The sequence below is a fragment of the Dromiciops gliroides genome, chromosome 4 (assembly GCF_019393635.1).
Source record: "Dromiciops gliroides isolate mDroGli1 chromosome 4, mDroGli1.pri, whole genome shotgun sequence".
Taxonomy (NCBI): Eukaryota; Metazoa; Chordata; class Mammalia; order Microbiotheria; family Microbiotheriidae; genus Dromiciops; species Dromiciops gliroides.
This window is the reverse complement of record NC_057864.1, coordinates 464,312,352-465,465,784: the sequence shown is the minus strand read 5'-3', so window position 1 is coordinate 465,465,784 and position 1,153,433 is coordinate 464,312,352. Positions and strand designations below refer to the sequence as shown.

Genomic DNA, 1,153,433 nt, shown 5'->3' with positions numbered 1-1,153,433 from the left:
CACACACACACACACACACACACACACACACACACACACACACCTGGTTCTGCCCTCTGGGGTCAAGCTGAACAGACCCAATCCCTTTTCCACCCATGACCCCCTTTAACTACTTGAAGACCGCTCTCGTGTCCCACCCCGCTCCTTCCCCAACCCCAGTATTCTCTTCTCAAGGTCAAACACCACCCCACCCCCAGTCCCATTTCTCCAACTGCTCTACATATCCCATAAATAATGTGTCTTTTACTAGGAGGTAACTGCAGGATGGGTAGCTGTGTTAGAGGCTGGAGGTGCTGCAGGAGGTAGGCAGTCCTAGGGAGGGAGGCTGCTGGTAAGAAGGACCATTGGCCCAGGTTCCCACCGGCACCCTCCCTGATTTAGAAATGCTCAGAGGGTGCAGATTCGTCCACCCAACCCCAACCCAAGTCCCCGGTCACATACTTGAGAGCCAAGCACCCAGCCCCTACCCCACCCACCCCACCCTTCACCCAGTCAGGGTCCCCAGAGATACAACCCTCCCTACGAGCAGATGGAACCCCCTGGATACTCTACCTCTCTCTGCTCACTGCATATCTTACACAACCACAGAGTCCGCTTCTGACTGCTGGATGTCTCAATCCCACATTTGGTGCAGACTTTCTATATGAGGGAGAGAGAGGGAGAGAGAGGGGGAAGAGAGAGGGAGAGAGAGGGGGGAGGGAGAGAAGGAGAGAGAGGGGGGAAGAGAAAGGGAGAGGGGGGAGGGAGGAAGGGAGGGAGAGGAGAGAGAGAGAGGGAAGGAGAGGGAGGAGGGGAGAGGGAGAGAGGAAGGGAAGGAAGGAGGAAGAAAGAAGGGAGAGAGAAGAGATAGTGGAAATGTAAATACTTTCTGGGCTCTCAGACTCATCAGAGAATTGCTTTTGTACATTGTGGGGTAGGGGTAGGAGGTCTTTGGTTTGCTTATTAATAATAATAATAATACCATATAATGCCAACAAGGATCACCATCATTCTATAGAGCTGTACAATTCTCTGAATATTGAAGGGCTTTCAAATCAATCATCTCAACCATAAAACCATAAGATATAGAGCCAGAAGGGCCCCCAGAGATCATCTAGGTCAGGGGTATCAAAGTCAAATAGAAATGGATCTTTGTAGACCACATATTGACTTAGAAAACCACAAATGAACATTATCTATGTTGTATTATATATTTTATTCTTTATCTTGTTAAATATTTCCCAATTATTTTGGTTGGGCCACTTGGGTCTCTTTGACAATTCTGCTCTGGCTCAATCAACCTAATTTGACAGAATGGGAAAGCATTTAATCAATGAATAAGCATTTATGAAGGGCCTACTATATATCAGGCATTATGGCACAGTGGATTATGAGCCAGCCTTGGAGTCAGGAAAGCCTGGGTTCAAATCTTGCCCGTGACACACACTGGCTATGTGACCTTTGACCAATGGAGTACAGTAGAAGAGCATTAATTCCAGAGTCAGAGGACATAGGTTCAAATATTACCTCTGATACTGGCTGCCTTGGGTGACCTCAGGCAAGTCATTTCTCTTTCTCATCTGCAAAATGAGGGGGTTGTACTGACCCGACAGTAACTTCTAGTTCTCAATCCTGCGACCTCTCAGTGCCTTCTTGGGCAGTTTTCTAAAGTTGTAGAAAATGTGGTGATCTGTACAGGTAGTGGGAATTTCCTCCCTGGGAATTCCCTACCCTGGTGAAGTTGTGGCCAGAAGGATGGTGATGTATCAAACACTGTGCTGGGCACAAAGACAGAAATGAAACAGTCCCTGCCGTCAGGGAGTTTACATTCAATCTGGAGAAACATCATGTACATATCTAAATAAATAAAAAATATTCATGAGGAAATAATAAGTGAGGGGGAGAGCCCTGGCAGATGAGGGATGGGAATCCTGGTACAGGGAGAGGTACTTGAGCTGGGTTTTTTGTTTGGTTGGTTTTTTGCAGGGCTAAGTGACTTGCCCAGGGTCACACAGCTAGTAAGTGTCAAGTGTCTGAAGCTGGATTTGAACTCAGGCCCGGTGCTTTAGCCACTGCGCCCCCTAGCTGCCCCCTTGAGTTGGGTTTTGAAGAAAGCTAGGAATTGTAAGAGGCAGAGAGGAGGAAGGAGTGCTTTCCAGGCCTAGGAGAGGGGACAGCCTATGCAAAGGCCTAGAAGAAGGAGATGGAATGTCATTTACAGGCAACAGTAAATAGGTCAGTTTGGCTGGAAAGTAGAGTTTGGGGGGTGTGGAAATATATATATATGTATGTATGTATGTATATATATACATGTGTGTGATATATATGTGTGTGTGTATGTGAGAGAGCACGATATCACATCATATATATTACACATCAGATATAGATATTGAGAGGGACATATGGATATGACCCTCCACTGAGATGGAAAGTGCCCCCCCTTCGGCCTAGTGATCTGATCTCAAAGTCTTAAAGCCCCTTAGAGCCCCCTATTTCTCTCTCTCTCTGTTTTTTCTCTAGAGAAAGCCAATAACGGGAAGCTACTATCCCCCTTTCTAAATATAGGCATATCGACTTAAAAATTGCTTCATAGGGTCTGCACCGAGACATTATGTAGATATGATAAATTGTTGCTGAAACATGAAATTTTGCAAAATAACCTATGGCTGAACCCCTGAGGTTGGGGCACTCTGACCCAGGAGAGAGACTTATCGCTGAACATCCCAGGAGAAAGATTTATTGCTGAACCCAATTACCGCATTTTGCTCAAATTAGATGTCTGTAAAAAGTATAAAAACTGCTTGATTTCTAATCCTAGTGTGTCACACCTCCTGGTTGTCCCAGTGAGTGTGGTACACCTTTCTTTCGAAAGAAATAAAATCAATGCTTCAGCCTCCTTTCTCCTCGAGTCTCTATTACAAGGGTCAGTGGGTGTACTTCCCATCCCACTCAATATCGATATCTGATATGTAATAAGTCTGAAAAGGTAGTCTGCAACCAGACCACAAAGGATTTCAAGGGCCCAAAGCCATCTAGTCTGACCCCACCCATTTTACAGATAAGAAAATTGAGGCCCAGAGAGGCAAAATCGATCAGCCAAAGCCACACAAGTACCAGGTGACAGGTCTGGGATTTGAACCCAGGTCCTCAGACTCTACACACACAGCACCCTTTCCACATCAAGGCTTGGCTTGCAGCAAAGAGACTTGCCAAAGCCAGGGCCTTGCTTTTGTAACTGCTACAAAGATAACAGATCCTGGATCCAAATCCAGGGCTCTTCCCCCTTCCCCTTTGTGGTGCCTCTCCATAGGCAGGACAAGTATTATAAAGCCCATTTTGCAGAAAGGTCAAGTGCCATGCAGATAACAAGTGGGGAAGCTGAGATCTGAACCCAGGACTTTTGCCTCTAAGGCTAGGGTTTATTTGGCTGCCCTAGCCTGAGTACAAACCATGATCAGACTGGGAGTAGGAGGTATAGTCAGCCTATAATATCTACTAGGCTCCTTTACCCTTTTGTGAAGTGGCTTCATTTCATGCTGATTTTTTGCCAGGAAAAAAAAAAGAAAAAAAAGAAAAAACTCCCCCCTCCCCACCTCCGCCCTCCAGGGAATGTCCTACAGGTTCATCTGTCTGCTACGCACTGAGCTGCTGGACGCAAAGGAAGAGGGGGAGCCATTTGTTACTGTGATCCTGACTCCCCGGGGGCACATGAATCAGTCACTTAACCTGTGAGTGGGTGACAGGCCCTGCGAGCTCCCCCCAGGAGTGAAATGTCACAGCCCCACATTCCAAGAGCAGGAGGGTGGAAGGCTCTACTGGAGCCGCCCAGCACTGAGGACTGTGGGAGGGGAGGCAGGAATCAGTTACTGGACAGGGGTGGGGGTGGGGGGCGGCTTGGTATTAGATACTGGGGACTCAAGGCAAGGTGTGGGCCAAGAGGGACGGAGAAGATGGCTCCACAAGGTGGGGGGGGGGGGGCCTTCGGAGAACCAGAAACTGCCTTTTCCTGCTGAATGAGAACTGTAAGAAAATGCATACATTAAAATGAATGCAATGCAGCTGACATATTCCAGATCTTTCCCCCTCTGATACCAAGTCCGTAATCTGCAAGTATGATCATTAAGAAGCCTAGGATAATGGACCGCAGGCCTGCCCTAGAGTCTAAGAGGCTTGGGTTCCAGTCCTCGTCTGACCCATCCTGGCTGTGTGACCCTGGGCGGATCACTTAACCCCTCATCGCCCTAGGTGATGCTCTAATACAATGTAGGTAGAGGAAATTGTCTCTCTGGGACTTCCTTATATGGATGAAATAAAATAAATAAACAAATAAAAGAACCAGTGAATGAATGAATGAAGCAGCTCCCCAAACCTCAAAAAAACTCACTTATTACTAATAACAACAGTTGAGTAGCTAAGAACTCAAACATCTGCAAAGTGCTTCATATGGCTTATTTCCATTGAGCTTTACAACATATAGGGAAATGGAGGCATGTAGAGTTGAACCCATGTATCCATAACCACATAAATACAAAAGGCAGAATTCAAACTCGGGCCCTCCCAATTTGACATGCAATGCTCTCTCAGCCAAGCTACACTGGAAAGCTCCTGGCATCCTCCTTAGAGTTGCATAAGTGGCATGGGTCCCCCCCATCCATCCCCCTCCCTGATCTCCTATCCAGGGCCACAGGTATCTGTACCACTGCCCACTGGGAGCATCTCTTTCATGTGGAAATCAGGCAAAAAACTGGGGGCAGGAGAAGGAGCCCAGCAAGAGACTGATAAGATCTCATCTCACCCATGGCTTAGTGTATCAGCAGGAATGATTTAGACCAAATGCACAGGCCATGCTTTTCCTCTGGATAAAATTGGATCTTGTAGCTGTTATTATCAGTTTAGTATCTGATTTGTTCTAAGAACAAAGAACTGAGAAGATGCTGGGAGGCAGGGAGCTGGGTCCATCTCTCCTGCCAGGTTTTTGTGGCTGGGTACAAAGCCACCAGGAGAGAGAAGTCCATGCCAGTGACACCTTAGCCCTTCAAGCCAGTACCCCATCCCCACCTAGTGCCACCAGTGCAGGCTGTGGGTCAGACACTATAGCCTACCACCTTCCAGAGGCAGTATGAGAATAGACTCTCAAAGTCCCACCCCAAGGTAATAAGTCTGTCTCTCTCTTCCCTTTGCTGTTGGAACCACAAAAGAGGATCCAAGAAAAGCAGAATGTCTGGGACAGAAGAGACTAGTCTGATGCCCTCATTTTTACATTTTTACATCTAGGAAAACTGAGGCCCATAGAGGTAAAAGGACTTGAGTAAAGTCACACAGCAAGTCAGTGGGTGAACTGAACTAGGACCTGGGTCTCCTTACTCTCACTTCAGTACCTTTTGGTTTTGTTTTTGGGGTGTTTTTAATGCTCTAAATTACAGAGACAAAGGTTTCTGGAGTATGTGGAGGTTTGTAGTTTAGAGGCAGCTAGATGGAGCAGTGGATTAAGCACTGGGACTTTGTCAGAAAGACCCAAGTTCAAATCCAGATTCAGACACTTACTAGCTATGTGACCCTGAGCAAGTCACTTCACCTCTGTCTGCCTCAGTTTCCTCAACTGTAAATGAGGATAATAAAAGCACCTACCTTGCAGGGTTGTTGTGAGGATCAAATGAAATTATATTTGATGGGGCAGCTAGGTGGTGCAGTGGATAGAGCACTGGCCCTGGATTCAGGAGGACCTGAGTTCAAATCCATCCTCAGACACTTTACACTTACTAGCTGTGTGACCTTGGGCAAGTCACTTAACCCCAATTGCCTCACCAAAAAAAAAATTATATTTGTAAATCTAGTAGCTTAATAAATGTTTGTTTCCTTCCTTCCTTCCTAGAAGGAATTGCAAAGGACTCTGAGGCCAACACCTTCATTTTTTGCTGAAGGCTCCTGGTGCTAAGTGGTCAAGTCAGGATTTTAGGAGAGGCCCTGCACTATAATTGAACACTGAGGCTAATGTTGTCATCTCCAGGGTTCCATCCCCTCTCTCCTCTGGGAGTGGGTCTATGATGTTGCCCACACTTGCCACAGCCAGAGTTGGCCACTCCTCCCTGGTGTCCACCTTCTTCCAGAGCCTAGAGTGCTGTGGTGGCATCTCAGGGGAAGCGGGTCTCGTCAGAAGCAGTAGCCATTTAAAAGATAATTTGCTACAGCTCATATAATATCTAACTGCTGCTCTCTATTAAATCTCAGATCAATAAGAAAATAGTGACTTTTCCCCTTATAGCTTTGGGCTTTACTCCCAGTTCCAGTCAAGAAAGTTCAATAGGTAGACTGTGTTTAAAAGAAATCCACACAAAGGAGTTGGGGGTGGGGGTTAGAACCCCACCCTGCATCGATCTGACTCAAATGAAGGAGTGGTTAACATGGGAGGTCAAAAAGCAGTGTTTCATCTGAGTGTGTCTGAGAAAGGACAGAAGCCCCCTGGGAAGCCAAGGTCAGCTTTCTCCAGCTCCCAAACTGCAACTGCCTGGATATACTGAAAATAAAAATAAACCTCTGAGCAGGAGCAGCAGGGCTAGAAAATGTTCAGGGCGCCTGGACCTGGCCAGGAAGGATTTTCATTCAGAGCCATTTACCCAATGGGCACTCACTGTTCTGAGTCTGGAGAGCCCTGGCCAGGGTGCTGAAGGGGATACAGGAAAACTCCCCTACAACAGAAACCTGGAGTGGGACTTGGAGTCAGGAAGACCTGGGTTTAAATTCTGTCTCTGACACTAACTAGCTGTGTGACCTTGGGCAAATCACTTGACCTCTGACTGCCTCAGTATCCTTTTTAAAATGAGAGGGTTGAACTAGCTGGATGCTGTTCACCACCTCATAAATCCTTCCTAAAATGTGTCACCCAGAACCAAACCCAGTTTTGCAGGGTTCAGGCTGGTTCCAGATCTATGACCCCGTGGCTTCCAGGACTACTATTGTGGAGAGATCCTGGGTTTGCAGTCTAAGGACCTGGGTTCAAATCCTGCCTGTACCACTTCCTATATGTTGAGCCTTGGTCAAGTCTCCTCCCCTCTTTAAGTCTACCTTCCTCCTTCTGGAACATAAAGGAGATGATTGTGGCCTCTGGGGTCCCTCCCACCTCAAAATCTGATGGCCCCTCAAACAGATTGACTGTAGGAGAGGATAAAGCTTCCTAGAAACTCCTTGATCTTCCCCCCCCTTCCTTCCCTCCTTCCTTTCTCCTCCCTCTCTCCTTGCCTCCCTCCCTTTCTTTGCCCCTGATTCTTTTAGTTTCCAATGAAAAACAAAGCATTACTTTTTGAAACACAAAAAAGGGAATAAAGACTGACCCTCCCCTACCCCATTCATTAGGGCACAGAACAAGCTCTTGGGGGGACAGAAGCCAGGACTCCACCATGTCTGAAGTTGGTCCAAGTACCGTGTCCAAGACTTCAAATAGCTTCAATACCTTCAAGTAGCAAATCCCACAAACCGAAGGGAGCTCAGCCCCAGAGAGGGGAGGTCAGGCCCCTCTCTACTGCTCTGTGATCAAGGTCAAAAAATAGAGAATTTGAGGAAAATTCCAGGCAAGTAGGAGGGCAAGGAGGGAGGTGGAGGGTGAAAATCTCCCAGCCGGATCTCCTCCTGGGGAAATGTAGAGTCCTGCCCCTTGCCCCCACCACTGCTGCTCTGTTCTGGGGCTTATTGATCGGCTGCAAATGTTATCAAGAACAAGATCTCTCTTCTTCACTCGGTAAAGCGGCACAGCGGGCGGCCTCCCAAAGGACCAGCAGCCCCTCCCAGGCAGATCCAGGGCATGGAGAATGAGCTGCATGCTAAGCATCCCTTTGCCCATCACACACTCCAGCTCAAGTGGCCTCTGCCATTTAAAGGGAGCACCCAGGACTTTCTGCTCAGGTCCCAGAACCCCTTTTCCTCCCCTTCACGCTATAAACTCCCCCCACACCAAAGGACAGTCAGTTCTCAGGTACGTCTAGGGAGAGGAGCACAAAGTGCAGATTTCCTAGATTTGGAGGCAAAATGTCGTTCAGTCCTTTCACGACCCCATTTGGGGTTTTCTTGGCAAAGATGCTGGAAGGAAACTGAGGCAAACAAGGTGAAGTGACTTGTTCAGGGTCACATAACTTGTAAGTGTCTGAGGCCAGATTTGAAGTCAGGAACTCCAGGCCTGGTGCTCTGTGCACAATGGCACCACCTAGCAGCCCTTGGAGGCAAGAATCTGTGTTCAAATGTCTACTGGGCCATTTTTTTTTCTAGCTGTGTGCCTTTGGGAAAATCACTCCCCCTCTCTGGGCCTGAGTTTCCTCATCTAAAAAAGGAGGAACTAGGGCTTGATGTCTTCCAAGGTCTTCAGGGTTTCCATTCTAAACCTATGATCTATGGAGCAATAAAAAGTATTTCCATCTGGCTTTGGAAGGCAATTTTAGACTAAAAAGTGAATGTCTGATGTTATAGGAGTTCATAGCCTTTGAAGGCAGTGTGGCAGAGTGGAAAGAGCATTGGATTTGGAGTCAGAAGGCTTAGGCTTGAACCCAGTTATACTAACTACAAGAGCTTTTAACAAGTCGTTTCCCTCTCTCGGTTTCCTCTTCTTCCTTTGTAAAATGAGGAACTAGTGTTGGATTGGCAAAGTTGACCCAAAAGGAGGAAATGGCAAATGCTGGAGGGGCTGTGGGCAAACAGGTACATTCATGCACTACTGATGGAGCTGAGAACTGGTCCAGTCATTCTGGAAAGCAATCTGGAACTATGTCCCCAAAGTTATTAAACTGTGCATACCCTCTGACCCAGAGATATCACTACCACTCTATAGTAATAACCAAGCTAGAATTTATATAGAGCCTGCTATGTGCCAGTCACTGTGCTAAGTGTTTTACAACTAGTATCTCATCTGATCTCTATACCACAAAGACCTCAAAGAAAGAAGAAAAGGAGACATATGGACAAAAATATTTATAGCAGCTCTTTTTGTCATGGCAAAGAATTGGAAACTAAGGGGGTACCTATCAATTGGGGCATGGCTGAACAAGTTATGACCTATAAATGTTGTGCTATAAAAAGAATGATGGTTTTAGAGAAATCCAGAAAGATTTGTATGAACTGATGGAAAATGAAGTGAGGAGAACCAGTAAAATAATTTATACAATAACAATAATATCATAAAGACAGCTTCGAAAGGTTTAGGAATCCTGATTATTGTAATGACCAGCCACAATTCCAGAGGAATAATGATGAAACAGATTATTTATCTCCTGACAGTTCTCTGTCATCTCATGATATCTGTGAGCCTCATCACTTCTGTGATTGCACCAAGCAGAATTAGACATATGTTTTTTAGATGTGGCCAATTTATTTTGCTTGTCTATATACAATTGTCATAAGGGTTCTGTTTTTCTTGTTCAGTGAGAAGTAGGTGAGAGGAGTAGAAGAAAGACAAGGTGAGTTTTCATTATTTAAAAAAAAATTAAAATAAAATGAGAGGATTGGACTTGATCTTAAAAATCTCTTCAGGGGGCAGCTAGGTGGCATAGTGGATAAAGCACCAGCCCTGGATTCAGGAGGACCTGAGTTCAAATCCGTACTCAGACACTTGACACTCAGACCCCCCCCCCCCGCAAAAAAAATCCACCTCTTCCAATTCTAATGAGCTCTATATGATCCAATCAACTTCAAAACACTTTTTTAAAGGCTGAAGCTGCATAGACAGGAAAGATGGAAAACTTTCCACTTTACCTGTCTTACCCTTCTGCTTATCACCTTCTTCCATGCTGCCAACCAACAGCATCACCTCTCAGACTAGGGCCTCAGACTTGCTTAAGCAAGGCTAGATTTCTGGCTAACATCTATCTGGAATAACCTGGGGAAAGAATGAAGTGTTTTGCTTTAAAAACAAAAATGTCTACTCTTCTAGATCCTGCTGGGCTAATGGAGATGTTGTTGGAATCAGCAAAGAAGTTAGATCAGGTGATAATGTCAACAAGAAATAGAAAGGAACATTTAACAAGATAAACAACAAGACATAATCTACCTGGGGATAACAAGCAAGGGTTGAGAATGGCAAGACAACTCCATTCTTCCTTTCATTCATTAAAATTCAACGAATAAAGGGATCAAAACAGCAGGGTCTAGCCAGCCTAGGCATCTTGACATCTACCCGACTGCTGCTTGACTCTCCCCACTAGGATCAGAGACCATCCTGGACCTGGGGAAGTAGGGAGAGGGGAGAGAATGGGGAATTAGTCCATTCAGCTTTGAGATTCACTCAGGGCAGAAGTGACCTGGTTTGGTGAGTAGGGCAGTCCTCACCTCAGTCCTCTAGCTGGTCATAGACCAGAACCAATGGGATGGTCCAAGTCATGTACCAGGATACTAGAGCCTAACCAGCCATGGGCTCACTATCTAATGAGAGTGTATATGTTTGTGGGAAAATTATCCCTAAGTTTATGGGGAAAAAGGAGAGGTGTCCTAAAATAACTTTTAAAAAACTATGCTATGTCATTAAATGCCTTTGCTTTGAGCTAATTGTATCCTCTGGCTAACAGTTAAAGACAAACACCTGAGTGGGGGCTCATGAGCTAGAGTTTTGAGAGTATGTGTCTTGAACCTGAGGTGGCTATATGGGGTGGGAGAGAAACATGACCAGCAACTGAGAGTTAAAGGTGCCCCTGGGGTGCCACAGCATGTCTCCCATTTTCCACTTCTTGCTCAGGGAATAATATCTGGTCAACACTACCACGGCTACAGGAAGAGACGTGACAATCTGCTCTACTCAGAATTCGGTAACTGTCTAGCCTTAGACCAAAGTTCTCTTTCTCTACTATACACAATTCTCACCCCCAGCAGAATATGTTACTTGAGTCAGGGAGCACCCCATTTTTGCTTCTGTATCTCCAGCACCCATCACAATGGTTGGAATGTAGTAGGCTCAATAAATACTCATCAAATGATTGACTGAATAAACATGCAGGCAGCAACTTTTTTTAAGTACCTACTGTGTGCCAGGCACTTATTAATCACCTATTTATGTGCTGGGCTCTTGAGATACAAAGATAAAATTAGACATGGACCCTGCTTTCAATGAAGTTACACTTTAATGTGGATGGAAGGGGAGTGAGATAAGATGCAAAGTACACAAATAATCAGCTCATAGGCAGAAAGAATGCTCTAGGAGCCGAGATGTTCAGACAAATTGGAGAGAGAGATCGCCTTTATCTGGAAGAGTATTAATCAGATTTAACAAATGGTTATTGAACAGCTACTATGTCTGAGGCTTTGCTGAGTTTTGCATCTCCAAGCACAAAATCTAATTGGGGAGACAGGGCACACAGGCATGAAAATGATTAGGTGTACTTATTGAGACACAAAGCCAGAAAAAAAAAAGTAGTCTCATTTCCAAATGAGCAGAAGTGTTGGGGGAAAAATAACTTGAGTGATTTGGCTGGCCAAGGGTAAGAGGGGGAGGTTTCCTGAAAAAGATGAGCTGTAAGTAGTGTGTTTGGAGGGGCATGTCTCCCAGGCACTCAATCAATAGAGACACCACCATCTCATTTATCATTCGGCTCTGGTCAGTTCCTAGCATTCAGCTATGCTCTCCAGGGGTAGAATGACTAGGCAAGTAAAGAGGAAGGAAGGAAGGGAGAGAGGGAGAGTGGGAGGGAGGGATGGAAGAAGAAACCTACTTCCTAGGGTTTTTGTGAGGATCAAATGAGATAATCATAAAACACTTAGCAGAGTCCCTGGAACATAGTAAGTGCTATATAAATACTAGTTATCATCATCATCTTCTTCAGGTACTGAAAGGATATAGTTACTGAGTAATGTCAGTGATATCTGAAGGATCGTGGAAAATGGAAAAGGTGCAGGAGTTTTCAGAGGGAGTGTTCACATCCTGGAAATGTTTTGTTTTGTTGATTGTCCAGACTTAAGAAAATGATGGAAGAAATGTTAATGATGCAGATTAAATTTTAAAATGTGTCCTGCATACAATCCCACCAGCACCAGAGAGCCAGTTGTTAAACATTTACTAGCATACTCTCTGAAATGGCCCAATTTTGAGAAAGGGAGGGGAAGGGAGGGGAGAGAGAGAGAGAGAGAGAAGTGAACAAAGTAGGCAGTGTGCCTGAATTCAATTTTTGGGAAAATTCTACAACAGATTATTAAAGAGATGGTTGGAGAACTTCTAGAAACAGAAGCAATGATTACTAAGAATTGGCATAGCTTCATCAAGAACAAGTAGTGCCAGAACTAACCTCATTTTCCCTTTTGACAGGACTACTAAACTAGTAGATGAAGCTCATGTTGGGGATACAGCTTGTCTAGATTTGAGTGAAGCTTGTGATATTAGGGTCTCAATCTCTTCTTGTGGAGAGAATGGTGAGATGTTGACTAAATGAAAACCTAACGAGATGGATTCTGAACTAGTCAGATGGCCAGACTCAGAAAGTAGTTTTCTGAATAGTTCAATGGCAACATGACAGATTTTTTTTCTTAATTAAAACAACAAAACCACAACAACATGATAGTAAGTCTCCAGAGAAATTATGTGTTGAACATTTTCATTAATGACTTGGATAAAGGAATAGATGGGGTACTCATCAAATGTGTAGAAGACATAAAGCTGGGAGGGAAAGCTAATGGGTTTTGATTTTGTTGCTTTTGAGTCAAAATCTTCTCTCCAGTTAAAAAATTAAGTGCCATGTCTAATGTAACACAGAGCGCTGCTTCACAGAATCTTTGGCACTTGCCACAACTAATCTAAGAAACCCAGCCCCAAATCATGTAATGGAAATAGAACTGGAAGAGATCAGAAAAGGAAGGGTGGGATGATAAATGTTTAACAACCAGCTCTCTGTTAAATATTTAACAAGTGGCTCACTGCAAGATGCACATTTATACTTATTATTAACATTTTTCTCCATAATTTTATAAGTCTAAGCCAGAGGTATCAAATACTCTGATTCAGCAGCTGGTTACTTCTGGGTGCCCTAAGGACTATGAGAGAATGGGAAAGAGAACATGGCTGGCCAGAGATGTCCTAATGCCTGGGCTTACCAGAGATAACACATTTTCATCCTCAGCTACTCACTTAACACCAGAGCAGAAGGAAAGTAGAGGAGAATATTAAACAAAGTTGGCTTCCTCCCTCCATCTCTGGTCCTCCTGGGCCCCATTAGCATTCTCTGCTCTCATTAAACCTTGGCAGGAGCCATGACCTCCCATCAACCTTCCCTGTGGATGCTTGGCATTCATCTAATCCAGACTCTTTCTCCTAAGCTGCAGGTACAGTCAGAGTCTATTTGGGGTTTCTCCCACTTCCTCCCCCAAACCTGTAAGTGACAGGTCTCTTCACTGCCAATAAATTTCTCTTCCCATCACTCTAAGGGAAAAATAACAAGGTCACTTTGGACAATTCATCAAATCACCAACAAGTCAATAGTCAACAAGCATTTATAAAATGACTGCTATGTGCCAGGCATTGCACTAAGCACTGGGGAGACTGAGGAAGGCAAAAATAGGGTTCCTACCCTCAGGGAGCTCCCATTATAATGAGGGGAGATAACACACAAGCAACCATGTACAAATAAGACACAGTCGGGATAAATTGGAAGCAATCAACAGAGGGAAGGCACAACATTAAGGGGGATCAAGAAAGGCTTCCTGAAGAAGGTGGGACTTTAGCTGAGACCGGAAGAAGCTAAGGAGGGCAGGAGGCAGAGGAGGCGGGAGAGGCTGCCAGGCATGGGGGATATCCAGTGGCTGGAAGGCTGTCCCTTCTCATCTCTGCCTCCTGGCTTTATTCCCTAAGCTATTAAAGCTGAAAACTACACTAAGACTTTGGTGGGGAGAGAGGGAGAAGGAGGAAATGGAGGAATGCCTCACCTAGGAGAGGGCACCTGGGCTTTGTTCTGAAGGAACAGAGCTAAGGGGGCCTTCTCTCCCTCTGTCCTCCCCATGCAGGAGGGCAAGTTTATGGGATCATAGACCATAGATCTGAAGCTGGAAGGGCCTTCTGAAGCCATCTAGTCATTGTACAGCTAAGGATAGTGAGGCCCAGAGAAGTGAAGTGATTGGCCCTAGGTCACACAGCTATCGAGTGCCAGGTAGGATTAAGGATGGTAGCACCCCAGATTTAGAGCAGGAAGGGCCCTTGAAGGTCATCTGGCACAACCCCCTTAACTACACAGAGTCACCTGGAGGTGAAGCATCTCGCCCAGGCTCACACAGGTGGCTTTTGGAGCCACGTCCTCTGAACCTAGGGTCAAGGCCACATGGTTAACAGATGTCCCGGCTGTGCCTGAAGTCTGAGGGAAGCACGGTGTGGGGGAAGGGAGATTTTTTTTTAAAGGTGATATTCAAGAAAGATGCAGAAATACCAGGACGTGGAAGTGCGGCAGCTTGCTGGGCACCAGAGGCCCTGCCAGGAGAAGCGGGGAGCCATATGTTCAGCAACGTGTGGTGGGAGAGGACGGAGAATGTTATTATCTGTTATTTACCACAACACGGTGGCGTACAAGAACCGGCACAAAACGCAGGCCTGGGAACATCAGCTAAACAGATTTGCCAACAATGCTTCCTGCTGCCGGGCCTTTGTCACTGATGCCCTGGGCTGACCCTGCAGAGAAAAAGAGCCTTCAAGGCAGGAGGGCTTGTGGCTGGGGCTGCCTTGGTCTGGAAGCTTACCTGGGGGAGGAAGACCAGGCATTTGTGGCATCTTTGTTGGCACCACCCATGCCCTGGCTCTCTTGGAGCACCATTCTTATTTTCTGGGCTTTGACACTGCTCCTCTCTGGCCTTTTGTAACATTACTTTCTCCTAGTTCTCTTCCTGTTTGAACAGTCCTCCTGAGTCTCCTTTGCTGATCGAATAAAAGAGGGTCACACTGTAAGGAGATCTGAGTTCTAGTCCCAGCTTTCTTACTAATTCACTATGTGACAGTGGATGAGTCCATGAACCCAAGCTTCCTTCTAGAGACATCTTTGTCTCTATCTCTGCTGCCTCCCAAACATTTAGGATAATGACTGTTAACATCTGCATAGATTTGCAACTCTCTCATTTGAGCCCTATGATGACCCTGGGAGGTGGCCACTATTAGAAGTCCCTTTTTACAGATGAGGAAACTGAGGCCGGGAGGGAGAGGTTAAGTTACCTGCCCAGAGTCACCAACCAAACCAAGACTCGAATGAGAATAATAGCTAGCACTTATATAAGTTTATATACCTTATCTCATTTGAGCCTTAAAACAATTCTGTGAGGTAGGTATTATTAATGCTATTATTCCTACTTTACAGATGAGAAAATACAAGGAATTTCAATTACTTGCCCAAGGTCACACAGCTATCAAGTTCCTGAGACAGGTCTTTCTAACTCCAAATCTCCCACTTGATCCTATTCTGAAATGGACATGGGGCAGGAGAGAATAAATAAAAATGAAACTCACAGAAAAGTGGGATTCCCAAAAAAGGATTAAGCACTTGGAGGCTGATGACTTAGGATTTCTAGGCAAGCAGGTAAATCTATTCTTAGAGCCCTCCAGAAGGATTTCAGTCACCCCATCTGGGCTCACAACCCAGAAAAGTAAGCAAAAAGGAAAAATGATTCACTATTCGTCAGCTATCAAAGTGCACCCTAGGCAAACTGCTAGCATCAGTATTTTAGGGATGCAAAATTCATACTGCTCATATAAGCCTCCATACTTGTGAAGGATTCAGTAATATGACAGGTATTATTAGTATTTAAGCATTCAAACCAGCAAAGGTCATCTCAGATGAAATGGTCTGACTTCTAAAGGAAGCAATGAAGAAAAAAAACTGTCCAATTGCAGACTGAAACAAGAAAGAGGGAGGGGGAAAAATAAAAGCTTCGAAAATTTTATTCTAGCATATCCAAGAAGAGTCCCAGATAGAAAATCTCTCTGGTGGCCCCAAAATGTAGGATGAGACCCTATATTGTAGCAGTCCTTTGGGGGCTACTTCTCTAATTTCCACTAGCACTAACAGGCCAGTTTCTGAGAGAATTACTACTACTACACTTCAGGGTTCTGATTTGTAGTACTATCATTCCTGAGCCCCCACTAGTATTTTCTCCATTGATCATCAGCCAGACTTACTTAGTAAATACCCTTTTAGGAAAGTCTGGCTGATGATCAGTGGGGAAAACATATTTTAGATCACCTTTTATAAAGGGTATTTACTAAGCAACAACAGTTGTTACAGAAACAATCTCCCAAACTGGGGGCACGTTCTTCTCTCATATACACAATGTTTCTGAGCAGGCTCAAACTTACAGTAAAACGGTAGTGAGGCAAATGTGTGGAATGCCATGTAGTAAAGGAGATCCTAGTTATCAGAAGTCTTTTTTAAACTTTTGTGTAATTCTCATGAAGTTCTTAGATGTAGCTCTCCACTGGACTCAGAGGGTCAGTTCCCTTAGAGAGTCTTGAAGTTGTCTTTCCTCAGTGCATCTAGTTTATCCTCAGGTGTCTCTCAGCTTCCAATGTAGACATGTCATCAGTCATTGTTACTGTCTACAGTGGACACTTCCTTTGACTCAGACAAGACTTTTAGATCTTTTGACTTTTCAAAACTCACGAGGTCATAACCTTGTTCGTTATATCTCTGAATACCTTGATACCTTTTCCCAGGACACCTTCTGTTAACCCTCAGCATGTTTCTACTCTCATGGGATTGCCTCTTATTAGTCCAAACTCTCCAGTAAAATGGTCAAGGGAGAGTGGGAGGAAAGAGAAAGGGAAGGGCACTTTCTCCCTCCCTTAAGAATAACTCTCTCGGAGGGAGCTGCTGTGCTGATACAGGAGTCAGGTCCAACCCCACAGTCACCCTGACACAGATCCAGTCTCAGGAAGTCCTCACCAGAGAAGGAGACCCCCAGAGCCTCTGAATCAGCTGAAGCACCAGTGTCGTCTGGAACTAAGCTCACAGTCTGGTGAGTGGGCTGAGCCCTGGGCAGGGGAGAGACTACAGGGGTCTATGCTGCTGCTAAGGCAGAACTTGGATTTTCCACCCCTACTGAGAACCAGGTGATAGGCTCGAGTAGAAGTGGCCCAGGTGGGGGAGGGGCACAGGCTCATAGGAGCTAACAACCACAACACACAAAGCTGGTTGATTGGCAAGTTGATCTGGGGTCATCTAGGATCAGGAAACAGGCCGGAGCGAGGGAAGAACCTTATTCTCCTTAAATCACACCACCTGGGACTTCTGAAGCTTTGGATACTGCAGCCTGGAGACAGTGCCCCACTTTAAGGAGCTAAAAGTCTAGTAAAAGAAAGGCAAGATGAGCCGACAGAGAAAGGTGAGGACCATGGAAAGTTTCTTCAGTAACAAGGAAGACCAAGGTGCACCCTCAGAGGAAGATGTCAACATCAGGGCCCCTATATCTAAAGCTTCCAAGAAAATTATGAATTGGTCTCAGGCCATAGAGGTGCTCAAAAAGGACTTTGAAGATAAAATTAGAGAGGTAGAGGTAAAAATGGAAAAAGAAATGAGGGTGATGCAGGAAAGACATGAGAAAAAAGTCAACAGCTTAAAAAGTCAAATGGAAAAGGAGGTACAAAAGCTCTCTGATGAAAATAATTGCCTAAGAATGAGGATTGAACAAATGGAAGCCAGTGACTTTATGAGAAACCAAGACACAATAAAGCAAATCCAAATGAATAAAAAAAATAGAGGGCAATGTGAAATATCTTCTGGGAAAAACTGCCGACCTGGAAAATTGGTCCAGGAGAGATAATTTGAAAATTATTGGTCTACCTGAAAACCATGATCAAGGAAAGAGCTTAGACACCATCTTCCAAGATATTCTCAGGGAAAATTGCCCTGAAATTCTAGAAGCAGCAGCTAAAATAGAAATTGAAAGAATCCACCGATCACCTCCAGAAAGAGATCCCAAAAAGAAAACTCCTAGGAATATTATAGCAGACCAGAGTTCTCAGGTTAAGGAGAAAATATTGCAAGCTGCCAAAAAGAAAGAATTCAAGTACTGTGGAGCCCCAGTCAGGATAGCACAAGATCTAGCAGCTTCTACATTAAAGGACCAGAGGGCATGGAATATGATATTCCAAAGGGCAAAAGAAATGGGATTACAACCAAGAATCACCTACCCAGCAAAACTCAGCATTATCTTTCAGTGGAAAAAATGGGACTTTAAAGAAAAAGGAGACTTTCAGATATTTGTGATGAAAAGACCTGAACTGAATGGCAAATTTGACTTTCAAACACAAGACCCTAGAGAACCATAAAAAAAAAAAATTGGAGCTGGGGGACATACCTGAGGTCATACAGTGGGTGACTGTCTTGTGTCTGAGGCCAGGTTTTGGCTAGGATCCCCCTGGGTCCAGGGGTGATTATTTGTCCACTGTGTCACTTAGCTAGATGATGACATCTTTAGGGTTAAATTGAGGGGTGAAGGGAATTCATTGGGGGATGGGGAAGGGCAGAAGCAAAATCCTACATGAAAGTAACAGGAAAAGGCTTATGGATTGGGGGAAGAGACGGGAGAAGAGCAGGGCAGTAAATGAATTTTACACTCATCAGAAAAGGCTCAAAGATCTTAAACTCATCAGAGCTGCCTCAAGGAGGGACTAATAGACACACCCAACTGGGTGGAGTAATCTATTTAATCTGGGCAGTAAATGAGCCTAACACTCATCAAAATTGGCTCAAAGACCTCAATCTCATTAGAATTGGCTCAAGGAGGGAATAATGTACACACTCAATTGGGTGGAGTAATCTCTATAACCCTGCAGGAAAATAGGAGAGGAAGGGGATAAAGAGAGAGGGGCAAAAGAAGGAAGGGCAGAGTGGGGGAGGGGACAGACAGAAGCAAATCCCTTTTGAAGAGTGATGGGATGAAAGAAGATGGATAATAGAATAAATATCATGGGGAAGGGAATAGGATGGAAGGGAAACAGTTAACAGTAGTAATCATGAAAAAGAGAAAAGGGGGGGAAATTGTACAAAAATTATTTATAGCAACTCTTGGTGGAGGCTAAGAATTGAGAATCAAGGGAATGTCCATCAATTGAGGAATGATGGAAAAAGCTGTGTTATATGATTGTACTGGAATGGACTTGTGCCACAGGAAATGACAAACAGGATGATCCCCTAAAAACCTGGAAAGACTAATGAACATCGATGTATAGTGAAGTGAGCAGAGCTGGGAGGACATTGTACATAATGACAGCAGTATTGTTCAATGAGCAATTGTGAATGACTTAACTACTCTCAGCAATGCAATGATCCAAGACAATCCCAAGGAACTAATGAGGAAGCATACTATGCACCCCTATAGAAAGAACTGATAAAAAGAACACTTGTGGATGGTACATATATAACCTGATTTCGATCTTATGGAGAGGGGAGGAAAGGGAGGGAAAAAATTTTGGAACTCTAAATCTTATGAAAATGAATGTTGAAAACTACCCTTACATGTAAATGGAAAATAAAATAAATGTTTGTTGGAAAAGAAAAAAGAATAACTCTCTCTCAGGGAACTGGAATCCCCAGCTCTAGTGACATCATTGCTCTTTATGAATGCTTTCCCTAGTGCCTTTTCCTAAGGAACATTAGGAAACATATATCTGAAGCATTTCACAAACAAATCTGGAAATGTATATTCTTCCAGACTTCCAAATACATAGTGTTGTTACTTAACAAATACCATTTTACAAAATTCTCATTGGCTGTTGCCTGTCTTGGTGTTTACGAAGGCCTTTCCCAACCTAAAAACAATTTTTTAAAAAAAGCAAAATAAAAGCTAGCTTCCCATCTCAGATGGAAAGCCTCCCTAGCTCCCTGTCTACATCACATGCACCCATCAAGTTTGCTTCTAAATGAGGCACGGCCAATGGAGGGTGACACTTAAGAGAAGCACGGAAGTGTCTTCACCCAGAACATTTTGGTTTCTCATTTGAAGGGTGAGGAAGACCAGGCATTTGTGGCACCTTTGTTGGCACCACCCATGCCCTGAATGAAGGGGCAGCTAGGTGGCACAGCGGATAGAGCACTGGCCCTGGATTCAGGAAGACCTGAGTTCAAATCCAGCCTCAGACACTTAACAAATTACTAGCTGTGTGACCCTGGGCAAGTCACTTAACCCCAACTGCCTCACAAAAAAAGGGTGCTAGGGGCAGCTAGGTGGCGCAGTGGATAAAGCACCAGCCCTGGATTCAGGAGGACCTGAGTTCAAATCTGGACTCAGACACTTGACACTTACTAGCTGTGTGACCTTGGGCAAGTCACTTAACCCTCATTGCCTTGCAAAATAAATGTGCTAAGTTTAAGCACACTTTCCCTGAGGACCGAGGTGGGAGAAGGAAGAGTGGGTGCCCAGGTTTGGGAGTGGGGGGCGGGATGTATGTATTTCTCTTCTTGCCATACTTTCAGAGAAAATGCCCCCTTTGTAAAAGCTTCAAAATTTAAAAAATATATATGATGCCATCTTAGCTGGAGGCTGAATTCCTTTCAGTTTCTTCATTTGTGGAAGGGATAAGGACTAGAGATGTGATTTCATTGGCACAGAACTTCTCAGGTGAGGAAACTCTCTTTACCCAGGAAATCTCCAGGAGGTTCCTAGCACCCTTGGAGGTAAATGACTTGACTTAGATCATGCTGTCAGTCAGCATGTGTCAGAGGAAGCATCTGAAAGCTTTCTTCACTCTTAGGCATGCTCTCTAACACAACACACCACACCAGGTTGCCTCTAATGTTTTTTTTTTAATATTTATAAGAATGCATTATGTGCCTCTATGTTGTTGTGGTTCAGTCATGTCCAACTCTTTGTGACCTGATTTCAGGTTTTCTTGGCAAAAATATCGAAGTGGTTTGCCATTGCCTTCTCCTGCTCATTTTACAGATGAGGAAACTGAGGTCAATAGGGTCAAGGGACTTGCCCAGGGTCACACAGCTAGCTAGTGTCTGAAGGTGAATTTAAACTCAGGTCTTCCTCATTCCAGACCTGGTGCTCTGTCTACTACATCACCCAGCTACCCCATGCAAATGTGCTCTACAAATGCAAGTTATCACAATTTCTATATCATCTGACACCAAATTCAGTGCAGACACTTGACAGTTGACTGCACAGTAAGATTTCCATTATCTCCTCACCATTGCTGGGATTTCCCTCTGTGGCAGTTACTCCCTTATCTTGGTATTTCCTCTATTAAAATGTAAGCTCATTGAGGGCAAGGACTGTTTCCCTTTTTGTATTTCTAACCCCCTGTTCTTAGCAGGGTGCACAGTATACAATGAGTGCTTAGAAAAACAATTGTTTTAAATCTACTCATTCTCAACCCCTCACCCATGATCTGTCTCACTTCTATTTTTATTCCCAGCAATGTGCACAGAGCAGCTTATTGGTTGGTGAGTGGATGGATGGATAGATGGATGGGTGGATAGATGGGTGGAGGGGTGGAAGGAAGGAAGGAAGGATGGATGGATGGGTGGATGGAAGGAAGGGTGGGTGGATGGATGGATGTTTCTGGCTTTCTAAAAAGCCAAAAGCTCCAGGCCTCCACCACAAGCCTCTTCATTAAGGGCCCATCCTCTGCTTCTCTCATCTGGAAAAAGGCAGTACAAAGGGGCAGGAGACCAAGAGGCTGTTTTATAAAGAGCCGCCTTCCCCATCCACCTTTGTGGCAGCAGGCACCCCAAAGGGCAGGATGCAGAATGCTCACAAAAACCACCTGATACTCTATTGTGCTCAGCCTGTGGGAACTAAACAGCTTCTGCATCCACCGGCAGACAGGTCCCCGCAAAGCAGATGACTTAGGGCAATTTTTTTTCGTCTGAGAATTTAGGAAATAAAATCTGCCTTCATAATAAGGAACAAATTGGGGCACCAGGCACATCTGAATTAGGCCCAGGAAGGGAGCAGAGTCAGGCATGGCTCAGATAAAGACCTATTAGTCTAGGACCCTGTTGCTTTTATCATACTGAGCTGGAAGAGCTGAGCAGCAAGAGATTAGCGCGCAGGGTCAAGAGAGGACCCGAGTCCTCCCGCATCCACCAGCCACTAAATCAAGATCGAAGAAAAAAATCTACCTCGTTCTATTTTTGGAGTGGGTACTGAAAGTGGTCAAAGGGAGGCAAGTTCCTTTAGACTGATGCTATTTTTCTCCTCTCATTTAAGTCAAGTTCAACAAGCCTTCCATGCCAAGCCTGGATTCAGGAAGACCTGGTTCAAATCTGACCACTTACTAGCTGAATGACTCTGGGCAATTCATTTAGCTCTGCTTGCCTCAGTTTACTCATCTGTAAAATGAGCTGGAGAAGGAAATGGCAAACCACTCCAGTATCTTTGCCAAGAAAACTCCAAATGGGGTCATGAATAGTCAGACATGACTGAACAACTGAGTAAAATGAGAGGGTAGGGGGTTGGACTGAATGACCCCAAGGTCCCTTCCAGATCAAACCCTATGTTCCTATGACAGGGAAAGTTACCTTTACCAGAGAGTAGACTGTTTCCTGTATCTATGCCCTGAGTGCCTGGAGTTGCTGATGACCTGTGATATGAGATTCTGGGGCTGGTCCCCACCATCCCCCAGATTCTACCACTATAGCCTCATGTCTCAGTGTTATAATCATCCTCTACCTCAATCCTCTTTTAAAAACTCTGGGAAGGGGGCGGCTAGGTGGCACAGTGGATAGAGCACCGGCCCAGGAGTCAGGAGTAACGGAGTTCAAATCCAGCCTCAGACACTTAACAAATTACTAGCTGTGTGACCCTGGGCAAGTCACTTAACCCCAATTGCCTCACTAAAAAAAAAAAAAAAAAACTCTGGGAAGAAGATATTAAGGCCACTAGGAACTGTTGGACACTGAGAAGGAATCTGAAATTGGGGGAGGGGGACCCTAGAGGATAGACAGAAGCTACTTGGCCCAGGCCCAGGCTCTGCCTGCTGCCAGTCCACCCAATAAACCACTTAGTTTAATTTTGCTGAGGCCAGGCCCTGGTGCTGTTATTGGGAAAACAGTCCTTATCTAAAATCTATAATGAGCTCTGCACACTTCCTAGAGAAGAGTCTTCTGGGAAGAAAAGTGGGGCAAGATGCTCAGGGCTTCTAGGAAGGTGGTTTGCAAAATACTTCCTGGTCTACACCACACAAAGGAGTCCTCATAACAGACAGAAGAAAATGTTCCAGGTCTCAAAAGCTGATAGAATTCTTGTCCCTCTCTTCACACAGAGGAGAGAGGACTGACTTCCACACCAGGAAAACCAGGGTTTAGAAAATCCTACTGGTTGTGTGACCTTGGACAAGTCACTAATTTTAGCTGGATTGGAAGTTAGGTGGTGTGTGTAGTAGATGGAGTACAGGACTGAAAATCAGGAAGCTCTGAGTTCAAATCTGGCCTCAGATATATACTAGTTATATGACTCTGGACAAGTCACTTTACTTCAAATAGCCTCAGTTTCCCCATTTATAAAGTAGGGATTAGTACCTACCTCCCAGAGTGGTGAGGATAAAATGAAATTATATGTAAAGCACTCTGTAAGCCTTGCTTTTATCGTCATCCTCACCGCCATCCTCATTCCTTAACCTGTGTCCCAGGCAACTCTCTGAGACTATTGTCATCTACAGACGATGTATAGACCAGCATTCACAGTTTGAATTTCCTTACCTGGGAGTTACCTCTACTATGAGCTCACAAGTCCAGTCTTTATCCTTGTGAGAAATGAATATTTCTCTCTTATAATTAATAACTAGTTACTATATTAGGACCATGGTTCCCCCACCCCCTTTTCTACTTCTTCATCCAGAAATCAAGCAGTGTGGGAAATCTCTCAAAGATTTACCCAGGCCAAGATCTAATCAGACAGTATAAGAAATTGTAAGTGTAGGCTAATGGGTGTATTCCTGCTCATCGTGTTTGCTCAGATAGGTCCTGGGAAAATGTTGATTCTCCCTATTATCAAGACAGGTGAAATAGAAATTGATGTCTCTTTGACCAAGATTTGAGTGACCTTACATGAAGTACCCAAGATAGCCCACCTCCCATTTGATTAATCAATCAGAGGTGGTCAGGCATTTCTCAGGAATACCTCCTCTTCAAAGGGTCTAAGAGAGATAGCCAAATGACCATCCCTTTATTAATAACCTGCTGGCCTTATGAATAAAATTATTAAATTACCCAGAAACTATGTCTCTTGAACTTTTTAGTGGTCACATCCTTTACCCTTCTATTCAGAGCAGACATAAATCTTCCAGGAAGGGAGGTTGAGCAGTGACAGCCCTTTGGACAAGCCTTTACCTTCCCTTCTTCTAGGGGGTCCCCTGTAACCTAGATCAGGCCTGGCCTTCAGTTACAGAGACCAAAAAAAAAAAAGAAAGAAAAAGAAAGAAAAAAAATTTTTTTTATTTTTTTAAAGTTACAGAGATCACTAGGAGCAAGTTACCAGTGGGGGAAGCCTTTGGGGAGTCTTCACAAGTAATATCTCCATTAGCCATTCAGGGCAGAACCACAGACGGAGCATGTCTCAAAGCTGGGACCCCCCCCCAACACACACAAATCATCACATCTCTTTCCAGATGCCGTCCTGCTCTGTTCCGCCAGCCCTACGTGCATCTGGTATCACTTAAGCACAGCATCCTGCCAGACAGCTGGGTCCACAGAATGGAACGCATTCCTTTTGAGGAGACTGAGGGAAATCCAATTCTTTCTGCACCGTGAGTCAACGTCAGGCAAGTGGGTTTTTAAAGCCTCATGGCGAAGTGGCTCAGCCATCAGATCTCCCACCAATCTGGGCTGCAAATTAGAATGATAGCTGGCTGATTCAACTCCTGAGCAATTAAGACACCAAGGGCTACCCAATTAACCATCCCATGCCCCATCCTCTCTGCTGCGGCCCAGAAATAATGAGGCCCACAAAGATCAGGCACCAATGGGCACAATTAGAGTAGGGTTTGAGCAGGGCTGAAAGGTGAGGCTGATTCCATCGAAGAGTTATGGTCTAGTGATGGCTGAGGACAGTCCTCTCCCGACTACAAATGCCTTGCCTTGATGCACTGATTAATACCCACCCAGGGAAAGAAGTCATGCCAAATTTCTGTGCATCCCATGCTCCCCCTAGTGGATTACCACTCAGCACCCTTCTCGCATATGGTGATGTCCCTTTGGTACATTCCTTAGGGGCCTGGGAGAGTTGGGGGAAGAATGGGTGAATGTTGAGAGTGTCAAAAGAAAGAAATGACTTTATTTACTATGCTACCTTAGGAGCATCAATTTAGAGCCAGAAGGGACTCCAGAGACTAATAAATACTACCCCTGATTTTCCAGAGGAGACAGATGAGGTAGAGAAAAATAACTTGCCCAGGGTCACACTGCTAGTAAATAGCTAAGGCAGGATTTGAACTCAGGTCTTCGGCAGCATCCAGCTGCTCTACCATGTCTCCTACTTGGACAGCCATAAAGGCCTTCTTTGGTGGAAAGGAAAGGGAGGTGGCCTCTGAGTCAGAAAGACCCAGGTTCCAATGCTGCCCAGGACACAAATGTTCTGTGTGACCCCAGGCAAGTCACTTCACTTCTCAGTGAGCTAGGCAACCCTCTTAGACTAGAAGATGCAGAACAGGTGCCGATCTGCATTGGGAGAGTTTCCTAACTAGGAATCTTCTGTATCAGTGAAATCAGGTCGGATTGTCCTTCCTCCTATCCCACCCCCCCTAAAAAAATTTCTGAGGAAGAGGGTCCGTTATGAATTCTTCCCATTAGCTCAACTCAAGAAGCACCTAGCATGGAGCTCTCTACACACTGAGGAGGGGTCCCATAAGGCATTGGTGCATTCATTCATTCATTCATTCATTCATTCATTCATTCATATAAACATTAACTGACATAATAAGCATTACTAAACTCCCCTGGCTTCCTTTAAGTCCCAAACAGCATCCCATCTTCCACAGGAAGCCTTTCCTAGCCTGTTGTCTTCATTCTAGTGCCTTCCTCACTTAATTATTTCCTATTTTCCCTGAATATATCTTGTTTGTACATATTTGTCTGCTTGTTGTCTCCCCCATTAGACTAAGAGCTCCTCGAGGGCAGAGACTATCTTTTGCCTCTTTTTTTTGTATCCCCAGCACTTAACACATTGCCTGGCACATAGTAGGAGTTTAATCAATATTTGTTGACTGACAGGTACTAAGTATACAAACAAAAGTAAATAAATCACAGCCCTAACCCTTAGGGACATTAAGTTTTATTTGTACACTCGGTGCTAGGTACCTGGGATATAGCCCACACCCTTCTCCTCTGAGGACCTCTCCTCCCTCCCCACCCCTGCCCCTTCCATTACAAGTACCAGAAAAGCAGGCACTGCACAGGTGCCTCATTCCCCTCTGCTCTCTGGAGAAGGGACCTCCCTCTCCCTGCCCCATGTCCCCCTTGGGGGCAGCTTGAACAGAACCTGGGCATTGGTACACCATGAGGCAGGTAGGGGCAGAGGGATTCGGGAACCTGAGTGTGAATGAGGACATGCACTTCACACAGTCCTCCTTCCCACGGCATCTGAGGCAAACATCCTTCCGTGGGGTTGATGCAGTTGCCTCAGCCTGCTGGCTCCTCCGCCAAGCAGCTGCATCTACTCTTCACCTGCTGAGGACCTCCCACCTGCCAACTACTCACTGCAGAACTCAGAACCGAAAGACCTGTCTATTACACCAACAAACTCCAGCCTCTGCACAGCTGAAGAAGCTCAAATTAATCAAGGAAAAGGGAAAGGAGGGCAGGGAATGTGCTTTCTTCCCTCCCCCACTCACTCAAGACACACAATAGGAACGGGGAAGGAGACAGGATTCTTTCCTCCTAGGGATTCCCTGCTCCTAGGATGAAGGCTGCAGAACTATGGGAGAGAAAGTTCTAGAAGCAACCTAAGTTTAAGCAGCGCTGAGCCCTTTGCTCCCACCAGCGTAAAAATAATCAACCATTGGTACGCAGCTGCTGTTTCCTCTTCCTTATTATCATCACACTCTTATCTTTTCGATGTGAAGATTTTTAATAGTATTAATAACATTGACAGAATTTCAAGGTTTGCAAAGCACTTTATAAATATTGCATTTTATCCTTAAAAACAACTCTGGGAGGTATTATTATTATTATTATTATTATCGATAATTTTCTATTTGAGCAAAAGACTTTACAAATATCTCATTTGATCCTCAACAATCCTGGGAGATGGATGCTATTATCATCCCCATTTAACAGATGAGAAAACTGAAGCAGGTGGAAACTCAGTGACTTAATTCCTGTTTGCCTCAATTTCCCCAACTGTAAAATGAATCATTATTACTAAAAGTACCTACCTCCCCGGGTTATTGTGAGGATTGAATGAGATAATATTTGTAAAGCTCTTTGCATACCTTATATTGCTATGTGAATGCTAGCTATTATTATTATTGTTATTATTATTATTATTATTATTATTATTATTATTATTAGGTTTGGAGAGTATGGGTATATATGATAACCTCTATTCTTTAATTTTTGTGTGAGGCAATTGGGGCTAGGTCACACAGCTAGTAAGTGTCTGAGGTCAAATTTGAACTCCAGTCTTCCTGACTCCAGGGCCAGTACTCTATCCACTGCACTACCTAGCTGCTCCTATTCTTTAATTTTTATGGAACAACATCAGGGTGGTTGTGGGCAGCAGCTCTGTCTATGCTCTGATTCCAAAATGGCTTATTCACTGAATTCTCAAGGATATTTGGGTATTTCGTATTTGTCATCTTGCATTTGTCAGGTAACTCTGATAAACTCAAGTTTGTATTTGTCATATTTGTTTGTAATGAACAGCAAGGTTCTGGTGGATGACTCTAGCCACTCAAGTGGGTCTTTCTAGGAAGGAAACATGATGTGAAAATATTAGATGTCCAATTTTTGCAACCTGCCATGACACATTAAAGGACATGCACACCATTTTACTACATAAGCTGATAAAGAAGGACATGCTCCTCAAGGACAACCGTCCTGTAATCTCTGGTGGCAAAGACCTGATCCTGAATCATTCTCATAAACCCTTCCATTTCTATAAACAAGGGGGCAGCTAGGTGGCACAGAGAATAAAGCACCAGCCCTGAATTCAAGAGGACTTGAGTTCAAATCCATCCTCAGACACTTGACATTTACTAGCTGTGTGACCCTGGGCAAGTCACTTAACCCTCATTGCCCCACAAAGGGAAAAAAAAAATCCTTACTCCATTTCTATAAACAAATCCACCAACAAATCAGCCTCTTGTCACCATTTTGTTGGTTGAGTTCCTGTGCTTGTCGCCCACAGAGGGTCTTTTGATTCCACTCTGGGACTCTGTCAAGGTAAAAAGCATTTGGGCTTCCATTCAGCAATTCCAGTATCAGATATCTATGGGTGGCCTTTATTACTGTTTTAAAAGAGGTCTGTTTGTTCCAAAAAGCATTTCTAGAGATTTGTAACTTGCTTTTCATATACTCCAATAAATCTTCCTTCTTTCTAATGAGGAGTTATTCATCTTTCTAGAGCTACCATAAGAGGAATAAGCCTTGTTTTTCATTAATATTGTATAAATTTGGGGCAGCTAGGTGGCACAGTGGATAAAGCACTGGCTCTGGATTCAGGAGGACTTGAGTTCAAATCCAGCCTCAGACACTTGACACTTACTAGCTGTGTGACCCTGGGCAAGTCACTTAACCCCAATTGCCTCACCAAAAAAGAGAGAGAGAGAGAGAGAGAGAGAGAGAGAGAGAGAATAAATTTTGTGGAAACTCCTTCTAAACAGCTCAAATTAGCACCTTCTCCATGACTCACAGTCTCATCCAGGATCACACAGCCAGGATGAGTCCGAGGAGGCATTTGAACCCAAGGCTTCCTCTAAGTAATAATAACAACAACAATAGTTAATATTTATATAGAGTTTAGTATGTGCCAGATGCTGCCAAGTGCTTTCCAGTTATTTCGTTTCTTTTGTAATACTTTAACTTTATGCATTTTAAAAACAAGACTCCCAAATCGGGGGAAATGGGGTATGTCACACACACAAAAACCCTGCAAAGACTTAAGTGAACTGATGTTGAGTGAAGCGAGCAGAACCAGGAGAACACTGTACACAGTAACAGCAACATTGTGTGATGATCAACTGTGATAGGCTTGGCTCTTCTCAGCAGTACAATGACCTAAGACAATTCCAAAGGACTCATGATGAAAAATGCTTTCCACATTCAGAAAAAAGAACTGTGGGTTCTGAATGCAGATTGAACCATAATGTTTCTACTTTTTTTCTTTTTTGATCTTTCTCCCCTTTGTTCTAATTCCTCTTTCAAAACACGACTGATGTAGAAATGTTTAATGTAATTGTACGTATATAACCTATATCAGATTGCTTGCTGTCTTGGGGAGAGGAGAGGGAGGGAGAAAAATTTGGAACTCAAAATCTTATAAAAACAAATGTTGGGGCAGCTAGGTGGCACAGTGGATAGAGCACCGGCCCTGGAGTCAGGAGTACCTGAGTTCAAATCCGGCCTCAGACACTTAACACTTACTAGCTGTGTGACCCTGGGCAAGTCGCTTAACCCCAATTGCCTCACTAAAAAAACAAAAACAAAAAACAAAAAAAAACCAACAACGACAACAACAAAAAACCCAAAAAACAAATGTTGAGGGACAGGTAGGTGGCGCAGTGAATAGAGCATTGACCCTGGATTCTGGAGGACCTGAATTCAAATCTAGCCTCAGACACTTGACATGCACTAGCTGTGTGACCCTGAGCAAGTCACTTAACCCCAATTACCTCACCCCCTGAAAAAAAAATGTTGAAAACTACCTTTACATGTAACTGGAAAATAATAAAATACTATTAAGATTGAAAAAAAAAAGCTTGTTGACTCACTGACTGTCTTGTAGCATGTGTGTTTGTGTGTGGTATATAGCTTCCCGCTGGGCTATAAGCCCCCCTTGGGATAGGGACAGAGCATTTTATTTCCAGGATAGTTTCCTGTCCCCCATGCTGACCACAAAAACCTATATAGTACTGTACACTGGCAATAAGCCAGGCCACAGACCCATTCAGTGGGCTCTCTTCTTTAGCCAGGTTGACTTTTCAATATTTTGAACGTCCTAAGCCACTACAGCCAGAGAACCATCACCATGTCTGAGAAAGAGGATTGTGGGCATTCATTCCATGACACTCCTGTTGAGTCAGACATTACTGTGGTCAAAGAACATCATGGGACAGTCACATCAATATAGCCCTGAAGTCCTCTAGAACAGATGCACTCATGACAGGCTCATACCCAGGCCCAGGTGACAACCTTCCAAGAAGATAAGGCCCAGAGACTAAGGCAGGATCAGTATGTGATGGCACCCTCCAGATGGCCTCGAGACTAAATATGTCAATCAATGACCAGGTTTTTTTGCGTGTGTTTTTGGTTTTTTGGTTTTTTTGGTGAGGCAATTGGGGTTAAGTGACTTGCCCAAGGTCACACAGCTAGTAAGTGTTAAGTGTCTGAGGTCGGATTTGAACTCAAGTCCTCCTGACTCCAGGGCAGGTGCTCTATCCACTGCACCACCTAGCTGCCCCAACCAGGTATTTTTTAAGCACCTGCTATGTGCCCAACGCTATACCAGGTGCTAGAGCCACAAAGACAAAAATGGAACTGTCCTGCCCTCAACGAGCTTACACTCTCTTGGCAGAAAACAACACAGACCTGTATAAATGCACACACAATAAGTCTGGGGTGATTTTGCAAAGGAAGCACTGGCCACTGGACAGAATCAGGATGGGTCTCATAGAGAGGAGGGCCCTTGGTCAGAAGAGAGGGATTCCATGAGGTAGAGGTAAAGAGAGGGAACCTTCTGAACCACGGGGATAAATACAGCCTAAATAGGCAACCCTTGCTACATCAGGGTTCCATAACCCCACGGCCAGGTTTGCTGGACTCAAACCCACCAAATCTACACCTGCCCTCCTGGGTCGTCATGTAGGGAAAGAAGGAATTACATGGGAAGGAGATCCCTGACTCATGATGGTAGCAGGGACTCGTTACTGGGATGGGATCATCAGGCAATCCATATGCTAGATTCAAACCCCAACACTGGGAGTCAGTCAGTCAGTCAGTAAGGATTTATTAGGAGTTGACTATGGAGCAGGCACTCTGCTAAGCCCCTGGGGGCTCAAAGGTAAAAGCAGAGCCCCTGACCTCAAGGAGATTCCATTCTATAGTAAGAAAATAGGAATTTCACTGGACCCAACTGACCAAGCCAAGGCCCAGGAGAGGATCCATCCTGTAGCATAAAAAGCACAGACCTGGCTGAAGAAGCATTGTGCAGTCATTTGGAGTCAGAGGGTCTGAATTCAAATCCTGTCTCCACCCCCTTACTATCAGTGTGACCTTGGGTAAGTCACAACCACTGGGGTCTCATTTTCTTCTTGTGAAAAATGAAGACTTTACAGTAGATAACCTCCAATATCTCCTCCAGCTCTTGAACACTATGGTTCTATGACTCCTGTTCACTGTGAGCCTCCTGAACACAGAATAAAATGGGGAGGGCGGCTAGAGGCAAAGCATCCCAGCTCAGAAACACAGGCCATCCTATCATCTGAGGCTGCTGAGCTCAGCACCCAGCACCTGGATCCTGCAGATCCCCCCTCGGGCTAAACCCAAACCTTCTCTGCCTGGCCAACACACCTCTGTCTCTGCGTGTCTGTGTCTCTCCCCCCACATCGGTCTCCCTGTCTCTCTCCTCCCTCCTCACTTCATGAACAAACATTTATTAAGCACCAACTGTGTACCAGGTATAGTACTGAGCTGGGAGGATATAATGGGAAAGCCAAAATAGTCCCTGCTGTGAAGAGGCTTCTGTTCTAACAGGGAGAACACACACATGTAATAATAGTTAACATGTATATACTGACTCCAAGGCTGCCAAGTGCTTTACACATGATATTTCATTTGATTCTTACCACAGCCTAGGGAGGGAGGTGCTGTTATTATCTCCATTTTTACAGATGAGAAAACTGAGGATGGGAGAGATTAAGTGACTTGCCCAAAGTCTCACACCTAATAAGTATCTGGGGCAGGAATCGAATTCGGGTCTTCTAGACTCCACGTCCACTACTTGATCCACAGGTTGCCTGGCTGCCTATTTCTATTAGTGGCTATATCCAGGACACCGCACACCGAGGCCACCATTTCTCTACAGAGGGTAGTCAGGTTCTGGGCAGGTGGGAGAGGGTATTAGCCATCTTGTCCGCATCAGCCCCTGAACAAGATGGCACCCAACACATAATGTGTCTTACAGACCAAACAGAGCAGCTCAGGGAGCCATACCTTCTTGCAGTCCTGGCAGAAGACTGAGGCGCTGCCCAGGAGGCCCAGGGGCTCCCCACACAGAAAGCATTGGGAGAGACCGTTCCCCATAACGTTCTTCCTCATATTCTCCAGTCGCTCAACCAGTTTCCTGCAGGACAAGGGAGGTTAAGGAAACAGGAGGGATGGGATCTCTACAGGAGCCCACCCGCCACACCACCACACCGCCTCCCCACTGCTGCCCAGAGAACACAGTCCCTGACCCTTTGGGCACAGGGCCCAGACTCATTTTGAAAGGGAGAGACCTCCAGAAAGGCAGCCCCCATTAGGGGACTGGGGAAGGGATATGGGGAGGGAAAAAGATGGGCAGCAAGACCAAAATGGTTTTTACCAGGAAGACCAGTTACCCTCAAACAACTTAAGAGAACCAACAGGGCCCCCCATCTTTCCCTTAAAGCTACTCTACTTCCTCTCTAAACTTCCCCATTTGCCATCCATTCCTTTGAGATGAGAGACAGCCTAGCAGACCAAGCCCCAAAGCCTAGAGGTCCTGGGTTCAAGTCTTACCTCTGATACATAATGATTAAGTGACCCTGGACAAGTTACTTAAAGCTCTCAGTGGCCTAAACAAGATCAAGAGACCAGGAGCAGCTAGATGGCACAGCGGATAGAGCACTGGCCCTGGATTCAGGGGGACCTGACTTCAAATCCAGCCTCAGACACTTGACACTAACTAGCTGTGTGACCCTGGGCAAGTCACTTAACCCCAATTGCCTCACCCCCCCCCCAAAAATCAAGAGACTATAAACTGGAGAAATGACACTGACCTGCACTAGCAGAGGAAGTTCTCTACATGGGCGAAAGGCCTACATAGTCCAACATCTCCAATCCTCTGTTTATATAGATGGAGAAATTACAGACCAGAGAGGTGAAGGAATTTGCTAGGTTCAAACAGCAGATTTAGTGCTCTCTCCACTCAAAGTTGAGGCAGGTTAGTAGAATGAACACAAGACCCAAGTTCAAATCCTGACTCAGTGTCACCTATGTTTTTTTTGTTTTGTTTTTGTGGGGCAATGAGGGTTAAGTGACTTGCCCAGGGTCACACAGCTAGTAAGTGTCAAGTGTCTGAGGCCGGATTTGAACTCAGGTCCTCCTGAATCCAGGGCTGGTGCTTTATCCACTGCGCCATCTAGCTGCCCCACAGTGTCACCTATGTGATGTTGGCCAAGTCACTTTACTTCTTGTACCTCAGTTTCCTCATCTGGAAAATGAAGGGATCGGACTCAAGATCCACATTCCCTTTTGGTTCCAAACCCACGAACCCGTGACCCTTTAATCATCAAGTCAACAAGTTTTTACCAAGGGGCCATGGAGCACAGCAAAGCTTGCGAGCCCACCCAGAGATCGGATTTGTGACCACACCACAAGCACAAAACAGCCTATCTGCCAGACTCCAAGGCCAGAACAGCAGCTTAAGACAAGCCTTCTCTCTGCCGAGTCTTTGTCTCATTTGGGGGCAATGTAACGTAGTGGGAAGAGCATCTCATTTGGAGCCAGGAGAGACCTGGGTTCAAATCCTCCTTCTGGTACCTACTTACTATGAATGTGACCACAAGCAAGTTCCTGTACCTCCCATGTCTTAGTTTTCCCATCTGTAAAGTGAGAACAAATGATCTGTAGTGAGGCTCAACTGAGAGCAAAGATCTCTTGTTTAGCACTAGAAGGGACTTTAGGGGACTTGTAGTCCAACACCATCATTTTACAGATTAAGAAACTGAGGCCCTCGGGGGCGGCTAGGTGGCGCAGTGGATAAAGCACCGGCCCTGGATTCAGAAGTTCCTGAGTTCAAATCCGGCCTCAGACACTTGACACTTACTAGCTGTGTGACCTTGGGCAAGTCACTTAAGCCCCATTGCCCCACAAAAAAAAAAAAGAAAGAAAGAAACTGAGGCCCAGAGAGGCTAATGAACTCATGGTGGAAAGAACACTCGATTTGGAGTTAGAGGACTTGAGTCCAAATCTTTAGTCCGTGTGTGACCTTGGGGCAAGTTGGTCTCCTTGTCTGTAAAGTAGACTGGAAGACCTTGAGGTCCCCTTGAGGTTCTATTTTTTTAAAATAAATTTTTATTGATATCTTTTGTTTTTACATTATTTTTATTATCTCCCTATATTTCTCCTCCTCCCTTCCAGAGAGTAATTTCACATGGGACTTTTTTTTAATTAAAAGAGAAAGAGAGAAAAAATGAGCAAGATTAATCAATACATCCAAAAGAAAAGAAGTCTGATAAGATATTCATTGTTGCATGCCCATGACCTCCTCATTTCTGTAAAGAAGTTGGGGGAGAGGTGTCTTCTCACAGTTCTTTGAGGCCAGATTTGGTCTTTGTAATTTTGCAAAATTCATATTTTACTGCTGAGCGGCTGGTCTTCCCAATTACTTTGTTGCAGTCTTGGTTCTGCTCACTTCACTTTATATCAGTTCATTTAAGACCTTCCATATTTCTCAGTATTCATCACATTCATCCTCTCTGACAGCACAGTAAAATCCCACAATTTATTTAGCTATTCTCTAGTTGACGGGCATCTACTTTGTTTCCAATTCCCTGCTACCACAAAAAGTGCTGTAATAAATATTTGGCGAATATGGGGACTTTATTCTTATCAATGGCCTCCTTAGGGAATATGCCCAGTAGTGGACTCTCTGGGTCAAAGGGTATGGACATTTTAGTCACTTTATTTGCATAATTTCAAATTGCTTTCCAAAATGGTTGTAGCATTTGACAGCTCCACCAACAATGTATCAGTAGGCCTATCTTTTACAACTCCTCCAACACTGATGATTGTCTTCTTTTGTCATCTTTGCCAATTTTCCGGGTGAGATCTCAGGATTGTTTTGATTTGCATTTATCTTATCATTAGTGATTTGGAGCATTCTTTAATATGGTAGTTAATAGACTTAAATCCTTTCCAGTTTTATTTTATTTGGGGGGGGGGTGAGGCAACTGGGGTTAAGTGACTTGTCCAGGGTCACAAAGCTAGTAAGTGTCAAGTGCCTGAGACTGGATTTGAACTCAGGTCCTCCTGAATCCAAGGCCAGTGCTTTATCCACTGCGCCAGTGGCCCCCCTTTCCAGTTTTAAATCTAAGATTTCATGGTGTTATGATTTGCCCAAGATCATATAGAGGGGGGAGAGCAGAGATTTGAACCCAGATCTTATGGCTCCAAGTCCCACACTGTCAGTTGCAAACTATGTGCCCTTTAACCGAGGTAAAAGTGTTTTATAACCTTTAAAGAAACATATAAATATCAGCTATTATCACTGTTACTGTACTGCTCTTCTCGATGGGGCATTCCAAACATAGAGATGGGCAATGAAAATGGAGATGGAGGGTCTGGACTGGGGAACAACAAGGAGGCCAGTGTCACTGGATTGGAGACTACATTGGGGGAAGGAGGTCTGAGCTGTAAAAAGACTGGAAAGGGGCAGCTAGGTGGTACAGTGGATAAAGCACTGGCCTTGGATTCAGGAGGACCTGAGTTCAAATCCAGCCTCTGACACTTGACACTTACTAGCTGTGTGACCCTAGGCAAGTCACTTAACCCTCATTGCCCTGCAAAAAAAAAAAAAAAAAAAAAAAAAGACTGGAAAGGTGGAGAAAGGCACAGGTTATGCATGGCTTTGAACACCAGTGGATTTTATATTTGCTCCCGGAGGTGATGGGAGCCCCCTGAGTTTATTGAATAGAAAAGTGGTGTGGTCAGAGCTGCGATTGAGGAAGATCATTTGACAACTGAGTAGAGGATGGACTGGAATGGGGAGAGACCAACTTGCAGCCTATTTCAAGAGTCCAGGCAGAAAGTGACTTGCCCAGGGGCTCACAGCTAGGGAAGTATTTGAGGTGGGATTTGGTATCTTGCTGACTCTTCCAGACTCCAAGACCAACGCTCTAACCATTATGCCACCTAAGCTCCAGAGGGTGGACTTCCTCAAGGCCCCGGGACCAGAGCTCGGCAGAGCTCAGGCCCCCTGGTGCTCAAGTCTGAGTCTCTCCCCTTCATCCCCTGGCTGGCAGCCACCCCCAGCCCAGACGCCCACCGCTTTTACCCAATCCTTTGCTGCTCAAGAATGTCCAGTTTCTCGGCCCTGTGGATCACCTCCAGAATGGCCTCCACTTCGGCAGCATTGAGGCTCTGGCTCTTCCTCTGTTTGTCCGTCTGGTACGTATGCACCGACCAGCCACTCTGCAGTCTGGAGATGGCAAAGGTGCCAAGGTGATAAGGACCTGCTCTGTTGTGCCTGCCTTCAGGGCTGCTTCCCCGGCTCAGAGCAAACAAGGGTCAGATGGGGATATCTGTCAAGGGAGTTCAAATTGACAGGAGGCAGCACTGGGGGAGGGGAGAGAAGACTAGGAACTGAGAGATCCTCAAAGGGTAACTAACCCGCAGAGCATTAGAGATCATTGAAGAGAGATGGAGCAATATGGAGTCAAAGACCTGGATGTGAATCCTGCCTCAGGCACTAGCTGTCACGTGTAGCCTCTATGGTCTCAGTTTCCTCTTCTGTAAAATGAGGGACTTGAACTCAATGACCTCTAAAGTCTCCAACCCCATCATCTTACAGAGGAGGAAACTGAGGCCCATGGAAAATGAGTGATTTGCCCAAGGTCGAACAGATAGTCAAGAGCAGAGACAGAATTCAAACTTGGGTTCTTTGACTCCAAAACCTTCTGGTGCCCCCAAGGAATCTAAGCTAGAAGGAACCTCAGAGTTCTTCTAGTCCCGCTGAATAAGAATCCCTTCTACATTATCTCCAACAGGCAGCCACCTATCTGCTTGGAGACCTTTGGTGACAATGAATGGTTAGGAAGTTTTTCCCTGACGTCTACATTTGCCTCTTCCACACCCTGATTCTAATCCTTCCCTCTGAAGCTACGCAGACCAAATCAAACTCCTCTTCCAATGACAGCCTATCAGATACCTGAAGAGCGATGGCATATCCCCTGAGACTTCTCTTCTCCATGGTCCACCCCCCCTCCAGTTCCTTCAAGTTCTTCCCACTGGAGTTTACTGACTAGGGTTAGTGACATGGTTGGAACTGCACTTTAGAAAAATCATATATGGTAGGGGGCAGCTGGGTGGCACAGTAGATAAAGCGCTGGCCCTGGTTCAAGAGGACCTCAGTTCAAATCCAACCTCAGACACTTGACACTTACTAGCTGTGTGACCCTGGGCAAGTCACTTAACCCTCATTGCCCCATCCCCAAAAAATTGGAACCCAAAACTATAAATAAAAATGTTTTGGGGGCAGCTAGGTGGCACAGTGGATAAAGCACCAGCCCTGGATTCAGGACGACCTGAGTTCAAATATAGATAGAAGTGTGATTAGAGGTCACCTAATGCAGTCCCCTTGCTTTAGAGATGAGGGACCCATGGCCCAGAGAGTTGAAGTGAATCACCAGGGTTCACAAAGGCAAGGGGCAAACCCCAATCCTCTGGTTCTTTTCCATTAAACCATCGGGTGGCTTCTGGCACTGGCTTCACAGACAGCTTACTTACTATGTGACCTCAGGTGCCTTCACATCTACCTTTCAGCATCAATGAAAGTGAGACCTTACAATACAAATTGGCTAAGAACCCAGATGCCTCAAGGGGAAGCCTTTAGAGGCTCAGAGGGGAAAAGAGCTACAGAAAACAGGAGAAAGAGAAAAGAGAAAAAATGGGAGCTCGGGCTTATGAAAAAGGAAGATGAGACACGGTGTTTGCGGACATTCTCTTTCCGTTTGTCTGCAAGGTGAGAGAGAGAATTATAAATATGTATAATAGGTAAACACTTTTTTATAACAAAAAAGTCAGCGAGGGTAAAATGAGCTCCAAAATGTATGGAGCACTTTGAAAATCTAAAGAAACAAGCAGAACTAGAGGCACCGGAGAGGTAGGGAGGAAGGGGGATAAAGTATCGGCCCTGGATTCAGGAAAACCTGAGTTCAAATCTGGCCTCAGACACTTGACACTTACTAGTTGTGTGTCTCTGGGCAAGTCACTTAACCTTCACTGCCCCGCAAAAAAAGAAAAGCTTGGCTCAAGTGCCACCTGCTATGTGAGTGCCCATCACATCCCCCTAGCACCTTGCATTTATTTATGTTATTTATATATGTGTGTGTGTTTGTTAGTATGTATATGTGTGTGTGTTGTGTGTATGTATGTGTATATATGTATTGTGTGTACGTGTATACATTGATTCCTCCAACAGAGTGTAAGTTCCCTGGGGGCAGGGTATGTTTTAGGTCAGTCTTTGGCTAAGCGCTTATTGATTGAATTGTATCCCAATGCCTGGCGACAGAGAAGGCACCTAATAAACACTTGTTGATCCATTGATTTCTTTATCCTGACTCTCATTATGAGAGAAAACACATACACACAAATGGTCAGGACATGAGAGCGTGTTATCCACTGAGGCTCGAGAAGGCTTTATATATGTTAACTCATTTGATCCTCAGAACAACCCTGTGGGGATATTATTATCCCCATTTCACAGATGAGGAAAGTCAGGTGAGGAGAGAATAAGTGGCTTAGGGTCACGTGACTAGTAAGTGTCTGAGACAGGATTCCAGCTCAGGTTTTCTTGACTCCAAGTCCAGTAGTCTAACCACTGCTCCATCCAGCATGCACATGATGAGTCAGAGGATCTATGTTCAAATTCAAGCCTCTACCACTTACCATCTGTTATAGGTTGTTGTTTGTTCTTTGTTTTCAAAAAGAACCAGTGACATCATGGGGCGATGTCTTGACTTGCACGTGAATTGAATTTAAGGGAGGCAGAGTTGTACAAAGTTGTCGGCCTGACTCCCTCTTCCAGAGTCACTGAAGTCCATTGGCAGGACAAAGGTTTGAAGCCTGTTGATTGCCCTCAGCCAGGTATACCCCATCTGCCAAAACAGCTTCTTGGAGCCACAGGCGAGAGCTCGGTGAAGAGGGACGCCAAAGGTGCATGAGCGGCCCTCACACCAGACGTGCTGGTGCTCTCGAACACCCCCCACACCCCGCCTGTTAGAGGTATACTGTAAAGGGGGTGCCAAGCTGGGATATGCTCAAGAACAGATTGTTCAATTTTGTGAGCATTTACACTTTGGAAATTATTCAACAATATAAACCAAGGTGTGGCTGATTCTTTCGTTGTCTAGTTTTAAGAAAGTGAAGGATAAAATGTTAATAATGCAACTTAATATTTGAAAAGTGCTTCTTGTGAACATTTTGTTAAACATTTACCTTTACACTCCTTATGCCAAATGACCCCCCCCCAAAAAAAGTGGTTTCACATTTTCACTTAACAGCAAGATGTATTCTTTTAGTTTTAATGTATGGACTGCTATGCTATGCTTAAGTTCAAATATTCATTTCTTTAGTTTGATGAATAAAAAACGTGTTTTCTGATGGAGTATTTTATAAACGTTCATCTTGTAAAAAGTAACAATTCCTTAGGCACACACCTGGATGAAATGTCCTACATGAGCCTGTGCTTTCTGTGTGGCCTTGGGCAAACCACTTGACCTCTTTGGGCCTCAATAAACTCATCTGGAAGAGGATGGGGTTGGACCAGATGACCTCTATAGTATTTCCATCTCTAAATGTATAAGCTAGTGGGCAGCTAGGTGGTACAGCAGATAAAGCAGTGGCCCTGGGGTCAAGCAGACCTGAGTTTAAATCTCACCTCAGACACTTTACTTGCCGTGTGACCCTGGGCAAGTCACTTAACCCCAACTGCCTTAAATATTCAGGGCCATCCCCAGTCGTCTTGATATATATATCTCACCACTGGACCCATATGGCTCTGGAGGAGAGAGTGAGGCTGGTGACTTTGCACAGCCCTCCCTCACTTCAGTTCAATTCAGTGCAAGTCATGCCATCACCCCGATGTTCTCTTAGAGGATGAAGGACAAACAACACGTATGACAGAGTAAAATGCAAGCTTCCGGAGGGCAGGGATTGTTTCACCTTTCTCTTTGTGACCCTGGGGCTGAGCACTGCGCCTCCTGTACCTTGTAGGTGCTTAATAAATGCTTTTTGGATGCAAATACATGGAAGCAATGTTCTACAATGTTGATGGCAGCCCCTGAGGCTTTAATAACTGTGTCCAATTAAAGTGAGTTAAGCCCACCAGCCCAATGCAGAATGTAAGCACTCTGAGGGCAGGGGGGATCCCCGGCACGTGGCCCCTAACAGAGGGAGGCCCCATAAACACTTGCTGAAGGGAACAGAACCGAAGGATCCGAACCGAAGGATCCTCAGCTCTATGTCCCATGACAAGGTAGCCTGGCGGGGTCAGGGTGACCAGGGCTGGGGAGGCTGGCTGGAGGAGATGGGTTGTGAAGGGAGGAGGGCACGGAAGTGCTGGGCACTAATGGCCTTCCCCAGCAGGCAGCGGGCCCCAGGAGGGCAAAATGAAAAGGCATTTGCAGCTCTAAAAAGCGCCACCAGTGTCTGAGAGCCCAGCTCTGGAATAGGAGAAGTGGCCAAGGTCACTTCTCCAAGAGCAACGGTGCTGATCTCTCACCAGCTCTCCACCTCAATAAAGGGGGAGAGAAGAGAGAGGAAGGGAGGAGAGAGGAAAGAGAGGAGAGGAGGGAGAGAGAGAGAGAGGAGAGAGATGGGGGAGGGAAGGAGAGAGAAAAGAAGAGAGAGACAGAGTGAGGGGAGAGAGGGGAGAAAGGAGAGGGGGAGGGAGAGGAACAGAGGAGAGACAGGAGAGGGAAGGAGAGAGAAAAGAAGAAGAGAGAGACAGAGTAAGGGGGGAGAGAGGGAAGAAAGGAGAGGGGGAGGGAGAGGGACAGAGGAGAGAGGGGGAAGGAGGGACAGAGGGGAGAGGAAGGGATGGACAGAGGGAGAGAGACAGGGAAGAGAGGAGAGAGGGGGAGAGAGTGAAAGAGGAGGGAGGGAGGGAAAGAGGAGAGAGGGAGGGAGGGAAAGGGGAGAGAAGAAAGGAAATATAGAGTGAGAGGGGAGAGAGGGACAAAAAAAGGGAAGAATGAATGAATGAATGAATACCTTTATTAAGCACTTACTATGTGCAGAATATAAAGCTAAATGCACCTCCCAAGGAACTCACTTATGGGCCAATATACGAGGTCTGTTTCAGACACAAGTCAGATGAAACTTGTCCTTAGGGTACAGTAAGGAAGAAGGGAGAGAGGAAGGGGTGGAGAAAGGGGGGAAGAAGAAAAGGGGAAGGGAAGGGGAGAGAGGAGGGGAGGGGGAGAAGAGAGGACAGAGAGGAGAGACAATGGAAGGGGGAAAGGAGAAAAAGAAGAGAGCAAAGACAGAAGAGATGGGAAAGAGGAGAGAATGAAGGGGAAGAGAACAAAACAATGAGAGGAAAGAGCAGAGAGGAGAGGTGAGAGGAGGGAAAATGCGAGCCAGCTGAGGCTCACCTAGGACTCCATCCTTCCCCGCAGTCCGTGGCGGGGCTGGGGGGTCAAAACTGACAGGAATTAATGGAGGAGGCAATCCTAGGGAGTGATGGGGAGCCAACATGCCGAATCAGCTTCAGAGATGTGCAGAAATGCTGCCTCGCTCTTCTCCCTACACTCTCTATGACAAGTGATGATTCTGCTCCACCTCCCCCAGTCCCCTGCTGCCTGGCCCTGGCTTGGGGATAGTGTCTAATTAAGAATTCCCTGCGCTCTCTCTCACTTTTAAAGCCCTGTGGCATGCATGATTATTTTTGTTTTGGTCTAGGTCCCCAGTGGGTAAGAGAACTGAATTTGGAATTAGGAAGACCTGGGTCCAAATATTGCCCCTGATACTGACCAGCCACATGGCCCTAGACAAGTCATTTTACATAGTATCTAACTCACAGGGTCTTTGTGAGGCTCAAATAAAATAATGTATGTAGTGTAAAAACCTTAAAGCTGAGTCAAAATTGGTTATTATTATTATTATTAGAAAGGCAACTGTGACATACAGAATTGACCTTAGAGTCAGAAATAATAATAGCTAACATTTATAGAACATTTTAATACTTTCAGGTAGCTAGGTGGCGCCACAGTGAACAGAGCACTGGGCCTGGAGTCAGGAAGAGCTGAGTTCAAATCCAGTCTCAGATATTTACTAGCTTTGTGATCCTGGACAAGTCACTTCACCCTGTTTGTCTTAGTTTCCTCATCTGTCAAATGAACTGGAGAAGGCAATAGCAAACCACTCCAGTATCTCTGCCAAGAAAACCCCAAATGGGTCAGGCATGACTTAAAAACTACTCAAGCTTAATACTTGCAAAATAATTTAGACATATTATTTCCTTTACTCTTCATAATAACCCTTTCAGGCAGATGCTATTATCAACACCATTTTTACAGATGAGGAAATTGAGGCTGGCTGAGGTTAGGTTAAGTGACTGGCCCAGGGTCCCACAGCTAGTAAGTATCTGAGGAAAGATTTCAGCTCAGTTCTTTCTAGGTTGACGTTCATCATTCTATCTACCATGACACCTAACTGCCAAAACCTGGGCTCCAATCCCACCTCTAACACTACGGGCCAGGTGAGACCCTGGGCAAGTCTCTTAACTTCCCAGTGTCCCATGCACCTTCCTAAGATTATAAATCACAGAGCAGGTGCTAATTTGTATTTGTAGACAGAGCTCCCAACATTAATGAAATCATAGGTATGGGCAGGGGTGTACTAGTTAATGTTTAACTATCAGCTCTCAATGCAAAATATACTTTGAAGTTTAAACTGCATTGCTAACATTTTTTTTGTCACTTTCTTAAGCCTAGACAATCACAAAACAATAAACCAAGCCCTGACTTTGTAACATTTACAGATTTCTGAGATGTAAATGTTCACAGTGGAAATTTAACAATCAACTCTCTCCAAAGAGACATTTTGAACCAGCTCAAGCACACTTCCAAGTATTGCCCCCAAATTATTATTATCATTGCCACCTCACTGAGGAAGGCATTTGGAATGCAGAGATCCTGCCAAAGGAGTGTCAAGAGGAGGAAAGAAAATCCAGGAATGCCCCATGTGGCCCCTGGCAACATTGAGGGCACTCACTTGGCTCGAAGGGCAAGCTGTCGATCATTGGGGCACACCCACTGGTCCTTCCCACTGCCAAAGATGGTGTCAGACATGGTTTGAGGAGGCTGAAAAAGTAGCTGGTCGTCACATCTGAAAGAAGACGGAGGATGAGGGAAGAGAGAAAGAGAAGAGGTCACTGAATAGGTTGTGAGTGAGCCAGTAACCCAAGCCGAGGACCAGAGTGCTGGAGGCACTGGACATCTGGACACTTCCAGTCCTGATAAGGCCGTGTGTGTGTGTGTGTGTGTGTGAGATAAGCAGCTAGTCATGTGATACTGCTTGAAGGATACTGGAAATATCCCACGTCCCCATTATATCTCCCTTCACTGATAGCCAGAACTCTACCATTAGAGATTCATTCCTTTGGGTCAAGCACTCCCTTCTTTAGGATCCTCTTTTACAAAAGAAATACTTAATAATGATAAATAAATAAAAATTAAATATAAATATTCATTTAATCTAAAATGTAAAAAATATTTTAAGTAGCTGACATTTACATAACACATTAGCATTTACAAAGCCTTACACATCATTATCTCATTTGCTCCATGAAATTAATTTATTCCTTACCCCAACTATCCATTCATTCAACAACCATTTATCGAACAAGGGCCCCATGAGGGGAGATAGAGAATACTACAATAGCTGACATTTATACAAAGCACTTTCTTGACATTCTCTCATTTGGGCCTCATAACTGCCCTTCCAGGTGGGTACTACAGGTCCTATTATTCTCATTTCACAGTAAAATGAGGCTCAGACAGGTTAAAGGTCTTGCTTGTAGTTCCAGGGCTAGAAAGCCATAGAGCCCAGTGTTGACTGCATCAAGTCCCCATTAGCTTGGCTTGTTGGGAGTTCATCAGTTTCCAGAGGGAGAAGATGTACAATTATTCCTTCCACATAGGGGGGTTGTTAGGGGTGTGGAGCCCTTGGGATCTGGAATAGCCACGTGAAATGTTTTGGCCCTCCCTTTGTACCAGAGAAGAAGTCTGAATTATTATGGAATTAAAAGATAAAATAAATTGATATTATACAATCCTATACTAATACAATACTATAAACTATATTTTATGCATTTCTGAGTTTCTAAGCCTTTTCTGCATCATCTGCTAGCCTGTGTGTGTCATTTGCAGCTTCCACAAAACTCCTCCCAATTCCCATTTAATTTCTTATGCCAACCCATGACATATAAAAACCTCGATGGGGAAAGTCAAGATGTAGAAGGAATAACTGTAATAGGTACATGGACGGGGAGTTTCTAGAATACAACGGGAGACAGGAAGGGCTACAGAAGGGTGGCTGAGGATGGGAGCTTCTGAGCCAGAAGAGTTCATCTAATCCAGCCTCTTCATTTGTTCACGGCCTTGCCCAAGGTCACATCGGTAATAGGTGGACAGTGCCTCCAGAGCCTGTATAGTGCTGTCTCCCTCCATCCCAAGGGTTGGATACTGAAATTTGACTTTCCACTGGCCCTGAGCAAAGAGGTGGAAGGTTTGACAGGCATGGAAGCATTTGAGCAGAGAGCTAAGCACCATAATAAGGCTCCCAGAAGTCAGCTGCTAAAAACTGGGAGACTGCAAAAAATAGGCACTGTGACTTAAAGGCAAGGGAAGGGAATGAGCATTTATTAAGCACCTATTCTGTACCAGGCACTGTGAACTCAGGTCCTCCTGAATCCAGGGCCAGTACTTTATCCACTGCACCATCTAGCTGCCCCTAGGACTTTATAAATATTATTTAATCCAGGCTAAAAGCATCATAAGGGCCATCAAATCCAATCCCCTCATTTTACAGATGAGGAAACTGAGGCACTCAGTGGTCATGTGATTTGACCAGTCAGACAGCTATTATCTAAGGTGGGATTTGGAAAGGATGAGAGGGACCTGTCTTCAGTTTTTTTTTCTTTTCTTTTTGTTGCGGGGCAATGAGGGTTAAATGACTTGCCCAAGGTCACACAGCTAGTAAGTGTCTGAGGCTGAATTTGAACTCAGGTCCTCCTGAATCCAGGGCCAGTGCTTTATCTACTGCGCCACCTAGCTTCCTTCCCCCCTTCAGTTTTCTTTTACCTGATTAGTCAAAAAGAGGCATCATGGGGTCTTGCTCAGCAGGGGCACAGAATCCCTTACTGGGTCCCCATACTTAAGGACTAGAAGGGAATTTGCTGAAAGGACCAAGCAGCTGCTTTGGTTTCGACATTAAGTCCAGCCTCTCTCTTGCCCCTTCCCTGATGATTCAGACAGTTCTCCACTAACTGCTCTGAGAACAGGCGAGCCTTCTTGCCCACAGTGACACTCCTGAATCATCCATCACCCCTAGAGAAGTGAAAGCTGGCTCCCGAACCTTGCCCACTGCTCTCCTCCCCAAGGCGGGCAATGGGCTACAACTTACCTCCTTCCTTCTCACTGCAACTCAATCAAGCAATAAGCATTAACTAAGTGGTTACAATGGCCAGGCATTATGGTAAGAACTGGGGACACAGAGGCAAAAATGATACGGTCCCTACCTTCAAGGAGCTAGCATTCTAACAATGAATGAATGAATGAATGAAAATTGGTAAATACTTATTTTGAGCCAGGCACTGTACTAACTACCAGGGATACAAATATAAAGGGTGAAACAACTGCTGTTTAAAAGGAGCCTGCACTCTAATATTGAACCTGAGTAGTACAGATCACTTTGCCAATAAGGGAACAGGTTTTAGGAATAGTTGGGACTGACTCAGTATAAAAAAGTGGTGCGGCTAGGTTGCGCAGTGGATGGAGCACCAGCCCTGGATTCAGGAGGACCTGAGTTCAAATTCAGCCTCAGACACTTACTAGCTGTGTGACCTTGGGCAAGTCACTTAACCCTCATGGCCCCGCAAAAAAGAAAGAAAGAACATTGACAAAGAAGAATGCCTGCAAAGAAGAGTGGTCAGGATGGTGAAAGGACTCAAAACTATATTCCAGTCAAGTCATTTGATGGGATTGGGGGATGTTTAGCTCAGAGAAAATATTTATGGGAAAGATATGTCTATTTTCTTGTTTTTAATATATATTTTATCGGTATCTTTTGTTTTATATTGCCTACATTTCCTCCTATATCCCTTCCACTCTCCTCTGAGAAAGTCATTCCTTTAGACAATTTTTTTTTCACTTTTAAGACGCTTTGATTTTTAAAGTACTTTCATTGAGGACCTAAGATGCTTTGAAGTGGGAATGCTTCATGTAGCTAACGGAAAGCTAATTTTTTTTAAAAGAGGAGCCAAGAGAAAAAAATTAGCAAAGTCAAATCAACATACTGGGAAAACAATCTGATGTTGCAGCGAGTGTTCCAGATCTGTGGCTCCTTGCCTCTGGAAAGAGGTGAGGGGAGGGACACCAAATTTCCAATATTTGAAGGCCATGTAATAGCCATATAGTAACATCATTGGAATTGTTCTGCTTGGGTCCAGAGGGCAGAGCCAGGAAAAATGTGACAATTTGTGTAGAAGCAGATTACAACTTGATGAATAGAAAAGCTTCCTAATAATTAGAGTTGCCCCAAAATGGAAAACTGCCTTGGGATGCCCTAGGCTCCACATTATTGTAAGTATTTAAGCAGAGGAGAGGAGAGGAGAGGAGAGGAGAGGAGAGGAGAGGAGAGGAGAGGAGAGGAGAGGAGAGGAGAGGAGAGGAGAGGAGAGGAGAGGAGAGGAGAGGAGAGGAGAGGAGAGGAGAGGAGAGGAGGAAGGAAGGAAGGAAGAAGGAAGAAAAGAGGGAAGGAGGGAGGGGTGAAGGGAATGAGGGAGGAAGGGAGGGAGGGAAGGAAGGAAAACTTGAGGTTGGATGTTTGTGAGAAGGGGAAATGATGTTTAGGAGAAAAGAGTAGCTGTGTGTGTGTTGAGTTCTCATATAGAATCAGTCAGACATTACATTTGGAAGTAACCTCTGGGCATTGAAAGCAGGGCATAGTTAGATTGTATGACTCTGGTTGGTGGGAATTTTTATTATTATCATTATTATTGTTGTTATTGTTATTATATTACTTATATTCATGGTTCTCAGTTAAAACAACCTGCATTTGTTGCAGCCACGTCAGGGAGTGTGATCTTTGGGGGGAGGGAGCATGACTCAGTGGCAAAGCAATGGATCCGAAGTTAAGGCACCCAGGTTCATATTCTGACTCTGCTACCCACCCCCTATGTGACCTTGAGCAAGTCACTTAACCCTTATGGCCCAGTTCCCGAATCTGCAAAATGGAAGGGTGGGGCCCTACATGATGTCTAAAGTCCCTTTCAGCTCTAAATCTAAGACCCCTCTGAGACCAATGGCACTCACTTTCAAGATGATCCGTGAGGTCTGTGACTCTCTTTGTGGCTGTGAGTCAGAGAAGTTAATTGGCCTCCTTAGGAATGAAACCCACCACTACCTTGACCTCTGGAGCTTCAGTCACAATGCAATGCAACTCAAGGACCATTTATTAAGGGACGGTGTCATTCCTTGCTTTTGTATCCCCCATTCTAACACATTTCCTGCCACACAGTAGGGACCCAATAAATGCTTGTGGTTTGATTTATTAATCAATTAATGGATCACAATGTGCCTGGCACTATGCCAGGGATAGGAAGATAAAATAAAGTCACCATATCAACACACATTAGCAGAGAAGCCAAGATAAGAAACCCAAGTAAGTACGATACAAGGCAAGAGGGAGGTTCAGCTATACACTAAGAAAAAGCTGTTGAGGGGGAGATATGTGTGCACAGATATACATATACTCACTGCCTCTCCAGCCCTGATCTGACACCTATGTACCCTGCCAGGTCAGACCTGATGTTTACAGCCTAGGACCCAGTGGGAGGAAGTTGAGGGGGGGAGGGGTTAGGCAGGAGATACAGGGAAAGAGAAGGACGCTTGGGTAATCTATTCATGGAAAAACTGACGAGAAAGCAAATTGTCATGGAAGCAGATCAAATGTTCCTCCCCACAAGGGAGGCAGCTGCTGTTAACCCTACAAGCAGCAGAGGGCGTGGTCGGAGGTCTGGACCAGCCTTCCCTCGAAATGCCAAGGGCAAAAAAAAAACCCACCTCTGATTACAGTCCTATGGGCTGCCCAGTTCTGTGACTGGGATTTTAGCGAGGGTTAAGCAGAGCCTGGGAGGAGGCTCTGGACACGGGCATGTCCACAGAGGAGAACTTTCACTCCCCTCTGCTTGTGAGGTTAGGCACTGCATGGCATACAGGAGAGCATCATATATTTCTTTCCATCCATCCCTTTAGAGAGAGGACCTATTTATCACCACCAATGGGCAGGACATGGGCTGCTTCTCAGGGGCCGAGAATGACTGAAATGAAAATCCATCAACAGAGAGAAAGCCATAGCCCAGGAAGACGATTAAGCCCAGACGGCATGGGCCAAGGATGGGGGAGATGGGGGTGAGGAGGGAGAGATCCTAGTTCACACTGCCTGACCTTCGAGCCCCAGGGTGCCACAGGAAGCACCCCATCAGGCCAGTCACATCTCAGCAGGAAATCACCAGCAGACTGTTTTCTAACCTAGTGACCGGGAACATAGCAAACACTTTGACTTGGCTGACAAAGCCTTTTTCTCCATCTTGGCCACTTCCTAAGATGCCCAGAGACAGGAGGGGCAGCAAGGAAACACCAAACAGAACTTCGGTTCTCTTGTTCATTCCTGTGCTGCCCCCCTTGGCGTACACGCGTTTACCTCTAGCCAGAATCCTGCTGGCCCTGGGTCCCCACATCACCAGTGAACAGGTCTCCTTGACTCCAACCACTGGGGCGGGGTGGGGGTAGGGGACAGGGTGAGAACCGAAGGGCATCCTGCCCAAGGTCACTAGTGGTAGCGCTAGTTATAGTGGGATTAGGACCTCAGCCTCCCAGGGCACAAAGGCCTTCGTTTTGGCCCAAGGCACCTGAATGTAGGGTAAAGAATGCCAGATGGCCAAGGTGGGAATTTGTCTTGAGCTTGACTTATTACAAGGGAGGGTTTTATTGGGGTGGGAGGGGAAGCAGTGGGAGGGTAGAGACAGCAATGAAAAATAGAAAAGAGTGTCAATAAAACATTTTAAAATACACAGAAGAGAACAGAAGGGAGTTCAACCCAGGACAGAGAGGCAGAGTCGAACAAACAGGTTACTGTTGGTGCTGGCAGCTTAAATTTGATTTTTTTTAAAAGCTACATAATACAGATTCATGGGTTCATGTACAAATAATAATAATAATAATAATAATAGTTCCAGATTTGGAATCAGAAGAGACCTGGACTCAAATCTCACCTCAGTTATGAGCTATATGACCAGTAACAAGTCACTTAAGCTGAGCTCCCTTAGTATACAATAAGTGCTTAATAAATGTTTGCTGACTAACTTTGGATGGAGACCATCCTCTCCAGTGCTTTGTAAATCACCCAGCCTGTGCTTGAGCAAAAGCCTGCAACTTACATTTAACAAATTGCATCCTGTCATTAAATTAAAACTTGTGTCCTTCCAAGGGTAATCATCTACTTGAGACACACAGAGTAATGCACCTGCATTTTGGCTGTGCCCTGTCTTCATGGCTATGGGGTGAGCTTCCTGTGCAGTGTCTTGAAGGAAGGCACTTTCCAAAAAGGGAAACCTCCCTCCTACCAGTCATGGGTGTCCAGGTGTCCATTCTTCTTAGTGATTGTCACTTTTGGTGACTTGCATGTTAAAGTTGACTTAGGTCAGAATAACATTTAGCCACGGAATTAAGAGAGAGCCTCCAAGAACACATTTCAATGAACATTTTCTTGCAACGCATTTGTTTCATGGGGTGCTACATTTATTTTGAAGTTAGAGGAGGTTAATTCATATATAGGAGTGGTCCCTCCTCCCAGAGGCCTTTGCTGATTCCCAGCCCCACACCCCCAGGACTGCAGTGTATTTCCTTTGTGTGTGTGGTGTGTGTGTACACACACACACACACACACACACACAGACCCTCTTCTTACTTATCTGTGAATGTGTTTCATCTTCCCAGGAAAATGTAAACTCCTTTAGGGCAGGGACTGTCTAGCTTTTATCTTGGTATCTCCAGTGCCTAGAACAGAGCAAGGTGCTTAATCAATGCTGGTTGACTGGAGATATAGAGATGAAATAAGATATGCTGGCTGACAGATTCCTTCTTCTGAAAAATAGGGTTAATGCCTATAATAATACCTACTTCACAGGACTACTGCAAGGATCAAATGGGAATAATGTTGATAAATCACTGCAGACCTTGGAGTTCTATATTCTGTTACTACCACTAGCTTTACCATTGTTATCATTACTGTTGAGCTTGAGAACAGGGATGCATTGGGCATTGGGATGTTTTTTGTATTGGGATAGGATCAAGACCCTGCAGCCACTAGTCACAAAGAGGTTTTAAAAGGTTCAAACAAGGGAACTGGATAAGAAATAAATCTTAATTGTCAGAGAACTTCCTGTTTTGCAGAAAAAACATAAGCTGAAGGATCACAGAGACAGACAGGTTGGAAAGTACTTTTTGGCAGAGGTATTAAACTTTACAGTCACAGTACAGAGAACTGGGTCTGACTAATTGCTGCTGGGGACAAAGGGAATAAGAGAGAAGGGAGGGGAGACAAGTGAACAAGTGCCACAGAAAGGGTTTGGGCTCTTGGGGGGCAAGACAGACTGACAGAGACACACAGAGAGAGATAGAGAAACAGAGAGAGAGAGACAGAGACAGAGGGAGACAGAGAAAGACAGAGGGAGACAGAGGGAGACAGAGGGAGACAGAGGGAGACAGAGGGAGACAGAGGGAGACAGAGGGAGATGGAGGGAGACAGAGGGAAACAGAGACAGAGAGAAACCCCTGGAGAATTCCAATTAATTACATGCAGATCCAGCACTTAGCCCAGTATCTGGCACATAGTAGGCGCTTGTGTCACCGCATCCTCTTAAAGCTGTCAAAAATGACAAAAGATGGGAGTACCCAATGTTGGAGAGGCTGTGGAAAGTCAGGCACAATAATACCCTGCTGGGGCTGTGAATTGGTTCAAACATTCTGGAAAATGATTTGATATTATGCCTGAAAAGTGACTAAAATAACCATACTTTTCACTCACAGATCCCAAATGATAGGCATATATCCCAAGAAGGTCAGAGATAGAAGGAAAGGTCTCATAATTACCAAAATATTTGTAGCAGCACTTTTTGTGGTAACAAACAACTGTGGAAAACTAAGTAGTTGTCTATTGATTAAGGAATGGCTAAACAAATTGTGGCACATTAACACAAAGCAATATTACTATGTCATGAGAAAGGATGATTAAGAACTCAGAGAATCCTGAAAAAGATATGAACCGATGAAGGGTGAAAGAAGTCACTGAAACCAGGAAAACAGTATATAATAAATGCAACAATGTAAGAAAGACCCACATACCACATTGAATGCTGTAATTATAACTAATGGCCAAACTTAATCTCAGACGAGAGTGGAGAAAATGCATCTCCCTCCTTTCTTTGCAGACGCAGGGGACTATGGATGTGGAATATTGAGCACACTGGCATATGTGGTTGATGGATGGTTTAGTTTTGCTGAGTGGTCCCTCCCCCCTCTTTTTTTTTATCCTTTGTTATAGGAGTTGGTTCTCTAGGCAGAAGGAAGGGTACATTCAGAAATGAAGCTGACATAAACACAAATCGATAAAAAAAAACCATCTTTTAAAGTTAATTAGGCGTGCTCAGAAGGAAAAATAGGCTATTTAAGGATAAAGACAAGGGAGGAAATAGCAGTGGGGTGTTCGTGGGTACTTGTTGGAGATGCCAGATGAGATGCCCAAAGGGATTCACAAAGTTTAGTTTGGCTGGAAGGGGCCATATACCCCCAAGTGCCCCTACTGAGTGACCACTAAGCCCGTACAAAACATTTCTATCATAAAGCGTCTGTCATAAGAATGGCTATAGATCAAAATAAGCAAAAGCAGGAGGGTGATTTATGCCACAAGCACCATCACAGAGAGAAAAACGACTCTGAAAGACCTTGGAGCTTAGAACAAGGAAAGGATCAACTGCGCCCCGGGCAGACGCTGCCTCCGGCTTTTCTCCTCTCCCAGGGGTGAGGAATTTCTATAGGTTTAGAATGAAACGGGTACCATCAGCCATGGTTAACGGGTGGATCTATTGTGCTTAACTGTACTTCTTTGTCATTATGGGGGTGGGGGGAGTTGAGGGGGAGTCCCTGCCAAGTGATCAAGGATAGAAGAAAGGGGCATTAATTTGATTAAACCCAGGGGGTGGAGTGAAATGACAAGAATAGCAATAAAAAGCCAAACCCTTGGGGGCAGCTAAGTGGTGCAGTGGATAAAGCACCAGCCCTGGATTCAGGAGGACCTGAGTTCAAATCTGACCTCAGACACTTGACACTTACTAGCTGTATGACCCTGGGCAAGTCACTTAACCCTCATTGCCCTGCCCCCCAACCCCCAAAAAGAAGAAGGTGTGTTTTTTTTTTTAATAAAAAATAAATGTGTAGTGGGGAACGTGTGAGATGAGGAGTCAGATAAATTAGTTTCAAATCCCAGATCTGCCACTCAGCACCTGTATGACCTTGGACAAGTCACTTATCTCTCTAAGCCTCAGTTTCTTCATCTGTAAAATGAGGGGGTTGGATGAGGTGACTTCTAAGGTCCCTTCCTACTCTCCATCTACAATCCTATTAAAATGTTCAAGTTACTTGGCCTCATCAGGGACCTGAATATGAGGGGCAGGGGCAGCTGACATTCAGAACTGAGACCCAAATCTCCTGATCCTTGGTCTAGTCTATAGAACAGGAAAAGGACTACTGGACAGTTGAGAGCTCAAGGGAGTAGTCAGGCCCCAGCTAGAGGGAAGGCCTCCCATGAACAAAAGACCAAACTAAATGTGCTTACTCAACAATGAGAACTGAGATCAATGGCCAAACAATCTGTTTTCCAGCTTCAGAAAGGAGGGTAACCCCTTTCCATTTCCTTTCCTTTTTTTCAGGGCAATGAGGGTTAAGTGACTTATCCAGGGTCACACAGCTAGTAAGTGTCAAGTGTCTGAGGCCGGATTTGAACTCAGGTCCTCCTGAATCCAGGGCTGGTGCTTTATCCACTAAGCCACAAAGCAGCCTCCTCCATTTCCTTTCAAATCCTACCTCAGCCATTTAATAGCTATGTAACACTGGGCAAGCCAGTTAACTTGTTTGTCACAGTTTCCTCAGCCACAAAATAGGAATAACGAGAGAATCTCCCATTTTACAGATGAGGAAGAGGTGAAGAGACTGGCCCCAAATCACACAACCAGTATCAGAGACAACAGTTTAACCCAAGGCCCCCAAATCCAGAGGCAAAGTCCTTTGCACTGGACCTTGCTACCTCTTCTTCAAATCCTTATAATTAATAATCAAAGGCTATTTTAGGGCAAAACAACTTTTGCCAGCTCCTACTTCTGGCTTCCCCATCTCTATCTACCTGCTGTAGGTGGTGGAAAAAGCAAGTCTCTAGAGCACTGGGACTGGAGTCAGGAAGACCTGAGTTCAAATCTGACCTCAAAAACTTACTGTGTGACCCTGGGCAAGTCACTTAGCCCTGTTTGCCTTGGTTTCCTTATCTGTAAAATGAGTTAGAGAAGGAAAAGGCAAACCACTCCAGTATCTTTGCCAAGAAAACCCCAAGTTGGAGAGTCGGACATGACTGAACAACAAAATGCATTAAAAAACCACCTCTTATGCTTGAAAACAATAGGATCTTGGCCAAGTCATTTCACTTCCCTGGACCTCAGTTTCTACATCTGTAAAATGGGGGAGGGGGAGAACTAGGTGGCCCCTGAGGTCTCTTCTAAGTCTAGAGCCGAGAGCCTGAAATCTAAGCCTCTCCCTTCCTACATCCTGCTCTGTCCTCCCCCTTCTTTTCTTATATCTCTCCTTCTCACCTGCCTTCTGTCTTCTCATAATCAAAGAAGCTTGATTCCCCTCAAAAGACCCTGAAGACTCCCTAGGACTAGATACCAGGGAAACAATTTATACAATAACAACAAAATGGTAAAGATAATCAACTGTGAAAAACTGAGAAACTCTGATCTAAACAATGACCCATGACAATTCCAAAGGACTTATGATGAAACCAGCTCTCTACTTGCAAATAGAGAGCTCATGGACTGAGCGGGCAGATTAAATCTCTCTCTGTCTGTCTCTCTCTGTCTCTCTGTCTCTCTGTCTCTCTCTCTGTCTATCTTTCTCTCTCTCTTTCCCTCCCTTTCCCCCCCCCACTCCCTCTCTCTTATTCTGTCTCTCCTTCTTTCTTCCTTTCTTTTTTGGGGAGCAGGGCATGGCTAATCCAAGAATTTGTTTTGCATGACTACATATTTCTAAGGGGTTTATTTTTCTTGCCTTCTCAATGAGTGGGAAGGAGAGAATTTGTAACTGGAATGTGAAATAAATTTGAAGAGAATGGAAGGGAAGGGAAGAGAATGTACAATTTGTGGGCCAGTGAGTTGACATCAATTCCTGGGGAAATTCTAGAATGAACCATTAAAGAGATGCCCGGTGAATCATTAGAAAAAGGGAGCACTGGGGCAGCTAGGTGGCAGTGAATAAAGCACGGTCCTTGGATTCAGAAGGACCTGAGTTCAAATCTCACCTCAGACACTTGACACTAGCTGAGTGACCCTGGGCAAGTCACTTAACCCTCATTGCCTACACACACAAAAAAGAAAGAAAGGGGGAGCATCGATCCCAGTGCATCATCACGGCTTCATGAAGAACATTATGTTATTTCTGTTTCTGATTGTCGGGGGAAGGGAACATTATAGAAATAGTTTACCCAGATTTTCACAAAGCATTTGATAAAGTATCTCATACTATTGTGGAAAAGACCAAGAGGATACAGGCTACATAGTACCATGCTTGGATCCTTTCAGAACAGGTTGAAGGATAGGACTCAAAGAAGAGGCATCAGTCGTTCAATGTCAGCTTGTCACTGGTGTCCTCCAGTAGAAGGCCTTCAGGGATCTATGCTGGGTTATGGGATGTTTTCATTTTTTAACCAATGAGTTTAGATAAAGGCATCTATGGCGTGCTTAGCAAATTGCTGATGACAAAACGCTGGGAGAGAGAGCCAACACTTTGTGACAGTCAAAATCCAAAAAGATTTTCCCAGGCTAGAACACTAAGTGGAATCAAATAAGATGAAGTGAATAGAGATAAACGTAAAGTCTTACACCTGGGTTCAAAAAGTCAAATTCCCAAGTGCAAGACTGGAAGAGACTTGGTTAAACAGTAGTTTGTCTGAAAAAGACCTGTGGGGGGCAGCTAGGTGGCACAGTCAATAAAGCACCGGCCCTGAATTCAGGAGGACCTGAGTTCAAATCCGACCTCAGATACTTGACACTTACTAGCTGTGTGACTCTGGGCAAGTCACTTAACCCTCAATGCCCCACCAAAACAAAACAAAACAAAACAAAAAAGACCTGTGGGCTTTCCTGGATTGCATTTGGCAGCCAAAAAAGATATGCTGGCCTTGGGCTTCATTCAAAGGCAGAACATCGAAGAAGAAAGCAGCAAACCCATCTATGCCCTACCCTAATCAGACTAATCTGGCATCCAGTTCAGAGGACCAATTCAAGATGACTGAGTGCAACCAGAAGACAACCACCATGATAGTAAAGGGCCTTGGGTCTAATTCCTAAGAAGATCAGTTGAAGGAAGTAGAGGATGGTTAGCCCAGAGAAGAGAAAACTCTGGGGGGATATGATCATTCTATTCAGTTATCTGAAGGACTGTCATGTAGAGAAGGGATTAATTAGCCATGTTCTGCTTGATCTCAGAAGGCAGAATAGGAGCCATGGGTGGAAGTTACCAAGAACAGAGTTAGCCTGATGTCAGGAAAGATGGAACAGCTACCAGCAAAGGGGTGAGTTCTCCATCCTCAGAGGTATTCAAACAGACAGGATGACCACTTGTCATGGAATTCCTTTCAAGTGTGGGTTAAACGAGATGGCCAGCAAAGTCCCTTCCATATCTGAAATTCTGTGACTCATTTCAACACTGGTGACACTCCACCCACCCCTCTTTTCCCAGTCCATTATCCTAGTCTGGACTCACTTTCCTCCATTCCTTTTTTTTTTTTTTTTGCAGGGCAATAAGGGTTAAGTGACTTGTACAAGGTCACACAGCTAGTGTCAAGTGTCTGAAGTAAGATTTGAACTCAGGTCCTTTTGAATCCAGAGCCGGTGCTTTATCCACTTTACCACCTAGCTGCCCCCACTTTCCTCCATTCCTAATCTTGACCTCTACAGTGAGGTTCCCAATGAATGCCAACAAGGAATCTCTCAAAGTGCTCCCATTATTAAAATCCACACTTCCTATTTCCACTGGGCTAGAACCAGTGACCACATTTTACATAATTATGATTTCCAGTGGTACAAATTCCGAATACAAGGACCACTTCAGGGGATTCACAATGAGGAGATCCAGAGTGGTTAATCAACTCATCTCTTTGCAGTCCTCTGCACTTAAATCCCTCATCCCCTTGTCCCATCTCATTCATTCCTCTGGAAATGCCAACCTCAGATTACTACCCCACACACACACCATCTTCCTTCTCTACTCCCGCCTGGATGCTGCTGAATACCAGCAAAGCAAGAGTTCTTAACCCGCCATTGGTGAACTTGGTTTTTTAATGTTTTAATAACTGTATTTCAATAGATGTGGTTTCCTTTGTAATCCTATGTATTTTATTTTATTTATTGAAAAACATTATTCTGGAGGTAGCTAGGTGGTGCAATGGATAGAACAATGGCCCTGGATTCAGGAGGACCTGAGTTCAAATCTGGCCTCAGACACTTGACACTCACTAGCCATGTGACCCTGGGCAAGTCACTTAATCCTCACTGCCCTGCAAAACAAACAAACAGAATAATCATTCAGGGGCAGCTAGGTGGCAAAGTGGATAAAGCACCTGCCCTGGATTCGGGAAGACCTGAGTTCAAATCCAGCCTCAAACACTTGACACTTACTAGCTGTGTGACCCTGGGCAAGTCATTTAACCCTCATTGCCCCTTAAAAAAAAAAGAAAAGAAAAATGAAAAACAGAAACATAAAAACATTATTCTGAGCAGGGGTTCTCATAGGCCTTGCTGGATTGTCTGCTAAGGGTGGGGAGCAGAATATTAAGAAGGTTAGAAATTCCTGTTTTACCACCTTTCTCCCCAACATTACTTAGAAAGATTTTATATTTTTTATTTACTATATACAAGTTGCTTTTCCATAAAAGACTGTAAGCTCCCTGAGGGTGGGAACAGTTTCATTTAGTGTTTGTATTCCCAAAGCTGAGTACTGTGCCAGTAGAATCCCAGGATTATAAAATTCAGATCAGAAATGGACCTTAGAAGTCACCTAGACTTTGAGGGGGCAGCTAGGTGGCGCAGAGGATAAAGTACCAGCCCTGAATTCAGGAGTACCTGAGTTCAAATTCGGCCTCAGACACTTGATACTTACTAGCTGTGTGACCCTGGGCAAGTCACTTAACCCCCATTGCCCTGCAAAAAAACCCAAAAAAAAAACCAAAAAAAGAAGTCACCTAGACTTTGAGGAAGGTGAGATCAAGATCAGTCAAGTGACGTGCATAAAATCCTACAAGTAGTTAGGTGGCAGGGCTAAGATTCAAATTCAGGTTCTCTGATTCCACACCCCCTACTTGCATTTCCCCATGCCACCTCCCTCAAATGCTATGCAAGCCAAATAGCTCACTTTATCCTTATTAACTTCTTTAAATGAGTTTTATTGATGCTTCTGTTTTTACATGGTTATCATTTGGGGGGGTTGGTTTTTGTTTTTTTGGTTTTGGGGGGTTTGGGGGGCAATGACCAGGGTCACACAGCTATTAAGTGTCAAGTGTCTGAGGCTGGATTTGAACTCAGGTCCTCCTGAATCCAGGGCCAGTGCTTTATCCACTGTGCCACCTGGCTGTCCCCATGGTTGCCATTTTAGGATGTGTGCCCCATGTGATGCCATTGAATGGCACCCTTACCCTGGAACTGAACCTTCCCTTATGACAAAGAAAATGGTTCAGTAAAATTAGCTGATAGAGTGACCTTGTCTGACAATGTATGCAACACTCTGCCCTCTCAGGCTCCCACCTCCCTGTGTTTAATGGAGGGAGGAATCACACCCCTCATTCTAAAGAGGAGGAAACTGAGAATCTAAGGGATGAAATACCCAGTCCACTTGAGATCCTGCAATTCTCCAGACAGAGCTGGGTTTGACTGAATTCCTTGTCTGAATTCCTTGCTGGGAGCCCCACTCCTCTTATTCAAAACTCTCATATTAGCTGGTCCTCCATCATCAGGCCAGTCATGATCACCAGGTGTGGCCTTTGTGCCCCTCCACCTTTGAGAACAAAAACCAAAACACAACTGTGCCCCACCGCCACACACTGCTCAGATGACAGAGCTAATGCTAGAAGGAATCTTAGGGGTCGTCTAGTCTATAGCCACTATTTACAGACGAGGAAAGTGAATCACTCAAGGTCACACAAAATAATAATAATAAGCAGAATCAGGATTTGAACTCGGATCAGAGACCCTGAAAGTCCTCTAGTTCACCCCTTTCATTTTACAGATAAGGAAACTGAAACCTAAAGAGGTTGATTAAATGGCAGAGTCAGGATGCTAAACCAGTTCAAATATGCAGATTTAGTCTCTGGTAACTCCAAATGCTACTTGGCAAAGATGAGTCACCCAGGCAATCACCAGAAGGCAGAGGATTGGGCCCCAAAGAAGAGGATTTGGGGCAATATGCCCACTGCCCTCCTAACACTTACACAATGCAATGAAGGAAAAATAGAGGAGGCCTGAGGGAAGGGGGAGAGAAATGGGAAAGCATTTGTGTCACTGTCCAAGATCTGGAAGAGAAGCAGAAAACCACACGACGAAAGCCAGACAGATGTGGAGTGGTTTGGGGGGGCAATGAAGTGAGGATATTAAGCCCCCTAGGGGTAGGCTGAAGCCAGGCCACAGAAAGGCCCCTGACAGCTGACCTCTGGTTCCAGGAAGCACCCAAGTCTGCTTTGACGAGCCTGGCTTACAAAGTTACAGCTGTTCTCCGGCAGCCAGGAACAGCCCCAGACAGATGGTGGAGAGATTGGGGGGGGGGGGGGGAGAAGGGAAGGCCAGGAGCAGCCACTGCTGGGGATGCCAGGCACTCTGGCTCTCTTTGCCAAATGCTCTGGCTGACAAAATACAACCACCTGTCCCATTCAGGAGCTGACGGATGCTCCGACTTTGCACATCCTCAGCTTCATATGCTCCTCCGGCTGCCTGCGCTCTGGCCATTTCACTGCTGGGGTTTGAGTCCCCTCCCCAGCCTCCCACCACAATCTGGGCCCAATTGACCTTTGCAGTCTTATCTCCCATGGATCTTCTCCTTCAGACACCCATTGTGACTGAGAGGACAGTACCGTAAGAAAAGAATGCTGAATTTGAAGTCCCTACTGGATTGTCCCTTCTTGTGCTAACTACAAGATTCCAGGATTTGAACACAAATCTTACCTCTGATACCTAATAGCCCTGTGACCTTGGAAGAGTCCCTGTCCAAACTCAAACAGCAACAGATCTCTGCAGCTACATAGTGACTTAGAAAACCACAAATTATATTATCTATGCTGTATTATATCTTTATCTTGATAAATATTCCCCAATTACATTTTAATCTGGTTCTGCTAATACTTGGGAGTTTTGATAGAGTTTAATCCTTCAGGACTAGACCATATCTAATGTCCCTTCCAGTAAGAAACCCAATGATGCTAGAGAAAGCCATTCCCGTCCTCAGATGGTAAGGTGTGGCATGGAGTATCTCCATAGAGATGCCATCCCCACAAGGCTGCTGATTCTAGAGTCATCAAACATGGGTTCAAATAAATACCAGCATCGACACTACTCGTGTGACCTTGGACAAGTCACCAAACATCTGGGACTCAGTTTTCTCATCTCTAAAATAAGGGTTTGGGCCAGATGACTTCTGAGGTTCCTTCAGCTCTTGATGTATGATCCTATATCAACCTGCACTCCTCTGTCCTCCCCTTCCAGTCTACCTTATTCAGAAATGACCACACATGAGCCACACATGCACGCACACACACCTGGTCCATGTCCAAGATACTGAACTTTGAAATTCTCCTCTCTGATCACAACCTCTTGTCTTTCCACTTGTCTTTATCTCTTTCACGGTTCTTGAACCTGTTCTTCATCCTTTCCAGGTCCCTCCAGCCCTCCCCATCCTCTCAGTCCATCAGCCTGCTCTAGCCCTTCTTTCTTCTCCCCATGGCCTCAAGCCTGCCATTTACCTATTCGACAAAGGACTGTCCACAACCTTTGGCACCTCACCATCATTCACCTTTCTAGCTCTTACACCTGAGCCACTGAATGAAATCAGGAAACGTTGACTAAGTCCAGTCCAAATTTAATCAGACCCCTTAATGCTTCAGAACAACGTTTGTATTCATCTTTGACTGATGAGCTCTCACACTCCCCATCAGAGCTATTCTGAATCTTCTCCTCTCCCCTTCAAGTTCATTCCTTCCCTCAACAGACATCTTTAGTCCTTGCTTTACTGAGAAAATCAAGGTCATCCGACATGAGCTCCTTCATCTGTCCTTCTTTACATCTTAACCTGTCCTATCCTCCTTTGCTCCAGTCTCTGAGGAAGAGAGGGGTCCTTTTCTTTGCCAAGGACAATCCCTATTCTTCCTTCCCATCTCCTTCAGGAGACTGTCCCATTAATCATTTTTTCTGTCTCATCCTCAATCTCTCTCTATCTCCTAGTTCCTTCTGCCACTAGCTACAAACATGTTTTGGTCTCCCCTATTCTCAAGTAATTAACCTAATCGGAGAAGGCTCAGACAGCTCCATTAAATCATGGAGTCGAAAGTGTAAACTACATATAAATAATTATTTAATCAATTTCAACTTGTTTGATCAGCAAAGTGCTTTGATCATTGGGTAAAGACAGATGACATCACAAAGGAAACATCTTGTGATTGGCTCAGTCATACCTTTGGTCTACATATAAAAACAGAATAATATTTCTGAGCCCATCAATTGAGTGGTGAAGGACCTTGAAAAGGAATTGCCCTGGGGGATGAGGGGAGAAGGAGTTTGTCTCTACTCCCTCACCATTGACAAAATTATGACCTTGTGAACTTTGATACTTTAGACTGATCTAACAATGATGTCCATAGCAGGAAATGATAACAGGGGAAGCACCTAAAGGTAAATGTATAAAAACAGTCAGATAAGGATGGCAGCAGCTTTGGGGATCATGGACCCTATTAAAAGAGAGAAATAGTAGCTATGGACCCTACAAATGCACTGATTCTTGGAGCCTGGAAGAGAGCTATATCTAAAGGGAACTTCATGAGGATTCCATGAAGGGAGAAAAGCACTTCCAGGAACCAGTAAACTTCTAAGTTGCCCCTTTGCCACATGTTCTCTATACATGTTCCTCACTACCATTTTGCTATCCATTTAAACCCATTATCCTCATAGAACTTGTGTATGCAAGGGGAGAATGCCCTTCCAGTTGGAGGGGATTGTTTTTGCAACAGCTGTCCTTGCTATACCTGAATATACCCTTTCTTAAAGATAATTCTGATAATCAATGACAAACACACTAGTGGGGGCTCATGAGTAATATCATTAGAAAACTCTAGCCTACAAGGCTACTTGAACAGGACCCTAAAGGAATAGTAGTAGCCAACCCTCTGAGAACACAACTTGCCAATGCAAGTAGGATCTGGAGAAGTCAATTGGGAGGAAGCACTACACTTATAAAACTTTCCCTTGATCCATCAAGCTATTGTCCTATCTCTCCTCCCTTTAATAGGTAAAACTTACCCTCAAAGAACCATCTACACTTGTCTTTCTCTCCTACTCATTCCTCAACCCTTTTGGATCACTTTTTGAACTATACCACTCAGGAGTATGCTAGTGAATATTTAACAACCTGCTTACTGAAAAATCAGTGATCAGGTTGGGAACTCATAGGACACCCTTGCCACTTGACTGAAGTTGATTTCTCAAGGGTTGCCAATGGCTTCCTTCTTTCTTTCTTTCTTTCTCCCTTCCTTCCTTCCTTCCTTCCTTCCTTCCTTCCTTCCTTCCTTCCTTCCTTCCTTCCTTCTCTCTCTCTCTCTCTCTCTCTCTTTCCATGTCTTATTGATCCCTTCTACTTTACATCACAATCAATTAATCAATTGGGGACAGCAAATGATCTTCTTCCAATGAACCTTCTTTTATTATAAAACAATTAAGCAAAAAGACATGATACAGTGATGACTTTGATACATATATATTTAATAGTAATAATGTAAATGCAACACTCACTTTGAGTTTTCCTTCTGAAACTTTAAACCTTTAAAACAGTTTAAGGGGGCATCTAGGTGGCCCCAGTGGATAAAACACCGGCCCTGGATTCAGAAGGACCTGACTTCAAATCTGGTCTCAGACACTTGACACCTACTAGCTGTGTGACCCTGGGCAAGTCACTTAACCCTCATTGCCCCGCCAAAAAAAAAACCACAAACCAGTTTCAGATCTATCCTTAGCAAAAAACTGCTTGGTACTTGCAAAGATCTATGAGCCATGAATGGGCATCACTGTTCACAACCCACAAGAGGAAACCCAGCTTATCCTATTCTGCTCATGTGCATAGAGGCATATATCTACTCTCATTGCCCACTGAGGACTAAGAAGGAAAAAAAGGCAGCACAGGGAGTTAGCAATTTCTCCTTGGTGTTGTTCGCTCTTCATGTCTTCTGACCTCCATTTTACTTTCCTGAATGATTACAAAGTCGATTTCACAGGTGACCTATTCCACAAGTGGACTGGGATATTAAGCAAAGCAGCTTAGAGGAGAGGGTAGGTGAGAAGTAACATAAAATGTTATAAGTCTTATCCCCAATGGTTTAGTTGGCCTTTTATTATTTTTTAAACTAAGGTGTTTGATTTAAGAGACAGTCTGGTAGAGTGGTCAGAAATTTTGGAGTCTAAGGACCTGGGTTCAAACCTTACTTCTGACATATACTAGCTTATTTGCCCTTACTTGTTATTCAGTTGTTTTCAGTTGTGTCTGACTCTTCATGACCCCATTTGGGGGTTTCTTGACAAAGATACTGGAGTGCTTTGTCATTTCATTCTTCCCCCAGCTCATTTTACAGATGATGGAAACTGAGGCAAACAGGGTTAAGTGACTTGCCCAGGGTCACACAGCTAATAAGTGTCTAAGGGCAGATTAGAATTTAGGAAAATGAGACTTCCTAACTCTAGTGACTATGCACTATGATGCCACCTCGCTGCCCTGCTGAGCCTCTGTTTCCTCACCTGTAAAATGAGGGTGTTGGTTTAGATGGCCTCTGAGATCCCTTTAAGCTCCAAATCTATGATCTTCATCTATTAAAAGGAGTTGGACCAGATAAGGTTTGAGGTCCCTTCTAGTTTCAAATCTATGATCTTATGATTTCACTGGTATAAAATGTCATTTGTTATATTATCTCAATTAATAATTAGAACTCATAAAATACTTTGAAGTTAACAAAAAATCTTCCTCCCAACAGCCCAGTGAAGTGAGTGGATAGGATTCTTACTCCCATTTTACAGATGAAGAAACTGAGGCTAGGAGAGGTTAAGTGACTTGCCCAGGGTCACACAGCTAGTCAACATCAGAACCTAGATTTGAACATAGGTCTCTCCAGACTCAAAGCCCAATGCTCTATTGACCAAGCCGAACTAATTGGTATAAATGAAGTCCAAGTCTCTCATATATGCCATTACTCTTCTCCCCCACCAAAAAAATCCCCCAAACCACCCTATTTCTGGTGGGAAAAACAACATCCTTTCATATTGCAACCCTTCATCTTTCAACTCTCCCCTTGTCCTCATCCGCCACTTCTAATCGATTGCCAGACCGTGTCCATTTTATCTAGACATCTCTCACTTCTAACCCCTTCTCTCCATCCATCCGGACAATAATGGTCTTCATTTGGACTTTTATCATCTCTCGCCTGGATTATTGCAACAGCCTCCCAATTGGACTCCAGCCTTCCATCTAGCCTCCATAGAGCCGAAAACAGTCTCCCTCAGAAGCCTTCCCCAACTCCTCTGCAGAGGGGAGAAGATGTACAATGAAACGTTCCATCCCTTGGATTTTTTCCATTGTTGAGTGCTTTTGCCGATTTTGTTTTCTCTCATTCCTTTCTTTTTAAAAAAATTATCTGTTATACGGAACTCTGGAAGGGAAGACTAGGAAGAGCAATGGGGAAAATCTAGGCAAAGTCAAAACAAAAGATGTTAACCAAAAAAAGTCTGTTAAAAAATAATCTTGGGGGTGGCTAGGTGGCGCAGTGGATAAAGCACCGGCCCTGGATTCAGGAGTACCTGAGTTCAAATCCATCCTCAGACACTTGACACTTACTAGCTGTGTGACTCTGGGCAAGTCACTTAACCCCCATTGCCCCGCAAATAATAATAATAATAATAATAATCTTACTAAAGCACAAGTCCAACACATATTAGGTGCTTAATCAATGCTTGCTGATGATTGATGTCATTCCTCCTACTCAAGAATCTTCAGCTGCTCCCTATTGCCTCAAGGATAAGATACCAATTCCTCAGCTTGGCATAGAAAGCCCTCCACAACTGGGTGCTACCCTCCATTCTCAAATTTATTTTACATTGCATCCACTTACATACGCTGCCTTCAGCCAAACTTACCCACTTACTCTGCCTGACACCTGGCATTCCATCTTCCACCACCATAAACTTTTTTTTTTTTTTTTTTGCGGGGCAATGAGGGTTAAGTGACTTGCCCAGGGTCACACAGCTAGTAAGTGTTAAGTGTCTGAGGCCGGATTTGAACTCAGGTACTCCTGAATCCAGGGCCGGTGCTCCATCCACTGCACCACCTAGCCGCCCCCCACCATAAACTTTTCTCAGGCTCTTCCTCGAGCCAGCCCACTTCACCTGGCTGCCCTCAAAGCTAGGCATCATCTCCAACATGAAATTTTTCCTGACCTCCTGAGTTCTTAAGGCTCTCTCCCTTCTCAAATTATCATGGATTCACTTATCTATTTCTAGAATAAGTTGAAACATTCCAATAGAATGTAAGCTACTTGAGGGCAGAGACCAGGATCTTTTAAAATTTTGTCTCAGTGCCTTGATAATAGCCACTTGATAAATTCTTTTGTTGTTGTTCAGTCATCTTTCAATCATGTCCAACTCTTTGAAAAGACATTGGAATGGTTTGCCATTTCCTTCTCTAGCTCATTTGACAGATGAGGAAACTGAGGCAAACACGCTTAAGTGACTTGCCCAGAATCACACAGCTAGTAAGTGTCTGAGGCCAGATTTGAACTCAGGCTGGCACTCTCTCCACTGAGCCACCAGCTGTCCAATAAACACTTACTGGATTGAACTGACTGGTTATCTTCTCACAGAAGAAAGCCTTAGTTATTTGGCCATAAACCTCACCCCTGACCCCAGACAATGGGTTACTTATTGGTCCCAAATGAGAAGAGCACCACCAGTGTGTCTCTTCAAATCAATTCAACAAACACTTATTAAGTACCTATTTTAATAGTAAGGGGAATACAAAGAGGATATAAGATGGGGCAGCTGGATGGCTCAGTGGATGGAGCACCAGCCCTGGAGTCAGGAGTACCTGAGTTCAAATCTGGCCTCAGACACTTAAACTTACTAACTGTGAGACCCTGGGCAAGTCACTTAACCCCAATTGCCTCACCAAAAAAAAAAAAAAAAAAACAACCAAAAAACAAAGAGGATATAAGACAAAGACTGATTTGAAGAAATAAATAGGTGACTGTATTCCTCCCAGAAAAATGTAAACCCCATGAACTCTGGACTTCCCCATTCCAGAACAGCAAAAATAACAAAGAACCAAGAACAACAATACAGGAAATGCAAGTCTAAGCAAAGTACTATGGGAAACTCAAGGAAGAAGAGATCGCTTTTACAGGGGGAGCTTTAGAGGGAGTTGGGGAGAAAGGAGGCTTCAGGGAGAAAGTGATACTTGAATGGGGCCTTGAAAGAAAGAAAGAGAGAGAGGGGGAGAGGTGGAAGTCTGTCCATTCCCAGTATTGGGGAATAGTCCAAGTACAGGCTCAGAGTGGGGCTAAGGAGGACAGTAATGGGCAAGAGTGAGCGGTCCACTTTTGCTGGGAGGTAAAGATAAGGGGAGAAACTCAAGGTAAATCTGGGAAAGCTGGCAGAAGCTAGACAACGGAGGAACCTTGAATGTCAGGCAAAGCACTTCCCACTTTTGGGGTCAAACAAACAAACAAACAGCCCCAGAGCACATGTGAGTGATTGTAGGCTGGCTGGCTGTGTCATTTTCATCAGGGCCAGCAGGCGCTGATTGAACACAGGGAGAGCAGCAGGGGACAGGAGGGCCCCTAAGCGAAGACTGGGAACATGAAATGACAACCGATTAGGTTTTTTAAGGGCTGAATGTACATGAAAGCTAATGGCTCTTGGGGAGCCGGCCAGGCTGGGACAGGGACCGCGTGGCAGCCAGACTCCAAGGCCCGGGTTTTCTCTCCAGCTGATGTCCTAGGATGGCTTACCATGAGCCTCCGGGGCCACGCTATTAAATGACACATCAGGGAAAATTGTCCCTGCATACAGACCGATGATTAAGAGGTAGGTGAAACCCTCAGATGATCTCCAAACCTCTCCTTTCTTCTCCAACCCAAACCTCTTCCCAGAGTGGCTGATCACAGGCAAGTTCTACTCTCTGACCCACCTTCTCCTGGGAGAGGGCAGCAGACAGCCAATAACAGAAGGGCCACAGGTCAGGGAGAAGAGCCGATGACTGGATTGGGCATCAGAGGAGCTGCACTCAGATCCCAGCTCTGGTTCTCGCTAATTGTGTGGACCTCAGCCAAGTCCTTCAGCTTCCCTAGACCTGATTTCCTCAGCCCCCCGCCCCCGGCTGGCCTGTAGGACTCCTGCAGCCTCATGCCACCTCTAAATCAACACTACCTTACAAAAGCTATGGGTCAGGGCAGCTAGGTGGCGCAGTGGCTAAAGCACTGGCCCTGGAGTCAGGAGGACCTGAGTTCAAATGTGACCTCAGACACTTGACACTTACTAGCTGTGTGACCCTGGGCAAGTCACTTAACCCTCATTGCCCTGTGAAACAAACAACAACAGCAAAAACAATAACTCTTCTGTCAGTAACTAGGACAACAACCTTGTCAGGTAGGTGCTGTTATCATCTCCATTTTACAAGGGAAGAAACTGAGCCTGAGAGAAGTTTAGTGACTTGTCCAGGAAGCTGGATTTGAACTCAGGTCTTCATGACTCCAGATCCAGTGCTCACCCCCTACACCAGATGAGGAGGTGGAACTAGATGATAACAAAGAACTCTTCCACCTCCTAATCAATGAATGATTTTATAATCTTATGAGAATAAACGGGGCGGGGGGGGGTCAACACTTATATATCGATCACTGATCTTAGATTGTTGTTCAGTCATTTCAATCACTTCTGACTCTTTGTGGCCCCATTTGAGGTTTTCTTGGCAAAGACGCTGGAGTGGTTTACTCTTTCCTTCTCCAGCTCATTGGAAACTGAGGCAAAGAGGATTAAGTGATTTGCCCAGGATCACACAGCTAGGAAGTGGCTGAGGCCAGATTTGAACTCAGGAAGAAGAGTCTTCCTGACTCCAGGCACGGTCTATCCCCTGCACCACCTAGCTGCCCAGAGCTCTATCCACTGCACCACCTAGCTGCCCGGAGCTCTATCCACTGCACCACCTAGCTGCCCAGAGCTCTATCCCCTGCACCACCTAGCTGCCCAGAGCTCTATCCCCTGCACCACCTAGCTGCCCAGAGCTCTATCCCCTGCACCACCTAGCTGCCCAGAGCTCTATCCCCTGCACCACCTAGCTGCCCAGAGCTCTATCCCCTGCACCACCTAGCTGCCCAGAGCTCTATCCACTGCACCACCTAGCTGCCCAGAGCTCTATCCCCTGCACCACCTAGCTGCCCAGAGCTCTATCCACTGCACCACCTAGCTGCCCAGAGCTCTATCCCCTGCACCACCTAGCTGCCCAGAGCTCTATCCACTGCACCACCTAGCTGCCCAGAGCTCTATCCCCTGCACCACCTAGCTGCCCAGAGCTCTATCCCCTGCACCACCTAGCTGCCCAGAGCTCTATCCCCTGCACCACCTAGCTGCCCAGAGCTCTATCCCCTGCACCACCTAGCTGCCCAGAGCTCTATCCCCTGCACCACCTAGCTGCCCAGAGCTCTATCCACTGCACCACCTAGCTGCCCAGAGCTCTATCCCCTGCACCACCTAGCTGCCCAGAGCTCTATCCACTGCACCACCTAGCTGCCCAGAGCTCTATCCCCTGCACCACCTAGCTGCCCAGAGCTCTATCCACTGCACCACCTAGCTGCCCGGAGCTCTATCCACTGCACCACCTAGCTGCCCGGAGCTCTATCCCCTGCACCACCTAGCTGCCCGGAGCTCTATCCCCTGCACCACCTAGCTGCCCGGAGCTCTATCCCCTGCACCACCTAGCTGCCCGGAGCTCTATCCACTGCACCACCTAGCTGTCCTCATCTAACATTAGGGTTGTGGATTTAAAGCCAGAAGTGAGCTCAGAGAGCAGTTCGTCCAGCACCCCCCCCCCACCAAAGCCTACTCCCCCACCTCTCGTTTTACAAGAAGACTGAGACCTAGAGAGTCTTGCCCACAGTGACTCATGCAGACATTTTGGCCAAGAGAGGTCTTGGACTGCCCCACACCCTCCAGGCTATATTGTGTAAGAGTTACTATGGTAGGTAAAGTTCTATCTGACAGAGTCTGAGAAGGGAAGGGTTAGAAGGAAGAATTCAGGGGGAGAGGAGGATACAAAAACAACCCGACATTCACCCCAACCTTCACAGAACTTACCCCTCTCCCCTGTGAGACTCGGATTCAATCGACTCCAAGCTCTCAGGCAGCCCGCCTCATCCTGGGCAAACCAAGGCTATAAATCCTCAGATATTGCGCAGTCAACACTGCTGTCCAAGGGAACCCTAGCAACGGGAACCAGCATCCACTCAGTTACTAAGACAAGGAAAACACGATAAGAACAGGGAGATAAGACAAAGCCACAAAATCCCCTATGCCTCCCCCTTCCATCAAGGGAACAGAAACACCATCAGGGACACCCTGATAGTCTTCTAGAGTCCTAAAGGCCTGAGGCTCCACTTAGATGGCTTTTCTGGTCTGAGTACTTGAACCGGTGTAGGGGAGAAGAGCTGGGACCACCACTAGGCTCGGCTTCTTAAAATTCTACCCAGGTCATTGGATCATATAGACTTGGTGCTAGAAGGGACCTTGGAGGACAGCGAATACAACCCCCTCCATTTACAGATGAGGAAACTGAGGCTGGCAGACTTTAATTCATTTTTCCAGGGTCACACAGCTATTATTTGGAACAAAGGAACAGCACTTCCAACTGAACCCATCCTGATGCCACCCTCCTTTCTCACCCCTTCCCCAATCACTTCAAGCACCAACCCAAAGAGCAGGTTGGTATCCCATGTGGGTTTTACAGGCACAGGAAACCAACTTCCAGCTGCTTTAATGTCATCACATCTGGGCTGACTCTGGTCCCAGTTATTCCCAGTATTATCACTTTTTATTTTCAGGGCAATGAGGGTTAAGTGACTTGCCCAGGGTCATACTAGCTAGTAAGTGTCAAGAGTCTGAGGCTGGATTTGAACCCAGGGTCAGTGCTTTATCCACTGCACTACCTAGCGGCCCCCTGGTCCCAGTTATTCCTGAGAAACATTTCAATGTTTTTACACCTTACCCACCCCTCAGCCCCCGACACACTAAGAAATCCAGTGTCACTGCCCTCCTTACTGTTCCTCAAATAAGACTCTCCTTAGTGAAGGGAGAGCAAGTTGTACATAATAGATTTGAAGTTTCACATGCAATTACCTTTTTATTATACTATTTTATGGAAATGCTTATCTTATTCCATAAATTAAAAATAAAATACACTTTAAAAAAACTAAATCAAATAAGACACTATATCCCAACTCTGTACATTTTCCCTGGCTGTCCCCCAGGCCTGGAACAGTCTCCCTCCTCATCTCCATCTCCTGACTTCCCTGGCATCCTTCAAATCTCAGCTAGAAGCCCACTTTCTACAGGGAGCCTTTCCCAAATTCCCTTAATGCTAGTTCCTTCCCTCTCTTGATCATCTTCAATTCATTCCATCTTGTGCTTAGCACAATGCCTGGCACATAGTAGGTGTTTAACAAATGCTTGTTGACTGACCAATTGACATTCCAAAGAGTAAATTCCAAACTCCAAATCAGCCATATGCACAATGCCACTCTGATTTTCTATAATACATGAAACTGAGTAAAGCCCAGATCTCTAATCAATCAACGAGCATCTATTAAGTGACTACTATGTGCCTAGCACCAAGGGTATAAGTGGCTTCTCTCTACTGATGAAATCACAGGTCAGGTCCCTAAAAAAAGAGCCAGTCGAGTTGTAGAGTGTACCCTGATTGGGGGCAGTGCTTTTTTCTCCATCTGGCAAAGAGGGGAAAACAGGATAAAGAAATTATATGAAGCCATGGAAGTGGAAGGGAGTCCAACTCTCATACCCAATTATGAATCTCACCTATAGTGCCCCTGGCCAGACTCCACTTCACCATGTCCGGTGATGGAGGACTCACTAACCATCCCACTGCTAGGGAGTATTTCCCTATTCTTTTTTTTTTTTTTAGTTATTTCCCTATTTTGAGCTGAAATATGCCTCCCTAAAACTCTCACCTCCTGCCACCACTCCCATCCTCTGGGTCCAAGCAGACGTGTTGAATCCCTTGTGAACACACTAATTCACCTATCTGAAAACAGTAAACAAGGCTCCAGCTATGTCCTCTCTCCTCCAGAATAAACATTCCCGGTTGCCCCAATGGGCCCTCCTTCCATATGGCTTCCCATTCCCCCTCCATTCTGGTCACCCTTCTTTGAAAGTCAACTCCAGTGCAATTCAACAAGCATTTATTAAGACTTTACCATGTGTGAGGTGATCTTCTATACAGTGGAATCACAAAGACAAAATTAAAAACATTTGCTACCCTCCTGGATCTTATATTCTAGAAGGAAGAATGGGCCCAAATTTAAACATAATAAATAATATGTATCATTTGAGGAGAGAGAAAATACTAATGCCTAGGGAAATCAGGGAAGGCTTCCTGGAAGAAAGGGTACCTAGGTCAAACCTTAAAAGAAGCTAAGACTTCCAGAAAAGATGAGGAAGAAGTACCTCAAAGAGGAGATGTAATGCTGAATTTGGGGAACAGCAAGTAGATCAGTCTGGCTAGAATGTTGAGTGAATGAGGGCAACAAATGTGAAATAAATTTGAAGAGATCGGTTGGAGTCATACTGTGAAGGGTGTTAAACGCCCACTTTGAATTTTATCCTAGAGGCAATAGGGAGCCACTAAAAATTCTTGAGCAGAAGAGTAACAGAGTCAAACCTACACTTTAGGAAGATGGATAGGAAAAGCATTTGTTCTGTATTGTCACAGTCCCTCCTAAAACGAGGTACCTAGAATGGGATACAACATTCCAAATGTGGTCTGACTAGGGCAGAGCAACAGGATATCATCCATGAGCTCCCTTCTCTAGACATGATATTAGTATATGATACTAGCTTATGGTTGAATAAGCTCTTGAGGCTTCCACATTCCACTGCTGCAAAGGATGGCCTCAAATCTTTTTGAACCCCAAATCCACTAATACTCTCAGGTCTTTTTTTTTACATACACTCCTTTCATAGTCATATCCTCTCTTCCACACCCCATTCTATAATTATACAGTTGATTTTTTTTTTTCTTTTAAAGTCTTGTCCAAATTCCTCATCTCAAGAGGAACAGCATGGAGCAAGAATTAGGTTCCAACCCTTCCATTTGAAGAAGTACTAACACCAATCACTCCCACTCCAAGACAGGCTCAGCCCATGAGTTCCCAGAGTACTTCACCACCTTGTGCACTTCCTCACCTCCCTTTTCAGCTTCCTTTTCTTTGCTGTCTCTCCCTATTAGAATGTAGGCTCTTTGAGGGCAGGCATTATCTTTCTTTCTGCTTGTATTTTATATCCCCAGACTTAGTTCCACATAAAGTACATAGTAAATGCTTTATCTAAATAATATAATTTCTCAAAAATTTTCATTCCTCATCTTTAAAATGGGGATATCTGACACAACAAATGGCACAATTCATCTCACAGTTACTTTGCAGAATCTTAAAATGCCATACAATGAGAATTACTATTATTATTTTATAGTTGAGGAAATATCAGGTCAGAGAAGTGAAGAAGTGGGAAGCCCAACACTTTCAGACTTGTGAAAGATTTACCAGATCATTTGGACAAGACTTATACAGGACAGGTTATAATATGTATCAGTGGAGAGATAACCCACATAGATGAACTTATAGATAGACTAGAGTATTAGGAACCCATGTGAACATTAATAAAAAAAAAAAAACATGAGATGGCAGCCATCTACAACTGAGCACAATGAGTGGATGGCATTGGACACATGGAAAAACAATATGGAGTTCTCTCCAACACCTCATACAATCACTGACATAAAATCAGCACTTAATAAATGCTGGGTTTTTAATGAACAGATTAGAAAAATGACTTGATCACCTATGCTCTTTCACTCAGTGATACGATTATTGGGTATCTTCCCCAAGAAGGGCAAACACAGAGGAAAAGATCCTATACAATCCCAAATACTTAAAGAAACACTTTGTGTAATAGCAAAGAAATGTAATCAAAACCAGGGGGTGGGGGGTGGGATTACCCACTGATTGAGGAACAACTAAATAAATACATGAATGTAATGGGATATTTCCGTATTGTGACAAAGCAGAGAACAGAAGAAAACTTGGGAAGATTTGTACGAACTGATACAGAAAGAAGCAAGAAGAACCAAGAGAACAAAATACACAGGAAATACAGTAACATAAGGGAAAACAGCACAGAATTCAAACCAGGGCCATAACCAATAGTGACTACAGAAGATAAATGATTATGACACATGCTTCCTCCCTCTCAGGAGAAAGGTGAGAGACTATGGATGGAGAATGAGGCATATGCTGTCAGATCTGCTCAATGTATCCATTTGCTTTGCTTAACTATCATTCTTTGTTACAAGGGAAGGTTCTGTTGTCCTGCTGAGGAAGGTTATTGGCAAGAGACAGCAATGTTTGGTTTGGTTTTTTTAAGCATCAATAAAACTTTTTAAAGAGCAGAAACTCATCTTCTCAGGCTCCACCCCATTCTCTCATCCACAAAGAAGGAGGGGAGGTGCCTTTACCCAGGTATAAGCATGGCTCCAGCTGTCTGCTTAGACAGTTAGCCGATCAGACCCCCTGCAGCTGATTTACCCTTCTATCTGTGGGCCAGCTGTCCCTACACATTAGCGGAAACACAAACAGACGGCAGCCCGCTCCTCTAGTATAATTCAAGGTTAAATACAGCGCTCCAGCACCAGCTGCCATCTTCTCTCTTGATCCCCCCCACTGCTCTTCCCATCCCCCCATACACACCCACACACTCTCTAGATCTGTCTGGCAGACACTTTGGCTTCCTAACAAGCAGGGATTTCCCAGCTGGTTGGGAGGTGGAGAGAGAGGGAGAGAGAGGGAGACAGGGAAAGAGAGAGAGGGAGACAGGGAAAGAGAGAGAGGGAGACAGGGAGAGGGGGGGAGAGAGAGAGACAGGGAGGGGGGGGGAGAGAGAGAGAGAGAGAGAGAGAGAGAGAGAGAGAGAGAGAGAGAGAGAGAGAGAGAGGGAGAGAGGGAGGGAGAGGGAGAGAGAGGGGGGAGACAGGGAAAGAGAGGGAGGGAGAGAGAGGGAGAGAGAGAGAGAGAGAGAGAGAGAGAGAGAGAGAGAGAGAGAGAGAGAGAGAGAGGGGGGGAGAGGGAGACAGGGAGAGAAAGAGAGAGAGAGGGAGGGAGGGAGAAAGAGAGGGAGGGAGAGAGAGAGAGGGAAAAAGAGACAGGGAGACAGGGAGAGGGGGGGGAGAGAGAGAGAGAGAGAGAGAGAGAGAGAGAGAGAGAGAGAGAGAGAGAGAGAGAGAGAGAGAGAGAGAGAGAGAGAGAGAGAGGGAAGGGGAGGCGGGGAGAGTGACTGTGTGTGTCTGAGGAGAGGAGGGAAACCACATCTGAATTCCAACCAGGTGTCCCAGGGAGGAACCAGCCATCAGCAGCCCGGGGCCCATTTGAATTGCTAATGGATTTGGAGGCAGCCAAGGACACGGGCACAGCAGTGAGCAGGGAAGAGCTGGGGGAAGAGGGGGTCCTTGTGTGTCAGAGAGGACTGAAGCCTGTTTGGCAGGTGGTGGGATGCTGAGGATGGGCAGGATAAGCAAATTACAGAAAGGTGCAAACAGGGCTGCCATCTCCGGGCCTGTGGCTTTCAGAAGGACCCACTCTGTCATATCTGGAGGGGAGAGTAGAGGAGCAGAGAGGAGAAGGAAGAAGGGGAGGGGGAGATGGGAGACAGGGAGGGGAGGAAGGAAGGAGAGGGGAAGTGAAGGAAGGGGAGAACAGAGTAAAGGAGGGCAGGGAAGCAGGGAAATAGGGAGGGGAGATGGAAAATGGGGAGGGGAGGAGAGGGAAGGGGAAGAGAAGGGAAAAGAAAGGAGAGGAGGAAAGGGAAGGGAAGATGAGATGGGAGAGAGAGTAAGAAGGGGAGGGGAAGGAAGGAGGAGAGGAATTGAAGGGGAAAGGAAGAAAGGAGGGGAGGGGGAGATGGGAGACAGGGAGTGGAGGAAGGGAAGAGGAGAAGAAAGGGAGAGGGTGAAGAGGGGAGGAAGGAGAGGGGAAAGGAGAGGAAGGGAAGGAAAGAGGGAAGGGGGGAAGTAGGAAAGGAAGACAAGTCGAGAGCCACCAACACAGCAACAAACTTGGATTTGATGAATACACTTTGGGAGCTGCAAAGAAGTAAAAGTCCCTGTCCCCACCTTCAAGGTGCTTACACCTGCTGAGGCAAATCTATTCAAAACCATTTGAAAGCACTGAAGGCAGTATATGTAGGGAAAGGGGAGGAACTTTTCTCCCCACTTTTCTTTCTTTTTAAATATAAACTTGACAAACACCAACCACCATGAGCATTTCTACATACAAAGAATAGAGAGGAAAAGGTTTGCATGTGAAATCATCCATTTCTATTATGTATAGATTGCTTTTTAAAGTAGCTATTACTATTCAACTTAAGACAGTAATAGAGGGGAGCAGGAAAGATGAACAAAGCTATCCAGCTCCACATAGGGCTTGCTCCATGGACAATAATTGGGATGATGGGAGCTTTCTGGAGTTGAAAGGAATTTTTGCACCAAATGAGATAATGTGTGTATAGTATTTTGCAAATGTTAAAGCATTCGAGAAATCTTAGCTAGTATATTATATGTGTTAAATAGAGTAATTAGCCTCTCCCTGAGCTCAGTCTACAATGTACAGGGTCAACACCTTTGGCCGATGGCTTCTTCATCTCCCCATCTCTCTCAGCCTTCTGCTATGTGAGGCTGGACTCTGGGGGACAGATTACTCCCTCTCCAAGTGTGAATGACCTGAGCCACAGAGGATGGTCCCCTGTTCCCTTCAAGGGCATTTGCTTTGAGTTCTGTTTCTCACTGTGGCTCTGGCTATCAAGCCAAACAGGGCTGTTGTGAGGATGAGATGAGATCATAGACATAACACTTTGTCATGTAAAGAATGACAGATGGATCAAGGTTTTATTCTCTCTCTCCTTTCCCTCTTCCCTTCTTCAATCACCTTCCACAAATATAACCTTTGAGGCTATTATGTGTAAGGCACCTGGGATGCAGAGGTATCTATCAGAAGTGGTTCCTGCCCTCAAGGAGCTTAGAATCTAGTCCTAGACATAGTGTGAGTACATTAAAAAATATACACATGGGGCAGCTAGGTGGTGCAGTGGATAGAGCACCAGCCCTGGAGTCAGGAGGACCTGAGTTCAAATCCGGCCTCAGACACTTAACGCTTACTAGCTGTGTGACCTTGGGCAAGTCACTTAACCCCAACCACCTCACCAAAAAAAAAAAAAACATATACACATTTCCTCTTCTCCTTTCCTACTCCCTCTGCCTCCTCATCATTTCACTACCATCTCAACACTATATCGGCACCCCCTTTTCTGTGTCCTCTTCCATCATTACAATGTAAGGCCCTTGAGGCCAAGGATTGTCTCATTTGCTGATACATGTAGCCTCCAATGCTTAGCAGAGTGCCTCAACATAGTAAGTGCCCTCTGTCTCCCTTTCACTGTCTCTCTTTGTCTCCCACACATACTTTCTCTCTTCCCCTCCTATTCTCTCCCCCTCCCTCCATTCCTTCTTCTCTCCCCCTTCCCCCAAAGCAGTCACCAGGTTTGCTGAATCCACTAAGAGATGCTATAAAATAAGAAAACTTAAGAACCTTATCATTAAGAATGGCCATTAGAATTGATCAAGAGTGACACCCTTCCCCTCATTCAATGGAATAGGACTTGAAAAAGAGCTGACCTCAAATAGGTCACCAAGTTCACAACCATATTTGACCAACAACTTAGTCAATCAAGGTATTTAAATTCGCTTCTAACTGTCCTAATTGAGAACAATGTTGGAACTCATAAAAATCTTATTTGCTGCATTTCTTAAGCATCTCCTATAGGGAAGGAAGTTTATTAGGCCCTCAAGCTACAATGACAAAAATTAAACAGTGCCTGCTACCAAGAGGCTTACATTCTCCTGGAGGAGTTTGACAGATGGGACAATAAATATCAAAGAACAAATTAAATTGGTAACTGTATGACAGGAATTAAAGAGACACTTTAATATGGTTCCCATACAAAGTCAAGAATAATAATAGATCATATTTATTCCAAGCACTTGAAATTCACTATCTCATTTGGTTCTCACAACACTGTAAGGAAGTGCCCATTTTACAGGTAGGAAAATGAAGACTTGGGGAAATAAAGTGATTTACACACAGGCAAAGGAGATGAGGAGGAAGAGGGCAAATAACAGACAAATGAAGGTTTTACATGTAGATTATAAAAGTCAACATGCAGGTGCAGTTAGGTGGCACAGTGGATAAAGCACTGGCCCTGGATTCAGGAGGACCTGAGTTCAAATCTGGGCTCACACACTTGACACTTACTAGCTGTGTGACCCTGGGCAAGTCACTTAACCCTCATTGTCCCACAAAAGAAAAGAAAAGAAAAAAAGAAAGAAAGAAAAGTCAACATGCAGAACCCTCTCCAAAGATAAAGGAACTGGAAAAGACCCCAGGAGACATTCAGATGAGACCAATTGGGAAGCCCAATTGAGAGGCACAAAAACAGAGTTGAATCCAGATCTCAGAGGATACCAAAAGAAAAATGTGTCACTTTTCCTTTGCACTTTCTGGTTATCTTTTTTCCCCAAGGACTTATATGCTACAAAGACAATGCCAGACTGCTTCATGGCAGAAGGACTCATAGAATTGATGGCTCACTTTAGTCCACTTACCATCCGAAGAGGGTAGTTTATCTTGGCTCAGGGAAAATTAAGATGCTATGCAGTATTCAGGTCACCCTACTCACCCTGGACTTTAAATTTAGTCAGAAAAAACATAAAGTGACTTGGGTATTCTTCAAGTGAAAGCTTCATGGCTATTCATGGGTGAGTGGTGAGAATACCAGAGGACCTTGACCTTGTTTCTTAATACCTGTGTGACCTTGAGCAAATGACTTAACCTCTCTAAGCCTCAGCTTCCTCAGATGTAAAATAAAGAGCTTGAATTAGATGGCCTCTGAGGTTCCTTCCGGTTCTAGATCTGTGGTTTTGTGTCCTGAATTTGAATCCTGCCTCTGCCCTAACCCCCCAGTGGAACCTCTGGGAATTGAGGTCTTATCTCTGGGTCACAGCTTTCTTCTCTGTAAAATGGAGGGAGGGAGGGAGGGGCAGCTAGGTGGCACAGCGGATAGAGCACCGGCCCTGGATTCAGGAGGACCCAAGTTCAAATCTGGCCTCAAACACTTAACACTTACTAGCTGTGTGACCCTGGGCAAGTCACTTAACCCCAATTGGCTCACAAAAAAAAAAAAAAAAAAAAAAAAAGCACTATATAAAATGGAGGGAGGGGTTAAGATTGATGACATTTATTTCTGCATCCTATGGTCCAAACCAACTCTCAAGCTGAGAGAGGCACAGTGGTCTGGGTTGTTTTTAGTGTTCTCTACATTTAACGTTTGATAAGGCAAACTATAACTGCCACATTTTCAGCTATACGACAATGTTTAGAGAGTGCTTAATTACAAATGGGAGACGTGACTTTTTAAAATAAGGACTTAAAGGGGCAGCTAGGTGGCGCAGTGGATAAAGCACCGGCCCTGAATTCAGGAGTACCTGAGTTCAAATCCATCCTCAGACACTTGACACTTACTAGCTGTGTGACCCTGGGCAAGTCACTTAACCCCAATTGCCTCACTAAAAAAAAAAATATATATATATATATATATATATATATAAAAGGACTTAAACACAAGTCTATAGTTCTACAAAATAGCATTTAAACTGAATAGTGGAAGTTGATCTGTCTCTCTGGACCCACAGTAACCACTAGACCCAGGCTCTGCTGTCGATGAGCTACGTGACACTCCAGTCTCATTACTTTCTCCAAGGACGCTATGGTCAGGTCATACCAGCCTCCTCACTCTTCCTCATATGTGCTGCTCCATCTCCCATCTCCGTACCTTTGCATGAGCTTTGCACCACACCTGGAACATTATTCCTCCTTACCTTCACCTCTTAAAATACCTGTTTTACTTCCAAATTCAGCTCAATGATCACCTTTCTGCAGAAGACTTTTACATGGTCCTTCCAACCCCAACCAGCCGGTACCTTCCTTTCTCAGGTTACCTTGCATCTATTTTGTGTGTATCCTGCATATGTGTGTGTGTGTGTGTGTGTGTGTGTGTGTGTGTGTATTATATATCCTTTCTCTCTCAGGTTACCTTGTATCTACTGTATATGTATCCTCACATACATACAAAATATATGTGTGTGTGTGTATTTGTGTATATACACACACACACACACACACACACACACACACACAAAGATATATTTCTATATACACACAGAGAGACATACATGTGTCTCCCCTATTAGCGGGAAACCTCCTTGAAAGCAAAGACTATTCATTTTTGTCTCAGTAACCCTAGTGCCTACCCCAGTGCCTGACACATATTGGGTGTGCTTAATAAATGCTTATTGAATGAGTCAGTGAAAGAACCTCTCTGGGCCTCAGTTTCCCCACCTGTAAAATGAGGGACGATCATGCCTCAGCTCTCCATTATCTAGAGGTGAGGCTGCAGGTTGAGGACCCTGACAGAAGAACTGTTTCCTGTTGGTCAAAGAGCTTGGAGCAACGGTACTAAATGTTCTATAAATACATTCATTTATTTTCGCTTGCCAGGTTATGGGCAGGTGACCGAAGTTTTTCTAAATCCCAAATGAAATGAGCAGCGCCTTCTGTCTAACAAACAAACCTTCCCCTCCCCCTCGATCTTTTCCATGAGAGTGCTCATAAATGCTGCTGGGCTACAGATGACAATGTCACACTGGAGGGTTGTCAGGTGACAGGCAACAGATGTGCCGGGAGGGACAGAGCTGGAAACTGAATCACTGTTTAGTTAAGTGATCACCAAGACCTCGTGGTAGGGCATAGGTCCAATCGGTAGCTAATTGTCTTCTTGGTTTCATCTGAGGGACACCAACAAGGCACCAGCACATTAAAAGAAAAATCTCTCTCCACACTAAAGCCTGAAAATCCACCCTTTGGGATTCATTCCTTTGGGTTAAATCTTGCCATCTTTGACAACCAGAACAGGGGATTTGGCCAACATAACTCTCAAATCTCAAAGTGCTTTTCACCCATGTCCACAGAAAGGATGGCACAAAGGCACTGGGTCTCCCAATTCCTACTTGGGTCAACTACTGCCCACTGATTTTCCCTGCCAACTTTACCCAGAGAGATGGCATAGGAGGAATCCTCTCCAAAATGCTTGGAGCCCTGAGGGAGACACTAAGGCCACAGCTTGTCACCTCTCTTTGTGCCCTGGATCCTTCTGGCAGTGTGTGGTGAAGCCCATGGACTGCTTCTTCCTCAGCATCATGTTTTCAGTGAAGGAAATGCTAAATTTCTATGCGAGGTTAGTGAAAATAAAGATGCCGTTTTTCCCATCCAAGTTCTTGGATCCCCCTGGAATTCACCCACAGATCCCCCCATGGACCCTGGCAGTTCGAACAAAGCCTGGTGCAAAGTAAGCACTTAATAAATGCCTGCTGGTTGATTGGTTAAGAATCCTAGCCTTAGAATATCAAGGGAATTAATGAAAAAAATGCAAAGGAAGGCAGCCTAGCTGTACCAGATTTAAAACTATATTATAGGGGGCGCAGTGGATAAAGCACTAGCCCTGGATTCAGAGGACCCGAATTCTAATCCAGCCTCAGACACTTGACACTTACGAGCTGTGTGACCCTGGGCAAGTCACTTAACCCTCATTACCCTGGGGAAAAAAAAAAACAACCTATAAAGTAGCAATCATCAAACTATTTGGTACTGGTAAAGAATCCTTGCTTTGGGAAATACAAAGTACTTCTTCGAAAAAATGTCTAGTATAGTACACAATATGCTACAGGTGATTAATAAGTACTGCTAGTGGTGGTAAAAGCTATGTCTGAGGTCAGACTTGAATGCAGACCCTCTGTGTTTCCATCATGATTCACTGCACTCATCTCTAAACAAAACCACCCCCTACTGAAACACCCACCATTTCGCTCACTCTTCCCTGTCACCTTCTTTCTTTTCCTCATTCCTTTAGGGTGATTCAATGGAGCATAGTATGTGGGGTCTGTGGAACTGAGTTCAAATCCCAGCTCTCCTGTTTATCAGCTACGCAAATCTGGGCAAGCCACTCTAAGACTCTGTAAAATGAAGAGGGTGGACTAGATGACTGTCCTCCATGCTAGCATTCTTTGATAAACCTATGCCCATGGAGAAGACCAAGACTCAAAATGGATCCTAGAGAAACACCATTTTAAAAAATAGTTCTCTATGGTCCTATACACCTCCACGACCCCCTTCCCAAGAACAATAAATGGCCATCATCACTTATTCTGGTGAGAAAATCACTCTAATACAGCCACTGGCACCCTAGAGTAAGTTCAAGTTGGCCCACTAGGGCCAATTGATAAATTTTCAGTGTTATGCCTTGGAAACTGGGGTGTGCTATATACAAATCATGGCTTGATTTATTGGGTTTTGATGGTCTACACTTAAGAAAGTGAGGGGGGAAATGTTATTAATGCAGTTTAAAATTTTTCAGATTTAAAAGTGTACCTTGGGGCAGCTAGGTGGCACAGTGGATAAAGCACCGGCCCTGGAGTTAGGAGGACCTGAGTTCAAATCCAGACTCAGAGACTTGACACTTACTAGCTGTGTGACCCTGGACAAGTCACTTAACCCTCACTGCCCTGGGGGTGGAGGGGGAGAGAAGAAAAAGAAAAAAAAGTGTATCATGTAGAAATTTCCCCCGCAGAAAGCCAAGTTGTTAAGCAACATATGGGCCACAAAAAACTTGCACAGGAAATCACCTGATGATGACAAATTCAACAATAGATAGAAAGCCCTTGCTAACCTATGAATTTCATATGACTGCCAACCACTGTTAACAGTATTCAGTAATTCACTCTGTGACCTGGGGTGAAGTCAATGAGATTCAATTTAGCAAACATCAGGAGAGAAGCAGATGAGACCCCCTAGTGGAAAGAGAGTCAGGAAGTCAGAAGGACTTGGGTTCAGGTCCAGCCTCCCTGGGACCCTAGCCTGACCACTTAATTTATCAATGCCCCCAGGCAACTCTGAGGCTGTAAGTAAGCTTACAAATAGGTGGCCATCCTGAATCAGTGGAGAGGGCCTTTCATACTTGAAGTTTCCTACACTAATGAAATTTCTCTTTCACACACACACTTGTATTTCCTTATGTGTAGACATGTCATATTTCCCCAGCAGAAAATAAGTTCTTTGAGGGTAGGGATTATTTTTTATTTTGGCCTTTTATTCTAGCCATGTAATACAGCAGAAATAGTAGGGACTCTGGATCAGTAGCTCTTAACCTAGGATTTCAGGGGATCCATAAATGTGGATGGGAAGAAAATCAACACCTTTGTTCCAATACAATTGGTGTCCTTTATAATCCTATATATTTTGTGTATTTAAAAACACTATTCTGAGAAGGGACCCATAGGCTTCAACAGATTGCCAAAAGGGTCCATGACATACCCCTACTTTAGAGTCAAAGGTTCTGAGTTCAAAATCCACCACTGATACTTACTACCTGTGTGGCCTTGGCAAGTCACCTGACCTCCCTGAAGCCTCAGTTTCCTCCTCTGTAAAATGAAGGAATGTGACAAGATCATGTCTAAGGCCCCTTCTTGGCTCTGAATCTAGGACCTTGGGGTTCCACAGCACCCAATATCATCCCTTGCATTCATCAGCACTTGAAAAAAACAGGGGTGTCCTCAAAGTCTTAGTGCAGTTTTAAACTTGTTTGGTCAAGAAAACTGGAGCCAGAACCTCTTCTACCACTCTATTGCACACTGAAGATATGGTGGGAAGGAGGAGAAGGAAGAGGAGGAAGATGGGAGGGGAGTGTTTAATTGTAAGAGCTGGCAGTTCTTGCGGAATTAATGGTCAAGGTCCATTTATCAGATGAAACCAGAGAAGAATTTATGCTGGGGCCAAACCCCAAGGAGAAAGAATCTAATCTCCCCCATTTCCTTCTCCTGGGGAGGACACTGTGCTTTCAGACACAAAGAGGACTTCCTTTCCCAAACCAGCTCCACCCAAAGCACTTCCTCAGCATAATTGTATCTGCCCAGGCAATTATAACTCAGGATTCCTAAGGATAGACTGGGGACGTCCCCAGGAGCCAAGTTATTGGTAGTTTGCAGGGGACTTAGACCAGTGTAGTATCATCCTGCCCTAGTCACCTACCCTACTCCCAAATGCATTGCTCCTCTAGCCCCAGATCTCCAGAACAAATGCCCCCCTACAGGTCCATGGGATGCCCATAGCACTAAAGGCACCTCCTGGCATTCTTTCCCTTAGAGGGAGAGGATCCCAGAGTGTCAGAGCTGGGAGTATCTCAGAGGGCCATTCAGACAAACCAACACCTCTCCAATGTACAACTTTACAAGACGCTAGTGGATACATTACTGGATTTAGAGACAGAATGCCCCATGTTCATATTCTGCCCCAGACCCTAACAATGTGACCCAGGGAAAGTCACGTAACCTTTCTGTGCCTCAGTTTCTTCACCTGTTAAATAAGGAAGTTGGATATGAAGACCATTAAGGTCCCTTTCAGCTCTACCTCCCGAGTGGTCATCCGGCCTCAGACTGAAGACCCTAGTGAGGGAGAAGCCCCACTAGCTCCAGAGGGAAGGCACTCTACTTGGGGACATGCTGAGCCTGAATTTGCTCTAGTGCAACTTCTGACCAGTGCTCCTAGTTCTGCCCTGGGGGCGCCAAGCAGAACTCGGCTAATCCTTCTAGTACATCACAGATACTTGAGGACAGCAGTCAGGTCCCTCCCCGGCTTCTCTTCTGCAGACAACATCCCATTTCCTTCAGTCCATTCTAATAGGACAAGATGGCTAGGCCTTTAATATCTTAGTTCCCTACTTCTGGATGCTCTCCAACTGGCCTTCCTGGAATTCCGGACCCAGATGCCGCTTTTGAACTAGAGTCTTAGAGCCCACAAAGAAGCTTGAGACCATCTAGTTCAACGTCCCCCACACACAGACAGATGAAGAAGCTGAGGTCCGGAGGCTAAGGAGACGTGACTAAAGTCACACAGCTGGACTGGGATTCAAATCAAGGCCCCCTGACTCCCAAACCAGCCCCCTTTCCGCTGCACTTGCCACCTGTTCCCTTAACCCAACTCCAACTACCTCCTACCATCCCAGAAACGGAGCACCGCCCCCCCCCCCATCTCTCCGGCTGAGACAACGTGCCTGTGCCCTTGCCCCTGGGGGCCACAGATCCTCAGGCAAGCTGGCTGGGCGCTGGCCAGATAGAGCGGTGGGCTGGCGGTGATGATGCTGGGGTTGGGGGGCTGGGGGTTGGGGGAGGAAGCGGTCATCTGCAGGGTCTGTGGCCACTGGGCGGCTTGGATGGGGTTTCCTCCCTCCCATCGCTCATCTCCCAGAGATGAAGGCGGCTCACAGTTGGCTGGCGGTGGCTGCCTGTTGCTTCCCTCCGCCGCCGCTGCCGAACGAGAAGCTGGCCGAGCCCTTCTCTCAATCCCAGTCCCCTGCCCCAGATCAACAACTAGCTACAGGTGGCCACCGGCGTCTCCCGGGATTGCCAACTGCCCATCAGCTCCCTATGCAAATCCCATGGAAAAGGCAAGAACTCACTCCCAGCTCCTGCTGCACGTTTCCTCCCTCGGTCGGTGCCTGGAGCCAGCCTAGAAGCCCAGAGACCAGGAAAAAACAAGCTCTAAATAAACTCTTAGCCAGAAACCCCGCTCTCCCCCCACCCCCGGCAGGCACCAATGGACAGCCAAGGCCACCCTCTTCTGAGAAGGGGAAGATCATCTCTGGGAAAGCACCTGTTCGATTCTGAGTTACTGCTGCCCCCCCCCCCCCCCCCCCCTTCCCCAAACCAGGCACCAGGAAGGCTGCCCGGGGGAGAGAGAGTCTCGGCTTAACCTACCAGGTATCCAGGGGAGGGGCAGGGATCTACCTGGGGAGGGCCCTGGAGGATGTGGGAGCGGGGGAGCGGAGCCCTCCCCTGCCTCCCGCAGCCGGAACCCTCTCTCCTGATTGTGTCGTCAGGGGCAACACGAGGTGCTCCAGACAATTTCAATTACTCAGCCCTTGAGTAAACATGTGGCAGGCAGCAGGGAACTGGGCAGCTGGAGTCAAACAAAGGCCTGGATTTCTCTCTGGGGAGCTGAAGGGCAGCCCGCTCCCAAGCTCAGGCTCGCCGCGCGGTGGGGCCCCGGCGCCCTGGGGCGCAGGGGGACTGGGCGGGGCAGCCCCGGGGGCTGCAGGGGTACGGGACGCGGTAGCGCTTCCCCTGGGGGTGGGATGGGGGCCCTGGAGAGCAGGGAACTAACCCATCTCCACCTCTGCCCCGCCCCCATGACATCACCCTGGCTGCTCACCAATCACTGGCCCGCTCTGCCGGTCCCAAGCTCCTCCCAGGAGCCTGTGGGACCTGACAGATGACTCTGCCCGATTTGCTGTTGGGGGGAGGCAGAGGGCAGAGGTCTAGAGTGGGGCTTCTTAAACTTTTTCCACTCGCGACCCCTTTTCCCCCAGAGAAATTTTTACGCGACCCCAGGTATACACGTACATAAGATAGGTATACTTAACTTTTTACTGTTGCCAAATTTTTCGGGACCCTCACATTCAGTTAACGACCCCACGTCGACCTCAAGCCGCAGTGGATAAAGCACCGGCCTTGGATTCAGGAAGACCTGAGTTCAAATCCGAACCCAGACACTTGACACTAGCTGTGTGACCCTGGGCAAGTAACTTAACCCTCATTGCCCTACCCCCCCCCAAAAAAAAAGCTAGGGCCTAGAGGGAAATCACATGATTATAGATCTAGAACTGCGAAGTGACCACCTCGTTTTACAAAGAAAGAAACTGAGTCTCGGGAGTGACCTTCCCAAAGTCACCCAGCTAGTGGGGGCAGGGTGGAGGGGGGCGGGGATTTGAAACCGAGGTTCTCACACTGCAAAGCCATCTCTCTGTCCACCGTGCTAAATATTCCACAACTTGCTTTTTCATCTTCAGGACATCCATTCCTTTCTAGCCTTGGACCGATAAGGGAACAAACGATACCAGCAAAAGTAATAATAACAAATTCCAAACTACATGAAATAAAAGGCCCACAAAATGTAAAGACCTATCAAAGAAATAAAAAACATGGGAAGACTGGATGAAGAATATAGCATCCCTACTGTCCCCTCTGCTACTGGGCAGTCCCAAAGATGCTTTAAGTGAACCTGGCAGAAGCAACCAATCAATCAATCCACTTTATTAAGCACCTACTATGTGCTCAGGACACAAAAAGAGGCAAAAGACAATTCCTGCCCTCAGGAGCTTACAATCTAACAGGATCTTAAGGAGACAACACACAAAGAAATAGATACAAAAGAAGCCATATATAGGATCAATAGGAAACAATTCACAGAGGGAAAGCACTGGAATGAAAAGGGCTTTCTGCAGAAAATGAGCTTACACCCCTAATGCTTTTATTCAATTGCTTTATTTTCTGTGTTGTCTCTCTCAGTTACAGTGTGAGTCTTGAGAGGAGGGCTCTGCCTCACTTTTTATATTTGTACTCCCTGCACTTAGCACAGTGCTGGGCACATAAGCCTTAACAAATGCTTTTCATTCATTTCATTCATCATTTGCAAAAATCAGTCACTTTACCCACCTCCATACTATTCAAAACCGAACAATAGATCAGAAACTTTTGCCAAAACAATTTCTAACTGAATTCCATCAGGTATAAAGCTGAGGGGAATGAGCAACAGTAGTAACAGTTCATATCTCTACAGCCTTTGGGATCTGCAACATACAGGAGAAAGTACTGCCAAGATTATAATCTCCATTTGACAGATGAGAAAACAGGCTCTAGAGAGGCCCAGAGATTGCAAAGTGGAGAGGCGGGCTGTCTCTGGAGTCAGAGGACCTGGGTCCCCAATTAGTCACAGCCTGGGCCTTGGTTTCCTCATTAGACTAGGTGGCTTCTAGATCCCCCAATTGTAGACATCTGAGCCTAAGTGACTGACCCAAGGTCACATAGTCAATGAATGTAAGAGCTGGGACTCAAACCCAACTCTCCTGAATCACAGAAGTTCAGCATTCCCATCCAATCCTACCTATCTGTGCAGTAAATCTCTCCAAATAAAATCAAGTCAGTACGTATTTATTAAAAGCCTATTGTGACAGTTTTTGACCAAACAAGAAATAGAGTATATTATAAATGCAAAATGGATGATTTTGATTATATTAAAATTAAAAAAATTTTGTACAAACAGAAGCAATGACATCCAAAATTGGAAGGGAGGCAGAAAGCTGGGAAACAATTTTTGAGGCCAGTGCTTCTGATAAAGGGCCTCATCTCTAAAATATATAGGGAATTAATCAAATTTATAAGAATCCAAGTCATTCCCCAATTGAGAAATGGTCAAAGGATATGAACAGGCAGTTTTCTGATGAAGAAACCAAAGCTATCTATTCCCATATGAAAAAATGCTCTAAATCTCTAATGATTAGAGAGATGCAAATTAAAACAACTCTGAGGTACCACCTGACACTATCAGATTGGCTAAAATGACAAAAAAGGAAGATAAATAATGTTGGAGAGGCTGTGGGGAAAATTGGAAACACTAATGCATTGTGGTGGAGCTGTGAGCTGATCCAACCATTCTGGAGAGGCAATTTGGAATTATGCCCAAAGGGACAATAAAGCTGTGCATACCTTTGACCCAGCAATCCCACTTTTAGGTCTTTTGCCCAAAGAATCATGGAAGGGGGAAAGGGACCCACATGTACAAAAATATTTATAGCTGCTCTTTACGTGGTAGCAAGGAATTGGAAGTTGAGGGGGTGCCCATCCATTGGGGAATGGCTGGACAAGTTGTGGTAATATGAATACAATGGAATACTATTGTGCTGTAAGAAATGATGAGCAGGAAGAGTTCAGAGAACCCTGGAGGGTCTTACGTGAGCTGATGATGAGTGAGATGAGCAGAACCAGAAGAACATTGTACACAGCATCATCAACATTGAGTGTTGACCTACTGTGATGGACTATATTCTTCTCACCAATGCGATGGTACAGAAGAGTTCCAGGGAACTCATGATAGAAGAGGATCTCCAAATCCAAGAAAATAAAAGAAAGAAAGAACTGTGGAGTATAGATGCTGATTGAACCATATTATTTCTTTTGTTTTGGGTGCTTGTTGGTTTTTTTTTTCTTTCTATTTTGAGGTTTTGCATCACTGCTCTGATTTCTTTCTCTTGTAACAGGATTAATGCAGAAATAGGATTAATGTATTATGTGTATATATATGTGTGTGTGTATATATATATATGTATATGTATAGAGTTATATAGATATAACCTATATCAGATTACCTGCTGTCTAGGGAAGGGGGGAGGGAGGGGTGGGAGGGAGAAAAATCTGAAATTGTAAAGCATGTATAAACAAAAGTTGAGAACTATTTTACATGTAATGGAAAAAAATAAAATACCTCATACATAAAAAAAACAAAAAAACAAAAAACTAACTGTGAATAGATATGCATGTATATGTGTGTAGAACTTTCTATTTTCCTTACAATTGTTTTGGTCTTCACTCATACTTGTACCTTTAACTTCATCTTCCTGACATCTCATATTTGATTCTATTCTGGCTCAAATGATAAATACCCTCCAAACATGGGGAGAAAAACATTAGACCCGGAATTAAAGACTATTTGTTCAAGAATCTAAAAAAAAAAAAAAGCCTATTGTGTAGGGGTAGCTAGGTGGCCCAGTGGATAAAACACTGGCCCCTGGATTCAGGAGTACCTGAGTTCAAATCCAGCCTCAGACACTTGACATTTACCAGCTAGGTGACCCTGGGTAAGTCACTTAATCCTCATTGCTCTTGGGAAAAAAAGCCTACTGTGTGCTGTTCTTGGCTAAGTAGGGAGCTTACAAAGACAAAAGCAAAACAGAAGGAAGCAGAGGTCCCTGACCTCAAGGAATCCAAATAAATTGCCTTCTAGCCTCCAACTGAAGTAAGGAGGACCCCAATATCACCTGAGGCAGGCACCTCACTTTGGGACAGCTCTAAGGGTAAAAAGTGCCTGCCAGGGGGCAGCTAGGTGGTGCAATGGATAAAGCACTGGCCTGGATTCAGGAGTACCTGAGTTCAAATCCAGCCTCAGACACTTGACACCTTACTAGCTGGGTGTGACCCTGGGCACGGTCACTTAACCCTCATTGCCCCGCAAAAACAAACAAAAAAGTGCCTGCCATCCAGCTGAAATCCCCCTCTCTGGAGTGTCCCCCATTGTTCTGTTTTATCCCTTGTTTCTGCAGCTGAGCCCAAAAGAACAAACCTAAGCCCTTCACACCCCTCCCAGGACAGCCCTTCAACTATGAGAAGACAACCCCCTTCCATTCACCCCTTCCCCAAATTTTCCTGTTTAAACATCCCACTTCTTTCAACTGGTACTCACATGAGGCCATTGTGGCATTCTCAATGCTCTCCTCTAGACTCTCTTGCTTATCCATCTCTGTTTTTACTGACTCTGACTGTGTAGGGAGCTCCCTGTGAAGAAACCCCCTCTACCAAGGCAGATGGGCCCCTACTCGGCAACAGACAGCTACTGGGAAATGAGAAATGAAAGGACTTTACCCAGGGTCACACAGCCTCTATGTGTCAGAGGTTGGACTTCACCCCAGCTCTTCCTGACTCTGAGACCAGCTCTTAGCTGCTCCAGGCTATGCTGCCCACCTCTCAGTTTATCTATGTCCTCTGTAGGATGTGGCACCCCAAACTGACTGACTAGGGCTATATAAACTCTCACCAGTGGCTCCAAGAAGCTGGTAGCACAAGTAGCAGCCACAGCTCTACAAAACCATCCCAGCAGGTGGGCTAATATCAGGTAACCAAACAGTACTTAGGGGAATGTCTCCCCCAAACCCCAGGAAAGGGTGGATGAGAACAATTTGTTCTGGTGGCCATGGAGGCAGCCGAGAAGTGGAGTGTTTAGAGCTTGCCACACGTGGAAGACGCCATGATCATCCCGTGCATCCCAGGCCACTGACAGCCGTCCCAGCTTGTGCCACCCCTGCACTTCAGTGACTCTGGAGAGTGAGTCTTTGAAGTGAGCCTGGAGGACTTTACACAATCTCCCTCACTTAAATCTAAATCATGTACAAGTCTAGATGTCTTTGTCCTCTTTGAAAACGAAGGATTAACAACACTATAAACTCTGGCGTACTTAGCTGAATGACCACCTGCCCTGGTGAGGCAGGTCCCCAGAAGGCACGCTCCGTAGCTCCCTTTCCATGTTTCTAGTTGTAAACCTATGGGTTATGAGCCTTTATGAGCTCAAACTTCTATTTTGGTTTCCCCAGATTTTGCTCCCCTTAAGCTCCATATGGTAAGCCATACTTAAGCTTCTCTCTCCTTCTGTCCCTGTGTCCCCCTTCTCTCACTGGTGAGTTCCTTCCATTTACTTCCATGTTGAGGAAAGGCCCAGACCAGCCCTCCTTATCTCTAGACCTAGCCACCAAGTTCCTTCCCCCAAGGATGTGTTTGGTTCAATGTTTAACAATCGGCTTGGGTAGTGACAGAGAAGATGAACCCACAACACTTTAAAGTTTAATCTTCATTATTAACATTTCCCCATTACTTTCTTAAATCTAGCCAATAAACAAAAAATAAATCAGGCCCTAATCTGTAGCTTTGGCAACACTGAAAAAATAACATTCAGATCTCAGAGGCAAGCTGGCTCTTATATACCCCTGCTCCCTTCCCTCCCTTTTCAACTCCCTTTTATATGTTGTCTTCCCCCATTAGAACGTAAGTTCAGGGGCAGCTAGGTGACGCAGTGGATAAAAACACCAGCCCTGGATTCAGGAGGACCTGAGTTCAAATGTGACTTCTGACACTTGGACACGTACTAGCTTGTGTGACCCTGGGCACAGTCACTTTAACCCTCATTGTCCCACCAATAATGATAATAATAAACTCAACAACAAATGCAAACCTTTCCATGGACAAAGAAGATCAAAAAACAATAGTGTATATGAAACCATGAGCTTCTGCACATATGATTGGCATTTCAAATTTAACTAGGTGGTTCCCTCTTAAGGAATTCTTCTGTTTTCTTCTTCTTCTTTTTTTTTTTTAATGAGGCAATTGGGGGTTAGTGACTTGCCCAGGGTCACACAGCTAGTAAGTGTGTGTTAAGTGTCTGAGGCCGGATCTGAACTCAGGTACTCCTGACTCCAGGGCCGGTGCTCTATCCACTGCGCCACCTAGCTGCCCCTGTTTTCTTCTGAAATGCATCCTCTCTCAATGCATGTTAAGAAGGCCTTGGCCTCTTTTCTGGCTGCCACGAGACCCCACTGATTCACGTGAAGCTTGGAAGTCTCCTCCTTGTCTCGCACTCTCCCCACTAGACATTTACCAATGGGTCTATTATTCCAGTCCATTAGGACCGCACAGAGGACAAAATCCTGGCCCAACTGCCTTCTCTCTCCCTTGAGAAGGATAATGATGGTGCCTCAGCAACAGATGAATGAGTCCCACTTTATCTAGGGATGAAGAGCTGCCTAGAAAGGCCCTGCAGGGCCCCAACCTTTCCTTCCTTTCATTTTGCTCATTAGCAGAGGGACATTTCCCTCAAGATCTCTCTGAGGACTGGTACACATGCTAGTATGTGGCCAGCACTGTCCTAGGTACCATGGGGGATACACAAATATAATAGGATCCTAAGCCCATAGACTAGAGCTGGAAGCAGGGATATGCTAGAATCAGCTAGAACTGAGACCTGATACTTAAATTTTCACTGGGGAGAATTTCCTCCTCAATCAACTGGCAGACGCTACAAAATCAGGTTTCCACTGCTTGTTTTGGTGATACCCGAGAGTTGAGTGATGGAGATCTCAGTGGGTGGCAAGGGGCTAGAGGGAGTGAGACATGGAACTCAAAATATGAAAATAAACGTTTAAAAACTAAAAATAGGGTAGCTAGGTGGCACAGTGGATAGAACACCAGCCCTGGATTCAGGAAGACCTGAGTTCAAATCCAGCCTCAGATACCTGACCCTCTACTAGCTGTGTGACCCCGGGCCAAGTCACTTAACTCTCATTGCCCCCACCAAAAAAAAAATAGGGTAATTGGAAGAGAGAGGACAGTAACAACCACCTGGGGCACCAGAAAAAAGTTTAAAGGGAACAGAGCCTTAAAGAAGCTCAAGAGTCTAAGAAAAAGAGCTAAGGATGGAGTGCATTCCAGGCATGGGGACAATACCTGTGCAAAGGTTTGGAGAAGGGAGATGAGTTTGGGAACAGCAAAAAAAGCCAGCTTGTCTGGAGGGTGAAAGGACAACAAGGCTAGCACACAAGAAACAGTAAAGAATACAGGATGAAGCAAAGTAGGTGGGAGAGATTCATAGTACAGCAGGAATTCAAAGCAGATGGGCAGGGGCAGCTAGGTGGTGCAAGAGAACCAACCTGAAGTCAGGAAATTCAAATCTGAACTCAGACGCTTACTAGTTGTGTGAACTGGGCAAGTCAATTCACCCTGAATGCTCCAAAAAAAAGCAGACAGGTGGCATGGAGAATATGCTTGACAGACAACCAGGATCTCGGGGCCATGTTGGGGCTGATGGGTTTGAGAGAGAACACAGAACCAACGAGGTAAAGGTCATGGGTCAAGTCCCCTATGCCAACCCAGTCACTGAGAGGAAACGACCTATTCCTCAGCCATAGCCTAGAAGACACACAGTGGTACCCCATGCTGGTGCTAAGGGAGACACCAGGCTACAAAGTCTGTATGGCTCTTGGCAACGTCCCACACAACTTAGAAATAAGCTCCCACTGCTGGAGAGATATAACCAGCTTCCCAGAATGGCAGAATGCATGACGCTTGAAGGGACCTTGAGGATGTCTGATTTCAACTTCTCTTCTTATCAACCAATCAACAATTATTTATTAAGATCTTACTGTGGGGGGGGGCAGCTGGGTGGTGCAGGGATAAAGCACCGGCCCTGGATTCAGGAGTACCTGAGTTCAAATTGGCCTCAGACACTTGACCACTTACTAGCTGTGTGACCCTGGGCAAGTCACTTAACCCTCATTGCCCTGCAAAAAACAAAACAAAAACAAAACAAAACAAAAAAAAGATCTTACTGTGGGCTAAGGTACGTTGCTGGATAAGAATGAAAACAAAAGGAAAAATAAAGCTTGAATAGAGGAGATAGATAAGCAGAATTGAACTCAGGACTCAGACTCAGACTGGAGGTTCATGCTCCATGATTACAGCCCCTTATCTAAGTGAATGTCCCATTCAGTCAGGGTCAACCCTTTCAGATTCCTCATACCGGGGTGTTCTCATTATTTCTCTCTCTCTCTCTCTCTCTCTCTCTCTCTCTCTCTCTCTCTCTCTCTCTCTCCCCCCCCCCTTTATTTAAAAATTAACAGGCTCCTGAATCTGAGCTGGAGGGGCAGTACTCCAACCCTGTCATCTTATAGATGAGGAAAGTCAGGACTCAGAAAAATGAAGTCACTTGCTCCCAGGCACAAAGACCATAGACAAAGGCAGGACTTAAACCAGATCCTCTGACTCCGGAACCAGGGCTCTATCTCCCACTGCTTTCAGGTGATAACACACACTCCAGACATGCCTTCCCACAAACATCTTGCCAGCCCCTCCTCTGAGTCCCAACCTCCCCAACTCCTCATCCCTCCCCCTCCCTAACACCCCCCAAAAGCGCTCAGACATTTCTATTCATGGCAGGTGATAACAAGGGGCCAACACTGGATCCCTTTCAATGAGATTTTCCCCAACAAGGAGAACATTCATTGAAGGGTATTGGGTAAACACAGGTGGCAGGCGTGGGCTCTGCTGAAGAAATTGAAGGAGGCTACAGTGGGGGTTCCCCAGGAATGCTACAACCAGAATTGGTCCCGGCTCAGTCACTACTTGAAGTGGGAGGCAGTGTGGCACAGTGGAAAGAGTGGGCCTTCAATGCTCTGGGGCTGCCTTGGATCAGCAATGATGAAAGCATTCCTGGATCCCAAAGGGCATCACCCCCACCCCACCCCCCACCCGCACCCAGTCTAGCCCCTCCCCCACCCCTTTGGCTTTCAGAAAAAGAAAAAAGAACAGAACATCTCATTTCATTTCCCCTGAGCTCACAGGATCATCGATGTAGCTCTGGAAGAAACATCAGCAGTCATCAAGACCAATCCCTTCATTTTACAAATGAGGAAACTGAGGCCAGGAAGGTTAAATGCCCAAGGTCACACAGTAATAAGGGACAGAGGCGCAATGTGAGCCCGGGGCCTCTGACTTCCAACTCAAAGCTGTTTCCACCATACAGTACAGCGTCTACCTTTCCTCCCTTCTGACCTGCCCCATCCGGGTCACACTAATCGCTTATCTGGTTAAAGAGACTACCCATGAAATCCTGAATCAGTCTCATGGCAAGGTCCTCCTGCTTTGAGGCAAGTGGGGGGTCAAGTGGGACAGCCTCCATTTTGCTTCTCAGACTGACAGGCTGCCTGGGCCCAGCCCTGTGGACCTGCTCTCCCAAAGCATACAAATCCCCAACAACGGGAGAGCTCCTTATGTGATTCTTGCCTCCGCAGGATCCAGGGGGTAGGAGGTTCACCAATACCCTTGTCAGCCAGTGACTCGGTGCCTGCCACTGCCTTTATTCACTTGCATGGGTAGGATGGAAGATGCTACCCCATCTCCTGAAGGATCCCTCTGGTACCAGGGCTCAGGACGGGCAGATCCCCTGTTTATTTCCCCTTCTAAATTATTTGTTTTCTTCCGTCTCACAGTAGAAAAGGTTCCTGTCTCACAGCTGTCCAGAGAAATGGGACACAATGTTGTTGATATTAAGCAGATGGATCTGACCCCTGCCTTCCAGTAGCCAGAAGGGATGCTGACTTAATGCCTTGCGGCTGGGAGGCCCTAGGGTGTTGGGAGGCCCAGACCTGAGCAGAGCTGGAGCAGGAGGATGGGCAGTGTGAGGCTGGTCTCCAGCTGTCCCATACCACTTAGGAGTCAACTGTTGCCATGGAGAACAAGGGCAGGCGAGAGTGACTGACTGACAGTGAGGCAAGAGTCCTTCCGCTGAGATAAATTCAGAGGACACAGGAGGGGAGGAGCCACTGAACAGAATCGCTCACCAACGATCACCCAACACCTGACTCCAGCCAACTCAGAGAGCTCAGTAGACTCCACCCAAGGTTGCCCCGCTGGAGACTGAGGCCCTGCAGTCATCAGCCCTGGGTCTGCCTCTTGCTAAACCCCTCAGACAAGTCTCTGCTTCAGCCCCAGATGCAGCCTCTGGTCCCTGTTTCTGGTGCCTAATCTCCTCTTGCTTGGACCATCATGCTCCTCACTGATGTGGAAACTACTTGCCTGTGACCCCTCCCCATCACCCAAATGAGAGGACATCTGTCCACCCCAGAGAACTGCCCTCCCAGCCCCAGCCTGTCATGGGTCCTGATGGGTAGAGAATCCGCATCCCAGGATGCAGGGAGCAGCAGAACCCAGCTGTGGGGCACTAAGGGGGTGGGGAGGAGCCTGATTCTAAGCTACCAGCAGCATTATTGCAAAACATCCTTGGCTGGGCTGACTTGATGAGGGGTGTGGCTGAAGGATGATGGGACTTTGCATTCAGCTTGAAGTACTGCAGCAAAAAAAAGGCAAAACGGGGCAGCTAGATGGCGCCGTGGATAGAGCACCGGCCCTGGAGTCAGGAGTACCTGAGTTCAGATCCGGCCTCAGACATTTAACACACACTTACTAGCTGTGTGACCCTGGGCAAGTCACTTAAACCCCAATTGCCTCACTTAAAAAAAAAAAGGCAAAACGGAAACTGTTGGACTAGGCCCTAGGTTCTTAAACTACGATCTCATAGGCTCCTAGAGCTAGAATTGAAAAGGAACCTCAGAGGTCCCAGAGTCCAAGCCTTATTGTACAGCATCTCTCTGCTGACACTGCCTGGTGCAGGCCCTCATCATCTCAAGCCAGGACTACTGCAATAGCTGCTGGGGGGGAGGGGGGCGACCTGCCTCACGTCCCTTCTTCCACTCCAGTACATGTTCTGTTCAATGGGATTCAACTAGAGAGCAGGTGGAACCATGTCACCTTACTATTCAATAAACTCTGGGGCTCCTAATTGCCCCATAGGATCAAAGACCAAATGCTCTGGCATTCAGAGCCCTTTGTAACCAAGCCCTCCCACCTTTCCAGTCTCCTTACACCCTTACTCTCTTCCACGTTCCCTCCCATCCAATGACACTGGCCTCCAGGTTGTTCCACAAACAAGACCCTCTCCCTCTCAGCTCTGGGCGTTTTCTCTGGCTGTCTCTCTTGCCTGGAATATCCTCCCTCATTCACTCCCAATACTGACCTCCCTGGTTTCCTCTAAGTCCCGACTAAAACAGGAAGCCTTCCCCAACTTCGATTCATTCCAGTGCCTTCTCTCTGTTCATTATTTCCTGTTTATCCCATAGGCAGCTTGCTTTGCGTATATTTATTTGCATGTTGTCTCACCCATTAGATTGTAAACTCTTTAAGGACAGGGGCTGTAATTTTTTTTTTGCCTCCTTTTTGTATCCCTGGTGCAGTGCCGGGCACATAGTAGGTTCTTCTTTTTTTATTTTATTTTTGGCAGGACAATGAGGGTTAAGTGACTTGCCCAGGGTCACACAGCTAGTAGGTGTCAAGTGTCTGAGGCTAGATTTGAACTCAGGTCCTCCTGAATCCAGGGCCAGTGTTTTATCCATTGTGCCACCTAGTTGCCCCACATAATAGGCTCTTAATAAATGTTTGTCGATTCATTAATTGATCTGCTGGCTCCAGAGCTGGGGCTCTTTCCATAATACTGATTTCCACACCTTGTCAATGGTATGAGAGGAAAGCCTGGATCATAATGAGTAGAGCCCCTACAGAGAAGATTGGTGTGATGGGCAGGTAAGAGTGGGCGGGGCCTGTATTGGGGAGGAATCAGGATCCCAGACCTATGAAAATATCAAACTAGGGTGAGAGACTGGACCTGGGATTTCAATGCTGTAGGAATTCCCAAGTCAGGATACTCCCTCTTCCAGTGCTGATTGGCATCTTCTCTGCAACCTACAATCTCAGAGAGTTGTTTGGGATATTGAGAGGCAATGTGGCTTGCCATGGGCCACAAGGGGATTAAGTGTCAGAGGCAGGAGGGAAGAGCCCAAAGACTGGCTCTCTAACCATTAGGCAACACTGTCTCAGGACAGCCTAACCATGCACTACATCCTTCTGGTCTAAGAAGTCTAGGAAGATGCTTGCCTGCCATGACCTCATCTCCTATGACAAATGTGTTCCTCAAAAATATTGGTATAACTACTAGGTCTGTATCCCAAAGAGATCACAGAAGAGGGAAAGGGACCCACATGTACAAAAAATATTTATAGCAGCTCTCTTTGTGGTGGCAAAGAATTGGAAATCAAGGGAATGCCCATCAATTGGGGAATGGCTAAACAAGTGGTGGTATATGAATGTAATGGAATACTATGTGCTGTAAGAAACGACTGAGCAGGAGGATTTCAGAGAAACCTGGAAGGACTTACATGAACTGATGCTGACTGAGAGGAGCAGAACCAGGAGAACATTGTACACAGTAACAGCAACATTGTGTGATGAACAATGGAGGTAGACTTGGCTTTTCTCAGCAATGCAACAATCCAAAACAGTTTCAAAGAACTCATGATAGAAATGTTTTCCACATCCAAAAAACAGAATTCTGGATTCTGAATGCAGATTGAACCATACTGTTTCTACCTTTTGGCTGTTTTTGCCTTCTTTTTTGAGGTTTTCCCCTTGTGCTCTGATTTTTCTTTCACAATATGACTAATGCAGAAATATGTTTAATGTAATTGTGCATATATAATCTATATCAGATTGCTTTCCGTCTTGGGGAGGGGAGAAGGAAGGGAGGATGAGAGAAAAAATTGGAACTAAAAATCCTATGAAAACAAATGTTGAAAACTATCCTTACATGTACTGGAAAATAATAAAATACTTTTATAAAAATAAAATAAAATAAACAGGAAGCAAAAATTTAGTGGTAGTTAAGAAGTTGATAAGGAAAAGAACACAAAAAAACCACAATTTTTTTAAGAAAAAAAAAAGATTAGTATAAATGGGATTTTTTTTTCCTCTACAAACCCAATCATAGATTAGGTGTAGATAAACGTGGGTTCTAGCCCCATCTCTTCCATTAGCTGGGTGCCCTGGAGATACCTAGTCACTGAGCCTCACTTTCCACCTCTATAAAAAGAGGGATGTTAAGATCTCTTCTGGTTCTGAAATGCTGTGATCCTTGCTCAGTGTTACCCTTTTCTGGGCCCTGCATACTCTTCAGGCAGACTGCAAAAAACCTCCGGGCTCCTTCTCAGAACAAGGTTTTGAGACCATTGAAGGAAATGTGAAATTTAAGTTAGACATTACTGCAAATCAGATGTCATTTTTTTTTCCATCTTAAATTCACAGATGCCCTGAAATCCTTCCATGGATCCCAGGTTAAGAGCTCCTATTTTAGAATCGTCTCCAAGGAGCCCCTCAGCTATAACACTGAACCAGAACTGGATTTTTCAAATGTACAGAGGAAGTTCCCCAAGGCAAGGGAATCCTATAGTGAATTCTCTTATAAAGTGAAGGATTGATTCTTTTGCGATGGAAATGACTACCATGGGATTAAACCATTTTATAAATGCCTATAGGGGCAGCTAGATGGCGCAGTAGATAAGCACTGGCCCTGGATTCCGGAGTACCTGAGTTCAAATCCGGCCTCAGATACTTACTAGCTGTGTGACCCTGGGCAAGTCACTTAAAACCCCAATTGCCTCACCAAAAAAAAAAAAAATTAATTTTAAAAATAAATAAATGCATATAGAGCTGGAATCAATAATCAAGTTTAGCCAACTCCCTTATTTTACAGATGAAGAAACTGAGGCCTGGAGTTGGGAAGCAAGTATCATTAAGGTTACACAAGATAGTGGTAAATAGCAAGGTCCAGATTTGAAACCGGGCCCTCTGTTTCTAAATCCAGTCATTGTTCCCTTTGATCATCTCATTCACTCTGCTCTCAAGGAGTGGCTTGGCTGGACAAATTTAATTTTGTAAAGATCATCAACACTTGAAACAGCTTTTTCTCCAATGAACAGGATGATTTCAGAAAAACCTGGGAAGACTTACTAGCACTGATGCAAAGTGAAGTGAGAAGAATCAGGAACACATTGTACACAGTAACAGCAATACTGTAGGACACTCAGCTGGGAATGACTCAAGGATACAATGATCCAAGAGAATTCCAAAGGATTTCAAAGATGAAAAATGCTGTCCACCTCTAGAGAAAGAACTAATGGAGTTTGAATGCGGATCAAAGCAGACTATTTTTCACTTTCTTCAATTTTTTTGGCTTTTTGGGGTCTGTTTTCTTTCACAATATAACTAATGTGGAAATATGCCATACATGATTGCATATGTATAACATATCAAATTGCTTACTATCTCAGGGAGGGGGAAGGAAGAAAATTGAGAACTCAACATTTTTTTTTTTAAGTGAGGCAATTGGGGTTAAGTGACTTGCCCAGGGTCACACAGCTAGTAAGTGCTAAGCGTCTGAGGCTGGATTTGAACTCAGGTACTCCTGACTCCAGGGCTGGTGCTCTATCCACTGCAACACCTAGCTGCCCCGAGAACTCAACGTTTAAAAAAATTAATGTTAATGGCCAATGCAAAAATATGTTTTACATGATTGTATTTGTATAACCTATATCAGATTGTTTGCCATCTTAGGAAAGGGAAAGGGGAGAAAGAGAGGAAGAAAAATTTGGAATTCAAAATCTTAGTGGAGGGAGGGAAGGAGGGATAAAAATTGGAACCCAAAACTATAAATAAAAATGTTTATTACTTTAAAAAAAGAGTGTTGATGTGATAGACTTAACTCTTCTCAGCAATACCATAATCCAAGACAATGCCAAAAGGCTTATGGTGGAAAATGCTCTCCACATTCAGAAAAAGAATTATGGAGTCTGAATGCAGAGTGAAACATACTATTTTCACTTTTGTTGTTGCTTTTTTGCTATTGTTCTTGTTTATTCTTTCTTTCATTTTTTCCCTCTTTTTTCTGATTCTTCTCTCACAACATGACTAATGTGGGAATATGTTTAACATGATTTCAATGTATAACCTATATTAAATTGCTTGCTAGCCTCAGGATGGGAGAGGGAAGGGAGGGTGGGAGAAAAATTTGGAACTCAAAAAAATATATTTACATGTAATTGGGGGGGAATAAAAATTAAATTAGATTTTAAAAATTAAAAATGAGTGTTGAAAATTGTATTTTCATGTAATCAGAAAAAAATAAAATATTTTTAAAGTAAGAACAAGAACAACAAAAAGCAAAAACATATTTTCTCTACCCAGAGTTTCTCACTGAGCCACATTAATCATTGCCAGCATTCTCAAGGGGGATTCTAACTCACCATGTGACCTTGGGCAAGGTCAGTTTCCAACACTATGGCCCCTGAGGTCCTTCCAGGTCTTCTTCTTGGCTCCTTAGACCCCTCAGGTGTCTCCCAGCTCTGACATACCATGATCCCACCAAACAATGTGCTTCGCCTTTTAGTCTGTGTCACGGTCAGCCCTTTGGGCAATCTGGGAAGCCAAGGGGTCCCCTTCTCCAAGTCCAAGTTTTTCAATTTATGAGATAAAATACTTAGGATTACAAAGGAAACAAATGATATAAAGATGTAGTATTTTCCCATTCAGGTTAACAAGACCCCTAGAAAATCTATCCATGAAGGCTTTTCAGGGCCATGGACCCAAGTTAAGAACTCCTGGTATAATCTGACTCCTGGTATAATCTGTGGAGATCAGTCAGAGAGGCTTTGCGGTTCATTCAGTCAATCAATAAGCATTTTTAAAGCACCTACTATGTGCTAGACTACTGTGCAAAGATACAAAGATAAAAATTAAACCATCCCAGACCTCTAGTTACATGCTTCTCCCAGAGCATGCAGCATCTTCCTAGATGCACAAATATATTATATAAATAATAAATAAATAAATATGCATACACACATATATATATATATATATACATATGCACGATATAAGCAAGAAATACGTAACAATGGGGGCACTAACCATGAGGGGAATTAGGAAAGGCCTCTTGAAGGAGGTAGATTGAACTGTGTATCTCCAGATTAAAATCTAATTGGGAAATATTTAACAAGATTAAACATGTGATAAAATGTAGACAATGGTCATTTGTGGTTTTCTAAGTCAACATGCAGCTCACAAGCTTAGTGCCCCCCCCATTCCTACTTGACTTTGACACGACAATTCTACAACAAACCTACAAGTGATCATCCAGCCTCTTCCTGAAGGCCTCCAAGGAGAGGGAATCTATCACCTCTCCAGGCAGTGCATAGAATGCTGGGCCTAGAATCAGGAAGAAGTGAGTTCAAATCTAGTCTCAGACCCTCACTAGCTATGTGACCTTCAGCAAATCACTTAATCCCCTCAGTTGAGTTTCCTCAACTGTAAAATAGAGATAGCACCTATTTCCCAGGGTTGTTGGGAGGATGGAATGAGATAATCAATAAATAAACATTCATTTATTAAGTGTGCTTAGCAGGGATATAAAAAGAGGCAAAAGGCAGGTCCTGTCCTCAAGAAACTTACAATCTAATGGGGGAGACAACATGCAAACAGAAATAATTAACAGAGAGAAGACAGTAGAAATAAGAGGGCTTGGGAAAGATAATTTTTGTAAAGTGTTTAGCCCATAGTAGGCTCTTCATAAATACTTGTTCCCTCCCTTCCTCCCTGTCCCAGGCAGTCCCCTGTCCTTTGGACCACTCTAACTGTTAGGAATTTCCTTCTGACATCAAGCCTAAATATTCCTCTATACAACTTTCACTCACTTTTCCCAATCCTACTCTCAAATAAATAAATAATAAATGTATAAATTCTACCCCAGGGACCACACAAAAAAAGTCCATTCCTTCTTCCATGTCACAGCTCTTCAAATACTGGCAGACAGCCAGGGAGCTTCTCCAGATTGACCATGTCTCGTTCCTTTCCCCAGTCCCTCCATGGCATTAGCTTGAGGCCTTTCCCCATCCTGGCTGTCCTCCAGCATAACAGAGTCCCCCATAAACTCTGGGGGCTGGACCTTCACACCGAATGCCAGGTGTGGGCTGACCTGAACAGAGAACAATGGCTCTGAACTCTTTATTCTCAGAAGCCCTGTCTCTCAAGACAGCCCAGGATCACATTAGCTGTTTTGGCTGCATTTTCACAAAGCCTTTCCACATTCAGTGCCCAAACTCATGACTGATTTTTTAAATCCAAGATGAGATTTTACATTTACTCCTGTTAATTTCATCTTATTAGATTTGGTCCAGGGTTCTAGCCCATCAAGATCTTTGGGGACCCTATTGTCTGGTGTGTTAGTTATTGCCCAGGTTAATGTCATCTGCTGATTTGGTAAGCATGTCATCTATGCCTTTATACCAAGTTCCTGGGGTTTTTTTAGAATGTAAACAGTAAAGAGATAAGCACAGATTCCTAGGACATTCCAATGGAGACTTCTTTCCCAAATGACAATGACTCATTAGTCATTCAATAAGTATTTATTAAGGTGGCTCAGTGGATAGAGCTCTGGGCCTGGGGTCAGGAAAACCTGAATTCAAATCTGGCCTCAGACACTTACTAGTTGAGCAAGTCACTTAACCCTTAATCCACCAGAGAAGAAATGACAACCACTCCAGTATCCTTGCCAAGAAAACCCCATGAACAGTATGATTCATGGGGTCATGAAGACTAAAAAAGTATTTATAAAACACTTACCCTGCTCCAGACACCATGCTAAGTTCTAAGGGTACAAAGAAAAACAAAAGACAGTCCATGCCCTCAAAAAGCTCACAGTCCAATGGGGTAGACAACACGAAAACACCTATGTACAAAAAAGATCTAAATAGGATAAAAGGGGAGAAGGGGGAACGGGAATCTCATAAAAGAGGAATTAAGGAAGATGGTAAAAGCTTCCTGTAGAACAAAGCTTCTTAAACTGTGGGTCTGAATGTAGAGTTTGTGAAAAATCTGGCAACAGCAAAAGGTTGCATATACCTATTTTATATATCTATACACTAGGAGTCACGTAAAAATTTCTTGGGTAAAAAGAGGTCAAGAGTTGGAAAAGTTTAAGAAACCCTGCTACAGAGGATGGGATTTTAGGTAAGACTCAAGGGAAGCCAGGAGGCAGACCTGAGAAGGGAGAGAGTTGCAGGAGTTGGGAGATGGGGTGTAATGTCTGAGGAAGAGCAAGGAAGTCAATGTCGCTGGATCCTGGTGTATGTGGAAAGGAGTAAGGTATGAGAAGACTGGAAAGGTAGCAATGGGCCGGGTTATTAAGGGCTTTAAAAGCAAAACAGAGGATTTTATATTTGATCCCAGTGGTAATAAAGAGCCACTGGAGTTTACTAAATAGGCAGGTAGAGTGGTGGGGAATAGAAAGCACAATTATTTTGTTGTTGTAGCATCTTGATGCACTAATCCCTCAAACACCTAAGCATAGAAAGTCCCACACCCCTACTGAAGAAAAAATAAAATATAACAAACTACACAAGGACATGTTAAAGTGGATGGTCTTGACCACTGTTGGAACAAGTACTTTTTGTCTTTGGATAAGAGACCCTGAAGATTAGTCTAAAAGGACTTCTTTGTTAATTGTAAAAGTATTTGGTCACACCCCCTTGTCTCTTGCCCTTGATCAGGAAACATTTTCTTATTCCAATAATAAATCCTGCCAGTTGCATTCCAAAAAGATGCCCCTTCTTCCTTTGACTGATCCTCTTCTTTCTCTATCCCTCTTCATCTGTGAAATACTTATCTATCCTAAGTCTCTGCAGAATGATGCTAATTGGTTCTGTGCACCAAGCAGGCCTGAACAGTTTATTTTATAAACCAAATATCTACCCTAGGAAACTGAAGCTGCTATTAAGCTAATAAATTGCTTTGCTTTCAGCTTGGCCTCCTATCCCTGACCCACAGACATCAGCCCACTATTGATGGGTACACTTCTCCAATCAGGTCCCAATCTTCTCAGTTAAGGGAACTCCCCAACAGGGGTGACATGGTCAGACCTGATTTTTAGGAAGATCAATCTGACAGCCGAGTGAAAGACTGACTAGACTGTGGAGAAACTTGAAGTAGTCATTAATGATTACTCCCTGGGTCCATTCAATCAACCAATTATGAATCCAATCCAGCTATCATCTAGCCCAAATCTCTCCGTCTTTTCTGAAAGAACAGCATGACTTCATCAGAGTCTTTACTAGAATCCAGGTAAACCCTATCAACAGCTTCTCCATGACCTACCAGTTTAATCAATCTGTCAAAATAGGAAATGCGGTCAGCTGGGCATGAAGCTGGGTTGGCTCTCTCTGAGTCCTACTTCCCTTTCTGGGTGTTCACTCACCATCTCTTTAATAATATAGTCTAGAATTTCCCCATGAATCAACGTCAAGCTTTCTAGCCTATAGTTTGCAGACTCCTCTCTTCCCTCTTTGCAAAGTGTGACATTTGCCCTTCTTTGCTGTCTCAATCTCTAGGATAATTCAGATATCACGGATGGCTTCACAATCACACCTGACAGTACTTTCAGTAGCAGGAGGCATAGTTCCTCTGGACAACATGACCTTAATTCAGAGTCGGGGCCAGTGGTATATAATATGTGCATATATAATATTGTATATAATAAGTGTTTAATAAATGCTTTTTCATTCATCCACCAATGGCAATTAGGTACTCTTTTACTAGCCCCTGACTTATCCAGGATATCAGCTCCCTATTAGCCTCCTTTATTTTGTCCTTTCCAGTCCAAAGGTCATTCTCTTTGCCAGAGAAAACAGAAGCAAAGTAAGCATAGAACAGCCCTACCTTCTCTCTCTGCTCTTGGTTATCAATGTCCCATCTACCCCACATCTTTTCCTTTCTTTGAACCTTTCTCTTTCCCCCAAATTAGGTTGCTGTTTGGTTGTTTTGGTTATTATTGTTGTTAGCAAATTTTGCTTTCTTCTTGAGTTAGGCAGAATACATAAAATCCATTAGATAGGACTTGGGAGACATGCACTCCAAAAATCACATACAATCTCAGAGCTAAAGGCTCTCTGAGGCCAGCAGGTCCAACCAACATCTGAAAAAGCCCACCTTGATTCCATTCCAGACAAGTTCTCATCTACTTTTTTGCTCTGAAAGCACTTTGGTTAGAAGGAACTTGATCCTGCCTGAAGTTCCTCATTTCACTTTTGAATAGCTCTAATTATTAGAAGGGGCAGCTAGGACTGGCTAGAGCACTGGGCTCGTTATCAGGAAGACATCTTCCTGAGTTCAAATCCAGCATCAGACACTAGCTGTGTGACTCTGGGCAAGTCACTTAACTCTGAAGAAGGAAATGGCAAACCACTCCAGTATCTTTGCCAAGAAAATGTCAAATGGGCTCATGGAGAGTTGGACGTAACTAAAAACAACTGAAGGTTGACAAATTACTAGAAAATTTTTCCTTTTGCCAAGGCTAAATGTTCATCTTTTCAACTTCCACCCATCCCTGCTAGTTCTCTTCCCCATGAACGCTTTGCTATGAACACAGAAAGGTGGTTGAGCTTATTCCCACTAGGGAAATCATTTGAGTCTGCTTAGCTTCAGTCAGAGCTAATAGCCCTAATGGCTCTGGAAGGAGCTGAAATGGATTTTTGTGTCTGAATGGGTCCCACTCCCATGACTCTTCATGAAAACTCCTATAAATTGGCCAGTCCCAGTCAGCTTAGCTCAACTGGATAAACTATAGACTGATGACCATCAGAGAAAGCTGCAGCAGAAACAAAAGCAAAAACAATGGTGTATATAGAAACAATTCAGAGACTGTCCAAAGACAGAGCTGAACCATGCTTTTTCACATTTTCACATGAAGATGATTTCAAATTCATCTGTGACCTTTTCCTGAAGAACTCTGAGGATGGCGTCTTGCCCTTGATCAAATACACTCTCCCAAGCCCTGACATTAACATTAACCAGGACAAGCCCAGTGACAATCCCGAGCCCTTCTTAAATTGGGCCATTTCCCATCATTAATCCCTCTGACGCTGTGACATTAAAAAAGAAACCCAGAAGAGACTAAGGAACTAATTTCATCCCTCCGCCGCTAGCCAGGGTGCACACACTTTTAACAAACTTTTTAATGAGCTACCACTTATACCAGAAGAATTTGGATACTAAGCAATAATAAGTGCAAGTCCTCCAAGGAATGGATGTTAACAACAATTTCAGCCCCAATCCCTTGTTTTTCTCACCTAATCCCTCCTACTTGACACCACCAAGCAGGAGAGAGAAACCTGGTGTCAGAGAATTAATGCCAGGAAAAGAGGGCAAACTCTCTCTTACATTTCACCTGCTCAATTCAATGGCCAGTCCCCATGGCTGTGGATTACCTGCCCACTGGGAACGAAGAGGAAATTGTTTAGAAATGGGGGAAATTGCATAAACCAAAATATTCCTAGAGAAGCACTTTTGGAGATAGGTAAGAACTGGAAATAGAGGGGGTGCCCATCAATTGGGGCATGGCTGACCAAGCTATGCGACATGACCATGACGACCAGTAGTTGGCCAAGTTGTAGGACGTGAATGCAATGGGATGTTACTGTAAGAAATGAAAGCTCTAGGGGGCAGCTACATGGCACAGTGGATAAAGCACCAACCTTCCATTCAGGAGCACCCGAGTTCAAACCCGGCCTCAGACACTTGACACTTACTAGCTGTGTAACTCTGGGCAAGTCACTTAACCCTCATTGCCCCGCCAAAAAAAAAGAAAAGAAAAGAAAAGAAAAAAAAAGAAATGAAGACTCTGAAAAAAAAGAAAGAAAAGAAAAAGAAATGAAGGCTCTGAAGAATTCCAAGCTGCATGGGAAGACATATTGTTTGGAAATAAAAGCAACAAAACCAGAAGAACAATATAACCAATAAATGCAACAACGTTAACATAAAGGGGAAAAAATGAAATTGAATGCTGTATAAATATCACGATCAAGCTTGGCTCTGAGAAGAGTTGAGGAAATGTACCTACCCATGGGGCTATGGGCCATATTCCATCCGACTATGGAATATTGCACACGCTGTCAGAAACAATTAATGTGCAAGTTGTTTTGCTGAATTGTTTTCCTCTTTCTTTTTAATATTTGTAACATGAGATGGCCCATTGGGCAGGGGCAGGGGAATATATTCAGCAAGGAAGATGGTGTAAAAAAACCAAAGATATCAAGAAAAAGAAGAAACAATTTAACAACTAGTAACAAAGTTGGAAGATGAGGGAGGAGATGGAGAAAAACCCAAAAATATTTCAGTAAAACTTGGGGCAATCCATATATACACAACTGAAAAGTGATACTTTTGGGGGATTCTCTTGAACAGTAATGAATCCAAATCTCTGATTTTTGTTGCTTTGAAACAACTTGGGGAAGGAGGGGCATCTGACAGCAGCAACCTCAATTCTTTCTCATCCCTGTTCATCACAACTGGCCATATCACTCAAACGTTTGGTCCTGGGGTATGTACAAGCCCCAGAAAAAAAAAAAAAAGACCTGGGAATTCCTCCTTGTCTCTTTCCTCACAAACACACACCACCTTCTGAAAGCTGTTTCCAAATCCCACCTTTGCTTCTCACCTAGAGGGCAGGGGGTTCTCTAAGTGTGGCTGGAATATCCCTGAGAGTCCCTGACACCCTTTCAAGGGGATCTGCAAGGTCAAAACTATTCTCATAACAATTCTGAGATGTTATTTACCTATTAAAATACTCCTCCCTTTTCCAATTACTTATCTGCTGTCTAAGGTCAGATTTTCTTCACATACTTCAGCCAAAACACATATCACAACAGACCTAATGCAGGAGGTGACAGGAGTCTAACATTAAAGAGATTTGCAAAAATGTGTAAAACAATACTACTGCTCTCACTAATTTTTCTTTGTTTTTGGAAAATATAGTTATTTTTTATTAAAATGTTTATATATACATATATAAACATGCAAGAGTTATTTTTTAATTAATTAAGAAATACTTTTAAATTCTATCAGTTTTAATTTCTAAGTATCACTAGAGATAACCCACATAAACAATAGCTTTTTTGTCCTCCATCATTTTTCATTCTGGTTTGGTGTTTTTTTTTTTGGTGAGGCAATTGGGGTAAAGTGACTTGCCCAGGGTCACACAGCTAGTAAGTGTCAAGTGTCTGAGGCCGGATTTGAACTCAGGTCTGGTGCTCTATCCACTGTGCCACCTAGTTGCCCTGGTCCTCAGTCATTTTTAAGAGTATAAAAGGGATGATGGCAGCTAGGTGGTGAAATGGAGAAAGCACCGGCCCTGGATTCAGGAGGACCTGAGTTCAAATCCGACCTCAGACATGTGACACTTACTAGCTGTGCAACCCTGGGCAAGTCACTTAACCCTCATTGCCCCCCCCCAAAAGAACGTAAGACCAAAGAGTTTGAGAATTGCTCAGATAGTGGACAGAGGGTTGGACTTAGAGTCAGTAACACATGGTTTAGATTCCCACCTCAAACACTTCCTAGCTGGGTGAATTTCCTAAAGTGTGAATCTAACTGGGAAAGACTTTGGATTTCAAAAGGGGGCAGGGCTCATCATCACTTTATTTTTTTTTAAATAATAATAAACATTTTTATTTAAAGTTTTGAGTACCAAATTCTATTCCTCCTCCCCTCTCCTCTCCCTGAGAAGGTAAGCAATCAGATATCAGTTGAGCATCACTTTAGGGCAAAGCTTCTGAAACCACGGGTTTAACTGAACGTGGGGGTCTTGACAAATTTGGCAGCAAAGGTTATGCATGCCTGTTCTATATACCTATATAGCCAGGGTCACGTGAAGTTTTCTCGGGTGAAAAGGAGTCGCAAGTGGGAAAAGTTTAAGAAGCCCTGCTCTAGAGCACAGCTCCTCACCTCAGCACCATCCCTTGGCACAACAGGCTTTAGGAGGCACCTCAGACCTCTTCAGGAAGATCATGTCTAAGCTGCCTTTTAGCTGTTTACCTCCAGAGAAAGAACTGATGGAGTCTGAAGACAGATCAAAGCCTTCTTTTTTTACTTTGTTTTTCTTGGGGTTTTTTTTTTGTCTGTTTTCTTTTGCAACATGGCTAAAATAGAAAAACGCCTTATATGATTATTTAATCTATAGCAAATGGCTCTCCTCAAAGGGAGGAAGGGGAAAAGGAAGAGAATTTGGAACTCGTTGTTTTTTAAAGTAATAAACATTTTTTATTTACAGTTTTGAGTTCCAGGGGGCAGCTAGGTAGTGCAGTGGATAAAGCACTGGCCCTGGATTCAGGAGGACCTGAATTCAAATTCTGCCTCAGATACTTGACACTTACTAGCTGTGTGACCTTGGGCAAGTCATTTAACCCTCATTGTCCCCTCCCCCCCAAAAAGAACCTATAGTTTGAGGTTCCAGTTTTTATCCCTCCTTCCTTCCCTCCCCTTCCCCCTCCCTGAGGGGGTAAGCAATCAGATATGGGTTATACATGTACAATTATGTAAAACATTACCATATTAGTCATTTTGTATATGAAAACTTGAATAAAAGAAAAAAGTGAAAGAAAGTGAAAAATAGCATGCTTCAGTCTGTGTTCAATCAATATCAGTTCTTTCTTTGGAGGTGGATAGTATGTTTCATCAATAGTCCTTTGGGTTGTCTTGGATCATTGTATTGTTGAGAATAGTCAAGTCATTCACAGTTCTTCATCAAACAATATTGCTGTCTCTATGCACAATAATCTCTTGGTTCTGCTCTCTTCACTATACATCAGGAACTCAATTTTTAAAAAACACAAATGTTAACATTTGTTTTTCATGTAATTGAGAAAAACATAAAATAAATGAGTAATTTTGAAAACCATAAACTGTCTTTTACATCCCATGTTTTTCTGTAGCTCAGTTTTCCTCTAGTGTCTAACTACAGGAACACAGGATCCCTTCAGGGAAGCTCATCTGAACCAACCATGCCAGGTCTTATCACAGGAAGCAGCACGATAGGGAGCTCTGTCTTGGGAAGGATCAGCTGCCCAGCTGGTGTACACTCAGGGGATGTATGCCCCTGCAAATATCAGCCAATGCAACCTGTAATTAGGAAAGCAAACCTGCTTTAGGAAAAAGAGTCATTTGGGGCAGGCCAAAGAAATCCTGTTTGTGTTATTGGTTGCTTGGGATTACCCTTGTCAAGCCATTTTTTATTTGATTTAAAAATTTTTTTCTTTACCTATCTTGTAATGAATATATTTATATTAAAGACACGAAAGGACATCTGGCAGAGTAGATAGAATCACCAAGTCAGGAAGACAAGAGTAAAATATAGTGGTGGTTGTTGTTCAGTCGTGTCCAACTCTTTGTGATCCCATTTGGGGTTTACTTGGCAAAGATACTGGAGTGGTTTGCCATTGCCTTCTCCAGCTCATGTGACAGATGAGGAAACTGGAGCAAACAGGGTTAGGTGACTTACCCAGGGTAACACAGCTAGTAAGATTCTAAGTCTGGATTTGAACTCAGGAAGAAAAGTCTTCCTGACACTAGGTCCAGTGCTCTATGCAGTGCCCCACCTCACTGCCCATAGCTGCCCTACAGATGTACCTACACATACGCAATGGAAGAGGAGAAACCTATACTTATGCACATATGTATCTACACATATGCAAATTAGCTATCAGTTTGGCTTTGTTGTGGTAATGGAAAGTGCAAATAATCATACTGAGCATCAGTTCTGTTTTATGTGCAAATTAGGTATTAACACTTCCTTATTCAAATTGCATATTGAATAAAGCAGACAAGGAAATGACTTATCAATACTGTTTGGTATACAAATTTCATATTGGCCATTAATGCTGATGACTATGCAAAGGTGTACATAATGTTTTATATTCAAATTCTAGGATCATAGATTAAAAGCCAAAGGAAGCTTAGAAATCATCAAATCCAACCTTATCCCATTTTACATATGAAGAAACTGAGGCACAGAGAAATGAAGTGACTTGTCCAGGATCACTCAGTGAGTATCTGAGGTTGGATTTGAACTCAAATTACTCCTGACTTCAAGTCCAGTGCCCTCTCCCCAAGACCAAGTGCTGTCTCTCTATTGCTTTGCATGTATATGCAAATGAATCATCAATAGTCTGATATGTTTATTTAGTATCAATACCAACTGCAAACTGGGGGCCCACCTATTTTATATTCAAACTTCATATCAATATAGCTTTATGCATAGGTATGCAAATGGAATCGTTAATACTGCTTAAAATGCATTGGTACATATTAGGCATCAGTACTGCTTTATATATGAATATGTAAATTAGTTCTTGCTATTTTTATATTCAAATCGCAAATCACATTGCTTTGCAGATACACAAATGACTTATCAATACCATTTTATAAGTCATTGATCAGAAAACAATAGATTCAAAGCTGGAAGGAACCTAAGGGATTATCTATTCCAACCTCCTCATTTTACAAGATAAGGAAATCGAGGAACAAAGCAGTAAGATGTCTGAAGTCCAGCAGGTAGTAAGTAGCAGAGCCAGGATTTGAACCCAGGTCCTTTCACTCCAAATCCAGGGCTCTTTCCAATGTACCACTTGGAGAAAGCAGAGTTGGGAATGGCTGATGGGTTTAAATCACCTCTACTGGAACCATAGTTATCTGCCAGCTTCCTAATAATTCACATGTTGGTCTCTTCTCTCCATCTGACTTACAGTAAATGCCTTTATGTAAGGCTTCAAGTATACAATTATGGAGTTACATAAGGCTTGATGGTATTTTTAGATGCTTATAATGGGGTATGAAATGTTGGTGACTTGCCCCGCATTCAATGCTGTTTACTGGCAGCTGATCCTTGGGTCTGCAATAGTCTCTATTTGGCAGGAGGGTCTGAACCATGGGGTGGGCGAGGTCTACTCTGGAGGTCCCCACCTTGGCGCTAGCTATGCCATCATGCCAGCACAGGTGGCAGAGGGCTTGACTTGGAGAGCCAGAGAGAGAATTTCGATGATTCAAAGTCTGCTCTGAAAATATGGGTGCCTTTCTTCAATCAGCCCCATTGCCCTTGGATAAGAAACAGAAAGCCTTTTCTGCAATATCAGTTCCCTATCTGCTCCATGCCCCTTACACACACACACACACACCACTGGATTTGGAATCAGAAGACCTGAGTTCAAATCCCAACTTTGATCTTTATTATCTACAAAGCAGCTAGGTAGTGCCATAGTGCATAGAGCACCAGGCCTGGAGTCAGGAAGACCTGAGTTCAAATTCAGCCTCAGACACTTACAAGCTGTGTGGCCCTGGGCAAGTCACTTCACCCTGTTGGCCTTAGTTTCCTTGTCTGTCAAATGAGCTAGAGAAAGAAATGGCAAAACCACTCCAGTATCTCTGCCAAGAAAATCCCAAAGGAGTCGCAGAGAGTCAGACACAACTGACCAACAATAATCTACAAAGCCACTTCTCTGCTCCGGGCCTCAGTTTCCTCCTCTGAACAACAAAAAGACTGTATGAGATGATTCCTAAGTTCTCTTTCTACTCAAAAGCCAATGGACTTATCCCCAACACAGCTTGGGCTCAGCACCCGTGGGGAAGATAGCTGAAGGCTCTGAGGGACCCATCCAGCCCCTCCTGAGCTGTCAAAGGCTTTCCCTGACAGTGACTGCACTAGAAGAGGAAGCAGGGCCCCAGTGACCAAAGGCCAATGGCCTTGCTCCAGCTCATAGCAGGAACAAAACACAGGCACTGTGAAGTTGAGCCATTCATTGCTCCCAGACACACTGTGCGGCAGCAGGAGGCTGTTTTCAGCCCAGGCTTCCTCCTTACTCCCCAAAGGCTCCCCTGCTTTCTCTTGGGGGGAGGGGCCTCAGCCTGACCTTGGGCTATCGCTTTATCACCCACTGGTTACAGTTTCAACGGGGTGGAGGGGTGGAGTAGAGCCCATCACTCACAGTCAAGTGAACACAAGCTCTGACATTCCCACCTAAATGCAGAAAAGCCCTGTTTTAAAACACTACTGTGATTGGAGGGAACGCTGAGCTTTTTCTTTTGACTTTTTTTGAAGCCTAAGGGATGGGAAAGCCCCTGTTCCATGTACCCCTGTGCAGAAGCGTATTCCAAATCCCAGTTGCCATGACAACAATATTCTGCAGCAGAGCCTCCTTTTCATATTGACTGTGACCTATGGAGACTGGAGAAGGGCATCTCCTCCAGAAATTTAGTTTGGGAGGTTTTCCTGCAAAACACCATCTTGGAGTATTTTTAAACAAACTGCATAATTAAGAGAAGAGGCATTGTATACAGTACATGCTCATAATGGAATATTATTTGTGCTATAAGAAACGACAAGGATGATGAAGGCAGAGAAGTACCAAAAGACTTCCATGAACTGATGCAGAGAGAAGCAAACAGATACAATCAATGGCCACAATGAGGAAAAATAGAAAGAACAACTAATATAAAACAACTGAAAATAAATGTTGTAAAATTATATAACATAAGCTTGGTCCCAAAGGAGAGATGAGAAAAAAAACAAAACTATTCCTGTTTTTGCAGAGGTTTGGGGGGGAGTAGTCCAGGGGTGTGGGATACTGCATATGTTGTCATCAGATTTTCTCAATGTGTTGTTTTTTCTGATTTTTTTTCTCTTTTTTTCCTCTCATTTAATAAACAAGAAATTATTTATTATATGAGATGGATCTCCAGGAGTGAAGAAGAGAGGAATTCTGGAGGAAATGTAGGCAATGTAAAAAACAAACAAAAAATAAATTTTAAAAATGGGTTTTTAAAAAAGAGAATAGAAATTACCTATTAGGTCAAAGGTCAAATCTTGAAATTTAGTATCTAAAGGACCTTGAGGGGATCATCCTGTCCATCTTCCTGCTTCCAACTAAACCATCCCATCTGGCTTCAAATATCAACTATTTTCTTTTCTTTTTTTTCAGGGCAATGAGGATTAAGTGACTTGCCCAGGGTCACACAGCTAGTAAGTGTCCAGTGTCTGAGGTCATATTTGAACTCAGGCCCTCCTGAATCCAGGGCTGGTGCTTTAACCACTGCGCCACCTAGCTGCTCCAAACATCAACTATTTTCAACCTGGGACTAATCATTTGCTCTCCTGGGTACCTGATTCTGTATATAACCAGTAGCCCAGAAGCAGAGTTCTGTGTTTATACAAACTGAATCCAATTTTGTAGGCTTTTCAATGGACTCTCTTTGGCTCAGGCCCCCACCCAGGGTTTTCTTCTGGTAACATCAGAAGTTGTCTTATGTATAAGGAGAGGAGAGGGAGGAAGTAGAGGGAGGGAGGAGAGGGAGGGAGAGAAAGAGAGAGAGGGGGGGGGGAGGGAGGGAGGGAGGGGGAGGGAGAAGGAGAGAGAGGGAGGGAAGGAGAGGGAGGGAAGGAGAGGGAGGGAAGGAGAGGGGGGGAAGGAGAAACTCAAATGCAAGTACTGAAGCTAACAAGACATCAAATATAGGACAGGTTTTATTTAACTTAAAAATATAAAGGATTTGTAGCTGAGCCCAAGAAGTATCAAAATAATTCCTCTTTGGTGAGCCTCTGTCTTCACCATCAAGACAGTTTTTCTAGCCCCTCTAATTGTTAGCGCTTCCCCTCTGAGATAGCCTCCCATCTACCCCGTACACATCAGGTTATCTGCGTCTTATCTCAATGCAAGCTACATGAGGACACAGGCTGGTTTTTTGCCTTTCTTTGCATCTCCAGGACTCGGCACACTGCCTGGGACATAGCGAACACTTAATAAATGCTTCTGACCAACTAACCAGGGCCCTATGTCATTCTTTTTGGGGGGGGGGCGGTTGCAGGGCAATGAGGGTTAAGTGACTTGCCCAGGGTCACATAGCTAGTAAGTGTCAAGTGCCCGATGCTGGATTTGAACTCAGGTCCTCCTGAATCCAGGGCCAGTGCTCTATCCACTGCATCACCTAGCTGCCCCTACATGTAAAATAAAATGGTTGAATGTCAACAAAAGAATACAAAAAGGAAATCAAATACAATGTAACTAACTGTAATGACTAATTTTATCTGAAAAGATGAGGTGGGGGCCTATGGGCACAGAATGCTGCACATGCTGCCAGATTCTGTAGATATAATTTTAGCTCACTGGTAGTGGGCTTAGGGAATTATAGCCAATAAAAACCAAAGACATCAGTAGAACTTTAAGAAACAAAACAAGGGGCTAGGATGTAAGGATAAGCAAATGAACAAGGACTGTAGGAGTTCAAAAGAAAGGGAGATCAACAGAAACCAAAACAGTCAAAGAAATCTTGGCAGAAGCACAACCTGAATGGGGCTAGTATTTCAATAACCAGAAGGAAGAAGGGAGGGTATTCTAGGTGAGGGGAACATCATGAACAAAGATATGGAGGTAAGAAAAACCATGACCCCTCTCTGTTTAGAGATGAGTCTATTTACTAAGGAGCAACAAAAAATAAGTTTGAATCTTATAATGAGAACTAACATTTATATAACATTTTGAGGTTTGTAAGGTCCTTTATATTATTTTATAATAATAATATATATCTATATATAATATAGATATTTAAAGGTCCTTTATATTGCCTCATTTGATCCTCACAATACCCAAGTGAGGGAAACATTACAGATGTTATCTGTTATGCCCATTTTGCAGATGCAGAAACTGAAGCTTTGAGGGACTAGCTTGACTGAGGTCATAGAGATAGAGAGAATCTAGGTCTCTCTCAAATTTAAATTCAATTTTTTTCCCATAATCTCACAGTATCTATATTATGTAAGGCCTTCAAATGAAGTCAGACATCCCCAAAAAGAGAAAAAGACCTATTTGTACAAAAATATCTATAGCAGCTCTTTTTCTTGTGGCTAAGAATTGGAAATCAAAGAAATGCCCATCCATTGGGGAATGACTAAACAAGCTGTGGTATATGATGGTGATGGAATATTACTATGCTATAAGAAATGACAAGCAGGACGATTTCAGAAAGGCCTGGAAAGACTTGTATGAACTGATGTATAGTGAAGTGAACAGAGCCAAGAGAACGTTGTGCACAGTGACAAGATTGTTTGATGAACTGTGAATGACTTAATTATTCTCAAAATTACAATGATCCAATCCCAAAGGACTATTAATGAAACATACTATCCACCTCCAAAGAAAGAACTGATATTGATGGAACACAGCCTGAAGTATGCTATTTTTACTTTCATTTTTTTCTTTTATTCAAGTTTTCTTATACAAAATGACTAACATGGTAATGTTTTACATAATTGTACATGTATAACCCATATCTGATTGCTTACCACCTCAGGGTGGGGAAAGGGATAAAAATTGGGACCCCAAACTATAAATAAAAATGTTTATTACAGGGGAAGCTAGGTGGCACAGTGGATAAAGCACCAGCCCTGGATTCAGGAGGACCTGAGTTCAAATCCAGCCTCAGACACTTGACACTTACTAACTGTGTGACCCTGGGCAAGTCACTTAACCCTCATTGCCCCACCCAAAAAACCATTTACTACTTTAAAAAAAAAACACAAATTAAGTCAGAGAAGTTTAGATTGATCATTGTAGGAGAGAGCCATTAAAAGTTTTTGAGACTGGGAGTGTCTCCATGAAAGATGTGTTTCAGGAAAATTAATCTGGCAACAGTATCAGTAATGTGCACGTCTTCTTCCCCATTTGAATGGAAACTCCCTGAGGGTAGCGACTGGTTTTGCCTTTTTTGTCTCCCTGGAATTTAGCATAATATTTGGCACATGGTAAGTACTTGTTGAGGGATTGAGCATAGAAGTCAGCTGGGAGGTGATTCAGCAAGAAAGGCCTGGATAGGAGTGGGAGGGAAGGGAAGGGGGGCAGGTGCTGCAAGTGGGAACAAAGAGGAAGGAAAATATCTGATGAATGTGTCTGAGGGAAAACAATCAATGAGATTTGGAGACCAGACATGAAATGAAAAAGGAATAAGCTGGAAGATGGTCCCTAAACCTGGAAACAGAGGAGAATGTTGGGAATGGGGAATTCAGTTCTGGAGAATGATAATGGGTTCAGTCCTGGACTCAGTAAACCTGCAGGGACCCTGGGGCATCCAAACCCAGGAGGCTTTAGAAAAAGTAGAGCAAAGAATAATAGTACAGGACTAGAAATCCAGATCTGAGAGCCATCAGCAGAGAATGCACAAGTGTTCTCGTGGTGATAACACAAGGAGGCACAAAGGGCCAAGGACGAAGCCTCTGAGGACAGCCACAATTGAGATGCAGCAGAGGGGAGAAGAGCCAGGAAAGGAGGCAGGGAAGGAAGACAGACAGACAGACACACACACACACACACACAGAAGAGTGTGTCTGTGTGTGTGAGAGAGAGAGAGACAGACAGAGAGGCAAACAGACAGAGAAGAGAGTGTGTGTGTGTGTGTGTGTGTGTGTGTGTGTGTGAGTGAGAGAGAGAGAGAGGCAGAGAGAGACACACAGACAGAAACAGAAAGAGACAGAGAGGCAGACAGTCAGAAACAGAGAGAGGCAGGCAGGCAGACACACACACACACACACATTCAGAAATGTTCTCTATCACCAAAGACAAGCCAAACAGGACAGTGCGGTCAGCAATGCCCACTGTGGCAGAAAGAGCCAAGATTCAGAGGATCCTGCATTGAGAGTCCATCTAATCAAACCCCATTTTCCAGATGTGGAAACTGAAGGCCAGGATAGCACAGTAATTTGCCACAGGTCACACCTCAAGTAAGCATCATAGTCAGGATTTGACATAGCCAGGTTATCTGGCTCTTTAATTTAAAACAATGTAATTCCATTAAATAAACATTTATTAAGTGTCTGGTACAGGCAAATCCTTGTGCCAGACCTAAGGCTACAAGGACCAAAGCACCCAGATAAATAAATACAAAGTCACACCAATTAATTTCAAGGAGAGAGCTGACTAAGAAGATGATGAGGGGCCAGCAAGGGAATGGGGGGGCCTTGGCATTTGGGCTGAACCTTGAAGAAAGCTAACTAATTAAAGCACATAAACCCTGGTAACTTCAAGGGAGGAAGTTCTAGGAGAGGTGAGAATGTTGCCGGGCATTAAGAATGAATGGTGTGAGTGGAGAGGAAACAAAGGCAATTTAGATGGAATTTGGACAATGAAAGGAAGGAGGCTGGTCAGTTGCAAGTAAAGGCAGAAGGCTGCCAGCTGCTTTGCTTGTTTATTTTTTAATCCCCTCTGGGGGATCAAGATAAGGGAGACTTGAATGCCCAAAAAATAAATTTTTTTAAAAAGCAGGAACTCAGGAGAGAAAGTGATGGAAGAAGAGGGGATTCATGTGAAAACCAGATCCCTCAAGAATCAGTTAATAGAAACCAGAAGACTGAGTTCTCAGTCTGCCTGTGTGCCTCAGTTTCTCCATCTGTACACTGGGATAGGCAGTATGTTTCAGTGAAATATTCTATAATTGTAGCCAGTGGTTCCATGTTCAAAACCAATTCTGCCACTTACTATCTGTGTGACTTTGGGCAAGTCATGTCTCTACCCTGAGCCTCAGTTTCCCCCTCATGTCTCAGTTTCAGAGATTCCAAGCTCAGAGGGACCTCAGAGGCCACTTAACCCCAACTAAGCATTTTATGAGGAAGGAAACTGAGGCCTAATTACTCAATAACAAGCAATTAGTAAGGCTCTACAGCATATCAGGCACTGTGCTAGATGCTAGAGATATAAAGAACTGAATGTAAAATCAGTCCTGTCCTCAAGGGTTACAGTCTAGCTAGAGGACAATGTCCTGAACGTGTATCATCACATACAAAGGTAGAGACATGGTGGATGGTGCTTTGAGCTGAGCCTGGAAGGAAACAGGGATTATGGGAGATAGACAGGAAGGAAAGGCACTCCAGTGGGGAACAACAGATCAAAGGCCTGGAAGTGGGAAATAAAGGGCTAGATATGAAAAAGAGAAAGAGCAGAGAGTTTAGGTGGATGAGCCTAAGGTCACATGGAAAGACTCCCAACTCTAGATCTAAGCTACCATGAACCTCTCTGGGCTGGTTTCTTCCTCTGAAAAAAAGAGGGGGGGGTTAGGAGGAGTGGACTTCATAACTTCTGGCTCTAAATGTATGGTTTTAATATCCACCCTGCCTATCTCACAGTGTCATTTTGCAGATGAAATAAGTGTAAGATTTGCTGAAAATGTCAGATATTATCATTACAGGTAATGGTGATCCTTCCCTGGGTTCTAGACTTACCACTCCTATGAGAGACAGAGACAGAGACAGAGATAGAAAGACAGAGACAGACAGACAGAGACAGAGAGAGAAAGACAGAGACAGGCAGAGAAGCAGAGATAGAGAGGAGAGAGACAGATACAGAGACAAAGAAAGGAAACAAAAGAGACAGACAACGATGACAGAGTTACAGAGACACAAAGAGGAAACAAACACAAGAGACACAGAAGAGAGACAGAAAAACAGGAGAAAGACAGGAGAGACAGAGAAAGATGGGGCGAGAAATGAAAGGAAGAAAGAGGGAGCACATTTAGTCACCCCCACCCCACCCCCCACAAAACAACTCACTCCAAAACAATCCCTAGGTTCTCGGGAAGAGCTAACCTGAGAGGCAACGAGTGACTCACTCCCTGCTTCCGTCAGCTGGACCAGCAGGAGACCGCCCGTGCCCCGGTGTTAGGCAGCAGGGCCCCGAGGCGGCTACAAAGAGAGCGCCCGGCACCTGCGGAGGGTCTGAGTACACGTGGGCGTCTGTCTCCCAAGGCCTTTGATTATACCCGCTTCAACAGCAGGAAAAGCTGAGCTTTGCTGTCAAGGCTGTGATGGAAAACCCAGATCACGGAGCCCGCTTCCTGGGTGCTCAGGGGAGCTGAGCTTGGCCCCATTCTCCCCCTCTCTCCAGTTCTCCCCCCCCCGCCCCTCCATCATCCTCTCTCTCTCTCTCTCTCTCTCTCTCTCTCTCTCTCTCTCTCTCTCTCTCTCTCTCTCTCTCTCTCTCTCTCTCTCTCTCTCTCTCTCTCAGACACTAGCTGTAACGACCCTGGACAAGTCCCTTCTCCTCTCTGACCCTCAGTTTCCTCCTCTGTAAAATGAAGGGGTTGGACCAGATACTCCCTCCCCAGTCAGGTTCTAAATTATGATCTACCTTATGATCCAGAGGCAAAGCCTACATTTTTTAGAGAAGGAAATTGAGGTTCATAAGGAAAGGGGGATTTACCCTCATTTTACAGAGAAGGAAACTGAGGCTCGAAGAGGGAAGGCACTTGCCCAGCGTCACCCGACCCAGTAAGCTTCCCAGGCGTCACGGGTGGGACTTCTTTTCTCTTGAGACCCTCCACCAAGGCAGACGGTTACCAAATATCGCTTGGAAAGGACACAGTGTATCCACATCCTTAATGACGAGCACGAGCGCACTCGGTCACTCGCGCAGCCAGCGCCGCCTAGTGTCCGCAGCTGTTCAAGCCGGCTTGGCCCCGGCCGCTGGTGTCCACGGCCCCTCCCTCTCCTGACCGCACCCCCCCCCGCCCCCGCCAGGATCGGCTAGTGGGCCGGCTGAGCCCCTCCCGAGGGCAGCCCTGCAGATCCCGTGCCCCTCCGGGGATCCCTCCCGGAAGAGTTCTGAAGGCTCGCCCTGGCAGCTGCCCGGAGCGGGACGGGGCTGGGAAGTTCGGCTCCTGCACCCAGACTCCCGCAGTGTCCGCGGCTCAGGCCGGGAAGCGTGCAGGGGCTGCACCCCAACTCTTAGGCACCCTAGACCCCGCCCACACACCTTCCTAAACAGCTCCCCCGACCCTGACCTCTTTCCTGCCCCCCGGCCTCGCCCCTGGGCTCTCCCCGCACCCCGCTGCGTCCGGCCTGTCCCGCATTGCTAACGATCCTCGGCTGGGAGGGGAAGGGGGCAGGTAGGACTTCCCCGCCTTCCCCAGCTTACCTGGGCGTGCGGGGAGCCCAGCCGCACTGACCGCATGAGCGCTCTCCGAGTGCCCCCTGGCGGCGGAGGTTGGTAACAGCGCCCTGCCTCACCTGGGGGCCGGGATGGGCCTGGAGCCTGCTCCCATCCTCACCTCTGCAGAGACCCGGGGACGAGGTAAGGCTGGCTAGGGGCTCCGGCTCCGTGCCAGGTTCATTTGGCGAAGTGTCCCAGTGGAACTATTCTGGGCTCTCATCTTTATTAAGGGACACCTTCCTGAGCCAGAAGTGCTGCCTTCATCCAAGCTCAGAGTTGGAAGGGACCCCAGAGGCTTCATCCAATCCATTCTTGAACAAAAATCTCTTATCCCCAACATATCCTACAAGTGAGGGATCCAGGCGTGGCTTGAAGGTTAGCGACAGTCCCTACATTCCACTTGGGACCGCCTCTAGTTATTAAGAAGTCTAATCTTGCCTCTTGGCAACACCCACCCATTGCTCTTGGATCAGTCCTCCAAGCCAAACGTTCTTCCCTCTTTTTGATCCTGCTTAACTTTGTACACCTGTTGAGTCCACAGCCAGTTGGGGGACCTCATCATCTATACCCCTCAGCAATGAGTAATAAATGGCCAGAAACCAGCAGGGAATACCTATACACGCTCTGTATAACATATATGTGTGTGGAAGGTTGTCATGTGAAAAACGGATTCAACTTTTTGGGGTTTTAGGGTGGGGTTGGGGGGGCAGGGCAATGAGGGTTAAGTGACTTGCCCAAGGTCACGCAGCTAGTAAGTGTTCAGTGTCTTGAGGCTGGATTTGAACTCAGGTCCTCCTGAACTCAGGGCTGATACTTTGTCCACTGTGCCACCTAGCTGACCCCCCCTCGACTTTTTCTGCTTGGCCTTGAAGGAGAGAGTTAGGAGCAATGAGTGGAAATTTCCAAGAGGTGAATCTAGGTTTGATATAAGGAAATATTTGTTAACAATCAAAGCTAGCTTTCTAGATGAAATAGGCTGCCCCAAAGAATACAGGACGGCTTCTTGGGCAGTGGAGGTGCTTGAGTGAAGAACTGACCCATGGCTACTTTTTCTGCTAGAAAAGGTCTTGTTTCCTTCTGGGCCTTAAGGTCCTTCCCAATCCTGAGATCCTGTGTTTACTGCTGACTAGTAGCCTTTTACCAAGTAAATTCCAAGGGCACCATGCCCTTATCCATGAAATGGGAATGGAAACAAGGAGGGACAGCTGGGGACCACACACTCAGACCCTACCACTCTCACTTGCCCAACATTTTTGGCAGGTGAGAGGCCAAAAGTATGAAGGCATGCTTAGGGAAAGGTGGGCAGAAAGAGCCTCACCTGGGAAGGGCACTGATATAGGAACCAGGGATCTTCTTCTACCCCCACCCCATGGCCTATAGTATTTGATTTTTTTTTTTTGCAGGGCAATGAGGGTTAAGTGACTTGCCCAGGGTCACACAGCTAGTAAATGTCAAGTGTCTGAGACCAGATCTGAACTCAGGTCCTCTTGAATCCAAGGCCTGTGCTCTATCCACTGTGCACCTAGCTGCCCCCAGTATTTGATTTTTAAATAGATTTTTATTAATAGTGTTTGCTCTTACATCACCTAGATTTCTCCCTATATCAGTCCTCTTTCCCCCTCTCAGAGACCCCATTCCTTAGAAAAATTTTTAAATATTCAGCAAAACCCATTCATGGATTGAAAAAATTGACATCATATGCAATGTTATGCACCCAGGTAACTGATTTTTTATAATAAACATTTTAATTTAAAGTTTTGAGTTCCAAATTCTATCCCTCCTTCCCTTCCCTCCCCCCTCCATGAGTCAGTAAGCCATCAGATATAGGTTATACATGTGCAATTATGTAAAACATTACCATATTAGTCATTTTGTATAAGAAAACTTAATAAAAGAAAAATGAAAGGAAGTGAAAAATGTTTCAGTCTGTATTCAATCAATATCAGTTCTTTCTTTGGAGGTGGATAGTATGCTTCATCATTAGTCCTTTGGGATTGTCTCGGATTATCATATTGCTGAGAGTAGTTATCATTCGAAGTTCTTCATCAAACAGTATCGCTGTCACTGCACAACATCCTCCCGGTTCTGCTCACTTCACTATAATCAGTTCATATAAGTCTTTCCAGGCCTTTCTGAAATCATCCTGCTTGTCATTTCTTATAGCGCAATAATATTCCCTTACAACCGTATACCACAATTTATTTAGCCATTCCCAATTGATGGGCATTCCTTTGATTTCCAATTCTTAGCCACCACAAAAAGAGCTGCTATAAATATTTTTGTACAAATAGGTCTTTTTCTCTTTTGGGAGAGGTCTTTCGGATATGAACCTAGCAGTGGTATTGCTGCATCAAAGGGTACACACAGTTTGATAGCCCTTTGGGCATAGTTTCAAATTGTTCTCCAGAATTGTTGAATCAGTTCACAACTCCACCATCAGTGGATTAACATCCCAGTTTTCCCACGTCCCCTCCAACATCCAACATTTTCCTTTTTTGTTATATTAGCCACTCTGATAAGTGTGAGGTGATACCTCAGAGTTGTTTTAATTTGCATTTCTCTGATTCATAGTGATCTAGAGCATTTTTTCATATGACTATAGATAGCTTTGATTTCTTTGTTTGAAAACTGCCTTTTCATATACTTTGACCACTTATCAATTGGGGAACAGATAATTGATTTTTTTTTTTTTTTTGCGGGGCAATGGGGGTTAAGTGACTTGCCCGCGGTCACACAGCTAGTAAGTGTCAAGTGTCTGAGGCCAGATTTGAACTCAGGTCCTCCTGAATCCAGGGCAGGTGCTCTATCCACTGCGCCATCTAGCTGCCCCCAGATCATTGATTTTTAAAGTTGGATATCACCTTATTAATCTCATTCACTCATTCAAGTTTTTATTTTTTTAAGTCGGTATTGAGAGCTATTTTGTTTTAATATCACATTAATTTCGAATATATCCCTCCCTCCTCAGAGATCCATCCCTTGCAATAAAACTTTTTTTTTTGGCGGGGCAATGGGGAGTAAGTGACTTGCCCAGGGTTACACAGCTAGTAAGTGTCAAGTATCTGAGGCCAGATTTGAACTCAGGTACTCCTGAATTCAGGGCCAGTGCTTTATCCACTGTACCACCTAGCTGCCCCTGCAATAAAACTTTAAAAAGAAAGAGAAAAGAAAAAAAAAACAGTTCAGAAAAACTAGCTGAGATATCAAACAAGTCTGATAGTATATGCAATGTTCCACACCCATAATCCCCCACCTCTGCAAAAAAGGGAGGGAGGTGCATTTTTTCATTTCTTCTTTAGGGCCACACTTGGCCATTACATATATAATTATATAGTGTACAGTTTCTTGTTGTTTCCATTTCCATTTCTATTAAATGTGAATTTGACAAATACTCAATAAAATGGGTATTTCCATATACATAGTAAAAGAGAAAGAAAGGCTTGGACATGAATCTACCAATCTCTATCATTCCCATGACCATTTCAACAAGCATTTAGGAAACATCCACTACATGTCGAGCATTGTGCTAGGAGATACAGGTGCCAGGGATAGTTTCCCCATCTGTAAAATGGGGATAATAATAGCACCTACCTGTAACAGTGGTGAGCAAAGAATGAGATAACATTTGTACAGAGAGATGCCTATATACAGTGCTTTGTAAACATTAAAGTACTACAAAAATTCTAGCTATTGTTATATTGTATAGTATGATGATGATGGTGGTGGTGAAGAGGAAGAAGGAAAAGGAGGAAAAGAAGAAGGGGAGGAGGAGGAGGAAGAGAAGAAGAAAAGAAGAAGAAGAAGAAGAAGAAACAGCCCTGTTCTCAAAGAGTTTATGGTCTCCCAAAAGTAACTTCCTTCTTCCTCCCCATTGCTTCTGGTGGCATCTGATTTTGTCTAGCTTTGTGAGATTGGGAGTGGGTGCTATAATGGGGTTTGGTTTGGTTTTCCAAACAGAAACAGGGTCAGGGAATGATCTACAGGGTCTTTGGGTGAGAAAACTCTGAGGAGACAGAACACACACATACCCCAAACATCACCAGCTTTGGCCTAACTGGGTTCCATGTTTCCACAAAGAAATTGTGGTACTAATAATATTTTCTTCTGAAATATTTACTATGAAATCATATATAATTTAAAAATGCTTATTATGTGCAGCCATTTATATGCATACAAATAGAATTAATATCTTCTCCTTTGCTCCAAGATTTCCCAACCCACCCCCTTAATCCCAAGGAGTCTTCCATAACAACAGTCTCTTCCCTTCTACCTCTTGCCCACCCCACCCTTCAGCTGAACATAGATGTCTTCCATCAATATATAAGCCTCAAAGTGCTCTGTAGCCAAATTAATTTGAGAAGCTGACTTTTAAAAAACCAACAAATTGGGCAACTAGATGGCACAGTGGATAAAGCACCGGCCCTGGATTCAGGAGGACCAGGGTTCAAATCCGGCCTCAGACACTTGACACTTACTAGCTGTGTGAGCCTGGGCAAGTCACTTAACCCCAATTGCCTCACTAAAACCAAAAACAAAACAAAACAACAAATCAACGACTGCTTTAAAAAAAAAATCCCACCATGTATATAAACTGCCCCTAAAATATGGAGATAAAGGGTAATGACAGATAATCATTATAAATTTAGATATAGAAGATGTTGGTCTCTTTAGACCAACTCTGTTACAAATGAGGAAACAGGCCTAGAGGGATTAAGGGGATTGCCCAAGGTAAAAAAATAGTAAGTGGGAGATTTGAACCCAGGGCCTTTGACTCTAAATCCAGTATGTTTTCTACTACATGACACTTGCTCCTGGTTACATCTCAAACCTGTAGAGTCTGCAAATACCTTTATCTAAGTCATTGGAGAAAAATAATTTTTTTTAAAAGCACAGAACCAAACCCAGGTTCCTGTGGTACTACACTGGAAACCTGTTAAGATCAAGCAGTTAAACAAGTTAAGCAGAAACAAGTTAAGATCAAGCAGTTCATGACTTCTGTTCATTTGGGCAGTTCTGAATCCTCTGATGGTATTATGTTTTAGCCCCTCCCCCCATCTGTTCCATAAGAATATAGTGAGAGACACTTTTTCAAGAACTTTGCTAATAATCTAAGTAAACAACATGAACAGGATTCCTCTAGGGTTTTTTTTTTTGTAACTCTGTTGCCCCCCCCAAAAAAAAGGGACCTTTTCTTTTACATTTTTTTTCTATCAACAACAAGAAAAAAATCATCTTCTCTCTCTCTTCATTGAGAAAGAAAGAGGGGGCAGCTAGGTGGCGCAGTGGATAGAGCACCGGCCCTGGATTCAGGAAGACCTGAGTTCAAATCCAGCCTCAAACACTTGACACTTACTAGCTGTGTGACCCTGGGCAAGTCACTTAACCCCAATTGCCTCACCAAAATTAAAAAAGAAAAAAAGAGAGAGAAAGAAAGAAAAGGGAAACAATGTTTGTTTACAAACATGTTCTAGTTAAGCAAAATAAATCCATGTATTGGCCAGGACTTGTCCTATTCCTGATGAAGCCAGGATGGCTTAAGATTTCTAGACCTCTCTTTAATAGTCCATCCTAAAATCTCCCCATGAGCAAAAGTCAAACTCACTGGCCTGTGGTTTGCAGTGAACAATTCCCTTCTCTTCTCTTAAAAAAAAAAAAAAAGATTTGTACATTTGCCCTTCTCCAATCCTGTGTCACCTCTTTGTTCTCCACAATCTTTCAAAGATCCTAACGATTCTTGAGAGCCTTGAGGCTGCAATGCATTTGGGCCAGGTGACATGAATTCAAAGGCTCTCCCTTACATCCTGTTAGAGATTTTTGTTCTGCCATTTCTAATGCCAAGTTCATTCTCCTTGGCGGAGAAAGCAGAATAAGATAAAAATGGAGTGGCTCTGCCTTCTCTGCCTCCTCATTTATCATCCGTCCCCTCCACCCCAAGCAGTAATACTACTCTTTCTTTGATCCTTATCTTTCCCCTTGTATATAACCTGACAAGAAACCGTTCTTGTCCTTCACTTTCCCCATCAGCTCATCCTGAGCTTCAGGCGCTGCTGATTTTGACAGATCTTGCTTCACTTCTGTATTTTCTCTTTAAAATCTAAGTCAGTTGGTGAGTGATGCATCCACATCAGTCTTTTCAGATACATCCTAATTTTCCTCTTCATTGAAACTGCTCCCCTTTGCCACCTCGGGGGCAGGCAAGCCAGCCTGGCTGAAAGGAGCCTTGGAGAGACAGTGGCATTATTCAATCCTCTGGCACTCAGGGACCACACAGCCAAGGGCTCAGAGTTCCTGTGTGTTGCCCCTCTAGCACCCCTGGTATTCAGATTCCAGACAGAGAAGGGAGAGTGAATCCCAGAAACCAGTCTTCTAGCCATAGAAGGGGGAAAGTCCTGGGCAGGACCAACCATGGATGGTGCCTTACAAGTAATTCCAACTTCAAGAGTTTGGGTATTTGCCTTTCTATTGTGAGAAATAATTATTAATAATCAATATCTTGTAGACTTGGGCTCTTCACAGCAGTGTAATGATCCAAGACAACTCCAAAGAACTCGTGATGGAAAATGTTCTCCACATCCAGAAAAAAGAATTGTGGATTCTGAATATAGATTGAACCATACTGTTTCTACTTTTTGGTTGTTTTTTTTTCTTTTCTGAGGTTTTCCCTTGTGTTCTGATTCTTCTTTCACAACATGACTAATGCAGAAATATGTTTAATGTGATTATACATATATAACCTACATCAGATTGCTTTCTGTCTTGGGGAGGGGGGAGGGAAGGGAGAGAGGGAGAAATATTTGGAACTAAAAATCTTATGAAAACAAATGTTGAAAACTAGCTTTACATGTAACTGGAAAATAATGAAATACTTTTATGATAAAAAAATCAATATCTGGGGGGGGGGGAGGAGACCCAGTGTTCTCTCCTTCTTTCTTAGTCCTCCTTCCTCCCCTGCCCCACTCCAAAGTCCAGTTATTGTAGGTAAGATTACCTTGAATCTTGGGTCAAGCCTGACCCAAGTTTACAAAGAATCTTGGGTGGAGACAGAATCATTTATCTAGAAGGCTGAAAGGGCTTTACTGATGAGATTTAACCTGTACCAAACTACACCTAGGTGGAAACCATTGTGTTCTGATCAGCTTGGGGGTGGGGGGAGGCTCAGTTCTACATTTTCTCTCTGATCAAGATTTGAATGACCTAAGTCATGTATCCCCAGACTTCTTTTTAATATAACACACCTCCAATTATGTCCATCAGGGGCAGCTAGGTGGTGCAGTGGATAAAGCACGGGCCCTGAATTCAGGAGGACCTGAGTTCAAATCCAGCCTCAGACACTTGACACCAGCTGTGTGACCCTGGACAAGTCACTTAACCCTCATTGCCCCACAAAAAAAAAAGAAAGAAGAAAAAGAATTAACAATTATGTCCATCAATTAGATTTGATTGCTGTTAACCAATTAGATTTGATTGCTATGTGATGAACCTCCTACAGTTAAAAGGGTATATAAACTGTAGCCCCTTCCCCTTGAAGAGTCTTTGGTATGAAGCAGTCAATGACCATGCTTTTATTAATAACCTGCTGGCCTATTAATAAAATGATTAAATTACCCAGAAACTATGTCTCTCGTATTTCTAATCATCACACAATAGAGAAGAGACTTTTCTGGGCATTATGCCTGTTAGAGAAAGAACCTCATGTACATGGGTCCTGAAGTGGGGAGGACTGTAGTAAGGGGTGAAAGTAACGCCCTATGGGTCAAGGAGGGCTCAGGATCTTGACTACCCACCCCACACACACATTCCCTACTTCATATTACAGTTAGGGCTGATGGGAAGCAGGGTTGTCTGCTCCCCTTTCTCTTCAAGAGTTTTCATTCTCATGGTACTAGTACCAGAAGGGGGAGTTTTCAGTCTCAGTGTTTCCCACCAAGAGTTTGATTCTGCCCTAGGAAGGAGGGGAGGAGTAGGAATCATCAGAATGGCAGGGGGTGTCCGGTCCCAAATGTTCTGCTCAAAGAGGAATCCAAACGACTGAGTGCTGTGATTATCTGGAGGATTTTAGGACCTTGTGGAGAGTGGAAGTCGCTGGAAAGAGGGTAGAATTTTATTGATTGTTTATGGGGTCCTTTGAGCCCTTGGCATTTCTTCATTTCCTGTAGAGTTCAATAAAGGTCGTCCTGTCCCTGACACCTGCACTATTACCTTGAGTTCTTGTACAAGATCTGGAGGACCCTTTCATCTACATTAATAGAGGCCCAGACACAAACTGTATTTGGAGGTTTTCCCCAGAGTAAACTTTAGGTTAAGGGCATAATAAACCAAAGATCAGACTCAGTCAGTGTTAACTCCAGGGCTTGAGAGCCTTGGACCATTGGTTGCACCTGCAAGTCACCATGATTCCTTCAAAGAGTACAAGGCATGTCAGGAACAGTCTCCATGGGACAGACATATGCTTCCAGGAAAGGCTTCTCTTTCCCATCAGCTGCCAGGCGAGTGGCTGGCCATAGACATGGACTTTCATTGAGGTCCTCAACTCCGTTCATGACACATTCACTTGAGTACAGCAATGGTGCCATGAGTTTACAGGGATTTTAAACTTAAATGCTAGGATAGAGAGATCCATGTACAGGGTTGCATGTAGAATCATTCCCTTGCTATCTAGGTTTGATGTGTCTGATTCCTATTCTTTACATGCTTTGAAATAAGTTTGCTCAATGTTCAAATGCCTCCTGGGAGGCTCTTGCTTCCAACAGGATTCTGACTGTCCCTAAGGAAGAACTAGAAATTAACCAGATTCAGATTCTAATGTTCCCAAGGAGTCTTCTGGGTGGGGTAAATACTAGCTTTGCCAAGAGTTATTAGAAGGAAGTCCCCATGACTTAACCAGTTGGTCTGCCAGCCAAGAGGAGAGTTGTCCAGGAGCCCTATTAACATATGGATCCCATATAATTACAGGAAGTCCCCACTATGGGATGTCAGAGCTGTAACCAGGGGCAACCAGCAATCTGGGACAAGTGGTATGACATGTTACCTCAACTAGGGGAGGTGGGGGGATCATGGAAGGGGAGGGGAGGTACTCACCCCAACAAAGGCAGGGTGGGGGAGGATCTTACCCCCATCCCCAATCCATCTCATCTCATCTTACACAATTCTTCTTGGTGACTAGACGCTAAATTCTATTGTTTCCACACTGCTGTGGCAGAGTGCTATTGCCCCGCCCCCCCCCCAGATAATTCACAGCCATGGGGTAAAGTCCAGCCTGTCCCTCTCTAGTTATGGCTCTGCTCAATGTGTGTGGGTTCCTGAGGCTACTGATGAAGTGGGAGCCTATGGGGCAAGGGAAACTGGGGCTGAGTCCTGGGAGATTCTGTGACTGCATCTTGGCTAGGGGCTGTTTTAGGGAAGTGGACAAACTAATGAGATGGTGAGCAGGGTGTGGCACAATGAGGGCTCTTTGCTGTGGCCCTCAAAGCCGGCCAGGGAGGTGGCTAAGAGACAGCAGAATCAGTTTCCATTTTAGAGAAAGAGTAGCTGAGTCACAAAGGGCACCATTAGCTGCCTTTATCTGTCACTAAACTGCATGTGACCCATTGCTGGGCACTGTACAGAGAAAAGACTGAAAAGCAGCTCTGCTAGAACCATCATCTCCCAGCGTCTCTCTTGGGTGAGTTTTCCCTGAAAGGCTACAAGGCTGGGGCAGCTAGGTGGTGCAGTGGATAGAGAACAGGCCCGGGAATCAGGAGGACCTGAGTTCAAATCTGGCCTCAGACACTTGACATTTACTAGCTGTGTGACCTTGGGCAAGTCACTTAACCCCAAATGACTCACTTAAAAAAAAAAAGACTACAAGGCTGGCCCAGGACCAGGACTAGACTGTCCCTGGGGTCTAAGGGTCAAGCCGAACTTCCTGTTGCTTCTGACTGCAATGAGGTGGCTTCCTAGTCACCTGGGGGGGGGGGCCTAACAACCTCCGCCCACCTCCAGGGTCAGGGCCCGTTGGACTTGACAGATGCTCCAACACCTCCTAACCCAACCAAGACCTATTTCTAAACAGAGGCAAGGTCATTCTACCTGGGCTAAGTGCTGTCATTTCCTTGCTAAATATCCTTTCCATGTCCTAGCCAAGTAAATTTTTCTTACGGTTTAAATGTTGATTGTCTCATTTCATCCTAACACCGAACCTAAACTAACAGGCAACCAGCTGAATTCGACCTGGCCCTTGCGGCAGGCAGGCCTTCACTCATGCCCTGGACATTTCTAGCCTGAAGAGTCTGTGCTGACAAGGACCATCACAGGAAAGGCAGAGAGAGCAACAGCAGGAGAAGAGAAAGGAACAATGTGGCAAGGGAGGGGAGAGTTCTCGAATCCCAGCCATATCCTGGCCAGGCCTTGGCCCTCATCATGTCCCACCATGCTTAGGATGCCCTTTTCTCCTCCCTCAAACCTCACTCTTTTCCTTCAGCATGTAACTCAACTTCCATTTTCTGCATGAAGCCTTTTCTGGGCCCCCAACTACTGGTGCCCACCCTCCCAAGCTCCCTTGTATTGAACTGCTCTGCATATATAAAATACAAAGACTCTATCTATAACTAGATAGATACATATGTATTCATATACATCCACATATACACACATACATACCCACCCACATATACATATACAAGTGTATTAACCTACAGATGTATACATACACACAATCTGTGAGATGTTGTGTACATAATACAAAAACATCGTCTTTTCCATTTATGTTGCTAAGATCCTGCAGATAGGGATTGTTTTATTCATTGTATTTTTTATCCCCAATGCCTAGCACAAGGTAGGTTCCTTTTTTCTTATTTTTCTTTTTTTCTTTGTCAGGGGCAATTGAGGGTTTAAGTGACTTGCCCAGGGTTCACACCGCTAGTAAGTATCAAGTGTCTGAGGTCAAATTTGAACTCAGGCCCCCTTGATCCAGGGCCAGTGCTTTATCCACTGCCCACCTAGCGGCCCCCCTTTTTTCCCACAAGGCATGTCTTAACAAATGCTTGTCGATTGATTACCCTCTCTGTCTCTCAGTTTCCTCCTATTTCCTCATGGGGGTTTGGACTCAATGGTCACTCATGTCTCATCCAGCTTCATATCTATTATTCCTCGATTCTTATGATCTCCAAAGCTGGTGGACTTATGAATCCATGGGGTCAAGGAAGACTCCCTGGAATTGGGGAGTCACCTCTCTAGAAGCCCCAAGTTCCTTTCCTTCTAAGGGAAGGCCGAATCACAGGGTGGACTAGGTGTTCAGGGGACCCTGACTCACAGGGCCCTGGGGAGGATGTCAGGGCTCACCAGAGAGGGGGAAGCACAGGATCATGGCCCCATGGATCTGAAGCTAGAAGGAGTGTCCTCAGAGGGCATCTAGTCTAAGCTCCGTCGCTTATGGAGGAGGAAGTGTACTTGCCTAAGGTCACACAGGCAGGGAAGGGCACTGTCAGGATTCAGCTCAACCTCTGAATCCAACCTCAGAATTTCTCCCACACTCTCCCATGAGGATTTTATCAATTGTTTATGAACTTCTGTTGAGTCCTTTGTGGGTCTGCTAAGGGGTGAAGCGAAGGCTTCAATGCCAAAGAACAGCAAAGCAGAGACTTCACAGCACAGCATCAATCACCTGCCCCATCCCACTGTAACCTTCCATCTGACACCACCTGGTTCCTCAGCACGCTCTTTCTCCACAGGGCTCCTTGTCTCTTTCCACCATTGCTTCTCCATCAAAGGGTGACAGCCCCGGCTTTCAGGCTCGATGAATGTTTCCTCTGGGAGGTCCAAGGACAAGGTGAGAGTTTGGGTTGGTTTGGTTTGGTTTTTAATTCAGCTGCCATCGCCCTGACAGGTGTAATTTCAATGCCTCTATATTTACAGGGAAGTAAGAACTCTTGGTAACCATACATCTGCCTCTAGGCAAAGCTGAAATATTCATTAGACTTTCATGGTTTTGTGGGTAGGGAACTAAGAAAATAACCTATAAGGAACTAGCAGAAAGAAATTGAGAACATCCAGGGAGTGACAGGCAAGAAGAAGCCTGCACTGGACCGTGTCCCCACTGGGTTTTGTCCAAGAGACAAATGTCAGTCATCAATTCAGTTTAAATTCAGCAAATTTTTATTAACGTCAGCCATGTGCCAGATACTGTGTTAGGTGCTAGGGATACAAAGACAAAAATCATCCCTGCCCATGGTCATCTTATGTTCTACTAGGAGATACAGCTGGCCTCAGTTTCCTCATTTGTAAAATGGGGGCCACAAAAGCATCTACCTCTCAGGGTTGTTGTGAAGTTCAAATGAGATAATATCTGGAAAGTATTTAGCACAGCATCTGACACATAGTAGATACTTTTAAAATATGAATTTAAGAGGGCATCTGGGTGGTACAGTGGATGAAGCACTGGTCCTGGATTCAGGAGGAACTAAGTTCAAATCTAGCCTCAGACACTTGACCTTTACTAGCTGTGTGACCCTGGGCAAGTCACTTAACCCTCACTGCCCCACAAAAAAATAAAATAAAATAAAATCTCTCCCTTGACACTATCTATGTGGCCTTGGGCAGGATATTTTAAAAAATAAATAAGATAAAATACGAATTTAAAAAGCTAAGTGGCGGGGCAGCTAGGTGGCGCAGTGGATAGAGCACTGGCCCTGGAGTCAGGAGTACCTGAGTTCAAATCCAGCCTCAGACACTTAACACTTACTAGCTGTGTGACCCTGGGCAAGTCACTTAACCCCAATTGCCTCACTAAAAAAAAAAAAAAAGAATAAAAAGCTAAGTGGCATAGTAGAGTGCTGTACCCGGTGTCAAATCCAGCCTCAGACTTACTAACCATGTGACCCTGGGCAAGTCACTTAACCTTTGTCTGCCTCAGTTTTCTCATCTGTAAAATGGAGATAATTATAGCACCTCAGGGTTGTTCTGAGAATCAAATGAGGTATAATACTTGTAAAGGAGCAGGGTGCCTGGAAGAAAGTAAGTGCTATAGCAATTCTAGCTATATTATTAGATGTATACAGAGAAGCAAATACAGTGTTGAAAACAGTGCTCAGATTACCAATAGTCAAAATTTTTAAATGTCAAGGTATCACCTCAAACCACTAAAATGGGACCTCACCAAAAAAAAAAAAAAAAACAGAAAAGAAGAGCAATGAAACTTGGCATTAGTGATATTTTAGAGGGTCAACAATCTGCAAGTACATAGTAAGTTATTCCCCCAAATCCTACCTTCTGACTTAGTCATTTTATTGTTACATTGTCTGCCCCCAAAGAGGGGAATAACCCCCCCACACCTCACATCTGCCTCTTAAAATCCCTGTTTCCTTAAAAGCTCTGCTCAAATACCCCCTTTAATAAGAAGCCATTTCCAATCCTCCTTGCTGATTGGCCCTTCCCAACCTGTAAAAATTACCTTGTCTGTTTTGGGGAAGGAATATAGTTTGGGTACACTGTTTTATGTGCATGTCATCTTGCACTTTCGCCTGTATCTTCTCCACTCTGCACAGCACCTGACATAAAAGGTCCTTAATAAATACTTGGGGTTGATTCACTGAGTAATATGCCCTGAAACGATAAGAAATAAATAAACAAAAAGGTTGTCTGTACAAAGAATGATCATAGTTGGCATTATGTGTAATCACAAACAACCCAGAAACAACCTAAATGCTCGATAAGAGGGAATTTGCTTAAATAAATTGCAGTACTTTGATGTAATGGGATACTTAAATGCAATTAACCATGACAAATAGGAGCTATACAGAGAAATCTGGAAAGACCTTTATAAGCTAATTTAAAGCAGAAAAAAGGGTCAGAATCAGAAGAATGGGGTATACTATGAGTATATATGAGTAATTATGAATATATAAGAAGTGAATAAGAATGAACAAAGTATTCTAATGAGATCTCACAATGAAAAAATGTTACATGCTGAAATTCATTGTAAGGCTTAAGGCCGATCAAATTGAGAGTCCTCCCAATCATCCTAATGAGATTATAAGGGGTTTTGGGGCAGCTAGATGGCACAGTGGATAGAGCACTGGCCCTGGACCTGAGTTCAAATCTCACCACAGACACTGACTGGACCCAGATGGCTCTGGAGGAGAGAGTGAGGTTGGTGACCTTGCATAGTGCTCCCTCACTTAAATCCAGTTCAGTGCAAGTCATGACATCACCCCAATATCATGGTCCTCTTCAAGAATGAAGGACAAACGGGGGCAGCTAGGAGGTGCAGTGGATAGAGTACCGGTCCTGGAGTCAGGAGTACCTGGGTTCAAATCCGGCCTCAGACACTTAACACTTACTAGCTGTGTGACCCTGGGCAAGTCACTTAACCCCAATTGCCTCACTAAAAACAAAAACAAAAACAAAAATGAACCGATTACACTGTGGGGGGTCTCAGGTCTCAAGGTCTCTACCACTTCACCTTTTCCCTTGTACCTTCTTTCACTGTACAGCCAGTGGGGGTGGGGCTTTCTTTCCAAGAGCAGCAATACCCAATTGGAGCAGAAAGCAAATGTTTCAGGGCACGGCTTGTACATGGCCTGAAGGGGGAGTCCAAGAACATTTCTCCTGAACCCCATTCTCTTCTGTCGAGGAAAGGGGATTTCAAATTCCCTTGATATAATTACTTTCTAGGCCTTCTAGATAACGATTTCTTAGACAGCATCCCCTCTCTCTTTGAGAGTTGCCATGTGGATGAAGAATTCCAGAGTTTGATTCCTGAGTTTTCTAATGGGGGTGGGGTGGGGCAATGAGGGTTAAGTGACTTGCCCAAGGTCACATAGCTAGTGTCAAGTGTCTGAGGCTGGATTTGAACTCAGGTCCTCCTGAATCCAGGGCTGGTGCTCTATCCATTGCAGATTCCTGAGTTTTCTAGAGAAAGATTTCCTGATGCTCCCTGTTCCTTGAAAAAGAAAATGACTGCCTACTTTGGCCCTGCCCAGGATCTTCTTTGGACACCAAAGCCTGTGAGTCAAACTGCACAGATCCAATTTTGCTTGCTCAATGAATTGGTCAACAAGCATTTATTAAGTGTCTACTATAGGCCAAGGAAGAGACAGCTAGATGGGCTCAGTGGATCAGATCTGGCCTCAGACATTAGCTGTGTGACCCTGGGCAAGTCACAACTTCTGCTTTCCTTGGGAGGCAACCTCTGTTGCCTTAATCCACTAGAACAGGAAATGGCAAACCACTCTAGTATCTTTGCCAAGAAAACCCCATAGAAGGCATTGGTGTGCTACAGTCCACAGGGTCACAAAATGTTGGAAATGAATAAATGACTGAACAACAAAGAAAATATTCTCAAGGAGTGAAAAAGTAAAAACAGTCTCTGCTTTCTTCTCAAGGAGCTTACATTTCACTGGGGGCAACATGTATATAGATACATACCAGCTACACATGAGAAAATTAGCGGTTTTTTGTCCTGTGAACTCCTTTCAACAATAACCCCAAAAATGTACTGTACAAACCCAGAGTAATTTAATCCACTGTTCAAAATATTCCCAAATAACTATTTATGGCCTAGGGCATCATTAAAGAATTTTTAGCAAGACCCCCTTGGACCATCGTCACAAACTCCTAAGGCATTCTTGAACCACTAGACATAGAAGTTATCTTGAAAGGGGAAGACACTAGTGGCTGGGGGAACAGGGAGAAGTCTCCTACAAAAGGGAGCATTTGAGTTAAGCATTAAAGGAAATTATTGATTCTAAAGGACATATGTGAACAGAGTAGTGAGTTGATTAGGGAGGTGCAGAAGGATTGCCTTCTTTAGGTGAGAGCCCAGTTGAAATTATGTAACATATTTATAGTGGAGTCAGCATATTTCATAATTTTCTCCAGCTCTGTTCTATAACACATGAATTTAAGTGAAATCAACAGATGGTGGGAACAATCCAAAGTTGGGGTTTGGCAGTGTATAACGTGATACATAGTAAGTGCTTAATAAATGCACATTAATATATGTTGCAGCCTGCTTACACCCACCTCCAATGCCTTCTGTGTAAAACACATTTTTCATTGCTTATAGATTATTCAGTGACTCACCACGATATAATGATATAAGTAGAGCACTGGAATTTTCCACATTTGTAATGTTTTTGTGTCACAATAATATTTCTGTTCATTGATACACCAACAGTTTGTTCATCCATTCCTCAACAGAAGTCATTTCAACATACATTGGGGGAGACATAGCTGAGAGATGAGTTGTTCCCTTTCTCAGCTTCTCTGACTCTTTGTTCTGTCAGGTTAACCAATCAGGGCTGTTCTTCAGGGCTGACTCTAGACCAGATTTTACTGCCCACTCCAGTTATTGGTCATTTGATGGCTCTTTTAATGCTTTAAGGTTTTAACCTGATATGTTCCATCTCTGGATACTAATCCACCTACAATCAGGAAAGAATAAACACAAGCAACAAAAGATGAGGAGGCATCCTATGCTTGAGGACACGGCAGTCAGTAGAAGGATTCTCCCTCCTAGCACCTCACAGCAGTTCTTGCCTCAATTAATGGAGGGAGAGAAAAAAAAAAGAAAGTCCATCCATTCAAACTTTTTTTATGAGCCTTCAGTTCCAAGTCAGAAGTCTGAACAAGAAAACTCTCGTCACCATGAAGTAAGTCAACAGGAAAGAGTCAAAGGTACTTACTGATGCTCTAAGCAGGAAAGGTCCTCTCCTCTATGCATGCCTGAAAGAAGACTCCTCACTACACATAGATCAGTGTCAGGGCATAGTACTCTAAGACATTGGCCACCCCCACCCCCCACATTACAAAGGCAAATGGCACTCCTTTTACAGATGTAATGGCACTCAGAAAGCAGAGGAGGAAGAAGGTGACTGAACAGCAGGCAAACAGCACCAGTGAAGTTCTGGCATCCAGGGTCAGCCACCAGATGCATTAGGCTAAGTGAACTCATTTGAACTCAGTCAGTCACCTAACAATTGGGTTGGGCTCTAGGGTGGTAGCTCCAAAGGTGGAAGGGCTCCCTTCTCAGGGGGATTGGGAACACGAACTCCAGAGGTCCATGTCCAGGTGGGGTGAAGCAGGACAGTGGTGGCAGACAGATGATAGATAAGGTGGATGGGATGGGATGTGAAGCATAAGACCACAAAACTCCAAAGAATTGGAGTAAAGGACACAGGCAAGTAAATGTAGGAGTGAAAAAGACAGGATGATCCTGTGGCCAGAACCATGGATAGCATCCCAGGTGCTCCACTGGTAGCCTTGCAATGTCAATACATTGAACAAAAGTCTCATGGGATGGGATGGGATGGGCATGGATGGGTGCCATCTGCACTGATGAATGGAATATCTCCATTAGTTAAATTCCAGTGCCCTTGAGCGACAAAGAAGTAGAAGTGATACAGACCCCCCCAAAAAAAAATTTTTTTTAAACCACAAACATTAAAGATGGCCTTTGATGCTTCAATAGATAGGAGATGGGAGACAAAAAAAGGACAGGAAAGATAAGATCCCATTGTCTTGGGTTCTTCCACTGATGCCTATTACCGTGAAACCTTTGCATACTTACCCATCCTAAAACATGGCTCTTGACCATAGGAGGGGGTAAGGTTTCCTGTCAATATTTTCCCATAAATCCATGATGGGGAAGTGGGGAAGTCCACCTGTCGGGCACCTTCTAGATCAATGGACATTTCCTGGACTCTCATAGAGGCTGTGTGGGTTTTTTTGTTTTCGATTTTGTTTTTAAGTTAAAAAGTAATAATAGTCACTGTGTCCCTCATGGGCTGCAAATACATTTTTTCCATAAAAGTATTTTGTGATTTTCCAGTTACACGTTGAGATAGTTTTCAACATTTGTTTTTATAAGATTTCTAGTTTCAAATTTTTCTCCCTCCTTCCCCTCCCTTCCCCCTCTCCAAGACAGCAAGCAATCTGATATAGGTTATATATGTACAATCACATTAAACATATTTCTGCATTAGTCACTGCAAATACATTTTTTAAAATAGCAACAAAACTTTGAAAAGGCAGAGAGATATAATGGATGGGGGAAGGGGAAGTGTTAGAATCTGGAAAAAAACATATCACTTAAAGGACAAAATAGTCCCTACTCTCAAGGCGTTGTCATTCTATCAGGGGAAACAACATGTATACATACAGACACAATAATTGTGTGTGTGTGTGTGTGTGTGTGTGTGTGATCAACTCAAAGCAGGTAAAACAATAACAAAGAGGGGAAGGGTTGAGAAGCCGGAGAGATAAGGAGAGGTTTCTTGTAGGAAGTGGCACTTAAGATGATCCTTGAAGGATCCATCCAAGAGGCTCAGGTGAGGAGGGAGTGCACCCTGGGTTGGGGGGGGGTGGGAGGGGAGAATCTGTGCAGATGTGGAGGTGGGAGATGAAATGTGGGTTGTTGTGGCCACAACTAAAGGAGTTTGGCTGGGCTAATTAGATGAAGGGGAGCAATGTACATAACAAAACTAGAGAGATATGTTGGAGCCAGGTTGTAAAGAGCTTGGAGTCAGGAAGTCCCGAGTTCAAATCTCGCCACGCACATCCCACAAACCTTAAATATCTTATAATAAAATTAGCTAACGTTGTTGTTGTTGTTGTTATTTAAAAACCAAAGGGAGGAGTTTTTATTTTATCTCATAAATTCAGGAGCGGGTGGAGCTGCGTGGTATCGTACTTTGGGAGTAACAGCTGGACAGATGAGTGCATGCAGGACTAGCGAAGAAATGAAGAGCCGGAGGAAGGGACCAATCAGGGACCCAGGGTTCCGTGGATAGGATTTGCGGGGAACAGTTTGAATCCCAGTTAGGATGCTCACGACCGGAGAGATCGCTCCCCAGTCCCCGGGCAGTCACGTGATACCCCCCCTCCCATCTGAGTCTAGAACACACTTCGCTGCCCGCAGCCTCAATTTCCACATCTGTAAAGTGAAAGAGTGGGACCAGATGGACTGAGGGTGACTTCCAGCTCTAGACTCGAGGTTATCAGTCACTTTTGACCTGCCCAGCCTCCGTTTCCTCATCAGTAAAATGAAGGGGCTGGCCTAGAGGCCCTCTGGGGTCCCCCTCCCGCTCTTGTGACTCAGCCCACCAACCCTCCACCCCAAGGCCGGAGCGGGCGCGCACGCGCATGCGCACAGGCGCCTGAGGGAGGCTCGCAGGCGGGCGGGCAAAGGTGGCGGCGTCACTGCGGACGAAGGGGCGTGGCCAATTCGTTGCCACGGAGACGCGTGGGGGCGGCCAAGGAGAAGGCTATAGAGGCTGCAGTGGTGGCGGCGGCGGCGCGGTTAAGCCGGGTCTGGCTGGAGCCCGCTCGGGCTCGGGCGGTCGGGGCCGGTGGGATGAACGTCCGAGGCGGACGTGGAGGTCCGGGGGCCGGCGAGGAGTGCGACGAGGACGACGAGGAGGACGACGAGGAGCGAGAGGGCGTCGCCCCGGCCTTCCAGGTGTCCCGGCTGCCGCCCATCTCCGGCTGCGTGCCCGAGACCAGCCGGCGGAAAGTGAAGAAGAAGAAAAAGAAGAAGAAGTCGCCGGCCACGGGGCTGGGCAAGGGCTCGGGCAGAGGAGATGGTGAGCGGGGCGGGGTTAGCACGGGAGGGGGCGGAGCCGAAGAAGAGGATTGGAGAGGAGAGGGAGGCCGGCGTTAGGGATTGGAGGGGGCGTGTCCTAGCGGGGAGGAGGAAGAGCCTACAAGGGGGTTGAGTCAAGGAGGCGGAGACGACGTCGGGGAATTAGGGTGGAGCAGGTAAGGGATCTTTAGGGGGGCGTGGTCTGGGCAGGGGGCGGGCTAGGACCGGGGATTGGAGAGAGGAGGGGGCGGAGCAAATAAAGGGAACAGTCAAGGGGGCGGGGCCGTCAGAAGCGGGGCGCACAGGAAAAGGAGCCATGATATCCTATGTCTAAAGCTTGGAAGGGACCTCAAGGACCCCCTTATTTTAGAAATGAGGAAATTGAGGCTGAGGGGTTATGATTTACCCAAGGTAGTACAGGTAGTAAGAAGCAGAGGGTGAAGTCGAACCGTCGGGAGACAAGGAGATGACAAGATGAGGGAGTGCTTGGTGAAGGACACCCCCATCTCTGCCAACATGCTGGGCTCCTCTCCAACCCTTCAAAACACACCTTCCACTCGTCCATTATATATACACATGGAGACCACAACCTGACACAGCCTCTCTCTACCGCTCCAAAAAGCAAACAGCAACATCCCCAAAACAGGTGTAGTGAGCCAGGGGTGTAGACTGGTCTAGGAATCAGGAAGACTGGAATTCAAATTCTGCCTGGGACATTAATCAACTGTCCCTCCCTGGGCAAGTCATTTCATCTTACTATGCCTCAGTGTCCTCATCTGTGAAAAGAGGAGGTTAGACTCTCTGAGGTCTTCCATCTCTAAGTCAAATGGCCTATGATATACCTAGTTACAGAATCTCAAAGCTGTAAGAGACCTCAATGAGCATGGAATGGAAACCACATCTGAAAAAAATTGCTTCACCAAGTCCTTGATTGAAGACCTCCAGTCTCAACCAAGCAACCAACAAACATGGTTGCTATCCCATTCCACTTTAATGTTGCTCTCATTGATAGGAAGTTGGGTTTTCGTTTGTTTTGTTTTCTGCCACAAATACACCCTCAATTTGCCACTCTGGGGATTCATCCCTATTGCTCCTTTTACTATACCCACAGAACAAGTCAAGTCCCTCCTTAAATATTTAAAGGACATTTAAAGGACAAGTTTTGTTAAATACTTTAACACAACTCTCTTGGACTTCTCTCCAAAACACACACCAAAAAGTCACACCCAAGCATATATATACCTGGATGGATATATACCACACTAAAGTACATGCGCATTCCCCAAACACACACCAATCCCCTCTAAAAATAGAGATCTATCCCAATAAATATCTTGCCCATACACTCAAAGACCACCTCCCAGCTCAAGCACAGTCTCAAACACTTATATATATATAGGCAGCCCCTAAACATACACGGATACCATACACAGTCATACACACACACATATATACACACCCCACACACACACAAGGCATCCCCAAACATATGCACCTAAATCCACAGACACCTTCCCACACATACTTACTTGCCCAGATTTGACAGTCTCTGTGTATCTGCCAATATACATACACTGTCATTCCTTTCCAGACACAGCTAGTTCCCCACAAAACAGACATATACACATACACCCACACACAAAGCTGCCACCACACACACTCCTTTTCGGACATCTCTCAAAACATGCCCTGCATATACCCATACATATATTACTCTCAAGTACACATACAAAGCAGAAACACCCTGTTCCCAAATAGATATAGGTAAGCATATAAACAAGTATACACACAAACATCTCTCCAAACACACTGTCTCTCTGTCTCTGTCTGTCTCTGTCTCTGTCTCTTTCTTATCTGTTTCTGCCTCTCTCTGTCTCTGTCTGTCTCTGTCTCTCTCTCCCCTCCCCCCCCCCCCCGCCCCCACCAACTCATCCCCAAAATAGACCCTACTGAGAGGTGACATTTCTCTGCAGAGTTACCATCATCAAAACATATTCTGAGTACCCACTGATACAAAGAGCTATTTTTCATTGAAAAATAAGATTCTGTGGCTACCCTTGAGTGGTTCACAGGAAGCTTGTGTATAAAGTGAAAGCTACTTTGATGCTTTAGGCAATGGGCTCTGGGTTGGTGCTGCTGAGCTGGGACACTCGCCCTATACTCCCTGCCCAACTCCAGAATTGGTAACTTGGCATTACCAAGTCACTGACTATTAGAGAGATTCAGAGATGCTCACGCCAGCTATGTAGACACAGGCACTAGGAGAGATGGTTCTAGGAGGACCAAGCCCCTTCCCACTTGGCTGCATGTATGGACTACATTTCAGGGAAGGGTAGCAGGAGCAAGATGAGAATGACTTCTTCAGGCAGTCAGTAAAACCACATGGTGACATTTATCATCTGCCCCTCCCCCGCCCCTTCAACCCCCTTAGCTTAGATTTTCTTTAAACATTGCTTTGGGAGTGACTCAGAGCCAGCAAGAGGGGCCACAAGGTGATTTTCCAAAAGCAGGGGGTTGGAGAAACCTCAGCCACAACACTGAAGGAAGGGTCCCTCAGCATTTCTGTCTCCTAGAAAAGGAACGGTTTGCTGATGAAAATGCCCCCCAAGTTTATATCATTTAAAATATGTGTTACAGGGCAGCTAGGTGGCACAGTGGATAAAGCACCGGCCTTGGATTCAGGAAGACCTGAGTTCAAATCTGGCCTCAGATACTTGACACTTACTAGCTGTGTGACCCTGGGCAAGTCACTTAACCCTCATTGCCCTGCCCCCCCAAAAAAACCCAAAAAAAAACCAAATATGTGTTATATGGTCCTAAAGTCGCATTCATTTTTTTTTAATTCAATAATACAAAGACTTCCCAGCTTGGCATGATTCTAGTCCTTTAGGTAAAGTTAGAGTTTTATACATTTGTCTTCTGTTGTCTCCATCCTGAATGATACACTCTCTTACCTTTGGTATACAAGTCAATGTGCATTCATTCTTACCTATTCCAACCCAGATTCCCAGCAATGGCAACACAAAATCTCTGCAGAGCTTCAGACACCAAAGCCTGGTGGGAGCCCCCACTGTGCTGGGAGTTTGTTCATTGAAGGCTAACATGCCCAAGGAATCCTTGTGAACCATGGGTACTTGGTCGGTCAGCATAACTTCATTAAGCCTTCAGGGCAGTCAGGCTAACTGGTGCTCATCCACTGCAGTATTCAGAGCAATATAACAGAAGTTCAGCTTCTCTTTTCCTCTTATGACATTCTAGGTTCCTGCAAAGAGCCTAGCTCCAAACTAGAGTCTAACAAAGAGCTTAAAAGAGAGAAAGAGGAAAACAAACATCTATCTTATTCCTCTTCCGCAAATGCTGCCTTTTCCTCCGCTGTAGACGAGAGCCTTTCCACCAAGATCAATGAGAGTCTCCGCTGGGAAGGCGTCCTGGAAGACCCAGTAGCAGAGGAAGAACGGATACGCATCTATAAACTCAACAGGAGAAAACGGTATCGACTTTCGGCTCTGGAAGGATTTTGCCCAACTCCAAGTGTCCCTGAAGGGGCTAATGAGAAAGTCTCAGTCCTTCCAGACTCAGAGAGCCACACGAACAGCAAACAGCAAGCAGTGAAGGTTGATTGCATCAATTATTTCCTCGATGGAAATATGACTTCAAAGATCCTACCCTCTCCAGAATTAGCTACAACCAATGTGCCGGAGCAGAAACTTCCTTCTGCCTTGGCAAATCTATCCTGATCCTGTGTGTGTGTATGTGTGTGTGTTTAAAAATTAAATAATGGAAACCAGGTCAATCCTGAGGAGGACAGATAATTTGTTTTGTTATTGAGATCAGCTTCTCCTTTCAACAAAATGTTCTTGCACGCCAACATAAAAGCGCCTCTCTATAAAAAACAAAAATGGCAGCACTTGCAGGGACCCACTGAATTTCATTAAGTCAAACTCTGCCCACCCTGGCCCGGGTGGTTCACTCTCACAGGGACCCAAAAGGGTTATGCTGTAAGACCGTAAGCTGCTTCTCTGAAGGCCTGCAGAACTACAGGCCTATTGGAAATGGACTCAACCACTTGTCGTGATGAGAGGCAGTATGATTGATACACAGCAAATGAACAGCCCTGGCTGTGACATCGGAGAGCCAGGCCTGGGATCTAGCTCTGCTACCTTGCCACCTATGAGTATGCACCGTGGGGGACTGACTTCTCCCTCTCTGGGTCTTTGTTTCCACCCCATTCCAAATCCTATGATCTTATGGAATTCTGGGAGAGAAGGGACGAAACAGTTATACAGGGCCTGCTCTGTGCCAAACACTGTGTCAAGTGCTTTTAAAATTTTATCTGATATTTACAAATATTATCTGATCCTCACAATAACCCAAGGGGGTAGGTGTTGATATTATGTCCATTTTACATTTGAAGAAGTGGAGGCAAACAGAGGTCAAGTGACTTGCCCAGGGTCACACAACTAGCAAGCATATGAAACTGGATTTGAACTCAGGTCTTCCTAATTCCAGGCCCAGTATTCTATTCACTTTGCCACCAGCTGCTTCAACCAAGGGCATTTATTCTTGGCAATCAAATGTTCTTTGGAAAAAATGCTTATAGAGTATTTAAAAGCACAGTAGAAATACCAAAAAGACAGCAGCAGCAGTATAACATTTGTATAGTGTTCCAGTATTTTCAAAGGCAAGGTAAGTGGTAGAGGGGACAGAGCACCAGGTCTAGGGTCAGGAAAACCTGAGTTCAAATCCAGCCTCAGAAACTTAGTAGCTGTGTGATCCTGAGGAAGTACTTAATCCTGTCTGCCTCAGTTTCCTCATCTGTCAAATGAGCTGGAGAAGAAAATGGCAAGCCACTCCAGTATCTTTGCCAAGAAAACCCCAAATGGGATCACAAAGAATTGGACATGACTGAACAACAAAAATATTTTCAAAGCACTTAACATACGTTATTTCATTTGATCTTCATAACAACCCTGAGAGGTAAGTGCTATTATTATCCTCACTTTACAGGCTAAGTGACCTACCCAAGGTCATACAGCTATAATTAGTGACTTAAACAAGATTCGAACTCATGACCTCCATAGTAACACTGCTTTACTTACAAACAGTCCTTTTTATGGATCTGATAACAGTGTTACAGTAAGCATCCAGTAGAAGAGAAGGGGCATATAAGTGGAGGAAAACAGCTACATTTGGATACCACTGGTCATCCCTGAGTATGCATTCACTCAGCCACCGTATCTTGAGTATGTGCTGTGTTTATAACCTTGTGCTAGGTGCTCCTGAGGTCCCTGCCCCAAAGGGTTTACAGTTAAACTGGTGAGATATGGCATGGCATAGATGAAAAATCGGGCATTGGTCGTAAACAGCATGGGATTAAGTACCCATATTCCTCCCCTCCCCTGCCCCAGACTTGTAATTTCATTGTTGTAAAGAAACCCAAGTGAGAAAATACTTTCTACTCTTCTGCCATTTATGTAGGCCTAGCGGGTAGCCTGGCACTCCAAGACATGCAATGACTTGTCCACAGTCACACAGCAGGGAATGCTGAACTCAAGTGTTCTCAACTCTTGAGCCCAACTCAATTATATCATTTTGTCTCTCAAGCACATAATAATAATAAAAATAATAACTAACATTTGTGGTACCTACTATGTGACAAGCACTGCTCTAAGCACTTTACAAATATCATCTCATTTGATCCTCACAACAACCCTGGGAGGCATGTGCTGTTATAAGTCCCATTTTTCAGATGAGGAAACTGAGCCAAGGTGATCTGGCCCAGGTCATGCATGTAAGTGTCAAAGGGGCTGGCAGCCCAGGTCCTCAGATAATCAGATCCCCAGCTTTTTCTGTTCTACCATAATGCTGCTATTGTTTTCCTGGTTCTGCTCCTCCATCAGTTCATAAAGTCTTCTCAGGCTTCTCTGAGTCCACAACATGCCTTTTTAATGCTACACCACCCTTTGGAGGCAGTGGTGGGTGCAAGCTATGAACTTCGTTGACAGATGACCTTTCCCTTTGCAAAAGGTTGGGAAGCCAGTCTCAAGGTTACCTCTGTTGGAGGGAAGGGGTCATAAACCATCCAGTTATTTGTTATAGTGGTGCCTCAAAACTTGGCAACATTCTCAAAATAACTGGTGTTGGAAAGGGTCACAGTTAGTTACAATGACATCCCCCCCTCCCTCTAGAAATGCTACAGCTCACTGGGTGTTAGAACTGAAAAGGACCAGCCATCATCTAATCCACTCCATCATCTTGTTACAGTCCCATCAAGACTTGAACCCAGATCTCCTAACTTTCAGACCAATGCTCTTCCCATCGCCTTGTCCCATACTTGTATCAAAAATTGGTTTATCAGCAGCTAGGTGGTACAGTGATTAGAGCACCAGCCCTGGATTCAGGAGGACCTAAGTTCAAATCCTGCCTCAGACACTTAACAATTACTAGCTATGTGACCCTAGGCAAGTCACTTAACCCCAATTGCCTCACCAAAAAAAAAAATTGGTTTATCAAAATCTTCCTGTCTCTCCAAGGGCCTTTTCCTGAAGAGACCCTGGAACCTCTATGTGTTCCTCTTTGGAAGGCAGAACAATAATTCTTGTCTCTCAATTTCTCACCAACTTAGTCACCGAGCATCTGCACTGAGGCAAACAGCCCAAATACAAAGGATGAAAAATTATACCAGCAGCAAAGATGCTTCAGAAAAAAAAAACAACACAAGTTCTTCAAAAATCATTCATCTAGGGCAGCTAGGTGGTGCAGTGGATAAAGCACCAGCCCTGTATTCAGGAGGACCTGAGTTCAAATCTGGCCTCAGACACTTGACACTCACTAGCTATTGTGACCCTGGGCAAGTCACTTAACTCTCATTGCCCCACAAAAAACATAAAATAAATCAGTCATCTAAAGCCTTTCTGGGGTGTGCATTTCCATTTAAAAAAATACAAATATACTCTTAGTTATAAAGCCAACAGGGCCCCATTGGAGATATGTATTCCAGTATGTTAATTTATTCATTTTGTTTTATTTTTTATGGGTTTTTTTGCAGGGCAATAAGGGTTAAGTGATTTGCCCAGGGTCACACAGCTGGTAAGTGTCAAGTGTCTGAGGTCAAATTTGAACTCAGGTCATCCTGAAATCCAGGGCCAGTGCTCTATCCACTGCACCACCTAGCTGCCCTGCCAGTATGTTAATGAAGATGATTTCACATTTGAATGAACAAATCAGATGGACACCCTAAGTCAAAAGCTCAGGTTTTAATGAATAATTTGCTTCTCAAACACTTTGGGGGACATTTTATTATTAGTAGGATGTTATACCTCAGAGAGGCAATGTGCAGAGTAGAGAGAATCAGGGAGCCTTGGAGTCAGGAAGGCCTGGGTTCCAGTCCCACCTCTGACCCTGACCCCATGTGGCTCACTTGACCTATAATGGGGGAGGGAATTTCCTCACTCAGATTTCCCTATACCCACAAAATCACAGGTTTAACATAGACAACAACAACCCAAAATTCATCCAACTGGTGGCTATAAACGGTAGCGTGATGTGGTAGGACGCTGAGCTAGGCATCTGCAGATCTGGATCCTAGCACTAGCGCTGCTACTTCCCCTCTCTGGGACTCAGTTTCTCCCTTTGTAACACAAAGCGAGAGGACTGGTTAATCCAGATCCTAATTCTCTGGTTCTAAATGGTTCTCAGTGTTGAAGGCAAATGGCTTCAGACCATAGGATCATAGCTTTAGAGCAGGGATGGACCTCAGAGGCCATGCAGTCCAATCCTCTTATTTTACAGAGGGGCAAACTGAAGCCTGGGGAAGAGAAGTGACAGCTATCACTAGAACCCAGACATCCTGACCCCAAATTATATAGGTAGTAAGCATTAAAAAAGCAGGATTTGAACCTAGGTCCTCTGAATACCAAGCCATTCCTTTAGTTCCTTCTTACCCCTTGGTCAGCACTTACTGGGTTGTCAGTGAGCACACTCCCTCTGAAGCAATGGGGTCCCCCAAATAGAATAGAAGCCTTTCCTCTCAGAATGGGCAAGCAGCATTTTCAGTGTCTCCTAAATTTCCATAACGAAATAGTCCCATTTAAAAAAAAAGAAAGAAAAGAGGCATGCCTGGAGCTCAATTTCAGATAATTTATTGTTAAATGAAAAAGTAACAAGCGGACAGGGGAGAAGAGGAAGACCACAGGCAACAGACCACAGTTTTTGTGAAGCAACCTTCTGGGTTTCCTAAGATTGGAGTATGGGAAGATTGCCCAACTTGCTTTCCCCTTAAAATCTTCAAAAGCATAAACAATCACAAAGGTGGATTCCATCTTCCACAATGCTGGCTTGCATCTCCCTTAAGATACAAATAAATGACTCTCAGCCACTCTCATACACGTTTTTAGCAGGTCAACTCAATCCTTTGAAGTCATCATTTCACCAGCAGACTGAGGGGAAACCACTTTTGAATGAATGCAAGACAAAGAAATTGGGCCTTCCAGAGGCATTTAGGAATGAATGGGTTCTAAGAGGCCGTGGAAGGACTGAAGGAAGAGGCAGTGCAGGCTCCCACAGGAACGTTATTTGTCATTCATTGCACATTTTCCCAAAGGGAAGCCTCCTCCACAAGTGTCCTATAGCCATATGCTGCCTTCTTGTACCCTTCCAGAGAATCAGACTGGGTAGGAAAGGAAAGACCAGAGGGAACCCTGCTGATTCCCCAGTGAATAACTTACAAAGAATACAAACTTCTCCTTTTTTGCTACAGTTTCACAATCACGTCTTCACTTGCTCTCACTCACATTCCAACATCAGACTCTCCCCACCCTTACAGCTTTTCATCCCAACCTTACAATCTTCCTGCAAACTTAACTTTTTAACCTAAGGAATCCTCTCTCTAAAGGATGGCTCTCAGATGAGAAATCAAATCTATTTTTGTCGAGAAAAGTGATTTCTCTACTCTACCAGGCTCTTCCTGCTCAGTCAACAATAGCGTTGTGTTGGTTGAGGGGGAAGGGAAGGTTAGGAGGGTTGTTTGTTCTTGTATTATAAATTTAATCCAAGTTAAATACCTAGATAGAACACAATGAAAAAGAATGAAAGGCACTTCTCATCATTTTAAATTGCGTTTACAAGTAACCCAGATTACATATTACAATGACGTTGCAGCGCCCCCTACTGGTTTTCCATATTATAAAGCTGGGATCTTAACGTGAATTCCCATAGTTGAATTCTTTCTCATTTTCCCATAAGTATTCAGTGAACATGAGAGAAAGCGCTTCACCAATTGGATCTGGAGTGAAATCTAGAGTCGACAGACACCCCAGCTTCTTGCAACCCTGTACGCAAAATTAGTTAATTGGCCCGAGCTCTCTATGCGGCAGTGTCTAAAATATATTTAGAAGAACGAAATAATTTATATTATAATTTTGAAACCAGCATTGGGAGTTTCATCTCTGAAGGCATCACAGCCTCCAAAGAAGCATGATTATCTCTGCAACTTCATTATGAGAAGGGGTATGCTGGAGTCAGCTCTAACCAGTTCATTGTTAAATTTGGGGCACAGGAGCACTTAACAGCTGGGAAACCAGAAAAAAGCTACAAATCAAGGCCTGACTTATTGTTTTGTTGAGTACCTAGACCTAAGAAAATGATGGAGAAAATATTAATGATGCAGAGTAAATGTGGGTAGGCTTTTTTTTTTCTTTCAGGGATCTGGTTGTTAAACATTTACCAGCACACTACTGATGAAGGGAAACAGAAATCATTGGATATGGTGATTGGATTCTTTGAATATTGACCATTTCTGCTTTTTTAAATCAACCTATGCCATTGAAAGTTACCACAGGTGACTTAGAAAATAGGCCTGGCTTCAAAATTTGTTTTTAACATGTATTTTGGAAAATAAAATTCTATTCAATTAAAAAAAAAAGGCCTGGCCTATTTGCTGTTTACAATAGTCTATGCCCATGAGAAGATCACCGAATTTTAGAACTGGAAGACACCCTGGAGATCATCTACTCCAACCTCCTTTTTTTTTGCGGGCAATGGGGGTTAAGTGACTTGCCCAGGGTCACACAGCTAGTAAGTGTCAAGTGTCTGAGGCCGGATTTGAACTCAGGTACTCCTGAATCCAGGGCCGGTGCTTTATCCACTGGGCCACCTAGCCGCCCCCAACCTCCTTTTAAAGAGGAAACTGAGCCTCCCAGAACTCAAATGGCTGGGCCAAGGTTCCAGAGCTTGGTAGTGGTAGCGCCCAAATTAGAACATCCTCAAAGAACATATCTATAGCTTGTTCCTTCTGACAGGAAAACAACAAAAGTCACTCACCCACTTCCTTTGTCTCCAAAGGCTGACCTGAGCTGCATTACCTGAACAGCCCTTGGACTCTGCCCAAATCTCTCTGCTCTCCTAACCCCACCAGATAATTAAAAAGCTTGGGCTCCAGAGAGGCCCACGGCAAGCCTGGGCTGGAGGAGGTCCTGAGCCAGAAAAGAAGGCCCACATATGTGTTCTTGTCCCCCTTGGGCTGCTCAAGACTCTTCCACACTGTAATTCAATGCTCTGATGCAGGTTTTTATGCAATAACTTGCCCACTTCCTTCCACCTCCCACCTCTGCCTTGCCTAATATGAAATGGGAGTTTGGCAGGCAGCGGAAGCCAAAATGAGTGGGGGCTCATAGCGAGAGGGAACACCGGGGGAGAGCAAAGCCTTCCGGGGGTTCAGAAGGAGTGCAGGGGCCCAAAAGACAGGACAGCTTATCTGCCTGGATTCTGCATGGGATGACCCACACGTAGATGCTCTTGTCTTCTCCTGGCTGATTTCGATGGACCAACAAAAGCTCTTTCTAGGGACAATCTCAGCTGATGCTGAGAATCCAGGAGGATCCTTTGCCCTTTAGCAAAAATCAAAACCTTGTGCTACAGTAACAAAGCTGGATGTTTGGATCATGACCCTTCTTTGATTAGAATTCAAATTCGATCCCCCTGGGTAAGGCATTGATTGCCCTTCTGGAAGCATGGGTTCTGCTCTGATTGCAACTTACTTTGGACAGAACACGTGTGAGGAGGCTTGGGTAAGGACACTATCACAAACTCCCAGAGAACCTGGATTATCTATGTATATCTCCCTCCTAAATGATACCCAGACATGCCCCATGCCAGTCATTTCCAGTTGTAAGTCAAAAAGCATCAATCTTGAGACATCTTAACAGCATTCCATCAAAGCAGCCTTATAAATGGCATTTCTCTCAGATACGGGCTGTGCTGTCTTTTGCCTTATGGAGACTAGGAAAGTATTTGGAAACCCCAGTGTACATATCAGAAGAGTCCCACAAGTCTGTGGCGGTGTTAGCAGGATTCCAGAGATGCAAGGCACGTGGCCAGAACCCGCGAATAAGAAGACAACGGGGCTTTCCTCATGACTAGCGGAACGGTTAACCAAAGTCTTTTGGTCTGCTCTTCGGATCAGTTAGCTAAATTTCCAAGCAGCTTCCAGCAACATTCATGAGACAGCCACGCTGGAAACATCACCTTAGAAAAGGCTTCTGGGATTTTTCACCCGCTGGTTAAAAAAGCTCTAAGAAATTCCAGAATCTTCAGCAAACAGGAAGGACAAGGTCTGTGTTCTGATTGAAACAGAAATGACTTGTGGACCTCAGTTTACACAGATTGAGCCCATATGGGTGGGATAACTTAGGTGACAAGTACCATTACTCCCAACAGAAGTTGCTTAAAGTGGGAAGCTCAGTCTTTCCACAGAGAAGACTTTTTCCATACTCCACCACAGACAAGCTTTGCCCTCCCTATATAGGGGGAAGTATGTTTTCGATTTCAAAGGTTTTGTTTTTTTCTACTTTCTCTTTTACTTGGATCTTCCTTTTTTTGTTGTTGTTATTTCATTGATACTTTGGGGGATATGTACCTATGAGCCAAGAAAAATAAATGCCTTTAAAAAGAAAAGCCAAAATCGAATTCCCATAGTAAGAATAGATTTCAGAGGTTGGGGTTTTTCCCTCTCCTTTGCCAAGGCTGGACACACAAGGCTAGAAGGCTGCTTGCTTCAGAATTGAAAATGACTGGGTAACAAAGGCATTGCCCATTTTCACTTAGAAAGATCAAAGAACTGAGCAGCATGCTCAGAAGGAGTGACTTCCATTCCAGCACCCCCAGACGTCTCCATCAGCATTCATCCAAGAGGTAATCACCTACTGGGCACTCCGAGGCTTCGAGTTCCACGCTGGACAAAAACCGCCTTGTAGATTTCCTGCAGTTGTAATCCAGAGTTGTGGTGTACACGGTCTTGGTGTGCTTGGGGTAGATGATGGTGGTGCTGAGAAATCGCAGGGCCTTGTTTCGAGGCTGAAAGTGGAGCTCGGCTTTGTAGTTACGCCAGGTGCAGCCGGGGATGCAGACCACGGTCTGGCTGCAGGAGGAGACCGCCAGGCCCACTGGCATATAGATGTTGTCGATGAAATGCTTCTCTGAGTCATACTTTACCGAGGAGGTGTACCTGCAGGCCGGGACACACAAGAGAGCATGAGGCAGACCTTTGCACGGGGGCTATTCTGGCTCACAACAAAGCACTTGGCTCGGGCTCGACAAACAGGGAACGTGGTACTAGTTTAGAGGGTGTCAGTGTGGGGACTTGGCCGTGCTGCCTGTTTGTGGCACTTCCTCATCCAGCATAGCTGTGGGAATTCTGGCATTTCCGTCCCAGCCCAGCGAGGCTTTGCTCAGACTCTTGCAATAGATCAGCTTTAAAGTAGAGACTAAAGGGAGGAGGTCTCAGACAGCCTGTCATCCTCTCAGATGCTAATGGAGAGCTACATGCAGTCCCTATTTCTAACCATCAAAATTCCTGAAATTTGACCCTACTCAGTAGTAAATGTGATCCAACTTAGCTGGCTTTCCTTAAAAGGATCACTGCAAACCTCAGCATTTCATAAAATATCAGTTAGTTTCTGGAAAGGGGGGAAAGAGACAGACAGACAGACAAATAGAAGGAAGGGAAGGAGAGAAGGGGGAGAAAAGAAGGAAAGAAAGAAGGAAGAAAGAAGGGAGGGGAGGAGGAAGGAAGGAAGAAAGAAAGGGAGGAATGAAAGAAGGAAGGAAGAAGGGAGAGAAGGAGGAAGCAAGGAAGAAAAAGGGATTAAGAAAAGAGGGAAGAAAGGAAGAGAGGAAGGAAAGAAGGAAGGAAAGAAGGGAGGGAGGGGAAGAAGGAAGACTGAAGGGAAGAAGGAAGGAAGGAATGAAGGAAAGAAGAAAGAAAAGAGAAGGAAGGAAAGAAGGGGAGAGAAAGATGAAGGTAAGAAAGAAAAAGAAGGAAAGAAAGAAGAAAGATGAGAACGAGGAAGAACATGAGGGAAGGAAAAAAGGAAAATGAGAATAAGTAAAGGAAGGAGGAAGAAAGAAAGAGAAAAAAAGAAAACTTCTAAGTTATTTTATTTTTCACTCCTCATACATTTCTTCTAAGAAGAATGAAGAAATATGTAAGATCAGTGTGCTATAACAGCCTCCTAAATACGTAAGAAACAGGTGCCAAGGGTCCCAGGGCTGTGGCCTAGCTTCCCCCAAGCAGGCAGCCAGATGGTAAATTAGCATTCTTGCCTACTTTTCAGGTATGGAGTATTAATCTCCCTGGGCAAGTGGGTACGTGGCGGTATCTGGGGCTAAACTGCAGAGCTCATATGCCCAAGCTGTTCAAGATCAAAGCTTATGCCTCCACATGCCAAGAAAATGACATGCCACAGATTGAAGCAGGAAAGCACAATTGAACAACTCTCTCTTTTTTCCCCTTGGGAGGTCCCTATATACTGCTCCAACAGAAACTCTAGCTAGGAGACTAGGAGCTCCCCAAGCTTTTCCTTTAATAAGGTTCCTTTTACCCAGCTTCCAGGTTAGCCTTCCCCACCCCCAAACCTTCCTCAAAAGGAAAGAAGCATTTATATAGCACCTACTATGTGCCAGGTGCTAAGTGCTTTTTACAAATATTATTTCATTTAGTCCTCAAAACAACGCTGGGAGGTCAGTGCTGTTATTATCCCCATTTTACAGATGAGGAAACTGAGGCAGACAGAGGTTGTGACTTGCCCAGGATCACACAGCTGCCTTGGGAAAGGAGAATTAAGTCATTTACACAGGGATGTGCTCTAAGACAAGTAAATACAGCAACTCCTTTCTACTCCCATTCTCACCCCCTCTACACACACACACACACACACACACACACCCGGAAAAGGTAGGAAAGCAGAACTCCCAAAGCAGAAAGAACACTGGGCCTCTTTACCTTATTTCCTTTGGAGGGAGTGGGTCAAACTCTACTCCTTCACCAAAAGACAGAGGGCAGAGCCTCGGAGGACAGCCGGGTCCCAGGGAATTGGGTAGAAAGACAGAATTCTGAAAGCAAGAAGAAGAATATTCTGCAGTTACAGCCAAAACGAAGAGAGAACCCTCGGAGCCAGAGTTTGAAGGGTCCCTGGAGGTCACCTGCTTTTCAGCCAGAGGATTCTTCACCTCCTTGGTACCCTGGACCCCTCAGGCAGGCCCAGGGACCCCTTCTCAGAGGGATCCCTTCTCAGATCAGGCTTTTTACTGCATCAAATAAAACCCACAGGATTAAATTATGTTGTAATACAGTCATCAAAATATTTTTGTAAAAAACAAGTTTTAGACCTTGTTTTAACAACCTCTGATCTAGTTCAACTCCCATGTTTTATAGTGAAAGGACTTGAGGTTGAAGGAAAAGTAACTCAGCTAAGATTACGGATAGCAAAGAGGAGAGGTGAGATTTCAAGTCAAGTATCGTAAAGACTCAAGTTCCCTTCTCTCTGCCCCAATTCCCAGGATCTCAGAATAAAAGAGTGGGAAAGGAATTCAGGAGTCACCTAGTCTAACCCTTACCTGGCTTCTGTTTGAATACCTCTAGTAAGGGGGAACTCACTACCTTCCTAATGGCCAATTCTACTTTTGAATGGTTATAATTGTTAGGAAGTTGTTTGTTTTCTTTTACCTTGATATCAACTTAACCCAAGCAAATATCTTCAACATAGAACAGTGAGTATATGGTTTCCAGTGACTGAAAGACATGGATTTCAAACTGGGAGTCATTTGTACTAAATTGTCATTCAGTGCCTGACACTCTGGAAGTTGAAGGAGGCTCTCCATCTTCCATTTGTTTCTTACATCTCTGCCCCCTCCCCCAAAGACAGCCACCATCTAACTTCCCCAAGAAAGGGCAGGAAGAAGCCTTCCTGTTGATAAGATGCTTTGATGAGAAAACAAGCTTGAGTTAGTTAGATGATGCAATGAAACCATCCATTTTTCAATAGGCACTCTGCTCATTGAGCAAGATGAGAAGCCAGAAGGGTATCTGCCCACATCCTCACTTGGAGCTCAACTACCCACAATCCCAGTGAACTGATGAGACAACCCACCCTGTCATTCCCGCTCCACCTTGAGAAGAAATTGGCGAGTAACAAGGACACAAATTGATGGCAGTGCCTTATTTGATGTACATATTAAAAACATAAAAGTGCTTTATGGAAGCATTTTGGGAGATAATACAACCCCCATAGCCTAACAGTAACATCTTAGCAAGAGCCTTGCTGAACCAGATGACTACCTTAAGGCCCTATGAGGTCATTAGCCATCCAAAAGAGATTCAATTATGCTCACTAGGTTTTACTTACCAAGGCAAGAGTGGACTACCTGATTAAGAAAGATTTTAACAAAAAACATTGAAATGAAAATGATGCTGTTTAACCAACGGTTCAGTCATCTCAGTCATGTTCGACTCTTCATGACCCTATTTGGGGTTTTCTTGGCAAAGAGCAGTTTGCCCTATGCTTCTCCAGCTCCTTTCACAGATGAGGAAACTGAGGTAAAGAGGGTAAAGTGACTTGCCATGGGCTCACACAGCTAGTAAGTACTTGGTTAGGTAGATAACCCCCCAAAAAGTCACTCTCTCTTTAGACAGCTTAGGGAACTACACCAATTAACAAAGCAGTCATTTTTAAAAATTGGTATGGAGGGGCAGCTAGGTGGCACAGTGGATAAAGCACCGGCCCTGGATTCAGGAGTTCCTGAGTTCAAATCCGGCCTCAGACACTTAACACTTACTAGCTGTGTGACCCTGGGCAAGTCTCTTAACCCCATTGCCCCGTAAAAAAAAAAAAAAACAATTAAAAAAAATTGGTACGGAAACAAAGTTTTCCTGTTAAATTCCTAAAACTGAGTAGACAGTGTTAGGTTTATCTCCATTAGCCCTCTGCCGATTACCAAGACTATACAGTACAATACAATAGAAACAGTGCTGAGCTTTGAGTGTCGGGATCTGAATTCTAATTCCCCCTGCTCTGCCACTTCTCACCTGAGTGACCTTGGTCAAGTCCCATAACCTCTTTTGCCTCAGAGTCCTGTTCTGTTCAATGAGGAGGGAGGGCCCTACCAGCTCTAGATGTCGGCTCTCTGTATAATAGTTTGTAGTATTGGTGGTGGTGGGTGGGTGTTTTCCAAAGTGCTTCTGCACATTCTGTGATCTATGATTTCCTCTGTCTTACTGGAGAGAATGGAAGGAACTGTGTTTGGGCTGGGGTTCAAGGTTGGGACAACAGAGTCCTCTGCTCTGTCTTGTCAAGCCTGGCCAGGGGTACTCAAGCAGAAAGAGCACAGAAAGCTAACTTAGGGAGGCTTAAATCAAGTAAGCAGGGCAGGAAGCAGATGGTGTCAAGTGGGTAAAGATGCTGGCTGTACTAAGAAGGGAACGGGGTGGAGATGGTGACAGGGAATAATGAAACATGGGGAAAAGGGAGGAGGACCAGAGAGCCTCCTGGCTCAGGTTTCCTGGAGCTGAAAGGAGAATTTAGCCAGTTTAGCAAAGGGAGCTGCCTGTTGCCCAAAGCTCTAGTCAACTCGGAAAGTGAACGTTTTGTCTGTGAGTGACGACAGAGTATATACTGGGGGATGTTTGACTTCCTGAAAACCTAGGCTCCGTTTTACTGAATTCCCACTCTAGGTAGCCCAGTGATCTGTCCAATCTCTCCAGGCAAGGTGAGATTGCCCATGGCTTCTCCCTACAGAGAGAGAGCTCAGGTACTCCTAGGCTCTGCCTCCTCCACCTGCCAGCTGCTGCCCACCCCCCCCCCCAGGCCCGGGACCTTTGTTTCAGCTAAACAATGCTCCACATGCATCTCTCTGGGCCACTTCTCCAGCACTCCCCATCTGAGCATGCAGAATAAGAGACACCAGGACACAAACCTGTTTTGCCCGCCCCCGTCTTTCCCAATTTCAGGATATTTTTGCAACCTGCTTGTTCATCCCCCCTCTCCCCGATACCGAGCTGGCCTGAATCACCACCTTCAGCACCCCAAGACAGGGAAGGCTGCCATGGGTCAGTGGGCCGGGACAAGGCTCTTTCATTGGCATAATCTAAACCAACCCTCATTTGGGTAATTCAAGGCAGTCAGCTGCAGAAATCTGCTGACAGGGAGACAGAATACAATGCTCCTGTCTAGCTATAACCAGGTCTGGAGCCAAGAGGGAAGGAAGGCCGCCACTGCTCCAGCCCATTTCTTTGAAGAGAACTCCATGAGCTGAACCCTGGAGACATTTAGACACACTGTGGTTCAGTGGAGTCTGACTCTTCGTGACCCCATTTGGGGTTTTCTGGGCAAGGATACTGAAGGGGTTTTGCCATTTCCTTCTCTAGCTCATTTTGCAGATTAGGGAACTGAGGCAAACAGGGCTAAGTGACTTTGACCAGGGTCACACAAGCTAGTATGAGGTCGGATTTGAACTCAGGTCTTCCAGGCTGGTGCTCTACAGAGTGCAACATCCAGCTGGCTGCCCACTTGGGCCTTTCCGCTGTAGGTCAAGGCAACTTCTGCAATTTGAGGTTGAGATCTGGAAATATCCATGTAGATGGGGGGGGGGGGGATCTGTGATTTCATTGGTGTAAAGAACTTCTAGTGAGTAGCCTCCCTCCACCAATGCAGATCAGCAGCTTTTCTTAGGCTCACAGCTCAGAGCTGGTGAGCTGGGAGGGACTCCTAAGCTCATCTCCTCCAATCTTCTCGTTTTAAGAAATCGGAGAGGGGGGCGGCTAGGTGGTGCAGTAGATAGAGCACCGGCCCTGGATTCAGGAGGACCTGAGTTCAAATATGACCTCAGATACTTGACACTTACTAGCTGTGTGATCCTGGGAAAGTCACTTAACCCCAATTGCCTCACCAAAAAAAAAAAAAAAGAAAGAAAGAAAGAAAAAAAGAAATCGGAGAGGAATCGGGCCAGCGGAGGCCCGGTGACTTGCTCGGTGTCACATAAGCAGTGTCAGAAGAAGTCCTCTGATTCCAGAACCAGTGTTACCTCCACTCTAGCCAGGCTTAAAGAGCTGCCTGGCACGCTAAAGGCTCAATGACTTGCCCAAGGTCACACAACCAAGCTATGTCGCAAGTCCCACTTGAGCCCAGTTCTTTCTGACTCTGAAGCTGCCTCCATACTCTGCCACAAGTAACATATATTGTGTTTGTTGTTAATTATTATTGGGGGGGGGTGTTCTTGAACCATTTGGCTCCCCCCTGGTCCCATTAGGGTGTCCACGGTCCAAGCCCCCGCTGGCCTTGTCGATTAACAAACACTGAAGGGGGTGTGTGGAGACTGAACGCTGTATAGAACTTGGAACCCTGCTACACTGTCAGCCTTTGCCACAAACCAGGCTAGCCTCAGCCAAAGTCCTTGGGACCTTCCTTTTCTCTTTCGGGGATGCCAGGGGCTCCAGGTTCCAGCTTGCTTAAGGACAAGGCATGACTAACTTCGGGCATCGAGGGACCGGCTTAAGCTCTGGAGAGGCAGAATGGGCAAAGGCTCCAAGTCCAAAGTGGCCCCAGTGGGGCCGGGAGAGCCGACTCCCTTGCCAGTTAGGTCTGTCTGGCTCTGGCTCCCTCTCACACTGTCTCCTGGGCTTCGCCCTCTTACACTATGACAATTTTCCAGCCGCCGCCGCCGCTGCAGCGTCCAGCTGGCCACAGGTTCGAGGCGCGGGTCGGGATCCAGGCGCGGCGGCCACTCCGCCCCCTCCCCTCCCCCCCCCCCCCCCCGGCCTCAGGCCGCCCCGCTAGTCTCCGTGGCGGCGCCCTCCGGAGTCCCGGAATATCGGCCAGACAGTGGGGATGGGGCGGGGGGGTCCCAGCGCCTCCCCGACCCGGCCTGTCCGGAGCCCCAAGCAGGGCGCAGGGCGCAGGGCGCAGGGCGCAGGGCGCAGGGCGCAGGGCGCAGGGCGCAGGGCGCAGGGCGCAGAGCGCAGCGCAGCCTTGGCCCGGGCGGTGCCCACTCACCGCCCCCGCCCCCCCCCCAGCCGCATGCCCCGCCACTCACCGCGGACGTGGGTCCGGGCGCTGCTGCGTCGGGCTCCAGCAGCCCCGGGGCCAGCCCCCGCTCCGAGCAGCCGCCGCTGCAGCCGCCCGGGGCCAGCAGCCAGTGGCTGGGGCTGGGGCTCGGGGGCAGCCCCGAGTCCGGGCTATCCAGCACCCCGTCCCCCTTCTTCTTCATGTCCAGGAGCTCGGGGACATCCTGCAGGCTGAGCCGGCCGACCATGGCGGGGGCCTCGGGGGAAGGGGGCGGGAAGGGAAGCGAAGGAGGGGGAACCGCCGAGGAAGCTCGGCGCGGAAACGCCGTTTGCTCAACCACCTGTAGCGACTTCCTCCGGGACGCCGCCGGCCCGCGGGGGGACGAGGGGCGGGGAGCGGGGCGGGGCGGGGCGGGGGACCCCCGGGCCACTGGCCGGCGCGGCCGGCCCCGCGCGGGGGCTGGAGGCGGCGGCGGCGGCGGAGGCGGCTCCTCTCCGGGGCTCCCGCCTCGGCGCGCACTGGCCGCCCTGTCCAGCGCCAGGGGCCGCTGCGCTCCCGCTCCCGCTCCCCTCTGGCTCCGGCTCCGGCTCCGGCTCCGGCGCGGGGCGGGCGGCGCCGCCGACACCGCCTCCGGGCCCAGCTGATTGGTGGGAGGGCAGCAGGGCCCCCGGGGACCGCGGGGCTCTCGCTAAACTCGGCGCGCCAGTCCTCCCTGAGGCCCTTCTCACCTCCTACTCCTCCTCCTGCCCCTCCCCCTCCCGCGGGGAGCAAGCACCTTAGCATCCAAGAGTCCTCCCAACCCGCCCGCTCCCTCCCCAGCCCGCGGGGACCAGAGCCAGAAGGACGACGCAGTCCTCCTTCAGTCCTCCGTGGTGAAGGTGAGGAGGGGGCCGCGGGACAGGCTACGATCCTCCCTTCGGTCCTCCCCCTCCTTCCGCACGCTGGGCTCTGTGCCCTGCAGCTCCCCTCCAGTGCATGGCTGCTAGAACTTCTGCTGGTTCCTGCGCCCATGTGGCTGGGGAACGGAAGGCACGCGTGGTGGTCGGGGAACTGGGCCAGGACTTTAGGGGAGGAGGGAAGGCGGAGGAGCCAAACATATCGGGGTGGCAGGTGAACGACCCCCTCCCAAGCGGCTGAGCCCGTCCTGGCGTCGGCCTGGGCCGGCTTCCTTCCCTTGGCCCAAATGTCCTGCACTGACACGAACCAGGGGTTTCCCCATTAGGCCCATAAGGGCCTGTCACCACCCGTGCCAAATCTGGGAAGTGCTAATGTCTGTTGACAGATGCGTCTGCAAGGTTGCAGGACAGGAGAGTGTGTGTGTGTATGTGTGTGTGTGTGTGTGTGTGTGTGTGTGTGTGTGTTTGTGTGTGTGTGTGTGTTTGTAGGAGGGGGGTGAGGCGGGGGTTGCAGCTATTGGCCAAGTTTACCCCGATTGGGGATGGAAGAGACAAATGCCTTCTTACCCGAGGAAAAGAAACAACTGGAAATTATTAATGTTTAATGTACCGCATATGCGCCCAACCTCCTGTTTGCTTAGGGAAGGTCTTTTTGTTTTTTCTTGTTCTCTCTCTCTCTCTCTCTCTCTCTCTCTCTCTCTCTCTCTCTCTCTCTCTCTCTCTCTCTCTCTCTCTCTCTCTCTCTCTCCCCTTGGGATACTTTTGTTCCCCAGGAAATGCCGCATCTGGGACCCCCAGGGTCCTGGCTCTCTTGGAAGGGACTGTGTGTAGAGGGCAATACACAACCCTCGTTCCTTAATAGGGAGAACAAGGGCCTGGGCAGGTTGTATCCCATGCTAACCAGGAGGTTTCTGGCTTTAGGGAGGGCCAGCTGGTTCCCAGAAATGGAGGAGAAACTTCTGGGAAGTCCGGGGGCCACCAGACCGCGTGCAGCTCCGGCATGGAGGCCTTAACCCTGTGGCTGGGCCAGGCTGGGTCCTGGGGCGATGTGGCAAGTTAGGGAAGATGGGAAGTTGGCCTCCTACCGCAGGCCAGGGAGCTTTCAGAAATCGGCTTTTGGAGGAGCGAGGAAGAGTATTTTTCTTCCGAAAGCCAAACTCTGGGAGCCTCTCCCTTTTGGCAGAGTACCGGGTGTCTGGGGGGGAATTGCATTCAGTAGCAGCTGATAATAGGGATTGGTCACATGGGATAGAAGATCGTTGGGCTGGAGATGGAAGAAGCCTGGGAGACCATCTGGTCAGAGCCTCTCTTTTCAGAGGAGAAAACAGCTCCAGAGAGGCTAGTGACTTGTCCATACAGAGGAAGAGAGGCAGAGAATGGCCCCAGGTCCTCTGCCTTCAAAGCCAATGCTCTCTTTCAAATAAGATAATATTTATAAAAGGTTTAGCCCAGGGCCGGGCACAAACCCTTCATAAACCTTCATAAACCCTTGGTCCCTTTCCCCACAACCCCATTCTTTCCAGTCTGTTGCCCTGCCTTCTAGACTGTAAGCTGCCTGAGGGCAGAGACCCTTGTCCTATCTAAACTCTGTACTTCCTTGAGACCTAGCACAGTGCTCTGCACCTAATAACACTTTAAAATATTTATTGAAGGAATGAATAGGGTGGCATTAAAGATGGAGTTTGGGGCTTGGCATCAGGAAGACCTGAGTTTGAATCTTTTCTTTGACACTTACTAGATGTGGGCAAATCACCACACATCTCTCAACCCGAGCTTCCTCTCTATAAATGGGCATAGTAATAGCTCTTACCTCATAGGATTGCCATCAGGATCAGATGAGATGCTTGTGAAGCAGTTGACAAACCTGCGATTTGTTGTCCTTGCCATTTCCTTCTCCAGTTCATTTTACAAGATGAGGAAATGGAAGCCAGCAGGGTTAAGTGACTTGCCCAAGGTCACACAGTAAAGTATCTGAGGCCATATTTGAACTCAGGAAGATGACTTCCAGTCAGGTGCTCTATCCTTTTCATAGCATAGCTGCCCCATGCACATGTTCAATAGCATTATTAAATAACATAAGCCTAATGACCTTTTTGACAGCTGCTTTCTTAGGAGGACTGGAGAATAGAGCTGGAAAGAACTGTAGTCATTGAGCCCACCCCTCCCCTCATTTTACCCAAGAGGAAAGTGACATCCTGAGCCAAATAACTTTTTTTTTTTCTTTTTTAGTGAGGCAATTGGGGTTAAGTGACTTGCCCAGGGTCACACAGCTAGTAAGTGTTAAGTGTCTGAGGCTGGATTTGAACTCAGGTACTCCTGACTCCAGGGCCAGTGCTCTATCCACTGCACCACCTAGCTGCCCCCCTGAGCCAAGTAACTTGCCAAGTCATTTCTGAATTAGCATCATCAACATAAGAACATAAAAGACATTGATGAAGCTTGAAATGAGAGGTCCTGGCAAAGGCGTGATTATTTTTTTTTAAATCTTAACAGTATTTTATTTTTCCAGTTACATGTAATAATAGTTTTCAATGTTTGTTTTCATAAGATTTTTAGTTCCAAATTTTTCTCCCCCCTCCCCAAGACAGAAAGCAATCTGATATAGGTTATGTCTGTATAATCACATTAAACACATTTCTGCATTAGTCATGTTGTGAAAGAAGAATCAGAACAAAAGGGGAAAACCTCAAAAAGGAAAAAAACCAACAAAAGTAGAAATAGTATGGTTTGATCCGTATTCAGATTCCACAGCTCTTTTTTCTGGATGTGGAAATGGCATGATTAAAGATGGACCCGGGAAGAAACAACCCATCATTCTGTCTCTTCAAATAGACAACCCTAAAGCATGCTTGGAAGTGACTGGAAGATGGGACCTAAGAGGTCATTTGGTTCAACCCTCTCATTTTTCAGATGAGGAAACTGAGGCAAATGGAGTTGGAGGTTGATTTAAGGAGATGATGGTGGGGCAAATAAGGTTGGGAAGATGGAATCAAGTTACCGGCCTAAGGGGAGCTCTGGAGCCCGCTACCATACAATCAAGGGTTTAGAACTGGAAGGGTCCTCAGAGGTCATCTTAATCCAACCCTATCATTTTACAGGTGAGGACACTGAGGACTGGGGACGTTGGTTGACTTGCCCAAGGTCACACGGGTAGTTAGTAGCAGAGCAAGGATTTGAACCCAGGTCCTTGGAAAAAATGCCCAGCCCGGAGTCTGGAAGACCAGAGTTCTAATCCAGCCCCAAACACTTACTAGCTGTGTGGTCCTGGGCAAATCACTTCACCCTGTTTGCCTCCATTTCCTCATCTGTCAAATGAGCTGGAGAAGGAAATGGCAAAACCACTCCAGTATCTCTGCCAAGATAACCCCAAATGGGGTCATGCAGAGTCAGACTCAGTTGAATAAACGATTGAACAACAGCCACCTTGGGCTCCAGAGCCAGCCCTCTTCACAATCCCACTCAGGATCATAGATTTAGAACTGCAAAGAATCTTAAAGGCTATTTAGTACACGCTGCTCCATTTCCACTAACTAAAGCCTAGAGGGTTTAAGTGACTTGCTTAAAGTCACACAGGTAATAAACACAAGAGTCAGGTTTTAAACCAGCTTCCCGGGTTCCAAATCCAATATTCTAGCATAGAAACTATGGCGCAATAATAATAAATAATAGCATTTACACAGCACTTAAACATTTTTTTGAGTTCCAGATTGTTTCCCTCCCCGGCTCATAGAGAAGGCAAGCAATAGGATACCCATTATCCACGTGAAGTCGTGCAAACCATATTTCCATATTAGCCATGTTGTTTTCTTTTTTTAAGCAGGAAAAACAAAGTGAAAAAAAAAACAATGTGATTCAGAGGTCATCCGTTCTCTCTTTAGAGGTGGATGGCATTTTTCTTCCTGAGTCCTTCAGAATTGTCTTAGATTGTTGTACTGACCCGAGTAGCTAAGTCTTTCCCCGTCGATCTCCTTACATTATTGACTTTACTAGGTACAGCATTCTCCGAGTTCTGCTCACTTCACTTTCCATCTGTTCATATAAGTCTTCCTAAGTTTTCCCTAAACCACTCCCCTTGTGATTTTTCACAGTACAATAGTATTCCACCATAATCTTTTGAGCCAGAAAAGAATCTCGAGATCATATTTAGTCCCAGGGTCCTTAAACAGAGTCCTCAGGGGCAGCTAGGTGGCGCAGTGGATAAAGCACCAGACCTGGATTCAGGAGGACCTGAGTTCAAATCCAGCCTCAGACACTTGACACTTACTAGCTGTGTGACTCTGGGTAAGTCACTTAACCCTCATTGCCCCCACAAACACCCCCCCCCAAAGAAAACAGAGTCCTCAGACTTTTCCCAAGAATTTGGATAGACTTGAAGGATCCATGCATTTTTTTCTATGTTTTGATAACTATATTTCAATGCAATTGGTTTCCCTTATAATCCTGAATATGTTTATGCATTTAAAAACATTACCCTGCAGAGAGGTGCATGGGCTTCGCCAGACTGCTAAAGGGGTCCAAGGACGCACAAAAATGTTAAGACCCTGCCCCCATCATTTATTTCCTTTCTCTGGTCTATCTCCTCTTTGGTAAAATGGTGGTGTTGGACTTAGATCTCAGTCTTAGCTTGGAAGGGACCTGAGAGATCATTGAGCACAACCTCCTCATTTTAAGGAGGAGGAAACTGAGGCCCAGAGAGATTAAGTCACTTTTCCAAGTTCATACTAGTCTCAGAGGTGGGATTTGAACCCTTTCTATCAAGCCACACCAAAAGCCTGCACTGGTATCCCATCTCCCCCTAAGATCTGGCTGTATCCTTGTCTTTCTGGTGGCAGTCCGCGGTCCTGCTATATCTATCCCTGCCCTCTCCTTTCTTCCCCCCACCTCTATTTCTGCCCCCGCCCCCAGGAATATGGGAAGGGTCACACAACAAAGGGGTTGTAAAACACTGGGCTACTTTACTAAATGTGTGCAAAAGAATCATTACAAGTCATATAGGCATGTTTTTGCTTAAAAAAAAACATCACATTATAATGAGATCTTTGACCCTAAGGGTCACCTTGACCCTTCCAGCTTTAAATCTATGATCCGATGAGAATACAGTTAGGAGTATGATCTCACCGCTAGTATTCCCTCTGCTGGACATCTTAGAAGTATGTGGTGGCACAGTGGATAAAGCTGGAAATGGAGTCAAGGAAGCACAAGCTCAAATTTAGCCTCAGGCACTTATTAGCTGTGTGACCCTGGGCAAGTCACTTAAACTCTGTCTCAGTTTCCTCAACAGTAAAATGGGAAAAAATAGCTCCTATCTGATGTTGGGAGGATCAGATGAGAAAATATTCATGAAGTGCTTGGCACATAGTAAATGCTATATAAATGCTAGCTATCAATGCAGCAAAGCCAAGCCAGCCAACAAAAAATAGGAAGTCTAGTGCCTTTGGCTATGTGGGATTTGGCAAAGTCCCCCTGACTGGGTCTCCATTACATAGGGAGGGGGCTGACAGCTATAAAACTAGACCCTGAGGAGATTTCATGAGGAGTCTGTCCAGGCATATGGCTTGCCCGGAACCCCATCCATGTATTTGTATTACAGCCAGGGCATGCTTTATCCAGACCCGATGGGGACGTGCAGACCAGAAAAAATAGCAGAACCACGGAAGTTAAGACTCTTGGCCAGCCCAGGGCTGCTCATTCCTTTGTTCCAAAGGGCAAATGGCTCCTGTTTGGGTGAGGAAGGGAGGCTTAGGGGAAGAAGGACAGCTAGGCTTATCAGGTATCGCATGCAAACTGAAGCCAGGCTTCAAAAATTGGAATGGAAGGACTTTGGAAAGAGTCGATTGACTTTGTTTGGATCCTATCTCTGTGATCTTAATTACCTGTGTGACCCTGGGCAAATCACTGAGCCTCCATGGGCTTCAATTTCCTCTTCTGTTAAAAAAAATAGAGGGGGGGGGTGGCGTGGCTAGGTGGCACAGTGGATAAAGCACTGGCCCTGGATTCAGGAGGACCTGAGTTCAAATCCAGCCTCAGACACTTGACACTTACTAGCTGTGTGACCCTGGACAAGTCACTTAACCCCCCATTGCCCTGCAAAAAAAAAAGAAAAAATAGAGGGGAGGGGGTTGGACCAGGTGGTGTCTGAGCTCACCACTTCTAGCTTTTTTTTGGTCTAAAACTAACAACCTTCATTATTACAGGGGCAAGAGCACTGGGTCTGGAGTGAGGAAGACCTGAGTTTGAATTCCAGTTCAGACCCTTCATAGCTGGATGACCCTAGCTAGGCAAATCACAACTTCTCTCAGCCTCAGTTTCCCCCCCTGTAAAATGAGAATTATAATAGCACCTACTCCTCACATGGTTATGAGGATCCAATGGGATCATAACCCTAAGGCATTAGACTAACCGTAATATGCCATATCAGGGCTGTAGATCAAATTACAAAATCCTGGGACAGCTAGGTGGCGCAGTGGATAAAGCACCGGCCCTGGAGTCAGGAGGACCTGAGTTCAAATCCGGCCTCAGACACTTGATACTTACTAGCTGTGTGACCCTGGGCAAGTCACTTAACCCCAATTGCCTCCCCCTCCCCTCATTACAAAATCCCTTGCTTGGCATTCAAAGCCCTTCCTCTTCCCTCTCCAGTCTTCTCATCCGCTACTCCCAACCTTGCACTTTGGGATCGGGCGGCACTGGCCTCTTGGTCGTTTCCTGTCTCTTGGCTCTGGACATTTTCTCTGGCTGCTCCACGTTCCTCTCCCTCCTCATCTCTCCTACTGGCTTCCTTTAAGTCCCAACTAAAAATCCCATCGCCTATAGGAAGCCTCTCCCAACCCCTCTTCATTCCAGGCTGTTGCCTCTGTTAATCCCATTCACCCTATCTACACCTTGCTCCTCTATGCTGCCATTTCTGCCATGGATTGTAAGGTCCCTGATGGCACAGACTGCCCTCTGCCTCTTTTTGCATCCCTGGTTCACAGGGCCTGGCACATAGTAGGTACTTGTTCTGGCATGGGCTCGTTGTCAGGTATGGCAAAACCCCTGGGCCCCTTCTTGGAACAACGATTCGCAATGCCTAAAAGAAAATCTACAGGGTTACAAGGGAAACTAACAATACCAAAATACAGTTATAGAAATATTTGTTTCAAAAGTTAACAGACCCCAGGTTAAGAAAACTTGTGCTAATAATGATTATAATAGCAAGCATTTATATGGTCCTTTAAGGTTTGCCAAGCGCTTCACAGAAGTTAGTTATCTCACCTGATCTTCACAGCACCTCTCTGAGGTAGGTGCTATGATGGTAACCATTTTACAGATGAATAAACCGAGGCTGAGAAATCAAGTCACTCACCCAGGGTGACCGAGTTAAGCAAGTGTCTGAGGCAGGAATAGAATCTCGTTTCACTATTATTGCTGTGCATAGATCTATGACCATAAGCTGGATGATTCCCATCCTTGTCCAGAAGCTGGAAGGGGGGAAGGGTAGAGGTAAAAAGACCATGGGGAGGGGGGTGTGCAGCTGGATGGAGGGGCCACTGAGGGAAATATCCAGTTCTGCAATAACACGGAGCCTCGCCTGCTGTGTCCGGCCCAAGTGAACCCAAGTCCTGGTAAGTGGATTCCTCTCCTGCCCCAAATTAAAAGCAGAAGAGTCTGCTGGCCAGAGGCGTCTGTGGTTTGCAGTTATGTGCTCTGCTGGGAGCTCCTGAGACTTCCTAAAGGCATTTCCATTCTTTTGAAGACGTGCTATTGAGTTCTGGGTCTTCAGTGGAAATTAGTAGGGGATGGGGCAGAGAGGGAGCCATTTCAAAGTCATGGCATGAGGTGTTTTTTTTTAATATACTTAGGAGGGGCTTCTCTAGTTCCGAACACTGGAAAAATCCATACCCAGCCCACTGAGGAGTTCTCCGCTCAATTTTCCACAAGGAGGAGGCTAAAAGGCCAGAGAAGCTAGTAACAGGGACTGCTCACTCACTGACTTGGCCCAGAGAGGCCTTGGCTGGGAGCTGGTTGGCTGGATGTGCTGGGGGGTGGGGAATCACTCGGCAAGGAATATCACCCACAGAACACTGACCCACAATGGGATGCGGGCATTGATGGGATGCCCAGGAAAGAACACTGCCGGCTAGCCGGAATGGGTGTGGAGATGAGGCTGCCGCCCAGTGACTGTCTGGAGAGAGCAGCCTAACAGATGTCCAGCATTCCTCAGGGCTCTGCTTGCTCCACGTACACAGCCCTCCCATTCTCCCTCTCACCTCCTATCTTGTTTGAGCCTCTTCAGTCCATTTAACCTATTCTAATTTGTGTTGTAGGTAACGTGTTCATGGCTTATCTCTCCTAGGAGACTGAGAACAGGGGCTATCTTGTTTCATCCCTATACCCCGCTCCCAACATGATGCCTGGCAGAACAATAGACCCAAAGGAAGGGTTTGTTGAAAAGATAGTAGATGGTGGATAGAGGACCACCTGTGAGTTAAAACGGACGGGATTCAGGTCCTGTCTCCGACACATCTCCTACACATCCTAGCTTGGTGACTGTGCCCAACTCACAACATCTGCCTGACTCACTTTCAGATGAGTTACTGATCTGCGTCTGTGGAGGGAGTTTTCACACTAGTTGTCAGGATCAAGAAATCTATCCTTATTTTATAACTGAGGAAAGTGAAGCCCAAAGGTTAAGAGACTTGCCCAAGGTCACACAGGGAGAAGCAGAACTGGGATTTGATCCAGGTCATTCCTCCAATTTCCTCTGACCCCACTTAGTGCCCCTTCCATTGGACTACCTGAGGTCACCTAGGCAGTAAATGGTAAGAAGTGAGATTTGAACCCAGGTCCTCTGATACCAAGTCCAGGGCTGAACCAAATGGAAGCTCACCGGGCCAGGCCATCAGGCTGCTCACTGAAATTTCTGTCTCTCTAGGGTAGATGATCCTTCTAAATGAAACAAACCTAATTTGCTATGAATCTGACTTTACTTGCCGAGAATCCTCCCTCTTATCAGAGTGGCTGACCTTGAGACATAGATAGGAACTAGAAGAGGACCCTAATGCAGTCCCTCTAGGGTCAACCCTAGAGGCTCTTGGGTGCTGGCACCCAAGAGTTGAAGATAATATTCTCTGCCCAAACTATAGGGACCACACCCACTGACTTCAACTTGAATTTGCTCTCAGTCCTTTGGCATTCTGATAACATGGGGATTTGAACAAGACCTTGACTCAGTGGAATCTTAATTATCACACTTCTATCTGGGAGGGGGGCACCATTGTCTAAAGCATCAGTCTCCAAAATGGGGGCTCTAGACCCCTGGAAGGCCATGGTATAACCCCCCACCAAGGTTATGTGATCAGTTAATTAAATGGGTGAGAAGATGGGTATAGGAAAACAGCCAATCAAGAAGCTTGTTTTCATACAACCACACCCTTAACTCTGCCCCCTCCAGAGGCTGTAAAAGTTCTTTCGACTTTAAGGCGGGTCCCTGTTGGTAATTACAATCTAATCTGCACCGTGCACCCAAAGCAGCAGCTGCACAGGTGCCACTGGGAACACTTCTTCTCTTTGTGACTACAGCAGGTGCTGGTGCTGAGCTCTTTACCTGCGCAGCACTCCAGTGCAGAGGCTGGTCAGGGGCTCTCCCACCCTCTCCCACTTTCATTTTTGGGTGAGTCAGTGAGTGGCACAGAAGGGTTGAAATCTACCTCCCAGATGTCATTACATTATCTTTCCCCCCTTCCAAACTTTACCAGGAGTGTTGAGGGGACCACCAAGTGTCATCTTTCTGCTCCTCATTTTCACTCACCCTTCCATCCAATCAAATGGCCAAGTCTTGCCATCTCTCTCTCTCTGTCTCTGTCTCTCTGTCTCTCTCTCCCTCCCTCCCTCTCTGTCTCTGTCTGTCTGTCTGTCCCTGTCTCTGTCTCTCCCTCTCTCTGTCTCTGTCTCTCTCTCTCTCCCTGTCTCTGACTCCCATATCCTCATCTCTCCACTCTAGGATCTTTTGTTGTTTGGGCATATATTGCTCTATCCAAACACATCTTACCAACATCCCCCTGTGGGGACCAGGACACAGTGAGGCTGACTGTTGAAACTGGAGTCTCAGGAGCCGAGTTCCAACTTCAGCTTTGCCATCTATCTGTGACTTTGGACAAGCTGCTTAAGCTCTCTGGTCCTCAGTGTTCACCCCTGTAAAATGACAGGGATGGACTTGACAGCTTCTCAAGTTCCTTCTAGATCTAGCTCTTAGGATTCTCTACCATTTTAGAGACGTTACAACTCACAAAGCACTTTCCCGACAAGGTCCCACCAGGCTGGCCAGTGCACATCAGAGATCTAGAATTAAAAGGGCCTTTAGAGGTCATCTAGCCCCATTGCCCTCCTTTTATAGATGGGGAAACTGAGGCAGAGGAAGATTTTTTTTTTTTTTAGATGACTTGCCCCAGGTCACACTGGTAGCATGTGCCACAAATGGGATTAGAACCCAGGTCCTGACACTACACCTGCACATTTTTTTTTTTTTAATAAATGAGGAAACCCTCTGCTGGACTTGCCCACAGCCTCCCAGCTATCAGGCACAAGAACATGGTCTTGAACCCATGGTTGCCTCGGTGTCAACAGACAATGCCACCCGGGCCTCTGACCTGGGGAGAGAGTGAGCCAATGCTTATGCTAGCGAGGGGCCCTCTCTTTCAACAAGCTGTGCCTCTGGTTGGGCCAGTAAAGAGACTGAGGTTCCTACAGAGAGGCTGTCTTCAGGTCCCCTGCATTCAAAACCAAACAACACAACACAGGAAGCGCCCAGGTGCTTATCAGCTCATCACCCTCAGTGGGGCCTGCTGCTCACTTGAGACAAAGGCCTTTATGGAGAATTCCTAAGAGGAAGCTGAAATGATGCTTATTGAGCCAGAACTCTAGGGAAAGGTTTCTGAATGACATCTAGACTGAGGTGAGGGTCTTATTTCTAGGAGCACAGGATCTTCAAACGAGAAGGGACCTTCAAAGTATTGAGTCCAACATTCTCATTTCAAGATGAGACTGAGGCCAGGTAAGTGACTTGTCTAAGGTCACGATGAGTGCAGCAGTCAGGATTTGAATCCAGCACCTTCTCTGACTGCAATATTGTCGCCCTTCCCTTTCCTTCTGTATTTAGTGAGTAGAGGTGCGACTAGGGTAAGGTCACCAAAGCTGTACCATATGGTGGGAAATTTAGAGGCCACTAAGAATACTGTCCTGGAGCATTCTTCCTCCTCACCACTCACCCAATACCAGCTTTGTCCCAGGACTTAGGTCCGCATCCCTGTGCAGTTGCATTCCTACCCCTTTCTTTTCCCCTTCCAGTAGCAGTCAGTCCTACAGCAGCTTAGACACTGGTATCTCCCTTCTGAAATTGTCCAGGCAAAAAAAAATCACTAGATATAGCTCTGCTGGAGAATAATGTGTGTCTGTTTCTGTATTGGGTGCTATGGGGGCTCCGTTGTCCTTGCTCCCAAAGAGTTTACAATTTAGTTCGGGGGACAAGATTCACACACACACACACACACACACACATGCATCTTTATGTAAATGCAAGATGATATATGGTTCTCAAATGGGTGATGTAGATAGGGTTATTAGAAGTCAGAGAGATATGGAGTGGAGGGGAAGGAGCAGGGGAGTGAGCCTTACCCTCATCAGAATTGGCTCAAAGAGGTAATAACATGCACACTCAATTAGGTATAGTAGTATATTTTGCCCTGAGGGAAAGTGAGAGGGGAAGAGGATAAGGGGGTAAAGGTGAAGGAAGGGAGGGCAGATTGGGGGAGGGGGCAGTAAAAAGCAAAACACTTTTGAGGAAGGATAGGGTGAAAGAAGATAGAAAATAGAGTAAATATCAAGGGGAGGGAATAGGGTGGAGGGTAATATAATTAGCAATTGTAACTGTGGAAGAAATGATGATCAGGATGTTATCAGAAGAACTTATAAAAAATGCAATCCATCTACAGAGATGATGGTATCTGAATACAGATTGAAGTATAATTTTATTTGTTAGTTCCTCTTTCTAAAGTTATTTTGTCTGTTTTCTTTTACAACCTGACTAATGTGGAGATGTTTTTGCATGACTGCACATGTATAACTTATATTGAATTGCTTGATTCCTTAGGGAGGGGTGAGGAGGAAGGGAGGAAGAAAATTTGGAACACGAAGTTTTTTTTGGTTTTGTTTTGTTTTTGTTTTTTTGACGGCAATGAGGGTTAAGTGACTTGCCCAGGGTCACACAGCTAGTTAAGTGTCAAGTGTCTGAGGCTGAATTTGAACTCAGGTCCTCCTGAATCCAAGGCCAGTGCTTTATCCACTGCGCCACCTAGCTGCCCCCCGGAACACGAAGTTTTAAAAAATCAATGTGGGGGAAAAACACACCTCCAAGGAAAAAGGTACCTGCCTCAGGGGTTGTCTTAGGACCCCAGGAAGTCCAAATTAGGATAAGATCTCCCATGTACCTCCTTTTTTTGAATAGAATTTTATTTTCCAAAATATATGTAAAAACAAATTTTAACATCAATTTTTTAAAAAAATTGTTCCAACTTCTCTTTCTCCTCCATTCCCACCCCCCACCCACTAGAACTCAAGCATTTCAAAATAAGTTATACATGAACAGTCATGGAAAGCATTCCCACATTAGCTAGGTTGTGAGAGAAAACAGTCAAAAAACTCCCCAAACTTCAGACTGAGGAATTGTCAAAGAGAAAAAAAAATTTTTTTTTTTAAATGTGTTTCCAGGGGCAGCTAGGTGGCACAGTGGACAGAGCACCGGCCCTGGAACCAGGAGCACCCGAGCCCAAATCTGGCCCCAGACACCCAACACCCACCAGCTGCGCGACCCCGGGCAAACCACCCAATCCCAAATGCCTCACCAAAAGAGAAAAAAAAAAGAAAAGAAAAAAAATGTGTTTCCATCTATTTTCAGATACTATCACTTCTTTCTCTGTAGATGGGTTGCCATTTTCATAGTCCTTCAGGGTTATATTGGACCATTGCCTTGCTGAAAATAACCACATGCTTCCCAGCAGATCATCTTACACGATTGCTGTTATTTTGTATACAGTGCATTTCACTCTGCTTCAGTTCATGTAGGTCTTTCCAGGTTTTTCTGAGAGTCTCCTGTTCATCATAACCTAAATAAAGTACCTTAAACATGACAAAGAATTTTCTTCATATTAGCCCAGCAAAGTCATCATAACTATTTCCCTCCATACTATTCCCTTCCCATGATATTTACTCTATTTTCCATCTTCTTTTAAACTATTCCTCCTCAAAAGTGTTTTACTTCTGACTGTCCCCTCCCCTACTCTGCACTCCCTTTTTTTTCACCCTTCCTTCCTTATCCTCTTCCCCACATACTTTCCTTTAGGGTTAAATAGATTACTCCTCCCAACTGGGTGTGAATGTTATTCCCTCCATGAGCCAACTCTGATGAGTTTAAGGTCTTTGAGCTAATTCTTTGTTCCAAATTTTCTTCCTCTCTCTCTCCTCAACCCTCCCTATGAAATCAAGCAATTCAATATTTCATACTTGTGCTGTTATGCAGAACATCTTTACCTTCCTCGAAAGTATTTTGCTTTTTACTACTCTCTCCCCGAATCTGCCCTTCTCTCCTCCCCACCCCCTTATCTCCCTCCCCTCCCTTCGGGCAAAAATATATTACTATACCCACTTGGGTATGTATGTTAGTCCTTCTTTGAGTCAATTCTGATGATATTAAGGTTCACTCACTCCCCAATTCCTTCCCCCTCTTCCCCTCCCCTCCATAAGCTTTTTTCTTGTTTCCTTTATGTGAACAACCTCTCCCCAGACCATCTCTCCCCTTCCCCGTCTCCCAGTCTATTTCTCCTACACCTCAACCCTATTTTAAGGATGTCATTATGGGCTAGTTAGGTGGCACAGTGGACAATGCACCAGCCCTGGACCCAGGAGGCCCCAAGCCCAAATCTGGCCCCAGACATAAGACACCCCACACAGAACAAAACATAACATCCGGGGCAGCTAGGTGGCGCAGTGAATAGAGCACGGGCCCTGGAGTCAGGAGTACCTGAGTTCAAATCCGGCCTCAGACACTTAACACTTACTAGCTGTGTGACCCTGGGCAAGTCACTTAACCCCCCATTGCCTCACTAAAAAAAAACAAACAAACAAACAAACCATAACATCCCTTCGTATTCAGTTCAGACCTGTGTCCTCTGTTAAATCCTTACTGATATAGTTCTTATGAGTTTGAAGTATTATCTTCCCATGTAGGAATATAAATAGTTTGATCTTTTAATATCCATCATGAAGTCTTTTTCCTGTTTATCTTTTTATGCTTCTCCAGGGTCTTGTATTTGAAAGTCAAATTTTCTATTCAGTTCAGGTCTTTTCATAACAAATGCCTGAAAGTCTTCTTTCTCCTTGAAGTTCCATGTTTGCCTCTGAAAGATGATGCTTAGTTTTGCTGGGTACATGATTTTTGGCTGTAGTTCCAGTTCTTTTGCCCTCTGGAATATCATATTCCATGCCCTTTAATGTAGAAGCTGCTAGATCTTGCTTTATCCTTATTGGAGCTCCACAGTATTTAAATTCCTTTTTTCTAGCTGCTTGCAATATTTTCTCCTTGACCTGGGAGTTCTGGAATTTGGCTATAATATTCCTGGAGGTTTTCCTTTTGGGATCTCTTTCAGGAGGTGATCGGTAGATTCTTTCAATTTCTATTTTAGCTTCTGCTTCTAGAATATCAGGGCAATTTTCCCTCACAATCTCTTGGAGGATGGTGTCTAAGCTCTTGTTTTGGTCATGGTTTTCAGGTAGTCCAATGATTTTCAAATTCTCTCTCCTAGATTTATTTTCTAGGTCAGCTGTTTTTCCAAGGAGATATTTCACATTGCCCTCTATTTTTTCATTCAATTAGATTTGCTTTACTGTGTCTTGGTTTCTCATAAAGTCACTAGTTTCCATTTGTTCAATCCTAATTCTTAGGCAATTATTTTCAGCAGACAGTTTTTTAATCTCCTTTTCCATTTGGCTTTTCAAACTGTTGACTTTTTTCTCATGACTCTCCTGCATTGCTCTCATTTCTCTTTCCATTCCTTCCTCTCTTTCTCTACATCTTCGTTCTATCTCTCCTACTTTCTCTTCAAAGTCCCTTTTGAGAGCTTCCATGGCCTGAGACCAGTTCATATTTTTCTTGGAAGCTTTGGATGTTGGAGCTTTGACCCTATTATTATCTTCTTCTTCTGAGGATGTATTGTGGTCTACCTTTCCCCCAAAGAAGTTTTCGATGGTCTTCTGCTTTCTCTGCCTACTCATCCTGGCTTACTGTTTCTTGACTTTTTACTCCTTAAAGTGTAGCGCTGCTTCCAGGACACACTGTTTGTGCTACAGCATGGCCCAGGGGATGATTGGGCTTCTTCTCAGCCTACCTGGCTTGTGAGTAATCACAGCCGCTTTCTCTTTGACCTGGAAACAGAAGTCTGATTGAACTCTGATTCTCTATGGTCGGAAGCTTGGCGTGCTTTTACCCCTCCCCCACTGGGCCACCATCACTCGATTCTGCCCACTGGTTCAGACCCAGGGCGCTTTGCCCCAACTCCAGTAGATACTGCCTCCACTTCACCCCGGCCTACCGTCGAACCCCCTCACCAGTCTGTGATCGGAGCCTCAGAAGCTGCTGGTGCGGAAGACTCTGACGTGTTGGAAGCACTGTCCCTGGCTGGGTCCGGACCGCGCGCTGAGCTGTTCAGCCTGATCAGTAGGTGATCAGAATTGCCCTCTTTTGCGGAGAAACAGTCTCACTCTGTTCTTATGTGCATAAGGTTGTTCTGGGTTTTGATTTTTATCGCATTATTTGGGCATGAATGGACGGGTTTATCTGGAGCTTGTGGGAATCACAGCCTCTCCTCCGCCATCTTGGCTCCGCCCCCATGTACCTCCTTTAGAAGGAGATTAGGGTAATGAGGAGATACCTACTTTTCTCACTATAAACATAACCATTTTCCTCTCCCTATTCAAGACACTTATTTCTTTGGTGTCTCCCTGTGGTCTCACAATATTTTAATAAAACGTAGGAAACTGAAAAAAAAAAGTCAGGGAAGGGTGAAATTGGTATGGGTTGTAGTTGCAAGGGAAGACTTCATGGGACCTAGGCCTTGAAGGGTGGCTAGCATGTGGACTAGTATTCCAGGTAGGATGAACACAGCATGAGTAAGAGAAGGAAAAGAACATAGAACTTCCAGGAACAGCGAGGAGGATGTGCTGACGGGGAGAGCTTACATGTGGGTGAGGAACAAGGTCTCAGAAGGAAAAAGGGACTCAATTATGAAGTGGTTTTAATACCAGAATGACCCTGAAGTTGATTAGAGAGGGAAAAAAAGAACAAGGCAGAAGGGACAGATATTTTAGGAAGATTTTAAAAATGCCAATAGACCCGATGGCCTGGAGGAAGGAGAGACTGAAGGCAGGCAGGCCCAGTTAGGGGTGCACTGAGATAAACCAGGGGTGAGCTCACCACAATCTGGACCAGAGTGAAGGCAACCTGGGAGAACAATTGTAAAAAAATCTTAGGGCAGCAGTGGATAAAGCACCGGCCTTGGATTCAGGAGGACCTGAGTTCAAATCCAGCCTCAGACACTTGACACTTACTAGCTGTGTGACCCTGGGCAAGTCACTTAACCCTCATTGCCCTGCAAAAAAAAAAAAAAATCAAAGGGAGTTCTTAGATTTTGAGCCCAGGTGACTGGGAGGATGGTGGCATTCACAGAAATGGAGAACTTGGAAGGAAGAGTGAAGATGGTAGTGGAAAGAACACTGGATTAGTGTTATCCTGGGCCTTTTCAAGGGCTTGCTTCATTGTCCTACTCCCAAGTACATCAGTACATCCAAGAGTTCATAGGATTGTAGAGGAAAAGCTAAGATGGACCCAGAAGGTCATCCAGTCCAATTGCCCCATTTTACAGTTGGGGAAACTGAGACCCAGGAGGTGATTGATCCAAGGTCACACAAGAAGTGGAAGTGTCTGGATTCAAACCCAAGATGTCATTGTTGAGGTCTGGGGAGAAGTGCCCGAGTTGTGGCTCCTGGGGATGGCTCTTGTGCAGTCCTCACACTTAGTGTTCTTTCTCTTGGCTGAACTTCATCCATAATCCCAGTCCCTTCTTGAGACTGCTATGACCTCAATCCTGGCTAACACCCTTCAGGGGGATTCTGTGGTTAACCCTGAATCTAGATTGTGCCATCTCCCTGGATGCTGCTGACCAATCCAATAGGAACAACTGCCTGATCCCAGAAGGTCAGAGCTGGGAGGGCCCTTGGAAACTCTCTCCATTTCCCTCCTTTTACAGAGAAGGCAACTGAAGCCCCCAGAAGGTGTGACTTCCCAAAGGTCTCAAGTGACAAGATTGGGACTTGGAAGGGGGTCTCCAGGCCCCCGACCCAGCATGCTCTCTACCTCACCACCCGGGGATGTTTTGCTTCTCAAATGGGGAGGGGAGGCATGCTGAGTCACACTCTCCCAGACTCCCTTGTGACCAAGGCTATAGCAGCCTGGGGTTTGAGGTGCTGTTTGTGGTGGGGGAAGGAGCAAAGCCAGCGGACTCATCACCAACTGACCTCCTGACCTCCATCTCAGTATTCTGAAGCGCACATCAAACCCTTAGGATTCTTCCACAGTGAAGGCAGAGATGCAGCAGACATGTAGATGAGGGTGTGGGTGTCTGTGTGTTTGTGAACTGATGTTTTCTTTAAACAGCATTTGATATTTTTTCCATTGCCTGTTAAAGCTCTTCAGCTGCCGCCCCGGCTAGCCGGGATGGTTTTATTTTTTAAAGAATCCCGTGGAATGTGGTCTCTTTAGCAGCTGCTGCATTTCCCCTCTCCCTGGGAAGACGCTCCCTCCTGGGACAGCTTGAAACAAACAAGAGGAAGAAACTTGAGTTTCCTTCTGCTCGTTCACCTGAGAATTGCCGTCCAATCTAAAAAATAGTTTTCACAGCTCCGGAAGGAGGAAGGAAGATTGATGGAGAGGCTGCCTGTCCCGCCCCCTGCCCCCCGGCCCACGTGCTGAAAAAGCACCAAGGTTGCCAGGACACTGCCAAAAGCTACTGGACAAAACCTACCAGAGGCCTTGGGTCCCTGAGTATCTTCATAAGGGGAAATTTCCCAAACCATTCCCTTAGGTTTCTCCAGGACAATAAATGCTTTAGATCAACCCTCCCCCTTCTCGATCTGGAGAAATGACCAGATAGGGACTGTTCAGGTGGATGGACTTGGGGGAAAGCTGAAGGTGCTTTGAGGAGACACCACAAAGGAACCCAGGATGACTGAGAGAGAGCTCCTAGCTTCTAGTCTGGACCACTTGGCCCAGAAAAACACTGCTCCGTCTTGTCTCCCCAGACACATGCGGGCCCGGGGCCCAGCGCACAGTCAGAAGGGGCTCTTGTCGCCTCTAGGAGCAGACAGAGGCAGAGGCTGTCCTTTAAGGCCACTAGACACCATGCAAAATGAGCTCTGGAAAAAAGCCTCTGGCAACCCTCACAATTGGCATTCAGAGGAAATTTGCCACAGTTTCCACAACACTCACACTGGCCAATTCAAGTCAGGGGAAAAGTTCACTTCTTGGCCTTAACAGGTCTTCTCCCTAAATACTACAGAAATAGCGGCTGGAAGGGCCAGGAGAATATGCGATTCAAAGGCGCTCTTGGAACCTGTCTCCTTACTCCTTGAGGAAGACTGATTTTGTAATCATGCCCTAAAAAGGCAAAGGAAGGCTAGGTCTTCACATTCTTTCTGCGGATGGAACATTTGTTCAGGCAGCAGGATGGGACACTGAGCTTCTTTACTTGGGTCATTTTAACGAAGTGGTTCCAGGAACAAGCTAACCCCCATGTTCTAGGAGACTGAAGACTGGCTAAGGCTTTCCCCAGCTCCGTCACATAAATCCCAGTATGAAGAGCACTTTCTCCTTACAATGGAGCCAACACTGGAGCATCAGACGAATCAGTCTCTCTCTCTCTCTCTCTCTCTCTCTCTCTCTCTCTCTCTCTCTCTCTCTCTCTCTTTCTCACACACACACACACACACACACACACACACACACACACACTCATTCTTCCTCATATAACCAATGCCTCTGAGTTAAAAACATTTTTGACAAGCGTGGTACCTCCTCATGGATTTAGAAAGCAAAACGGTTCGCTTTAGAAATAATTACATTGGGGGGCAGCTAGGTGGCACAGTGGATAAAAGCACCAGCTCTGGATTTAGGAGGACCTGAGTTCAAATCCAGCCTCAGACACTTGATACTTACTAGCTATGGGACACTGAGCAAGTCACTTAACCCTCATTGCCCTGCAAAAAAAAAAATTGCTTTGTTAGAATTGAAATACCCGAGTATTTCCAATACCAGGTAAATCGATTAGGTGACTAAGCGGTTCATCTATGTGTGTGCCACCTCCCCAAATGCTATGACCTTAGGAAATGTACCCAAGCTTCAGGGAGGCAGATTCTGATGACAAGGTTCAGAAGGCCGAGTTTTCCTCCTGTCGCCTGTGAAAACACACCATACACAGTTACAATCCGATAGAAGAAAACGTTTCTCATGATCTGAGCTGCCTAAAAGTGTAACGGGCTTGGTTTGGGGGTGATTCCTTTTGACCAGAGGAATTTAGGCAAAGGCTGACCGCCCACCCTGAAGGCCCCTGTCAAGATGATTCAAGTTCAAGTTTCGATTAGATGAGATGACTTCTATGGTTCCCACGACACTGCTAATACCAGGAGATTCTATAATCCTTGTTAAGAGGGAGTACAAGATGAGAAAATGATCTCCCAAATTTTTTGCTAAAAAAAGATTCACTTCTCCATCCGCTAAGGAAACTGTAAGGCCCCCTAAAAGGTCTTCATTAAATAAAACAAAAACAAGAAAACCCACAGATGCCCAAGCAGTTACTGGGGATACAGAATCAGCTTCCTCATGTAACCTCTTGGGGGACCCAATCAAATGGCTCCAAATAGAAACACAATTTGCAGGTTTCCCGAACAGAAATCTGGAAGAAAAGTCGGCCAAAGAGGTCAAGCTACTGGGAAAGGCCAAAGTCGGTAGTTGAACAATTCGAGAACACTTAGAAGGCAAGGGTGTTTGCACCATTCTAACGCCATCCATAACGGCATCTTTTCTTCTTGTTTTTTTTTGCAGGGCAATGAGGGTTAAGTGACTTGTCCAGGGTCACACAGCTAGTAAGTGTCAAGTGTCTGATCCCAGATTTGAACTCAGGTCCTCCTAGCTAGGCACCACCTAGCTGCCCCTGCATCTTTTCTTCTTGCTCTCTTCAGTTCTAACTGCCAGACGCAGCAGCCTCATCTCTGTCCTCATTCTCCTTGAGGTGTCCACAGCCTTTGCTTTGTCACTGAGAATCACTCTCTCCTCCTTGATAAACTCCTCTCTAGGTTTTCAGGGCATCGCTCTTTCTTGGTTCTCCTCCTCCCTATCTGACCACCCCTTCTCAGTCCCCTTTCCTGGATCTCTGTCCGGGTCATGCCCGATAAATATGGGTGCCCCCCAAAGCTTGGTTCTGCTCCCTCTTCTGCTTTACTTTGTTCCCAAGTCTTTTGCTAGATGATCTCATCAGCTCCCATAGATTCAATGAACATATTTATGCAGATGATTCCCAGATTTGTCCAGCCCTAACCTCTCTTCTGACCTCCAGTCTCATATCCTCCAAACTGCTATTGGCCATCTCGAAATGGGTATCCTGTAGACATCTTAAACTCAATTATGTCCCTCCAAATCTGCCTATTAACTGTCCAGGGAAGACCATCCTCCCAGTCATGTAGGATCACATTGTCTTCCTGGGCTTCTCATTTCCCACCATTCTATCCAAACTGTTGCTGAGGCCTGACATTTCCACCTTCATAACATCTCAACTCTGTCCCCTTGTCTCCTCAGACACCACCACCACTGGTGTGCAGGCCCTCATAACTTCATGCCTGGACTAAACAAGAGCCTGCTGGTTGGTTTCCCTCCCTCAAATCTCTCCCCACTCCAAACCACCCTCCATTCAGCCATCAAATCGATCTTCATGATGTACAAATCACATATCCCCTTCTATCCCCCCTTGCTGAATAAGCTCTAGGGGCTTCCTATCATCTCTAATCCTGTTTGCCTTTGAAAGCCAGGTTATGGCCCCTTTGATAGCTGTGATTCAGCGATGCTGCACTGGCTTCCCTCTAGCCCCCGGGGAGGAAGCCCTTCCCAGGACTGCTTAATCCTAGCGCCTCCCCTTTGAGACAACCCCCAATTCATCCTTTCGCTTCTCTGTGAATCTGTCTGCGGGCAGTCTCCTCTATCAGACTGGGAGAGCAGGATCTTTTTCTGTCTCCCTGTAGCCTCAGCAGTTAGCACAGTGCCTGACTTATAGTTGCTGTTCATCCTTTGTTTCTGAAGGGGACCAGTGACATCCCAGGGGATGTCTTGACCTGTGAATCAATGGGATGGATATAAGTGAGGCAGAGTTGTACAAAGTCATCAGCCTCACTTTTTTTTTTTTTTTTTTGGCAGGGAAACAAGGGTTAAGTGACTTTCCCAGAGTCACACAGCTAGTAAGTGTCAAGGGTCTGAGGCTGGATTTGAACTAAGGTCTTCCTGAATTTCGGGCCAGTGCTTTATCCACTCTGTCACCTAGCTGCTCCCTCATTCTCTCTTCTTGAGTCATCAAAGTCCACTGGCAGGACAAAAGTCAAGACTGGCACATAGTAGGTACTTAATGCTTGCTGACTTGACTTGTTGCTAGACAAGTATTCTAAAACAGGCTCATTAATGCCATTTCCCATTCCTGAACACTGTCTTCAGCATGTCAGAAGACCTTAGAGGAGGGATGCAGTGACTTTGGGAGGGAGGACCCAGACAGTGAGAGAGATGAACACGGCGCCCACATGGTTTCTTTCCTGGTGATTCTCGTTCCTGCTGTCCACTCTGCTTTCTGTCAGCAGTAATGAAACTCATTCTAGCAAATGACATACAATAATGGTTTAATTAGCTACAGTGTCACGCTCCAATATACACCAAGAAATCACTTCCAGATGGGGAACATAAAAAACATTTACGACAAAAAAACACCATCCTTTTATTGGAAGGAAATTTACATCTTATTTAGGTGTCCAATCGGAGGGCTCCAGAAGCACCCTGTTTGATAAATACAAGGAAATAGGAAATAATTTTACATACAAAAGACAAGCACACCCTTTGTGTAGACTGGCTTTCCAATATGCCTGCGCATTGGGTATTTGGCTCGATTCTCTTACCACCACCATGCTCATTGTGAATAAAGATCCTGACCAGAACAAGCCACATAAACCATCTGCCCTCATCCTACCAGCACCCTGGTTACATTGGTGATGTAAAAGGGAGCCGAGGCACCTTGGCTAGAGTATCTATAGTATTTCACTACAAACAACTATATAACTACCAACATCTGGCAGAGCTTGCTGGCTCTCTCGGCCAATTTGCCTCCAGTCTGCAGGATCTTTCCGGAGCTGGCCTACATGCTCTGTTACATTTATCTCTAGGAGAACATCTGCTAGTGAGCCTGCTCAAATGAACTGACTGAATGGGAGAAAGCAGAAAGGGGCTGTGTCATGGAAGGTAGGGCAAAGCAGTTGTCCAGCGGCTGACGTGCAGACCAGCAAGTTCAAATGGTTGTTTTTGCGTGGGGAAAAACAAGAGCCCATCGAATTCATTCTGTCATTGAAAGCGGAGGTTCGAACTCTCTAGAAACAAAGCACATTCCATGATTGTTTTTACTGTCAGATCCCATCATTCATCAGTTCCTATGTGCATGCTAAGACAACGTCCCTGGCACTGGCTTCACTAGGCTGGACTCTTCCTGCTCAGATGAGCCTTACTGATTTTTCACTCAAAATTATCCAAATGAAAGAACAACCCCCGACCCAGCCCAAATGGAAGAACATGGGGGTTGTAAATGGCTAATATCATATGCAGACATTTGGGTTTAGCCACTTTCAAGTGTTTTTTCCTTAAAAGATTTGGGAAATTGAGAGGAGGCACCTATTTAAAGGGAACCAAATAACGAAGTTGCCATTGTTGCTCTCTTGTCAGGCAGGTTGCTGAGAAGTAAGACCAATGCTGCTGGATCGAACATCAAGAGTCTAGTCAGAGTGGAAAAAGTCAGGCTTGAGGCATGGTCTGTAACATCAACATCCACTATAAATTTAAAGCAGTGAGCAATCAGCAAAGAACACCTGTGATGTCTGAACTACATCTAATAGACAATAAATATATTTTGGTTAAAGAGCAAGTAAGACGTCCATAGTGTCACCACACGAGGCCCATCTGTACTGTTTGGCCTGGGGACCACAGCACTTCATCCAAGACCTACTGACACCCACTGGCCCCTTCAGAAAGGAGGCACTGGAGACCCAAGGCATTGAGGAGTAAATGCATCTGAGCAGATCATCTCAGAAAGGAACCAATAAGAATGAAACCGCCTCACTAAGTACTGAGAACTAGGCCTTTAACAACCTGCTAAGACAGTAATCTCTAAAAAAACCTCCTGGAGACAAAAGAGAATCAGAGATGGACTGAAGCCAAAGCAACTATCCTAAATATGGTGGGAAAGGGCAATGCTGACTTCCAAGAAAGGAAGAAGTAAAATTCAATTAGTGACAGCTGAATTACCTTTCCAAAGCCAACCCTGTTACTAGCCTAACACCACTGAAAGGTGTCCATTGCTAGGTCAGCCCAACAGAGTTCTTCATTTACCTAGCCTTTATGTCAAAATAAAATTATACTCTGGAAAACCCTGGTTTTTCACCTATCAATGTCCTGTACTCTAAGAGGTCCAGAATGGAAAAGTCCCTTTAATTAGCAAGAAAAAATGAAAACCAAGGAAATTAATTCAGAAGACCAGAGCTGGGACCAATGAGCCAAATCAGGGAAATGGGTTAATGGGATGGAATGATTAACAGAGAGGGAAGAAGAAAAGCTGCTTTTTAAAAAAAATTTCAAACTCAGATATTTTATGAATTTAGCAGAACCTTTCCTTATCCCCTTTCCCCTTCACAGATCAAGTTGTCCTCTGACATTGGATTTGTTTCAAATGAAGGGCCACATGACATGAACCCTTCTCACACACCCTCTGAAATATATACAACTGAATAAAGGACATAGGCCAATATGGGCCACACTTACCCTGCCATTATTCTCAGTTAACCCCAAACTGGCTTCCCATGAAGTCTGGTAAGTTGCAGATACTTCACACTTTCTATGGCCACAGGAAATGGCTTCCTAATGATAGAAACAGAATCATTTTTCTCTAGGAAAGCAAGGGGCTCTTGTACTATTCTGAGATCAGGTCAGATTAGCCATAGAGGGCCCATGGGGACAGCTCTGGGCAAGGCAGGGCTGGTCCAATGGGCAGGCCAGGAGGTCTAAATGCCAGTTCTTTCAGACTAAGAGTTTACTTCATGAGCCCTTAGTGTTGTTTTCATTAGTAATTAAATAAGATGGCATTGCAGTTATATGTCTATAAAACATTTGCCACTTCAAACTCACGTTGGCTATGGACAGGGACAAGGACTATCTGAATTAAGGGGGAGGGAGGGATGGGGTAGAAAAGCGATCCCATATTCCTCCTTAGTAAGTAGGCTTCAATCTGCCAAAGGAGATTCCTGATTTTGCCTCCTACTCAGCCAAGAGCTACTGAGGCTGTGGGAGTGAGGGCAATGGAAGAGAAGAGCGCAGAAATGGGAATAGGAAGTACGGTTCTGTAGCCCTACTAAGGAAGGATGCTGAGAAGAATCCTTTTCCCAGAGCAGACATCTGTCTACTCTCACAATGACCACAACCTATCCTCAGACGCTCAGCCTCTGAGGGCCTGGCAGAAGAGGCCTCCCTGACACACACACAGAGGGAGAGCTTCACTCAGAAGGCTGGAGAAAGCAGATCCTAAGCTGAAAGGGTGGGAAAGAGAAGAGATGCAGTTCAGCCAAATGGCAGACCCAAAGACAAACTATGTGTTGGGAAAGTTGGTTCAGGAGTGGGCAGGCCCCCAGGAGCATCTGTTCACTCCGCGGTCCCTGTGAGGCAGGGACAAAGACCTCCCGGGGGCTAGCTGGACACAGGTTTCTAGATGGAGAGGGGGAAATGCACTTCTTACTGTAGACTTATCAACGGGCAGTTTCAAGGTGAGGAGCAGGGATCAGTGTTAGTTGTGGGAATGGCTAGAGGTGACATGCAAAGAGTCCCTAAAAATGACATGACAGGGAGAAGCTAGCGGATGAAAAGAAGAAGTGACCTTCCACTTGTTCTGTCTTAAGATTCTGTTTGGAGGCATTAGAGATGGTTTTGAAACAGTCCCTGGTAACAGGGTCTCAAGCAGTGGAAGGCCTAACAAGCCACATCCTTTCCTTTTCTCTTCATAGTTTAGGGAAGGACTAACCACACACTATGGCAAATGTACACTAACAAACCCAAATTTCCCAGGAAAACATGATGGGATGTTGCTGATGTGAGAGTTGGAGAGAGGAGGGGAGAGGCCTAAGGGTCTTCCAAAACAGCTTCCCATTGAGTGTTGGAGGATGCACCACTGTTGGGCAAAAGGGACCCAGGACCCTCTCCTGCTTGCTTAGAGTCTCTTTTTGATGAGCTTCTCCAGTTTTCGGATGCGGGATGATTCTTGTTCAGGGGTTGGTGCCGTCAGGGATGTAGAACCAGGACCCTCTGAGGCTGATGGCGGGGTGGGGAGCCGCTGGCGAAAGAGTTCCAGCATGCTGCTCTGCTCGCTTCTCTTCAGGCCCTGGGGAGAAAAAAGAACCCGTGACACTACTGAGAGAGGAGTGCGCATCACCTGTGCTGGGATGCAGATCCACAGAAGTGGCATGGAGGCTCCAGGCCAGTCTCAGGCCCTCCCTCAGATCTAAGTGCACTCGAAAGGGCTGAGCTTCTACAGGGCACCTGGGAATCCCAGCCTGTCCCACCCCTCCTTTTACAAAAGATGATGCTACAGTGAGGTGAGAAGTCAAAGGTCTTGCCAGAGGTCACACAGCTAGTAACAGAGCTGGGATTTGAGCCCTGGGCCCAAGATTCTCTCCAGCATTCTCGCCACCATCTCTCTCAACCAAAGCTGTGGCACAGGCAAGGGAGAAGGAACGAAGGGAAAGAAAGGGAGGAAGAGGAAGAGGAGAAGGCCGAGAGGGGGTGGAGGCCCTGGCTCTGACCTTCATGTCCAGGATCTTCTGGAAGGTTTCTGTGTTACAGTCTGTAAGCAGTTTGATGAGGTTGTCAACAAACACCGCCAGCGGCTCATGAGGGGCCATCACCACCTACAAGGGGAGACGGAGAAACCCAATGCTCTGGGTGTCTGGGAAGGCTCATTCTCCTCCCCAAAGTCTGGATGCCTACGATCCACCAAGAGGCCACTGACGAGGTCGCTTGTCTTACAGCCTCTGCCTGCTCTGCTGCATCCCCGACTCTGAAAGGAAAAAGCTCAGGCCCAAGTCCAATTACTCGCTTTTACTCTGGTGCCAATGGAGGGGGGATCCTGCCTCGTGTTTTTTCTTGTTTTTGAAAACTCCAAACACAAATCTTAATGTAATTATTTTATATTCCCGACATGAAACTGTCACTTTGGTTAAAAAAACAGGAGAAGCAGCGAACGACTGATGCTGCCCCCTCCAGACAGGCCTGCGTCCCAGGCTCCGAAGCTTCCTCGCTGGGCCTCGGTCAGTGCTTTCCATGGGGTGCCAGCCACGCTTCACTTGCCATCCCACCATCTTCTTGCCATCCCACAAGCTGCCACCCTCATGCCCTCCTGCTTCCCATTTCCAGGTCTGGGACAATAGGGAGGGCGTTGCTCTATGACTCATCTTTGCCATGACTTCCCGACCCCCAATGTCCTTCCTTGGCCACCACCGCTCTTCTGCTCCTATCAGAATGGAAGCTCCTGAAGGCAGGGCCGGCCTCACTGCTATACTCCCAAGACTTAGCACAGTGCTTGGCACGCCCCATCAGGTGCTCAGTAAATGCTCACTTAATCAATTCATGCAATGCTGCACAGCCAGCCCCCCAAAGGGCTGAAATTAAGTACATAAGGGCTCCACGAGACACCCCAGACACACAAGCTAGCCATGAGCAGAGCTCCCTGCGTCCTGTCCCCTTCTTTACACCTCCTACCACGTAGCCTCTGGCAAAGAAGTGTCCAGCGGGGCCAGGATGCCTTGGAGCACAGTGGGCTCTCTCCCATTTCTATGGATTATCAGTAAGGCCCAACTTTTCCCATTTTGTTTCAGAATACTCAGTGTGACCTTTCCTGTCAGTAGCTCTGCCTCCCTAATTGTGGTCTTTTGGCCTACTTTTAAAAATAGCTTCTATTTCCTAAGTGGACAGCAGCTAAGGTGGTGCCTAGGGCAGTGGTGTCCAACTCAACTAGAAACAGACGCCTCTCAGCGGTACACGGACTCAGAAACTCACAAATTAACATGTTTTGTATTGTGTAATGATTTTGTTAATGTTTTCTAGTTACGGTTTATTCTGACTGCAAGTTTGACACCTCTGGCCTGGGGCCCAGGCTGAGAACACACATTTTAGGGGATTAACCCACACACCAAAAAGAAAACAGGCTGAACAAAGAAAGCCACTTGCTACCCATCCCAACTGTACTTGGTCTCTGCTTCCTTATTACCTACCTCCATGACCATCCCTCAGGGGTATCACAGAATGGAGCAAGAGAGAAGGGACTCGAGAGATCATTTGGTCCAAACACTTCATTTTATAAGAGAGTCAACTGAAGGCCAGAGAGGTGAGGTGACTTGCCCAGGGTCATCAAGAAAAGGGGCAGAGGCGAGATTCAGGCCCAAGTCCTGACTCCAACAGGGACCACTCGAGCAGTGTGGCTTGGTGTAAGGGGCTCAGAAGGAGCCACTCTAGGGGAAGTGGACAGGAAGGAAGGGGAAGCTGATGAAGGGTGGGCCCCTGCTGACGTGCCCTGTGGCTGCAGTGACACTGGAGAAGGTTGGGGTGCAGGATGCGTTGTAACCATTACAATCACCGACCATTTCTCCAACTCTTTCCTCTACCTACAACCTGGTCACCCCAACAAGTGGCAGGCAGGAAGCAGGCAGGATGGCTTCAGGCTCCTGCCCTTTCTCCCAAGAGGCAAGAGTTTGCTTCAAAAACTTTTAAAAGCCATCCCCTGGCCAGCTTTGCTTACCACTGGCCTTATTCTAGGATCATTTCATGGCCCCAGGGTGGTGGTGGCAGAGCAGCCTTGTGGAGGAGCAGGTAACTGTTCTCTGGCCCTGGAATGCCTGTTGTAAACTACATGGGTCACTGATCTTTCCACCAATGACCTCATCTGGACACGCTATTAGTGTTGGCTGCACCACAGACCTCTCAGCAGAAGCTGCCTCATTACAGCAGGCCCTGAGGCAAAGAGGCCTAACAGAAAATGAGGGCGGGAGGAACAAGCTGTTACCTTCAGGATCATCTCAGCCCGGGTCATGCCCTTCACGACAATTTTGGTGTAGCTGGCAGGGGCTTTCCTCACCACCTGGGAGCCAATGGAAGGCAGATCCAGGAGCACCATCTTTAGAGAATGGGTATCTAGCAGCAGCTGCAAGAATGAGAGAGGAGACAGACAAATCAGTGCCCAAGACCGAGGGTGGCACCAATCACTGGCCGCAGCTACAAAGCAGCACAGCTTCACTCTAAGCACATCTGGTGTCTACATCAGTGTCACGATGGAAAACGTCATCTAGTCTGAGTACCAGCATCATTCCTCTCCTGTTAATTTTTATTTTTTGAAGATGTGTCCTCCCCTCGGCTGGGTGGGAAGGGCAGGGCTATTTATGGGCCCAGACCCTGCTAGTTCCAAACTGGGCCCACTTAGCCCTCCCCAGGCATGGCAGGAGCTCCCACAACATTGCTCTCACCCGGCACAGTTCACAGCAGCTCAAGAGATGTGCCAACCCCTGCCTCCTGTCAGCAGGGATTTCCAGGCAGGCACCACCATGCCCGCTCTTGGCATTAGTCTACTGGGAGGCAGCCCTGGGGGAGCAGGGAGTGGGTTCACAGCCAGGACTTGGGTCCTGCCCCAGTGATATACCATCTGCACCACTTGGTCCTCGTAAGACTAGAAGCTGAGAAGGTACCAGCCCACAATAGAGAAGGACACCTCACATGGGAGCTCCCAGGTCCAGGCCCTGCCCGTCATTCTACCAGCCACTGTCTCCTTTTCTGCTTCTTTCTGGGTCTCAACTACAGAGAGAGGGCAGTTGGAGGAATCAGGCTTTGCTGCAGGCTCCTTCTGGTGCCAGCGTAGACAGAGCTGAGTCATGAGGAGCTCAGACCTGCCAAGCACAGCGGCCCCCACTGCCTGGGCCTCCCCATGTTCCAAGGCATCTTCTCCTCACCTCTGATCTCTTGGAACCTCGGTTTCCCTCATGAGCCAGCTCGCCTTTCCTGATGCCCCCCAACCCTGGGGGCTGGTGCCCTCCCTCCCCAAACCACCACACCTTACTCATGACAGCACAGGGAGCTGGGCTTCCAGAGTGTCCCTCCTCAACCTGCTACACAGAGTAACACCACCAGCCTCTGGCCATGCCTCCAGATACCTCCAGATGTAGCAAAACGACCACAGAGACCGTGCACCTTCCAACAGTCTCGCCTTCATTGGTGGAGCTCCTCCCATCTCCGAGTACTCTGCCTAGACACACTCCCAGGGTTAGCATACACCTACCCAACCCCTCCCATCCTCTCTGTCCCAGCGGTACAGACCTCCTGAGCCCCATCTTTGTCCACCTCAACTCGACCCCCCCCCCCCGCCCCGAGCTCCTGCAGATTTGCTTCCCCTGCCCGGGGGGCCTCCAGGGCCTCTGGAGCATCTGCTCAAAAATGAACAGACTCTTTCTTATTTCAGACTTATCTTTCTCCCATAGCTTCCACCTCTGGCATTCCCCAAGCCTCAGTTCCCCCAATGACACTGCATCTCTGGCCATCTCTTCCCTCCCGGCTGCATCTTCCTTCATACCCCTGATGCACTGATCTCAGGGAGCAAGTCAGAGACATCCCCTGACACCCCCAGTCGCTTCTAGTCTTTCTTTACTGACATCACTCAGCAACATTTCCTCCTTGCAGGGTCACTAGATCCACGTTTTTCCCACAGTCCAGATCCTGGTGGTCATTTTAGACTGACCAGGATGTATCCTCTCCTGACCCACAGTCTCGCTTTCCACCCCACCCGACACAGTGACAGGCCCTCTGATACCCTACATGATAGCTCCTCAGCCCGAGCATCTCCCGTGAACCCCACCTCCACTCCACTTCAGTTACACATACTGGGGTGGTCACGGCCCATCACCCACACCTGCCCCACTTCCATATTCCATCATCTGTTCCCAGTCTTTTATCATGCCATCTCCTGCCGCCCCCCCCAATCTGTTTTTTATCCTCACCTCAATCCCTCAGTGGCTTCCCGGCCTATCACTCCTACTCGGGCTGTATGCTCCTCTCTGCCCAATGCAGACTACATGAGGAACTATCCTTTCCTCTCCTTTTTTCTCTTCTGCTATCGTGGAGGATGACGACCTCCGTGCCACCTCTGCCCCCACATATATAACCAGGTGCCCCATCTCATCTTCCCTGGCTCCATCATTGCACCCCCATTTTGCCCCCAGCCTAGTGCAGACACATCACCTCGCCCAGATTACCGCAATCCCTTCTTAACTGGTCTCCTGGCCTGAAGTCTCTCCCCACTCCAATCTACTCTCCACTAGGCTACCAGAGTGGTTTTTAAGAAGCCCATTTCTGGTCATGTTATTCCTCCTGCTCAATAAACTCAATGGCTCCCTACTACCTCTAGGATCCATGATAAACTCTTCTACCTGGCATGTAAAGCTCTTCCCAACCGGGCTTCCTGCATTATTACTCCTGTCTAGCCATCCTGGGGCGTCAGCTGCTCCTCACAGACCTTTGCACCGGCCATCCCCATGCCTGCAGGCATGCAGCCCGCCCCCCTTGCTCCATCTCTCAGAATGCTCAGCTTCCTCTGAGATTCAGTTCTAGCTCCACCGTTTATAGGAAAACTTTCCTAGTTTTCCCCTCCCCTGCTCCTTTCCTGCTTAGGCTACTCTGCACGTGCCTTGTCCACATCAGTCTCATCAATGATGGGCTGGCTTCACTTCTGTCTTTTTATCCTCATGGCTGGTTTCACTTTTGTCGTCCCCCCCCCCCCACCCGGGACTAGTGCCATACTTGGCACACAGTAGCACTTCATTAGTGTTTGCTGAATTATGGACATGGGCAAGAGACTCGTGTGAATCTACCTGTTAAGCTCCACACACAAGGACAGTGAAGATGCTAGAAGGTGAAGAACTCAAACATTTTAAACACTAACCAAGAAGAGAACACAGACAAAGAAATGTAGAAGAACCCCGCCCTTACCTTTTTCTGTGTAGGCTCAAGTTTTTTGTTGTTTTTTTTTTTGGGGGGGGGAGCAACGAGGGTTATGTGACTTGCCCAGGGTCACATAGCTAGTAAGTGTCAAGTGTCTGAGGCCAGATATGAACTCAGGTCCTCCTGAATCCAGGGCCGCTGCTTTATCCACTGCACTACCTAGCTGCCCCCATCACATCGTATTCTAAAGAAGCAGAATCAATAAGCTTCTTAGGGGAAGAAAGCACAGTTTCTTAGCATTAGAAAAAAAAGTCTTCTTGTCTATAAAAGAAAAGTAACCTCTGTCACCACAAGTATGTGTTAGCCCTGCCCCATGATGTTCCAATTGGACAAGAGAGAGAGAGAGAGAGAGAGAGAGAGAGTGTGTGTGTGTGTGTGTGTGTGTGTGTGTGTGTGCACACGCGCCTATATATACAGGGCATTGTGTGCTGGGTGCTAGGGGCACAGAGATAAAAACCCACCCTGCCCCAAGGAGGGATGGAGAGGGGAGGTGGATCGTTCCCTGAGGGGTGGCCAATGTCGTAACATCATGAGCAGCCTCTGCCATAACATGGCCCATCTCTGCTGCTCTGTCACCTGGATGATTAACCAGGAACAAATCCTGTCATGCTCTTCCACCTCACACTGTGTTCTTGAAGAAACAATGTCAGGTAGAATATGCCTATGCAGGAGTCTATTTCTAAGGTTATTTGATGCCATTATATTTCTATGAGGGGTGAAAATGGACTTTGTCCTTTAGGAAACTACCTGTAGCTGCCCCTGCCCACCACTCTGGCTTTGGGAAGAATGGTTTTCCAAGGAGGCCTTTTAACAAGGACCCTTGCTTGAACTTCTTCCTTTCTCTTTAACTGGAGGCAGCCAGTCAGCATGTGCTAGGAGAGGATCCCAAACCAAGGATCCCTGGCACCCTCACCATCACTGGCATGGAATCATCGAGGTTGCCCCATGGTTTGTCTCACCTGCTCTGCTCCCACCATGCTAATTGGCTTGCACTTGAAGAGATGGTTGATGAACTTGGGAATAAAGGAGCTGTGAAGAGAGGTCAACAAATCAGAAAAGCATCCTGCTGGGTTAGGGAACCACCACATGTCTTTAAAGCCCACCCTCACCCTCATTCCTAAGACCCACAGGAAGGGGAGCAAACAGGTCAGCTGGAAGAGAATCGAACACACCAGTGTTACTACACAAAAATAGAAAACAAAACCAAGGAGGGGGGGCTTCGGGTGCATTTGGGGAGACACAGAATGAATGGGGGTTTCTCTTTATCATCTGCTAACACGCTCAGTTTTCCTTTGTGAAATGCTGAGTTTTATGTAAGACTTTATGTTTGATAACTCAGAGGGGCATCTGGGCTGGACCTTGTTTCAAAATCACTTTGGCTGCTTCATGTGTGACTGTGGCCTAAGGATGTCACCTCCCTTTATCTATACTACACCCCACCCTACTAAAATCACCAGCCTTTGCTTACCTTTGATTACATGCAGTTGGGGTTTTTTTGAATTATAAGGATTTGGTGGTGGTTAAGCTCACATTTTAAATTCAATCCAACCGACCATTTATTAAATACCTATCCTATGAGGCACGATGATAATGCTGGGGATACAAAGAGCTTACATTCTATCAGGGGACAGGACATGTAGCTGAGGACTCTCCAGAGAGAGCAGCCTAACAACTGAGGGAAGGCTCCAGGAAGGGTCACCAGCACAGGGGCCTGAGCTCTGTCTATAAATGAAGCCGGCAGAGGCCTCAGAGGCAGAAAGGACAAAGGAAACACTAGGAGAGCAGCCGTCAGTCTAAAAGGAAGAGCATCAGGGAGAACCCAGAAGGCCCCCAGCCCTCAAGTCTGGTCACACTGAGTACAGTGAGACTTGCTTCCAAGGGCCAAAGCCGTCCCTCTCAACCCCTCCAGGCTGCAGCAGCATTCAGCCTTGTACAGCGGATGGCGCTAAAGGCAGTGTGGAAGAAGGAAGGCCGTGAGCGGCACAGAGCTGGACGTGCTGGCTGCTGGAGTTAAAATTACTAGCTGACGCTCAGTAAGTCTGTAAAATAAGGGGTTAGATGGTCTCTTGGTGACAGGGTCTGATTATGGCTAGAGAAGAAAGACCACACTGGAGGAATGACATCTTTAATTAAGAAAACCAGGGCAGCTAGGTGGTGCAGTGAATAAAGCACTGGCCCTGGATTCAGGAGGACCCCGAGTTCAAATCCGGCATCAGACACTTGACACTTACTTACTAGCTGGGTGACCCTCATTGCCCTGCAAAAACAAAAAACAAACAAACAAACAAAAAAACCCCCATCTCTCCCCTTTGAACCCAAGGGTGGGCAAAGAATGGCATCAAAAGGAGGAGAGGAGCCCAGCGGGGAGGCTCTGGTCTTCTGGCCCAGCCCCAGGCCCCATCTCATGGTAGGCAAGGGGCAGGGAGGTCCCACCTTTTCTGAGTAATCCCTTCAGACTGGACCGTCCTGAAAAGCAGGCACTTTGGTGCCCCACCTACTCAGTGTGGGCTTCCCGGGGCAACCTCCAGGACATGGAGGCTCGTGCTGGGACCAACTGAGAAAATGGATTGTTGAGTTCTCTTTATGTTCACCAGAGCGAGCAAGTCCCTGTGCAATCCCTGTAGGAGGTTTTCAGCATAATAAATTTTCACTGAGACAGAATTTCTAACAGTGATTATGGGGAGCGTCAGGATATGATTTATCAGGCGGTGCTCTTATGCAAACTAATGAGTACCCAGAGAGACGAGAGGGAATGTTGGCTCTTAGCTCATTTGCCACAGTGCAAACATTAACGCCCCGCCAGAGATCCCACCATATCCTTTTCCTGACAAACTAGAACTGAAGTTGACTGTAAAACCCAGCCCATACTTGTTATTCCTTAAAGATTTATCGTTGAGAAAAGCAGGGGGAAAAATAACCTCAAGGCCTTAACTGAAGACAAAGTGGAAGAGATTTTGGGGAGAGATCTGCAGGGAGGTGCATGTGTGTGCCTCATTGCTGGAGAGCACAAGGTGAATCCAGCAGAGGCGGTCAGACCTGGCTGAGCCCTGGAGCCTGTTCCTGGCTCCTCTGTCACAGCCCTCAAAGGCCTGCATGCTGGTCGGCTTCTTAGAGCTACCTGCGTCTCTAACGGGAGTTCATCCTCTGACAGGTCGGGGGACATTTGTGGACCAGACCCCTTCTCAAAAGAACATTTGGCTCTCTTCACTCTTCAACTGCCAGGAAAGGCTCGGTTTCAGCTGGAGGTTCGTGAAAAGAAAGATGTGATCTTTTTTCCCATCTGAGTTCACAGGCCCCCTGAAACTTATCCACAGACCACGGGGGGAAGCCCAGGTTATGAAGGCCTGTTTTATGTACTGCAACTGGCACATTCTCAGAGGAAGCCAGAAGACTGGAAGGCTGGGCTGAAGTCAGGCAGCCGCCGCCTACTGCTTCAAGGGGCCAACATTCCTATGTTCAAACTCATGCTTGGAGAAAGCCGCGCACAAGTTCTTGGAGACCAAAGGGACTGTCTGTGGGCACTCTCTCTGGGCTTTGTGCCATGTGCTGTAGCAGGCACAATAAATGTTGGAATTCGAGGGTCACAGATCCTGAGCTGGAAAGGGACCTCAGAACCCACCTCATTTTACAAGTGAGGACACTGAGGCACGGGGAGATGAAGGGACTTCACATGGGCAGGAAGCACCAGGGGTGGAATTGGACCGTTTTTGCCTTCCTTGGTCTCCCCAGCTCTTACCATGGTATCTGGCACACAGTAGGTGCTTGTGATAAACACTGGGTGGATAAGTGACCGTACCAATATCCTAGGACTTCGGGGTCCGGGCTCCTCCACCAGACCACACTTCTTGGGAAACAGGGATGTATCCAGTCTCTTTCAACATTTTTAAGAGCCCCAAATATACAAGAGGCACTGCTCCAGGAAGCAGGCCTAAAACCAGACTACGGACTCGAGGTTCTTAACCGTGTGTGTGTGTGTGTGTGTGTGCGCGCGCGCGTGCGTGCGCGCGCACACCGCGCATGCGCGCGCACATGCTCACATGCACAGCTTGGGGCAGCAGCCTGGTGAGGCCAGGAACCCATTCTCAGAACAACGTTCTTAATGCATAATCTAACACAAAGGACAACAATGGAAATAAAACCAAGTCGGGGCAAAATAAAGGTGTCCCTTTTCCCTAAGCCAAGTTCACAAGGTCCTTGAAATCCATCCACAGCCGGGTCCAGGGACTCTACGCTAAGAACCCCTGAAAGAGAATCTACGGTTCTCTGTTTTGAAGAGTTTCTAGTATAGTTGATGAGACAAAATACTTGACTATGCCTCCCAAGAGGTTAGTGTGGTTCATACAAAAACTCAGATAGTAACAAGAGCTAACATGAGCACTTGAAGGTGTGCATCTCATCTGATCTTCCCAACAACCCCTGGGAGCAGGGTGATATCAGGATCCTCATTTAAAGCAGAGGAAACCAAGGCACACAGAAGAGAGGGTAAGGATTTGCTAGGGACACAGACGTACCATATGCTTTCAAATTTGAACTCAGGTCTCCTGACTCCAGGGCTAGTACTCTATCCCTGCCACCTTGAAGCTGCTGATTCCCAAATCACTTTCAATTGGCTTCTTTCTTTTTTTTTTTGGTGAGGCAGTTGGGGTTAAGTGACTTGCCCAGGGTCACACAGCTAGTACGTGTCAAGTGTCTGAGGCTGGATTTGAACTCAGATCCTCCTGAATTCAGGGCCAGGTTTTATCTACTGTGCCACCTAGCTGCCCCCTTCCATTTGGGCTTTGTGACAGCTCCTTAAAGGCAGTGTACTGACTCTAATGATGCTTTAATGTATTTATTTTTTTATTTTTAATGATGCTCTTTTTAGACTAACAGTGAAGTAATAAGTCTGCCTTTCTGGAGTGTTCCTGGGGGGTGTTGGGAAGAACCAGCCAAGAATGTGCTGGAAGACAGGTCTGCCTTAACAAGATGGGCAGGGAAGATCCACAGGGCACTGAGTCACATTCAGACAATGGAAGGCACTCTATTTTTTTTTAGTAAGGCAATTGGGGCTAAATGACTTGCCCAGGGTCACACAGCTAGTAAGTGTTAAGTGTCTGAGGCCGGATTTGAACTCACGGTACTCCTGACTCCAGGGCCGTGTGCTCTATCCACTGCGCCATCTAGCTGCCCCCCTACTTTTTCTTAAGAAAAGTATGATGGTAAAAAGAAAAACCCCCAGACTTACTTTGCAAATTTGATGCAGAACTGAGTGAAAGTACTTTCGTGTGGAGGGCCAGGTTGTCACGGATACTGGGGACATTTTGCTTTATGTGGAGAATCACAGAAGTGACGTATGGACTCTGGTCCCCAACATGCTCAACATTTTGCACTGCAATCTGGAAAAGGGAACGAAGAGGAAGAGTTGGAATCTTTGAGGAGGGGGCAGGGGCTGTACTTTTAGAGAAAGTGGAGATGGGGTAGGGGTAAAAGAAGTAGTCTGAAACTTGGGGAATTTCACCTGGTTGCTAAAGGAATCTGCCTGGCTTGCCCAGGAGTAGTAGGGTGTAGAGTTGTCAAGGCAATGACATAAGAGCACATGCTGTTCACTTAGCCCAGACATCCATGCACAAAAGCCCATGCCTTCTCTCGTCTTGTTATTCATGCTTGGAACAAACTTCATCTCCAACAAAACTATATCACTTAGGGATTTGTTTTTTCTCGGGGCAGATCCAATTGGGGATCCCATTATCTGTCAACTATCCTCGCCCTTCTTGCAGGGATTAAGAGAAACAAGTCTATGAATGGATCCTTTGTGTGGAACAGGACCCTACTGGTGCCATTTTTCTGCCTTGCAGTGCTAAGAACCACCAGCATGTGTTCCACATAGAGTGTTCTCTTTGTATCATTGCAAAACACCATATATACTCAAGGGAGACCAAACAGAGCCACAACCGATGCCAACCACGATTCTCTACCCACAAGGATACAAGTAGCTTGTCCAGCTTCTGTGGTCAAAGCAGGTACCCAAACTAGCAATGGTCAATAATCAGTATCTGTAAGCTGAAAAGAACCTGTGATGCAATAATCCAAAGCAACACAAAACTAAAAATAGGACTTCCTGTTGATTCTTACCAACTCTGGTTATATATTGCTTTAGTGGATATGAAAATAATATGCACCCTTTATGTATACACGGGTTGGAAAATAGGGAGATGGAAGCCTGGTGCCTTGTGAGAAGGCAGGATCAAAACTCTGGAGGGTTACTGAGGGGTGACCACATTGTGATGGATTACCAAAAACAAGATCCTACTCATCCATCAAGGCCCAACTCAAATGACAGTCTATCAACCAGTCAATATTTACTGAGCTAGTTACGTGCCAGGCACGGTGCTAAGTGCTAAGGATTCAAAAGGAGGCAAAAGACAGTGTCTGCCCTCGAGGAGCTTACAGTCGAACAAGGGCAGCAACACGCAAACAAAGACAGACAAAAATCAAGCTATGCAGGAACAAGAGGAAATAACCAAGAGGGAAGGCCCTAGAATTGAGAGGAGTTGTTGAAGGCTCCCAGTAAAAGATGGGATTTTAGTTGTGAATTAAAGGAAGCCGGGGAGGTCAGCTGTCAGAGCCAACGAGGGAGAGGGTTCCAGGCATAGGGGACAGCCAGAGCAGATGCCAGGAGCCCAAAGATGGAGGGTCGTGCTCATCAAACAGCCAGGAGGTTGGATCAAAGAACACGTATTGGGGGGTGAGGGGTAGAATGTGTTCCGAAAGGTTCTGAAAGGCTTTAAACATTAAACAGAACACTTTGTGTCTGGTCCTGGAGGTGATAGGAAGCCACCGGAGTTTATTATGTAGAGGCGTAGCATGCTCGTACCTTAGCTTTAGGAAAATCACTCTAGTGGCTAAATGGAGAACGGATTGGGGGGTGGGGGTGGTGCTGACGAAGACAGACCCACCAGCAGGCCATGGCAATAATCCAAGTGTGAGGGGTAAGGGTCCGTACCACAATGGTGGCAGTGTCAGAGGACAGAAGGGGTGTAGAGATGTTGCGAAGGTGAAATCTCCTTCTTTCACAACATGGCTAATGCAGAAATATGTTTAATGTGATCGTATAATACATACATACATCATACATATATACATACATACATATATATATATATATATATAAATATATATATATATATTATATATATAAATATATATATATAAATAACCTATATCAGATTGCTTTCTATCTTGGGGAGGAGGGAAGGAAAGGAGGGAGGGAGAAAAAAATTGAAACTCAAAATCTTAAAAACAAATGTAGGGGGCACGCTAGGTGGCGCAGTGAATAAAGCACCGGCCCTGGATTCAGGAGTTCCTGAGTTCAAAATCCAGCCTCAGACACTTGACACTTCTAGCTGTGTGACCTTGGGCAAGTCACTTAACCCCCACTGCCCTGCAAAAAAACCAACCAAGAAACAAAACAAAAACAAAACAAAACCAAATGTAACTGGAAAAGAATAAAATACTTTTATGATTAAAAAAAAAATGGAATCTCCAAGTCTTGGGAACAGCTTGGACATGGGGGAGGGGGAGGTGGCAAGAGATACTGAGGAGTCCAGGATGACTCCTGTGCTGTGAGCCTGAGGAAATGGATGGAGGTTTAGAGGAAAAGATGAGTTCCATTTTAGATACAATGAGTTTAAGATGTCTACTGCACATCCAGTTCAAGATGACAAAAGGCAGGCGGAGGTCCAGCAGAGATTCCGCAGGACTCATAGGTCTGAGACTCATCAGCATAGCGATGGTAATTTGATCCACGGGAGCTGATGTGATCACCCAGTTGAAGTCAGCAAAGAGGAGGAGGAGGGCCTTAGGGAGACCTATGGTTAGAGGGTGAGGGAGCAGTGTCAGGGGAATGGCGTTAAGAGGAGGATAGGAGGAGAGAAGCAGAGGCGTCTATTGTAGGCCACCTTTTGAGGAATTTAACTACAAAGGGCAGAAGACATAGGATGATCGTGAGGATGGACGGATCACGGAAGGTTGTTTCCAGGACAAGGAGATGTGGGCCTTTTGTAGGCTGCGTGAAATGAGCCCAGGAGAGAGGGAGAACTGAAAAGAAGTGAAAGAGCAGGGATGACAGAGGGGGGTGATCTGCTGGAGGAGGCAGCATGGTATGGGATGTAGGAGAAGAGGGGCAGCCTTGGTAAGGAGCAAGGCCTTTTCCTTCCTGTGAGACAGGAGTTAAGGCGGAATTCTCTCTCTCTCTCATCTGAACTCAGTAACCTGACTACTCTTGGGCACTGCTCCCAGGTGATTTGTAATGTACTCACTGTCTACCGCTCTCTAATGTTGACTACATCACCAGCTCCTGGAGGGCTGAGACAGTCTATTTATCTCTGTATCTCTTCTGGGGCTAATAGAGGACACTGCACAGGCTGTAATGAGCAATTTGAGCAATTAATGAACATCTGCTGAATAAATTCACTCTAGACAGAAAAGTCCTAAGTGAGCCAAGGCCCTGCTTAACCTCTGTGGTGACTTTCAGTGACCAAATGGCAGCATCCACCCCCACTCCATTTCTGCTCTCTGTCTTCTTTGGTTCTGGAAACAGGATCTCTCCACCTGGCCCAGGCTGGAAGTGCCGAGGCCATTTATGGGCCTAAGCCTGGGCTGATCAGCACAGAAACTCTAGCCTGCTGTTTGCCCCTTCTTAGGCAGCCCACCCAATCGGTGCCAGGCTTAAGTGTGAACACCTATTCAGCCTTAGCTCTCCTGCAGCTCCGAACTCTGAGGCTCAAGGGATTGATTGGCCTCATCCTTGCCAGTAGCAGAACCACAGGTGTGTTCTGCCCACCACCAAGCCCATGCTCCACTCAGAGCTTGCTTGTCACTGCATGCAGGAGATAAGGATACTATCTCTTCCTGTCCTGCTTAAGTGCGGCTCCTTAAATAACAAGAAAAATGAAAGTAATGGAAGAAATCTGCCACATCGGCCTCCCAGAATGACCTGGCCCTCTTTGCAAGAGTACCAAGCCAAATACTCCAAGTGCAGAAATGGAGGCCAAACAGTTCTAAGGTCTTGTTAGGGGAAGGGGGGGAAAAGGACCACGTCCATGTGAATGGTTTCCGCAGTTGCCACGAGATCCGATGGGCCCATGAGCTAGCACTCTCTATACTAGCTACCAATATCGTGCTGCTCCTCTGGGTGGGGAGCGCTATACGTGCACAAGACAGAGGACACACATTTCCAACTGATAAAGATCATAAGAATCAACCAACTTCCTCACTTGACACAGGAGGGAAATGGAGGTCCTAGAGGTCTAGTGTGCTGGTGCAGGTCAAAGGGGCCACTTAGTGGCCAGAACCATGACAGACAGGCCCAGAGGCTCCCACTTTATGTTCTAAACACTTCAACATTTCAAAGAGGTGTCATTTTATCAATGTCCAGCCCATGCCAATCTGAAACCTTCCATGTCTCCCAACAAGGCTCTTAATGAGCCGGAAAAAATAAGCCACATGGTGCCCACCCCGAGGCGATCAGCCTCTCCACACTTCACTGGGCTGGTCCTTAGAGGAAGGACACAAGGTCATCCTGGGCATGTGCTCAAAGCCTTGGCAGATCTGGCATGTCATGTTGGAGCGCGCCCTTGGGCAGGACCCAAGGTCAGCTCCATCCCTAATGAGGGCCCCGAGGAGAAGCTGTACTCACCTCCAGTTCTTGCTTATGCGTAATGTTTTCCTCATTACTTTTTTATCTTATTACTGTGGCTTTTCCCTCAATCTGATTTTAGGGAATCGACTCCACCCAAATGATGAGAAATCCTTTAGGTGATGCTAAATGATCTCATTAGGAGAGGTCCAGACCTTCTTATGCCCTAATGTCTCCATGTACTCTCTTCTCTCCCACCCCCCCCACACCTCCCAACCCTAATTAAACAAAATTTTTTAAAAATTACGGACTGCCTGGGAAACAGAGAAAGGGACAAGGCAAACTATACTAAGGATATTTCCTAGGTGACTCTGCGATGATTTCTTTGCAAGCCATCAGTTCGCAACCAAGGACAAGCTATCAACACAGCAACAAACACTATGGTGTATACTGGCAGCCTTTGCCATGGTAGAAGCACCAATTTATAAGCACCTAATTAAAAAGTGCAGTATTTCCATTTGGAGATGGAGAGCGCCAAATGCCACAGTGAACTGGCACGTATGACTCTTTCCTCCTCACTGCCCTTCTAACCACATGATGAGGCAGCCCAGTGTGCTGGACAGAAGACAGCATGAAGACAGGGAACACTGGGCTCAAGGCCTGCCACTAACACATGCTGGCTGTGTGACCCTGGGCAAGTCACTTAAACCTCTAAGTGCACTAGGCAGCTAAGACTGTGGAAGAGGTGCTAACGTTCACCTGGTAGAGGAGTTTCTTCACTGAAGTTCCCTCTACCGGTCTAATCCCTATTCCAGTGCACTAAATAGTACACACCTATGTCACATTCTCCCCAAAGTGAGAATTCCGTCTGACTACTTATAACAATGGCTGGCCACTTAGCGCCAATGTGGGTAACTGAGCAGCTGCAGATCTGAGAAGGGGAGGGGCTGCTGCAGGATCGGGACCCAGGACCCTTCTAACTGCATGTCCTGCCTCCATCACCGTGCCATCCCTCCTGCCAAGATCAATCCATAAGGCAAATGCGTTATCCAAATACACAGTCTAGGCAGTGAGTCTGGCTTATAAGGAAGTAGGAAAGGGAGAGATCAGTGCGGGCTGCAGTTGCTATGGGAAGATTTCAGTCAGTGGGTCCATAGACACTTATTAAGTTCCAGGCCCTGTGCTAAGCACTGGAAATACAAATATGAAAAAGATAGCCCTGCCCTCAAGGAGCATACGATCTAAGGGAAAGACAACACCGTAAAAGGAAGCCAAAAAGGAGGGATGGGTGTGTGGAAGGAAGGAAGAGGCGGCTGGCCTGGGGGCCCTCTTAAATGAGGCTGTGGAAGGAGCCTTCCCTCCACCTTCCGGGCCAACCACAACTGAACTGCATCTTGAAGGTATGGGTAGCATGAGGACCAGTACTCCAGGCAGGGCACACCAGAGATGGGAATGAGCAGAGTGCTTGCAGTGGCGGCCCAGCGTAAGGCTGCGCCTGACTGGATCGGAGCAAACCACTTTGGAAGCCAGGTCTCCTAACATCCCAACTCCAGGACTTTGGCCATACGAAGCTCGCCTCGCCTCTCACCAGCTGCATGAAGTCAACATGGAGGAAAGAATGAATACATTCCCATCTTTCCACCATCGAGGTTGGTGCCCCTGTCCCCACCTCTGGTGCATGCATGAGTGTGTGTGTCTGTGTGTGTGTGTGTCTGTGTCTGTGTGTCTGTGTACGCCCACATGCACTATGTCTCCCTCACGGGTTTCAAGCTTCTAAGGGGCCGTGAATGGACCCTGTGCCTCCTTTATATCCCACTGAGCTCCAGGCAGAGCTTCCATCTAAGTACACACTCAGTGCATCCTGTAGATTAGGTGAGCTGGAAAGTGTGAGGTTATTATTTCTAGAGCACCATGAGAAGGAAGCTGCCCCTGGACCTTCTAGGCTCCCAGAGTCCCCCTGCCTGCCCTTGGGAACCCAAAAGAGGGCCGGCAGGTTGTGACTGTTACCCAAGTTTAAAAAACGACAACAATGATCCAGAGTCATGATGTCGGTCGGCTAAGACTTGAACAAAATAAGAGCACATACTTTAAAGTGCAGTGCAATGGAGCAAGGGGATCACCAATGCCCCGGCTGTTGAGGCCCACAGCTTCAGCACACTGTGGAGGCAGTCCTGTCACTCACGGTCGCCGATGGCTTTTGCCAGGAGCTGCTCATTATCTCTGGACAATCTAGGCTTTTGGCCGTTAACATCCCCTGACAAACAATCTACTGGCAAAAGACACCCAGTCACTCTGCAGGACCTTCACCCAAAGGAGGTCTTGTTCCTTAAGGGGAGGCTAACAGAAATGTATGTGAGTTTTTAAAAGGTAGGGTGTGTGTGTGTGTGTGTGTGTGTGAAAACAGTAGCTCAACTGAAGAAAGAACAAACATCATGAAAAGCCATCAGTGGAAATATGAACCTAACTTCTGGTAAACTTTGCTCCTGACATTTTAAAGGGAGTTTTCCAACTTTGAGTCTTTCCTTTTGTGCTTTTCTTGGGACTATTCCAGCTGCTATTTAACTGGCAATATGTAAACAAGAAAAAACCATTCTAGGAAGAAAGCAACACCCAAGATGCAGGGAAAATCAAAACATATCATGATATGTTGATTAAGAAAAATATGAGGGAAAAATGCTTGAGGACAGCCGGATCAGAAAACTGAGAAAAGGTGGAAGGGAGAGGAAAGAGGAGATAGGAGTAGGGGTGGGGAAGGACAGAGGCAGGGGTAAGAGAGAAGGAAAGAAGTGAGGGAGAAGCATAAAGGGAAGGGATAGGAAAAGGGGAGAAGAAAAAAAGAGGGAAGGAGGTTGAAAGGTGAGAGGAAAGGAGAGAGGAGGGAAGAGAGGAAAAAAGGCAGGAGGGGAAAAAAGAGTGGCAGGAAAGAGAGAGGGGAGACAGGAAGGAGAGAGAGCAGGGAGGAGAGGGAGAGAGGAGACTAGAGGAAGTATCATTCTTCATAATGTCAGAAGGCAAGGACCCCAAAGGTAACAATGGCTTTAAAAGAGAATGTTCCACACTGCACTGTTGGTAGAGATGGAATTGCTCCAACCTTTCTGAAAAGCAATCTGGAATTATACAAAGAAACTAAAATATCCAGAGCTCTGCTAGGCATATACTCTAAGGAGGTCAATGATTTTTTTTGGAGACCTCGTATGTGACCAAATGTTTATAGTGGACTTTGGTGGTGGGCAGACGAGCTCCAAGCTGCTCAGTAATTGCCCTGTGGATGTTTGGATGGACGCCTCTATCACTTCCCGTGCTGGAAACGTCTGTCACCGAGGCCAGGGACTACTCTTTGTCCCTGCTTTGTTTGTAGTGCTCGGTGGCTGGCATGTAGTGCATGCTTTATAAATGCTTGTTGATATACTGAATAGAAATGGCCGACCAAAGTGTGGTCCATTGATGTAATGGAATATTACTGGTGCTGTAAAAAATGATGAATTCTGAGAAGTTACAAGATGCAGAAGAACCGATGCAAAATGAAGTAATACAAGTAAAACTGGGAAAACACTGAAAGTGAATGCTATGAAATGAAAATGACCAAGTTTGACTCCAAAGAAGATATAAGACTCCTCCATTTCTTTACAAGAGCTGGGAATTATGGGTGCAAAGTACGCCAAATAGGTTTGGATGGGTTCTGCTAGATATTTCTTTGTCCTGACCCCCCATCTTCTTCATTCCTTTTTTATAAAAGATGGATCTGGGGGCAGGAGGAGGAGGAGGGGTAGATATTCCTTGACCTTAAGACACATTAGGAAATATAGATAATATAAAAACAGAAGATTGCCAATAAAAATGTAAGAAACGTGGTCAAGGCTGACAAATACAACAAACATTTTATCATAAAATGATCATTATAAAAATCTGGAGAATGAACTTGTCATGGGGAAATAGGTGGTGGGGGGCCTTAGGTATTCCTCTGTAAAGAACTACACCTCTGGAACACAATCCATTAGAATCAAATGTATTTTATTGGGGCACTTAGAGAAAGTGACCAAGAGGAAGTCAAGACTTTGCCTCAAGGGGGAGAAGAGGTGGCTCAGAAACAACATGATTCTCTGAGACACCTTTCTCCTCAACTGGGAGGAGGCTAAAGTCTTTACAGAGAATGGAATGTGGGGGGACAAATGGGGTGACTGATGATGGGACACCTGACTTATGGAAAGTTCCCTTTGTGGGTAGAGAAAGCTTGAATGAGGGGCGGTGGTATCTCTGTCCCCTGGTGCAACTCAGGTGGCAGCAGGCCCAATGGGCTTATCTCCCAGTGAGGTGGAAGAGGCTTGAATAGAGGTGGTGGTCTTGACTTCTGGAGCTCTTTGTCTCAAGGAGAAAACCTGAGTTAGGCCAGACCCTTATCAAACTTAAGTTTTTTAAACAAGGAAGTTCAAGGAGTCTTCTGCTCACTAACAGTCATGGCAAATGAGGACTGTCAGTCCTCTCCAAATGCCTCTGGGGATGGTTACTCATTTGGCTCAGGCCAAAGAAAGGCAACTTTCGGTTTCTTCTAGGAACTTTCTAAAGGCACCTTAGTTTCCCTGTCATAGGACTTCCCATTAGTGGGTAAAGACTAGGTTTATTTGAGAGATGTGTCCTTTCCCCATGGGGCCATTAAAAACCCAAACGGGCACCTGGGCAGAAAGGGGAAAGTTGGCATCACAGCCTGTGACTGTCCTCAGGGGGGGTCATGGAGGCTCGGTAATAAGCTTCCTAACTGCTCTTCCCTTTAATCCTGTAAATGTTAGACATTGAATTCAGAATCACCTATTAAATATAATGTATTATCTTCAGAGATCATTGGCCATTCCGTGATGTCTTTCAGACTAAGTATAAGAAGAGTTTTAAATGATGTGTATCTTATCTTAAAGACAATAGGGCCTCATTGAGCAATGAGTGGAGTAACATGCTTTAGGAAGATGGCTCTGGGAGCTAAGGGGAAGAGGATAAGGTGAAAGCTTAAAGCCGGGAGTCTAATGAGGAGGCTGTGAGAGGTGATCAGGGCTTGAAAGAAGAGAAGAGCCATAGACGGGGAGAGATGTCAGGAGAGATTCAGCAGCTGCTGGGGTGTGAGGGGGAAGGGAGAAGGAAGGGTCTAAGGTGATTCAGAGGCTGCAAACCTGGATGAATGGAACAATTCGGGGGGGGGGGGGGGCGGCCTTCAACAGTGATCCCAGGCTGTGGGGAGGTTGTGTGACTAGGGCTGGAGAGATAAATCTAGCAGTCGTTTGCAAAGACACAAAAACGATTCATGGGACCTGATGAGATCTCTGAGGAAGAGGAGAGAGAAAAAAAGAGGGCCCAGAGTCGTCGATGCTGGCGTGACATTCACGGTTAGGAAGCACTCTATCCAGCAAAGGAGAATGAGCGGGGTTGGGTCAACAGGTCTTTGAGGCTGGATCAGATAACTCCAAGGCTCCTTCCAGATCTCAAACAAGTTTGGCATAGACAGAGGAAGAAGCAGGAGGGAGGGGGTAGTCAGCAGTACCAAATACGGAAGACGAATGAGAAGAGGTCATTAGGAACTTTGGGGAGAGCAGCTCCAATGGACTGGTGAGGAGGTCAGAATCCAGACTACAAAAGATTGCAAGAAGCCTGTCGATTAGCATTTATTAAACACCTACTATGTGCCAGTCACTGGGATACAAAAACAAGTAAAAGACAATCCTTGCCCTCAATCTAATGGAAGTGGAAGAAAGCAATGAAGGAGCATTTTTTAAGTACCTACTATGCACCAAGCCTTGTGGACACAATGTCATCCCTCAAGGAGCTTATGATACTGTGGGGGTAGGAAAGATAGTCTGAGCACTGCACCTATTACAAGGTGAGGAGGAAACACTAAGAACTGGGGGTTCAGGATAGGCTTCACATAGAATGGAGACAACAAATAAAGATGTATTTTTCTGTAAGGTCAGCTAGGCAAGGAAAGACAGAAACTGGACACTGACTGGAGGGGATGGCAGAACCAAATACAATTTTCTTTTGAGGTAAAGGAGACCTGGGTGTGTTTATACACAGCAGGGAAAGGGTCAACAGAAAGGAAGAGATTAAAAATGGGGGTGGAAATGACTGAGAGGGCAAACCACTGGAGGAGATGGGCACACAGAGAGGACTGCTTTTGCCTAAAATGTTCACTTTAATTTCAGAAACCTGAAGGAAGAGGGGGGTATGATTTGGGGGGGGGGCAATGAGGGTTAAGTGACTTGCCAGGGTCACACAGCTAGTGTCAAGTATCTGAGGCAGGATCTGAACTCAGGTCCTCCTGAATCCAGGACTAGTGCTTTATCTACTGCACCACGAAGGCATTTTTTGAAAATAAAAGAGAGTGCTCATAATGGATAGCCTCTTCTTTGTGTAAGTAAGAGGGGAGACAGAAAAGAGGAGGGGCTTGGGGAGAGGAGGTCTATAAGAGTTGTTAGGAGGAATCTGATAGAGTTAGTGCAGGAAGAAAAAAGCATTGACTTCCAAAGTAAGGGTGCAGCTGAGGCTCTTTCCCAGCTTAGACTTGCTGTGGTCCACCTTACCAAGAGATTTCACTCTCACAATGTATGCTGCTGACAGGTTCCACTCAGAGAAATCTCTTCGATCTCCCCAAGCATAGATGACTCCCCCCAGTCCAGCCCAGTGCAGCCATTCCCTAGGCCCAGAGTGCATCAGTGCCACCCTCTGGCCAATCAGGTGCCTTTGATTGATTACATGTTGGCTCAACTTCTCCCCACTGTAAAGCCTCCCTTGCTTAACTCAAAACTGTCTGCCACCCCCTTCTAACCCAACGAATCCCCAACTATTCAGCTGTCTGGCTATGTGCATGTGTTTTATTTTATTTTACTTTATTTTATTGCTTATTTATTTCATTGGTTAGTCCACTGTGTCTCCAAGACTTGACTATAAAGTCCCTGACTTTACGGTATGTTGTGTCCAACCTTCACTGCCTAGGCCCCAGTGCTCCCAGTTTAGTGCCACGCATCTTCTGCAGACTCAAAGCGTCTTGAATAAGAAAGCATTCTTTTTTTTTTTTTTTAGTGAGGCAATTGGGGTTAAGTGACTTGCCCAGGGTCACACAGCTAGTAAGTGTTAAGTGTCTGAGTCCAGATTTGAACTCAGGTACTCCTGACTCCAGGGCCGGTGCTCTATCCACTGTGCCACCTAGCTGCCCCGAAAGCATTCTTTTGATATGTTATTCAACAGGAGGCAAAGCCAAATGGAACACGGCACCACAAATAACCAGATCAGAAAATAGAAGCTTTCCAAAGTCCTAGAAGAAGAAGAAGCCACATTTGACAGACTGATGGATAGAAAATACAGAACCTAGGGATGAGGAACGGAAAGAATTTGTCCAGTCCATTTATGACCAGTTGGCTTGTTTATATCTGGTCATTTTCATCACATGGATTTCATTTTCCTCCAAAGATGCAGAAGAACAAAACATAATGGCCTACCAGCTGCTACTTTCCCAAGTCTGTGGTTTTTCTATGGTATAAACAACTCAGTCTGAAGATCCAGCCTTTGTTAATATTTTCTGGCTAGGAAGTTTTTGGGGGGCAGGGTGGGGGGATGGGGAGACAAGAAGCATGAGGAAAAACCACCTAATGAACTGACAGTTCATATAAGCAACACCTGGAGTGTTAAAGCCCTACAAGTGTTATTTTACTGGGGGAGAGCAGAGAGGAGGGAGGGAGGGAGGGAAGCAGGATCCATTCTTCCTCTTTCACCAGCTGCATTCCAGCCTAAAGTGTGCAGAGGTTTGGGCGTAGATGGCAGCTGGAATGCATCACCATCAGGATACAGCTAACATTCAACAGCAGCTAGGGGATAATCAGAGCCTACAAAATGAACCCTAAACTGTCTGTTTCTGACTTTTTTGGGAGGACGGATCAGCTTCCATTCTTTTGCTCAAAGCAGAAGTACCTGCTTGTACATGAACGAGGAGAATGTGGAAAACAGGGCTCAGCTCAAGTGAAGAAAGACCAGAGTCTGGGAGGAATTCCCTGGGCGACTGCACGTTGGTGAAACAAGCACTGCTCTAGAAATGTGACTTCGTGACCCCTCCCTCTTCCCCCTCACCCCCTCACAGCCCCACCTTGGGTCAAAACTAATGAGCATTGCCGTTTTAATTCTGTTTTCACTAAATATTTACAATACTCTGCTAACCCCAATTCAGACAACTCTCTGCTTATATAACCTTCCCTGCCCCCCATATCCTCCTACACAGAGCTCTGGCTGCTGGCCCTCTTTTGGGTTCCCAAGGGCAGGCAGGGGACTCTGGGAGCCTAGAAGGTTCCAGGGGGCAGCTTCCTTCTCATGGTGCTCTAGAAATAATAACCTCACACTTTCCAGCTCAACTCATCTACAGGATGCACTGAGTGTGTACTTAGATGGGAAGCTCTGCCTGGAGCTCAGTGGGATATAAAGGAGGCACAGGGTCCATTCACGGCCCCTTAGAAGCTTGAAACCCAGTGAGGGAGACATAGTGCATGTGGGCGTACACAGACACATACACACACACACATGCATGCACCAGAGGTGGGGGCAGGGGGCACCAACCTCATGGTGGAAGACGGGAAGCACCCCAAGAATGGTTCAGATAACAAGTAATGAATTACTGACAAAAATCATCCCCAACACTCAGTGGGCTCCAGACGGCTTCTACCCTCTGGGTGTCTCCTGACAGAGTTTAGAGGCAACTGGATAAAGCTCTCAGTGGGCAGGAATGAAAGGTAGGGAAGCCAGGGAGGATTTGCTCATTTGCTGAGAGATGCTCCTGAAGACCCGTCATGTCACAGAGTGGTAAGGAAAGCCCTGGGCATACCTGAAAGCTACAGAAAAGCAAGGTGCCCTGTCGCAGACACCAATGACACGGCATCTGTTTGCAGAATGCACATGCACAGAAGATATCTGTTCCATTTCTTATTCCGTCCACTCTTGCAATCACCCATTCATTCAGTGGGTGTCTCCCCACTGTAACACCAGTGCCCTGAGCCTTCTGCCTTGGGGGGGCGGGGGCACACTACACGGCACAGCCAACACCCAAGGCAGGTACAAAAAAGGACCTTCTTTCTCCTCCTCCTCACGCTGACACCTCAAGCACACGGGGAGCCAGCCCCCTCAGGGGAGGGCCATGGACACCTTTGGGAATGACTCATAGAAGGTTGGTGGGGGATCCATTTTGTGAAAACCTACCTTGCTCATGGCAGTAAGAGCAGGGTCACAGGCAGCATCGAGATCCTGAACCAGCAGCTGAATGCTGTTGGAGATGACTCTGGAAGGCAAACACAGTTTGTTAGTGACAAGCCTAGAAGGCTAACCCTCATTTTCTCTCAACAACCAGGGTTCCCGTAGCCTCCATCCAGCCATAAAGTAACTGGATGGGTTCAATATGTATCTCAAGAGGAAGACGATGACAATATTTCTGGCATTCTCACTGGCTGGTCTATTCCTGTTATATATACATCGTGTCATCCCTCTATGTGGTCTAGACATGGAATTTCCACAGGGACTCTTCCTGATGCCCATCCCTAAATCCCTGCTGATCTCCCACAAATATCTGCTAGACTGTTTCCCCTAAATACTTGTCTTAGTGCTGTCTCCAGAAGCCAGAGAAACAGGAAACTGGAAAATGTCCCCATGGCTGAAGGGGATTTCGAGCTTTCTTCAAGTAATGTCTTAAGTGAAAGCGGATCCCTGGCCTCTCCTGCTGAACATGGGTAGAATGGGAAGTGATCCCATTTGGTTCATCCTGCAGGGGAACACCAGCAAGGGAATGACTCTGAGTGGGCTTTTGTTCTCAAAGTGTCCCCTCAGTCTCTACCAAAAGAAGACTTGTTCCTGAGCTGGAAACTCCAGGTGTCTCCATGCCCCCACACAAATACACACGCATGCACACATGCACACATGCACATATGGAGATGCTAGTGAAACCGAGCATCGTGCTTCTTTGTAACTCAGCAATGTTTGGCACACTTCATTTCATGCACTGACTTATTCTACCTGGTAGGTAGAAGTCAGGCCAGCTATGGGAAGCCCTCTGTGGCTTGACATGCAGTGACTTAGAAGCATCTGGGCCCTGTTCGGGGGTGCGGCAGAATGTGGGTTTTCTCCCTTCTCCTACTGCAGAGGCCAGACTGGGGCTCACCCTGAAGAGTCTGATCATTCACGGGCTGTTTGGAGAGTAGGGGAGGTTACACTGCTACATCTATCGCTACCACTGTCTGCCCTGTGGCCCCAAGAGATGAATCCCGCACCAGCAAAAGGCATCTTCAGCCACAGGCCTGAAGGGAAAATCGGGCCAAGAGCCTGGAGTGCGATCCTTTGGACAGGATGACAGAAGGGGGAAGGGCAGAGCCCTGAGGGAGGCTGGCTGCACCTACGTGCTGAACGTGTCCATCTCCCCTGTCAGGTTGATCCTTTCGGTGAGGCTGGCATCAACTTTTTCTTTGAGTTTTTCTTCCAGCTGTTAGGAAGCAAAGGAAATCATGGCAGACTTAATGACGGCCCCCAAAGATTACGCAGAGCATCTCATTCATGCAAATGGGCAAAGAATCTGTGATGCTGTCAGCCTGAAGAACTCCAGGTGGGGGGAACTCCTGCTAATCTACAGTTCAGTGGATAAACCAGGGGAATTACTGTCTAAGGCAAAGAGAGATTAAGTCCCTTGGCCAGAGATTCCGGGGGAGTGTGAAGCAGGATTTGAAACCAGCTCCTCCTGCCTCTAAGCCCCTCACTCTACCCCCTATACCAGGCATGGAATCCATTTTAATGGTCCCCTGCTTCAAAAATTCCCTCCTCATCATGACGGTTTGCCATTCAGCTCTGGGAGTCTGTGTGTAGGGGAGGGGCCACTATAGGCTCTTCTCCCAACATTTTGGAAGATAAATGCCAAAGATGCCTGGGAGTTGAGGCAGCCTTGGACTCACCACTGGGTGCCCTCTGTATGCATCAGACCAACTCCAGGGGAGCCCCAGCCCAGGGTCTCGGCATGGAACCTTCCCTTGGGCCATGCCTTCTCGTCTTGTACTGCATGTGCCGGAGACGATTAGCTTTTGTCACCAGGGATGGAAACAGCCCACCTGTCTCATGATGACCATGCTTGTGGGGATGAGGGTTTCCCACAGAAAGGTCAGTGAGGGGCAACTAGGTGGCAAAGTGGATAAGGCACTGGCCCTGGATTCAAATCCGGCCTCACACTTGACACTTACTAGCTGTGTGACCCTGGGCAAGTCACTTAACCCTCATTGCCCCGCTAAAAAACACAAACAAACAGAAAAGTCAGTGAGAAGGAAAGTGCAGCCGAGTCTCTTCTCTCAGCACCATTTCTTATTTCTGGGCTAGATGAAGGTGATGTACAACAATGGGACCACTGGGGATCATCCAAAGCAATGCTATAAATCCATCCAGCCCCACTAGGGGCGCCTGCCTCTCTTCTCTCTTCTGATTCCCCTTCCTGGCCTTCTCCCTGACTTCATGCACAGGTTTCTCTTGCTGCTTCCCTGCCCAAGGGCATAAGGGGCAGCTGCCTTCTGGCCCCTTCCTGCAACCCATGGCTTTTTTTTTGGGGGGGGGGGGAGGGCAATGAGGGTTAAGTGACTTGCCCAGGGTCACACAGCTAGTAAGTGTCAAGTGTCTGTGGCCAGCTTTGAACTCAGGTTCTCCTGAATCCAAGACCAGTGCTTTATCCACTGCACCACCTAGCTGCCCCCATGGCTATTTTCAGGAGGGAGAGGGGCATGGCTGGAAATCCCCACAAGCCTTCCTTTCCTCCCCACTGACTCAGAGGCATTTCAAGTTGGGGAAGGAAAAGTATGGCAGGTGGCCATTGGCACACCCCACTTCTCTACTGCTTTCAAGCCTAATTGGTCAACTCAGGGACTTATACATCAACACGCCTCCCATGCCACTGCTGTGAACCTAAGGTTTTGGGGAAAAAAAAAAAAAGGCTGTGAAGCTGCGTCTCCCGGGTAGTCACAGGTACTGCTGCAGATTGCTGCTTTCGACTCTGAAGCCATATCTTTGTAGATCACTCACCGGGCAGCCTCATACAACCCGGCCCCCTCTGGCCCCTTCCCCCAAACATTACTGCTAACTGCCTCCTCCCCCACAATGACTCCGTGTCTGCTTTTCACTGGATCAACATGAAGAGTGAAGTCTCTAGGGAACACTTTATATTTGGCTTCACATGTTCTTCCTTTGGCGCACAAGAACTACAAGTTACGCCGACTTAGTAATAATTTATGTCAGTCTTCCTTTGACCCAGACAAATGTAAAGAATCAGCCTGAACAGGAGGAAAAGGCTGAGCCTTTACAAGTCGTCCCCTCAATGCCCCGACTGCCTCTGGTGAGCTTCACAGACAGAGGGCTCTTCTGCGGCCTCCTCCGCTCTTCGGCCCACTTTTGGTGGCTCCAACAAACAGCCAACAGCCTTTCCTGCAACGCACTTCCTGAACGTCATCGCCCCAAACACAAGCTGCTTGTTTAGGCAGAGCAAGGATGCGATGTCAATTTCAGGAGACAGACAGAAACCCCCAGGGATCTCCCTCGACGGGTACCACTCCTGAGAATGGAATCACTGGCAGTGACTCATGATGGCTGAAGGCCAAGCAAGAGCACAGCCCCTTTCCACAGCGATGCTGGCATTACCAGGCACGTCACTGCCCTCCTTGAAGGAGGGGATGCTAGTGGCCCACTTTCGGGAGGAGGGCGTGCCCTCAGCGCTGGTACCCGGAGTCACCCGCTGGGTTCTCCTGCTTCATCAGCCCCCTCCAGGGGAAGCCTCCACTACTGAAAGCGCTGTTCGTGTTCATGGGTGGGAGCAGGAGAAGAGAAGCACTGAGGGGGAGGGGAGGACCTGGGCTTGAATCTCATGTCTGCTCCTTATGCCCTGGGCGATTTAACCCCATGGCACTCCACTCCCCTCCTCCTCCTCTGCAAAATGGGAGGATTCAATTAGATCTCATTAGCTCAAGGGGTCTTCCCCTTCTTTGTACCCCAGACCCTTCAGCAGCAGTCTGGAGAGGCCTACGGCTCCCTTGTGATGTTTTTAAATGCATAAAATAAGAGATCCAGGATTACAAAGGAAACAACTGTACTAAAAAAGGTATTCAAATGTCAAAAAGAACGAGTTCACAGCCCTCAGGTTCAGAAGCTCCGGCACCACAGTGTCTCTCATATACTTTCCCACTGTCAAACCTATGAATCTAAACTTGGGCCAAGTACAATGGTCAACATGACCATCCAAGTTCAAGTCCATCCAAGGTCAAAGGCACATGCTTCCCATCCACAGGCAACTGAGAAGCTACAGAAGAAGAAAGAGCCATGTGCTAGCAGCAGCAATCGGGTTATTTGGGTAAAGAATCAAAGGTCTACAGAACCTAGAGATCTAGAGCTGGCAGGGTTCTCTCATGGGTGGCCTTGTCCAAAGCCCTCCATTTACAAATGAGCAGCCCAGGGAGCCGAGTGACTTGACCAAGGTCACACGGCAGGGTCACAGTGAGGATTCTTTTTGCTTGAACTTTCTGGAGGGAATAACCTTTGTAGCAGAGTTTGCTCAGGTGGCTTGTAGGTATGTCTTTTGTGTCCAAACAAAGTGAATTACTACATTTTTTTAAAGTTTCTCTGATAAAAACAAACGAATTAATCAGATGTGTCTCTAAAGTGGATGGAGCTGGTGCCCAGTGCCACGTGCTTGCACTGAGAATGGGGTGAAGGGGGGACGCCGGCTCGCTCACCTGCTGGGTTGTGGCCAAGCAGTACTCGGCAGTGCTGAGGATGCTGCAGACGAGGCACAGTTCCTCTAGAGTGAACTTGGCCACTTCTGAGCCCTCCTTCTCCTTGAGAAGGCTACTGATGGTCAGCCCTCCACTGCTGCTGGTGGTCCTGAGGAAGAGGAAGAGGAGGTGGTCAGGCCCTGACTCTGAATGTGCTTCCTGAGCAGAAAAAAGGATGGCCCACAAGACAAAGCAAGAAACGGACTGGACTTGACCCAAGGCCAAATCTATCTCTTTCCTACTGACCTCACCTTGACCGTCATCTGTTTAAATCTTCTGAGTAACAGTTATAGGAAGTCCAGGCATCAAGTCTTACCTAGTCATCGGGGTATGTCCACGCTACAGCTGATCGTCAGAGAGTCTGTAGGGATTGCCTAGTTAGCCTGGCATTTCCCGACAGGAAGAACTCATTCTGGGTCAGGAGGGACACAGAAGCTGGTTCCCAGTTTATTGTTTTCAGATAATTTTGCACTAGACCTGAAATTCTACATTTTGATCTAGAGACCTTGGGACAAGAGAAGCCTTTGGAAATTCGAACACCAACTAATACTAAATGGGGGCCTAGTATAATTCAATTCAACATGTATTTATTGATACCCTGCGATCTACACTAGGCACTATGCTTGGTACTAGGGCTCCAAAGAAAAAAAAAGCCGCCACAGCCATAAGTTCCAAGAGCTTACGTTCTATTTGTCTATCATGTGCAAAGCAATACACCCAATAAAATGCTTTTAGTTCTCATATGACTAACATCTAAGGTCAACAATAAACATTTACTAAGTGACTGCTCAATGAAAAGCGCTTGTCAGGCATGCTGGAGACACATGGCCCTGCCCTCGTCCGATGGTGACAAGAAACCAAAAGACGTCCAAGTTATTTCCTATAATCCTGACGATCTCCCCATATTCTGAAGGGAAACTCTAACAGGATTAGAATATTTTCTGCCTACTCTGATTACCAAAGGCTCAAATCGCTCAAGAACATGAAGTGGGCATCCTGGGCAGAGAACAAATAATATTTCCAAAACGACATGCTTACAAAAACTTGGCCCTGAGTATTGGCACAAGTTCTGTTTTTCTTTCCGAATAATTCAGAGAACATTCACATCTAACACAGTTTACCAATAACAGCAGAAGTCCAAACCACAGCCACTGGGTCTAGCCCTGGGGGCTGATTAGGTAGAGCGAGCCAAGAAGCAGACTTTTGGGTTACAGGTCAAATCCTATTCCAAGGAAAATCTTTAAGTAACCCCAAATATTTTCAAGCCCTAATCAATGACTCATTAACTGTAAGCAATAATCAATGACAAAACAATGCAGAGAGTCTCTTGGGCTTGACCTATAGCTGTATCCGTACAGTTGTTTTCCCCAATAGACACAAAGGACTTTCAATAAAAAGGAAGTTGTTTCAGATTCTTAAAAACCTAATCAGGGCCTTGGCTTCCCTCATGCTCACTATTTACTGGCTGGCAGTTCTGATAATGAGGTGAGCTTAGTCTAGTAACGTGCCGTATCTCACGGAATTTCCTTACCAATCTTAAGCATGTAATGTTAGAGCACAGTATTCAGAATAATTCTTCCTCATTCAGATCTTGTGTCACCATTTGAAGGGTGGAAACTCACTTGGGTAGATTGCCGGAGAGTATTTTCCAAGCATATTCCCGGAGATACTTCTGGAATATCGTGGTCAGAGCAATCATGGGCTCCCCAGTGCTGAGCTGTGAGCATTGTACCATGCACTTCTTGTAATAGACAAAGAGGTCAGCACAGCTGGGCAACACAGCTCCACCTTCATCTGTGTTTGGTTTGGGAGGCCCCTGGGCCTTGAAATCAGCAACAAATCGGTCAATCAGTTCCCCGAGATTCCTAGCAGGCAGGGAGAAAGAAATGTCATTTTTTTTCTCCAATTCAGGTAAAATAATACCAACAATAATATTTGTATGAGCTCTTAATTTCTAAAGCTCTTCACACTAAGGACACCAAAGAACATCCCTTGTGTTTAGAGAGCATTTTGTATTTTTAAAAAGCATTTTCTCATCCATAAACTCATCTGATCCTGCCACACAGACAGGGGATGTACTGGTCTTTCCATTTTACAGACAGTAGAGCTGAAGTCCAGAGTGATTTTCCTATTTTCACAGTCATTTAGTGACCAGACCAGAACCCACCCTTTAGGGAGATTAATTCTAACATAATACTGGTATGCTTCTACTAAAGGAAAATCTAACACACAGGGAGACCCAGGAATCAGAGAAAACTCAGAGGCCATCTAGGGCTAGAACTTATGTGACCAATTTTTCTCCTTGATGCTTAGAATCACCCAATCTCAGAACTGGGAAGAACCTCAAAGGTTGTCTGGTGCCATTCCCCAAATGATGACTACCCATCACACCATTCAAAACAAATGGTCACCCAACCTCCAAGTGAAGACCTTCACTGGACACCTCCTCTCTATGGGGTGTGCTCAAAGAGCCTGGTTCTGGTCTCCTTCAGACCTTCCAAGCCCCCTCACCTCTCCAATGTTGTTCATACCCCCCCCTTCACGAGTGATGAGAAACTCTGGTCTCCTCGTCCTTTCCACCTCCAAGAAAGTCCACTCTCCTCTGGGCCAGCCCAGCAGATAGTTTTTCCTTGTGTTCCCTGTTGCTCCTGGTTTTGTGCTCGAGGGCCAAAGAGAATAAGTCCAATCCCTCCTCTGAGACAACTTTTTAAATACTTAAAGGCTCGCTTTCCCCAAGCCTTCTCCAGCTATCAGCGATCCCGCCGCCAAGGCCACCACCACGGTGGCGGCCCCTCTTTGCACATGCTCTTGAGTGTCTCTTGGCCAATGGGCTGATCTTGTTCTCGTCTTCTCTGAGGCCTGCCCTTGAACTACCTACAGATGTGAGGAATGGAAGTGGAAGGGGTTTGCAGGAGTTAAAATCTCGGGTGCACTCCTGGAAATGACAGCTTTTATTGGTCATTCAATTTCAGGCCTTGGCCCCTTTAGTTACTGGGCCCTTTCAGGCCCTATTTCTGGGCTCAGTCGAGCAGAAATCGGAAAGCACTTGGCAAAGCTCTGCCACTCATTGCATGGCAGCCCCTTCCATATGGTCATCAGTAAAACAAAAGGGGCTTTTCCCACCTTCTGCATACTCTGGGGTTACCAGGGAGTGCTCTAGAAACCCAGCTGTGCTATTTAAAAGTATTTACATTAAGGAACAGGAAGAAAAAGACAAAACACACACACACACACACCCCACCACCAATTAGCATGAACACAATAATACTGACATTTTACTCAAGCATTTTTGTTATTGAAAGCTTATTGCAACCAGATGTGGTAGAGCAACTAAATGCCCTCCAACAGCTTCAGACTTCTGGTCCTTTGTTTGGTATGAAAGCTGGAGAGAAGAGTAAGGTCTGGCCTCTGGGAGCCTAATTTACTGGGTTCATCCTCTAGATCCGGCCTCATCTTATTTATTCCCCAAACAGTCTCCTGGTTATGTGATTTCTTTCCTGATACACTATAATTTGGGGGGGGGGGGATCGACACTAATGCACCACTGGTGGAGTTGTGAACTGATTCAACCATTCTGGAGAGCAATTTAGTATTATTCCCAAAGGTCTATAAAACTTTACATACCCTTTGACTCAGCAATATCACTACTAGGTCTGTATCAGAAAGAGATCAAAGGAAAAGGAAAAGGACCTAGGTGTACAAAAATATTTATAGCAGCTGTTTTTGTGGTGGCAAAGAACTGGAAATTGAGGGGATGCCCATCAATTGGGCAATGGCTGAACAAACTGTGGTATGCGATTTGTGATGGAATAGTACTGAGATATATGAAATGACCAGCAGGATGGTTTCAGAAAAACCTGGGAAGACGTATCTGAACTAGTGCAAAGTGAAGTGGCTAGAACCTGAACACTGAACACAGTGATATTATATGATGATCCACTGTGAATGACTTAGCTATTCTCAGCAGTACAAAGATCCAAGACAATTCCGAAGGACTTATGATAAAAAATGCTATCCAGAGAAAGAACTGATAAAGTCTGAATGCACATTGAGGCGTAATTTTTAAACTTTATTTTTCTTGGTTTTGTTGGTTTATTTATTTATTTTTTGCCCCATAGCTAACATGGAAATATGTTTTGCAGGATTCCACATATATAATTAAGATCACATTTCTTGCCTTCACAATGGGTGGGGGAAGGGTGGGAGAGAATTCAGAACTCAAAATTTGTTAAAAATGAAACACCATTTTTGTTCCAGCCTCTTGCCTTCACTGAATCTGCTTCTCCCTGCTAACATGCTCTTCTCTTCTCTTCCCCTCCCGCCTCCAAACGCCCCATCCTTCAAGTCTGGCCTGAGGGCCCCTGGCTGCCCACACTGATCAGAGCACACAAGCACCTGGCAGACAAGGATCATCTCGTCCTTTGGGCCCTTTTCCCCAGTATCCTGCACAGAGTAAGCACTCAATAAATACTTTATGGTTGACTGGATGGCCGATTCCCTCTCCTCTCTCTGAATTATTGTTTACTACATGTATCATCACACAGACACTTGAATGCTTAGTGCTTGGTCATACACCGTATGGTTTTCTAACTCTCATAAATATAAGGGGTAGAAGAGACCTGAGACATCATCTTAGTCCCATCCCATTTTACACAGGAAGAAAAAGTGAAAATGACTTGTCCAGGGCCACACAGGGAGTATGAAGGTGACCGAGCCGCTACATCCAGTTGTCTGTGACTGCTGTTTTTACAACTCAAGGGTAAGCTTCTTGAGGGCAAGGTCAGGGTCAAATATGGGGAGGTGGGGAGGGCCACCAGCACCTCAGTACAAGGCAGGTGCTCAGTAAACACCAGACTGACTAGATTTCCAAGATGGTGTGAGCTAGGAGAGCAGAAGAAGCTGCGTCTGATCTTCAAGCCTGTAGTACAAATCAAAGCCAGGGCCCAAGCATTGGGATTTCCTTTTTTTTTTTTTTTAATTTTTTTTTTCAGGGCAATGAGGGTTAAGTAACTTCCCTAGGGTCACACGGCTAGTAAATGTCAAGTGTTTGAGGTCACATTTGAACTCGGGTCCTCCTGAATTCAGGGCTGGGACTTTATCCACTGCGCCACCTAGCTGCTCTGGGATTTCCTTCTTTTAATCATTCATTTGTTCCCCAAGAAGCTGTTCCCCACTTCAGTGCCAACCCTAGAGAAGTCTATTAAAAAGTGATATTTTTTGAGACTACGGATGCTGATACATTTTCACTTCTAACTCCAGGAATTTCCTATGTTGTATGGGCCACCTATCCACGTCCCCATATTTTGGTCGCACTCTGCCAGAGCTACCTTTCATTTTCTTGGAAGAGGCACAAATTGGTCGGAGAATTCTTTACCCCCTTTCACCCTCTCTCTAGCCCAAAGGTCAAGTATGAGAGAGTCATGGAGCCAGCTTAGGTCTCATGGTTTTAAAAAAAAGTGAGAGCAGCCTACTGGAAATGAGTGAGGTCAAGCCTGCTTCATTCACTTGGAGAGCCAATCGGACTGAACCAAACCCACAAATACCCACCAAGGGCCTAAAGGGCTCTGCGAAGTTCTGGGGAAGGGACAAAGAAGTCTAAGACTTCTCTATTTGTGAAGTGGCACCAAGACTGACCCAACCACCCAGGCTCTGGTGTCGTCTCCAGCTGCTCCCTTTCCTTCTTCCAAGCCCCCTCACCTCTCCGATGTTGTTCATACCCCCCCTTTTCTATTTCCACTGCTCCCACCACAGTACATCAGTACAATTGCAACAGTCTCTAGATCAATCTTCCTTTCCCTTTGCTTTTGCTTTGTGCCAGACAGCAAAGACCTTTATAGAGGACTGCTCTTCTGTTCACCAGAAAATAATGTGCATCCGAAGAATAAAGGCTTTTAAACATTTCAAAACATGATTGATAACAATACAAAATGGTTAGCTAAGTTTTTAAAAAACAGAAAGCCAAGGTTTGGGGGTTTGTTTCTTTCAAGCAAAGTCTGGACAGCCTATGAACAAGAGTTACACAGAATAAGAGGGCCTGTTGCAATCTGAATTTCAGAGGGAGCCCCCACATCTCGGAGGTCACAGAGTCACTGAAGGGGCAAAGTAAGTATTGTTGTTAAAACAGGCCACAACTGTATGCTGCACTGCAGCAGCAGCCATGCTAGGGATGCCTGGAAGCCTGGTGTCTGCAGGCTGCTGGGATATTTGAAACACTCCAAGGGAACCTCGGAACCACAGGAAAAAAGCATTTTCCTTAGAAGTTCACCATACTGGGTCAGGCTATTTCTGTAAGAGTTGCTCTGTGGAGGGAGTGAAACTGAACTTGTGCAATACCTGAGTCCACATCATTGTCAGGTCACAGGGATTCCTGCCTATCAGCAGAAGGAAAAGAGGGTGCTCAGCGATTACTGAAAAGGCCTCCCTCCCTCACGCCTGCTCTCAGTATGGTCTGAAATCTGGAAGTTAACTTAGTCCACATAAAGTCTGCTTATTGCACTACTCATTAATTCTTTTTTTTTTTTTTCATTAATTCTTTATCTCTGTCTCTCCTCTGAGATGCTTCCATTGAGATGCCTGCTGCAGAAGTAACACAAGTCCACTGCCTCTGGGTTACCCAGAGCCCTTTTCTGGTGACAGGAAGACAAGTGACTGTTAGCTCTTGCCTTCTCCCCTGAAGCTTAGGCTGTGAGAACTTAGCTTAAGCTGAGAACTACAGGTGCATCTGGGGATATTTCATGAGATGCTACAGTGATTTCTACAGGTGAATGAAATGTCCAGGGAGTAAAGATATTGGTAGCAGAAGGGTGGTAGGGAGAAGATGAAGCAGGGGGAGAAGAACCATATGATATGCCCAGCTTCTCCCAATAGAAGATATTCTCTCTGACCTGATTAGGGCTAAGGTGACCCAAGTGAAAGGAGAGAAAAATGACATTTTTCCATTACAAATGGAAAGGAGATCAGTACCTAATCCCAGGTATAAAAGACCCATTACCTTCTTCCTTGAGTGTAAATGAAAAGTCATGTTACCTACTGGCTAATATTTTTCAATGCCAGGTCCTGGAATTAATGGGAGGCCTACACGGCATTGCTAAGAGATGTCCAAAGGGACCGCTCTGTAACTGGACGCCTCCTCTCTATAGGGTGTGCTCAAAGAGCCTGGTTCTGGTCTCCTTCAGACACTAGCAACACTACCCCCCCCAACCTTCTGCTGGGATCCCCCAATCACTAGAGAGGTATTCAGGAAACTGGACTCAAAGCCATATGGGACGCTGGGGAGATGCTAGAATGAAAGTAACAGCCACAGGATGGACAAGCAGTCAGCAACACTGATTGAATGCCTACAGCATGCTGTACCAGTCAACTTGGGAAGAGGCAAAAGGCCGAGAAGACATGTCCTCTGCCCTCAAAGAGCTCACAATGTACACCCCAAGCCAGGGAAATCGACACATGGTGAGGAAATGAAGGGGGAGGGGGAGGCATTTACAAATCTGTAAATGATGCAAACTGATTTCCTGCCGTGATCAATATGAGAATGAAAGGATGCAGGCTGGTCATTCAATGACAGCAGACACAGGTGGCTAGTCTGAGTGCTGTCCTGCTATACTGAAAGAAGGCATCCAGTGTACTGGGCAGGCCTGACAGAAGGACACAGGGGACCATGACGAGCTGCCCTTGGTGAGTGGAAATCAGAAAGGCAAGATGGTGGGAGGGAGAAGCCTGAGAAGATGGTGAGAGCTGCAGCCATTCCTCTCTTTAAAGGAGATTCACAGGCCCTGGGGGAAGTGGGGGCAGGCAAAGGTGCTGGCCAACACTGTGGCCCAGCAGGGCTATCAGAGGACAGCTGCTTGATTTCCATTCCTCTCTTCTTCCTCCTCCCCATCCCTCCCACCTCACTGCAGCTGCATCACCCTCACACAGACTTGTCTGGTGGGCTTCCCCTCTCAATCACCTCTTTTCTGTTCTCCCTCCATGGTTGCCTGCTGTTCCTTAGCCCTTTTCATTGACTCTTTCCACGTCCTGCTTCCATAACATCTCAGCCTAATCTTGCCCCTTCTCCTGCTCTATTTCTTTCCCCTTCCCCCTCTTGGGAAGGTGTCTAAGACATAGGCACCCAGCTTCAAGATGACTCTTCAGCCTCCTTCACATATACCAGCGAGTCAGGAGATGCTTCAAACCAGCCCCTATTCATCACACCTACTTGACTGGGCTCCAGAGCTTCATGTTCCTGCCTTCAGGGAGCTTACAGTTACGATTTAATAGAGTAGAACATGTTGACAAATGAGGAATGCAGGATGCCTCATACTCAAACGAGTATGAAACCTAGTAAAATGGGATAGGGCAAAAGCATTACTAAAAACATCTACTGATGAGCAGATAAGATCAAAGAAATCTTTATGGAGTAAAATGACTCCTGTGCTGGGCCTTCAAGTAAGAGAAGGATTGCAACAGGTAGAAATATGGGAAGAATATGTTCTAGATACAATGGACAGCCTACAAAAAGGCACAGGAGCAAGAGAATATGGGATGGAACTGGAGACGGTGTAAGAGTCCCTTTGTCTACAATGAAGAGGGTAATGAGGAGAATCACATCGAATAAAGCTAAAAAGGTGGTTTGGAGGGAGACTGTGAAATGTCCTAAATACTAGGCTAAGGAATCTGCCTTTCCTCCTAGAGGCAATAGGGAACTATTGTACATTTTTGAAAGAGGGAGGGTGACGCAGAAAATCCTGTGCTTCAGGAAAATTATTTTAGTAGCTTTGTGAAGTTGTGTCACTGGAGCGAGCAAAGACCACAGGAAAGAAGACAGGCTGGAAAGCCAGTGAGGAGATGCTTATAATGATCTAGCCTGACTGAGGGTGGTGGCAGTGGACAGTGAGGAGACAGAAAGCCACAGTCTGGAGGTAGGATCAATATTTGGCTACTGACTGGATCTGAGGGCGAGAGAGAAAAAGTCAAACACTGCCTCCAAGCTTAGGTAGGGTGAGCCCAGGGACCAGTCAGAGGAGTCTCCAGCTGCCACTGGCTGAGCTGCTCAAGCCAAGAGGGACCGAGCAGAAGAAACCCAAAGCAGTCCAATTTCCTCCACCTCCCCTCCAAGTGTTAATTCTTAGGATTCGTTAATAGAATCTCTGCATCCAAAGGAAACTTTAAGATGACCCAATCCAACACCTTCGTTTGACAGGAAAGGTCTGATCAGAGCACTAGGTTCTCAGAAGCTGGGTTCAAGCCTAGGCCTTAGTACTTATTGCCTGCAAACCACGTAGCCTCTTCGGGCCTCAGTTTCCCTCTCTGTAAAAGAAGGGCACTGGACCAGATGACCTCTAAGAGCCCTTCCAGTTCTAGGATTCCTTCTGCTCCTGCCTCCTGCTGCTTGCTCTGAATCTCCAAGAGTGTTTCCTATTCCAGCTCATAGGTCTTATAGGAATAACTTCTGCTGACCTCCTGATGCTATGATAACATCCTGTAGTGAGGCCAACAGCAGTGAGAGCAGCCAGCACTTCATTTTTCACAGGGGGGAAGGAGAACCTCTGTGGAGGAGAGATCTGGCTCCCTGCCCAAAGCAGCACCAACAATGAGCGCTTTGTGTGACCCCTGGTCAAAAGAGGAGAGTGGAATTGGAGCCATGTTGATAGGAAAACACCTCTGGGAAAGGTAAGCTGGTTTCAGGCTCAAGACACGGCCTTCCCAAGGCTTTGTGCATTTCAATCTATGCCACTGGGGCTTTCTGACAATGAGAAGTGAGGTGATATCAGACCAGGGCAATCAGAAGTATGGAACCAAGGCAGAATCTGATCTCCAGTCTGGAGGGGTTTCTCTGCAACTTAATATTCCAATACAATCAATGACTTCATTTCTCAGCAGGGCCTCTTCAGAGCTGCAAGTCCAGAGTTTGTTGAATGGGTGAGCGTACAATCTGCCAACATAAAGAGGCCCAAACAAAACAAAAAGATGTGGAAATAAAAGACTTAACCATCCTGCCTGCCCACTGCCTTTAAGCTAAACTGCTAGGATTACATGCAATGATCAGATAGAAGGAAAAGAAATGTTTTAAAAGTGCAATCAGGGGGGAGAAATAGAGAACAGAAGGATTTTTTTAAGTGTAGCAACTTGTATTCAAAATCCATTTTCTGCGATTCTAAGTCTAATCAGAAGTATTTCTGTTACTGGGGGAATGGGAAAGATAGGAAAAAAGAATTCTCTGAAAAGCAGAGGAGTGGATAATACTGCCTCTCATAAGAGGGTGGTACATGCATTTTTTTTCCTCACATAGTTCAACTCTTGCAATGTCCAGGAAAGAGGAATTTGCCAAAGCCTAGAAAAATTATTTTAAGCTCAGGGGTTAAATATTTTCCCTTCATCGTCCCATCTGCCTCCCCCACTAGGGAGGAATCCTCCTAGCTATTCAGTGTCCCAAGCTCCTCCAAAGACCCATTGGATACCCTCAGCAGGGGCAGCATCAGCTAGGAAAGTGATCTTTTGAAAATCTGTCCCCTAACATAAAGCAGCTATCAGCACCTTGTTCCACCAGGGCAGAGCCTGGAGGGGGCTCTCAGCTGCTGCCGACATTTTACGGGGTAATCACATTCACACGGCTGGTTGGCAAAACGATTTTTGTCTTCTCCTCAGCTCTGGTGTTTGCAAACAGCATTGGTGAGAGGTGGCACGCTGTCTTCCTTCCTGTATTCCCCAAATGCCTAACACCTAAAAAAGTCCTGAGTCTTGGAAGGCACGGAGCTGGCTGCGAGGGGCTTAGCACCCATGCTACAGAGGTGGGGAGGTGGGGGCCTCACCATAGGTTCCCGAGAGGCCCAAATGAGCACCTGTGATTTATACACACAACAAACTGTAAAATTCACAGCTACTAATATTCAGGAAATGAAATGCCCTTAACGGACTTTCAGGGACCTGGGCCTGCTGTTTCTCTCCTCGAGCACCTGGAAGGGGCTAAACCACTGTAAGGTTAAATGGGAAAAGCAGATTGTGGGGAGACCCAACAGTTGGTCAGAGAGCAAAATGCACTGGGAAGAGAAAGAACAAAAAAATGCTCATAACTCACTTGTCCTGGGATTCAATATACACGTAGAGATGAGGCTCAAAACACTTGGACACGATTCCATGAAATGGGTTTTCTGGGACTTTGGGCTTCTTTGGCTGGGGAATAAAAAGGGGGAGTGAGCGATCTCTGGCCACTTTCAAGCACCTCCAAAGACAAGAGGCCCTCGCACCCCGCTCCCAGCCCCTTGACGTAACTGAGTGATCAAAGACCCTATGCTGTGGTTGGTCACAACCAGGGACACTAAGTGAGCTCTGTTAGTCGGCATCATTCTCTTGCCTTGCTCACCCCAAGATTTAGCGTTACTCCAATAAGGGGCCTTTCCATTTACCAACTGTCTACACACAGCTTCAGCGACTCCGGTGAGCTGTCTAGACAGGCATACAGATGGTAAAATTACATCCGTGAATTCATTCCTTTTCCAAAAAAGGCTCTGAAAATAAACAGGGGGGTTTAAAATTCCTGCATGTCACCTTTTGTCTCTCTAGGCGTTCAGATTTATCACTGTCATCCAAGAGGCCCTCAATGAAGTGGCCTTGCTAACAGACCACTCTCACACGAGTTAAGTTAGAAGGGATTTTAAAGGTCATTTATCCAACCCTTGATTTTAAGGGTGAAGACACTGAGACCAGAGAGAAGTGATTTGTCCAAGGCCAACTTAAGTCTATGCCTCTTTCTACTATAACTGGGCGCTCATCAATATTCTGCTAAACTGAACCAATGATATCTCTTAACAAACACAGCAAAAGGTACACATGAGGTGAAGTGTTAGGAGGACAGATGGCTTGGGCAGGGTGATTGATTGATAGGACTTCTTCCCATGTATCTGACCACAGAGAGAAGGAATGGGCCAACACATTTCTGAAGAATTGATCATGTTCACCAGAAGCTAAAAGCTAACTTAACACACATTCTGATCATCCTTTACTTAGCCCTGTTTACCTCTTGAGTGTTCTAGGTTACGGATTATTTTGGGGGTGGGAGGGAGGGAGGGATGGATGGAAGCTCGTGGCCAGTCACAATGGCCATGAGTTTAACAAATGCTTCTTCCTTATCTCTTAGAAGCAGAATTTGTGTTGCTGCTATTAGTTCTTTCCTGGAGATGAGAGGTCATCAGGAAGGCCTCCAGGACCATATCAATGGAACCCCAGGGGCTCTGTGTCAATCCAGGATATCCCAGGGGTCTCTCTGCAGTCAGGTCAGTCCTGATTTGGAGGGCCCCTCATGGGTTCCCAGACACCACAGGGAGGTACAGGAGGTCCCTGAGGGCGCCCTGGGCACCTGTGCTTCCTGTGTCTGCCTTGACTTCATCTTGTCCTCTTCCCCACTTGCTCATGACTTAGAACACTCAGCAGCAGCAGCCTGGCTGCATGCTACCGTCTCACCTGGCTACACACAGGAAGAAAGCACAGGTGGCATGCCCAAGCTTTTGGCCAGGATGTGCCTGGGCAGTGGCATTTCTAGAGAGAAGCAGAGGCTGGGGAGTCTATACCGGACACTGACCATGCCTCACTTCTGCACAATGGTCACTTCTCAACTGAAGGACAAGGCTCAGCCATTTGGCAGCAGTATTGAGGCTGCATCTAAGCATGTGCGTTCTGTCCCAAAGCTGCAGATGCTTAAACTATTTCCTCCTGGAGTTGGATAAAATAATACAAGGTTCCTGTTGTCACAGTCCAGAGGGCTGCGGCTGGCCCCCTTTCCTTTTATTGCCATCCAATGTAAACAGATGAAATCAAACTGCTCGGATCCCCAAAAGGGTGCACTTGGGACTATGAACATCTTATTTCTTATCATGACACCCTAATGCCCTTTTCAGATGTCACTTCATCACCAGAAAGGTCTTGGTAAACTCAAGAAGCATTATTTAAGGACCTACTATGTGCTGTTGTTTGTCTTTTGTTCCCAAAGAGGACCATAACATCGGGGAGATGTCATAACTTGCAGTGAATTGGATTTCAGTGAGGGAGGGCTGTGCAAAGTCACCAACCTCACTCTCTCCTCTAGAGCTATCTGGGTCCAGTGGCAAGATATAGATCAGGATGGCTGGAGATGGCCCCACGAAGTTCTTTGGGCTCCCTTGCCCTGTCAGCACCCCACAGATACTGCCATTGGTCGCAGGATTCCTGGCCCACCGCCCCACTGCCCATCACACATTCCAAAGAGGTGATCCCACTTCCTCTTTCTAACTGTCTGCTGACCTGCTACATCTCGGGTGAGATATGGACAACCAGGCATCAGGTCTACAAGCTTTGATGATGATGATAAACTTGGGAAATTTGGGAAGCCCTGCCTGATGCCCATACCCACGCCGTGTCAATACCCTGCTCACCAACAATAAAGGGCCTTGTTCTCAGGTTGGTGGCATCCACAGGAACCAGCCATCTGCCAGAGATAGGGAGTTACATCTTTCCTGACAGTACTGATATGGCAAGTGACGTGCACCTCACTTCCATACAAGCCAGTACCAGAATACCTAGAGATGGGTGGCTGAGGATCAGGACACATTCAGCAAAATCAAGCCCTACTGAGGCATCATCACCTGCCTCTCTAGCACCTGGAAAAGGGGAGGTATGATGACCCTGTGTGCATCCCTCTCAAAAACCCAGGCAAACACAAGAAGCCAATGGGGCCCAGGTCCAAGAATGTTGTCCTACTTCTTGGGTACAGGCCCCCTCTTCCCCCCTTTGAAGCATAATCTACTCCAGCAAAATGTGAAAATGTATAGTTTTGGACAACAGTGGATAATAATATGGGTTCTTCTGAGCAGCTGACATCTCCCCCCGTTTTTTGTTTTGTTTTTGGTGAGGCAATTGGGGTTAAGTGACTTGCCCAGGGTCACACAGCTAGTAAGTGTTAAGTGTCTGAGGCCAGACTTGAACTCAGGTCCTCCTGAATCCAGGGCCAGTGCTTTATCCACTGTACCACCTAGCTGCACCCCCCCCCCATTTTTTATAGCACAATATTATTCCATTATATTCATATACCACAATTTGTTCAGCCATTCCCCAATTGATTGGCATCCCCTCAATTTCCAATTCTTTGCCACCACAAAGAGAGCTGCTAGAAATATTTTTGTACATGTGGGTCCTTTTCCCTTTTTTTATGATCTCTTTGGGATATAGACCTAGTAGTGGTATTGCTGGGTCAAAGGGCATGCACAGCCCCATAGCTCTTTGGCCATAGTTCCAGTTGTTTTCCAGAATGGTTGGCTCAGTTCACAACTCTACCAATAATGCATTAGTGTTCCAATTTTTCCACAGCTTCTCCAATATTTATTATTTTCCTTTTTGTCATATTAGCCAATCTGATAGGTGTGAGGTAGTACCTCAGAGTTGTTTTAATTTGCATTTCTCTAATCAACAGTGATTTAGAGCATTTTTTCATATAGCAATAGATAGCTTTGATTTCTTCATCTGAAAACTGCCTGTTCATATCCTTTGACCATTTCTCAATTGGGAAATTATTTGTATTCTTTTTTTTTTTTTGGTGAGGCAATTGGGGTTAAGTGACTTGCCCAGGGTCACACAGCTAGTAAGTGTCAAGAGTCTGAGGCCAGATTTGAACTCAGATCCTCCTGAATCCAGGGCCGGTGCTCTATCCACTGCGCCACCTAGCTGCCCCAATTACTTGTATTCTTATAAATTTGATTAAGTTCTCTATATATTTGAGAAATGAGGTCCTTATCAGAAACACTGGCTGTAAAAATTGTTTCCAACTTTCTGCTTTCCTTCTAATCTTGGATGCATTGCTTCTGTCTGTACAAAACCTTTTAAATTTAGTGTCATCGAAATGATCCATTTTGTATTTCATAATATTCTCTACCTCTTGTTTGTCATAAATTCTTCTCCTCTCCACAGATCTGAAAGGTAAACTATTCCTTCCTCTCCTAATTTGCCTATGGTATAACCCTTTAGGTCTAAATCATGTACCCATTTTGACAGTTGACATCTTTCTAAAGAGACTTTCAAAATGTATTATTACATTTCCTGCTCCCTCCCTCCACTTCCACCCCATTTAGACAAACAGCAAGGCAGAAATAATCAGCATCCCTTTAGAAATGGATTCTGGGGGCAGCTAGGTGATGCAGTGGATAGAGCACTAGCCCTGGATTCAGAAGGACCTGAGTTCAAATCCAGCCTCAGACACTTAACACTTACTAGCTGTGTGACTCTGGGCAAGTCACTTAACCCCAATTGCCTCACCAAAAAAAAGAAAAAGAAAAAGAAATGGATTCTGGAAGGCCTAAGGGCTCTATGGCTTAATACAGTGACCATATCATGAGACTCAACACAGCAGGAAATGGGGAGCATTACCTAAAAAGCCCATACTTTTCAAGGGCCAGGAGATGGCTCCCCAGGCTGCCCTCCCCATTCACCTTGTGAAGGAACCATAATGTCATCAAGAAATAAGCCCTAAAAGGTCAAGAGAAGCTAATTAAATAGCAAGTGTCATTAATAAACCAAAGGAAAAGACTTGATTTCCTGCTCTGACCCCTCCTGTCATAAACTGGAGCTGGAGCACCAATGGCATACAGTTGGATAGGAGAGGAAATCTGGAGTTGAACACAGAGGTGAGAGGAAATTGAGAGTCCTCTCCTCATCTGCCATCAGCGCCCTCCATAATTCCCAGACCTGCACAGCACAACAGCTTCTTAATCCAGTGATCAGCTGACAACTCAACAGAGACCCTTCCTTCTCTCTGTGGGGATGGCAAACTTCCCTGGAAATCTGAAAGTCAATTTTCTACAAGCACAGCCAATGTAGCCAGTATTAGAAGGAAAGCAGAAAATTGGGGGGAGGGGGGAGAGATTTATAGATAGTTTCTCAGATAAAGGTCTCATATCTCAAATACACAGAGAACTTTGTCAAATTAAATAATATGACTCACTTCCCAATTGATAAATGGTCAAAGGATATGAACAGGCAGTTTTCCAATGAAGAAATCAAAACTACGTAGTCATATGAAAAAATGCTCTAAATCATTATTGATTAGAGAAATGCAAATTAAAACAACTTTGAGATATCAATTATAAAAGGGACTTAATACAGCTAAATTGTTTACTTCTCATATGGGAAAATGCTATTTGTAACTCTTAAGAATCTTATTATTACTAGGGTAGTTTCAAAAAATATACACAGATAGAAGGCTTAGAGTTGAGTTGATTATTATGGAATGATCCTAAAAATAAAACTGGGTAGGGAGAGATAAAATGGAACAAATTATCTCATACAAAAGAGGTGTGAATGGAAGTGGAGGAGAGGATGACTATATAGAGTCATATGTAAAAAATTCTCTAAATTATTTTTGATTAGAGAAATGTTAATTAAAACAACTTTTGAGATATTATCTCATGCCTATCAAATTGGCTAAAATGATAGAAAGGGAAAATGACAAATGTTGGGAGTGTGGAAAAAATTGCGACACAGATACATTGTTGGTGGAACTGTGAACTGATCCAACCGGTGGTTTGGTTTTTTTGGTGAGGCAATTGGGGGTTAAGTGACTTGCCCAGGGTCACACAGCTAATAAGTGTTAAGTATCTCAGGCCAAATTTGAACTCAGGTCTTCCTGACTCCAGGGCCGGTGTTCTATCCACTGAGCCACCCAGCTGCCTCCAACCATTTTGAAGAGAAATCTGAAATTATGCTGAGTTATAAAACTGTCTATATCCTTTTATGCAACACTATCACTATTAGGTCTATTTCCCAAGATGATCAGAGAAAAAGGAAAAGAACCTTTATATTCTAAAATATTTATAGCAGCTCTCTTTGTGGTGACAGAGAACTGGAAATTGAGGGGATGCCCATCAGTTGGGGAATTGGCTAAACAAGTTGTGGTATATGACTGGATGGAATACTACTGTGCTGTAAGAAATGATGAGCAGATTGGGAAAGACCTGCATGGAATAATGGAAAAGTAAAAAGAGCAAAACCAGGAGAACACTGTATGCAGTAACAGTAATATTGTTTGAAGAAGAACTGTGAACACCTAAGTTATTCTGAGCATTATAAATACTCGCATCAACTACAAAAGACCTATGAAGGAAGATCCTATCCACCTCTAGAGAAAGAACTGATAAATAGAAGTATACATAATATGGTTTTACTGTGTCAAACAGGGGCCTTCTCTAGTGCAGGGTGGGGAGAGAGGGAGAGAGACCGTTTGGAACTTAAAATGTAACCAAAAAAGATAAATTTTTTAAAAGGAGAAGGAGAAATTTGAAAGCCAAGTAGTGATCTTTGAGTATCTCACATCACCACCCAAACAGATGATTGTGCAACAGAAAAGTGAGCTGACAATTTCAGGGGATGATGAATGAGGCAGAACAGAATTTCGTTTGCTCTTCCAGATGGGCTAATTATGCTTGCGCATGTCAATAAATTCAGTTGTGAGAATCCAGAGACCCCTTTAGAGCACCGAGACAGAGCAAGGGCTGGTTTTTTCATCATTTTCTCAGATGTACTTTCAAGCAGAGAAGTTATATAAAGACCACCAAAGCTGCTTCCTCATCAAGTATGTAAACGGTCGTTGGTCATGCTATTTTTAGGGGCTGTTCGACAGAGTGCAAAGAGCCCTGGACTTACCTGATCTAAGTCCCCTTTGTCCGTCGTCAATTCCTCCATCTCGGGTCCAGGTTCATCTTCCAGGAAAGGATTGGTGGGTGGAGGAGGGACCTCAACCTTTTTCTATCAGGAGAACGAAAGAGAAGAGTAAGACTTTGTTTCTTTCTGATTCTCTCCACAGGCCCCTGCCCCTCCCCTCTTATTTCTGCCTTCTTAATAGTTCTCTGATAGACAGGCTTATCCACGGACTTCAATATGAGGACAGCTGAGATGTTATCAAAAGAGACTCCATTCAGCCAACATTTTGTAAGGGCCTACTATGTGTGGGGCAGTAGTGCGAGGCTGAGTGCAGAGGATACAAAGAGACAAAAGGGGGACTGGCTGCTGACCCAGGGAGCTTGCATTCAATTGGAAAATGACACTCCCAACAGTGCCATCAACACACTTAACATCATGTGCTAAGATTTCCAGGTCAAATCTGTTTACAACAAAAATTTTCACATAACAAAGATTTCCAACCCTCACCAACATTCCATTTATTTTAAGCAACGCTCAATAAAAATATTGAGAGGCGATGTGGCCTAATGTAAAGAGCACAGGACTGGCAGAACCAGACTTAGAGACTAGAGTTCGTGCTACCATGAATGAGCTGTGTGCCTCTGAGCAAGTCACTTCAGGTCTCCAGGTGTCAGCTTCCTTATCTGTCAAATGGGAATAATTATCCTGGCCTCCCTGACTCATAAGCAAATTCAAATGAATATGGAAACAAATATTCTGAAAATTTTAGAGTGCAATGACTGCCCCTAGTTTGAGAAGAGCGATGCTGAAAACTTGGCAGCTTCACCTCCTGACAGAGGTGGTGGGCTCAGGGTGCAAAAAGAGATGTACGTCTCAGGACATGACCCACGTGGGCATTTGTTGTTCTTGACTCCATGGTTGTTCCAAGGTCTTGGCTTTGCTTTTCAATTGAGCAGAGTTGGGGGGGAGGGTGGGGAAGGGGAGAGAGAAGGAACCACAGACAAGCAAGATAGCTTTGAAAGTTATAAATTAGAGGCAGCTAGGTGGCGCGGTGGATAGAGCACTGGCCCTGGAGTCAGGAGGACCTGAGTTCAAATCCAGTCTCAGACACTTGACACTTACTAGCTGTGTGACCCTAGGCAAGTCACTAAACCCCAATTGCCTCACCAAAAAAAAAAAAAATAGTGGTGGAAAGTTATAAATTGACTTTACTGTATGTTTTTTTTTAAAAAGCAAACTCAATATAATTAAGATATACAGCTTTATATATAATCACCAGTTCCTATCCTACAATGACTATAGAAAATGATCACTTTATTTGTCTAAGTTCAGAATTGCAGAATTACACACACACACACACACACACTGCTACTGACAGAACTAAAATCCAACGTATTAAAAGAGGTGCCCTAATCCCTAGGAATAAACTGTCCTGGAGCCAGACCTGGTAGGAAAAGAAAAAGAGATGTACAAAAGAATGGGACAGTAAATGCTAGGAACAGTAGGTGAGAGGTCTGTGGAAAGTCAAGGCATGCAGGTGCTCCTAAATGAATTTGTAATATGTGTGCCTTGCCACCATCATATAAGTTAGTGACTCCTTGGGCCACAGGGGAGACCAGATGGCCCAGAGTATGTCACATATGCCCTTGATCTTCAGCTGGAAAACAATCACAACCCTGGTTTAAAGCTTGAAGACATTCACTCTATTCAACCAGCTTTATTTTCTGAAAAACCATCTTGTCAAATGGGTAAAACCAGCCTCCTTTACGTACAAAGAAAGCCTTGCAGATCCTGACCCAGCTAAAGGCAGTCAGCTACTAATACTTCCAGGATTTATGCAATTCCCTAGAGACGTCAAAATGGCACACTGGGTGAGCGACTCAAATTTGTACATGACTTCTTTGTACAGAACTGGATTCAACCATTCAATATTTACCATGGGTCTGCTGAGTACAGAGTGTGGTATACTAGGCCCTAAGAGAGATGAAAACTTTGGTGAAGATGTGGTCTCTGTCCTCATGGGATTAATAGTCTAACCAAATGATAAGAAGCAAACACTGATAGCTAAAATAGACATATTTTAAAAGTATATTTGAGGGTTTCAAAACAAAGTGCTATGGGATGTCTGAGCAAGATTACCACCAACAGTAGGGGAGGCTCCCATGAGGAGAGGACATTTCAGCTGAGGTTAAAAGAATGAATAAGGATTTAACAAGCAAGGAAAGGGAATGAATTTATATTTTTTTCATAAGTCCTTCTGATAGAATCTGGCTCATTATTTCTGATAGCACAATAGTGTTCCATACTCATCTCATCCCACAATTTGTTCAGTAGAACAGATTTATCCTAGAAGTAGGGAAAAGACTGAGCAAAGGTACAAGGTCAGAAGCACAGTGGGCACCTGGGAGCATGGGATAGTCCTACATGAAAGGGGGGTGTCAGATGGCAAAAGGCCTTGAATGGCCGGCAAAGGAGGTTTGACTTAATCCCAGTGGATGTCTGAACAGAGGAGGAAAGTGCCCATTGGCTCTAGGCAGAAAAAAGATTACTCTGGTCTCAGTATGAAGGAAGATGGTGGAGGCAGAAGTGCCTGTGATAGGGCCAATGCAATTATCCAGGCAGGTTGTAGTAAGGGCAGAGCAGAAGAGATGCCGTCAGGGCCCCTCCACAGGAGGTGGTGACTAGCTGGGCATGGACAGTGAGGGAGACAGATAATACTGATGTCAATGACAGAAAGTGGCATCAGAAGGAGGCTGAGAGGGAAGGATAATGAGCTTAGTTCTGGAAGCACCAGCAGGGCGCTCGCATAGGGGTGTTCTGTGTAGTCAGCTACAGACACGAGCCGGAGGTCAGATAAGATGCCAGAAAGCTACAGCTCTGGGAGTGGTCCCCATGAGGGGGGTAGGTGCAGCTAAGGTGCCACTTGGGCATGTCTGACCGGTTTCTGACCTTGAATGGAACAATGACCAGGTAAGGACCCAGCAAGCCTGAACAGGGCATCAGGTTTATAGCACAGATGTTGCCAGGCACAGAAAATACCAGTAAAGGGGGAGGTACCAGGCAAGGGGAAGGGGTGCATCTAGGGCAGAGAGAACTTTGCAGGAAAGGCCCATAAGAGTGTGGTTGATTTTTCCCAGACTACGCGAGAAACCCAAGCCCAGCACTCTATCCACCGTGCTACCTTACTTTCTCTACAATAACGGCTGGCATTTACATAACACTGTAAGGTTTACAAAGTACTGGACAAACTGAATATTAGCTAGTTTTAGCTGGTGCAGCTACTGACCCAGTGTGGACTTGGGTGGCAGGCCTGGGGCTTTTGGGCCAGGCTATGTTCTGCCTCATCCCCCCAGTCTGTGGCCTCCAGGAGCCTGGGATGGAATTACAAGCTTGGGTTTAAGTTCTGCATAACTCAAATGACACAGGCCCCTGGCTTCAGGATTCCTAAATGAAACCAAGAGGGGTAAAAAATCTGCCAGGAAAATTAAACACATTTTCCTATTTTAAAAGGATCTCTTTTTGGTTATTTTTCAATTACAACAACATTTGCCTTCATGCCATTCAGAAAGGCAGAATTCTTCCAATAGCAAGTTCATCCCCCCAATGAAATCATTTGGGATTCCCTGCCTCCCCCATACCCACTCTTCAGCAAGAGGAGGGAGGCTCCAGGCTGCGCTTCAAAGCCAGTAGGTTTGCTGGGAGGAAAGGAGCCACTGGCTGAATGAGCCCTGAATGTATCTGGTCACATGGTTCCCTTAAAGTCAAGAGAGATCCAACTGTCAAAGGATGGAACGCTAAAGTGCCCAAGTCCCCTTTATGACGATCCCTGACAGAGGGAGGCCTCCACCAAGAAGTGGGAAGTTGGGGGAATCTCTGGATCCCACCATCTTCCGAGAATCTCTCCCTGACTTCTTATATGTGTTCATAGTCAGGCTGAAGAGGCCTGGCCAGTCAGTCAGCCTCGGGGCCACATTGGTTTGTTTGGTGTTTTTTTTTTTTAGTGAGGCAATAGGGGTTAAGTGACTTGCCATGGGTCACACAGCTAGTAAGTGTTAAGTGTCTGAGGCCGGATTTGAACTCAGGTACTCCTGACTCCAGGGTCGGTGCTCTATCCACTGTGCCACCTAGCTGCCCCGGGGCCACATTGGTAAACATGCTTGGTGACTAACTGGCTCAGACAAACTAATCTTCTGAAATGAGGCAAATAATGGGCTAATAGGGAGGCTTCCAGCAGAATGAACAGCCTTTCATTTTCCTATTTCTGGAGTTTCTGGCTAGAATGATTCCATTCTGAATCACTGCCCTTAGTTGCTACAAGGGCTGCCTTAACAAAAGTACATAGTGTGGCCTCTTTTAACAGCTGATAAGAGAAGGGCGAAGACGGGCCTGACTCACATCTTTACTATGTGGAACAATCCCACTGCCAGCATCAGCAGAGTAAGGACACTACCAGCATGAGCGACAGCCGCATCTGTTCCCTAACAATCATCTTGGAGATCGCCATCCGTTCTGAGGATTTGACTCACGAGACCTCCCAAGGCTAAGCAAGGCAAGGCAGTGACCCAGATGCAGCTGCTACTTAAAACAGGAGAAGGGAAGCTGGCCTGTTTGCTGAAGCCGTCACCCCCTGTGGCTCCAGGAGATCTGTGGCAGCCCTGTCCTTGATTTCTGTTCACTTCCAACCCTCCCTCCCCTTCTCCTTGCTCAGCCTCCGCCTCCTTCCCTAGTTCCCCACCCCAAGTGTCAAGTTGCTAGAGGGCAGAGTTGGGAAAACCTTTGGGCAGAGTCAGCAAGTCATCGGCCTCCAGTAACCATGGTGGGCCTCAAACTTGGAACCACACCTATGGCTTCTGAATTCTGGACATATTAAGAAAAAACTGTAAAAAAGTATAAATTTGTATTAAAAGGGCCTTGAAGGAAGGAAGGAAGGAAGAAAGAAAGAAGAAGAAACACATGGCTGCCTATGCAGTGATCAAGAGAGAGGAAAAGTCCAGGGAAGCCCAGTTCATCTGGTCTAAGAGCTACTCAGTGGCCAGTGATAAAAGCCTTCCTCTCATTCACTTGACTAGGAGCAGAGTGCTGAGTACTGTTCACCTGGCATCTAATCATCATGTTCCTAATAAAGCAGTGGGTGGAGTTAAATCTAATCCAAATGTTTGCTTCTGATTCCAATGTACACACTATGTTCAATTCCACTCTGGAGGGGCAGGAGTTCAAGGAGTGCCTCACCAGCCCACTCTTCTTCAATCAGTAGTTACAGAATCATTTATTATATTTATTGTATTATTCCTGTTGCTATATAATCATTATTATATTGGAGGGAGCCAAGAGGGCACTTCCAAAGAACTCTTCCTGCCCTCGAGAGATGTATGACTGTGTTTGAGATCTGAATTCAGTCTGGAAAAGCTGCCGACCAACAGCAACAGGGCTCTACGGGACAAGCAAAGGATCAGAAAACGGAGAGTTCCAATAGTCTTCTACAGGCTCACTGTTTACAAGATTTCAAGAAGTCACTTAATTTCTCAGGATGTCTCCTTCATTATTTACTGAGTAGGTTCCTCATTGACCAAAATGAGAGATCCGATTTCACCTTCACAACAGATGCTTTTCTATTGAATTCACTGATTTTTTTTCTTTTTATTAAATTAGTATCCAGAAAAAAAAGCTGTTGTCTTTTGTGCTCAAAGAGGACCAAAATGGCATCACTATGTTGGAGTCAAGGCACAGCATGTCCAACCGAGGCTGATCAGATCAATATGCACTCAGAAGGCTCTACCACAGGTCAGGCCTGTGAACATTTGGAATGGAGAGGTCTCTAAATTTGCACATCTTGTGTTTCTTTCGAGATAGTGCAATTCTATTTTGCTCATAAAGCACAGCTCCTTTTTTGATGCAAGGAAGTTATGCTGAGCAGTCCTGTGCCCGGGTTCAAAATTTCAATATTTACTATGATCATCGGCACCATGTTGGTGTGGTGCTGGCTGGTAGAGAACCTCTATTTTCTTGGTGTCAATTGTCAGGCCAAAATTAGCACAAGAAACAGAGAATCACTCCATATTCTGTTGCATTGCAGCCTCAGAGGCTAAAATGAGTGCAAAATTATCTGCAAAAAAAAAGCTGAACACACCAACTCTCCCTCCACTTTAGTCTTGGCTTGTATCCTTTTCAAGTTACATAATCCACTGTCAGTGCAGTAGTTAGCCTGGATGATGCTTCTGTCTTTGTTTGTCCAACATCATCACTGAAAGTATCATGCTAAAAAGCATGGGAGGGGGCAGCAAGGTAGCTCAGTGGATAAAGCACCGGCCCTAGATTCAGGAGGACCTGAGTTCAAATCCGGCCTCAGACACTTGACACGTACTAGCTGTGTGACCTTGGGCAAGTCACTTAACCCTCATTGCGCGCCCCCCCCCCCAAAAGCATGGGAGCAAGCACACAGCCCTGCTTCACTCCATTGTTGACTGGGAAAACGCCAAAGATTTGTCCATTATCCATAATCTGTGCAAGCCTGCCATCATGAAACTGATGAACTCCTCCAAGCACCTGCTGTGTTCTGCTCCTGGGTCAGGCAGCAAACACCATACTGACTGTTCACTGGCCCCTTCTGAAGCCATATTGGTCCTCAGACAGTTCACCATCTTCCAGGTGAAGGATCAGTCTATTAATGAAGACTCTGGCAATAATCTTGCCAGCAGTGACTAAGAGAGAGAGGCACACCCCCGCTGTGATTGTCCCAGGACAGCCAATTTCCTTTACCTTTATAGAGATGGACAACGGAGGCAAACTTGAACTCCTGGGGAATAACCTCCTCTTGCCATATAACCTGGAAAACCTCAGTCAGTTTTTGTATGAGCAGTGGCCCCCCTGCCTTGTAAATTTCAGCTGGAATACAATCAGCACCAGGTGCTTTGCCAGACAAGAGAAGCTAAATGCATTCAAAACTTCTTCTTCAGTTGGAAGTTTGGCTAGAAAGGGACCGACTTCAACCTGAGGTATATGGTCAATGGCTTCAGCATTGACTGATGACAGTCCGTTGAGAATGCTACTGTGAGAATGAGAATGGCACCCCTGCTGGAGAGATACTGTAGGGAAGCTCTGCCATGAGGAGAAGCCATGTGACTTTAGCATCCAGAAGTGGGCCAGTGTCCAGAAGCTGCCCGGCATCCAGAACTTGCATCTGTAGAGCCGCCCGTTAATTCTGTCAATCAGTGCTGCCAACCAATTAGCTTGGAGGGGTGTGTGTGTGTGTGTGTGTGTGTGTGTGTGTGTGTGTGTGTGTGTGTGTGTGTGTACACGGCCCTGTTTCCTGTTTCACAAGAGGCTTCTGGGAAGAGGAAGAGGGAGTGAGGTCTTTTTGGCCCTGAACCTTGGCTTGGCTAGGGCAGAGATGCTGGCTCCCTTAGATAGATAGATGAAGGCATCTTGGCCTCTTTCTCTCTGATCACTAGATTCTAATGCACCTTAATAAAATGCTTAAAAATCTAAACTCTTGCTAAAGCTTCTAATTTAAGGCAACCACTCATTAGATTTTAGACATTCTAGCTAGAATTTTAGCCCTTACACTATGGAAGTATTCAGCCCATCTCTCAGGATCATGTCCTTATCACTAATCAGTGTGGCTCCATCACTGTAGTAGCTGAGATGCACCATAGTCTTCAAGGCATCATAAAGTTGCTTTAGATGGTCACTATCAGCACAAAACAGAACTTCATCTGCCGTCTTACTTAGCCAAGAATTTTGCATCTCTAAGCTTTGCATGAACTTTACTTCTTCTTTTTTGTTTAAAGTGAGGCAATGGGGGTTAAGTGACTTGCCCAGGGTCACACAGCTAGTAAGTGTTAAGTGTCTGAGGCCAGATTTGAACTCAGGTACTCCTGACTCCAGGGCCGGTGCTCTATCCACTGCGCCACCTAGCTGCCCCCATGAACTTTACTTCTGATGGAGTTAAAGCCCTCTTAAAGATGTCTTCTTGGAGGCAGATGTACTATTCCTGTTGGTAAGCCCTGTGGAATTCTCGTTTTTTGCTTAGCAGCTTCTGAATTTCCACATCATTTTCACCAAACCAATCTTGGTCTTTGCTAGTGTTCTTGCCCAGATGAGTAAATACAGTACTGTACACCAAATCGCTGAAAGCTGCCCACTCCTTTTTGGCTCCACTGCTGCCAACTGTGTGTTGGCTCAGCTTTCCTCCACGTTAGCACAAACTTCACACTAGGTGAAGTGCTCTAATCTGTTGAGGTTAAGTCTTCTGGTAGTTGTCTTGACTTGGGGCTGCCACTTATTGAATGCAAATGTTTAGTACAGAGAGGATAAGTCTATGATCAGTCCAGCACTCTGTGCTACACATTGCCTTCATCACTCTCACATCCTGTCTGTCTCTTCTCCTTAAATGCCAGTGTTTGCTGGGAGAGTGCATGCATAAAGTTTCATTACATTTAGGTAAATGGAAGACAGTGTTGGTGATGAGAAGGTCATGCTACACACACACGTCTTCAGTATCAAGTGACCACTGCTGTTGCTATTTCTGATGACATTCCTCCCAAGGATCCCCTGCTATATCTGAAAGTTTGTGCCTACTCTGTCATTAAAGTCACCCAGAATTGTAAGCTTGTCCTCTTTAAGGTCTCCAGGCCTTAAAAATTTTTTTCTTTCACCTCATCAGGATTTGTCATGGTATAAATAAGTATATACACACTGGTGACAGTGATAGGACAGTTTCCTGAAAGTGGCAATCACATTATCATGAGCCTGTTGTTCACTCCTTTTGGGAGGAATATAAGCTTTTTGACTAGATTAGTTTTGATTGTGAAACCTATGCCAGCTTCCCAGCATTCCCTTTCACTGAGGCCACTCCAGAAAAACACGTAAGTGGCACTGACTTTGGTAAACTGGCCTTCATTTTCAAGCCTTGTATCACTTAGGGCTGCTGTTTGGATGGGATACCTGCTGGGTTCTCTTGCAACAAGTACTGTTCATCTTTCAGGTCTAATAGATTTTTTTGTTGTCCATATGCATGCACACATTCCATGTACCAATGGTGAATGGAATCATCTTTGCAAAAGTTTTTGTATTTTTGTGTGTGTTTCAACTGCAGGGTAGGATCCCTGCCTGCCTCAGTAAATAAGCCAATGGTGGCTTAGATGAAACATACAACTTTTATGGCACCTTTTTTAGCCCTTTCCTCACACCAAGAGGTGAGCAGTGCAGTCCTTCAAAAAGGCTGCTCCGACACAGGGGCCTGCCAAATTCCACTGCTGCTTCAGTCCAGTGAGATGAGCCTATGACCTAAGCCACCTGTGTGCAGGATTGTGACTACAGCTCTCAATGTATCTGTACCTGCTGCTTTGTCGCTTGCCTATTGTCATAGGACTCTGAGGTAGAGAAAAGCGGTACGATGGTATGGGTGATATCCTGACTTGCATGTAAATTGGATTTAAGGGAGGCAGAGTCGCACAAAGTTGTTGGCCTCACTCTCTCTTCCAGAGTCACTGAAGTCCAGTGGAAGCACAAAAGTCAGTGAACGATGACCCTGACATCCTCCCTGTCTAATGAAGCTTTCTGTTACCTTCGCGTCCCGTTGGCACAAACCGCTCACATCCCACCTGGGAAGACCTTCACATACTTGGGGCAGACACCGTTTCTCCTTTGACTCACCAATGGGTTTGGATCTGTTGGTTACCCTTAACCTCCTTCAGTCTGTCTACCAAAATGTCTACCAGGTGAAGCTGCTGTGCACGCCACAGCTCCTTGGAGTCACAGGTTAGAGTTGCATCCAGGTGGACACCAAAGGTGGAAAACAGCCCTGAAAAGGGCTCAGCAAGCCCTCACACCAGAGGTGCCCATCTTCCTTGAACACCTGTAGATCATCACAGAATCTCAGGACCCTCTGAGGTCTTGTGATGTAATGGATAATGCCCGAGGCTGGGATGAAGGAAATGTAGGTTCCAGTCTTGCCTTTGCCACTTAACTAGACTTGGGACACTGGGAAAAATCACTTTACCTTGGTGGGTCTCAGTTCCCCCTCCAGGGTGAAATGAGGTTGAATTACATAATCTCACAGGTCACTTGCAGCTTGAAAATATTATGACAGGAAAGTTCAACCTGCCATGCTGAAGCAAAATGGTGGCCAATATAAGTTTTCAAATGAGCATCGCTCTCATAATTTTGAATCAACTTTAATAAAACTGGGCAGGTATGTGGTTAAAGGCCAAAGAGATGTATGATTATATTGAGTGTCTACAGCTGCTAGAATCACGAGGCTATAAAATGAGGAACATACTTAAACCAAAATGACTGTAGGGCACACTGGGGGAAAACCCTGACATGCTCTGTAAAGGCCCAGTGATTCTCAATGACAAGAATTCAGAAGCATCATTACTGGGCTAGGCTCTCTCTGGGTGTCAGTCTGCACAGCTATAACGTGAAAGGGGTGGAATTGATGACCTCTAAGTGGAGGTGTATGGGTCTATGAGCAGGCAGAACACTGGATTCGCTGGCTCTATAGAAGCCCCCTCCCTACCCACTCCTCACCAGGGCCCCGTCTGTCAGGGTGCAGCCAGAAAATCGCTTGGCCAGAAGTCCCTCGAAGTTGGTTGTCCTCTGGATAGCAAACAGAAGCAATTTCACTTCTATCTCCTTAGCTCGGGTGCGCATGATCTTGGCAAGTTCCACCCTTGCAGAAAAGAAAAAGCAAGATGAAAATAGCCTTTCCCACACAAGGTAAGAGCTAACTGACTGACTAACTGGGAGGAAAAAGCAAACAACCTTAGAAAAACACACAGGGGCACATCCATCACTGAGACTCGTCCCTGTCTTGGTCTAGCCTCTGGAAGGTGGGCACCAGAGCCTGAGCAGAGCTTTTAGGAGAAGGCAGCAGCACCAAATGAAGGACTGTAAGGCCAACTCTGATTGCCCCTATGACCTACTGAATCTAGTTCCTCTCTGCTGCCTCTGCTGATATTACAATAAGAACCATCAGGAATTATGAATCAGACAATGGTTTCATAAATTGTCATCTTGTAACAAAATCATAGCCCATTAAAAATAACCATGCAGTAGAGAAAATCATTACATTTTGTCAACATAAATATGTTCTGTTGCTTGCTAGACTCATGCTTTCACTGGTGCAAGGGATGTACCAGGTAAGGAAACTCCTTCCACCAGCACTGACTGCAACAGTTTTGAAACTTGCAGCCTGGGGCATGGAGAGGTTAATAAACAATTTGACAGGGGCAGATACGTGGTGCAGTGAATAAAGCACAGGCCCTGGATTCAGGAAGACCTGAGTTCAAATCTGGTCTCAGACACTTGACACTTACTAGCTGCGTGACCCTGGGCAAGTCACTTAACCCTCAATGCCCTGCAAAAAAACCCAATAAAAAACCCCCAAAGCAAACAAACAAAAAATAAAATAAACAATCTGACTGGGGTTTGTTGAAGGAGAGGCTTCCTAATTCTGAGGCTGGCTCTGGTGCCAAACTCCTAAACCAGATTCAAATGCAACTCAAAAATGATTAACAAAATCAACAGAAATGCAGCATGATGCAGGTAGAGTTCATTTGTGGTTTTCTGAGTCGATACTTTGTGGAACCCATTTCTATTTGTATCTGACACCAATTCAGGACACCGTGCTACCTCTCACAGAAATGATCTCCTAAATCTGCCCTCTAATACTGCCTCTCCAACCAAGGGATAAATGAAAAAGGCACACAGCAGGGGGGGGGGGCACATTCCCTAGGTGCTAAGTCGATTATGCACTGACGCAGCCTCCCTCAGAATGAGAGCACTGTTTGGTCACCTGACTCTGTCTAGAATACAGGTCATGGGTAAGATGACTTGTGACTTTCTCAGTGTGGGACACTCCCAGTGTAGAAACCCTCCCAACAAACTCACGTACAAGGGAGCACTTGGATGAGGCTGGACTGGAACCCAGAGCTTTCTGACTCTGTCGACCACTCCCTTGCCTTCTACTTCCTAAGCGCTAACCTGCTTTCCCCTCCCTGGCAAGGCTGAATGACACAACTCAAAAGGAGAGGCTGGGAGTTTATTTGGGAACGGAGAATCTGTGGGGCCTTTGGCCAGGATTCTAACAATGGAAGTTGGACAGGAACTGTGCTGTTAGCTGGAGAACAACGGCAAGTGCCTATAGAAGCCCTAGCTGGCAGGGCCTCAGCTTGTCAGTCTGCCCGTGCAGAAGGAGAAGCAGCTTTCAATCACCACTCTCTCTTTGCAAATCAGAATATGAGAGGGAAGTTAACACCCACTTTAACTATGCACTGATAGCTAAATTTATGGTAACCTATTGTTTCTCAAGAAAGGAAGGAAACAAGTATCTATTGAGGCCCTACTATGTGCCAGCCACTGTGCTAAACATCTTATGTGATCTTCATTCTACAGCTGCGGCACAGAGAGGATAAGTGACTTGCCCAGGCTCACAAAGTTGGGGAGTATCTGGAGCAAGATCTGAACTCAGATCTTCCTGACTCCAAGCCTAGGGCTCTGCCCACTGAGCCATCCAGCTGCCCCACACAACAACCAAGCTATAGAAGCTTTCCAAAGAGGTTTTTTAAAACATACAGATTACTTCTACCCTGATCCAGAGAAAGCCAGGGACTGAGCTGAATTGTTCTGGACTAGTTTTTGTGTGTTTAGGCAATCATCAGGATAATGTGGGAGGCTCATCTTTTTGTTTTGAATAAGTTTTGACCGACTGTCTTCTTGGCATCATCTTCATTCCCCACTGTCCCTCCTTCTACCCCTTTCCAGACAGCCAGGCTTTATAATAAGGAACAAAAAAGAAGACATCACGGCCAGCAAAACCAGCCAACGTATCAAAAAAGTCTGCATTACATGCAGTTTTCTGCCTCCCTGGTCCCTCACTTCTCTCTGCAGTCATGGGGGAAGGTACGAACTAGCTTTTTCATGGTCATTTAATTTATCTCGTGAAGGGATCATTCATTGCTTTTTACTTTATCTGTACTAAACACTTGACTTACTTGGTATTGTGTCTAAACACGCACCATGAGGCTCTGAGCCAAGTAACTCAATCACTACTAATACCACCTACTGACGACCGGTAGTCCGGCAGATTTGTTCTCAGCTTTGTTGCTGATGTGCTGACTTCATTTTCTGGGGCTCCAGTCCTCCCACAGTGGGAGACAGTCCTGGCCACGGTCCATCTTCTTGGAGGTCTTTACTAATCTTTCCACCCTCCGCGCTCCCTCACACAGTGAAATGACTTGATGTGGAGACTGTCTTCACTTATGTGTGTACGTGTGGTTTCCCATCGATACGAGGTCATTTCCTTGAGGGCAAGGGCTGCCCTCACTGATCTCTGTGCCTCCAGCACCTAGTGCAGTCCTTGGCTCGTAGTAGGCCCTGTTCATTGAGTTAATGAAGGCTCTCCCAACCAATGCAGTGAAGATAAATGACCCCGTATCTGTTAAATGCTCTGCACTATTAGCATCACCCGCCAACAACGATTAAGCACCAAGGGTCTGCCTGGCATCTCGCCCCTCAGAGGCGCTTCCTTATTTTTCCCCACTTCCCTTCCTAGTGGATCTGAACCAGAAATGCTATGGGCTTAGACATTCAGCATAATGTACATACGATGAGGAGTGGGAATGATGGAGACCTAAGAAGCCCTGGGTTGGGAGGAATTTTGGAGTTCCTTGGGAATTCCTGGGGTGGACTTTTGGGTCAATCCAAGGAGAATTCTTGGAGAAATGCTTTCTGAGCCAGGCCTCAGTGGAGGAGAGCAGCTCGGCTGAGCGCTAGCTAAGACTCTGCCCTTAAGCAGAGACCCACGGGGAGGAGCACATGGGAAGGGGAGGCTCAGCTCAGGCATGCATCAGAGAACAGTGCAGCCCAGCCATAACAGCAATCTGTACCTGGAGCCACTTTGGGGGCAACTCTTCTAATGCATCATTGTCCAAAGGACCAGACTTGGGCCATGGCTTGGGTGGACTTACCTGGTGACATGGCAAAACTCGACAGCAATCCTCTCAGTCATGTACCACTCAGGTGGAAACATCCGCCCGTATTTCTCTTCATAGTCCACAAGCTGGCGTTTTATCCAGGCATAGCGGCGGTCAATTTTGTCAAGCCAGGCAACCTGGTGAAGATGAGGAACAAGGATCACCTGGTGCCCACACACAGCACTGACAGCTTAAAGAGAGAATAGGAAAACACAGGCAACCCCACAGCCTTTCCCCAGTACTCTTGTGAGTCTGGGAAAGAAGAGTGGACATCCCCACACTGTCAATCTCAGACATTCACAACTCATGGGGAAACATCTCAAGTCAGGGATGCTAAGCAAGGATGAGGCTCGGAGGGGCTGGGCACGCAGACACAGGCTCTCTTATCACCAACCGATCAAACCCAAAAGAAGCATCTGAGCAAATCTGGCCACTACTCACATCTTGGTTTTCTTGAAAGAGCACCAGGTATTCAGAGAGGTGCTGCTTAATAAACTTCTTGATGATTTCCTGTTTGATCCTGGGGTCCAAAACATTAGCAACCAGACAGGCATCTCGCAGGACATTGCTGGGGCCCCCAGGCCTCTGTTAAGACAAACAACAGGCAACAAACAGGTCAACAGCTAGGGCAAAAAAACTAATCAAAAGGTGTTTAAAAACCACCTGGTCTTTGACCCATTCTATCATTCTGTTATTGTTTCTCCCACTTCCCTGACACTTCTTACTCCCAGGGTACATGGGTATTCTGGTCCCTCCACGAATGATTTCAATCTCATTTTCTCTCTCTCTCTCTCTCTCTCTCTCTCTCTCTCTCTTCCCCCCCCCCTCCCTGTCCCCTACCTTCCCTCCCTCCATCATAAAAGCTGCTTTGTGAATCAGACAGGAGAAGCTTGGGAAAGCAAGGCGAGGGCTGCCCAAGGGACATCTGACATTCTGGAAACCAACCAGAAGCCAGTCTGTTGAGGTTGTTGGAGCAGCATTCTCAAAAATAACAGAATAACCCTAGCTTCCCCCTCGGTAGACCCCTTCCATTTGACTTGAACCTCTAGGATTCTTTAGCTTGAAATCACTACATCTGGGTCACAATGGGGGGAAGGGGAAGGGGGTCTCAAACTCTGAAGGGGTGCCAAACCACGACACTAGTTTTGCTAACAGTAAATCATCCATCTAGGTCCTCTAAGGTTTTAATGGGTCATAGAGAGGCCACCAAAGGGAACAATGCATCAACACTGCTCCTGAGGGAAGGCCTCTGGGTAGGATGGCTGAAGCCAAGCTTCCAATCCACTGTAACTCACTCCAGCCAAACACTGAAAAAACCAAAGTAAGTAATATATGGAAGGAAAAGCACCGGACCTGAAGTCAGAGGCTTGAGCTCTTGAGTTTTATAACTACTTCCCTCTGCCTCCTGGGACAAGTTCCTTTTGTCCCGTCCCCTCTGAAAGCCTCACTTTCCTCTTGGAGGCCATTCCCAACTCAACCATTCTGTGACTCTTAGTTCTGTCCATTTAGACAAGTCAGAATACTTGACAAATATTAACTAGAATCTCGAATCTTTCTGTAACACTTTCAGGTTTGCTAATTGTGTTACATCTATTCTCTCCCTGGCTGTCATTCTTTTGAGAAGCAGCCTGACAAGAATCAGACTAGTCAGAAAGTCCTGGGCTCCTAACCTGGCTCCAACACTCATGAGCTCTGTGACCATGAGGAAAGTCACATCCCTTCTCTGAGCCTCAGCTTTATCATCTGTAAAATAATGACAATAATCCCTAGAGAGTACCTACCTTTAGGATTAGCATGAGACTCAAATGGGCTCTAAAATGCCTCATAAATTTCTTTTCTTTTTCTTTCTTTCTTTTTTTTTTTTGGTGGGGCAATGACAATTAAGTGACTTGCCCAAGGTCACACAGCTAGTAAGTGTCAAGTATCTGAGACCAAATTTGAACTCAGGTCCTCCTGAATTCAGAGCCAGTGCTTTATCCACTGTAAATTTCTATAAATTAAAAATGTCACTTTTAAAATATATTAAATATTTAATAAACATTAAGCATATTATCAAATACAAATGCCAACTATTTTTATTATTGCTATTTGTGTTTCAAAAATGGAAAGTGAGTCACCAAATGGTCAAAGGACCCTCCCAAAGTACCCCAGTAGATTCATATACAACCAAACATGAATTGATCTCTTCTGGCTTCTAATGTTATCACCTTCCCCCAGTTTCTCATTGTGGCCCAGCTGCAGAATCGCCCAAGGTCATCTCCAGTCAGCTACACTGGTTAGCCGGCAGCAGGCCGGCCTTTTGACTTCAACACTGGACTCTACTTCCTATCTTGGGGGAAAATGCTAAGCCTCACAAAAGTGGCATTTTGGTTGTGCCTGCTTCTAAAGGACCACAGTGCCACAAAAGGTGTTCCCAGGCCAGCCAATGTGCTATTTCAAAAAACAAAGCAAAACTTGAAAAACAGCAGGGGGCAGAAAAACAGAGCAGCTTAAGGAAAATCATCCTAAATGCAACAAGCTAGTGGGCTCTGGGGAAAAAAAGGCTATCGAGTGGGTCAGGGCCAAGTTCTTCCAAATAACAAAACTGACCCTCATGGGCCAGAGTGGACTGCTTCAGGGTTAGACCACAGAGCCTCCCAAGTCCCTTTGGACAGAAAGATTAGGATAAAAATTGAGAGATTTCAATCCTCTCTTTACACCAACGTGTCAAACATTCTCAAGTAAATGACTCATCCATGAAATGTGGATAACAATGTTCCCTCCCGCAGGTACTATCAGTGATTCAAGCAGGAGGCCCCCAAGGTGGGGGGCCCAATGGGGAAGGGATTCTCCACCAGAGAACCTTGAGCACACTCAGAAGCAATACTCAAGAGCGGCCCAAAGAAGGTGTAAGGCCGATCCTTCAGAGCCCAGAGCCAGGCCAAACACCCACACCTGCATCCTAAATTACATCCACGGAGGACAAAGGCACATGATTAGGGAGTTTCCAGTTACGGAATATTAAAGCAGATCCAGGAAACTTTTCCCTGGCTCAGTAAGTGCATCTGGGCTACCAAGGCCGTGGTGAGAAAGGCTGCTTGCCAAGGTTATTCTCCTGTTGGCCTGAACAATGGTCTCCAGAAATATCTCAGATAAATGGGAGCTGATGATAGCGTTGAGGGGTCTCCCTCCAACACTCATGATGTCATCTGCTGAAATATAAGGGGTCCCCGTAATAAAAGCTGCCAATCCATGCGAATCAACAGCCACAGCTAGGGATGCCCAGTATAGGAAGAGAATTAGACAGAAGCCCACAGCTGGAATACCAGAGACCTCTCGGATGCAGGACACACACAAACACATTCCCAGAGACAGCTCCCTGGCAGGGCAGCTGCTCAAAGCCGGCCTGTGATTATCTTGACAGTCTCCTCACATGCTATCTAAAACTGCTGACATTCTGTCCGAGTCTCTTCCTCCTTTGGGGATAACCAGAGGTAGATGACTTTTCCGAAAGAGTTTTTAACCTGAGGCGAACCTTTCATGATTTAAAAAAAAAATATATATATATATATATAGCCATGAGCAAAAAAAATTTCAAAAGGAACCAGGATGTTAGGATTTGACATACAACAGACTGAGCCAGGACAGTTCCTCAGTTTGCACTCACAGGAATCAGGACCCTACTATGTACAGTATGGACAAATTCCAGCAAAAAGACATCGGGCTTCTAGATAGAACATCTTAGGAACACTATCAGGCACACAAGAGGTCAAAGGTGGCAAGCACAGGGGTAAAGTGTCCGAGTTTGTTTTGACACGTCACCAAAAAGAGAACATCCCAACATTACCTTGGTACCCTGGGAAGGAAAAGCTTCTTCAAAATCAGCCAGGATCTGCTGTCCTAACTCAGTCTGGGCTGCCTTTACTCTGTGAGGGAAAGAAGATGTGTCATGGCATGGCACTGTTTATTGTGATAAACTCTCATTTATCTATATGTTGAATTAGACACAAAATCACAGAATCGGAAGGGATCTCAAGAGATTGTTCAGTCCCACCCTCTGGGTTGGGTTTTGTTTTGGGTTTTTTTTTGGGGGGGGAAGGGGGGAATGAGAGTTAAGTAACTTGCCCAGGGTCATACAGCTATTAAGTGTCAAGTGTCTGAGGCCGGATTTGAACTCAGGTCCTCCTGAATCCAGGGCCGGTGCTTAATCCACTGCCCCACCTAGCTGCCTCCCACCCTCTGTTTTTACAAATGAGGAAACTGAATCCCAGAGAGGGAACCTCACTCGTTCAAGGTCTCCTAGTTAAAGAGGCAAAGCCAGGACTATGCCAACCTAGCTTCTCCTGTCTAATGCCAGGCCTCCATCTTACACTTCTGTAAGTTGCCCTTGGCCTACTCCCTTGGGATATTTTCAGGAAATACCAAGTAATTTTAGTAGTGGCCTCAATAAAACAAACTAGAAAAGATGATGTGAAAAATAAAAGCTCTACAATGCCAAAATAAATCTGAATTCTAGGTATCCTCTTTACCACCCTCCTTATAGCCCTAAAAATTACAGAAAAGTCAGGAGCACACCAAGCCAACAAGTATTCAGTGAGCACCAACTAAATACAAGGCACTCTATTAGATCTTGGGGATACAATGATACATTCAACATCAACTGTCTTAAAGACCTTAGGAAAACCTACATTTCCTTGATGCCTTTCACTGTTTGTGTCACCGTCATTTCTGGAAATACTCTAACCTACCCCCATCACCGAGTCTTCCATTCTAACAGACAAAGGCATTATACAAACCAGCCACCACAGTGACCATGTTTGGCAACAGATGGAGGCAGGTCAAACAAGGGAAATCGGGAAAGGCTTCCTGAAGGAGGAGGCACAGGGAAGGAGAGCTTTGAAGAAGCTAAAGACTCTCAAAGAGGCCTCAGTCTCCATGCAAAGGTGTGGGGGCAGGAAGCGGGCGCCGAGCACCTAAGGGCCTGAAATGTCAAAGGGGTGTTCCATCTATTTCTCAGGCAGGAAGGCACCAGTGGCAATTCCCGAAGCAAGGGAGGGATAAGGGAGGGAGGGTCTGTACTCTTCCAAGGCTCTTTTGACAGCTCGCTGTGGGGCCATTCACCTGGAGAGGGAAGAGCCTATTGTAAGGGTGTGGCCGAGAGATGATAAAGGCCTGAGAAAGGGACTAATACCAGAGGTGTGGAGACAGGAACAGTGAAATCTAACAAGGGACTGGTTACGAGCAGTGAGCGAGAGAGAAGAGATGAGGACGGCATTAAGGTGGGAGGGCCTGGGGCCTTTAGCAGAAACCCGGAGGAGGAGGTTTAAGGAGGGTCCGTTCCACTTAAGGCAGGCTGAGTTTGAGATACTTGTGGGACAGGGAGAAGGAGAAACAGAGAGAGCCAGGGAAGAGTGAGATAGAAGGTGAGACACCAGAGAGGACGTGAGGCACTGGGGTAGGATCAAGGGCGACACGGGGGGGGGGGGGGGGGAGAATGAGGAGGAAGAGGAGAAGAAGGAGAAGAAGAAAGGGAAGGGCCACCTCTTCCTTCAAGTCTGAAGCACAGGAGGAAAGGCTTGAAGAAAGCAGAAGGTTCAGAACCATCCCTCTGGGAAGTACCATGGAGGAACAAACAGAGAGGAAGGAAGGATTGCAATGTAGCAATTAAGGCTAAGTTGAGGTTTTTCCTATAAATCTGTAGTGGACCCCGGTGGCCTAATCATGTCGGTTCCTCTGATGGAATTCAGTAGCACACATGGAGGAGCAGAGAAGACAGATGGCGGTGGGCTAAGCCAAGAATGGGGTCCGGCAATGCATGATTGGTAACAGGAGAAGGGAACAAGGGGTTTGAGGGTGGATGAAATGGTTAAATATAAGAGGAAGGGAGGGAAGGGAATCCAGAGCATGGGTGAAGGGACCCAGAGAGGAGGGAGGTTGAGGTCTTGGGCGGAATAAGACCCAGGGCCATGTAGAAGGACAGGAGCTTGGGCTCACTGCTTGGGCAGCTGTGAGATCAAGGGTGAAAGTGGAGGTTGGGGAATTCATAGGTCCTGGTAGCCGAAGAGGGCAGCCCCCAAATATCCTTAGGGCAGGGGTTGGGGTGGGAAGGAAGGCCACATACCCTCTCACTTCCTGACCTAGAAACAACAGGATCCTTGATTAGATAAAAATATGAGGTATTTGAGAAATGATGGGAAAGACATGTGCAAGTGCACAGAGGTATTATTTATAAGATCAGAGACTTAGAGCTGGAAGATACCCTAGAGGCCGTCTCATCAGGCCCCTCTTTGTACAGCTGAGGAAACTGAGGCTCAGCAATGGTAAACTGACTTGCCTGTGGTAGGAAATGCCAGAGGCAGGATTTGAACCCAGGTCTTCCTGACTCTAAGCCCAGCACTAGACCACAATATTTCTTGAGCATATTCATTTATGATTGAGACATGGGAGTGAATAATTAGCTACAGAGAGCCAGGAGATGATGCCATGATGGAAAACAAGGTTATAAAAAAATACCCAGTTAGTTTTCCTGAGCTATTTTTTAAAAATTTTCATTACAAGGGATGACTCAGAAGGTAGCTGAAGTTCAAAAGCGGAGGGATGCATTTGGAAATGAACGGGGCAGTGAGGTATTTAAGTGGATAGAGCATGGTATCTGAAGTCAGGAAGAACTGAGTTCAAATCTGACCTGACACTTAGTAGCTATGTGAACCTAGTTAAATCACTCAATTGCTGTCTGCCTCAGTTTCCTCATCTGTGAAATGGGGATAACAATAGTGCCTACTTCCCAGAGTTGTTCTGAGACTCAAATAAAAAAATAACTGTAAAGCACTTAGCATGGTACCTGGCACATAGTAAGTACTACATAAAAGTTATGATGATGATAACTGTGATATAAAAACAAAAGGTATCAATAAAGGTATTTTTAGGGGCAGCTAGGTGGCGCAGTGGATAAAGTACCGGCCCTGGATTCAGGAGCACCTGAGTTCAAATCCGGCCTCAGACACTTACCACTTACTAGCTGTGTGACCCTGGGCAAGTCACTTAACCCCAATTGCCTCACCAAAAAAAATTAAAATTAAAATAAAGGTATTTTTAAAAGAACAGACTATCTAAGGGAGGAAGTAGTAGGAGCACCCAAAGGAGACATCCCAAAAGGGATGAACAAAGCAGTTCTTCTTGCCTCTTACAACCAGCGACCCATCCTATTCAACCACCACAAGGACTGAAGGCCAACTTACTGTTCAGGATTCTCCGATTCAGAGTTCAAAGGGCTCTTAAACATTGTCTCGTCCAAGCCCCTCATCTTACTAAGGAGGAAAGTGAGGCCTACAGAAGTGACATGACTTGCCCAAGGTCACACAGCTGGGATTTGAACCAGGTCCTCCAACTCCCAATTCAAGGCCCTTTTCCCTGAGAGTATACTGGCTCAACCTTGTAAACCATAATTACAACACCATATGGATGTGAATGTCATCACACGAAGCTTCAGTGGAACAAAAGGAAGAAAAGGCCCAGTGACTGATGGCTGTCTCCCAACAAAGAACGGAATCTCCATGTACCTAAGGTCATTTCCTCCATATACATCATTAAAAAGTCTGCTCTCTTTCTTTATTTCCATCCTTTTTTTCTGCATTAACTTCACTAAGTTTCAAATAACAGCTAAGAACCCCAAACCACAATTTCTTTGGCCCAAACTATGAGACTGGGCCTGGCAACCTGAGATTTTTGAAGAAGGAAGGGGAGGGCGGCTGAAACAGCCTGTTTTTCGTTGGTACAGTTATAATTATGTCTTATCCTAAATACTTTCCAGGGTTTTTCCACTATCTGCAAAACTTTTCAAACCACACTCGTGGGTGGGTTTACTGACACTAATGACATCTTCTTGACCACTTTATCAACAAGGGCTAGAAATGTCTAAGATAAGGCTATCACTGGCCAAATCTATGTAAGTAAGGAGCACCCTCCCAGGAACAACTGGACAGATTCTGCACGAACAAATTAGTGCAGAGAGAATCAATAGGGAAACTACTGAGTAGAGGGGAAAAGTCTGAAAGTCAAGATCTAAAGGGTATAATGCAAAATAAGACCAAGAGCCCTTCCCTAACAAAGAACATGAATAATTTACAAAAGAAGAAATGCAAACTATCAACAACTATGTGGAAAAGATGCTCTAAAGTATTCATCAACATTCATTTTTTTTTCTTTTTTTTTTTTTTTGTGGGGCAATGAGGGTTAAGTGACTTGCCCAAGGTCACACAGCTAGTAAATGTCAAGTGTCTGAGACTGGATTTGAACTCAGGTCCTCCTGAATCCAGGACCGGTGCTTTATCCACTGTGCCAACTAGCTGCCCCCTAAAGCATTCATAATAAGAGAAGCATAAACTGAAACAACTCTAAAGTCTTACTTTACTCCTTCCAAAGTGGCAAAGATGGAATAGCTGGTGGGAAGACAGGCACACTAAATACCCTGTTGCTAGAGCTGTGACTTGATCTGGAATTACGTGAGAAAAGTCACTATGTCATTCATAACCGTTGGTCCCACTCTGGGGACATAACCAGTGTATATCCCTTTTATATTGTTAGCCTCTACTTTGCTCACAGTAGGCACCTAATAAATATCTGATGAATCAAACTGACAAAAGATTCTAAGGAAGAATTTCCAGGCACTTCCCTCACCTCCCTTGCTCTCCCTCAACCCCTTTGGAAAAACATAAACAACACCAGTCCTTTCCATAGCTAGAAGGAGAAAGTTACCCTCTGGAGGTAGCCCTGATCAGGCTGGAGGGGAAAGGAATATGGGAATAAGCATGTATTAAGCACTCACCAGGTACTGAGCCTGCGTGAAGTGCTTTACAACAACCTCATAAGGTCCATGCTCTTATGATTCCCATTTTACACTTTTGGAAACTGAGGCAAGCAGCAGTTAAGAGACTTGCCCAGGGTGACACCGATATTAAGTGTCTTCAGTCAAATGGGCACTGGGGTCTCTCTGACTCCAGGCTCCCTGCTCTGGCCACTGCACCATGAGCTTCCAGAGAGTGAATAGCTTCAGACTCGCACTTGCATGCATCACTGCTGACCTGGGTTAGTCTTCACCAGTCACCAAGCCTGCTTCCTATTCAATGTGCTCGTGGAGGGGCAGACGACGCCAGTGTAAGCCTACAACGACGGGCCCAGCCCAGCCAGACTACAGAAAGGAGGCAAAAGTGGTAGAGGCGAGACTCTGTCTCTGCCCCATGAAGCTCTTGATGTGGAGAAACACAAAACCTGCATTCTCTACTTAGAGAACTGTGCTCATGGAGGCACAACCACTTGTTGGGCCTGACAATGAACTCCTGCATTTGCTGCACGCCTCCATCACCAGATACTCCTCAGTGATGACAGCAGTCTTGGGCAGGCTTCCCTACTAGCAACTGGTCCCCGAGGAGATTCAGCTTCAGAACATCTGGGTTTCCCAAATCCCCTGAGGCAGCTCTGAAGTTTCATTTTGGTCCTTCCAAAGTGGCAAAGATGATAAAGGACAGAAAGAGTCAGAGTTGGAATGGTCAGTAGAAAGACAAGTATGCAAAGTACCCTGTTGACAGAGCTGTGACTGATCTGGGATTTGCTCAAATTCCATTCCTACTTTAGCCAATCAATAGGAAATGGCAACAATTTTCTCTGCACCTAGGACTGATGGGGTCAGTGACCTTAATGGGGAACTGCATTTATTTTCCAGGTGAGGACTAGGTATCTAGGTAATAAATCATCTGATCAAGTTATACCAGCAAGAGGCAACAAGCTCTGAAGGGAAAATCCTTAGCCTGACACGTTTGAACTCCCTCCTTAATAAAAATGAATGCGTTGGCCTTCATGGAGAGAGCTCAATCCCTCGATCAAGACTTTATAAAGTGAAGGCTAGACTTGAACTGAGGTCCTCCCAACTCTAGGCCCAAGGCTTCACCCAGTGGATAGCATCAGGGGAACCTGATTTCAAATCCTGATTCAGACACTTACTAGCTAAAATGACCTCTCAGCCTCAGTTTCTTCATCCATAAATTGGGGCTAACAACAGTGCCAATCTCACAAAGCGGTTGTGAGGATCGTTTGAGCTGTTTGCAGACATTCAAATGCTGCGTCAAAGCTAACTATTAACCCAGCCACCCATCCTGCTTGCAATAGAAATTGTCCTCTTACTGGCTCCAAGTAAAAGAAATTAGATCTTTTCCCACAATTCAAATAGGTCTGGCATAATCAAGTGATGTTATGCCAGTGTTTTTCACACTTGAGGATGAAAGACTCAGTGTGCTGAATGAAAGTTAAAGTTAAACAGCAGCCTCCTGGGCCTCTGAAGTGTGTGTGTGTTGGGGGAGAAGGTGAGAAGGAGCATAGCTAGGGGGGTAGGAAATTAGGAAAAGATGCTATTTGGACATCAGCACTGAGAAAGTCAGGCTGCCCCTTTTGTCACCTTGTGAGGAGCTACCCCCAAAGCTCCCCAGTGAACAAAGCGAGCTTCCAAAATGCACAGGGTTTATTTAGAGAGCGGAGCCATCACGTCAGGTGCTCCATGTTCTGGCATCCAGCTTCTAGAAGAGGGTCTTAACTCAAAATCACAGATCCACAGATTGTGAGAGACCATGGAATCCAGGCCCCTCATATGTAGGAGAGGAGACTGGGGCCCCATGAGGTCGAGGGGCCTGCCCAGGATTCCAGAGCTAGGGAGTAGGAGGGCCAGGCCTGGACCAGGTCTCCTGACTCTTCCCACCCAGACCCCCTCCCCAATCTTCCCCCATCTTCCCTCATTTTGGGTTTTAAAGCGTGTCCTTAAGAAATCTACAGTTTGGGGCAGCTAGGTGGCGCAGTGGATAGAGCACCGGCCCTGGAGTCAGGAGGACCTGAGTTCAAATCAGGCCTCAGACACTTAACACTTACTAGCTGTGTGACCCTGGGCAAGTCACTTAACCCCCATTGCCTTAAAAAAAAAAAAAGAAGTCTACAATTCAAAAGTATCTGTTTTCATGAGATTACAGGGCTCTTCAATTCCTTCTCTGCATAATGCTGATGGATTCCCAGAAACATTTGGTTTCTTGGATATGCCTAAGCCACTAAGACTTGAAAAATGGAATGACAGAACTCAAAAAAGATTTCCTTCAATGCTATATTAAACATTTTCCAGCAGGAGAGTCCAAAGAAATCGCCAAACCCAAATCGAGACCTGTCCACTTCCTCTTCCCAAGCCACAATGAGCACAACAAACCATTACTTAGGATTTCTACACTGAAGGCAGCAGCGACCTACTGCCTCTAGAGAGTAGGCCTAAGGCTCTCACCACCCCACCCCAATGGCCATTTCTATCATTACCAGATGGTGTGACTATCATTATGTAAACATAGGAGGGGAAAAATTCAGCAGGGACGGTACTAAAAATAGGAGGCCTGGGCTTTCCTTAAACTTCTAGGACCTTTTAAAAAAAAGCAATTGAAGAGATCCAAAAGCAACCCCGACCCCCATCCAAGCCATTTTACATTCTTATTGCCATTATTTAATCTCACATATTCTTCACTAGCCTAGAAGGATTTGTACTGAGGAAGATTCCCATGAGAACCCGAAACTTGTAGAGCCACACATTAACAAGCGTCTGGAGCACTGACCTACAGACATACGCAGCTCAATTGACTTAACCAGTTCCATGAAAAGACTGCTTCAGTGCGCAGAACCAGGAAAACGATATACACAATGACTACAACAATGGAAATGGAAAGAACAAAAAAAGAAGGTGAATATTTCACAAGGATAATGACTAAACTTGACCCCAGCCCAAAGACAAGATGAAGAAATGGACTTCCCTCCCTTCTTTGCAGAGGTGGGGGCCTAAGGGTACAGCACACTATATATGTTACCAGCCCAAATACTGACTGGGTATTGATTAGTTGTGCTCATCTGCTTTTTTTCCCCCCTCTTTATTCTTCTTTTTCTTTTCTTTTTTATTTTTTTTTGGGGGGGGAGGGTGGGTGGGTGAGGCAATTGGGGTTAAGTGACTTGCCCAGGGTCACACAGCTAGTAAGTGTCAAGTGTCTTGGGCCGGATTTGAACTCAGGTCTTCCTGAATCCAGGGCCTGTGCTCTATCCACTGCGCCACCTAGCTGCCCCTTTATTATTATTTTTTTTAAATTTTGATATCTCTTGCTTTTTTACATCATCTTCATTTCCAAATATATTCCCCCCTCCCCCTACACAGAAGCTAACCCTTATAACAAAGAATAAAAGAGAGAAAAAGAGAAGGCCAACAAGACTACCCAAGTGACCAAGAGTGACTGGCAGTGGATACACCGCTCTGCACCAATGGGCCTCCACCTGGAAGGAGGAGAGTGAGCTTTATTCTCTCTTGGTCAGCGCTCAACATGGTCAAGCTAAGGTCTCGGTATTCGGTTTTGCTTTTTTTTGGTTCTTCCCATTAGGTTATTGTGCTCACTGTGTATGTGGGTTTTCCTGGTTCTGCTTATTTTGCTCTGCATCAGTTCATATAAGTCTTCCCATGTTTCTCTGTGTTCATCACAGAAAAATGCTTCGTTCCTTTCAAGAGAAGCAGCTCCATGCAGCGACAGGAGTCCTGACTTGGATTCACAACCTGGTTTTGCTGTTTACCACTGAGGTAATCTTGGACCAGACACTTAACCTCTAAAGGTATCAGTTTCCTTACCTGCATAATGAGGGGGCCCCTGAGGTCCCCTTCCACTTCTAAACTCTATGACTGAGGACAGGAAAGTGATCCAACCAAAACCTACTGTCCCAAGTCCCCTCAAATATAAACGTTTCCTATGTGCCAGGAGCATTCTAGGCCATAGGGAGATTAAGTATTCTTGCTCTCAAGGAGATAACATGTGGGAGAGTGATGTAAGAGAACAGATAAGTAAATACAAGGCACTTTGAAGAAGGATGGAGCAATAACCACCGGGGCGATCAGGGAAGATGCAGAGGAATAGGATGCCCCAGAGGAAAGAGTGCTACGTGGGTTAATAAGCATTTACTAAGAACTTACTGTGTTCCAGCCACTGTGAATGAAAACGACTCAGGCCCTCAAGAAGCTTAAGCTTCTCTGAGGATGCAAGAATTATAGAGACAACGGCCAAGAATGTGGACACTACAGGACTCTCCTCTCAGCCGTGGCCCACCAGACCTGGAGACTGCCACCCCTCTCTGATACTTCCTACAGGCTTTCTTCCTTCCTAATGCACTTCTCAAAGCACTTTTTGTTGACTCTTGGTTCCATCACCAGCTTGGTCTGCTTGAGCTGGACAATGGCATGCTGAAGGGCGGGGAGAATGGGGGAGTGAGGAAGGGGAGACTGCCCTGACACTACTCAAATCTCAACTAAAGAGGTCTACAGCAATCTGGCCTTACAGGAAAGAACAGGACTAACAATGAGATTCACTGCTGATGCCAACCCTCACTTCCTTCTTTACTGCAAGTGTGTTTTCATCTGCCTGTTCATTACAACTGAGTCTGCATTTTCATCCCAACCATTGATGCAACAGGCATTAAAGCCAACAAAGAAAGGTTAAAGTGATGGACCTCCCTCTCCCCCATCCCTTTCTGAAAGTCTGAACTCAAACCTCTGTGGCTGGGACAGAGGAAAAGCTGCCAAGGAGTGCTACCCATGTGCGGCACCATGTGTACCAAACATCCGTTAACAGGAATAATTGAGAATTGTCTGCACATCCAAGAAAACGTCACCAACACCATCTATGCCAGGCAATTTTCCAATCCTCCACCAGAAGCTCTCTCCAGTGCCTGCCTCACCATGGTGTGGACAGGACCCTCCTGCATTCTCAAAGCCGTGCCAGCTGAGTATGAGCTCCAACAGGCCCCAGTGAGCAGGTTAGGCCAGCAGCAAGCTTTCTGTCAGGGGTCTGGGGTCCAGCCTTAATGTGAAGCTCATCACCAGACCATCCAGCTACCAAGGCATGGGTGTGTCCAACCACAGAATCTCAGAAAGACCATTTACTAATGAGTAGAAGGGTTGGTGGAAAGCCCACAATGAGGAAATAAAGGATGCTTAAAGGATTTAAGGAATTTTCTAAGAATGGCTGCCTCTGATGATTTCTTCAAGCCCTCTTGAGCTAGCCAAGTGGGAAGGATCCCCCACAACATAAATACAGCCTGCCATCTAAAAAATCCCTACAAATAAGACCAGGTGGGCCTCCTCAGAGAGTCTATGGAAAAGGCTGAATACCTAATAACCAGATGAGAAAAATGCTCCAAATCGCCAATAAGAGAAATGCAAATCAAAGCAATTCAGACATTTCACTTCAGCAAATTGGCAAAGATGACAAAAGTCTGGAAGAGTTGATGCTGAAGGGACAGATAGGCACACCAATGCACTGCTGGTAGAACTGTGAAGTGGTCTAATAGTTCTGGAAAGCAACCTGGACTTATAAAGATAAAGTAACTAAAGTGAGCATGAGATTCTACTGGTGGGTATGGAGCACAATGTATTCACTGACCAAAAAACAAAGGCTCTGTATACACCAGCCCTTCCTATGATAGTATTGGTTTGGAAACAAAGTGGATCCCCACAGATTGGGGAATGGATTATAAATTATGGCACATGAATGTAATGCTATAAGAAATGTGACGAATCCAGAAAAGTACAGAAAGATCTACATGTACCGGTGGCAACATGAAGTAAACAGAGTCAAGGAAACAGCACACAAAGTGACCACAACAATGGAAGCAGAAAGAGCTACCCTAAAAATCCTTTAGCAACTGAATGTTGCTAAAGTACAAAGAAGAAATTCAGCACTAAAGAAGAGAATACACTCCCTCCATTCCTTTATAAAGGTCTCTGGATGTGAAGCACTATGGTTAATATCAGGGTGGGGGGTTTTTGATGTTTTGGTCAATTTCACTATTTTTTTTCCTTGAGGGCAACTCACTCTCTGGAACCTCGAGGGACCAAGGAGGCCCCCATTTTTCCAGCTGGGAAGTTGGGATCCTCTTGGAGATGATGAGGTGATGCCCAAGGAGCCCACAGGTGGTAGTCCTGGTGTGAATTATATATACATCGTAAAAATGGGGCAAGACAGACGTTGCTTCAGTCCTCCTCTTGTGGCCCAATATACTGAGGGAGCCCAGAAAGAGAGTCCTACAGCCCCAAACCCCCAACTCTTCCAAACTTCTGTATTTCTGTGGAGGGGGTGACAAGCCACCTTCTACTATTAGGTCTTTCCTGATCATTTCTCTACCTCCATTCCCTCCCAATTTTTTTACTTTATATTTGTGCAAATTTTTTGTATAAACTTATATATGTACCTGATGTCTCCATCAATAGAATGGAAGTTCCCTGAGGGAAGAGACTATCATGTTTGTCTTTGTATGCCCTTAAAGCCCAGCCCAGTGCCTGGTCATAGGAGGCATTTAGTAAACTGACTGATTTGATTATCTAGGCTATGTGGCAGTGATTTTAAGGAAAAAGATGCACATGAAGGATTGAAAAAGTGTCAAACTAATAACTAATTACTTTGGGGAATTTTAACTCTGAAGAATCAAGCCTATTAAAAATACAATCTTTAGATTCATGCTAAGTGCAACCAACAACAGCACTTAAAAATCCAAAAGGAAATTATAACACAGCTAGGTTTTTCACCTAGAAAAATAATTCGGGAAAATAAGAAAGACCAGAGCGATGAAAAAACAAGTGTGAACCACCTAGAAACTACATTTTTGTAACCGACAGAAATGAACAGACAACAAACTATCTTTACTGTCCACTCCGGACAATAACGAATTGTGCTAACTACATTCTCTGATCCATTCATTTAAACTATTTATTGACGCCTGTAATATGCAGAGCACTGAGAGAGACATTTTTCCGTAAGAGACAGATGGTCCCTACCTGCTCGTAGCTTCCAGTCTAGTAGGGTCTGAGACATGGCTAATAAACAATGGTTAACATACGGGTATCAAGGAGCTCTACAACAAAGTGCGTGTGATATGACAGTGCATGTGTCCCTGACAGGCAGGGACTCTGAGGAGCTCTCTCCCAAATCCCTCCAAACCCCTTCAAATAATGCTTTAAGACAATACCAAAGTCAAAATACCGAAGCTTCCAAGAAAAATATGAATTGGTCTCAGGCCATAGAGGTGCTCAAAAAAGACTTTGGGGGCAGCTAGGTGGCACAGTGGATAGAGCACCGGCCCCGGAGTCCAGCGTACCTGAGTTCAAATCTGGCCTCGGACACTTAACACTTACTAGCTGTGTGACCCTGGGCAAGTCACTTAACCCCAATTGCCTCACTAAAAAAAAAAGAAAAAAGAAAAAAAAAAGACTTTGAAGATAAAGTAAGAGAGGTAGAAGAAAAAATGGAAAGAGAAATGAAAGTGATGCAGGAAAGTCATAAGAAAAAAGTCAACTCTTGAAAAGTCAAATGGAAAAGCTCTCTGAAGAAAAGAATTGCCTAAGAATTAGGACTGAACAAATGGAAGCTAATGACTTTATGAGAAACCAAAACACAATAAAGCAAACCCAAATGAATTGAAAAAATAGCGGGCAATGTGAAATATCTTCTTGGAAAAACTACTGACCTGGAAAATAGATCCAGGAGAGATAATTTGAAAAAAAGGAGCAAGGGCAGAGAGGGAGAAAAGTCTAGTGAGTGGCCCAAGGGAACAGAATGACCCAGCCTGAACTGGTGTGTCAAAATCCATGAGATAAAAAAGAGTAGTGCCTGAAGGCCAAGGGCCCTGAATGTCAGGCAGAGGCAATGAAAAGTCACTGAAGAATTTTAAGCAAGAACTGATGTCACCAAAGCTTATTCTGAAAGCAGCACAACCTGGAAGGAGATGAGAATGGAGGTGGGAAGGCCTGGTAGGAGGCAACAGCAATGGGAGCCTGCCCTAAGATGGAGAGGGAAGGCGGTAGGAAGAGAAAGTAGGGAAGGGACGCTGAGCTGTTGCCAGGGTGAAATCAATGAGAAGGGTAAGTGACTGGAGATGAAAGGCAAGGAAGAAAGAAGAGCAAAAAAGAACCCCACCCTTTCAAACACCTCCACAGAACAGTCTGAGATCAGGAAGAAGAGCAGGTTTAAGAGGAAAGCTGCCAGTCTGGATTTAGAGAAGTTGAGCCTGAAGGGTGTCCCAGCAGACATGTCCTGGAGGCAGATGGAGGCTGCGTCTGATTACACAAAGCCAAGAAAAGAGGTCAGCCGGACATTTGGGAGTCACTGGTGTGGGGGCAGGAGCTGAAGCCATGGGAGGGAATGAGATGGCAAAGGAAGAGTGCAGACAGAAGAGAAATGGGCCAAGAGCAGACCCACGGGGAGCACGTAAGACTTCATGCTATTGGAAAAGTTAATTGTTGTAACATATCTCCTAAGTGCCTTTCCCTGTGGGAGCAGATTCCTTCCAATAGTATTTTACCTCTCTGAAAGTTGACGAATCTGTGGAATTCCCATGTACTTATGGAAGTGTTCCAAGACGTTCACTACGCCCTGTAGAAGGTTGGCAACTTCTCCATACTGTCGCCGCCTTGTCATGGCTCTGCAAGGAAAATCAGAGATTAAGAGGTTCAGGACATCACCAACAGGGGAAAGCCCATTCTGGTCTGTAATTATGAGAAGTATTTTCTAGGTTGTATCAAAAGCTATTGACGCTGATTTATACACGGCACCAAAACTGTACATTTTAATCAACATGCCTTGCCAAGAGAGATTGTCTTTTGCTAAGGTGACTACTGAGGTCAACTGAGCCAACGTCAATAAAAGAGTGTTCATGAAATCAAGAGTACAACTTGGCAAGGAGGTATAAACAATTGGTTTCCAAATCCTTCAATAAGTCTTCATTTCCAAACTGTGGGTTCATGGTTTACTAGTCCCTGTAGGAGGCACTTAACAGAGCAGTATCAAGTTCAAGCCAAGGTGTCAAGTTCATATTGCTGGAACCTGACTGGATGAAAAACACCGAGTTCTCTGGGAAAAAACTGAATAATAACAACCACAAGAAGCCAAGTGCGTCTCCCAACCTTTCCCCAGTTATCAATTAAACCAAACACAAAAGGATGATCCAAGGACCCAACAGGACATGCCTGCTTTGTCCAGCCTTCCTTTTTCCCTCCTCTTAAGGTAGAAAGAGTCACTAGATGTCCTTTATGCCATACTGAGGAACCAGAAACACTGCTGACTTAAGGGACAGTCAATACAGCACACAAGAAAATGACAATGTCAAAATCTTGCTGAGGGAAAAAGGCAATTTGAATTTTTTAATATGGTTAATTGATTTTATTGGAATCACTGATGAGAAAATCAAAATTGCAACCAACTCATCCTTTTCATGCTGTTTCTAGGGGTCCCACATATCAGGTTCCAAAAGCACAGCCCAGGAGCACTCGCTGTCTTTGCAATCCTGGGTTGAGAAACACACAATGACACAAACTGCTCTTCGGCTCTGTTGGAAAGTATGCTGAGGCAAATACTGCCAACATGACATCGTGCATCATGCCATTTCTACCTGCAGAGAATCAGTCCGCTGGGTACAAATAAGCCAGATGGGGTAAGGATGGAGCCCAAAGGGGCACTCAATCCAAACGACAAGAGAACAGGTTCTTGAGTCATCCAACAAACAGAGGAAGGAAGAAGTGGCTGAGGCCTGGATGACCTTGCTACGTCATTCCCGGAACACTGAGCAGTCCCCGAATGGAAAAAGCTAGAGGTTCGTGTGACTTACTCAAGGGAATCGACACCTCCTGCCAACATGTGCAGGTGGTTCAGTGTGGTTATGGAAGTGGTCAGGTGGCGTTTGGCGTGGTCTAGCTGCTTAATGTCCCGGGTGATTTCCTTAACCTAAATGGTGAAAAACAAAATGAGAATGAATCAGAGAGCACAGAAGAGAGGCCTCTCATCTCAGCACAAGAGCAGCCACCCAAGAAAAGGATTCAGATTGACAAGAGGGGCCAGACCAGGACAAAGGAAGACAAAAAGAATAACCAATAAACTCATCTAGTAGAAGATGGAGCTCTTCCAAATTAAAAAATGAAAAAACAACCTCCCCAAAGATGCGCTGACTGTCAAAACACCCTTTAAAACAATATTGAATTAACTCTAGTAAGGTAGTAGGATGTACTAAAAAGAACACTGGGGAGTCAGGGAAATCTGGGTTCAAATCCACACTCCATGTGATCATGGGCTCATCAGTCACTCAACAATCCTTTGTTAAACACCTAGTATGTGCCAAGAACTGTGCTGAGCCCTGGGGACTTAAGAACAGGTTATCTAAGTAACTGAGTATATACAAGGCAGAGAGAATAGAGAGAAGACTTTACTTCCCTGTCTCAGTTTCCTCATCTGTAAAATTAGAACACTAATATTTCTTAGGGATGTTGTAAACCAAGCCCTTGGGCCCAATGATTCAAAGTCAGTAAGATGGCTGAGCAACATACTTGCTGGAGAAGTGCCCAGAACAGCGCTTCTTCCTAGCTCATGATGCCAGCGCTTTCCTGCTGGGGTAATAAGAAGCCATGGCACAGACGTTTTGGGTGTAACAGCTTGGTCTAGGTTACAACTAGATTTCTCATCTTTTGACTGAGAGTCCTCCTCCCCAAAACCAAGTCACCAGGGAGCCTTTAACTAGAACCAAGCTCAAATGGGAAGTCAGACAGAAGGATAACTGGGGCAGAGTCCTAGACTGGTAGATGTGGTTGTGAGGATGGATGGTATTTTCCCCCAAGGGCATCCCTGCTCCACTGGCTTGTCAGTTTATTAAGTAAGCTGGAGCTCACTTGGCCCTTGGCAGACCAACTTTCACTAAACTGGCAGACAGAAGATTCTTTTGTCAAAGAGAATGAATCACAGAATCCTCATCTCAGAGTTCTAGCACTGCTAGGACCTCAGAGGCCATTTCTCTCATTTTACACTTTGAGGAAACTGAGGTCCAAGGAGATGAAGTGCCTTGCCCCGGGTTAACCTTATTCTACGTATCAGGCCCTTTATTAACTTTTTTGAGCACCGTCTATCTGGGAAAGCCTGAGGACAGCCTAAAGGGCACCCGGCTCCACAGAATCCTGCTTCCTGGTAAATAAACTCCATAATGAGAGCTGTGTCTGCCTGAAAAACAGTCTGTTCAGAGTGCTCTGACTCCCACCTCAGCCAGAACACCGACAGGGACAACAAATTGAAATCAGAAGGTTGATGGGAAGGAGATGAAAAAAGGGACCTTGGTGGTCCCTGGCACGATTCAACAAGCAGCTAGGCCACAGCAGTGCTGGGCAGGGCCACTGCCCACGCACAGTACCAAGCATCTGACATTCTGTGGAAGGGCACTGCCAGTCTGCCAGTCTCTGTCCTCACTCTCAGCTAGGAGGCAACACTTCTGGGTTCTCTAGTTCCTGGAGGACATTCTGTTTCTTAATCTCTTCTTTTACAAATTCACATTCCTTACTGATTGCCTACAACTATTATTCAGTGGTTGCTTACCTCTGGGGCAAAATATTTATGCCCTTCCCTCCCAAGGAAGACTCTTCCCTACTTGACTTCTCCCGTGGTTAGGTTACCAACAGCCCCTCACACTGCCCAGGGACAAGTCATAGGAAGGGCTCATCCTTCTGCGGGATGAAACGGAAAGTTCTCCCAGAACCAAATCATTATAGAGCAGGAAGAACTTCTCCAGAGGTTAATTCATCCAGGGTTGGAGCGTCATGGCATCAGAGCCAACAGGAAGCCTACGGGCCCTCTAGTCCAACTCCCTGCTTTTACGAGTGGGACTTTTACTAAGGCCCAGAGAGGTGACATCACTTCCATGAAGTCACCCAGGCCACAAAAGGCCAGAGACAGGATTCATACAGAGGTTCTCTCAGGCCAAACCTAGGCCTGGGCACTGCCCCCTGCTGTCTCAATCTCCTCCTTTAACACAGTGAGATTCAATGAGTTGCCCAAGGCCACAAAGCTAAGAGTAGGGTTGTGACAAGGACCCAGGTCTCTTAATCCCACTCCTGACCGCTGATCTCCACCCCACCCCGCCCCCGCTGATCTTTTACTAGAGCATGCTGGTCCCCTGAGACCTCTCAGAACATAAAGGAATCCTCCTTCAGAAGACACATCTGAAAGGTGGTTAGCCAGCTTCTGCTAGAAAACTTCCCATGCAAAGGGGACTCATTCAATTTGGGGAATCCAACCTCGGAGGGGTGATAGCCCCTCTGTACCATGGCCCGTTAAGACCCTATCTAGACAGCGCTCGCCTTCAGGAATCAGAGTTTAGGAAGAATCCTGAGCAGCTGGAGAGCATCCAGGAGGGCCTTGAGCCCACGTGGTGGCAGCAGCATCTTCCTCAGAGGCCCAGCCGGCTTCTCCTTAAGGGTGTGGGGAGGTGGGGAGACTATCCTTAGGATTTGGTCAGTTCAGGATCCTCAAGTCTGAAACACTGGCCTGGCTTCTGTGTCGCCTGTGGGGAGGTTTGGTGGCACTGCAAATGCCAGGAGGCCATCCTTCTGCTCAGCAATCATACCATGGTAAATGGGAATGTGCAAAGACAAAAAGGTGTCCAGTCACCTGAATCCAAGGTGTATCCTTCCTGATCCTTCTTCTGGCTGAATACGCTTCTCTTTGCTAACTCTCCCAAGGCCTGGGAGTATGTAGCATTACATTCTAATCCCAAACCTGAGCCACTGGGCCGCCCTGAGTTAGGCAAGGCCCAGAATGTTTGCTGCTGTTCTGCAGGATGGAATCAGAATTGCCCTGGGGCTGATCTGGAGGCGAGGGCCAGGTAGGGGAGCCTGGCACCTTGTGCCAAAACCAGGGGTTTTGTTTTTCTTGCCTTTTTAACTCAAAGGGTGAGGGTGGGAGGGGAAAATTCTACATCTGAAGAGAAAATAAAACTTAATTGTCTTTTTAAGAAGAAGAAAGAAAAATAGTCCTGTCCCTCAAAAAGCTTACATTCTCCTGGAATGAGATACACCCTGTACACAGAGAAGAAACGATGTGACAACTGGAGGAAGAAAGGGCAAGGGGTCACAACCAAGAGAAACCGGGCTCCAAGACAACCCATGAGCTGAGCCTTGAAGGGGGCCAGGCATTCTCTATGGAAGGTGGAGGGGAGGAGGGAGCATATTCCAGGTACTGGGATCAGCCCATGCAAAGGCACCGAGAGGGAGAGCCAAACTTGGGGCCTGGCAAGTGGGCTAGTCTGGCTGAGATGCAGGCTGTGAAGGGAAGTAACATGGAACAAATCTGGCAAGGGAGTCTGGGGCCAAACTGTAAAGAGCTTATACACCTTAATTATATTCAGTCAGCTGAGAAAGGTGAAATCAATGGGAAGACTGCAGGTATAAACCAAGAGCTGTAAGACAGCATTACCTTCAGGAGAGGGAGAGAAAAGAGCAGGGACAAACAGCCACCCTCGAAGCTGGTCTGGAACGCATTCCCAGGGGCTGGCTCTGCACAGGGTAACTGGTGGACAGGAAGTGGGCGAGGAGGCCCATTAAGGAGCAAGGCTAGATTTGAGGCAGATGTCCTCTTCTGATAAAAATGTGGGAGGACCGACCGCCACACTCACCATTTGCTCTGACTTTTCTGCTTTGTCTTTGATATCCTTAATTTTGCCGAAGAGCTGCTGGATGGCTTTCTGAGCCTCTTCCAGTGCCTAAAATAAAAGGAATCCATGAAGGGGTAAGGAGAAACAGGAAATGCAAAACAGGACCAACTACCAGCACAGTCTGTTTCTGCCCTTAAGGAAAACTGCCTTGCGGGACAACTTGCATCTTATTAAACAATTACACGGTAACTCTGATACTGAAAGCCTACCATCATGTAGGTAGACAGGTGCTTAGGTCTTTTTTTTTAAGTGAGGCAAATGGGGTTAAGTGACTTGCCCAGGGTCACACAGCTAGTAAGTATTAAGTGTCTGAGGCCGGATTTGAACTCGGGTACTCCTGATTCCAGGGCCGGTGCTCTATCCACTGCGCCATCTAGCTGCCCCTAAGTGCTTAGGTCTTAGAGGGTGCCATCCAATCAAATGGCTCAGGGTTCATCTCTCTTTTCTGTAAGAAAAGAGGCAGGGTGGGACAGCTAGGTGGTACAGTAGATAGAGCACTGGACCTGGATTCAGGAGGACCTGAGTTCAAATGCGGCCTCAGACACTTGACACTTATTAGCTGCGTGACCCTGGGCAAGTCACTTAACTCCCACTGCCTCACCAAAAAAAAAGAAAAAGAAAAGAGGCAGGGGACTTCTGGGGCAGAATCTTGTATCTATTCTCAGAGGTAGTCATGGTGTTGGGTGTGTTGTGCTCAACAGCTTTTCTTTGTTATGTAAGGGGCTAAAATTCTAGCTAGAATGTCTAAAATCAAATGAGTGGTCGCCCCAAATTAGAAGCTTTAGCAAGAGTTTAGACTTTTAAATATTTATTAAGGTGTAATCAGAAGTTGGTGAAAAGAGAAAGAGATAAAAGGCAAACTTTCTCTAACTATCTAAATAGATCCCAGCATCCGAACCCTCCAAGCTGAGGTCAGGAGCCCAAAAGACCTCACTCACTCCTTCCTCCTCCCAGAAGCTTCCTCTCCAACAGGAAAAAGGGCCGTACACACACACACACACACACACACACACACACACACACACACACACACACACACACACACACACACACACACACACAGCTTCAAGATAATTGGCTGGTAGCTCTGATTGACAAATCCCACAGGTGGTTCTATAGATGTAACTTCCAGATGCTAAAGTCACATGGTCTCTAAATCACATGCTTTCTCCTCATGGCAGAGCTTCCTTGCAATCTCTTTCCCAGCAGGGCGTGCCATTCCAATTCTCACAGTTAAAAAGGAGAGGGTACTTGGGGGCAGCTAGGTGGCACAGTGGATAATGCACTGGCCCTGGATTCAAGAGGACTTGAGTTCAAATCCAGCCTCAGACACTTGACACTTACTAGCTGTGCAACCCTGGGCAAGTCACTTAGCCCTCATCGTCCTGCCAAAAAAAAAAAAGAAAAAGAAAAAAAGGAGAGGGTACCACTGAGAGAATATTTCCAGAAATGACTGATGTAATAAGAGAAACTGCAGTGCCAGCAACAAGACACGGCTGGGGTGCAGCAGCCCACTAAGGTGCCCCCTTCAAATACAGCAGAGAAGGAACAAGGAAGGGGGAAGAAGGAAGAGGAGAAGAGAAGAGGCATCTGGAGGCTGGCAGATCCAGAATGTAGCCTCTCTAAACCACCAGGAAGGGGCAGGGACCCCTAGGGCTGTGGCACTCCTTCCTCAGTACTGCCCCATCTGGGAGCCACTGTTTGAGCTGTACAAGACCAGAGGCCCACTTGAGCAAGCCAAAGGTTTCCAGGAAAATGGAAGGCTTACAGAAATGGAGGCCACGCCTTAAAAAGGACGGTCCACAGCAGCTCACACAAGTGGAAACCAGTGTGGGAACTGTGTGGGACTAAAGGAACACACATGTAGAACAGAGATGCTTCTGAGGGAAGAGATCAGCCAGACAAAGAAACTGCAACTTCCTTTTGACCAAAGCCCATTGTTTACTTTGGATTCAGGAGCAGAGCTTCTGAGACCATCCTGGCAAGGCCTTTATAAACACAATAAATATGATCACAAACATAGACTGTGTATAAGTAAGTGCTCTAAAGGGTATCGAATAGGGAACCTCTTCAAAGTTAGCACAGTTTAATCTGTAGTCTTTAAAAAAAAAGATGAGAAAGGCCAAGAAATGTACTGAGCCTCGATTTGGAAGAGGTGATTTCAAGTTAAGGATGTGGAGGAGCTCGGGCAAGTTTGGTGGCTTCTAAAGACACGTGTGAGATGTGGGGGTTGGCCAAGGTGACTTCTTTGGTTTTTTCCAGCTCTGACGACACGACTGTCCTTTTTTCAGACTGTGGTCCCCTCTCCAGGAATTCTTAACATAAATCATACCAGGAGCAGCAAGCGTGGGGGTGACGATAATGACTGCGGGTCTACATAGACTAGGTTTGAGGTATCCAGTGGGATATACCAACAGAGAAGTATGGTGGACAACCGGAAATCATACCATCACTTTCTCTCCTCTCTTCTAACCCTTTGCAAACTGACCTCATCATTCAACTGAAACCGATTTCTCCAAAGCTGCCAATGATCCCCTGATTACCAAAAAGGATGGTCTTTTCTCAATTCTAAATCTTCTAAATCCGGCATCTGACATGGATCGCCCTCTTTTCCTGAACAGTCTCTCCTCCCTACGTTTTCACAACATTGCTCTCTGTTGCTTTCTCAGCCTCCTAGAGGTACCATGGGTACCTCAAGCTCAACACAGTCAGAACAGAATTCACCGGCTTTCCCCCAAAACTATTCCCTCTGTAAAATTTCCCGTCACTGTCAAAGGTGCCACCAAACTCCTGGTCATTCAGGTTTGACATCTTGGTGTCATCTCCGTCACCCTCAAATCCAATCTGTTGCCAAATCTTGTCTTTTCTCTTTTCTCCTTTCCCAACAGCTCTCCTCTGTCTCCCTTCTGTATTCCCACAGTCACCGCCCTACACGAACTCCGGTCCTAATCACTCTTGCCTGTCTCCACCTCCCTCCACTCCAATCCACCCCACATACAGCTGCCAACAATAGATCTGACCATGTCACCCCCTCCTCTCAATGAATGCCTGTGGCTCCCTATTACCCTGAGGATCAAACATAAAGCCCTCTGGTTGGCACTGACATCTCTTCACATTTCTCGTCTTTTTTAGACTCAACCTCCTTTCACTGCACTTTACAATGAGCTACACTGGCCAATCTGCCTCCTTCCACCTCTGCCCCTTAGCAATGGCTGCCCCCCAGGTCTGCAGTGCTCCGGGCCCTCATCCATGCTTCTCAAAAGCACTAATGCCCAGCTTCCAAGGCCTTCCTCCTCAGGCTGCTTCCCAGCTACACTGAATACATCTTGTAAATATCTGTTTATTTACAGGTTGTCTCCCCATTAGAATGGGGACTCCTCAAGGACTTTTTTGGGCTTTTCTTTGGATCCCCAGTGCTTGACACACAGTAAGAGCTTCATAAATACTTGTCAGAGTGTAGCTCTGGGGGATATAGGCCCGAGGATTTACAAAGAACTGATAACTGAAGTCATGGAAATGGATAAAGCACCCAAAGGGGAAAGAAAAGAAAAGAAACTTAAAATATAGTATGCTCCAATCTGCAGTCAAACTCCAACAGTTCTTTCTTTGGAGGTGGGTAGCACTTTGAATCATGAGTCCTTTGGAACTGTCAGAAGAGCTAAGTCTTTCACAGTTGATCATTGTTACAATGTTGCTGATACTGTGTACAATTCTGCTCACTTCACTTTGCATCAGTTCATATAAGTCTTCCTGGGGGAGCAAAACCAGAACATCCTATACAGCAACAGCAATGCTGTGATGAAGATCAGCAGTTAAAAGACTTAGCTACTTTGATCAACACAATGATCCATGACAATTCTAAAGAATTCATGATGGAAAATGCTATCCACCGCCAGAGAGAGAACTAATGAACTCTGAGTACAGACTGAAGCATATTTTTTTTCTTGCCTTTTTTTTTTTTTTTGCAAGATGTCTAATGTGGAAACACATTTTGCATGACTTCTCATGGATAATGAGTATCATATTTCTTGCCTTCTCAATGGGTAAAGGAGGGGTTTGAGGGAGGGAAAGAATTTGGAACTCAAAAAAAAGAATGTTAAAAAAAATTTTCAGGAAAAACAAATTAAAATCAAGTTAGTAAATGTAAAAGAAAAATACAGGGTGGGGAGCTTAACTGATAAGAAGGCTACATGGCATAATGTAAAGATCCCTGGCTTGGTGGCCTGACTTGCTTAGATTATGGGGTCATATTTCTCTAGGCATCAGTTTCCTTACCTGTAAGAATGGGGGAAGAGGGGTGGATGGTACTGGAGAAGATCTTGACCAAAGTCCCTTGCAGTTCTAAGATCCCATGACTCTGTGAGACCCTGGCACCTTTACAATCGCCTCCTAGCTAAATGTACCTAAAATATGTGGCATTCAACTGTGAAAGGCTCAAAAGTTAAGTCCTAGACATCTTTAAGGCCAGTTTACAAACTCCTTCCCCAAGAGAAGATAAATACACTCACTCCTCTCTTTCTCGCCTATTCTCAAGCTGCTTTCTTCCACTAAGGTTACTGCATTCCTCCTTCAACAAACAATTAAGAAGCATACAATCTTCTGCTTCCCAGACCAAAATAACGATAAATTATCTGCCAGATTTTTCCTGGAATATCTGTACTTGTTAGAATAAAGTGCCTTAGTTGGAAAACTTTGGTATAACTCATTTTCCAGAGTCAAAAGTGGCCTGAAACATACTCCCAATCACACCCATTCTTGATGGCTACTCTAATACTTAATATTTAGCTTCTTGCAGCCAATTATAATTTTTAAAAAGGCATTTTGTCAATGAAACTCAATTTCCGGACAAGCAGATACTTAAGATTTCATGTGAATAGCAGCACAGTGCTTTTATTATCTGGCTAATCAGAAAATGTGCTAAAATAGAGACTCTGGCACCATCCCTAGACACGCTTTAAAATAAAATGTGGCCCTATATTCCACTCCAAGCTGTATGCGGATTAAAAGCAGAACTAATTGCCCTTATAAGTCTGTTTCCAATTTTACTTCGCCAGAGTCTCTGAATGGAGCATTGGAGCGTGACTCCAGCTGGTGTGCAAGGGCATTATTAGGAGGCGGTTACTGAAGCAGTCCATAATTCCCGCAGAGTCTGCAGTCTGAAGATGCGAGACAACTTTGGAGGAATAATCTAAAGGGTTCAGCAGCAGCCAACTACTCCATCTGGACCTCCTTCTGTGTGGCATGAACTGAAAATGTCCCTCTCCACGCCCTCCTGAGGAAGAGGTTTCAAGAGGCACCACCAAAGCTATACATAGTCACCATAAAGGAAGCAGAAGAAATGCCCTGGGCCCTGGCACAACCTCTACTTCTTTCTTTTTCTCTTTCTGTAGAACTGGGTAAAGCTGCAAGCCACCCGGGTGGTAGACAAAGAGAATCTAATCCGACTTCAGTGCCTCCCAAGCAACAAGCAGGTCCCCTCTGGACCTTCATCTTCACACCAGGCGTCTGTTATATAGCTTGCCAATAGGGGGGCTTCAGGAGCCTTCCTCCTGTGTGGGACCACATGCATCCACACAAAATCTTGGGGTGAGTTTCTGCATGGGACCATTCCTGAAGTAAAAGAACCACCCGGTCTTTGTCTCGAAACTTTCACTGTGGCTCTAGAAAGTCAGGGGTCAATCAATATACAAGCTTCCCAGAAAGCATCATTATGTCTTCGTGGTCTCCCCTGTCAGAACACAAACTGCCGGCAAAGCAGGGTTGTTTCATTTGCTGTAGTGCCTGGGACGGTCCCTAACCCATAGCAGGCACTCACTCAATGTCTACTAACTGATCAGCTGACCTACAAAAGCATTTCTGCCAGTCTCAACACTCTTCAATCTTTGGCTCTTGGTTCTACAGGAAAAAAGAATCAGTCCCACAAAGGCCTGGCCTTTTGTAGGCCAAAAGCTTCATTCTGAGGGTTATGAAACTCTAAATTCAGTTCTTCTATCACACTCAAAACAAAACAGTCAACCCAGATTGTGGGTCGTGGCTGTGGTGTTTAGGAACTATACGTCCTGGAACAAGACATTTTGCGAACTTTTGCCCTGGCTGGGAAAGCAGGAAGATAAACAAAAAACCGTAAGTTGAACCTAGGGCCACCATAATTGGAAGTTAGTAGATATTCTCTCACCTTTGAAGTTAAGCAACTAATGATAAGAGTCCACATTTATAGGGTGCCTTCAGATTCACAAAGAACTTCCTAGCAAGGAGTGTTAGTATCTTTACATGAAAAGTGGTATTTATTCCCCATTTCAGAAATGGTCAAAGGAGATGAACAAGCAGTTTTCACATGAAGAAATCAAAGCTATCTATCGCCATATGAAAAAATGCTCTAAATCACTATTGATTAGAGAAATGGAAATTAAAACAACTCTGAGGTACCACCTCACACCTATCAGATTGGCTAATATGATAAAAAAGGAAAATAATAAATGTTGGAGAAGCTGTGGAAAAATTGGAACACTCATGCATTGTTGGTAGAGCTGTGAACTGATCTAACCATTCTGGAGAGCAATTTGGAACTATGCCCAAAGGGTTATAAAACTGTGCATACACTTTGACCCAGCAATACCACTATTAGGTCTTTATTCCAAAGAGATCATGAAAAAGGGAAAAGGACCTACATGTACAAAAATATTTATAGCCGTTCTTTTGTGGTGGCAAGGAATTGGAAATTGAGGGGATGCCCATCAACTAGGGAAGGCTGAACAAGCTGTGGTATATGAATGTAATGGAATAATATTGTGCTGTAAGAAATGATGAGCAGGAGGAGTTCAGAGAAATCTGGAAGGACTTACATGAACTGATGCTGACTGAGAGGAGCAGAACCAGGAAAACACTGTACATAGTATCAACAACATTGTGTGATGATCAACTGTGATAGACTTGACTCTTCTCCGCAATACAATGGTCCAAGATAATTCCAAAGGCTTCATGATGGAAAATGCTCTCCACATCCAGAAAAAAGAACTATGGAATCTAGATGCAGATTGAACCATAATGGTTCTACTTTGTTTTCCTTTTTTGAGGTTTTTCCCTTTTGTTCTGATTCTTCTTTCACAGCATGACTAATGCAGAAATACGTTTAATGTGATTGTACATATATAACCTATATCAGAATGCTTGCTGTCTTGGGGGGGGGGGGAAGGAGGGGAGGGAGAGAGAAATATTTGGAACTAGAAATCTTATAAAAATAAATGTTGAAATCTATCTCTACATGTAACTAGAAAACAATAAAATACTTTTATAATAATAAAAAAGTTGTCTTTTTCACTACTAGTCCCCCTGACAAGCCACTCTTGGATGCTACTGAAATGAAAGAAGAGCATTCTGGGCTGTGGAGCAAATGGGAAGTCAAGAGAGTCAAGGAATGACAACAGAGTTTCCTGTCAGCCATGGCACCAGGGAAAAGATGGCTAAAGGCACCTCTTAGAAATGAATGCTCCCAAGTGCTAAGAGCTTTGTGGACAACAGATCTTAGTCTGATATCTTACAGGTCTGGGGACCCTGATCAGATGCCAGGCTTCCTCCTTGGAGAAGAGTACAGTCAATATATCACTAATTCCTTTACAAAAAACTCAGAAACTTGGAGTACAAAAAGGGCTTTATCTAAAACACAAATTTCTTTCCAGTTGTTTTTTTTTTTAACCAGAAGAATGCAAAGGGCAAAAGGGCATTTCTTGCCATGCTTGTTAAAATGCTCCGCTGCACGTAAGTGACTTTTATTTACAACTTGTGCAGACCACATCTACTGAAAATATGAACTAAAGACCTAACTTTTTACAGCTTTGAGGAGATGGGACAGAAGTTCAAATCACAAGATGAAGCCTGGATACAAATCAACAGCCAACAAGACAAAACCATCACAGCTTCAAGTTTTGCCTGTTTGTTATCACCTATATCTCTTTTTTAAAATGCCAGCATGGAAATGAATGGAAGTGGTGAATGTGTTTAAAGAAACAATTTTTGTGGTATATGATGGTGCTGGAATATTGTGCTATAAGAAATGATGAGCAGGATGACTTCAGAAAGGCCTAGAAAGACTCATATGAACTGATGTATAGTGAAGAGAGCAGAACCAAGAGAACACTGTGCCCAGACACAGCAATATTGTTTAATGAAGAACAGTGAATGACTAGACTATTCTCAACAATAAATGATGTAAGACAATCCCAAAGGACTAATGATGAAACATATTATCCACCTCCAAAGAAAGAACTGATATTGATGGGACAGACTGAAGCATGCTATGTTCACTCTTTCATTTTTTTAAATCAAGTTTTTTTTCGTACAAAATGACAAATATGGTAATGTTTTACATTACATGTATAACCCAAAGGAGGGATAAAAATTGGAACCCAAAATTATAAATAAAAATGTCTCTTAAATTAAAAAAAATAAATGAAATTAAATTAAAGGCAAAAAAAACCCCAGCTTTCATTCATAAGACATAACCTTTGAAAAAGCTTTTATTCTAAGCAATGTCCTCAAATGACGGAAGGGGAAAAAAACAACTTTAACCATAAGTCTTACTATTGGCTGTCCTCATTTGTAATGGGTCGGGGAGAAGGAGTGAAGAAATTTAATAATCTGGGAGACAAGACACATATGAAGGAAAACTTACACTGGACCATGACTACTCTTTGAGTGACTACAACCTCAACTGCCCCTACACATAGCTATGAGTTCCTCCATCTCAAGCCTAAGGTCCTCTTCTTGTTTTAAAAAAAAAATAATAAAAGTATTTTATTATTTTCCAGTTACATGTAAAGATAATTTTCAACATTTGTTTTCATAGGATTTTTAGTTCCAAATTTTTCTCCCACCATCCCTTCCTTCCCCCCTCCCCAAGATGGAAAGCAATCTGATATAGGTTATATATGTACAATCACATTAAACATATTTCTGCATTAATCATCTTGCGAAAGAAGAATCATAACATAAGGAATAAACCTCAAAAAAAAAAACTAGCCAAAAAGTAAAAACAGTATGGTTCAACCTGCATTCAGAATCCACAGTTCTTTTTTCTGGATGTGGAGAGCATTTTTTATCAAGAATTCTTTGGAACTGTCTTGGAACACTGCATTGCTGAGGAGAGCTGAGTCTATCACAGTTGATCATCACATAATGTCGCTGTTACTGTGTACATTGTTCTCCTGGTTCTGCTCCTCTCACTCAGCATACGCTCATGTAAGTCCTTCCAAGTTTCCCTGAAATCATCCTGTTTGTCATTTCTTAAGAGTACAATAATAGTCCATCACCATCATATACCACAGCTTGTTTAGCATTCCCCAATGGATGGGCATGCCCTGGATTTCCAATTCTTTGCCACCACAAAGAGAGCTGCTATCAATATTTTTATACATGTGGGGGACAGCTAGGTGGCACAGTGGATAAAGTACCGGCCCTGGATTCAGAAGTACCTGAGTTCAAATCTGGCCTCAGACACTTGACACTTACTAGCTCTGTGACCCTGGGCAAGTCACTTAATCCTCACTGCTCTGCCCCCCCAAAAAAGAAATAACTGGTGCAAAAACAAAAGAGAACAATATTTTTGTACATGTGGGTCTAAGGTCCTCTTCTTGACCCTAACATCACCTTATTGTTCAGCTCTTCCATATTCACCCGGTGCTCCACAATCATCTCCCTGACTTAGCTTCTGAGAAGCCCTCATCCCCCATGCCTGGAATGCCTGCCCTCTGACCTCAGCCTCCCTTCATGTCCCAGCTCACACATCAGCTTCTGCAGGAAGCCCTTCCTCCCAGGCTCCCTTGTGTTTCCTTGGTATTGATCCGTACACACATATACACATCCTGGTTATCTTCCCCATTAGAATGTGAGCTCCTTGAACCCCGGGATTGTTCCATTCTCGGTATTTCCATCCCCAGCACCTCACAGGCCGTTACTGTCTGTCCCTGTCCACCTGTCCGGCTCCTCTCTGGCAGTTCACTCAGAAGTGTTGCTGTGCCGTGGGAGTTCCGTCTAGATCTCCTTCTAGTTCTAACATTCAATGCTCCTTCAGGGCTCTGTCCTAGACTGCTCATTCTCCTTTCCCTCTGGTCCACAGAGAGAGGTTAGTATGGTTTTCAGTCCTTTCTGCATGCAGCTGGTCCCCTACTCTGTCTCCTCATTCTTCTCATCTCCTATGCCTAATTCCACTTCTCACTGTGCAAAAGGATGACCTGAGCCCAAGGTCATGGACTTGGTCTACACTGGCCAGCAAACTCTGCTCTATGCATGGCCAAAGGATATATCCAATGAAGCCACCCTGAAAATGCCAATCATTCCTAGCTTGACCCCAAAGAAGAGAGATGAGAAGGAACCTCACCCCTCCTTGGCCGAGGTAAGAGCCCATCAGTGTGAAGTGCTACATACAATGAGTCGCTTAGTTTTGCTAAACTATATTTTCCTTCTTTTTTCTTCTATCATAAGGGATCGCTATAAGGGAAGGGGAGATGGCAAACTGAAAAGGCCATAAAAACAAAAACAAAATTAGAGAAAAAGAGAATAGAGCCCAGTCCTGGGATGTCACTGGCATAGTGAATTCCCAGTGAGGAACCTCTTTGTGTCAAGAGAAAGGAGCAGCTACTCCACAATCTCACATTTCAGAAAGCTGTTTATAGCAAAGTCGCAAAAATCCTGAGCACAGGTGAACCAGATTAAGCTGTAATTAGAAAATGTTTAACCAAAAAAATAAGAATATGATGCAATCTAGATAATGTTCATTTGTGGTTTTCTAAGTCATGCAGTCTCCAGGGACCCATTTCTATTTGAGTTTGACACCACTGATCCAGAGCCCTACAGGCTAAGTGTCTTGTATAGTCACATAGTCAGCATCTGCTCGAGGCAGGCCTTGGACCCAGGTCAGCATGGCTTTGAGGCCCCCAATGCCATGCTGCCTCTCACCAATAAAAACGATATTTTTATTTAAAAAGGAAATAAACGTGATTTCTCATACTACAGAGAAGGAGAAGCAACATAAGGCACTGGAAAGAAGACTGATTCCCAGTCCAAGCGATCTGGGCAGTCCAAAAGTCTGTGCAGCTACGTGCCCAGGGTCACATAATGGCTCTGAATCCTCATCTTCTTCAGGGTAAGGTCAGCCATCATTCATGAGGCATAAAAGGGAGAATAAAATCTGATTGAATAGGAAAATCTGGCCCTTTGGCCATCTGACTCCCTCTTTTCCTGCCCTCCTTGGCTGCCTCCGAACAAGACCATGAAATGTGGAGATGCATTTAATGGGTGCGCTCTTCTCCGGGTGGGTTAGTAAAAGGCCAAAGGCTGGGTCACATTTCATAGCTCCTGGCGCCAAAGCATTTTCTCCACACTCAAAAGGTCTCCTCCAACAACAGCACAAGATGGCAAATGAGGAAGGAGTAGATGTCTGCTGCTGGAAAGGGAATACCCTACCCTCAGCTCTAGACCTTGAGAGCCAACCAGCAATGAGGGAGCGCTACTGACAGGAGGAGCACAGAGAGACTGAGGCTCTCCAAGGCCTATTCCTCTTACTCTAGAAGGACGAGACAATTCCACAGCTTACTGAATGGGGGACATCTCAGGGTGAACACAGGACACCAGTATACACTAGTACACTGCTCATATACCTGTCAGTTGCTGAAACCTTTCGGGGCAAGGGAAAGGGAAAAGAAGAAGGAGCAGGGAGAATAAGGTTGAGCATCTTCAAAACTGAAAATGTCTTCATTCCATTAATAAGAAATTGGAAACAACTTCTATATCCAATAAATGGCAAACAGCTAGTGACCTGTGGAATATTAGTGAATGGAATACTACTGACCCATTAAAAATGACAAATGCAAGAAACATAAAGAAACACGGTGACATATGAAGTGAGACAAAGCCAAAAATGCAGAATCAGAACACAGAACACACCAAGAGAATTTGATTCTGCTTTTTTATATACAAATGGAAGAGAGATTGGAAGAAGGCACCGAGCAACTAACGTTTCAAACAATAACAAGCTCAGATTCAATGGTTTCATGTTCTTTCCTTATTTTGTTTGCTTTTGTTCACTAAAACTACTATTTATAATTAGAAAATTCCTGTTTAAAAAAAAAAGCAAAGCACTACCCAATTACAAGGTATTGTTAATTAATGAATAGGAGGACAGTAGTACGATGCCTAGAAAGCTGACCTCAGAGGCAGGAAGTCCTGTCTCTGACCCATCCTGGCTATGCAACTCTGGCTAAGTCTCTTAACCTCTCACTATCAATGACAGAGAAGGTACCAACCTGCATTGGTAAATGGAGTTATCGACCCCAAAATCCCAATACAATGGCACCACAGGCCCAGGCCAGAATTAGCTTATACTCTAAGAGCATCTGGAAGTATTAATTAGAGTAGCATGATTTGATCATCACTCTTAGAAGAATGGCCCAAAGCATAAGCCTTGCTGATGGCGGGTGAACAGTGATATCTTTGTCCACAGAAGAAGTCACATTGGTACAAGCAGAAGCATAAAAATGCCTTTCCTTGACCAGAGTCAGGAGCTGGACACCTCCTGGAGGCTGACTGCTTGCAGGATTCTTCCCTCTCCCCACCTCAGTGGTGCCAATCCCTTCCAAGAATATGCAAAGGAGCTCAGAACCTCCTGGGGACAACCACAGAAGTGGAGAGTTGGACAGGGCTTTAAAGTTCCCTGAATCCGACCTCCTTGCATTACGTGTAAGCCCAAAGAGAGGACACGGCTGGTAAAGTGTCAGAACCAGGATCTGAGCCTGTCTCTCCTGACTCCCAATTCAGCACCCAGGCCACTGTTCTGGGATGCCTCCTTCAAAGGCCTGACTTAAATGGCTCCAGCTTACCCATCAGCTCAGGCTGTCTGTTCCCTTGATCAAGGAGAAAGGAAAGAGCTCAATACAGGAACAAAAGAGCAAAGTTTCCAAGACAGAAACTGACTGTGGCCTGACTGAGGGCCTCACCTTCCACTGGACCAATCTCCTGCTTCAAAAGAGGTCATGTGTCAGTGAGTACTTGGGGTCTCCTACATGGCCGATGGGGCGCAGTAACAGCTCTGCCATTAAAAAATTTGAGCTTAGTCATATCCATGTCCTCTATAACCAGAAGATGAGGTGGCCTGGTCTGCTACTTTCTACATGGCATCCAAAGATCTCATGGAAGCCCCCCACACAACAGGGAAGATTTTCAGGAGGGCAGAGGTGACCTACACCACAAGAAGGTGATCCCACACAGGTCCACTCTCTTTCTATCCTCGACACCAGAACCATGATTCCAGAGAAGCAATGATGAAGCACGTGCTCCAGACCTCTGGGCAGGTGACAGACTTAGGGTACAGACCAAGACATTTACCATATTGTTAGAAGACGTGTCAGGAATTTGAAGTTGTATTTCCTTGTGGTGACCTAGCCCAGCCCTGGCTCCTAATTTTCACATCCTTTTTTTCTAAAAAAAAAAAAAAAAAAAAAAAGGCCTTTTTTTTCTTTTTTTGATGGGGCAATGAGGGTTAAGTGACTTGCCCAAAGTCACACAGCTAGTAAGTGTCAAGTGTCTGAAGCTGGATTTGAACTCAAGTCTTCCTGAATCCAGGGCCAGTGCTTTATCAACTGTGCCACCTAACTGCCCCCTACATCCTTTTTTCTTATGCCTCATCTCTCTGGCCATAGCTTTTATATCTTTACCACACTAGGCAGAGATTGTAACTTTGGAAAATTAACAAAAGTTTGTTTTCATTCCTTTCCATCTCTCCCTTCCCCTTGGGAGGAAAAAGAAAATGAAAAATGAAACCCTTTTAATAAATATGCCTAGTCAAGCAAGAAAAATTCTTGTGTTAGCCACATCTAAAACCATGTATACACACATTTGTATATATGTGCACATGTGTATACACACGTATGTATGCATACATCCATACTTTTTAGACATGGCTAATACAGGAGTCTGTCTTGCTTGACTAAGTATATTTATTAAAAGGATCTCATTTTTCATTTTCTTTTTTCTTCCCAAGGGGAAGGGAGAGAAAGCAAACTTTTGTTCATTTTAAAAAATCAATTTTTTTTTAAAAAGTGACCAAGGGGACAGGTACAATCTCAGCCCAGTGAGGTAATAATACAAAAGCTATGTCCAGAAAGATGAGGCATAAGAAAAGAAGGATGTGTAAATTCAGGAGCCAGGGCTGGGCTACGTCACCACAAGAAAACACAACTCCAAATTCCTGACACCTCATCGAACACTCTGGGTAATAACTCTCAGAATGCATGGACCAATTGCTAAGACAAGAGTGTCTCTGATTTTCCCAAAATGAACCTGACTCTCAAGTTGAGAACTCAAAGACCAAGTAAGAATCTCAGAGTCCAGTTTTACAGCCAAGCCGTAGACTCCTTAAAACAGGGATTTCTAAATGGAAATGCTGACATGTCAACCACAACACTGAATACGCTGCTGTTCTAACTACTGTATTTCCATGGGATGGAAAGAGGAAAGGAAAAAAGAGGTCAAACCTTTCCAAGGAGCCAGGGTTTCCAAATTCCATCCCCTGTCAGGACACAGCCAACCTTGCCTATCAGCATCACTACGGCAATTTCTAACAGATGCAGCCTCCAACAGGGAATGGAATTTTCCTTCCGCAAGTACAAACTTTCAGCAGTAAAAAGCAAAAGGGAACTGGGCAGCAGCCAGGGCAGTTACAGTAGTGAAGAACTGCCTTTTCCCGACTTGAATTCAGACGTGTGTCTGTCTGCCTTTGGCTTGGAAACAAGCAGATGGCAAAAGTTACTCCTGACCTTTCTTGGCCACTGGAGAATGCCAACATAAATGGCGCTGGGTCAGAAGAGAAACCAACTCCAGAGCTCCGTCTGGCGGACCATTCCGCAACAACCATTTTTGTTCATCGTGCTGCAGACAAGTGAGGCTTGGTGGGGCCTGAGGGGTTTCTAGGGCTAGGAAGCAAACAGTCTAGTTGCTAGTTGGACTGCTAGACTTAGTAGGGAACTAACTACAGATTTGCAAGTCCAATGGTGGGTTTTTTGGTCAGTTTGGGCAACTTCTGTTGAATGTTCAATGAATACAGAAACTTAGGATTCCATTGCTAATCAGAGACACAATAGGATTTCATTTTAAAAATCCAAGGTCCATTACTGCCATCTCTTTCCCAATTTAAAAGAGGAACCCTTTAAGTAAGAAGTCAGGTCATTATTAGGCTCCTTTATCAGAAAAAAAAAAAAAGGCTTCAAATAAGACCAAATCAATCAAAGACAAAAACAGCCCCAAACTCAGAGAGATGCTACTATGACCTTTCAAGCTAATCCTTTAGGACTTGGAAGGGTCCTGTGAAACCAACTAGCCCAAACCCAGACGAAGATGAAGAAATCAAGGCCCAGAAAAGCAAAGTGGCAGCTTGCTTCACTGGAATTATGGGCTAATAAAAAAAAAGAGCTGGGAATCAGGGTTCAAATCCAGCCTCAGACTCTTACTAGCTGTTTAGGAAAGTTACTTAAATTTCCCTAATCCTCACTTGTAAAATGAATACAATGATGGGGGCAGCTAGGTGGCAAAGTGGATAAAGAACCAGGCCCTGGATTCAGGAGGACCTGAGTTCAAATCTGGCCTCAGACACTTGACACTTACTAGCTGTGTGACCCTAGGCAAGTCACTTAACCCTCACTGCCCCACCAAAAAAAAAAATTTAATACAATGACCCCTGGAATGCCTGCCTACCCGTTGTGGGGATGGGGTAGAGGGAAGGGAAGGAAGGCTCAAAGGAAACCATAAAAGTGATTTATAAACTTTAAAGGACAAGTAAACTTTAGAAATGAGGAGGAGGATGACAGTCCAAAGTTAAGTAGTATGTCTGGAGCAGGGCCAGGACTAATGGACTTCCAGCCACTCCTCTTGTCTAAGCTGACTCAAGACAGGCTTCACTAACCAAGCCCAGAGGCACCTTTCCTCCAGCCTCCCAAATTTTCAAAGCACTGACTCTCATTGAGTCCACCTGGCCGGCTCTGGAATCAGGCCGTGGGTCCCAAGCCCACCTCTGGCACTTACTCCCTTGAAGACCTTGGTTACTCAACCTCCTGAGATTTCAGTCTCCTCATCTATAAAACAAGAGGGTCCAGTAAACACCATTCTTAGAAGCAGTTGAAGTCAGGATCACCATCTGAGGATATTGGTACAGAAATGGAGGCACAGAACATCAAAATAAACTGCCTTACAAATATCTCAGATTTAAGGAGCTTTGTCAAAAAAAACATCCATTAGTACAGTTACTGAACAAAAAAGCAGACATCTTACAATGGCTGATAATGATGTCATTTCACAGAACTGTTTCTAAACAATAAAACAAATACAAGTACAACAGATAAATGTCATTTGGTGTGACTGGTGGCCACTAACCTCCCATAATCAGTAGGACCTGAATCTCTTTCCTCAGTAGCTTCGATGGACTGAGCTGAACCATCCACGCTCCCTTCCCTGATTTTCCTCAGTCGATAATGCGAATGTGCAAGATGGATGGTCAGGGACCATCTTCAGGCCTCCACAAAGGCCACCGCCCTGAAGCTGAGCTATGGATGAGGGGGCCGGAGGCAAGAAGGCTTGGGGTAGTCTGGAGACAGGAAGGCCTGGGCCTAGTCTGAGAAAATAGCTCTAGGAATGGAAAGGAAAGGAAAGAGTCTGCAGCCTTTGGCCACAATTTGGAGGCATTGGGGAAACAATGACGGACAACAATATTACATTACTGAAAACGTTCCATGGGCAGCACCTTTTCAAGACAACTCTTTGTCTGCCCTGTGATAAAATAATGGGATTTAGCAGATACTCAAAGGCCCACCCTGAGATTAATCTAAACTGGTTGAATCAAGTGAGAGGGATTGACCGCTGATTAGCCTACTTCAAGTTAACTGGATTGTAATCACACCTGGCTAGCCCTGAAGAAGGTATTGTTCTCAGAAGCTAGACTGTGAACTCAACTTGAGAACACCTTCAAAGCCAATGGATTTGGATGAGGCCGACCAATCAGCTTGAAGCATTGTGTAAGGAACACCTCTGTTCCAGACCTATAAAAAGCTTCCACACTCAGTTTGCTGGAGAGTTACTAGGTAGCCTTACTTTTTCTTAACTTTCTGAACTCCATGTGAATACCTGTATGCTTTAATAAATGTTTAACGCCCAAAGACTGGTGCTAAAGCTTCTAATTTAAGGTGATCACACAATTTAGATTTTAAACATCACAGCCCATAGGAAGAGAAAGGCTTGACACCCTTTCTCCTCCTGAGGGGTGGACTGTCTGCACAGTGGGAGTCTGCAAAGACAGGTAACCGAGCAGAGCTCTTCTGCAGTGTAACAACACATGGTAACAAGCAGGATGAGCTCTGGGGATAAAATGAAGTCATTCCTGTGGCTAAAAACCCACTGACGGAAGTTCCGCAGCCCTAGTCTGGGCTACAAGCACGACACTGCTCTAGGAGGTGATAAGCAGCCAAAGGTCCACTTCAACATGCTCAGTAAACAAAGGCAGGCCAGTCCCCAAACGGGACATCAATAACTGAACCCAAAGCAGGGGACTCGGGTCTCTTGAGTGAAGACAGCTCCAACGGACTGGTTTCCTCCAAAGCATCAGAAATTACTGATATCGGGGCGGCTAGGTGGCGCAGTGGATAGAGCACTGGCCCTGGATTCAGGAGTACCTGAGTTCAAATCCGGCCTCAGACACTTAACACTTACGAGCTGTGTGACCCTGGGCAAGTCACTTAACCCCAATTGCCTCACTAAAAAAAAAAAAAAAAAGAAATGACTGATGTCCGAAGTTCCTAAGGAAAGCAGGCCCTGCCCCGGGGTGGGATGTTCTGCCCTGTGCAGTCACGTCCACCTACCAAAGGAGCTGTCGGGAAGCTCATTTCTCCCATTTGCAGCAGTGGCTTTAGACATTCTGACAAAGTATCATCCCAAAAAGGGAGACCAAATAGGACTGATGGGAAGAAATTTTGAGATGACTCTGAAAAGGATCAAGTTTGGTCATTCTTTTTATATTATTGACATTTCTGTCTTTAAGACCAGAAGGTCTCTTTATAGCTAAAGACTTGCCAATCTTCTAAAAAACACAGTTTTCCTCAGAAAAAAGGTGAGATGGATTCAATTTAAAAGGACATGAGAGGGGCAGCTAGGTGGCACAGTGGATAAAGCACCGGCCCTGGAGTCAAGAGGACCTGCGTTCAAATCCAGCCTCAGACACTTAACAATTACTAGCTGTGTGACCCTGGGCAAGTCTCTTAACCCCAAATGCCTCACCAAAAATAAATAAATAAAATAAAAGGACATGAGAAAACTGCTAAGCATCCATTATGAAGGACTAATAACCAGAGGGCTGTGAATTCATCATCTCAGTTTAGTAATAATAACGACTAGCATTTACATGGCACTTTGGGAATGTTATCGCATTCCGGCCTCATAACAACCCTGCAGGCAGCTGCAGTTACTACCCCCAGGCAGAGATGATGCCACTTGCCCAGGGTCACACAGCTAGGACTGTACTACCCAGATGCCCTCTAATATCCTTGGATCCATTCAAGCTGGTCTCATGCTGTCACACACCTATTTATACCCAACTCTCAATCTGGATAGAGAGATCAAAGCTGTGCGCCTTGGAAGACATTTCTTTCTTTAAAAAACAAAAAAAAAATGCTTTTTTTTTCCTGCATGTATGCCTAAAGTAGGTGATGTCCTAATTCTAAAGCTGGCAAGCACGTTTCACTTTCTCCCTGGAGGGGGATCCTCATGAGACAGCCAGTGTTAGCAGGCCTCTTTATCAGTGGAAAACGGAACAGAGAATTTCAGCAGAACATCCTTGAAAACAATGTGCATCGGTGGCAAAGACCAGAACAGAGCCACACCCTCGTGGTTCCCAATTCAGGGCTCTGTGTTAAGGCTACAGTGAAGGGGAAAGACAGAGGCCAGGAGACGCCATCCTCAGACCCACTCTGATGACAGGTTGAGCTCCCAGCTTCACTGTGGGCGTCCACCCGGGCTGTTCTACAGGGGTCTTCTCTCTCTTGCCTGGAACTGGACAAACGTTGACTGCTCTTGGAGTTAATAATAATACCACCAATGATGAGGGTGAGTTAGCCATAACACACCAAATAGCAATGTTATTCACACCAATAACCCACGTGTATATATCATGCCATAAGCTTTACGGAACGCTTTCCTCAGAACCCTAGGACATAGGTATCGCACGCAGGGCTGAACCCCGTTAGCAGATGAGGCTCAGGGAGGGTAGGTGGCTTGCCTGTGATTACAAAGCTACGTGTGCACGTGTGTGTGCATGTGCGCACACACACCAAGCTCCTATTTCAGTGTTTGTTCCACTAGGCCTCACTAATGTAGGTTTGCTCCTCACAAGCTACGATACCCTTACACAGATACAAAGGACCAGGCGTCTGGAGCCTCGACACCACAATCGTTCTCCCCAAACTCTCTCATAGACCATTAATTTTTGATCATGATAATCATTTCAACAGTTAAGAGTAGGGAGAAAGGAAGCAGAGCACAGACTTCATGGTTTGCTTAGAGCAGGAAACATGCTGCCAGCACTGGACCAGAAGTCCAAAGATGGCAGACAAAGGGATGCTGAATTTGGAGTCACAAGCTCTGGATGTGAATCCTGGCTCTGCCACTTACTACCTGTGTGACTTGGGGCAAGTCACTTCACCTCAACTTCTCTGGGACTCTGTTCCTCATTTGGAAAATGAGAAGCTCCGGGATAGGTGACTTTTAAAGCTCCTTCTGGTTCACTATCTATGAGCCTGTAATCCTGCCTCTGCCATTTACTCAATGTGTGATCTTGGGCAAGCCACTAAACTTCTCTGGGCCTCAGTTTTCCCTTCTATAAAATGAAGATAACAATATTGACAGCTGTCTTTCTCACAGGGCTATTGGGAGGACCAATATTTCAATGAAATATTGGATGAAAAGTTTTTATTTTCCTGTAAAATACTACAGAAATATGGCATAACTGTTCATATTCATAGGATAACAGTAATAGAACACTAATTTACTAATTAATTTATTATTATTATTATTATTATATTCAGTCTAAACCAGCAAAAGGTCAATACATTCAACCGAATGCCAATGAGTCATGATTATTTCATAAATGTCAAGTAACCCTAAAGGACCTAACTCACTAGGACATCATTTCTAAGAATAAAATAAAAACTAGTGCCTTCCGCAGAAGAGCTACTCACAGGGGCCCCTTCAGAGGGCTGCTCTAGGGCCTCACCAGGCCCTGCCTGCAATCCAGGCCTCACAGAAGGCACTTCTAGCTAAGGACTAAAGTGGGTGAGGCTAGTCCTGGCACCCCATTCCAGGGGATGGCTCTGCAATATACTGCCAGGTTGCATAGATTTGCCACAGTCAAAGGATTTTAGGTTGTTTATAAAGGGTAGTAGCTAATCCGCTAACGTTCAATCGTTGACCATCTGCGCCCCAACAGGGACACCCACCAAATAAGAGACACTGTCCCTCCAGATCTTGAAGGAAGCTTCCTTCACTTCTCTAAAGATCTTAAAATTTAGTCACCTTGGGGGGCAGCTAGGTGGCGCAGTGGATAGAACACCGGCCCAGGAGTCAGGAGTAACGGAGTTCAAATCCGGCCTCAGACACTTAACACTTACTAGCTGTGTGACCCTGGGCAAGTCACTTAATCCCAATTGCCTCACTAAAAAAAAAAAAAAATTTAGTCACCCTGGCTCAAACAAAGCCAGGTCCGTTCTCAAGGTTCCCTTCAGAAAAGCCGATTTCCCTTCTTCCCCACGAAGGCCTCCACTTTGATTTGGGGGGCACCTCAGTGGTCAAGAAACAAATCACTCTTCTAGGAGTCAGAAAGGGAACTTTTCTCTGTTCAAGGGGAGAGGGAAATCCTGGGCCTCTCGCTCTATAAAACGTCCCATCAGTCCTAATTCCATCAAGTACGTGTTAGTCAAACGAAGCCTCCCTTCAACAAACAGACCAATAGATGGCCAATGCTCGAGAGGAAGGCTCTCACCCCCACGACAAGGACTCTGTCCAAAAGTTCCCTTAAAACAGGTTTTAGCTTCAGCTTGCATCACACAAGTGCTTGGAAAAAGACGGACGGAGGAGATCGGAGGAAAAGCAATTACTTTTCCTGGGCTTTCTCTGTCTGGATTCTTAGGAGACAAAGAGACAATTCCATTGCAGACTGAAATGCTATTTAAACATTCTCACAAATGTTGTCTTGGTCTCTGAAAGAGGAACTGTCTACTGTAGCATCCTGTGAGCTGGGAGTGCTGGAGGAGGAGGGAGGGATGCCAACAAGCCTGCCCTGCCCACTGTATAATTCTCAGATGGCTCGCCAAGAACTGCCAACATGTGTGACCCCAAGGTTAAACGTAAACATCTGCCCACTCCATATCTCCAAAGTATGACACGATGTAAGTGCTTGATGAATTGCCCACTTTCTTTTTCACGTATTTAGAACAGAAGGACCAGAGGCTCTCCCAAGTATGTTTAAGTTTCCAGCAGGCTGGTGGTAATGGGGGCTGGCTGAGTCCCAGCGAGCAACAGTGTTCCTTTTCCAAACAGTAGTAAAGGGGGCAGCCTGGGAACACCCAGACCCCAATCCAGCACTCAGTCACTTCAAAGAAGCACCATCATTCACAAGGATCCAGATCCCAGTGCTTATTCTAAAAGGTTTCCATTCTTTCATAGCTGAATTCATGGGCCCAGCGTGGAGCCCGACTGCTTCAAGCACTGTGCCCATTCATTTCCTCCAAAGGTCACATTGGCACAGACCTCATCCGCCAAGTCCAATGGCGGCTCTTCAGGGAGTGCAATTACTCAATCCAAAAATAAAAGCAATTAGAAGTAAGAACCAAACAAACAGTTTAAGCAGCTGAAATGGGACATGACCCTAAGAAGACACCTATAAAAAACATTCACTCTACCTAGCGGGGAAAGAGGTTAAAAATAAATGGAAGGGGTGGCTAGGTGGTGCAGTGGATAAAACACTGGCCCTGGATTCAGGAGTACCTGAGTTCAAATCTGGTCTCAGACACTTAACACTAGCTGTGTGACCCTGGGCAAGTCACTTAACCCTAATTGCCTCACTAAAAAAAATTAAAAATAAAATAAATGGAAGAAAATGGCTCTGTAAAGGGAGAGGTAGTGGTAAAAGAAAGTTTTTCTACATTCAGACAGCAATGGAAGAAACAGAAGCATGAATAAAACCATAAATGAAAAGAGACTCATTAGCACCAGACTACCGAACTCCTAGTAGCAAGAAAGTTTTCTGAGAGCAAGTAGAAAAGTAAAGGGCAGTCTAAGAGACCAGGGAGTATTTTATTCAACTTAACAAGCATCAACTGAGCATCTATCACATGCCAGGGACTGTGCTAGGTACCCAAGGCCCAAATAAACCAGTCCCTACCCTCAAGACACTTACATTCTATTGGTTATATTAATAGGATGAGGGCAGAAGTTACAAGAGCCTAGGTAAGTGATCAATGGTATTAAAGCATTATGGGGGGGCAGCTAGGTGGCGCAGTGGATAAAGCACCAGCCCTGGATTCAGGAGGACCCGAGTTCAAATCTGGCCTCAGACACTTGACACTTACTAGCTGTGTGACTCTGGGCAAGTCACTTAACCCTCACTGCCCCGCAAAAATTAAAAAATAAAAAAAAAAAGCATTATGGGACAGACATACTAAATCTCTATCTTTTAAATAAGAAAGCATCAACCAAAGAAAGTCAAAGAAAATACATGACAGAATTGGGACTATTGGAAAAGGAAAATAATTCTAAAGGGAATTGAGAATTTGTTCATTCCTTCAATGAACATTTATTAAATGTCTGTGGGTCAGATATCGTGCTAGTTGTAGAGAGAGCACAGACAATAGCAAAATAATCCCAGCCCTCAAGGCATTTAATTGCTCTCGAGGAAAGGGGTAGAAGAGAAATAATGAAGTTCATGGGTACCCTGCTATGACCATGATTTCTAAAAGAATATTTTTTTGGTTCACATTTATGATTGATTTCCTTTATGAAGGGAATTCCCAGGGAGAAAACTGGCTCCACTGCAGCAGACCCACAACTGGAGCTCTGAGAGGTGACTCATTCAGGGCCACTCAGCCAATGAGTGTCAGGGGCACACAAACCTTTGACTTTGGAGTCTTTGAGACTCCAAGGGCAGCCATCTACCCTGAATGCCAAGATGTACAAAAGGGAAAATCAAAGCTGACTGCACAGGAAATCATTCGTGGACGATCGCCTGGCCTTTCTGGTATCTGATACTCTGTCCCCCACCCCGACCCCCACTTCTTCTGTCCTCCTAAGCTGTGATATGTGTGGATGCATTCAGTGTGAGCTCTCTTCTCCAGGGTCAGGTATATGAAAACCGGATGCTGGATCATATGTAGGAGATTATTATATTTTGTAGCTAGTGAAGTGTCAGGGAAAGCCTCAACCACATGTTCCTGTGGTCAAAGGGCCTCATCCAGCAGCAGCACAGATAGCAAATGAGGGCAGAGTCGATGTGTGATGCTGGGGAAGGTGACAGAGAGGAATCCAAGCCAGAGTCCCATAGCCATAGACATCCCCTGTGTCCTTGGGAGACATCTTGCATTGGACGCCAATAATGTTTTTTTTGGGTTTTGGGGGGTTTTTGCGGAGCACTGTGGGTTAAGTGACTTGCCCAGGGTCACACAGCTAGTGTCAAGTGTCTGAGGCCAGATTTGAACTCAGGTCTTCCTGACTCCAGGGCTGGTACTCTATCCACTGCACCACCTAGCTGCCCATATGGGTGCCAATAATGAAAGGATAACGAGGAGGCTCACCATGGCTCTTTCCTCCTATTGGAAAGACAAGTCATGTTCATGGCTTAATGACTGTGGGAAGTGTCCTGTAAGAGAGCAGCACAGCCTATTGGTCACTCGGTGGCTAAAGCCTTTGGGGGCAAAGGAGGAGGAGGAAAGAAGTGGAAGAAGACAAGGCCAAAGCCGGGGAGGGGGCCAGACTACTTACGTGCCTTCCATCCTGCCCCACGTTAGTCTGACCTCTCACAACTGTTCGAATGTTGTCATCCAGTCTCCTGGCAGAACAACAAAATGGCACAATTCAGCAAAACGATCTGTCTCCTGGGCAGACTGAAGTCAAAAGTATTCTATAATGTATTGCATAGCTTCACGCCTGCAACTTCATGCTGTTTCCCAAAAAAAAAAAAAAAACCAAGAATTTTTTTTTTAGAAAGAAATGAGAACAAACGACTGAGGGAAGGCCAGGCCACAGCAGTGACAGAGAGCCTGGAGGCTGGGAGCCCACTGGAGCCCACTGGAGCCCAGAGCTTTCTTGTCTTGTTTGAAAATGTTACATTCACTTCAGATCCAAACAGGGATGAACAAGAACCACGGGCACGGTTCTATTCTTTCCCACACAGACCAGTCCGCCGAGAGCTAACAACAAGGAATAAGAAAGACAATGACACTTTATGGCAACCAGACACACAATTTAAACAATTCGAGAGAAAAACTGGTCCTGGCAGCTCAGCTGGTTCAACAGCTTCAAGGAGGCAGAGACAGCACAGAATCAACTCTGGATTATCTGGGCCCCAAGAATTCAGTCTATGGCACTTTCTAGTTAATGTTTCGTCTCTGCTCTTGTTCAATGTCAGCTGTTCCACAGCATCTCAGTGAATAAATGTACTTCTTGTATGAAGAACTAATAAAAATTATGGGGCAAGGGGGCGGCTAGGTGGCGCAGTGGATAAAGCACCGGCCCTGGATTCAGGAGTACCTGAGTTCAAATCCAGCCTCAGACACTTGACACTTACTAGCTGTGTGACCCTGGGCAAGTCACTTAACCCCCATTGCCCTGAAAAAAAAAAAAGAAAAAAAAATTATGGGGCAAGGACAAGGGGGGGGAGGGCCTGAAGGTCTGGGTGTCAGCCAGGATCATCAATGGCTCCCCGGTGTCTCTGGGGAATGGAGTGTGGTCTCCACTAATAATCTGCTGCCCTAAGTCCACAACACTCAACAATCCCTTACAGCTGAGTAACGAGCTACAGAAAGAACCTCCACAGATCCCTTAAAGGGGATAGTGGAAAAAGCACCGGACATGGACTTAAGGGAAGCCTGGGTTCAAGTCTCCCTTAACACTCACTAGCCGTGTGCCTTCGCATCACACAATCTGCATCCCAACTTCTCCCCCTGTAAAGTGGGAATAACATTCTCCACAATACCCACCTCACAGAGCCCTTATGAGCAACAAATGAGCTAACATCCATAAAGCATTTTGTAAACCTTAAAGTACCAAATAAATGTCAGCTCTCGTTATTGTGCAGCTACTCAAACTTATCACATTCAAAGGCCCAGAGGCGGGAGATGAGGGAGAAAAATCATCCCCTAGATTCAAAATGAACACTGCCTTCGCTGAAAATGTAAGTAGTCTGAGAATGGGCATCCCAGTGCCAGCCCCAAAGAGCCAGACAGAAAGGGAAGCCCAGTCAGCTCTATCCACCCCTGTGGCCCAGAAATCCCATGGCCACTGCTAGGAACACACTCCAAGGAGGTCTATAATCAAGAGAAAGGTCACGTCCACAACAAAATATTTACTGCAGCCCTTTCTGTAGTGGTGAAGACCTGGAAGAAGCATATGCTCATCCATGGGGAGTGGCCAGACAAATCATAGCACAACAGAGGGGACAGATCCTGTGATTTCCCTGATGTAAGCACAACTGGGGAATGTCTTTGTGACTTGTACTCGAAGAGAGCTGCCTAAAGCAGGTGTCAATCTGCATCATGCACACTCAGTAGAGCAGCAGATTAAAATAGAATGGGGAAACGGGTAACAAAATTAATAAAAACACAACATACATAATGTCAATCTGTGGTTTTCTAAGTCAATACACAGCACACAGTTTTCATTTCAGTTTGACATCATGGGCCTAAGCCCTTGAAAGTTACACAACTCAAATCCTCATCTTTTTGACTCCAAAACCACCTCTTTTTTCATTACATCATGCTGCCTCTCATGGCCCATGAATATAATGGAATATATGATGTCATAGAATGTAATGAGATGATGCTATGATGAACCAGAGAAGACTGAGACCACTTATATGAATTGGTGTGAGGTGAAGAGTGCAGAGCTGAGGAAAAAAGACACAATAACTACAATGACGTAAATGGAAACAACAAAAGTGGCCTCTGTGAGATTCCAATGACCAAGCTCAGTCCTGAAGAAAAGCATGAAAATGTACTACCCTTTCTTCTTTGTGGAGGGAATGACAGGGGTTGGTTAGCTTTGCTGAGCTTTTTTTTTATTCTTAGGTAGAAAAAATAGCTCTCTGAGAGGAAGAATGGGGAAGGAAACGTCGGGAAACATAAGTGATGTAAAAACAAAAGATGTCCAAAATTTTATTTTTAATAAAATTAAAACAATCTGTAAAAGTAAGTTGGTTTCAGGGGCAGCTAGGTGGCACAGTGGATAAAGCATCACTCCTGGATTCAGGAGGACCTGAGTTCAAATCTGACCTCAGACACTTGACACTAGCTGTGTGACCCTGGGCAAGTCACTTAATCCTCATTGCCCCCCCCCAAAAAGTAAGTTGTTTTCCCTTTGACACCTCCTGGCAAGTTCCAAAGCCCACATTCCCCAGTGGATATGTTGGGGCTTATCAGCCCAGCTCTATTTTACTAAGTCTAAAGAAAGCCCAATGCAGGTTGGTCTGCTCACAGGGAAGAGAGCTAGCTCATTCATTACAAATCCAGCAGAATTGCTTTTGGTTGTCGGTTATTACCCAGTGTCTGGGGCTAGACTTGCTACTGTTCCCTCCTCCTTGGGTGACTGAGAGCTGACCACAGAGCTAACCTCTTTGATGCGAGAATCAGATGAAAGCCAGGGCTTAAAAACAATGAACACAGAACTTGAGATTCAAACGTTCCCCTGGCTGAGCACCACTAGAAGACAGCAGCTAAAGCGACACGTTCTTTGGCCTGCTCACAATGTCGGAGGACAAGGCGCACGCTGGGTTACACACCTGATTTTCAATCGGATTCTGTTCACGACTTCATCTATGTTTGCCAGAGACTAGAGAGGGAAGAAAGAGAGAGTCAGTTAACAGAACTGCCCTTCCGCGGAACCTAAATAACAGGTGCATCTGGGAAAACTCTAAATGAAAACTAATAGCTTGGATTAAGCCTCAGGTACTAGAGATGAGAGGAAATGTGAGGAAATGCCGCCCCCTTGTGGAAAAAGCCAAAAAAGTACAGGTGGAGAGTCCAATTTCAAACATTCAATGACCAGATTTGTGGCAGGGTAGCCAAGGGCCGGCAGGGTCTGAGAAGTCAGACTGTGCTATATCCCTTCATTTTACTGATGAGTCCGCTGAGGCCCAGAGCAGCCATCAGCGAGCCTGTCTGGAGCAGAAACCACTGGCCACCTCTCATTTACCACTTTTCTACTGCTCTGAGCCAGCCATCAGAGGCCTTTCCCACTGCTGTTGTGGTACAAAGAGGGGCTGGCAAAGGGATAGGGGTTTTAAAATGCAGACTTCTCAAAGTTAGGGTGAGAAGACAATTCAGAAAGGGGCAAAGGAAAACCATGCATAAAAGGCTCCCCTAATGATTCTCTGAAAACCATGGGCAGCTTTAGTCAAGAACAGATGAGATGGGGCAGCTAGTTGGCACAGTGGATAGAGCACCGGTCCTGGATTCAGGAGGACCTGAGTTCAAATCTGGATTCAGACACTTGACACTTACTAGCTGTGTGACCCTGGGCAAGTCACTTAACCCCCATTGCCTCACCAAAAAAAAAAAAAAACACAGATGAGATGCAATGAACGACCTTATTGGCAAAGCCAAAGCTACTGTATTTCCACAGAAACACATGTAGAATATGACCCCTGGGGGTCAGAAGCCCTGGCTTCTTCTGGTCCTGGCTCTGCTCTGGGCCTCAGTTCCCTCATCTGTCAAATGACATGGGAGAAGGGGCAAGAACACCCAGTACAGTGCCTGGGTGCTGCCTCAGGTGAAGAACCAAATGACTGACACGTGGGCTCTCCTGAGAGCTCTTGAAGAATTCTAAATTCTAAATCAAAATGCTCAAAGAGGAACTGAACACACTTGTCCATTCTTCAGCCACAACACCCCTTGGAGAGAGAGAGAAGAGATTCTTGTTCAAGAGGGGTTGGCTGGTGACCTCTGAACCTCCCGTCTACATGGAGATTCTGCTGAACATTCCCAGGGCTATCACCTCGATGCAGGCCCTCTGCTCTCTCCCAGGTCGCTACAAAGGCCTACAACCCAGCGTCCCTCCCTGAACCTCTTCACCTTCCTGCTCATCCTGTTTACTCAGGCTCCATTGGTACTTTTGAAGGACCATATGATGCCATCCCTCAACTGCTCAGAGTCCTCGGTGGTTGCCCACGTCCAAACTCCTTGCAGGACCCACTGCTTTAAGGCCGTCCAAAATCCAGGGGCTGCAGGATCATAGATTTAGAGCAGGAAGGCCTCAGAGGTCATTTGGAGCTCCCCAGCAAGCAGGCTCTGGCAGTAAATGAGGGAGCGCCTTGACCAAGGCCTTGAGTCAGAACAGCACTGTGGCGCCCGGCCCCGCCTTTGTGCACAGTCTTGATCGTTTTTCCTTCACACTCTTTCTGCAGCGTTTTATCAATGGTGAAATGAAAACACGGGAAGAGCAGGCAACTTCTCCAAGGTCACAATCGGGGACACAGTCAAGATTCAAATCTCCAAGGTCACCATCTGAGGCGCAGTCAAGGTTAAAACCAAGCGAATCTGCCACGGCTTGTTCAGCCATGGCACCCGGGATCACAAACTTACAACAAAGGCCATCAGCCAGCATCTAGGCACGAGAGCAGCTAAGAGTTGCCATTTCACATTTGAAAAATCTCCAGAATGTTCTATAATCTCCTTGGTAACTATCTTTAAAAAGATGCATGGTGCAGGGGATAGAGTACTGGCTTTGTAGTTCAAGGACCTGGATTCGAATCCTGACTGCCACTTACTACCTGGGTGACCTTGAACAAGCCACATCATCTCTCTAGGCCGTGGCTGTAAAGAGATGGGGTTAGACTGGATGACCCTTAAGATCCTTTCCAGTTCTAAATCTGATCCTAAGATCCTGAAAATCTGGCAATAGGGACAAGTGGCTATACCTGGAATCAGGTATAGCCAAGCTGGAATCCTGCCTCAGACACTGGCTACATAACCTTGGGCATTCACTCAACCTTGCTGAGCCTCAGTCTCCTCTTCTGTAAAATTGGGAGAATAGCACCTACCTCACAAAGTAGTTCTGAGGACTAAATGAGAATGTATAGAAAGGACATTTTAAACCTTGGCTATTATGGGATGCTATTTCCCCTTATTCTGACCTTTCAAAGGAGACAGAGAAAGGGGATTATGTTACTTCTTAAAATGACCCTTTAAAGAATCACCAGGTGGAAAAGCCCCCCTCCTTACTCTAGCTCACACTGCTTTCTTTAAACAGATCTGTTCTTTATTCAGGTCAAGAGCTCCCCAAATTATCCCGACAGATAAGATTCTGTCATCCATTTTTAAGTACCCCCCCAATATACTCTCACTCTTATAATGTGGTGAGTGACACCCCAGCCTACTCTCCTCCCAGCACAGATCCCTCTAGCTCATTGCCAACAAATATTCCCATGCCCTGGAGTACACGGCTCCCAAGGCTCCCATTCCCAAATGCTGATGGCTAAGATTTTAACGACAGACAGTGATTCTAAAAGAAACTAAGCAAGTTATGTCGCCGTTTCTGCTGTTATCTCTTCATCAAGGCCTCCTGGGAATGGGTTAATAGGTGATCTTTGGGCTCATCCTATGTGCCTTGTAGCGCTCAGCCTCCTATGAAGAATGCCCCCCAGCCCCATGAGCTTCTGTACACATACAGAGAGACAGTCCCATATGGCCAGAGACATGATAGACTTCTAGTGTTACTAACTGCACAGGAGACCAAGGCACCTTGGGAAGTTCTACTGTACCTGCCTCTAGTCAACACCAACTGTGCAGAGCAGAGACAAGGGGGTGTGGAGGGCACGGTCAGCACCAGATCTGTCTTCAGTCTTCAGCACCCCCTCCTGGTAAGAGCACCTTCTCCGAGGTCACCAGTGATTCCTGCCTTTCCAAGTCTGACGGCCCCCCCGCCTTCCTTTGGGAGCCTCTTCCCTTCAGTTTCCATGACTGTTCTTCTCAGACTCCTGTATGGCTCTGCCTACTATGGCCTGGTCCCTCCTAGGCCTTCTCCTCTTCTCTTCACACATTCTCTCAATCTGCACCCATAGATTTGGATATCAGAGGAGGCCCAATCTACACAGCCAGGCCACACCTCTCTTCTGAGCTTTGTCAACAGGCAATCACAACTTCATGAGACTTTAGGCTCATTACAAGGGAAAAATGAACATGCATGTTCAGTCCTTACAAGAAATTTACATATTTATGACAGTCCACAAAAGGAGGAGAAAACAGGAAGGGGTGTGGCATGGGAGGGGAAAGGTGCAGTAACCCCTCCTGACGGGGAGGAACAAGGCAATGGCTAAAGCCACTTTCTTTTCCCTTGGGAACCGCTAAATAGTGGGGCTCTACCCCATATGGGGTTGCAAAAAATTTGGCAACAGTAAAAGGCTACATATACCTATTTTATATACCTATATACCTAGGGTCATATAAAAATTTCTCAGGTGAAAAGGGGTCCCAAATAGAAAAGTTTAAGAAACCCTGCACTAGGGGCAGCTGGGTGGCACAGTGGATAAAGCATTGGCCCTGGATTCAGGAGGACCTGAGTTCAAATTCAGCCTCAGACACTTGACACTTACTAGCTGTGTGACCCTAAGCAAGTCACTTAACCCTCAAGGACAGGACAGGACAAGGACAGGGCAGGACAAGGACAGGACAAGGACAGGACAGGGAAAGGAAAAGGGGAAGGAGAAAGAGAAGGGGAAGGAGAAGGGGAAGGGGAAGGGGAAGGGGAAGGGGAAGGGGAAGGGGAAGGGGAAGGGGAAGGGGAAGGGGAAGGGGAAGGGGAAGGGGAAGGGGAAGGGGAAGGGGAAGGGGAAGGGGAAGGGGAAGGAAAAGAAAGAAAAGGAAAGGAACCCTGAACTAGACTATGAAGATAGGAATGTCTGCTTATCTGCAAAGAACCCCCCAGCTGCACAAGCATTTTTCCCAGCCTGGCGCCTGTCTTGCCTCTCAAATGTGAGAAGGTAATTATTCTTGGGGGAACCCAGAGATCACTTTCTTGGTCCTTCTCCCTATTCCACCTCCTCCCCCAAATCCTTGTCTCTTAGAGAAACTTCATTAAATCTCATCTGAGACAAACCCAAGGGAACAAAGGGAATGGAGAAGGGAAGGACTGATGGGATTAAACCACACCTCCATAATAGACTTTGTCCTAAGTAACTTGAGTGAGGGTCTTTTGCATTCTTTTCCCTGATGTCATCCCTACAGTTCATTTTAATGTAGACCACCTTCAAGTCATGCCAACCCAGAGAGTTGAATGATGCTAACCAATCAGATCTGATCAATGGATAATGACCCACCTCTATCAAGAGGCTCCAAAAGCCCTTGGAAGGCACCACAAGAGGGCTTCTGGGGCTTCTGGGGCCTCTCTTGACTCTTGGGGACCACACGGTCTCTGTCCCGCTAGGTCTCTTGGGCCTCCTTGAGACCATGTGCTGTTTCTCCAGGAGGCAGCATGGGTCTGCTGGGCCTTTTCTCCTACTCACACTAACTGCCATGCCGAAGCTCTCTCCCTGTCTTCTCTACCACTCGGCCTGAAACCATGAGAAGTTAGGGAGACGTGGTCAATCCTTTACTGGCATAATATTAATAAATTAATAATGTGCTTACCTGGGACTGGTACCAATAACAATAGCAATTTTTTTTTGGTAGGGCAATGGGGGTTAAGTGACTTGCCCAGGGTCACACAGCTAGTAAGTATGAAGTGTCTGAGTCCAGATTTGAACTCAGGTCCTCCTGACTCTGGGGCTGGTGCTTTATCCACTGTGCTACCTAGCTACCCCACCAGCATTCTCTTAGTCACTCAGGTGACACCTGCAGAATTACTTTTCATAATCAATCAATCAATGATTAAGTCTTGTCAATTCTCCTCCTGAAGAATCTCTTACATCTTTTCCTTCCTCTACAAGCTGCACCACCCTAATTCATGCCCTCATCACCTCTTTCCACTAATGCAATGGCCACCTAACTGGTCTCCCTGTCTCACTCTCCAATTCATCCTCCACAGTTCTTCCTCTGTCACTCCACTGCTCAAGAATATTCCGTGGCTCCCTACTACCTATAGGATAAAATACAAAAGATGTTATTTGGCATCTGAAGTCCTCCACAAAATGGCTGGCTTACCTTTCTAGACCATCTTCAAATTCCTCCCCCATTCCCCTGCCTTGTGCGTTCTACATTCCTGACAGATTGGCCAACTTCCATGTCTCTGCCCAGGCTCTCCCTGTGCCTAGGATCTACACCCTCTTCACCTCTCTCTGCTGCCTCTTCACATTCCTAGCCATCTTCAAAGCTCAGCTCAGAGACCAGATGTTACCCCCAAGGCCTTTCTTCACGGCCCTGGTTATCAGGGCTCTTCTCTGTTAGAGAACCTTTACTTCTCTGTGTACATTTTTTATCCACCTGGTAAAACATGCTTTTTTCTGCATGTCCCTCACGCCTAGCACACTGCCCAGAGATGGGCTTAAAAATGCCTGTTTTGTGAATGTGGACAAAAATAATTTCCAGAGCCAGCAGGCTTCCAATCCTGCTATGAGGAACAACAGGCTCTAAGAGGGAGGGCACTTGGTGCCTTACTCATCTCTGTATCTCCCTTGGCTCCCAGCACCATCCGACACATGATCTAACACCTTCAACATTTGCTGAATGAGTGGCTGAGGCCAGACAGAGTGCCAGCAGGAAGTGGCCCCCACCAGGTCATGGCCATGGAAAGTGCCCCACCTGCTCCAGGCCCCATCTTCCAGCCTTCATGTGCCAACCAGGTAACAGAGAGGCCACCAGGAGAAAAAAGAGGCCTATACTATTTGCTCCTCCCTTCTGACATAAGGCTTTGAGATTTACAGAGCGTCTCTTCACAACAACCCGTTTTATGGATGAGGTACTGGGGCCCAGAGTCCGCAAGGGTCCCCCAGCTAGGAAGCAGGAGAGCCAGGCTCTGAGCCCCCAGAACCTCCTCCTTCCCCCTCATTACACATCTCCTCCAGCAGAGCACACTGTACATATGGCTTCAGCACTCCAAGGTAGAGTATTACAGGCCAATGGCTTCTTCATCTTGGCATCTCCCGCAGTGTGGTGTTAGGTGGTTGTGAGAAGCAATAGGTGATTACAGTTGTGAGTAAAATATCACCCATAAATGATCATTTTTGTTAGTTTTACTGAATGACCAAATTGGCCTACTTTTCTAGGACATGGTCTATCTACTGAGGACCTGGAGAAAGCCACAAAGAAGAAGTTAAAGAAAAACAGTTCATTTCATCTTCCACTAAGCCCCTCCTGAGAGGTCATCAACAATAAATCAGAGTTTCACCTCAGGCCACCGCCATGAAGGAGGAACTGACTATAAACTGAAAACCCAATTGGACCCTGTGAAGTGTCTAACTTCTTAAAGGAGATGTTTGAAAGGTAGCCTAGCATGGTGGAGAACTTAGAAATTAGGAAGACCTGGGTTTAATGCATGTCTAGAGTGTGGCACCTGTACTAAGACCCAAATTCAAATCCTGCCTCAAATACTTACTAGCTGTGTGACCCCGGGCAATTTGCTTAACCTCTGCCTGCCTCAGTTTCCTCATCTATAAAATGAGGATAATAATAATACCTCCAAGGTTTGTCATGAGGACCAAATCAGACAATATCTGTAAAGCACTCTGCAAACCTTTAAGCTCTACAAAGTAGCTATGATTATTAACATTATTATTATTCTGAGTGATAGATCCTTCAGGAAATAATAATAATAAATAATAATTATTTAATCTCTCAGTGCCCTAAGGTAGGCTCTAAGGTTGCACAACAGCTGCTGTTATTTTTTCAGTGGAGGGTGTTTCCCCATTGGAGTCCCTTGCACTGATGAAATCCTGAGTAGGGTTAAAACAACCACCACCACCACCCAGGCACCAAACCCAGGGCAGCACCTGCAGCACCTGGCATAAACAGACAGAGGGAAGAGATCTTCCGCTGATAGTGAGATAGCGCGGGAGGGAAGAGGGGGAAGCAGCAAGACAATGAAAATCAGGACGGACTAAAGGAAGAATTCTGTGGAATCAACAAACCAGAAGGTTCTCTCACACCTGACTCATCCCAGAAAACTCAAGATGTATTCTTTTGTTTAAATGCCTTTAGAAAAGGCAGTCTCGGGGCAGCTAGGTGGCGCAGTGGATAGAGCACCAGCCCTGGAGTCAGGAGTACCCGAGTTCAAATCCAGCCTCAGACACTTAACACTTACTAGCTGTGTGACCCTAGGCAAGTCACTTAACCCCCATTGCCCTGCAAAAAAAAAAAAAAAAGAAAAGAAAAGGCAGTCTTGGAGCAGCTAGATGGCGCAGTGGATAAAGCACTGGCCCTGGATTCAGGAGGGCCTGAGTTCAAATCCAGCCTCAGACACTTGACACTAGCTGTGTGGCCCTGGGCAAGTCACTTAACCCTCATTGCCCTGAAAAAAAAAAACAGAAAAGGCAGTCTAGGGGGCAGCTAGGTGGCACAGTGGATAAAGTGCTGGCCTTGGATTCAGGAGGACCTGAGTTCAAATCCGACCTCAGACACTTGACACTTACTAGCTGTGTGACCCTGGGCAAGTCACTTAATCCTCACTGCCCCACAAAAAAAAAAGAAAAGAAAAAAGAAAGAAAGAAAGAATAAGCAGTCTAGCCCAGCCTCCAAATATAATACATCATCCCTTGACCAAGGAAATTCAACCTTGTCTCCCCCAAATGCTCAATGCTCCTGCTTTTGTCCCGTGACCCCAGACCTTTGATCAGTCCTGTGATCAACAATGAGCTGAACTCCCCCGCCCCCCAACTCAGCAGGAATGGCTCCAGCATTCATTAATAGACAGTGGAGATCTCCTTGCCGGGAAGACAACCTCAGAGAAGAAGTCTTCCCTGTTCCAGAATAAGGCTACTTTGTGGGCCCAACTGCAAATTCTCTCCAATGAATAGCATCGCACTGCAAACACTTTTCCAGCTTCCTGTCAAGGGCCCTGTTACTCTCCGGCTGTGGGGATGGGGAAAGGGAAGCAGAGCACGCACGATGGTGGCCAGGCTTTCCACAGCGGCTCCATTCGCTTGCCGTGGAACCAAGTCGACAGGCTTTTACTGAGGGCTCAGTGCCAAGCCCCAGGGAAACAAAGAGAGGCACAAGGAAACGAGGAAATGTATGGGGGATAAACTGGATCTTGCAAATTGATTGCATTAATCAGCAAATGCAGAGAGAAGGCATTGAGGAGGACCAGGAAAGGCAGCAGGTCATTTGTCATTTTTTATTCTGCTTCCCCCTCCATCTCCAGCTCAAACACCCCCACCACTTCTGCAAGGAAGCCAAGCAGCTGACCAAATACAACACACCGGCACAGAAGAGCAAAAGTTTGGAGGAAAAAGGGGAGGGTCACTAGTGTGTGGTACCTCTTCCCTCACTTCCACTCAAATATATTTTTTCACCTACAAATCCACTGCCAAGTCTGGTTGGTTCTTAAAGCCCGGTCACTGTGATTTCTAGCAATTCGATTTGCTCATTGGAACAGCATTCTATAGCAAGAAAACGACTCTGTGACTGTTCTACACAGGTGGTAATAATGGGTTTGACCTGTATTTAATTCTCCATCATGAATCACCCTTGCCTAACCCAAGGGGTCCCTATGGTAGCTAAGGAGAAAGAAGATCTACTGCTGGGCAGGCAATCTAGGGCAGTGAATAAAATTTAAAGAACTAAACTTACCTGTTCTGTGGGGAAAAGGGTATTGATATACTCCACAGCATTGAAATCTGCTCTGTCCAGAGGATCCTGGCTTGGAAAGACCTGAGTAAAAAGTGGGGTTAGGGGAGGGAGGGAGAAAGAGAGATTAGCATTGATAAGCATTTGTGGTTTTAAAAAAGCAGAGCAGGGGGCAGCTAGGTGGCACAGTGGATAAAGCACCGGCCCTGGATTCAACCTGTGTTCAAATCCAGCCTCACAGACTTGACAATTACTAGCTGCGTGACCCTGGGCAAGTCACTTAACCCTCATTGCCCCACAAAAAAAATATTTTTTTTTAAAGGGCAGAAGGGGAGCTAGGTGGCACAGTGGATAGAGCACCGGCCCTGGAGTCAGGAGGACCTGAGTTCAAATCCGGCCTCAGACACTTAACACTTACTAGCTGTGTGACCCTGGGTAAGTCACTTAACCCCAATTGCCTCACTAAAAAAAAAAACACAAACAAACAAACAAAAAAAAGGGCAGAGTACACAGTAGCTGCTATGATTGAGAGCTTGGAGGATTTGCGTATTTACGCAAAAGGTCTTGAGAGTGCACTCCAGCAACGCCATCCATGATAAACTATGACGCCTTGCCGGGTCTCAGGACCATCACCCCTGGTGACATTATATTACAATGTGATCCTATCCTTTCCACTTCCTGCCTCAGTGGTGTCAGCCCCAGCTCCAGCATGAGGAGTTGCAGCTGAGTCCAGTCTGGAGACAGCAGCTGCAGCCCCAGTGTAGGTGATGGATCCTGCTGCCTCACCATCTTTGCCGCATGGGACCTGCTTTCCCCCCAGTGCCCCTTGGCTGTCCCCAGTTAAGCCTTGTGGCTTTCCTCTAAAGCATGGGCTCTTAACCATTTTTGCATCATGGGCATCTTTGGCAATCTGTGGGCCCCTTCTCAGTTTGATATTTTAAATGCATAGAAAAATCCACAGCATTAAAAAAAAAAAGTTAGAGCACACAAGTGACAGGATGTCCCAGACTCAGTGGCCTTTTATCCCAATACTCCCTACACACACTGTGGCCTTTGGCCTTGTTGACCAGGCCTCGTTCCTGATACTCTGTCCTCTCCTGGTTTCCAAAACCCATTCTCCTACTTTTCCTTCTGCACCCCTATCCCTCCTTCTCTGCCCCTTCAGTGGCTCTCTGGCCTCTTTTTGTATCCCCAGGCCTTAGCACAGTGCTTAGTGCATAGTGGGCATTTCATAGATATCTACTGTGTGATTGGCTTGTCACTCTCGCCCATACCCCTGCCAGCAGGTGTTCCCCAGAGTCCCATCCTCACCTCTCCTCTCTTCTCTCCACCACTCTCCCTTGGCTATTTCCTTCAATTCTGATCTTTGACTACAAGCACTACCCAACTGGCTCCCAAACTTACCTCTTTCACCTGCGTTTGTACTCCAAACCCTCATCTCCAATTACCGACAAGACATTTATTTACACCTGGATGTCCCTGCAGAAGCTTCAACTCATCATATTAAAGTGAGCTTCTCATCTGCCCCCAATTTTTTCCTTCAGCCATTAGAACTGTCCTGAGCACTACCATTCACCCCACCATCCATGTTGGAAAACTGACTTTCCTTCCCTGTCACTTCCTATAGTCAAACAGTTACCAAACTTTATTAAATCTACCTCCGCAATCTGGGAAGGCACCTCCCCCCACTCTGCAAAGGTAAGGGGCTCTGAGGGGCATGCGCTGTGTATTTCAGACTCTTCTGTTGTATTGGTTAGTGGGATTGAATTTCCTTTTCTTTTTCCTTTTTTATTCTTTGCTATAAAGGATGGCTCTCTAAGGGAAGAGGGAATGGAGAAGACATTGGGAAATATAGGTGACATAATAACAAAAAGACAACAATAAAAATGTCTATTTAAAAAGTCAGCCTCTACAATTCCTCTTGCATGCCTTGCTATCCTCTCTAGTCCCACTACCATCACCTGAGCATAAATCTTCATTACCATCTGCCTGGACTGCTGCCACGGCAACTTTTCTTACTTCTATTCTTCCCCACTTCCCTGCCCCCCCCCCCAGCTGCCAGGTTAACCTCCCTGGCCAATGGATCTGATCACATCATTCTTCTGCTTAATATCCGATAGCTACTCTCTGAGGCCTTCTGAGCAAATGACTATCTTTTAGCCTGGCAGTCAAGGCCCTGCACAATCCTCTCTCTCTGGCCTTATACCAAATCTCCACCTAATCTGCCTCCAGCCAAACCGGTCCCAGTACACGCCCTGCCCTGTCCCACCTTTCTGTCTTTGCTCACACTGTTCCCTAGTCCAGAATGTCTTCCTCTCCCCACCTGCAGAATCCCTCACTATTCTTCAAAGCACTACTCAATGTCGTTACCTCCATGGTTTTAAACCTTCCCTAACTCCCACCGATCACGGAGCTTCTCCTCCCAAGCCTTCACCCAGAATTTTGTGTGTTCTTCTTATACACTCATCAGGTGTTATTGGGTATGTGTCATCCCTCCCCAGAGGCTCCATTCTAAATCTCATGGCTTCCCCAACACCTAGGACAGTGCTCTGAACACAAGAGATGCTTAACACGTAAATGTTTACTGAAAATGAATCGGTACAGTGAGAGGACCAGGTGTCTTAGTATCAGTCTCAGGCTAAGCCAGAGCTTGGTGATAATCATCGGAATAAGTAAATAGTCTTCAAATAGCAGCGTGTGTGCGTGTGTGCCTGTGCGTGTGTGTGTGTGTGTGTGTGTGTGTGTGTGTATTTAGACAGACAAATGATAGGTTGGCAGATAGTCTGAGTAGGAGCATAATTCACTGTATCCCATGGATTTATGGCTAACAGTTCTTAAATGATTTCTGTACTTCTGAACCTGTCTATAAATCAAAAAATGACATTCAGACAGTGTCCTTCTGTTAAAAAATAGCAAGGCGTCTGGTGAAATCCCCCACCACCTCATGTGACTGTAGAATATGTCACATGATAGATTACGAAAACAGTCAGATGTTCCCCTGGGTTCACTATATTTTACTACTTTGACTTGAAATCCAGAGTCCTGAGTGTGGGGATTACCCAGTCACCCCCAAGGAGCCTCCCTTAGCATTTCTGGGGCCAAAAAGGTCAATCTGTCTTCTGAGAGATGAAGCCATCCAAAGGCACTTGGAAGCTCTTAGGGATCAAATGGCGTTTTGTTTTTAAAGTAAGATTGGCACAAAGGGTGGTTTTATTCCCTGACCTATAATGACGAGTTATTAATTCCCCATTCCTTCTCACATATGTCTCTCCCCTAAAACAACACACCCTACTATACAGAATCATTCAAGTACATCTCTGCTGTCATGATGTGAGAAATACCATCCTTGCTGCGTGGGGTAAGAACATGCCACGGATCACCCTGTCTTTGGGATGCTTGCTTATTTAAACACACAATGAACTCATGCAAAAGAGTCAAGGGCACTTTCCTGAAAACCCTCTCCTTTCCAAGGCCACCTATCCAACTACTACTAAGGGAACTGCTTTCTTTCTCCCTTCCCAGCCTATGGGACCCTGGCTGGGAGGTCCAGCCCGTTCAGAAAGGCAGAGATGGCAGACTTAAGCAAATTTATGGCTAACACAGAACTGAGAGGAATGGCTAACGAAATGAATGATAGAATTCAGAAGTGAGCCAGATCCAGTAAGATGAAGTTTAACAGGAATATGTAATGTCCCAAAGTTAACCTCAAAGTACAAGATGGATGAGGCGATGGCTAGAGAACAGTAAGTATTTGAGAGGCAGTATCATACAGAGGGAAAACGCTAGCTCTGAAATCTGAGGCCTGGGTTCAAATCCTATGTTTGACACTATGTAGCCTTGAATAAGTCACTTAACTTCTCTGGGCCTTGGTTTCCCTCATCAGTAAAATAAGGGTGCTAGACCAGATGGCATTGCAGCTCTAGATCTATGATTCTACATGTTAGAAAGAGCTGAGGCTTTTCAGGGGACTGAAAACTCACTGGGACATAGGATGACAGAGAAGCCCAGAAAAACAATGACACCTCCGACAGCATCGATAGAGGCAAAGCATCCAGGAACAAGGACGGGGTGTTCCCACTGGCCTCTGCCATGGCCAGGGGCACCAAACTGGGAACATTTGCTCAGGGCCTTACCTTTTTACAAGGGGCAATGAAATGTGGCAGAAAGCCCACTAGACGGTAACCAGAATAAGGAAGGGCCTCAAACTTATCCCCAGTCAGTCAGTTAGAGGAACCAACAGACTTAGGAGAGACATGATAGTGTCATTAAGGAAGGACTGTCAAATGGAAGTTAGAAGGCATTTCAAACTCAACATGTCCTAAACAAAACTGATCCCCACCCCCCAAACCCATCCCTTCTCCAAACTTCCTAGTTTCTACAACCCTGGAATCAGCCATGACTCCCTCCTCCACACTTAGTATTTGCTCAGTTGCCAACACAACACAGCAGGAGAAAGAGAATCCATTCTGGAATCAAGATACCTGGCTTCAAATCCCACCTATATGACCTTGGCTAAATCAGTTCAGCTGTCTGGGCCTCAGTTTCCTCAACTGTAAAACAAGGGGCCTCTGAGGAATCTTCCAACTCAAGACCAAAGAGCCTAGCCCTCCTCTCTGTGTCTGCCACCAGCCACTTGCATCCATTCACACCACCTCAACTCTAGCTCAGGCTCCCATTGCTCCTGCCTGGACAATCAGAACAACCTCTCAGGGGGTCACCTGCATCCTGGTGTTCCCTTCCTCATCCATTTTCTACACAACTACCCAATTCCCATTCCATCTGATCCTGTTCAAAAACAACCCTTTCTCCAAAAATCTCATGGTCCCCTATGGCCTCCAGGATGCAAGGTCCCTCACACGGCCTTCTCTTTCCAGCCCTATTTCACCACTCTCCTTCCTCCACAGCAAGCAGGCTGCACCCAAGGCATACCCTGAACACAACATTCCATTCTTCTTTTTGTGCCTTCAATCCACAGTCCCCCAGGGCTGCCAGCCCACTCCCTTCACGCCTCCACTTCTTGGCAGCCTGAGGCTCCTTCCAAAAACAGCTCAGGGAAGGAGCAGCTAGGTGGTGTAGTGAATGAAACACTGGCCCTGGATTCAGGAGGACCTGAGTTCAAATCCAGCCTCAGACACCTGACACTTACCAGCTGTGTGACTCTGGGCAAGCCACTTAACCCTCATTGCCCTGCAACAACAACAAAACAGCTCAGGGAATCAACTAAAAAAAATGGGTGAAAAGTTGCAGGATATAATAAACCAAAGGAAGTCAGCAGCTTTTGGATACCATAAGTCCTCAGCCACCTATTAGAAGAGGCCTTCCCTGATCTTCCCATTCATTAGTGCTGCTCTCAAAATTACCGTCTAAACTTAACACTGACTTGCTGTAAAACACTGCCTCCCTCCTCCAGTGTAAACTCCCTTGTGATCCCAGAACCAAGCCCAGTGCCGGGCACTAGTAGGGAATGCCTTCCTTCTGTTACATCATTATTTCTTTATTAACCTATAGAGTTCACTTTGTGTATAGTCGTTGGCACGCTGTCTCCTCCATTTGACTGGATGCTCCTTGAGGACAGGGGCTGTCTTTATGCTGAGCACAGTGCCTGGCATATAGTAAGCCTGGCTTAATAAATGTTCACTGACTGATTAATAAGTACTTACAGATATGAGCTGAGGCTTGATCTAAGGAAAAACTTAGAAAAACAGAAGTAATTCACATGTACAAAAACATTTCTAGCAGCTCTCTTTGTGGTGGCAAAGAATTGGAAATGGAGGGAATGCCCATCCACTGGGGAATGGCTGAACATGTTGTAGTATAGGAATGTCACAGAATACTATTGTGCTGTAAGAACTGATGAGCAGGCAGATTTCAGAAAAACCTGGAAAGACTTAAGTGGACTGATGCTGAGTGAAGTGAGCAGAACCAGGAGAACATTGTACATAGTGATAGCAATGTTGTGTGATGATCAACTGTGATAGACTTAGCTCTTCTCGGCAATGCAATGATCCAAAACAATTTCAAAGAACTCATGATGGAAAATGTTCTCCACATGCAGAAAAAAGAACTGTGGAATCTGAATTGCAGATTGAACCATACTATTTCCACTTTTTGTTGTTGTTTTTTCCTTTTTGAGGTTTTTCCCTTTTGTTCTGATTCTTCTTTCACAATATGACTAATGCAGAAATATGTTCAATGTGACTGTATATATGTGTGTGTGTGTGTGTGTGTGTGTATATATATATATACATATATACATATATACACACACACACACACACACACACACACATATATATATATATATATATATATATATATATATATATATATAAAACCTATATCAGATTGCTTTCTGTCTTGGGGAGGGGAGAGGGAAGGGAGGGAGAACTAAAAATTTGGAATTCAAAATCTTATGAAAACAAACATTGAAAACTATCTTTACATGTAACTGGAAAATAAAATACTTTTATGATTTAATAAAAAAATTAGAGGTAAAAAATGGAATGTACCCCAAGCAAAGGAGGTAGAGGATTGTCCTTCACGGGAAGTCTTCGAGCAAAGGCTAGACCAAAGCTTCTTAAACTGTGGGTCACCCCCATGTGGGGTTGTGTAATTGAATGTGGGGGTCAAAAAAAATCTGGCAACAGTAAAATATGTGTATATATATATATATATATATATATATATATATATATATATGACTATTTTACATACCTACATACCCAGGATCCCATAAAAATTTCTTGGGCAAAAAGGAGTCAGGAGTGGAAAAAATTTAAGAAGCCCTGAGCTAGATGACCATTTGTCAGGCATCTTTTGGGAGGGTTTCTTTTGGATATCTGCATGGCAAGCCGGGAACTATGCCCTTTCAACAGGAGGAAAGGATCTAAAGCATGGGCTGTTAAAAACCAGTCAGTTGGGGCAGCTAGATGGCGCAGTGGTTAAAGCACCGGCTCTGGATTCAGGAGTACCTGAGTTCAAATCCGACCTCAGACACTTGACACTTACTAGCTGTGTGACCCTGGGCAAGTCACTTAACCCCCATTGCCTAAAAAAACAAACAAAAAAAAAAAACAGTCAGTTGCCTGCTATCCAATGAATTTACCCAGATCCGTGCCATCATGGGCAGACATATCCTGCCTTCTCCAAATTCTTCCCCAACATTCATCCTTCCCAGGCCATTTTTCTTGAGTTAGAGGCTCAGGCCCAGGCCAAATCAGCAGCTGGGGCAGGGACAGAAATCATTAGTCTATGTAAACACCATAAGATTTCACTTTCCTCACAGAAACAACAATCTCAGCCAACAAAGGAGACACTAGAAGATGTGCGAAGCCTTTAAGAAAGTCTTCACGAGGAGCAGCTAGGTGGCCCAGTGGATAAAGCACTGGCCTTGGATTCAGGAGGACCTGAGTTCAAATCTAGTCTCAGACACTTGACACTTAACTAGCTGTGTGACCCTGGGTAAGTCACTTAACCCTCATTGCCCTGCAAAAACAAAAACAAACAAACAAACAAAAAAATAAATTCCTCGAGGGATGTTCTTTATTTAAATTTAAAAAAAGTCTTCACGTTAACTCACTCAAGCCTGCACTGACAATCACAAGATTTTCAATTTTATCAACTGTATAAATCCCTTAACCATTTCTTCCTTCCCAGCTTTATCTGAAGTAAAAGCCAATTCAGTCCAGAATAGATGCCTTAAGTTCTTTTCCCTATCCAAAGGTGAATGGGGATGGAGGTACAGGGAAGGGGCCCAAGGCAGCCCAGTACAGGGGAAGGAAAAGCCAAGAGCTGCCTAGTCAGAGCAATGAGCACAGGTACCAGACACTGTTCTCTCACCCAGGGGCCGGGCCCTCAGGGCAAAAGCCCCCATCATGACGCCCCATGCCCAGAAAAGCCCCTTCACTCAAATGCTTCACCCACAACCCCACCCCACCCACCGGTCCTCTTAGCACTGCACCTCTTTGCTTTATGCCCAGGTGACCTACGATAACGCAAGGAGGAAGCCCTGAGTTCCACCCCCTGACAAATCTAAGGGGGCCTCCCCTCAGCCCCTCAGCCCCAGTGCTCTGCCGGCCTCACCCAGAACCCCTGAGCCCCAACTCCAGGCAGCTTTCCGGCCTCCTCCCCATCACACCCCCACTCCACTCAAGCTGGAGGCCTGGGGCACCTGAACTCTCCCTCACCCTGGGGGGCTCGCTTAGGGCCCCAACCACGGCCAGGCCATTCTGACAGCCCCTTCTCAAAGCTCCCCCGCTCCTTTCCAAACAGCCCAGAGGGTCCCCCAACAATGCTCTGACGGCTCCCCCACCCCCCAGTCTCAAAGCCCGAGCCTCCCCACCCAGCTCTTCTCCCTGAGGCTCCTCAGGGTTTGATCCCCAAAACAGGCCTGGACTGTTATTGTCCCCATTCTACAGAGGAGGAAACTGAAGTTAAATGACTTGCCTAGGGTCACACTCTTAGAAGTGTCTGAGGCTGGATCTGAACCCAACTCTTCCTGACTCCAAGCCCAGTGCTCTATCCACTGGGCCAGGCAAGGACCTCTTCCCTTCTCCTATCTCAAGGGTGGGACCTCTCCCCCATCCCCTGGGGGCGGGGCCTCTCCTCCTCTGCCCCCACCACAAGGGTGGGACCTCTCCCCCATCCCCTGGGGGCGGGGCCTCTCCTCCTCTGCCCCCACCACAAGGGTGGGACCTCTCCCCCATCCCCTGGGGGCGGGGCCTCTCCTCCTCTGCCCCCACCACAAGGGTGGGACTTTTCCCCCATTCCCCTGGGGGCGGGGCCTCTCCTCCTCTGCCCCCACCACAAGGGTGGGACCTCTCCCCCATTCCCCTGGGGGCGGGGCCTCTCCTCTGCCCCCACCACAAGGGTGGGACCTCTCCCCCATCCCCTGGGGGCGGGGCCTCTCCTCCTCTGCCCCCACCACAAGGGTGGGACCTCTCCCCCATCCCCTGGGGGCGGGGCCTCTCCTCCTCTGCCCCCACCACATTCCCCTGAGGGCGGAGCCTCCTCCCCTCCCCCACCCCGGGGGCGGGGCCTCTCCCAAACCCCTCCATTTCCCCCGGGGGCGGGGCCTCTCCTCCCCCGCCCTCCCCGCTCACCTGCTCGATGGCGAGCTGCACCTCCGGGGTGAGCTGCAGCACAGCTTCCAGCTCCTCCACAAACTCGAGCTCCTCCTCCTCCATCATCCCGCCCCAGTCTGGCCCTAGCCCCCGGCCCGCGGCGGCAGCGGCGGCGTCGGCGGCACCCCGATCCCCGCCCCCCCCACCGCCCCCCTGTGCCCCCGCTAGCACCGGCTCGGTCAAGCAACCCGGTACTTCCGGAAGCCACGGCACTTCCGGGAGCTGCGGAACTCTGGGATAGTGGAAGACTTTCCCCGGAGCCAAAGCGAGAGGGAAGGGGGAGGGGTTGTGGTCACGTGGGGTCCTGAAGCTCCGCCCCGATCCGCCACGCCACGCCCCTCCATTAAGGCAGTCTGTCACGCTGAGGCTGTCCCTGTCACATCAAGAGATAAAGACAAGTTCATTTGTGTCCAACTCTTTGTGACCCCATTTGGGTTTGGTTGTAGTTTTGTTGAGGGTTTTTTTGGCAAAGATAATGGAGTGGTTTACCATTTCCTTCTCCAGCTCATTTTGCAAACGAGGAAACTGAGGCAAACAGGGTTAAGTGACTGGCCCAGGGTCACACAGCTAGTAAGTGTCAAGTGTCTGAAGTTTGAACTCAGGTCCTCCTGAATCCAGGGCCAGTGCTTTATCCACTGCGCCACCTAGCTGCCCCTAGGTCAAATCTGAACTTGGGTCTTCCCGACTCCAGGCCTGGTGCTCTGTAGCAATCGGCCAATCAGCATGCATTTGTTAACTGCCCACTTTGTGCCAGGCACTGTGCTAGGTGCTGGGGATTCAGAGACAGAAATAAAACAGTATCTGCCTTCAAGAAGCTTACATTGTATCTAGGGAGACAATGTGTTTGCATATACGTGTACACAGAATAAATACAAAATAAATATGAGGCAATTCAGGGAGGAGGGCATGGTCTTGGAAGGTCATCTTATCTGACCTCTTCATCATATAGCTAAGGGAAGGGGATTTACCCAAGATTACACAGCTAATGAATGGTAGATCCTCTAATTCCAGATGAAAGGACCTTGGCATCAGTCTCATCCAACTCATTTTCCAGATGAAGAAACTGAGATAACGGGGAGGGAAGTAATTGCCCAATATCACACAGGTAGTAAGTTTCAGTGGTGGGATTTGAACCCAGAACTTCAGACTCCAGAGCCAGCACTCTTGTACTGCCTCTCTAATAGGAACATTTGTATGGCATTTTTGGATTGACAAAGCACAAAAACCGTATTAAGCATGTAGTATGTCATTGGCACAATTGTACAGATGATGAATGGAGTCTAAGAGAGGAGAAATAACTCGCCCAGGGTCATACAGCTAATGAGTCCTGCAGACAGGGCTCAAATGCAGGCCAACTGTCTCCAAGGCAAGAACTGCCCTCCTGAGGAAGAGTGGAGTTTGCTTAGTGACAAATCTATCTGGAAAATCACCAGACCGTGGACTTTTGAACAAGGAAAACCTTTTGTTTCCTTGTGATTTTTTTTTCTCCTCTGTCTCCGTCCTCTCAAAATGAGCATGTCTCTCAGACTATCCATACCTGGCTTTTCTCTAAACACAAATCCTAAAATGGAATGGTCACTTCCCTTAAAGGTCCCAGCATTTCTATCCCCAAGAACCAATTCACAAGATTCACATGCAGGTTAGAAGTCTCCCTTCTTGCTTCCTCCAAATTCTAATACTAATTTTGACTTTTCAAAAAGATGAAAAGAGCCTCCTTGATTAGGCAGACTGCCTGTCTTCAAGGATTTAAAGGACTGTCATGTAGAAGGATAATTAGCCATGTTCTGTCTGGCCCCAGAAGGCAAAATCAGGAGCAAAGGGTGGAGGTTACAAAGAGATGGATTCTGCTTTGATGTCAGAGGGGGGAAAGACCTTTCTAATAATGAGAAGTGTCAAAGATGGAAGGGGCTATTTTGAGAGGTAGTGAGCTCTCCTTCACTGGAGGTCTTTAAGCAAAGACTAGATGGTCACTGGTCAAAACAAGTCTTTTTTTTTGGGGGGGGGGGTTTCCATCTAGAGCTTGCACTGAATGATTCTGAAGCCCCTTCCAACTATGAGATTATCCAATGATCAGGGGCACAATCTGGTCTGGGTTGTGTCTGGGAGGATGTGACTGCTTTATAAAGGTGACCTCTCTCTCCATATCAAGCCTTCCCCTTTGAACAGACATGTGTAGCCAGCTAACCTACCAGTTAACCTGTCCAAAAGGGGACTCATTATCTTTCACCCCAGATTCTCCCCTCTTCCTAAATCCATTATGGCCGTGGAAGGTATGACTCTCTTCCTAGACACCTAGATTCACAACATAAGAACGATCCCTGACTCCTTACCCTCTCTCCCCTGCCATCTGCAGTCTCTCTTTTTTTCTTTTTTCTTTTTTTTTTTTTTGCGGGGCAATTGGGGTTAAGTGACTTGCCCGGGGTCACACAGCTAGTAAGTGTCTAACGCCAGATTTGAACTCAGGTACTCCTGAATCCAAGGCTGGTGCTCTATCCACTGAGCCATCTAGCTGCCCCCCATCTGCAGTCTCTTGCTAAAGCCTGTCCAGTCTACCTTGGGAACATCTCATGCACGTCCCTTCTCTCCTCTGACACTGCAGTCTATCCTGGTGCTGGCTCTTATCTCCTCACAGCTGGACTACAGCAATAACTGCTGCCTGTCACATTTTGTTTCCATACCTGTCCTCCTACCAAAACAAACAAACAAACAAAACAGTTCAGAGAACTGCTAGGGAAAAACATAGTACCAGTGTATTTGTCCCAAGAAGAAGCGGGCATGAATCATGCCTTCCAAAGAAGAAGCTTGGAAGACTCCCTCTTTCTGAGGGTATATTAGGTTTCTTTGCTCACTGGTTACAGGTTGTTATCAGTTTCATGAGCATGATACAAATGAACCTAAAAGCAAAAACTTTAACAAGAATGGGTGTAATGCAAATCAGTTTAACAATTTCAGTTATAACAAGAATGTAGGAAATACCAATCAGTTTGGTAGTTCAACTTAATGGAAACACTATGATAAGATTATATGATTCCAAAAAAAAGGGGGGGGTTGGCAAGGAGAGGATGTCCAAATGGTTTTTACAAGATTAGGGATTTAGTATCCTGGGAAAGAAGTCAGCAGATAGGGAATTATCTGCTAGCTATCTGGATTCAGTTTGCAGTTTAGTCAAAGCGCATTTTGCTCCTATTAATCCAGGGTTTCATGAAATTCTTTTGGAGAATAAGTCAACACCATCAAATCCAGGTGGTCCATACATTCATCATAACATGCCTGACCTCCCTTCCTCATCTCTCCCCATCCTAGTCCATATTCCCCTCAGCTATAAAATTGATTTCCCTAAAGTTCAGATCTGACTATATCACTCCCCTAGTCAATAAACTCCCTCACATCTCCAGGATCTGCCTCTGTTTGGCATTTATGACCTTCCCCTCCCCTGCCTTTCCAGTCTCCTTTAATCTTATCCACATTTGCCCTAATACACTGGCTGCCTCATACTGGCCTCCTTTGCTGTTCCTTGCACAAGACAATCCACCTCCCAAATCTGTCTCTTGCCTGGTGTCCTCTCCCTTCTCATGCCAGCCTCCCAGTCTCCCAGCTCCCTTGGCTTCCTCTCAGACCCAGCTCAATCCTCGGCTTCCTTAAAGTCTTAACCAAAGTCCTTCCTTCTTCAAGACTTGTCTGGTCGTCCTTAATATTGTTTTTGTTTGGGTTTTTTTTTTCCCTCTGAGATTAACTCCAATACCTCCTCTCTATCTTGTTGGTACATAGTCGTTTGTACAGTGTCTTCCACTTTCAGATCGTGGGCTCCCTAAGGGAAGAATTGGGGGTTTTGGCTTTCCTTTGGCTTTCCCCTGTGCTTCGCACAGTGCCTACCACATAGTAGGTGCTTAATAAATACTCACTTTGAAGAGACAAGGTAGGATGTTTTAAAATAACTTGTTGCAGAATGAATAGTCAAGGTAACTATGAATAAAGTAGTTTATAATGGACCAAGATACCGAGAATGCTTGACAGAAGGATGAACTCAAAACCTTTTCCAGCCCGTTGCTGGCCAGATCTCCATATGAAATCAATTAAGCAGGTATTAAATGCTTACTTTGTGTCAGGCTCTGTGCTAGTTTCTGAAAACACAAATACAGTGAATGCGATACAGTAATCTCTTCTTACAAGGTGCTTCCATTCTAAGAGGTAGGTGACAAGGACACATGGGATTATATACAGAATACATAGAGAGAAAATAAATACAAGGAGGCCACTAGCAACCGAGGGATCAAGAAGAGCTTCATGGAGAGCTGGTCGTGCTTGAATTTTGTCTCCAAAAAATAGGGGAAATAAATAAATAAGTAAATGAATGAATGAATGAATAAATAAAAACCATGGGGCGGCTAGGTGGCGCAGTGGATAGAGCACCGGCCCTGGAGTCAGGAGTACCTGAGTTCAAATCCGACCTCAGACACTTAACACACACTTACTAGCTGTTTGACCCTGGGCAAGTCACTTAACCCTAATTGCCTCACTAAAAAAAAAAAAAAAAAAACAAGAAATAGGGGGATTCTATGAGGCAGAAGTGAGGAGGCTGTGCTGTCTAGGCACGGTGTGGCGTTGGGAAGACCACCAGGGCAGAGCTACAGAGATGGAGCATTACATGTGCAATGAGGTCAGAAAGATCATTGTGAGGTTACAAAACTGGGAGAAAGCAAGTTAGTGCCTCCGACTGAAATGGGAACGTTTGGAAGTAGAGTGGGGGGAATGAAGAAATGTCAGGCTGGGGGGGAGAAGAAACCAAGACCTTGCCCTCTAGGGTTAACATTATCTCAGTGTCTTTTTTCCACCCATGTTTGAATAGTCTGGGAGAATGGAAGAGGCTTGGAATCGAAAATGGGGAAACCCCATAGCTACTTGATTGCAATTAGGTAAATGGTTTTCATCTGAATAATAAATGCAATCTAGCTTTCAGAGACTAAAATCTGGAGGTAAGGGAATAAATGCTCATTTAGGAATTAGAGTTAGGTCTCCAAAGAAGAGTCAAACGTAGTATGGGAAGTTTAAAACAAAAGACACCCCTTGAGGACACTAGCTACTTAGCTAGAAGTCTCCCAGCTCTTTGTTCTAAGAGTTTGGTATGATCTGGAGCTAAGAATTTTCTCTGGAAGGAGAGGTCTCCCAGTGAAGGAATAAGATAAGTCATTCTATATGCAGACAGAGCAAGAGTTTTTTTTCTGAGGCTTATTGCCAATCCCCCACTCAATAAACTCCTATTATTACCTCCAGGATCAAATAGAAAATCTTCTGTTTAGTTTTGAAAACCCTTCACAAGCTGACCCCCTCCTACCTTTCAAGGCTTCTTATACTTGAATCTCTTCCACACTCTGTGATCCAGAATCTGAAGCAATAAACATTTATTAAGCATCCGACTCGACCTACGATGCCAACCAATCTATCGATCAATCAATATTTGTTTAAGTTTTTACTGTCAGTCAGGCACTGTGCTAAGCGCTAAGGATGCAAAAGGAAGGAAAAAACATGGGGGAGACGTGTCAACAAACATGTACAGACGAGCATAAAGAGGAAATAACAGAGGGAAGGCATTGGAATTAAAAAGGGGCTAGGGGGGGTGGCTAGGTGGCACAGTGGATAAAGCACCGGCCCTGGATTCAGGAGTACCTGAGTTCAAATCCGGCTTCAAACACTTGACACTTAACTAGCTGTGTGACCCTGGGCAAGTCACTTAACCCCCATTGCCCCGCAAAAAAAAAAAAGGGGGGGGGCTAGGAACAGCTTCCTGTAGAAGATGGGATTTTAGCTGGGACTTAGAGGAAGCCAGGGAAGGCACTAGGCAGAGTCGAGGAGGAACAGTGTCCCGGGTCTGGGGGACAACCAGAGAAAACACCTGGAGCTGAGGGATGGAGTGACTTGTCCGTGAGACCTCCAGGAGGTCACTGGATGGAAAAGTATGTGTCAGGGAGAAAGGGAGGTGAGGGAAGACTGGAAAGGGAGGAGGGCAGGAAGGGCTTTGAATGCCATCTGCCATCTCCTGTTCTCCTCGCTGGCTGTCCCCATGCCTGGCATACTCTCCCTCCTCACCCCAACCTCCCAGCTCCATCGGCTTACTTCCAAACCAGCTTCTGCCCTGCTGGTCCTCCCCCACCCCAGGCCTTCCCTCTGAGTTCACTTTCCTTATTCACTAGATATTTTCTATGTGTAATAGACTTTTGTGCCTAGTCCCTTCCATTAGAATATGAGCCTCCTGAGGGCAAGCACTGTGTTTTTGCCTTTCTTTGAGTCCCCCTGTGCCGGGCGCACAATAAACATTTGATAAATACCTATCCACTCACCAGGGAAGACAGGACAGTGGGATCCCCATATTTGGCATACCACTTCCTTGTTCCACACCTTAGCAACTCAACTTCAGTAGTCAGGAGGATATCCATCTGATGTGTGGCTGTATCCTCTTCACCCTCTGGACCAGAGACCATGCCCTGGGGGATTTAACCCTTTCTACTCTAGAATTCTAGAACTCCTTTCTCTGCATTCTCAGTACTCACATCCGCCCTAGTGAATTCAATTATTTTCTACTGAGGCAAACAGGGTAAGGTGACTTGCCTAGGGTCACACAATTAGTAAGTGTCTGGGGTCAGATTTTGAACTCAGGTCTTCCTGACTCAAGTCTAAAACTCTAGCCACTGTACCACCCCACTGATTCTGATAAGTCTTTATTTCAGCTACTGGACTAGGGTCTTGAAGGTAACATTGTGACATTCACATTGGGGGCAAACCTGAATTCTGGATCCCCTGGATGCCAAAGCACCCCCTGAACCTTTCAAACTCACCAGGTTGGACAGTCTTTTCCCTTCACTGGTCATCATGAGCGAAAGACACATCAAATTTTTCCAAAAGCACTCAAGCAAAGAGGAAGTGACTTTTTGAATGCCTCCATAGCCAATCAAAAAGTCTCCCCTTCAACACTTGGTTCACAGGCTGGAACCAGTTAGGGAATGTCCATGTATGTTCCAGGGTTTCTCCAAACACCTCCATTCTACACCATCATGGGGTGTCCCGGAAGCAAGCTTCCTGCCCCCTTCTGGGTGGAGATTTGTATCAACCAAGCACAAAACCCTGCTTACAAGAGGCTCCCACGTTTAGAGCTGGGAGAGATCTGGTCCCATCCAACCCCATGTTACAGAAGAGGAACTGAACCCAAGAGAGGTGAAATTACTCGCCCAGGGTGGGACTCACCTCCTGTACCCAATCAATAGCTGAATCTTATCAATCCAATATCTCTTGCATGCTTAGCCTTCCTTCTACTCTTTACCCCTCCCCACTTAGCTAGGAACTATCCCCTAGCTGGGCTCCCCGATTCCATTCTCTCCTGTTTCTTCCTCCTCCGTGCAGCTGTCAAAATAATCTCCCTAGAGCGCAGCCCTGACCAAATGCTCCACTGCACCAGATTCTCCTGTGAGTCCTTTACCCTTCAGATAAAATACAAGACTCTCAGTCTGTCTTTTAAAACCTTCCACTACCTTTCTGCCTTATTTCCTATTGCTCTGTCACACACACTTCTCTTTGTTCCCCCAAATCTGCAGTCCATCTGCTACCCAAGACATCCCCCCCATCCCCCGCCACCCCATGCCAGGAACACATTCCCTCCTTACCTTGGTCTTGAAGAAATTGGAGTTACACTCAAGGCTCAGTTCAGAGGTGCCACCCTCTGTGCAAAGCCTTCATCCATCACTGGGGTTGTATATGCTTTCTCCCTCCTTAAATCACCTTGCATTTCTTTGTTATGTGTATTCTGCATCCCTTATAAGCTGCTTGGGGTGAGGGTCTGGTTTTGTTTTTGGTTTTGTTTTTTTATTTTGTCTTTAGGAGAGTGTTGGACTTAGGATGAAGAAATCCTAAATTCAAATCTGGCCTCAGACACTTATTACCTGTGTGACCTTGGGTTCCTTGACCTCTCTCTGCCTCAGTTTCCTCCTTTGTGAAATGGGAATAATAATATCATCTACCTCACAGCTTTGCTGTGAAAATCAAGTGAGTTAGTATTTGTAAATTGCTTTGTAAAACTTAAAGAACTGTGTAAATGATAGCCATTATTTAGTGGTGACCTATTGTATAGAGTACCAGATTTAGAGTCAGGAAGATCTAAGTTCAAATCTGAGCTCAGACACATCAGCTTTGTGACTCTGGGCAAGTCAGTTAACTGCTCTGAGACTCAGTTTACCCACATGTAAAATATGGGTAATAATAGCAACTATGTCCCAGAATTGTTGTGAGGCTCAGATGAGATACCATATGCCAACCTTAAAGTGCTATATAAATGCTACCTATTATTATTGTTATTATAATTAATTATTATTATTAGCTGCTAGGTGGGCAGTAGATAAAGTGTCAGGACTGGAGTCAGGAAGATTCATCTTCCTGAATTCAAGTCTGGCCTCAGACACAAGCTGGGTGACCCTGGGTAAGTCACTTACCCCTGTTTGCCTCAGTTTCCTCATCTGTCAAATAAGCTAGAGAACAAAACAGAGAACCACTCCAGCATCTTTGTCAAGGAAGCACCAGGGGCAGCTGGGTGGTGCAGTGGATGGAGTGCTGGCCCTGGGGTCGGGAGGACCTGAGTTCGGGTCTGGCCTCAGACACTTGACACTTGCTGGCTATGTGACCCTGGGCAAGTCACTTAACCCCAATTGCCTCACTAAAAACAAAAAAAAAAGAAAAGAAAAGAAAAGAAATGGGGTTACAAAGAATCAAACACAATTGAAACAAATGAACAACAACAGCAATGAAAAGTATTTTATTACTATATCCCTATCATTTAGCACAGCGCCTTGCACATAGCTGGCATTTAATAAGCGCTTGTTGAATTTAATTGGAATGAATTAAACAAATGGATTTTGTCTTGTGACTTGTATGTTTGTGTCTTGTCTGCTAAGTAAATTTAGCCTTTTTCCCAAATGGGGACAGGAATCCTTGAGTCTGAGACAGTTGGACAAGTTATCTGGAGATCTGTGGCAACATGAAATGACTCAGGCAGATTTCATTAGATAATGATTTCATTTTGTGTGCTTCCTGACTTGCCTTAATGATAATTTCATTACCCTTCAAAAAATAGCAGAAGCCACAAAGGAAAATTGCTATTCTGAACCTGATTCCAATTACAAGGAGGAAATAGTTGCCGAAATAGAAACAACAGGAACTCTGAGGGCAAGTGCCGCCTCACTCCATTACAGAGGTTGGAATAAAGAAGAAGAAAGTCAGATGCTGTATAGCATGTGCCCTAGATTTGGAGAGATCTTATTTCAAAGGGGCAGAAAAAAGAGAGGTAGGAGCCAGAGACCTCATAATTGTCAGAGGAAGTTAGCCAAAAAGGAAGTTCACAAGATTTAAATCCTAAAAACAGTCATAAAAATTATTTCAATGAAGAGGGAAAAGGGGAAGCTGACAAAGTACCAGGAGTTGTGTCCAAAAGATGGAAGCCAGAGTAAGTACCAAAGGAAGTAGGGTGTAGCTAGGTGGCGCAGTGGCCCTGGATTCAGGAGGACCTAAATTCAAATCCAGCCTCAGACACTTGACACTTATTAGCTGTGTGACCCTGGGCAAGTCACTTAACTAACTTTCATTGCCCTGCAAAAAAAAAAAAAAGAAAGAAAGAAAGAAAGAAAGAAAGAAAGAAAGAAAGAAAGAAAGAAAGAAAGAAAGAAAGAAAGAAAGAAAGAAAGAAAGAAAGAAAGAAAAGGAATGCAAAGGAAGTAATGATGCATACACAAGCAGAGTGTGATTGTGTAACAATGATGTCAGGGGTACTAAAGCCAGTGATAACCTGAGGCTTGAAATTAATTCTAATTGTGTTCATATAGTTCCTGTGTGTGTCTTGGCAGGTAGACTCCCAAGGATTTTATCTGTGTGCAGTTCTGTTCAATGGAATTTCTTTCTATTTCTTCCTGCCAGGTTTTGTTGGTAGTATATAGACATGCTGATGATTTACATGGATTTATTTTATCTCCCACAACTTGCTGAAGGCTTTAATTATTTCTATGAGCTTTTTAGTTGACTCTAGGCATACCATCATCTGCATTTTGTTTTTCATTGCTTATTCTTATTGTCAATTTCTTTTTTTCTTGTTTTATTGCTATAGTTAGCATTTCTAGTACAATATTGAATAATAGTAATGATAATGGACATCCTTACTTTGTCCCTGGTCTCATTACAAAGGCTTCTAACTTATCCCCATTACAAATAAAGCTTATTTATAGTCTTAGATATTTCTTGTAATTTTTTTTTGGGGGGGGGGATTAAGTGACTTGCCCAGGGTCACACAGTTAGTAAGTGTCAAGTGTCTGAGGCCGGATTCAAACTCAGGTCCTCCTGAATCCAGGACTGGTGCTTTAGCCACACCACCACCTAGCTGCCCCCACTGAGCCCTTCTATACCATGGTTGCTACTGCTGCTGCTACTACTACTATACATGACTGCTGTGCCACTGCCACAGCCAATTCCTAGTGTTCCTAGCCAACTCCCACCCCAGTGCTCACAGCCCTCTATTTCTGCCTTCCTAAGTAGCCCTGGGCTGAAAAGTGACTTCCTGTGACTTTTTGCTGGTTATCCCACTTAGAACTCTGTTTGGCATGCTTTTTAAAGTTGTTTAGAGGGGTATGTTGGGAGAGTTCAGGAAAAATGCTCACTTTACTCTCCCATGTTAGCTCCACCTCAAAATTAATTCTATAGGAAAAAAAATAGGTAGTGTTCTATTTTGTTTATTAAAATCGATAGCAAAATAATCTCAAAGCCAGGGAAACTAAGTGCAAACCCTGAGTCTGACACACACTGGCTGTGTGGTCCTGATCAAGTCATAACACCTCTCAGTGCTCTTGGGTCTGAAGTCTGGACAGCTCTAAGACTCTAAGTCACAGAGAAGGTGTGGCCCTAATTTGGGAGAGGAAGAAGTTTCCTTATGGGGTAATTCTCCATACTAATAAAATCACAGGTTCAGTCCCTATCTTATCTTGATTTGGGGGGAAAGAAGATCTAAGAAGAAATAAGACCTCCATCCAGGATGATGATAATGGACAGTGGGGAGAGGGCAGAACTACTCAAACAAGTCAGCCAATAGACATTTATTAAATACCTGCTATGTGTCAGGCACTGGGATCAGGGCTGGGGTTAGAAAGATAAAAACGAAAAGAAAATATTTTTGGATATAGAAGGATAGAACAAAAAAAGAGTTATCAGGGAGTAGGAGGCAAGGTAAGTGGGAAGTTGGTCAAACAATATTGAGATGTCTTCAAATAGTTCAAATCATGAAGTCTAAATTAATGGAGAACTGGCAGATATTATTGCTAAGCTAATGTCAATAAGCTCTGAAAAGTCTTGGAGGATGGGAGAAGAACCACAAAACTGGTGAACAAATATTAACCCAATTTTCAGAAAAAGGAAAAAGGATAGAATATGCAAATTACAGATGAGCTAGCTTGACCTTGATTTCTTTTTTCTTTTGTTTTCTATTTTGTGGGGCAATGAGGGTTAAGTGACTTGCCCAGGGCAAATTAATACCTGTATTTGCCAGGTTCTAAACTTAGACCAAACCTCAGACTAGAACACGATGAACTGTTATTTGAATTGATGATGGTGGTGGTACATTCTCTACAGCTTGGTGGAGATAGGAGGGTATGCTGCAGTCCTTCAAAAAGATTTCCAAGTTCTTCCCTTTTTGCATAGGAAAGGTATCCTCTCTCATGTTTGTGTTAGAACTGCTTTCTCCTTTTCAGGGGTTCCAGGATAGTGACTAAGTATGGGATTGAGATTGAGACATTTCCCATTTTACTCAAAGTCAATTTTTTCCCCCAAGACCCTGGCCCAGATAACTACAGCTTTAGTTCCTGAAAGGACTGACAGGTGTGATTATTGAGCCCCTGATATATGAAAGGTCATAGAAAACAGGAGATGTACCAAAAGATTGGAGATTGGGACATAGTGTCCCAATTTTCAAAAAAGGGAAGTAACAGAGTCTGCAAACTATAGGTCACTGAGCTTGACCTTGAATCCTGGGAAAATTCTCCAATGACTCATTATTTCATCAAGAACAGTTTCTTCCAGACTAATCTTATTTCCTTTTTTGAGAAATTTACTAAACTAGTAGATATGGGGAGGTTTTATCAAAGCTTTTAATAAAGTATCTCATACTATCCTTGCAGAAGAGAAGATAGAGAGATATAGATTAAACGATAATGCTATAAGATTGATTGATTAAAAAATGGTTGAATAACTGGACTTAAAGTGTACTTGTTAATGTTTCAGTGTCAGTGTGATTGGAGGTCTCTAATGAGAAAGAAGGGAGAAAGGAAGGAGAGGGGTGAAAAGCATTTATTTAACGCCTATTTTATACCAGCACTATGCTAAACCCTTTACAAGTATTATCTTATTTGATTCTCACAAAAACTCTGGATAGTAGTTGCTATTATTATCATCCCCATTTCACAATTGAGGAAACTAAGGCAGACAACAGTTAAGTATCATGCAGTTAGTAAGTGTCTGAGGCTGGATTTGAACTTGGGTCTTCCTGACTCTAAGCCTTTCATGTATCACCTAGCTGGAAATATGGAGCCAGTGTAGAAACTGTCAAGCTATCCTGGTAGTTGTCTTCCTTTTTTTTTTTTTGGTGAGAGAATTGGGGTTAAGTGACTTGCCCAGGGTCGCACAGCTAGTAAGTGTTAAGTGTCTAAGGCCTGATTTGAATTCAGGTCCTCCTGAATCCAGGGCTTGTGCTCTATCCACTGCGCCACCTAACTGCCCCTGGTAGTTGTCTTAATGGAGATCATAGATGATCCTCAAAAGTTAGGTCCCTAATCCATGGTGATTATACTCAGATGATACATCAAGCTACCATGGGATGTAGACTCCCTCCAAGACTTGTGCACAAATACTGAGTCACAGTCATAACCTGCCAAGGGCCTTGGGAATTGGCACAACAACCATTCTCAAGGCCCTTGGTAGGTCATTACTGTGGCTTGGTATTTGTGCACCAGCCTTGGAGAGACAGACAGCTGAAAAAAAAAAAAAATAGGTTAAAGGCAATACCCAAGCAAAGCCAGGAACACAACCAGCAGTGGCAATCAGCTTCAACTGCCTGAGTCAATCTGAGGAAGCCCATGGACTCCTCAGGATAATGTCTTTAAAAATATAAAATAAAACAAATAGGATTACAAAGGAAGCCCATTATGCTGAGATACAGTATCAAAGTTTCTTGGGGTTTTTTTGGTGAGGCAATTGGGGTTAAGTGACTTGCCCAGGGTCACACAGCTAGTAAGTGTCAAGTGTCTGAGGCCGGATTTGAACTCAGGTCCTCCTGAATCCAGGGCTAGTGTTCTATCCACTGTGCCACCTAGCTGTCCCCAAAGTATTTTTTAAAAGTCAAGTTCGATGGTGCAGTGGTTAAAGCACCGGCCCTGGATTCAGGAGTACCTGAGTTCAAATCCGGCCTCAGACACTTGACATTTACTAGCTGTGTGACCCTGGGCAAGTCACTTAACCCCCTATTGCCTGCCAAAAAAAAAAAAAGTCAAGTTCGGGTGAAGAATATCTGTGGTCTGAGATAAAAGAGCTATAGAACCAGTAAGGTAGCCTTCCATTAGAGAGAGCTCAGAACTTTCAGAACTTTCCAGCTAACTCTCCATTTTCCTGAAGCAGCTCTGCTTAGTTTGGACTCTGGGGAACATCATGCCTAGGGGCCCAGTATTCCCTAGTGGACCCCCTCCTGGCTTTCCAGTTTCCTTTTGTGTTTTGTCTTCCCCCATTAGATTGTAAACTCCCTGAGGGCAGGGATTATCTTTCTTTTTCTTATTTGTATCTCCGAACACTGACTGCTAGGCGGCAAAGTGGATGGAGCTCTGGGTCTGGAGTCAAAAAGATTTATCTTCCTGAATTCAAATCCAGCTTTAGATACCTACTAGCTATGTGACCCTGGGCAAGTCACTTACCTCTGTTTGCTTCACTTTCCTCGTCTATAAAATGAGTTGGAGAAGGAAATGGCAAACCATTCCAGTATCTTTGCCAGGAAAATACCAAATAGGGTCACAAAGCGTCAGATACAGCTGAGCAACAGCAATGCCCAGCATGGTACCTAGCACATAGTAGGTGCTTAATAAATGTTCGTTGAATTGAAGCTCACAAAGGAGGAAGAAAATGTGAGTCAACAGAGATTTGTATTTAAAAGTTTGTGGATGTGCCAGGAGAGATGGTTAGGTTTAGAGCTAGAAGGGACCACCATACTGGACCCTGAGACTCTGAGAAATATATGGGCATGGTCAAAGTCATAGCTCCTCATCTCCAAAATGAGGGAGTTGATCTAGATAGCTTCCAAGGTCCCAGCAGCTTTAGGATCCTATGAGTAAGTAGCAGGGACAGGATTTGAACCCAGTTCCCCCAATGTCAAATTCGGCCCTCTTTGGACTACATTGTACTGTTTCACAAGTATCGTCAGTCCCATCCAGGGGAAATGATCTCCTCTGGTCTAAGGGGAGCAAAGGACACTCACCACTGAAAGTGTCTGAGCTTTCCTTTAACTGGGAATGGAAGCCAAGGAGATTAAATGATGTGTGCCCATCAAGGGCTTCCACTGAAATCAAACTTGGAAGAGGCAGCTAGGTGGTGCAGTGGATAGAGCACCAGCCTTGGAGTCAGGAGTACCTGAGTTCAAATCTGGCCTCAGACACTTAATACTTACTAGCTGTGTGACCCCGTGAAAGTCACTTAATCCCAATTGCCTCACTAAAAAAAATTTAATAAAATTTTTTTTAAAAAAAGAAATCAAACTTAGAGGTATACCTGCTTGCTGATGGGTCTCTGGGGGGAGAGAAAAATGGGGGACTGGAGGAAAGGCCTACAACTGTTGTCAGCAATTGAGGCAATTGCTACAATGAGAACTGTGGGTGAGAATTTGGGCTCCATCCCCCAGCTCTGCTCCTTCTCTAGGCCAGAAGGGGAAGAACTACAGAATTATAGGCCTTTTCAGAAAAATGGGTCCAGAAAGTTGCCAATCAGAATAGAGCATCGCAAGTGGGGCAACTCATAGGCATGTTGATGGAGGGGGACAGAGTCCAGCTTTTCATTATGCTTTTCATAGGCCAATAACTCTAGAGCTGGGAAGACTCTCAGGGGCCATCTAGTCCAGAGCTTTATTTTAGAGGAGGAAACTGAGGCCCAGGGCAGTGAAGTAATTTGGAATAATTTGTGGTGGGCACAAGCAAGCTATAGATGTACCCAAGCAATCCAGTGTCTATCAAGTGTCTACTCGGTGCCAGGCCCTGTGCCAGGAGTGAGGTATTGCATGAATTTTCAGGATCTTTGCTAGCTGCTATAAGAAGCCAGCATAGGGTATAGACAGAATGGGACACTGTGGAGAGCATAGGAATAAATGAGGCTTTCCTTAAAATAAGCAGCATCTATCTAAAACCATCAGCAAGCATTATATGTAATGGGGATGGGGCAGCTAGGTGGCACAGTGGATAGAGCACCGGCCGTGGATTCAGGAAGACCTGAGTTCAAATCCGGCCTCAGACACTTAACACTTGCTAACTGTGTTACCCTGGGCAAGTCACTTAACCCCAATTGCCTCACCAAAAAAAAAAACAAAACACAAAGAAACAAATGTTGAATATGTAATGGGGATAAGCTAAAAGCATTCCCAGTAAGATGGGGTGAAACAAGGATGTCCATTATCACCACTGTTATTCAATTTTGTACTAGAAATGTTAGCTTTAGCAATAAGAAAAAGAAATTGAAAGAATTAGAATAAGCAATGAGGAAACAAAACTATCACTCTTTGCAGATGATAGGATGTGTAAACTTAGAGAATCCTAAAGAATCAACTAAAAAACCTACTTGAAACAATTAACAACTTTAGCTGAGTTGCAGGATATAAAATAAACCCATAGAAATCATCAGCTTTTCTATCTATGACCAAAAAAAGCCCAGTAGCAAGAAATAGAAAGAGAAGTTCCATTTAAGATCATTGTAGAAAATACAAAATATTTGGGAATCTACTTGTCAAGACAAACCCAGGAACTATATGAATACAATTACCAAACACTTGTCATACAAATAAAATCAGATCTAAACAATTGGAAAAATAACCATTTTAATTTACTTATTCATACTATACTAATCAAACTACCAAAAATTATTTTATAGAGCTAGAAAAAATAATAACAAAATTCATCTGGAAGAAGAAAAGGCAAAGAATGTCAAAGGAATTGATGAAAAAAAATGCAAAGGAAGGTGGCTTACCCTTACCAGATCTAAAACTATATTATAAAGCAGCAACCACCAAAAAATAAATAAATAAAGCAGCAACCATCATAACTATTTGGTATTGATTAAGAAATAAAGTGTTGGATCACTGGAATAGATTAGGTACACAAGAAACAGTAGTAAATAGTCATTTACTATTTGATAAACCCAAAGACTCCAGCTTCTCAGATAAGAACTCACTATTTGACAAAAAAATTGCTGGGAAAACTGGAAAATAGTATGACAGAAACTAGGCACAGACTAACATCTTACACTGTATACCAAAATAAAGTCAAAATGGGTACATGATTTAAACACAAAGGGTGATACCACAGGTAAATTAGGAGGGGAAGGAATACTTTACCTTTCAGATCTATGGAGAGGGGAAGAATTTATGACCAAAGATGAAATAGAGAACATTATAAAATGCAAAATGGATCATTGGGAAACAATTTTTATAGCCAGTGTTTCTGATAAAGGTCTCATTTCTCAAATATATAGAACTGAATCAAATTCATAAGAATACAAGTCATTCCCCAATTGAGAAATAGTCAAAGGATATGAATAGGCAGTTTTCAAATGAAGAAATTAAAGCTATCTATAATCATGTAAAAAATGTTCTCAATCACTATTGATTAGAGAAATGCAAATTAAAGCAACTCTGAAGTACCACCTCACACCTATCAGATTGGCTAATATGACAAAAAGGGAAAATTATAAATGTTGGAAAAGATATGGGAAAATTGGAACATTAATGTGTTGTTGGTGGAGTTGTGAACTGATCCAACCATTCTGGAGAGCAATTTGGAACCATTCCCAAAAGGCTATAAAACTGTGTGTACCCTTTGATCCAGTAATACCACTACTAGATCTATATCCCAAAGAGATCATAAAAAAGGAAAAAGGACCTACATGTACAAAAATATTTATAGCTGCTCTTTTTGTGGTGGCAAAGAATTGGAAATTGAGGGAATAACTATCAACTGGGGAATGGCTGATCAAGTTATGGCATATGACTATAATTGAATACTATTGTTGTGTAAGAAATAATGAGCAGAGGGCAGCTAGGTGGCACAGTGGATAAAGCACTAGCCCTGGATTCAGGAGGACCTGAGTTCAAATAAAATTTTTAATTTTTTTTTTTTAATGAGCAGGCAGATTTCAGAAAAACCTGGAAAGATTCACATGAACTGAGGTTGAGTGAAATGAGCAGAACCAAGAGAACATTGTACACAGTAACATTGTGTGATGATCAACTGTGATAGACTTAGATCTTCTCAGCAACACAATGACCCAAGACAGTTCCAAAAGACTCATGGTAGAAAATGCTCTCCACATCCAGAGAAAGAACTATGGAGTCAAAATGCAGATTGGAGCATACCATTTTCACTTTTTGTTGTTTTTGCTGCTTCTTTCTTGTGGTTTTTCCCTTTTGTTCTGATTCTTCTTTCACAACATGACTGATGTAGAAATTTGTTTAACATGATTGTAATATATAACCTATATCACCTTGTTTGCTGTCTTGGGGAGGGGGGGAGGGAAGGGAGGAAGAGAGAAAATTTCAGAACTCAAAATCTTACGAAAATGAATGTTGAAAACCATCTTTACATGTAATTAGGAAAAAGTGAAGTAAAATACTGTTTTAAAAGGGACACTGTGATTTATTTGTCCATTCAAGAGTGTGACACACACCATCAGATGAACATGTGTGTCTCACAAGTCCACAGATAATATGTAGATAGCTAGATATCTATTTATCTGTCTCTGTGTGTATTATATATAACATATATATAATATATATTTATGTGTATATGTAAATATGTACATACATATGTGTGTATACACATATATATCTAAATATCTAAATTTATATATATATATGTATGTATGTATGTATGTATAAATTTTTCTCTCTCTTCCTGAGCTATGTGATCCAGAGAGAGTAACAGATGCTTACCAAGCAGTTTGGGGTAAGATCAGATAGGGCTGGTAGGCAGGAAAAGAGGACAAGTATTAAAAATGAAAGAGGGGGCAGCTAGGTGGCGCAGTGGATAAAGCATCAGCCCTGGATTCAGGAGGACCCGAGTTCAAATCCGACCTCAGACACTTGACACTAGCTGTGTGACCCTGGGCAAGTCACTTAACCCTCATTGCCCCACAAAAAAACAAACAAACAAAAAAGAAATAAAATTTACAAAGAATGTGAATGTGTCTTTACCATAGTTATTTACACTAGACCTCCCAAAAGAACCTTGTATTTTCAACATCCTGCTGGCCATTTCTATCTGGATGTCCAACCAGCCACTTATGTTCAAAACTGTAATCATCTCCACTTCATACCTCCAACCTCTCATGAGCCCAACCTGATTGGCTGTGACATCTGTGTATCTGTTAAAGGCGCCCTCATCCTCTCACTTAAATAGGTGCATAATCTCAGCATCCCTCCCCACCCCCAGTCCCTGCCCTTTACTCTTTTTTTTTTTATGTATAAGGTATTTTATTTTTTCCGTTACATGTAAAGATAGTTCTCAACTTTTGTTTATACAAGCTTTACAATTTCAGGTTTTTCTCCCTCCCTCCCCTCCCTCCCCCCCTCCCCTAGACAGCAGGTAATCTGATATAGGTTATATCTATATATCTCTATACATATACATATAGATATAGATATATACACACACACATATATACACATAATAACATTAATCCTATTTCTGCATTAATCCTGTTACAAGAGAAAAAATCAGAGCAGTGATGCAAAACCTCAAAATAGAAAAAAAACCAACAGCACCCAAAACAAAAGAAATAATATGGTTCAATCAGCATCTATACTCCACAGTTCTTTCTTTCTTTTTTTTTTTTCTTGGATTTGGAGATCCTCTTCTATCATGAGTTCCATGGAACTCTTCTGTACCATTGCATTGGTGAGAAGGATATAGTCCATCACAGTAGGTCAACACTCAATGTTGATGATACTGTGTACAATGTTCTTCTGGTTCTGCTCATCTCACTCATCATCAGCTCATGTAAGACCCTCCAGGTTTCTCTGAACTCTTCCTGCTCATCATTTCTTACAGCACAATAGTATTCCATTGTATTCATATACCACAACTTGTCCAGCCATTCCCCAATTGATGGGCACCCCCTCAACTTCCAATTCCTTGCTACCACATAGAGAGCAGCTATAAATATTTTTGTACATGTGGGTCCCTTTCCCCCTTCCATGATTTCTTTGGGCAAAAGACCTAAAAGTCCTGCCCTTTACTCTTACACCCAATCAGCTGCCAAATCCTGTGGATTCTTTTTCCACAATATTTGGCATCCCTCTGTAACATTCCATTCTCCGTGTTCGCACCCCAGCTCAAGGCTTTCATTGTCAGGGCCTGGAATATTGGAATATGACAGGTCATCACAACTTGCCACCTAACTGAGGGTGTCCCCAAGCCCTTTGTCCTGGGCTCTTTTCCCCTCTTCTCTTTCTTGGTACCCACACCAGTTCACATGGGTTTAATCATTCTCTCTATGCTAAGGATTCCAGGCTTATATTTCTGGATCTACTTGCAGCAACTGCCCACTGGACATTCTGAACCAAAGACTGTGTAACAAAAAACATTTATGTAGCATTTCTACAATGCTTTGAGGCTTAAAAAGCACTTCACATAAGTTATCTCATTTTATCCTGACAACCTTTTAAGATAGGTGCTATTATTATCTTCCTCCTATCCATGAGGAAACTGAGGCTGACAGATGATAAGTGAATGTCTCAGGGTCACACAGCCAAATGTTTGAGGCAGAATATGAACAAGTCTTCCTTATACCAAGACCACCCAGTGCCTCTGGTGTGAGGGCTTGGCAAGCCTTTTCAGGGCTGCTCATATACCTTTGGTGTTTCCCTGTCACCTGACTCTCACCTGAGGCTCCAAGAAGCCAGAGCACACATAGCAGCCACACCCCAGTATACTGAGGGTAACTACCAGGTCTCAGACCCTTTGGTGAGTTGGAGGGGGAGGTGTCAACCCCAAATGGGTGAAGACTTCCCCTGTCAGAATGGGACAATAATTAGAACAATTTGTTCCAGTGGCCATGAAGGCAGCTGAAACACGCACTGTGGAGCACTTGGAGCTTGGTCAGACACCAAAGACACCAAGATCATCCACAGCATCCCAGCTTTCACAAGTCACCCTGACTTTTGTCCTGTCACTGCACTTCAATGACTCAGGAAGAGTGAGGCTGATGACATCATCCACGATGTCACTTATGATCTTCAAAAATGAAGGACCTATATCAGATTGCTTGCCAACTTGGGGAGGGAAGGAGGGAGAAAATTTTGAAACTCAAAATCTTATAAAAATGAATGTTGAAAACTATCTTTACATGTAACTGGAAAAAATAAAATACTATTAAGATTGGAAAAAAGATGATGCAGAGTATTATCATCAAAAACATGGTGACCAGAAAGATATCACTTACCTACTCCTATGCCCACTTTTTTATCTCTATAAAAACTTTATGGGGCAGCTAGGTGGCCCAGTGGATAAAGCACCGGCCCTGGATTCAGGAGGACCTGAGTTCAAATCTGGACTCAGACACTTAACACTTACTAGCTGTGTGACCCTGGGCAAGTCACTTAACCCCAATTGCCTCACTAAAAAAAAAAACACTTTATGAAAATGGTTTTGAGGTATTAAGCATTGTTGTTTAATCATTTTGGACTCTTTGCTATCCCATTTGGGGTTTGGGGGGGAAGATACTGGAGTAGTTTATTATTTCTTTCTCCAGCTCATTTGACAGATGAGGAAACTGAGGCAAACAGGGTTAAGTGATTTGCATAGGATCACACAGCTAGCTAGTATCTGAGGCTGGATTTGAACTCAAGTCTTTCCTGACTCTAGGCAAGGCACTTTATCCACGGAACCACTTATTTGCCCATGGTATCCATGATGAAAAGATGAGAAAGGGACAAGCTGTAACAGGTGATTTCTATAACATGCTCCATCTTCATAGCCATATAATTGACTGAGAAGCATCGAGGTGTCAAGATCCCACTGTGAAGAGATGAAAAGATGAGGGAAATATGATAAAGAGTATTCCATGCAGAGAGAGCCACAGAAGCAAAAAGTGAAGAATTTGGACTACTGAAGTATCTACCTTCTCTGTTTCCATCCCTCCACATCCTCTGCAACTTCATCAGGGGTCTGAGAAAAGTGGAGAAAAGAGAAGTAGGTCTGAAGGGAGCAGGACATAAGGAGGAAGAAATGGGGGAGTCACGTTTTTAAGTTTCTGGCTTTAAAAAAAAGTAAGACTCTGAGAGGTAAGCCAAGAAGACCTGGGTTCATTGATTCTGCATCCATTGTTCTTTCTACCACACCTTACTGTCTATAGTTGCCAAAGTTTTGTGGCCAGGTAAGAATTAGATACAGGCCTTGAGCTACTAAACAATAGATTACAGAGACATAATAACTAGGGTAGGGTGTCTGGGGCTTTGTCCTGGAGTGCCCTTCTATTCCTTCCTGGTAAAAACAACTTGACTTTTGTACCTAGAAAATAAAAAGAATAATAAATTCAAATAGGTAGCTGGGATGAGATGCCAGGTGAGCAACTCCCTGCTCCCTCCCTGGGGATCCACATGGTGTCCCCTAGAGGGTAGTGCTGTCCTTCAGTATCTTCCCCCGTGGAACCTTGTGTCCAAGGTCAATGTCCATTTCCTAAAGACTCTTCTGCTTGACTCCTCTCACACTGCTCTCCACTTCACTGGCCTTAAGAAGTGCTGGCCCGAGGCACTATGGGTGGGTCTTGCCTGACTACAGAATTTTTTGTTAGTTCTCCATGTATTGTTGTTTATCCTTCATACTTGAAGAGGAGGAATGATATCATGACATTGGGATCAAGGTACAGTGTGTCCTACTGTGGCCAATCCTCTACCACAGGTCAGGCACAGTCCACTGTGGAGTGGACTTGTCTCTAAATTTGTGTATCTCACGTTTCCTTTGTTCTATTACAATTCTGCTTTGCTCATCCAGCTCAGCGTCTTCTTTGATGCAGGGTCGCCATGCTGGTTGGTCCTTTGCCAGCATCTCTCATGTCTCACAATCCATACTAAAGTCCTTCAGAGAGACCTTGAGGGTCCTTGTTCTACTACTTCTGACCCCGAGTGCCTTCTCTGTAGAAAATAGTCTTTAGGCAAACCTATGTTTGGCATTCAGGCTACATGGCCTGCCCATCAGAACTGCATTCTCTCTGCCGTAGAGTTTGAATGCTTGGCAGTTCAACTCGAGAAAGGACCTCAATGTCCAGTACTTCACCTTGCCAGGGGATCTTCAGAATCTTCCTAAAACAATCCAAAAGGAAGCAATTCAGTTTCCTGGCATGGCGCTGGTAGACTGTCCAGGTTTCACAGACATACAGCAATGAGGTCAGCACAATGGCTCTGGAGACCTTCAGTCTGGTAGTCAGTCTAATACCTCTTCTCTCCCACACTTTCCTTCAGAGCTTCCCAAACCCTGAGCTAGCTCTGGCAATGGATGCATCAACCCTGGAGAATATACTGCCAAGGTAAGTGAACTTTGATACTGTGAGTCGTGAGGGCTTGTGGAACATCATTTGGTTGCCCAGAGAAATGCTCTCACGCTTTCCCAGTCACCCCTCGAGTGAAGCAGGGCTGTGTGCTTGCTCCTGTGTTTTTTAGCATGATGTTTTCAGCAATATTAGATGCCTTCAATGAGGGCAAAAACAGCGTCAAGGTCAGCTCCTACACGGATGGTAAATTATTTAACTTGAAAAATCTATAAGCCAAGACTAAAGTGGAGGGAGAGTTGTCGAGCAACTTTTTGTTTGCAGATAATTGTGCACCAATGTAAACTCTAAGATTTCATTGTGTATGGAGTGATCCTCTGCAGCTTGTGCTAAAGTTGGACTTGATGTAGGAGGTGAAAAAAAGGTTAATAGAAAAACCTAAGATCCAAGCTCTAATTCAGATATTAGCTCTAAAAAAGGGAGTCAGACCCCAGTTAATGGATAACTTATGCTAGGTTCTCGTACCCACATAAATCAGTACCCATAACAGGAACAGAGGGACCTAGGCCATGGAGACCTGAAGACAATAAAGGAAATGACAAGGGTATAGAAATTCTAATGAAAAATTGAGATATTTTGAAACTAGCCATGGGAATCAGAAAGAGACATGTGCAGAAAAGGCCAAATTTGTCCTCAGATTCACCTTATGACACGTAAACCCCCAAAACACACCTCCACAGAAAAGGGTACCCGCCTTGGGGGTTGGCTTAGGACCCCAGAAACTCCAAATTAGGATAGGCCCTCCCCCGTACCTCTCAAAGGTGGAGAATATTATAATGAGAAGGACAGGCCCTCCCTTGTACCTCCCCAAGGTGGAGATTATTATAATGAGACTGATAATCAGTTTATCCATACTATAAATATAACTGTCTTCACTTTCACTATTTGAGAGATACCTTTCCATTATTCTGGTTCTCTCCCTGTGGTCACCCACAGTATTGCAATAAAACTTGGGAAACTGAGTCACTGAGTCTTGTCATTCTTTTGGGACGACTCACGATCAATTTGACCCCAAATTCTGTCCCACATCAGACTGACAATCAACACCAAAAAACAGAGGTTCTCCACCAACCAGCCCCACACCAACCATATGTAGAACCATCGGTTACGGCAAATGGAGAAATTTTGAATGCTGTGGAGAAATTCTCAGTGTTCTGGATTCTCCATGGCCTCTTAGGTTCCTTCCAATTCTAGGACTCCTTAGCTCCAGGACTCCCAGCTTCTCAGCTCCTCATTTTATGTTATGTTCAATTTTGTTTCAGCAATTCTCTTCAGTATGTTAACTCTCCTGATGTGTCTGCTGCAGAGAAGGGACGGTTAGGACATCAGCTTAATAGGCAGTTTGCTATCTAGAATTTCGCTTATCAAAAGATAATAGATGTAGAGTAGGGAGGGACATCAGAGGCCATCTGGTCCAACAAATGTGTGGCATCACATTTCCGGAGCTGGAAGGGTCCTCAGAGGCCATCTGAGGGGATCCTAGGCAAGTCACAACCTCTCAGAGCCTCAGTTTCCTTACCTGTGAAATGGGGATGATTAACTTCAACCAGTTTGTTGTAAGGAGAGTGTTTTGCTAGCCCTATGGAAAGGTGATCTGTCATTATTCAAATAAGTGAGAGGAGTTTAATCCCTCTTCCATAAGATAACTGTTCAAATATTTGGAGACAGCCATCAAGCCCCACCCCCTAGCCCTGAATCTTTTCCTCTCTAGGGAAAACAGTCCTTTCACTGTCCTCCTTCCATCCTCCTCTGAGCATCTTTGCTCAGAATCTTTGGGGGAAGAGGTCTTTGATTCATTGGTGTGAGAAGTAGGAGTATACAGTGGAAAGGAACCAGGGGATGCCTCATGATCAATTGGATCAATTAAATCCATCCCTATATCACAAGGACCTGAGTTCAAATCCCAGCTCTGCCACCTACTAGTGTGTGACCTTGATTAAGTCCTCTGATTTCTCTGGATCTCAGTTTCCTCATCTGTACAATAAAGGGGTTGGACCAAATGACCTTTCAGGTTCTTTTTCTGCTCTGAGTCTATGACTGTTTGAACTCATAGTGAGAAAGCTCCCTCTGGCAAAGCAAATCAGTGGCATTGTGTCTCCAACAGTTGCCCAGGAGCCAGACGAAAGGACTTGTCTAGGGTGACACAACCCTCAAGGCCAGCTCTTCTCCAAAACTCCACTCTCTCCATTTACAGACATCCCTTCTAAAAAGTGGCACCCAAAAGTCATCACAGTACTACAGGTGTAGTCTTCCTAGGGTAAAACACATTGAGACTATTATCTCTTAATTCTGGATACTCTGCCTCTCTTAATCCACCCAAGATCTTTCATGGACAACTTCACAGAGTAGGCTCAAGCCCTGGGTTCAAATCCCACCTTTGCTCTAACTTCTTCATATGTAAATTTAATACCTGTAGTACTTACCTCACTGGGTTTTCCTGCTGCTCAAAGGAGTTAATGAATTCAAAGCATTTTGAAAATGGGAATGCTCTATGTAAATGTGTCACCTCCTTATTAATGGGAAGGGTGCTGGATGGGTAGGTATTTCAGTGATCTGGCTTTGACTCACAGTTAGTTCTGGCTTTGCCAGTTGAGTAACTCAATTCCCTCTACACCTCCTCAGCAGTAAAGTGAGGGCGTTGGGCTGGAGGGCGTTTAACACCCTAACCAGAGGCATTCTATGAGTCAAATGGAAATTATTGTTGTGATTGCTATTTCTTCTTACTCTCCTTCTCTGCTATTTGTGGTTGTTTGTCCTTTGTTCTTGAAGAGGACCATAACATCAGGGTGATGTCATGACTTACAGCAAATTGAATTTAAGTGAGGGAGGGCTGTACAAAGTCATCAACCTCACTTTCTCCCAAGAGTCATCTGGGTCCAGTGGCAAGATATACATCAGGATGACTGGAGATGGCACCGGATGTTTTAAGGCAGTTGGGGTTAAGTGATTTGCTCAGGGTCACACAGCTAGTAAGTATCAGGTCCTCCCAACTTCAGGGCTAGTGTTCTAATTTAGGCTCTTGCCAAACTGAACTATTTACTATTCTGTGAGCCTGTCCCACCCTCACATCCACCCTTCACCTGGGAGGAGTGGTCTCCCTTCCCACTTCTGCCCATTGAAATCCTTCCCATGCTGGTATGTCTATTTTGGGCAGATCACTTACTTCTCACCAGTGGGAACTCTTCTCTACTTCCTCAGAATGTAGGATCATCCATTTAAAGCTTCAAGGAACTTTGGATTATACCTACCCCAACACCCTCAGGTTACTCAAATACTTAAATGAATATGCCAGGTCATTGATCAAAGATTTTCCACCAAGGGTCTCTACCCACAGAGGCAAGCCTATTCTGGGCAGCTGTTTCAAGTTCTCCCATAAATTCATCCACCCACCAAATTGGACATTCACCTTTTATTTCCCCGGACAATGGAAAACATATGGTACTCTCCAGCTGTCCACCTGTCATCCCTCACACACACCATCTGACCAGCCCTCCTTCTCTTCCTGTCATTAATTTCCATGACAACACTCTTGACTTCCATTCTCCTTTGAAATTCCTCCCTTGGTTAAGTGTTGCAGCCTATTCACATCCCCCGTGTGGCTCTCCATGGTTTTCTGTGGTTCATTTTAATGTTGTGGAGACCATGCAATCCATTTCTTGCTGCCACATTGCAACACCAGTAGACTATGGGTATTAAAAGGATTGGTCTTTGTTTCCCTGGAAAACTTGGGATCATTAAAGTAGCTTTGGAGAGAGGTATAGGAAGACCTGACTCTAAAGCCTGTCTCACTCACTTACTAGCTGTCTGACCCAAAACAAATCACTTAGTTTTTGTCTGCCTTACTTTATTAATCAATAAAATGGGATAATAGCCCCTCCAAAGTTGTTGTGGGGAATCAGAAGAAGTAATATATGTAAAGTGCTTTATAAACCATTAAATATTATATAATTACTAGCCATCATTCATTATTATAGTAAAGTTAAATTGTAAAAGCACTATAATATTGCTAATTATATAATAACACAATTAATATTAGTATTATATAGCATCATAATATTGATGATATAATGATCAGTATCAATTATACTTTTATTTTATTTTATTTATATAGCAATATAACTATATTCTATTATATAGTGTGGGGACCAATTTTTAATTGGGAAGTGCTAGCTAAGTGGCTCGCTGCAATATTGGGGCAAGGAAGGAAACTGGCAGCCTCCCTCAAAACAGAACAAGATTTATTTTAACAAGAACAAACTTAAAAAAAAACACATACAGGATCAGTAGGATCAAGGGAAAGGAAATAAAATGGGGAAAGGGAAATTACAATACCTGAAAAATACCACTGCCCAGGAATCAGCTGAAAATATGCAGCAGAACGCCTGTCGCTTTCCAGCTTCTACCTAGAATGCCCAATTCTCCTCCCCCAAACCTAGAAACACCCCACACAGTCCCAGCCAATGGGATGGCTGCTCTGACAGTCACATGACTGCCCTCACTAGGCTTCCAATCATTATAATTTTGCCAGGCCCATGTAGGCTTCTGCGAGTGGTGATGACATGAGGTGCCAGGGCCCTGGCAATGGCTGCAACCAGTGGGTGGAGCACCATGCGGTTTGTGGAGCCCCAGGCCAGTGCTCCCCAAGGCATAAAAACCTCAAATAACAATTAATTCTTTACAATAGTTACATAATATTATTATCATTACAATAGAATGGATTATAATTATATTATAATAATATACAATATTACAATGTGATTACTATTTGAATTATTATTAATAATACATATTAATAATTAATCGATAATAATTTCTTTAAGGGAATCCAGCTAGCCTTCTCCTGTTCAGCTCTGGGCTCGACTCATACCCCACTGGTATTATTGTCCCAGATAGCCATCCTTATGCCTGGCTCTATAGTTCGTCCATCCAAATGCATGCTGTAATCTGTGCAATAGACATTCTTCCTTCTCTTTGGTCTTTTCTCATGGATAGTGAGCCCCAGTGCTTTTGTGTGGTTACAGATTTCTGCCAGGAAGGGCTGCTGAGTTCTGAGGCTCAATGTACCAACAAGAACACCTTAGTACCCTCCTTAACTTGTCCCCTGCTCTGGATCACCACCATCACAGTGATAACACAGTTGGCAAGCATACTTCTCTCTCCCTGTTCTAAGTGTCATATGATGGTGATGTGATGTTTAAAATCTAAATGTGATGTCTAAAAAATCTAATGTGTGGTCGCCTTAAATTAGAAGCTTCAGCACCAGTCTTTGGGCATTAAGCATTTATTAAAGCATACCAGGTATTAGAAAAAAGAGAACACGTGGAGTTAAGAAAAGGCCTATCTAGCCTAGAGTTCCAGCCTGGTCTGGTTCTTCCTCAAGTCCTCTACCCCAGCCTGCTTCAACCACAAACTCCTCCCAAACTGAGTATGGAAGGTTTTTATAGGTCTGGAGCAGAGGCTGCCCTTACACACTGCTTCAAGTAGGCATCATCCAAATCCATTGGTTCACTGGGCTTGAAGGTGATCTCAGCTGACTTCAAAGTCCTTAGCTTCTGAGAACAATACCTTCTTGAGGGCTGGCCAGGTGTGGTTACAATCTAATTAACTTGAAGTAGGCTAATCAGCAAAGTCAATCACTCTCACTTAATTCAATCAGTCTAGATTAATCTCCAGGTGAGCCTTTGAGTATCTGCCAAATCCCATTATTTTCTCACAGTGATGATCTGCAGGTAATTGGACAGGGTTATTTCTGTTATATTTTTTAAGAAATTTTGAATGATAATAATGTATGGATGGGAGACATACTGTTGTAATAGTTTCTAAAGCAGCATTTAGGTTTCATATGCTTTTTTCATAATCAATAAACAAAAGGGATTATATTACCTTACATTCTTTTGCTGTAGTTGTTATTTGGAGGGGCAGCTAGGTGGCTCAGTGGATAGAGCACTGGCCCTGGATTCAGGAGTACCTGAGTTCAAATCTAGCCTCAGACACTTAACACTTACTAGCTGTGTGACTCTGGGTAAGTCACTTAACCCCAATTGCCTCACTAAAAGAAAAAAGAAAAAAAAAGTTGTTATTTGGAGACAATTGGGGTTAAGTGACTTGTCCGGGGTCACACAGCTAGTAAGTCCTCCTGACTCCATTAATTTTTTAAAATTTTGAATTCTAAATTCTCTTCCTCCCTCCCCACAATACAATAAGTGATATGATATAGGTTATATAATACAATCATGCAAAACACATTTCCATATAGTATATTATTCAAGTTATTAAAGAAAACACAGCCCCAAAAAACCCCAAGAAAAATACATTTTTAAAAGTATGTTTCAATCTGCATTCAGGCTCCATCAGTTCTTTCTTTGGAGGTGGATAATATTTTTCATCACAAATCCTTTGGAATTGTTTTGGATCTTTGTATTCCTGAAAATAGCTAAATCATTCACAGTTAATCATTTTACCATATTGCTATTACTGTACACAAAGTTCTCCTGGTTCTGTTCACTTTACTTTGCATCAGTTTTTGTATGTCTTTCTAGGTTTTCCTGAAATCTGTATGCTCATCATTTCTTACTGTACAATAGTATTCCATTACAATCATATACCGCAACTTGTTCATCCATTGCCTAGTTGATGCACATCCCTTCAATTTCTAATCCTTTGCCACCACAAAAAACCTGCTATAAATATTTTTATACAAATAGGTCCTTTTTCCTTTTTTAAAAAATCTCTTTGGGATTAGCTATGTGTGACCCTCCTTGGGCAAGGCTCTTAACTGATTGCCTCAAATTTAAAGAAAAATTTTTCTTCACATATATATATTTTTTTGCAGGACAATGAGGGTTAAGTGACTTGCCCAGGGTCACCCAGCTAAAAAAAATTTTTTTAAATGATCTCTTTGGAATACAGACCTCATAGTGGTATTACTGGATCAAAGGGTATGCTCAGTTTTATAGCCCTTTGGGCATAGATCCAAATTACTGTCCAGAATGGTTGGATCAGTTCACAACTCCACCAACAGTTCATGAGTACCCCAAGTTTCCTAATTTGGGGGATCTTATCAAGACGGGGGAGGGAGCAGCTAGGTGGTGCAGTGGATAAAGCACCAGCCCTGGATTCAGGAGGACCTGAGTTCAAATCCAGCCTCAGACACTTGACACTAGTTGTGTGACCCTGGGCAAGTCACTTAACTCTCATTGCCCCACCCCCGCCCCCCCCAAAAAAGACAGGGGAGAAATGACTCCCCTGAGATCACACAGGTGGCAGAGTTAGAATTTTTTAAAGAAAGTTTTTAATTGAGATTTTCTGTTGCTTCACCTCTCCACAATTATCCCCTCCCCCTCCCAAAAGACAAATAATATTTTTTTAAAGAGGAAAAAAAAATCAGCACAACAGATCTATTCACTGGAAAAGTCCAAAAGCCAGGCTTCCCCTTTCAGGGCCACTTCCTACTCCTCATGCCCATCACCCCACATGTCCAGGCTGTTGTCAGATCTTGTCACCTCTACTTTCACCACACCTCTCCCGTATGTTCCAGTCTTTCCTCTCCCACAGCTGCTATTCTGTTGCAGGGTCTCCTTGACTCAGCCTCTGCAGCTGGTAAATGGTCTCCTTGCCTCCAGTCGGCTCCTGGTCAAAACAGCCAAAGCGATTTTCCTAAATCAGAGAACTGACCATTTCATGTCCCCCACTTAATCCTTTCCCATGGATCCTATTACCTCTAAGATTCAATTTAAAATGCTTTGTTTAGCTTGGAAAGTCCTTTGTGGCCTGGCCCCTTTCTTATACCTCACTCCCTCCCACACAGCCCATGATCCAGTTCTCTTGGCCTATGGAACATTCCTCCAGTCGGACTCGATCTTGTCTCTGTGCTGAGAATGACCTTCCCTCCTCACCTGTGTCTCTTGGCTTTCCCAGTGCCCTTCAAGACTCAGCCCAAACCCCAGCTTCTTCAAGAGACCCTTCCCAGTCCCCCTGATTGCTAAGGCCTCTTTTTGTATCCCCAGCACCTGGCACACAGTAGGTGCCTAATAAATGTGTATGGACTGGTAGTGCCTTCCTTCCAAGCTTACCTCTCTTTTACATTGTCTAGACTTTGTGCTTCTACATAGTTGTTTGCATGTCTTCTCCTTCATTAGAACATAAGTTCCTTGAGGGCAAGTTTTCCCCTTTCTTTTCGATCCCCAGATTCCAGCACAAAGCCTGGCACAAGCTAAGTGCTTAATAAATGCTTGTTAACCAACTGTCACATTTTACAAAGGAGGAAGTTGAGGGAACTGACTTGCCTAAGGTCACGTTGTTGTTAAGGGAGCAGGAACTGGAGTCAAACCCAGGTCCTTGGGTCCCTGAGCCAGGGATCTGACCACTGCACCACCCTCCCTCATCCCCAAGAGGGGTCTGGAAGCAGTTGGGGGATTTCTGGAGGAAGAGCAACAGTTCCTCCATTGCAGCTGCCAAGCCACTCTAGCCTCCCAGCAGGTCCTACCTCACCCATCATACCCCACTGATGAACTTTCAACAATGGTGGCAATATCCCCAAAGTTGAGGGCACTAGGAATGGGGCTCTGTCATTCTCAATGATGGGAGATGACAGCACCAAAAAATGCCAAATCTGGGAGATACAAGGACCTGGGTTCAAATCCTGCCTTGGCCACTTACTTCCTATGTGACTTTAGACAAGACACAAGGCACATTTAATTCTCTCTGAGCTTCAGCTGACTTGTCCTTCATTCTCAGAGAATCAGGAGGTGATGTCATGACAGTGGATTTGGACTGAAGTGAGGTAGGGTTGTGCAAAGTCACCATCCTCACTCTCTCCTCCAGAGCCACATGGGTCCTGGGGCAAGATATACATAGGGATGACTGGAGATGGCCCCAAATGTTTGAGGTAATTGGTGTTAAGTGACTTGCCCAGGGTCACATAGCTAGTAAGTATCTGAGGTGACATTTGAACTCAGTTCCTCCCAACTTCAGGGCCAGCGCTCTATCCACTACACTACCTAACTGCCCTCTGTGTGTGTGTGTGTGTGTGTGTGTGTGTGTGTGTGTGTGTGTATTCTTCTTTCTATATTTTTACCCCTGTCATTTTCTGGGTGTGGATGTAAGTCACTCTTTTTATATCTTTGTTTCTGTGTGTGCCTGCATTTCTCTCTTGAGGCTTGTCTGTTTCTCTCGGGGTCCCTTTCCCTGATTGGGTATGGACGCATCTTTGCATGTCTTCCTTTATATCTTCCTGGGGTTCACAACCTCTCCCTCCTTGCTGCTGCCTTCCTTCTGTTTTTCTGTCTCTTTTGTTATTTCATAATGAGTCTAACAGGATCCTTACACACACACACACACACACACACACACACACACACACACACACATACTTCCTTTTTACTTTCCTCCTTTTCTCTCCCTCTCCACTGAGACTTTCTTCCTTAATTGACCATATTCTAGAAAGGAAGTTAATAAATTCTTATCTGTTTTAAGTAGAGATGTAGCTCTTTGGTCTTAATTTTTAAGAGCAGACAAGCGGAGTAGTTTATAGAACTAGAGCCACTTAAGTTTCGGTCAATTTTACACAATTGGCTCCCAGTTTATTTTTCCTGTAGCCCCAGGATTCAAAAGGTTTCCCATTCCTGGTATAGTGCATTGGCTACTGAACTTCACATTTAAAGTGAATTCACTTAAGAAATCTCCAAGTATTTTCATAGGTAAATGTTATTGTTCTTTGTCCTTCATTTTCTAAGAGGACCAATGACACCATGGGTAATGTCTTGACTTGCACATAAATTGGATTTGAGTGAGGCAGAGTTGCATAAAATCGTCAGCTTCATTCTTCCTAAGTCATCAAAGTCCAGTAGCAGGACAGAAGTCAGAATGACTGGCAATGGCCTGGGACAAAATGGGTGACCTTGGCATCTTTGATGTATGAACAAGCCCTAAGTGCTACACAGTGCCTGCCTCAGCCACCTTCATGCATGTTGGAACAAATTTTTCTTATCCACCCATTCCTCTGGGGAAAGTCTTCACATGCTTGGGGGTAGACATCCCCCTAACTCACCAACAGGTTTGAGGCCCATGTGTTATCCTCAACCTGGTTTAGCCCATCTGCCAAGACATTTTGATGGCATATGGTTGATCCTCATTGGTTAATCAGGTGGAAACTAACAGTGGGTGAACAGTCCCAAAAAGGGGTCAGCAAGCCCTCACACCAGAGGTGCTAGTCCTCCTGAACACCCCATACACCTCAGGCAAATGTAATGATTTCCTTATGGATGAAAATAGTCAAAGGTTCAGGAAACCAGGAGCACTGAGTTGCTGGATCCTTGAGACTCAATGAAAGACAAGAAACTGACATAGGGACCAGTCAATTGGTTTTACCACCAAATGGCATCCGGAGCAGGGGGGGGGGGGGGAGGGCTAGGGACAGTGTGATGAAGTAGAAAGAGTGAACCTGGAGTTGGGAGAGATCTGGACAATGTATCTGAGCCTTATTCAGGGAGGTGGGGGATGTAGTAGGAAACAACTTCAACTTGGGTGTAGGTATATCAATGCAAGACAAAGGTTGCCTGATCGACTTGCTCCTCCAGTGTTGCTAAATGAAACTCCATGGCAATTTGCATGACCAAAGGTATGATGGAAGTTAAAAGGAATTGACTCAAAATAATGTCCTGTTGATAGGGAACACTCTCCTAATTGCCCCAGTCTGCTCGAGGGGCAGGGTGGAGTTGGCTAGAGGGTGAGAGGGAAGCTTCCCTTTCTTCAAGCTCTTCAGTCTCTTCCTTTTCTTCCATTCCCTACAGTCATGTCAGGCATTTCTGGCTTCCAGCTTCAAGGGAAAAGATGGAAGATGCCAACCCCACTTCAGGTTGCTGAAGGAAGACTCTGGGAAGATCACCTTGAGAGGAGCTGGCTGTCTCCTTCATGTCCCTGTTCCACTAGAGACTTTGGGGAATTTCCCGTGGGTGAGATCGAGGACTATCTATTGGTTGAACTGAATTACCTGGCTCCCAGCGGGAGCGCTCCTTCATTCTGTATTATCTAGTAAATATTTTCATGCATAGACTTTGTCTGGTTTCTGTTTTGCTTCTGATTTGGATGAATGGGTCTCTTTTGTATATGTATTCATTGTGGAACTGGTGTTTGGAGAGAAAGGATTTAAACCTTGAATATAAAGTTTGGAGCCTTCTTCCCCCCTATTCCCCAATTAATGAAACAGTGATCAAGAAGTTAGACTGTACCTGAAAACCACATTCCCTACACTAATAATATTTAAGGAAGCAGATAGATATAATTATAGCCTGGTACCCCCTGTCTCCAAGGAGAACAGAGCAAACCAAGCTTATGGCCCCAACTTCCTGCTTCCCTTCCTGGCAGGAATTTAAGTCTCCTTTGGAGAAGAATGGGGTGGGGGCAGGGGGAGAAGAGTCTTGAGATTTCTATTTTGCTTCTCTTTGAGCCACACAGTAACACTCTCATGCCACATCTCAGTGACAGCTCTTGCTACATACATATCAATTGACCTGGAACGGTTTCTGCTGATGGAAGATAGTCAAAAAGGGAGTCTTTGACCCAAAAGACTCTGCTGTGCTGTATGGGGAAGAATACTCTGCTGCTGAAGTCTTCTAACACAGGAATAGCAAACACAGATAGAAAGGGGGCTATTAAACAGTAAGGTTCCTTGAGGCTTCATATTGACTCAGAAAACCACATATTAACGTTATCAGTATTTCATTGTATTTTTATTTGTTTTGTTAAATATTTCCCAAATCTACTTTAAACATTTGGGAATGTGTAGACTCCTGTGGACCTTTGTGTGGTGTGTTTGACACTTCTGTTGTAGCCGAAGAAAAGCAGTTCAGTTGAGAAGTAGACCAGCAGCAAATGACCTCAGCAGCTCTTTGGGGAAACTGAGTAGCTGCTTCACTTGGTTTTGGAATTTCATTTGACCTCCTTCAAAGTTAATAGATTTTCCTGAGGAAATAGAATGGAGGAAAGCAACAGCCAGGCACAGGAGATTTATGTATGACCCAGTCTTTTGAATTAAAGTTGTCTTGGGAGTGTCTACTTTCCCAACTGAAGCTTAGGAATCTGTGGGAGAAGGTGGCCCTTTGTGTATAGAGGAGTTTATATATAATTTAGTCTGTTGCTATTCTCTCTATTGGTCATTTGCTTTGTCTCAATGTGTCCTTTGGGCTAGTATAAGGCGATACATTTGTGGGGGCTCAGAGCTATGAATCTGGATTGATGATTACCCCCAACAGTACCATGAACCTCAGGGGGCTACATCGATGGGCCATGAAGTACATGTAAAATGAGAAGAATAAACCTTGTACTACTAACCTTAGAAGGTCGTTCGTTCTAAGGAAAGAACTTTTTAAACATCAAAGTGTAGGGGCCATTATTTTACCACAAAAGTATCATAGAAATGGCTTCTGGTTAAGAGGGTGACCTGAAAGGTTCTAAGGGCAGACTCAGATTCTCTGAGAAACACCTATTAACAGTTAAAGAAGAGTGTCAAGATTCCAAAATCAAAGAAAAATACCACCAAGCTCTTCCATCCCATAGAAGATGGTAAAAGGAGACAGGACCTGAAACACAGGCTTCTCCAGGGATCAAAGACTCTCATTGGAATGTGACACAAAGAAACGGGGTCAAAGCAAGGGCCCTTGGAGGGTTGGGAATAAACTCCAAAAGATCAGCCACAAGTCAGCATCGTTGGGGGTGGGGTTGCTCCAAGGTCAGAGACCCAAGGGCTATGAACCCTGTGCATGTAGTTGACTGACTAGAGCAGGAAATAGAAAAGCTCAGTGTTATTGTCTGGGATAGCTCCAGAAAATGAGAGAAATACAGACTGTGGTGGTGGTTCAGAACTTGGTAAGAATAATGCATCTGGGGGGCCACTAGATGGTGCTGCAGTGGATAAAGCACCGGCCCTGGATTCAAGAGGACCCGAGTTAAAATTCAACCTCAGATACTTGACATTTACTAGCTGTGTGATCCTGGCCAAGTCACTTAACCCTCATTGCCCTGCCAAAAAAAGAAAAGAATAATGCATTCAACTCCCCATTCCAAGATGGGACTAGAATCCCATGCTAAGGCTATAGAATACAGCGAGGTCCTCACTCAAGTATCCTTTCCCCTGGAAACTATAGTCCAGCACCTTCTAAACTATAGCAGAGGCAAACCTAGCTCAGGTACAATATCATTCCACTCCAGGGCTACAACAGGAGACAGGATCTAGGCATTGCCATTCTCTCCAACAATATACTAACCCTGGCACAGGATCATGATCCAAGAACTAAAGCCACAGAAATGCCCAAAGTTGGGGGTGAGGGTGGGGTGGAGGGGTGGGAAAGTGGAATCCCACTACAATAAGGGCAGCAGGGGAGTGGGGGGAGGGTATACCATAGTGCACAGAGCACCTGGCCTGGAGTCAGGAAGACTTATTTTCCTGAGTTCAAATCTGGTCTCAGACACTTACCAACTCTGTGATCCTGGGCAAGTCATTGAACCCTTTTGCCTCAGTTTCCTCATCTGTAAAATGAGCTGGAGAAGGAAATGACAAACCACTCTAGTATCTCTGCCAAGAAAACCCCAAAAGGGATCAAGAAGAGTCAGTCATGACTGAAAAACGACTGAACAAAGGAATATTGTAGATTAAGAGAAGTCCCAGGAGGCGGCTAGGTGATGCAGTAGATAAAGCACCAACCCTGGATTCAGGAGGACCTGAGTTCAAATCCGGCCTCAGACACTTGACACTAGCTGAGCAAGTCACTTAACCCTCATTGCCCTGCCCCACCTCAAAAACAGAGAAGTCCCAAATGAAATTCCAAATAAAATTCTGAAACAATCACAACTAGAACCTTAGGGGGAAAAAATTAACCAGCTACAAGGATACCAAGAATAGAAGGAAAAATAAAGGAGGAATTACAACAAAAGGGGGAAAAAATGAAAATAGAAAAGTTGGAATGAGAATAAACAACTTAAAGGAAAAAATAGATAAACTTACCCTGTAGTTGTGTTAAGGGTTAAAATTCTAGCTAGTCTGTCTAAAATATCTAATGAGTGGTCGCCAATAAATTATAAGCTTTAGCAAGAGTTAGACTTTTAAGCATTTATTAAGGAGAATAAGAATTTGGTAAAGAGAGAGAGAAAGGCCTAGATTCCTATCTATTAAAGGGAGAGCACATTTTTAGCTCCCTTCTCCGCCAGCGTCCTCAGGAAAAAGAGCGAGACTGAGCGCCAGTCTCTTCCTTCCTCCTCCCACTAGCCCGCGTCACTTCCTGACGCCAAAGAAAAGACTCCTGGTCTTGCCCTCAAAGACCTTCACTTCATGGGCGGAACTCTTCTACAGTAAGTCTCCAGCAGGTGGCGTCATTCCAATCGTTATAGTTGACACCCTGAAAAAAAGAGTGGAGCAATCAAAATTTACTGTTGAGGACATAAAAATATTAGAGAAGATACAAATCAGAATGTGGTACCATGTGCCTGTAGTCTCTGTGACTGGGAACGATGAGCTGGTAGATTGCTTGAGTTGGGGAGTTCCAAGCTACAGGAAGGCTAAAGCTGATTTAGTGTTCTCACTAAGCTTAGCATCAAAACCATGAGCCTCCAAAAATGAGGGGCCACTAGGTTCCCCAAGTAGAACAAACCAGAACAGGTCAGAAAACTGTTGCAGGTCAAGGCTTCCATGCTGATCAGCAGTGGAGTTAAACCTATGAGTTGCTATTGTACTTCCAGCCTGGGTGAGATAAATTGAGCCAGTCTCAAAAAAAGAAAAAAGTTGAAAGACTACAAAAGACAGAACAAGTGAGACATCTACCAAAAAACAACTGACCTGAAAGATGGGATGAGAAAAGATCATTTAAGAATCAATGGGGGGCAGCTAGGTGGTGCAGTGGATAAAGCACTGGCCCTGGATTCAGGAGTACCTGAGTTCAAATCCAGCCTCAGACACTTGACACTTACTAGTTGTGTGACCCTGGGCAAGTCACTTAACCCCGATTGCCCACCAAAAAAAAAAAAAAAAAAGAACCAATGGACTCGGGGCAGCTAGGCAATGCAGTGGATAAAGCACTGGCTCTGGATTCAGGTGGATCTGAGTTCAAATCCAGCCTCAGACACTTGACACTTACTAGCTGTGTGACCCTGGGCAAGTCACTTAACCCCAATTGCCTCACCAAAAAAAGAAAGAAAGAAAAGAATCAATGGACTGGAGGCAGCTAGGCAATGCAGTGGATAAAGCACTGGCTCTGGATTCAGGAAGACTTGAGTTCAAATTTGAACTCAGACACTAGACACTTACTAGCTGTGTGACCTTGGGCAAGTCAATTAACCCCGCTCCTCCCCCCCAAAAGAATTAATGGATTCTCTCAAAACTATGACCAAAAAAGAAACATGGATACTAATTTTTTTTGGTGAGGCAATTGGGGTTAAGTGACTTGCCCAGGGTCACACAGCTAGTAAGTGTGTCAAGTGTCTGAGGCTGGATTTGAACTCAGGTCCTCCTGAATCCAGAGCCGGTGCTCTAACCACTGCGCCACCTAGCTGCCCCACGGATACTATTTTTAAATAGTTTTCTTCCAATTATATACAATGACAATTTTAACATTCATTTTTTTTTAATTTTGAGCTCCAATTTTTCTCCCTTCCTCCCTCCTTCCTTTTCTCCCTCCTTTAGGTTATGTATGTGTAATTGTGTAAAAAATAGTTCCATATTAGTCATGTTGTGAGAGAAAAAATAGATCAAAAGTAAAAATAGTATGTTTCAACCTGTATTCAGACTCCATCTGTTATTTCTCTGGAGGTGGAAATCACATTTCAAGAAATCATGAATGAAACTAACAAAAACTATTAGATACAGGAAGCAAGTTGAAAAAAGAGAGAATCCACCTGTCACTTTCTGGGGGAAAAAAACCCAAAATTATACATAGCCAGAAATGCCAACTCAACATCCAGAGTTTTTAGATTAAAAAAAAAAACCCTCAGGAGAAAGCCAGAAAGCAAACAATCAAGCATTAAGGATTTATAGTCAGGCATACATAAGGCAACAGAGATTATTATCAAGGAAAGGAAATCTTGGAATATGACATGTTAAAAGGTAAAAGAAAAAGGTTTACCACCAAGAATAACATATCCTGTAAAACTAAGTATAAATGTACAGATTATAGAGAGGAAGATTAAAGGAGGAAGATCAGACCACTCTAATTATAGATAATTTCTTTCTTTTACCACCTTCTTTTTCCTTGTAATATCAGGGACTGTGTAAGCAAAAAGCAGAAATACTAGGCTATTGAGGGAGGAAACATGCACCTAACAGTCAAAACCATGACTGTGGATGGAATGAACTCACTCATAAAACAGGAGAGTGCCAGAATGGATTAGATAGCAAAATCTCAATTTCAATCTCTCTCTCTCTCTCCACATATACATAACATTTATATATCTATATCTATATACACACATATATATACCCCATATACATATATATGGTGGGTTTTTTTTTTTACCAGAAGCATACAATACATAAAGATTCATAGAATTAAGATGAAGTGATAGAATAGAATTCTATTATGTCTCAGGTGAAGTCAAAAAAGTAGGGATGGCAATCATTATCAAAGACAGGGAAAGAGGAAAAAAAACCAAACAGCAAAAAGAGCTAAACAAGGAGTGTATGTTATACTGAAAGGTATAATTGATAATGAAATAATATCAATATTAAATATATATGAAAAGAAGCCATATGTACAAAAATATGTTAGAGTATTTCTCTTCATAGAAAATTGAAAACTCAAAGGTTTAAAACTGGAAACTAAAGTTAACCTACAATATTGGGGAATAGCTAAACCAATTATGGTACAGGATTATAACAGAATAGTCTTGGACTGTGAAGAATAATGAAATGGAAAATTTCAGAGGAAACTGGGGAGACTTCTGTGAACTGATGGAGAGAAAAATGAGCAGAACTAGATCAATTTATTTTTTGTTGTGATTGTTGAGTTGTTTCAGTCATGTCCAATTCTTTATGACCCCATTTGGGGTTTTCTTGGCAGAGATAATAGAGTGGTTTGCCATTTCCTTCTCCAGCTCATTTTACAGATGAGGAAACTGAGGCAGATGGGGTGGAGTGACTTGGTCAGGGTCACAGAGCTAGTGAGTATCTGAGGACACATTTGAACTTGAAGATGAGGTTTCCTGAGTTCAGGTCTGGTGCTTTATCCACTGTACCACCTAGCTAACCTAGGACAATTTATATAATAATAATAATATCATTTAACAAAAAAACTTTGAAATACTTTAAAACTATAATCAAAGCAATAACAAGCCACAAGTTCAGAGGACTGAAATTGAAGCCTGCTATCTTTCAGACAGATGATGGACTTAAAATGCAGAATGACGTATGGTCTTGAATTTAGCCAATATGGGAATTTGCATTGCTGAACTATGCATATTTATTATGAGTGTTTTAGTTTTATTTTTAAAAAATTGTTTAGTGGGGTGGGTATAGTGGTAGAGATCTATAATTAATTATCATAAAATAAATATATTTTTAAAAGTCAACTTTATATGTACCTATGTTATAAGCATAACATCCAAGTGCTTAAAGGAAAAGTTAATTGACCTACAAAGAGAAACAGACAGCAAAGCAATAATTGTTAAGGATCTTAATGTTCTCTTTAAGACTTGGACAAATATTTTTAGATACTTTCATCATAAAATGAGAGAAGCAGGAAATCAATGAATTGGGCATGCTACTAAAACAATCAGAAAAACAATAAATAAACACAAACATAGAAATTCTGAAAATAAGAGAAATTTTAAAACAAAAATGAATTGATAAGTAAAACTAGAAGTTGTTTTTAAAAGAATATAAAAGACAAACAGCAAAATATTTTTAAAAGAGGGGGAAATCAGATCACCAATATCAAAAGTGAAAAAGATGAAAATACAATAGATTAAAAGATAAGAAAGTTGTTAAAAACTATTTTTGCCCAATTATGTACCAACAAAACAGATAAGTTAAAAGAAATAAATGAAATATTTATAAAAATGTAAAATACCCAGATTAACCAACCAAGAAATAGAGAATTTAAAAACCCAAGCAAAGACCAACAAAAAAAGTGAACAAGCTATAAGTGAACTAACAACGAACAAAATCCCATGTTTTAATGAATTCACAAATGAATTCTATCAGACATTAAAAATAATTAATTTCAAAACTATATAAATTATTTGAAAAAATAGAGGGAAAACAGGTATCCTGCCAAATCTTTCTTCTTTCTTTCTTTCTTTTTTCAAGTTTGCAAAACACTTTAATTTGAACTTCACAGTAGCTTTCTTTTTTTTTTTTTTGGTATCACAAAAGCCTTTTATTACATTCTCATGAGAATGGGCACCCACAGTAAAAACAATTAGCTAGTGCAAGTTATTTATCTTAAGCCCTAACACAGTACCTCCCCATAGTCACCAAAGGTAGGTTATGTTGGGTTCACAAAAAAATATGGAACGCTTCACGAATTTGCATGTCATCCTTGTGCAGGGGCCATGCTAATCTTCTCTGCATCATTCCAATTTTAGTATATGTGCTGCCGAAGTGAGCACTTTTTCTTTTTTTTTTTTTAAGTATTTTATTATTTTCCAGTTACATATAAGGATAGTTTTCAACATTTGTTTTCACAGGATGGGGGCAGCTAGGTGGTGCAGTAGATAAAGCACTGGCCTTGGATTCAGGAGGACCTGAGTTTGAATCTGACCTAAGACACTTTATACTTACTAACTGTGTGACCTTGGCAAGTCACTTAACCTCATTGCCCTGCCCCTTTGCCCAAATAGCTGTTTCCACAGGATTTTTAGTTCCAAATTTTTTCTCCCACCCTCCCTTCCCTCCCTCCTCCCCAAGATGGAATGCAGTCTAATATAGGTTGTTTTGTTTTGTTTTGTTTTAGTGAGGCAATTGGGGTTAAATGACTTGCCCAGGGTCACACAGCTAGTAAGTGTTAAGTGTCTGAGGCCAGATTTGAACTCAGGTACTCCTGACTCCAGGGCCGGTGCTCTATCCACTGAGCCATCTAGCTGACCCCTAATATAGGTTGTTTATGTACAATCACATTAAACATATTTCTACATTAGTCATCTTGTGAAAGAAGAATCAGAGCATAAGGGAAAAACCTCAAAAAAGAAGGAAAAAAACAGTTCAAAAGTAGAAACAGTATGGTTCAATCTGCATTCATAATTCACAGTTCTTTTTTCTGGGTGTTGAGAACATTTTCTATCATGAATTCTTTGGAACTGTTTTGGATCATTGCACTGCTAAGAAGAGCCAAGTGTATCACCATTGTTCATCACACAATGTTGTTGTTACTGTGTACAATGTTCTCCTGGTTCTGTTCCTCTCAGTCAGCATCAGTTCATGTAAGTCTTTCCAGGTTTCTTTGAAATCCTCCTGCTCATTGTTTCTTTTTTAAAATTTAATTTAATTTAATTATTTGCAGGGCAATGAAGGTTAAGTGACTTGCCCAGGGTTATACAGCTAGTGTCAAGTGTCTAAGGCCAGATTTGAACTCAAGTCCTCCTGAATCCAGGGCCAGTGCTTTATCCACTGCGCCACCTAGCTGCCCCCCTTCCCTGCTCATCATTTCTTACAGCACAATAGTATTCCATTACATTCATATACCACAACTTGTTTAGCCACTCCCCTATTGATGGTCATTCCCCCAAATCTTTTTTCAAAATAAATATGGTCCTTGATATATCAACTGACAAGAGGTGAATCAGAGATGGAAAACAACAGATTAGAAGCACTGATGAATATCAATGCAAAAATACTGAACAAAATATTAGCAAAGAGGCAACAGCAACATATTCAAAAGAGTATCCATTAAAAGAGTTGAGGTTTTTATCAGTAATGCTGGAATCATTTAATATGAAGAAATATATATATATATATATATATATATATATATATATATATAATTATACATACACACACACACACAAACACATATATCCTTTGCTAGATACTCCTCCAGATCATGCCCTCTAACTGTGGGTATCCTTCAGGCTTCTGTCCAGGGCCCTCCTCTCTTCTCCCCTACACTACTTCACTTGGTGGATTTAATTACCATCTCTATGTTGATGACTCTAAAATCTACCTTTCCTGCCTCAATCTATGACGTCCAATCTCACATCTCCAACTGCCTTTCAGACATCTTAAACTGGATGTTCAATAGACATTTTAAACTCAATCTGTCCAAAACAGAACTCATTATCTTTCCCCCAAACCCTCCCTGCCTCCTACCTTCCCTATTACTGTAGAGGGCACAACCATTCCCTCAGTCTCCCAGGCTCCCAACCCAAGAGTCATCCTGGATTCCTCACTGTCTCTCACCCCCTCACCCACTATCCAAGCTGTTGCCATGGCCTGTCGATTTCACCTTTGCAACAACTCCTGAATCTCCCCCACCCCTCCTCTGACACTGGCACTCCCCTGGTGCAGCCCCTCATTACCTCAAAGTCTGGATTACTTCTTCTTTGGGGGTGGGGGGGAAGTGAAGGTTAAGTGACTTGCCCAGGGCCACACAGCTAGTAAGTGTCAAGTGTCTGAGGTCAGATTTGAACTCAGGTTCTCCTGAATCCAGCGCTGGTGCCTTATCCACTGTACCACCTAGCTGTCCCATTCCTGGATTACTTCTATAGCCTGATGGTGGGTCTCTCCCCATTCCAGCCCATACTCCATTCAGCCACCAAAGTGATTTTCCTAAAGCTCAGGTGTGATCATGTCACATCCCTCCCTCCACCCCCACAATAAACTCTAGTGGCTCCTTATTGCCTCCAAGAACAAATACAAAATTCTCTGTTTGGCATTCAAAGCCCTTCACAACCTAGCTCCCTACTACCTTTTCAGTCTTCTTGCACTTTAATCCCTAATGGGTACTCTTCCATCCCGCAGCACCGGCCTCCTGGCTTTTCCATGAACAAGACCCTCCATCTCTCAGCTCTTAGCATTGTCTCTGGCTGTCTCCCATGCCTGGAATTTCTCCTTCCTCTACTCCCTCTACTGACCTCCCTGCTTTCCTTCAAGTCCCAACTAAAACTCCATCTTTCACAAGAAGCCCTCTTAATTCTAATGCCTCCCCTCTGTTAATTATTTCTTATTTATCTTGTATATAGTTTGTTTGTACATATTTGTTTGCATATTGTCTCCCCCATCAGATTGTAACCCCCTTGAGGATAAGAACTGAGTTTTTGTTATTATTGTTGTTGTCCTTGCCTCTTTTTGTATCCCCAGTGCTTTGTGTATCCCACAGTGCCTGGCACATAGTAGGGGCTTAAATAAATGTTTATTGATTGAAACAAACCATATTAATAATAAAAAACAATAAAAAGCACAGGATTATGTCAATAGAAGTAGAAAAGGCTGTTGATACCATACAATCTATGTTTAAAATGAACAAATAAATGAAAAAATGTGTTAAGCACTCATTATGTGTGAGGCACTGTGCTAATCACAATTCCCTTCTTCAAGGAGCTTACATTCAACTAAAGGAAAACACCATGTAGAGTAGAGTTGCCAAGGAGGTAGGTCTGCTTTGATCAGGGAAGTGATGAATGGATGATGAATGGAACAACAGAACAATCGACCAATTATGTCCTTTCTGGTACTGATAATGTTGATTTGAGGGCTCTTTGATCCTGGAGCTAATAGGGAACACCTACAGTTTATTGAATAGCAGGGTGATATGGTCGGACTTTCCTTTAAGAAAGACCAATTTGAGAGCTGAGTGGAGGATGCATCGGCGTCTGAAAAAACTTGAGGCAGGCAGACCAACCAGCAGGATATTGAAATACTCCAGGTGTGAAGTGATGAGAACCTAAGCCAGAGATGTGACAGCATCTGTTGAAAGGAGACATATGCAAAAGAGTTATGAAAGTAGAAATGACAGAATTTGGCAAGAGACTAGATATGGAAGGTGATGAGAGAGAGAAGGCAAGGATGATGTCTAGATTTTTTTTTTTTAGTGAGGCAATTGGGGTTAAGTGACTTGCCCAGGGTCACACAGCTAGTAAGTGTTAAGTGTCTGAGGCCAGATTTGAACTCAGGGGAAAGGGACCCACATGTACAAAAATATTTATAGCTGCTCTTTATGTGGTAGCAAGGAATTGGAAGTTGAGGGGGTGCCCATCAATTGGGGAATGGCTGGACAAGTTGTGGTATATAAATACAATGGAATACTATTGTGCTGTAAGAAATGATGAGCAGGAGGAGTTCAGAGAAACCTGGAGGGTCTTACGTGAGCTGATGATGAGTGAGATGAGCAGAACCAGAAGAACATTGTACACAGTATCATCGACATTGAGTGTTGACCTACTGTGATGGACTATATTCTTCTCACCAATGCAATGGTACAGAAGAGTTCCAGGGAACTCATGATAGAAGAGGATCTCCAAATCCAAGAAAAAAAAAAAAAAGAGAACTGTGGAGTATAGATGCTGATTGAACCATACTATTTCTTTTGTTTTGGGTGCTGTTGTTTTTTTTTTTTCTATTTTGAGGTTTTGCATTACTGCTCTGATTTTTTCTCTTATAACAGGATTAATGCAGAAATAGGATTAATGTTATTATGTGTATATATATGTGTGTGTATATAGATATATATGTATATAGATATAACCTATATCAGATTACCTGCTGTCTAGGGGAGGGGGGAGGGAGGGGAGGGAGAAAAATCTGAAATTGTAAAGCTTGTATAAACAAAAGTTGAGAACTATCTTTACATGTAACGGAAAAAATAAAATACCTTATATGTAATTAAAAAAAAAAAGAAGAAGCTATTGCAGTGGGGCAGCTAGGTGGTGCAGTGGATAAAGCACCAGCCCTGGACCTGAGTTCAAATCCAGCCTCAGACACTTGTCACTAGCTGTGTGACCCTGGGCAAGTCATTTAACTCTCATTGCCCCGAAAAACAAAACAAAACAAAAAAGAAGCTATTGCAATGGTCTAGGTGAGAAGTGGTGAATGGAAATAGTGGGTGAGTGGAGAGAAGGGGCAGATGCAAGAGATCTCGAGATAGAATGATAAGATTTGGCAACTGATTAGGTATGGGGAGCAAGTGAGAATGAGGAATGAAGGATAACACCCTGCAGCATTGGCAGTAATAGAGATCTGAAGAAGAATGGGTTCTGTTTGGACAACTTGAATTGGAGACTTCTATAGAACATCTAATTTTAAAAGTATAATATGCAATTTATGGTGCAGGACTGGAAAGTAACAATTGATGGAGGGATTGTGGAAAGATTGGCACACTAATACAGATAGTTCTTGCTTAATGTAATTGGATCTTTCTGCAGACCTCCATGTAAAGCCACGTGATGTGAATTTGCTGCTGAAGTGGGGAAGGGAGGGAGGGAGACAACAAGGAGACCTTGGAGGGAAGGGATCAGCACAAGTTACAAGGATGTGTGTGGGGTGGGGAGCAAGAGGAAGAAAAGGCAGGGGCCAGGGCCAGCCACGGGTGAGTGGGGGGGGGGGGTGCGGGCCTTACTGGAGAGGAAGAAGGTGAGGACAGAAGGGGGTAGTGCTAAAAACAGACAGAAGAGGATGAGGCAACAGGCAGGGCCGAGGCACTGAAGACAAACACAAGGGGCTTGACATGCTAGTAAGTGAGCAGAGTAGGGCAAAGGTCTCCCCTCTTGGCATTGGAGGTCTCGAACCAAGTCCCCATCCAGCAGCAGCTGCAGAGATCTCTCCATAAGTCCTGTTCTGCTTTCACTTGGGAGTTGGTTTGGGGTTTTTTTTTGGTGGGGATAGGGATGGGGGTGGACATTACTGAGTTCAGAGGCAGGATCGAGGACAGAGAGAAAGAGCACAGTAGTGTACAGTAAAGTTAATATAAGTGGTTTTTTGGAATGCAGATCTTTTGGATTTCTTTACATAAAGATTATATCCGGGGCCATCTCCAGTTGTCTTGATCTATATCTTTCCACTGGACTCAGATGGCCCTGGAGGAGAGTGAGGTTGGTGACTTTGCACAGCCCTACCTCCCTAAAATCCAAATCAGCGCAAGTCATAATATCACTCCAATGTCATGGTCCTCTTCAAGAACAAAGGACAAACAACAACAACAACAACAACAATAAACAAAGTCAAATTTCAGTAATGCAAATTTACACAAAGCAAGAACTATCTGTACATTGCTAATGGAGCTGAGATTTTTTCAAGCTTTCTAGAAAATAAGAATCATTAAAGTGTATATAACCTTTGACCCAGTGATGCTATTAGTCATGTTTCTGAAGGAGGTCATGGACAGAGGGAAAGGAACCATAAGTACAAAGATATTGTGGAATGAGGAATCAGGGATGATGCCCCCAGGGCTGACAGTAATAGGGTTTTTGAATAAGAATAATGAGTTCTGGTTTGGACTGGTTGGATTTGAGATTTTTATGGAACATGGTTTGAAAAGTTTGCAATGAGAGGGCAGCTTGGTGGCGCAGTGTATAAAGAATCAGCCCTGAATTCAGGAGGACCTGAGTTCAAATTTAGCCTCAGACACTTGACACTTACTATGTGACCCTGGGCAAGTCACATCAAATAACAGGGCATTATACTACACACCCTGGCTATTTTCCAGGGGATGTTATGAAACTCAATGGCGGGGGCAGCTAGGTGGCACAGAGGATAAAGCACCAGGCCCTGGATTCAGGAGGGTCTGAGTTCAAATACAGCCTCAGACACTTGACACTTACTAGCTGTGTGACCCTGGGCAAGTCACTTAATCCTCATTGCCCTGCAAAAAAGAAGGAGGAGGAGGAAGAGGAGGAGGAGGAGGAGGAGGAGGAGGAGGAGAAGAAGAAGAAGAAGAAGAAGAAGAAGAAGAAGAAGAAGAAGAAGAAGAAGAAGAAGAAGAAGAAACTCATTGGAAAATATATGTGAAGATGTTTTGAAAATTGTAAAGCCTTGTACCAATCAAAGGTCACATATAGCTATGGCTATAGATCTAGTAGTCATCTCTATTGCAGTGGTTTTTAAGTGTGGCTAACCAAACAAGTACAATTAACTAAGACATTATTATTATTATTATTATTATTATTATTATTATTATTATTATTATTATTATTATTATTATTATTATTTTGGCAGGGCAATGAGGGTTAAGTGACTTGCCCAGGGTCACACAGCTAGTAAGTGTCAAGTGGCTGAGGCCAGATTTGAACTCAGGTCCTCCTAAATCCAAGGCTGGTGCTTTAGCCACTGTACCACCAGCTGCCCCTGACATTATTATTTAGTGTAAAAGAAAAAAAAACCCAAAAGGCAGCTAAACTCAAATTAATTACAATGGCCCATCTTGGTTCCAGAGAACAGATAAATAGGTGAGAGGATGTTGCTTACGTTGTCTGACATAGTCATCTTGTCAGTCAGACTTTTCTGTTTTCCTTATCTGGAATGGTTCAATGTATGAATTCAGTCAATTAATGATCATTTATCTTCTATGTGCCAGACACTGTGCTATTTGCAGTGTGACACAGGCTTTGGAGAGATGTTTCATACCAATTGTTCTTACTATGCTGCTTTATTGAATATTTCTTTCTAAAAGTCTGGCTAATTAAATTATTTCAATGAATAATCGTGGTGAGGAGCACACTAGTGGGGGCTCGTGAATCATATAATTAGAAAGAAATTTCCAGGGGCAGCTAGATGGTGCAGTGGATAAAGCACTGGCTCTGGATTCAGGAGGACCTGAGTTCAAATCTGGCCTCAGAAACTTAACACTTACTAGCTGTGTGACCCTGGGCAAGTCGCTTAACCCCCATTGCCCTACAAAAAAAGAAAGAAAGAAAGGAAGGAAGGAAGGAAGGAAGGAAGGAAGAAAGAAAGAAAGAAAGAAAGAAAGAAAGAAAGAAAGAAAGAAAGAAAGAAAGAAAGAAAGAAAGAAAGAAAGAAAGAAAGAAAGAAAGAAAGAAAGAAAGAAAGAGAGAAAGAAAGAAAGAAAGAAAGGAAGAAAGGAAGGAAGAAAGGAAGAAAGAAAGAAGAAGAAGGAAGGAAGGAAGGAAGGAAGGAAGGAAGGAAGGAAGGAAGGAAGGAAGGAAGGAAGGAAGGAAGGAAGATAGAAAGACATTTCCAATCCCTAAGGGCTAACCCCGAAGTTCTGAGTGGGGCATAGTAACCGGCTGCTTTTCGGGGACCTGACTCTTCATTATGAATGGAAGCTGGGATTGTTGTACCAGAATACGGTCTACATGAAGAAAGCAACAGTTGTGCTTTCTTTTGTTTTTGTTTTTGTTTTTTTACAATTTATACTCAAGCAATTTTGGCATTGGTCATATCCCGCTCCCACTCCCAAAAAGAAAGATGGCTCTGCCTGGAATCTCCCTCCTCTCTCAGGAAGGTAGTGGACGGCAGATTTCCTCACGTGTCCTCTGAAATCGTGGCCAGTCACTGGATAGATCAGAGCTCTTTCTTGGTTCTGATCACTTCCTGGGCCTCAGTTCATCCAGACCTTCCCAGGCTTTTCTGAAGTCACCCCCTTTTCTGTTTCTGACAAAAGTATTCAGTCACCTTTATGTATCCAGACTTTTTTTTCAGCCATTCCCCAGTTGATGGGCACTGCAGGAAGAGCTATAAGGTTTTTGTATATCCTTATTTTACCATTTGTTTTACTTGGGCCTGATCCCTCCATCTCCCCTGCCTCTAGTTCCTTCTTCTTCTTTTTTTTTTAGCAACAAACATTTATTTTATTTTTTCCTGTTACATGTAAGAGTAGTTTTCAACATTCATTTTCATAAGATTTAGAGTTCCAGATTTTTCTCCCTCCCTCCCGCCTTTTTTCCTCCCCCCTCCACAAGATCACAACCAGGTTATATATGTACAATCCACAAGTGTTCTTTTTATCAGTCCTTTCTATAGGGGTGCATAGTAAGCTTCCTCATTAGTTTCTTGGGATTGTCTTGGATCATTGCATTGCTGAGAGTAGTTAAGTCATTCACAATTGCTCATTGAACAATACTGCTATCACTATGCACAATGTCCTCGCAGCTCTGCTCACTTCACTATACATCAGTTCTTGAGTCTTTCCAGGTTTTGGGGGGATCATCCTGTTTGTCATTTCCTGTAGCACAAGACCATTCCACTACAATCATATAGCACAGCTTTTTCCATCATTCCTCAATTGATGGACATTTCCTTGATTCTCAATTCTTAGCCTCCACCAAGAGTTGCTATAAATATATTTTTTTACATTTTTCCCCCTTTTCTCTTTTTCATGATTACTATTGTGAACTCTTTCCCTTCCATCCTATTCCTTTCCCCATATTTATTCTATTATCCATCTTCTTTCATCCTATAACTCTTCAAAAGGGATTTGCTTCTGTCTGTCTCCCCCACCCCTCCCCCGCCACTACTCTGCCCTTCCTTCTTTTGCCCCTCTCTCTTTATCCCCTTCCCCTCCTATTTTCCTGCAGGGTTAGAGATATTACTCCACCCAACTGAGTGTGTATGTTATTCCCTCCTTGAGCCAATTCTAATGAGATTGAGGTCTTTGAGCCAATTCTGATGAGTGTTAGGCTCATTTACTGCCCAGATTAAATATATTACTCCACCCAGTTGGGTGTGTGTGTGTTAGTCCCTCCTTGAGGCAGCTCTGAGGAGTTTAAGGACTTTGAACCTTTTCTGATGAGTGTAAAATTCATTTACTGCCCTGCTCCTCTCCCATCTCTTCCCCCACTCCATAAGCCTTTTCCTGTTACTTTCATGTAGGGTTTCACCTCTGCCCTTCCCCCTCCCCCAGTGCATTCCCTTCACCCCTCAATTTAACCCTAAAGATGTCATCACCTAGCTAGGTGACACAGTGGACAAAGCATCACCCCTGGACCCAGGGGGATCCCAGCCAAAATCTGGCCTCAGACACAAGACAGCTACCCACTGTACGACCCCAGGTATGTCCCCCAGCTCCAATTTTTTATGGTTCTCTAGGGTCTTGTATTTGGAAGTCAAATTTGCCATTCAGTTCAGGTCTTTTCATCACAAATATCTGAAAGTCTTCTTTTTCATTAAAGTCCCATTTTTTCTACTAAAAGATTATGCTGAGTTTTGCTGGGTAGGTGATTCTTGGTTGTAATCCCATTTCCTTTGCCCTCTGGAATATCATATTCCATGCCCTCTGGTCCTTTAATGTAGAAGCTGATAGATTTTGTGTTATCCTGACTGGGGCTCCACAGTACTTGAATTCTTTCTTTTTGGCAGCTTGCAATATTTTCTCCTTGACCTGAGAGCTCTGGAATTTGACTATAATATTCCTAGGAGTTTTCCTTTTGGGATCTCTTTCTGGAGGTGATCGGTGGATTCTTTCAATTTCCATTTTAGCTTCTTCTTCTAGAATTTCAGGGCAGTTTTCCCTGAGAATATCTTGGAAGATGATGTCTAAGCTCTTTCCTTGATCATGGTTTTCAGGTAGACCAATAATTTTCAAATTATCTCTCCTGGACCTATTTTCCAGGTCAGCAGTTTTTCTCAGAAGATATTTCACATTGCCCTCTATTTTTTTATTCATTTGGATTTGCTTTATTGTGTCTTGGTTTCTCATAAAGTCACTGGCTTCCATTTGTTCAATCCTCATTCTTAGGCAATTATTTTCATCAGAGAGCTTTTGTACCTCCTCTTCCATTTAGCCTATTTGACTTTTCAAGCTGTTGACTCTTTTCTCATGTCTTTCCTGCATCACCCTCATTTCTATTTCTACTTTTTCCTCTACCTCTCTAACTTTGTCTTCAAAGTCCTTTTTGAGCACCTCTATGACCTGAGACCAATTCATATTTTTCTTGGAAGTTTTAGATATAGGGGCCCTGATGTTGACATCTTCCTCTGAGGGTGCACCTTGGTCTTCCTTGTTATTGAAGAAACTTTCTATGGTCCTCACCTTTCTCTGTCGGCTCATCTTGCCTTTCTTTTACCAAACTTTTAGCTCCTTAAAGTGGGGCACTGTTTCCAGGCTGCAGTATCCCAAGCTTCAGAAGTCCCAGGTGGTGTGATTTAAGGAGAATCAGGTTCTTCACTTGCCTGGCCTGCTCCCTGGTCCATAGATGACCCCAGACCAACTTGCTAATCAATCAGCTTTGTGTGTTGTGGTTGTTAGCTCTGATGAGCCTGTGCCCCTCCCCCACCTGGGCCACTGCTACTCAAGCCTACCTCCTGGTTCTCAGCAGGGTTGAAAAATCCAAGTTCTGCCTCAGAACCAGCATAGACCCTTGTAGTCTCCCCCCTGCCCAGGGCTCAGCCCTCTCACCAGACTTTGAGCTTAGTTCCAGATGACACTGGCACTTCAGCTGATTCAGAGTCTCTGGAGGTCTCCTTCTCTGGTGAGGCCTTCCTAGGACTGGATCTGTGTCAGGGTGATTGTGGGGTTGGGCTCAACCCCTGTATCAGCACAGCAGCTCCCTCCTTCTGACCTTCCAAGCCGTTCTTGGTTAGGAGATGATTTCAGCACATTCTTCTGTGAGTTTTGCCGCTCCGGGTATTTTCCTATGGCATTATTTGTATGTTTTTTGGAGCAATCATGTCATGAGCTCGAGAGCTCACTGCCTTTCCTCCACCATCTAACAGCTGTGCTTTCGAGTAGATTACATTTAAATGAGGGAGATGATCAGTAAATAGTTGTAAATAGTTAGGTACATATATAACTTAGGACTGGCCAATGAGCCCAAATCCCACAAACATGCACAAAATGTCACAGTAAAATTCCTCACCTGAAAGAGCTCAGGGAGCATGCTTTTAAAAGGGTTATGATGGGGGCAGCTAGGTGGCACAGAGGATAAAGCACCAGCCCTGGATTCAGGAGGACCTGAGTTCAAATCCAGCCTCAGACACTTGACACTTCCTAGCTGTGTAACCCTGGGCAAGTCAATTAATCCCAATTGCCTCACCAAAAAGAAATAAATAAATGTTTTTTAAAAATACTAAAAAAGAACTAATAAAAGGGTGATGATGGTTTATAACGGAAGTGCCTTGGATAGACTGTAGAGCAGTTACAGACACTCTGTTACTGATTCTCATCCACTAACCATGTGGTGAATGCCCATTGCTTTGGATGCAACTACAGAACCAGAATTGGAGGGGCCTTCCAAAAGTCTTAGTCATAGCTTTCTCTTGGTTTGATCTCCTCCTGCCAGGTGGAGTCCGGCGAGAGACGATGCCGCCTCAGACCCGTTCTGTCCATCTGAGACCAAGGTGTGGCCGCATGAATCAATGGGCCTTGATGCTTTACATACCCCTGGAAGGAGTCCCAGAGTTGTTTGTCTATGTCAGATTTTATAGGCAGACCAGCATCAATGCCCCAAGGATGGAGGAGTGAGCTTTAGGTCCCAGCCTCAGCAGTAGCTGAGATGAGGGCTCAATTAGCAGTGATGTCTCATTTCGACATGAATTGGGTGGACCAATGCTATGTAGAAAGTGGCTTGTGTAAGCCCACTTTCCCTAGAGATTGAGGTGATCTAAGGGATAGCATGCTCCCCAAAATATTGGGGAGGGGAAATGTTTATACCTTTGTTCTTGCTCTCCGAATTGTCCCACTGGGGACCCAACGGGCCAGCTTCAGTTGGGCAACACAGCTCCTTTCTCCTCCCCTCTCCCTCTCCCCATAGGGAGACTCATAGCCTACCTGTGGGGGCTCTGCCCAAAGGAATATGTTTGTTGAAACTCCACAAGATGTTTGCTAGAAACCTGCTATATTTTTTCCAAAAACCACTCCTTAAACCCAAATGACGCTAGCTCCCATTGATTGGCCAACAATAGGGCCCTGCCCAAACCCCATTGGTTGGCCTCTTGATGGCTCAGAGGGGGAGTAAATTTTGGCCAGAAATCCTGAGGGTCTTGCCCCACTCCCCCACTTCTACTTATTTATTTACATTCTTTTTGACTAGGTAAAAGAGGCCTTTCTTGGCTTCATTTCTTATCTAGAGCATCACTGAGTGGGTGTTGCCTGATACCTGGGAAAGGCCTTAGCTTAAAAGGCCAGGCTCTCCCACTGCATCTGGGACCATGTCCAATCATCATGATGTCTATCTTGCCACTGGATCCAGATGACTCCAGAGGAGAGGGTGAAGTTGGTGACTTTGCACAGCCCTGCCTCACGAAATCCAATTCAGTGCAAATCATGACATCACGTTCCTGATGTCATGGTCCTCTTAGAGAATGGAAGGACAAACAACAACCATTTTTGAAGGAAATATCCTTTTGTAAAGGGTGCTGGATCTCTAGTTACTGGCACCAAACAGTGGTGGGAACATTCTTGGAATAGGGGCTTGAGCTGATGGCATTAGAGAAAGAGATATTCCAACCCCTGATGGATACCCACTAGAACTTTGACAGGAGAGGTCTGGGAATGTGAGCACAGAGCATACCAGCCACACACACAAGATGTATACAAACTAGGGGCAGCTAGGTGGTATAGGATAGAGCACCGGCCCTGGAGTCAGGAGGACCTGAGTTCAAATCTGGCCTCGGACACTTAACACTTACTAGCTGTGTGACCCTGGGCAAGTCACTTAACCCTAATTGCATCACACACACACACACACACACACACAAAGATGTATACAGACTGGATGGAAGGTAATCTCAAAGAAAAGGGCACTAGCAGGTAGGAAAACTGGAAAAGACCTCTTTTAGGAGATAGGATATGAGCTAGATATTGAAGGAAGCCAAGATTCTAAGAGGTAGATGGGAGGTGAACTGGAGAATTCCAGGCATACTCTAGTATGCCAAAGCCATGGAGATGGTAGATGGGAGTGTCACCTTTGAGGAACAGAAAGTAGATTACTTGTAGCTAGAGCATAGAACACATAGTGTGGGCAACACAATGTAAGAAGACTGGAACGGTAGGAAGGGAGCAGGTTGTGAATAGTTGTAAATGCCAGAAGATTTTATATTTGATCTTGGAGGTAATAGGGAACCACTGAAGTTTAATGAGTAAGGGGTGGGGTGAAATTGTCAGATCTACACTTTTTTTCTTTTCTTTTTTTTTTTTTTGGTGAGGTAATTGGGGTTAAGTGACTTGCCCAGGGTCACACAGCTAGTAAGTGTCAAGTGTCTGAGGCCGAATTTGAACTCAGGTCCTCCTGAATCCAGGGCCGGTGCTCTATCCACAGCTCTACGTGGCTGCCCCTAGATCTACACTTTTTACAAAATCACTTTGGCAGTGACATAGAAGACAGGTCGGAGTGGGGAGAAGCTTGGGAGACCAATTAGGAGGCTATCTCGATGTTTTAGGCAAGGGGTGATGGGGGCTGAATTAGGGCCTTGGCTGCAGGAGTGAGGAGGAGACATGGAGGCGAAATGTGAAGATGATGACAAGATCTGTCAATGGACTGCCCATGTGGGGGGAGTAAGAGTGCAGAGTTGGGGGATGCAACTGAGGTTGTAAGCCTGGATGATGGGGAGGGTGGCAGTGTCCTTGACAGTAAAGAGGAAGGTTAGAAGAGAAAAATTTCGAGATGGGTGGGGAAAAGAATGAGTTCTGTTTTGGACAATTGAGTTTGAGATGTGTTCAGAAGGCAACTGATAGGAAATAGCTCTGAAGAGAGAGAAGCACCTTATATAGTTCAGTGAGAGTCATCTAGGTGGAGCTAATAATTGAACCCACAGGAACTGATGATGATAATAACAATAATAACTAGGCAAAATGCTTTACAAATATCTTCTTTGACTTTCACAACTAAGGAGTTAGGTGCTATTATTATCCGTATGTTATAGATGAGGAAAGTGAGGCATACAGAGATGAAGTGACTTGCCCAGGGTCACATAGCTAGGAAATGTCTGAGGTCAAATTTGAACTTAGGTCTTTCTGACTTCAGGCCCAGCACTCACTCTCTCCACTGTGCCACCGAGCTGATAAGATTGCCCTATGAGGCAGCACAGAGTGAAAAGGGAAGCAGGCCCATGATAAAGCCCACGGTTAGTGGTCTTGGCATTGATAAAGAACTGGGTTCAAGCCAATTAGCCTCTCCTTGTCCTAGATAACTCTTGAAAGCCATATGTTGCAGAGTAGATGCCAGTCTGTTGTGGTAGAGGGAGTTTCCTGACTAGAAATTCTCTATACCAATAAAATCACAGGGCTAGGACCCCACCCCCATCCCCACATAAAGAAATACTGAATGATGATAGAAGCATATACTTAGAATCGGAAGGAAGCTTAGAAGTCATGTGATCCTACTCCCTAATTTTACAAATCATCAAAAGTAGACCACCAGAGAGGTACAGTGACTTGTCCAGTAACACAAGCCATACATGACTAAGCTAGGATTTTAATTCTTTTCTTTTTTTTTTGGCAGGGGGGTGGGGCAGGACAATGAGTGTTAAGTGACTCGCCCAGGGTCACACAGCTAGTAAGTGTCAACTGTCTGAGGACAGATTTGAACTCAGGTCCTCCTGAATTCTGGGCCAGTGCTTTATCCACTGAGCCACCAGCTGCCCCTAGGATTTGAATTCTAAGAGTTCTACTGGACCATATTTGGAAGAATTCAAATTTTCATCCCTTCTTCTTAAGGTAATAGAAGCTTAGCAGGGCAGCTAGGTGGCACAATGGATAGAGCACTGGTCCTGGAGTTGAGGACCTGAGTTCAAATTTCACCTCAGACATTTACTAGCTGTGTGACCCTGGGCAAGTCACTTAACTCCAATTGCCTTAAACATCCGGGGCCATCTCTAGTTGTCCTGGTGTATATCTTGCCACTGGACCCAAATGGCTCTGGAGGAGAGAATGGGGCTGGTGACCTTGCATGGAGCTCCCTCATTTAAATCCAATTCAGTGCAAGTCATGACATCACCCCGATGTCATGGTACTCTTCAGAACAAAGGACAAACATCAATAGAAGCTTACCATTAAGAGCCTGTAAAGCGAGTTAGTCTGACCAGTAGTTTCTGGCTGGGACTTCCTTTAGTCTCTGGAGAAAATTTCTCAACTATTTAGCATGAGTCAGTTAGTCAATGAACATTTATTAAGAACCTATTATATGCTTTTATTAAAAAAAAACTATTATAAACCAGGAACTGTAAAGAGGCAAAAGATAGTCCCTGCCTTCAAGGAGCTTACAATTGAATGGGGAGACAACATGCAAACAAATATACACAAAGCAAACTATTTTGAAATAGGACAAACAGGAAACAATTAAGAGAGGGAAGGCATTAAGAGGGGTTGAGGAAGGCTTCCTGTAGAAGACGAGGGTTTTAGGTGGGACTTGAGGGAAGCCAGGAAAACCAGGAGCAGAGATGAGGAGAGAGCATTCCAGGCTTGGGGGACAGCCAGGGAGAATGGCATGGAGAGAGAGAGATTGGTTTTTTGGGGGAAGCTAGGGGGTGCAGTGGATAGAGCACTGGCCCTGGAGTCAGGAGGACCTGAGTTCAAATCTGACCTCAGACACTTGATACTTACTAGCTGTGAGACCTTGGGCAAGTCACTTAACCCCAATTGCCTCACCGAAAGAAAGAGAGAGTGTTTTTTTTCCTGCAACAGCCAGGAGGCCAGCATCACTAGATAGAAGAGTCCCTGATGGGCAGTAAGATGTAAGGAGATTGTCAGTAAAACCCTTCAGGTTCTTCCATCAATTGGGAAGAAACAATACATGTCCTTACTTGCTCAGTGAGTCAGGCAAAGCACAGGCTGTGGTTTCACTTTCTGTGGCTTGGGATTTGGTTTTCCCTCCCTTTCTCTAAGTGTGTCATCAGATAGGAAACACAGCATCTGCCTCTTTCAGAGGTGCTTGTAAAGGGTTTTGGAAACTAATAGCTGGGTAGGAAATCATTTGGTCCATCTCCCCCCACTGGAAAAAAAAAAGTAAGGCATCAGAGTGTACGTGGCCCAACTCTTCCAACAAAACAGGAAGATGGGACTTGTAACCACTTGTCTCCTCAGAGAATGAAAGAGCAGGAAGGGACTGAAAGGCAAGGTAAGGGAGGAAGCCGTGGGACATCTTGGCATCGACTCCGCTGTGAAAAGTTTGGAGTTTGGGCTCAGCTCGTTTAAGTAGTCCGTGAAGAAAGGAATGAAGAAACAGGAAAGCCTGGTCAAATGTCAGATACTGAGTTCCAGAGGCAGGAAGGGACTGGGCTGGGTTAGTAGCTAGGGAAGGCAGCATTGGAAAGAAATTTCTTCGGATTGCCTTATCATTTGGAAGATAATTCTTGGGTGATGACTCAACTGGGTGAGAAAAGGAGGTAAGAAAATATGCACTGCCCTTCCCTTCCTCAAAGAGGTGGCAGACTAGGAATGTGGCACCCTGCAGGTGTATTAGTGGATGTGTTGGTTACTTTGAATGACCTGATTGGAAAAATCTTTTCAGACCTTTCTTATAAAGGATAGCTTGAAAAAAAGGGGGGGGAATAGCTTGCTCAGTAGGAGAGGGTAGAAGGCTGTCCTAGGAAATGAAAGTGATGTAAAAAGAAGACATCAGTACAATTTTATATATCTCTATCTATATCTCTATCTATCTATCTATCTATCTATCTATCTATATGGGGCAGGGATAAAGTGCAGGATTTGGAATCAGGGAAAGCTGAGTTCAAGTGCTACCTCATACCCTGGGCAAGTCACTTAACTCTGTCTCAGTTGCCTCATCCATAAAATGAGTGTCACTTTCCCCATTGCTGCCTCAATTATTGGGCAATTCTTCTGTCATTGCCAAATCCACTACGCAAACATTTCACTAAATGAGAAAGGAATTCTAATTGGTTGCCTCATCCCTGCATAGATGTTAGGGAGGGAACTGCTGAGCAATTATTTTCTAAATAAATTGTTCCAGACCTCAATTCAGCTATCATAGGTAGTACCGTAATCTGGGTGATTGTTAAACCTTGGGCAAGTTGTTTGGGCAACTGCTTGGCACAGTAGATGGAGCATCAGGACTGGAGTCAGGAAGACTCATCTTCCTGAGTTCAAATCTGGCCTCAGACACTTACTAGCTTTGTTCCCCGGGGTAAGTCACTTAACTCTGCCTCAGTTTCCTCATCTGTCAAATGAGCTGGAGAAGAAAATGGCCAACCACTCCAGTATCTTTACCAAAGAAAACCCCAAATGGGGTCATGAAGAGTTAGACATGACTTAAAAATGACAGAACCACAGCAATTTGTTTACCCCCTCTGTGACTCCATTTCCTCATCTGTAAAATCAAAGGACTGGACCAGTTAAGTTCCAAGGTCCCTTTCAGCTTTAACATTCTATGATTCAAATGTTGACAGTAATCTCCAAATCTTATTGGAATGTTTAAAGAACAGTTGGTGATGTATGCACATATACACACATACATACATGTGTGTACACACCAAACATTGTTTATATGTGTATATACATGCATATATGTGTATATACAACACAGTATATATTCATAGTTCTTAACATTGCTTATATATGTAAACATACATAACACATACACATATATACTAATATACAATATATGTATATGTGTACACACTGTATGTTTATGTGTACACACACACACAACTATGCTGACAACTCACTCAAATGGATCTATGATCAGTTTGGAAGTTCCCTCCAAAATGCAGATCACATTTCATCCATGCTGTCACATCGTAAGTGACTCTTGTCTACATCTTCCCTTAAGCCCGCCAGAGCAGTCCACCTACTGTGCTTAGTTTGTCAGTTTTTAAACCTCTTATTGTAATAGGAAAGTATTTTAATTAATATCCTTAAAAATTATCTTGTTATCTAAAAAGGGGGATACAACCATAGCATAAGAGAGCTAGAAAAGACCTTAGACATCATCTAGTCTTCTTTTTTTAAAATAGAGATGAGAAGAAAATGATCTGCATTGTCAAAACTCTCTCTCTCTCTCTCTCTCTCTCTCTCTCTCTCTCTCTCTCTCTCTCTCACACACACACACACACACACACACTCCCCAGCCAAAGACCTACATGGTATTGCTTTCCTCTCTAAGGTTACCTTCCTTCAGATTTTATATTCAGGTTGTCTCCCCCCTTCAGAATGTAAGCTCCTTGAGGACAGGAACTGTTTTCGCCATTCTTTTAATCCAGTGCTTAGCAGGTGTCTGGCACTTGTAGGTACTTAAGTGCTTTGATGGATTGCTATTAAAAGAAGGTGGGGAGGGGCACCTAGGTGGCACAGTGGATAGAGCACCGGCCCTGGATTCGGGAGGACCCGAGTTCAAATCCGGCCTCAGACACTTGACATTTACTACCTTTGTGACCCTGGGCAAGTCACTTAACCCTCATTGCCCCACAAAAAAAAAAGTATTAAAAAAAAAAAGAAGTTGGGTAGTTAGGTGGTGCAGTGGATAGAGCACTGGCTCTGAAACTGGGAGAACCTGAGTTCAAATCTCACCTCAGATACTTACTAGCTGTGTGACCCTGGACAAGTCACTTACCCCAATTGCCTGAGTCCATCTCCAGTCGTCCTGATGTATATCTTGCTTTTGAACCCAGATGGCTTTGGAGGAGAGAGTAAATGGTGGCTTTGCACAGCCTTTGCTCACTTAAATCCAATTCACTGCAAGTCATGACATCACCTCTCCATGCCATGGTCCCCTTAGAATACGAAGGACAAACAACATTAAAAGAAGCCTGATGAAAGCTAGAAGAAAAACCCTCAAGTACCAGAAGCAGTGGACTGAAATGAGTCTTTATGCAACTTCTGAGGAGGCAGAGAGAGAAAAGCAGAAGTCTGGGCAACCATGAAACTGTTACTCAGAAGTCAGGTAAGGGAAATCGATAACATTGTTTCTGCTACATTGTTTCTCAGGATACTGAGCTCTGAATCTGTTAAAATTTAACCTACCTGGGTACCTCTCACTCTGGTACAGGAAAACTTCAACCTATTTAAGACAAAACAAAAAAACTATCACCACTGGCCACTGGCCTGGGGCTGAGAAAGCCTCCACGTTGTGCTTTGTGCACAGAGGTAGGCTCTCACACCTAAGTCAGAATGCCAGCTTAGTCACTGACATGCTATGAGAACTTGGCAAGTCACTTTATTTTATTTTTTATCATGAAGTTAATGGACATCAACAAACAGAAACATCTCAATATATAAAGATGAGCAACAAAAAAGAGATTTGTAAATGAAACCATAAACTTCTTGCAAGAAAGAAAATTTTTGAAGTATATATTAAATTTAGTATGGTAATAAAAAGATTGAGGAGGTAGGTGGTGTGATGGATAGAGTTGTCAGGCCTAGAGTCAGGAAACCCTGAGTTCAAATTCTGCCTCAGGGGGGCATCTAGGTGGCGCAGTGGATAAAACACCAGCCCTGGATTCAGGAGGACCTGAGTTCAAATCTGGCCTCAGACACTTGACACTTGATATTTAACCCTCATTGCTCCACACACACACAAAAGCAAGTACAACGTTATCACGTAAAATCCTGCCTCAGACACTAGCTATGTGACCCTGGGCAAGTCACTTAAGTCTGTTTGCCTCAGTTCCTCATATGTAAAATGATCTGGAGAAGGAAATGGCAAACCATTCCAGTCCCTTTGCCAAGAAAATGCCAAAAAGGGGTCACAAAGAGTTGAAGTAACAAGGTTGCCTTCTCTGTTTCCCTTCAGAACTTTTTGGTTTCCTTTTATTTTTAAATCTTTTATTCGTGCTCTTTTCTTCCTTTGAACAAATCTCACTTTCCACTCACTCATCCCCACCCCCATAGAAACCCTTCTTTATAACAAATACATGTCTGGGGGCAGCTAGGTGGTGCAGTGGATAGCGCACTGGACCTGGAGTCAGGAGTACCTGAGTTCAAATCCGGCCTCAGACACTAAACACTAGCTGTGTGACCCTGGGCAAGTCACTTAACCCCAATTGCCTCACTAAAAAACAAACCAAAAAAAGAGAGAGAGGGCACTAGCAGGTGGGATAGGGAAAGGCTTCATGCAGAAGATGCTGCTTGAGCTGTGTCTTAAAGGAAGAAAAGGAAGTGGGGAAGTAGTTCATTCAAAGTATAGGTGACCCATCAGTGCAAAGGCATGGAGATGAGAGATGGAGTGTTGTGTATGGTGTGTGTGGAACAGAGAGGTAGCCAGTTTGGCTTCATTGCAGTGTATGGGAGGAAGAGTCATGGCCAAGAAGCTGTCAAGATAGGTTGGGAGCAGGTTCTAAAGGGCTTTGAAAGCTAAACAGAGGAGTTTATAATTGATCCTAAAGGCAAGAGGGAACCACTGGAGTTGATTGAGTAAGGGAGTCCCATGGTCAGATCTGCACTTAAAGAAAATTACTTTGGCAGCATCGGGTATGAGAGACTGAGGAAAGGATCCTAGGAAGAAAGATGACATGATACTAGAAATTTGAGGTGTGGTTCTCTGTTATAGATTGAAGTAAAGCTCATATTGAATGGTCTAGGGTACTATCTGGGGCCATGCTCAGAGACAGCATCTTCTAGAGATTATCTTCTGACAGGTTGTAAAAGAACTTATCTCCTTTTTTTCCATATAAATATTTTATTATTTTCCAGTTACATTTAGAGATAATTTTCAACATTTGTTTTTATAAGATTTCTAGTTTCAAATTTTTCTCCATCCCTCCCCTCCCTCCCCAAGACAGCAAGTAATCTGATATAGGTTATATAGGTACAATCACATTAAACATATTTTTGCATTAGTCATGTAATGAGAGAAAAATCAGAGCAAAAAGGAAAAAAACCTCAAAAAAGAAAATCAGAACTTGTTATCTCTTGCTCTCAAAACCAGAACCTTCCCTGTCTCAGATTCTACCGGCAAGAGTCAGGCTACTGAGTCCTGTAGTGGAAAGCGCTTTGGCAAATAGCTAGATATCCACTAAACTCTCTCCTCTCTGCTCTGCAGGTGAGCACAAAGGACAAATACCCCATGGGAAGGAGACACCCCACCCCGGTGTGTTCAAGATCCTTCCTGGGGTTCTTGACTTAGAAAGTGGGCTAATTCAAAGCCCTTCACAGCCTGGCTGGTGACTACCTTTCTAGACTTATCACGCGCTGCTCCCCTTCATTCACTCCAGCCTCGCTTCTCCCGTTACCTCGCTTTTGCACAGTCTGTCCCCCATTCCTGAAATGCACCCCTTTCTCACCTAGCTTCCTTCAAAGCTCATCTCACATGCCAGCCACCTCCAGGAGGCCTTAAGCGAGTCCCCCAGCTGTTAACGGCTCAGCAGTCGTCCTCCAAAAATTGCCTTCTATGCATTTCTTTATATGGTCTATGGCTGATCACCTGTGTACCAAAAGAATGCATACCCCTTGAGGGCAGGGTGATACTTTTGTCTTTGAATTCCTCAGTGTCTAGTGCAGTACTGTGCACAAAGTCGACATTTAATAAATAGTTATAATTAAAGTTATAGTTATAGATTGGCATGTGCTATTTTCCCCAGTATAACGTGATCTTGAGGAGACGGACAGATTCCTTTTTGGCTCTGTATCTTTAGCCCAGAGTAAGCACTTAATGAATGTCAGCAGATTGATGGATTGGTTATCTTGGGCTGTTTATTTCCCCGGTTGATGGAGGTTGGGGAAGGGGTTGAAGGGATGGGATGGGAGGGGTGACATAGTGGGGCAAAGGGAGGCGGGACTATGGGAAGGGAGGGCGGCTTGGTTCTAGGTGGCTGGCAGCCAGCTGTGTGACGGAAAGGACGCCTTCCCCGAGGCACCCGCCCCCCAAGTGTGCCCCTGAGCCCGAGGTCTCTTCTCGGGGCTGCTTAGCTCCTCGAGAACCGGCGGAGGGGCGGAAGGGAACGATCCCTCGGGGCGGGGCCAGCTCGCTAGCTCTCTGGCTCTCTAGGCTGGGACTGCTGCTTTTGGCCCGGGCTGGGCCAGGCGCGCGGGTGGGGCGCAGCAGCAGGAGCAGCAGCAGCAGCAGCAGCAGCAGCAGGAGCAGGAGAAGGAGCAGAAGCAGGAGCAGCAGCAGCAGCAGCAGCAGCGCCTTTGCGGGCCGCGGCCGGCCACGTCCCGGGCTCCTGGGCTCCCGGGCCCCGCCGCTCCCCCTCCAGCTGCGGCTAGGCGAGCGGGGCTCCCGGGCCAGAGCCCGCCCAGCGCGGGCAGGGGGCCGCGCTCCTATCCCGGCCGCGGGCCCTGGTCACGCGGGACCGCGGGCTCTGGGGGCGCCGGGCAGAGGGAGCTCGGGGGTGGAGGAAGGTGGGCGGTGGGAGGAGCGCGGCAGGCTGGACGGGACGGGGCTGGGCGGGGCGGGCCGCGCCGGGCCTGGCCGGGCTGGGCTCGGGAGCGGAGCTGAGCCAAGCCGAGCTGAGCCGAACCGAAAGGGCCAGAGCGCAGAGCGGCCGGCCGGGGACCCACCGCGCCAATGCTGCTGACGCTGGCCTGCGGCTCGCTCTTCTTCCCCGGCTTCTTCGTGCTCTGCGCCTGGGGGCTGCACCGGGCGCTTCCCCAATGGACGGTCATCGACTGTTTGACGTTCAGCAACAGGTACGCGGCGACAGCTTGTCCAGATGCAGCAGCAGCTGCTGCCCTTGGTGGCGGGCCCCTGCGCGGGGGGCTCCGGGACCCCAGGCTGCCCGCGCCATGCTGCGCTAGGCGGGGCTGGGGGGGCGCGCGGCCGGCAGGAAGCCGAGGTGGGCTGCCTCCCTCCCTCCTCCGCCGACCCTTTCCGCGGACAGCGGGCACAGCGGGGGCAGAGCAGAGCAGGGGACTGCTCAGATCTTTGGGGCCAGTGAGGATCGGGCTCGGGGGGTTCTGCCTCTTAGGGATTGATGCCCCAGGTTTAGCCTGTGCTTCTGCAGGGAGTGGGGGACGTCCTTGGGGTTTGGAAGTCCGAAGTGGGGTAGTTCAGCGTTTCCTCACTGCTCCCCAAGATTGGTGATGAAGCATATCTCCTCTCTCTCTTTCTCCCCTTTTCCCCTCGTAGGCTTGTTTCTTCAATTCAGGCTGTCCTGGCCTCTGTCTCTGGGCTCACCATCATTTGGTCCTGCGAAGATGTGGTTACCTGCAGGTAAGTGCTAAAATCAGTGGGAGAGGAGTAAACATCTCAGCAGGGGATCTTTTCGGGATGGGACTGCTTAGTAATGGCTTGCACGTACCCCTTTATCAGTACCACCATTGGGCTGCTGATTGTGAGAGTTACGGAAGGACTTTCCGTCTCTTTCCCTTCCCCCAGGTCCCTTTCCCACCTTCAAGAACGATGTGAGGAAATTTGAGTAATGATGTTGTTTACTCTTTTTCAGCGTTTCCCGACTCTTTATAGCCTCCCTTTGGGGGATTTTCTTAGCAAAGATACTGGAATGGTTTGCCATTTCCTTCTCCAGTTCCTTTTATAAATGAGGAAACTGAGGCCAACAGGGTGCTCAGGGTCACACAGCTAGTGTCTGAGGATGAATTTGAACTCAGGTCTTCCAGACTCCAGATCCGGTGCTCTATTCACTGCGCCACCTAGCTGCCCTAGGGAGAATTGATGGCCTCATACTGGGGCAATCTTTCTGAAAGAAATGTTATCTAATAAAAAGAACTACCGACAGAAGAGAATGAGGAGCCCAGTCCCAGGCTCCACCATGAGATAGTATGATCCCAGGCCAAACACCCCCTCCCCTAAAAAAATAAACTGTAGCTGAGGTTTCCCCGGGTGCACATGGGAAATAATGCAGAACTTCAGGACTGTGGTATAAATAAATAGGTCAGTATATGGGATACACTTGGTACTTTTAAAAAGAAAACTTTCATGTCCTTCCTTTTGCATAGGTGGTAGGGGGTTCACAGGTGCGGAAGACTGCATATACTGTCAGGCAAGGTTGATATGTGAGTTGGTTTTGCTGAACCGATTTTCTTTCTTTATTAGAAGAGAGAGTTTTCTGGGGAGAGAAGAGGAGGGGGAGGGATATATTTTGAAAAGAAAGTGATCTAAAGAGGAAAGGTTTTTAAAAAATAAGACTAAACTTTAAAAAAAAAAAAGCAAATTGCTGGGGGCAGCTAGGTGGCTCAGTGGATAAAGCACCTGCCCTGGATTCAGGACGACCTGAGTTGAAATCCATCTTCAAACAATTGACACTTATTAGCTGTGTGACCCTGGGCAAGTCACTTAACTCTCATTGCCCTGCAAAAAAAAATGCTAAGTGGAACCTAGTTCTTTAAAAATCTTGAAAAAATTTATCATTGCCTTTTGTTTTTACATCAGTCATTTCCTCTTAGCCTTCATACTCTCCCTCCCCACCAAAAACAACAACCAATCCACCTTCCTTATAACAAAGGAAAACATTTAAGCAAAGTTAGTTGGCAAACAATATAACAATACTTAACAGTGTATATTGCATTCCACATCCATAGTTCCCATCTTTCTCCTGAGGGCAGAAATGTGTGATTTCTCTAGACCAGAGTTTTCAGAAAACATGTTTTCATAAAGGGAATTGGGGCTCTTGGTTCTTTCAAATGCCTCCTCTTTGGTTAGCCCCTTGGTATTGCTGATGTAGCGGATCTTTTAAGTGAAAAAGAACTTTCCCCCAACACAGGTTGCCCTGCCCTTTTCTCTAGATCCTCTCCTTGACAAAGCTGGGTTTCTTGATTCAAGGATCCTGGGCTCCTTTTCAGAGAACCATCTCATATATGATATATGCTAAACTAGGCAGGAAGTGGAGAAGGTCCTCATCGGTCCACATCATACAGGAATATGGTGTTTCATTCAGTGGAACATGTTTTAAACAGACACCAAATGGTCTAGGTTTGAGTGACCTGTGGCTGTGAATTTTCAGTGACTTTGCTGACTGGGGCATTTTAGAATATTTCATTCTAGTTCTTCCATTACTTTTCCCAGCCCCAAGCCCTTGTTCTTCTGGGTGAGGTTACATGGTGGTGAGCTTATCTTAAAAGCAGTTTGCATTGCCCTTTGCTGATCTCCCTTCATTTTGGGGGGGGGGAACAGGGCAATGAGGGTTAAGTGACTTGCCCAGGGTCACACAGCTAGTAAGTGTCAAGTGTCTGAGGCCAGATTTGAACTCAGGTCCTCTTGAATCCAGGGCCTATGCTTTATCCACCCAGCTGTCCTCGCCCCCCCCCTTTCCCCGTTCATTTTGAAATGGGCTCTGCAAGAGGAACATGCTTCACCATAAAGACTAGCATGTCCCCATATGGATTTTGAGAAGGACAGAATGGGGGCAGCTAGATGGCGCAGTGGATAGAGCACTGGCCCTGGAGTCAGGAGTACCTGAGTTCAAATCTGGCCTCAGACACTTGACACTTAACTAGCTGTGTGACCCTGGGCAAGTTACTTAACCCTCATTGACCCACTCAAAAAAAAAAAAAAGGACAGAATGAACTTACAGTATGTTAATGTTGGAAGGGAATTTCAGTCCCTTTTACAGAAGAGGAAACTGAGGCCTTGATAATTGCCCAAACTTATCATATAGCTTTTAAGTCCCATGGTCTGGATTTGAACCTAGGTCTTTGAACCAGGAAAGACAATTGACCTTGAAATCAGATAAGACCCATATGTGTTCAAATATAACTTTCTAACACTAGTTGTTTGACCTTAGATGAGTCACAGAACCTCAGTTTCTCTATCTGCAGAACAGAGGGGATGCTTACATGACACACCTCACAGGTTTGTAGAAAGGAAAACACTTCATAAACACTTAAAATGCTATAGAAAATGAGTCATTATTTTAAAAAAAAATTTTTTTTTAGATAGGCAATTGGGGTTAAGTGACTTGCCCAGAGTCACATAGCTAGTAAGTGTCTGAGGCCAGATTTGAACTCAGGTACTCCTGACTCCAGGGCCGATGCTCTATCCACTGTGCCACCTAGCTGCCCCCAAAAATGAGTCATTATTTTTGCTACACTGTGGCCAATAAGCGTATGTACTGGTTGTGTGACAGTAGACAAATTCGTAGCCTATTCTCTCAGAGCCCCAGACAACTAAGGTTTTTATCACAAATGAGGCATTGAGTTGCATTGGTGGAGGGAATTTTAGAGAGTTCCCTACACTGAATGAAATTACATACATACACAATACCCCACCTCCCCATCTGTTGACTCTTTTATTTTGCAAAGGGAGGGGGGCCCAGAAAGGTAAAGGGTCCAAGGTCACATAGCAAATCTGTTGTAGGTTGACAATCTGATGCTTGGGTTTGAATCCACATGCCATTCAGGATGAATCAAAGCCTTGGGTTTTTTGCTTTTGTTCCCATTGCCTCTTTCAAAAGTAGCTAAGTGATGTTACTCTAGGCTGTGGATTTTAAGAGAAATGAGGCTGTGACTCTCACACGTAGGAGGAATTTGTGGTTGGATTGAATTTTCTCTTTGTAAACTTAAGTATTTATTACTAACAAAGATAAAAACGACGGTATATGTACTTGGGTTCTGAAAATACAGGCTGGGAGAATTGTGGCTAGATAGTGGTTTGTGTGAAAGTGCAGTGGGTTGTGTAGCTAACTCAATATGGTTGACAGAAGAGCAAGGACTGCTACCTCTCAACTACACAGTGCCTTGAAATGGAGAGATGAGTGAATCATACTATACTATGCCCTCAGGCAGGCCACATCTGGGGAGTAGTGAGTGTCTTTAGTTCTGGAGGCAGCTAGGTGGTGCAGTGAATAGACCACCGGGCCTGGAGTCTGGAAGCCCTGAGTTCAAATCCAGCCTCAGACACTTGACTGTGTGACCCTGGGCAAATCACTCAACCCTGTTTGCCTCAGTTTCCTCATCTGCAGAATGAGCTGGAGAAGGAAATGGCAAACTAGTCCAGTGTCTTTGCTGAGAAAACCCCCAATGGGGTCACAAAGTCCAACATGATTCAACAGCAAAGGAAATCAATTATATCGAAATAGTTATCAAAATACTTAAAAAGAAAAGTTCCTGGCCCCCTGATTTAGAGGGACATGAAAGCCTTCTAATTATCTGAAGGACTGTCATGTGAAAGAGGGATTAGCCATAAATGGGAGCAACAGGGGGAATGGGAGTGGAGGTTCCTAAATGAGACAGGTTTAGGCTAGATCTGAGAAGGAACTTCCTAACAACTAGAGCTGTCCAAAAGTAGCATGGGATGCCTCAGGAAGGTCCTAGATCTTCCGTGACTGGAGGTCTTCAATTGCGGCTGGATTGCCACCTGTTGGGGATATGGCAGGAGGGATTTGGGGTCTAGGCAGTCACTGAGATTCTTGCCATCTCTCAGATTGTCATTTACTGACCATGCAGAGCTCTGAACCCACAAGGCAAACCTCTTAAACCTGCTTTCTGCTTGCCATGGTCATTTTAAAGCCCATTTTTCCAAACCAAAGGAACTGAAAAAGACTGAATGAGCTACCATGACTCCAAGCTGTTCTACATACCAGTTCTAAGGCTTAAGTGGAGGCCTCATATTTGAGCAACCCATGATCCATTTCTGCAATTAAAGGCATGATGTGGAGCTTGGGGGGGGGGGGAAGGGGGGAATGGGGACAAGGGTAAGCTACAAATTTCTGTAAACTATTTGAAATAACATTTCCACATCAGCCCTTTGAGGCAAAGGGAATGGTGGAGAAATTCTGGACTTTCCTTCCTCATAAGGAAGAATAATGCCTAAAATTTCCTACTGCTTTAGGCTGCTTAACCTCTTTTTGTGTAATGGGACTCTCTAGGCTGTAAATGACTCCCTTCACACCACCTTGTGCTGAAGCTTTTCTCAAAGGCGTAGAATAAAGCATAGAGGGTTATGAAGGAAACCAATTATATTGAAATGACTAAATAGTTTTAATTTTTAAAAATTTTACAAGAAATGTCATGGGCCCAGGTAAAGAACCCATACTAAGTTCTTTGGTTGAAACTGCCTTCGATATTTTTCAGAGATTCTAGATCTTTTCATTTGGAAGATGCCAATAATGGAAGCTCTATTAAGAGTTCTATTAAAAGGGACAGCTAGGTGGCACAGTGGATAAAGCACTGGCCTTGGATTCAGGAGGACCTGAGTTCAAATCCAGCCTCAGACACTTGACACTTACTAGCTGTGTGACCCTGGGCAAGTCACTTAATCCTCATTGCCCTGCAAAAACCAAAAAAAAAAAAAAGAGTTCTATTAAGAACCATGACATAGAGACAGAAAGGATGAGGTATGAAGTTTGGTTTCCCTGTCCCATCAGCTCTGTGGGGGGAAAAAATCACTACTATATTTGTCTCTCAGTTCTTCTATTTGTAAACACTCACCCTTTTACGTAGGCAGCAGGTGACTCAGCACAGTGGAGAGTACTAGATTTCACAGAAGCAGAACTGAGGAGTTGGGAGAAACCTGAAAGGACATTAAGGCCAAATCCATACATGAAAGGAATCCCTGCTACTATTAACATACCCAAGGAGTGGTCATCCAGCCTTTGCTTAAAAGCCTGTACACATTGGCTTCAAGCAGATCCTGGATCTCTTACTGAGTGACCTTGGGCAAGTTCGTTAAGTTCTCTGGGCCATACTCACCTCAGCTGACAAATGAAAATCAGGAGTGAACAACCTTTTTAATGGCATGGACCCCATCTCAGAACGTTTTTTTTTTGTTGTTGTTGTTGTTTTGTGGTTTTTTTGGGGGGAGGAGCGGTTAAGTGACTTGCCCAGGGTCACAGAGCTAGTAAGTGTCAAGTGTCTGAGGCCGGATTTGAACTCAGGTCATCTGTGCCACCTAGCTGCCCTCTCAGAATGTTTTAAACAACTGAAGAATAGCTCCAGTTCAGTTAGAGGTTAGCGAAAATAAAGATGTCATTTCCTCACCCCCCCCTCCCCATCCAAGTTCTTGGACCCCAGGTGAGACTTGTCAGCTCTGAATCCAGTCATCTGACACTGATGTAAGGATGTTCTGAGTGCCCCCTGAATCTCCTGAAAAGTCTTCAACACATACCCAAACATTTTACCACCATAACCTTCATTTTGTCTTCGTTTTGACTTTTCTTTAATCAGTGAGGTACTGAAGGGCATTCCACCCCACCCCTCCCCCATTGAATCTCTGGCATTTGGATCAGTCTCTTTCAAATTTGGGCTCACTTGAACCTCCAAAACCCTGTGAATTAGGTAGGGTAGATTGTCCCCATTTCCCAGATGAGACTAAGACACAGAGCAGTGAAAGGCTTTGCCCAAATGCACAGAGCTACTTAGTTAGGGAGCCAGGACCAGACACCAAGTTATCCCTAAAGACCTCTGCCTAGAGCTGGCAATTCTGCATTAGGCAAATAATGGAAATACCAGAGCTTCCCCTGAAAGGCCAGCTCCCTCATGCTCACACTAGGCCTTTGGGAGCCTTCTTGTCTTTTCAAAGGGATAGCTATTCTAATTGTGGAATTGCTTCATCCAAGCCACCGGGCTAGAGAGGAGTTACCTAACAACCACACCTCTTTAGGCATTGCATGAGCAAAGCCTAGGTAATTGATTCTCCTTACAGCTACTCCATTCATTGCAGGCTTGATTGCCATGCCCATTGTTTATTTATGGTATAATTAAGGAACAGGAAGTCTGGGGACCATCTCAATGGGAAAATTGCACCAGTGGCTGCATCTCTTCCAGGGTACAGAGGCTGGATTTTTATTATTATATATTTAGGCACAATTTTTGTATGTGGAGTGGTTAGTCATTAACTGGCACTGAAGCTGCCATCTGTGGGCACTTCTGTTCCTCCTCTGTCCTAGGGCATTGATGGAGGGCCCTTTGGGAAAGGCTTGCCCTATCTATGATGTCCAGGCCCATGACAAGCAATTTTGTCAAGGCATTAATCTTTGAGACCAAGCCCTCTCCTCTGAGATAACCAGCCATAACTTGGTTATCTTCACACTGGTTATAGGCAATAGGGACCTGAGCTGGAAGAGCCCAGGAAATTGCCACAGAAGCCACCTAGCAGGTTTACAGCCACTCCCTGGGCTGGGGACCTCAGTGGGGATGTGTGAGAGATAAGAGACCTGTGAGGTGTGGGTATGTAGGCTTTTTCATATTGCAAACTCCAGTCTGTTGAGTAATGGCACATCAGCCCACTGGAGTTAAACTGGAAATAGGACATTTGGTCTCCATCCATTTCTTGGGGTGTTGGCAACTTTGAGGGGTGGGTAATGTGTCCATACCACAAAAGGCCAGTTAAGTCCATTATAAGGGACCAGCTAAGCTTGACGGAAAGCAAACATCTGCCAGCCCCGTTTAAAAGAAGCAGATGATACTGAGTAGATAGATTTTTGGCTTGTCTTTGGCTCCTTCACTGAGCTGCCCAACATCCATGGCAAATCGTTCAACAACTTCCTTGGGCATTTTCATTTTGTTTACTTAGAGGTGTTCATTACTGGCAAGCACTTGGAGCGACACCCACTATGGAAGCAGCGAGTGGGTCTACACCGCACCAAACTGCTACGAGTAAACGGGTCCTTGCATTCCAGGCTTGCAGAATCTGCTTTTAGAATGTCCGTGTGCTTCCCTCTAGGCACTGGCTGGCTCGAGAATATATTTGGGTTTTGATTCCGTACATGACCTATGACCTAGGGGCTATGTACATTTGCTACTGGTACCGAAACAGAGGCGAGGACAAGAAACACTCTCTCGCCATCTTCAGGAACTTCCTCAAGCATGATCGACTCATGCTCATGCACCATGTTTTCATTCTGATTGTTCTTGTTCCCATTGCACAGGTGAGTGTTCACAGGACAATATTCCCATCATTGCACAGGCAACTTGTGTTTCAAATGAGTGGGGGACATTATCCATGCCTATAGAACCATGGCTGCCCCTCAGATATCCTTTCCCTTTCCAATTTCATTTATTCCCTTAGTTGGCTGGCTCCAGTGTGGCTGCCCAGGCCCTTATGCCAGCCATGTCGATGGCATACAGATTCATAATTTGAATATTTTTGGTCCATTTCACTAGTTGTCAAAGCTCAAAAATTCTTCCCTTGGCCAACCTTCTCACTGTTTAGCAAGGCTTGTCCTTGGTCAGCAGGTATATCATTTGGTGCAAGCCCCCACCATCAAGGTCCTTCTTAGCTGCTATGACGTGCCAGTGCCCACTGGCTTATGTTCCACTAATAGGGCTTTCAAGAAGTCTGGATTATGTCTGTGGCATGACAAGGCATCAGTCAGGTTTAATTAAATTTGAAAAATTAACACAGCCCCATCCACAAGTTGTGCCTCTCTGCTTCTGTCCTCAATTCCCATAGCAATAGGCAGTCTATGCCCTCCGTATATTAATGCAACAATTCTTTTTAAAAGTGAAAACTTCAGTTGGTTGAGTGTTGGGTCTTTATGATGCTAAGTAACTGCTTTCTCTTCATTGAGTTGACCTAGTGTTTTGGCACCATGAAGGTAAAGCCTTCAGGAGGATAAGGATCTAGCCCACTTTTTGTTAGCTAGAACTGGATTCTCATGAACTCATAAAGGAGAGACAGACAGTCGGGGGTGGGGGTGGTGAGTGGCTTCCTAGGTCCCTTCCCTGGCAGAGATGGCCATCCTCTGGCTGTGTAGATCATCCCCTGTGATGGCAACTGTTCAGGCAGTTTGCCTCAACTTCCATGTTCAGTCTTTGATTTGTTCCTTGGTGGCCCAGGTTAGTCATCTTGGCTGGCCGGGCTCACACGCCCTGCCCAGTGCTCTGCTGCCTTGCTTCTTCTCCGGTCCTGATTTCTTCTCACTTGCAGGTACTGAGGGGAGAACGTGGAGACTTTTTTGTAGGCTGCATCTTCACAGCAGAATTCAGCACCCCATTTGTGTCACTGGGCAGAATTCTGATCCTGGTATGTAAAGAATCAGTGTCAGAGCGGGAAGGGAACTGATGAGAGCATCTAGCCCAACCCTTTCATTCTACAGATAAGGAAACTGAGGCCCAGAGGTGTGTTTCAGATCATCCTGAAAGCAAATACACGAGTGAATGGATTATAAAGAGGGATCTTGTTTTCTCAACAAATTAGTCATGGAGAAAGCCCTTGGGTATACTGAGGTAGGAGACCCACTGGATGGCCTTTTGTTCTGAGTCCTGGTTGAGGGTACAGTGGGGTACCCACTGTCCTAGGGCTCCCTGGAGGAGCAGTTCTGTGGGGGCCATTCCCATCACTAGAACTTGAAGTATGTGCCCGGCTCTGGGCAGTAGCTCTTCCTATCTTTATATATGAAGGATCGCAGAATCTTAGTGGTGGAAGGAACCTCAGAGCCCATTAAGCCAACTCACCCATGAACTCTACAACAATCCCTTCTATAAGCCCAATAAAGGATTGTGAGAGTTGGAATGATACCCCCTGCTGGGAGGAACATTTTGTGAGCTCTGGCCTGAGGACATAGCCACGTGACTTTAGCATCTGGAAGTTACATCTATAGAACCACCTGTGGGACTTGTGAATCAGAGGTACCAGCCAATTAGCTTGGAGCTATGTGTGTGTGGATGGTCCTGTTTCCTGTTGAAGAGGAGGTTTCTGGGAGGAGGAAGGAGCGAGCCAGCGAGCACTCTTTCGCCCGGGACCTCGGTTTGAGTGGAGCTGAGATGCTGGCTCCCTGAGATAGACAGATAAAGGAATCTTGGCCTTTCTCCTCACCAAATCCTTATGCTTTTTAATAAATAATTAAAAGTATAAACTCCTGCTAAAGCTTATAATTTATGGCAGCCACTCATTAGATTTTTAGGCAGTCTAACTAGAATTTTAGCCCCATACAGATAGCAACTTTACAGGATGAAGCTGTTGCTTGAAGAGCACTGGGTGGGGAGGGGGCAGACCCTCTAGAAGAGACTCTTCCAGTTCAAGACAGTTCTCAGGGATAGGATTCTTCCCCCTTTATGCCAGGCAAAAAGTTCTCTCTGCATCTCCTCTTGTTGGGCCTAATTCTGTCTTCTGAGACAGAACAAGCCTGACCCCTCTGCCACATAATGACCTTTACCTGGACCCCAACAACAGCATTTATAAAAACACACACAGATATACACATGTATAGGCATACTCTACAGTCTACGTGTAGACTATATCTCTTTTTTTAGTGAGGCAATTGGGGTTAAGTGACTTGACCAGGGTCACACAGCTAGTAAGTGTCAAGTGTCTGAGGCCAGATTTGAACTCAGGTACTCCTGACTCCAGGGCCAGTGCTCTAGCCACTGTGCCACCTAGCTGCCCCATGTAGACTATATCTTAAGGACAGAGTATATTTTCTATTCTATATATGTACTACAATCAGTGTGTGTATATATATGAATATGTATGTATATATACACACAGACACAGACACATACACACACACACACAATATACCCAAAGTCTTAGTGCAGTTTTAAGTATTTTTTTTAAATCATAAAAGTATTTTATTATTTTCCAGTTATATGTAAAGATAGTTTTCAACATTTAGTTTTGTCTTAATAGTTTAAAACTGTGCTAAGACTTTGGGGGCCCCTATATATATATATAAAGGACCTCCAGAATACAGACATTCCCAGCAGTCCTTTGGCATTCAAGGGGTCTCCCCCAATAACTTCTATTGCCATTGAACCCACATGGAAAGAGCAAAGTGGTAGTTGCAACCAGCTCCAGCGGCCTGGTGAACCTTTTTTCTTCCCACTTCTCTCCTTCTGCAGTTGAAGAAGCAGCGCACATTTGTGTACAAGTTGAATGGAGTCCTGACACTGGGGACCTTCTTTACCTGCCGCATCCTCGTCTTCCCCTTTATGTACTGGTCCTATAGCCAAGAGAAGGAGCTAAGCTTGCTGCGGACACCATTCCACATACCCTTCTTGTGCAATGTCATCAATGCCCTCCTCATTGCGCCTCAACTCTACTGGTTTGCTCTGCTCTGCAAGAAGGCAGCCCAGATGTTTGACACTTCCCAGGCCAAAAAGAAAAGTTAGTGAAGTCTATAACCCAGAGTATGAAGAGAAAGGCGTATCCTCCCACACTACCAGCCTCCTTCATGTTCCATGGAACTATTCGGGCCCTAGATGGCCTCTTTTGTGGGAGTCAATAGGGAGGTGGATGGGTTTGGGTTTTATAAGGAACAGTCACATTTCCTCCCTACTCTGCCTTTTTACAGAAGCACATTCTCATGGGTAACAACTACAGTATCATGTTGTGGCATATGAGTAGCTAAGGAATCTGGCATAAGGCCATCAACCACCAGATGATTTTTGTTAGCCCTGAGGACCCTGCTGGGGTCTAATCTCAAAGAGCTGTGCAGGAGGTGCCACAGAAGTTGAGGGGGCAGGGTTAAGACAGGTAGGCCTGGTGAAGAACTGGCCTCTGCCAGGCTATTTGTACACTGACTTATCTATCAGTCTGGCTTTTACACATCCTTTTGCTTACCTTCTTTGATCAAGAAACAGCCTATACTGGGCCAGCAGGACCAAAGCAACATTTTGCTGATGACCTGTGTACATTCTGGGAATAAGGGGCCAGAAAAACTGAGGCTGCACTTTTGGGTTTTTTTCCTTTCCTAGGCTAACATTCCAAAGCCTCAAATGCCCCCATTTCCCTTTACTCTTACCCTGGTGCCAGTGTTTAACTCAACATCCACCATTCCCTGGGCTGGAGGGGGAATACTACCAAGGAGCCAGTAATTTTTACAAGACTGCCAGTGGTGTCTGTTTCAGCTTTGCAAGCCAAGTCAGGGAAATCAGGACCATTAACTGTTAAACCACACTCTCCTCTGACTTCCCCCTTGCATCCAGTCTGTTCTCTGTCCCCATGCATAGGACTGCCTGACATCTAGTAGAACACAGGATTTTTACAGCTCCCCAGGCTCCCACTTGCATTCTTCTCTACACAAGACTCCAGAGGCCTTAGAAAAAATTCATGTCTGGACTACAAAATGTTTTCCCCGTTTTCCTTATAACCTAGTGTTCGGACCAGAAACCATGAGTCCTTGCCAGCTTAACTACCCTAGAAAGGCATCTAAAACAAACACCCAGGCCAAAATGGTCACTGGGTCCTCCTCTCCATATGGTCAACCACCCTTGTCACTGGCCACTTTTCAATAGGAAGCCTGAGTGCCAACTCTAAACATTCCTCATAAAATTAGGATGTTTTAGGAATTATGTTGTGGAAAAGTATATTTTTTTTAGCTAGAATTTTTAAAAAAGAAGGCTATCTTCCCCTTAGTTGTGATTCCATTGTCTTTTGAATGTGGTAGTTTATTTAACAGTAATGACTTGTTTCAGACTTTTGCCGTCTGTCTCAGTCTAATGGGTGCTGTTTGTTTTTCTGAACCTATAAAATGCTATACAAGTTATAGGCTTGTTTTGGTGTTTTGTTTACTGATAATTTATCTGAAAGAAGAAATTTCTTCATGGAAATTGAATTGCATTAATGCTTTTCCTACTTACTCTCATTGTGAAAGACATCAATAAAGATTTCTTTTTAAAACCATTCCATGGAAGGAGTGACCATTTTCTCTGCTTCTAGTTTGTCTCAGTGAGAATATACCTGGGGACCTTCAGGATTATCTTGCCTCAATCTACAAGGGATTTCCTACAGTCCCTGCCAGCTCCCCACATGGCTCTGGTGGGCACTGGGGGCAGGTCCCAGCTGTCACACTTCCATGAGCACTCAAGCTCCAGCCACAATGATAGCCAAACTCGGGTTTTCCAAAGAACAAGCCTGATGAGTTTACTTTTATTGCTGCTGCCCTATACAATAGGAGCTTCCTTCTCTTGGTGCCATCCATCCGGCTCCGGCTCTATGCACTCATTTTACACTTAAAATAATTTCTCCTACACCCCCTTCCTCATAACCTGTGGGCCAATCCATCTGCCCACATGTTGGGCAGTGGATCAAGAGGTCTGTTCATGGACAAAGAGGATCCTCTCCAGCATGACTTGAGGCTGCAACAAGTCCAGTGAGGATGGTTTCAGAGGGTTGCTGGAGCCTAGGAGTGGTGATCTAGGACCAACTATAAAAGGATGGGAAAGGCTCAAAAGAAAAGGTAAATTTTATTTTAACTATTACAAATGCCCAACAAAGTATTTTCTTCTTCTTTATGTACCGTACCCTTGCTGTATCTTGCCTCTCCTATTTCCTATGATTGTGAAAGGAAGTTTTTGCACCCCATCTAGCCCCAAGTCGGCCTTCGCCTCCATAGAAGACCGGCATTTCCTGGTCTGAGTCATCAGAAGTTGTTGATCTTCTGGAGCAAAGTTTTCCGTTGTTCCCTTGGGCCAACGTTTTCAGCAATGGACTTGAGGAAGTGCTGCTCGTTTGCCTTCCGGAGCAGGGCATTTGTGGAGGTGTCATTTTTGCTCAGGCCCTCATAGTAAGAGAGGATCTCCAGGGCGAGAACATAGAGGGGCTCACAGACCTCCTCAGGAAGCATGGCCATAATGTGGAGGATGTGACAGAAGAGCTGAGTGTAAACAAACAAGGTTTCTTGTGTCAAGTCTCTCTCCTGTTCTTGGGCCCATGGGCACAGGGACTGGACCTTGACAGAGTCAAGGAGATCGGTCAGGCTGCTGCAAATGAGCTTGACCACATGGCTCCAGCCTTCAGTGGGAAGCCAGTTGGAACAGCTAGGGCTGCAAAGGAACTGGAAACCTCTCAAGAAGAGCACTGAGAGTTGCAGCTCTTGGGCAAAGGGTTTCAGGTTGAGCAGTGGAACAAACTGGACGTACTCTAGACTGTACGGGACATGCAATAGTTGTTTTTGCAGCAGGCTCTTGGTCAGCTGGTGCAGGCATTTCCACTCATTGGGGCTGCACCAAGGCAAGACCTGCACCAAGGCCACCAGGAAACCCTTGCTGAAGAAACTGACCTCCTCGGGGTTGCCCGTATCCACAGCCAGGAGAGAGAGCATATGCTCACAAGTGTCAGTGGAGATGCAGCAGCACTCCATCCAGGCCAGAAGGCCCGTGCCAGGCCCATAGGCTGGATGATTCTGTGAGGTCCAGTCATCCTCAGAAAGCTTGCAGATCTCAAAGAGTGTGGCTGGCACCTCACATTTAAAATGACCTTTAAAGACAGTCTGCAGCCGCAGGCCCACAGTCCAGTCGAGCTGCTCGGTCTTCCGATGGAGCCAAGACAGGGACTTGGTCCAGTTCTCTGGACTGGGATTCTCCTCCTTGGGCAGCACTACCTCACAGAGCTGCTCAAGGATGCTGATCACTGTATCTTTAGAGTCCAATGAGAGGTGCCGCTTTGCCTTGGGGTGTTGCCAATACTTGGTGTAGCTGTCCAGCAGCTGGCATAGAGTGAAGACAAGGGGGAACGGGGAACAGGACAGGAGCCAGTAGCCATCAGAGCATGGCTTTGCTTCCAGAGCCTGGACAAAGATCTTGAGACAAAGGTCCACCTCTTCGATATGAAGCATCAAGTAAGGCAGGACAAATGCTTTAATCACATCCTCAGGTGCCAAAAGAGGGGTCAGGGGGATGGTGCTGGTCTCTTGCTCTGGCGGATTCATCAGGTAGCTGAGAAACTCCAAAAACTGTTTTTCCTCCTTAGGTGACGAAAGCTTCCCCCAGACAGTTTCTTTGAGACACGCCACCAGCAGAGGGGTGGCTGAGCTGGGATCTTGCTCTCCCTCGGTGAACCTGAGGGCTGGGAAGGCACTGAGGATCTGGGCCAGGAACTTGTGAGCCCCAAGATTGACCATGGCGAGGCTGGACATCTTTTTGACCGTAGCCTCTGGGTGGAGCACAATCAGCCTGGCCACAGAGGCGATGGCTTTGGTGAGGCCTTGCTCAGAGGCACTCTGGGTAATCTGGTTGAAAGTCATGTTCAGGTCCTCCTGGAAACCCTCCATGTGAGTGACCAGCTTCTCAGAGAGGCCCTTCCGTCCCCAGGAGCTCAGGACACCTGAGAGTACTTTGTTTTTATCCAGCAAAGAGAGGTCGGAGTAACAGTCCAGAATCAAGCTGGTGACTTCTTCCGCCTGTGCCTCGGGGACCTCTCGGCCCGACGTGTAGATTGTTGTGACTGTTTCTAGCAGTTTCAGTACTAAGCCCGGCTCTCGGAAAAGAGCCTTGTTATTCATGAGGCAGTCGAGCCACTCAGCTGAGAAAGCCCACTTCTTCTCGGAGGCAAAGATGTAGCACATCTCCATGTGACGGTCCATCTTCTGCCCAATGATGGCCATGGCGATCGAGGCAGTGATATCCTCTGAGCTCTTGTCCCTCAGGGCCGTGTTGGTCTTCCTCAGGAAGTTTTTAACACACTCTGCCAGCTCTGAGGTGATCTGCCCCTCATCCTTTGAGAGATCCCTGGTGTCCAGGTAGCCCTTCAGGTTCTGGTTGAAGGAGGTCAGGCTGTCATACAGGCGATAACTCCCATAACTCAGCCTCTGGCTGCTGTTGAGCATGGCCTGCAGCTCCTCCCCCCACTGCTGCAGCAGGCTGTGCAGGTAGCCAAAGCCCACAAAGAGCGTCTCGTTTGGCAGCTTGGCCAGTGAGGTCAGGCTCACGTCCCGCTCGGCCTCCTTTACCTTCTCGGCCAGGCCCTGCTGGTGGTAAGGGTTCTGGGCATCAGAATTCCACAGGGAAATGACAGTTGCAAGCTTATCCAAGTACACAGTGATTGACAGCTCCTGTGGGTCTTCCTCTACTAGGGCAAAGACAGTTAGCATGTCAGCCAGGTTAGCCACGGCACAGCACTTCAGGCTCGGGGCCGTAATATTGTTCTGGATCTGCTTGAGTCCGTCCAGCAGCACCTCTAACAAAGACATGATTGGACAGGCATCTGGGTCAGCCTTGAACCTCTTGGGTGGATGGGAGAATTCATCTGAGGATGAAAGGTACTTGTGTGCCATTGTCCGAAACTGGGCAAGAAGGGGGTCCTTTGGGTCGACTTTGTGCTTCATCATTTCCCACCAGACATCCAAAAAGAAGGTGACGTCTTCCGAGGACGTATCACTGGCCACATGCTCAACAAAACGTTCCAGTTCTGCACGGCAGATGTTAGATGGCAGGGCCATTAAGAGCTGGACGAACAGCGCTGACGCCTCTAGAGACTTGAACAGCTCAAAAAGGATGGTGTGGTTGATGGTGGGGATCATGTTCCCCACAGAAAAGAAGATGTCTTCTTGCCACCGAGCATCTGTGTCTGAAGGTGTGGTGGGGCAGGGCTGGAGGACCTTGGCCCAGATGATGATCAAAGCTTTTTTGGTCCAAGCCTGGGGGTGGGACTGGGCAGTCGCGGAAGAGATCTCTCGCAAGGCTTCGAGGATAGGCTGCCCAACTCGCTCCCAGTCAGGCTTCTTGAGTTCTGCCAGAGCTTTAGGGCTGAACAGCTGCTCGGCCAGCAGGAATCCCCCATGAAGAATGGTTGTTTCTTCACAGATATTCAAGGGTCCTGTGCAAGAGGAAAACACACAGGATGAGCAGAGACAAATCTTTTAGGACAATAAACAAAAAGACTTCCTGGAAACAGACCCTTTCTTCTTAAGGAAATGATCATCTAAAATAAGTTTCATATGCTGAAGAACTTTCTTGCATGCACTGACTTGGCACCTCCTGCTCACTTCAGATGGCTTTGTCCCTCTGCCACTTGGAAACTACAGAAACGAGGCCACCAAGGTCAGCTGGATCCACCATCTAGTTGTTCTTTCTTTTACATACATATCCTTAACAAGGTTTCAAAGAGGCTCATGGAATTCAAGGAAATACTCAACCCACCAGAATCTCTTTTCTACCAAGAAAAGCAAGCTATGGAATAGTTTACCTGTCAGATTTATGCAAAAGGGAAGAATTTAGGACCAAAGAACATATAGAAAGCATTACAAAATGTAAATTTTGATTTTATAAAATTAAAAAGCTTTTGCACAAACAAAACCAACGTAACCAAAAATATAAGGGAAACAGAAAACCGGGAATTTCTGCAATAGGTATCACTGATAAAGGCCTCATTTCTCAAATGTATAGAGAACTGTGTCAAATTTATAAAAATACAAGTCATTCCCCAAGTGATAGTCAAAGGATAAGAACAGGCAGTTTTCAGATAAAGAAATCAAAGCTATCTATAGTCAAATGAAAAAATGCTCTAGATCACTACTGATCAGAGAAATGCAAATTAAAACTTATCTGAGGTATCACCTCATCTATCAGAGTGGCAAATATAACAAAAAAAGGAAAATATTGGACATGGGAGGGGAGGTGGGAAAACTGAAACACTAATCCACTGCTGGTGGAGTTGTGAAATTTTGGAGAAGAATTTGGAACTATGCCCAAAGGGCATAGTTTCAGAAAGACCTGTATGGAATCATGTATAGTGAAGTGAGCAGAACCAGGAGAACACTGCACAGTGACAGCAATATTGTTGGATGAAGAACTGTGAATGACTTAACTATTCTCAGCAATACAATGATCCAAGACAATCCCAAAGGACTAAGGATGAAGCATACTATCCACCTCCAAAGAAGTAACTGATGTAGAATGAACACAGAGTGAAGTATGCCATTTTTCTTTTCTTTTTTCCTGTTATTCAAGTTTTTTTTGTACAAAATGACTAATATGGTAATGTTTTACATAATTGCCCATGTATAGCCTAGGTCTGATTACCTCCTCAGGGAGGGGGGGGAAAGGAGGGATAGACTTGGAACTCAAAACTTTAAATAAAAGAGTTTATTATCCAAAAAAAGAAAAGAAAAGCTAACTCCAGGCCTGTCCAGCATACCCTGTTAGAGCTGAGGTGTCAGGATGAAAAGGAGAACATGCCTGAAGCTGTTCCTACACACCAGTATGGTGCTTCTTCTTTGTGGACAGGAGATGAAGGAGAATCTCCTTTTTTTCCCCAGGTGGATGCCAAACCCTTTCTTGTGGTGGTGATTTCAAAAGGGTGCCCCACCGACTTTGGGATGGCACCTTCCACCTCAGAGTCTGTCACTTCAAGAGCAGCACTGCTTGAGCTCCATGCTGACCCCCCCACACACACACACACTGCCGCCAGTGGGGCCCCTCCAATATCTCTGTATTTATTCTGCACACACTCATACCTAGCCATGGTGACCTCCTCATCAGAACACAAGCTCCTTTGGAGCAGGGGCTGTTTTGTTCACTGTCTGTCTACCTGGTGCCTAGAAGAGAGCCCTGGCACACAGTAGGCACTTTTAAACAGAGCTTTATTGACTGACTGTGCCCACAAGAGGGTGTTGGGTTTTTTCCTTACCTTTAAGGCCAAACCTGACCTGGATGTGGCCCAATGGACATTCCAGGGCTTCATGGAATTCTAACCTTTACCCCCTCCCTGGGCATTTCAGATTCCCTTTTGTCTTCATTTCTCTACTAAAAATGGACCTGGCCTCCAAATCAGCCCCTCTGAGGGTCACAGTTAAAATGGAGAGGACTTTAGGGGTCAGCCAGTCCAACCCCCTCATTTTAAGGCATGGAGGCCCAGAAAGGTGACTCACCCAAAGCCACACAACCAGTAAGTGCTCTCCTCTGACTTCCCTCAGAAAACTCAGCCTTCTAACCTGTCTCCAGCCCTGACCTCTCTCCCCCAAGCTCCAACTGCCTGAAGGATGTTTGCATCTGGATGTTATCCACTTGGATCTCATAGAAAAGGGAAACCTTCTTTTTGATCTGATTCTTCTCTTATAACATGACTAATGTAGAAATGTTTAATGTTATTATATACATATAACCTATATCAGATTAACTGCTGTCTGGGGGGGGGCGGGATTTGAAACTGGAAATCTTATAAAAACAAATGTTGAAAACCATCTCTACATGTAACTGGAAAATAATAAAATACTTATATTTTTAAAAGGAAAGAAAAAAAAGAAAAGGGAAACCTTTCTGTCCTCCCTTCCCCCTCCGGGCTCCAACGACACCACCATCTTCCCCAGCTTGTGACAGACTCGGATGTGGATTTCCTACAGCTTCCCAATTCTTTCCACAGTCTGTCACACCAGTCCCGGCCTAATTGAGGATGAATCCCCCCACGTCTGACCCATCACGTGGTGTTTATTAAAGAGAGGTAAAAGGGGCTGGAGCCAATCCTGTTTTCACAATAAATAACCCATCAAGGCTCCGTCCTTGGGGAGCTTCCCTTGGCGGTCATTTTCACTGCCAATGGCCAAGAAATGATTGCGATTTGAACTGGTGGGTCAGAAGCTCCCAAAGGGTAACCTCCCTTCTGCTAACCCGTTATTTCCCAGGGGTCCCCCATATGAAGTTGCATCCCAAAATGCCCTTTAGTTTTCGGAGTAACATTGAGGCTGCTGGTAAATGCTAAGTTTGGGGGCCGGAAAGAACTTTAACGACCTCAGCGGCCACTGGCGCCTAATCCAACGCAGAGCAAGGGGCTCAGGGCTGGAGCCCCAGATCTGGGTTCCAATACAGACCCCCCCCCCGGGTGACCCTGGGGTCACCCCGTTGCTGGAGGGCTGGGTGCTCACGCGTGGAAGCTGCCCCTAACAAACACTGAACTCCCGGGACGCCGGGGGTCTCTGAGTCGCCCCTGCTGGGGCTCGGGGAAGTGTTTTCTCTTGGGGGGGGGGGGCACGATTCTGGCCGCCAGACCCGCCCCTGCCTCGGGCACCCGCGCCAGGAGCTCCGCACGTGGTGGGGGCTTGGCCAGGCTTGGTCCCTTTTTCCCCGGGGGCCTCGGCCTGCTCCTCCGTGGGGGCTGCCATGCTCTCCCCGCGGGGTCCCTTCCCGCCCCAGCCTCCCCCCCGACCGACTCCGGCCGCGGGACTCCCGCCGCGTCCCCCTCCGCATGGCGGAGGAGCTGGGGGTGGAGGGAGAGACGGGAGCGCCGAGGGCTCACCGCGCATGCCCGCCCGTGCCCGCGCCCGGCGGAGCGCGGCTAGGGGCCGCAGGGCCGCGCGAGCGCCCAGCGGGAGGCCCCGGCCCGGCCCGGCCCGGCCCGGCCCGCTCACCTAGGTCCATGGCGATGGCGGCGGCGGCGGCGGCTCCAGTCCCCGGCGGCAGCGCTGCCCTGCGGGGCTGCCCGCTCCCCGCCCCCACCACGGGCCCGCGCCGCGCCCGCCCGAGGCCCGCTCCCGAGGATTGTGGCGCGGGTGCCAGCGCACAATGGGGAGCGCGGCTAAGCCCGGCGCGCGGCCGTCCGGCCCTCAGTCCCAGCTCCGCCTCCGACCTTCTCGGCAGCGGCCGCGTCCGCTCCTGCAACCTCCTCCCCTTTCCCTCCTCTCCGGCTGCCCGCACCTGATCCGATCAACGAGACCCACTGCGGCCTAGAGGGGCTTCCCTCCCCCTTCCTCTCCCTCTCCCCTTCCCCTTCCCCTCCCCTCCCTTCCCCTCCCCGACAGCGCCCCCTACCGGACCGGACCATCAACCGAGGAGTCTTCGGGCAAGTAGCGGCTAACGGGCGGTCCCCGCTGCGTGCGCTCGCGCCCACCCGACCTGACCCGGACCCGGCCTTGGCCCTGAGACGCATAACAGTGCCTCCCTAGACACCCCTCCCATAGACACAGAGTGCTCCCCACAGATACCCTTCTCACATAGACACATAACAGTGCCTCCCTAGACACCCCTCCCATAGACACAACAGAGTGCCCCCTAGACACCCCTCAAATAGACACATAACAGAGTGCCCCCCATAGACACTCTTCTCACATAGACACATACCCAGAAGCAGCTCCATAGACACATAGAACCCCGCATTGACACACACAGACCCGCCCCCACATCCACTGAGCTTCCCCATAGACCCTACTTCACATCACTTCACTGTCCCACCAGCATCTCAAACCCAGTTGTCCTAGCCTGAGCTTCTTCTTCCCCCAACCCACCTCCTCTTCTGCACTTGCTCTTCTTGAGTTCTTCTTCCATGCCAGTAACTCTCCCCTTTCCCCTTTGCTAACTCCCCCCCCCCACCAGCCCCATTCTCTCTGCTCTGAATGCAACTGCTGCTGTAAGTCGGGTGGGTTGGGGGGCCTCTGAGAAGAGGAGTGTGTCTTCGGCAGGAAGACCTAGATAATGATTGCAGCCCTCTCGTGGGTCCTCCCTCCTCTAATCCCACCCCACTTCCTGCCTTAGCTATACCACTGCCCCAGTACTCTTCTTCCTCATGAATCTGGTCACTGGAGCTCCCTAGAGCCTGGCATTCAAGGCCCTCGACTCCTACCCAGCATCCCCCTTTCTTTGATTCTTTCCTCTGGTGCCTGGCATAGTCTGCACAAAGCAAGCCCCAGATGTTCACTTTGTGGTGCTTTCTATGTGCAGAAGGCAAAGAAAGGTCCATGGATTAAAGTAACCCAAGTGGTTATTATTATCATCCTGATTTTTACAGATGAGGAAATTGAGTCTTTGAGAAATAGTCCCTTTTACCTCTGCTCTTCCCCACTGGCTTCTCCCACACACTTCCTCTGGGGTGTCTCCCAGGCCCTAGACACACAGGGAGGAGCGCCTTCCCTTTTCATCCCTTCAGATGAATTCAGTCACATTTATTAAGGGCCCACTATGTGTAGCATTGTGATAGGTCTGAGGGAGAGCTTAAAGCCTCATTAATACTAGGACACTATACAGATATTCGCCCATAGCTACAATGTAGGATCCATTAGGGAAAAGGCATACAATGACACTTGTTCTCCTCAGTGAGCCCTGGGAGGAGGGGTGGGGGGGGAAGATGAAGGAAGGCTTCACGGATGCAATGGCATTGGAGCTGGGCATTAAGACCCATGAACTTAATGAGGTGTAGTGGGGAAGTGCTTAGTTAGATGGGAGCCAGGATCCCTCTGACACTCCCTGGCTGGGTGACCCTAGGCTCCTTGACTCCTCTGGGCACTGCCCCAGCCAAGAGTCTCTAAAACGAAACTGCACGGAGGCCCAGACTTTGTAGAGGGATTCTCATAAACTAGGAAACTAATAATGATGATAACAGCACTTGTGTGCCAGGCACTGTGATAAGCACTTAACAATTATGATCTCATTTGAGCCTGACATCAACCCTGGGTGGTAGGAGTTATTGTTAGCCAAATTTTACAATGGAGGAAACTAAGGGAGACAGGTTATATGACTTGCCCAAAGTCACACAGCTAGTAAGTGTTCTGAGGCTGCATTTGAACTCAGGTCTTCCTGTCTGTAATCCCATACCCTATCTACTGAAGAAACTCAATAATAAAGAACAAGAACCTCAATAATAAAGAGGGGGAAGGGAGACATTTCAGCCTTGGAAATCATATGAACAAAGGAAATAGGGGTCCTTGGAGTTAGAAAGTCCTCATCCTGCCCCCAAGCCTGCATTCAGTTGCTCTCTCTGCATCCTGAGCCCTGCACAGTTAATCCAAATGCTGAACTTTTCCCTCACAAATGCCCACTTGTCTAACCACAGGCAACCTGAACCTCCCTCCAAAGCTCCCACCAAGAGCAGTCTCTTCAGATACCCAACCCTGTACTGAGTTCCCTTATATACCATATATATACATACACACATATACATATACACACATATACATAGACACACATATACATATACACACATATACATAGACACACACACATATATATATATACACACACATAGATTCTTTCTCTCTCTCAGGGTTTTTTCTAAAACACATATCAGCCCATGCCCTGCACAACTGAGCAACAATCCCAACCATGCCAATGTCTATTTACAAGTCCAGTGGCTGACATCTTATTGAGCCTTTGAGCTCATCTTTCTCTGGGGGGGTCACAAAGGGCCCTCTTGTAGTCCAAGAACTCCTTTCTCAGCACCAAACTTTTCTCACAGGCACACTGACCGTCACCCCCCCAAGCCCATACAAACCCTGAATAACACGTAGCTCAGACCACCCTTCCCATAGAGAACCCACTGCCCCTCCCACCCGTTGTCCTTCCTCAGACTCTCCAGCCTTGTCAGAATGACCCATACCCTACAACCCACTTAGCTCCATGGCATTAATCATCCTCCTTCAGCCCCACTAGGCCCTTGAGTCACAGTTCTCTTGAACTCTCTCCCCTTCTAGCTCCTGAAGACCGAGTTTCCCCTCCCCCAGAGCTAGCCACAAGTCGAGAAAGTTCTCCACCTATACAACCAGCACCGACCGATGGCCCAGGTAGAGTTTGAGTTGGCATGCGCGGCAGTCAAGCAGCTGACAGGTCCCGTGACTGATGAGGAGAAACTGGTGGTGTACAGCTACTACAAGCAGGCCACCATTGGGGACATCAACATCCCCTGCCCGGCGGTCACCGACTTCAAAGCCAAAGCCAAGTGGGAGGCTTGGAATTGCCGAAAAGGGATGTCCAAGCTGGACGCCATGAGGGTCTATGTGTCCAAAGTGGAAGAACTGAAGAGAAGGCAGTGTTAAGGAGACCACCTTCCCTGAGGGGAAGAACCAACTTAGTCTTGTTATGGAGGGCGACTGAATTCCTTTGAGACCATAGGAAGCTAGCTAGGAACTAACTAATAAAGCACTTCAAAAGGCATTCCGAGTGTGGATTAATAAATATATGATGGGGCAGGGGTGGGCAGTAAAACACAGATCTCCTGTGGCTGCTAGTCCAGGGGCCCCGTCCTTGGCCCACATTTGGTCTGGAGTCAGCTTCTCTCTTCAGTGATTTCATGGAGCTGTTTGTGCCTCTGGTGTGAGCCCCTTTTAGGTTATGGAAAACTAGATGACGAGTCATTTTGGTGGGCAGACTTATTGGCCCTGATAACAACTGGCACACCCTGAGCAAGTCGGCCCTTTGGTCCCAGTTTCTCATTAAATAAGCATTATAATAAGTATTTGCTCTGCCTGCCCCAAAGGACTTTAGTGGAGGTAAAAATGATAGCTGTTGGGGTGGGGGTGGAGGGGAAGAACCGTTGCCATATAATTATTGTAAAGTTGTTATCAAGGCTTCCACTAGAACCCAGACCTAGCAGTAAACTAAGGGTGGGAAGTGGGGGGGAAAGAGTCTTGTCCTGAATACGGGCAGATTTCTGGAAGACAGGACCATTTTCTTCCATATTCTTCTTCTTGTTCAGTCTCTTCATGACCCCATTTGGGGTTTTCTTGGCAAAGATACTGGAGTGGTTTGCCATTCTTTTTGCCAGCTTACTTTACAGAGAAGGAAACTGTAACTTACAGGATAAAGTGACTTGCCCAGGGTCACACGGCTAATAAGTGTCCAGGATCAGCACTCAACTTACTGTGCCACCTAGATGCCACATTATCCTGGGTCATAACCAAATCAGCAGCTGGGCCAGGTCAGGAAAACTTGGCCGCTGGAGCCAGGTATTCAACCCAGCTCAGTGCTGGGGTTCTATAATATGAAGACATTCCAGTTTTCAGAAAGACTGAAGTAAGACCATCGAGATCCCAAAGGGAAAAAAAACCATCCCAAAGCCTTGGTCCTCAGGGATCCGCTCTCCAGCCCTGCTCAGCATGCTTTCAAGGGTTTGGGTGCTGGTGGATACCTTTGTGACTTCATGCACCCATTTTTTTTTTATTGATGTTATCTCCAGTATCCTTTCCCCTCCCCCTCCCAGAGAGGCATCCCATATAGTATTTGGGGGTTTTGTGTGGTGTGTGTGGGGGCGGGGCAATTGGGGTTAAGTGACTTGCCCAGGGTCACACAGCTAGTGTGAAGTGTCTGAGGTCGGATTTGAACTCAGGTCCTCCTGACTACAGGCCCGGTGCTCTATCCGCTGCGCCACCTAGCTGCCCCGATGGAGCACAATGGGATAGATGCACTGAAAATGTCTGAAAATAAGGGCTATGTAACACCTGTGGAATTACCACCTCCAGAGAGTAGGGTGGGTTGGGAGTATCTTCTCATAGAATTTTGTTTCATTCACTTCTGATCTTGCCTGCATTAATGTGTGGGGTTAGTCCCGGAGCAAAATCTTCCCTGGGACCACACACGTAGGCCAAGATGACTGTGCCCAAGCTGGAATCCCATTGACTCTCCAATTAGTGAAACGCTGCATGCCTGCACCCTTCCAGTTGCTACCTAGGATGAATCCAAAACTTTGCAAAGACATTTACAGGGAAACAAACCTGTAGGAAACCTGGGGTTTCCCACTGTAGCAGCATTTTTCCAAACTGAACCACTGTTGCCACAGTGACTGTGACCACGGATGTGAGCAGCCTTCCAAACTCTGCTTTTCCCCATGGGGGACAAAGAAGCCCAAAGTCAGGTCCACTGGAAACTTAGAACTTAAGACAGCTATACAGGTTCCTCCCCTTTAAGGAGCAAGTGGGCCCAACTCCCCATGGGGCCTGCAAAGCAGACCAGGGATATAAAAACAGAAATGACTTTGTGGGGGTCGATCTCTTTCTAGGTAGAGATTAGGAACAGAGAGGTCTTAGAGCTTTAAATGCTGGGATCTCTGGCACTGAATGTGACCTGAAAAACAAGATTGTTTTCAAAGGAATTCTTCTGCCTTTGAAGGAGTGAAGCCTCCTGTCCGGTCATTTTTCTGACAGCCACTAGAAATGCTGCTAAGGGTCAAAGATGGACTGGATTGTGACCCAGGGACACGAGTGCTTAGAATGGGCAGGGTGGTACTGTCTCCCCTTCTGGGTGGACCCCAGTTGGGGCCCTTTGGACCAGAGGGTGGCTACTTAACAAGCAGATCCCCCATGGAGAAGTCCTTCCCGTTTTCACAGGGCCCCCCTGGTTACTGAAAAGGGATTTGATTTTAGCCAGTCTGCTCCCTACATCTATTCATTGTCAGATAGGACTGGGAGGGGAAAGTACCTGTTCCCAAGTCCACACTCAGCATGTCGTTCCATCACTGAACATTAAAAATACAGTAACGGGGGCAGCTAGATGGCGCAGTGGTTAAAGCACCGGCCCTGAATTCAGGAGTACCTGAGTTCAAATCCGGCCTCAGACACTTGACACTTACTAGCTGTGTGACCCTGGGCAAGTCACTTAACCCCCATTGCCTACAAAAAAAAAAAAATACAGTAACGCTATGACTCACGGACCTATATTATTGCAGGGGAGAGCCAGGTCAAAGAAAATTCTGTTCTGAAAATTTAAACTAGCCAGAAGTACTTAAAACAGAATGTGCTAAATGGCCAAATATAGTCCATATCAAAGGTAACTCCTTTTTGTCTTTGAAATAAAGTCAGCAGGTTAACAGCTTTGAATTCATCTTATGCCTCAGAAGTGCCGTGGCATCATGGAAAGTTGGACTCTCAGACCCATGATAACTCACTCGTGCAGCCCTGGCTGAGGGAGCAAATATTAAGTGATCACTATGTGCCAGGCACTGTGCAAACATCTTATTGGGAAGGTAGGTGCTATTATCTCCATTTCACAGTTGAGGAAACTGAGGCAGGGGCCCAGTGACATCCAGCTGGTAAATGCCTGAGGGTGGATTTGAACTCAGGTCTTCATAGCTCCAGATGGTGCTCTAACCATGGCCCCACAAGTCTCTTAACCTCTAAGTGTTCTAAGCTACTGGTGTCAGAGTTGGAAAGGGATGATCCCTACTGGCCACTCATTGACAGGGAAAAGTAACAAATTCATGACGTTAACCATTCGATTATGTTTTAGCCTGGCTCTGCTCTTGGGAGCGAGTTTGCTCTTTAGTCAGCTGCAGAGATGATGTCCTGCCCCAGCAGCCTCCTCACTGGGGAATGCCTGATGACACTTTCTGTCCTGATAACCCAGCTGGAAGCTTGTCAAGGTATTTGGATCCTGAGGCACTCTCACCAAGCGTAGGTTTTGTGCAAATGTGCATATTTGATGAGTTGCACAGGGAGTCCTTCCATGCTGGAAAGGCAGAATTTGGTAGGCTGAGCTGGAGTATCTGAAACATTTATTTATCGGCCCACCCACCAGGGCATTCTTTCCTTCCTAAAATCACTGACAGATCCCAGTGGGGTTTAGTCACGTGGGTGGAGGGGGAGAGAGTGAGGAGGGCTACAATGACATCTGGCTCTCACCTCCAAGGATGCTGAGGGAGGTGGTGCAGAGCAGAGCAGAGCAGAACTGGCCAGCTAGTCCCTCTTAAACATCTCATCCAATTCTGAATACAACACATTCTTCTGAGTCAACAGAGGCAAACATATGGATGTTTATCTTTTTTTTTTTTTGGTGAGGCAACTGGGGTTAAATGACTTGCCCAGGGTCACACAGCCAGTGTTAAGTGTCTGAGGCTGGATTTGAACTCAGGTCCTCCTGACTCCAGGGCCGGTACTCTATCCACTGCACCACCTAGCTGCCCCAATGTTTATCTTTGAAATGCATTTTCATGCCTGCACTCTGTATTTCATATCAACAATAAAGCCGCTGTGACCAACAGTGAGTAGAAGCCACCATCATCATTTGGCTTTTCCATTGGTTCAGTACCCACTGCTTCTCTTTAGGTAGGAATGGGTTTTAAAGGTTCTTTTTGTCCAGAGATACTGAGGACTTCATTCAACTTCCTAGATAAAAAGTAAGACAGAATCATCATACCCCTGGGGTGTTAGGTAAATGGGCAATTCATGAGTGAGAGCTGATATCAGGCCATTTCACCATTAACCCTCACTGTGGATATTAAATTCCGTGGGCCTAATAAGCGAATTGTATCATACCCTTTGTGCTATATCCTTACCACAAGCCCAGGTACATAAAGACGGGGGTGTAGCCACACATCAGGCCAGTGCACTGATTGATATATCTAAGACCTTTGGTTTGAACAATTCAGGAGAAACCTGTTGAGGGGAAAGCCTTAAGGATGGGAAGAACAAAGAGAATTCACAAATCACTGAGAAAACAGACACTGAGAAAGAAGTTTATTTGATCATTCAAGGTCTATGTAAACAATTTTTTTCCCACAGAAAACAATCTAATCATTAAGCAGAAGAAGTATCAAATCACCTTAGATTCAGCATTATACACTGGGAAAGGAAGAAAATGTACAATCTCTTTTGGAAAAAAGTCTGATTTCTCAACTGTTTTCTGAATGCTTGGAGAACTTCAAGATCACAATTCTGTAATTCAGTTGAAATGTATACACATTAGGACTTGCAGTGAAAAATCTTCCCAGGGCTAATGACATTCAAAAACAGAGTTAAGGTGCTATCTGGCCAGGGTTTTCTCTTAAAATCCCAGCTCTGGAGGGACAGCTAATTGGCGCAGTGGATAAAACACAGGCCCTGGATTCAGGAGAACCCGAGTTCAAATCTGACCTCAAATACCTGATACTAGCTGTGTGACCCTGGGCAAGTTACTTAGCTCTCATTGCCTAGCAAAACAAAACAAAGCCCAGCTCTGGATGGGGAGTAAGGGCTCACAATATAAATATCAACGTGTGTTTCTAGGATTGGTCTCTTTGGAGTCAGCCCTCCCCAACCCCATTCCAGAGCTTCACTAAAGTAATCAACCCATCACTGCTTTAATTCTGGAGCCTAAGAGTCAGATCTATTTATTATTATAAGCACACTATAATATATATTTGAAGGAATTTTCTTCTTTTTGAAATGGACAAAGCCAATCCCAGTCAACCGATCAATTAGTTAAATAAAATCTCCAAACTCAATAAACAGAATAGAAATCATAGGGGAAAATAATTTAAAGTCGGGACCATTTAAATTATTTCAAGCAATCTAGTAAGAACAGCACTGCATTTTCCTCCCTGGCCCCCACAAGTTTGAAAAGTAAAGAGGTAGACAGACTAAATAACCTGACCCTTGGGTTCAAGGCCCCAAATTCTCCATCCCTTCTCCACCTCCCATTCATGAACTATCTACTCAACAGCAGCTTATGACTTTGGTGTTCTTTTGGGGGGTGGTTAACCTATGTTCTTCCTTGCTTATGGATCTGATTTGACCATTATATCAGTCACGATGTAGAGCTCTACCAGCAGGCCCTGGCATCTGCCTTCTGCCCAGGTGGGTAGGTGTCTGTTCCAGTTCTTGGGGAAATCCACTATTTCTAAAGTACCGGCAAATCGTGAGCAGAGCCCGTGCCACCAGTAACACATTCAGACCAACAAGGAGGGCTGCTTGAATCTGTGATTGAGATGGTCAGCATAGGAAAGGAGGAGATGACTTTAAAGATCTGGAATTTAAACTGTATTAAGGCTGTTTCCCCTCCCCCAAAAGGCAATCCTAGGCTATGCTCCTGGGCTCCCCAAAGAAGAGGAGCCCTTGAAATCACCACAGCTCTAGTGCAGGATGGGAATCGGGATGAACAGCACAAGTCTGTTCAATGATGTCTTCCATTATCCAGAAGGCTTCTGTATTTTGTGTTTAGCAAACCACTCATCACTTCTGTCTGCTGCCATCGCCTATGCAAAGAGAATCCGGGAACATGGTGGTTATAACAGAAAATTAAAGAAGCAGCCCACACTGGACTCAAATGAAGTACCCCTCCAGCTGGATGGTTAAGTGGGACCTGCCCCCCCATACAGGATGCATAATGTAAATGGAAAGAACAGCAAACAAAAAACTGGACCCTAACCCCTGTGTAATTATGATAACCAAGGTGGACCCCAGAGAACAGAGAAGATTGCACCACCCCCTCCCTTATTTGTAGAGATGGGATATTCTGGGTGAGGCACACAGAATATACTATAAGAATCAACTGATATGGTGGTAACTTTTGTTGAACTGACTTTTTTTCTTCTTCAGAGATGGCTATCTGGAGAAAGAAATGGAAATGGGATGTCTGAAAATGAATGTAAAATTTAAAAACTAGCAATAAGTATTAAAATGCTAAAGAGATTCAACCTCATGTTCTTTTCCTTTAAGTCAAATCAAGCCAGTATTAATTTATTAAGCACCTTGGAAGTGCTAGGAATACAAAGAAAGGCAAAGGCAGTCCCTGCTCTCAGAGGTCACAACCTAAAGGGGCAGGCAGGGGTAGCAGGCACACAACTGAATATACAAGATCTAGATGGGATAAATCGGATGTAACGGAGGGAGGAAGGGGAAGGAGCTCAAGTAAAGAGGCACTGGACTGGGGAAGGCTTCCTGTACAAGGCAGGATTTGAGCTGGGACTTAAAGGAGAATGCCAGGTACAGGGGACACTGAAGAAAATGGCTGTAAGGCTCCATAATGAAAAACTATGAACGACTTGACCTTTTTGCAACATGAACCAAGTCTGGGAAAAGTCCCTCATTGGAGTCCTGCAGGTTGGCTATCATGGTCACCCTGATTAGGCAATAGGCCTGGTTACCTCTGGCCTCTAGAGCTGAAGATGCCAGGGCCCCAATACGAGTCACTCCATCCCAAGGCCTCCAGCTTGGCTCTGGGATGATGGGAGCAAAGGGGACATGAATTCTAAAGATAAGCCATACTCACGGCATCCAACAATTTGTCCCCATTTGAATCCATCTTAGAAAGTTCTCGAAATGCTTCATCGCCCACAAAACAAATTTCGTGTCCATCCTAAACAGGCCAACAAAGGTCAGGGTTGTGGCCCAGGGCAGCTCCTTGGCTTGGCCCCCGCCCCACTTGAGCTCTGAGTGTGACTGCCCCTACTTACAGGGTCCGCCAGAATAACCACTTGGACCGTGGCTTTCCCAGGTGTGTCCAGACTGACCAGGGGGGTCAGAATCTTCTGGTTCTCCTTTTTCATCAATGCTTCTATGTCTGGTAACTTAAGAAACAGAGACACACAGTGGCCTGGGGTCACGAGCTGTTCCTTGCACAAGGTCCCGGCTAGTTGGGGCAGATGAATCAAACAGAGGGGGCTCCCTCTGCAAAGTGTGATGAACAAGTAGTGCTCTAATGCGCCCCTGGGGAATGGGGGGACTTTGAGGCAGGGAGGGGGAAGGTGTGTGTGTGTGTGTGTGTGTGTGTGTGTGTGTGTATCTGAAGGTGGCATGGTTGGAGATAGCCAACCTCTCCAAGCTCAGGAGGACTCCAGGGCAGAGCTTGGAGTCTTTCATTACCTCTTTCTTTGGACAGGAGAAAGCAATCCTCCCAAAGGCTGACCCATGATCCACTGCTCCCTTGATGCCCTGCAACTCCAGCTTGCACTGAAAGAAACCAAGAGGGGTCCAATTCAGGCCACAGACCGACCCTCCCCAGGCTCCAATCTGCAGCCGGGCTCGGCCCGGAGCGGCTCACCTGGTTGTCTGCATAACCCAGCAGGGCCCTTTGCTGCTCCTCATCCTTTTCATAAACCCTCATCCCCAGCAGGTCCGACCAGTAGTGGAGGGAAGTGCTCAGGTCAGAGACGGCCAAGGTCACTTTCAGCACTGGGTCTGTGGGTCAGAAACACGGAATGTTACTCAAGTTCTTGCCTTCTCAGGCCACATGCTGCTTTCTGGTGGCTGTCCCTCCCAGCCTAATTATGCAGTCATGCTCTCATGAAGGGTTCGTGGAGATTTTGTTGCTGGGTAACCGGCACACCAGTCAGTGCAAGCAACAGAACCACTGAGTCGAGGTGCCCAGCCCCACATGTCCCTACTTGCTCCTCTTGTCTTTCCAAACGACTGATTAACTTGGAGGGGCAAGAGGAGCTGCAGAACAGTGGGCTTCGAGTGAGACCTGGGCAGTGGGCCTGGATCTGCCCAACACATAATCTGACCTTGGGCCAAGTCCTCAAGGCTGACTCAGACTCATGTTCTCTCCAGAGTCACAGTGCCCAGCACTGAGTAGGTGCTTAAATGGGAGGCGGATTGGCACACAGGTCCTCCCAACAGCCCAGTGTGCTGGCTTAGTCCCAACTTGTGAACAAGAGGATGGAGATGGAGAGGACAGGAAAGACAGACCTGCCTCCTGGGACAGATAATGAGCTCTGGAGACAGCTTGGTTCCTGGATGAGGGAAGCCAACAGGTAGAAACACCCCCCAGTGTCTGCTGTGGTCTCCTCCTCACCCAGAGGGTGCTGCTGGACACGACAGAGTCAGTCCTCCCCGTGTAAGTACCTGAGGAGGGCTGACTGTGGTTCTTTAAAAAGAACTTGTAGCCTCCTGGGGCTTCAGTTTCAAACACTCCCTCAGCAACCTCACGGAGCGGCCACTCAGACTTCTTGGCGTTTGTGACGGCCTGGCTGGAGACCAGTGTGAGGCCCTGGGACAGAAACATACAGCATTACTCCATCTGATCACTATCCTGATAAGACACTCACTGCATTTACAGAGCGAGATAAGGCAAAAACCCCCATGGGACTGGAAGTTCTGCTTTCATCTCAGCCTAACTTTGTTGGCACTGAGGAATTTCTCTCTTCGAACTGGGGGGCGGGCGGGCGGGCCGGCAGGGAGATGATCTTCCAAAAGACAAGCACTGGTGAATCCCAGGGAAGGGACCTGGGATGTCAGCACACCTGTCGAACAAGCTGAAAGGCGAGTCATCCAACACCAAGAAGAAATGCTCTCACCACTGTCCAGTCTGAAAGAACAGACTGGGCAGGTGTGCTGCAGCAGATGGAGACCCCAAGTCAGGGAGTGTTTGTTGCAGGTCCTGACTCACCATCCTGGTGGGCGACCCTTGACATATGACCTCACCCCTCAGGGCCCCCCGCAAAGTTTCTTAGGACAATAGGTGCTGATCTATACTAGTAGAGGCCTTTTTTTGGCAGGGCAATGAGGGTTAAGTGACTTGCCCAGGGTCACACAGCTAGTAAGTGTCTAGTGTCTGCAGCCAGATTTGAACTCAGGTCCTCCTGAATCCAGGGCTGGTGCTCTATACAGCTGTCCCATTAGAGGCCTTCTTGACTCTCTGCGGGTGCTCCCCAAGTCTCTTTCCAGGGCCCCTCCTCTTCCCTTGGTGGCATGAATCCACAGAGCTGCCTCCAGCCCCAGGGTCCCCTGAGCTTGAGTTCTGCATCAACAATGCTTCCTGTACATTCCAAAGGGCACCACTAGTCTCCCAGGTTTGTGTCTTTGACGCCTCCTTGTCCCTCCCTCTGCCATCCATCAGCAGTGCCCCTCCTAGACGAGCCTGGATCTAGTCTCCATCTACTTTGTCTTAGCGGTCCCCGAGTAGAATGTGACAGTCTTTTCTCCTTCCTTGCACTCTGTACTGGTCATGCTCAAGCACACAAGTGGTACCAAACGGAGTCAGGTGAAGGATTCTTCCCTGGGACTCCCCTCAACCAACGAAATCAGTTAAAACAAAAAAGAAAACATGCCCCGTCATTCCTGTGTAAGCATACACTGGTGTCTGCTCTGTCTGGTCTCGGGCAGGATGCAGCCAAGTCTGGCCAGAAGCTCAAGGAGTTGGGTCAGAAATGTGGGGGCGCTGTTAGGAAGGATCAGGTCAATGAGGGTACTGACAGTCTCCCTATGGCCAAAGTATGAGTGACAGTGCTCCTAAGGCCTGGGACGTTTCTGAATTTCTCTGTATTGCCTGTTAAATGATTGATGGCTGTAAAGCAAACTCTTTTTGGAGAAGGCCACTGCTTCCCCAGGGGGCTCTTCCCAGCTCAGTCCTGGCTGGCACCACAACAGCAGTGTTGCCATGTCCCCCAAAATGACTGCCCACCTGTTTGTCTACATCAAGCCAGGCCCAGCAGCAGTGTCCAAGTGGGACCGGCGGGCTCATTCTGTCCCAGTATTGGGGTCACTCACAATAAGTACTGTCCAGCTGGGTTCACAAAGCTAGAGCCGGGAGCTCAGAGGCCTTTGCGGCCACCTCCTCACCTTACAGATGGGGAAACCAAGGCACGCCTCTGACTCTCAAGGAAGCCCTCTCCCCAGAGCCACAAGGGTAGTGGGGACACATGTGATGGGGGTGGGGTTAACTACTTCTTTTGTACTTCTTGTGGTCTCCCTCATCCTGATGTGAGCACACTGTGAGCAGGGATTCTTTCACTCATCCTGTATCCCCAGCACCTCACCCAGGGCCAGGCCCACACTACAGAAGCCTCAGAAATGCTTGCACCCAGTAACGCGGGTTCACCTAGGACCAAAGGGGAGAACGGGGCCTTCGGGAGGAAACGTCACACCAAAGGTCCCCCAGCTTAGGACCACGGGAGGTCCCCTGAGGCCTGCGCAGTCCTCCCCGGAGCAGCTAGGTGTAATAAGGGCCCACAAAGAAGTGAACACAAACTTCATGACTGCCCATCTCCTTCCCTTAGAGTATGAAGTAAGCTTTTACAATGAGAAGCAGAACCCAACCCTTCCTTTGCTTTATGTGCTGGCTATTGAGCCTGCAGGAGAGAGGGCTCTGGGGACACACTTTGGGGAGGAAGGGGGTCTGGCACAAGGCACAAAGGGGCCAACCAGGGAGGCTGTGGCTACCCCTCCTACCCAGAGATCTTTCTGCAGAGGCTGCCTAATTGGTGGTGGCGATTCTCATTGGGGCATGGGGTGGACTCAATGGCTACTGGGGTCCAGTCCAATTCTGATTCTGTGAAATGCAACAATTCACAACCCTGCCTAACCAGGAAAGGGAGGTGGGAGGAGAAACTGGCCTTGTTCCCACCCCTGCAGTCCATCTCCCAGAGGTGCCCTCCCCCTGGAATGCTCTCCCTGTTCCTTCAGGTCTTGCTGCAGGCACTATCTTTCCCCCTGAAGCCTCTCCCAATTTCCCCCAGCTGCTACAGGTTTTGTTCCCTCCCTGCCTTGTATTTCTTCTGTGTTTAAAATACATAGGCATGGGACAGCTAGGTGGCACAGTGGAGAGAGCACTGGCCCTGAAGTCAGGAGGACCTGGGTTCAAATCCGGCCTCAGACACTTAACACGTACTAGCTGTGTGACCCTGGGCAAGTCACTTAACCCCAATTGCCTCACCAAAAAAACCCTCCAAACATAGGCACTGTCTCCTCCAGTCAAAAGCAAGTTCTTTGAGAGCAGCAATTATCTCATTTTTGTCCATTGCCCAGCATACAGCAGGCATTTAATTGATGATTGCTGACTGACTGCAGAGGGTGTAGCAAGGTAGAGAGAAGAGCTGGAGCAGGAAAGGGGCTCACAAGGTTCTGGGGTGGATAATAAAGGTAACGTATTGATGCCCTGCTCATTCTTGGAAAGCTTAACTGAATGGTTCCAGCTCAGAGCAGAGCTGCCTGGGGCATTATGGGTGGGCTCCTCCCGCACCCCTGCATTAAGCTGCCAGTCTCCATGCTCCCATGGTCATACAGGTGTCTCCCCTCAGCTCAACTGCTGCCCTGTGGCAGAACCCAGGGCCCTCAAGTCACAGTCAGTGCCATCAACCCAGCACCTAAACCAATGTCTGTCTTCCCCTTCATGTTCCCCTCATCTGTCCTTGAGAAGTGCTGCAGTAAAAACCACATGTAGAGCCCTTGTTCCTTACTAGGAAGTCGTTGCCGAGGTGATAGTCACCAATGCCATAGTTGTAGGTCAGCTCTGCCACGAAGTGATTGTCCTCGGGCCCGTAGCCCACCATGGTTTTACTCCACTTCCCATCATAAGGCCTAGAAACAGAGGCAACAAGAACAGTGACCACAGGAAAACCTGCTTCTGAGCTCCTGGGAACCAGCAGCTGTGACAGTCTAATGCTCCTGGGAAGGCCCAGGCTGAAATCTTCCAGCCCACAGGGGATCCAGGAAAAGCATCTTGTTTAAAAAGTGCTGAGTTTCTCATAAGGCAAGTCAGCCTCAAAGACAATAGCCCCAAAGACTTGCCCTTTCACAGCTGTGGCCACTGACTGGGACAGGAATCTAAAAGCCCATTATCTCCAGTCACTGGCTTCTTCCCCAGCTCCGAAGACACTCCCAGTGGTCAGTGCTGGGTCCACCAAAGGCTTCCTTGTGCCTTTCCATAAAAACTGGTCATTTTGGGGGAGAGTACTTGCTCTGTATTGCCTCAAGTGAGGATTCATCTAAAAATTCAGAACCCAAGGGAGCTAAGAGTTATTCTAGTCAACCATTGGTTAGCAAGTACCTCTTGTGTGTCAGGCTCTGTGCTAAGTACTGAGTTCCTATTTTAGGGGGGATGGATAACAGCATGTAAGCAGAGGATAAAGTACCCATGTGAGGAACACACCCATGCCCCAGAAATCGAAGTCCTTCATGGAGCTCAATCTTGAAGAGAGAGAGCAAAGAGAGTTTAAGAGGTGGGGGTGAGGATGGAGCACGTTCCACACATGTAGGTGCGGATGGATGCCTTGTGTGAAGGCAAAGAGATGAGAACAACATCTAGAATGAGAAGGGATGGTTCAAAGGTTATCTACTCACCGCCCCCCCCCATTTTGTAGATGGGAAAAACTGAGGCCCACAGTGGGGAAGTGACTTGCCCAAGGCCAAACATCTTCACAACTAGCCCCAATCTCCCTTCCCATACTTAATGCAAGTCACCCCGCCCTCCACATACTCTTTGGTCCTGTCCCATTCCATTACTGTCTCAGAACCCCTGGTTCTCTTCAAGGCGCAGGGGAGACCTGAATAAGCCTCTGCTCACGGCCTCAGCTGCTGGTGCCCCATCCTGTATCTGTTTTGTGTCTACACACACCCACACCCACACCCACACCTTAATAAATGCTTGTTTACTGACTGAATGTGATGCCAACTTCAGAGCACAGATCAGACCAGCATGGCTGGAACAGCAGCGAGAAAAGGCTCGAGCAAAACACAAATGCTTAGTGTTTGGCATTTGTATTTTCTCCTCGAGGTGACAGAACAGGGCTTCCTGACCTGAGGACCATCAACTTGGTCTTAAAAATAAAACTGAGGGCCAGCTAGGTGGCACAATGGATAAAGCAATGGCCCTGGATTCAGGAGGACCTGAGTTCAAATCTGGCCTCAGACACCTGACACTTACTGTGTGACCCTGGGCAAGTCACTTAGCCCTCATTGCCCTGCCCCCCAAAACCAAAACAAACAAAAAAAAACCTGATTTCTTTTGTCACCCTATGCTATTTCATGCATTTACAACCAGGATGGGAGAAGGAGTCCCTAGGCTTCATCAGGCTGCTGCCAGAGGGGTCTAGGACACAAAAAAGGTGAAGAATCCATGTCATAAGGAGTCACTAAGGATTTCTTAACAGGAAGTAACATTAATACATATATGACTACAGAGGCAGAGGCAAGGGACTATGGTGTGTGGAATGCTGAATACAATGTTGGGCTTGGTTGGCATGCTGTCTACTTTTGCTAACCGGATGGCTCTCAGGAAGGGGCAAGGGACATACTGGGAAACAGAAATGATATAATAAAACCAAAACGTGACCTACCCATTACAGGAAGCCTTGCAGCCTTCCTCAAATTCCTCATGCCGCAGGATCTGTCAGGAAATCAGTGTTAGCTGCCAGGCAGTGTGTGCTCCCTGTGGCCAAGAGTCGTCCCCCCCCCCCCCCCTGCATTACCACCCCCCAGAAGGCACTGCTTCTGAGTCACTCCCAAAGCAGTGCCACTTCTGTCCAAGGTGAGCAATGTGACCTTTCCTGCCTGGGCAACTGCCCTTTCTTGGCTGGATCTTCACCTGGGTAGGCCCCAGGCAGGGGAGATACTGCAGGTTCATGGCCACATGGAGTTAGGAGGGGGAAGAGTGGGTGGGCATCACTGGCTAAGTACGAACACATATGAGTACAGCCTTTCCCATGGCTTTCAATCTTGCTATACTTCTTGCAGCCCTCTACCCTTGTGCCAAGCCTCCTACCAAGAGTCCAACATCTCTGGGCTGGAATGGATTGTCAACATTTTTTTGGAAGTATGAAAGTTCCATCCCACCTGTAGGCTGAGCATTGTGCTAGGTGCTACTGGGTGGTGGGGATAGGAAGGGAAGAGAGAAGACAAGGCACTGGCCTTAGGGCTCTTTCTGCCCGGGGAGAGAGAAGGTACCCAAATACAGATCACAAAAACAAAGTTCAGGAAGATGACAGCCTGGCAGCAAAGACAGTGAGAACACTTCTGGTTGGGGGTGGGGCTTCATGGAGGAATCTGACTGTCCAGCAGGGCCCTGAACAATGGGTAAGAACTGGACTGGCAGAGTTTGTTGTTTATAGTTCAATGGGCGAGCAAGATTTAGTACAGAAAAAAGCATAAGACAAATCAGAATGGGGGAAAGCAAGGATGGAGGTGGAAGAGGCCTGAGCCATGGGGGTGGGTTGGTCTGAAGGGAACACAGATTGCATGACCATGAATAAGGCTGGTGAGGCAGCTTGGAGTCAATGAGGGCCTTGAATGAAGGAGCAAGGAGCTCCAATCTTCTCTTGTCCTCTGATGGCCTCATGTGGCAGGGAGGTGACACTGCACTCTTGAAGCCATCTGGGCAGAGCACACAGACGCCTGGCAGGTCCTGCTGAGGGGGCCAGGCCTGTCGGCTGTACAGAAAAGCCCCAGAATGAACTCCATGGCCACACTAAGCCACGACAACTGCGCCGAGGCACAGAAGGACCAAGGTCTGTGTCAGTGGGAGGAGGCCTGGCCCCGTGAGACGTCCTCCTCAAACATTAGGTGAGTTATCCTGGCACTGAGCAGTGGCTGAAGGCTTCCCCAATGCTGCCTCTCCAAAGATAAGGAGATCGCTTGGCAGCCCCTCCAGGGATCAGTTAGAGGGAGAAGGGGGGAGAGGAAGCTGAGAGTGATGCCCGGGAAGAGGACGGAAGACTTTGAGCACTAGTGACACTGGGTGTGGAAAGGAGGGGAACCAAGGCAAGGTACAGGGAGGGTGTGGAGTGGACTTGGCGCTGGACCAGCTGGGTGTGGTGAGGAAGAGGGGAGTCCAAGAAGCCAGAGGGTTGGAGCCAGGCTGTTTGGGATGATGGCAGCACCATCAAGAAAGACCCAGAGCTAGGGGAAAGCTTTGGGGGAAAAGGAGTGCCATCTCAGATGGGAGGGCTTGCTCTGGGCCCATGGTCGGCCCGACTTCGAGCACATTCCTTGGCCTCTCTGGGCCTCGGTTTCTTCATCTTTAAAAGGATGGCCTTTAAGGTGTCTGCCGGGCAGACAGAGACTGAACGGGGGTGGGGGTGGAGACACAGCACCATAGTCTCCTGTCCATGTCACCTTTTTCAGCCTGGCACATCACAACCTGGCTCTAAGCCCCTCACCCCAGACTGGTGTTAGGCTGCTGCACATCTGGATTGCTTTCCCATTTTTCCAGCCAGACTGGGCAATCCCAAGGGCAGGGCCCGGCTGTCCCCCATTCCCCTGGACCCAGGCCACCTGATTCAGGGGGTGAACTCATACTCCTGCTAACAGCATAAGAGACAGAATGCTAGGTTTGGAGCCAAGATCGTTGGGACAGCAGAGGAGGGGCCCAACTGCCCCATTTGACAAATAAGGAGACAAAATAACTCGTCCCAAATCACTTATTTTCCCTGGGCCTCAGTTCCCTCATCTCCACATCTCAAACTCCACCCCCCACACCTCTGCACTGTCTCCTTGCCAAGGTCAGCCCTTTTTTTTGGTTTTGTTTTTATGGGGCAAAGAGGGTTAAGTGACTTGCCCAGGGTCATACAGCTAGGTCAGCCCCTTCTAAAACATAGCAACACAACCAATCATTCCTTCCCTCTCATTTCCAGGCTCTCCCCATCCAAAGCCTGGAGGCAGGGGCCTCTCCTTTCTCTATGTTGGAGAACTTTCACTTGACCCTACAGTTATCACCCAATACATCTCTTCTCTTTCCCCATTAAGCTACTTTTTTTGGGGGTAAAAATTTTTATTCATTTTAAACTTAATCCCTTAACATCACACAGGTTTCAGCCCCCACCACTCAGCTCCTAAATTCAATGGCTTTTCCTCAGTGCTCATCTTTCTTGCCTTCCCTACAGCGTATACCACCGATCCCCACAATGTCCTTAGATCCTCTCTCCTCCCTCGACTCCCAGATCCTGCTGCCTCTGGCTCTGCTCGTCCATCATCTCCTTTTCTGGATGATCTGTCAGGCTGTCCCCTTAACTTTGGGTCTTCTTTTCTTCTCTGACAACAATCCCCTCCACGCAGCTAACATCCTTACTTGTTCTGCCAAATACCAGGCCCACATTGCCACCTGCATGTGTCTTCAGCATCCTGAAAGCAATGCAGCCTAGGTGGAGCTCTCCTTGGCCTCTAAGCAGTACCCCCAAACAGCCTTCTTTCTCCTGAGTCACCCAGGTTCATGACATCATAGCAGTGGTTCTCCAAGGGCCAACCGGATTAGGGCATGAGGTAACTGGGCCCAACTATGTGCACACTCCCTATTCTTCCTTCTCTCTTACTGGCCACATACAATCAGTTGCCAAGTTCTGTCAATCCTCCCTCCACACCTGCCGGTTCTCTCCCATCTCCCTCTGCACACACACAAGCATCACCTTGGGCCCTCCTCGCCTCTTACCCTGAGTCTTGTATTAAGCCCCATTAGGGCTCCCTATTAACAGTCCATCCCCTACGTACATGCCAAAATAAACCCTCAGTGGCTCCCAACTGACTCTAAGACAAATGACAAAGGCCTTAGCCCAGCCAAAGACTCAGGACAATCTGGCTCGAATCCACCTCCTCATACTTAGGTCCCATGAACGGTTCCCTGGCCGGTCTCTTTATTGCCTCAAACATACCCAAGCCTCCCCCCTCCCCAACCCCAATCCAGGTTCAGCTCTTTGATGATCATGCACCCCCCACCAGCTGTTAGGAATCTCTCCCCCTGATGTAGGAGGCAAAAAAGGGGTTGACAGAAAAACCTAAGATCCAAGCTTTAACTCAGATATTCGCTCTAAAAGGGAGTCAGACCCCAGTTAATGGATAACTTACAAGTAAGGATGCTCGGTTCTGGTACCCACATAAACCAGTACCCAAAACAGGAACAGGGAGCTAGGTGAGAGAGGAGACCTGACTACAACAATAAAGGAATTGACAAGTGCCTATAGAAATTCAGACCAGAAATAAAAAGAAAAATGATTGTTTTGAAACTAGTCATGGGAACCAGAAAGAGACATGCGCAGAAAAGGCCAAATTTGTCCCTAGATTCACCGTATGGCGTGTAAACCCCCAAAATACACCTCCACTGAAAAAGGTACCGCCTCCGGGGTTGGCTTAGGACCCCAGGAACTCCAAATTAGGATAAGCCCTCCCCTGTACCTCCAAGGTGGAGATTATTATAATGAGCCTGATAATCAATTTATCTATACTATAAATATAACTGTCTTTCCTTTCACTATTTGAGAGATACCTATCCACTGTTCTGGTTCTCTCCCTGTGGTCACCCACAGTCTTGCAATAAAACTTGGGAAACTGAGTCTTGTAATTCTTTTGGGACGACTCATGATCAATTTGACCCTAAATTCCATCCCACATCACCCCTATTAATCTTTTGTTTTGTTTTTGGGGGTGGGACAATGAGGGTTAAGTGACTATCCTAAGGTCACACAGCTAGTGTCAAGTGTCTGAGAGAGAATTTGAACTCAGGTCCTCCTGAATCCAGGGCTGGTGCTTCATCCACTGCCACCTAGCTGCCCCCTCCCCTTATTAATCTGAACTCTCTTATTGGTGTAGATAACTACAAATTTACTGAGAACTGACTGATTCCCCACCCAGTCCCCCTACTCAGGCAGGTGAATTGCCGGGCTGACAGTCTTTGTCAATTCCAGACTCTGGAACAACTTAGGGACCTTCCCCCAAGCAAAATGATTCCCCCCACCTTACTCCTTTAAGCTATTATGTAAAAGGACCCACCTACATTAAGTAGTTTCTATTTAGAGTTAAGTAGGGTCCATACTTAACTCTGGAACAGTTCTATGGTTTCTTTTGTTAAAGGTTCATTTACATTAAGTAGTTAGTGCCTCTGGAGCAGTCTGGGTATTCTTAGCTTCCGGCTTTGCTATAGTTCCAATGCCCGATTAAAGACATTATTTTCTCCTATATGTTTCCTTAATTTACAGGTTAACAGTGTACACAGATTTAGAGTTGAAGAGGGACCTCAAGTGAGGCCTTCTCATCTGTAAGAGATGTAGAGGCTTGGCCAAGGTCAGAACACTTGTTAAGTGTGGGAGCAAACTCAGGGAGGACACTCTACTCTTGTTATGGGTGTAGAATACCGCAGTAGTTCCCTGGGGGAAAAAATCAAAGAACCTTCTTGATATGGTGGGAAAATGGGTACGGGTTGGTGGGAGTGGGGGTTCTTAGGAATTCCTCTTTAAAGAATTACACCCTCTTGCACACAAAACTTAGTTAAAATAAGGTGATAGTTTATTTAGGAGCAAGGGAAGGGAAGGGTGGGGGGAGGGAAACCATGAAAGAAATCCTTGGACTTTTCATGGGGAGATTTGGCATAAAGCACATGGCTCAGAGGTACCAAATCTCCTCGAACAGGAGACTGGAAGGTACTTTTATAGAGGCCTGATGGGGGTGGACCATCTGCCTGTGGAAAGTTCCTTTAATGAAGGTGGACCATCCCCCACGGGTGGTAGCTGGGGTAATTGGGTGAGGAGTGGAGGACCATCCCCCACTAGTAGTGACTAGAGGAATTGGGTGAGGGGTGGCTACGGATCCCTCTTCAGGACACAAAGGCTGCAGCCACACCCAAACTTATCTCCCCAGGGTAAGAGAGACCAGAATGAAGGGTAGGAATCCCAAGCTAGCTCAGTCCGATTTGGTTCCTCTAGGCGTTATCTGTCTTCTGGTTTAGTTTCTCAAGGAGAAGATTCCTCAGTGTGCCCCAGAGAAATTCTGGGGTGCTCTGTGCCCCATGACACTTCTCCTAGAGAAACTAAACCAAACCAAAGGATAGACACACCTAAAGAGATAAATGGCCCCAGAGCTGGACAGAGCTAGCTCCAGGACCACCACCCTTCATTCCAGTCTCCCTTACCCCTGGGGAGATAAGGTTAGGTGTGGCTGCTGCCTTTGTGGCTTGAGAGATCCACAGCCACCCCTCACCCAACTCCCCCAGCCACCATCAGCAGGGGACGGTCCTCCCTCAATAGGGGAACTTTCCAGTCAGACGATCACCTCATCTGACCACCATCGGACCTCTATAAAAGTATAAAAGGAGACAGGTATCTCAGAACCACGCCTCTGTGCTATGCCTTCTCCCCATGAGAAGTCCAAGGATTTCTCTCTTCGATTCAATTTGCGTGCTAGAGGGTGTAATTCTTTAAAGAGGTCTTCCTAAGAACCCCTGCCCCAAACCCCACCTAATTTCCCCATAACACTTTGGAAAGAGTTCTAGATTAGGCAGCTGGTGGCTAAGTGGAGAGAGCACCCGGTCAGAAAGACCTCAGTTCAAATCCTACCATATATGATATAGATATAGATATATATATATATCCTAGCTCCAGAACCCTGGACAAATCAGTTACCCTCCTAGCCTCAGTTTCTTCATCTGTAAAACGGGCAGCACCTACCTCTCCGGGGTGTTGTGAGGATCAGTTTAAATCCTAGCAATCATTAATATCATTCTTTGGACTCATCACCTCCATTAGAGACGTGGCATAACAACGATGGCAGATAGCATCTGCCTTTCAAAATGCCTCACAAACTCGTCTGACTTTCAAACCAGACCCGGAGGGCAGGCGCTATCATTATCTCTCCCGCCCCTCTGCGACAGATAAGGAAACCGACAGAGAAGTCGAAACTCGGCCAAGGTCACCCAGCCAATGTCCGGGGGCTGGGCCCGGACCGCCCGACCCGAGGTGGCACCGGCGGCACGGAGGAGGGATCGGTGCCCGGACTCCCGGGTCCACCTCGAGGTGACTTAGGAGTGCGCTTTACAAACCGTAAAGGGCCGTGGGGACGTTCGCCTTTAAGCCGGGCTCCAGTCCCCCCTCCACACCTAGGTGTGCGAATCACGCCGGCCTCAGTTTCCTCCTCTGTTCTCTCTCAAGTCCCTTCGGGCGCTAGATCTGGGATCTCTATCCCGCCGCCGGCACTGGCCGGAGCGACGCGGATCCTTTCCGGACTCAGTTTCCCTCTCCGTAAAATGGGGGCGCCGCCGAGGACCACAGGAGAGGCCGACGAAGCGGCGGGCCAACGTCTAGGCTCGGCCCCGGGGACCGGATCGGGAGTCCCAGACCCTGGGTGGGAATCCCGGCTCCGCCGTTCCCTACCTGGCTGACCCGGGTTACGTCGCTTCCCTTCCCTGGCCTCGGTTTCCCCAACTGCAACGTGAGGGGGTGGGGCTCGGCCGCCTCCGGGGGTCCCTCCCAAGGCACGGGTGACCCTTGGCCCAGGTGTGGCCGCTTCCCGGTAGCCCCGAAGGCCTCCCAAGCGCGCCCCCGTCACCTTCATCCCCAGCAGGTCCCGGTAGAAGCGCGCCGTCTGGAAGCGGTTGCCCACTTTGAACACGAAGTGCAGCGCGCGCCGTGAGGCCGTCGCCGCCGCCGCCACCGCCTCCGCCATCTCCGTGTGTTCCTGAGGGCCGGCGCCGCGCCTTCTCCGGCCCCTGCTGATGACGCAAGACGACGAAGACGGCGCCGGCGCGCGCCCGTGACGTCACTCGAAAGATGGCGGCCCTGGCGCTGTCCCGAGGTGCGGGGCTCCAGGCTCTGCTGCTGCTCGCTGCACGGCCGGTCTGGGGCGGGGGTGCGCGGCGCGGGGTGCGGGCCCTGAGGCGGAGCCCTGTGAGGGTGCTGAGCCCCGACCAGGGCCCGGGGGCGGCGGCGAAGCCGAAGCCGGAGCCGAAGCCGAAGCCGGAGCCGAAGCCGGAGCCGAAGCGTCTGGGGAAAGAGAGCCCAGCTCCCGGTCGGGAACCGAAGCCGGAACCGAAGCCGGCTGGCCCCGGCACGTGGGAGGAGACGGGGCTGCGCTACGAGCGGGCCCAGCCCGGTGACCGGAGGCTGAGGTGAGCCCCCTCCCTCCACCCTGTCACCCGGCCCTGGTGCAGACCCCTCCTCACCATTGCAGTAGCCTTCCCTTTGGTCTCCCTGCCTCCAGTCCTCTCCGCTCAGAGGCCAAAAGGTGTTTCCTCAAGTTCAAGACTGGCCGTGCCAGCCCACCCCTTCTCCCCCAATACTCGGCAGGGTTAACTACACGGTCATGATATAAACTCATCCGGTTGGTGTTGAAAGTCTGCTGACCCCTTCCTGCCTGTCCTGGACTCCCTTCCGTATACTCCGGCCAGGGACCCCCTGGAACAGGACGCTCCCATCTCTGGACTCCAGGTCGCTTCTGCCTCCTGCAGCTCAAGGCCGACCTTATTAAGAGGCCTTTTCCCCCAGGGCCACTTCCCACATCAGTTGTGTTGGACTCTTCACGACCCGGTTTGGGGTTTTCTTGGCAAAGATTCCTTCTCCAGGTCATTTTATAGATGAGGAAACCGAAGTAAACGCGGGGAAGCGACTTGCCCAGGGTCACACAGCTAGGAAGTGTCTGAGGTCTCGGGTCTTCCTGACTCCAGACCCATCTCTCCCTCTATCCACTGTGCCACTACCCGCCCTGAAGCAGCCAATAGCTTCTCGGAATATTTGCATGTCTCCTAACAGTATAACATCCCTGTTTTTAGAAAGCATGAGATAGTCAGGGATTCCCTCTATTTTATTTCCCCCAGTACCACCACATTAAATGAGCATTTATTTCATACAGCATAAATTTACCTTTTTATGCTCTTGGCTGCTCCTCCTTAATAGTCTATATTCCATTTGATAAAAAGTGGGTTTTCATTAGAACACATTCTCAAGAAAGCTACTGTATAAAAATATCCATTTTTCTTCCAGAGTGCAAACATTGAGACATATTTGTAATTTCAACTTGAAAAATGAAATATTTTGACTATTTCAATGTGATACTTTGGCATGAATCCTTTGGAAGCTTTCTGACATGACTACAGTGAATAATGCAAAGTACATAGAGATGTGGCATATTTTATAATTTTTTTCAGCTTTTATAGATTTAGAGTTTGAGGGGTCTCAGAGTCCATCCATCTGGTTCAACCCTCCTCATCTTACACATGAGGAAACTGAGGCCCAGGGGTTAAGAGCTTGTGCAAAAAGCTGCATGTCTAGGGGCAGTGAGGTGGTGAAGTGGATAAAGCACCGGCCTGGGATTCAGGAAGACCTGAGTTCAAATCTGGCTGCAGACACTTGACAGTTATTAGCTGTGTGACCCTGGGCAAGTCACTTAACCCTCATTGCTCCACAGGAAAAAAAAGAAAGAGGAGATCCTAACCAAAAAGCTGCATGTCTTGGAAATGACAGAGATGGGCTATGAACTGGGTCCTTTTCCTCTGAATCCGGCCCCTCCGTTCTACCACACTGGCCCTAAAAGAGCGCTTCTGAAGGCTGCACTTGTATGGGGGCAGTTATTCACCTGTTTGTTTCTTCTTCTCACCCATAGCAAAGTGATGATGATTGTCAAGTCCAGGACTTTCCGAGATAAGCAGGGGAAGATCTTGCTGGAGGGCCGCAGGCTAATTGCTGATGCCCTGAGAGCGGGTGCTGTGCCCCAGACACTCTTCTTTAGTCGGCTAGAGTACGTCAAGGAGCTCCCTGTGGAGAAGCTAAAAGGTGCCAGCCTCATCAAGGTGAAGTTCGATGATATCAAGGAATGGTCCGACCTCGTGACTCCACAAGGAATAATGGGTCAGTGGCTAATGTCTATGTTAGAAGTGTACGTGTCAGCCTTGGGTGACTTTCTTAAGCTGAAAACACCTCCCCCTTATGTAGCTGGAGAGAGTCTAATGGCTCAGCTGAGCAAGTCCTCCAGAATATGGTGCCCAGGCTAGATTCTCATCCTGTTAGGTGCACCCCACCTCTTGAGCTGGGAACCATAATCAAATCAAGCTCTGAAAAGGGAGTATTGACTGCTCTATGGGCCAGCTCACCTCCCTGTGACTCCTCAGGCCAAAATACCCTTTCCCGCCACCACTCCCCTAGATATGGGATCATCTTCTGTTAGATTATAAGCTTTTTGAGTGCAGGGACTGTCTCTTGTGTTTGTATCTGCAGTGCCTGCACATAATAATAAACTCTTTATCATCCATTCATCCATTCTTTTTTTTTTTTGGCGGGGCAATGAGGGTTAAGTGACTTGCCCCAGGGTCCCACAGCTAGTGTGTGTCAAGTGTCTGAGGCCAGATTTGAACTTGGGTCCTCCTGATTCCAAGGCCAGTGCTTTATCCACTGTGCCACCTAGCTGCCCCCTTTCATTCATTCTTTTTTTAATTTAATTTTAATTTTTTAGTGAGGCAATTGCGGTTAAGTGACTTGCCCAGGGTCACACAGCTAGTAAGTGTGTGTTAAGTGTCTGAGGCCGGATTTGAAGTCAGGTACTCCTGACTCCAGGGCCGGTGCTCCATCCACGGCGCCACCTAGCTGCCCCCATTCATTCTTAAATAGTGTTTTTTGTTTTGTTGGGTTAAAAAAAATTTTTTTTTTAATTTAGTTTTTGCAGGGCAATGAGGGTTAAGTGACTTGCCCACGGTCACACAGCTAGTAAGTATCAAGAGTCTGAGGCTGGATTTGAACTCAGGTCCTCCTGAATCCAGGGCCAGTGCTCTATCTACTGCACCACCTAGCTGCCCCCCTTTCATTCATTCTTGATTGAGCTAACTAATGCCTGGGAGTGTTGGCAGTGGGACTGACTTCCTCCCTTAGACAGTGCTCATCAGAAGTGTTTGCCACTCTGTATCCACTTGCAGCAAAACACCCAGATGCTCCCTAGTCCCTTTTCTGTCTTTGTCTTGTTTGTGGCTCCACTCACTCCCTACACTTTCCTGGCCAGTCTCAGACCTGCTCTTCTCTGGGAGACTTGGGACAGGTGCCTCACTCACTCACCCGTCTAAACTATTCTGGCTTATTTGCCCCCTGCACTGACCCCTAAGGCAGCGCAAGGCACTGGCTTCAATCATGGATTCCACAACTCAGGCTGTGCTGTCCCCTGTGAGCTGGGCTGGTCTGGGTCCCATTGAGCAAAAGGAGAATGGAGGAGAGGAACTGGTATGGCTGTGGTGTTGGTCTTGGCTCAGCTGCTTCCATCGTTGCCACTTTGGACCCCTCCTTAGACTGCCTGCATCATTTCCTTTCGTGGCTTTTCACAAACCCTGCCTAACTCCTTCCTATTTCAGTTAGGATTGAAAAGAGAGAATGGGGCAGCTAGGTGGCGCAGTGGATAGAGCACTGGCCCTGGATTCAGGAAGACCGGAGTTCAAATCCGACCTCAGACACTTGACACTTAGTTAGCTGTGTGACCCTGGGCAAGTCACTTAACCCCCATGGCCCTCACAAAAAAAAAAAAAAAAAGACTGAAGGAAAAGAGGGATTCTCATTGACCTAGTTACAGGCACTCCAGGCAGCACCTCAGTTATTGGGACAACTGTCCATCCAACCCAATGAAAGCACAACCAAAGGAGTGGACCTGGCCCTCGGGGTTCCAGTGGAAGAGAAGGGACTTGACTTAACCCCAGTGTCCAGATAATGAATCAATTAGTTCATCAGGATTTAGCTCCTCTTGTGTTGTATTGATGTATCATGATTGCAAAGATACTTTGTTCATTATTACAGATAAATTAGATACAGATTAAAGCTGCAAACATTAGAGGTCATTGAGCCCAGCCACTTAATTTTTCAGAAGAGGAAACTGAGGCCCAGAGAGATTACAGGTCAGCTAGTAGGTAGCCGGCAAGATTTGAACCCAGATCTAATAGGTGCTTAATATTTATTGATTGATCTTCAACTCCAAGTCAACTTCTATCTTCTATGCCATGCTGCCTTTCATGTTATATTAATTAATTGATTATTAGTTATTCACTAAAAGTTCAGTGAACCAATAAGTAACGGGTTCTGAGAATAGCATATCAACGAAAGAACTTTATTAAGGTATTTTTCTGCTGAAGCACCAAATAACCTAGTTCCAATTTCTGCCTACACATCTTCCATAGAAGCTTAATTTTCAGGAGTAGGGAGGGGATATAGTAGAACTGTTGAGATAAGATAAAAAGATTTCAAAAGTCATGCCACTTGGGGTTTGCTTGATCATAGGTCCCTCACACCTGTTTAGCTTCCTTTAAAATGGTCCGAGAACAGTGAGAGCTAGGCTGGGTATTAAAATCTCCAGGGAATACCAGGCTCCTGGAGTTTGCTGCTGGGGGCCCAGGTGGGATGTGCCCACTGAAGGCAAACTGATCTGCAGACTCCACCTCTTTCAGGAAGCTTTGCAGACAACCTCCCTGAGGCATCTCTGAGAGGCAGGGCCTTTGAGGTCTTCGATGGGCGAATGTTTGTTTGAAGAAGGGAGCATCATTTGGGTATCTAGAAAGTTTAGACCTGGGATTCCAGCTCCCTGTCCTGGGAGTCTGCTTACCATTAGAGCTGCACAAAGGGCCAAGCCAGGGAAGCTGCATGTCATGTTGCCATCGGTACTCCAGGCAGCTCATCGTTCTGTGGGCCAGTTAGCCAAAGGAGGGTCCTGTTGTTCCGTTAGGCAAACTCATGTTTTGTCCCCTTAGGGATTTTTGCCAAACCTGACCATGTTAAGATGAAATATCCAGAGACCCAGCTTCAGCATTCACTGCCCTTGTTGCTGATCTGTGACAATCTCCGTGATCCTGGAAACTTGGGTACCATCCTGAGATCTGCTGCTGGGGCAGGCTGCTGTAAGGTGCTGCTCACCAAAGGTAAGGGGATTTCTTTCTCTGGAGTCTGTGATGGGGCAGGAGAGTAGCTGGCTTCCCTGTGACTTGAGCAGGCAGCACTTTAGAGAGAATAGAACTTGGAAGCCGTCGGCAGTGAAGGGCTGATGTGCCGATTGTGACCGACGGCTTCATATTTGTTTTAGGGGCCCTAAATTCTAAAACTTTTGGATTTGTAAAGATTTTGTGTATGAAGTCTACTTTTGAAAGGACCTACCCCACAAGCTCCAGATGAGAACCAGCCTTGACACCCCACCTTCTAGGGAGGGGGAAGACACTTAGAGTCACAGAATAACCTGAAGAGCTGGAAAGGGACTTCAGTGGCATCCAGTTCAACCTCCCTCATTTTATTTATTTATTATTTTTTTTGTGGGGCAATGAGGGTTAAGTGACTAGCCCAGGGTCACATAGCTGGTAAGTGTCTGAGGCCGCATTTGAACTCAGATCCTCCTGAATCCAGTACTGGTTCTTTATCTACTGCGCCACCTAGCTGTCCCTTCCCTCATTTTATAGATGAGGAAACAGGCCCTGGGGAGGTTGAGTGAGTGACTTTCCAAGGTCATAGAAGTGAGGTTAGATTTGAACCTGTGTCTTCTGACTCTTGGCCCACAGTGGAGTGTGTTGGGGACAGGTGGGTCGAGGTAGATGTTGACATTGGGGAGAAGCTGCTGTAGTTAAGCGGCCACGTCCATCTTCTTTAGACAGGACACAAATGGATATTGGGAGCAATCACTGAGCCATGCCTAAATTGTGACCTATAAACAATCCTATAATTGTGACTCAGATTGTGTTGTTGCTGCTGCCACCTCAGGAGCTCCCCTTGGTTTTTCCTGTTTTTTTTATTTCATATTTTGAGGAAGAGAATTTTTCCTTCTTGGAAGGAGAAAGGCTCAAATCCTCATGGATCTAACTGGTTTTTAAGCTGACACTGGCTTATGGGCTGCAGTGCAAAAGAAGTAAGTTCCCTTCCCCAGAATCCCAGATATCACATTGGGAATTTCAACCCTTCTTTAGTCTCTTGCCCTTTCCTTCCTGCTCTTCTTCCTAACTCCTATCCCTTCCTCCCACCCCCAGACTGGGGAGGCTTCAGACTCCACAGAGGCTCTCTGAGTGGTGATGTGAGATGGACAGCCCCATGCAGCAGTTGTGGCCACTGGAGAACTGACTCTGCTTGGGTTGGGTCCATCTTGGCTGTTTTTCCACCTCTTTGCCTTTCAGGACTAGAAGTGGTACTGCTGCAGCTCTAGCCTCTGTCCCCTATCAGATGATTTTTCTGGCTTGCCTAGTTGACGACTTCTGAGGTCAAGGTGGAGAGGTTTTCAGAAATGATTGCTGGAAATAAAATCCCTCTGAGTACCACCTAAAATTCATCAGACTGGCAAAGTTAGCAAGAAAGAAAGATGAGGGGCAGCTGGGTGGTGCAGTGGATAAAGCACAGGCCTTGGATTCAGGAGTACCTGAGTTCAAATGTGACCTCAGACACTTGACACTTACTAGCTGTGTGACCCTGGGCAAGTCACTTAACCCCCATTGCCCCACAAAAAAATAAATAAATAAAATTAAATTAAAAAAAAAGAAAGAAAGAAAGATGACAGATGCTGGAGGCATTGTAGGAAGGTACTGTTGGTGGAGCCCTTCTGGATTTGGAACTGCCCAAAAAGCTATTAAATTACACATACCCTTTGACTCAGGAATATTGCTACTGGGTCTTTATCCCAAACAAAACAAAGAAAAAGGAAGAGGGCCCATATGAATACAAATGTTTATAGCAGCTTTTGGTGATAGCACAGAATGGGAAGACGAAATGAAGTGAACAGAACCACCGGAACAATTTAGATGCCATTAGCAACACTGTAAATGCAAACAACGAAAGATTTAGGAACCCGGGTCAGCACAATGACCACCATGATTCTAGAGGACTGCCTACCTCCCTGATAGAGCAGCGAGGGACTCAGGGCAGACTGAGACCTTTTTTTTTTTTAAAGCATAATCAATGCAGGAATTTGTTTTGCTTGAGTACATTTTAAATAGGTTTTGTTTTTCTTTTCTAAAAAAAAAGTCGGGGGGGGGTGAGAGGTGGGACGTGGGAGGGAGAGAATGCCAACCTGAAAATAAAATTGAATTAAAAATAAAGTTGCTGGGCATGTACCCACAGTGGATCACAAGGAAGAGCAGGTAGAAGTGAATACACTTGTGGTATGGTGTCTGTGGTATGCTTTCCTGCCTCCCAGGTTGGGGATTGGGCTTTTTCAGCAAGTGAACTGGGGGTAAGACGGAGGGGCAAAGACTTAAGTTTAGACTTAAACTTGTATACCCTAATTATTTAAGATCATTTCCCTAACTTTCCTTTTCCTTTCTTCTCCTCACCCCCATCAGTGTATTCTTCTTCCTTCTCCTTCTATTCTTTTAAGATCATCAAGATCTAATAGAACTACTCCCAGGCCTTTTGTCTAATTAGACTTCTTATATGATCCATGATGATAATAGAGTCAGAGGGGACACATGTATCATCTCTCCATATTTGAATGCAAGAAATTTACCCTTGTTTAGTTCTTTTGGGTTCTTTATAGTTCTCTTAACTCCTATGTCTGAACTTCCAAATTTCTACGTATCTTTGGTCTTTTCATCAAGAATGCTTGGTAGTCCTCCTTCATTAAAGGCTTACCTTTTCCACCCTAGGATTATAAACTATTTGCTGGATGGGTTATTCTCTGCTGAAAGCTCATATCCTTTGCCTTCTTGTCATATTCCAAGCTCTCTGCTCCTTTATGGTGGTAGCTGCTAAATCATGTATGATCCTGACTCTTGCTGCTTAGTACTTACTTTTTTTCTGCTATTGCTGCTTGCAATATATTTTCTTTGACCTGAAAGCTCTGAATCTTGACTCTAAGAACATTTTCATTTCTACTTTGCCCTCTGGTTCTAAAAGGTCTGGCAAAGTATTGAGGTAGTCTGAGGATTCTGAATTTTTCTTCCCTTGATTTGCTTTCCAGGTTAGTTGTTTTGCTATAAGATAACTCACATTTTCTTCTATTTTTTCAGTCTTTTAATTTTGTTTCAATATCTCTTGTCTCATGGAGTTATTGGCTTCTATTTGGTCCCTTCTCATTGAGGGCTAATTGGTTGTTTGGATTAGGTCATTAGGCCAAACTGTTCATTCTTTTTCCAAATCTTTCTTTCATAGCTCTCATTTTATTTCCATCTCCCTCCTCCCCACCAGTGTCCTTATTTTATTGACAAAAACATCTTAAAACTTTAAAAAATTCTGTCTTCATCTTTTCAGGAATTCTGGCTGATTTTGGTGTTTGAGCTGTGGTTTGGTTTTGTTTTGGTTTTGGGGGGAGGTTTTGCTTGTCAATGTTTGGAGTCGTTCTCTTCTGGGTTTGTAGCATGAGCATCTGTTGTTTTAAAAATGGGGATCCTTCTTCTTTTTACTCATTCTTCCAGCCTCCTTCCTGACTTTAGACATGATGTTAAGGCTGGGCTCTAAGCACTTCTGGATGGGAGGTCTGGCCTGGTCTTGTTACTGTATTCGTGCGGTATTGAGAATCTTCACATTCTCAGGGACAGGCTCTCAAATAGTTGTGGGGAAAATCTCTTTGCTGCCCCTTGTTGTGAGCTCTACAAGTTCCTGACCTTGGTTTGGGTCTGGGCAGTAGTAGATGCTGCTGGACTCTGCCTGTATCTGTCAGCTGACTGGGAAATTCTGGTTTGGATGGAAGAACTGCAAGCTTCCCCTTGGTCTGGGATTCCTGTCCTGATTATTTCTGCGTAGGCTTCAGTCTGGGCTAAAAGTAGAACCGAGACTCCTTTCTACTCCTGGCTTCTTCATTTGCTTCTTTCTCCATTCACTGGCTAAGATCTGCTGCTTTCTCTCCCTGCACTGCGGGCTTCACATGGCATGTTCCTGGCCAGACCTTGTCCACAGTGTCCACAGATCTATGTTCCCCTATGCTGACCTGAGCTAGAAAAATAACTCACTGTGTCTGTTTTTTGGATTTCTCCCTCTGGCTGTGGTCTGGTGCATTTTCTACATCTCGGTGGGGGGTGGGGAGGAGCTTCTTGCTGCTCCACCATCTGGCCCCACCCTGGCCCTTCTTACTGATATATTTCTGTGACAAAGCATTTATAGGCTCTTTATATGCATTCATTCTCATCTGACACACAAAATCATCTTGTGAGATTAGTGGTGTTATCCTCATTTTTCCGATGACACTGAGGCTTTGAGGGGTTAAGTGACTTATCTAGTGTCACCCATACTCATTACCTCTGCTGAGACCCTCCCTCCACAGTGGTGGGTTTGTCCTCATTCAGCCCTTTGTGGTCTTGGGTATCCCTGGGGTCACTGAGGGGCCAGCCAAGAGAAAGGAGGTACTAATGGGGCACCTTCTCCCTGGCACCTCCCCCAGTTCCAAGGCTTTGGAGATTGACCCTTGAAGCTCCTGTTGTCATCTGGGGCCGTTCTGACATTGCTAAGCTCTTCCTCCTCCTTTTCTAGGTTGTGTGGATGCTTGGGAGCCCAAAGTACTCCGGGCTGGCATGGGGGCTCACTTCCAGGTACCCGTCGTCAGCCACCTGGACTGGGAGACAATACCCAACCACTTCCCTACAGATACCAGAGTCCACGTGGCTGACAACTGTGGCGTCCACGCCCAGGCCCAGAGGTCTGGCAATGACAGTGACCAGGGCTGGGTTTGTGACCGGCGCTTTCAGAAACAGCGCAAGTATGAGGAAGTGGGTGGTCTGGAGGAAGAAGCCGTGCCAGCCAACTGGCTTCCAGAACTGGAGGTGCAGGTTTATGATGAAGCTTGGACAGATGCTCCAGCAGCTGTGGTGATCGGCGGGGAGACACACGGGGTCAGCCTGGAATCCCTCCAGCTGGCCGAGAGCACTGGAGGGAAGAGGCTGCTGATTCCCGTTGTGCCGGGCGTGGACAGTCTGAACTCGGCCATGGCTGCCAGCATCCTGCTCTTTGAAGGGAGAAGGCAGCTGCGCCTCCGGGAGGGCCAGGCCTCTGGCTGGGGTGATAGACGGCAGCGAGGGCCCTCCCAGCCCACGGAGGCCCTCTGCTCGCTCCACACTTCAGGAGGGGCTGTGTGATACTTACCTGATCCCTGCCCTTGTTTATAATATTTTTTCACAGAAGCCTCAGTCTCTCGGGTGCCTTTCTGGAGAAGGAGGCGGGGAGCTCGAGGTTCACTTCCCCAGAGTCCCCCACTTTTCTGTCGCTCCCATTATCCCTCCCCGCCATAAAGCCAGCAGGGGGCAGCAGCAACAATGAAAGTGGAAAGGAAAGGCATCAGCGTTTAACCAGGAGATCCCTGCAGCATCGGCGTGTCTGTCCTTTACAGTCCAGAGGAAAAACAGTCTCTGGACAAAGGCTGTCCACTCTCAGGGAAGGCAGGGAGGACCATCTGATCCCAGCGGCTTTTTGGGACGTTGGTTTGAAAAGCAAACTCCCCACTTCCTTTATAGTTGACAGTTAGACAATGGAAGGGGAGCAGGTGATCACACAGGCAGCAGGGGTCGTCCACAAGAGCACAGGTTCAGAGCCAGAGGGAGCCGTGGAGGTCACGTGGGCCAAGCCCCTGCCCAGGGTCATCTCCATGTTTGGAGGAGCTTGAGAAGGCAGCCCCTTTGGCTGCTGACTCAGCAGATTACACTAGGGCCCAGGGCCTGAGTTTTCACTTCTGACCTGGTGATAGAGTTGTCGCCAAGTTAACACGAAGCCAGGAGGCTAAGGACAGGCTGGACTCCCCTGCCAGCTGCTCCTGTGCATGTGGTCCTGTCACTCCAGGGCTCTTTGTTCAAGCCTTGGGCACAGAGGCCGTTTAAACCAACTGATGAAAATACTTTCCTTGTGGAGAAGTGGCTGAAACAGCTTGGGTCATCACTCATCGCTGGTATGCTGGAAATGTTTGTATTTCGGCTGCTTTGGTGCCAGCCCTTCCTGTTGCCCCTGCAGAGTGCTGCTTCTGGATGGCTGCTCGCCAGGGCCGGGGGAAGCCTGAGTTTGGGGATTCCTAACTGACCACTCATCCTTGCCCCTTGCTTACCCACCAGCTCCCCTCCGGGGCTCTGCTCCCATGAAAGCAGGATGTTTTCTAGTGAATGTGCAACAAACCACTCAAGTCAGTATCATACAATACATATAATTTCCTTTCCTCTCCACTACAGGAATAAAACTAGAGAATATGCAGGGGTCTTAGATGACTAAAACCAGTCTCCTGTCTCCCTTCCCCTCGCCCCAGGGGAGGAGGTCAGGGTGGCCAGGGAGTGCCATGGGGCTTGTCTCCTTTTAATTTAATCACAGACTCTGAGAGCTGGAAAGGACCTCATTGTCTCTCCAACCCAACACCCCCCCCCCCCAAAAAGGAGGGCCCCTGACTGGAGGTCACGTGGCCACTGACCTCCCAAGGAGAGTCCCCCATGCCCTTTGAGGCCCAGCCCACCTCTGGAGAATCCGTTAGGAAATTTTTCCTGACATCGAGTCTAAAGTTGGCCCTTTGCAACTTCTCCCAGTCGCCATCGTGTCTGCCCTGTTAAGGACAGCTTGGCCCTTATGGGTTTCCCTCTTGCTGGCAGTGGTCCTGGTACCTCTCTGCCCCTCTTAGTGAAAGGAACCTTGGTTCCCTTGCCTGTGCTGGGGTAGAGCAGGGTGTGGAAACCTGCTTTCCCCCCCCCCCCCCGAAGCTGAGAAAGACAGGTAGAACCTCCCGAGATGGTGTGGCCAGGGTGTCCTCGTATGTATGAGGAGCAGTGTCCTGCTTGCACCCCGCACATGGTGAAGGTCACTCAGCAAGTCTCGCACTCTGCAGACTTACCTGAAGTAGGCCATGTTTTCTGGTTTATACCAAAAGGCTGAACTCTTGTTACACAGAAGGCATGTGGGTTGCAGCGATGAAGTAACAGCTTGTTACAGCAGGTTTCTCTAAGCCCTGGATGCCCCCCCATAGTTTAGTTCCTCCTGGCATCTCATATGCCTTTAGCAGCTCAAGACCCACCCTGGTCTTGTGCAGAGGCCATGGGAGAGCCCAGTTACACGACAAAGCCAAGGGAAGCATGCGGCTTCAAGTGAGTGTTGTCATGAGCTCACCTGGCAGGACTGCGTGCCACAGAGTACCCTAGAGCCACACTTGGATATCTCCAGCAGCATGAGGGAGGGAGGGAGGGAGGGAGGGAGGGGATTTACTCCCCCATGCTGCCTTTGGCCAGCTCTCCTATTCTGGGAGTACTGATGTATATTTAATCTGAGCCACCGGGAATGGCCCATAGCTCAGGGCTAAGGCTCAATGGAAAACAGCAGATGTTTGTCCCTTGAAGAAGGGTGGAGGATGTTCCTGGCCTGAAGTTTGGCAGGGGGGAGGGGGCTCTTCTCCTGACTCCTGCGTGCACTGGGCTCTGCTGCAGGCCTCACACAGGGCTGCTCTGGTTAACCGCCTTATCCCGGAAGGCCTAAGACCTTCCTTGTGAGACTTGTTGGCAACACCCTCCTCCCACTGGACGTGAAAGAATAACAGGGCATGGGGAGTATGATTTCTGGCCGAGTTTCACTTTTTGGGAAATGTGGGGAACCACTGGGCACGAGCCAGGAAGCTGCTCAAGTGAAAGAGACACAAGGAATCGATGGGTATTGTTGGTCCCATTCCCATTGGCCATTGTATCGTCTTACATCGAAGCTGCAGAGAGGCCTTCTTCCACCAGGGGGCATGATGCAGCAACAGGAGAGCCAGAGGTGTGGACACAGGAGTAGCAGAGACTGGGTTTTCTTCTAGGGTGTTGGCTAACGGGCAGCTGGCATGAGGTTTGTAGGTGTCCAGCCCTCCTACTCCAGATCCCCAGGGCCTGGGCTTCGGCCTCTCACACCAAGCTAGAACACAGCCAGCATTGAGACTTCCTTATGCCCCTTCCCAAATAGGGTGGAAGTAGAGAAACGAGGGCAGGAGCAGATAAAGCCCAGCCTGATGCCCGTGTGAGCCTCTTCAGACCACTCGGTGGGAAATGCTGTCCCTTCCTATGTCTCTTGTCACCGGCCCGAATAAAGACCCTTTTCGGGAATCACTTTCCTTGTGCCCTGGGTATGTGAGGCCAAGAAGTGCAGCTGGCCCTTGGGCTCCTGACCCAGCAGAGACGCTTTCCTCTTTTTTTTTACCCCAGCCAGCGATTCCAGTTGCTTGATTATTGTCAGGCTCCTTGCGGCCCTTTCTCATTAGTTGCCCCCTTCAGAGACCTCAGCCTCAGTGCTCCGGCCTACCCCCCAATCTCATACAAAGGCTCTTTGGTAAGAGCAGCAGAGCTTTCAGGCTGAAGCCTGGGGGTCAGTCCCAGAGTCTCTGCCCTTAGGCTTGGTCCATTACAGGCCTGGGGCTAAGGGCAGTTCTGTGTTCTAGCACAATTTTATCTTCTGTATCAGTGCATCAAAGGTAATAGACTAGAACTGAAGGGATAGGTGAGCTGAGGGCTCTGGATGGCTCAGAACAGTGCTTTGCTCAGGAGATGGGCAACTTTTGAACAATAACTCCCAAAGCCTCACTCTCAGAGAAGTGGCGCCTTCTCATCTACTCCGTGGTATAAAGACTGAATGCATTAAAGATGAGTCACCAGGTTCTACATCAGCAGTCACTTAGCTGTTACTACACTCCCCACAAAGGGTGGGGAGGTGCTGTTTCTGGCTGTGTGCCTTGGTTTCCCCTCAAGTGTGGCAGTGTTGAAAAGAACCTCAGAAACCATTTAGCCTCAATTCTACCTGAAGCAGGAATCCCCTTTACAAGAACCCAGAAAACCACTCCTCTTCCTTCACTGGAAAGCTCTACTGATAACTCCTAATCACTTTCTTCCCTGTCTTTGGAGATACACAGATAAATTTTTCAAGGATTTAAAAATGGCCACATCAGGGGCAGCTAGATGGCGCAGTGGATAAAGCACCGGCCCTGGATTCAGGAGGACCTGAGTTCAAATCCGGCCTCAGACACAACACTTACTAGCTGTGTGACCCTGGGCAAGTCACTTAACCCCAATTGCCTCATCAAAAAGAAAAAAAAAATTTAAATGGCCATATCATCCTAAGTCTTAGGATTGTAGCTTTAGAACTGGAAGGAACTTGAAGGGGCTTCTAGCCCAACTCCCTCATTTTATGATGAGGAAACTGAGGCCTGGAAAAATAAAATTCCTCACTTCAGATGATGCAAGTGCCAAAGAGCAGAGCCAAGATTCCAGCCCAGGGCACAGGGACCCAGGAGGTTCAGCAGACTTGAAGTCCAGCTCTTCCACTTACTACTTGTGTGACCTTGGACAAGTCACTTCTTTCTGGTCCTTCCTCCTGTAAAATGAGGGTGTTGTACTGGATCGCTTGTGGTGTCCTTTCAGCTCAATGTCTGTGATCCCTGGGTTCCCCTCTGTCATGCTGCCTCTGAATGTATTTGCATATACCAGTTTCTGAAATAGAATATAAGCTCCCTGAGGCCAGGCACTGTTTTTACTATTCACACTCCAGTACCTAGCATAGTATCTGGAACATACTAGGTACTTAATAAATGCTTGTTGAATGAATGGCTCTTAGAGTCAAATTCTAATTCTGGAACTAATGATAGAGACCTGGACAAGGCATTTAACTTTTCAGACTCAGTTTCCTATTTGCACTACTTCTCAGGGCTATTATGAAGAGAAAGCATTTTGTAAACTTTAATGTAACATAAATGAGTTACATAAATTGCTGGAGATTCCTGTTTTATCTATACTTGGTATTGAAAAAGAATTTTTTAAAAATCAGGTATCAGAGATACCTTTCTTTTTTGTATTATTATTATACCTAAGAAATAAGGATGACCTGCTGGGCCCCAGCTTAGCAGCTGATCAGTCCCCCCAACCTTTTGGGAGAAACTGAGAAAATAATTATTAATAATGGATCTCTTTGGACCCAGACATCATTACCTGGCCCCGCCTCCACACCCCCCAAAGTCCAGAAACAATTTTGTCATCAAGATTTTGCCATCACCTGCCTTGGGCTGTGTATTTGTCCACAGGCCTGGAAATAAACTTTTTTTCCTTTCACAACATCACTGAAATTGAATTGCAGACCTAGAAGCCCTTAAGAACAGGTCCTGGGGCAGCTAGGTGGCGCAGTGGATAGAGCACCGGCCCTGGATTCAGGAGTACCTGAGTTCAAATCTGGCCTCAGACACTTACTAGCTGTGTGACTTTGGGCAAGTCACTTAACACCCATTGGCCCACAAAAAAAACAAAAAAGAAAGAAAGAAAAGAACAGGTCCCGGTCTAAATGTGGCAGGACATTTTTAGGACGGTGCATTCTAAAGCATATGTGGGTAGAGCACACCCTCAGGGATGCCCTGGAAGAACAGACGGTAAATCCACAGTTGGATATTTTTCATGCTCAAAAATTCAGAACTTGGAAGGAAACTAAGGAGCCAGTCTCATCCAGTCTCCCTCATTTTGGAGGAAGATTTGGATGGATCCTACTTCCCAGGCCACCCCTCCCCACTTTCCACCATGTAATAAGGTCCCCCTTAGGGTAAAATTCCAACCAGAATACCCATGAAAGAAATTTACCCAGTATGATGTTTTCCACATAAAATGCTCAGAAAACAAAACAATAAAACCTTTTGTTTCCTGGAAAATATTATGTTTTACCCTCCACGAATGTGCATATGCTCCATTAACCCTAATAACAGGGCTAATAAACAGCTGCCATTTGGCCTCAAAGACAGCAGTATTCACTTACCAGATCACTCCAGGGGAAGCTGGAATGCCCTTTTCTGTCCCTGTCTATATCAATAAAGTGGATCATGAAGGAAGCAAAGGAAAAAAAAACCCCAAAACTCTCCCCTCCTTAAATTACAACCATCAAAGAGTAGGCCTGGAGGCACCTTTGGAACATGAAGCTCCAGGACTACCCAACCCCACTGGAACTACCCCCCCCCCCAAAAAAAACCCTCCCCCTCTACCCCAGGCAGGGCTGAAGATGAACATCCTGAAGGTATTTTGTTTGCTGTCTTGTACCCTTGGCTTAATGAGGGGGAGGAATGGCCTTGCTCTAGCTGGCACTGCTAACAGACGCATGGGGTTATGTGTGTGTGTGCACAGAACACAAACACATATGACAGCAGACATTTTTTCTTCCTAAGCCAAGCAATGATAAACAACTTGAAAGTGCTTGTTTGTGCTACACGGGTGCAGCTGATCTGTTCCTGGCCCATTTCCCCAATCTTTATGATGCCACAGACTCCAATCTGTTGCCTTGGGAATCACTCTATTGCCACAAACACAGGCCTGGCTATGGCTGTGTGAATGAAGGGGTGGAGGGGTAGGGAAGAAAAGCTTTTTAGAGTCTTAGTCAGACAAAAGGAAAAAATACAGTCGGCCTCATAACTTGGGATCTTGACTAAGTGAAGATGGTGCCCAAAGTGTTCATATTTTGCTGGCATTTGGGGAGGGGGTCACTGACTGCATGAAATGGAAAACTGACATTTCCAGTTCTTTTCAAACCAAAGGGAGCCCACAGCCCTGCAGGCAGTGGGTCTGTTTTCTGCTCTGCCTCCTCCACATTCATCCGTCCATCCCCCACCATCATTTTTGCTAAGTAGATCCTCATTGCTGGTGACAGTTGTGAAAACCTCTCCTTTGTCTTGTAAATGGGTAAGATCTGATCTGGAAGTCATTGTGGGGAACACAAACAGGAGAACCCTGGGGTGACATGTTTAACCAGTCACCTTCCTGACTCTTAAGGACAGGGTGAAGTTCCCCTGGCTGCTGGCAGAAACCCTTAGAGAGGGTGAAGAAGATGTTTTCACCTGCTTCTAATTAGTGACACAAATTTTACAGTATTCTTCAGTATTCCTAAGCTGCTCAGACCACCCACTTTGTTTGCTCCAACACCCCTTGGATCTGTCTCACCCTTAGGCAAGGGAAGGCCAGGCCCCTTTTCTGGTCTTGGTGGTTGTATAGTAACCGCCACACGGAGCACAAGCACTAGGAGGAAGAGTAGGCACGCTGGGCCTTCAGCGGTGGCTGAAACTAACCCACGCTTCACTGAAGACACTCTATACTCCTTGGAGCAGATTCCGGCTGATGTATCTGGCAGGTACATTTCGGTCAGAACTGGAAAGGCCAGCAGAGCCCTGGAGATAGCCTGGTTAGTTTTTGTTTTTGCTGGTGTCCACTTAGAGCTCCTGCAGGGGCTGGGGAGCCCAGCATCGCCCGGCAGAAATCCTTGTTCCTTTTGCTTCAGAAGACATGCAACTGCTTAGTGGGCTAGAGGATCCTTTGCTCCGCTGCAGGAAAGATGCAGGTGAAGGACACTCTACCTCCCCTTTCAGCCCCAGTGGAAATATTCAGCCACAAGAGCAGCACTTAAGATTTAAACTCCAGCACTGGAATGCAAACCATGAACTCTCCCGTTCCGAGGCCAGGTGAGCTTTAGACCAAGGACAGATTTGGGGGCTTCTGATGGCTGTATTTTTTTTTTTAATTAGAGCCAGGATCCCCAGCCTTCAAAGATCAAAAGTGCAGCAGCTACTCAGGGGCCTGATCCTATTATTGATCAGGATGGGAGCTTCCATTTACTCTGTTTCCAACCTAGGCTGGTTTGACCCTCCTTAGGTAAATTGGTTCCCTCCCTCCTCCCCGACAGGGATCTTACCTTCTTGGTGCTAGACTTAGTGTGGACACCCAAATGGTTTAGCCTACTGCAAACTCAGAATTCTGGACTTCAGTCTCCCCAGTAAGCAGGGATTACCAGTGTCTGCTGCCATCTCTAGTTGGGCCTGGCCTTGCCCAAGGCTTCCAAGTACCAGCCTCTAAGAGAAGCAGTCCGATCCAGGGAGCAGGTCTCCAAGCCAGAAAGACCTGAGTTTGGTTCCTGCCTCTGCCAGACACTGGTTCTGTGTCCCTGGGCAAGCTACTTAGCTGGTGCTGACTATCCCCAGAAGAGGACATTTCCTTATCTAGTAGTTCCCAGGGAACTCAGGGTGTCATGCCCTCTCTGCTAACAGTTTCTCAGTCATTACTGCTATTGAGTCTCTGCCCTTCTCTCTGATCTCCAACAAGGAAGGGTGCATGCCCATGGGCAAGTCAATGCCCACCCCAAACTCAGAGATCTGAAATCAGGACCAGGGGTCAGGGGTCAGGGCAGGTCCCATTTCTGCAGCATTGGATCTGCCCATGGAGAACTGATATCCCCATGGCTGTTCTGGAGAGCTTAAGGAAGGGATTCCCGTGGCCTGGAGTCTTCTTCCCGGGGATCCTGAGAATTGTTCTTTTCCCTTCAAAAGACATAGCAGCCTTGTGTGAACAGCACACAAACAAACACTGCTAGGGGATGAAAGCAGGTTAAGTTGATGGTGGATAAGTACCCATCAACTCCCTTTACAAAGGAAGTCTACACACCAGTGAAAAACCCAGAGGTGCCTGTTTTATTTTTTAAGTGACTGCATTTCAGACTTGGGCCATCATTACCGACTAACTTCCTACCCTTTGAACTACATGAAACAAAACACAGCAAGGGTGAGCAAAGTCACGAGCTTCCTCTTAGGGAGCTGGGTCTTCCCTAAGCAGTCACCCCAGGGGACTGGGGGCTCTTTCCCAAAAGCCAGTATGTGCCCAAGGCAGGGGAAGGCCTGGCACAGCCCTCTCCAGAGGCCTCAAATGCCTGGCTGCAGATAACACTACTCTTTTGGATGCATACGTTTAACTGTGGGATGGAAGCAGTGAGATGCCATGGAAAGAATACTGAATTTAGAGTCTGGGGACCTGGGTTTAAATCCTGACTCTGCCACTTACTACCTGTGTGCCCTTGGGAAAGTCACTCCACCTCTATGGGCCTCATTTTCCTTCTCTGTAAGGATGGGGGCCATGCTAGATCATCTTAGGGAAGGGATGTGTCTTGTGCTTTTCATCTTGTGAGAGCCAAGGGGCACAGTGAGTGAAGCAGTGGCCAGATCCAGGCTCACAAGCCTCTAGAAAAGTGCACCAGGCCATGGACACCCCAATGGGGTTCTCCAACACCATCTTAGCTGGGGGATTGTGTCTTAAGAGTTTTCATCAGGGTCTGGGCTCATGTTGTTGGACCCCTCTGAGGACAGAAGGCGAAATTCTTCAGTCAAGGGACCAGGGAGAAGAATGTGTCCAACTAAAGGCGGGAGGGGGACTGTTCTTATGAGAAGGTGGGCCCTGTGTGGGGAGAGTGGGGGAGGGGAGAAGAGAGACTCTCGTGTCTTGGTTCTCCCTGCAGCTCTATTCACCACCAGTAATGATGAAGGCCTCCTCTTGGCTTGGGAGGCTGCTGGTAAGAAGCCTAGAGTTGGTAAGTAGTGACCTTCCTTCTCTTTAGCCAAGAGACAAGAACACCTAAAGATGGACACCACCAACAATCACCCTTCTATCTCTTGAAGAGCCCTATGTATGTATTCATGCATGCGTGTGTGTGTGTGGGGGGGGGCAGTAACTTTGAAGAGGTGTAAAGGATGCTGAGAAGCTGAAGACCAGATTGACTGCCTGCTCGCTGCCTCACCTGGGGGAAGGAAACCCTTAAAAGGATTTCACTTGAGAAGCCCAGTTCTGGCCCGGCTAAACGATCAGTGGAGCAGAAGCAGTCTCTAAGACACCATTTGGAAGGAGGCGCCCCTCAGGGAGCTGTCGAGAAGGACCGAACTCAGAAAAAAAAGGCACCACAAAGAGGTCAGACATCAGGCGGAGTGAGTGCATCAACAACACAGCTGCAAAGTCCAAGGGCACAGAGGAAGGGGAGAGGAGGTGGCGGCCGCTGAGTTTTAAATAATGTCCAGGGAGGCCAAGGTCCCGTTAGATGGGCTCTGGCTTTAGCTTTTCTGCTAGGAAGTCGTTCACAAAGGCCTCCACAATGACGGGCGTGATCTCCTCCACGTCCATCACGTACTTGGCTCGGGCTGACATGTCCAGGATGGTGAGCAGGGGGGCGGCCTCGGGCAGGTTGGTGTAGTCTCTCAGGGAGTCTGTCATGTCATCCTAGAAGAGGCACCAGAGGAGAAAGAAAACCAACAGGGTTGAGAAGAAGAAGACAGGGAGCCCCTAGTTCAGTATGAAAGGCCTCGGTTTTGCTTCACTGGCCTGTGTGCCAAGAGCCCCAGTGACCCCTTTTCATCCAGGCTCACCAGCCGGGGGACGGGCCGGCGGCCCGTGTGTCTCCATGAACGGCCGTGGTTGGCCTCTCTCTGCTTGGCCTGGCTGAGCACTCTGGTGGACTTCCAGCTCACAAGATGAGTCATCTTTTATAGAACAGCTCTAATGATAGTATGGACACATGCTGGTTACCCAGCTCTTGTTTGGTCCATTTTAGTTTGTCGTATGGTCAGCTCTTAATTATGCATCGCTACACTGGGACCATCTGAGACCAATATGCCTTCAGCGCCTCTCGAGGTCTTTTGAACATAAAGAACTCATTATCTCGAGGCCCTCGGGGGAGGTGGAGCTCCCACAGAGCAGGTTCAGAAAGAAGCCAGTTTCGCTGGAGTCAGGGCTTTGGCTTAGTCTAAGAAGGAATGGGACATCTTGTTGTCCAGGGAGGATGGTGTCCTGTCCTACAAGACCAAGGCTGAGGAGAAGCAGCTGTACTAAGAAATGCATGCCCCAAGTCAGATAGGACTGGATTTGGGGATCCTCTTGTTACCCTCTGTTAATTCATAGGAGCACAAATTTATGGCCAACGGGCTGTCAGAAGCCATCTAGTTCAACCCCCTCATTTTGTAGGTAAGGAAATTGAGACCCAAGGAAATTAAATAACTTGTCCAGTGTCACACAGTTAGTAAACATCAGAGGCAGGATTTGAACCCAGGCCCTATGATGGCAGAAGCTGTGCAGTTCACTGTGAATATACTCTGGGGTGGTTTCACCATAAAGGATGTTTTTATAGACCTCAGTGGTATCCTGGCAGTAAAAAATTCTCTTCTACCATCTTCCCCGTCTCCTTTGCCCAATTTTGGTCATCCTTGGCTGATCCACAGCCGATTTCTGGGGGGAAAACATTCCTCTTTCAGAGGGACAAGCCTGAGGGAAGATGGTGGGTGAGGCTCTTTCTCAGGTGCTGAATCCCACAAGTTTTGCTTGCACATCAAGCTCTGGTTTTCTTGTACATCATGTTCTCATTCACTCTTTCTCCCTCTCCCTCAGCTCCCCCACCCAGCTTGTGTTGACAGGGTGACAAGAGATCACCGGCAACAGCCTAGGAAGTCTAGAAGTGAAAAGAGATGATCCGTGATTGGCCCTGGGTAAATGGTTTAAAGACATCTGGGGATTAAGACAAAACAAAACAAAACTCATACCCAATATGAGAAGCAAACACCCAAACCTTGTCCACGGCTTCCTGAGCCCATGAGCTCATATGGGGCTGTCCCTGTTTTTTTGGCAAAAAGGAGTGACTTCTTTCTGCCCAAGATGGCAGCACCAAGCAAGGGCTCTTCTCTGTGCTGTGGGCCAGGACTGGGTGGGGCACAAGGGCAGATTCCAAAGAGCCACAGAGCTGAGCCTCAACAGTGAGGCCAGCAGGGAAGTCTGGTAAAGCCCTGATAACTTGATAAAGCCAGTCGCTATGAGATGGGGATAGAGGGAGATGGATGGCAGGAATGGACAGGACAAAGAGCATCATCTCTGGAGACAAAGGACCTGGTACAAATCCTGCCTCCAACCTGCTATGTTTGTGACCAAGATACTAACTTCCCTGTGCCCTGTCACTCTCCTACTTAATCAATTCCAGTGGCTCCCATTTGCCTCTAAGACGGTCCTCTGTTTAGTTTGCTACCTGGCCCCAACCTCTCTGCAGCTTCACTGGACATTACTTCCCTACCTGCACTCCACAATCCAGCCAGACTAGGCATTTCTGTTCCATCTTATGCCTTGGGCCTTTGCACTGGCCACCCTAATGCCTAGAATGCTCAACCCCCACCAGCACTTGAGGCCCCTCCCGATGACCAGCCCAGCTGTTGGTGCCTTCTCCCCCTCCTGAAGCCTTGGTATTTTAACTATCTTATTTGAATTCTCCTTCTTTATGTTTGTGTCCCCAACATATAGCAGGCACTCAATCCTTGTTGATTGCCCGATAGACCAAAGGGCCTCCGAGGTCCCTTTCAGCTCCACATCTAGGATGCTGGGATGCTCGGCTCATTCTTTCCTCTGCCCCATGCCCAGCATTTCTTAGGTCCAGTGACCGTGTCTTTTTTTTTTTTTTTTGGTGAGGCAATTGGGGTTAAGTGACTTGCCCAGGGTCACACAGCTAGTAAGTGTCAAGTGTCTGAGGTTGGATTTGAACTCAGGTCTTCCTGAATCCAGGGCCAGTGCTTTATCTACTGCGTCACCTAGCTGCCCCCTCTTTTTTGTTGTTGTTGTTGGGTTTTTGGGTGGTTTTTTTTTTTGGTGAGGCAATTGGGGTTAAGTGACTTGCCCAGGGTCACACAGCTAGTAAGTATTAAGTGTCTGAGGCCGGATTTGAACTCAGGTCCTCCTGAGTCCAGGGCCAGTGTTCTATCCATTGTACCACCTAGCTGCCCCGACCATGTCTTTTTTTTTGTTTTGTTTATTTGGTTTTTTTTTGTTGTTGTTGTTTTTTGCAGGGCAATGGGGGTTAAGTGACTTGCCCAGGGTCACACAGCTAGTAAGTGTCAAGTATCTAAGGCTGGATTTGAACTCAGGATCTCCTGAATCCAGGACCAGTGCTTTATCCACTGCACCACCTAGCTGCCCCCCCCCTCCCCCCAACCATGTCTTTTAAACTCCAAGTCAGGACGTGTGGCCTAAGGAGGGACATTACTTTTGTGAATCCATGATAAAACTCAATCTTCCTTTCCTGAAACCTGGGGCCATCCAGGAAAGTCTGGTCACTGTACATGTAAGGGAAGCCAGGCAGCAGCATTTATGGCCAGACCCCTCTGCTCTCTCTGCTTCTCGTGATGTGGCCTCGGGTCTGAAGAAGTTGCTCGAACCTGTCCTCCTCCTCTTCCTCTTCCTTCTGTCTCCTGTCTTTCACTTTGGGGCTGTTTAAATATACTACTACTAAATAAAGGGTATGGAGTTTAATCCATTCAAACTGGCCTCCACCAGCCTCTTTGTGCGTGGGGCCAAAGGCAGAGGGCCCTTTCGAACTTGCTTTCTTTGTCCTGCAACCTCCGGGCTGAACAGGGGAGCTTGGGCCTGCTGAAGGGGCCCAGATGGGCTTAGCCAGAGAGGCTATTGAGGAGGTGATGAATGGGTGATTCAGGGTGTTCAGCCATTCTTTCCTGCTGTTTCTGCCCGCCTGGGACCAAGCTCAGCGTGAAATGAATACACGGCAGACCTCCAGCTGCAGCCTGACCCAGGGCGCAGGCGCGCACCCGCTGGAAGGGGATACTTTTCAAAATCTGTGTTTCTCAATAAGAAGCTTATGGATGGACTGCCTTGGGACTGTCTTGGGAAAGGCGGTGGTGGGGGTGGCACCCTCTGTGCAGGGGAGCACGTTTGTGAAGAGGAACTGGGGGAGGGGCCCAAGAGCCCCTGTGCAGACCTCAGCCATTTTGTAAGGAGATTCGCCATTTGTGCGGGATCGAGCCTAGTCATGCCTACAGAGGGACGAGCTGTAGCTACCAACCTGCCTGGCTGAGTGTGGCAAAGAGACAGGTATCAGCTCACACAGAAGACACTGACTTATTTATGAACTGGCATTTCCATAGGTGTTGGGTAAGATCACTCCTCAACAAAGCCATGCCCCTTCTGATGGGGAACCGCTTTGTGGGCTGGTCATGAAGTGACACCCATCCAAAATAGAAAAGCACGCCACGCACAGGATCAGGTGAACTAACGAGGTTTCACAGATGGGCACTCAAGGGAGAAGAGCCTCCCCTAACTGCCGTGCCCAGTGCCATGCAATCCAGAGGGAGAACCCTGATGCCAGATGGCTTCCTGGGGGCACCCTGGGGAGTGGGCTCATGGACTTGGGAAGCAAACCCCGAGGGCTGGCACCAAGCTCTGAGCTTTGAGCATCAAAAACTCACTTCTGAGCTCTGAAAAGGCCTAGTTTGGCTTCCTGTTGTTAGAACCCAAAGGAATTTTTCCAGTGGCCTGACTGATAATAATAATCTTCCCCCAGTTCTTGTCAGGAAGGGTACGGTAGTCTACCTTATGAAGGTGTGGCAGGGAGAACACTCCCCGGTTAGGTGGGAAGGGAATGTGGGGGATGAACTTACTCCCCTCTTGGTATATTCCCCATGGATCCTGGGACCCCTGGTGGTGTGACCTAGAGAATTACTTTCCAAATCCGCTTTCTCTTTGCCCTAGTCTTAGTTTCACTGGACTTTCCTAGGGAGGGAAGCCACAGGCATATTCATCTCACGGCAGTACAGTAGAAGGTGCCAAATTTGGTGTCAGGGCACTCAAGCTTGGCGAACGGCACTTCAAGGTCCAGGACCTGGATCAAGTCCCTCCCCCTCTCTTAGCCTCAGTCTGCTCTTCTGTAAAATGGGGTCACTGGACAAGGTGGTCCCTGACGTCCCTGTCAGCTCTGAATTTATGATCTCATAACTACCTATAAATCCTACGATTCCCAACTCAATGTAGGCGACTTCAATCTCCAGGTTTGATCTCTCCCCCAAACTCTAACAGAGAAGAGGATCTGGAGTCAAAGGAGCTGATTCGAATTCCACCTGACTTCCTGTATGACCTTGGGCAAGTCCCTCCCCCTCCCTCGGCCTCAGCACCCCCACCTGTGCAGTGAGGGTGGCGACAGTCTCCAAGGCCCCTCCCAGCCGTATCATGAGAAGGCTGTGTCTGAGGAATTTTGGAATTCGCCTTCAAGTGGCCTGGGTGTGCATCTCTGTTATTTCTTCATAGGACCAAAGGCTGAGAGATGGAAGGGACCTTAGAGGCCAACAAATGAAGCCCCCTCCTACAGACGAGGAAACTGAGGCCCCTGAAGTTCAAGAGACTTGCCCAAGGTAGGATTTGAACCCAGGCCCTCTGATCTCCCGCCTCCCCGCCCCCACCAAGTGTTCTGCACCACTGTAGGTATGGAAGCCTGGCTAGGACACGTTTCCTCCGATCTTAGGCTTCAAGGGCCCTTCTTCACCTCTGATCGAGCGCTGCCTCCGCCTCTCCTTGAGGGGAGGACGTAACCAGAGTCTGCCTCTTTGGGGGGCGGCGGAGCAGGTGACACCCAGCCCTTGGTGTTCCCTCCTCACTCACCTCTCCTGCCACAAAGAACAGAAGCGGGGCCTCCTCCTCTTTGGCTTTGTACTTGGCGATGATCTTCTCCGCAATGGGCCGGATGAGCTGCTTGGCGGCATCGGATTCGCCGTCATCCTCAGAATCTGGGGGGGGGGGGGGGGAGAGAAGAGGAGGGTGTAGGTCAATGGGTGGTTTGGGTCAATGAGACCAGGGCAGTGCCCCGTGATGTCACGGTGACCTCTTGGTGCCGTGGGCTCCTCTTGTAGAAGGCCCAGCCCGCCACCGAGCAGCCCCACGGGACCTGCGAGACTCCTCAGCCTTTTACCGCTACAGGCTTCCCTGTCCCTCTGCTCCCTACGCTTCATGCCGCAGACCCTTCCCTAAGCTGCCGCTCTTCTCCATTCAGGTGGTGACCTCTGCCACACCACGCAGTGCTCTGTATTCAGCCCAGTGTGAGGCAGCGTGGCGGAGTAGAGAGCTGGGCCAATCTCTCACCTGCTATGGGCCTCAGTTACCTCTAGGGTCCCCTTCACTTCAAGGTCCCCCTCGGGACTCTGATCTCAGACCTCTGGCTTCCCATCAGAAATGACGGGATCCAGGGGGAGGCCGAGGGCAATGTTGCCCAGAGAATCCAAGATCCGCAGGCACACGGGAGATGTGTCCCTTCCTGAGCTAGGCCGGACAGAGGCCCTGGAAGGAGCCCTGAGCTCTGATCCCAGGCTGCTGCTTCCTGCCTGGGCTCCCTCAGGGCCGGTCATCCCAGCTCCTGGGCCTCCCCAGAGTCTTCAGAGCCTGGAATTCTGCTGCTGCCGTAGGCGGGAGAACTCTCTTGGCCTGGCTTCCTCCAAGCCTCCTTTACTAGCTCACTTACCTTACGAGACATGGCATTACCAGGCAGGAGCTGCTTCTTTCTCTCCGCCGAGGGGCTCTCTGCAGCCCTGGGCTGGGTCGGCTGTGGGCCCTGGATTCAGGGATGGGCCAGACTAGGGACTACGGGGGAGGAAGAGGGGGGAAGGCCAGCTTTGGGAGGACCAGGGGAGAAGGCAGGGCCACCGGAGTCAAACGTGGTGGGGGAACAGGGAAAGCACTGGCTTGGGGCACATGAGACCTGACACTTGGGTCCTGGCCCTGCCTGCTCCTCTAAGCTCACGGTGCAGCCCTGGGTAAGGCCCATCGCCCCCTTGGGCCCCACTGCCCTTCACCCTGAGAACGAAGGACTGTGGGAATGCAGGACACCCATGTGGTGCTGGAGGGGCCTTCAGAGGGCCTCGAGGCCAGCCCCTCACTTAGAGAAGAGGAAGCCAAGGCCCAGAGGGCGAAGCAACTTGCCCAAGGAATGGAGGCGAGTGGCAGAGGCGGGGGTACAGGCTTAGGGCCTCACCCCATGTGCCGCACTTGCACTGCCTCTCCCAGAGCTCACAAGCAGCAGTGTGGGGCCTTGAGCCCAGCCGGAAGCTCCTTCCGCCACATGTGCTGCCCTCCTGCTTAATCATGGATGGGCTTTGGTTCAGGGAGCTATACTTGGAAGGCCCCAGATAAACCAGAGCATGCCCACGGGCCACAAGATTGAGGGCTGGTGAGAGGCCTGTGCTGTGAGACTGTGGCACGAGGGAAAATCCCTGCTCTGTGCCCACTGTTTGTGACTGTGGGTAAGTCACCTGCTTCCCTGGAACTCCATTTCCTCTGCTGTAAAATGAGGGGGGGCTGGATCAGTGTGTGTGTGTGTGTGTGTGTGTGTGTGAAGCTCATCTGAGAAGGGAAACTTCCCTCAGGGCTGGGTACACCCAGAGAGGGTGCTCAGGAATAGGTGTCTGGACAGAGGTTTGATGGGACTTCCTTAAAACCAAATCCAGGACGGTCTCTCTTTCCTCTCTGCTCAGGGTGAACACAAGAGAAGCACCCGTCGGACAGCCCTTGCTTGCCAGGTCATTGAGCATGGGACTTATTTGCCTTGGATTCCCAGCAGCCCCCAAAGGACTGGGACAGAGGATGCCCAGCTTGGGAGGTCTCTCAGGGCCTCTGGAGCCCTCTGGGAAGTCTGGCGGGATTTGGTAATCCCAACCTGGGGCTGTGTCTTGAACAATTCGTGACACGAATGATCAGTCACTTGGGATAAGAAAAAGCTTTAAGCAGAGCGCCCCATCACGACTGCAGAGCTTTGAAAGGGCCCAAAGACTCCCCCCGGCTGCGGGGATAAGCCTGCCTCCTCCAAGGGAGGCTTCTGTCAGCTGTCTGGGGTACGCAGTGGAGGGATGAGGGAGATCAGCCCCGGCCTGACCTATTCTCAGTTGGAAGTCAATGAGCCACAAGGGAGGGGGCCGGGCAGAGGTCCTGCAGGGAGGACAGCCATGAATAAACCAATGGGGTCAAAAGCAAAGTGGTTGGGAAGAGACAAAGGCCTGGGTCCGGCATTGTTAAGGACAGAAAGAGGCTGTCAGGGAGGGGGCCTCGTTCTGCCCAGAACTAGCTGAGTCAAAGGAAGCTGCCTCCTGCCCCTGCCCGGGGCCCCAGCTGGGCTCCATACCTACAAAGAGAACAAGGCACGGGCCCTCGTTGAGCTGCACGGCGTTGGAGTCTGAGAGCTCCAGCACAGGTTTGGGATGCCAGGGAAACTCTCGGCAGTCCTCGTCATTCAGGACCTCCACCCGCCCCTGCCGGGTGATCATCTCTCCCTTTGGGTCCAGCACGATGAGGGTGGGGATGCCTGAGTGGAAAGAGAAGAGACAGAGACTGGCTAGTCTGAAGTCCTGTCCAGCAGGGAGCAAAGCCAGGCACATCTGCTGAGGCTGCCCCACAGCAAAGCACTGAGAGCTCTGGCCTTGCCCCCAGTGAGACTAAGACGGAATAAAATGGAAGACAGAACAGGAAGGTGTGTTAAAAGGGGCTGGCATCCATCCGGACGTGGGCTGTCCTTCCCTTCTGTCTCTCCAAGTGGGTCACAGACCCCCTCATATCAATTAAAATAACTGTAGCTGGCATTTCGATACCACTTTAAGGTTTGTGCTCCTCACAACAAGCCTGGGAAGGAGATGCTATTATTGTCCCCGGAGGCTCAGTGAGGTTTGGTGGTTTGCCCAAGGCCCCACAGCTTCTGAGTGTCTGACATGGGATGCGACTTATCCACTGGGTCATCTGGCTTTTTCAGAATGTGTCCATACACATAGACAAAGGGGTGCATCTATCAGTGAGTGTATACACACACATATGTGTGTGCGCATGTACACATCTCCTGGTTACAAAACAGATTCCTGGAAGGCAGGGGCTGCCTCACTTTGGTCTTTGCAGCCCCCAGGGTGGGTTTGGACCCTGACACACAGTAGGCCTAGAGTAAATGCCTGACATTTCCGCCTCCCCCTGCCTCACTCCTGCAGCCCAGGGCAAGGCACTAAGCATTAGATACTTCCCCAGTACCAGCAGAGTGCTCCTGGCATTCAATGTGGGCAGGGAAGGAGGTGTGGATCATTGTCCACACCTGGTCACTGCTCAGGGCGAATCCACGGATCTGCTATCAGATACAGGGCAGGAAAAGGCAGATTCTTCTCCTTCCTGTATCTTGCTGGTGCCCCAGATTCAGGAGCCCTGGCTTGGGGCAACAGCAGTGGACAACGGGCCCTGGCAGAGTCCTTCATGGAAACTGGGGTCAGACCTCCCTCCTCTGGGGGGCTGCAGGCTCCCAGGAACCATCCCCTCCCTTCACTTGTCCTCCTCTCCCCTCTTCCCAGGGATCCTGCCAACAGTGTTGTGACAACGGCAGTCCCCATCCAACCCCCTTGGGAGACTGCCCTTTGCAGGCAGCCAGCACCCCCCCACACACCCCTCTTTTCACAGCATCCCGAGACACTTGTACAACCTGCCTGCCAGCTCCTGGCTGAGGAGACTAGCATTTCATGTGGCCCCGGGAAATCCAGGGCACTTTAATATTTATAGATTTCCAGGCCTTTGCTGGGTAATTTGCACCCTTAGGTCATGTCTCTGTGGGGACCGTGCCAAAACGTTAAAAAGGCAGCTCTGGTATTCTAGAAATCACCAGGACAGCAGGCCCAGCTCCCCCAGCCCCCCACTTCCATCTGCAAAAGGGATAAACACATAAATCATGTTCACACTTATTAGGAGAAGCAGATTAATGTGTTAAGGAGCTCACCTGTGAGGGAAATGTGTTACTGAGGGCGGCCATCTCATAACACATCCCACATGTCGCCAATACGATTTTGTGAGCTTTTAGGTGGCTGTGTGGAATGCAGTGTGTTCCCTGAACAATGAGCTTCTCATCTTTTCTTCATAAGAAGCTCTCTGATCCCCTGGAAGTCTTATTTGGGGAAGGGAAGGCAGACTCCATCCCATCACAGAGGGATCAACTTCAGAGGCCATTTGCCATGCCCTTCATTTTATAGCAAATGTTTTTTTGTTTTGTTTTGTTTTAGTGAGGCAATTGGGGTTAAGTGACTTGCCCAGGGTCACACAGCTAGTAAGTGTTAAGTGTCTGAGGCCGGATTTGAACTCAGGTCCTCCTGACTCCAGGGCTGGTGCTCTATCCACTGCACCACCTAACTGCCCCTGGACCACCGTGTTTTAAACTCAAGGTCATCTGCTCTTATCCCTGCCTGAACAGGAATCCCCTCCAAAACAGGTCCAACATGTGGCCTTTGCATAAAGATGACTGGGGAGGAGAAGGCAATTTGGACCCTGAGGTAGCCCTCCCACCCTGGACAGCTCCCATTGTTAGGAAGATCTTCCCCTTGGGCCAAATTTGCTTCTGTCACTGCCTCCCACTGTTCTTGGTCTTGGCCTCAGGAGGCCAAGCAGATCTTTTCATTTCTCTTCTACATCATCGTTTCTCCTCTGCCACATAGGATCAAAGATCTGGGGCTGAAAGGGCCTGAGAGGTCAAGTCCAACCTCCCAAGTCAGGTGACTTGCCCAAGGCCATGTGGGTGGACAAGCAGAAGAGCTGGGACAGGACCATGTCCACGAAATCCCTCTTCCAGAAGAAAAGCTCTCTGGTTCTTTGGACAAGTTCTCACCCAGCATGATCGAGGAAGCTCTTGGTCATGGAGGTGCCCTCCAACTTACCCGAGAGGGGAGGCTTGCCCACCGGGTTCCCCTTAAGTTACTGAGTTGGGGGGTGTGTGTGAATTCAGAACCTTCCCAAATGGGGCCGACTGACTGGAGAGTAAGAGGAGGGTGAATGAACGAATGCGAAAGCAGCTCTTCAGTCTCCTCTGTAGCAAGCCCAGTGCTAAGTGCTGGAGGTACCAGGGAAGGGGGGGACACTGTCAGGCCTTGCTCTTGAGGCTCACCAGCTCTGAGCAGGGCAGACAGCACACACATGGGAGGGAAGGGCCCAGCCAAGGGCAGGGTGCTGAGTAATGTCATCCCACAGAGGGCATGCAGGCTGCCCGCAGGGCTAGCCCACGGGCCACGCTGGAGGCCGGGGAGCCAGAAGAAAAGTAGCCTTGGGTGGGGTCTTGTAATGGATGCTCTGAGCACCAGAGGGCAGCATAAAAACACTGAACCAGGGAGGGAGCTGGAGTGGGTACACCAGAAGGTGGAAGAAGAAAGATCTGCAAACTCTGCCTCCTGGAGAAGAGGGCTGGCTGTGGAGGCAGCAGATGCATGTCACCCTGGTCGAGGATTCTGGGAGAGGGGTGGTGACCCAAACACAGGGGCAACCTGGCACAGGGGAAGGAGGCTGGACTGGAGTCAGATGCAATCTTGGCTCTCCGACAGCGAGGCAGGCATGGCCTTGGCCAAGTCTTTTAACCTCATTTTCCTCCTCCTTAAGATTAGGATGATTCATCTAGTAACCGAGTTCAAATCCCACCTGATTCTTGCTATGTGGTCCTGGGCAAGTCATTGAACCTCTCTGTGCCTCAGTTTCCTCTTCTGTAAAATGAGGGAGTTGGGACTTGATGTCCTCTAAAGTCCCTTCTAGCTCTAAACTGACATGGTCTGCAGTCATTATTGTTATGTGCCCTGCATTTATCTTGTATTTCTCCATTTATATTTAGGAGTAAAAGCTTATTAGATTGTAAGCTCCTTGAGGGCAGGGTCTGCCTTTTGCCTCTTTGAATCTCCAGTGTCTAGCACTCAGTAGACACCAAATAAATGTTTACTGATTGACTGATGACAAGGACTCATTTTACTTTTTCTTTTTTGTCTTTTTGCAGGACAATGAGGGGTAAGTGACTTGCCCAGGGTCACACAGCTAGTAAGTGTCAAGTGTCTGAGGCCGCATTTGAACTCAGGTCCTCCCTCCTGAATTCAGGGCTGGTGCTTTATCCACTGCACCACCTGGCTGTCCCTCCATTTTACTTTTTTTTGTATCTTGAGCATTTACAACAGTATTTGGAACACAGTAATTCCTTATTATAAGATTGTTGATTACTTAATTATTATGCAAACTTATTGTGGGCCTTAGGCAAAAATGTTAGAAAAGCTCTCTTTGCCCTCAGCTAAGGGGAGCTCTCTGGGGGCAGGGGTGGTCTCACTCAGATCTCTGTGTCCCCCACACTGAGCACAGTGTTGGCAAATGGTTACTACTTAACAAAGACTTGTTAACTGATTTCTTCAAAATGTTACTAACAATCTACAAAACTTTTGTGTAGAAATAAATGGGTTTCTATACTTCAATTTAATCATTCAGCAAGCTTTTAAGTACCAAGCATGTGCCAAGCTCTGTGTGCATGTCTATAAATGTATGTGTATGTGTGTACATATGTATGTGTGGGTATGTATGTATATGCGTGTGTGTATTTGGGGGGTAGGGTTGGCATTACAAAGACAAAAATTGGGAGCAGTTCCTCCTCCCAAGGAGTTTCAATCCCACTAGGGCACACATGTATATAAATAAATTTATACAAAAGAGAGAGTAAACAAAAGCCAGAGGTCAGGAAAGCTTTTGTCTAGAAGGTGTCAGTCAGTCCCTAAGCAGAATTTGGAAGGAAACGTGGGATTCTAAGAGGCAGAGGAGAGGGGGCGTGCATGGGATGGCCTGTGCTAAGGCAAGGATACAGGGGACGGAGCCTCCCGTCTGAGGAATAGCAAGGCCATTTCGGCCAGACTAGCAGAGTACAGGAGAATAAGCAGGCGTGGCTGTAAAAACAGGCATCAGGAGGGAGGTGCCACTTTTGTCTTCACAGTGAGGGAAGGAGCAAGCCCAGGGGCTCTCTGCTACCAGCACCAAGACCTGAGCGATGGGATGCATCTGAAGGCCCGAAGGTCTCTCCCCAGCCCTCTGAAAGGGAGCCACGCCTTCCAACAACTACATGATATCCCAATTCCCTGGAGAGAAATCAGCTCCTGATTGGAGAGGCTTGAAAACCTTCCCTCTTTCACGTGCTGCTGCCTGCTCAACCAGAGTGTCATGGGTTTGAACCCAAATTTGAACTCAGGTCCTCCTGAATCCAGGACCAGTGCTTTATCCACCGCACCATTTGTAGCTACAGACGAAGGTGGGTGCTGAGCAGACAGTTTTTCTCTCCTCGAGGGTTGCCCCCCGGCCAATATCTGGGAGCATGACATGAATTCAAATCTGGCCTCAGACACTTATGAGCTGTGTGACCCTGGGCAAGTCACTTAGCCCTCTTTGACTCAATTTCCTCATGTGTCAGATGAGCTGGAGAAGGAATTGGCAAAGCACCTTCATCAGCAGCCTCTGCTACCCTCAAAGTCCCTGGCACTGTTATTGTTCAATGTCTGAAATGGATATGGTCTTGTCAACAGAAACCACATGCAAGAGGATGCCTCTGTGCCCTGAGGAGTGTGGGGGCCTTCCCTCCACCTTGTAGCTGGAACCTCATGTACATATTGCCCCTCACCTACAACAGAATGTGAGCTCCTTGAGAACAGCGACTGTCTTGCCTTTTACTTGTAGCCCAAGCAATCAGCATAGCGCCTGGCACCCAGTAAACACAGAAATCCTGCCTTTTCATTCATTCATATTATGTCAAAGAAGTGGAGATATCAAACATAGAATACTCACCCCCCCACCCCCGCAATGAAACTCCACCTATTGGCAGGGGGTAGTTTAAGGGAGGGTCAAGCTTGAAGGAAGATGTTTTTTAGGTAAAAGGAGACCCCCATTTTTAGGGAAAAGAGAAGCCAGTGAAGATGCGCAAGAGAAGTGGCAGATGGGTCCCCAAGGTCAGTCCTAGAGACCCGGTGAGTAGGTGGAATGGCGATCAGAGGGAGGAGGTGTCTGTTCCTCATCACAGATGGGAGTTTGCATAAGGCCTCTTATTCTGTGATGGGATGGAGCTTGTGAAAAGAAAGGCTGGGCCACCAGAGGTAAATGGGGCCTGAAATCTCAAGCCCAAGGCCCCAGTGTTCTCATCTGCTATGACAGAGGGAGGCAAGACTAGGACTGGGGTCTGGCAGGGCTGGGGAATTCCATGGGGAAGCAACAAGGTGCCCTGGCCCATGAGTCACTCACTGCAGCCCTTCCAGACTGAGCCAGTCCAGGGCCTCGAAGGCTTCTTTGGGTAACACGGCTTTCCCAGGCTGCCTCTGACAACCCTCAGGCTGCTCCTTCCACGGCTGGGAGCGGCGAGATGCTCTCAAAGGCTGGGCCATGGGAAGTCTGGGAGAACAATGCTGCTGAATGCTCAGAAAGATGTACAACCCAGGACAGGGATTGACAAACAACATGTGCTTCTACTCAGGGACAGACCTCCAGAGTTAACAGATTAATCAATAACAACAAAGAGTTCACAAAAAACAGTCTGTGAGAAAGAAGACACACAACTGCTAAGAACGAACAGTCTTTTAGGGGAGATGGGGCCTAAGAGGATAACGTAGTAAGAGGGAACACCCCTCAAGCAGTCCCCCCCTTAACCATTTCGCTGAGCAGGCAGGAGACTCACTCCCGAGCCTCTGCGGGAGATACATTCTCTTCATTCCAGGCCCTGCCGGGGCTGCCTCACATTCCTCAGGCCATGCACGTCACTGGCGGACAGCAAGCATTGCGGCAGCAGCAGACTGACCTCATGTAGTGGGTGAGTCACAAACGAGAAGATAGGGCCAAAGTCATCATCTCTTCACAAACCTGGGCCTCCAGGAGCAGGTTGGCAGCATGATGGGAATCAGGTGCCTCACTGGATCACCTGCCTCCCATCTCATACCCCCTGCTGCCAGGTTAATTGTCTAAAAACCCATCAGCTCCCTAGCCCCAAACTTTATAAGGGTTCCCTACTGCCCAAAGGATAGAGCCCCAAGTTCAAAGCCCGGCCCCCAAAGACCTCCATAACCTGACCATGAATGCAGTGGGAAGTACCCAACATCCAGGGTTAGATGAATTCATTTCAGATTATCCCTCGGAAGATTACTCCCTGAGTGCAGTACACTTGCTTCTGCCCCCAGCCTCGGTTTCCTCCTCTGTAAAGCAGGGGGCCTAGACTTCCCTGGGGCCTCCATTTCTGAAGTAGGATTTCCCCAGCCTCATCCCTCACTGACTCCCAACATGATCCGTTCCCTTTAGCTGCCCTGGCCCCCGAATACAAACACCCTCTGTCCTGCTGCTTGTTCAAATCCTATCTGTTATAGTCCAGACCCTCCATCTCTTCCAGCATGGGCCCCGGGGTCACCGAGTAACAGAGAGGAAGCCTGTAATTATCTAAGCCCTTCCTTGTGCCTACAGTCTGGCTAAAAGCTCTGGGGGAAGAGGAAACAGGCATATTAATGTGCTGCTCGGGGAACTATGAGCTGGGCCAGTCAGTCTGTTCTAGAAGACAGTCTGGGACTACACCTCAAAGTCACGAAAGTGTGTCTATACCTGAAAGAGAGCAGGAGGAGAGGGACGCAAGGGAAGGGGCGCTCATCCCATGGGGGCTGGTGGAATAAACTGTAACCGCTAACATTCACATGTTAAGTGCTTAACAATTATGATCTCACTGAAGTCTCAAAACCACCCTGGGAGGCAGGAACTATTATTATCCCCCACTTACAGATGAGGAAAGTGAGGCAAACAGGGTTCACTGTTCCAGCATCATACGGCTGGTAAGTGTCCGACGTTGGGTTTGAACTCAGGTCTTTCTAACTCTAGGCCCAGCACTCTATTCTCTCTCTCTCTCTCTCTCTCTCTCTCTCTCTCTCTCTCTCTCTCTCTCTCTTTTTGTGAGGCAATTGGGGTTAAGTGACTTGCCAAGGGTCACAAAGCTAGTAAGTGTCAAATGTCTGAGGCCGGATTTGAACTCAGGTCCTCCTGACTCCAGGGCCAGTGCTCTATCCACTGTGCTACCTAGCTGCCCCCCAGAATTCTATTCTCTAGGGCACCTGGCCACCCTATGAATGGGGATGGTTTGAGAAACCTGGGAAGACTTGCATGAACTAATGCAAAGCACAGGAAGCAGAATGAGAAGAACACTTTATAACAATAACAAGAACATTATAAAGAGAAATAACTGAAGAACGCTCATGCAGTGATGGACCACAACTGCACAGGGCTGGTGATGAAGCATACCAGCCCAGCCCGTCTGCTGACAAATAGGCAACAGACTCAAAAGGAAGGATGCGTTTTTTGGGACAGGTTCAACGTGGGATTTTGTTTTGCTTGACTGAACACATTAGTTACAAGGGTTTTGTTTTGCTTCTGTTTTGAATGGGGAAGGGAGGTGGGAAGGAGGGCAGAGAAATGCCTGTTCCTTAAAAAACAAAAGGTAAAAGATTTGGGAGGAAAGTTTGCTCTGAGCACGGGCAGATGCCTCGCTACTAACCCCTCTCTGGCTCTCAAAAGGAGGCCTGCTTTATTCTGGGATGACTCCACATTAACCTTTTTTTTTTTTTTTGGTGGGGCAATGAGGGTTAAGTGACTTGCCCAGGGTCACACAGCTAGTAAGTGTCAAGTGTCTGAGGATGGATTTGAACTCAGGTCCTCCTGAATCCAGGGCTGGTGCTTTATCCACTGCGCCACCTAGCTGCCCCCAGGCCACTCATCTTAATCCTTCACAGAGGCTGTGCCCACAAGACCGCCTTGAGGTCCTTTTATATTCAGTGGGTACCCCCAGTGTTACCCTCACTCTTGCCCTCTCTCTGATCAGCTCACCCCTCCTTTGCAAGAACAACTAAAGAGGCAAACAGGATTGCCAGTTCTGAGGGCAGGGGTGTGTCCACTGTACCGTGGCCTGGCCAAGAGCAGGCTTTGAGGGAGAGGATTGTGTGATCTCAGCTCTGCCATCTCTCATTCCCAGGGTCATGCAGACAAGTAAGGTTTAACTCCCTCCAAAAAGCCCTGGGTAGGAGGCAGGGCACATGGATAAATTCTACCACAAATCATGTGTGAAACCTTGAGGCAGTCACCTCACCCGCATCCTCATCTGTCCAATGAGGGCTGGATGATTTCACACAACTGCCCTAGAACTCCTCTCTGAACAGGACACTCCCCTCTTCAGAAATCTTCAGTAGTGCCCGACTGCCCGTAGGAGAGACAGTCCAATCTTGGCACTGAAAAATCTCACAGGCGGGTTCCACACCCTTTCCAGTCTTGATTCCGGTTGTTCTCCTCTGTACACGTGACATCTGAGGCAGGCTAGCCTGAGAGCTCATTCCCATCCCCATCAGCAGCCTTAGGGGAGCTTCCTGGAAAGGACCACTCGGGGGCCACCTCCTAGCTCAGGCCTCTCCTAATCCCTGAGTTGTTACTGTTCTGTCTCTGAATAGTATTTTGTGTTACTCGGTTGATGTTTCATAAGTACATATCTGTATCCATGTTCCACCAAGTACAACGAACATTCCTTAAAGGCAAGGATCATTTCTTTTTCTCCTTGTATTCCTAGAATTTTGCATTCATCGGGTGCTTGATCAATGTTTGCGGAATCCAAGGCTCCGTTCTGCCTTAGTTTTTCCCAATCCCTCAGCCCAGACCTGCCTCTGAAGAGCATGCTGGCTACCTCCAGGGTGGTGCTGATGAGGCTAAGGGTATTATGGGGATGTCCTCCATCTCCGTAGGTCACTTAGTTTCACCCCAAGGAAAACCCTTTCTGAGTCAAGGAGTTGCCTCTCTACTCCTACTTCCAGAAATCTATGCCCATCAGACAATTGCACGTGTGTGGACAGACAAGCCATCATCTGCCCGCACACCTGGTGAGACTCTCAGGGCCCGCGAGCATGAGGGTGGAGCAATGCCTCCCGGGATGCCCAAAGATGGCGGCCAGAATGGCATTCGCCGAAGCCCTGAGGGCTGGACTGGGGCTGCACAAGTGAGAAGGGAGGGCACGGCGCTACCTGGCCAGGGCCCTGCAAGGGCTTGTTCTGTTTCTTTGGAAGGTGACTTGGAATGTGAGAAATGTGCTTCTTGTATCTTCCCAAAGAAGGTCAAGGCCACCAGGGGAGCAGAGGGACAACCCTCTGGAAAGGGCTTTGCACCCCCTCCTACCTTGGATGCCATAGAGTCGGTTGAGACGCGACCTCCGGGCTTCATCAGTGTAGGGGACGGCGAGCCAAGGCATCTCGCTGAAATACTGTTTGAAGGAGTCCTCTGACCTATGGAGGAAAGAGCCCCCAAATGAGGATGGCTTTGCCCCGCCATACACTCCCCCTTGGCCTCCCACCAGTCCTCTCCAAGCCTTGCCCAGAACCAGACACCCTGCTGTTTGCCATTTCCCCTCCCAGACATCCTGGGAACCAGTCAGCTCTAAGGCTTCATGTCTAGTCAAATGTAGAGCCCCAAATAAAAGGCCAAGCCCTTTCCATCTCTCCCATCTTTCACCACTTCCACCCATCTCTTTCCGTTCTTCTGGCAAGGAAAGGCCATCTGGAAGAGGCCTGGAACCCGCACCACAACAACCCATTCCCTGCTGCAGTTCTTATTGTCTAGCTGCCAAGGAGCCCTATTTTAGGGTCAAGTGGCATGCGGGCACTAGAACTTCACAGGCCCTGTGGGCACACAGTGTTATCCCCTTCGAGGGCAGGAGAGAACAGAGATTGAAAGCTCAATGAGGGCAGGACCCCAGTCTAATTTTCTCTTCAGATTCACAGTGCCAAGCACTGAGGAGAGGCTTAAATGCTTCGCGGACTGGCACCAGATGAGTACACAAGGTGAAGAACAGACAGCTGAGATGGGGCGAGTGGGCACATGGTCCCTCCCAATACCCCAGGGTGCTGGCTCAGTCCCAACTTGGAGAGGCCAAGGGCCGGCAAGAGCAGCTCCTAGGGCACAGCCTGAGGTTGGAGACGGCCTGGCTCCTGGGTGAGCAGAGCCAGTGGGCGGAGCCCCGCCCCCTCCCCAGTGTCCGGTGTGCTCTGCCCTCCTGTTGTTCTGACTCTTCACCCAGGGGCCTCCTGCACGTCAAAAAGCCCCCAACTCCAACTGACTCTCTGCAGCGGAGAAGAAACAAGCTACTTTCCCAGTCCAAGCAAGTGGACCATTCTGCAAATGTTTGGCTGTTTTCCATCCCCACGCCACCACACTCCTCTGTCCTTCACCAGAAAGCCAAACAAATCTGAGAATTCATTTAGGCCCACTCTGCCCTTTAGCAGAGACCCAAAGAATGTCAGAGCTGGCTGAGACCTGGGAGATCTCTGGCCCAACCCCCTCCCTTCACAGGTAAGGGCAGAGGGAGTGTGGAGATGCCTCAGTCTTCAAGTCAGGACGGATTTTCTCTCATATTCTAGTCAGACAGCTACAGAGTAAGCGTGAAAGGCGTCTGTCCGTTCTGCAACAATCATGGCGGGGAGGGGAGGGGGGTGTCACTTGGGATATCTATTCTTAGGGAAGCAGGGAAGAAGACACCTCCAGGTACACAGCAAATATTACCTGTCGGCGCTAACAAAAATAATCTCAAATTTCTGTCCCGACTCCTTGATCTTCCGGTATGACTCCACTAGGACTCGGGTGAGACTTCGGCAAGGCGGACACTGACAATAAAGAAGACAAGCTATACTTTTAACATGCTTAAAATACCTTCTTCCATTTCTAGGAAGGGCTACCTGGTGGACAACCTGGCCCAGGAAAGGGTCAGAAACAAACTCTCTGTGCCCAGATGTGAATTTTTTTTTTTAGTTTTTAATAATAAATTTATTTAGAATTTTCCCTAAGTTACATGTAAAAACAAATTTTCACACTGATATTTTAAAACTTTGTGTTCCAAATTCTCTTCCCTCTTCCCTATGAAATCAAGCAATTCAATATAAGTTATACGTGTTCAGTCATGAAAAACATCTCCATATCAGTCAGGTTGTGAAAGAAAACAGACAAAATAACTTTAGAAACAGGAACTAACAAAAAAAATATACTTCCATCTGTATTGCATTTTTCCTAAGTCCTTCTTTTGATAGCATCCTGCTCATTGTTTCTTTCACAGTTACCATTGCTAACTGTATTACCCTCCATACTATTCCCACCCCTTGAGATCTACTCTATTTTCTATCTTCTCTCACCCTATCCCTCCTCAAAAGTGTTTTACTTTTTACTGCCCCCTCCCCCAATCTGCCCTCCCTTCCTTCACCTCTCCCCTTATCCCCTTCCCCTCCCACTTTTCCTCAGGGCAAGATATATTACTATACCCATTTGAGTGTGTATGTTATTCCTTCTTTGAGCCAGTTCTAATGAGAGTAAGGCTCACTCACTCCCCTGCTTCTTCCCCTTCTTCCCCTCTACTCCATAAGCCTTTTCTTGTTTCTTTTATGTGAGCTACTTTATCCCATTCCACCTCTCCCTTTCCCCTTCTTCCAGTGCATTCCTCTTGCCCCTGAACTTTATTTTAAAGATGTCATCATGGGGCAGCTAGGTGACACAGTGGACAAAGTACCAGCCCTGGACCCAGGAGGCCTCAAGCCCAAACCCAGCCCCAAACACAAGCCACCCCACCCTACCTGCCCCACAAAGAGAAAAAAAGGATAAACAAAAAATAAATGCTTTACAGATACCAAGTGTCAAATATTGAGTAAGCTCCTCCTGCCTTAGCATTTCTCTGAAGGGGGCAGCTAAGTGGCACTGTGGGTAGAGTGCTGGCCCTGGAATCAGGAGAACCCGAGTTCAAATTTGGCCTCAGACACTTACTAGCTGTGTGACCCTGGGCAAGTCACTTCACCCTGATTGCCTCCAAAAAAAATTTCTTTGAAGGTCCATTCTCTCTATATGCTACTGACAGCTGGCAGGCAGGAAGGCTGCACGGTATACACTTATTGGGTGCTGGGTGACTCTAGGCCAATCCCTTCCCTTTTCTGAGCCTCATCTCACTTCTCTGCAAAGTGGGGGTGATTATAATACATGTATTGTCTCCCTCACAGTACTGTTATGAGGCAAGTGTTTTGCGAAGCTTTAAGGTGCTCTGTGAACATAAGCTATTGTTGGCCTCCCTAGAATCCCTCATGGTTACTCTGGGCCCGATAGGAAGGGGAGGGGAGGAATGGTCTTAACCAAAGAATATTTAGTTACAAAAAATAATTTCTTTGTATTGATTGTGGCTTTATGGCTATGTAGTGCCAACAATACACCGGGCACCCCCAAAGGCTGGGAAAAGCCACCCCCCCATGCCTAGGAAGCTCCCTGCACAGCCAGCCAGCCTCTGGTGACCCAATCCTTCCTCCTGCCTGAACATCATGGTGGGGGCGACGGGGGAAGTACTCACCCAATGGGCAGAGAAGTAAACTCCCACATGAGACCCTTCCAGGCAGCTGCTGTCCAGCGACTGGCCGTTATTTCTAAGCAAAGACCCAGCAATGACTTCACTGAAGGGCTTGGGCCCCCAAGGGAATTCCAGACCTGAAACAGGGGTAAGCACAGTCAGACAGGTGATTCTGGCTTGAGGGACACCTGGCTTTTGAGCCCAATGGCAGCACGTGTCTGATCTAGAAACTGGCATGGGTGGGGAGGTCATGGAAGCAGGACCCCTGGTCCAATCCCACTTGTGGTGCTTATCGGCTACGGGGTCATGAGCAAGCCCCTTCACACTCTCTGAGCCTGCCTCCATCTGCCAAATGGGAATAACAACGCTTACCTGATCTTCCTCAGAGGATGAGAACGCTATCTAAACATTTGCAGCGTTAGTGACCAGCCCTTCGGAATCTCTGGTTCTGCCAGATTCGAGGGAGCAGAGCCCACAGGCGATGCGGCCTCTCTCCTCGGGCAGCTCCCAGCTAATGAATTCTGCCATTCTAAGAAGGTGGTGAAGGGGTGCAGGGGAAAACACCTGGCTTGGGTCCTGGCACCTGAGTGAAGGCATCAGAGCAGCCCTGTGCCCATGCGCTTCTCCCCTCTCCCAATGTGAGGGCGAAAAGAAACAAGGCTCGAGCAGCCCCGTGTGCAAGTAAAGCAAGGGATCACCCTAGGCAAGCACAGGCACCTTCCACCCCAAGAGCTGTAATCTGGTCAGCGGGGGCCATCTTTTCACCAACACAAACGCATATAACTTGGGAGGTAATTTTTTACTTAGTCTCTCACAGGACCACAGCTAGGAGGCATCTTGAGGAAACTGAGGCCCAAGTAGGTGAAGTCACTTGTGCAATGTTACACAGGCAGGAAGGGTCAGAGGTAGGATTTGAACCCAGGCCCTCTCTCCAGAGTATCAAAGTTAGTTGCTGAAAGTTGCTATGGCAGCAACAACAACAACAGCAATAATCTTCCGTCATGTGACCAGCTTAGTAAGGAGCCTTTCCCAAGTGAGCGTGGCTGGTCCTCTGGCAATGGACACTCAGTCAGGCCACCCCTGGGCCTCAGGAGAATCAGCCAGAGCTCCTGTCTGCTGGCACAGGCTTTGAGGATCCCATCTCCACACCTCTGAGGAACAGAACAGGTCGTGAATGACGCCAGTCCTGTTCAGACGAGGCCGATCACGAAGCTCTGGTGCAGCCTCCTCTTCAGCTCTGCGCTGCCCAATGCTCTCGAGCACAGCAGGAGGGGCCAGATTGGCTGGAGGCAGAGGAGTTGCCATAGGTGTCTATGCCTCATATGGCTTTGTTTGAAGGTTGTTTCCAAACACCACATGATGTGCTGATTCCGAGAGGCCTGTAATTCCCAGACTTTGACATCTGTTGACAAAATGGCTCTTAAAGCCAGCACTGGGCTCAGAGTCGCTCTGTGAGAACACTCTCCTGGCCCAGCTTCCCTTTCTCTGCAGTCACATTCCAGGTTCAGGCACAGTAGGGGTGGCCCAGTAGGAAGAGCCAAGAATTTAGAAGTCAGGAGCCCTGACTGTGGGTCACAGTCAGAGAGTAATGGTTAGTGACTTTGTATCCCCAACACTTGGCAAAGGGCTTGGGGCTGAGAAAGCAACTGATAAGTGCATAATGATTAACTGTTGATGGATGCTTTGATTGAGGGACTGAGTGCAGGGCTGAGCCCCGGGCAAGATCTTCAACCTCTGGGAGCCTCAGTGGCTTAATCCATAAAACGGGGACAACTGGAGCTACTGGTTGAGACCTGGAGCCTTACTGCTCACCAAGTGCTTTATACCCATTATCTCAATGGATCCTCACAGCCACCCAGGGAAGGAGGTGCTCTTATTATTCCTCATTTACAGATGAGATAACTGAGGTTCAGAAAGTGATCCATCCAGGGTCACACAGCCAGTGTGGCATCTTTACTCCCTCACAGGGCTGCAGGGAGAAGCAGATGAGACAAGGCATGTGAAATGGCTTAGCAATCTGTGAGGTGCCACTTAAAGGTAAAATGACTTAATGATGAGAGAGGCACACCAGATAAGACTCTCCCAAGGGACATCACAATTTTCACTTAAATGTTTTTATTGTTTGTTTTTACATTACCTACATTTCACAGTGTATCTATCCCTTCCCTTCCCTGCCCTCCCCTCTCCTCCCTTCCCCTTATAACAAAGGATTAAAAAGAGGGGAAGAGGTGAAGAGGGGTAGATAGATGGTGCAGTGGACAAAGCCCTGGATTCAGGAGGACCTGAGTTCAAATCCAGCCTCAGACACTTGACACTTACTAGCTGTGTGACCCTGGGCAAGTCACTTAACCCTGACTGCCCTGCAAAAAAAAGAAAAAAAGAAAGAAAGAAAGAAAGAAAGAGGGGAAGAGAGAGCCCGCAAAACTAACACAGGAACATCCAAATCCTGTGTTATTTTCAAGGTTTGGTGCATACATTCTCAAGCCTTTTCTCTGGGGTCAGATGTGGCCATTATAATTTCACAGCTTTCAGTTTTGATTGTTTTGTTCTTGTTCTGGTTTCTTCCATTCGTATAATTTAGACACTGCACAGACTCAGGAAGACCGGAGTCCAAGTCTAGCCCTAGACAATGACTAGCAGTGTGACCCTGGCCAAGTCACTGGACCTCTCTGCTTGCCTCAGTTTCCTCAACTGTAAAATGAAGATCAAAACAGAACCTCCCTTCCAGGGTAGTTGTGAGGATCAAATGAGGTCATATTTGTAAAAAGCACTTAGAGCAGCATGCCCGGCACACCCGAGGTATTATTGGTGTTGTGGTGGTTTTAACTACTGTTCTCTTGGTTCTGCTCCCTTCACTCCATAGTGGTTCATACTAGTTTACCTCTAAATAAAGACTGGCCACAGCTGGGAAAATTCGGCAATCATCATAGAGAAAAGAATCCTCCTAGAGTGAAGTAAATCCAATTATATTTAGAATATATTCCTATTGCCGTATTCAATTTTCTCTACTATTGCACATTTGTGTTTTGTTTACCTGGAGTTTGGGGCTAAGAACAGACAGAAAGGGCCCCCATGGGGGGTGGGGGGGTTACCTTCTGGATCATCTCGGATCACCAGCAGCCCATTTCTGCACACGACCTTCCCTGTGGTGGCATCAACGAAGATCAATGATGGAATGTTGGAAATTCTATATTTGTTCCATAGTTTAAGCTGTAAGAAAAAAAGAGGAAGCTGGTCAGGCCCAAAATACCCTCATTGATTCGTTCAGCAAGCAAGCTCCTTGAGAGCAGGGGATGTTTTGTTTTGTTTGGCATTTCTTTGCATGCCTAGAGTTTAGTGCAGTGCCCAGTACACAGTGAGTGCTTAATAAATGCTTGACTGCCTGCCTGCCATCTGTGATGGGCTAGCTGCTGCTGGGGAATATGAGGATCAAAGGGTCCCAGAAGTCCTCCAGTCCAAGCTGGATCTGAAAAAGATGAACGGGAAGCCTTCCAGCCTAAAAGAGGAGCTAAGGACGGAGACACCCAGATAATGATCATCCAGGTTCTTCCAAGCTTTCCAGGCCTAAGAGCAACTATGAGATGAAGGAAAATACAAAAGGTACACTTTCTTGATGCTAATAATGACCATCCTTTACATCATACTGCACAACGAGCCTGGTTGGCTGTGGTCCATCTAAAGCCGTCATTCCCTTGGGGGTAGCCTTAGGAAAGCCCCCAGAATACCTCACTCACCAGAGGCAAACATGGTCAATAAAAGATGGGATCAGTACAGATAAGTGAAGAGTGGTTATCCTCTCTCTTCCCTCCCCCTCAGGCTGTCCACCTTTCAAACAAAATCAGATGCCTGGCCAGGTGAAGATGGGAAAGGAAGCATCTCATTAGCTCCCTACATCATCACATACAGCAAAACAGTCTGGAGCTTCCTGGGAATGCCCTTAGCCCAGGGTGGAAAAGAAATGGGCGTGTCAAGCGGAAGGTTAAATATTTATACATTCCCTGATTTCTCTACTTGGGAAATCTTCAGTTATTAGTTGTATTCTATTCAACTTGCTAATAAACAAAGGAAAGAAACTGTCTAGGAGCTGACAGGATCCTTAATCTCTGACACTCAAAACCTGACGTTTTCTATTTGCTGATGTTTGACACTGGCCATGCAATCTGGCAGAAGGCCAAAGCCTCAAAGACATCAGGCTCAAAAGCCAAAGATAAAAATTCAATTCAACAAACATCTGCTAAGTGCCGATGATAATACAACAGAGATGCAAAGTACTAAATGGGAAGCAGTCCCTGCCCTCAGAAGGTACTCTCCCGGGCTAGGATTCCTCACTTTAAAATCTCTAGCTTCTTTCAAAGCCCAGCTCAAGGAAATCCTGTTTTATCCTAGACAAGCCTGATGACGTTTAAAAAGCTTGGCCCTGGTGGGGGCAGCTGGGTAGCACAGTGGATAAAGCACCGGCCCTGGATTCCGGAGGACCTGAGTTCAAATCCAGCCTCGGACACTTGATACTTACTAGCTGTGTGACCCTGGGCAAATCACTTAACCCTCATTGCCTCACTTTAAAAAAAAAAAGCTTGGCCCTGGTGCCAAGGACATCATGTTGAGAGGACAGACCAGGGCAGAGAGGCCATTACCAAAGGCCCAGGGAGAGGTGATGAGGGCTGCACTACAGTGGTGGCCAGGGTGGTGGAGAGGTGGGGATGCGAGTGGAAAAGGTCAAGTGTCAGCAGAACTGGGTGGTGAGGGACTGTTAAGGGCTAAAATTCTAGCTAAACTGTCTAAAATATCTAATGAGTGGTCACCAATAAATTATAAGCTTTAGCAAGAGTTAGCCTTTTAAGCATTTATTAAGGAGAATAAGAGTTTGGTAAAGAGAAAAGAAAAGGCCTAGATTCCTATCTATTAAAGGGAGAACACATTTCTAGCTCCCCTCTCCACCAGCGTCCTCAGGAAAAAAAGAGCAAGACCGAGCGCCAGTCTCTTCCTTCTTCCTCTCACTACCCAACGTCACTTCCTGATGCCCAAGAAAAGACTCCTGGTCTTGCCCTCAAAGACCTTCGCTTCATGGGCGGAACTCTTCTACAGTAAGTCTCCAGCAGGTGGCGTCATTCCAATCGTTACAGGACAGGGAAGAATGTAGCATGCCTCCTGAGCCCACCATCCTCCACCAAGCCCGTGCAGCCCCCTGTTTTCTGCAGGCTCACAAGCACCTCTGAAAAATACTTTTTCTGACACTGATACTGAATCTTAGCATTAGAAGAGACCCTAGGAGTTATCTAACGCAACCTCAGCCTAAAACACAAATCTTCTATAGGACATCATTCGTCATCTGACCTCTTGACTTGAAAACCTCCAAGGACAGGGAGCTCATTAGGTGGTATAGGGGAAAGAGCCCTGTGTGGGAAGGAAGACCGAGGTTTGAAGTCCAGCTCCAACTCTTGCTGCTTACGTGACCCTGGACAAGTCAGAATCTCTGAATCTCAATTTCCTTATCAGTGAAATGGAAACAATAGCTGACTTATAGAGGTTCCCCCCCACCCCTTTTTAACAGAGTTCCTTTTTAAGGCTTATGAATTCTTCTCAACAACCCAGTGAAAAGGGCAGCATATGTATTATTATCTCCAGAAGGAGCCCATTTTCACTTGGCGATAGCTCCAATTGCTAGGAAGTTCTTCCTAAATGAACTTCGGTCTTCTTCCCTCTCACTTTCACTGCCTGCTCCTAGTTCTGTTCTCCCGGGCCAAGCACCACAAGCCTGACCAGATCTCTCTGGCCTGAGAGGAGCACTGGAGGTTGCTTCCTGGGCCTGAGGCAGCATACAGAGTGGGCCTCTGAGCCAGGAAGGCCTGAGTTTGAGGGTGGCCTCTGTGACTCTGGACAAGTCACTTAACCTCTTAGTGCTCCAGGAGTTGACGTGCATGGGTCCAGGGAGTCTCCTCTTGTTTCTTTTTCTTTTTTTTTAATTTTTTTTCCCCCAACTTCATCCCCAAGGTGGTATCCAATTTCCACTTTAACTAATATGTTGTCCCTGGAGAGCTCCTTCTAATACTTTATTTTATTTTATTTTTTGCAGGCAATGGGGGTTAAGTGACTTGCCCAGGGTCACACAGCTAGTAAGTGTCAAGTGTCTGAGGCCGGATTTGAACTCAGGTCCTTCTGAATCCAGGGCCGGTGCTTTAACCACTGTGCCATCTAGCTGCCCCCTCCTCTTGTTTCTTAATGTGATCACAGGTCCAGGTCCTATCCCTGTCCTTCTCAGGCCATTCTGAAACCCATGTCATTAAATGAAATCAAAGCCACTAATTCACCTCCAGAAATGAAAGAAATGAAAACAAGTCACAGAACTTCCTCCTGGGTGTAGGCGCTGCTGTGTTAAGGGTCCCCTCTGCAGGAGGAGGATGCTTTTCAGACAACACGGCTACTCAGGCAAAGATGCTGTTGGGAAACAGCCTGACAAAAGGTGTGACTTCTTCAAAGCAAAAGGGCTGCCCTAAATCCAGCCCCACACAGCACACATGAAGGAAACCTGCAGCTGCTGTTGTTCTAATATTGTTGTTAAATCCAATGGTAGTCTAGGGCTCAGGGAAGAAAAGGAGAACAGGATTGTTCGAGAGGATTACTCAAAAATGTGTTAGCCAGCTTCCAGTTGGTCACCTTGGAGGGCAAAGGCGGAAGGAAGCCCCAACTACTGGGTCCACAAAGAGCACTGAGCCAAGGCTTCGTTCCTCTGTCTTTTCCTAGGACCAGAAAACCTGGCTGGCTCCCCAGACCAGAAGTGACGTCACGCCCACTTAAAAAACCAACACTGCAACATTCCAGAGAAACCCCAGATGGGATTCAGTTGAAATGCCCTGAGAGAGATGCGGTTGAACAACAAAACAAGACAATCTCAATTAGAACACAGGGATTAGCTGTCATTTAAACCCTGCTATAAAGAATGGGCTTGGAATGCTTGCTAGTGGTTGTGAAGACCCAAACATATTAATTTTGATGTCTGAATCAGAAAGCGCATGGAAGAGCTGTTTGCAGCCCGTATTGGCCCATTTGGATGAATCTCCTGGGCACGAGCAGGCTGATTGGAAATGAGAAGCGCATGCATCTGAAGAGCGCTTGCCAAGATTCACCACTGCCCTGGTTAATGGTCTCCTTCAATCTGCTGTGGCACTTGAGAAAATAGCTCTTAACGGATCATTTTAGTACACATCTGACCTCAGTTTGCTTCACCTTCTAAGGAATTCAGTTGTGCTGGCTACTTCCTTCCCCCACCTTTGTTTCTGCTGCTCTTATTTTCTCCCATCCTTCAAGTTACGCTTTAAAATAAAATCAGGCTTTCTGCCTTTGTGCAAAACAGAGAATGCTACAATCAGGAAAGGGTAGAAAGCTCAAAAATTCCCATTGGATGGCTACTGTAATCTGGGAATTATTCAAATTTACAGGCCTGGAGGTTATCTGAGTCCTGCGATTTATCCCTTGCCTTTAGGAGAGCAAATAGCTCCGGCCCCCATGCCTGGGTGGCTGACTATTCATGTGGAAGCATCCCTGGGGACAGAGATATCTGCTGTCTTGTGGCAGCATATTCTCTAGAGCTCTATCAATCTTATGGGTAATGAGTTCTTCCTCATTCCATTCCTTATTTCCATCCTTCAAGAGATTCCTGATTTCAATGGTAGGTATAAGGACTCCCAACAAAGACAGCTCCTAGTGTGGTCTCTCCTTAGGAGATGGCTTTGTGAAATGCTAGGACCAAGCCTCTGTAGGGAAGCCTTATTCACTCAAACAGACTGATCCTCAGCGCACACAATTTGTTTCTGGGGCTCACTTAAAGCCTGTCTGCCCTGGGGGGACTTGAAGAGCTTGTGACCCACTCGTGGACTTTCAGAACCCAGTGCCATCACTACAGTGTAATAAAGCTATGGAGGAATAAATAACCACCATTTACGTAACGCTTTACAAAGTTCTTTCCATAATTCTTCTTTATTCAATTCAATTCTATTATAGGAGGCATCCAGGAAATATTTGGTTTATCTCTCTCATCTCTTGACTCCAATTGGTTGCCAAGTCTTTGTCCATGCTACTCCCACAACCTTTTCTATCAATGCCCTCCTCTCTGGGTGCACGAAGCCACCAGCCTTGTTCAGGTGCTCATCACCTGATGGCTCCTCACTGGGCTCTCTGACTCAAGGCTCTCCAGTATTCCAACCTACCCCCCACATACAGCTGTAAAGGAATTTTCCTAAGGGGCAGCTCTGACCACGTCAATCCCCTGCTCAATAAACTCCAGCGTCTCCCTCTTAACAACAGGATTAAATAGGAATTCCCGTTTGGCATTTCAAACCCTTTACAACCCGGCTTCTACCTACATTTCCTGGCCTCATTCTTTTTTTTTTTTTTTTTGTGAGGCAATTGGGGTTAAGTGACTTGCCCAGGGTCACACAGCTAGTAAGTGTCAAACGTCTGAGTCCGGATTGGAACTCAGGTACTCCTAACTCCAGGGCCGGTGCTCTATCCACTGCACCACCTAGCTGCCCCTCCTGGCCTCATTCTACCTCCTGCTCCTTCACGGTCTCTGGCATGGCAGACTGGCCTTCTTGCTGTTCTCCATCCATGATATACCACAGCCCATCTCCATGCACTGCAGACTAGAGCTGGATCCCTTGCCTAGAGAGCTTTCCCTCTTTCCCTCTGCCTCTTAGAAGCCCTAGTTTCTTTCATTTTGGGAGGGGGTCCTAGTTTCCTTCAAAGGTCAGTTCCAAAGTCCCCTCCTCTGCTGTGCCTTGCAGGAACACAAGGATACCAGAGCTGGAGATAAGGAGAAGTCTGTCATTCCAGGCAAGGAAGGAAGTTTTTGTGGAGATGGAACATTTGAATTTTGACAATAGTCAGTGGCCCAGCATGGCTAGAACACAGAATGCATGAAGGAGGTGGAAGGTCATGTGTGATAAAACAGATTTCTGAGAACCTTAAACATCTTCTCTTAATAAAAGTCTTTTGGGGCGGCTAGGTGGCGCAGTGGACAAAGCACCGGCCCTGGATTCAGGAGGACCTGAATTCAAATCCAGCCTCAGACATTTGACACTTACTAGCTGTGTGACCCTGGGCAAGTCACTTAACCCCCATTGCCCCGCAAAAAAAACCAAAAACCAAAACAAAAAATTCTTTTTTTTGTGGCAACTTCTACCAATTCCTCCTTGTCTCATCCTTCCAGAAGATGAACTATCAGTCATCTCCTTGGCACAATGCGGAAATTTCCCTTTACACTGGGGCAGTTAGGTTGCTGTGCAGTGGTTAAAGTGCTGTACTTGGAGTTAGAAAGACAAGGCTAAATCTGGCTTCAGACGTTTACTAGATGTGTGATCTTGGGCAAAGTCACTTAACTTCTGTCTGCCTCAGTTTCCTCAGCTGTAAAATGGAGATAATCACAGCACCTAACCCCTAGGGTTGCTCTGAGGTTCAAATGAGATCATATTTGTAAAGCTCTTAGTACAGTGTCAGGTATATAGTAGGTACTTAATAAATGCTTATCCCCTTCTTTCTTGTTTTCCCCTCTACAAAAATGGGGATAATTAAAGGTATGTGTAGGGAAGATCAAATGAAATCATACAAGTAAAATTCTTGCAAACCTTAACATGCTATATCAATGTGAGCAGTGATTTAAAAGAGTGAACATCTTGCTGATGGGCTTGACATTCAATGGCATGGGAAGGATCCTGAAGATTCCATGAGGGAGCACAGGAATAGCTCTTGTTACCTCTGTGGCAAACAGCCAAGATGGAGCTGGAGCTTTCTCTCAGTCAGTCAACATTATCTAATAGTCACATTGTGTACCAAGTCTTTAGGTTCTTTCCATTTGTAAAAATGAAAGATGCAGGTCATGGACACACCAGAAAGGGCTCCTGAGTCCAGCTCACTAATGGTGGCTGGTAATGAATTTGTACTGGCTGGAGGGTGGAGCCATAAATTCCTCCCAAAGCCCTGGGGGGACCTACAGAGCTTCACTTTATGGAGGGCTCAGAACTTTTCTGCTAATTCTTTGTAAAATAGTCTTGACACTGGACCCAGATGACTCTGTGGGAAAGCCCTTCCTCACTTAAATCCAATTCACTGCAAATCATGACATCCTCTGGATGTCACGGTCCATTTCAGAACAAAGAACAATAGAAGTTGTCATAGTCCTTTTCAAGAATGAAGGACAATCGGGGCAGCTAGATGGCGCAGTGGATAAAGCACCGGCCCTGGAGTCAGGAGTACCTGAGTTCAAATCCAGCCTCAGACACTTAACACTGGCTGTGTGACCCTGGGCAAGTCACTTACCCCCAATTGCCTCACTTAAAAAAAAAAAAAGAATGAAGGACAATCGGGGCAGCTAGGTGGCGCAGTGGATAAAGCACTGGCCCTGGATTCAGGAAGACCTGAGTTCAAATTTGACCTCAGACACGTGACACATGCTGGCTGTGTGACCCTGGGCAAGTCACTTAACCCCCATTACCCCGCAAAAAAAAAGAAAGAAAGAAAGAAAGAAAGAAAGAAAGAAAGAAAGAAAGAAAGAAAGAAAGAAAGGAATGAAGGACAATCAACAACAACAATTACATGAAATCTTTTAGGAAAGCCTAAGTTTGGCATTCGAACAACATGGCCAGCCCATTAGAGTATGAATGCTCGGCAGTTTAGTTCAAGAAAGGACCTTAGTGTCCGATACCCTATCTTGCCAGGTGATCTTCTTAAGACAATTCAAATGGAAGCAATTCAGTTTTCTGGCATGGTGCTGGTAGACTGTCCAGGTTTCACAGGCTTACAACGGTGAGCACAACAGCTCTGTAAACCTTCAGTTTGGTAGTCAGTCTAATACCTCCTTCTGTCCCACACTTTCCTTTGGAGCCTCCCAAACACTGAGCTAGCTCTGGCAATGCATGTGTCAACCTCATTATCAATGTGTACATCCCTGGAAAGTCTATTGCTGAGGTAAATTAACTTATCCAGAGTATTTAGAACTTCTCCATTTGTTGTAACATATGGTTCCATGTATGGATGGTGTGCTACTGGCTGGTGGAGAAACTGTTTTCTTGGTGTTAAATGTTAGGTCAAAATTAGCACAAGCAGCTGAAAATTGACCCATATTGTTGCAACTTGGCTTCAGAGACTGCACTGAGTGTACAATCATCTGCAAACAGAAAAAAAAAAAAAAAACCCATGCACCAACTCTCCCTTCACTTTAGTCTTGGCTTGCAGCCTTTTCACCATCAGTGATGTCATTTTTGTCCTCGTTGAAGGTGTCTAACAACATTGCTGAAAACATCATGCTATCTAGAAGCCTGGGAGGAAGCACACAGCCCTGCTTTACTCCATTATTGACTGGCAAAGCATGAGAACATCATCCATTATCCAGAACTGGGCAAGCATGCTGTCATGAAGCTGATATACAATACTGATGATCTTCTCCAGGTACCCACATTTTGCCATAATTCTCCACAAGCTCCACAATGGACAGTATCAAAGGCCTTAGTCAGATTGATGAACATTGTGTATAGACCTCTGTTTTGCTCCTGGCACTATCCTGGAGTTGTCAGGCAGCAAACATCATACTGACCACTCCTTTCTGAAGCCACACTGACTCCAGAGACAACCATCTTCCAGGTGAAGAATCAGCCTATTAAGGAGAACTCTGGTAAGAATATTGCCAGCAATGACTAAGAGTGAGACCCCCCCCCCGCCCCCGCGCCATGCCCCACGTGATTGCCACAGGATGATTTCCTTTATCTTTATAAAGATGGACAATGTAGGCATCCTTGAACTCCTGAGAGATAATCTCTTCTTGCCACATAACCTGGAAAATTTCAGTCAGCTTTCGTATGATCAGTAGACCCTCTGCCTTAATAAATCTCAGCTGGAATAGAATCAACACCAGGCACTTTGCCACAGAAGAGGAGCTGAATGCATTCAAAACCTCTTCTTTAGTTGGAAGTTTGGCTAGAGAGGGATTGACTTCAACCTGAGGTATATGGTCAAAAGCTTCAGTATTGATGAAATTCTGTTGAGAATTCTATGGCAGTATTCAGCCATCTCTCCAGGATCATGTCCTTATCACCAATCAATGTGGCTCCATCAGCACTGAGTAGCTGAGATACACCATAGGTTTTGGTCCATAAATAGTCTTCAGGGCATCATAAAGGCACTTTGGATTATTACTATCAGCATAAAACTGAATTTCATCTGCCTTCTTACTAAACCAAGAATCCTGCATCTCTCTAAGCTTTGTTTCTACTTTATTTATTTATTTTTTTTGGTGAGGCAGTTGGGGTTAAGTGACTTGCCCAGGGTTACACAGCTAGTAAGTATCTGAGGCCGGATTTGAACTCAGGTCCTCCTGAATTCAGGGCCGGTGCTTTATCCACTGTGCCACCTAGCTGCCCCTCTACTTTACTTTTAATGGAGTTAAATGCTGCCTTCTTAGATATGTCTTTTCCTGCTGGCAAACCCTGTGAAGTTGTCACTTTTTGTTTAGTAGATTTGGAATTTCTACATCATTTTCATCAAACCAATCTTGATGTTTGCTAGTGTTCTGGCCCAGATGAGTAAATGCAGCACTGTAAACCAAATTTCTAAAAGCTGTCTACTCCTTTTCAGCTCCACTACTGCCAACTGTATGTTGGCTGAGCTTTCCCTCCAAGTTATATTAAACAAACAAACAAACAAAAACCCCACAAAACAACAACAAAAACCCACCAAAAAAACTGGTCACACTGGGAGAAGCACTTTAATATGTTAATATGTTGACATTAAGTCTTCTGGTAGTTGTCTTGCCTTGGGACCACTGCTTTTGTTGAATGAGAATATTTAGCTAGGAGAGGATAAGTCTATGATCAGTCCAGCACTCTGCGCCACACATTGCCTTCATCACTCTCACATCCTGTCAGTTTCTTCTCCTTACAGTGACAATCTATTAAATGTCAATGTTTGCTACGAGGATGCATGCATGCATCCACAAAGTTTTATTGCACTGGTGATGAGAAGGTCATGAAATGTACAAGTTAGGTATTAAGTAACCACTGCTGTTGTGGTTTCTGATTCCATTTCTCCCAAGGACACCCGGCTATGTCTAGTAGTCTGTGCCTACTCTTGCCTCAAAGCTACCCAGAATTAAAAGCTTGGCCTTTTTCGGCACATTGATGATGAACATCTCCATCTTTATAAAATTTTTCTTTGACCTCATCAAGGTTCATCATGTCGGGAGCACATGGATTGATGATGGTGGTGTGTGGCTTCCCTGGAAGCGGTATTCGAATTGTCATGAGCCTGTCATTCACTCCTCTTGGCAGGCATACGCTTGTTGACTAGATTAGTTCTGATTGTGAAACCTACGCCAGCTTCCCAATGCTTCCTTTCACTTCAGCCACTCCAGAAAAACATGTATCCAGCACCAACTTCAGTACGCTGGCCTTCATTTGTCAGCCTTATTTCACTCAGAGCTGCTATTTGGATGTGATACCTACTGAGTTCTCTCTCAAAAAGAGCTGTTTGTCTTTCAGGCCTACTGGATTTCATGCTGTCCATAAGTGTACACACATTCCATGTACCCATGGTGAGTGGAATCAACTTTGCAAAAGTTTTTGTAGATTTTTTTTTATATTTCTCCCTGCCTGCTACAATAAGCAGGCTTCCTCACACCAGGAGATGAGCAGTGCAGTCCTTTAAAAAGACTGCTCAAGGGGGCAGCTAGGTGGCACAGTGGATAAAGCACCGGCCCTGGATTCAGGAGTACCTGAGTTCAAATCTGGCCTCAGACACTTGATACTTACTAGCTGTGTGACCCTGGGCAAGTCACTTAACCCCCATTGTCCCTCAATAAAATTAAAAAAAAAAAAGACTGCTCAATTCCACTGCTGCTTCAGTCCAGTGAGAAGACAACCCTATGGTTTGGGCTGCCTATGTTTAGAGTTGTGACTGTGGCTTCCAATGTATCTACCTATACCTGCTGTTTCATCATCACAGGACTCTGAGGTAGGTAAAAATGGTAAAATGGTATGGGCAATGTCTTATGATTTTAGGTGTAAATTGGATTTAAGTGAGGCAGAGTAGCTTGAAATTGTTGGCCTCATTCTCTCTTCCAGACCCATCAAAGTCCAGTGGCAAGACAAAAGTCAAGACCATTGGTGATGGCTTGGGACGTCTAACCAAGCTCTAAGTGTTTCACAGCACCTGCTTTAGCTATCTTCATGGCCACTGGAAAAAACTGTTCTCATCCACCCATTCTGCAGGGGAAGTCTTCACGTGCTTTGGGTAGACACCCCCTTAACTCACCGAAGAGTTTGAGACCCCTCGGTTACCCTCAGCCTGGTTTAGCCAGTCTGCTGAAATGGTTTACTGGGAAACTACAGCTTCTTGGAGCCACAGGTGAGAGCTGGACAAATCAGGTGGAAACCAACAGTTAAAAGCAGTCCTGGAAAGTGTTCAGCAACCCTTACTCCAGAGGTACCAGTCTTCCCTGAACATACCCTACACTCCAATGACCCATAACACATTAGCAAAGGGGCCCAGCAAAGTTTGGCCTTTCCCCACAGATACTTCAAAGCCCAGCAACAACTCAGAGGAACAAGCCACCCTCTCCCCATATCTGCTTTTTTCTTTGAAGTCAATCAACTCATTGCCTCATTTGCTCATTGCGGTACTAGGGGATGGAGAGATGGGCCCTTTTTCTCCAGCGGCAGTTGGGATGTTTACCAGATAGGTCTTCTACAGAACAAACATATGCTTTCTGACATGCTTTTCTGCGATCCAGATTTAAAAGGTTCATCTTATAAGGTAACAAACACGGTAATCAGGATCTATTTCTTTAAATTGTAACTGTAGAGATTTGTTCTTTTTCTTTACCCAAAAAGGTTCAGCATTTGGTTCTGACAGAGATCACTGCTTTTTATTCCTTGACGTTTTGGTCAGGATGACTAAAGCCTAAAAAACTTAGAGTACTGAGGAATTTGGCGGGGGATGAGTCAGTGAAGTCAGCCAGCCAACCCTGGCTGCATAAGATATTAGAAGTCTTACATGCTCCAATAGGGATCAGGAGATCTATTGTCCATTATTCAAATGAAAAAGGAGGAAAAAAAAAGCCCAAACTGACTTCCTTCAAGATCCAGCTCAAAAGTCACCTTCTGCAAGCGGCCTTCCCCAGGCCCCGCACTTCTCTGACGTAGTCTGGTACAGGCTGGTTGTCTCTACCTCTCTATGTACAAGTTGTCTTCCCCCTAAGGACATACGCTCCTTTAAGTCAAGAACTGACTTTCCGGGGCAGCTAGGTGGCGCACTGGATAGAGCACCGGCCCTGGAGTCAGGAGGACCTGAGTTCAAATCCGGCCTCAGACACTTAACACTTACTAGCTGTGTGACCCTGGGCAAGTCACTTAACCCCAATTGCCCCACAAAAAAAAAAAAAAAAAGAGCTGACTTTCCTTTTTCTTTCTCTATGTAACACCTAGCACGGTGTAAGTCATAGAGTACGTGCTTAATACATACTTATTGACTGATAAAACTGCCCCAGAAGGTGACCTTGATTGATACTTCTGTGGCTCCGCTGCTCCAAGGCCCTTTTCATTCCATGATTGTTTTTCTTCCTCAGGCACTTGTGTGGTGACTCCAATGTTTGTGCCCCCAAAGGGAACCTCCAATGGAACACGAAGCCCAACCATCCATGGGGAGAGGGAATCAGTCCATCAGTTTTTAGGACCTCGGTCTTTCTAGCAATGTGACAGTCGCCCATTCATTCTGTGAGGGGTGAAAAGTGGGGAAAAAGAGAGTGGTGGGAAGATTTCCTGGAGTTGGTGAAAATCAAAAGGATGACAAGATGGGTGGGACCATCCAAATGGGAAATTTGGGCTATCAAGTTACTTGCAAAGTCTTGACTCCTCCCCTCCTGGTGGCTGGTTTTGGTTAGCTATTCAAAAGCTGTGGTCGAAGCCATCGGCCTAGGAATCCTGGCAGGAGAGAAGCTAGGGCTCTTTAAAAGGAACCCCTTTAAACAATGGCACAAGTATCAAAAGGAACAGTGAAGGGAACGGATAAATTCTGTTAAAAATGCAAACTAGGAGACCAAGATCACAAATTAATTTGAACCAGGGATGAGATCTGGAGTGCCCACAGATGCCAAGGGAAAATGCAACGTCAGCCATTTCTGAAAAGCCTTTGCTCTGGAGGATGACCCAGAATGTGCCTCTTGCTGGGAGGATTTGATCTTGCACTTGACTGGGGGTGGGTGGGGGTAGGGGTGGGTCTCAGCTCTTGTTTCTCAACAGCTGCTGTAAATCTGCAGGATCAAGCCAAAGCTAACACAGATGTGGGATTAATCAACAGGCTTCTTTAGATGGATCAGCTGATCCTTTTCCGGCAAACCCCCGAAGCTTATCCAGTGGCTGGGTAAATGATATATTCTGTTTTCTGCAGGAAGCCGCTGAGAAATGTGGATCCCCAAAATGTGCCTCTGCTCTCTCAAAGCAAATGTGACTAATGAAATTCACTACCCAATCAAACAATTCCACCAATTCTAAAACCCTCCTGCCACTAATACCTTCTCTTTTTTAGGGGGGGAGGGGCAATAAGGGTTAAGTGATTTGCCCAGGGTCACACAGCTAGTAAGTGTCAAGTGTCTGAGGCTGAATTTGAACTCAGGTCTTCCTTAATCCAGGGCTGGTGCTTTATCCACTGCTCCACCTAGCTGCCCCCCACTAACACCTCCTACTAACTACTGCTGCAGCAGCAGCACCAGGTCAGGCCCAAGGGGTAAACAACATGGCGATCACCTTACCTAGGTTTTAAACACTTTGCCTTCGAAGTATGACACTAAATACGTAACTTAGCTCTTTGATGGAATGCTTCATGATGTCTGTTATAGTCTATCAGGTGAGGAAACCTTATCCTGGAAGCCAAGGGCTCTTTTCCAGAGGGACTCATTAATTGACATGCTTTTGGGGTAGGATGACAGCATCACCATCTTAAAGCTGGAAGGGACCTTACAAGGCATTTAGTTCAACCCTCTCTTGCTATAGAAGATGAAATTGAGGCCCAGAAAGATTAAATCACTTGCCCAAGGTCACAAAGATAAAGACAAGGAAGGGCTCACCTGCAGTGCTCAGTCTACTGTGCTAAACTGACTAATCTTTAGACACATTTTCTCCCAGTTACACTATTTTTTTTTTAAAGTGAGGCAATTGGGGTTAAGTGACTTGCCCAGGGTCACACAGCTAGTAAGTGGTAAGTGTCTGAGGCCAGATTTGAACTCAGGTCCTCCTGAATCCAGGGCCGGTGCTTTACCACTGCACCATCTAGCTGCCCCCCCCCCCATTTACACTATTAAACTGGGCTACCAAAACTATTTCAAACATCTCGCAGTAGCCTCACCAAAGAGTCTCTTTTGTCTCATGATCCCACTCCTAGGTATAATGCCTCAAGGAGATCAAAGAGAAAGGTCCCACATACATCAGCAAGTGAACTTACAGTCATCGAATCGGTATGCAGCTGGGCAAGGAAGAAGAGCCCAGAGAAGATGGTAAGAGTATTTTCCTCATCATCAAGCTAGGAACAACCCCAAAGGCTGAATGAAACCCAAGTTCTGAAATCTAGGGGGCTAAACTACTTCCCCTTTGAAGGCTCCCCAGATAATTATTATGGCATTACAAACAAACAAACAAGAAAAGCCAGCTCACTCAGGTTAAGTCAGGATCAGTTATTTATTCTGGTCTTGGGCACACCTCATGTGGTAGATTTGGAGGCAGAAAGACCTGGGTTCAAATCCTACCTCAGGCACTTGCTGATAAGTCACCAAACCTCAAAGACTTCAGTTTCCTTGTCAGTAAAATGAGATGGAGAAGAGCAGACTTGGTGACCTCCAGAACCTTTCCAGTTCAGAATCTGTGATCCTTGGAAATACTGTGGGGTTTTCACTAAATGCCTACTTTGTGGAAGTTGAAATACAAAGATAGTTATGTTAGGACAGAGACTCCATTCTCAAGGAATTCAGTGGAAGGGGGCAAAGAGACTTGCACACAAATAGCTATTATGCAAAGATGGGTGTCTTAAGTGCCAGGGAGAGAGAATTTTCCCTTGGGAGGGTGAAGGATGTCTGGTGGTAGCAGCTGAGTTGAGCCTTGAAGGGAAAAATGTTAACAGGTGGAGCCGGAAGGGGAATAGCAAGCCTGGTAAAGCTTGGAGCATGGTGTGAACAGGGATGGGAGAGGGCAGGGTGAGGACAGCAGAAAAAAGCATCCCAGCTTAGCTGGAGCCCATGGTGGACTAGTTTGAGATGAGGCTGGGAAGGCAGGCTAGAGTCCAACTGGAGAGATCTGAATGCCCACGGTGACACATTAGTTCTGAGATAAGGGGGAGTCCCTAAAGGTTTGGGGCTGACAAGGTCAGAGAGCTACATTTAAAAGATGATTTGGGCACTGAAGCGAAGGACAGAATAGAGAAGGGACAGACCAGAGGCAGAAAGACTCCTTTCTGGGAGATGAAAGGAATGACTTACATTCATATTGTGACCTGGCTGCTCCCAGGCCAGGCAGGCACCAAAATGCTGCTGACTTCTTGTACCCATGGGGCAAAGACTTCCCTCGCTGTGGGCTTCTGGTCCGTTAGAAGGTCCTATCCGCCCAGTGGGTGAGAAGTGTCTATCGTCATCTAAGGAAAGCTGTTTTCATCAGGCACCTAACCACAGCACGCAGCGCTTTGGGTTTCCACCTCACTCGGGGAGTCAGGGCTGCTCTTTGCTGTCAGATAGAATGCTATGTCCAGAAGAAAGAGTCTGGGCCTTCTCTTTGTTCAGACCAGCTACCACCCCATCTCTGCCTCTAACATCCTTTTGCCAGGGTGGCTACAGGGCTTCCAACAATCCTTCGTCTTTCATTTAACAGATGGATCTTGGTTTGTGGAGTCATGAGCAAACCCTTCAATATGTTGACCATATCCCCGTTTTCAACCGTAAGACCCATGTAACAGGATTTGGGGCCCTGGCCAGCACAGTCCAAAGACCACATGGGTCCTTAATTAATAGCATCTGATGAGCATGAATGGGGCAGTGACTCTTAGTTTCTATGCCAGCGATGTGACCCGAATTGTTCACACAGGCCGGTGCAGAGTGGCTGACAGGGACCGACTGCAAAGAGCCAAACAAATCTACTCTGACAGAAGAGGAGAGCTGAGGAATGGGGGCTCGCAGGCTTCTCCCTTCCCTTTCTCCGTGGAGGGCTTTGGGTGGAGGCAGAGCACAGAAGCTGGTTCCAATAGCAGGGAAGCCAAATTCCAGATTATAATATTTCAGATCAAACCCCCCCCAGCCAGCTCTGTTTAACAATGGAAACGAGACGTTTTCCAGGGCAGCATGTGTTGGGCAGCCTTTGTTTTTCCTTGAGGAGGGGAGCCCTGGAACAAAGTAGAGGGCCACTGAGTTCAAACTGTGACAGCTGAATGACAGTGGGGCTGATGGCTGCCTTGTGGGTGGATGTGAACTGGAAAAAAAAATGCTGCTTCAGGGTGTCCTGGGAGAGTGGACAGAATGCAGGTCTGCCTGCCATAGCAGGCTCCAGCACCAAGATGCCAGAGGCAAAGCTAAGGGGGCAAAGGGGGCTGTTATGGTCAGGGAGGAAGGGCAGGCTGAATCCCCGGAGAAATACAGGAAGGGAAGCTTAGGGGGAAAACTGGTTCTAGAGTTGCTAAGGCTTACTCCAAAGAGATGGAACCGGTGACCTCTCCCCGCCCACATGCTTCCCTTGAGGGAGTTAGTCAATTCTGTTCACAGCCCATTAATCATCACATTTAATTACAACAAAACTTCATTTCAAAGCAATTCCTCCTAGAAAATTGCCTTCTCAAAAGACCCAGCCTGAAACTGGCTTCGATAGAGGGAGCTAGCTGAAAAGGAAGAGAGCAAGAGTCTGTCTTCCTTCAACCCCTTTCCTAGACTCTGTCCTGAAATATGACATAAGCGCTAGCAGTTCTCATGCAGGTTTGCAAAACGCTTTACAAAAACATTAAATCACTGGATCCTCACAATAAGCCTGGGATGTAGGAGGTGCTACGGTTCCCCTCATTTTAGACAAGAAAACTGAAGCTGAGAGTAATTACGTGGCTTGCCCAGGGTCACACAGCTAGGAAGTGTCTGTGGCAGGATTTGAACTCAGATCTTCCTGATTCCAGGCGCAACACCCTATCGGTTTTGCCACCCAGTTAACTGTGGGGTGGCTAGCCACCCAAACCTACACGGTCTTATCCTTAGGGGCCATGGGGCCATCCAACAACAGATCCCTGGATGTCTTCACTGAATGTGGATTTTGGCATCTTCCGATAGGCGATAATTTGGTGCAAGCCAGGACTTCTTGAGTCTTTGGACCAGAGCTGGCCTCTGGAGACAGTTTTATCCTCTCATGAGCCAGTGACAAGGGCCTTCCCACTGCTCCTCGAACCCAGCACCATCTCTGAACTTTGGGCCTCTTCGCTGGCTGTCTCTGATGCTTGGAATGCTCTTCCCCCAACATCCTTCAAGACCTTAGCTCAAGTCTCAGCTCCTACAAGAAGCCTTTCTGGCTCCTCCCCACTCCACCAACTTCACGAGATTACCTGCATTTACAATCACAGAAACATCGTAGGAACATCGTAGGTGCGTAGCTCTTTCCCCATTTCTGACAATATTTATCTTACATGAACACAATTGTTTGTAGGTTGTCTCCCCTACCTGGTCTTTGGGGACAAGGGTGGTGTTTTTGCCTTTCTTTCTATCTCTAGTGTCCAGCATGGTCCCTGACACAGTAAACAGAGAATAAATGCCTGTTGATCATGATATTGGATGTGCATTTATCTCATCAGCTAGCCTACAGTCCCAGTGTAGTGACCTGGGCCTCCAAGGGTTCCTTTCATCTCCCTTCCCCAGCTAAGGGCACTTCTAAGTCCATCAGCATGAGCTCTAAGTGACCTCTCTTTACTTCTCTACTGTCTTTCCCCTGACCTCCCATGCTGTTTGGCTTTAAAATCACAAAAGTGGAAAAAAGACCCCAGAAGTCTTCACATATGCTACTTCTCAGGGCTCGTTCGTTAAAAGGGCCTGGACATGCTAACCTGTCCACTGGTGTTGGGGAGTATCCCTTTGCCAAATCCAGGGCTTCGGAGCATGTGTAGTGCCACCTAAAGAGTCTCATTACAACGCAAATACAACTTCCTGCACTAAGGGGGGAAAAAAGCCAGAAGATGAGCCGTTTGTTTTCTGTACAAAGCAACATATGGCTCCCAGGTGCTGGCCAACATCACAGAAGGAAAGGAGCAGCCGGTCCTTTCTTCAAGCGTCAGGGACTGACGAGAGGGATTTCCTAAAGCCAGTGCCTGATGTGTGAACCTCCATCATGCAGAGGAGTCTGGAATAGCAACGGGCCACCAAAAACAATAGGTTTGTGGTCACATAAAGAGAGGGAAGCAATAGTGGCTACCTGGGGCAGTGATTCAGGATGAGTCTTTCTGGGGCATCAGTGTACGGGTCAGAGAAGAACAGAATAATGACTGAGGCACAGGACAAAGATTCAGAAAGTTCCAGCTATCAGTCAACAGGCACTGTGCTAGCCTGGGGATACATAGGAAGCCCCCAAGGAGCCCTGATTCTAACGGGGAAGCAAACAACTAGGCACATCGAGGTATTTACCAAGTGGAAGGGAGGTTTCTGGGAAGCCATGCGCTCTGCTGAGCCTCAGCGCCTACCTCACAGGGTTGTGCTGAGGGTCACGGGAGATGGGAAATATGAAAGAGGAGTTCTGTATCCTGCAAAGCCCAGCTCGGGTAGAATGGCGAGCTCTTCCAAGACATAGGACTTCTGGTTCATCCCATTTCTGAACCCTCTGTGGATAGCACCAGCAACACGCTTCAGTTCAGCCAGACATACTATGAAGAGACTGGGTTTTCAATTATTCACTGGAAGGATTTATTTATCGGTTCCTCTGAAAGCCCAGCATCTTGTCCCCAAAAGTTCCCTTTACAACGTGAAATTCATCTACACATAAAGGAGTTTGAGTGTTTTCACTAAGAAAAGGCTTCAAATCCTTTGGGGCACCTAGCTCAGAAGAAATCTAAAAGAATCGGATGTGGCGCCTTCTCCACCCCTACTCTTTGGTTCCCTCAGTCCGGATGGAGCCCAGGTCTCCAGCCCTGTCCCCTGAGTCTGCTATTTTGCTAACTCTCCCTCCTTTCATGTATTGTAGCTAGGGGGGCACCACAGTGCACAGAGCGCTGGGCCTGGACTTCAGAAGACACTAACTAGCTGGGTGAAGCTGGGTAGAGCCACTTTAACCTCTGTCTGCCTCAGTTTCCTCAGCTGTAAAATAAGAATAGCACTTACCTCCTAGGGCTGTTGTAAGGATCAAATAAGATAATTATTGTAAAGTGCTTAGCATGTTGTCTGGCACACGGTGAACTCTACATAAATGTTAGGTTTTATTATTATTATTAGAGTGTAAGTTCTCTGAGGGGAGGAACTATTGTACTTGTTTGTATTTATATCTCTAACATTTAGTATAGTGCTTGATACAGAGTACTTTCTTATTAAATGCTCTATTATCTGTCCGTCCGTCCATCCATCCATCCATCCATCCATCCATCCATCCATCCATCCATCCATCCATCCATCCATCCATCCATCCATCCATCCATCCATAAACATGTCTTGTCCTAAGGGACCTGCCCCAGACCAGCACTTCCCTTCGCAGCTGATGGCACAGTTAAGCACTACAAAAGACTGTATGTTTCTCTAGCACCTTAGGTCAGTTGGCTATGGAGTCAAGCCTGCAGATGGGGGGGGGGGGCGGGCGGGGAGTAGGGCACTGGCAAAAACATGCAGAGGACCACTAAGAACCCCTCAACAAAGGAAGGTTGATCTCCCAAGACAGAGTCATTTTGGGGCTATTTCTTTTTTTTTCTTTCTTTCTTTTTATTTGGTGAGGCAATTGGGGTTAAGTGACTTGCCCAGGGTCACACAGCTAGTAAGTGTTAAGTGTCTGAGGCCAGATTTGAACTCAGATCCTCCTGACTCCAGGGCCGGTGCTCTATCCACTGCGCCACCTAGTTGCCCCTTGGGTAGAGTTCTGTTGGTAGCAAGATCATGTGGTGGGGATGAGAGCACTAAGCCTCAGTGGGTGGGTTTGGGTGTGAATTCTTTGCCGTTTCCTCCTTATTATTAAGGGTTATATTCAAACACTTCCATTGCACCATAGCACACTGCCTGGCCATCAGACCACTATCTATTTCTTTCTAGAATAATGGGGAATAGTTCCCAGGAAAGGCAGAGACAAATTTTATCCCGTTGGTAAATAAGAAACTGGGGTGGAATTATAAATCCAGTCAGCAAGGTCAGCGACAGCCTCTTGATATCTAGAAGTCCACCCCTTTCCTTCAGGGTGGTGGTTATGGGTTGTTTGGCAGAGAGGGAGCTGGACTTCTTCCCTGGATTTTTAGCCCTGTGTTTCCAAAGCAGTCAGTCCAAGACTTGGCAGAAGGGCTATTACAGGGCACTGAACTGCCTCCCCAGGAGCTTTTAGGAGACACTCTGCAAACACTCAACTGTCATATGCAACAGGGGGCGGGCTCGAAGGCCACCTTTGGAGTCGGAAGGCTCAGGCTCACATCCTCCCTCTGTTTTAGTTTTAGTTTTTTGGTTTTTTTTTGTGGGGCAATGGGGGTTAAGTGACTTGCCCAGCTAGTAAGTGTCAAGTGTCTGAGATCGGATTTGAACTCAGGTCCTCCTGAATCCTGGGCTGGTGCTTTATCCACTGTGCCACCTAGCTGCCCCACCTCCCTCTGTTAACACACCAGTCACAGAAGCATGTGGTACCAACTCTGGTAGACTGGCACTGGGAATTAATATTATTTTTTACAAATCTGTCAGCATCTGGGTGGTTTCTTTTTCTTTTTTTTTTTATTTTATATCTGTTACATTTCACAATCTCTTCTCTTTCTCCTCCCAGGGAAAAATTATATTTGAAATTATGAATTACATATTATAAGTTATAATAAGGAATGTTTAAAAAGAAGGGGAAAACCAAATCAGCAAAACAAAACAATATACTGACAAAGCCTGGCATTGTATGTGATGTTCTATACCCACAGTCTTCTGCCTTTACAAAGGAGCCCGGGAGGTCTCACCTTCTTTAATCTCCTTCTTCGAGGCCAAGCCCACTCATTATGACTGTGCAGCATCATTCACTTTCAACAGTCATTGTGTATGTTTTTTTTCCTTACTCTGCTTACTTTTCTTTCTATTAGTTCATAATTTTTCCAAGGTTAAGAACTGTAACAATTGGAATGACGCCGCCTGCTGGAGACTTACTGTAGAAAAGTTCCGCCATGAAAGGAAGGCCTTTGAGGGCAAGAACACGCGTCTTTTCTTTGGCGTCAGTTAGTGACATTGGCTAGTGGGAGGAAGAAGGAAGAGACTGGCGCTCTGACTCGCTCTTTTTCGTGAGGACTCTGGTGGAGAAGGGAGCTAGAAATGCGCTCTCCCTTTAATAGATAGGAATCTAGGCCTTTTCTTCTCTCTTTACCAAATTCTTATTCTCCTTAATAAATGCTTAAAAGTCTAACTCTTGCTAAAGCTTATCATTTATTGGTGACCACTCATTAGATATTTTAGACAGACTAGTTAGAATTTTAGCCCTTAACAGAACTATGTTCATGATATTCACTGTTTCTTAACAGCCAGGGGTGTGATGCTAAATGTTTAACAACTGATTTACCAGGGGAAAAAATATACATGACACAGCTTTGAGTATAAACTATAACACTAACATTTTCCCTGTGACTTTCTTAAGTCTAGATAAGCAACAACAAAAATAAATCAAGTCCTGATTTGTGGCATTTGCCAGTTTCTGAGGTATAAATAAAAATGTTCACACTGAAAACTTATCAATCAGCTCATGCTGGCCCTGGGTTACAGCAGTCATATTCTACTGCATTCAGACACCATGACTTGCTTAACCGCTCCTCAATTGATGGGCATGCACCTTCTCTCCAGTTCTTTGTTACCACAAAAAGTGCTGTTATAAATACTTTAGTATGGATAAAGCACTGGTCCTGGATTCAGGAGTACCTGAGTTCAAATCCAGCCTCAGACACTTGACGCTAGCTGTGTGACCCTGGGCAAGTCACTTAACCCCCGTGGCCCTGCAAAAGAAAGAAAGAAAAAAAAAAGAAAGAAAGAAAGAAAGAAAGAAAAAAAGAAAGAAAGAAAGAAAGAAAGAAAGAAAGAAAGAAAGAAAGAAAGAAAGTAAATACTGTAGTGTATCTGGAACCTTTCTTTCTTTTTTTTTTTTTTTTTTAAATTACTCACCACCCAGTGGAGAGAATTTCTTCACCAAGAATTCTCCTGAAGCAGTGAGGTAGCCTAGATGGGGGCTAAAGTGCTAGATATGGAGTCAGAAAGAGCTCACTCTGACACTTGTTAGCTGGGTGGCCTTGGGTGAATCACTGCAACCTCTCAGCTTCAATAAGCTCATCTGTTAAATGAGGGAGTTGGAGTGGATGGCACCTTTGAATCTGTGATGCTATGATCCCCTGTACCAATAAAATGCAAATCTCAACAAAAACTAATTCCTACCATTACAAATGTAGTGCCTTGGGGCAGCTAGGTGGCGCAGTGGATGGGGCACCGGCCCCGGAGTCAGGAGGATCTGAGTTCAAATCCGGCCTCAGACACTTAACACTTACTAGCTGTGTGACCCTGGGCAAGTCACTTAACCCCAATTGCCTCACTAAAAAAAACAAAAAACAAACAAATGTAGTAGTGCCTTTAGAGTCTTGGACCATGTTCTATCTCTTTGTATTTCTGGCATCTGGTGGAGTGCCCTACATACAGCAGGTACTCAATAAATGTTTGTTCTTGTTGATTATAATTTGACTGTGCAGGTGAAAGAAGGCAGAATAAAGCAAGGAGATAAGATGGTGTCTATGGTCCCTTCTAGCTCTACAATCTATGATCCTCAGGGTCTTTCAGTTTCTTGGGGCACACTTCTTGTGGATCTCATCACTGGACCTGTTTCCTTATCTGTAGATTCAATGACCTTTGAGATCTCTCCTACTCTAAATTTCTGATACTAGGATGAAGAATTATAAAATAGTAACACACACACACACACACACACACACACACACCTGAAAAACTTCTGCCACTTTCAGTAGGTTGGGAGGGTGTCTGTGGATTTAGCTGTTATGGTAAGTGGGTTAAGATTTCTATGGATACTTCTGTTTTGTTTCGGCTTTTTTGCAGGCAATGGGGGTTAAGTGACTTGCCCAGGGTCACACAGCTAGTAAGTGTCAAGTGTCTGAGTCCGGATTTGAACTCAGGTACTCCTGAATCCGGGGCTGGTGCTTTAACCACTGTGCCATCTAGCTGCCCCTCTATGCATACTTCTGAAAGCAAAAATAAGGGGAGGAAAGGTGATGAGCCGTGGAATTTAGAGATGTTTATCATTTCAACCACATACCTGTCTGTCACTGGCCCTCAGAACATCTTCCTTTCAGTTTCCTCGCTCTGTTATTTTATTACTTGTTGCTCTAGTTGGGCAGGCTCCATTTCTTGGCACAACTCTCTGAATACCCAGTTATCAAGCCCTTGTTACCTCTTTTCCTGCACCAGGAAGTCCCAAGCTGAGCCCAAGCCAAATGACAAGAGGAAGAAAGAAGGGAAGCATTAAAAATGAAGTGAGAAATTTCCAGCCTGGAAAAAAACCCAACTGGACAGAGAGAGGACTGCCTGGCAGAGGCCCAGGATGGAAACATTGCCACCTCCCAAGGGAATCTGCAAACTCTCTTCAGCGACCAGTCTGCTCCAGTGGTATCTGTCTGCTTGGCCGTGTCCAGAGTGAAGGGTAATTTTTACCTCTACTCTGGGGATCAGGCTGCACCAACAAGATGCCTGTATACAGAAAAGGATTATGGCTTGTGAAGCATTTCTTGTTTCAATATGGCTATAATTGCTTTTCATTGTTTCCCTCCTCAGATTCTTGAAATGAAAGGGTTGCAGAGCACAATGAAATAAATAACAGCCCGAGAGAAAGGAAGAGGGAGGTAAATTGTTTGGAAAGGAGAAGACAGGGTAGAAAAGATGAAATTCAAGACAGATGTGAGAGCCACAAACACATGTGTCCTTGAATTTATGCATCCGAGCAATTCATGCAGACTAAGGGAAAAAAAAGCTGTATGCTCAATATAGAAATAACTTTGGAAGTAAATGAAGAAAAAAGCGCCAGTTTTACATTTCTTTGCCCTTACAAAGAAACATCAATTCCCATTTCTCTCTCTGAATGTCAGAGTAAAGTTAGGGACTGGGGTGAGTCAAGGGTCTGGGATGAAGAGACATTAATTAAGCTGAGGGTCTCCTGGAGTTTACACTATCATCTATCATTCTCGACAATGTGACAGCCTCCAAATCACTGCATATTACAGAGCCTTGTTTTTTCTCTTTTAAATCTCCAAAAGGTGCTACTGCTTAGCCTGCAGTAGAAATTCAAAAGCCACAGCACTGGCCAGGTTGACGCCTCACCATTTAGGGGAAAAAAGCAGGAAGTTTATATGGGAGTTCCCACCAAAACACAAAAGTCCTCCGATTGTGGAAGGAAAGTCATTTCCACAATGTCGCCTCAGCTGGCCACTGGTTTGTTTCTCACCAGCTAAGTCCAAAGGGTTGCTGCACAATCAGATCCAAACACTTCCCTCTAAGAAACAATACTGGCGACCTGCCTTGCTGGTTATAATCCCAGTTTTTGATTACAGAATAACTGAGTAAGATTTAGGGACAAAAGGAAGGCAATCCTAGTGCCAGAACTGGGCTCTGGGATGGCAAGAGCCTCAGGTGCTAGAGATGCTCCGAGCTGAGAACCGGCCAAGCTGTTGTTGCTTAGCACATCTGCACTGTATTTTCTGAATAAGCAGAGCATCACACCTGAAGGTTACAGGATCACAGATTTAGACCCTTCATTTTGCAGATGAGGAAATTCAATTCCACTGAGATGAAAATTTTTTTTTTAAGTGAGGCAATGGGGGTTAAGTGACTTGCCCAGGGTCACACAGCTAGTAAGTGTTAAGTGTCTGAGGCTGGATTTGAACTCAGGTCTTCCTGACTCCAGGGCCAGTGCTCTATCCACTGTGCCACCTAGCTGCCCCTGAGATGAAATATTTTAATAGCTCAGAGTCACAACTAGTAAAAGTGTCTGAGGCCAATTTCAACACCAGGTCTTCCCAAATCCAAGTTCAGAACATGCCAAGCCTAGGCACTGCACCCTCAATGTAAAAATGCTTTGCTATAAAAGGAAAAACAAATTTTCAATTCTACCTTTTATTTTGTCTTGGTTTGTTAACTTATTTAGGCTTCTAATATAAAAAATATCCACTGGATTTGCCTTTGAAGTCTGAAAACATTTCAGTACTCAGAAATTCTGTACATGTATGTCTTGGTGTACACACATATTCCTCATGTGGTGTTGGAAAGCAATCAATAGAACAAGGATGAGCTTAGAGTAAAGCAAAAACACCACCCACATGACACTAAAAAGGGGGCTTCTTAGGCCTTCTAAAGGCCAGGCCAGTGGGTGTGTGGCGGGTCTGTGTGACTATCCTAGACTGATTTGTTGTATCTCAAGAAAGAGGCAATTGTGGATGGGTCAGGTGGTGAGGCTAGTGGCTCCATGGCTTCCCCAAGCCACACTGGAATGGGGTTCTTACAGAAAGTCCTCCTGGAAGCTCTGGTCCTTTCTACATTCCCCCAATTTATCCTATATCGATCATTTTTTAGAAGTTGTTTGCAATTGGGGCAATTGGGGTTAAGTAACTTGCCCAGGGTCACACAGCTAGTAAGTGTTAAGTGTCTGAAGCTGGATTTGAACTCAGGTACTCCTGACTCCAAGGCCAGTGCTCTATCCACTGCACCATCTAGCTGCCCCTCCTCTATTTGACTCTAAGATCCTTGGAATCAGAGACTGGTTTTTGCCTTTGTAACTTCTCACACAGAACAGTGACTGGTACACAGAAGGTACTAAATAAATGCCTGTTGACTTAGCTTCCGAACATTTGTTGACATGGTTTACGCCATGTTTGTAACAGGAGAATGCTATGTCTTAGCTGAGCATACTCTTGGCAAGAGGATCTTGTCAATCAAGTGGGGAGAGGGGGAAGCGCCTGGCTTGGATTCCCTCATTTGCCAAATGTAATGTTTAAATATTATAGGCAGGCACAGTAGTAGAACATGTGGTAAGTGAGCATATTACAAACTCAAAGTTTACTTGCCCCAAATCTTTATTCCAAGGTCCTTTTTGCCTTTTCAAAAACATTTTTCCCATGTTATATATAATTTTTTATTTTTTAGTGAGGCAATTGGGGTTAAGTGACTTGCCCAAGGTCACACAGCTAGTAAGTGTTAAGTGTCTGAGGCCGGATTTGAACTCAGGTATTCCTGATCCCAGGGCCGGTGCTCTATCCACTGCGCCACCTAGCTGCCCCCATGTTATATTAATAAAAATCCTCTAAGAGAGGTAGGAGAGATAGGTATTATTGTTGTCAGTCAGTCAGTCAATAAACATTTAGTAAGTGTGCCTAAGCACTGGAGACACAAAAGCAGGCAAAAGACAGTGCCTGTTCCCAAGGAACACAGACTCTAATGGGAGAGACCGTGAGCAAACACAAACAAGCAATATACAGGATAAAGAGGAAATAATTGAGAGGGGTTGGGAAAGGCTTTCGGTAGATGAGAGGATTTTAGATGGGAATTAAAGCAAGCCAGGAAAGGCAGTTGGTGGAGATGAGGGGAGAGAGCATTCCAGGACTATGGGGGACAGCCAGAGGCAAAGCCTAGAGTTGAGAGTTGGGGAGAGAGAGAGAGAGAGAGAGAGAGAGAGAGAGAGAGAGAGAGAGAGAGAGAGTGTGTGTGTGTGTGTGTGTGTGTGTGTGTGTGTGTGTGTGTTGTTCAGGAACGGCAAGGAGGGCAGCATCACTGTATCAGAGAGACCACGATGGAGAATAAGGTGTAAGGAGGCTGGGAAGGGCTTTGAGTGCCAAACAGGAGATTTTGTATTTGATCTTGGAGGTGATTGGGAAGCACCAGAGTTTACTGAGGAGGGAGGTGGCAGGGCTGTCTCTGTGCTTTAGGAGAACTGCTTTGGTGTGGAGCGGGAAGAGGCAGGCAGAACCCCCAGCACTGGCGCAGTCACCTAGGCGTGAGGTGATGAGGACTTGCACCAGAGTGGTACAGCGTCAGAGGAAGAGATGTTGCAAAGGCCAAATCCAAAGACCTTGGGTTGAGATGGGTTGGGGGGTGGGGTGGGTGAGAGAATAAGGAGTCCAGGCTGACCCCAGGTTTTGAGCCTGAGGGACTAGGAGGATGGAAGGAGAAAGGAAATTTGTACAAGGAGATGGTGTATAGTGAGATAGACCCAGGTCTCTTGGCTCCTGAATGGTGATGCTCTTTCAAACAGAATACCAACTTTTGAGCTATACCATGACTTAAGTGTAACTGTAAAACACCCCACAAATATCAAGCGCTGTAACAGGAATACAAAGTTATGATGCTATCCACAGTGTATCACCGGATATTTATCAAGCATTGGGCAGCGTCTCTTGCATTCTATCTTTAGGGAAAAAAAAAATAGATGTGAACCAGGTGTAGTGGCTGAATCATGTTAAAACTTAGAGGTAAGTCTCTAGTGGAATGTGCCCCAGGGATCTGGACTGATCCTATGCTCTCAACATTTTTATCAATGACTTGGAAGAAGGCATAGCTTGACATAATGATCAGACTTGCAGAAGAGACAAAGTTATTAGGAATAGCGAACATACTGGATGATAGTGTCAGGATACAAAAGGATTCTAATGGCTAGAGGGTTAATTAATTGCCCAAGGCTGGTAGCCCTGAAGTGATGACCAAGAGAGGTATGGCAAACAGGATGAAGGAGACAGCAGTCCTGCCCACAACCCCATATTTAGGGCTGCGCACCCCAGTTTAGGAAGGATGCTGACAATCCCTAGCCTATTCAGAGGAGGGCAAACAGAATGGCGAGAAGCCGCATGGCCATGTCAGAAGGACTGGTTCAAAAACAGGGGATATTTCAGCTGGACATGAGTACACTCAGGTAGAACATGTTATCTGTCTTCTAGTATTTGAAGGGCTGTCAAATGGAAGTGAGATCAGACTTATTTTCTTCCCTAGAGGACAAAGCTAGGCACTGTGGGTAGATGCTGCAAAGGAGTAAATTGAGTTTGATGTCATGAGACCATCAAAGTTGTCCAAAGGAAAACTGGGTTGCCCAGTGGGGACCTCCCCACTGGTCTTCAAGAGGAGACAAGACAACAACTTATCCACCGTGCTGTAGTGGGGAATTAGATGAGGTGACTTCTGAAGTCCCCTCTGACTCCGAGATTCTGGGTAAGATGATGTCTGAGGTCCATCCCTTCTAGTTTTCACATTCTATGATCTAACATTAATAATCTTTCATTGTACATGTTCTTCAGTCATTTCAGTCATGGTCCGACTCTCTGTGACCCCATTTGGGGCTTCCTTAGCAAAGATACTAGAGCCGTTTGCCATTTCCTTCTCCAGCTCATTTGACAGATGAGGAAACTGAAGCAAACGGGGTGAAGTGACTCGCCCAGAGTCACATAGTTAGTAAGTGTCTGAGGCTGGATTTGAACTCAGGAAGCTGAGTTTTCCCAATTCTAAGCCCAGTACTCACTCCATCCACTGTGCCACCTAGCTGCACATCAAATCTAAAAACCAACCAACCAAATAACAATCCAACCCACCCAAACAACCTAAACCTAGAATTTAAAAGAAGATTCAAGGAGGCTATCGGCAGACACACCCAAGATGGATGAGTCTGGCGCCTTTCTGAACAGCTCTATTCCTGAAATAGCCGAGAGCAGATGTGGAAAGTTGTGTAAAAAGAGCAGTTAGAAGAAGCCAAAGACCAGTAACTGGCAGAGCGTAGCATTTCTGAGGTTGGAAGTGGACAGCCTTCCTCCTCCAGAACTGAAATGTCCAAGTGAATCAGACCTTGACTATGTGTATGATCACTTCCCTAGGAAATTTAAACTCCTGTGGCTTTCTGAATGGAAACCACGTACAAATTGATCCACCATAAGAAACGTGGGCTTTCCCAGGCCCACTGACCAACTCTTCAGAACAGTCATCATGCTGGCCTTTGGTAGAACACAAATGTGAAAGTCAACGGGCATCAATGGGGTTTCCAGATAACCAACAGAACAATTTGCTTCTGGTTTGCTGTGCCCCCACTGAGCAGGATCAAAATGGGGCCCAGAAGACTGCTGAGTGGAGAACTGGGGCCCTGACAGCATCGTGAAGAGCAAGCTCTGGCTATGGCAGAAGGTTTTCTGGTTGAATGTGCTCAGATCCGACAAGGAATCTGGGCAGGCAGAGAATCAAGAACACAAGAAAATACAAGGAAACCTCAAACATCTTTGCACTGTAATATGTTCTCTAAACGTTTATCTTCTTCATATTCCTAATGCACACTCATAATATTTCCTTGTAGGTAACATTCCAGATAATGCCCAGCACACCAAGGCCCAAAGGCCACCAAGAGATGCCTGCTGGTAGAGAGTGAACAACATCTTAGTCTCTCCTCCCAAAGTTCACTAAAGTCAGGGACAAAAGGCCAGCAGTAATTCTGGGGGACAGGTGCTAACCCCCAATAACTCAAGAATCAGGCTTTGATGTCAACTGAGCTGTGAAGTTAATAGCCCAATTTGGGCTGGCCAGGGGTCACTCCAGAGCATCAGAGGAAGCTCTCACCAACACGCTATATAGCATCCTGTTCACAACCGGCACAGAGATGGAAGCTCATACTCCATCTGTATAATAACACAGAGGTAGACAGATAGATAAAGCATTTATTAAGTGCTTGTCTTGTACTACGCAATGTACTAAACACTGGGGCTACAAATACAAGTGAGACAACTCCTGACTTCAAGAAGCTTACCTTCTTTTTTTTATTTTTGGTGGGGCAATGGGGGTTAAGTGACTTGCCCAGGGTCACACAGCTAGTAAGTGTCAAGTGTCTGAGGCCGGATTTGAACTCAGGTACTCCTGAATCCAGGGCCAGTGCTTTATCCACTGCGCCACCTAGCCACCCAGAAGCTTACCTTCTAATAGAAGATAAGACGTAATGGGGAGCTAAAGCCGTGTGTGTGTGTGTGTGTGTGTGTGTGTGTGTGTGTGTGTGTGTGTGGCCAGGGGCCAGGAAGAGAGTGTGGTTTGGCACCAGTGATCAGGAAGTGAGGTCAAAGCTTGGTGTCAGGCACAAGGAGGCCTATCAGAGCAAGTTTCCCATGGGGAAGAAGTAGGGATGAAGGCTATAAAGGAGGTGGCATAGCTTGGAGCTGGTGGCCAAGAAGAACACTCAAGATCTCTATGGCACTTTACATATATTATCTCACTCGCTTTCATCCTTACAACAACCTTGTAAGACAGATGCTATGATATCCCATGTGTTTGGACCAAGCATTTGAGCTGGAAGGGATCTTGGGACACCATCATGTCCAACCTCCTCATTTTATAAATGAAGAAACTGAGGCTTACTACACTATTAGCTGTGTTATTCTGGGCAAGTTACTTAACCCCCAATTACCTCCAAAAAAAGAAAAGAAAATAAAGGAAAAATAATAAAAAGAAAAAAAGGGCAGCTAAGTGGTGCAGTGGTTGGAGCTGCAGCTGTAGTCAGGAGGACCTGAGTTCAAATCTGGCCTCAGACACTTACTAGCTGTGTGACCCTGGGCAAGTCACTTAACCCGAACTGCCACCCCCCCCCCCAATTAACTGAGGAAACTGAGGCCCAAGTACCTTCCTCAGGGTGAGACAGGATTCAAATCCAAGTCTTCCAGCCTGCCATGTGTCACCTTGCCTTCTTATTCAAGGTTCCCATTTACATTTCCATCCAAATAAGAGTGGGGAAGAATGGCTGTTCATGTCAAACACCTTGGGGATGAGAATGCAAAGGGTCAGGCCAGACAAGGATAAATCTCTTCTCTACAAGGGGTTGGCCTTGAAGCATCAGCCCCAGTGCCTCCAGGAGGCAATCAGCCAGACAGTAAATACAGAAGCCCTGTGATGCTGCTGACTCAGAGCCCTGATCTTTGCTGTTGTTGGGCAGTGCAATTGCTTCTGCCCCACAAACCCTCTAAGTGGGAGCCAGGGTTCCCAGTGGCCCAGCTCCTGCTGTTTCTCCAACAAAGAATCTTGTAAAAACTAACCGCTAACCATCAAGCCAGGAACTGAGGGGATGGTGTGCAGTACTTCTGGTGTTTTTAAAGGTGGTTAGACTTTCCTTCCCAAACTCATCTTTCCCTCTCCCCTCTTCTTCCTCTTCTCTGCCCCCTGGAAAATTCAGGAGGGTCTAAAAATCAATCAATTAATCACAAGTATTTATTAAGTGCTTATCGTGTGCCAGGCTCTGTGCTAGGTGCTAGAGATGTAAATTCAAAGAATACAAATAATAACCAACAATAAAATAAACACAAATAAATGCTGGGGGGGGGCGCCAGTCAGTCAACAAACATTGGTTAAGCGCTTATTATGTACCAGGGGCCTTCTAGGTGCTGGAGAGATAAAGAAAGGCCAAGAATAGTTCCTGCTTTCACAGTGTGCTCACAGTCTAATGCCGGAGACAACAAGCAAACAATTCTGCACCAACAAGATTCATAAAGGGTCAATTGGTGATTATAAAAAGGAAGGCACTAGCAGTAAAGGGATTAGCACTCAAAAGTCAAATTATCTGGCTATTTAAGGTTGTCTGAAGGGGAAAAATTTCATTGGCTAAGAGGATTCTCCAAAAGGTGGGTGCCCGTGTATCAGTCTTACTTCCTAGGGTATCTGAAGTAAGGAGGCCGTGACCCATTTCCCACCTCCTGCAGGAAGCCTTTCCCAGGGCCTCTTCATTCCAGTGCCTTTCCTTCGGTGAATTGTCTGCTACTTCTGGCTGTAGCTCAGTTGTGTTCATTTGCTTGTTGCCTTCCCCCTTAGACTGTAAGCTCCTCGGCAAAAGTGATGTCTTTTGCCTCTTTTTGTATCTGTAGCTCTTAGCACAGTGCCAAGCACATGGTAGATGTTTACAGACTGTTTACAGACTGAGTGACATTTCATCACCACAAAAACCCAGGGGCAAGGATGAGTGGGGTAAGGCCTTCTCATGAAGAGGCCGGGCTAGGTGACTCTAAGGCCATATCTTCTATTCCAAATAATAAAAATATGATGATGATAGCTAGCATTTATCCCGCACTTACCATGCTCCAGGCTCTGTACACAAATACCATCTCATCCGAGGCTCACACCAACCCTGGGAGGCAGGGGCTGTTATTACATGCAGCCCATGAGCCTATTCTCCAAAATACTTTCTGTGCTGAGCATGATGGGAACTAAGCAGTCCAGCTGCCCTCCCCCTTTCTTTAGCATACTGGACAGAATCAGCATAGAGTGCTAGGAAATTCTCCCTAAAAAGCACTGTCACTTTGAAAGCCTGACACATTTTAAGTCAAGAAACACAAAGACGTGCCCTTTCCTAGTTACAAAATGAGAATGACGACGATTCAGTAGCAAGAACACGAGCTTCTCATGTTAAGAAGTGGTACCAAATCTTCACAAGAACATTTCAGGAGTACAAAGAGGACTAGGCTGAACTAGAACCTAGAACGAGGATCTGCTGTGCTCCAGACAAATTTGGAGTTGTCTATGACCCAGAGCTAAGGCATTCTCTAGCAAAGAAAATCAGATTTTAGAGATTTCTCTCCCTGTCCCGCCCCCCAAAGGTGGGCTTCAATAACTCTGTTTCTTCCTGTTTGTCTTCCTTCTCCAAGAGGACCATGACATCCGGGTGATGTCATGACCTGCAGTGAATCGGATTTAAGGGAGGAAGGGCTGGTCACCAACCTCACTCTCTCCTCCAGAGCCATCTGGGTCCAGTGGCAAGATAATATATATCAGGATGCCTGGGGATGGCCCCAGATGTCTGAGACAACTGAGGTTAAGTGACTTGCCCAGGGTCACATAACTAATAAGTGTCTTGAGGTGAGATTTTAACTCAGGTCCTCCACTCCAGGGCCAGTGCTTTATCCATTTTGCCACCTAGCTGCCCCAACTCTGTTTCTTATCTCAAGTTGAAAGGGACTATCCTTAACTGATAATGTTGAGAAAAGAGCCTTCCTTTTTTTTTAATAAAGTATTTTATTTTCTTCCCCGTTACATGTAAAGATAGTTCTCAACTTTTGTTTATACAAGCTTTCCAATTTCAGATTTTTCTCCCTCCCTCCCCCTCCCCCTAGACAGCAGGTAATCTGATATAGGTTTTATATATATGTGTATGTGTATATATATATATATATGTATATGTATGTATATGTATATGTATGTACGTATAGATATAGATATATAAAATAACATTAAACATATTTCTGCATTAGTCATGTTATAAGAGAAAAATCAGAGCAATGACGAAAAACCTCAAAACAGAAAAACAACAGCACCAAAAACAAAAGAAATAGTATGGTTCATTCAGCATCTATACTCCACAGTTCTTTTTTTTTTCCTGGATTTGGAGATCCTCTTCCATCATGTGTCCCCTGGAACTCTTCTGTACCATTGCATTGGTGAGAAGAATCTAGTCCATCACAGTAGATCAACACACAATGTTGATGATACTGTGTACAATGTTCTTCTGGTTCTGCTCATCTCACTCATCATCAGCCCAGGAAAGACCCCCCAGGTTTCTCTGAACTCCTCCTGCTCATCGTTTCTTACAGCACAACAGTATTCCATTACATTCATATACCACAACTTGTCCAGCCATTCCCCAATTGATGGGCATCCCCTCAACTTCCAATTCCTTGCCACCACATAAAGAGCAGCTATAAATATTTTTGTACATGTGGGTCTTTTCCTCCTTTCCATGATCTCTTTGGGAAAAAGACCCACATGTACAAAAAGTGGTATTGCTGGGTCAAAGGGTATAAAGAGGCTTCCTTTTTTTTTTTTTTTTCATTTTTGCAGGGCAATGAGGGTTAAGTGACTTGCCCAGGGTCACACAGCTAGTTAAGTGTCAAGTGTCTGAGGCTGGATTTGAACTTGGGTACTCCGGGTACTCCTAAATCCAAGGCCAGTGCTTTATCCACTATGCCACCTAAGAGGCTTCCTTTTAAAAAACAACAACACTAAATCATTAAAGGGCAGATGTCCTGCTAACAAGACAAAAGAAATAGAAGGGCTCAGAGAAGCTAGGAAGGGAGATCTTTGAAGGCAGGGTCTATGTTTTTGCTCTTCTTTGCATCTCCAGTGCTTAGCACAGTACTCAAACATTATAAGTCATGCACAAGTAAGCACTTAATAAATGTTTGTTGGTTGATTCATCAAATACACCTGGAATTTCTGGGTCCTTTCCTGGCTTCTTGCCTCACTTCTGCAGCCCGGGGCAATGCATTAGGCTAATAATATTGTGCTCTGCATCAGCAAAGTGCTCTAAGGTGTTAAATAGGGCCACTGAAGTGTTAATGCCATTTTTATGATTAATCATCTATATTAGGCTTGCTGATCTTTGTGTCTGGCTCCCTGGTCAGTGTGAATACATTAATCTCCTGTCAGAAAACACCAGCAATAAACTTTGCAAGAGAGAGTGAAGAAAAAAAAGGCCAAACAACCCACAATCCTCAGCAAAAAGGAAGCCTCAGTGTCTTTTATGTGAAATGGATCCCTTTGGGAAAAGGTCTGCTAATCACGAAGCACCTCATTTAAAAGGACGTTCTGGAAAGCTGGGAACAGGCGGCAGCAGCAGCAGCGGACGAAGCAACAGCAGCTGTCTACATCAACAGTCACCACCTCCCCAAATCCCACTGGGCAGGCCAAAGTGTGGCTTCACAAAAGCACACACTCCTATTGCCGATTCATGTGCAGCTTCTTGCTTTAAAGACATAAGGGCACAAGCCTGCAAATGATGGACAGGGTAGTTAAGTGCACCAAATATAAACCAACTTTCCAAGCTCCTAAACTATTCCCATTCATTGCTTTGTGACCTTTCACCTCTCAATGCCCCACTGCCTAACTCAGATGGCTTGTCTCCTTTCCCCAGGTCACATCCATAAGGAGCTTTCAAACTTCAGCCCTATAGAAGTATTATTGCCTTGAAATGTGATTATTACAATGACTCCCGGTACCAAGAATGAGCTAGCTCCCTTATGAAATGATTGAGGAAGAAAGCAAGAAACCAAGAGAAAAATAAATGCAATGTCCTGTAGAAATGTTGTTGCCACCCACTTGTTTCAGTATTGTCTGACTCTTTTTTTTTTTTTTTTGCGGGGCAATGGGGGTTAAGTGACTTGCCCAGGGTCACACAGCTAGTTAAGTGCCAAGTGTCTGAGGCCAGATTTGAACTCAGGTCCTCCTGAATCCAGGGCCAGTGCTTTATCCACTGCGCCACCTAGCCGCCCCCTTGTCTGACTCTTCATAACCCCATTTGGTTTTCTTGCCAAACATATTGAGGCAGTTTGCCATTTCCTTCTCCAGCTCATTTTACCTATGAGGAAACACAGAGGCAAACAGGGTTAAGTGACTTGTCCACAGCTAGTAAGTGCCTGAGGCCAAATTTGAACTCAGGGCTTCTTGACTCTGGGCCTGGGGCTCTATCTACTCAGCTACCTAGCTGTCTCACACAGAAATACAAACATATAAATGAAGACATTAGCAGAATTCAAATAAGATGCAATGACTAGTCTTGGTTCCAAAGGTCTATTTGAGCTACAGTTCAAAGATGGGCTGTGTGACCTTGGATAAGCTTTTTGGACCTCTCTTAGTGTCAGATACTCATGTAAAACGAGAAATGCTCAAGATGATGTCTGGGGTTCCTTCCAGCTCTCAGAAGGCCTGCTGGATAATTTACCTAATTTTTTGTTTGTTTGTTTTTTCTTTTGTTTTTGTTTTAGTGAGGCAATTGGGGTTAAGTGACTTGCCCAGGGTCACACAGCTAGTCAGTGTTAAGTGTCTGAGGCTGAACTCAGGTCCTCCTGACTCCAGGGCCGGTGCTCTATCCACTGCACCACCTAGCTGCCCCAAATTTACCTAATTTTTAGGAGGAAGGAAGATGTGGCAGGGGAGGAAGCTACCCCCAAGTCACCAAGGAATTCAGATGGGGAAATTGTGCCAGTTACTCCTGAGGCCAGCTGGAGTTTAGGGGTTTGTTTGTGTTTCTGGTGGTTTTTAATTGCTTATAAAAACTTCCTTAATGTCAAGGAACCAAAAAACAACTGTCCAATGTTAACTTCCCCATGATATTTATTCCAAAGCAAAAACTTGCTTGTGGCCACTTTGTTATGTTATGCATGACGGGATTAAAATGAGATAATATTGTCCTGGAGGGAAAGGGAAAGACAAATCACTCAGGAACAAAACACTAGGGGTAATAAAAGGGCTGGGAAGGGAAGCGACTTATCAGCTTAGTCAGAATCTGTTTCACGGATCCACAGAGAGGCTACAGGATCCCAGGGTCGAGTTCCTCTCCTGTCAAAACCGATTAAATGCTCCATCCAAGCTGCCCTCCAACATCTTCATTCGATTTGCAAGGGCTGCATTTCAGATCCTCCCCTGCCCTCCTTAATTATCCCTGCCCAGGCTGTCTTCTGCCAGCATCACTTAGCAACTGACACAACTTTGCAAATTAGCGGGGCTCTGATAATGGCGAAGATAACGGAGTCCACAGCCCACTCCTGCTGAAGCGTCTCCTCTGCTTAAGGCTGACCTTAGAACCCAGAGCCTCACACCCTGCCCATCGGCCAAGAAGGGAAGAGTAAGGCTCTGAGCCTCCGGCCCTCCACCCCCTTCTCCAGGCATCCCACAGATGGGAATCTAATAGGAGATCAGCTTCAGAGGGTTCGCCCTTGCCTTTGAGAAATCCTAGCTGGATTTAACTAATTCGCACCCCAGCCACGGGACAGAAACAGTGATTTGACCAAGGCACGGTCGGCCAGAGCCAAGGAGGCCAGCCTAGAGATCCATGTCCTAGGCTCAACCTCCAAGTCCAGCCCATTCTTTCCAGGACTAAACTGGAAATAAAGACCTGCCTTCGAATCCCACCTCAAAACCCTGGGAAAGTCACTTAAGCTCTCTTCTGTCTCTGCTCCTCATTTATAAAACAAGGGGATTAGGGGGCAGCTAGGTGGCACAGTGAATAAAGCACCAGCTCTGGAGTCAGGAGGACCTGAGTTCAAATCCAGCCTCAGACACTTGACACGTACTAGCTGTGTGACCCTGGGCAAGTCACTTAACCCTCATTGCCCCACAAAAACAAACAAACAAAACAACAACAACAACAACACATAAAACAAGGGGGTTGGATTTAATGACCCTGAAGGATGTCTCACAGACCCCTCCCATTGACAAGCTCCCAGAAGGGCCTGTGACTTCCTCTGTGTTGTGATCATGTGTGTATAGAGGCATTAGGACCCCCAACAGACTGAGATTCCTGTGATGGCAGGTACTCTCTTATTTAACTTTGCATCACCCTGAGGTATATAATAATTGTTTGCTGACTCACATCCGGAGTGGGAAAAAAAAGCAAACCTCTGTCCTTGCCTTTATTCTGCAGACCATCTCCCCAGACAAACACCAGCTTCTCCAGAGGCAGCCTGGAACTGGGGAGAGAGCAGTCCTCTGAGACTAAGACCTGAATTCAAATTCTACCACTTACACAGACTGGCAGTGTGACCCTGGATAAGTGAGGCAATTAACTTGTTCTGGGCTCCAAACTGCAGAGGAGATACAAACTTGGTTTTCTTTTTTTTTTGGGGGGGGCTGGATTTTCCTTGTCTGGGGTTCCCCTATATCAAGGCAATCACAGGTCTAGTCTCTAACCCTAAAAATCATTTGTTTTTTGTTTTGTTTTGGTTTTTTGCAGGGCAATGAGGGTTAAGTGACTTGCCCAGGGTCATACAGCTAGTTAAGTGTCAAGTGTCTGAGGCTGGATTTGAACTCAGGTCCTCCTGAATCCAAGGCCAGTGCTTTATCCACTGCGCCACCTAGCTGCCCTGCCTAAACATCATTTAAACTAGAATGTGCATCAAGCTCTTGGAGAATGTCATTTTACTGTACTGCTGGTTGAAGTGGAAATTGGTTCAACAATTTGGAATAATACTAAAAAAGTCTCTAAACCCTTTGGGCTTGGCAATAGCATTACCACACCTATACCCCAAACAGATCAAAGAAAGAGGGAAGATCCATATAAACAAAAATACTTGTAGCAGCACAGAACTAGAAATAGGTTTCATTAGGTACCCATAGGATTGGCTGAATAAATTGTGGTCTATAAATGAATGTATTGCTATGACATGATAAATAATCAATGTAAAAGAGTTAATAGAGGGAAAATAATCAATGTAAAGAATTTCAGGAACCCTGAGACAATCTGTATGAACAGATGAAGGGTAAAATAAGCAGAACCAGGTGAAAAATTTACACAATGACCATAATAATATAAAGGAAAACAATGTAGAGGGCTTTAGAACTCGGATCAAGCAATGCCTACTGGGCCAGGCTTTGTGCTAAGTGACTGTGATACAAAGAAAGGGAAAAATAGTTCCTGCCTTCAAGGAACTTGCACTCAGATGGGGCAGACAGCATATAAATAACTATGTGTCTCTAAGATATATAAAGAGCACATGGAAGGTAATGTCAGAGGAAAGAAAATAGCATCAATCAAACTTTTTAATGGAAAAACAATCCCATTCACTTTACCTTTCCAATGTCCAAAATATTCAGTAGACTTCCACCTTGAAATCATTCTGAAGCAAATTGCAACTAAAACCATAATTACTCCCCCCTTTCTCTCTCTCTCTCTCTCTCACTCTCACTCACTCACTCACACACACACACTCACACACACACACACACACACACACACACGCCCTTTTAGTTAAAAAGACTCTTTAAGGAATGTGTTTGGCACTAAAGAAACAAAGGGGACAATGCAAAGTTAAGTAATTTGCTATGGAGGCTCCCCAAATTCCCATGTTCCAATAGTCTCTGTCTGGGAAACTGCCAGATCCTCTATTAAGACTGATTCCCGAATTAAGATCTTTGAAGTTCTATAGAGAGACAAAGGATTCAGTGAGTGGTGGTAAACTGGCACCACCTCTTTTCTTTGGCAGCAACACTCAGAGGATCATAGATTTCAAGCTAGAAGGAACTTTGGGGACCATCAAATCTTCCCCCTTCAGGAGGTTCAAAGATGAAATGACTTGCCCAGTGAGGCAGGATTTGAACCCTGACTCCAAAGCCAGCCTTTTAAGTACTCACTACACCTAGATGGCTCTCAGTTGACTCCTAGCTCCCGAATCTTTCTAGCTGTCACCATATTCTATTGAGAATCACTGTATATTGAAGACAACCTTACCAGTCAGCTAGCCATAGCCTGTCATTTTATGCCCAAAGAGGACAGAACTTGCCCAGAGTCAATGCCAATCTCCCGGGCTCTGATGGCTAGGACAGCACTGGACTGAGATCCAGGCCTCTCTTGACTCCTGTTTCCCACTGCTTTACCTGATTTTTGTTTTCCAACCTTTCCTGTTTGGCCGATGCCAGGTGCTAAAGAAAGTTGTTCTTGTCAGTTAGACACCTTTCTTTTCTTTTCTTTTCTTTTTTTTTTGGTGAGGCAATTGGGGTTAAGTGACTTGCCCAGGGTCACACAGCTAGTAAGTGTCAAGTGTCTGAGGCTGGATTTGAATTCAGGTCCTCCTGACTCCAGGACTGGTGCTCTATCCACTGTGCCACCGAGCTGCCCGCCCCCCAACACCTTTCTTAAAGCCAATTTCTGTGACACCAAGTTCCTCTACCCTCCCAAAAAGGCCCAAGCTGTGTCACTGGGAAAATTCCTGATGGAATTATCCTTGCCACAGCCACTTTTTTCCTCAGTGACTGTGCAGCTACTAACTAGAACTTTTGTTAGGAAAGAGTTGTTTAATTATGGTGGTGGCTAAGCTCTAGGGAGTGAGCTGTGCTGAATGGATTCTGCCAACAGCACTTGCCCTGGTGGAATTCTTACACCTTACTTTAGACATAAATCAGTGAGTGGCTCCAGCATCCAAAAAGGGCCACAACACACACTCCCAGAAGCTAGGCTTTGCCTCTGAAATTATCTTGTGTGTCCACAGTTATCTGCACGTTGTCTCCCCCATTAGAATGTAGGTTCTTTGAGGGCAGGGACTCTATTTGCACCTTTCTTTGTATCCCTAGCACTTAGCACAAAGCCTGGCAAACAGTGTGTAAGAAATGCTTGCTAACTGACTAACTCCAGACTGGCCTCCTCCAGGAATATTCTCTCCAGATTGGTAACTTACACTCATCTTGGCATCTGCAGCTCTATCATTGCATTCTTTTTCTCCTCCTCCTCCTTTCTTTTTCTCTCTCCTCCCTCTCTCCTCTTTTTCTTTTGAAGTAGCTAAGAGCAAGACATGATAATGCTGGCTTACAGGCTCATGTATTTAGAGCTGAAACCACCCCCCCGCCTCAACCTTGCCCACTTTACAGATGAGAAAACTTAGAAGGATGAAGTAACTTACCAAGATCACACAGCTAGGAAATATCTGAGGCTGGACTTGAACCCAGGTATTTTCTTTTTTTATTCCAAGTCAGATAATACTTAGCCCAGGGGTCAGCAAATAAAGATTTATCCTATTTTCTTTTTTTCAAAAAAAAAAAAGTATTTTATTATTTTCCAGTTCCATGTAGAGATAGTTTTCAGCATTTGTTTATATAAGATTTCAAATTTCAAATTTTTCTCATTCCCCTCCTAGACAGCAGGCAATCTGATATAGGTTTTATACACACACACACACACACACACACACACACATACATAACAACATTAACCATATTTCTGCATCAGTCATGCCTTAGAGAAGAATCAGAGCAATAAGGAAAAACCTCAAAATAGAAAAACAACAGCACCAAAAACAAAAGAAATAGTATGGTTCCATCAGCATCCATATTCCACAGTTCTTTTGTTTTCTGGATTTGGAGAGCCTTTTCCATCATGAGTCCTTTGGAATTTTCTTGTATCATTGTATTGGTGAGAAGAATCCAGTCTATCACAGTTGATCAACACATAATGTCGTTGATACTGTGTATAATGTTCTTCTGGTTCTGCTCATCTCACTCATCATCAGTTCATGCAAGTCCTTCTAGGTTTCTCTGAACTCCTCCTGCTTGTTGTTTCTTACAGCACAATAGTATTCCATTACATTCATATACCACAACTTGTTCAGCCATTCCCCAACTGATGGGCATCCCCTCAATTTCCAATTCCTTGCCACCACAAAAAGAGCAACTATAAATATTTTTGAACATGTGGGTCCTTTTCCCTTTTCTATGATCTCCTTGGGGAAAAAGACCCAAAAGTGGTATTGCCGGGTCAAAGGGTATGCAGAACTTTATAGCCCTTTGGGCATAATTCCAAATTGCTCTGCAGAATGGTTGGATCAATTCACGGCTCCACCAACAAAGCATTAGTGTTCCAATTTTTCCACAGCTTCTCCAACATTTATTATTTTCCTTTTTTGTCATTTTAGCCAATCTGGATTTATCCTATTTTCAAATGTAAAAAGCATTCTTAGCTCAGTGCCTAAAAAGAGACCAAGGGCCAGATTTTGCCCTGTGGCCATAGTTTGCCGACCCTCCTCTAGTCACTTCACTTCACTTCTGATGCCCTCATCTTCACTAGCAATGCCAAGGTCCTCCATCAGATGAGGATGGAATAAGAGACAAGATCCCTGTACTTTAGAAACTAAGCTATCTGGAAGACGGGAGGCACAGCTTGGAGGATGTCATCAGCATCGTAAAGAACAATTTATAGAACAAAGCAGAAAAAAAGAAGAAAAAATTTCCTTTTGCCTCAAAAAGCAAACAGGCCAGAAAGAAGCCCAAGTGGTTTGTCCTAAACTCAGTCAGGGTCAGAAGGTGTGAAGTAGGCCATCGTATCCATCCCAGAGGGTTAGGCAAGACACAGTCCACTAGCTCAAGCCAGAGAGAGCAGCTGCTTTTTACCTTTAATAAATCTGGCCTTATTTACAGACAGACCTTTGGACTTACATGACAATGATTAAGTGAACTGGTTTTTCTTTGCCCTCCTTTTTGAGAATTTCTATCACAAATCTGTTTTGCTTTAAAAGGCAGCTATTCATTACATATCCTGGGCCACATCAAAGGGCAGGAAACCTAGAAAGAGGAGACCAGGCATCCGTACAACCCACTGCTGCTGGAGGCTGTGACTCTGCCAGGAGCTCCTGACACTCCAGGCCCATCTAATCCTCTCTGATCGGGAAGCTGGGCAAGAAGCTTGGGTTCAAGAGGGAAGCCTGTTGGATCAGTTGTGTACCCTTGTATTAAGTTGGGGAAATGGCCAGTCTCAGAATCAGACAAGTCAAGCCTTAAGAAAATTTCCAAGGGTTCCTGGTTCTTGTTGATGAATGGCCCATTCCTGCAATGTTTAATTCGACCTTTTCGGAAATGATGCCTTGCAAAAAAAAAAAATCAGCATTTATGATTCCTGAGAAATGCAAAGCAGATGAAGGTGTAGTTTCTGAATCTAAACCCTCAGTGATGAGAAGTAGATGAGTTGGGGGAGGAGGGAAAGAGGTGACACAGACATGAAACTCTGGATCTAAGTTTTGATTCCTCCCATTCTGATGCTGACCATAAACAACTGGAAGCCAAGCATCTTCTTCTTTTTTTAAAAATAAAAGTATTTTATTATTTTCCAGTTACATATAAGGATAATTTTCAACATTTGTTTTCATAGAATTTTTAGTTCCAAATTTTTCTCCCACCCTCTCTCCTCCCCAAGATGGAAAGCAATCTGATATAGGTTATTTATGTAGAATCACATTAAACATATTTCTGCATTAGTCATACTGTGAAAGAAGAATCAGAGCACAAGGGTAAAACCTCGAAAAAGAAGGGGTGAAAAAAACAGCCCAAAAGTAGAAACGGTCTGGTTCAATCTGCATTTATAATTCAGTTCTTTTTTCTGGATGTGGAGAACATTTTCTATCATGAGTTCTTTGAAACTGTTTTGGATCATTACACTGCTGAGAAGAGCCAAGTCTATCACAGTTGTTCATCACACAATGTTGACATTACTGTGTACAATGTTCTCCTGGTTCTGTTCTTCTCACTCAGCATCAGTTCATGTAAGTCCTTCCAGGTTTCTCTGAACTCCTCCTGCTCATTATTTCTTACAGCACAATAGTATTCCATTACATTCATATACTACAACTTGTTTAGCCATTCCCCAATTGATGGGCATTCCCTTGATTTCCAATTCTTTGCCACCACAAAGAGAGCTGTTAGAAATATTTTTTGTACATGTGGGTCCTTTTCCCTCTTCTATGATCTTTTTGGGATACAGACCTAGCAGTGGTACCACTGGGTCAAAGGGTATGAACAGTCCCATAGCCCTTTGGGCATAGTTCCAAACTACTCTCCAGAATGGTTGGGTGTTCCAATTTTCCCACAGCTTCTCCAACATTTATTATTGTCCTTTTTTGTCATATTAGCTAATCTGATAGGTGTGAGGTGGTACCTCAGTTGTTTTAATTTGCATTTCTTTAATCAATAGTGATTTAGAACATTTCTTCAACTGAAAACTGCCTGTTCATATCCTTTGACCATTTCTCAATTGGGAAATGACTTACATTCTTAGAAATTTGATTTAGTTCCCTATATATTTTAGAAATGAGGCCTTTATCAAAAATACTGGCTGTAAAAATTATTTCCCACAAGCTTCTTTTTCTAAAGCAAGCCTGGGATACCCCACCCCCTTCTTTTCTAGTTTTCTATAGACATTGCTTTAGTCTAGGCCAGGGGTTAGCAATTTACATGCATCAAAGGAAGAATTCAAGATGACTCTGTGTGTGTGTGTGTGTGTGTGTGTGTGTGTGTGTGTGTAGGGGGCACAGTGAAGAGGGTGTGTCCTACAAGATCATGCCTCCTCACCATAGGGCAACATTCTTTTCCATTCCCATCCAACAATCCCTTGACTGCTGGGAGCTCAGGGCTCCAGGGATTATCTCCATCCTTTGACCAGGGGCAAATGCTGAGCCTGTAATTTCATGTCTGAGACTGCTTAGATCAAGTACTGATCCTAATACATGGAGACAAAGCGACCTCTTCAGAGATCAAGTCTTGCAGAGAGATACAGAAAGGAAGCTGGCCAGGGCCCAGCTGCCTGGTTCCGTCTGCCATACTCTGTAACAGAGAAAACACTACTGGCTTGCTGTGTGACTCTAACGAATTCCATGCTTGACTTTAACGGCCTCATTTTCTTATTTCTAATTTCCAATTAGAAGGGCAAATGAACACAAGAAGGGTGGTCAAAACCAGTTAAAGATCCCTGTCCCAAACCATTACTCCTAAGATGAAGGGCGGGAGTTACATACATGTGGTTCTCTTAGGCTCTGCATGAGCTTCTAGACCTTTAAGTACAATGCACAGCTGTGGTCTTCACTAGGTAAGGACGGCCCAATTAGAATCCCCTAAAGGGTCACCTGATCCCCAGATGCCAGTCTCCAACTCCTACCAAGTAGCCCTGAGTGGGTAAGTCACCAGGCCCCTATCCCACGAGGCCCTCAGCTTCAGTAGCATTTGCCAAGGTTGTCCCAGCAGAGCCTGGGATGGAGAGGAGACAAAATCTCAACCCTTTAAGACTAAGCTTTCTGGGAGATCTATAAGGCACAGCCTGCAGAATGTCACAACAGCCTGCAAAATCTAGGAAAATATGATCGTTTCATACTGAAATCTAAAAGAACTAGCAGGTGTTCGGGGAGGAGGGTTCTTTTTCTATTTCTCCCACTTTTCTAAGACCATGAAAGCAGACTGTCACTCGCTTTCATTCATTACCTTTGGATATTAAAGGGAGAAGCCGGGGCTCCAAGCCATGGCTCCTTTCATGAGTCTGAAGTTAGCCAGTAACCGCCGCCCCGCCCCCTCCCCCGCCCCCTCCAGTCACTAATCCCTAGGTGTTGAGGGAAGATACGAAGAAAAAGTAAGGACAGATAAGCCCCTAGGGATAGAACAGGAAGAAGCTATGCACCGAGATGGATAAGAAACAAAAGAGAGGCACCAGGTGTGATGGAGTCAGAAACCCTGGTCTGGATCCCAGCTCTGCCCGATACTTACATGACCTGAGTTGTGCCTCCACTGGGAAAGCTGCAGGCCTAAGACCAGAGGTTCTCTAAGACCCCTCAGAGCTCTAACATCCTATGATCTGTGACAAAACAAAACCCCCCAGGCACCACAGTACCGCCAAGAAGCCTGTGAGTCAGGCCAATGACTATAGCACAAACTAATAGCAATAGTTAACACTTACGTAGCTCTTTCTAGTGCTAAGCACTTCACAGTTATTATCTTATCTCACCCTCACAACCCCCTGGGAGATAGGTGCTTACAGGTATTCTTTTCCCTATCTTTTTTTTTTTTTTTTTAGTGAGGCAGTTGGGGTTAAGTGACTTGCCCAAGGTCACACAGCTAGTAAGTGTTAAGTGTCTGAGACTGAATTTGAACTAAGGTACTCCTGACTCCAGGGCCGGTGCTCTATCCACTGTGCCATCTAGCTGCCCCTCTTTTCCCTATCTTAAGGATAGCGACAATAATAAGTAACATTTCTGTGACTTACTAGGTGTCAGGCACAGGGCTGGGCGCTTTACAATGATTAACAGATTTGATCTCACCAGGAACGGGACTTAAAGGCTTCTCAGGTCCTTTCCAGGATCCTGGGATGCTACGATTTTTTATTTCATGTTTGTTTTCTTCTCCGACCACTATGAAATATTCTCCCAGGAGAATACATTTTGGAAAAGATAACTCCTCCAAGGGCAGAATTTCCTGTAATTCACATGTGTTATAATGGAAGAAAGAAGGCTTGAACTTAGCTTGGAAGGGTCAAGGGGAAAACTCAAAATAATTGTTTATTTTTCTAATTAAAATCAAACAACAATTAGTCCCCAAGGAAGACTCCATAGGAGAGGGGGCGTGAGGAACCAAACCCTTCCTGATGGTTTCCTAGCTTAAGGGATAAATGAGAATTCCCATTTTGCATCTTTACCACCCACTCCCAGGCCAAGAGTCCCAGAAACAAAGCAGGAATTCCGACTGTCTGTCAGACTCCTCATAGGTTCCTTGAGAAACTGAGAATAATTAAACCTGGAGGAAGAAGTTGTCCATGGGGCTGAATGAAGCCCAAAGCTGGAGAAAAAACTAGACAAGACCAAGCCCTCCCTGGAAGCCCCTTCTCTCCTGCCTAACTGAAAGAATCAGGAGAGAAGAGAAAGATACCTTGGGCCTGCAGCTACACCAGCTAGACTTTGCCTAGGTTCAGTCAGGGCCTCTGCTGCAGTCATCTTGTGATCTCTTAAAAAACACAAAACAAATCCTAGGAAGAGTGTGAGAGGTACGGCTGCACTCCAGGGGAGGAAGCAAGGAAAAGAAATAGGCAAGGCTCTTCTGCTGGTTTCTTTTTTCTCTCTGAAGTGGTTCTGGGAAGGAAGGCTTCCTGGGAAGAAGTGAAACTGAGAAGGGAACCTGAAAGATGAAGAGGAGGTAGCCTTACTTCATGGAAAATGGGAGAGCGGGCCAGGAACAGAGAACCCAAAAGGATGCACAGAGAGTGAGCATGAGAAGGGAAGGGCATTTCTATGTACACACTCGTTCAGTCAACCAAGAGACCCACAAAAGAGGAAGTCTGAGGAGGCAGAAAGAGCCCTGGGGACCAGGAATCAAAAGCTCAGTCAGCATGGATAAAGCACCAGACCTGGATTCAAGAGGACCTGAGTTCAAATCCAGCCTCAGACACTTGACAGCTGTGTGATGCTGGACAAGTCATTTAACCCTCATTGCCCCACCCCCCCAAAATTGTTTTTAATTAATTTAATTTTTAAAAAGCTCTGTCAGGGAAGAACTCAATTGGTCAAACACCTACAAGGTCATTTAAAGAACTTCAAGGTTCTGCCTGGCTCTACAGGGCAGGCCTAGGAGTAAATGCCTGGAAGTTGTAGGAGGCAGAATTAGGTCTGATACAAATTACCCACTGGGATGGGTGAGTGGTCCACTACTCATCTGTGGCTTTGGGTAGAAAATGGGTCTTAGAATTCAAGGGAAAAAATACCTGGAGGCCCCCAGATCCTGCTAACTCACTGGGTAGGAAGGAGAGTAAAGACAGGATAGAATAGAATTACTCAGGCCCCAGGCTCCTGGGAATGAAATAGTTACATGGGCTCTTTGAGGGCTCTCTAAGTATCAATGGCTGAGCTCCAATCTCCCAGGCAAACAACAGCCATCGCTGAGCCTCTACCACATGCTTCTCCTCAAAGAGTCTTGGAAGACAACGGCGCACCAAAGCACCTTTTGAGAAAGAATTTCCTAACAAGCAAATGTCCCTGACATATATCACCTCAGTATAGGAGTGATCAGACAAACACAGGAGAATGAAAACAAACAGGACACAAAAATTCTCCTTTGTTCTCTTCTTTTTTGCCCCCAGCAACTTGTGGAGGAGAGCACATAAAAAACCCAGAGTATTTTACCCATAACCTCTTACAGTGGAGGTTCCAGGTTTCTAAAATAAGGGTTAGAGGAATGCTTAGGTCTGTCCCAATTCCCCAATATTATTTGTAAAAGTGTCAATAGCACAATTCCATTTATTAGCCACACAGCAAACCTTAGGGCAAACGAGTGTCCATCTACTACTGTGAATGCATCTTGTCTATGCTTATTTCTCCATCTGTTATGTCTCCCATTAGAATGTAAGCTTCCTGAGAGCAGGAGTTGATTGTCTTTGTAGAAGCTCCTTCCTAGTGCCTGGCACAGACTAAGTGATTAACAAACGCTTTTTGATTGGTGAGGTTTTAACGAGGTTTCCTGTGAAATAAAGTATACAGGCAGAAGGATATGGTAGGAACTTCTGATGAGAGAACACATTGTCTATTATTCATTGGACAGGACCTGCCTGTCTTCCCTCTCTCCCAAAGGGGCCGGTCACTGTAACAGGCTCTTGGGAAAATCACTTTCTCTCATAAAAAGCCAATTTCACAAAGCTAAAGCTAAATTTCCAAGCCACAATGAATACGTGCTTATCCAGTTTTTACAGAGTTTTACAAGTTTCAGAATATTATTGAGATCATTCATGGAGAAGGCAGGGAGCCTGGGTCTCTTAAAATAAAATGCCTTTTCTAATAAGTGGACTCATGTTTTTGCCAAATGATGCACCACTTAGAAGGACTGTATGCTGCTTGAACCTATTTCAAATCAGAGAGTTTTCAGATAACTAATAATGAATGGGCTTCAATGTTGGGGGGAAAGCATGCAACCATATCACCCATACGGTTTCCATGTTCAGTAAACTCTGGCGGCTTGTGGGTCAACTATAAAGCCCTTTACAACCCAGCCCCTTCCTGCCTTCCTAGTCTTCTTACACCTTCCTCCCCTCCACATACTCTGACCTACAGTGACACCTGCAAATGACTCCCTTTCCCGGGCTATCCCCAAGGCCTGGAACGCTTTCTCTCCTCATCTCCACCTCCCAGCTCCCCCCTGATGTGGGATGGAATGAGGGGTCAAATTGATTGAGTCATCCCAAAAGAATTACAAGACTCAGTGACTCAGTTTCCCAAGTTTTATTGCAATACTGTGGGTGACCACAGGGAGAGAACCAGAATAATGGAAAGGTATCTCTTGAATAGTGAAAGAAAAGACAGTTATATTTATAGTATAGATACATTGATTATCAGGCTCATTATAATAATCTTCACCTTGGGGAGGTACAGGGGAGGACTTATCCTAATTTGGAGTTCCTGGGGTCCTAAGCCAATAGTGGAAGTGTGTTTGGTGAATCTGGGGACAAATTTGGCCTTTTCTGCACATGTCTCTTTCTGGTTCCCATGACTAGTTTCAAAACATATTCATTTTTCTTTTTCTTTTTTTTTTTTAATTTTTTTGTGAGGCAATGAGGGTTAAGTGATTTGCCCAGGTCACACAGCTAGTAAGTGTCAAGTGTCTGAAGCCAGATTTAAACTCAGGGCCTCCTGAATCCAGGGCAGTCGCTCTATCCACTGAGCCACCTAGCTACCTCTCATTTTTCTTTTATTTCTGGTCTGAATTTCTATAGGCTGTCAATTCCTTTATTGCTGTAGTCAGGTCTCCTCAGCCTAGCTCCCTGTTCCCTTTATGGGTACTGATTTATGTGGGTATGAGAACCCAGCATCCTGACTTATAAATTATCCATTAACTGGGGTCTGACTCCCTTTTGGAGCTAATATCTGAATTAGAGGTTGGATCTTAGGTTTTTCTGTTAACCCCTTTTTCCCTCCTACATCCCTCTCACTTTCCTCCCTTTAGGTCTTAGCTATAGTCCCACCTTCTGCAAAAAGCTCCTCCTGATCCCTTTGCTGCCTGGCCCTTCTCTGTGCTCATCTCCACTGTGTCCCATCTCTAGCGGGTCTGTACTAAGCTGTTTGCTTGTTGTCTCCGCATGGAACGCCTTGAAGACAGGCACTGTCTTTGCCTTTCTTGGTATCCCCAGTACCTAGTGCCAGGTATATAAGAGGCACTTCATAAATTCTAGTTAACGAACTGAAATAACTTTAAAAAAAATCAACAGATGTTTATTTAACTACTGTGTTCTAGGTACTTTGCCAGGCACTGGGGATACAAAGACAGAAACAGCCCCTGTCCTCAAATAGTTTGCAGTCTATTGTGGGAAAACAACATGCAAACAATTATTCAACCGACAAGCATAGATTAAGCACCTACTAGGTGAGAGGAAGTGTGGTACAGTGGATAGAGAGCTAGCCTCAAAGCCAAGAAGACCTGAGTTCAAGTCCACCTCTGATAAGTATTGGCTGTGTGACCCTGGACAAGTCATTGAATCTCAATACTCTACCCAACTCTCTTAAGACTAATTTTCAAAGGATGATTTTCCTCAATGGGAGACCCCTACATCAAGGAAACCACAGGACCAATCCTGATCACTATTGCCATGTGCCAGATACAAGGGTGAGTGATCGGGATACAGTGCCTGCCCTCAGGGGGCTCACATTCCTTTGGGGAAAGAGGGACACCACTTGTGTGGGAGCACAAACAGTAAAAGGAAAATTGCAAAGGGAAAGAAGAACATTATTAACCGGGGAGATCAGGGAAGGCTTCGAGGAAACAGTAGCATCTGAGCTGAGTCTGAAAAGATGAAAAGGATTCTGGGAAATGAAGGTGAGAAGGGCATGAATTCCACTCATGAGGAACCTTAGGAAGCACTGTTTGGAGATGTTTACAATACATAATCTTTGTAATCCTGAGTGGCCCCACTTTAAAGAGCAAAGATATGATACTGAGCTTGCTCATTCAGAAGTAAAACGGGAAAGCAGTGGAATTCTTTTGAAGACACATTAAAAGCCAGTCCTTATTTTATTATGCTCACAGCAAGCAGCAACAAATTGGAGAGAATTCCGGAAAGAGAAACGGCAGTATTTCAGGACCTAGATATTAGTGAGAAGGTTTTGTTTTTTTGGTCATTTAAAAAATCTGCGTTAAATAAAAAACTATGGAATCGGAGGAATGATAACCACTGGCAACCACTCAAAAGGGTATGTCAACTAGGCCAGGAAAGTTCTGTCATTAATGAGGCGGCCAGAATATGCTGTACAAGAATTAAGAAGAGTTAACTGGGCCAGAGGCTGAGGAAGAATTTCGAACTTCCAGAATTGACGGGATCTCCTTTTAGAACACTAAATAAGAATTCAAAGTAAAAAGGGATGACCTTTACAGAGACACATGAACAATTGGCAGCAAAATTTAGATCAAGTTCAATGGACGCTACTGGTCCCAACTTACTCAGGTTAAAGCACACCCACTGCTTTTCTTTTAACAATTGGTAAACTACCAAGGGATACATAAGCTTGCACAGACTACCCCCTGCAATCATGTGTTTAGGCTGTTTCCATTCGTTGATTTTGGGGGGTTGTCCTTGTTTATAATCGAAGGCCCACTGTGAGAACACCAAAACACAGCGCCAAGTGGGACTGGAAAGCAAAGAAGGAAAGAGAGACGAGAATTTGACCAGAGGAACTTCCGATGGTTTTCTGTACTGAATCATAGGGGTCTCCAAGATGAGAAAACACCTTAGTCACCAGACAAGGACAGGCCTCATTTTCCCCCTTCCCCCCCATCCTCAAAAAGAAGCTTCCTGCTGACTCTCTGTTCTTGGAGTTCCCCCAACACAGAGCCTCAGATTTCCATTACGCGCAGAGTCCAAACTCCTCCCACACGCCCTGCATGACCTCAAGTGCTGAAGAAAGAAGAGTAAGCTCATCAGCCAGTAACTTCCTGGGACAGGAAAGCCAAGCTCTGGACCCATCAGGAGGGACACTCGGGAACACTCTTCATGATTCCCTGAATAAAACAGGGTGACTTTTATGTTCCTACTTAGGTGCCCTGAGTGCTCAAGGGAAACTTGTTTGTAATGATTTAAAAGTCATTTGTGGGGGCAGCTAGATGGTGCAGTGGATAGAGCACCGGCCCTGGAGTCAGGAGTACCTGAGTTCAAATCCGGCCTTAGACACTTAACACTTACTAGCTGTGTGACCCTGGGCAAGTCACTTAACCCCAGTTGCCTCACCAAAAAAAAAAAAAAAAAATCAATCAATCAATCAAAAGTCATTTGCTTCAGATGCCCCACCTCTAGCCCATTCTCAGTCTATGTGATGCTGAACAAGTCTCTACGGCTCTTGGGAACCTCCCTCCCTCCAGATACCTCTAGGCCTCTAAGTTGTAGGGAAATACTGCCCTGCACTGATGGGTGTACATTTCCTCATTCAGGAGTTCTTTATATTAGTGAAATTGTGAGGACGGTTCCCTATCCCTTATCCTTATTTCATAAAGTTAAAAATGGAAAAAAAAAATCCCTGCCTCAAGACCAAGCCGCATCTCTCCCAATCTAAGCCGGTAATCTTAAGACAGAAGGTAGGGCAGATAGGTGGTGCAATGGATAAAGCACCGGCCCTGGATTCAGTAGGACCTGAGTTCGAATATGACCTCAGACACTTGACACTAGCTGTGTGACCGTGGGCAAGTCACTTAACCTTCATTGCCCTGCCCCCCCCCCAAAGACAGAAGGCATGGTGTGCAGATGGGATCTTTAGGTATTGCTATCCACTGAGGATGAATTTTTCCCTCTCTGATTTATTTTTCTTTGCTTACTATTGCCTGGAAATTGCCTCATTTCATTCCAAATGCAACAAATATTAAGGCATGAAAACAAAAGCAACACTTAAGCTGGAATAAGAAGAAAGATGGGCCACACCCTTCACCACCTGGCTGCCTGCTTCATTAGGGGAAGTCCACACAGGTGGGAAGACAGGGCTAACCCAGGAGGAGTGAGCAGGCATGTCCGCTACTAACTTGGGCTTGAGAACCAATCATCACAGGACCTACTCCCTCTTTTAAGAAGTGCATTGACATCTTTTATTTTCACAAAATCAGCTGCACTTCCCAATAGATCACCTCTCTTTCTTCTCTCCCCATCTCCTGTTATGAAGAACAAAGAAAGAGAGAAGGAAGAAAGCAGTTGAGCAGAACAAAGTGAATGAGTGTGCAGGCAACAAAGAGACAGAGAGGAAATGTCTGACTTCAGGGGGCCTCTGCTCTATGGAGGAAGATGATGTGTCTAGATTAGCGTGTATAGAGTAAATACAAGGGAATGGTTTTTTTTTTTTGTTGGTTTTTTTTTTTGTTTTTTTTTTAGTGAGGCAATTGGGGTTAAGGGACTTGCCCAGGGTCACACAGCTAGTAAGTGTTAAGTGTCTGAGGCCGGGTTTGAACTCAACAATGCTCTATGGACCGAGCACTGTGGTACCAAACAGCATCTCACTTGATCTTCCCAACCCAGGAGGGATGTGTTATTAGGATGCCCATTTTACAGGTGATGCTGGAGCAGAATTTTTTTGGGTGAGGTGGGGCAATGAGGGTTAAGTGACTTGCCCACAGTCACACAGCTAGTAAGTGTCAAGTATCTGAGGTCAGATTTGAACTCAGGTCCTCCTGAATCCAGGGCCAGTGCTTTATCCACTGTACCACCTAGCTGCCCCCGACTTTTAATTTTTAAATGCACTTGAAAAGCTTTTCAAGTTTGTAGATATTTAACTAACCAATCAATAAACACACATGAAGTGTTTACTGTGTGCCAGGCTCAAAGTGCTGAAATTAAGGACCAGGAGGGGTCACTGGAGTATGCTGGGACAGCTAGGTGGCGAGGTGCACTGAGTATCTAGCCTGTAGTCAGGAATTTAGTAGCTGTGTGACCCTGGGCAAGTCACTTCATCCTGTTTGCCTCAGTTTCCTCATCTGTCAAATGAGGTAGAGAAGGAAATGGAAAAACCACTCCAGTGTCTTTGCCAAGAAAACCTCAAACAATCTTGGCCTCCTCTGGGGAAAGTGGATTGGGGGATTGGGGTGGAGACCACAAACCTCTTCTTCATGGGCATAGAAAGCTGGGTTGAGGGGTCAGGCCTTTTGCCAGCCCCTCTTGCCTCTGGCTTCCCTAAGAAAGTACCCAAACAAGGACGTTGAGAAGGCAAGCTGACATTATTTCTGGCTGTTCCACCCTCAACTTCTGACTTCTAACCCTCAGCTCCCCCATCCCAGCCAAAGTCCTTATTGCTAGCTCTCAGCAGTTTATGCCAATGCCATCTCCCTGATAAGCCTCGATTCTTCATGCCTCCCCACCCTTTCCGCACCCAGCCCTCTTTGCTCACCACCAGGAGTCAGCCTCTTGGGGAAAAAAGGATAGAATGGTTTTGGGGAGGGAGGAAGCAGGGGTGCCTGGGTTCACCAGCCCTTAGAAGCATCACTTTCCAGAGGCAGGGAAGAGGGTTGTAGTTGTTGGTGTTTTTTTTCCACTTGGAAAAAAATGTTTGTAAATACTATAATTAAAATGATAGTAAAACGGGTATGTTTCTATCAAAAAAAAAAAAAAGAAAACCTCAAACAGGGTCATGAAGAGTCGGGCCACAAAGAGTTGGACACAATGAACAACAAGGGCAAATGAAGATGGGGCATTCCAGGATTGTTCCAGAGTGGGGCAGATATTCTGTGTGGGTGGAGGAAGGAGGTAAGATTGTCAGGAGCAAGACTGGTGGGGTTTTGGTCAGGGCAAAATCAGCTCAGAGGGGTCAGGAAGGCAGCCTAGGGCTGGTACACCGGTATTCCTGCTGGCCTGGCACTTCCTGGGCTATATCCTGCTAGGGTGGAAGGCTGATATGGGCTTTCTCCACTCGTCTCTTCTCTTCTCTTCTCTTCTCTTCTCTTCTCTTCTCTTCTCTTCTCTTCTCTTCTCTTCTCTTCTCTTCTCTTCTCTTCTCTTCTCTTCTCTTCTCTTCTCTTCTTCCTTCCTTCCTTCCCCCCTCCCCCCTGCTCTTTCTTTCTCCCTCTCCCTCTCCCTCTCTCCCTCCCTCTCGGACTCTGTAGGAATCAATGAAAAGAAGAACTCTCCCACTGCCAATTCTCCACCTCTAGCCTTCAGTCCTTTGTCTCCCTCCAGGCTCAGAACTCGCTGAGCCTTAGAATGGAGAGGCTTTCTCCTCCCCCTCCCCTTGCAGACGATGCCTGGGCTTGGAGGACTGTGTGGCCAGCCCAGGTCTGTGGCCATGGCTGGTTCTGCACCGCTGAACATCCTGAACAAAGGCCTGGAACACCCCTTTCGAACCTGGACTGGAGGTAGCCATTTATGTGTGAAGCGTGAGAGGCACAAAGTGCTTTGGAAGCCCTGCATGAGACAAAGCCTTCTGCTTTCCGGACCCACTACAGCCCTATCATCAGGCAAACACTCCTTTTGAGCTAACTGGGAAACAGACTGGATTTCTGTGGGGAGAACCAGAGAATGAATGGCAAACTTCATGGTGCAGAGTCTCGGGGGCTTTTCCTCCTGGCTCCCTTAAGACTGCTTTGGCTTTAACAATGAAAGCAACACCAGCATTTTCTTCCACCAAGGCTGGCGTTGAGGGCTTTGTCCACACGGAGCAAAAGGAAAATTCAAAGCAAGTGAGCTGCGGTTTGGACACCTGATACTTCCATCGGGTTTTTTTATATAGGAGGGCAAGCAGCCCAGAAGGAGGAACTGCTATATGAGAATCAATGTTGCTAAGCTACGAGAAGTCACTGTTGTGAGTTAACAGTCAGGGACTTCTCCTGGAAGAAAGAATCAGCAGGGAAGGGGAGGAGGGGGAGGGGATTAAATCCTCTAACTGAACAACTTTAAAGCTTCTGAAGGGAAGTGCTATAATCCCGGGCCTAATTGTTGGGGCCGGACGGCCTCAATCCAGGGAGTTGGGCCATGCCCCCTTTTCAATATCCTGAAATGGTGAGAAATATGGAAAATGGAAGGGTAAAAGCTCTTCCAATTCTGGTTGCTAAGACCACATCAAGACTAGGGATAATTGGAAAAGGAGGCAGCCGGGCATACAGTGAGAGTGAGGGCTAGCTGAGGGAACAGGGCCCAGCGAGATCTGTAAGCAGTTCAGGCACACAGAAGAGGGCCTCTAGCATGCCAGGCAGAATCTATGGCCAAGAATGACGTGCGATGAGAAGGCATGAATGGTCAGGGCTCTGCACATATGATGGGAAGGCTCCACTGTTTTATTCTGAATATTCCCTACCCAGTCAATCGGTTCTGACTGACTTTGACTTAATTTTCATGGAGGAATTTCTTGATCTTATTTTATAATCTAATCTAATATTTTCACATGGAGATTTCAATACAGCATGCCAACATGAAGCCAGCAGGTGTTTAATAAATCCCTTTTCACTGCCTGACAATTTCCAACCCAAGGGCCAGGACACGAGGAAGACCCTATAAAGGAGGAGAGGGCCAGAAGCCTGGGACAAACAGGTCGGTCTCAGGTTCTGCTCTTGCTGACTCCAGGGCAGCCCTGCCATCCGTATCCCTAAACAAAGACAAACAAAATCACCTTTTCCCAGCCTCCTTCTCCAACCACACATCTGGATACTTTCCAAATCCTTCTAAAACCCCACAGCCTATTATTTCCTCCAAGTGAAGATGCCAAGAAGAAACTCCATTTTCTTTGTCCTGACTAGCTGCAAGGTAAACAAGTACAAGAGAGTGAGCTTGTGTGTTACCCAATTAAACAAGAACACAGTCAGGGCAGCTCCATGACCACAGTTTTCCATGTGTTTTATGCCTTTGTAGGTCTTGTGTGGAGCAGCCTCCACTGACTGGGCCAGCTGGAGCCTCAGAAAAGGCGGAAAGGTGTTTTCCACAAGCGTCTATGGGCTACCCCTTCCCCCAATAAAAGAAGAAAAATGAATGAAACACAGGCTGAGTCCTAGGGAGTGTGCCATCCCCCACGAAATCCAACCAACTGCTGGAAGGGGAGGAAGAGCTACACAGAGCAGGGATCTAGACATTGCCTAAATTGAACTGAGTTTGAGGTCGGAGGGCTTGGCTTTGAATTCTGGTTCTCCTTATTTATTTCCTGACTTTGGGCAAATCACAACCCTTTGGCCCTTCAATTTCCTCATCTGCTGATTAAAAAAAGAGAAGGAAGGGAGCAGTTACGTGGTGCAGTGAATAAAGCACCGGCCCTGGATTCAGGAGGACCTGAGTTCAAATCCAGCTTCAGACACTTGACACTTACTAGCTGTGTGACCCTGGACCCTTGACTAACCCCAATTGCCCTGCAAAAACAAACAAACAGAGAGAGGGGGGGGGAGAGAGAGAGAGAGAGAGAAGGGATTGGACTCTATAGATTATTACAAAAGGCCCTCTGACCTTTAGAAACAGAGGGTTGAAGGGCTAGGCACTTTGGTATCCTGAGGTTTTAAAAAACCAAACAAACGTGCAACAGTGATAAAAATACACAAGGGTAGAGGAGAATGGTGCCAGGGTTCTTTTCTATGTACACTTGCTGAGATGTACACATCCAAATGGTTCCTAGAAATTCCAGGCTCAAGGAAACAAAATCTGGAGTATCTTTCTACCCCATAGAAAAGGAGGTGATGTTAAGTTGAGGATGTTTCAGAATCCAAAGAGAGGTTGGATAACTGTGAAATGTAGTCCCTGGTTCTCTCTGTCAGACACCTTCTCAGTCTGTACAATCCTGAATTCTAAATTCACAAGAGAAACTTGAGGGAGATGAGAAATGTGGATAAAACAAATCCATGGAGGCAGGATGAATTATGGGGGGTCTTTGCCCTAGGGTGCCGGTGAAGGATAAAGGATATTGATGAAGTATGTGAGAAAGGGTGTTTGTTGGTGCTTGCAGGCTCAGGTTAGAATAATGGCACAGAATGCCCTCTTCTCCATCTTAGACATGCCCTGCAAAGAGCTTTGGAGAAGTTTCCTGACTCACCAGCTTTCCTATACATCTGAGATGCAAAAAACTTGGCTAGTTCATCATTTTTATTGCTTAAAAGAAAAACTAGCAAAAAACCTAGACCTAGGAGCCACAGTGGATAGAGGACCAGCCCTGGAGTCAGGAGGACCTGAATTCTCAAACTAGCTGTGTGACCCTGGGCAAGTCACTTAACCCCAACTGCCGACAACCCCTCCCTTCCATGAAGATGTACTAAAAAATGAGGGGATGAAAAAAAGAAAAAACTTAGGACCCTTCCCCCCTACCCCCCACCAAAATAAAACCTCTTGAGGTCTTAACTGATAGAGATATTTGATTTGAAACAGCAAAAGTTAACTCCTTGAAGGTGAAGGGTCTAATTTTTAAAAAAATTATTAAAGGTGCCAGTGTGAATTGTGACCCTGAATCTATTTACTATGAAACAAGCTTGATTAAGAAGAAATCCTTTTTAACTTGAGAAAAAACAAAACCCAGCAAGCTTTATGTATGTCTTGGGTGCTGTTCTCAATTATCCTTTTCCCTCTGAACTTCACAAAGTGTCAGCAGGCGGTAGATAATTGAAGTTTTAATAAAACTTGTTTTACATCCCTAGCAGAATCTTTCTGTTCCAAAAGCACCCCTTCTCTCTCTAGCCCAATGGTTACATTTTGGTTTGGTGAAGAAATGAGGAATGTCACTTGAGAAAAAAGCAGCATTCTGTAAGCAACAGTTGGATTTTGGCCGGGGGGGAGAGGGGGGCCTTCCTTTCTCATTCCTACCAGGAGAAGAAAGCCTTTTCTCCACTATGAAAAAATGAAATGTATGGGACATTGAGAAGTCTCCAGGACTGATGATGCATGCTAGACAAGCTCTACCACCCCAGGCTCTCTGAATGCTGGCATTCTTTCTTGCAAGATGTCTGTCTGTAGATTTCATAGAAACCTTTCCCCTTCAATAACAGTCATCTTCTATTCCCCTCCCTAACACTCTGGAGTTCGTGTAAGCCTTTTCCCCCACAAAACGGGCTCTCTTGATGCACTCTGGGAATTTCGAGTTCATTTCTTCTAGAGCCCTACTTCCTGTTGACACTACTCACACTTCAACCTAGGACTTCCAAGTCCTTGACAGACATTAATTTACGTCGACTCACAATGCCTGAGAACAGGAAAACTCTCTCCCTTTTCAGATGGGGCAAAAACTAAGCTCCTGAGAAAATAAAGGAATGGATCTGAACTCAGAACTCTGGACATTTTGTTCAAGACCGAGCAGAGTTGGAATTTATCTGAAACTAATCAAAGCTGATAAGAGTCCACAACTATACCAAAGAGATTCAAGCATGTAAGGGACAAATTAGAATGGAAGGAGGAAGGAATATGCAAAAAGATTGTAGCTAGAATGTTTTAAAAGGCCATTTGCTTCAAATCCGGCCTCAGACACTTGACACTTACTCACTGTGTGACCCTGGGCAAGTCACAAACCCCATTGCCCTGCAAAAAAAAAAAAAAAAAAGGCCATTTGCTCTTAATTTGCCCCAGACTAGCTCTATGACCCTGGGCAAATCACTCAGCCTCTCTGGGACTGACTTTCCTTTTCTGTAAAATGAGGGGCCTGGATCTGAAGGCCTCAGAGGTCCCTTCTAGCAGCAAAAACCTATGATTCTATAAGGGGGGAACCTCCTCCTCGCTCTGTGGCTTGTGTCATGACCCAGGGACAAGGTCCCTTGATCCAGCTGCCACACTTTTCTCCACACTTAAATCTGGGATCCTATGATCAAAGAGGGCAATGGAAAGAGTTCAAATCCCAACTCCAGGGGTTTTCTAGAGATGGTCTCCTAGCTCTTAGCCTTTCACTATATGATCAGTCAAGACAGTGTCTTGACAGGGAAAAGTACCACATGGCCATTCCCTTTCCCCTAATAATTTGTAATTATCCATGCAGGCCCACATCCCCTTCTGTGAACACGGATAACAGAGAGCTGATTTCAGTTTCAAGAATAACAGTGGACCCTCGTATGGAAAATGTTCATGAAACTCAGGCAGGTAAACAGCTTCCATAGGCCATGAGGACCCCTCCCCTCTAATTCTTCCACTTTGGCCTGTCTCTTCCCCTTTAATGCCATCTTCTCTTGCCTTTGCTTTCTCCTCTTCCCTCTTACTGTATTAAAACCTTCCATCTCCTCTATTCTCAAAAAAGGAAAGAGGATAAAGAGGGAGAAACTAAAAAAGAAAAAATACAGAAAAAGACTGAGGGGAGGGAAAATCCAAATGGAGACGCCCCACTAGGACACAGATAAATGTAGATGGCAAATGAGAGCAGTGGTAACCCAAACAAAGAAGTGACTACAGTATTCCTCCTTCAAGAGTACTTATCTAACCTTTTCACACATTCTCCATATTGGTTTCCCCCCACCCAATATAACAACACTTCACTTTATGCTAAATTCTTGAACATTCAGTAAAATTATCTACTTTTTCTATTCTTTGGAGGAGCACAGTCTCATCCCATTTCACTGACCCCTCACCCAGAAGTTTTTGGTGTAAGTCACCTTTGCTTCTTTCGGGGAAGCTGTTCCCACAGATCGGCCTTTTTCTTTTCTTTCCAAGTTCTCATTCCTCAACCAGCTGAGATTTCACTTCCCCAGATTTCCTTGATGATAAGAACGAGCAAACAGCCGCTTTTACTCCAAGACTAGAGTGTAATCATTAATCCGCTCACTCCACATCTCCAGCTGCTCAGAGACATCACAGAGAATTTTCTTCTTCTTTTTTCTAAGAGATGGATACCTTCATGAGTCTTACTGTTTTAATTAAGTAAGCCCTTGCAGAGACATTAGCACAGCCAGTAAACAGGGGATTTGTAATGGAAACACCAGCATTTCAACAATGGAGCCACTGTCACAGGCATGCACTTTCCTGAAAATAAAGTTGGCAGCGATTGCTGCTGTGCCCAGGAAAAGATTTTCTATGGGCGAAAGCAAACAACCTTCAGTTCCCAGCAGGTCCTGGGCAAGCCCAGGCCAAGCTTGCTTGAGAATGAGAACACTCTCTTCCAAAAAGAGAGGCAAAGAAAGAAGGGCTGCTCCCACCCACTACTGCCATCCCGGTCAGGAAGTGAGGTTGGCTAAAAATCAAAGCAGCCTCCCAGATCAGGGGTTCCCCTTGGGAACAGTGAAGAACATCTGAACGACACGGCTGCTACAGGGGCGATGTACTGGGTGTCAACATGGATCTCATTGTGAAAGCCAGAAAACAAATTCCATTTCCCTTTTGAAAGTCCTTTCTGGACCTCTCCTCACTTCTTTGCAGAGGTGGAGGACTGTGGGTGTGGTACACTGCATATAATTTCAGACATTCTGCCTGGTTTTGATGAATTGTTTTTTTCCCCTATTTTTTATTTGTATAAGGGAAGGCCCACTCAGTGGAATAGAAGGGAAGAATATAATGAGAACTATAGGTGAAGTAAAAACAAAAGACAATAATAAAATTATTTTAAAACACAAAATATATCAATAACATCATAATTTTTTAATTCAACATTTTTTAACATCATAATTTTTTATTTTATTTATTTTATTTTTTAGTGAGGCAATTGGGGTTAAGTGACTTGCCCAGGGTCACACAGCTAGTAAGTGTTAAGTGTCTGAGGCCAGATTTGAACTCAGGTACTCCTGACTCCAGGGCCGGTGCTCTATCTACTGCACCACGTAGCTGCCCCTTAACATCATAATTTTTTAAAGTTATCTTTTGCTTGCTTCTTTGCAGTGGTGGGGGACCACAGGTGTGGAAAACTGCATGTCAGATTTTTTCAATATTTTGGTTATACTTATTGGACTGCCTTTCCATTATAAGTAATAGCCATCTGGGAGAGTGGAGGTAGGGTACACTGGGAAACACAGAAGATAGCAGAAAAAAATCTATTTTTAAAAGAGAGAAAGTGTTTTCTAAGGTTGGGCAATTTATCCAGCCAATTGGGTAAAAAAAAGCAACCATTCATATTTAATGCAAAAAAGTGATAACTTGTCTGCTTTTCCATTAACAAAGGGAGACAGGGGCAGCTAGATGGCGCAGTGGATAGAGCACTGGCCCTGAAGTCAGGAGTACCTGAGTTCAAATCCAGCCTCAGACACTTAACACTTACTAGCTGTGTGACCCTGGGCAAGTCACTTAACCCCAATTGCCTCACTAAAAAAAACAAAAAACAAAAACAAAACAAAACAAAAAAACAAAGGGAGACAGGCAGAAAAATGAAAGAAAGTAAGTAACCTCTTGCTCACATGATTCCTAGCTCCAAGGGGCTGGGAGTGGGGGCCTCAAAGGTCCTGTCAATACTATATGTTACTTGGCCAAACCTTAAATGAATCATCCTACTTAAGTATTATCAAGAATTATTTGGCAACATGTAGTTGGAAGTCCTCCATGGGCTGTATCAGGAAAGCATAATTTCATACTCTTTTATAGGAGAAATAGAAGTTTGTTAAGAAATTAAGTTATTTCTTTTAAGACTTTACTTAATGTTTACTGAGTTCCCAGAGGGTTAAGAGGAACTTAATACAAATATAAGAGTCTCTGCCTTTAAAATAAAGATGTAGAAATGTTAGAAGTTCAGTGATGGAATATGGAAAAAATGCTGAATTAGGTTATATAGATTTCTTTATATCATAGAATTCAGAACTGGAGGAGACTTTTAGAGGAGGAGTCTGGAAGAAAGATCCAAGGATACCAGGGATTCGAGAATAGATTCAAACCAGGTCCCTGAATTCCAAAATCGGTGCTCTTTCCCTAACACTAGATTACCTTCCAAACCCTCTGTCACTTACAAACTGTGTGACCACAGGGAAGTCACTTTACTGAGGCCTCAATGGGGATAATATTTATGTGTGAGTTTATATTTTATATATGTATGTATACACGTCTCCCTAAATATGTGTGCACAGGCACACACACATATATGAACTGTTCTTAATATTTTTCTTCTTGAAGAAAGCAGTATTTCTTTTTAAAATATTAAGGTACCCTTCTTGTGTGATCCTGGGCCAATGGGATCTGTTTGGAATGGGGAATCAGTTGGGTAAGAATGCTTAAATTTGTTCAATCTTGGGGCCCAGACTTTGGCTAAGTGTGTACTGAATGACCAGGGGAGGGAGAAGGCAGCGAATTCGTGTTATTCCAAATGATGTTATAGCTTTAAGGGGGAAAAATGAATGGTATTAATTCTAAAGACTTCTAACAACTGGGACTGGAATTAAAGATTAATACTGACCAGTGAGGCCAAAAATCACTCAGATGTATTTGCCTAAAAAGGAATACAAAGAAAATTTGTTGTTTGGACTCCCTGGCCCCCAAATAATCCTTTCAAGAATTCAGAACATTCTGCTGAACTGATCTCAATACCTCAGTGAGGGGTCAGTAGCAATCTATGGGGTTTGAAATGTGTGACTGATTTTAATCTCTGTGTTAGACTATGTAAGCTTCCTTCTCAGCTAGGTCTTTAATATATTGGCATGATGGTTTGAGTCCCAGCTTCCCATGGCTACATGCTAAAAATATTCTCAGGGTCATTGTGCCAACTTTAGAGCCAGGCTTGGCCCTGGAACTCAATGCCACCATTATCACCACTACACACATCCAAAAACCTCTGGGCCAGGGCAGCTAGGTGGCGCAGTGGATAAAGTGCCAGCCCTGAATTCAAGAGGACCTGAGTTCAAATCCGGCCTCAGACACTTGACACTTACTAGCTGTGTGACCTTGGGCAAGTCACTTAACCCTCATTACTCCACACAAAAAAAACAAAAACAAAAACCTCTGGACCTTTGACCACCTGGGTCCATTATCCCTCTTGCTTGCTCAGAAGAAATTGCAACCATATGCAAATATAATATAGCTTTGCCAGACAGGATTAAAGAACAACATCTCTCTATCAGCAGCTCATATCCACAACCCTCAAGCATATATCAGAGATACCAAAAATGGGTGTCTCTAGAGGATGCTGAAAGCCATTGAGTCAAAGAAAGGAGGCAGTGGCTATTGTAACCACAAACTTACTGGGAAAAGGACAGTGTTCACCTGAGCAGCACTTGTCATCCCTTCCCAAGGTGCAAATCCATTTAACATAAGCCCTTAGGATCAGGTCTTTAGACTCCAAAGCCTGGGGGCCTTTTCCACTACATCCATTCTGCAACCTGCTTCATTCAATCAATGGGGTGAGAACTGGGAACGGGAGTGGTACCTTTCTAAGGGAAAAAATGTAGTTATCAGATGGATTTGTAGCACATGAAGCCACATAAGTCTCAAACCACCAAAGAACTACTTGGATAGAGGGCCTCCCTACAGAACACTCTAGACTTCCCAGTGTACTACTCTGTTTGCCATTAATCCACTGATCCCAGGGTGAAGAGGGAGTTAAGATCCTTGAGTTTGGCCACATTTGCAGACATAAAACTCCATGTTTCCTCGATTTTGTGGGCTGAAGTCAGACTGAGAACATTAACTTTAATGTAATTTTGGGGGGAGGTGATTCATGCAGTGCTCCTGCCAAGAATTTTAATAATTAGACTGAATTAGGACGACTCTGTCTGCACATGCCTGACAACATCTGCTGATGGAATAGTTATCCTGGAAGTGCTGTAAGGCCCAGGGAAGGGGTAGAAGGGCACTGTTCAGAAAGGACACATACCTGGGAAGGGAGCCTTTAGCCTTAAGAAGCGAAGCTGGCTCATGGACAGCTTCCTTAACAGCTGTCCACTTGGGCCATTACTCTACAGCTTTATTAAATGCTATTAGTTAGCAGTGCAGAGGGCAGCAGAAGAAAAGGGAGGGGGAGGAGATAGGAAGGAAGGAAAGGAGAGGAAGAGGAAAGGAGAAAAGGGGGGAAGAGAGAAGAAGGAAGGAGGAAAAAGGAAGAGAAAAGAGAAAGGAAGAGAGAAGGAAGGAGAAAAAAGGAGAAAGAAAAGGAAAAGAGGAAAAGGGAGATGGATAAAGGGGCAAGGAGAGAAAAGGAAGAAAGAGTGAAAGGAGGAAAAAGGGTAGAAGAAAGGTAACTGAGGAAAAGAAAAGACATACAGCCTGAAGGAGGTGTGATACAGTGGAAAGAACTGTGGATGGTCTGAAGCCCTGGGTTCAAACTGCAGCCCTGCCGGTCACTGTGTTACTTTAGTCAAGTCAACTAACCTATCTGGGCCTTATCATTAAGTGAGATAGTTGGCCTACATTTGTGTGTGTGTGTGTGTGTGTGTGTGTGTGTGTGTGCGCGCGCGCGCGCGCGCCTATGGACCTCTTCCCAGAAAAATATTTTTAAATACATAAAATAAAATACACAGGATTATAAAGGAAACCAAAGATGTTGAAACAGTTATCAAAATATATATTTTGCAAGTTCACAGCACTAGATGGTCTCTCAAGTCTCTTCCGGTTCGAAATCTATGAGCCAATAATCCTGAGTAGGTTCAGAGAATCACAGAATTTGAAAGTTGGAAGTAGCCCCAGTGGCCATTTAATCAACCCAAACACAAAAGGGAAAAAACCCTCCCCCCCGTGTTACTTTCTGCCCTGAACTGAAAAATGTGCCAAGTGTTTATCTCCAAGGATGTGTCCCCAAACAAAGACAATGTCAATGTATCAAGTATTTCCTGGAAGAGAAGGTCAAAAAACTCCATTACGAGAAATTAAGCTTTCTCATATTTCTAAAAGCTTTTCCTTGCATGTGCAGGGATGCTTTTGCACAAGAAGCAGAATTCCCCTCCCTGCTCCCCCACCCCCACCCTGAATAATGCCTCTAAAGATTAATCAGGGATTTATCAAGATGAGCTCAGAGACCTAAACAGGAAGTTTCTTCTGATTAATATAAGCAGAGATAAAGAGCCCTCCAAAAGCTCTTCATGTAACTATCCGATAATATTCAAAATTTCCATTAACCATCTTGAGGATGGACTAGGTAGAGTGTGAGGACAAAAAGAAACAGATTGGAATCAGATGATCTCTGTTCAAACTTGCATGACATTAGTCAATAAGACAAGTATTCTTTCCCCAGAACAGTGGTCTCCAAGCTGTGTATAACTGACCAACCAAGGGACAGAAGGATGACTTGTATCTCCATCTCCCCCCCGTCGTCCATCTTGGCTTATCTCCAACATGACTATACTGTCCCCTAATGTAGGCCCCTCTGTACAGTCAGAACCTAACCCAAATCAAGCACCTGGAGCTGCTCAGTCAAAACTCCTGCCCACCCACAGAATTCCCATCCCCTGAAACCTCTCAGGAGCCCTGCAATTATCTGATCTTTCCCTTTCCAAAACCACTGTAGGGGGAGGAAGAGTGGGACAGTGGAAAGAGCCCTGGTTCTGGAGTCTGAGGACCTGCTCTCAAATCTCCCCTCTGAGGCCTCCTCTCCCTGCCTGATCATCCCTAGGCCGCAGTGTCAGCATCTGTGAAATGGGGGGGTTGGGTCCCTTGCAGCTTCTCTAGATCCATGAGCTTAGGATCCTTCATCCAATGGACAGCCGGACTTCCATGAAGGGCACTGTCTTCTCCCCCTTCTAGGTTCTCAGCTTAACCTTTTTTTCATCCTTGATTCCTCACTCAATGGAAACTACTCGTGATCTCTCAGGCTCCAAATCTGAGGGTCTTCTCTCACTCCTCATCCTTCTGGATCTCTCTGTAGCCACTGACACTATTAACCATGTTCCTTTCCTCCTCCACACAACTTTCTCTTGTTTGAACTGTCATGATGTCATCTATTGGTTTTCCTCCTATTTGGCTGACCACACCCTCTCAGTCTCCTTTGCTCAATTATCTTCCATATTACATCCCCTGACTGTCGGTGTACCCCAAAGCTCTGTCCTGGGCCCTCTTTTCACTTGATGACCCTATTAGCTTCCACAGATTAATTATATCATCTCTATACCAATGATTCATAGATCATATATCCTGGCCAACCTCTCCCCTGAGCTCCCACCCCACATAACTAACTGCCGAGAGAATATTTCAAACAACACAAAAATGTACAAAACAGAACTCGGTATTTTCCCTTCCCTTTCCTTTCCCAAACTTCTCCATTCCTGTTGAGGACACTACCATTTTCCCAGGCACCCAGGTTTTTTAACTTTGGCATTATCCTTAACCACTCATTTTTCATTATCCCATAAACCCAGCTTGTTGCCAAATCTTTTTGGTTCTACCTCCACAACATCGTTCCCCCCATCCCCCTTCTCCTTGCTCTTATAATGGTCAGTCTGATTCAGGCTATCCTCACCTCTCTTGGACTATTGTAAGAGTCTCCTTACTGATCTCCTGACGTCAGATTTGTCCCTTCTCTCTGGGCCTAGTGATGAAATAATGGGATTTAGCAGATACTCAAAGACCCACCTGGAGATTAATCTATACTGATTAAATCAAGTGAGACTGATTGACTGCTAATTAAGCCTACTTCAAGTTAATTGGATTGTAATCACATCTGGCTATCCCTTAAGAAGGTATTGTTCTCAGAAACTAGACTGTGAACTCAACTTGAGAACACCTTCAAAGCCAATGGATTTGGATGAGGCCAACCAATCACCTTGAAGCAGTGTGTAAGGACCGCCTCTGGTCCAGATCCATAAAAAAGCTTCCACAAACAGCTTGCGGAAGAATGCTGATTAAAACAGGCTGGGGAAGGAGTTCCTGATTAAAGCAGGCTTGTGGAGGAGGACTTCAGGAAGAACCCAACCAAGCTGGAACTCTAGGCTAGGTAGGACTTCTTTTTCATAACCTTCTGAACTCTTTGTAAATATCTGTATGCTCTAATAAATGTTTAATGCCCAGAGACTAGTACTGAAGCCTTTTAATTTTTGGCAACCACAATTAAGATTTTAAACATCACAGCCTGAATAGCAAAACTGTTTCCTCCTGGCATTTGGTGGTTGTGAATGTGCCATACCAAGTCACATTCCTGGACTGCCAAGCTGAATGAAGGTGGGGTCCCAGAGCCTCTTCTAGAGAAGAATCAAAAGAAAGGAACTGCTGTGAACTCCTCTGAGAAGTGGGAAATGACACATCTTTCTGTTCCACTCTTCCTGTCCTTGGCTTCTTTCTAGTGTTCTTGTATTGTTTTCTTTTTTTTTTCCCCAGTGAGTAATTTTTAAAAATATAGTGTGTTTTGGGGTAGCTCGGTGGCATAGTGGATAGAGCACCGGCCCTGGAGTCAGGAGGACCTGAGTTCAAATCCGGCTTCAGACATTTAACACTTACTAGCTGTGTGACCCTGGGCAAGTCACTTAACCCCAATTGCCTCACCAAAAAAAACCCCACCACCTAAATAAATAAATAAATAAATAAAAAATATATAGTGTGTTTTTCTGGCTGGAATGATAGGGGGTGGAAGATGGAGATATCAAGATAATGGAAGTTTGAAGAGTTTGGGGACAGTTCAGCTCTGCTCCCCCAATTCTGAACTAATCACAATATCTAGAAGCTTCAAGGTACAAATGAAAAGAACGCAGGCTTCAGGAAAGGCTCCTAAACTTACTAGTCATAGGACCTCAGTCAAGTCACCTAACTTTTCTAAGCTTCGATTTCTTCGTCTGTAAACAGGAACAATAACCCTTGCATCACCTATCTTAACAGATTGGTATGATTTGAAAACCTTAACTTGCTACATCAATGGCAGCTCTTCCTGGTGATGAGCCATAATGCAAAGGGTATTGGATGTGGAGTTACAGGACCCGAGGTCGAATCCTGCCTCTGCCATTCACCATCTGTGTGACCTTGGTCGAGTCACTAACCCTCCTAGACCTCAGTTTACTTCTCTGTAAAAACTATTTGTTACTATGGACCAATTTGTTCAGCTCCAAGGCTTAATCATTCAGAAACTCCCTCACGCAAAAACACAACGTTAGAACTGGAAAGAACCTATCTCACACATCATTTTGTTCACCCTCTCATTTTATAGAAAAGGAAATTTAAATTCCTCAGCCTGTAAATGAGGATTATAAGAAATATGATGATAGGGCAGCTAGGTGGCGCAGTGGATAAAGCACTGACCTTGGATTAGGGAGGACCTGAGTTCAAATCCAGCCTCATACACTTGACACTTACTAGCTGTATGACCTTGGGCAAGTCACTTAACCCTCATTGCCCTCAAAAAGAAAAAAAAGAAAGAAATATGATGATAGCAGATGTAGGTTATTTTCAAGTTAGCATGTGTATGTTCTTCTACAGATAGCCAACATTCACTTACCTAATGACAATGCCAAACAGACACATATTTTACTACATAAAAGGTAGCACTGTTTCTTTACTATCCAGCACCAGGTTTAGCATGGACTGACTTAGCTACTGTTTGGTTACATTGCCTTTCTCCCCAGCCTCCCTCCAGGCACACAGGCCCTTACTTAAGCACTGAACTTGTGACTTGTCCTGCGCATTAAAAGTATGATCACATGTGAATAAATACAATAGCTGTGATCATTTTTATTGTCTTAAGCAACTGTGGATCGGGATGTTTTCATGGACCATGATAAATGACCCTTCTCTGGCTTCCCTGAAAATGGAACAAAGAAAAAGCAGTTTACTGTCTTTGGATCCCTGATTTTTCTACCTAATTTGAGCCCTGGAACCTTCATATAAGGCAAAATGGCCACATCACACCGTTTTGCCTTTCTCTTTGGCTTTTCACTTGTGAAATGGGCAGGCTAGGCTATGTTGCCTAGAATTTTTTTTTAAAAGGCAGAGAACAGGGGGCAGCTAGGTGGCGCAGTGGATAGAGCACTGGCCCTGGAGTCAGGAATACCTGAGTTCAAATCCAGCCTCAGACACTTAACACTTACTAGCTGTGTGATCCTGGGCAAGTCACTTAACCCCTATTGCCTCACTAAAAAAAAATATAATAATAAATAAATAATGTCGGGGGGGGGCAGCTAGGTGGCGCAGTGGATAGAGCACCAGCCCTGGATTCAGGAGGACCTGAGTTCAAATTCGGCCTCAGACACTTGACACTTACTAGCTGTGTGACCCTGGGCAAGTCACTTAACCCCAATTGCCTCCCCCCCACCCCCTAAAAAAGGGCAGAGAACAGAGTCTGCAAATCATAGGCCCCTGAGCCTGATTCTGATACTTGGGAATGTTTAGCAAAGGAAGTGGTGATAACAAGAAGCTTTGCTACATCAAGGTCAGATCATGCCAGACTCATCATTTTTTGACAGTTATTAAGCTCATAGATCAAGAAAATGTTGTCAACATCATTTCACTAGGTTTATGCAAAGCATCTGATCAAATATCTCATGCCACTCTTGTGGGAATTATGTAGAGATCTGGGCTGGATGATAATACAATTAGATAGATCTGGAAGTGGTCAAATGGTCAGACACAAAGTGCTGTGAATAGTCAGATGAAACTGGATATAAACAGATATAAACAGTTGTTCATAGTTCTCTGTCACCCTGACGAGAGGTCTCCTGTGAACTGGCCAAAGGATCTGTGCCTGACCTTCTGGTATTTAACATTTTTACCAATAACTTGCACAAAGGCATAGGTGGCATTCTCACCAAATTCACAGGTGACATGTAGATCAAGGAGTTCATATTCTAATGGGGGAAACAACATGGTAATAAACTAGGTATCTACAAAAATAAGAAGAGTAGCTGGAAGGTAAATTCAGAGGGGGAAAGCACTTAACAGCTGGGGGGACCAGGAAAGGACTCCTGTAGAAAGTGGGACTTAAGCTGAGTCCTGAAAGAAGCCAGGAAAACTAAGAGGCCGGCAAGAGGAGGCCAAGCATTTCAATGGACTGAAGGTCAGCCAGGCCAAAGAAAGGTATGGGAGATGGAATAGCTTGTTCAAGAAACAGTAAACAGGCCGGCGTAACTGAACTGTAGAATATATGCAGGAAAGTGTAAGAAGTCTGGAAACGTTGGGTAGAGCATTTTAAGAACACTGGTAAGCTGGAAGCATCTAAGGAAGGCTACCAGAATGGTGAAGGGTCTTGAGCCTAGGTCATATGAGGAGAGGCTGACAGAACCAGGGAGGTTTAGCTTGAAGAAGAAAGAACTCAGAGGACATGATAACTGAGGGATGGGACTTGTTCTGGATGGTCGGCTTGGCCAGAATCAGGAGCAAGGGTAGAAAGATGAATGACAACTACCACTGAGGCTTGATTCTGGCACCTCTTATCAGAACCATCTGCCTTTGGACTGGTGGGATTCCCTTTCCTGGAGGTCTTCAAAAGAGACTTGATGTGCACTTGTCAGGGATGTCACAGGAGAGATTCCTTTTAGAGATGGACTCCTGGGTTCCCTTATAATTCTTTCTTTTGTTGTTTTTTGGTGGTGTTTTTTTTTTTTTTTTTTTTTAGTGAGGCAATTGGGGTTAAGTGACTTCCCAGGGTCACACAGCTAGTAAGTGTTAAGTGTCGGAGGCTGGATTAGAACTCAGGTCCTCCTGACTCCAGGGCCGGTGCTCTATCCACTGCGCCACCTAGCTGCCCCTCCCTTACGATTCTAAAACTTTTTTTTGTGTAACTAAACTTCTAAGGTTTCCAGCTCTGAATTTCTGATTTTGTTTCAGTTACCTGCTGATTCTCAGGGGTTTTCTATGTAGGCTGCATCAAAAGAGAGGTTCTAGGAATGATTACTGTGCTCTAGTTGGATCTGATCAGATAACAGTGAGAGAGTAGGTTTACACTTTGTGACAGTGCAGCGGATAAAGCACCGGCCCTGGTGTCAAGAGGACCTAAGGTCAAATCTCACCTCAGATATTTACTAGCTGTGTGACCCTGGGCAAGTCACTTAACCCCAATTGTCTTAAAACATCCAGGGCCATCTCTAGTTACCTTGCTCTATATTTTGCCATTCGACCCAGATGGCTCCGGAGGGGAGAGTGAGGTTGGTGACCTTGCACAGCCCTCCCTCGTTTCAATCCAATTCAGTGCAAGTCGTGACATCTCCCTGATGCCATGGTCCTCTTTGAGAATGAATAACAAACAACAACCACCACCCTATTTTAGGAAGGACACTGATAAACTGGAGAGTATCTGGATAGTCAGGGGCCTCAAGTTCATGCTTTTGGAAGATCAGCTGAAAGACTGAGAAAAGAAGAATCAAGAAGGATTTGTTGTTCTTGTTCAGTTGTTTCAGACTTCATGATCCCATTGGGGGTTTTCTTAGCAGAGATCCTGGAGGGCTTTGCCATTTCCTTCTCCTGCTCATTTTACAGATGAGGAACTGAGGCAAGCAGGGTGAAGTGACTTGCCCAGGATCACACTGATGCTGGATTTGAACTTAGGAAGATTTGAGTCTTTCTTGACTCCAGGACCAGCAGTCTATCCACTGAGCCACCTAGCAGCCTCAAGAAGGATATGACACTGAATTCAAATATTTGAAGTTCTTTTACACAGCAGGGGATCTTAGCTTCAGGAGGCAGAAGTAGGTACAATGAAAAAAAAATAGAAAATGAAATATATCATTAGAAAAACAAGTAACCTGGAAAACAGATCAAAGAAAGAAAATATAAGAATTGTTGGACTACCTGAAAATCATGATAAAAAAGTCTAGGGGACAGCTAGGTGGCGCAGTGGATAAAGCACAGGCCCTGGATTCAGGAGTACCTGAGTTCAAATTCGGCCTCAGACACTTGACACTTACTAGCTGTGTGATCCTGGGCAAGTCACTTAACCCCCACTGCCCTGCCAAAAAAAAAAAAAAAGTCTAGACACTATGCTTCAAGAAATTATTAAGGAAAATTGCCCTGAAATTATAGAAACAGTGGGTAAAATAGAAATTGAAAAAATCCACATATCACCACCTGAAAGAAATCCCAAAATGAAAACTCACAGGAACTAATGTTTAGTTAAGTTTCAAAGTTCTACATCAAAAGACCAAAGGGTAGGGGCAGCTAGGCGACACAATGGACAAAGCACTGGCCCTGGAGTCAGGAGGATCTGAGTTCAATTCTGGCCTCAGACACTTGACACTTACTAGCTGTGTGACCCTGGGCAAGTCACTTAACCCTCATTGCCCCACCCAAAAAAACAAAAACAAAAAGACCAAAGGGTGTGGAATATGATTCCTAAGAGCAAAATATATGGGTTTGCAACCAAAAATAACCTTGGTGTATTCCTTCAAGGGAGAAATGTATATTTAATGGACTAAAGGACTTTCGGGTGTTCTTTTTTTTTTTGTATACAGTAACAGCAATACTTTTCAAAGAGTGACTGTGAATGACTAAGCTATTCTGAGTAATATAAATACTAGAATAAACTACAAAGTACCTACGAAGGAAGATGCTACCCACCTCCCGAGAAAGAACTTACCTATGAAACTAAGTATTGTATGGGTTAACATACATATCTCTGTCAAATGCTGGCCTTCTCTACTGGGGGGCTGCTTAAGCAGAATCGCAAACCACTTTTCAGAACAGTTGGACCCATTTACAATTCTACCAACAATGTATTTGGGGCACTTTTTAAAGTATTAAGATTTTTCAAAATTATAACCTTTTACAACTCAAGTGCCCCAATCAGAAAGGAAAACCAATGAAGTCGCCAATATCAGAATCCTACTAACTCCAAACTGTTAATTCTCAAAAGGAGGCTCTGTTGGAGCTCCCCTTCCTTATTCTTATAGGTGGGTGTGTGGGTTATAAAAAGGTGCTGGGATTGGTCTGTTTTTGTAGGGACCGAAGAAAAGCCTTTCACATTCTAAGTTTCCAGAGGAAACGAGGGTTAAGGAGCTATTAGAAGCAATGTACATGAACTGCTTCTAGTTCTACTAACTAGAAATGTCACATGTGAAAGATCAACATTGGCTTTCCCATAAGGGCTTAAAAAATGCTAGATTTTCTGGCACTCAGAAATAATCAAGTCAAATCAATTTAACAAATGTTAGTGACTGTGAGACCCTAAACAGAACTTATGAAAGTATCATCATAAAATTCTCCTAAAACAATAGCATTTTTAATTGCCAAGAAGACATCAAAATTATTTTGTCTCCTGAGGCACGGATGATATCACAAAGACCTTCACAAGGAGATGAATTTCCCCCCCTACAAACTGGCTGATTCTGGGTTCAAATCACATTCCTCACAGACCTTCTAGAAGCCAAGGCCATGACACTTAAATTCTGATCTTCAGAAATGGCAGCGGGAGAAGAGGAAATTATTCCCAAATGCTGAGTTACTTTTTTAAAGCATTTACTAGCACAAGGCATATTTCATAGTTACAAACACATCTTTGGACCTGATGAATTTAAAACCAAAAAAACCCCAAAAATACTGCACACCAGAAAATCCACTTTGTGCAGATAGAAAGATGATTCCTGTGAATTAGTGAAGACTGACAAATTCTACTGGTGAAAAATGGGTTCCGGGCCACCTGCAACTCTTCAGGCAGTTGTGTGCCTTGGTAACACTTGCCCCCAAACCTTTGCCCTGGATGACTTAATTTGGGATCGATTTAAACATAAAGACTTCCACAAGGAACACTAAAGCAAGGCAGGCTGCTAGAGAAAAAGACAGAGTAATGGTGCTTGGGTCAGGCTTCTCTGCATTGAGACACAAGTCAGGTGCGTGTAGTTCACAGCCTACCTCCCATGGATTCTTCTCATCACCCTTAACAACATTCTGGCTAATCCAAAAGAAGCATATTTTATTTACTTACTTTTTTGTTCACATCCCCACGGCTTTAGTACAAAGTTTTGAACATAGTAAAAAGTGCTTAACAAGTACTTTTCCCATTTATTCCTTCTGAAACTTAAAATTCTTCAGGAAGTCTCCCTTATCCATTCAATGATATCACTTTGTACTTAGTACATTGCTATTTTTAAAACTAATAAAAGCATTTATATACTGCATCCGAGTTTGCAAAGTGCTTCATGTGTTATCGAGCTCACATCTTCCCATCTCCCACCATGTTGTGTCTCCCCCAACTAGAGTATAAGCTCTTTGAAGGGCCCCTGCTCATCATCTTTGTCTTCTCTCTCCATATGTTTTATATCCACCCATCACCCCTGCAGGGATAGCCTGTCTTCAAACACTCAAATTCATGCTACCTTGAGTTTCCAAGAACAGTGAAGTCAGATGGATTTTTAGCCAATCAGATTGTAAACTTCAAAGTGTTTGGCAAAGCCTTCTCTGGAATCTGTGAGAACTGGGCCAAGAAGCAGGGGGGCATCAAACCAATGGCAAAGCCATTCTTTGAAACGGCACCTGCAGATCCCTTTAATGACCCTCACAAGCCTTTAGTTTGGCTTAGAAATCCTATCTGTCCACTCTCCAGAATCTCTGATAAATGACAAGGTTCTAGGACACTCTCCCCCCACCTCCAGCCTCCATAAGGTTCTATATCAACTAGGGCTTTACTTTCTGTTTATTGTTGTCATCGTTGTTTGTCCTTCGTTCTTGAAGAGCACCATGACAGCCGGGTGATATCATGACTTGCAGTGAATTGGATTTCAGTGAGGGAGGCTGTGCAAGGTCACCAACCTCACTCTCTCCTCCAGAGCCATCTGGGGCCAGTGGCAAGATAGACATCAGGATGACCAGAGGTGGCCCTGGATGTTTAAGGCAATTAGGTTTAAGTGACTTGCCCAGGGTCACATAGCTGGTAAAGTGACATTTGAACTCAGATCCTCCTGAGTGGCCAGTGTTCTACCCACTGTGCCACCAGCTGCCCTTCTGTTGATTACAGGAGCAATAGGAAAGACGAGATGTTCTATTGCTAGAAAAGACTGAGGCAGGAAGACCTCATTCCCATCTCTATAGAATCCAACAGATTAAAGAGCAAGAGAATCTAGTCTGATCCCTTCCTGGTGCCACCATGAATGAAGTGCAGGTAATAGAGACCCAGATGGAAAAATGATTAAGGCCTAAGAGTTCCCACAGCCTCAGGCAGAAGGCAGATAATACTCAGCTTCCTGAGGTGACTCTTGCTCCTGGTCCCACCACTCTAACAGCCTTTTCTACAAACCACCCTATAAAAGTGAAGGGGGGGACTTAAAATAAATGGATTTTTACACTTCTCCTGGCACCAAAGGTGTGCATATCTTTCCAAATACAAGAAACTTAACTCCCTTGGGAGTGAGAGACAAATGGACTGAGTAGCAGTCTTTTGTATCTGAGCCTGATCTCAATGACCTCTCTTCACACGTCTCTGCAGGACTGAAAAGATAAATATACCCCAAGAAGAGAAGATTCTTTGTAAGAGAAAAATCCTGCCTCTTGGACTCAATGAAATAATCCTCTCCTTCCATGTGGTAACCTTTATCCTTAAGTGATTCAAATCCTAAGAGCCTTCTGTTGGGATGTTTAGACTGAATGAACTTTTCAATTCATCACCCCTGTGTTCATGACAGTAGGTAAGTGGGCTTCTCACAAAGTTTCACAAATCCATCACCTGCAAAGGAGGCCTTGAGAGGTTATCATCCTGAAAAGCAAACACAGGTCTGCAATACCAAACCCCTCCTAGGATGGAGCAAAGCACATTCGACCCATTCCTCAAGGCTCAAGGTGGGCTGGCCTAAGGCTGAACAATTCAGTGCTTTTCCTACTTGTATCCTCAGTGCTTAACCACAGTAATTTTGAACAGAACACGTGCTTAATGAACACTTTTTCATTTATTCAAGTGTAGGAATTCGGTAGGTAGGGATGGGGTGGGGATTGGGAACAGATATTTCAGAATAGGGAAGACTGTGAAGAAAGGAAGAGGCAGGCTAGTCCAGAATGTGGGAGAGCAGTCCAACTTGGCTCGGGTGTCTATATTGAGGGAAATGATGGGGTGATTCCAGTTTATGAGAACCCTGAGTTGCAGGCTAAGAAGTTTGAACTTTGTGTTTACACAGGTAACAATGATCCCTTCTAAATTTTGAGAACAGTGACATGAGCAGAGGAGTTTCTGGCAGTGGTGTGAAGGAAAGATTGGAGCAGGAAGATGGGAGGTGAGAAAGCCTTTAAGAAGGTTACTGAAATAGTCCAATGGATGACAAAGGAGAACCTGAACAACGGGGATGGCCATGAGGATAGAGGTTAGAATGCTGAGCCCAAAATTGAAAGAGATGCTGAAGATAAAACTGATGATGAATATAATGTTAGGTTTTTTGTTGTTGTTATGTTGGTTAGTTTTCATGAATGATTTTTTCCCACTCTTTTTTTTTATCCTTTGTTACAAGCAATGAATCTCTGGGAAGAAGGCAAAATGATATACAATGTAAAATAAGATATTAATAAAATTTATTTAAAAAGTAATAAACAAATTGGTAAATTACCAAAAAAAAAAATCTTATTGGGTTTGGTAACTAATTGAATAAGAGAAAAGAGGGATAAACTTAAGATAACACCAAAATTTGAAACATGGGAAATTGAATCAATGATGGAAACAGTAAAATCAAAAGTTAGAGCAACTTTTTAGAGAAAGGAAAACTCATTTCAAGTATGTTGAATCTGAGGTGTCAGTGGAACATGCCAATTCAGAGATCTTACAGGACAGGGGTTCTTAACCTGGGGACTATGAACTTGTCATTGTTTTGAGCAACTGTATTTCAATATAATTGGCTTCCTCTGTAGTCTTATACATTTTCTTTTATGCACTTCAAACTTTAAGAACTTCTGTTGTAAAGCATTAAAAACACAAATCTGGAGTTGGGGAGGGAGGTGATTAGTTGGGAGAACAAACTAGAGTAGACTACTTTTTTAGGAAAGCTGGGCAAAGGGGTATGGAGAGAAGGCAGACATATATGTCTCTCCATTAAAAGGCAGCATATGATTTCTATGAGATAAAGTAGAGAGGTAATTAGAGGGTTCATGAAATGTGGCATTTAGGGGCAGCTAGATGGCGCAGTGGATAGAGCACCGACCCTGGAGTCAGGAGTACCTGAGTTCAAATCCGGCCTCAGACACTTAATACTTAACTAGCTGTGTGACCCTGGGCAAGTCACTTAACCCCAATTGCCTCACTAAAACAAAACAAAACAAAAAAAAAACAAACAGAAATGTGGCATTTGTATGAAGTCATAAAGCAGGAATAGAATTTCAATAAGTAGGAGGGCACATATCAGGAAAATCAGTGGAGGCCAGATAAGACCATGCAATCCAATATGCACTTTACTGTAAGATCCTACTGGACAGATGGATAAAAGAGGGTGATAAGTCTGAGATAACTGATTTTTTTTTTTGTTAAGGTGACTTGCAGAACTGTGGTACTGTTAACAGAAATGGTACCATCATGAGGAAGAGTTCTTTGGGGGGGATTTTTTATTTAATTTCTTCTTTGTTGTAATGAACTTGACAAACATAAACCATCCCCTATTCCATATGCAAAGAGCAGAAAGAAGAGGCATGAAACCATGATTTTTCACTAAAAGAAGAATGGCTGAACATGTTATGGGAGTGGCAGTCTGGTGGCCAGGGGAGGGTGTGTTAGTGAGGAAAATCACTGGGAGGATGAGTAGCCACAGCGCAATTGATTGACATGCCTTTTCCAGGAAGTTGTTGCTTGATTATTGTTCCCCCCATCTAGAGAAGGAAAGAAGAAGGAAGGAGAGAGAACAGTGAGACTGGTGAGCTAGAATGGGTTGGGTTAGACAGGAAGCCAGGATGAGAGCTGGAATGCACAGCTGGAGGCAGAAGTTGGACTATAGGTGCATAGTGTGAAGATGGCCGGGAATTCATTCAGGATAAGAATTTCATAGAAGAAGAAAGTGTAGACTGTGATCTGGCAGAGGAAGTAACCATGTTGACAAGGTCATGGATTCACCTACAGAGAAAATAGTGATAGGAAGAAAGGAAGGACTTGATAAAGACTACCATGGATGGCCATGGTTTTCTATTAAAGCATGAAGCAAATTCATTTGTGTGATGGAGATTTAGAGAGCCTTGAAGATTTTGACAGACAGACATGGTGGGGAAATGAAGAATACTTAAGTATGTCAATGAAATAAGGAAAAAGGGGTATGGGGTCAAAAGACATGATTAAAAGGCTTGTTTTATAACAATGAGGACTAAGGACAAGATAAATTTAGGGGGCAGCTAGGTGGCTCAGTGGATAAAGCATCAGCCCTGGATTCAGGAGGACTTGAGTTCAAATCCAACTTCAGACACTTGACACTTACTAGCTGTGTGACCCTGGGCAAGTCACTTAACCCTCATTGCCCCCCCCCCTACAAAAAAAAAAAAAGATAAATTTAGAGAAGATTTTGTCAGCATGTTTTTTGTGACCTTTTCAGTAGCCCAAGTATGAATAGAGAAAGTGAACTGTTTATAGGGTAATCCAGAATTAGAGATGGACTTAGAACCCATCAGAAGGTCAAGGGGGGAAAGGGATTCTAGGTGCTAGACAGGTTAACAATAAAATGACTGACTATGGATTAGAGTTTGGGTCATTTAGGGTCCTTTCTCCCAATTCCCCACTTTATTTCTCTTTTCTCTGAGCTCCTAAAACTTGGATCTTGAAGAGATCAGATAGAGTATCTTATTTCTACATTTAGTTAAGTTGCATCTTGAAAAGACACATCTTGAAGTGAGGAAATTGGGAGGGAAAGATCGAAGTTCCAAGAGTTCCAGCCGCCTGTCCAGCTGCCAAGGCATTGTTTTAGTCAAATGTCAAATGAAAAGGGAGAAAAGGAACAATGGTTTTATCTGAATCACTTCCAAAAAAAGTAACCTCCAGCAAAATCCAAGGCCCACTTTTCTGGAAATCCTGGCAAAAGGACAATACAAATGGAAGCAAGAAGTTTCATCTCCCCAAAAGCAGAGCATCAAAAAAAAAAAAAGGCTGGGAGGTACATGCTGTTTTAAGGTCCTTGTGGCTCAGCCTATAATCGATTCCTCTCTTGCCACCTCCTTCAAAGATTCCTTACACTTCTGAAAAGAAACTCATTTATGAGGTAATTTTCCTGGGATGTTAGAGAAGTGATGCTAAATCACTTCCCTCTTCTAGAAAGCCTAATTTACGGAATTCCATGATCTCATAAATTCCCCTGGTTTCAATGATCATCTCCATCCAGATGACTCTTGGATCTACTTGTCCATCTCTAACTTCTCTCCATACTTCCAGTCTCACAACTCCAACCACCTTTCGGACATCTCCAAATGGATGGGTTACAGACATCTTGAACTCGATATGTCCAAAAGTGAACTCATTATCTCTTTCCCTTCTGAACTCCCCTATTGCTTTGGAGGATCCCACCATCCTCTCAGTCCTAGCCTTCCTCAAGTCTCTCCTTATTCCAATCATTCTTTCATGCAGCTGTCAAATTAATCTTCCTAAAGCAAACATCTTTGGGACAAGGACTCACCATTTGACAAATAACTGCTGGGAAAACTGGAAAGCAGTTTGGCAGAAACTAGGTATAAACCAGTATTCATACCATATGCCAGGATAAGGTCGAAATGAGTAAATGATTTAGATATAAAGGTGCTCTTGTAAATAAATTAGGGGAGCATGGAAAAATCTACCTGTCAGATATATAGAGAAGAATTTATGACCAAATAAGAAATAGAGAAGATCATAGGAAGTAAAATGGATAATTTTGATGACATGAAATTAAAAAGGGTTTGTACACACAAAACAAATGCAGCCAAAATTAGAAGGCAAGAAGGAAACTGGGAAAAAATTTTCAAGCAAGTTTCTCTGATAAAAGTCTCATTTATCAAATAGAGAACCAAGCCAAATTAATAAAAATAAGAGCCATTCTCCAGTCAAATGACATGACTAGTTAGTTTTCAGAAGAAATCAGTTATCAAAAGTCATAAAAAATGCTATAAATCACTTTGATTACAGAAATGCAAATTAACACAACTCTGAAGTAGCACATCATATCTCTTAGGCTGTCTAGTATTACCAAAAAGGAAAATGTCAAATGCTACAAGGGCTGTAGAAAAATAGGTACACTAATGTACTGTTGGTGGAGTTGTGAAGTGCTTCAACTATTCTTTTTTTTTTTTTGTGGGACAATGGGGGTTAAGTGACTTGCCCAGGGTCACACAGCTAGTAAGTGTCAGGTGTCTGAGGCTGGATTTGAACTCAGGTACTCCTGAATCCAGGGCCGGTGCTTTATCCACTGCACCACCTAGCCGCCCCTCAACTATTCTTGAGAATAATTTGGAACTATACCCAAAGGCTTATAAATCTGTGTATACCCTTTGACCCAGCAATACCACGACTAAGTCTGTATCTCAAAGAGATCAAAGAAAAGGGAAAAGGACCTATATGTAGAAAAATATTTTTTCTTTTTTTTTTTTGGTGAGGCAATTGGGGTTAAGTGACTTGCCCAGAGTCACACAAGCTAGTAAGTGTCAAGTGTCTGAGGTCGGATTTGAACTCAGGTCCTCCTGAATCCAAGGCCGGTGCTCTATCCACTGTGCCACCTAGCTGCCCCTAGAAAAACATTTATAGCAGCTCTTTTTGTGGTGGCAAAGAATTGGGATTTTTTTTTATACGTGTGGGACAATGAGGGTTAAGTGACTTGCCCAGGGTCACACAGCTAATAAGTGTCAAGTGTCTGAGGTTCAAATTTGAACTCAGGTCCTCCTGACTCCAGGGCTGGTGCTTTATCCACTGCACCACCTAGCTGCCCCTAAAAAACTGGAAATTGAGGGGATACCCATCAATTGGGGAATGGCTGAACAAGCTGTGGTATATGATTATGATGGAATACTACTGTGCTATAAGAAACGACAAGCAGGATGGTGTCAGAAAAACATGGAAAGACATATATGAGCTGATCCAAAGTAAAGTGAGCAGAACCAAGAGAGCACTACAAAGTAACAGCAATATCGTAATGATGATCAGCTGTGAAAGACTTAGCTACTCTGACCAAGACCACAATCCACAACAATTCTAAAGGACCCATGATGAAAAAACACTATCCGCCTCAAGAGAGGTAAGTGACAAACCCTGAATGCAGCCTAAAGTGCACTTTTTTCACTTTATTTTTCTTGCCTTTTTTTGCAACATGGCGATTATGGAAATGTTTTATATTACTTTACAAGTATAATTGATATCATATTGCTTGCTTTCTCAAGGGGTGGGAGGAAGAGAGGGAGAGAATTTGGAACTCTAAATTTTAAAAAATGAAGGCTAAAAATAAATTCAAAAAAATTTGAAATACAAAAATAGATCAAAGATCTAACCAGGTCACTCCCTCTATTCAACAAACTTCAATGGCTCCCTATCACCTTCAGGATCAAATATAAAATTCTCTATTTGGCTTTTAAAGGCCTTCATAACCTGATCCTTTACTGCTTTTCCAATCCTCATACTTTGCTCCTTTCTGTGTGTTCTGTGCTCCAGTGACACTGATCTCCTAGCTATTTCCCATTTTCACTAGCTGTTCCCACACTTGGACTGCTCTCCTAACTCATCTCTGATCCCTGGTTTACCGCTTCCTTCAAATCCCAGCTAAACCCCAGCTTTTACAAGAAGCCTTTCCCAGTCCTCCTTCATTTTCGTACCTTCCTTCCGAGATGATCCCCAGCTTATCCTGAATAGAACTTGTTTGTACATAGTTGTCGTCATGTTGTGTTTCCCATTAGACTGTGGGCTCCTTTAAGAGCAAGGACTGTCTTCTGCTTCTGTGGGGAGGGGCGGGGAGGATGGTATATCTCCAGTGCCTAGCACAGTGCCAGGCACAGAGTAGGGACTAAATGCTCCCCTTTCTCAGTCAGTTTCCTCATTCATAAATGAGGATGGCAGTACCTACTTCATAGTGTTGTTATGAGGGTCAAATGAGAAAATATATGTAAAATGGTTTGAAAATTTTTAATTTGCCTTTAAAGAGCTATATAAACCTTAGCTATTATCTGTCAATGGCCCCAGCTCACCCAGAGTCTACCACTGGCACTAGGGAGAGCTGCTGAGCAGGCCAGTGCCAGCACACAGTCTGACTCCCACTCTGATCCTACCAGAACGTTCCCTTCCCTGCCATCACAAACATGCCCACCCCCACAGGACTTGGATGAACCCTTCTGTTACAATGGAAGAACACCTGGACTTCCCGTCTGCAATGTCACTGGGCCCTCTGGACCCCTGAGTCTTTCCATCTGTTGGCCCTGAGTCTGGGAATCCTTTTTGTATGTGTTGTCTCCCCCGATTATCATGAGAGCAAGGGATATCTCAATTTTCTCCTTGTATTCCCAAAGTTTAGGGCAGTATTTGGCCCATTGTAAATGCTTAATAAACGTTTCTAGGGGCGGCTAGGTGGCGCAGTGGATAAAGCACCGGCCCTGGATTCAGGAGTACCTGAGTTCAAATCCGGCCTCAGACACTTGACACTTAGTAGCTGTGTGACCCTGGGCAAGTCACTTAACCCCCATTGCCCTGCAAAAAAAAAAAATAATAATAATAAATTAAATAAATGTTTCTAGGTTCCATTTCATGTGTACTAAGTTGGGAACATATGAGTCCGCTCTAGGAGAGCAAGTTGTAAAGGTTAAATGTTAGTAAACAAAGTTAATATGTGATACGCCAATAAAATCTGTAGTATTATTAATCTGCATGGGTTTAATCACGTGCACAGTAATGCTCAGGCTTCTGTAAGTAGGTCTAGGCAAGTAAGGAGAAGCTGCCAGTGGCAGCAGAGATTGGGAAAGGTAAGAATCACAGGGTCAACAAGGTGAAACCCAGTACAGCCCATGACATATGAGGAAATTGAGGCCCAGGGAGGTAATACAACTTACCCAAGGTCACACAGTCAGTGTCAGAGATGGGATGTAAACCCAGAGCCAATGTGCTCTGATTCTCCTGAAAATATTTGCATCTATGACCAAGGAGGTTGCCTAGTCCCTCTCCTCTTTTCTGGCTCTGGGAGCTGGGGACCCCAAATTCTTTCCTAGTAAATATAGCACAATGAGCTGTGTGAATGGGGTGACTTAAGGAAAGGGTGCTCTGCCCCCTCTCAAAATATCTATTCCCTTAATGTAGATTAGCATTATCAAATTCCTAATACCTAACCCTGTCCAACCACCCCCAGGTGTTAATTAGCTTGGTACTTCAAATAAATTATAGAAGCCTGGAGTTGGAGGGGGCTGAAGAGACCATGAGGAAGGCCCTAAAGACTGTTTGTTCTAATTCTCTTAGAAGGGAAATGCAGTTTTAATCGTCCCCCCTCTCGGTTTTGCTCCCTCCCACCCTGTGGCTTTTTGTGCTTCCAGGAGACCGGTTCTTTATCCAATTTGGGACTAGCCCCAGCCCTGTCCACATCTGGGGCTGAATGAATGGTGGTTGCCTGCCCTGTGAAACCTGATCTGGGGCTATCTAGACATAATGACTACGTGCTTGTACTGGCCGACCCACCCATCAGGACAGTGGATTAAGTAACCTAGGGCATGATGCCTCTAAATCATCTCTTGCTGCTCGTCCTTTACCCCCAAATCAAGACTTCCATTCCCTTAGTATGAATTACAAGAGATACTGGCCATTTATCTGGGAATCATGCTGTTAGATCCTATGGAACAGGAAATTCCAAAACTACTGATAATACAGGAAACAGAGGCGTCAGGAGAGAGGGAGAGGGAGAAGGGGGGAGGGAAGAAAGAGAGAGCGAGAGAGAGCGAGAGAGAGCGAGAGAGAGAGAGAGAGAGAGAGAGAGAGAGAGAGAGAGAGAGAGAGCGAGCGCGAGCGAGAGATTGTGTGTGTGTGTGTGTGTGTGTGTAAACATCATTCTCGGGGCAGCTAGGTGGCACAGTGGATAAAACGCTGGCCTTGGATTCAGGAGGGCCCGAGTTCAAATCCAGCCTCAGACACTTGACACTTAACTAGCTGTGTGACCCTGGGCAAAGTCACTTAACCCTCATTACCCTGCAAAAAAAAAAAAATCGTTCTCACTTCTTCCCTTTTCTCTCTTTTTAGCAAGAAGACAGGGACCAATTGGGGAAGCTAATATTTACAGCCTCCCAATTTCTTAACTTCCTACTTCTAGAACCTGAGGTGAAAGTGCCAACTGGCTGAATTTGTCTCCCCACCCCCTTCAGGACTTTTTGTCTCCTTACAAAGTTCAGATGCATAGTGCCTTCATGCTGCCTTTTCATTGTCCAACACCCCCGCCCCTGCCCCTTGACCTCCTGCTCTTTATTCTGTGGAAACCCTGTTTCTTTTATGTTTAGCAGCACTCTTCCAAGGAGTAGGAGAGGAGTACTCTAAGACAAGTAAGGCTTACCCTTCTCAGGACAAATTTGCATTTTTAGCTCAAATGAACCGGTAGAATTGCCAAACCAAATCTCTTCCCTTCTCCCTCTCTCTTCCCCATCCCTCTCCCCCAGTATATACTTCGTTTTGCTCCTGATGATGAACCTTGAACTGTCCCCAATCCACCTTCGTTACCTTTTCAACCGGAGCCACCTACAAATCCCCAAATGAGACTGGGGAGGGCTGGAATAAGATTTAGAGTTAGAAAGGGCATCAGAGACTGCATGCCTGCTACAACGCCCTCATTTTACGCTTCAGGACACGGAGACCCAATAAGGGAAATTCATTTGCCCCTAGTCCATAAGCAGAAAGTATAAGCATTGGGAAGCTCCTGCCCTTCTTCTCCCTAGTCATCTAGTGGACTGGCTTCTTATATGCTGGATTGTAAACTCCCTGAGGTCAAGGATGTCTCTGTTCTCCCAGTAGTTCCTAAGGCTGGGGGCGAATTGTTTAAATGAATTACAGAAACTCAAGAGGCTATTTTCAGGGCATCTTATGCTGTGTATGGGGAGAAGGGGGGGAAGCATTGTCCAGGACATTGGCCTTGTGACCTCGTCACTGTTCTGGGGCTCTCGCAAAATTAGAAAATGTTACCCGAATGAGCGCCATGATAAAGATTCCTGGCCCTATAGTATTCCCACAGCTGACATACCAATGTGTCCTGATAACACGGACCAGGGTCCTTCAAGGTCCAAATGGCAAGGTGATACGGTAGTGACTGGCTTTGGGGTCAGTGGACCTGGGTTCAGATGTTCCCTGAAAACATTGGATGAGTAAGTTCGCCTTTCCTATCCTCGATGTCATCGCCTGTAAAATGAGCTACTTGGACTCAACAGCTAGGAGCCTATGCCTCATTCCAAGAGATCCTTGGACATCTGCCCAAATTTTCTGTATCCCTCTCCCATTTTAAGTTGTTTCCTAAAGGATACCTGATTTGAATCTCCCAAAGTTAAAATACTGCTTTTTGTTTTGATTGTGATTTTCCCGGTGTAGGAAATCCCTTTACCTCTGCAGACTCTCCACCTGCTCTCCAGCTCACAAGCTGCAGAGAAGGGCTTGGGGCACACCGACAGGTTCATGTGTCAGGAGAGAAGGACTTGCTGAGTCCAAGGCCTGCTCTCTAGCCAAGATACCATACTTCCTCAAAAGTCATAACACTATAAAAATATCCATTTATTACATTAGTCCTCCTGCAAATAATTTCATCACCCACTGATGTCGATGCCCACCCATCTCTCTCTATTATGTCAACACTCTTTGTTATCCACTAGCTTGGGTGAGCAGACTGTCACTATTAGCAGAGTTTTTGCTTCCAAATAGAATGTCTTGAATATAAGCATATGAAGAGAGACCTTCGGGAAAACTGAGGAAGCTCTCAAATGGCTTTTCAACAATGACTGACCTTCTTTATGCTGGGAGAAAGTCAAATGTGAAGTGAAGGATGTCCTATTGTGCTATTATACAATTTAGCCAGGAAAGTTAGACCATCCCCCCCATAAACACTTGTCGCGTTCATTGTTCTAAGGATTATCACATAGTTTTAATCATAGCCTAAATTTTGGCAAATATAAACTTAGTTTTCATAATTTTAGTATTTTTTAAAATGTGATTTCCAAGGGTTAATGTGTTAAACCAACCCCTTTATAGAGAAACTATAGCTTAATCAGTTGGAACCAAAGTCAAATACTAGTGTTTCCAGGAGTATCCAATATAAAAAGAAAAAAAATAAGATGGTCATGACATTCATTGACGACTTCCAAGCTTCCCAGACTTTTTTTTTTTTAACTCAAACTTTGTCTTTCAGTCCCTTCCCCAAACAGGCACAGGAGGGAGGGAAAATCAGTTTAATGAAGACCAGACTTCTCTGAGGCCAGGGTCCATCCTGAGACTCTTTTCCTAACACCAAAGAGGTTCGAATGGCTACCATAACTGAGAGCTGTGGAGCCCTGATGGTTTGATGGACTTTGAAATAGCACACAGTTGCTAAATAGATAAAGCAGACTGACATTAGGGCTATGTTTCATCTTATTGTCTAGCTAATACCCTTTGTGGCTCATATAAATTTTTTCCCCTTCTAGTTTGTGGAAACATATTCCTAGCTTGATGGAAGAGATATAGGAACAAATATCTATTAAATACCTACTATATGCAAGGCACCAGTACTAGGTTACATGTTTTGTAAATAGTAGGTGTCCAAGAAATAGTTGTTAAATTACTATTAAACTCAATGAAATATTAAACATGTCTACCCTCCAGCAACTTCAAAAAAGAATCCTATTTTCCCACTGGTTTTCTTTGTGAAAGTAGAACTTTCTTCTTTTTTTAAAGAAATTTCTTAATTTCCTCTCTATCTTCCCCACCCCCACTCACTGATACGGATTTTTAAAAATAGCTTTGAATGCCAGACTCTGCCCTGGCTCCTCTTGGAACTTCTCTGTACACTCATAATCGCTAATACAAGTGGGATGCAATATTACATTTTACCAGTAGGTTCCACCATTGAACTTTACTACTGAAGTCTGAACATTCCTTAAATTCAAGGGCTTCGAGTTACAAGAAAAAGCAAACAAACAACTGAACAAACCGAAACAGAATCTATGAGTTCCCTAATTCAGCAGACATTCTATATGATCCCAAGGGGTATGTAACCAACCAGCTAGAGGGTGGGGAGATAGGTGGCATTCAGAGTCCGAATAATAAACTTTCGGGGGAGGACCAAGATTTTCCATCTCAGAGCACAAGATACTTTGTCAAGATACCAGTGCTTGTTAAGGGCTTCAGGGCAGTTTGTTTTAGGGAATGAACCCTAGCAGTAGCTTGTGAGAACTTAGGAGATAACTGAGGAAATATTTATTGGTTGGTCACCATTCAATTATATGGTTTGCTAATTATCTGTATCTTTCTTCTGACACAATTGTAAGCTTCACCAAGAACCGGTTTAAGCAATCAGTACATTTCACAGAGATGGCATTTAGCAATTTGGCTAGGGGTTACCTCGCATTCCAAGTTTCCAAAACTTGCTTCCTCCTTAGAATTCCACTTCTTCTGCTGACTAAATGGAATCACAAGGATTGAATGATCACCTCCACCAATCTTTCAACACATGCAGCTCCAGAGATGAACACCAGAAGAACTATAAAACCTAAGAAATAACTCAGCCAAGTTTGTGCATATTGAAAATATAAATTATACATAAAACATTGCCAATTTTTTCAAACAGATGTTAACCCTAATGGTCCCTTGTGAAGTTACTTCTAATTCAAAGGGAAAATTTTCAGAACAAACGATGGAAGAACCTTTTTTTTTTGCTTTATTTTATAGTAATGCTAATAACGGGTTTCACAGATGTTTTGTGCATCTTCTAAAGTATGAATTCTGGATTTCTGCCCTGAGGACATAATTTATGTTGAAGACACAGTTTTTCCCTAGAAGACTAATGGTTTTTTTTCCCCCAACTCAAGGATGTCCATAGATTAAGTTTAATATAGTTTTAAAAGAAAGTACTTTATAAGCCTAACTGGGAGAAAACCCCAATTCCACCACTTTACTTCCTCCCTCATCCCAAGAGAAGATGCCTATAATGGGTCCAATCTAAAGACAGCTGAACTCATTTATGCTTACCTGCCTCAAGGCTTATAGCCTTATTAAACTATTCTGTTATCTGTTATTGCTTCAGTAACAGGATCTTAATGGTTAGATAGACAAGAATAAAATTCCAAACCAATAGATGATTTCTATTAGGGTAAAAAGTTCATCGAATGGAGGAAACAGAGTCCTAGGCTCCTTGGGGTAGTATTGTCTTACCAAAGAAAACACAGGAAAGCAGAGTGAAGCTGTCTCCTATGCTCTCCCACCTTCTCAGCTCTTTAATGAACCAATCAACAAGCATTTGTTAAGTGCCTACTGCAGGCAGGGAGCTGGGGCTACAAAGACAAAACTGAAACAGGCCTTGCCCACAAGGACCTTACAGTCTAGCAGGGGAGACAACATAGATGTGAAGAAGTATGCACAAAATAGATACATATTACAAAACTGAAGGTAAGTTTTTTGTGGGGAGAGGAAAGGTCTCACATAAGAGGGGGTTCTTTGGCAGAGTTTTAAAGAATGCAAAGAGGGCAGCTAGGTGGTGTAGTGGATAAAAGCACCGGCACTGGATTCAGGAGGACCTGGGTTCAAATCCGGCCTCAGACACTTGACACTTACTAGCTATGTGACCCTGGGCAAATCACTTAGCCCTCATTACTCCACTACCAAAAAAAAATAAAGAAAGAAAGAATGCAAAGCATCTTAAAAGGTGGAAGTGAAATGAGACTGCAAAGAACCAACTATTACTAAGCATGTATTACATGTTGGGCACTGAGGATAAAAGAACCAAACCTAGAGTCCCCACCTTAGACAAGCTTACAGTCTATTGGGGGAGACAAGATGTACACAGAGAAGAATAGACAACATAAATAAATCCAAGGTAATTTGGGGGAGGAGGCTCTGGCAGCTCATTCTAGGCATGGGGGGTTAAGAAGAGCAGGGAGACAACCTGGAAGATCATGTGTGAGAGCAGGCAAGAAGGCTGGTGTGGGCGGACCTGATATGTGAAGATAAGTAATATGAACTGATTGGAAAAGTAGATGGGAATCAGTTTGTGAAGGACTTTAAAGACCAAACTGACTCTAAATAAAAGTGTTGGGTGGTCACTCATTTGTTAAAATGAATATTTGCTTTACCACAGAATAATAAAACACAGTTTTTATCCTTAGTGCATTCATGAATGAACAAAAACTATGTTATAGTCTATAGTCTACTAGAATTTATCATCTAATAGAAGGTACAAGATATATACTAAATACAAGTAACTGTAATACGAGATGGAATGTGAGCGTACACAAATACACAAACGAAAACTACAGAAAGTTCTAATAAGCTTAAGTTCCCCCCTTTGCAGAATCTATATAGATTCTGTGCGGGCAGCTAGGTGGCACAGTGGATTCAGGAAGACCTGAGTTCAAATCCAGCCTCAGACACTTGACACTAGCTGTGTGACCCTGGGCATGTCACTTAACCCTCATTGCCCTGCAAAAAAACAAAAACAAAAAGCAGATTCTTTAAAGGCCGATGTAGACAAGATTTGTCTAAGTGTCAGTAATAATACCAGCTCATATTTATACATATTTACTACATATTTATAGTTTACAAAGCTATCAAACCCAAGTCCCCCCTTCCCTGCCCTGCACTGGAGGTCTCCTCCAGCAAAAGTTCTCTCCTCATCCCCAACAATGAGTCACCTAATTGCCAAAGTCACAAAATCTCAGTGCTGAATGAGACCTCAGCACACTCTAAACACAAGCTAGGTGAAAAAGGAATTTCCACTACCACATCATGGGGTACAGATGAGAGGTCCCCAGATCTCTGCTTGGAGATCTCCAGGGAACTTATACTACCTACTATCCCACTCAAAAAGCCCCATTAGGAATTTTTCTTTATACTGACCTGAAATCTACCCCCTCCAACTTCTATTCATTACTTCCAGTTCCACCTTCGGAGAGAGAACAAATCTAATCCTTTTTTCACCATGTTAGTTGCCCTCCACTCAATATGCTCTAGTCTGTCAGTGTCTTCCCTGAAATGTACTTGGAATTAAACATGATGCTCATGATGTGCTCTAGCCAGAGAAGACTATATAGTGAGGTGATATCACCTTTCTCATTCTGTCTCCCTTAAAGGCTACCATTTTACATTACTATTCATGTTGTATTTGCTGTAGTCTACTAAAGTCCTGAGATTTTTTTTTTCCACATGAATTATCTAATCATACTTTTTTCCCCATCCTGATTGTTGCAGTTATTCAGTAAGAGTTTCAATAGGTACCCAGTAAATATCTGTGGAATAAACTCTCTCTCATTGTCTCCATATATCTCTCTCCCTCCATCCCATCCATTCTCCCATTCTCCCATTCATCCATCCATCCATCCATCCATCCATCTCCAACCAAAGCAATGATCAAGTCAAACCACGGATTTGCCAGCAAAGAGATAAATACCAGATAATACCAGTCTTGGTGCTTAGGGGGAATGTGGAATCTAGCTCTGTCTTCTTCAGGGCCAGCTCCAGGAGATCAGAGCTGTGGCTTTATCCTGCTCAGGTGTAGTTGCTAGGACTGAAAATTAAGGAAGTGGGTACAAAGGATCCTCAGTCTTAACTTGAAGATAAGAGATAATAACAACACTTACATATACCAAAGAGGAGACCAGTGAGTTTGGGGGGATATAAGACAACAGTCATTATTTAGGGGGAAGACAGGGGCCCATCAATGGCTAATTTTCATTCTGAGTGCAACCCAACTAGGCTGAAAATTCATTTCTTACTTACTGGAGCCACTTGTGTTCAGCAGGCTAGGCAGTCACATTTTTTCAGTTGATAATATGAGTAACACCCAAGTAAGGAATGCCCCAAACAGCACTTGAAGGAGAGTGCTGAACTAAAACAAGCAAATGGCTACACCAAAACTGTTACAAAAACCAATGTAATTTATACAGGGAATATGTTTCATGGACATAGAGGGCCATTCTGCCTTTGAGTGGCTGCATTGTGTAATGGATAAAATGCTAGACTTGGAGTCAGGAAGACCTGGGTACAAACCCTTCCTCACCTACTTACTGTGTAAAGTAGCTGTGCGACTCTGGGCAAAACACTGACCTTTTCTGGGTCTCAGTTCCCTAACTGTAAAATGAGGGGATTAAACTACAAGGACTTAAGTAAGGTCTCTTGCATCTATCTCTAAATGTATGACGCTATGATTTTTTATGAATCAAAAACCTCTTTGTGTTTATTCTCACCTCAAATAAGGAGAAAAGAAGCCTTTTGATTCAAATGAACTAACAAACTCAATTCTTATGCATAAATTTTTACTTTATAGCTCATAAATTTTATAGGTTTTTTAAACTGTGGCCACTTTTGAGGTCCAGTCTAACCTCCAGAGTTTGGTTTCCTCATGTGGCAGAGTTCAGTTACTATATGTGTGACTCCTCTGGGCCCCTCTCTCAAGGTGCATTCCATTATCCTCAGGAAGTAGCCCACAGAGGGGCTGCTCCTCTCAGAGCTGAAGGGTATATCTGGTGGGTAGCTACTGTAGCTAAAAAGCCCCGGATAAGCTTCCCATGAACAATCAGCCAGCACACTCAACTCTCAACAAAGGTATTTACTCAGGTGGCATAGCAAAAGCAGTAATTACCAAATATTCTCATAATGTACCTGGAATGCACTCTCCCACAAATACACACATCATCCATGGGTAAAATGGGATCACACTATGAACAAGCAGTTTTCAGATGAAGAAATTAAAGCTATCTGTAGATATATGAAAAAAATGTTCGCAATCACTATTGATTAGAGAAATGCAAATTAAAACTACTCTGAGGTACTACTTCACACCTATCCAATTGGCTAATATGACAAAAAAGGAAAATGATATGGAGAAGATATGGGAAAATTGGAACATTAATGCATTGTTGGTGGAGTTGTGAACTGATCCAACCATTCTGGAGAGCAACTTTGAACCATGTCCAAAGGGCTATAAAACTTTGACCCAGCAATACCACTACTAGGTCTGTATCCCAAAGAGATCATAAAAAAGGGAAAATGACCCCCAAAATATTTATAGCAGCTCTTTTTGTAGTGGCAAAGAATTGGAAATTGAGGGGATGTCTATCAACTGGGGAATGGCTAAACAAGTTGTGATATATGAATGTAATGGAATACTACTGAGCTATAAGAAATGATGAGCAGATGGATTTCAGAAAAACCTGGAAAGACTTAAGTGAACTGATGCTGAGTGAAGTGAGCAGAACCAGGAGAACATTGTACACAGTAACAACAACATTGTGTGATGATCAACTGTGGTAGATTTAGCTCTTTTCAGCAATACAATGATCCAAGACAATTCCAAAAGACTCATGATGGAAAATGCTCTCCACATCCAGAAAATGAACTATGGATCTGAACGCAGATCAAAGCATACTATTTTTACTTTTTTGTTTTTTATTTCTCGTGTTTTTTCTCTTTTGTTCTGATTTTTCTTTCACAACATGGCTAATGTGGAAATGTGTTTAACATGACTGTACATATATCACCTATATCAGATTGCTTGCTGTCTTGGGGAGGAGGGGGAAGAGATAGAGGGGAAAGTTTGGAACTCAAAATCTCACAAAAATGAATGTTGAAAACTATTTTTACATGTAATGAGGGGTAGAATTCCCCCCCAAAATTAAACAAATCTATGGAATCTTTAAAAAAGAAGATGAAGAAGAAGAATGGGATCATACTTTGGAGTACAAAGCTAGTGGGTAGGGGTACTTATGCAGGATATAAACCTGGGGAAAGAAAAGTGTAACTACTGGTTCTGAAGGACAGGGAAGTCCTTTTTCTCTTTCTTTCAGATCACTGCTCTGCCAAAATACAAAAGTAACTCAAGGCCTAATATGTTTTTCTTGGATTTTTTATACATGATTTCTTTTGATCTTAGAGGCAGAGGTCCTGGGTTCAAATCCCAGCTCTGCTCCATAGGTGACTAGGAACCAGCTGCTTCATCTCTCTGGGTCCCAGCTCCTCCTCATCTGTAAAACAGGAGAGTGGGACTGAACTGCCTATAAGGTCCCCTCCAATTTTAAATCTAGGATGTTAGCAACCTTGTGGAGTAAGGGAAACATTTATCATTCCCATTTTAAAGATGAAGAAATTATGGCTCAGCCAAGAAAATGACTTAATTAAGGTCACACAGAGAGTAAGTATTGGAGTCAGGACTCAATCTAGGTCTCCAGACTCTGGGTCCAGTGTGTGCCTGTGTGCGTGTGCGCGTGCACACCTCATGCTGAATTCTAAACATGTACAAGAAGAGAACATGATGTAGTGAGTGGAAAACTGGACTTGGAGTCCAGAAGATCTGGGTTCAAATTCTATCTCACACACTAGCTGTGTGACACTAGGCATGTCCCTTAAACTGCCTGAAGGAAGTAAAGAAGGGGGAAAAGCCTTACTAACCACCAGGCTCTGTGCTAAGCAATATTGTCTCACTTGAGCCTCACAACAACTCTGGGAGGTAGATGCTATGATTAGCCCTATTTTACAGTTGAGGAAACCGAGGCAGACAAAGGTTTAGTGAGATGCCCAAAGTCACACAGCTAGTAAGTGTTTGAACTGGAAGTCCTCCTGACTCCAGGCCCAGGGCTCTAGCCACTGCACAACCCAGCTGTGCCTCAGTTTCTTCATCTATAAAAACAACAAAAAAAAAAAACCCAAAACAAAGACCTTTATGTTGCTTCAAGCTCAAAATCTATTACTGTATGAACTGGCTCCCCTAGATTGGCAAAAGTAAACTCACTGACTGAATTATACCCTCTGCTTCCAGGGGCAAAGAGATACTAACAATGACACAGAAGGCATTTTTTTTTTTCTGAAGTCATTGTACAGGGCAGAAGAAATGAGCACATTCATTTTCTGTTATGAAGTCAGCATTTACATACCTTGTGTTGACATTTAAAGGACTTAAGAAAAAATGTTTTCCAAACAACTTAGACTTAACACGTACCAATACAAGGCCCAACCACAATTGAAGAGGAACATGGTAAACCAAGGTAGCTCTGTAACTGACAAAGGTGTCAGAAAGTGAAATAAGACAAATATTTTTGGACTTGCCTACCTTGAGAACTTATTTTTACTATGCATATTTGCTACAAGGTTTTTGTTTTTCTTTTTTTTTTAATGTGGGGGAGGGAAGAAAAGGGATAGAGATAATGAAGGAAAAGAAAGAAAAAAAGGAAGGAAGAAAGTGGGAGGAAAAAAGGAAAGAAGAAAAGAGGGAAGAAGTGAAGAGAAAGAAAGGGAGGAAAGGAGAAAAAAGAGGAAGGAAGGAAGAAAAGAAGGAAAGGAGGGAGAGAGAAAGAAAAAGGAAAGAAAAAAGTCACTGAGTCACTTTTTCAAAATGGACGCAGTGGATAGAGCATCAGCCCTGGATTCAGGAGGACCTGAGTTCAAATCCGACCTCAGACACTTAACAATTACTAGCTGTGTGACCCTGGGCAAGTCACTTAACCCCAATTGCCTCACAAAAAAAAGAAACAAAAACAAAGACAAAAAAATGGACACAACAGAATGAAGGTCACAAGGATATATGGACAAGCACAGGACAACTTTGAAAGTTACACACTGGATTATATACTTAAGAAGAAAAGTAATTTATACATAATAGAAACCCGGAGTTTCATGTAATCTTACAAATCTACTACTAATGTGGAAATACTAATGTTATTTGCTGTTTAAGTTCAGCAAGGAATAAATGAATTAAGTTAATAAGATTATTGCTCAGAGAGCACAGGAAGGAAGAGAAGGAGGTGATTCTGTGCATATATTGAGTGGAATGGACAGTGGAAGATTGAAAGTGGGGAGGGAAGGGGCAAACAGATAAGAACTGATTCTCTAAAGCAAAGCTCCTTGAATGTGGGCTTCCTACTCCCAGGGGACAAATGATAGGCCTGGTGCTGGTTGGGATGGGGGCAGCAGACTCTGGCCTCAGAGATCTTTCTGGGTCAGCTCGAGGCTAGTGTGAATGCACCTCCTTTTCCTTCAGCCTCTCCTTGCTGCCATTCACACTCAGTGGGCATCTTTTGGTCAAACTCCCTCTACACCAAACACTAACTAACTTAAAATAATCAACTTTAAACACGGCCTTCTCCAAGAGGCCTTTTCTGATTCTCCAGCTGCTAGTTAATCCTTTCCCTTTCAAAACTACGTTTATGTCATAGAGATTTTAGATATAAATGTATTTTGGCCAACAGAATATAAGCCCTGTAAAGAAAGGGGCTGGCTGGCTTTATCTGTCACCCTCCCCTTGGCTAGTGCCTGGAACCTAGCAAGGGCTTAACAAATGCTTGTTGACTGATTTGATTGTGCTCTCTGAGGATGGTCTTGTTTTGTTGTTCAATGCTTAGGATTATTACATAAATGCTGACATACTAATGTCTGGGGCAAAATTCAGATATTTATTCTCTGCCACCAATATCCTAAATATTAGGACTCCAAGCAAAGATATCCCTTGTCCTTTATCAATCGCAAATTAAGTCTGGAGGTCAGGGGTTGGCGGCACACCAACCTACAATTTATAACAAAAAACAAAATGTTACCCATTTGAACCTTAGTCCTTCAAAGATTCAAATTTCTTCTGATCTGTACTATGCACCTAGATTATTTTTATTCAGAATAAAAGTGCTTCCCTGGAAAATAAGGACAGATTGTTAGTAAATTTTAAGTCTTTATACTTTAAAATCCATTCTCTAAAGACTATGCTAAAGCACAAGATTTAGAAGCCACTTCTGTATTGGATTATCCAAACAAAGATGAGGAGGTCAAAAACACAGGCAACTAAACCAGAGTAGCCTCGAGGTATTCTGGGCTAGGATTCCTACAAGTCCAAGGACCATAAGCAGCCTGGGCATATGCACAAGAAACCATTGTTCCCACTGCCCTCTACTCTCCCCAGAGAGCTCAGCCATAGCTCACAATGGGGGTCTCTCAAACAGCAGGTGCAACTGACTATGGATCACTGACCTCCTGGGAAGAAGCCAACCCTTCACCCCGCCCCACCCCCACTACAAGGCCTCCCTAGCTCTGGGATTCCCAGTCTTCCTTGGCTAAGACAGCCTCTTTCTGTCGGTTCTTGTAAGTCTCCTACTCCACCTCCTACTCATTCCAATTTGTCCTCTAAAGTGGACGTTTATATTTAAAATTAAAGCAAATTAAAATAAATTTTGAGATACCATAAGCAAGTTAGGAGCAGAAGGAATAGTTTACATGTCAGATCTATGGAGAAGGGAAGAATTTATGACCAAACAAGAGGTAGAGAATATTATGAGATATAAAATGGATCATTTTGTTTACATTAAATTAAAAAGGTTTTGAACAAATTAAACCAACGCCACCAAGATTAGAAGGAAAGCAAAAAGCCAGGAAACAATTTTTCTAGCCAGTGTTTCTGATAAAGTCCTCATGTCTAAAATATAGAGAGAACTGAATCAAATTTATAAGAATACAAGTCATTCCCCAACTGATAAACAGTCAAAGGACATGAAGACAGTTTTCAGATGAAGAAATTAAAGCTATCTTCAGTCATATGAAAAAATGTTATCAATCACTATTGATTAGAGAAATGCAAATTAAAACAACCCTGTGGTACCATCTTACACCTATCACATTAGCTAATATAACAAAAAGGGAAAATGATAAATGTTGGGGAAGATATGGGAAAATTGGAACATTAATGAATTGTTGGTGGAGTTGTAAACTGATCCAACCATTCTGGAGAACCACTTGGAAACATGTCCAAAGGGCTATAAAACTGTGCATACCCTTTGACTCAGCAATACCACTACTAGGTCTGTATCCCAAAAAGATCTTAAAAAAGGGAAAAGGACCCACATGTACAAAAATATTTATAGCAGCTCTTTTTGGTTAAGAATTGGACATCAAAGGCATGCCCATCAACTGGGGAATGGCTAAACAAGCTGTGGTATATGATTGTGATGGAATATTATTGTGCTATTGGACATGACAAGCAGGATGATTTCAGAAAGGCTTGGAAAGACTTATATGAAGTGAAGTGAGTGAATTGTTGTGCCCAGGGACAGCAATATTGTTGGATGAAAAACTGTCAATGACTTAACTATTCTCAGCAATACAACGATCCAAGACAATCCCAAAGGGCTAATGATGAGGCATACTATCCACCTCCAAAGAAAGAACTGATATTAATGGAACACAGACTAAAGCATGCTATTTTCACTTTCTTTCATTTTTTTCTTTTATTCAAGTTTTCTTACACAAAATGACTAATATGGTAATGTTTTCCATAACTGCACATGTATAACTTCTATCTGATTGCTTACCACCTCTGGGAGGGGAGAGGGGAGGAAGGGAAGGAAGGAAGAATAGAATTTGGAACTTAAAACTTTAAATAAAAATGTTTATTATTTTTAAAAAAGAACAGTCAGAAACCCAGGAACTCTATGAACACAACTACCAAACACTCTTCACACAAATCAAATCAGATCTAAATAATTGGAAAGATATCAATTGCTCATGGATAGGCAGAGCAAATATAGTAAAAATGACAATACTGCCTAAATTAATTTACTTATTCAGTGCCATACCAATCAGACTACCTAAAAATTATTTTATACAGCTAGAAAAAATAATAACAAAATTCATCTGGAAAAACAAAAAAATCAAGAATATCCAGGGAAATAATGAAAAAAAATTCACAGGAAGGTGGGTTAGCGGTACCAAACCTGGAGCTTTACTATAAAGCGGCAGTCATCAAAAGTATCTGGTACTGGCTAAAAAATAGAGTGGTAGATCAATGGAATAGGCTAGGCTCAGGAAATGCAGTAGTAAATGACACTAGTAATGTAGTGTTTGATAAACCCAAAGACTCCAGCTTCTGGGATAGGAACTCAGTGTTTGACAAAAACTGCTGGGAAAACTGGAAGATAGTAGGGCAGAAATTAGGCATAGACCAACATCTTACACCTTATACTAAAATAAGGTCAAAATGGATACATGATTTAGACATAAGAGGTGATACCATAGGTAAATTAGGAGAGAAAGGAATAGTGTACCTATCAGATCTTTGGAAAGGAGAACAGTTTTTGACCAAACAAGAGATAGAGTATATTATAAAATGCAAAATAGATGATTTTGATTATATTAAATTAAAAAATTTTTGTACAAACAGAAGCAATGCATCCAAAATTGGAAGGGAGGCAGAAAACTGGGAAACAATTTTTGAGGCCAGTGCTTCTGATAAAGGCCTCATCTCTAAAATATATAGGGAATTAAATCAAATTTATAAGAATCCAAGTCATTCCCCAATTGAGAAATGGTCAAAGGATATGAACAGGCAGTTTTCAGTTGAAGAAACCAAAGCTATCCATTCCCATATGAAAAAATGCTCTAAATCTCTAATGATTAGAGAGATGCAAATTAAAACAACTCTGAGGTACCACCTGACACCTATCAGATTGGCTAAAATGACAAAAAAGGAAGATAATAAATGTTGGAGAGGCTGTGGGAAAATTGGAACACTAATGCATTGTTGGTGGAGCTGTGAGCTGATCCAACCATTCTGGGGAGCAATTTGGAATTATGCCCAAAGGGCGATAAAGCTGTGCATACCCTTTGACCCAGCAATTCCACTTTTGGGTCTTTTGCCCAAAGAAATCATGGAAGGGGGAAAGGGACCCACATGTACAAAAATATTTATAGCTGCTCTTTACGTGGTAGCAAGGAATTGGAAGTTGAGGGGGTGCCCATCAATTGGGGAATGGCTGGACAAGTTGTGGTATATGAATACAATGGAATACTATTGTGCTGTAAGAAATGATGAGCAGGAAGAGTTCAGAGAAACCTGGAGGGTCTTACGTGAGCTGATGATGAGTGAGATGAGCAGAACCAGAAGAACATTGTACACAGCATCATCAACATTGAGTGTTGACCTACTGTGATGGACTATATTCTTCTCACCAATGCAATGGTACAGAAGAGTTCCAGGGAACTCATGATGGAAGAGGATCTCCAAATCCAAGAAAAAAAAAGAAAGAAAGAACTGTGGAGTATAGATGCTGATTGAACCATATTATTTCTTTTGTTTTGGGTGCTGTTGTTTTTTTTTTTCTATTTTGAGGTTTTGCATCACTGCTCTGATTTTTTCTCTAGTAACAGGATTAATGCAGAAATAGGATTAATGTTATTATGTGTATATATCTATATGTATATGTATATGTATAGAGATATATAGATATAACCTATATCAGATTATCTGCTGTCTAGGGGAGGGGGGGAGGGAGGGGAGGGAGGGAGAAAAATCTGAAATTGTAAAGCTTGTATAAACAAAAGTTGAGAACTATCTTTACATGTAACGGAAAAAATAAAATACCTTATACATTAAAAAAAACAAAGTATAATTTAAAAAAAGATGATTGCACATGAAAAAAAAGAACAGTCAGCCCCCTTATTTAGTTCTACAAAATAAATATTTACTAAGCACCTGCAATGTGCCCTCTGCAATGCTAAGCACCAGAGATGCTAGATGTCTATACATTAAAGGTGCTAATAATTAATTCAGCAAGAATAGAAAGTTCAATAGCTGTCTGAGTGAGGAAGAAAAGGAACACCAGTGGCTTCCCATAACACCACGGCAGCAAGGACTTTCTTTGCCTGCTACACGTAGAGTAATACAAACTGAAACAGACGGTGTCATTTAGAAAGTAAGCCTCATAACTATAATTTTCACCCAGGATTTCCCTGCTGGGGATTAACTTTGGACTGTAAAATCATGGAAGGGCAGATTAAGAGCTGGGCGGAAGGGTCCTCTTACTGCTCCCCTGCCCTGGGTTACATAGCCAGGAAGTGTCAGAGGTGAGCTTTGAGCTCCTCAAGCTTTCCAGCCTCCAAGTCATTCCATGAGGGCACACTGCCTCTCCTTCACACATATACAGTGAGTGGTTTCAGTTCATGCCGTAGTTCAAAAACATCAACCTAGCACCCTTCGAATAATCTCCATCCTGAGTTTCGAACCAGGAAGAGCAATTTCTTTAGAGCAACTCTTTAAAAAAAAAAAAGAAAGAAAGAAAAAAATAAAGCAACTCTTTCCCTCTACACTGCTCCCCTCTCCCCAACTGTCCTTTGGCAAAGATTTAGGGGAAAATGCTTTATACCTTAAGCAAATTAGGATAATAGGATCATGGATGTAAAAGCTGGAAAGGACCTCAAAAGTCAACACCCTCACACTATAGGAAAGTGAGGCGCAGCGAGGTTGCCCCAAGGTCCTCTTGCTACTAAGTGGCCAACCTGGGATTTGATCTGGGGTCCTCGACTGTGAATCCAGCATCTTTCCAAGGTGCCACATTGCCTCCCACATTGTGGGACAAAGCTTTGTATTTCGGTGCCAGATGTGAGGCTTGGCTCCTGAAAGAACACCGGGACAAAGCACGGGTTGCAAGCTGGCTGCCGTTTGCTTAGGGAGTCTGCTGCCTTTTGGCTGCAAGGCGGCCAGGTCCTTGGGAACCTGTGCCTGTGACATGTGCCATCTTGTGCTTGGCGCTTGTGAAATACACTGCAGTTGTGTGTGTGTGTCAGTTTATCCTGAAAGGCAAACATACATTCAGAATATAGTTCAAGGGGTGACTTTGTCAAGGAGACTCATACGGGTCTGAGCAATCGCACCGCCCAGGCCTTTTCAGCTATTGAAATGTCCTCTCCTCACTAGCCCTGTTAAACTCAAATGCCCCAACCTCAACAGACCAACTCGGGGCTGGTTCTCCTTCCGAAATTCTGGAATACAACACGGAGCCAAGCAAATATGTGTCATTTCTAAACGAAAACTGGGCACACCTACCCTGTACATGTGGTACAAGAGCCACATCTGAAAAAGCTGGCCCAGATGCTTTTGGCTGCTGAAGACACTGGTCTGGACAAAGTCCAATCCCAGGAATTGCACTCTATTAATTTCATGCTGACTTTCTCACTGGACAAAGTATTCACTTGTCAATTGTGATTGCATCACCTTGCCTATTGACTGTTTTTGGGGGGGAGGGGCAAGGAGGGTTAAGTGACTTACTTGCCCAGGGTCACACAGCTAGTGTCAAGTGTCTGAGGTCGGATTTGAACTCAGGTCCTCCTGAATCCAGGGCCAGTGCTTTATCCACTGCACCACCTAGCTGCCCCCTACCTATTGACTTTTAAAATGTCCATTAACATCCACAAAAAGAGAAAAAGACCTATTTGTGCAAAAATATTTATAGCAGCTCTTTTTGTTGTGGCTAAGGATTGGAAATCAAAGGAATGCTCATGAATTGGTGAATGGCTAAACAAGCTGCGGTATATGATGGTGATGGAATATTACTGTGCTCTAAGAAATGACAAGCAGGATAATTTCAGAAAGGTCTGGAAAGATTTGTAGGAACTGATGTATAGTGAAGAGAGCAGAACTAAGAGAACCTTGTGCACAGAGACAGCAATATTGTTTGATGAAGAGCTGTGAATGACTTAACTATTCTCAATAACACAATGATCCAAGACAATCCCAAAGGACTAATGATGAAACATACTATCCACCTCCAAAGAAAGAACTGACATTGATGGAACATAAACTGAAGAATGCTATTTTTTGCTTTCTTTCATTTTTTTCTTTTATTTAAGTTTTCCTGTACAAAATGACAAATATGGTCATGTTTTACATAATCTTACATGTATAAGCTATATCTGATTGCTTACCACCTCAGGGAGGGGGGGAGGAGAAGGAGGGAAGGAGAGATAAAAATTGGAACCCAAAACTAGAAATAAAAATGTTTATTAATTAAAAAAATAAAAAACAATAAAACGTCCATTAAGCTTTACCCCACTTGGGAAGTTTCTCACCATTCTCTGCAAAGAGAATAGCAAATAGAGCACTTGGTTTCATGTATTTCTCTACCCAGCCCAGACCCCACAGTCATTCTGTGCTTTTGCTAACACCCTCTTGCCCTTTCCCATCATACCTGCCTCACCAACTGCCTCCACTGGGCAAATCCCCCTCTCTGTCCCGATTTCAAAATCCTCCCTTGCTTCTTGGGCTGCTGACAGCATCTGGAGAATTGGGAAACCAAGCCACTTGGCTCCACACCAGATCTAGTGTACCTAACCTAGCTAGACGCTCAGTGGTGTTTGGCAGATACTCCTTTGACTTCAACAATGGTGGCTGGTCCAAACGTTCTCCTCTACGCTGCCGGTCCCCCTTCTCCTTGTCTGTGGGTAGTTATGTCTCTTCCCTGAGAAGATCATGGCCAGCAAGCATGAGTGCCTCTCCATGTTCTTCCCCCTACCTTCTGAGGAGGCTGTAGCTAATATGCAGATGTTGGGGTGAAAGGAGTTGTAGAAGTCATCTTAGACCAGCTTACAGAGGAAGGCTGGAGAGACAAGTGAAGTGCCTAAAATTCCACAGAGAGTGATGTCAGACGCCCCGAGCTAGGGATCTTTCCACTTCACCATGCTGCTTGAAAGATCCCCCTCAACATGCTCTCCCTTTAGTATAACTCTCTCCTGTTCTAACTTCTCTCTTGAGATGAAGACCAAGGGCACACAGGTGGGATGTAGCCCTGAATCTCTGGCTTCCAAAGCCAGTGATCCTCTCACATTGCCACCCTTCCTCTCAGAAGTACAGTCTATCTTTTTCACTGTTTTGAAAAACAAGCCAAGCACAGAAGCAGATTTAATAAATCAATTAATTTCAAAATCCTGGCCTAATAGTTACCCATTGTATGAGGCTTAGCTGCTGTTCCCAGAGAAGAGATGGCAGGGCATTGCTCACAATCTGTTTACTGCACTAACGGAAGGCATGTGTTTCCATGGTAGAGGAAAATGCAGGATGAAACTAACACAGGGCATCTCCCATGAATACAAGCATTATGTACTCCTAATACCCCTCTCAACAATCCCTGAGGTTGTGGGATCTGGAGGTTCTGGGACCAAAAAGGAGAGAAGAAAAAGGAACAGAAGAACAATGACCCGGCCCATGTGCCCGTGAGACCAGGGAATCCCATGGTTCTTGCTCTCGGTACCTGGCATGAAGGGCTCTGAAATGGAAGAGTGAAGGTTGGCAGGGATTTCTGTAGGAGCTGCTGTCCTGTGAACATATGTGGATGGCAGCCATGGGGGCCACATGAGAAGGGAAGGAGAAAACTAGAGAGGAGGACAAAAAGTCAAAAAGGAGGACAGATGTCAGTCAGCAAAGTTTACTAAGCCCAGTGTTTGAACTAGGCACTGGGGGCGGGGAATGTCAAGTTCTGTTAAAGCCCGGCTCAGGCACCACTAAACTCCATGAGGTCTTTCTACCTAAACCTCCTTCCTCATTGGCATATTAGCTTCAAGTCCACAAACATTTATTATATACTGTGTACCAGGCACTATGCTAAGTGCTTTACAAATGCAGGTTAAATGGGGAGAGGGAAAGCGCTAATACTGGAGAAATGGGGGGATAGGAAGAGCTGGCAAAGGCCTCTTGCAGAAGGTAGGATTTAAACTGAATCTTGAAGGAAGCCAGGAGGTAGAGACAAGAAAAAAAACCATTGCAGGTGTGGGTAAGAGATGGAGGGTCCTATGCAAGGGGCAGTAAGAAGGCCATAAATACATTAAGAAATGCTTGTTGAATTGGATTCATGGAATGCCATCCTTTTTTTTTTTTTTTTTTTTGGTGAGGCAATGAGGGTTAAGTGACTTGCCCAGGGTCACACAGCTAGTAAGTGTCAAGTGTCTGAGGCTAGATTTGAACTCAGGTACTCCTGAATTCAAGGCTAGTGCTCTATCCACTGCACTACCTAGCTGCCCCATGTAATGTCATTCTTGGGGCAGGAAGGTGGCACAGTGGAGAGAGCACTGGGCATAGGGTTAGGAAGAGCTGAGTTCAAATCTGACACCAGACACCTGCTAGCTGTGCGACCCTGGACAAGTCACGTAACTCTCTTGACAAACCACTCTGGTATCTTTGTCAGGAAAACCCCAAATGGGGTCACAAAGAGTTGGGGATAACTGAAATGACTGCATGACAAATGTCATTCTTAGGGTCTGGGCTACTGCCTAACAAAGGAGAGGGCTCTAGAGTTGGAGTCAGGAAGACTGGGGTCACATTCTACCTCAGATACTGCATGACCCTGGGCAAGTCACATCACCTCTCTGTGCCTCAGTTTCCTCATCTGTAATATGAGAAATTTGGACTTGCTAGCCTCTAAGGTCTCTTCCTTTTAAATCTTCCTTCGCAGTCTTTAAATCTGGCTAAATAGGATAATGAGTTCTTCTTTGATTACAGTTATACAGAATGTGAGTGAAGAGTCTGATGGAACAGACAGAGGCAGGCTAATCAAAGAAAACTTAGAGGTTGGTGGTAAGCAGAGCTTTGAAGGCAGAGAGGCACCCAGCCTGAGTGAGGGAGGAGACAAGGATTCTAGGTAGGAAGAGTAGTGAGTGCAAACGGTAGGGGGGGATTATTAAGGCAGGCTCTGGAGTTGTCAAGCAGGTTTGCTAGAAAGAAATCTGGAAACCAGTCATCGGTCTAATTACATAAAGCAAACTTGGTGGAGAAGGGAGAAAATGGGTAATACATTATGTGTTGATTAAGGAGAATTTGTGCAGGGTTCTTCCCAGTCAGTGACTCCCATTGCCACACACACACACACACACACACACACACACACACACACACCCTTTGCTCTCCATTGTTACAGATTCCAAGGAGGGATTGTGGAGACAAACATCAAAGGAAATCCAGCTGACAACCCAGAACATATCATGCAGTCACAGAGAATTTACTGAGTGTTTTATTATTTTTAAAGCACAGACATATCTTTCGTTTGGGTTTAGGGTCAGCTATCTTTGGGAAAACAGCTCGGCTCTGACTCAATCCTCACTGCCCCATGCCCAGTGGCATCCCCTGTCAGGCTGTGCAGGCAGCACAGTGTAGGGGGTAGACTGCTGGACATGGTATGGGTTCAAATTCCACCTCTGACACTGACTAGCTGGTGAGTCTGGGCCTCAGATGCCTCGACTACAAAGCCTGGAGTTTGGACATACGACCTCCCTCACTAGCTCCTCTCAGTTGTAAATCTATGGCCCTATGACTGTGGGGCTCCTCTTCTTAACCAAAGAACACCCCAAACAGGAATCTTGGCAGTGGAGACACTGGGAAGAGAAAGAATGAGCCCCAAAATGGACACGGAGGAGGAAAAACAGAGTCCAACATCAAAGGCATTCTTTGTGGAGGGTGGGACATGGGGGCAGGGGGAGCAGCAATAAAACCCAGGCCTTCTCACTCAGAAGAGACTAACACCTTCAGCAAGCGAAACCATAAACCATCAGGAGCCCCAGGCAGCAAGAAAGCCCAGGAGCAGGGCCAAGAAAGCAGAGCTCCCGCCCCAGGCAAAGGCCTCATGCACCAACAAGTTGCTTTCCAGTGGCTTGCCTGAACTGCCCAGTCAACAGCTTCCTTCTGGCCCCTTCCAGCACCTGCCTGCCTTGAAGATCCAGACACTACCGTGGGCTTGCCCAGGCAAAGCCGCACCAGGGACCTGACATCTGTGGCCAGGGGAAGAGCAAGGGAGAGGCGAGGGAGAGCCAAGGGCTGCCAAGGCCTCTCTCCAGCCCACGCTGGCCTTTGGGCATGGCCTGGGACTGCCAGCTGCTGGGGTCTTTCCACGGAGATGATGTCCTGTCTCATGTTGCCACAATTCCTTCACAGGCCATACCCAACTCCTCATGATATTTTAACTGGTAAAGTTCCAACTATACAAATAAGAGTTAAGACATTTTATGGAAGTGAAGACAGCCTCAGAGGAGAAATGGGAGACTTACTATGGAAATTATCAAATTAGTCAAATCCCCTCATTTTAGAGATGAGAAACATCAATATTAAAAATTTTAGAAAGAGCTTGAGAGGGAGTGTGGTATAATGGGTAGGGTAGTGGGCTTGGAGTCAGGAAGACCTGGGTTCCAATCCCATCCGTAGCCATTTCCTAGCTCTGTGACCCAGGTAAGTCACTTTAACTCTCTAAATCTCAGTTTCCTTATCTGTAAAAGTGAGACAGTTATACTCAACGACCTTTCAAGTCACTTTCTACCTCTAAACCTAAGATTTTCTGAATAACTAAAACAATGGAAATGGAAATGCCAATACAACCAAAAGAAATGCTTTGTAATTCTAAAGACCAAGCTTGGATTCAGATAAGAATAGAGAATACACACCTTCCATGCTGAAGAGGTGGGGGACTGTAGGTACAGAACACTGCACACCTCTCAGATTTGTTTAAAGGGGTGGCTGATTTACTAAACTTCTTTTGTCCTCTTTTTTCAGTCTGTTATGAAAGATGGCTTGTTGGGTGGGGAAGGGGGAGGGTGATGTGTTCAGAAGGGAATATTAGGTAACAAAAAAGGCACCAATAAAAACATTTTTAAAATAAAAAATGTACCAAATGTTTTCCTCACATCAACTTTCTAAGATGGAGGGGAAAACATCATTAGGCTCAGAAAGTAAGGTACTTGCCCAGAGATGCCCAGCCAGCCAGAGCAGGGCTGGACCTAGATTTGGCAGGAGTGATTCCTTCTGCTACACAAAACCTGAGAATACTGATAGGAAAAAGAGTTTTTTGAGGTTTTGTTCTTTGTCACTCTCCACCAGTCAGTTTTCCAATATAACATGTATTTTAATAGTGTCTATCATATTTCCAACCTTTAAGTATTTAAATAACACTTTATTTTAAATGTCATTCTTTTTAAAAAATCATAACTCTACCCAAAATCAGCTTTCAACAGCTAACCAACATGGAGGCCCTTTCGCCTGAGGGCAGTGGTCTAAGTTTCTATTTGAATGAGAACTACCAGAACATTATTGTTTATTTGTGTCACACCTAGTATTCTTATTCATTCATTCCTTAGTTCATTTGTTTGTTTATTTGTGGGGCAATGAGGGTTAAGTGACTTGCCCAGGGTCACACAGCTAGTGTCAAGTGTCTGAGGCCCAATTTGAACTCAGGTCCTCCTGAATCCAGGGCCGGTGCTTTATCCACTGCCACTTAGCTGCCTCCTAGCATTAACTAAATTTAAATAAATGAGGACAGATGGACACTAAAGTGTTCTCCTGCCTGTCCTAATGACACTTCCAGATCCCAGAAGATGAAAAAACAAACCTTTTCTGTAACACTTCAAGGTTCTACTGTTGACATAACTGCAGGATTCTCACAAGGACTCTGTGGGGCAGATGCTGTTCTTGTTCCTCCCATTTTACAGATGAGGAAACCGAGGCTGCTGGGCCCACAGTCACACAGGAATCTGAAGTCTGATCTTTCTCTCTCTGGGCTTGGTGCTCAAGCCCTAATACCACACAGTTTCTCAAGTTGAAATGGAAGCTCCTTGAAAATAGGGATTATTTCATTCTTTGCTTATATAACTCCAGTCCCCAGCACAGGGCCTAGCATACATTTGGCACTTAATAACTGCCTATTGATGGACATTCCCTCTCTTGTCAGTGACAGGCTGGCTCTGCAGCTCAGAAATAATCAGGGGTACGCTCTCTCTCTCTCTCTCTCTCTCTCTCTTCCCTGGGACCATAGCATGTGAAAGAGACAGAAGCGCAAAGGAAGGTGACTCCCAGGCTCTTCCTTCAGTCTGAAAGACAGACAAAGGCCATCCTTTGGGCCCAGGTGACAAAGGGTGGGGTCCTTCAGTCTCATCTCTGCTTTGTGGCTCTCAGGGATGGAAAAGCCTCCTCTGTAAGGAAGGGTCAAAGAAGGAATCCCTTCTCATTCAAGAGTGTGTGTGTGTGTGTGTGTGTGTGTGTGTGTGTGTGTGTGTGTGTTCCCTCCATATGAAACCAAAAAAACTAACCTAAAGAAAGCCAGATGGGGCAAAAAAACAACCAAAACAAGAAGAGGCTTCTGGGATTGTTAAAGTGTGTGTCCCTCTTCTCTTCCATCTCAATAACCCCACCACAAGGAGCACTTGGGAAGGTGAGAAACCTTCATTGATGTGTGTAGAGGTGGGGAGTGAACCTCCAAAAATAAGTCCGATGCCAACGGGCAGCATTCCTAAAGGGGGTTATCCCTGTTAGGAATTTGTATGGGAGATGGAAAGGACTCTCTCTCTACAACACCCCATTGCTGGTGCGTTCCCTGAAGCATTAGATACAAAGTGACATCACTAAGCATCTTGCATCATCCCCTGCCCAATTCTCACACCCACTGCCCTGGTCCAGGCCATTCTCATTTCAAGCCTGTGCCCTTCTCCACCCTCAGAGTCTTCAGGCTCATCCTTCCCCAAGTGGGCATCCCTCCACCAGGATACTATTCCTCCAACCACATTATCAATGGCATTAGATTCGAAACTTAGAAAAGGGAATCCTGGCTCTGCTATTTATTGGCTGTGAGGCCCTGGGCCAAGGCCCTTTCCCCTCTGTGGCACTTGGTTTCCCCATCTATGAAATAAAGCGGCGGTTAGATTGGATTATCTCTAAGATGCCTTCTGTCTTTAAATCCCATGATGACTCCTCTGCTCAACAATCTTCAATAGACCCCACTTGCTCCTGCATCAAATTTAAACTCCTCTCAAAGCTCTCAATAACTTGAGCCCTCAGACTCTTCCAATCCAACTTTACTCCTCCCTCTTCCCTATTTACTCTGCTCCAGTCCAGCCGTTTCCTCATTGCCCCCCAAACACACATGGTCTATCCTCTTCTCTCCCCTCCACCTGCTCCCTAAGCCCTAGCCATCCTTCAAGTCCTATTGCCTCCAAAGGTCGTTCCCTCTTCTTAGAGGTTCTTACAGTCACGGTCATGAGATTTAGAGTTGGAAAGGCCTTAGAGAATAACTACATTAATCCCCCTCATTTCATAATGGAGGAAATGAAGGTCTTGAGAGGGGAGGTGACTTGTACAAGGTCACTAAGTTTTGTTGCTGTACCTGAAGGACAATCAGGCCTTTCTGCCTTGCATCAGAAACCTCTTTTCTGTGTTATTTCCCCCATGAAAATGTGAGATCCTTGAAAGCAGAAACTGTCTCTGCTTTTCTTTGTTTGACACAGAGAAAGCATTTGATAAATGCCTTTTTGTTCATTCATCCATTCATTAAATAATAATGCATTTTTCTAGAGCATTTCCCTCACACCAGTGCTTCAAGGTAAGTAGCCTTGCTATTGTCCTGATGCAGCTGGGAGCTCAAGGACATATCTTGGCCCACACAATTTAGCACTTTGCTCTGTACCGTCTCATAGGCTTCCGTATCATGCCATTTCTGTAGGCCTCTGTCATTCGGGCTAGTTTGTAAACTCTCTGGAGGAAGGCAACATGCCTATGGTTCTCTATACACTTCAGAGCTGGGCATATCTAAGCATTCATTAAGTACTTACTGACTTCATCAGCATTACAGCCGAAAATGTTCAGGATGCCGTGGGATGCTGCACTGAGAGAGAGCCAGAGTGACCTGAAGGGCCAGGTATCTTTATGTAGGGTTCTCCATCATGATGAATGTGATGTTTGGGACAAGCGTTCTCCAAATAACTGAAGACTTACTACTCAAGCACCAGACCTTTGACAGTTATGGAGATGTAGGTATTCTTGTTCTCCCTACCATTGGGAGGGCTGCTCTTGGTGGCTACTAAGGAAGCCAGAGGATAGCACCCTCCTTTCCCAAAGACCACGGTCCAGCTCCACCAGCCCTTCTCATCTGTGGCCTTTCCCACATCTTCTTTTCTCTGCTTTTTCTTCTTGTCGATCCCCTTTGTCTTTTTTCTTTTTTTTAAGTGATGCATTTGGGGTTAAGTGACTTGCCCAGGGTCACGCAGCTAGTACATGTTAAGTGTCTGAGGCTGGATTTGAACTCAGGTACTCCTGACACCTGGGCCGGTGCTCTATCCACTGCGCCACCTAGCTGCCCCTGATCCCCTTTGTCTTAAAGCTTCTTCTGGGCTTTCATGGCCTTGTATAAATATCAACAACCAATCAATCTTTATTTCCTTCTACTCTGCAAACCAAGCCAATCCCAATACATCATTTGTAACTCTTCTTTCTCAATGAGCAAGATGGCTCCCCACCCTTCTGTTACAACTTCTAAGCTTTTCTGGACACCTGATGGTATGAATCATTGTGGATGCCCAGATACCTGGGATTTTACAGTATCATGTTCCTACAACTATCCCTAGACAAAATATCTGCTTGTTGATGTGCCAACAAGCATTTATTAAGTACCTTCTGTGTACAAGGAGCTGTGCTAGATGCTGGAAATGGTAAGAGATGACATAGCGTGTAGAGCTGAAGAGTCCTCAGAGGTCGCGTGGAACCCCATCAATTTCAGAGGAGAAAGCTGAGGCACTTGTTTCACTATAGCCTCCACGACATCCCCATGAGCTAAGAACTACTATAGGATTCTACAGATGAAGGAGCTGACATTCAGAATTTCTGAGTCAGGGCCACAAGGCTAGTAAGCATCAGACAGAAGCTGACCCTAGGTCCTCCCGGCTCCACATCCAGTGCTCCATCCACTATACCAAGCTGCCAGTCCAATTCTTCCTCCATTAACTCCTGGAGCATGATCCTCAGGACCTGGCTGAGAAACAGCTCCCAAATGGTAGATTATTCTCACTGATCAAGCCCATTCTCACTGGCCCACTCTGTAATATTAGTGAGCAGCCATTATCTGTGACTAGTTCAATCTACTCATTTGACCAAAAAAAAAAAAGGAAACGGAAGCACCAAGGAAGCCAAGTGACCCACCCAAGGTCACACTGCCGGTCAGCAGCAGAGCCTAGGACTCAGCTCTTTCTTCACCTTCCTGCCCTTTGCCCTCTCCTTCAGGGGGGCTCTGCTTCCTTCAGAGCTGCTGGGACAGATCACTGTGGCCCTGTACTTAACAAGAAGATGATGCCACAGAGCACAGGACTTGAGAATTAAATACTTGCTAGCTGAATAAGTAAATAAGTAAATATTACTAACACCGTCCAGTCTCCAAAGTCTCACCACCTGGCACATCCTTCACACCTAGGCACAGAGCTGGTAGTGAAAAGTCTGCGCAGTAGTTTAAGAGCTGGAGGTGCTAGACTAGAGAGTCAGAAAGACCCATTCAAACCCTGCTTTTGATATCCAGACTCAGCCACTTAATAGATGTGTGATCCTGGGCAAGTCAGTTAACTAATATCTACCTCAGTTTCCTCATCTGTAAAATGGAAATGACAACTCAGGGCTGGGAGAATCAAATGAAATAACACATGTAAAGTATACAGCAAACCTTAAAGCACTATGTAAATATCAGCTATCATAATTATCATTCTTACAGAAATGTGAAATCCTGACAAAAGTACCTTTTGAGATGTCAGCAACAATGAAGAAAACAATATAATTTCTCTTGCCTTTTCTTTTCCTTTATCTCTCTTTATTTCCCTACATAAAAGAAAAACGTTTGAAAAACCTGCTGTTACAGAATCCCTTCACACATCTCCTTGAGACAGCTGGAGCCTTCTGTAGTCATGTCCCCAGAACACCTCAGCCTACCCCCTTTTTCTCGCCCTGCTCATCCAAGTCCTCCCAGGCCCTATCTCCTCCTGATTTGGAAGAGCTGATGGGTCTCACTCCAACAGCTACAATACAAAGACAATCCTGGAGGCCTCACATCTGAATACACCATGGGTAAACAGCAGCTCTGCTGTCACTCAGCCAGCGTCCATCTTCCCCCAGAAAAAAATGCTGAAGCAAAGCAGCTGGGCAGGCCATGATGTAATTTGTTCAAATACCAGCTCCCCCCCCCCCCACACACACACGCACTTAGAGGTGAAACAATTAGTAGGTCAATGACAGCCTGCCTGAGGAAGCACCAAAAAACAGAACTGCTAAAAGCCGACATTTTACTCAGGAGGAGGTTCTCTCCCCCTACAATCCCAATGCCCCTTGGTATACAGATCTATCTGGCACAGCGTGGCATCTTTTAACTAGCAAAGAGACAGAGAAGGAGTTCAGATCAACATCACTGACTAAGGCAATGAAATCAATGGGATTTTTTTTTTAAACAGAAGCAGCAAAGAGTCAAGAATACCAATATAATCCTTTTGTACAATTAAAGAAAAGAAGAAAACTAAAGACATGAAAAAGAAGAAATCTTGCTATTTTAAGCTCAAAATATAAATTGTGGTGAGAAATGTCAGAGAGGTTTAAATTTTTTTAAAGAATGTAGATAAAGCAGGGAGAGTCTCTTGTTTTCTTTCCTGAGATTCAACACAACCATTCAAGCAGGGGCCCCTTCCACTCCTCAATCCAAGGCCCAATATGGAGCACCAACTGGGTCTCTAGAGACAGCTCCAAGATGAGTTTACTTTTAAATGTTTTGGGGGCAGAACCAATTATTATACACACATATACGTATATGTTTACACATACATACAAACATATACACATACATACTTACACGCACATAGATACAGTCGACTACAAAGATAAAGTATCTGAACCTTCAAGCTAACTCACCCAGTGTGGCAATCCCCTCCATTTATTTTTTTTTTTTAGTGAGGCAATTGGGGTTAAGTGACTTGCCAAGGGTCACACAGCTAATAAGTGTTAAGTGTCTGAGGCCGGATTTGAACTCAGGTACTCCTGACTCCAGGGCCGGTGCTCTATCCACTGCACCACCTAGCTGCCCCAATCCCCTCCAATTTTATAGAGGAGTAAGCTGAGGCCCAGGGACTTTAAGTGACTTGTCTAAAGGCACACATGTAGTAAGTGGCAGAACCAGGATTTGAATGTGGGTCCTCTGCCTCCAAGTTCAGTGCTCTTGCCATCTCCCCCACATATTGCTTTTTCAGATTTATCACCCTACAAAAAAGGTTTTGTTCAACTGCTTTTCAAGATGTAAATGTTGATCATTAGCATCATCAGAGATTTCAAGCAAAAACCACCTAAGAAGGCACAGGAGTTCTTGTTTATTTGTTGGCTGAGTCATGTAGCAAGAGCTAGGGTTAAAAGCTAGGCAGACTGAGCACTGGTATCTGAGGAATGCTAAAGAGAAGCCTCCAGCGCCTTAAGACGATGCTCCATGGAGCATAGATGGGAGAAAAAGTTAAAGCTCTCCCAGGAAGAGAAGCTGTGGGTGGGCTCTGAGGCTTCCTGTTGGAAGCAGGCCCCCAAACTAATGAGACCCCAGATCTCCTGACCAAAATGCATTTGCTTGATAAATGAAAGAAGAACTTGGGCCACAGGATACCGAGAGACCAGAACATGTTTCTGCAAGCTGTTCTCTGCACTGAGGTGGTTTCTTCTTGTGGACATGTGTGCTTAAGTTTGGGGTATTTTCCATCAAATATCTTTTGAAACTCTGAGTTAGTGGGGTGTCAGCTGCCGCAAACAAACAGCCTGCTACAACCACCTCTGTTAGCCCAGGCTGGCAATGTTCCACTTCCATGTATGGAAATATATGAAAGTAGTAAAACCACAGGCATGAGCCCAGGCAGGGCTCAGGGGGTGGGGGCCAGCATTCCTCCAGTCAAAGCAAAGTATGGGCCTAGAGGGATTGACAACACAAACCTGTCATTGGAATACAAACCCAGTGTAGATCCCCTCCCCCGACAGGCACAAGTGTACTGGCTTCCACACCAAAATTACCAGCATAAGAAAAAAGCTGTTTTCACTCCTGCTCCTGGTAAAAGCCCAGCCTACTCTTCCAGCCATATTTCACCCGGCCCCTGCTTCACTGTGCTCTCCTCAACTGGCCTCCTTCATGTGCTCATCATTCACTGCTTACTAACTGGCTTCTGAAAAACTGCTCGCACTGAGCTCAATGCTTGGAATACCTTCATCCTTTCACTCATTAAAACCCTAACCCAGCTTCAAGGCCCATGTCGAATGTCACCTCTTCTATGAGGCCTTCTGGGGGAGAGGTGTCTCTGGTTATAGGATCCTAGCTCTAGAGTTGGAAAGGACTTCAGAGGCCACCTAGCCCAAGGCCCTCACTTTACAGAGAGGTATGATGAATCAGTCAGGGTCACACAGGTAATTGTTGTTCGTCCTTTGTTTTCAAAAAGGACCAATGACATTACAGGTGATGTCTTTGAGACTCTCTCTCTCTCTCTCTCTCTCTCTTTTTGTGGGGCAATGGGGGTTAAGTGACTTGCCCAGGGTCACACAGCTCGTAAGTGTCAAGTGTCTGAGGCCAGATTTGAACTCAGGTCTTCATGAATCCAGGGCTGGTGCTTTATCCACTGCACCACCTAGCTGCCCCTGATGCCTTTGACTCTCAAGTGAACTGGATTGAAGTGATGCAGAGTTGTGCAAAGTCATCAGCCTCACTGTCTCTTCCTGAGTCATCAAAGTCCAGTGGTAGGACAAAAGTCAGAATGACTGGCAATGTCCTGGGGTTCCATAGATGACCTTGGCATTGTAAAGTTGCTATCTAGCTATACTGTCTAAAATATCTAATGAGTGGTCACCAATAAATTATAAGTTTTAGCAAGAGTTTAGACTTTTAAGCATTTATTAAGGAACATAAAAAATTGGTGAAGAGAGAAAAAGAGGCCTAGATGCCTATATCTATCTATCTCAGGGAGCCTGCATTTTAGCTCCACTCTCCACGAGAGTCTTCATGAAAAAGAGAGAACCACCCCTTCATCATCCCACAAGTCTCCTGTGAAAACTGGAAACGTCCTGTCCCCCCCCACACACAGCTCCAAGCTAATTGGCTGATAACTTTGATAGACAGTACCCATGAGCAAACATCACTTCCTGACGCCAAGGAACTGACCTCCCAAGCCACATGGCTTGCCCTCAGACACCTTCTCCTCATGGCAGAGCTTTCCCTACAGTAACTGTCCAGCAGGTGGCACCACTCCAATTGTTACAGCATCTTCAATGTCTGACCAAGCCCTGAGTGCTCCACAGTGTTGACCGTTGATGTCCCTGGCCATTGGAATAAATTGTTCTCATCCTCCCATTATTCTGGGAAATTTCCACATGCTTGGAGTAGGCATCCCCATAGCTCACCAATGGGTTTGAGGCCTATTGGTTATCTTCAACCTGGGTGTGTCCCTGCCAATGCTACAACTTCTTGGAGCTACAGGTGAGAGGCAGGCAACAGAAGGTCACCAAAGTACAGGAGCCGTCCTGAAAAGGCTCCGCAAGTCCTTGAACAAGAGGCGCCAGTCATCCCTTAACAGCCATACACAGGTAATAAGCATCAGATGCAGGATGTGACTCCCAAGTGAAGACTCTACTCTTGCCCCAACACCAAGTGAATCCTTTCTCTTAAGGCACTTAGGCTTACACCTCTCCATGCACTTACCATGTTCTAGCTTGTACTAGTGACTGGCGGGTTCTCAAAGGCTCTGCCAAGCTGGAAAGCCTGTAAGTGTGGCTGAGATGCAGAAGCCCAGATTTAGAGACCCTTGGGTCTGACCTCCTGAGGCCCGGAGAGCTTCAGTGTCCCACCCACACTGGACAGCCAGTAGGTATCTGAGGTCTGCGGAGCTGGGTCTTCAGAGGTCATCTAGGCACATCCCTTCTTGAGCCTCCTCAGAGAATAATCATACCATAGCACTGTCTTTGATGAAGGTGTGTGAGGGGAATGAGAGGATTCTGCAAAAGAGCCTCAATAGCCATGGCATGAAATTCAAACAGAAATGAATTCCTACAGGTCACACATTGACTTAGAAAACTACAAATTCATGTTGTGTTATGCTGTCTTTTTATTCATCTTGCCAGACACTTCCTAATTACATTTTCATCTGGTTCTGGCCACAGTGGGACATTCTGCAGGCCACAGGGAGTCCACATCTTGAGTTTAACAGCTCTCATTGGTGACCTGCAGTCGTTTGAGTCATGTCCTGTTGTATCACTTTCTTTTGAAGGTATTCGTCGTTGTTCAGTAATTTTTCAGTCACGCCCACCTCTTTGTGACCCCATTTGGGGTTTTCTTGGCAAAGATGCTGGAGTGGTTTGGTATTTCCTTCTCCAGCTCAACTGAGGCAAACAGGGTTAAGTGGCTTGCCCAGGGTCACATAGCTAGCAAGTGTCTGAGGCCAGATTTGAACTCAGGAAGATGAGTCTGCTTGACTCCAGGCCAAATACTCTATCCCCTGCACCTCGGGAGGTTGGACTCAAGGGTCTCTGCCACATTTTATTTATAACATGTTGATATTATTGTTGTTGTTCTTGTTGTTACTGGTGTGTGGCGACAAGTGCCCAGGTCTTCCCATGGAGTTGGAAAGGGAAGATGGCCAAGAAAAAGCTTCTAGAGGTAGGTGGGTAGTGGATAGGATACTGGACTTGGGACTCAGGAAGTTCAAATCTCACTTCAGACACTTCCTAGTTGTATGACCCTGGATAAGTCAGTTTACCTCTCTGTGCCTCAGTTTCTTCATCTGTAAAATAGGGAGTTTGGACTTGACAGTCTCAAAGGTTCTAATTCGATGATCTCCACCAGCCAAAAATGCTGTTGTCTGGCTCCACAGAAAGTGAACGCCTTGCCTACAACCACAAACAAGCTTCCTCTCCCATTCGGGAAAATCGAACCCAAAGGGAAGACTTTTCTCAGCACAGAGCAGGACTCCCTCCCACGGAGGCAGGCATCGCTCAGCTGGTATTCAGCCCATGCTCTGGGGGGTCTGAGAAAGCGATTCCCTTTCAGCAGTCTCTGTTCCACCCCAGCCAGCTATTAAGCTGGCTCTGCATCTACTGCATTTCACAGCCTTACAACAATCTTTATCTTTACGGGGCCCAAATCTCACTAGAGTGAGTTTTAATTTTTAGTCAATAAATAATTCACGTTTCCCTCATGACCTCCACACAGTCTGGAAAGCGGGGACAGGAAGTGAGGTAGAACGACGCTCTCCTTTCCATAATGTTATAGGATCCCATTTCCTCTCTTTAAATCCTAAGTATGCATCCCAGCTAGTGAAATATGTGTATGGTTTCATAAGAGCATTTTAGAGTACTTTAAATGATTTATTAATAAGAAATTACTTTTGAAACTATCCCCACTCTGAAGAATTACACCAACTGAATTTTCCCTCTAGTCTGAACCCATCCTGCATTTTATAAGCTTCCCTGCCCAGCTGTCATCATCCTCGATATTCATGAGTCCCAGGATGAACACTTGTCAAGGGCAGCTCTGTACTGAATTTGCTTTTCTGATACTTCCTCTTCTGCTCTTCCCCAGGTTTGGATGACCTCCACAATGCACTTGGGCAAATTCCCATGACCCGAGGCCAGTGAGCTGAGTTCCAGGGGTTCAGGTCATTGCTTCTCCCAGGAGGACTAGAAAAGCGCTCAAAATATCACTTGTCTCACTAGCCCATTGAGAAAAATGCCAGGTCGCCTGGAGAAGAGCCTGGCCACAGTCTGCTCCCCTCCCCCAGGGCCCACCTCTTCAAGAGTTCCCTTCCCAACATGATCACTGCATCAGCCAGCCCATGCGGCATTCTACACAACAATCACCAACGGAAGCTTTGGCCTTACTTCAATCCCTTTCTCCTCCTTTACCTGTCTCCCTCCTGGGGTCCCCCCTTGAGCACTTCCGGCAGTGAGGTCATGTGTTTGCTTTTGCAGTGGCCAGATGACAGGCACTTGAGGCGTCCCATCAGGAGGCTGACCAATATCTTAAACAGAAAGGGCCACACACAGGAAAGAGGTACTGCCTTCAGAGCCCTGGACAGAGAGCCCAGACAGTCATTGCGGCTATAGCCCTGTGTTAGGGGCTAAAATTCTAGCTAGTCTGTCTAAAATATCTAATGAGTGGTCGCCAATAAATGATAAGCTTTAGCAAGAGTTAGACTTTTAAGCATTTATTAATGAGAATAAGAATTTGATAAAGAGAGAGAGAAAGGCCTAGATTCCTATCTATTAAAGGGAGAGCGCATTTCTAGCTCCCTTCTCTGCCGGAGTCCTCAGGAAAGAGAGCGAGACAGAGCGCCAGTCTCTTCCTTCTTCCTCCCACTAGCCAACGTCACTTCCTGACGCCAAAGAAAAGACTCCTGGTCTTGCCCTCAAAGACCTTCACTTCATGGGCGGAACTCTTCTACAGTAAGTCTCCAGCAGGTGGCGTCATTCCAATTGTTACACCTGGTTGTCCCATTCCATCCCTACACTCTTCTTCCCTGCCAAGGCCTCAAAGAGGGCCCTGTCCTCAGCAGGCACTAGTGAAAATGTGTCGATCTGATTTCTTTCCCCTTCTCCCTGCCTCTTCCATACAGGGCAGCTGGGTGGTGCAGTGGGTAGAGAACTGACCCTGGAGTCAGGATGACCAGAGTTCAAATCCGGTCTCAGACACTGACACTTGACTGGACAAGTCACTTAATCCCGATTGCCTCAAACATCCAGGGCCATCTCCGGTCATCCTGAAGCATATCTTGCCACTGGACCCAGATGGCTCTGGAGGAGTGAGGCTGGTGACTTTACAGAGCAAGGAGAGCACAGCCCTGGAGGTTGGGCCCAACCATGACTGTGCTGCGTCTTCTATCTGGTAAAGTCACTGCCTGTCTCTGTACCTCAGTTCCCTCAATCTACATGGGGGTGGGAACTAGATGACCCCTAGGTTCCCTCCCTTCTAGTTCTAAATGCTACGGGCCTGACAAGAGCAAAGCCGATGTTCATTCTTCCCCACGTGACAGAATGCACCAGGAGAACTGGGGGGGGGGGTTCCCAGGGTAAAGGTGTAGGGACAGCCCTTGGCTCACTTGGGCTCCTCCCACTCACGTGACACTGGAAGGCAGCTGTGCCCAAGGAGGTGGTGAATCACCTAATGACCTGGCAAGGGCTAGAGCCCATGAGAAGCTTTCTCAGGTAAATAATGACTCCGTTCCCCCGTATGTTCTTCACTTACCTCACGGGATTGTTGAAAGACTCGAATAAGATAATACTTGTAGAGCACAACGGAAATGAGACCTGCTCTATAACAAGGAGGCAGCACTCAATTGGGAGGCAGAAGAGCTAAGTTTGAATCCTTCCTCTGCCACTTAATCTCTTTGTAACCTTGGGCAGGCGTCACTTTTCTCTTCTGTAAAAGGAAGAGGCTGGCCTGGGGTGGGGGATGGGGGGGCGGGGCTCTAAGGTCCCTTCCAGGCCCCGGTCTCTGTGCCTAACAAGCACAATGGGAACAAGGCCAGGTGACTAGGGTACAAACAAGCTGGCACCGCTCAGCAGCATCCATTGCTCAGACCTCTGGTGCCCTCTCTACTCCTTCCTCCCAACAGACACGTTGTTCAAGGTTTACTCTCAGTCTCGCCTCATCCATGAAGCCTTTCTTAGGAGCCTTTTTGATGCTAACACCCCTCGTCCCTCTAAACTCCTATGGTACCTCTTCTTTTCCCTACCATGTGTTCATGATTATTTCCCTCACCCTAGGAAGACAGGGCCTGCCTTGTCCTTCTGGGTATCCCTGATAATCTTTGGTATGTGTCTTTTTTTGGTCTTAATTATCTCTTAGATTTATTGCATTCAATTGCTTGTCTATAGAACTATTTGTATGTGAGGTTATTGAGTGGGAATGATAATAACAAGTCACATTTATATAGCACTTTGAGACTTATTAATCACTTCCTTCACAATTGAGATGAATAGTCCAAGTGTTACTATTCCCATTTTAGTTACATCTAAAGATAATTTTCAACATTTGTTTTTATAAGATTTCTAGTTTCAAATTCTTCTCCATCCCTCCCCTCCCTCCCCAAGACAGCAAGTAATCTGATATAGGTTATATATGTACAATTGCATTAAACATATTTCTGCATTAGTCATGTAATGAGAGAAGAATCAGAGAAAAAATGAAAAATCTCAAAAAAGAAAAAAAACAACAACAGAAATAGTATGGTTCAATCTGCACCCAGATTCAGCAGTTCTTTTTTTTTTTCTGAATTTGGAGAGCATTTTCCATCATGAGTCCTTTGGAACTATCTTGGACCATTGAATTGCTGAGAAGAATCAAGTCTATCACAGTTGATCAACACACAATGTTGTTTATACTGTATACAATGTTCTCCTGTTTCTGCTCATCTCACTCATCAGTTCATGCAAGTCCTTCCAGGTTTCTCTGAAATCCACCTGCTCATCGTTTCTTACAGCACAATAGTATTCAGTATTCCATTACATTCCATATACCACAACTTGTTCAGCCATTCTCCAATTGATGGGCAACCCTTCAGTTTCCAATTCCTTGCCACCACAAAAAGAGCAGTCATAAATATTTTTGTACATGTGGGTCCTTTCCCCTTTTTTTATGATCTCTTTGGGAAAAAGACCTAATAGTGGTATTGCTGGGTCACAGGGTATGCAAAGCTTTATAGCCCTTTGGGCATAGTTCCAAACTGCTCTCCAGAATGGTTGGATCAGTTCACAGCTCCACCAACAATGCATTAGTGTTCCAATTTTCCCACAGTTTCTCCAACATTTATTATTTTCCTTTTTTGTCATATTAGCCAATCTGATAGGTTTCAGGGTGGCATTTGGTATGTGTCCTACACAAGGCAAGCCTTAGAATATTTGTCGGCTGATTAGCTTTTGTGAGAAATAGTCAGAACCAATGAAAAATTTAAAATTTTCAAAGAAAGCTCTCAGTTTCTGACTTAACCAATGAAAACATACCCTACAGAGTGACACAGAGCTGGTCTGGGGACTTCCAACTAGAGTACTGAGGGCTAGAAGTTCACAGAAAACAATTGTCAGCTCTATTGCTACATTTAGTAACACAACTATTATTGGCCCCAACTATTATCTCTATTTCAAAACTCTAAGCAGTGAAAAATACATTTCTTCTACACTACATAGAGAGAAGCTTGTATGTCCATTCTTCCTCTTTTGTGCCAAAAGCTGCCTCATTAATCCATACCTACCATTCCACTTCAACATCCAGAGTCCAGAAACAGGCCCTTGTCCTCTCCTCATCCCAGACTACTGTGACCTGTTTGACCAGAGCATAAACATCCTCCCTTCCAAATAACTGCCACAGAACTTTCTACCTCTAAAGATAAGCAGATGTTACCGCTACATGGATGTGTGTGATTCTACAAAGTATCTTAGAAAATTTAAAAACAATTTAGAAGGGGCAGCTAGATGGCACAGTGGTTAAAGCACCGGCCCTGAATTCAGGAGTACCTGAGTTCAAATCCGGCCTCAGACACTTGACACTTACTAGCTGTGTGACCCTGAGCAAGTCACTTAACCCCCATTGCCTGCAAAAAACCAAAAAAAAAAATTTAGAAGGATCCTAAAATAAAATACTACATATAGAAGCCAAAAAAAAAAAAATCCTGTCCACCATGGGGGCATTCTGACCATTATAATTCCTATCCTCATAAGTAACAGTAATTCCTGAAAAAAAAAAGGAAGACAAGAAAGAGCATCAATGGATCCCTTAAAACTACATGGAAGAGAGGGCATCTCGGTGGTGCAGTGGATAAAGCACCGGCCCTGGATTCAAGAAGACCTGATTTCAAATCCGGCCTCAGACACTTGACACTTATTAGCTGTGTGACCCTGGGCAAGTCACTTAATCCTCATTGCCCCACAAAAACAACAACAACAACAACAACAAACTACATGGAAGAAAACAGAAGGAAGTTCAGAAGTGAATGCAGACAAGGAGGGCAGTGTTGGAACTAACATGTTAAATCTGAAATATACTTTTTTTGGTTTTTTTGTGGTGTTTTTTTTTTGCAGGGCAATGGGGGCTAAGTGACTTGCCCAGGGTCACACAGCTAGTAAGTGTCAAGTGTCCGAGGCCGTATTTGAACTCAGGTCTTCCTGAATCCAGGGCCGGTGCTTTATCCACTATGCTATCTAGTCGCCCCCTGATATATACTTTTAAACAGCAAGTCGTACATAGGAGAGACTCATGACTTTAGGTGCAGTCCTCTTTTTCTGTTCTTTGTTTGGGGACTTGTTTATGTTTGTTGACTTAATAATAATAATATATAATTACATTAGTTTATCAAAAAAATATTTCCGCAAGTCCCTGTTGTCAGCCTCCCAATTCCTGCTCATTGATTTCAAATGCTGAATACTGAAACCCTCTACCATCATTCCTAATCCTCCATTATTCCTGGATGCTCACTATCCCTCAGTTGGGTCATCTTCTCCGCCTCATCTTTGTACCCTCGCTCTACTCTCCTTGAGGTCAGAGACAATTGAGTTCTTCTCTTTATACCCTAGGGCTTAGCACCTAGGCCTGTGATTTCACTTATATAGAAACTCATAGTGAGGAAAGTCACTCCACCAATGCAGATGGGCATCTGCTCTGCTTCTTCTAGTCTTGGAAAGTTACCTCTGGCACCGAGGAGGGAGGTGACTTGCCCAGTCACGTTGCATCAGAAGGAGGACTTGACCTCAGGTCTCCTTGACTAAGAGTTCAGCTCTCTATCCACTATTTCATGTCCTTCCTCAGTCTATTCCAGGGCTTCTTAAACTTTTTCCACTCATGACCCCAGTTGGCCCAAGAAATTTTTACCTGACCCCAGGTATATAGGTATATAAAATAGGTATACATAACCTTTAACTGTTGCCAAATTGTTCATGACCCCCACATTCAGTTGCGTGACCCCACATGGGGTCAAAACCCACAATTTAAGAAGCTTTGGTCTAGCCAATAGTAAGAGCTTAAAAAACGTTTATTGACTGAATGAGTTCCTTCAAGTGTTACTTTCAAGTTACCCCTTTCTAGGAAGCATTCCTGGATGAAGCGAGAATTATTCAATACATCAATACAATCTATAAGCATTTTTAAAGTAATAAACATTTTTATTTATAGTTTGGGGTTCCAATTTTTATCCCTCCTTCCCTCCCTGAGACAGTAAGCAATCACATATGGGTTATATATGTGTGATTATGTAAAACATTACCATATTAGTCATTTTGTACAAAAAAGCTTAATGAAAAGAAAAAAATGAAAGAAAATGAAAAATAGCATGCTTCAATCCATGTTCCATTAATATCAGTTCTTTCTTTGGAGGTGGATGTTTCATCAATAGTCCTTTGGGATTGTCTTGGATCATTGTATTGTTGAGAATAGTTAAGTTATTCACAGTTCTTCATCAAAGAATATTGCTGTCTCTGTGTACAATGTTCTCTTGGTTCTGCTCACTTCATTATACATCAGTTCATGTATGTCTTTCCAGGCCTTTCTGAAATCATCCAGCTTGTCATTTCTTATAGCACAAGAATATTCCAATCACCATCATATACCACTGTTTGTTTAGCCTTTCCCCAACTGATGAGTATTCCTTTGATTTCCAATTCTTAGCCACCACAAAAAGAGCTGCTAGAAATATTTTTGTACAAATAGGCCTTTTTGGGGGGCGGGGGATGTCTTTGGGATATAAACCTAGCAGTGGTATTGCTGGATCAAAGGGTATGCACAATTCAATAAGCATTTAAATTTTTTTCAGATCAAATTCTCTCCCTCTTTCCCCCTCTTCCCTTCTCCAGTGGAGAAAGCCAGAAAAATAAGACCTCTGTTACAAACATGTTTAGTCAAGAGAAACAAGTCCCAAGATGGGTCACGTACAGAAAAAGATATCTCAATCCGCATTCTGAGCCCTTCATCTCTATCAGGAGGCGAGCAGCCTGGTTCATCCTAAAACCTCTGGAATTGTGGTTGGTCCCTGTGTTGATCATGCCAAATCCTTCAGAATTGATCATCTTTACCATATTGCTGTTATTGCTAAATTGTTATACCACTTCCTTTTATTTCACTTCATACAGGTCTTTCTGAAAGTACACCTTCATCATTTAAAAAAATAATAGTAGGGGCAGCTAGGTGGCGCAGTGGATAGAGCACCGGCCCTGGAGTCAGGAGTACCTGAGTTCAAATCCAGTCTCAGACACTTAACACTTATTAGCTGTGTGACCCTGGGCAAGTCACTTAACCCCAATTGCCTCACTTAAAAAAAAATTTTATATATATATATATATATATATATATATATAATAGTACTCCATTCCACTCATAGACTATAACTTATTTAGCCATTCCCCAGTTGAGCATTCCCTCAGTTTCCAATTCTTTGCTACCATAAAAAGCACTGCTATATTTTTGCACTTACAGGGTTTTTTTTTCTTTTTTTCCTTTTCTTCCTTTGACCTCTTTGGGGTATGGATCAAGTAGTGATATTGCTGGGTCAATGGGTATACGGTTTTAAGTTTTAGGACACAGTTTTAAATTGTTTTCTAGAATTGCTGAACCAATTCACAATGCCACCAAATAATGTATTACTATGTCTGTTTTCCCACAGTCTCCCTAACATTTGTCATTTTCCCTTTTTGGTCAACCTTGCCAATCTAATGGGTATTCAGTAGAATCAAAGAATAGTTTTAATTTGCATTTCTCTAATTAATAGTGATTAAGAACATTTTTTTCATATGGTTATTGATAGCTTGAATATCTTCCTCTGAAAACTTCCTATTCATATTGTGAGGAAATGGGGAATGGTCTCCTCTCAATAAGGATATAACAGTCACCATTCAAATTACACTTCTATGGAACTGTTTGAGGACAAAGGTCTCAGTCCCCCTCCTTTTCCTCCAGCAAACAAGATCACATGGTTCAAGGAACCCTTAGCTTGTCTCAATTAGGTCCTCTCCTGGGCTGTGTCCATATAAGGGATGATTGAAGAAATGTCCCTGTGTCACCTCCCCCACTGGCTAAGAACCCAAAGAATAATGATGGAAATTGGGGTTAGGAATATCGAGTTCTGGTTAGTTAGTTTTTGCCGGTAGATTGTAAGGCTAGCATAATAGACCAGTGATGAAAAAGGGGAGAGTCCATTTGTGTTAGGGACCAGGGGTTAAAGAGGGGCCTGTGAGCCACCATTCTTTGCACCCACCAGCTGCACACTGGTGCACAGCGCCATTCTTGAGAGAATGACAATAAATGAGCCTTTGACACAACACAGCTGCTGAGTTCCAGAGAGTTATTTAGCAGGAGTCATTTTTCTCTCACATATCCTCTGACCATTTATCAATTAGGGAATGGCTATTATTCTTATACATTTGAATCATTTCCACATATATCTTAGAAATTAGTCCTTTATTAGAGAAACTTGTTGCAAAGATTTCCCCATTTAGCGACTTTCTCATCTAATTTTAATTTTGTTTGTGCAAAAATTTTTAAATTGTATGCAATCACAATTACCCATTTTATTTTCTGTGATCCTCCCTATCTCTTGTTTGGCCATGATAGCCGCAGATCTGACAAGTACTTTGTTCCTTGCTCCATTTAGTAAACTACTATATATCAATCACTGTACTAGCCCCTGGGGAAACAAGGTCAAAAACAAACCAGTCCCTGCCCTCAAGGAATTTCTATTCTATCAAAGGAAACAACGTATACACACATAAGGATACGTCAATAAGTTGGAGGTTGCCTGGAGGTGGCTCTTGAAGTGAGCTTGAAAAAAATAGGTGCTGGATAGGGGAAAGACTAAACACCATCACAAAAAAATCAAATAAGAACATCTTTTTTTTTTTTTTTTTTTTTTTGCAGGGCAATGGGGGTTAAGTGACTTGCCCAGGGTCACACAGCTAGTAAGTATCAAGTGTCTGATGCCGGATTTGAACTCAGGTACTCCTGAATCCAAGGCCGGTGCTTTAACCACTGCGCCATCTAGCTGCCCCAAATGAGAACATCTTAAGGGAAGAGAAACAGCTAATTACTGATGTGGAAGTCATTCTCAACTGATCTCTTTATGAGTAGTCAGATTGTCTATTAATTGAAATAACACTTAAAACCAAGACTAAACAAGAAGAGTGGATAAAGATGAACAGAGACCGTGTCCAATTATAATAGCTATAACCCAACCTTTTCAAGTAAGCTGCTGATGCGTCCAAATGGATGACACACAAAGGGAAAAACATTAGTGATTATCATTACCATATCCTAGAAAGATTGAGCTGATATAAAGCAATCACCACATCCAGGAGGTCAAAAGAGCCCAGAAATGGCCTCAGCCCTCAAATACTTGAACTCTTTGCCAAGCAAAGGAACATAGCAGTCAGGGTCAACAAGGGTCTATAAAATAAATTCATTTGCAAAATATAACAGAGTATGGTACTGGAATAGAAAAGCAGTAGAGGATCTGAAAGAAGTGGAAGGGACTAAGGAGGACATGGAGCCCAACCTCCTCAGAAGGTACAGAGCGCAAGTGACTTGCCTAAGGCCACGGGGCCCAACTTAGATCATCCCATTATAAATGAAGCCAGCTGAAACACTGGATGGCTGTGACCAAACTCCTTCCTGACTCAGACAGATAGATGGATGGATGGATACATAAATAGATACATACACAGATGAAGAGATACACAGGTCAATACATGGATACATACCTAGATCTGTAGAGACATACATGGACAGATACATAAAAAGATGCATAGACACATGGATAGATAAACAGGCAGATAAAGTGAACACTTATTTTACTATGTTACTATATGCCAGGTACTAATGCTAGACACTGGGTACACAATTCTAAGACAGTCCCTGTCTTCAAGGAGTTTATGTTCTAATGGAGAAAGACATCTAAAGAGGAGCTGGAAAGGTGGGGAGGAGAGTTCAGATGCATGTGGTGGCGTGTATGGCAAAGCCCAGGAAGTGGAATGGAAGCCTGGTCCTAAGCAAGTTTACCTATCCAAGGTTCTGGAGGAGGGCAGATGAGTGTGATGATAGCCTGAGTGTAGGCAGCATGGCATGGAAACCACTTGGGCCTCAGGACCCTAAATGTTCCAGTCATGATAAGATGACTCAAAATTCTAGACCCCTCAAATAAAAAAACACAAATAAGCTAAAAGAGTATCTATTTCTCGGGGCAGCTAGGTGGCACAGTGGATAGAGCACTGGCCCTGGAGTCAGGAGGACCTGAGTTCAAATCTGGCCTCAGACACTTAACACTTACTAGCTGTGTGACCCTGGGCAAGTCACTTAACCCCAACTGCCCCCCCCCAAATAATATCTATTTCTCTATCTTAATAGAGACAGAGACATATTTATGCACATTTACTTACACAGGAGTATATATCCTTTAATATTCTCCATTTTACCATCCCTTTAAGCACACAAGCTCCCTGTGGGTGAAGACCAAATGTATACTGTGTATAATGCAGTCAATTAAAAATAAAATTCTCTCATTCCCAAGTCAATCTGAATTTTCACTCTAAAACTTTATTCTCCCTTCTTGGCTTATTCTCAGGCAGTCTCTGTAGTCTGGCTTTCATAATTCCTATCTTTGGTCTACTTAAACATTCCCATAGCAACATGTTAGAATATCATACAAAGTATATCAAGGCTTCCCTTGTGAACCTTGAATAGGATTTATAAGCAGTTTTCCTCAGTTAATAGCATAACAGTAAAGAACCAGGAGGTTTGGGCTTTTTTGTACATAGTACTTGACAAAAGGGATTTTGGCGTGGAACTGGTCCGTCTTCCAACAATAGATGTGCACCTAGAAAGTTGTAAAGATCGTTTTTCTACTTTGACTATTTTCAATGCATCCTAAGCACTTCTTATTTAAAGGATCATGGCAGGAAGCCTTTCCTTTCATAACTCCCAAATACTCACTCACCCCTTCATTTATCTGTTTTGTAACTTTGGGGTTTTGTGCAGTTTTTTTTAAGTGGGGCACACTTCACTGACAAAAAAGCCTATATGCAATAGAAACTGCCTGCGACGTCTCCATAAAAGGCACTGCGTACACAAATGCCCTCTCAGAAAAAATCTCTTATCCTTTTATGAATCTGACCACTCTTGAAAGGGGAGATTGACAGCTCCAGAGAATGAACTTCTTAATTTATCCAAATGACTGGGCAGCAGTAGTGGGAATCTCCCAGACACTCTCTTCTCATTGCTGCTGGTCAATACTATGGGGGCCCCTCTCTGAAGAGACTGAAAATGCTTTTCAAATGTCTACCCAGTCCATGTCCCCACTAAGCTTGTCAGAGAGGGAAGAGAGAAGAGAGAAAGGGCAGGGAAGGAGGGAGGGAGAGAAAGGGGGGAGAGAGGAGAGAAGGAGAAGGGAGGAGTAGAGAGAAAGAGAGAGAAGGGCAAAGGGGCAGAGAAAGAAAGAGACAGAGGAGAGAGAGAAGAGAACAGGGGAGGGGAGAAGAGGGGAAAGAATTTGGTAACTCTACTTATCTTCCCTAGAAATTAGATCATTATTGAGGCGTTCCACACAAAGTTACTACACAGCTAATGAACAGAGACATCTCAGGTTTGTTACCCACCTAAGATACTGCTGAACACTGTCTATCATTAGCAAGCATTAATTAGCAAGAAGTGCACTGAATTTGAAGTCAGAGAACATGGGTTTAAATCTAGATGCTGCCACTTACTACTTCTGACCTTGGACAAGCTGTTTAACCTCATTTTTTAAAAAAGAGCTTGAACTAAATGCCCTGGATGGTCCCTCCTAACTCTAAATCTATGTTTCTACAATGCTTTTGAGAATAGAAAAAGCGTTACTGAATGAAAAGGTTGGGTTTTTTAAAACTAATTATGTCTGGCAGGACAAGAAATATAAGCTGCATTAAAAAAATAAAAAATACACAAAGCAGCATGTGTGTTAATTTGATTGCACGCATATACAAGTCTGACTACAGAGAGACACAAAATGCCTTAATCACAAACAGGAAGCTAAACACATACTTTGTTCTCACAGAGAAATGGACTTAGGTCATCTCACAAAGGGGTTTATGATTGAGTATCTAGTGCTTCGAGAGCCTCAAAACTCAAGTGTTCCACCAAATCAAGGCCCAATAAATTCCTAAAATTTCGACAAACCTACATAAAAGAAAATGCTCATTTGGTAGAATTTTACACAAAAGAACAAGTTTGGGGAAAAAACTCAATACATACCAGGCACTGTGCCAAGAAATGGGATAGAGGCTTTATAGGTGAGGCAATATGTACATCCAGGTAAGTTGGAAGGATGCATTGGCCATACAAAGAGATGGAAGAGCTGAGCTTTGAGGGAACAGGGAAAGAAAGGAAATATATTTCTTAATTAAGGTACAATTTTTAAGATAAGTAGATTCATTCTATGAAATGACTGACAACAAAAGCAAAATCTGTCCACTTAAGATGCTAGGTTTCTTTATGGTCTGTTCTAGTACACTTCTAATTGAACTAAAAAACCCTCCACAATTATTCAGTCCAGTTCTCACTTAACCAGTTTTCCTTTTGGGAGCAGAAGAATGATCATAAAGAATAAGGCCCCCAAGGCACCCTGAAGAAGGGGAAGGGGAAGGAAGAGGGAAGGCTGGGGAAGCCACTCTGCTATTATATTGCTTACCCCCCACGCACTGCTTGGCCACCCAGAGCTGCTCTGGGAAGTGCTGGCCACCTAGGAAGGAGGACTCTGGGGGTCTCAGGAAACACTTGCTGCTGGGAGATATATAAATACACTAACATCAAGGTGGCCATTTATTGCTGATGCAACAATGACCATTCCATTAACAGACAGTCCTGGGGATTAAAAAGAATTTGCAGAGGTGGCTCGGGGTTATTTTGGGGAGGGGGGGGAAGAGGAGAAAGATCTGAGGAGAAAGGGAGGGGGGAAAGGGGGAGGAAAAGGGGGAGAGGAAGGGGAGGAAAAAAGAAAGGCGATAGAAGAGCACTATAGCAAGGAGATGGGAAGAAGAGAAAGGAAAGAAGAGGATCACAGATTTAGATTTAGTCAGGCCTTTAGCAGTCATTGAGTTAAATCCCCTTACTTTACAGATGAGAACACAGGCCCACAGGGGTGATGTGACACCAGTAGGTCTTCTGATTCCCAATTCAGGCTCTTTCCAAGTCTGGAGGGGGTCTGGGGTGTGGGGAAGGAGAACTTCAGTGATGCTGGCAAAAAGAAACAAGGGAAGCCATCGTTCAACCTATCTCCCCTCAACTCTCCTGACTCTAAGGAAAGAATAAAGCCCAGTGATATTAATCGACAACATGAAGTTGTGCCCAGTTAAAAAAAATTTCAGGTGTTCCATAGCATCGTTCAAATGCTGGTTGAATGCTTACTATGTGCAAGGCACAGTACTGGGAGCTATGGTAAATCCAAAAAAGTCCCAGATTGTATCTTTCAGCATAGCGTAGACTTCATGAGAGTAAATTATTACCAGCCATCAAAGAAATGAAATGAAACACCCTAGAAAATGCTTTTCTTTCAAACAACAACAACAACAAAACATTGTATTTTAAAGAATAACAATGTGTCATCATTTGGGAACACTTCAATTGGAAGGCCACTGCAAAAAGATGAGCTAAAAATTGAAATGCACTGAAAACACTGCTGCAAAAGTCTCCATTCAGAGGTCTGCTGGAGCCTGCACCATGATTCCTGCGGACATTTTACTCTGTCCAGTCTTTATACTTCACATCAAAACTTGAGCAATGAGTACCAGATGAGGGGTTGGTGCAGCAAGTTACCGTGATCAAAAGAATACTGTGCTGAGTGGATCACACTTTAAAAGGGGTGGCAGTGGTGAGGGAGGCAATGGAATAGGGAAGGAATAGCTTTTGATTTTAAACAGATTAAATCCATACAGATTTTCATCCTAGGGAACTTTTACTGGGGGGGGGAGTGGTTGAGGGGAGCAAAACTGAGTCATCTGGATAAAATTCCCTAAGAAAAAAGGGAAATTTTATCCCCCACACAGCCACTCTTACCATCCCCAGCTTGAGACTACTCCAAAACAGCCCAAGATCAAAACTTCTAGACCGGAAAAGTTACAGGAATCTATCTTTGGTGTCTATGCCGGTGTTTCAGGGAGAGGCAGAGGCAAACTGCTTTCTCCTTTCGGGCCTCAGTTTCTTATGTAATAGAAGGGAGTTGAACTAAGAAACTTTAAGTTCCTCTCCATCTCTCTGATCCTATCCTATCCCAAAAGAGGGAAGGGGAAACACTAACATCTCATTTTCAGTGTTTTTTTCTAAACTTGTTAAACTGTTGCAGTACATATAAAAATTTACAGCAAATTTGGTCTAAGAGGGAGCACCAAAAAAATTCGTGTTTGCTTTTAATCACAGATGCCACAGAACTTAAAGTTTCCATTACATGGTTTTGCTGTGGGATCAGAGAATTTAAACAACTTCCAATGACTGTACTTCTTGCTAGTCATAAAAGAGTGCCCATGTCTGATGTTTCACTGAGGGCTGGGGGCACTGGCAGAGTCTCGAGCTCACTGCAAGGTCCCTTAACCCCAGTTTGGGTAGTGCTGTCTCCCTTTTGAAATTAATCTGTAGAGTTCATATCTATGTGCTGCCACCTCCGGTTTGCTCTTTCAGGATGGGGAGGGGGAGGGGTTGTTGTTTCTTTTATCTTTGTATCTCAATCTCTAGAGCCTGCAATTCTTGAGGGAACCTTTCCTGATCCTTCCCCCTTCCAAGTGCTGGTGTCCCCTCCCTCCCAAGCTACCTTGTATTTATTTTCTCAATATATACATGCCTCCTCTGATAGAATGTAAGCTCCTTGAGAAAAGGAACTGGGGGGGGGGCGCATTTTGGTCTTTCTATTTCCAGCAGGTAGAACACAAAAGGTGCTTAATAAATGCTTATTTGCTGAGTGATGAAGGTTTATAAAATACACGCTTGAACAGAAAAGCACAAATTTCCCCCCTTTATTTTATTATGAAATCATACTCTTTTCCAAAGGAATTCTAGATGCACATACTTCAGTACTGTCCCTTGAAAATTTCTTTAAGAAAAAGAAATCAAGGGGGTAGCTAGGTGGTGCATTGGATAAAGCACCAGCCCTCGATTGAGGCGGACCTGAGTTCAAATCCAGCCTCAGACACTTGACACTTACTAGCTGTGTGACCCTGGGCAAGTCACTTAACCCTCATTGCCCTGCCACCAAAAAAAAAAAAAAGAAAGAAAGAAAGAAAGAAAATAAAGAAATCAAGAATCCAGTGACAAAAGACCTTGAATTTGAGAATACTTGGTGTCTCTCTCTGTCCTCAGTACCAAGTGGGATAAAACCTTATCTTCTCTTTGCTTTTATTCTTCTACAGCTGTTCCTTACTTAGTCATTTATTTTCCATGGAACACTTTTAAAAAAGTCAAAATGCTGGACTTCCTGCTATTTACTTTGTGGGACACTAGGAAAATGAATAGGAAAAAAGCACATGTCAAACTCCTTAAAAGAAAGGTAGCAGACATATGCTTCTGAAAACCACATTTCTAAGTCTGTAAACAAAAGGTGAGAGATGAAACTGACTGACCCTCTAGATTCAGAGGATGACACATCTGGAACTGAGAACTGTGTCTTTGGATTATCCTCCCTGCTTTCCTTCCCATGATCAGTTGATTATGGGGCAACACCACTGTACAAATCAAAGTAGCTTGGGTTTCAGCAATCCCACTTTTAGGTCTTTTGCCCAAAGAAATCATGGAAGGGGGAAAGGGACCCACATGTACAAAAATATTTATAGCTGCTCTTTACGTGGTAGCAAGGAATTGGAAGTTGAGGGGGTGCCCATCAATTGGGGAATGGCTGGACAAGTTGTGGTATATGAATACAATGGAATACTATTGTGCTGTAAGAAATGATGAGCAGGAAGAGTTCAGAGAAACCTGGAGGGTCTTACGTGAGCTGATGATGAGTGAGATGAGCAGAACCAGAAGAACATTGTACACAGTATCATCAACATTGAGTGTTGACCTACTGTGATGGACTATATTCTTCTCACCAATGCAATGGTACAGAAGAGTTCCAGGGGACTCATGATGGAAGAGGATCTCCAAATCCAAGAAAAAAAAAGAAAGAAAGAACTGTGGAGTATAGATGCTGATTGAACCATATTATTTCTTTTGTTTTGGGTGCTGTTGTTTTTTTTTTCTATTTTGAGGTTTTGCATCACTGCTCTGATTCTTTCTCTTGTAACAGGATTAATGCAGAAATAGGATTAATGTTATTATGTGTATATATATGTGTGTGTATATATATATCTATATGTATATGTATAGATATATATAGATATAACCTATATCAGATTACCTGCTGTCTAGGGGAGGGGGGAGGGAGTGGAGGGAGGGAGGGAGAAAAATCTGAAAGTGTAAAGCATGTATAAACAAAAGTTGAGAACTATCTTTACATGTAACGGAAAAAATAAAATATCTCAAAAAAAAAAAAGTAGCTTGGGTTTTTCTCAGCTGGGATTTCTATTTGTTCATTTAAATATCCTCGAAGGCATTAAGTGAAACCACATTGCTGCATACCATATATGTAATCAGAGAGTTCAGTTAAAGCCCTGTTACAATAATATAAAAATACTAAAAACAAGGTGATTGCTAGAAAAAACTCCTTATCTCCATAAAGAGGAAAGAATGGATCAACTGGAGAGTAGATACTACAGAAGTTACCAGATTTTCAAACTGCCAAACTTTATCAGGTTTTCTCCTAACGTAGGAGTATATAGTTCTCTGTATTCACACAGCTAACTCACCTAAACTAACTCCCTAAAATGCCTCAGTTCTGAGGCAACCAATTGTTGAGGGGTTCAATTTTTGGTTGCTATATAGAAAAGAAAAGCTATGAACTTAGGGTGGAAAAAGTACTTGAAAGAAAAAGTACTCATAAATGTGATCTAAGACAAAGCTTCTTAAAATGTGGATCTTGACCCCATATGGGGGTCACATAACTGAATTTAAGGGTCACAAAAAATTTGGCAACAGTCAAAAGTTATGTATACCTCCTTTATATACCTGGGTCACATAAAAATTTATCAGGTGAAAAGGGGTTACCAATGGAAAATGTTTAAGAAGCCCTCATCTAGGAAAATGTTTTTGAAACAACAATAAGTTGTTTAACTTATTCTTCCCTGCCAAAGAGAGACAGACAGACAGACATAGACATGTATAGGTGACTTACTGAGTTTCAAACAGATGAACCTTCAATTTTTAAGGTCTGAAACTCACTTTTTACCCAAGAAAGGATCTCAATACATTGCCTTTTGCATTCATTTGTCCATTCATCATAGTAATCATATAGACATTTAAAAACTAGTTCCACTTCCTCCATCTACACAAACAGTAAAATATAAGGTAGAAACAGAACAACGAGGTCTGGGAAAGTTGGAAAGCTTGCCAATAAGAAACTAAATCAATTCATGACTGATTTGTGCAACTGGCATCCTTAAACATGCATAAAGATAAAATTAATTAAGTCCAGGGCATTAAAACACTCTTAAAATCAGCCAGGTGAACAGATGAGAAATCAGGAGGTAAGGAAGGGAAGAGAGAGAGCTACAGAGCAGGGCAACAAATCTCCTTTTCCTGCTTATCCCCTCCCCCCACCCCCACCAACCAGCCATCATGGGCAGAAAAGGAGAGGGTGGAAGATTGTCCAATTCTGAATCTGCTCTTTTAAACAGAACTGTGTAGAAAGATCTAGATAAACCTCTGAAATACCTTGTTCATGAGTCTTGGCTGTCCCCTACTCCTCTGGGTTCCTAAGCCCCAAAGGGGCTAGTTGAGTGGTTTAGGACAAAGGAGCAGCAAATCCCAGGGTTTGAAGGGTCACTGACTGAGAGCCAGAAAGGGCCTTAGAAGCCACTAAGTTCAAATCCCTTTTCATAAATGAGGAAACCGAGGTATAGAGAAATTAAACGACTTGCCCAGAATCACGTCCCTACTACCTGAAGAGAAATCTGAACCCAAGCACTCTATAACCACCACACCAACAGTGTCCAACTCAAACAGAGATGGGGGCTCATCTGTACCTAAGGGTTCCTGGGAATACACTGACTTCGTTTTAAAATAAGCTACGTTTTTTGGTATTTTTACTTACTTTTGTTAAACATTTCCCAATTTAATTTTCATCTCCTTCGGGCTCCACTAGGGAGCGTTGCTGCGGTGCGCATGACCTTTCTGCCTTACAGCATCTCTCAGTGTGGCTTTCTGTCCAAAACCCTAGATTACTAAGCCTGCCTTCTCAAACTCATCTATACATAAGATGGGGGAAGAGATAAAACAGTGCCAATGTCAATCCATGACCCAGTCCCCAAACCTCCTTTTTGTCCCCACTTTGGCTTAGCTATTCCGACCATTATCAGACTGCAAATCAGTAGCAGCGAGCAGCTTTCTGAGACAAATCCAGACCTAAGCAGCCCATTGGAGGATGTGTGGTGAACCCAAAATGGCTTGATATCTGAGCAAACCTTTCACACAGAAATCCACGGCCCATCCTGTTCAAGCAAAAGAGAAGATTCCCCTCCGCTATAGATGCTTGCCAATTCGCTGTGCTGCAATACGGAGGAAACACAACCCTGCAATCTACCAAACTGACCAAATCTAACTGACGAGTGCAAGCAGAATAATGTAATCATCTTTGCACCCACTAGATCACAAGGAGAGGCAGCTGTATAGAGGAAGGCGCATGCTACTCAGAGTCAGTAAGGGTTTTAGTTGGAATCCCTCCGCCCACTTACTAGATAGACCCTGAGCCAGTCCTATAGCTTCTAGCAATCGACTTCCTCCGTTGTAATATGGGATGATGATAATAATATCTAATGGGGAATGTGCCTAATGGCAGCGTGACTGTGAGGCTGCAAGGATGTATACAGTGCTTAGCCAATCTTGCAACCTGAATGAAAAAGCTGCTACAACCTGTACCCCTTTCTTCCAGGAAGGCCATTTTGTTTTCACTTTAGGGGCCTAAACAGCCTGTGGACAGATTAGAAGATAAAAAAGGAAAAAAGATCTGCGGTTGTTAATGATATCCCGGAGCTTGAAGAAACTGAGATCTCCTATGATCACTTGTTCTCTTGGTTGTTTCATTCCTACATGTCTTAATCTCCAACGAGAGTCTAAACTCTTGAGGAGCATTCCTTCTTTTGTAGTACCCCTCCCCCCATGCCCCATGGTTGGGGGGAGGAGGTTTCAATAATGGGCAAAGAATAAGGCCCTCAAATGCCTACTGAATGAACAATACATTTGGAAATTTCTCATGGTATTGGTTATTTGTTTTTTGTAGCATTTTTTTTCACCACCACCTTCCAATGGCTTTGTGATTGTGTAATTTGATAAATTCCAAAGGCTCAAGTTGTGGTAACCAACTATTATGATTTATTTACAAGGTATGTGGGGGTGTGATTAAGCAAGGAGAAAGCAGAAACAAAAAAATCTGAGGCAAATATCTGAAAGGGGTAAGCTCCTGGAGGAAAAAAGACCTTTTGCTTAAGTCTTTTAAAACTACACTGGGCATAGTTTTGAAAAACCCAGCCTCCCATGACACCCATCTCCATCCTAGGCTTTCTGGGAAAAGGGCTAAACACCCTAATTATCGAAACGTTTTATCCCATGCTATTTTTCATTCTCTCTGAAGTGAGCATTTATGTTCTCTAAAGTCTTGTTCTTCCCACCACAGAATACACTGAGTGCATGTAATGCATTTCCTATATACTTTTGTCTCGATTATCCTTACAATGCCCCATTTTACTTTTAAAATGTTTTACTGATACAATTTGTATACCACAATCACTTGCCTATATATTCCTTTACATAGCCCTCTCATTAAAAAATGACATAGAACAGTTTTGAAAAACTTTCCAGTGAGGAGTAGCTGAATAAAATTATGGTATATGAATGTAACTGTGCCATAAAAGCGACTGAAAAGGATAGTTTCAGATAAATATGGGAAGACATATATGAACTGATTCAGAGTGAAGTGAGCAGAACCAGGAGGACAATTTATGCAATAGCAATAACATTGTATTGAAAAACAGATCCCCACCTCCTGCCAAAGAGGTGATGGACTACAGATATAGAATAAGAAATTTTCCAACATGGCCGGTATGTAGATCTGTTTTATGTGACCATGCTAACTTTATTTTTTCCTTTTGGGGCAGGAAGGGGGAGGGAGGGAGGGAGAATTAGGAGAGAGAAGGATCCTATGAATAATAGCAAAGCCAAAAAAAAGTGTGTCAATGAAGCATCTTTTAAAAGGTACAGAAAAGGATGTGGCTCAGAGACAAACACAAGCAGGATAGTTTGGGGAACTAATATGCTGAATTTAGTATATACTTTAAAAAACAAAAGATATAAAACATGTTGTACATAAGGAAATTTATGGGTCCATATATAATGTTCTTTTTCTGTCCTTTACATACAGAAATGTTCATGTTTGTTCACATTTGTCAAGTTACAATAATAAAAAATATTTTAAACTTGTCCAACACATTGACCAGGAAGGAATGAGAGTCATAATATTCCATACCCACGGTCAACCTCTGCCGAGAGGAAGGAAACACATTCCAATATCACTTCTGTGGAACCAACATTAGTCACTGCATTTGATCTGACTTTTGTTGTTACCTTCGTTTAAATAACCGTGTATGTTGTTCTCCTGGTTCTCATTCCTTTGCACTACAGCAATTTCTCTGAATTGTGCATATTCACAATCTCTTAATATGTAATAATGTTCCATTACGTTCAGGTAACACAACATGGCCATTTCCCATGATTTGTTTCCAGTTTTTTGTTGCTACAAAAAGTACTGCTGCGAATATTTTAGAATACGTGCAAACATATTTCCTTGACTGATCTCTGAAAGACATATGCTCAGATCAATGGTTTAGACAGGCTATTCATTTTTCTCACGCAGTCCTCAACTAACTCAATTGACAGATTCGAATTCCCATTGGAAGAGTATCTTTTTTGGAGGAGGAAGAGAGGAAAGAAAGAAAGAAAATGAAGAGTCCCAAAGACACTCTTACGGGATGATAGAAAACTTTACCTTTTCATATGGGTCATGTGCATTTCAGGAAAGAGGAAACTTTAAAACTTTTCTTTGAGGTCTCATATATTATAAAAACAGGTCTTTAGAACAGGTCCTAGGCAGATCTTCCACACTCCAAAGGACTTCGAAGATGCAAGTTCATTCTAAGGAGGACCTAAGCATCTAGTTTTTTTCGGGGGCCTCCAGGGTCATTCCAGATAACAGATAAAACAAAACAGTTTTTTAAAGCTTTTAGGGTAGCCATAGAAATGACCTAGTCTTCCCTGGGTGTACGAGTCAGAGCAGGGATGGCCTGCACAAAGGCCAGACATCACTAAGGCTGCTACAGACCAGAGCTGAGGACAGGCAGTTCTCAAGATGGGCAGGAACTAAACACACTTCCAAAGAGGAAAGCGCTCAACCTAAGGAGGGAAATCAGTCTCTTTAACCTAAAACAGGAATGCCTGAAGCCCAATTCTAAGCATCCAATGACCATTAAAGCTTAGCCCTATGACTCTCAGATGGAACATCAGTTATTACCTTCTTTGCCACAGAGTGGGATGAAAGAGACTCCGCAACTATTCCTGACCTCGATTAATATACTAAATACCCCCAAAATCCATTATCTTTTACCTATCTGTGAAGATATAAGACATAAAAATGACCCAAAACCTGCTTATTAATTTAAGAAATGTTGCCTGTTTGAAAGGAGTGCTTTCAAACAAATCTGTTATCATGACATAATTGCCCTGGTAAACTTAAGCCATAAGGTATGATTGTCTCAATTAAAATTTCCATTCAGCTCCATAATATCAGTGTATGTTAAAAAAACAAACAAAGGGGCAGCTAGGTGGCGCAGTGGATAGAGCACCGGCCTTGGAGTCAGGAGTACCTGGGTTCAAATCCGGCCTCAGACACTTAACACTTACTAGCTGTGTGACCCTGGGCAAGTCACTTGACCCCAATTGCCTCACTAAAAAAAAAAACAAAAACAAAAACAAACAAACAAACAAACAAAACAAAATTACTTTTTTAGCCCCACTAAAACAAGCATGAACAGGTTGAACTTTCTTGGGAGCAGCTAAGACCCTGTAATCTTTTTATGTATTATTTTCTTATAGCACTTATTGGGGTGCAGGGCTGAACAGAAATGCACACAACACATGAGGCTCATCCCTGAAGTTGCTTACTATGGAAAAGGCAAATGAATAGGGGAAAAAAGATATACCACATAGCATTTTCGTTTCCCTACAGAATATTTCCATTTTCTCTAGAGAAATGCCAACCAGTAAATAATTAGAACCATAATCCTCTGTTATTCCACTGGGAAGAAAGATGTGAAGGGATTTAAGGGAAACTAGTTATTACTTTCCTGATGCTAAACTAATGGAAACTTAGAAAAATTAGTAATCTGGAACTTTTGTTTCCTTTGAGTATGAAATGCTACTTTTAAAGTCAGTGGAAAAGTATGTGCTAGCAGATCGCCCATTTAGGGCACTGGAGAGGGGTTCTGAATTTTTTTTCACCACTGTGTCAATTAAATGAATATTAATTATATTGTATGTCATGTCACCCAGACCTCTAATTTCAGAAACTACATCATGCTATAATGTCATCAGAAAACTCTCTGTACTGTTTCTACTTGCATATTACCATCAGTAAAATGAATAGCTAGTTTGAGGAACATTCCATTTCCCATCTCCAGGCATTCCCACAAGCTGACCCCCATTCCTAGAATGTACTTGCTCATCTTTCTTCAAAGATCAGTTTAGGTTCTCCCTATTCCTGAATCAAAGCTTAGCCCTATGACTCTCAGATGGAACATCAGTTATTATTATTATTTTTTGCCACAGAATGGGATGAGCCTCCCCAACTATTCCCCAGCTAGATGAATATACTAAATACCCCCAAATCCAACGGTACCTGACTTCTCCCTCCTGGGAAGGGTTCTTGGTCACTTACAAAGTCTCAAACCCATTGCTCTTCCTAACTTTGCTACATCTGCCCAGAGCCCTACAAACTTTCCAGGTACCCAGCTTATCGCCACATCAGAGTCATCCCTTGGCTATGGCACCACCCTCATCCAACAGATATAGTCAAGTAGGGGCAGCTAGGTGGTGCAGTGGATAAAGCACCGACCATGGATTCAGGAGGACCTGAGTTCAAATCCAGCCTCAGACGTTTGACACTAGCTGTGTGACCCTGGGCAAGTCACTACTTAACCCTCATTGTCCTCATTCCCCTGGGGGAGAAAAGTCTCCACCACAGTCAAGTGCTTGGTCTTTTTGACTGTGGGCACTATCCCTCTTTCCTCTGCTTCCTCTCCACTCACAAAGCCATAATTTAGGAACTCAGACTCTCTTCCCTCGACTAATACAATAGCCTGACTGGCCCCCCTGCCTTAAGTTTCTCCACTCTCTAATCTCTTCTCCCCCAGCTGCCAAAGTGATATTCCTACTACCTATGTCTGACCATACCACTCCTCTGCTTGAAAAGCTAACTCCATTTTTGGCAATAGAAAACCCAGCTGGCTCCTGAGACGAGCCTTCAGGTCTGAGACCAAACTAGATGCCTTTGCCCTAGAGGGAACCTGGAACTCTTAGATGCCTTGGAATGTGCACGAGCAGCCTGATTTCAGCGCAAAGAGCTTACATTTCTGGACAACTTCCCTTCGTGCACCATAGTCCTACTTGCTGCCCTTCACTCATGACAGGCCTTCTAACTGTGCCTTGGCAGAGGTCACTCTCCCCCCCCATCCCCCAAATGCATCCTCTCTTCACTTCTGCCTCTGTTAAATCTTAGCTTCCTTCAAAATTCATCTTCTAGATAACGAGGTCTTTTCAGAGCTCCCTACCCCCAGGAGAAGTTAACTTCTGTTTATTTTGTATGAATGTTAAGTGCAATATACAGGTATACAGAGACAATGGGTGGCTCGTGGTGTTTCTCTGACGGAATATAATGCTGGACTGGTTTTTGTCTTTGTAGCTCCAGGGCCCTACACAGAGCCTGACACATAGTAGGTGCTTAATAAATGGCTGCTGATTCCAGCATTCTCAATCTAGGATAGTGAAATACAATTTGGAGAATACCCAAAGCATCATGAATTGTTTCCACAGAAGAGATGAACTGTATTGAGTGAGCCATTGTTATGAATATGGGGTGCAGTCTGTGGCCACAGAGCTTTTCTCTGTAGCAAGTTAACTGGCCCAGATAGAAAGATCTTTCAACTACTGGTGTCCTTAGTACTTTCAGTAAGCATTTACCAGAAATGTTTGTTGAATGAATTTGTGCTCTAATCAAATGAGCCCAGGTCCATGGAAATACACAACATTCATTTTCTAAGTATGTAAGCTAACTAACTTTCCTCCCTATCTCTGTTCCATTCTTTATTGGTGAAAATTCCCAGCAATAGGTCTTAATCTTTTTTTTTTTTTTTTTAGTGAGGCAATTGGGGTTAAGTGACTTGCCCAGGGTCACACAGCTAGTAAGTGTTAAGTGTCTGAGGCTGGATTTGAACTCAGCTCCTCCTGACTTCAGGGCTGGTGCTCTATCCACTGTGCCACCTGGCTGCCCCTAGGTCTTAATCTTTTAAAGGTTTTTTCTTTAAGAGTATTTTTTGGGAGGAAAAAGAATATTTTTGGCACTGGAGAACAGGATTTCAAATGCCAGCAAACCTATGAGCTAACCAATGAGAGCACAGGTTTTGTTTTTTTTTTTTTAAATGCTAGGCAACATGAAAATTGGCCACTGGAACATAAAACATCCTTTTAGTAAACAACTTAATAAACCTGACTTTTCCCCCTTAAAGGATCATGAAAAATAACCAATAACCAACACAAATATCCCAGTACTTTTTATCAGTCATGCATGCTTTTAATTTGCACATATTAATGACTAGTGTGCCACAGTGGGAAGAATAATGGGCCTGGGGTCAGAACACCTGGATCTTCTCAGAGTCCAGTACCATCTTGCAAGCTTCCTGGTTGTGTAAGCCCAGGCATGTTGCATCTGGACAGCCAGCCGAACAAGGCTTACACACTACTGGCCTCACTTGGCTGTTGTGAACAAAACGTTTGGCCAAACCAAAAAGTGCCAGAAAAATGTGTTTAATTACATAGGAAGTATGTAAAGTAATCCAGAATGTAGCTTAAAGCCCCAAATGTACCTTATTTAATTGCTGTGCTGTAAGAAAGGATGAATACAGAGAAGCACAGAAAACCATAAATGAGCCAAGGCAACCTGAAGTGAGTAGAACCAAAAAACCAATAGATGCTGACCACCACATAGATGGAGAGAACAACAAAAGAAGCCAAACCGAAAGTTGTGCGATTAGTGGCCAAGCTTGGCCCCAAAGGAGATACACTTTAGGTCATCTCCCCACTCTTTGTGGAGGTGGGGGGGGGGGCTACAGGTGTGGAACATTGTAGAGAGTCAGACATAATTATGTCGGATAGTTTTGCTAACCGATTTTCTTCATCTGGGTTAGGGCTGGGAGGATACAATGGGAAATGTAAGTGAGGTGAAAACAAAAGGTATCAATAAAAATGCATTTTTTCAAAAAGAATAATTTAGTCAATTAGTGCAGAGTAATGAGGGGTGGCATCAGTTTCATGGGTATATCTCCAGTGTCCACCACAATGCCTAGCGAAAGAAGATGTTGAATTGAAGAGGGGAGGTGCCTTCCTAAGCTCATGTTTACAAAATGTATTTATTCAATTGTGTTATATACTTCCAAGCTCAGATTGGTACCTCACCCACTCTAACGGAACAAAGATTTATTCAAGACATTCAAAACCACTTCATAAGGGAGACCTTTACACTGCCCCCCTCAATCTAATCAAGTTTTTAGGCAAATTACTCCTATGTAAGACATGTGCTTGGTACTGACCCACTCCCTAAGTGACCCTCAATACTTCTATCCAATTCTCCTGCCCACCTCATTAACCGAGTTTCTTAGAAGAAAAGGTCAATGTTCAATGAGTCACAATTGACTAGATTTTATTAGGCACTAAAATGAAACATCTGGCCCCAAACTTTTCATTTTATTTAATAAGTGCCTGATCCAAATAAACATTTAAATCCAGGCGACCCATTCTCCAGGACTTTTCCCATCTCCAGAGTAATTCAATAGACAGTAAAGTGTCAGTGCCACCCTGTTTTTCATTTCCAGGGAATTTCATTCTCCAACTACCAGCTCAAGACCTGAATCTAAGGCTTGGTCCACTGGTCAAAACCAGCACTCCCGACAAGCTCGAGGAGCCTTCATGAGAGAGATATCTCTCACACACAAAACAACAACAACTACTACCTAAGGGCTGGAGGGCTTCTCCGGGCAAGCATCCCACACGGTGAAAAAGGCCACTCATTCATCTGATGCTCCTCAGGACATGCCAGGAGTGGGGACAGGTCTAAAGAAGGCTTCCCAGTCATGGTGGGCGCCTCTTCTCCAAAATCCCTTCCTAACCTTTTGTCACAGAGCCTTTTTACAAGGCACCCATCACCACGGCGTCTAAATCACTGATGCAAGTCCTGGAAGCTCCTTCCAGTGAAGGAGAGGAAGAAACCTCCTAGTCCTGGCATTCTGGGTAGGGGGCCAATCCCCCTCCCCCACAACAGACTGTCTATCAGCAAGAAGTCAATAGGCTGAGGGAAAGGAAGGGGCCCCTCCAGCAACATCTGGCTGGCCTGGGCTCAGTCCTTTAGAGTGGAAAAGGCTGATTTCCCCCATGGAGCCCAAGAAGCTTCTTCTCGTCACGGATATCTTGGGGAAGGGGGGAGAAGGCATGTTGGGCCACTCCATAGATTGCAATCTGAAAGCAACCAGCCCTAGTTCAGGGCTGTAAACATGGTGGGGCAGAAAAGGCAGAGAAAGGGAGCGAGGCGAACCCCGGAGAATCCTCCCCGGACGCCGCCTCACCTCGAGCCACAAACCAAGGGCGCTAGGAGGGGGTTTGGGGCATTCTCGGCCAAGCCAGACCCACTTTGGGAATCCACACGAACGCGGAGCCGGGGGCGGGGCGCGGATGTCAAACTTTTTGCCGCCTGCTTCTCGAGGAGCCCCGGGAACCCCGGACTCCTCAGCCCCGGGCGAAGCGGGCGGCGCGGCGGGGACAGACGGGAGGCGAGTGGCGAGAGGAGAGGAGGAGAGGGGGCATGCCAGGGGGCAAGAGGCGAGGGAGAGGCCGGCCGGGCTCCGGGGGGTGCGCCCCCAGACGCGCCTGGCCGGCCAGCCGGCGGGGCCGGGGGCTCACCTTCCGGTGCTTCTCCTTGTAGGGCAGCGCCAGCCACGGCATGTCCCGCACGAACTCCTGCCACTGCTGCTGGTCCTGGTCCGAGGACACGAACACGATCTCGAGGCGGCGCCGCGGCTCCGGCTCGGGCTCCGGCTCCGCCGCGGCGGCCCCGGCGGGGGCTGCGGCGCCCGCGCCCCCGCTCCCCGGCCCCGGGCCCGGCGCGTCCCCCCGCAGGCGGCTGTAGAAGGCGGCCAGGCTGGCGCTGAGCTGCGCGCAGGGGGCGCTCAGGCTGCAGCCGAAGTAGAGCCCGAGCAGGGAGACCCCGCGGGCGCCCAGCGAGTGCACGTCCACCTCCTCGCCGCCGCCGGCCACCAGCTTCTCGCCCAGCAGCTCCACCAGGAAGCCCGACATCGCGCTCGCTCCGGCTGCCGGCCCGGCCGCGTCCCGAGGTGCCGACACACAGAGCAGCGGGCAGCCGGGCGCGCAGGCGGCAAACGCGGACTGGAGAGCGGCGCCGTCCGCCCGCCCCCTCCCCGCCCCCACGCCGCCGCCGCCGCCGCCGCCGCCGCCCCACTGCCCCGCCAGGGCCGCCAGGGGGCTCCACCGTGCCACGGCGGCGCCCGCTGCCCAGGGGGCTGCCCGGCCCCAAGGTCAGGGAGGCGCGCGCGGCGGCCCGACGTTCCGGTGGGTCCCAGAGGGGCAGCCCCAAGGGGGCGGTGCGCACGGAAATGGACCCGCGGTACAAATGCCCCCTCGTCTGTGAGTCTGGGGACCCCCGATCCAGAGCAGAAAGGGCCCCAGAGGCCACCCGGGCCAACCCCCTTCCTTCACACACAATCGATCCGAGACTGGGTCACAAAGGTCTAAGTGGGACGGGGAGTCACCAAGAAGCCGAGGTCAAATCTGGCCCGGCCACTTCCTCGTTGTGTGACCCTGGACAAGTCTGTTAGACGGCCTTTGTCTCGGTTTCCTCATCTGTAAAATGGGAATCGTCGTGAGCATCACCCTGGAAACGACTGCAAAGAGCTTAGCTGGCACCAGGCACGCAGCTCCACAAATGTGAGCTGATGCGAAGTGGCCGAGATGAGATCCAGCCCATGTTCTCTGTGGGATCCCTGTGCTCTAGAACCTTCACATAGCTCTAGATTTAGAGGCTGGAAGAGACCTGGAGGCCACCTAGTCCAACCCTCATTTCAGATGATGGGACTGCCGGTCTGCCTTGTACTCTCCCCGCATAATGTCCTCACCACTCCCCAAATTCCCAGTTCTCTATCACTCTTTCCCGAGATATAGGCATTGGGCACCTTCCCCACTCATCCTCCGTCCCCACAAAAATCCCTCCTGCCTTCCTATCATTCGCCATCCTCAGTCCCTTCCTCCACACCCTCGCCATCCTTCAAAGCCAAGCTCCGATGTCATCCATGCCCAAGGCATTAGGCACTAGAAGGAGAAGAAACATTGGCGGTAATCTGGCTAGGCTTCTTCAGGGCCAGAGAGGTGCAGTGACCACCAGAAATCTCAAACGTGGGTGGCAAAGCCCAGATTCAAATGTGGGTCCTCTGGCTCCAAATCAAGTCCTTTCCACTTCCACCCTGGTCTCCTCCCTGAAGCACAGCTGCAATTCTATTCCATGTGGGTCTCTCCCTCCTTTTACTCCCATCTTACTTCTGATCATCACCATGCCATTCGCACTGTCCATCTGTCCTGGTTCTAAGCCTTTTTTGGAGACAGGAAGCATGTCATATTGCATGTCCTTCACCCACCCATGTCCTCCCTAAGTATTCCTTGGTTCTGCTGAGTGGATCCACCCTTTGCATGGCAGGCCAACTATTGCGGAGCAGGGGAGCCATGTCCTTTGACCAGGGAAGTAGCTCAAGAAAAAGTGGCCATCTCAACAGAGCTTTTGTTCAGACACCACATCATCTTTCATGAATACTAAAATGGTACCCAACACAGGCATGGGGATGGTGAGGGTGGTTTCTACTATCATCTCTGTGATTCAGAATGAATAAAAAGACTCAGATGGTGCCAGGATTTAAAGCAGGAAGGAACCTTAAAGATCATCTGTTCCAACCCCTCGTCTTCCAGAGGAGGAAATCAAGGGCCCCAGTGTCAGAATGACCTGCCCAGTGCTTCAGAAGCAGTTTACCTTTGAACCCAGGTCCTCTGACTCAAAATCCAGTGCTTCTTCCACTACTCTGGGCCAGGAGTATGTGGAGTAAGCCTTGAGGTCAGCATCCAAGATCACAGCTGCAAAATACTGGGCACCCCCAACCTTAGCTTCCTAAATGGGGAGAACCCAGAAGTAGACAGCGGGTAAAAGGCGTTTATTGGACTCTACCACCACCTAGTGGACAGAACCCCAAACAAAGCCCAATATGAAAACAAGACACTAACTTGTGCCAAGCAGAATATTTTGATTTTCTATAGTGGCTTTCCACCAACAATCTTAAAATGCTTTACAGGAGCTAATTTAAGCCTCAGAACATAACCACAGGTTTCTGGCACAGAAGTAAAACTCAGGGCTAAGATTTTCAAATTTTTTAGTGTAGGACAAGGCAGTACATGGATTTTCAGTTCAGTAAAGTGTTACCACATAACTAACCCAGGGAAAGGTTGAAGGGAAAGCCAAGAGCAAAACAGCAAGCTATACAAGTCATATCTCCTTACTTTGCCCCCTAGTACTCCTGTTCATTCTGCATCTGAAAAATCTTTGGATAGAGGGTTGTCAGGAGAAACACTGCTGAAATACACAACACAAATGGGTTTCTGTGTTCATTTTTGGAAGGGTACCAATCAATATGTTAGCCACTGTAGTGACAATATTAACTATCATTGCCTAATTACAAATGGGTTATGTATGTATGCATACATAGATGAAATGCTGCATTTTTTAATTAAATTACTTGGGATGTTCATAAAACATGGCTAAAAGATCCTGAATGTCTCGAAATTTGTGTATATATATGTGTGTATGAACACTGCGGTTTTCTTATAAAAACATATTTATTAAACCTCTACTACCATGTGTTGTGTTAAACACTGACTGAAGCACGTTAAACCCATACCTTTAAACTCTGGAGCTTACAGCTACAAAAATACTGTAAGCATTTACATTACATGTCAGGAAAAGGACAAGTCCATTTAGCTGGAATGGGGAGGAGAAGAGGGCATTCATGGGACTTGCAGGTTCAGGCAAAATAGTGAACTCATGATTATACTACTTCCGTTGGCTAGTGTCAGTGGTGTAATAGGGGCCAGCCTGAAATAAAAGAGTTGTGTGTGTGTGTGTGTGTGTGTGTGTGTGTGTGTGTGTGTGTGTGTGTGTGTGTGTGCTCGAAGCACTTCACTTTTACTACTTTACAGAAAAGTACTTTCCACTGGAGTGTGTCCAAACCAGCATCTGGCACCTGGGAAAGTGAGAGTTTGAACCTACTACACATGAAATAAGAATCAGTGTAAATAAAATTTAGAGAATCACTGGTAAAGCAGATTTTGGTTTGAAGCCAAGTACACCAGCTGCCTTTTAAATTGGTGTGGAAAGGGGAATTTCCAATGGAAATGATTCCAGAATCATAATACTAGTGAGTGCCTATTATAAGAAGTAGCCCAATGAGGCCAGTTTAGCTTCCTAGAATAATAGTTGACATCCCTTAAATTATGGAGACCACTCAATCTTTCTATGTATCAAAAGACCAACTTCAAGAGAATGTCCCTTCTGGTATTTAGCAAGTGATACATATTGGCCACTCAGGTCTATTATTATTGCTCGTATATTTACAACATACACTATGTTAAGCACCATATGGAAGTTAATAATGACATTTATGGAGCACAACAACCTAGTGAGAGTGCAGGTATTATTATTATTCCCACGTTACTGATAAGGAAACATATTCTTTAATTAGGGGTTAAGTGACTTGTTCAGAGTCATGGCAGAAGGGCAGCTCCAACCTGGTTCTTTGAATTCAAGCCTAGGATGCTTTCCACTACCCCAACATTGCTTCCAGTAAACAAGATGGTTTCTTTCACTTGTAGGGCACTCCATTCAAAGGCATATGCATAGCACAAATATTATACATACAGGGGGCAGCTAGGTGGTGCAGTGGATAGAGCACCGGCCCTGGATTCAGGAGGACCTGAGTTCAAATTAGGCCTTAGACACTTGACACTAGCTGTGTGACCCTGGGCAAGTCACTTAACCCTCATTGCCCCGCCCCCAAAAATATTATACATACAATCCACATATACACTCATTCTTTTAAAAATTACAGGTTAGGGGCAGCTAGGTGGTACAGTAGATAGAGCACCGGCCCTGGATTCAGGAGTACCTGAGTTCAAATCCAGCCTCAGACACTTAACACTTACTAGCTGTGTGACCCTGGGCAAGTCACTTAACCCCAATTGCCTCACTTTAAAAAAATTACAGGTTAAATCCTACTACAATGAAAATTTCTATGTCAAAAGAATTCTACACAAATACCACAATAAGCACAGAATGGATATATGACTTGAATTCATACCACAAAAATAATTCAAAGAAAATCATATCAGGTACCTTTCATAGCTATGACTAGGATAAGAGTTTTTAACCAAACAAGGGAGGAGGTAGTCACAAAACAATAAATGGATGATTTCTGTCACATTAAATTGGAAAGCTTTTGAACAAACAAAATAAATGCCACCAAGATTAGAAGTGAAGTTGCTCAGTGGGAAAAATCTTTGCATCAAATATCTCTGATAAAGATCTGAAAATCTAAGATTTATTGGATATTAACACAGACAAGATCAAGTGCTATTTCCCAGTGGATAATTAGGAAAGGATGTGAACAGCTGTCAAAAGAAGAATTACAAACCATTAATAACCAAACAAAATATTGTTCCAAATCATTAATAAATAAGATAAATGAAAATCAAAACAACTCTGAAGTTTCACTGTGTACCCAGTAAATTGCAAAGATACAAAAGATAGAAACAGTAAATGCTAGAAGAGCTGAGGAAAGGAAGGCATTCTTGATGGAACGGTGAATTAGTCTGACCATACTGGAAAACATTTCTGCATACACACATGTATGTGTATATATGTATGTACATATTATATATTATGTATGTATATATATTTTAAGTGACTAAAATGTTCATACCTAGAGATTCCACTGCTAGGTATATATCCCAAGGAAGTAGAATCCAGAAATAGAGATTTCATATATACTAAGATATTAATAGCAGCACTTTTGTAGTAGCAAAGAACTAAAAAAAAAAGATAGCCATTATTTGAAAAATGTCTAAACAAATTATGACCTGAATGTAATGGAATGTTACTGTGCCATAAGAAATGATAAATATAGGGATTTCAGAAAGCCTGGGAAGACTGATATGATGTGACACAGAGTAAAACAGAAGTAGGACAAACAGAATATATAATAACTGCAAGGTAAATGAAAAGGACAAAACAGTGTAATAGAACGGGAGGTAATGAAAATTGCAAAGAATCTTACCCCTAGAAAGAAGATCATGTATCTCATTTCTTTTTAGGGATGGAAGACTATTATTATATATACTGTCAGACTTAGTTGAGAGTGGGTTGGTTTTCCTGAGCAAGTTTTTTTCTCTTTCTTTTAAATTCTTTGTTACAATGAATGGTTCATTGGGTAGGTGAGTAGAAAGGAATATATCAGGAAATGAAGGCAATGTAAAAAAATCAAGGAAAATTTAAAATACATATTTCTAAATCCTAGCAGACTGGGGGGGGTGCAGATTAGAACCCACAATTTAGATTTTAAACAACACACCAGGCAGCTAGGTGGTGCTGTGGAGAGAATGCCAGGCCTGGAATTAGGAAGATTCATCTTCATGAGTTCAAATTCAGCCTCAGACACTCACTAGCTGTGTGATCCTTGGCAAGTCACTTAACCCCGTTTGCCTCAGTTTCCTCAATTGTAAAATGAGCTGGAGGGGGAAGCTAGGTGGTGCAGTGGATAGAGCACTGGCCCTGGATTCAGGAGGACCTGAGTTCAAATCTCAGACACTTTACACTTACTAGCTGTGTGACCCTGGGCAAGTCACTTAACCCCCAATTGCCTCACTAAAAAAACCAAAACAAACAAAAAGACAAAAAAACAAAACAAAAAACTTCATGAGCTAATACGATCCTCTTGGAGGCTTTTCTGATCTGCTAAACACATGGTGAAGAAACAGCTTTTTGACTGGCTGCAGACCCAAAAGTCCAATGCACACAAGGGAGACTGACCAACCATGGCTACTTCTTTTTCCTCCTTGACTGAGGGAAGGCCCACGCAAGCCTCTGTGGGAGGAGCAAACTGAGATTGTAAAATGTCATTTTGAACACAAAATGGGGAGGGGGAAAACCCTGGGAGACACCCCCCCCCAAGTAATGGACATGCCCTGGATAAAGATCAGAGAGGAGACTAAAAAGAATGGTCAGACAAGTAGGACTAGACCCAGGACAGAGCAGGGTCACAGAAACTACCCATGAAGGAAGGTGATTAACTGTACCAACAACTGCAAAAGGCTACAGAAGCATGAAGCTGGAAAATGATGACTGCCTTTGGTAACTTTCGAGAGAGCAGTTTTGGTGGAAGGAAGAAGGCTGACTGTAGAGAATGTAAAAGAATGAGAGAAAAGGAAGTTGAGGCATCTGTTAAAGACGGTCTTCTCAAGGAGTTTAAGCGTAAAAGGGAGAAGTGATATGGGAACTGTAGTTCGTGGGGGTAGAGATGAAGAGAAGGTTGGTTTTGTTTTGTTTTGTTTTGTTTTGTTTTGTTTTGTTTTTTTGGTGAGGTAATTGGGGTCAAGTGACTTGCCCAGGGTCACACAGCTAGTAAGTGTCAAGGGTCCGAGGCCGGATTTGAACTCAGGTCCTCCTGAATCCAGGGCCGGTGCTCTATCCACTGTGCCACCTAGCTGCCCCAAGAGAAGGTTTTTTTGAGGATGGGGGAGCCATGCGCATGTTTCTAGACAGAAGGAAAACAGACAGTAGAAAAGGAGAAATTGAAGAAAAGTGAGAAGGAAAGGATGATGGAAAAGGCAATCTGCCAAAGATGGGATAGAATGGGATCATTTTTTCATGTAGAGGAGTTTGTCTTGGGAAGGAGAAGGGTCACCTCCATATGAGACAGAGCTGAAGGAGGAGATAGTGGTAGAAGGCATCTGGGTTATGTGAGATGAGGAAGAGGGGAGAAGAGGGAGCTCTTGGCAAAGAGCCTCAATTGTCTCATAAAACCTGAGACAAGATTATCAACTGAGAGGGTAGGGAAGAGGAAGCCATGGTAGGGATGAGGAAGGATGAAAAGGTTTGGAAGAGCCCCTGTAGTGAGGTGGACAGCAGATTAACTGGGGAAGTGTAAAAGGACTGTCTTCTACAGTAAGGGCCCAGTGAAAGTTAGGCAACATAAAACTGTAATGGACCAAGTCCGAACATTTTTGTGATTTTGTGATTTTTTTCTCCAGCTGTTTTCAGCAGCATCTGTATAAGAGCAAAGGTAGTAAGTAGATGGTAGGAGGCTGAGGCTTGGCATTCATCATATGAGCAAGGAATTCCAGAAGAATACAGTGTAAAGTTGCACTGGTTTACCAAGAGGTCAAGATGAGGAAGGGAGAAAAGTGTAGCTAATGAAGGGATGATGGCCTGGGAAAGAACTGAGGGGCAGAAGGACTGGAGGTCATGGTGAAGATGAAGAACAGAGTTTGGGGTTGCAAAGCAGAGGGAGAGGTGGAATGACAAGGAATTGTGATCAGATAAGAGAATTCATGAGCACTGAAGTGGTGCATTTGTGAGTGATGGCAAGGTAAAAAATATGACCTTCCTTGTGTGTGGCTCAGGTTGGGGTAGAAGCATAGATGATATGAAATACCTAAGTTTAGGAACTGTGAGGTCAGGTTGTTTGCTTGTCGTATCCAAATGTATGTTGATAGTAGAAGGGCAGGAATTGGGAAGAGAAAGACTGTGAGTCAAGCTCTGAACTGCTTGATGAAAGACAGGGAGTAGCCTGGAGGTGTGCAGATAACAGATATACAACCATCAGTCAACATGTTTTAATTAAGTCCCACTATGGGCAAGGCTTTATTATGGAAAATGCAAATTAAATATCCATATATTGATTAAGGAAAAAGATATGTTCCCAAAACTTTGTTGTCAGAACTTTCATTTCTTGAGGTAAAAAATAACACAAGGTAGCATTCTTGTATAACATGGCCTGCTTCTGACCTACCACACATTGGATTCAGCATCTGGGCACAACAAACTCCCTGGCTCTTTCTGGCTACATGACGACCCAGAGCTGAAAGGCCTTGTCCTTTGGGATGACAGACAATCCAGTGGCTCTTTTGACCTAAGAATGGCAGAAGGGGGGAGTGCCATCTCATTTAAAAGGAGAAATAGCTTCTGATTAGCTCTTTCCCTTTGACTTGCCAAGTGGCATCACGTAATTCTGACCCTTTCAGTAATGAGTACCCAAGGGTGGGCCCTTCTCCATCCCCCACCCTTTGTGGCATCATGGTGACCACACCCAGAGGGCTGCGAACATGGGGAACTCAACTAGGCCAAACTTGGGCCTAGATTGTGGCCATCTTGGAGTTTTTATGCTTTATGTTTCTTTTCCTGAGAAGGTGGTTGAGCACCAGCCTCTATGTGAAGGTATCCAGGCTTGGGGTTAGAGAGGTCCAAAGGTACATCAGGTGGGGCTGCCTAGCAGCCAGGGACCACCTATAAAAGGGGGATTGGAGTTGTGTGGACAGAATGGCAGCGAGAGGGAATGTGGTGACACTCTTCTACAGTCTCACAAACTGCTTCATATCCTGGCGAGGTGTAGGTAACAGTCTCTTTTGAGGGTGTCTGTTAATGTTCAGTAAGTTGTGTCTGACTCTTCATGACTCCATTTGGGCTTTGCAAAGATACTAGAATAGTCTTCCTTTTCTTCTCATTTTACATATAAGGAAGCTGAAGCAAATAGGGTGAAGTGACTTGCCCAGGGTCATACAGCTAGTAAGTGTCTGAGGCCAGATTTGAACTCAGGAAGAAGAGTCTTCCTTTCCTAACTCCAGGTTTGGCACTCTATCCATTTCACCACCTAGTTGCCCTCTCTTGAGGGTATAATAATAGTTATAAGTTAAGTGACTTAATCATGTTTTAAATTATTCTAACAATTCATGCTACGGGTCATTTTTGTCCCTTAGCATTCCTTAGGTGTAGTAAATAAAAACCTGTTTAATACATGATATTATACTTTGAATACCTTTCTCCTCCCAATTTGGTAAAGTCCTGGACAAAAGCCAAATTAAAGTTTTAAATAATTTGGTGGGAGCTTCATGAACCAAAGAGTTGAGAAAATGGAACCTAGCCCCTCTTACTAGGACTGTCTTAGGACTGAACCTGTTTCAGACTACCTACAAAGGGCCACAGATCAGAGGGACCCCTAAGTGGAGAAGGGAGTAGATGAAGTACTCCATTCTGTTGGGCTCAGAAGTGCTTTTTATAATCTTTTTTTTTTTTTTTTTTTGCAGGGCAATGGGGGTTAAGTGACTTTCCCAGAGTCACACAGCTAGTGTCAAGTGTCTGAGGCTGGATTTGAACTCAGGTCCTCCTGATTCCAGGGCCAGTACTTTATCCACTGTACCACTAGCTGCCCCCTCAGAAGTGCTTTTTAAATGTTAGAGCAGGATGTCAGAAAAGGTGAAGTTACAGTGGGCAAATATTTATGTTAGGTGGTTCTAAATACAACCAAAAATATCCAATGTGGCGGAATCTTGGGTTAGAAGGATGGATTGTGATTAAGAGGAGAAGGAAGGAACAGATGCACTCAGTCAGGGAGGGAAAGAGAATTGTCTCTCAGGCAGACTTGATTTGGGACAAAGTTGATTCTAAATACTAGAAGAAACTGATAAATTCCTCTGGTCCCAACAATTCCTAGCCTTTTCTATAAACTTCTTTGTCCCCAGTGGAGCCCCAAATTCAAGACCACCCTTCTAAAATGAATTGCCTCTTATCGCTCCCAAAGAGATAATCGAGTTTATTTTAAGAGCTTTCCTCATGTGTGATTTGAGAAAAGAGAACCAGACTTGTTGAACAGTCTGCATTTGGGCGCTAAAACATGACTAAAGGCAAACCCCTTGGCCTCTTGGAGCTTCGGTTTCATTTGTAAATGATAATTCCTGTACTATGAACCTCACACCCTCATGTTGTGAAGAAAGCATTTTGCAGAATGGATCGCTATATCAATTTAGGTTAGTAATATTATACACGTGAAGAATTGAAGTATCTGCAAAACACAGATGATAATGCTGTGAGGTGGCTGCTAACCTTTGAGCATGACCTATATAAGCATCAGTTATTATTAGGTAAACTTGAATAAGAAGTAGTGGCTATAGCATGCTATGGTTAAATAGATGATAGCTGGATCCCCAAATAATAAATGATCAAAAGAGATGAACAAGTAACTTTCAGAAGAAGCAATAGTCAAATGAAAAATTATTCTAAATCACTACAGACAAAAGAAATGCAAATTAAAACAACTCTGAAAAAAAAAAACTCTGAGCTACCACCTCACACCTATCAGATTGGCTATCATGACAGAAAAGGAAAATGACAAATACTGGAGGGGAAATGGAAAAATAGGGACACTAATGTACTGTTGGTGGAGTTGTGAAGTGGTCCAACTGTTCTGGGGAACAATTTGGAACTATGCCCAAAGGGCTATAAAACCATACATGCCCTTTGACTCAGCAATACCACTACTAGGTCTGTATCCCAAAGAAATCAAAGAAAGAAGATGAGAACCTATATACATGAAAATATTTATAGCAGCCCTTTTTGAGGTAGCAAATAATTAGAAATTAAGGGGATGCCCATCAATTGAAGAATGGCTGAACAAGTTGTGGCATGATTGTGATGCAATACTACTGTGCTATTAGAAATTATGTAGGGGATGGTTTCAGAAAAACTTGGAAAGACTTATATGAACTGATTACAAAGTGAAGTGAGGAGAACCAGGAAAACAATCTACACAGCAATAGCAATATTGTTATGACAATCAACTGTGAAAGATTTAGCGACTCTGATCAATATAATGATCCACAACAAATCCAGAGAGCTCATGATGAAAAATACTATCCACGGGCAGCTAAGTGGCACAGTGGATAAAGTACTGGCCCTGGATTCAGGAGGACCTGAGTTCAAATCTGTCCTCAGACCCTTGACACTTACTACTGTGTGACCCTGGGCAAGTCACTTAACCCCCATTGACCCGCAAAAAAAAAAAAAGAAAAAGAAAAATACTATCCACCTCCAGAGAAGTGATGAACTCTGAGTGCAAATTGAAGCATATTTTTTCACTTTGTTTTTCTTGCCTTTTTCCCCCTTACAACATGGCTAATGTGGAAATATGTTTTGCATGGCTTCATATGTATAAAGGTTATCACATTTCTTGATTTTTCAATGAGTGGGGAAGGGGTGGGAGGAAGGAGAGAATTTGGAACTGAAAAAAAAAAAAGATGATGATTGGGTTCGGAGTCAATATGACCTGGGTTCAAATCCTGACAGACATTTAGTAATTGTATGAGTATAGGCAAGTAATTTAACTACTCTGAGACTCAGTTTCCTTCTCCTCTCCTCTCCTCTGCTCTCCTTTCCTTTCCTGAGACAGTGCCAAGAGAGAAACTGTTTTTCTTCCTGTCCTGGGAGTGACTAAGACTATTGTGAGTTCTAAGTCCCACATGCACTTCCAACCCTATGGGCAGCTCATAAACTGAACCCTGAGGGGGTAGCAGGAGCAGCTGGATGTTGTCTATAAAGTTACTTTTCTAATTTCTTTTTAATTACTTTTAATTTCTTTTGCCAGTTAGACAAACTGTATTACTCTAATTGCTGTTGATCTGTATGTTGTCTCAATTGGAGAGTGGGGTGGGTGTGGGGAGAGCTGCCTCAGGAATAGTATTTTGACATTGGTACAGAGAGATATAGAGGAGTCCTGGAACTCCAATGCACCAGGCTTTCTCTTGGCTGGGGGTTCAATCAATTATTAATCATTTTTATAAACTTCCCAAAAGGCAGTTTCCTAACGATCTTTAGGCTAAAATGAGTCACAGAACATTCTGTCATCTGGGATGAGGCTGGGCTATGGGGCCACAAGACCTTCCTCCATCATCCTTTCCCCATGCAGATTCAAAGCAAGGGCTAGCCAGGACAGAGTTATGGGTGGTGGCTAGGGAATGGGAACTGCCTGGCAAAAGGAGAGAAGGTGTGACTATGTTGACCTAGTTGACCTCCACATTCCAAGGTGGGGGCCAGAGAAAGGAGTGAATACTTTGTCCCTTTTGGCTTTACTTCTCACTACCAGACTGACAAAGGAAGACAGCACTTTTTCACAAGGAATGTTGTGTGCAGGAAGGAGAAAGGACACATCTGGAAAAGAAGGGTACCTAAAAATAAAAGGTATCAATAAAACACTGGCTCCTTTTAAAAGTGTGTTTTCATCTTTGTCCTTGACTAGATTAAATGTTAGATTATTATCTCCCCTCTGCATCTCCAGCCCTGCTAGATTTCAACCCCAAGGAACAAGATACCTGCCCTCGCAGTGCTACCCACCAAATCCCTGCCCAGCTTTCCTGCCTCCTTCTGTGTGTTGCTTCCGCTTTTAGATTGTAAGCTCCTTGAGGGCAGGACTGTCTTTCTTTTTATTAATTGTATCCCCAGTGCTTAGTTTGCACTGTGCCTGGCACAGTAGACACTTCATAAATATTTATTAGATTGGATCGGATTATTACATATTTTTGTATAGACCTGTGTAGTTCTAGCCATTTCCAAACCATGCTGCCTTCAGGATAGCCACCATCCCCATCTCTTCACACAAGCTACCCCCATCCCCAAACTAGGCTTCCAAGCCACTTCCCAGCCATGTCCACACCATGCTACCTTCCCTCCCCTACTTTCAAGCTCCTCTTTATTTGTGATGACCTCATTAGAATGTAAGCTCCTTGAGGACATGAGCCATCTTGCCTGCTTATATTTGTATCCCCAGTGCTTAGGACAACTGACACATGGTAAATAAGCACTCTATATTTGCTTTAGTTATCTATATAACCTCCCAAAGTAACTAGTTATCAGTGACTTCTGCTTTGATTTTCCTTGAAAAGGAGATTTGTGGCTAAACACTTTGCTTTGAAGGAAACAATGTAAAACTCTTGCATTTTCAATGGAGAAAGAGATGACCTCTCTTTGCCTTGTGAAGGGGGGGGGGGGCGGACTGGATAGATGCCCACCTATCCATTAGCACAAAGGCTTTCTGGGAGCAGAGACAGCAGGAAGGGGGTACTACTGGAGCTTGGGATGCATGTAATACAGTTATATTGGAACCTCAGAACTCTGGCAGAGTAAAGTGTTACACACTTATATACTATGAGAACTGGAAGGAATTTCAGAGATTATCTAAATCCAAATCTCTCATTTTACAGGGACAGAAACTAATGTCCCAAGAAGTTAAGCCAGGATATGTTAGGATATAAAAGGAAGGTTAATCTTGGCCAGTGACTGAAGTAACATTTCCTCTGGGGTCTTGCCTTCTACTCCAACACCATCCAGAAAGTATGTAAATTGTTTTGTAAGCCTTATAGCCTTTATAAATGTCAGCTATTATAAATGTCATATGCATTTACTGTATATAAAGTACGTATATAGTGTCATGCTTTTATAAAACATTTTTCTCATGAAAACCTTATGAATTAGGAAATGCAAATATCATTATTCCTATTTTGTAAGTTCCTCTATGGAAGGAACAGTTTCACTTTTCTCTTTTGTCTTTCCATTGTTAGTTGCTGAATGGCCATGATTTTCTAACTAAAGAGGGAATGCCTTCAGCTGAGAGGGTGGAGAGAAAAAAGGGAAGGCTTGAGGAGAGAAGAGGTTTAGAAACTCCCTTTTGACAGTGGGGTAGGAGATCGGTTAGAGAAGAGTAAAAGGACTGCCTTCCTGAAGTGAGGGCCCAGTTGAGGCTAGATAACATAAATCTGCAGTGTACCTAGTCAGGTTGGACACATGTGGCATGGGAGTAGGAACAAGGTAAGTGAATGGTAGGAGTAATCCAGAGTTGGAGACCATCAAGAGATGAGTGGTCATGGGAGAAGGAGAGAAGGGATTCCTTAGGAAAGGAGTGTGGAGTTGAACTGTTAACTATAGGAGTGAGATTGAGAAGGGAGGAAATGGCCAGAGAAAGTACTGAAGGGTAAAGGGATTGGAGGAGGTGAGGATATAAGTGAAGAGTAAGGTTAGGAAGGGTAAGGCACAGGAATAGATGGACTGATAGAAGGGTACAGTCATGTATTATATCTGTCTATACATGCAGGTATATGTGTATGTGTGTATTGTGTAATTTAAGATTCTAAATGTGGATTCTAATCTGTTCCCCCAGTTTGGGGGAAACTGACTAAAAATCACTGATAAAACGAGTTTAGGTTTTTAAGGGTTTATTGGAAAATAGAAAGAAAAAGATTGAGAACAGAATTCTAACAGCCTGGCATTCCTATCTTTCCTCAAATTTCCTGTGAAGTCCTCTGCCGCCACCACCATCAAGTCAGGAAGCCAAAAAGCCCCAGCGCTCTCTGCGCAGGCTCCCTTTCCTCCTTCCTGTCTCCTCCCAGACCATAGGAGGCTCCTCAAGTTGATTGGCTGGTAGCCTTGATAGACAGCACCCATGAGCAAACATCATTTCCTGACGCCAAGGAAAAGCCACAATGCCTCTGAGGCATTTTCCTCATGGTGGAGCTTTCCCACAGCAAGTCTCCAGTAGGTGGCATCATTCCAATCATTACAGTATGTATGTATAAGTCTTCTGTTTAACACATATATTTATCTCCTGGTCTTTTGTTATTTTATCTATATGTGTGCATGTATGTGTGTATGCATGTATGCATTACAATAACAGCATATACATATGTATCATACCATATAACACCCATATATCCAGATCTTTTGTTTTACATATACATGCATGTGTCCAAGTATTTTGTTTCACACATATGTATATGTATGTGCATATATAGACACACAATACATACCTTCAGGTCTTTTGTTATATACACATACTTTTATGTATGTATATATGCATATGTATATGTGTCTATACATATACAAACACATCCACATCACAATATACACATACATGTATAAAGATCTGAGGACCTGGAAATATGGGTGTTATATGCATGTGAGATATACATGTGTATCTGAAGACCTGGATAGACATATGTTGTATGTATGGGATTTATATCCATGCGCTGGTATTGTAACACAGTATTTTGTCACCTTTAAAAGCCTCTGCAAAGTATCCTGTTACTATGGGGAAGCTCATCCTTTCCCAACAGAGGAGGAGGACCCAGAAGTCAAGCCTAATGTGTCACAGGCAGGATTGGACCCTCCTTGACCTCAGTTTTCTCATCTGTAAAATGAGCAGGTTAAGACTAGATGACCTCACCACCTGACACCTATCAGATTCGCTAAAATGACAAAAAAGGAAAATAATAAATGTTGGAGAAGCTGTGGAAAAATTGGAACACTAATGCATTGTTGGTGGAGCTGTGAACTGATCCAACCATTCTGGAGAGCAATTTGGAATTATGCCCAAAGGGCGATAAAGCTGTGCATACCCTTTGACCCAGCAATACCACTTTGGGGTCTTTTGCCCAAAGAAATCATGGAAAGGGGAAAGGGACCCACATGTACAAAAATATTTATAGCTGCTCTTTATGTGGTGGCAAGGAATTGGAAGTTGAGGGGATACCCATCAATTGGGGAATGGCTGGACAAGTTGTGGTATATGAATACAATGGAATACTATTGTGCTGTAAGAAACGATGAGCAGGAGGAGTTCAGAGAAACCTGGAGGGTCTTGCGTGGGCTGATGATGAGTGAGATGAGCAGAACCAGAAGAACATTGTACACAGTATCATCAACACTGGGTGTTGATCTACTGTGATGGACTATATTCTTCTCACCAATGCAATGGCACAGAAGAGTTCCAGGGAACTCATGATAGAAGAGGATCTCCAAATCCAAGAAAAGAAAAAAAAAGAACTGTGGAGTATAGATGCTGAATGAACCATACTATTTCTTTTGTTTTGGGTGCTGATGTTTTTCTATTTTGAGGTTTTTTTGTCATTGCTCTGATTTTTCTCTTATAACATGACTAATGCAGAAATAGGTTTAATGTTATTATGTGTATGTATGTATGTGTATATATATATATATATATATATATATATATATATATATATATATATATATATATAAAACCTATATCAGATTACCTGCTGTCTAGGGGAGGGGGGAGGGAGGGAGAAAAATCTGAAATTGGAAAGCTTGTATAAACAAAAGTGGAAAACTATCTTTACATGTAATAATGTAATAAAATACTTTATTAATTAAAAAAAAAAGACTAGATGACCTTGGGGGCAGCTAGGTGGTGCAGTGGATAAAGCACTGGCCCTGGAGTCAGGAGGACCTGAGTTCAAATCTGGCCTCAGACACTAGACACTTACTAGCTGTGTGACCCTGGGCAAGTCACTTAACCCTCATTGCCCAGCAAAAAAAAAAAAAAAAAAGGCTAGATGACCTCTAAGGCTGGGCCCACAGAGGCCCTTCCTTGCTGCCACCAGTTGTAAAATGGGAGCAATACCTGCAGCAGCCACCTCCAGGGGTAAATAGCAACTATCTTCCTCCTCCTGCCCCTCCAGCCCCTCCTCCTCCTCCCCCTTTCCCCTCTTCCTTCCCCTCCCCACCCCCCCCTCCTCCTCCCCCCTCCCTGTCTTTCTCCCCCTCCTCCTTCTCCCTCTTCCCCTGCCCCTCCCCGTCTTCCTCCTCACCAGTAGAACGTTCAGGGGCCCGGCGGGCTCTGGAGCCTCTGGGAAAAGACCTCAGCCCTTCTGCTTCGTCCTCCTCACAGACACTGAAGTCGCTCTACAAGGAACCCGGGGTCACGTGAGAAAGCGCGGGAACTGCGCCTCGTGCTCCACAGCTTGAGGCAGGCAGGAGGGAGGACTTGGACGCATGCGCCCCTGCCCCTGCTCCCTGGCGCCTGCTTTTCTCTGACCCTCCTCTAGCACCTTGCAAGGAGCTCTAACAGCCTCTAGATGGCGAGAGAGGACTCGGAACGGAATTGTGCAGCGCGGGCCTCCCTGGGAAATGTAGTTCCCAGGTGCCTGGGCCTGTCGCCCAGACTTGGACTGCAGCTCCCGTCACGCCCCGCGCGGCCGACATGTAAATAGAGACTATGGTCCATACTCCCATCATCCCAAATGATTAATACCTCTTGACAATGTCTTGACTCCAACGGAAGCGTCTTTAAAAAATCTCATAGGTCTTCCGTAGCTCTGTGAGCGAGTGGGCTTCGCTCATGTCCCGGGACAGGCTAGGGAAGGCTTAGCGCGGCGTGTCGAATCTGCTGGAGGGGACCGTCCGGCGGAAGTGCTGGTGTGGAATCTGCTGCGGCGGGAAGGCAGGCACGCAGGCATACCGGAAGCGGGCCAGTCTGGGACAGCGGCGGCTATGGCGGCGGCGAGCCGGGCTCCTAGCCCGGCCGCCTCGGCGCCCGAGACGGCGGCCGATGCCCCGCTCCAGTACAGCTTGCTCCTGCAGCATCTGGTAGGGGACAAGCGGCAGCCGCGGCTCCTGGAGCCAGGCGTCTTGGGCGGGATCCCGAGCCCGGCCAAGAGCGAGGAGCAGAAGATGATTGAGAAGGCCATGGAGAGCTGCGCCTTCAAGGCCGCCCTGGCCTGCGTCGGGGGTGAGCCGGGGCCGGGGGCCGGGGCCCAGGATCCCCGCGGGCGGAGGCGCTGCGTAGTGGCCGGAGGCCTGCGTCACCTGGGGGCCTGGGGGTGGGCTGGGTGACCCCAGGGCCATCATCCCTGACCCCTCCCGCTTTGTCTGTTTCCCCAGGGCTGTGGTCCTTAGTAGACGCCTAATAAATGCTTGATAAATCCGATCTCAGTTTAAACCGCAGCCCCGCCGCTTAGTACCAGGGTGACCTTCGGCACGTCATTCCTCGATGACCTTCATTTTCCTCGTCTCTAAAATGAGGTTGGAATCAGTCAGCATTTATTAAGCGCCTACGAGATGCTCCCTTTCATCCACGAACCCTCTTCCAGTCAAGAGCCGAAGAGGAAACAGCCCTCGCTCTCAAAGAGCTTACATTCTCCTGGGAGAAGGAGATGGAACGGGGGCGCAGGCAAAGGCAAAGTCTATTCTGAATATTACAGAATGATTTCCAAGGGGGACCGAGGGTTAGGGATGGGCTCAGGAAAGGCCTCAGGTAGAAAGAGGCACCGGACTGCCCTATGAGCTGCGGGTGAGGTGGGGAAATTCGAGGAAGGAGCCTGCTCTGCAAAGGATGGAATGCTGGGTAGGGGGACCAGTTGGCTGTCCAGTGTAAGGGAAGGGAGAATGGAAAAGGGGAGTAATGTGAAATTAGACCGGAAACAGAGGAGAAGCCTTCAAATGCCAAGCGGAGAAAACATGTGGGTTCTTCTGATCAGTATTTTCCTCAGGGTTTGTCCAGGTGGTTTTTTGGGGGGCATCAGCAGAGATTGGTTGAAGAGGAAGAAGCCAGACAGAGGGGATTCCTGTTCATTTTGAGATTCTATATCACAGGCAAAAGCACTATTCAGCTTGCAGTGGTGGGGAGAGCAACTAGACTGGGTCTTCTGAATCTAGGATTTAGGACAGATTTCAAGGGGTCTGTGAAGTTGGATGGAGGGAAAAACCACCTTTATTTTCACTGACCTCTAAATGAAATGTTGAATTTCCTCCAATTATTTAAAAACATCATTCTGCTGAAGGGTCCCTAGATTCCACCAGACTGCTTAAAGGGATTCATGACGCACAAAAAAGGTTACAATCCCTTGATCTAGACTGACCTCATTTTGTGGATGAGAAACATGAGGCTGAGGGAGATTAAATGACTTATTGCAAGTCACAGGGTAAGGAGTAGAACCAGCGGTGAAACTCAAGTCATCATGCCTCTAAATCCAGTGTTGTTTCCATTATATTCTGTTGTCATAAAACAGTCAGGGGTTTTTAATGTATAATCTCACTGGGAAAGCAAGGCATTAACACCAGAAAAGCTGCCATTATAAGGCATTGTATAATTGACAGATGAGTAGTACAGATTATAAGTATGCATGGAGTTCAGAGACAGCCTGGGTGGGAGGTGCTGGGAAGCATTGTGAGCAAAGAAAGGTACAAGGCTTGGAAAAGGAGAAGAATAGGGAGAGTAAGTAATAATAGCTGCCGTTTGCAGTGTTTTACATAAATTATCTCTTCTGAGGCCTATAACAAGCCTGTCTAGTAGACATGACAAGTCTTTCCATCGCTACTTTGCAAATGAAGAAACTGAGGCCTGGAGAGATTAAGGGTCAAAGGCAGGATTTAGACCTCGATGCTCCTGGCTCTTAAGTATCCAGTATCACATTTCCTTTTTTTCTTTCCTTTTTTTTTGCAGGGCAATGGGGGTTAAGTGACTTGCTCAGGGTCACACAGGTAGTAAGTGTCAAGTGTCTAAGGTCAAATTTGAACTCAGGTCCTCCTGAATCCAGTGCCGGTACTTTTTATCCATGGCGCCACCTAGCTGCCCCTCATGTTTCCTTTCAAGCAAAACCAAACTGGTGAGATGTTTCCAGACCTGATTATGACAGCTCTTAAATGCCAGTTTAAAGAGTGTGGACTTCATTCTGTAGGTTTTCAGGAGTGCTGAGTGTGAGGGGGGGGGGGAAGGTGTATGGGGTGTGTGATAGAAAATGGCTTTTAGGAAGATTCTTCTGATCATAGTTTGCAGGATGGATGAGAGAAATGAGATAAAGGTACCAGTTAGGAAGCCATTGGCAATAATCCAAGCTTGAGGTAATCAGGATCTGGACTAGAGTGGTGGTAGTGAAGATGGAAAGGGATGAACAGATACAAAAAATCCTCAATAAAAAGACATAGAACTTGGTAACTGGGTGTGGAGACAGAAATTAAGGAGTGAGATTTTAAGACTGGTGCCTTAGAAAAACTGGGGGTGTCTTTGACAGGGATAGGGTAAGTAAGGAGACGGGGTGTGTGTGTGTGTGTGTGTGTGTGTGTGAGGTGTATAAACTGGTGAAAGGAAGGACAGTTTCCATTCAGTTATATGAAGTTTGAGGTGATGGGGATACTGAACTCAAAAGTGTCCGGTAGGCAGGTGGAGACAGGCTGGTGCTTAGCAGTCAGGGCTGGAGGCAAAGATTTGGACATTTTTCACAGAGCTAATAGCTGCAGTTGAGTGTGGAAGAGTTTTCTGAGGGAGGATCTAGAAGAGAGCAACAGTGAGTAGTAAACCTTGGGGAATACCTACAGTTAGAACATAGAAGGAGGTCCTGGAAACATGCGAGAAAGTATCTTGTGCTTGAAATAATAGGGGAGTATTATGGGAAGCCTTAGGAGGATAGATAACAGTTTCAGATACTACATTGAGGTCAGAGAGAATGAAAATCGGTTAAAGGATTCAGTGATTGGAATCTGGTCAAAGTACGTGTTCAGTAGTGTAATGAGGGTGGAAGCTGCTAAAGTGATGTTGGGCACTGAAAGGAAGGAGAGAAATATGAGTGGTCAGTTGAGGATTTCAGGGTAAGGGAGGTGTGTGTGTGTGTGTGTGTGTGTGTGAGAGAGAGAGAGAGAGAGAGAGAGAGAGAGAGAGAGAGAGAGAGAGAGAGAGAGAGAGAGAGAGAGAGAAAGTCTAGGGTGCTGGGAGGCCAGGCGGATGAGAATCTTCCCTTTTCAGTGGCTGCTGAACTTGCCTACCTTTGTCCAGGCTGCTCCTCATGCCTACAATGGCCTTCCTCACATTCTGAGGAATTCCCAGTGTCCTTTCAGGTTTTCATGCACATGTCACTTCTTTGAAGTCTTTCCTGTCTTCATTTTCTCCAAGTTGTGAGTGTGCTTGCCTCCCCCCCCCCCCCCCCCCCCCGCCACGGCCTGCTTCTGCCTCTCTCTCCCTCTCTGTCCCCCCTCTCGATCTCACTCTTTCACCCATTACCAGATTTCTATATGCTTGAGGAACAGTGTCAGGCATGACTTTAGGGTTAGGTGGCAGCTTTGAGAATTAGTCATTGAGTTTACAGTGTTTCATGTGTTTATATCCAGGAAGCCAAGAACCCTTTTGGAGCGTGGTGTAGACATTTTTATTTTTATTGTGGATACGTTGTGTTTAGTGATCATCAGAGTGCCCATGATTGTCTTCATCACTCATGCTCTTTGTCAGATGTAGGCCCCAGACAGCTTCTGCTCAGCTGGTCTTGTCCATGGGCACTTCCCAACAAGTAGTGACGGCAAGGTAGCTTGACTCCTGGCCGAGGTCATTTTGTAGTAATGCGTTACTACAGTTACTACTACTCTGCAAAGTAACTGTTTTTCCTTTGATTCATTTAGGATTTGTCTTGGGAGGAGCTTTTGGAGTATTCACTGCTGGCATAGATACGAATGTGGGCTTTGACCCAAAGGATCCATATCGAACACCGACTGCAAGAGAAGTTCTTAAGGATATGGGACAGAGAGGCATGTCCTATGCCAAGAACTTTGCCATTGTGGGGGCCATATTTTCCTGTACTGAGTGTCTGGTAGAGTCCGTAAGTGACGGCTTTCTGAAGGATTTTGGTTTGTGGACAGTAACCGTTAGCATTTCTGCCTGATAGCAATGCTCTGGAGCCTGTGGGCCAGAAAAGCAACAAGAGACTCTAAAAATCATAGGCTCCTTTCATCAGGAAAGCTATTTCCAATATTCTGGGTGGTGGGCTGTCCTTAACAGAGACATGAGATAGCTTTTTGTCACATGCCTATATATTGGTGGTTTTTCTCCTTTAGAAACTGGCTTCCCTTTCCATGTGAAGGTTAAAAGGTTATGATTTCAGGGGCAGCTAGGTGGTGCAGTGGATAAAGCTTTGGATCATCTGTATCGTGTAGTGCTGGTGCTATCTACAGAAGATGACTTGGAACAAATCTAAACTTTAAGAATTATCTTTGAATTTGCAACTTAATATTTTTTAAAATGAATGTAAACAATTGTTTTTACATATAATTGGGAAAAAATTAAATATCTGGGAAAACATTGTCTTTGAAAAAGATGGGGGGCGGCTAGGTGGCGCAGTGGGTAAAGCACCGGCCCTGGATTCAGGAGTTCCTGAGTTCAAATCTGGCCTCAGACACTTAACACTTACTAGCTGTGTGACCTTGGGCAAGTCACTTAAGCCCCATTGCCCTGCAACAACAAAAAAAAGAAAAAGATGGGATTCTTGCTAGCAGGAAAATGAATTAGCCAACTGGAAAGCTGTGATTTGTTTCTTAATCATTTTGTCTGGGTTTTGTGGTACTGACATGCATTTCCCAAATCCCACAGTATCGGGGAAAATCTGACTGGAAAAACAGTGTCCTCAGCGGCTGCATCACCGGAGGAGCCATAGGCTTTAGAGGTCAGTAGACCACTCTTATGGCAGTGTTCTTTGTGATTGTGGGTAGCATTGCCCTGAAGCTGATGCTCCCAAGGACAGCCCATGGCATGTGCAGGCACGAGATGACCATTGTCTCCTTGAAGACTGCAGTGAAAGTTTGCTCATGTGTGAATGTAGATGTGGGGCTGTGTGGCATGGTGGAAAGAGGGATGGATTTGGGGTTCCCATCTTCTGTCACCCTAGCCAACCATCTGTGAGAAATAGGGGTTGCTCTCAGTTACCTTGAAAGGTCACCTCCAGTTCTAAAATTTGTGATTTGAAAATCTGTGAAGGAATTTAGAGATGAGGAAGAATCTCTTGATAGTGAGCAGCTATGGAATGGTTATACTGAAATTAATTACACCACTGGAAATTTTATCTAGATTTCTTTCTCTTTTTATGCTTTGGTGCAGTGGTGTCCAACTCAGAGACAAATAGGGCCCACTCACCTGTCCCTGTGGATTGTGTATTGACTTAGTTTCAAAATGTACTATTATCCATGCTTGCGTGGATGTATGCATCTTTATTTGTATTGTTAAATATTTCTCAATTCCATTTTAGCTGGTTTGGGCCCACTCTTGCACATTAGACACCCCTGGCATAGTGAGTAGCAGGTTGGCCTGGAAGCCAGAATGCCCTGAGTTGTCGGGGGAGGCTCTGTTGGTAGGAGGAGCTTCCTGGGGTGGTGGCGGGGGGGAGGACACATGCAGCCTGCTGGGATCAGGTGTGGTCCCTGGCTCATGCCTCTGTGTACACATCAGCTTGAGGGGAAAGACCATTTCTTTCTCCCCCCCCCCCCCAACAATGAGGGTTAAGTGACTTGCCCAAGGTCACACAGCTAATGTCAAGTGCCTGAGACTGGATTTGAACTCAGGTCCTCCTGAATCCAGGGCTGATATTTTATCCACTGCGCCACCTAGCTGCCCCAAAAGACCATTTCTTTAACATTTATCTTTGTATCCCCTCTGCCTGACCCACCGTAAGCACTTACTAAATGCCTGGCTTGGTTGACTTGGGTCAGTCACTTTCATCTCTTTGGGACTATTTCATGTGGAAAACAAGGGGGTTTGATGAGCTGATTTCTAAGGGCTGTAAAGAATTAACCCAATTAAAAATTGGTCCCCACAGGGCCCTTTCAGCTCTAAATCCTTGGTCCTATTCTCCTGGTTCTGTTGTCAGAACTCAGAATCGGTCCAGTATCGTGTTTCACTGAATTCCTCACATTCACCATTTCTCATGATATAAACCTATCATATTACATTCTCATGCCATTACCCAGTGGGGACTCATTGTTTGCAGCTTTTTGCTACCAAAAAAGTTGCTCTTATGGAATGTTGGTATATATGGGCCTTTCCGCTCTCTTTGCTTTGGGGGTGCATGAGCCCAGAAGTGGGACTGCTGGGGCAAAAGGGAGTGACCTTTCTTACATAATTACAAAATGTTTTCTAGTGTGGATGGAATAATCTAGAACTCCACCAGAGAGTATGAATATGCCGTGTTTTCAAAGCTCTAACCCCAGCTGGGGCTCTCCTAGCATTGTTGCCCGTCTGATGTGCATGTGAGGTCAAACTTGAGGTCTCTTTCTGAGAAGGACAGATCCTCTCAGCCCTGCGACTGGGGACTCTTATTTTGGGACCACTGGACCACACTTGATGGTTGAAGCATTTAGGAAAGGTGTTTGGTATTCTCGGAGACACTTTCTGTTACCTGCCTGTTGGTTATCCTCATTGCCGCTGGTCCCCTCTGCGCAGGCAGAACCAAACATGGGTACTCTAATGTGGTTAGAAGAGCGGCTTTTTAAGCATTTCAGGTTCTCATTCCCCTCCATTCCCATAAAAGTTACAAGCTGCTTTGTTATTAAGCTGCCATCCATTGATCAAGGAGGTGAACATTGCATGGAAGCAGGGGGCATTGCTCAGCAGCTGTCCAGTCGCCATCACCTCCTGGCTTGCCCAGAGCATCCTCATTTTGCTGAAAGATTGACTATTATTACCCCTTCCCTGGAGCCTTCACCAAACAGTTGTGCTTGATGGAGGAGGAGGCAGAGCTAGCTGCTCCTCTGCGGAATCTTCTCCCGCCTTTGCTACTGCCTCGGAGCAAATTGGCCGCCTTCCACCCCCCTTTAATCACCTTCTCAGGAATTTATTCTCTAAACAAATGTCAGGGCGACAAGCTCTCTGCTCGCCTTGATTCTAAGGCTGATGCTCTTAGACAGGGCTCCTCTTTTATAGAAGCTCTTGCTGTGCATCTGAACTGCTTAATTCTCTGGGATGAGAGGAGCCAAATGAATGAGTGGCTAGATGCTGCAAAGAGGCTCATTTGTCTGAGGCCTCATTGGCTTTATCTGTGCGCATACAGTTCTCCAGCTAGAACTTAGTCTGAGGGGCAGCTAGGTGGTGCAGTGGATAGAGTACTGGCTCTGGAGTCAGGAGGAACTGAGTTCAAATCCAGCCTCAGACACTTGAGACTTACTAGCTGTGTGACCCTGGGCAAGTCACTTAACCCTGATTGCCTCACTCCCCCACCCCTCAAAAAAAGAAAAAAGTTAAAGGAACGACAACAACTACACCAAAAAAGAAAAAAAAAAGAACTTAGTCTGATATCCTTGTGCTGCCAGGAGTGTCTGATCTTCCTGTTTGTTTTGTAGCTGGTCTAAAGGCTGGGGCCATCGGCTGTGGAGGCTTTGCTGCTTTTTCTGCTGCCATCGATTATTACCTGCGATGAGAGAAACTTCTCCTGGTTGAGGAGCCCAGCACCCGGTCATGAGCCTTGCAGTGGAGGAGGACGGGCCTTTAAGGACTTTGCCTGGATCATGAATGTGAAAGAGTCACTTGGTTTGCTTCCCCTCTCCTTGGGTGGTGGGTGACCCCAGGAGGGGGGTCTGGTGGCTGCTGCCTCCAGTCTCCTGAGCAGCTACACTCAGCTCTCCCAGGTGCTGGCAGATGGCTTCTCATGGGGATCCCCAGTCCTTCCTGGATTCCACCCAGAGCTTTCTTGTGAGAGACACCACAGAGAGCCCCTTTGAATAGATCAGGGACAATTTATTGACTTCAAGGAGTTATGAATCCTGACTGCAACTATCCAGCCAGCCTTTTATTGCTAAAATAAACATTCTTTACTATCCTATGTTGGGATGTATTGCAGGCAACATATCATAAAGGTCCTCTTATTTAAGGGAAGGGGGAACACAGACGGGGCAAAGTAAAAGTTCCTTGTTCCTTGTAGCCCATTCTGTGACTAGGGAATGGCTCTATCCTGTTGGCCACCGGCCAGCCATCCTTGCTGTGGAAATTGTTTATTTAAATACAGGTTGAAAAGATGCATTTGATGGTCTCTCTATCCTTTGTTAAACTCTCCAAGTCCGAAAAGCAGGGCTTAGATACCTACCATGTGGCCCAAAGGCAAAGGGGGTGAGAAGTTGTAGCTGAAGCTTGGCCTAACGGTGCACACAGGGATAAGAACATTACAGACATTCTCAGTAAGGATATTCCTGGGGTGTGTGGAATCTGCTATGACTTTTTATTTTTGGTGGGGCAATGGGGGTTAAGTGACGTGCCCAGGGTCACACAGCTAGTAAGTGTCAAGTGTCTGAGGCCAGATTTGAACTCAGGTCCTCCTGAATCCAGGGCTGGTGTTTTATCCACTGTGCCACCTAGCTGCCCCCTCCTCTATGACTTCTTAAAAAAAAAAAAACAACACAAAACCTTTTGGCTTACTGCCAGGTGTGTTTGCACTTGGCTGAGTGCTACTACCTTGGTTTTCTGCCTACCCGACACTGGCTTAAGGAGACAGGCGTGAATGAGCCTCACTCCTTAACCTGGTGACTGAATACTTCTCATCCCTCAGCGACTCCAGCAGGAAGTTGTTGAGAGGGTGTTCTTCCCTGCCTCTGTTCTCCTGCATCAGCATCAGCTTTGACAGCCCTTGGCCTTGCTTCCCGAGTGCCATATTTGGCAGAATCTGTTTGTTTTACACCTACAACTTGGGTGTCTCAGGCCAGTTTAGCACATAGATGACTGACTCTGTTAGAAAGAAAAGGCCTGGGCAGCTAGGTGGCGCAGTGGATAGAGGAGGTGGCCCTGGATTCAGGAGGACCTGAGTTCAAATCCAGCCTCAGACACTTGACACTCACTAGCTGTGTGACCCTGGGCAAGTCACTTAACCCTCATTGCCCCGCTCAAAAAAAAGAAAGAAAGAAAGAAAAGGCCCCAGACTGAGAGGAAGAAAGAGGAAGAGTTTGGTGGGCTGGCGAGAGACTCGACTCCATTAAGTCAAGTTTGAACTGCTCTACCTCCTAAAGCACAAAATCCACGTGCCTTCTCATCTCTGATCCGTTTATAACGTACTTTTTGACCCACTAAATCCACAGTAATTGTATCTTTGCATAAGGAAGCGATCTGATTAAACCAGGGTCAGGGCCCCTGATTTGGTAATGGGGAATGGCATTCCTTTAAACTCAGGCTTCGACATCTTGGGCATTTAATCTTGTGACTGGGCTGGGCGGAGAGGGTCCCTCCCCATCACACCATGCAGTCCTCTTTGTTTTGTCTCTTACCTGCTTTATTACCTTGATTTTCATCCTCTCTTCGTCAAAAAGCAAGAGTAAGAGAATTTGCCCAAACGGTCACAAGTCGGGTGCATCTGTATCTAAGCAGTGTTGTCCAAGATGACTGGTACCACCCTATTCTGGCTGCCCACATCTCTTGTCTCTAGTGCAAGGTCTTACAGAACCCTAAGGCCTTCTGATAACAAATGTTTTATAATCCCTCTCCTAAGACCCCCTGTGTGGCAGACCGCCATTGCTATAAGGCTTGATGTTTCTAGTCTTACTAGTTCCTTTCAGGACAAACAAGTGCTGACAGAGGGGGTCTCACATCCCTAACTCTCCCATATGGGTATTTTGGGCAGTACCACAGAGCTGAGGAGATTTCTAATTCTACATGACTACCTGTCAGAGTACTGTGACAGCCTCAATAGCTGGCTTGAATCGTATCCAGCCCGTGGCACGAGTCCCTGAATGTCATCATTAATGAATCAATGGAATGCTGTATTCCCCATTGCCTTTGAAAAGATGAGCTCTGTGGAAGTTGGTTCGATAAACTGGGCATTGTCAGAATTGACTATTCAATCAGAAGTGGAGATGAATAGTTTCCTGTTTTAGATGGCCACATCTATAGTGTGAGCTCATAAACTAAACACACATTTTCAAAGACATCTGTTCCTTATCTCCAGAACAAACACAGTGTTGGGCGAGCTTTGGCCTGGTGTGAGCCGCCATTAACCCTACTGGCACCCATGGATGAGAGCTTGAGGACAAGATGCTCTTAAGAGTGGGCCTAGGGGGCAGCTAGGTGGCACGGTGGACAAAGCACCGGCCCTGGATTCAGGAGGACCTGAGTTCAGATCCAGCCTCAGACACTTGACACTGTGTGACCCAGGGCAAGTCACTTAATCCTCATTGCCTCCCCCCCCCCCCCAAAAAAAAAGTGGGCCTGGCTCTTGCCTCTGTCTTTCAAATGAAAATTTAAGAAAAAACCCATTGTGCTTGCTTGAAAACACAAGATCTCTTGCCTCTTACCCACCATCCAACCACTGTGTGGGCTCCCTCACCCTCTGAACTTTTGGGGAATTAGCACCCTAACAGCAGGGGCAAGAAGCTGACTGAAAGCACCAGCTTTCCTAGCGGAGGCCAGCGTGGCTGGTGGTTGACGCCAGAGCTTACACAACCAAGACCCAGGAAAAGGGCTGAGAAGCCTTTAAAGCTGGACTCCATCTTTGATAGAAACTGAAATTCAGCTGCCAAGAGAGAGTTAAGTATTTGGTTCCTGGTCCTCCCCGGGCCACTGAGAGTGCAAAGATCCACACCACAGGGCTGTTTTGTGCAAACGTCGGGGCTTTGCATTTTTATTAACATTTCCCTTTCACATGGTTTACATCCATTTATAATAATCTACATAATTGAAACAACACAGACAAAAAAATATATCCTTAACAACTTATTAAAGTCAAATTATTAATGAACAGTCCTATCCTATCTGTATCTGCAGAACTCTCCCAATCCCCCTGCATGGAAGAGGGCAAGGCGACATGGAGGGGGAGGAATACCTGCAGCCCGTCTTCTGGGCACCCGTTGGTAACACCACTTGTGCCGTACAACAGGCTCCCGTGGCCGGGGCCTGTGCTGCGTAGTCAAGTCCCTAACTTGAGAAACCACAGGATCGCTCTTGTACATCTCTGTCCTGCCTTAGTACCTATCCTTTCTTCCCATTGTAGTTTCTGAGATATATAAATATTTGTCCTCTTTACCTTCTCCTCAGCCTCTCCTCTTCTCCTACACACATCTCCAGGTGGCAGCAGCTGACTGCCTAAGCAGCCAGAAGTTGCTTCTCTTCTCCCACTGGCTTGGGGGGGGTGGGGCAGGGCCTTGGGCACGAGGACTCACCTTCCGCTGCTGCCAGCCCCAGCCAGGTTTTCCCTCCAGCCCTGTGACTTCATTTGGAAGCCAAAGAAAGGGTCCAATGTACAGGAGGCTGACTTTGACATCAGTGGGGGCCCTTAGACCTGGGGGTTTCCCTCTTTTCACCTGGTATCCTGGTACCTCTGCTGCCAGTGGGTCTCCCTCTCCTGTCACCATTTTGCTTTCCCTGACATGGCCACGTCCAGTTCCTGGGCAAGGGAGAGCATCGCTTCTCGCCGGAGAGGCTGCATCTCGCGGGATGGCATCTTCCATGGGCCCTGGATTGAGAGTTGGCCTGACTGCCAGCCAGGCAAGGGTGGTCTCTGAATCTAAGAGGCCAGGAATAAGCTGATGGTGGTCTTCTTTCAAATGCACTCAGACACAGGGTGTACAAGCTGCCTCTCTTGTGGCATTGTGTGGATGGAAAAGTCCAAAGCCCAGGGGCACAGCCTTGGGGACTTCTCCCCTCTTCCCAGCACCAGGTAGCTGGTCTCAGCCACAATCACTCACTTTCTCCACCCCCCTTCCTGGAGCTGGGTGGGAAGGTCACTGCCAGAAGTCAGGCAGGCAGGAGAAAGCAGGATTTGAATGGGCAGCACCATAGAGGCCTGCTGTAGCTAATGTGCCTAGGCCTCAGGCTGGGCAGGAGGGGAGGGGCAGTCAGTACTGTAATTGGCTGGGGTATGGGGCGAAGGGGACTTCCGAGATCCGACTGGATCTTCCCGAGGGCAGAAGGGGCTACCCCGTGGCAGTGCCTGGCTGCGGAGCACACAGGTCTAAGGCAAAGGTACTGACGAGGTACAACGGAGGTGCCAAGAGCTGAGCTCTCCTACCCGCCAAAGGTTCAGTCCTGTTTGTCGCCCCCACAGGACAGTAGTCGTTTGTCCCTCCCTCACAGAGCCACCTTCCCGCCCCACCTTTCTCAGGGACCCCACGGCTATCTCGGCACCTCTCACTTTTCAACCTGTGAACACACAATGGGGTGAAGTAGCCCCAAACTCTTCTGTTTCCTCAGGATCAGAGACTTAGAGGAGAGAAAGGAGCCTTAAGGTCTTCCAGCCCAAGACCTACATTTGGTAGATGAGGAAACTGAGTAACAGGGAAATGACATGCCTACAGTCACGTACACCCATGTGAGCGAAGAGTTCCCTAAACCCTCTGGCCAGACAGCAGGTCACCCAACATAAGTCTGCACACAAAGGAATTGACTACCAGGGAGGAAGTGAAAAGCAGGGGAAGAAAAACCAGGTGACAAACCCTCCCAGAGACAGGGCTATAAAGCAGGAAAGGGAACAAGAGCCTCAAGGACCCACTCCCCAGAACAGAGCTGCTCAGGCGGCAGCTCTCAAGAGTGGTTTCTGGGCCCGTGTTGAGCCCAGGGGGTTAGCACAGCCCCATCCTGGGGTCCACATCCTTGCTGGTGTCAAGGCGAAGCAGGCCCCGGCACCTCCAAGAGCTCTCCCAGACGAAAGGCCCCCGGGCTGGGGCTTCACATGCAGGGGTGAGGGGTGGGAGTCGGTGCAGGAGGCAGAGAGCAGGGGCTTCTGGGAGCAGCATCAGGAGAGGGCAGCTTGGCAGGAGTCGCACACAGCAAATGAAAACCCTTTGCAGTGAGCCTCAGAAGGAATGAAAAGAAAACCACAGAGCAGGCTGTCCGGGTCCCCAGCCTAAGGAGGCCATGGTGTTTTCTTTGTGACAAAGACATAGGACAATTCCTGCACACCAACGGGGCATCAGACATGAGCGGAAATACAGAGGGGCAGGGACGGAGCACGGCAGGGCGATGGGGGCGCAGGAGGGGGGCGCGCACATTCCAGTTCTCGGAAACCCGCTTCCCTTGTCATCTGCTTTGCTCCATCTCAGTTTTGTGGGGTGGTCGGTCAATAGGTTTTTCAAGTCTGTGCTGAGCCCCGGGGCCAAGCTGGAAGGGGCTGGTGGAGCCCACGCCGCCCATGCCTGCGCTAAACGTCCGTGGAGAAGTACAGTGTGTTCCGCTTTAGTTCTGCGAAGGAGATGGGGGGGTGCTGCAGGTAGTAGAGAAGGACCTGGACCTACAGAGAGACAGAAGAAGCAGTGAGGGCTGGAAGCAGGAGCCACAGTTCTTCAGCGGGCAGAGAACTCCCTGGCACCGTAAGCATCCACACATCCACACACATCCACACGCGGTGAGGCCATTGGCTCCTACACTGGGGGCTCACAGAGACTTGGGAATGGAACTCAGATATTCTTACTCCCAAAGCCAGGGCTCTCACTGATGGACTCGAAGTGGGTTAGGAGAGGAGGCATCTCCTTGAGACGGCACAGCCTGTGGGGCCAGGATGTCTGATCCAGCTCTGGAGAGCCAGTGGGCAGGCAGGCATGACTGCCGGGGTTGCTACCTCGTGCCGCTCCGGGAGGGGCAGAGGCTTCCAGACAGAGATGGACAAAAGCACTTTTTGGATGGCCAACCCGACAGGAGCAGCAGCCTCTAGGGAGCTGGGAAGGGAGTCCGATCCATCAGCAAGTGTTTATGGAGGTGCCTGGTCCTGTGCCAGCCACTGATGCCAGCTGCTGGAGCAGCCAGATGTGGGGCCTTCTCTAATGTCACCTGGGGCGGCAGCCATCCCCGGCACTGAATGTGGCCACCACCTTCTCCTTCTCGGACCAGGGTTTGCTTTCCTCCCTCCGGTGGCCTCTGCCTCACTTGTTCTCAAGTGTTAGGGGAACTCAGAGGGGAAGGGCCCTAAGCATGGCCGGCCTTCTTAACCTTGCTTGTATCTTGGAGCCCCTGGCAGCCTGCTGAAGCCCACCGAGCTCTTCCCAGGAGGAGTTTTAAATGCGTCAAAGAAAACACAGGATTACAGAGGAAACCAGTGACAATGAAGCAGTTAAAACATATACACAGACACACACATACATGTATGCACACATACATAGGCACATGTATATTCACATACACGTATACATACATATACACATATACACACATTTACAGACCTCAAGTTAAACGTGGCTCTCCTTCATCCATATAATTGATGGTAAAGTCTTGCTTTCTCAAGGGGGGGAGGGGGGGAGTGAGGGAGAGAATCTGGAATTCAAACTTTTTTTAAATGCTAGAAAAAAATTTTTGTAATGTAATTGGGAAGGGGGCAGCTAGGCGGCGCAATGGATATAGCACTGGCCCTGGATTCAGGAGGACCTGAGTTCAAATCCAGCCTCAGACACTTGACACTTACTAGCTGTGTGACCCTGGGCAAGTCACTTAACCCTCATAGCCCAGCAAACCCAAAACGAAACAAAAATATAATTGGGAAATATTTAACAAAATAAATAAAATACACTAAAGAGAAGCAAAGCTGCCCTATGTCACAGGCTCTGTGCCCATTCGGCTCAGCAACTCACTGAGGCATTAGGGAAGTTTAGGGTGACTGGCCCTAAGTGACTCCCCCACAGAGGACCGGAGCTCACAATCATGGGAGCTGGAAGAAACTTTCGAAGTCGCTGAATCCAATCCCATTTTACAGAAGAAGAAATTGGGGCAGAGGGATTAAGTGGCTTGTCCTGGGTCAAAAGTGAGGATTTGAATCCAAAGCTTCCCTGACTCCGAGGCCTGTGCCCTCTCCACTAGGACACGCTGCTTCTCTGCCTCTGATGGTTGGGGTGGGGGAGGACTACAGGATGTAGAAGAGAAATCCTAGTGCTTATGTGAGGTCCTGGGAAAAGCCTGCCCTGTTCTAAGGAGGGAAGGACTTCTTGTCCCATCCATCCTCTTTAAAAGCAGCCTCTTGCACCCACAGCTCCAGCGCTCTCCAGAGCCAGCTGTAGGGAAAGGGGATTAGCCCCATTGACAGGGAGCTGGGGGAGGGGGGGGGTCATGTAATCTCTCAGGGCCCATATAGTCTTTCTTTCTTTTTTGGATCAGGTTGTAATTTCACTGGCCTAAGAGTAATCGTCAGTATTTATATAATTGCCAGCATTAAGGTTTGCAAAGTACTTTACAAATATTATCTCAATGCATCCTCTCCAACCTTGGAGAGGTAGGTGCTGTTCTTATCCCCATTTCACAGGTGAGGAAGCAGTTTAACCTAACAAAAGTTAAGTGACTTGCCCAGGGCCACACAACTAGTCAGTGTCTGATGCAGGATTTGCACTCAGCCCTTCCCTCTATGGGGAATGCTCAATGAAGACTGTCCACTACCAGTGCAGATCTTGAGAGTTGCCTGTTGCACTGAGAGGAAGTGTAGGGTCCCTCAGCCAGGATGTGTCAGGCAGAATTTGAACTCAAATCTCCCAAGTCAGGCCCTTTATTCCCTGTCCTCTGTTCTTTCTCCTCAGCTTCCTGAGTGGGGCAGGCTATGTTCCCGCTCCCTCTCACCCAGTAGGAGGTAGTCAACCTGCCTGGGGATTACCTGTGCCATGACATCGTGAGACCAGATGTCCGAGGCTGAGGTCAGGTGTCCTTTGCTCTCCACCTCAGACGGTCTCAGTAATGTTGGGCCAAACACCGTGGCTAGATTGTGAAGGGACATTTTGTTGATGGGCTCCTTTTCAGCAACCCTGGGGAGGAAGACAGAGGGGTTATTTCTGCCCTGGGGCCCCTGGCAGCCTCAGCAGGCTTCCTGGAGGCTGGGAAGGAAGCAGCTAAGGCTTTCCCATAATGCATCCCCTGCCTGGGGGCCTCACTGGGAGGCCCGGTCCCTTTTAGCTTCAGCTGAGGAGCTCAAACCTCCCCCCCCCTTTTTTTTTTTGGCGAGGCTATGGGGGTTAAGTGACTTGCCCAGGGTCACACAGCTAGTAAGTATCAAGTGTCTGAGGCCAGATTTGAACTCAGGTACTCCTGAATCCAGGGACGGTGCTTTATCCACTGCGCCAACCAGCTGCCCCTCGAACCCTTTTTGGGATGGGCCTTTAAGTGATGTCTAACTTAAACTACAGGTCATCTGTCCAAGGCTTCATTTTACAGAAGAGGAAACTGAGCCTTGGGGAGTCATAGCTTCATAGATTTAGAGCCAGAGGGGCCTTAAAGTTGACTGAGCCCTCTCGGGTTGATTTCTTTTTTTAAAGAAACACAAGGAAAATGGGAGCCAAGGAGGTGGAGAGATGTGCCCCAGGTCCCACAGCCTGACTCCAGGCCCAGCTCCCCATGTCTCATCACTTCTCTGCTCCAATCCAGTCCCAGTGCAGGGGGACTTCCCAAAGGTCATCTTGTCAAAGCTGGGATTTGAATCTTGACCCTCTAATGCCAAAGGCCGTCTAGTCCAGCCCCCCCCCCATTTCTAGGAGGAGATAGTTGAGGCCAGGAGAGGTCATACAACTTTCTGAAGGTCACTTGGCTAGTAAGGGGGCAGGGCTATGACAGAGGCTTTGGGTTGGAGCCGGCCCTGTGGAGGGAGCTCCCAGAAGCGGGGCAGCCTCTCCCAAGCCAGGGATGCGGGGTCTGATCCTCTCCTCCCTTTCAGATGACTCTGTTCCATCGCTGATGCTCCAAAGCTTGCCTCTGGCCTCCTCCCCACCCTCCTTTCTCTTGCATAACTGTCCAGATGCACTGGCTGTGTTTTCTCCCCCTGTAAGCAGCAGGTATTAGCTGCTGCCTGTAGCTGGTGCCCAGGCAGGCCTCGGTCCCCCTCCCCACTAATCTCCACCCCACATGGTTATTTAACAAAGAGACCTGTTCCTGGCCTGTGCCCGGCACTAGTACCCCCATGCCACTTGAGAAGCAGAGCCTGCTAGATCTGTTCCCAGCCTGACCTGCACTCACAGATCACCCTGCCCCCCAGTCCCTACCAGGGCCACCACCAGCCTTTGGGGGACACCCACAGGCCCTGCCCAAATGGAGCAGTCCATTGCCTTGGAAACAGGCAGGAAAACAGGCCCAAGTCAGGAGGCAGCTGTGCAGGCCTCCTCCACCCCCAACCCACACAGAAATTGAGCCTGGTCCAGGAGACCAGATGTGGGAACAGGCTGTGCCCGCTTCTCAGGGCGGAAAACCTAATGGATTTTCCCTTCACCCTTCTCCACGGATGTTCCTGCTCACTCTCCAAACTGTTTGGGAACTGGATGGAACTTTGGTTCTGGCCAAACTAGAGGGGAAAGTGCCTGAGGAGGGAAGAACGTGAAACCCGAGCTCACTCCCAGACTTCTCTCCCCTCTTCGCCCCCAGCTCCATCTCCTGCGGCCCCTTTGGAGGTGTGGGAAAGGCCCAGCCTTCTGAACAGTCAGCTTCTGCTCAGCCTGAACCAGGGTTCATCAAGGCAGATTTCCAGAAGCCAGAAAACCCAGACCCCAGGAGGACAGATGGAGGGGGGATGGGACTCCTGAGAAATGCAATCGCTCCCTTCAGCCCATATACCCCAGGGCTTCCATCTGAGCTCACAGGCTCACCAATCAATCAAGGGCTGGAAGGTGAGAATCCTAAGATCACAGCTCTATGGCTGGAAGGGACCCCAGAGGCCATTTAGTCTACTCCCTTTCCCCCATTTTACAGGAGGACACTGAGGTGCAGGGAGGTGGAGTGATTAATCCAAGGTCACACAAGGTGAAAGATCTGAAAGCGTATCCGATTCCAGAGTCAGTTTGTTCTTTCCAGAAGGGGCCCCTCTAAGCTCCCTGGAGGCATGGAGACCCAATATGTAACCAAGATCACAGAGCTTTGGAAACCTCCTTGGTCCAGCCTTCCCCCACCCCAGTCCTACAATCCCAGGAGCCCCTTGGCCAAAGCCCCAACCCCTCATTACCTTTTCAAGTGTTCTAGCAAGAAGAGGAAAGTGATGAGGTTGGGGTCGGGCAGAGTTCGGAGAAGGTGCATCATACAGTTTTCCTTGGCAGCAGGATCTGAGAGGGCTGAAGGGAGACAGGAGGAAACAGGTCAGTGAGTGAGCCCATCAGGACGAGGTAGATGCCAACACCTCCCCTATAGGACCCTATGCCTTTGGCCAGCTGAGCAACTCGAAGGCGCTGGGTAGCTGGGAGACCCTCTCCCACGCCCAAGACTATAAATGCAATCTCCCAGACAGGTAGTTCTTTTTATAGGCCTCACACCGGACCTTGTCCTGAATCAGCAGGGAGAACCATGAGGCTAAAACTGGAAGGTTATCTCAGAGGTGACCTAATCAAACCACCTCATATTACCAAGGAGGAAACTGAGGTTCAGAAGGCAGCCTCAGAGGTCATTTGGTCCAGCCTGGACACTATCCCTGATGAGTAGTCCTCCTGTCTCTGGGGAAGACATAACAGAGGGCAGAGCACGGGCACCGGTTGGAAGGGCAGGGAGTAAATGGTGGGGCTAAGGGTCAGGCCTATGGGTCAAGAGTCATAGAGGACAACAGAGGGACTATGATACAACAAAAACCAAATATGAGCCATTCCATCAGGACTGGTTCTGTTCGAAGGCCAGCTGTGGCCTCCTCAGGATAGAGCACTGTAGAACAAATGGTCTAGGGGGGTCATGCCCAACACCGTTATAGCTTGTAGGTTTCTAGGGGACCTGGGAAGTCAAGGCAGAAATCTTCCTCCAACCCTCTCTCCAACATAAATGAAAGGAAGGGGCAGCACCAATAACCAGCTACATAGTATCTTTCCTTCCTAAATACTCTCCCATTCCAGAGGTCACCTGGATAGGAACCCCAACTGTTGGCCTTTAGCCTGATAGAACCCATCAGAGCCCCCAGGAACCTGGGTCAAGTCTCACCGATGCCCTCCATGAAGGCTGGGTAGAGTCTGTCTGTGAGGAGGGGCTCTGGAAGCTCCCGGAAGTAAAGCTTCAAGGTCCCTGCGATGGCATTGATGTCCATGTCACTCAACATCACCAACACATCCTTGTTGTCTGCAGAGGAGATGAGTGGGGATTAGTCACCACCACAGAGGCATGGAATCTTAAGAGCTGACTGCTAGGATGGCATCCAAGCCATCCCTGGTAAGGGTTCCTCGGCTCTCTATTTCAAGACTTCCAGGAATGGGCAGCACGTTGCCTTCCAACGTTGCCCATTCCAGTTTTGGAGAGCTGTAACTGTTAGGAAGTTTTTCCTTATCTCACCCAAAATACACCTTTGCAGAGCCAGCAAAATCCCTCCACCTTCTTCCCCCCACAGCAAAGAGTGCTGCATATGTTGTTTGATCTCCTGTTCCCATTTTATTTTTAGCCCAAATATGCTTGGTGGCTGTTTCTACCCATTGGTCAAATTCTCCCCTCTGGGGCCAAGAAGAATAACTCTAATCCTGTCTCGCAAAGGGCACCTGAACCCCATTTATAAAGTCTTGGCAGCTTTTCAAATTCCCTCCCTCCTGTCCTGGGGCCCAGGGGTTTCAGAGCCCCCTAGAAGTAACTGGTACCACACTTCCCTCTTCTATTCATGCTATACTAGGAAAACCATCCAAAGGGATCTTTCCCTCAGGGCCAGCCAGGGGCCATAGGCATGGGGGGAAGTTGGCCACAAACTGGCGTGACGGCTTTCCTGGTAAACTGTTTCTTTCCTCAGTTGGGGTCCCTGATAAAGGCTCATAGACAGAGAGCAGGAAGGGCCCTTAGGGACCACCTGGTCCAACCTCTCCCTTCACAGATGAGGAAATTGTGGTTGGGAGACATTAGGCAACTGCGATGATGAGTGCAAGTCCAGCACTCTAGGCAGCCTGGGGAGAACAAGGGATAGAATGCTAGACTTGGCAGTCATGAAGACCCGAGTTCAAAATCAAACAGTTTCCTAGTGGTGATCCTGGGCTAATGACCACCTTCCACAGCCTTTGTTTCTACATCTGTACATGAGATAATCAAAGCACATACCTTCCAGGATTCTTGTGAGGGTCAAAAGAGATCATGTTTGTAAAGAGCAGACTGTAAACCTTAAAGTCCTATATAAATGGCAGCTGTCATTACTATCATGACTTTATTTCCTACATTATGTTGCCTCTTCAATACTCCTGTTAAGGATGAGGCAGAGACAAGACAAATCCATGGAGCTATCTGTGATTCAGCCCTGTCTGGGAAAGCTTGGGACTTACCAAGTCCCTCCCCAGCCATGACAGGGTAGGGGTTACCATGCCCTGGGGCTGAAATCTGATTTGCTTTGCCCATGACTCCCATAAGTGAAGAGTGGAGAAGGGGGATGGGGGAGAGAGAAAAGTCAACTCCCTGATCCAGGGCTCTGAGGCCACATTAATATCATACAGAAGGTTCTGTCCTCACTGACAGTCTCAGCTAAGCCCCTCTCTGGAAAGCTCTGCACATTTTTTACACCTAAAATCATGTTCAACCAAGCCTTGGTTTTCAGGCCACGAAGAAAAATCTGGGCCAGGAACAATCAGCTTTGTGCCAGTATCTTCCTCAGCCTCCAGGCCTCATCCTGCCCCCTCCATTCTCTCAATCTCCCTCTCCCTAAAAGCTCTCCCCACAAAGGATGTCATCTTCTGTGCCTGCCAAGTGCTACCCATCAGAGCCTCAGCCACTCCCAGGGCGGGGTAGAGAGGGAAGGCTTGGCTGCTTCTTCTGCTGGAGCTGTCCAGCTCTGCCTCTGAGGGCCTAGCCTGGCCTTCTTGGACCAGCCTGGCTTTCCCAGCAGGCCAGCAGGCAGGCAGGCAGTCCACACCATGTACTAAGTACCAATAACAAGACATAGCCCATCACTAAGGGATCACATGAATGAAACCAAAGGCCCAGGCCCAACCTTTGAGGGTCTTAACGGCCTTAAAGGAGAAGGCAGAATAAATATTAATTATAGGAGAGAGACTGATTTCATTGGTACAGAGATTTCCTGGGTGAGGAAACCAACTTTTGCCAAAGCAACTTGGCCGCTTCTGTGTAATGTAATAGCTTTAAGGGCTCTTAACCAGGCTTCCTGAACTTTAAAATACATATTTTAACATAGAAATATATTATGTAATATATTATATAAATAATAAAATATCTATTTTGATACATTTGCTTTTCTTTGCAGTCCTATGCATCTTAGGCTTTTAAAAGCATTTTCCTGAGAGTCTATAGGCTTTAGCAGACTGTTCAAGGAGACCATGAGGCAGTGAAGTGATTCTCCCAGGCTCCCACACTGCCTCCCCAACTCTACTGAGAACAACCTCAGGAGCCCAGCATCCAAAAGTTGAGAAGTGTGAGCTCAGAACTTTTGATCGTCTCTACGAGCACCCTGGGAATGAGCATGGGAGTCAATTTCCAAGCTGTAAGCTGTAAATTTCAGCTTTGTCAGGTCCAAGGCTCCCCCTGTATCTGCAAGTCTAGGCAGGTCTGGGGAGAATAGCTGAGAGGCAGATGAGAAAGCACCCAAGTCCCACCCTCTGCTCCCCCTCTCGACTCCCCTGGGACTCACTGGCATCAAAGACAGCCTTCAGTGCCTGGATGTCAGTGGCCACCCCCGAAATCCGGTAGATTCCGATTTCCTCAATGCCTCTTTTCTCCACCTCCTCCACACACTGACGGACGATGTAGGGTACCTTGGAGCGCTCTCGCCTGTGGGGGCAGGGAGTGGGAAGCACGGTGACTACCTTTGCCATGACAGCAGAGTCGCCTCCCCTTACCTCCTACTCACATCTTCATTCCCTGACCTTGGGCAGCCATGGCTGGTTGGAATGGGGGGAGGCAGGGAAGGGTGAGAAGAACAGAAAGGAGACCGTGTGTGTGTGTGTCGAGGGTGGAAGAATGGGGTGGGGGTGTCACGCCAAGGTATACAGGGTTCTCCTCTCCCAGGTTGATACTAAGATAAGGGGCTTGTACAAAGTGTTTGGGGTTCACAGGACGGAGGCAGATTAAACAGAATCCCACAGGGATGAAAGAGGGAAGAGATTTTCCTTGGGAAAGCCCCAAGGAGTGTGAGTGAGGATGAACACCCCTGGGAGACTCTCCTCCTAAAGGAGAATGGGGTATCTGTTTCTAAGGAAGAACCCCAGTTCCCAGCTGCAAAGACTTACATTTCTGAGATTGGACACAGGCCCCGCCCTTCCCCCAACGCATTCTAGGGTTATAGGATCCCAAGCTCAGGGAGACCTCAGAGGCTGCCAAGCCTAACTCTCTTCATTGTCCAGATGAGGAAATTGAGGGTAAGTGATTTGTCCACAGTCACGCAGGGAGTACATGAAAAAGGTACGATTTGAACCCAGGACCTCTCTGACTCTAAAGTTAGGACTCTTTCCTTGTCCTACGTCACCTTTTCCTGGAAGATGTTGCCTGTCAACTCCCTCAGCGCAGTGGAAGCTCATCTACCCCTGGGGGTGAGGGTTCAGAGGGAAGATGAAGTAGCCTGACTTTTGAATCATTCAATCAGTCAGTCAATCATCATTTGTTAAGTGCCTACTATGTGCCAGGAACTGTGCTAAGCATTAGAATCATAGAGATCACTTAGTCCAACTGCTCTCCCTCCTTCACATTACAGAGGAAGAAACTGAGGCCCAGGGACTTTGCAAGGCTATAGAGTTAGGTAGGGGGCAGCTAGGTGGCGCCACAGTGCACAGAGCACCAGGCCTGGAGTCAGGAAGACTCATCCTCCTGAGTTCAAATCTGGCCTCAGACACTCAGTAGCCCTGTGACCCTGGGTAAGTTGCTTAACCCTGTTTGCCTCAGTTTCCTCATCTGTCAAACGAGCTGGAGAAGGAAATGGCCAACCACTCCAGTATCTCTGCCAAGAAAACCCCAAATGGGGTTTTGAGGGGGAATCTGAACCTAGAATGTTGGCTTCCAGTGCAGGGCTCTTTTTACTCTGCCCCTTGGGGAAGTGTGGGTCTGGGGGTTAGGGGGCGGAGGGAAGGGGCCTATGGCACTTGGATTCACAGTCTGGGGATTATGGGTTCCAGGAGGAATAGCACATACTTTGTCACAACGCTGATCTTCACCCCAAACACTCCTGTCTGCTTTTTAGATGGGGTCCTCTTCAGGCTCATGTCCCGGCTGGTGAATTTCATGGAGAACTCCACCTTGATCTGCATCAAGGAAAAGGCCAAGTTGGGGCAGAGTTGGGGGAAGGGGTAATCAATGCCCTGGAAACACCTCCAAAACACATGGTATTATTGTTGGACACACACACAAAGGGATCAAAATGTGGGAAGGGAGGGCAAGGTAGATCCAGCTGCTGTGTGGGCTGCCTCCAACCCTGGCAAGGCTAACCCAAGGCAAATTCTGAAATGCCCACAGGGCAGGGAGGATCAGAAAAGAAACACAGAACATTCCCTAGCTAGAAGAAGCAGGAAGCTTGGGAGGCCCATCATGCCAACTGGGGATCCCCAGTACCTCCTAGGGCCTTACCCCGTTCATCTCGATCACATCCATGTGCCAGTTCTTTGTCTGCACAGTCTGTGGGTCCAGCTGCAGAAACAGAAGAGATGGGGAAGGTTACATATGATGCAGCCTCCGCCAGAGGCAGAGAAAGATGCTTTCCCATCAGCCGCCAGTACGTACTGATTAGATTTTTCCAGTTTGGGTTTGCCTTGTCCCCTAATTCAACTGTAAACTCTTTGTGGGGAGACATCTTGAACTTTTTGCATATGCTGAATAGTACCCAGCAGAATAAGGAGCTCAGAGCAAATACGCAATAAATATTTGTTATACCAAGAATAAATGGATGAGACTCAGTTGGATAGTCATACATGGAGCCTAGAACAGGCCCTATGGATTGTGAGGAATAAGAAAGACAGGAGAACTGATTAACCAACAAGGAAAGAACTGTGCTGGGTGCTGAGGACACACAGAAAACAATCTCTGCCCTCAGAGAGTTTACCTTCTATTGGGGGAAACAACAGGTATACATATAAGCATAAACTAAGCACTTGCTATAAGTGCCAGGCATTGTGCTAAGCCCAGGGGATAAAAAAGAAAGGCAAAACATTCTTGCTCTCAAGGAGCTTACCTTCTGACAGGAAGGTGACACACAACAACTATGTACAAACAAGATACACAGGGTGGAAATGGAAGGGAATCCCAAATAGATGCAAAATAATTTGGGGGATGGGAGAGTCATTAGCACCTTTAAAGGTGCTGAATTTTAAAGGAAACTGGAGGTTCTAGAAGGTGAGGAGGATGGGGCTTCCACGTATGAGTCTCTGGCATCTCTGTGCATAGGTATAGAAATGGGAGATGGAATGTTGGAACAAAACACCATGGAGAGATCTTAAGTAACCCAATCACAGAAAAAGAAACAGACCTAACTGTAAAGGAATTACCAAAGGGAAAAGAAATCTGTTATTGACAAATTTACAGGGGAATTATCAAACTTTTAAAGAGTGCTTTCTTTCTCAGTGCGTCTATGCAAATTATTCTCAATACCTGAGAAAGAAGGCACTCTACCAAATTCCTTTTTATGAGACAAATAGAATCCTAATACTTAAACCAGGGGAGGATAAAACAAAAAAGGAAAACTACAGACCAATATCATTAATGGATATACATTCTAAAACTTTAAATGAAATCCTGTCAAACAGACTATCCAAGAAATGATTCATTCTGGCTGAAGTTGATTTATATCAGGGAGGCAAGGTTGGCTTGTTGGTTAATCAGTTCTCCTGTCTTTATTATTCTTCACAATCCCATACAGCCTGTTCTAGGCTCCATGTGTGGCTACCCAACCGAGTCTCATCCATTTATTCTTGGTATAACAAATATTTATTGTGTATTTGCTCTAAGTTCCTTATTCTGCTAGGAATAATAGGAAAACAATGAACATAATATTAAAAAACACACACATCCCAAACTACATTATCATCTCAGCAGATGAAGAAAATGCCTTTGACAAAGTATAGAACTCATTTATGATAAAAAAAAAAATCCAGGGGCAGCTAGGTGGCGCAGTGGATAGAGCACCGGCCCTGGAGTCAGGAGTACCTGAGTTCAAATCCGGCCTCAGACACATAACACTTACTAGCTGTGTGACCCTGGACAAGTCACTTAACCCCAATTGCCTCACTTAAAAAAAAAAAATCCTACAAACTCCAGGTATAAAATGAATCTTTTTTTTTAAGATCATAAAAAAACTAAAAACCAAAAGCAATTATTATATACGATGGAGAGACACTAGAAGTTTTCTCAATAACTATAGTAATAGCAACCCCATTTTATAGCTAAAGAAAGTGAGATTCAGAGGTAAAGTGGGTAGTCCAAAGTTATAATGACACGAATTGTCTAGCACCCTAAGGAAAAAGAGATGAAACCCAAGGGACTTGGGAAGTCACCTCCAGGAAAAGTCTGCCAATGGCAAACAAAGCCCATCCCCCAGCTCAACTTGGTTTTTACTTCTTGTACCCGGTGGCAAGCCCAGCAGAGGAAGGCACAGAATGCCAATCCCAGAGCACCAAGAAGACACCCTGAGTTTCTTGGGGAGGGGGAAAAGAGGTCCCTGAATGGTAGAAAAAGCAGCCCCATAAAGGTCCAGTTCATTGACTAGGACCATACACTTAGAGCTGGAAGGAGCCTCAGACAACAATCTGAATCCAAACTTCCCATTTTACAGATGAGGAAATGAAGGCCCAGAGAGGTTAAGCGAATTGTTCGGGGTTACAGAGAGCAGAGATTCTCCTGACTCCAAGTTCAGTATTCTTTTCATCGCTCTACGCTCTGCTGAGAAGCAGTGTGGCATGGTGGACAATGAGCTGACCTCAAAGCCAAGAAGACCCGGGTTCAAGTCCCACCTTTGACACTGACTGGCTATCGGACCTTGAGTAAATCACACCCCAGGACTCTGGGTGACTCCTCATGAAAGGAAGTTGTCAATAAAGTGCTAACCTGCATTGCCAGGAGGAAAGTGATCCCTAGGCTTTCAGGTCTAATCCTTACCTCTTTTTTTTTTTTTTTTTTTGGCGGGGCAATGAGGGTTAAGTGACTTGCCCAGAGTCACACAGCTAGTAAGTGTCAAGTGTCTGAGGCCGGATTTGAACTCAGGTACTCCTGAATCCAGGGCCGGTGCTTTATCCACTGTGTCACCTAGCCGCCCTAATCCTTATCTCTTTTTTTTTTGGTTTTTGTTTTTTTGCAGGCAATGGGGGTTAAGTGACTTGCCCAGGGTCACACAGCTAGTAAGTGTCAAGTGTCTGACGCCGGATTTGAACTCAGGTGCTCCTGAATTCAGGGCCGGTGCTTTAACCACTGCGCCATCTAGCTGCCCCTAATCCTTACCTCTTAATCTTATGCGCCAATAAACCCTGCCTGATGCCCCCCTCCCCAACTGCTCCAGCTTAGATGGAGTTCTCTTCATCAACCCCCCACTTCAACTTCAGTCTAGACAATATTCAGCACTCAGTCTCGTGTAAGTTTCCTAAGGTAGGCACGGTGTGCCTAGAACAGTGTCCATCTCATACTAGTTGGCTCTCCCCTACCCCTCCTTCCCTTGCTGCAGCAGTGCCCATCTCTGCAGAGGGGCACTAGGGCCTTCTCTGCCCCCTATGATGACAGCTCTGTCTCCAGGGAGCAGAATAACTTCCATAAATCAAGGCTATTTTCGGATGTCGTTTTAATTCAGAGAAAGGAGGAGGGCGAGGCGTGGAGAGGGACAGGGGCACATTTTCCAGTGAAATTCTGTCTCTTGAATTGCTGTGGTTATTTATAACCCCTGGGAAATGTGCACTCTGCTATTTCCTGATTAGATTAGTGGTCTAGGGGCGGTGTAGGGGTGGAGGGCGCTGGGTTGTCAGGAGGGGGCTGGATGCCCAGCAGGGGCCCTTTACCTGTGGCACTTTCCTTAGCCCATGACAGCTTGGGTACCTAGGGGGGGACCTGAGAGCATCCTGTCACGGTGCCTTGTGTGACACAGCCTGCCAAACAGGATGAAGCGTGGAAGGGAAATGGGAGGCAGGGGGTCAGTAAGTACACAATTATTAGGGTCAGAGTGGACCTCCGAGGCCCTCTGGCGCAGCCCATCCAGGAAGGGACCCACTCAGGAAGCATCCAAGCCTCCCTCGAGGGCTGAGCCAGCCCCCTGCCTCTCCCTGCCAAAGAAGCCCCCTCCCCTCTGAGGAGATTCTACTTGGAAGCTTTTCCAGACATCAAACCTAGACTTGAAGCAAGGAGAAACACTTATGGGCACCTACCACATGCTGGTGGAACTGCTGGGTTCCAAAGGCAAATCTCAAGCCTACCCTCTGGGAGCTTGAACTCTATACACGCACCCATTCCAGGAGCCACCAAGCAAGTCTGATCTTGGTTCTGCCCTTCAGGGCCAGACGTGACAAGCTGAACCCCTCTCCACAGGAGAGGCCTTCACATCCCTGCCTCAGCTGGCTCCCCGCCCTAGTTCCTTCCACTGACCTTCCTGCCTGACGTGGACTCAACCCTTTGACTCTGAAAGACTTAAGAGCTGAGCATTGCAGTGGCCACCACTGTACAGGCCCCATGATGAAGCATGACAGGGAGGCATAGAAGGGAATGCACGTGCCCCAGATGGTGACCATGACCTTTGAGGGGGGTGGGAGGACGTGGTCTATGAGGGGACTGAGTTAGCTTGAATCCCCGTGTTAGGAGGCTCTTGTTTTGTTCTGTTTTCAATGGAAGGAAGGTAGGGAGAGAAAAGTAAATTTTTTTTTTTTTTTTTTTAGTGAGGCAATTGGGGCTAAGTGACTTGCCAAGGGTCACACAGCTAGTAAGTGTTAAGTGTCTGAGGCCGCATTTGAACTCAGGTACTCCTGACTCCAGGGCCGGTGCTCCATCCACTGCGCCACCTAGCTGCCCCGAAAAGTAAATTTTAATGGAAAAAAGCAAAGAATTTATTCATGGGTCAGGGGAGGGGAGCATGGCACAGTGGAAAGCAGAAGACCAGAGTTCAAGTCTTGTCACTTACTACCTGTGTGACCTTGGGCAAGTCACTTTACCCCTCTCAGCCTCAAAGAGCCCTAAGATCTCTAAATCTTTGTGATGACTTTGCACCCAACCAATTACAAAGAAATGAGGCCATCCTCCCTCCCTCCCTCTCTCCCTCCTTCCCTTCCTCCTCTCTTTTCTTTTTCCTTTTTTCCTTCCTTCCTCCCCCCCCCCTTTTCCCTGGATTCCAGGCTGGCCCTCTATACATTAGACCACATTGTTTCCATAGCATTACAAAGGGTGTTCCAAAGAGCTTTGTGGAACATTCTATATATAAAACTGCAAACTTCTGTTTGCTGTAAATTTCCTATTCCTTTCAGGCCAGCTTGGTTAAAGAGCCCCAAAGGGAAGGAATTTACATTCCTCCTGGGAATTCTTTTCCTCCTGGGAAAAGCACTAGGCTGAGAGCTGGAAGCCCTGAGTTCAAGTCCCCACTCTGTAACTTCCTACCCACCACAGCCTCTTTAATTAACTTTATGGAGGGCAGGGAGGAGAGGGGGAATGTTGGAAAATGATAATGGCATTTTCAAAAGGCATTAATAAAGTTAAAATAAGACTCCAAAACCAGTCCAAATTGACCTCTGGGAGGGCTGAGTGGCCAGTCGCTGAGCACAGAGGCCTGTGCTTCCCTGTTGAATTGGTTCCCCCCTAACCTGGCACATTAAAGTGACTGTGGGCAGTGAGGGGCAGAAAGACCCTTTGGTGTTCTGGTTTTATGTTATAAATGGGAAGGGGGTTCAGAGAAAAGGGGAAGATGAAGGCAGGAAGCCTTGGGACTTCATGGCTGGTCCCACTTCCATTCACGGTGTTCTGTTCCGGCAGGGAATTGTGGGGGAAGAAACCCAGCTAACCCAGGGCCTGACTTAGAAGACCATTGCCCTCCTCCCCAGACCTAGGCAATCCTTCCAGCTGAACCTCCTAGAGGCCCTCGTCCACTGGCCTGGAGGTGTGGGAAGTAGTAGCTTTTCAGCTCAGCTCAGGGTTGGAAACAGCTGTCATATGCTTGGCTTGGGGGGGGGTTTCTAATGCTGACCGCTCTTCCCCCTCTTCCTACACTAGCTGCATTCTAGCCGCCCCCCCCCCCAACCCAGGGCAGGTCCCTGCTCTATCCCAGCTCCAATCTCTCAGCCTGCTTGTCTAGGATACGAAGCCTCTGCCAAGAACCGAGGATAAACACCATGACCTGGTCTCTGGTGACGAGCATGTGTGTTGGCTCTGGCGGTGTCAGATGCATTACAGAGTCAGCGTGGGGCAGTAGGAAGAACACACTGCCTTTGGAGGTGTTAGAGGATCTGATCTTGGACCTCAGTTTCCTTACCCATAAAATGGGGCTGGCCTTGGAGAGCCTTTCTGGCTCCAAATCTAGGGTTATGATCCTGAAGTAAACACAGGCTGTATGTAGTAAGCACTTAATAAATGTTCACTTCTGGATTAGAGATGGATACATAGCGGAAAGAGCAGGGGCCCAGAGATCCGAGGACCTTTAAGGTTTCAGGAATGCTTCCAATCTGACCTCTGGTCACCTGTGTAACCTGAGGAGAGTCATTTCACAGCCCTGGGCCTCAGTTTTCACATCTGTAAAATGTGCAGAGTAGACTAGGAGGCCCCTGAAACCCCTTCTAACATTGGGATTGTGGCAGCTAGATGACGCAGTGGATAGAGCACCGGCCCTGGATTCAGGAGGACCTGAGTTCAAATCTGGCCTCAGACACTAGACACTTACTAGCTGTGTGACCCTGGGCAAGTCACTTAACTCTCATTGCCCCACAAAAAACAAAAACAAAAAAAGAAAGTAAAGTGTATGGATCACAGGTTTAGAGCAGGGAAGGGACCTTCCTGAACAACTGGCCCAACCCCATCATTCTACAGAAAAGGAAACTGAGGCCTGAAGAAATGGAGTGAACACAGCTTGCTAGCCCTGACAAGTGACGGCTTATTAGCTGGGGGAAGTGACAAAACCAGAATTTAAATCCTGGCCCTGGGGCTGCAGGGTCAGTCACTACTGTTTTTCGCTTGCATCACAGATCTAACTGTGTGCATCACTCGGGAAGCCTGTTTTGTAAAAGAGGCCTTCACTGCACTCCAGGAGGCTGGGAACAGGGCCCATTTGGAAGGGTTACCCTGACCGAAGGCTGACAGGTGACCCTGAGCCAAAGCCCCAGGGAGACTGTCCAGAAAACATTCTGCCAGGACCTTGGCTCCTTGGAGAAAAGGCATCAATCACCAGAATTTGCAAAGCTCCTGACGCTGTAGAGGCACTGGGGACAAAGAGATAACAGTGAATGTATGCTGCCTGCCTTCAGGGAGCATGCACTCTAAAAGGGGAGACAGGATGGCTCAGGAGGTGGAGGCAGGAAGAAAGGGTCAGTGGGGTGTACATAGTGACCTTGGGAAGTCATTAAACTGATGTGGGCCTTGGCTTCTCCCTCTGTAAAATGCAGGATAAGTCAGAGGCTGCTTAAGTCTCTTCCACCTCCAATATTCAACCAATCAGCAAACATTTATTAAGCACCTACTATGCGCCAGTGTGCTGTGCTATGACGTCTATAATGCCTCCCATGCCATGGCCCCACAGTGCTGGCTCTGACCTGGATCAAGGCACACAGAGGCCTCTGTAGTCTTGGGCATATTTCACATAGTGCTCAGGTCTTTGAGGCCTCAGGCAGAGGACCCCTGCTCCCCAACCTCTCCCCTGCCCCCCCACTACTAGCATTGACACCAGAGAAATGAGCTGCTTTGGGAGGAACAAGGGAAAAGAAGACGGGGGTCTGGAGTCAGAGGCTCTGACACTGATATCCATGTGACTCAGGAGAAATCATTTACATCTCTGAGACTCAGTTTCCTCCTCTGTAAAGAGTCAAAAGCCACTTCCTAGTCCCCACTTCAACCCAGGGGATCCCCTGTCCTTGTGCTTCTGAGTCCTGGGGCCCAGGAACCTTAGCTCTCTGGGTCTGGAAGGATCCTAAGCTTAGGAGTTGAATTGGGGCCTCTGGTAGGGGAAGCTCAAATGTTCCTAGAAGCCTAATGGAAAATTCTTACTGGGTATGACTTATGGAACTTGTACCCCAAGAAGCAGTACAGAACTAAGATTGGATTTGAGAAGTAGTTAAGATTAAATAATTATGACTATTAATTGAGAATGCTAACTGAGGGACAGTCAGGTGGCAAAATAGAACGCAGAGCTGAGAGTCAAGAAGACTCATCTTCCTGAGTTCAAATCTGGCCTCAGACACAAACTCTATGACCCTGAGCAAGTCACTTGACCCTGTTTGCCTCAGTTTCCTCATCTGTAAAATTTGCTGGAGAAGGGGATGGCAAACTACTCCAGTATCTTTGCCAGGAAAACCCCAAATGGAGTCATGAAGAGTCAGGCACGACTGAAAAGGCAAAACAACAAATGCCCCAAATCCTAGAGAGAAATGACTGACTTAAGGGCTCACAGGATCTTAGCTAGAGTACCAGAAGGGGCCACAGGCACCATCTAGTCCAGCTGGTTTTGCAAAGGGGGAAACTGAGGTCCAGGGAGGATAAATAACTTGTCCAGAGTCACACAGGTGGTAAGCAGCTGAGCTGGGATTTGAACCTAGACCTGCAAACTACACATGCATGGCTTCCTTCATCTTCTCTCAACCTCATTCAATGCTTCTTGTTAGAGTTATGTGGATGAAAGGGGTGAACCAACACGCTGCTTCTGAGTTTTTAAAGGCCCGTGCTGAGGAGGTGGCTCGAACCCTCCAATTCCCAGGCTACCGCCATCAGCTGTTTAAATGCTGTACGGCCCCAAGCCTGAGTTAGCTTATCCCTGTGCTCCTCCAACCCCCTGAAAAAAACCAAGAAAGAAACATCGACACACACATACCCAGCTGAGGTCATGCTAACTCTGCTGTGCCAGGGCCAGTCTATCATTGGGGAGACCACAGGCACGAGAGGCATGAAAGTGCTGGCGAGAGAGATGGATGGATGCATCAAGAGCCGCTTGCCTCCCTCAGGCAGAGGTGCCAGAGAGCTTGGGTGACGTGGCCGCTGGCTTGGGGTGGGAGAGGGAAGTGGGGCAGTGGGAGCCATCCTGCTAGGCTTTCCATGTCAGGCATAAGGAGCAGCTCCTGTGCCTTCCCACTGCCCCCAGACCTAACTGCAGCAGCCCAGCACCCACAGCTTTACCAGAGACTTTCTGGGCATCTGGGCTTCCTCTCTCGACCTTTTCCCTCCACAGAAATTAGCCTCTGTCAGGCGACATACAGGGCTATCCATCCACCCTTCCCCTATGCCTTCTCTTCATCCCCCTAGACACACACACACACACAAGCACATGCATATGTGCTCAGACTCTCTCTCTCTCTCTCTCTCTCACACACACACACACACACACACACACACACACACACACACACACACACCCCATGCTGGAGACCACTGCAAGGCCATTCCAAACAACCCTGGCTTCTGGCCCCTCTCCCTCCCCCCTAACCAGAACTTTGAAGTCCTTGAGTTCCACATATGGAAGGGGTTTAGCCGGGCTCTGAATGCAGCCTTTATTAAATCCAGGTTAGCCCCCATCAGCACCGCCTACCTGCTCTCCACAGCACACTCTGCATTCCTCTGGCTAAGCCGGCCTTCCTCCTGTCCTCTTCTGGTTTTTAACCCTTCTTCCTGCCCCCATGGCTTCCCAATGACAACTCACCACTTCCCAAGCCTCCCTACTCCCTCTGCCCCAATAAAGTAATGAGAGAGAGAGAGAGAGAGAGAGAGAGAGAGAGAGAGAGAGAGAGAGAGAGAGAGAGAGAGAGAGAAAAGGAAGGAGAAGGGGAAGGGGGAGAAAGACAGAGAGAGGAAAGAGAGAGAACGTGAGCGTACAAATGTTTCAGGTCACACCAGAGCTTCTGGGATTGCAGAGGTGGGGGCCTGGGCCTGCACCTAGGGGCTTAGAGAATCCTTCAAACCTCTGCCTGACCCTTAAGTCATCCTATCTTTTGGGTAAGCCATTTGCCATTGCTGATTTCCACCAAACTGTCACCCCCTTCACCACCAAACAGCTCCAAGGTTCTGCTTACACGGCCACATCTCGTGCCAACTACCTGGGAACCAGTCTAGCGGCCAAAACCCAATGCCAAGAGACAGTGTGGCGTGGAGGATAGAGTGCTGGACCTGGAATCAGCCTCAGCTACTTGTGAGCTGTGTGAGACTGGGCGGGTGCCCTGACTGCTCTCCACCCCAGCTCCTTGTTTTGTAAAATGATAGGGCTAAACCTCTAGGGTCCCTTCCAACTTTAAGTCTATGATCTGATAATTATGTTGGGAGCAAGAGGGACATGCAGTGAGGGCAGCAGGAACTGGCACCTCAGAGTGAGCTGAGCAAGGCATCCCCTGTATCCAGGAAGCCCATAAATGCTTGAGCTATTTTCTAAGGAAGTCCCTGGGGAGCCGGCCCAGCCTGGCCTTCCCTGGCTCAGCTGCCTGTTCTCTGAAGGTCAGGAGACGCCACTGGAGGTCAAAGCCAAGGGAAGGGGCCAGCTGGGGTCCCAACTCGGAAACTTGAAGTTCAAAGACGAGGCCAGATGCCTTGCAAAGCTATTAAGGAAGGGCTCGGTGCCCCATTGGCCACGGGGAACCCTCGGAGCAGTTTGGAAAGAGCTGGGAAAAACACTTCCAAGAGTCAGCTCCACCCTGCCTAGCTCAGGGTGTGGATCCTGAGCCAGCCTGAGCTCCCCACCAGGGGCCAGATGAGGATGAGGCGTGGAGATTCTCCTCCACACAGGTGACCCTCTGCCCCGAGGAGCAGCTGGTCTACACCAGCCCCTCACACAGCTAATGCTTCCTCTGGAAACTGCTACCCCATCTAGTCTGCCCTGGCCACAGCACATGGGCACTGCCATCATCAAAAGCCACTGTGTGTTGGGGTAGCCAGGTGGCACAGTAGATAAAGCACCAGCCTTGGATTCAAGAGGACCTGAGTTCAAATCCAGCTGCGTGACCCTGGGCAAGTCACTTAACCTTCTTTGCCTTGCAAAAAAAAAAAGACAAAAAAAGCTACTGTGTGTCTTCCTCAACATCCCTGATGCTGCTGAGCCAGCCACTCCACCCATCACCAGCATCATCCAACACTTGGCCCATTTGTTAAATGCCTACTCTTCGCCAGGTGCCAGGGATACAAATACAAAAGAAACAGAGGCAGCCCCTGCCCTCGAAGAGCTTACATTTTTCTGGGGTATTTCAGCATGGCCCCAGGCTGGTGAATATGTCCCAAATAAATCAATGCATTTCTACTTAAAAATTTTTTTTTGTGGGGCAATTGGGGTTAAGTGACTTGCCCAGGGTCACACAGCTCATAAGTGTCAAATGTCTGAGGCCGCATTTGAACTCAGGTCCTCCTCAATCCAGGGCTGGTACTCTATCCACTGCACCACCTAGCTGCCCCATATCCGTTCCTACTCTATGCAAAGGACCATGAACTGGCTCTAGGGAGATGAAGAGATAGAAGTGTATCAGACCCACCCTTAGGAGAAACAGCTTATGCACAGCGGGAAGAGCACTGATGCTGGGGTTTAAGGGACTGAGCTCAAATCCCAGCTCTCCTCTTTACTGGCCAGCTGGTCACCCAGGAGGGTGAGAAGGCAAGGAAGGGACAAAGGGGCCAGATTGTAAAAGGGCTTTTAATGACAGAGATTTAAAATTTGAACTTGGAGATAATGGGGAGCCACTGACATTTAAACTCTGAGTGAAGGGTAGATTGGCATGGGGAGAGGCTGGGGGCCGAGAGGCCAGCCAAAAGGCCGATGCAATGGTCCAGGTGGCAGGTGAGAAAGGCCTGAACTGGGGTAAAAGCTGCCTGAGTAGAGAGAGGGGGACTTTTACATGAGCTGCTGCAAAGGGAGACACAAGATATAGAACAGATGAAATATGTAGGGTGAAGGCAAGTGACAAGTCAAGGCTGAAGCCCAAGGCTGCAGGCCTGGTTGGCTCGAGGATGAGGGTACCCCCAAAAGAAAGATGTAAACAGGGGAGGGGGAGGGGGAAGAAACGGAATTCTCTTTTGGGCATGGAGAGTTTGAGACGCCAAGGCCCATTCACCGATGTCCCAGATGTCCCAGAGCTCAGCAAAGGGACTAGTGTGACATGCACAGACCTGAGAATAATTGAATCCACAGGAGCTGATGGAGACAGATCACTAAAGGAGGGAGCAAGCACAGAGGAGGAAGAGAAGAGCCCCCAGGACAGGGCCTTGGGGACTCCCACCATGACTGCTCAGGGCCCAGATGAAGAACCAGCAAAAGGTTTACTGGGCGAAACACACCCACTTCCAGGGCAACCTGTGGCAGCGCCTTCCGGGAAAATAGCAGCTTACACTAATCAAGCCCCTTGGGGTTTGCAGAGCAAACACATATATCTTTTTGCATGTTGTCTCTCCCATTGGACTGTAAGCTCCTTGGGCAGGACTTCCTTTTGCCTCTTTTTTGTATCCCCAGCACTTAGCGCAGTGCCTGACACATAGTAGGTGCTTCATAAATGTGTATTGAATAGAGGAATGAATAAATTATCTCACTGAAATAACTCCATGGGCCAGAGATGATATTATTATTCCTGTTTTACAAATAACAATATTGAGGTTAAATGGGTTGCCCAAGGTCACAAAGCTACTGAGTGTCGGAACCCAGGTCTTTGTAATTTCAAATTCAAGACTATTAACTAAGCCACTTGTCATAGTTATTTCCTTGTATCCACATAGTATCTTGTAGATAGCTAGTGCTCAATTATTATGACTGGATTCTATCATGCATGATATGAATTATATTATGATTAAGTGATAATTCTCTTTAGCACCCTCTCCCTTCCCCAAATCCAATTTGCTCCCATCCCATCCCCCCACCATGGTGTAGACTGGTGAGCATACACTGGACATTCAATACTTGCTAACCCAACTGGACCTGAGCACAGAAATCAGAGGAAATTTTCACCTGTATGAAGATATCAGGTCATGGTCAATGGTGGTAGAGCTGTAGAGAGCATCTGTTGCAACCTCTTCATTTTATAGAAAGGGAAACTAAGGAAGGCTTGAAATATGAAATGACCTGGGGGCAGCTAGGGGGCGCAGTAGATAGAGCACTGGCCCTGGAGTCAGGAAGACCTGAGTTCAAATCCGACCTCAGACACTTGACACTAGCTGTGTGACCCTGGACAAGTCACCTCATTGCCTCAGGGGTGGGGGTGGGGAAAGAAATACGAAATGACCTGCCCATGATCACACAGTGAATTAATTAGTCAAAAAGCATTTATGAATCCCTTACTATACGCCAGGTTCTGTGCTAAGTGCTGGAGAAACAAAAAGGCAAAAGACAGTCCCTGCCTTCAGGGAGCCTACAGTCTAACAACACACACACATAACTAGGTGTATACACATAGAATAGAAAGAAGGTGGCCTTGGAAGGCAAGGCACTAGCAGCTGAGGGTCAGAAGGAGGCAGCCTCATTACTGGGAGAGGTAAAGACCTGGCACCTCTGCCCTGGAACACAGCAGGTAACTGATAAATGCCTGCTGATGGACCTGGAGCAATAGCGAGGCTATTTGTCCATGGACACTCCATGAAGGGGGAAGGTTCGGGCTCCAGGGATGAATGATCTCACTGGGTGGGGGTGAATACTGGTTGAAGGGACACAGGAAGAGACTGGGGGTTGTCTGGGGGGCACATCAGAGCAGAAGGAACAGCAGTACCTCCCTTCCTGCCCCCCCAAGATCTGCTGGGGGATGGAGGGGAAAAACCCATGACCTGCTCCCCCAGGTACCTCCCAGGTCGACAGCTCAGCTGCTAACGCCAGGGAGTCTGTGGTATTTGGTCAGGGAGGGGAATAGCTTTGTTCTTCAAACTGGAGACGCTGTTTCCTTCTTCTGACCAACAATGCAGCGCTCCCACCTCCACGTTTACCACAACAGTGCCCACAGCAGCTTCCTTGCTGGGTAGGACCGTCCCTTGCCCAAGCACTGGGCTGCATGGCCTCACTCACTTCTCACTGCTGCCTCCCCCAGAGCTCTAGTCCTCCATCTTGGCTGGCAAATTCCACTCTCGAGACTCTCAACATACATGAAGGTCATTGCTGGAACCCCTGCCACATTCCAAAGCTATGGGTGGGGGGAGGAGGACAGTTAGATGGGACTGAAATGATTGAACAACAACTGGCCACAGACACTTACTAGCTGTGTGACCCTGGACAAGTCACTTAACCCTGTTTGCCTCAATTTCCTCATCTGGAAAATAAGCTGGAGAAGGAAATGACAAACCGCTCCAGTATCTTTGCCAAGAAAACCCCAAATGGGTCATGGAGAGTCAGATGGGACTGAAATGACCGAATACCCCACCCCACAGTCCTCAGCACACTATAAATTCCTTGAGAGCAGGGCAGGCACTATGCTGTTTGTCATGGTTGTATCCTAGCTCACTGCCTTAGATAGAGTTGGCACTTAATATATGCTTGTTGAACTGGGCTCCAGTGCCTGATGAGGACAGACAAATTGCTTCTAGAAATAGCAAAGAAGGAAGAGGAGGCTCTTAAAGAGCAGCTTGGGACAGTGACCCAACCAGGAGGCCTCTGAGATCCACAAACTGGCTGGGGACCCCTGCTCTATATCATGAAGGCTTACGGAAAACTTTCCTGAGAAAAAAGGAATTGTTGGCTGAAGAAAATGAGAGCCTCCTTTTCTGGAAGATTTCAGAGGAGAAAATCTCTGCCGCCATGTGGCGGGGAGGTGGGCCTATCTGAGGGAAAGGGGATGCACGGGCCTCCTCTGGGACCCTTGGCACATCAACTTCATGCTTCTCTAATGAGGGCAAAAAAAAAGCAATTCTTAAAGCTGCAGGATCACAGATTTCAGAGCTGGAAGGGGCCTCAGAGGTCCTTGAGGCCAAACCCCCCTCATTTCCCAGATGAAAAACCTGAGGGCAGATAAGACCTTTGATTGCACACGCGGTCCCCTTTCCAAAGGCATAGAGTCTCCGAGTTGGAGGGGCCCCTCACGATCATCAAGCATCATCCTGTCTGAATCATGACTCGTCTCTAAATATCCCTGACAAATGGTGGTGGAGTCTCCGCTCACCGGTGACGGTGACAGGGGAATTCATTATCTCCTGAGGCAGCTCATTTCCACTTTTGGACAGCTCCAGTTATTGGAAGGTCTTCCTCCCATTGAGCCAAAATCTGCCTCGTGCTATTTTTCACCCACTGGTCCTGGATCAGGCCTCTGGAGCCGAGCCAAGTCAGAGTAGTCCCTTTTCCATATGGCGGCCTCTTAAATGCTGGGAGGGTTGGTCTTGATCCTTGCTGCTGACTAGCTATGTGTGAGGAAGGCTGCCACAGTCCTTCAGAGCCTCAGTTTCCTCATCTGTAAAATGGGATAATAATAGCACCTACCATGGTTATGAGGATCCCACGAATTGTAAAGTGCTTAGCAAAGTGTGTAGCACATAGCAGATGCTACATAAGTGTTAGCTACCATCATTTTGTCACCACCACCACCACCACCACCACCACCACCACCATCATCATCATTCCTCCCAAGGTGGTTGTAAGGATCACATGAGATCACTGTCAATGCACCTGGCCCATAGTGGGCACTATGTAAATGTTAGCTATTATTACACATACAGAAAAAGGGGGGCATTTGTGGGGTACAGAAATACATGGATAAGGCAGAAGCTGTGTCACTATGGAAAGTCTGCTGGACTTGGTGTCAAAAGCCATGGTTTTCAATCCCAGCTCTGCTGCTTACTAGCTGTGTGACCTCAGATAAACTACTTAACCTCTCTGGGCTTCGATGTTCTCAGATATAAAATACAGGGAGGGGTAAGTAGACTAGATGACCTCTCTAGCTCCCTTCTAGGTCTAAATCTATGAGTCCTTGTACAGGCTTTTTCTTGTATGTGGAATATGTGTTAGGGCAATGGCCCTGGTGTGTCCAGAGAGATTAGCCAAAAATTGTTCATTAACAGTTAATTAGGGGCAGCTAGGTGGCGCAGTGGATGGAGCACCGGCCCTGGAGTCAGGAGTACCTGAGTTCAAATCTGGCCTCAGACACTTAACACTTACTAGCTGTGTGACTCTGGGCAAGTCACTTAACCCCAATTGCCTCACTAAAAAACAAAAAACAACAACAGTTAATTAGCCTTAATAGTTGAGTTTGTTCAGCTGTGAAAAGGGGACAATAAGAGGCATACCACCTACCCCATGGGGCTTCTGAGGGGAATGCTCTGTGAAGTTCTATGGAAAGTTCTATGGAAACAGGTTATTATCATTAATCTAGCTGTGCATGTATTTGGGATAGGTTCTGTTATATGGACAGAGCTGGACCCAGAACTGAATAGGAAGAAGAGAGTGAGCAAGGTGGTTATGTTCAGTACCACTGGGGGGAGGGCTCACGCCCAAGAGAGGAGGAATCCATCAGAGCAGAGAACTCCCAGGTGAGGAAACTTTCTCCATTGATGTAGCGCAGGATCTGCTCTGCCAACTTAAAGACTCAAAGCTATCTGTGGGTACCAAGAGGTTAAGTGATTTGCTCAGACAGCCACTGTATTATCTTATCTGCCATTCAGAAAGGAGACTGGATTTATTGGCCCCAGAAGGCCTGTAGGTGAAAAATAAACATGATATAGACTTTGGCTCACTTCTGATAATGAGAGCTATCTAAAAGTGGAAATCTACGCTGTTTGCGTAGATGATGGGTACCCAGGAGTCAGGAAGACCTGAGTTCAAATTTGAACTCAGACCTTTAACTAGCTGTGTGATCCTGAGTAAGTCACTTCATTTCTGTTTGCCTTGGTTTCCTTATCTGTAAAATGGGGATAATAACATCACCTACCTCCCAGGGTTATCATAATAGATAAAATGAGATAATAATTATAAATAATTAAAATAATAATTGTAAAGTACCTTGGCACACTGTAGGTGCTATGTGAATATTAGCTGTTCAATTTCTACTACATATGCCAGGTACTATACTAAGCTTATTCTGTTAATATGTTCTCAAGATTCATAGCAAAATTATGAATTATTTAGGAAAGCCACAAACATATCCACGGAGTGATAAGCTTATGATATGCATAGATTATGCCACCAAGTCTGAGATAGATTTTTTTGGGGGGAGGCAATTGGGGTTAAGTGACTTGTCCAGGGTCACACAGCTAATATGTATCAGAGTTTGGATTTGAACTCAGGCCCTCCTGACTTCAGGGCAAATGCTCTATCCACTGTACCACCTAGATGCCTTGATGAGACAGATTTTAAAGAATTGTCTTGACATCTTTTGTTTTTATATCATCTTCATTTTCCAATATATAACCTCTCCCATATAACAAAAAAAAGAGAGGAAAAAAAGCAGTTTAGCAAAACTCATCAATATCCCTGACAGTACATGTACTGTTCCACACCCATAGTCCCCCACCTATGCAGAGAAAAGAAGAAGGTATATTCAGTCTGAGGAAATTTTCAAGTAGAATGTCAGAGAGCAGGAGGGGCTAATGATGACTCATGAACTACTCCACGGTGCCGTTAGTTCTTCCAGAGAGTTCCCTCCATGACTCTTCATAAACTGTGAGTCACCCCCAAGGAGGACCAACAGCTGTTTTCCCAATCTGCCACTCTAGGAGGACCCATCAGATTGAGCTCAGCATGATACACTTGAGAAGTCCAGGAGAAGGGGTATTTGTTCACTTTCTCCAAGCCCTAAGGGTAAGAGGATGAGTCCTTCTGGTCACTGGGAATTCCCAGACTCATATGGTCACCCAGCAGACTAAAGAGATGAGACTATCGTGAGCAACTTCCCACTCAGCCTCCTCATCGTCCAAGCAATTTCCCACCAGTGTCTCTATGTTTCCCTCTCTCCCTCCCCCACTTTATGCTAATTCTACACAAAGGGCACCTTTGGGAGAGAGCCTGACTTAACTTGGGACTGCAAGCTTTTCACTGGATATCTCTGTGGTGGTGATAGAGAGCTGGGAGGTTTCCTGGCAGTCATGCTACAATTCTCTCTTTCTCCAAAACAGGAGTCTTTTAAGCCTCAGGGTGTCTGTGGGTAGATTTCAGGGGGCCCAGAAACCTGGATTGGAAAACAGTACATGTTTATTTCAACATGACTGGCTTCCTCTGCAATCTTACATATTTTATTTTCTGCATCCAAAGACACTATTCTGAGAAAGGGATGATCCACAGGCTTTGCCAGACGGTCTGTCAAAGGGGTCCAGGACACAGAAAAAGTTAGGAATCTCTACTCTAAAACAAGTTCCAGCGACAGTGTCAATCATCAAACATTTATGGCACCTCCTAAGCGCTAAGCAAGCACTTTTGACAAATATTATCTCATTTGATCTTCACAACAACCCTTCATGATAGGTGCTCTTATGATCTCCATTTTACAGTTGAGGAAACTGAGGCAGGCAGCGATTCAGTGACTTACCTAGGATCACATGAACCAGTAAGAATCTGAGGTAGTTTTTGAACTCAGGTCTTCCTGACTCTGGGCCCAGGGCTCTACCCACATCCACTGCACCACCAGCTGCACTATGAAGGCACCGGAGACACAAAGACAAATAACCTCTGCCTGTCCTCAAGGAGCTTCCATTCATCTGAGGGTGTCTGGGAAGAGGGGAAGGTTCGAGGAATGAATATAAAGGAACTGCTCTTTGTCTCTTCTCGTCTATCTGCCAGAAATAAATTATTGTCTATGATCAAGTTCAAAGACAAGAAGAAAACACAAATATACACAAAAACAGGAAATGAAAATGGAAAAGAGTCAAAGTTCAATGCTTGTCTGTACTGTTTCCCCTGATATATGCCCTAGAAAGAAGCCTGCATCCAAGGTCACTGCTGGGCTCTGCACCACACTGTGGCACATCTCCGGGGGGGGGCAGGGAGAGCCTGGCCTTTGACTCTTGGGGGATGCTGGCAGAGGAAAATCAGGGGATCACATCCGGGGCTAAGAGGGACCTCAGAAGCCATCTAGCCCACCCTCATTCTGCAGACGAGAAACCTGAGGTACTAGGAGGTGGAGGGACTTGTTCAAGATCACATTCATTAGAGGCAGAATTTGAATCTAGATCCTCTGACTCTGGGGCCAAAATCCTTTCCACTGAGCTACACTGCCTCCTCATGAGACAATGCATGAAGAGATGAAGCTGAATTCCTTAATTCGGCTCTCTGGTCAGAGCTCTACAGCTAAACATAGCTTATTTTAAACATTTGGTTTCAATATTGTGATGTTTCTCTCTACACTGAGACTTCATCCCCAGCAAGTGTTCTCTTGATGACTCATTCATGGCTTCCTGAAGCCTTTAAAAGGGAATAGGAAGGACCTGGGTATTTCTGGAAAATCAGATGCCACCGAATCCTTGGGGCAAAGATCATGAAGAGAAGCATCTTCCTCCCAGTGACAGGACAGCTTTGGGAACTGTCAAGAGTTAACCACTGAGCAAGCTCCCTTGATAAAGCTCCTGCTTAATCCCTCCCCAGGGAGGGGCCAGCCCCTCAGTGCAGGCTGCTACTGCTGCTCTGAAAAAAATAGGTTAATGCGACAGTGGTGATGGTGAGCTGGGAAAAAGAGAGGTGGGCAGGAGGCCTGGCTAGAGAGCTTCCTTGCAGACAGGAAGGCAGAAACAGGCGAGCAAACCCCACTCAGTTACCACACAAACACTTGCATCTATAATACTGACCCACTTTGTCATGCAGAGAATACCAGGGGACTGAGTCAGCCTCTGAATCATGTATGCCAACCACTGCTGCTACTGGGAGCGCGCTACCATATGAGCGACTAGCTGAAGTGACCCAGCAGTGCTGTCTTGGAAAGCCAGTCTTACCAGCCTGCAGACCTGCTCACCTCAGGGGCAGCTCTATAGAAAAAGGCAGGGTGGAACCAGGAAAAACAAACACAGGCTATGGAGACTGAGGGGACCTGGTACAAATCTGGGCCCTGCCACATGCAATCTGGGCCGCCTTGGACAGATCACTTACACAAAGACTGGCTGCAGTCAAACGAGGTAGACTAAAAGGCCACTTCTGACCTCAGGCCGGTCACTCATTCTTTTGGGGCCTCAGTTTCTTTATCTGTCAGATGAGAGTTGGGCTAAATGGTTTCTGAGGTTCCCTCTGGTTCTAGAGCGATAATCAACTTCCTTCTCTGTGATACGAAGGGGTTGACCTCAATGATCTCTAAGTTACCATGTGTTTTAAGACTCTATTGTGTTCTGAACGTGAACAGCAAAAGAATTCCTTTCAGGGCCTACACAGGATCCTAGATTTAAAGGGAAAGTGACCCCGAAGACCATTTGTTCAGCTTCCTCATTTTACAGATAAGGAAACTGAGGCCCAGGGAGATTAAATGACTTGCCCAAGGTCAAACAGGGACTAGGTGGTAGAGGAGGGATTTGAACCTGGGTCCTCAACTCCAGAAGCTTCAGATCAAAGATCCTGAGCAAGAAGAAATCTGGGAGCTCACCTAGTTCCTACCTTCTCATTTTATACATGAGAATTCTGAGGCCCAGGGAGGTTAAGTGATTCGAGGTCACACACAAAAATAAATAAATGTCAGAGGCAGGATTTGAACACAAGTCCCCTGGGCTCTCTCCACCATACCCCACTGCCTTCTTTTGGTGACGATCCAAGCCACAGGGAAGAAGTCATGGAGAGTGGAGCTAGGAAGTGAATGGAAAATTTGAGGCTCAAAGGAGACAAGGCCCCTGCAGTATTGGCAAGGCCTTCAGTTCACCCCAGGACACCTCACTCAGGTGTCAGGTAAGCCTCAAGAGCTCCTATTTTGGTAGCCTCTGCTCAGTAAAGCTTTAAAGTTGAGTCATCACCCACCTTGATGCCTGGGTGAGAGTGGCTCAAGGCCAGCCTTCCTGGGAGAGCTCGGGCAGGAGAGGGAGGGAGGACCGAGGCACCAGACCGCTTGCCACAGACAGCTGCCTCAGCAACCAGAGGGACATCAGAGCTCGGGCAGCCTGGGCCCCAGGGAGGCTGAAGGTGAGACAGGGGCCAGGGCACAGCAGCTCATGTTGCAGGTCCTACCTAGCGCTTTCCAGGGTCGATTTCACCTTTGCTAAAAATCCACATCCCAGAATCCTGGTCCTTCTTATTCTTTGAGCAAGTTGCTGATCCCCTCCGGGTCTCAACTTCCTCATCTAGGAAATGACAGAGTTGGGCTAAATCTAGAGTCCTGGGCCTGGCGGATAGATTTCAGGGGGGTCCATGAACTTGGATGGGGGAAAATGACATCTTTATTTTCACTAATTGAAATCTAGCACTTCCTTGAATCATTAAAAAAACAATTCTGAGGGGCAGCTAGGTGGCATAGTGGCCCTGGATTCAGAAGGACCCGAGTTCAAATCCGGCCTCAGACACTTCACACTTATTAGCTGTGTGACCCTGGGCAAGTCACTTAACCCCAATTGCCTCATCAAAAAACAAAACAAAACAAAAAACCACAATTCTGAGGTGGGGCACATCCATAGGCTTTACCAGAGTGCTGCCAAAGGGTCCAGGGTACTAAAAAAAGGTGGAATTCCCTTGGCTAGATGATCCTTGTGGCTGGTCCCAAAGCCCCAAACCCTGTCCCCACTGAGGAGATGGGAAAGAAAGCAGCTTCAGTGACACCCCCAGCCCAGGGCCCCCAGCAGGCAGCACTGATGGAAAAAACCCTCCTTTCACCCAAAGCAGGGACACAACTGCTCTGCAGGCAGGACCTGTGGGGACTGGCAGCCAGGGCACTGGCCTGGGGGGCGCAGAGACACAAATGGAATGGTCTCTGCCCTGAAGGAGTCTGCATTCCAACCGGAAAGTCCATCCCGAGGGTAGAGCCTGCACCGGGATTTCATTGGTTAATGAACCCCCAGGTGAAGAGACTTCCTTCATCAAAGAAAGCCAGCGCCTCCTCTGCAAATGGAGAGCTGCCCAGAGCACTGAGAGGCTAAGCCACTTGTCCAGTCACAAGCAGCTGTGGAGGCCGGTTCTCCCTGCCCCCCACCCCATTAAGCCAGGCTGCCCCTTCTGCACGTATGGAAGCACGTAGACAGTAACCAGCTAGCAGATACAGGGACCAAAGAAAGCCTCACACTGACGGCGGCTTCACCTGCATCTCAACGTGTCCCTCTGTCCCCTACAGCACCGAGGCTACGCGACAGCATCTCCTTTGACAACCCAATCCACTCCCTCGCTTGACCGGCACAACCAGAGAGAATGAAGAAACTTCCTTTCCTGCCTCCCAGACTCCCATTCTGTTAGAGGCTGGAAGGTGGTGGAGTCTAACCCCCTCACGTTACAGACAGGGGAAAATGAGTCTCGGAGTCACTTGCTGCCTGGCCCGGGGCTCCGAGACGCAGCTTTCCTGATTTCGAGCCCAGTGTTCTCTATCGCTACACAAGAGCCTGCTTCTCACGTCTCTGGAAGGAGGTTCTATTTTCCTGATGTGAGCTGGGAATTGGTCGTAATCCAGTCAGCTCACTCTGACCCCACTCCCCCAAATCCAGTCCCCCCCCAGGACCTTCATGCCCCACTGGGGCCATTCCAAGAAAGTGCAAGTGACTCAGTTTTGGGGGGGGCGGGAGGGGACTCAGTCAGCTCTGAACAGGGTAATGGGAGAGCTGAAAAGCCTACCTCCCTCACTGGACACCAAGCAGTACTTGCTCTTCAGACCCTCACTCTCTACTCTTCTACCTCCTTGCCTTCCTCCTGGTCACTGTGAGAAGCTAGGGTCCTGCCCCGCCAATTACCTCTTCATCATCTTTGTGCCTCATTTACTCACCCAGACACAGGAGCTGGGCAGAAGGGGGTCCTTTCCCACATGAGACAAAGCCTGCCCCCACCTCCCCAAGACGTGGCTAGATGCAGAGAAAGTCCTGGCAGGGGTGGGGGTATTGCTAACCACCATTAGTCACCATGTTAACACAATTAAGTTCAGCCCCTCCCTCTCCTTCAGCCCATCCAAACAAGATTCCTTGGAAGGCACCGGATTGATACTCCTGGCACAGGAGAGCCCCTTGACATGCTTTGCAGGTGTTAAGGCTGCATAGCCAAGGAGACACCAGGTAAGATGAGTCTGTTCGCATTGTTTGGGGGGGAGGGGTGCTTCTTCGAGGAGAAAGCACAGCAGCTGCTGAAACAGCTGGAGTCAAGGGTGGCAGGTCCCCCTCTAAAAAGTCCCCCCACTTTTGTCAGTGGCCAGCTTCCTCAGTACCGCCCTGCCCCCCAAGAAAAAGGGACAGACAGACAGATGGCACCTTTTGGCGGAGCAGTTTGCTGCGGACCCGGCCCCAGAGGCGGGCTCCTGTGTTGGGGGGCCGCTTGCTTCCTGGCTCCTCAATCCGTTCCAGGCAGCAGCCTTCCAATGGCTCACATACTGAGTTCAGGTTGCAGTCTGGCTGGGCTAGGACGTCCGTCATTCTGGTGGTCCACCCCCCCTCCCTGGCCAGGCCCCTTCCCTGCCCGGTTTGGGGCAAAAGAAAAAAAAAGCCCACAGCCAATGCCTGGGAGCCCCCCAAAACTGGCTTGTGGGTGAGGAAAGGGAGTAAGCCTCCTGCCCAGAGGGAAATCCCAGTGGCGAGGAGGTCTTGGGCTGGTGCCTGAGCAGGGGCCGAAGCTGTGTGCGTCGGAGAGACCTCTGCCCCAGCTGGGGAGCTCGCCCTGGAAAAATGTTACATGAGCTCGGGAGAAGCCCCAATCCTGGCGCAGCGGGTCTTCCTGTCCTCTGCCTGTCCCCCTGCCTGCTTGCCTCCCTCCTGCCTGTCCTAGGAATCGCAGCCGGAGGCTCCGAGCCGGAGGCAGGGCAGGACGGGACAGCAGCACCCAGTCAGGGCTGGCTGGCCACGCTCTCCTCTCCTCTCCCCTCCCCGGCTGTTAGACACGTTCCAGGATACTCGGTGCGCGCAGTGAGCTGGCGAGGGGCGGGCGGGCACCGGCGGAGCAGCTCGAAGAAGCTCCCCCGCCCCCGGCCCGCCCCCTGCACACCCCCCTCCACTGAACGCTGAAGGAAGTCACTCGGAGGCGGAGCTTGCCCGCCTCTCGGCCCGCCCCCCCCCGGCTTTAACTCTTTCCAGCCCGGCTGTCCCTCCTAAACCCGGCCTCTCTCTCCCCGTGGCTCGGCTAAATAAAGTTTGACAAGCCCGGATACCCGATCCAGCCCCTTCCTCTTCTCCTTCCCACCGCTTAACTCCTTCGGCACCAGAGGACAGCACAACTTCGGCCGGGGCTGGCCCGAGGGAGTCTGCAGAGGGCTTGGGCTTAGTGTCTACGCTTTGGTCCGGTCCAGGGATTCCTCCCCCTCCTCACTCCCAGTCTGGTGAAACCTAAGGGCCCCTTCTAACACCAGTCATTTTAAATGACTGCAAAGGAAGCCGCATCTATGGAAAACCAGTTAGACAGTTAGAGAGCAGGCAGCCCAGGCTACAGAGGAGGGGCACAAGAAAGCCTAGGACCCAGGCTACTCGGGCGGTCACCAGGCCTTCTCTCCCATTCATTCAACATTCAGGAATCCCTGACCAAATGTCTCTTAGGGTCCAGGCACGGAAGGAGGTACCAGGGACAGGTGGGCACGCGTGAAGCAGTCCCTACCCTTAAGTGCTTACATCCCATGACCAGAGAGGTCAGGACAGAGACAAGAGAGAGACAAGGGAGCCCCATGCTAGGGAATCACACCTACATGGCCCAAATGCATATGATTTCCGTCCCTCTCCCAGACACACTCCTTCCTAATTGCTGTCACGTGGGCTATTTGCAAAGGGCCATGAGCACGTGTGTAGACCTATCAGCCAGGGGCTGTTGGAAACAAAGCTTCCCTTGTGCCTCCCGTGATGTTTATTTAGGGCATTTGCTGGCAAATGGGAAGCAAATGCAGAGATGTGAAGATGAGCTGTGTGCAGCCATCTCTCGCCGGCTCAGCTTTCCCACTCTGCCCCCCTTTCTGCTCTCCTCCTTCCCTATCCCCCAATGAGGATCTGGGTCTGACTGCTGCAGACAATCTCTGGGGACAAGGGCACAATGGAAGCCAACAGCACCTGCCATCTGTGCCCAGCGCCCAGCTGGCACCACCCCTCATCCCTGGGGTGATGCTACTTGAACGTCAACCTTCAACCAAGCCAGATTTGAGAGTGGGGTTCAGGGTGTAACGGCCTTAACTTGGAGTAGAGACTACCACTGCCCCCAACCCATCAAGTATTACAGAGCACGAGGCACTCTTGCTATAATAGAGGAAAAAGAGAAGTCAGTACCACAGAAAGTAAGCGTCTTGAGGGCAGGAGCCATTGTCTCTGTATGCCCCAGCTTCTGGCATAATGGTTGTTGAATGGACTTATTAACAATCGAGGTGATCCAGGTATACATGTGAAAAGTTAAGTAATGATAAAGGAGTTAAATAATAACATAATTATACCCAAGGCAAATATGTAATTAATTGGCAAATGAATGGCACAAGAAGTTCTGCCTTTGTAAAATGAGGGGGCTGGACTGTGATCTGGGAAGCCCGGGAGAGCGCTGACTTTCCGTGATTCCGTGACAATAGATGCTGTGAATTTTAAGAGGAAGGAGACTGTGGGCTGAGGGGAGATGTTGTGTGCTCAGAGGACCCAGAAAGGGGAAGTCGCTTCATCTCTAAGACTGGGGGTGTCACTGACTGTACTCAGGTTTTACTAGTAATGTCTCGTTGGCTTCCAAGGCTGGTCTGGTCACTCCACTCACTGGGGCAACTAAATCCGATGTAATATTTCCCATAAAAATACCCAGAGCTCCACCCAGGAGAACCCAGCTTCAATATGTAAAGAGAGACCATCCCATGAGGCTTCAAGTCCCATAGGATTCAGAAAATAGGTGGCCTATAGCAGAACACTGAATTTAGGAGTCAGAACAACTTGAGTTCAAAATTCTGTCTCAGAAGCCACTTACCAGTTGTGTGGTCCTAAGCAAGTCACTTAGACTTTTCTAACCTCCCTTTCATCCTCTGTAAAATGTACATAGTAGTAAAGTCTAGCTTAGAGGGTTGTTATGAGGACCAAATGAGATAACACAGGAAAATCACTTTTCAAACATTAAAGTACTACAGAAATGCTAGCACTGATGATGATGATTACAGAAGGTCCTAGGACTCCATTTCCCATGAAGCTACATGCCTCTGCTCCAGAGCAACTGCATCATAAGGTATTAGATGTGACAGATGTGGGAGAAGGAATTGTGGCAGGGCAGGAAGGGGGATCTCATGCAACCAGAGGAGGCTTGAAAGAGGGAGGGGAGAGGACAGTAACAGGGAAGAGGGAAGGGAAGGGGAGGGGAGGAAAAGAAGGGATGGAGCAAGGAAAAGAAAAAGAGGGGGAGGAGAGAGAGGACTGTCTTTTTCCTTTATTAACCACTTTAATTCCATTTAAATGTTTTGCTTTTCCAGTGTTTGTTCTTTGCAATGATCACTTATGATTCAAGATGACCCATGATGAAGCTTGCTACTGGCTTCCTGAAAGAGGGGCGATAGACTCAAGGTGCAGATTAAGACTTATATAGCTGGGGCAGCTAGGTGGTGCAGTGGATAGAGCACCGGCCCTGGATTCAGGAGGATGTGAGTTCAAATCTGGCCTTAGAAACTTACTAGCTGTGTGACCCTGGGCAAGTCACTTAACCCCAATTGCCCCGCAAAAAAAACAAAAAGCAGAAGACTTATATAGCTTGTGGACATGGCTAGTGTGGAATTTGTTTTGCTTAACTGTTTGTTACAAGGATCTCAATTTTCTTTTTATTTTTCAGTGTGGGCAGGGGAGGAAAAAAAAGTTTGATCACTGAAAACTAATTTTAATTAAAAAACTTAAAAAACAAACTGTGTGTTCTTGATCTGATTTACCAGCATGGTGCAAAACTGAGCCTGGATGACTTTGGAAGTTTATCAACAGAGCTGGGATAGGGGCTCAAACCAAATAAAGAATTCCTGTCATCTAAACAGTCCACACCGGCCCAAGTCATCCATGTGACCCAGAGCAAGGTGGGATATGGGCAGCAGAAAGGGGGAGATGATACCTGGGGCCCTCTCTGGCCTGGCTCTGGCAGGCTGTTCTTATCTCGGGCTCTGAATGGACAGAGAAGATGTCCTGGCCACTGTCTCCTGCTTCAAAAAATGGGCTGGGATTAGGACTGCCGCATCCTCTGCGGAGTCCTCACACCCAAGGTCAAGGCAGGAAGGAGTGCCGCACCTTGCTCTGGGGCCTCCTTTGGGACCCCCGTGTGCAATGAACAAGGAAATCGGGTGCAGGCGGCTCCTCAGACAACCCCTGCTGGGGAAGTACAGCGCATTCCCACCGTTCTTCCTCTGTTCCTGCAGAGCGTTTGTCTGAAGAGCAGCCTGAGTGGAAGGTATCCAGGGCCCCCGTGCTAGAGAGAAGCAACAGCTTTCCCATTGCCTCCGCAAGGAGAGAGGAAGAGAAATACACACAGATGTCTAGACTTGGCACCAGCCTGGGAGTCTGAGTGCTGCCAAAAGGAGACCTGAGGGCGGCTTCTGCTGACCTGGCCTGCATCCCTTCCATCCCTGGCTGAAGGGAGCCAAGGTGGAAGATCATACCCAGGGGAACATAATGCCCAGGATGCCCTTGGGGCAGAAGTTCTTACTGGTGAAGTTTACACCTACCAGACGTGTGACCCTGGGCAAGTCATTTAACCCGATTGGCCTTAGTTTCCTCATCTGTAAGATGAGCTGGAGACGGAAACATAAAGTACTCCAGTGTCTTTGCCCAGAAAAACCCAGATGGGGTCACAATGAGTTGGACATGACTGAAAAACGACTGAATGACAACAATAATTTCAGTATAATTGGTTTTCTCTATAATCCTCTGTTTTTTGTTTTTTTTAGTGAGGCACCTAGCTGCCCCTCTCTGTTTTTTATTTTATTCTCTTAAAAACATCATTCTGAGAAGAGGCCCGAAGGCCTTACTAGAATGCCTGCCAGAGGGTTCCAGGACATACAAAAAAAGGTGACGAACACCTGCCCTTCCTTAAGGAATATCCTGGCTCCAGGGAACTTTCTAAAGAATGAGTTCCAGCGGCCAGCTAGGTGGCACAGTGGATAAAGCACTGGCCCTGGATTCAGGAAGACCTGAGGTCAAGTCCAGCCTCAGACATTTGACACTTACTAGCTGTGTGACCCTGGGCAAGTCACTTAACCCTCATTGCCTTACCCATCAAAAAAATAAATAAATAAAGAATGAGTTCCCCAATCCACCTCTTCTAGGAAGTCCTCTGGGATCAACCACACCATCTCCTTTCCTGCCCCCCCCCCTCAGGGCAATGGGGGTTAAGTGACTTGCCCAGGGCCACACAGCTAGTGTCAAGTGTCCAAGACCAGATTTGAACTCAGGTCCTCCTAAATCCAGGGCCAGTGCTTTATCCACTGAACCACCTAGCTGCCCACACACACCATCTCCTTTTAATCATTTCTTCAGGCCCCACTGCTATCTACCCTATCTCCACCACCCCAGCAGAATATAAGCCTCCTGAAGGCAGGGACTGGCTTGTGTTCCTGTGCTTGGAACATAGCAGATGTCTGTTGCAGTGAACTGAATTCCGCTTGGCGGGTGTTCAGTTGGTAGTTAAGACAATTTTGTGGCCACAGAAACATTCTTTTCCTTCCAGCTCTTATCGGGAGCCCATTTTCCTTCATTTCTGCACATCTCGCTGCTGCTGGGACCCAACCCCTTCCCCATTCTCTAATTCCGGTGAGGTCTGTGCAGGGAGGAGAGAGTTATCTTCCCTTTTCTTTCCCTATCAGTGGAGGTAGCACTGGGTACGTCAGGAGGACAGGTTCAAATCCTACCTCAGACACTTACTAGCAATGGGATCCTGGCCCACATCTTCATGCCTCAGTTTCCTCATCAGGACTGGATAGCCTCTGAGGTCCCTTCAAGCTCAAAGTCTATGATCTTATGACCTCTCTGGGTTTCAGTTTCCTTATCTGTGAAATGAGGAGGGTTGGACTCAATGACCTTTCTCTAAACGTACGATCCTCTGAGCTTGGCAGCCTGCCCTAAGCCCAGGTCTTCACCATTCATACCCAGATGTTAGCCTGGCTCCTCTGCCTCAAGCCCCACCTTCAGCCCCTGTGACCAAAATGCCCAGGACCCTCAGAAAACCAACAAATGAGGGTCTGGAACCAAGCCTTAGATCCTGAACCTGCCCAGTCTTGTACGCCAAAGAAGGCATCCAAGGGATGCCAGCCAATATCTCTCAAGACCTGTCAAACTGGAAGGCTGCTTCTCAGTCCTGGGGCTGCGTGTGGGCACAGATGATACTGCCAGAAGGAGCCCAGAGAGCACAGTTAAAGACACAAATTCCTGGGTAAGGAACAAAAGACTCGGGGTACAAGGTGGTGTCATCTTCATCACTGCTGGGCCGACAAGGGATTGAGAAGAAAAAGGCAGATCTGGGGAGTGGTCGAGAAGATGGAGCCTGAGAATGGGAGGTGGATTTCTGGAGCACGGTTTAAAAACAGGTGTGTCCAACTTCCTGGCTCAGGACAGAGCATTCCTGACCAGAGTGGGTAAGCCCGTATCCACCCCAGTCTTGCCAATTGAACCAAAGAAGCAGAGTTAGGCTTAATGTAGAGGGGAAAACCCAACACAAAAAACCTTCCTAACACTTCAAGCTGCCCCAAAGGGAAAGGGGCTGTTCTGGAAGGTCGTGAGCTTATGGGAGCTAAGAGCTGAGATAGAATCCTGCCTCAGATACTGACTAGCTGGGTGACCTCCGGCAAGTCATTTCCTTCTGTGCCTCACTTTCCACATCTGTAAAATCCGATGGCCTCCAAGGTCCCTTCCGGTTCTATACCATCACTGAAGGCAAGGCTGAATACTTGTCCCATCTGACACAGAAAGGCACAAGGGGGATGCTCTATGTGGCCTTGGAAGGCCTTTCTAAACTCTGAGATTTGGGTGTTCCGGAGGCGTTCTGGGGATTTCCAGTGGCAGGAAGCTCCAGGTTTCTCAACAGCTCCTCATTCCTGGCCCTAGTGGGGCCCAGGGGTCTTTCTGTTGCCACTCCCTAGCTGTGTGTGTGTGTGTGTGTGTGTGTGTGTGTGTGTGTGTGTGTGTGTGAGAGAGAGAGAGAGAGAGAGAGAGAGAGAGGGAGAGGGAGAAAGGGGGGGAGAGGGAGAGTTGTTGTTTGTCCTTCATTTTCAAAGAGGACCAATGACATCAAGGAGTGATTTCTTGACTCATGCGTGAAATGGATTTAAATGAGACAGAGCCGCGCAGTTATCAGCCTCACTCTCTCCTCCAGAGTCATCAAAATATGTGAGTCGAGAGTTGGAAAAGAGGAAAGACGTTCCCAACTCGGGAAGGTGTCTTCCTTCTTCTGTGTACCCTTCACTGAATCTCCTCAGCTCTCTCGGCCCTGATGCACTCCACTGGTGGACCCCAGTTCCCTCCAGCTCTGACTTTCCATGTGTGGGGAGGAGATCTCTGTCACCCCAGTTGGTTGTCTTCATAAGGGCCAGAATCTCCCAAATCCTTCAGCACTCTTCACCTGCCTACCCCCTTAACCAAGACCCTAGGCAAGTGTTGCAGTACATTAAGCACTCTATACCCCTTTTCTTTTCTTTTTTTTTGCTGGGCAATGAGGGTTAAATGACTTGCCCAGGGTCACACAGTAAGTGTCAAGTGTCTGAGGCCAGATTTGAATTCAGGTCCTCCTGAATCCAGGGCTGGTGCTTTATCCACTGCACCACCTAGCTGCCCCCTCTATGACCCTTTTCTAACCTCATCTCTCACTACTGCCAAACTTGAAGCCTGAACTCCAGCAAAACTGGACTAATGGCCGATTCCTAAATATGTTCTTGTGATTTCCCACTGCTGCTTTTGCTCACACATTTCTCCAAAATGTCCTTCCAGCGACCCAGCTCTGCCTGTCCAATTCCTAATCATCTTTTAAAGTCTGGCTCAACTGCTACCTCTTTACATGAACTCCTCCCTGATCCACAGGATCTTAGATTTCAGTAGAGGAGGGACCTTAGAGGCCACTAAGTCCAAACCTTTCATTGTACAGATGGGGAAAGTGAGTCCCAAAGAAGTTAAGTGACTTGCCCAGGGTCACACAGCTAGTGTCTGACACTAGATCTGACCTTAGGAAGATGAATCTTCCTGGCCTGAGGTCTGCAACTCTATCCACTGTGTCACCTTGCAGCCCATGATGAAAAGAGCTGCCTCTTTCTACAGATAAGAATAAAGTAAAATGACTTGTCCAAGGTCACAAAGGCCTGGTAATCAAATGCAGGTTCACCAACTCCAAATCCAGAATTTCTTCTACTACCTCACAAAGCCTCTTTTTCCTTTTTTGCCCCCCTCCTCCATTGCCTAGCTCTCTGCGTTGCCTCAAAAACAGATACCTGATAAATATCTGTGGAATGAACGAGTACTTAAAATCACCCTAGCTTTCTCACGATCCTTCCCCTTTGCTCCCAAAGTGAAAACCAGGACCGTGCCCCGGGGGTGGTATCCTGCTGGTTTAGACTTAGTGAGGAGAGAACTCAGTAGTCCCTTAGAAGCAGCAAACCTCAGCAGAAAACAAGTCTGATTCCTGCCTTTGTGGTTATGGAAACTGGAGAAGGAGGAGGAGGAGGAATATGGATGGAGGGCCCTGGGATCAAGTCAGTCCCAAGAGTGCCTAGGACGAGCCTTGCTTGGATGAAGCAGCACTTGATTGGAGGAAAGCTGTCTGGTTGGTATCCATGGCAACCCCAGTGCCTCAGCAGATGGGTCCTGAGCGGGAGTTCTATCGCTTCTTCCCCATGGGCCGGGGGCTCTTTTTAGGTCATGCAACTTCCCCAGATGATAGAGATGTTGCCTGCTTTGTGTCCCCACTCCCACCCCCAACTTCCTGAGCCCAACTCATCCTTCATGGTTGCACTGGGCCTGAGAAGCTTATTTCTATTGTTAATGGAGGCAGCTCCGCTCAAGCCCCAGCCTCTTCTCCTGCAGACAGTTCCTGAGAAGCATCAGACTGAATGAACACCACCAGCTCACCTTCGCTCGGGCAGGATCAGTCAGTGAGTATGGGGTCAGGCCTCCACCGCACACATACCCATTCAGAGCTCTGAGGATGCTCCGAAGCAACACGAGCCTCACCCAGGAGAAATGGAGCCCTAGCCAATGGTGCCAATACATCAGATGCCAAGAGCTGCTGGGAAAACCCTTTCCAAGAAGCACTTCTGACGTCCCCCTCGTTCTCCTTGGGTCTCAATACCAGAGGTATACAACCCTGCCTATGGCAGGGGTCTTTAACCTGCTCTTGGTATCACAGACCCCTCCTCAGAATCATGCATAGATTTAAATTCAGGAAAAATCTTTTAAAGATTAAGATTACATAGCTGTGTGACCCTGTGGGCAAGTCACTTAACCCTCATTGCCCCCCCCAAAAGAAAAAAAGTAAATTTAAAAATTTAAAGATTACGATTACAAAGGAAACTACTGAAATATAAAGAAGGATATGATTCCACCCCCCTGCCCCATGCTAGTTCCCAGGTCCACTGAAATCTATCTACAGACCCCCAGGAAAACCCAAGGTTATGGATCCCTGACCCAGTGAAATGCAAGCTCAGTCTTTTGTAAGACAGGCAGAGGCCAGGGAAATGACCTCGTGTGGGGCTTCTCCACCCAATATTTTTATCCAGGGAATGTGGACTCAGAAGGATGGGCACCTTCTCTGCCCCACTGGGTCACTGCTCGGCCATCAGTCACTCTAGTAGGCGGGACCCCCAAAGCCCACGGCCCTGGGTACAAGGCAGATTCTGAATGGGGAGGTGCCAGGGTGCAGAGAAGATAGGATGGCAAGTGGGGACAGCCAACACTGAGCTGTGACAGAGAGATCTGTCTGCTGTCATCTACCTCTTCTCCCTCCAGCTGGAAAAGTCCCTGCTATGAGAGAATGCGCAGTCACTGTTGGTGATGGATGAGCCCACTGTCTGCTTCTGACGAGCTAAGGGGCGAGATGGGGCCAGGGTGGGCCCGGGGAGGGCTCAGCTCCACCATCACGCCACGCTTCCCAAATGGGCCTCCCAATGAGATCCAGCGCTAGGGCCTGAAGTCTAAGGGGTCAGACCAGGGGGAGGGGCTGAGCTGAAGGAGAGATGAGGGCTATATGAAGCAACTTCTACTCAGAGGTTCTGCCCAAGAGAAGAGCAGGGCAATAATGTCCAATCAGTAAGGGCAAGTAGGAGAGCTGCAAGCAACATGGTGGACCAGGGGTAGAACTGAACAGCAGGGGAGTATGGAGGGGCCAGGGGCAATTCAGGAAAATACGGCACAGATGGCTGTCACACCACCCTAGAGGGAATCACTGCAGGATGAAGAGTCACACAACTTCTGAGCTGTAAGCTCCTTGGCCGGTACCCGGCTCACAGCGGGCACTCGGTACTTGTTAAACTGAATTCATTTTATGACCTGAGAGGCTGCCTAGACCAATGTCTCTCTGAACAGGAATCTTCTCAAGAAGCAGTCAGCAAGCCTTGGCTTGAAGAGCTCTGGTGATGTGGGGACCGGCCCACTCCCCTTTGGACACTTCCACTCATCAGCAAGTTAGTAAGCCTGCCCTGTTGCTATCCTTGGGGCCAAGCAGACAAGACTCCCCCCTCCTGTTTGACAACCTTCCTGTTCCTCAAAGACAGCTCACCTAGGCAGGTCCTGCTTTTAGGCACTCATCTATGACGGCTTTAGTTTTCTCAGGGTCTATCTGTGGACTGGGGGCGCTGCCCAGGACCACCCTAGCCCACACGGCTCAGCTGACTGCAAGGCTGACTTCCCAGACACCATTGCCTGGCCTCTCAGGCATCCTGCCTCTTTCTCTAGATCAACCATCCTCAGTTCCTTCAACAAATCCCCCTGGAGCATTGTGTTAAGCCCTCAGCCATGCTGGTGGTCTGGCTCTGGAAGCCCGCGGGCCTGTCAGCATCTTTTCTACAAGGTGGCGTCCATAACCAAAGACGCCAAGCACAGCTGTGCTGTGACCTGGGTGGAGGGCAGGGGGATGAGGAGACCTGTGTTGTTATCATCTCCCATTGCTGCTGACTCACTGGATTTGCACCCCCCCCAGGTCCTCCCGGCATCTCCCCCAAACCAACTGATGGCTGGCCATGACTCCCTCACCTCCTACTGAACAGAGCTGAATGCACGCCTAGGACTCTGTATTTATCCCTATTTGATCCAGCCCAGTGTTCTGGCCTGATGTAATCTGCTTGGTTCCTGCCCTGTCATCCAGTGTGTCAGTGAGCCCTCCCGGGCCGGTGTCAGCTGCACACATCTGATAAGAAGTCATTAATAAAAATGGCAACTAGCACAGGGACAAGCCCAGGGCCCCAGAGACCTCTCTCCCTGCGGGCAATGAGCTGTTTTCCTCACCCTTTATCCTCATTGGACTGTCTGAGAGCTAAACAACAACAGGGAAGAGGGGCCCTATCTCTGAAAAGGAAAACCCTAGGCTTCTGTTCACTTGTCCATTTATCCATCCGGGTCCTTGTTTGTTTGTTTAGTGAGCACCTCCCATGCACATACTTAAGGCCCAATGCCAGGCCAGGAAGCCTGCTGCCCTCGGTCCCCTAGTACCTTGGTGGCAGGAGCAGGGTGGGCAGCCAGACTATACTTGAGCCATGCCTGCTCCATCTCTGGCAGTGCCAGGCACAGCAAGAGCTCGTAGGCAGCCGCCCGGCCCTCCTCAGGAGGCATCCTGCTTGTGGTAGCAGGACAAGGCCTCCCCCGTAAAGAAGCCTGCTCTCTGGTCCCCTAAGCCCCCCGAGCGGGCTTGGCAGCACTTCCCAATAGAAGCAGAGTCACTGGTGTTACTGAGGGCATCGGGAGCTACGGGTGCCTGGGGCTGACAGGTCTGTTTAGGAAAAGGGGAGGAAAGGGGAGGGAAGAGAGCAGAGAGAAAAAAGGGAAGAGGAGGGGAGGGAAGCAGAAGAGAGGAAGGGAAAGGGAAAAGAAGGGAGAGAAGGAAAGGGGAGGAAAGTGTGAAGAGAGTGAGAAAGGAGGGAAGCAGCCATGGCCGCCTTCTGGCAGCTTCGGGAGCCTGCCAGCAAGTGATTTCCAGCCGTGCCTCCTGGAGCACCATCCAGTGCCAGTCAGTTCCACAAAGCCTTCCCAGCTGCAGGCCCAGGGGGCCACAACGCACAATGCTCACAGGATCCCAGAGGATGGAAGGAAGGAAGGCACCTCAGAGACGAACACCACCATTTTACAGACAAGTAAACTGAGGGCTGGAGGGGGAACGGGTACCGTCGCCTGCATCGCCTACAAGAAGGGGTTCATAGGACTGAGAGGAGAATGGGCCTCTGGAGCTCTTACAGATAAGAAAACTGAGGCTCAGTGATTTCCCATGAACACCCAGGTAATAAGAAGCAGAGTCAGGATTTGAACACTTCTAAGGTCGTTATGGAGCTGGAAGGGGCCTTGAATGCAAACTAACCTCATTGTCCAGATGAGGACATGGAGGCTTGGGGTGCTGAAGGGAAGTAAGCAGCAGAAGCAGGATCCAAACCCATGTCTCCTAATTCCAGGGCCCCACCTCCTTCTGCAGTACCTCACCACCTCCCTGCTGGGTAACAGTAATAGAGAGTGTTTAGATTTGCTGAGCGCCTCCCAGATGACCTCAATTGATTCTCTCAACAACCCCATGTGATAAGTGCTATTATTATCCCAACTTTACAGATGAGGAAATGGAGTCGTGGCCCATTCTTCACTGAGAAAGCCTCACTTGGCCTACTCTATCAGGTCAGGTAGGACAGACTCAAAAGGCTGGAAAGCCTACTGGTCGGGGCTTAGTCACCTACTCATGCTGGGCCTGCCTTTCAGCACTGAGTAGGTGGGAGAAGCCCCCAAACCAGGAGGAGCTGTCCCTCTAGCATCACCCTGGGGGGACCCCCCCAATCTTCCAGGTCATGGTGGGAGAAAGAAAACCTACTTCAACTCCTCTCCAAGCCCTGGTCTCCTTAGAACATCTTGTTTCATAAAACTAGAACTCCCACATAATAACACGCTGGCTCCCCCTGCCCCTTAAAAAAAAACACCCGTAGCTGAGGACAATGCCAGGTTTTTCTTGGGCCTTCTCTCTGTTCTCCATCTGAAGGAAAGGAAGCAAACAGGAAAAGAAAGTCCCACCGTGTCTTGGGGCTTCTGTTAACTACAGAGAGGGTGCAAATGATGCTGAGTGAGGCTTCCCAGGGGGCAGGCTGGGGGGGGGGGCACAGCTGCCCTTGGAGAAGGAGGGAGGGCTCAGCAGAAGGCAGCCTGGGAAGGGGCCCAGGGTGCCACAGAGTCAGGCAAGCCCCCTCTGTTCTTTCCCCTTCCTTCCTTTCCCTTCCCTTCTCTCATCTGTGTTAAGAAGCAAGTGTCCCCCCACAGACACACCAAAGGATCCTTTCAACTGGCCTCAAACTTGTTTCTTTTTTTAAAAAAATTTGTATTGCTACCTTCTGTCTTATTATCCCCTTGATTTCCAAATATATCCCTCCCTCCTCCCCTCCCCTCCCCAGTGAATCAGCCTTTATACCAAAGAATAAAAGAGACAAATAGACTAACTCAGCAAAACTGACAGACACAGATTGTCCCACCTCGGAGGCCCTGGAACCTTTCAAAAGCAGGGAAGGAAGTGCATTTGTTTTTCATCACTTAGGATCACAGACTGGGATCTGGAAAGGACTTCAGGAGCCACGTAGTCCAGCCCCGACTTTACAGATGAAGAAACTGAGGCCTCTCCCTGTCGTTAAGACTGTTAGCTATGGGGAGGGACCATCTTTCCCCTTTTTGTATGCCCGGTGGTTAGCACCATACCTGGCACACAGGTTGTACTTAATAAATGTTTACTGCTGGACTGACTAGGAGGTAGGCATCTGGTTTCGGGTTCCACCTCAATCACCAAAACACTGTGATCTGTGGCAAATTGTTTGCCTTCTCTGGGCCTTAGGATAGTGATGTCTTTAAATGTCTAGGATGGGGGCAGCTAGGTGGCACAGTGAATAGAGCCCTGGAGTCAGAAGGACCTGAGTTTAAATCCAGCCTCAGACACGTGACACTTACTAGCTGTGAGACCTTGGGCAAGTCACTTAACCCCAATTGCCCCACCCCCCCCCAAAAAAAAAAGAAAAGAAAAGAAAGTATTAAACGACAAAGGAAACCCATTATACTGAAATACGGCTATCAAAATATTAACAAAATGAAACCAAGCACAAGCTAAGAACCCCAGGACTAAATGATCTCCTTAAGGTCCCTTTGCCATCCAGCCTTGAGTCTATGACTGGGGGAAAGAGGGGACCCTGGGAAAATCTGAGATAAAGCCTGTCTGGGAAGAAACACAGCACAGGCTCCCTTTTAAGCAGTCAGTTTAGAACTGAAAACGGAATAATCACAGTAGACAGTGAGTGAGGATATGGTGGGGAAGATATGACAACTCACAGGAACGGCGTGCTTTCGATTAGAACATATAAAGAGGTTTCCCTGTAAACAACCCAGCCAGTGGTCCAGATGCCAGCACCACTGTGAGCTTAAGCAAGCCACTGAGCCTCAGTTTCCTCAGCTGTAAAATCTTTTAAGGCCCACTAATTCCTAAGACCCTACTGTAGCTCTGCTTTCAGAAAAGGGTAAGTGGGAACGGTTAGGAGAGGGAAGAGAGTACTGGTAACAATGACAATGATAGTCACATCATATGTAGCAAGCATTTTGAGGTTTGCAAAGCAGTTTACATACATTGTCTCGTTTGACCACAACTACCCTGTGATATAGGTGCAATCATTATCTCTGTTTTACACTTCAGGAAACTGAAGCTTAGGGAGCTTACACAGGGTCAGAGATCTAGACCTAGAAGGGACCAGGGGGGTCATCTGGTCCAACACCCACATTTTGTGGAAAGTTTGAATGATTTGGTCCAGGTCCCACACACAGGTCAGCGTCAGAGGCAATATTTGTTTTTTGGGGTTTTTTTGCTGAGGCAATTGGGGTTAAGTGATTTGCCCAGGGTCACACATCTAGTAAATGTTAAGTGTCTAAGGCCGGATTTGAACCCAGGTCCTTCCGACTCCAGGGCCGGTGCTGTACCCACTGTGCTACCTAGCTGCCCCAAGAGGCGATATTTGAACACGGGTCCTCTGGGTCCGGGGCTCCTTTCTCTGCCTTCCCTCAGTCTCCAGGCTAGAATGACTTCCTATAATCACTTAATTATGCCAGGAAGAAAAACATACAGTCCCGAGCAGCCAACCTGGGACAGGCCATCATGCTTTGAGAGAAATGACCCTTGAGTTTCTAGGGTTGGGGCTGTCAGTGGTATCTAGAAGCCCAGTCTTCACTATTTGGTAGCTAGACAGGTAGGATCGGAACAGGTGAGACTCTAGTGAGAAACTCGGTTTCCTTTCGGGCTATCATGATGGCCACAGGAACACGATTGATTTCTAACCAAGGAGGATCCACGCTCTGCCCTGATCTGAGCTGCCATGTGATGCGGGTGGGCTGGGGTAGAGGACTTGGAGGCTAGGGGTGCACGGGGGGAGGGTTTGGGCTTCTTTAAAGTGAGTCGTGTGGTGAAGGCTCCACATCTCTCGCTTCTCTCCCATCCTGGCCCAGCATGGACTGTTCCTCCAGGAGGAATCTAGGTCACTGCTTCACTCGGGAAGAGTGCCAGCAATGGCAGCCCCAGTGCTGGTACCAGGGGATGGATGCTAGCGTGACTGACGTCATCGTGACCAAGGCCACATTTTTCAGGATGGTCCATTTTGTAAACTGAAGGATCCATTTGTCACATTAAAAACTGTTTATTCTCAAAAACAACAACAACAAAACCCAACAACCCAAAAAACCTGTTTATTTTCTTTGGAACGGTGTGTGTGTGTGTGTGTGTGTGTGTGTGTGTGTATTGTGATTTAAAGCAGAACGAATCTATAACTAGGAGGGGGAAAAAAGGCAGTCTGGGGTGGGCCAAAGAATGATACGGATCATAGATCTACAGGGGAAGGAAGCTCAGACAGCAGCAAATTTAATTCTCCTCATTTTATAAAAGAGGAAACTGAGGCGGAGAAAAGTTAAGTGACTTTGCCTAAGGATTTGAACCTGGGTCTCCTCTGACTCCAGAGCCCTTGGAGAAAGAGGAGAGGCCCTTACCTATAGAGGCAGTTAGATGGTACAGTGGATAGAGTGCTCAGTCTGGAGTCAGGAAGACCTGAGTTCAAATTCAGATTCAGGGGGCAGCTAGGTGGCACAGTGGATAGAGCACCGGCCCTGGAGTCAGGAGTACCTGAGTTCAAATCTGGCCTCAGACATTTGACACTTACTAGCTGTGTGACCCTGGGCAAGTCACTTAACCCCAATTGCCTCACCAAAAAAACCACAAAACAAAACAAAAAATTCCGCTTCAGACCCTAACTGTGTGACCTTAGGCAAATTATTTATGTTTTTGGGAGGGGGGCAGGGCAATGAGGGCTAAGTGACTTGCCCAGGGTCACACAGCTAGTAAGTGTCAAGCGTCTGAGGTCGGATTTGAATTCGGGTCCTCCAGACTCCAGGGCCAGTGCTTTATCCACTGTGCCACCTAGCTGTCCCTGGGCAAATGATTTAATCTTTGTTTACCCATCTGTAAAATGGGATAATAGCACTTATGTCCCAGGGATATGTATAATGGCTTTGGGAATCTTAAAAAGCTAATTATTATTATTACTATTACTCATCTCTATGATGCCTTGTTGACATTTAATCTGGAAGGGACAAGACCTTCCCCTTATCTTGAAAGATGATCCAATCTGTTGGCTATCTTGGTCCTGAGGGACACCCCATTGCTTAGAATTCAGTTCAATTGAATTCAGCCAATACAGCACACAGTAGATAATGAGCCAGACTTGAAGCAGGCACAACCTGCATTTGAATTTTGTCTCTGAGAGATACTGTATGACCAAATCTGAGGCCTCAGTTTCCCGCATCTTTAAAATGAGGGGGTGGGACCGGAGAGCCTTTGAAGCTTCCTCTAACTCTGGATGTATGACGCATGTACATTGGCTGTGGCCTGCTCAGAGAATCAGACAACTCTGTGTGACGATCACATTACAGACCCGAGGCCCGGCACAGAGCAGGGGCTCAGGGAGAGGTTCCCGCGGCCTAACGTGTCTCCTGACCAATGGTGAGCCAGTCTCCATGGGGGAAGCTGCAGAGAGGCAAGGCTGATGAACCCCTGGGCGGAAGAGGCTCTTCCCCATTTCAGAACAAGCTCAACTTTCCCTGGTGAAAGCATCTCATCGCTTCAAGTTCAGTCCTAGCCAGAGGGTGTGAACAGAGGAGGAAGCAGGAGGATGTCAGAGCTGGAAAGGACCTATGGGGTCCTTTAGGCCAAACCTCATTCATGTTGTAAGAGGAAACTGAGAGGGGCCAAATAACTGCTGGAGGCCTGGAGTTAGGACTGGAAGCCAGAGAGCCATTAGCATATGAGCTCCTATTTTTGTAAGGCCAGGGCTTAGCACAGTGGCTGGCGCAGAGTAGGCACTGACTGATTGATGCTTGACTGACTACTAGTCCAATGCTCATTCCAGTATCCCCTCCCACCTGTTACGCTTTTAGAAAGGATGTTCTCATGGAGAAGGTAAACTCATTTCCAGGGATTCTCTAGGCCCAGGGTTCTTAACTGAGAGATCATGGAATTGCTTTTTTTTTTTTTTTTTTTTTTGCTGGGCAATGAGGGTTAAGTGACTTGCCCAGGGTCACGCAGCTAGTGAGTGTCAAGTGTCTGAGGCTGGATTTGAACTCAGGTACTCCTGAATCCAGGGCTGGTGCTTTATCCACTGCACCACCTAGCTGCCCCTTGGAATTGCTTTTTAAAGAAAAAGATCTTGATAATTATGTCTATTTCACTGGCCTTTGGTGTCCTGGGCTTTAGTAGATGCTGCCCAAGGGGTCTGTGAAGCAGGAAAGCTACGAGCCCTCACTCTAGAGTCTGTCTTCAGTCGCTGCTTAGTCCTCAGGGCAAAAAGAAAGATCATGGGATCTCCCAAAGATTCTGAGCTATGAGGAACCTCAGAGGCCCCCTCCTCTTACAGATGAGGCAAGGGAGGCCTGTAGAAGTTAAAAGACTTGCCTGAGATCATGCAGGTCGTGACAGAAGCAGAATTTGAACCCAGGTCCACTGACCCCATATGTAGAGCTCAGTCCACCTAGTCTGATTAGAAGTAAAATGTGGGGTGCAGAGGGGAAGAAGGAGGGAGAGAGAGAGGCTAAGCTGCCATCTGGTTGCTCTTGAATGCTTCCTGTCTCAGGAGTTCACTTGGCAAAGTCTGGGTTGGCCAAACCATGAACACCTGGGACACAGGGAAGGCAAGGAGGGAGGGAGAAGGAATTTCCTCCTAGAAGTCTGGGGAAAAACTATTCCCTGTTAGGCTCGGGCTTTCCTATGTCCCAGACAAGCTTCCTTGAGTCTCTCCCCTCTCCAGAGGCCTTCCAGGCCCCCAGCTTTGCACAGTAAGAAAACAGCTGCCAATGGACACAACTGCGAGGGGCAGAGATCGGAGAGCAAATGGGTCCGGGTCCGAGAGCCAAAAAGGGACTGCAGGTGGGAGAAGAGGTGCTGGGGCATGCTGGGCTCAGGGGAGGCAGGGCATCCCCTCTTTGGGAGGATTCAGGTTTTCTAAGATTTCCCAGCCCTCTGCCCTGTGGCCAAAGCAAACACCAACGAACGTGGTCAAACACCTCAGGAAAGGACCTCCAGTGGTCAGAGCCATTGCCACCATCATCCAGATGGCAGACAGTGTGGAATTGTGCAAAGAGCACTGGCCTTAGAGAAGGGAGACCTGAGTGCAAATCCTGCCTGATACTTCCTAGCAGCTATGTGATTTCTGCACCTTCATTTCCTTATCTGTAAAATGGGGATAATGTCTGAATGACCTTGAGAAGCAGCATGTTTCAGCTAGCTTCAGAGTCAGGATGACCTGCCCCTGACACATACTGACTGTGTGACCTTGGGCAAGTCACAGTTGCTTAAGGACACAGGATCTACACTGGTGGAGGGGAGTTCTTCATGAAGATGATCTATCCTGGGGAGGAAAACGGAAATGACCCAGCCTACAGAACTTAAATTTGGTAGGTAACAAAAATAATACCAACAGCTAGCTTCTGTGTAAAGGTTTTACAAATAGGAACTCATTGGATCCTCACAACAATCCTGGGAGGTAGGTGCTGTTATTATCCCCATTTCAGAGATAAGGAGACTAAAACCTAGAAAATGTAAGGGTTTGCTCAGGGTCATATAGCTAAGCAAGTGTCTGAGTCAGGATCTGAACTTAGGTCTTCCAAGTCCAGGGTTCTGGGCACTGTGCCTCTTGGGTCCGTAAGGCCCTTTGTAAACATCGAAGCAATAAGTCATTGTCAGCCGTTATTAATGCCGGGGTGATGTAATACTTTACACCCATAATGTCTATGGTTTCATCAGTCAGATGTAGAAACAAAATTCTGCCAATGTATGAGCAGCAAGAGAGAAATCCTCATGGGTGCTGGCAGCACAGGAAGTGAGGTGACTTGTCCAGGATCACACAGCTAGTATCAAAGACATAGCTGAACCCACCCCAGGCCTCTTGTTCCATCCATGCTGCCTCCTATGTGTTCACATATAAGTAAAAACAAGGTACTTTGAGCAAATGTGGGATATTGTTATTAATTACAGAATTATTCATCATGACATAATGATGTAACATCATTATTAATAATGCACAGAATAGTGGAAAGAATGTTGGCACTCAGGGGGCTTGGGTTTCAAATTCCACCTCTGGTGCTTACTACAGAAGAGACCTTGAACAAGGATCTGGGCCTCAGTTTCCTCCTCTGTAAAAAACAAAACCAGGGGCAGCTAGGTAGTGCAGTGGATAGAGCACTGGCCCTGGAGTCAGGAGGACCTGAGTTAAAATCTGGCCTCAGACACTTGACACTTACTAGCTGTGTGACCCTGGGCAAGTCACTTAACCCCAATTACCTCACAAAACAAAACAACCCCCCCAAAAGGCGGGGGTGGGGTGGGGTGCTGGAGTTGGAGCAGGCCTCTGAGCTTCCTCCAGCTCTAGATTTGATCCCAGGAGCCCTGAGGGCCTCTTCAGCATCACCAGGATTCAAAAGGGGGCTGGCTTCCCCGATGAGGAATGTGCAGGCAGGAAGGAAAGATAACGGGAGCACTTGAGATAGGCAGGCAGAGCCCACCCCCCCAGGCTGCATCTGCTCCCATGCCCATTCCTGGGAGGAGGTCAGACCAGGGAGCTCGGCTTCCAAATGCCAACAGCTCTGGAGCTCCACGCAAGCCCAGGGACGCTGGGGAGTCCCCAGGGAAGGAGGACACGGCCAAGGACAATGGTCCTGCTCCCTCCCCCAGAGCCCCGGCTTCCCCTGTCCTTGTTAGGCTTCCCACTGCAGTCAGGGTGAGGTCTCATTCTGCACCCTTTAGATATGTGGAGAGGATGGCCAGGCGTGAGTGCCAACGCCTGCCATGGTGGGAAAGTTAACCCTGAAGCCTCCTTCAATACGTATCTGGTAGTAGAAAGAAGAATGTCTCCAGATTCAGAGGACTGGGGTTCAAATCACGCTTGGGACACAGTATATCTTTGTTTCCTTACTGCAATTAGAATGTGAGCTCCTTGAGGGCAGGGTCTGTCTTTTGCCTCTTTTGGTATGCCCGGTGCCAATCCCTGGCACACAGTGGGTAGACACTTTTTGGGGGGGCAGGGCAATGAGGGTTAAGTGACTTGCCCAGGGTCACACAGCTAGTAAGTGTCAAGTGTCTGAGGCTGGATTTGAACTCAGGTCCTCCTGAATTCAGGGCCGGTGCTTTTGGGTAGACACTTAATAAAGGTTTAGTGATGCCTACTACCCGTGTGACATTGGACAAATCACTTACTTCCATGGGTCTCCATTTCTTCATCTATAAAATTAAAGAGTTGGCTTAGGGGGCTATGGGGCCCCTTCCATCGTCAGAGCTATGAGCCTTCGAATGGTTTAAAACTATAAATAGAATCACAGGATGTCCAATATAGATCTCATGGATGATCTCTTTTGAGTCCTGAATGTTTAGAGAGAAAATGAAAGCCGGAGAGATGCCCAGGATCTAAGACCTTTTGATCCAAGAGATGCCCCTGCTGGGCATCTGTTCCCTGGAGATTTAAGATAGAAAGGATGCAGATGCATATAAATATTTATAGCAGCACTTTTTTTGGTGGCAGCACAGGCATGGACACAAAGTAGCTGCCCACCCACTGGGGAAAGGCTAAACAAATTGTGGTGAATGAATGTAATGGGATTTTATGGGGATGCAAGAAATGAAGAGCACTACAGAGAAGTACAGGGATAGAGAAGGGGCCTGTGATTTCACTCATCTAGGGACCTCCCTGGAGAGAAAATTCCCTCCTCCGGTGCAGGTTGGCACCTCCTTTGTAAATTCTAGTCTTAGAGAGGTGCCCAGAACAGCCAGGGGTGAAGTGACTTGCCCACGGTCACTGAGCCAATGAGTCAGAGGGGAGATTTGAACCCAGGTCTTTCTGACCTTGGGGATAGCTGGCTTTCTATCACACCAGCCTCCTCCTATTGAGTGAGGCATGGAAAGAAAGACTCATGGGAAGTGGCCCTAAAAGGAAGGAAGCAGAGTCAGGAAAACAACAGATGCAGTCACTACAACAATGTCCTCAACAAAGAATGATATTGAAACAATCAGAAGGGAATGTTGGTAAGTCACAATGACCAAGCTTGGCCTAAAAGAAGAAACCTCCCTCAGCTCCTCTGCAGAGGTGGGGGTCTACTGCTATGAAATGGTGCATACAACATCAGATGTTTTGGTGGTGTTGGTTGGTTTGCTTGATCCATGCTTTGTCTCAATGACTTTTTTCTACTCGGGGCCTCATGATTCTCCCTCTATGAAGTGGCACATAAGAACCTACTATCAGGATGAAATAAGCATTACACTATAGGTCCTTATACCCACATCTTATTCTTCCTGCTTCCCTTCCTCTACTTCCCTAAAAGGATGGGGCCAATCCCTTGCCTTGACATGATTTCTGTTGGCATGCAATGGGCAGGAACCAACCTTGAAATCAGACCAAGGCCAAAGGAAAGTTAAAACAATTTTAGTCCCTTGGGGCTTGCTCTGCTGGTCTGAGCCAAATGACCCTGGGGAGGAGAGAGAAGGAAACACACACACACACACACACACACACACACACACGCACGCGCACACACACGCACGCACAGATACACACCATACACATACTCCAAACACACACACACACACACCCTTCTCTATGAGGTCACTACTCTGCAGGGCAGTAATAACTCTGAAAACCCCCCAGCCTCAGTCCCCAATAGCTGAAGGCTGATGTCAGGGGCAGCCTTGAAGCCTCTGGTCCTGTCCTGACACTAAATTGCCCGTCTTCCACCCCAGGACATGCCAAAGAAGAAGCATGTTTGAGAGGAAAGCAGGCCAAGGGCCACAGCCAGAGGGTGTGATGTCTGGCGGCCGGGGTCTACCTCAGCTCCTCCCACCCCAGGACCTTGGGAAGGGGCCCAAGGGTGGACCCAAACGCAGTCCTCAACCTCCTTACACTCTGCGGAGTAATTAAAAGCAGAAGTGGCCCTCTTATTCCCCAGCGCCCCCTGGCTCTGCTCAGCCAAGGTGAATGGATTCCGGAGAGGAGGGATGGGCTCCGAGGCCAGCTTTCTAAGGCCAGGGAGGGCTGCCATTAGAGCAGCCCCAGCTCCCTGGGTCACCCACTGCAGTGATTCTTGTCCTGCCCCCAGGAGGGTCAGAAGATCCAGGCAGGCATCACCGCCCTGGAGGTGTCAGAACAGAACGAACTCTGTGAAGGGGAGACTAGCATACAGCGGCCACTGTTCTGTAACATGCAGCAGCCGGACACATCTAACAATCAATTGATCTATTAAGGATTCTGTGGACCTGGCTCATGGGCTCTGGGGTTGGAAGAGGGCTGGCAAGCACAATCCTCCTACTTTACATGTGGGGAAACCAAGGCCCAGAGAGTGCCAGGTAGTAAGGAGGAAGAGCTGGGGTCTGTATCTAGGTTAATCACACTCCAAATTCAGCATTTGCAGGATAATCAAGGGGAGGAGCTGAAAGGAGCCTCAGAAGTCACCTCTTTATTTTACAGATGAAGAAACTGAGACCAAAGGAGATCAAGTGACTTCCCCAAGGTCACGCAGTTTAGGGGGGCAGAGCTGGGATTAGAATCCGGGTCCTCCAAATCCAGTCTTTCTTTTTTCTGCACCATTTCTGATGGCAACAGATGTGCAATAAATACCCAGTAGGATTTGGAAGGGGACACAGAGCAAAAGCATTCTTTTTATTTTGATGAAAATGAATGCTATAATTTTTTGGTGGGGGTAGGGCAATGGGGGTTAAGTGACTTACCCAGGGTCACACAGCTAGTAGGTGTCAAATGTCTAATTCTGGATTTGAACTCAGGTCCTCCTGAATCCAGGGCCAGTGCTTTATCCACTGCGCCACCTAGCTGCCCCCAATTTTTAATTTTTAATTAAGATGTAAATAGTTATCTAAGCTTCAGGCTTTCTCTGGAGACTTGCTCCCCATTGGGTTTATTAGTATTTATTGAGCATACAGTGGTTGTTATTCTTAACTTAGGAGCAGCAGCTAAGACCTGAGGGTGGGTAGAGGCGGGGAGGCAGAGGATGGGGCCTCTGAATGTTCCATCATCCTACCTGTTTTGTGCCCTTTCCCTCCTCACCCCCATCAGCCATCGCCAGCAAGCGGGTCTGCCACCAGCAGCTTCTGCTACCAGATGCTGGAAACCCCCGCCCGAGAGCCCAGTGCAGCTGGCTACTGCCAGGTGACCAGTGCTCCCTGCCCTCTGGGAGCAGCTGTGGCGGGCTCCACGCCATGCCAGCAGGCCTCCCAGCAGCCACAATCCCCCCAGTGTGGCCCAGCACAACAAGATGCCCAGACTTTTCAGTGTGAGGGGCAAGAGAGGGACCCATCCCCCACCAAACAAGGTCCCAGGCGCTGAGCCCAGGACAGATGGGATCTCTGGCCTTGTCTCTCACTTGAATGTGGCTGGCAGCCCCTGACGACTGGGTGGGATGAACACTGAGGGCTCCCATAGACAGCCTCTGCCTCAGTTGATCCAGCAAGGGAAGCCTGAGAGGAGCTGACCCTGGTATCTGACTGAGGAAGCTCTCAGGAGCCCAGAGCAGGAGCCAGAAGGCACTTCAGATACACTTGAGTTCAGCCCCCTCATTTTACAGAGAAGAAAACTGAGGCCAAGGAAGGATAAGTGATTCTATAGATCTGGAGAAAGAATCTCAGAAGCCATCTGGTGCTCTCCCCAAAGAGCTTAAGGTCACACCTGTAATAAGGGTCAGCAGCAAGATTTGAACCCAGGTCCTCTGCCCCTAGAGCTGTGTCTTCTCCCTGAACATCGACGGTGGTACTGCATGATGCTCGAGTATAGCTTGTACCACAGGTAATGACTCTGAGAAGCCCCAGTAGGCCTGCAGGAGATTCTGGGGCCCCACCTGCCTCCACGGTTCACAAATGACCCCCCCTCCCACTGTTAACCATGTCCCCCTGCCCCCAAGACACTGAGAAACCTGGGAGTAGCCACGCTCTTCCTCCCCACCTCAGACTTTCTGATTCACTTTTCTGGGGTCACCTTTTTCCTGTCCCACTCAGCACCTGGCACAGCCCCTCACACATAGGCATGGCACCATGGATGAGAGTGGCAGACACCCCGGGCTAAATCCTGTCTCAGACATTCACTAGTTGTCTCCCGGCAAGTCTCTGGGGCCCGCCCAGTTCCCTCATGTGCAAAATGAAGGAAAGAAATGGATTCAGTGACTTCTAAGGCCCTTCTCACTCTTAATCAACAGTCTTCTATTCAGTTCATTTATATGTCAGGTATTGTGTGGGGGAGGCCAAGAGAGAGGAAGGGAGGAAGCGAGGGAAGAAGAGAGGGAGGGGAGGGGAGGAGAGAGGGAGGAGGGAGGGAGAGGAAAGGGAAGGGAGGGGGTAGGAAAGAAGGGAAGGGAGAAAGGGAGGGAGGGAGAAAAAAGGGAAGGAAGGAGAGAGGGAAGAAGGATGTAAAGAAGGGAGGAAGGGCAGAGAAGGAAGAAAGGAAAGAAGGGAGAGAGGGAGGAAGGATAGAAAGAAGGGAGGAAGAAGGGAGAAGAAAGGAAGGAAAGGAGGGAAGAAGGGGAAAGAAAGAGGGAAGGAGGGAGGGAGAAAAGGAGGGAGGAAGGGGTCTGTCTTGCCCTCAGGAGCCTGTTTGCTGAATTGATGGGACATGCAGTCTACTTCTTCCTGGGTGGCTAAAACACAGGGATGAGAGGCCCAGGGAGCCCCCAGCACAGAGCCCTGATAACAGAAGAACAGGAACAAGAGCAGGCGGCCACACCACACATCCTCCGTGTACGCCTCAGCTCTCCCCTGCCAGGCGCCTGCCTGAGAACTAAGCTTTGGATGAGATGACCTCCCACAGGCCCAGACTCTTCTAGGGGCCCAGCAGCTTCCGGAGTCTGCGGGGGTCTAAGCACCTCCTCCAGGACTTGCCAGGCTGAGGACACCCTGTCACTAGGCTCCTGGAGATGAGGAAATGAGGGTGAACGCTGAGCCTCGGAAGAAGAGTGACCCCAAGCTCCAGGGCAGGAGGCTTGTTCAGCACAGACTGTCTGCTGCCTTCTGCCTGTCCCTTTGGGCCCAGGATCAAAGGTTCTCTCCCACCCTGGACCACGGCTCTGTCCCTCTGTGGATTCAAGGTCCCCAGTGGGAGGCCTTTATCTGCTGGCTTCATGGGAAAGTGAGTCTGCCTCCTGCTCTGGGGGTGGGGCGCTACACTTCACAAAGCCTTGGGAGGGGTATGGTGGGAGGTGGGGAAGGGTGGAGGGGGACCAAGGGTCTGGAAGCTCAGATGGGTTGCCCTCTCCTGGCTTGGCCTCCTCACAGAGAGCCCCTCCCCTCTGCCAGGAGGGAGCAGCCCCAGCTCCTGCCACCAGGACGCAGAGGAATGGGTTCAACCCTGGGAATATGTGGAGCAGCCAACACGCAGGTCCCGTTGGGGACAGTAGCATCTGGAGTACGGGGAAAACATGGGGGCTGTTATCGGAAATAGGCTTGTGTAAACAATCGGCTGAGTCACCCTGGCCCAGGGCTGGGGGTAGGAGTGGGAACGGGGAGCGTCTGAGGCAGGCAGAGGGCTGAGAGGCTTCAGAGGAGGGAGGCTTACCTTTCAGAGTGGGAGACTGCTAGCAGGTTGGGCTGGACAAATAAAAGAGACTGCCAGGACCCTCAGAGTTGGTTTTTTTTTTTGGGGGGGGCTCTAGTAAAATCTCCAGCTTAACAGGAATCTTGTTGGCAAACCTCCTTGACAAGTGGTTACTCACTCTTTGCTTGAAGATCCCCAGTGATGGGGAACTCACTATCTGTTAAGGAGATAGCCCCTGCTGCTTCACTTTGTGGGGAGGATGCAATGAGATATAATACGCTTAACAACATTAAAGTATAAATATATAAATATGAAGAGCCATCATCATTATTATTAATCATTCTGTAAACTCTTCTTGACATCAAGACAGAATCTTCCTCTCTACAAGTTCCTCACTCTGTCTTTGAGTCCAAAGGAAGCAGGTCTGAGCCCTTTCCTCCCCCATGCAAGAGGACAGTTTTCATCCCCTCCCCCCAGCCTTCTCTTCTTCAGGATAAAACTCCCTCATTCCTCCCACTCATCTATCTATGGTATGGTACTGAGAACCCTTCTCTTTCCCTTAGCCCACACTTCTGGGCCTTACCAAGGTCCTTCCTAAAATGTGGAGCTCAGAAAGGAACATGGTGATGGGGTCTGAGCAGGGCAGAGGCCTCCTCCACCCCCGCCCAAGTCTGAGGTTGAGAAGGAGGGAGCAGGGATTCTTAACCCAGCGTCCACAAGCTGGTTTGTAAAGAGATTTGGGGGCAGCAAGATGATGCAGTAGATAGAGCACCAGCCCTGGAGTTGAGGACCTGAGTTCAGATCTGACCTTAGACACTTACTAGCTGTGTGACCCTGGGTCAATCACTTCACCCTGATTGCCTCCTAAAGAAACTACAATAAAATAAAGAGATTTTGCCGTTTTTTCTAAATGGTTTCCTCTGCAATTCTATGCATTTTGTTTTGTGCCTTTAAAAACATGATTGGGGGCGGGGGGATGCAGAAGCTTCACTAGATTTTCTTGGAAAAGAAGAGTTCAAAGCCCTGTTTTAGATGAAGGAGGCCTGGAATTAAAGGGATAAAGACCAGAAAACATTCATGATAGCTACGTGGCGCACCAGAGAAATGGCCAGAGACAAGAGATGTAGGAACAGCCAGGAGGCCAGCATCACTGAATGGAGTCCATGGTGGGCAGAGAGGAAAGGTTGGGGGGGGGCAGGTGATGAGGGACTTTGAGCACCAAGCAGAAAATTCTATTTGATCCTGGAGGTGATGGGGAGCCAATGCAGTACTTGTGCATAGTAGGGACTTGCTAAATGTTTGTTGATTGACTTATCGATTCCCTATAGTACTCCCTGTCTACCCTGTCCAGTCTAGGGCTTGATTACCTAGGATCTCAGGTTGTTCTGCAGCTGCCTCTGGCCTACACAGCATGTCTCTCTGTTTGGTGCACAGTAGGCACTCTGAAATACACAGCAGGCACTCTAAAACAGAGAGGTAGAGCAGGTCACAAGGCAATTCTCTTTTTACTCCTTCATCCTTTCCTTTCTATGCGCACAGATGAGCGGTAGTGAAAGAAAAGTTCCCCCTTCCCTCCTGCCCTTCACATGAAGTAGAGAGGCAGGAGATCTTTGCAGAGAAAAAGCCAAAGTCTCACCTCCCTAAGGAATAAAAAAGGCAACTCCTCATGTTCAGACATCACTTTCAGGTGGGCCCAGTTTCCCCCACACCTGGTGAGGCAGGAAATCTCTACCTTATGGTGAAGATTCTCATCACCCCCCCCCCACCCCAACCATTGGACAGACAAGGAAACTGAGGCTCAGCATAGGCTTATAAGACCATAGATTTAGAGCTGAAAAGGCCCTCAGAAGCCATCACGTCCAGCCCCCTAATTGTACCCAGCAGGATCTGAAGCCCAGAAAGGCTGAATACCTTGTGTACTGTCACAGGCCTGCCATTAGTGCCAGATCCATCCTTTCTTCCATGACACGACACAGCCCCATAACCTAACAAACAGGCCCGGCCCCTTTCTTCTTAAAGATGTGGGATAAATGCTCATTGTTAAAGGTCACCATCACTTCCCAACAGCTCCTTCTTCTCCCAGCAACAGAATCCTTCCTTGTAAGTACAGGCAGGAAAAACAAATGCAGTCTGGCAATGCCTCGTCTCCTACTTCTCTGCCTGATTCATTCCTAGCTCATCTCTCAGTTTCATTGATCAACTCAGACAAGACTTGCCCAGGCTGTGTACCTCATTCTGTGCTAATTCCAGCTCCTGTCAGTGGTCAGTTTCATGATGTCTATTCTAGCAGACTGGACCATCATTCATGCATTTGTTCATTCATTCATACATCTGTTCGTTCATTTGTTCGTTCATTTGTTCATTCATCACACACTGATTAGAGACAACCAGGTAGCACAGTGGATAGAGCAACAGCCCTGGAGTCAGGAGGACCTGAGTTCGAATGTGGCCTAGACACTTACTAGCTGTGTGACCCTGGGCAAGTCACTTAACCCCAATTTCCTCAAAATAAAATAAAACAAACATTGATTAGGTACCTGTGCAAGGTATTCTGTTAGGTGTAGAGACAAAACCAAAACATTCTTAAGTTCTACTGGGAAAGCTACAACATGCACACAGACAGGCACAATGCCAGATAACTGGGGCACAAAGGAGCAATCCAGACAAAGCGACCTAGGAGTATCAGAGGGGGGCAGAGAACAATTGGGGCTGGGGAGGATCAGGTCAGGCTGCACCTCGATTCAGCCTTGAAGGACAGGCAGGATTCTGCCAGGCAGAGATGAGGAGGAGGTATACACATTCCAGGGATAAGGAAGGCCCCGGTGGATGCATGGAGGTGGGAGGTGGGAGGTTGGAGGAACTGCTAAGTAGTCTAATTACCCAGGAACATAAAGCCCACGTGGGAAGGGCCACAATGTGAAATAATGTGGCTATGATCACTTGAAGCCAAGCTGTGGGCTGGAAATGCTACACTAAGGGGTTCGTATTTTCTGTCAGAGACAAGAGGGAGCTATTAAAGGCTTATCAGCGAGGCAGTGACGTGCTCTGACCCATTCCATAGGACAATTATTTTTTGGCAGCAGTGTGAAGGCCAGATTGGAAATGGGAGAGAATGAGCGGTTCCACAACACGCAGCCATCCAGCTGCTCCATAAAATCATGGCTAGGGAGCTGGAAGGGGCCAGAGAGTCCAACTCCTTCTCAGGTGACCTGTGTCACCTAGTCTAACCCCCCTCCCTTTACAGATGAAGAAATTGAGGCCCAAGAAGTTGCCCAAGAGCAGGTTTCAAACCTAGGTCATCCTGACTCCAGGTCCAGCACCCTATCCAATTAATTGTATTGTCCAAAGTCACCTAGGTAGTGAGGGATGGGGCAAGAACTGAACCCAAGTCCTTTGCCTTCCTCAGGGCCAGGTTTCTTCCTTTTAGGCCCTCCACTGGTTCTGTAGTTTCACTTGATAGCTCTGGTGGTGGGGAGGACCACAGGCCAACAGGGGCGGGAGACCCTTCCTGCCCCATGCCAATGGGGGGCCTTCTTTCCTCACCCCTCAGGGTAGAAACTAGATGCTGGGTGCTGCTGGACTCTGGCGTGAGGGCAGTGCAGGCTGCACTCTGACCACAGTCCAAGAGAAGCTAGAGGGAAGCCCAGGGGCTGTACCCCCACCCCCCAAGCAGAGAGAGGTGGGCTACATGGGAACAGTCTATTCCATGTACTCTCTAGGGCCCCTTTGTGCCTGGCCGTGCTCGGAGGGGCTGCTGGGCCAGCTGAGTGAGACTCGTGACTCTCTGTCCCACATTCCCCAGAACTCAACAATGTGGCCATTTTAGGAACTCCACCTCCATAGCGACCTGTGGCTGAAAGCAGCCCCCAGGGTGGCTGGGAGGGATGGGAGGACTTCAAAAGAAGCCCCGAGGGACTCAAACTGCCCACTTCAAGGCCCCAGGGACAGCTGGCAACCCTGAGCCATAGATGTCTTTTCATATCAACTCCCAGGCAGTGAACATTTTTGAAAGTTTAAATATAAAAACATTTTTCCTACCAGTCTGTGCTCTCCTCTCTGCCAAACACAACAGAGATTCCCCCTCCCCTCCCCCTGCCCCCCATCTGCATCTGCAGCAGAGACATAATGATTTATGGCTTATTTCCCTTGGGGGCCTGGGAGGCCAGGGAGTAGGAGGGACAGAAGGGGGGCCTCAGGTGGCCCCTGTCCACCTCCTGTGAGCAAGTTTCCATAACAATATGCAGAAAACAGGGATGGGGGGGGAGCATTCCAAATCTCCTATGTTCATTGATGGCATTGATGCCATTCCAGAACAGCCCCTCCGGTCCCCCCCGCCCCAAAGACAACAGTGGAGGCAACAGATGGCAGCCACCCACCTCTTTACTCTGGAGACATGCAGTGATCTACCAGCACCCATGCTGGGGCCACACAGCAAAGTAATGAGTGAGGAGGGGGCGGCCAGACAGGGCTGGTATGGGCACCATCAAAGAACTCAGGCCTTCCCACCAGCCTAATCTGGACACCCCAGGAACTGTCTGGGGATGGAGATGGGATCTCTGCCAGAAGCCTATTACCCACACAAAGGAAAAGGTTCCAAGAACCCAATTCAGAGCTAACCTTCTGGGTCTCCAGCGTCCTCTCCCCAGCCCTGCCCCACCTGAATGCTCTGCCCTGCTCCCTCCCTGGCTCCCCCTTCCTCTCTCTCTCTATATGCTCAGTCTCTCCCTCCCTTCCTCTCCCCGGGTTCTCTGCATTCTTTCTCCTCTCTCCCTCTCTTTATTTCTCTCTCTGTACTCTCAATCTCTCTCCTCTTCTCCCTTCCTGCCCCCTTTGTACTCTCAATCTTTCTTCTCTCTCTTCCCTCCATCTCTCTCTCTTCCTCTGTCTCCCCCTCCCTCCCTTCTCTTCCTCCTTCCCTCCCTATTTTGTGTTTGTTCTCTCTCTCAATCTCTCTCCCCTTCCCCCCTCTTTCTTCCTGTCTCTGTACTCTCTCAGTCTTTTTCTTCTCTTTTTCCCTCCATCTCTCTCCCTTTCTCTCCCTCCCTCTGTTTTCTGTGTTCTCTCCCTCCTTCCCCCTTCTTTCTCTCTCTGTACTCTCTCAACCTCCCTACTCTCCTTTCTTTTCCCTCCCTGCCCCCTTTTTCTGTACTCTCAATCTCTCTCTTGCCTCCTCCCTCCATCCATCTCTCTCTCTCTCTCTCTCTCTCTCTCTCTCTCTCTCTCTCTCTCTCTTCCATAATGAAGCACCAGCTTGCAGTTGTCTTGGCAGCCCTGGTTTCCCTGGTGACGGTGCCAAGGAACAAGGAGAAGGCCTGGTACACTCAGGATGCCGTGGTGAGCGGCAGCAGGAGGGGGAATACAGGCAGACACTCTATGCGTGCCATTCTCCTCATCTCAACCAAAGTCATGTTGGTGGCTCTGGGTGGGGGAGACAAGAGATCTGACCTGGTCCCTCTCCTTGTGTCCTGGACAAAAGACTAAGCCAAGAGAGTTAAGAGCCAGAAACTGAACCGAGGAATCTCACATTCTCACCCAAGAAGAGGTCGTCTCGAGACATTCTGCACACTCCCTACGGGAGTGCTCTCTCCTGCCTGACAAACACAGATATTGTGGTGGCAATTTACAGCGCTAAGGAGGTCTCAAGCTCCACTCCAACAGAGGCTTGGAAGCTTCATGCAGTTCCACAGTCAGAGAGGTGACCCCTTAACCTGGTCATTCATTTTATAGATAAATATACATGGGCGGGGAGTGTGGGGGAAACCAGGCGAGGGAGTGTGAATGGTTCAGTGTGATCCATCACCACCGCAGAAGAAACAACTCCAAAGAGAAGGCAGAAAGCTCCTTCCAATAGCTGATCAATAATAAAGAGATGATGAACAAAAGAGAGCATGCGGCCAAGACAAGCCTATGACAGGAACAGGTTGCACAGGCACCAGGACACATAGGCCAATAACGAGGGCAGGTGAATGAGGCGGCCCCTCTTGCAAAGCCTGGAGTCCTCCCCCATCTCTTCCCACACACACCGTGCCCAGCAGGATCCTGGTCCCCTTCACCCCACCCAGAGGAAGCCTAGAGATTTTCTGCCCGTCCGGTGGGCAGGCCAGCAAGACTTGAGATACCAGCAACAGAACAGCACTTGCGCATTAGATTGTAAGCACCTTGAGGAAGATGGAGATGTTGGGCAGAGCAAGGCCCCAGGGAGGAAGGGAAGGACAGGGCCAAGCACCATGTCTGCTGGGTGCAGCCTCCCTGTTCCCCTCCCCACACACCACCCCCTTTCAGCCTTGCCCAGTGCCTGACCTGAATCTGTCCTTTGCCCATGATCTTGTCGACGATCTCGTTGTTGTCCTTGTTGACCTTGGTCTTGTCATAGCATTTCTCATAGCAGAGGATGCGCAAGGACTGAGAGCCCTCCAGCTCGATCTCAAACTCCTATAGGGAGCAGAGAACAAACAGTCACCGAGACCTTCCACACCTGCAGGCAGGGATGGGACAGAACCATTTCTAGGTCCAGTCCAATGGATGGAGCGGAGGAGCCTCCCTTGGGCTCATCCAAGGGACTGGTGCAGCGGTGTTTGGGAGCTGCTAGAAGCAGCCAGAGATGCTTGCTCTGGAAACAGGGAGCAACAGGGGACCAGAGAGCAGAGGGCCAGACCTCTGTCCACCCCGTCTATCCCATGCTGGCTCTGGCCAAATGGGATCCTCACCAAACAACTGGTGAACGTGTGGTTGTGTGATGGGTCCTATCACACACTCTCAAATGACGGTGGGCTCGGCTCCATAGAGCCGGGGTCCCCCCTCGAGCACCCTAGTGCTCCCCATCTTCCTGGAGTTCAGTCCCTGCCCTTTACTCACCTCATTCCACTGGGGCTCCGTTGTGTCCCGAAATACCCTGGTTTTTGCTTTGCTGACAAAATAGCCGAACGAGTCCACCTCTAACGTACAGTACAAATCTGGGGGGAAAGGGAAAGCAGAGGGGCTCAGAGGCTTTTGGGGAGCAGGAATGAGGGTTCAGGGTTGGAGAGAACCATAACAACATGCTGATGGATAGTTTGGTGTAATGGAAAAGGAACACAGGGAATTGGGAAATGGCTTGAACCTTGGCTGAAATCACTTCTCTGACCCTCAGTCTCCTCATCAGTAAAATTAAAGGGTGGGGCTAGAGGAAGACAAGCAGTAGGAGCCAACTTGGTGGAATGGAAAGAGCCTGGGATTTGGGAGTGAAACAGACGTCAGTTTGAATTTCTCCCTCCTGCTAAGTATGTGAGTAGTGGTGGGCCAGTCATTTCTTCCGTGTTCTCTGTTAAAATCAGGAGCTTGGACTGAATCATTCTGAGACCTCTGCATTTCTCATCCTATAAAAAGGAGGATAACAACCCTGACCCCAACTCCCTCACAGGCTCCTTCTGAGGATTTGCCCTATATACATCTGCCCTAAATGGACGAAACTCTGAGACTAAGAATCATTTCCTTTTTCTTTTCTCAAGAAAATAATTTTAATGACTGTTTTTGTTTCTCTGTAGCCTACACTCATCCCCTCCCAGAGAACCATCCTTAATGTCACAGAAAGAAAGAAGAGGAAGAAAAGAATGAAAAGTCAACAAAACTAATCAACACATTGAAAAACTCAGCCTCTCTGTGAACCCCCTACCCTCCAGAAAAGAAGAGGGGAAGGAAGTTCTTCATGAGACCAAGCTTCTTTCTTCTTCTTCTAGTAGTTTCTCCATTACTTAGACCAGTGTTTAGCCCACAGAAATATTTTCTTTAGTTCATTAATTAAACTCGTGTGTGGAAAAGCATTCGGTAACCATAAATGAAGCAATATAGACATGTAAAGGATGATGAGGGCCCCTTCCCCAAAGGAAAAGAGGCAGATACTCACAGAGAGATCTATCTAGTCCAATCTCTCCATTTTGAAGATGAGGAAACTAAGGCCCCAAAAGGTTAAATGACTGGCAGAGTTGGCAGAACACCAAGTTCCACTGTCTCCATGTTTAACACTCTCCCCAAAGTCCTATAAGTGGGCGGCTTCTTGTGCCCCATAAGGGGCTGGGGCCACCAACTGAGACAAGCCGAGAAGGATACATGGGCAGTCTAACGTCTACCTCACTGCTTCACCCAATAAGGGATTCCAGGTGGTGGGGGCAGCTGGCTTCCAGTTGGGAGCCCCTCCCCTCTCTCCTGTGCTGGAGGGAACCTTCCTATAGGAGAAGGTGGATCTCTGGGGCAGGCGCTCCCTGGCTGCTTCCACTGACCATGAGCAGTAAGAGGCATGAGGTGAAGAGCCGAGTGGGGGCCACTGCTCTGATGCGAGATCAGAGGCTGGAGATAAACCCTGAGGAGGATTCCTGCTCTGTTCAGACTCCATGAATCACATTGCTCCCATCGGCATCAAAGCACAGGCTCTGGGGCTGTTTTCTGTCAGGAGGGATTTAACACAGCAGGAGAGCCACAGGGGAGGGAGAAGCTGCTCCCCCGAGCCCCTCGGCCTCCAGCCAAGACTGACTTATAGACCATGAGGCCTGAGGGCTCAGATCACATTGGGGAGGGGAGAGAGGGGAAGGGGAGATGAGTAAGCAGGGGAAACCAGAAATCCCCAGCTCTGGAGGCCTGCAAATCCAGGGAGCAATCCAGCATGGAGGCCAGGGAGGGGAGGAAGATCCAGTGTCTTCTGCCAGCCTTGGGGCAGGGACCCTGACTTAGCAAGGACTGGAGAAGAAAACTGGGTCTGTCCAGGCCCTTTTGGAGCAGAAGGAGGTCCTGAAACCCAAACAGTCAGACGTGTCCCGAAAGCATTGGCCAAGTCCAAAAATAACCAAGAAAGACTAAACTCAGTGACTCAGGGGGATTGGGTCGGGGGGTAGGAGGCTAATAGAAACTGGAAGGTCCATCAGAGATCATCAGCCCCCTGTCAGCCCTGGAAGGGATCTCAAAGCTCAGTGAGCCCAACGCCCTCATTTAAAAAAACTGAGCACGGCTCCTTTATTATAGTGAGCAGAGTGAGACAAAAGGGTTAGACCAGGGATGCTGATGCTGATAACGGCAGCCAGGTGGCAGGGCCAGGTAGCTGGGGACCCACTGGGAGACCCATTTTACATTAGGCATAGAGATCTGACCGCCACAAACTGGAACAACCAGGTGGGGAAAACGAAGGCCTAGAAAAAGGAAGTGACTCACCCAAGGTCACACAGTAAGAGCCAGGGCCAGAATTCAAACCCAGCTCTTCTGATTCTAAATACAATCCTCTTGGGATTAGTAGTAACAACAATAATAATTGCTTAATTATATCTAATGTTAGCATTTTAATTATGGTTGGGCAGTGAGGGTTAAGTAACTTGCCCAAGGTCACACATCTAGTAAGTGTCAAGTGTCTGAGGCCAGATTTGAATTCAGGTCCTCCAGACTCCAGGGCCAATGCTCTATCTACTGCACCACCTAGCTGCCCCTAATGTTAGCATTTTATATAGCATTTTTAAATTGCAAAGTGATAACATATGTTATCTCAATTGATTCTGAATCTCCCAACAACCCTGGGAAATAGGTGCTATTATTATTGCCATTTAACAGATGAGAAAACTGAGACTGAGCAAGTGACTTGCCCATGGTCACCCAGCCTGAAGCAAGATTTGAACTCAGGTCTTTTGGTCTCTAGGGCCTGAGCTCCATTCCCTGGATGCCACAGCATGCTTGCTTGCTTCATTTCCTCAAACTATGATTTTTAGAGAGGAGGGAGAGTAAAGAACCCCCTGGTTCTGGATTCAGGAGGCCTGGGTTTGAATCCTCTCTCTGATGCTTATTACCTGTGTGACCCTGGACAAGTCAACTTCATTTTCAGGGCCTCAGTTTTGTCATCTGTAAATGAGGAGGTCTGGCCTCCATCAGGGGCTCTTTGCTTTTTGTGTGTCACGGGCCCCTCTACTAACTCTATATGAAGTTTAGGGACCGTTCCCCTTTTATGAATCAGGTTTTTAAATGCATAAAATACACTTAACCCCCATTGCCTCACCCCCACCCACCCCCAAAGAACTCTAGTATAGATGTTTATTTGGTTTTTAAAAACCCCTTTCCAGTTTTAAATCTATGTTCTCATGAACTATAGAATGTTAATGCTGGAAGAGACCTTGGAGATGGTCTAGAGAAATCCCTTTGTATGACAGATGAGGGGACAGAAGCCTAGCAATGGGGAAATGACTTGCCCAAGGCCACATGGCTGGTGAATGGGAGAACTGGGACCACAGCCCATGTCCCTAATCCAATGCTCTTTCAACTGTGCCGTGGTGGTGACTAAGCCTGAGCTTGGTCATGCTCACACCACCTGCCTCCCAAAGCAGCCTGTTGCACTCTGGGATAATTCCAACCGCTAAGTTCTTCCTGATCTCAAGCCCAGACTGGATGGTGTGGTAGAACCCTATGGCTCTAGAGTAAGAAGACCTGGACTCAAACCCCACCTCTGGGCCTGATTGCCTGTGTCACCCTGGATGGCACCCCTCCCCCTTCCTGCCTCGAGCCTTTTCTTCTCCAGCTTAAAGATGCCCAGGTCCTCCGACTCATCCTTATAGGTCATGGTCTCAAAATCCTTCATCTCTCTTGTTCTCTGGTTACTCTCCAGCTCCTTCAGCTGTGGCATCCAACTTCGGAGGATGATTTTGGCCATCGCCCCTTTCTAACATCACCCAAACCGAGTGGTTTTGGGAGGAAGGAGAGAAGAGCCTTTTGTGGTCAGAGGAAGACAGGAGAAGCCCACCCAAGAGAGCCTTCCAGTGCGCAGCTACCCTGCTGGGGAGTGGTGTTTGAGGCTCCAAGCCTTCTTCCACATGGCTTCAAACTGGACAATTTGCTATTTCTGGAATTCAACATGCTGCCTCCCACCTCCGGGTAGCATTCATTGCCTAGGACGCGTTCCCTCGGATAGGGTGCTAGATTGGGAATCGGGAAACTCTAGATTCAAATTCCACCTCGGATATTTACCGCTTCTGTGACTCTGGGCAAGTTCCCTCTCTGCGCCTCAGTTTCCTCAAATGTAAAATGTAGGATGCTGGACTAGATGCTCTCTGAGGTCCCTTCCAACTCTAAATCGATGATCCCAGAGGTAGTGTGGTACAGTGGATAGGGTCCTACTGGATTGTGAGTCAGAAAGACCTAAGTTCAAACCCTAATTCAGACCCTTATTTGCTTTGGGGCTCTGGGCATGTGTCCTTAACTGATCTGTGCCTCAGTTTCCACCTCTGTTAGATAACAGGGTTGGACTCAAAGGTCCCTTCTAGCTCTAAATCTATGACTCTACAAGACACTTTGCTTCCCTGGGCCTCAGTTTCCCAATCTGTAAAACAGGAGTGCTAGAATAGATCAGCGCTATCTCCATGCTCCTGAGATACAAGTCCACACTCTGTGACTGCCTGGCCAGAGTTCTTTGATCAACAAGGAAACAGAGGCCCCGGTGAGTCCCCTAGAGTCACTCAGGGTGCTGGCAGCCCCTGCTTTTGGTGACTTTTTCTAAGGTCTGGAGCAGAGGGGCACTTACTGGCCGACTGCTTAAAGCCCTTGGCAGAGTGGACGATGACGTGCAGGAAGCCGTAGAGCCCCGGAGCCTCATCATCTGTAACAGAACAGAAGGATAAGATTTTCACCCGCACAAACCCGATGGGCTGCCCCAGGGTCTCTGGATTAGAGCCTTGGCCTCAACATTGGCACAAAACAAACTGACCAGTGCCTTGGTGCGACAGCACCACCTGGTGGTCACAAAAAACGTTGCCTGGAGCAATTCCACCCAATCCTAAGGCTCAGCAGAGTCCCACTAAAGGGCCTGGTTCTCGCACCCAGGGCTGGTGCCAGACAAAAACAGGTTGAAGCCAAAGCTTGATTCCAAATCCGCATCTCTGGGAATCACCCCCCTGCCCCTAGTCTCCCCCTCCCTCCCCAAGGACTAATGTTTTTCAGCCAACTCTTAGCCCACATAAAGTGATCCAGTCTGAACTGAACTACCTCCAGATCGGGCTCTGGTGATAAAAGTGCTCACCATTCAGGGCCCCTCCTTCCCCAGGTCAGGTATTTGCATTTTATCAGGGGCCCTCAGCATAATGGCTAGGGGTGCAAGGACCCAAAGGAAGGAGGGGCAGGGAGAGATGGAGAGTAGCTGACATCCTTACCATCTTTATTGCTGGTGACGGGAATATTATGAACAGTTCGTAGTTTGAAACAGGACCCTGTGAGGACCTGGAGCTCCACGGAACTCAAGACAAATGCCTGGAGATCTGAAAGTAAAGCAGAGGGGGTGGGGAGGTGAGCAGCATCATCACCACAGGTCCACTGAGGCCTCCTTCTCTTCTGTGAGGAGTTAAGTGAATGAGGAAGAGGAAAGCACTGGATTTAGGGGCACTGGAGGTCCTCGTGATTGGGAATGCAAGGGGAAGACATGACTGCCTCACAGAAAGAGCACTGATACGAGCCAGGAGGGCCCATGCTCAAATCTTGGCTCTTGTGCTTTCTACCTGCGTGGTGCTGGGCTAATCATTTCACCTGCTGGGGTCTCAATCTCTTCATTTGTAAAATGAGACAGTCCAACTTGATGGGTTCTGAGGCCCCCTCCCATTCTCAGAAGGGCAACAACCTGTAGACAACCCATGAGGAGGGAGTGTACAAGGGGAGCCAAGAAAGGGCCCTGGGGTAAAAATGCCACATGATGACAATGGGCCTAATCTCTTCCTTTGTAAAAGGAGGGGAATGGGACCTGCCCCACCTTCCTCACAGGGGACAGAAAGGGAAAGAGGGAGAGTAGAAACAGATAGACAGAGAGAGAAGGAAACAGAGGAGAGGAGAGAGAATGGGAGAGGTGGAGGGAGAGGGAGAGATGGAAGAGAGGAGAGAGAAACAGAGAGACAGAGACAGACAGTAGTAGAGAAGGAGAGGGAAGGGGGAGGGAGACAGGAAAAGAGAAAGAATGGGAGAGAGGGAGGGAGACAGAGATACAGAGAGAAGAGGGAGAGACAAACAGCAAGAGAGAGGGAGGGGGAGAGACAGAGAGAGACAGAGGAGAGAGGGAGGGAGACAGAGAAGAGAAAATGGGAGAGAGGGAAGAAGAGAGAATGAGAGAGAAAGGAGGGGGAGAGACAGAGATGAACAGGCAGCAAGAGAGGAGATGGAGGGAGAGAGAGATAGGGAGGAGAGCAAATGGGAGAGAGGAGGGAGTGAGAGGGATAGGAAGAGACAGAAGGAAGAGGGGAGAAAGACAGAGAGAGGCAAGAGGGAAGTAGAGGAGAAAGAATGGGAGAGAGGGGAGAAGAGAGAAAGAATAAAAGGCTGAAAACGTGTGAGGTGATGATGTTATTTCTATGCCACAGACTGGTCAAGCCCCCCCCCCCACCCCCCGCCCCGCGCTGCCCATCAGGAGGGTAGGACTTTACCCTTCTTCTGTAGTTTCTGAATCGCTTCTCTCCACTCCGACCTCTCATAGTCTGAAGACAGGAGGAACAGGTAGCTCTAAAGAGAGGAGATGAGAATTCATGGGCACAGCTGTGGCCAGGGTCTTCCCAGTGGCTCCCAGTGGCTTTCAAGGAGGAAGTGACATCAGAGGGACTTGGTGGGTGAGCTAAGCCACAGAAACATTTCTCAGAACTGCCGTCACCTGGGCAGGGAGGGGGCCGCTTCCTCACCTTGCCCCTACATGGCTCTGTAGGAGACAGAGCTCTAGGCTTCCAATCCAGGAGTGTCGCCTCAGATGCTGGGTGACCCTGGATTCCCCTGGGCCTCCGTTTCCACACTTGTCAAAGGAGAGGATTGGTTCTGACAACCTCTAAGTCCCCTTACAGCCTTTTAAATCTAGAACTCTATGAGGGAGGCAATCTTGACTGGACAGCAAAGGACACTGACCCCTCCCACCTTTCCCAGCCCCAGCTGCCTTCCCGAGTGAAAGGCTCGAAGGTTCCGTTCCCAGACACCTCGGCCTGGGCTGGGTCCCAAACTATCCCAGGCTGGCCTGCTCACCTTTCCATTGCGGTTATGGATCCGGAAGGGGATTGTTGGGGAATTCAGCAGCAGTAAGAATTCATTCTCAAACATTTTCTTCTTTAACCTCTCAATAGCTCGACTCTGACCTTTGCCGGCTCTCTGCAGGGCACAAAAGGAGGGACCCCAAAGTCACCCATGCTCTTCAACTCGGGTCCCTAGAGAAAAGGTCTTCCCCAGGACCCTCCCCACCTGGAGTGGGATGGCAGGAAGAGAGCTGGTTGTGGAGTCTGGAGAGCTGGGTTCAAATCCTACCCAGAAAACTTACTACCAGTGTGATCTCGGATGAGTTACTTCCCTCTATGGGAATCAGTTTCCTTATCAGTAACATGAGGGGGTTGGACAAGATGGCCTCAGAGGTCCCTTCTGGCCCTAGGTCTAGGATCCCATGCCAGTCAACATCCCCATGTACAAGCCAATCAGATGAGAGAAGCTGGCCTGGGGGGATACAACTCGGGCACTTTAATAGGGAAACCTTTCCAATTGCCGAGGGGGCCCAGAGTTCAGGATCCTAAGGAAAGCACAGCCCTAGCTAGAACTGTGGCCCATGTTTCCCCGCCACCATGTTCTTGCTTATGCTGTTCTCTCCCCCTGGAATGCCTTCTCTTCTACTTGAAAACTTATCAGTGTTTGCGTTTGTTCAGAGATCTCAATGCTGGGCCTCTTCACCAAGGAGGTTCAAAGACAGACTGCCACTTTGGCAGGGGTGGGCGAGCAGCAGAGACCTGGAAATGAAGTAGGCACCCTCTTGGGGAATGTTGGTACATGAATAAAATGGAGGGACTACTGTGTCATAAGGATGAGTATGAAGGAACCAGGGATGTGTTTTATATAATAATAACACAAAGAAAAATAATGATGATGACATATTATTCCACACTGTTTCTAAAACTTTTGTCTTCTTTTTATCCTCTGTTTCTAAGTTGCCTTTTTTTATATTATTCTTTTTTTTTCTTTTGGCAGGGCAATGGGGGTTAGGTGACTTGCCCAAGGTCACACAGCTAGTAAGTGTCAAGTGTCTAAGGCCAGATTTGAACTCAGGTACTCCTAAATCCAGGGCTGGTGCTTTATCCACTGCGCCACCTAGCTGCCCCTATCCTCTGTTTCCAAGTAAAATTTCCCTTTGAAAACTTCTAACCTTGAAATGAGGTGAGGGACAGATTGGTTTAGACCTAGATCAGGGTGGGCAGGGAGAACAGCAGAGTCTGAAGTGATTCCAGTTTGGGGCCCTTGGGCCCCTTTGGTGACGGTCTGGTGAGGCCTATGGATCCCTTGTCACAATAAGAAAAGGTCCCAATGAACAGGCCCCATTATTTGAATTCTCACTACTCAAAGTGTAATTATATGTAAAACAAGGTCATAAGTTTCAGCCCAAGGGACATGGTCTAATAATGTGACTCATTGTTTGAAGTACTTGGGATCTGGTTGTGAGGTTTTTCCATGCACAAAACATTTTCTCTCTGTCTCTCTCTCTCGACATAGATATAGATACATAAATAGATAGATAGACAGACAGACAGACAGCTAGATAGATATATAGCTAGATAGACAGATAGATAAATATATAGATATATATAGATAAATATATAGATATATAGATATAGATATAGATAGATTTTTGGGGGAGGCAATTGGGGTTAAGTGACTTGCCCGGGGTCATATAGCTAGTAAGTATTAAGTGTCTGAGGCTGGATTTGAACTCAGGTCCTCCTGAATCCAGGGCCAGTATTCTATCCACCGCACCCCCTAGCTGCCCTGATAGATAGATATTTTAAAACTCACAGGCCTTCGGATAAGATCCCCGCCTCCCTAGATACACAAATACCCCACCCCCCTCAGCCTCATCATCCCTTCTCTCCTTCTCTCCAGGCACAGGAGAGATATCCTATGCTTTCCCACCTCTGCTAGGACTTTGCTCCAGCACTCTATCATCCCCTCTCTATTCCATAGCCTCAACCTCTCCGCACTCTCTCCTTTTCCATCTGCGTATGCACATGCTCAGGCCTCCCCAATTCTGAAATGAAGTCATTCTGCCAAACTCTGAGCCCTTCCAGGCACTGTCCCTTTGCTCCTCTTCATCTTCCCTACTCAGCTTGTCTACACCCAATGCTTCAGCTTGCTCAATACATGCTCTCTTGAACATCTTTAGTTGGGCTTCTACCCCTACCACCCTATAGAAACTGCTTGTAGAGGCGGCTGGGTGGTGCAGTGAATAAAGCACCGGCCCTTGTAGTCAGGAGGGACCTGAGTTCAAATCCTGATTCAGATACATACTAGCTGTGTGACCCACGACAAGTCACTTGACCATGACTGCCCCCCCCAAACCCCCCCAAACAAACAAATACAAAGAAGCTGCTTGTTAAGGGCACCAATGATCATCAACCCCAAAGGCCTCATCTCCTTTTCCTTCTCTGTTGCTTTGGACACTGGTGGCCACTGCTTCTTGGTCCCTCTCTTCTCACCTCTCATCACTCCTTTTTGGGCTCCTGACCCTCTTTCTGATCCTTTACCATGGCATTTGGCCGTCTTCTCTCTTGGCAATCTCATTCACTCCCACAGTGCCAACTGCCACCTCTATGAGGATGCCTCTCATCTTTAGCTCTCCATCCTTGATCTCTCACCTGAATTCCAGACCCTCATCACCAGCTGCCTCAAGGGCAGGGATGGGGATCCATGGCCCCAGATTTAAGAGGGAGTGAGAATTCAGTTGGGAACAATCGCTTCTTTATTTTGGTGGTTGGTTATCTGTGTAATCCTGCATATTTTGTTTTATGAATTTTAAAAACATGAGTCTGAGAAGGGGTTCACAGGCATCACCAGACACTGTGAGTGGGTCCAGAACATAGGAAAGGTTCAGAACCCCTGATCTCTGACATCCCTGCTGGGTTGTCCTGGTTGTACCTCAAACACACTATACTCCAAACTCAACTCATTATATTTCTTTGAAATCGATTTCTTCTTCTGACTTTCTCATTTTCCTCCGGTGTACCACTATTCACCCAGTCTCTCATGTTTATAATCTCAGTGCTCTCTTTGATTCTTCTGTTTTCCTCCTTGCCTCCTTTATCCAATTATTTACCAAGTCCTGTAAATTCTATCTGTACAACCTGCCTAGGACAGTCTCTCTCTGTCTTCCATGTCGTCTGCTGTAATAGCCTCTACACGTACCGCCTATTCTTTCTCCGCCTCTATGCTCCCAATCCATCTCTCACATTGTTTGCCAGAGTCCAATGAGGCCGACTGTCACTTCTTCACTCAAAAATCCCCTGGGGTCTCCTACTCTATCCCAAGTGGTTGAAATGCTTCTGCCTGGTATTGAAGGTCTTCCACAACCTGGTGCCAACCTACTATTTCCAGCCATATTTTATATGATTTAGATAATTAACTACTAAACTGTGATCATTCAATTAATCAACTGACAAGCATTTATGATGTGCTAAGGATGTAAAATAGGCCCTGCCCTCAAGGATCTTATATTCTGTTGGGAAGACAGCATGCGTGAATAACTAGGTACAGGAGAAATATGGGCTGATTTGGGGTGGGAGGCCCCCAGCTGAAAGTATGAGGGTGGGGATGAAGACAGAGCTTGAACTGAGCTTTGAAGGAATCCAGGATTTGAAGCAGCAGAGGTGCAGAAGGAATGCCTTCAAGGGGACGGGAGATGAAATGTCAGAGGTGAGGAACACCAGAAGGCTGGTGGTTGTGAAGGGGAATCGAGGGTGGATCTGGAGAGGCAGACTGAAGACAGCTCATGAAGGGTCCTACACACCCGACAGAGTCATGTTCATTTAAACCTGGAGACAATAAGAAGGCACTGGGATTGATTAGGGGCATGACAGGGCCAGACCTGCACTTTGGCAGCTGTGTGGAAGATGGATGGGACAAGGGAGAGGTTTGAGGAAGGGGGACCAATCGGGAGACTCTGCAAGAATCCAGGAGAGGGGTGATGAGGGCGTGTACCATGTTGGTGTGGCTGCATGAGTGGAGAGAAAGGGGCAGAAGCAAGGGCTGGCCATCCTAGTCCCCTGTCCCCAACCATTTCCACCTGGGTCCCATCCTACCCATCGCTACTGCCTTCCACATAACAGCCAGAACACGTGGCACCTCTCAACCTCTCTACCCTTTTCTGTATTACCAGGTCCTCAAAACTTAACATCTCTGTGAAACCTTCCATGAATGACCCCATCTGGCCAGCACTCCCAACACTCACCCTGCACTATAACCAATTTTATTTGGTGGACTTGGGAGTCCAAGGTTGTGGGTTCAAATCCAGGCTCAGTCAGCGTAAGACAAGGAGTCATGAAGAGGTGAGTTCAAATCCTGCTTCAGACACTAGTTGTATGACCCAGGACAAGTGATTTAAACCTGACTCAGTTTCTTATCTATAAAATAAGGGGGGAGGGGTCATGCTCAACCGCCTCCAGGGTCCTTTTCAGCTTCAAATATATGATCCCACAACCTTAGGTGATGTTATTAAACCTTTTCAGGCTTCCCAGCCAGCAATGGTCCCTGGGGTGCAGTGTGTGTGTGTGTGTGTGTGGGGGGGGGTGTTACTAGTTCTTCTTACCTCCTTCTGGATTTCACTCTTGAGAGCTGAGATCTTCATCTTCATGTCCTCCAGTTCATGGTCTGGGAAGGGGTGCACTTGGGGGCTGGGTTCTGACTCCTCCGGGGATGGGAAAACCAGGTCTGCCAGTGGGATATACCACTTGCAGTCATACTGCTGGTGTTTCCTACAAAGAGATAGTGGGGGAGACACAGGAGGGCATGAGCTGTTGGGGCAGCCCCCCTCAGCTGCTTCTCCAGCCAATCAAAATGGCAGTATGAGGCAGCCTCTGTGCCATGGTGATTGGAGGGTGACACAGTCCCAAGAGCCTCGAATGTGGAATAAGGAGACCTGTTGTTGAAATCCTGCATGAACCAGAGAAGCAAAACCCTCTCAGCCTTTGTTTCCTCAGTTATAAAACAGGGACAATGAATGAAATATGACCTACCCCTCAAAGGGTTGCTGTGAAACTGTAAAACACTGCAGAAAGGTGCGTCATTGCTTTTCTAAGGGGGCTGGGGTGTGATCCCTGATTTACTGGATGGGATCCCCAATCCATGGCTCTGCAGTCAAGAGGGCTCAGGTTCAAATGCTGCCACTGTCATTTAGTATGACCTTGGGCAAGGGACAACCTCCCTGGCCTCAATTTCCTCAACTATAAAATATGAGGGTTGAGGGGCAGTTAGGTGGCAAAGTAGATATGGCATCGGCCCCAGATTTAGGAGGATCTGAGGTCAAATCTGGCCTCAGACCCTTGACACTTACTAGCTGTGTGATCCTGGGCAAGTCACTTAACCCCAATTGACTCACCAAAAAAAAAAGGGGGGGTTGGGCTATCTCAATGGCCTCTGATGTTGCTCCCAACTCTGGATCTGAAGCTATGATTTTGTTTGTTTGTTTGTTTTTTTGTTCAGGCAATGGGGGTTAAGTGACTTGCCCAGGGTCACACAGCTAGTAAGTGTCAAGTGTCTGAGGCTGGATTTGAACTCAGGTACTCATGAATACAGGGCTGGTGCTTTAACCACTGCGCCATCTAGCTGCCCCCTGAAGCTATGATTATAGGACTTGAGATCTGTTTGGAAGCACCCCCCACCCCAGTATAAATTCGATCTGGCTGGCACCCTAGAGAGAATGCAGACACCTTCATTGTGTGATAAAATGATGGGATTTAGCAGATACTCAAAGATTAATCTAAATTGACTGGATTAAGTGAGAGTGATTGGCTTTGCTGATTAGCCTCCTTCAAGTTAATTAGATTGTAACCACACGTGGCCAGCCCTTAAGAAGGTATTGTTCTCAGAAGCTAAGGACTTTGAACTCAACTGAGACCACCTTCCAGTCCAGTGAACAGTAGATTTGGATGATGCTAGCCAATCAGCTTGAAGCAGTGTGTAAGGACCGCCTCTGCTCTGGACCTATAAAAAGCTTCCACACTCAGTTTAAAGAGAATTCATGATTGAAGCAGGCTCGTGGCGGAGGACTTGAGGAAGAACCCGACCAGGCTGGAACTCTAGGCTAGATAGGCCTTTTCTTAACTTTCTGAACTCCACGTGAATACCTGGTATGCTTTAATAAATGCTTAATGCCCAAAGACAGGTGCTAAGGCTTCTAATTTAAGGTGACCACACATTTAGATTTTAAACATCACAACTGGGTTTCAGAGACTGCAGCAGCCTGCACTTCCTGAGGAGGGACTCCCATCAGAGGCGCTGGCCTATAAAGGAGGTGATAAGCAGCTCTCAGCCCTTTCCTCCTCTGTCCTTTTCCCTGTTCAGAAGACAGACCAGGGTCCAGCAGAGGAGAGCTGCATTCTGTCTTCACTAGGGAGGTGAGGGGAGAGTGCAGTTTCTCCTTCTCCTAGAACCTGGCAATGGCTGCCTTGAGAGAGGGTAAACACGTGGCACTTACTGCTTTCCGAGTACAGGTCGGAGACAAAAGCTATGTTATCTTTTCTTTTATGCTGACCCATATGGCCCAAAAGAGACCATGGGAAATATTTCTGAACCCCACCTTCCTGTGTAAAAGAGGGAAGATGGAGTTCCTAGGTAGCATTATGTCGGAATTTAGCCTTCCAACTAGAAAGGAGATTTCCTGGGCAGTGCCAGTCTTGAGAGTTGCTTTGTGGGTAACCACAAGCATAAAAGCTTGGGGACCAGATTTTCTAGAGAGACAGACGGGGACTTCCTGGTGCTGTGTCCTACTCAGAGAAAGATGCTCACACAAGTGTGTCTATGCCCCTCCCCTTTAAGGTTAATTCCCTTTTGAGGGGAGTTTATGGTCTCTGAATATTTCATGTGTTTCTGTATCTACCAGAGAGCACATTGTTTTCTGTATTTTCTGAAGAGTGAAATGAAGACTGTCCTACCTCATATGCATTACTGCTCCCTTTAGGGCCTTTACAGGAGCAAGGATCCTATTACTCCTATTTGGGGAGACCTAAACATAAGCTGTGGGCAGCTAGGTGGAGCATCAGGTAGAGTTACAGACCTGGAGTCAGGAAGACTCAATCTTCCTGAGTTTAAACGTGGTCTCAGACACTCACTAGCTGTGTGACCCTGGACAAGTCACTTAACCCTGTTTGCCTTAGTTTCCTCATCTGTAAAATGAACTGGAGAAAGAATGAAATGACAAACCACTCCAGTAACTTTGCCAAGAAAACCCCAAATGGGGTCATGAAGAATTGGACAGAACCAAACAATGAACAACAAAAACATAAGCTATAACCTAACATATGTGTTGGAGATTTCCTTTGGCGGAAACTCCACGGATGGGGAATAAGAAGCCAGAGAGAAAATAACAATCAGTTCAGGTCCTCAGTATTAGATTATTTGGTCCCAGGAATTTGGGGCCTCAGATTACAATACCAAAATTACCTACTCTGTGCTTAGCACTGTTCTGGGCAGTGTGTGGGCATGTGTATTATATGTGTACATGTGCACATATGTGTATGCTTGTATGTATGTGTGTATGGGAAAAGAGGTACAAAAGAAGTAGACATTCGCTTATCTCTTCCGCATCATGACTTTCCCCACTACAGTTTTGATATATCACAGATTGGCATGAAAAATTATATGGGAATTTTGAGATCTGCGGAAGCCAAAGATGACACTTGAAGTCCAGGCCAGCAAGCAACAAAGACAAATACTTAACCCTGATTTTACAATGAGGTACTATCATAAAAGAAAAAAGAAAAAAAAAATCAGACCTTCTCTGGTACAAAGAAAGGGTTGAAAAAAGGTTTTTACTCCCCTGAGCCCTGGGATGTGGAAGGGCATTTACATGCAGTCACTGGACTCATGGAATTTACAGCTTAACTGGAGCGACATGAAGAATACCCACAAAACCATTTGAAAATGCCACATGGTAAGTGTGCAGCGTTGCAAGAGAACATCAAGCGCATCAAGCAAAGTGCACCCAGCATGGGAGGGGCTCCCTCTGGGCCCTCCCAGAGAGGTTCTAGCTTCAGTCTGGAGGATGTTCTAAGAGATGCCTGGCCCAAAAATATGGATGACCCTAAAGGGCTGCCTGAAGTCAGGAAGATCTAAGTTCAAACCCTGCCTTAGGCACTGACCCTGGGACCCTCTGGATCTACAAGGGCATCATTCTAAAGCAATGGGTTCTGGGAATGAACCACCCCTTCCCTCCTTGTGGACGGCAATGCTGACATCAGCTGAGGAACCTGGAACAACGGGAACCATCCAGGGACTTTGGGGAATGTTTCCCTGGTCGGGGAGAGGAGCTGTGGTTAGAGAATGCGGAAGAAGCACAGTCCTGGAAGTTAAAAGATGGAGCAGAGCGGGGTGGCTAGGTGGCACAGTGGATAGAGCACCAGCCCTGGAGTCAGGAGGACCTGAGTTCAAATCCAGCCTCAGACACTTAACACTTACTAGCTGTGTGACCCTGGGCAAGTCACTTAACCCCAATTGCCTCACTAAAAACAAACAAAAAAAAAGATGGAGCAGAGGAGAAGCTAGGCAACAAAGGGGGAAGAAAGGGTTTGGGATGTGGTCAGGGAGGGGCAGAAGGGTGAGCGGCTCCTGAAATGGGAGACGGTACTCAATATGTCTGCTCTAAAAACGTGTTTCACTTTATTCACTTTACTGAGGGATGATCATAGGATCAGAGCAGGAAGAGACCTCAGGGACCACAGAGTTCAACTCCTTTGTTTTACAGATGGGGAAACTGAGGCCCAGAGAGGTAAAAGGACTTGGCCAGATAGTAAGGGTCTGTGGAAGGATTTGAATCCAGGTCTCACTGACTCCAAGCCCAGTGCCCAATGCATTATACCATGGTTCCCCTAACAACACCATCATGAGAAACTGAACCTCTGTCATGGGGTTCACTGAGAGCAAGGAGGGATTTAGCCAAAGACCACAGGGGCTGCCACCCCCAGCACTGAGCAGTGCCAGCCTATGGCCATGAAAGGCAGGCCTCTTCTGGCCTGAGGACACCTCTGGAGGGTCCTGACCCCCCATCAGGCTGTTCTCCCTGCCTGCTGACCCCTCGGCTCACTCTGCCTTAGGGGATGGTTTAGAATCAGCATGACATCATGGATTGATGGCCGGGCTTCAAGAATCAAGAGGCCTGGGTTTGAATCTGTGTGTCTCCTTACTAACTGGATGATTCTGGACAAGTCATTTGACTTCCAGAGCCTCTTGGCTTCCTCGTTCATAAAGTGGGGACAGAGAAACCCACCCTGATCTCACAGGGCTGTGGGGAGGAAAGTGTTTTGTAAGCCTTAAAAGCCTCCTGTAAATGGGAGTCATTCAAGTGATCCTGCCTCCTCCATCAACCACCTCTGAATGACTGGGGTGCAGTGGAAAGAGGGGTGGGAAAGCCAGACTCTCCCTGCCCCGGGGAGACGTGTGCAGTATGGCCCAGGGCCCAGCAGTGACCTTGGCCGCAGGCTTCTTTCTTAGGCACATATCAGGGCGGACAGTACAGACAAACATTTAACCTTGACTTTTTAAGTTAAACAAATGAAAACAATAAAAAATAATTTTAAAAAGCAAAAAGAAACGAGGGGATTGGATCAAACAGCTTTTAAGGGTCCTTCCAGGTCTAGGCCTAGGATCTAAGTCACTTCGTCTTCCTGGGCCTCGGTTTCCTTTTCTGTAAAACAAGGAATCTGGACTCAATGGCTTTTGAGGTCCTTTCCTGCTCTAGATATAGGAGCCTCTCATTCTACTCCAGAATATACTGCTCTCTTTCTTTGACTCATGGACAGGTATCTAGACCAAGTAGAGACTCTCTCGGATGGTCCCAATTGGGCATTCTTGTTTCTCCAGCTGGATTTTGGGGGCCTCTGGGGCTACAACCATGTTGAGACTTTTTATAATGCCAGCACTAGGCATAAAGTGAGCACTCCACAGTCACTAGTGGAATTAAATGAGAGGAGCCATGCCTGAGTGTGCATGCATGTGTATGCGCCTGTGTATGTGTATATAGAGTGCTTCATTGGTCCAGTCTCCTCCCATTGCTTCCCCACCTTCCACCCCCGTCACAGCCTGGGCCCTGCCTGCCTCACCCCACGGATGTCTTCTTCAGCTTGGCACACAGCAGGACGTCTGTGAAGAGGAAAACATGTCGAAGCTTCCTTGAACTCTCAGCCATCTCCACGAGGAACCCATCCTTCACCAGCTGCCGGGTCTGATGGAAGATAGCACCAACCCAGCCTTGATCAGAGCCATGCTGTGGGTGAGGCTGGGGGTGGGCTGAGTGCATGGGGTGGGGGTGGGAGGGCTAGTGTTATAACCTATGGCAGCTCTCTCTACAGAGGGACCCAGGCACCCAAGGGTGATAACCCTAGGCATGGGTAAGGGGTGGTCTCCCCCTGGCTAAGTTACCCACAGAACGTGGAGCCAAACACATCCTCTGCGAATCTCCCCTGGCCCAAGAAGCTCATCTGGTTCTGGCTTCACTACAGGACGGGGAGATCCCACCTATTGCTGAGACTAGACTCCCAGGATCCCCCTCTCCATGGATGGACCCCATGCCTACCCCAATTCTGGGGCCATCTAGGAATCACCTTAAGGCACCAGTGACTATCAAGTGCTTTTCTTGAATTTCCACCTCCTATCACTGTTTAACTTCTAAACACCTCTCCTCTCACCTCCTCCTAAAAATACACCTCAGCCCCTGCTCCCCCCGCCCCACACGCACACTCTGAGTGAAAAGCGCACCAGCTTCAGAAGTAGAGGGCATGGATTTGAATTCTGGCTCTGCTACTTTCTTCCTGGGTGAGCCTGGACAAGTTCCTTAACATCCTTGGGCTTCCAGACCTCATCTGACAAAGGAGGGGGCAGGACTAGATCTTGGAGGTACCCTATGGCTCCAAATCGATGAGCCGCCCCAGCCCCCAGTTATATACTGAACACTTCAATGGCACAGATCAGCAATCTAAAATATAGCGGATACCTTCAAGCACCAAATCGATGTGTGAAACAAACAATGAAAACGAATGGAAACAGACTGGGTTTTAAAGAATGCCGGGTACCCCCCCACCTTGAGATTAATGGGAAGGTCCTTGGAGTCTGCACACCTGGGCTGGGAATCACATACAGTTCTGGGGCTCATCAATCACTGTAAGGTCCCTGCCTCCTGCCTCCTGCCTCCCCCCACCTCTCAGCTCAGCCCATGCATGGGCTTGAGCTTCATAAATCAGATAAACGATGGGGACCTCAACCGGCCTCTGATGTTTCCTGCTGTCTGTTTGCTTTTATTAGATAGTGAGCAGCATTTCTGCTTGGGCTGCGGGTCTTCACGACTGCCTGAGAACTTGGGACCCTCCCGGGTCTCTCTTCCCCCAGCCCCAAAGGGAAGGAAGCATGTGATGAAGAGCCACTACCCGGCTCCTACACGCTATGGACAGGCAACCTCTAAGGTCCTGTCCTATACCTACGACCAGGGCTTGTTAATCTTTTACGGATGATCATGGACCCCTCTGGCAGACAGCTGCCGGTGACACTTTTTTTTTTTTTTGCCTCCTGGACCCCTTCTCGGGATCATGTTTTTAAATGCACAAAATGTGGAGGATTCTAAAGAAAATCGATTCTATTGAAATAGCATTGGCAAAGTACCTACAAAAAGTGCATAGCCCCTAGGTCAAGAAGCCCTGCTCTGGAGGACGTTATCACTTCAGAGATGTACCAGGGGCAGCTAGGAATCACCTAAGGCACCAGCGACTATCAAGTGCTGAGGCTGCTGGAAGCACTGCCCTGCCCGGGCTGTTGCGTTTTGGCCTGCAATGACCTTGGTGCTAGCACTCAGTCAGAAATGGTGCTGTCCACACAACACCACGGTCCCAGTGTTAAGATGACAGCAGCTAGTGAGCTGTGGCTGCTCTTTAGAAGGAGAGGGGAGTTTACTGATGGCATGACCTTGGGCCTGTCAGAACCTCACTGAGCTTCACTTTCCTCATCCACAGAATGAAGAAACTAGACTCAGTGAGGTCCCTTCTAGCTCCAGAGCTCTGATGATCAGAGTCCTGAGTCCTAAAAGTGGACCCCAGACCTTCCATTCGATCAGGGTTCCCTGGGATACAAGCATCTAGCACCGGTTAAGAATACACGCAAGGAAGGACGTCTCATTGGGGCAACAGATGAAGCCAATTGATGCCAAGGTAAAGGTGGTGGCAAAGAGAGAATGTGTAATGTCCTTGTCATTTGGCTAAAATGGCTCTGGAAATAGGGTGGCCCTCCGGGGCTTGTGCTCACCTCTCCCTTGGGAGTAGTGACTGCGGTCCGGCGGGGGTCAATATCCTCATTGATGCTGGACAGGAAGTTCTGGGAGATGCGCAGGGCATCCTGGAGTAATGGGTAGTCTGGATGGTCCACTGGGGTGTGCTTGAGGAGGTCCTAGATGAAGGACGTGGAAGTGAGAACCAGGGACCTTTGAAGGCAACACCTGCCACCTCAATATCCCAGAGACTAAGACCTGAAAAAGTTCCCATCGGGGGCAAGGAAAACCCCTCTCTGCACCCAAGACTTCCCCTGGATGGCATCTCTGTACAGGACAAGAGTCTATGAGAGTTACTTTTGCAAGAACAGCTCTGAGAAGACCATGCACCCTTCCCCAGGCCTGTGTTTCTAAGAGGAAATGGAAAGACAGGGAGAGAGAGGAGGACACAGGGTGAGAAGTAAATTGCCACCCTCCTCCTGAGCGATGGGAGCATTTGGCCAAACATCAAGCTTAGTGGTCCAGCTATATTTAGGCCCAAGGCTGGTTGGCATGGTTACCATGGGCCAAGCAGGCGCAGTTGGGGCCAGGGGACCCTCTGCCCGGCTCCCCAGATGAGCTGTTCTGGGCACCACAATCTCTGTAGCTCTGATGTCTTCCCACCCTTGGACCCGGCCACCTACCTCTCTCAACCCCTTCCCACACCTGGCCTGATACTCACATGGAGGACGAGGGTGCTCCGCGTGACACGGTCAATGGGCTTGTAAAGCAGTGCTGGGTGGGGAATTGGGGGGACAGAGGAAGGAGAGAAGAACAGAAGAAGCCCTGGTAAGACATCTGAGGCAAGTAGGCCAGGGCACCCCACAATGGCCAGGCTTCATGTGTAGTGGGATGCCCCAATCAGTAACTGGGGTCAAAGGAGGCCCTTCCTGTTATCCCTTAGCTCACACAAACAGGGATTCTCCCCACCTCCACCCACACCCCGTTTTCCTCCTCATACCCAGGGAGTGGTTCGTGGAGGCCCCTTCCATGTCCTGGCTTAGCCAGAGCTGCTCAGGACCCCCCAGAATCATCACATCCGAGTAGGAAGAGACCTCAGAAGCCACGATGCTACCATTCAATTTTTCAATTCAACCAACATTAGGCACCTATTATCAAACAATCATCAACACGTATTAAGTGTCTACTATATGCCAGGCACTGTGCTAAGCAAGTACTGCACGAGAACCCTGAGAAGTAGCCATGCTGCTTCTTGAGGTTACAGCCCTCAAGCAATGGGGAATCCAACCATCTTTTTTTTTTTTTTTGTGGGGCAATGGGGGTAAGTGACTTGCCCAGGGTCACAAGGCTAGTAAGTGTCAAGTGTCTGAGGCTGGATTGGAACTCAGGTCCTCCTGAATCCAAGGCCAGTGCTTTATCCACTGTGCCACCTAGCTGCCCCTCCAACCATCTTTGAAGAAGCCCAGCCCTTGTTGGGTGAGCTCCCATCATTACAAAGTTCTTCCTCATATCCAGCCAAAATGGCCTATCTGCAGCCTCCACCTACACTTGGAATTTCTGCCCTCTGAGGCAATGTCTGAAGACAGGTAAGCTCACTCTCTTTCTCTCTCCCTCCTCTCTCTCTCCCTCCCTCTTTTTCTCTCTTCCCCCTCCTTCTCTTCCTCCCTTCCTCCTTCTCCCTCTCCTTCCCTCCTTCTCTCTCTCCTTCCCTCCTTCTCTCTCTCCTTCCCTCATTCTCTCTCCCTCCCTCCCTCTCTTCCCCTCCTTCTCTCTCCCTCCCTCATTCCTTCTCTCTCCCTCCCTCCTTTTCTTTCTCCTTCCCTCCTTCTCTCTCCCTCCCTCCTTCTTTCTCCCTCCTCTCCTTCCTTCTTTCTCTCTCTCCCTCCTTCCTTGTCTCTCTCCCTCCCTCCTTTTCTTTCTCCTTCCCTCCTTCTTGCTCTCCTTCCCCCCTCCCTCCCTCTTTCCTTCTCTCTCTCTCTCTCTTTCTCTCTCTCTCTCTCTCTCTCTTATAACCATTCTCAGTTCCTTCAAAGGATGCAGATCAGGTATGCTCTCCAGTCCTCTGGCTATGGCCCAGGCTATCAGTGTCCTTCCTAAAATGGGTCACATAGGATAGAGTCCCATGGTCTGACTGGGTAGAGGGCAGGGAGGCTGTCACCTTCCTTGTTCCTGACATCATGTCGCTATAAATGCAGTGAGGGTCACACTAGCTTTTCTGGTTCTCGCATTCCACTTTTGACTCACATAGAGCTCACAAGTTACTAAAAGCCTTAGATCTTGTTGCTCCTACATGAACGCTCATAAGACCCCTGATCTTATATTTGATAGTTGATTTTTTGAACCCACGAGTGGGACTTTACATTTAACTCAAGCTCATAGGAGCTCACCTTGTTTGAAAAACTGGCCTCTCTCCCTTCCTTTGGAATCATGTCAATGCCTGTTAGACTTGGCCTAGCTTTGTCCAGACAATGCCAGCCCTTCACACTCTTTGGAGGGCACACTGTGGGCTGGCAGGAGGTACTGCTGCTTTGCCCAGACAGTATGGCTGCTCCTGATTCTATCATGCTCCCTCACTCTTCCCACCTCTTTCTTCCTCGCTGCCCAGAGCAGGCTACTAGCCCAACATGGTCAGGAATGACAAACTTCCTGTCTATACCCACAGCCCCATCTCCTTATATGGAAGAGCCCATGGCACTGAGATTCCCGTGAAAGGAAGGGATGGGCAGCAGGAGGGACAGGTCAGAAATACTCTTTCCAGAGAAATGCTTCTGCATCTAGACAAAGAACAGCCCTGGTGGAGGGAAGGAAGGATGCTGGGGGACACCCTGATTGTGAGAACCCACCTGAGCTTCAGACTCATGCTGGCTACAGACAACCTAAGCACTCCCCTGTCCCCGCCGCTCAGAGACGCTTTCCAGATCTGGCCATCAGACGGTGGAGGCAGGTGGAGGCAGCAGCTGGCAGCCAAGTCTGCCAGTGTTTCCCAAACACCAATTCAAAAAACCATTTCCCTCAAAAAAACCAGCCGTACCCTTTTCTCCCTCCCTGAGAAGGTCCAACCAACACCGACTGCAGATTTTGGGTCTCTCAGGGCACCACATGGGGAAGAATGTGCTTGAAGATGGGAGCCACGATTTGGTCTCCTGGACATCTGGATGGACTCCCTGGGGAGGGGCCCAGGGATCTCACAGCTACAGCCTTCAGCCTGACCCTTGGCCAAAATCCCCACCCCACAACAAACAGCCCTGGCCATTTGCTAAACAGAAAACAGCTAACTCTAGCCACAGATATAAACACCCGGCATGTTGCTGAGCAGATCCCCTTGGAGGAGAATTTGTTCCTCACCGACACAGGGTGGAATAACCGTCTGGAGAGTCAGCAGCAGTCTTCACTTCACTCCCCTCCATTCCCCACCATCTGTATTTTTAGCCCTTCCCATTTGATGTCTACCAGAGAGTCTTTCCTGGCAATGCTTGCACTGGGGTATGAGAGCTGTGGCAGTGATGGGATGCCTGGGCAAGCTGGGGCAGAGAGAGCAAAAGGCCAAGCATGGCCCTCCAGCAGGACTCTGGGTAGAGGTCCATCCTATCCCAGAGATGTAGAATCACAGATACAGAGCCAGAAGGGACCTTGGAAACCATCAATCTGACAAAGAAATAGACACTAAGGGGATATCCACCAACTGGGGAATAACTGGATCAGTTACTGTGTATGAGTATAATGGAAGACTACTATGGTGCTATAAGAAAGGATGAAAGAAAGGGATGATTTCGGAGAAAGTCAGTAGGAACTGAGGCAGAGTGAAGGGGGTTGAGCTGGGAGGACAATTTACATGACTGTATAAATTAATAAATTTATAGCACTGTTAAGGACAAACAAAAGACCTTGGAAAACTAAGGAACTCTGATTGATGCAATAACTAATGGGCCTCAGGAGTCATGATGAAATATGCCACCCGCCTCCTGATTTGGGGGTAATGGACTCAAGACACAGGGGAGGCAGATTTTATTGGACATGCCAAATGGGAGTTTGTTTTGCTTGTCTATGCAAAGGGTTTTCCTTTGTTCTCCCCCCACCCATCCTGTCCCTGTGGGGAAGTGGGAAAGTGAACAAATAAACGTTCATAGGGAAAATGGTGTTTGTTTTGTTTTGGCGGGACAATGAGGGTTAAGTGACTTGCCCAAGGTCACACAGCTAGTAAGTGTCAAGTGTCTGATGTCAGATTTGAACTCAGGTCCTCCTGAATCCAGGGCCAGTGTTTTATCCACTGCGACACCTAGCTGCCCCTGGGAAAATAGTTTTTAAAATAATTCTTTAAGTAGCCAATTAGTTTAACCTGCTCATTTTATAGATGAAGAAACTGAGGCCCAGAGGGACAAGCAAGTGGCAGAAGCAAGAGCCTTCCACTGCACCACCGTGCCTCTGGAGAGACCAGGATGGAGAGGAATGAAGAGGCAGGAAGGATAATAGGTGACACAGGCCAGACAGAGGGAGCTGCTCTCCCATCCCAAGGCCAGGAAAAGCTGATGCTGCACCTTCAGCTCCAAGCCTTGGGGTCCTGGCGGGAAGAAGTTTCTGATTAAGCCAGCTGACTCTCCTGACTGTTGGAGAGACATCTGTACAAGTCAAGGGTCTGGTTTCAGAGGGGTTATTAATACCATTACTGCTCACCTCTAGAGATTACTGGGCTTTAAAAACCGGTGAACCAAGACCCAAAGTCTTAGCTTCATGGTGTGCTGGGGGTGGTGATGCAGAGAACTACAAGGGAGAAGGCCCAGCTGCCTGGTGCCCTGGGCACAAGCAGATACAGGGGGTAAGCTGAGGGTATAACTTCAGTGGTTCCCTGTCCATTCTCCAGAGCAAATATAGGCCCCTATTCTTAGATTTCAAGACCTTCCCTTGGAGGGGTGAGAAGCATCCCCTTCTCAGCAATTCCAACCCCTCCACCTGTTCTGGGGAAACCAACCTTCTTTCTACACACAGCTCATCCCGCTCTCCCCACTTGCAAATCTACTGCCTCTCCCATGATGCCCCCATTACCTGGAATAACTCATGCACCCTGCTACCATCCCCCCTTCCCTCCACCCTCCAGTCTCCTCCTCCTTTCAGAAAGTCTTTCCAGAATTGATAGGAATAGGCCAAACAACCTGAAGGCCATTTACCCTGTCCACAAAGGGAGATTAAAAAGCCAGAAAGATAGAATGGTCTCCATTCATCTCTGTCTGGTCTCTTTCAGCAACTCATCAGGGGAAGGGGAGGGGGAGGGGAGAGGATGTCTCTTCTCTTCCATACGGCACTTGCAGGAGGCCCATGATTCTCTTCCAGGGAACCAACATGGCAAAATCCACTCATGAAATGCATCCATCCAACTAACCTACTTCCTTTGGGGGATCATTTCATTAAACTAACAACCAACAAACATTTATTAAATGCCTACTGAGTACACAACTCTGCGATGGGCCCTGGGAGACATACAAAATTTAGACAAGACAGAGTCTGTGCCTTTATTATCTTTCTCCCCAAACCCATCCTTCCTCTGAGGTTCTATTTTTGTCAAGGGTGCCGCCATCTTCCTAGTCATCCTGATGCGCAACCTAAGAATCATCCTTATTCTTCCACATATTTTGTATGCACTCAGTTGACAAGTCTTGTTGATTTGGAATTAACTGGCCATCAAGCACTTATCAAGCACTAGCTGTGTGCCAGGCCCTGTCCTAAGTGCTGGGAATGCTAGAGCAAAGGATGGAAAATAACATTTCTCCACTTGGTATGATGGAAAGAACTCTGGCTCCAGAGTCAGAGGGACTGGGTTTCAATCCTATCTTGGATGCTTACTGCCTCTGTGACCTTGGATAAGTTACCTAACTTCCCTGGGCCTCAGTCTCTTCATCTCTAAAATGAGGGGGCTTCTGAGCTCCCTTGCAACCTCTAGGTCTCTGACCCAGCAGCCAAGTTCAAGACCTTACTTACTTCTCACCTGGACTACAACAGTAGTATCCTGATTCTGGTCTCCTTGCCTCCATCTATGCCTTCTCCAATTCATCCTCCACACAGCTGTCAAAGTGCTATCCCTAAAAGGGCAAGTCTGACTTGTTACTGTGTTGTTACTGTCACTGACTGTGTTGTTACTTGTCAAGGACTTGACTGTTACTGACTGTGGTGTTACTGTCACTGACTTGACTGTTCCTGACTATGTGGCTACATGTTACTAACTTGTTACTATCTGGCTCAATAAACTCAAGTGGCTCCCAATTACCCCAAGGATCAAATACAGACTCTTGCTTAGCATTTAAAGCCCATCACCATCTAGATTCCACCTGTGTTTACAGCCTCACGATACAGGACTCTTTGTTTAGCCCAACTGTCCTCGCATTCCTCACATACAACAATTCACCCGCCATCTTGTCTTTGGACAAGCTCTCCTCCAGGCTTGGAACACTTCCTTTTCGACTCTACCTCCTAGAATCCCTAATTTTTTTTTAAAGCTCTGTTCAAATGTCACCTCCTACATGAAGCTTTTCCTGATCCCCCACTCCCTACCCACTAACAATGACCTTTTATTTAATTTGTATATACATGGTTCACTTAGTGTCCCTGGATAAGCTCCCAGAAGGCATGAATGCCTTTTTATTTGTCTTTGCATCGCCAGTGCCCAACATAGTGTTCAGCACACAGTAGGCACTTAATTGCTGACTTGTTGATTGACTGACTACAGTTAAGTAAAGAACTAAGATCCCAATAGAGACTATTCCATAAGGAGACAGTGGAGAGTTACAATACAAAGTCTCCTGTGAGGTCAGAGAGAAGGGGATTCAGACTGGGGGAATTAGGGAGGGAGGCCCCCTAGCATCATGGCACCTGAGTTGGGAGAGAATCTCATCCCCAATTCCTGGTTATTCCCTGTCTCCAATTTTGAAATGAAAGGGAAACTCCAGTCCTTGTTCTAGTCCACAATGTTTGCCCCTTCTCAGTGGGAAGGAACAGAATTAGGGGAATAAAAAGTCAGGGCTCCATCTGTAGACTCAGCCACGGCTGGGGGACAGGCCCAAGAGTGCCTGACCTCTGGGCCAAACCAAGTATCCCCTTTGGGTTTCTGGACCCAAAGCACTTTTTGGGGGTGGGGCAGGGCAATGAGGGTTAAGTGACTTGCCCAGGGTCATATAGCTAGTAAGTGTCAAGTGTCTGAGGCCGGATTTGAACTCAGGTCCTCCTGAATCCAGGGCCAGTGCTTTATCCACTGTGTCACCTAACTGCCCCCGGCCCAAAGCACTTTTAAATCAACCAACCCTAGGCCAAGGAAGTTTCTTGCCCTGACCCTGTTAGAATTAGGGAAGACGGGACAAAAAGGCTTCCTAGAGATTTCCTAAGATTTCGATTTGGAAATGACCTCAGAGGTCATCAGTCCATCCCCCTCATTCTGGGCACTGAAGTCCAGGAGGTGAAGCTGTTCACCCCAGGCTGTTCAGGGAAGTGGCAGAGCTTGGATCTGAACCTGGCTCTTTGGACTCCCAATGCAGGGCTCTTTCCACAGGAGGCGGGATTTGAACTTGGTTCCTCTGAGTCTGGACACAATGAGTGACTGCTCTTTCCTCTTAACTACTATGGAGAGCCCACATCCTTCTCTCAGCTGGCTGGAGGGGAGGAGTGTGAGTCTGGCTCCCTACTGAGACTGACTACCTCCACTCAGGACAGCCTGAACTGGAGACCTCTTGTCCTGAGAGTAAATATCCTAGGGCAGCTAGGTGGTGCAGTGGGTAATGCACTGGCTCTGTATTCAGGAGGACCTGAGTTCAAATCAGGCCTCAGACAATTGACACTTACTAGTTGTATGACCTTGGGTAAGTCACTTAACCCTCAATGCCCTGCCCCCCACCAAAAGATAATTTTTTAAAAAGAGTAAATACCCAGGGGATTGTGGAGATCGGCACCCTGGGGTTCCTGAAAAGGCTCACAGGAGAAAAGACAGAAAACCTACCATTTGCTCCAGCAAATATTCATAGTGTCTATCTGTCTACCTCTCCTCTCTCCCTCTCCTTCTTTCTCTTTTTCTCTTCCCTCCTCTTCTTTCTTTCCTCTTTCTCTTTCCCCTTCCCTCTTTCTTCTCCTCTCTCTCTCCTTCTCTTTCTCTTTCCCCCTCCCTTTCTTCTTTCTTCTCTCTCTCTCTCTCTCTCTCCTCCTGCCTCAGCCCCTAGTACAACAAAATTTTAAGTTCCTAGGGACTTATGGGAACAAGCTATCTAAAAAGGGGCACTGGAGAAATGGAAGGCATGAAGGAACAAAATGGAGAGGAAGCATGGTTTAGAGGAGAGGGCCCTGGGTCACAAAGATCTAGGTTCAGATCCTACACCTATGTCCCTGGGCAAATGGTTTGACTGCTCTGTGCCTCAGTTTCCTAATTTGTAAAATGAGGGCATTTGCCTTGCTGGCCTCTGAAGTCCCTTCCAACCCTTGATGTAAGATCTTATTGACCCCCGAGTCTTTGGCCTTCTCTGTTGGCCCCAACACACACACAGATGTTACGGGGACATGCACAGAAAGGAAGAGAAGTCCCAAGCCTGCTCTGCCCAGCTCTTGCCCCTGGGAGGACAGCTTAGACCATGCCCAAGGCTCTTCTTGCTTCAGAGAGCACGGCATACCAGCTGCCAGAGGCGAGCATGCCAAGCACACCCCCCCACCACCCAGCCAAGTTCCTCAGCCGCCCTCTCTAGCAGTCGTTCTCTACCCCATGAGCTAGCATCTGGCTTCTCTAGGTGAGGGGCCCTCCACTGTGCCCTGAACCCCCAACATGGCCATGCATGCTCCCAACAGCCTCCCCACCCTCTCCTGTACCCTGACCGACTTTTCACACAAAGTGACAAGACCTCAAGCTTCTCTCAGGTCTGCCTGGGGGTCCCCTGGAGCCAGGAAGGGGGTTCTCTGAGGTGTTCCCATTCTCCCCTATCCTCCCTATTGCAATCCGTGCTCTCCCAATGCTGTCATCCCAAAGAGAGAGAAGCAAGCCCTAGACACCATGTGGGTTCCTTGTGCACACAATACACTGGCAGCTCAGCCTTCTTCTCTTCTCCCGGGAAACAAAGAAACTCCCAACTTCCCCTTCCCGATGACTGTGGCACACCCCCCTTCCAGGCTGGGAGTGCCGGCCGTGGCTCCCCCATGACTCTGGCACTGACTATCGCACTTGACTCTCTCTGGCCCGCTGCTGGTCACCAGTCCCAGGGCCCGAATCACACTTTTCACTTTCGGTCCCTGCCAGCTGCTTCTGGAAGTTGCCCCCAACCTTCCATTCACAGCCATCACCTTCCCTCTGGCCCCTGGGGAGAGTGGGAGCACAGCATCTCAGTTTACGAGATCCGAGATCCGCCAGCAGCTCCTGCCTCCCCCGGCTCCCACCTCCCGTGGCTCCCTGCCTGTGGGGCAGAAGCAGGTGCAAAGGGGGAGAGAACAGGTCCCTAGCCATTCCCTGATGCCAGCCCTCCATCACCACCCCATCTACGGAGCCCACCCCGGCCAGCCAGCTAGCGGCACAACAAGTACTCCAAGGGAGGCAAGCCATGAGTTACCATAGGTGCAGTTACAGCACAGTCTGATGATCAAGAGAATTTCCATGGCAGCCTTTTCTGCAGGGCGCCCCAACAGCCATCTCTCCCTGCTCCCCAGCTTCCATCAGCAGGTGAGCCACCCAGTCACCTCGTCTGCCAGCCGGCCACAGCAGCGGCCACGGCCACGCAGCATCCAGAACCTGACTGCTACTGCCTCTGCTGCTGCCGCCGCTGAACAAGTGAGTGAGAGCTAGGGAGGCTCGTGGAGCCAGTGGAGAAGGGGGAGGGGAGATGAAAATGAAGTGGAAGACTGGGGAGGGGGAGGAGGGAGACCGAGGGAATGAGGGACATCACTGACATTCTAATGAGGAAGAGCACGCTTGCACTTGGCTGGCAGCCTGGGGCCACACGTGGCTAGATTCTCACAAGAGTGAGTGTGTGTGTACACACCCAACATTCTCACACACACACACACACACACACACACACACACACACACACACACACACACACACACGTGCTCAGGCCCGGAGAGTCAGACAAAGAGAGCTGAACCACTCCCCCTTCCCCTCCAAATACCTTCCATGGTGATAGATGTGTGGCTGTCCTTGGAGTCCTTGGGGGCTTTGACTTTGAGCTCCTGTCGATGCAAAGAGAAGACTGGCTGATGAATGCCCCCTCCTGGCTCCTGCTGCCCACCTTCCCCGTGCCCCCAGACCTCACTTCCCCGCACGGTAAGGAACTGCTACACACTCCCCTTGCCGGCAACCCAGGGCCATTTTTTTAATGGTTCTGGTGAAAAATTTTTTAAACCGCTGCTTTTTTCTCCCCTTTTAAAGCCTCCACTAGTTGACACAGCTAGGCACAGAGGAAAGAGTCCTGGTTCAGATCCCACCACCCCCGTGACCTTGGGCAAAGTCACTTCTCCTTGAACTTCAGTTTCTTCATCTGTAAAATGAAGAGGTTGGACCAGACAGCCCCAGAGGCCCCCTTGAGTCCTAAATAAGGCTCTTCCTCCTCTGTAAGACAAGGCAGGGCAGAGGTCTGGCCTCAGTGGCTTCCAGGGTCCCTCCCAGCTCACGATCCTGCCTACTGTTCCCCTTGGAGCTTCACTTTCTCATCTGTATAATGGACCGACCAGATGGCTCCTGAGATTCCTTCCAGTGGAGATCTCTGATCTTCAATTTAGATTGCGGCATGGAGGTGGGAGCCTGGGTCCTTGAAGGCGGAAGCTCTGGCTGGAGCAAGCTGGAAATATTTGGGTCTGGAAGGGACCTCAGAGACCATCTGGTTCAATCCTCTTGTTTTACAGATAAAGAAACTGAGGCATAGAGTGGGCAAGTTCATAAGATCTGGAGCTGGAAGGCACTTCAGAGACTGACTGGAATCAAGTCCAACACCCTTATTTTATTTTATTTGACTTTTTGTGTGTGGCAATGAGGGTTAAGTGACTTGCCCAGGGTCACACAGCTAGTAAGTGTCAAGTGTCTGAGGCCGGATTTGAACTCAGGTCCTCCTGAATCCAGGGCCAGTGCTTTATCTACTGTGACACCTAGCTTCCCCTTTATTTTATTTATTTGGGGGGGGCAGTTGGGGTAAAGTGACTGGCCCAGGGTCACACGGCTAGTAAATGTCTGAGGCTGGATTTGAACTCAGGTCCTCCTGACTCCAGGGCTGGTGCTCTATCCACTGTACCATCTAGCAGGGCCTTATGGACGTACTTTACAGAAAAGGAAATTAAGGGGAAGGGAGGAGAACTGATTTGCCAAGGTAATACAGGTGATGAGCTTCAGAGGTGGGCTAGGTACCCTGACAGGTGACTCCAGAGTCACTCTCTTCCCTGAGGCCACCTCCCTGAGTTAGGAGGGAGCTGGGCCCAGGGGAAGGCCAATCAGAAGACTTGTTTGGGCCACCTTCTACGTGCAGGGAGGCAGAGTTCCACATCAGTGGAGGGACTGCCAGGATGGAAGAAATCACGGACCCTGGAGGTACTGAAGAATTCTTTTGGAAGCACGGGGGAGGGGAGCAGAGGGGCAAGGGAAAACAATGGTCTGAACAGGGTGATGTGCCTTTTATAAAAGACTCTGTCTCTTCATTCCCAGAGTCCAAGCAACCAAAAACTCATGTTGGAAACCAGGACACAGGTGGGGAATTGGGGAAACCCCAGACCTTGGCAAAGTGGCAAATCTATCACTGACTCATGATGGAGACTAACCCTAATCACCTCCCCCCATCCCCCAAGATCCTTGGGAGGCCTTTCTTAGGGAGAGACTCCAAGGAGAGGAAGGACTACATGCACCTTTTCCATTTCTACCACACTTTGAACCCAAAGTCCACCCTTAGAACAAACTTTTTTTTTTTTTGCAGGGCAATGGGGGTTAAGTGACTTGCCCAGGGTCACACAGCTAGTAAGTGTCAAGTGTCTGAGGCCGGATTTGAACTCAGGTACTCCTGAATCCAGGGCCGGTACTTGATCCACTGCACCACCTAGCCACCCCCCAAACTTCTTTTGTTCCAATGAAATACCTGCTTCTCCTTTTCTCCCCCCAGGGGCCAAGAAAAAGAAAAGATCACAGCTTTAGACCTGGAAAGAACCACAGATACCCTTTCTCTAGCAAGCCTCTCTTTTCACATAAGAGGAAACTGAGGGGGCAGCTAGGTGGCGCAGTGGATAAAGCACTGGCCCTAGATTCAGGAGGACCTGAGTTCAAATCTGGCCTCAGACACTTGACACTTAGTAGCTGTGTGACCTTGGTCAAGTCACTTAACCCTCATTGCCCTGCAAAACAAAAACAAAAAAAGAAGAGGAAACTGAGGCCCGAGAGGCCGGGGGTCTCGTTCAAGATGTCAGAGGAGCATGGACTCAGAGCTGGAAGGGTTCTTGGAGGCGATCTAATCTAAACCCTTCATTTTTCTGAGGAGGACCCTGAGGGAGGCCCAGGAGGGTTAAGGGGACCTGCCCTCTGACTTCAGTCCCTGAGGTAAGGGAGGGTGAGGTTCCACAGCACACAGATGCACGGCCGCCAGGACACTACACGTGCTTTGGGAGGGAGTTTGTTATCGAGGATGATGGACCAGGAGGTTGGAGACGTGGGGTCAAATACTGCCTCAGCCTTGTACTAACCAGGTGATCGCAGGCAAGTGACCCTAAGAGGAAGCGTGCTCTTAGCTTGCCTCCAGGGTTATATCAAGGATCCCATCTTATCCCACATGCCCCGTAACATCATAGTTTTCCCCTGTGTAAAATGAGGAACGCTTTTCTTGCTTACCTCACAGGCTTTGTTGCAAGGAGAGCACTCTAGAAACGCTAGGATCATAGATTTAGAACTGGAAGGGATTTTACAAATCATCTACAGCAACACTTTTATTTTTGCAGAATAGGAAACAGAGGCCTGGGGAGGCCGAGGGATTTGTCCAAGGTCCCACAGAGCCAGGATTCAAACTCGGGTCCTGCAGTGCCAAGTTCAGCTCTCCAACCGCACTCGAGAGTGCTACAGAAACATACTTATCGATTGTCCGATCAATTGATGATGGTGGTAACTGGGCAAATGGCTTGCCTGTCCTACTACAAGTGAGTCCTCAGAGGAGGGCTGAGCGGCTATGGACACGCCTGCTACTAACTGTCCCTAGCAAGAAGGGCATGAACCATCCCTGCCCCACGTCTCCACAATCAACAGCCTGGGCACTGGCAGGGAGACTGAGGGGAGGGTGGGAGGCCGTGACCAGCTCTCACCTTGCAGATGCCATGCAACCTGAACTGTTGGTGTTCCCTGCTGGAAGGAGATTGCGGGGGACTGCCTATCTGATCTAAATCCCCTTTGTCAGCCTTTGTGGCTGCCATGGAGTAGTGCTCTCTGCAGATCCTGCCCCAACTTGTGCTCCCAAGGAGAATGGGACTGAAAAGTACAGTGTTGTCTGAAATTAGAGCTGAAAGGTGATCCTTGGCTAGAAAGTGGATGAAGGCCTCCAATCTGGGCTGAGGAGGAGAGGGACAGGTGGAGAGGGAAAGGACAAAGGGGCAGGGCATCGAGGTGCTGCTGCGTGCTTCCATCAGCATCCTACCAGAGGGTGGAAGAGGCCCCGAGGGACAGAGCTACCCTACAGGACACAATAAAGGATCAGCGAGGGTCAGGCCAGCTCCTGACACAGCTCCCCGAAGGAGGGGAGGGGAAAGGGGGAGAAACTGACCAGGACTACAGGAATTCCGGGTTTCCTCTTCTAGCTCCAAGCTGTTTCTAGAGAGAAAAACCTTGAAGCAAAAGACTAGAAATGGGGCTTCTCTAGAAAAGCAGGCAGTAAGACTGTGTCCCCTGGGGCTAGAGCCCAGCTCTGTTCTCTCAGAGTCTCTGGGGAATGATCATTCCCAGCAGCCTCAGCCTGGAAGTATGAAATCACTCTGACAGCCCAGGAGAAGAGCCTAATTACAGTAATTAAGTGGCAGAGCAGAGCAGAAAGCACCAATGAGTCAGAGAGCAGGGACTGTCACCACATGGCTACACCTGGCAGGCAGCCCTCAGGCCTGGGCTCTGGCCTTGGGAATGTGTGGGCGTGCAGGGCAGCCACTCGCACTGGTAGCCAAAGCCACTGGGCATTAGTGAGAGGCCCAGTCTCCCCAAGGAAGGAAGCCTGGGGCCCCAAAACATAGGAGCAAAGCTATCCAGATGAAAAGGAGCTCAAAGGCCCTCCAAGTCCCATCCCCTCCTTTCAGAGAAGAAGAAACTAAGGCTGGGGGCCAGGGTGAGTGGTTCCCTCAAGTTACCCAGGAAAAGCTAGAAAGCATGGAATCACAGACTTGGAGGCCAGCAAGGTTGATCCCAACCTAAGGGAACTGGGGCTTCTGAGGCTAGGTGACTTGTCCAGGGTCTCACATCTACTTAAGAGTCAGAGGTGGAATTTGAGCCTTGATTCCTGCCCCAAAGTCCACAATGTTGCCATTTGGAATCAAGAACCCAGGGGTTCTGACAAACACTCAGCCACCTACTAGTCCCGTGACCTTGGGAAAGGCATTTGATCTATCTGTGCCTCAGTTTCCTCACATATAAAAATGAGTAAAGGGGCCTGTAAAGTGCTAACAAAAGATGAGACGTTCCCTGGGAGAGTGAGCAGTTAATCTCTCACCAACTTTTCTTAAACAAAGGTAATGGAGAATGAAGGGACAAATTCTGATCTTCCATGCAGTGAAAAAATCCTACAAGAGCAGGACCAGCCCACGTGATCTGGAGGTCACTGGGGCAGCTTAGGGCTGCTGGGCTATAAAAGTGAAATGTTAACAGATCAGGGAGGATCCCTGAAGATCTCTCACAACACAAAACAGCCCTCCTGGGGCTGGGTTACTAAATAAGATGATAGACTAGATAAAGAGCACTGGAGTCAGAGACCTTGGGTCCAAATACCATCTCTGACACTATCTACGGGACTTTTGGCAAGTCACTTTCCTGAGCCTCACTTTCCTCAACTGTGCTATAAGGGGGGGTGGACTACACGGCCTCTAAAGTCTTTTCTGGCTCTACAGGAATGACCCCTATTTCCCTTCCCCAATGGCTCCTCTCTCAGCCTCATGCACCATGATCTCCCCTTTCTCACCTGGACCTTGCCATCTGCCCTGCTGCTTGCCCCTGCTCTACGTGTTGTCTCCCTGAATGAGAGCGTAAACTTCCTGAGAGCAGGGACTGCTCCTATTTTCTATTTCTGTGCTTGGTCCAAAATAAGTGTTTAATCAATGCTTTCCAATTCCACCCTAGGTTCCCCTTTGTCAATCCAGACCTGGGCTAATAGCACAGTGCAGAGGCAGGGGAAACCCAGCTCTACCAAATCCTACCCATGTGACCCTGAATGAACCACTAACCAGGTGAATTCTGATTCCATGTCCAGATCTTGGGTGACTATCCCCTAGCTCAACCAGGGTTCTGGACTCAAGGAGTTCCTGTCCTCTCCTACTTGGAAGGAGATTTCGCAGAATTCTAGAAATCAAGAGCTGAGAAGGATCGTCTAGTTCATCTAGTCGTGGGATCATAAGCTGAGAGCTGGAAGGGCCATCTAGTCCAACCCACTGTTTTACAGATGAGGGAACTGAGGCTCAGGGAGATTATGAGACATGCCCATAGCCACACAGTTAATGAGTATCGGAGGCAAGATTTGAAGCTAGGTCTTTCTAACCTCAAATCCACCATGTAGATTCTCACGGTTCCCTAGGTTCAAGGAGCAACGTCTTCTTCCATTTTGAACCCCAGATGTTAGAGCTAGAAGGGACCTGAGAGGTCACTGAGTCATAGGAACACTGATGGAGTGCTAGAAAAGATCTTGGGAGCCATCTAATTCCACCCCATCTTTGTTCAGAGAAGGGAGCCAGGATCCAGAGATGGGGAGTGACTTGCCCAAGGTCACGCAATGAGTCAGTGGCATGTGCTTTCTAATTTTCCTTGCTCTTCCTGCTCCCTGATCTCAACCAAAAAAAAAAAAAAAAAGTAAAATGGGGGGGGCAGGAAATCAAGAAAACTGACAATCCCAAATTAAGAAGCAAGCAAGAGAACATGCCAGGTGTAAGAGAGGGATTGGTAGTTTAAGCATCAGCCAATCTGAGAAGCTGCTTCTCTGTCTGGTAATCAGGGAGGAAATAGCCCGATGTGGGCTGGCTCTCAGGACAGCTCCCAAAATGTATTTTCAGTCTTGGCCGAAGGGTGTCCCCCAAGCAGGAGAGAAGCTGCTCACCTCAGAGATCTTCTGGAACTGGTTGTTGGACTGGCTGCATTTCTCAGCAGTCTCCAGAGCGATCTTGTAGTTATCCACAAAGGCTTTGTACACGCCTAGCTGACTGGCCTGTGGGGGGGGGGGGCAGAAGAAGAGGGGGATGGAGAGAATGAATGAATGATTATTCAGAACACCTGGAGAGCTGGCAAGAGTCAAGATACTCCAGAGCAGCTCTAAAGGGGTGGGGGCAGGGCTGGAGTGTAGAAGGGATGGAGGCTGAACAGTGGCCCTCTGAATGAGGTTTGGCAGTTTCCATGGAAACCAGCTCAACCCATAAGGGTTAACAAGGGGGCACCGAGGGCAGGGCAGTACCATCTCACACATGCTGAGAAATTTAAGCCAGCACGGCATTCGCCTTTTTTACCTTCTTTTTAAAAAAGCATCATCAAAGGTCTTTTTGGGTTTGAAATCCCTCTGCTTCACAGTGATGTCAGGGCTTAGAATTAGCCCTGGGAGAAAGCAAGGTGGGGAGGAGGGGATGTATGTATGTGTGTGTGTGTGTGTGTGTGTGTGTGTGTGTGAGAGAGAGAGAGAGAGAGAGAGAGAGAGAGAGAGAGAGAGAGAGAGAAAGAGAGAGAGAGAGTATGCGTGTGTGTGAGAGCATGTAAGGGTGTGTGTGTGTGAGAGTTTGAGTGTGTGTGGCAGCCCCCTGCCAATCTAGGGTCCTCCCAGCCCCGCTCTCAGGCTCCAAACTGCTCTGCACTGTGCATCACAAGCCCTGCTCAGGTAGCTTTGCAGGCCCGATTTCCACCTGGGAGCTCCATCCCTCCACTCTTGGCTGAGAGTCCCTGTACCACTCCCTCCACACAGGCACAGGAACATAGCAGATAATGTGTTAGCCATCAGAGCCTGGCAAACAAAGGCCTGGAGCCCAGAGGTGGAGAGGAATCCCGCGGCAGGGGCAGAAAGCCTAGAAGAACAGGGGCCATGGGGTACCCTGCTCACCCCATTCCAAAGAAGCTCCTGGTTTTATGGACTAGGCCAATGCAGCAATGTGCCTAAATGTTACAAGGGTTTTCTCCTCCCCCTTTCCTCCCCAGTACCTCGGAAAAGAAAATAGATTTGTTAATTGGGGGTCTTTTTTTTTTTTCTCCTTTTTTTTTCTCCTTGAAGGAAGACAGTTTCACTTTGTATCCACAGCACATAGTGAGTCTAAGTCTAGAGATTGTACCTGTGATTCCATTTGTATGGGGAACTCCCAGATGAGGAAGGTCATTCTACTGATGCAGGGTGACACCTCCTCTATAACTTGTAGTTGTAGGGAGTTGTCTGGGTCCCCGAGGGGTAAATAACTTGCCTTCTATGTATGAGAGGTTGGACTGGACCCCATGGGCTTCCCTTCCTGGTTCCAAGGCTGGTTCTTTCCACAACTACACAACACCTCTCCCAGTAAGCCCTTAGTAACAGGCCTCTGATATCTCCAAAACCGAATGGAGACCGTATTGGGGGCAGCGGGAGGGAAGTACCCCAGGTTTAGAGCTGGAAAGACCTCAGAGACCACTGAGTCCAACCTTCCCTTCATTTTCCAGAGGAGGACCCTGAGCCCCAGGGAGGTTAAGGGATTTGTCTAGGATCGCACAGGTGGTAAATGGTGGAGAGCCTTCTGACCCCTCTAGGTCCCAGGCATCCGGAAGCCCGCTGCCCCTTGTCACCCCCATTAGATTGTAAGCTCCCTGAGGGCAAAGATTGGTTTTGCTTTTTTGTTGCACCCCTAATGTTTAGCACTTACTAAGTGCTTAATAAGTAAATGCTTGTTGAATGATTGATTCCAAACAGGAATGATGGGAGGGAGGCAGTTAGAGAGAAGGGCTGAAGCCTGGGAAGTGCCCCCAGGACCTTGGGCCTATGGGGTTTTATGCTAGCACAGCCAAGGAGGGGTGAGGCTGGGGTGTGGGGGAGCTCTGGCTTCCTGTTACGCAAGGGGAACAGGACCAAGGCCAACTCAGGCGGGCAGACCTTCCTAAGCTTCAGAAGATCTGATAGAGCCAAAGCCGGCACTTTCATTATTTCCAGGAGTCATGAAAGGATCAAAGGATGTTGGGAGCAAGAACACGGCCAAGAGGCACCCAAATACCCAGGTCCCCCTCCTGCTCCTTCCCCTCAATGGAATAGGACAGGCATTCTTTGCCTTGTGCCCTGGAGCCCTGTGATAGTCTGGTGAAGCTATGGACCCTTTCTAAGATACAGTTGTGTGTTTAGTCATTTTCAGTTGTGTCCGACTCTTTATGACCCCATTTGGGATTTTCTTGGGAAAGATACTGCAATGGTTTGACATTTCCTTCTCCAGCTCATTTGATAGATGAGGAAACTGAGGCAAACAGGGTAAGGTGACTTGCCCAGGGTCATAAAGCTAGTAAGTGTCTGAGGCTACATTTGAACTCAGGTCTTTCTGACTCTGGGCCCAGCAATCACACCACTGAGCCATCTAGCTGCCCCAGAGTAATGGTTTTTAAATGCATAAAATATAATACATAAGATTTCAGAGGAAACCACTGCATTGTCTCTCTCTGAGATTACTGCATCAGCCTCCCTGCCTCAAGTCTCCTCCTGCTCCAGTTCATCTTCCCCACCTTTGCCATCACACCACTGCCTCTTCAAAGACCTCTCACACCTTTAAAATCCCAAGACTTTGGTATTTTAAAGTTCAGGCCACATCATGTCACTCTCCTATACAATGCATTCCAGTAGCCTATGTTAAAAAAGAGTCTCCTCAGGGGAAGCTAGGTGGTGCAGTGGATATAGCACTGGCCCTGGATTCAGGAGGACCTGAGTTCAAATCTGGTCTCAGACACTTGATACTTACTAGCTGTGTGACCCTGAACAAGTCACTTAACCCTCATTGCCCTGCAAAAAAAAAAAAAAAGAGCCTCCTCTCTTTGGTTCTTCTTCTCCTTCTTCCTTCTTTTTTGTGGGGCAATGGGGGTTAAGTGACTTGCCCACAGTCACACAGCTAGTAAGTGTCAAGTATCTGAGGCCAGATTTGAACTCAGGTCCTCCTGAATCCAGGGCCAGTGCTTTAACCACTGTGCCACCTAGCTGCCCCTCTCTTTGGTTCTTAAAGCCTTTAATCACTAGCTGGATCTTTCCAGCCTCACTGGACATTAGGGCCTCTCCTGCCCCTACCACCCATCCACCCCGGGCTTCCTTCTGTTCCTCACGTACAATACCCCAGCTCTTGTCTTTGGGCCTTGGCACTGGCCATTCCCCATGCCTAGAAGGCCCCTCATCCTCACCTGGGCTCCTGAGCCCCTCTTCCATTGAAGAATCAGCTGCAAAATTCTAAAAAATGAATGCTAAAAATAAATAAATAATGGGGGGGTGGGGCGCGGAGGCACAGCTGATGCACCACCCTCAGCAAGGAGTCTTTTGTGATCTCCCCGACTGCTAGCACGCTTCCACCCAAGCTCCCTTTTATATTTATTCTCTTTGTAGTGACGCTGTAGATACTAAAATATGTGCTTGTTATTTCCCTCAGTAGAAGGCAATCTCCTTATGAACGGGGACTTTTCTATTCTTTGTATTTGCATCCTCATTCTTCAGCACAGTGCCTGGCCCATCTTATCGTTGTTGTTCAGTCAGTCGTGTCTGACTCTCTGTGACCCCATTTGGGGTTTTCTTGGCAGAGATACTGGAGTGGTTTGCCTTTTTCTTCTCCAGCTCACTTGCCAGTGGAGGAAACTAAGGCAAACAGGGTGAAGTGACTTGTCCAAGGTCACACAGATAGGAAGTGTCTGAGGCCAGTTTTGAATAGGAAGAGGAGTCTTCCTGACTCCAGGCCCAGCACTATATCTACTCTATCCACCACCGAGCTGGCCCATAGTAGGTGCTTAATAAATGCTCATTCCTTTTTTTGATTGACTTATTGATTTGAGTACATTAAGTTTGCAAAGGGCTTTGCTAGTGCTATGGTACAAGTGTTCTCTCCCAGTTTTCCAGATGAACAAACGGAGGTTCTGAGCATGGAGGTGACCTTGCCTGTGGTCACGGGGAGGCAGCTGGGTACAAATCCCCACCCTGTCCCATGCTGCCTTTGTCCTCTTGTTCTCAGCTTCCTCGCAGTCCCAGCACCTGTCCCAGAAAAGGCGCTGAGTAAGTTATTGGTGATTCATTTAGTGGCAGTCAGAGAGGAATAGACAGACTCGGCCTGAGCTGAAAACTCTCTTGGGATAGTTCTCGCTTCACGCTGTTTGCCTCAGTCTTCTCATCTGTCAAATGAGCTGGAGAAGGAAATGGTAAAACCACTTTGGTATCTCTTTTTCTCCCTTTTTTTTTTTTCCAGTATCTCTTTCAAGAAAACCCCAACGGGGTCATGGACAGTCAAATACAACTGAAATGACTGAACAACAAACAACAATGATTCTGAAGTCAGAAGGCCTTGGTTTCAAATCCTACCTCTTATATCAACTACCTATGTGACCCCGGGCAAACTTCTTCATCTCCTGGGCCTCAGTTTCTTCATCTACAAAATAGGAGGGTTGGACTAGATGGCTTCTGAGGTCCCTTCTAGATTCAGATCTATGATCCTGCCTCAATGCTTACTATGTTCCCTCAGTTACTTCACCACCCCAAGCCTCAGTTTCCCCATGTGTAAAATGACGGAACTGGACTGTTTAACTAGACCCTTCCAGATCAGAAACAAGTGACCACAGTTCTTGGGTGGAAGGGGGCACAAGGAAGTTTTCCATTCCAAGGCCTTTTCCAGAAACATCCTCCAGTCCCTAAGAACCACATACCCCCAGGGCTGCCTGTCCCTCCAGGCTGGGTACCAGCTAGAGTCATTAGGCAATCTCGGGGGTGGCAGTTGCCTGGAAACAGCAGCTTAGCACCCGGTGATCTAATAAAGGAAATAGCAGAGATGCTAATTCCCCTTTTCCGGGTAATGAATAATCAAATCTCTGATGCCTCCCTCAGAAGGCAGACTCCTTCCATTTCGGGGGCAGATCCAGGGCTGGCCCTCCTTCTGCCCTTCCAGCTTGCAGGGCCCAAGCTGACCAGGGCTAATGCAGAGAGCCCCAGTGACAGAGCCACCCGCTCCTGAGGCCTGACTGTGACGCTGGCCTCCACGCATGAACCCAGCGGGCTCCTCTGGGGCAGCAGGAGGCACCAGTGCCCCAGGAAAGTCAACTTGGGCAAGCTCTTCTCACCTGCCCACGCGGCATCCCTCCTCTCCCTCCCTCCAGCGAGGGAGGTCAGACACTCGAGCCAGTACATCTGGATGAGCCTCATTTCCCAGCTCCTCCCCCAACCCCCAAATGGCCGATGCTTTTCCCTGGAGATGAGACCATGAATTTAGTGCTAGAAAGGATTCCAGAAGCCACCTTATCCATGCCCCTCTTTAAGGAGATGAAGAAGTTAAGGCTCAGAGAGCTACGTGACTGACCCATGATCACAGGGCTAGGGGCAGAGGCTGGACCTGGGTCTTTCTGACTTCCAAGTTCAACACTTTCTCTTCCCCAGAAAAGATGGCTCATCTTGCCTTTAGCAATGAAACCTGACACTTGAAAAGGACCTCCTATATATTCTGTAGGGTGGCTAGGTGGCTCCCATAGCAAATAGAGAGGTGGGCCTGGAATCAGGAAGACCTGAATTCAAATCCAGCCTCAGACACTTACTCGCTGTATCACCCTGGATAAGCTAACTTCACCCTATCTGCCTTAGTTTCCTCATCTGTCAAATGAGCTGGAGAAGGAAATGGCAGAGCCCTCTAGGATCTTTGCCGAGAAAACCCCAAATGGGGTCACAAAGAGTCAGACACAAGTGAACAACAACATATACTCTGTATGGAGTTTTTAAGTATGTGCGGTTCCTCCCAATAAAAGGCAAGCGTCTTCAGGGTAGGGACTCTTGTTTTGGAGCTGAGCTTGTTTTTACTGAATTAGGATAAATGAGCGTCACTGAGCTGGAACAGTAAGAGAGGGTCACAGTCTACAGACTACTCAGGCGGTCATTCGGCTGAGGACAGGATCAGGAAATGCACAGGGCGGTCACACAGTGGGGACCGCTTGGGGGTCCCCACCGATTTCGTAAGCCCCGGGTGGCAGCGTGAGAGGAGCAGGCCCCTCGGCTACTTGCCATCTTTACCCAGGATGCCCTACTGGGAGCCCTTGAAGAGTCTGTGCTACCTCCCTCAAGGTCAAAGTCAAGGTCAACCCCATTTAAACCACCCTCAGGGTCAAGGTCAGTCATGGTGTCTCTGCTGAAGAAGCAAGTGAAGTCCTTCTTTAGCAGCAGAAGAAAACACACCTGTGCCTTCTCCCATTGGCTCTGGCACAACCTGTATGCCTTGGCTAAGTCACTTAACTTCTGTTTCCTCATGAGGACATTGGACGAGAGGGATTCTAAGGCCCCTTCCCACTCTCCATGTAGGAGCTGATGAGGTCTTTGGAGAAGCAACAGTATAGTGGACAAAGAGCCAGCCTCGGAGTCAGAAAGACCTGGGTTCAAATCCTGTCTCTGCCACATACTAGCTGTGTGATCCCTGTGTGGTACTGAGCAAATCACTTAAACCACTCTGGGCCTCAGAAGGGGTTAGACTAGATGACCTCAGAGGATCTTTCCCCCGGGGGGAAAGGAAGGCCAAGGCACTTACCAGCTTCTGGAAGAGGTGGCCCAAGGTGACCTGGCTGTCCCACTGCTGCACCTTGGGGCAGAGGTTGTCATAGAATTCCTTGTGGATCTCATAGATGTCCTGGATCTTGTAGAAAATGGTCTCGATCTGCTGGATGGTGAGCACAGGCTGGGAGGTGGTAGCTGTGGCCTTTAGGGGCTTCATGGGCTGTGAGCAGGAAGGGAAAGAAGACAGGGCTGGAGTGAGGGAACCCCAACAGGGGCAGCCAAGAACGTGGGGAGAGCTTGGGGCGAGGAGACCTACACTCGGATTTCAGGGGTCCGCGGCGCCTCAAACTCTGAGCCTGTTTCCACATCCATAAAATGGGGACAAGTGTGCTTGCATTCTCTACCTCATGGGGACACTGTGCAGACAACATACAATCAACCTGCAGTCCATTAATGCATCAAGGACCTGTGGGAACCCCCTCCAACAGCAGCAACAACAGCAGCCCCCAGCATTTATGTAGCACTTTAAGATCTGCAGCAAAGTGCTTTGTAAATACTGTCTTGTTTGAGCCTCACAATAACCCTGGAAGGCAGATGCTAGTTTTTATCACCCATTTTACAGAGGAAGAAACTGAGGCAGGCAGAGCTGAAGTGAGTTGCCCAGGGTCACACAGCTAGAAAGTGGATGAAGCCTGACTTGAACTCAGGGCTTTATGACTCCAAGTCCAAGCTCTCTTCATAGATAGATAGTCAGATAGACAGACACATATACACACATATAATATAATAAATATAGTATAATATAGTTTAATATAATATAACATAATATAATGCAACATAAATGTACGCACACACTTATATTACAATCTGCTAGTACTTTTCATCACAAAGGTGGGGATTTCCATTCTCAGGAAAGTGAACTGACTAGCCCATGGTCACACAGTCAGCTAGGAAGTACTAGGGAGGGGCAGAAATTTGCTTGTGGTCACAGAGGGAGTGTCAGAAGCAGAATTGGAACCCAGATCTCCAGAGGATGATAGATCTAAAGCTGGAGAGGACCCCGGAGGCCAATGAATTCTCAGCTTTGAAATGAGGAGACTGAAGAATAGTTGGGAACATGACCTATCCAGAGTCATACAGCTATTAAGTGTCTTGGGCAGCATTTGAACCCAAGTCTGGTACCCTGTAGACTAAGGCCGCGCTGTCTCTCATAAACCTTAAAGCATGCACATAAATGTGATGGTATTTGTTTGTTTGTTTTTGGCGGGGCAACAGGGGTTAAGTGACTACTAAGTGTCACACAGCTACTAAGTGTCAAGTGTCTGAGGTCACATTTGAACTCAGGTCTTCCTGAATTCAGGGCCGGTGCTTTATCTACTGCTCCACCTAGCTGCCCCGTGATGGTTTTTTTTTTAAAACTGGACCTGTGATTTCATTACTATAGGAAAGTCTCAGTTGAGGAAACTCCTTCCTTAATGCAGAGAAGCACCTCCTTAGCATTAGAGTCATTAAGAGCTTAATTAAGGGACTTGGCCAGGATCACAGAGACAGGACTTGAACCCAGGCCTCTGAGCTCTTAAACCAGCTCTCTCTTTATTAGGTCTTGCTGCATTTCCTCTAAGTGTGAGTTATTATTATTCTCTATCCCCACAGGGCTGGGAGGTGCTGGAGGGGGACACCCTTTGCCAGGGTCCTGCCCAGACAAGGGCCGGTGGTGGCACTGTACCCACTATATTGGGCCTGCAGCTTGATTTATATTTGGGTGGGGCTGTCACAGGCCCCAACAGGCCATGCTCAGCTCACATGGCGAAGAATCCCAGCATGCTGGGACCTGCCGGATCCCGGGACAGGGGCCAAGCCTGGGCACCCATGGCCTCCATCTGGAAGCCAGCCTGCAGGCTGCAGTCACGGGGCAGCGCCCTGTCAGGCATGCTGTAATGGGCTGTTTGCTCTTTTAAACAGGGTCCACACCTTCCTCTGGGGAGGACCTCACCCAGTCTTTCACGAGGCCCCTTCTCCTCCCACTCTAGCGGATGGGAGAGTTAGCCTGGAACTTCCTCCCTGTGAACCCAGCCTCCCTTTTGCCAGCAATGGAGAGAGGAGTGTCGGGCTCTCTGGAGACGGAGACCAAACAAGGCCTTCCCCTGAGGACGGCTGCAGCCCAGCTGAAAGGATCAGGCTTCAAAGCCAGAAGGCCTCTGGTCCAACCCCTCCTTTTTACAGCTGAGGAAACTGAGGCTTGGGGAACCAAACTGACTTGCCCAAGATCCCATAGCTATTTAGCATCAGAGACAGGATTTGAACTCAGGGCTGCTGACGCCAGAGCCAAGGTTCCTTCCACTGCCATGACATTGAGACCACTTAGGTTTATCATGTTTTCTTTTCACCCTGCCGTGATCCTCCCTTTCCAGCAGGCAGGTATGTGGGTGTCTGACCCGAGACCCTGCCAGCAAGAACGGAGACCCAGAGGCCTCAGTGGCAAATGACGAAGTGTCATCACCCAGCACAGGGCATGGCCTAAGAGCAGTGCCCCCCTTCATCCCTCACCACACAGGGGCATCGGGAGGCGGGTGGGTACAGCTCCTGACACCCACAAACCATCGGCTTTATGCTTCAGACGGAGCCTTCCCTAGGACAGATGCTCTCCACAGGCCACCCTGCCAGTGTGGCCCACCTGGAGGGCTAAGGGTGGGGAAGGAGCCAGGAGGAGAAGCTGGCTGCTCTGTTTCTTGGGAAAGGAACACTGGAAAACATCGACAATGATAAGGGGCCTAGAAACCATGGCAAATGAGGAACAGTCGGGGGGGACTGGAGATGCAGAATAGGATTTTCAATTTAGAGCTGGATAGGATCTCAGAGGTCAGAGGTCAGAGTCCAACTCTGTCATTTGATGAATGAAGAATCTAAGAATTCTAGGCCACTCCACTCATTTTACAGATAAGGAAACTGAGGCCCAAGCACGCCAAGGCATAAGTGGCTGAGCCAGGATTTGGATCCCTATCCTATAAGCTACAAATCCTGTACTCCTTCCCCAGGCATACTGTTTAACCCAGAAAAAAGAAGACTTGGGCAGGGGCACCATAAGTCCCTTCAAAGATCTGAAGGGTTCTCATGTGGAAATGGGAGCCATCTTGCTTGGGAGAAAGGTGGGTCACTGTTACACAGATGCAGCTTTCTCTTTTTTTTTTCTCTTTTTTTTAGTGAGGCAATTGGGGTTAAGTGACTTGCCCAGGGTCACAGAGCTAGTAAGTGTTAAGTGTCTGAGGCTGGATTTGAACTCAGGTCCACCTGACTCCAGAGCCGGTGCTCTATCCACCGTGCCACCTAGCTGCCCCACACAGATGCAGCTTTGAACTATACAAAAAGGAAAGGATTTTCTAACAAGAGAATGAGCCATCTTGCTGTGGGAAGACACACACTCCCCTTTCGGTGAAAGCAAGAAGCAAGCTGCTCATCTATCAGGCATGCTATAGGAACGATTCATTCATGGACCAGAACCAAGAGCACAGAATGAAGGCTCATTTTTCAGATGAGGAACAGGAGGCCCAGAGAGGTTAAGAAACCTGCCTGGTATTTCAAAGTCTGAGGCACGTGAACTCAGGTCTTCCTGAATCCAACTGAGTAGGGGATTCAAATCCCGGTCCTCTAACTTCAAGTTAGTACTACAACTCCAAGCGGCAGAACTAGCATCTGATCCTGGGGCCTCTGTCTCCAATCCAGAACTCTTCATAGTGCCTCCCCCTATCACTCCCAAGACGAATCCTCACTGCACTAGGCAAGAGTCTCGATGGGATGGCCTGACGTGCCTTGCAGCTATTACGTTCTAGGATTCTTAGCTCCAGCTAAGTCTCATGAACAGAGAGTCCCAGGCTCCAAGTCTCCTGCTCTCCCACCTGTCTATATGTGAAAGCCATAGCTCCCCTGCTCTGCCGAGGGGAAGGAGTTACTTCCACTTAAATGGACAAATAACCCAGTTGCCGATTCTCTCCAAACTCCCAGCTCCAGGAAGAAGGGATTCTTAGGAAGTAAAGAGCACGAGCTGACCATATTCCCCTTCCCCAATTTCGTATCTGAGCCTGGAGCCAGGAGAGCTGAATCTGAATCTGATTTCAGATACTTCTCAGCTATTTCTCCAGACCACGGATTTAAAAGCTTCAAAGGGCCTCACAGGTCATTCTTTGCCTGATCCCCTCATTTTCCAGATGACGAAACAGAACCAGAAAGGCTCAGTAACTTCATAATAGCTAAGATTTATATCACATTTACCAGGTAAGTCCATTACAATTATTATCTCACTTGATCTTCACAACAACCCTGGGAGGTAGGTGCTATTATTACCCCCACCTCCTTTTTTTTGTTTTTTTTGTAAGGCAAAAAAAGGTTAAGTACTTGCCCAGGGTCACACAGGTAGTAAGTGTCAAGTGTCTGAGGCTGGATTTGAATTCAGGTCCTCCTGACTGCAGTGCTGGGCTCTATCTACTGCACCCCTTAGCTGCCCCTGTTATCCCTATTTTATAGATGAAGAAACTGAAGCAGAGGTGAAGTGACTTACCCAGGGTCATGTAGCTAGTAAATGTTGGAAGCAGAATTTGAACACAGGTCTTCCTGACTCTAGGTCCACCTAGCTTTAGTTCTCTCTCTCTCTCTCTCTCTCTCTCTCTCTCTCTCTCTCTCTCTCTCTCTCTCTCTCCAGGATTACAGAATGTAAGTGAGAGCCAGGGTGCCTGCTCTGAAGCATCTTACAGCATATAGTCAGTGATCAACCAGCATCTATTAAACATATACACTGTACAAAAGCACTGTGATGCTAAACACCAAGAGCTCACAAAAATGGTGCCATCACAGAGCTCCCAGTCTTTGCAGAGAGAGAAGGTACCATGACACATAACTAGCTATAAGACACACAGCATATGACCAGGGCATTATAGAGGTATAAAGGCAGAGAGAAGGCTGCATCCAACCAGGGACACCCAAATCCCAGGTGACACTGGCCTATTCACTGACCTTTGTATAAGACACTCCTCACTTGGTGCCTTTGCACCGGCTGTCCCTCAGGCCTGGAACTCTCTCCCTCCTCATCTCCACCTCCTGGCCTCCTTCAAGTTCCAGATAAAATCCCACCTTTTACAAGAAGCTTTTCCCAGTAGCCTTTAATGCTAGCACCTTGGATAGAGCACCGGCCCTGGATTCAGGAGGACCTGAGTTCAAATCCAGCATCAGACACTTAACACTTACTAGCTGTGTGACCCTGGGCAAGTCACTTAATTCCCAATTGCCTCACTAAAAAAAAAAAATAATGCTAGCACCTTCCCCTTCTTCATTATCCTGTATACGACTTGTTTGTAGAGTTTGTATGTTGTCTTTCCCATTACACTATGAGCTCCTTGAGGGCAGGAACTTTTTTTTTTTTTTGCCTTTCTTTGTACTTAGCACAATACCTACCACACAACAGGCACTTAATAATAATGATTGCTGACTGACAAGATCTTCAGAAAGCAAGTAGGAAGCAAACAGAGGCCTCAGATGTAGACAAAAAATTCAACAGAAGTAAAGACAAGATGAAATGACTAATAAGGTAATGTTTTACATAATCACACATGTATAACCCATATCTGATTGCTCACCACCTAAGGGAGGGGGTAGGGGAGGGAGGGAAAGAGGGATAAAAATTGGAACTCAAAACTATAAATAAAAATGTTTATTATTTTTTTTTAAAGTCAAGACAAGGAGAGCAAAAGGAGAATAGCTAGAAGAGCGTGAAGTTTCAGAGATTGGACGTGTATATAAGTAGACAGGAAGGAGAGAGTGGAGAAGGAGGGCTTGAGGATACGGTAAAGAAGGGAGCAAAGTCCTAGCAGAGGTGGGAAGGCATGGGATATCTCTCTCCTGTGACTGGAGGGAAGAGAGAAGGAATGATGATGCACCTGTCTGAGGAGGAGCAAGACAATGGTTGGCTGTAAAAAGAAGGAAGGAAAGATTCAGGAGAGGCATCATGGAGAATGAGACAGGGAACAGATAAGGGCTGGGGGGAAGGACTATGGGCAGCAGCAAGGGCCTCAGCTAAGGCTGGAAATGGAAGCTGGATCTTACTCTCGATCAATAACTGGTAAAAAGAGGAGGTGAGACTAAAGAACTAATGATGGGGCAGCTAGGCGGCGCAGTGGATAGAGTACTGTCCTGGATTGAGGAGGACCTGAGTTCAAATCCAGCCTCAGACACTTGACTTACTAGCTGTGTGACCCTGGGCAAGTCATTTAACCCTGACTGCCTCACCAAAACAAACAAACAACAACAACAAAAAAAAAAACTAATGATTCCTAGAAGAATGTATATGATTATGTGCTGCAGTGCACAACGCGGTCACTGACTGTGGCTCAGCAATGGGGGAAGCAATGTGGGCTGGAGTTATCTGGGAAGGCTTAAATGGGAAATGTGGGTGCTTAAGCTGGAGCCAGAGGAATAGGATTTGGATAGAAAGAGAGTGAGGAATGGGCCATTAGAGGAAGGAGGAAGCAGCACTAGGAAAGGCAAGGAGGTGAGAAGGAATTTGGCATCCGTGAAGGAAATGCCAGGAGGCAAGGGCTCATAGCGTCCCATGAAATCAGAGAAGAAGATGAGCGACTTTACGGTTTATTTAGTGCTGGGGGTTTTCATCTGGGATACGCAGACCCCTCCCCCTACAAGAGATCCCTGAAAAGATTCTGGGGGCTCTATGAACTGGGCTAGAAAAAAAAAGGTTTTATTTTCACAATCTTCTAAAGGAAATTTGCATATTCCTTAATTATTTAAACATATTTTTTTCCTAAGAAGGGGACCATGGGCTTTACCCAACTTCCAGAGGGGTCTACGATACAAGAAAAAAAATTAAGAATGTCTGATCCAGTCCAACCACCTCATTTTACAAGGGGAAGAAACTGAGGTCCAGAGAAGTTCCAAAAACTTGCCCAGAGCCATCCTGCTGGTGAGTGACAGGGCTGCACCCCAGGTCTGCAGACTCTCAGGGCTCTGTTTTCCATCCATCCTCCCCCTCTTGCTCTTTTCCTCTTTACTGCGCCCACCCCCCTCCCCCGGCTCTTTTGAGGTCCCTTCCAGCTCAGAATCTACTGTCCTTTAATTTTTTTTTCTTTTTTTTTTTTTAGTGAGGCAATTGGGGTTAAGTGACTTGCCCAGGGTCACACAGCTAGTAAGTGTTAAGTGTCTGAGGTCAGATTCGAACTCAGGTACTCCTGACTCCAGGGCCAGTGCTCTATCCACTGTACCACCTAGCTGCCCCAATTTAATCTTTCTCCTAAATCACTTCCTCCTTCTGACTTCTCTTTTCTGGTACCGCCATTCATTGTGTTTCCCACATCTGTAACTTTGGTGTTCTCTTGGATTCTTCTCCCTTTCTGTTTGTCTTAACCCATGATGTCTTTTCCCCACTTAGTTTAGCCAAGATGAGGTTCGGGTAGGAGAGTTTAAAATGTTCTTTTATTTGGAAACAAAGGAAAAAACAATAACGGGAGAGAATGCTTCTAAGCCTCGAACGACAGGCAAGAATGACTCAGGTTTCTTTAAGTTTACAACCACCCAGAAAGGCAAGGTCCCCAGTGTAAGGAATATGGTATCTCTGGAGGAAACACCAAGTAGGGAGGGACTGTGGGCTCCCATGTAGTGAAAACTGGGAGAGACTTTAGGGTCCCCATGGCCCTAAATTCTGCCACCTTTTGGCCCTTCGATGAGACCCAGGCACCCTTGCTCAGAACAGTGTTTGTAAGTGCATAAAATAAAATACAAAAGATTACAAAAGAAACCAACTCAATTGGTTATCAAATAAAATTATTTTTTAAAAGTTTTTAAGCTCATGGACCTCAGGTTAGGAAATAAATACTAAGTATGGTTATCTGCCTTTTACAGAAGAAAAGACTGAGATGTATAGATGAGAAATGACTTGCCCAAACAGATGGCAGGGCCAAGATTGAGGCCCCTTGACCTCTCTGTCCTCCAGCCCCAGACTGACTCTGCTGTTACACAGCTGCCTGGGCACCAAGCCCTCAGTGCAGCCCCTTGTAGGACATCACCCTGTCTCCTGGCAATCTGATTACTTTTTTGTTGTTGTTTGTTTGTTTGTTTTTTTGTTTTGTTTTTGCGGGGCAATGAGGGTTAAGTGACTTCCCCAGGGTCACACAACTAGTAAGTATCAAGTGTCTGAGGCTGGATTTGAACTCAGGTCCTCCTGAATCCAGGTTCGGTACTTTATCTACTGTGCCACCTAGCTTCCCCAGCCCCTGGCAATCTGAAGGCCCCGCACCCCTGGGCATACCCTCCCTAACAGCGAGTGTGCTCTGGAGTCATCTGGCCTATGTTCCAACAGCCATTCAGGGGCTTCCTGTCTGTCTCCTCCCATTTCACTTTCACTAAGTTCTTGTTTCCTGTCTGAGGGATGATTCTAATTCTCAACTCCTTTGCAGGGCAGGGAGAACTGAGTGGACTCTCAACTCTGAGAATGCACAAGCTCAGCTTCCAAGCCCCTGCAGCTTCCCCCAGCTCCCACTGATGACTCACTCAGGTTCCTCCCCAATCCCCAAGGACATGTTTATAAAAACCATAAAGCAACAACAGGCCAACTTTACCTCCTAGAGGAGGAGTTAGTGTGGTAGGCGGGAAGTGAAGCTGAGTTTGGAGGAGCTGGCCAGGTTTGAATCTTGACTCAGATGTCTACTACCTGTGTAACTTGGGGGGTAAGTCATTTGACCCTCCTAGCTCTCAGTTTCCTTATCTGTGAAATAAAGGGGTTGGATTTGCTGTTGCTGTTTAGTTGTTTCAGTCTTGTGTGACTCTCAGTGACCCAATTTGGGGTTTTCTTGGCAGAGACATCAAAGTGGTTTGCCATTTCCTTCTCCAGCTCATTTGACAGAAGAAGAAACTGAGGCAAACAGGGTAAAGTGACTTGTCCAGGGTCACACAGCTAGTAAGTGTCTGTGGTCAGATTTGAACTCACGCAGATGAGTCTTCCTGATTCTTCCAATATCAATAGCTAACTAACACTTATGTAGCACCTACTATGTGCCAGGCACGTTGCTAAGTGCTTTACAAATATTATTTCATTTGATCCTCACAACAACCCTGAAGGTAGGTGGGATCATGATCCCTATTTTACAGATGAGGTACCCAGAGGTTCAGTGACTTACTCAGAGTCACACAGCTAGTGAGTAGCTGAAGCCAGATTTGAACTTGGGTCTTCTCGCCTCCAGAGACCCCTAAGATTCCCTGAATCTCTACTCTTCTGATCAGGAATAATAACAGGAAGCTTTATTTCTGCAATGCATGTTGGGGACAGCATGACATCGGAATGGATTTATCAGCCAACCAACCAATAAGCATTTATCAAGCTCTTATCATACTCCACATGAGGAATTTGGGGTCAAAAGATCTGAATTCAAATCACAGATTAGCCATTTAATACCTTGGTAATCCTCGGCGAGTAAGTCACTTGCCCTCTTTAGACCTCATTTTCCAAATTTGTAAAAGGGGAGGGATGGATACAGGGTGGGGAAGACTAGATAAAGGCCTCAGAAGCCCCTTCAAGATCTATATTTGTGACCCCATGAATAAGAAGGCGCTTTGTCCATTAAGGCATTGTGCTATAGAGGAAAGAAAGAATTTAGAATCCAAGGCTCTGGGTTCAAGTTCTAGCTTTGCCATTTATGATCAAGTGCAAGTAAATCCCTTCCCCTTTTGAGGCCCCAGACTTTCCTTGTCTGTAAAAAGAGGAGGCTGGACTGAATGGCCTTGGGTGGGGGCACTCTTCCAGTTTGGATCCCATTTACTCCAAGTGAGACTTTGGGGAAATGTTTCCTCTCTGAATCTAAGCTTCTTCATTCATAAAATGAAGGGATCACACTAGGTAACCCCCGGGGTCCCCCTTCCAACTCTAAACCTATGATGATAATGGCAAATACACAGACACACGCAGATGCATAGACACAGTAGGGGCAGCTAGGTGGCGCAGTTTATAGAGCACTGGCCCTGAAGTTGGGAGGACCTGAGTTCAAATCTCACCTCAGACATTTACTACCTGTGTGACCCTAGGCAAGTCACTTAATCCCAATAACCTTAAACATTCCAGGCCATCTCCAGTAATCCTGATATATATCTTGCCCTTGGATCCAGATGGCTCTGGAGGAGGAAGTGAGGTTGGTGACCCAGCACAGCCCTCCCTCACTTAAATCCAATTCACCGCAAGTCATGACACCACTCCCATGCCATGGTCCTCTTCAAGAACAAAGGACCAACAACACAGACACAGAGATGCACACGAGAGCAGACATACATCACTACCCAGACAGACAGACACACAGCCAGAGGGGCCCATATGTTTCTATCCCCCAAGGTCTGGTCTGTGAGCTCATATACCTCTTGGGATGGGGAGAGGGCCAGAGCTGTTGTCTCTTTTGGGAAGAAGAAGGAAACCACTGCTCAGGCTCCAGTGAAGAGAATCACTCAAGTCACCCAGCGAGTCATTCACTGGAAGGGCGGGGAAGAGGAATTAGTGTTTCAAGTCTCCAGATTTGGTTCAGTTCCCACCTGAGTGGGAAAGACTTTGCCACAGGCCTGTGGGGATGGGGAACAAGAGAGAATGTACACCTCCCTCCCCAAACCCCCATGAAAGCCAAAGGACCTGGTTCCTCATAGACACCCCAGTCTGGTGGAGAAAGGGGAAGACGTGGAGGCTGCCCCAGCTGCTGTTCACATGAGCAGGCCTCAAGGCTTGTCACTCTGGAGAACAGCAGAGTGACAGCTAAAGGAAGCAGGAGCAGGGGCTCCGGGGCCTCTGATTGTTCCCCTTTTGAGCTAGCATGGAGACAACCCTCAGCTGGCCCTGCACGCCTAGCATCTGGTGCCTTTATTTCTCTTTTCTTCTGGTGTTTTTAATTGGTCTCTTTTTTTATATCATCACAATTTCCTCTGGGAGTCTGTTCCCACCCAGAAAGCAAGCCTATATAACAGCTAATTTCTCTAAAGACAAAAAGAAAAAGGAGGAAATCAGTAGAACTGATCAATACACTGAGAAAGTCGGATGGTATGTGAGACTCGCCACATTTGTGGACCTCCCACTCCCACAGAGGGCTGGGACGTGGGACGGCCTGTGTCTTGTGGTTTTCAAGGCAATCGCTAATTGGTACCAGGGAAAGGAACAGGTCATGATAGGATTCCTCTTCATCTGCGAAGGTTCCCAGCATTCTTGTACCCATTATCTGGCTCTTAGCCTTAGAGCATTCCCATCAGGGAAGGGAGGAGCAAGGCTTATCTCCCCCACCGACTTTACCAGGGGAGGCAAAGAGACAGGCTGGGAACCCAGGCTGAGCATCAAATGAGCTCTGGGAAGCACTGAATATAGAAGAGAACATAACATCCCTAAAGTCCTTTCTTCATTCCTCCCTCCTTCCCCATCACTCCTTCCTTCTTTCCTTCCTCCCTCTCTTCTTCCCCTCCTTCCCTCCTTTCTTTCTTCTCTTCCTCCTTCCACATCCCACCTTCCTTTTTTCCTCCCTCCTTTCCTTCCTCTCTTCTTCCTTCTTCCCTCGCTCCCTTCTTCCTTCCCTCCCTCCCTCCCTCCACATCTCTCCTTCCTTCTTTCCTTCCTTCCCTCCTTGCTCCACATCCCTCCCTCCTTCCTTCTTCCCTCCCTCCCTCCCTATCTCTCCTTCCTTCTTCCCTCCCTCCCTCCCTATCTCTCCTTCCTTCTTTCTTCTCTTGCTTCCTTCCCTTCTTTCCCTGCCCTACAACATATGCTATGGTGACTTCTTTTTTTTTTGGTGAGGCAATTGGGGTTAAGTGACTTGCCCAGGGTCATACAGCTAGTAAGTGTTAAGTGTCTGAGGCCAGATTTGAACTCAGATCCTCCCGAATCCAAGACCGGTGCTCTATCCACTGCGCCACCTAGCTGCCCCTCTAGTGACTTCTTGATGCTTCTCACAAAGGACACTCTGTCCCCCATCTCTCTGCCAGGAGGGACTCTGGTTGTCCCCATGTCTGGGATACTCTCCCTTCTCCCTCTGCCTCTAAGAATTCCTGGCTTCCCTCAGGACCCAGCTCACACTCTGCCGACTGAAGGAGGTCTGTCCCAGCCTGAGCTGGCTATAGCCTTGCCCTGGAAGACTACCTTCCACATCTACCAGGCATACTCCTATTTATTTTTACGTTGCCTCCTCCATCAGAATGTATATGCTCCTTGAGATTATTTCGTGCTTGGCACAAAATGAGCACTTCAATAAGTGTTTGATGATTGATTCTTTCATTCCAAGGCTGTTGGGAGGCTGAATGGAGGTATCTTTCTAGAAGGGCCCCTAGCTCTCCAAGACAGTACAGCCATTGGGACTTCTTAGCTCCAGGCCCAAGGTTTCTACGGCCCCATCCTCCCCCAGGAGCCCAAGGCTGAGTCCTGCCATCACTCTCTCCCCTGGGCAGCTATGGCTGCAGTATTTGCATGTACACGGTCTTATCTTCCCCTGGCATCTAGTCTGCCAGCCCCATCACATTTGTAACCAGAGCTTAACAGGAATCTGGAATGCCCAAGATTACTTCATCCCCAAGACAGCCAGAAATCCCCCATCCCCCTGCACCCCAGGGCAGGGACAAAGAAACACGGAAGGACTCATTTCCCCATGATCCTCTGTGTATGAGTGTAATACACACACACACACACACACACACACACACACACACACAGAGTACAGAACACAACCTGCCCAGTACCAAGAGTACTCTCCTAACCAAGAAGTGTGGAGAACATTCAAACCATCTGGGAGTAGGGAGGAGACAATGAAGGATCAAAAGACAGGACAGAAGGCAGGTCGAGGGGGTCCAGCCTCCTTCCCTCTTAGAAGCACACACATCCCATCCCTTCTTCCCGACCTGGCCAATGACACGTGAGCTTGGTGGGCAACAAGGAGGGAAATGCCCCCTTTCAATTTCTAGGTCCCTTTTCTTCCTCTTGTGGCTGGGCTGCTCTGCCCCCAGAGGGTCCTGGGTGCATGTCCAGAGCCCTCATCATGTGACTGCCCACTTTCCCTTACCACAGATACCGTCAAACAGTCAGACACTGGGGCTGTTGGGCTGGAGAGAGGAGGAAGCTGGGACCTCTGCTCAACTGTTCAGGGTCATGTGTGTGTGTGTGTGTGTGTGTGTGTGTGTGTGTGTGTGTGTGTGTATAACAGAAGAGAGAAATGAGAGAGGGAAGGAGGGAGAAAGAGAGAAGGGAAGGATAGAGAGAAGATGGGGGAGAGAGAGACAGAGACAGAGACAGAGAGGAGGAAGCTGGGACCCTCTGCTCAACTGTTCAGGGTCATGTGTGTGTGTGTGTGTGTGTGTGTGTGTGTGTATAACACAGAAGAGAGAAATGAGAGAGGGAAGGAGGGAGAAAGAGAGAAGGGAAAGATAGAGAGAGGATAGGGGAGAGAGAGAGAGAAAAGGAGGCTGATGGGAAGGAGATGTCTCAAAGGACACTTGAAATGAACCAGGACACTGGCCTCTTATGGGGACATGTGAGCTGGGGAAAACAGGAAATAACAGGACCTCCACATAAGCCATCTCAGCCTGAAGGGGCCAGAAGTGGAAAGAGACCTGCTGGCAGATGAGAACTGAGTGGAGGAACTAGTGATCCCTTTGGATAAAGTCACCATGTCTCCCTTCAGAAAATGGTCATGTGCGCAGTACCAGACTAGCCCCCATGGACACTGGCCCCTCCCATTAGGCCTAAGGGAATCTGTCCAAGCCTGACAGATCAAAGGAGGCTAGATGCCTTGGAGCCAGAGAACCTGGTTTTGAGTCTGGGACTTTGGGTGAATGCTAACAGATGAGAGATAACAGTTCAGAGATCTGGAGCAGGATGGCACCTCAGAAGCCATCGAGTCCGAGTCTCTCTGTCTCTGTCTCTCTCTGTGTCTCTGTCTCCCTGTTTGTCTGTCTCTGCATCTGTCTCCCTGTCTCTTTCTTTTATAACATATAAAGACGGATAAAGCACCGGCCCTGGATTCAGGAGTACCTGAGTTCAAATCCGGCCTCAGACATTTCAGTCTTACTAGCTGTGTGACCCTGTGCAAGTCACTTAACCCCCATTGCCCCGCAAAAATAAATAAATAAATAAATAAAATATAACATATAAAGACATTGAGGTCCAAGGAGCTTAAATGACTTGCCCAAGGCCACTCAAGTAGTAAGTTACAAATGGCAGGGTTTGAATCCAGATCCTCTGACTCCAGAGATAGCAATTTTATTATTGTGCCATGTTGCCTAATGAGCCCTGGTTTCCTCAACTGTAAAATAAAGGAATTGGACCCAAATCCTTCCCAGTTCTATGATGCCATGGCTTCAGCAGCATGAGGGGCAGTGTGGGGAAGTAGGAAGGGCTCTGACTTAGGACTCAGGGAGGTCTAGGTTCAAACCCGACCTTGGACACTACAAGTGACGGGACTCTTGATAAGTCTGGGCCTCCATCTCCTCATGTAGAAAATGAGAGGGTTGGACTCTATGACCTCTAAAAAGTTTCTTATTGATGATCCCATGAAAACAAGTCTTAAGGTCCCTTTGAGCAACAAGCCAATTTTCTGAGAAGTCACTGGGCCTCAGTCAACTAAAAGCAGATTTGACAAAACTTCCAGTGAACACCTCCGAGGCCCAGGGTCAGCCATGCCTGGGGGCAGAAAGCAGCCCCTGTGACTCACGGGGCACCTCCTCTTAACCACCCAGAGAGCACACAGAACAAGTGCCTGCTTTGTCTCCCAATGAGGACCGGCGTCTGCCAGTCTATTTCTGCATTTGTTATTTATCATCACTATTTTTTGTCATCACTGTATGTCTTAGACTGAAAACCCCCAGAGGCAGAGGGTGACTGTGGCCTCCATGATGCTGCATGACCTCCCTCCATCCATCGCTATGGGCAGGGTGGTTCTGTGGATGGTGAACCAGCCTTGGAGTCGTCAGGGCTGAGTTCATAATATTGGCTGTGGGACCAATCACCGGGTGTTCTGGGAAACCCTCTCAGCCTGTAAGGTGGCATACTTTGATAGAGGAAGCAGCTCACAGGGAAGACATTTCACCAGTGAAATCACTGGCCTGGTACAAAAGACAAATCAGGATGGTGATTCTAACTTCTTAAAAGGCTCTCTGCATTATCAACTCACCGGACCATAGATGGGGTGAGTGCAGGCAGCATCCCCATTTGGAGATGAGGATGCAAGGGCACTTAGAGATGAAGTCATCTGCCTAAAGCCCCAAGGGGAAGTGGGTGAGTAGGGGAGAAAAGGGCAGCTCCTTCGGTTCTCCGGAGCCTCAGAATGAGAGGCTTGTACATCTGCCGGATGGCCTCACCTGCAGCCTGCCCACTGCTCAACCAGAGGGACACACCTGGGCTGCCCAGCCTAGGCCTGGGGGTAATGCAAGGGTTGGGGGTATGAAGCACAGGCCCATCCCAGGGGTGTGTGTGTGTGTGTGTGTGTGTGTGTGTGTGTGTGTGTGTGTGTGTAGAACTGGACAAAGCAAGAGAGAGAGACTCTCAGAGCAGAGAAATGCCCCTCCCTTCCCCTCTTGCCTTGACATTCCATTTCCCAGAGCAAAGTGGCCCGGACAGCCCGGCTGGAGGAGCCATGGGAGCACACTCACCAGCAGAAGTGCTTCCAGCTGATTGATATAGATCTCTTCGCTGGCCAGGAATCCTGAGAGGACCAGCTTCCTCATTTCCAGGCCTTTCCCCGCCTCTACCTGAAGGGGAGAAAGGAGAAAAAAAACATCGGAGGAAGGTTAAAAAACCATTAGGTGGCAAGCAGTTCTCTGAGCTGCTATTTCAGGATGTCAGCCCCAAGGACCCAGAGCTGGACTTCCTTAACCTCTGATGGAATCCTCATTGCCCCTAGGGCTCCATTCCCAAGCCAGTGCCAGAGCCTTCAAGGATCTACTTTGTTGTTGCTGTTGCTGTTGTTTTTTTTGGGGGGGCAATGAGAGTTAAGTGACTTGCCCAGGGTCACACAGCTAGTAAGTGTCAAGTGTCTGAGGCCAGATTTGAACTCAGGTCCTCCTGACTCCAGGGCCGGTGCTCTATCCATTGCGCTGCCTAGCTGCCCCCAAGGATCTACTTTGAACAGGGCTCAGTGAAGGAACTGTGTGACCTCATCAATGTATGGAGTTAAAACAGAGCAGTGCTCTTTACGTGGTAGCAAGGAATTGGAAGTTGAGGGGGTGCCCATCAATTGGGGAATGGCTGGACAAGTTGTGGTATATGAATACAATGGAATACTATTGTGCTGTAAGAAATGATGAGCAGGAAGAGTTCAGAGAAACCTGGAGGGTCTTACGTGAGCTGATGATGAGTGAGATGAGCAGAACCAGAAGAACATTGTACACAGTATCATCAACATTGAGTGTTGATCTACTGTGATGGACTATATTCTTCTCACCAATGCAATGGTACAGAAGAGTTCCAGGGAACTCATGGTGGAGGAGGATCTCCAAATCCAAGGAAAAAAAAAAAGAACTGTGGAGTATAGATGCTGAATGAACCATACTATTTCTTTTGTTTTTGGTGCTGTTGTTTTTTTTTTTTCTATCTTGAGGTTTTTCATCATTGCTCTGATTTTTTCTCTTATAACAGGATTAATGCAGAAATAAGATTAATGTTATTATGTGTATATATATGTGTGTGTGTATAGATATATAGATATAGATATATAGATATAACCTATATCAGATTACCTGCTGTCTAGGGGAGGGGGGAGGGAGGGAGAAAAATCTGAAATTGTAAAGCTTGTATAAACAAAAGTTGAGAACTATCTTTACATGGAACGGAAAAAATAAAATACCTTACATGTAAAATAAAAAACCAAAAACCAAACAAACGAACAAAAAAACAGAGCAGTGCTGCTAACTGAGGGCAGGGCTCATCACATTTCAAGTCCCAGTTTCAACATCTATGAAATGGGGATCACAGGACCACAGAGTGAGAGATTATTGAGTTCCCTCAGTCCAAAGGTCAGCAAATGAGGCCCCAGGAGCTAAGGGTAGTTTCTAATCCTGGAGTTTGCTGACTCTTGACAAGTCCCACCCCTTCATTTTCCAAGTGAAGGTTTTGTGTCCCACGTAGATGCTGAGGTCACACAGATGGCAGAATTCAAACCCAGGTTCTCAGACCCCCCAATCCATATCAAGATAATAATAGTTGTAGCATTAGCCATACAGGGCTGTTGTGAGCTCAGATGAGATCACAGTGTAAAGTGCTCTGCAAACCTTACTTAACATGTGTCTCCATGCCTTTCACACAGGCTGTCCCTCATGCCTGGAATGCTCTCTCTCCCACTCTGGGAATCTCCAAATCCCCAGCCTGTGTTTAAGGCTTAGCTCAAGCACCACACCATCTGGCAGGGCTTTCCTGGTCTCTCCCCCTGGCTAGGAGCACCATCACCAATGGCAGCCCTTTGGTTTTATCTTTTGATCTCCTCCATCAGGACGTCAGTTTTTGTCTTTCTTTGGATGCCCACTTCTTAGCACAAGTGGTAAGGGCTCAATAAAGGCTTGGTTGTTCCCGGTCCCCTTTCTTTCAAGGCTCTTTCCATATTTGTCTTGTAGGTACCTAGTTATTTCTGTGTCTTCTCCCCAATTAGCACATGAGCTCCTGGAGGAGCTGTCTGTCTTTGTATCCCTGGTACTTAGTACAGTTCTTGAGTAAGCACTTAAAAAATACCCCATCAATCATTATGACTAATAATAATACGACAACAACCATCGTCTCAGGAGCTACATATCTGAACTATCTTATGATATGCCTTGTAGGCATGTGGTTAGAGTACCAGGATCCAGCCAAGGGTTAACAGCTATTCCCAAATGTCTGGGGGAGGCGAGATGATGTGAAAGTTGGCTGCCAAGCTCAATCCCCAGAGCTGAGCATCAATGACGGCACATTCTGGGGCCCTGCTGAATCCATAGCTCCCCCAGAGACATAGAATATGGATGATCCCTGAGCCAAGAGGGGCCTGGCCTATGCTGCTTGGGATCCTGAATCAGGATGTTCACCTTCTACTGGCTTATACTGTGACTAATATGAAGACAATAATAATATCAACATGTTAATAGGAATATAGCAATAAAATATTCACAATAAATGCTACTCTGTCCAAGGTGATGATTTCACTTGAATTCAGGCAGCATGGTGTCATGGATAGAGTGCTATGCTTGGAGTCAGGAAGACCTGGGTTCAAATCCTACCTCAGATACTTATTAGTTATGGGACTTAGGATAAGTCACTTAATTTTTCTGTGTCTCAGTTTCCTTATTTGTAAAACGATGGCTTCTAAGGTCTTCTCCAGCTCTAAATCTAAGCTCCAAGGACCCTATAAACTGGAAGCTCCTGGGCCCTCCTACCCTCCAAATATTTCATTCTTTCCCACCACTAAAAATGAGTCACTTTCAGTTGAAATCAGAAGTGATCCATGTCAAGGCAATGGGGATCAATCGCCAAACTCTACAAAGGGTATCAGGAAATTAGAGAATTAATAAATAGGATCACTGGGTCATAGAATTTAGAGGGAGATGAGGATTTTTTAGACTCAACTCTCTCATTTCACAGATGAAGAAACTGACTTAAACCCAGAGAGGGGTGATACAACCTACTGTTTCAAAATGTGATTGCACAGCAACGCTAGTTATTCTGGGAAAACTAAGGCGTCCCAGGCGCCAACGGAGTGAGCCAGTTTAGGAAGAGAATAACAACTGTATCAGCAAAGATTCTGATTCAATTAATTTCTTTTTTAAGGACTTCCATTTCCAAATACAACTTTCAGGTTATTCAGTAACCAATATTTTGTTTTCATATCTTCATCCCACTATGATTATTTTTTTTAGGGGATGTTACCTCTCAGCATAGGGAAAAGAACCCTGAATTATAGTCAGAGGATCTGGATTCAAATTCTGCCTCTGCTATTGACTGCCTATATGACCTTGGGCAAACTGAACCTCTTGGGGCCTTAGCTTTGTCACCTGTAAGATGAGGCCTCTGAGACTCCTGCCGGTTCTTGATCTAGGAGCCCTTGAGATCTGATCCCAAATACAACTGATGGTCCTGGCCCCCCTGGTCAAGGAAATGCAGGAACAAAATACTTGGGGTTCTGAATTCTTTTTGCGTCCTGGACCCCTGGGGCAGAAAGTCTGATGAAGCCTGTGGGTCTTTTCTCAGGATCATGTTTTAAAATGCATAAGCTAAAATACAGAGGATTACACAAGAAACCAATTATATTGAAATCCAGTTATCTAGATTTTTTTTTTAAGTTTATGGGCCCCAGCTTAAGAATTTATACTTTAGGGGGCATCTAGGTGGTGCAGTGGATAAAGCACTGGCCCTGGATTCAGGAGGACCTGAGTTCAAATCTGGATTCAGACACTTGACACTTACTAGCTGTGTGATCCTGGGCAAGTCACTTAACCCTCATTGTGCCTCCCCCCCCCCCCCAAAAAAAGAATTTATATTTTACACAGTGGGATAGAAAAGGTGACCTGCTTTTGGAACAACCAAAATCTATGGCTGAACCTTAGCCACAAGTTTCATAATCAGACCCCAGGTGAACCAGTATCATCAGACCCCCGCAAAGCATCAGGTTCGTTCTTCATGACTTCCCTACCCAAACCACCTCCCAGCTTCCAAAATGACATTCTCCTTCCCTGGGAATTGATAAGGTTATAGCTTTGGCTCCACCCCGCTTCCTGCTTCCTAGGTTAAGCCTATAAATAAATCTGAAAATCCACACCACGCCTTGAGTCTATTAATATTATTATTGTTCTTGTTGTTAGAGTTAGCATTAATTAAGGCTATGGATAAAATTGAAATCATTATTATTATATTATTACAATTAATATATCCATCACCATCATCATGGCTAGCATTTACATGGTACCTATTATGTGCTAAGTGCCTTACAATTATGATCTCATTTGATCCTCACAACAACCCTGAAAGGGTTAAGTGCTATTATTCCTCCTATTTTGCAAATGAGAAGACTTAAACACATAGGGGTTAAGTGACTTCTCTAAGGTCTCACTGATGCCTGGCTGGGCTCTGGTGTTCTGCCCAGGAAACCATATGTGAGTCAATTACAACCAAGGCAGGCAGTCCTCACTTTAAGTACAGTGAAAATCACCAACAGCAGGCAGGTCCAGAGGTAACGAATCCTCCCACGGCAACCCATGAAACAATGAAAAATATTTAAATAGTCCTTAGTCCTAGGAGGCCCTCTTCTATTTCCACAGTGATGGTGGTGAAACCGCACAAACGACACACTTTTTAGAAATTCCACGAAGAGAGAAGCAGCATGGTACGCAGAGCGGCTAAAATTAGCCTCAGAGCTAGGAAGACCTGGGTGCAAGACCCAACTCTGACATATCCTGGCTGTGTAACCCTGGGCTAGTCACTTCTCAGAGCTCTAGGTTATTCTCTGGGTCAACAAGTTGGTGGTGTTGGTGGCCCCAGCCAGGGGCTCCCAATTCCAGCGAGCCCCTATTACCATAAAAATTAGGGTTATGTAATAGCCCAAGGACTGCACCTGTGATTTCAATGATACAGAGAACACCTGGAGGATTAACACTCTCCACCCCCTCATTGAACCCTCTAGGCTAGAGAGCTGCATAGGGCACAGAGAGTTTAAGTGACTTGTCTGATGTCTCATAGCCAAGAGCTTGGACTGGAACTCAAGTCTTGCTGACTCAGGGCCAGCTTTCTAGCCACTATGTCATATTTAACTCTAGGTACTCTCAATCTGACATCTTGGCCCAATGACCAATAAACTGACATACATATAAGAAGTAAACAGCATCAGTGCTGAAATTCTCATCATGAATATGTGAGGGGTGTCATACACCCGTCCATCCATCCCTAGTAATGTAGGATACTCCACGTGCCTATACCTTTATCAGGTGGGATAAACTCTGAGGTACAGAATCCCTGAGAGATGTAAACCAAACAACAGGAAGTGCAACTGCTCTAATGAGCACAAACAAAAACACCACTGCAAAGGTAACCACAGCTCAGGCATCAACAGCTATTGTGGAAGACAGAGGTGAGAAATTCCCTGAAGTCTACTTTCACAGAAAGAGGCCTAGGCCTGGAATCAGGAAGATCTGAGTTCAACTGATCCAGCCATTTTGGAGAGCAATTTGGAACTATGTCCAAAGGGCTATGGGGATGTGTATGCCCTTTGACCCAGCAATACCACTACTAGGTCTGTATCCCAAAGAGGTCATAAAAAAGGGAAAAGGACCAGATGTACAAAAATATTTATAGCTGCTCTTTTTGTAGTAGCAAAGAATTGGAAATTGAGGGGATGCCCATCAACTGGGGAATGGCTGAACAAGTTGTGGTATATGAATGTGATGGAATACTATCGTGCTGTAGGAAAGGATAAGCAGGCAGATTTCAGAAAAACCTGGAAAGACTTAAGTGGACTGATGCTGAGTGAAGTGAGCAGAACCAGAATGTTGTACACGGTAACAGCAACATTGTGTGATGATCAGCTGTGAAAGACTTAGCTCTTCTCATAAATACAATGATCCAAGGAAGTTCCAAAACACTTATGATGGAAAATGCTCTCCACATCCAGAAAAAGAACTATAGAATGCAGATCAAAATATACTATTTTCACTTTATTTGTTGTTATTTTTTCTTTCTTGTGGTTTTTCCCTTTTGTTCTGATTCTTCTTTTACAACATGACTAATATGGAAATATGTATAACCTGATTGTATATCTGATTGCTTGTCGTTTTGGTGGGGAGGGAGGGAAGGGAGGGAGCGAGAAAAATATGGAACTCAAAATCTTACAAAAAATGAATGTTGAAAACAATCTTTACATGTAATTGGAAAATAAAATAAAATACTACCAAGAAAAAAAAAGATCTGAGTTCAAATTCAGCTTCAGACACTTACTAGCTAGCTGTGTGATCTTGGGCAAGTCACTCAACCCTGTTTCCCTCAGTTTCCTCATCTGTAAAATGAACTGTAGAAGGAAATGGCAAACCACTCTAGTATCTCTGCCAAGAAAACCTCAAATAGGGTCACAAAGAGTCATATATGACTGAAATGACTGAACCACCACCACCACCTCCTATGCTTTGATCCTCAGTGACGTCTGCCAGAAGGGGAATATAAAAGATGGTGCATAATCTTTCGGAAAATGTATTTTGAGAGATGAAAGAAAGCAAAGGTTTAAAAACTACTCAGTAGCCTCATATAGTATGAATGCTTTCTTCCAGAACAGCTGGAAGGCACCAAACATTACAAAAATGAAACTGACTAACTTCACAGACAGGAAACTGCTGATGATTATTAAGATAGGAGTCATATCAAAATCAGCTGCTTGGGCACAGTCAGCCCATTGACTAATTAGAGGAAAGGTTTGCCAGCATCTAATCAGAAAAGATGCTTGAAGATGAGAAGGTACCATGAACAACTGCAATCTAACCTCTCAAACAAGCCTGTGACATGGAAATGTGGGAAAAGGGGAAAAGAAAAGGTAAAAACCTTGATGATCATCATTTTCTGAAAGCGTTTAGCCCAGCTGTCACAAGGAGGAGGCTGCAGGAGTGCAGAAACCACCTTGGCCGGCAAACCTCCTGGTGAAGGAGAGAAACCAAGCAGCTTAAAGCAAACCAGGGGGACTTATTTGTGAAACAGCAGAGGAGGACGGTGGAAGCCTACAAGTGCCTCATAAAAGGCCCAAAAAGCAACAAAGGATGAAAATCAATCTCCAGGAAGTTGGGCCTGAGACTCAGCTGTGACACACTGGCCCAAAATGTCAAGAGCATTTATTCGAACACAAAACTGGCAGAAGGGCAGCAAATACAAAATGGAACAAATTTTCAGCGTTTCAGACTGGATGACCTCTACAATCCCTCTAAATCTATCAAGCCATGAACCTACAGGGCTGGGGCCTTTGACCCACTGAAATAGGAAGCACCCTCCTTTTTCTTTCTTTCTTTTTGTTTTAGTGAGGCAGTTGGGGTTAAGTGACTTGCCCAGGGTCACACAGCTAGTAAGTGTCAAGTGTCTGAGGCCGGATTTGAACTCAGGTCCTCCTGACTCCAGGGCTGGTGCTCTATCTACTGCGCCACCTAGCTGCCCCCCTCCTTTTTCAACATAAAGCCCAAGACAGCGGCCTAGAGCACTGAGATGACATTGAAGTGATTTGCCATAAATATTACAGGAAGGACTTGAACCCAGGTCTTCATGACTTTGAGGTCAGATGTCTAAGCACAACATCATATTGTCTCTCTGCATTTCTATACTGATTTACATTGACCAGTGTTTAGCACAGTGCCTAGTAGACAAAAGGTGCATATTAAATGTTTCTTGATTGACTGATCTACTTTCATTATCAGTGGATGTTTATTATCTCTATCTTACAAATGTGAGGCAAATAGAGGTTAAGTGACTTGTTTAAGGTCACACAGTCAGAAAGTGTCTAAAGTAATATTTGAACTCAGGTCCTCCTGACTCTAGATTTATCTCTCTAACCACTACACCCCTTAGGGTCCTGTCAGATTAAAGGAACATATACTCAGAACTGAAAGGGAACTTTAGTGCCACCTGATCCAACCCCCTCATTTTCAGGTTGAGAAAATTGAGGTCCAGAGTGCTTAAGCGATTTGCTCAATATCACAGCATAGTTAATGAGGAACAGAGCTAGAACTGGAATCCAGGTCCCTGACTCCAAAGCCCAAACACTTTCCACTGTACTGTGATGCCTCTCTGAGGTAGTGTCAATGGGCTGTGATGTGGAAGGGATTATCATAGAGATATTGAACCCAGGTGTTCCTGACCCAGATCAATACTACTTTACCTCCAAAGATTCAGAGACACCCTAAAGCACTCTCCTTAAGCACATGCCAGCACTTCCTGAGTCCCCCTTCAAAGTGACCCAAGCCACCTCCTTGTCCTAATGTTCCTATTTCTGTCAATGGCACCATCAATCATTCCCTCACTTAGGAGGTCTGATTCCTTAAAGTCAGACTCCTTTCTCTTCCTCTGTCTCATATGAGCCCTATAGATTCTTCCTCCATAATGACACCCACAGCCACCTTTTCCTCTATCACTAACCTTATCACCTCATACCACACCACAATAATTTCTTTTTAAAAAATTCTTGGGGGCGGCTAGGTGGCGCAGTGGATAAAAGCACCGGCCCTGGATTCAGGAGTACCTGAGTTCAAATCTGGCCTCAGACACTTGACACTTACTAGCTATGTGACCCTGAGCAAGTCACTTAACCCCCATTGCCCCGCTCCCCCCAAAAATTCTTTTTTCTATTTTGTCATTCTGAACTTGATGACCATCAACAAGCACATGCATTTCCTGATACAAAGAACAGAAAAAGAAGCTTGCATATGAAATGCTGAAGCTTGATTCTGCACAGCTTGCTTCACTACAATGATCTCTTGATTACGCTCTCTGACCCCAGTCTTCCCATTCCAACACATCTTCCACATTTTTCATACTGGCAAACAACTGGAAATCTAGGAGGTATCCATCAATTGAGTTAAATTATGAACAAACTATGATACATGAATGTAAGGGAATACCATTAGGCTATATGAAATAATGAAAGGGATGGGTTTAGAGAAACCTGGGAAGATATGTGAAGGGAGCAGAACAACGCAGTCAAGACAAATGATTTTGAAAAACTTATGAACTCTGATCAATACAATGACCATCCCAGATTCCAGAGAATCCATTATGGAGGAAGCTAGCCACCTCTTGCCAGAGGGATATGGAAGCAGGGTTCAAAAATGAGACATATGTTTTCAGACATGGACAATATGGGAATTTGTTTTCTTTGACTATGTATTTGTTACAAGAATTTTGCTTGTTCTTTTAAATGGGGAGGGAGAAGGTAGAGAAAATAAATGTCAATTAAAAAATAAAAGGAAAAAAGTCCAAAATGAAGGAAAGTTATAAGAGAGTTATAAGTACGATGACCAAAAAAGGCAAAGGGAAAGAAAAATTAAGTTGACCACCATGTAATTATAATGACCAAGCCTGGCTCTTAACAAGAGATATGAGAATTTACCTCCATCCTCCTGTACTTGCAGAATGAGGAGTCCACAGATGTGAAGCATTTCCTGGACTACAGTATTTGGCTAAAGTGGCATTATTAATCTTGCTGATTAGTTCCTCCCCCCTTTCTTTTTTATTCTTTGTTCCAGGCAACTGCCTGCATGGTGAAAAGGGAAGGGCTGTTTGGGGGAAAGAGGTGATATGAAATATTTTTAAATCAATGGTTTAAAATAATCACCAGCCAGCTGTGTATGATGTTTCTCCCCCTACTCAAAAACCTTCCCTGCTTCCCTTCTGCTCTCAGGACAAAGTCCAAACTGTTTCTTTAGCTTGGAATTTAAGGTATGCCACAATCTGGCTTGAACTTTGTTTAATTCCAAAAGAATTTACCAAGAGTTTTACTACCTGCGAGAAGCAAAGCTGAAGGACCAGGAATGTCTCAGGCTCAGTGGTTTATACTTTATTGCACTGGCAATGAGGTAAATGAAGGCTTTTGAGCCTGGCTGTGATGTTATCAGAGCAGTGCATCAATCAATCAATGAACATTTATTAAGCAGCTACTATGTGTATGGGGATACATTAAAAAAAAAAAAAGCAGAACAGTCCTTATGTACTTCAAAAGGTTTATATTCTATCAGGAGAGACAAAATACTCTCTCTCTCTCTCTCTCTCTCTCTCTCTCTCTCTCTCTCTCTCTCTCTCTCACTCACTCACTCACTCTACTAGGATGGGGAGGCACCAGATACCTTAAAGGAGACTTTGTCAGAGTTTGGAATGGAATGGAAGGAGACACAAGAGACTTATTTCAGGAGATGATAGCCTGAACTAGGGATGCTGGAATCAGACCAGGAGGGAAGGGGATCAAGAGAAGAGACTGACAGGACTGGGCAACTGACTGTATATAGGGTCTGAGCGACAGGGAAGAGTCAAAAGTGACTACCAGGTTTAGGGAGGGGCTGCCTGGGACAGTGATGGTGCCCTCAAAAGAAACAGCCATTAGAAAGGAAGGCTTAGGGGAAGGGCCTGAGAAGGGAGAAGCTTGGTGTGGACTGATCTTGAAAAAATGGGAGATCATCAAGCACGATTAGAAGCTTGGGGCTAGAGACATAAATTTGGGTATCATCTGTGCAGAGGTGATAACTGAAACTATGGGAGCTGATGGGAGCATCAAGGGAGAGCGATACAGAAGAGGTCCCCAAGAGGAAGGGGCCACGAACACCAACCTGTGCAAACCTTTGCCCCCTACTCTACAGAATCCTCTTGGGCTGCACCATTGCATGGGATCATTAAGATTCTGACCTTGGAGGCCCTTCTTGGCCAAACCCCTCATTTCCCAGAGGAAGAAACAATCAGCCACCAGCTGGGGTCACATCCTGCTTCTGTCCACAGGAGTTGGGCAACCCTGGGGGAGTTACTTAACCTCTTGATCCTGCAGGCAACTCTCTAAGGTGGCCAAATTTGAGAGCAAGATTCCCCATTGGGAATCAATGAAATCACAGGTCTGTTCTCCCTCCCCCAAATGCAATCATTTAATAAGCATTTAGCAAGCACCTACTATGTGCCAGGTCCTGTGCTACTGTCGTGTCCTTGGTTACACTCTTACTTCTCCCTAGAATTCCCTATTATATGACTTCAGACAAGTCCCTTAACCTGTGTGGGTCTCAATTTCCTTATTTTTTATTTTATTTGTTGTTGTTGTTGTTGTTTGTTTGTTTGTTTTTTTGGCGGGGCAATGAGGGTTAAGTGACTTGCCCAGGGTCATACAGCTAGTAAGTGTCAAGCATCTGAGGCCGGATTTGAACTCACGTCCTCCTGAATCTAGGACCGGTGCTTTATCTATTGTGCCACCTAGCTGCCCCTCAATTTCCTTATTATAAATAGAGGGATTTGGCCCGGATGAAACTTGCCTGGCTGCCCTCCTTCCTCATCTTCCCCTCCTGATTTCCTTCAAATCTTCACCTTCGGCAAGAAGCCTTTCCCCCACCTGCTCTAGCTTGCTCCCTTCCCTCAATTGACTGCCTCCCAATTTATCCTCCTTTGTATGTAGTTGTTTGGGGATCATCTCCCACATTTCCATGAGTTCCTTGAGGGCAGGGACTGCCTTGTGCTTTTGATTTTTTTTTTTGCATCCCCACACAGTCGGAGCTTAATGAATGCATGCTGATTGAGGAGGGACTGCCATCTCACTCTGGAGCTCCCAAAGCCTCTCCTGGCCTCCAGTTTTATACTTAACCCAGGATACCTTGTATCACAGATCCCTTCTTGTCTCTAACCTTGTGCTCCAGCTGATCTCAGCCCCTAGACTGCAGACACTCTTCTAGACACTTTGTTTCCTCAACAGCCTAGCACAGTGACCTACATACAAGATGCTCCATCAAACATTGGCTACTATTGCTGTTGCTGCTGCCGCCCGCCGCTACTACAGGAAAATGATTCACAGGGTCATCGATTTAGAGCAGCACAGGACTTCAGAGATCCATTGAGTCCCACCCCCTTAATTTTACAAATTAGGAAAAGTGATGCCTGCAGGGGCCAAGCTAAGCAAGATGTCCAGGGTCATACACTTAATAAGTAACGGAGCTGGGATTCAAACAAGGTCCAGGGGTGTGCTGGGAAATATTTAACAACCAGCTCTCTAAAAAGGAAAGAAAAATGTGCACCTGACATCTTCATTACTAATATTTTCTCTATCATTCTCTCAAGTCTAGACCAAAAGAACAATAAATCAGGCCTTGAGTTGCAGTGTTTGTTGATCTTAAGTGTGAATTCTCACACTGACAATTTAACAATTGGCTTTCAGGGGCTTCAGCATATCCCTTCCCAGGTCCCTTGGACTCCGTATCTAGAGCTCATTAAATGGTATAAAATCCTCTGGCATTTAAAGCCCTTCCCAGCCTAGCCCCTTCCTACCCGCTCAGTCTTCTCACACTTGATCATTCAGCTACCCTGGCCTACCGGCTCTTCCTCACACAAGATGTTCAATTTCCCAACTGTCCCTTTGTAATACCTGGCCCTCATGTGTGGAATGCCTTCCTTCTTCACCTTCAACTTTGAGCTTTCTTGGCTTCTTTTTAAGACTCTGTTCAAATTCCATCTTCAAAGGGGCTGCTAGATGGTGCAGTGGCTAAAACACCAGCCCTGGATTCAGGAGGACCTGAGTTCAAATCCGGACTCAGACACTTGACATTTACTAGCTGTGTGACCCTGGGCAAATCACTTAACCCCCATTGCCCCCCCCCCAAAAAAGAAAAAAATTCCGCCTTCAGCAAGAGGCCTGCTGTGATCCCATTCCTCCCTCCTCCCCCTTGCCTAACATTACTTTCCACTCAGAGTGTGTGTGTGTGTGTGTGCATGCACGTGCGTGTCTCTGTGTAGAAGAAAACTGTACCTTGCTCTGGTTCCTCTGACCATCCCCCTCCCTTCTAGTCAGCATAGTAAGTAAGTTTTCTAGGTAGCCAGTATAAAGAGCAATGGAAGGAAATAAGATTGTAAAGGGAAATCTGGAAGTCACATATGTACTATCTCAAAGATCAAAGGTGTGTAATTTACAAACTGTATTGTATATTAACCAACATTCACGTCCTGACACTATGTGCTGAATCAGGAGAAAGAAACTACCTGAGGGCTGCTTGTCAAGGTTCTGGTCCTGTGATACCTGAATTCCAAGCAAAATGCAGACCTGCACAGCTTCAGGCAGAGCAGCAGAGCAGCAAAAATGTGCTGATAACAGAGATGAGGACTTTCAAGTTTTACCAATGACTGAGATACATGTCGATGAACTAATCCCAAGGTGGCACAGAAAGGAGTCAGTCTGTTTCCCCCAAAACTCTATAAAATGAGATCTCAAATGAATGTTGAAAACTATCTTTACATGTGATTGGGGGAAGAGAAAGAGCGAAAGAGCCAGAGAGAGAGCGAGGGAGCCAGAGAGAGAGCCAGAGAGAACGAGAGAGAAAGAGCAAGAGAGAACGAGAGAGCGAGAGTGAGAGCGAGTGTGAGAGAGCAAGCATGAGAGAGCGATCTGTCAAACTCCTGCAGCACATCCTCACTCTGACCTCTTCTTCCCTCTCCAGAGGCAGAGAGAAAATTGGGTCCAGGCTGACAAAAGCTCCCAACTCAAATCCAAGGTAATGTGAGTGATTTTCTCTCTGCCTTGCCCCTTTGATCCAGGCTCTTCCCCATCCCTGCCAGCCTTCCTTCAACACCCCTTCCTGTCCCTGTGCTGTCTGCCTTTCTAATACTTTTCATCGCTTGTCTCTGTTTTCTGTGCATTTTGCCTCATACCCTCTGTGTTTAATTAAAGTGGGATTGCTGCCCCATTTCCCGCTGTCAAGCATAATCTTTCCCACTCAGTACCCAAAGAGCTGGGCATGCCTGCCCCATTTCCTAAACTAATGATCAATTCTGTGTGTGTGTGTATATGTGTGTGTGTGTGTGTGTGTGTGTGTGTGTGTGTGTTTGATGTCCATAGCTCTTTGCAGGCCGTCTCCCCCATTCGTACAGGAGGGACTGTTTTTGCCTTTCTTTGTGTCCCCCAGAGCTCAGCCCAGAGCTGGTACATAGTAAGCACTTAATAAATGCTTCTTGGTTGACTGTACTACAATGACTCTCAATTCAACAAATATTGTCTCATAAAATTTAATATTATGTAATACACAACATTACATACATACATACATATATCCACATCTTGAAATAGAAATATATACATACATGAAGATATAAATAAGTCCAGATAAAGACAGATACACAGACATACACATATAAATTATAGACAGACAGACAGAAGGCACACTTTGCTAGGCACTGGGACAGGGTCTGGGTCCTTAGGGAGATTGGACTGGTGTTTTGTTTCTTTGGGCCCAGTGCTCCAATTGCATTAGTGCAGGCCATTCCCAGGACAGAAATGTCCCTGACCAGCCTCTGGTCTCAGAGAGCTGCCCAGATGAAAACAAGCGAGGGAGGCTCAGAGAGCCAGAATGCAAAACAGGCTCAGAAGAGTCCAGGAAAACACAGGCCAAGGACGGTGAGATATTCAAAGAGAGGAATAATCTGCCATGAGTCAATATTTACCGAGAGCCTGGCTCCTGCCTCAAGCAGCAGTTTATAGGCCCAAGCTCCCGTGGTAGCCAGGAGGGCCCCTTGACTGTCACCTGCTAAGCCAGAAAAAAGATAGCCAAGGGGGTTCAGAAAGCTCTCAGTAGGAAGGCACAGCAGCCTTCACCAGGTTGGAAAGGCTTCAACTAACCTGAAGGCTGCCTCCCCACCCTCCAAATTGCTTCATGTGGCAGACTGAGACCCAACCTGGGACTTCACTGGCACAGGCGAGGAGGAAGCCCCCTCTGACCCAGGCAGGTTGGCACCTTCTAGTCTTAAGAGAGTTGCCAGAGAGGGGATCGGGGCAGTTAAGTGAATGGCCAGGACCACACAGGCAGCATTTCTCAGAGGCAGGCCTTTAATCCAGGTCTTAGCTTGAAGACCATCTCTCTCTGTCTCCCTACACCAGAGGTCCTTTCCCAACCTCTCCTAATGGTAGTGACTTCCCTCTCTTAATTATTTCCTATTTATTGTGTATATAGTTTGCTTTCTATGTATTTGTTTACATGTTCTCTCCCCCCCCCATTAGATTGCAAGCTCCTTGATGGCAGGGTTTGTCTTTTGCCTCTTGTTGTATCCCCAGGCCTTAGCAGGGTACCTTCATGTTGATTGACAGACTAGTCCCCATTTAGTGATTCAAAAACCCCTTGGGGGGTTCACAAAGATAGCCCAAGATGTTTATGCTAAAAATTTTTTTTACTAGTGCTTTTAGCAATAAATAATTTTATAACATCATGAGTACGGTATTAAATTAACCTGGGAGTTCATAGTATTTTTTTCCCCTGAAAATGCTGGGAACCACAGGTCTGCCCCATACTGCCTTTCTTACCACTAAAGGGACTAAAATCTGACATTTATGAGGCAGTTGAGCGATACAGTGGATAGCTCACTGGCCTTGGAATAAGGAAGACCAGAGTTCAAATCTTGCTTCAGATACTTGTGACCCCAAGCAAGTCACTTAACCTGCACCTCAGTTTCTACATCTGTAAAATGGGGATAATAATAGGAATATTAGATAACAAGGATGATAATAATAGCATCTACCCTTCCTGGGACTGTTGTGAGGATATGAAAATGACAAAATAACATTTGCAAAACTTAGAACACTCTATAACATGCTAGCTCTTGGTCAGTGCTTTCAATGATCTCGTTTGCACCCATGAGATATCACTATTCCCATTTTAACAAATGGGGAAACAGACGGTTTGTGGTCATAGCATCATGGATTTGAGAGGAATTAACTCTCCCATTTTACAGATGAGGACACTGAGGCCCAGAAACTGGAGGCTGCCTCTGTCTGAGGCTGCCTAGCCCAGGGTCACACAGTTACTAAGTGTCAGAGTTAAAACTGGAAGCCAGGTCATGGGGATTCCTTTCAGAGAGAGGTTTGCTGGATAAGACACTGCTGACATCCCTTCCTCCTCTAAAATTCTGTGGTGCTTGGCACCAAGTTTGCCGCTTTATTTGCTAGGACTCAGTGTTCTTCAGTGGGCAGTCACATACCATCTTCAAGTGGGCAAAGTGACAGAGGTGCTATTATTACCTCTATTTGACAAATTAGGAGACTGAGTCTCAAAGAGGTTACATGACTAGTCTAGCGACACATAGGATGGATGCTAAGGTATATAAAGTCCTGGGACACTGGTGGTCCTTGAGGTAAAAGATGTGGGGTGTGAACTCTTCTGTGTTTCCTCTCATGCTCTCTCTCTCTTTCCTTCCCTCTCTCCCCTTCTTTCTCCCCCTCCTCTCTTCTCCCTCTCTCTCCCTCCCCCTCTTTTTCTCTCTCCCCTCCCTTTTTCTCTTTCCCTCCCTCTTTTTCTCTCTCTCTTCCCCTCTTTTTCTCTCCCCCTCCCTCTTTTTCTCTCCCTCCCTCCCTCCCTCTCTTCCCCACCATCCACTACTAAAAACAGGCTAAGTATCCAATGGGGGGCCCTCTGATCTTATTCAGACCCATCTAGACACTGGGCAAACTCAGCTGCTCTCCTGGTCTTCTCATACAGAATAGAGAGGAGTCCTTCCTCTTCTGCCCCCAACACCCTGAACTGATGATCTGCCCTGGAGCACAAGAGGGCTAACAAAAAAACGGACACAGACAGACAAACAGCCTGGCCTGGCTCGGAGCTGGGAAGTCCCAGAAAATCGACATGTCCATTTTACCGTGGGCTTCACAACCCACACTCCCTTGTGCCTCCACAGAACCTACGTAGAGGCTGCGTAGAGAGGGCGGGGAAATCATCTGAAACAAGTGTAAGAATATCTACAGAACCAGCCATCAGCCAAGCAGCCGCTGGCCCTGGCTTTGAGCTCTAACCTCCATCTCATCATGTAACCCCATGAAAAAAAAAAGTCACCCTGGAAAAGACACTCCTGGTTACACAGTGTCTCCCTCTTAGACAGCTCTAAGGCACGGAATAATAGAAATACCCCCTCCACCCCACTTAGTCAGTCACGGGCTTAATAAAGCACCTACTATGGGCCAGGCACTGTGCAATCCCAGGCCCAAATCAGGAACATTTTCTCAAACTTAGTGGGGCTCTTTGTACCCACTCAATATTCAGGGCTCAGCTAATATTCTAAAGTACCCAGGAACAGTTCTCTCCACCTCCCAAGGGGTTCCCTGGCGTAAGCCGATTCAGAGGATAAGCCTCCAGAGACCATTGCATCCAACCTCCTTATTTTACAGATTAGGAAACTGGGGCCCACAAACGTTCAAGTGATTCATAGATGTATGTGGTTGGAAGGGATCTTGTCCAAACCCCTCATCGTACAGAAGAGAAACCTGAGGCGTTAGATGACTTTTTCAAGGTCACAAAAGTAGTATCAGAAACAGGATCCCAACCTAGGCCCTACAACTTCAAATGAGAACTCCATGCATTCTGTCGAGCACTGTCCCATGCTGCCTTTCATTTTACATTCTTCCTTCAACTAAAGGATACAAGGCCTTCCTACCACCTTCCTCCCTCCCCCCATGCCGCCCTATATTTTTCTCTTTGCCCCTTCATTGTCTCTTCTCTCTCTCCCCCTCTCCCTGCCTACATCTCTCTTCTTTCTCTCCCTTTCATTCTCTCAGTTTTCTTTGTCCCTGTCTCCATCTCTATCCCTGTGTCTCTCTTTCTCTCCCCCCTTCTCCCTGTCTCCACTTCTCTCTACCCTTTCTCTGTGTCTTCCTGCTTCATTCTCTCCTCTTTTGGGGTTTTTTTTTTGGGGGGGGATGTTTGTTTGTTTTTTGTAAATCTCAGTCTTTTTTTTCTTTTTCTCTTGTGGGGCAATGAGGATTAAGTGACTTGCCCAGGGTCACACAGCTAGTGTCAAGTGTCTAACATTGGATTTGAACTCAGGTCCTCCTGAATTCAGGACCAGTGTTTTATCCACTGTGCCACTGAGCTGCCTCTCTCTCTTTTTCTATCCCTTTCTTTCTCACTCTACATTCTTTCCTCTTCCTCTCTGTCTCTTCCCCATCTCCATTTCTCTATTTCTCTCCCCCCTCTCTCTGCTTCTTCCTCTCCCCTTCCAGTCTCTCCTTTTTTCCCTTTCTTTCTCATTCTCACCCCTCCCCCATCTCTCTCTCTCTCTCTCACACACACGCACACACACGTACATGCACACCAGTGCCAGGGACCATAGCTTCTTTGTACTTAGTTGTCTGCCTATGTTCTCTCCTGTTAGCCTGTGAGCTCTCAGGCATTGGGTTTTTTTTTTAATGTTTGTTTTTGCCTTCTTTTACAGCCTCAGTGTTTAGCACAGTGCCTGACACATAGTAGGCTCTTGGAATAGGGAAGATGGAATGAATGTCTAGTTCCAAGGTCCACTGGGTCCCAGCCTTTCCACAATCTGGAAGTTTTATGGAATTTAAAGGTTAAAGGGAGGACTTGGCACCACGCCACACACGTGGCCCAATGTCCCTGAGCTGCTCTAAGCTCCTCAAAGCCAACACTAAGCAAGAAAGAGGCAGGGTGGTCGCTCCTGGCCAGAAGCCAGCCAGGACTGCTGGCTCACTCCCTCTTCCTCTCCACAGCTTTTGAGCTAAAAGCTTCAGGAAGGGAAGGGGTCAGACAGGTCTTTCTCCTTCCACCCCTCAAGGAGTTGGCTTTTCAGGAGGCACCCAGTTGGCTACCACATCCCTTCCCCCCCCAACCCGATGCTGCTGTCACTCTAGCCTGACACAGAGCCAGCATCATCCTGGGGGGCTGAGCCAACAGCCGGCTGCAGCCCCGGCACAGCTGACCCTTCTTGCCCCCCAAACAGAGGGCGGGGCAACAGCCCAATGCTTCGCAGCCCCCTCTCCCAGAACACCTGCTCCAGCTGCCTTAATCACCTTCCAGTTACTTCCCCTGGCACAAATCTCAAATGATAGCCCAAGACAGCTGCAAGGGCTATAGTCACAGTCTGGCCTGGTCTTCCTTTCTGCTATGCCTGATAGATGATCTCATCAGGGTGATAAGAAGCTGACAGCAGTGTCCCCAGCCCTACCCCTGCCCCACCTCCTTATTCTCTAGATCAGAGTCTGATGCCTTGGTTCAGCTGGGCTGGAAGGACAGACAAGTCAACAACAGACATGGCCTTGCAAGAAGGCATTTGTAGTTCCTCTCTCCCAAACGTGCAACCCGGATGAGGCTCACCCAAGTCCTGCTACCGTGGCCAGCCCCAGAGACTTCCTCCTGCTGCCTAGCAGACCCTGCGTCACTCCTCTCATCCAGGAAATAGGGAAGAGACACCTTAAGCAACCCACACGACCCTCTCCCTTCTTCAGAGGAGGATAGGAGACAGCCAGCATCTGGCACTCGAGTCCCTATGACTCTTGGCTAGTGAACGGATATACTTGTTTGAAGCACCCCCCCCCAATCAGTACCAAAATGAGGGGGCTTTTATTTGCATTTACAAGCTGATTTTTCTGACCAATGGATTCCTTTGGAAAGGTCCCCTCATCTCTATGGGCCTTTTCTGGTCCATCCTCCCCATGGCTGCCAAAGGATGGATCTTCCTGAAGCTTCCTTCAGTGACCAGCTCCCTCCCCTTCACCAGAAGCCCTGGTGGATCCCTACAGCTTGGCCTCACAAGGCCTCCACATTCCTGTCTGCAGACCCCCTCTCTAGGCTCCCCTCTGACAGGCCAGTCCAACAGGTCAACCTGCTGTCACTCAGCCAGTTCATTCTCTCGCCTATCACGGTGGTTCTGCCCTGGCCGTCCTCCATGTCTGGAATGCACTCGATCTTCATCTCTGCCTCTCACAACCCCTGATGTCCTTCCACAGTCGGCTTAGATGCCACCTTCTCCATGAAGCTTTCCACGATCCTCCTGGCTGCTAGGGCCTCCTCCCCACCCCATCCCTACGTCTATTGATCTGCTATAGATTTTGCATATATTTGTAAGAGGAGGCAGGGTAGAGTGGAGAGCAAGGCAGCCTTGGCATCTGGAAGACTTGGATTCCAGTGTTCCCTCTGACCCGCGTGACCCTGGGCTTCCCAGGGCTCAGTTTCCTCATCTGTAAAATATGGTGGTTGACCCCGATATGGCCTCTGAAGTCCCTTCAAACTCTAGATTGAGATTCTGTGTAAACACAATTGCTTTGAAAAGTGTGTGGCCCCAAACAGTTATGAGGGCTTGTTATTTTAGTTTACAGGTAATTAGTGGAGGACAAGAAGGCCTGAGGAGGGAGATGGTGAAGGAAGCCAGAGGAAGCTGAACTTAGGGGCAAGTGGTCACTGCCAACTGTGAAGAGAGACACACAAGGGAGGCACAGAGAGATAGAGGAGGGGAGGAGAGGAGAGGAGGGAAGGAGAAGGGAGAGGAGGGGAAATGGGAGAGGGGAGGAGAGGAGAGGAAAGGAGGGGAGGGGAGGGAGGCAGACACAGACAGACAGGCGATAGGGAGAAAGTGGAATGATTTATAAAAAATTCATTTCAACAAAGTTTCTCAGGAAGACATCTAAAACTTCAAACAAGGTCCACCTTCATTTGCCATCTACCCAGAGCTCTAGTTTACAAAACATTGCACTGGCACCAGCCCTGGGAGGTAGCTCAACATCCCCACTTAACAAGAGGGACACTTGGAGCTCAGAGACATCCAGCAAGTGGTCAAAGGTCCTATGGCCAGCAGGAGCCAGACTGGGATCTGAACCCCCCATCTTCTAACACTCATGAAGCCCAGGGCCTTATTTCTGTTTTGTTTATTTTTGCAGGGCAATGAGGGTTAAGTGACTTGACCAGGGTCACACAGCTAGTTAAGTGTCAAGTGTCTGAGGCTGGATTTCAACTCAGGTCCTCCTGAATCCAAGGCCAGTGCTTTATCTACTCCGCCACCTAGCTGCCCCCTGCCCAGGCCCTTTTAAAGCCATAGGAATGGGGGGAGAATCGCCTTTGGACTTCAACTGGACACACAGAAGAAAGCCTATGGGTGCGAGGCCCAATCGCTCTCCTTAGCAAAGGAATCCTTCACCTTGTGTGTGTTCTGGGACCTCCGGGCCATCTGGTGAAGCCCCTAGGGCCCCCCCTCACAATAAGGTCTTCAAATAACCTAAGGAAATGCTGAATTTCAGTCAGAAGTTAGTGAAAATGAAAGTGTTAGGGGGAGGGAGGGAGAAAAATCTGAACCATTGGAAAGCTTGTATAAAAAAAAGTTGAGAACTACTTTACATGTAACGGGAAAAAAATAAATAAGATACTTTATTAAAAAATAATAAAATTTTAAAAATATATAAAAAAAGAAAATGAAGGTGTTGGGTTCTCCCCGCAAAATTCACAGATTTTCCTGGAATCTGTCCATGGACACAGGTGAAGAATCCCTGTCTTAGTAAGAGAGCTGCCCAACGCCCTAGACAAGCACACACCTACTTGATACATCTCTATTCCACTGAAGATGTAACAACTGCTGACAGCATGAGCCAACCTTCTGTAGGAAAGGAGGAGGCAGGGGAGTGCCAGGCCCTGTCCCTGGCAGTGATGGGTAAGTTACCCACAGGGTCATAGCTCTGAAGCTGGAAGGCACCTCTGAGGCTGTCCAGTCCAACCCCCTCATTTCACTCAGGAGGAAACTGAGACCAAAGTCAGCCAGGTGGTGAGTGGCCAAGCCAGATGTAGAGACAGGACTAAGAGTCTATCTAAGGCCATGTCTAACTAACTCATTTTATAGGTGAGAAAACTGAGGCCCGGGGAGATGAGGAGAATTCATAGGCTCATGGGAGCAGAGATTTAGGGCTGGAAGCGACCCTGTTCAACCCCCTCATCTTACAGATAAGGAAGCTGAGGGCCCAGGTGACGAAACAATTTTGGCCAAGGTTGCACATGCAGTGAGCCCCAGAGGTAAGATCTGAACCCGGATCTTCTGACTGAAGCACAACGAGCCAGCCTTACATCCAGAAAAGGTCCCAAACCCTCCAAAGCCTGACAGCAGTTATGAGATAGCAGAGACTAGGGACTTGCCAGCCACAAGGACGTCTGGGATATAGAATGGGTGCCAAGGGCCAGGAGGTGCCCATGAGTCACTGCTTCAGCCTGAGGATGTCTGTGCACTGAATGGCATCAGATCACATCACAAGTACGCAAGTGTAAAGGTCCTGTATGTGCCATCACCTCAGCAAGTCCTCCCCTTGGGGCAGCCCTCCAGTATCCCATAGGACTCAGCAAGTGAAAGACTATGTGGTATAATGGAGAGAGTACTGCCCTTGTATCTGAAGACATGGGTTCCAACCCTGCCACAGCCACTCACTACTTGAGTCACCCTAGACAAGTTGCATAATTTCTTAGGACCTCAGTTTCCTTAAAAATGAATGAGTTAGGGGGCAGCTAGGTGGTGCAGTGGATAGAGCACCGGCCCTGGAGTCAGGAGGACCTGAGTTCAAATCCAGCCTCAGACACTTAACACTTACTAGCTGTGTGACCCTGGGCAAGTCACTTAACCCCAACTGCCTCACTAAAAAAGCCCACAAAAACAAAAAAATGAATGGGTTGGGTCAGATGACCTCTAAGGTCCATTCCCACTTTAAATTAAAACCATGATCTTATAAACTCTGAGCTCATGGAGAGAACAGTACCACACACCCCTTCCCAGAGCCCAGCCTCAGCTCCTCGTCTTCTCAAACACTGAGAGGAGGGCTGTGGCCCATGCCACACAGTCCCTTGCCCACTGCTGGCATTCATGGCCCAACCACTCCCTGTGCGTGTGTGAGAGGTGATGGGGAAGGGAGGGAAAGTTCAACCACAAGTGCCACAAGGCGTGAGGTGCCAGCCTGCCCATCCAGCAGCCTTATAGAGTAGCTTTGTGTGCTAAAAACAAGCCCTTGAAGAAAAGAGAAGCAAGCAGCCATGCACAGGGAGGCAAAGGGGGTGTGTTCTCCATTGCCTCGGCTCTGGCATGGGGGACAGGGGACCCGGGACACTGACCCTGGAGTCACAGGAGGGAGCTGCAGATTCACTGCTGATGCTGTCTGCATGAGCTGGGGCAGGTCAATCGGCCTCAGTTTTCTCATCTGCAGAGTTGAACTAGACACACTCTGAGGTCCTTCCCAACTCGGAGTTCATAATCCTATGAGCTTAGGACTCCCTGGCTAGAGAAGCTGGTCATGGGGGCAGCTAGGTGGCACAGTGGATAAAGCACCGGCCCTGGATTCAGGAGTACCTGAGTTCAAATCTGGCCTCAGACACTTGACACTTAACTAGCTGTGTGACCCTGGGCAAGTCACTTAACCCTCATTGCCCTGCCAAAAAAAAAAAAAAAAAAAGGAAGATAGAGAAGCTGGTCACCCTAAAGAGTGCCAAACCCTAACATCTTAACCTTTTATGTCTGTATAGTTTTGAAAAGTAGGATGCAGGGGAAACATATGGAGTCAGAGGGGTTCCGGGTTCCAATCCTACTTTACCTACTTACTACCAGTTGTTCAGTCATGTGCAACTCTTCGTGCCCCCATTTGGGGTTTTCTTGGCAAAGATATGGGAGGGGTTTGCCATTTCCCTCTCCAGCTCATTTGACAGATGAGAAAACTGAGGCCAACAAGGTTAAGTGACTTGCCCAGAGTCACACAGCTAGTAAGTGTCTGAGGCTGGATTTGAACTCAGGTGTTCTTGATTTCAAATCCAGTGCTCTATCCACTGTAGCACCAAGCTGCACTTACTACTAGTATGACCTCTTAAATTGCTTGGGCCTCAGATTCTTTATCTGTACAATACAGGGTTTAAACTAGATGATTGCTAAAGTCTCTCCCAATCCTAAATTCTATGGTATTTTATCTCATTAGTAAATGTGTGTTCATGCGCATGCGTGAACACACACACACACACACACACACACACACACACACACACACACACACACACTCTCACACCATCCCTCGTGGAGGAAGGGAAAGTAAATTGCAAAAAAATCCCATTTTACAAAGGAGAAAAGTGAGGCCCCAAGGTTAAGTGTCTCGTGCAAGATCCATGGCTGATTCCGTTAGGCTGGCCCGTACTAACAGTAGGTAGGTATTAGAGGTGAGACTGAAGCCATGTCTCCTGACTGTTCCAGGCCCTGTACCCGTAAGGAGGCAGCCAGCATTCTCCTGGGTGAATCTGAGCCCGTACATGTGGGCATTCTCTCTCAGGCTGCTTGGCTCTTCCGTCTGTGGGCTCCCTGCCATCACTTAGTCACCAGCTTCCCTCCCACCCGCCCCTACCCACCACACATGCCCCCTCCCACCCCAACAGCCACAGAACAGAAAGTAAATGAGCAAGAATGCTAAAGTTAGACACGCACTAAGAGGTGGGCCAGGGCTGGGAAAAAGGAAGGCAGGCACTGTTCCACCAGGCCATTGCCCAGAGCCCCCAGAGGCCCTGGCATCACTGACCGGGAGTGCCACCTCCCTGCCTGGCCCAAGACAGGGAAGACGACTGACTGATGCAATCAGACAAGGACAAGCAGGCGAGTCAGGGGGACCTCGGGTCCCTCTCTCTTCCCCCCGTAACCCCACCTACACTAAACAATGCTAGAGGTTTTTGCCGTAGGTGAGGCTGGTGGTTAGTGGGTGCTCCCCTAGATGGGCCTGCCTGGGCTCATCCAATGTTAAAACTGCAGGAGGACCTTCAAAATCAGTGGGATCACAGAATCCTAGATCCATGGGGGAAGGGACTTCTTAGGGCATCTGGTCCAAATCTTTCATTTTACTGATAAGGAAACTGAGGCCCATGGATGTAAAAAAAAATCATAGGATCATAAACTTGGAGCCAGAAATAGACCTTAGAAGACTAAGTCCAACCCCTTATTTTACAAATGAGGAAACTGAGGTACCCAGCAGTGAAGTGAAGTCTGTGGTCACACCAGGTATTAAGTGTGAGAGGTAGAATCTGAACCCAGCTCAGCCCTCTGACCCCAAAGCCAACGACTTCTCTTTTCACTGTACCAAGGTGCTTTGAGGTCAAATGTATTTTTGGGGGGGAGAGGGGAGAAGGAAGTGCTGGACTCTTATTTTTACTGAGATAGAGAACTCCCAGTGAGAAAACTCCCTTTGCCATTGCAGATCAGAGCTGCTCTGCAGCTTACAGACCTCAGAAAGTTGTGGGGCCCTGAAAGGTTGGGTCACTGGTCTAGGGTCACACATGGCTCATGTCTTTCTGGCTCCAAGTTTGCTATGACGTTCTGCCTCCTTATTTTACAACAGGGTGAAACTGAGGTGTGAAGGTGCAGAGATGAGTCCGAGGTTGCCCAGGCAGTGGGCAGCAGGCAGGTGTGCGAGCTCCCCACCAGCCTGGGAGCTGCCCCCACTCTCCTCCCGACGATCCTGGTAACTCTCCAAAGCCTGTCCCGCCTCATGCAGCCCCATGCAATGCCCCGGTCTCCAGGCTGGAGGAATGCTCTCAGCCCCACATCCTGGACACCTACCCAGAGCCACAGCACCACAGTTACCATGGAGGCACATGAATCATCTCCCCAGCCCATGGCAGCCAGCTCTGCAGGGACAGGGGCTTTTACAGGCCTCGGGTGGCAACAGGGTGCATCATAGCAGTCAAAGGAAGCCCCCCATGTCCCAGCTGGCCTGGGGGCAGTGGACAGCCACTGCCCTGGAGAACAGCTGCTCCAGGGAGAGGCATGCATCAACTCCACTCCATTCTACCCGCCCCCCCCCCCAGCCAGCAGACCCCCCACCCCCCTTCTCAGGCCAGCTGGCCATGCTGTTGGCCATTCCTGCTCAGCCCTGGGGCTGCTGCAAAGGCAGGCGCTGCTCCCCACGCTCTCTTACTGTGTACACAATCTCTCTCTAGCGATGCTAGCCCAGGCAGCGCCCCCACCCCAGCCCCAACCCTCCCCTGCCCTGACAGGCACTCAGGCCGTGTCTGCGTCATGCTCCCACCTTCACTGCCACCAGGAACGGGGAGCCCGAGTCCGGGCTGGTGGGGGTCCCCAGATCATATTCTTCCAAAACAAACACATCTTCATCCTCCAGGACCTTGTCGAGAAAGCCTATCGCCTCCTCTTCCTCTTCCATGGCAGCTGGAGCGGCGGCAGGCAGAGGCCAAACAGGAAGCCGGCGGGTCCCACCGAGCGGGCCGGGCAGCTCCGAAAGGGGCTGGGGGCAGCCGCTGAGAGAGCAAGCGAGGGAAGGAGGGGAGGGCCACAGGAGTCGATCAGGCCTACACCGGCGTGCCGGCCTCCCCTGAGTCAATCCTGGAACCTGGCCACGGGCTCCCAATGAAAGAGTCCATTATGAGAGCTTTCTGTGCTCTCCTGCCCCGGCTGCATCCCCCTCGGCTCCTCCCACCCGGGAAAGCGAGGACTCCGAGGTCCCCGTCCCTGTCCCCGACTCCTGGGGCCGAGCAGGGGCTCGGGCTGCCTCCAGTCTGCCTCCGCAAGCTCTGCTCCAATTCCGGGGGCTGTCACCAGAGATAAACGGGCAGCCAACCGGTGGAGGAAAAAGAAACCACCCCAGACTGCTGCTACTTCCTTAAAGTGTCTGCCGCTTGTGGGGAGAGTGCGAGCCCCCGCGTCCGCCCTGGCCTGGCGCTGGGATCCAGCCGCCCCTCGCAGCTGCCTGGCCCTGGGCTCTTCCTCCTCTGTAGTCTGTCCAGTGAGCTCCGAGTCAGCCTCAGCCCCAGCCCCAGAAATCCCGCCCTTTCAGGGCTCGGAGCTTTGAGCCTGCTATTAATATACAGGAAATGCACGTCTTGACTTGTGAGGTGGAGCTGTTCCTTGTCTGTGGTTACTGGGCGCACTGGCAAGGGCTTCTCACAGGGGGGAGGCCGGCTGAGGGCAGCTGAGCCAGATGCATGGGCACAGGAGGGGACGAAAGGGGAAGAGTCGGGCTTCCCGGGGACTGAGGAAGGACCCACTGCTGTACAGTGAGAGAGGCAGTGAGCTGGGGACCCGGCCCCAGAGACTTGGCCCCAAGGCAGCCTGGACTTTCTCATGACCCCAACCCCTGGGAAAAGGCCCTTGGCAAGTCAGGGCCCTCACATTGCCTCCCCTACCCCCCAAACCCTGTCGTGAAGGGGGAAGAGGGCGGGGGTGAGAAACCAGAGTGCAGCAGGGGAAAGGAGTCAGGGCTGTTTAACCTTTGGGGGCAGCAGGACCTCACAGGACTAGCCTCTCGGCCCCTCCCAAGATCACAAGAGCATCCAGTTGCAGCTGAAAGGAGCTCAAGAGGCTGGATCTTGGCTCAGAAAGGACTTTGGAGGTCAGCCAGCCCAATATCCCCATCTTATAGATGAGGAAACTGAGGGGTAGGAAAGTGAAGTGACTCAAAGGATCCTAGCTCCGTAGCTAGAAGGGAACATTGGGGTCACCTTGTCCAACACTGAGGACAGATGAAGAAATCAAGACCTAGGGAAGCTAAATGACTCGCTCAAGGTCACACAAGTACCCCATGGACAAAGCAGCATTTGAACTCAGGTCTCTGACTCTAGAATTAGAGTTTTTCCCACTGGACCCACGACTCCAAAGAGGCCCCAGCACTCCCTTCCCCCTCTGCTCCACCCCGGCTTTGCTGTCTTCTCTCCTCCTTTGTGCCTGGACCCACTCCACCAGACTCTATGAAGGAAAGGGATGGAGCAGTTCTTTTACTTGGGCAGACTTGCACAGGCTTCTTAGTACCCTGGCCCTACCTACTGGACTTGTGGATTTCTTGGGGCTTGGGTTTTTTTAAGCCAATTCACCCAGCTATCCCAGGGTTCCAGAGGCCCACTCTGGCCTCACAGCTATGAATGCCAAGATCCCCATCCACCCGAGAAGATGGAAGGAGATGAGCTTGGTGGTAACAGCCTAGGACCCTAGCCTTCCACCACACGACACGACAACACTACAACACCCCAGCTTTAGGCCTTTTAGTGTGGTGTGGGGGTTGGGTCAGGAAGCAGAGAGAAAAAAGGAGAAAAAAAAACATTCTCTCTCCCTCTCCCTCCTTTCTCCTTCCATCCCCTCACCCCTCCATGTTCCCTACTCCCACCCCGCCCAATCTCAAGTCACCATCTGCTGGGTCACTGGGGCTTAGAGTTTCAAACTGTGACCAGGCTCTGCTCATTTCCCATGTCAGCCCCTTACTGCAAACCTCACGGACTCTAGACCACAGATGGACAGGTGGAAAGGCTCTCAGGAGCAGGGATTCAGAGCAGGAACAGACCTTGAGGAGTCTAGTCCAACCCTCTCGTTTTACAGATGAGGAAACTGAGGCCCAGAAGAGCCTTGTCCAAATCACACAGAGAGTAAGTAGCAGAGCCAGGACTGGAAGGCACAGCATCCAGGCTGAGGCTGGCATTCCCTATGTCCAAAAGCCTATTGCCAGTCAGGCCTCCTTCAGCAACCTCTCTGATCTCCATGGCCATCCCTTCTGCAAGCTCTCCTGACTACCCCAACCCACGTGCACGTCTTCCTTCTCTGAAATGAGAGAGAGCCAGAGGGAGAGGGGGCGGGGGGAGAGGAGACAGAGACAAAGAGAGATAGTGAGAGATGGAGAGAGGGAGACACAGAGACAGAAAGGGAGAGGGAGAGAGACAGACAGAAACAGAGACAGAGTGCATTTGGAGTGAAAATCCTGAGGCAGTGTGGTGCTGTGGAAAGAGAGTGGCTGTATTTGGAGTCAGGACGTGGGTTCCAGTCTCACCGCTGTCACTTCCTCCCTTTCCCATGCTTCCAGAAGCGATGGTCCGGAGTGTTGCTGTTTTCCAAGAACTCCCAAGGGACCCTCTCTCTCTTCTCTGCATCCATGGACTAGGAGGCAGGGAGCTTCCCCATGGAAAGTCACTTCATCTCACTGGGCCTCAGTTTTCTCATCTCTAAAATGTGGGGGTTGGACTAGCTGACCTCTAAGATCTATTGCAGCTCTAAGAACATGAGCCTGTGGATCCATAGTCATTGGCAGATGAGGTGTCTGGCTAATTTCAGAGATATCCGATCGCCAGCCTGGCCAGGGGAGGATGAACTTTTCAGTCACTGCAGTTTCCAGTGACCCTATCAGTTGTAGGGGTCTCAATCTGCATTGGTGGAAGGAGTGCCCACTGTGGAAGCACTTGGAAGCCCAGAAGGGCCACAAGGCTCATCATTTCATTTATGGTTCAGGGTCTTCTACTCTGCTCTGACTCTTCCTACAGGACTGTGAGTGCTGCTTCTGTGTCCCCAACACCCAGCGAAGTCACACATCCTGTGGTAGCTCCATCAAGGACTTTACCTTTCTTTCTTTTTTTTTTTTTTTGTGAGGCAATTGGGGTTAAGTGACTTGCCCCGGGTCACACAGCTAGTAAGTGTCAGGTGACTGAGGTCGGATTTGAACTCACGTCCTCCTAACTCCAGGGTTGGTGCTCTATCTACTGCGCCACCTAGCTGCCCCTTTACCTTTCTTTAATCAGACCTGAGATTTCACTGTTGTTGAGAACTCCCGAGTGAGGAAACTCCCTTTATCAGTGCAGATCACTACCTGCTAAGCAAACAACGTGTCTTACCCAGAGTCCCACAGCCACCATACCCACCACACACTTACTTGACTGAGAGTTCCTGGTTCTTCCTCATCTCTAACCCATCAAGGCCCCCCTACATACTTGTGAGGGAGAAAGTAATAAGCACATCTCATTTGATCCTCACAACTAATAGCACCTGGGAGGTAGGGACTATTATTATTCCATTTTACAGTTGAGGAAACTGAGGCAGACAGAGATAAAGTGACATGCCCAGGCTCACACAGCTAGCAAGTGTCTGAGGCTAGATTTGAACTTGGGTCTTCCTGACTAGCCATCCCTTCCCTTGTCTTTAACCCTTTACACCAAGGCCGCTCTACATATCTGGCCAAGCCTCTCCCTAACTTCTTTTCATTGAATGTTATTCATTTTGTCTTCATGTACCCTGATTACCCACATAAGTCCCCACTTCTAGCTGGAGCCGTAAGAGATCTTGACAACTCTATCCCAGGGTAGACCATCCCTATATCGGGAAGGGAAGGGTGGGAAAGAGGCACTGGGAAGAGTCAGGCTCTCCTCCCCTCCTCAAAACTGGAAAAGAAAGACAATCGGCCCTGTATTTTTTTGGACTTAAAAAAATAATCTGGTGGAAAGACAGGTCTGATGGAAGCACTGAAGTCCAAGTGGGCTTCCTGCCTCACTCACCAGCAGGGTGGACAGGGCTTCCCTTCAGCATGGCCCAACTCCTCCTGGCTATGAGAACCAGTCTGTTGGAATCTTGAGGCCTGGGGGTGAGAGCTCGGATTTTCCAAAAACCCCAGAGGGTATCCCTCCGCCAGCCAGTCTTGAGCAGGAGGGGGCCTCAATCTGGCAGAGTTCAGCTAAGCCCCACCCACCGCTTCCCGCTCAACTCTCAGCTTCCTAAGAACTTCAGGACTTGGCTCCTTCCCCCTTGTCACTGGATTTTCCCTTGGCCCAGCCCTGGGGATGGTTATAAATAGCCATGGCACATCTGAAGGGCCCTTTCAGCCACAATTCCACATTTGGTTTGGAGGGGAGAGGCTGTTCCCAGGGTTTGGGAAAGGACAACGCCCGGTGCTCTGGGTAATGCCCATGAGCCTGCTGGGGCCCCTGGCTCTCTCGTCTCCCATGCAACATTCACTGGCTCCTAAGACAACGATCAGCCCACCCGTCCCAGACAGAGGAGAGAGTATGAAAATCAGGAAGATGAAGAGCCTAGTACAGGGTCCCCCCTCTGACAACTCCACCCCACCCCACCAGGGAGCAGGGTTTGAGAAAGTTTACCATCTCAATCATGACACCCACCCAGTCCTGGACCCCCAAATCCTGATGGCCACCTGGCTCTAGAGTCAGAGGACCCTGGTTTAAATTCTGCCCCTGATGCTTACTACTGGTACAACTTTGGGCAAGGCTGCATCTCCCCAGGGCTCTGTTTCCTCATCTGTCAAAACAGAGAGGATTAGACTGAATGGCCTCTGAGGTTCTTAACCTATAGCCATACAAGCCAGCCCCTAACCCAGGCTACTCCTCCCTCTCTCTCTCTCTCTCCTTAAGTTATCTTGGATTTATTTATCGCTGCTCATGTTCTATCTCTAGTTCCTCCTTCACCTTGACAAAAAATACAAACTCCCTGGGAGCAAGGACATCTTCACTTATGCCCTTGTATTCCTAGGACCTTGTACACAGTCGGTGCTTAATAAAAACTTATTAAGCTTTTAAGCTCTCCAGTGAATCTTTTTTTTTTTGGTGAGGCAATTGGGGTTAAGTGACTTGCCAAGGGTCACACAGCTAGTAAGTGTTAAGTGTCTAAGGCTGGATTTGAACTCAGGTCCTCCTGAATCCAGGGCCGGTGCTCTATCCACTGCACCACCTAGCTGCCCCAGTGAATCTTTTAAGGGGCACCTCAGTGATACATCATATGCAGGACATGAAATAGGGGAAACTTGAGCTGGATCAGATTGGGGAGGGTATGTTTGGGGCAGGGTCTCAATGAGTTTGTGGTCCTGGCCCCCTTGGTCAGTGTCCAGGGAAGTCCATGGACCCCTTTGCAGAATCATGTTTCTAAAGGCATAAAATAAAATACACAGGATTACAGAAGAAACAAGTTACTGAAATACAGCTACCAAAATATTTTCAAAAACAAGTTCATAGACCCCCCCCCCCCAAGTTAAGAATGCCTGCACTAAATGGCTTCCATGATCCCTTTTATTTTTATTTATTTATTTTTGTTGTTGAGGCAATTGGGGTTAAGTGACTTGCCCAGGGTTACACAACTAGGATTTGAACTCAGGTCATCCTGAATCCAGGGCCGGTGCTCTATCCACTGCACCACCAACTGCCCCTCCCATGATCCCTTTTAATGTTAAATCAATGGTCAGATGATTTCATCGGGGGCTGAAAATTCCAAACACCCCTCAGGGAAAAAACCCTCAGTCCTCTAGGGATCATAGGATCATAGAGCTAGAACTGAAAGAGACCTCAATGGCTGCCTAGCTCACCCCACCCTGATCTTTCAGAAAAGGAAACTGAGGCAAAGTAGAGAACAGAGTTACACAGTTTGTTGTTGTTCAGTCATTTCAGTCACATCTGACTGTCCATTCTTGGCAAAGACACTGGAGTGGTTTTGCCATCCTCCTCCAGCTCATATGACAGATCAGGAAACTGAGGCAAACAGGGTGAAGTGACTTGCCCAGGGTCACACAGCTAGGAAGTGTCTGAGGCCACATTTGAACTCAGATGAATTTTCCTGAGTCCAGGTCAGGCACTATGGCGCCACCTAGCTGCCCTAAGCATCAGTGACAGGACTGGATCCCAGCCTCTGCTTCAAGAACTAGTTAGTAAGCTTCGGGACATTTTCACACAAAGATTTCTACTATATACTAAATAGAGTCTTCCATTTCCTTACCATTTTGGCACCAGGCTCCCATCCCTCCCACTCCCCGCACTCAACAATGAGCACCTTTGCACCAAACAGATCCTTCCCCCAGGGGTTCCTTCTTTACTGCTGGGGGGTATCTTACCCAGTGTCCACTCTCCTTGGAACTCTCTTCTCCTGACCCCCCTTCCCCCTTCTCCCTTCCTGGCTGCTCTCTCTCCTTCCATCCTCTGAATGGGGATGTTTCCATCCCTGGATCCAGTTTCAGCCCTTTGCTCCTCTCCTACACTCTCCCCTCGACCCTTCTTTGAGAACTTTGTCCAGGTTGAACTCTCTCTCATCCACAGATGCCTCACCTCTCTTGAGCCTCACCCCGAGCTCCACGCTTGAATCTCTGACTGTCTCTCCGACCTGTCTCTACACAGATACCCCCTTGGAACCTCAAACTCAGAACGTCCCAAACCCTAAATGACCTTCCCCTTCGGACTTCCCCTCACTCACTAGGGGTTAAAACTCTGGAGTCACCTTTGACTCTGCCACCTCCCTTCAATCCTGTCAACTCTTCCAACTGTCCCTTCTCTTTCTCCACAGGCCTTAGTCTAGGCCTCGAGTGTCTCAGGGGAAAGAATACCATACTTTGAGTCAGAGTTCACTTTCTGTGACCTTAGGCAAGTCACATAATCTTTAAGGGCCTCAGTTTCCTCCTCTGTAAAATGAGCTGGAGAAGGAAATGGCAAAGCACTTTGGTATCTCTGCGGAGAAAACCCCAAATGGGATCACAGAGAGTCAGACACAACTGAAAAATGACTGAACAACAATCAGCCACCTAAGTTCTCTCCAGGCTAAGCTCCATACCTTCCTCATACAATCAGATTTTCACACTTTTTCCCCCAAACCCTTCTTCACACTGGCCTCCCTGGACAAGCTGCAGTGTGCTAATGCCCCTTTAAATGGGTGGCATCCAGAGAAGACTTATAAGAACTGATGCAAAGTGAAGTCAGAAGACCCAGGGCAGCCACATACATGACGACTACAATAATGTAAATGCCAAGAAAAGCTCCCAAACAAATCAACGAGCAAGCACAGTCCTAAAAAGGAAACATGAGAACGCAATTTCTTCCCTTCTTTGTAAAAGTGGAGGGCTATGGGTGTGGAATATTACACAGAATGTCAAATAGAGCTGAGGTGTTGCTTGGGATGGATTAAGAACATTGGAGGTCTCTGGGCCACAGCATTACAAGGCTCTTCCCCCTCCCCCATTGAAAAGTCATATCACTGGGGGCAGCTAGGTGGTGCTGCAGTGGATAAAGCACCAGCCCTGGATTCAGGAGGACCTGAGTTCAAATCCAGCCTCAGACACTTGACATTCACTAGTTGTGTGACCCTGGGCAAGTCACTTAACCCTCACTGCTCCACAAAAAAAGAAAAAAGAAAAAAGGGGAAAAAAAGAAGATTGCATAATCTCAGCCTAAAGGTATTTGAGAAGTCATTCGGTCACACTCACAAAGTATAACCAAGAAGGCTTCCATAATGAATGGCCATCTGAGCCTTTGAGAATGGAGTCAACAGATCTGGGTTCAAATGCCACCTCAGATGATGACTACTTGTATTACCTTAGACAAGCCACTTCACTTTCCTGATCCTCAGTTTCCCTATCTATAAAATTAGGGTGGGTTGGGCTAGATGATCTTTGAGAGTCTATGAGCCAATGAAAACCTCCAAAGAGAGAGCTAACCTCCTAAAGCAGTCTATTCTTCTGGGCAGCTCTATAAATAAATAACAATCATAATGAACCATATCTTCTAAAAAATCTTTTTCTTGCTTTTTTGGGCAATATGGCCAATATTAAAATGTTTTGAGTGACTTCACAGGTATAATGGATGTCATAAATGCCTGCCTTCTCAAAGAGAAGGGGCTGGAAGGTAGGAAAGAGAATTCAAAATTTTAAAAAGGGATGTTAAAAAATAAAAACCTTTGAATGAAAACAAATCTAATCTTGGCTCACTTACAAAATGCTCCATATACTAATCTCCTTCGGAGATCGGATCTTCCCAACAACTCTGTAATAAAGACTATTGTTCCCATTTTCCAAATGGAGATACTTGAGCACAGAGTGGTCAAGTGAATGGCCCGTGGTCACACAGCTAGAGAAAATGTCAGAGGCAAGATCTGAACACAGGTCTCTCCTGACTCCAAGTTCAGCATTCTTTCCCTGATACCACACCCTTGCCTATATCTACGTCACCCTTTTGGGGGCGGGGGCAATGAGGGTTAAGTGACTTGCCCAGGGTCACACAGCTAGTAAGTGTCAAGTATCTGAGGCCAGATTTGAACTCAGGTCCTCCTGAATCCAGGGCTGGGGCTTTATCCACAGTGCTGCCTAGCTGCCCCTATATCACCCTTTTCTCAGACACACATAGCCCCAAGTTCTGTAGCTACTGAAGCCAAGGTCCAGAAATAAATCCTCCAGTCTGGGTACTAACAAAGTCTCCATGTCTGAGTGATACCAAATCCCTGCTACTCCAGCCAACCCCCTGGCTAAGGTCTGCCAAGAGCGGAAGACGTGGGGTTAGAGGGATGTCTTTATGGCTTCCCCCTCCCCCTCTCTAGGATGTAAGCTCCCTGAGGGCAGGGCCCATTTTCCTTGTTTGTTTTTGTATCCAGTACGGGCTTAATAAATGTCTTTCCATCCATCCATGGTACCCTAGTGTTGAATTGTTGCTTAGCACTTTTCAAACCAGAAATAAAAGTTCATGAAAACCATTAAGACATAATACCTGGACTCACTGGTGCCAACTAGTGGAGAAACACTTGATAGCAAGCATGTGAGAAAAACCCAAACAAGACAGGAATCAGTGGGAGTGAGAGACATGACATCAATGACATTTCTCAGCATTTAGAATGAAAAGAGACCTCAGAGCCATCTACTCCGAACCCCCTCAAAGTCACACAGGGTCGTAAATAGTAGAGTCAGGATTTGAACCCAGAATCCAGCGTCTTCTTTACTATATTTAACATTGACTGTGAGCTGACTCTGGACCCAGGCGCCATAGCTGACAGTAAAGTCCCTGTTCTCAGGGAAACGGCATGAAGGCCAGGAAAGCACACACAGTCTGGAACAAATGGGCTGAGTGTGAATGCTGACTTTGCCACCTGCTGCCTGTGGGGCCCATCTAAAACCTCTGTGACTCACTGTGCCCACCTCCAGGAGGGATAACAGCTTCCCTCCATACTCCACAAGGTTGTAGGGAGCCTCCAACCATAAACCTTCATACTTAGGATCCTGAATTCCGAAGGAGCGGGTACCCTCTTCACCCATGCAGCTCACCCTTCGACAACATCAAGAGTTATTCTGCTGCCTTCCCCTCCCTTCTTCAGAGGGGGAGGCCTATGGGTATGGACCATTCAGTATAGGTTAGCTTTGCTGAATTGATTTTTAAAAATTCTTTGTTATGAGTCATGGCCCTTTGGAGTGGTGGAGGGGAGAAACAGAGGAGAAAACATATCAATAATTTTTATTCAAGAGTTGAAAGGTTGAGAACTGATATGCCCTCTCCCCCTCAGCCTCTGTCTCCTCAAGATCACAGAGCGAGTGAGCTGAGGCAGGGTTTGAAGCCAGGCTTTCTGACCCCAAGGCCAGCCCCATCACCCCCATGACACTTTTCTTCCCTGGAGCTGAGGAAATCCCTCTCCACACGCTAGGAGACGCCATTGTGCATCTCCCCTTTCCAATCACCCAGTCTTCTCCAGGCTCACAACCACCAGCTCCTTCCGTCCATCTTTCTATGATGTGGATTGAAGTCTTCTTGCCATCCTTCTCTTTCCCCTCTGGATAGACTGTACTTTGGCTATGTCCTCCCCCAAACCCAGTACCCAGAACCCAATACTGCACTCCAGAAATGGTCTTATAGTCCATCTAATGACGAGGCTCTCCAAACTTAGATAGGTCAGTTCTCAGAAAGCAGACAGGTGGCCCAGTGGTTAGAGCACTGGGCCTGGAGAATCGGGGAGACCTGAGTTCAAATCCAGCCTTAAACACTTAGTAGCTGTGTGACCTTGGGCAAGTTCCTTCACCTCTGTTTGCCTCAGTTTTCTCATCTGTTAAATGTAGATAATAACAGCCACTTCCTCATGGGTTGTTGTGATGGTTGAATGAGAGGACTGTAAGCACTTAGCACAGTGTAAGCATTATATACATGTTGCTGCTCAGCCATTTTTTAGTTGTGTCTGACTCTCTATGACCCCCATATGGGGTTTTCTTGGCAAAGATACTGGAGCAGTTTGCCATTTCCTTCTCTGGCTCATTTTACAGATGAGGAAACTGAGACAGAGTTAGGTGACTGGCCCAGGGTCACACAGCCAGTGTCTGAGGCCAGATTTGAATTCAGGAAGCTGAGTCTTCCTGACTCCAGGCCCTGTGTTCTATCCACTCCTCATGGGCACAGACTCAGAAGGCTGTCCACCTTGGTAGGACTCACAACTTACTGTCATCTGCCATGGCCTTCTTCATGGCCCAGAATCATCTCCATATAACAATGAGGCCTCAATAAAGACCACTGGAGCATAAATGTTAGCTGTGACCTTATGATCTATTTGGAGTGAAAGAAAATATGGCCTTCCCCTCCATGATGTAAGAACCCTTACAAATCAACTCATTAGCAACTGTAAAGTACCGTCCTATAAGGAAGATGAGTTAGTATCTGCTCCTGTCAGTAACTGATTCCTGTCTTTAAGACCTGGGGAAAGGTTGGAAGACTTGACCATGAGGGTGAAGAGAAATTTGTTCCCAAAGAATACTGCTTCCTGGATTCCTGCAATAGCCCCTTAATTGGCCTCCCTGACTCAGTCAGGTCTCTCCTCATTTTCCTTGAGTGCAGGTCTGACCACGTCACTACCCTGCTCAATGAACTCTGCTGGCTCCCTATTGCCTGTAGAATAAACTATAGCTTTTAAAGCCCCTCACAGTGAAGTGCCCATCTGTCTTTCTAGCCTCACACAGGGATTGGCACTTCTTAAATATTTAATAAATGCTTGTCTCCTTCCAGCCTTTCCTACATCCCTCACCTTCCCACCTTCTGCAGTCCAGCCCATCTGGTCACCTTCCTGTTCCTTGTAGTATCCCACATCTCCCATCTCCATGCTTTTGCACTGGCCTTATCCCCTGCCTGAAATGCACTCACTCTTCACTGCTGACTCAGAGAATCCCTAACTTCTTTCAAAACACTTTCTATACTGGGGGTTCATAACCTAGTGATTCAAGGATAGATTTTGGGAACTTCACAAATTTGAATGGGAAAAAATTACATCTCTTCCCCCACCCCAGCCTTTGGTCTCCTTTGTAATTGAGATAATTTATTTTATGGATTTAAAAACATTATTCTGAAAAGGGGTCCACATGCCTCCCTAGACTGCCAGAGGGGTCCAGGGCACACAAAAAAGTTAAGAATCCCTGTTTTCCAAAATGCCTTTCCTGATATTCCCTGTCCCCTCACTACTAGTGCGCTCCCCATCCCCAACTACCTTGTATTTGAGTTCCTTGCATTTATATTGTGTGTGTGTGTGTGTGTGTGTGTGTGTGTGTGTGTGTGTGTATATATATATATATCACACTGTATCCTCTCATTAGACCCCTTGAGGGTAGGGATTTTTTTGCCTTTCTCTATATCCTCAGTGTTTACAGTGACTTGTTATATATCTGGTTTTGTGGTGTGTTTTTTGCGGGGGCACAGGTCAATGAGGGTTAAGTGACTTGCCCAAGGTCACACAGCTAGTAAGTGTCAAGTGTCTGAGGCCAGATTTGAACTCAGATTCTCCTGAATCCAGGGTCGGTGCTTTATCTACTGTGCCACCTAGCTGCCCCAAGAGTTGTATATCTTAACTTCATCCTTCAAACATTGGAACTGACACGCCCTCTCCCCCTCAGCCTCTGTCTCAAGATTACAGAGCGAGTGAGCTGAGGCAGGGTTTGAAGCCAGGCTTTCTGACCCCAAGGCCAGCCCCATCACCACCATGACACTTTTCTTCCCTAGAGCTGAGGAAATCCCTCTTCACATGCTAGGAGATGCCATCGAGTATCTCCCCTTTCCAATCACCCAGCCTTCTCTTCTTCAGGCTCACAACCACCAGCTCCTTCCATCCATCTTTCTGTGATGTGGATTGAAGTCTTCTCGGCATCCTCCTTTCTCCCCTCTTGATGGACTGTACTTTGGCTATGTCCTCCCCCAAACCTAGTGCCTGGAACCCAGTACCATACTCCAGAAATGGTCTGACCAGTGCCGAGCAGAGGGCTGGACACACTATCATCCTCTCCCTAGTCTGAACAATAAGCCTTTCCTAAGGAAGTCAGGTGACAGTACATTTCTTGGCTCCCACATTGCACTGTTGACTCATGTTAGGTTTGCAGACACTAAAACCTCCAGGTTTTTTTTTCAACTTCTGTCTAGCCATACCTGCCCCGTCTTGTACTTACACAGTGGATTTTCTGAACTGAAATCTAGGATTTTAGATCCATCACCATTACATTTCATCTTTTTTTTTTTTATCCATCCCATTGTTTAAGCCTGCCATGACCTTTTTGGACCCCAACCCTCCCCATCTGATTTATTAGTTGTCCAAGTCAGCAGAAATCTGAAAAAAAAATGCTCTCTGTGGTATTAGATGTATGACTCCCATGTAAATAATTTTACACCTGGCGCCCTGCATCTCCCATCTCCATGCCTTTGCACTTGCCTTATTCCATGAAGGCCCTCTTCACCGCTGACTCAGAGAATCCCTCATTTCTTTCGAAACACCTTCTACACAGGAGATTCATAACCTAGACACTCAAGAATAGTTCAAGACTCCCTGGGCCTTGGCTTTTTCATCTACTAAATGAGGGCATTGGACTACATGGCCTCTAAGGTCCCTTCTTTCTAAATCAAGGATTCTGTGACCTGGAATCCCATGTTGACTAGTTCAGAGGCAAAGTTCAAGTCCTGTGTCCGCTCCACTAAAGACTTTTCCCCAGGCTAAGATGGATCAGTAAGTGCTGCTCTTTTGAGGGCTAGTCCTGAATTCACCTCATCTGTATCTCTCCAACCTGTCCACAGGGACCCCTCGAGAGCCTTGGTCAAATGCCTCATTTAAAACCAGGTGCCTATGGCATTGTTCAATATACCAGTCTAGTAACTGTGTTATAAAATGGAAGAAGGTTAAGTCTGACACACTTTGTACTTAAGAAGGCCATGACTGCTTTTTTTTTTCCTTTGTGAGGCAATTGGGGTTAAGTGACTTGCCCAGGGACACACCGCTAATAAGTGTTAAGTGTCTGAGGCCGTATTTGAACTCAGATCCTCCTGAATCCAGGGTTGGTGCTCTACCCACTGTGCTACTTAGCTGCCCCCCTCCCATGATTGCTTTTTAAGTGCTCATAAGCCATCACTTTAATAATACATTCTACTGCTGGGAAGACTGTAGCCTGAATAGTATGCAGAATCTACCTTCTTCCTTTCCTGAAATCTCCTGCATTCAACCACAACCTATTGAGCCTCTGCCAGAAGTCGGAAGACAGAGCCTCATGTGTTTAATATAGCAATGCTGTTCACTTAAGGCATACCTTCTATTTCTGTAGGATCAAATCCCAAACCACAAGCCTGCTAGTTGCAGTGGAAAGAGTACTGGACTTCAAAATCAAAAGATCAGGATTCAAATCCTGCCTTTGACATTTATTGGCTGTGTGACTTTGGGCAAGATATTTATCCTCCCTGGGTCTCATTATCCTCATCTGCAAAACAAAAGGGGTTGGACTAATAGCCTCAGAGAAACTTGTGATCCTATGATATTCCAGGGGCAGCTAGATGGCACAGTGAACAAAGAGGTGGGCCTGGAGTGAGGAAGACCTGAGTTCAAATCCAGTTTCAGGCACTTACTAGCTATGTGACCCTGGGCAAGTCACTTCACTCTGTTTGTCTCAGTTTCTTCCTCTGTCAGATGAGCTGGAGAAGGAAATGGCAAACCACTCCAGTATCTCTGCCAAGAAAACCCCAAATGGAGTCACAGAGAGTGAGACACGACTGAAATAACTGAACAACAAGTGATATTCCAAGTTCTGGCTTTGCCAATTACTAGTTGTAAGTTCTTGGGAAGTCATGTGAATTTTTGAGCCTCTATTTCCCTCTTTTGCAAAAAAGGGATAATCTTGCTTGCATTTCCACACTGGGATGGCAGTGAGACACAGTGGAAAGCACTTTAGACTTGGAGTACAAAGACCTGTATTCAAATCTTGCCTCTGAGATTACTACCTGTGTGACCTTGGCTAAGTGGTTTAACCTTGTTGGGCCCCAGTTTCCTCATCTTTACAATGAAAGAGTGAGACTAGTTGAACTCTAAGGTCCTTTCCAGTTATAGATCTAAGATTCTATAAACCTTAGAGGACTGATGGGGAGGACTGAATGAGAAAACACACGCAAAAGTAAGTGTAATAATAACTCAAATTTATAGATGGCTGTAAGTGCAACATATACTCAGTACAACCCTTGGAGGGAAAGAAGGAGTATAAGCCTAGTTATCCCTCATTTTACAGAAGAGGAAACTGAGGCTGATATGGGAAGTGACTTGACCACAGTCCCATAGCTAAGTAAAGTACCATATAAATATACTTTGTATTTTTTTTTTGTAAAGGGATGGGCAAAGGATGCCATCTCTCTCACCCTAACTTCATTCTTCAAACGCCTGGAACTGAAATGTCTTCCCCACCTCAGCCTCTGTCTAATCATTCAGATCTTACACCCAGCTCAAATATTAACAAACCCTTCCTAAACTTCCAGGGGCAGGCTGCCCAGGAAGAAGAGAATGACAGTGAGTCCCAATTTCAGGCTTCAGTGCCCAGAGCCCAGACAACACTTGGTTGTAGATGTCAATGAGCACCAGGTGCCGCTGCCCAGAGACAAGAGGAACGAGAACAATGGTCACAACTAACCCAGAATCCCCCAGACTGCCAGGATCACAACAGGAAACCCTGATGGAGGCCTGTGCCAGGAACATTTAACTCCTTTACCAAAACCCTGGGCCCCGTTACATGAAAAACAACACCAGAGGCTCCATTTTGCCTTTATCCACCATTTTGTGAAACCAAGTTTCAGCTGCTTCTAAGTCACCCAATTTTGGAGAAGTCACAACATTTTCCCTCCTCTTAAAGGTTCCCCCAACTTAAGGAATGTCACAAAACTACCCCTCTCCCTTCACCAATAATCTTTATAATCCTGTTTTTCCTGGTTTTTAGTCCTTCCAAATTGTATGTTAATTGTGTAGAAACGAAGGTTCTGGGTCTCTGACTACCAAGAGCCTTGGACTCAATTTGTTTCTGCAACCACATGCCTTGCTAGATAACTCATCTGTCTGGATCTAACTACTCTGCTTCTTTATTTCATTTAGGTATCTCTGAGGACTCAGGAAAAGAGGGGCCCATGCCAAGCCAAGCCAAGCCAGCAGAGCTTCCCCTCAAAGAGAGTGGATTAGTAGGACATAGACACGAATAGGATCCTAACTGGGGCAATTAGAGTCAGGAGGTAATTAAAAACTTTTAATGTCTGAAGCAAGGGGGACCACATTCTGCTATCTCAGTCTTCCGATCGGCTGAAGCAGAGCTAGGGGAGGAGGTAAATGGACACTAGGGAGCTGTGGATGGATCAAGTATGGGATGAACATGAGAATTTTCTCCTTAACATAAAAGGAAGCAGTTAGAACAAGAACAGGGAGGGATAAACGAAAGGCTGTGCTTATTGGGGCAAACTTATGCCTAGGCCTTCTTATTTTGGTCTAGTGATTAGGAGCTAGGAAACTGGCATCCTGATTATAGGATCAAGGATTTAAAGCTGGAAAGACCTTAGAGGGCATTAAGTCCAACTCCTTCCTTTTTACAGAGAGAGAAACTGAGGCTGAGCAATGTGAAATGGCTTGCCCAAAGTCTCCTGGGTAGTAAGTGAATAGCCGTAGGATCTGAACCTGGCTCCTCTCACCGTAAGTCCAGCATTCTTTATGCTATAGTACAGAAAATTCTGGCCCCAGCTCTGCTACTAAGTAGCTGTGTGAGTGTGGGTAATTTACTTCCCTTGTCTGGCCTCAGAGACTTTCAAGAATTTAAGGGACCAAGAGGTCATGGGCAGCTCAGGAGGGTTCCTTAGCATGTCCTCCAAGTGGTCATCTCGCCTGCATCTGAGGACCTCCATCAGAGAAGAAGGCACTGCCTCCAGGGGCAGGCATCCACCCAGGACTGCTCTAATAGCTGTGAAATGGAATTGACTTCTCTTGGTTCTGCCCTTGGGGGCCAAAGAGACCATGTCTAATCCCTCCTAAATCTCCTCTCTTCCAGGCTCAACAGCCCCATCTCCTTAATTATCCTCGTAAAATGATTTCAATTCTAATATTCTATTCTGAACTCAGACACCCCCAGATGCAAACAGCAGTACCACTGGGGCACACTAGATGGCACCATCGATGAAGAAGAAGGGCAGTCGGGCATGGGAATGCTGACGATGGTCAGGGAGATGGGAGGGGTTTGAAATCTTTCAACAGCTCCCCATAATACTAGGGAAGCTTCCAAACACCCCCTCCACACACCTCTTCTCTTCTTCCTCCTTCCTTCCTTCTCTCTCTCTCTCTCCCCTCTTTTTCTCTTCTCTCCATCTCTTTCCCTCCTCTTTCTCTCCTTTCTCCTCCTCTCTTCTCTCTCCCTTCCATCTTCTCTCTCTCTACCCTCCTCTTTCCTCCATCTCTCTCCCTCCTCTTTCCCTTTTTCCTTTCTTCTCCTCTCCCCCCCCCACCCACACCTCCTCTCTCCTTTCTTCTTCTCTCTTCTCTCTCTGTCTCTGTATGACACATGTTGTTGTTCAGTCCTTTTTCAGCCATGTCTGACTCTGTGACCCCATTCAGGGTTTTCTTGGCAAAGACACTGGAGTGCTTTGCCATCTCCTTCTCCAGCTCATCTGAAAGATGAGGAAACTGAGACAAACAGGGTGAAGTGACTTTACCAGGGTCACACAGCTAAAAAGTATTTGAGTCCAGATTTGAATTCAGAGAGATGAGTCTTCCTGACTCCAGGTCACAATGCCCATGGCATATAGTAGGCTGTTAATAAATATTGATTGAGCTGGTCTAGGGGAGGGTACTAGTCTGGGAATCACTTGGGTTCAAATCCTACCTCAAACACTAGCTGTGAGAGTTTAAGCTTTCCCATCCAGCAAACATTTGCCAAGCTCCCATTATGAGGAGAATGTCATGCTAGACACTGGAACAAAGCAGAACAGGTCATCTCCCCTCCTGCCACCATCCTGACTGTCCCCCCCCGACATCCCACCACACACAGACCAACCAACCACTATGTTCGCCATGTTCCTGTAGCCAGCCTCTCTGTACTTATTATGTGTGTGACTCCCAGCACTCAGCACAGTGCCTGACACATAGTAGGTGCTTGATAACTGTTTACTGACTAACTCAATGGGCTCTACGAATCTTTTTATCTCTGACACTCTATGAGTCAAGGAGGGGTTGGGGAATAGGGGCAACAGAAGGGTTCCTTGCTAGGCTTGGGGGTGGGGGTGGTAAATGAACCCAAGGCCTGCCTGGCACGGCTTCAGGCTGTAGATATCAGCCTTTCCCCAATTCTGCTCATTTCTGCCAAACTAATATGACTAATAACAGACTCCTGCTCCCTAGCATTTTCTCTCCCCCACTTCATCTAAAGGTGGCCCTTCTAAGTACTGATTGTCAGTATGAACCCCCATCTCCAATATCCACCCCCCCCAACTCCCATCACGCCTAGCAGGCACTCGGTGCCATTTCTGTGGTTGTCTGCATTGGGTCTCAGTTGCTATGACAACATGGTGGCTTCCCCCAAGTGGAAAAGCCCGTTGTCAAGGCCGCTGCTGCCAAAGGCTATAACAGCCAACCTCCACCAAGGGGGCGTGTGAAGAGGGGGCGCGAACTCCAAGGAGGGGAAGAGAAGAGAGCTTAGCAGCAACAGGGAAGGGGTAAACAGTGAGCTATGGATGGGGCTCTGATCTCTCCCCCTCCCCAATCCCTTTGCCAACCAGGAGCTCTCGTGAACCCAACCTGGTGAGATTCTCTTTCTAGCTCCTTTTTTTAAAAAAGAGGTTGAACAGGTTGGAGTCCAGCACACAAACACTAAAACGTCTGCAGAAATGAGCAAAGGGACATCTTGCAATGTTCTAAAGACTCATCCTGAGGCAGCCCCAATAAGGGAGAGGGACTGAACCTTCTTTTATGTCATGGGCTGGACCTCTTTGGCAGCTGTCTGAACCCTATTGACCCCTTCTCAGAATAAGATTGTTGTTTAAAATTCATAATAGAAAGGGTTGCTAAATTACAGTTATGTCTTAGTAAAAATATGTAATATTTTTCCCATCCAAATTGATCCACCCCTGAAATCTATCCCTGACAATCCCTAGCCCTTGAAGACCCACAAACCCCCTCTCCCCAAGACAGAAAGAGAACAGAGGAGCTCATCTACCAAAGATTCTAACCACTGTGGGACCCCAGATCAAGAACTCCTACATTAGAATTAAAGAGGAGGACCCAGCATAAATGCCCCCCCCCCAACAGAAGTCCATGGCCAAGACATCTTGTCACCAAAAGCCACCTACCATGGGGGATATGTCTGTCCAACTCCAGGGAAGGAAAGTCTAAGGTTCCCCTCAGTCCCCTCTCCCTACCCACCCCCTTGCCATGCTCGTCTCACTCTATCTCTCTCACAGCAAAAACACACACACACACACACACACACACACAATCTAAGAGAAGGCCAGGAGCCCAGAAAGGTCAGTCTAAACTCTGGTATGACATTTCCTCCTGAGCTTTCTCTTCCTTTTCAGAAAGGGGATGAGGGGGAATGAGAAAAGGGAAGATAGGGCAACCAAGAGACAGAAGCTAAGCAGACGGAGTGAAAGAGGAGGAGGAGACAGGGTGGAGGGACAAACCACAGGGAGAAGAGATGCAAACAGGACAGAAGGAGAGATCTAAGAGTGAGCAAACTAGGCAGAAGGAATGGGAATTATCTCAAGGAACAAGTCATTCTAGCATCCTATCAATTCAAACTAGCCAAACTAAACACAACAGAAAAGACTGATGGATAGCTATTAATGGAAGCCACAACTGGGGGATCAGAATACATATTTCAACCATCCTCCCCCCAAAACATCTCCAACAATTCCCATGCACCCCCCTCTCCAAGGCAGAAAAAAGAGTCACCTACCACAGGTCCCAAACCTTCTGGGGGAGTGGGCGAGATGCCGTCCCCACCACCCTGGCTCCGGGCGCTGAGCTGAGGGGACATGGTTGGCGACTCGTCAATGTATGGCATGGTCTCCGAGCCCTCGGGTGGCACCTTCTGCTCCTCATTCCCCTCCCCGTCGTAGTCGTCGGCCCCGTAGCTGAAGTCTGTGACAAGGAACAAGAAAGGCCACTGAGAATCTTCTACCAGGGCTGCCAGGGAGGGATAGCGCAGTGGGCGCCGACGCCGGCCCCCTGCCGCCATGGCTTACTCCACACCATTCACCAGCCCCCTTGGCTAGTGCTGGGTCCTTAGAGAGCCCCCCCTTGCAGCGGACCCCAGATCCCCAGGAGACACAGGTCTTGCTGCACACTCAGAGGCTGCTTAGAGTCAGGTGGCGGCAGCATTGTCAGAGCTGCCTGCTTAATGACATCTCAGACGCTTATTCCAAGCTGCCGTTTCCTTTGCCTCCTGCCTAATTCCAAGTCTAAAAATTAACAGCAGGAGCAGGAGGCAGGAAGCTCCCAACTCTCTTCTCTGAGTCACCATTCTGCTTTTTATAGGGAATAAGGAGGCGGGGGCAGGCTGAGCGATGTCACTTCCTGAGCCCCTCCCCTCGTGGTGCCATTTCTAGACTGAGCCCAGTCCCCCCTGGGGGGCCAAGACTAAGACTGGGTGTGAGGGAGAAAGAGAAAACCCTCTCTAAATCGGCCCTCCTAGCTCCCTCGCTCAAACCTTTCTCCAAGAGAGAGTGCCAAGGCACCAGTGCCAGGCGGGGCTACAGGGTGGGGATGAGGAGGCGGTTCTGTGGCCAAGCTGGGCCAATGTTTAATAGCAGGGTCCTCAAAAGCCGGGTCTGCTTCTATAATTTCACCATAAACTTCCTTTAGAGAAGAAGCAGGAGGAAGAGGAAGACAAGGGAGCCTCAGAGCTGCAATTAACCCCCCAACTGCTGCTGCCAGCACCACTCAGCCTTTTAAACTGATGGTACAGACTCCCCACCCAGAAAACAGCAGGCCTGGTGAGTGACAACAGGAGGAGGCTTAACCAGTGGCAGTGGGAGCTGTCCAAGTGCTTGGTGCTGAAAGGGTTAATGGGCCTGTTCCCATGGGGACCCCCCCCCCCAAGTAAGACGTCCTCTCCTGCAGGGAAGTTAGACCTGCCATATCGCCTTTATTTATAAGGAGCAAGCCAGCTGCCAACCTCTGGCAAGACCAGGACTCACGCAGTAATTGCTCTTTCCAAATGACTGCTCCTCTGGGGGATATTTAGAACCCAGGCCAATTTAGGAGCATGCTCCCAACTTGGATGCCCCCAGCCACCAAGAATGAAGGTCCTGCTCACTTTTGTATGATGTCTGTGACCAAGGTTCAAGCTTGACAAAGTTCTGGCCTCTTTCCTTGGATACTTGTTCCTTGGGTACTTTTCATGGGGTCAACAACTGTCTCCCAATCTTGGAAAATGCCCAGTGACTTGGGACTGTGCCTAGCCTGGGACAGTACCCCTCCCACCAACAGCCTAAGTGACCCAAAGCCAAGCATCCCACACCCCATCAAGCAGGTTAACCCAAGTTGTGTAGATGTTATCACTTCACAGGGAACCACTCCCTCACACTGAGTGAAACATGGAAGACATTAATTACACAGATGTCTTGGCAGCTTTATAGGGATGTTCAGGACTGAGGTAGTGGGGAGAGGGTGAGGGGATGAGGACAGGCTGCTCAAAGCCAGGGAAGGGACTTGATGAGTCCATCCCTGAACAAAGGGGCCCCTCTGAATGAGTGACTCCTCAATCACCCTCACTTTACAGAACAAACTGAGACTGATAGAGATGAAGCCACCCTATCAAGGTTACATAGCTAGTAAGTGGAAGATTGGGTTTCTGACTCCAAATCCAAGATTTTTCCCCCAGCAAACATTTTTTGTATTCTAGGGGGCCCAAGTCAGCTGTGCTAGTCAATTTCAGGCAACCAACAGCCCAGATTTCCTGGATAACACAGACTCACATGCAGGCACACACAAGTTCCCCTTCCACTGCACAAACCCATCCTAACAGCCTAAAGCACCTGTGCTGACCCTCTATTTCATTTCTTCCAAGGGGACAATGTACACTCGTTGCAGGCAAAGGGTTGCTTCTGTCTCTTTTGTCTCTGCAGCCCCAGCTTTTGGCACAGGTTGTACCTAGCCCTTAGAAGGTCCTTAACAAATGCTTGCTGATGGCCTGAACCCAGCTATCACCACTCCCTGACATCTCTGAATACTTGTTGAGCAGCTCAGAGATAGATACCTCCAGTCCTGCTGACTCTATGCCTTCTCCAGCAGCTGCACCTGCTCCAAACCTCCTATCCTCTCCCCCCACCTCAGCCCTGAACATCGCCATTAAGTTGTCACAGCATCTGTGTTCTCCCCGGCTTCTTTTCATGCTGTTACCAGTTATTACTGAAGCCTCGGACTGGAATGTGTGGGAGGGAGGCAGGCCTGAGCAGTGCGTGAGACTTAGAGGTTCTGTGCATGAACCAACCACAGGGACCCACAAGGTCATCGTCCTCAAGAAGATAGACAGGCGTGCGCCTTGTGGCCTGCAGAGTTGCTTGGAAATCTTTCTTTCTTTTTCTTTTTTTTTAGGGGAGGCAAAGTGAGACAGCAGCAATGGCCTGAATCACTACACGCTGAGTTGCGAGATCATACAGTCTTGCTGGAGCATAAGGAAGTTACCCCTATGTGGCTACCTCTTCCTCCCTGGCTGGTTCAAAGGCTGTCTGTCCAGAGTGATCTCAGGCTTCCTTCAAAATTCAGCTCAAGTACCATCTCCTTCCTGCAGGAGGCCTTCCCTGATCCTTCCAAACCCTAATCCCTCTCTCCAAAATTACCTCTGCATTTACTTTGTCCAGACTTACATGCATACGTGTTGTTTCCCCTTATAGAATGTAGTCTTGGGGGGGGGGGTGGAGACTATTTTTGTCTTTGTATTCCCAGCACCTAGCATAGTACCTGGAATGCAGTAGGGGCTAAATAAATGCTTGTTTATGGATGGCTTGGTAGGTGGCACTGTGCTACAGGGCCGGATTTGGAATCTGAGAAGTCGGGCTCAGATCCTATTCACTACCTGTGTGACCCTGAGACAAATTCCTTAAGCTCTCTTGGCTTCAGCCTCAGTGGGCAAATGTGTCTGCTGAGCTATATGGTCTCAGGTAGCTTCTGACCCTAATTACAGAGCCCATCCATGAGTGCCACAGGGTGGGGTAGGGGGCCTTAAATGAAACTGATGCCAAGCAGGGCTTTCCTGCCCCTTCCCTAGACTCCAGATCCAACCTTCCTGCAAACGGATTCCTCTCAACGATGACCCTGCTGGAGAGAACCCAGAATCTCCCTGCTCTTCTTCTTAATGGTGGAAGGCCAGTGCCTGCCAGACCCCCTGTCCTGCCATGCTGCCCCCTTTATGGCTCCGGACTCTGCTTTCTGCTCTGTAGCTGAACCCTTCCTATAGTGCTATCATCCCTGAAAAGTGGTATGAGCTCTTAGGGATGAAGCGGGTGGGGGGCTCAGCAGGCCAAGACTGAGCTGCCAACAAGAAAGCCAAGGTCCATGAGCCATAAGCCCAGATCCCCATGCCCTGTGGACACTTCCAAGGGCAGAGACAGACTGTGTCACAGGAAAGGTGGCAGATATCACTCCCCCTCCTCACCGAGCAGCCAGGGGCCACTGCTCTTCCCAGCCACTGGCCTGCTCTTCCCTAACACTTTCCATGTGAGCCCTCCTTAGGGCAACAGGAAGCCTGATTAAACTTGGACTTCTCAGAGCACACAAGCAGCAGTGTTTTCTCACCACTCTCCCTCTCCCCAGGCTCCTGAAGAATTCCATCCTGTTACAGGGAAGATGGAGATAGGAATAAAGCAGAAGGCTCTACCAGACCTTGTCTGTACCCAGCAGAGCCCAAGGGAAAGACTTGGGAAGGATGAAGCTAAGAGTAATTACAGCTAAGCCAGGAAAGAGAGAGGAAAGCCCAGTCACAGTAAAGTCCTCACTCATCACTCACTCATTCACTCATCAAACATTTATTTAAACATCTAAGGGAAACAGAATTCTCAATCATTTCCTATTCACAAAGCCAGAAGGCAAAGTTTCACAATGCCAGTGATGGATCCTTTAGCTGAAGTCAAAACACCCAGGGGAAAATGGAGGCTGCCTAATAGAACACAGTCTTCCCAAGTTGCTGTGGAAGGGCTGTATTGGGCTCTTCCGTTCATCAAGTGGAGAGACTCAAGGAACGGGCTGACAGGGGTCTCACTGGGGTGAGCAGTGGCTAGAATACTCACACACTCCATCTATGAGAATCCTTGTTTTCCAAGAAAGCTCAGCCCAGTGCAGAGTGAATATAAAGGATAAGGCAGTAACTATGAAGCCAATCCATTAAAAGTTCAAATCCTGCCTGGCACTTTTCTACCTCAGTGACCTTGGGCAAGTCTCTATGCCTCAGTTTCCTCCTCTGTAAAGCAAGGGCATTAGACCAGCTGGCCTCTGAGACCGGAGCTCTGCTTCTCATCACCTATTCCCTCTTCTCCTGACACCTGCCCTTCTTCCAGTTGTCCGTGTTCTGCCTCCTCAAAGTACCTCACAGTTACTGATCTAGGGACACGCTGCACCCCCCAGCAGAATGTGAGCTCTCTGAAGGCAAAGACCATTTTCCCTTTTTGTCTCTTTATCCCCAGTTTAGCACGAGGCCTCGTACATGGTGGGCACTTTAGAAAGGCGTGCTGAGAACCAGGAAAACAACATACACAGAGACTACAGAAATAGAAAGAGAAAGAACAACAACAGAATGAGAAGGAAGGCTGTGGAATTCTAATGACCGAGTTTGGTTGAGAGGATTGTGCGTGTCCTTGCCCCTTTCTTTTCCTGGCAGAGGTGGGGGACAAGGGCTGTTCTAGGCTGCATACACTGTCAGACTCTGGGTTTGGTGGTGGTTTTTTGCTGAACTGCTTTGTTCATTTTTTACCCCTTTTCTTTGTCTTTTTCTCTTTTTGGTTCAGAGGATCCGAGCTGAAATCCAGTCTCAGATGCTTGTACCTATGCGATCTTGGACAAGTCATTTTTCCTCCCTAGGCCTCAGTTTCCTCACCTGTAAAATAAGAGGGAATGGCCCCATAGGTCCCTTCTAGCTCCAAAACCATCGTTCTCTGATTCTAATCTTTGTTACTAGGGATGGCTCCAAGATATGTGTGGATATAAAAACAAAAGGTAGGGATGGGGGCTGGTCCTGGGATTTAATTGTATGGGGAACTCCCGGGTGAGAGAACTCCCTCTCCCAATACAGACCAGCACTTTCTCTGTAACCTGCAGTCTTGGAGAGTTCCTGGGGCACTGAAGAATCAAATGTCTTGCCCAGGGTCACAAAGCCTCTGAGGCAAGGACCCAGGTCTTTGACTTCAAGGACAGTTCTTTATTCACTATGCCACTCAAAACCAAACATATATTAAAAAAGTTTGCTAACTGAATAGGCCTGATGACTGGGCAGAGAGGTCTATGAGTGCAGCAGCCTAGGAAAGGCTAATTAAGGAGCTGGGCCCCAGAAGCCTCTCTGGCAGGGGTTCTCTGTTCCTGTTTCCCTTCCCTATGCTAGTGTCTGCACGCAGCTCTGAGCCCGCCTGGCTGGGGCTTGGGGGCCAAGTCTGGTGGCTGGGGAGCCATAATACAGAGTCTCAAGCCTCCATCCTTCCTCTGCGGCTGAACAAATGACCATTTATTGCCACATCAAGATTACCTGTAGGAGTCCCCTTCTGGAGGAAAAAAACACATACAACAACTCACCAGGCCCCGTCTCTGAGTGGGCAGCACAGGGGAATTAGAAGATAATGAGGAGAAAATAGACTCGCTTCTTAGGGACAAATTGTGCCTGTTGGGGGAAAATGAACCTTTCACCAAGATTCTGGGTGACTAAGTTCCCCTCGGGGACAATGGGAGATTTCTGGCAGTGCCTCGCTTCCTAGGAAGAGCAGGAGGGGCTGCCAGGGGAAAGGACTATTGACAGCATTCAAAGTCAATAGGACCAACCAAGAGGTTCCTGAAAGAACATAGAAAGATACCCTCCCAGGGATGGTCCATCTAGGAAAGACCCAAAACAGGCTTACAGATTTAGAGGTGAGAGTCAACTCAAAGCCTTCCCCATTTTACAGAAAAGAAAAGCCTTCAGACCCTTTTTGACTCCCTTTTCAGTCTGGTCCTCCCCCATCTGAATGTAAGTTCCTTGAGGGCTTTGGCTTGTATTTGTATCCTCGGCACTTAGCATAGCGCTAGGCCCTTAGTAAGGACTTAATAAAGACTAGCTCCCTTTGCTAGCCTTAGTCAGGTTATCCGGCTGGCCCCCTAGCCCGAGGTCAGACAGTTAATGAGGAACAAAGCCAGGGCCTCCATACTCCAAATTCAAGGTTTTCTCACAGTACCACCTCTAACAAATGGCATTTCTGCGGCTTTAAGAATTACCTAGCTACTTGCATGTCTTATCCCACAGTCTCACTTGCTTATTCGATCAGTTCTCCAGTGCCTAGAAAACAGTAGGCACTTAATAAATGCTTCATCCATTTCTCTTATTTGACCCTCGCAATAGCCAGCCAGTGAGGTTATCCCCATCTTACAGAGGAGGAAATTGAGGTTCAAAGATTTCTGGACTGGACCTGTGATGTTAGTGATATACTGCTGATGAGGAAACTCCCTCTAACCAATGTAGAATGGCAACTGCTTAGCCATTCATCTTTCTTTTTTTTTAATGTAATTGGGAGGGAGGGGGATAAAAAATGTCCAGAGGAAAAAAGTGACCTAGATCACTGAGATACTCTGTGATTTGTGGAGGACCACACGGCTAATGTCTCAAAGGCAAGATCTGAATGAGAAAGGCTCTCACAACCTGGATCATGTTTGCACTGAACCATGGATTTCATGATCACCAACCTCAGTCCCTACAGGAAGATCAGAGGCTGATAGCTGTCACACAGCTACTGGCTGGATGAAGAAAGGACAGTGGCTCAGGAGACACTCCTGTCAAGAAACAGGAAGAACAATTGTGGGGAAGGAGGTCCCAACACAGACGGGCTGGGACCCTTGGGATCAGAGTAGGAGAGAAGAGCTTACAGGTCTCCCAAAAAAGGCTATGGAAAACATATGGATCTGCCACCAAGAAGGTGATGGTCATTGTCTGTCCAATGGGATGATCAGGAAGGCTGAATGGAAGGGCCCCTCTCTTGAGCTGTAAGGTCAGGAGGACAAATTGACTGCACACACTGAGAGATGAGAAGAACTCCTCTAGGAAGTGTCCCCCCCCCCCAAGCAGGTACCTACTACCCATAGGATGCTGTAAAAGATTAACTTCCAGGTGGCAAGGAAGACTGCCTAATGAAGCCTGGTTCTAAGTCTAGTCCTCCAGCACTTGGACTTGGCTACGACTCAAGCCTGCTCCTTGTATCTCCTAGGACTGTAGGGTCCACTTTGAGGATCTCCTCTTCTTCCAGCATTTGGCAGAGTGCCTGACACACAGTAGGCGCTTAATAAATACTAGTTGATTTGAATGACCCAGATCTAGGCACTAGGGATGAGCTCAAGTTAAGCAGAGCTTGGATTAGGAATCAAAAGACCTGGGTTCAAATTCCATTCCTTCTGCTTATTACCTGGGTAGTCTCGAGCAGGTAACTAACCTGTCTGGGCCTCACCTTTAAAATAAGAGAATAAGGACTAAGAGGGTACTGAAAGTTATGCTGACTTGGTGACCCACTGTTACCAGTCCTGCCTGTAAATCAGTCTTGGGGGAGGCGGAACCCAGTATACAACTTTTATACTACCTGCCAGTTAACAATCCGGGAGGTGCAAGATGCAATGACCCATTCCCCTTTGCTGACATGAACCAATCTGAATTGTCTTTATCTTTTTGAAAGTTGTTAATAGTGGCAGATAGGTGGTGCAGTGGATAAAGCACCGGCCTTGGATTCAGGAGTACCTGAGTTCAAATCAGACACTTGACACTTATTAGTTGTGTGACCCTGGGCAAGTCACTTAACCCTCGTTGCCAGGAAGGAAGGAAGGAAGGAAGGAAGGAAGGAAGGAAGGAAGGAAGGAAGGAAGGAAGGAAGGAAGGAAGGAAGGAAGGAAGGAAGGAAGGAAGGAAGGAAGGAAGGAAGGAAGGAAGGAAGGAAAGGAAGGAAGGAAGGAAGGAAGGAAGGAAGGAAGGAAAGGAAGGAAAGGAAGGAAGGAAAGGAAGGAAGGAAGGAAGGAAGGAAGGAAGGAAGGAAGAAAGAAAGAAAGAAAGAAAGAAAGAAAGAAAGAAAGAAAGAAAGAAAGACAGAAAGAAAGAAAGAAAGAAAAGCTGGTTTCATTTCAAATCCCTTGCTAATCTCCAGTAATTGACCCATCAATATGTCGCTACCTTGACATATTTTAATAAACTCACTTAATTCTTTTTCCTGAGTTTTGCCTTGTTCATCAGGGTGAAAGACCCCCAAAAGAACTTTCCTTTTAATGATGGTCTCTGAGGTCCTTTCTTGCTATAAATCTGTGGTCTATAAATCTATAATCAATAAGGGCCAGGAAAAAGTAAATGGAACCAGGCCAGATAGTATTTAGGTAAAAAAAATAAAAATGACAAAGGTATACTGGGACATTCCCCAGAGCAGGCTCTAACTGCTCCTCACTTATTCTTATCTTGCCTCATCTTTTCATGTAGGTTTTTAACTGATTCTCTCCACTGGCCCCACCTCCTCACAGCTGCCAGGCAGCCCCACTCAAAGCTGCTCCCACTTATGGCCGAGGTAACACAGAGTGATTATCTGTTAAATGTCCTCATCTTCCTTTGCTGGCAGATGAATCGAAGCCTTTCCCCAGACATCCCAGTCTACCAAGAAGAGATTGAAGATGGAAAGCCAGGCAGGTGAAGACTCAGGGTCTTAGAATTAAAAAAAAATTATATCTATTCATTTTGCAGCGCCATCAATTCCCAACTTACCCCTCCCCCATGTAGAGAGACAAGCCTTATGACAAGAAAAGAAAAAGAAAAGGGGGAAAAGAGCAGTTCATAGATTTAGAACTGGAAGGAAACTCAGGTTGAATCCCTGGGGCAGCCCCAAGACTCCAATATCTCCCAGAGAGTCGGCAGAAGGACAGGCATGTCCACCTGGATGTCACACCAAGAACATGAAAACAATGTTCAAAAACTGGAGTCTCTTTCCCAGCACCTCTCTGGGTTTCCTCATTTCTTTTCTTTTCTTTTTTTTCTTCTGGGGCAATGAGGGTTAAGTGAATTGCCCAGGATCACACAGCTAGTAAGTGTCTGAGGTCACATTTGAACTCAGGTCTTCCTGAATCCAGGACTGGTGCTTTATCCATTTCACCACCTAGCTGCCCCATGGCTTCCTTATTGCTAATGATGGTATCTACTACCTCCCCCCCCCCAAAAGCTCATGGTCCTCTCTGACTCTCCACTCTTCCTCACTTTTCCCACTATTCCCCTGCCAAGTCAATGGGCAAGTCCTGTCCTCCACAATACATACCCCACCTGTCTCCCATCCCTTCACTAACGAAGGCCCACCAACCCAGCCAGAGCCTTCATCCTTCCATTGCCGGGATTTTGAATAGTTTTGTAACTGGCTTTCCTGCCTCTAGTCTTTCCCAGAACCGATTCAGCCTCCTCCTAGCTGCCAACATCATAGGGGATTCAAAACAAAACTAAACAAACACCTCCTTAGTCTAACATTTACAGTCCTCCAGAATGTGGCTCCAACCCACTTTTTTGCATTCCAGCCAAAATGGACCGGCACCTGTTTCCTACTCTCTTCTTCCTTCTGTATGCCCATGGGTGAATCCCAAACACTCAGAATGGCAGCCTGTCCTCAGCGGTGCCCTCTGAAATCCTGCTCTGCCTGGAAGGTGGTGTTCCTAAGGGCTCATCCTAAGGGTGACCTTTCATGAATCCTTCCTCAACAACCACGACCCCCCCCCCCACCTCAAGCTCTCTTTGCCCCATCACATCCTACTGTGTATAAGAAATTATTGGGGCAGCTAGGTGGTGCAGTGGATAAAGCACTGGCCCTGGATTCAGGAGCACCTGAGTTCAAATCTGGCTTCAGACACTTGACACTTACTAGCTGTGTGACCCTGTGCAAGTCACTTAACCCCCATTGTCCTGCCAAAAATAAAAAGAAATTATTTACATACTCATACATGTTATATGGACTCCCCTTCCCCATTTTATTGGAAAATAGCTGTTATTTTTTCCCATCTTAGGTCCTCCCCCCTGCCTGCCGAGTCCTTACATGTAATGTTCATCAGTGGCAGAGTGCATAGAGCCCTGGATTTGGTATCCTGAAAGCCTGAGTTCAAATTTGACCACAGACACTTACAGGATGTGTGATCCTCGCATAGTTACTTATCCTGTTTCTATCAGCCTCAGTTTCCTCATCTACAAAAGAGGGATAGTAACATCACCTACCTTGCAGGGTTATTGTGAGACTCAAATGGATAAAATATGCAAACATTTATCCAGTGCCTTCTATGGTCCAGGAACTGTGCTAAGCACTTTTAGGGATACAAAGAAAGGCAAAAGACAGTTCCTGTTCTCAAGGAGCTTACAGTCTAATTAAGAAACCTTGTGGAAATCTGAGCTACGTTTGTTTCTTGAAGTTAAGAATTAGGTTCAATTCTCCAGTGCTTTACATGGGCTATGTCATTTGATCCTCAGAGGAAGAATAGGTGCTATCACTAGCCCAATTTTACAGGTAAGGAAACTGAGGCTGAGAGTTGCCTGGGGTCGCCCAACTCAGGTGTCCCTTGACTCCCAAGACCAAGAGCAGTGCTTTATGGGTCTTTCCCAACTCCCATTAACACCAGGATTCCCCAATCTGGGTTACCATCACCCTACCCTCAGGGAGCATGAGATGCTTTTCAGGAGCTATGGGAGTATTTGGTAAATAATTATATTAACCAACTGTAATCAATCTACTTCTCATATGCATATGCAACGACAAACTCTGAAACTGAGTTCCTTTCATATTGAACAGGAGGCTGGGAAGGTTTGCTGAAAGCCAATGAATGAAGGGGGGCAAAAACTTTCAGGGGGCCCTTATACTATGCCATGGCTGCCTATGTCAGACACGTGAGTGGTTCCAGTCCTACCTGGCGAGGGGTATAAGGATAAGACCCAATGCTGTGATTTCATTGGTAAGGGGAACTCTCAAATGACTCGTTTGATCAATGCCAGCCACCATCTAGGTGGGAGCAAGGATAGTACACAGGACTTGAAGTCTTAGAAGACCTGAGTTCAAATCATTCCTTGAACATTTACTAGCTGGGTGCCCCTGAGGGTAAGTCACTTAACTCTCCCTTAGCCTCAGCTTCTTCATCTACAAAATGGGGATGATAATAGTAGAGACAGCTAGGTGGCACCATAGTGAATACAGGAACAGGCCTGGAATTGGGAAGACTCATTTTCTTGAGTTCGAATCCTGCCTCAGACCCTGTTTGCTTCAGTTTCCTCATCCATCAAGTGAGCTGGAGAAGGAAATGGTTGTATCTTTGCCAAGAAAACCCCAAAAGGGATCATGAGGAGTTGGGCGTGACTGAACAACAACCACCTCCCTAGGGTTATTGTGAGGATCAAATGAGATGATTTATATTCAGTGCGTTGTAAACCGTAAAAAGTTACTAAATGTGTGCTATTGCCATCCTCGGCAATTTGTAGTTTCAGAGAGCACTGAGAGGTTCAGAGGCAGAACTTGAACTCAGGTTTTCCTAGAAGGAAAAGGAAAGAAAAAACAAAAGAAGGAAGAAAGGAAAGAAAGAAAAGAAGGGAAAAGAAAAGAAAGAAGGAAAATAAGAAAAGAAAGCAGGCAATCCCATTTTTCAGGCAAGATAAAGGGCTGTTGATATTGTTTTTTGGTCATTTTACCATTTTCTTCTCCAGATCATTTTACAGATGAAGAAACTGAGGCCAGCAGGGTTAAATGACTTACCCAAGATCACACAGCTTGTAAGTGTCTGGGGCCGAATCTATCCACTTTGCCACCTACCTGTCCTATATTGTTGATACAGGGAAGGGATATTTTCATTGTAAAGTAGAAAATCATCATCCCCACTCTAAAAATACAACAGAATTCCTTTCCCCAAAGAGATGGCAATTTCTATGAAATGTATTTTATAAATCACCACTGACATGAGAGAAGCTACTTCTGATCAGAAGTGATGTTATATACCAAATACTTTACAAATCTTAAAAGTGCTATATGAATACTCTTATCCCCTCTGAGATAATTCCTAGGGTACCCTGGAGGACTCTCAATGCCCAGGCAATGAGTCAGCCTGCATGACCTGAGACTCCCTCTTCCTCTCTGGGAGCCCAAAGTCGATTGGTCTTAGTCCTAGAATCAAGCCAGCCAGTACTGGAAGTAAAGTAAGAGAAGGAAAGAGGAGGGATACCCCTCCCAGATGGGTAACTTACCACCTCCCTCGGCTTGAGATGGACAAGGGAATGTTGTTTTGAAGGGCCAGCCCAGGTCTGGAAGCCCAAGAGATAGGACTCAGGGAGCTTGAACCCAGTGACCAACTCCACAAGTACTTGACATAGACCCAGGATAGGATATGAAGTATCTCTTTTTCTTCTTTAACAATTTTATTGATATTTTTTGTTTCTACACTGTTTATATTTCCCAATGATGGTGTAATAGATACAGCGCAGGCCTAGAGTCAGGAAGACTCACCTTCATTAGTTCAAATCTAGCCTCACACACTTACTAGCTGTATGACCCTGGGTAAGTCACTTATCCCTGTTTGCCTCAGTTTCTTCATCTGTCAAATGAGTTGGAGAAGGAAATGGCAAACCACTCTAGGATCTTTGCCAAGAAAACCCCAAATGGAGGCAGCTAGGTGGTGCAATGGATAAAGCACCAGCCAGCCCTGGATTCAGGAAGACTTGAGTTCAAATCCGACCTCAGACACTTAACACTCACTAGCTGTGTGACCCTGGACAAGTCACTTAACCCTCATTGCCCTGCTCCCCCAAAAAGAAGGGAAAAAAGAAGACCCCAAATGGGGTCTTAAAGAGTCAAACTTGACTGAAACAACTGAACAACAACATTTCCCAATTAAGCCCACCCCTTCTCCATCTCCCAGAGAGCCATCCTTCATAACAGAGGTTCTTAACTTGAGGTCTATAGATTTCAGGGGGTGTGAACTATTACCACAAAATTTTTAATACATCTTTATAAACTTATTTAGATATAATTAGTTTCCTTTGTAATTCTATGTATTTTACTTTATACATTTAGGACCATGATTCTGAGTAGGAAGCACGGGTGTCACCACACAGCTGATGGAGGGGACCACCACACAAAAAAAGGTTAAGAACCCCAGCCTCAAACAAAGAAAAATGATTCCTCAAAGCCCGCCAAGACAGACACCAGCAAAGTCCAACATGATAGGTGATGCTGCACTCCCACAGTCCCCCATCTCTGACATGAAGAAAAGGGAGAATATTCTGATGGGCGAGATTTCTAGCCCTGGCTCAGAAATCACTGGAAGATCCCCTTGAACTGCTTGTCCACCAGTGGACTCTAAAGAGGCACTCCATCCATCCTCACCTTCTCCAGACATCAGTGTGATAGGTTCCGTCCCTTTAATGCAGATTTTAAAAAAACCCTCCACAGGGCCCCTGGACTAAAATTGAACCATTCAGTTCCACAAAAAATTGTTATACACTTCTTATGCTCTCTAGCAAGGAGGAAAAATCCACCTACATCCTCTCCCCTCAAGACCAGCCCGTTCCACTTGTCAAAACCTTAAGTTGGAAAAAAAAAAAGAAAAATGAAAAAAAATTAATAAAAAAATTTTTAAACCCTCAAGTTGTTGGGAAGGTTTTCCTTCCCTGACCTCGTTTCTTGGTAACATCACCTCAGATCTTCAATTCAACCTGTGCAGTCATGTGTCAGCCATCTGGCACATGTGAGGCTGATTCTTGGAACTCATGTGTAAGACTTTTGCCATTTCCCCATCAATATTTCGAAGCCTGACTTTGTCATCCAGTGTTAGCTCTCCCCACCCCAGCTTTGTGCCATCTGCCAATGTGATCACCATGCCATCTTTGCCTGTATCCAAGTTACCGTTAAAAATGTCCAACCTCGCAGGCACAAGAACAGATCCCTTGGAGACAGCCTTCCAAAGGAACAGTGAATTGATAATTGCTGTTGTTCAGTTGTCTCAGTTGTGTCCGACTCTCTGTGACCCTATTTGGGGTTTTCTTGGCAAAGATACTGGAGTGGTTTGCCCTTTCCTACTCTAGCTCATTTAAAGATAAAGAAACTGAAGTAAAAAGGGTTAAGTGACTTGTTCAGGGTCACACAGCTAGTAAATGTCAAGCCGCATTTGCACTCGGGTCTTCCTGAGTCCAGGCCCAGTGCTCTATCCACTGCACCGTCTAGCTGTCCAGAATCAATAATTGGTGAAGCCATTCAATCAATTCTAAATTGACCATTAGAGAACATAAATCTTCTCCAAAATAATAAGAATGAGAAACTTTGTGTCAAATGTTTTTCTAAAATCTAGGTTAATTACAACTACAACATTCCCTTGAATATGTCTAGTAACCCCCTGTAAGAGGGGGGAATGGGGTTAGTATTGGCATGACCCATCTGGCTCTTCCTGATCACTGTTTCCTCTTTTGAAAGCTCACCACACCATCCCTTAAATAATTCATTGAATATGTTCTACTTGAATACCCAAGAACTAAAAGGAGGTTATTTTTTTTGTTAGTCAACTTAAGCATTTAAATGACTGCCACACGGAGATCTAGGCATGGGAGAAATACAAAAGCTAAGTAAGATAGTCCCCAACCTCCTGTAGCTTACATTTTACTAGGGGGATGGGGCACACAAAAATAATAATGATACAAGATAGTTCATGATAAATGCATGAGAGAGGTGAAAATAAAAGATTATATGAAGTTCTTTGGGGAGAAAAAAATCAACACCACTTAATGGGACGATCAGGGAAGGCTTCATGGAAGAAAGGGCATTTGGCAGGTAGTGCAATGCTGGATTTGAACTCCAAGAAACAGGGTTCAAATCCAGGTTTTGCTGCTTGGTTCCTATATTGCAGCTTCTTTTAGCATCAACTTCCTCACCTGTAACAAGAGGGAGCTGGGCTAGACAACCTCTAGGGTTCTTTCCAGATGCAAACCTATGACCCTGTGAACTAGGTTCTCAAGGGGTGGGTAGAATTCCAGCAGCCAGAGAAGGAAGGCCAGGAGCATTCTGGGCATAGGAAATGGGGAGCACAGCAAAGGGATATGTGTGAGGGACAGAGGACAGTCTGGTTTGGCAGAAGCACAGTGCTCACAAAGCAAAGTCCTAAGAGCTAAGACTGGTGCGGTTCAAGAGAAATAAACTTGGGAGTCAAAGGACCTGGGTTCAAATCCCAGCCACTTGCTGTGTGATCCTGGACAAGTCACAGTCTCTTTGGGCCTCAGTTTCCCCATCTGTCAAGTGAGGGGACTAGACTAGAACTCTTCCAGCACTATGTTCTTACTAAACTTGAAGGGAGAAATATCTTTTATTTTGACCATACTGTTCTCCACCCCCCCCCCATCCTTCCACATGGGAAGGATATGTATATGTGTCCCCATGTGACAAAAATAAGAAGCATTAAGGTTAAGTTCTTGGAATTGATGATGGTGGAGGCTGGGGGAGGGGGAAGGATGCCTGATCAAATGCAGAAACAGCCCCTAAGTTCTGTCAGGGACAGGAAAAGAAAGACTTGGCACAGCAGAAAGAATGTGGATATGGAGTTGAGGGACCTAGGTTCAAATCCTGAAACAGCTACTCATTCCCTGGGTGAGTTTGGGTAACTCACTTAACCTCTCCAGGCTAGTTTCTACCTCTCCCTAACATGAGGGGGTTAGATTAGGAGACACTGAACATCCCTTCCAGTCCTGAGTCCTAGGGCCTTAGGACCTGAAGTTTCAATGATGGGAAGAAGAGAGGACCTGGGAGGGAAGGGGCAGTAGGAGTCTCCTGGGGAAAGCTTTTCAGGAATCCCTCATGGGTCACCATGGTCAGCGACACTGGTCATTTCTAACTTGACTGTGTTGCACATACACCTGGGCCTCACCCCCTCCTTCCCCTAATTAAGTCCCTAGTTAATAGGAACACCCATTCCTTACCCAATATCATGCCAGCTCCCTCAGGAGACAAAGAAAATGTCCCTGCACTCACAGAACTGATCATCTATTTGAGGAAATAAAGCATGGGAACAATTATAGAACAATTAAGTGCTTTGCTTGTGGCCCGGACTGCAGGCACTGCTGGCTGAGAGGGAGGAGAGAGGCCGGTGTAGGCGGGAGCAACTGAGGAAGGCTTCAAGGAGGAGATGAGAAAGAGGGACTGGACCTGCAAGGACCGATCAGACCAGAGCTTGGGAGTGGCCAGGGATCGCAGAGGTCATCTGTGCCGTCTCCTTCATGTGACAGCTATTTCCCTTCAGACGGAATATATAGACACATATGTGTGTGTATACACACACATATAGGCATACGTATACACACATATGCACATGCTATATATACATATATATATATATAAAGAAATATCTATGCATAGAGAATAGAGAAATATATACATGTATGGAATTTATGGAGAAATACATGTACATATAGAGAAGATATATATATAGAATACAGAGAAAGAAATAAACATATAGACTATATATAAAGCAAGAGGTATATATACATAGAGAGTATGTATATATAGATAATATATATATACACATAGAGAAGATATAGAGAAATATATACATGGAGACAGAATATATAGAGGATGAGAAGTAGAGAGAAGATCCATATAGAGAAATCCATACATAAGAGTGTGTGTGTGTGTGTGTGTGTGTATACATACATACACACACATATACAGGAAAAAGAATATATATCTAGAGAGAAGAGAGAGCATACAGGGAATAGGCAGAAAACATAGAATAGAGAGAGAGAGAGAAAAGGGAGAGAATAAACATATGGAGAGATAGAATATATATGAGCACATGCATGCACACGCACACACACATGCATGCACACATACATACACACACACACCCTTGAGGACAGGAACCGCCTAAATGTCATCTGTCTCCCCAGGGCCTGACCAATAAATGAATGCTTAATAAATATTTGATAATTAACTCATTGAGGGGCAGCTAGATGGCGCAGTGGATAAAGCACCGGCCCTGGATTCAGGAGGACCTGAGTTCAAATCCGACCTCAGACACTTAACACTTACTAGCTGTGTGACCCTGGGCAAGTCACTTAACCCCAACTGCCTCACCAAAAAAAGAAAAGAAAAGAAAAGATAATTAACTCATTGCACAGGACACTGAGACCCAGGGAAATGCAGTGAATTGCCCAAGGTGATCAGCAGCAGAACCAGTATCAGAACCGCAGTTCTGCAGCTCCAGAGCTGGGGCTCTGCTCCTGATGCCACAGATTTGGAGAAGCAGCAAGGAAAAGGGCCACCAAGGGGGAGGGGCCTGGTCACCCCTTAGTCCCAAGCGTTCTCTCTGGTGTTCAGAGACCGCAGGGCTGCCAGCTTTTGGTCTGGTCTGGCCCAGACAGAGGGACCAGAGGCCTTTCCTCTCCTCTGTCCTCCAGTGCTTAGTCCCCAGCTCGGTACCCCGCCCCTCAATTTCATGGTGCCGATCCCCACAATCACTGGACTGAAGAAGCCTACTGGCTGGGCCTGGGGAGGCCGAGGCTAATTCCTGGAGACAAAGCAGCTGAGGCGAGCCCCACCTCCATTTGCCGGGAACAGGCTAACTGCGCACAGCAGTGTGTGCTGTTTGGGGGTGGGGTTTGGAGGGAGAGTGGGAGGGCCCATGCTATCTGGTTGCCATGGAAACCAATCCTATCACCGACTGGCCTGATTGTGGGGAGAGGCAGAAGCCTAGAAAAGGACTCTGGGGCCCAGAACAAAGGGCTGAGCCGGCCCCCCTGCCAAGCACGAGGGGAAGGGCGGGAGCAGGAAGAGGCCCGTGGAGGCTGGCAGTCCGCCCTCACCCTCCGAGGCCAGTGTCCGGGCCAATGCCCGGCTGAGCGGCCCTGCCGTCTGAGGAAGCCCCCGAGGCTGCGATCCTGGGCGCCCAATACAGCAGGGAATAGACAGGGGCGGCCGCATCCACCCTGAGGCTCCTGAAGATGGAGCCCGCGCTTCCCCTCCCGCCTCTCCCCAACTTCCCTTTCACACCCGGGGGCCCAGACGAACCTCTGCTCCTGGCCAGAAAATCTGCCCCTTGGCATTTCCACGCCCATCTGACGGGTGAAATCATGGGACTGAAAGGGCAGATAATTCTGCTCCGATTCAGAGCCGGTCAGAGAGAGCAGGAGGCCAAATGTCTCCTTCATTACTCTACCAGACAACGGGATGTTCCCATCCACCTGCCTGTCCCCCGCGATATACTCCCTCCTTAACGCCACCCCTTAGGGCTCTGGCTTCCTTCAGGGCTTGGCTCAGGGGCCACCTCCTTGGGGAAGCCTTCCCTGAGTGCGCTCTCCCTCTTCAAATCAATTGGGAAGACTTCTCTTAGCTGTGCAAATGTAGACCAGTTCTCCAATGATCACCACAACCAGCCATGGAAAGAATACTGAATTTGGCGTCTGAAACCCTTGACTCTGTAACTTACTCCCCCCTGCCCTGTGTGACTTTTAGCAAGTCACTTCACCTCAGCACAGTACAGAGACTCTAGGGGCAGAGGACCTGGGTTCAAATCCTGCCTCTGCTGTCATTTTACACCCCTGGGCTTCAGTTTCCTCACCTGTAAAATGGGGTGGTTAGACCAGGTGATTTCTGGGGTCCCTTCCAGCTCTTGGCCCCTGAAGGGATCTGGACTGAGATGATCTCTGGGGGTCCCTTCCAGCTCTAACATTCTACCTATGGGGTCTCAGGGTCTAGAGAATACGCTCCGGAAGGCTGGCACAGTGCCACTGCCTCATATTCAAGACCTGAGTTGGAATCCTTAGACACTGAAGTGGTAGGACCTTGGAAACAGTCATTTATAGCCTTTTGCCAGCCTCAGTTTCCTCATCTGTAAAATGGAGATAAGTGCCTGCCTCACAGGGTTATTGTGAGCATCAAATGAAATACTGCAGGGAAAGCGCTCTGCAAACCTTCAAGCTGGGGCAGCTAAGTGGTGCAGTGGAGTCAGGAAGGCCCGAGTTCAATCCAGTCTCAGACACCTCCTAGCTGTGTGACCCTGGGCAAGTCACTTCGCCCTGTTTGCTTCGGTTTCCTCGTCTGTCAAATGAGCCGGAGAAGGCAATGGTAAACCGCTCCTGTATCTTTGCCAAGAAAACCCCAAATGGGGGCACGAAGAGTCAGACTGAAAAACAGCAACGGCAGCAGCAACAAAAAGCCTTGGAGAGCTATACGTAAGCGCTGGACATTATTATGATTTGCATTAACCCGCAGCACCGAGAGCAACGATCACCAACCAGAGAAAGCTTAGGAACCACCACCTGGCCAGCGGCCAATCCCGTAACATTCCAAGGGCATCATCTTCAGACCACAACCCATCAGGCGATCCCTCCATCCCAGACAGTCACGGGGGAGAAGGGTCACCCAGACAGAGGAGAACCACAGAGAAATCCAAAACCTCGATTTCATTAACAGTGTTAACCCCCTTCCGCCGCCAACCATGATAGGAACTAGTAATTATCCACCACACTTTTAGGCTTGTAAAACACATTTCTCACAAGAACTCCATGAGCTGAGTTTTATGAGTATTTCTAGGTCCACCTTACAGATGGGGAAACTGAGGCCCAGAGGCACAAAGTGTTGCCCTCGGTCACACAAGTAACAAGTGTTCAGAGGGAGGATTTAATTGTGTTCTGTTTTGTTTTGTTTTTTAAGTGAGGCAATTGGGGTTAAGTGACTTGCCCAGGGTCACACAGCTAGTAAGTGTTAAGTGTCTGAGGTCGAATTTGAACTCAGGTACTCCTGACTCCAGGGCCGGTGCTCTATCCACTGTGCCATCTAGCTGCCCCCAGAGGGAGGATTTAAAGGGAGAACTAGCTTTGGAGTTTGAGGACTGACATTTGAATCCCAACTCTGCTGCAGGCTGGCTGTGTCACCTCAGGCAAATCACTTTAACCTCTCTGGTTGTTGTTGTTTTTTTTTTTTTTTCAGTTTCCTTGATTGCTAAATGAAGGTGCTGGGTCAGATGCCCTCTTCTAGCCCTAGAAATATGATCCAGGTCCAGCACTCACCCGTTACACCACCGCTTCTCTAAGGGTTGGCCACAAAGAACACAGGGATGGTTTTAAACCTTCCCTCTTTTTTAAAAAAATTAAAACAACATCTACTTAGATTTGATGAATTCCTTCCCAAAATGGGCATACTGGAGGGCAGTGAAAAATCTATTTCAGGATTAATAAATGAGGGTGGCCAAAAGCTAAACAAATCTTTTATCCATATAACACCAATACTTTCTTTAAGAAGAGAGTCGGAGGCAGCTAGGTGGCGCAGTGGATAAAGCACCGGCCCTGGATTCAGGAGGACCTGAGTTCAAATGTGACTTCAGACACTTGACACTTACAAGCTGTGTGACCCTGGGCAAGTCACTTAACCCTCATTGCCCAAACAAAAAAAGACAATACTGAAGTGGTTTGCCATTTCCTTCTCCAGCTCATTCTGAAGATGAGGAAACTGAGACAAACAGGGTTAAGTAACTCGCCTAGGATAATCTTCCCTCTTTTTATATCCTGTCCCTTCTCCTCCTACGGCTGAGATGCTCACTGAGCAGTAAGTGATAAAACCATAAGCAGGGGAAGGGAATGATGAAGCTTCTAGAAGCTTGGACTGATAGCAGTTCATGCCCCAGACAACTAGACTTTGAATCCTCAAATTGGCCCTTCTAGATTTCTACCTGCGGAGGCCCTCCCAAAAGCACCACCAGTCTCCCAGCTATAGGCTCATTTCTTCTTAAGATTCCTTATTAAACATTAAATTGCCCCAAATTGAACAACTTCTAATTCTTAAACCAGTGCCCCCCCACCCCTTCCTTCTCACAGTAAGAAGAGGCCCTGAGCCTCTCCACTCCTGTGTCTGCCCTCCCTCTGGGCCCAGAGTCAGCCAAAAAAAAAAAAAAAAAAAAAAACCAGAAAAAGAACTCAAAGCCAGCACCCAGCTGCCAAGGAGCCTGGGTGGGCAGGCATTTTCCCTGGGTTCTTGGCTCCTGAGCCCTAGCCTTGCTCAGGAGAGGCTGCCTCTGTCGTTAAAGGTAATTACTCTATTGAAACAGACACTAAGTAGTTTCTTCATAATGCTGGCTCCCTCCCCAGTTCTCCCTTGTAGTCTCTTGGAACCATCCAGAGACAAAGAGGTGATACTCCCATTTACCCCAACCCCAAAATGTCAACACCACCTTTCCTCTGGGGAAGGACAAAGGCAGGTATGAACACTGGTGGAAACCCCTGGGCAGACCAGCTCTTTGCTCCCTTTCACTTAATCTTTGTTTCTGTCTCTGTATGTTGAGAGAGAGAGAGAGAGAGAGAGAATATATATATATATAAATTGAGAATGTATATATATAATTTAGAATTCTATAGAATTCTATTAGAATATAAAATATATTCTATATTAGGATATATAGAGAATATATAGAATTCAATTCTATTAGAATATATACAGAATATAGAATTCTCTATAGAATTTGTATATTCTAGAATATAGAGTAATAGAATTCTCTCTATATACAATATATATGTATGTATGTATATGTATATGTATATTCATATTTATATATTCCAACTCCATCTTTCCTGGGGCCCCAGAGGAGACAATGGATAATTTCCACAATCCTTTGGACAGCATCACCCACTCTGCCGCTGCCGCCCCCGCCCACTCTGCTCAAGCAGACATCACAGATGGCTATTCCCCCAGAGTCAGACGAGAGCATCTTCTTGTCTAACCTCCTTAGTGAGGTCACTGGGTCATTCAGAAAAGGATCCAGCCAATCCCAGATTCGGATTAAAAATCCCCCAAACTCCCTATTGGCTTGGAATGAGCCCCAGAGCAGCTTTGTCCCACCCTTGTCACCTGCCTGAGGTCCCAAAGAAAAGGAACCTTTCTTTCCAAGGAGTGAAGGATCCCTTGTGCCTTTCTCATGACCTTGGCAAGAAAGCCAGGGATACACAGTCTCCTTTTGGTTCTTAGAATGGAACCTTGGGGCAAAGAGAGGAGAAAGTCTAGCTAGCTGCTCCCTTCCTCCCCCATCCCCCAGCTCTGTCCCCTGGTGATCCCAACCCAGGACCACATTCAGGGCAGGACCTGGTCTCTGTAGTGGATGGTCACTAATCTTTCACCTCCAGACCTGTACCCAGAGAGGGGACTCCAAGGCACCAGGCACTGAGTTGCGGTGAAACCTCAGGGGAATGGGGACATGGCTCTGGGTGGGCAGTGCTTAGGCAGAGGGTGTGCACAGGGGGCCAGAGAGCAGCAATGTGAGCACCCTGCCCTTTTGGGCTCAGGGAAGGTCAAAGGGTCCTCAAAAGGTCTTTAAGAAACACATCCCTGAGTGACAAAGGGAAGTCTCATTTGTAAAAGCATTTCAGCCAAACCTCCAGGCATGGTACAAACCAATCCTGGCTGGGGGGGCGGGGGTCATAGATAGACTGTAAGCTCCTTGAGGGCAGGGAAGGTCTAACACAGTGGAAAGAACACTGGGGCTGAAGTAAGAGGACCTAGATTCGAATCCCAACTCTGATACTATTAGAGCAAATCATTTGACCTTTTTTGACCCTCATTTTTCCTCATCTGTAAAATGAAGGGGTTGGAGTGGGTGGTCTCTAAAGCCTCTTCCTGGGCAGCTAGAGGGCACAGTGGATAGGACACTGGGCTTGGAGTCAGGAAGACTCGAGTTCAAATCCAGCCTCAGACACTTACTAGCTGTGTGACCCTGGGCAAGTCACTTCACTCTGCCTCAGTTTCCTCATCTGTCAAATGACCTGGAGAAAGAAATGGCAAACTCCTCAGGTATCTATGCCAAGACAACCCCAAATGGGGTCCGAGAGAGTCGGGCATGACTGAAATGTCTCAACACCAACAAAGGTCTCTTCCTGCTCCAAAGATGTGACTCCTACACCGTTTCCTTTCTGTCTCTATCCCCAAGGGCCAGTGCGGTGTACCACACAGTGGTATTTATAGAGGGTTTGACACACGTTATCTCATTTGATCCTTATGATAATCCTGTGACAAAGGTGCAATTGTTATCCCCATTTCACAGATGTGGAAACTGAGGCAGACAGAGGTTAAGTGACTCACCCAGGGTCACACAGCTAGTTAAGCCCAAGGCCAGATTTGAACTCAGGTCTTCCTGACTCCCAGTCCAGTGCTCTGTCCACTCTCACTCCTAGCTGTCTGGGTGATTCATAGATGCTTGTTGCTTGGCTGATCATATACCTTTTCCTAACTCTAATTCTCATTCCTCTCTTTCCCACAAGAAGGCAGCACTGCGTACATCCAAACTGGCTTCCCAACACCTCTGACATTCAATCAAGAGCTACAGGGAGAAAAGGGGGATGGGGATGGAGTAAGGCCTCCATCTTAATTCCTCTGCCTGCCAGGGGCTGGAAAATCCCACAGCGAAGCCTCGTCGAGAAAAGAGGTGACCCTTCCCAGGGCTCTTTGTCCCTCTACCTCTGTCAGCACTCACCCCCAGGCATCAGCAGCTCCATTCTCCCAGGGAGCAGCAAAGACTGCCAGCTTCACCCCCCACGGGTGGGCTGCATTCCTCAGGCTCTGGAGCACAAGATCTGGGTGTTGAGACGAGGAGTCCAAGGAAGGGCTGGAGGGGGACTGCTCGGGGTGGGGAGAGGGAATGGCCAACTCGGTCTTTTCAGCCAGGATGGCTGCAGATCCCTAAGGGAATCCTGAGGGGAGCCAGCCCAGTGTACAGCCCTGGGGCTCTTTGGGGTTGTAACATTCAAACTGAAAGATGCCTGCACCAAGTGTGTATGTGTGCGTGTGTGTGTGAGTGTGTGTGTGTGTGTGTGTGTGTGTGTGTGTGAGAGAGAGAGAGAGAGAGAGAGAGAGAGAGAGAGAGAGAGAGAGAGAGAGAGGGAGGGAGGAGAGAGCTGGCAACAAGAATGAGAGCACTGGTCAATTACCAGCATATTCTTGTCCCAAGAGAGTTGCTTGGAAATGTCCTGGAAATGTACAGCGCAGGCCTGCATGTGTGCGTGTGCGTGTGTGTGTGCGTGTGTGTGTGTGTGTGTGTGTGAGTGTGTGTGTGTGTGTGTGAGAGAGAGAGAGAGAGAGAGAGAGGAGAGAGGAGAGAGCTGGCAACAAGAATGAGAGCACTGGTCAATTACCAGTATATTCTTGTCCCAAGAGAGTTGCTTGGAAATGTCCTGGAAATGTACAGCGCAGGCCTGCATGTGTGCGTGTGCGTGTGTGCGTGCGCACTCACCCATGCCCCACCCCCTGTGCTCAGGTGCACACAAGGGGGGAAGGGAGAAGGGGATGGAGGACAAGTTGTCCTGAATGCACAGGTCACATCCGACACACGTCTGCTTAGAGTGGGTTAACGTGGAGATTTTAAATCCAAGGCAAGGATGCTTCCTCTGGGGCTTGTGGGCTTCTCTCTCCTGTCCCTTCCCCAAGGCTCTCTGACCTTTTTCTCAGGGAAAGGCCCACTTTGGGCTGGTCTGTTTCCAGGGGCCGGAAGCAGCCAAGTGTAATAGGCAGAGCCAGGTTACCAGCCACCAGAGAATGCGGCCAAAGTACCATGGCAACTGTAGTCACTTTCCATGCTCATTACTGCTCCACCCCCCTCCTTCCCATCATCCCTTTCCCACTGATCCTGAGTCCTCTACCTAAACCCATATTAGGGCGCAATGTGGGCAATGCATTCAAGGCTCCTTGAATAAGCACCCCAAGGATGGACTTTTGCCCATAGAACAGCAGCTGCCTGGCTCTGGGGCCTCTTGTTCTCCTCTAAGACAGAGCTGAATTCCAAGGGAACCACTGAGGCAAAAAGAACACCCCCAACGGGGAGACTAAGGCTGGTTACTCTATGATCATTAGCAGGCACATGCAAACACTTGTGTGCAAAGAAATCTAGGCTTCCACGTGCTTACAGGTCCACAGAGAGAGAAACAAAGCCCACACCCTCTCCACACATGCCTGCAGTGCCAAGCCATCCTTTCCCACACATCCTGTACTCATTTTTCCTATTTTTTCTCTCTTCTCTCCACTCCCTTCCATGGCTCACATCCCTTCGTTAATACTCTTTTTTTTCTGGCAGATGAGGAATTTATGTCACCAGAGCCTCTCCTGCTGCTCTTGGGTGGGGTTACAATAGAATGTGATGGTTTCCCAGCTGTTCTCTGAGGTCCCCAGACCCATCCCGATTTCACCGTTCACTTGCTCTAGGGAAAAGCCTTGTCAAGACCCATCCCGCTGGGAGGGCTCATCTGACAGGCAGGCGTGCCTGTCCCACATTTCCCTTGAACTAGAATCCTCAGTCTCCAAAGAGGGAAATCATTCCTATCAGTGAGTGAGCACCAACTGTGGTCTCAGTGCGAGTCTGGGGCCCTGGCTGCTGCTTGGGGGTCTTCTCTGTTTAGGGGGCACTTCTTCCAGGGTCAGAAACCTCTCATTCCCTCTTTTCCCTCTTCCTACATCAACGCTTCCTTCCTCACTGCTACAGGGCCAAAAAAAGGACCAATTAATCCTCTCCCTTTCATGGTCAAGTCAATCAGCAATTAAGCACCTGTAGCTGATGATCAACACAGCAGGAGTCATAACCTTGGATTCATTTTGCATAGACTTAGGTACAAGGTGTCTTTTTCTTTTTTCTTTTTCTTTTCTTTTTTTTTTTTTTGGTGAGGCAGTTGGGGTTAAGTGACTTGCCCAGGGTCACACAGCTAGTAATTGTTAAGTGTCTGAGGTTGGATTTGAACTCACATCCTCCTAAATCCAGGGCTGGTGCTCTAATCCACTTTGCCACCTAGCTGCCCCAGGTACAAGGTGTCTTGATCCAAAACCCGTTCATTTTTTCCCTTTCTTTCTTTCATTTATTTATTTTTGTGTTTTTATCTTTTTGGGGGGAGCAGGGCAATGAGGGTTAAGTGACTTGCCTAGGGTCACACAGCTAGCAAGTGTCAAGTATCTGAGGCTGGATTTGAACTCATGTCCTCCTGAATCCAGGGCTGGTGCTTTATCCACTGGGCCACCTAGCTGCCCCCCAAAATCCCTTTATTTTACTCAGATTCAGGGTAGAGCAATGACTCCCCCAAGGTCACATGGACAGTGAAGCAGCAGAGCTGACTCTTTTCTTCTAACTCTAGCATACTCTCCCTACCCTTCTGCTACTTGCACCCCTCACCACAGGTTAATGTAGGGACCATTGAGGGTAGGGAGCATTTCACCTTGTATCATTGTGTCCCTAACACCTAGCGGCAGGGCTCCTACTAGGTTAAGAGGAAGGGTGTTGGGCTCAGTTCTTTCTCTTCTTGAAGGTTGGCAGGTTTGCCACCTAGGTTTATCTGGTACCTTCCCTAGGGTGGTGTATCCCCATGACAGGCGGGGCACAGGAGTGGCACCAGCAGCATAAAGCATGTTGTAATGCAATGCCCCTAAGGGTTTGTCAAACACTCTCCCTTCCCCTCAGAGTCCCCTTGAAAGGGGTGGTACAAGTTCTGATGACCAATTTCATAGATAAAATGGTAAGAACTTGGAATTTTAAGAGACTTTAAGGTGACCTATAAATTAATCCATCATTAACCACTTATTAAGAACCTACTGTAAAAAGAAGAAGAAGAAGAACCTACTGCATGCCAAGCACTGTGCTAAGCACTAGGGGTACAAAAATAAACATGGTCCCATCCTTGCCCTCAGGGGGTTTATGTTCTATAAGAGGAGACAGAATAAACACACACACATACACACATACATGTATGTATGTGTGCATGTGTTATGTAATTACATACAAAAAAAATACGAGGTTATCCGTGGTAGGGAGAGGCAGTAGCAGCTGCGGGGATCAGGGCAGGCTTCCTGATAGAAAGGACCCTCAAGCTGAGCCTTGAAGCAAATCAGAGATTTGAGGAAGGAGAGCGTCCCTGACATGGGGGACAGCCAGGGCTGTCACAGAGACAGGAAATGGAGGGTCATGTATGAGGCAACTGTAAAAAGACCAGGATGTCTAGATCCTCAAGGTTGTGAAGGGGGATAATGCGTGATACAGCTGGAAAAGTACAGTGAAACCAGATGGTAAAGGCCTTTAAATGCCAAACAGAGGATTTTAGAGTTGATCCTGAGGAAATAGGGAGCCAGGGAGGTTTATTGAGCAGAGCAGTGACAAGGTCAAACGAGGGCTTTGGGGAAACAATCACTTTGGTGGCTGGAAGGCAAAGGACACCAAGGACTAATGCCAAGAGTCCAGGAGAAAAGTGACCTGAAATAGGGTGGTCAATATGTGAACAACTAGAAGTCCTCCCCTTCATTTTAAAAATGAGAAAAATCAAGACTCAGGAACTAAGGTCATACAAGCATTAGACGGCAAAGTCGGGATTTGAACCCAGTTCTTTAGCACTCTTTCCAGTCTGCTGCCCAAGCACTGTTTATGCCGTGTCCTGGCTCCCTCTCATCTATCTATGCTGCTGGCTTTGACTTTCCCCACCAGTCCACATCCTTGGTCAGATACTCTCCCAATAGTTCTCAGCCTCATCCAGAATTTACTGCCTCACTTGGCTGGATAGAAACAAAGAGATTGTGGGAGGTGGTGGTAGGAAGGGTCCTTCACATACTTAGACCTTTCAATAAACTTAATCCACTCCCCTCATCCTACAGATCAAGACACAGGGCCCAGAGGGGAAGTGATTTTCCCAAGATCAGACAGATGCTAAGGAGTAGGGCCAAGAGTTAAACCCAAGTGTTCTTCTGCTACTACAGGATAATAGATTAGAACTAGAAAGGACCTCAGAAGTCACCTCTCACCTTACAGATGAAGAAAATGAGATCCAGAAGTCAAATGACTTGCCCAGGGTCACACAGATGTAAGTGTTGGAGGCAGGATTCAAACCCAGGTCTTCCTGACTTCTAAACCCAGGGTTTGATCACCTAAGCCTCCTGCCTCTCCCTGTGTGGGCCCTCAGCCATACTAACACCGACCACTAACCATCTGACTTCTGGAGCAGCTCTGGCTTTGTCCACCTCAGCAGATGGCACTGTCCCCCTCGTGGAGGGGCTGAAAAATGCCGGAGAGCCAAACCCAAGACATCCCTGTCCCCTCCCTCCGCTGTCTGTGGAGACACCGCTGTGAGAAGGCAAAAGGCCCACACAGTACTGCTCATCCTCATCTTCTGGTGTGAGGCCTGCCAGTCACCATAGCAACAGGCTCCATCCTGCCTGCCACCCAGGGCTGATGCAATCCTCCAGCATCATGCAATGCCAAGACTCTCCTCCTGGGGAGGGAGGAGGGAGAGAAGACGACGGGAGGAGAGGGGAAAGGCAGGGGGGAGAGACCAAATGGAGGGAGGAAACAGGCAGACAATTTCACAGAAATCTTCAGCCTCCCTCCCACCTCCTGGGGTCTGGGCAAGAGCAATAAAGGAATAACGGGGGGCTTCTTGATATGCCCCTCTCACATCCTTCACAGAGCTTCCTATTCCAAAGCTGCCACTTGAAGTCTGAGAAGCGTATAAAATACATCTCCAAGGCCCCGGGAGCCAGGTGGAGGGAAGGATATTCATTATGTGCCTCTGTACTGGCTTGGTCCCTTCACCCTCTAGCAAACAGTTGCTTTCCCACCTGCTGAAGTGGCCACTAGCTCCCTGATGCTTTCCTGAGAGTTGGGGGGGGGCTCCCTCAGCCAGATAGCCTTGACCTAGCCACAGCTGTACAGAGGTGACTCCTTGGCCATAAATAACTTACAGGAGGAAACTTCCACGCTGAGGGATCTCAGAAAAAGCCAGCCGCCTGCACACCTGCTTGTACCTCACACCTACTCCCGGCCAGGAAGAACCCCTACTCCCACTTTCTTTTCTCATCCACAGGACCGAGCCTTTGACTCACACATACAGAGAGGAAATGGAGTGATCCACAGAGGCAAGACATGCCCTCCCATGCCCACCCCCACCCCCACCTAGGGGTGGCAGGGACCAGGGAGAGGATCCTACCAGGCCCTCAGCATGGGAAAATCCCTCTCTATCATCCCATCTCCTACCCATGACCGTGAGACTCTCCCTCCCAAGGCTGTGTCCTGTCCCGCTGAAGTCAGAGCTCGTGTGTGTGCGCTCCCTACCTGATGGCCCTAGGTCCCTCACCACCAGGCACTTCCACCCCTCCCTAGCTAGCTGGTACTAAAGGGTGCCACCAGCCAATCAGAAGCTGGCCCTGGATACAAACAAGTTCTGCTCTGGGACTCTGCTACTTTAGCCGGGGATGGGCCAGAATCCTGGGGTAGAGGTGGGAAGTCACACCCACACTGTACTTCCCCCTGGGCCCTCCTCCAGAGATGGGACCAAAAAAAAAAAAAAATCACACCTGTGTGTGTGTGTGTGTGTGTGTACCTGTTTCCCAGTAATCCCCACCCTCTGAGATACAGGAAATGACAACTCCAAGGGTGAGTTGGGAGATGATGTTCAGCTATGGGACATCCCCAGGCCCTGGGCCTCATGGGAGCCCTGGCATTCTCATTAGTTCTGGTTTGCGGTTGCTGGCAGCAGAGACAACAGGTAGAGGCTACTGTCAAATAGCTCAAACTGATCAGGAAGCAAAAGGACAGAATGGAAAACTGACATCCACAGAAGGTGCTCAAAATCCACATCCTTTAAGAGCACCTCAACTTCTTCTCAACACTCAACCTTGTTCAGAGAAGCTTCCCTCGAGGTCAGAGGAGGGAAGGTGGCGAAACACCAGAAAGGACGGAGGACGGTCACGTGCCACTGAGAGGCAGCTGGTCTTGGAATCAGGGAGATTGTCCCATCTGTGACACTGACTGGCCTTGTGACCCCAGCTAAGTTATTCCACCTATCTCAGCCTCAGTTTTCTGATCTGCAAAATGGGGGTGATAGCAGCACCTACTCCACAGCATTGTTCTGAGGTGCAACTGAGATGACCTAATCTCTAAATGATATATGAACAATAACCATTATTCAGTCTCCTGGCTTCCTGGGCTGCAGGAGGCAGATCTTCTATGAGATGAAGCCTCTCCCAATGCTGCTTAACTCTAGTGCCCTACCACCCCTCTGGGTGTTATCTCCAGTTCACCCCTTTTCCCTAGTTGGTTTGCATCTGATCGCTTGCTTGTGGTCTCCCCTGTTAGGCTGAGAGCACCTCCTATCACTCTCTAGGAGTAAAGGTACCATGGGGCAGATCAGACCAACACAAGCTGGGAAGGCTCTGTCCCAGGTTGGGCAGAGAGAAGCCACGTGAACATCTGGACTGGAGCTGGCTCTGAATTTGAGCTGCTGCAATTCTGCTTTGCTCATAGAGCACAGCACCTTCTCTGATGAGGGCACGCCATGCTGGGCGGTCCTGTGCAGTGTCTCCCGTGTCACGCAATCAATTCCAAAGTTCTTCAGAGAGACCTTGAGGCTGTCCTTGTATTTTCGGGCCTCCGTGGGACTTGTCTTGTGTGAGTTCTCTGTAAAACAGCAGCGCCCTTGGGAGCTTCTGACATGCCCAGGGCTGGCTTGCTCCTCCACTAAATGATGCCCAAACTGCTATCCTTACAGCAGTGGCTAACAGAGAATTAAATGTATTAACAATCCCTTCATGCAAAGGACACATTTCCAGTGTCCCCCGAGCTATCCCAGTACAGCCTGGAATCAACTTCACTTGTAAGGGAGCCCCCTTTGAGGCCTACCACTGACTTACTACATTTACACCCTTATTTCACACACACGCACCTCTAACAAGCTTGCTTATCTGGGGTCCCATCGTTAGAAGCAGTGAATTAAAAGCTGTAGGGAAGGGATGGGGTGACTTGAGACAAGGCGTGAGAGAAGGAATAACTAGCAGAGAGAGGGGAGACAGAAGAATGATCAAAAGAGGCAGGGTATGGTATGATGGGTTTCCATCCAGAGGCTCTGGGTTCAAGTCCCACCTCTGATATTGGATAAATCACTTACCCTCCTTGGGCTTCAGTTCCCTCCTCTGTAAAATGAGGAACTTGGACTAAACGAGCTTTAAGGCCTGTTCTATCTCTGAATCTATGGGCCTGGGATCCTAAGCCATGGCTTCTGGGGCTGCTGAGAGCAGGGTCAAACCGCCCTAATTGCTCAGTACCTCACTGGGGTTTACACAACAGCCCAACAATCATTTCAAGACTGTGAGGACCGGATGCACTTGGACGCACATTTATTAAGTGCCTACTGTATGGATCTGTGACTTCACCGCAGAGGAAGAGCAAAACTCTCTGTGGTTTGGAAACTGGCATCTCACAAGTTGTCAAATCTCTGGGGAGGAACGTCTTGGAACTCGGATGCTCTGGCGTTCAAATGACAGGCACAAAGTCTGACCCAGGCCCCATCCGGGTCTCCTCACGGTCTCTCCAGCTTGGCAGCACTTACTGCAGCTGGGCTCAACCTTCAAAACTTTAATTAGCCAAAGACCACCATCCCACCACCAAGAGGCACCCCTAGAGCTAGCATTTATGTAGCACTTTAAGGTCTGCAAAGAGCAGGAGTTCCTAACTTTTTTATGTCATAGAAAGAAGCATTTAAGAAAGCATTTATGAAGCACCTACTCTATGTCAAGCACTGTGCTAAGTGCCTTACAAATATTATTTCATTTAATCCTCACAACAGCTCTGGGAGGTTGGTGCTGTTATCTACATTTTATAGATGAGGAAACTGAGGTAGATGGAGGGGCAATGACATGTCCAGGGTCCCACAGCCAGTAAGTGTCTGAGGCAGCGTCCGCGGTCATACTGACTCCAGGCTCAGCGCTTGATCCGCTCTGACGTCCCTTTCAGCTCTAAATATATCATTTCATGAAAGATGGAGGCTCTGCCTGGACCACGGCTCTCTGGGTCCATCTTCTGCCCCACTGATTAAGGGAGAGTAGTCCAGAGAGGTTCATCAGCATCCCTGGGGAGGGCAACGGGTGCCAGGTACCTGCATCTTCTTTTATCCACAGAGGAGAGGAGGAATTATGCTGTCCAGGCACGAGGGTCAGAGGGCAGGAGAAACCCACAGAATGTATATTCTGTAAAACAGAAATCCCTATAATTCTTGTATTATTTTCTACCTCTGGTAATGAAAGGGCAGCTAGGTGGCGCCATAGTGCATAGAGCATAGGCCTGGAATCCGGAAGACTCACCTTCCTGGGTTCAAATCTGACCTTATTCACTTACTAGCTGTGTGACCTTGGGCAAGTCTCTCCACCCCGTTTGCCTCAGTTTCCTCAGCTGTTAGATAAGCTTGAGAAGTTTAATGGGAAACCACTCCACTCTGCCAAGAAAACCCCAAAGAGGGTCACAAAGAATCAGACACGACTGAAACAAGTGAACAACTGGTAATGAAGTTCCTGACAAGGAAATGGATCCTTTGAATGCTTTACCTCCCTCAACAGAGTCTGGAATGTGCTCTGCTTGAGAAGGCAGAGATATCAAGCATGATGAATGGAGAAGGAAAGACTTCCATGAACTGATGTAAAGTGAACCAAGCTGAACCAAGAAAACAACACACACACACACACATACACACACACACATGGGCTATAGTTACCATGGAAATAACCACCACCACAAAACAATCCAAAGTCACTGCTTCAAAATGACCAAGAACAGGCTTGGCCCCAAAGCACAGAGATGAAAAGATACCTCCCCCTGCTCATCAGCAGAGGTCAGGGTCCGCGGGTGTCAAACCACATAAATGAATGAATGAGGGGGCAGCTAGATGGTGCAGTGGATAGAACACCAGCCCTGGAGTCAGGAGTACCTGAGTTCAAATCCGGCCTCAGACACTTAACACTTACTAGCTGTGTGACCCTGGGCAAGTCACTTAACCCCAATTGCCTCACTAAAAAAAATAATAATAATAAATGAATGAATGAATGAACAGCAGATTTTTTCAATGTGTTGATCAGTTTATCAGAATTTTGTTTCTTCCTTTTTTCATCTTTTGTTAAAAAGAAGAATGACAAATGAGAAATTAAAATGTTAAAAAAAATTCTTTCTTCTAAGGGATGGATATAGGAGGAAATCTAAAAGGGAAAAAAGGATCCAAAGATCTATTTTTTAAAAGCAGGGAAATATGCATCCATAGAGAGAATGCCCTCCCTCCAACTCCAATGACTGCCTCTTCCTTCACCTCCAGGCCCCAGGTGGAGGGTTGTAAGAAGCGAGGAGGGCATGTCTGGAGCTCTGGACAAATGGGAGAGACTAAAGCGATGGGGGTGTGTGTGGTATCAGCATGCAAGAAGACAGTACTGCCAGGGCTAGACTAAAAAAAGCCCTCTCCCTTCTGGTACAGTCACAGAAAAGATCTGAACGAAAGGGGGGTGGTAGAGAAAGCACCGTCAGCCAGGAGAACCAACAAACCAAGCCTTTGCCACCAGGAGGCAGGGTAGTCCAATGGACAGAGTGCTAGATTCAGAGATAAGGTTTAAAATGCCCTACTTCCCAGCTGAACTACCGGGGCCTGGGTCCAAGGCCCTGCCCTTCTCCCTGGGCCTTGGTCTCCTCTTCTATACATTGAGTGGGTTGGCCCCTTTTAGCTTTAAATCTGGATCAAAGTATAGACGGTGTGTTCACTCTATTTGCAGGGGACACAGAGCCTGGAGGAACGGCTAACACATTGATTGACAGAAGTGGTATCCAAAAATACCTCACCAAGCTTGAGCTTTGAGCTGAATCCAAGAAGATGGAATCCAACAGGGTAAAGTCTTATATTGGAGTTTAAAAAAATCATTGTCAAGAACACAGACTGGGGGCCTGGGGCATGACTAGGTAGCAATACGTCTAAAAAAGTTGGCAGGGGGGCGCGGAGTGGGGAGTGGGGAATGGACTGCAGGCTCAACATGAGTCAACAGTGTGATGGGGCAGCCAAAAAGGACAGCAAGAGACCCTCTGCAGCCTGCCCTGCTTAGACCTCATCTGGAGGAGGCTGCTGGTGCAGTGGTGAGAGTCAGGAAGACTTGAGTTCAAATCCAGCCTCAGGCACTTCCTAGCTGTGTGACCTTCCTATCTGCCTCAGTTTCTTCATATGTAAAATGGGGGGTAATAAATGGTGAAGATTATAATTGAGATGATCATTGTAAAGCAGTTGGCACAGTGCCTGGCATATAGTAAGCACTACAAAGAAATGTTCGTTTTCATCATCATCAACATTAATATAGGGTGGGCCCAAAGTTACGATGTTCTAATAACTTTTTGAAAATTGTTTTTCTTTATTTGTTTCCATTTACGAGAGTTGGCTTTTCACACATAACGTAAATTCATTTCCTGTATCTACAGTATCGGATGTTGTGATATTGTTAAGTTAAAAACAACAAATAAAGGAGTTATTATTAAATACTGAAATCCCTTTGTGACTTTGGGCCCACCCCATATTATCTACAGTTCTGTGTTCAGGTCCAGATGCTAAATTTCTAGAAGAACATTGATAAGCTAGAGTGTCCGAAGGCAGGCAGGTGGGGTCATGGAGTGGGCCAGGGGTCGTGTCATGAGAAGACTAGATGAAAGGAAAGGGAATGTTTAACTGGGAGAGCCAGAAGAGATAGTCCCTTATCAAGCACCTGAAAGGCCGGCCAATGGGAAGGATCAGGTGTGTTCTCTTTGGCCAAAGGGAGAGGGGGGAGTGGGAACAGTAGGAGGCATTGACAAAGAGGCAAGGAAGTTGAGGTATGATGTCAGGAAAGCCTTTCCCATAGTTGTCCCAAGGAGGAACAGTCTGAGGAGGCTCTCCCTCCTTGGGGGCCTTCAAAGAGAGGCTGGGGGTGTCACACCAGGGACTTCCTCTAGGAGTATGAGACTGGACAGTGATTGCTGAGGTCACTCTGAGTTCTCAAACCTAAGATGCTCTGGTCCACGCCTCCCAAGACCGTCACCCCGGCACAAAACAGAAGCTGGGCATAAGAAGGGCTGAGCTGAGACTGGCCACATGAAGGGGGAGCAGTGACTAGCTCTGCTTTCTAAATGGAAAAGGTAAGTCTACTGGAAACTCTGGGTCCTGGTCATGGGATGGGGGCCGTCCCCCCCTTTAATGATCACATGACTTTGCAGACTTCCCCAAATCCTTCCTGCTTGGCATCGGGAAGGGCAGCATGTGATTTCCCTCAGAAAAGAAAAGGAAGCAGCAGGCACCTGATGGGGCCATACCCCACCTCCAGCCCCCTTCCCCAGACACCCAAAGACTCAGCCAAAGATTTTGGGAAGGGGAGCATTCTGACCTCATCACCCAACCCCTGCTTCCTCATATTCCTTTTGGCAGCAGATAAAAGAGCAAAAAGAACAACCCAGAATCAGCATTTCAGTCTGAGGATGGATGATGAATAATGACAACGACAATAAAAAGAACAGTCCCACATTTCCACAGCACTTTGGTATTTTCTTAACAAGACCCGGGGGCAGCTAGGTGGCACAGTGGATGAAGCACCGGCCCTGGAGTCAGAAGGACCTGAGTTCAAATCTGGCCTCAGACACTTGACACTTACTAGCTGTGTGACCTTGGGCAAGTCACTTAACCTCCACTGGCCCACAAAAAAAAAAAAAAGAAAGAAAAAAAACCCCAAGACCCTCTGAGGTCAGTCTTTCTGTCCAGATCTATGATTTTACTGAGATGGGGAAACTCCTAGCAAAGCAAAACTGCTTTATTGCAGGAGGGGACCTCAGAGGCTTTAGTGTCCAACACTCATTTTACAGATGAGGAAACTGAAGCAGTAAGTGTGATAGGTAGAGATTCCCACCAGGGATGTAGATCTTTGGATCTTTAGCCTGTCCTTCACTGGGCCTCAGTTTTCTTATCTGTAAAATAAGGGGGTTAGACAAGATGAATTCCTAGATCTCTCCCAGCTCTACCTGCAGTCTTAGGGTGTGGCGTGCCTCACTCAAGGTCACAGGGCCCCGTATGGGTCAGTCAGGACTTGCACTCAGGTTTTCCTGACTCCAAGACCAGCTGTAAGAACGTTGGCACTGTTGCATTTTTTGTCTTTGTCTCCCCGGCACTTGGTGGCACAGTAGATGGAGTGTTGGGCTGGGAATCAGGAAGATTTATCTTCCTGATTTCAAATCTAGCCTCAGACACTAGCTGTGTGACCCCGGGAAAGTCACTTCACCCTGTTTGCCTCAGTTTCCTCATATGGCAAATGAGCTGGAGAAGGAAATAGCAAACCACTCCAGTATCTTTGCCAAGAAAACGCCAAAAGGGGTTACAAAGAGTCAGACACAACCAAAACCAACTGAACAACAAGCAGCATGTAGCAAGTGTCAGAGGGAGAATCTGAACCCAGGTCCTTTGACTCCATAGTCCCATAGTTAGTAAGTCTGGGGACAGAGAGTGTCCTGTCAGTTATCACCTAGTTCTTACTTCTTCATATTCCTTTGGGTGGCAGACAAGAAAAGGAGACACTGAGTTATCACTCGGGACCATGAATAATCCCCAAGAGCACAAAGCAGGGCACAGGATGACCCTGACAGGACCCATCAGAGCAGGAGCAAGGCTAATGAGGCCTCCCCTCTGGGAGACATCACTGGGAATGGCCAAGAGTGGAGAGTCAGGCAGGGTTGTTCAAGGACCAACCCTGAACACATGGCCATTTTCCATTAGTCCAAGGCAGGAGGAGAGAATTTAATAATAATGATGGTAGTGATAAGACCTTTCGGGGATTCCTTGTTATGGCCCACTCCCAGAAGGAACCTTAGCATAGTCTAGAGCACTGACTTGTCCAAGGCCCTATGACCAGGACGTGTCCAAGGTGGGACTAGAGGGTCTTTCTTGACCCCCAAGCTTTTTTTTTTTTTTTTTTTTAGGGAGGCAATTGGGGTTAAGTGACTTGCCTAGGGTCACACAGCTAGTAAGTGTCAAGTGTCTGAGGCCGGATTTGAACTCAGGTACTCCTGACTCCAGGGCCGGTGCTCTATCCACTGCGCCATCTAGCTGCCCCAACCCCCAAGCTTTTGCTCACACTGCTGCCCAATGACAAGGATGGCAGGTAGCAATTATCCAGCACCTGATGGTTTGCTAAGTAAGATCTCATTTGATCCTAACACTAAGCCTGAGGTTGGTGCTATCATTGTACTCGTTTTACGGATCATGAAAATACGAGTGGCCTGCTGGGCGTAACACAGCCAGAAAGTGCAGGAGGCAGGATTCACACCCAGGTCCACCAGACACCAAGTCCAGCACACTATTTGCTCCACCACAGTCATCTCCAATCCCCAGGCTCACACAGGCCCCTGAATGAAGCCACCTCCCAGACGGAAAAGGGAAATGATGGGCTAAGGACCTGAACCACCTGGGGAACTAAGCAGGCTGAGGGACTAGCAGAAGCTCAGCATGCACATCACCTGCTCCCAAGTCAGATACCACCTGGAGCAGGGCTAGGTGAGTGGAGAGCCGGGAGAGTCGAGGAAGCGTGAGCTCTGCTGGAGATGGCATCCAGCCCAGCCGAGAATGAGCAATAGTGGGAAGAGGCACAGCCAAGGACGAGGGCTGAGCCTGGCAGTGAGATGCCAGCACAGGATTGAAAGTCTTGAATGGGAAGGGGCTGCAGAGGCCATCCAGGAGCCCAACTAGCCTAACCCCCATTTCACATACGAGCAAACCAAGGGCCAGAGGGGTTAAAGGGACTTGTCCGGGGAATACAGTAAATGGCTGTCTTCTGACTCCAAATGCATGACCATCATACTTCTGGTCATGGGAAGGAAGAAGGACCAGAGGAAATCCCAGGAAGGCTTTGAACCTTTCTGCAACCAAAAAAGAAAAGGGATTTCAAAAGAAGATCTCATGCTTGGCTGGAAAAGCCCCATATCTGACCCCAACCACTTCTCAGGGTCCCCATGAGACAACATGAAACTCAAGAACATCAGCCCCATTGATGGATGGCAAGTGTGCTGCTGAGGCGGGGAGTAGAATCCAAGGCCCACTCTGCCCACCCAGTGGGGCCCACATGCTCAGAGGCCCAGCTTTGCGTCCCTGGGAACCACAAAGTTCTTGCTTTCAAGCTCCCAGAGGATCATCGGATAACTGGACCACAGCTTTAGAACTGGAAGGGCCATCTGAGGTCATCTAGTCTGACTCCCTCCCTGCTACCTCCCTCCCCCACTCCCTCATGCTACACTCCCCCCACCCTATCCCCAGCTGCCATGTGGAATTTCACTTTAGTCATTCACAGATGATATTTTTAGTCCAAAAGTGTTTTTTCCTCTTGCATCAAAGGTGGCAAGGAAATGTGAATTTTCACAACTTCAGGACAAACAAGTCACCTGGCTCTGTGAGGGCCCCATTGCAATGGGTCTTCCCATTTCTACACCAAGGCAAGGCGCTTATTTAGGCCCTGGGTCTCTTTCTCTGCTTTTGGCCATCCCGCTGTATCCAAGTGGGTACGATGGGAAATGGGCCGGCTCCAAAAGCCAAAGACCTGGAATTCAAATCTCACCTCTGATACTACTTTTGTGACCTTCTGCAAATCATTCGAACTTTCTCAGCCTCAGTTTCCTTATCTATAAAATAAGGGTATTGGCCTCAGTGGTCTCTGAAGTCTCTCTTATGTCACTTAGCCTTTCTGGGCCTCAGTTTCCTCATCTGTAAAATGAAGGGGTTGGCCTAGGCCTCCAAGATTCCATCCAGCTTTAAGAATAGGAATATGAGGGGGCAGCTAGGTGGCGCAGTGGATAAAGGACTGACCCTGAATTCAGGAGGACCTGAGTTCAAATCTGACCTCAGACACTTGAAACTTACTAGCTGTGTGACCCTGGGCAAGTCACTTAACCCTCATTGCCCTATAAAAAAAGAAAGAAAGAGGAATATGAGCCGCTGGGAATCAGCATCAGCACTCTCTTTCCTCTCTCTTGCTGTACCTCCAACATTGAGTTGGACCTACACCCAACCTCCATTTCCCGGCATGTCCTCAAGAATGACTTTTCTTTCTTTCTGACATACAAGACAATGTGTTGCCATCAACCCACCATGCAACACATCCTTCCATTGCCTTTTGGGTTCCCAGAAAACAATACAACAATGAGAAAGCAAACAAAAACACCTATTCAGGACCAATAGACTCTTAACAATCTGATTATTTCATAATCTATGATTCATCGATCCTAATGTGTTTCCCAGAGGCATGATCCTTAGAGCAAAGGACTTGGAGGCTAATCATGAGCTCTGGGATCCAGAGTATTTAACACTCATACCCAAAGATACAATGGAGCAAACACTGATTCCCTCCAAATGAGCACTGCAGGCCCTTTTTGAGGTGGCAAATAACCGGAAATGGATGGGATGGCCATCAACTTGGGAATGGCTGAACAAGTTGTGGTCTATGATTGTGATGGAGTACTATGGTGCTATAAGAAATGACAAGCAGAATGGTTTCAGAAAAACCTGGGAAGACTTATATGAACTGATGCAAAGTGAAGTGAGCAGAACCACAACACTGTACACAGTACCAGCAATATTTTTTGTTTGTTTGTTTTGCGGGGCAATGGGGGTTAAGTGACTTGCCCAGGGTCACACAGCTAGTAAGTGTCAAGTGTCCAAGGCCGGATTTGAACTCAGGTCCTCCTGAATCCAGGGCCAGTGCTTTATCCACTGTGCCACCTAGATGCCCCCAACAGCAATATTTTAATGATGATCAACTGTGAATGACTTACCTATTCTCAGCAATACAAGGATCTAAGAAATTTCAAAGGACTCATGATGAAAAATGTTACCCACCCAGGGAGAGAACTGATGAAGTGTAGACTGAAGCACACTTTTTTTCACTTTCTTTATTTTTCTTGTGTGTGTGCTTTCTTTTGCAACATGGCTAATATGAAAATACATTTTACATGACTGCACATATATAATTGATATATTATTTGCCTTCTCAAGGGATAAAGGAGGGGTGGGAGAGAGGAAGAGAATTCAGAACTCAAAATTTTTTTTAAATGAATGTTTAAATGGAAAAAACAGAAATAAAATAATCCCTGAAGCAATAAAAATATTTAAATGTAATGGGGTTGAGTTCAAATCCAGTCTCAGATACTTGACACTTACTAATTGTGTGACCCTGGGCAAGTCACTTAACCCTGATTGCCTCGCCCCCCCCCAAAAAATGTAATTGGGAAATATTTAACAAAATGAATAAAAACATTTTCTAAAACCATGGCTGCAGAATATTTGGAAGAACCTTAAAAATAATTTATCTAGTCCATCCCCCTTATTTTACAGATGAGAAAACTGAGGCCTAGAGAGGAGAAAAGACTTGCCCAAGGTCACCAGGACTGAGCAGTAGCAGGGCCAACATTAGAACTCAGGTCCTTTGGCTCCAAACGTAGCTCTCCCCGGCACTGCCATTCTCCTCTTCCTCAAAGAGCTTCCCCTCTAGCTGGGGAAAGAAGACTCACAGACAGCACAATACAATGGGCTCATTAAGGGCTAAATGGTGTGGTATAGGCTGGGTGGGCCATGAACATTAAGAGAAGGGGGAAATCACAGCGGGCTGGAGTAATTTAAAAAGGCTCCATGGAGACAGCAGGATAGTCACTGGGCCTTAAAGGATGGGCTGGAGTGGAAAAGCCAGAGGGGAAAGAGAAAACTCTTCCATGCTGGGATGGGGGGAGGCACAAGCTGCAAGAGGGGCCCAAGAACGAGCACAACATGCTCACAGGTCATTTGAGGGAATGAACCTAACAAGAATGGAGGGGGAGAGAGAAGACTGGGTAAAGCATTTATTGAGTGCTTACTGTATACCAGGCACTGTGCTAAGTATAAGGGATGCAGGACAGTCCCTCAAGGGGCTGATAGTCTCATGGGAGAAGAGTATGCATAAAGGGAAGCAGGGCAGCATAGTGTGGAAATAAGTCCAGCAATGGTGTTTAGAATAAGTTGGGGAGGGGCAGTTAGGTGGCACAGTGGATAGAACACCGGCCCTGGATTCAGGAGTACCGGAGTTCAAATCTGACCTCAGACACTTAACACTTACTAGCTGTGTGACCCTGGGCAAGTCACTTAACCCCAATTGCCTCCCCCCCCCCAAAAAAATAATAAGTTGAGAAGGGGAGATCGTGAAATCAGGGACACAGACGGGGAGGTAGGCACTCATCAGGAGGGCCAGGATCAGGCTGGGTGGGCATTGACCACGACAGAATCCCAAAGCCTGAAGCACTTCTCGGACTTCCACACTGGAGCTCTAGCTCGGGCTGTCTTTCCCCAGCCTCCTCTTCCTCCTTTCCAACAGGGAGGAGATGGGATGGGGACCAGCTATGCCTCTTTTCTGCCTGGCACCAGTTACTCACCTTATGGCAGTTCTACAAACATCACGCACTGGGACTAACCCTGGGCTCAGACTGGACTAGAACCCAGTGTGATGATCAGCCACCCAAAGAGGGAAGGGTGCTCATGAGCTGCCAGCAGCCATGTGCTCAGCTTGCCCGTGCCCCTGGCCATGGTCACAACAAACCCTTGGCAGGGCACTCAGGCACGGCTGGGTGGAGGTACCAGCTGGTCCCTCATTAACCCCCTCGATGATGCCCTGGAAAACTAACAACCAAAGCATTCCACTCCATTAACACTACCGCCATTTGGGGGTGGGCAGGGGAGAGGAAGGGGGGGTGTGTGGCACAGTCTGAATCCCAACTCAATTAGCCATGGATGGCTCTAGATATCACACAGATCTAGAAAGGCACAAAAGGAAAGCGTGGGCTCCTTTCACTTAGTTATAATGACTGGATGTGGGTGAGGGAGGGCAAAGAAAGAAATGAAGCTCCCCCACCCACCCAGGGCTGCTGGAGCTCCCCCCAGAAGCCAAGCAAATCCTCCCGTAACCATAGAGAACTAAGGGATAAAGGAACGTGGGATTTTCGAGGCAGAGCTGAAGAGACCCTTAAAAGCACCCCTCGTTTTACAGATGAACAAACCGAATTAATTTGCCCAACATCACCAAGGGAGCAGCAGGATTGGGATGTGAAACCAGGGCCTCTGACTCTAAAGCCGAGACCCTTTCTATCCCACGAGGCTGCTTTCACATACTGGAAGGAGTTATGGAAGGGGGGTGGCTAACGACGCTGTGAACACTGATGCTGCAGGAGGGTGGAGCTCCCTCGCTGCCAGGGGTCAGTCACCCTGGAGGGGTCATCACCCTTCTTTGTATGCTCAGGAAGCCACAGGTTGCCCCTGTCCTTCATCACATTTCATCCACCACAAGGAGGAGTCTGAACCACAGGCAAGGAGAAGAAAAAATAATTCCACTGTAAGATCTCTGGAACCCTTGGATTAAACCATTAAGCTAAATTTAGAACTACAAGGACCCACCATTAGAGGTCAGCTAGTCCAACTCTGACCCCTTTATGTAGATGAAGAAACTGAGGCTCCAAAAAAAAAAAAAAAGAAACTGAGGCTCCGAAAAAAAAAAAAAAGAAACTGAGGTTCCGAAAGGTCACTCAGTTGGCCCAGGGTCACTCTGCTGACAAATGTAAGAGACAAGATTTGAAGCTGGGTCTTCATGACTCCAAGCTTGACACTTCTTTTCCAGAAATGACTGCTCATCTTGTTGTTTTGCAAAGCTTAAAAAGCACCATGTAAATGCCACCTGGCAGCTAGGCGATGCAGTGGAGTACAGGGCCTGAAATCAAGAAGACCTGAGTTCAAATCTGGCCTCACACACCAGCTGTGTGACCCTGAGTAAGTCACTTAACCCCATTTGCCTCAGTTTCTTCATTTGTTGAATGAACTGGGGAAAGAAATGGCAAACCACTACAGTTTCTTTGCCAAGAAAACCCCAACTGGGGGTCACAAAGAGTCAGAATGAAACAAATGCAAGTCACTTCAACTCTTGGAATCTCATCTGTAAAATGGGTGGTTGGACTCAATGATTGTGTGGGTCCTTTTTTGTTTGTTTTTGCCTTTTTGCACATCCCTTGCCCTTAGCACAGTGCCTGGCACATAGTAAGTGCTTGATAAATGCTTGTTGACTAAGGTCCTTGCAGTTCTAGATTCATGATCCTATGAAGTCCTATAACCCCATGGATCAGCGCTGATGGTCAGAAAATTCTTTAGGATAGTAAGGCTGAAATTTGTCCCTCAGGGTCCCCTCTGCAGCAACAAAATAAAAGTGTTCCCTCTTCTGCCTTCAAACACTGGACCCATTATCATGTCTACTTCCTACCAAATTTCTTTTCCCTCAGAACTCCCAATTCCCCCAACTTTTCTTCTTCCACCATAGTTTCCTGGTCCCCAAGGCACCATTAGGACACTCCACTCCTACAAACACACTCTAGTCACTACACTGTCTTTACCAAAATGTGGGACTGAAAACTGGACCCAGGTGCCCAGAGACAGACCCATGCACAGTTGAGTAAAAAATCCAGGGGGGCTGAGGGTCCAATGCAAATGGAAGGGGACTCAGAGCATCTCACAGCCCCCACCCTCGACCATCCAATCTTCCCTAAACCTTCATCCATCATCCCCACTGAAGTTTCTGTGTGATAAGAAGCTGATTGCATGAGTTCCTGCCCCCAGATACAAAGTGGGTGGATGCCACCTACCAACCACTGAATGGAGGGAGGCAGCTCTATCAGCACCTCACACACACTGAGTCATTTTTTTCCCACCTGCACAGAAATCATGGCTATGTTCAGGCAATTAGTAGACTTGCTTTAAAGTGAAAAGTTTAACCTTAAAAAAAAATCTAAGGAACTCTCTTTGGCTAATAGACACCCGCCACCAAAGCCAGCTTTCTCTGTGTCCCAACTAAGCTGCATTCTAGGATGGCTCTGTTTGGTGGGTTTTCCATAAAGGTCGATGTTCACAGGGGCAGGTAGGGGATGCAGTGGATAAAGCACCGGACCTGGAATCAGGAGGACTTGAGTTCAAATCCGGCCTCAGACACTTAACACTTACTAGCTGTCTGACCCTGGACAAGTCACTTAACCCCATTGCTGAGAGAGAGAGACAGACAGACAGACAGACACAGTGGGGGAAGGTTCACTCCTTCAGCAAGAATGGCAGGAGGGAAAAAGAGGGCAGGGAGAAGGAGGGAGGGGAGGGAAAGGAGGGAGGAGGGGGGAAACAGGGGAAAGGAGAGAGGAAGAAGGAAAAGGGAAAGGATGGAGGAGGGGAGAGAGGAGGAACACAGAGGGAAAGAGAGAGGAAGAGGAAGGCAGGGGATTGAGAAAAAGAAAAGCAGGAGGTGGCAGGAAGAAAAGGGACAAAAGGTAAAGGAAGACAAGAGAAAGAAAGAGGATGCAGGGTATGAGGGGAAAGAAAGAAGAGCAGGAGGAAAAGGAGGCTTATGTGATAACATGACAGATAAGATCTGTGAGATGCTGGTACTGTGGGCTAGAGCTGGCTGGGCTTCAGATCCATGCCCAAAGATGAGAAGCTTGGCAGGTGCATAGGGAGAAGACCCTGGGAGAAGATGGGCAGGTTTTTGCCAGCGGATGCAGGAGAGGCTGCCTAGAACCCTAAAGGGAGAGTCCAGAACTCAACACCCAAAGAGGTAAGAACCTGGAACAGAGATTCTAAGAGATGGAGGTAGAAGAAGGAGGACATTCCAGGCAAGGAAGTCCAGTCATTTATCCATTGTGCCTCATATGTCCAGTGCTCGGCGCATAGTAGGTGCTTACCCAATATGTACTGACTGTTCCTGTGAAATGAAAGTTTGACCAGCTGATCCCTGAGGCCCCTAAGCTGCAAACCTGGTGATATTAGGCTCCTAGTAATCATAGAACGGTACAGTGAGGGGAAGAATGCCTTCCTTGTGGCCAACAGCATGGCAGCTTTGGGGCTTGAGTTGGATTGACTTGGGAGTCATATAGACCTGGGTTCAGATCCCACCTGAGACGACTAAATGAGCAACCCTGAGCTAGTCACTTAATCTCTAGGAGTCTTGATGTTCTCATCTGGAATGGCTTAAGCCAAAATGAACCAAGACAGAGAAAATGAGGAGCTGAACAAGAATGGAGAGCACAGACATGGAAAGGAGGGGATGAGTGTGAGATAGGTCAATGGAATGGATGTGGAAGAAGAAGGGAGATGATAGAACCATCAAGCTAGACCTGAAAGGACCCCCTGGTTCCACCCACTCATTTTTCAGATGAGAAACTGAGGCTCAGAGTGGTGACTTGCCCAAGGCCACAAGACAATAAGCATCAAGAGATGGGATCTGAACCCAAGTCCTGAGTGTGGTCCTACTGCACCACACTGCCTCCCCAAGTGCTGATGGTTAATTTGAAGTTTTAAGCCCAGATGATTGGGGCATACAAGATAAAAATGAAAATTAAGAACATGTGAAAGGGAATCTCCCACTTAAATCATACATCCTCAGAGCCTGCTTAGCTACAGCATCTACCCCTGGGCCTGCTGGGTCCAGTCCTCTAGCCACTAAAAGAGAAGCCAACAGACCAAGTCATTCTTGAGCAAACCAAAGAGGTAGCGCCAAGCCCAGCTGGGTTCCCACAGAGAGGACTACAGCCTCACAAGGAGGTCTCTCTTTGGTTCAGTTAGAAGCACCGCCCCTCCCTCCCCAACCCTAGCTCAGGTCCTTGCAATAAAGCTGCCCCCATCATTAACATGCTCCTGAGAAGACAGAGACTAGGTTTCCAGGCCAAGCCCGCTTACCCCACCACCGGTCACCACTGACTACCTGATTGATGGCCAAAGGGACCTCTTTTCTTTTCTTTTTTGCCTTTTTAAAAACTGCCCAGTGAAATTCTAAAAGGCTGAGGGAGTCAGGGCTGGCAGGCTCTTCATCTGCCAAGTTCTCTCTTCTTCTCTGTATTAGAATGTACCTCTTTCACTTCTCAGCCCTCACCTTCTTTAAGTTGCTGCTTGGGAATCTCATCTGCACCCCTGCCTCCTCTTCCTCCCTCCTCTGAGATTCTTTCCTATTTACAATGTATATATTTTGTGTGTACAGACTTGTCTGCACATTGTTTCCCCCATTAGAATGGGAGCTCCTTGTCGTTACAATGTTGTTGTTACTATATAAATTTCTCTCCAGGTTCTGCTTCCTTCATTTTGCATCAGTTTATACAAGTCTTCCCAGGTTTCTGACACTATTCCCTTCATCATTTCCTGCAGCCCAACAGCATTCCATCACAGCGATACACCATACTTTGTTCAGTTATTCCCCAACTGATGGACATCCCTTCCATTTCCCATTGTTTGCTACTACAAAAAGAGCTAATATAACTATTTTCCAACATATCTCCTCCTCCTCCTCTTCTGTCCTTGCCAATACCATTTGCCCAGGGTCAAAGAAATACTGAGATTGGAAAATGTGCATCAGTGAAGCCCTCAGTGCACTTGAATTCTTCTCCTCTTGGGCAGAGGGAACTGTTACCCAGCATTTAACTAAGCACTGGTGCACTAAGTCCTGTATGAGGTGCTGCATCTGCATGGGGGTGGGGTGGAGAGCAGAGTATGAGAAATAGAAGCCAGCCTCCCTCCTGCAAGGAGCTTGTGCCATCTAGATAAGGAGACAAAACAGAAACAAATCCAGGACCACCTTCGGGAACTCTCCAGCTGCTCCCATTACTGTGATACAGATACAAGCTAATATGCCTTTTAGAAACTCTTGTCTCCTTCAGGTCAGGGCTGATAGGTTTCCTTTGTATCAGGCACAGCTTCCCCCTCCCCTCGCTGACCCACCCCCAGAGACTTAGGGCCAGAGCCATCATGTGTCTTTCCCAGACCAACCAGGACCGTGTGTTGAACACATTAAGCCCCAAATCCAGGAAAAAGAAATCAGGGATTGCATTCCTGAGGCTAAAGAGTATCTGAGCTACCAAAGGGGAGCTACCAAGGTATTTAGTAAGGAGAAGATAAGATGGGGGGGGGATGAAAACCATCTGCATGATACCAAAAAAAAAGCAGGCTAAGAGCCCCTGGATTAGATGAACTCTCAGGTCCCTTCCAGATCTAGCTTACTGAGACTCCAATTGCCCTAGTAGAAGAATTTTCCTTGATTAGACAAGTCTCCAATTAACAGTTAATATTTCTGTAGCCCTTGAAGCTTAACCTGATACTTTACATACAATATTGCATTTGATTCTCCCCCTGGTTTGTGACTTGCCCACCAATGCCAGGGTTACCCAGCTAGTAAATGTCAGAGGCAAGATTCAAATAAGGTCCATCTTGACTGTAACTGCAGAGCACAGGCCTAATACTTAGTGAGCACTTAATAAATACGCTATCTAAATCTATTTGTCTGCCCATCTGTCTGTTTTTCCATCACACAACACTACCTTCTGTTTCCACCCTAAGCACTCTGCTACTTGTTCCCCTGTGAATAATGAGCCAAATTGTCAACAGAGACCTCTGTCAGCCCACAGGTTGTCTCCAGACTCCGGGCTAGCCCCCAGATGCACGTGTGGTACATAACTCATTCTGTAAGGGCAAACCACTAGATCTGGTTCTTGGGCATTTGGGGTCCTTACAATTCTTTTCCACGAAGTCACTCATGTTGTCCAGGATGCAATGCCCAGGAGGAAAGCGGAAGCCAGTTCCCTAAAAGGACCAGCACTTCTATCGTCATAAAAGTTCTTGGCTGCATCCCAACAGACCTAACAGTCCATCAACCCCCTGTTCACTAGGGGAACTCTGAAGGCTGCTCCAGCAAGGCCCAAGGACAGGGTTGGCCTGGAAAGGCAAGGGTCTTTTAAGGCCATGGGCCTCCCAGTCCATCCAGACTTAAAAGCCTCCTAGATCTGCCTTACCCACCACCTAGAGCAAAAGGTTTGACATACATTTCCAGGGCCACCTGGGAGGATGATAAGTTTAGCAGAGACATAGGGGTCCTAGAAATTGGGACAGGGAAGAAGGCAAAGTAACCAGCCCCTTTTCACAAGCCTAACTAGGTCACTAAACAGAGGGCACCTCCCCTTCCCCAGCCTCTGGTTCCTCTGATACCTGGAAACCAGCCCTGCCTGCTATACGGCCCCTTTCCCAAGGGCCAACAACTCGGCATTTGTCTTTCCCTTGGGGAGTAGGAGTGAGGGAGAGCAGGAAATACTCCATGGAGGGGGGCCAGAGGTGAGGTTTGAATGCTAATGCCCAGGCACCAGGAGCAGCTTCTCACAGCCACAGGAAAGCAATGATTCCCCTCCACCAAGTCATCCCTTCTGCAGAATGAGAAGCAAGGACTCATGGGTCTTCAGAGTTAAAAGGAAGACCCCCCCCCTCATTTTACAGCAGAGGAAAAGGAGAACCAGAGAGGGTAAAACAACTTGCCCAAGGACACCTTGAGTGGTGGTTGGCTGGAATTCAATTTTCCTGACCCCCCACCCCCACCCCTACCCCCAGTCCAGTGCTCTTTCCTCTTTATTAAAAACATCTTTAGTTTTTAAAATGTTTTATTGCTGCTCTTTTTTTTTTAACCTCAATGTCACCTCTCACTGACATCCCCCATTCACTTTCCTCCAAACCCCTTAGGGTATGGACTAGGACCCTGCACATTATTCTTAAATCAACAAGTATTTATTAAACACTAGCACTGGAGATACAAAAACAGACAAAACCAAAATAGTCCCTGCCCTCAAGAAGCTTACATTCTATTGGCAGAAATAACAGATACACATATAAGTAGATACAAAAGAAGTAAGAGGTAATGGAGGTCTTGTCAGTTCACAGGTTATCTCCAGACTCAGGTCAGGGGGTGGAGATGTCTATGAAAGGCCTCCAGCAGGTAGATATTTGGGCTGAGGCTTTGAAGAATTCTAAGAGATGGAGGTGAGGGGGCAGTGAATTCCCAATGGAAGATAGCACCTTGTGCAAAGGCAGGGAGGTGGGAAGCTGAATACAGAATGTGAGGAATATATAGTAGGCACTCTCAGTCTTGCTGAATTTGCTGTTCTACAAATCTCTTGCATATGACCCCATCCTTTTATTCACACATCCACCACAGGACCCTATCACCTCTGGCCTAGATTACTGCAAGTGCCTTGGGATGGGTCTCCCTGTCCCAAGTCTCTCCCCACTCCAGGCTGTCCTACACACTTTGGGTGACAACATGATTTTCCTTAAGTGAAAACATGACTGTGTCACTTCCCAGGGACTCCCCATTGTCTCTAGGATAGAACTCTTCTGTTTGGCTTCCAAAGCCCCTCATGACCCAGCTTCAAATGATCCAGCCTCACTGGGTGGACGTTCAGCCTCCTACACTTGAGGGTCCATCCACACTTGCCTTCTTTCTTTTCCTCCCACAGCACACTCCTTCTGTCTTCCCCTGGCCTGGAAAATACCTTCTCACCTCTTCCTCATAGACTCCCTCTTTCTTTAAGACACATATTTAGCTTCACGTTCTAGGTAAAATCTTTCCTGATTCCCTTACCAACTTCTTGTGCTTTCCCTCCCAAATTAACTAGGTGGTACCATGGATTGATCACTGGACTTGGAGTCAGGAAGACTCGAGTTCAAATCCAGTCTCAGACATTTACTAGTTGTGTGGTCCAGAGAAGTCACTTAACCCTGTTTGCCTCAGTTTCCTCACCTGCAAAATGGAAATAACAACTGTGTCTACCTCCCAGGGTTGTTGTGAGAATCACAGTGTCTGGCATATTTTGTTTAGTTGCTATAGTCATGTCCAAGTGGTCATGTCGTGACCACTTTTGGGGTTTTCTTGGCAAAGATAATGGAGTGGTTTGCCTTTTCCTTTTCCAATTCATTTTGCAGATGAGGGAACTCTGGACCACATGGCTATTAATGTCTGAGGCTGAATTTGAACTCCAGTTTTCCAGATTTCAAGTCCAGTGATCAATCCATGGTGTCACCTAGGTAATTTTGGAGAGAGGACACTAGAAGTTGGGAAGACAATCAGGAAAGACTTTACTCAGAACAAGAAGTTAACAGCTAGTGTCCAAGGCCATGTTTTAACTCAGGTCTTCCTGAGTTGCCTGGCACATAGTAGGTGCTTAATAAATGCCTGTCGACTAACTTGTATTTGTATTCCTAGTGCCCAGCAAAATTCCTGGCACATAGTAAACAATAAATGTTTGTTAACTGACAGAAATACTTATATATCTAGTCCCTAGCACAGTACCCAGCACCCAGTAGGCCCTTAATAAAAGCAAGCTGATTGCTGCTTCCTGTCACCCAGGAGCCTTCCTCACCGACCTTCTTTTCCTTAAACAAAGGCCCTGGTTAATCCTTAATCCTTCATTCAAAGCCATGGCCATGGCAGGAAAAGCCAGCTGCTCCCCCCAAACCCTCCCCTTGGCCAGAATGAGACACCAAAGGCTCCAATATAGCACTCTTTGGCCCTAAGACATGCCAAGGGGGAAAGGAAATGGGGCTAGAGGAGGGAACAGTGTTTCCAGCTTAAGTCTGGAGCCCTGTTTCTGTGGCGGGAGCAATCACTGCAAGGGAAGAGCTAGGCGACCGGAAGAGGCGGGATGTGGTAGGCCAACTCCACCACTGGGGTATTTCCAGCCCACCGCAATGGCTGACCCCACAGAATGCCTTCAGAGCCACCTGTTCCCAGGCCACTGAGCTCACCAACTAGCAGGGCCGGCCAAGCACACAGCCCAGAAACCTGCAGAAATCCTTCGAGGGGTGTCAAGCTACACAGAAGCCACTGCCAAGCACAGGCATCAGCCTTGGCCTGGGCCTGCCTGACCCCCTGGCACACCTTGTGGCTGGGCTAGCAGATAACAGATCAAACAGTCAGGCCAAGGGCAGCCAGATTTTCCATCTCTCTCCTGGCAGCTTCCTTCCCGATATCCCGCATCTGATGGGGAGCCAGACTCGAACCCTCTGGCCAGGCCCTCCACCCAGTCCTTTCCTTCCCCCCCCCCAAGATCATCTCCATGTCTTTCATCTCTACTTTCCAATAAAGGAGGAGGAAGACAGCTGGGCAGTTCCCAAGGAGCTAGCAGTCTTCAAAACCCTTTACAAACATTAACTAATTAATGGCTCTCTAGTCTCCATCAATTGAAAAACAAGCATGGAGAAGGAATCCAGACGATGAGCCTGGCATCTCATCCACTTCAGGCAACAAAAGGTTAGAAGGCATTTAAGCAAGAGCACTCACTGCCTCCGGAGTCAGGGGGTTGGGGTTCAAATCATGCCTCTTCCTGACCCTCTCTGGGCTTCAGCCCCCTGATCTGTCAAATGAGTGTGTGTGTGTGTGTGTGTGTGTGTGTGTGTGTGTGTGTGTGGCCCCTTCCAGATCCAGGATCCTTGATTCTGGGCCCTAAGGACTCTGCAAGAGGTCCAGTAACTTGCCTTTAAAGAAAGCATTTCATAGTGGTCAGCCTGCTAGACTCAAGCAAAGGCCAGGTTTGAGTCCCATCTCTGGCCCCCAGTAGCTGGGTGACCAAGGGTAAATGAGTTCACATCTTCTGAGTCTCGGTTTTCTCATCTGTAAAATGGAGGGGGGGGGACTCACTGGGTTATAAGTAAACCCTTTAAAGAGCTACACATACATGTGAGCTATCATTATGATAATTAACCCCCCATCATCCTCTTAGTCTCCACCCCCACATCAAGGATATTCTTGCTACTCCCCACATCTGTGCCTGTCATTTCTTCTTGGGAGAAAAAAAAGTTCAGATGACTAGATGAATCTTAATTCTGTCTTCCCATTCCCGAGGCTCTAGAAGCCGAGAGAATTTTTGGCTGATGCTGGAAATAAGGAATAAATTACTACAGCTATTCACAGAACAACGAGACGTCCATCTGAATTTGTACGCCAAGGTTTGGGGAGGGGACACCTCCTGCCAGCCTCAAAAGTCTCGTCAGGGATATGAACCTGCTCGTTTTACCACCCAGCCTGAGGGATCCAAACTCTCTGGGGACACATTTATGCCTCCTTAGACTTATCTTTTCTCCTCACAACCCAGAAGAAACGAAAATCAACCCAACAGAAGTCCCCCTCCAATCTAATGCTGAGAGTACAGAGGAACTCAGCCAGGGTCAGAACTAGAACCCAAATCACGGGATCGTGAACCTTCTGTTGGAAGAGACCTCCAAGACTGTCTGGTCCGACTTTCTCATTTTAGAGAAGAGACAACTGATTTACCTGACGTCATATAGGTCACAAGTATCAGAGGTGGGATTTGAACCCAGGACCTCGAACCCCAGAGTTGGGGCTCTTCCCACTGGACTACACTGCCTCCCCAGTCAATTAAGTTAGTTTGCACAGTACATAGAATACTGGGCCTGACTGAAGTCAAGGAAACAGGAGTTCAAATCCAGCCTCAGATACTGTGTGACACTGGGCAAGTCATAGTTATAGCAAGTTACAACTTGTTTGCCTCAGTTACCTCAACTGTAAAATGGGGATAATAGCACCCCCCCTTGTTGTGAGGATCAAATGAGATACTATTTGCAAAGTGCCCAGGACAGTGTTTGGCATTAAACTGTGAGCTCCTTGAGGGCAGGGTCTTTTGACTCTTATTGTATTTTAGTACCGTGCTTGACATACAGTAGGGGGTCATTTAATAAATGCTCATTGACTGGCTGGCACATAGTAGGCACTACATAAATTCTGGTGGTAGTAGTAGTAGTAGTAGTAACGTAGTAGTAGTAAGTAGTAATAGTAGTAGTAGTAACAGTAGTAGTAGTAGTAGTAGTAGTAGTAGTAGTAGCAGCAGCAGTAGTGAGAGTAGCAGCCGTCCTTGCCATCTTTCCTCTAAGGCAGGATACAACTCCTCACCTCTTCTACCAGACAAGCTTGGTTTCCTCCATCCTATTGATATGACACCAGAAGTATATGGGCAGCAACAATAAGGATTAACAAAAGAAAGGGGAGGGGGATTAGAGATAGAGGAAAAAAAGGAAGAGGGAAATGATGCCATGCTGAAAAGAGCCACAGAAAGAATCTAATGAGGGGCAGGGGTGGAAGAGGGGCAGGGGAGGCACACCTAAAGCTGATGGTCCATTCTGGTTTATGATGGGAGACCACAGGGCCAGAAAAGACCCAAATTCCTGCATCACTGATCTCTGCTCATGCCCATCAGCCAGACCCTGTCTGAACTCCCGTGCCAAAAAACAGCCATCTCCTCCACTCCTCAAGTCCCCAGCCCCCCAGGCCACCCCTGAATCCCACCACCCTCCATCTTCCTGTAGCAATGCACCCTGTCAGACTAGTCAGTAGCCTTGGAGACCCAGTTCCACTTGGGTTCTTCAAGAGGACTTGCTGGGGCTATCCCTTGATCCTTGGACCCTCCAGAAAGGGACCGCACATTCAGCATGGAGCAAACACTTAATAAATGCTCGTTGAGTGACTGAATGTTGACTGAGACAAGCAGGGTGCTAGAGCTTCACAACAGGGAGAATCCCAGAGCACACAGGGTAGAACCCAACTGCTGTGAGAGACCAAAGGAAAGATGGCAAGCTGAGGGCAGAGTCAGCCAAACCATGATTTTCTGAGCAGATAAGGTCAGATTCAGAACCAATAAGGCAGTTCTCAGACAAGGCAGAGGTTCTATGATTCTCCAAGGCCTTCCCTTGAAGAAACTTGAGCTTCAGTGACCAACACAACTGCCCAATTCATAGGATCCCAGATTTAAAGGAGGAAGGGACCATCTGTCTTTGTGACTCCTTCCTTCCGTTGGCAAGTTCTTCCCACAACTCCCATTTTGAGGCAAGGCCAAGACCAGCCAAACCTTCATTCTCTGGACTTCACTACTAAGACCTTGCATAGTTACCAGTCCCCCCTCCCAGTCTTTAATCTTTATCCATAGATGAAAGGGAAGGGGACTTTCCTCTCCCAGAGTTCCCTACAGAATAAATACAGGTCCAATCCAAAAATTAAACTAGCATTATTATCATTACAGAAGAGGGAGATGAGCTCCAAAGAGGGAAACTGACTTGTTCAGGCTCACCTAAAAGTCAATAATAATGCCAAGATTCAAACCCAGTCATCTACGTCCAAATCTAGTGCTCTCCCCACCAAGGTAGGTCACCTTTCCCTCTCCCCTAGAAAGCCGTATTGCTGTCTCCATCCAGTCAGGGGCCAAGTTCCCGTGGAGTCGCACTTTTGTACAGGCTCAACACAACAGGACTAGAAGTCTTGTAAGCAAACAGCTTCCTAAGAGGTGGGATGACTTCCATTGAGCCTCTGCCAGCCAAATGACAGCCCATGTATTTGTTTTCATTTAGGTTCTCATGAAGAGGAAACTTCATGGCTAACAGCCCAAACATGACTCTGTAACAACTCCTCAAGAAGCCTCGTGCCGAGAGCACAGTGGGGAGACAGTTGCCTTCAAGAAAGCAATTTGAGAAATGAGAAACGGGCCCTCCTTTGGGTCAACCCCCAGCCCATCGCTCAACGTTGAGTCTCCTAAAATCACAGAACATTAGAGACGGAAGGGAACTAAGGAAATCTAGCCTGACCCTCTCATTTTACAGAGGAAACTAGGGACCAGGGAGGTCACAAATTCATAGACACAGAGCCAGAAGGGATCCCATAAACCTCTGAATTCAACTTCACTTTACAGATAAGGAAACTGAAGCAGAGTCAGTTATGTGACTTAGACAGGGTCACATAGCTACCAATCAGGATTTTAACCCAGGTCCTTGGACTCCAAATCCAAGGTTATTTCCACTACCCTGCGCTGCCTCTGGAGTCTAGGGGCAGGCCCCAATGTCACCATACAAGATAAGGGACTAGTTAGTAGACAAATCGCACAATGAGGCCTTCTTTGTCATATGTGAAGAATCCTGACCCAAGCTTGCCAAGGAAGTAGAACCAGAAAGAACAGGCAGAAAAGTTCCTGGTCTTGCTCTCTGGCTGGTGATATCCCTGGTTCTGAAGGCCCCAAATCATCTCTCTAGGGGTTGGGGAGCTGGAGCCCAAGGAAGAGTCTAGGACCCTAGCAGGTTGTGCTAAATCCTCATACAAGGATGGAAGAGTGGTTCTTTCCAGAGTTTCCCTTCCCCTGGGCCTACCTTCATCTGCACCCCTTATTTCCAGAGTCACATCCAACAACTTTGCTTCCCTTGCTTAGGACTTGATATGTCCCCAATAGAAGCCAAAGAATGTCAGAAGAGGGAGGGATCATCCAGTCCAAATATCTTGAGAACTATTTCAGTGCAATTAGTTTCCCTTGTAATCCCATATACTTCATTTTATGCCTTTAAATACATGATTCTGGGAAGGGATATGTAGGCTGCCAAGAAGGCATGAACCAAGAAGGTTAAGAATTCCTGATCTAGGGGCAGCTAGGTGGCGCAGTGGATAGAGCACTGGCCCTGGATTCAGGAGAACCTGAGTTCAAATCTGGCCTCAGACACAACACTTACTAGCTGTGTAACCCTGAGCAAATCACTTAACCCCTTTCCCTGCAAAAAAAAAATTCCCAATCTAGTCCAACCCCCTCTGTTTAGAGATGAGGAAACTGAGGCCTAGAGAGGTAGCAAGGTGTTGTAGCAGATGGAGCACTGGATTTGTAGTCAGGAAGACTTGAATTCAAATCTCGTCTCAGACACTTCCTAGCCGTGAGACCCTGGGTAAGTCCATTCACTTCTGTCAGCCTCAATTTCCTCAACTACAAAATGGCTATAAAATAATGGTACCTACTTCTCAAGGTTGCTGGGAAGATCAAAAGAGATAATATCTGTAAAGTACTTAGTACCGTTCCTGGCACTGTACATTATGTAACTGCTAGCTCTCACCATCATCACCATCATAGGGGAAGTGATTCGTGAAAGGTTATGCAGTGGCAGGCCTCGGGCTAGAACCCCCTGGACTCCATTCCAATTGGGAATTCTTTCTTAGGGTAACCAAGAAGAAGCCTCTCCCCAAATTCCTCATCAAGGAGAGGGAAAGGCAATGGGTGCCAGATGTGAAAAGAGCTAGAAACCTTCAGGAGCACTGGTAACAGATAACAATGAAGCACTGTCATCGTTAGTGTTGGAAACAACCTCTAAGAAGCAGTCACCAATGCTCTCCCTGCCTGTGGGGTTTGGAGCTGACCAGCTGTAGGGGCCTGAACAGATGTGTGGGGAAATCCACATCCATCCGGCTGCAGGCTCTGACCTTCATCCCGTGGCATTGTGGTCTTGGCCACTAGTAGGGAGAGGAGATGAGAGCAGATGGAGTAGAAGGTTGGGCACAGGACAGCCATCCTGGGGACCCTGCTTTGCTCCTTTGATGTCGAGAAAATGAATCAGAATGAGACATCAAGGAGTAGAGTGGGAGGAGGAGGAAAGCAGAGGCAGCAGGGAAAGATAAAGAAGAGCCCAAGGGGATGCAGAGGTCAGGACGTGTATCTTAGACACTGCAGGGAATCAAGGAAGAGGACTCAGAGGCCGAAAGCATCACTTCCTCCCACCCAGGAATAATGTTGCTGATGTTAGGGAGGAGTGAGGGTCCTTCACCCCCTTTCACATCCTTTCCCCCTCCCCCCATCCAGCCCAGGGGTCCATGACCACTTTTTGTATCATGGACCCCTCTAGCAGTCTAGTGAAGCCTGTGGCTCCCTTCTTAGAATAATGTTCTTCAATAGCTGTCAATGAAAACAATGTTGCTATTTTGGTTTCCCAGTCAAGTTCATTAGACCTCCTGAAGTGGTCCGGGGACCCCACGTTAAGACCACTGACCAAAGCACTCAAAAGATGCTGCTTTCTCCAGCCCAGGAGAGATTCCATGACAATGCCATCCGGAAGCCAACAATAGAGAAGAAGCATGTGTGGGCAGGATTTGGGAGGGGGCATCACAGTGAAGTGGAATCAGAGGGAGCTGCCATCCTATCGCCCTCTACCCCAGCTGGCTCTGGGTTCCTGGTCCTTACATAGGTTGGGGGTACAGAGCACAGCCTCATGGAGAAAGGGGTAGAGATAGGAAGAAGATATGCATCTGAAGTGCTGAGAATTTAGTGTGCCCCCCCCCATCTTGGTGAAAAGGATAGGTGGGGCTACTGGGCCCACAAACATCCCAATTCCTAAGCAATACCCAGTGGGGACACTGACCCCAAGTCCCCTATAGTCATATGAGCCCAGCTGAATATTTTGTGGAGAGTGGGTGTAGTAGATTCGAAACAGAATTTTGGGGAGGGCTAGGGATGGAGGAAGGAAGAGAAGGGCCTGGGCTGATTGCAGACCTCTGGGGATTTTCAGTACGGTAACCCCAGTTGCTCCCCAAGAGAGCCCAGCCCAACCCCACACGTCTCTAACTCCCTTTCACCCTCCCCCCAACTTCCACCCCCAAGATTCAGGAGATGGAGAAGCTCTGGCAGCAGGGGAGGGGAGGGGAAAGAGGGCAGCAGCAGCTGGTATCACAAGGAGCAGGTGCCGCCAGGTGCAGCCACCGAGGCCAGAAGGTGCCATGTCACCCCGATCGGAGCCCCCTCCCATACCACCCCCCCATCCTCCGTCCTTCCCTGGGTTGGGTTACACAACAGGTAGGGAGGAGGGGGCGGCAGACCAGCTGCTCTCCCGCCAGTGGGAGGCCAGTCTCACCTAAGCCCCAGCCTCCAGCCCGGCGCGCACTCCTCCGGGGGGCCGTGACCTCCGTCCCTGCGTCCCCCCGTCCCTCCCGTCCCCCGTCCCTCCCGGCGCCAGCACGTACTGCTGTAGAGGGTGTCGATCCAGGAGAGGCGCGGCAGGCCCCGGTGGCTGAGCGGCTCCATGCCCCGCTGGCTGCGCTCTCTCGCTCGCTCTCTCGCTTTCTCGCTCGCTCGGCTCCGTCAGATCGGAAACCCGACCCTCATTGCACAACAAAGGAGGGAGGAGGGCGGCAGAGCTGGGGGAGGAGGGAGGCTCGGCGGGCGGCCGGGGAAGCTGAAGTTGCCGTCAGGGGCGGGGGAGAGGCCGGCAAACAGGTAGCAGGGAGGGAGGAGCGCGGCCCCGCGGGCCCCGCGCCAGCCCCGAGCGAGCGCGCCCGAGGATCGGGATCGGCTCGGCGCGGTGCCTGCCGGCCGCCCCTCCGGCCGCCCCGGGCTCCAGCTGCGGCTCCACGCGAGCAGCCGCGCCGCGTACTGCCGCCGCCGCCGGCCCGGGGACGGGCAACTTCCCCCGGGCTGCGCCGCGTTCTAGGGGGGGACGGCGGCCGGCGGCCAATCGCAGCGAGGCTCGGCCCCGCCCCCAGCCCGTGGAGGGAGGGGGAGCGGGGGGGGGGGAGGGGGAGGGCTGGGGGGCGCGCCTCCGCAGTTGGAGGGCCTGGGGGACGCCGCCAGCCGTCTGCTAACTGCCGAGCTGAGGGGCGAGGACAGGCGTGGGGGGAAGCCGGCTTCCTCCCGCAGAGAGCGAGTCCCGGGGCTGCAGTAGCAGCGGGGCCTCAACCTCCCCCAACCTAAACCGGGTACACACACACACAAAAGTCTTAATTTGGAAACCCTGCAGTGGAGGTGGTGAGTGGGGTGACATGTGGCGCGAGCGAGATCGTCTGTGCGGGAGCGCGTGGACTGTCACAAGATCCCAGATCTGGAGCCGAAGGGACCTCGGAGGCCGTCCCAACCTACCCCCTAATTTTACAGGAGGGGAAACTGAGGCTCAAGAAACCAAGCTGATTCCTAGATCTGGGGATCAGAGGCATCATCCAGTCCAGTCATTTTAGAGGACGAAACTGAGGCGGAGGCTAAAGGACTTGCTCAAGGCTCAGGTCGTAGGCATGAGCTCTCTGCATTCCGGCCAGATGGACACCTGCCATCCCGGGATGTCCGAGCGGAGCCTCCAGGGGAATGAGAATCACCCGACCGGCCCTCCGGAGACTATTGAGACTATTGAGAGATCTGGCAGGAGGTACGGGAGGAGGGTTCTCGGTCTGCATCAAGCCAACACGCCGAGACAATGGGCCAAGTCCAGCTTCCCTCCCAAGAACTAAGACGGGGTCGGGGTGGTTGACACAGGACACTGCCCCAGAAGGGCAAGTCTACAGTGGTTCCAGTCCTACCCTTTCTGGGGATGGAGGATGGAGGTGTCAGCTGCCAATCTGGAGGGTATATAGATGGCCCTAAAAGATGCCCCCCTCCAGTAACTCAACCCTCACAGAAAGGGGAGAGAGGACTGACCTCGAAGCCAGGAAGACCTGGGTTCAAGTCCTGCCCCAGGGTGACTCTGGGTAAGTCCCTTAAACTCTCAATGCCCCCAGAAAGCTCTTTAAGACAATAAATGCTGCAGAGAAATTGCTAGTCTGGAATGGTTGAAGGGAGTTCTTCCCTAACCCAAAGAAATCACAGGTCAGGTTTAAATTCAAACAAACAACAACAATAATCACAAAAAAACCTTTGCCATTCCATAGCCTCCTCTTATACCCAATCATCCAGTCCGAAAGCATTTATTGAGCACCTACTATATGACTGGTACTGCAGTCTGGGACACAGGGACCTTTAAAAGATGGTGATAATAGCGGCTGGATTTATATGTCATTTTAAGATCTGCAACAACATCAGCAATCCTGTAAGACAGGTAGGGGAGATATCGGTTACCTCATTTTACAGAAGAAAAAACTGAGGCTTAGAAAGATGAAGTTACTCTGTAACATACAACCTGGACTAGAATCCAAGTAGCTAGGATGAGTTCAACTCCACCTTCAGATACTAGCTGTGTGATCCTGGGCAAGTCACTCCATCTCGGCCTTCCTCAGTCTCCTGGGGTTAATGATAACATGTATTTCCTAGGGTGTTGTGAAGATCAAGTGAGATCATTGTTAGGTGCTTAACACAGTGCCTGGCACTTTAAAATGCTTCTTCCTTGGGGGCAGCTAGGTGGCACAGTGGATAGAGCACTGGCCCTGGATTCAGGAGGACCTGAGTTCAAATCCAGCCTCAGACACTTGGCACTTACTGGCTGTGTGACCCTGGGCAAGTCACTTAACCCCAACTCCCCCCCCCCCCCAATGCTTCTTCCTTTTCAGTTTCTCCACTCCAATGTTCCTTCCAGTCAAAAGGCTCACCCTAGATTCTATCTCTCCATTTCTACTTAAATGTAACTCCCTAGAGGGCAGCGCAGTGGCTTATATATGTTCCTGTTTGAATCATCTCTAACTCTTTGTGGGAAAACCATAACACACCAATACTGTCTGTGGGGTTTCCTTTGGCAAAGATACTGGAGTGGTTTGCCATTTCCTTCTCCAGAGGATTAAGGCAAACAGAGATGAAGTGACTTGCCCAGGGTCACATAGCTAGTACATGTCTGAGGTGAAATTTGAACTCAGGTCTTCCTGACTCCAGGCCCCCTCAGGGGCCTCAGGGGTGTCTATATGTTGTCTCTCCCCACCCAACCCCATAGATTGTAAGCTCTTCAACACACTTTAGTTTTTTATTCCTATTGGCTAGGATAGTCCCTGGCACACAGGGCACACAAGCATTTAACAAATGTTTGCTGATTGACTAAGGGACAGAACCCAAAAAGCAATTCTGATACAGATTCTGGGGGATCAGCCAATGTTTGTTGATCTCTGACCAGAATCTAACGAGGCCCCCAAGGGCATGGTGCTGCCCTTTAAAATGCCTTTCTTATTTCTCCAAGTTGTTTCTCTTCTATCCCTCCCCCTCCACAATCATTGTCAGTTTATTTGGTATAGAGGCAAAGTGTCCTGGAAGGCAGTATCCTCAGTGCCTACCTAGCCAGAGCCCAGCACATAGTAGGCACTTAATGCTTCCTAAGAGTGGAAAGAAAGGAAGCTGTTTGGAGAAAAGGAGGGGCAGCACTCTAGGCTAGATCTCATAGTGTGTCACAGAAAATTGATTGTCTTAGGAAGAGAAATACCCTCTGGTATGGATTTCTTTCCAAACATGCTAGCTATGTGCCGGAAGTTACAGCTCTTTATGTAATCCTTCCGTTCTTTGCATCTTAAAATGTTTGTGTTTGTTGATCATTGTTAAGATCACAATTAAAAATTTTTTTAAAGAAATGGACCCTCACTGATGGTGGTGGGGCCTTGTTCTTGGTCCCCAAAGCCCCAGGCTTAGCCGGAATAAGAGGCAATGGACTCCAAGCTAAATGGTCCTCCGACTTCCCTAGTGGCCATAGGGGCCGGCCACGATCTTTGGAGCTGGGAGCTCATAGATCAAATACAGCTGCAGATGTGGGAAGGCTAAAAGGCCCCTTATTTATTGTTTTTGGTTTTTTTACACAGAGGGTGAGTCAGAGAGCCCTCTGTGGGCTCCACCCCACTTCCCTTCCTCCCCTCTCTCCTACGTTTCCAGGTTTTAGCCACTCAAATTCTCCAGCCCTGCTCCTTTGCCCTTGTCCCACCCAGCCCTGGCTTGCAGAGAAGATGAGAAATACCAAGGCAGACACCAAAAAAATCCCTCCAACGGCACCTGGAGTGTTGGCAGGAAGGGGGGGAAGTGCATCTCCTAGGAGCGGCTCCAGAAATAGAGCCACTATGGGAAAGGGACCAAACAATCTTCTAGAAGAGCCTGAGTGAGGAAAGAAGGGAGACACCCACGGGAGAGGGGGGAGGAGGAAGAGAAGGGGAAGGGAGGGAAGTCTTTCTCCTTTATATTGGCCCTGAAACATTGCCTCTTGAAGTCAAGGGCCATATCTTCTCCATTCCCCTCCCCTCCCTGTCCCCCCCACCAATACCCTGCCCTTGCCCCTAAGGAAAAGGAAACAGAAGCATAGATCTAGAACAGAAAGGAAGGACTGGAATTTTATCTAGGCCAACCATCTCATTTGCCAGAAGAAACAGAGGCCCAGAGAGGGGAGAGTGATGTGCCCAAGGTTACACATAGATAGCAAGTAACAGAGTTGGATTTGAACTCATATCTTCCAACTCCAAATTAGTACAATTTCCTCTATACCAAGAACATGAACCCAGACTCATCTATCATCCCTCATAGGAACATAGGTTTAGAACAAGAAGGGAGGGGCGGCTAGGTGGTGCAGTGGATAAAGCACTGGCCCTGGATTCAGGAGGACCTGAGTTCAAATCCAGCCTCAGACACTTAACACTTACTAGCTCTGTGACCCCGGGCAAGTCACTTAACCCCAATTGCCTCACCAAAACAAAAACCAAAAACATCATCTACCTCCCTTTACAAAGGAGGACCCAGAGGTGTACATGATCACATGGGGAGCAAGTGGCTGAAGCAGGATTTGAACCTGGGTCTTCCACCCCCCAATCCTCATGTCATTCCTCCCCAGTCACCAACCTAGGGACAAGGCTGGCTTATTCAGAGAACACAAGGCAACCTTTGCCAGTGCTTTCTGTGTCCTAAAGTGTCTCCCAAGGGCCACGTCCAAGTGTATAGAACAAGGAGAGAGGCCACAAATATATCCATCCAGGAGCCACGCACATTTGCACACATTATGTCTAACCTAGCATGGACAGCTCCTGGTCTGGCAGTTTACAGATGAAATGAAGTTTCTACTCCTGGGGCTGACAATTTGTTCATTTTCTCAATCTCTTCCTGTCCACCCCCTGTCACTGATATAGACCTCCTGCTTCAAAACTCTACCATGGAGAAGAGAGAGAAACAAAAAGCCTGGAAAAGGGACAATGAACAGCAAAAACAGTGGTGAAAACCACTGGACCAACATCTTTTGGGAGTCCTATGAATGAATAAGCATTTATCCACTTGAGAGAAGAGGAGTATTCACCATGACCCTTCTGTCTTTCTTGTCCTACATCATCCAGAACACTGATTAAGAGCTGGAAGGTACCTTAAAGGTTATCTATTCTATGCGCTCCTTCCCCCACCCCACCCCCCCCACTTTACAAAGAAGGAAACTGAGACCCAAAGTTAAGTGACTTGTCAAAGGTCACACAGGTATGAAGAGGCTAGGAAGTAACCTGGGATCCTTTGACTCTAGACTCATCCTTTCCACTATGCTATGCAGTTGCCTCTTCCTTCTTTTACAAGATGTGAAGTAGGGGAGGCAGCATCCTAGGGGAGGAAGAATGGTTTTGGAGTGAGGGCATGTGAATTTAAACCCAGCTCTGCTGCCAACAACCTTGGTGACCTTGAATCACTCACTCAACCTCTCTGGGTCTCAATCTCCTCATCTGAAAAGAAATGAAGGTATTAGCCTAAAGGTTCACTGCATGCCCTGCAAATTGGCAAAGATGGAAACATGTTGGAGAGGCTGTGGTAAATGAGGCACACCAGTATATTGTTTGTGGAGCTATGAATCAGTGTAATCATTCTGGAAAGCAATTTAGAATCATGCAAATAAAGTGAGTGAAATCTCTTGGCTCAGAGATCGCATTCCTGTGTGTGTGTGTGTGTGTGTGTGTGTGTGTGTGTGTGTGTGTGTGTGTGTGTACAGCACCTCAAGGAAGTCATTGTTAAGAAAAAAGTTCCCATATATGCCAAAATAGTTACTTTTTGTGATAACAAAGAATTGGAAACAAAATAGATACTCATTAACTGGGAAATGGTAAACAAGCTGTGGTATGTGAATATAACAGAATATTGCTATGTCGTAAGAAATGACAGATACAGTGGATACAGAGAAACCTGTGAAGAACTACATGAACTGATGCAGAGTGAAGCAAGCAGGCAAGAAAACATACAACAATGTAAAATACACACACACACACAATTTTAAAATGACTTAGAAAATTACAAAGAATAAACATGGTTCCAAAAAAGAGATATAAAAAGATACTCCCACCCCAGCCAACCCTTTGTAGAGGTGGGAGGTCCACCAACGTGGTACATTGCACATATTTTTTAGACCTTTGTGATATACTGATAGATTTTACTGATTTATTTCTTTTGTCATTTTTAGTCTTTAAAAATATTATGTTTGGGGGGCAGCTAGGTGGCACAGTGGATAAAGCACTGGCCCTGGATTCAGGAGGAACTGAGTTCAAATCCGGCCTCAGACACTTGACACTTACAAGCTGTATGACCCTGGGCAAGTCACTTAACCCTCATTGCCCTGCAAATACACACACACACACACACACACACACACACACACACACAATGTTTGTCTGGGAGGGAAAAAGAAAGGGGTAGAGATGTGAGGAGGAATGTTGGTGAGAGAAAAGACACCAATGTTATTCAGTCATTTTTCAGTTGTGTCCAACTTTTCATGACCCCATTTGGTGTTTTCTTGTCAAAGATATCAGAATAGTTTACAATTTCCCTCTCCAGCTCATTTTATAGATAAGAAAACTGAGGCAAACAGGGTCAAATGACTTGCCAGGGTCACACAGCTAGTAAGTATCTGAAGCTGGATTTGAACTCAGGTATTCCTGACTCCAGGCCCAGCATTTTATCTACTGGGTCACCCAGCTACCCCCTCCAAAAAAGACATTATTACAATTAATTTTTTTAAAAAGGGGGGAGGGGAGAAAAACTCAAGGGGGTAATATTCAATGGCCTCTGAGGTCCCTTCCAGACAGATACTGACCTTCAAGGCTCTCTTCAACTCTAGGGCCCTTTATCCTTCAAGGAGATGCCTTAGCCCCAACTTGCTCTGAGCGAAAGCTAGAGCCCCAAGCGTCTGGGCCTTGGCACTGTGAGTAGGATGATCTAGGCCCTGAAGTAAGCCTCTGCCCTGATCACGCCTACAGGCCCTTTGGTTCCAGAAACCAGAAGAGGGAAGAGCCCAGGTACTCTGATTGACACAGCTTCTCTCCATAGGGTCACAAAGCTGAAAAGGGACCTCTGGGGCCACCTGGTCCAGGCCCTTCATTTTACGGTGGTTAATTAATGAGGTGCTGCTCATTGTAGAGCTGGGATACAAGAGGAAATGTGGCAGAATGCATAAAGGGCTGTATTGGAAGCCAGAGGACACGGGTTCGAATCTTGCCCCGACACTATGTGACCTAGGACAAGTCACTTCTCCCCTCTCTGGGCCTCAGTTTCCTTATCTGTAAAATGAGGGGTTGGACTAAATGACCTCTAAGTCAATGATCCTCCTGTCAAAGGTTATCAACATGTAACTGTCAGGCAACTCAGTGCCCACAGCCTGGGTCAGAGAGGATCTTCTGCCCCGGGGGGAGGGGAGGAGGTGGCAGAGTTAAAGACACCTAACACGAACGCATCAGAGCAGCAGTGAAGCACTCGTGGAGGTTGCCCTGGTTTCTGCTCTGCACCCCCCCCCAGTCTGTCCTCAAATCCCTGGGTTGATTTCATGCAATTGAGCAAATGCTGGGCAAGAAACCGTGCTGCCCCAGGCTTAATGGATAGGGCTCCCATGCCCTCCATCTGTTTGGGGGCTGACTGCCCTTGCAAACCTTTCTTTTCTGTTTACATGTATGCACATGTGTGCAAACACACATGTACATGTGCACACATTCTTACATGCATGTGTACGTGCGACCACACACAGTCATTTACATGCATGCATGTGTGCCTGCAAACATGCATGCACGCACACACATGAAGCCTGTTGTCCACGTCTAGACAGAGAGGCAGATATATAATAGCCATAGTTCCCTCTTTCTATATAGCTATATATAGACATCTATGTGTATAGATATCTACATATCTCTTATCTATCTCCCTGAGACCATCGCCTCTCTAGCTGGAGGCAGATAGGTTACACACATATGTATGCATACATATATAGAGAGAGAGGAGAGGGGAAGGGGAGGGACAGAGGGGAGAGGAGGGAAAAGAGGGGAGGCAGGAGGGAGAGGGAGGAGGTGGGAGAAAGAGAGGGAGAGAGAGAGAGAGGAGAGGAGAGGAGAAAGAGGAGAGGAGAGGAGAAAGAGGGAGAGACAGAGAGAGAGAGAGAATATATGAATGAGTATGTCAGTCGGTCAGTCCATCCTATGGAACTGTGGTCGATCAGAGTCCCTAAGTCTTTCAGAGTTGCTCGTCTTAACCACACTGCTGTGAATGTTGATGTTCTCTTGGCTGACCATTTCTGTGGACACTGGGGATCCGCCCTCACTCACCTTCTCTCCAGCCATCACCCTCTCCCTGAAGCTAAGCTCCACCTGCAATTTAAGGTCCAGTGCGTGTACTGCACTGGTCTAGCTGCTCTGGACCATCCTTACCTAGAGCCCAGAAAGCCCAGATCCCTACATTCAGGTTCAGATATGAAGATCTTCCTTTCCCTCTGCGTCCAAACTGCCCACTTAGAACTGTTCCCTGCAGGACATCAGGCACTATTACTTTCACATGGTAATAGTTTGGTTTCTGAGTGTCAGGGACAGCATCTCCCATCAGAAGTTAGTGTGATTAGCATAGAAATCAAGGGAAGGTGAGGGGTGGGGTGGGGTGGCCAGGAGCCAGAATATCACTAGGATCGTTTGGTTGTTTTAACCTATTCTCTTTTTCTTTTTCTTTTTTTTTTTGCTGAGGCAATTGGGGTTAAGTGACTTGCCCAGGGTCACACAGCTAGTAAGCGTTAAGTGTCTGAGGCCGGATTTGAACCCAGGTACTCCTGAATCCAGGGCCGGTGCTCTATCCACTGCGCCACCTAGCTTCCCCTTAACCTATTCTCTTCATCATAGATTTGTAATTGAAAGGGAACTAAAGGTAGAGTCCAATTCTCTCCTCTCCCCTCCCATTTACATATGAGAAAACTGTGTCTCAAAGAGGTTAAGTGACATTGGGGTCACCTCTTTGGGCCTCAGTCTTCTCATCTGTAAAGGACCATACTAAATGCCCTGAGATCCCTTCCCAGCTCCGGATCCATGATACCCTAACTCACTTGACCTTCCTGGGCCTCAGTTATCTCATCAGCAAAATGGGGCAGTTGGATTAGTATCTCTAGGACCTAGCACACATAATAAAAGGTGCTTAATAAATATTTGTTGAATAACCGATTGCTTTATAGATGAGGAGACTCAGGACCAGAGAATTTAAGTGACTTGTCCAAGGTCACACATAATACTCAAATCCTCTGATGCCAGAGCTGGGGTCCTTTTCGCTGGCCCACACTGCCTCCTGCCTTGGAGCTCGACAACTAAATTCAGACCTTCTTTTTTCAGCTGTGGACCTATAATCCCATAAATTCTTTCATGTCCCTGAGCCTCACTTTACTCCTCTGTAAAATGAAAGGGTTGCACTAGATGACCCCCCAGGTCCCTCCAAGCTTTCTGGCCGGTGATGTTTTAAGATACTAGATCTTTGAAAGGTCTCAGTTTCCTCACTAGGATGGGTGGCAGTTGGACTGCTTCTGAGGTCCCTTGCCACTCTCAGTCTAGGATCTGTGAAGGCAGAAGGAGCCATATTTCCTTTCATAGACCTGTAATTAACTCCCTGTCAGCTTCACGATTCTATTGCAGAGAGAGAGAGAGAGAGAGAGAGAGAGAGAGAGAGAGAGAGAGAGAGAGAAGGCTCCAAGCTGGGGAGGCCACCCAATTTCCCACTGTCACTGGGAGGCACTGCTGGGATTCTAGCAGACACAGCAACAGCCTCCGGATTGGCCCTTTGCTAAGTCAGCCACAAATCAGAAGGGAGCTTCATGGGAAAGGCAAAAAGAGAGAAGGGTTGGGACAGGACATCAGGTCCCATCGGGGCACAGATGACTCAGCACTCCAGGGACATTCCCACCACTCCAGGGACCATCCTCCAGAGGAAGGAGAATCCCAGTGGCCTGGCAAGGTGGAGTGGTCCCCTCTTCCCCTCCCTTCTGGCTACAGTTCGACATCACCTCATCCCCACCCATGAGCTTTACTCCCAAACCTGGCATCAAGAATGGGCTTTGGTTTTCTTCATTTGCCCCTTTCCCTCCCTCCTCTTTTCCTTTTTGCTATTCCTTGGGAGATCAAGGCAGCAAAGATCCCCCAATTATTCACTTCCCAGAAAAAAGTTGTGAGTCAGCCTGAATCATCAGAAGACTCTGCAGCATTGGCAGGATGTAAAGTGGCATTGCAATTAGCCCCTAGCTGAGATAAGATCCAGGACCCGGCAGTCCAGTTAACCACTGGCTCTCCCTTCCCCAGGCGACTCCCAAAAGGCTGGGTTGAAGAATACCCTTCTCTTTCCATAGGAAATTATGGAGGACATGCTAAGTGGATTAGAGCCTGACCCGGCTCTGGGTTAACAAATGTAACTCTAATATGGTCTCTTGCCTTCTAAGCCTGCTGCTGCCACTCTGAGCCTCAGTCTCCTCTTCTGTAAAACAAGGGGGATGGACTAGACGGCTATATCCATGATCCTATGACCTGGGCCTAAATCATGTCTCTGTTTCTTACTGCCTGTGTGACCTTGGACAAGTCACTTCTCCCTCACCCTCGATTTCCTTCTCTACAGAGTGAAGATGTTGGACTAGATGTCTTCTGAGGTCCCTTCAGCTCTCAGTATGAGAGCTATTCATTCTCCACACAACCACAATGGGCTGTTTGCAAATATTTCCAAGACTCGGTCAGAGCTGGACCCCATTGGACTGCCCTATGATCCCCTTCTAGTTTACTTACCAGAAAGTCCCCATGCTGCCTTTGGAAGGAGAGCAGGTCTGATGGGTGAAGAAGGGCTCCACAAAACCAGGAGAAAGTTCAATGGCTCCAACTTTGTGATGGGCTCTAAGCAGAGCAGGTGAATGAGCAGCCAGCTGGGCTAAGCGAGCACACAGTGAGCAGCTTTCAGTGGTGGGCCAGGCACGTGCCTGGCCCCTTCCCGCTGGGGCTGGCCCTGCCCTCGGCTTCCTCCAGCCAGCGTCCTGCCGAGTGACATCCCAGCTCAGAGCTCTCTACTCCCGTCCTCAGCAGGGAGCTGTGACGCCACCAGCCTAGGCTGGCACTGTCCCCGATGGGCTTCGACAGAAGGGATGCCAGTGGGGGTTGAGGCTTCTGCTCTGGTCCGCCAGGCATCACACAGGAGGGCAGCAAGGGCAGACGAGCAGCAGTGATGGAGCCAGTGGGCTTTCTCCCTTGGCTTCTTCCTTTTTCCCTTTTTTATTGAAGTTGGCCGGAGAGTGGCAGTATCTCTTTAAGGACCAGACCTCTAAAGCAAGTTCCAGCCGCAGTCCTCCATCCCTGGGCCCCTGATGCAGTATGTGGGAGCTCCCAGGTACCACCTGGTGGTCAAGCTATAGAAGTGCCACCAAGAGTACCTGCATTCATCACCCGCCCCCCCATCTTCAACTCAGAGTCCCAGGGGACCCACCTGCCCTATGCCCCAGAAAGCCCAGCAGCTGATGGACCCTTGGACACTTTGCTAGTCAGCAAACAAGGTGGAGCAATGCCTGTAGAAGCCATCTCTCCAATGGTAGAGGCAGAGGATGATAGCCAATAGAAAGAATGCTAGGCTGAGCAAGGACACTTAGTGCTAGTCTCCTCTCTGCCAATCAATCAACAAGGACTTCCGAAGGGAACGATGTTCCTAAGTAGTTGTCAGCAAGTGGTCTCCCCATTAGACTGGGAGGTCCCTGAGGGCAGGGATAGTCTTTGGCCTTTCTTTGTATCCCCAGGGGTCAGCACAGTGTCTAGCACACAGTAGGTGCTTAATAAATATTTATTGACTGACTGTCAGGCACTGGGGATACAAGGACAACAATGAAACAGTCCCTGCCCTCCAGAAGCTTATATTCTATCTGACTGGAAAGGATGCTGACTGTTCAAACCCTTGGCTTTGCCACAACTCTGGGCAACTCACTAACCGGCTCTGGGCCATAGTTTCCTACACTGTGAAATGAGAGGGATGAACTAGATAGATGGCCTCTAGGGTAGCTAGGTGATACAATGGATAGCGTACTGGCTCTGGAGTCAGGAGGACCCGAGTTCAAATCCAGCCTCAGACACTTGACACTTACTAGCTGTGTGACCCTGAACAAGTCACTTAACCCTGATTGTCTCACCCCCCCCCCAAAAAAAGATGTAGATAGATGGCATCTGAGGTCCCTTTCAGCTCTATAGTTCAGGTGGATAACCTTGGGTAAGTCACTAAAATTCCCTCAGCCTCAGTTTCCTTTTGTGTTAAATGGAGAGATAGGACTAGATGGCCTCTGATATCCCTTGCATCTCTAAAATGATGGTCCTATAACAGAGAAGAAGGAGCCCAGTGACACCAGAGGTTAGGAGGAAGTCCAAAGGAATGCCAGGAAAAAAAGTGAGAGTGATGGAGAATCTACCAACCCTTGGGACAACTGATACCCACTCCAGGCCTCAGTTAAAGGAAGAAAAGGTGGTAGTTTTCATTTTTAAAAAATGAAAAAGAAAGGAACCCTAAGGTGCTAAAATCGTGTGTGGGGGTGGGTGGGTGGATGTGGGTGTGTGTGTGTGTGTGTGTGTGTGTGTGTGTGTGTGTGTGTGTGTGAGAGAGAGAGAGAGAGAGAGAGAGAGAGAGAGAGAGAGAGAGAGAGAGAGCGCACTATTTAAATCTGGGGGAAATGGAGCAGCAGTACCATGGTGATCCTATTTCTACGTAGTAACACCCACCACAACTACACAACACTTATCAGGGTGCAGGCTGCCCTTCTACAGTCTTTATTTTTCTTCCTTTTTCCATTCAAAGAAGATTCTTGATGTTAGTTCCAGATATCACCTGGATAAAAGTGTATGGAGCACACAGCTTGGTCTGCCCTGGGTCTTCATTCCACTAGGAATGAGTCTAGGATGAGTCTGAGCAGAGTTATTTCCGATGTCAGAAGTGTCAAACATGCTGCTTGGAACACTGTATTAAAATGTAATGGGGAGGGGCAGCTAGGTGGTGCAGTGGATAGAGCACCGGCCCTGGAATCAGGAGTACCTGAGTTCAAATCCGGCCTCAGACACTTAACACTTACTAGCTATGTGACCCTGGGCAAGTCACTTAACCCCAATTGCCTCACTAAAAAAAAAAAATGTAATGGGGAAATGTTTAGCAAAACAAAAATGCAATACAATACAGATAATGTGGGTGTGTGGTTTCCTGAGCCAATCTGTGTCCTCAGGGATCTGAGCTTGACACTACTGTTGTGAGCAATTTAGGGCAAGGTATTTTGTCTCCTGCTAAGCTTCCCTGACCTCATGTATAAAATGAGGGGGTTAGACTAAATGACTCCTAGAGCCCATTCTGGCTCTGAATCTATGATCCCTGAGCCTCAGTTTCCCATAAAATGAGGGCATTAGCCTCTAAGGTTTCTTCAAGCTTTGAATCTTTGAATCTATGAGTAGAAATAGCTCAAAGACTTGCCATAATGGATGGTTAGCCTCAATACTAGCCGGATTCCAAAGGGACTTCGCTGCTCCTGAGAAGCAGAGAGATTATACTTGATTGTTACTGAATCAGCTGATGATGGTGTCCTCCTGAGTCATTCTGGGTTCTCTGCCCTTTCCTATCTATACTCTGCCTCTTCCTAAACTCATCGACTCTCAAGGGTTCAAGTATTTCAGATCCCATCTCAGACACTTACATGCTATGTGAGAGATCACTTAAATGACAAAATCAGCAGAGGAGATAGTTTGGGGGTAATTAATGGCTCTAAGACAGCGGGTTTTCTTTTTTCTTGCTTTTATTGGTATTCTTTGTGGTTGTTTTTTAAATCATCTTTGTTTCTGAATACATCTCTCCCACCTCTCCTATTGACAAGTTAGCATTCCTTGTGACCAAGAATTTATTTATTTGTTTGTTTATTTATTTTAGTGAGGCAATTGGGGTTATGTGACTTGCCCAGGGTCACACAGCTAGTAAGTGTTAAGTGTCTGAGGCCGGATTTGAACTCAGGTACTCCTGACTCCAGGGCCGGTGCTCTATCCACTGTGCCACTTAGCTGCCCCTGCACCACCTAGCTGCCCCATGACCAAGAATTTTTTTTTTAAGTGAGGCAATTGGGGTTAAGTGACTTGCCCAGGGTCACACAGCTAGTGAGTGTTAAGTGTCTGAGGCCGGATTTGAACTCAGGTCCTCCTGACTCCAGGGCCGGTACTCTATCCACTGCGCCATCTAGCTGCCCCCGACCAAGAATTTTAAGAGGGAAAAGAAGCAATTCAGCAAAACCCAGTCCAACAGCATATGTAGCACTCCCAATCCATAGTCCACCACCTCTGCAAAAAGGGGAAAAAAGTGAGTTTTCTCAACTCTTCTCCAGGGCTCATCTTGGTTATTATAATGACAGTCATTTGGGGTTGTTTTTTTTTTTTTCCCCATTTACATCACTGGAGTCACTTCCTCTTGGTTCTGTGTAATTCACTTTGTACCATTTCATATAGGTCTTCCCATACTTCTCTGAATGCTAATAGTTCATTATATTGTGTACCTCAATTTATTTAGCTACTCCACAGTGGTCACCTACTAGTGATTTCTGGGTTTTTGTCTTTACAAAATTTGTTGCCATTAATATTTTTTTTTGGTGGGGCAATGAGGGTTAAGTGACTTGCCCAAAGTCACACAGCTAGTAAGTGTCAAGTATCTGAGGCAGTATTTGAACTCAGGTCCTCCTGAATCCAGGGCCAGTGCTTTATCCACTGCAGCGCCACCTAGGGGCCCCTGTCATTAATATTTTGATGTATATGGGACCTTTCTTCCAGTGAAATAATGATTTTTAACCTTTGTGGTAGGGACCCTCATAGGGATATGGAATTTATATACAAATACAAAGCTATATATAAGCAAGCCCACTATTTTTCAAGTGGCTGTAGACCCTGCAGTGATGAACTAAACAAAAGCCTGGGTTCAAGTCCTTGTTCCTTGAACAAAACGCTCTATCGCTCAACGCCAGGCATGTTCTCCTTCCTCCTTTCCACCTCCAGGCTTCCCAAAAGCCCAAAATAAAACTTGCCCTTCTACAGGAAGCCTTTTGTGACTCCTGCTCTCTGCTAATTATTACCAATTTATCTTGCCAATAGCTCATCTGTACATAAATGAAGATAACAATGTTTGATTCAGTATGGACCCTCAGCCACTAACTCCAAGGACCCCCTGGCTTGCAGACTGGAAACCACTGCCCGGGGGGCTTTTCAAAAACACTTCTATGAGATCAGATTACCTCACTACACAGCCATCTCCTCGGTAGGAGAATGAATAAAAAACTTGGTATGCCATCTCTGTATGGTGTCAACTAGAGGGTGTCAGCCCATGAGGGACCTGGGTACCATCTATTGTTCTCAGCCTGGTTCATGGGACCCAAACATAATTGGATTTTTTTTTTTAAGTTCAACATTTTTCAGGGCAGCTAGGTGGTGCAGTGGATAGAACACCGACCCTGAAGTCAGGAGGACCCGAGTTCAAATCCGGCCTCAGACACTTAACACTTACTAGCTGTGTGACCCTAGGCAACTCACTTAACCCCAATTGCCTCACCAAAAAAAAAAGTTCAACATTTTTATCAAAGATTTGGACAAAGGCATATTAATCAAAATTTCTGGATGACACAAACCTGAAAGGCATTGCTAACACTGGAAGAGAGAACTAGGAGTCAAAAATATCTTAACAGCCAAGAGCAATGGGCTAACTCCAATAAAGTGAAATTTTAATAAGAGATCAATATAAATTTCTACACTTAGGTTTACAGTATCAGCTATGTAATTACAAGATGAGAGGGATGTAAATAGCCAACAATTCACATTTTTTTAAAAAAAAGACCTGTGAGGGGCAGCTAGATGGTGCAGTGGTAAAGCACCGGCCCTGGATTCAGGAGTACCTGAGTTCAAATCCGGCCTCAGACACTTAACACTTACTAGCTGTGTGACCCTGGGCAAGTCACTTAACCCCCATTGCCCTGCAAAAAAAAAAAAAAAAAAGAAAAAAAGACCTGTGGGCTTTGTGGACTGCAAGCTCAATGGAAATCAATAGCATGACCCAGAAGTCCAAAAGCTAATTGATTAGGCCAAAGAATTCACTTTAAGCTGTATTAACAGAACTATGATATTTATACAGTAGAAAGAACACTGAGTCTAGAGACACAGGACCTAGATTCAAATCCTCAAATGCTCACTACCTATGTGATTACCTACCATTTTACTTCCCAGGCCTCAGTTTCATCATCTGTAAAATGAGGGGGGTTGGACTAGATCAAAGCTTCTTAAACTGTGAGTCTGAATGTGGGGGTCATGAAAAATTTGGCAACAGTAAAAGGTTATGTATGCCAATCTTATATACCTATATGCCCAGGGTTAGTAAAACAAATTTCTCAGGCAAAAAGGTTACAAGTGGAAAAAGTTTAAGAAGCCCTGGGCTAGGTGGCCTCTATAGATCAATGATCCTATAATCCTAAGAATGAGGGAAGTGTTAGCCCCACCGCACTCTGCTCCGAGCAGACCACATCTGTAATGCTGTGCCCAGTCTTCTTCCAAAAGTTTTACCAATCAATGTCTTTGTGTATTGGTTGTCCTTCCCTGCTAGGTAGTACACTTATCATGACCCTTTGGGTCCATCCCAATGACTTATGAGATCAAGATGTCTGATGACTGACACTCCAAGAGCACTGCCAAGATAATAATGGTGTTAGAAAGATGGGGTTTGCATCAGGGAGGCGACTGGAAGTGTTGCAATCAATGCAACACAGCCTATTCCCTTCCTCCTGTTTAACTCTGGGCCCGGTTCATTAACCATTCATCTCAAGGCCTGAAAAAACAATCCTCTTATTGATTGTCTGTCCCACTCAACACATCAGCTGCTCCAAAACTTCTCTTCTCTCCTCAAGCCCCACACCAGAGCCTTCCCCCTACCCTCTCAACTGAGAGTCTGGCCATATAGTCTGCTGAGCAAATCAGGGCCATTTGTCACGAGCTCCCTTTTCTTCCAATCTCATCTCACAGCCCTTTGACACCATCTCCCACTATCTCTTGCTTCACTCCAGACTATGAAGAGGTGGGCCTTTTCAACAAAGCACCCTGAATCTCATCCTCCCCAGCTTTTCTCCAGCAGACTGTTCCCACTATCACCCCCTCCCAATCTTCAATCTCTCTCTGTTCCATTGCTGCTTATAAATATGCCCATCTATCATCCTTAAAAACTCTCAACAGATCTGACCAGCCTTGAAAGCCTTAGTCCTAGTATTAATTCTCTTTCCTTCTCAGCCAAATACCTTGAAAAGGCTATCTACGCTCACTACCACTCACTGGCATCTAAGTTCTCTGCAAACCGGATTCTGACCTCATCACTCAATTGAACCCACCCACTCAGAGGTACCAGTGCTCTCTTTTTTTGTTTTGTTTTATTTTTTGCTGGGCAATGAGGGTTAAGTGACTTGCCCACGGTCACACAGCTAGTAAATGTCAAGTGTCTGAGGCTGGATTTGAACTCAGGTCCTCCTGAATCCAGGACCAGTGCTTTATCCACTGCCCTACCTAGCTGCCCCCTCAGTGTTCTTTTTTTTTTTTTTTGGCAGGGCAATGGGGGTTAAGTGACTTGCCCAGGGTCACACAGCTAGTAAGTGTCAAGTGTCTGAGGCCAGATTTGAACTCAGGTACTCCTGAATCCAGGTCCGGTGCTTTATCCACTGCGCCATCTAGCCGCCCCTCAGTGTTCTCTTAATTGCCTCCATGAATTTTCACAACACTGTTCTCTTGGCTCTCTTCTACTTGGGCTGACCACTCAGTCTACACTGCTGGATCTCCATGCTCACTAAAAGGCTCTGTCCTGGGCCCTCTTCCTTTTCATTCTCTACCATGTCACTTGATGACATCATCAGCTCCCAGGAGTCCAGAGAGCATACTTCTACAGATGACTCCCAGATTAGATATACAGCCTTAGTCTGCCTGTCTCTCTGTCACTCTCTCTGTCTCTCCATCTGTCTCTGTGTCACTCTCGTTCCAGGTCCATATAAACACCTGCCTCCTGGACATTTCAACTAGACGTCCTGCTGGCATCTCAACTGGACCAACCCCAAACTCCTTATCTGCTTCCCTTCTTTTTGACTTCCCTGCTTCAGTCCAGGGCACCACTATCCTTCCTATCTCCATGTTTACCACCTTGGTGTCATTCTCTACCCTTAACTCTCATTCACCACTCCTATCCAATCAGCTACCAAACCTCATCATTTCCATCTCCATATCTGTCTCCACATAGAGAGCCTCCATTCCAGTGCAGGCCCTTCTCAGCTGTGACCTGGACTATTGAAATAGCTTCTGAGTTCCTCTCAAGTTCTCCAATCTATTCTTCCCATAGTCGCTAAAGTCACATGTAGATATGACCAGGCCACTCACTCCCTTACTCAATGAATTTTAGTGGCTCCTTATCTAGAATCAAATATAAATTCCTCTGTTTGACATTTAGATTTCTTCTCAAGGGGCAACTAGGTGGTGCAGTGGATAGAGCACCGGCCCTGGAGTCAGGAGGACCTGAGTTCAAATCCTGCCTCAGACACTTAACACTTATTAGCTGTGTGACCCTGGGCAAGTCACTTAACCCCCATTGCCTCACATAGATAGATAGATAGATAGATAGATAGATAGATAGATAGATAGATAGATAGATAAATAAATAAATAAATAAATAAATAAATAAATTAGATTTCTTCTCAGCCTGGCCCCATGCTGCCCCATCCAGGCTTATCATACATGATGCCACTCCACACATTCTACAATCTATTCATGCTGGCCTTCCTGGAGGCCATCCTAGAGGTGCTAAATGGTACAGTGAGCTGAGCCCTGGGCCTGGAGTCGAGATCTGAATTCAAATCCACCTTCATACACTAACTAGCTGTATAACCCTATGAAAGTCATTTAGCCTCTGTTTGCCTCAGTTTCTTCAACTGTAAAATGGGAATAATAACCTACCTCCCAAGGTCTTTGCGAGTATAAAATGAGATGGTATTTGTAAAGTGCTTAGCACAGTGTATGGCATATAGTAGGTGTTTAATAAATGCTTGTTTCCTTCTTATACTCCTTCCTCCCTAGCATTCTTCAGACACAGAATACTCTACTTCCATACGTTGGCATGGGCAGTCAGCTGTGTCTGGAATGCTCTCCTTCTTAATGTCTACCTTTTGAAATCTCTTCAAGACTCAGCTTAAGCATCACCATTCCACATGAGGTCCTTCTGGGCTCCTCTAGGGGTCAGTGCCTTCTCCAAGGTTATTTGATATCTGCACCATAAATGTTTTGTGTGTAGCCACATATGTGACTGTAATCTGCCCCAGTTGGGCAAGGATGGTTTTATTTTTGTCTTTTTATCCCTAACACCTAGCACAGTGCTTGGCACATTGTAGGTCCTTAGCAAATGTTTGCTGATTGGCTGACTGACCATATAGGACACCTGATCTGACCCTGGCATTTTAATGGATACGGAAACTGAAGCCCAGAGAAGGTCAGACAGGCTGGATGTGGAGCTCCTAGGGCTTCTAACCTCACTTCCAGCCCTCTTTGTATCACATCATGCGCTTCCCTCCTATTCTGCAGCTGGATACAGTCAACATGATAAACCAATAAGCAGGGGCCATCCATAAGGAATTCCTTTTCTTCTTTGTCACTGGCAAATGCCTTTGGTGAGGATCCTAGATCTAAAAGTGCTTCAGAGGCCATGTAAGCCAACCCAATTTAGAGAAGGGTCAAAGGCCCAGAGAGGTTGTGGCTTATCCAAGATCACACAAGTGTTGTTGGTCCGTTGTTTTTCAGTCCTATGACCCCATTTGGGGTTTTCTTGGCAAAGATACTAGAGCGGCTTACCATTTCCTTCTCCAGCTCATTTGGCAGATGAGGAAATGGAGACCAACAGAGTGAAGTGACTTGCCCAGAGTCACACAGCTAGTAAGTGTCTGAGATCTTATTTAAACTCAGTTCTTCCTGGCTCAGTGCTCTATGTAGCATGACGCCACCTAGTTGTCCAAACCAGTAGTAAATGTTTATTCATAGGCTCACAGACCTGTAGCTGGAGGGGACTTCTGATTCTTTTCTACAGTTGATGAAACTGAGGCCCAGGGAGGTTTCTATGAGCTGCCCCACATCATGCAGGGAATGTGCCAGGCAGGACTTAAATTCAAGTGCTCTGACTCCAGAACCAGTATAGTTTCTAATACACTACACTGGTCTATTTCCCCCCACACCTGAAGATTATAAAAGATTGTTGAACAAAATAACGAGAACCGCTCCAAACAGAATTATGGGCTACCTTTGGAGGTAGTGAGCTGCTTGTCACAAGGGCTCTTCAAGCACATGTCTCACAAAAGTAAAAATACAAAGTAAGAAAGAAAGAAAATGAAGTCAAGTCAAGAGTGTTGTTTAGGGGAAATTCCTGTTTCGGTACAGGTGATCTCGATGGCCTCTGACATCCCTTCCAGCCCTGGGATTCTCCAGTTCCATTTCAGTCTCTAGCTCTGGAGTCCTTTTTTGGGGGGGGGGGGGCAATGGGGTTAAGTGACTTGCCCAGGGTCACACAGCTAGTAAGTGTCAAGTGTCTGAGGCCGAATTTGAACTCAGGTACTCCTGAATCCAGGGCCAGTGCTTTAACCACTGCGCCATCTAGCTGCCCCCAGCTCTGGGGTTCTTAACCTTCTTTTGTGCCATAGGACCCTGTGGGGAAGCCTCTGTAACCTCTGTAAGCCTCTCAGAATCATGAATTTAATGTATAAAATACATAGTATTGGGGCAGCTAGGTGGCGCAGTGGATAAAGCACTGGTCCTGGATTCAGGAGGACCTGAGTTCAAATTTGGCTTCAGACACTTGACACTTACTAGCTGTGTGACCCTGGGCAAGTCACTTAATCCTCATTGCCCTGCCTCTCCCCCCCAATATATATAGTATTACAAGTAAAACCAATTAATTGTATTGAAATACAGTAGGTAGCCCAGTGAATAGTCAGGAAGACTGGTCTTCAACAAGTTCGAATCTGACCTTAGACACTTACTAACTGTGTGACCCCCTAGCAAGTTACTTAACCCTTTTGGCCTCAGTTTCCTCATCTGTAAAATGAGCTAGAGAAAGAAATGGTCGACCTCTCCAGTATCTCTGCCAAGAAAACCCCAAATAGGCTCATAAAGAGTAGGCTACAACTGAAACAACTGAACAAAACAGTTATCAAAAATGTTGTGTTTTTGTTAACTTCAGGTTAAGACTCTCTGATCTGGAAGTTCACGGGTAAAATGAGAAGAACATGTGGGCACAGCTGATAAGGCTGATACAAATGGGTTAGCAGAGCTCCCTCCTCTGAGGCCACACTTTAATCGGGAGTCAGGGCTTAGCCACAGGGCTCCAGGGGAAGGGGGAGGGAAGAGGACACAGCTCTCAAAGAACCTTCCTGCTCTTCACTACATCAAAGCCATGGGTTTGGAACATCTCTAAAGGCGACATCTTTCTCCCCCAAAGAAAATGCATTCTTCCTCCCCAGCAGTTTTTGGGGAACAGGCTTATCTGAGCAGTTTCATCCCCCTCCAGAAAGTTCTACCTCCTCACCCTGAGAAGCCTTAGATGTTTTGAGGCTCAACTTAGGCATCATCTCTTTGTGGTAGTGGGCACCCCTAGAACTGAAAAACTGTTGAGCATGCACCCCCAATATGTACTTACTTATTTGTAAATTATATATAAATGCATTACTATGCTAATAATTCTACATGTTCTGTTCCTTACACAAAAATAAAAAGGAAAAAAGAATTAGATGGAAACGAGATAATTAACTGAGCCTAAAATGAACAGTGAGGTCCAAAAGTTCAGCGAGTAGCAAGGACAATATAATATGGTTCTGTGCTTTAGAAAATCACTTTGATAGCTGTGTGGAGGCTAGATTGGAGTGGGAAGACCCTAGAGGCAGGGAGACACAATAGCCCAGGTGAGAGGTGATAAGGGCATGAACTCAAGTGGGGTCCCTTGTGTGAGTGGAGAAAAGGGGAAAGATGTCAGAGATGTGAAGACAGAAAAGCCAAGAGCAGGCAGTTGCCTGGATGGTACTATGGTTGCATACTTGGGTGTCTGGAAGGAGGGTATTGTCCTTGACAGAGAGAGGGAAATTCAGAAGCAGGATCAGATTAGAGGGAAAGATAATGTAAGGAGAGCCGAGATGCTGATCACAACTTACTAACTATGTGAGATTCACCCACATGAAATGAAAAGGTGGGAGTAGGGCTCTTACTAGTTACTGCCCCAAATGCAGAGCCTGAGAGCCGCGTCAGAGCCTGATCTGATCTGGGAGAGGGTATGCTCGAGCTGGAGGGGGAGAATTTCAGAATGGCGCCCAAACTGTAGAGTACTCAGGTAATTATTAGGGTTCTAACTACCCTGAGGGACCATATCAGGCTTAGAAGGGAAGCTGGGAGCCTTCACAATGGAGAGTGCAGTTGGGGAGTGTTGAAAGGATGGGGTAGGTGTGGCTATAATGAAGACCAACCCCTCAACTGACTATATCAGAGAGAGTGGTATTTGGCCCATTTTGCCACCCTCTGATTGGCTGATCACACATCCTTTGGGGTCAGGCTGTGCCCCCACCCACTCTTTTGTAAACCACTATGATCTACTCTTGTCCTCTATCGGAGCATGAGGCTTGGACTCCTACTCTGAAATTGGGATGGATATCTGTAAAGGATTCGTTAAAATAGATTACTAAAAAAAAAAAAAAGTAAAATAGATTACTAACGTTTTGTGGTAGAAAAGAACTGGAAACAAACTAAATACCCCTCAGGTGGGGAATGGCTAAAGAGGGCGCTGTATCAGAATGTAACAGCTATTACTTCACAACAAGAAACAATGAATACCATGAATTCAGAGATGATGCAAAGACATATATGACTGATACAGAGTGAAGTAGGCAAACGCAGGAAAATAATATGAACAATGACAATAATAGAAATAGAAAAAAATGCCAAAACAAAACAAAAAATTAAACTGAGTACTGCAAAAGTATAACTACCCTTGGCCCCAGAAAAGAAAAGATGAGAAAATGCACCTTCCTCCCTTCTTTGCAAAGGAGGTAACTAAGGGCAAGGAATAGTGCATATACTTTCTTTCTTTCTTTCTTTCTTTTTTTTGGCAAGGCAATGAGGGTTAAGTGACTTGCCCAGGGTCACACAGCTAGTAAGTGTCAGGTGTCTGAGGCCGGATTTGAACTCAGGTCCTCCTGAACCCAAAGCCAGTGCTTTATCCACTGCGCCACCTAGCTGCCCCTGCATATACTTTCAAACATGGCTGATGTATTAGTTGGCTTTGTTAAACTGCTTTTTTTTTTATCTTTTAAAAATCTTTATTACAAGGGATGTTTCTCTGGGGAAAAGAGGGGGAAGAGAATACTGGAAAATGAAAGTGTTAATAATGAAAAGTAATAATAAAAATAAAATTTTCATTTTTAAAAATCGAATTGAGTTATTGAAGCTACATCTGGGGTTCTCAGTCCTCATAAACCCATATAGCAACATGCCTGGGTCTAAGGTCAAGGGTCTGAATGGGTTTGGGGGACAGCAGGGTGGTAACTGTTCTTTCCATTTGCATTGTTGTAGTCATTGTGTATATTGCTCCTGATGATCTGCTTATTTCATTCTGCATCAGTTCTTCTAAATATTTACAAGTTTCTCTGACTTCTTCATATTCACTGTTTCTTATAACATGTATTATGTTATAACATTGCGTTCATCCACTGCACAGCCTTTTTAGCTATTTTCTGATGGGCACTGACTTTGTTTCTAATTCTTTGCTACCAACAAATGCTACAGAATTCTATATTAAAACATACTTTCCAAGTGTTCATTCCTATTTTAGAGCGAGTATGAGACTCAGTCCTTCACCTCTCTTCATTTTCCAAAGGACAATCTGACTAGAGAGAACTCATACTCAGAGGGCAAAGGTGTGTAAAATGGCATTCTGGGTTGTCTCTAATTCCTCTTTTTACCCACAATTTCTAGGATCAGGGTCAAGGCCACATTTGCCAATCCCAGATCTATCTCCAATTTCCATCCTTATTAGCCCTCAGGATGAAACTCTTGCCCCTTTCTCTCATAACTGCCTACTTTGGAAACCTTAAAGCCTCAGTGAGGTCTTCTTCTCTGATTCTAAAGAGGCCAGAATTCTCATGTCTTGTTCTTCTCCCATACCCAATCTCAGGAATATGACAGTACTCAGTTCCCTTTCATGTTTCACCAAACCATTCTTATAACTATTTCTGTCCTCATTGCACAAGTTTCCATCTTTGAGAAAAATCACATGCTAGTCATGTGAGTGTGATGACAGAAAAAGAAAATGCTTACATTTTGTGACATCTCCCCAGGGGCTCCAGCTCCTAGCTTTGTCTTCCCAGCTACCATACCTAACTCCCTACCTCTGACATTCCCCAAGGAGTCTAAAGTCCCCCCCAACTCAGGACAATCAAGGGAAACTCTCCCCCATCCAGAATAGCAGGTCAATGCCTGGTTCCCAGCTTCTACCCAGAGATGGCGGAGAGATCAGGGATGCTGAGAAGGGGGACTCTACTGGGCATCCTGCTGACCCACAGGTCCCCCCTCCCAACTAAGAAGAAGACAATCAATTCCAACTCTCCCAGTTCTGAATACAGATCAAGATGTGGCTCTCAGCTTCCACCCCAAGTAGGAGGAGAGGTCAGGACACTGATAAGGGGACTCCACCAAGCATCCTCGTCGTCTACAGCAGCAGCACAATCAAGCTATTATATGAGAACTATCTTGGCGCCTCTTCCCTTGTCAGTCCATCAGAGCCTGAGCTTCCCTGATTCTTGGTACAACCGTTTTATGGGAAGTCACTTCAGAGTCTACATAAGGTACAGCTATGCCAGGAAACTCCAAGATCTCATTATTGGGAGGAGTCAGGAAAGAACTGCATTGAAGGCTTGGCTTTTTTTCGGGGGGGGGGGGAGAGAATGAAGGCAGAAGGAAGAGAAGAGGTTTTAAATAGATGTTGCCATACTGAATATTCATAACTTCCAAACTACATAGAATGAAAAAAACCCTCACAACAGAGACACCTAGGAGAATAAATCAAAACCATGTGGCACACACGATCTCCTCTGCTACTATGTATCCAAAGGTACTTAATAAGACTCCACGAAGGGTTTACATCTCAGTACTCTTGTTCAGTGATAAAAGGCAGTTATTTGAGCTATCTGTGCAATAGTTCTAAGAACATTAAATACTAAAAAAAAATCACAACTTCCCTAGGTTTCAATGTTCCTATCTGTAAAGGGGCGGGGAGGGGGGGGACTAGATGGCCTTTTCTAGCTCTAGAGCTAAGAACCTATGGTCTCTCTGAGCCTCAGTTTCCTCAATCTGTTTCCAAATCTTGTTGTTCCCACTTACATATCTCTCACACAGTCACTGCCACCCTCATCATCTCTCAGCTGGATGGATGCAGGTCCCTTTGATTCAACTTTCTCCCTGCTCTGTTCTCTCCTCCACTCAGCTGCTGATTTTCCTCAAGCATAGGTCTAGCCATGTTATTCCACTACTCAATCAATTCTAGTGGCTCCCTATTACTTCCAGGATTAACAATAAAGGCCCCCTCTCCCCCACACATAGACACAAACCTTGGATTTAAAGCTCTTCATAAGCCAGCTTTTCCTGCCCTCCCAATATTCTTTGTTCTTTCCTCCCCTCTACCTACTTAGGAGTCCCTGGTCCAGCTGCAGCGCTGGGTTGTGATATGACAACTCTGCAAGACTATTTCTTCCACCCCACAGGAATCTCTTCACCCTGGAAGCTCCCTCCACCCCTTCTCACTGTGGAAGTGTGTGGCCTCACCTTCTGATTGCCTACTTCCTCCAGACCCAAGTCAAAGAGGTCTCCATCCCTCTAGTGACTCAACTCTAGAAGATCTGCCCTGCCAACTGCTCTTTTTCACCTCTCTTTTACGTGCTGTCCTCCCCCATTAGAATGTAATCTTGATGGCAGAACTGTCCTTTCTGGCTGGGAAACAATTTTTACAGCCAGTATTTCTGATGAAGGCCTCATTTCTAAAATATATAGGGAACTAAATCAAATTTATAAGAATGCAAGTCATTCTCCTATTGAGAAATGGTCAAAGGCATATGAACATATGCAGGCATATGAACAGGCAGTTTTCAGATGAAGAGATCAAATCTATCTATTGTCATATGAAAAAATGCTCTAAATCACTATTAATTAGAGAAATGCAAATTGGAACAACTCTGAGGTACCTATCAGATTGGCTAATAGGACAAAAAAGGAAAATAACAAATGTTGGAGAAGCTGTGGGAAAATTGGAATACTGGTGCATTGTTGGTAGAGCTGTGAACTGATCCAACCATTCTGGAGAACAATTTGGAACTATGCTCAAAGGGCTATAGGACTGTTCATACCCTTTGACCCAGTGGTACCACTACTAGGTCTGTATCCCAAAGAGATCATAGAAGAAGGAAAAGGACCTACATGTACAAAAATATTTCTAGCAGCTCTCTTTGTGGTGGCAAAGATTTAGAAATTGAGGGGGGGGGCAGCTAGATGGCGCAGTGGTTAAAGCACCGGCCCTGAATTCAGGAGTACCTGAGTTCAAATCCAGCCTCAGACACTTGACACTTACTAGCTGTGTGACCCTGGGCAAGTCACTTAACCCCCATTGCCTGCAAAAAAAAAACCCCAAAACCCAAAAACAAACCAAAAACAAAAAAAAAGAAATGGCTGGAAAAGTGGTTTGGAGCCAGATCATGGATGGCCTTGAATAGAAATTGAGGGAATGCCCATCAATTGGGGAATGGCTAAACAAGTTGTGGTATATGAATGTAATGGAATACTATTGTGCTATAAGAAATGTTGAGCAGGCAGACTTCAGAAAAACCTGGAAATACTTACATAAACTAATGCTGAGTGAAATGAGCAAAACCAGAAGATTATACACAGTATCAACAACACTGTATGATGATCAACTGTGATAGACTTAACTCTTCTCAGCAATACAATGATCCAAGATAATTCCAAAGGACCCATGACAGAAAATGCTCTCCATATCCAGAAAAAAGAACTGTGGAATCTAGATGCAGATTGAACCACACTGTTTCTACGTTTTTGTTTTTTGAGATTTTCCCCTTTTGTTCTGATTCTTCTTTCACAACATGACTAATGAGGAAATATGTTTAATGTGATTGTACATATATAACCTATCAGATTGCTTTCTGTCTTGGGGAGAGGGGAGGGAAGAAGAAAAAATTTGGAACTGAAAATCTTACAAAAACAAATGTTGAAAACTATCTCTACATGTGACTGGAAAATAATAAAATACTTTTATGATAAAAAAAAATGAACAGTCCTTTCTGCAGTCTTAGAGCTATCTTCAGTCCTGTCTGACTCTTCCTGGTTGTTGTTGTTGTTGTTGTTGAGTTGTTTCAGTAATGTCTGACTCTTCCTGACCCCATTTGCGGTTTTCTTGGCAAAGATACTGGAGTGGTTTGCCATTTCCTTTTACAATTCATTTGACAGATGAGGAAACTTGGGTAAACAGGGTTAAATGACTTGCCCAGGGTCACGTAGAGCTAGCGTCTGAGTTTTTAACTCAGGAAGAGTCTTTCTGTTTCTGAACCCAATGCTCTACCCACTGCACCACCCAGCTGTTCCCACAGTAAGAGCTTCATCAAAGCTTGCCGACTGTCTGACTCATCTCCAGGCCTTTGCACTGACTCTACCACATGCCTGGATATTCCACCCCCTCACCTCAGCCTCTCAGCTTCCCTGGCTTCCTTCAAAACTCAGTCCAAATCCCACCTTCTATAGGAGGATTACTGTTATCTTCCTTTTCCTTCTCCCCTCCTCTCTTTTCTCTCTCTCTTTCTCTCCTCTTTTCCACATACATGCAGAAAAATGTATATACATACAGTGTATGTGTATATCTATATACACATATATACACTTAGAGTTTTATATACACATATACACATAGAAGAATATGTATGTGTGTTTATATAGAGACACACACATACATACATATACACACACATAGTATATGTACACTGAGGCACAAGTAGTTAGGGTCACATAACTAGTTTCTAAGGGAGAATTTGAATTCAGGTCTTTTTGACTTTGAATCCATTGCTCTACTCATTACATCATCTCCCTTTAAGCTATTAGGCATAGTGACTGGCAAGTCAGTGTGATTGTGGGTAAATCACTTAAGCTCTCTGGGCCTCAGTTCCCTCATCTATAAAATGAAGGCTTGGGACTGGATGGCTCTGCCATCCCTTCCAGCTCTGTCTAGGAGCCTCTGGCCCAATGCCAAGAAGCCGCTGAGCCCATGCCCCTTTCCCCACAAGGCCCTCACTTTTTTTGTCCTCACGCTCTACTCTATCAAACTGGACAAGGACAGCCTGGGAAAGTTCTCGACCTAGGCCCACTCAGGCATGCTTAGATGCCCTGGTAGCAAAGGCAAAGTCTGGGAAGCCACGATGGGAAGCCACGATGGGAAACCGAGGAGTCCTAACTGCCCCCGTTATTGATCCCAGCCTCTTAAGGCATCCCAGGGAGGATATTAGGGACCCTCAGCGGCACAGAAGGTAAGTTCTCCTCTGCAAGGGACTGAACAGGAAGCTGAGAACCAAGCTCTCTAACAGCACAATGGAGGGGGTGGGCGAGAGGGCCTCTTCCTTCCTCTGTGCTGGGCGTTAGAAGCCTTTGGGTTGGGCTCTGCCAGAGATGCTCCCCTGCCAGCTGCCACTCGGCTATGAGGCTATGCATTCCTACAATTAATACGTGGGGTATGGATGGAGGAAAACAAGCACTTAAGGGTCTACTGTGTGCCAGGCACTAAAAGTGCTCAACACTTTACAAATATCTCATTTGATCACAACAATCCTGGAAGGCAGGTGCTATTATTAGCCCCATTTAACAGAAGAGGAAATGGAGATTTCAGCTGCTGTGTCTGAGGCTGGATCGAAACTCAAGTCTTCCAGACCCAGTGCTCTTTCCACTGGGCTCCCCAGCTGCTAGGTGCAACAAAAGCCCTAGGATGATAGAGGATAACAGAGAGCAATATCCAGCAATAGGGCCAAGAAGAACTGCAGATCATATTTTTATATCTGGAGAGGATTCTGAAGCCCATTTAATTCAATGCCCCCATGTTACAGATGAGGAAACTGAGGCCCATCTAGGGTGGTACAGTGGTTTAGAGGAAGGGGACCTGGGTTCAAATAACAGTTCTTCCTAGGTCTTTACTACCTTGGGCCTTCCTTGGCCTTGGTTGTCTCATGCATAAAACCAAGTAAGACCAGATGATTTCTGGGATCCTTTCTAACTCTAAAGTACGACTTGAAGTTAGGTGACTTACCCCAGGTGACAGAGGTAGTATGTGGCAAAGGCATAATTTGAACCCAGGTCCTCTGACTCCAAATATGTGCTCATAACTCTAAGAACCAGAAGGGATTTCTTGTTGTTCAGTCCTCTGAGTCGTATCTGACTCTTTATGACCCCACGTGGGGTTTTCTTGGCAAAGATACTGGAGTGGTTTGCCATTTCCTTCTCCAATTTTTTTTTCCAGATGGGCAAACTGAAGCAATCGGGGTTAAATGACTTACCCAGGGTCACACAGCTAGTAAGTGTCTGAGGCTGGATTTAAAATTAGGAAAATGAGGGCAGCTAGGTGGCGCTGTGGATGGAGCACTGGCACTAGATTTAGGAGGACCTGAGTTCAAATCTGACCCCAGACCCTTGACACTAGCTGTGTGACCCTAGGCAAGTCACTTAACCCCAATTGCCTCAGCAAAAACCAAAAAAGTCATAGGAAAATTAGGAAAATGAGTCTTCCTGACTCCAGGCCCAGTGTTCCAGCTGCCCAGAAGGGAACTCAGAGACCATTTATTCCAACTCTCTTATTTTACAGATGAAGAAACTGAGGCCTAGGAAAGTTAAGTGACTTATCCAAGATTATATATGTAGCAAACAGCAGGGTCAGGATTTGAACCCAGGTCCTCTGACTCCAAATTCATTGTCCATACGCACCAATAGACCAGCTTTTCCCACCATACCACACTGTCACTCATTCAAGAGTCAGGACTTTGGGTCTGCTGGCCTGCTGTGAATTATCACCACTGACAATGATGGACCACAAAACTGTGGAGATGGAAGGTTCAAAGCCATTCAATTCAGCTTCCTCATTTTAGAGATGAAGAAAGGGAGGGCCAGAAAAGAGAAATGATCCCTCCAGGTCATACAGCTACTTACTGGCAGAACCACAACCTGCTCTCCCAAATTCGAGGCCAGCCAGCTGTCACACAGATCAGCCAGCAGATGGATGTGTTCAAGGAACAGTTATTGCCCTGGTTTCAGAAGAACACTAACAGCTCATGTTCATATAACCCGTTAAGGTTTGCAGAGCGCATTACAGATATTCTCACCCTTGAGCCTCCATACGAAGCCCGCGAGGCAGGGAGCTAATAGCACCACTTTACAGACGGGGAAACTGAGTTTGAGAGAGGCTATCTGAAATCGCTGTATTGAACTCAGGCTGGAAGTGAGCCCAGGTCTTGCTGGCTTTAAGGGAAAGGGAAGAAAAAGAAGGGAGAGGGAAGAAATGCCTTCCTCCTGCCACCAAACACATACAGAGGCTCACGAGAATTCCAGGCTTTTAGTGGGGTTGTGAGTCCCCTATCCAAGATCAGCGATTCCAGCAGCAGGTGACACAGGACTCTGGGTCAGGGCAAATTCAGGCCTCTCAGAAGCCCTGGGCAGGCTTCCAAGCAGGATAAGCAGCTCTCTGGGACAAGACAGACAAGGCTATAATGATGGGAAGTGATAGCCTAGAGGAGAAAGTCCTGGTGCCTTCCAGACAGCTAGTTAAGCCAATCTTTTCAACAGGTTCCTATTGCCCAGATCACAGCCAACAGGATTCCCGGCCAAGGTGCAGGCTGCCAAAAGACGCAGCTGCTCTGTAAGGGTAATCCCTGCCAGGTTTGACAGTGGCCTGTGCTCCGGCCCAGGAATGCCCTGGTAATAATAACAACAGCTACACCACTACCTGGAGGAAGACGCTTGGAACAAATGGTTGAGTCACATGTGCTCACAGAAACGGAGGAGGTTATGCTATTAATACCAGACCAGGTCATCATTCTGCTGCCAGAAATTACAAATAAGTCATCCTTACTTACAGAGCCCAGATTTATTGATTGATGGAGGTTATATAATGAAATGGTGGAAACTGTGCAATACAGAGCACTGCAGGATGCAAAAATACCACTTCTGCTTAAGCAGTTAATAGAGTCTTTTGTTGTTACATTCATTACCTCGACAGGGGCAGCTAGGTGATGCAGTGGATAAAGCAACAGCCCTGGATTCAGGAGGACCTGAGTTCAAATCTGACCTCAGACACTTGACACTAGCTATGTGACTCTGGGCAAGTAACTTAACCCTCATTTGCCCCACAAAACAAAAACAAACAAAAAAACTTAACACAATGAAAAAATCTGATGTGATATACAGCATTCCACACCCATAGCCCTCCACCTCTACAAATAAGGGATACTTCTCATATCTCTTCTTTGGAGCCAATACTGGTCATTATAATTTCATAGCATGCAATTTCTTTTTATTGATTGTTTTTAGTCTTTCCATTTACTTTTTTTGTATCCATTGTATATATTGTTTTTTCTAGTTCTGCTTACTTCACTTTGCAGCTATTCATATGTCTTCCTATTCTTCTCTGTATTAACCATATTAATGATTTCTTACAGTGCTGATAGACATCTGCTTTGTTTCCAGGTCTTTACTACTATAAAAAGTGCTACTGTAAATATCTTGGTATATATGGGACCATTCTTTTTAGCACTGACCTCCTTGGGTAGATGCTTAGCAGTGGCATTTCTGGATCTTTCCTCTGGTTTTGAAAGGGGTAACAAAGAGGCTTATTAGTTTCAAGACCAGATAAAACAAAGGGGTCAAGGATAGAATGTTCCAATCTTCCAGTTTGTCAGTGAGTTTTTCAACGTGTATATCCTCTCTAATCCTGCAAATCACAACCAGTGCATGCCTGCCCAGGGGGGTTGATTTTATGTGCTGGTGACATTCCCCAAATGCTCTTGCCATTGACACTGGTGTAGCCCATCAATTACATGAATGGACCATGTTCTCTCTCTTTCTCTCTCTCTCACTCGCTTGCTCTCTCTCACTCTCTCTCTCTCTTGCTCTCTCTCTCTCACTCGCTCGCTCACTCTCTCGCTCACTCACTTGCTCTCTCTCACTCTCTCTCTTGCTCGCTCACTCTCTCTCTCTCTCTCTCTCTCTCTCTCTCTCTCTCTCTCTCTCTCTCTCTCTCTCTCTCTCATCCTTTATGATGCCTCTCCTGCACCATTCCTCCTTTGCTAATCTTGCAGTCTCCTCACACTCATCATGCATCTCTCCACCTATCCTTTGGGTGGTCACCTCTTCCCAAGCTATTCTATTCCATGGCACCAGCCATACAACACCATTAGACAAATATTCAAGTTTTTAATGGGTCTTTGTTACATGAAGATTGATAACATTAAATGAACTGCATGATTTCCCAACAGCAATCTTAACTGCTCACCACCTCCTCTTCAATTCGAGGCTCACTTCACTGCCCATTTGCATCATTTGTCCAAGATAAATGCACTGACAGACCAATTCTATGAGCTGAGGACCCAACTCTTTGGACTATCCTTCCTCTGTTTCCAATCTAACATTACAGCCTGGTTATATATAATCCCCCTTAACATACAATGATCCAGCATAAATAATGCTCCATCTCCCCCATCTCAGAGCCTTTGCATCAGTTGTTTCTGCCAGCCTAGAAAGCACTTCCTCTCAGATCTCTCACTTCCTTCCAAACTCAACCCAAACACAATCTATGTGAATCTTTTCTTGATCATCTCAGTTGCTAGTGACTTTCCTCCAGAATTACCTTGTATATGTGTTGTATCAATTTGTATTTCTCTGTGTGTGTGTGTGTGCGCACACACACATTTATATAAACATGTTGCCTCCCTTGGTTAGACTGTTGGCTCCTTAAAGAAAGGGATTGTTTCACTTTTGTTTTTGTAGCCCCAGTGTGTCCCTGGCATATACAAGGCACTTAATAAATGCATACTAATTGATTGATAAAAACCACAACCTAGATTATAAGCATTCCTTACTCACTTGTTTTTTCCTGTGTGGACAGTTAAGACCAACTCTTTTGAAATGAACTTTTATGCTCGGCAATCCAACTCATTAATAGCATCTTTTCCACAGTTTCTCTCCAACACATACCCCACTAAAAGGCAGAAAAGGTGAACTCAGGCCTATGGGGCCAAACCATTACCATAACACTCCGGTAACTGGAGGAAAGGCTTTGAGCATTAATGGCTAATACAAAGTCTACTAATGATTTTTTAACATCTGTGGTTCACTTTTCTTAGTGCTTTAAGGCATGCAAAGTTCTTTGAGGCTCAAATGAGATAGTGTATGCAAGACACTTTGAAAAATCTTATATAAAGTTCAGCTATTGTGGTTACTCTTTATCTTATAGCTAAGGAAACTAACCCTCTGCTACTCCACCACCAATGTGACACGGGGAAAGTAGCCTCCCCTCTTTGGGCCTCAAATTTCCTCTTTGGTAAAATGAGGGGCTAAAGCGGGCCCCTTTAAACCAGGTTCCTCCAAGGTACCTTTTTGTGCTGAATTCCAGGATTTTATGAGACTCGGAGAGTTTAAAGCACTTGCCTATATTACACAGCTAGTATGGTACTGAACCGAAACCTAAACCGGGTCTTCTGACTCCATACTCATTTATACATCACAGCCTCTTTTACTACTTTATTAGAATCATGAGAAATGGACAGAGCACTGAATCCGGAACCTGAGAACCTGGGTTCAAATCCCATCCACTTATTTACCTCTATGATGCCAGGTATGTCTCCTCACCTCAGTGAGCCTGGAGCCTCCTTTACAAAATGAGAAGGTTGGACTAAATGCCCTCTAAGGTCCCTTGTAGCATTCAATCTATGCCACAAAATGAAGTTGCATTGTGCGGAATTCAGCATCACAGATTCAAAATGGGACCTATTCCGGGGCAGCTAGGTGGCACAGTGGATAGAGCACCAGCCCTGGATTCAGGAGGACCTGAATTCAAATCCAACCTCAGACATTTGACACTTACTAGCTGTGTGACCCTGGGCAAGTCACTTAACCATCATTGCCCTGCCAAAAAATAAAATAAAAAACAAAATGGGGGGCAGCTAGGTGGTGAAGTGGATAAAGCACTGGCCCTGGATTCAGGAGGACTTGAGTTCAAATTCGATCTCAGACATTTGACACTTACTAGCTGTGTGACCCTGGGCAAGTCACTTAACCATCATTGCCCTGCCAAAAAATAAAATAAAAAACAAAATGGGACCTATTCAAAAGAATTTGGTTACATTCATAACATGCTCTCCACTACAGCTTCATCCCCCAGCAGAGAGCCTGAGGACATCATTTAGGGAGGCTCCACGGTATTATTATTATCATACTTGCATATTAACATAATCTCTCTTCTCTTCATAAGATGCATATGGAAGGAACCAACATGTCTCCATATAAACAGAAGACCTCTAAATCTATTTAGCAACATTTCCTGATCCAGAGGAATGCCCAAATTTCTAGCATTGCTTTCAAAAGCATGAATAGGCACCTCATGTACAGTGTAGAACACTTTTTTTTTTGGTGAGGCAATTGGGGTTAAGTGATTTTCCCAGGGTCACACAGCTAGTGTCAAATGTCTGAGGTTGGATTTGAACTCAGGTCCTCCTGAATCCAGGGCTGGTGCTCTATCCACTGCGCCACCTAGCTGCCCCAGTATAGAACACTTTTGAAGATTCCACATGTTAGCCCTTTGTAGAAGATGCATAAAAATTTGATGATCCTGCTATTGTAGGGAAGGAGTGTTCCCAATGGGAAGATCAACCCTATTCATAAGCAATAGGCCCCGTGATAAAAGTTCCTCTAGGCAGGCTATGCCAAATGGTGGAAAGAGTGGAGGAGGAGTCGAGACTCAAGTTCCAGTCCAGATTCTGCCACTAATTAGCAGTACAGCCTTGAGCACGTAACTTCCCCTCTCTGGGCCTCAATTTCCTTCCTTACAAAATAAGAGGTTTAAATAAGATTCTATCAAAACATTTTGAATTTGGATTCTAGAAACTAGAATCACAGCGTCCAGTCTTGATTTCATTCTAGCCAGCTTTGAGAAAAACATGCCCCTTTGCAAAGAGGAAGCTTCACAAGTCAATGAAAATGGGAAGTTTATCTTTCACCTTCCCTTGTGGGTTTCAGTATTAGGTCTTTGATCTTGCTCATTTTATGTTCCCCTTTTTTTTTTTTTTGGCGGGGCAGTGGGGGTTAAGTGACTTGCCCAGGGTCACAGAGCTAGTAAGTGTCAAGTGTCTGAGGCCAGATTTGAACTCAGGTACTCCTGAATCCAGGGCCAGTGCTTTATCCACTTCACCACCTAGCTGCCCCCAATTTATTTTTACCTTCCAAAAATGTATTTTTTAAATTATGAACTTGACAGACATCAACAATCATGAACATTTCAAGATATTAAAAAATGGGAAAAGGAGATTCTATAAGGAATTGAGAACTTCCATTCTATGGAGTTTGTTTGTTTGTTTTAAAGGCAGCATAGTTTAATCGATAGAGAGCTGGCCTGGAAGCCAGGAAGCCCCGGCTCCATGTCCTACCTCTGACATAGCCTGGCTGCGTGGTGCTGGCTAATTCACTACATGCTCCAGCCAACTCTCTCAGGACTATGAAGCTGCAGAGCAGTGTTAAGGGGGAAAATGGGGTACAGGGTTTGGGGTAGGGGTTCTTAGGAATTCCTCTTTAAAGAATTACACCCTCTTGCACACAACAGCAGGATTGGGGGTAATGGAAGGGAAGGGTTCCCTGCTCCGGGAGCTCCATATACTAATGAAATCACAAGTCTCATCCCCATCCATATATTCATTTTCACAATAATAACAAATAAGCATTGCTTATTTCTGTCCTGTTCTGAATTTCTTTCAGCATTTTGTTGTTGACACTTTTTTTCCTTTTATTTCCTTTTATTTTTTTGCATCACTGCCCCTTCTTCCATCACAGGATTATAGATTTAGTGCTAGAAAGGACCTTAGAGGCCATTTAATCTAACCCTCTCATTTTACAGATGGAGAAACTGAGGCTCTGAAAGGGTAGATGACTTGCACAAAAATCAAGTGATAGATATAGGTCCTCCAATGTCAAATCCTGCACACCAGTTCTCCCTTATAACAAATCAGTCAGTATAGCCAAGCAAAACAAATCCACACATTGGCCACATCTTCAAAAAAACGTTAAGTGCCTCTAGTCTATCGCCTCTCTATCAGACAGCTGGTTTCTCCATGGATCTTCTGAGGTCACGGTTGGTCATTGTTTTGATCAGAGTCCTTAGGTCTTTCAAGGTTGCTTTGCTTTACGATATTGTGGTCATTGCAGCAATTGTTCTCTCGAGCACCAGCTCTTGACAGTCGGGTGGGGGTGGGGGTGGGGGTGGGGGAGTACCTTTCCACCATCTGGCCAGTTCCCAGCAGGGGGCCTCTCTCCATAGCGACAGGGCTGCCGGTGGGGGAAGGGGCGGAGGCCGTGCAGAAATGATGGGGCGCACACTGCATTCCCTCCCCAGAGAGTTTAAACGTGAAATAACAAGCAACCACATTAACAACAAAAGTTGCCTTCCACTGAGAGCTGCCACCCAAGGGGTGAGCCTGTGGGCCAGGAGGTAGAAACCAAAGCTGAAACCAATGCAGCCAGCCAGTGCATGCAGGCCAGCAGAAAGCAGCTCTGTTGGGGGGGGTGGGGGAGGTTTCTGTGGTTTAGGCTGTATTGCAATTACAATGCAAATCTATTCATAGGCCTGAGGCAGAGCGTCTATGAAATCATCTGCAAGGCAGTTTGTTCTTTGTATCAGAGCAGGGGGGGAAACCAAGCTCTAGGCCCAGGGGACAGTTAAGACGCAGACACTGTTAGAACTGGACAGACAAGCTATGGACACCCAGCAAGGGGAAGGGGTTTGTCTAAGAACGCTACACATTAGTGGCAGGGCTGTGATTGGAGCCCAGGTCTTCAGAAGGCCACTCCAGGGCTGTTTCTGTGACTAATGCTCTACAGCAAATGCTATTCCTCTTCCTCTCCTTTTTATGAAGAAGAAACCAGACATCCATTTTCCTATTTTCCAGTTCTCCCAAGAGTAACTGAGACACAAAATGAGACAGTAGAAAGAGACAAGGTCAAATTTAGAGCTGGAAGGGGCCTGAAGGATCAAGTCCAACCCTCCCATTTTACATAAGAGGAAACTGAGAAGAGGCAGTTGGGTGGTGCAGTGGATAGAGCCGCTGGCCCTGGAATCTGTTGAACCTGAGTTCAAATCCAGCCCTCAGATGCTTACTAGTATCTGTGTGACCCTGGGCAAGTCACTTAGTTCCTCCCCCACCAAAATAAGAAGAAACTGAGGCCAAGAGAATCACACGGTCAACAAACATTCATTAAGCACTTACTAAGTTTCAGGCACTGTGCTAAGAAGTCAGCATTTTAAAAGTTGCATGTCTGAGGTGTAAATGGAAGGTAATTTTGGAGGAAGCAGTTTTGGGGATGAGGAGCAGCTTCCCACAAGGTGCCATTTGAGGTAGGTTTTGAAAGAAGCCATGGAAGAGGTGAGGCTAGAGATAGCATGGCAGGTGGGAGGGCCAATCAATGAAAAGGCACAGAAAGGGGCTGGGTGCTAATCAGGCTGGTGGAGCTGGATTGTAGAAGATGTAGAGGGGAGGGAGTTGTAAGAAGACTGGAAGGAAAGAAGGGGCAGGTTGAGAAGGGCTTTAAAAGCCAAACAGAGATTTTGCATCGGGTCCCAGAGTTGAGGGGAGGGAGGGAGGAGGGAGGGAAGAGGAAACAAGCATTTATTATGTGTCTACTGTGTGCCAGGCATTGTGCTAAGTGGTTTACAAATAGTCTCTTATTTGATCCTTACAACAACCCTAGGAGGTAAAGGATATTTTTATCCCTTTTTTACAATTGAGAAAAATAAACAAGTAGAGTTCATGGCTAGTCTAGTGTAGGCATTAAAATTAGCCTCAGGCTCCCCAGCAGAGCTGCCCCCCCCCCCCTCCATTTCAGCTGTGGGAGGCCTCTGAGCCTGGCTAAGCTGCAAAAAACCCAGCCCTGGGTGTGGGACGGTTCTGCCCCTGTGCACAAGGGAGAGGTGCACGAAAACCCTCAGGGATGTTGGGGTTTGCTTTGCTCGGCCCCCAGCTCCCGGCGCAGGCGGCAAGGGGCTCAGCCAGCCCTAGAGCGGCCAGCCTGAGATTCACCTGAGAGAGGAGGTTAATAAAAAGAGACTGCAGGGAGACGCAAAGGGGCGGAGAGGGGGTTGACAAAGTAAAGGGGAATTGGAGTTAGAAGAAAGGAGCAGAGCAGTGAAGCAGAGGCTTTTGAGTTAGAAGAAGCATGAGACTGAGAAAGTTGGAAAGGACTGAAGGTGGACCTGTCCTAGCGAGGCTGCAGGGCACAGCGGCAATGACCAGCATACCCTAAGAAGAGAGAGTTAAAAGAGAAAGTGGAGAGTTCGTTGGCTGAGGTTTCAAGTTGTATATCTTGCTTTCCTGTATTTTTATTTCTGAATTGTTTCATATAAATAAACCCTGCTTTGATTGTTAAAATTAAAAGAGGTGTTTGCTTACCAATTTGGGAGAAGCAGTTGTGGGGGAATTTTTAAACGGCCCTAACAGACTGGCTTAGGACAATTAATAGCAGTCAGATAGCCAGCCATTCAAAAGTCCACAGATTAGGCCCAGTTAGCTAAAATATTTTGACATTTGAATGGCAACCATGAAGGGATTTACGGCCCAGATATAATTTTTCATATAACCCACAGTTATAATTTTTTCAGATTAGATATAGTTTAAAATTTTGTTTTATACTAGGAAGGAAAAAACAACAACAGCCAATCTTTTTTTTTTCTGATTTTCTAATTTTTAAACTGCATGTTCAAAATGTTCATCACCCCCTCTTCTATTTTGTTAAGGGAAGCTCTCGGGGATATTCTCTTTACTCTGAGCAAGGTTTCAGTAGCAGCACAGACATTTTGGAGAGAGAAGAGAAAAAGAGAAAGCTCAGAGTTTAGCTTAAGCTCTAAAGAGTCCAATCTTCTCTAGTAGAGATGTTGTATTGTTTGTCCCTAACAGGAGGCTAGGAGACTAAGTATACTGAACTTTAACTGGGGAGTCTTCAGCAATTTGACTATTGTATCTTTGTATCTAAAGCTTAATATGTATTTGTTGATAATCACGAATGCCATGAAAATGTTCCCAGAATTCCTGGTGTCATCCAATTACAAAGAATAAGAACATTCCTGTACAGGTTAGTTTGCCCAAAGCTTGTCAAGTCACAGTTTTATTGGGTTCTTCCTCCACATCTTTGTCATTATCTCATTAAACACAGATTGATTCAACAGAATATAGATCTACTATGTACAAGGCACTGAACCAGGTGCTAAGGCTCTCCAAATGGATCTGTGATCTCACCAACTCAATAATTCCCTCCAAGACACAAACCACCACCTATCCATGCCTACTCACCCCCAAGGCTCATGAGAGGGAGTGCATCCAATGGGCTAACAGCCTTCCTCACTTTCTCCCTACATCAGGAGAGCATCAATCAGATACTCTGGTGATCCCTTGAACTTATCACATAGCCAGCCCACCTTCTCTTCCTTTCACACAATTCCTTGAGGGCATCCTTCACTCTTGTTCTCTAGAGTTCCTTCTTGGTTACAGCCTGCTCACACCAACCAAGTGCATCTCCTTTGCCCTCTGTGGCATACTCATCTTACTCTTCATGGGACATCATGGATGCTTAATAAATGCTTCCTGCCTGTCATTCATCTTCAGTTCTTCAGAGAAGGTTGGGTTCCTCTCCTTGCTGCCATATGGCAATGCCAGAAAAAATGTTACCATTGAAAAGATAGACCTCAGCATTCACGAGAAACTTGGGGTCAGTAAAGGAGCTCTGCAGTCTCTTAAATGCAATCCAGCCCCCTCTCTTCTTTCTTTTCTTTTTTTTCTTTTTTCTTTTTTTTTGCAGGGCAATGGGGGTTAAGTGACTTGCCCAGGGTCACACAGCTAGTAAGTGTTAAGTGTCTGAGGCCAGCTTTGATCTCAGGTACTCCTGAATCCAGGGCTGGTGCTTTAACCACTGCGCCATCTAGCTGCCCCTTCTCTTCTTTCTTTTCAACCCAGAACCCAGAGGTTCTTGATCTTGGTTGTGTCATGGGCCCCTTGAGCAGTCCAAAGAAACCTATGGGCCCCTTCTCAAAAGAATGTCTTTAAATACACAAGATAAAATACACAGGATTACAAAGGAAACCAATTATACTGAAATACCGTTATAGAAAAATTTTTTGTGGGGGGGGCAATGGGGGTTAAGTGACTTGCTCAGGGTCACACAGCTAGTGTCAAGTGTCTATGGCTGGATTTGAACTCAGGTCCTCCTGAATCCAGGGCAGGTGCTTTATCCACTGGGCCACCTAGCTGACCCGGAAATATTTTTTTAAAAACAAGTTTACTCCAGGGGGCAGCTAGGTGGTGCAGTGGATAGAGCACCGGCCCTGGAGTCAGGAATACCTGAGTTCAAATCTGACCTCCGACACTTAACACTTACTAGCTGTGTGACCCTGGGCAAGTCACTTAACCCCAATTGCCTCACTAAAACAAACAAACAAACAAAAAAAATCAAGTTTACTCCAGGACTCCAGGTTAAGAGCCCCTGGCTCTAGGGTATTCATCCAAATGTAGATTAAAACCTGGGAGAAAGATATTCTTCATCCATCTTGGCCAAGAACATGAAGATCTTTAAATGGTTCAGTTTCTGCCACTATGAACCTCCAAGAGACTCAGAAATGGTGTCCAGTCCCCTTCATTTTATATCTGGGTCAATACTGGACACCTGAAAGCTTCTCTTTAAAATTCTCCCCCTTAGAGGAATAAAGAAATAGGAAGATCTAAAACCAAAATGAGGCTTCAGAGTATCAGGCAAAGGGTCAGCCAGACCAGGTCACTGGGAAGACTGCTTGTGTGGTCCAGTGGGAAGGGCCCTGGCTTTGCAGTCCAAGGACCTGGATTCAAATCCCATCTGAAAGCTCAGGAGGTCCCTCCAGCCAACCTCTGAGAGTCCCTCCAGCCCTAAATCTAGGATCCCAAGATACTGAAATGGTAACTAATCCCAAAGCTTCAAACTATGGTGGGTAAATAGAGGTAAATCTCATGTATGCTCTTGGAAATCCCTCATATATTTGAGGCATCACTTTCACCATTAGACCAACAAGGGCATTATGACACAGTGGAAAGAGTACTGAGCTTGGACTAAGCTTTGAATTCAAACTCCCACATTTACCAGTTGTGAGACTTTAAACAAGTCACTTAAACCTCCATTTTCCCATCTTAGGAATAATGAGATGATGATAATAAAGCAAACCTCATTGGGCTTGGATGAGTAAAGGGCTTGAGAGCATGTACTGATTCATTTTTGGTTTTGTTTCCCCAGCACCCACACACAGTAGGTGCTTAATTAAATGCTTGTTAATTTATTCTGTTCCTGGTTCCATCACTTAGAAGTCACATAGCTTGCACCTCAGTTTCCCCATCTGTGAAATGGGGAATCCTTATTTCACATGCAAAAAAGTCAGAAGGATGATATGAAAGTGTTTAGGAAAGGAGGTTTTCAAAAATCACATGAGATCTCAGACAGAATCCAGAATAAAGAAAGGGAGAGGTAATGACCCTTTCTGTATTCTGCAGTTTGAAAATGTATTCTGCGGGCAGTTAAGTGGCACAGTGGATAAAGCACCAGCCCTGGATTCAGGAGGACCTGAGTTCAAATCCGGCCTCAGACACTTGAAACTTACTAGCTATGTGACCCTGGGCAAGTCACTTAACCCTCATTGCCCTGCAAAAAACCCTATGGTTTTTGGAAAATGTATTCCAATCCACTTAGGACAGAAGTCTGTTGATAACAAATACTCTTGAAGGTGGCCAAAGGGACTCTTTCATGAGAAAAGGTGAAAAATGGGTTCTCCTTCACAATTTTTGCAAGAGTTTTTCTTTTTCTATATAATGCTGAGCTTGGAATAAACAACCCATTATCATATAGCATTTATGGAGTTCCTGCTATCATCGGTGAAAGTGATAGTCAGCATTTTACAAAACCTGTTTTTATCCAGAGCCAATTAAAGATGGCAGGGGAAATCTGGATTCTTGAAATCTTCCCCCTCCTCTATAGGAAAAAAAAAATACAGCATCATTTAGATTGGGGGAGGAACACTAGAAAATAAAGACTAGCTTTTCCCTTTGTTTCTGTATTCATAAACATATACTTCAAAGTAGTACTACTTTTCAATCAATCAATTCAATAAGCATCAATTAAGCACCTACTCTGTGCCTGGCATTGGGTTAAGTACTGGGGCTTCAAAAACATTAATTAAGCACATACTGTGTACAAGCACTGAGCTAGGCTCTGGTGTTACAAAGAAAGACAAAAATAAACAAGTTAAAGTAAGGTTCTTTTATTCTATTTGGGGAGCAAAGGGGAAAGGCAAGACAAAGCCAGCAGCCACAAGTAAATAAATAAAACCTTATGCTACAAGGTAATTGCTTTTTAAAAAAATATTAAATTCACCGATAACTTGTTTTACTTTCCAAATATCTTTTCTCTCCTCTCACCCACAAAACCATTCCTAATAGCAAAAAAAAAAAAAAAAAAAGAGAAAAAGCCATTCAGTCAAATTAGCCAAAATATCAACAATGCATGCAGTATTTCACATCCATAGCCCCCCACATTTGCTGCAAAGGGAAAAAGGTGCATCTGTTTTCTCTTCCAAGACAAACATGGCTATTACAATTAAATAGCATTCAGGTTGGTTGGTTGTTTTTTAAAAAATACTTTTCATTTACATTGCAACAATCCTTGGGTGTACTGTTTTCCTGGTTCTGTTGGCTTTACTCTGCATCAGTCCCTATGTATCATCCTATGCTTCTCTGTAATATGAATTCTTCGCAGTTATTCTTTCTTATGGATCTATACTGTTCTGATATTCATAAGCCATGATTTGTTTATCAATTCCTCATTAATGTTCATCAACATCAACATCATTTCCAGTTCTTGGCTCCTACAAAAAGCACAGGTATGAATATTTTGTGGATTTTTCTGGCTTCAAACTCCTCTGGATATATGCCTAGAAGAGGGATCTCTAGATCAAAAGCTATGAACATTTGTCACTTTCTTAGTTTAACTCTTAGTTTCTTCCCACAGTTGTTGGGTCACTCACTGCATAGCTCCACCAACAATGTATTAGTGTGCTTTTCCCCCCTCAGTTCCTCTAGCATTAACTATTTCTATCTTTTTCATCTTTGCCAATTTGCTGGGTAAAATATGAAACCTAGGAGTAATCAATAATTTTGCATAACCTTTTATATGATTAAGATTTTGTAGTTCTTGTTTGTTTGTTTGTTTTTGCGGGGCAATGAGGGTTAAGTGACTTGCCCAGAGTCACACAGCTAGTAAGCGTCAAGTGTCTGAGGCTGGATTTGAACTCAGGTCCTCCTGAACCCAGGGCCAGTGCTTTATCTACTGCACCACCTAGCTTCCCCCAAGATTTTGCAGTTCTTTTGAGAATTATTTACATCCTCTGACCACTTGTCCATCGGAGGAGTGAATGACTCTTGGTCTTTTATTTCTTTGTTAGTCTTCTATAAATCTTGACTATCAAACCTTTAAAGGGGCAGCTATGTGGTGAAGTGGATAGAGTACTTGTCCTGGAGTCAGGAAGACTCCTCTTCCTGAGTTCAAATTTGGCCTCAGACACTTACTGGCTGTGTGACCCTGGGAAATGTCCCTTCACCTGGTTTGCTTCAGTTTCCTATCTATAAAATGAGCTGCAGAAGGAAATGGCAAACCACTCCGGGATTTTTGGCAAGAAAAATTTGACTGAAACATGACCGAACAAAGTCATAAGAAGCTTCCGGGGAGGGTGACATAGTCAGACCTGTCTTTTAGGGAAACCTCTTTGGGCACTGAGTGGAAGATAGATTAGAGTGGGTAGAGGCTCGGTCCAGGAGACCAACCAGAAGACAGTAGCAATCCTCTAGTCACAAGGAAATGAGGTGTCCTATAGCCCAGTAGCAGCTGTTATGAAGACAAAAGACAAGACCTGGCCACAAGTCTTTGATTTATGGGGTAGGAACTTGTGGGATGTGGGGAATGGCAGTATCCTTGATAGGAATAGGGGAGTTCTGATGCTGGGAAGGGCTTATAAAAATGATAAGAAGTTCTATTTTAGACAAGTTGAGTCTGAAATGCCCACAAGAATCCAATTTGAGATGTTCAAAAGGCTGGATCTCAGGAGAGAGCTTAGAGTTGGACACATAGACCTGGGAGATTTTGAGATAAGTCTACTAACAAGTAGGGAGAAGATGGGGAGAGAGCAAGATAGGTTACTGGGCTGTGCACTGAAGGAAACTAGAGATTCCAAGACTAAGTGAGAAGACAAAGTTATTGAACTGTCTAGACGGTTTTCTTTGGGTCTTTCAGTACACTGTGGACCAGTGTCCCTTCAGAAATGGATTGTTTGTTGCTGATGGGCTCTGTAAATCCCTGTAACCACTTGTATGCGATCTCTCCTAGGAGAACTCATTGGAGTCAGGCTCCCACAATACACCTTCTTATTAACAGTGCATAGAAAGGATCCAGATAACGTTTCCTTTATCGAACTCCAGCAGCCCTGGCTAAGAGAAATCAAATATTTACTAACATGAACAGCAAATATATTTCCTTAAGCCTTCCATGATCCCTGGTCTCACCAGGACTGTTGTTTAGTCATTTCAGTCATGTCTGACACTTTGTGACCCCATTTGGGATTTTCTTGGTGAAGATACTGGAGTGGTTTGCCATTTCCTTCCAAGGTGGATTAAGCAAATGGGGTTAACTGACTTGCCCAGAGTCATACAATAAATGTCTGAGGATGGATCTGAACTCAGGTCTTCCTGACTCCAGGCTTAGTGCCCTATCCGTAACATCAACCAGCTCCCTTTCTCCCTGGACTACACACACACACACACACACACACACACACACACACACACACACACACACTTGTTTCTCACACACTGCCTGGGACTGAATTAATGAAAGCCTCTTTTTATGAAGAAACCAAGAAAAAAAAAAAAGATGTGGATCTCCCCTTTAAAAGAAGAAAGAAAGCAAGAAAGCAGGAGGAGGCCCAGAACCTCCAACACAATAGCATATTGTCATTTTTCCACCAGGGAGAACACTCTTCCTCAGTCATCTCAACTGCCTACCTCTGCAATTTTGGACAAATTGCTTTATCTCAGCTTCTTAGTTTCCCCGACTATAAAATCTGGGTGTTAGATGAGATACTGTTATCTTTAATGTCCCTTCCAGCTCTAAACCTATGATCTTTTTGGGGGGGAGGCAATGAAGGTTAAGTGACTTGCCCAGGGTCACACAGCTAGTAAGTGTCATAAACCTATGATCTTTTGATACTTTGAATGCCATTACCAGCAGAGGCAATGGACCTGGGAAAGCAGACAAACCCCACCCAGAACTTGACTCGATCTAAGACAAGGATTGTCTGCAGACAGGCAAAGGGTGACCAATATAAGGCAACTTATCTAAACTGGCTTTCTGGCTGAATCTTCCATGTGTTCACTCAAATTGTTTTGTCAATCCAAAGGTCACATTTGGCTCCCAGCCTCTATTGGATTGCTTTCTGGTTTTTCCACACAAAAGGATTCTTTTATCAAGTAAATCCCCCTTCCCTCCACCACCCACCCCTACCCCCCAGGGCTTTCTTATCGGCTCCCAAGAGCCAGGATTGCTCACAAAGGATTTTCCCTTCGGCCTCCTATGCAGTTTGCCAACAGGATCTTCCTACACTTCTGGCTTCTTCTTTGCTTAAATTTGAAGTTCTAAACCTTGTGGGTAGACAGGTCACTATTATGACTCACTGAGGACTCGAAGCAGAGCTCAAAGTCTGTTCAATTGTAATAGAAAGAGCCCAGTACTTGAAGTCAAAAGACTTCCTGACTTGGACACTGTCACTCTGCATGATGGGGGTGGGGGTAAGAATATCACTTTATGCCTTACTTTTCCTCATCTGTAAAATGGGAATAATTATATTACCTACTTCATGGGAAGTGACCTTGGAGCCCATTGAATTCAATCCTATTGTTATACAGCTGAGGAAATAGAGGCATAGATGAGTAAACAGTGATGAAGAGATACAGATAGGTAGGGTGAGGGACCTTTACCTAGGGTTTCAGCCAATATTTGGACCTGTTTCCAAGTTCAGGGTTCTATCTACCTGAATCACCTTGTCTCTCCTAAAGAAGGTGCTTTAAGGATCTCCTTCAAGAAGTCCTTCCAGATCTCCTGAGCTGCTAGTGCCTCCTTCCTCAAAAACAAAAAACAAAAACAAAAACTAACCAAACCCAAGCCCCCCAAACAAACAAAACCACCCCAAACTCCTATTTCCTGAGAGCAGCCTTCAGAGTCAGGAAGACCTGGGTTTAAATTCCATCATTATGATGTGGGCTGGAATTTGGGGTCAAATTGATTGTCCCAAAAGAATTACAAGACTCAGTGACTCAGTTTTCCAAGTTTTATTGCAATACTGTGAGTGACCACAGGGAGAGAACCAGAAAAGTGGAAAGACATCTCTCTATTTTTGCTTTTGCTTTGTCTGAGATAAGGATTGCTACCCCTGCTTTTTTGACTTTAGCTGAAGTATAATATATTCTGCTCCAGCCTTTTACCTTTACTCTGTGTGTATCTCTCTGCTTCAAATGCGTTTCTTGTAAACAGCATATTGTAGGATTCTGGTTTTTAATCCACTCTGCAATTCGCTTCCATTTTATGGGAGAGTTCATCCCATTCACATTCACAGTTAAAATTATTAACTGTTTATTTCCCTCCATCTTCTTTTCCCCTTTGTACTCTTTTTTCCCTTCTTCCCCCCATTCCACTTGACAAATGTTTTGCTTCTGACCACTGCCTCCCTCAATCTGCCCTCCTTTTTATCAGCTGCCCTTCTTTTTCTTGCCCCTTTTCCCCCCACTTGTACCCTCCCTTCTATCAATACCACCCTTTCCCCCTTCCCCTTTTGTTTCCTTAAAGAGTAAGCTAAGTTTCTTTATACAAATGGGAGTGTATTTTATTCCCTCCCTGAACCAAATCTAATGAGAGTAAGATTGCAACAATGCCCACCCCTCCCTTCTTTCCCTCTCATCTCTCTAATTAGAGAAAGGAAGACAGTTATATTTATAGTATGGATAAATTGATTATCAGTCTCATTATAATAATCTCCACCTTTGGGAGGTACAGGGGAGGGCTTATCCTAATTTGGACTTCCTGGGGTCCTAAGCCAACCCCCAAGGCAGGTACCTTTTTCTATGGAGGTGTGTTTTGGGGGTTTACACGTCATAAGGTGAATCTGGGGCCAAATTTGGCCTTTTCTGTGCATGTCTCTTTCTGGTTCCCATGGCTCGTTTCAAAACATCTTCATTTATCATTTATTTCTAGTCCAAATTTCTATAGCCTGTCATTTTATTTAAGATCTTCGAGGCCTAGCTCTCACTGTTCCCGTTATGGGTACTAATTTCTGTGGGTAAGAGAACTTAGCATCCTGACTTGTAAGTTATCCATTAACTGGGGTCTGAAACCCTCTTAGAGCTCATATCTGAATTGGATCTTGGGTCTTAAGTTTTTCTGTTAACCCCTTTTTTGCCTCCTACATCAAAACCACCACAAACTCCCATTTCCTGAGAGCAGCCTTCAGAGTCAGGAAGACCTGGGTTTAAATTCCATCATTAAATCCAATGAAGACCATAGATTGCAGAGCAGATGAATGGGTTGAAGAAGTTTCTTGATAGAGATTTTCTAAGCCAAAAAGATTTGCAGTTCCAGATACCCCCCAAAAAACTTTTTGTATGTACTTAAATATGTACCTATTATCTCCCTTGTTAGAATTGTTGTTCGACCTTCATTCTCTTTTTTTTTCTTTCTTTCTTTTTTTTTTTTTCCGACCTTCTTTCTCAAAGAGGACCATGGCATCCGGTGATATCATGACTTGCACTGAATTGGATTTAAATTAGGGAGGGCTGTGCGAGGTCACTAGCTTCACTCTCCCCTCCAGAGCCATCTGGGTTCACTGGCAAGATATGTATCAGGACAAATGGAGATGGCCTTGAATGTTTAAGGCAATTTGGGGTTAAGTGACTTGCCCAGAGTCACACAGATAGTAAGTGTCTGAGGTGAGATTTAAACTCAGGTCCTCTTGACTCTAGGGCCAGTGCTCTATCTACTATGCTACCCAGCTGCCCCAGCCAGGAGTCTGACCATCAACCTAAATTCTAGCCTAAACAAGGCTTCCTAGGACCTCTGGCAGCCTCCTGGCTACTGATCAGGGTGCAAGGGACCAAGACCTCAAGAGAAGGAAGGAGTTGAGGGTGGGAAGAACAGATGAAGATACAAGTACAAATGTTCCTATTTTACAAAGCCTCACTGAAAGAGAATTAAGTTTGGTTTGGTTTTTTAAAATGTGTATTGAGTTTTAAAAGTGAGAACCTTTGGTAGTAAAAATAGCCACGCCCAGTAAAAATCCACAACTGGCAATTAGGAAACTAAACTGCTGCCCTAAATTTCTCCTCAACACCCATAGCTCCCTCCCAGTCAAGGAACCAAAGAACTATGGGGTTTCACTTCAAATTCTAAATATTTCTGTCAGCTCCTGCCAGCCAAGAGGAAGGAGTCCACCTCCCTGCAGGTAAAAATAGAAACATCAAATTTTATGGCTGGAAAAGACCTCTGGGACCATAATAGCAAGTCCCATTTATAGAGGGAACCCTGCAAGGTAGGCAGAGCATTTGACTCACATCCACCCAGCAAGGGGAAGGAATGTAAATATTCTTTTCTTGGCCACTGCCTACAAGAGAATTTTCTCCAAGTCCCTCTCCCTCCCCTCCTAGTTGGGGAGAGTATTCTCACCCTTGTATTTACTGCATTTTGTATGTACAGGCATCCTCCCTCCTCCCAGTTGATGGTAAGCTCCTTGAAGGCAGGATGGGTTTTGGTTTTCCCTTTGTATCCTCAATGCCTACAATATATTAATTTGTGGTGGTTGTTCATGTCTGACTCCATTTGGGGGTTTTCGGGGCAAAGATACTGGAGTTGTTTTGCCATTTTCTTCTCCAGCTCATTTTGAAGATGAGAAAACTGAGGTCAACGGGGTTAAGTGATTTGCACAGCTAGTAAGTGTCTGATGCTGGATTTGAACTCAGGTCTTCCTGTGTCCAGTCTCCCAAGGCTAATAAGTATCAAAGTCCTACTGCTCCAGGTTTATTATATCATTCCCTTCTATATATCCTATGGTCCAGTCAAACTGTCTTCCCAGCTGTAGCTCACATACAACATTCCATCTCCTCTCTTTGGGCCATAGTATAGATTTCTCCCTCCACCTCCACCTCTCATGCTTAGAACATACTTTCTCCTCATTCCCACCTCTAAGAATCCCCAGTGTCCTCCAAAACTCAAGCCAAACAGACACCCACCAATTCCTCCTGGCCCCTGTCTTCCCAGTCCCTCCAACAAATTACCTTGTAAAAGTTTATCTTGGAATTATTTTGTTTATAATCATATGTGATATCCTTGAGGGCAGAAACTGTCATTTTTTGACCAGACTCCCCCCTTTGTGCCTAGCACAGAGCAAGTGTTAAATAAATGTTGGCTGAGTGATCGATTCTGACTCCAGAAATCCCTGTGATACCTACTTTTCTGTTGCTAATTAGGTTAGGGAAAGGGACTGAGCCTGTGGTGTTTCTGTTGAAGAGAATTCCTAGAGGAGGCAACAACATGGAGCAGCACCTTCTTTGCAAGAGCCCAGAGAGGTTAAGTCACTTGCCCAGGGTCACACAGTCATTATGCATTGGAAGCAGGACTTGAACCCAGGTCTTCCTGGCTTTGAAGTCAGCTCTCTAGTGTGAGAATTGGAGTGACGCCCCTTGCTGGAGAGATACTGTAGGAAAGCTCCACCATGAGGACAAGGCGTCTGAGGGCAAGCCATGTAGCTTGGAAGGTCAGTTCCTTGGTGTCAGGAAGTGACGTTTGCTCGAGGGTACCGTTGATCAAAGCTACCAGTCAATTAGCTTGAAGCTGTGTGTGGGTGGACAGGATGTTTCTGGCTTTCAGAGGAGGCTTGTGGGATGAAGAAGGGGTGAGGCTTGCTCTCTCTTTCGCCAGGACCTTGTGAGGAGTGGAGCAGAGATGCTGGCTCCCTGAGATAGATAGATGTAGGCATCTAGGCCTCTTTCTCCTCACCAAATTCTTATGCTCCTTAATAAATGCTTAAAAGTCTAAACTCTTGCTAAAGCTTCTAATTTATTGGCAACCACTCATTAGATTTTTAGACAGTATAGCTAGAATCTTAGCCACCTTACAGACAGCAACTATTCACTAATCACTGTACTATATTGCTTTCATTTTTCTTTCATGTGCCAGGTGCTAGACTTTGGGATGGGGTTGGGGTAAGGAGGGCAAGTGGAGTAATAAGGAAGAAAGGTAGGAATGAAAAATCAGGGTTCCATGTCACAATCTTCAATGAACACAAAACAGTTGGGCTCGGTCAACCCGTCTGGTTGACACAAATGGAACTTCCTAAAGAGAAAGCAACCCCCAAAGAGAAAGTGGAGGAAGGTCAGTCTGTGGATGATCCAAAACCTTGGACAGTTCTCAAAGAACACAAGGGTTCATTCACTTGAAGCCAGGTTGCCATTTTCCTTCCTTAAAGTAGCTGCATTTATTTCAGGAAAGGGGTTCTCTGATCTTGAACATGGGGCCATGCGTGTAGTTCCCTTTCCCTCTTCTTGGTCCCACTGCATGGGCAAGAGCATAGAACCACCAGGAAAAATCCCTGGATCTAAGATGGAAGGTCCCTTTTCTTGTTGTTGGTCAGTCATATTTGATTCTTTGAGACCCCATTTGGGGATTTTCTGAGCAAAGATACTGGAGTCATTTTACCATTTCCTTCTCCAGGTCATTTTACAAATGAGGAAACTGAGGCAAACAGGGTGAAGTGACTTGCCCAGGGTTATGTGTCTGAGGTCATATTTGAACTCAGGTTTTTCTGACTCCAGGCCCAGTGCTCTCTCCACTGTGCTACCTTGCTGCCCTAGAGGTCCGCTAGTCCAACCACCTCTTTTTACAGAGGAAACCAAGGTCCAGAGAAAAAGTAACTTGCCAAAGATCACTCTAGGAGTGAAAGAGCCAGAATGAAAACCCGGGCCCTCTGACCCCCAATCCAGCCCTCTTCCCATGCACCAGCTTTTAATCCTCTGATCCTATTAAAGGGGCCAAGGTAAATCTCAAAACTCAAAGAATTACAAGGAGCATAGCTTATGTTGTTTGCCAAATTCTACAGGAATTCCAGGGCTCTCAGGACCTGGAGGGGTAACAAGATCTGTGACCCCAAGGATGCAAGAGATCTTTTTTAAAATAATAATAAACATTTTTATTTAAAGCTTTGAGTTCCAAATTCTATCCCTCCTTCCCCGGCCCCCTCCCTGAGGCAGCAAGCCATCAGATATAGGTTATACACGAAGCAAGAGGTCTTCAATTCAAAAATACCCACATCTGGAAAGAGTTCAGAGTCTAAAATTATGGCATCAATGAAAAAGACCCATAAATAAGTTCATCTGGGTTTCTTTAACTCCAGGAATCAAAGAGCTAAAAAATGTGGGAGGAAAAAAAAACACCATATGAAGCAAACTAAAAGCCCCATTTGGAGAGTTAATGGAAGGAAACCTAGTTTTTATTCCACGGCTCAGCTAAGAAAACAGGTCCCTCTGATCATGTGACACATTTCAATTCAAGCCCATTCAAGCCCTTAGGCTTGGAAGGCTACAGGGTCCGACTTGCCCATTTAGAGCTTCAGAGCCCAAAGGGTGGCTCGCTGAAGGTTAGATAGGAGGGACGGGAGGTGGAAAAGCTGGGATTTGAACCTAGGTCTGACTCCCTCTCTAGCATTCTTTCCATGCTGCCTCCCCAAGAGAGTCAGTGAGGAGGCAACCTTCCCTGACCACCCACTCCCGACCAGCACCACCCCGTATTGCTAGGTTTTGTTTTCGACTCGCCAGCCTGCAAAGGTTAGACGCAGCTCTGCCACAGACCAACAACATCAGGCATTCAGCGGGAGACACCCAACATCCAGTCCAGGACATGGTGCCCTTCTGAGACAATGGAGAAGGGAGAGTGAGGGGGCCAGGGAAAGCAGCCCAAACAGAGGCAGAATCTGCATAATAAACTCCAAATGGAGCAGTACATCAAAGATAGCATTGTGCACTCCTCCCCGGGACCCCAGCCACGTGTGTACCCTGGCGGCTTGTGTGCACTCAATGCCTTGCCTTGTGCTGGGTCAGAACTGAGCCCTATGTGAGTGAGGCTCATTAGAGAGCTGACACTCAGCAAGGCTTTGGCTGCTGTCAGCAGGAGCCAGTTTTGAATTTCTTGAGATGCTTTTAAAAAAATAAAGACACTGCAGCACAATTACACAGTCAGACACAGGGGAGGCAGGCTGAATGCAAAATAGGGCTTTTTTTTTTCATAAGACACATTTTCCTTGCAGTTTGGGGACGCCTCTGGCTCACATGCCCGCCAGCCCTAAGCTGGGAGTTACCTACCTCTGTAACTGGATGCTGTGCTACACATCCTTGTGGATTATTCAAAACTTCAGGGCTTCCCGAGCCCTCAGATTTCTGTGTACTTTAGGGGCATGAATGGTAAAGAGTCATGGCTTTAGCCTTTTACCCCAGCAACTTATTCCAGCTGTAAGCACTGGTCCTCTAGCCCTACCCCCTGGTCCTCAGTCTCCCCCCAGCCTCAATTTTCACAAGCCAAGGGCAGAGGGGGAAGAATGCAGGAGAGGAGGTAGAAAAGCACTTCACCCATCACCAAACATTTATTGTGCACCTACTGTGGTGGGGGCATCATGCCAGGCACTGAGGCATCCATCACCACCAAAGAACGAAAGCATCTCTGCTCTTAAGGATCTTAGAGTCTATGCAAAAATAGGTTTAATGTGCTTGTACATATGTAACCTAGATCAGATTGCTTTCTGTCTTGGGGAGGGGGAGGGGAGAAAGGGAGAAAAACTTGGAACTAGAAGTTTTATGAAAACAAATGTTTAAAACTATTTTGACATGTAACTGGAAAATAATAAAATATTTTTATGATTTTTAAAAAGGGATCTTATATTCTAATCATGCAAAGTTTGATAGAAGAGAATGGGGGATTAGGAGAGGAAGGAATAGTTTACCTCTCAGATCTATGGAGAGGAAAACTATGTCCAAACAAGAGATAGAGAATATTATGAAATGCAAGATGGAAGACTTTGATTACATTAAATTAAAAAGGTTTTGTACAAATAGAAGCAATGCAGCCAAAATTAGAAGGGAGGCAGAAAACTGGGAAACAATTTTTACAGCCAGCATTTCTGATAAAGGCCTCATTTCTAAAATATATAGGGAACTAAATCAAATTTATAAGAATGCAAGTCATTCCCCAATTGAGAAATGGTCAAAGGATATGAACAGGCAGTTTTCAGATGAAGAGATCAAAGCTGTCTATTGTCATATGAAAAAATGCTCTAAATCACTATTGATTAGAGAAATGTAAATTGAAACAACTCTGAGGTACCACCTCATACTTATCAGATTGGCTAATAGGACAAAAAAGGAAAATAATAAATGTTGGAGAAGCTGTGGGAAAATTGGAACACTGATGCATTGTTGGTGGAGCTGTGAACTGATCCAACCATTCTGGAGAACAATTTGGAACTATGCCCAAAGGGCTATGGAACTGTTTATACCCTTTGACCCAGTGGTACCACTGCTAGGTCTGTATCCCAAAGAGATCATAGAAGAGGGAAAGGGACCTACATGCACAAAAATATTTCTAGCAGCTAACTTTGTGGTGGCAAAGAATTGGAAATTGAGGAAATGCCCATCAATTGGGGAATGGCTAAACAAGTTGTGGTATATGAATGTAATGGAATACTATTGTGCTGTAAGAAACGATGAGCAGGTGGATTTCAGAGAAAGCTGGAAGGATTTACATGAACCGATGCTGACTGAGAGGAGCAGAACCAGGAGAACATTGTACACAGTAACAGCAACATTGTGTGATGAACAATGGGGATAGACTTGGCTCTTCTCAGGAGTGCAATGATCCAAAACAGTTTCAAAAAACTCATGATAGAAAATGTTCTCAACATCCAAAAAAACCCAAAAAAACCCTGTGAATTATGAATGCAGATTGAACCATACTGTTTCTACTTTTGGACTGTTTTTTTCCCTTCTTTTTTAAGGTATTTCCCTTGTGCTCTGGTTCTTCTTTCACAAGATGACTAATGTAGAAATATGTTTAATGTGATTGTACATATACAACCTATATTAGACTGCTTTCTGTCCTGGGGAGGAGAGAGGGAAGGGAGGATGGGAGAAAAAAATGTGGAACTAAAAATCCTGTGAAAACAAATGTTGAAAACTATCCTTATATATAACTGGAAAATAATAAAATACTTTAAAATAAAAATTCCTTTTAGTGCTATCAAAAAAAAGAGAGAATGTGGCCAAGCTTAATGATGACACTGCTACTTTCTAACTGATTAGGAAGGAGCCTCCCTTCACCACCACCCTCACTACCACCCCACCAAAGGCCAACCTGGACCTGCTCAAGAATCCTCTCTCTAACCTCCCCAGGGTGTGGGCATCCAGCCACACTGGAACTCACCACCTCCAAACAACCCATTGAACTTTCAGATAGCTCCAATTTTTAGGAAGTTCTTCCTGACATCAAGCCTAGATGTTCTTCTGATGCACCAGTCTGCTCCTGGTTCTGCTTTCTGGGGCCAAACAAAATAAATCTAATCCCTTCTTCTCTTCATGACAGCCTTTGAAGGAAAGTTATCCAGTCCCCCTCAAGTCTTCTCCAGGCTAAACATCCCTACTTCCTTCCAGCATGTCTTGTATGGCACAAGCTCAAGGCTGTTGTTTTCCTGGTTGCCTCTGGACACTCCAGCTTGTCAATGTCCTTTCTAAACTATGGTACCCAAGACAATACAAATGATGCAGATGTGATAGAGTAACACACCCTCCTCCTCATTTCTGCATTCAGATATAGCCTAGGATGACATTAGCTGTCACCTCATCCTGTTGACTCATCTTGACCTTGTGGCCCAAGAAAACCACCCTTTCTCCCATTTAAGTGTACTGGACTCATTCTGTATTTGTGAAGTTGACTTTTTGTGTTTTTCTAAAAGTCATAAACATTTTAATTTATAGTTTGGGGTTCCAGTTTTTATTCCTCCCTCCCCTTCCTCCTCCCTGAGGCAGTAAGCAAGCAGATATAAGTTATCCATGTACGATTATGTAAAGCATTACCATATTATTCATTTTGTATAAGAAAACTTGAACAAAAGGGAAAAAAATGAAAGAAAGGGGAAAATGGCCTGCTTCAGTCTGTGTTCCATCGATATCAGTTCTTTCTTTGGAGAAGGATAGTATGTTTCCTTGATAGTCCTTTGGGATTGTCGTGGATCATTGTATTGTTGAGAATAGTTAAGTCATTCACAGTTCTTCATCAAACAATATTTCTGTCTCTGTGCACAATGTTCTCTTGGTTCTGTTTTCTTCACTATACATCAGTTCACACAAGTCTTTCCAGGCCTTTCTGAAATCATCAACCCTTTTCTACTCTCTCAGCAGAGAGTAGTCCTTTCTGGCCTGGCCCACGTGTCCTTCTGGTTCCGCCCTCTGGTACCAAGTGACTGAGCCACGACTTGACCCCAAGTCTTTCTGACTACAAATATGGCGGTCTACCCACACTGCTTACCCAAACACTACTTGTCCAAATAAGTATAGGAGTGTTATAATTTTAGTGGGTTGTTTTATTTCAATGCTGTGAAACTATTCTAAATCATTTCTAAGAATCAATGCAAGATTAAGAACAAGAAACAAAACCACATTTGTTTGGCAGCTGCTGTCTGACAAGCTGGAGACAGTCCCCCTGCTGATGTTCTTGTATCACCCAGGCAGGCTGAAGATAACCACCAGACTGCAACATGAGAACCCAAGGCTGGCAGCCACAGGGCTTGTAGGGCTGCAGATTTCCTGCATGGTGCAGGACAATGACATAGCACAGCGGAGCAGCATCATACAGGAAGTCCAGTAAAAAAATAATAAGGGAGGGGCAGCTAGGTGGCACAGCGGATAAAGCACCAGCCCTGGATTCGGGAGGACTTGAGTTCAAATGTGACCTCAGACACTTGACACTTACTAGCTGTGTGACCCTGGGCAAGTCACTTAACCCCCACTTGCCCTGCAAAAATAAATAGATAGATAGATAGATAAGGGAGATGAATTTGGTTGTGAATGAAGGCACACAGGTGAGAAGAACCAGGTGGTGAGCAGGGATGTTTTGCTCCCAAGCCCAGCAAATGCACATAAACAGGAAACCATTTTGCAAAACAGCTCACTCAGTCATGGCACTTAGATAATAGAGTGACTAGCAATGTATCTGAGGCCTGCCACACCGGCGTGTAAAGGGAATCATGGGGTTTGAGGGGGGTGGCTCTGGCTACTACACCGTCTACACAAAGCCCTTCAGATCAGGGGGAATCAAAGCATAACCTACATTTTATCTCCTACCCTGAAAACTGGCAAAGCTGACTTCAAATCAGGAACAGCAAGTATTGGAGGGGCTTTGGGAAGAGAAGCACATTAATTAATTCACTGTCAGTGTTTGGAATAGGTCCAACTATTGTCTAAATCAATTTGAATGATCTAAGACAATTCAGAAAGATTCATAATGAAAAATGCTCCCCACCTCCAGAGAACTAATGGAGCCTGAATGCAGATCAAAGCAGACTCTAAAAAAACCAAACTTTCTTTATTATTCTTGGGTGTTGAGGTTTGTTTTTTTCTGGGTCTGCGCTTTTTCCCCCCACAATATGACTAATATGGAAATATGCTTTGCACAACTGCACATGTATAACCTATATTAAACTGCTTGCCTTCTCAGTGAGGGGGGAGGTGAGGGAGAGAATTTGGAACTCAAAATATTTTTAAATGAACGTCAAAAATGTTTACATGTAATTGGAAAAAACTAAAATATTTGAAAAGGCCAATCCAAAATTATGCAAGAAAAGGAACTAAGCATTTCATACCCTTTTTGGGGGGTTTGTTTGGTTTTTGCAGGGCAATGAGGATTAAGTGACTTGCCCAGGGTCACACAGCTAGTATCAAGTATCTGAGGCTGGATTTGAACTCAGGTTCTCCTGAATCCAGGGCTGATGCTTTATCCACTGCACCACTTGGCTGCCCCCGGCATAAGAAATTAAATGAATTTGGGGGGGGGGATGGGGGAGTTATGGAAGCCACAGATGAAGGGAGAGCCAAAAAATTTTATGAGGATTTTCAGATATTGGGGTTCCTCAACTCTAGCCCCTGCAATATGGAACAATATATGAAATAGTCAGTGAAGCCTTTTCTGGTCATAAGAACTAGAGTGAGCAGTGAAAGTAGATGCCTATTGACTGGAGAATGTGGGATATGGATTTAATGAAATATTATTATACAGTGATACAAAACTAACAAAAGCTATCCAAAGAAACATGGAAAGATTTGCATGGACTAATGCAAAGTAAAACAAGCAGAACCCAGGCAAACAATATATACAATGTAAAAGTGTAAAATGCATGCAATGTAATCCTATCTAAGTATGCAATGGAACAATGTAAATAGAGGCAAAGTGGTGGCATGGGTGTATACAACGTAAGCGTATGAATGATGAGATGACTTGAAGGAAAGGGAACTCTTCTGGAAGGATACATCTCACTATAATAGGAGGAGTAGGGGGCAATCGGGCCAGATGAATCTAGGGGAATTGGAGCATTGAGGGCCTTGAAGGCCATACTGGGGGCAGCTAGGTGGCACAGTGGATAAAGCACCAGCTCTGGATTCAGGAGGACCTGAGTTCAAATCTGGCCTCAGACACTTGACATTTAACTAGCTGTGTTACCTTGGGCAAGTCACTTAACCCTCATTGCCCTGCAAACAAAAGAAAAAGAAAAAAAAAAGGCCATGCTGAGCAATCTGATTCGTTTGATAGGAACTGTTAGGTCATGACGGATAAAGAAATCATAGTTCCACTGAAATACAACCACCTTTGGCTGGGTGAAGAGCAGCAGCAAAATATTTTAGAAAGGGCAGAGACAAGGGAAAACTCAGGAACCCTAATTCCTATGAGGTCAATAAGTATCTATTAGGAGACGACCATGTGCCAGGAATTGTGCTAAGTGCTAGAGATGCTATGCTATGAAGAGACATGGCTGTCTCCTAGTTTAAAGAGGACCCTCATCCTTTCTCCTCTTTCAGTGAGTTCCAGTATGGAAGAGGCCTCTTGGGGATAGACAGGACTGGTGTAGTCTCTCTCCTTCATCCTAAAATTATCATGCACATACTCAGCTCTCTATGTTTAACCAATCAACAAGTCTTTATTAAGTATCTACAATATGCCCACAATGAGACACAGACAGTTCCAACTCAAACAATCATTAGCTGGTAGCTCTAGGCAAGTCCCTTAACCTCACAGTGTCTCAGACAACTCTCTAACACTGTATTTGTATGTTGCAAGGAAGGTGCTTGCAGGCACTTGCAGAAGGAGCTTATTTGGCAGCTCCCTCAAACAAGGAAATCACAGGTCCAGCCTCTACCCCTCTCTCCTCTCTGTGTTGGGTGTTGGGTACACAAAGACAAAATTTAAACAGCCCTTTCCCCTTTACCCAGTAGAATGAAAGGTTCATCATGGCAAGGGCTCATTATTACTCTTCTATTACTCAATATAGGCTGTTCTGCCTCGGTATCCCCAGTGCCTAGCACAGATCCAGCATTTAATAAATGCTCATTAGACTGGATAAATAGCCTGACCAAAGGAAGAAACAATCTCCACATAACTGTTCCTTGCAAAGAGCCACCCACCTGCTAGATGAGTATTAAAGAACCCCACGACTTTTGTTTTGTAATTACGGGTTGAGTATCCAAGGGATGGAGAGAGTTGAAATCAATCAATCAACAAAGATTCTTAAGCACTTGTGTTGTGCCAGGCACAGGGTTACAAAGAAAGGCAAAAACCGCAAACCTTGGGGAGAAAAATGCTCCAGTTCATTGTGTTCATGCCTGGTAGGGGAAGGGGAACAGAGGCGGTAGAAAGCTAGGTGGCTCAGTGGACAAAGCACCGACCCTGGATTCAAGAGGACCTGAGTTCAAATCCAGCCTCAGACACTTGACACTTACTAGCTGTGTGACCCTGGGCAAGTCACTTAACCCTCATTGCCCTGCCAAAAAGAGGTGGGGGGGCAGGGAAAAGGAGTTCAACAAAACTAACTAGCGCCTCAAATGTCTCTAGCAATACACACAATACCCATTCCCAGAGTCCCCCACCTCTTCAGTTCCAGGTTGTAAACATATTTTCTCAGCTCTTCCCCTAGAGGAAGAGGTAATTTGTGTTTTGATCCCCTGGGGACCTTCTCCCTCCCAATCTTCTAGTTCAGGATTCTTTAAAAGAAAAAAGGGCAGGAAAAGTCCCCAAAGCACAGAGATTCCAGGGGGCTTTAAATGCCCGGCTGAAGAGGTTGTACTCTATCCCAGAGAAAAGAGGGAGCTAATGGTAGCAAGGCAGCAACGCTGTCAGACTTGTGATTAATTTATCAGTTGTATGGAGGATGGATTGAAGAGAGGAGAAAACTGGAAGACCCTTTTGCCAGTAGGGGACTATTGCAGTAGTCCAGATGAGACTGTGACTGGATAGATGGGGGCTCATTTAAACTGGTCTTCCTGGGGACCAGAAACTGAGTAAGGACAGGTTGGGAATCTGCCAGGGATCCATGGTACCCACCAAGAAGCCCCTCAGTCAGGGGCCCCCTTAGGAGAAGAGTCACATGCAATCTGGAGGCTGAGTCTTGTTTACTATGACTCTGAAATAAAAGAAAACAAACTGTGCAATAAAGCCGGGGGTTACAGACCTGACCTTTAGTCAAGTATCTCGGGTCATAAATAGTGGGTGGAGGTTAGAGGGGTGGGGAAGGAAGGGAGGGAGGGTGTCCTGGGGGGAGTGTGGAGTCTTCCAGATAATAGAATCACCACATCCTTCCCTGCTGCCTTTAGTGGACTCCTGCAAGGATCTACTTTTTTTTTTTTTTGGTGAGGCAATTGGGGTTAAATGACTTGCCCAGGGTCACACAGCTAGTAAGTGTCAAAGGTCTGAGGCCAAATTTGAACTCAGGTCCTCCCGAATCCAGGGCCAGTGCTCTATCCACTGCGCCACCTAGCTGCCCCTAAAGGATCTACTTTCTTGGGGGAGAAGGAGTCAGAAGGCACCATCCCAAGAAGAAGCAGCAGCCAGGGGCCAAACTGAGTCAGGAAACAGAGGGTTCAGATTTTGCCTCCAACCTACTATCTGTCTGTTGTTGGAGAATGACTTGACTTCTCCGGGGCCTCAGTTTCTTCATCTGTAAAATAAGGGGTTAACCTAAATGTCCTTTGTGATCCCTTCTAACTGTAGGTCCATGATCCTAAGAGTCATCTGGATAGCAACAAGAATTTCATGCCCAGGGGCAGCTAGGTGCCACAGTGGATAGAGCACTGGCCCTGGATTCAGGAGGACTTTGAGTTCAAATCCAGCTTCAGACACTTGACACTTACTAGCTGTGTGACCCTGGGCAAGTCACTTAACCCCCATTGCCCCACAAAAAAAAAGAATTTCATGTCCACCATTTGGCAATCAATGAATCAACAAATGTTTATGAAGAACCCTCTAGGTGCCAGGCGGGTGGCACAGTGGATAGAGTGCCAGGCTTGAGTCAGGAAGACTCATCTTGCTGAGTTTAAATCTGGCCTCAGCCCCTTACTGCCTGTGTGACCCTGGGCAAGTCACTTTCAACTCTGATTGCCTCAGTTTCCTCATCTGTAAAATGAGCTGGAGAAAGAAATAGCTAAAACCGCTCCCATATCTTTGCCGAGAAAACCCCAAATGGGGCCCCAAGGAGTTGGACAAAACGGAAAAAACAATCGAACAACAAAATAGGTGAGTTACTTTTCAAGCTGCTGGGGACAGAAAGACAAAAATGAAACACCCTCTGTCCTCAAGGCCCTTACACTCTACCAGGATACAAGGAAGGGAAGGAAAAGATTAGAGGAAAAGGTGCAGGGAAGTCTTTTATTCTTCCCCATTCACCCTTTTGAAAATTTCATCAACAAACAACAAAATAATTGTTCCCAGAACTGTGTGTTTGTTACATCTGGTTGACTTTTTTTTTTTTTTGTGGTGAGGCAATTGGGGTTAAGTGACTTTCCCAGGGTCACACAGCTAGTAAGTGTCAAGTGTCTGAGGCTGGATTTGAACTCAGGTCTTCCTGAATCCAGGGCCGGTGCTCTATCCGCTGCATCACCTAGCTGCCCCAATCTGGTTGATTTTTACGTGTGTATTAAATTGAACAAGTTAGTAACAAAATTGCCATGTTTGTGTTCCTTTCTGAACTTTTTCTTTTCTTCTGTGTTTTCTGATTTTTTTTCCTTTCTTCTCAGGCGCTTATTCTCAAACTCTTCATACACTCTGTTCCAAACTTTCTCTTCCCTCCTCTAGCCTCCCCATGCCATCTCCTTTCTCTTTCCTTTCAACAACTGATGTCATCTCCCACTTGACAGAATAAACTCCAGGTCAGGTACTCCAAGCTCCTCTTCTTCCAACTTCAAAAGCCCTTCTACAATACCCTACATTCTTTTTTCCTTTGTTCTAGCCTCTGAGGAAGAGGGAGAGCTTCCTGCTAGGGCCAAGCCTTCTATTATTCTTTTCATCCCATCGCTACCATTTTAGTCCAGGAACTTGAACCAATAATCACTGGATCATATTCTCTCTTCCCTCCCTCTCCACTACCCTCTCTCCCTCTCTCTGTGCATTTTGTTCTTCTCTCTCTCTCCCTCTTTTGTTCTTCTCTCTCTCTCTTTCTCTCCTTACCTGTTGGTTACTTCCCTGCTTAGTACAAACATACTCAAGTTTTCCCCGTTAACAAACAAACAAAACTTTTGTTGTCTTTGCCATCCTTCAAGTACTAACTCTTCTCCTTTTTTAGGCCAAGCTCCTCGACAGTCATCCACACTTGATGTCCTCACTCTCTTACTTCCTCACTCACTTCTCTTGCACACTAGAGTCTAACTTTACCACTCTACTGAGAATCCTCTCCAAGGTTACCAAGGTTCTCTCCACAAATCCAATAGATCTTCCTTAGTCCTCATCCTTCTTGAGCTCCCTTCAGCTTCTGACACTGCCGACCACACTTTCTTCCTGGATATGCTCTATTCCCTTGTCTTCTGGGACCCAGGGGACTCTCCTGATTCCTCTTCTCAATCTCCTTTACTGAATCACCAACCAACTTTTGCCCCCATCCCCAATAAACCTCCTCCCCTAAAGCATGGATGTTTCCCAAGGTTCTGTCCAGGGCCTCTCTCTACATATCCTTTCTTGGTGGTTTTATCAACTCCTATGGGTTTAGTTATCACCTCTATGCAGGTTACATTCAAAATTTATGTATCCAGCCTTCATCTCTCTTCCAAATTCCAGTCCTGTATTACTGACTGTCTGCTGCTCATCCCAAATGAATATCACGTCACTTACATTAGTCCCATCACTCACATTAAATCTATTAGATTGTGAGCTCCTTGATGGCAGAGATTGGGGGGGGGGTGCCTCTTTTTGAATCCCCTGTATTTAGCACAGTGCCTGACACATAGTGGACTCTTAATAAATACTGACTGACTGATTCACATTTCCAAAACATAAGTCATGATCATTTACCCTTAAAACCACCCCTCTCACACTTCCTGATTTTGGTCAAGGACACCACCATCCTTGTCATTACCTAGGTTCACAACCTCAGAGTTATCTTCAACCATTTCCTCTCCTTCCCTTTCTAGAGCCAAGCAGTGGCCAAATCTTTCAATCCCACCTCTCCCCTCTCTCCCTGCTCCCTCCCTCCCTTTACCCCTCCACTCCCCTTCCCTCCTTTCCCCCTCTCTCCCTCCCTTTCTTCATCCCTCCTTCCCTTTCCCCTTTTCTTCTCTCTACCATCCCCCTCTCTCCCTCCTCCCTCCTTACTTTCCCCCCTCCCTTCCTTCCTCCCTCCTTCTCTCCTCCCTCTCTCCTCTCCTCTCTCATTCCTTCTTTCTCATCTCTCTTTCCTTCTCTCCCCCTCCCTCATCTCATCTAACCAGTCACACTCTCACCTGGACTACTACAATAGTCCCCTACTGGCAAAAGAGTCTTCCAGTTTTCTCCTCTCTTCAATCCATCCTCCATACAACTGATAAATTCACCACAAGTCTGACAACGTTGCTACCTTGCTACCAGTAGCTTCCTCTTTTCTCTGGGATAGAATACAACCTCTTCAGCTAAGCATTTAAAGCCCCCTAGAACCTAGAGACAACCCACCTTTCCAGACTTATTTCATCCTTTCGCACACACTATAGTCAATTAACCAACCAACAAGCATTTATCAATGTGCTAGGCACTGTCCTGAGCACTGAGGATCCAGACACAAAACCAAAAATCCTTGTCCTTGGTGAATTTACCCTTTCACAGGGGAGACAACAGGTCCACATTAAAAAGACATATAGGAGCTGACTCAAGGTATCTCCTAATGGAAAGGCACGAGTAGCTGAGGGTGGGGGTGGGGCAGTAAGGGGCCCCAGCCTAAGGTGGCTTCCAGGCAAACACCTCTAGTATCTATGTCCTGAACTTGACATAGGCTCCCAGCTCCAAGGCTCCAAATAAGCTGGTCCCATGGCTGCAGCATCTTCCTTACTTCTGACTCTCAGCATCCTTAGCTTCTTCCTTTATGGTTTTGACAATAAAAGTACTAATTCCTTTACAAAGCCTTTCTAAATCCTCCAAGTTATTCTTTTGGTGGGGCAGGGCAATGAGGGTTAAGTGACTTGCCCAAGGTCACACAGTTAGTATCAAGTGTCTGAGGCCGGATTTGAACTCAGGTCCTCCTGACTCCAGGGCTGGTGCTCTATCCACTGCACCACCTAGCTGCCCCCTCCTCCAAGTTATTCTTGATGAATTCATCATGAAATGATGTTTGTATACACTGTATCCCCCTAAGGGAAAGTAAGCTCCATGAGGGAAGGGATTGTTTTGTCTCTGTATTCTCTGTGCCTGGCACAGAGCTGTGGACATAGTATTTTATACATGTTCACTGAGTATTTGAAGAACCTGGAAGGAGAAATAAAGAAAATGGAATGATGTAGAAGACATAGTCTCTGTCCTTTAGGGCATAGGTATATAAATATAAATATATATATATATATTATACATATTTTATTTTTTGGTGCAAGGTGTGATTATTTAGTCTGGATTCAGTTACTTTTTAAAAACTGAGACCCATATGAAAAATGCAATCCATCTACAGAGAGAGAACTAATGGTATCTGAATACAGATTGAAGCATAATTTTTTTTTGTTAGTTCCTTTATCTGATGTTTTGTTTTTTGTCTGTTTTCTTTCACAACCTGGGTAATGTGGAAATGTTTTGCATGACTGCTCATGTATAGTTCATGTTGAATTGCTTGAGTTCTTGGTGGGAAGGGAGGGAGGAAGAGAATTTGGAACACAAATGTTTTTTAAAAATTGATGTCAAAATTTGTATTTTACATGTAATTTGGGAAAATGAAATTCTAAATATAAAAATTTTTAAAACCCTGAGAACTGAAGAAGTTCAAGAATTTGCCCAAAGTCAAATAACTAATCAATAGTCATTTAATGGGGGGGGGGACAGGACATGTAGCTGAAAAAGTATGTGACTGCTTAAAAAGAAAATGACATGAGCAATGTAAGAATCAGGGTGCCACCCCCCTGAGGAGAAAGCATGTAAGTCATGTCAATCAATGCTACCAGCCAATTAGCTTGGAGCTATGTGTGTGTGTGTGTGTGGGGGGGGGGGGGTGAAGTGGGCTTCTGCTCTAGGAGATGGAGGATCTGCCCTTTTATTTCCGGTTGGAGGTCTCACTGGTGGTGGCAGGGCCAGGGTAGTTAGGCTTTTTCTTTCTGAACTCCACATGTTCTTCCTCTCTCTTTTGCTAACTTCTAATATACTTTAATAAATGCTTGATGCCCAGAGACAGGTGCTATAAGCTTCTAATTTAAGGTGACCACACATTAGATTTTTAGTCATAACAATTAGATTTTAAACATCACAGCAAAGACACACTAAGTGTAGTAGTACAAGCCGCAGCAAAAAAAAAAAAAAAGAAAGAAAGAAATATTGCAATTGCCTCCTAATAACAAAAGCAGCTTCTAGTCTTGCCCTCTTTGACACAGACAGACTAATCATAGGTCTGGAGTCAGGAGAAACTTGAGTCAGGGAGAGCAATGAGAAGGTTTCTGCAATAGTCCAAGTGACAGATGATAAGGGCCTTTGCCAGTGTGGTGGCTAGCCATGTGAGAGGAGAGATGGAGATATAGACAAGAGATGCCATGAAAGTACAAATGAAAAGAGAACAGATTCTATATGTGGTGTAAAATGTAGGACTTCAAACCTGGGAGACTGGGAGGATGGTGGGACCCTGGACAGTAAAAGTGGAGTTGGGAGAGGGGAAGAGTTTGGTTTTGATCATATGAGTTTGAAATGCTTTCAGTACATCCTTTGAGATGTTCAAAGGGCAATTGGTGATGAAAGAGAGACTGGTGTTGGATACAGAGATCTGGGAATCATTAGATGGTATAGACATGATAACAAACCCAGGGAGGCTAATGAGATTGGCAAGTGAGACAGCATAGAGCAAAAGGGGAAGAGGGCCCAGGCTCAAACCTTGGGGAACACCCATGGTGATTAGTCGGCATGATGTGGATGAAGAACCAGCAAAGGGGACTAGGAAGCAGAGGAAGCAGAGGAACCAGGTGGGTGCAATGTCACGAAAACCTAAAGAGGAAAAAAACCTAAAGAGAAGAAGGTGATCAATAAGGGCAAATGCTGCTGAGATGTAGATGAGAATGAGGACCGAGAGCCTTTAGATTTGACCACTTTAGGGAAAATGGAGACAGTGTGTGTAAAAACAAAACAAAACAAAAAAAGGCACAGAAAATAGCATTAAACCTGGAGGTTCCTGGCTCTACCTCTTACTAGGTATGTGACCCAGGGAGAGGCCAGAGTCCCCTTCTTTGTAGATTTTGGGTCCCATGTGCCCTGCATCACCCAGGGTTGGTATGATGAAAGCACTCAGCACCCTTACAGGGTTCTAGAAGTGTGGACCATTATTCATTAGGAGTTTCCTGGAGGAGGTGAGTTTCCAACAAGCTCTTACACCACCAAAAGCATACAGCGTGCTGGAAGAGAAGTATTCCAGACCTCTGGGTGCTTGGCAATACTGAGTAACCTGTCCTTCATCCTTTAAGCCAATGTGGCATAGAAAACTGTTCCCAGCCTGAGCTGAGGAAATGTTACCTATGGGAAATGCTGCCCATTCTCTCCTAATGAATAAGTGTAATTGATCAAAACATATGAATTGATGGGCTCCCTAAAAGTGCTTTTAGCAAAGTGGACAGTTTTTCATTCAAATACAGATTCACCCAGATAAAATCTAATAATGGAGATCCTGGAACCATCCCAGCATGCGTAATGTTCTTTCCCCTCAGTATGCAGGAAGGGAAGCAGGCTCCAGGAGCCCCTATGTCCTCAGTCACAATGTGTTCCAATTCCCACACCCAATTGTCCCTTCTCTGTGCATCACTGAGGGGATGCAGCAGAAAGAAGCCTGGGTTTTAATCCCAGCTCTGCTTTTTATTACCTGTGTGACCCCAGGCCAATTATTCACCTCTCTGGGCCTCAGTCTGTGGGGGGGGGGAAAGCCTCTCCTCTGTAAAAAGAGGAGCATGGGCTAGATGAGTGCTACGGACCCTGCCAGCTCTTCTCCACAATCCTGACTCTCAGTCCCATAGAAGAACAAAGCCGAATGTCACAGTCAACTAGGAAGCAAATATTGGCAGGAAAGCCCACAAGTCATGTAACTGCTCTCCTTCCTACCTCCTCCTTGACTCTGTTAAGACACACTGCCAATAACTAGTCCATTCATGCATCTACCCATTCGACAAATATACCTAAAGCATGTGCCTAGCATCCTGTTTGGCATGGGAGCTACAAAGAGGGACAAGGTCCTGTCCTTGAGGCTACAGTATTTGGAGGGAGATGAGATGTGTTCCTAGTGAACTAGCAAGAATAGCTTAAGTGTCCAAAGAAAGGGACAGTGTGCTATGGGAGAGCAGGGAGAACATACTTCCAGCTGGTGAAATCTAGGAGAGCTTCCTGGAAGAGATGGCATTTGAGGTTGAAGGATGAACAGGATTTCCTGAGGCAGAAGGGGAAGGAGGCAAAGAAACCCAAAGAGAGGCCAAAGAAGCCAGCGACACTAGCAAGTACAGTTTGGACAGCATATAGGGAATGTAAAAGGATGAAAAGCCCTAGTGAGGTTGGATAGTAGAAGGCCTTGAATGACAGACCACCGAGTTGAATTAGACCTTGTTATCTAAACGGTAGGAAGCCTGAGAGGGGTCTGAGCAGTGGAAGGATAGATGTGATGAGTGGCATTATGAGACCTATTCATCCGAGGCGTACTTAGAGAGAGTAAAGAAAGAGTGATCACATTCGAGACTGCTGCAATTGCCCAGGTGAGAACTAAGGGCTTTGAGGGGTGGCAGCAGCAATCAGAAGGAAGCGATCCCTGCTAGACAGAATCAAACACAGCCACTTGCAAAACTCGGGAAGAGCCCCAGGGAGGTGCAGGCATCACGCCCCAGCAGCTCCCTTAAACCACATCTGTACGGGTCCCGTTTGGTTCCATAACCTCGTCCCAGCTCTACTAATCTGAGCTCTTTTAAGCTTCCCACACTCTTGGCCTTAGCAGGTAAATCAAGAACGGGCCTTTCTTCTGCTGACACAAGCGGTTAAAAGTCCTGGCCTGAGGCAGATGACAGCTAAAAGGCAGAGCGCGGTAACCAGTGTCTCCCCAGCTGAATGGGAAGGAAGGGGGCCGGCGAGAGCAAGGAGCCTACCTGCAGAGGAAACATCCTCGTGGTCCGAGCTGTTGTAGCTGCAGTCGCTGCCCCTCTCCGGGGAGCTGTGGCCCGGCGAGTCTCGGCCCGGCACCCCCAGGAACCTCTTGCGCCTCCAGGGCGGGAGATGCTCCCGAGCCCCTCGGGAGTGGGGGTCCTCCGGGGGCAGGGGCGAGTACCGGCCGTCCCTGCCCTCCGCTTCCAGCTGCTCCAGGTCCCGGCTGCGCCGGTGCCGCTTGCCCCCGATCAGGTGCAGCCAGCGGTGGGGGCTGCCCGCCCGGAGGGGCTTCTCCGGCGCGTCCTCGCGGGGCAGGAAGCGGCAGGGGGCAAGGAGCAGGTGACCCAGGACGAATTTCTCGTTCAGATCCACCACCTCGAAGTCGTGGTCGCTGCTGTCCCCGCCCTCGTCGGCGGCGCCTGGGGCCTGGGGCTCCGCGTCCTCGGGCGCCGCGGGGGACAGCTCCTCGCTGCCCTCCGGGCTGGCGCCGCCAGGGGCCGCGGCTGGGGACAGCGGCTCGGGCTCCTCCGGCCGCCGGGCATCCCCGAGGGCGCGCGGCGGCTCGGGCTCCTCCGACCGCTCGGCATCCCCGGGCCCGGGCCCGGAGTCCTCCCGGGGCCTCAGGAGCAGCTCCGGCTGCTGCAGCTGCCGGTGGATGGCGGCGGTCAAGCTCCGCACGGCGCCCCCTTCCCCGGGCGCCCCCAGCCACGCAGGGAACTCCAGGTTGACATAGTGCGGAGACTTGGCCGGGGAGCCTGCGGCGGGCCGGCCTGGGCCGCTGTCCGCCGCGGGGGGCTCCGGCCCGGGCGGGGGCAGGGGCTGGGGGGCCTCCGGCCGGTCCGCCGCCGCCTGCTTCTCCTCACCCTCCTCGGCGGGGCCGGGGCTGTCCTCCCCGCCGCCGCCGCCGCAGCCCCCCCAGCGGCCGCAGTCGTAGCCCCGCTTCTCCCGGGCCAGGGCCGTCTGCAGGTAGATGACTTTGAACTTCTCCTCGGCCAGCACCTGTTGCAGTCGCTTCAGGTTGAGCCTGCAGCGCTCCAGCTCCCGCTGCATGGCCGGCACCGAGTCCAGCTGCATGGTGGGCACCGGCTCCCCGGGGAACTCGGCCTTCCAGTGGCGCTCGAAGTCCGCCGGTTCCCACATGCTGGCCCCGGGGGCGGGGGGCGCGCGGCCCGAGCCCGTGCCCGAGCCCCCGCCTGGGCCTGGGCCGCGGCGGCGGCGGCGGCGGTGGGACGAGCGGACGGCCTCGGCTTCCTCTGCGACGAGCCCGCGGCAGTCGCTGCCTCCTCTCGACACCCGAGCCCGGAGCAGAAAAAGAGAAGAAAAAGTTTTCCCCTTCCGCTCCCGTCTGGCGGGGGTTTGATTTTTTTTTCTTTTCGGTTTCAGGTCCCTGACGTAAGCGGCCCGGCCCCTCCGGTGAGGCGGAGGCGGGGGTGGGGGGACCCTGGGACCCGCCCCTCAGGGGCTCGGCGAGCCGAGGCCAGGCGCTCAGCCGGCCGCCCGAAGCCCCCTCCCGGGCTGACCTGCACGGCGGCGGCGGCGACGGCGGCGGCGTGGATCATAGGGCCCGAGGCCGGCGTGGGGGGCTGGGCGCTGGGCGCTGGAGGCGGGGCAGGGTCCGGCCGGGGGGCGGGGGGTGGGGGGCGCCTGGCGCTGCCCGGCGTGGGAAAGGTTCCACTGAGCGCGCCGACGGTGGCCCGGATCCGGCCAAAGGCCGCGGGGGGCGGGGCCGCGTGAGACCAGGGGAGCTGGGCGGGGGCCGCCGCACTCTGACAGCTTGGGAGGGCGCGTGCACGGCGGGGGTGGGGGGCGTGGGAGGGGGGCGGTCCCAGCACTGAGTGGGTGGCGGAGCAGGACCAGTCCAGGGGGCTACCACTGGCGCCCACGGTGGGGGTGGGGGGCGTGGGAGAGGGGCGGTCCCAGCACTGAGTGGGTGGCGAAGCAGGACCAGTCCAGGGGGCTATCGCTGGCGCTCTAGGACGCGAGGACCGGACTGCAGACAAGGACCCGGAGGATGGAGGGGGAGGGAGGTGGGGCTGAGAGAAACCTAGGAGACGCGTCTGAATGGTTTGGGGGCTCGCGGTCTGGGGGGGACTGAGGGATAGAAGGGAAGACTCTTTAATCGTAGAAGTCAAGGCCGCATTTATGGAGGAGTTAGTCAGAGGCCGAGGCAGCAGGAACGGGATTCCGTAAACCTCTGCCCCTTCCCTTCCCTTCCCTTCCCTCTTCCCACTCCCTTCCAGGTGGTCCGATCTATCTTGGGGCTCTGGCGAGAATCCTCCAGAAGAGGTGGGCTCTAGGCTTCCTTAAGATGTCCCATGGTGAGGGAAGGGGCTCCCTGTGCTCCGCCCTGTATTGGGTTCCCTTTCAGACAAGGGACAACTGGAGAGAATTGTGCCCCAGTGTGCCTCAGGCAGGAAACAAAAAGGCGTCAGACGCCCAAAAGATTAGAGAGGCCTCTGGTAACCTGAGACCTGCACAGATGGAGAAAGGAGACCTAAACACCGGGTCTTCCTCGGCTCATTTTAATCAATCAAGTATTTATTGAACATCTTCTATGACCTGGGCACCCTGGGGAATACATGAGAAGACAAGAGTTGCTGCCAGAATGGGAGCGTGTGTTTGGGGGGCCGGTAAGGGGGAGGACTATCAGCTACAGATCTTTGTCAGATTTCACTCAGCCCTTGATGCCCTTTCACTTAAAAATGCTCCAGTCTTCCCCCGACTAAATCGAACTAAGCTTGGAAAGGAGGCTGAACGGAGGACACAAGGATTGTACAGGAGATGGAGGGCCCTTCACACTAACATCTCTTTGGAGGTTGTTTTTAAAACTCCCATAGAGAAGGGGAGGATTCTGGTGAACTATAATGTGTCCAACTGAAGGCTGGTGGATCTAGCTCTTCCCTTCATCAACACCTAGGCCAACCACACTTCCTTTTTCCTGTGACAGGGAGTCAGTTCTGATGAACGTCTTTCCTACTTTATGACAAGCTTGCTTAGTGTCTAGGCATGTTAGATCTCTTCAACAGCTTCTACACCATCAATTCATGCTCTCAGAACAGTGGGCCTCCCCTGGGAAAGAGAAAAATGACTTTTACCCACTTAGAGCTGACAAATACATCCAGCCAGCCCAAATTCATCTTTGATGACTCCCTATGGGGTATCCTAGCTGTCTACACTCATCAAGACACCTAGGCTAATATCTTCCAGGTATGAATCACAGGTCTTGAGACGGGCATAATTCCATGAAGGTTTCTCAACTCTGAGATTCCCCTTCCTTTCCAAAGCCTAAGCATATTCTTTCAAGCATTTTGCTTTCCCTTCTGCTTTTTTTTTTTTTAGCTTGTCACACATACTGATCATCGGTTTGGGGTACGCTTGTCTCTGTGTATGTGAGGAGGTATGTCTTTCATCAGTCTGCTATGGGAAATTCACTGCAAGTCTTGAAACATGACCTACCTCCTAATGTCACAGTCCTCATTAAGAATGAAGGACAAACAACAACAAGGGGAAATGGGCAAACTTTTAAAATAGTCAAAACAGTACTTCCAGGTTTGAATTTTTTCTCAATCATTCAGCCTATTACTCAACCTTTCTCTCTGCCATCAACTGCATATTTGAAGTAGTCCTCTGAAATACCATGGTTGTGTTGTAATAGTTTCTTGTCAATGAGGAAGTGACACAAGACTCAGAATCACAAAATTTCATAGTTGAAAGAGACCTCAGAAGTCATCTAGTCTAATCAGTACCTGAACTGATCTTCTTCATGATGTAACTGACAAAGCCAAAAGCCTGTCAGGGAAGAGAAACTCACTAATAATAGTTAGCATTTAATTAGCACTCTAAGGTTTACAAAGTGCTTTACAAATACTGTCTCAAAAAGGAGTTGTGGGGGGCAGCTAGGTGGTGAAGTGGATAAAGCACCAGTCCTGGATTCAGGAGGACCTGAGTTCAAATCCAGCCTCAGACACTTGACACTTACTAGCTGTGTGACCCTGGGCAAGTCACTTAACCCTCATTGCCCCGAAAAAACCCCAAACCAAAACAAAAAACAACAACAACAACAACAACAAAAGGAGTTATGGTGTAAGGAATTGGAAATTGAGGGGATTCCCATCAACTGGGGAATGGCTAAAGAAGTTGTGGTCTATAATTGTAATGGAAAACTGCTGTGCTATAAGAAATAATGAGCAGGGTGGTTTCAGAAAAACCTGAGAAGATTTATTTGAACTGATGTATAGTGAAATGAGCAGAACCAGAAGAACATTGTCACTTAACTACTCTGTGTCTCAGTCTGTTGTTCTTCAATCATTTCAGGCATGTTGGACTCTATGACCCTCTTTGGGTTTTTCTTGGCAAAGATACTGGAGTGGTTTGCCTTTTCCTTCTCCAGCTCAATGTACAGATGAGAAAACGGAGGGAAACAGGGTTAAGTGACTTGTCAGGGGTCCCACTGCTAGTAAGTTTCTGAGGGTAGATTTGAACTCAGGAAGATGAGTCTTTCTGACTCCAGTCTTGGCACTCTATCCACTGTACCACCTAGCTGCCCATGTGCCTCATTTTACTCATCCATAAAATAAAGGGGTTGAAACAATTTAAAGGACATGCTACTCACCTCCTGACAGAGAGATGATGGACTTAAAATGCATAATGAGGCAATACATTTTTTAGATATGGCTGATGTGGAAATCTGTTTCTTTATACCATATTTGTTTTTGAGGGTTTTCTATTTTTTAAAAAATTGTTCAAATGGGAGGGGGTAGGAGAGAAAGAAGATAAATATATTCATACATTGACAAAAGGGATTAAAAGTCAAAGAAAATAAATAGCTTGACCTCAATGGCCTTTAAAGTCCAACTTTAAACCGTGGTCCCATGACATCCATTGACGTCACTGTTAAATGTTGCTCTTCCCTTCAGTTCTCTGTAGACAGTTCCTAAATTTAAGCATAGCTGAAACTGCTATAATATTACTTGGGTCTCACTTGTGGTCTTTTTGTACCCAGTGATCTAGGTGTGTTTGGCATCATCAAATGGAGGTGGGGAGGGCTTTCCCCAATAGATAGCTAGTCAAAGGATAGAAATAAACAATACTCAAAAGAAGAATTATAAAATATAAACAACCCTATGAAAGAATGTTCTAAATCACTAATAAGAGAAATACAATACACCACTGAGGTTTTGCCTCCCATCCAGCAAAGATGATCATAGGATAGGAAGAGTCAGTATTGGTGGGGCTATGGAAAGGCAGGCATACTAAAGCAGTGTTGGTAGACTATTTAGGAAAGCAATTTGGAATTATGCAAACAAAGTAACTAAAATATCCCTTTGACCCTTTGATTCTATTGCTAAGCATGTAACCCAAGGAGGTCACTGACAAAAATAAAATTTCCATATACGCCAACATAATCATAGAAGCATGTTACTGTACTATAAACAACAGTGAGCATCATGAATGTAGAGAAGCATAGAAAGACATGAATAGATACAAAGTGAGTAAGCAGAAGCAGGAAAATGACATACACAATGACTACAATAATGTAAACAGGAAGAACACCCACAAATTAAGCCAAATGGAACATTATGAAATAATAAAAAACAGGAATAATAAATAAATGTAATAAAGAAAAATAATAAAGAAAAGGATAATATAGAATAAGTTTGGACCCAAAGAAGAAATAGAAGAAGACACCTCCCTATCTTCCTTTGTAGAAGTGGGCAAGGGAGGTCCGTGGATACAGAACATTGTATATAATATGAGATTTTTTTTCGTTGTGTTGATTGATTTTGTGGAATCTTTTTTTCTTTTCCTTTTTAAAAAAAATCTTTGTTATAAAATATGGTTCTCTAGGAAAAGGTAAAGGAAGGGATATAGGGGGAAATCAAGGAGATATAAAAACAAAAGATCAATAAAATCTATTATTAAAAAGGGATGATGTAAAGGCAGGCTTTCCTTGTAGCAATTCTTCAATCTTTTCTGCAAACAAGTCCTATATTTGAATACTGCATAAATTCACAATGAAATCTGCTTAGAAGTGAGAATGCACCTCTCTTCTTTGCAGAGGTGGGAAGAGGGGCCCCTATGGGTATAGAACACTGCATATGATATCAGACACAGTTGATATGTTGTTGATTAATTTTGCTGAACTTTTCCCCCTCCTTTTTTGTTCTTTGTTATAAGGGCTAGCTGTCTGGGAAGGGAATAGAAAAGATATATTGGGAAATGAAAGTGCTTTAAGAAGAATAAAAATCAAAGTTTAAAAATCTGCTTGTATATTTTTCTTTACATTTGTCCAGTTTAATTTGTTTAGTCCTGCCTTATTAAAGGCTAAGAGTTTAAATTGAGCTTCCACCCTTGGTTTTATATATTTATTTCAAAAGATATAAATAGAAAGAAAGAAATCTGCTTAGAGGTAAAAAGACTTTCTCTCCCCTAGGTTGACAAAGGCAAACCTCACCCCACCCCAGTGAAATCTGAGTAATTCCAGAGTAGTAGGTGGAGGAGGAGGAAGAGGAGGAGAAGGAGTTGTAGTAGTAGTAGTAGTAGTAGTAGTAGTAGTAGTGGTAACAGCAGCAGCAGCAACTGTAGAAGCAGTAGTAAATAGTATTTAATAGTAGCAGTATTAAATTAAATCACAGCAGTAGTAAATAATTCCTTCACAAAGCATTTTTTTCTTTCTGCCTGCCCTTGAGTGGAGGTACTGAATCATTCTGCTTTGTGCTATCACTTGTCTCTCCACCATACAAGGTATGAGAGCTCATGGCCTCTCTGACCACAGAGTAGTTATGCCTGAGAATTTTATCATTCTCAGTGTATGTGTCATTCTGATTAAATTACTCATTAAGATGACTAAGATTGGACTGAGTCCAGTAGTCACATAGGAGGAGACAGAATGGGCAAAGAGCTTTGGGTCATTTCACTCTCACCACCACAGGGGTAGAAGATTCTCAGCAGAATGAGAATCTTCTCCTTATGCTCAGAGACATAACTAGCATGGGTTGATAAGGCCTTCGTCCAGTTGCATCACCGTGGGAGAGAAGCACTTCCTGGAGGAGGGTATACTTCCTCTATACTGCTACTGAATTCCCCACACCTTACCTCATAGCCTTCTACCCACCATTTTCCTATGGATTTGGCACTCTTCTCTTGGGCACATCTTCCCCACCAGACTCCTCATGGGTAAGGGCTGGACTCTCTGGGTGCAGCTGTACCCCCTCTCCTAGAACAACTCTAACCAGTCTGTCCTCTATGTTTCCACTGTTGCTACCCTGCCCAGGTGCCAGGATTCCTAGTTCCAGGTCTGCTTACACTAGCAGGATCGACTGCACTCACCTTTTTGGCTTTATTGACCTGTCAAGCAGGGGAAAGTATTTACCCTTCACTGATCGGGAAGTCAAGACCCAGGTTAGAGCAAGCAAGACCAAGAAATAGTTTGGGGATCTTGGACAAGCCTCTCAGGAGGAAAGTTTCTTCATCTATGAAATGAGGATAATAATGCTGGTATTCACCAGGTTTTTATGGGAATCATATGAGATAATGTATGTCAAAGTGCTTTGGAATTCCAAAGCAAAGTGTAAATGAGCTCTTATCATTATTAAGGGGAAAGGACTATGGGTTATGACCCAGGAATCTCCTTGTATACCTTTGTGCTGCCAGCCCTTGTTCCCGGAAATGGCTCTCTTAGGTTGGGGTTTCTATGTCAGACACTAAATGAAAGACATTAGTCATAGATCATGCATAGATATGAGGCCAAAACAGTTAGAATAAGCTCTGAGAGAAACCACAGCATGAGAAACTCTGTTAACATCTCCTCTAGGTACCTAACTGATACAGCCTTGTGCTTTACCAGATTAAGGATTTGGGAAACCAGAAAGATTAAGGATTTGGGAAACCTGGGTTCCATCCTGGCACTAGCCATAACTAACCAGGTGACCTTGGACAAGTCACTCCCCTGTTCAGGGTTTCATTGTCTTACTCTGTAAAAAGACAAGTTTGGGTTAGAAAACCTGTAAGGCAGAAGTGTCCATGCTCCACAACACTCCAGAGTGAAGCTAGAACCAGATTAAATTGAATTAGAAAATACTTAACCAGATAAATAAAAATGCAATAAAACAGATAACATCAAATTTTAAAACTGTCAATATGTGACCTACTTCTGTATGGATTAGTGGCCCCCATTTCTATTTGAGTTTGACCTCATTGATCTAAGGTGTTTCCTAGAGTTGACACTGTTGCTCAAGGCTCCTTCTAGCTCTGACATTCTGTGTTCTAAATTTAATTGAGCTTTCTTTCTTTTTTTTTTTCCGGGCAATGAGGGTTAAGTGACTTGCCCAGGGTCAGACAGCTAATAAGTGTCAATTATCTGAGGTCACATTTGAACTCAGGTCCTCCTGAATCCAGGGCCAGTGCTTTATCTACTGCACCCCCTAGCTGCCCCCTATAACCTTTTACTGTTGCCAAATTTTTCATGACCTCCACATTCAGTTATGCTGCAGTTCATTCAGGAAGCTTTGGAATAGACCTTCCTAGGTGAGATAGGGTCTTTTCTTGTTTTGAGCTGAAATCTCATCTTACTCCCAGCCAAAGAGCTCATTCACCCTTATATAGGAATGTTCTGATCTGTATAATTTCTCCATTGTCTCTTTGCTTGGATAAATGTGCTTACTGGCTATTTGATACCTGTGGCAGTTTTTTTGTGTGACCAAGATTTGGCTGCAAGGAACTAAGCTAGGAAGTATAAGCTCAAGGCTACCTTCCCCCTTTAAAAAATATTTTATTTCCCCTCAATTACATGTAAAAACAATTTTAACATTACATTTGTTTTTTAAGTTTTAAGTTCCAAATTCTATCCCTCCTTCCCTCCCCTCCCCCTTCCCTTGAGATTGTAAGCAATCTGATATTACCTTGCCCCTTTAAGAGCTATGCGTGTCCCTTCACTGATAGGGAATTACAATATCACGGAAAGAGCCCCAGACAAGAGTAGACAGCCCCACAATAGTCATGTGATCTTATCAGGGGAGGAGCTTTTCTCCTAAACCAGATTTGTTTCCCAAGACTGCCAGTATTTGAGGGAGGAAATTGATCTAATATAGCTCCCTTCAGGTGGCAATCTCCATCTCCCTTGGAGAAGAATAGCACAGATTTAAGAAGTATCCATTGGCCACCCATGAGCCATTGAGACAATCTGTGTGTCCATATCTACCCTCCATGCTGACACATTTGTCTTACGTAAGGCTCTTCCTGCCTCTGACATTGTGGGTTCTAAGGCCTTTTTCCTCTTTGGCATTCTCAGTTCTAAAGTCCAACCTCTGGTTCTACACATGAAGGTAATTACCTTTGTGCTCCACTGCCATCAGTCAGGTATGAACCTGGGGACTTTTTTGTGTGTGTGTGTGAGGCAATTGGGGTTAAGTGACTTGCCCAGAGTCACACAGCTAGTAAGTGTTACGTGTCTGAGGCCAGATTTGAACTCAGGTCCTCCTGAATCCAGGGCCGGTGCTCTACCCACTGCGCCACCTAGCTGCCCCTTACCTGGGGACCTTTTGCCAGAAGTGTTGGCCTTATTCAGCTCCCTCTGCACTCAACTGAGCAGGCCCCCAAGACCAGAGGGTGACCACCAAAGAACGTGGAGACAGGTTGAGTCCTTTCCAATCTCCAAAGTGCATGTTGATATCTCTTGCCACAACAAGCCTGTGAGGTAGATAAGGCAGGATACCTTCTATCCTCTTCTATTTAACAGATGTGGAAACTGAGGCTCAGAGGGGCAATATGCCTTGGAGAAGGTCACACCGGTAGCAAGTAGCTAAGCTGGGATTCAAACTCCTGCCTCCTGACACTCAAGTCCAGTGAGGAGTACTATGGAAAGAAAACCGTTCTTAGAGGACCCACACTCAAATGCGGATTCTGCTGCTCTGTGTGTGACCGTGGGCAAGTTACTTTCCCTCTCTGAGACTCAGTTTCCTCATCTGTAAAATGAGGGGGTTGGACTAGATGACTAGTTTCTTCCAGCTCTAAGTCTGTGATTCTATGAGTTTTTCTTCTTCCTACATTCCCCTTCCCTCACCACCCCCAACCCCCATGACCATGCTAATTGGCCCAGAAAAGGTTCAAATGAAGGTCTAAATGTCATTAATGTCCAGCTCTGACTATCTGAACAGAGAAGTTCCTTCAACAACAGAACTGGCATGAACACAAGTCGGGGCTGCCAGGAGGAGTTCTGCAGATACAGACCAGTGGACCTTCATTCCCCAGCCCAGAGGCGGGGTTTGTTATGGGGACCATTTGATAAACTCTCAAGTCTATACTGAGAGAGAGGGAGGCATAATCCAGTATAAACCAGCATAACCCAGCATTCCAAAGCACAGGGCAGGGCAATTAAAATAAGGCTGGAAACCCAGTCAGAGCCTCTGGCCAGCCAAGCAGAAGTGAGATTCAGGATTAAATCTCTGAGGTTACCAGACCTTGGTGGCGTGTGTGTGTGTGTGTGTGTGTGTGTGTGTGTGTGTGTGAGAAAGAGAGAGGAGACAGACAGACAGACAGACAGACAGAGATAGACAGACAGAGACAGAGAGGCAGACAGAGACAGAGAGAGAGGAGAGAGAGAGAGAGAGAGAGAGAGAGAGAGAGAGAGAGAGGAGACAGACAGACAGAGATAGAGATAGAGAGGCAGACAGAGACAGAGAGAGAGGAGAGAGACAGACAGAGAGAGAGGAGAGAGACAGACAGAGAGAGAGGAGAGAGAGAAAGAGAGAGATAGGAGAGGAGAGGAGAGGAGAGGAGAGGAGAGGGGAGAGAGAGAGAGAGAGAGAGAGAGAGAGAGAGAGAGAGAGAGAGAGAGGGAGAGGGAGAGAGAGAGAGGAAAGACAGACAGATAGAGACAGAGAGAAAGACAGAGACAGAGGGGCAGACAGACAGAGACAGAGAGAGAGGAGAGAGACAGAGAGAGAGGAGAGAGAGGAGAGAGAGAGAGATAGAAGAGAAGAGAAAGAGAGAGAGTGCTTTCCCTTGTTTGGGGTCCCACGTGTCTGTGCACACTCCTTGGCATATATTGCCCTGGGTACAGGCAAGTATGCAAGAGAGAAAGGGTGTTCAAAGAGATCTGGGTCATTCAGAAGTGGCAAAACTTCTTTCTCTGGTAAGGGAGAAGCAGGAAGTAGGGAAAGTCCAGAGGGCTTAGTCCCAGAGAGTTATTGAGCTGACCCACGTGAGCTCTTGTAAAGTCAATGCAGGAAATTCACCTGGAAATGCTATGAACCTGAGCCAGGCTCAGAAGCTTTAAATCACTGGGGACTAGAGCTTGGAGTGGTTTGGTCACACCCATTCCCAATGGTCCTTACCTAAACCCACTATCTATTTGATTGATGATTTTTTTTTTGGTGGCACAATGAGGGTTAAGTGACTAGCCCAAGGTCACACAACTAGTAAGTGTCAAGTGTCTGAGGCTGGATTTGAACTCAGATCCTCCTGAATCCAGGGCCAGTGCTTTATCCACTGCACCACCTAGCTGCCTCCTAAACCCACTATCTGTTCTGCAATGAATTGTAATATCTGGTTTTACTAATGGTTTTTCTTTTGAAGTATTTTCAAAGAAACATCTTTTTAAAAAATAGTATAATCAGCTCCTTACATATTTTCCCCCTTCTGCCCCCCTCAACCCTCTTTTTCATTAAAAAAGTTTCTTTGAGATCTTGTTTTTATAACATCATAGTGTTAGAGCTGGAAGGGATATTAGAGGTCCAACTCTCATTTTACAAACGAAGAAACAAGCATAGGCTTATTCAGAATCCAGGATCACACAACTAGTAAGAAGTATCTGAGGCAGAATTTGAATCCACGTCTTCTGGTCTCCAAGACCAGTGCTTTTATAAATATGCCTTTCCCTCCCTCTCTCCCATTCCCCCCTTTCAGCAGAGATCCATTCCTTGTATCCAAAGAATAAAAAATAGAGGAGGGGGAAAGCATGTCAGCTAAACTAATCACCACATTAACTTAGTCTAGAGAGTATATGCAACATTCTAGACACAAAGTCCCCAACCTCTACAAAGAAGAAATGTTCACCTCCCCTTTCTTTAGAGTCAAGCTTGATCATTATAATTACAAAGCATTTTTTTTTTGCCTTTTTCATTCTTTCCATCCACATTGTTGTCATGGTGTCAGTTGTTTTCCTATTTCTACCTACTTCTCATTACATCAGTTCATAAAAGTCTCCTTGTGCTTCTCTGAATTCTTCATATTCATCATTTCTTCTGCTGCTGTAATGGTATGACTTTATCTTTTTGTATTTGGCAGCCAGGCAGCACAGTGGATAGAGCACTGAGCCTGAAGTCAGGAGTTCAAATCCAGCCTCAGACACTTACTAGCTGTGTGACCCTAGGCAAGTCATTTAACCCTGCTTGCCTTGGTTTCCTCATCTGTAAAATGAGCTAGAGAAGAAAATGGCAAACTACTCTAGTATCTTTGCCAAGAAAACACCAAAATAGGGTCATAAAGAGTTGGAAATAACAACAATATTTTTCAAATACAATTTGATTGTTTGCCATTCCAATCAATGGACAAGAACTATCTCTTCTATCAAATAAAAACAGTTGTTTTTTGCTTTTGTTGTTTTGTTGTGGTTTTTTTTTTTGGGGGGGGGATGAAGGTTAAGTGACTTGTCCAGGGTCACACAGCTAGTAAGTGTCAAGTGTCTGAGGTCAGATTTGAACTTAGGTCCTCCTGACTCCAGGGCCAGTGCTTTATCCACTGCACCACCTAGTTGCCCCTTCTCTTCTATTTTTAACATGAAGTTCCAAATTCTCTCTGTCCCTCCCTCCTTCTCCTCCCCCACCCATTGAGAAGGCAAGTAATATATCAATTTTACATGTAAAGTCATACAAATCATATTTCCATCTTAGCCATGCTACAACAAACCAAACCAATAAAAAGCAAGAAAAATAAAATGAAAAACATTTGCTTCAATCTGCATTCAGAGTTCATCAGCTCTGAGTCCTTTCTGATTGTGTTGGATCATTGTATTGATTTGAGTAGCTAAGTCTTTCACAGTCAATCATTGTACAATATTGCTGTCATGATATACAATGTTCTCCTGGTTCTACTCACTTCACTTTGAATCAGTTCATATAAGTCTTCCCAGTATTTTTTAAAGTAATAAATATTTTTTATTTATAGTTTTGGGTTCCAATCCAGGTTTTTCTAAAGCCATCCTGCTTGTCATTTCTTATATATTATTGTTGTTCAGTTGTTGCAGTCTTGTCAAACTCTTCATGGCCCCATTTGGAGTTTTCTTGGCAGAGATACTGGAGTGACTTGCCACTTCCTTCTCCAGCTCATTTTAGAGATGAAGAAACAGGTAAATGGGGTTAAGTGACTTGTCCAGAGTAACACAGCCAGGAAGTATCTGAGGGGCTCAGAAAGATGATTCCAGGCCCGGCACTCTGTCCACTGTGCCACCTAGCTGTCATTTCTTATAGAACAATAGTATTCCATCACAATCATATACCATAATTTGTTTAGCTAATCCCCAATTGATGAATATCCCCATAATTTCCAATTCTTTACCACCACAAAAAGAGCTGTTACAGACCTAGTAGTATTATTGCTTGGTCAAAAAGGCTAGGGGGCACAGTGGATAGAGAACTAGGCCTGGAGTCAGGAAGACTCATCCTGCTGAGTTTAAAGCTAGCATCAGACACTTACTAATTGTGTGACCCTGGGCAAGTCACTTAACCCTTTTTGCTTCAGTTTCCTCATCTGTAAGATGAGCTAGAGAAGGAAATGGCAAAACACTCCAGTATCTTTGCCAAGAAAACTCCAAATGGGGTCATGGAGAATTGGACACAGCTGAACATCAACATTATATTAATACTAGGTCAGAGAGTGTGGCATTATTGCTGGGTCAAAGAGTACACACAGTTTTATAACCCTTTGGGCATAGTTCCAAATTATTATCCAGAATGACCAGACCAATTCACTACTCCATCAACAATGCATTAGTGTGCCTATTTCCCCTTATCCCCTCTAGCATTTGTCATTTTCCTTTTCTGTTATATTAGCCAATCTGATAGGTGTGAGGTGGTACCTCAGATCTGTTTTAATTTGCATTTCTCTGATAAATAGTGACTTAGAGCATTTTTTTTTCATGTGACGATTGTTAGCTTTGATTTCTTCTTTTGAAAACTGCCTTCCATAGCCTTTGACCATTATAATTTGGGAGATGATAAGCCATCTTTTGTAACAACTTTTTTTTTTTTAAGGAGGGAAGAAAAAAGAGAGAGATGGGGCAGCTAGGGGATACAGTGGCTAAAGAGCCCAGGGCCTGGAGTCAGGAAGACCTGAGTTCAAAACTGATCTCTGACATTTACTAGGTATGTGACCATGGATAAATTACTTAACCTCTCAGCCTCAGTTTCCTCATCTGTAAAATGAAGATAATAATAGCACCTACCTCCGAGGGCTGTTGTGAGATAATAATTATAAAGCATTTAACATAGTGCATGATACATAGTAAGCACTATGTGCATTTTTATTATTATGATTCTGATTATTATAGAGAACTTTTGGGTAAAACTCAACTCATCCACCATATTTGATATGTTTCATTCTAAACACCCTAGTCTTCTCTTTCACCTTCGTGATAAAGGGAAGAAAGAATACTAATCTTCAAGGATTAGTTTTTCATCACAGAGCATTCAGTTTCACTTAAAATTTTTTCCTTCTTATTTTCATAAAAGTACGTATATCAGAAGTTTATCTAGCAGTGAGTACATTGTCAGCTCACTTCCACTTTTTCTTTTTTTGGGGGTGAGTGGGGGTGATCTTAGAACAAGCTTAGCTAAGGCCAAAAATTTCCCTTTCATAGACATTGTTCTCTGAGACAGCTCCCTCCCTCCCAGCAATCATTCCTTTTACCCTAAAAGTTGGCTTTCCCCATAGGTACAAAAGAGAGGTGTTTTACATGATCCAATGTGGTAGACCCAGAAAAGGCTCCTTTCTTGGAATATCAAATTTAAAATGGGGAAGGGGGCTTCTGAAGTCTCTTCCAGCTTCATATCTGTGACCTATTGTAGTCTGGGGCTGTTCTTCCAACTCAGGCTCACATTGGCAGGTTGAGTCCAGTGGACAAAATTCAGATTCTATTGCCCCCCTCAGGGCTCTAGTGTGAATGCTGAAGAGCTGACAGATTATAGTTCACAAGCTCCCTCCCCTACTTAGCTTCTCTTCTTTATTATAGATTGGTCTGTCAGACTTAATTAGCTTTCAGATATGAGTATTTAGATAGTAGTAAAGTTAGAACAAAACATCTCTGCCAAGAGTCTGCCAAACAAGGGCAAGGTTCAAGTTCAGAGAGTACATGTGTCACAACACCGCTTAGTCTCCCATATGTTTGTCTTAGGTATGGTTTAGATTTTCTACAGGGATCCTTGTAAAGTTTTGGATCTGCCTTTCCTCATTAAGACCAGTCCAATCTCAGTGTCCTGAGGATAATATTAAGACGACAGTGAAAGAGTCTGAGTCTTCCCATCCTTTGAAGTTCACAAAGTCATCCTTCACCCAAAACTAGAGGCAGGGAGGGGAGGCTGAGACCCAGGCCAAGCTCTTCACCTCTTCTGGAAGCAATTCCTTCTTGGGGATTTGGCTGAAAAGTTTCCATCCTAAGCTGAGTTAAATCTCTTGGGTCTGGGGCCACTAGGTGGCGCAGTGGATAAAGCATTGACCCTGCATTCAGGAGGACCTGAGTTCAAATCCGACCTCAGACACTTGACACTAGCTGTGTGACTCTTGGCAAGTCACTTAACCCTCACTGCACCACACACAAAAAAATATCTAGGGTCTGAATTAGTCTGCTATTTGATACAAAACCCGCAGGGAGTATTTGAGTTTCCTCAACCAATCCTAACACATCCTCTGTGGTGTCACTCCAGTTCATCCAAGAACTTATAAGTAAACTTTTTGTGCTTAGTCTAAAGACAGCTGTTCTCACCTCATTTCATTATTTACATTAAGAGGTAATTGATTAATTGACTCAGTGGATCTTATACTATCTTATACTATGATTCTTGGACTAGATGGAGTCTAAGGTCTCTTCTGGTTTTAAATCTGTGATCCTACAAGGCTAGCCTTGGAGTCAGGAGGACCTGTGTTCAAGTTTTGCCTTTGATTCATATTGGCTGTATGATCTTAAGGTCCCCAGTCATACCCCTTAAATTATTGATATCTTTTGTTTTTATATTAACACCATTTCTCAATATAGCCTTCCCTCTTCCTCAGCTGAGCGAATCAGAGAATAAAGAAAGAAAGAAAGAGGCTGGGGGTGGTGGTGCGAGAGAGGATGCAGTTTAGCAAAATTAACCAACATCAACTAACTCTAACAGTTTACCCCAGGCACTTAATGAAGACTATTAAGTTACTGATGAATTGAATTGCCAGTCTGCATGGGTGGAAAGAGTTTCCATTCTTGGAGTCACTCAAATGGATGACATCCTTGTTGTTCAGTCATTTCCAACTCTCTATGACCCCATTTGGGGTTTTCAAAGATACTGGAGTGGTTTGCCATTTCCTTCTCCAGCTCATCTTACAGGTGAGGAAACTGAGGTAAACAGAGTGAAGTGACTTGCCCAGGGTCACACAGCTAGTAAGTATCTGAGGCCAGATTTGAACCAGGAAGATGAATCTTCCTGATTCTAAGCCCAGCGCGCTATCCACTGTGCTGCCAGTATTAATATCTCTCTATATCATTTAGCTGGTGGGTTTGGGTGGAAATACTGGGTATGTTCACTCTGGAAGCTATACATAAAACCAATATTCTTCTCCCTTCTGTTAGGAAGAAACTCCTAGTCAGGCCTTCCATCTTGGCACAGGGCAGACTGTATTTGCCCACATTGTCACTCAACTCTGCTTTGTTGGTTGGTGATCACACTGAGTACCACAGTACCATCTGCACGCCACACAAATTCTGTGCACATTTTGCTGCAGTGTGACAGCAGGACTATTTGGAAGGGGCCATTCTTGGGAGATTATAGGCATGTCACGGAAGCTTTCCCGAAAGGAAAGAGTTTAAGGGATCCTCATGTCATTTGAAAAAACCCCAACCATTTATGAACCATATGAACAAACAGGTGCACTGGTACACTATGGGTGGAACTGCATATTAGTGCCAACACCTTGGAGCATAGCACAGCAATATTCTACAAGAGTCTTGGGACTGATCAGCCCTTTTAACTTGATGATTTTGCTACTGTGACCCTATCCTAAAAATATTACAAAAGTGGGGAGGGGAAGTTCCCTATCTGCACAACAAGATTCACAGCTGTTCAGTTCGCAGTAACAAATAATTGGAAGCAACCAATTCAACGACAGAAGAATGCTAGATAAATTGTGGTATATTCATGGAAAAGAGGCAGCCTTGGTGTATTGAATAGATAGAATGCTGGGCTTGTAGAGTAGATAGGAAGACTGAGGATCAAATCCTGCCAACTTCTCTCAGCCTCAAGAAATGCTCTAGGAGTGACTTACTCAGGACTTCAAAGAAGAGGTTGGAATCAGTAACAGCAACAACAACAGCTAAGATTTATATAGTATTTACTATGTGCCAGGCACTGCGCTAAACACTTTACAAATATCTGCTTTGATCCTCACAACAACCCTGGGCATCAGGCGCTGTTAAAATCCCTTTTTTACAGATAAGGAAACTGAGGCAGGGGTTAAAAGACTTGCCAAGGTCACACAGCTAGTGTCCGAAGGCAGATTTGAACTCAGGTCTTCCTGACTCCAGCCCTAATACTCTGTCCACTGTGTCACAGGGCTGCCCCCATTGACAAAAGGAGATCCTTTATGCTGATGAAATTATGGATCCTGAGGCAGCTAGGTGGCGCAGTGGATAGAGCACTGGCCCTGGAGTCAGGAGGACCTGAGTTCAAATCTGACCTCAGACACTTGACACTTACTACCTGTGTGACCCTGGGCAAGTCACTTAACCCCAATTGCCTCACCAAAAAAAAAATAATATGGATCCTTCATATTTTAATGCAACAGAACATTCCAGCATTAAAAGTGATAAATATGAAACATACAGGGTAGTATGGAAGGACCTTCCTTTGAGCATGTGAACTCCTTGAGGGAGGAGACTGATTTACTTTTTGGGGGGCGGGCAACAAGGGTTAAGTGATTTGCCCAAGGTCACACAGCTAGTAAGTGTCAAGTGTCTGAGGTTGGAATTGAACTCAGGTTCTTCTGAATCCAGGGCCGGTGCTTTATCCACTGCACCACCTAGCCCCTGACTGATTTACTTTTGTCTTTGCATTTCCAGTGATTATAGCACAGTGCCTGTAAGTGAGTGTTTAATAAATGTTCTTTGATTTATAAACTCATACAAGGGAATGCAGAGTGAAATCAACAGAACTATAATTACACTGCCATATATGAGTATGTGTTTACATAATACATGTACATTAGAATTGACATATAAAGAGATAGAGACACATAAAGACAGAGATAGATGATGAATGAATGGATAAAGAAAGAGATAGATATAGAATTGTTGTTGTTGTTGGTCCTTCATTCTCCCAGAGGACCGTGACATCAGGGTGATGTCATGACTTGCACTGAATTGGATTTAAGTGAGGGAGGGCTGTGCAAAGTCACCAGCCTCACCCTCTCCTTCAGAGCCATCTGGGCTCAGTGGCAAGATAGATATCAAGATCCCTGGAGATGGCCCCCTAGAGATAGAGAAAGAAAGAGGGATAGATGGATAGATGGATGGATGGGTAGATAGACTGATGGACTAATAAATGGTGGATAGATGGATAAGATAGATAGATAGATGATAGATAAATAGATGATAGATAGATAGATAGATAGATAGATAGATGGATGGATAGAAAGATAGATAGATAGATAGATAGAGATAGAGAGATAGAGAGATAGAGAAATAGATAATGCTGGGAAAGGGATTAGACCCTGTGATTTCATTGCTATAAAGGGGTAAAACTCCTACCTTCACAGGTTAGTATCTTCTCCAGCCCTAACCTCCACTCTCAAATCTCCAGTTGCCTATTGTGCATCTTGGATGTTTTAAATTCAACATGTCCAAAGGGCAGCTAGGTGGCACAGTGGATAAAGCACCGGCCCTGAATTCAGGAGGACCTGAGTTCAAATCTGGCCTGACACTTAACAATTACTAGCTGTGTGACCCTGGGCAAGTCACTTAACCCCGATTGCCCCACAAAAACAAAAAAAAATTCAACATGTCCAAAACTCAATTTGTTATCTCCCCCTCCTCCCCCACCCAAGCTCTTCTCTCTTTCTAACTTTACAATCCTTGTTCTCTCAAGGGTACTACTATCTTCCCAGGCACTCAGGCTCACAACCCATATGTCATCCTTGATTCCTCATTTTCTTTCACTCCCATATCCAATTACTGCCAAGTTTTATTTATTTTATTTTTTCAGTATCTCTTATATATGCCCCCCCCTTTGCTCCTCTGACACTTCCACCCCCTGGAGCAAGCTCCCATCACTTCACACCTGGAATACTGAAATAGTCTTCTGGTTGGTCACTTTCTATTGAGTTCCTTCCCCCTCAGTACATTCTCTACTCAGCTCTCAAACTGATCTTCCTAGAGCATCATGTCACACACACACACACACACACACACACACACACACACATCCATTAAACTCCAGTGGTTCCTTCCAGGATCAACTAGAAAATCATCTGTTTGGCTTTAAAGGCACCTCATAGGAGGCAGCTAGGTGGTACAGTGGGTAAAGCACCGGCCCTGGATTCAGGAGGACCTGAGTTCAAATCCAGCCTCAGACACCTGACACTTCTTAGCTGTGTGACCCTGGGCAAGTCACTTAACCCTCATTGCCCTGCCCCCCCCAAAAGCCCCTCACAGCCTGGTCCCTTCTTTCCTTTTTATTCCTTTTATACCTCACTCCCTTCCACATATGCTACCACCCAGTGACACAAGGCGTCTTGATGTTCTTCACACAAGACACTCCATCTCCCAGTTTTGTGCTTTTCCCTGCCTCTCCACAATGCTTGTAGTGCTCTCTCTCTGTGCTTCCTGGCTTTCCAGGCTAATTTCAAGCCTCCTCTAAAAGTGTTCCCCTCCTAAGAAGTCTTTCTGGATCCCCCTTGGTGGGGAGTAAGACTGGAGCCTTCCCTCTGAGATTATTTCCAATTTATCCTATGCACATGTTATTGGCATGCCATCACCTCCATTGGACTGTGAGCTCCTTGAGGGCAGGCATTGTGTTTTTGCCATTCTTTGTAGCCTTAGCTTGTAGCCCAATGCCTGGTACACGGTAGGGACTTAATAAATGTTTGTTGACATCTTTGTAACTTAAAGTCTTAGGGAATTATCTAGGGCAGTGAGAGGATGAATGACTCCCCTAGGAACAAGTAGGTGATATAGGTCAGAGGTAGGACCTGAACCCAGGTTTTCTTGATTTCCAGACCAGCTCTCTATTCACTCTATCATACTGTCTTCCTCTTACCCTCTCTCCCACTCCTGCTCCCTCTTCTCTCTCCCTCCTCCATCTTTTTCTTTCTCCATCTCAGCTACCCCCAACTCCTTGGGTAAAGGGGGATTATAGTCATATTAAAGAAAAGAAAGAAGGAAAATTAAATCAAAGGTGGATTAATCCGTTGGCAGATCTGGAAAGACCCACAGACAAAGCACAGTCTGTGCTTTGTTGTTGACTGTTCATTTCTTTGGTCTTGCCTTGTTAACTAGGGGTTTAGGGGTAAGATTCTCTCTCTCTCTCTCTCTCTCTCTCTCTGTCTTTCTGTCTCTCTCTGTGTCTCTTTGTCTCTGTCTGTCCCTCTGTCTCTGTCTCTGTCTCAGTCTGTCTGTCTCTCTTGTCTCTGTCTCAGTTTCCCTCTGTTTCTGTCTCTCCAAGTCTCGGTTTCTTGATCTCGGTCTCTGTCTTCTTTGAATCTGATGTTCTAGCATGCTTTTCGGTGTGGAATGCAAATCCAGGTCCTTGTTCACCTGTGATCCTCAGAAAGAGGCATTGATTTGTATATGGTCAGGTGGTGGGTGTTCTCTATAGTTACTTGTCTAATTGTGCTCTATTTCTAGACCCAAAGTGCTACATTTTCGCTACATTTTCTCACCCCCCGTATTTTCCCCTCAGAGGCAGGGTTCCTAACACTCCATCCTTAATGGTCCAGAACTCCTGTAAGAGGGAAGCCACTTCACTCGGTTAGAGGCCAGGGTATAGATGGACCCTCTTCCGGATCAGGGTTTGGGGAAACCTTAAAGGTCATATAAGCCATAAAGCCATATATTTAGATCCTGAAAGAACTCCACTGGCCATCTAGTCCAGCCTCCCTCATTTTACAGATAAGGCAACTGAGGTCCAGGAAAAGTTAAATGATTTGCCCAAGTAGTAAGTGGAAGAGTTGATTTGAACCTAGGTCGTCTGACTTGAGGCACTGAATTTTCTTCTGTACTCCAACTCAAAGGGCATGGTATGTAGAAAGCAGGTCAGGAGGCTCAGCCAATTACTGTCAAGATCAAATGTTTAAAAGCCATGGTTTCTACCCCAGAGAAGAGTATGTATTGGGGGTAAGCAGAGTGGATTTAATAGTAGGCATCTGGAATAGAGGCAGGGACGGGAGAGGGGGCTTTTTAAACAAATGCATCATCCCAGGGGGAGGCTTGGGAGAGAGAGAATTCGTTTTGCACCAGTGCCCACAGCTGTAGCTAGCAGGGTCTTATTATTTTTATTTGGAATTTCTAGTTTTTCCTTAAATTACACATATTTAATTCAGAAATTTTGGGAGGGGGGAGAAAGGAGAGTTAAATCTTATTCCTGTCACCATCTTTTCATTCCACAATCTTCTTCCTATGCAGATAGGAAACACTAGACCACCGAGCAAGTATCTAATACTGTATCCCCTTCTTCCTAATGCAGCTTGGAAGATGAATCTGGTTGCTTCAGGCTATTAAGGATCTCTCCCCCTCCCTTTCCCTCTCATCCCCACTAGCTAATCTCTGATAGAATTTGCCATTTGCTCATCAGAAAACAATTCCAGTTTCTGGGGCTTGTTATGAAAAAAGATTTTTCCTGCTTCTGTCCCCAGCGGGAGAGATTCAACTCTCCTTGACTTGTGTATATGTAATAAATATGATCTGGGAAAAGACAGATGAAAGAGAGGTGGTTGGGGGTGGGGACAGGGCTGACTGATGGGGGCTGAGTGCATCCATATTCTTAGCACACAAGCTCACAAATACCCTTTTAGGACAATGTGTTAGTTATTAGTGGGACAATTCCTTGTGCTTCCCTCTGAAATGCATAAACGCTCTAAAGAGATGTGATGCTAGGTAGACAAAGGCAGGGATCTAGGGCTTCTGTGGGGAAAGGACACACGTTGTCTTTGTTCAACTGTTGTGGCCTTTGTGAGGCTGAAACAGCAGAGCATCAGTACTGGGTGGGTCAATCTGGTGACCCGTTCCCCCTCCATGCTTTGTAGAGGTGGGCGACTGTGGGGGTGCAATGCTAAGTCTGACTCAATTCATGCGTTAGTTTCACTGACCTGCTGCCTCCTCCTCCCCCTTTATTCTTTGTTAGAAGGGATTCTTCTCTGGGTTGGGGAGTGTTGAAGAAGAAATGATGGAAAATGAAGGTGATATAAAAATAAAAGATATGATTATATTTTTGAAAGAAATGATACCATCATTCTTTCAATGGATTCATTGTCTTTTCTATGTGGCCATTCCCTCATCAATAAAAATCTTAACCATTCTCAGGAAGTTTGGTATGTGGAGTTTTTTGTTCATTTTTACCATCAGACTTGTGTGTTATTGGTATAGGGACTCCCAGTAAGGAGAATTCCTCCACCATCTTAGAGAGTTGCCTGAGCCACTGAGACTCTCAACCCAGGGTCACAGAGCCAGTATGTATCAGGATTTGAACCCATGTTTTCTTGATTTTGAGACCCTCTCTTTCCAGTACAGCCTCTCAACCCCATAATTACTTATTGAAAGATCAGCGATGCTTCATTTTTCTATCGCATCTTATTTACAAAAGTACCTTGTCTTCAGCATCTTATGGTTTCCTGACTACAAACCTGTGAGATCAATACAAGTGGTCATTAACTCTATTTTACTGATGAAGATTCTGAGTCTGGGAGAGATGGAATGACCTATGGGGCCACGAAGCTGGGAAATAGCAGAGCTGGGATGAAAGGCAATGCCTCCCAACTCTGAGTCAAAGCCTAAAGATGATAAGATTTGCCCATATTCCCAGAGCTAAGTGATAGAGCTGGTTCTCTAACCTGGGTCTGCTGATTCCAAGCCAAACACTTTCTTCTCTGACTATTTGTACTCAACATCATGCTACGTATTATGGGGAGTAGCATTAAGTATAAGACCCAAATGTCAAAGCTCAAGGGATCTGTAATCCAGTGGAGGAAATAAATCATACAAAGATGAAAGCATCGAGCAACAGTATAGGCTGTTTGATCTTGGTACAGTCACAACCTCTCTGGACCTCAGTTTGTATCTCTGTCAAATGGGGCTGGATTTGATCATCTCTAAAGTCCCATCTCTAATATTCTATGATTCTACATGCTGGAGGTGGGGAGAAACAGACAGAGAAAGACAGAGACAAAGAGAAAGAGATCAAAGTCAGCCAACAAGTATTTATTCATGCTTTCTATGTTACAGGTAGGGCAGCTAAATGGTGCAGTGGATAGATAATTGGGCTTGGAGTCAGGAAGACTCATCTTCATGAGTTCAAATCCCACCTTGAACACTTCCTACCTGTGTGACCCTGGGCAAGTCACTTAAACCTCTTTGTCTCAGTTCCTTATCTGTCAAATGAGCTAGAGAAGGAAATGGCACATCCAGTATCTTTGCCAAGAAAATCCCAAACTGGGGTTAACAGCAATGACAACAACAGAGCAAAGTTCTGTGGATGCAAAGAAAGACAAATGGTTGGTCCCCAACCTCAAGGAGTTCAGAGTCTAATGGGGGTAGATCACATGCAAACAACTATCTACATACAAACTATATAGAGAGTAGATGGAAGGTAATCCCAGAGAAGCTGGGGGCGGGGGGGGGGGGTGGGAAGCAGGGAAGGCCTCTTGCAGAAGGTGGGATTTGAGGGAAGCCAAGAGGCTGAGATGAGAAGGGAAGGCATCCCAGTCATGAGAGAAAGCCAGTGACTCAGAATAATCAGAGAACCTCTTTAGAGAAGGGTTTAGGGGATCCCGATGGCTAGGATTGGGAAATGGAGTGGTTAGGGTTGGGGAACCAATAGCATGACCAAAGGGGTGAGAAGTAAACATCCCCAGTTGGGGCAGCTAGGTGGTACAGTGGATAGAGCACTGGCCCTGGAGTCAGGAGGACCTGAGTTCAAATCTGGCCTCAGACACTTAACACTTACGAGCTGTGTGAGCCTGGGCAAGTCACTTAACCCTAATTGCCTCACTAAAAAAAAATAAATAAAATAAACATCCTCAGTTGGGTTCCTTTGTCCACCATATTGGGGCTTTTTTTATGCAGGGGTAGCAGCCAGAGTTTGCAAGTGTGTGTGTGTGTGTGTGTGTGTGTGTGTGTGTATATATATATATATATATATATATATATATATATAAACAGAGAGAGAGAGAATTTTTGAGGTAGACAAAGAGCATAACCTCATAGCAAGATACATGGGCCAGGGTGACTGCCTTGCCAGCAGTTACCATTAATTCCAGTACTCTCTCTCTCTCTTTTTTTTTTGGTGAGGCAGTTGGGGTTATGTGACTTGCCCAGGGTCACACAGCTAGCAAGTGTTAAGTGTCTGAGGTCAGATTTAAACTCAGATCCTCCTGAATGCAGGGCCAGTGCCTTATCCACTGTGCCACCTAGCTGCCCCCAGTTACCATTAATTCCAATAATTCCAACTGGTAACAATTAATTCCAATAATTCCAATTAATTTTAGGTGGAGACTGTCCAGGTCAACAGTCAATCTAGTACTTCCTACTATATTAGTTCAAGACTCAGGATCAGAGATTTAAAACTGGAAGCAATCGATGCTAGAGTCATCTAGTCCAACCTCATGAAGTCATGAAGTCCTCAGTTATACTGGTAGGGAAGAGCAGAGCTGGAATTCAAAGGCAGGTCCATATCAACCATTCGCATCTCTTGGCCACAAAGGTACTTCCTCCAAAAGGAGGCACGTAGTGCAGGTGTTAGTATCTCGTTTTCTAGAGGGGGGTTAGAGAGCTATGTTTCAGAGTGGTGAAGGATTGCCCTTAGTCACACAGCCAGTAAGGGTCAGAGTCTGAACTAGACTTTACTGTCTCAACAAAAGCATCATGGATCTAAGCCTAGACAGGAAAACTGCCGGGCTCCTAGATGCAGCGCTGAAAGAGACCTCAGGGGCCCTCTAGTCCAACCCTCTCATCTTGTAGATGAGGAAACTGAGGCTTAAAATCTTAGCATCAGAGGATCATAGGTGCATATAGCTGGAAAGGACCTTAGAAGCCACCTCACCCAGCCTCCTCATTTGAGAAGATAGGAAACTGAGACTCAGGCAAATGAAGTGATGCTGGAAGGTGCCTTAGAGACCATGCAGTCCAACCCCCTCGTTTCACAGATGAGAAAACTGAAGCACTTGGGGGAGGCAGGGAAGTGACTTGCTTTTGAGGTCACATAGGCAGCTGGGTGGTAAGTGGATAGATTGCCAGACTTGGAGTCAGAAAGACTCATCTTTGTGAGTTCAAATCTGGCTTCAGATGCTTACTAGCTGTGTGACCCTGGGCAAGTCACTTTACCCAGTTTGCCTCAGTTTCTTCATCTGTAAAATGAACTATAGAAGGAAATAACAAACTACCCCAAATGGGGTCACAAAGAGTCGGAACATCAACAACAACAAAGGAATTAAGGGGCAGGATTGGGATTTGAATGTGCTTTGATTCCATATTTGTCACTAATTCTGCTACGCCAAGATGCCTGTCAAGATGAATACAGGGAGATGTTCCTTATTTTGAAGCTGGGGGGGTGGAGTGCATGCAGGGGCAGTGGCCAGGGCAAGAAATGGGTGAATAGCAACACAAGTTTTTCAAGACTATGGAAAATAGTGTTATGGGGCTCCCCCTGCTGGACCCAAAATGAAACATGTCCCTGCCTGAGCTGAACAATTGAGGGGAGCCTGGTAAAGCTTTTCTGGAAGGGCAAGGCAGAAGGTACCAGGTGAAAGACCATGTCGATCCTTTGGTGTCTCCCCCAAAGAGCAGATAATGAGTCCAGAAAAATTTTGAATTCAAGGTTTCTAGCCGGCTGGGAAGTGCCTTTGGGGGGCTTGATCACCATCACAGGAAAATGAGAAGAGTATGGAATTCCCAGATTAAGTTGGTAGTCTAAATCCTCTAATTTCTAACTGATTTCACCACTTATACACTACATCACTCTGACCAAGTCACTGTGCTTCTCTCTGCTTCAGTTTCCCTTTTGAACATTTTGTGAAGAATCACCAATAAGAATAATCCTAAAACAAGCCAATCTCTGAGCTCTTTTTTTTTTAAGAGAAAGTAGAAAAAAGAAATAGAGAAAAATAAATAGGGCAGCTAGGTGGCACAATGGATAGAGTAGAATTAGGAAGACCTGAGTTCAAATTCCCTTAGACACTTACTAGCTGTTTGAACCAGGGTAAGTCAACCTTGTTTGCTTCAGTTTCCTTATCTGCAAAATAAACTGGAGAAGGAAATGGCAAACTACTTCAGTATCAATCCCAAGAAAACCCTAAATGCCATCAGGAAAAGTCAGACACTACTGATACAACTGAGCAACAACAAAAGAAATATGGTCTGTTGCTTTTCTAATTTTTTATGGTGTGATCTTCAATATTCAGTTCACATATGCATTTGAGATTTATTGTGAAAGATATTCCACTAAACCTCTCATTTTCTCAGCAGTTCTTATCAAACGGAGTTTTTTTCCTAAGCAATTTATGTGTTGGGATTTATCAAACCCTGGGTTATTGAGACCAAGCATTTCTCAATCTTCCTTTTCTAGTCTGTTTATTGAACTTCTTTTCCATTTCTTATTCATTCTAAATGGTTTTGATGATTGCTGATTTCCAATGTAGTTTGAGGTCTGAAACTTCTTTTCCCCTTCATTCATACATTTTTTCCCATCATCCCACTTAATATTCTAGATCCTTTATTCTTCCGAATGAATTTTTTTAAAAATTATTTTGTCTAGCTCAGAAAAGTATTTCTGTGGTAGCTTGATTGGTATAGCACTAAATCTGTATGCTAACTTTAGCACTATTTTCATTTTTACTATATTGGCTAAGCCCAGGAACAAGCAGTAAATATTCTTTCAGCTATTTAAATTGTTCTCTCTTCTTTAAGGATTATTTTCTCGTCTTATCTGTAAAGGGTTAAGTGTGCTTTGGTAGATTGACTCCCAGATATATTATGCATTTGTAATTAGTTTTGAATGAGTCTTATCACCCCCTGGGTTTTGTTATTATGATATAGAAAAGCTGATTCTTTGTGTGTGTGTGTGTGTGTGTGTGTGTGTGTGTGTGTGTAAACTTTGTAGTCTACATTACTTTAGCTATTGTTTCAGTTTGTTTCTTTCTTTTTCTTCCTCTCCCCTTCTTCCTTCTCACTCTTCCTTTCTTCTTTTTTCTTTCTCTTTCTTCTTTCTTTCCTTCTTTCTTCCCTTCTTTCCCTCACTTCCTTCTTTCCTTCCTTCCTTTTTCTTTCTTTTTCCTTCCTTCCTTCCTTTTATCCTTCTTTCCTTCCTTTGTTCCTTCCCTCCTTTCTTTTTTTTTCCACCATCCACAGGATATAATTTAAGGATTAAAAAGGAGGGGGTAACACCCCTAAACTAATCTTTTAAAGACACTACTAATTGTAAATGCCAAATAAAAAGTTAGCCACATTCATCCCACTCTGGCTTTTCATTTCATCCATCAGCTAATTAAAAGCCGTAATTTAGACAATAATGACCTAACTGTCTGGATTTTGAAATCAAACACAAACCCAACACTAAAACATTGGATGAGATAAAAGCTAATGAATCCAGGAGCAGTGCAGGCTCCTGCTGGGTCTGGCCTGGCCTCCTTCCAGGGACAGCCCTACCATATTTGATTAGCGGCACTCATTCTCCAAGCAGTTTGGAGCAAACTCACTACAGGGGCGATAAGTGAGCAATTTATGAGGCTAAGTGGTTTTTTGGATCTGCTCCCACTGCTGATGGAGCAGGATTTAGTATTTATTCCATGTTCCCCCTCAACCATCATCACACCATGCCCTTGCTCATTGTCTCTGGTCAATCCTTTTTTCTCCTAGGCCCTGCTTTTGGTTCATGGAAAAGTCACTTCTGAAGTAAACAGCAAAAAAGCATCACAAAGTGAAAAACACCAGAGAAGAAACCAAGGAGAAGAATGCCCAGTGTATCTATCTGATTAACTGGTTAAAGAAATAATGAACAATAGGAACAAGGCAGTTTTCTATATGTCCCCTTCTCCCTCCCTCGAACAGGAATTGGGGCATCTGTGCCAGGTTAAAAATAGTCCATCACTCAAGAACCAGTCACATAGAACACAGAATGCTTGGGGTGCCCCAATCTTGCCACCTCTCATGCTTTAGCCTTCTCTCTCATGCCAGGTTAGTGACTGTTCTTGTAGTGTTCTATTGGGAAGAAGTATGGGGGGGGGGCGATGGATCACTTCTTATTTTAATTTGTTTTTCCTTCAGCACTTAGGACAGAGCTTTCTACACCACTGGCCCCTGATAAATGTTTCTGGAGACTGTGAGGTTGGTGATTTTGCACAGCCCTGACTCACTTAAATCCAGTTCACTGCAAGTCATGACATCACCCCCAATGTCATGGTCCTCTTTGACAATGAAGGACAAACAACATTCCTAATGGACTTGTTTATAGAAGCTAAGGATTTATGGGGAGAGATTAAAGCTGCAGATATGTTTTTTCTTTTTTTTTTTTTACGGGGCAATGGGGGTTAAGTGACTTGCCCAGGGTCACACAGCTAGTAAGTGTCAAGTGTCTGAGGCCGGATTTGAACTCAGGTACTCCTGAATCCAGGGCCGGTGCTTTATCCACTGTGCCACCTAGCCGCCCCCATAAAGCTGCAGATATGTTAATATTGAATTCCCAAGTAGTTACATCAACATGTTGCAGAGGGAAGAATAATGGAATTAAGAGTCAAAACATCTACCCACATGAACTTTATCACATAATGGCCCCCTTTTAAGCCTCAGTTTCCTCACCTCTAAAATGGGTATATTAATACTTGTACTCCTACCTCACTAAGCGTGAGGGTAGTATAGGAAAAACCTTTTGTAATCTGTAAAACACCTCTTCCATTTTTCCATTTCTCCAAATGGCCTATGAGCCCTCCAATGCCTCTGAAATTCTGGAATCCTGGGACTAGCCTAAGATCGCACAATTGATGAACTAAAGTCAGACATTAGAACCTACTGAATTGGGAATCATTTGTTCCTAAATAAGTGGTGGTATAGCTAATAAAATAATTTAAGTCTTCTGACTCTTGGTAAGGGAACCTACAAAATCATGTCTGCCAGTGTCTCTGCTGGTGTAGGCACAGTGAGCCTTCAGGGTCTGCCTACAGCTGAAGACCTCCCACCCCCTAAAAGGAGATTTCTAGGTGTTTGCTTTAAAGAGTGTCCCGGGGGCAGCTAGGTGGCGCAGTGGATAGAGCACCAGCCCTGGAGTCAGGACGACCTGAGTTCAAATCTGACCTCAGACACTTGACACTTACTAGCTATGTGACCCTGGGCAAGTCACTTAACCCCATTTATATATATAAAGGGTGTCCCAGTAAGGAGAGGTACTTCTAAGTCACTTTTCATCCCACCTTGGTACAGAAAACACTCAGGTTTAACAGGGAAAAGTCCACTAATACTACCAGTGACTTCCTGAGGCTGACCATACCTTTTCAGCTGAATGGCTTCACTACACTGTAGAGCTCCTGGGGCTCAGGTGGGGGGTAGCAGAGAGGGCTGGTGCACAGGGTGTGACTTGTGGGCAGTCAGTCCCCTTCTCCCATCTATGAGAGAGGTAGCAAATAATTGAAAACTGGATATACCACCTCTAAAAGGTGGCTGACTCCATTCCTAGCACATAGTCCAGGTCTCTCCCCAACAATCACCTAGGGATGCTTTTAGGGGAGGCCTTGGTTTTCCCTTCAAAGGCAGTGTGGTCCTCTTGGAGAACCTCTTTGCAGAGGTCTATCAATGTTGAACATTGCATATAATGTCAAAATTGTAATTGGGTTTGCTGAAATTTTCTGGGTATTTTTAAAATCCTGTTAAAATTTTAAAAAATATATTACATTTGGGGGCAGCTAGGTGACACAGTGGATAAAGCACCGGCCCTGGATTCAGGAGGACCTGAGTTCAAATCCAACCTCAGACACTCAACACTTATTAGCTGTGTGACCCTGGGCAAGTCACTTAACCCCAATTGCCCCCCCCCAATAAAGCAGGTAGCATAGATATCTCTGGAATTTGCCTCATTGTTCCCAAGAGAGATTGCAGTTTGCCCCTTGAGAGACCCTGACAAAGGGCTCAGGCTGTGCAGGTGCTGGATGCATGCTCCCCCTCTCACCACCTCCACTAGAGGCGCTGTCTCTCCTTGGTGTGTAGTTGGTCCTAGGCTGATGCTGTTGGCAGTCACAATTATTCTTGGGATGCTGCTAAGATATTCATGAGAAGAACAAGTCTTCTGAGCTCCAAAGTTCCTCAGGTCCTCCTGTGGTCAAGGGGAATGGTGAGGGGAGAAGACAAAGACTTGCCTCCCATTCATGCCCTTGCATCCCCAAAAGTACTTTCCTGTCTGGGGCTCTGATAGCTTCTATCTTCTCTAAGCTGCCTGAGAGGCTTGGGTTCCACCTTGATTTGCTATTTTATGGAAGACCCACAGGCTATGATCAAATCTCAGCTAATACTAATATACCTGTAAAATATGACTCCATTTCATCCAATGCCTCTTTTTTTTCTTTTTTTTTTTTTTTAGCCAGGCAATTGTGGTTAAGTGACTTGCCCAGGGCCACACAGCTAGTAAGTGTTAAGTGTCTGAGGCCGGATTTGAACTCAGGTACTCCTGAATCCAGGACCAGTGCTTTATCTACTGTGCCACCTAGCCGCCCCATCCAATGCCTCTTAAAGACTTCTCCAACCTAGGTCAATGCTCTCAACTGGATGATTCCATATAAGAGTTGCCACCTGGCTAAGGTGGTTATTTTAAGTGGGGTTATATGATGATAGATTCAATAGAGATGTTCTCACATCATCACTATCATCATAACCACCACCACTAGCATTTATATAATGCCTACCATGTGCTAGGTACTGTGCTAAGCATTGGGGAAACATTCATAAAAAGAAAGACAGTCCTTGTCCTCGATGAGCTTACAAGCTAAAGGGAGGGGCAACACACAAAAGGAAGCAGGAAATCAGATTTGAGGGAGGAAATGAGATGCCATGGGGTACTCGGTGTAGGACAAGAGTCCTATGGAATTGAGACCAGACAGGGCAGCAGATGCAAGGTGAATGCAAGGTAGAAGTTGGATTTCATGGGAAGACACAAGGAAATGGGGAAACCAGGAAGGTTTCCTGCAAAAGTTGGCATTTACACCAAAAAAAGAGTTGGCATTTAGTTAAGCCTTGAGGGAAGATGGGGATTCTAAAAGACCTAGGTGAAGAAGGGGTACATTCCAAACATTCGATGGGGGGTGTCAATACAATGACAAGAAGAGAAGAAATAGGATGCTGCTTTTGAGAAAATAACAAGGCTAGATCAACTATCCCATAGAGTCTGTGTATATAATAAGGCTAGTTAAACCAGTTGGAATCAGGTTATGAAGTGCTTTGGTTGGTTGGTTGGTTGGTTGTTGTCCTTCATTCTTGAAGAGGACCAAAATGTTATCACTATTTGGGGTCAAGGCATAGTGCCACCAACTGTGACTAATCAGACCAATACAAGTTCAGAAAGCTCTACCACAAATAGTCCACATGAAATGTGGAGTGGAGATGTCTCTATGCAAAAAAATTCAAAACAGAGGAGCTACAATTGTACCTAAAGGTGATTGGGAACCAGTGGAGTTTTTGAGCAAGGGGTCAGACTTCACTGTGAACCTCTGTTACTGAAAGTATGGTGGTATCTGAGACAGTAATAGCAAAGTTCAGAGGAAGGGTTGGTTTGATGGAGAAAGATAAAGGAATAGTACTCTGCCATAAAAAGACAATGAATATGGGGAATTCTAGGAAGATTTCTAAACTGAGATAGAGAGAAATAAACAGAACCAGGAAACAACATATGCAATGGCTACAATAATGTAAAGATCAAGAACAAAAAACCCTGATACTCCTTATAACGGTCAAGTTTGTCCCTAGCAAAGAGATGAGAAGATGTACCTCACCAGCCACCTTCACAGAGGAGACAGACTGCTGTGAAATATTACATATACTTTCAGACACAATGTTGTGATTATTTAGGGGTAACTGTCTTTATTTTATTTATTTTGCAGAAGATAGTTTGCTGAATAAAGGAGAGGGAAAGATATGTTCAGAAATTACCATAGTGGAAAGAATAAAAGATCTGAATTAAAATAGGATAAGATTAAAAACAATATAGGCAAAGAAATTCTCCTGACTCATAGGTTCAAGATTTGTGGATTCAGTTATTCATAGAATAACTCATCTCAATTCAGTTATTCATAGAATAATTTCATCTCAAAACCACAGAATGTCAGAGTTGGACTGGCTCATAATGTCCACTGATTGGAAATTGTTGTTTCTTATGTGAGGAAATGTTCAGAACTGGGAGCTGTTCACAGCTCAAGTTAGTTGGAAGATCAAGTAAAAGGGAATTTCGAGTTGGGCTGGGGAGAATGGCAAGGAGTTAGTACCAGTTTAGGGCTTAAAAGTAGCATTTGTGTTGTTGGGAGAATCACATTAGAAATAACTCTCTTGGGGCAGCTAGGTGGCGCAGTGGATAGAGCACCGGCCCTGGAGTCAGGAGGACCTGAGTTCAAATCCAGCCTCAGACACTTGACACTTAACTAGCTGTGTGACCCTAGGCACGTCACTTAACCCTCTTTGCCCGGAAAAATAAAATAAAAATAACTCTGTTGTATGAGGTTAAATCACTGTGGGTTTGTGTATCCTTGGACACTTGCCTTATTGGGCTTGTCTATCACACTCTTTTTTAATATAGAAAATGCTACTATTGCCGAACAGTATTTCTGAATCTCCGATATGCTTCCTGCTTCTGTCCTACTTCTCTTGTGATAATAGGCCCCTTTTGCCTAACAGACCATCTCTTGTTTCTGGGACCCTCACTATCAGTACCCACAATACCGTCTAGGTTTACATCTCAAGAAGGATGTCGGGGCAGCTAGGTGGCACAGTGGATAAAGCACCAGCCCTGGAGTCATGAGTACCTGAGTTCAAGTCTGGCCTCAGACACTTAACACTTACTAGCTGTGTGACCCTGGGCAAGTCACTTAACCCCAATTGCCTCACCAAAAGAAAAAAAAAAAAGAAGGATGTCTGAGTCATCTGGAGGCAGATGGGAGGGTGACCTTTGGGAGAAAGCTGACAGCCTCAAGCCAGATGAGGGCGGGACACTGAAGATTGGGATATTTTCTGGGAGCTTGAGAACCTATTCTCCACCTCCCCCAGGATATGCAGAGGATATCGTGTATACATAAGCATACATAAATCAGCGAAGAAAAAGCAGGAGCTGGCTGTAGCTTCTTAACAATACTGGATGACTAATGACTACTGTTTTATCATGATAGTGAGAAAATGCATTAATAGCCTGAGCCCTGCCAAGTTATTCTTCCACACCTCCAGCACCAAAGTATCAACTCACAGCTACTTAAAGCTGCAGATTTCCCCAGTGCTTAGTGCACTACCTAACACATAGTAGGCATTATATAAATGCTAGTGGTGGTGGTTATGATGATAGTGATGATGTGAGAACATCTCTATTGAATCTATCATCATATAACCCCACTTAAAATAACCACCTTAGCCAGGTGGCAACTCTTATATGGAATCATCCAGTTGAGAGCATTGACCTAGGTTGGAGAAGTCTTTAAGAGGCATTGGATGGGGCGGCTAGGTGGCACAGTAGATAAAGCACTGGTCCTGGATTCAGGAGTACCTGAGTTCAAATCCGGCCTCAGACACTTAACACTTACTAGCTGTGTGGCCCTGGGCAAGTCACTTAACCACAATTGCCAGGCTAAAAAAATAAAAAAGAAAAAAAAGAGGCATTGGATGAAATGGAGTCATATTTTACAGGTATATTAGTATTAGCTGAGATTTGATCATAGCCTGTGGGTCTTCCATAAAATAGCAAATCAAGGTGGAACCCAAGCCTCTCAGGCAGCTTAGAGAAGATAGAAGCTATCAGAGCCCCAGACAGGAAAGTACTTTTGGGGATGCAAGGGCATGAATGGGAGGCAAGTCTTTGTCTTCTCCCCTCACCATTCCCCTTGACCACAGGAGGACCTGAGGAACTTTGGAGCTCAGAAGACTTGTTCTTCTCATGAATATCTTAGCAGCATCCCAAGAATAATTGTGACTGCCAACAGCATCAGCCTAGGACCAACTACACACCAAGGAGAGACAGCGCCTCTAGTGGAGGTGGTGAGAGGGGGAGCATGCATCCAGCACCTGCACAGCCTGAGCCCTTTGTCAGGGTCTCTCAAGGGGCAAACTGCAATCTCTCTTGGGAACAATTGGGCAAATTCCAGAGATATCTATGCTACCTGCTTTATTGGGGGGGGTGAGGCAATTGGGGTTAAGTGACTTGCCCAGGGTCACACAGCTAATAAGTGTTGAGTGTCTGAGGTTGGATTTGAACTCAGGTCCTCCTGAATCCAGAACCAGTACTTTATCCACTGTGCCACTTAGCTGCCCCCTATGCTACCTAGTTTTGAGCTGAACTGAGACTGCCTACGGAGCAACATGTGTTGCATGGGCAGGCACATCTTATACATGTGAGGAAAGTGTATTCTGGAGATGTTAAGTGATTTGCCCTGATTCATATACCTAATATCTTAGGTAGGATTTTAATCCAGGTCTTATTAATTCCAAGTCCAGCGCTCTACCATGCTGCCTCTCTAGAATTTCTAGCTCCCACAGGAGACATCCCTAGAACAGGGTTGGAGGAGAATTGTCAAGGAAATCTAGTAAGAAAGAAACAAGGTAGTTTCACTTAAATATGTGAATGGAAGGAAAACTCTCAGGGGAAAGAAGGAAGAAACTCAGGGTAATAGAGGAAGGGGCTGAATATTCTTAGCAGGGCTTTCTTTTTGTTGTTTTTTGTTTTTTGCAGGGCAATGAGGGTTAAGTGACTTGCCCAGGGTCACACAGCTAGTTAAGTGTCAAGTGTCTGAGGCTGGATTTGAATTCAGGTCCTCCTGAATCCAGGGCTGGTGCTTTATCCACTGTGCCACCTAGCTACCCCAGGGCTTTCTAAAAGAGATAAAAATGAAGGTGAAGAGACCTTGGGTAAGGGAGGTTTTATGGAGGACTTGCTAGAGGAATCCTATTTTGATCAACCATTATGTTTGTTCGTTCGTTGTTTGTTTTTAATGATAAAAAATTGAAAGAATCATGGGAAGTTCAGAGCTGAAAGTAACCATATACATTGTCTGGTTTAACTCAGATCTGAGCAGATATCCTTTCTTTTCTTTCTTTGAGGCAATTGGGGTCAGGCTGCTAGAATATCTGAGGTTGGATTTGGCCTTAGGTCCTACTGATTTAGGGCCAGTGCTCTACATTAGGCCACCTAGTTGCCCTCAGCAACTTTCTAAAATAGCCGCAACAAGGAGTCCAGACCATAAGGTACTGAGAGGTGTCATGGAAGGACTGTATAAGACCCCATAGGAGAAAATTAAAAATAAAAAAATAAAAATAAGGGGCAGCTAGGTGGCGCAGTGGAAAGAGTACTGGTCCTGGATTCAGGAGGACCTGAGTTCAAATTTGGCCTCAGACACTTGACACTTACTAGCTGTGTGACCCTGGGCAAGTCACTTAACCCTCATTGCCCCCCCCAATTAAAAAAAAATAAAGACCCCATAGAAGAGAAGGATTTTACTCGAATGTCAGGGTTTTGCAACCCAACGTGCAGATACCTTCCAAGAGGAAGCACAGTAGTATTATTTCCCTTTAGGTTAATGGGGGTCATCTATAAATTGTTCCGGTTCTGTTTACTTTGCTCTACATCATTTCACCTGTCTTATCAAGTTTCTCCAGTTTCCTCCTCTTTGTCACAAAAATATTCCGTTCTATTCCTATGCCACACTTTGTTCAGCCATTCCTTAATTGATGCCCCACCCCCACTCTGTTTGGAGTTTATTTTTATTTCCCCAAAAAGGGCTGCTAAAAATATTTTGGTCTACATGGGTCCTTTCCCTGCGCCTTTGATTTGTTTGGGATATAAGCCCAATGATGGGATTGCTTGGTCAGCAAGTAGAAGGACTTTAGTCATTTTTCTAGCATCCTTACGTCAGGGCTATATTAGTTATTTTTTTTCCAAGTAGAAGACAGTCTTTTGTGCTCCTTAAAAATGCCAAAAGTGAAAAGGGCCCATGGGAGCACATTAAACAGATACAGAAAAGGCTTCTTGTGGAGTGTGGGATTTTAGCTAAGACCTGAAGAAAGATAGGGAAGCCAAGAGGTGGAGATAAGGAGGGAGGGAATTCCAGGCATGGGGGACAACTTGGGAAAATGCACAGAAATGGGAGAATGGGGTGTCTTGTTAGAGAAATAACAAGAAGGGGCAGCTAGGTGGCACAGTGGATAGAGCACCGGCCCTGATTCAGGAGTACCTGAGTTCAAATCCGGCCTCAGACACTTGACACTTACTAGCTGTGTGACCCTGGGCAAGTCACTTAACCCAATTGCCGAGAGAGAGAGAGAGAGAGAGAGAGAGAGAGAGAGAGAGAGAGAGAGAGAGAGAGAGAGAGGAGAGAGAGAGAAATAACAAGGAGGCCAGAGGATGGGGGCTGCTGGTGGTATAAGGTATAAGAAGACTGGAAAGGTAGGAGAGGGCCAGGTTGTAAAGGGCTTTGAATGGCAAATAAAAATATACCTCCTCCCTCCATTAAAGATGTGGGAGACTATGGACGTATAATACTGCATACACTGTCCTGACTTGATTGATGTTTGGTTGGTTTTGCTAAGCTCCCCCCCCCACTTTAAAAACCTTTGTTATGGTTTGCTGGGGGTGTTTGTGTGTGTGTGTGTGTGTGTGTGTGTGTGTGTAAATTAATGTGATGTCAAACCAATATACACGAGCAAAAATAACATTTTAAAATAAAAGGGTTGTTCTTAAGCTTACATTTTTAGTGCCCCAGGACCATGCTTTTTCATCTCTAAGATATGATGTATTTCTTCTTTATTCCCAGAAGAGGGCGTCAGGACAATGCACTAACTCAGTCTGATGCTCCTAGCTCTTTCAATGTCTTTCTCCCTTTCTGAAAATAAAGTTTGTTTCCAAGTAAAAGGTTGGTTTCAAGAATAAAAACGGGGTGGTGGTGGTGGAATCCTATCACTCTGCAGCGGTATTTGGGTGAAAAGAAGTTCCTGGCACGCAAACCCCTCAGCAAAGGGGGTGGCTGTGGAGCCCTGCATCCAATGGACATTCCTAGTGAGTAGCTATATTTACCTAGACCACCCTGGCTCTTCAGGAGATGGTTGGGATGGCACCAAGGCACTAATAGATAGGATGGAATGAGCCATTGGGTCATAGGAACACAGATCTAGAACCAGAAGGGACTCCCAAGGCTATCTAGTCCAATCCCCATACTTTACAGATGGGGAAACTGAGGCTGAAGAAGTCTAAGTGATTTGCCTAAAGTGATATGGGTGGTAATCATCAGAAGTAAGAGTGGAACCCAGGTCCTATGACTCCAGGGCTGGTGCTCTTTCCACCATACCACAGTGCCTCCAAAGTCAAATAATTTGTTGTTCAGTCCTTTTCAGTTGTGTCTGACTCTTTGTGACCCCATTTGGGGTTTTCTTGGCCATTTCCTATTTAAAGAAGCTCTACCAATGGGCCAGGCTGTCCTCTGACACAAAGACCTATCTTGTTGCCTTCATCTCAGAATATATCCCTCCTCTACCTAGCAAGCCATCTCTCATTGTTGCTTGTCCTTCATTCTGGAAGAGGATTGGGGTGATTCATGATTTGCAGTGAATTGGATTTAAGCGAGCAGGCTGTGCAAGGTCACCAAGCTCACTCTCTCCTCCAGAGCCATATGGGTCCAGGGGTAAGACACACACCAGGATGACTGGAGATGGTCCCAAATGTTTATGGCAATTAGGGTTGTGACTTGCCCAAGGTCACACAGCTAGTGTCTGTGAGGTTTGAACTCAGGTTCTCCCAGCCATCTCTTGTAGGAAGAAAAGAAGCAAAGAGGGAGGGAAGAGAAGGAAAATAATTGAGCAAAGCTAGTCAACATTGACTTATTCTAATAGTAGTAGTAGTAGTAGTAATTTTCTGGGGGCGGGGCAATGATGGTTAAGTGACTTGCCCAGGGTCACACAGCTAGTAAGTATCAAGTGTCTGAGGTTGTATTTGAACTCAGGTCCTCCTGAATCCAGGGCCAGTGCTTTATCCACTGCACCACCTAACTGCTCTCAACACTGACTTATTCTAGCAGTATATGCAATGGTCCACACCCAAATAAGGAAGTGAACTGAATTTTCTTCTCTTCTTTGGAAACAAACTTGCAGACCCACTATCATTTTTGCGTTGATGCTGTATGTATATAAATCCTGGAAGACAAGTTTCTGTGGTAACAAGAGCCCTGGCTTGGGAATTGGAGGACCTTGGCTTGAATCTCATCTTTGCTACTTACCCCATCTCTGACCTTGGGCAATCACTGGAATTAATGTGATGGAGCTTCCCTGAGCCTTGGTCTCCTCGGGCATAAAAATAGGGGATTGAATCAAATTATTTCTCAAGTCCCCTCCACCTCCAAATCCCCTCCACCTTTGGCTTCTAACCAGAAGCAGGTAGCCAAGTAGTAAAGGGTTTGGAGCCTAGAAAGGTCTGACCACTCTGGGGGCATGGGGAGGGCTGTGGATCTGGAATGGTGTCAAGGGAGGTCATGCTGGTAGGCTCTGACTAAGGGAATTGAGAGGGGCAGTTGGGTACTATTAAAAAAAAAAAAAGAATATGGGGGCAGTTAGGTGGCGCAGTGATAGAGCACCAGCCCTGGAGTCAGGAGTAACCTGAGTTAAAATCTGGCTTCAGACACTTAACAGTTACTAGTTGTGTGACCCTGGGCAAGTCACTTAACCCCCAATTGCCTCGCTTAAAAAAAAGAATATGGCAATTAGGGGACAGGTTAGATTATGTGGAAGATTGGGGAGTAAGAAGATGAAAGGAGAGGGTAGTAGGGGTAGAAGAAGGAAGAAATGAAGGAAGGAGAGAGGATAGAAGGGAGGATGGAAGCGGGGGATAGAGGGAGAGAGGAAAAATCAGCATCCCCTTTCATGGCAGGCATCCTTAGGGTAGAAACAGCCCTATCCCACTGTGTGTTTTCCTGTCCTCCACATTTCACCCCAGGGATGTGTATAGGACTTCCTAGAAGGGAAGATTCTATACCTAGAAAGGGAGATCTCAGATTTAAAGGGTGAGGTTCAGCAGAAACATGAACCCTCTTCTGCAGAGAGCATTGCACTAGGCACAACGGTCGAGGGTGGGAAGTGGGATGGAGATGCAAAGTAAATGAGAAATTCACTCCCTGCTCTTAAGGAAGTTACAGTGTCAGTGTGGTTCTAGAGACAAAACACACAGATTATTGGAGTATAGATTTAGAACTGGAAAAGAGCTGCCTCTCTGTTCATTTAATTCTCCTCTGAGTTCAATTTCTCTTCTAAGGGGAATCCAAAGGACAGGATGGTGCTATGAGGCAGGGGGATGGTATAGAGCCCTGGGGATAAGGAAGGACTCACCAGACAGGGAGAATTATGTATATCAATTTTTATGGGCTACTGTGAATCCTTTTTTGTATTTTCTGTGGGGTTAAATAGTATGTCAGAGAGAGAAACAGAAAGAGAGAGAAAGACACAGAGAGAGAGAGAGAGAGAGAGAGAGAGAGAGAGAGAGAGAGAGAGATTTACTTATATTTATACCTATGTCTATGTAGGTATATCTAGTTACATTGAGTGCCTATGTGGGAGCTGGGGACCTTTTTACCCATCTGCTGTTGGGGTGTGTGTGTGTGTGTGTGTGTGTGTGTGTGTGTGTGTGTGTGTAGACCATATGTAAGCCATGTTTTGAGATCTCTCAGAGGGAATTCTGGGTGGGAGTGAAATGTGCCAAAGGGATATGATTTGGGGGATGGACTTGCCCCTCCTCAATAAACCCAACTTGGATAAAAACCACATTTTAGGGATCCTTCTGCTTCTGTTAAATGCCAGACATTTAAAGGCATCCTGTTAGGGGCAGAGGACACACAGAGAAAAGAACAATTCTTGCCTGCAAAGAGCTTATATTCTACTGTGGGATACAACATCTTAAACAGCTTAAATAAAGTCCAGCTAATTGGAGGTGCCAGAGAGAGAACAGTTCTTCGGGTTGCTTAAGCTTGTCATGCAATATAGAATCACTGTGACCCAGTGGAAAAAGCCCTGGATCTAAAGTCTAGGGATTTGGGTTCAAATTTCAACCCCAATATTTAGTACTTGAGTTGGGAAAGTCACTTGACCTAATCTGTGATCTTATACCAACAATAATATTCTTTCTTTTTTTAACAATAATATTCTTTACCCACAATAACACACCAGAAATCTAGGTGGTACAGTGGAGAAAATGCAGGTCTGGAGACCAGAAGACTCTTCTTGACAAATTCAAATCTGGCCTCAGACACTTACTAGCTCTGTGACCCTGGACAAGTCATTTCACCCTGTTTGCCTCAGTTTCCTCATCTGTAAAATAAGCTGGAGAAGGAAATGGCAAACTACTTCAGTATGTTTGCCAAGAAAACCCCAAAAGGGGTCACAGAAAGTCAGACATGACTGAACAACAACAATAAAATTGATCTATGGTAAGATCCATTATAAAGTACCTCATTATGTGGCAGATGCAGTTACACTCAGGGTCAAATCCTTGGGTGTAGAGAACCATAGAATGCATCCCTTGACTCCGACTCAGAAAGTCAATAAGTCGGTGTCAGACTTTCCCTGATCCCGATGCTCATAAAACAAATGGGAGCAGGGTGCAGAGGCAGAATGGTAGTGGGAAGAGCCCAGGTCATGGAGCCAGAGGAGACAGATCCCGCATCTGACCTGACCTGCTCTAAGTCCTCTTACCTCCCCGGGCCTCAATTTTCTCATGTATACAATGATGGGGTTGGCCTCAATGATCTCTGAGGTCCCTACCTATCATATATAACTATGTGGTCCCATAGATATATGATCCTATGATCAAAGTACTTTCTGGGATACGTGGAGAGACCGCTTCCTGGGCAATCAGGAGAGGCTTGCTGTGGGAGGCGGCACACGAATAGAGCCTTGAAGGGTGACTACAGCAGTCTTCACGCGTTCAGAGTTTTGGGTAGTTGTTTTGGCTTAGACTCCAGACCCCCAGTGAGAACACATTCCCACGGCCCTATGTCCTAACCAATTATCAATGTGTCAGCAAGGGCCGGTCTTGGGTAAAATACTTCCCAAGGAGTTTGAAATGTTATAGGCTGGAGCGACCTCTTCCCCTGCCCAGAGACCAGATGATAACAAGGTTGGCTGGGGTACACAGTAGATGCTTAATAAATGCTCGTTGATGGGATGTATTGATTAGGGCAAGGCCCCTAAGGGGGATGAAATCTTTCTCACCAGTAAACCTTTCACAGAGCCCTAGGAAAGATCAAGGGAGGGCCTTCCCCCAACAACCCCATACAAGGCAAATCTTTCTTTCCTGTACATGGGACAAATAAATGATCATCACCACCTGAACCACACAGACAAGGGCTCCTCTCCATCTTGGCCCCTTTCAACAAGTTCTATTCTTCTTCTTACCCAAGGAAATCCAGCCACTGGGAATAGTAGTGTCTTTTGTGTGTGTGTGTGTGGCAACTGGGGTTAAGTGACTTGCCCAGGGTCACACAGGGGAACAGCAGTGTCTTAACAAGAATTTACTGAGTTTCCAAAGACTGTTGGATCTGAAGATAGAAACTACCCCACATGACCTTGGCAGCTAGGAGGCTCAGTGGATAGAGTCCTGGACTTGGAGTCAGAAAGACCTGAGTTAAAATCTTCCTTCAGACATTTACTGAACTGCATGACCCTGGGCGAGTCACTTAACCTCTACTTCAGTTTCCCTATCTGTAAAATGAGATCATAGCATCTATCTCCCAGGGTTGTTATGAGGATCCTAGGACATATATGTCAAGCACTTTGCAAGCCTTAAAGTACTACATAAATACTGGCCATTGCTGCTGCTGCTGCTTAACCTTTCTGGGCCCTTTTTATAAAAAGAGGAGGTTGGAGATGATCTTAAAGACTCTCCCAGCTCGGTCGTTGCTAACTAGAAAAACAGTAGCAGGGTGTAAAGGGGTCTGAGGCTCTCACCAGTTCTGGGTAGGGTTGGTACTGATTCTGGGAGGCTGTCAAAGGAGGAGGAACATTTGCGGGGGGCAGCATCGTTTGTTCATGGAAGCAGATAATGAGGATTCTCTCATTATCCGTCAGGGAGACGGCTTTCATAGCATCTCACAACACATTCTGGGCTCTCCATCAGCTCGTAAATCTGCCCCTCAACTGGGGGCAATAAATCAGAGGGCTTGCCAAGCCCCCCTATTCCTCAGTGCCCCAGGGAGATATCCCAACCACTTGCTGTCCCTCCCAATTCTAGAGGAGGCGTTGTGTGTGTGTAGGAAACCATCGGGACAGTGGGGGGGGGTGTGGGCCCCCACCCACCAGTGGACCTGGCTGAGGCATGTTAATTACATGGTAGTGTGAGCAGTACGCCGCAGCCATGATTTATTGGCTATCCTGACCAAAGCATCCGGATGCTTGGGGATGAAATCCCACCAGCCTTTGTCCTCACTGGGCACTGGGTGGGGGCCAGGGGAGGTGGGAGATGAGGATTGGGGAGGGGACCTGAGGAACTACCAAATTCTGAACCCTCAAGCAAAGGGAGGTAACTTATAGGCAGGATGGTCTAAAGCAGGGGTTCTTAACCTTTTTTTTTTTTAACATTATAGACCCCTTTGTTAGCCTGTTAAAGCCTAGGGTAGCTCTTCTCAGATTAAGGTTTTGAAATGCATAAAATAAAATACTTAGAATTTACAAAGGAAAAGTAATCACCCAGGATGTCCCCCAAAATCTTAGTGCAATCTTAAGTTTAAAGCTGTATTGAAATAAAGATGTAATTTTCTCCCATCCAATTGAACAAACCCCCTGAAACTTTCTCTAGACCTGAGGCTAAGAACACCTGGTCTAAAGGAAGAGATGCAGGGTTTCTGTTACTAGAGTCTTCGGTGGGGAGGGGGGGAGTCAAGAGACTTAGGTTGGTCTCTTGGTACTTAGCTTCTCTCTCTCTCTCTCTCTCTCTCTCTGGGGTGAGGCAATTGGGGTTAAGTGACTTGCCCAGGGTTACACAGCTAGTAAGTGTCAAGTGTCGAAGTGGAATTTGAACTCAGGTCCTCCTGACTCCAGGGTCAGTGCTCTATCCACTGTAGTGCCACCTAGCTGCCCCCAATTTAGCTTCTCTTTGGTCTATTTCTTCATCTGCTAAATAATCATAAAAGTTAACATTTGCATAGTGCTTACTATGTGTCAGGAACTGTGTGAAGTGCTTCACAAATATTATTTCATTTGATCCCCAAAACAACCCTGGGAGGTAGATGTTATTACTGTCTCCATTTTACAGATGAGGCAAATACAGGTTAAACGACTTGCCAAGGGTCACACAGCTGGTAAGTATCCAAGACTGGATCCTGACTCCAGATCTGGAGCTCTATCCACTCAACCACCTGGCTGCCTTGGGTCACGTCAAAGGGGAGGATGATCCCTTGTTTAAGATAATGTTATTTTAGGGGAAGGGGAGCCAATAGGTGGGCTAACCTTCCATCTCTAGTCTGACCTGGCTCACTAGGTGCATACCATGCTGGACAGAGGGTAGAAGCTGGGGCTTGGAATCAGGAAGACCAGAATTCATATTCTGCCTCTGACAGGACCCTGGTCAGGTCACATAATGTCCTTCAGCATTAGTTTCCTTATTTGTAAAATGTGAGGGTCAGATGAGGCCATGAAGTGCTTTGCAAACCAAGAGGGGTGGAGATCATTTGTCGTTGTTGTTTGTTCTTCATTCCAGAAGAGGACCAACGGCATCAGAAAGGTGATGTCATGACTTGCAAGTGAATTGGATTTAGGTGAGGCAGGGCTGGGTGGGGATCAGAAAGGAAACCTGGCTCAGGGGGTACCTTCATAAAGATGAGATTTAAATCAGTAACAGTCATTAAGCACCTGAAGAATTAGAGATACAAAGACAAAAAAGGGGAACAATGCCTCCCCTCAAGGAGTTTTCATTCTTTTGGGGAGACGACCTTATGTAATCCTGGCAAGTCATAACTTCTCAGCCTCAGTTTCCTCATCTGTAAAATGGGGGATAGTGAGAGCACCTATATCTTATCCTGGGACCACTAGACTGGTTAGCAAACTGACTAAGACTATACTTCTTCAAAGAAGCTCAGTTTAAGTTCCCATCTTAGATTTGGCACTTTGGACGGACATCCTGTCTTCAATCTCCCCTTGGCTCCTAAGGAAGACACTGCAGCCATGACTCCCTCTCTTCACCTATCATTGCAAGTGGCCCATATTAATGGGTCAGCAATTATCACTGTGACCAATGGGGTGAGAATCACAGAATCTCAGGGCTCCATCTAACCCCAACCTACCTCTCTGGCCTTCCTCATTGCTCTCCTTTGAATGCCCTCCAGTCCAGCCAAATGGACCATAGCAGCCAGCTAGTCCTTCCCAGCCACCAGCTCCAAAATGCCTCCTCCAGTCTGGCCTTCATTCTGACCTCCACTCCAAAGGAAACTTGGACTCAACCACTCTGGACTCTGACAGGTGAGCTTTCCCATTGTCTTGCCCGGAACCACCTTTCATCTTATTTCCTACTAACTTGTGCTGAACCATGGCATCTGCCCCCTCTTCACCTCCTAGTTATGTGTTGTCCTCCTCCATTAGAATGTAAACACTTTGAGGGCAGAGGCCATCTCACTTCTTATAGTTGTATCTTCAATGCTTAGCACAATGCCTGACACAGTAGCATAAATGCTTGATTGAGCTTTCTATCTATCTATCTATCTATCTATCTATCTATCTATCTATCTATCTATCTATCTATCTATCTATCTATCTATCTATCTATCTATCTATCTATCATCTATCTATCAATCATGTATCTATCTCTATCATCTATCTCTCTCCTATCTATCATCTATCTAATCTATCTATCTATAATCTATCTAATCCATCAATCATGTAATGATATTAGCTAGCATTTATATAGCACTTTTAGATTGGCAAAGCATATTTAACTCATTTGATGTACTGACATGACTATCTACCTATCATCTATGTACCTCTCTCTCCTGTCTTGTCCGCCTATCTTTTTCTTTCTTTCTTTCCTTCTTTCTGTCTTTCTTTTTCTGTCTTTTTTACTTTCCTTTCCCTTCCTTTCCCTTTCTTCCTTTGTCTTTTGCTTTCTCTTTCTTTCTTTTGCTTTCTTTCTTCCTTTCTTTTGCCTTCTTTTTTCCTTTCTCTTGCTTTCTTTCTTCCTTTCTTTTACTTTCTCTTTCTTTTGATGCCTTTTTTCTTTCTGTCTTTTGCTTTCTTTCTTCCTTTCTTTTCTTCCTTTCTGTCTTTTGATTTCTCTTTCCCTCCTTCTTTCCCTCTCTCCCTCCTTCCAGTCCCCCCTCCCTTCCTTCTTTCTTCCCTCCCTCCTTCTTTCTTTCTTTCTCTGCTTGAAGATCTCCAATGATGGACAGAGGGAGCATCCATGCCCCTTAAGGCTGCCCTCCATTTTGGAGAGCACTAATAGTTTAGAAATGTTTCCTCGTATCAAGCCTGAATTTCTCTCTGCAACTGTTGCCTAGAGTCAGACCAAGCAGGATAAATCCAACCTTTTTCTCCATAATAGCTCTTCCAATCATAAGATTTTGGCTCTAGAACTGAAAGAGACCCCAAAGGTCATGTAATACAAGCATATAATTTTGCAGATAAGGAAACTGAAGCTCAGAGGAACTAAGCTACTTGGTCAAAGTCACATTTCTTCTCCAGGTAAAACATTCCTAGTTCTTTCAACCAATTCATGTTCACTAGCCCTTTCCTCAAAGTGATCATCATCTTACAATGTGCCCTACCATGTTTATGTCTTCCTAAGAGAAATGGGAAGGATTTTTTTGAGAGAAGTGTGAATGTAGGGAATTCTGGATAAAGGCACAGCCCAATCAAAGGGGGGTAGAAGTGGGAATGTATCCCAAGAACCTTAAAAAGTTATATTTAGCTGTGGTGGAAAATATGTAAATAGAAGCTGTGGGTAGAGAGCTAAGGAAGTAGTGAGGTGTCAGATCATGAGAGGCCTGGAATGCCAGACCAAAGAGTCTGGCCAATAATCAGCAGGCAATAGGGAACCACTGAAGATTTTTCATCAGAGCAGTGTTAGGACCAGAGTTGTGATTTAAATAAATAATTATAGATAGATAAACCATTTATTTAATGATTACTATGTGTCAGGTACTCTGCTTTAGGAAGATTAATCTGGTATTAGTAAACCAAATGATTAGATTAGAGGGTGTAGAAGTAGAGAGTTCAATTAGGAGATCAATTACAATTGAGGAGGGAAGGCTACTTTAATTACAATTAGGAGGCTATTGCTCTAGTCCAGTCAAGATATAATGAAAGTCTGAACTAGATCAAGGGCAGTGGGAATTGAAAAGAAGAACTTGATTATTGATGTAGAAATAGGAGTCAAGAATGTCTCCAAGATTTCAGAGTCTGGGTGGCTGAGAGAATGGTGGCACCATTGATGGTAAGAGTGATATAAAGAAGGAACCGGTTTTGGCAGAAGGGAAGAGAGTTAATTCAGGTTCAAGTCTGAGATGCCACCAGACTTCCATGTGCAGATACCCAGCAGGAAGGTGGAAATTGTTGCTCAGTGCTCAGGAGGTCAGAGCTGAAGGCATAAGTCTGGGAACCATCCATTTAGAAGCTTCATTGGAATTGTGAGAATGGATTAGGGAAGAAAGCCAAGGACAGTGGAGTCAAAACCTTTCATATCCTTTCAATGTTTACTGTCTCATTGACCATGGTCAAATAAAAAACCCCTCCCTGGATCTGTTTCCTCATGTTTAAAATAAGGGTTTTTAGCAATTTGGAACTATGCCCAAAGGGCCATGAAACTGTTCATATCATTTGACCCAGCAATAGCACTACTAGGTCTGTATTCCAAAGAGATCATAAAAAAGGGAAAAGGACCCGTGTGTACAAAAATATTTATCGCAGCTCTCTTTGTGGTGGCAAAGAATTGGAAATGGAGGGAATGCCCATCAATTGGGGAATGGCTGAACAAGTTGTGGTCTATGAATGCAATGGAATGCTATTGTGCTATAAGATATGATTGATGAGCAGCAGATTTCAGAAAAATCTGGAAAGACTTAAGTGGACTGATGCTGAGTGAAGTGAGCAGAACCAGGAGAACATTGTACACAGTATCAACGACATTGTGCGATGATCAACTGTGATAGACTTAGCTCTTCTCAGCAGTGCAATGCACAACAATTCCAAAGAATTCATGATGGAAAATGTTCTCCACATCCAGATAAAATAACTATGGATTCTGAATGCATATTGAACCATACTGTTTCTACTGTTTTTGTTTGTTTTTTCTTTTTTGAGGTTTTCCCCTTTTGTTCTGATTCTTCTTTCACAACATGACTAATGCAGAAATATGTTTAATGTGATTGTACATATATAACCTGTATCAGATTGCTTTCTGTCTTGGGGAGGGGGGAGGGAAGGGAGGGAGACAAATTTGGAACTAAAAATCTTATGAAAACAAATGTTGAAAACTATCTTTACATGTAACTGGAAAATAATAAAATACTTTTATGATTTAAAAGATAAGGGCTTTATACTAGACAGTCCTTAAGGTGCCACCCTACTTTCCTAATTGGGGAATGCCTCACCAGGCCAACTCCATCTAAGTTGGTCTCCAATTATGATTTACTTTACTCCCACAACTACCTGTCCCAGGGGCAGCTAGGTAGACATAGTACTCTGGTCCTGGAATCATGATGACCTGAGTTTAAATCTCACCTCAGATACTTACTAGCTGTGTGACCTTGGGCAAATCACTTAACCCCAATTGCCTCAAACATCTGGAGCCATTGCCAGTGCTCCTGATCTATATCTTGCCACTAGACTCAGATGGCTCTGGAGGAGAGAGTGAGGTTGGTAATCTTGCACAGCCCTCCCTCACTGAAATCCAATTCAATGCAAGCCATGACATCTTTCATGGTCCTCTTTGATAATAAAGGACAAACAACAACTTTACTCCCAGGCCACATCTTTACAAGCTTCCTCATCACCAGTGTGAAAGCACACTGAAGAATTCAGTGATACCTGGGAAGACTTGTCTGAGTTGATACACAGTGAAATGAGCCGAACCAGGAGAACAATTTACACAGAGACTACAATAATGTAAAGGAAAGCCACATTGATTCAGAGCTCTCAGATGGGACTTCAGAAGGCTGTTGGTGAAGCATGCCTCACACCTCTCAGTAAAGAAGGGAACATACTGTCAGACTTGGCCTATTTGTTTTGCTTGACTTACAGTTATTTGTTAATAAAGAGTTCTATGGGGGCTGGGAATGGGGGGTAGTAATTTTCAAAGAGCATCAATAAAAATATTTTAAAAGAAGTTGAGAGTGATCACCGGTTAGAATGAGAGCACCAATTATTTATTTATTTATTTTTGTTTGGTTGGTTTTTGCTGGGCAATTGGGGTTAAGTGACTTGCCCAGGGTCACACAGCTAGTAAGTGTTAAGTGTCTGAGGCCAGATTTGAACTCAGGTCCTCCTGAATCCAGGGCCGGGGCCACCTAGCTGCCCTGCCAATTTTTAATTTTATTTTAGATTTTAATGAATTTTTAACGTTTAGATAAATTGAAATGCCAAGGGTTAGAAAGAAATGGGATTAGTTAATCCCACTGTCAAAACATATCTGTAAGGTATCAGCTCTTTCTGTTGTCCTCAAAGCTGTTTCTTCTCAAAGACGCGGGATTCTTGGATCTCTACAGGTGAGAGGATCTTCTCCCCTGGGGGAAGGGGAAGAGCAGAATCGGAACTTCCGAAGAAGGAAAACAGAAATATCTGAAAACCAGGGGCCAGCTGGGCCTCAAGAAACAATAATAGGCACCTTCCCAGCTCTTGCAGGAACCGCCCAGCCCTAAATCACAGGCCTGCCCAGGTCCTCCCTCCCAGCTGCACTTGGAGGTCTATTCATTTGGCACTACCCCCCTCCTTCCTTCCCCCAGCCCTCCCCCATCCCAAAAGATGTGCTCCTGGGCATGGTGAGATTCCAGACTAAAAGAAGCATCTAGTCAGGTAGTAAGGACCAAAGCCCAGAGCCACTGCAGGTGATGATGGTGCGGAAATATTTGCAGAGTTTTCCCCGCCTTTGAAGTCCTGTTCCACATCCTTCTCCCTCCCTGGGGCCCCGGGGCTCTGATTTATTAGGCTTTTCCTACCCAGGAACCCATATTAGCTGCAGCTTCAAAGTGCTGACAAAGGAGAAGGGTAATAGATAAATGGGCCCGTGCTAATTGCTGTGATTGATCAGGTCATATCCTAGATCCTCAGATAAGAACTAGGAGATGGGGGGAGAGAGTTCTGTGCTTCTCACTGAAAGGCAACCCCTGCCTGTGACCATCTTGGACGCGTGGCCCATTGTTTCCCTGACACTCAAAGATGGCATTTTGGGCCCCAGGAGAAGAGTAGGCTTGGCACTGAAGCTGTCTCTAGGGCATTCTGGGTTTCACTCAGGAAAGAAAAAAAAATCCACATATTCTGGGGCAGGGAAAGGAGGGAGGCTAACTGGAGGCACTTTGGTACAATGAGAGATCTGGCTCTGGAGCTGGTGGACCTGGGTTCAAATCCTGCCTTTGATACTTCCTACATGTATTATCTTGGGCAACTCTGGGCCTTAGTTTCCTCGTCTGTAAAATTCAGGGGTTAGATTAAATCATCGCTCTAGAGCTGGAAAGAACTTCAGAGGCCAGCTAGTCTATCACCCTAAGTTGGGACAGGAGAAAAGGGAGGTTCAAGAGGGAGCCTTTTGAAACTATTTCCTTGGGGTTCCCAACTGTAGTACACAGTGGATTGGAAACCAGGAGACTTGCGTCTAACCCTAGCTCTCCTGGTAACTTAGCTGTGTGGGCCTCAGATTCACCTCTGTAAAGCATCAGGGTTGGACCGGGTGTCTAAGTAGATCAGTCAACAGGCATTTAAAAAAATTATTTTACTTTCAATTACTAAGCATGTATTTTTTGCTGTTCCTATCTTCCCTACTAAAGGGAAAAAAATCATACCCAAATCTTTGTAACAAATATCTTTAGTCAAGTCAAAAAAATTCCCCCATTGGCCAGCTCCATAAATCCAACTTGAGTCCATCACCTTTCAGAACTAAAGATTAAGTACTTACTGTCTGCTAGGTACTATACTAATCATTGGGGATACAAAGAAAGGTGCCTCCCTCAATCTCAAAATGCTTAAGTTTATAGGTTAAGATTCCTCTTAACTTTCATTTAATTGAAGAAATGTTTATTAAGGTCATTAAGACACACAGTACTGTGGTAGACATTGGGGGGGGGGGTGCAAAATTTAGAAAAGACATCATTCCTTACCTTCAAAGAGCTTAAAGTTAGGTTGACACCAATTCACAGCACAAAGTGATATGTGATAAATGTATAAGAGATGTATAAACAAGTGTTATATCGGGCCTGAGGGGGAAAGGTCATAAATCACTGGAGTGATGAGAGGGAGGGGGCCTTCCTGGAGGAGGGGGGCACTTGGGATGGGTTTTAAAGGATTGTTTAGGAGCTCAATGGGCAGAAGAGACGTAGAGTAAGAGAAGCACTGCAGGAAGAGAGAATAGTTTTCATGGCCATCACTCGGTGGCCATCACTTGGTGGCAATCTCACTTCCTCTGAGGTTTACTCCACCTAGAACCCTCTCCAGATCCTGGTGGCTATTATCTACAGGCCTCAGGTCATTCACCCTCCATTCTCCAGGAATTCACTCCTTGGTTCAAAGTCTTCCTCTCTACCCAAGCCCTGCCCTCATACTTGGGGACTTTGATATCCATGGTGGATGAGCCTTTGAGGCCTCTGGGCCGCTCAGTTCACCAACCTCTTCAACTCTCATGACCACTGCCCCACCTGAGGCTGACCATGCCCTGCATGCTACTGCTTATCACCCATAACTATCCAACCCACATGATCCAGGACTCTGAAATCCCTCCCTCAGAATATAACCTCTTATTTTCCATCCTCTTTGCTCCTACCAGACCTATTCTTCCTTCTCCTCATGGCCCCAGTTATTCTACCTCTCTTTGCTTTCTCGGTCCATCCCTCCTGTTCCGACTTCCTTTGCCTTCCTCTGCCAGCTTCATACTGTAGCCAGTGGGTCAACCTTACATTGTCCTCCGCCTAGAATTCACTCTCCCCTCACCCTTTCCAAACACTAACTCCGATTACCCAACCATGTGCAGAACACTACCTAAGAAAGTCATATAACCGTGCTGGTGGGGTCCACTACAAATGTCCTCTGGTCTCAGTGAAGCCTTCAACCCTGCAGGATAATCCTATAGCTCTTCCTAGATAGGCAGACTAGACAGAGACAGACAGACAGATAGACAGATAAAGAGACCATTCAGGAAGTACCAGGCACTGGGTTAACTGGCTATACAAATACAAGCAAGCATGAGTTTCTGCCTACAAGATGTTTACTTCCTAAAGAGAACATGAAAGCAAGCAGGATGGGGCAGGGCATGCAGGTGTCAGTACAGTCTAGAGGTGGCTAGGAGGGGGAGGTCTGTCTCCAGGTAAGAGAAGGTGAAAGGTCACCTATCAAGCCAGAGGATCGAGGGCTGGAGTCCAAATTTACAGTGGGAGAAATAAGGTTAATGGTCAGTCATGCTCCACCTGGCGCCAGAACCAAACCATCTCTTCCCTCCTCCATCCACCTTCCCTAGTCCCTTCTCTCTCTCTCTCTCTCTCTCTCTCTCTCTCTCTCTCTCTCTCTCTCTCTCTCTCTCTCTCCCTCCCTCTTTCCCTCTCTCTCTCTCCCCCCCCCCCCTCAGCAGGGGATCTCATCATTTCATTTTGTACTAAGAGTTGAGAGCTACCTCTTCTCCCCAGTTTTACACCTGAAATCCAATCCACATCTCTTCCCTCTCTGGGCCTCAGTCTTCTCACCTGAAAAATGAAAGTAAGTGGCCTCTAGGTTCCCTTCCAGCTCTGCATCTATGATCTGAGGCTCCTGTGTCTTTTTTTTTTTTTCAGGGCAATGGGGGTTAAGTGACTTGTCCAGGGTCACACAGCTAGTAAGTGTCAAGTGTCTGAGGTCGGATTTGAACTCAGGTCCTCCTGAATCCAGGGCTGGTGCTCTATCCACTGCACCACCTAGCTGCCCTCCCCCCCCCCCCCCGTCCCTGTGTCTTTTGCACCACTTCCCATGCATAAATCCTGCCATCTACATATCCCATCATTCACCTTTGCTTTGTCCTTCGCCTCCCCTGAAATTCTAGCTCTTCTGAGATCCTATGTTCAGCGGCTCTTGGCAATGCAGCATCATTGAGAGAAAACAATTATAATAATAACAACAAGAAGTAGCATTTAATGTGGCATCTTCTTAAGTTTTGCAAAGCGCTTTCCAAATATTATCTCAATTGATCACTAATATTGGTGTTTACAGCAACAGCAATATTATATGATGATCAGCTGTGAATGACTTAGCTCTTCTCAGCATTACAATGATCCAAGACAATTCCAAAGGACTCATGATGAAAAAATGCTATCTAACTCCAGAGAAAGGACTGTTGGAGTCTGAATAAAGAATGAAGAATCATTTTTTAAACTTTATTTTTGTTGGGTTTTTTTTGGAGGGGGAGGGGGGGTCTGTGTTTTCTTCGGTAACATGGCTAATATAGAAATATGTTTTGCCTGACTGTACATGCATAATCTATATCAAATTTCTTATCTTCTGAAGGGAGGGAGAGATGGGAGAGAGGGAGAAAATTTGGGACTCAAAATCTTAAAAAAAAAACCCACCAAATGTTGGAAATTGGTTTTGTATGTAATTGGAAAAATTTTAAAAATGTAAAAATTTTAAAAAAGATATTGGTGTTTGAGGGGGCAGCTAGGTGGCGCAGTGGATAAAGCACCAGCCCTGGATTCAGGAGTACCTGAGTTCAAATCTGGCCTCAGACACTTGACACTTACTAGCTGTGTGACCCTGTGCAAGTCACTTAACCCCCATTGCCCCACAAAAAAAAAAAAGAAAGAAAAAATAAAGGTGGCAGAGAAGCAGCCCAGGCTCTCCCACAGAAGTGCCAGTGAATGTCCCAATAGCCAAAAATGGCTCCAGGACCATGAAGCCTGACAAAGAAAGAGCAGTAAACCTTTTCCTTTCCAGTTGAACCAGGGAAGCCGGTGCCAGCTCAGGCACCACACCAAGTTAACCAGCATGGCTTGGAAGCTAGGTGAATGTGCAGTTCAGAAGAGAAGCCGCAACTAGGGTGGTGGTCCCAGTGTAAATGGGAGGAAAGGAGAGAAGTCTGAAGGACTCCAGCCCATGTGTCCTGCAGCTCAATCCAGGGCATCCCTCTCGTCTTTCATTCTTGCTTCTGACCATCCATTTGGGGGACTCTGCCTCTACCCCTCCCACCCCCAAATGCTTTCTTCCAGTTTTTCATGAAGCAGCCTTGGATACCGGAAGATTCAGGTTTAAACCCTGACTCAGACATTTCCAAGGTGTATGACCCTGGGCCAGTCACCTAACTTCTCTCAGCCTCAATTTTCTCGTCCATAGAGACAACAATAGCATCTCCTTTACCAGGTTATATCTATATAAAAAGATGTAGATGTAGGGATATATCTGTAAATAGATTGTGTGACCTTGTACAGATATATCTAAGTCTCTTTTTTGATAGATTTCACTATATAAATATGAGTCATTATTATTATGTGATGACCACATCAACCTAGGAACTCTTCACATTTCAACTTGGCCAGAATTTTTTTTTTTAATATTTTAAGGGATTTTGCCCCAAAGAACAAATAGCTGGCATTTAGTAATAGTGAAATGGTGCTTGGCTGGGATCTGGGTTCTTTCCAAGTAGGTATAGAGAAGGCATTTAGAAAGCCCAGTCCCTCAATCTCTAACTCAGGGCGGGGCGGGGGGGGGGGGCAGGGGCAGGGCACAGAGGGACAGGAAAGTCTGTGGAAGCTGTAATTTATCGCTTTTGTCCCTGTTTGAGCTATTTTCTCCTCCTCCCCCTTTTCTTCTCCTCCCCCTCCTATTCCTTTTCCTCTTTGTCCTCCTCCTTTTCTACCTATTCCTCCTTTCTCTTCTTCCTCTTCTTTCTCTTCCTCTGCTTTCTTCTTCTTCCTTCTTTTCTTTCTCCTCTTCCTCCTTTTCCATTTTTCTCCTCCTCTTTCTCACATATTTCTCCTTTTTCTTCCTCCTCTTCTTCTTTCTCCTCCTCCACTTTCTTTTCTTCTTCTTCCTCCTTTTCTTTCTTTTCCTCCTCTTCTCCCACTTTGCCTCTAACAAATTCTACCCCTTTGTGTGGTCAGCCCCAGGAGAGGGGTGGGGAAGGAAGGGGCCTGGGATGGGATTGTCTCCTTCCCCTGGGGAGGGGACAAGACCCTGCCCATTTCAGGGAGGCCCAAGGGCTGCTTTGAGTAGAAAGGGTCCTGGCCTGGGAGCCAGGAGATCCAGGCCCTGGTGCAGGTGCTGCCACTATCTTGATGGAAGACTCTGAATAGAATTAGTTGTGTGACCTTGGAAATCTCATCTCCCCTCTCTGGGTCTCATTTTCCTTCTTTGCAAAATGAGGAATTGCACTAGATAATCTCTTAAGACCCTTCCCCCTTTAAGCCCCATGATTTTCTAGGACAAGGCTTTAAAAAAAGTTTACATTCATTTCTAAAATTTTCAGTTCTAAATTCTCTCTCTTCCTTCAGTCCCTCTCCCACCTATTGAGAAGGCAAGTAATACACTCATTATACATGGAAGTAGTGTAGGAATTCTCTTTTTGTGGGGCAATGAGGGTTAAGTGACTTGCCCAGGGTCACACAGCTAGTAAGTGTCAAGTGTCTGAGGCCAGATTTGAACTCAGGTCCTCCTGAATCCAGGGCTGGTGCTCTGTCCACTGCACCACCTAGCTGGCCCTGTTACTGTAGGGATTCTTAACCTGGAGTACACAAGCCCCAAAGGACTCCAAGGAAAGTTTTCAGGAGGTCTGTAAAGTTGTATGGGGAGGGGGGGGAAGGGGGGCAGGAATCACATTTTCCTTAACCTCAAATTGAAATTGATCATTTCCTCCAATTATTTAAAAACCGGGCTCTGAGAAGGGGTCCATGGGCTCAGACTCCCTGAGAGGGCCTTGACACCAGAGGTTACCAATCTCTGGGGTGGGAGCTCTGGGGGAGGAACCATCATCTTTGGTTTCTATGCCCTCTGGCAGAGCTCAGGGCTCAGAGGGCATCTGGGCCTCAGTCGGCAGCAAGGATACCTCTTTATGTAAAGTGCTTATACAAAACATGCAATTTCAAGGCACTGAAAGGAATAATAATAGTTATAGCTAACATTTCTATAGCTTACAAAATGCTCTGTGTGCATTATCTCATTTGAGCCTCACCACAATCCCAGGAGGTAATGTTATGAGGACCTGGATTCCAATCACACCTCTGAAGATTATTAAACCTGTGTGACCTTGGTCAAACACTTACCCTCTCAAGGCCTTGCTCTCCTCATTTGTAAAACGAGGGGGTTGGATTAAATGCTTTCTGAGACCTTTTCCCACTTTAGACCTATGGTCTTATTTTATGTATGATAAAATGGAGAAGCAGAGAGGAAATGACTTGCCCAAAGTCACTTAGCTAATAAGTATGGGGGAGGGGGTTGAACCTTTGTGATAAATATTGCCCTCTCCTAGCAGTCCTTTTAGAGAGGCAAAGCATCCTGGGCATTGGGGGTGACAGAATAAGTTCTTATACCTCGGTGTCAATTAACTTATCAGATCAGCTTTTCTTGGACAGGAGATTATAACAAGAAGGAAAAGGGACCTAAAAAAACCAACTCGGAATCACAGACTCATAGAATGTCAGATCATCAAGAGACCATGGAGTCACCTAACCTTGCCGCCTCACAGCCAACCCTGCCAGATGGAGCTCACAGTCCCTGTCCCCTTTCCCCATAGTGTTGTGGGGCTGGTCCTCTCTACCAGGTATTATTTCCTGCAGGGTGGAAATCTCCTTTATCTGAAGGATTCCTGGGCCTTGCCACCCACCATGTAGCTGAACCCTCCTGTACGATTAGAACGTCAGTCTCCCCCAATTAGAATGTCAGCTCCCTAAGATCAAGGACTAGCCTTCTGTTTGTATGCCTAACGCTTGGCACATAGTAAGTACTTAACCAGTTTTTTTTTTCATTCATTCATTCATTTTACGGAGGAGGAAACTGAGACTCAGGGACAAGTATCACGTTTATGGTCATACTCACAGGAAGAGGGCTGGCTTCAAAGAACCCTGAATGGAGAATGCCAAATCAAAACCCTTGCCACTAAATCCCAGCTTGCTCTTTCAAAGAAGCTGCTGTGGGTGAGGATTTTTTTTTTGGCGGGTCCTGGATCTATGCTTTCATTAATGCAGGGAACTCCCAGGTGGTGTCTTCCTTTATATGTCCTTTGTAGTTAATGTAGGTATTTATAATAATCAAATGACTTATTAGCTCAAAGTTGTTCTTAAAATAATTTTGCTGTTACTATATTCATTAGTCTTAATTATAAACAAATCATGCAACAATATGATTTTTATTCAATTAATGTAGTGTTTTAAAACTCACTTGAGATTTCTTTGGTATAGGGGCTTCCTTTTGAAAAAAAAACTTCACATATCAACTTAGGGAGTGATCTAGGGCACTGAGAGGTTAAATGATTTGTGCAGGGTCACATGACAATGCGTTTCAGAGGATGGACTTGAACTCGGTGTTTCTTCACTATGAGGTGGGCTATCTGAGCTATGGCTATTTCTGGAAAGGAAGGAAGAAGAGAAGTAGGGAAGAGAAATAGGGAAGGAAAGAAGGAAGGAGAAAAGAAGGAAGAGAGAAAGGAAGGAAGGAAGAGAGAAAGAGGGAAGGAAGGAAAGAAAGAAAAAGAAAGAAAAGGAAGAAGAAAAGGAGAAAAAGGAAGAGACAGAGAAAAGAAGGAAGAAAGGAAGGAAAAAATACATATATACATACATGTATGTATAATATATATATGTATGTATAGGTATGGATTATCTCATTTGAGCCTCATGAGATACACTGTGCAGATATCCCCATTTTCAGACTTTTAGAGTTGGGAGAAAATTCAACAATCCATCTAGTCCAACCCATACCTCAAATGGAATCCTCACTTGATTATGCCCAACAAGTTGTCCTCCAGCCTCTGCCTCCCAGGAGGGGGTGCTCTCCCATCCCAAGACTCTGTACTCTACTCCAGGTTGGCTCTGTCTTTCCTGACCTCAAGCCTAAATTAGCTTCTTTGCCACTTGCTCCTGGTTCTGCCCTCTGGGACTAAACAGAGCAAGCCTAATGTCTCATCCATATGACAGCCCTTCAAATGCTAGAAGACAGCTACCATCCCTTTATTGATTGCTTTGCTAAAATCGAGGTAAATTATAGCCCCAACATTCTCCTGATCATCAGTTTCAGAACCCTGCCCCCAGAAGGAATGGTCATCTAGTCCCCAGTCCTAAAATATTAGTCTGGCATATCTTTTCTTGCTGAAGCCTTTCTGGCTCTTTGTCATCATTGCTTCCCCTTCTACAGCTTTGATGACCATCTCTTTTAATGATCGCTTTTAGAATTCCCCATGGAGGCTGCTGAATTCGAGTTTGCAGACTATTCTCTTCATTCTTTGAAAAGCGAGACATTTGCCCTTCTCCAGTCCTACAGAACCTCTCCACTCCACAGTCTTTTAAATATCATTGACAGCAACCTAAGAATCACATCTTCTAGTTCTCTCAGGACTCAAGGATGTAGTTCACTGGGGACAGGTGATTTGAATTCATCTACAGCATCTGGGTGGTCTCTCATCTCCTTGGGCATTAACTCCTTGTTCTTAATTTTCAATTTACAACTCTGTTACCCATATTTTAATGTAATTTGCCCATCTGTTTAATTTAAAACTCTCTGTTACCCACCTTTGTTTTGCTATTTGCAATGCAAAGGTGATTTTTGTTGACAGAGAAAAGAGAAGCAAAAAAAAAAAATCAGCAATTCTGCCTTCTTTCCATTGTCAGTTATCATCATCCCATCCACTTCAAGCTGTGGTCTAATACCCTCTTTGGTCTTCTTTTAACTAATATAGCTTTTTAAAAGGCCCCCATTTTGGTTATTCTTAGTTTTCTTCATCACCCTTAGCTCACTTTGAGCTGTGACATTCCTGAAACTTTACAGAATCATATGCTCTTATATTCAACCTCTTTTACCTGTCTTTGTTTTCATCTCTCCTACTCAGACCTTTTAAACATCTAAGTTAGTTGGTGAGCACAGACAGTAGTTTTTTCAGGTCACCCTTCTTTTTTTCTCTTCCTTAGAATTGTTTCCCTTTGCACCTTCAGAACTTCATTCATAACAGTGTCCCATTCTTTCTGTGGTAACTTCCCCTGTAAAATTTATTCTATCTATCCTTCCTCTGAACTCTGAAATCTGTTCATAGTGTGTAGTCAGCCTTTTCCTAGCTTTCTTTTTCTTTTCTATCACAAACTCTAGGAGGGAGAAGAAATTTTCCCCCAAAGCTCACATCATTTTCACCCCAGAAACAGATTCTTTATTAGCAAGAATCCTACTCAGGATTGAATATCTCCTTGTTGATTCTTTCACCTTCTGAAGGCTGGAGTTATTATTATTATTTTTTTTTTTGCGGGACAATGGGGGTTAAGTGACTTGCCCAGGGTCACACAGCTAGTAAGTGTCAAGTGTCTGAGGCCAGATTTGAACTCAGGTCCTCCTGAATCCAGGGCTGGTGCTTTATCCACAGCGCCACGTAGCTGCCCCCTGGAGTTATTATTAAGGCAAGTCAAGAAGTCATTGGCTGCCTTGCTTTTAGGGGAGGGAAGAAGAGGGAGAGGGAGAGAGAGAGAAAGGAGAAAGGTGCCTGGCCAATTCAAGTCCCACATCACTATCATTCATAGGATTTATTTTCCAAATTCCTTACTTTCTCTTTCTGTACAGGTGGTTTATACTTTACTCCAGTGGCAAAATCAATTCTAATTCTTCCTCCATTGATCCTCACCCAAACGTTCTCCACCATGCTTCCTGTCTCTAGTTCCAGAATTTCCTCACATGCATCTACCTTCTTAATATGTGATGCTACCCCAGCCCCCTTCAATCTTTCCTGTTTCTTTTGAGCAAGGTACACCTGTTCAGAGACACACTGCAGCCATGGGCTTCATCCCACTAAGTCTCTATGACACTTATGAAGTCTCTTTGTCTCAGTACTTTTCATTCATCTTTCTTGTTACCCACTTTTGGTTTTTGTGAATCCACATTTGAGGTAGTAGGTTTTATTGCTTACTCTTTCAGTGCATTTTGTTTCCTGTGAACTTTCTCCCCAGATCCAATCAGTTGTCAAATCTTATCCTTTCTCCACAACATTTCTCCAGTACATCCCCTTGTCCCTACCCACACTTTCCCCAAACCTCTCTCCTGGACTATTACAACAGCCTTTTGGCTGCTCTTCCTGCCTCGGGTCTCTCCACACTACAATCCATCCTTTACTTGGCTGCTAGTAATTTTTCTACAGCCCAGGTCTGACCATGTCACCTCCCTACTCAATAATACCCCTAGGATCAAATAGGATCAAATACAAACTCCTCTGTATGGCTTTCACAACCCGACCCCTTCCCATCTCTCCAGTTTTCTTAACACATTAACCCTTTCCACACACTTTATTTTTCAGTCACCCTGGCCTCCTTCCTGTTCCAAACCTACAACACTTCATTTTAAGCATTTTCACATGCCTTGAAAGCATTCTCTCCTCACCTTTGCTTTTTAGAATCCCTACTTTCTACCAAAACTCAGTTCAAACAGGACCTTCTACAAAAATCCTTTTCTGATCCCCCCCACCCTGCTGCCAGCCCTGCCCCTGGCTGCCATCCCCCCCAGCTGCCACCCCCCCCATCAATACTTATTTTGTATCTATTTATTTTTAGTTTAAACATCTAAGTGAGAAATATTTTGTGTTGAACATCAAAATATGGTTTCTATGCTTTCTCTGCTTCCCCAATTAACAAGCTCATTTTTCCTCCCTCTCATCTCCCTCCCCTCCTTGAAAAAGGAAAAAAGAAAAACAAAATCCTTCTAACTATTCATAGTCAAACAAAACACATTCTCCCAATAGCCATATCCAAATGTGCATCTCGAGGCTATTGCCTCTCTCTGTATGTGTATGTATGTACATATATAATATAATATATACATGTACATATCATATATATATATATATATATACACACACACGTGTGTGTCTCCTGACAGAATGTAAATCCCTGAGGGCACTATTTTATGTCTTTGAATCCCTGTCACTTAATACAAACAATAGCTATGTAATAGATACTCCCCCTCCCACCCCCCCACCCCCATCAATGAGGGTTAAGTGACTTGCCCAGGATCACACAGCTAGTAAGTGTCAAGTGTCTGAGGCTGGACCTGAACTCAGGTCCTCCTGAATCCAAAGCCAGTGCTTTATTCACTGCCCCGTATGTAATAGATCTTGATTGATTTCCTTTTGACTCTTCCTTTCTCCTGAAGGGAGATCAGAGGTACCCAGAATTTAGAGTCGGAGGGGCCCTTAGAGATCATCTCACCAGCCCATTTGGTGGAGGAGGGCATTAAGTGGCTGGAGGTGTTGGATAGTTGAGCCTATTTTGGAGGATCAAGGAAAAAATTTTCCCAGCCCTCAGCCCAAAGGAGCCCTAGAGACCACAGACAGGTTCTTGGTGGACTCAAAGCTGCAGGAAAGTTTTTCTGGGACTGAGGGAGATCACCCAGAAAGGCTACAGGGAGGGAGTCCTGTCTGGTCTGGTCTGGCCTGTCCATTACAAGACTCTGCATGCTTCTTCTGTGTTCTTACCTGGGGGCAGGTAATAAAGCCAACCGAGAGGGAGATGGATGGGGAGGGCAGCCACGTGGCGTAATAAAGCCCAGCCCAAGAGGGACTGGCTAGGAGGGAGGAGTGTCCAGCCTGCCAGAGTCCACAGAAGGAGAGCTTTGTCCCTTACCTTCCAGAAGAACAAGGGAGGGGAACTGAGCCAAACCATGCCCAGGGCAGTGACAAGAATGGGCTCCCAGAGCTTGAAGGAGCCAGATAGTTCAGAAGAGGAAATGGAAGGTGTTTTCTGGGATGTCAGGGGGGATTTGGGGCAGCTGAAGGACAGCGGGCCCTCCCAACAGCCCAGCGACATTGAAGGGCTCAGAGTGCGAAAGACGAGCCGGCCGCTGAGATCGAAGGCCAGGAGGATCGCTGCCAATGTTCGAGAGCGCAAGAGGATCCTGGATTATAACCAAGCCTTCAATGCCCTCCGGCTGGCCCTCAAACATGACCTCAGTGGCAAACGGCTGTCCAAGATCGCCACCCTCAGAAGGGCCATCCACCGGATCGCCTCCCTGTCCATGTTCCTGCGCTCTGGCTCTGCTGCTCGGTGGCCCTGCAGCCATCAGGAATGTCGGATCCATTATGGCAGGGTCCAAGAGGAGGAAACTGGCTGGGATGGTCACCCACAGTCCTTCCAGATCCCCATGGACTACAGCTACGGAGAGGCTGCTCTTCCCTTCCAACCACACCCTCCTTCTCCTCTCTCCTTGAAATACTCTCCTGAGACTCAGCTTTCCTCCCAAGTGGAAAGTCAGAAGGAGGATCCTGTCCCTCCCAACGCTGTCTACCACTCCAGTGGGAGCTGTCCTTTTGGGGAACAGCCCCCTTGCTATCCAAAGTACGTGGACAACCTCCGAGCTCCCTCTGCGAGAGCGATTCCCTGGCAGCTTGGGTACCTCCGAGGACCAGGGCCTGGTTGTCCCCAGTCTTTGCCCCTGCACTGAACTTCCTTGGAGCACAGAGGGCTGATTTCTCAGCTGCTCAAATAAGAAAAGAACCAACAAGGGCTGGGAGGGAAATCTCCCAGCTCTGGGGATAACCAACAAAGATGTAACGATGGCATTGGAAGGGAGAGAAGCTACAACCCTGGTGGGGGGAGTGAGTCCTTCCTGGGAGGTGGTAGAAGGGACTGGGGCCAGACATGGTGACTGGGATTAAGACTCAGGGATGGAGTTGGAGATTCCTCTGGTCGTTGGGGCTGCTCCCCCAAGTCTTCAGGAACTGCTGCATACGACTGTCAGTGAGCAGGACTGTGTCTCGAATGCGTCTTAGATGTCAGACTCTTTTAAGCCTTATTGCAAGTCTGGTGTTTTTATTTCCCGGCTCCCTGCGTCAGACCCTAGTTATCCTCCTGACTTTCAGGATGTGGAGGCTCACTTTGAGAGAGTGAGGCATGTTCATGTATGTGGATGTGGGTGTGTGTGGGCAGTCGGGTTATGGGAGTGATTAGTGTGATTCTCTCTACGATGTATGGAGGGGAGGGGGCAGTGTGATTCCCTGACATTCCCTTCCACTCACCTTGGGGGTAGTGGGACCTGAGCTTTGAAAAAGCAAGGAGAGTAGCTAGGGAAAGGCCACTGGTCCTGGGACATGCAGGTGATAGGATCAGAGATCTGAGGCTGGAAGATCTCTCAGAGGTGACCTGGCCCAACAGCCTCATCTTACAGGTAAGGAAAGTGAGGGAGGCATCCACAGTGAGATTTGAACCCTGGTCCATTGCATCCAAATCCAGTATTCATTCCACTATACCCCATGGCCTCTCCCCATCTCTCACAGCTTAGCCAGCTCAGAGCTTCTGTCTGCACCCCTTCAAGTAGACATAGAATGGGGGAGGGGAGTGGGCCCTAGGATAGAAGGAAGGAGGTGAGGCAGCTGGCATAAAGAGAACATAGCATCCTTAGGCTGACAAGGACCTTAGAGAACATCTTGTCTAACTCTCTGGTTTTCCTAATAAAAAAACAAAGAACCAGAGAGAGAAGGGACTTAGAAACCAGGATCCAGTTCAGAGCTTACCAAGTCCATAGCAGAGCCAGAACAGGACTGAGACCCAGCACTCTTCACTTCTGTGCTCCAGTGACAGCTTTGTCTTCTCTGAAATGGGAAGTGGGAAGGGAGCTAAGGAGACCTAAAGGCAGGCTGAAATGCAGGGCGGAGGGTGGGGTATCTTCCTTGGCACTAATAAGTGCGTTTAAATCTTAAGATCATAGATTTCAAAAGGGACTTCCTAGCCCAACCCCCTAATTTTACAGATCAGGAAACTGAGGCCCAAAGTCAAAGGGTTAGTAGGTGTCAGAGCTGGTATCTGGACCCAGGTGGTCTGACAGCATAACAAGGTTGAGGGTCCAGGAAAAAAAGAAACTAGTATGTGAATAGGGAGTGATTTGACTTCTAGGGTTGGAAGGTACAACATGGAGGGTGTCGGGTGCAGAGAGGGATTGATTGGTGGAAGAGGAGCCTGAGACACAGAGAGTTGAATCAGAGGAGGGACTTTCGCTTCCTTCAACAGACCCACCAAGATGCTGTGTTGGCTGGTTGGTTCAGGCTTGAAGATTGTCTCAGAAAACAGCCTTTAGGTCTCCCTTGGCATCATGGGGAAGAGGATCCGGGGGCTATTGGCTTGTTGGGGGGTCTTGAGAAATGTCAAATGATGGCTGATAGTGGTGTAGTCCTGAAGTATCAGACTAGGAAAGAATGTGCTGGAATGCTGGCCACCAAGCAGGGGGAGTGGCTGGGGAAGAGAAAGAAGTCTGTTGCTCTTTGAAGAATAGGGGATGTTCTATCCCCTGTGAATTTCTCTTCCCAGCCCCAGGTGGAGAGAGTTCTGGCAAAACTATAAGGCTGGAAAGCCCAGTTGCCTTAATTCAAAGGATCAGAGATAGAAAGGACCTTAGATGTCATTGAATCAAACCCTATTATTTTACAGATAAGAAAACTGAAGCAAGCAGAAGTTCAGTGACTTGCCCAGAGCCGCACTGCTAGTAAGTGTCTGAGGTAGAACTGAAGCCCAGGTCTTTTTAACTCCAAGTCTGGTGATCTATACAATGTGCATCTAAAGAATCACTCTCCCAACATACACACTAATAGCCAAGTGCTTCCCTTCTCTAGCAAACTCCTCCCTGTGGTGTTGTTTTTTTTTGGGGGGGGGGAATGAGGCAATTGGGGTTAATTGACTTGCTCAGGGTCACACAGGTAGTACATGTCAGGTGTCTGAGGTCGGATTTGAACTCAGGTCCTCCTGACTCCGGGGCCAGTGGTCTATCCACTGTGCCACCTAGCTGCCCCCTCCCTGTGGTTTTGCTCCTTAGAAGGAGAGCCCTAGACAGACCCAGTGACTTACCTTAGAGATGGTCAGGAGCACATTTGGGAACAGAATTAAGGACCCTGGCCCCCTAGCGCCATCTCCCACCCTTCTTCCCTGACATGGATGCGGAGCTGTCTCAGCAGGGCATGTATATGCCACAGAACAGAACAACCCATGCCACTTTGCATGGAAGTGTGAGGACCACAGAGGTGTTGGAATTGCCCTGAGGTCCCAAAGTATTTAAATAGCAGAGACAGCAGTTGATCCCTATCTCACTGTCTCTGAATGCCTCGCTCCTCTCACTGGACCTTACTTTCCCTCGTCCCATCTTCCTGGGGCACTTTGCCTAGGTATCCCCTTTGCTCTATTACTTCCTACCTTGTAGAATCAATTTGTGTACAGGTCAGATTTCTCCCCTCCCCATCAAAATTGCCTGGAGCGTGGTAAGAGCTTAATAAATGCTTATTGGATTGAATCAAATATTTTCCCCAACATCCGGCACAGAGCTCTGCACATAGTAGGCACTCAGTATATGTTCTTGGATGAACAAACGACTAAAATTGGGGCACCGTCTGCATGACTGAGGGAATGCAGCACTACCATGGGAGCCAGCAGGGACACTGCCCGATTTGGGGCTCTTCCCCCCTCCACTGGCTCACATTTTTATTCCCAGGATTCCATTAGTGGATAAGTTCTGCATGCAGCCCAGAACCCCAGGGATCACAATGGAGCAGGGAGGCGATAATTGTAAACGGCACCATTTTCAGCAGGAGCTGGAGGGGGAGTGGGGTTGGGATGTGGGGGAAGGAGGGAAGGGTAGATCAGGTTGCCAACCCACTCCTGAAACAGAGATCAGGAGTTAGAAGGGACCATCACCACCATCATCATAGCTAACATTTATGTATTGACTTAAGGGCTACATTAAATCTCTCATTTCATCTTCACAACAACCCTAGGAAGTAAGTGTCATGCTTATCCCCATTTTCCAGATAGGAGACTGAGGCTGAGAGGTAAAACCTAGTAAATGTCTGAGTCAGGGTTTGAACTCAGGCAGGAGGCTGTTTACTGATTGTGTGTGTGTGTGTGTGTGTGTATGTTTGTGCATCTGTGTGTCAGGACAGTGTGAATGTCTTCCTGCCTGTGTATTTGTGTGCAGACATGTACTGGTTTATGAACGTATTTGTTCATGGATGCATCAACTGGATGTATTTCCTTGGGGGCGGGGATGGGACAGACCTCAGATTTCATAAGTATGGGGAGCTCCCAGGGTAGAAATGACCTCCACCATTATCATACTCACCTCTGAGTGTTGCTTGGGACATTGAGAAGTTAAGTGACTTGTTTGTGGCCACAGACTAATACCGCATATGTATCAAAATCAGGATTCAAACCCAGGTCTTCCTTGACTCTGAGGCTGTCCTTCTCTCCACTAAGTCATGCTGCATTCTGAATATCCGTGTATATAAAGGATAACGACAGATGACATTCATCTAGTGCTTTAAAGATTGTGAAGCCCTTCACACAAGATCAAATGTGATCCTCACCAGAGTCAGGGGCCATCATTATCCCCATTTAAAAGATGAGGAAACTGAGACTGAGAGGGGACAAGTGGCTTGCCCATGGTCACATAACTAATATGTGGCCAAGGCAGAATTGGACCCGAGTCTCCCTGCCTCTAGTCCAGTACTCTTTCCTCAATTCCACTTGGCCGCTGAGCTTTCGGATACTTTGAAGTCTAACTTACAGAAGGTAAACTTATTTAGAGAATGAAGGGACTTGACCAAGGTCACCTGTCAGATGTTTGGTTCTGAGTCCACTATACCTCACTGCCTTGTCAGTATACGTCTGCCTGGAAGTCCCCCCACCCCACCCCTGCTCATCCCACTGCCCCTCAGTGTTCACTCTGGGCTCCTGAACTTGACCTGTATTTCCTCAATAGCCTTGCCCCCCTCCAGGTCTTCTGGCACTTGTGCTGGCCTTTTGGCTCTTTCTTCAAAGCAATTCCATGCTTAAAGGACCAAGATTCACCACAGACAGTAAATAAAAACATGCTGCTGGCTGTGAATTCCCAAAGAGGATTCCACTGAATCCTGGCAACCTGAGGTGGGGGTGAGGGGAGGAATGAAGCTGTTTGGTTTGGCCACCCCAGGGGACATCTGGGAGGGGAAGAGAAACACTCAGCTGCTCCCGGTACAATTTTGTAAGAACCAGTTAAGTGGCTTTGTGAGGGCATTCCCTGCTACACTGGAACAGAACATGTATGTGTGTATGGGTGTATAAATGTATATGTGTGTGTGTGTGTGTGTGTGTGTGTGTGTGTGTGTGTGTGTGTGTATGAGAGGGAGACAGAGACAAAAAGAAAGACAGAGGCAAAGGAGAGGGACAGAAACAGAAAGAACAATGAAAGAGACATAAAGACAGAGATGGAAAGAGCAAAGTAGAGAGATGGAGACAGAGTAGAGATAAAAAGAGACAGAAAGAGGTTGAGAGAGAGGGAGAGAGAAAGAGCCAGGGAGAGAGAGGGGAAGAGAGAGAAGGGAGAGAGAGGGGAGAGAGAAAGAGAGGGACAGAAAGAGAGAGGGGGAGAGAGGAAGAGAATGGAGGAGAGAGCAGGGAGGAGAGAGAAGGAAGGGGAAGAGACAAAGAGGAAAAGAAGGAGAGGGAGAGGGGGAGAAAGAAGGAGGAAGAGAAGGAGGAGGAGGAGAGAGAAGGGAGGGGGAGACATACAGAGAGGGAGAGACAGAAAGAGAGAGGGAGAGAGAAAGAGGGAGAGAGACTCAGAGACAGAGAATTTGAGAAGGAAAATAGAGACAATAGTGATAAGAGGCTGCTGGAATGACTGTAATAATTGTTCTCATCTCATCGGGAGGAGTCTCAGAAGGCTTCAAGGAGGAACAAAGTCTAGGGCAGGACTTTGTTAAATATTCTTAAACGTAAGTGAAGAATAAACTTTTCAGTGACAGCCAACACTTCGTTTGTCGCAGCTTCAGCTACTAATGCCAGAGCCTTGGGGAAGCGCTTTCCAAACACATCCATGCCTCCACACACGGGACATTTCTCATTTCCCCCCTTGGTGTTTCCTGAGTAGGAAATGGACAATGTGCCCTCCCTCCCTAGGAGGCAGCAGCCAAGTGGTGGGAAAGCTATAGGGATCAGGACTCGGGTCCAGCCTCAGCTCTGTGACTGACCGCCTGACCGCCTGTCTGGCTTTGGGTTCAGTCTTTCTGGATGTGCAACCTCGAGGCCCCACTCACTCAACATCTCTGAGCGTCATTTTGTTCCTCTCTAAAATGAAGAAGTTGGGCTAGATCAGGAATTGGGGGAAGGAAGGTGGGGTGTCGGTGGCCAGGTTTCAGCAGATCCATGAACCTGGATGGAAAAGCTGTGTGACATCCTTCTTTTCACTGACTTCTAACTCAAGTCTAGCATTTCCTTCAAATAGGAATGAAAATTACAAAACCAAGACGTTTTCTCTGAGAAGGGGTCCCAGGGTGTCCCCAGATTGCCAGAGGGGTCCGTGACACCCAAGACAGGTGAAGGAGTCCTGGGCTGGGGGATCGCTGAGTGCTAACCTCAGAGCTTTGCTCTCCCAGGGTGTCTGAGGGTGGGGGCTCTGAGCTGGGCTTGGAGCTGAAGCTGTATTAATGCGGGATTCCTACTGTTTGGGGTTTAAAAGGCCAGGGAGGTGGAAGGGGAGGGAGAACGTGTGTGGGTGGGTGGGGGGCGGGGCGGAATGCACTCTTCCTATCCTACCTCCACTTTGCAGAAGCTGCCATTGCTGGTGGGCATTGAGGGAAGTCTCAAAGGCTCCTCTGAAGCCTGTCCCTCCCCGTCTGCCTCACCCTGTTCTTAATTGGCTTTTCTGTTTTCCTATCACTCACTCACTCCTCCCTGTGTTTTTTTGGGTCAGATTTAAACTCCAGCACCTGGCTTCACAACCGCATTTCTTAGCTCCCATTTTAGTCTATTTAGGGGCGTTGGTAAATATTTAACAACCAGCTCTGGGCAGGGCAGACTTTGGCATTTAACCTGCATTATTGACATTTTCTCTATTACTTTCCTAAGTCCAGAAATCAACAAAACAATAAATCAAGCCCTGGTTCCTAGCATTTGAGGATGTCTAGGTGTAAATGCTCACGTTGAAAGTTTAACAATCAGCTTGCTAGCAACTTGAGATGGCTTTAGTACACCCCGGATCCCTCTCCATTTCATTCTATTAGAATGACAGTAGGCTGCCATGACAATCAATCAGGAAGCATTTATGAAGCACTTATTACTAGGTGGACACTGTGCTAAGCACTAGGGATGAAAAAAGAGGCCAATACAATGACTCCAAACTTGGAATACCGGGACATGAGTTCAAATCCTGCTTTTGTCAGTTACTACCTATCTGATCATAGACAAGTCAATTTATCCCAACCTCTCTGGGCCTCAGTTTCTTCATCTATAAAATAAAGCAGATGGATTAGAAAGCCTCTGAGGTCCCAGTAGACCAGGAATTCTTAACCTGAGATTCATGAACTTGTTTTTCCTTTGAGGCTTTGGTTATAGCTGTTTTCACACATCTTCTGAGTTTGTATCTTGGTCTTCCCTGCTACCACAGCAGCTTTTTATAGTCAAATTCTTTTTTTGTTGTTGGCTCATTTCCCCAGCCTATTTCTTCACTTGGAACTTTTTGCTAAAGTTGGGTTCTGCTCACCTGGGTGTAGGGAGGCACTGTGCCAAGCTTCTGGCTTTTTCATGCTGCTGCTTTCGGAATTAGTTTTGGGGGTCGGCAAGTTTTTGGTGTTTCCAAGGTAGTATGATGTGGGAAGAGGTATGGTCACTTCTTTCCTAGTCTATGCTCTGGTCTTTACCCAGGAAGGGCCCCTGCTTCCCTGTAGCCACAAGCACAAGCACTCCTCTTGGCTCTGGAACCGTGACCATGTCCCCTGCTCCCTTGGGACCAGCCACAAGCACTCATCTCTGCCCTAAAACTGTGACCTAGACCTGCTTGTGGGCAATAGAGTTGTCTACCAGTACCAGCTGTAATTTGCAAAGGCTCCCCCTCCATCCTCCACCCACTGCCTGGAATGCTTTCTCTCCTTTCTTCCTTCTAGAATCCTTAGCCTCCTTTAAGGTTCACTCTGATGCCACCTCTTACAGGAAGCTTTTCCTGATTCTGCTAATTATTGGCACTCTCTGCATTCTCCGATTATCTTGTATTTATTTATCTGTGTCTATGTTACAACACCTCCCCAATGAGGTCAAGAGATGCATTTTTGTCTTTGTATCTCTAATGTCTATCACAGTATTTTGAACACAGTAATTACTTAGTAAATGTCTGTTGAATTGAATTAAACGCTGGATGATAATAGGTTTTTCCCTTTTCTTTCCTCTCTTTCCTTCTTTCTTTCCTTCTTTTCTCTTTTTCCCTTCCTCCTTTCTTCCCTCCTCCCTCCTTCCCTTCCTTCCTTCTCTCCTTCCTTTTTCTTTCTTTCTCTTTCTTTCTTTCCATTCCTTCCTTCCCTCCCTCCCCTTCTTCTTTCCTTCCTTCCTCCCTCCCTCCCTCCCTTCTTTTCCCCCTTCCTTCCTTCCTTCCTTCTACTCTCAATATATGACCAGTTTATTTTCCTGCCCCCAGCATAAGTTACTCTGACACCCTGCTCACAGCGGGTATTTCACAACTTGCTGCCTTATGCCTTTCTATTACATTTGGGGATTCAGTGATCCTCAGCTTCATTTCTACTCACTATGAGGAAATATGGGGCTTTCCAGGTTGAATGTGGTCATCTCCTCTCTCAGGAAAGCCAAACTTCAGAAATGGCTCATTTCTTCCTCAAGATGACCAGGAAGAGTGTTTTTGTTTTTGTTTTCTTTTGTTTTAGGAAGAGGTTCTTCTGGGAATAGCTCCAGAGTGAGGTAGGGCTCTGAGCCTGCCATCCTAGCTAGACCAGCCCCAGGCTAGGACCCCCAGTGACTCCAGAAGCTGCCAGGTTCTGGATTACTTCAAATCTGGTTCTTGTGATTTTCCAACAAGATTCCTTCTTCCAAGTACTCTTGTTCCTGGAAATATAGCAGCCACCATGACTTCATTCTGCACTGTAAGATGGTCTGAATGGGGAAGCAGAAATCTGGCTTGTTCTTTTCCTTAATCTTGACCTCATCTGCCACTTTCTAGAGTATTCATTGCCTGGCAAAATGTAGAAGATCCACTCCCTGGTTAGGGAAAGGCAGGGACTGGGAAGAGCTATGCATAGGATTAAACTATTAGGACAAGGAAGGGGAAGAGAAGATTGGTTAGGGTTAGTCTAAGACCCTGAGTCTATCCCAGGATCATAAAGCTAGAGCTAGAAGGGACCTCAGAGACCATCTATTACAATTTCCCCATTTTACGAATAAGGAAACTAAAGCCCAGGAAAGTTCTATGATGACCAAGAATACAAAGCAAAAAGTATATGGACATAAAGAGTTACCCCTGTGAAGCAAGCCACAAAGTCCTGCAAGTAATCCCTATTTTGTAGATCAATTCATTGATAAACAAGCCTTTCTTAAGCCCCAGGCACTGGGGATGAAGCCACCCAGGTACCTGGAGAGGCCAATGACTTAGCCAGGGTAACACAGCTAGGGCATGAATTAGACCTCAGTCATCTGACCTTTTCAGATCAATGCCTTTTCCCCACAGTGGATGTTTATTACAGGACTTTTGAGTCAAAGGGGGCAGTCTATATTTCTGTGTGTGTGTGTGTGTGTGTGTATGGGGGTTGGGGGTGGACAGTGACAAGCAAACCCCTGTGCAAGACAATCTGCTTTCCCCCTCATTCCTTTTCTCTGTCCATCCACTCCTATGCCTTTCATTCCCACAAGGTCCACTAGGTGGGGCCCCGCACCACACTCCCTCCCAGCTGCTAGAAGGTCAGGAAGCACCCAGGCTGGGTCTGTCTGTCTGCTGGGCCATGGAATTCCCACTTTGCCTTGCAACTTGAATGCCACGTTCCACCCTAGGATATGGCCACGTAGTTCTTTATTGTCATTGTTTGAGTTTGTTATTAATAAACCACAAAGGCTCTTTTTCTCCGTGAGCTCCATGAGCTGCATCCTTCTGTTCTCCGGGACATCCCTCCTGGGGGCTTTCCTCCCCTGAGGCAGCTTTCCATCCCAACACATCGATTTCTTGATTTCTTTCTGAGCTGCATTATTGACCATGCAGCTGGTCCCAGGCGCCCCTGGTAAGCCGCCTTCTTAAGGGGCTTGCTTATTTATAAGTATATTAGCATAGCCACAGGAGACCAGGGCTGCAGGTTTAAAAAACCAAAAACTATTTCCTAGGCAGGGTGATGGGGTTGGGGCGGGGGATGGGGTGGGAAGACACTTTAGCAGGTGGTGGGGCATCATAGATTTAAAATTGGAAAGCAAAGGACCTGAGAAGTCATCTAGGACAAAGCCTTCATTTGACAGATGAAGAAACTGAGTCCCAGTGTGGTTAAGTGACTTGCCCAAAGTAGTAAGTAGCAGACCAGGTTTGAATCCACATTCCCTGACGTCAGAGCTGCTGCCCTCTTCACTTGGGAGGCAGCTGCCTCTCAAACTACTCTCCAAATTGGGGGTGGGGAGGGAGGGAGCAGGGCACTTTTGTATTCATCTCATTTCCCTCTTCCTGTCCTGCTTCTGTTCAGAAGGAGCAAAGGAGAAAGAGAACAGGCGCCGGTGAGGAGTTGTTTGGAACTGAATCCCTGGCTTCTCATGCCTGCACGCCTAACGCTTTGTGTTTAAAACCCTTGTTAGGTCTCTCTGATTTCTACTGACCAGCATTTCCCCTAGATTGTCCAGACCTTGACCCCCACCTAGCTGTGAGGTACAGAGGAGCCGACCCCCCAAGAGCCGGCTTGAGCCAGCTCAGGCCATCTGCTTCCAGAATCTGGTTTCCTGGGTAGTTTTTGTTCCATTTCCAGAAAGGGAATCAATCTGCCCTCTTCTCACCTGGCGGCTGATGTATTGAAGGCTTCCAGATTGAGCAATAAGCAGCCTGTTAGCAGGTAGGCAGGGCTTGAGAGCAATGCAGTCGTATAACCAATACATAAAGGGTCTGGAAGTGGGGAATAGAAAGCCCTTGGGGGGTAAAGGGACTCCCTCCCCTTGCAGGGCATAAACCAGCCACGGAGGTTTTTCAAGGGGGCTAAAAACGACAAGCTTTAACACAGCAGCAGTTCTACTAAAGTAATGAGCCACCTGCCTACCTCTACTCTGAGTCCCGGTGTCCCAAATGTTCTAGTTCTCTGAAAAGATGCTAAGTAACCACTAACTAGAGATGAGATTCATCTATGCCTTCTGCCACACACAGGACACCTTTGGGCCTGTGTTCCATGCTTTTCACTGCCTTCTGCTGCTTCATTATCCCAGTTCAGCTGCCCAGTCACCTCCCTTTGCTCAGAGGCACATTTTTTAGGTGCAGGTTCATGCTTATTCCAGCACCATTTCCTTCCTTCCTCCTCTTTCTTTCTTTTTCCTTCCTTTCCCCCCTCCTTCCTCTTCCCTTCTTTTCTTCCTTATTTCTCTCCTTTTTCTTTCCTTTTTCCTTCCTTCTTTCCCTCCTTTTTCTTCTTTCCTTTTTCTTTTTCCTTTTCTTTCTTTTTATTCCCCTCATTCATTCTTTCCCTTCTTCCTCCATGTTTCAAAAAAGTATGAATTAATTTTGTTTTTTGACAAGAGATATTTTGACAAAATAGATATTTGACAAACACCCAGACATATTTCTTTAATAATAATAATAATAGCTAGAATTTCTGTAGTGTCTACTATGTGTCAGACACTGTGCTAAGCACTATCATAGATATTATATAATTTGATCTTTACAATAACCCTTTGAGGTAAGTTCTATTATTACCCTCATTTTACCATTAAGGAAACTGAGGCACTTAACAGAGGTTAAGTGAATTGCCTCAGTGTCTGAGGCTATATTTGAACTCAAGTCTTCCTAATTCCAGACTCAAGTGCTCAACACATCGTTCCATTTAGCTTTCTATTTGTACTTTACAAAGGACATTCTCCAGAATTGCATCAAGTATCTCTAAAATACATGATATATAGGAAACCAACACAAATATATAAGACTAGGAGCCATTCCCAAGTGCACAAGTGATCAAAGCATCTGAACAAATAACATTGCAATCAATTTTTTATTAGGTAGGAGAGTGTGTATTCTTTGCATTAGGTCGGGCAGTACTAACATGGACAGTTACACTTGACTAGAGCTCTATGGTTCTCCATGCGAGTTTTATTTACATTGTTGCATATGGTCATATTGCCTTGTTGCATGTTGAATAGATTGTGCACATTGCTCTTTTGGCCCTGCTTTTTCCACTCTGCATCAGGTTATATAAGTCTTCCCAGGCTTCTCTAAGTTGTTCATAGTGATCACTTCTTATACCATTTTTCCCCAGCACTTAAAAAAAAATCAGATATATGATTTCACTGCTATAGGGAAAGCTCCCTTCTACCAATGTAGACCAACTTGGCAATTTATACCCTTAGAGAGTTGTCTAGGGCAGTAAGAGGACAAGTGACTTGCCAAGTGTCATGCAGTGAGTCAGAGTCAAAACTTGAACTCAGTTCTTTCTGACTGAAGAAGATAACTCTCGATACACCATGACACAGCTGCCTCTCATATTAGTCTTCTTAAATTTCTCTGAATTATTCATATTTATATTCTTATAACATTTTCTTCCCAATGAAAGTACTTTCTTTAATACTAGTTCCTTGCACAGGCTGGGCACTGATGTCTAATGATGCAGAAGAGTGTCCCTCAGAGTCCCAGCCATGTCCCAGTGGGTCTTGGAAAGAATATAGGGAGAAGAGCACCATGTTAATGAAACCTCGGTGATGGAAGACTTGAAGTGATCACCTGGCAAAGCCATGAGGGCTACATGTGAAGTAAAGGAGAGAAAGAACTGTCATCATGAGAAACAGCATGCCCTGCACCCATGCCAGTGCCTTGGCATAAACTCCTGGTTGTTCCTTACTGACCACCCAAGTGAACTCTAGTCTAAGAGAGGAAGGAACAAAGGTCAATAGACCTTAGAGGCCTTTCTCATTTTACGGACAGGGAAACTGAGGTATAGAAAGCATCAGAATCAGGATTTGAACTCAGGTCTTGACACTTTCATGTTCAGCACTCTTTCCACAGAGCAGAAAGAAAGGATCTTCTCTTGAGTTTCTGGCATCTGCCCCTGTCAGCTCCCATGGTAGATATCCCTTTGCCTACCTGTTTTCTGATTTCCCACCAAAAGCTTTCTTCCTAAGCTCCTTTGAGTCCATGGGATAGGTGCCCCTTAAAGTACACACACACACACACACACACACACACACACACACACACACACACACACACACACACACACACACACACCCCTGCTGTCCAAAGGACAGGATGAGTGATGTGTTTGGAAATATTCTTGGTCAGCTCCATATTTTGTTTAGTCAGTAGATTTCAGCCCAACTGCTGTTCATTTTTAATAATCAATAGAGATACCGGGTCATTTGTTCAGCTCAACCCCAGGAGCAAGGCTGCTCCCCAGAATTCCATCGAAGGACAGAGGCCCTCTCATTAGGCAGAAGGAAGATGAATGAGCCGACAGCATGCATGCCGATGTATTCAAGGACCACTGAGCTAGAAGTTGATGCACACAGCAGAGAAAAGACTCTTTCCCCGGTGGCTTCATTTCTTGCTCTCCTTTCCCCTCCCCCCCCCCATGGCTCCCACTCACACACGTACACACACAGATGGAGGGGGTGAGGAGGCACCAGTGCCCCAGGAATGAAGCAGTAGAGATGGAGAGAAAGAGAGAGGGAAGCCGACTCAGGCTCTGGGGGAGTATTTCCCCAATGAGGCAAGAGCAGGAGAGAGCTATTGCTTGGGGTTGCTCCTTTGGGGAAAGGGGAATTGGAACGAGAAAATAAAAACCTCAGAGGAGTAATGGGTGGGGGGAGTGGAGTGGAGTGGAGAAGAGGTTGAAGGAGGGAGCACAGGCAGAAGAGGGAAACGTTGGCGTGGCTCTGTTCAGACACATCCACCCACGCACCAGCCTCCTTTCGCTGCCTGCCTTCAGAGAGGGAGACACCACCACGGGGAGAGCCCATCCTTGCCGGAGCTCCCAAGCTTCTCCTGCCCGCCTGCCTGCACCTTCAGCGCTCAAACAGAGAAAGCAGCAAAGTTGGCTGCAAACTTGGTTTCCCCTGCCTGGACTGTTCCACTCAGCAGCAGCAGATTTCTCTAGCATACGAGGCATTTGCTTCCAGCAAAGAGGACGGTGAGAACGGTGAATGATCTGGAATCAAAAAGATGGTTCTCTGACCCAGCTGCCTCCCCGCCTTCATCCCTAGCCACCAGGCAGGGTCCTGGTGCCTGGGCTGGGGCAATCTGCTTGGCCATCCCCCTAACGATTTCCCCACTGGTTGACCCAGGCCAGGGATGACAATCTGACTTTCCATTCAGTTCCTTATTCTCTATTGCCTTAGTGCCACCTGCTTCAGAGTTAGGAGCTGGCCCATCCAGGGAGCCAGGCAGCCATGGAAAACAGCACCGAGACCCAGTTTCCAAAGACTTTGGAACCCAGCATCGTCCTGCCCTTGGACTCACAGGAGACAGAGAAACTCCTCACCAAGATTGAGGACAAAGATGACAAGGCTATGAAGGCATCCAAGTCCTTCTCAGGGGCCATGGAAATGGAGCAGAATGGTCACAGTCTAGCCTACAAATCAGTGTCTGAAGGGCACCTGGAGGCTGCCCCCCACTCTCCTTCCAGGGTCAGCTCCCGGAGGGCGTCCTCCATTGCTACTACCTCCAATGTCCAAGACCAGGAGATGCCAAAGGATTACCTCATCTTGGCCATCCTCACTTGTTTTTGCCCCGTATGGCCCCTGAATATAGTGCCACTGATCTTTTCCATCATGGTAAGTGTTAACTTCCCACTTGGAATGTCCCAAACTTGCCCTTCTATGATACTGCTGCCACTTTTTCTTTGGGAAACTTGTCAAAGATGGATGAAAGTCTTGGAGGGAGGGGATCATAGAGGGAAGGGTGCTGAATGTGGCAGGCTTGGATTTGAATACTGGCTCTGTTGGTTATTGTCTGTGTGGTCCAGAAGTGGAAAAAGCCCAGGAGTAGAGGGACTGGGCTAAAGTTTCATCTTTGGTGCTTACCACTTAAAAACCCTCAGGCAGATTACTTAACTTCCTTGAGTGTCAGATTCCTCAACTAGAAAATGAGGGGGTTGGACCAGAGGGCCAAAGAAGCCCCTTCCAGCTTTCTAGATCTGCTTAGCACATCGTCAGACACATAGTAGGCACTTAATAAATGCTCATTCCTTACCCCCCCCCAAGTCCCTTAGCCTTCCTGGGCCTCAGTTTCCTGTAAAATGGGAGAGCATCTAAGGTCTCTTACAGCCCTAGATCTGTGCTCCTCAGTTTCCTCACCTGTAAAATATTTGCATCACTGATCTCATCTGGCTTTTTAAATCTTAAAGCACTGAGAAGTGCAAAGCATTGTTTTCATGAGCCTGGCTTGATTTTACAACAGGGTATAAGTGGGGTGATGGTAATGTCTATGGCTACACTTAGGCACAAGGCTCCTTAAACTCTGACTCAGGATTGTACCAAATAATGGGGAAGGTACCCTGTCTTGGGTCCAGCAGTTTAGCTATGCCCAACACAGGTGTGCTTAGGAAGGCAAAAACCAACTGTTTTCTTTGCCCATTTGTTTTTGTTACTGATAGATCCTGCCTGGGTTTGCTTACCTTATATATCCTGTGTATTTTCAGGGGTGTAGGGAAAGGAGGAAGATAACAAGAGAAAGTGAGGGAAGCCAGCTTGAAATCACATTAGGCATGAGATCAGAGATATGGGTGGAGGATGCAGATTGTTTTGAAAAATGCTTTTGCCAAATGAATTCTAGTCTTGGTCTCCTTGAAGCTACCCATTATGGTGCCCAGGTCTGGGAAACTTGCTCTCCAGGTATTTTTGAGAGGTTCAGGATTAAAGCTAAAGAAGAATTTGAGAGCATGGCCCCATTTGCAGTGGGGACCTAGGCTAGCAAAATTTGCAGCCCTCACCAAGACTGAGTTCCAACCAGGCATGAAGAAATCTCCCCATAGGTACAATGAGCTGCTGGATCACAGATTCACATAAACAACCTAGGCAGGGCAGAGGACTAGAAAATACACACCAGGGAGCGACCAGACCTCAGGGAATGGCATGGGATGACCTAAGAGGCCTTTTCCATTTCTGGTCTCCAAGTGCATTAGTGGCAGCTTCCCAGCTAAGGATTGAGTTGCCTTCTGGTGCAGTTCTCCCAGAGATCAGCACAAAGTAGTTGGTTTGGGTTCCATTTCCCCAGGGAAGGGATTCCCCATCGAAAAAAAGATTTTTGGCCATTGGTGGAATGCTCTGAATGCAGCAGCTCTTTGTGACTCGCTGATCCCAATCCACATCCAGTTGGACAGAAGGAGGACACTAGTGCCATGTACAAGGGTCACTTGGTAAAGAAATAACCCCCAACTCAAATAAATGAGAGAATAAAAGAAAAGAGAAGGGAGGCTTGAAGAGAATTCTTAATCCCAGTGATGGAAGGAATCATAAACCTAGAGCTGGAAGGGACCTCAGAAGTCAGTTAGTGCAACCCCTTTCATTTTGCAGGTAAAGAAACCGTATCCCAAGGAGGTCGAGGTTTTGTGACTGACCCAAGATCACACTGGTAGTAAGCATGAGAGATAGAACAGGAACTCACATCAAATGACTCCAGAGGTACTCTTAGCACTGAACTATCATCCCCCTCCCAAGTATCTATCCTGGGTTGGCTAGCACTTGGAGACTTCTGGTGGAGTGTAGACACTGGGCTTGGAGTCAGAAGATGTGGGATCTTGGCTCTGAACTGTAATCAGAGGCCAGTTGTGTGAGCTCTCTGAGCTTCTGTTTCTTCATTTGCAAAATGGGGATAATATTTGAACTTTCTACTTAATAGAGAAATAGCATCATTGAGTTTGAGCTAGAAAAGACTTTAGAAGTCTAGTCCAAGTCCCTCATTAAACAGATAAGGCAAATGAAGCCCAAAGAATGTAAAGGCCTTTCATAAGATCATGCAGCAGTAAGTGTCAGTGAGAAAATTTGAAGCAGGGGTGCTGATTCCTGGTCCACCATCTTTTCCACCATATCACGGTTGTTATAAGAAAAGGGCTTAGTCTCTCACCTGGAGAAAAAAACCAAACGGTGCTTAGACTCATCTTCCACTTTCAAAGAGATAGTCATAGAATTCAGAATTAGAATTTCAGACAGGAGGAAAAAAAATAAACAAAGTGGGATTACTTTGGACTGGTTTAGACAAAATCCCAGAATGTCCCAGAAGAGCTGTCCATGGTATGAATCTGGAAGAAATGTCTATTGCCTCGAACATGCAAACCTTTTGAGCAGAGAGGGAAAAGAAGGGAGTGGGGGAGGTACTTATTACAGAAAACATATCTCAAGCAACTGACTCACTGGTCAGGTGGATGTGGGGGATGGAAGGTTGGGTGGGGGTTGTTGGTTCTTTCTTCTGGGGTGTGGCAAGCAGCAGAATCGAGCTACTTTAGTTGAAACAAAAGATGTCTTCCTTGAGCTCTTTCCTCTCCCTTTATATCTCAAAACTCCTTTTCATTGCCTTCAATTCTCACTTCCTTTGGTCCACTTTCTAATGAAGTGGTGACTTTTCTCCTTAGCCCCTTTCTCTGAGGCAGCTAAGTAGTGCAGTGGATAGAGTGCAGGAGTCAGAAAGACCTGAGCTGAAATCCAGCCTCAGACATCTACTAGCTGTGTGATCTGAGGCAAGTCACCTAACCTCTATGCCTCAGTTTCTTCATCTGTAAAATGGGGATAAGAAAAGCAACTATGTCATAGAACTGTTGTGAAGTCTAATGAGACAATATTTGTAGAGTGCTCTGTAAACCAGAAAGTGCTGTATAATGCTAAGTGTTAGCTCTTACAATCTGGCCTCAGCTTTATCACCCAATTGAAAGTTACCCATCATCTTTTCTCTGCCAAATCCAATGGCTTTTTCTCAGCCCTCATCTTCCTATAACTCTCTACAGCCCTTGACAGAGATGGCTACCCTCTCCTCTTGGTTACTCTCACCTTCCTGGGTTTCCTTTGCCGGGTCATTGAATAGGTCTCATTCTTCAAGAATCCAAGACTCTTACCCTGGGCCCTGTGTCTCAAAGATATCATCACTTCCTCTGGGTTCACTGATCATTTCTACTCATATGACTTCCCAGTCTACATATTCAGCTTTCATCCCTCCTTTATCTCCAATCTGACACCAGCAACTTCCTATTGGACATTTCCAAATGAAAGTCCCATAGGTTTATCAAACTAAACATGTCCCAACCAGAATTCATTCTTTCCCCACAAAACCCACTCTTCTTTCTCACATCCCTATTTCTGTGGAGTATACTATCATCCTTCCAGTCCCCCAGGTTCTTTTTTTTGTGTGAGGCAATTGGGGTTAAGTGACCTGCCCAGGGTCACATAGCTAGTGTCAAGTGTCTGAGGCCAGGTTTGAACTCAGGTCCTCCTGACTCCAGGACCAGTGTTCTGGCTACTGCACTACCTAGCTGCCCCATCCCCCAGGTTCTTAATCTCACTGTCATCCTTAACTCTTTACTCTTCCTCAAACTCCACATCCAGTCAGGGACCAAATCTTGATGACTCCATTTATTCAATCATTTTTTTGTGTGTTTGTTTGGTTTTTGGTGAGACAATTGGGGTTAAGTGACTTGCCCAGGGTCACACAGCTAGTAAATGTTAAGTGTCTGAGGCCGGATTTGAACTCAGGTCCTCCTGAATCCAGGGCCAGTGCTCTATCCGCTGCACCACCTAGCTGCCCCCTATTCGATCACTCTTGCATCTGTCCCCTTCTCTCTGCTCACACCATAAGCACTCTAGTTCAGGTCACCATCACCTCTCATTTGAATAACTGAAGTGATCTTCTAATTGGCCTCCTTGCATCCAACGTCTCTCCTCTCCACACATTGAAGTGATTGATATTCCTAAAGCACAGGTCTCATCATGTCATGCACCTGCTTAAAAAGCTCTAGTTGCTCTACCATGGAATACAGACTCCTCCGTTTGCCATTTAAAGTCCTTCCCAGTCTGGCTCCAATCTACCTTTCAAGCTTATTGAACATTATTCCCCTTAATGCACTCTTATGTTCCTGCCAAAGAGGGCTTTGTTGTTTCTCATGTACAACACTGTCTCCCATCTCCATGCCCTTGCCCAGGCTTTCCCCCATGCCTAGAATGCCATCCTTTCTTGCTTCTGCCTATCACAATTCCTTGTTCTCTTTAAAGTTCAGCCCAAGTGCCACCTCCTATAGGGAGACTTCCCAGGTCTTCCCTCTCCCCAATAGCTGTGAATTCATCACTATTGGAATTTCCTTGAGTTTTTTTGCATGTGCTTTATATTTCCTTATATGTGTGAAATATGCCTCTGCACCCAGCCTCAGAATGTAAGGTCCTCAAAGGGAGGCATGATTGTTTCATTCTTGTGTTCATAAACCCAGTCCCTAGTTCAGGTCATGGCACAGAATCCAGGCTTAATGAATGGCTTGTTGAATTACTTACTTGACTTACTTTGTGAGACTTACTTTCTAAGTCTTTCATCCAAGAAGCAGCTATGTAAAAAATTTTATATAGCTTCTCATAAAGACACTCTCCTGAGCTTTGGAGTCCAGATCTAACTTTTGATCCTTACCTAGCTGCGTGAATACAGGCAAGTCATTTAGACCTCTCTGAACATTAGTTTTTTCATCTGTAAAAATGGGGATAATAATAGTCTAGTGCACCGAGGGGTTAAGTGATGTGAAGTCACTCAGCCAGTATGTGTGACAGGCAAGACTTGGATCCAGGTCTTCCTGGCTGGAAGGAAGGCTGGCTCTCTTGCCACTGCACCACACTGCTGCTTCTCCTAAGGATATCAAGTTGTCATTTAAAGTTTGCAAAGTGATACATGCATGGTTTCATTTAATCCCATGAACAATCCTGAGAAGCAGATGCTATTATTATTATCTCCATTTCACAGATGAGGAAACTGAGGCACGGAGCGTTTAAGTGACTTGCCCAGGGTTGTACAGCTAAAAGGCAGCTAAAGCAGGATTCAAACCCAGGTCTTTCTAATTCTATCCACCATACATGTTGTCTTTGAGCGTGGGGACTATTTAATTCTTGTCTTTGTATCACCAGCACCTAGCATAGTGTTTGGCATGTGGTGGGTGTTTAATAAATGCTTATTGATTGGTTAATTCTTTTGAGGCTCATTTTCACCACTCCATGTATGGCATAACCTCCTTGCTCCCTCCCTCCAATAAATCCCAGTTCCTCAAGGTGGCACCACCAAAGCATTTGGATTTTCCTGAATCAGAGTTTTCCTGATATAAGAGATTCAGGAGGGGCAAGGTTGTGATCTAAGAAAGTCTGTTCTCAGATCTATTCAAGTCCCTCCACTCTGCACATAGACATGGCCTCAAGTGGCTGCAGTTACATTCCCAATTGCTCTGACCATGAACAGAATAACTTGGAAAGGGTTGGAAGGAGCCCAAGAAATAGAGACATTTGTTTGTTTGTTTTTTTGGTGAGGCAATTGGGGTTAAGTGACTTGCCCAGGGTCACACAGCTACTAAGTGTCAAGGGTCTGAGGCCAGATTTGAACTCAGGTCCTCCTGAATCCAGGGCCAGTGCTCTATCCACTGTGCCACCTAGCTGCCCAGAAATAGAGACATTTACAGCTCCAGATGGAAAATGCTTGAATGTTCAGATGCAGATATGATCGCATTGGTGTGGACATTTTCATCATTGATATAGATTGTGACCCATCCCCTTTCGCTTATAGAGCCATATCTAGCAAGTAGGATTTGAACCCAGATCTTTTGGATGCTAGTTTTAGCACAATATTACCTACAACTAAAGGTGAATACAGTTAAGACCAAGATAGTTGGTATGGAAAGCCCAAAAGGCCAGGGGCTTGCTCTCATCATCAGGAGGACAGGTATAAATTCGAGACAGAGAATGGATTCCAGATACATGGTCCTTTCCATTGAACTACTACATATCAAATTAGATAATATTTATTTCTTTTGTTTTTTGTTTTTTGGTGAGGCAATTGGGGTTAAGTGACTTGCCCAGGGTCACACAGCTAGTAATTGTTAAGTGTCTGAGGTCAGATTTGAACTCAGGTCCTCCTGAATGCAGGGCCAGTGCTCTATCCACTGCGCCACCTAGCTGCCCCCAATATTTATTTCTTTTAAAAAGCACTTAGTGGGGGCAGCTAGGTGGCGCAGTGGATAAAGCACCAGCCTTGGATTCAGGAAGACCTGAGTTCAAATCTGGCCTCAGACACTTGACACTTACTAGCTGTGTGACCCTGGGCAAGTCACTTAATCCCCATTGCCCTGCCAAAAGAAAGCACTTACCATAGCGTCTGACACTATGCTATATAAATGCTTATTCCCTTCCCTTTCCTTCTGCCCTGCCTCTCGATTTTGTTCTCCTGTAATTTTCTTCCAGATCACAGTGTAGTAGAAAGAACAGCACCAGATTTGGAGAACAGGGCTCACTACATAGTAGGCATTTAACAAATGTTTATAGATTGATTGTTTGCATTAGAGGGCTTGGGTTCAAATCCTGATGCTGATACTCACTACCTGTACATCACTTAACTTCTCTTAAACTCAGTTTCCTCATCTATAAAATGAGGCAGTTGGATTTGGTGGCCAGTAAGATCTCTTTCAGTTCTAAAAACAATTCTCCCATACTATAAATCCTCCCAAAAGGTGGGGGATGGGAGCCCAGTCACTGCATTGAGGGACTTCCTCCACATCAGTAGAGGCAGAAAATAATTCAAGAAATGCATGATGAGAGATGGCAGGTGGGTAAAAATAAAGAGGGGCTGACTTTGATGGAGAGCATCTGGGGAGAGTTTAAGCAGGCTCCACTCCCCTCTACAAAACCCACACATCTGTCAGCCCTTTCAAAGCTGCCCATTCCCTGGGGGTTCCAGAAGACTTGCACATACTCTAAGAGGAGGCTATTTTGGTTGTCCAGAAGGTGAGATAATTCTTAGACAGGTCATGTGAGGGAGGGAGAAGAGGAGGCTACAGAATCAGGGAGGAGATGCTGGAGTTAGTGGGCAAGGTGATCATCCCAGCTCAAGCCAACTTTACATTCTCCACCACCACCCTCAAACCCCCCAGGAAAGCCATAGGATCACTCAGTCAATCAACAAGCATTATGCGTCCATCACTGTTCTGGGCACTAGATATACAAAGAGAAAAAAAATGAAATCATGCCTGTCCTCAAGGAAATTATATTCTGTGGGAGGGAAGAATCATAGAATGTTATAGGAGGGTGGTCATCTGGTACAGTGGACAGACTATTAGACTTGGAGTTCAAATCTGTCCTGACACTTAATAGCTGAGTGACCCTGGACAGGTCTTTTACCTTCTTCCAGGCTCAATTTACTCATCTGTAAAGTGGGGTTAAGAACAACAATTACAACATAAGGTGGCTGTGAGGATAAAATGAGATCATTTTCGAACCTCGAAGCTCTAAATAAATACTAACTTTTCTTAGAAGCACATTATGGCAAAGCTAGAAGGGACCCTAGGCATCTAGTTTTCCCTCTCCCATTTATGTAAGAGGAAGCCAAGGCCCTTCAGAGCAGAGGTCCACCAGCTTCTCCCCATGGGGCTCAAAATGTTTAGCTGAAGAGCTGGGTGCTGCTGCGGTTGGAGACTCCTGACCCAGTTTTTGACAGGTGAAGGGCCTCCTGCAGTCTCACTGCATCTTGTTCTCCAGTCCAGATGGTTCCTTGACTACAGGGGGAAGCCGAAAGTACCGCAGAGGTACGGCCTGGCTGGCTGCGCTCCAGGTGGGAATCATACCAAAAACCAGACCATGCTTTGCTGGCAACACCTCCAGGTGAAAAAGCATTCTTCAGCTGTGTGCCTCATGCTTGGCTGGCAGCTCCCTAGTGAGTTTGTAACAAAGAAAGGCAGAGGACAGGGGAAGAAGGGGAGCCAAGGAGGAATGTGGAGAACAGATGTCTGGGTCAACAGGTGGGACCCAAAGTTAGGTCATGTTCAGTACAAGGCAGGGGGTGAGAAACAACCCTTCAATCAGAGCAGGCTCTGAAGCTATGGAGAGAGAAGTAGGGGACTCGAGCCAACCCCAGTTCTGCTGCTTACTGTGTAGCCACGGACAGATCATGAGCTTCCTGGGACCTCAGTTTTCTCCTCTGTAAATTGAAAGATCTGAACTCAGTGACTCCTAAGGTCCCTTCCAGCTCTAAACATTTCATCCTAGGACTATAACAACCACAACCATAATAATAAGAACCGCTTTAGGATTATAATAACAATATACTATATATATAATAACTGCTTTAATATTTATGAAATACTTTACATTATTCCATTTGATCCTCAAACTCTGATAAGTGGTATTATCCCCAATTTACAGATGGGTAAATTGAGGCTGAAAAAGGTTAAATGACTTCTGTAGCCTGTAAGTATTTGAAGCTGAATTCGAAGTCAGGTTATCCTCACTCCAAGTCCAACACAATCGCCTCTACTCTTAGAACTGAATACAATGGAAAACAAGATATCTGGTGTGGAAAGTCCAAATGCCATAACCTTTGCTTGCATCCCTACTGTCAAACAAGAGAATTAGTATAGACTCAAAGACTTCTTGGGCTAGAAAACCCCTACAGATATTATCCGGACTAGAGAGGATGCTTTCTGGATAAGATTGTCTCTTATCAAATCAATCGGTCAATCAGCAGTTCTTAAGAACCTATTACTCTCAGGGGGCAGCTAGGTGGCACAGTGGATAAAGCATCAGCCCTGGATTCAGGAGGACCTGAGTTCAAATCTGACTCCAGACACTTGATGCTTACTAGCTGTGTGACCCTGGGCTCTCATTGCCCCGCCAAAAAAAAAAAAGAAAGAAAAGAAAAAGAACCTATTACTCTCCAGGCGCTCTCCTAGGTGCTAGGGACCCAAAGACAAAAATGAAATAGATCCTGCTCTCAAGGAGCTTACATTCTTTCAGGGAGATAACATGTTTATATAAGGGCACGCGCAAAACAAATGGTGGGAAGGCATAGCATCTGGGGGACCATCTACAAAGAAGCACTTGACCTGAGCTTTGAGGGAAGCCAAGAGGCAGAGGTGAGGAAGGAGTGATAGCAGATACAAAGGGATGGAGGGGGAAGATGGTGTTTCCTGTATGAGTAACAGCAAGATAGTGTAGCCTAGGACTCCTGGGTAATTGCCCTATCAATCTGTCTGAAAGGAAAGGTGACTGATTCTATAATCTCCCTCAATGTTTAGCCACTTCTAATCTCTAGAAAACTTTCCGCTGATTTGCTGAAATCCCCAAGGAAAGAATGGAAGATCTCCTGAGTCTATCCCCCAGAGAGGCACATTACCAGTGAAGGGCTGAGGGCTGTTGGAAGTGAGTTTTGTGGCCAGACAAACTGTTACATCCAAATTAAGGGGAAGGAGTGAATCACTCACATCGTCAGCATTTTCTGATTGTAAAGTAACACCCTATCTGTTCTCATTTACTCCTCTGGGGCAGGGCAGAGATCGTAATCCATCTCATGTTAATGAGACCACAGATTTTGAGCTAGAGGGGATGTTAGACACCATTCCCCATTCACTACTTTATTTTACAGATGAGGAAACTGAGAGCCAGGGAGGTTGTGACTTGTCTAAGTTCATACAGTACATGACAGAGATAGAATCTTCCCTCTGTGTCACTGATTAATAAACCAGGTCTCATGTCCAGTGCTCATTGATTCATGAATTTACAAAATGCCTGCTATTGTGCAGAGCACTGGCCCCAGGGAGACACAAAATTTAGACAAGATAGAGCCCTGCTCTCTGCAGACACCATCTCTAGTTACAAGTCAGAGGCACTAATATTGAAGGACCCTCAGAGCTAGAAGTCAACATTCACCATTGTGCAAGCTGAGACTTCTGAGAACCCGCCATGAAGGGGCACTCCCCAGCCTTTGCTCTGGATGCCCTAGGTTGTGGGACAGACTTGACAACTTGTTTGCTCTTCACATTATTCTCTAGCATCCTTTCACCAGTCCCTGATATCCTTCCATCAAATGAGTATGGAGAAAGTAGTCCATTGGTCTCCACACCGTAGCTCTCACCCATCAACTTCTACTCAGTAGTTGGACCTTCTTTCTCTCTAGGCTTCTATGACAACTGGGAATCAGCTAAGGATTTACAAGCACAGGGCAGAGAAAATAAGGCAGAGTGTGAGGACATTGTTTAGTCCCTTGATCTTCAGGATAATGGTGCGAAGTCCCAAGGAGACAAAATGCTTTAGACCAAGAAAATCATGTCTCAGAGTGAGAGGTTGGGCTTTTTGCCTTCCCCCTCAAACCAGTCAATCAATGGACAAGCATTTATCAGACACCTATTCTGGGCCAGAGATTGGGGATAGGAAGCCGTGAAACAATTCCTACCCTTGGGGTGGGGAGGAGGGAACAAATGCACACACAATACATTGGGAGGAGTATTGAACATGAGACCTGAGTTCAAATCTTAGCCCTACTACCTGGGTGATACTGTGCCAGTCCCTGGACTTAATCTCCTTGGGCTTCAGTTCCCCAAACGTAAAATGAGTGGGTTGGACTAGATGGCTTTTGAGGTCCCTTTCAGCTCTAGACCTATGGCGTGTGGCTTGAATCCTAGTTCTGACTTTAGCTGTATGATCTGGGGCAAGTCATTTCCTGTCCTTGGCCCTCAGTTTCCTCATCTGTAGAAGGAGAAGGTTGGGCTAAATGGACTTGGAAAACCCAGCTTTAGATCTATGATCCTGTAGGTAGATACAAGGTATATATGCAGTAAAATACAAGGTAATTTTGCAGGTGGAAGTAATCAGAGAAAGCTTCACTGAGGAGACAGCACTGATGAGGCATTAAGGGAGCAGTAGAACAACCACTGGATTTGAAGTCAGAAGTTCAAATCCCAGCTTGGCCACTTACTTTGTGAGTTTGGACGTGATATGACCTCTTTGGGTCTCAGTTTCCCACTGTGTAAAATGAGAGGGTTAATTGCAATGACTTCTGAGGCCCTGCCTATCAGCTCTCAATCCCTTGATCCCACTGGGAACATTAGGAAGGGACACCCCAGAAAGGCACTGCCCGCCACAGGGCAAAGGCCCCTCTCAGGACCTCAGCGTTTCCAACCTGTTTTCTAGTTTGGAGAAAGTGATCTAGAATAGCTCATGATGATAATGAACATTTATAGAGAGTTTACTATGAGCTAAGCACTTCAGAATTATTATCTCATTCTGTCCTCACAATAACCCTGGGAGATACCTTCATTTTACATATAAAGCAACTGTGGCAAACAGAGGTTAAAGGACTTGCCCATGGTCATAAGAGCTAGTTAGTGTCTGAGGCTGAATTGGAACTCAGGTCTTCTTGACTCCAGGCTCAGAGCTCACTCCACTGCCCCACCTAGCTGCCACTTAGAAAAAGTTCTGGGGGAAAAGGATGATACAAATGGGATTGTGTGTCCTCTGATGGGCCCAGCACCCCCCAGACCATGTAAATTAGAGGCTAGGATGGGGTACACCCTGCCAGAAAAGCCCTATGAGGGCTTACACCAGGAGCACATAACTGGGGGGAGAGGGGGAATCCTAGGACAGGAGTGGTCAGTGGAGAGTCCTCACCCCTTAGTGACTGTGAAGGGGGCATTGTTCCATCTTGTGGTGCTAGAACAGGAAAACTTATCAGAACTGTAACTAGGACAGGGCAACTAGGGTCTAGTACTGAAATTTAGAGGACCACTGACTTCAAGGGTAATTTTTCAGATGGTAGAAAGAACTAAGCTTAGTATCTGGTCATGAAGAATATTTATTTAAAATGGGAAGTTATCAAATGATGCTTCCTTTGCAATCACTTCCCCAGCCCCCTTCAGACTGGCTTCATCCTTCTCCCTTCCCTTGGTGGTGGCCTTCCCAGCAGGAGCCTCATGGAGTCCAAGGGCCTCTATTCCCCTTCAATAGAACAGTGTCCTAAGATCTGCAGTCCCTCCCTACCCCAACTCAACTGACTTTGCCTAAAAAGTTGATCTGAGATGACCTTTCTGTGATACTTACCTGGTGTACCTTTTGTGATATTTGCTGTTGGTCCCAGAATTCCTTGAGTAACCTGTACACCAACAACCTGTGCTAAATTTATACATGCCAGGTTCGATTTGGGGGACTGCCCCCAAATCACAACACTTTCATTCATTTTGCTTCCACCAGAGTTGCTTCTAGGAAGCCTCAGACATGACCATAGCCTAGGTCTTAACGATTGTGGCTGGAGGCTTCATCTCCTAGATGTAGGCACTCCAGGTGACAAGGCAGCTCAGGAACAGGGCAATCTCTTTACTTCTCACCCATGGAAAACTCAGGTGAGCATAAACTATGAACACAGTCCCCTCCATCTCTAACGAATCCCACCTTCCCCTCCCTCATCCCCAGACCACCTTGTGGGTTGAACTTTCCTCTAAAAAGAAGTTAACTTGGGTTGATTGGTAGAGAGTCAGCCCCTAACATTGTGCTGAGTCCCACTTTCACCTCTGGGGATGGCCTTACTCTCAAATTGCGGCTGCAGAGCATGGCTGAATAAACATCAGTCAAGTGCTAACTGTTGGGCAGCTAGGTGGCACCATGGTGCATGGAGTGCCAGGTCTGGAGTCAGGAAGACTCGTCTTTTTGAGTTCAAATCCAGCCTCAGATACTTACTAGCTGGGTGACTCTGGGCAAGTCACTTCACCCTGTTTGCCTCAGGGCAAGGAAATGACAAATCACTCCTGTATCTTTATAGAGAAAATTCCAAATGCGGTCATGAGGGGTCAGACATGACTGAAAAATGGCTGACCTGACCTGAAGCTTTGTGTGCACTCAGACTAGTGTGATGGGCAAAAGATGACAAGGCGTGCTAGAGAACACTATACTAAGAAATCTGTTATGCTCATGCTTTCCACCATTTACTACCTTGTGACCTTGGGCAAATCCTTTCCCTTCCCTGGGACTCAGTTTCCTCAACTGTAAAATGAGAGGGTTAGATTTCGTGGTCTCTGAGCTCCCTTCTAGCTCCAGCTCCATGAGCCTAGGACCCTATAATGTATTTCCTTTGATCCTCACTACAACCTGGTAAGATGGATTCTGTAGATAGGATGGAAAGAAGATTGGCTGCATGGAAAGAAGTCCTGAGTTCAAATCCCACTGCTGGCATTTCCTGGACGTGTGTGTGTGTGTGTGTGTGTGTGTGATGTCTCTAAACCTTCCTGAACCTTCCAGTTCTGAGAGCCCAAGATCCTTACCTTACGGATGAGATTAGAGAGAGAGGTTCAGTGACTTGTCTGTGGTCACAGCCCAGGATCAAAGCCAGGTCTCCCTACCAACAGGCACAGAGCTTTTCTCACCCCCTTCCTACCTGGGACAGCACAGGCTTGGGGGAATGAAAGAGGACCTCAGCATCCCCAGGGATTTGAAAGGGCTCCAATATAAGGATGGGCAGCTGCCTGGAGTCAGGAAGACCTGAATTTAAATCTGGTCTCAGATACTCTGGCCAAGTCACCTAATCTCGGTCTGCCTCAGTTTCCTCATCTGTAAAATGGGAACAATCACAGCACCTACCTCCCAGGGTTGTTGTGTGGATCAGATGAGACAACATCTGTCAAGAATTTCACCCAGTGCCCGGCACATAGTAGGTGTTTCTTAAGTGCCTGTCTTCTTCCTTCATAGAGGAAATCCCAGAACATTGCTCTCCTTACCAACCTCTCCCTCCACCCTCAGGATCCATAAGATCATAGGCCTGGAGCAGGAAGGGGTCTTCAGGATCACTGAGTCCAACCCCCTGATTTTACAAATGAGGAAGTTGAGTCTGAGGAACGCAAAATGATTCATCCAAGGTCATGCAGGTAGTAAGTGGTTGGATGCTCTCATTTCCCAGAGGCTGCATGGATTACTGAACTTAATTAAGAAAACCTGACTTCAAACTCAACTGCAGGCATTTACGAGCTGTCTGACCCTGGGCAAGTCACTTCTAAGCCTCAGTTTCCCCATTTTAAAATCAGAGGGCTAGACTCAGTGGCCTCTGAGTTCCCTCCCTTGCAGTTATGATCTCATGAAAAAAAGGCACTTACCCAAGGTCACATAGGTAGCAAGTGGAAGGGCTGGGAGTTGAAGGAGGGTCCTGGGATCCCAGAGCTCAGCCCTGTGTGCTGTCTCCAGGCTTACTCCAGGAACACAAGAGAGCAGCACTGGTGAGAGTTGAGGCTGTCCCCAGGGCTGCCCAAGTCATGCCTAGATTGCTCGGCTGATGACCTGTTTGTCTCTGCTTCCCCTCCAACCAGTCGAGAGGTAGCGTACAGCAGGGAGACCTGGACGGGGCCAGGAGGCTGGGCCGCCTGGCGAGGCTACTTAGCATCGTCTGCGTCGTGCTGGGAATCCTCATCGTGGTCATCTACGTGTCTGTCAACTTCACAGGTAAGCCTCCCAAAGGCTGGTGGCGGTCCTCGCTCCAAGCTTCCACATACCTTAGCTCCAGAGGAAAGAGGAAGGTGGCTCAGCTGACCCACAGGGCCGGCAGCCTGACCCTCAGAAGACAGTGGGTGAGCCATGGTGGGGACCCTGGGTGAGCCGAGCTGAGCCCTCAGGAACTTCCTGCTCCCCTAGGATACATCTCTAAGATATTTGGGGTGGCCCCGTGTACAAGTAACAGCAGGGTCCCCTGCTTCACCCGCTTAACCAGCTGGCTGTGTAACCTTGGGCAAGTCACTGGACCTCTCTGAGCCTGTTTCCTCATCTGGGGATAAAATGGGGACATTTTACATCCCAGGTGGTGAGGGTTAAATGAAATCATATATGTAAAGCACTTTATCAACGCAATAATGAAGCTGGTGATTGTTATTATCCCTGGACTGAGTGGGCTGGATTTAAACAAAAATCAGACCTGTGATTTCACTGTCATTGGGAACTTCCAATGAAGAAACATGCAAATGAACACCTCTCCTGCAATTAGGTCTTAGAGAGTTGTCTGAGGTACCAAGAGATTTAAATGACTTGCCCTGGGTCCTATAGCCAATGTTTTTCAGAGGTGAGACTTGAATCCACATAAATCAATCAATAAACATTTATTAAGCACCTACTATGTGCCAGGCACTGTGCTAAGAGCTGGGAGTACAAAAGGAGGCAAAAGACCGTCCCTGACCTCCAGGAGCTTATGATCTAATGGGGGTGGGATAACATGCAAACAAATATATCCGAAGCAAGCTATGTGTAGGACAAATAGATCATTAACAGAGGGAAGACACTAGAAATAAGAGAAGTTAGGGAAGGCTTCTTATAGAAGGTGGGACTGAAGCCAGCTGTCCATCTCCCCTCCCTCCCATGACTGTTCTCTATCCCTAGAACTTTCTAAAGCAAAACATTCCTCCCTGGCCACCATTTCCCTGTATGTGTGGTCTCCTCATAATAAAGATGTAAGCTTTTCCACAAAGGAGTAGTTTCACTTTTGTATTTGTATCCCTAGCACTTAGGGACACATAGCAGGAGTTTAATAAAGGCTTTTTCATCCATCCATCCATCCACCACACTAATTTCCAAGGGATTTTTTTTCAAACATAGGATTTTATTAATTGATAAGCACTGCTGTACCATGTGACCTTGCCTAAGTCACTTGTCTTGGATCCACAGTTGCCTTATTTGTAAAGTGAGGGGGTTGGAGTGGATGGCTTGAGAGGACCCTTCCAATTCGAGGATTCTAGGATACTGTGACTTCTAAATTTTCTTCCACCTCCAAATCCTATGGTCCTAAGATATTTCCCTTTTTTTGTTTCCTTATCTGTGACATGCCTGTTTCCTTATTTATGAAATGAGGATAATGCCTACCTCACATGGTTGTTATGAGGATCAAAAAGCAGTATGGGGGGCAGCTAGGTGGCGCAGTGGATAGAGCACCGGCCTTGGATTCAGGAGGACCTGAGTTCAAATCCGGCCTCAGACACTTGACACTTACTAGCTGTGTGACCCTGGGCAAGTCACTTAACCCCAATTGCCTCACCAAAAAGAGAAGAAAAAAAAAAAAAGCAGTATGACAGGGGCAGCTAGGTGGCACAGTGGATAGAGCACTGGCCCTGGAGTCAGGAGTACCTGAGTTCAAATCTGACCTCAGACACTTAACACTTACTAGCTGTGTGACCCTGGGCAAGTCACTTAACCCCAATTGCCTCACTAAAAAAAAAAAAAAAGCAGTATGAGAACTGGAAAGTCCCCTGTACATAAAGGTATCATATGCAAAACAGAAGCAGTGGAAAGAGGACTAGCTATGGAGTCAGGAACACCTGGCTTCAAATTCTACCCTCTGATACTTACCAGCTATGTGACAAATCAATTAACTTTCTCTGAGCCTCAGTTTCTTCACCTTTAAAATGGGGATGATAACACGTCCCTGCCTCACTGGGTTGTTTCAAGGACCAAATGAGAAAAACCCAGTTGCCACAACCTTTGTGAATCTTTTTTTTTTTTTAAGTGAGGCAATTGGGGTTAAATGACTTGCCCAGGGTCACACAGCTAGTAAGTGTTAAGTGTCTGAGGCCGGATTTGAACCCAGGTACTCCTGACTCCAGGGCCGGTGCTCTATCCACTTCGCCACCTAGCTGCCCCCTTTGTGAATCTTAAAGAGATGTGAAAATGTCCATTGTTCCAATAGCCATGGCATATGCAGAAAGCGTAAATGAGTCTTGAATGTAGAGAGGCTGGCAGCATTTGTGAATTCAGGGATTTGGAACAGTTGCTGTTGAGTAGCTCATTTCCTTCCTGTGGTGCCAGGAGGCACCGACATCAATCTCTTCCTGACAAGGGAATGGAAGCCCAGAGACTCCAGGACTCCAAGGACAGAGCCAAAGGCCCAGCTGTCCTCACGAAGGCTCTGATGCATTCCCTCTCTCTGTTCCTGCCCCATTTCTCTGTACTGCCACTACATAAAAACTACTCTCATATCCATTGACCCCTCAAGATGGCAAGGAGGGCAAATGTTAATATACCCATTTCACAGATGAGACAGCTGAGGCTGAGAGGACTTGCTCACATTCTTTCCATTAGACTATGTTTCTTACTAACGTGGGTGTTCCAACTAAACTGACCAACCCTCATCTCTGTCAGGGTCCCCAGCTCAGTCATTCTTTGCTGCCTGGAAGGCAGCTACCATTTCAGAAGCCAATAGGATGATGACTACCACCACCAGGTCTGCAATGGGGGTCCTAGAGAAGCAGGCTGACTGGGGACAGTGAAAAACACTGGATTGGTAGTCCAAGGACCTGGGTTCGAATCCCAGCTCTTCTGTTTACTAGCTGTGTGGCTTTGAGCAATTCGATTTAATTCAGTTCTACCTGCATTTATTAAGGCGCTGTGTTGGATACTGGGGAAAAACAAAACAGTCCCTGCCCTCGGGGAGTTTACATTCTACTGGGGAATGCCACGTGTACACAATGAGAAAATATGAAACGTAAACAAGGTCATTGAGAGAGGGAATAAGTACGAATAGTTGAGGAGAAAAGGAAAGAAATTCTGCAAGAAGTGAGGATGGTGCCTTGAAGGAAGCCAGGCAGTATAGCCTAGTGGATAGAGAGCGGGTTGGACTCTGAAGGCCAGAAGACCCAGATTCAAATCCCACCCCTGGTTGTCTGATGCCGTGTAGGTCACGGGACCTCTGTGCTCTGGACAACTCTCTAGTATGATAACTTGCAAAGAAGGTTGCCATACTGTACTGGTAAAGGGAGTTCCCTCCCCCCGGGAGTTCTCTGTACTAATGAAATCCCAAGTACAGTCCCTATCGCTAGGGATCCTAGAAGGTTGGAGTGAGGAGAGAGAACTATCCAGAAGACATTGGAGACCTCTTTTGCAAAGGTGTGGAGGTGGGAGGTTGAATGTCATGTACATGGGACAGTTAGACTAGCTTGACTGGAAAGGAGGGTATATGGAAAGGGAATAATATGAAATGAGACCACAAAGGGGGTGAGAGGGCATTAAACACCAGGCTGAGGATTCTGTATTTTATTCTAGAGGTAAATGGGAGCCACTGAAGATGTTTGAGGGAGGGTGGGGAAAGACAAGTGACAGCTTTAGGAATATCATTTGGACAGCTCTATGGAAGATGGATTGAAGAGGCCAAGTCACCTATCCTCTCTGGGTCCCTGTAAAATGAGAGTCTAGATGATCTTTTAAATCCTATTATATGACAGGTCCAAGCACCCAAATGGAAAACAAGACTCTGGATGCCTACCCCAACACAACCCCTCCCTTTGAAGCCTGCCTATCTTGTGGCTTTGCTGGTGAGACGTAAACATGAGATCTTAAATAAACAAACTGGAAGCATAAATGAGACACTCATCTCCCCCAGGAAACAAATCTCTCTCTGGTAGTAAGCTGGGCTCATAGGGAGACATTCATTACTCCCCGTCACTGGGGGACCTGTTAGCGAGTGCTATACAGCAGAGAACCAACAGCACGTGGCTGAGTGTCGTAACTCACCATCCACAGAAGGCATTGTTATCAGAGTCTTAGCTCACATTTCGGTCTGGCTTGATAAAATTCCTTCCTTGGAACAGTTCTGTGCAGTTGGCAATGAAAATATTATTTCTCATTTTGCAGATAAAGAAAATTAGGCTTAGAAAAGTTCCCAGGGCTAGAAATTTAGATCCTTTAGTCCAACTCTCTAGTTTTCTTTTTTGTTTTTAAACTCATGTTGATTTACATCCTCTTTTTATTTTTTTATTGATACTTGGTTTTTCCTTCCCCCCAGCCAGGCATCCTTTATAATGAATACTAAAAAAGAGGGTGGGAAAGGCAGTTTAGAAAAACGAATCCGGGGCAGCTAGGTGGCACAGTGGATAGAGCACCGGTCCTGGAGTCAGGAGGACCTGAGTTCAAATCCGACCTCAGACACTTAACACTAGCTGTGTGACCCTGGGCAAGTCACTTAACCCCAATTTTCTCACCAAAAACAAAACAAAAACTAATCAACACAGAAACTGAGGGTGACAGACGCTACTCCTCATCCCTCATCTCTTACCTCATACCTCGTATTCCTCATACCTCATCTCTCTTAAAGGAGAGGGACTTTGACAAAGGTGGGAGGTACATTTTCTCAGCTCTTCTTCAGGGTCAACCTTGGTCATTATAATTATATTAAATTCATTTTTTTTCCAACCCCCTCATTTTCTGGATGAGGCCCAGAGAGGCCAGAGTCACACAGCCACAGACTCCTTTCCCTTGCTATTGATGACCTCAGCCAACAACTTGATACAACAAAAACAACTCAAGCGATCAGAGGGTGGGGAAGGGGACTTTAGGAGGCCATGGGGTCTAATGCTCTCATTTTATAGATAGTAAAACTAAGGCTCAGAGATGTCAAATTGATACTCTTTCTTCAGTTATGCTCCTCAATGCTTCTCTTTTTCTCTTACAGTCTGGAAGGAGGATTAGCTCAAACATTTCTGGAAAGAGGCGGGCACTGGGTAGGTGCCACCATGATTGGACTCCCCAGTAAATTGAGTGCTCCTGGCCACTCATCTTCTGCACCATCCATCTTGGGGAGGGCATGCAGTTATTCCCCAAGTCCTCAAGTGGTGATGCTACACCCCCTAAACTACTCACTCAACCACGGACTGATGAAAGGGCTTGGATTTCAAGGAGAAACAACAAGGTGCAATGGACCCACTGGGATAGGACAAGAAGGAACCAATAAAAGGGGGGAAGGAAATTTATTCTTAAAACTGAAATATCTCATGGAAATTTCCTGAATTTTGTTTTTGCTCAAATCATTAGGTTTTTCTTTGTTTGCCTTTTAATCAGCCAATAATGTAACTCCATCAACAAGCTGAAACTGCCAGGCAGGGAAGAAATATGCTTCCAAAGTCAGGAAGGTCAGGGAACGAAGGCTCAGCAAAGCAGCATGAGACTCTTCTGGATGTGGACACAGACCTGAATTTGGACATGAGATACAGAAGAGGCAAGGAGAGGGACTTGGTTTTTTGTATTTTTGATGAAAAAAAAAAGACCATTTGCATGCTTTACTTCGCCACCTCTCCACCCCTACTCCCTTTCATCCATTCATTCCTCTGAACTCAGCACCATAGAGCTCACAGACAGCTGGCAAGGATGGGGCTGACATAGGCAGAGCAGATTCCCAGGACAGTCGGAAAATCATTTGTGGCTGATTTGGATGGTGGGGGAAACTTTCGCATGAGACTAATGCCAATTTCTCCATCCCCAAAGCCAAGGGTACTGTGTGAAGGATCTAATATTAGGGAACAAAGTAGCCTTGAAATTCACTTCCAGACACCATTTGGTTTGGAAAACATTCCATTTTAAGTGGACTTGAAGCCAATTTAAGCTTGAGAAGGGAGGCTGTGATCAGGGACCCAAAGAATCTGTGAGGGCCTCATCCATCCATCCCAGTACCTCCCTGTTCCCCCTATATTTCCTGGACAAGCACCAACTGGTATCAGGTAGCCCAGGAAATTATCTCCTCCTCATCTCCAAACCCAAGGAGAAGGGCAGAGAAATGGGGGATGCCATATTTCTTTTTAGTTCTGTTGCTGGATTTCCTTTAGGCTTAACCCTAATTTCCTTTCAGCACTGGGTATATACTCATCAATCAATCAGCATTTATTAAACACCTTCTGTGTGCCAGGAACCATGCTAAGTGTTGGGAATACAAAAATCAAAAGGAAATATTTCTTGCCCTCAACAAGCTTCTACTCCAAAAAGAGGAAATGACACATGGACATGTAAATAAATCCAAAATCCAGGGACAAGGAAATGAACTGGATCTGTGATTTCATTTGGTGTAGGAAGCCCCTGGTGAGGAATTCCCATTACCAATGAAGGTTGACACTTAGAGAGAGCAAATAATTGTGGGAACGATTTGCCTTCTTCATGTTCATGGGTTGTTCTGTCATGTTACCCATTTCTCTTTGTTGTCTTTTTGTCTGAGGCTTGGCCATTCTCCCCCCACCCCCCCCCACCCCCCCCAGCTCCTCTGTGGCAGCTATTTCTAATTAGTAAGGGATAGGAGGTCCCTATCACCTTATATAGAGTTGAGGGATCTCAACTGTGTGACCTCTTCTGAATAAAACAAGGCCTGGAGAGACTGGGTCACTATTTTCAAGGGCTCTTAATGAGGGAAATACTAATCAGTAAATTCTTCATGTCCAGGAAAGTCCAAGTAAGCAGGTATGGGCTTACGCCAGCCCATAAACAAAAGATATTGTGTTTTCACAGAAGGTGTAATGAGCTAGAGTGGATCATGACTGGTAGACCTCCAAGACTCTTGATACCAACCTCAATGGGCATTTTCAGGAAAGGGGGAAGTCAGTCAGCAATCCCTTCCACCATATTCAGTGCATATGCCTTTCTCTTTCCATAATCTGTTAACTAAGAACTTCTGGGAGACCAAAAGTGAGTCATCAAGAGCAGGGCGAATCCTTGAGTTCCCACTTTTAGGGCTATTTATGTTCTATGAGTGGAAGAAAGGATAGACTTGGTCCCCAGATGAAGGAATCTCAGGCATATAGAAGCAGGTGGGAGCCCAGGGGAAGGGGCCTGAAATTCTACTATTAGGCTTACTCTGCCCAGAGGTGGGACCTAGTCACAAATGTTGCTTATGCTAACAAGGATGTTGAGTTTATGGTGTAAATGAAGTAGAACACTTTTTCTGAATTCCAGTTTCAGCTAAGCCTGAATCCTCTGTATACTTGGTCCTGGAAGTAGCTCTCATTTTCTTTTCTTTTCTTTTCTTTTCTTTTCTTTTCTTTTCTTTCTTTCCTTTTTTTTTTCTGGCAGGGATACAGGGATTAAATGACCTGCCCAGGGTCACACAGCTAGTGTCAAGTGCCTGAGGCTGGATTTGAACTCAGGTCCTCCTGAATCCAGGGCTGGTGCTTTATCCACTGCGCCACCAAGCTGCCCCTCTCATTTTCTTTTGGTCTATATAGATCTCCCTCGGGCATTAACCAAAAGGCAAGAATTGAAGGAGTTCTCTACCCCGGAAGGGAGGGGGACAATGTGGCCCTGGAGGTGGGGGAAGGGGGAAGGGAGGAGCAGATTGAGTTGGATAGAAAGGAAGCAGCAGCTCAGATCTTGGGGGAGAGAGAACTTCTTAGGTGGGAGCAGTGTGGGACAGTGGAAAGCACATAGAATTTGGAGGCAGAAGCCCCAGGTTCAGACACACTTGTGGGACTCTGGGCAAGTCCCTTCCCCATGGACCTATGAAGGGTGGACTTTATAAATGACTTCTGAGGTCCCTCCTGGCTCTGAATCTATGGTCCTATGGCCAGACGGCCTCTCGAGGTCCTTCCAGCTCAAAATCCTTGTGACTGTTTGGATTGAGCCCCCCAAAAACCAAAGGAGTTCTTTGGTTTAAAAAAAAAAGTTTGAGTAATGGGAATCCAGAATTACGTATTTTATGAGCTGGATGGGCCTTTGGTCTAACCCTTGCCTCTGGGCATGGTGGCCCCTAAACCTTCTGGGGAGGATGACTTGAAATGCAAGAAATGAATGTTTCTGTCTTTAAAGGGTTCTGACATATTTAATAGGAGAAGATAGAAAGTAACTCCTATGCATGTATGTGCCCATCTGTCTACACACACACACACACACACACACACACACACACACACACACATGTCCAGGATGGCCAATGATTCAAGCACAAGAATGGTCCAGCTTCTTTGGGGAGACAACAGAAAGTGAGAACCAAGGGAAGAAAGAAGGAGGCATCATGGGCTCTTAAGCTGGAGAGCTGAAGGGAACCTTAGGATTGGTCTAGTCCAAAGCCCTCATCTCACAGACAAGGGTCACATAGGTGGTGAAGAGTGTGTGTGTTGGGGGGGGGGGATTTGCCCCCAGATCATCTGACTTTAGAGCCAGAACTTTTTCCTCAGTACTAGGAGGGCACAATGATCCAGGCGACCCCCAGGCAGGAAGGGCTTCTTCCTACTGGGTCCCAGGTTGGAGTTAGGTTATGACTATCTTGGCAAGGATCTGTCTGCTGAAACCACCTCTAACTGATCCAAAGCTGCCCCAGACCTCTTTGGGGAGGGCCTCTGGGCAGAGAAACAGGTCCATTTAGGAAACTGCTCTGGGGACTCGGGGTGGGGATCACTCTGTCCTGGGAGTTTGAGGAACACTCAAGTCTCTTTCATTCAGAATCAACACTGATCACCTTGGCAAACCAGTGGCTTGACTGTAGTGCCCAAGATGAATCCCTGTGAGAGGGGGTGGGGTGGGGATGGGTGCACACTGGGTTCTTCTGCTCAATCTCTTCTTTCACCAAAACACACACAAGCATGCCACCCTCAGAGGCTCCTCCTTTGCTGAAGGACTGTCCGAAGTCCCTATGGCTCTCCTTGTCAATTAGGCCAAACTGAGAACAAGTCTGGGATATCAGCTTGTGGCTTCTGGCCAATCCCTTCCCACTCCCCACTTCCATCTCCACTCACCATTCTTTTCCAGTGGGATGAAACAATGTAGAATGTGTGATGTCCCTTTGGTTTTGTTGCTTGGCATGGAAAAAAAAATAAAATTAAACATGCATGGTCATCTCTGAGTCTGTCTGGTCTGTGCGGAGAAACACCAAATAAGAGACCAAACCCCCAAGAAGAAGGCAGCCTGGAATCCCTTGGATGTGTCATCAGGAGCAGATTTCAGGCTAGGGGAAATAGGGAGAGAGATTATTTTGGCAAATTTTCTGGGTTCAGAATTATTTGGGTTTGCAAACCTGGGCAAGTCTCTGAACATCTCTGGGCCTCAGTTTCCTTGCCTGTCAAAATAGGGAGTTGGACAAATGGTAACTGGGAACAACTTTCAAAGACTTAAGATCTTTGATCAACATGATGATCAGCTATGATCCCAGAGGACCGGTGATGAAGCACATTCCTCACCTCCTGATGGAAAGAGGATGGACTCAAGATGCTGAATGAGATACGCACTGTTGGGCACAGCCAGTGTGGGAATCTTTTTCCTTGACAATGTCTACCTACCTATCTATCTAACTACCTACGTACTTACCTACCCATGCATCCACCCACCCATCCATCCACCCATCCATCCATCCATCCATCCATCCATCCATCCATCCATCCATCCATTCGTTCATTTATTATTCATTCACTTATTTATCTATTTTAGTTTGACGGTTTATTAAATACACTACATTGGTACTTTTTTTGTAATCTTTTAAAATCACACCGAAATTTGCTTAAAAATGTATTTCATAGGGGGCAGCTAGGGGGCGCAGCGGATAAAGCACCGGCCCTGGATTCAGGAAGACTTGAGTTCAAATTCAGACTCAGACATTTTGTCCTAGCTGTGTGACCCTAGGCAAGTCACTTAACTCTCATTGCCCTGCCCCTCCCCACCCCAAAAGGAAAGTTGATGCAAAGGTGTTTAATCACAAATGATTTCATCTGTTTCAAACACAGGCCAAGAACAGACACTATCCCCCTTTTTAAGGATACTTTTGCAAACCCATATCATAAGCCCTCTCTACTATCCAGAGAATTAATGTGATCTGTTCTCATGTAGGCAGGAGAAGCAAGTCTTTGCAAAAACAATTTACAAAACGTGCAAACGGAGGTTATTTTAAGTAGGTGTTACTGCAAATATGATTAAAAATAAATACAACCAGGGGCATTTAGGTGGTGCAGTGGATAAAGCACCAGCCCTGGATTCAGGAGGACCTAAGTCCAAATCCGACCTCAGACACTTGACACTAGCTGTGTGACCCTGGGCAAGTCACTTAACCCTGATTGACCCACAAAAAACAAAAACAAAAACAAACCCCAAACAACCGGGTAATGGGATGTCCCTTCAGTTCTCTAATTCCAATTTCCTTCCCAAACACCATTTTCAGTGCTCGGATTATTCCAACGGCAAGCAAGGCAGAGACAGAAACAAAGAAGTTTGAAAATGCTTTATATTACCAGCTATCTTGACAAGTACCTTAGAGAGCTGAGGTTACCTCTGGCGGCGAAACCAAAGCCAGCCATTAATCAGACAGAAAACTACAGCAATCGAACACATGATCGTCTCTCTTCTTGCACGTTCTTTGTTTTCTTCTTCCAGAAGTTGGAGACGTCGATTAAGTTTGATGAGCTGACGTCTTAGGGAAGCAGCGTCTACAACAGTCGCATCATCTGGTGTTTCTTCAATGGTCGTGTCCACGTTTGGAAGACTGTACGTGGAATCATTTCTGACCAATCGCCTATTTGCTCGTCCATTTTCCCTCATGGGCGTCTCTCTTTTCAGTCTGCCAACTATACGGACTTGATTTTCATTTTGAGGGGTTGGAAGGATGGGCCTTTCCTAAGTCCAGAAGAGTGGTCGGTCTCTCACTTAGTGTCAGAACACGGGGAGGTTTTTAAATGCCAAGGGTTTGAAAGGTGTTGATTGGTTAAGGTCAAGGTCTACTGGTCTTGAAAATGAAATGTCTTCATCATTCCCCCAGAGCCCCGATGGTGAAGTCTCTGGCTGGAGCCCCTCAGGCCGGCTTCCTCTCTAGCTCGGACAGAGCGCTCTCAAAGGCCGTTGGCCGAGCGCATGGAGACGCCTGGGACCGGCAGCCGTCGGGACGGCCCCGTAACGGCTCAGGAGAGAGACAATGTGTATTTATTGCAAGGGGTTTGTGTTTGTTTTTTTTTTCTTCTAGCGGTGGAGGAGAGATAAGAGGGAGGAAAAATGTTTGTAACCTGAAGAAAAACATGATTTAAAAATTTTTAAATTTAAATTAAGGGGTCACACTTAGATGGCTTCCACGACTCTTTCCAGCTCTGCATCTATAATCCTCAATCACTTCATTTCCCTGGTCCTTAGTTTTCTCAACTGTAAAATGGGAATAATGATACTTCTCTGCCTCATGAATTTGTTATAAGAAAAGTGCTAGAGATGAACCACTGTGGTGTATTTGAGAAGAAAATTCCTGAAACCTCCATGTCCCAGGCAGTTCCATTAGCCTTGGTGGAGGGAGCTCCCCACACCAGTAAAAGAAAAATACCAGTTCAGAGAGGGTGTGTGTGTGTGTGTGTGTGTGTGTGTGTGTGAGAGAGAGAGAGAGAGAGAGAGAGAGAGAGAGAGAGAGAGAGAGAGAGAGAGAGAGAGAAGGAAGACAGAAGATGAGAGAAGGGGAGAGAGAGAAGATGAAAGAGAGAGGAGAGGGGGAAGGAGAGAGAGAGGAAAGAGAGAAGGGAAGAGGGAGAGAAAAGAGGGAAAGGAAAAAAAGAAAGAGAGGGGATAGAGAAAAAATGAGAGAGAGGGGGAGAGAAGGGGAAAGAGAAGGAGAGAGAGGAGAGAGAAGGGGAAAAAGGAGAAAGAGAAGGGGAGAGAGAGGAAAAAGGAGAAAGGAAGAGAGGAGAATGAGGGAGGAAGAGAGGTAAAGAGAGAAGGGGAAAGAGGAAAAAAGAGAAAGAAAAAAGAGGGAGAGAGAGAAGGGGAGAGGAAGAGAGGAAAAAAGAAAGAGAGGAAGGGAAAGAAAATGGGGGCAGCAACACGGTAGAGTGGAGAGAGAGCTAGCTTTGGAATCAGGAAGACCTGGGTTTAAGTCCTTCCTGACCCAACCTGACTGTGTGACCCTGGGTAAGTGATTTAACCCTTCAGTGCCTCAAGCAGCTCTTTGAGACTATAAATGTCAGAGCAGGTGCTGATCTGCCACGATAGATGGAGTTTCCACACTGGAAAAGTTCCTATACTAATGAAACGACTGGCTCGGATCACTCCCACACACCCAAAGAACCCCGCAAACAAGGGACTTCCTCTCCAGTCCCCCAGATGGAGAGGTTTTGCAGCTTTCAAAGCAAATCAGAAAGCTGTCTAAGCCTCCCCTCCCTGGTGAATGTTTCCTAAATCTTTGGGGACACAGGACATTTTAGTGCATGAGGGCCTGGCCATGCATCTCGGGACTTTGAACGAGAAGAAGCCTGTTGGAGGTCCAAAGTCTCAGAAGCCAGAAGCTGGGCAGGGGAGAGGGGAGAAGGGAAGAAGGGACAGCAATCAGCTTTGGAGCTAGATGAGACCCTGGGACAAGCTGCTTTCACATTAAGGGCCCGAGGACCAGTCTCTGCTCACATCCCTTCTCAGCTTCCTGGAGAATACCTCCCCCATCCCTCAACACACGACAGAGTAATTAATACAGCAGAGGAAAGCCAGAGCTGTTCAATGAGGTGTGAGGATCCAAAGAGCTGACATACGTTCGGTGCTTTGCAAGCCTTAAAATGCTCCATAAATGCTAGCTATTATTATAATTATGATTGCATCCAATTTCAACCTCATGGGGATCCCTTGAAGGCAGCTCATCACATGGGCACCGCCGGCATCTACAACAATAGACCCTGCAAAAATAGTCAATCCATCTTCCCCCCTTTCCCCTCCCAGTGCCATCATATCCTTACCTTAAAAAGGCAAAAAAGGGAATGAAATGAGAAAACCCCCCAACATTTCTTAGCACTTGCCTTCAACAAAATTGTTATTTACCTGTTAAATCAGGACAGGACAGAAGCTGGCTCCAAGTCCCATCTGTGACACCAACAGCTGTGTGACCTCGATTATATCACTTACCTCTCTGGGTTTTAATTTCCTAATCTGCAGGACAGGAATCATAACACCAGGAATACTTGGGCCCCAGGGCTGCTAGAAGCATCCAATGAAGTCATTACAAACAGACTTTAAAAGGAGATGAGCTATTCTTATGATTATTGTCACTGGTGTTCCTGAGAGTGAAGGGTGGAAGAGAGCTGGAGTCTCGACTCTGTGGGTGACTCTGTGTGATCTTGGGAAAGAAATTTCACTTTCTCAGCCTCAGTTTCCTCATTTGCAAAATGAGGATCATAACCCCTGTGGGGAACAAAGGAACTCATGTGGAAAGCAAACTGCAACCTTTAAATGCAATATAACTGCCTGCTACTATTTCTACAAGTACCACCCTGGGCCAGAGCAATAGTTCCAGGCTCTGCCAACAACTCCAAGTGATCTTGGGCAAATCACTGAACCTCTCGGGGCCTCTGTTTACTCATCTGAGAAATGAACATGCTACTACCTGCCTTGTGTAATTCACAGGATGGCTGCAGCTAAAAATTGAATACATACATATATACATACTAGATCGGAAAGAAATAGAAAGTGCTCTACAATATAAATGGAAAGCGTTGTTGTTACTATTTAAAATTGCTTCTGGGTTACTTGCAGAGCCCACCTACTTTGGTGGCTGTGGGGATTTGACTTTAGCACTCAGCCCCCAGATTCAATGTAGGGGACTTGAGTCAGGAGATACCTCAGCTCTAATGCTGGCTCTGATGCTTAATAGCTGTGTGACCATAGGAAAGTCATAATTTCTTTGGATCTCAGTTTCCTCATCCATTAAATGGGAATAATACCACTAGTACTTATGCTAACAACACAGGTCACTCATGCAGAATGATTTACAAATCTTAAAGTACTACAGAAAGACCAGCTATTTGGGGCCAGTTAGGTGGCGCAGTGGATAAAGCACAGGCTCTGGATTCAGGAGGACCTGAGTTCAAATTTGGCCTCAGACACTTGACACTTTTACTAGCTGTGTGACCCTGGGCAAGTCACTTAACTCTCATTGCCCCCCCCCAAAAAGGAAAGAAATATCAGTTATTTCTAGAACACGGGTCTATAGAGGTAGAAATTGTTAATAGGATCCTAGTTAATAGGACTTAGTCTCCGGCACTTTGGAAGTCCTATAGTTCAGCCTTCTCATTTTACAGAGGAGGAAATTGAGGCTCCTGGAGGTTAGGTGACTTAGTGGATCATTGAGCTAGAGAGGGAAGGAATCGCAGAGGCTGTTGTCTAGTGCAACTCTATCATTAACAGATGGGGAAACTGAAGCCCAGGGAGGAAAAGAAGGGACCTTGCCCAAAGCCACGCAAGTGGTAGGCTTCAGAAGCAGGATTTGAATCCAGGTCCTTTCACTTTGGTGCTAGGGCTTTATCCAGGGCACCACGACTATAAACGGTATATTAGGGGACAAACCACCACAGCAAGCGAATGAAAGTGCCGCGAGATGGGAACCACGCGGGACCCTTTTAAGTCAAGTTCGCGATTCGTTAATGGAAAGTATCACAAGGAGATTAAGTGAGAAGTGATTGGGAGCGAGATTCATCCGGTCCAGCTTCGTGAATATTTGATGGGCGCTCTTCAAGTGAGGCTCCCTTTGACTGCCCGGGTTTGCGGGAGGGAGACAGAGGACTGACCCCGCCCCCCCCGCCCCGCCCAGTTCTTTAGCTGTACTTTCCCGTTAAGCCCCAGTTCATCCATTAAGTCTAAGGCTGCAAACCGATGAGGGAGGATTTGTTCTGTGACTCAGCTTGGACTCTGAATCAGAAGAGATCTAAATTCGAATCCTGCCTTTTGTACTTACTAGCTAGGAGACCCTGGCCAAATAACTTCACCTCTCTGAGACCCAGTTTTCATTTTACAATATATTTGAAATTTAACTTTTTCCTCAACAACATGTAAAAACAATTTTAACATTGCTTTTAAAAATGTTTGAGTTCCAAATTCCTTCCTTCTCTCCTCCACCACTGAGAAGAAAAGCAATTTGAAACAGGTTATACATGTGCAATCATGCAAAAACAAATTTCCACATTAGCCATGTCGTGAAAACAACAACACCATAGACCAAAAAACAAACAAACAAAAAACCCCCCAAGAGAAATAAAGTTTTAAAAAAAAGTAGGCTTCAATCTTCATTCAGACTCTATGGGTTCTTTTTCTGGAGGGGGGCAGCATTTTTCATCCTAAATCCTTCGGAATTGAAATCCAGCTTTCATATGCCTAGAACGCAGTGAGAGGCAGTATGGGAAGGTGGGTAGTGCACCTGTCTCATAGTCAGGGAGGTCTGGGTTCAAGCAATGCCTTTGACACGTACTAGGTGTGATCGGCTGAGCAGATGCATCGATAGAGGGCGTTTCCTCACTGGGGAAAAGCACTGGGGTGGTTGGGATGATCTAATGAGCTGGTCCTTATAAAAACCATTCGTGGGGCAGCTAGGTGGTGCAGTGGATAGAGCACCGGCCCTGGATTCAGGAGGACCTGAGTTCAAATCTGGCCTCAGACACTTGATACTTACTAGCTGTGTGACCCTGGGCAAGTCACTCAACCCTCATTGCCTGCAAAAAAACCCAAAAAACAAAACAAAACAAAACAAAACAAGTAAAAGGAGATGCCAATCTGGAAGAATCATAGGATTTAGACCTGGAAGGGGCCTTTTTACAGAGGAGGAAACTGAGGCAGACAATGGCAGGAAAAACCTTGCTCAAGCCCATCCAGGTAGAAGAAGCAGGTTCCAAACCCAATCAATCCATAAGCAGTTAATAAATGCCAGGGCATTTATTATACTATGTGCCAGGCCTTGTGCTAAGCCCTGGGAGTACAAACACACACACACACATACACACACACACTGGGACATCCTAGTGAAGGGAAACGCCATTATCTATCTAGGTTTATACAAAATAGATACGACTTAGAAGATAATCCTGGGAGGAAGGGAAGCCACTAATGGCTGGAGGGCAGAGCAAGCTTCACACCAAAGGTAGAATTTGAGCTAAGCCTTGAAGGAAGGTAAGTATTCTAAGAGATAGAGGGGAAGGAATGCATGCCAGCCCTGAGGGACAGCCAGGGCAAAGGTTCAAAGGTGGGACACAGAGGGTAATGTGTGAGAAAAAAGGAAGGAGGCCAGTTTGGCAGGACCATAGCTTGTATGGATTGGAGAAGCAGGATGGGGCTCGATGGGGAAGGGTTTTAAATGACAAACAGAAGGATCTGTATTTGATTCTGGAGGTAATGGGAACCACTGAAGTTTGCTGAGCCGGTGTACTGCACTGCAGGAAACTGAATGGATGGGTGGATGAGTGATGAATGGACAAGTACTGACTTAGTTGCTACTATGTGCCCGGTGCTATACTAAGAACTGGGGATACAAATAGAAAAAGCAAAAAGGCCCCTGCCCTCAGGGAGCTTCCGTTCTAATACACACTGGCAGCGATGTCAGGGGCTTGAGGCACAGACCAATCCAGAAAGGACTGTAATAGTCAAGGTGATATCAGATTGGCTAAAATGACAAAAAAGGAAGATAATAAATGTTGGAGAAGCTGTGGGAAAATTGGAACACTAATTCATTGTTGGTGGAGCTGTGAACTGATCCAACCATTCTGGAGAGCAATTTGGAATTATGCCCAAAGGGCGATAAAGCTGTGCATACCCTTTGACCCAGCAATTCCACTTTTAGGTCTTTTTCCCAAAGAAATCATGGAAAGGGGAAAGGGACCCACATGTACAAAAATATTTATAGCTGCTCTTTACGTGGTGGCAAGGAATTGGAAGTTGAGGGGGTGCCCATCAATTGGGGAATGGCTGGACAAGTTGTGGTATATGAATACAATGGAATACTATTGTGCTGTAAGAAATGATGAGCAGGAGGAGTTCAGAGAAACCTGGAGGGTCTTACGTGAGTTGATGATGAGTGAGATGAGCAGAACCAGAAGAACATTGTACACAGTATCACCAACAATGAGTGTTGACCTACTGTGATGGACTATATTCTTCTCACCAATGCAATGGTACAGAAGAGTTCCAGGGAACTCATGATAGAAGAGGATCTCCAAATCCAAGAAAAAAAAAAAGAAAGAACTGTGGAGTATAGATGCTGATTGAACCATACTATTTCTTTTGTTTTTGGTGCTGTTGTGTTTTTTTCTATTTTGAGGTTTTGCATTACTGCTCTGATTTTTTCTCTTATAACAGGATTAATGCAGAAATAGGATTAATGTTATTATGTGTGTATATATATGTGTGTGTGTATAGATATCTATCTATATCTATATGTATATGTATATAGATATATAGATATAACCTATATCAGATTACCTGCTGTCTAGGGGAGGGGAGAGGGAAGGGAGGGAGGGAGAAAAATCTGAAATTGTAAAGCTTGTATAAACAAAAGTTGAGAACTATCTTTACATGGAACGGAAAAATAAAATCCCTTATATATAAAATAGTCAAGGTGAGAGGCATCACCAGGATGATGTCTGTGACAGGAGAGCAGCGGCCAGCCCAGTGTCTGAGCCATTGTAGACACTTAGGAAATGTCCGTCTGGTTGATTGATTCGTGGAGGAGATGCGTTTACACACAGGGGAAAAGAGATGGTTTGGTGGGGAGGAAGGTGTGGCAAGCCCTGCAGGGAAGGATGGGGATTGCCCAGCCAAGCAGACATCCCAAAGCAAACGAACAAAACAAAAAAAACAAAAACCCCCCAAAATTCACTTGCAAACTCAGACTAGAAAGGCTCCCCTTGGGACAGTGGCCAGCATGGGAGAGGAAAGCGCCTGCTTTGGGCCTATCCAGAAACCTCAGCACAACACAAATTAACATTCTGTCTCTCTTCTGTGCCTCATTTACTCCAAGGATTAATCTGTCTCCAATCCCCTTGTGGACGTCACAGAGGGCCCCGGCTCCACTGAGCAGGGAGGTTGTGGAGAAGGAGGGGGGAGCCAGCAGGGGAGGGGGATGCTGAAAAGAGGCCAGGGGTGAGCAGGAAGGCTCAGCAGGCCTGGACAAAGGCCATCTCTGGCCCGTGCATGGCAGAACGTGCTCCTCCTCCTGCTGCCTCACTTGCTGAGGGGCAGGCAGGGAAGTGCCTGGCACGGGGCCGGGGCTGCCTGCTGGAGATGGAAGTGGACAGATTTTCCCAGGATGCTGAGCCCAGGGGAAGGGAACAGAGTGCTTTAGCCTTCTCAATTATTGATGCGCTAGTCCGGCTGTGGCTCTGAATAATTTATCTTGGAGGAAACGGCAAAAGGATTACAAACCCGATTTTCGGGTCACTCCCAGATCCTTCGCACCACTTCCTCTCACATTTTATTTTTTGTCTCATGAATTTGCTCAGGGCTGGACACTGGCTCTGAGGTCAGACCTTCTGTTGTTTAGTCATCTCAATCATGTCTGACTCTCTGACCCCATTTGAGGTTTTCTTGGCAGAGGTGCTGGAGTGGTTTGCCATTGGCTTCTCTGGTTCATTTGACAGATAAGGAAACTGAGGCAAAGAGGGTGAAGTGACTTGCCCAGGGTCATACAGCTAGTAAGTGCCTGAAGGCAGATTTGAACTCAGGAAGATGAGTCTCATCACTCTTCTCACTGAACCACTTAGAGCACCTGGGTTCAAATCCTCCTGCCATGGCTTACTCCCTGTGTAATCTTGGGCAAGTCACTGAACATTCCTGGGCCTCAGTTACCTTATTTTTGAAATGAGGCAGTGACAGTAGACAGCAGCCTAGGTGTAGGAAATCCCTTCCAAATTCATCTCCAAGTCCCCTCATTGATTTAAAAATCAATGTACAGCAAAAAGAGGAGAGATTTGGAGTCAGAGGGCCCAGGAGAGACAACAACCCTTCAATTCCCAGAATGGACATCAGACTGTACAATCACAGGTTCATAGATTTAGAGAGGGAGGAGAGCGAAGAGGCCACTATGCCTAAGCCCTTCCCTTTACAGATGGGAAAACTGAGGCTGATAAGAGGTAAAGTAATTTGCCCAGGGTATCTGAGGCAGGATTTCAGGTCTTCTTGATTCCCAGTTGAGAACATAGGATTAGAAGGGACCTTAAAAAAGAATGCTAGAGCTAGGTGTCTGAGAACCCAGAACCCCACAATTAGACAGTGCCTTAGAATTTAGGATGTCAGCACTGAAGGGACCCTAGAAGACAGGATCTCAGAGCTAGCAGGGGGTCGTAGGATAGAAAATGTCAGAGCTGGAGAAGGCCTGAAGACTGTGAAAATGTCAGGTACTTCAGAACCTAGAACACTGATGTCAGAGAGACCTTTAAACAATGAACCACAGCATGTCAGAAAGGGAAGAGACCTTCGAGATTGTCTAGTTCCTAGCTTCTTAAACTGTGGGTCTCCACCCCCATGTGGGGTTGTGTAATTGAAAGTGGGGGGGATCACAAAAATTCGGCAACAGTAAAAGGTTATGTGTACCTATTTTATATACCTATATACCTGGGGTCATGTAAAAAATTCTCAGGCAAAAAGGGGTCACAAGAGGAAAAAACTTAAGATGCCCTGGGCTAGTCTAACTTTCATTTTACAGAGCAGGAAGCTGAGAATCAGAAAGGGGACTGACCTGTCTGGAGTGGGAGGCTCCAGGTCTCACTCCCCATGCCCAAGCAACAACCGTTGGCCAACAGAGAACAGAATGGCTGGGGATCTAATGCCCGAATCATCTCTTGTAATTAAGTGTTAGGATTATTGTGTTATGTGAGACAGGAACAACCTAATGAATCCTGTGAGCACCAGGAGAATACCATCGATTAGAGCTGGCTGCTCTGGGAGGTTGAGTTCCCATAATAAAGAGCAGGGGGTTTTCATCCCCAAGGTAACTGCCTCTGTCTAATTCGTCAGTAGGTTCCACATAACCTGCTGAGTAGAGGCTGAATGTGAGGGGCAGAGGCTTGGGGGAGAAGGGTCCTGCTTCGAGCAAATACTCATCTCTTTTTCTCTGCCAATGCAGACTGCTTGGGAAAGACGGGAAAAGACCCTGTCCTCCTGAGTAGCAATCCCCAGCCCAAGCTGGTGAAAGTGAATGTTGACTGAGTTCCCTTATCATAAAGATCACTCCAGGGGCAGCTAGGGCAATGCATAGAGCACCAGCTCTGGAATCAGGAGGACCTGAATTCAAATTCAGCCTTAGATACTTACTAGCTGTGTGACCCTGGGCAAGTCACTTAACCCTAACTTCTTTTTTTAAAAAAAATCACTCCAAAGGGAAGTAGAGAATCCTAGAACGATTAGAAATGAGAAGGGCAGTGGAAGTCACATCATCTAACCCATTCATTCTATAGAAGAGGAAATGGAAGTCTAGAGAGTTGAAGGAACTTGTCCAGGTCACACAGGTGGTGATGAGGCAGGATTGGAACCCAGACCCAAGTCCTCTGTCTTCAAAGTCAGGGCCATTTCTATTGTATCGCCTGCCACTCCAAGACTTAGCAGATTAGGAAAGGTGTGCCCTTCATTAACATGTGTGGATGGAATTGGGTTGGGGTAGAGGTGTGGAGCATTGTCTCTTTAAAATTTAACACACTTTTGTGAAGTGCCTACTGTGGGCGAGGCATCAGTGAAGGTCCTTATCTTACTGGAAGCTCTGTATACCAAAGATAGCCTAGGGACAGTGGGCTGAGCCCCCTCCTCCATCACACTGACTTCTAGACCTCTGAAGTGACCCAGCTGCACACAGGTTATAGCAAATTCCCCACTAGGTGACCTCTAGGCATGTATATACACGTATACATGTATGTATGAGCATGTGAGGATGGTGGGGGTAGTCATTCTTAAAGCAGCTATAAGAAATGTTGTTACTCCCAGCAAGCTAAACAGTGTGTAATTTAAATTTCTAAATGTGGGTTCTAATCTGTCCCCCCAGTTTTTGGGGGAAACTGACTAAAATCACTGATAAACGAGTTTAGGTTAAGGGTTTATTGAAAGATAGTAAAAGAAAGAGAAAGATTGAGAACAGATTTCCTATAACCTGGTGATCCTAAACTTCCTAAGCTCCCACTTCTGAAGTCAACTCCCACCACACAGCCAAAGAGGCCAAGCTCTCTCCCCCCGAGTCCGCTTCCTCCTTCTTCTTCTCCTCCCAGAAATGGGAGGTTCTTCAAACTGATTGGCTAGTGTCATTCAAATTCATTGGTTCACTGGGCCCGAAGGTGGTCAAAGTTCAAAGTTGTTAGCTTCTGAGAACAATTACCAGCCAGATGTGCTTATAATCTAGTAAGCAGTCAACAGACAGTTGCCTTATTTAATTCAATCAGTTTAACTCAGTTTCTAGGTGGGCCCCTGAATATCTGCTAAATCTCATCTATCACATTCCATTATCTTGATGCATTCCCCCCTTTGTTTCTTCTAGGAACAGGGTGTTCCTATATTGTTATTAACATATTGTTAGTTAGCATGGGGTATTATATTCTGTTATTTTTGACTGTTTCATCAAGGAAACACCCCATTTCTTGAAGAAACAAAGGGGGCACTGTAATGATTGGAATGATGCCACTTGCTGGAGACTTACTGTAGGAAAGCTCCACCATGAGGAGAAGGCCTCTGAGGGCAAGGCCATGTGGCTTTTCTTTGGCGTCAGGAAGTGACATTTGCTTGTGGGAGGAAGAGGGGGTGAGGCTGATGCTCTGTCTCTTTTTCCTCAGGACTCCAGTGGAGAAGGGAGTGAGAAATGTGCTCTCCCTTTAATAGATAGATGAATCTAGGCCTTTCTCTCTTTCTTCACCAAATTCTTATGCTCCTTAATAATTGCTTAAAAGTCTAACTCTTGCTAAAGCTTATAATTTATTGGCGACCACTCATTAGATATTTTAGACAGACTAGCTAGAATTTTAGCTCTATACAGCAGGCAGGTGTGAGGTTGAGGCATGGCTGGTTTGGGCCTAGGAAGGGAAGCCAGAGAGAGGAAGATGTTTCACTCCTAATCTTGGCTCAGTTCACATCCTGCCTTCATTATGTAGAACTTTTCTTTTCTCCACGCTTTCTCAATTTTTGATTTTTATACTTTAGCCATTTAAATATTCACTTTGATTTTGAAACCTAGCTTTCCCCCCTGCCCTCTCCTGAGAATCACCTCTCATAACCAAGAATAAAAAGGAAAAAGAAGCAGCAAAACTAACCAAGGCACTAAACAAGTCCAAACACATAAACAGTATCCCATATGGACAAGAATTCAAGTGAAAGACAGCTGGGTCTCCAGGCCACAAAGACTTGAATTCAAGTACTTCTGATCAAACTAACTATGTATGTGCAAGGAACCCCCTTAGTGCCCTAACAAATTCTCCGCAATTATAAATTAGAGAGGTATAGGGAATCTCCACACCAGGAATTCCTGGCCCTGACAAAATTACAAGCCTGGGTTTTAATAATAACAATAATAATAATAATAATAATAAATGACAATAACTAACACATATAATGTCTATTATGGGCCAAGGACTGTTTTTTTATTTGTTTTTGTTTGTTTTTTGTGGGGCTATGGGGGTTAAGTGACTTGCCCAGGGTCACACAGCTAGTAAGTGTCAAGTGTCTGAGGCTGGATTTGAACTCAGGTACTCCTGAATCCAGGGCCAGTGCTTTATCCACTGCGCCACCTAGCTGCTCCGTTTAATTTGTTTTTAAGTGCAGTTGAAAAAGTCCTGTCCTGGGAGTGAGGAAAAGACTTCTAACCTCAGCTTTGGCACTAACTATGGGACCTTTCCCCTCTTTGAGGCTGTTTCTCTTTCAGAAAAAAATAGTTTTTGGACTAGATGATTTCAAAGGTTCCTTCTAGATCTGACATTCTAGGCTCAACAAACTCCCTTCTGCATCTCGTCCTAACCTAGTGAAGTATTATTAGAATTCTGGAACGTCAGGCAAAAATATCAGCAAGTGAATCTTTGCTCTTATCTAACTCTAGGATGATCAGGTCTCCATGAGACAGGGGTCCCTAGTTTTTTGTTTCTCTCTGGGGTGTATGGGGTGTTCAGGGAAGACCAGCATCTCCCCTGCACACCTTTTCAGGGCTGCTAATCTACCTTTGGTGTTCATTTGTCACCCAACTCTCACCTGTGACTCCAAGAAGCTGGAGCATGCCCAGTGGCCACACCCTGATAGAGCCATCTTGGAAGACTGGTTAAACCAGGTCAAAGGTGATCCACTGAGGAGTTAGGGGGACATCTACCTCAAGCATGTGAAGACTTCTCCTGATGGAAAAGGCAGATGAGAACAATTTGTTCCCACAGCCACGAAAGCCTTAGAGCTTCCCAGGCCATCATGAGCTGTCCTGACTTCTGTCTTCCCACTAGACTGTGATAACTCTGGAAGAGAGAGTGAGGCTGATGACCTAGCACAACTCTGCTTCACTTAAATACAATTTATGAGCAAGTCAAGATATCACTATGTGATGTTGTTGGTCCTCTTCAAAAGCGAAGGATGAAGAACAACGATCTCTCTCAGCAGTCATATCATGGAACTAAATGACAGGATCATAGGCTTAGAGTTGGATAGAACCTCATCGGCCATCAAGTCCAATTCTCTCATTTATTAATGAGGCAGATGAAGTCCAGGGAGGTTTAAATGTCCCATTTGTTTGAGGTCCCACAGGGAGAAGGAGCAGACCTAGGTTCGAATGTGGGTCCCAGACTCTACACCACATTGTTCAAGATCTTTCTGACCACATTCTTGTCTGACGATAGGGTGTGTCAAAGAGCAGAATGTACAAGGCTGGAAAGGGGGGTTGGAGTGAGCCATTTGTGGAACCACTTTAGTTTATCGATCAGAGGAATGACGTGGTTAGACCTGTGCTTTAGGACCAAGGTGGGGAGAAACCTGAGGCTGGGGTTCCAAGTGGGAATTTATTGTAATGGTCTGAGTAAGAAGTAGTGAGGGCCTGAACTAGAATCAAAGCTGTGTGAATAGAGAAGTGGACAGATAGGAGGGGCAGTTGGGGTAAAATAAATAAGATTTGGCAACTGGCCAGATACAGGAGGAGAAGTCATGTTTATGATTTGGAGTATTTGAAGAACAGTGCTGCCCTGGATAGCATACGGAAGTTCAGAAGAGGGATGGATGGGGAGGGGAAAAGAGAAGGAGTTCTGTTTTGGATATGCCAAGTCTGAGATGCCTTTTGGATATAGTGTTCCCAATGTTCAATAAGCAGTTGGTGATTCTCTAAGGTTACTATGTATTTATTTGGGATATGTATATATTTAATATGAAAAATGTAATTCCCCTTGAGGGAGGGGACTATTTCATTTTTGTCTGTATTTCCAGTATCCAGCACATAGTAGGCGCTTAATAAATGCTAGTTGATTAATCAATGCAGGACTGAAATTCAGAAAAGAGACTAGGACTAGTTATTAGATCTGGAAGTCATCTGTTCCCAGATCATAATTAAGCCCAAAGAAGCTGATGAGATCACCAAGATATAGAGCATCAAGATACTGAGAGAAAAAGAGAAAGGGGCCCAGGCTTTCCCTTGATCTATGTCATCTGTTTATGCTTCCCAGGATCTTGGACTTTACCTTAAAATCTATGGCTTTCTACTCAAGATGTGGAAACTGAAGGGATTTTAGAGACCACAGGATCTCAAAGGCATTCTAGAACCAAGCTTCTTAAACTGTAGGTTAAGATCCTATATGGGGTCACATAACTGAATATGGGGGTCAAGAAAAATTTGGCAACAGTAAAGGGTTATGCATACCTGTTTTATTTACCTATATGCCCGGAGTCATGTAAAAATTTCTCAGGCATAAAGCGTTCACTAGTGGAAAAAGTTTAAGAAGTTCTGTTCTAGAGTAGGCAGGGGCTCCTAACATGGGCTCCACAGACCATTAAAAGGACTGGCCTTGGATTCAGGAGGACCTGATTTCAAATCCAGCCTTAGACACTTGACACTAGCTGTGTGACCCTGAGCTAGTCACTTAACCCTCATTGCCCAACGAAGAAGAAGAAGAAGAAGAAGAAGAAGAAGAAGAAGAAGAAGAAGAAGAAGAAGAAGAAGAAGAAGAAGAAGAAGAAAAGGTTTCTACTGGGCAGCTAGGTGGTGCATTGGGTAAAGCACCAGCCCTGGATTCAGGAGGTCCTGAGTTCAAATTTGACCTCAAACACTTGACACTTACTAGCTGCATGACCCTGGGCAAGTCACTTAACCCCAACTGCCTCATAAAAAATAAACAAACAAATAAATAAATAATTTTTAAAGACCCTGGATTTCAGTGTCCGTGAACTTATAAAAAAACCACTAGCTTTTCCCTAATCACTGATTGAAATTTACTATTTCCTTTAATTATTAATTTTAAACTATTCTTGAGATGGGGTCCGTGGGCTTCACCAGACTGTCAAATGGGTCCGTGATACAAAAAAAGGGTTAAGAACTTCTGTTCTTCCACCTTCATTTCAGGTAGAGGCCCAGAGAGGTTTGCTCCTCATTGAACAAACAGCAGGCGACAGTCAGAATTAGAACTTGGGTCTCCTGGCTTTCAACCAGTCCACTGCTCTTTGCAGGACAACATGCTCCCACCCAGTGACAGGTCAGTTAACAGAAAAACAAACATTTATTAAGTGCCTGGTACACCTGATGCTGCACTAAGCCCCGGGAATAGAAAGAAAGGAGATAGTGCCTATCCTCAAGGAGTTTACATTCTAAGTGGAGAAATAATAAGTAGGCACATAAGTATATATCAGATCAACTTTATGATAGCAATACACATAAGTACAAGGTAGAGCAGTTGGTTGGTGCCATGGATAGAGTGTGGGGTCTTGAGTCAGGAATAGTCTTCTTCCTGAGTTCAAATCTGGCCTCTTACTAGCTGTGTGACACTGGGCAAGTCACTTCACTCTGTTTGCCTCAGTTTCCTCATCTGTAAAATGCACAAACCACTCCAGGATCTCTGCCATGAAAACCCCAAATGGGGTGACCAAAAGTTGGACATGACTGAACAACAAGGTGGTTAGGAAGGGAGGGTACTAGCAGTTGTGTGGATTTGGAAAGGCTTCATACAAGCACAAGGGGATACTTGAGGTGCTTGTTGAAATAAAGGAATACTGGAGGCTCATTCGCTGACATAATATACAGACACAGGGAATAATTCAAATCTCTTTAGCTCACTCCCTCCACTTAGATACCCTGCTTCCTAAAAATGGAAAGTCTTTTCCAGTTCAGTGCTGCTAAAGTTCAGAAAGGTGGGCACCTGCAGAGCCATAACTATGTATGTGGTCAGGGAGCAAAATTGGATCTAAAATAGCACTGATTCAATTATTCATGCTAATAGGGGACAGGGAGATCAGACTTCTTAAGTTAATGCTCTAAGAGATCCCTTTTCACTAATGCAGATGACAACCTTTTTGAGGCTACAAAGAGGCCAAGCTGCTGGAGATGGCCTCCCCAAAATTAATTCAGCTGGTCTTGAATGGCAGACACAAAGTTCATTGCTGAACCAACACTCAAAACCTTTCTAGTTTGGCAGGTCTTAACAACTTGTGAACCTAGGGCTACCTTCTTGTCACAATGAAGACTCTGGCAGAGAAGACCAATGACAGATAACTTCAAGTCCACAGAAAAATCCTTAATCCTCTTTTTGACTGAAAATTTCAATAATCCACAAAGTAAGAAAGTCTAGGACATTGTGGTAATCTAGAACATGGCTAGGATCCCATGGACTGAAATGTTAGAGGCAAAGTCAGTTGAGGGATGGGAGATGCTCAAGAATGAAATTCTGAAGACACAAAGGGAAACAATTCTGATGAGGAGGAAAAATTTGGAGGATTTATATGAAGGGATCAATGTGGATACCTAAGGAACTCACCAACCAATTCTGATTTATAAAACAAGTGTACAAAAGATAGAAACAAGACCTGGTAACATAGAATGAATGTTAAGAATTTGGCATGGGGGCAGCTAGGTGGCGCAGTGGATAAAGCACTGGCCCTGGATTCAGGAGGACCTGAGTTCAAATCCGGCCTCAGACACTTGACACTAGCTGTGTGACCCTGGGCAAGTCACTTAACCCCATTGCCCCGCAAAAATAAAAAAATAAAAAAATAAAATTTGGCATGGTCCTTTAAAAAAATTGTCAAGAGTACTAAAGCTCAGAATCAGCTCAATTAATTAATTCTATAATGAGAGAAAAGAAGGCTCAAAGAAAGGATAAGAACTTTGCATGAGGTGGATGGGATGATGATAAAAACAGAGAAGGCAGAGTTGCTCAACTGTTATTCTGTTTATATTTTCTTGAAAAGGAGAACAACTCTTACAACAGAAAAGTCAGAAAGAAAATAGGGACTTGACATCCAAGATCAGTAAGGAGATAAGAGAGCCTTTAGCTGCCCTTGATGAATTCAAGTCATTTGTTCCAAATGAATGACATCCTCAGTTCCTGAGAGAACTGCAGATGTGCTTGATGAGTCACTATCAGTGATATCTGAAAGATCATGGAATATGGGAGAGTTACCCCCAGATACGAGAAAGGCAAATGTCTCAATTTTCAAAAAAGGGAAGAGAACAGAGTCTGAAAACAATAGATCAGTAAACTTGACTCCATTTCCTGGTAAAAGTCTGGAGTAGATTAAAGAGATGTTAGGCGAAGAACTAGAAAAAGAAAGCAGTGAAAAGAAAAAGCAGCATGGATTCAAGAATGGTTATGCCAGGCTAACCTCATTTCCTTTTTTGACAGAATTACTAAACTAGTAAAGAGGGGAAAGCTGTGGATATAGTTTTCCTAGTTCTTAGCAATTTTTGATGAAGCATTTCCTGGTGTTCTTATATAGAAGATGGAGAGATGAGGACTAGATGAGAACACAATTAGATTCAGAATTGATTCAATGGCTGGACTCAAAGAATAATGGCTTAATGCTAATGGTTCAATTTCACTATGACAGAAAGTCTTCCATGGAGTACCCCTGTGGCTGTTTAAAACTTTTATCCATGGTTTGGATAAGGAACAGATTGCAAGCTCATTAAATCTGTGGATGACATAAAGCTGAGGATAGCAAATACTGGGTGAACACTCTATACAATCAGGTTCTAGAAAAGTACTGACAAGATAGAGCTTGTCTAATGACTAAATATGGTCATGAATCTAATATGGTGGAATTTATTAGGGATAAATGTTAAGTCTTATACTTGGATACAAAAAATCAACTCCACCAGTACAAGATGGAGACATGGTTGGACAGTAGATATTTTTTTAAAAAATATATGGGGGGGGGCAGTTAGGTGGCTCAGTGGATAGAGCACCGGCCCTGGAGTCAGGAGGACCTGAGTTCAAATCCAGCCTCAGACACTTAACACTTACTAGCTGTGTGACCCTGGGCACGTCACTTAACCCCAATGGCCTCACCAAAAAAAAAAATATATATATATATATATATGATTTTCAATGGACTGAAAGCTCAATATGTATGGATCAACAGCGGCAGACAAAATGCAAATTCAATCTTAGGCTTCCATGAATTGGGAGGTGACAGTTCCACCATACTCTGCCCTCTTAAACCTCTTCTGGAGTATTATGCTCAGTGCTGCTATTGGAAGGATTTGACATACATAATTTTAGAAGCCAGTACAGTGTGCGATTTTATTGATAGAGGGCACATATTTAGTCCTACCCATGTAGGTGCAGGTCAGCACCTTCACTATGACATATAATCTTAGGAAGTGACTTGACTAGGGTCATGGAGCCAGAATGTGTCAATAGATGGACCAAAGCCCAGGTTGTTCTGACTTGAATACAGCTCTCTATCCAATGTCAGGCTGACCCTAATTCTGCATAAAATCTATACTGAGCAATTTCACGTTTGGTTGGAGAGCAACTGACAGAAAAGGAAGGCCTTTAAGACACCTGAGCCAGGCCTTGAAGAGAGCTGAGGAATTAAAGAGGAATAGGTGAAGAAGGGGAGCATTCTAGGAAAAGCTATCACCTGTGCAAAGTCAAGTTAGCAAGGAAAGCAATGCCATGTACATGGGACTACAAATAGGCCAGTTGAAACAGGAATAAATGAATAGTAACATGAAGTAAGGCTGGGAAGGTGGGCAGGTATCAGATTATGAAGAGCCAAACCAATGTACCAGCTGTTTCCTGCATTTGTTCAGCACTGTGTATTACTAGGGCCTCTCATATCTAGAAAGCACTCCTTCCTATCTTGCTTTTCAGAATTCTCCTTTCATCAAGGCTGCCATATTCTCCATGAGGCCTTTCCTAATCCCCTCAACTGGTCATTTCCCCCTTCTTAATTTTTCTTGGTGAATGTAGTTTGTCTGAATCTTTTTGCTCCCATAATAGTCTACCTTTCCTAAATTTATCTTATTCCTCTTAGGATACTGCAAGTTTCCTGGGGACAGGGACTGTCATTTTTCATCTTTGTCTCCTTAGCACCCAGCACTGGGTGTTGCCCATTTGCATTAGCAGGACCAGGGGAGGGGTATGGATTTGATTTCATTTGATATGGGGAAACCCCAGTGTTTAAACTTCCTCCACTGATGTAGCCAAGTTTAAGAGAGGTGCCTGGGACACTGAGAAGTTAAGAGACTTGCCCAAAGTTACACAATCAGTACATGTGAGATACAGAACATAAACTCAGGTCTCTCTGTTAAGTTCAGCACTCCAGCCACGGTGCCAACCTGCCTTTACAGCAAACCTGGAACCAAAGACCCCTCCAAAGTTAGTTTCTTTATGGTTTATTTTAAAACACTTTATTATTTTTTAGGAGAAAATAAATACAACCGCAAATAATACAGATATTTCTTGCCCTTTCCGTTCCACTTACTTAGGAATGTCTAGGAAACTGGAAATGTCTTTGCTCAACAGTGAAGTGGCTCACTGACCGGGATACAAGCACCCCTTAACTTCTGGATACCTTATGAACCGTCCCTGCTGTCATTGTACACGGAAGAAAGGAGAGGCCCGGGAGAGCTAACTTTTCTGAGGAAGGGAAGCCGGGAGCTCCCTGGTCCTGTTTGTTCACAGCAGGATTAGCTTGGGTTCGGGCAGTTGCCAGACCCTCTGGAATGTGCGCGTCCTTCCGGTCATCCCAGTCTCGGCCTTCTGCAACGTCCTCTTCGGCCTCAGTCTCCCGCGCCTTCCCTGCTCTGCCCTGCCTGACGCTGACTGCCCTCGTCCGGGCCACGTCCCATTCTGGCTGGGATCCCCCCGGGGGTCATGGTGCGGTCACCAGACCGGGAGCTCTGGCGTGGTCACGATCCTGGGTGAGAAGGGAGGGCGTGGTGGGGTCCCCCGCTCCGCTGACATGGAGGAGAGGTAGGGGCTGCCCTCTCGGGTCCCACCCTCAGGCTCCCCATTTCCCGGCCCATGCGCTCGGTCTCCTCCACTCCTAGATCGCTCATCTCCTCGACTACTCGGGGCCGACTCCGGAGACGCCGCCCCTCCTCTCGCTCGTGTCCGTGTCACAAACACGAGGGTCGTGGCTCGGCCTCCCACGACGGGACTCGGCTCAGCCCAGGAAGCGGCTCCGGCAGCTCTTCCAGAGGTTCCAGTCCGGGCCTGTACCTACCTAAGCCCGACTCCCGGTGCACCCACGGCCTCCCCTCTATTAGGCTCCGGATCGTGGTCACCTGGGCTTGGAGACCCGGGGGCGAGGCCTGAGCGGGGGCGGGGCCTAAGCGGTTCCAAGGGGTTCCTCGAGCTGCTGGGGGCGGGGCCGAGCCCAACAAATTTCAGGGTCAGCCCCCCGCAGCGCGAGGTTCCCCTCCCCCCCCCCCCCCCGATGCCCCAGGAGCCACCGAACCCAACGCCCTCTCCAGGTCCCGCCTCGCCTTCTCCGGGGTCCTCCATCTTCAACAGCCGCTAACGCCATCTTGAACGGAACCGGAAACAGGGACTTCCACTTCCGGGAACAAAGGGTACGCTCCGCCAAACACTCACCAGAGCGGGAGAGGGGCGGGACGACCGGGCGCCGGAAGGGCCGCCATGTTGGCCCTGCCCCCACGGTGGGCGTGGCTTCAGGGAGCCAGCCTCCACCTGTTTGAAGTGAAGCCTCCTGGGCCTGCCTTGCCGTCCCTCTCCGTCTCCATCCCCTGCCTGCCCCAGCTTCTTTCTGGTGAAGCTTTTCCTGCTCCCCCTTATTTCTGCATGGCCTTTCCCTCAATGGATCATCTCCAGGTTAACCTATCTCTGTCTCGTTTGTGCACAGTCTTTGCATGTTTGCATCCCATCAGGCTGAGCTCCTGGAGAGCGGGGACTTCCCTTCTCCCCCCACCCCCGCCCGTGACTCCCCCCTCTCCCGGTCCCCCTCCCCCCAACGGGGCACAGCACAGTGTCTGGCACATAGTAGGCGCTTAAAGGCAGCTAGGTGGTACAGTGGCTAGAACTGGCCTGGAGTAAGGAAGACCCGAGTTCAAATGTGGACTCAATACTTCCTAGCTGTGTGACCCTGGACAAGTCATTTCTCCCCTTTTGCCTCAGTTTCCTCCTCTGTAAAATGAGCTGGAGAAGGGAATGGCAAACCCCTTCAGCACCTCTGCCAAGGAAACCCCAAATGGGGTCAAGAGTCCTACACAATTGAAAAATGACTGAAGGAGGAAATCTTCCTGACTCCAGGCTCGGCACTCTATGCATTGCACTACCTTGTTCTACCCACTGATACGCAGTGTGGGGTTAATGGGCAGCTCGGTGGCACAGTGGCTAGAGTGCTGAGCTCGGAGTCAGGGAGACTTGAGTTCAAAGCCAGCCTCAGACACTAACTAGCTGTGCGACTCTAGGAAAGTCACTTAACCTTTCCCACTTAGTTCACTGGAGAAGGAAATGGTAAACCACTCCAGCATCTTTGTCAAGAAAACTCCATAGACATATTGGCCTGCTATGGCCAATAGGGTCACAAGGAGTTGAACATGACTGAACAACGATGGGTGTTTAATAAGCTCAGCCCATTGCCTGGCACATTCCTGCTGACCAGACAAAGCACTTTCTTCCCAACAACCCTTCCAGGCAGGATTTGTGTTCTCATGGTACAGCTATTATACCCATTCTCCAGATCAGAAAACTTGGGTTCAGGGAATTTAAGTGACTTCCATAGTCATACAACTAAGAGCTGAAGCTAGAATCAGAATCTTTGCTTTCATGAAGCCTCCCACTCCCAAAGAGCTGAGATAAGTCACTGGCCCCAGATATGCAGGAACAGGATAAGGATAAGTGCGATTACCTATGGGAAAGTGCTTTGGCCTCTTAAAGGCAAATTGCTATACATATCCAAGACTTCATTATTATTAAATGAAGGGCAAGATAAAATAAGGAGGGCAACTCTAAGCGAGCACTAGCACAACCCATCTGGATTAGGAAAAGAGGGAAACTTCAAATTTCTTAACAAAGAAAACTATAAGAGGCTAGAACCTAAGATTTACCTTTGTTTAAAGCATTTTAAAAGCCACCTGGATGGATGGAAGAGAAAGGGGGATATACTATGCTATTCTCTCCAGGCAGGGAATCAGGTGAACGAATGTAGTGAGAATGGAAAATACCCCATGAGGGATGTTCAGACAGCACAAGGAAAACTGCATTTACTAAGCACCTACTGTGTGCTAGGCACTGGAGACACAAAGACAAAGAATGAACCATTCTTTGCCTTCAAAGATCTTACATTCTATCAAGGGAACCGAGAGAGAGAGAGAGAGAGAGAGAGAGAGAGAGAGAGAGAGAGAGAGAGAGAGAGAGAGAGAGAGAGTGTGTGTGTGTGTAGTGGGACTTGAACCTAAGTCTTCCTGACTCAGAGGCCAGTTCTCTATCCACTCTATGTCACTATCTCTTATGCAGAGAATTGAGACGTTTTAAAGCATTCCTTTCTGTAAAGAAAACTATTCATTTGAAGTTTTTCATTTGGATAATTTTCAGCTATTTGGCTTTTAAAATTTCTTTAAAAACCTATGTCTTTTCATCCTCTATATCTTGTGTTTCCCTTGTGGGGAGGAAAAAGCCTAGAGGCTGTAATTGCATTCTACAAACCACTTTAAAAATTACACTTTTGGGAAAAAACATATTTTGAAAGTTACGCCTTTAACCTATCCTGCAAACTTCTGCCAAACAAACACTCTTCCTTTAACAAGGCTTTTACTCTGTCATTCTCTCAGTCAAAGACCTATAATGGCTCCCTGTTTCCTAGTGCATCAAACCTAAATGGACCTGAATGCCTACTCTGGCTCACTCCACTCCTAGATTCAACAAGCAATTGAGTCAGTAATAGTGAAAAGTAAGAAGCCTGGATTATGGACATTACTCCCTTAATAGAGACCTTTTACTTTGGTCATGCCAGCCTCCTGACAAGACGATGAATGCATTGCTCTCATTCTGCCCTCCATGCTTCTATTCATACTATTTTTCCTGTCTAGAATGTCCCTCTCCCCCCAACCCTATGCTACTTCACAATCTGCTTATCTCCATTAAAGTCACAGCCCCAAATGGGCTTCATTAGGCTGCATGTGCTATTATAGTGGTTAATTGGCTGTCTGGGGACCCTAGATCCAGCTGAGGTGAAATGCTGCTCTTTCAGCAAAATCACTTGGAGAGAGCTGGGAATCTGCTCCCCTCCTTCCCCCACTCCAACTGGTTTCATTCATTCATCAGCATTTTTTAAATATCGTGCAGGCACAGGGTAAAGCATGAGACTGGGCACTGTCCAGGGAGCCAGGTGAAAAATAAATTGCTCCATGAGAGTATTCAGCACCACGGATAGAAACCCAGCTCTCGAAAAGCTCCAGGAAGGGGGAGTTGGAGGGGTGGGGTGGAGAGACATGTCAGAGTCCAATCAGGCATAGCCTATCCCTGGGTTTTGTTTGAAAACCTCTAGTAAGGGGAAACCCAGTATATCCCAAGGCAGCCCATTCCATTTTTGGATAGCTCTAATTAGTCCAAAGTTTTTCCTTCCATCAAACATCATTTCTGTTCATCAAGCCCATTTGGCTAAGGCTAGAGGCTGAGACAAAGAAATCACACCTTTTTCTTCTTGGCTAAAGGCTACCTCTTCTTGTCTCTCTCAGGATTTTATTTTACTTTCAATCTGTCCTATGTCTGTCATCTCAGTACAGGTAATAAGACAAGAGAACCCAGAATAAAATTCCTAAGCCTAAGAGAAACCCCAAGGGGTATTTTCATCCTGTCTCCTTGTTTCCAGGAAGCACTGTACCCAAACCATCCTCAATTACTTGAGGCAGCATAATTCAGTGTCAAGAACATTGGCCATGGAGTCAGAAGACCTCCGGTCAAATCAAGCAGATTCTTGGCTTACCTACAAACCCACTCAAGTTTTCCTGAGTAGCTCAGTGTGATGAGAAGGGAAAGAAAAAGGTGTGTACCTTGAGTATTTACTTTCCCTTTATTTATATTGGCTTAAAATACTCAAGTAAATTTGCCATTTGTCCCTGAATCCCACATAATTTTCCCTTCGAATCCTTGGGACAGGTTTTCTGGGGAATGGGGATGGCAGGAATAACATCTCCAATCAAGGTGGAGAAAGTGAGAGAACTGAAAACAACCGAGTTCTCTGCAGAGTTCTGACTTGGTCCAGCTCCCTAGGCCAGTTGTTAGCTACCATTCTGGTGTTTAGCAAAATGGTAGGGAAGTAGTTGAAACAAATTTGTTAGCAGAAACAAATGCTGTATTAGGCAAGGGGGAAAAGGGGGGCGGGGAAGGAATTGTATTGTTTGTTTACATGGGTAGGAGAGATGAAAATGGGGACCACTGTAAGTAAAGTCCAGGAACCTACTTACTTACCAAATTACACATTGGATGGGGAACCAAGAAGTATTAGTGAAGGCAAAACTTTCCTTTTCCTAGTCTCCCACTTCCAAAGTAAAAGATGTTTCACTAATGACTACCTGTATGCAAATGTGGACTCCTTAGGTTTGGGCGTACAGAGACAAGAGGGGCTCCCGGATCCCAGCCCAAGGACTTGTTTGGAGCCTGAGTCTGGCCAGTCCCATATTAAACGATCACTGCCTTATGACGGCAGGGAAATTGATCAGAGATGAGGAATCGGTTTCTTAAATGATAAAGAGATTTACCAGAACCTCCAAGTTTGTGCCACTTCCCTGAACAGCTGATTCTGGACTGCTACTTATGGGGTCATATTGACTATTGGCATGGAACACATTCCACAGGCCTAGATGAGGACACACCTTTTACTTGTGGGCTCCTGAGGGGACTCAAGAAACAGCTGGTCTGTACTTCCACCCTCAAATCAACCCCACCTGGATATGTGAGATTTGCATAGGTTTTTTGCTTTTGTTTTCCTAGGGTGGCAGTAGGCTCACTACCCAGCAATCCGAATCATGGGGAATGGGTGTGTGAGACTCTTTTTGGCCCCAGTGCTCCACGCCCACTATAAAAAACCTATAGAGCAATGCCCACACATGAGTAATGAGAACGGCCTGTTAGGAATGAGGAAAAGAACTGGGGATAATTAGCCTGGGAAAGACAAAACCAAGAGAAGATCCAATCTTTATTTTCAAGTATGTGAAGGGCTATTGTGTGGAAAGATTAGACTCATTCCATGTAGTTTCAGAGGAAAGAATTAGGACCAATAGGCAGAAATTATAGGGAAGTGTGTTTCTACTCAACATAAGAAAGAAGGTTCAACATCTTGAGCTGTCCAATGATGGAATGGAGAGTCCTATTTGGTAGTGAGCTCTCTGGCAAAGGGAATATCCAAGTACAGGCTAGATAATCCTCTATCAGGGGTGCCATGCCTGCATTGGGTGGGAAGTTAGACTAGGTCATAGATTCTTTTTTTCTTTTTTTGGTGAGACAGTTGGGGTTAAGTGACTTTCCCAGGGTCACACAGCTAGTAAGTGTTAAGTGTCTGAGGCCAGATTTGAACTCAGGTCCTCCTGACCCCAGGGCCGGTGCTCTATCCACTGAGCCACCTACTTGCCCCTGGTCATAGGTTCTTTTTTTTTTTTTTTTGCGGGGCAATGGGGGTTAAGTGACTTGCCCAGGATCACACAGCTAGTAAGTGTCAAGTGTCTGAGGCCAGATTTGAACTCAGGTACTCTGACTCCAGGGCCAGTGCATTCTCCACTGCACCACCTAGCTGCCCCTGGCCATAGGTTCTTAACGTGGGGTCCACAGACTTATAAGCAGTACACAAATAAATTCCAGGGGTCGTACAAACTTAAATGGGGAAAAATTACATCCTTATTTTCACTACTCTCTAATTGAAATTTAGCATTTCCCTCAATTATGAATGTAGGTAGGGTGCTTGATACTTAGCTTAAACCAACATTTTTGGTGTATTTCCATCTTGGAAATTGACAAATGCAACAAATCAGGCCTGGATTGTTTTGTTGATTGTCCAGACTTAAGACAGTGATAGAGAAAATATTAATAGTCCAGATTCAACTTTCTAATGTGCTGTGGGCACGTTTCTCTTTTCAGACTCGGTTAAGTATTTACCAGTAGTACATCCCTGAATGCAGACAGCAAACACGATTCTGAGAAGGGGTCCACGGCTTCATTAGATTGCCAAAGGACTCTATGATGCAGAAAGGGTTAAGAACCCTGGTCTGAATAGTCTCCAAGACCCAGACCAACACTGGGATTCCATACTTGCTCAAGACTCTGTAAATTGGTTTTTGCACAGATAACCCTACCAGCTGTTTGAGTTCCTCAGGGATCTTCATGACCTTTCCTAAGCACATTTTTCATTGAAAAAATTTAGAGACAATTGTTTATCATGGAGAGTTCCTTTGCCTTAGAAATAGTGTTTTGATCAAGCCTTCCCAGCGAATCTGCAGCTCATATGGAGGAATTCTGGATAAAGGGAAAGGAATAGGAAGGTATGTGGTGGGTAGAGTGGGGAGTATGATCCCATTGATGGGAAGCTTAAGAACATTTTTCCTTGAAAGATAAACTCTCCATCAAAAAGCACTTAGAAAAATAATGGAAAGGCAGAACAAATAGCTTGGTGCACCAGAAAGACAATCTGAATTCGGAGGCTTAGGGTTGGCTTTTGGATCCCGCGCTGACTAGCTAGTGATGTTGAACAAGCCATTTAACCCCTGTGGACCTCCTCATCTACAAAATGAGGATTTAAAATACTTCATTCGGGAGGCTGAAGGAAGTGGTATCAATCAAGGCTTGAGTTAGCAGCATCCTGATAAGATTAGAGGTGAAGAACTTTACCTGTGAGTGGCCATTTGTTCCAGTCATGTTGAAACCAGGCAGTACCCCTCCATGGCCACCAGTCTTTTTTGTGGGCAATCTCTCCATTAAAGTTCTTTGAGGACAGAGACTATGTTTACTTTTAGCATTTTATCTCCAGATCTGAGAGGCATAGTAAATGAGCTTTAAAAAAAATTCTTGCACTCCTTCCTTCTAATTATTACTGCATGATAACAGGTCTTCCAAAAACCAGTTATTCAATCACTCTCACTTACAGGTATTACTTTGTTTTTGTTTATATTTGCCGATAGAAATTCCACACAATCTTAATAAACCAAAATTGTATTTTTGATCTTAAAAAAAAATACTTCATTCTCTCCCTCACTGGGTTGATAGGAAGAAAGTCCTCTGAAAGTCACTCTATGCTAGGGAAATGTCCGTTTTCCTCAATATGATTCTATTGTTCCTTCTCTGTTCCCTACTCTCTTGAGCCATATGAGATATAGGAATGTGAAAGCTTATTGAACTCAAAGTTCACCGAGAAAAATACAACTTGTAGGTACAGAAATCCAAAAGAAATATGTGACATTTCACGATTAATAATCTCAAGGACAGTGGGGAGGAAGAGATCTGAGGATCTTCAATCTACACATGGAAGGGACCTCAAGGGTTATCCAGGCCAATGACCTCATGGTACAGGTAAGGACACTGAACCCCAGAGAAGTTAGGTAACTTTTAAGAAATTAACCCAGCTAATAAGTGTCAGAATCCAGACTTGCTCCAAAGCCATCCAGTACTCTAGTTTCTAGTTTAGCAAAGCAAAAAAGCGACAAGTCATAAAGAAACTTATATGAAAATCTTCCAAATGATAACCAGCAAAAAGGAAGGCACAGGCAAACACATCAGAATCTATTATACACTCTACAAGAACGATCCTGAGAACTTCCCATGGAAAGTTTGAGAGCTAAATGACCCCCACAGTATTGCTCACTGTAACGATTGGAATGACGCCACCTGCTGGAGACTTACTGTAGAAGAGTTCCGCCCATGAAGCGAAGGTCTTTGAGGGCAAGACCAGGAGTCTTTTCTTTGGTGTCAGGAAGTGACGTGGGCTAGTGGGAGGAGTAAGGAAGAGACTGGCACTTGGTCTCGTGCTTTCCTCAGGACGCTGGTGGGGAGGGGAGCTAGAAATGTGCTCTCCCTTTAATAGATAGGAATCTAGGCCTTTTTCTCTCTTTATCAAATTCTTATTCTCCTTAAATGCTTAAAAGTCTAACTCTTGCTAAAGCTTATAATTTATTGGCGACCACTCATTAAATAGTTTAGACAGTTTAGCTAGAATTTTAGCCCTTAACATCACATATATCCCCTTTTCTCTGCTGCCAAGGTATCGTCCTAGTTCAGACACTCATCACTTCTTTCTCTCTCCTGGATTACTGTAATAAATCCCTACAGGGTCTGATTCCAATTTCTTTTTTCCACCCACTCTCCACACAATCAATCTTCATTCAGTGCCCACTTTGTGCTAGGCACTGTGCTAACAACATAACTGTCCTAAAGTACGTATCTCACTATAATACTTCCCTGCTCAAAAATCTTAGTTGTTACCCATTACTTCTAGAATAAAATACAAACTCCTTACCTTGGCACTATTTGTAATGTCTCCCTGGGCTTTCTGACTCATCCAACATCAGGCCACTGCCCCTCCTCAAGTCACCTTATATGAACTGACTGGTATTCCTGTCCCCTCCTCCCGACAGCCTGTAAGCTCTCTAAGGACAGGAACTATTTCCCTTTTGTTTTTCTATCTAGCACAATGAGAGACAAACATAGCAAGCACTTAATAAATATTGGCTGATCCAAATCAAATACAAGTAATCATAAAATCAATCCATTATTCAATAAACATTTATTAAGCACCTAATATGTGCTCATAATAAATTACTGTGATAGAGTCTGGGGTTACAAAGACAAAAAAAGAAAGTCTTTGCCTTTGGGGAGCTTATGTTCTTTTAGGGGAGACAACATGTGCTCATAAAACTATATATGAACTAGACAAGATTATTTTTTGCAGGGAGTGGGAGGCACTACAAACTGGGGGTGTCCAATAAAAAAAGGCTTCCCTAAAAGGAGTGCTTGATGGGAAACATGTTGCAGGTGAGAAGACAGGTAAAGCCTAAGTTCCCCTGATTGCCAGGGGTCCTTTCTTTTAAACTGAGTGCCAACACAGAAATTCATGAGAAGCTGGCGTTTTAAACAAGTCAGAAGAAATGGCAGGAGATTTCAAAATCAAAATGAATATAACAGAGGCTCTCATTATGACTATAATGAGATTAAAATCATGATGAGTAGATAGATCCTTTCTTAGTGCAAAGTTTTTCAACCCTGGGAGATTTTCTAGCTTCCCTGATATTTCAATATTAACTGAGAAGAACCACTGCACCACCTAGCTGCCCCTCTCCATTACTTTTTTTTTGGTGAGGCAATTGGGGTTAAGTAACTTGCCCAGGGTCACACAGCTAGTAAGTGTTAAGTGTCTGAGGCCAGATTTGAACCCAGGTACTCCTGACCCCAGGGCTTTATCCACTGGGCCACCTAGCTGCCAATTCTCTGTATTTTAATATGCATTTAAAAACATTTTGAAAAGGCTCCAAAGGTTTCACTAGACTGTCCAAGAGCTGCAGGCACAAAGAAGGTTCAGAATCCTTGCCCTAGAGAACTCAAATTATGTGGGTGTCCATGAGTTGTCCATCCATGATCCCTTGTTCCCACTACATATGCAGGCCACCTCCTTTTCTGGACACAAATTTCAATGATAACTTTTTTTATGAAGCTTCTCCCACACAATCTTTTATTGGAAATATGTTGAAACTTACTCACAAACACCCACCATGTGTCTCCATTGCTCTCTGGGTGACCTGCAATTTTAATTATCCAGAAAAGCTGGAATTCAAACAGTGATTTAGTCATATTCCTGGGTTTTTTTCTTCTAGATGTATATCTCCATTCAGGAACAGCATATTGAATTCATTCTTTCAAATGTTTTTATGTTGCTTTTATTTCCTAAGATATCCCTTCCTACCCTGGGTTGTTCACTTGAGCACCTTCGAAGTTTTGTCAAATGTTTCTGACAATTAGAAAAAGTCCTCCTCTAACCTTCCCCACCTCCCACTCCAATCTCACATACCACTGAGCTGTCTCTTGCAACAAATATTAAAAGAGCAAGTGACCCTGAGCAAGTCACTTAACCCTCATTGCCCTCCAGAAAAAAAAAAAAGAGCAAGAACTGCCTTTATAAAAAAACAGTGATAATTGTGCCTGATGGCATCTTAGAGGAAAATAATCTTAAAGCTAGGCCTACAGATAACATCATTAATCATATGCTACCATAAATGATTGAGCAGAGCAAGAGATGGAAAGTGAATTCAGTTTTATCAATAATTAACTCTCAATGTTTTACCAGCATGGAGTTTCCTCACTGCCTATTATCAAAAAAAAAAAAAATTCTAATTTTCCAAGTCATTTCCCTTGTGTGGGCCTCTATTTCATCCTCTTTAGAGTGGGGTATGGTGGGAGGAAGGACTGAAGATCTACAAAATTGTCATTAAGGTTCCCCTTGACTCTAATGTGTAGATATTTCAGGCCAAATAATCAACCACCTGGGAGGTACTGTGTTACCATGGGAATGGCTTAGGATTTGGACTCAAGACTTGGGCTCAAAATTTAGCTCTGCCTCTTATTAGCCATGTGACCTCGGTAATTCCCTTCACCTCTCAGACTGTCCTCAACTATAAAATGAGGGGATTGGATCAGAACAATGGGGTCAAACTCAAATCAAAATGGGGGTCATTAAACCATATATAAGGATCCCTCTATAGGCCACACATTGACTTAGAAAACCACCTATCAATAGGATCTTGGTTGTATTTTTATTTCCCATTATTCCCCAATTACATTTAAATCTGATTTAGCTGCACTTGGTTGTGTTGTAGGCTACATGTAGCCCCATAAGCTCATGTTTAAAACCTAAATAACTAATAAATAACACCTTCTGGCTCTAAATCTGTGATAAGCACATAGCAAATGGTTAATAAATTCTTTTTCATTCATCCAGCTTCAAATTTTCCAACTGTGAAGACTGATTTCTCTCTTAATGGGAGTGGGAGCTCAAACTCTCCTCTTGCAGAGGACACAGTTAACTGTGTATCTAAAAGGGTTAGAGGTCTTAAATCCAGAAGGCCAGCAGATTCTGCTGAGGTGGGCCCACTTGATAGCTGCTCCTATCGCATAAAACGACAGCACAGAGAGTTATCCTTCCTCTTTATTACAAACCTGACTGCATAGAGACAGGCTTTGCCTCTACTTAGGGCTCCAGAGGAGCAGGAGACTGAACATCATCTTGCTTGACTGGGAGGGCAGCTGTCCTCAGATGGCAGGATGGAAGCAGAGATAGCACCTGAGAATATTTAAATGCTATATTGGGTGAATGAAGTGGGAGCAGGGTCATCCACCTAAGTAGCTTCCAGGCCAGCATTACATAAAAGTCAGCATCAACCTTCATGAAACCTTCACAAATAACTTGGATGATTGGATGGAGTCCCACCTGAGCCCAACTGGTGGGTAATCACATGGTGCTGGTGAGGCATACCTGAAGTCTTAAGATCTGTGACCATGGCAACAAGAGCAGGGACACTCTCCTGTCACGTGACGTGCTCTTGCCTGTGTCTTTCCTCCTCTGAAATGGCTTCTGATTTAGGTCAGAAGCTTAACAGAGTTGACTAGTGGTATCTTGGCAGCCTTATGCTGACCACATCATACAACCTGCTCTAGTTTTCCTAAAATCTGTCCGGAAAACTAAATCAAGTTTTGGGTTTTTTTCCTGACTGCTAGAGAACTAAGGTGGTTGGGTGTAGAAGGCAGACCCTCCCAGAAATTCGACCACCTTCAATGGAAGCCTGAGATGTCTCTCAAATCTTTGTTAGCAATGCATTTTGGCCTTTAAGAAACAAACTCACCTGTTTGGGTTTCACTTGAAACATTTTAAAATTGGATGAGTTATTCAAGGCCCTGTATAGTGAGAAGCCAACCTCAAAATTTCACCTTCCTCAGATAGGTATTATTCCACCTGTTATTTTCTTCAATATAGCAATCAACAGTTGTGTGTCAGATGCTAGAGAGGCTAATACAAAAGTCCCTGCCCTCAAGCAGTTTACAGTCAATTGAGGAGAGTGTCCCAAAAGTCTTTTAATAAATAAACTTTAATAGCTTAGTATAATACCTTGTATAAGTATGTGTGTATGTCTATAGACACCTTTCTCTATCTCTCCCTCTCCACACACGTACATACATACATACATACATATGTACCAAATAAATCCATGGTAATTGGGGGTAGTAGAGGGCAGTAAGAGTTGGGGAGGGGCAACAGGAATGGTTTGCACAAGACAATATTAACAAGAAGACTTTGGGGAGGAATAAGGGATCACACTTTCAAACTCCTATTTTTGATGGTGTTCATTTATCCAAATCCTACCTGTCCTTGAAGGCCCAGCTCAAGTCCCAGGTTCTCAAGAGTTCAGAAACACCAGGAACTTTCTAAGGGAGAAGAATGAAGCTGTCATAAAATTACAGTACTGTAGAACGGGAAGCCCCTCCTTTTAAAGATGAGCCAATGGAAGGGCAGAAAGGGACGTGAAGATCAAAGAATGGGTCAGGAGTGGAGAGGCCTTTTATCTAGGGCTCTAGACTCCTAGACCAACGACACTGGTACTCTACTGGGCACCTTCTCAAAAGAGGTTTAAAGCAAAGTATATAAAACATATTGTTCAGGAGTGATTTAAGTACCTGCCCCAAAGAGGATGGCCTACATTTCCTCCCAGGATTCCTTTCATTCGCAAAATCTTATGATTACTTGTGATGTCTACTGGATTTACAGTAATTCAGTTAGAAACCATACTATAAACTACATCTTTATTGTTACCTTTATATCAGTCTGTCACACAGCTATTTTAAGGAAATCTTTAGCATCAACATCCTTAGTTTGACTAAATATTAATCTATGACATGCAAAGACTGAATTAATTAATTAATTAATTAATTAATTAATTAATCTATGACATGCTCTCTAGAAGCTTCAAACTGGAGACAGATCACAAAGCAACTAGAAATAGCTATGTTTAAAACTGCCAAGATATTAACATCCAGATTCAAGTGGGCTCAGCAAGATGGGGACAAAAGGGGCAGCTAGGTAGCGAAGTGGATAAAGCACCGGCCCTGGATTCAGGAGGACCTGAGTTCAAATCCTGCCTCAGACACTTGACACTTACTAGCTGTGTGACCCTGGGCAAGTCACTTAATCCTCATTGCCACCCCCCCCCCCCAAATGATGGCTACAAGAGAGGAAATCTTGGAAGCTGAAGGCCAGAAGGAATCACTACTGTGCTACAACCAATCCAGGAATGTTCCTTAAGGAGGTGCCCAAAGCATAGGTGGAGAAGTTGGGTGGCTGGGGGAGCAAGTGCTTCTTATAGCAAGATGCAAAGAGGAAAGCTCTAAGAAGTAGAGAGAATGGGTAGGGAAGGTCAACTGGCAACAGGAAGTGAGGTTCTTTTGAACATGGGTGGATTCTGAGAAGGAAGCAGGATCTCAGTTCTGACCCATAGAACTTCCAACAAAATCTTGGTGAGACAACGATGACTTTATCCTCGCCAAATCCTAACGTTCCAGTTCTCCAAGTTGACGTGAAGTTCTCCTTTCCTTCTAGCACCAAAACACGAAGGGAAGGTTAACGAAGAGTCTGACTATGTGCGGTTATTTTTTTTTTTTTTGAGATATAGTGGAATAGTGGATAGGAGGTTGGTCTTGACAACTGGGGAATCCCAGGCTAGAGGGAAGACTCCAATTTGAATTCTGACTTGGCCAGCTAAAAGCTGGATAACTCTTGGCAAGATGCTTAATCTGACTGGGCTTCCCTTTCTTCATCTGCAGAAGGGGTTTATAAAATCCTTGTGGGATGTACCTTATCGGGTTGTTGTGAGGTTCAAGTGAACTAACCTTTGAAAAGGATTTTGCAAACCTTCAACAGTTACACAACTACCAGTCATTACTATTGCAGTCAGAACCCTGCTGGTCGTCTTTCATTCAGGGTTTGGGGACCTTTTGAGAAATGCTCATCATCAAGTGTAATCCCCCTTCCCAAATTTCTCCAATGGTTGATGTCCCAGTATCCTAAAATTAAAAACTCGGTACCACCATTTAGAATTCTAGTTTATTATTAAATTACATAACAAAGCTTTTTCTATATAGACAGAAAATGCACATTAGATGAGAATAAAAATTAATTACAAATACAGTAAAATAGGTTCCAAGAAGCCATTTTAAAAGAAAAAAATTGAAAGTGCAACTTGAAAAGAATAAACAAGCGTTTTGTATTGGCATTTTTCATGAGGAAACATCTTTCATCCTGGTGATGTATGACGGTAACTGATTCTCTCTCTCCCCTTTTAAGAGGTGAAAGAATGGAAGCAAATGAGAAGGCCCCAGTACCTGGTGAGACAGCTCTAGGGTACAGAGAATGTCACCAAAGACCCCAAAATATGGCTCAGCTTTGTCTTTTTCTTATTCCACAAACAGTCTTGATATACATTTGGCCCTTCTTTAGTTTCACCTTCCAAAAAGATTCAAGTTTGGTAGGCCACTCAATAGAATCAGCCCACAACAAAGTTGTGCATCTTTCTAAAAGGAGTTCAAAGAGGCAAGATGACTCCTGCCTCAGAGGACGAAACAAAATCCCTGGGGTTCTCTGAGAAGTTACCCATTCATCTGTCACACATACTGCCATAGAAGTCAATGTTACTTTGGGTCTAGCCAGAGTAACCCAAGTGTCAATGTCCTTAGGGAAAGGTTAAGTGAGAATTCTTGGTGGTCACCAATTATTTGATGGAATGCAATTACTTGTTAATAATCTAACTTGAGGTATAACAAATAAATAAGCCCAGATTAGGCTGGACATTCTATTCCTTTCTGTTGTCAGTTGTCATTAAACAATCTATCTAAAGAGACCTTGAGAATTTAATGGTTGGCGTGTATGACTGAAGTCCCTCAATTTTTAATATGTTGCAGAGTTTGAAAATATAACAAGATTAAGCCTTTTTCCTGGTCATATCAGAAACTGGTACTCCACTCATACTGCTATAAGCATAATCTTTTAATAAAATACATTTAGTCATATCCAATTATAAAGAGAAAGTGGCGAATGTATCTGATCCCAGGCACAAAGAAAGCGAGTGACTTGCCATGCTCTGTCCCCATTCTCAGGGTTTCCCCTCCAAAACCACAGCTGTAAGGGCCATGGATTAACTTTCTTTACTGGGGAGGCTTTCCTTATGCTAGAGCCTACACATGAACAGACAGAAAGGAGGGAAGAAAGGGGGGAGCAAAGCCCCTTTCTTTTTTTAAAGTAATAAACATTTTTATTTATAGTTTTGGGTCCCAATTTTTATCCCTCCTTCCCTCCCTCCCTCCCCCTTCCCCAAGGCAGTAAGCAATCAGACATGGGTTATACATGATTATGTAAAACATTACCATATTTGTTGGCGCAGTGGATAGAGCACCGGCCCTGGAGTCAGGAGTACCTGAGTTCAAATCTGGCCTCAGACACTTGACACTTACTAGCTGTGTGACCCTGGGCAAGTCACTTAACCCCAATTGCCTCACTAAAAAAAAAAAACAATCAAACAAACAAAACCAATTACCATATTAGTCATTTTGTATAAGAAAAGTTGAATAAAAGAAAAAAATTTAAGAAAGTGAAAAACAGCATGCTTCGGTCGAAAGCCCTTTTCTGACAATGCAAAGGAATGATGGTCAAGTAGTGGAGTGGAGAGCACTGGCATGGGAGATGGGTTTGGATTCAAGCCCTACCCCTTCTAGCCTGTGTGACCCTGGGCAATCACCGCACCTCTTTGGCCCCCAGCATCCTCTTGCTGTAAAGTGAATGAGTCAGACTAAATGACCTCAGAGGCTTCTTTCTGCTCTAAATCTCCAAACTCTTATCCTATGAAAAGGAAAATGATGTATTTTACAGGGAGCATTTCACCTCATTCATATATGAATGGAAAATAACCAGGACAAAAGACCAAAAGCACCTAGAGCTGATGCCTTGAATTAGGAAAGAATCAAGTAGTTTTAAATGAAATGTTTTACCAAGATGCCCATACACTGAAAGAAAAAAAATATCTTTTGAAATTTCCTGCTCCCCACCCCCACCCCCTGGCGCCATTTTTGTTGCCATGCTTTCTCATCTTGACAGTGAATTAGAAAACTGAGTGCCTGGTTGTTAACACAGAGAAGAGAAGATTCATAATTCACGGCATCGAATGTTTCTTCCCCAAAACATCAGGTAGCTTTTGTTTTTAAAGTGACAAGATCTTTTGGGCAAAGATATAGGATTTCAGAATTGGCCTTTCTCTTTGCACCAAAACAACACGAGGCAAAAGACATGAATTTAAAGACAAGGGCACAGGTTGTGGGGATTCATGTGAAAATCTGATCTCAAAAAGGACTAAGCTATTGGTGGACCCAAATGCTACAGAGGAGCATAAGAAGTAGCAGAGTCGAGGAGCCAGCTTGGCCATTGCCTACTTGGGTGATCTTAGGCTTTTCTGGCTTAGATGAGTGCCAGGGTCCCTTTCAAACTTCACATTCTATGATATTATAGGGGTTGGGGGCATTTTTTGGAGGGGATTTCTGGAGAACATGAGAACACGTTAAACAAAGATACTACAGAAACCCGGATGATGAGACTGTTCTAACCATTAGTATCCAGCCTTAGTGAGAGACACAACAGTAATAATGGATCACAAGGGCTTTGGGGTGGCAAAGTGGGAAAGGGGGTGTGGGGAGGAAGATTCATTAGTAATAATGAGTAAAGAAAAAAGGATATCTGACAGAAATTCTATTCCTTCACATATGCATGACTCTGACTTAAAGGTTAACCAGCCAACAAAACAGATTATTTATTTAGTTGTAGTAAGCAAGATTATTTTTCTATAAGTTTGATTTTCATACAATTAGATTTAATGAATGCACCAAATAATCAGACCAGTAAAAAGACTGGTTATATAATTAAATAAATAACTTTATTTTATGATACTGCAGATTTTATAAATGTCAACTGTAGAGTAACCAAAAGTTCTATAAACTCTAGCTGGGACACAACCACCAATTGAGGCCCTTTGAAAAAAATCAAAGATAATAAGTATCAGGGGAGCTCTGATCTCCCAACAGAGAGAATTTAATTAATTAATTTACTTCCCTGATCCTTCAAGTTTCATGTAGGGAAAACTAATTTTCTTTCAAATCAAGGGCATCCCCAATCAATGAAGTGATCAACCCATACATAGAAAAATAAACCCCATAATTTAAAAATATTATCACATCCCCTTCTAATTCAGAAGGCAATAGAACTTTGACATCAAAAGGAAAAATCTCTGCAGTCTTCACATCACATCACACCAGCGTATCATTCTAGACAAAAGCCTCTATCCATGTCAAATGAACAATATAATCTACACACCATGAGGTGGTTCTGCCACCACATCCAAAGCTCTTTTAGTCATTCTAGTGAAGTGCAGAGCATGAATTAGAAACTTCAATGTTTTAAAGCAGCCTTTTTTCCAGGAAAGGAACAGAGATGTTGGGCAAGTCTCCACATTGCGTGTGATTACAATCATTACCAAGATGGGAAATTGAATTTCTGGGAGGGCTGATCAAATGATTGAACTCTAAAAGAACTGTAGTGGCGAGTTTATAATTTTGTCAGTGATGGACAGAAGACAGGAGCAGATGAAAGAAGATTCTGCAACATGTACATTGAACAGCAAAAGAACATTCTGAAGGTTTGGCAACCTTTAACTGATGAGATCTTCTACGCTAAGTTGGACACAGGGTGACCTGGTTCCCTCACATAGCAGGAGCAAGAAGATAGGATAGATAATGCAGCACAGGATGGTGTGGGGGCCCTTTGATTGTTTTGTTCACACATGACAGAGTTACCCGAGGTGGAACAGGCCTGACTGCAAACTGGACCGTATCTTTCCTCAGTGACACACATGCTTCAGTTCTGCATCAGAGGGCTTGGGACACGTACCAGTTTGGGGGACTTTTGAAAGCTGGCTGAGGTAACCTAAATTTCTCATTTCATAGTAGAGTTTAGATTTCACTCTACTTTCAAAGCAGAAAACACTAATTCATTTAAAAAGAAGAAAGAAATCAAAGTCAAAACAATGAATAGCCTTTTAAAAATCCACTGTCTTTTTTCCCCCCAAAGATTTTTAGATCCCCATATGCCCACCAAAGCACACATCCCAAGAATGCTTCTATTACTGCAGTCCGCTCACAGTTAGAACAAATATTCTACTCCAATTCAACTAGAGCAACGGTCTCAATCTTCCTTATATTGTCTCCCAAAAGTTCCCCAAACTAGAGATATGCTCAACAAAGTAGTCAGGTTAGTTTCTGTGCAAGCTGAGTTATCTTTGAATATTAAAAAAAAAAAAGTCCAAAAACATAGAGTAGAAATCTACAGCACAGATGACATAGAATGACCTGTGACTGTTCACCACAAAATTTAAAAAAAAAAGAAGAAGAAAAAAAAAAAAAGCTTCATTCATTCACTAACTACCCATGATGGCTTAAAGCTGCAATACACTGGTCACAGGTCAAGAGTCTGGGATCTGGACTTTGGGGGGCACACTGGCCTACTGAAGACACTCAAGCTTCAGATATACATTTCTTTTAATCAACAATGGCCAGTTTCCATCATGAAGCACTTTTTTTCCTTAATATGTTTACTTACCTCATAAAGAGACACAAAGGATTGGGAACCTTTCTTGGTTTGGTTTGGTTTGGTTTTGAAAAAAAAGGGGGATATAAATTCTGCTGAAAAGAGGGCACAAACATTGCAGCTTCAACCCCAACCTGGACAAGCACCATAGCCTCTCACAGGCCCTAAATGAAACAAAGATGGTCAACAACTCCCCAGGCCCGTCCATGTCTCCTCACTGTTCTGTAACTGGAATCAACTCAAGGAAGTGGTGGTTGTCAAAGTCTCTGGAGAATGTCCATTAGTGGAAAGCATACAGTAGCAAGAGGATGGTGCAGACGCCAACGACGCCACCAAGGATGAGGGAGTCTCGACGTTTGCGCAGGTTGATCCTCTGGATTAGGCTGTTCACGGCAGGAAAACGATCTGTGGGAAGGCTCCCGTTAAGGCCACATGACAAGAGAGGCATCTTTGGGAAAAGCCAAAGAGGTCACAATGACTAGCAGAGAAGGTCAGCAGATGGCCAGAAACACAGGTAAAGCAAAGAGAAAGCTCGAAGAGCAGAGACAACTCCAACCCTGATGTGTTTTACAAGACCTGGTCAGTGCTTCCACTCCTCCATCTGATTGGTGGAGCAGAGAGAAAGATACTCCACAAGGTGGCCCAGTCTAGCAGGAGGCAGCTGGGCATGTCCCTCTCTCTGACCATCTTCCATCCCTTTTCTGTTTTCTCTTCCTAGACTAAAAACCTATGTGAGGGTAGAAGAGTCTTATTTATCCTTGTATCTCCCCAAACACTAACAGGGTGCTTTATACATTGCCAGTCACAGAGAAGGCATTTAATAAATGCATGCTGGTATTCATAATATTTCTGAATAGACTTCAGAATAAAGTTTTGGTTTTAGAAAGAAAAGGGATAGCATAACTCTAAATTAAACACGTTAAATTTAAAATAGCCTAAATTAAGTGAGATGGTAGGATCCACAGACTCTAGAAAATGGTGTGCTTTTTTCTCAGTGAGGTGCTAAAGAGTCCCTTAGTGGTCAGCAAGAGTTAATGATCTTTTCTGAGTACCTAACTTTCTAAGCTACTCAGGGGAGTAACTTAGATACTAAGGAGAAGGTTTATTAATCTGCACTCATTTAATGCCTTATTTTTCAATCACTTGATGTACTTCACTCTAATCAAAACTAGAAAAATGAGGATTAAAAAAGCTGAGTCATAGGACAGCTAGGTGGAGCAGTGGATAAAGCACCGGCCCTGGATTCAGAAGGACCTGAGTTCAAATCTGGCCTCAGACACTTGACACTTACTAGCTGGGTGACCCTGGGCAAGTCATTTAACTCCAATTGCCCCACAAAAACAAAACAAGCAAAACAAACAAACAAACAAACAAAAGTTGAGTCACACCAATCACAATGGAATCAAATATCAGAACCACTCACCAAGGTGAACTCATAAAACAAGCAGAAGATGTTTCTTTGCTAGCCACAAACAAGCCTATGTGCATAGCTGTCTTTCTCTTAACTCTCTGCCAGTGATTTGTTTTGTAAGGGACAAAAAAGCAAGCAGCATGCAATTTAGATGAGTGTGTCAGACATTAACGTTTTTTACTATTCTGAAGCCTTAAAAATGCAAAATAAATGTAAGCTAGTGAATAATTTTCAAATTTATACTGCTTTCTTCCCCCTAAGACCATTTATCCCACAGCACAATGCTCAATCACTTGGGCAATTTATCTTTTGGAGACGAGACAGATTAGCATAATCTTTTACAACATGACTGCCGAACGTCTTCAATGCTACTGATGAGTAGGGCCGTGCCAGAAAGTATAAATAAACCCAGATGTCAAACTTTCCCAAAGGATACTGGCCAACGTGTTCATCCTGCTCTGTATAGATTTCAACATCCCTCTCTGGGACGTCATGTTTTCTTTTGTTGCCATTGCAATGCTGAAAAAGGCATGGAAGAGAGAAGATTAAATCACTATTAAGGACATTCGATTCCATTAGCTGTCAACAGAACACAAACTGATTGTCACAGTAGGTACTGCCTTGAAAAGGGGTGGCAGAGAGGAAGGCAAAACTGGATTTTCCAAATAATCCTCCTGCTGTTCCTTTCTCTGCTGATCCATAATGATCGTTCTTTTCTTACTGATCTCCTTTCACATCTTTCTATGTAAAAAGAGTTTCTAACATGAAAAATGAAGAGTCACAATAATGGATAAATCAGACACTGACAGCAAAGCCTCCAAATGTTTGGGACAGGCCACGTGGCATGGTGTAGGAGTTGGAAACTTGGGAAGACCTGCGTTCTAATCCTGATTCAAACACTTAATAGCTGTGTGACCCTGGGCAAGTCACTTAACTACCCTTTGCCTCAGTTTGCTCATCTGTAAAATGAGAAGGTTGGATATCATGGCCTACAAGGTTTCTTCCAGCTCTAGACTGACGATCCTCTCCATAGCTCTAGGTTGCAAAGCAGTTGTCCAGCTGCATTGGTGAAAGGAGTTCCCTCAGAGGGAATTATCTATGCCAACAGAAAGCACAGGTGTACTACAAAAAGAGGGGTGTTTGTTTTTGCTTTTTCGAAAGGCAGGAAAGATTTCTGGGAAGTAGAGAATTATGTGCCTTATATATAAAGCTTAAATATTAATTTAGAAGATGCAGTTGTTCTCCCTCCTATTCTGAAGCCCCAGAGTATTGTAGGTCACCAGGTTCAGGACTCCCAGGCCAGGACAATTCAAACTCTTCTCCACCCAACAGCAAGCTGGGAAGCCTTGAAGTCTAGACCCCGTAATGAGCTAAGTTCAGGGAGGCTTACTGCTACAGAGCTGGCCACCAAGCAATGGATTCTGGGGGCCACACAAATGTATTTCTGTTTTCATCATGGCACAGATCTGCACTGGTAAGGGGAGTACCCAAAGAACTGAAATCACAAAGGCTACACTGCCAAGCTGCTGTGTGTAAGGCCCTGGGATGGTTTCAAAAAAAATCTCCTGATTTCCTGACAAAAATATGAGTCATGACAACTGTATGTTCTTATCTGATTCTCTAAGGGCCCCTGACTAAGCCAATATGACTGGAGGGGAGAAAGATAGAATGATTTCTCTTTAAGAGAACAGTGCTCCTAGAGAGCTATTTCAATATCCCCTTTAAAAGGCTACTCTCAGAGAACTGGAGCTGACATCTCTGTTTCAAAACCATTCATCTTCCACATTCTCTTGTCTCTAGATCGGGGCCAGGCAAATCCAGCCTGCTTGCTAAGAAGAATTTTTACATTTTAAAATCAGGTTTTATTGTATTTAAAAGTGTAAAAATCACTGTTGGCTTGAGGCAGGCTCAGTTTGGCCCTTGGGCTACTGATAATAAGCTGGGCCAGAGATCATGCCTATTTTGCCTCCTAACCTGCCACACTTAGGCAGGCACTTTTAAGTCATGTTTGCTTAATGAGGGGTATCAACAACCTACCATTACTACAGATACCACAATTAATCTCAGTGGCACCAAGATTTCAAATACAATGTAGTATTTTCTTCTTAATAGGGCAGCTAGGTGGCACCACAGGTGTCAGGGCCTGGAGTCAAGGAAGACTCCTCTTCTGAGTTCAAATTTGACCTCAAACTAGTTGTGTGACCCTGGGCAAGTGACTTAACCCTGTGTGCCTCAGTTTCCTCATCTGTAAAATGAGCTGGAGAAGGAAATGGCAAATCACTCTAGTACCTTTGTCAATAAAACCTGAAATGGTGTCCTGAAGAGTTGGGCATGACTACAAAACAACTAAACAACAGAAATCTCTAGAAACACAGTGGTTTACACGAGATATTTTCTTTACTAGTAGAGATAGAAGCAAAGGAAAAAAAGATATGAGAAAATTATAAATGTATGGCCTCCTTTGTGAGTTAAAAATCTAATATGATATACACACATTTCTGTCCAATTAGGTGTGTCCATGTCACAATCTGATACAATTAAAAATCTACTTTTAAATTGAATACTTTTTATAGTGCCTTTCAAATGGGTAACATGATCTATCATAAAATAATACCTGGCTGACAAATTTAACGGCAAACCTGAAATCAAATTTCCTTTTCAAAGTTCCTATCTTTAAAATGGGGGCCTTACTATCGGCACACCTTCACTCTCTCCCAAGTGGCTATGGTAAAGATTTTTTTTTTAATTCCCGGAAAGCACTTTGCATTCCTCAGAGAATAGATACTCTGATCCTGCATTATGTTGTCCTGTTGAATATGCATGACTTCCAGTAGTTCATAAAGTATATTCCAATGCCTTTTCCCTTCTCATTCCATCATCTGGAGTCAAGCTGAGTCAAATCTACACTGCTATTGTTGTTTCAAGGGTCAGAGAAGCAGACACAAAATACAAATTCCAACAGTGCGCAATGCTTTTAAAAACAATAAATCATTGATGTGATTATGGGAGCTTCTACTTTCTTACTTGCTACACTCATTTGTTTTTACTTTTCAACTTGAGCTAAATAATGACAGTTATCACTTATGGTCTTATGGAGTTAGAGCTTATAATCAAGTCCAATGTTAAGCGATAGCAGCTCTTTCTAACCCACTGATACTGGAAGTCAGCTTTAGTTCAGCATGTTTTTTTGTTTTGGGGTTTTTTTTGGTGGGGCATTGGGGGTTAAGTGACTTGCCCAGGGTCACACATCTAGTAAGTGTCAAGTGTCTGAGGCCAGATTTGAACTCAGGGCCTCCTGAATCCAGGGCCGGTGCTTTATCCACTGGGCCACCTAGCTGCCCAGCATAGGTTTTTAAAGTAAACAGAGGGAATGATGAGGATAAAGAATCACTAACAAGAAAAACTGAGATTTTACAATATTTTTAGGAACCATTATCATGTGATAGCTGGTTAAATTCTACATATTATATGCATGTATGCACTCATATCTAGGTTCACACTGCAGTTCCCTGGCTGATAGGAGAAATAGTTTTAAAAGTGTGCTAAATATGGGGGCAGCTAGGTGGCGCAGTGGATAAAGCACCGGCCCTGGATTCAGGAGTACCTGAGTTCAAATCCGGCCTCAGACACTTGACACTTACTAGCTGTGTGACCCTGGGCAAGTCACTTAACCCCCAAAACAAACAAACAAACAAACAAAAAATAAAAGTGTGCTAAATAAATCTGTTTTTTTATTAGAAAAAAAGTAACATTGAGGGTCTCCACATTTCGACAGGACCCTAGTCTTAAGAGCTAGAAGGCCTCAGGGTCATGTAAACTAACCCAACCATTTTACAGATGAGGAATCAAGGCAGAGAAAGACAGAAAGAGAGAGAGAGTGAGAGAGAGAGAGAAAGGGAGGGAGGGAGAGAGTGGAAAGAGAGAAGGAAGGAGAGAATGGGAGAGAGGGAAAGAATCTGTGCTAAAATGACCGAAGAGGAAGGTAAAATATTCATGCAAACTGTATTGGGGGGTTTTGTGAAGAAAACACACTTATTCCAGGAGCTTCTGGAATAACACTAAACTCTTTCCTTAAACCACAAGCCATAAGACCTCTGGCAATTTCTATACTGGCCAAAAGCTAACAACTCTACTTAATGTCAACAATTATGTGGCTTTCTCAATTATACCCAAATACTGGGTAAAGACAGATGTCTTCATTCTCCTTGAACTCTCTGTAGCCTGATCCTCTCTCCTCCCCTCTCCTTTTCTCTCTCTCTCTCTCTCTCCCCCCTGTTATCTGACCATTTCTCCTTTCCTTTGCTGGATATTCCTCCAGATCCCACCCTCTAACCTTAGGTGGCCCTCAGGTTCTATCCCAGGCCCTCTTCTCTTCTCCCTCTATTCTACTTCACTTGGTGATCTCATCAGCGCCCATGGATTTAAGGACCATCTCTACGCTGATAATTCTCAAATTTGCCTTTCTTGCCCCAACTTCTCTGATGACTTCCAGTCTTGCATCTTCAAATGCCTTTTCAGCCATCTTTAACTGGTTGTCCAGTAGACACCGTAAGCCCATCATGTCCAAAATAGGACTCATTATCTTTCCCCAACCTTCCTTCCCTATTATTGTGAAAGCAACATCATCCTCCCATGCCTCAGGTCACAATCTACTAGTCACCCTGAATTCCTCACTATGTCTCACAGCACACGTCCCAGCTGTTGCCAAAGCCTGTTGATGTCACTGTTACAGCATCTCTTATCCACCTCCCGTTCTCTCCTTTAACACTGCCCCTACCCTGGTGCAAGTCCTTATCACCCCACATCTGGACTACTGCAATAGCCGGCTGGTGGATCTGCCTGCCTTGACTCTCGCTGCTCCAGGTCATGCTCTATTCAGCCACCAAAGTGATTTTGGAGGTCTGATCATGTCACTCCACCATTTAATAAACTCTCATGGCTCCCTATTGCCACCAAGATCAAATACAAAACCCTGTTTGACATTCAGAGTCCTTTATAGCCTAGCCTCCTCCTACTTTTCCAGTCATATCTTTCTTCCTACCACACACTCTGATTTCAGTGAAATTGGCTTCCTTGTTGTCCCACAGACAAGACTCTCCATCTCTTGACTCCAGGCATTTTTCTGGCTGTTCCCCCAAGTACCCTTTCTCCTCTGTTCTCCCTATAGACTTTCTGGCTTCCTTTAAGCCTAAAGTGCCATTTTCTACAGGAAGCCTTCCCTCTTTTAATTATTCCCTATTTGTCCTGTATATAGCTTGCTTGCATATATTTATTTGCTGTTGCTCCCATTAGACTGGGAGCTCTAGGAGGGCAGGAGCTGTGTTCCACCTCTTTCTGTGTGCTCAGCATGGTGCCTGACACAAAATAGCACTTAATAATTATTTATTGATCGACTGATTTTGATTCTGGAGAAGTGAAAAATGTTGGTAACCAAATGATTTAATTACATACCACAGTAACTCAAGGAATAATTAGCATCTATACAAAATGTATTCAGATTTTCATGTGTTCTAATTAGATGAAAATGTTTAAGTTTCTAATTAATGACTGGATTAAGTTCTACCAGGTAAGTTTCCTTATGATGGAGTGCTGCCCCATACCAATTAACACCACCCCCAAGTGCTACTATATCACCACATCACTGGATGGCTGGATGGGGGCGGAGGATGAAGCAGCATCACTGGCCTGGCTTCCTGTACATTGAAGTCTTTCAGTCAGGCAGACTGCTCAGTGCAAGGCAGCACTACTGTAGTCTCTAACAGTGAGGATTTCTTGGGATTGTCAATAGGCACAATGTCCTGAGGCTGGCCCACCTTGCCTGAAGAGGAATGGCAGGGGCCTCCAGGTCTCCAGGTGCTGAGCATTTTCTCATTAGGGAAAACAACGATGCTCCTTAACTAAGGGACCAAAACGCTGCGCTTTAACTTAATCTTGATAGCACCCAGCATGACACGAGACACAAGTGGGCCCTTAGAATGTGATGACAAAACACACTCAACTTGGAAGTTAAACCTAAGAAAGTTAAGGCCTAAGAAAAAAATCTAAGCATGCTCCAGCCTGGACTATCTGGTGATTTTCTGGCAAGGGCTACAGGTCTGTGGGTGTAAGCAGCAGAAATGGGGACATCTTTGACAGAGATGTTTAGATCTCATTCTAGCAAGGATGTACTTACCTTGCAACAGGAATGGGAAAGCCTGAGACAGTTTAAAAAATAGGTTTATCTATATCTTATTTCAATTTAAAATCATTTTTATTGACAGCATTGCTTCATTTCTGAATGTTTCTAAACAGTGAGCCATCCCTTGTTCTAAAGATTTAAAAAGGAAGGAGAAGGGAAGTTCACATCAGCTTTACTTGACAATATATACCACATTCCACATCTGCACAAACTTCTCCAAGATAAAATTTGGTTATTATAATTATACATCAGGTCAAGTTCAGTGTGGTGTCCTTTCTGTTTACACTGATGTCATATATGTTTTCACTGTTCTGCTCACTTCACTTTGTATCAGTTCATAGGCTGATGATTCAGTAAAGTTCCTCAGTCTCTCTTAGACTTTAGATTAAGAGCAGGAAGAACTTTTAAAAGCCAACACCCAAGAGCCAGTGAAAAATTAAAAGAGAAGAATCAATAATTACTAGAAAAGCAGAGTAGCCTGAGGAAAACTGAAAGGATCATCAACGGCCCCCATCTGGATCCCTGAATTACTACACAACATAACCTAATATGCTTATAATGTTACAACATGTTCACCATATTTAGATTACTAAGGCAGGAAATCGTACAATATATTTAAAAATATTTTAGTCAAAAGTTTGTTAGACAGGCAAGCTGCGGTAATTAACAAAGTTCAGTTATGCAAAACACCTCATTTCATGACAACATGAAGATCTCTACTCTCCCAAACCAGAGATCTGAAAGGCCCTCTCCTTTTCATAGGAAGTAAAAAACTAAGAAGTCATAAGAACCTAAGGCTCTGGTCAGTGACATTCTTTTCTCTCTGAGAAGCTGAAATCAAATGATTTCAAATGCTGGGAAATCTAATTACAAAGTCTATACACATTTCATTCTGTTCTGCATATTAACACTAAAAAAAATCATCCTACCTTATTGTTTCTTCAATCAGTCGATCTGAGCTGCAAATAGAAGGAAATATGGATTTAATTTTATTTATTAAAATGTTTAAAAACACAAATCCTACTGCTCTGTACAAATGAACTGAAACATTTTATTACATTTGAAAAACAACAATTCCTTTTCACTGAGTAACACCTTCAGGAAAGCATTTAGAAGACTCTGGAACCTGAAACCAGTTTACTTGCACCTACACGTATGAGCTGCTTCCCTCAGCAACTGTGGCCCTCTGGTCCTAGAATATCCAATCATCCCTAAGATCTTTTCACCTTGGAATACCTCTCCACCAAGAGGACCCCTTCTCCCTTCCTTCTAGGGCCTCTGTTTTGTGGAGAGGTCTTAGTTGCCCAGGCTTAATTTCCTTCCTGGTTCTGTTCCTGACTTTCTTTTGAACTCAGGAAGATCAGTCTTCCTAACTCCAGGCCCAGAACTCCGTCCATTGTGCCACCTAGCTGCTCCCAATGTTCCCACTCCCAACCTTACTTCTGTATTGTCTTTCCCCATCCAACTGTGAGCTCCTTGAGGGAAGCACCTGTCTTTTCTTTTGCTGTCTTTGTATCCCCAGAATTTGGCATAGTGACACATAGACACACAGGCTTAAGAGATGCTTGTTTCCTCCCTTCCTTCTTAGCTCTGAACAGTGGATGGTCTGACTGTACAAGGAGCAAGCCCTAATTCTGAGAGAGCACTTCCACAAGCCTTTTTCTAGCTACTGAATTATGCTCGGTTTACTTTTTTGGTGATGCTATTTAGTGCTCACGATGGCTGGCACCACTGAGTACTTTTCTGGAAGGGTCAACGGGATTAAGAATATAAAAGTATGAGACTTCTGTGTAATCTACACATTCCAGGCGTCTCATTTCTTTTTCCTGAATTAAACTCTCCCATATATTTCCCTTCACTCTCATCTTTTCCTATCACTGCACCGAAATGACTCAGGAAAAATCACCATTGTAATAAAATGGAAATCAAAACTGAACTCTGAATAAATGTAGCCGTCAATCTTGGTCCTGGAGAAGAGAGAATGGAAAATCTCTCTCTCTTCTTAGAGAGGTGGGCGATGTCAAGGAGGAAATACCACATGCGCTCTATGACATGTCACCGTCAGGTGACACAATGTGACCAAGAAGGCCAACTGAGGATCATTCAAGTTCAACTTATTTAAGATTACGGTATTCGAAACTACTATGTCTTTGGTCCAGAAAATGGAATCTATGCATTTATGCTTAATCCTTAGGGATAGCAAATAAGGGCAGAGTGGTCTTGGTCATTTAAGCTGTTTTCCTTAGAAAGAACTGGACAAATATTTCTCTCATTAGGACAACTGGCAAAAGCACTGCATAACAAAACCACATACAGACTATAATTAAGCAACAAGTTAATGTTTCTCTCTCAAGACAAATTAAGCACCATGGAAATAAGAAGCCATGTCCCTTTGTCATCTATTTTACTACAACTGTAGTGAAACTGCATTTTGTTTTGTTTAAAAAACTCTTCCACATTATGACAAAATACTAGGCCAAGAAGTTCCAAAAATGAAAAAGGTTACTTTATTCATTAGTGTTTTCATAAACCTAAAAGAAATTAAAATCAAATAGTAGAAATGGACAGAGTTCATCAGTAAACCTGTATTTCTATACTTTTACCTTGCTTAACATGGAAATGAAATAATTATTAATAATTCCACTCTACTTTTACTCAATGATTTTTCTGTGTGGCAATTCCATGAACCTCTACTCTTACTATAGATGCATACTATAGTTTTCCACTGTAAAATGTTTTTCAGGCTTAAGGTATTATCAAAAATAGTTGCTACCTTATAACCTACCATGATTTTCCCTTTTAGGTTCCATGCCTTTGCTCAACTAGATGTGTAAGCTTCCTTGAGGCCCAGCTTCTGAGGATAAGCCTCTCCAAGCCAATAACCCTCCAGCTGAATCCCACATCTAGTCCTTCCAAATTTACTGAATGCTTTACATACATCGCTCCATCTGAATTCCCCAACAACTTGGGAGATAACTACCACAGATGATGGTTCCCATTTGACAGATGAGAAAATTCAAATAGGTGCTCACTTGCCCATGGTCAGAGTAAGTGTCAGAGGTGGGAGTCCAGCCCAGGATGCTTTGCCTTTTACTATAGGGCCTCTTGAAGCCTTTCCAGCTCCATAGGAAGCACCTTCACAAGTATGTTCTCTACTGGCAACCCATTAAGCATCCAGAGTTGTTTCTAGGCTACAAGAGGGCATGATTATCTGTGTACTTTTTATAATCAAGTAAACGATTTCTGTGACACTGTGGGCTACTTTTTTGTTGGCTAATGTAGGAACCACAACATTGCCTCCATGGGAAATTATGTTTCAAGTTTCAAACAACTACTTACATAAGAAACCTTTATAACACAACCTGTTTATAAAGTGGACACTAAATATATAATCTTTACAGTGCAAGAGAATAACAGAAATTTGTTATAATGGCTTAGGCACTACTAACCAAATACATAACAATAATGTGCTTTGGTGAGATAAATCTCCTAGTGATATTAACTGTTTTTGCATTGTCACTACAATTCAATTATTATTTATGAAATCACTCTAGCAACTCCCATAATTGACTACTTTGATCTAGTTCCATTTTCAAATTTGCTTTTAATATCTCTGCTAAGGAGTATCATCTTAAGATTTTTAAGGCTAATTTAGCCATATATAATTTTAGATAAAATTGTTAAGTGATTCATTATCTACAAGTAAAAAAGTGAAATGGCTCAAATTTAACCCAGATTTGCTTTTTAGTACTTTAATTAACATATCATATTTAAAGGAAAGCTGTTCTTATCAATTTGGTTAACAAATCGCTAAGTGTTTTTCTCCTTTAAAATCATCAGAAAATATTTTGGTAATGCATACAGATTTCTGATTCATTTGAGAACAATTTCAACAGAAAATTCATTTAATGGTACCAATGGCCAATAACCCAGGGAGTTACTAGTGCACACAAACAATTTAAAAGTATTATTTTCAACCGTGTTTTGATAATTATAAGGAATTATTTGAGTGCTGTATAAGATAAAGATATGACCAGATAGACAGTGTCAGGTTAGGGGAAAGGAAGCAAGACGGCAAGTCAAAATAATTACTACACAACGCGATCTGTGTAATCTTCAGCAACTCTATGTTTGTGGGCCTCAGTCTGCTGGGTTTCAGAATAACAGATTTAGGGGGGGCAGCTAGGTGGCGCAGTGGATAGAGCACCGGCCCTGGAGTCAGGAGTACCTGAGTTCAAATCCGGCCTCACACACTTGGGCAAGTCACTTAACCCCAATTGCCTCACTAAAAACAGAATAATAGATTTAGGGCTGGGAGAGACCTCAATGATCACTTAGTCCAGTTTCTTCATTTTACAGATGAGGAAAATGAAACCCATGGTGCTCAGGGTCATAGAGTCAACAACAGCAAGAGCTACAGCTGCTGCTGCTCCTACTAGCATGTACAGTTCCATGTGCTAAGTACAAGTACAATTATTACCTCATTTGATTCTTACAACAATCCTGGAAGACAGGTGCTATTGTTATTCCCATCTACAGATGAAGAAAGTGAAGCAAAAGGAGGTTAGGTGACTTGTCCAGAAACACACAGGCAGTGTCAGAAGTAGATTAGAACTCAGGTCTTCCTGACTCCAGGTCCACTATCCACCGTGCCACCTATATTATGTAATATCCTGAAAGCAGTTCTTAAATTCATTACCAAGTCTTTTTCTTTTTTTGGGAGTGGGGCAATGAGGGTTGACTTGCCCAGGGTCACACAGCTAGTAAGTGTCAAGTATCTGAGGCTGGATTTGATGTCAGGTCCTCTTGAATCCAGGGCCGGTGCTTTATTTACTGTGCCACCTAGCTGCCCCCTCAAGCCTTTTTCAGTCCCAGTTTAGGCTGTTTCCCCCCTCCCATCCTCCATAGGAGGAATACTACATTCTACTTTATTTAAATGGCCACCTGGCCCAGAGTAAAGCCACTACTAGATTTCCTTCTCACATTCATGGTATTTATTAGGTTCTTCATGTTTATCAGTATATTTGTTATTGTAACTTCCCGCCACACCCTAAATACATGTCATGTTTATTATCTAAATTTTGGAAAAAATGATGTTTGTCAGGGGATGCTTAAATAATAGCTAACATTTACACAGCACTTTAAGTATTGCAAAGTACTTTACAAACTATGTTACATCATTTGATGGCATTACTACTCAAATATTCTTAATGTTACATCCATATTAGTTAACCCATCTTATTTTTTTGCCCCTGAGGTGAAACTCAAGACAAAATTTTGTCGACCATGTGACTGTATAAGTGCGCTTTTCTTCCTTGTCTTCAAAGACCACTTTATGCAATATCTCTCAAATACAAAGCACTTACATTTCTGCTGCAATTGAACAAATTTATCTGGCATGAGCCAAGAAAAAAATAAGCTACAAGATATAGGTAATCATAATTTATATTTGTTGCTTTTAAGCAGAATGGCTTGAAATGATTGTTCTGAAAAGGGAGCTAATTCACAGCAAAGAATCACCATACTAAGTACTAAGAAAGTACTGTAAAGTTTGTTTCAAACCTTTAATCAAATAGCTTTAGCCTTCTGTTTGGGATAACTCTGCTCTATTTGTCAAACTATAAATGCCAGAATTTTCAATTATCTTTCAGCTTTCATATACATAACACATACATATACACACACATACACACCATAATTTGCATCTTTAAGAATAAAAACCGGGCAGCTAGATGGCACAGTGGATAGAGCACCAGCCCTGGAGTCAGGAGGACCTGAGTTCAAATCCGGCCTCAGACACTTAACACTTACTAGCTGTGTGACCCTGGGCAAGTCACTTAACCCCCATTGCCTCACTTAAAAAAAAAGAAAAAAAGAATAAAAACCAAAAAATGTTATTTAAAAAATTAAAACAGCTACTTGAATTACTTAAATGTTGTTGGAAAAAATACTTTGAAGACCCAAGCTTGTTGTTTTTGCTGGATGAGACAATGTAAATGTCTAATTTGGGGGAGAAGCATGGAGAAAGAAGACAAGTTTGAAGAATGCTTGGCAAGAGCACCCAATTATGTTAGATCATCCCAAGAATAATTCAAGATAAAACTGGGAGGAAAAAATGGAAAAGATCAGCTGCCAACTTTAAGATACTGGTCTCTCCCACCAATAGCAGCTATTTGATTAAGGGTTTGAGTTTAAGAAACAACCTTATACAAACGTATTCTTAGTATTTTATATGATGATTCTTGGCAATGAGCTAACCACCTTTTCAGAACAACCCTTTCAAACCATCGTCACAATCACAAAGAGGAGGTGGATGAAGCAGCTAAAGAAAAGAGCACAGCTGTGGAGCTACAATCAGGATAGCACAAGATCTAGTAGCTTCTAAATTAAAGGATCAGAGGGCATGGAATATGATATTCTGGAGGGCAAAGGAACTGGGATTACAACCAAGAATCACCTACCCTACAAAACTTAGTATAATCTTTCAGGGGGAAAAATGGAACTTCAATGAAAAAGAGGACTTTTAGGTATTCGTGATAAAGAGACCTGAACTAAATAGAAAACGTGATTCTCAAATACAAGACCCTAAAGAAACATAAAAAGGTAAACAGGAAAAAGAAATCATGAGTGATATTAAAAGGTTAAACTGTTTACATTCCTACATGGGAAGATGATACTTCTAACTCATAAGAACTTTCTCAGTATTAGGGCAGCTGAAAGGAATATAATTAGAGGGCACAGGTGTGAATTGAATATGAAGGGATGATATCTGTAAATCATTTATTTTTTGTTTATTCTTTTTTTGTGTGTGGGGAAGGCAGGGTAGGGTGGCTTATGTCTAGGGCTGGATTTGGGCTTGGGGACTCCTGGGTCCAGGTCCAGGGCTGGTGCTTTGTCCACTGTGTCACCTAGCTGACCCATGATGACATCTTTAAAATAAAGTTAAGGGGTAAGAGAAATGCACTGGAAGAAAGGGAAAGGGAGAAGTGGAATGGGGTAAAGTAGCTCGCATAAAAGAAACAAGAAAAAGCTTATGGAGTAGAGGGGAAGATGGAGAAAGAGCAGGAGAGTAAGTGAGCCTTACTATCATCAGAATTGACTAAAAAAGGGAATAACGTATATATTCAAGTGGATATAGTAATATATCTTGTCCTGAGGGAAAGTGGGAGGGGAAGGGGATAAAGGGAGAGAGGCGAAGGAAGGGAGGGAAGATTGGGGGAGGGGCAGTAAAAAGTAAAACACTTTTGAGGAGAGATAGGGTGATAGAAGATAGAAAATAGAGCAAATATCAAGGGGAGGAAATAGGATGGAGGGTAATACAGTTAACAGTAGTCATTATGAAAGAAATGATGAGCAGGATGCTATCAGAAGGATGTATGAAAAATGCAGTCCAGCTACAGAGAAAGGACTGATGGTGGCTGAATACAGATTGAAGTATAACCTTTTCTGTTAGTTCCTCTTTCTAAAGTTATTTTGTCAGGGGCAACTAGGTGCCGCAGTGGATAAAGCACTGGCCTTGGATTCAGGAGGACCTGAGTTCAAATCTGACCTCAGACACTTGACACTTACTAGATGTGTGACCCTAGGCAAGTCACTTAACCCTCACTGCTCTGCAAGAAAAAAAAAAAAGAAAGTTATTTTATCTGTTTTCTTTCACAACCTGACTAATGTGGAGATATTTTGCATGACTGCACATGTATAACTTATACTGAATTGCTTGATTTCTTAGGGAGGGGTAAGAAGGGAGGGAGGAAGAAAATTTGAAACACAAAGTTTTTAAAAAATCAATGTGGGGCAGCTAGGTGGAGCAGTGGATAGAGCACGGGCCCTGGAGTCAGGAGAACCTGAGTTCAAAGCCGACCTCAGACACTTAACACTTACTAGCTGTGTGACCCTGGGCAAGTCACTTAACCCCAATTGCCTCACCAAAAAAAAAAAAAAAGTGAAAAAAAATTTTTTTACATGTAACGGGAAAAATTCTAAACAAATTAATTAAATTTTTTTTAAAAAGGGCACAGCAAGAACACTGGGCAGAACCATGTATAATGGAGGAGGCAAGTCATGGAGCCAACACAACTCTGAAGCTGTTATGGGATCTTTTCAAAAGAGATGAAAGAATGCCTACTTTGCATATGCTTGGAAAAGAAGAATGAATATTCCTGAGAGGCTGCACAAACTAGCAGACAGAGCACTAGATCTGAGTCCAGAAATCTGGGCTTACTTATTAACCCTGTGACCACTGAGAAGTGTACTTCGCTTGGACTCAGTTTCCTCATCTGCAAAATAGGGATAATTGATGCCCAAAGTCATTACCTTACAGGGCTGCTGGAAGGTTCAAATGAAACAGATATGTAAAAAGTTATGTGAACTTTAAAGATTGATATACAAGTACTATTATAATTATAATCCCCAAAACACCACTGAGAAAACACCGATAATTACCTCCCTGTCTGCCTACTTTCCTCTTTCCAAAATCTTTATGAGAATAACCTGTATATGTGCCAAGGGCAGCCTTGATGGAGAACTGAGAAAGAAAGGAGCAAACCTGTCCAAAAGCCAGTCTAGAGAGGATCATTTCCAGCCCAAGTTACTGAAAAGGGAGCAAGGAATCGACTATACTTTTTGGGGATTAAGCATGGCTTCATCAAAAACAGGTCATGCCTAACCAATCTCATTTCCCTTTCTGACATAATTACTGTTAGTAATGAAGACATATGCTGCAGATCTTATTTACCACGATTTTAATCCAGTTTCTCATACTATTCTTGCTAAGAAGATGGAGTGACAGAGGCCAAATGATAGTATGTTGAGATGGATTCTGAGCTGGCCAGAATCAGGCCAGACTCAGAGGTGGTGACAAGGGGGAGTGGGGGTAGGAAGGGACAATGTAGCTGTCTTCAAATATCTGAAGGGCAGTCATATAGATTAGGCTGGCTTTGTTTGGCTGCAGACTGGAGAACAAATGAGCTGGCTGAGAAGGGACCAGATGAGAGAGATGTTTTGTAGGTAGAAATAAAGAGACTTGCCAACAGATTACCTATAGATGAGTCTGAGGGGAAAGATAAAGTAATGAGGTCTTTGAAGCACATCAAACAGCTGCTTGCCTAGGGGGTGAAGAATGGAATTCTTCCTCACCTGTGTCTAGCAAGCCCTAGGCACCTGCCTGCTGCTACCAGGTGACTTGGTGGGGAAAAGGGGCTGGAGGAAGGCGAGGATTTTTAAAATGGCACCTGAAATGCTGTGTGTACCAAGGTAGTAGTTAAGTTACAATTGCTTTGAGAAAGCCAGTCACAGATCAGAAGGGGGAAAGTTGGGAGTTTCTCCAGGGATGGAAGAGTAGGAGTAGTATGAACACTGAACATATTCTTTGCTAAAACAGCCTATTTTAGCCTAATAAGCATTTAACAAACTACCATGGACAGTCAATACAATTAAAGGAGTAAGTAAAGGCAGAACCATTTTCCAGTCTTCTTTTGGAATGCAGCATGGTGTGGGAAAGAGTCTAAACACTTAAAAGGTCAGAAGACCTGGGTTCCAATCCTTACTCTGCTACTTATGCCATGACCTTAGACAGGTCACCTCCCTTCTTCCTCTGTAAACTCAGAAGCTCTGACCAGATAATCATGAAGGCCCCTTGCACAAAACTTCAAATTCCAAGGTCCTAAGAACAAAGTCTTCTATTGACTAACCTTATTCCATATGCCCACATAAGCCAGAAAAATCACAGATAAGGCTATGCTCCTCCTATCTCAGCTGTCACTCAGAGCTAAAAGGAAACTCAGGATCATCGAGTCAACCCCCTACTTGTTAGATTTGTCAGTGGCAGAGGGTGAAAGGAGGCATATGACAAAGGAGAATGGATATGGAGAGAGGGAAGGAGTGAGGAGAGGAGGACTGTGTCAAGGTTCCAAGCCTGGGTGAGTAGAAGGAGGGCGGTGCCCTCAATAGTAATGGGTGTTGGGAAGAGGGGAGAGTTTGGAGGGAAAGATAATGAATTCAGCTTTGAACATGTTGCATTTAAGATTTCTGTTTTTTGTTTTTGTTTTTTTAGTGAGGCAATTGGGGTTAAGTGACTTGCCCAGGGTCACACAGCTAGTAAGTGTTAAGTGTCTGATTTGAACTCAGGTCCTCCTGACTCCAGGGCTGGTGTTCTATCCACTGCGCCACCTAGCTGCCCAAATTTTCGTCTTTCTCTCTCTCTTTTTTTTTTTTTTTTTTTTTGCGGGGCAAAGGGGGTTAACTGACTTGCCCAGGGTCACACAGCTACTAAGTGTCAAGTGTCTGAGGCCAGATTTGAACTCAGGTACTCCTGAATCCAGGGCCAGTGCTTTATTCACTGTGCCACCTAGCTGCCCCCTGCATTTAAGATTTCTATGGGACATTCAATTACTGACAAGTACTAATGACTGACAAAAGCAGAAGAGTTTAAATCAGTCAAATGTTTACAGCTGACATTCGTCTGAGTTCAAGCAGGGAATCATTAATGAATCCTTTCTTTTTCTACCTTATTGGTCCCAGGTTCATCTTAATCCTGCCAGAGACACCAAGTCAATAGCACTTCCACCAGGTTCATCAACACTTCCCATAGGGAGCTTTCTGAAGTGCTTTTGCAGAGATCTGGTTTTTCTCTGAGTGCTGGGAAGAGGTCGTGTCTCATGTGGCAGAGGATTCACGGTTTAATAAAGTCATTCTAATAGAATAAAGGAAATGGGCATGTGAGCTCACTATTTAACTGACAAGTTCCAAACAAGGAATGAGTGCTGCATTAAACCTGACTTTTCTCATTACTAGCTGGACATGAACATGTGAATAAGCAAGCAGAGTATTGTTTGAAACCATCCTCATCTGTTTTGCCATCTGTCTCAGTATGGCATGCACTTTCATCAGGTGAGACAGATGGAGAGACAGATTATTTGACAAAATAATCTAAAAATATCCCATGGAGAAAAAAAATGGCAAAAACATGATGAAACCAACAAATGCTATTTTTAAAAGGGCACAAATCCAGTGATATGTAGCATTAAGCTAAAAATACAGGTGGCTATATGATCTCTGTAATAGAAGATACACTCCCTCAAATATAATTATTTTATGCATAGTGTAAAGGAGGGGGCAGAGAGAAGCAGAAAACATACTACTTTGCCATCTACTCTTAGAAGCCTTCTATCATTCATCACTGAATAACTATGGTATAATACTAAAGATGGGCAGCTAAGTGGTATAGTGGATAAGGTGCCTGGTCTGAAGTCACGAAGACCTGAGTTCAAATATTGCCTCAGACACTCAGTAGCTGTATGACCCTAGGCAAATCCCTTAACCCTGTTTGTTGCTTCCATTTCCTCATCTGTCAAATGAGCTGGAGAAGGAAATGGCAAACCACTCCAGGCTCTCTGCCAAGAAAACCCCAAATGGGGTCACAAGGACTTGGACAACAAATGAAAAGTGACTAAACCAATGACAACAAAATGGAACAGCTGGAACCAAACACACTTTGGATGTGGTATGGTGGAGTTTTTGTGGGTTTGTTTTGAAGTGAAATGAAAGCCTCTTGGTTTGGCAAGCTGGTGGCTGCAATGGAGTACCCGACCCTGGTTCTGTCTTACTTCTAAGAAACTGGCACTAGGCACCAGGTGCCTATCAGCTCCTAGTCCCAGGCTACTTAAAGTTCCTCCTGTCTTTGCCATCATTGTCCAAAGGGCATTCCCTACATTTCAGGAGATCCTTCCTTAGGCTTCCCTTTCCCACTCATCACTGGGAGCTGACAACTACAAACCATAGGAATTATGTTGTTTTTAAAAAGTCTCTGCAACTAGGATGACCCCAATCCAAAAATTCACATCTATGCAAATGTTCAACTTCATGATATAATCTAGTCACAGAAGGACACCTCAAGCTCCTGCCAAGCATTATGTAAAATACTATGTTTACACTTTAACACTGCTTTGAAGATGAATCAGTTACAGAATCAAAGGGGTGGAAAATGTTATCATCAAGAAGTTCTTTTCAACTAACAATTTCTAAGACACTTAGCACTTTCCTTGCCTAAAGCTCTGCTAGAACTGCTCACCAAGAGTTTCCAATCCCTCTTTCTGCTCTAGGAAGAATTATACTTAAAACACCCAGAACAGATAATTGCCTTACCTTATTTTTCCCCAGCCTGGAAGATTTCCAGTTTGGCTTTAAAACCACAACATTCACCAATCCCCAAATTCTCTAAGTCAAAATAATTTCTCTAGCTCTCCTGATGCAATTTGAACCAAATGTTTCTCAATACAGGATCTTTCTCTACCTGATAATCAAGACCTTAACCGTTAGCCTCACGCACTTCTTAAGTTCTGGATCCTATTCCACCAACTATTAATTATCTGCATTGCTCTCTTTCTACTGTACCCACTTGAAGAGAAGAGCAACTGTGGTGAATTTATAGAGAGGTAGGTGCCACAGACTTATATGAGCACAAGGATGAAAGCTAAGCGACTTTGGAATAACCAAGCCAAATGTTGGGATATTGAGATACAAGAGATTTAAAGCAAAATTAACACCACTACCACCAAAGAGGCTTAAACGTTATTTCAAAATATAAGCATTTTGGGGGGAAATGTAATCTATTAGCATTTGTAAAACTTAACCAAAAAACGGAATTGTGCCCTACTTCCCTCGTGCTCACAATCTGTTTTATGTCCTGAATCACGGAATCCTGGTGTGGGGCTTCCTGTTAGGGTCTGTCAGAACATTAATAAGGAAACCATCTGCCTGGTCATTCTGTTTCAAAAGCAATACCTACAATTGGAGGGTTAAAGAGTAACAGTTATTTAGCTTGTTTTAGATATTCTGCATTTATACCATCTCTGGCCCAAAGGGCCAGGTATAATCCATTAATGGATAAAGGCCAAAAATGATTAGGAAATAAAGGTGATGTTAAAACAAAAGATATCACTAAAAATTTAAAACTAAAAAAAAAAAGTGTATTAAGAAATAAAACATTTTCACAGCACCTTAATATCTGGCCTAAGTGATATAGACAGAATGACTGATTATCAAAAATAAAACTCCTATACTAAAGTTCTCAAAAAAAAAAAAAAGCCCCCAAATAATTCTAACAAATCCAAGTTCTTATAAAGTTGTCTGTTGTCTTGAGCTGATTCTTTTTCATCTTCGTAGCTAGCTGTAAGTGAAAAGACACTTTTCTCAAAGTGAAACTCAAACTCATGGAAATGTTTTGCACAATTTCACATATATAATTTTTACCATAATGCCTGCCTTCTCAATGGGTGGAGGAAAGACTGGAGGAAGAGAGAGAATTCAGTATTTAAAATTTAAAAAAAAGAATGATAAAAACACATAATAAATTTATTTTTAAAGAAAGATAGCTTTTATAGAAAGAGCTGGACCTGGATGGAGTCAAGAAAACCTGAATTCAAATCTGGTCTCACACACTCACTACTAATGTGTAACCCAGGATGGGTCACTTAAACTCTACCCCAGTTTCCTCAATTGTAAAATGAGGCTAATAATAGCACCTACCTCCCAAGTTTGTTGTTAAGGATCAAATGAAATAATATCTGTAAAGTGCTTAGCATAGAGTTGGGCCCATAGTAAATGCTACATAAATGGTTATTCCATTCCCTCTTCCCCTTGAAACTCTCTCTATAGAACAAGTGTTGCCCCCACTTTGCTGCCTACTCTTTACCTCTTCGTGGGGGGTGGGAGGGAGGTTCTGAAGCTTTTAGAGAGATCTGTGTTTCATTAATATATAACATTCTATCTGTGGCAGTATCATCTTGCAGCCTCGAATGCTCTCTCCCTATGAGAACCTTGGGCCTCTCTCTGTGGTTCAGATCTAATTCTGCTTCCTACAAAAGGTCTTTTCTGACAGCTCCCCCTCCTCCACTTCCCAATGACACGGTCTGTACTCTGTACTTACCTATCACTATTCAGGTTTCCCTCTAGACTATAAGATCCTTAGGGGCAGGGACAGGATTTTTTTGTCTTGGGATCCCCAGCCTCCAGTAGAACCTTAATGAATACTTGCTGTACTGAATGAAGAAAGGAAGGAGGAAATGACAGAGCAGCAGAGAGCTTAGGCAGATTCCAAGGCAGAGCTGACTGACTGGCCTGCCTCAAATATATCTATCTCCTCAAACTACCTGAAAGTTCTTACTTTAATGTGTTAAGAGTTAAAGATTAATTTGGATTAGCAAGCACCCTAGTTTAAAAAACTATAAACGTGCCTTTGATGATTATGCAATCATCACATACAATATTCACATATGAAGTACTAAGTATAGTTTCAGGGGACATTAAATTCCAACATATCTGAGGAGTTAGGGATAGCCCCTCCCCTTCCCATGAGAAGAGAACAGAAGGAATCACAACCATAGACAGCAGAGCTGAAAGTTACATGTTAAATTTATTATATACTTGAAGAGCAAGTTCTTCATAATAATTTTTTTTAATCTAATAGTTTTTGTAGTAAAGACCAGTGCCAAACAGCAATTGTCACTGCTTTGATGAATCACCATTTACAAAGCACTAGTCCTACTGAAAATATACATTCCAAGTTGCAAATAACGAATCTGCAATCAAATGTTTATAACAGAACTATCAGGGGGATGATCTACACTAATTCTTGTAAGCAGTTCTGCTTATCATTATGGCTTACCTCTGCTATTTGAGGCTAGGACCTTCAAGCAATTAACTTGAATTTACATGCCCAGAAAAATTAAATAGAAAATGACTGCTACATCTGATAGTAACCATTCTGTTGAGTGAGTCAGTGAGAAATCTCAGAATTCCCAAGTACATTATTTATCATGCTGGAAGCACTTCTGAAAGACTTACAATAATGAAAGGAATATTAATAATTATAATGAGCATTAAGCATTCATGAAATGAATAAGCTCCTTCAACCTTCTGTCTTCTTCACCTACCCTTATCCTCCTTTTGCACGATGTTAGAGGAAAAGGTATCCTTCTACATTTCCCAGGCTAACTCATCCCTCTGATATGACAGAAGTACTGACTCAGGAGTCAGAAGACTTGGGTTCAAATCCCACTTGTGATACTAACTACCTGTGTGAAATTAGGTTAAACCTCTTTGATTCTCAGTTTCCTCCTCTACGTGAGGAGAAAGTTGTACAAACTGGGCTCTGACGCCCCTTCCTGCTCCTAACCCAAAATTTCTTTCCTAGATCTCATCCCCTCCCACCTGCTTTTTTGTCCTTTTAGCACCTCTCTCTCACATCCTCAATTTCTTCCTTTCAATGTGAGTGTCACAATAGTCCCCGCCTAGCCTTGGGCATAGTTAGATGTTGGTAGCTACTGTCTTGTGGGCAGAGAAAGCTACCCAGTACTGGAGAACCAGGGGAAAGGATGAGATGAAGACCACAGTACCAAGCCAAAGTCAAAACTTGGAGTTACTGAAGAAACTCTTAGATTATGAGTTCCTTGAGGACTGGACTGTCTTTTGATTCTTTTTGTATCCCCAGTGTTTAGCACAGTGCCTGGCACATAGTAGGTGCTTAATGTTTACTGATTAGCTTGACTGAAGCTCTCCAAGCCAAAGGACCAACCAGAATGGAAATGTCAGGAATACCAATGCATTAGTGAAAGCATTAAGTGAGCAGTTAGGAGTGGGGCCAAGAGGCAAAATGCTACAGGAACATTCCATTATGAGAGCTTGGGATAGTCCCTGGGAAAGGAGACAGGCTGCTTGCTGCACAAAATGCACAGTGAGTCCATCTGCATGGTTTTCTTTTAAGAGTAAGCCAAATGTATTCTTTTTTCAGAAGGCAGGAACCAGACACCTGGGCTCCTTCCCCTCTGCCTAAAAGAATACTTACGTCTCCTTTAACCTAAAAAATACTTCTCTAGATCTAGTTACCCTCTTGAATTACCATCTTCTCTCTCTCCTTCCCTTCACTGCTAAACTTTTGTAAAGATCAGACTAAATCTGTTATCCCGCAATAGCTATGGTCATAATAAATAGTTAATCAGAGGGAAAAAAACCACAGACCTGGGCATTTAGTGAAGTGTCTGCTATTGTAAACAAGATGGAAAAATAGGGACCGACAGTCAGTATGGTTAAGCACATTTGGAACTGGGTGAAGAGTGAATATATGCATTCATATCAATCTGGAAGGTGGTCTCTAGTGCAGTGCCATACAGCTCTGGCCTTGGTCCTGGTCTGTTCAACTCTCCCACCACTGATTTGGATACAAGATACAGACGACAAGCGCATCAAATTGGCAACTTCGATGAGATTGGGGGTGGGGGGTGTTACTTAATATGGTGGCTGACAGCATGGAGGTGGTTCCAAAAAGACCGTGACAGACTGGAATAATGGGCTGAATTTAAAATGATGAAATCTGATGGATAAACATAAAGTCTTAATACTTTTAAAAAATGCAATTATTAAAAAACACATGAGGGAGCTATGTAGCAAGACAAGAGTTCAAACGAAAAATACCCAGGATTTTTATGCATGGTCAGTAAGCCAATACTATGACAAGACCATTAAAAAGCTACATTAATAAAAGTCTGTCTAGAAAGAAGGAAGCGAAGTATTCATATGGTATTCTGCCCATAGCAGATCATATAGAGAACATTATGTTTGTTTGGTTCTATCAGGACAATGATTCGCATCATATCATTTGCACATCTGTCAAGCTTGCTATCTCTGCCTCCACTGAAGTCCTTGATAAAAATGTTGAACAACAATGTATCCCAAAGGTAATCCACTGGATTGCTTCCAACTGACAACAACCCATGGGTCTGGTCACCCCCCCCATTTCCAAAACTACCTACATGAACTTAGCCAGCCCATTGCTCTCATCTCACCCACCAGCCTTTGCCCATGCTTTCCTGAAACCTAAGCATACTAGGTCTACAGCCTTGTACTTATTATCTGCTACTCTAGTTACCTCATCCAAATGAATGTTAGTCTCATTCTGATAAGTCATGCTAGTTTTTGGTAGATACTGCTTCCCTTTCTAAAGCAACTCACAAATGTATTGGTTGCACTTATGGCACTGAGGGAGTAGGAGTGCCAGCAGATGTCCGGATGGTTGAACTGTTCCACCACTACCATCCTGGATGCATCCATGCTAGGTCTGTGATCATTCTCCCAAAATCCTTATCCAATTCCTCCTTCTGTTTAAGTGGTACACAGTAGATCTGTACAACAATATGACTTCAAGTTTTACTTCGCCGTTTCTCACCTCAGGTTTCTGGATTTCATTCTATGAATAAATCTTTTTAGTATATAATACTCCTCTAAAAAAGATCATATCATAAACAGATAAGAGTAAGAGAAGTGATGGTGATGTCAGAAAGGAAGAGTATCAGTGAAACAACACAGATAAATTCAGAAAGAGACCCAGAAAAGCAGGACAGAATCAGAATTATCATGTTAAATGCATCATGTGCTTTTAAAAAGCTATACATAGGGGCAGCTAGATGGTGCAGTGGATAGAGCACCGGCCCTGGAGTCAGGAGTATCTGAGTTCAAATCCGGCCTCAGACACATAACACTTACTAGCTGTGTGACCCTAGGCAAGTCACTTAACCCCAATTGCCTCAGTAAAAAAAAAAAAAAAAAAAAAAAAAAGCTATACATAAGGTTCTTTTTCTGTTCTTTGCATATGGAAAGTTCATTATTGTTTCTCTGATAAAAGATTGATATTCGAGATATAAAAGGGAACTGACATAAATAAACATTTAGATAAATGGTAAAAAGAATATGAACAGGGGGACAGCTAGGTGGTGCTGCAGTGGATAGAGCACCGGCCCTGGAGTCAGGAGGACCTGAGTTCAAATCCAGCCTCAGACACTTGACACTTACTAGCTGTGTGACCTTAGGCAAGTCACTTAACCCCAATTGCCTCACCCCCCCCAAAAAAATATGAACAAGCAGTTCTCCAAACTACCATATGAAATTACTAATTATTCTAAATTACTAATAAGAGAAATACAAATTAAAACAAATCCAAAGTTCTAAAAGACAATTGTTGGAAAGGCTCTGGGAGGTCAGATACACTAAAGCACTCTTGGTGGAGCTGTGAATTGATCCTACTCTTCTGAAAATCAATTTGGAATGATGCCGTGAAGGTGACTAGACTGTGCATAACCAACAACAGCACTACTAGGCCTGGAACCCAAAGAGATCAAAGACAAAGATAAAGGACTTGTATGGACAAAAATATTTTTGGCAGCACCATCTGATGCAGAAAAGAACCGGAAAACAAAGGAGGTGGCCATCAATTAGGCAAGGGCTGACCAAATTATGGCATATGAATATTAATAGGATGGTATTGAACTTCTAAGAAATGATGGAAGCAAAGGTTTCAGAGAAACCTGGGAAAACCAGTATGAACTAATGCAGAGTACAGAGAGCAGAATGAAGAGAACACTTTATTAAATGATGACAATAATGTAAATGACAACCATGAAAGATTTAAGAATTCTGATCAATGTGATAACCAATCATCATGATTCCAGATGGCTAAAAATAAAAGGCTGCTTCTCACCTCTTGGCAAAGAGTAATGGACAAGAGGTACAGAACAAGACATTTCAGCCACAGTTAATGTGTATTTTTTTTTTTTGCTTGACTATACCTGTTTGTTAAAATGGAGGTCTTTTTTCTGCCAGGGGGGCAAGGAAGAATGAAAGATTTGTTAAAAAAAAAAAAGAAAAGAACATTAGTGAAACATTTAAAATCTATACTGAGAGCAGAAGTTCAGAAGAGGATGCAGATAAGAAGGACAGTACTGTACTACTGGATTAAAGAGAAAAAAGATCTGTATATAACAGATTTATGGTTTCATACATACTTTTTTTCTAAACATGGAAACCTATTTGTTCATATCTGTTGAGTTCATAATAATAAAAAACCATACATACTACTCCAAACAATTCTACCCTCTTAATCTATTCAAGGAACAGACTTTCAGAGTCAAATGCTAGTCATAGTTCTGGAGCTGGAAAGAACCTTAAAGGCAATTTAGTCCAACACCATTATTTTAAAGATATGAAAACTGAGGCCTAGCCAAACGAAGTGACTTGTCTAAGGTCACACAAGGAGAAAGGTGCAAAGGAAGATTTGAACCCAAATTCTCGACTACAGAAACTAGGGTTCTTCCTGGATAGTGTACTCATGATTATTGATTAATTATACAGAACTATCCAAACTTTATTGCAAAGCAACAGAATTGAAAATCCCATAGGTGAACCTTATTTTCTTTTAAAATTCTCTTGGATTTCACGGTCCAGAGAAGTAAATCTATAAACCCCCAAGGAAAATATTAGTTGTTTGTGAAAAATGTTCTCCTGGCTCAAAGGTATGTTGGTAAATTCATTCCCAACCATGAACTACATTTTACACTGTAAAAAAATGCTTTACTTCCTGCCAGTACGAAATTTGGAGTCACACACACACACACACACACACTCTCTCTCACTCTTGTGTTTTAGACGGGTGGTTCGATGATGTCCAATTTTAACAACCTCATAAAGAACTTTTTTTCTATGTCTCTGTAAAACCTCATCAAAAGTCCAGATACACATTCTCATCCAATGCTCCAGTGCTTTGTAAAACCTTTCACCAAACACCCTCCCACTCTTTGAACTGCCTTTATCTTTCATTATACTTGCTCCCCTCTCTCTATCTCCAATATCAAATCCATTTGTTGCCCCCAGCAAACAGGTACACATGTGCATTCACTCATTCTGGCCTCTGAGACTGCATATCCCCAGAAAATCTCTTCCCTTCTCCCCCACCTCTGTGGTGACAAGCTCTTCCTCTCCTTCAAAATTAATTTTCTCTTTGAACCAATTCTTCTCCTGAGGAATCCAACAACCTCATAATATGCTTGAATACAGCTATAATTTGCAGGGATTATTCCATGAATCATAGAATTTTGAAACTGGAAGGCAATTTAGAGTTCTTGTCCAATTAAAATTCAACGGAGTGTATGTAAGCCACTATACTGCAATTCTGATTCTCTCTTCCTGTATATATCCTGTCTCTCCTTTACATAAAAGGTTATTTTAAATATAACTCCAGGGCAGTGCTCTGTACGATGGATACTTAATAAACATTACCTGACCCCATTACTTCCATCACTACCCAGACTATTAACATTCATTTTTGCTCATCATGCCCTCACTACTAATGCCCACAGATGATAAAGAAACAAGGAACAAAGAGAATGGAGAGAAGACAGAAAAGAAAACAAAAACAAGGGCCATAGGTGAAAGGAGTAGTTAGCCTGTGGGACTTTTCTACCCTAGCCTGCTCATATTCACAGGTTAGAAAAATGAAGGCTATGTGACACATTTCCCCTGAAGCAGAGACCATGAATTCATTCAGCTCTTCAAATATTAGTATGTGCAATTACCCATGAAGCAATTCTGAAAGAATCTTCAACATGATTCTGAACTTTAACTTTTAGTGAAACATTTTCAAAAAACCTAGATAACCCTAGAAATACATTAAAAAAAAAAAGAAGAAGTAGTAGTTCAGGGTGATATTAGTTTGAAGTGCTCAATTCCAAAGGTGTTTCTGATCACTGATGTTGTCTTGTAAACTGAGCTAGTTATTTCTTATCATTCCAATTTCATTAAAGATATGGGAAAAGGTTTTCTTGATTAATAAGCATAATTTAAGGCAAGCCAGGTACACATTAAGTAGGAATCAGGCATCCGATTTTTTAAGTGCCATATTTTAAAATGCATTCACTATCACAAAAGTCCACTTGTTAGTTTTCAATACTGTTGCTCCATAATGAATTCTGCCTAAGTATTCAAAGTTGTATCAGTCTATGTCTCCAGACCACGGGATGATTAGGCAGTATAGGGAAGCAAGCACAGGCTTAAGGAAGTGCAAAGTGAGAAAAAAAATACAGGATTCTTTCTTATCTTTTGTCAAAATTCTGTTTTTTTCAATAATCAAACTTTTAGAGGGCAGCTAGGTGGTACAATGGATAAATCACCATACCTGGATTCAGGAGGACTTGAGTTCAAATCTGACCTCAGACACTTGACACTTACTAGCTGTGTGACCCTGGGCAAGTCACTCAACCCTCATTGCCCCACACCAAAAATAATAATAATAATAATAATAACAACAACAACAACAACAACAATAATAATAATAATAATAATAATAAAGATTTTATTTTCTTTTTCTCCCATCTCCTACCCTTTTACTGGGGGGGGACCCCAACTAAACTATTTGTTACAAAAATGCACAGACAAGCCAAAATTCCTCCCACCCCCATTTACACATCTTTCTGAGCCCAGTGCCCCACTGTGGGGAAGCATAGACAGGTTCTTTACAACTAGTACTCTGGAACAATGTCTAGTCTTCATGTTGATCTCAGAAGGTCAGTCTTTCAAAGTTGTTCCTTTAAAAATGTTATGACTGGGTAGACTGCAATGTTCTTTCCACTGTACCATAAATAAATGTAAACGCTTTCTCAGCTACAACTGAACTGTGTCCTAGGCCTTGTTTACTATGAAATCTTCCTTGATTGTCTCTTCTCCTGAAAGCATCCACTCATGGCCCACCGCTACCTTCACAAAGCAGACATGGTCAGGAGAAGCTGAACCCACCCAGTCCCTGTTCAATCCAAATGGTGGGAAGTGAATTAGACAGGCTGGCTCAGGACCATGTGCTGTTCTGCTGGGAAAGCCTTCAACTCTGTGGCTTCCATACCATGGCCCTTCTCCTGGTCTCATGCAATTGAGACACAGAGCATTTTTCAGTTTTGAACTGGAGTTTGTTAGTTCTTTTTTGTGTAGAATACAGATTCAGCTCTATCTTCTCCAAAAGTAAATGCTGAGTTGAGACAATTTTTCTCTTAGAGCAGCAATTTTCATAACATTCTATATTACAAAATACTCTCATCTTTACTGATCAGCCTACTTTTTTTTTTGATAGAAAGAATGAAAATAAATGAAGAACCAACGAACTAAAACAAACACCGGAACAAAGTTTGCTTCAAGCTGTTAAAAAAGCTTGCTTCTAATACCCAGGAAACACTTTCATTTTAACTGATGCTCTTTGATAAGGCACAAATTTAAAAATATCCTGGTAAAGTTCCCCAAACCAAGAGTTATCACATACAACATAAAAATCACAACTAACAAACTCACCCTTTTTATTGTCCTATTGTGTTCTTCCTTGATCAGAACACGTATATGTTCATTGTGTTCACCATTAGACCTTAAATTTATTAGAATGTGTTTTCCAAATCCTAGTCAGAAATTACTAAATAGAATAAAGATGAACAAAAGCTACTACCCACAAAACTATCCATTTTAACTGCAGCTGAAGCAATTCCTAAATAACGGAAGTGGGCAGTGCTGAGGACATCATTCGCCATACTTTCAGGAAGGCTCAATAGACAAAGCCTGATCAGAGTTCAGAAAAGGCAGCTAGGTCGTGCAGCTAGGTGGAACAATGGGCCTAGTCAGGAAGACCTAGGTTACAATCTACCTGAGACACTTACTTCCTGTGTAGCACTGGGCAAGTCATTTAGGTGGTCAGCCTCAGTTTCCTCAACTATAAAATGGAAATCCAAGAGCCAGGGTTGTTGTGAGGATCAAGTGAGATACTTTCTGTCGAGTGCTTAGCACACAGCAGGTACTTAATAATACTGGCTCCCTTTACCCAAAGGAGAAATGCCTTTGCCTTTACCAGACAGAATGCAAATCCAATTTGTCTGCATCAAAGAAGTTTCTGTATTAATAAACCTTTGTTCAAACTGCCCTAAAAACAAAGTAAGACAAGTCAAGAATAAGTGGCATTTACATCATTTGAAGCCAAGCAAATGGCAAACAGGGTATCTGTCCTAGAGTAAAAAATAGAAATAAAAAGAAAGAGTTAAGAGTCGATCTGGGTTGGGGAAGCATTTGTGAACTTTCTTACTTGTAATTAATTTCTATGCACAGGATCAAGCAAATTAAGTCAATACTGACTGGAATTCATTATCATTCCATAGCAGTGCCTAGGCCAGAAATGGCTTAATGTAGCAAGTTTAAGTCAATATGCACTAATAATGAGTAAACGCTTCAGCTTTTAAAATAACTTCTAATAAAGAACAAGAGACATTTCTAGTGCTTCAAACCCTAAAAAGAAAATATCATGTTTCTATATTTATGTAATCTGAATTAAGCTAAATCAACACATTAAGTTCCAGTCTCAGCATTTCTTCATTCCCTGTGAATATTTTGCTCAAGCACTTACACCTGAGTCTCTAGTTCCCTGGAGAGCCTGAGAAAAGCGATTGGAGAAGGCTGGATCATAGAGTCGACTCACAGCAGAGGTCATCTCGTCCAATCCCCTCATTTTACATGAGAAAAACTAAGGCCCAGGGAGGTGTTCAAGTGACTTGGGTGGCCAGAAGGAATCATGGGAGCAGCAGGGAGCTAGAAGTTGAAAGGTGGTTGGGATTTAAAAGCTCAGCAGAGAATGTTATAGGTCTAGAAGATAATATGAGTAAAAACAATGAGCTGGGAATGAATAAGGTTCATGGGAAGAAAACAGTTTGGGGCCATGAGGAGAGAAGAGGGTGGTACAGCAAAGAATATAAGGAGACAGCATCTAATGTACATTAAAGCACTGATAAGAATCCATAATTGGGCAGGTAATGGCAGGTAACTAACACCGAAATCAGGAAGGGCCCACTAGTTTTGCAGGGTTTCATCCCGAAACACCACTAAGATAGTACTGTGTTCCTGTTGCCTGCCGCGTTGACAAGTAAATATACACCCTATTCAAGCTCACATCCCCTCTTGCTTAGATGCTGTAATATATACCCTATTCATCTTTGCCTTTCAGAATCCATCTTCTTTCTAAATTCAGCTTAGGTATCATCTCTCCTGTGAAATCTTCCCTGATCTCAAGTTTGTTGGTGTTTTCTTTCTCCTTAAATGACTCTGAAGATTATATTCCTTAGGCTATTTTAATACCTAGTGTGTCTATACAATGAATATAAGCTCCCTGAGGGAAGGGACAATTTCATTTTTGCCTTTGTATTTCTAACACCTAACCCAAGCACTATGCCCTTGAGTGTTTGCTGTTAACCCACCATATACTGGCTAAACCCTACTGGGGGGACCTCAGGCATGAACGTCTGTGAAGAATCTTCAAAGTTGGGGAATAGAGTCATACGCCCCTTCCTGATCATCCAAGTTCTGAGCCAATAGATTTGCAGTGAAAATTTTCAGTCTTCCTATGGGTCTACCCTATGGCCCCAGCAGTCCCAGCATTACCACCAACTCCCTTATGTTTCCCAGGTCCCAGCTCAGTTCTTCTGGCAAACAATATGGTCAAATCCCTCTCACCACTTGAGCACAACTTCCAACATATCTCCCCTCTACTCTGGACTGACTTTTCCTTAGAGACACAGCTATTTATAATCTAAACATATCTCTATACCTGTCCACTTCTGCCAAGAGGACTCACCCTTGCTCTTGGAAACATGGAAATGCAGTGAGGATGAAAAGGTCAGGCATAAGATTTTTATTTGGGTTTTGGTAGCATAAGGTTGAAATAACGCAAATGGATGAGCTCTTCACAGCAATGAATGCAACAGGAAAGAGAGGGCAATATCCTGAGTGACAAAGAAGGAAGAACAAAAAAAGCCATCAGCTTATGAAAACCGAATGAGAACAGAATGTCCAGGAGAATAAGAAGGTTTTTATTAAAGGAGGTCTTTGGAGAGGTATATCACCTTAAGAGAGTCAGTTCACTGAATAAAAGGCAATCATGTCTTGGGCAAACTGCTCATGTGTGTTGATACCAAGAAGGATGAAAATGACAAATTACCCCAATATTCCCTTTTTAAGGCTACTACCTAAAGTGCCAACTGGGCACAGTTGTATCACATGCTTATCCCCAGCTGGCCTGTCCCATTAGGAGACTGTGGCAGAGTGCAGGTGGGGGACCTTTAAAAGCAAATGACTTGGCAAGAGCAAGATCTTTTTGTGGCCCTCACAGTTTCACTCACGCTCAGCAACAGAATCTCCCTAATGTGTCTAAGATAAACATGTTGAGACACTTTACTATTTCCTTCAGTAGGATCCATTCTGTGATGGTATGGCAGTTTTTCTTTAGCTGCTTTTAATATTTTTTTCTACTAATTTCCCACTATTTTTCTTCCCTTCCCCTAGCTGTCTCCCAATCCAATTTTTTTCCTGTTTCTGAGACACTGAAAAATTACAAAGTTAACCATGTTCTGACAAAATCTGGAAGCTATTTTTATACAAAAATGATCCATTCAAAAAGGGAGAGGCAGAGAGTTTTGATGACAAGAATACAAGACAAGTAACCGAATACCAATCCCGCCACCAACTACATGATGTTGCTAAGTATAAACCTCCTTTCCCCCCAATTTCCCCAATCTGTAAAATGGCGACATAGACTCTCACCTGCCTTCCTGAGTCAAAGAGCAGTCACAGAGTCCAAAGGCAAGTTCTTCAGGAAAGGCCATAAAAATGTGAAAATATTATGGCACTTTTTAGGCACTTCTCCCCAAAACATATATTCTTAGGATTTTCAGTGAAAGACTTTAATTGGAAAGGAAGAGAATTATTGTTTTAACTTGACACAACAAATAAAGAACTCCAAGAATTTGTAGCTCCTGCCCATGGAAAAACTCCCACTAACCATCTGGTGTTCATTAACATCATCAAATTCTTTTGATTGATTATGATATCAAGTCAAGTAAGTCAGTCACCTGGATTTCATCAACTAAAGAGAGAAAAATAATTATATCTGTAAGAATCATCAAATTCATTTAACAAAAACTTATTAAGGACATGGGCTAAATAACCAATAAAAGCTGGTTTTTTTTGAAATTAGCATCAATCAATACAAATACATCATTTCTGTTTTCAGTGTAAAAATATGGCTTTAAAATTTTTGAAATTGTTTATCTCCATATTACAAAATGTTAAGAAAAATAGGAAACTAAAAAACTAAAAATCCCTCTATGAATGAAAACAAAATCATCTTATTCTATTATAAACAACTATTCAGTTACCCAACTCGTCACAGTAAAAGTCTTTCCTCATGAAAGATGAGAGTAATAAGTACCTTGGCAGGAAATTTATCCAATTAATTACAAATGGTCTTCCTGAAACATCCAAGTTCTAGTTGCTGCCCTCCCTTTTCGATTTTATACTAATCTAAAAATTTAGTGCCAAACACAACATTTTATAGGAAAGACAGAGGCAACATTTAAAGAAGAAAAAATGTTTCTCTACTTTGATAATAACATTATTTAATATATTTATGTTATTAGCAAACATAATTCCTCATGAATTATACCAAAAATCAAACTGACCTATTTTGAGGAACTAAGAAGTGACTAAGAGATGTGACTAAGCCCTTGGTTTCTAGTTCTCCTTCCCCAGAAGTTATGCCTCAGACGACTTCACTTACTTTCCTATAAAAGATGAGGGCACTCCTTTCACTGGGCCATTGTGAGGTGAGTACCAAAGATGTTTGATGTGATTTCAGAGGTGCTATGATTCTATAAATCACTCTAGACACTAAAACTTGAACTCAGAAGTTCTCATCTTTATCCTGCCACTATTTTTCTGTAAGATACTGAACAAATGATTTCAACTGTATGGATGAACAATATTAAGCTACTTCAAGATTTTGTTTTGAGGAACAACAGAAATGGCTGCAGAGCAATTTTTAAAATGCACGTTTGTTAATAAATAATGTGTCTTGATGTCATCAAATGAAAGCTATTAAGTATACACAGTCCCTCAAGGAAGGATTCTCTTTCACCAATACACCATGTTTATCATCAAATGTTCTATTTTTCCTTGAATGTTTTTAAACCACTGTATCTCTTTTGTAATAGTTTCATTATTCCTGGCAACAACAGTAGCACAGTCTCTGTGGTAAATATATATAATACTACTACCTAAGTTATCTCATTTGACCTTCACATGCAATGGAAAAAGCAGATCAGCTACCCATTTACTACCCAGCCTTGAGTTCCCAGGGAAGAACCTCCCTTTCCCAATGCAGATGGCCAACTTAAAGAGCGGAGTGAGCCACACTGCTCAGCATAAATAGCCAAGAATGTCAGAGGTGGGGCTTGTAGCCAAGGCTGGCCAGTGCTTACAGGACATGTATAGTATTTTAAGTTTTACAGAGTGTTGTACACAATCTCAATAGAGATCAATGATTTGATTTGGGAAATATTAATGTAAAATAAAACCTCCATCATCTTTTGTGCATGCAACAAATACTTACTGATTACTGCTATATACAAGGAACCGTGGTCTTAACACTCCCTCCCTTAAATCACTATTTCATTGCCTGTGAAGCCCTGGTTACAACAAAAAATGCTCTTCAACACGAAATACCACAAAAATTAGAACTACATCTGGAGAAGACTATGAATACTCTGGGAAACACTGCCCCCTTGTGGCAATAAATAAAAATCCAGATCTCATTGAAGGAACCCTCAACTAAGGTGTGGGAAGCATGTGTTCTTGAAGAGCAAATCAAGGTTTTAAGAATGGCAGTGGAATTTGTGCATTCTGTCTAAGGACCAGCCTCTGAATTCAGACAGGCGTATCCCAAGAAGGCTGGCCACAGCAACTTGAAAAACCATCTACTACTGCAGAGGGAGTTGTGTTCACATGGATGAAATCAAGGCTTTTGGAATTCTGAAGTGGGGAGGAACACTAAGAACGCTCTCTACACACAAACACTTGCATCTCTCCGAAAGTACTGTTTCTGTTATAATTTTGACGGCTCTTACATTTGAAGTGATAACCTTCAAAGAAAAATAAAGTGGTCACACTATACTCACACAGATGTTACTATAATTCAAGACAATGAGACTTGACTATTGCTGAGACTAGATCTTAAGGTACCCAGAGATTGAGTTCATAATGATACCTAAAAAATTCTTTCAAACCCACAATCTTTCCCACAAAGTCCACATATTACATTATCATATTACAGACTCTGGAGTGAAATGACTTGCTCATAGTCACAATTACCAACCGAGGCAATATTCAAAATCAGGTCTCCTGACTGCAAGTACACCCCTGCCTTGCAAAAAAAACCACTAACAGAGATAAATAAAAGAGAGACAAATTAAGTTGTTGAGAACTCTCTCCACAGTATTTCCTCTTTGTGTGTTTTTAACAAAATAAGTTTCACGGTTTCAGCGTATTCTTCCATATTCTAGAAGAGGAGACTCCCAAATACCGCAACAAAGTAGAAACTGTTTTTTTGTTTTATTTACAGCAAAACCAGAGAGAACACACACACAGAGTATAGAAGTTGCCTTGCTATGAACTTTGAAGCAATATGCTAAAAACTCGGGAATTATTATTATTAATTCAGACACTTCCAATAAAAACTAACTTTTATTTCAGCACATGGCTACTGTCTATAATTTCAGGATCTGGTACACAAATAGCTAAATATGGATTTCTAGTTGTTGTGGGTTACTTGCAGAATCTTAACCCTAAATAAAGTAGCCACTATCTCACTCTAACACGATTCAACTCTAAGATTCAAATATAGTGCAAGGAAAAATAATTTTTAAAACAAAATTGTCACTGGCTCCAAAGCCTTATTTAATTTTAATTTCTTAATCCAATGCTCATTACAGGACTTGTTTTAAGGATTATATTTAGGTACAACAGGTTTAGTTTAAGCACAAGGCTAGGTAAAAATATCATTAGCAGGGGCAGCTAGGTGGAGCAATGGATAAAGCACCAGTCCTGGATTCAGGAGGACCTAAGTTCAAATCTGGCCTCAGACACTTGACACTTACTAAATGTATGACACTGGGCAAGTCACTTAACCCTCATTGCCCTGCCTCCCCCCCAAAAGGATATCATTAGCATATGTCTAAAGTAATTTTTCAAAGCGATGAAGTTTGAAGAATTTACCTCTATCTTTGCCAAATACATATGGTTCTTCTATTTCTCTTTTGTACAAAATGACATCATTCAATTACATAATAAAAATCTCATTACTCAAAAGGAATCATTCTCAACATCTGTGATGAAAAGTCACTGAAAAGGGACCATTCAGCCTCAGAAATTGCATCACAATTTGCACCACTGCTTAAGACTTTTACTTTCCAGAATGGTTTTTTGAAATGGAAGAAAAGAAAATCTCTTTTCTTCTCCCAAGTTCAAGATACTTCATGGAGACCCACCATGATGTAGCAGAAAACCTCTCTCTATCTGGAGTCAGGGAGTCTAAGTTCAAATCCCAGCTCTGTTGCTATCATTTAATACCTGTGTGGCCTCAAGCAAGACCCTTAAAATTCTCTGGGGCTCAGTTTCCCCATCTCAAAAATAAGGAGGCTGGAACCGATGGCCTGCAAAGTCCCTTCCTGATTTACACTTATTAGCTGTCTAATGTCCCTAGGTACTTCAGAGGAGATAAACCCAGGGATCAGATCAAAAGAGTTATTGTATAGCATTTTCTTCTTCCTGGAAGAAGACACTTTAAGGAAGTCTTCCTTGAGAGTCTTGCTCATTGTCCTATTATAAAATAGGTAAGTTATAAATGATATTTTCATTTACCCTTAGAGAAATGTAAGGTGTGTATATGTGTACATATGTGTGAGTTTAAAGAAGGACTCATCTACATTACACAGTAAAACAGATTTCGAGGTGGAAGCCAATCTCTTCCTTCCTTTCTCCTCCCCACAATTATTCCTATTTTAGTGATTACAACTTGGATCATTATTCTAGTAAAGTCATCACTTTGGCATTTCTTTCTAGCAATATTCAGTAATAGAATATCCAAAATTCAACAAACCCCTGGGACTAATGGACAGACTTCTGAATTATGTACATTCACAAGTTTTCTTCTAAACGTTCTTTATAACCATAAGAGAGATTTCAAATTCAATTCAATTGCTTTTAAACATTTAGTGCCTAGTATGTGCAAGGTTCCTTAGATTGAATGCACATACGATGCTCACCTTTTGTTTAAACAAAGTAAAATTTCACCGTAAGGATCTTCAATACAACTAGATCCACATTTACCTGTGACGACATTTCGATTCAGTAAACAAAGAAAGAACATCCACTACTTCCTTGTCCTCTTCCACGTAATAAAAAATTCCTTATTAGGGCCAGGAATTTGGAGAATAGTAAAAGAAATGGATGGAGGTGAGTGTGGATTTTAGATACTCTACCACATAGCATATTTTCTTATTAGGTTCTGAAACAAGCAGGATTTTTTTTTTTTTAAGTGAGGCAATTGGGGTTAAGTGACTTGCCCAGGGTCACACAGCTAGTAAGTGTTAAGTGTCTGAGGCTGCATTTGAACTCAGGTACTCCTGATTCCAGGGCCAGTGCTCTATCCACTGCGCCACCTAGCCACCCCAACAAGCAGGATTTTTACAAACTCTGCTATGCAGAACGTCCACCTACAGTTATAGCAACCTTGATCTAGAATTAAGGGGTCATTTAATCCAAATCCACCACTTTACAGAGAAGGAAACTGAAACTAAAGAGGCTACTTAATTTGTCCAGAGTCATACAGGTAATCGGTGTCACAGGAAGGATTTGAACTCAGGTCTTCTGACTCCAATTCAGCACTCTATGAAGTACACTTACGTTGGCTCATTTAAAACTACTTACTTCCGTAGGTGATCATGTTCTTTCAGAAATAATTCAGTTCTCCTATTGTTCACTCCAGAACCACTTTTATATGATCTGGGGGAGAAAGAAAAAAAAGTGTAAATGCATTCTGGCAGGCAAATTGGAAAGCAGTTGAGTGTCATTACTGGTCAGAATGTAGACTACACTTTCCCCCTAAATATAACTTGCATAAAATCTGAGGGCAGCCTATCAATTCCATTATTTTTCAGTGTATAATTGTGTGTGAATACACAGGATGTCCCCAAATTCTCAGTACCATAACATGCACTAAGAGTTTAGGAACACTTTGTTTTTGTGAGTGTAGGAAAGGGGCGTGTGTGAATTTTCTTTCAAAGAGATCCTTTTAGTAAACTGAGCTACACTTGGGAACAGTGTATAATCATGTCAACATGATAATTTACATGGGTATCGTTTGAGTCATGTGAATGAACATTTTGTTAAATGAACAACTAGTATTTTAACATTCATAATTTCCTCTTCAATACAGAATGAACTTTTACATAAATATCAATGTTTGCCTCTAGCACTGTTTGAGGAAAGTTAAAAACATCTTCTTCTGCCTTGTTTTGTTAAAAACATCTTCTTCTGCCTTGTTTTCCTGTCCCAAAACATTAATTTTTTCTTGCTACTGGCCAAACCCCTTGAAAGAACTGACTACACCCAATACTTCTATTTCCTCACCACCCATTCATTATATCTCCCCAATCACTTGCAAGTTGACTTTTGATCCCATCATTACCAAAACTACCCTCAAAAATAATCAATTGGGGCAGCTAGGTGGCGCAGTGGATAAAGCACCGGCCCTGGAGTCAGGAGTACCTGAGTTCAAATCCGGCCTCAGACACTTGACACTTACTAGCTGTGTGACCTTGGGCAAGTCACTTAACCCCAAATGCCTCACACCCCCCCCAACCCAACAACAAAAAAAATCAATAATCTCCAAGTTATCCAAATCAATCAGCTCTTTTCATTACTTAACCTTGGCTTCTGGGCAGTGTGCCATACTGCTAACCACCTCCTTCTCCTGGAAACTCCTACCCTGCTCAACTTCCAGGTTACCACTCCATCACTCTTACTACTTCTCTCTCCATTCCTCTTCCTGATCCTTTAAGGTCTGTCCCTCAAGGTGCAGTCTGTCTTCAATGCTCTCCTTCTCTATACTGTCTCCACTGGCAATGCCATTCGTTCTCACAGCTCCACTACTCTACCCTTATCTCTGGTGCCAGACCCCATAGGCCCCACAGCACTCAACTCAGATTCCAAAATCTAGGCCATGTCCCCCCAAATCTGCTCAATCTGACTTCATTCTGCCTGTCAACAGGATCATCATTTACCCAATCTCCCACATTTGCACTTCTCTCTCTCTTATCATTCATACCAAACTAGTGACTAAGTCTTACTGGCATTCCTTACTTTTGTCCTCTTCTCTATCCTCACTGTCACGACAATGCCCCAGGGCTTCATTAGCACCCACCTGAACTACTGCAGAAGGCTCCTAATAGATCATCTCAAGCCTGTCACTCCCAGCTCTTCAGTCCACTGGGGCCAAGCTCTTCCTTCTGATCGATCTACTCATGTTACTTCTCTGCTCAAAACCCCTCAGTGGCTCTGTGTGGACTACTAACTTAAATCCAAACACTTCTGCCTGCCATTCAAAACCTTCTAAGCCAACCTCACGCAGCCTCTCCACATACTCAATGCTGCAGTCCCAAAGGACTACTCACCATTCTCCACTTGCACATGCCCCACACCTCACATTTCCGGTGCTGTTCTCACTTCCTTCAGGAAGCCATCCTTCACCCTGCCTTCCAGGCCTTGGCTTGCTCCTCTCGTTCATTCATCATACATTATTTCATGTTATGGTTGTGTCACATCCTACTACTAGACTACAAGTTCTCTGAGGGCAAGGCCTAGCTAGGCCCTCTTTAAACTTTGTACCTAACTCTTTACACAGGAAGTGCTTTATATATGTTTGTTAGTAAGTTCCATCCCTATACTTCCCCCAAGAAGAGGTAATAATTTATATCACCAAGCATATAGCAAAGAAAGGAGGGAAAGATAAACAGAGTAGAAGCGAGTGGTGGGGGCAGCTAGGTGGTGCAGTGGATAAAGTACCAGCCTTGGATTCAGGACTGAGTTCAAATCTGGCCTCAGACACTTACTAGCTGTGTGACCCTGGGCAAGTCACTTAACCCCCATTACCCTGCCCCCCCCCCAAAAAAAAGCAAGTGGCCAAGAAAATTGTACTGTCTGTGAAATTTCATCAGAGGAATATGATACAGAAAGTACTATTCTATATCTATTTCTAGGACTTCTGGCAATGACAGCCAAGCTGTTGAGAAAACAGCCACAAATCTGGAGGGAGGTGGGGAGAAAGGCCTCTAAACATGAGGAATTTAACTGTCATAAAGCCTGTATGCTTTTCTCTCTGGGAAAGGAGTAGTTCTATCCTCAGGCTCTCGGGCCCAAGCTTAACAATTTATTCATGCAATACTTTTTCTTGTTCTATTTAATTTGGCTATCTTGACTGGCAAGCTCTCTCTCACCACCTACCCAACAGGAGCAAAAACTGAGAGGTGACATGGGGGGAACAGGAGCACAAAAGACCAACTGGTAACGTACACGCCAGTGGGATCACCGAGCAGAGCAGTCAGGCTTCCAAAGTCACTGTGGGCATCAATATATCTCAGAACCAATCTTCCTAACAACCCCATATCATCAAATCAGAGGTAAACGATGCTCAATCCTTGTTATTTACTGAACACCTCCTACCTAGGCTGCCCCCTAGATGCTGGGAAGAGAGGAACAGGTAGAGACAGTGACTAAGCCATGGCTGCTGCTTATACACTGCTACCATCCCCTGGATTCTCTCTCTACCTCTGAAGCACCTACTATGAGCACAGCTTGAAAGCTAAGAGAGGCCCTGCTCTCCAGGAGCTCCAATTCTAATGGAGGAAACAATGCAGATGGAAGGCATCAGCTGCCAGTCAGCTGGGAAAGGCCTCTGGTGCTTAGGTACAGCCAGAAAGCAAAGGCCGAGGCCTCTTCTAAAATGGCACCCCCCACCCCATTAAAGTGCTATTGATGTCTGATGCTGAGGGCAGTGGGAACAGTGCTTCCTTTCTAGGTCTTCAGCAGATGTGGCTGTAGTGTCTGCAGAGGCACGTGGGAAGCTACATGACCACAAGGGTTGGCTCCCAGGAGGATGCCAGAGGACATGGGCTGAAAGCTTGGCTATTCTTAAGGCACTTGGTTTAGGCTCCTGGGCTCTCTCCATTGGGGTGTGGAGGGAGATGGTGGCTGTGAGGGTGGGGGTGGGGCAGGTCTGACTTGCCAGGCCCACACTCTAGCCTCTCACTGGGGCTCTTACTGCTTCAGCCAGGCTGACCAGCCCACCCTGGGAGTGACAGCTGGTGGGAGGGCAGGCTCTTGTCCACAGCAGCTGCTTCCCTGGGCTTCTTCCTTCTCTGGACAACACTCCCCTCCCCCAAATATGTAACCTTCTCTTCTGCACTATAAACTTCCAGTTTCCCAGGTGGTTGGTATCTCCCTGCCAGTGATCTCAGGGGTGGGAAACCAGTCAGACCTGAATGAGGAGACTACCCTTCCTTTTAAAATAGCTGAGCTACCAGCAATACAATGGTCCAAGATAGTTCCAAAGGACTCATGATGGAAAATGCTCTCCATATAAAGCTGTGCATACCCTTTGACCCAGCAATACCACTATTAGGTCTGTATCCCAAGGAGATCATAGAAAAGGGAAAGGACCCACATGTTCAAAAATATTTATAGCTGCTCTTTTTGTGGTGGCAAGGAATTGGAAATTGACGGGTTGCCCATCAGTTGGGGAATGGCTGAACAAGTTGTGGCATATGAATGTAGTGGAATTCTATTGTGCTGTAAGAAACGACAAGCAGGAGGAGTTCAGAGAAACCTAGAAGGACTTGCATGAACTGATGATGAGTGAGATGAGCAGAACCAGAAGAACATTATACACAGTATCATCAACATTATGTGTTGATCAACTGTGATAGACTGGATTCTTCTCACCAATACAATGGTACAAGAAAGTTCCAGGACACTCATGATGGAAAAGGCTCTCCAAATCCAGAGGAAAAAAAAAAAAAGAACTGTGGAATATGGATGCTGATTGAACCATACTATTTCTTTTGTTTTTGGTGCTGTTGTTTTTCTATTTTGAGGTTTTTCCTTATTGCTCTGATTCTTCTCTTATAGCATGACTGATGCAGTAATATGTTTAATGTTGTTATGTATATGTATGTGTGTGTGTATATATATATATATATATATATATATATATATATATATATATATATATATATATATAAAACCTATATCGGATTGCCTGCTGTCTAGGGGAGGGAGGGAGGAAGAAAAATTTGAAAACTACAAAAAAAAAGAAAAAAAAAAGAAAAAGAAAATGCTCTCCAAATTCAGGAAAAAAGAACTGTGGAATCTAGATGCAGACTGAACCATACTATTTCTGCTGTTTTTTTTGTTCTTTTGTAAGGTTTTTTTTTTTCTTTTTGCTCTGATTCTTCTTTCACAGCATGACTAACGCAGAAAGATGTTTAATGTGACTGTACATATATAACTCATATCAGATTGCTTGCTGTCTTGGGGAGGGAGGAGGGAGAAAAATTTGAAACTAGCAATCTTATAGAAACAAATGTTGAAAAACTATGTCTACATGTAACTAGAAAATAAGATACTCTTATGATTTAAAAAAATAAAATAAAATAGCTGAGCTACTAGAAAAAATAATAACAAAATTCATCTGGAAGAACAAAAGGTAAAGAATATCAAGGGAACTAATGAAAAAAAAAATGCACACGAAGGTGGGCTAGCTGTACCAAATCTGAAGCTATACTATAAAGCAGCAGTCATCAAAACTACTTGGTACTGGCTAAGAAATAGAGTGGTGGATCAATGGAATAGGTTAGGCACAGGAGACAAAGAAGTAAATTGCTTTAGTAATGTACTGTTTGATAAACCCAAAGACTCCAGTTTCTGGGATAGGAACTCAGTATTTGACAAAAACTGCTGGGAAAACTGGAAGATAGTATGGCAGAAATTAGGCATAGACCAACATCTTACACCTTATACTAAAATAAGGTAAAAATGGGTACATGATTTAGACATAAAAGGTGATACCTTAGGTAAATTAGGAGAAGAAGGAATAATTTACCTCTCAGATCTATGGAGAGAAAAATTTATGACCAAACAAGAGATAAAAAATATTATGAAATGCAAAATGGATGATTTTGATTACAATAAATTAAAAAGGCTTTGTACAAATAGAAGCAATGCAGCCAAAATTAGAAGGGAAGCAGAAAGCTGGGAAACAATTTTTACAGCCAGTATTTCTGATGAAGGTCTCATTTCTAAAATATATAGGGAACTAAATCAAATTTATAAGAATGCAAGTCATTCCCCAATTGAGAAGTGGTCAAAGGACATAAACAGGCAATTTTCAGATGAAGAAATCAAAGCTATCTATTGCCATATGAAAAATTGCTCTAAATCACTTGATTAGAAAAATGCAAATTAAAACAACTCTGAGGTACCACCTCACACCTATCAGATTGGCTAATATGACAAAAAAGGGAAATAATAAATGTTGGAGAAGCTGTGGAAAAATTGGAACACTAATGCATTGTTGGTAAAGTTGTGAACTAATGCAACCATTCTGGAGAGCAATTTGGAACTATGCCTAGAGGGCTATGGGACCTTTGACCCAGTAATACTACTATTTGGTCTGTATTCCAAAGAGAGCACAAGAAAGGGAAAAGGACCTACATATTTCTAGCAACTCTCTTTGTGGTGGCAAAGAATTGGAAATTGAGGGAATGCCCATCAGTTGGGGAATGGCTGAACAAGTTGTGGTATATGAATGTCATGGAATACTATTGTGCTGTAAGAAATGATGAAGAAGAAGAAAAAAAAAGAAATGATAAGCAGGCATATTTCAGAAAAACCTAGAAAGACTTAAGTGGGCTGATGCTGAGCAAAGTGAGCAGAACCAGGAGAACATTGTACACAGTGACAGCAACATTGTGCGATGATCAACTGTGATAGACTTAGCTCTTCTCAGCAATACAATGATCCAAAACAATTCCAAAGAACTCATGATGGAAAATGTTCTCCACATCCAGAAAAAAGAACTGTGGATTCTGAATGCAGATTGAACCATACTAAGAGTATGGTACTTTTGGTTTTGCTTTTTCTTTTTTGAGGTTTTTCCCTTTTGTTTTGATTCTTCTTTCACAACATGACTAATGTAGAAATGTGTTTAATGTGATTGTGTGTGTGTGTATATCTATATGTAAAAGATATATAAAACATATATCAGATTGCTTTCTATCTTGGGGAGGTGGGAGGGAAAAAAATTTGGAACTAAAAATGTTGAAAACTACCTTTATATGTAACTGGAAAATAATAAAATACTTTTATGATTTAAGAAAAAAATAGCTGAGCTGCTCCAATGAGAGAGCTGAAATGACCCCTACACTTAGGGAGCTACCCTGAAACAGACTCAGGGCCACCAGGACCTGAAGGCCAACATATACAAGGCTCCCGAGCAACATCCTTGATTATATTCCCTCCTTGCCCCTTGCCAGTCCTGGCGTCGGTGTGAGGGGGCTGCACTTATTTAGAGGTATAAACCCCGTATAAGAAGGAAAGGTGGGCTGCTCAACTATCCCTGCCCTTGGCTCCCTTAGGGAGTCACATATGAAGTCATGTGGCCTTACAGTTGTGATAAAATAATGGGAACCTAAAATACTGGGCCTAAACCACACGGTTTAGGCCATCCTTTAAACAAGACACAAAAAAAGGGGCTGACTGCTTTTAGCACTGACTGGCTCATCTAATCCTTCTAAGAAGCTCTTTAGTCCCCAGCAGCAGGCTTTGTCAGGCACTGTGGGAGATGCTAGTTACAAAGACAAGAATGAAAGTAGCCCCTGACCTCCGGCTTAGGGGCAAGTCAATGCAAACAATTTCAGAGGGAGTGGGGAGAAGCACTAACAACTGGAAGGATCAGGAAAAGCCTTGGGCCTTGGAAGAAGCTAGAGAGTTCCAAAGATGGAGATGAGAAAGCGTAGGCAGAGGGAACAATGTCCCGCATATAGAACAGTAAGCAGGCCAGTGTGGCTAAACACAGACTGGATGAGGGGTGGGCTGAGAAATCAGGCTGGAGAGATGGGTCCGAGCCATACTGGGAAGGCCTTCACAGGCCAAACAGGGACAACAACTGCGATGAAAATTCAAAGAAGGAAGAAACCACATGAGGCCAAGGAGTCCTTCAAAACTCTGAGAGAGCCAGGGTCACGTTCAGCTCTGGGTACCACATTTCAGAGAGAGAAGACATAGCCTTTTTTCTTCTTTATCAGACCTGTGATTTCAAGAGTGTAGGGAGTCTTCAGTAGGGAATGTCCTCTATCAACACAGATGAGTATGTGCTCTGCAACCTACAGTCTTAAGAGTTCCAAGATCATACAGCTGGTGCCTCCAGTCTGAGGTAAGACTTGAATTCAGGTCTTCCCAATTCCAAGGCAGAAAGAAAGAATGGCAAAAGCCAAGACAGAAAGAAAGGGGTATGTTTAGGGAACCACAAATCAGTTTGGGGCAGTGAGAGATCATACCACGAAGATAACCTGGCAGAGTGGAAAGAATGCTGGATACACAATGTATCAATAATCAAAGGATATGAACAATTTCCCAGAGAAAGAGCACAAACTATTAAAAATAACTTGAAAAGAAGTTCATCTTTTAACAGATACAAATTAAAATAACTTTGAAGAACTCCCAAATGAAACTGGCAAAAATAAGCAAAAGCAACAAAACCGAAGTCTAGAAAAGCAGGAAGAGGCTGATGGACACACCGACTCAGAGCCTTTTTTGGACAGAAATCTGACCATGCACAAGGAAAGTTACAGTGAAAAAGAATGACCCCCTTTGGCCCATTAATTCCACTGTTGGGAATATATCCTAAAAGTCAGAGCAAAAACAATCCCCTTCCACTACCACCCCCCAAAACCCTGTATGTTCTTATACAGAGGAGTGGTCAAATAAGGAAAATATATTTCTATGGAATCTCTCCGATAAGGGCTTTAGTATCCAAATATATAGCCCACTAAGAGAAACGTGTATTTGTTCAACCAAAGGCCATCCTTTAAGAGACAAGTGGTCAAAGGATACAAACAGCTCCTGAGGAACTGCAAACTATTGAACAATGATCAACTGTAAATAACTTAGTTCTTCTCAGCAATACAATGATCCAAGACAATTCCAAAGGACTCTCAATGAAAAATGTTATCCCCCTCCAGAGAAAGAACTGAAGGACTCTGAATGCAGACTGAAGCAAACCATTTTCACTTTCTTTATATTTCTCATGGGTTGGTGTTTTTTGTCCGTTTCATTTTTCAACATGACTAATATGAAACTATGTTTTGCATGATTGCACATGAATAACTATATCTAATTGCTTACCATCTCAGGGAGAGGGAAGAGAAGGGAGAGAGGGAAAAATGAATGTTAACAATTGTCTTTACATGTAATTGGGGGAAAAAGTTATTATTCAAAAAAAAAAAAAAAGAAAAAGAACTGCAAACTATTAATGACTGTGAAAGAATGCTCCACGTCACTAACAACAGGTTTCACCTAGCACCTTGCAAAATGGCTAAAACAAAAGACAAGAATAGTTCAAGTTGGAGGAGTTTTAGGAAGTTACACATACTAATGCACTGTCTCTAAAGCTATGAATGAGTACATTCATTACAGAAAGCAATTTGGAAGGATGCTAATAAAGAGGCTGATGTGTTCTTCCTGAGACCATAATTCGAGGCATCATTAATAAAAAGGAAGGCTTCGGGTGGTGCAGTAGATAAAGCACAGGCCCTGGATTCAGGAGGATCTGAGTTCAAATCCAGCCTCAGACACTTGACACTTACTAGCTGTGTGACCCTGGGCAAGTCACTTAACCCTCATTGCCCCATAGCAAAAAAAAAAAAAAAAAAAAAAAAAAAAAAAAGGAAGGCTCTAAGTATACCAAAACACTGATAAGCAGCACCTTTTGTGGTAATGAAGAACTGGAAACAAAGATGATGCCCATTGCTTGGGGACTGGCTAAACAAATTGCATGGAATGGAATACGGCTGGGCTGTAAGAAACAAAGAACATGATGGACCCAAAGGAGCACAGTCCAAATGAACTGATGAAGAGTGAAGTAAGCAAAACCAAGAAAATATGTACAAGGACGAGAACTGTGGCCACAAAATCATCAAAACTAAATGATGAGAAATTTAGCCTTAAATTTGGACTTAAAGAAAAAATATAAGAACATCTTCCTCTACTTCTTTGCAGAGGTGGGGGTGGGTGGGGGAGAGCATCTACCACAGATGTGTAACAGTGCATATAAAATCAGATTTTAAAAAATGTATAGAACAGTTCTGTATAATTTTTTTCTTCTTTTTAAAAAATTCTTTGTTAGAAGGGAGAGCTCTCTGGGAGAGGAGAGGAGGAAGAATACAAGGATAAATCTGGATGACATAAGAACAAAAGATATCAATAAAAAAAATTTTAGTTATCTATTCAAAGATTTTCAGAGCATGTTAAATATAACTGAAAAACAAAACAAAAAATTCTTATAAACAATGTAAATCTTCTTTTCCTTTCAACTTGTAATTTCCAAACCCTAATACTGCTTCCCAAGGTTAGGCCCTCTCTCTTCTCCACTTTAGTGATCTATTTCCTCCCCACAGACGTAACAACCATTATCATAGAGACAGCTCCCAAGCTCTATCTATTGCCCTGACCTTTCTCTTGTGCTCCATAATCACATATCCTCTACCTGGGTGTCCCATTAGTACCTCATATACCTCATTATACTCCCAACTGAGTTCTCTACTGGTATCCTAAAGAAGGCTTCTGGACACACTGGGTAGACCAACTTATGGGAGGGCATAAACAGGAGTTGCACAGAATAGGCAAGCATGGATGAGTTGGGATCATCATCAGAGGGAGAGCCATTCACATCAGTGGCATCACAGATGCACTTAGGTATTATTTCCTGAGGTGCTCAGTCTTGTTCTCTGTACCCTCAGCATTCTTTTTTTTTTGGTGAGGAATTGGAGTTAAGTGATGTCATGGGGCACAAAGCACCCCAGAAGTTCTCTGGGGCACACCGAGGAATCTTCTCCTTGAGAAACTAAACCAGAGGACAGATAACGCCTAGAGAGATAAACTGAACCAAATCAGACTGAGATAGCTTGGGATTCCTACCCTTCATTCTGGTCTCCCTTACCCTGGGGAGATAAATTTGGGTGTAGCTGCAGCCTTTCTGTTCGGAAGAGGGATCCGTAGCCACCCCTCACCCAATTCCTCTAGTCACTACCAGTGGGGGATGGTCCTCCACTCCTCACCCAATTCCCCCAGCTACCACCAGTGGGGGACGGTCCTCTCTCACTAAAGGAACTTTTCACGGGCAGATGGTCCACCCCCATCAGTCTTCTATAAAAGTACCTTCCAGTCTCCTGTTCAAGGAGATTTGGTACCTCTGAGCCATGTGCTTTATGCCAAATCTCTCCATGGAAAGTCCAAGGATTTCTTTCATGGTTTCCCTCCCCCCACCCTTCCCTTCCCTTGCTCCTAAATAAACTGCCACCTTATTCTAACTACTTTTGTGTGCAAGAGGGTGTAATTCTTTAAAGAGGAATTCCCAAGAACCCCAACCCGTACCCTATTTTCCCACCATAACAGTGACTTGCCCAGGGTCACACAGCTAGTAAGTGTCAAGTGTCTGAGGCTGGATTTGAACTCAGGTCCTCCTGACTCCAGGGCCAGTGCTCTATCCACTGCACCCCCTAGCTGCCCCTACCCTGAGCATTCTTAACAAACATTTGTTGAAGCTGATACTTTTGAAATATTATAGAGTAGTTTAAAGAGAGAAAGGACTAAAAGGAAGGCTATTGGGGAGGCTATTGGAAGAGTCTCAGCAAAGGGAACAAAGGTCTGACCTGAACAAGTATGGGGGAAGGGGCTGGGAGTGGGAGTGAGAATGAAAGGAGACACATGCAAGAAAGGTTTTAGAGAGCAAATCAATTAGATTTGACCACTCAGTGTATAAGGGGTGAGGGGATGACTAGGAAAATAGTGGTAATATTCTAATAGAATCTGGGATGTCAGGAAGAGAAATGCATATAACGACAAAGCTTGGCTTCAATCTATTGCATTTGAGGAGCTAGTGGGTTATTCAAGTGGAGATGTCCCATTACAAAGAAAGGAATGCTCCTCTAGAAACTGGAAATAAGATGGAGAAGTAGCCTAAATACAGAAGCAACAATTACAAAAGTAATAACCATGGGAGTGGCTGAGGTCATCAAGAATGGGAATGTGGAAAGGCAAAGAAGCATGTAACACTTTTACAAAGATTCTTATCTTAATGCTTGATTTAAAAAAAAAAAAAAGCTTGGCCAAATTAAAGGGTTAGCTTCAGTTACCTGAAAAATTCACTCAATGAAAACAAATACTCTTCAAACTATTCCCATCCTGCTCTCATGCTGTAATTCATATTATTCCTTATGAAAGCTCTCTGAGTGTAAGTGGTCTCCTCTACATTCCCCTAATTCCTAAATTCTTCCTGCTGAGCTCCAATCTCCAAACCCTTCTTTTACAAGCTCCTTCCTCTGAACATCTACAGCACTGTTTCAAATGCTCGCACATATTGGCACACTTATTTATGTACACCTATTTGCATATGGGTACACCCCACCACCTCCCCCTTTCTGAGGTGTCTTTCCAAATTAGCCCCTCAAGGGTCTAGCATGCCTTTCCATTCCCCAGAAACTAGTACAAAAGAAGCTTCCAAATATTTGTAGTTAATGATGATAATAATTGAGGAGTTCTTCTATTAGGGCCTGAAAGCTGCTGAATCAGAGCAGCTCCTAGAAATACCAAAGAGGGCAGAGGAAATGCCTTTCCATATTCACTCTGCATTTCCTTTCTTTTAGAGAGCCCCATGGGGGCAGCTAGATGGCGCAGTGGATAGAGCACTGGCCCTGGATTCAGGAGGACCTGAGTTCAAATCCCACCTCAGACACTTGACACTTACTAGCTGTGTGACCCTGGGCAAGTCACTTAACCCCAATTGCCCAGCAAAAAAAAAAACAAAAAAAAGAAAAAAAAAATAGAGAGCCCCATGAAAAGTGCTAAAGAAATATTCTACTTGGGTGTAATTTTGTCTATAAATCACTTCTCATGTGTCTTAGTTTCCTAGTCTGGGTCCATTATTAGAAAAGAACAAAAGAACGCTAGCATTCTTTGAGACTCTGAGTTGGTATTCTCGCTAATTAACTGCTACCAAATGAGTAAGTCCCAAGCAGAGAATGGGACTTTGGGCTTGGGTTATACAGAAGCAGATCCTAATCTATGGAATAATACAGCAATGCTTTCCCCAAAAAACCCTATTCTATTCTACCATATACCTATGACACTGATCATGTGAGAAGGGCTCCCTAGAAGATATTAATCGTTCTAACTAAAATCATCAGATCTGCAGCTTACTTGAAATGATTAGCACACACTTGTCAGTGCTAACTAGAGAAAAGATATCAGAGGTCCTCTCTGTCCTCAACAGGTACAGCTGCTGAAAATAGCTATCCTTATTAATACAAGGAATGGACAAGATAAAAAAAGCAATAGGTAGCAATTTCTCTTAAAAGATCTACTGTGGGAAAATGTGTGACAAAAGAACAAGGCTAATGAAGGTTCCAGTCTCCTATCTGGCCAGCTACCTATTCCTTGTTTAAGCTTCTTGACAAAAAGCATTTCCACTAATGCAATTAAGTCTCCCCAAGCTATATGCATAAAGACACACTGTTATATTATCATAATGTGTATTCCACTAACATGCTGAATCCAAAATTCACCTGAAGGTTCTCTTTGAATTTCTAAATTGGATTAACGGTTGCTTTGTGTTTTCGTTACATAAATTGATAAACTTGATAAATATTCATAAAAAAATACAAAGAATGACTTACTCAATATCCTTTTGTACCGATCCCAAGAGGTTCTCTCTTTCCCGTATTGCCAAAAAGTTTGCTTTGGTTTTATTAAATTCATGTGTGTAATCCTGTAATAGAGCAACATAATATTCCCACATAAAACAGTTTCTGTGCTTCAATAAAATTCTGAGTTTCTGTCAAAGAAGCTATTTAAGTAACAAGATTTCAAACTATGACAAGGAGCAAGAATCATCCAGTGAAGTAACACTTACAAAATGATTTCATTAAATGTAAAAGCTGCGGGGCAGCTTGGTGGTACAGTGCATAGAGCACTGGCCCTGGAGTCAGGAAGACCTGAGTTCAAATCTGGCCTCAGACACTTAACACTTACTAGCTGTGTGACCCTGGGCAAGTCACTTAACCCCCATTGCCCCACCAAAAAAAAAAAAAAGTTTAAAAACATGTAAAAGCTGTTCTCAGAACTCTACAAACTAGAGGATTGTGCTGCTCCAGAGGACCCCAAGAATGGTACAGAAGAGCTTTGTACTATAAAAAACGACTGTAATTGGCATTTACCTTCAAGAATCACAGAACTGCACAATTTCAAAGGTGGAAGAGACTTCCCCAGCCATCCAGTCTAATGGTATGCAAAGGAATGCCCTTTCCAACACATTCAACAAGCAGTTACCCAATCTTTGCCTGAAGACCTGCAACGGGGGAGAATGCCTAACTGCTCAAGTGTCCCTTTCCACTTTGGAGCAGCTCTGGTAGAAGCTATTGGTAAGAGTACATTATGGTTTTTTGGTTTTTGGTGTTTTTTTTTAGTGAGGCAATTGGGGTTAAGTGACTTGCCCAGGGTCACACAGCTAGTAAGTGTTAAGCGTCTGAGGCCAGATTTGAACTCAGGTCTTCCTGACTCCAGGGCCGGTGCTCTATCCACTGCGCCATCTAGCTGCCCCATTATGATTTTTTAAAATAGTATTTATTCTGAGAGAACACAACTGATACTCTATAGCAACAGGTGATGAGAAGACAAACCTTAAAAACACATATTTGTTTATGTTAATAATAAAAACAAGATTTAAAAAAATAAATTACACAGGTGAATAGTTCCTAAATCCATCACATTTGAAAAGTTTGATAGAAATTTTAGAAAGTAATATTCTGGGGGCAAGAAAGGAGCAAGGGCCACATATCACTAGATTTCCTATTCCTTTGTCAGCCATACTTAATGCAGTAAGTTTTCTCTTTCCTTAGAACAGGCCCAGTTATGAAAGAAAACAATGGAAAACAATCATCACTGCTTAAAGTGTTAAGTAACAAGCAATAAAGTGTGGGGGGGGAGATCTACGTAAAGTTTACTAAAACTGCTAATTTTATGCACATTTGGAATTATTCAAACAATGTTTTCTAAGATAAAAGAACTTTTCTTACATGTTCTGGCACAACCCTTGAGGACTTTACCACACTCATCTCTACCTGTTCATTAGTTTAGCTGATAGGGTTTACTTTCAAATTCAGGTCCTTCATGAATGTATTTCATTTTATAAGGGAGACCACCCAGAGAAGTTTAGTTCACATGAAATGCTTATGCAACTCAAAGAGAACAAGGAGAACACAACCTACCACAAAACAAAGTTATCTACATTAACATTCCCCTTCATTTGGGGGCTTCTTTAGGTTTCTTTTCTTTTTTTTTTTTTTTGCAGGGCAATGAGGGTTATTGCCCAGGGTCACACAGCTAGTAAGTGTCAAGTGTCTGAGGCCAGATTTGAACTCAGGTCCTCCTGAATCCAGGGCCAGTACTTTATCCACTGTGCCACCTAGCTACCCCTGGCTTCTTTAGGTTTCAAAGTCATTCTTCCCAAAGAATTTAAATTCTTAGGCATCTTAATGCAAATTGGGTTTTTTGTACTTTTGATGAATTTCTGTTTTCCAAAAAAATCTGCCAACAACAAATGAATCATCTTCCCATGCTATTTCTATCATCTTTTAAAAGTAGTCTTTTGGTGCCTGGTACTATACAAAGAAAACTCTCTTGTTAGCTCAATCTCTACTTGTACAACGTTTACAATGTGTTAAATGACTGTAGCAGTCAAATTGCCTACGTCCCTCAGTGGGTGCCTTTTTGTTCAATAGATGGGATATCTGAAAAGTTGTGTGGAAGCTGCGTTTTGGAAAGCAAATCATTTAAAAATCCACTATCAGTAATAATGTCAAGGAAGCCTAAGACCAACAATCTTTTATATTAAATCTTGAAGGAAACTCGGAGATCGCCTATATCCAACCAACTCACTTTAGATGAGGTTACTGAGGCAAAGAAGTTAAATAACATCAATTAAGCAAACGACAAGCATTTATTAAGCAGACGCTATGGTGTAGGCACTATGCTAGATGCTAGGGATACAAAGACAATGAACTCCCAATGAACTGACATTCTAATGGGGAAGTATGTTCAGAAGAAATCTAAAGAAATTAAAGACAAATAAATACAAAGCAGTTTGGGGTCCACTGGAGTGGAATGGAGACAAATGACATGGTCACACCCATGCATAAGAAAAACCATTCTGGTGGAAGTGGGTAGGATGGACTGAGGTGGGGAGAGACTCAAGGTGAGGAGAGCCATTGAGAGGCTGCTACAATAACCTAGGCAAGAAGTGATGAGGGCCTGAACTAAGATGGCAACTATGTGAGTGGAGAAGTCAGTTTCGAGATATGGTATAAGCAGAAATGGTGGCAAGGTTTGGTTGGGGGAACGGGGGGCGGGAAGCAGAGAATAGAAAATAATGCTAAGGTTGTAAACCAAGGAGATTGGAAGGATGGCAGTGCCTTTGACAGAAATGGGGAAGTACTGTAAGAATAAGGCTGAAAAGTGAGATGGGGTCCATGCTGTGAAGAGTTGTAAATGTCAACAGAGGAGTTTAAATTTGATGCTTGAAGTAAAAGGGAGACCTTTGGAGTTTACAGAATAAAAGAGGGACACAGTCAAACATGAATTTAAAGAAAAATCACAGGGACAGCTAGGTGGCACAGAGGATAAAGCACTGGCCCTGGATTCAAGAGGACCTGAGTTCAAATTTGACCTCAGACACTTGACACTTACTAGCTGTGTGACACTTACTAGCTGGGCAAGTCACTTAGCCCTCATTGCCCCACCAGAAAACAAAAACAAAACAAAACAACAACAACCACAACACCCCCCCCCAAAAAAAAAAAAAAAAGAAAAGAAAAGAAAAATCACTTTAGTTGCTAGGTGGAGGCTGCACTGGAGTGGGTAAAAGACCTGAGGCAGGGAGCTCAGCTAGCCATTGCAAGAGTCAGGAAAGTGGTGATGAGGGTCTGAAAGAGGGTGGCAGCTGTGTATGGTCAGAGAGGTGGGCAGATCCGAGAAATGTCGTAGAGGAAGACCTTAAGGCTGGGACCTGGGTGACCAGATTCATCTTCACCAACCTCTACCACCTACTAAGTAGCTCACTACTTGCCCAGATCGCTGCCCCTGCGCCCTCTTCACTTTCTTCCTTTTCAAATCTCTACCCTTCAAGTGAATAAGTTTAAAATGTCACAGCATCCTCTATTGCCAGCTCCATTCTTCCCCATGTCCTGTCACCACTGCATCCTGCCAAACCCCACCCAGTATCCCTCCTACCATCCACACCCCCTGCTCCTATTCCTGTGCTCCTAACGTCCCATAAAAGAGTGGTCTATATCTGTCTAAGTTACCTAATCTCAACTCTGGCAAAACCACCTTTTTAGTCCCTTGCTGGTTCTTCATCCCACTCCCCAAAGAGACTGTTCCAAATCGCTTCTCTCCAGATTCCTCTCCCTGTCTTTCCCCAGACCTGTACAGCCAGGAAAACAAATCCTTAGATTTCACTGAGAAATTCCATCCTGAGCTTGCTTTTCTCCTTTTCCCCAATTTCACAACCCCATGACGTTATTCCTTATTCTTGCCTCCTTTATTCCAATAGCTGATAATGAGATGGCTCTGCCCTTTGCCAAGACCAACCTCTCTACATGCAGCCTGACTTCTATAACCTTCTTTCCCCTCAGTGATCACTCAGTCACCATTTCTCCCAATATTCAATATCTCCCCAGCAACTGGTTCCTTCCCTACTGTCTACAAACATGCTCGAGTCTCTCCACCGTGCTAAAAACCTTCACTAGACCCTATACTCCCCATAAGCTATCATCCTAAATCACTCTTCCCTTGCCCAGCCAACCTCCCAGAAAAAAGCAGTTGATAATCCTCGCCTCCAATTCTTCTGCTCATATTCACTCCTAAATCCTGTGCTGCACTTCCAACCATATTTCTTAACTGAAACTGCCCTCTCAGAGGTTAACAATGAGCAGTAGAGAAGCAGGGAGAGAGATACCTTAGCAATTATGGAGAGAGGAAAATTTCTTGGCCAAACAAGGAAAAGTGAATCAAAGGAAATAAAGTGGCCAATTTTTTTTACATAACATTAAAAAGATTTTACACAAACAAATCAATGCAGTTAAAATTAAAAGTGAAAGAGTTAAATAAATAAGTAAATAAAATACTTTATTAAGAGTTAAAAAATTTTTTTTAACTTTAAAAAAAAAAGAAAGAAAGAAGGCTTATAATTCCAAAAAAAAGTGAAAGTTAGCTGGGAGATATCTTTATAGCAAGACTCTCAGATAAAAGTCTGATATTCAAGATATCTAGGGATCTGATTAAAATAACTAAGAACAACAGCCATTCCCCAATAGATAAATGGCCAAAGGATATGAACAGGCAGCACTCAATAAACAATGCAAACTATCAATCATATAAAAATGCTCTAAGTCACTTATAATAAGAGAAATGCAAATTAAAACAAACCTGAGATTTTACCTCATACCTTTAAGGTTGGCAAAGATGTTGAAGGGAATATGGGAGGACAGACACACTAATACTGTACTTTTGGTAGGCCTCAGAGTTGGTCTAATTACTTGAAAAGCAATTTGGAACTATACCCAAAAAGTCACTAAACTGTGTATGCCTTTGGACCCAACGATACCACTATTAGTCTCATGCACAAAAGAGATCAAAGGAAGAGGGAAAAGATTTATCAAAATACCCAGGTCAGCTGCTGAAGGAAGAGAAAGAAAAAGAAGGGGGTGCCCATTAACTGGGGAAAAGATGAACAAATTGTAGTCCACGAATGTAGTGATTTCATTGGTAGAGGGAACTCTCTGGTGAGGAAACTCCCTTGACCAAGGTTAAGTCATGGCCTTCTCTGCAACTCAAGTCTCAGGGGGTTGCTTAGAAAACAGAGAGGCTAGGTGATCGGTGGTAGTCCAAATGGGTCAGAGAAAGAATTTGAACCCAGGTGTTCTTGGCCTCTCCTATAGCCACCACACTAGGTTGCCTCTCACATGAATGTAAAGGAATACTGCTGAATCATAATAGCCAAAAAGACAGATTGAGAAAACATGGAAAGACCTGAATAAACTAATGCAGAGTAAGGTGAGCAGACCAGGAGATGTTATACAATAACTTGGACATTGTAAAGAAAAAGCAACTTTGAAAGACTTAAGAACTGTGACCAATGCAACAGGCAACTATGATTTCAAAGAGCAATGATGATGCACGATACCCCATCTCCTGACAGAAGGCTGATGGTCCAGAGGTACAAAACGAGCCAAACATTTTCAGACACAGATGATGGCTGGGAGTGCTCTGACTGGTTATGCTCATTTGCTACAAAGAGGATGTTTCTAAGGGCAGGGAGGGCATTGGTGAGAGTGAGGCTAAAAAAAAGGAGTATCGGTGAAGTATTTTTTAAAAAGACAGAACAGAAGGAAGTTCAGAAAAAGAAACAGGCTGGACAGCTTTGAAATTAACCTGCTGAATTTATTATACACTTCAAAAGACACAAGCTATAAGCAGTAGAGACTAGTGGCTTCATCAATCTCTTCATCTCTTTTCTTTGTATATGAAAATGTTTGTTTTTTGTTCAGAATAACAAAAAACAAAAAGTTTTTTAAAAGATCAAATTGGGGGCAGCTAGGTGGCACAGTGGATAGAGCACTGGCCCTGGAGTCAGGAGGACCTGAGTTCAAATCCGGCCTCAGACACTTGACACTCACTAGCTGTGTGACCTTGGGTAAGTCACTTAACCCCAATTGCCTCACCAAAACCAAAAAAGCTCAAATTGAAGCCAAAGTATAACTTGGGTGTTTCTTTGTACTTCTGGTGATGCCCAGGAGGAATTTGCTTTTCTATTAAATCTCACAGAACACAAATTTAAATCCATGCCCCACCTCCCCAACCCAAGGTAACAATAACCTTTTAATTGTCCAATCTGAAGGCCCTTTCTCAACCCTTATACTTCTTGCCCCCCCAGGAACATGTGACTTCCAATGACCACCCCACCCCCTTTTTTTTGGCAGGGCAATGAGGGTTAAGTGACTTGCCCGGTGTCACACAGCTAGTAAGTATCAAGTGTCTGAGGCCAGATTTGAACTCAGATCCTCCTGAATTCAGGGTGGGTGCTCTATCCACTGCACCACTCCTTTCAACTACACTCTCAGGTCTCCTCTCTGTCTAAGTGGTCTTCATCTCAGTCTCCTTTGCTGGTACAGCTTTCAGATCACACCCAGACCCCTCTTCTCTGATACACACGCTCTCTTTCAGTGACCTCATGAGCTCCCTGGGTTAAACAAGCATCTCTATGTTGATGACACCCAGATCTATAAGTACAGCTCTAGCCTCTTCCAAAGCTCTAGTTTCCCATCACCAGCTGTCTATTGGCCATTTCCAACTGGATTCCCTGCGGGCACCTCAAATTCCACACATCTAAAACAGAACTCATCAGTCATCTTTTCCCCAACCCCATCCTCTTCTAAATTTCGCTCCGTCTGCCTGGGGTGCCCCCATTTCACCTGTGGCCCAGGTTCTCAATCCTGGTGTCATCCCCCACTCCTCACTCACACCACATACCCAATCAACTGTCAAATCTTGTCATTCCTATCACTACCATTTTCACACCCATTCCCTTCTCTACACTAATACAACCACTACCCTAGTTGAGGCCCTCACTATCTCCACTCTGGACTACAGCAACAATCTCTGGGTTGGTATCTCTCCGCCTCGAGTCTCTTCCCACTCCAGTACAGCCATCACACAGCTGTCAAAATGATCTTCCCTAATCAAATATGTGACTTGTCTACTTAATAAATTCTATGGATTCTCTATTACTCTAAGAATAAAGAAAATCTTCTGTTTGGCTTTTAAAGCCCTTCACAGCCTGGCCCCGACTTCTCCTTCCAGTCTTATTTTCCTTATTCTCCTTCACAGTTTAGCCAAACCAGCCCTCACACTTAGAACACATTCCTTCCTCACCACCACCTCTTAGAGCCCTCAGTGTCTTTTGAGTCTGAGCTCAGATGCCACCTTCTGTGAGGGGTCTTTCGTGGTTCTCCCCCAGCCGCTCGTGCCTTCCCCCCCAGATCTGTCTCTGACTCCACACACATTCTACCCCTGGCTAGATCGGAAGCTACCTAAAGAGCAGTAATATTGTCACTGGGCTTAAGAAATGCTTGTCAATTGACTGACCAACACTCAAAAGGAACAGGGAAATTCGGAAGTAATCAGGTGTGAGGGGAACAATAACAGGTTCAGTTTCGGGCATGCTGAGTTTAACATGTCTAATGGGTCATTCAGCTTGAGCTATCCAATAGGGAAGTAGCACTGAAGGCCTGAAGCTCAGGGGAAGCTTAAATATGAATCATCAGACGGGAGATGATAATTCATTTCATGTGAGCTGATGAGGTCACCAAAAAAGTCTAGAGAGAGAAGAATTTATACCTCAAGGAAAGAATTCTTTCCTAATTTAATCTTTAATCTTTCTTCAAAAATCTAAAATTTTGTCAGATTTCCTCAAAATAAGGTCTCTTCTGTCTCCTGAGCACCTTTCTACCAATGGCTTACCACCCTGATTACAGCTGGTAAGCCACTGAAAACATTAGGCAGTTAATTAATTCCCTCACCATAGCTCTAGGTTATGCCTTCTTACTAATTGATCCTCAGTTCCTTTAGACAACTGCAATAGCCAAGAGCCATTTTCAGAATGTGCTTTGCAAAAAGATATGAGAAACTTTTGGACAACAAAATGAAAAACTGCTCAGAAAGTTTTCTTCTTAAGGAAAAAGAAAAAGGTAAATCAGTGTGCAGCCGCCCTGCCCTGCATTCTGTTTTAAAGCCTTGTGAAGAACATTTAAGGGGAAAATGTGAGGCATCGAGTTACCTGCAAGATGTCTCTGTGTCGCTGCAGCGTGTGCATGAGTGCTGCGTTGAGGGAGGGGACGCCAGCACTATTTGTGTACTCTGCCATTTTGTCATTTACTCCTGTAAGCTACACAAAAGGACAGGGCATTAAACAAGGCACTTAGAATATGTGAACAGATATGATTCTTCTTTCACAGCATGACTAATGCAGAAATGTGTTTAATGTGATTGTACATATATAACCTATATCAGATTGTTTGCTGTCTTGGGGAGGGGGGAGGGAGGGAGAAAAATTTGGAACTAGAAATCTTAAAAAACAAATATTGAAAACTATCTCTACATTTAACTAGAAAGTAATCAAATTCTTTTATGATAAAAAAATTTCATTATGAATATGTACACCTCAAAAATAGGCAAGCTACAAATAGGGCTTGTTTTTATGATTTTGTGATGGAGAAAATGTTGATAATGCAAATTAAACTTAAAGGTGTATATTTAAAAAAAAAATGTGAACAGATCTGTATTCCAAAGGCAAATAATTATCTGTTTGCCTCTCTACTGCATGCCACAGCTCAGGAAGCAGGGGCAACAAGCAGGGAGAGAGAGGTAAATGGGATTTAGTCACTGTCATAAATGCTAACATGTAAAAAAAAAAAGAAAAGCTAACATCATGAGAAATCTAGCAATAATTGTAGCAAATGTCACCCGTCCCGGGTCACACGGGGAGGGGGGTGAAGTGGAAGGAATGTCGATTCATCTTTAGGTGACTGGGAGAATTCAATCGGCATGTCTAAAGTAACATAACAGTTTTATTCTAAATGGCTAACCTGCTATCAGACAAAAAAACAAAAAAAAGATTTTAAAAAGTACTCACCCTTGCCAAGAGCTGTTCAATTTCCACAGCCATTGTTTCAAACATTCTGTCTTGGCTTGATCCATTTAAAAGGGGTGTTGTGTCAGAACTAAAGCAATATTAAAGGGAACCCATTACTTCAGGTACCAGCCAAGTTATAGAATAACAGTTTACAAAGAACTCAAGCATAATTTCTATAATCTGCTCTTTCTACTTCTTGAGTTCAATTTTCTAAATTAGCTTTTTCCATAAAGACACATACCTGACTTACACCATACTCTCACTTCTGAACCCTGAACAATTCAACACAAATCTATGCAAATTTTAGCCATGCACGAAAAAAGATTCTTACCCATATGTCAATAGTTGATATGTATTATAAAACCATTCAAAAGAAAAACTTAAAAGTTTACATAATTAAATTACTAAAATAAGAAGTAAATCCGGTCAACTCAAGTATTCAGAAAGGTAATGTCTTACAGGTTTCTAAAAGAAGAAATTGTTATTACCCCAAAACAAATAGCTCTAATGATCTCTTTAATGCATTTAATCTGACACATGTTCTATCCCAACAAAGAAACAAGTGAAAGTTACAGTAAATATGAATATGATAAATAGGAAATCACTTCATTATTCTTAAAATAACTGATAAAAGAACATTTCCATAAATCAAGAATAAATTCAGGGGCAGCTAGGTGGCACAGTGGATAGAGCACCGGCCCTGGAGTCAGGAGTACCTGAGTTCAAATCCGGCCTCAGACACTTAACACTTAGTAGCTGTGTGACCCTGGGCAAGTCACTTAACCCCAACTGCCTCACCAAAAAAAAAAAAAAAAAAAAGAATAAATTCAGAGTGAAAGAAAAAAAATAAGACCAGAAATCTGGTGACCCAGGTTTTATATTGAGTTCCAGCATTAGCTATTTGTGTGATCTTGGGCAAATCAATCTCCATCTCTGGGTCCTAGTTTCCTCCTTTAAAAAAAAATCTCTATGATTTCTTCCACTTTTATTTTTTACAAAGGAAGAAGGGATAGGATGGAAGACAGAAGGTCCAAACCTGTAATTTCATCAGCATAGGAGATTTATGGTATTGGCACAGACAAACTCTAGCAAGTTAGCATCTTTGGACAATTGCCAAAGCACCAAGAGGTTAAGTTTGCCACGGTTACCCGGGTTAAAAGCAGGACTTCTTTAAACTTACTATAACTGCTTCTCTTTCTTCAGACCTTCTCCCAGAAGCTATAACTATTTTCTGTCCATACCTTTTACTGGCTATGTACCTCCAAAGAGGTCAATGATAAACAACAAAGGTCCCAAATACACCAAAATATTGATAGAAGCACTTTCTGTAACAGCAAAGTGTCAATGAAGTGGGTGCCCATTAACTGAGGAACGGTACATGAATGTACCATTCTAGTACATGAATATAATGGAATGTTACTACATGGTAAGAAACCATGAATATGATGAATACAGAGAAGTATGAGAAGATTTATATGAACTAATGCAAAGTGAAGTAAAGACAACTAGGAAAACACTGTAAATTTACTATAAACAAAGTAAATGGAAACAACAACAAAACAATCAAAACTGAATGCTGCAACATTTTAATAACTAAACTTGGCTACAAAGAAGAATTATGAGAAGAAACCTCCCCCATTTCTTTGGGGGAGAAGGAAACACAGGTATGGAACACTGCATATAATGTCAGACATTTTCATTATGTTGGTTAGTTTGGCAGACTTATAAAAAAAATTATTATTAGCAAGGGACAGCTCTCTAAAGAGAGAGTGCTGCGAAATTATAATAACCAAGATTGGGCTCCAAAAAAGAGATATGAGAATGCAACCTCCTTGATGTTTGCAGATATGGGGGATCATCAGAATAGAAGACTACATACAATGTCAGACTTGACCACTGTGTTAGTTTCACTCAACCAGTTGGGGTTTTTTTTTCATTTTTTAAAAACTTTCTTTTAGAAGGCATGACTCTGGGAAAGGAAGGAGGAGGAACATATTGGAAAGCGTGGGTAATGTACAGGGTGGGCAGTGGGTAGTGAAAATGTAAAGAAAACAATAAAGTGCAGAAGGGGACACAAATAGAGCAATTTTGTCATTACCAGTAAAATGTTACAAGTTGAACATAATCCAAGTTTACAGTTTCTTAAACAATTTGTTTTCCTGTTCTTTATATATTAAGTTCATAATAAAAAAGACAATTCAAAAGATAAAAACTAGGAAATATAAAACCAAAAGTTTTATTAAGTTTTTTAACAGTTAATTCTCAAGTCTACTTCCTTTCCATGACCTTCATGACATCTGGCAGTTACCAACAAAATGCGAAATAAACAAAGTTTATGCCAAGAGAAATGAGGGCTGGCAAGAGGTTTACAAGATTTACAAGGAGGAATAGCAAACTGTTTTTAAGTATAAAATGGGCAAGAGGCCATTGGAGGCAGGAAGACAGGTTCCAGCCCTTCCTAAAATATATACAACATATACTAGCTGTGTGGATCTCGGCAAGTCACTTAAATTCTGAATGCTACAAAAGCAACTCTTTTGCATTGGGAGAATGACTTTCCACACTAGGAGTTCTCTACTCTAATGAATTCACAGGTCCAGACTAAAGAATTGGTCTTTCTGCCTCAAGGTTCTCATGATATTAATTCTTCCCACAGCTGCCAGTCGATAGAGTCCCAGGGCTCCCTATCACCCTTCATAACCTGACCCTCTCCTTCCTTTCCAGTCTTCTCACACTTGCCTCCCCTCCATGCACTCACTCTCCGACCCAGAGACCTTGGCCTCCTGGCTGCTCCTCAAACATGACACCTGTGCCCTGCCCCGTACCCCCTTCCCCTTCCTGTACTCTATGGTGGCCCCCAGGCTTCCCTCAAGTGATAGCTCAAATCCCACCTTCTGCAATAAGCCCAGTTCTTAGCACCTTCCCTCCAAATACTGCAGCCTCCCCACTCCCTCCAATAGTCTCCTTAACTCCTTCTGTACCTGGTACATCTCATTAAGACATGAGCTCCCTGAGGGAAGGCACTGTGTTTACCCATCTTATATCCCTAGAGCTCAGCACGGTGCCCTGGGTGCCCTAAGACGAAGAAAAAAGAAACACAGGAGCATTAGAGAACTGCCGACAGACGCTGACAGGTACCTCAGCAGGGCACACAGGCCTCAATGAAGAGGACCAAGAACCAACTCATTTCCCATACGTGTGCCAAAAGCCCCAAACCTCGAAGTGCCAGCCAGCATGGAAGAATATTCCTGCAGGAAAAGAAATGGCCGTTCCACATTTGGTCATGGTGGCAGCCTTCAAGACGAGGAGCCAACCAATGTTTCAGATTCTACTTCCAATCTGGACCCAAGCCTGGGCTGTAAAAACGGATCTCATCTTCTGCTGACTCTACAAAGTCCTGTGCATCCTGTTGTAAACCTTTATGTGAGGGTACTCTCAAGGTAATTACTCTTGAACAGCTACACTGAAAACTTACTCTATGTCCCAAGTGTCTTAAGATAATTAATCACTTTAAAGCTCAGAAAAACTTAAATAAAGCACTGTGGTAGAACATCATCTGATAATTAAGAGAGAAAAAAATGTCAAAGAAATTCCTCATGCAGACCTACAGAATCAAATAAAAGAACTGATTGAGGAATGGTTTATTTCCTGGCATAAATACAACTCCTTATTAAGAAGGAACATATCATAGTCTGTCACTAAGTCCCTTCTGGCTAAGTGCCCACGAGGGCACTGAGCAATGAGCCTCAGCAAGTTCTATAGTATGCTAATAAGTTCCTTTTGGGCCTCTGAAAGTATTACTTCAGTACTGCCACCTACATCAGAATATTCCAACTAACACCCTTTACTGACTCCATGAAAAGACAGGATTAGTGGAAACAGTGTTTCAGAGGATCCATTAATTCCATGGAACAACTGAATGATTGATCAAATGATGTTACACTGGGGGTTTCTTCACAATATTGAATCTTAAATACACTTACTCTGACATATAATCTATCCCAATAAAGAAACAGAGTTAAAGGACAACACATCTGTGCATTATTTGGAAACCACTTTCCAAAAGAGCACGACTGTCATATTTCTTTCTTTTCTTTTTTTTCCAGGGCAATGAGGGTTAAGTGACTTGTCCAGGGTCACACAGCTAGTAAGTATCAAGTGTCTGAGGCAGGATTTGAACTCAGGTCCTCCTGAATCCAAGGCTGGTGCTTTAACCACTGTGCCACCTAGCTGCCCCCTGACTACCATATTTCTAATAACTGTGCAAGAAACACGTTTCTGGGTTTGGTTATGTTTTAACAATGCAAAAGAACGCTGCTTGGAGCATGCCAATATGACCTATAGGCACCTACTGAAAATGAACAATTAGGCTATAAAGGCAAAGTAGAGCACTGGCTAAAATTTCTGAAAAACACTTTAACCAAGGGTTTGACACCCAAACCAAATAGGACACAGGGAGGTTCCTCTTCCAACAGTTTGGCCACAGAAAAGTTCCAGCATTCCAACAAGGAGAACGACAGCACCTCAGGCCAACTCTAAGAAGCACAAAGGCTCCTTTTCTCTGGCTACCCTGGGGCAAGGAGGAGATGGTTCCAAGAAGGGAGGGCCTTGGCTCAGGGTGGGCGGGAGGAGGATGGATGGCAACAGAGAGATAGCAGAGCTGTCCAATTCCTTTTCTGTTGGCTCTGCAAAGAAGAATAACCTTTACACTGGAAACAACTTAAGAAAAATGACTGAGCTAGAGCTCCTGTTGAAGACAAGTAAGGAGCTCATGAGAAAATACTTGGCCGCCCTTAATGGCTCCAACTCCCTGGGCCCGTCCTTTCAGGACCCACAGCCGAGTCCGCAGTTGAGTTACTCTGAAAGATCATGGAAAAAAGGTGAGGACCCACAAAATCTGAAAAGGGCAAATGTCCCCATTTTCAAAAAGAAGAATGAGTTCAGAGCTGGAAACTCGAGGTCAGTAAGCTTGGATCCCAATTCCTGATAAAATTCCAGATCACATCACTAAAGAGATGGTTGGTGAACAGCTCCAAAAGAAAGCCCCAGTGGTGACAAAGAGCCAACGGGGCTCCATCAAGGGCAGGTCATGCCAAACTCACTTCATTTCCTTTTCTGACAGGACTACTAAACTATAGTGAGGGAATGCTACAGTTCTCGTTCACCTAGATTTTTAGCAAAGCTTTGAATAAAGCATCTCATATTATTCTTGTTGAGAAGATAGGAAGACGTGCACTAGATGATAATATGTTTAGATGGATTCATGAGTGGTTAGATGTTAAGACTCAAAAAATAGCTGTAAATGGTCAGGACAGCTCCAGGGATTTGCGCTCAGCCTTGTGCTATTAATCTTTTTTGTACATGACTTGAACAGAAGCATAAAATGCCTTTAGCCAAGGCATAGAACGGACAGAGGTTCATCAAATTTGCAGATGATGCAGAACTGGGAGGGAGAGCTAACCTAATGGATCCCAGAGGCCAGGTCCAAAAAGAACTTGAGAAACACTGGACTGAACGTAAGAAGATGAAATTCAACAGGAATAAATGGAAAATGCTTGCACTCAGGCACACACACACACAAAATATCAACTACTCAAGTGTAAGATGCAGAATATGTGAAAAGAGCAGTTGTTTTTTTTTTTTGGGGGGGGGGCAATGAGGGTTAAGTGACTTGCCCAGGTGACACAGCTAGTAAGTGTCAAGTGTCTGAGACCGAATTTGAACTCAGGTCCTCCTGAACCCAGGGCTGGTGCTTTATCCACTGTCCCACCTAGCTGCCAAAGAGCAGTTGTTCTTAACAAGATCTGGGGGCTTCAGTGGACTGAAAGTTCAACATGAGTTAAGGTGACCTTGGTTGCATGGAGAAGAGAATGGCTTCCAGGAGCAGGGAGGTGAGTCCTACTGGACAGACTTCATCAGGCTTCTCCTGGGGTACCATGTTCAGTTCTGGATGCCACGGTTTAAGATGCATGTTGATAAACCAGGCAGTATCCAGAGGAAGGCAGCAAGGGCTGTGAAGGGCTTTGAGAGAGCATTATTATAGGGAGGCCAACTGAAGGAACTGGGTGTGTTTATCCGGGAGCACAGAAGACCCAGGGTGTACGCGATAGCTAGCTTCAGTATCTGAAGGGCTGTCATACAGGAGGGAAGAGACCTGTTGCGTATGAGCCCAGAAGGCAGAACCAGAAGCAATACATGGAAGTCATAAAGAGGAAAATTTCTGTTTGATGCCAAGAAGAATCTCCTAAAAGGTGGAGCTGTCCCAAAGTGGATAGGCCGTGGTAGCAGGCGGTAGGTTCCCTCAAAGGAGGCCTTCAAGCAGAGGATGGACAATCACTTGTCAGGCATGTTATAGTGTCGATCCCTTTCTTCTATGGCTTGGACCAGACTTGTCTCTGAGGCTCCTTACTACTTGCCTGAAAACTCTTATGAAATCACAGCATGCTTACTTTGGATAAGGATAGATCCTTACTAACAAATGGAAAATTCAGAAGACTAATGCTGATGCCTTTCCCCCAACTCTTGGCAAGGAGTGGTGGACTAAGGGTATGGAATAAGGCATATATTTTCAAACATGGCCAATATATTGATTTGGTTTGCTTACTTATATTTATTTGTTGTAAGAAAAGACTCTATCAGGGCAGAGGATAGGAAGGTAATCCATGGGAAGTGACGATAATGTTAAAAAAAACTATCAGTAAAACATTTTGGGGGGAAAAAGAAGGGAAATCTATATGATAGACTGACCCATAGCCTTATTTTCCCTGAAGAAGAAAGCCCATCTTTCAGTCAAATCGCACACCCTTAATCACTGGCATTTTTCTACCTATACTGTCACAAGCCTTGCACAAAGATCTTCCACAATATAAAACCTTCGGAGATTCAAAGAAATCATTTTAATGAATTACTAAAAAGAAAATAAATTAAAGAAGGATGGACTGTATTATAAAATCTAAATTATAAAGAAGTAAATATTTGTCTTTGTTTAAAAGTAAAAACTTATTATACAACGTAAGACAAAATAGAGATTTTGGTAGTACCTATACCTGTCGCGTCTTCCATCTCGGGTACTACTGTGACTATAACTTGTGCACAGTTTACTGAAGGAAACCAGTTTCAGATCAAGTTCATTTTCAAGCTGTCGGGCCTGTTTCCGGAGATCTTTAACAGAATTTGAAAAGCAAATCATTAATAATGGAGGGTTATTAGTAAAAGTACAAAATGATATGGCTTAAATGGGGGTTTTGGGGGTTTTTTCCCTAAGAACTAAAACCCTCAGTTAAGTGTTCAAAATATGAAAACATATGACTGGAATCATCATACTTTTCCCCAGTTAGATGGTGCAATAGACAGAGCACTAGGCCTGGAGTCAAAAAGACTTGAATTCAAATGTGGGTTTGACACGTACTAACTGTGTGACCCTGGGCAAACCTTTGTTTGTCTCAGTTTTCTCAACCGCAAAATGGGAATTATAAGAGCACCTACCTTCCCAGGGTTATTAGAGGCTCAAATGAGATAATATATGGAAAGCACTAAGCACAATTCTTGGCACACAGAGAGTATGTGCTTAAAAACGCTTGTGTTGAGGGGCAGCAAGGTGGCACAGTGGATAAAGCACCGGCCCTGGATTCAGGAGGACCTGAGTTCAAATCTGGCCTCAGACACTTGACACTTACTAGCTGTGTGACCCTGGGCAAATCAACTTAACCTTCATTTCCCCACCAAAAAAAAAAAAAAAACATGCTTGTGTCCTTCCCTTCTAGTTTAAAAAAAAAAATTCAAAGGAGAGAACTAAGATAATAAAAATCAATCCTTTTATTTTAGGCAACTGCGAAATTAGTCCTCTTCTATGGTCATTTTATTCTGTATACTCTAGTTTAAGCAGACCCTGTCACTTATAATTAGCATCTCTGAAATTAATCTCAAATGGACTTCAGAGTTGTACCATAGAATTTAGCACATACTACCCTTATATTATTCATTTTTTAATAAGCTTTAGATTTTTCTCCCCAAATAGACGGTAGGCCCCTTGAGAGAAGGAAATATGCATGCCAAACAGCCTCTAGGCATGCAAAAAATCCTTTTAGATCAATGTATCCAGTAAATCTTTATTAAGAAATATTCTAAACATCCATAATGATACTGAATAAAGTTTATAACAAATTAATCAAGTATTTTTAAAAACACCTGTTATATGCTAGGTACTGTAAAAATTATTTAAAATTATATGCACACAAAAAACCCCAATTAAAGTAAAATATACATACTTAGCAAATATTTATCCCATAATTCATTTATAAAAATTTGTAGGGTAGCTGGTGGCGCAGTGGATAAGACACGGGCCCTGGATTCAGGAGGACCTGAGTTCAAATTAGATCTCAGACACTTGACAATTACTAGCTATGCAACCCTGGGAAAGTCACTTAAACCTCACTGCCCCACAAAAAAAAGAAAGAAGGAAGGAAGGAAGGAAATAAAAAATGTATTTGTTCTGTCTCTTACAAATGTAAATTGTTTTGCAAATACATCTAAAACATCAAAGTACAAGGTTTCTATTTTGCAGTCAGTCAATAAGTATTTCTTAAGTTCCTACTGGTGTCAGGAATTATGCTATAAGCGTAGGGGATACAAAGATAGACAAAAGACAATCCCTGCTCTCAAGGAGCTCACAGTCTAGTGGAGAGACAAAAGGCTCACAACTATGTGCATGTAAGGTATATACAGGCTAAATTGAAGATAATTTCTGAGGGAAGCAGAGAAGGGAAATGGAGCATCTTGTTCAAGGGATAGCAAAGGAAGCCAGTGTCACTGGATTGCAGGGTCACAGTGGAGTGTGAGGTATAAAAAAACTGGAAAAGTAGGAGGAGGTCAGCTTGTAAAGGGTTTTGAATACCAAATGGGGATTTTATATTTGATCCTGGCAGTGACCAAGAACCATTGGAGTTTGAGGAGGGGAATGACCCAGACCTGCACTTTAGGAAGATCGCTTTGACAACTGAGTAGTGGATAGAACAAGCAGCAAGCTACTGCAAGGGTCCAGGAATGAGGTGATGAGAGCCTGCATCAGGATGATGACAGTGTCAGTTGAGAGCAGGGGGCACACAGAAAGAGATGCTACAAAGGTTAAACTGAAAAGCCTTTTAATTTTTTTTTAAGTGAGGCAGTTGGGGTTAAGTGACTTGCCCAAGGTCACACAGCTAGTAAGTGTCAAGTGTCTGAAGCCGGATTTGAACTCAGGCCCTCCTGACTCCAGGGCTGGTACCACCTAGCTGCCCCAAAAGGCCTTTTAATTCAAACAGACTGGTTGTGGGGGAGATGGCCAGAAACAAAGTGAGGAGTAGAGGCTGACATCTAGGTTGTGAGCCTGGATGACAGGGAGGGATGGCTGGTACCCTTGACAGCAACAGGGAAATTCGGAGAAGGGAAAGGGTGGTTTTTTTTTGGGGGGGGGGGAGAGATGATGAGCTCAGTTTTGGACATATTGAGTTTAAGATGCCTGATGGACACCCAATTGAAGATGTTTAGTAGGCAGTTGGAGATGTGAGACTGAAGGGGAGCAGAAAGGTTAGGGCTGGACAGAAATAACTGAATCCATGGGAGCTGATGAGATCAGCAAGTGAAATAGTCTAGAGGAAGAAAAGAAGGACTGGGTTAGAGCCCTCTGGGACATCCATGGTTACCATGTATAAGCTGGAGACAGCAAGAGGACAGGTCAGATAGACAGAAGGACCAGAAGAGAAAAGGGGACAAACTATGTCACGTTTTAAATTGTTAGAATCTGAGTAGTTGGGGCAGGTGGGTGTCGAATGAATAAAGTACCAGCCCTGGAGTCAGGAGGACCGGAGTTCAAATCCAGCCTCAAATACTTGACACTTACTAGTTGTGTGGTCCTAAGCAAGTCACTTAACCACAGCTGCCTCACCAAAAAAAAAATAATAATAATAATAAATCTGAGTAGTTCTAAAACTTGGAATCTCAGGTCTATCTCAAAGCAGATCTGCCATACTACTATCATAAACAAAATAGCAAACTCTTTTAGAATAAAGTCATTCCAATTCCCCTTCATGTAACAATTGGGTATTTTTGCCATTGCTCTTACAGAATATTATTATTATTATTTATTATATTTATTATTCCCTTCAAATAGAAGCAAAAGCAGATACTTCAGCACCAGACTTATACTGGAGACAAATCTTAACATGAAATCTGGCAATTCTTGCTCATGACTTTAATTTTTTTTTCTTTACAACAAACATTTATTTTATTTTTTCCAGTTACATGTAAGGGTAGTTTTCAACATTCATTTTCATAAGATTTAGAGTTCCAAATTTTTCTCCCTCCCTCCCTCCCTTTCCTCCCCCCTCCACAAGACATCAACCAATCTGATATAGGTTATATATGTACAATCCACAAGTGCTCTTTTGCTCAGTTCTTTCTATAGGGGCAGATAGTATGCTTCCTCATTAATCCCTTGGGATGAAATCCGGCAATTCTTAATCATCAACCTAAAGCCAACCCCACTTAAATATTATTCGGTTCCTTTAGAGAAGAGGATGCTTTTACTGACAGAGGAAACACCTCTTCCAATGCAGGTCTGCCCTGTTGCTACAGACGAAGAGAATGACCTCAAACTTCTCGCCAACCTCAGTCTTCCTGGCTCTGAGACTACGGATGACACACTGCTTCTCATGCTCTTTCACAAGACCTCCCTTTAGTGCCAAGGAGGAAGGGTGATGGAGGGATGAGTCCTACTTCTGTTGTGCCGTCCCAAGCCCTGCTACAATGAGCTGAGCTGGTCCTTACAACCTACACAACATCAGGTGTCTGGACAAACCAAAAGAAACCAGAGAATGATGTCGAGGGTACAAAAGTTGAAAGACAAAGGGGCCCAAAGGAACACAAGATTTGTGATACTGGTTATGTCCCCCTCAGAATCCAACAACAGCCAATGCTTTGCACCTGAGAACTCCAACAGGAATGCCTCAGTTGGACAAGCGTGACATTGTTTTCAGCAAAAGATTAAGAAATCAAGAGAGTCTTTGATCTGAGAAAGTATGTGTCATAACCCTTCCTCAAGTCCCAGAGCAATACAAGGGTGCAGTCCTGACTTAATCACTGACTTACTGACAGAGCTGTCTTTGCTTTAAAAAAAAAGACACTGTAATTTGCAGAGATAGAAATCATACCTTAAGAGTATATTTAGTGGAAGCAATTTTTGGAGAAGGCTGAAACTTTTTCCCCCTTAATTCTCTGACAAAAATGGATACAGATACACCACACAATACATTGCATTAAAAAAGTGAGATTGGGGCAGCTAGGTGGCGCAGTGGATAAAGCACTGGCCCTGGAGTCAGGAGTACCTGAGTTCAAATCCAGCCTCAGACACTTGACACTTACTAGCTGTGTGACCCTGGGCAAGTCACTTAACCCCCACTGCCCCACGCAAAAAAAAAAAAAGTGAGATCTAAGATTTATATCTATAAGAGATATAAATGCTGAAGGAAGAAAACAAATAAAGAAATAAGAGAAATTTATAGGTTTTCTCTGAATAAACGAGTGAATAAGTAAAAAAAAGCACCTGGAGGCCCTCTACTTAGGCCTTATGCTTCTCATTATTGTTCAATAAGTGAACATATAGAAGGGTAAAAAAAAAGAAAAGAAAAGAAAAACAATGCCTAAAGACTCATCTAAAGACTCATAATTCAGTAAACTCTAACACGTTAGTAAAACACAAATCATACCCATTGGCCAAAGCCAAAGCACAATGCACCAAATTTATTTTTTAGAAAAGAACACCTGATACCTGACACTAAAAACACATGTTCAGTTAAAAATGCTACTTGACTAACACAGTCTTCACAAAAATGGGCCCAAAAGGTACTCTATTATCTGGAATAATGATGATACAAATGAGAGGCAGCAGGTGCCAATGGGCAGAGTGCCAGGCTTGGAATCAGGAAGACCTGGGCCCAAGTCCTCTCTCAGTTACACGTTAGCTGCTGGCTGTGGGCAAACCAAAACTAACCCCTCAGGGTCACAGGGGACTCTCCAAGGCTCTAAATTACAAGTGGTCGCTAATCTGCATTAGAGGAAGGGGTTTCTACATTGGGAACTCCCTAATGATAATATCACAAAGCCCGTGTGATTTCAAAAATTCCATGTTTTACTGGGCATTACTGGTATTATAACCTCTTTTCCACCTGTTCAAGGGCTCAATGAAACTTAAAAACATCATCCAAATTGACAGAAATAAAGATCCAGCTTTTTTTCTTTTTTTGCGGGGCAATGAGGGTTAAGTGACTTGCCCAGGGTCACACAGCTAGTAAATGTCAAGTGTCTTGAGGCAGGATTTGAACTCAGGTATTCCTGAATCCAGGGCCAGTGCTTTATCCACTGTGCCACCTAGCTGCCCTGATCCATCTTTTTAATACCAATATCCTACCTGGGTCGTTTTGGGATGTGGGAAGGGGTAGGGGTGGGGAGGGGGAGACATCTGAGGCCTTAAAGAATTGAGAATGAGGACTGCACAAAGGGTCGGGGTGGGAAGCTGAGAACAACATAAAACTAAGGAACCTGGGAGGTGAGCAGGTGTAAAGGACAAGTTCTGATGGGAAAAGATGGGCTAGGGTCAAGTCATGGATAAACTGAACATGACCTTGTCGTGTTTGGATTATCCAAATCTCAGATAAAGAAGGGAAGGACCCTTGCACATTGGAAAGACCCCCGTGGTGAACTTAGGAAAGATATAGACCAGAATCACTGACTGACAGGGACTTGAACCCAGGTCTTCATAACTTCAAGACTGCAGTAAGTGTGGTGCAGGGGACAGAGCACTGAATTTGGAGTCAGAGGCCCTGAGTTCCAATCCTGGCTCTGCCACTTACTCCTTGGGAAGCCACACACTGGCCCTCAGTTTCAAAAATCACAGATCTAGAGCATGGGTTCTTCACCTTTTTTGAATCAAGGACTACATCCTTCTCAGAATCATTATGTTAAATGCATAAGGTAAAATACATAGGATGACAAAAGAAGCCAATTATACTGAAATACAATTATCAAAATACTTCTAGAGAAATAAGATTCCGAGGCTCAGAGATTCTGATCAGAGGCTTCCTAGTCCAACCCCCTCGCTTTACAGTTGAAAAACCGAGTCCCTTCCAGTTCCGAATGCATGAAAATTACTCTTTCAGCCAACAGTGGCGTGAAAACATGCTTATATGCATCCGTTTCCCATAGATTCAGTGAAGAGCAACAGAAAAAACAGAGGTAAAGGAAACCCAGAGCACAGCGTCAGCATCAAAGATGACGTAGATAAGGTAAAGGAATGAGTGAAAGAAAAGGTTCATTAAGCACTTAGTAAGACTGCGTTCCAAGCATCGGGCAGGAAAACAAACACAAAGGTCCGGTGTGTTTTTTTTTTTTATCTTTCCTACAACAGGAAGACTTTAAAAGCAAAGACTGGAGTCAGAGGCCCTGGATTTCAATCTTACCTCTGAGGAGTCTTACCTTAGTTAGGAAAGCCACTTATCCTCCCTGAGCCTCAGTTTCCTCATTTGCTAAAAGGGCGGCCTGACACGGCCTTTGGGGTCCCTTCCAGCTCTAGGTCACAGATCTAGATCTAAGTCCCTTAGCCCTTCTGGGCCTCAGGTGCTTGATTGTAAAATGAGGGGGTTGGGCTGCTCCATGGCATCCCAGGGCCCTTCCTATACAGCTGGACTACAGGGAGCCGTGATATATTCTGTCCTGGGGGACACTTTCTAAAGTGATTCTAAAGAAAAGGAAATGGGAGGGGGAAGAGTGGAGACAGGCTCCACTGATTCTGGATGGTAGGAAGGGATTAAGGAAGAGACGGAAAGAGGAAGGGAGGGAGGAAGGAAGGGAAGAAGAAAGAGGAAGGAATTAAGGAAGAGATAGAAAGAGGAAGGGAGGGAGGAAATGAGAGATTGAGAGAGGGAAGAAGGAAAAAGAAGAAAGGAAGAAGAAAGGAAGGAGGAAGGAAGCGCAGCGGGCTCGGCAGCAGCCCCGCCCCCTTCTGCCCCGCCCCCAGACCCCCGGCTTCCCGGTTTCCCCCCGCCCCGCCCCCCAGCTCCGGACTGAGGCCTCTCCCCCGCCCTCCCGGCCGGCCGCATCCCCGCCCCCCGGAGCCCAGCCCACCCGGGCCGCCCGCTCTCCTCACGGCCGCCCCACTGCGGCCACCCTGCCCTCCTCTCCTCCTCCCAGGGCCCACTGGCCCCCCGACCCCGGCCTCACTCTCTCACCTTCCCAGTAGTTGCTGGTTCCTGCCGCCATCTCTGTTGTCCAACGTCAGCCGGGGCCGGGGAGCACTGGAGAAGAAGACGGCCAGAGCGTCGCTTCCGCCCCGCCACCCCCATCGGCTCAGCCCAGCTCTTCCGCGCCGGGGTTGATGGGATAGGCGAGCCTCCGCAGGCATCTCCACCTCGCGGTGGAACGGGGGATCTGCAGCCTGTGAACGGGGACTGCCCTTTGGACTGTGATTTGCACTTTGGATCCAGGGAAGCCTCGGGCTGTGTGTCCTCGACCTTCCCGCCCTCCCCCCCCCCCACCCGCCCAGCCTCAACTCCCTTACTGCAGGTCTAGTCGTTAGTATAAGGGGGTTCGGAATTGGAGTCAGGAAGCCCTGGTTTTGACTCCTTCCTTAATAG

At 45.6% G+C, this 1,153,433-nt stretch overlaps 16 protein-coding genes and 1 non-coding gene across 27 annotated transcripts in view; 7 read left to right on the top strand and 10 right to left on the bottom strand.

The window, feature by feature from the left end:
* Positions 1–85,205, bottom strand: part of RPH3AL (rabphilin 3A like (without C2 domains)) — a 181,863-nt gene extending 96,658 nt beyond the window's left edge. Inside the window, exons 1-6 of the mRNA XM_044004398.1 lie at positions 85,172–85,205; positions 84,874–84,923; positions 43,305–43,418; positions 36,364–36,507; positions 32,280–32,409; positions 553–639 (exon numbers count right to left, since the gene is read on the bottom strand). Coding sequence (XP_043860333.1) covers positions 553–639; positions 32,280–32,409; positions 36,364–36,507; positions 43,305–43,381 — 438 coding nt within the window. The 5' untranslated portion in view covers positions 43,382–43,418; positions 84,874–84,923; positions 85,172–85,205. The remainder of the gene's footprint in view (positions 1–552; positions 640–32,279; positions 32,410–36,363; positions 36,508–43,304; positions 43,419–84,873; positions 84,924–85,171) is intronic.
* A 55,250-nt stretch (positions 85,206–140,455) lies between these two features.
* C4H17orf97 (chromosome 4 C17orf97 homolog) lies at positions 140,456–145,205 on the top strand. 2 transcript variants are annotated; one of them, XM_043962610.1, is made up of 2 exons: positions 140,456–140,849; positions 144,227–145,205. In XM_043962610.1, exons 1-2 carry the CDS (start codon positions 140,621–140,623, stop codon positions 144,583–144,585), a joined length of 588 nt encoding a protein of 195 aa, XP_043818545.1. In that variant the 5' UTR covers positions 140,456–140,620; the 3' UTR covers positions 144,586–145,205. The 2 variants fall into 2 exon arrangements, with proteins under 2 accessions (XP_043818545.1, XP_043818544.1); XM_043962609.1 differs by having other exon boundaries at positions 144,107–145,205.
* Positions 145,206–148,328: 3,123 nt separating this feature from the next.
* On the bottom strand, positions 148,329–160,437 carry RFLNB (refilin B). The gene is made up of 3 exons (XM_043964627.1): positions 160,211–160,437; positions 155,127–155,236; positions 148,329–153,350 (listed from the first exon to the last, which is right to left on the bottom strand). Exons 1-3 carry the CDS (start codon positions 160,427–160,429, stop codon positions 153,020–153,022), a joined length of 660 nt encoding a protein of 219 aa, XP_043820562.1. The 5' UTR covers positions 160,430–160,437; the 3' UTR covers positions 148,329–153,019.
* A 22,737-nt stretch (positions 160,438–183,174) lies between these two features.
* On the bottom strand, positions 183,175–315,324 carry VPS53 (VPS53 subunit of GARP complex). Its single transcript, XM_044002590.1, is given in 23 exon segments — positions 183,175–186,877; positions 187,299–187,403; positions 189,554–189,691; positions 193,491–193,560; positions 197,756–197,784; positions 197,787–197,906; positions 211,364–211,442; positions 212,551–212,633; positions 215,905–216,052; positions 217,566–217,808; positions 227,000–227,094; positions 233,584–233,685; positions 244,111–244,252; positions 247,551–247,693; positions 247,998–248,141; positions 251,383–251,461; positions 264,933–265,052; positions 266,235–266,350; positions 270,054–270,140; positions 294,147–294,213; positions 297,160–297,209; positions 306,098–306,178; positions 315,196–315,324. Coding segments are annotated over 23 exon segments (2,499 nt in total). The 5' UTR covers positions 315,283–315,324; the 3' UTR covers positions 183,175–186,706.
* A 41,230-nt stretch (positions 315,325–356,554) lies between these two features.
* On the bottom strand, positions 356,555–356,661 carry LOC122726872. The gene has a single exon (XR_006352865.1). It is a non-coding gene; the product is annotated as a U6 spliceosomal RNA (small nuclear RNA).
* Positions 356,662–379,321: 22,660 nt separating this feature from the next.
* On the top strand, positions 379,322–392,283 carry TLCD3A (TLC domain containing 3A). 2 transcript variants are annotated; one of them, XM_044001796.1, is made up of 5 exons: positions 379,322–379,454; positions 379,894–379,977; positions 387,382–387,586; positions 388,588–388,683; positions 390,501–392,283. In XM_044001796.1, the coding sequence occupies exons 1-5, from the start codon at positions 379,333–379,335 to the stop codon at positions 390,768–390,770; spliced, it is 777 nt and encodes a 258-aa protein (XP_043857731.1). In that variant the 5' UTR covers positions 379,322–379,332; the 3' UTR covers positions 390,771–392,283. The 2 variants fall into 2 exon arrangements, with proteins under 2 accessions (XP_043857731.1, XP_043857732.1); XM_044001797.1 differs by lacking the exons at positions 387,382–387,586; positions 388,588–388,683; positions 390,501–392,283 and adding an exon at positions 380,721–380,836.
* Positions 392,284–392,392: 109 nt separating this feature from the next.
* Positions 392,393–399,822, bottom strand: GEMIN4 (gem nuclear organelle associated protein 4). The gene is made up of 2 exons (XM_044001795.1): positions 399,722–399,822; positions 392,393–396,195 (listed from the first exon to the last, which is right to left on the bottom strand). Exons 1-2 carry the CDS (start codon positions 399,729–399,731, stop codon positions 393,023–393,025), a joined length of 3,183 nt encoding a protein of 1,060 aa, XP_043857730.1. The 5' UTR covers positions 399,732–399,822; the 3' UTR covers positions 392,393–393,022.
* Positions 399,823–400,020: 198 nt separating this feature from the next.
* LOC122753943 (diazepam-binding inhibitor-like 5) lies at positions 400,021–403,220 on the top strand. Its single transcript, XM_044001798.1, has 2 exons — positions 400,021–400,152; positions 402,773–403,220. Exon 2 carries the CDS (start codon positions 402,854–402,856, stop codon positions 403,112–403,114), a length of 261 nt encoding a protein of 86 aa, XP_043857733.1. The 5' UTR covers positions 400,021–400,152; positions 402,773–402,853; the 3' UTR covers positions 403,115–403,220.
* Positions 403,221–407,509: 4,289 nt separating this feature from the next.
* GLOD4 (glyoxalase domain containing 4) lies at positions 407,510–423,946 on the bottom strand. The gene is made up of 9 exons (XM_044004822.1): positions 423,785–423,946; positions 416,821–416,870; positions 414,943–415,063; positions 411,611–411,755; positions 410,808–410,944; positions 410,630–410,716; positions 410,221–410,334; positions 410,037–410,123; positions 407,510–409,020 (listed from the first exon to the last, which is right to left on the bottom strand). Exons 1-9 carry the CDS (start codon positions 423,899–423,901, stop codon positions 408,955–408,957), a joined length of 924 nt encoding a protein of 307 aa, XP_043860757.1. The 5' UTR covers positions 423,902–423,946; the 3' UTR covers positions 407,510–408,954.
* Positions 423,947–423,954: 8 nt separating this feature from the next.
* MRM3 (mitochondrial rRNA methyltransferase 3) lies at positions 423,955–434,270 on the top strand (the record flags this gene model as incomplete). The annotated part of the gene is made up of 4 exons (XM_044003612.1): positions 423,955–424,343; positions 425,834–426,078; positions 428,943–429,110; positions 433,624–434,270. Coding segments are annotated over 4 exons (1,404 nt in total), but the record flags the coding sequence as incomplete, so codon positions are not given.
* Positions 434,271–440,118: 5,848 nt separating this feature from the next.
* NXN (nucleoredoxin) lies at positions 440,119–612,400 on the bottom strand. Its single transcript, XM_043999727.1, has 8 exons — positions 611,931–612,400; positions 467,952–468,069; positions 464,863–464,996; positions 463,047–463,147; positions 461,667–461,773; positions 451,825–452,004; positions 449,319–449,443; positions 440,119–444,122 (listed from the first exon to the last, which is right to left on the bottom strand). Exons 1-8 carry the CDS (start codon positions 612,321–612,323, stop codon positions 443,940–443,942), a joined length of 1,341 nt encoding a protein of 446 aa, XP_043855662.1. The 5' UTR covers positions 612,324–612,400; the 3' UTR covers positions 440,119–443,939.
* Positions 612,401–629,428: 17,028 nt separating this feature from the next.
* TIMM22 (translocase of inner mitochondrial membrane 22) lies at positions 629,429–637,735 on the top strand. The gene is made up of 4 exons (XM_043964591.1): positions 629,429–629,701; positions 633,358–633,554; positions 634,322–634,394; positions 637,060–637,735. The coding sequence occupies exons 1-4, from the start codon at positions 629,464–629,466 to the stop codon at positions 637,134–637,136; spliced, it is 585 nt and encodes a 194-aa protein (XP_043820526.1). The 5' UTR covers positions 629,429–629,463; the 3' UTR covers positions 637,137–637,735.
* A 2,555-nt stretch (positions 637,736–640,290) lies between these two features.
* ABR (ABR activator of RhoGEF and GTPase) lies at positions 640,291–939,138 on the bottom strand. Of its 6 annotated transcripts, none has more exons than XM_044000089.1 (23): positions 937,986–939,138; positions 812,028–812,212; positions 766,522–766,620; positions 750,914–751,099; positions 744,286–744,393; positions 738,157–738,217; positions 728,760–728,812; positions 728,077–728,217; positions 725,889–726,010; positions 720,383–720,548; positions 715,795–715,917; positions 715,215–715,290; positions 713,961–714,065; positions 713,336–713,410; positions 708,670–708,767; positions 708,115–708,246; positions 653,084–653,143; positions 652,652–652,761; positions 651,159–651,298; positions 648,536–648,670; positions 647,583–647,688; positions 645,258–645,405; positions 640,291–642,920 (listed from the first exon to the last, which is right to left on the bottom strand). In XM_044000089.1, the coding sequence occupies exons 1-23, from the start codon at positions 939,121–939,123 to the stop codon at positions 642,831–642,833; spliced, it is 3,657 nt and encodes a 1,218-aa protein (XP_043856024.1). In that variant the 5' UTR covers positions 939,124–939,138; the 3' UTR covers positions 640,291–642,830. The 6 variants fall into 6 exon arrangements, with proteins under 6 accessions (XP_043856024.1, XP_043856027.1, XP_043856025.1 ...); XM_044000092.1 differs by lacking the exon at positions 937,986–939,138 and adding an exon at positions 880,423–880,973; XM_044000090.1 differs by lacking the exon at positions 937,986–939,138 and adding an exon at positions 869,713–870,100.
* Positions 939,139–999,604: 60,466 nt separating this feature from the next.
* On the top strand, positions 999,605–1,000,384 carry BHLHA9 (basic helix-loop-helix family member a9). Its single transcript, XM_044000317.1, has one exon. The coding sequence runs from the start codon at positions 999,605–999,607 to the stop codon at positions 1,000,382–1,000,384; it is 780 nt and encodes a 259-aa protein (XP_043856252.1).
* Positions 1,000,385–1,013,500: 13,116 nt separating this feature from the next.
* TRARG1 (trafficking regulator of GLUT4 (SLC2A4) 1) lies at positions 1,013,501–1,036,638 on the top strand. Of its 2 annotated transcripts, XM_043999525.1 has the most exons (4): positions 1,013,501–1,014,026; positions 1,014,235–1,014,669; positions 1,029,174–1,029,306; positions 1,034,288–1,036,638. In XM_043999525.1, exons 2-4 carry the CDS (start codon positions 1,014,286–1,014,288, stop codon positions 1,034,302–1,034,304), a joined length of 534 nt encoding a protein of 177 aa, XP_043855460.1. In that variant the 5' UTR covers positions 1,013,501–1,014,026; positions 1,014,235–1,014,285; the 3' UTR covers positions 1,034,305–1,036,638. The 2 variants fall into 2 exon arrangements, with proteins under 2 accessions (XP_043855460.1, XP_043855459.1); XM_043999524.1 differs by having other exon boundaries at positions 1,013,501–1,014,669.
* A 3,201-nt stretch (positions 1,036,639–1,039,839) lies between these two features.
* On the bottom strand, positions 1,039,840–1,059,736 carry LOC122755296. The gene is given in 6 exon segments (XM_044003611.1): positions 1,039,840–1,040,187; positions 1,040,189–1,040,241; positions 1,040,244–1,040,379; positions 1,047,299–1,047,409; positions 1,059,283–1,059,564; positions 1,059,710–1,059,736. Coding segments are annotated over 6 exon segments (957 nt in total).
* Positions 1,059,737–1,075,237: 15,501 nt separating this feature from the next.
* GOSR1 (golgi SNAP receptor complex member 1) lies at positions 1,075,238–1,153,106 on the bottom strand. 3 transcript variants are annotated; one of them, XM_044005085.1, is made up of 9 exons: positions 1,153,029–1,153,106; positions 1,145,811–1,145,931; positions 1,138,771–1,138,858; positions 1,137,916–1,138,023; positions 1,129,700–1,129,791; positions 1,116,621–1,116,695; positions 1,086,896–1,086,925; positions 1,080,225–1,080,307; positions 1,075,238–1,078,782 (listed from the first exon to the last, which is right to left on the bottom strand). In XM_044005085.1, the coding sequence occupies exons 1-9, from the start codon at positions 1,153,057–1,153,059 to the stop codon at positions 1,078,658–1,078,660; spliced, it is 753 nt and encodes a 250-aa protein (XP_043861020.1). In that variant the 5' UTR covers positions 1,153,060–1,153,106; the 3' UTR covers positions 1,075,238–1,078,657. The 3 variants fall into 3 exon arrangements, with proteins under 3 accessions (XP_043861020.1, XP_043861021.1, XP_043861019.1); XM_044005086.1 differs by having other exon boundaries at positions 1,145,817–1,145,931; XM_044005084.1 differs by lacking the exon at positions 1,145,811–1,145,931 and having other exon boundaries at positions 1,153,029–1,153,101.
* Positions 1,153,107–1,153,433: the final 327 nt, after the last annotated feature.

Bases quoted from the DNA above. Each gene is read 5' to 3' on its own strand.
- GLOD4 (XM_044004822.1), bottom strand. From the start codon at position 423,901: ATGGCGGAGGCGGTGGCGGCGGCGGCGACGGCCTCACGGCGCGCGCTG. The intron at 415,064-416,820 runs GTAGGTCACGTT...CTCTGTTTCTAG, and splicing joins TGCAAGGCTTCCTGTAATGG to GCCTTATGATGGGAAGTGGA. The intron at 410,335-410,629 runs GTAATGAAAGAC...CTGTTTCTTAAG, and splicing joins TCTCCTGTCCAAAGAAAGAG to TTACCAGACATAGAAGCATT.
- C4H17orf97 (XM_043962609.1), top strand. From the start codon at position 140,621: ATGAACGTCCGAGGCGGACGTGGAGGTCCGGGGGCCGGCGAGGAGTGC. The intron at 140,850-144,106 runs GTGAGCGGGGCG...ATGACATTCTAG, and splicing joins GGGCTCGGGCAGAGGAGATG to GTTCCTGCAAAGAGCCTAGC.
- TLCD3A (XM_044001796.1), top strand. From the start codon at position 379,333: ATGCTGCTGACGCTGGCCTGCGGCTCGCTCTTCTTCCCCGGCTTCTTC. The intron at 379,978-387,381 runs GTAAGTGCTAAA...GCTTCCCTCTAG, and splicing joins GAAGATGTGGTTACCTGCAG to GCACTGGCTGGCTCGAGAAT. The intron at 388,684-390,500 runs GTATGTAAAGAA...CTCCTTCTGCAG, and splicing joins TGGGCAGAATTCTGATCCTG to TTGAAGAAGCAGCGCACATT.
- GOSR1 (XM_044005085.1), bottom strand. From the start codon at position 1,153,059: ATGGCGGCAGGAACCAGCAACTACTGGGAAG. The intron at 1,138,024-1,138,770 runs GTGAGTACTTTT...CCTTTTGTGTAG, and splicing joins TTGAACAGCTCTTGGCAAGG to CTTACAGGAGTAAATGACAA. The intron at 1,129,792-1,137,915 runs GTAACTCGATGC...GCTCTATTACAG, and splicing joins GACACAGAGACATCTTGCAG to GATTACACACATGAATTTAA.
- LOC122753943 (XM_044001798.1), top strand. From the start codon at position 402,854: ATGGCCCAGGTAGAGTTTGAGTTGGCATGCGCGGCAGTCAAGCAGCTG.
- ABR (XM_044000089.1), bottom strand. From the start codon at position 939,123: ATGTGGGAACCGGCGGACTTCGAGCGCCACTGGAAGGCCGAGTTCCCC. The intron at 744,394-750,913 runs GTAAGTGCCTTG...CCCCCCCCACAG, and splicing joins GCCACCTCTTCCAGAAGCTG to GCCAGTCAGCTAGGCGTGTA. The intron at 714,066-715,214 runs GTAAAGTCCTAC...CTTTACTTTCAG, and splicing joins TCAGAAACTACAGAAGAAGG to ATCTCCAGGCATTTGTCTTG.
- NXN (XM_043999727.1), bottom strand. From the start codon at position 612,323: ATGTCGGGCTTCCTGGTGGAGCTGCTGGGCGAGAAGCTGGTGGCCGGC. The intron at 468,070-611,930 runs GTGAGCCCCCGG...TTTTTCTTACAG, and splicing joins ACAAGGAGAAGCACCGGAAG to CTTAAACTATGGAACAAATA. The intron at 444,123-449,318 runs GTGAGTGAGGAG...TGCCTCTTCTAG, and splicing joins TGTTCTTTGTGGCAGGAGAG to GATGACATGACAGACTCCCT.
- RFLNB (XM_043964627.1), bottom strand. From the start codon at position 160,429: ATGGTCGGCCGGCTCAGCCTGCAGGATGTCCCCGAGCTCCTGGACATG. The intron at 155,237-160,210 runs GTGAGTGGCGGG...TCTTGCTTTCAG, and splicing joins CGCCCGGACCCACGTCCGCG to AATTCTGTCTTTCTACCCAA. The intron at 153,351-155,126 runs GTAAAGAGGCCC...CCCGGCCTGCAG, and splicing joins CTCCCTCCAAAGGAAATAAG to GTACACCTCCTCGGTAAAGT.
- BHLHA9 (XM_044000317.1), top strand. From the start codon at position 999,605: ATGCCCAGGGCAGTGACAAGAATGGGCTCCCAGAGCTTGAAGGAGCCA.
- TIMM22 (XM_043964591.1), top strand. From the start codon at position 629,464: ATGGCGGCGGCGAGCCGGGCTCCTAGCCCGGCCGCCTCGGCGCCCGAG. The intron at 629,702-633,357 runs GTGAGCCGGGGC...TGATTCATTTAG, and splicing joins CGCCCTGGCCTGCGTCGGGG to GATTTGTCTTGGGAGGAGCT. The intron at 634,395-637,059 runs GTCAGTAGACCA...TTTGTTTTGTAG, and splicing joins AGGAGCCATAGGCTTTAGAG to CTGGTCTAAAGGCTGGGGCC.
- TRARG1 (XM_043999525.1), top strand. From the start codon at position 1,014,286: ATGGAAAACAGCACCGAGACCCAGTTTCCAAAGACTTTGGAACCCAGC. The intron at 1,014,670-1,029,173 runs GTAAGTGTTAAC...CCCTCCAACCAG, and splicing joins CACTGATCTTTTCCATCATG to TCGAGAGGTAGCGTACAGCA.